The 1,153,433-nt window shown below is 41.8% G+C and overlaps 1 protein-coding gene, 1 long non-coding RNA gene and 1 pseudogene across 2 annotated transcripts; 1 reads left to right on the forward strand and 2 right to left on the reverse strand.

The window, feature by feature from the left end:
- Nucleotides 1-86,602: 86,602 nt before the first annotated feature.
- CITED2 (Cbp/p300 interacting transactivator with Glu/Asp rich carboxy-terminal domain 2) lies at nucleotides 86,603-89,439 on the reverse strand. The gene is made up of 2 exons (XM_075864290.1): nucleotides 89,120-89,439; nucleotides 86,603-88,082 (listed from the first exon to the last, which is right to left on the reverse strand). Exon 2 carries the CDS (start codon nucleotides 88,073-88,075, stop codon nucleotides 87,374-87,376), a length of 702 nt encoding a protein of 233 aa, XP_075720405.1. The 5' UTR covers nucleotides 88,076-88,082; nucleotides 89,120-89,439; the 3' UTR covers nucleotides 86,603-87,373.
- A 275,265-nt stretch (nucleotides 89,440-364,704) lies between these two features.
- LOC142761104 (uncharacterized) lies at nucleotides 364,705-365,631 on the reverse strand. Its single transcript, XR_012883504.1, has 2 exons — nucleotides 365,570-365,631; nucleotides 364,705-364,999 (listed from the first exon to the last, which is right to left on the reverse strand). It is a non-coding gene; the product is annotated as an uncharacterized LOC142761104 (long non-coding RNA).
- A 600,906-nt stretch (nucleotides 365,632-966,537) lies between these two features.
- Nucleotides 966,538-967,674, forward strand: LOC142760522 (uncharacterized; annotated as a pseudogene).
- Nucleotides 967,675-1,153,433: the final 185,759 nt, after the last annotated feature.

Raw genomic sequence — 1,153,433 nt, forward strand, 5'->3', positions numbered from 1 at the left:
CGGGAACAGGAGGTTTCCTCGAGGGAGCCAAGGATGGGGAGCAGCGTTTAAGGAGGGAGGCATGAAACACGTCGTGTATTCGAAAAGATGGGGGCAACTCCAGTCGGAAGGAGACAGGATTGAGGACTTCAATGACCTTATATGGCCCAATAAACCGGGGAGCAAACTTCTTGGACGGGACCTTAAGGCGCAAGTTCCTAGACGATAACCACACCAGATCCCCGACCATAAACAAGGGGTTAGCAGAACGTCTTCTATCAGCCTGAGTATTTTGTACACTCTGGGACGCCTCTAGGTTCTTCTGAACCTGGGCCCAGACTGTGCACAGTTTCCGATGAACGACCTCTACCTCGGGATTGTTGGAACTACCAGGTGAAACGGAGGAGAACCGTGGATTAAACCCAAAATTACAGAAAAAGGGGGAGACCCCTGACGAGTTACTGACCCGGTTATTAAGGGAAAATTCGGCGAGGGGAATGAATGAGACCCAATCATATTGAAAGTCAGAGATAAAACACCTTAAATATTGTTCTAGAGATTGATTAGTCCTCTCAGTTTGGCCATTAGTTTCAGGATGGAAGGCAGAGGAGAAGGACAGATCAATCTCCAACTTTTTACAGAAGGCTCTCCAAAACAATGAAACAAATTGTACCCCTCTGTCCGAAACAATATTGACAGGGACCCCATGGAGACGCAGGATGTGTTTGACAAACAAGGTAGCTAACGTCTTGGCATTGGGTAGTTTCTTGAGGGGCACAAAGTGGCACATCTTACTGAAGCGGTCTACTACAAGCCACACCACCGACTTGCCTTGAGATGGAGGCAAATCGGTGATAAAATCCATGGAGATATGGGTCCAAGGTCTTTGGGGAATGGGCAAAGAACGTAGTAAGCCCACTGGTCGGGACCTGGGAGTCTTGGACCTAGCACAAACCTCACAAGCAGCGACGTAGGCCTTAACGTCTTTAGGCAACCCAGGCCACCAATAGTTTCTGGCAATGAGGTGTTTGGTACCCAGGATTCCTGGATGACCAGATAGTGCGGAGTCATGATTTTCCCTAAGTACCCTTAGCCGGAATTGCAGGGGAACAAACAGCTTGTCCTCAGGAAGGTTCCCGGTAGCTGAACCTTGATCAGCCGCAATTTCAGAGACTAAATCAGAATCAATAGAAGAAATGATTATACCAGAAGGCAAAATACAAGCAGGATCTTCCTCCGAAGGAGGGCTGGCCATGAAGCTACGCGACAGTGCATCGGCCTTAATATTTTTAGACCCAGCCCTATAGGTAACCAAAAAGTTGAATCTGGTAAAAAAAAAGCGCCCATCGAGCTTGTCTCGGGTTTAGCCTCCGGGCAGATTCTAGGAAAACCATATTCTTGTGGTCGGTAAGGACCGTTACCTGGTGCCTAGCCCCCTCCAGGAAGTGGCGCCACTCTTCAAATGCCCATTTAATGGCTAAGAGTTTGCGGTTGCCAATATCATAGTTACTCTCAGTGGGCGAAAACTTCCTGGAGAAGTAGGCACAGGGACGGAGATGGGTGAGGGACCTGGTACCCTGGGACAAGACAGCCCCCACTCCCACCTCGGATGCGTCAACTTCCACGATAAATGGCTCCATTTAGTTGGGCTGAACCAGCCCCGGGGCCGAGATAAAGCACTTCATAAGGACCTTAAAAGCCTGGACAGCCTCAGGAGGCCAGTGGAGGAGATCAGCACCTTTGCGAGTGAGGTCCGTAAGAGGCTTAGCGATGACCGAGAAGTTAGCAATAAATCTCCTGTAATAATTAGTGAACCCCAAGAAACACTGTAACGCCTTCAGGGAGGCAGGTTGGACCCATTCCGCCACAGCCTGGACCTTGGCGGGGTCCATGCGGAATTCATGAGGAGTGAGGATTTGACCCAAAAATGGTATCTCCTGTACCCCAAACACACATTTTTCGGTCTTCGCAAACAGTTTGTTTTCCCGAAGGACCTGGAGCACCTTCCTGACATGCTCAATGTGGGAGGACAAGTCCTTGGAAAACACCAGTATGTCATCAAGGTACACTACAAGAAATACCCCCAGGTAATCTCTTAAAATCTCATTTATGAAATTCTGGAAGACCGCAGGAGCATTACACAACCCAAAGGGCATGACGAGGTATTCGAAATGACCTTCGGGCGTGTTAAACGCAGTGCTCCACTCATCCCCCTCTTTGATGCGGATAAGGTTATACGCCCCCCGTGCATCAAACTTAGAGAACCATTGGGCCCCCTGAACCTGATTAAAGGGATCAGGAATCAAAGGAAGGGGATACTGGTTCCTTACAGTGACCTTATTCAAGTTACGGTAGTCAATGCATGGCCTAAGACCACCATCCTTCTTCCCTAAGAAGAAGAAGCCAGCACCTACCGGAGAAGTAGAGGGGCGAATGTAACCCTTGGCCAGGCATTCCTGGATATACTCTCTCATGGCTTCACGTTCGGGACAAGAAAGATTAAATATCCTACCCTTAGGGAGCTTAGCTCCTGGTACCAATTCGATAGCGCAATCGTATTCTCTATGAGGAGGTAACACTTCGGAGGCCTCCTTAGAGAAAACATCAGCGAAGTCCTGAACAAACTCAGGTAGCGTGTTCACCTCCTCAGGGGGAGAAATAGAATTAACAGAAAAACATGACGTCAAGCATTCATTTCCCCATTTGGTAAGCTCCCCAGTATTCCAGTCAAACGTGGGATTATGCAACTGCAACCAGGGAAGGCCTAAAACCAAATCGGACGATAATCCCTGCATCAACAGTACAGAGCACTGCTCCAAATGCATGGAGCCAACAAGGAGTTCAAAAACAGGGGTATGCTGTGTAAAATAACCATTAGCAAGAGGAGTGGAGTCGATACCCACTACCGGGACAGGTTTAGGCAAATCAATCAAAGGCATAGCTAGAGACATAGCAAATTCCACAGACATGATATTAGCAGAAGACCCTGAATCCACGAAGGCACTGCTGGTAGCAGACCTACCACCAAAAGAGACCTGAAAGGGAAGCAAGATTTTATTACGTTTCATATTTACGGGAAATACCTGTGTGCCCAAGTGACCTCCCCGATGATCACTTAGGCGCGGAAGTTTTCCGGCTGCTTATTCTTACGCCTAGGACAGGTGTTCACTTGATGCTTGTCATCCCCACAATAGAAGCAGAGACCATTCTTCCTGCGGAACTCTCTACGTTGTCGGGGGGACACGGAGGCCCCGAGTTGCATAGGTACCTCTGAGTCTTCCGTGGAAGAGCGAAGCAACGGGACCTCGGGAGGCATCATGGGGGAGTCAGAGGGGAAAACACAAAAACGTTCAAGTTGTCGTTCCCTGAGACGTCGGTCAAGTCGTACCGCTAAAGCCATAACCTGGTCTAGGGAGTCAGAAGAGGGATAGCTAACTAGCAGGTCTTTCAGGGCGTTCGACAGACCCAACCTAAACTGGCAGCTTAAGGCAGGGTCATTCCACCGAGAAGCTACGCACCACTTCCTAAAGTCAGAACAATACTCCTCAACAGGTCTCTTACCCTGACGTAAGGTCACCAGCTGACTCTCGGCAAAGGCAGTCCTGTCAGTCTCGTCATAAATGAGTCCGAGAGCAGAAAAGAAACGATCAACGGAGGAAAGTTCAGGGGCGTCAGGAGCCAAGGAGAAGGCCCACTCTTGGGGCCCTTCCTGGAGCCGGGACATAATTATACCCAAACGCTGGCTCTCAGAACCTGAGGAGTGAGGCTTTAAGCGAAAGTAGAGCCTACAACTCTCCCGAAAGGAGAGAAAAGTCCTCCGGTCCCCTGAGAACCGGTCAGGCAACTTGAGGTGCGGTTCAAGAGGTGAGGTGAGGGGCACTACCATGGTAGCGTCAGGCTGGTTGACCCTCTGAGCCAGGGCCTGGACCTGTAGGGAAAGACCCTGCATTTGCTGGGCCAGGGTCTCAAGGCGGTCCATAGTAGTGTCAGGGACCAGGGTAGACTAGGTATATGGGCTTGTGATTATGTAATGATGGGGGTAGGGAAACGGACAAGTGAGCCCTAATCTACCCGCCACTCTGTCCCTGCCTACTTGCAACGACCCGCCCTAGGCGACGGGGTACAACTGGGCGGCGGTCCCTACGCTCAGTAAGTGCACGAGACAAACAGACAAGGGAACACAAGCTAAGGGAAATGGGGCAGTTGCCCACGGCAACACCGTGAGCAACAAGAGTGGTGAACGAGCCGAGTCAAACCAGGAGTTTACGAGGTACCAAACGCAGAGCAGGAGAGTAGTCAGTAAACCAGGGTCAGTATGGAGCAGGATCAAATAGATAGAAGCTATAGCTGGGCCAGGAAACCACAGGAGAAGAATCACAAGCAAAGGAGGAACAGGAAAGGCAGGTATAAATAGACAGAGGACGGGAGCTAGCTACGTCTGGCCAGGCTGCGATAGGCTCTCCCACTCCTAAGCCTGCCATCCTGAGTGGTGGAAGATGGAGTCAGTCTCAGAGACATAAACTCAGGTGCAGACTGATTACCTATGGGCGTATACACAGAAGTTGTGAGTGGCAGATCCTTTACAATATATATGTATTGAGCTTGGCTCTTGTGCCGTATATATGTTTGAGCTTGGTTCCTCGAGCTGTAATTATATAGGATATATTTAGAATAACAAAATTGCAGGGCAGATGGAATTGTTTTAAATTTAATGTATATTTAAAGGAAACCTGTCTGGTAGTTTTAACCCCTTGAACCGCCACCATGCGGTAATACATGACCTGACAATATTTCCAAATGTGTTTTTTTTCAGATGCAGCAAAATCTATCAAATCAACGGCGCACAATATATGATAATTACTCATTAAAGGGTCATGGGACGGTGCCGCTATCCTGAAGAGTCACATATCCCTGCCTCCAAACCCACCTTTCCATGTTTGATTGACATCCCCCTGGCTAATACAACTTTCTCGGATGTGTTGTTGCCTTGTACTACTTGGGCACACGCCATGTAGCGAGGTGTACACTGCCTGGCTTCATCTCTGCACCATGCATGCCAGGGGAGTACAAGGCAACGGCACATCCGCAAGAGTTTGAGGAGGCTGGTAGTGATTTAGAATAGCCAGGGGGATGTCAATCAAAATCTGGGGGGAGTCATTTAAATGTTTGCCTCAGGCAGCAGAAAAGCTAGAATCGGCCCTGAGGCTGCAGGCCACTTTAGGCCTGCAGCCTATAAGGTGCTGGAAAGACTCCCTGCATAGGCAAGCGTGATGACGTCACTGCATCACGCTGGTCTGCACATGTGTCCTAACCGGAGCCTGTGCAGCGTTCCATCCATCATAAGAACGGGGAAAGGTAAGTACAATATTTTTTTTGAGGGGGCTGTGTGGCACTATATACAACGGGGGGAGAAGGATGGCACTATCTTCAAGGGGGGAGCAGGGTGGCACTATATACAAGGGGGGGGAAAGGTGCCACTATATATAAGGCGGGAGCAGGATGGCACTATATACAAGGGGGTAGCAGGGTGGCACTATATACAAGGGGGGCTGTGTGGCACTATACACAAAGGGGAGCTGTGTGGCAATATATTCAAGGGGCTGTGTGGCACTACTAAGGGGGGGGCTGTGTGGCACTATCGACTAGGGGGGGCTGTATGGCACTATATACAAGGGGAGGGCTGTGGCGCTATTTACAGGGGCTGTGTGTGGCGCAATTTGCAGGGGCCTGTGGTTAGGACTATCGACTAATAGGGGCTGTGTGGCACTATCTACTAAGGGGGGGCTGTGTGGCACTATATACAAGGGAGGGGGGCTGTGTGTCACTATATACAGGGAAAGCTGTATGGCGCTTTATGGCGATATCTACAGGGGGTTGTATGGCACTATCTACAAGGGGAAGGTGTGGGCGCTATCTACAAGTGGGGTGTGACACTGTCTGCAGGGGGGCTGTATAGCACTGTCTACAGGGGGGGCTGTATGGCCCAATCTACAGGGGGCACTATCTATAAGGGGGGCTGCGTGTGGCACATGGGGGGGGGGCACAGTCAAAAGTTTGGTATGGGGCCAAGTCTTTCCTAGTTACGTCCCTGGCCGAATCCAAAACTTTTGGGAAATTCATACTGAATCGGATTTGTGTAGAGTCGGTTTGCTCATCTCTATTGAGGCAATACTAATAACAACAGGTCCTGTCCAACCTGTTGCAATGTTGTAATGGAAAGCTTATGTGGATTTAAATCTCCAAACCCATCTATATCCACAAATATAGACCCAAAATTATATCCAAACTGGCTTAACCCCTTCCCGCCGTGTCAGAAAGGCAAAAACTGGTTGCGGTGGGAAGGGGGTTAAGACAGATTTTTTGGGGGGGTTTTCATGCCCTGCCTACCAAGAGTCATAACTTTTGAATTTTCCATTGGCGTAGTTATATGGGCACTTGATTTTTCGCGGGACGTTTTGTATTTTCTAATGCCACTATTTTAGGGTACATATAATTTAATGATTAACTCTTATTAACTCTATCTGAGGGAATAGAAAAAGACAGAAATGTCAGCATTGTTTTTTAAATTTACACCGTTCACCGTGCAGCATTAATAACACGTTAGCGTTATTCTATGGGTCGGTATGATATATGTTTGTTTTTTATGTTTTACTACTTTTGCACAATAATAGCAGATTTCATAGAAAAAAAATTGTTTTTATGTAGCCACATTCGAAGAGCCATAATTTTTTTGTCAGTGTAGCTGCATGTGGGCTTGTTTTTTGCGGAACAAGTCATTTATTTTATTAGAAACATTTTGGGGTACAAATAAATGATTAACTTTTATTTTATTGGTTGGGGAAAGGAAAAAAAAAACAATTTTGCTTTTTTTTCTTTGCGTTTTTTTACATCGTTTATCGTGCGGTTTAAATAACATGTTAACTATTTTGTAAGGGTTATTACGACTGTGGCGATACCATATATGTGAATTTTTTTAACACTTTAACACAATAAAAAACCTTTTTGTGGATTTTTTGGTGGATTTTTGCATTGCACATTTTTTTTTATAAACTTTTTTCAAATATTTATTTAGTCCCACTAGGCGACTTCATAATGCGATTCTTTGATCGCTTCCATAATGCTTTGGTACACTTTGTAAAAGACTGGCAAGCCATCTATTAGGCCTTGCCATTTATAATAAGCATACAGTCATGGTAGGCCTGGGCAACATTGTTATTCCCTTGGCTGCCATGGCACCCCATCGTTGCACCACGATGCCGATGGGGTGACAGAGTGAGCTCCCTCCCTCTATCTAACCACCTAGATGCTGCAGTCGCTGGTAAATGACCGGGATCGGTCAGTTGGATGTTGGCTGTATATTACAGCTCCTATTCCCACTCCATCTTTTGGATGTAACTGTATGCATATTTGCGGGAATGCACAGCTAAAAGGGATGTACATTTATGTCTAAATGTGGGAAGGAGTTAAGCATTGCAAATACTGCTGTATTTGGTGATTTTGATCTACAAAAGGTCTGGATGATAACACTGCACCTGACAAAAATCAAAACTGGACATGTTGTCATCAAAATCTCTAAGTAGCGCAGCCTCAGGCTTTGAACCTGTAAAATATTAGTCTCCTAAAAAAAATCTGTAGACAGCTGTTTTTTTGTTGTTTTTTGCACCTTTGAAGACATGTAGCTAGTTCTAATAAATCCTACATTTTGTTAAAGGAAAATTCCTAGATTTATTTATTTTTCTATACGTTTTGAGGACCTCATAGCAAACGCTTCTACCGGGCACCATTCGTGTGTGGTCTCATGGCCAGTTGGCCCATGTATCAAAGTGGCCGGCATCTTTCACATGACCCTATGTAATATATACAGTATGTAAAACTTGCATCTTCTCCATCTAGTCCTAAAAGGCAAGTGTGAAAACTTCAACAAATATGGGTTATTATGCATTTTATTTCTTTTGATTTAGGTTTTCCATTTACAAAGCAATTGTCAGCACATACTGAATAAATGGTCAATATAAAGTTAAAGCAAACAGCTTACAACTTTCTTTTATAGTGCAAACATGTTAACCAAATGGTAAATTGTAAAATATTAGGCAATAATAATAATTAAGCTTCCTAATATATGTATTCAACTTGTATAATGTTAATGTGCTGCCCTTGTTACATTTATAACTTAACAATTATTAAGTATTAAATACTTAGCAAATTATAGTTGCTTAACGCCATCTAGTGTTTGACTGCGTTTTTATTGTTGGACAGTTTGGAAATTTATGACAATATACTGACCTGGTCAGTGTTAAATGGTAAATGGTATATGAACATTTCCACATAAATTCTTTAAACAGTCCTTTTCTATTATTTACGTGTTAGTGATATCTAGAATTTGTACAAGATACAACAATACACATGTCAACAAATATACTGTAGGAGTATATGTCTTCTGATTTCTCAGAACTGCTATACAGCTATAGGTCACTAAGTACCATTTATCATAGTAAAAGAAAAGAAAAAAATATGCCAGCATGTGATTTGGATCTTGTTTACTATTTTAGATTAGAATATTATATTCTATTTTTTTTTGTAAGCCAGGAAATTTTTTACGTTCTTCAGTGTCTAGAGTTCAAGCATATTTAATTACTTACAAAATTTACAACGTATGTAAAGAGCAGATTCATTTTTTTTCTCTGCTACAGGAGAGAAAAGTAGAAAGTCGTTTTTACCCATCAGCAGAAATCATTACCTATCATTACCATCAAGAATCATATGAAGCGTTGCAGGCTAATTGACGTTGGTATGATAGGATTTACTGAACCTAAAATGAACAATCGTTAGGCAAGTGTAAGTCACATTTTTAAGATTTTATAGCATTTGATTTTTTTATTTATATAACAATATTTTCAGTTCAACCTTGTGTCAGGTCATAGGACACATACAATGTGTAGTTTAGATAAAATGTCTCTCATATTTAGGGAAGAAAAAAAAAAACGAAAGTATTGAATGTTTAATATTTCGAACATTTTCTTTTATAGTGCAAAGATGTTAACGATATAATAAATTATAAAAAGTTAGGCATCCACAGTTACTGCATAACCACAAGTTCTAAGCATATTTACCAAAGACATGAAATGTTTACAAACAATTTGTGAATAACATTGCGAAATATATATTAATAAATTATTTATAAATAGTAACGATAGTTATTTTGGCACTCAAAGGCCCAAATAAAAGGTAGAAATAAATCCTATCTATCTATCTATCTATCTATCAATCATATATATATATATATATATATATATATATATACTGTATGTATATATATATATATATATATATATACACAGACACACACATATATATATATATTGTGAGGGTTTAGCATCAGGAGAGGTTGGTACAGCGGTTTCTTTGTAGCCAGAGACAGGGACACCGTGCATTAAAAGTCATAACAGGGCTTTGCCTGTGTTTTTATTCTTGTCAAAGAAACAGCCTCTTGTACAACAAGGCAAAATACAAAATAAATCCTGCTCGTCTGAGCACTAACTAAACAAGATATTATCTAACTATACCAAGTGCCTTCCTACCAGGCACTGGACACAAAGTAACACAGGTCTTTACTCACATAGCTTACAGGCTACTCCAGCCTTAGTAGTCTCCAGTCTGAGTCAGGGGTGAGACGCCCACAGACTGTGTCTGCACCTTTTTATACACAGGCTACAGGTGCAGCTAATTGAGCAGCAGCCTTGTCCTACAAACAGAGATGGACTAGGGATTGGGGAACCCGTCCTGCTCTTCTCCAATCCAACTCCAGGCCCTTTTTTCCGGCTTTTCCTTAAACCGAGATTGGAAAACTAGAGCTTTCTATTGCAAGAACTACTCATTCCGTGGAGCCTAGGATACATATGACAAGATTCTAGGGGAAATATACCTTCCCTCAATGACTTTACCTGTCACTGTCTCACAATATATATATATATATATATATATATATATGTATATATATATATATATATATATATATATATATATATATATATGTATATAAATATATATATATAATATATACACACACACAAATCAGAATAACATAAAACACTGTATAATTAAATATGTAAGGACAGTATAGCGTGAGGTCAAGTCCACTCTCCTATTAGCCCAAATGGCGCAAACAAATATTGTGCCTGTTGGCTAATAGCCGAGAATACATCGGATATATACAGTGAAGGAAATAAGTATTTGATCCCTTGCTGATTTTGTAAGTTTGCCCACTGTCAAAGATATGAACAGTCTAGAATTTTTAGGCTAGGTTAATTTTACCAGTGATAGATAGATTATATAAAAAGAAAAAAAGAAAATCACATTGTCAAAATTATATATATTTATTTGCATTCTGCACAGAGAAATAAGTATTTGATCCCTTTGGCAAACAAGACTTAATACTTGGTGGCAAAACCCTTGTTGGCAAGCACAGCAGTGAGACGTTTTTTGTAGTTGATGATGAGGTTTGCACACATGTTAAATGGAATTTTGGCCCACTCTTCTTTGCAGATCATCTGTAAATCATTAAGATTTCGAGGCTGTCGCTTGGCAACTCGGATCTTCAGCTCCCTCCATAAGTTTTCGATGGGATTAAGGTCTGGAGACTGGCTAGGCCACTCCATGACCTTAATGTGCTTCTTTTTGAGCCACTCCTTTGTTGCCTTGGCTGCATGTTTCGGGTCACTGTCGTGCTGGAAGACCCAGCCACGAGCCATTTTTAATGTCCTGGTGGAGGGAAGGAGGTTGTCACCAGGATTTGATGGTACATGGCTCCATCCATTCTCCCATTGATGCGGTGAAGTAGTCCTGTCCCTTAGCAGAGAAACACCCCCAAAACATAACGTTTCCACCTCCATGCTTGACAGTGGGGACGGTGTTCTTTGGGTCATAGGCAGCATTTCTCTTCCTCCAAACACGGCGAGTAGAGTTAATGCCAAAGAGCTCAATTTTAGTCTCATCTGACCACAGCACCTTTTCCCAATCACTCTCAGAATCATCCAGATGTTCAATTGCAAATTTCAGACGGGCCTGTACATGTGCCTTCTTGAGCAGGGGGACCTTACGGGCACTGCAGGATTTTAATCCATTACGGCGTAATGTGTTACCAATGGTTTCTTGGTGACTGTGGTCCCAGCTGCCTTGAGATCATTAACAAGTTCCCCCAGTGTAGTTTTCGGCTGAGCTCTCACCTTCCTCAGGATCAAGGATACCCCACGAGGTGAGATTTTGCATGGAGCCCCAGATCGATGTCGATTGACAGTCATTTTGTATGTCTTCCATTTTCTTACTATTGCACCAACAGTTGTCTCCTTCTCACCCAGCGTCTTACTTATGGTTTTGTAGCCCATTCCAGCCTTGTGCAGGTCTATGATCTTGTCCCTGACATCCTTAGAAAGCTCTTTGGTCTTGCCCATGTTGTAGAGGTTAGAGTCAGACTGATTCATTGAGTCTGTGGACAGGAGTCTTTTATACAGGTGACCATTTAAGACAGCTGTCTTTAATGCAGGCACCAAGTTGATTTGGAGCGTGTAACTGGTCTGGAGGAGGCTGAACTCTTAATGGTTGGTAGGGGATCAAATACTTATTTCTCTGTGCACAATGCAAATAAATATATATAATTTTAACAATGTGATTTTCTTTTTTTTTTTTATATATATATAATCTATCTCTCACTGGTAAAATTAACCTAGCCTAAAAATTCTAGACTGTTCATGTCTTTGACAGTGGGCAAACTTATAAAATCAGCAAGGGATCAAATACTTATTTCCTTCACTGTAGTTAAAGTCTAGTGTATTTATTAGGTGAGTGCTTCCCCCGCCCATTTCAGTAGTGATTAATGGCAGGCTGTTGTGTAAGTACCCATTTGGGCTATAGGAGAGCGGACTTGTCTTCACACTGTGTTGCCCTTAGATACATAGGAGATGAGTGATTTTGTATGTAAATGAGCGCTAATAATGCATAAGTGGTAAATTATTTTATTTCACATTTAGAATTACTAGCTGTGGATGGAACCTTTATAATCTTGTTGGAATTTGATTGACTATGGCTTCTATGTGTTGTCCCTTTTACATAATCTGTTTATATATTACATTGAATAGCAATGTGATATTGAGACTGAAATGTTTATAATTGGGTTTTGGGCCCAATGGACTCTTTTCTAATCAGCATTTAATTTTCTCCAGATATTTTTGGAATAGAAACGGACACAGAAAGTTAAATCCTATCATTTCTTTTAATATGGCTATATAGTAAAGTTAACCATTGGTTTTTGAATATGACAGATATTTTCCAAACCGGGGCCCTAGTTGGTGCCCTGCGCAATAGCTTCTGATGGGCCCCCAATGCTGTGTACTATCATACAGTGTTCAAAAAAAACATACAAATCACTGCCTAATAATAACCACCATACAATATGGTGCCTAAATATCACTTCCTTTAGTTTCCTAAATAACAAAGCTAAATATGCTAAACAATGCTAATTTTACTTTATACTGCAAAAATAGTTGACTGTACAGCACCACACAATGGCTAAATAAATACCACCATACAGTGCTTAAATAATACCAACATACAGTGACCAAATGACAAGTCTATACATAACGTAATCTAATAACAGGGCAATACAATGTCTCAATAACAAATACAATTATTTCTAACATTTGCCAGACCATTGGGGCAATCCCATCAGCAGAATCGGTTGCTGCACCCTCTGCAACTGCATTTGTCGTACCCCCCAAAGGCTGCCCCTGATCCAAACTAAACACCTTAAATACTAGTTATTGATATAGAAGACCGATACAAATTTCTACAATTGGAACTAATGTTTGGTGTGAATTACAGTTCACATTTATTTTGATGTCAAATAAAAGGAAATCAAGTCAATATTGTTTTGTCCCATATATACTATATATAGAGAAATTAATATTGTCTATATATAGTAATATTTTGTTTATCCGCCAACAGCCTGATGGGTGCCAGATTATCAGTGGTCCTATTTTATCTGATGGTCATCTAAAAGTATAGAAAACGTACTACTAAGGGTAGGGAGACTCAGACAATACAGCCCAGAATAAAATATTAAACACAAATTTGCAATTATTATTTTGTTTTTTAATCATTTAAATGAGTTTCATAATTTATTCTCTCTGCTCAATTTTATGTGGAGAGAAGGGCCAGAGTAAGTGGTTGGATAATTGTACCGGAGTCTTAAGGCCTGTCAGCTGCGGGGGCTATGGCAAGAGAGAAGAGGGCAAACTCTTAAATATAATCTGGTCATGAGATCAAAGGTTTGGAAACTGGTCCACAAGATTACAGAGAGGATGGAGATTTTAATTCTTCATCACAGCAATATCTGACCAGAAATAACTCCTCCATCACATGATGAACACTGTCGGTTAATGGGTTGCTTGAGTAAGTCATGTCATGCTCATTGAAGACCATCTACAGTTAAACATGATGCCTCTAAGAAGATCAAGTTTTATTGGCTTGGGTTTACCTACTCATCTGTATACCACAACCATCTCAGCTCTGAAACCCATCCCAATAAAGCTCTGTTCACATATAGTATTTTAGTTATGTGTATAGGCATACAGTAGCATACCTTGGTGATTGACTAGTGTAATAAAAATGTATTCGACATGGTATGCTTTTTTTTTGTCCCTCTGCATGCTATGCTTTCCTATACAGTGAAAAAAGGTGAAAACCAGCCCAAGGTGTGCCAAAAGGACACTCTTTTGGCATACGCTGGGCACATATAAACATGTTTAGGGTGTATGCCAGGAGCTTGAGCGGTACACATGTCAAAGTGTGCAAAAAAATGAGATGTGAATAGAGCCTAAGATGTACAGTATGTTTTGTTTCAATGGTCATTATAGAAACATCGTCAATGCTCTGGCCTCTCTACCATACCTACATTTTTATTCTCCCTACTCTGCTTCTTTTTTTTAATACTGATTATCACACTACCTAGAACAAATTTACCATTATTCTGAACAATCTGGTTCCAATAAACAAAAAATATATAGAGTTTCAATAATTAAGAAACCTGACAGGGCACATAAGTTGTTTTTTTCCTAATTTACATCCCAAAAGCATATAATGCAAAGGCATACCTTATAATAGATTGTTGATGGGTCCACTACACCAAATAAAGATTAGCCATGTCCCAAATGTCCAAAAACAGTAAAAAATCAGTAGAGAACATACAATCATTAAGATTGATGAACACTATAGAGTCGACTGAACAATCAAAAAACAACTAATATGATGCAATTCTTAGAATTTGTTATAAAATTCTTATTTGACCTAATTTTAATTGGTCGTCTGAGATTCTTTTTGAATGGGGATAAACTGAAATACCAAATATAGCCCATAAACAAGAAAAAAAAAGCAGACCTATTTTTTGTAATCTCAGATGGCCAATTAAAATTAAGTAAAAAAAGAATATTTGTTCTTTTTTCTAAACCCGAACAACCTCTTTAAGTTGTTGGCTACAAAGAAAATATTGCAGTCAATCCTTAGGCAGCTATGGATGTATATTAGAGATAGTACGGCAAGAAACCTACATTTTTTGAGTCTCACACATAGGCTGAGGTAGAGAGACAGCATCTTCAAATTCCTTCTCTAACTTTCTACCTGACTAGGATTTACTCTTTTACACTAGTTGGATTTCTTGTTGACTAAGGAGGTTACTGAACATCATGTTCACACATTTAGGTTTTTTCAGTCGAGGAACCGCCAGGACAATGCAGATAAAAACCACATGAAATGAAACACGTTTCTCATGCATTTTTTGGAAACTGCACCAAAATGACATCTGATTTTTATGTGTTACTGTGCATTTTTCTTTCTTTTTTTTCTTCCACACATCACTTCTACTCCCTTAGCTATTTATACAGATGCATAATTATAATTCATTACTTGCAGTTTTAATGAGGTTGTCCTCATAGAAGTCTATAGTAGAAAAACTAATTTAAACTTCATAATCTTGTTCTTACTGCAGCAAATAGAGCATGCTGTAGTTAAAAAAAAGCAATGCAGCTTTAAAACCAAAATCATAATAACCGCAACATACAAACTAAAATTTCCAAAATTTGGTTTGTATGTACTTTTTTTTTGCTGCAGGTTTCCATGCTACAAAATCTGCTGCTACTAGGATTTTATTTTTCTGATGTATTTTGGACAGTTATTTATTAGACCTGCTTTTATTGGTGTTCATAACCAAAAAGTTAAAAAATTGTTAAGAATATACATTTACAGAACAGTACTTGAGTGGACACTCTCTAAGTATAAATCAGTTAGTTTAGTTATATCATCTATCTCAGAATGAATGGAGCATTAGATACATAGAATAAAGGTTAGTGAACACTGCTCTGTGGGCTTGTAAAACAAGTGGTTTGTATATCAAGTGGAGTTACAAAAACCGTAGTTAAAAAGAGAAGTTAACGCCCCAGTAAGTACTCTTCTATTCTTTTTGCATTAACAACTGTTCGCTGTTTTTTTTGTAACTGGGATAATAGCCAGCAAGATTGGAGGTTTTCTTCAGTGCACAGTTTGCCATAAGTATGCACGACTGGAGCCGGAGTTCCAGGGTGAATACCTCTGTGGCAGATGTGAGCATGTTGGTCACCTGGAAGCTCGCATTAGAGATCTGGAGGAGCAAAATACAACACTGAGGGCGATAGACAATCTTGAGCGAAGCATGCAGCTCACGGAGCATGCAGTTAGTGGGTTAGAACTGGAGGGTGAAGACATGGGTGAGCAGGATCAGGCAAGTAGCTGGGTTAATGTAGTTAGGGGCAGTAGAAAGGGGTCAAAGAAAAGGAAGGCCGATCCGGTTTCTGACATTCCAAGCAAAATTGCCAAGTTAGGTGATGATGTGAGGGTGTCAGTCTCAGAAATGGCAGCCCTAGTGGATACTGATCTCCCTAACAGCCGGGAGAACAGCCCAGCTAGTAGTCGGCGGGATGGTAATGCAGGTAAGCCAAGACAATTGATAGTCGTAGGGGATTCTAGAATCAGGAAGACGGATAGAATAATTTGTCGCCAAGACCACCTCAACCGAATGGTTTGCTGTCTCCCTGGTGCCAGGGTTCGGCATGTGGTGGAACGGGTGGACAAATTGCTGGGAGGGGCTGGTGATGATCCAGCTGTCGTGGTCCATGTCGGTACCAACGACAGAATAAATGGTAGGTGGAGGAGCCTTAAGAATAATTTTAAAGAACTAGGCTACAAGCTGAAGGGAAGGACCTCCAAGGTTGTATTCTCAGGAATACTGCCTGTGCCATGCGCATCACAGGAAAGACAACGGGAACTCAGGGAGTTAAATGCATGGCTTAAGTCTTGGTGTAGAGGAGAAGGATTTGGGTTCCTAGAGCACTGGGCTGACTTTTCATTGGGGTACAAACTGTATTCTGCAGATGATTTGCACCTAAATGGAAGGGGGTCCGCTGTGCTGGGGGAGAGAATTCTAGCTGGGGTGGTGGAGTATTTAAACTAGGGCTGAGGAGGGAGGCCAATGTAGAAAAAAAAGGGGTAGCCAGGTTAGAGAGGGGTCAGACTATATTGGTGGGGGGAGAAACAGAATGTGGGGAGAGGACTAGACAACAGGATAAGGAGATCCTTTTGTTACAAAACAGCAGTGTAAATAAAAATGCCCAAATAATGTCAAATCACATTTCTGATAAAAGTGAAAAACTGAAAGGCAAGTTAAAGTGTATGTTCACAAATGCCAGAAGTCTAGCAAGCAAAATGGGGAAGCTGGAGGCCTTGGTACTGGTAGAAAATATAGATATAGTTGGTGTTGCTGAAACATGGCTGGACTCTTCACATGACTGGGCTGTAAATCTACAGGGTTTTACACTTTTTAGGAAAGACAGGACAAATAGGAAAGGTGGTGGTGTATGTCTGTATGTGAGAAATGATATGAAGGCAAGTGTGAAAGAGACAATAGTGGGTGAATACTGTGAGGAGGTTGAAACCTTGTGGGTGGAACTAGAAAGGGAGGTAAACACTGAAAAAAATTACTTTTCGTGTAATCTATAGACCCCCCAATATAACTGAGGAGATGGAAGGTCAGCTATATAAACAGATGGAGCGGGCTGCATAGGCGGGTACTGTAGTGATAATGGGAGATTTAAATTTCCGGGATATTAATTGGTGTCATGGTTTGGCTTCAACTGCAAAGGGGAGACATTTCCTCAACCTGTTGCAGGAAAATGTTATGGGCCAGTTTGTGGAAGACCCAACTAGAGGTGAAGCTCTGTTGGATCTGGTCATTTCTAATAATGCAGAGCTTGTTGGGAACGTCAATGTTCGTGAAAACCTCTGTAACAGTGATCACAGTATAGTTAAATTTTACCTATACTGTAAAAAACGTGGTGCCTATTTTCAAAAAGGGCTCTAGGTCTTCCCCGGGTAATTATAGACCAGTAAGCTTAACATCCATCATGGGGAAAATGTTTGAGGGGCTATTGAGGGACTATATACTGGATTATGTGACAAAAAAATAGTATTACAAGTGACAGCCAGCACGGTTTTACTAAGGACAGAAGTTGTCAAACTAACCTAATCTGTTTTTATGAAGAGGTGAGCAGAAGCCTAGACAGAGGGGCCGCTGTGGATTTAGTGTTTTTGGACTTTGCAAAGGCATTTGACACTGTCCCCCATAGACACCTAATGGGTAAATTAAGGACTACAGGTTTAGAACATATAGTTTGTAGCTGGATTGAGAATTGGCTCAAGGACCGTATCCAGAGAGTTGTGGTCAATGATTCCTACTCTGAATGGTCCCCGGTAATAAGTGGTGTACCCCAGGGTTCAGTGCTGGGACCACTATTATTCAACTTATTTATTAATGATATAGAGGATGGGATTAATAGCACTATTTCTATTTTTGCAGATGACACCAAGCTATGTGATATAGTTCAGTCTATGGAAGATGTTCATGAATTGCAAGCAGATTTAAACAAACTAAGTGTTTGGGCATCCACTTGGGAGATGAAGTTTAATGTAGATAAATGTAAAGTTATGCATCTGGGTACAAACAACCTGCATGCATCATATGTCCTAGGGGGGGGGGGCTACACTGGCGGATTCACTTGTTGAGAAGGATCTGGGTCTACTTGTAAATCATAAACTAAATAACAGCATGCAGTGTCAATCAGCTGCTTCAAAGGCCAGCAGGATATTGTCGTGTATTAAAAGAGGCATGGACTCGCGGGACAGGGACGTAATATTGCCACTTTACAAAGCATTAGTGAGGCCTCATCTAGAATATGCAGTTCAGTTCTGGGCTCCAGTTCATAGAAAGGATGCCCTGGAGTTGGAAAAAATACAAAGGAGAGCAACGAAGCTAATTAAGGGCATGGAGAATTTAAGTTATGAGGAAAGATTAAAAGAATTAAACCTATTTAGCCTTTAAAAAAGACGACTAAGGGGGGACATGATTAATTTATATAAATATATTAATGGCACATACAAAAAATATGGTGCAATCCCGTTCCATGTAAAACCCCCTCAAAAAACAAGGGGGCACTCCCTCCGTCTGGAGAAAAAAAGGTTCAACCTGCAGAGGCGACAAGCCTTCTTTACTGTGAGAACTGTGAATCTATGGAATAGCCTACTGCAGGAGCTGGTCACAGCAGGGACAGTAGATTGCTTTAAAAAAGGGTTAGATAATTTCCTAGAACAAAAAAGTATTAGCTCCTATGTGTAGAATTTTTTTTCCTTCCCTTTTCCCGTCCCTTGGTTGAACTTGATGGACATGTGTCTTTTTTCAGCCGTACTAACTATGTAACTATGTAACTATGTAACTATGTAACATAAATAACTTGGACACTTAAAATCGCTATCAATTATACTGAAACTTTTCCATCTATAAAATCTATAATAATAACCATGCCCCAATTACAATCTAAGACCATGCTTAGTCAGACTCACAAGAGCATCTATTCCCTGCTAACCTATTGGAATAGAGTACACTCTTCTGTTGATCCAGAGAGACAGAGTCCACTCTCTTATATGCTAATTATAAGGCCACCATTTTCTAATGGTCCAGTTAGCAAGATCTAAATCCATGGTGACTTACTTGCACTGTGCCCTGTCTATGGGTTAGCTTTTGGTTCCTGGTGATCCAATGGATAATGTTTGTCCCCTGGTATTTAGTGATAAGTTCGCTCTATGTTAATGGCTCTCACTTTTCTGTAGTACAGCAAGTTTTGTGCGAACAATCTGACCATATTAAGCTTCCAGTCATTTACACTGAGCTGTAAAATTTGACACATCCTTTTCGGAATACTTGGCAACTGTTGCCGGACCATGAGATTGTGTCCTAAAATTACTGTACAATGCTGTGTACAATGCTTGATATAAGGGTCTTGTTTGCCCGCTATGGTTTTTCTTAGTCTTACTATCCAAAATTATAGCTCTTTTAATAGATACTTACCCTCTTGTCTTGTTTTTTTCTCTTTGGTTCCCTCAGCCACTGTACTTCCTCTGTTAACACTTTTCATCTCCATTGATACTATATCACTTACTGCTACTTCTTCTCTTCCAATTCCTACAGCCAGACTCACTTGTATCACTTCTTTTCATTATTTCTTGCCACTCTGGTCATTCTCTTTCTTCATTACTTACCTCTCTTTTACATACTACTTGTATCCAGCTTTGTTACTTGATGCTATTTTTACTTTTGTTTAAATTATGTTCTCCATTTGTATTAACACAACTCACCATTATTTCCAGATTAATATATCATTAGTTTACTAGTCCCAAATTATTCGATTATTGCTTCACTAAGAGTATTGTTTATATTTATTATTTTATATATGATTCGCATGCTTTTCATACTTTTAATACTTGTAATATTATACAAGTTTTTATTTATTACTTTTTATACGCTCTTGTATGTTTAAAAGGGCTTCAACTAGTTTAAGCTAATTACACCGAATAGCTAGTTGCCTCTAGTTCTACTCCTATTTCCTTTTGAATTGTGAACATTTGTACATCCCATTATGGCTGACAAAAGGGCCAGTACTTTGCTGAAATGCATAGTACCTGCCAATAAAGAAATATTTCTTCTTCAATAATTCACCATTATCGGTGTCTCTCTGATAGTAGCGACTGGTTGCTGCATTTCTTCATCCATTCCTCTGCGCTCTGGACCAGCAATTGGCTACTATATCAGTTACATGCTCTTTAAAGTGCTGTGCCTGGAATTAGTTTTATGCCATGCGACGCTGAGTGCATTTTTCTCTATTAGCTGTCTCATGTTGAGTCCTTTCTAGAAAATTTTATAGCCTTCAATAATATGACGTAACTGTATAAACAGGTGAAGTACATAGGAGGAAATGGCTACCTGTACACAATAAAAAAAACAACAACTTGATTTCACTCTGGTGTGATTGTATTCTTTTTCTATATCCTAATGTTATTGATATCAATATATTTTTGTATATTTTAATACTGTTTTAGTATTACAATATACATGTACAAGTTTGTTACAATTTGACAAAAAGTTGGTATACAAAGATAATCATTGAATATTTTTGTATACATATAAAACAGTAAAGCAAATGTTATTGCATATACTTTGTGCTAATGTAATGTATATGTCACTTTCAACCCACTATCCCCCTTTATTTTCTGATGACCTCTAAAAGACCTCTAGGAAAGAGGAACTGCAGCAAAACCTCTCATATATTAGCACTGAATTGTGTGACACTTAAGTCTGGTATTTTCACAAACTAATGGTGATTCCAGACCAACTGATTGGGAATCAATGGCCTAAAACATACAGTGTGTGTAATGAAGATATATGTTTTGTAGCTACTTAACCTACAGTATAATATTAAGTATACTAATGCACAACTAAATGACTCGCCATAATAAAATAACCTTTCTTGCATAACATTTTTTTTATCTTTAGTAAACAGCTAATTTTGCTTTATGCATTTTTAAATTGCATCTAAATCTTCGCATGGGATTTTCCATTATACATGTTGAAGCTCGTGAGCTAATTAACATGTCACTTATACGTTGAAAAGAAAATGAATATGTCTAATTTTGAAAGTTTTCCCAGTAATAATAATACATAGTAATTCAAGGGTGAATGAACTTGATTAACCCAGCAAATGCTTTGTTTTACCACATATAAAAGCATATTATGTGAACATTAGGTACAGTTTAATCCATAAATAGTGTCATCCCAATGCATTTACCTCATGTTAGTATTTAATATACATAATTGCAATAATCAGAGAATCTAAAGATAAAATGGGAAGAAGGAAGCTGTCCCTGATAACCATTTATTTTCCATCTGGCATATTCACTGCCATTTCTAAGGACAGGTTATCATGTGGATAAATCAGTTTACAGGGATTGCTTTTATAACAGTACGTCTTTGATCATCTGCTTATGTAGACAATTACTATAAGTTTTAGAATGCCCAACATCAGTTTGGTTGCTGGTTCCATTCTGATTTGAGCAAAATAGGCTCAATTATTAGATATTTCAGATACAGATATTCTGTGTACAGGCAGAACAGAGTAATCTTGGTAAGAGGAATGTGTTATTTTAACTGTAAGATAAATTCAGGGGCACATGCGAGCTACGCTGTTTCCGGAAATACCATTCAGTTCTTTGGGACTTACAGAAACAGCATAGCTCAGCGAGTGTGCTATGTAACCATGGAGCCGCATAGCACAACTCAGAATAGGGACCCACTCCACCACGGCTACTTTCAGCAGTGAAACACTAATGGTTAATTTGGTCTCTACTCTGTGCCATGTGTCTGTCACGATTCAAACCCGAGCCCTCCAGTGTCCCCGGCTCGAGCTCTTGTGGTTGAGTCACTGAAGATATGGACAGCTCAAGTGCTGGATTTAATGTCTAACTTTTCTTGATTCCTGCCTCTCTGGATTCCTTGCCTTGATTGGCTCCTATAAAAGCTTTAGTTCCCTGTCAGACTATTGAGCTTCTTGCTTGTGGTCTAATCCTCCCTGCCTCATGTTACTACCAATTACTGTTTATTTGTGTACTGAACTTAGACTGTTTCTTGACCACATCTCTGCCTCACGTAACTACCTATTGCCGTTTATTTGTGTACAAAACCTGGACTGTTACTTGATTGATTTTGCTGTTTGCACACTCCTGCCTGATTGTTTCAGTCACTGAACCCCAGTCCTGAAAACTGTGAGGCAAAAAATTGGCAAACTACTACAATTTGGCGATACCTATCAAAAAATAATTCTCAGCTGCAAGATCCAGTGGAAAATCCACAAAGAGAGTTTATTAAATTGCAAAAAAAATAGTGCATGGCTCTGTCACAGATTCAAAGTTCAGTGATGATCGTCACCATTACCGAGGTTTCCTTAACCAATGCGGCATATATTTTCAAATGCGACCTCCTCCATTTACCAGTAAAAAGAAAAAAGTATTGTATATAATCAATCTTCTAACAGATAAAGCCCTAGTGTGGGCCTCTGTAGAAAAAATAATAATCTTCTAAATGATTTGGATGATTTTACTACTGCTATGAATCAAGATAAGTTGGAGGACTTAATTCAATTGTGTATTTGAATTGACCAGAGACTTAAGGCCCTTTTACAATGGCCAATTATCAGGCAAATGAGCATTCACAGAGCGCTCGTTCCCAATAATTGCCCTGTATAAACAGGGCAACAATCAGCCGATAAACGAGCGAACGCTATTATCGTTGTCAGCAGCACATCTCCCTTTGTAAAAAGGGAGCAGGACTGCACCGTCCATGAGGCGAGATGAGCTTCTCGCCTCAGGCGGCAACCTGCTGTGCTGCCTCTCTGGAGGGGGGCAGCGGCGCCCCTGAAACCAGCCACAGCCACCCCCTCTTGTACTAATTATACCTGCGTCTATAGCACACGGATACAATTACATGCATTAACGCTGAATGGCCGGGCACGTACCAACCAGTCAGCGCCTTACAATGATGCTGATTGGCATGGCAAAATGACGCTAGTGGCGCGATGACATCATTGTGCCGCTTCCGTAATTGAAAGGAGCTGATTGACGAAGCAAGTCATACTGCCCTGCCAATCAGCTCCTTTCAACGATGCCTAGCCGTGCGACGACATAATCTCGCCGCTTGCGTCGTTCAGCTCCAGCAGACCAGCTCAGAAGAGAGCAGGTCTGCATTGCCACCGGACGGAGCGGGAACGGGATCATGTGAGTATGTAAATTTGTTTTTTTTCTAATAAAACTGAGAGTGCTTAATCTACAGGGGGGTCTATATGTGGGAATGTGGAGCACTATCTACAGGGAAAGCACTATGTAGGGCACTATCTACACGGGTGGGCTATATGTGCAGCACTATCTATAGCGGGAGCTATTTGTAGGGCGCTATCTACAGGGGAGGGCTATATGTGGGACACTATCTACAGGGGTGGGTTACCTGTGGGGCACAATCTACAGGGGGGCTATATGTAGGGCACTGTCTACAGGGGTGGGCTATATGTGGGACACTATATACAGGGGGAGCTATATGTGAGGCACTATCTACAGAGGTGGGCTATCCTATAGGGGGAGCTAGAGGTACGGCAGCACAGTGGCTTAGTGGTTAGTACTATTGTCTTGCAGCTCTGGAGTCCATATGTGGGCACTATGTACAGGGGGCTGTATGTGGGGCACTATCTACAGGGGCTCCTATATAGGGCCCTATCTACAGAGGCTCTATGGGGGTCACTATCTACAGGGAGCTATGGGGGCACTATCTACAGGGGGCATCTGGGTTCTGGTGTTGTATATATGTAATGAGCTTGGTCCTGGGGCCATATATGTCAGAGCTTGGTTCTCATACTGTAATTATATAGGATATATTTATAACAAAATTGCAGGGCAGATGGAGTTGTTTTCCATTCATTGTATATTTAATGGGAACCTGTCTGGTAATTTTAACCCCTTGAACCGCCACCATGTGGTAATAAATGACATGACAATATTTCCAAATGTATGTTTTTTTAGGATGCAGCAAAATCCATAATATCAACTTTTAAAACGGCACACGCTATATGCTAATTACTCATTAAAGGAGCCGCTATCCTTAAGAGTCACATAGTCCTGCCTCCAAACCCAGCTTTCCATGTTTGATTGACATCCCCCTGGCTGATACAACTTTCTCGGATGTGCCATTGCCTTGTTCTACTTGGGCACGCACTGTGCAGCAAGGTGTACTCTGCCCGGCTTCATCACTGCAACACGCATGCCAGGGGAGTACAAGGCAACGGCGCATCCGAAATAGTTTGAGGAGGCTGGTAGTTATGTAGAAAAGCCAGGGGGATGTCAATCAAAATCTGGGGGCGCCATTTCAATTTTCGCCTCAGGCATCAGAAAAGCTAGAATCGGCCCTGAAAGGGAGATGTGCTGTGGACATGATAAAAATGTAGGAGGACGAGCGATCGGAGAAACGAGCTGTCTTGTTGATCAGTGTTCGTTTAGACGACCCACGTCAGGCCGTGTCATATCACCCTTACTGAAAGAAGAAAGGGAAGACTGTGGGCATTTGTTAATAATCCTGGCTTTTCTTTCGGTCAATCAGCTCCAAAGACCCAGCAAAATACTCCATCAGTACCTGAACCAATGCAAAGTGTTGTCATTTTAAAATCTCTCACTACAGTAGAAAAGGATAGACGACATAAGAAAATCTTTGCCTTTATTGCAGGGGTTCAAGGCTTTATGCTGTTTATTGGCCAAATAAGATCCGTAGGACAATCGCTGTCACTAATTTAAAAGAACAGATGTAACTGGTGACATCTGATCTGTTGGACTAAAAAAAACATTACATTTCTCCTATGTCACAGAATGAAGACAAGTTGTTGGTACCAGATTCTCATTTTATAGTGCCAATACACATCTGCACTAAAACACGAGAGATTTCTTGTTCTGCTATGCTTGACTCCTGGGGCTGGTGGAAATTTCATAGACATCAATTGGGAAACACACTTTGCCTAAACCTACTCATTACTACCTGAAAGCACATAAATCTCTGAACTTTCTGTTAGAGATTTCTTACATCACAATATGAAGAATTTCAGTATGTCTATGATAAAGAGAATGCGGATAAGCTACCACCACATCGCTCATTTCATTGCCCAATAAAATTGTCAGCTGGAACTAAAATACCCTTTGGTCATATCTACTCTATTTCTGAACCAGAACTGAAAGCCTTATGGGTATATTTGGACAATAATTTTAATAAAGGCTTTATTCGGCCATCTACATCTCCTGCTGGAGACCCTTGGTTCTTTGTTGAGAAAAAAGATTCCCGGAGTCTCCTGTGTCTCTGACACTTGAACTTTTCGTTGACCCAATGGTGCTGTGGGCAGCCCCAGTTATGCATTTAACTTCTTTTGATTCCTGCCTCTCTGGATTCCTTGCCTTTGCTGGCCAATCGGCAGCAGAAATCTGAGTGTTAGCTATGGATTACTGACACAGATTTTCTGAAAAAAAAATAAAAAATGTATGCGTGTGTACTGCTGTAATATTAATTCTAGTGTCAAAAATACAGGATAGGTATGAAAATAGGGATTTTTATAGATTGTAGTCTATAATCTAAATGATCCCTTATATTAAACATACTGTGTGACATGGATATTTATCTGTGTTTTTTTCAGTGTTAAACCATGAACCACTATCAGAACTAGAGGCCAGGATATTCATGTGCTAACCACTCTCATGCAAACATTAGCTGCCTACAAGGCATGTAATGTCACTGAGAACATTCTTGTTGCATTGGCTCAGTCAACCTGAAATAGATTTCTCTAGACTGTAATCCTTTATAGGAATAACTCTGGAGTATTATAGTATCTGTGATGCTCTTATAATGTTATAACTGCTGTATTATAATACGTTTTTTTTTGCTCTGCACACTTGGTTGACATTAGATAAGTTACATTTCTATAATTACACATATGTTCTTGTGTGCAATGATGACTCCATTTATTGTATAATCCACTGGGGGGTGCACATGCATCAAACATTTCACGTCCAATATGTTTGTTGCCAAGTCTCATAACCAGAAATAGATTATTGAATAAATATTTTGCTTTATAAGAGCTGGCCTTTACCGTTGACAGCAATTTATATCACTGTATGGCTTTCAGGGCAGTAAAAGTCACTGAGGCTCAATGTGCAGAGCTGTTAAGTGCCAGCATATAGCCCATAAACAGGACTGATCAGGTGGCAGCACATGTAATCTACAGACCTCTATGTATTATCATTCTCAGGGTCTATATCATAGAGTTCATCAGAAACCTGGCAGCGTCGCACAATGATTAATTAATACTATCCTTTTCCCCACACGTGCACTGTGGATTATGCTGACAGGTTTTCATGAATGACTTGCAGCCCTGCAAATAATATATTGGAGCTTTCTATTGACTGAGCTTTAGAAAATCAAACTGTGCCAAGGAAAAAAAGCCGGCTTCAGGATAAATTAAAAGACCTTGAGCATTCAGATAGCCAAAGTTGATTTAATATATCAATTTTAGATATACATTGTGACTTCTGGGATTTATATTGATCTAATATAGCTGAGAGTACTAAGTGTAAATAAAGTCCTGTCTATAATTTCAACCTTCAATAAGCAAAAACAGAATCAATCAATCATTATGGAAAAACTTCCTTTGTCCTTGATAACCCTTTAACAAAGATAAGGCTCTGTTCACATCTGCATAGTCGACTACACTATTGCTTCCGGCAAAACGACGGATCCGGTACACAACTAAGACAAACGGAAATCACGGGTACCGGATCCGTCATTATTGAAATCACTGGTGATGGAAACAGAAACCTCTGGTTTCCGTTCGTGTCAGTTTGTGTCTGTTCAGGGTCCCGTTCTGATGGAACGTGAGAACGGAACCCAAACGCAGATGTGAACAGAGCCTAACATGTTAAAGCTTTTTTAGTATGGTGCTGCCTCTTGTTGGAGGAAGTTCAGATATTAGGGAAATAGTGTCAATCATAAATATAGGAAAACACACAAAACACAGAACCAGTTGATATTCGAAATTATAGTCCTTGGGACTTTCTGCCTTATGTAATGTGTTATTTCTGAACTATCAATGGAATCTCTGGGTAGCATTGGTATCAGTTCTTCAGATCTAGACTTGAGCAACCAGTGCCAGGCAGAGGAATAGATGATCATGACAATAACATAGTTTTGCCACTTTACAAATAACTAGTCAGACCACACATGGAATATTGTGTACAATTTTGGACACCTGTGTATAAGAAGGACATTGCTGAACTGAAGGGGTTGCAGAAGAGGGCGACCAAGTTTATTAAGGGAATGTGTGGATTGCAGTACCAAGAAACATTATGAATATTGGGATTATACAGTTAGGGAAAAATATAGTTTAGATATGATCTAATTACTATGTGCAAATACATAATTGAACAATACAGAGATCTTTCTAATGATCTTTTTACATCTAGGCCTGTAACAAGAACAAGGGGGCATCTTCTACGTCTAGAGAAAAAAAAGGTTTCACCATTATTACAGATGGGGATTCTTTACTCTGACAGCAGTTAGTGTAGCGCCCATGGCCGCGGGCCGTCGGGTTCACTCACCTCCTGACGCCCGCAGCCATGGATCTGTGAGCGCTGGCCTCCGTCTCCCTCCTAGGAGATGCCAGCGCTCACTTCCGCTCCGTCCGGCTGGGTCCCGTAGGGTGCGCGCGCACGCTCGCGCCCGCTCTTAAAGGGCCAGCGCGCGCACATGAAAAAATGTTCATTAACCCACATGATTTCCTGCTCTATAAGAATGCCCCAGCCCTTCTGATCCTTGCCTGAGCATTGTTAGTCTTTCCCAGTCCGTCTCGCAAATGGTCCCTTAGTGTCTCCCGTTCCAGCTGTTACCCATGCCCTGTTACCGTTCCTGTATTCCACATTGTTCCTGTGACTACCCGTGTTCAAGTGCCATCTGCCACGTCAAGTGCCATCTGCCACGTCAAGTGTCTTCTGCCGCGTCAAGTGTCATCTGCCAGGTCAAGTGTCATCTGCCACGTCAAGTGCCATCTGCCACGTCAAGTGTCATCTGCCACGTCAAGTGCCATCTGCCACGTCAAGTGTCATCTGCCACGTCAAGTGCCATCTGCCACGTCAAGTGCCATCTGCCACGTCAAGTGCCATCTGCCACGTCAAGTGTCTTCTGCCACGTCAAGTGCCATCTGCCACGTCAAGTGTCATCTGCCACGTCAAGTGTCATCTGCCACGTCAAGTGCCATCTGCCACGTCAAGTGTCATCTGCCACGTCAAGTGCCATCTGCCACGTCAAGTGTCTTCTGCCGCGTCAAGTGTCATCTGCCACGTCAAGTGTCATCTGCCACGTCAAGTGCCATCTGCCACGTCAAGTGTCATCTGCCACGTCAAGTGTCTTCTGCCGCATCAAGTGTCATCTGCCGCGTCAAGTGTCATCTGCCACGTCAAGTGCCATCTGCCACGTCAAGTGTCATCTGCCACGTCAAGTGTCATCTGCCACGTCAAGTGCCATCTGCCACGTCAAGTGTCATCTGCCACTTGAAGTGCCATCTGCCACGTCAAGTGCCATCTGCCACGTCAAGTGCCATCTGCCACGTCAAGTGCCTTCTGCCACGTCAAGTGCCATCTGCTCATCGGATACTGCCCGCCACGTCTGGCCCCACTTTCCGCACCTGCCTCCATCCGTGCTGAAGCCACAGCCACCGCCCGGACTATTTCAGGTACCTAAGCATTACTGTCTGCCATCTTACTTTCACATAGATTGTGACCTGGTCAGCTGCCTCCCCGCTACGGCGAAGTGGCCTAGTGGGTCCACAAACCCAGTGTCCGTGACAGTACGCTCAGGCCATGGAACCCGCTGGTCAGCCCAAGACCCCAGTACAGAAGATTCAGACAGAGATGCATGACCTACGCACACGTCAGGATCAACTCCTTGAGGCGGTGAATTCTATTCTGGTCCGCCTGGATCTACTCGCTGTTCCACCCCCGGTTCTTCCTCCAGAGGCTGTTGCCGTGCCACTGCCTGTTGCTCCCCCTGTTTGTTCCGGATCCTCAGTTCCTCTGCCTCTTCCTCCTCGCTACGACGGTGACCCCAGAGCATGCAGAGGATTTCTTAATCAATGCACGGTGCATTTTAGGCTATGGCCTCATCTCTTCCCCTCCGAGGAGGCTAAAGTAGCGTTCATTATCTCCCTCCTCGCTGGCAAGGCCCTCGCATGGGCGAACCCAATCTTGGAGCAACAGGGACCTGTATCCTCGGACCTAGCCTTGTTCCTGCAGTCCTTTCGTACCGTGTTCGAGGAGCCGGGTCGAACATCCTCTGCCGCAGCCACTCTGTTGACCCTCAAGCAAGAAGGCTCCACAGTAGGGGAGTATGCGATCTCCTTCCGTACCCTAGCAGCCGAGCTGGCATGGAACAATGAGGCACTGGTGGCGACCTTCTGGCAGGGACTGTCCTCTCACATCAAGGACGAACTGGCAGCCCGCGACCTTCCTTCTACCTTGGATGCCCTCATCCTGTTAGCCACCCGGGTTGATATGAGAATCCGGGAGCACTCTCAAGAGGTTCGTCAGGAGAGCCGGGCCCACAGACCAGCACCCCCTGCCCAGAGACCACTATTGCCCACTCCTAGTGCGCTACCTGAGGAACCCATGCAGGTAGACAGAGTCCGGTTATCTGAACAGGAGAAGCAGCGCAGACGCTCCTCTGGACTTTGCATGTATTGCGGCCTCAAGGGTCATTTTGTGCGTCAATGCCCACAGAAACCGGGAAACTCCAGTACCTAGGGTTGGTTGGAGAGGCAACTCTAGGTGGAAAGTCTCCAAACGTTAAAACCTCTTCCAAATTATCGATACCTGTGGCCATCGTCACCGGACAGACTTCACATCCTTCCTCCGCCTATCTTGACTCTGGAGCGGCTGCTAATTTTATCCACCAAGATCTAGTGGATCGGTTTCAACTACCCACAGTCCGTCTGGAGAGACCCCTGGCAGTTGCCTCTGTGAATGGTCTACCACTGCCTGATCCAATCATGCTCATCACTGAGCCGGTGACATTACGGGTCGGAGATCTTCACTCAGAACAGATCTCCTTCCTGGTACTACCCAAGGCTATCAATCCTATCCTGCTGGGTCTGCCATGGCTCCGTCTACACGCCCCGACACTCGACTGGAGTTCTGGAGAGGTTCTTCAATGGGGCTTCAGATGCCATAGCCATTGCCTGTCACAAGTCCGTCCTGTTGTGCCCCCTCTGCCTCAGTCACTCTCCGATCTACCTTCTCAGTATGCCAGTTTTGCAGATGTCTTCTGCAAACGAGAGGCTGAGACGTTGCCTCCACATCGGAATTATGACTGTCCCATTGAACTGGTTCCCAATGCTTCTCTTCCCCGTGGATGAGTATATCCTCTCTCCTTGCCAGAGACTTTATCGATGTCAGCCTATATCAAGGAGAACTTGGAGAGGGGTTTTATTCGAAAATCTTCCTCCCCGGCCGGGGCAGGATTCTTCTTCGTTAAAAAGAAAGATGGATCTCTCCGACCCTGCATTGACTACCGTGGTCTCAATCAGATCACGGTCAAGAACAAATACCCGTTGCCACTCATTTCCGAGCTGTTTGATCGCATACGAGGAGCCCAAAAATTTTCCAAGCTAGATCTGCGAGGGACCTATAATCTAATCCGGATTCGCCGGGATGACGAATGGAAGACGGCATTTAACACCCGCGATGGGCACTACGAATACCGAGTGATGCCCTTCGGACTGCGTAACGCTCCCGCAGTATTTCAGGAGTTCGTTAATGACATCTTCCGAGATCTCCTCTATACGTGTGTTGTAGTTTATCTCGATGATATTCTAATCTTCTCCCCAGATCTGATGACCCATCGGAGGCACGTTCGTCAAGTTCTTCTGCGACTAAGAGAGAATCGCTTGTATGCCAAGTTAGAGAAATGCACCTTTGAAAAGAGGTCTCTGCCCTTCCTTTGCTATGTCATCTCGGATCAAGGCCTTAAGATGGACCCTGAGAAGTTAAAGTCTGTCCTGGAATGGCCACGTCCTCAAGGCCTAAGGGCCATACAGCGGTTCCTGGGTTTCGCCAATTTCTACCGGCAGTTTATTCCGAACTTTTCTTCTCTGACGGCCCCCATCTCTACCCTTACCAAGAAGGGTGTGAACGCCAAGGTGTGGACTCTGGAGGCAGAGTCCGCATTCATTAGCCTCAAGAAAGCCTTCACTTCAGCTTCGATCCTCCATCACCCTGACATATCTCGGCAGTTCTCACTGGAGGTAGACGCTTCCTCTGTTGGTGCAGGCGCACTCACTTCTGTTCCAGAGGAGCTCCAAAGGAAAGGCAGTAGTGTGTGGCTACTACTCAAGACTGTTTTCCTCTGCTGAGCGCAATTATTCCATTGGAGATCGGGAGCTACTGGCTATCAAACTGGCCCTGGATGAGTGGAGACATCTTCTGGAGGGCGCTGCTCACCCCATCCTGATCTTCACCGACCACAAGAATCTCACTTACCTTCAGTCCGCTCAAAGACTGAATCCTCGTCAAGCCAGGTGGTCACTGTTCTTCACCCGTTTCCAATTTCTGCTCCACTTCCGTCCCGCTGACAAGAACGTGAGGGCCGATGCCCTGTCCAGATCATTCGAAACGGAAGACACGGTGGAGTCCCTTCAGACGATCATAGACCCATCCTGCGTTGTCACCGCCAATCCTCTGCAGCTTAGAAATATCTCTCCAGGGAGAACTTTTGTTCGGTAGGCAGACAGAAAAAGAATTCTCCGCTGGGGACACAGTTCTAAACTAGAAGGGCACGCCGGTGTCCGTAAGACCCAAGACCTGATCGCTCGTCACTTCTGGTGGCCCACGCTACCTAAGGATGTTCTGGACTTTGTCTCTGCTTGCACGGTGTGTGCCTCTAACAAGGTGGCTCACAGCAAGCCTGCCGGCCTGCTTCAACCCCTGCCTGTACCCAGTGCCCCCTGGCAGCACATTGCTATGGACTTCGTCACGGACCTTCCTCTCTCAGCAGGATGCAACACCATCTGGGTGGTGGTGGACCGGTTCTCTAAGATGGCACATTTTATCCCGCTGACCGGCCTACCGTCTGCTCCTCGACTGGCAAGCTTCTTCATTCAGAACATCTTCCGCTTGCATGGCTTGCCTCTTCACATTGTGTCCGACCGGGGGGTTCAGTTTACCTCCAAGTACTGGAGAGCCCTCTGTAAACTCCTGGATGTGAGTTTGGACTTTTCCTCTGCCTATCACCCCCAGTCCAATGGGCAAGTTGAGAGGATCAACCAGATCATGGAAAATTATCTCTGCCACTTCATCTCTTCACAGCACGATAACTGGGTACAGCTTCTACCATGGGCGGAGTTTTCATATAATAACAACACAAGTGAGTCCACCACCTCCACTCCGTTTCACATCGTGTACAGTCAACATCCCAGAGTTCCCCTTCCAGTGTCGACTTCATCTCAGGTACCCGCTGCTGACTCTGCATATGGGGACTTCCTGCAAATCTGGCAACAGACCCGGTCCTCTATTTTGCAGGCGGTAGATCGCATGAAGCGTAAGGCAGATACCAAAAGAAGAGAGCCGCCTCAGTATCTTCCTGGGACTAAAGTCTGGCTGTCCTCTCGAAACATTCGCTTGAGGGTGCCTTCATACAAGTTTGCTCCCAGGTTCTTTGGTCCCTTCGAGATCCTGCAACAAATTAACCCTGTTTCCTATAAGCTGCCGCTGCCCCCTACCCTCAGAATCCCTAACTCCTTCCATGTGTCCCTCCTGAAACCAGTGGTCCTGAACCGCTACAGCAAGACCTCTAGTTCCACAGTTGCTTCCAGCGGTCCTTCTGATGTATTCGAGGTAAAGGAGATCCTGGACCGCAAGAGGGTAGGAGGAAGGACTTTCTATCTGGTGGACTGGAGAGGGTTTGGTCCTGAGGAGAGGTCCTGGGAGCCAGAAGAGAACCTCAGCGCCCCTACTCTTGTTAAAAAGTTCCTCTCTCACTCTGGTCCCAAGAAGAGGGGGCATAAGAGGGGGGATACTGTAGCGCCCATGGCCGCGGGCCGTCGGGTTCACTCACCTCCCGACGCCCGCAGCCATGGATCTGTGAGCGCTGGCCTCCGTCTCCCTCCTAGGAGATGCCAGCGCTCACTTCCGCTCCGTCCGGCTGGGTCCCGTAGGGTGCACGCGCACGCTCGCGCCCGCTCTTAAAGGGCCAGCGCGCGCACATGAAAACAATGTTCATTAACCCACATGATTTCCTGCTCTATAAGAATGCCCCAGCCCTTCTGATCCTTGCCTGAGCGTTGTTAGTCTTTCCCAGTCTGTCTCGCAAATGGTCCCTTAGTGTCTCCCGTTCCAGCTGTTACCCGTGCCCTGTTACCGTTCCTGTATTCCGCATTGTTCCTGTGCCTACCCGTGTTCAAGTGCCATCTGCCACGTCAAGTGCCATCTGCCGCGTCAAGTGTCTTCTGCCGCTTCAAGTGTCATCTGCCACGTCAAGTGTCATCTGCCACGTCAAGTGCCATCTGCCACTTCAAGTGTCATCTGCCACGTCAAGTGCCATCTGCCACGTCAAGTGCCTTCTGCCACGTCAAGTGCCATCTGCTCATCGGATACTGCCCGCCACGTCTGGCGCCACTTTCCGCACCTGCCTCCATCCGTGCTGAAGCCACAGCCACCACCCGGACTATTTCAGGTACCTAAGCATTACTGTCTGCCATCTTACTTTCACATAGACTGTGACCTGGTCAGCTGCCTCCCCGCTACGGCGGAGCGGCCTAGTGGGTCCAAAAACCCAGTGTCCGTGACAGTTAGACTATGTAAGTCTCTGCCACAGGATGTTGTGACGGTGTAAAGGATCTGCCAGACACAGCTTCTGTGTCGAAGCCCGTGGTTAATCAGTCTGCACCTGCTCCTAGGTCTGATAGAGTGACTCAATCTGCTACCACTCAGGCTGGTAGGCTCAGGAGTGGGAGAACCTATCACAGCCTGGCCAGACGGTTCTAGCTCCCGCCCTCGGTCTATTTTTCATTTCCTGCTTGTCTTTGCCTGTGATTCTATCCTGTTTCCTGGCTCTGCTGCTCCTGCTATTATTATTGACCTTGCTTCATTTTGACCCTGGCTTTACTGACTACGCTCCTGCTCTGCGTTTGGTACTTCGTTCACTCCTGGTTTGACTCGGCTCGTTCTCTACGCCTGTTGCTCACGGTGTTGCCGTGGGCAACTGCCCCATTTCCCTTAGCTTCTGTGTACCTTTGTCTGTTTGTCTGTCGTGCACATATTGAGCATAGGGACCATCGCCCAGTTTTACGCCGTCGCGTAGTATGGGCCGTGCAAGTAGGCAGGGACTGAGTGGTGGGTAGATTAGGGCTCACCTGCCTGTCTCCCTACCCCGTCATTACAGATAGTTGGTATATTGAGCAAGTTCAAGAAGGGCATTGATGTCTTTCTTGAAAGATATAATATTACAGGTTATATGTACTAGATTGTTACTGATCCAGGGATTTATTCTGATTATGTTACATACTTCACCATGTTCATGTATCAGGCCCAGTCTCCTATGTACTTTCCATTGCAGCATTGGGTTGCAATTACAGTTTGTGACATTTTATGATCATGGTTTCCAACGGTCTGTAAATTCATGGACAGTCTGTAAAAAAAGGGGGGCTTTTATCCATCATCTGCAGTAAAAAACAAACAAAAAAAAACCAACAGATCAGTCTGAGATTTTTCTTTTAGCTGCTAATGCTAATTCATATTTGGTTTTCTAATGTGTCTCTAAAAATTTTAACTTTATGAGATTTCTGGCTAAGTTGTTTAGAAAACACATAAAAGGAGGTTGGCATCTGCCTATGATGTTAATTGCAAACAAGATTTAAATCCGGCCGATTCCTGTATTCCTCGCTTCCTAGTATTTTTCAGATCTTTATATGGGTTTTCGCTCTTGCCGTTGTTAGAAGAATCCATTGATTGCCAAGTCTGGTGGGGAATTTATTGACAATTTTTTTTTACGGTTGTAAAAAACAAAAGTTCTCACGAAATAAACATAATATCTATGTTTAATAGTTCTACATACGTATGTGGCCTTAAAAAAAAAAGTATATTTTTACTAACATTTGCCACATTTAAAATGGTCAAATTCTTCTTAGCAGCTGAGTTAAACCCCCCCCCTGCTCTCTGCTAACATACTCATATCACATTCACTGTTCTGGAAGGTAACATATGGGTAAATTTGACCATACACATTAGTTCAAAGTTAGACAACCACCAATTCACGCAGGATTTATCATTCTAATGTGCACGGAGGCAGCCCAACTACCCCCGGATGGCAGTAAAGAAAATCATCTAATACTACTTCTGGACGCAAACGCCCTCTAATATGTACCCCCCCCTTTTATGTTTCTGCACTACACACCTGAGTCACTTCCAGATCTTTATTAAATGGGCTCTATATACCTTCACACAACAGACCTTGCTGAAGCTACGTATCGTTTGTTTACCACTGTGATCATGACAACCACTATAGTTTTTTTTGTCACAAACATCTCCATTGTTGCACAAGTGTTGTCGCCCAATACCTTTTAACACCTATCTTGAGATTTGTTAATTGTATATGACACTGTTAATGATGTTCACTGCTCTCTATATCTTCCATTTCTATTCATTTTTTGTATGCTTGGTAAAGGCTTACACAACTCGAAACGTTGCACAGGTTGCACAGGTGATTTATCTCCACCTTCGGAGTGCTGCCTACCTTCTTAATTTTCTTGTGTAACTTTGGGGTTGATTGGGACCATGCCCCCAGTTTGGCGATCACCATAGGAATTATAGGAACTACGAGGAGTGCTGTTCCCATCTCTGTTTCTTTCTGGCAGTAAAGAAGGATCCGGCATGTTGAATTTAATCATGCCCAATCCATTGTTACCGCAGGTGATAAGCTGCTGCCAGAGGGGTTCCAAGTGTCCATGTTTATGGGGACGTTATAGGGGATAGCTGTTGGCCAACCGCACAGATGTTGGCCAGCTTTACTTTTCGGCAGGAAAGGATAAAAAGAAGAAAGAACGGGTATTTTCCAGGCGCTGCCGATCGGAATGTCATCCGTGATGAATACGATCCACTTGTCTCCATCCATGAGACAAATGGATCGTATTCATCACGGATGACATTCCGATCGGCATCGCCTGAAAAATACCCGTTCTTTCTTCTTTTTATCCTTTACATATCAGCATTGAGACTTCTTGTCAAGTTCTCAATCCGGGTCCTGGGCTGCAACCGAACTCCAATACCACTATACCGTCGAGGTATCTCGGATTCTGCTCCACTGGATGTTATGCTCCCAGCATAACCGCACAAGGTTAGCATCAATTGCACTTTGTTCACACCCGTATACACAGTTTCATGCACTATTGTGCGCTTCGTTGTTTTTTCTGTCATTGTCTTACTTTTCTGCAGGGCCCTTAGAGAGCTGCTTTAGCTGTTCCTTTGCCTGAAGAACTTTAATAACAGGAACCAGTAAATGTCTTTCCTTGGCTAATGAAATATGTTTTTGACTTTAGAGCCACTCCATTTTTGGTCAGCTGATGAAACTCATCCGTGACCACCCTGTTCCATCCACGAGATATTTGCTGATATACGAACAACTACATTAGCTTTACAGTGTCTGTACCTTGTGTAAAAGTACCATAAATCTCACAGAACTTCCCAACCACCTGTGAATATGACTTGATGAAAGTTGTTATTTTCAGGTTTTTCTGCAGTAATGCTTTAAAAGAGTTGTCTTTCCTTGACTACATAGTCCATAGGTGATTACAGATTTTCACCTACTGAGAGTCCACCAGGAAAATTGATTTTACATTTTGTGAACGCTCGTTTTCCCGATAATTAGCTGGTGTGAAAGGGCTTTTAGCCACAATGTTTATTCTTGCTTAAACTGCACATGTTTGTGTATCAGTAAGATCGGTGAAAAATCTAATTCCCCTAATCTCAGCTGTTAAAATTGTTTATTTTTTTAAAATGGATTGTACAGGTCGCATTGTCTTTGCCCGACACTATTGTTTCACTAAGAGATATTGTCATGCCCATGGCCGTGGGCCGTCAGGCTCACTCGCCTCCTGATGCCCGCAGCCATGGATCTGCGAGCGCTGTCCCCAGTCTCCTCCTCAGGAGACGCCAGCGCTCACTTCCGCTCACCTCGGCCGGGTCCCATAGGGTGCGCGCGCATGCTCGTGCCTGCTCTTAAAGAGGCAGCGCACACACTGGACTTTCATGGTTAATTAGCCCATAGCACCCTGGACTATAAGAAGTGCTGAGCCCCTTCCTCCCTTGCCTGAGCGTTGTTGTCGTACCCTAAGTTTGTCTATGCAAATGGTCTCCTAGTGTTTCCCAGTTCCCAGTGTTCCCTGCTCCAGTATCCTGTATCCCATGCTATCCTGGTCAAGTGCCGTGCTGAGCTGAAGTCGTGCTGTGCTGTATACCACGCCTGTCCTGCTTCACCACGCCTGATGTCTACCTGCTGCCTAGTCCCAGCCGAGCCTGCCTTCCTACTTTCCGAGCTGCCACAGGTACCCTATACGAACAATAGACTGTAACCTGCACCCTGTTGGTCAGCCGCCATACCGCCAAGGCGGTACCGCCCAGTGGGTCCACGAACCAAACGTGACAGATATACCACGTCAAAGCTGCTAATCTCCACTGATTTGTTGACATATCATGCACATTCATACAGTTTATCAATGTCTTATGGTTTGCAGTGTCATCTGTAAATGTTATATATATATATATATATATATATATATATATATATATACACACACACTACCGTTCAAAATTTTAGGGTCACTTAGAAATTTCCTTATTATTGCAAGAAAAGCACAGTTTTTTTCAATGAAGATAACATTAAATTAATCAGAAATACACTCTATACATTGTTAATGTGCTAAATGACTAGTCTAGCTGCAAACGTCTGGTTTTTAATGCAATATCTACATAGGAGTATAGAGGCCCATTTCCAGCAACCATCACTCCAGTGTTCTAAGGGTACATTGTGTTTGCTAACTGTGTTAGAAGGCTAATGGATGATTAGAAAACACTTGAAAACCCATGTGCAATTATGTTAGCACCGCTGTAAACTGTTTTGCTGTTTAGAGGAGCTATAAAACTGACCTTCCTTTGAGCTAGTTGAGAATCTGGAGCATTACATTTGTGGGTTCGATTAAACTCTCAAAATGGCTAGAAAAAGAGAGCTTTCATGTGAAACTCGACAGTCTATTCTTGTTCTTAGAAATTAAGGCTATTCCATGCGAGTAATTGCAAGAAACTGAAGATTTCCTACAACGGTGTGTACTACTCCCTTCAGAGGACAGTACAAACAGGCTCTAACCAGAGTAGAAAGAGAAGTGGGAGGCCCCGCTGCACAACTGAGCAACAAGACAAGTACATTAGAGTCTCTAGTTTGAGAAACATACGCCTCACAGGTCCTCAACTGGCAGCTTCATTAAATAGTACCCGCAAAACGCCAGTGTCAACGTCTACAGTGAAGAGGCGACACCGGGATGCTAGCCTTCAGGACACAGTGGCAAAGAAAAGGCCATATCTGAGACTGGCTAATAAAAGGAAAAGATTAATATGGGTAAAAGCACACAGACATTGGACAGAGGAAGATTGGAAAAAAGTGTTATGGACAGACGAATCAAAGTTTGAGGTGTTTGGATCACACAGAAGAACATTTGTGAGACGCAGAACAACTGAAAAGATGCTGGAAGAGTGCCTGACGCCATCTGTCAAGCATGGTGGAGGTAATGTGATAGTCTGGGGTTGCTTTGGTGCTGGTAAAGTGGAAGATTTGTACAAGGTAAAAGGAATTTTGAATAAGGAAGGCTATCACTCCATTTTGCAACGCCATGCCATACCCTGTGGACAGCGCTTGATTGGAGCCAATTTCATCCTACAACAGGACAATGACCCAAAGCACACCTCCAAATTATGCAAGAACTATCTAGGGAAGAAGCAGGCAGCTGGTATTCTATCTGTTATGGAGTGGCCAGCGCAGTCACCAGATCTCAACCCCATAGAGCTGTTGTGGGAGCAGCTTGACCGTATGGTACGCAAGAAGTGCCCATCAAGCCAATCCAACTTGTGGGAGGGGCTTCTGAAAGCATGGGGTGAAATTTCTCCCGATTACTTCAGCAAATTAACAGCTAGAATGCCAAAGGTCTGCAATGCTGTAATTGCTGCAAATGGAGCATTCTTTGACGAAAGCAAAGTTTGAAGGAGAAAATCATTATTTCAAATAAAAATCATTTCCAACCTTGTCAATGTCTATATTTTCTAGTCATTTTGCAACTCATTTGATAAATATAAGTGTGAGTTTTCATGGAAAACACAGAATTGTCTGGGTGACCCCAAACTTTTGAACGGTAGTGTATATAATTTTTTTGTATTTTAGATCTACATACATCTAAGCATTGGGCCACTTGTACTGAGCAAGCTGCTTAATGACACAGTTGTTATCTTTGTTGTGAACAAAGGCCGTTATTTGATATATTAGCCAAGTAGCTGGTGGGAATTGTGTGTGGATTCCCATACAATGCACTGGGACTGCAGCAAGCTCAGACATAATTGCAGTTATTATACATGTGCCTGGCACCATATGCCTGTATAAGGAAATGTCGCACTGGTGTAACATTACTAACATCTGGCTACCATGAGAGCCTGTAAATGAGAACATTTACAAGTGGGAGGGAGGATAAGGCTGGAGATTGGCAGCGCCTCATTACTTAACTGTGTTTACCCTGTCACAGACAACTCTCTCACAGGTTAATTGTGTAGCAATACAATGGATGTGTAAGTCAGTGGGAAGACTGATCTGTTCAACATGTTTTCAGATGCAAATCCTATATTTGTGTTCTAAAGAATTTTATAGAAGAAGTTTGAACCTACAAACAAACAAAGACTCAACTGTCGTTTTATGTTGTCTTGATGTGTGCCTGGTCTGGTGGTCACCTGCATGTGCATATACATTCATTCCTGCTGCTAATAGGATTTCTATACAGTATGGTAATATTCTTCCACTCCCTTCCCAAAGATTTACAAATAAAAATGGAAATAACCTAGCCTATCTTTATATGCAATCTTTTCTATTTTTAGTAAACACAGACAAATGTAGACAAAGTCAAATAGATATGCTGAGGTTTGCTTGAATTGCATTCCCTTCCACTGAATAAAGCACAAAGAAATACATTACAAACAGATCTATATATTTATGTATCTATCTAAATATATATATATATATATATATATATATATATATATATATATATATATATATATATATATTTTATATGCCCTTGATTACATTTTAAAATTAATACCATTCATTCTATATTGCTTAGTTAAAAAAAAAATTATGGCTAGAGAGGTTAGGCAAAATTTCAGTGATGGAAAATTATACCCACAAAAAGGTCCTTGTCCAACTATTGTTATACTAAGTAGCAATAATGACTATCCAGTGAGAAAGTATAGTTTGTTACATAATCACAAATACATTTTCCGATATGTTGATGGGAAGTTCAACTCCCCCATGGTGGTTTTCTTTTTTAATTCTTTATTTAAAGGGAATGTGTCGCTACTTATTTCTATTATATTTTTTACGTTTTTTGCTGTATTTTTTTTTTCTTCCATATGGTGGAAAGTATTAAAAATTAAATAATAATTTGACATGTTTTCCTATGTTGGCCACCAGGGGGAGCACTTCCCAGAATTACAGCAAAGCAACGTGACTCACAGCTGCCGTAAATGTGGGAGGGAATCTCACCCCCCCTCCTACAAGCCAGGAAAAGGTGTCTTCAAATTGCTAAGCAGTGTCTGGCAGCCATTTTGGGTGTGATTCTGCAGCTGGCAGAAGTTATAGGACACACCAAAAGGCTAAGGGTATCTTCACACGCTTACTAAACAAAGGGAAAACAGCTAGTGATTTTCAGCCATTTTTTAATCAAACTCGCGTTTTTTACGGCCGTTTTTGGAGCTGTTTTTCTATAAAGTCAATGAGAAACGGCTGCAAAAACGTCCCAAGAAGTGATGTGCACTTCAATTTGGCGGACGTCTTTTTACGTGCCGTTTTTGGAAAACGACCATGTAAAAAAACGCCCTGTCGGAACAGAACGCCGTATTTCCCATTGAAACCAATAGGCAGATGCTTGTAGGCGTTCTGCTTCCGATTTTTCAGCTGAAAACATTGCGTGTGAACATGATGAAAGTGAAGTGAATGACTTTTCAGTTGACAAGTTCACACGGCGTGTATTTGACACATTTTTTTTTGCACATCTTACGTGCCAAAAACCACATAAAAAAATGCTTGATTACACTTGATTTTGCGTGTTAGGGGGGATTTCTGTGTGTGTGTGAGGGGGTGCTCGCTGCTGATTCTTCAAAACAGCTGATAAGCGGCTATGAAGTATCAGCGGCGCCCGTGCACACGCTGCTCTGCTACACACACACACACACACAGACACACACACACAGCAGACACGGGAAAAGTCTTAAAGGGGTCGTCCAGGAAAACATGGCGCCGCACCTGTCCTCAGGTCGTGTGTGGTATTACAGCTCTGTCCTATTCACTTCAATGGAGGTGAACTGCAATACCAGGCACAACCTGAGGACAGGTGCAGCGCTGTGTCTCCAATCCGGACACCCCTTCTGTCCTGAGATGACCCGACGGGGGAGGCGGGTGTCAGAGCCACCCACCGCCATCACTGCAGACAGAACCACACAACTACGGCATGAGGGCAGGGCTTGTCCTGAGTGCACTGTCTCTTGTTATGGACAGATTTATAGTCACATGAACCACGTCTGCATTAGAACCGGTAACCTAGGTCCGATCACATGACAGAGGGGGATCACCAAAAACCCTGTGCACCCTCAGCCCGTCCATCCAGCCCTTTCCTGGTTATATTTAACGTCTTACAGCCCCAAATCCCCCTGTAGATAACGCCATACAGCCCCCTGTAGATAACACCATACAGCCCCCTGTAGATAACGCCATACAGACCCCCCTGTAGATAACGCCATACAGACCCCCCCTGTAGATAACTCCATACAGACCCCCCTGTAGATAACGCCATACAGACCCCCCCTGTAGATAGCGCCATACAGACCCCTCTGTTGACTGTAGATAATGCCATAAAAACCCCCCCTGTTGATAACGCCATACAGACCCCCCCCCCAAAAAAAAACGGCCTATAGTTTGTCCTACAAAAGAGATGTATCCACAGAGATAAGGAGAATGGGGGACTTCCGGCGTCTGCGCAGTTTAATAAAAATGAAAGGAGCGCTGCTCACGCATGCCCACAAGCGCGACAGGTGCGCAAGTAATTTCTATGGTGCTGCAGACAGACCCCGGAAGTCCGAGGTTTGTCATGGAGAACTTCCCACAGAGCCACTTTAAGTAATAAAAGTGTGTATATGAAGACTAACACTATTTCTGACCATTATACTTATATGTGGCATTATTTAGCAGTTTTCCACTCTGCGGGCTCTACCACTAACTTTCAGTTGTCTCAAGGCTAGTGGGCAGAGTCTAACAGCTATCATGTCTTCTATCTGCTGCACACATTAAAGAGAATCTGCTCACCTATTTCTATCTATCACATTTATAGAAGCTGAATCAGCATGAAGGACATTATACAGCAGTACTGAGTAGTGTAGCTGAGAATCCAGCACTGGGGTGAGATTTACATCTTACCAGCAGCCTGCAGAATTGTGTCTGTGTGCTTCTCTCTGCTCCTACTACCTCCCCCTGCTCACCCCTCCCACTCCATAGTCATACATGCAGAGAGTGTTGCCGAGTCACACTCTCTCTGCTTCCTCCTCCTGCTCCCCTCTCCATAGACTTGTATTGGCAGGCAGTGAAGTGACACTCCCCCCCCCCCCATCTTCTGCAGCTGTCAATTCTGCTATATAACCAGGGATGGCCAATGCTTGACAACAGGGGGTGGACAGCAGATTACAGGAAGGGAGAAACCTAGTGGCAGTAACTTCACACAGAATTTGGATAAAACAAATACATTTTAACTGTGAGTAAATTCTAAAGATGTTTTTATCAGGTATTAGATTAGCATAAGTTGTTTGAAAAGTTTCTGTCCATTCAAATCTGTTGGTAATATAAGCAATGTTTTCCTTCTTCATAGTAAAGGGAATAATCTGATAACTGTTGCACAATAGGTGCAGCAGTTTCAAACTTTGGTGCAGAAAATTGTTGGTGAAGCATCTGGCTATTCTTATATGGTTATCCTTATGTAGCTTAAAAGAGCAATTATCACACCTTAAAGGAGTTGTCCAGGAATAATGTTTTACTTTTTTAACTCTTGTCTATTAGCTTTGTCTGGTATTGCAGTTCAGCCCCATGGATGGGGATGAGCTGCAATACCAGACAATGCTGATTCACTAGAATAGTGCTATTTCTAAAAAAAAACAGACAATTTTTTTATTATATTAGAAAACTGCTTTAAGTTAGCAAAATAGAGAATTGCATCCAGGACGCACTTCTGGCTAGGCCTATTTCCAATTTATATTGAATAATACTAAAGTATACTTCTGGATAAACTGGGTCTATGTGTGATGCATATTTTATAACACTATAGTTTACCTCTGGTTAGACTAGGCCTATCTCCAATTTATATTGTATATTAATAATGTATGCCTCTGATTAGACAAGGTCTAGGTGCGTTGGGCCAGATTTACTTAAACTTTCCTAAATTTAGACAGCTTAGAACTAGACTAGATGCGCCAAATTGATCACAGTGGCATCTGTGGCACAGTGGCACCTCTTGGTTTACTTTAGACCAATTTTTCTGCCCCATACTTTTGGTACAATTTGGCACATTTTAAGCCACGCCCTTATGTTGGATGAATTGCAAAAGGTCTCTAAAACACTATAAAAATGTTTTGCCTCAATTTGAGCCAAAATTCTGGCCAATTTTGATTAGTGAATCTGTTTTATGAATATTTTATAAAACTGTAGTTTACTTCTAGTTAGACTAGGCTTATTTTCAATGTATATGCTACTGTTTTGACTTATCTCTGATGTACTGGTGTATTGTATAATACTATAATATTCCTCTGGTTAGACTAGGCCTATCTCTAAATGTATAGATTATAATTCTATAGTGTGCCTCTGGTTAGACAAGGTCTTTTTCTGATGTATATCTTATAAAACTATAATATGCCTCTGGTTAGACTAGGCCTATCTCTAAATGTATAGTTTATAATTCTATAGTGTGCCTCTGGTTAGACAAGGCCTATTTCTGATGTATATCTTATAAAATTATAAAATGCCCCTGGTTAAACTAGGCCTATCTCTGATGTATATTTAAAATTCTATAGTGTGCCTCTGGCTAGACAAGGCCTATTTCTGATGTATATCTTATAAAACTATAATATGCCTCTGGTTAGACTAGGCCTATCTCTGATGTATATTTAAAATTCTATAGTGTGCCTCTGGCTAGACCAGGCCTATTTCTGATGTATATCTGTTAAGGATCTGCCAGGCACAGCTTCTGTATCTACGCCCATAGGTAATCAGTCTGCACCTGCTTCTATGCCTGTGAGACTGACTCCATCTTCCACCACTCAGGATGGCAGGCTTAGGAGTGGGAGAGCCTATCACAGCCTGGCCAGACGGAGCTAGCTCCCGCCCTCTATCTATTTATACCTGCCTTTCCTGTTCCTCCTTGCTTGTGATTCTTCTTGTTTGGTTTCCTGGCCCTGCTGCAGCTTCTTTGACTATTTGACCCTGCTTCATATCGACCCCGGCTTACTGACTACTCTCCTGCTCTGCGTTTGGTACCTCGTACACTCCTGGTTTGACTCGGCTTGTTCACTACTCTCCTGCTCTGCGTTTGGTACTTCGTACACTCCTGCTTTGACTCGGCTCGTTCACCTCTCTTGTTGCTCACGGTGTTGCCGTGGGCAACTGCCCCTTTTCCCTTGCTTCTGTGTACCCTTGTCTGTTTGTCTGTCGTGCACTTATTGAGCGTAGGGACCGTCGCCAAGTTGTAACCCGTCGCCTAGGGCGGGTCGTTGCAAGTAGGCAGGGACTGAGTGGCGGGTAGATTAGGGCTCACTTGTCTGTTTTCTTACCCCCATCATTACAATATCTTATAAAACTATACTATGCCTCTGGTTAGACTAGGCCTATCTCTGATGTATAGTTTAAAATTCTATAGGGTGAATCTGGCTAGACAAGGCCTATTTCTGATGTATATCTTATAAAACTATAATATGCCTCTGGTTAGACTAGGCCTATCTCTGATGTATAGTTTAAAATTCTATAGTGTGCCTCTGGCTAGACAAGGTCTATTTCTGATGTATATCTTATAAATCTATAATATGCCTCTGGTTAGACTAAGCATATCCAGTATAAATTGTATAATACCATAGTATTTTACATGTAAGCTAAAATATATAAATATAAAGCACATACCAATATACAGAATGTAATACAGTTAAAATAGTTTAAAATATCTGTCATGGGAATTATAATAACCATACAAAGTCATATAATCCTCACACACGTGCAAAGCAATAAGATGGAGGTCAGATGCTGAAGCTATTATATTTAAGCTACAAAGCGTTTTCTAGATTTATTACCATCTAATTCCATAATAATATTCTCATTTCTTTTTTGTACATATGTTTATCTAATAATTCTCTCCAATTGGATTGGCTGTTGCTAATTGAATACTCGGAGAATCATTTATAAATTATTGCATTTTCCCTAAAACTATGACGACAAGATAGATCAAAACACATCTTATTCTTCATTGCAATACAATTATTTTTCAATGCACAAAAATCAATAAAAAGAACCTAATTATAGGTTTTTGTTCAAATTAATTTAAAGGAAAGGTGTCGCTATTTTTTTTTATTATAGATATATATATATATATATATATATATATATATATATATATATATATATATATTAGCTTTTAGTATGTTATTAAAATAAATGTTATTTATTTGAGTTTTTATATTGTATTTTTTTTAATTAACGACACATACAGAGATGGAATACGGCACATACATCCCCATAGAGAATGCGAACGGGAGCCGTTCCATTCACTATGGTGTACGCCGTCTGTGTGGGAATGGCGCATGCGCCGCTCCCACACAGTCCAAAAGGAAGGTCTTCGGCCGAGCGACATCCGGCACCATTTTCTTGTGGATCGGAAGCCGCGGCCGGACAGTCAGAGGACTACTTCCGGTCGCGGCTTCCGGACATATGTTCTAGGCAGCGAAGACGCGAGGAATAGGATCGGAGGCAGCAGCGGCGGCAGGAGCAGGTAAGTTATGTTTGTGTATGTGGTGTGTGTATTATGTTCGTGTTATACTGTCTGATTACCACTGTATGTAATCCTCATACACTGTGTGCCGCCATTTTCTGAGCGAATGCACAGTGTAGGAGGATTAGAAGATTCAACCACCTCCTTCTCCTGGCACTAGCCAGGATAAGGGAGGGGGGATTCTGTGAGCTCACTAGAGCGTGTGTGTCTACACCAAATTTGCAGCATAAAGCAATGAGGTTGCTTTACCACATTGCAATGCTGCAATTTTGGGAATTGCTCCCTCTAGTGACCAGCACATGGAAATGTTATAAATTAGAATCTAATTTATAATATTTCCTGACTTGTGAAAAAATGTAAAAAATGAAAACAATGTTTAATCACTTAAATACTAACTGTTTAACTGAAAAAAATATATATTTTTACATTTCTAGCGACACATTCCCTTTAAGAAACTTTTTTTTCTACCCTCTATGGCAAGGACAAAGCCACAGTTACCTTATAATGTTTTCTAATCTTGTTTGAGAACACATGAAGAAATAATCGAAAACTGTTTCTTTTTTCTATATATAAGGAAAGAATTTTTCTTATTTTGCGTATTGGTGTACTGTATTTTTCAGACTATAAGACGCACTTTTTAGCAAGGAAAAATGTTGCTGAAAAGTTCTTGCGTCTTATATTCTGAAGTCAGGGGCTTTCTCTCACATTACCTGGCACGGATCTGGCGATGATGCGATGTTCATCTTTGTCATCGAGCCATAACTTCCAATTGTCTTTGATCCTGCTGGACAGTCCCGGATTCCGGAAGGTGTCCCGATGTGCCAGGCGGCCAGTAGTATGTCCTGGTGTCGTCTTCAGAAAGCAGATACGGTTGAATCCAATGGTGGAGCAGGGAGCCATCAGCTAACAATGCTAGCAATCGGGAAACCCCTTTAATGACTTGAAGTTCTTCTAATATCTATAATGTGTATAATTCTGAGAATAGGTAAGTTGCCGTTAAAAATGACTAAAGCTGTCGCACCTTTTATTAGGAGATGTGGATCAAATCTTTTGTTTTTTTTCCATGGGCTTTGGAGACTGTTGCTCTTATGATTTTCAGGGCAGAATAAAAGATTAAATCAGCCAATAAACAAGTGTATGCTCATTGTATGAACGCTCGACTGCTCGATCATGTCCATAGCTGTCTCTATAAGGGTGGATTCACACGTGGCAGATTTTGTTGCAGACATTTTTGCGATTGAAAATCAGTTCCATTCATCTGAATAGAACTTGCAGAAATCCATGTGCTTGCTGCAAAAACAACCCTATTCAAATGAATAGAACTGATTTTCAGTTGCAGAATTTATGTACCAAAATCTGCCGCATGTGATTTTACTCTAATAATTGGTTACATGCACTCACTACTTTTTTTTTATTTTTATAAATTGTTATAGACTGACTTCTTTAGTACACTATTTCCAGGTAAACCTTGTTTGACATTTACACATGCATAAACTAGAATTTTGTTGTCTAGGAAGATTATTTGCATACTTTTGCTGCCCTTGTAGATACCACCATGCAAATTCAAGACTCGTATTGTTATTTCAACTGCATCTGTACAGCAAACATGAAGTGTCTATAGCACCACAAATAAGCAATCAAACAACAGAAACTCTGAAAACGACATGATGTAATGAGACATTTGAAAATACTTTCCTTTTTAATTCACATTTTTATAAATCCATATTGTGTATAGACATTACAATTGTGATTGGAAGCTTAGATTTCAATCACTGAACTGGATTACCCTAATGGCTTACAGTCTTTCAAATAATTAAGATCACATTTTCTGATTATATACCAAATTTTTCAACCAATTGTTATATATTGAATGAAGGAAAATATGTTCCAGATATTTGTGTATATTGTATCATAGTGATTGTGCTTTAGGTTTGTTTTACACGGGCATATATTCACCCTTGTTTCACCACATTTAACGGGCGCCAATTGACAATTCAAGCGGAGCAATGATCGGGAGTATGGGGACGAACAATCCTTTTATGGCCGCATTAAAAACCAGATCAGCCGATGAACAAGCGTTTGCTTGTTCATCGGCTGATTGCTTCCCTGTTTACATAGGGCAATGATTAGGAACAAGCATTCGCACTAATGCTTGTTCACCTGATCATTGGCCCGTGTAAAAGGCCCGTTTAACTTGGGCAATTACTGTTCATTTCCAAATGATCATTCGGTGTAAAATCACAAATGCACAGATCTTAATCGATTGTGTGCACCTAAAAATTATCGCCAGAGTTATCAGTAAATGTAAATACCAGGTGAGCGGTTGTTAGTCATCAATGATGCTGCTGGTCAGTAAGGAGAAACTTCTCCATGATGTCCTTGAAACGGTCAGAACAATTTTTAAAAAAAAGAACGTTTGTCGGTGGCTAGACAAATTGTTGTGTGTAAATAGGCCTTTAGTCTCCACCTTTAGTAGTGCTATCTAGAAGTCACTTGACCATATTGATTCCGGAAACATAGAATTTGACACTTTCAAGTGGGCCAGGCACTATCGATTTTAGACCATTTTTGCCGACTATCTGCAAATTTTCGTTACACAAACAATAGAGAATGACATGACTGAAGACAGATATCTGTGGAAAAGTTGATCTGCCGTGTTGGATTTTTTTCGTCGTTGTCGGATGCAGCCTTTGGAAAGATCTACATGCAAAAAGACAGATGAACATCCCATCAATAGAAGCTTCGACCATCTGAAATCAGTAAAGTATGGCCAGCTATAGAAAATTCAGTCATAGTTTTCTTGGCTACACATGGGTTCATATTTTAATTGTTGTATGACAATAAAATGGAGTAAACACTTAATAGGGGGGTTACTGAATTTGATGACACAGACATGGGTGGACCCAACAGTTTTAAAACAGAAGACATGCCGAAACAGTTTTTTGTCTGACAAGGTAAGGGTATGTTCACACGCAGTAGCAAAATACGTCTGAAATTACACCTGAAAACAGCTCCTGATTTTCAGACGTTTTTGCAAGTACTCGCGTTTTTCGCGCCGTCCATTACGGACATAATTGGAGCTGTTTTTCAATGGAGTCAATGAAAAACGGCTCCAAAACATGCACTTCTTTGACACAGGCGTCTTTTTACTCGTCGTCTTTTGACAGCGACGCATACAATTACTCCTCGTGGGAACAGAACGTCGTAAAACCCATTGAAACCCATTGAAAGCAATGGGCAGATGTTTGTAGGCGTAATGGAGCCGTTTTTTCGGGCGTAATTCGAGGCGTAAAATGCCCGAATTACGTCTGAAAACAGTGCATGTGAACATACCCTAACTGTGCACATGTTTGACAAGCTAGAGCTGTCGTACAGACTTTCCTTCAGTTGAGGTTGCAACAAATTTATGAAGTGCCGTACGAATTGCTCATAAATAGGCTGCGGATTCAGGGACATCAGTATTAAACCAATGTGTCTAACAGACAACATTACTAATATATTACCCTTACTGTTACATAGTTGTCTGTATTAAAGTGACTAAAATAAAAGTAAAAAGAACATGCGTGTCTGTATATTTGATGGTCGCTTTGTTGGTTATTAAGTCCTGAATTCAAAAACTATAATGTTCATTGGTTGTGTCTGGTATTTCAGCATTCACTTCAAAGGAACTGAGTTGCAATATTGCTCATGGAGAAGAGTGAATGCTGTTTTTAGGAAAAAACAGAGAATATTCTAAACCTGGACAACCCCTTTAACTCTCCCATTCACATTGCACATATGTTACATACTGGATGAAGTAAACTAGTAATATTATTACAGTACATCCTGAATGGATTATATTTTCTTGACACGCAGGAAGTTTTCTACTGATCATGGATAATATAATCAACTCTAAAGTCTAAATGTTTTCTTAGCATTTGTTTAGTGTAATGTACATTTTAATATTGCTTTGATCTCTACTCTACGTCACCAGGATTACTTCCCTTTAGGGATACCTCTCTGAATCATAGTTCATATCTGAAAGCGCCAAGCATTGGTTCTAGTTACATAATCAGGATCCAGTTTTAGGTCATCACATTTATATTCCCAGTGTGTAATTCCTTTGTTGTGCATTGTTATAAATGAATACTCTAATGTCAACTGTGATATCATCAGGGATTATCTTTTCAGGCAGAACACCTGGAAAGCTACACAAAGAAGCTATGTTATATTTTTCTTCAGGATAATACTAATGTACTATGTAAACGTTAGCTAACAATTGCTATGCCAATTTATATAAGGTTTAGACTACACTAAATGTAGAATTTCTAGCACTAGGAATATATATCATAGTCTTTCATGACACCAATAAATACAATTATAAAAGGGCTATAACATTTAAACAGTGTGCCATATAAGCCTGTAATGAGAAAACTCTTTAACTAAATTAACAATGGAAACCATTACAGACTAAAGTCACTACAGTGACAAACTCAGATGCATTTACCTCAGGAATGTAATAACTAACAGTGCAAAGCTCACTATATATATATATATATATATATATATATATATATATATATATATATATAGATATATATATATATATATATATATATAGATATATATATATATATTTATTTTTATAAATTTTTTTATTTATATATTTTTTATATTATATATTTATATGTATATATATATATAGTATAATCTACAGATACATAGAGTATATTTATATATATATATATATGTATGAATGTACGTATGTATGTATGTATGTGTATATATATATATATATATATATATATATACATACACACATATATATATATATATATAGTGAAACAAATATATCCAGCAGCACCAGTATACGGTGGGTGCAACTCCTCAGGAACAGACCACGTTCTAATTCCAATAATATCCAAAAAAGAGGCAGCACTCCGCAGAAAATATAGTAAAGGGTGTATTTATTGCCCCCTGTGCGTGCAACGTTTCAGCTCTATCCTCTAGAGCCTTTCTCAAGCAAATAACATGTGATACATTCCAAGTATATAACATAGTGACAATTAAATCAGTGAATCAATAGTAATCAGAGAAAAAATGTACATCAGCATAATATACATATAATAATAAATATATAGTGGGAAATAACACAATAATATCAAACAAGTAGTGTAAAAATAAGATGAATAATCAACGGTATATATGTCCAAAACCTATAATACAGTTAAAGTATCCAATTAAAGATGGTGTCCGCACCTGTGCGAATCATGTGTGTGTATTAAAAACAAATTAAAACAGGAAATCACCTCTTGGGATATAGCATCACGGCGCCGCCATGGCGATATGTAAGAAAGCGCTATTGCGCATGCGTAGGAGTTTTGCAATGTATTAATTATTACGGATATCCGGTATGTGAATCGCGCATGCGCAGGAGAGCGCAGACGCAACGCAGCCATTTTTAAATAGGGAAAGAATATCTCGTAATAGGGAATATATCTAAAGAGGTATGTACATCCTAATCTGACTACAGAGGAGTCCAAAGCACTAGAGGAACTAGCTGGGGATTCTGATATTACAATAAAACCGGCAGACAAAGGTGGGGCGGTAGTGGTAATGGATACTAGTGGATATCTTAAGGAAATTATGAGACAGCTTAATGACAACACAGTTTATAAACAGATTTCATATGACCCCAAATTTGAAACTAGCAGAAAGATCAAAAAGGTATTGGATGAAGCAGTGTTGGGTGGAATCATAGATGATAAATTGGCAGAGTACCTACACATTATGCAACCTAGAACACCTGTTTTATACATGCTTCCAAAAATACATAAATCTCTGGTTGATCCTCCTGGCAGACCCATTGTGTCAGGGATTGATTCTATTTTTTGCCACATTGCTATCTTTCTTGACAAGATTTTGAGGTTATATGCTATTGGGGCAGCTTCATATATTAGAGATACATCTGACTTTATAAATAAACTTAATGAAGTAATCCTGCCTGTAGATTTAAAAATTACATTAGTATCGTTCGATGTGGTCAATTTATACACTGTTATAGATCACAAAAAGGGTATACAAGCTGTCAGTAATTTTCTTGACACGTCAGATTACACACCTGACTGCCGCACCTTTCTTTTACAACTATTAGAGATCGTTTTAGGTATGAATTATTTTCTATTTGGGGATAATTTTTATCTTCAACTGCAAGGAACGGCGATGGGGTCAAACATTGCCCCCACTTACGCCAATATATTCATGCGCAAATTTGAAGAGGCGTTCGTCTATGGATCAAACCACTTCAAACATGTTATTAAGTGGTGGCGTTACATAGACGATATTTTCATGATATGGTCAGGGGATAATGATATGCTATTGGATTTCTTCTCATGTATTAATGAATATGATGACAAGATTAAATTTACACTGGTACAGTCGGATACTGAAATTCAATTTTTGGATGTTTTGGTTAAGGTCAATAACAACATTTTTAGTACTGAGCTCTATACTAAACCAACAGATTGTAACAATCTCCTTTTATACAGCAGTAATCATCCACGCAGTATGGTAAAAAATTTACCAAGTAGTCAACTGATGAGGGTTAAAAGAATAGTTAGCGACACAGATACTGCCACTGTAACCCTTGAAAAAATGGTAAACCGTTTTCGTACTCGGGGATACCCCATGAAAATCTTGAATGAACATAAGTCTAAGGTGTCACAAACAGATAGGGATATTCTCCTTAGACCTAAAGTAACTAAAATACAAACTGATCGTATCCCATTTATATCTACATATACGGACCAGAGTAAGGCCATTACGGAAATCATCAGACGTCATTGGCCTATGCTAAAAAATTGTTTGACACATATCCCGAAATTTTCGAGATACCCACTGCTATCATATCGCAGATCTCAAAACCTCAGGGACAGATTGGTGAAAACTGATGTTGGGTCCCTTAAACCTATTGGACAAACATATTTGACTAAACCTAAGGTTGGGTGTTTCCCATGTTTGAACTGTATAAATTGTAGTCACATGTTAAAAGGTCCAACTCTTGTACATCCTACTACACAAAGAAATTTTCAGATTAGACACTATCTAACATGTAACACTGATTTTGTCATTTATGTTCTACGATGTCCCTGTCATCTTTTATATGTGGGTGAAACCACACTAGAGTTGAAAATCAGACTAAATCAGCATAGATACACGATTAGGAAAAAACGTTTGGACTTACCTGTTTCGAAACATTTTTCGGAGATGGGCCATACGGAACATCAACTAAAATTTTGGATCTTGGATCATATTCCTCCCCTGAGACGAGGGGGTAATAGGATTACACTATTAAAAACTAGGGAGTTACAATGGATTAAGAGGCTCAATACCCTTAAACCAAATGGACTTAATGTTGATTATGTGTTAAGTGGAGTGGTGTGAGTTCTCCTTCGTTCCATCATACCCCATTGTGGATGCGCTTGATATCTTTATCAATAGATATAAATACTAACATGTTGATTCATAGGGTTATAACCTTTTGAGATACTAATTTTTTTATCTTCTTCTTTTTACTCTAGAGCGTTCTTTTGAACTTGTTGGAAGATCACCTCTACGGACGAAGTACATCACGATTTTTTCTATATATCAACACTATTGAAAAATAACAATAAAATAATAAAAAATTTTTTTTGCATTGTATCCTTTTACGGATATCGAATTATGAAATTATATAAAATATTATGCTATTATATATATTCTGCCACGTTATCTTTAGAGGGTGTAAAAAATATACAGACTTTGAACAATTTTGGTATTGAGAGGTTTTGGACGTATATGAGGTATACGATATTCACTTTGAAGTTCTAAATAACATATATAGGGGTTACGGGGGAACATTATGATATTGAGGCATATGACATGTCCTCATTGTCTATGTTCCTCCCCTATTGGGGTGGAGATGGACATTTATAAAATGGCCATTGACCAACCTATATACTCCAATGTTCATTAAAATATTTTAATTCTGAATGTGAATGGGGTTATACCACTGCGTTCTTACCTCCCTATTAACTTTATTTGAGATATCCTACTTAGATATCCGTTGTGATATATATGCACTCTCTATAGATATAGTTCTATTTTAATTAGATTGGGAGCGATATTGTTCCTATATGGGTATGTTCTGGCATTTTGTACATACCTCTTTAGATATATTCCCTATTACGAGATATTCTTTCCCTATTTAAAAATGGCTGCGTTGCGTCTGCGCTCTCCTGCGCATGCGCGATTCACATACCGGATATCCGTAATAATTAATACATTGCAAAACTCCTACGCATGCGCAATAGCGCTTTCTTACATATCGCCATGGCGGCGCCGTGATGCTATATCCCAAGAGGTGATTTCCTGTTTTAATTTGTTTTTAATACACACACATGATTCGCACAGGTGCGGACACCATCTTTAATTGGATACTTTAACTGTATTATAGGTTTTGGACATATATACCGTTGATTATTCATCTTATTTTTACACTACTTGTTTGATATTATTGTGTTATTTCCCACTATATATTTATTATTATATGTATATTATGCTGATGTACATTTTTTCTCTGATTACTATTGATTCACTGATTTAATTGTCACTATGTTATATACTTGGAATGTATCACATGTTATTTGCTTGAGAAAGGCTCTAGAGGATAGAGCTGAAACGTTGCACGCACAGGGGGCAATAAATACACCCTTTACTATATTTTCTGCGGAGTGCTGCCTCTTTTTTGGATATTATATATATATATATATATATACACATATATATAAAACAAGTTTGTGCTTGTTTATTAGATTGTATGTTTTAGACTTTTTGAAGTAAGGAAACAAGGTCTCTCTTGGATGCATTATGCGCATGTCATGTAAATATCTGTCTCTGCTTTATTTCCACATTTCATATTGCTACTCTCTGACTTTTGATGAGACTATGCTATTTACTTTGGTTTAAGAAGCTGAAAGCAAATAAACACTGAGAACAAAATTCATCAAAAGCTGACCATAGGAGTAACTATTATGAAATGGGGCACTTAAGATAAACTTAACGGCCCTTTTACACCGGCCGATAAGCGAGCAATGAGACATCGCTGATCGGCGCTCATTTGCTCCTGTCACGCGGAGCTATGGATGGGGATGAGCGGTCGTTACTCCGATCGCTTTTCCCCATACATTATCATCATGTCGGCAGCTCGTCTCCCTGTTTACACATAAGGATAATATTTCACTTTTTTAAAACGATACAACCAGCAGATGATCGAGCGTTTGCTCGGTCATCTGCTGATCATTCCCTTGTTTACACAGGGCAATTATCGGCAACGAGCGTTATATGAACGCTCGTCTGCCCGATAATCGTCCCGTGTAAAACCCCCTTAACAGTGTTAAAAAAAAATGTAAAAAATGAACAAAAGTCCCATAAACGAAATTAATATTTCTAACAAGGTATTTTAAAAAGGGTTAATCTTTCACCCAATAACCAGTATGTCCAATGCAGATCACAGGGAAATGTCATTAAAGACTCCTCAAAACACTATAACAATACCTGATCAATCAAAATCTGAAAACAAGTAGTTATAGTGTTATACTAATAAAAATGCATAGTATTTTGATTGATCAATACTGGTTATTTTAGTACCATAGATTTAACAACGATGATTAACAGTTGTCATCAATGGTCAGATTTTTATGAAAAATTATTTGTCGGACAGTTGGATATGATGTCAGGGTGGAATAGCTATATTCAGTCTTGACATCCATTTTCCTATATGATCACACAAGCAGCTAAAAGCCATCATAGTGATGCACGTCTACGTTTCAGCCCACAACTTCTTCACAGTGATGATACGAAAGAAGCAGTAGTCTTAAAAGCCATTATATGCTTCGATAATTATTCGAGTCATTTCACTGCTTACGATCATCTCAATGTGTAACTACTAGTAGGCAATCATTTCAGTTATTTAAATCTACAGATCTTCAGGTATGTTGAAAAGTTTGATCGTAAGATCTGCAAATTGCTATGTGGGAATGCAATCGCTTGATGGTCTGGTAATTAAATAACTCATCTAGACTTTGTTATTCTGCCTCTGTACCATGCGACTGCAATTACAATTTAATTGCAATATCGAATAATAACCAAATGCAAACACATCATTGGATTTGATTTTAACAGCGCCGTTAGACATCAGCACAGTTTAAGTGATAGGAGTAGGCAGGTAACACACACCAATGTTTTGTTATGATATGCGGGCCCCAAAAAGAATGTCTAGTCAGGTGAATTTTTTGACAGGTCTACAGTTGGCCATACACATTAAATTAAAGTTGGTCCAACTCACCAATTTTGGCAGAATCAGCCAGCAATCTGATGTGCATAGAGGTAGCCCGACAGTCCCCCGACATCTGTTGTCGGAGGAGAGAAGGATAAGTTGAGGATAAGGAGAAGCATTCTGTATTAACAGAATTGCTGTTCACTTTTCCATCTGGGCAACCAGATTCATTTAATATATCCAGCCTTAAGAACGTCTAAGATGGCAATATACAGGAATACCATAATATAAGAGGTCATAATAACCTGTAAATCCTTACAGCTACAAATCCATTTGATGACACACGTAACTAGGCAAAAAAATTTATTTGCTTTTAAAGGCAGACATATTGTCCAGAATATATTTTCCATAACAACAATAACCTTTTGGATTTATCCCCTTCTTAAGTCAGTCTAAGAGCGTTTACACAGATGAATCTTTGATATGATTGTCAGTTTACCTGAAGGTTTGTGAAATTTGTTTAAGCAAATTCTCCCAGCAAAAATCAGCACTGTAGGAAAATCTGTTCTGACAGTGTTTAGTTAAAGAATGCCTGTGTAGCGTGTGACTGTTGAAGCAGCCCCAGGGAATTTTGCAAAAAAGGTGTATGCAAATGATTTCCTAAAAAAGCCAACATGTCCAACAATTGGTGACAATGTTTAGTTAGGAAAGCTGAACATAGACGAGGGCAACAACAAGCTACAACAGAGGAAAATTCCAGACGCGACCAGCTCTATCAAGTCAGTGTCAACAAAAGTAAACTGCAATTGTCTTTGCTTCCTCACCTTGGAAAAGGGTTTAAATATACAAAGAAATCCATACAGTCAAAACACAAATGATATTCTCCTAGCGTTTACTTTGGGTGAATGAATTAAATATATTATGACAGACTCTGAAATACAAGTAGGGCAAGATTGGATAATAATAGTTTGAACTGATAAGCAAGAACCAGGGAATAATGCAGGCAAATAGGAAAAAGCTTATGTCCAAGCCGTCTGTAAGTGACACACCATGCAAATGCCATTGCAGTCCCAGGGCCAGAGAACTGGAAAACAGGATTACATTTCATGTGGTTTTATCCAGTCTTAAGGTACTTTTACATTGGCCAAGTTTGGCCGGTGCAACGAGCGCCGATCAACGAGTCAGCTCGTTGATCGGTGCTCAATGCTCCTTTCACAAGGAGCTAGAATGGGGATGAGCAATCGTTAATACGATCGCTAGTCCCCTTACAGTTGTATCATGTCGGCAGCACATCTCCCTGTTCACACAGTGAGATGTCCTGCCGACCACGATAATATTTTACACAAATGATACGATCAGCTGATGAACGAGCGTTTGCTCGTTCATCTGCTGATTGCTGCCCTGTTTACACAGGGCAATTGTCGGGCACGAGCATTCTTTGAACGCTCGTTTGCCCAATAATTGGCCAGTGCAAAAGGGCCTTTAGATAGATATAAGACATGTATGCATTGGAATAGGATTAGTAGTACTTTGAATACGCATGCACTTCTGCAGCCTGTTAAGGAGTGCACATGTTAACACCCCAACCATCCCACAAACAACCACACAACAATACTCTTATGCAAAAAAATTATAGAGTCAGCCACACTTTATTTACATTCAGCAGAAAAATAGTTGGATAACCTTCACACGCTAGGCCGTGGAATGCCTGCCCCTGGCCCTCCCACCAAATAAGAGCCAGCAGTGACTGTGCATCTCCACTAGCTCCACCTGAGCAGTTGTTGGTCATCCCCAACCAGCCTACATGACTGCCTAAATCTGTCAGAACTGGGACCTGCTGCACAGTCTGTGTCCACCCAGTGATGAGAAACCCTGCTGCACAACATGTGGTTTGCTCACCGCGTCCCTGACATTATCCTGGCACATCTTGGCTTTTGCAGGAGACAACAAAAACATTAATGACTATTCTGCAACCCCCGCACATATGACCTAAATGCTCTCAATCTCCACCTACCTACTCATCCTCATTATGTAACGGTCATCTTTTCCCTGTGCTGCCACCTCCGATACTGCCCCAATCCTCATGAGTGAGAGCATATTACCAACCTTTCCAGTCCCACTGCTACCACAGCCTTGTTAAGAACTGCATTAAACTAAAACCTCAACAATGACCTCCAATCCTTGTGCATAAAGAAAGGCCTGTAATGGCTCCCCTTTGTCCCAGGTACCCTCTCACCTTTCTTACTAGGCATAGCCCCACCCTTTCCCCTTAAAGTCACCCATAAGCCTTTGCCCATCTCGTCAGTCTCGAACCTAGCCACAAAACGCCTAACCGCCTCAGCCTATCATGAGACATCCTTCACCCTCAACCTTAAATTTCCATATGTAATGCTACCTCATAATAAATGCTGCAAATATCTCTCAATGCCGTCCCTAACCTAGCTAAGCATGATGACTCAATTGGTTTTCTCTGTCTTTAGTTTTACCTTGGGCTCTTGTTGCTAGCACCGAACATCGGGTGAGCCTGGTGAGCCGCATCTCCAGGCGAGCCGCACATTCAACTGTATCCACGTCCATCACTAAAATGAGGGGGAAGCAGCGATCCACTGAGCGCCACGGCACCTTCAAACTGCTGATCAGTGGGGTTGCCGATAGTCATAAATATTTTTCAATTCATATAATAGCAACACGCAGAATAACTGGTCTGGTTTGAGTCTGGCCTCATATATTTGGAAAAATATGAACAAATATTTTATTTATATATTATTGTGGAAATCTAACAATAAAATATGATTAGATTCCAATGAAATGTGCAGCAAATCTACAACACTAAAACACTGGGTAAAACTGCCACCGAAAAATACTTGGGGATATTGGTGGACAGTAAAATTAATTTTAGCAACCAGTGTCAGGCAGCTGCTGCCAAGGCAAATAAAATCATGGGATACATCAAAAGAGGCATAGATGCTCATGACTAGAAAATAGTTTTGCAGCTATATAAACCGCTAATCAAACCACTCATAAAATATTGTGTACTTTATTTGGGCACTTGTGTATAAGACGGACATAGATGAACTAGAGCCGGTGCATAGGAGGGCAACCAAGGTAATTAAGGGAATGGGTGTATTGTAGTAGGATTCAAGTACCAAGACATGTTATCAAAGTTGGGGTTATTTAGTTTAGGAAAAAGACGGCTTAGAGTAGATTAATTACAATGTATAGATATATAAATGGACAATAAAGAGAGCTGTCTAACGACCTATTTATATGTAGGCCTGTAACCATGACAAGAGGGCATCCACTACATCTAGAGGAAAAAAGTTTATACCATAATCATAGATGAGGATTCTTTACTGTAAGAGCAGTGAGACTATGGTAATTTCTTTCTGGATGTCTTTCTTGAAAAATATAATACTACAGCTTATAAGTACTAGATTTCTGGAGATGGGACATTGATCCAGGGATTTATTCTGATTGCATTTTTTGGAGTCGAGAAGAAATGTCTCCCCTAATATCGCAATAGGGCAATTGGCATCCGCCTCACAGGGGATTTTGCCTTCCTCTGGATAAACACGGCTGGACTTGATGGACCTGTGTCTTATTTTAATCTTATCAACTATGTAACTACGTAGCATGTTGATAAAAGGGGTTATCCGACGGCGGAAAATTGTCTGCCGATCATCTTATTACCTAAAATGAGCTCACTTACTAATATACTAGTTCTACTTTTAGGGTGTCAATTCCCCATTTAACAAGACTGTCACTTGAGGCCGGAAATTCAGTAGGTATTTTCTGTTTAATGACGCTACAACACAGGCCCACGTGACCGTGAGAAGTCTCCCCCTCTCATGTGTTGGAGCGTCATCAAACCACGTGACCGCTAGGGGGCATGGGATTGAGATGTTGCGTAGGAAGTGAGCCAGCCCCTCTTCTTCCACCGTACCGTCTCTGGCATCTCATTTCCTAGCATGCGTGCTGAAACTGCAAGGCCTTCCCAACAGCTGAAAGCTTGTAAGTGGCAATAGCATTACAATGGGTTGAGGCGATAAATGCTAAAATATTTTTTTGCATTGAAGAGTGCATGTGCCAATATATAATGGTGCTTAAACATATTGTGGGTGTTTTTCTTTTATTTCTGGTTCCCATATAACCCCTTTAAATTCTAATTCAGGATTGGGAGCACAAGAGAAATGTAAGCGCTATATGTACCCATAGTCAATGGATGATAGAATCAAAGAAACTGTTTCATGTGAACCAGTGTGAAGGCTGCATTTGTTGTGCTATAGCTTGTGTGGTATGGAAGAGACAATAAAGTCCTTTCACAACCATAACAAAGTCTAATTTGAAGTTTCAGTATATTTCTGGTTTTTACTGCAAAACAAAGTGACTTCTGTTAATTTAGAGGTCTCTTTTGTGTATCAAGTGCAGCTACTATAGAATTCAACCTTACATCTACTTTGTCTGACTTCAGCATTAACGGGCAAAAGCCTTCGTGTCTTTGGGTGTAATCAGACACCACAAACAACTAATGTAAATGAATATAGTGGTCAGCTTTATTTTGGCCAAACACTATGGTCAATTCCGTCAATGATGCTGTTGTACTTCCTCCTCCGACCTACAAACACCGGCAAGATTGGGTGCCTCAGTGAGCATGCTTATGGAAATATCTATTCGATAAAATATATTCTGGTTGTTGGAATGCCATATCAAATAATATTCTTTTTCTCTGCTAACCTCAAGAATTCTCTTTATATTGCATGAAAATGTACTATTCTAGCTGATCTAATGATTTATCTTTATAATGTGTAGTAGTGAGCAGTGATATAGCAACATGGATTTCATATTATTTTTTATTCAGACTAGTCACCACATTTTCAGATTAAATGAGAAGAGAGCAAGTCATATGTCGGTTTTACTCAACCTTTTTTCTATTAAGGCCTCATGCAGACGACCGTAGTGGTGTACACCGCCCTGATTTGCGGCTCGGATACATGCAGAGTGTCACCCGCGGGCCGCCCGCAAACCGCGGACCGTGCACATGGCCGTGTGCATTCATTTCAATGAGCCTGGACCACAAAACACGGCCGTAATAAGACATGTCCGATCTTTTTGCGCTCCAGGCTCCGGGCAATGCACGGACATAGGAAACCACGGTCGTGTGCATAGGCCCATAGAAATGAATGGGACAGCAATTGACCCGCAGATTTGCAGGTGAATTGCGGCCGCAAAAACACGTTCGGGGCCTCATATAAAAGAGGTGGCTTTGTTGGGAACCTAAGATTTAGGGCCTGTTCACATCTGCGACAATGCTTCCATTTCAGATGGTCCATGAAGGATACTTCTAAACAGAATCACAGAAGTAAAATAAAGAAACTGAATGACAATAAAAAAAATAGTGGTTGCTATATAGCAGTAAATTTTTCTGTTAGTGTGTTTCTTTTGAAGATCCAGGTTGGGAACTGATTATTATAATTATTACATATGATTGTATTTTATAACTTCTAATAGGGCACAATCAATTTTGGGAGACTACTCATTTCTACGCACTGGTGCCTGAAAACGGCTTCTATTTTAAAAGGGAGATGAGCACAGTTTGGCTTGTCTGGTGATACAGACTTTTAGCATGTCAGAATATATATATAATTTTTTTTAAAGGGCAGTTATATCATAATTTGCAGTTGATCATTATAGTCATGCAGCAATTCTTGTATGATGCAATTAAAATTACTTGAATTCTACAAAAAATGTGGCTAGTAAACTTATCATTTGGGTGAACCATACTCAAACAATGTAGTAATTGGGGAATGCCATAGTTTGTATAAAGAAATTTAGGGCATTTTGAATTGTCCAAATTTTATTATATGAGTTAAAATTTCTACAAAAAGTTCAGAATTCTTCTTATGTCTAGTCTATCATATGAATGAATGTGTTGTTGTTGTTGTTGATATTATTAGTATTATTGCTATTATTGTTATTATTATTAATAATATTATGAATTTTTAGCACTATCATGTTGCACTATAAATTGTAATAAAACAAAACATGGAATGAAGTACAGAGATTGCAGTATATCAAGAAAAAGACAACCATGTGTGATGAAATCTGAAGAAATTTAAGAAGGAGATAAGTTGTTTTGTAGGTTATGGTTAAGATATTACATTTTCTGTGCAGTCAATGGAGAGTCGAGCTGCAGAGTTCAGGTAGATCGGTACTAGACTGTTTATTGGCAGACCATAGAAGAGTGCTGTAGTAATCGAGGTGAATATTGTAAGCACATAGACTTGAATTGTTGTCTCATGCATGACTATTGGGGGTGTAGAGGTTGCAGCCAACCATGGGCCCTAGGGCACAACTTCCACTCTGTCACATAAGGGTATACCAGTGCTTCACTGTTTATTATCCCTGCACTTTGACATAACTGTATTATTTTTTAGCTTTATCATTGTATTGTGCAGTGCTGTGTGACATGACTTTATTAATTATCCCTGTATTTTCACATGACTATTCATTACCTTTGTACTTTGGGATCGCTGTGTGCATTAGTCTTGTATCATGGTGCGTTATTATCTCTGTGCTGTAACATCACTGTGATCCCTAAAAATTTAGTTGTGACATATCCGTATCTCTGTATTTTTTTATTGTTCATTTTTTTTGCCATACAAAACGTGCAAAACATATTCAAATATTCTGTAACAAAAAAAGAGAAAAAAAAAGAAAAGGGAATGGACATAGACATCTAAACTCCTGCATAAATCCATGATAACATATATATCCCCCCTCCCATCTACCTATGAACACTAGAGCACATTACTGTAAATATTACCTATATCAGAGGTCACAACCCATCAATCGCTATCGATAGGTCGTTCGCCTTCAGGGTGCCGACTAGATTGTGGGATTTCAGTCAGTACTGCAAAATAAAAACAATCTGTAGTACTGACTGAGTCCCAGGCTTACCGGTTGCCATGGAGTGGGAGCAATGCTCTAAATGTAGCGTCAACGTGCTGAAGCTCAAGCAGAGGAGTTTGAGAAGAGGGCAGGCCTCAGTGTTAGTGCGCATCACCCCCAGCTCTATCTATAGAATAGCTGGGTGATGCGCACTGACATCTTTAACCTGGCTAGCTGCATAATAGGAAAGATGTGGGCGACATGAGGAGGCAGCGGCCGCTAATGAGGGTGTTAATATTGCCACTCTGGGAATCATTATTGCAATTAAGGGCACTATGAGGGACATTGTTACTAACGAGGGCACTGTAAAGGGTTTGCCTGACACAGGTTCTGTGTCGACGCCAGGGGTTCATCAGCTCCAAGGTCTGCTAGAGTGACGCGATCTGTTACCACTCAGGCTTGCAGGCTGAGGAGAGGGAGAACCTATCACAGCCTGGCCTGATGGTTCTAGCTCCCCCCTTGGTCTATTTATACCCTCACTTGCAGCATGTTCCTTGCCTGTGATTCTCTTGTTTCCTGGCTCTGCTATTCCTGCTATTTACCTGATTGACCAATGTTACTTTTTGACCCTGGCTTGCCTGACTATTCTCCTGCTGTTTTGCTTCTACGTACTCTCGAGGTTTGATTTGGCTCGTTCACCACTGCCTGTTGCTCACGGTTTTCCATGGGCAACTGCCCTTACTCCCCTTTGCTTCTGTGTGCCCTTGTCTTGTGTTGTCTGTCTTTGCACTTACTGAGCGCAGGGACCGTCGCCCAGTTGTACACCGTCATTTAGGACTGGCCGTGCAAGTAGGCAGGGACTGAGTTGCGGGTAGATTAGGGCTCACCTGTCATCTCCCCACCCCGTACCATTACAGGCACTGTGCGGGAACACTATTACTAATGGATGATTAAAAAAAATAAGAAGCACATGAACAGAATAGCGCACACCCCAAATTGTTGATGAAAAATAATGAAAACTTTATTATATACTAAATACAAAAATTTAAAACCATTTAAAAACCAGGAAAAGATCAGTAAACCTGTAATATAAGATAGGAAGCAGACCACAGGAAAAAAATCTCTAATAAGATATTGTATGGGTCAGTGTCGAAAAAACAAAATGCAATTACAGTATAAATGTGTTAAATGCAAATAGTAAACCTATTCGGTCAACATATAGTGAACCCCACAATTATACAAGGTCCAATCTGGGACTTTTAAAAATCTTTTCTATAGCAGAGAATGGTATAAAATACAATACTATCAGGTACCCACCACCTGAAATGCCCCCCCCCCCACTTCAGTGCAGCGTCGGTCTGAGCAACTCTGGTCTTGGAAGCCCCTGCCATTCATCACTCAATCTCTGGCCTCAGTGATAATGCTGCCATGTACAGCACGTGACTGCTAGGCAGGGCCGATTCTAGGTTTTCTGCTGCCTGTGCCAAAAATTGAAATGGCGCCTCCCAGATCTTGATTAACATCCCCCTGGCTGTTCTACATCACCAGCAGCCCCACACACAAAAAAAAAAAAATCATACCACCCATTACCTCACTGCAGATCATACAGTGACTACAGTATGGATTACAGGCAGAATAAGCATTTACATTAAGTGACGTCTTCTCAGATTCTAGTTGTTGTTTTTCTCTTCTCTTCTCCATCCGGTCCAGACCTCTATGGTGACTTGTCCCGACCATGGCCCATTTCTGCAGTTTTCCGCTCAGATGTCTTCAGCTTCTAGCTTTTCAAACATTTCTGTACCTGTAAACAACGATAACATTCTCATGGTGACTCACACAATGCCCCTAAATTCAATAGCACCATACACTGAACCACTAATTCTAATAGCACCATACACTGTGCCCCTGATTATAATAGCGCCATACACTATGTCCCTGATTATAAGAGCACCATACAGTGTCGTCGTCCCCACACACAGTGCCCCCGGTAGGTAGTGCCCCCTCAGAGCCCCCTGTAGACAGTGCCCCACATAGAACCCCCTGTAAACAGTGCCCCACATACAGCTCCCTGTAGGCAGTGCCCCACATACATAGTGCTCCCTATAGAGCCTCCTCTAGATACTGCCCACCATAGAGCCCCTGTAGATAGTGCCCCCCGTAGATAGTGCCCTACATAGATCGCCCTGTAGATAGTAGCCCCTGTAGATAGTGCCCCAAATACAGCCCCTGTAGATAGTGCCCTACATAGATCCCCTGTAGATAGTGGCCCCATAGATCCCCCTGTAGATAGTGGCCCCATAGATCCCCCTGTAATTAGTAGCCCCTAGGTAGTGCCCCACATATAGCCCCCTGTAGGTAGTGCCCCACATATAGACTCCCTGTAGATCGTGCCCCACTTAAAGCCCCCTGTATATAATGCCCCACATATAACTCCCCCTGTAGATAGTGCTCCACATATAGCCCCCTGTAGATAGTGCCCCACATATAGCCCCCCTGTAGATAGTGCTCCACATAGCCTCCCCTGTAGATAGTGCCCCACATATAGCCCCTCTGTAGATAGTGCTCCACATATAGCCCCCTGTAGATAATGCTCCACATATAGCCCCACCCCCTGTAGATAGTGCTCCACATATAACACCAAAATATTACCCCCTGTAGATAATACTCCACATATACCCCCCCCCCCCGTGTAGATAGTGCTCCACATATAGCCCCTCACACTTTTAACAGAAAAAAAACTTTACATACTCACCTAAACCCGTTCCCGTGCCATTCTCTGGCACTGAAGGCCTGCTCTCTTCTGAGCTGGTCTGTTGGGGCTAAACAACGCAAGCGCTCTTGAAATCTGCTGATTGGCAGGCTGCCTTGCCCTGTCATTGAAAGACGCAAAGCTTACGTCATTGAAAGCCTCTGAATAGCGAGGCACGGAACGTGCCCTGCCATTCAGCACTTATGCATGTAATTGTATTTGCATCCTATAACCACACGTACAATTATAGTGAAGGGCAGGGTGGCGGTGGCTTGTTTCAGTGGTGCCCTCAGAGGGGCAGCAGGCTGTCGCCTGAGGCGAGATGCTCATCGCGCCTCATGGACAATGCGGCCCTGCTGCTAAAGCCAGGGATTGACTGCAGCGGCATGTGACCGATGAACGGTACATAAATGCTGAGGAAGCTTCTGGGGCCGAGGCGGCAGAGACCATGGCCACTGTGCTGGTGCGGAGGGGGGGGGGGGGGAATTTCAGGGTGGTAAGTACCTGGTTATTATTTTATACCATCCCCTCACTTCATAAAGATTTTTAAAAGTCACCCTCTTAATACATATTGAAGGCTTTCAACATTAGTTTCATTTGAATGAAGTTTATGCTAGTACCTTTTATGGAAAGAATCCTACCCTTCACTGAACAAAAAGGGAATTGGGTACATTAGGCAAGTACAAAGCTAGTCTCAGCCAAGGCAAAGGTGCAGCTCGGCAACCCTTCCCCCCAAAGTAATGCATCAAAATCCCTGCATGCCAGTCTACATACAAGCATTTGTAGTTCATCGACCCAATTTTCAGCCCGCCCTTTTCTGGCACTGCCACTGCTGGGTTACAGCCCCGCTCCCCTCCACCAAGTGTGTGCTATGCCAAAATAGTATGTGTGACTGTTAATTTTTAAACTTTATGGTTATTTCGTGCAGCTTGTAACAGTGCCCGCCCTTTCACACATCCAGTTCCCATATCCTGCTAGACCTCCCTAGCTACGACCCAGCAGTAGGTTTTTTTCAACTGCGACTAGCAATACAATTTCCACAAGCAGAATACAGAGATCACAGAAAGGCTTCGTTCACATCTGCACTAGGGTCTCGTTTCGACATTCCGTCGGAGCTTTCCGTCGGAACGGGACCCTGACTGACAAAAACCAAAGGTTTACGTTTCCATCACCATTGATTTCAATGGTGACGGATACGGTGCCAATGGTTTCCGTTTGTCTCTGTTGTGAAAGGGTTCCGTAGTTTCAGGGCCCCGTTCCGATGGAAAGCTTAGATGGAACGTTGGAACGGGACCCTAGCGCAGAAGTGAACTAAGCCTAAGGTACTTGTTTGTTTACATGGGTCTTACCTTTGGATAAGGAACATATAAGGACTTTATGCACAGGAGCGCTTTTAGACGTGGTTCGCAAGATCTTTGACCTATAATTACACATATTACACAATAAAATGTAATCTAAGAAAAACACTTTTAATGCTCCCACCTAAAGAACATCATACATTTTCATCTAGCACATTGAAGTGTTTCCAAATCAGTGCAACGTACAATTCCTACACGTATAAGACCGGATGATAAGGAATATGCCCCTCTGGTAGAAATAAAACTGTGTCATACATGGAAGTAGTGACTCAGTTTATGTTTAACTATTTACTATGATATTATATTCATATATGCTAATGAAACTATAGCTTGATGAGAAAATGTAAATGTTTCCATCTGAGAGCAGCTATACATTATATGAGGAGAAGCAGGTTTTAGTGATGTCCCGGGTTTTAAACCTTAGTGCTTAAGGTCCCAAATAGCTTTGCTACGTTTCGTATTTTCCTTTTTTCGAAAATGTAGAAACATATTTCGATGCTGATATGCAGTATTCAAATGACTAAAATGACATTGATTTGTGAAGTGATGTCAATTGATTTTTTATTACTGCCTTTGTGTTCCTCACTCAGGTCTGATATGTGATTGCCTATAGCTCTTGTGTCATGGGGGAGGGGCGGGGGAGCGTGTGTGGCACATTCTTTCCACTGCCCTTCAGTCATATCATTATGTGCAAACTAACAAGTGAAACACATCTTTGTTAACCTATTTGTAGCCTTTTAAAGAGCTATTTACCAAGACAGAAAAGGGGCATTACTAGCCATCTGCTCGAAGACTTTGCTTGTGTTTGTCACGTGCAAATGTATTATTGTCTTCCTGTGCTTTGTACCAAAAGCCAAACCTTAAACCAGAAATAACTATTGTAATAAACCGCAAGTTTGAATCTTTACCTCCAAACATCTAAATTTCATTCTGTATAAATATTTTTAGAGACCTCTTAACCAAACCATAGGGTTGGGAGTCTGTTCTGTCTCTCTACCTTCACTTTACTTGCTATTTTTTTTTTTTTTTTTTTATAAACTATATTATATTCTTAAGAAATTGTCCCCAAAAAGTTAAGATTTCTTTAAAAAAAAATATAAATAAATAAATAATAGAATCCTAAACTAAACATTGAGAATGTGAAATTTATGAATAAATATTATGGGTTTGAATCCTCTAAAAAACAAGAACAAAAAATAACTGTATATAAAAACACTACACTATATACTTCAGAGTCTTGCAATACATCAGTGTTTTTCATAAGAGTGCTTTTTACCAAGCCTGTCCGACATCCTAATGCTTCTCCTCTTAGAGGGCAATTGTGTGGCCATGTTTGATTTTTACACCCCACCACCAACATTAAAATAAACTTGCACTAGAGATGAATGTGGTAATAAAACGCACATTCACCAAAGTACATGTCATTGGGAAGACTGTGTGTGATAACGGTCGGTTGGATCTTAACTATGTAAAATATTTCACAGAGCATCAAACATTAGATAAAAGTCTTAAATGATATAAGTCATGATCTGTAATTGATTTTTCCTAGTACCTCAAAGTTAATCAGTATAGATGAAATGGAGGAAACAGGCAATTGGTAAGTTACAAAAATAAGATAAAGCTAATGGCAGGCTAGTAGACGAAAACTATTGGTGAAAGAAGCTCGATATAATATTGAGCAGTGAACAGTCAATCAAATGTCAACCAGTCACTTAATGTTTCAGTAAATAATAAAAGACGCGGTAGTAAATAAAAAATAAAATGAAGCGGTAGTAGCCTAAAATGTATGGCCCAATACTGTATCTTCACACAGAGGTTTATTGGTTTTTATTCTCAGATTATTTTCTTACTGATCCCGTAATATGAGAAATTGTGATATGTTCCATTAGATATATTACGAAGGTACCCACTCCGCTCCGATCCGTGCATAGAGCTTTGTCGGGTCATAATTTTCCAATCTGCCGTACTGTGATATGATTGGTCACCATAGACCACTGTTTTCTAAATCTCCCACATTGTCTGGTTTCATAGATCCTGGTTCCTACTGTTTCACACTTGTGGGTGAATTAGGGCGTGGAGAAACAGACACCAGTCTATGCATCCATCACGCAAGGTGTCAAGAATGCGGCATAGTGTTTTTGTGTGAATGTGGGAGGGAGTTTTTATGGTACGTATTGAGCTCCTTGGTAAAAAAAACAAAAAAAAAACCAGTTGCTGAATATCACATAGACATTAAACATAACAGCTTAGAACCTTCATTGCAATATGGCAGAAATATTTGAATAAAATATTTTTTTTTTCAGCATGTCTCATATGACAATGTAAAGACTATATAAGAAATGTTTACGGAGTTGTCTATTTTGATCAGGGACATAACCTAAAGTCCTGGGTATTAATGCATAATCTGTAACAGGACCTCCACCTATCATGTGCCATTTATAATACTGGTGTATAATGCGGCAGAGGTGCCATTGGTTCCCCTTAGGCACCAAGGGCACAGTGTCACTACTACCTCTGCACCCTCTATACCAAAATCCTTTCTTTAGATAACCTTTCAATATGGCCTCAGCATTTTTATGACCACATGCTATACAATATCTTTGTTCCTAATATTATAGCATTTAAAGCAAATTAGAAGTGTAATTAGAGTGACAGTAACAAACTTGTTTGTATGTTTCCTAATCTTAGTTACTATATAAACAATTACTACATACTATTCCATATTTATGGATTCATTCATAGAAGTCAAATAGTCAATTTCTTGATCACATGTATAAACACAAACAAATGGCCATTATATATACACATTTCATGAATAAAACCACCTGCACAATATTGTGTAGACGTCTGTCGTGCTGCCAAAACAGCACTGACCCATCGAGTCATGGCCTTCGCAAGACCTCTGAAGGTGTCCTGTGTTATTTGGCATCAAGAAGCTAGCAGCAGGTCCTTTAACCCCTTCCCGACATTTGACGTATCCATACGCCAAAGTAGGGTAGGGGAAGTATGGAGCGGGCTCACGGAGTGAACCCACTCCATACGATGCAGGTGTTGGCTGTTTGTTACAGCCGACACTTCAGAGTAACAAGCGGCATCGCGCTCGAGCACGATCCCACTAGTTTAACTCGTTAAATGCTGCGGTCAATTGCGACCGCAGCATTTAAATCGTTAGAAAGAGGGGGCGACCCCCTCTAACAGCTCATCGCGCCCTCTGCAACGCAATCGTGGGGGGGTGATGGTTGCTATGGCTACCTGGGGCTTAATAGATGCCTGTCAGAATCACGATATACTGCAATACATTAGTATTGCAGTATATCGTGCAAGCGATCTAACGATCGCTGGTTGAAGTCCCCTAGGGGGACTAATAAAAAAAGTAAAAAGGAGTTAAATAAAGTTTTTTTTTGTGTAAAAAAAAATAAAATAATTAAAAGTTAAAAAAAAGACCCTTTTCCCATTTTCCCCCTAGAGCATAGTAAAAAATAAATAAATAAACATAATTGGTATCGCCGCGTCCATAAAAGTCTGAACTATTAAAATATATAATTATTTAACCTGCACGGTGAACGCCGTAAAAAAAAAAAAAAATATTGTAAACGCCAGAATCTCTATTTTTTGGTCACCTAATATCCCACAAAAAATTTAATAAAAAGTGATCAACCCGTCGCATGTACACCAAAATGATATTATTAAAAACTACAGCTTATCCCGCAAAAAATAAGTCCCATACCACTTAATCGAGGGAAAAATAAAAAAAGTTATGGCTCTCTTAATTTGGCGACACAAAATAAATTTTCTTTTTTACACTTAGGTTTTTACTTGTAAAAGTAGTAAAATATAGAAAAAACTATATATATTTGGTATCGCCGTAATTGTATTTACCCACAGAATAAAGTTAACATGTTGTTTTAATTGCACAGTGAATTTTCGTAAAAACGGCGCGCATAAAACCATGGAGGAATCGCTGCTTTTTTCATTTTCTACCCCACAAATAAATTTTTTCCCTTTTCCTATTACATTAAATGGCAAAATAAATGGTGCTAAGAAAAACTACAACTCGTCCCACAAAAATCAAGCCCTCATAGTACTATATCGACGGAAAAATAAAGACGTTATGGCTTTTGGAAGGTGGGGTGGAAAAAACTAAAACAAAAATCTGAAAAATGGCTGCGGTGGGAAGGAGTTAAAGAGGCTCTGTCACCACATTATAAGTGGCCTATATTGTACACGATGTGATCGGCGCTGTAATGTAGATTACAGCAGTGTTTTTTTTATTTAGAAAAACGATCATTTTTGACAGAGTTATGACCTATTTTAACTTTATGCTAATGAGTTTCTCAATGGACAACTGGGTGTGTTTTACTTTTTGACCAAGTGGGCGTTGTACAGAGGAGTGTATGACGCTGACCTATCAGCGTCATACACTTCTCTCCATTCATTTACACTGCAGATAGCGATATAGCTATATCGCTATGTGCAGCCACATAAGCACACTATAACGTTACTGCAGTGTCCTGACAATGAATATACATTACCTCCAGCCAGGACGTGACGTATATTCATTCTCCTGACCACTTCTGTAGCGTCTCTGTGAGTTACAGCATAGCAGGTGTAGTCTCGCGAGATTACGCTGTAAACTGTCATTTACAGCGAGATCTCGCTGTGCTGTGCTGCAAACCACAGAGAAGTGATCAGGATTCTGAATACACATCCCGTCCTGGCTGGAGGTAATTGTCATGACACTGCAGTAATGTTAGTGTTTGTGTATGTGGCTGCACATAGCGATATAGCTATATCGCTATGTGCAGAGTAAATTAATGGAGAGAAGTGTATGATGCTGATTGATCAGCGTCATACACTCCTCTGTACAACGCCCACTTGGTCAAAAAGTAAAACACACCCAGTTGCCCATTGAGAAACTCATTAGCATAAAGTTAAAATAGGTCATAACTCCGTCAAAAATGATAGTTTTTCTAAATAAAAAACACTGCTGTAATCTACATTACAGCGCCGATCACATCATGTACAATATAGGCCACTTATAATGTGGTGACAGAGCCTCTTTAAGTCCTGTAAGTTGCCATGTGAGGCCTCCGTGGATCGGACATGTTTTTCCAGCATATTCCAAAGATGCTGGATCAGATTGAGCTCTTAGGAATTTAGAGGCCAAGCCAACACTTTGAACTCGTTGTCATGTTCCTCAAACCATTCATGAACAATTTTTGCAGTGTGGCAGAGCACATTATTCTGCTGAAAGAGGCCACTGCCATTAGGGAAAACCGATGCCATAAATGGGTGTACTTGGTCTGCAATAATGTACAGCTAGGTGGTTCATGCAAAAGTAACATCCACATGAACACCTGGACCAAGGTTTTCCAGCAGCCCATTGCTCAAAGCATCAACACGGACTCCTCCAGCTTGCCTTTTTCCCATAGTGCATCCTGGCGCCATCTCTTTCTCAGGTATGCGACCAGTCCGTCCACTGCATACTGGGAACATCAGACCTGCCTTTTTGGAGGTGCTCTGACCCAGTCGTCTAGCCATCATAATTTTGCCCTTGACAAAGTTGCTTGGATCCTTAAAGAGGCTCTGTCACCAGATTTTGCAACCCCTATCTGCTATTGCAGCAGATAGGCGCTGCAATGTAGATTACAGAAACGTTTTTATTTTTAAAAAACGAGCATTTTTGGCCAAGTTATGACCATTTTTGTATTTATGCAAATGAGGCTTGCAAAAGTCCAAGTGGGCGTGTTTAAAGTAAAAGTCCAAGTGGGCGTGTATTATGTGCGTACATCGGGGCGTTTTTACTACTTTTACTAGCTGGGCGTTCTGACGAGAAGTATCATCCACTTCTCTTCAGAACGCCCAGCTTCTGGCAGTGCAGACACAGAGCGTGTTCTCGAGAGATCACGCTGTGACGTCACTCACAGGTCCTGCATCGTGTCGGACGAGCGAGGACACATCGGCACCAGAGGCTACAGTTGATTCTGCAGCAGCATCGGCGTTTGCAGGTAAGTCGATGTAGCTACTTACCTGCAAACGCTGATGCTGCTGCAGAATCAACTGTAGCCTCTGGTGCCGATGTGGCCGACACGATGCAGGACCTGGGGCAGGAAGTGAGTGACGTCACAGCGTGATCTCTCGAGAACACGGCTGTGTCTGCACTGCCAGAAGCTGGGCGTGCTGAAGAGAAGTGGATGATACTTCTCGTCAGAACGCCCAGCTAGTAAAAGTAGTAAAAACGCCCCGATGTACGCACATAATACACGCCCACTTGGACTTTTACTTTAAACACGCCCACTTGGACTTTTGCAAGCCTCATTTGCATAAATACAAAAATGGTCATAACTTGGCCAAAAATGCTCGTTTTTTAAAAATAAAAACGTTACTGTAATCTACATTGCAGCGCCTATCTGCTGCAATAGCAGATAGGGGTTGCAAAATCTGGTGACAGAGCCTCTTTAACCCCTTAAGGGCGCAGCCTAGTTTTGGCCTTAAAGGGAAGGTGTAATGAATTATATTTTTTTATCATATTGCTTTTAATATGATATTAACATAAATTGTATTTATTTGTGTTCTCATGTTCAACTTTATACATTGTTCTTACTTTTACTTCTCTATGGGGGCTGCCTTGTTTTTTTTCATCTCTGTATGTGTCGATTAACGACACATACAGAGATGGAATACAGCACATACAACCCCATAGATAATGCGAACGGGAGCCGTTCCATTCTCAGAAGCGTATGCTGTCTGTGTGGGAACGGCGCATGCGCCGCTCCCACACAGACAAATACGAAGCTCGTTCGCAGAACGAAATCCAGCGCCATTTTCATGTGGACCACAAGCCGCTGCCGGACAGTCAGATGACGACTTCCGGCCGCGGCTTCCGGCCATATGTTCAGGCGCAAGGAATAAGAGCGTAGACCAACGGAGGCGGCGGCAGGTAATTTATGTATGTGATGTGTGTATTATATTCGTGTGATACGGTCTGCTGAGCCCTGTATCTAATCCTCCTACACTGTGCAGTCGCTCAGAAAATGGCGGCACACAGTGTAGGAGGTTTGAATACATTCAAACCCCTCCCTCTCCTGGCACTAGCCAGAAGGGAGGGGGGATTGTGTGAGGACACTAGAGAGAGTGTGTCCATCCCAAATTTGCAGCATAAATCAATGAGGTTGCTTTAAAACATTGACCATGCTGCGATTTTGGGAACTGCTCTCTCTAGTGCCCAGCACATGGAAATGTTATAAATTACAATCTAATTTATATTTCCTGACTTGTGAAAAAATTGAAAAAAATTAAAACAATTTGTAATCACTTAAATAATAATTAACTGAAAAAAAAACCAAAACATTTCTAGCGACACATTCCATTTAAGGCCTGATTTACACGAGCGTGTGCGTTTTGCGCACGCAAAAAATGCGGTATTTTGCTTGCGCAAAAGGCACTTAACAGCTGCGTGTGTCATCAGTGTATGATGCGCGCAGCCGTCATCATTATGACACTCCGTTTGGAGGTTTGTAAACAGAAAAGCACGTGGTGCTTTTCTGTTTACATTCAGAGTTTGACAGCTGTTGCACGATTCACGCAGTTCGCACGGAAGTGCTTTCGTGTGGCATGCGTGGTTTTCACGCACCCATTGACTTCAATGGGTGCGTGATGCGCGAAAAACGGCGAAATATAGAACATGTCGTGAGTTTTACGCAGTGGACTCACGCTGCGCAAAACTCACGGACTGTCTGCACTACCCCATAGACTAATATAGGTGCGTACGACACGCGTGAAAACCACGCGCGTCGCACGCGCGTATATTACGCTCGTGTAAATGATGCCTAAGACTCCGAGCCCATTTTTCAAATCTGACATATTTCACTTTCTGTGGTAATAAATTCGGAATGCTTACACCTATCCAAGTGATTCTGAAAATTGTTTTTTTTTCCATGAGACATTGGTTAGTGGTAAAAATTTGTTCGCTATATTTAGTGTTTATTTGTGAAAAAAAGAAAAGTTTAGAGAAAATTTGGAAAAAATATCATTTTTCAGAATTTAAATGTATCTGCTTGTAAGACTGATGGTTATACCACCCAATATAGTTACTAGTTCACATTTCCCATATGGTTACTATATGTTGGCATAATTTTTTGAACATTCTTTTATTTTTCTAGGATGTTACAAAACTTAGAACATAAGCAGCAATTTCTCATATTTTGAATAAAATTTCAAAAGCCTCTTTTCTTTAGGTACCAGTTCAGTTTTGACGTGGCTTTGAGGGTCCTATATACTAGAAACCCCAATAAACACCCTATTTTAGAAACTAGACTCCTCAAATTATTCAAAACATAATTTAGAAAGTTTATTAACCCTTTAGGTGTTTCACAGGAATTGAAAGCAAAGTAGAGGTGAAATTAACAAAAAAATAATTTTTGGGTCAGAAAATCCTTTTAATTCCATTTTTTTCCCCTGTAGAACAGAAGGTTTTACCAGAGAAACACAACTCAATATTTATTGCCCAGATTGTGCATTTTTTGGAAATATCCCACATGTGGCCCGTGTGCAATAATGGACTGAAGCACCGGCCTCCGAAGCAAAGGAGCACCTAGTGGATTTTTAGGCCTCCTTTTTATTAGGCACCATGCCCGGTTCGAAGAAGTCTTGTGGTGCCAAAACAGTGGAAACCACTCACAAGTGACACTATTTGACAAACTACACCCTCAAGGAACTTATTGAAGGCTATAGTGGGCATTTAGACCCCACAGGTTTTTTGATGCATTTTGTTGAATTAGGCTGTGCAATTGAAAATCTAATTTTTCAGATAAAAGGTACAAATTTTTAATTTTGGCAAGGAATAAAAGGAGAAAAAGCACCCCAACATTTGTAAAGCAATTTCTCTCGATTACGGCAATATCCCATATGTCGTCATAAACTGCTGGTTGGACAAATATCAGGGCTCAGAAAGGCAGGTGTGCTATTTTGGCATGTAGATTTTGCTGGATTGGTTTCTGGGTGCCATGTCGCATTTACAGAGCTTCTGAGGTACCAGTACAGGGGGAAACCCCTTAAAAGTGACCCCATTTTGGAAACTAGACCCCTTGAGGAATTCATTGTAGTTTTCATCGGGTGCATGAGACTTTTTGATGAGCATTTATTCTATTTTTTTTAAGAGGCGTGGTGACTAAAAAACAGCAATTCTACTATTACTTTTGATTCCTTTTTTTTTTTTTTTTTACAGCGTTCACCGTGCGCTAATGACATATTCACTTTATTCTGCGGGGTGATACGATTACGGCGATACCAGATGTTTATAGTTTTTTTTAATGTCTTATGGCGTTTGCACAATAATATACTTTTTATAAAAAATCATTTACTTTTGGAGTTGCCTTATTCTAAGAGCCATATCTTTTGTATTTTTCCATCAAGAAAGCGGTGTGGGGACTTGTGTTTTGCATAACGAACTACGGTTTCGATCAGGACCATTTTTAGGTACATGCGACTTTTTGATCTCTTTTTACTCTATTTTTGGGAGGTGAAGTGACCAAAAAAATTGTAATTTTGATATGGTTTATGATTTTCTTTTATGGCGTTCAATGCACGGGATAAATAACAAAATACTTTTGTAGTTCAAGCCCTTACGGACGCGGCAATACCAATTATATATAGTTTGTTTATTTTTTTAATAATGGACTGATAAGGTAAAAAGGGGGATTTTTACTTTGAAACTTTTCTTTTTACACAACTTTTTTTTAAATTTATTACTTTGTTCCACTGGGGGACTTGAGGGCTGGAGGTCCTGATCGCAATTCTAATTCACTGCACTACATGCGTAGTGCAGTGTATTAGAGCTGTCAGCTACTCACTGACAGCAAGCATAGTGGGTCCTAACTTTTTAGTAAATAGAAAAATGGACACAACTGTTACAAGTTAAAAACACATAAAACCCCGTGACAGAGAAAGAAGGCTGAGGCCTGACCTAAATGGTCAATACAATGCAGTAGCAGCAGACAGATGTAGGCCGGGTTCCGGGTAGCGTAAATGCTGCAGAATTTCCGCAACAGAATTCTGTGCGGAAATTCCACAGCATTTACAGTAGCAGCAAAGAGGGTGAGATTTAATAAATCTCATGCCCACCCTACGGAAAAAAAGCAGCGTAAACATTAATAGATTGACCTGCGGTGCAGAATTTAATTCCGCAGCATATCAATTTATGCTGCATTTTTTCCTTATTGAATTCAATGGCGATACAAAATCCGTAACAGAAAGCCAATTGTTGCAACTTTTGCAGCGCATTCGCAACAATTACGCCCCAAAAAAACCAAACATACTTACCCAGAATGCCCTACTTCTTCGTTCAGTCTGGCATCCTGGGATGACGTATCCCACGTGATCTCCCTCTGCTGACAAGCTTTATGGAGATGCGGATTTAATTTTCCAGCAGGACTTGGCACCTGCCCACATTGAATTACTGAAATAAATTAACTTTTTGATGATATTCTAATTCATTGAGAAGGACTAGTGTGTGTGTGTGTGTGTGTGTGTGTGTGTGTGTGTGTGTGTATATATATATATATATATACACACATACATATACACACACACATACACACATACACACACACACACACACAAGAATAAGGCAAAAGCAGTACTGTGTAGTGGGATGGGACGCACGCTCCTTGAACGCCAATCCAATGTCTAAATAAGTTATAGGACAAGAATGGCAGCACTTCGTTCAAATTTAGCGAAAAAGCAAGTAGACTTTATTCAACTCTGCAACATTCCAGCCCAGCTCAATAGACCCTTCTCAAGTTGGGCTGAAACTGTGGCTAAGGAGATGAAGTCATACTAAACCATACTGGACAATAGAACGCAACCAGGTCCACCTCAGACCATGACGCACGTTTTACCCCTTGGCTTCATTCTGGAATACGGAGGTGGAACAGCAGCACTGGGATTTAAAGGAACAGTGTCACCAAAATTTTTTTTTTTATATCAGTTTTATGTTAGGGTTTTATTAAAAACGTTTATATGTGTTTGTGTGTTACTTTTTACACTTTTTCTTCCCTATGGGGGCTGCCATTTTTTTTTCCATTTCTGTATGTGTCGATTAACGACACATACAGATATGGAATACGGCAGCTCCAGTCCCATAGGGACTGCGAACGGGGCCCGTTCCATCCACTATGGTGTACGCCGTCTGTGTGGGAACGGCGCATGCGCCGCTCCCACACAGTCCAATTTGAAATGCGCGCCGTCCGGCGCTATTTTCCTGTGGACCGGAAGTCGCGGCCGGACAGTAAGATTACTACTTCCGGTCGCGGCTTCCGGACTTGTGCACATGGAGCAGCGGCAGCAGACGGAGCGGACGGACCGGAGGCGACTGGAGCAGGTAAGTGATTTCTATGTATGTTCGTGTTTCAGTGTGTGTTTACTAGTGTATGTAAACCTTCTACACTGTGTTAGCTCAAAAAATGGCGACACACAGTGTAGGCGGTTAGACCGTTCAAACCCCTCGTTTCTCCCGGCACTAGCCACGATAAAGGAGGGGGGGATTCTGAGAGCTCACTAGAGCGAGGGATTTTTTCCCAATTTTGCAGCATAAAGCAATGTGGTTGCTTTACCACATGCAATGCTGCAATTTTGGGAATTGCTCCATCTAGTGACCAGTGCTGGGAAATATTATAAATTGAATCCAATTTATAATATTTCCTCACTCGTGAAAAAAATAAAAAAAATTGGAACAATGTTTAATCACCTACACACTAATTTTTAACTAAAAAAAAAAAAAAAAAAATGTTTTGCTGGCAACACATTCCCTTTAAAGGCCAAGAGATACACAAGAGGAGTCAAATAACTATAATGAAAAAGCAGTGTTGCACGTTACCTGGCGCTAGTAATGCATCCCACCTACCGGGCCAAACCTGGAAATAGACTGGGAAGGTGAAGGTTGTACGCAGGCGCCGTCCACATCATCACTGCTCACGGACAGAACAGTGAAAATGTTTACATTGAGCCCCATGCAAATATAATAATTTCAATATCCCAAATCTTTATCTACTTGCATACCACACTAGACCTCGAGAAGGTATTTCCTTAAAAATGAATAACCACAAATTGTGGCGGACAAGTGTCAAATTGAATCGGTCTGCTACTACTGCATTATCTTGACCATTTATGCCAGACCTCAGCCTTCTTTCCCTGCCACATTGTTTTATGTGCTTTTGAGGTGTATAGGTTGTGTACATTTTTCTATTTAATAAAAATATATTTGTATGATTAACAAGTATTGAGATATTCTTTGCCTCAGGGGCTTTTGTAGGTTTTAGTACTACGATGTAACTAAGGTCTAAGAATTATACAGCGTTCGCTTAGACCAGGCAGTTACAAAATATATCACTGTGGCGCACGTTCTGATACAATTGGTGCATTTTGCTAGACACTTTTCCTTATACCACTTCTTGGTTGGCTTAGCTTAAGTCCGTTTTTTGTGCTCAATTTTGGGAGCACATTTTAAGCCATGCCCTTTCCACACCCCATTATTTTTTTTTTGACACATTTTTAAATGATCTAGTGATTTGCAAACATCTGCTCCTTTCAGCAGCAATGTTCCACATTTGGGCACAAAATACAACAGCTGTGACCACTATAGTAAATCTGCCATGTATCTTTTATGATCTATAAACTTACCATGACTTTCGCCTTCAGTTGGACATATACTTATTAATAAATCGTAAACTAATGAGCAGATAAAAACAATTTCTCTTACTTGGGCCTCATGCACACTTCCATTGGCCGTGGAACGGGCGCTAATAACGGATCCATGAAACACAGATGGCTTCCGTGGGCAGTCCATTGTTTCAACGGACCAAACGAATGAAAAGGCCGAGACTGTTGTGTCAAAAACAGACAGGAGTAGGACCGGTCCTATTTTTGTCAGAACGGCCACACGGTTCCATTAAAACAACGGAAGTGTGCATGGGCCCCATAGAAATGAGTCAGTGTGCTATCCATTAAAAAACCAAAACGGATCGCACACTGAAGAAAATAACTGAAGTGGGCATGAGGCCTTAGTGTCCTTGATTTGCACGGGAATGTTAGTCCAAGCATGAGACTCTTATTTTTAACCTGTTTAGATATATTGAACAGTTTTCAGCCCCCATTCTGCTACATGTAACCATAACCTTATAGTGTGATATGCCCACCCATCCAGCCCCTCCACTGAAAGCGGTCTAATACCTACATATATGACATTAAGGGGGATTATATAAAACACACTGGTCTCAGCCGTTCACCATATAACCAATTTTAATTTACTTACCAAATTTTTTTACATCAATGATTTATCGTTCCCAAGACAGACCTATGTAAAATGCTGTACAATATTAAAGGCAATCATTACCATGAACAGACACCATTAAGAATAGTTCCATATTGATCCTGGAGGCTGAACCTTAAACCTTTTAGCATCTGAACCAGCATATAATGATGCAAAGTTGTACAAAGCATTAAACACATTGACATCAGAACGGCGATTTAACATAACGTTTCATTCTCCGACTCTTCCTTCCCACATCTGCTTAGGAAGCCGTGAACTGCTGATTTTATCTCAAGAAAAAAAAAAAAAAGGAGCTGGCACAAGTAATTTTTCTTCCTTTGTTATAGAATTTGCAGTGTTTGCATTAAGCGTATAAATGTATTTAAAGGTTTTATATCTCGCGTGAACTGGATTAACCCCTGCAGCGCTGTTTGAGTTATTCTCTTCCACGTTTGAAGAGTGTCTGAATGCCTTTGCTAAGCATTCTGGGTATTTCACAGAGAAAGGGGTAATTGTTTTACAATGCACAATGGGATCATACAATGCACTCAAGACGAGCAAACTACTTCCTGTAAACTTATGTGGTTTTGCAAACAGATAGTTTTTTGTTGTTCCTTAGAAGACCTCAGCGTTCCTCAACACTTAGATTAGATTTAAATACCAGCGAGCACTATGGCCTGGCAAACTATGCACCATGGGTTCTAAAGCAACACAGTCTAAAACAAAGTTCATAGTAAAAATCAGATATTCACAGTAGATGCACGGACAGAATTTGGAGCAAGGACTATAATTATGTCAATTTACATCTGCGAGAAGGGGATGTGGCAACATATAAAAGTAGTTCTACAAAAATGTCAGCAAGTAGGGCAGGTATGTGCGAACATCCCCTTAAAAACACTCATCACAGAAAAATACACCTAGTATACTTATTAAAACACAATCAGATCATGGAGCCATAACATTAAACACACACGTGGTGAACATGGATAATCGCAGGCAAGGTTAGCGTCTGGAAAGGCTTCATATCGCATGTGTACAAGAGTGTTTAATTTATGATCACAGAAATCCAATTGAGGAGACGACCAAACATTCATTTCATGTCTAAAACTGTTAAATATAGGACCTTTAACCGCAAAGATTAGGTTTTTCACATGCCTGCCCTCAGGTGTGTGAATGGACAGATGAGCATAAAGAGGGTTACCACATGGGCAAATCCATTGTGTATGTGGTAAAATGTGGCATCCCTATGTAGATTATATAAAAGAAAAAAAAAAGAAAAAACAAAACCTTAGTTTCAGGGGACCATGAACACCCAAAAAAAGAGGAGGGAGCCTACGGAAAGTATGCAAAAAGTAGGATAAGACATTATGAGGATGAAGAACCTAATGTGTATGGCCATGAAGAAAGAAGAAAAGTAAAGATTTCAGTCAACCCTATAGATAGATACGGTACATACATTGAGGTTTCCAACAAAATTCAACAAGAGGGTATATTTAGAGTAAGGCCTCATGGATTGATGCGTCTTACAGCCGTACCAGCACCCTGTTCGGTACGGGTAAAATGGCCACTTACCAGGAAAAACGTGCACCCATCAATACACCCTTTATGACCACACAATTTCACAGGTAAACAGTCTTGTTACCTGTAATAAACATTACCGTGCAGTTTGACTATCAGGGCGCCAGCACTGCTATTGGCCGTGTCAATGCTGCTCTGGGCCTAACCTCTAGAGCCTAGGAGAAAGTCAGGAGTAATGGATACTAAAGACAAAAACTTTCTGCTATGTTTTATCATACTATGAAGATCATGCATGAGGAAGGGGGGGGGGGGTGGTCACATATAGCTAGTGCAAAAACTAAGATTGCTGCAGACCACAACAACGTCAGATGCCTTCACTTTCCATCCATGTCAGTTACAATAGAATTGGCGGCTATAGGCAATGTCCACATTGTGGTGACCGAGCTTTCATGCATTCCCTGAGGACTATTTAAAGACAAACTAAAAGCTCTCCAAACTGAAGAAAAAGGCTCGTTAGATTTACAAGTAACTTTCATATGAGCACTGCGTCAGAAACCTAAAATTGTGAATATCAACATTAAAAAGCAGTGAGAGGTTCTATAAACAAACAAAATCCCAGTCTTCCTGCTAAAGCACTGCTGTACATGGAGGGAACAAAACAGACAGCTAGCCAGCCAGTTGACATAAGGAGTTTTAAGGTTCAATATACATAAAGCCGTATTGTATTAGTGACAATTCATGCACGTTTCTATTGTACTGTGTTCCAATTCCTCAGTTTTAGAATCTGCTTGCTGACAGTGAATGGAAACATTCTGGTTTGCATCCAAAAGGCTGAAGGACTGTGCTGATCATTAACCAGCTAACATAAGTGCAAGGCCCATTGCAAGAACGAGCTCTGATACACAGGAACAAGCTGTGATCCTGCGTCACCAGGATAGATTTTCAGACTATTCACATTGAGTGGTTGTCATTGAATAACATCAAACAGACCGTGCAAATGGTGAGAAACTTAAACCAAGGCTTAATTCACATCTGCGTCAGAGTTCCGTTCGAGAGTTCCGTCAGGGGAACCCACAGCATTCAGTTAGCATTACCATGGAATAAACAGCGTAGTCAACTGCACTATAGATTCCATTAAAAAAAAAAAAACAACTGAAACCCTATGGTGCGGAGACAAACGGAAACCATAAGCAACGGAAGTCTTACCATTGTAATGAGTGGTAACGCTAACAGAAAGATATGGCTTCCGTTTGTGGGATCCCCTGACGGAAAGGACTGACAGAACCACAACGCAGATGTAAACAAAGCCCAAGTGCTCTTGCACATGACCGAAATAAGGCCAAGAAAAACGGTCCGTGTCTGCTGGATTTCCCAGCCGGACCATGGTACAGATGAAAGTGACTCCTGGCATCAGAAGTTTTGTGATGATCGGAGTCGCTGCCATCACGCGGAACTGCTGTTCCATACTGAACAAAAAAGGATACAGTATGGAACAGCAGTTCCACCAGAAGGCAGGGACTCCTAGCATGCCTATGATGCCAGGAGTCCCTTTCACGTGTACCGTCATTGGGCTGGGAAATCAAGTCGAAACTCGGACCATTTTTCACGGCCCGATTGCCGACATGTGCAAGAGCACTTCGTGTATTCGAAAGTTGTAATTTTTAATATACAGGGTTTCATTAAAGCTTTCTTTACATTGAACTGGAAAACTCCTTTAGGCCCCATGCACACGACCGGAGATTTCAGACCCATTCATTTCTCTGGCCGAGGAACACCTTCCCTTATATTTATGGGAAGGTATCCAGGCTGCAGAAATCTTCCGTAGAAAATAGGGCATGTCCTATTTTTTTATGACCGTGCTACCCTACTTTATAATGGGTACGGGCACAGTTGTACGCATGTGGCCTAAAGCTGCAAACGCAAAGCCTAACACATTTGGAGAAGGTCACAAACACAAAAGAAATGAAAATAATGTTCTACATAGCGCCCACTGTAATTTTGCAGCCATAACAAAGTAGTAGAAATTGAGGTTTCTATAGAAATACTGTGCTTCTATCTATTGTACATATGCTTCTATCCAACCCAAAAAGCAATTTACAAGGGAGAAAAATAAACGTATACATCTTAGGCTTCGTTCACATCTGCGTTGACATTCCCTTCTGCTCCGTCAGAGGAGCAGAAGGGAGACAAAAGCTCCGTTACAGAAACCGCCAGCGGCCGACGGAACCCATTTACTTTAAATCGGTTTTGTTGGCTTTCCATCGAATATCTGTGATTCTACCGGACACCAAAGCGCAGCATGCTGGTCTCCGATAATCCCTACTGGATCTGCGATGGAGGACACTAATCTAGCCTCTAACAGAGGTGAACGAAGCCTTATAAACGGTCCAGAGAAACTTTATTGGTATTAATTTCCACTACAATGTCACACTGAGAGGGACAACAAGTTCTCTGGAACCAATATAGTGCATTGATGTAGGTGCACCTCATATAAAAAGGTAAGACTTTAGCCTTCAGCACTGCTTGCTAGTAAATGGTGCAAGCTTTGGACTTTACACTCTTACCATTACAGGTACACAACCATTTGCTTTTCAAGGATCGTAAAAATTCAATATGTAAATGATAAAACTAGAAGTAGGCACCGCACCATATGCAAGACCCTACCGAGTAAAAAACTCAGACCATGGCATAGCTTTTCTAGCCGAATAGATTTTACATTCTTTGCTATAACCATCCACTAATCCAGAATACAAGGAACTAGATTACTACTTTTATAAAATGCTGCATTATTTTCATATTACTGAACATAATAGAATCCCCATAAAGATGGTTACATCCGGATGCGAAGTAGAGGTCAATCTGCAGTTACAACTCCCCTCAAGAATTTACTTTAGCCATTCCTGTGTTACACAATCTAGAATGCATTAAAGTTACTACGCACGAGCCATGACTACTAAATATTTTGACACTAGACAGTTTTATACATAGGCCTAGTCTGCATTCCAAGTCCTAGTCAACCAGGAGCTCTAATCAGCAAAACAAACATATCTATATCCACTTGTACGTGCGGCACATGTTCAGGATTGCCTTCTACATGGCACCTCTGGGATGACGACTACTGTAAGACACTTACTGCACAGGCATTTCCTCTACCATACTGTCCCGTGTGGTACCATTAACCTGCATACTTGGCATTCCTCGATGTGGATATTAAACATGGAATGCCTACATCATCCATAACAAACAACCACCATTATATGTATAACCGCATACCGGTTCAACAAGTTTTGCACACATGTCGTAACATTTAAGTAATCTAAACGGAAGAGTTGCAAAGTGAATCGTTTTATTGCAAAGTAGCAAAACATCAGGTCAAGTCCCAGCATTATCCAACCTGTAATTACAGTATTTTAACTCCTTGTCTGGAGACAGATATAGAATACCCATCATAAAGCTAAATACTCAGTTCAATTCGGGTGCCACCATGCACGTTGTCTCGTCCATTGTATTAACTTAAGCGTACACATTTCAGAGTATTTTTATAGCCGACAAATAGCGGCCTTTATTATAGACTGTACTTATTAGATAGACATGAAAGCAAGGGCCCAAGCACTTCTATAATCTAAGGCTTGGAGTCTACAACACAAGGCGTTCTCAGGGCCTACATATTAGGGGTCAAGCACATCTAGAGCTTGAATTGGATTCCAAATGTTGATCTGGAAAACCAAGGCCGATAAAAGGCATTGCGGATTTAGATTTAGGATCGATTAGCCATGCCTGTTCTGTGCAGACAGGACAATTCTATATAATAAAAGATAGGTGTAAACACTCAGTCTAAACAAAGCAGACAGAACCAATTGATTCTGAGGTAACCTCATGTAAACAATGCCTCCCAGCCCTCAAGGACATGGGGTATATTAGCAAACTGGAGTACAGATTTACCCCATAAATTATATAACAATGCCATCATGGCACACAATTCTACAACCGAGCGTCTAGATTTTACTGAAGCTATATTATGGCAACATTTTCCAAAACTATTTTTGCCAAAGTTCATCAGAAAAAGGAAACCTGAAGTGTTAAAATAAAATGAAAAAAAATTTACACCAAAAGTAGAATAGTGCACATTGCAGCTCTTTATTGACATTGGCAAATTAAAATAGAATAAATTAACAAGTATTTTCTCAAAAAAAAGGTTTTGTACAAAAATACTGTCAAAATTTCCTAAAAAGCTTTCAACACAGTAGTATTTTCCATGAACTAAATTAACTATATTATTAGCACAGTGTCAAACATTTTTTGGGAAAAAAGCATTTGTGAAATGTTTTACACTGATAACATTCCACCCTCATCGTCGTATGTACACGGGTGAAACAAGTAATCACCGGGAAAAAAAAAAAATTAAATTAAACAGTAGGACTTCTCCTGATCCAGCAAGGCATGGCCCATATTTGTTAAAACTTCCAGTTAAAGAAAAAAAAAAAAGGGGTGCACAGCAATGCATAGATTAACTGAAGCAAGATGGCAGCATTAGTGCAGCAATAGACCTGCTGTCAAGGTTCATGCAACCAACAATTCTCATGTTAATGCAGTCCAAAGAAAAACTGAAATGGACTTCTGTCAGAACACCATACACGGACGACTTGAGACAGGAGACAAATAAATCTGCTGAAACACCCCATTTTCAGAAATAGTGGCTCAATTAACAAGGCAGTGGGCGAGGGGATTCAGGAATAAAAATGTGGGGATCAAAGGAAAAATATATATATATATTCTGTACAGATTAATAGTGGACTCTGGAAGCAAGATTCGGTGTCCAGGGAGGAATGTTCAGGTTTGTTTTTTGTTTGTTTTATTATTATTTTTGTATTTTTCATTCCAGGCCTAACAGCTCACTCTGTTCGGCTGCTGTTTGCAAACAAAGTCCGTCATAAAATCAAATTCATTCTGTCCCAGCCATAGCTCTGGTAGTTCTTTTATACGATCCAAACCCATTTCTATGACCAAGGACATTAGCACTTCCTCATCTATGAAGTCCGTGTCTATGACGCTAGGAGGCAGCATTGCTGCAGGGACGTGGCTCACTGAAGGCGGCATGCCAGTGCTGTGCTTTGGATTGCAGTCTCTGAAATGCTGGTTTGTCCCATTTATCTGATGATTTGCAGGATGCAACTCCTGCATATAGTGGTTGTGTTGGTATGGATGATGTGTAAAATATTGGTTGTTTAGCTTCTGGAGCTGCATACTGGCACTAAGCGGAGCTCCTTGATTTGTAACATGCGCTCCCATGAACTGTGAACTGTTAAACCTCACCGCCGGTGCCATACTGCCATTAGGGTGCCCACCATTTACATTCCCGGCCACCATGGCATGCCTGATGCCATTATTAGAGTTCATATTCCCAGTGCTGTAGTGCATGTGCTCTCCCATCATGCTGTTAAAGGCAAGTTGTTGTTGTTGTTGCTGCTGCTGATGGTGAGGATTTGGAAATTGACCCATTCCCATCCGATGAGCAGGGTGGTGGTGGAGACCATTCGTTCCATCTGGAAACCGACCATGATTCATTGCCATTATATGGTCTGCCATCGCACACCTAGGAAGAGAGTAAGTAAATATAAGATGCTGCCTGGCAAATAAAACACTACTGACACACCGAATCTAAGGCATCTCATGGCGCCGCTTATCTAGGCAATGATGAATTAAAACACAGCAGGAGAACTGCTCCGACATCACTCTTTACAGCGTACATTGGGATTTGCCTACAAGCCCCTGCTCATCTGAGCCCCTTTCCTGCACCCGGCTGCTGATAACATGTATACATTACCTTTCAATTTGCTCAATCACTGGAAAATCATTGCCCAACATGACATTAACAGTACGACCGTAAACCCCTTGACACGCCAGTGACAAAGACATTGGCACATAACAAATCTTCAACACTCCCAGCCATACATTAAGCCCCAGCACTTTACTGAAAGCGTTGTACAAAAGGCTCGCGATAATCTCATTTCTGATCATTAAAGGTTACGCACATAAGCAGGCGATCAGTAAAGTATTAGCCATCCGCACAGCGAGATGAGCAGAGATCCCTTGCAGCAACCATGACAGATACATTATATAAATATTGAACTTCCTACAGCAGGGGATGAGGAGGAAACCAGTCAGTCAGGGTCTCACAACAATGCAAACAAAGGTACTGCATCATTAGCAAGTCATGTCCATATGTGAGGGGCTGCAGCCTGATGGGTTCATCTACAGGGGCTAGCTCCCATTACATTACAAGAAGTGGAGCACAACGACTGCCACCATTTAAAGCCATGCAGCCATAGGAGTGGTTGTTGATCCAGACACACCGATCACTTTAATAACTTACTAATATTTACTAGCTCCCATAGAAGAAATCCTCACCAGCTCAACTTTCCTCATCACACACACCATACATCTATATAATAGCAATGCCAGATCAGCCAGTAACAGATCCCTGCAGCTAGAGAATAGGTAACCTGACCATTAAAGCAACTTTTAGCATGCACTGAATTTTTTATCATGGCACTGCCATCTGCCTGCCACCTCCATAGAAGCCAGACAATGAGCCCAGATAGTCGGATCGTGTAAGCAGCGCACACTTACCCCTTGAGAGTGATCCTAAACTGCTGCTTGGAGGGGATCAGGGGTAGATCCCAGCATAGAGGTGGATTCAGCAGCTCTCCCTTTTGTGTGAGCCTGTAATACGATCCTGCTGCAGAGCTGACGCTTCCCTCACTCCTCAGCGAGAGGCATGGGGACTGGCCAACAATGAACTGGGTTTCTGCTTCCCAGCTTGTTAATATAGGATTGCAGAAGGGAGGAGCAATGGGGGTGGGGGGGAGGAAAAAAAAGCCTAGCAGGCAAGCAGCAGAAGTAAAACCTGGATAAACACAGCCGGAGCTGGAGGAGATCCAACCGTCCTGATGCTGCTCTGCTCTCCTGGTGACTCGTGTAATCTGCTCGCCGGCCACTAGGGGTCTTTATTTCCTTCTCTTTCCACAGAGACGACAGACTGTGGTGATAAGGGGCAGACAAAGGTTTACTTCATCCCTGCACAATCCATCTAATATTTATAAACTTTCTATGTCATGATGGATGATCTGATAGAAGGTGTCTTTCATTGGTGTCTCCTGGTATTAAAGAGACAGTGCAGCCAAAGTGAATCCTATGTACAATTCAAATGCTATTGTTGGCATGGTCATGTTCACACATGGTTATGGTGTCATGCGTGTCTTAACATGTGCTGTGACCAGGTCAGTTTTTAAACCGTGAGGCCGATAATAGTAAAATATTTTTACCATCGATACATTGCAAGCATTGTCCACGCAGGAAGAAAATGGCGTGAATCTGCCTGCGGATTGCGCGGCGAATACTCAGGCATGCTGCAGATTTTAAAATCCGCACTGCAGGTCAATTTCCATTTGTAAAAATTCTGCAGCATATGGATGAGATTTGTTGCGGATTTTGTGCTCCGCGTGGACCCAGCTTTAGGGCTTATTCACACGAACGTTGAATATGTCCGTGTCACGTCCGTTAAAACAACGTCCCTTACACGGACGCATGTATTTCATTGGGGTCGTTGTTTTAACGGATTGTGTGAAGGGTTCGTTGAAAAATAGAACACGTCCTATTTTCTTCCATTTTCATGGATCCCTCGATAGACTCAAGTCTATGAGGGATCCGTGAAATTGGATCCCGCACGTTTTTCACGTTTGCACTCGGTCGTGTGAATAAGTCCTTAGGGTATGTTCCTGGATTCTGCAGCGTATTACATTAGAAGCAAAGTGGATGAGATTTAAACATATTAAAAAAAATCTGCAGAAAACGAGTGCGGAAATTGAACTTCGGTGCTGATTGTCATTCTGCAGCATGACGATTACTCTAGCGAAAATGCTGTGAAATTTCCGCACAGAACATTTTGTTGGAAATTCTGCAGTGTTCACACTGTGAACATGGCCGAAGGCTGAATTCCGACGAACTTGGGGAAACTCGGACGTTAAAAAAACGTCCGTTTTTCACATCTGAGTTGCCCCTGTACGGGTCCCGTTTTTACAGATCCCCATAGACTTGTGTCTATGGAGGGATCTATGAAAACGGAAGAAAATAGGACATGTTCTATTTTTCAACAGACCCTTCACACGGTCCTTTGAAATGGCCATGTGAACAGCCCCATTGAAATACATGTGTCCGTTTGACGGCCTTTGTTTTAACAGACATCACACGGACGTATTCTAAAGTCGTCTGAATTCGGCCTAACACTGAGTTATTCTCTGTATGAGGTTCCCAGAACTAAGTGGCAAATCAAACCCATTGTATAGTCACAATCCCAAATCCACACCCACTTTCCAGTCATGTTGGGGTGTATTTTCATGTGCCGATTTTTTTATGTTGCGATTTGTGTAAAATCACTACAAAGACCACCACATGACTGGCATGTCTAAATAAATTATTAGAAAACATTGGCACCACCTCAGTACGGCCTACCCGACCATTCAAGAATTTACGTTGCCCGTTATGATGTGCCTCAAACGCCCACCCAATTTCAGGGATAGATTGTTTAGAGCAGACATTGGCAGCAACACTAAATTGCCTAGACAAACTTTCTTACGACCTAGACACAATGGAACTTTCCCATGCCTCCATTGCTCATGCTGCTCCAACGTAATCAAGGGTGATCGGTTCCAGCATCCCCACACGAACAAATCTTTTCCCATAAAAGGCTTCTATACATGTGATACCAATTTTGTGGTATACCTGGTAAAGTGCCCGTGTGGGCTAATATATGTGGGCGAAACTACACAACACATTAGGGATCGTTCTATCTTTCCACGGATCACGGACGGGACTCCGGCGGCACACACGGTCGTGTGCATTAGCCCTAAGGGTTGGTTTGTTTTTTTTAAAATACTAGACAGAAGCATTCTTTGAGGATAAAATAACAAACTTTTGAATATGCCTATCTATACAAATATCTGTACTGACCCCGCTACTGGTTTCCTCTCTCCCCTGCTGTTCGTTGTTTGGTAGTGTATGTGATGATGTGTCATGCATAGTGAGAACATGTAATGTGTGGTGGTAAATCTATGTCCGCCATGGTGGCAGTTCTGTTGATGCTGTGGTCATGTAACATGTTGTCCCTATAGATAACATGTCATCACACTCACTCCTAAGCAAGAAGCACTGAAGACTGCAGTAGTGGAATAACGGAGAAATGGTAAGGTAAGTATATTGTAATGTTTTATTTTTATGCCCATAAAACCTTTGTATGTTTTCTTTATTTACTTTAAGCAGAGATTTGGTCATCGACAGTACATGGCAAATAAGTAAATAGATCTGCGTTGTACATCCCTGCACAGTGCGGGAATAAGAGTTGTTCTCTGCAATGAAAAACTGTGATAGTATATCCTAGTTGTATGCAATAGGTTACTACTAGAAGGAGACCCCTTTTAATGACTATGTACACCTTTGAAATAGACAATTTTATTAAAAAAATAATAAAAGAAAACCTATCATTGACTAGTTCCACTTTCAAAATGCATTTTATTAAAAATTATTTAAACTTTTTGAGATACAGCTGCTTTGTATCCTGTATGCAGAGCACTGTATCTAGGGCTGAAACCTGTATCCGTCTGGTCAGCGACACCGACGGGTGCAGTGTCAGTGGGTCCTGTTTGTGTCTGACGCGCATGATCAAGCTGCTATCGATCACATCTAAATTCATATCTTAGATGTGATCGATTACAGGTGGATCCTGCATTTAAGAGACACGCAAGACCCACTGTCACTGAACCAGTCAGTGCCGCGGGCCTGACAGATACAGGATTCAGCATTAGATACAGCTGCTCTGTATACAGAACACAAAGCAGCTGTATCTCAAAAAGTAAAAATTATATTTAATAAAATGTATTTTGAAAGTTGCATCAATCACACTGATTGAATTTAAAAAAAAAATAAAAACGTCTAAGCCTTAGGGCGGAATTACATGAACGTGATATACGTCCGTGCAACCCGCGTGGTTTTCACGCGGGTCGCACGGACCTATGCAAGTCTATGGGGCAGTGCAGACGGTCCGTGAGTTTTGCGCAGCGTTAGTCCGCTGCGTAAAACTCACGACGTGTTCTATATTTCTGCGTTTTTCGCGCATCACGCACCCATTGAAGTCAATGGGTGTGCGTGAAAATCACGCGCACCACACGGAAGCACATCCGTGGGACGCGCGTTATTCGCGCAACAGCAGTAAAAAAATTAATGTAAACAGAAAAGCACGTGGTGCTTTTCTGTTTACAAACATCCAAACGGAGTGTCATAATGATGGCAGCTGCGTGAAAAGCACGCAGCCGCACATCCATATGAACATGACACACGGAGCTGTCAAGTGCCTTTTGCGCACACACTCGTGTAAATCCGCCCTTACATAGCCTTTAATTAAATAAGATCACGTTCAGGACTTGAGCTCCCCTTTAAACAATTAAGATGCCCAGTCACATCAGATGACAGTTGCCCAAACCCACCGATTTCGGTAGGATCCGCCGACAATCTGATGTGCATGGAGGGGTCCTGACTTTGGGGGAAAAAGGATCAGGTATATTGGATTTTAACATGCTTGATCCTTTGTTCCCGCAGGAGATAAGCCGCTGCCAGAGGTTATTCCCCTCTCCCCATTAGGGTATGTTCACACGGTATTTAGGTGAGGCGGAATCTGTTTTCCAGGCTGATTTTGGATGCAGATTTTAGGGTCAGTTCACACAGAGTTTTTTGACACGTTTTTTTGACGCGGAAACCGCGTTGGAAAATGTGCCAAAGAGCGGCCGAAAATGCCTCCCATTGATTGAGCGTAAAAACAGTCTCGCGGAAAGAAGAGGCGACATGCCCTATCTTCGGGCGTTTACGTCTCTGACCTTCCATTGACATCAATGGGAGGCAGAGAAAGCGTATTTTACAGTGTTTTTTGCCCGCGGTGCTCAATGGCCGTGGGTGAAAAAGACTGCGAAAATCGGCGTGCAGGCAGAGCAAAATCTGCCTGCAAAAAACTGTGTGTGAACCCAGCCTTAAATTGCAAGATGTTTTGGATGCTGTTTTTGGCGCTTTTCTGCACTCAATGCATTTTGCGCTGTTTTCAGAGCTTCCCATTGTTTCAATGGGACTTTGTGCCGCTGCTTCCAGAAAAACATATGCCAGCTTTTTTTTACTTTCAGCGAGCTGAAAAATCAGTGCCATATGAACTATGCTGATTCCCATTGAAATCAGTGGAAGCCAAAAGAGAGGCGTTTCCATGCGGATTACGACGCTGATTAAGCATCGGAATCAGCGTACAAAAAAAAACGCTGTGTGAACCCGGCCTTAAATACATAACCACACTTGGCCGAGCAAGCATGTGTATGCAGAAGTCTGGAGGAATAGCTGTAGGCAGCCATCTTTAAGGGATTGTACAGGATTAGGCCCCATGCACACGACCATATTTTTTCCTTTGTCACCTGTATTTAAACTGTATTTACGGACCCGTGCCCGTAGTCACCCGTATTCCACTCGTATTTACGGACCCGTTTTCTTCACACGTAGAGAGAGATATTGCACTGCACTAATCGGCAGCCCCTTCTCTCTATCCAGCACTGATCGCCAACCTCTTCTGTCTATACAGCTCTGATCGGCAGCCTCTTCTCTCTATCAGTGCTGGATAGAGAGAAGGGGCAGCCCTTTCGGGCAGAGTTTCCGCAGCGTCTTGGTGACGCGTCCCTCTTTTGACATCCAGTCCGACCTCCCTGGATGATGCGGCAGTCCATGTGACCGCTGCAGCCTGTGATTGGCTGCAACGGTCACATGGGATGAAACGTTATCTCAGGAGGCCGGACTGGAGTAAGAAGGAGTTCTGGGTAAGTATGAACTTTTTTTTGTTGCAGGTTTTTGAAGGAAACATTACAAATCTATATTGTGAGCGCTGCGCATGGTGCTCACTGTCCAGCGGTAGTCACTGTCCAGGGTGCTGAAAGAGTTACTGCTGATCAGTGCAGCCCCTTCTCCCTATCCAGCACTGATCGTTTAATTCTTTCAGCACCCTGGACAGTGACTACCGCTGGACAGTGAGTACCAATGCGTAGCAATGCTCGCGTAATTACGAGTACACACACACGTAGCCACCCGTAATTACGGGAGCCCCACAGACTTCTATGGGTCTGCCCATGCCGTAATTACGGCCTGAAATAGGACACGTTCTATATTTTTCAATGGCCCGGGCACCTTCCCGTAAGCAAACAGGAAGGTACCCGTGTCCAATAGAAGTCTGTGGGCCCGTAATTACGGGCGTTTTTACGTTCGTGTGCGTGGGGCCTTAGAAAAGCATGGGTACTTTCTTCCAAAAACAGCGCCACACCTGTCCACAGATTCTGTGTGGTATTACAGCTTGGCTCTATTATAGTGAATGAGGCTTAGCTGCAATAAAAGACACAACCCATGGACAGGTATGGCCCTGTTTTTGGAAGAAAGTACCCATGTTTTCATAATCGTAGACAACCCCTTTTATGCGTATGGGCAGATTTAAGGGAAAAAAGTGTATTTCTGCAGGATTACCGACAAGAAGAGCAGAAAGATGTCTGCCTCCCTGATCACTACTTTATCTGATAAACATTGACATACATATGTGTAAATCATATTACCATGTTTATTCGCTGCACTTTCGTGTAGGTTTAGTGATCAGACATTAGAGTAAGTTTCCCAATATGTTGACGTGCGGATATCTTAAGGTTTTTTGCTGCCGAGAGCTATGACTTGGGCACACAGCAGTAGTTTAGAGGCCATTTATGTTTGCTCTTGTCGGTAGCTGAGCTTTCAGTCCTGAAAAGGTTATATCAATCCCCAGGTTAACAAAAAAATGTATTCTAAGAATTGTTAATATTTAACCGCTGATGTAAATGTACTGTATACGGCCCATGTCTGTGTCTACAAGAACGTCCCTCAGGCTACATTCACACGAACGTATCAAATTCACACACGTGAAAAACGCGTGTGAACCTGGTCCGTGTGTTGCGTTATGTTTGCGAGTGGCATACGTTATTCACACACATCTTTTTTTTTTTGTTTATTATTTTAATTGAATTGATGCACAAATCACGCACCGCACACGGATGTGCATCACGCACTCATTTACTTCAATGGGCACGTAGGTGCATGATAACGCACCAATATAGGACATGCAGACTCTCGCTGCGTGAAAACTCCTGCATGTTTGAACGGCCCCATTGAAATCAATAAGTCCGTGTGCTGCGCGTGATTTCCATGCGCAGCACACGGATCTTATTCACAGTTGTCTGAATGAGCCCTAAGAAATATAATATTATTGTTACTTAGTTATGTTGTATCAATGCTTCCCGCACTGGAAGGAAAAATGTTTTGCGCAGCAGATTGCAGGCGGTCTGAATTCTACACAGACATCTTTAAACAAACATGATACATATATCCAGCATGTGGCTCTGCAGTGTTTGCTTCTTGCTAAGTTTCAGCTTGGCTTCTCTGCAGTATTTCTGGCATGAGGCATCTGTGCTCTGTAAACAAAATCAGAGTCACAAGTCACCAGGATCCACCTCTTACATACACATTTACTGCCCTTCATCCGGGAGGTGCCCATCCCCCCAGAGTCACAAACGCTGCCTGACATATGGACACTGATTTATGGTTGATGATCAAGTTGGCTAAGTAACAGGGGCATATACTGTCTGCGACATTAACTCTTCACCAGTTATTCTCTGCTGTGTCAGGGATCTTCACTTGTATTCTCTTTTATTGCGCATAGATGATGAAATACATTATCCCAGGAGCTTTAAGAACAGGCCAAGAGAAAACGTATTTTGTAAATATTCAAAGATGTGTCCTTATCCTCCGGAGAAAAAAAAGGAATGCATGTCAACAGTAATACTGATACATCTAATAATAATAGATATAGCGCATACATATACTTACAATCAGTAGCAACGCTACATGGAAAATGATCAATATCTCTATTAACAGAACTTATTCCCCTTATTTCCACATAAATTGTAAGCTCTTGTGAACAGGGTTCTCACTCCTCTTGTATCTCCTCCTTTTCCCTCATAGATTGTAAGCTCTTGTGAACAGGGCCCTCACTCCTCTTGTATCTCTTACTATTTCCTCATAGATTGTAAGCTCTTGCGAGCAGGGTCCTCACTCCTCTTGTATCTCCTCCTTTTCCCTCATAGATTGTAAGCTCTTGTGAACAGGGCCCTCACTCCTCTTCTATCTCTTACTATTTCCTCATAGATTGTAAGCTCTTGCGAGCAGGGTCCTCACTCCTCTTGTATCTCTTACTATTTCCTCATAGATTGTAAGCTCTTGTGGGCAGGGTCCTCACTCCTCTTCTATCTCTTACTATTTCCTCATAGAGTGTAAGCTCTTGCGAGCAGGGCCCTCACTCCTCTTGTATCTCCTCCTTTTCCCTCATAGATTGTAAGCTCTTGCGAGCAGGGCCCTCACTCCTCTTGTATCTCCTCCTTTTCCCTCATAGATTGTAAGCTCTTGCGAGCAGGGTCCTCACTCCTCTTGTTTGAATTGTAAATTAGTTTTGGCACTATGTAATGTCTGATATTGTCTGTACAAAGTACCCCCTGAATTGTAAAGTGCTGCGGAATATATTGGCGCCATATAAATAAAGATTATTATAGAACAAAACGAGGGAGGCTCCTGTCTGGAAGAGCTTGCAACCTACATTAACATGAGTAGTTTTTTAGGTTCTGATTTTCAAAATTCTGGGGCAAAACAGGAGTGTGCACAAATTCTTCCCTATGTATGTAGACTTTTTAACAGGTTCCCGACCGCTGGCCATAAATATATGGCCAGCGGTCAGGGTCTCTAAAGTCCGGCGTATAGTATATATACGGCCGCACTTCAGAGAATGTGCACGCGCGATCGCGTGCACACAGCTCTATGCCCTGGCTGTTGCTAACAGCCATGGGCACTGGGCAGAATGTCAGGGGTCAATCTTTTGGCCCCTGAACATGTGATCGCTGTGACAACCAATCACAGCGATCACATGCATTTCTGCATAGAAAACAGTGTGCACGCGATCGCGTGCACACAGCCCTGTGCCCTCGCTGTTACCAACAGCTCTGGGCACTGGGCAGAGTATCAGGGACCAATCTGATGGTCCCTGAACATGTGGTCGCTGTGACAACCAATCACAGCGATCACATGCATTCCTGCTTATAAAACAGTGTGCACGCGATCGCGTGCACACAGCCCTGTGCCCACGCTGTTACCAACAGCTCTGGGCACTGGGCAGAGTATCAGGGACCAATCTGATGGTCCCTGATCATGTGGTCGCTGTGAAAACCTATCACAGCGACCACATTTGTTTTATTTTGACTTTTCTGGCAGTAAATCTCCTGCCTCTTTTCTTCTCCTCAAACATTGTTTCAGTTTGAGGAGAAGAAGAGACTCGGGAGAATTGCTGCCAGAAGATTACAGTTACAGTTACAAAAAAATACAGTTACACTCTAAAACATTCTCTGTATAGATAGATTTCTATCTATCTATACAATCTATCTATCCATCTATCTTTTTTTCTATCTATCTACCTTTCTTTCTTTTATTCTATTAGAATAGGCAGGTAGGGAGTATATAATTATATATATATCCACATATATATAATATATATAGCAATAGCGGTTTATTTTTTTGTTAGCGGTAGTGTAGATATATATAGCAGTTAGTTTGTGTGTTTTATAAAAAAAATAAACATTTGTTTAGTTAGTGTTAGTGTTAGTTACGTTATGGCGAGGAAGTTGTTTAGCGCCGAGGAGGCATACGCCATGCTGTGGTCTGAGTCGGAGACCGCATCAGAGATGGCGTCCGAGATGGAACCTGTTTTGGGCAGTGACGATGACAGCGTCACTTCAGGTTCATCTTCAGGGGACGTTGTCCCTGATGCAGTCGAAACTGCAGAACATGAAAGCGCAGGGCCAAGTAGCGCTGTAGCACGGGACAGCCTGGTCCCTCCAGTCCAGGCTCTTGTATGGGCACCTGCCCCATCTTTTGGGCCTAGAATCCACGGATTTACGGCCACTCCTGGCATAACCGTGGACAATACAAATTTTGTCCAAATGGATTACTTCCATTTATTTATAACGGACGACATCCTAAATCAGATTGTCCACGAAACAAATTTATATGCCACGCAATATATAAGGCAGAAACCTTCATCCACCCATGCCAGAGATTGGACACCCACCAATTTGCAGGAATTAAAAAAATTTTTGGGGCTCACCCTAAATATGGGTATTGTCAAAAAGCCCTCCATTAGGTCTTACTGGTCAACAAGACCCGCCCAAGCCACCCCAGTATATTCTGCAGTAATGCCCAGGTCTCGTTATGAGACAATAATGAGGTTCCTCCACTTCAATGACAACGCACAGGCCCCCCCAAGTACCGATGCAAACCGGGATCGGTTGTTCAAAATAAGACCGCTAATAAATTCCCTGAATAATTTATTTCTGCAACTCTACACCCCTGAGCAGAATGTAAGTGTGGACGAATCCCTCCTCAACTTTCATGGCAGACTTAGCTTTCGCCAATATCTACCTTCCAAAAGGGCAAGATATGGCGTTAAGCTCTACAAATTGTGTGAAAGCGGGTCAGGATATACCACCGCCTTCAGGATTTATGAAGGGCGGGACCGCACAATAAATGTTCCTGGATGCCCCCCTGATCTTTCCACCAGCAGTAAGATTGTGTGGGAGATAATGCAGCCTCTGCTTCACAAGGGGTACCACCTGTACTGTGATAATTTTTATTCGAGTGTGCCCCTGTTTAGGCATTTGCATGCTGCAAGGACTGGGGCATGTGGTACCATGCGCAAAAACCGAATTGGTTTTCCACAGCAATTAGTGGGGAAGCGCATGGTAAAGGGGGACTCCTGTGCTTATGCATCTGCAGAATTGCTGGCGGTCAAGTTCAGGGATCGCAAAGATGTGTATGTGCTAAGCACGATTCATACCGCAGGAAAAGTGGCAGTGAGGGAAAGAGGGGCAACATCGGACAAGCACAAACCAGTGAGCGTGTCCGAATATAACAAGTACATGGGGGGGGGGTGGATTTAAGCGACCAGGTTTTACAGCCCTATTTAGTAAAACGCAAAACTAAAACCTGGTACAAAAAGGTGGCCATTTATCTGTTACAGGTGGCCATCCACAACTCATTTGTGCTCTATAAAAAAAACAGAGGCAGAGACACATACCTGGATTTCCAGGAAAAAATTATTGAAGGCCTCATTTTTGATGTTCAGGACACCCGAGAATGCCCCCAGTCTGAGGATGTCACGCGACTGACTGAAAGACACTTCATCAGTCGGATTCCCCCAACAGCAACCAGAAGCAACCCCCAGAAAAAGTGCCGCGTCTGCAGAAAAGACGGGCACCGCAAAGATTCCCGATATTTCTGTCCCTCATGTCCCTCACAACCAGGCCTGTGCATTGAGCCATGTTTTAAAAAATACCACACTGTTCTGAATTATTAGATTTTAGTTAATTTGTTGAAAATATATTTGCCCTACATTACGTTTTTATTTTTCCCCTGATTTTACTCCAAGGGTGAGGGAGGGAATGGGTGGGGGGTGGATGTCATGTTTGATGTTTTCTAAAGTTCATCTGCTGGAGAGCTCCATTTGCATTAACCTGCAATTTCTTATTTTAGAAAACCCCAAAAAATAAATTCCCATTATACCCCTAGATGAATATTTTGGGATTTCTGCTTCAAGAGCAGATATTTTGGAAGTGTTATAGAAACTGTTGAGTTTTGTAAAACCAGCTTTGAAAAAAAGCGATTTGTGAAATAATCTTCTTCTATCCTCCGCCCTCCTACATCTCTATGTGATAAATAAGGCCACATATTTGGTATCCCCGTGCACGGGAGAAGTGGCAGAATGTGAACGGAGATTAATTTTGACCGTGGTCTATACCGTGTGTGAAAAATGCTGGTATAAACTGACGCATTTGCTAAAAAATTGCTAATTTTATTTTGATCCATCTTATTCAAGAAACTTTCAGAAGAAAACTGGACTGTCTAAAAATATGATAAACCCCTTGAAGGAAACCTTGTGGGGTCTACTTGTGTGAATGAAGTCATTTATGGGGTGTTTCTAATGTTTCAGCAGCATTAGGCCCCCCAGAAAACAGTATGCTGCTATAAAATCAAATGCAGAATTCCTGGACCAAAAAGACTCCTTTTATGCCAAGCCCTGGCACATGCCCGCACAGTGAATAAGGCACACATATTTGGTATCCCCATGCACGGGAGTAGTGGAAGAATGTGAAAGGAGATGAATTTTGGCCGTGGTCTATACCGTGTGTGAAAAATGCTAGCCTAAACTGACACATTTGCTAAAAAAGTGCTGATTTTATTTTGTTCCATCTTATTCAAGAAACTTTCAGAAGAAAACTGGACTTGCTAAAAATATGATAAACCCCTTGAAGGAAACCTTGTGGGGTCTACTTGTGTGAATGAAGTCATTTATGGGGTGTTTCTAATGTTTCAGCAGCATTAGGCCCCCCAGAAAACAGTATGCGGCTCTAAAATCAAATGCAAAATTCCTGGACCGAAAAGGCCAAAAAGCCTCCTTTTATGCCAAGCCCTGGCACATGCCCGCACAGCGAATAAGGCACACATATTTGGTATCCCCATGCACGGGAGAAGTGGAAGAACGTGAAAGGAGATGAATTTTGGCCGTGGTCTATACCGTGTGTGAAAAATACTAGCCTAAACTGACACATTTGCTAAAAAAGTGCTGATTTTATTTTGTTCCATCTTATTCAAGAAACTTTCAGAAGAAAACTGGACTTGCTAAAAATATGATAAACCCCTTGAAGGAAACCTTGTGGGGTCTACTTGTGTGAATGAAGTCATTTATGGGGTGTTTCTAATGTTTCAGCAGCATTAGGCCCCCCAGAAAACAGTATGCGGCTCTAAAATCAAATGCAAAATTCCTGGACCGAAAAGGCCAAAAAGCCTCCTTTTATGCCAAGCCCTGGCACATGCCCGCACAGCGAATAAGGCACACATATTTGGTATCCCCATGCACGGGAGAAGTGGAAGAACGTGAAAGGAGATGAATTTTGGCCGTGGTCTATACCGTGTGTGAAAAATACTAGCCTAAACTGACACATTTGCTAAAAAAGTGCTGATTTTATTTTGTTCCATCTTATTCAAGAAACTTTCAGAAGAAAACTGGACTTGCTAAAAATATGATAAACCCCTTGAAGGAAACCTTGTGGGGTCTACTTGTGTGAATGAAGTCATTTATGGGGTGTTTCTAATGTTTCAGCAGCATTAGGCCCCCCAGAAAACAGTATGCGGCTCTAAAATCAAATGCAAAATTCCTGGACCGAAAAGGCCAAAAAGCCTCCTTTTATGCCAAGCCCTGGCACATGCCCGCACAGCGAATAAGGCACACATATTTGGTATCCCCATGCACGGGAGAAGTGGAAGAACGTGAAAGGAGATGAATTTTGGCCGTGGTCTATACCGTGTGTGAAAAATACTAGCCTAAACTGACACATTTGCTAAAAAAGTGCTGATTTTATTTTGTTCCATCTTATTCAAGAAACTTTCAGAAGAAAACTGGACTTGCTAAAAATATGATAAACCCCTTGAAGGAAACCTTGTGGGGTCTACTTGTGTGAATGAAGTCATTTATGGGGTGTTTCTAATGTTTCAGCAGCATTAGGCCCCCCAGAAAACAGTATGCGGCTCTAAAATCAAATGCAAAATTCCTGGACCGAAAAGGCCAAAAAGCCTCCTTTTATGCCAAGCCCTGGCACATGCCCGCACAGCGAATAAGGCACACATATTTGGTATCCCCATGCACGGGAGAAGTGGAAGAACGTGAAAGGAGATGAATTTTGGCCGTGGTCTATACCGTGTGTGAAAAATACTAGCCTAAACTGACACATTTGCTAAAAAAGTGCTGATTTTATTTTGTTCCATCTTATTCAAGAAACTTTCAGAAGAAAACTGGACTTGCTAAAAATATGATAAACCCCTTGAAGGAAACCTTGTGGGGTCTACTTGTGTGAATGAAGTCATTTATGGGGTGTTTCTAATGTTTCAGCAGCATTAGGCCCCCCAGAAAACAGTATGCGGCTCTAAAATCAAATGCAAAATTCCTGGACCGAAAAGGCCAAAAAGCCTCCTTTTATGCCAAGCCCTGGCACATGCCCGCACAGCGAATAAGGCACACATATTTGGTATCCCCATGCACGGGAGAAGTGGAAGAACGTGAAAGGAGATGAATTTTGGCCGTGGTCTATACCGTGTGTGAAAAATGCTAGCATAAACCGACGCAATTGTTAAATTCTTGCATTTTTTTCCAATTTTGCCCACTTTAGAGAAAAAAAAAAAATGATATATACTGACAAATGCCATTAAAACAAAGCCCTATCTGTCCTTTAAAAAGAGTGTAAAATTCAAAGATGAACTTTATTCACCTGCTGAGTTATAGTCATCTAAAGAAGCGCATAGCAAAATTGTGAAATTTGCTCTGGTCATTTAGCTGTAAAACAGCCTAGTCCTTAACCGGTTAATATTTCACTATAGACTTTAAAGTATCATCTAGCCTCAGTGTTTTTGACCTAAATTTTTTTTGTAAAAATCCCAACCTGTGTAAGACCGGTCATCTGTATGCAGGGGCGTAACTAGGAAAGACTGGGCCCCATAGCAAACTTTTGACTGGGGCCCCTCCTCCGCTGGGTATCCTCCCTATAGATTCCACCACACAGCGCCCCCTATAGATAGCACCATACACATCCCCCTGTAGATACCGCCATACACAGCCCTCCTGTAGATAACGCCTTACAGGCCCCCTGTAGATAACGCCATACAGCCCCCTGTAGATAACGCCATATAGTCCCCCTGTAGATAACCTCTTACAGTCCCAAATCCCCCTGTAGATAACGCTATACAGCCCACCTGTAGATAACGCCATACAGAGTCCCCTGTAGATAACGCCATACAGACCCCCTGTAGATAACACCATACAGAACCACCCCCTGTAGATAATGCCATACAGACCCCCCTGTAGATAACACCATACAGACCCCCCTGTAGATAACGCCATACAGAGTCCCCCCTGTAGATAACGCCATACAGAGTCCCCCCTGTAGATAACGCCATATAGACCCCCCCCAAAAAAATGGCCTATAGTTTGTCCTACAAATGAGATAAATCCCCTATCCACAGGATAGGGGATACATGTGTGATTGCTGGCAGCGATAAGGAGAACGGGGGACCGAAAGTCCCCCGAAGTTCTACATGACAAGTGCACAATTAATTTCTACGGAGCTGCAGACAGACCCCGGAAGTCCGAGGTTTGTCATAGAGAACTTCAGGGGACTTTCGGTCTCCCGTTCTCCTTATCGCTGAGCGTCCCAGTGATCACACATGTATCCCCTATCCTGTGGATAGGGGATGCATGTGTTTTGTAGGAACAACCCCTCCAGTGGCGTCGCACTGTAGCAGCCATAGCGGCTGCTAGCAGAGCCTCCGGCCATGGGGGGGGCCGTGTCGGCGGGTGGCACAGGCCCCCTCATGCTGCGGGCCCCGTAGCAGCCACTACGGCTGCTATAGCGGTAGTTACGCCACTGTCTGTATGTCATCTATTTTTCCAAGGGGCTGTCTTATGTCAATCAATTATCTCCCTAGAAAACAGCCTATGGCCTCTTTCACACGGCAGTATTTTGTGCAGTATTTTGCATCAGTATTATGCCCTTTCAGAAAAAATCTGCCTCAAAGTTCCTTCAGGAATTTTGAGGCAGATTTTGACCTGCCTGCACTTTCTTGCTACGGTTTTCACAGCGGCCACTGATCGCATTTTTCTGCCTCCCATTGATTTCTATGAGGGGTCAGAGCGGAACTGTGCCAATTAAGGACTTGCCGCTTTTTTTTCCCTCCGCGAGCAACTAGAACCTGCGCGGTCGAATAAAACGCCTCTGCCTTCCTTTGAAATCAATGGGAGGCAGTTTCAGCCTGTCTTGATGCTTATTCCGACGCGGTTTCCGCGTCAAAATCAGCGCCAAAAAACTCAGTATCAACTGGGCCTTAGGAGGCCAGAACTGTGAGTGAAACCTACACAGAGAAAAAGTAGAATGGAAAGATTTGTGCCTCTTTTGTGTTTGCATTTTGTAGAGGTTCAGGTAGCACTAGGTTCTGATGGGTGCATAAGTAGGGGCCCAACCCGATATCTATGTAGAAGAAGTACTATGCACACCACTTGGAGTAAATGCAAATAATTATTTATTTTCATGCTAGTGAGGACGTTTCGGTCTAATCCTAGACCTTCCTCAGGCACTATGGTATGCTGGAACATGCATGATGTTGCTATAGAATCGCAGCTAACCGCTGTAGAGGAGCCTCCACAGCAGTTATAATTCTTTGCATTTACTCCAAGTGGTGTGCATAGTACTTCTCTTTTGTGTTTAAATCCACTCCCGCTGTTGGCTTCAAAATACTGTTGCAAAATACTGATCAAAATATCGCTGTGTGAAAGAGACCTAAGGCCTCTTTCAGACTAGTGTATTTGGAAACGTCCGTAATACGGATCTGTAATACTGACATATTACGGATGATATGGCATCAAAATGTTGTCAGTATTTCATCGGTATTGCATCAGTATTTGTAATACTGGTGGGCTGTCTTCTAGGCAGAAAATGTAATGACATAAGACAGTCCCTTTAATAAACGGATGAAATACGGTTGACATACGGATCATATACGGACCAAATACGGATGCATCCGTATTTTAATTACTCTCTATAGACTTCAATGGGTGTTTTCCATCTGCAATACGGATGAAAGTAGTGCATGCTGCGTTTCTAAAATACGCACATATTTTATACGCCCATGTGAAACGCTCGTCTGAAAGAGGCCTAATACTGATGCAAAATTATCCAGATTAAGTCCGTAATAAGGATCTGTATTAGGCTTCTTTCACACGGCAGTTTTTCGGTCAGTATTTTGCATTAGTATTTTGAAGCCAAAATGTAGGAAAGTATAAGGCCGCATTCCCACTGTTCAGATATCGCAGTGTATCCGACCTAAAACCCGCAGCAACTTCCGTCCGAAAAACCACACCACATTGTTGTGCTGTTTTTCAAACGGAATTACCGCCGCAGAAAGCAGTGTTTGGAATAAAAAAAAGTGTTTATAATTTACCCCCTCCCTCTTCTCTGCTTGTAGTCCGGCCTCCTAAGATGTCGTTGCAGGCCATGTGACGCTGCAGCTTGTGATTGGCTGCAGCGATCACATTGGATGCAATGTCATCCCAGGAGGTCAGACTGCAGGAAAAAGGAGAGAGTTCTGGGTAAATATTTTTTTTTTTTCCTGACCTGCGATTTTTGAGGCGGAACCTGCTACAGAAAAGCAACGAAAACGCAGCATAATTTAACATGCTGCGGATTTTAATTCCGCACCGCAGGTCAATTTATTAACGATTACGCTGCGTACTTTTCCGCAGCGTCGGCATGAGATTTTCTTAATCTCATACACTTTGCTGCTATTGTAAATGCTGCAAAATTTCCGAACAGAATTCCGTTGCGGAAATTCTGCAGCGTTTACGCTACGCGGGAACCCGGCCTAATGGAGAAATGCATACCTCCATGTTTTGGACCCACTCCTGGTTTTGGCTATCAAATACTGACCAAAATACTGGCATGTGCAAGTCACCTAACAGTCATTTACAAATACGTTGTGCAACTTCTATGTGTCAACTTTATAAGTAATTGTTGTGCAACTTTTTCATTCCATGTCTCCATTTGCATGAAAATTGCATGTACATACAAACTCAATGAGAATATATTTCCCTACACACGGAGTTCGACAGAGCCTAAAAGCAGTGAACGGAGGCTGTACAGCTTTGTACTAAAGGAGCCACACAGGCCTCATGCTCCCTTAGGCCTCATTCAGACGGCAATATTTAGGTCAGTCTTTTGCATTAGTATTTGTGAGCCAAAACCAGGAGTGGAACCTACACAGAGAAAAAGTATAATGGAAATATTTTTACCTCGTCTATGTTTTGAACCCACTTCTGGTTTTGGATTACAAATACTGAAGTTAAATTCTGACTGAAATAAGTCAGTGTGAATTACTTTGACACGCAATGACACACCTATATGTTAATGCAACTATAATCAACATAGTGTATCGCCAATAGAAATGAATGGTAAATATTGTGTAACATTTGACTTCTATTGAAGTGTGCCAAGACAGCTAGAGCATGCTTACAATTTATTCATGAGGACGCACTCCCACACCATGCTGGAAGTGAGGACTGAAGCTGGCCATACATCAGTGATCTGTAGACATCTAATCATTCATAGTTTTTCTGGTTAGATTATCATTATAGACTGCAATACTATTAATTACAATGAGAGAAATGCATATAGATCTCTGTATAGGTGTGTGAAAAGGCAGAACGACTCAATATTAATGAGGTAGCAATAGTGGTATATGCGTATTGGCGCCGATCTGTGTTTTGTTCTAACAAATTTCTCAAATATGACATCGACTACAACCCAGCAGTAACTGAAAATATCCAACATGTCAAATCAAGTTTGGGACAGACATCTGCTTTTGGTCAGCATGTAATAGGATCTTTTTATCTTTTGTGCCTACTCATGGCTCCAATATGGTGTAATTTTTTTTTACATGGGACTAAAATCCAAGGTCATCTTAAGGCTCTATTCACATCACGATTTTATATAGTTGCCAGTATATGCCTGGAGCAAACTGAAGTATGGATAAGGGCCTGTTCACATCAGCGTTGCCCTTCTGTTGAGGGGTTCCGTCTGAGGTTTCCGTCAGGTTAACCCCTCAACGGAAAGGCAAACGGAAACCTTAGCTTCCGTTTGCATCACCATTAATCTCTATGGTGACGGGAACATTGCTAAAGGTTTCCGTTTGTCACCGTTGTGACAGGGTTCCGTTGTTTTGATGGAATCAATGGCGCAACGTTTCTGTCATCATTGAGATCAATGGTGATGCAAACGGAAGCTAAGGTTTCCGTTTGCCTTTCCGTTAAGTGGTTAACCCGATGGAACCCCTCAACGGAAGAGTCAGGGTATGTTCACACGCACTATTTACGGACGTAATTCAGGCGTTTTACGCCTGGAATTACGGACGAAAATACTGCTTGAAAGCGTCGGCAAACATCTGCCCATTCATTTGAATGGGTTTTACGATGTACTGTGTAGACGGTCATTTTTTTTGACAAAAGACGGCGCGTTAAAAAGATGCCCGCGTCAAAGAAGTGCATGTCACTTCTTGGGACGTAATTGGAGCCGTTTTCCATGGACTCCATAGAAAAACAGCTCATACGTAGTGGACGCTGGGAAAAACGCCTGCACATGCCATTACGTCTGAAATTCAGGAGCTGTTTTCGCCTGAAAACAGCTCCGTAATTTCAGCTGTAATGGACGTGCCACGTGTGAACATACCCTAACGCTGATGTGAACACAGCCTAAGTCTCTATACTCTTTATTGACTATACAGAAAAATGTGGACTACAACGCTTTAAAAAAAAAAACACCTGAAATATATATAAAAAAAAATTCTGAATGGAAGTCCAATGGCAGCCATATCCAATTGTATGGGCATTGGTTTGTACAGAATATGTTTGGATCCATTTGAAGAAATGATAGAAACCAATCAGATTACACGTCTCACTTTGCAGGTGCAGGTCTGAAAAGATGTGATCTAACTGGTTGCTATGGTAAACGCCTCCACTTTTTGCCTTCTCTAGTTTTAATACATGAGGCCCTCTGTGTGAAATCACATCATCATCGTTGGCAATTGAACAAATGTTAGGGACATATTAACAGTTAACAAAAAGCACGAAAAAAGGTGAAGCTGCCTTCAAGAACCTAATAATTAAAAGCATTATGCAACTTTTGCCAATGTTTGCGTAAAAGTTACTTTACATTAACGTCAGGTATTTGCATTGAACGAACTTGCCAGGTCATCCAGTTAATACCAGGCACACGTTGCATAAGACTAGAGTTAGATGTCATTCTGAATATGCAGTTTACAAATTCACATTGTAGCCATGTATCATGCTTATTTCACAAGAATCAGGCCTGAAATCGCTGACCACCGTCGTAGCACTTACTTATCAGTGGTATTCTTTTTAGTATAGAGATGTTAAGTGCTGGCTTTCAAAGCCTGTGAACATTTTTGTTTCATCTACTAGGGTGATCTATTGAATCTATGGAAAACTTACTGAAAAGAAGAAATGGAGATATGCATAACAAATAAACCTTTAAATCTACCATATACCATACTGATCACAGCAGGATGTGCAGAACAATGTACTTATTAATATATACGTATTAGCATGAAGAATTCATATGTTTGAGGTCCCGTATTGAAAGTCTGCATTTTTTTTTCCCGAGCATGATGTGTATTTTAAATCACAATATGGAATTTGCGTGGCATTGACCACTTAAGCCCCTATTATACCGGCCGATTTAGACCGATCAACAAGACATCGTTGATCGGCGCTCGTTTGCTCCTGTCACAAGGAGCTATGGATGGAGACGAGCGGTCGTTACTCCGATCGTTCCTCCCCATACATTATTATCATGTCGGCAGCGCGTCTCCCTGTTTACACAGGGAGATGGGCTGCCGACAACGATAATATTTAACGTATTTAAAACGATACAATCAGCAAATGAAAGCTTGTCTGCCCGATAAACTGCCAGTGTAAAACCTCCTTAACACCTGGGCCCTAAGATGTGTAAATGAGGCTGCCAGTACATGACATTGGAGCATGTCACCGACTCTTCTTATTATGAACGTTTTCTTCTACAGGCTCCAGCTGTGCTGAAGATTTACTTGTTCTGCCAGAGGGCCGGGAAGTCTTCTCTTATTTCAGGAGTCTCCTGAATACAGTGTGAGAGAGTAGACAGACATGTTTGCTACATGCATCACACTTGCAATTTGTATTGTTGTTTTTTTGTGACCTACACATGTACTTTACTCCATGAACTGTAAAAGGAACCTGGCTAAATCTTTACCACGCATCTAAAAGGCGCTTTTCATAACCTACATTGCCATTTAACAATGCTGCCCTTTAAAGTTTTATTTATGCTTGTGGGAGTATAAGGAGCAACATGTCTTCCAATGCCACATCCTAGATGGCACATACAGATTTGCCCACATCTCAGTCCTGAATCATCTGGAGAGGCATATAGTATTCAAGCGTGAGCAACATAATAATAATTGGAAATAAAAATATAATGTAAGAAGACAATATATAAACTGCAAAATAAATAAACCAACCGTCATCTTACCATTGTAAGGTTGACATATAATTATACTTAAGGTGGCCATCTGCCTTCGATAGCTGTAGACCGAACTCTCGTTCAGCCGATAGCTATTCCTCTTGACCCCCCCCATACATATGCATAACAAGGTTTACTTGTTATGCATATCTCCATTTCTTCTTTTCAGTAAGTTTTCCATAGATTCAATAGATCACCCTAGTTGGCTGAGTTTGCATGCGTACTTAATGGGGAGAGAAAAACAAGGCGCTGCTTGACACCACTGGCAGCGGCTTATCTCCCACGAGAATTAAGGATCCTTCTTTTCCCCTGACATCTGCCATTGGTGGAGAGTCAGGACAACACCATACACATTAGTGTGTTGGCTGGTCCCACTAAAATCGACATTAATCTAATGTGCACGGGGGCATCTTTACTGTTGGGCGAATCATTGCAAATAGTATTCAACCCAGACTCCCCCATTAACATGCATTTTATTACAGAGGGTTATGAGTGGTTGGCAGACCTCAGAGACAATAGGACCTATCTATCTCTCTAAGGGTCCTTTTACACAGCCCGATATGGGCTGTGAAATAGAGGGCCGGTCAACGAGTTCGTTGATCGGCGCTCGTTTGCTCCTTCCACAAGGGGCAATGATTGGTTATGTATGCGATACTTACTACGATCATTTGTCCCCATACATTTCCATCATAATATTTAGTGCTGCATAAACTATACGATCAGCCAATGAATAAGCGTTTGCTCGTTCATCGGCTGATTTTTGTCCTGTTTACACACGGCAATGATCAGGGACAAGTGTTCATATGAATGGTCATTTGCTCGATCATTGGCCCATGTAAAAGGGCCTTGAGTCTCTATGAGTATCTATCTGTCTACCAAATTTCCCCCATTCCATTGGTGGAGACTTATAATTATGTAATCCTGAAAAACAGTGGGGACATAATCGGCCTATTGCTGATGCGCCACAAGCACACTAGACGTTGACCACAAGAATCTCCACACAGAGCTATGGATGGGGACGAGCAGTCGTTACTCCAATCGCTAGTCCCCATACATTATTATCATGTCGGTAGCATGTCTCCCTGTTTACACAAAGAGATGTGCTGCCGACAATGATAATAATTTTACCTTGTTAAAACGATACGACCAGCAGATGATCAAGCATTTGCTCGTTCATCTGCTGATCATTCCCCTGTCCACACAGGGCAATTATTGGCAACGAGTGTTATAGGAACACTCACCTGCGCGATAATCTGCCGGTGTAGAACCCCCTTATATCTGAAGGATTTCCTAATAAATAAATACAATGGAGTGTTCTAGAGTAAAGAGGCTTTTGGTGCATGTATACCTCTGCATCCTTACACTCACTGGTCTTAAATTGCTTAAAAACCCCTTGGAGGACCTTCTTAATAAGAAAATTCCCAATATACCCCATCATTCTAATGTATTTATTTTGTATTTTTGGCTACTAAGGAAACAATTGCAATGTTATGGAAAAAGTTATTTCTTGAGTTTGCTGAAGTTAATAGACGGATGTCTTGGTACATGACTAATGGAAAGCTAACAGCCATACACTTAAGGACCTTTTACACTGGGCAATTATCGGGCAAACGAGCGTTCACAGAATGCTTGTTCCCGATAATTGCCCTATTTACAACTCTCGATCATCGGCTGATTTTAAATGCCAAAATATTATCGTTGTCGGCAGGACATCTTCCTGAGCAAACGGAGACGTGCTGCCGACATGATAGAAATGTATGGGGATGGAAGATTGGTGTAACGAGCGCTCGTCCCTATACTAGCGCCTTGTGAAAGGCGCAAACGATCAACAAGCTGACTCGTTGCTTGGCGCTCGTTTACATGGCCCACATTGGACCATGTAAGACCAACGTCAGGTACAGTGGACAAGTTCCAATCTATTTGGGCCCCTTAGCGCACTATGTTAATAATACTTATTTTGCCTGTCCTGCACTTTCCCCTCGCTCCTGGGTGGAATAATTACTTATGATAATTGACAGTGCGGCTGGGTGCTAGTGGGATTTCGGTTACCACCCACTCTTCTCCTCTCTTCTATTCTTGCCTCTATCTCATGAGCGCCACAGCAATTCTCGGTGGTCTCATCTGTGGCTGCTTGTTTATACGTGTTCAAGCTTTTTGTGGCTTTGCTTTCTAGCTCATCCACCTGCACGCTGTCTAGTGTCTTGATCTTGTGAGCAACCTAAACAGTATCCCTTTCTTTCCCCTTCCTATTTACTTTTAGTGAGCGATGGCTTTGACAGCTTTGCAGTATTGCGTCATGGATATGGTTATGTCCTTGTTACGTGCCACTGTTTCTATATATTAACCCCTTTCAGGCTTATTTTTTGACCTGCTTGCACTTATTTCTGCCTTATGTCTCTTGATATTTCCCTACTTTTATTTGAAAATTCAATAAAATTAAAGATTGAAAGATAAAGAATAATTCCAATGGAAAACTCCAGTTTTCACCTTAGGTTCCATTTTTTTTTTTTTTGCCACGTGTGAACTAGGCCTTAGCTACTAATATGCTGCTTCTAGTAATTATTTCTTATAACTGTAAAATTAACTCAAACGGTTAGAAATCCCATCAAATCGGTTTCCCTCTATACAAATCTGGAAATGCTAACAGCAAATTCCTTTACTTTGTTTGTAAATTAGTCACAAGTTGAAAGGGCATCTGAATTGTAAAGGCTTGACTAGTCAAGTGATCTCTATTACAGTGCCCTTATCCATCCTATTTACATCAAAGAATCAAAGCAGGTTAGCAAACAAATGACTGAACAGCACAGTTTGGGGGGATGAATGTGGTCATTCTATAAAGTGGTAGGACGTATGAACCAAGTATAACATTAATGAAATGTATAATTCCTGGTTCCTTCCCATTGTTTTAACAATTGACTCATTTATTTACCTCCCTCTATTGATATCGCAATATATTCCACAGCGCTGTATACAGATTGTAATCACTCACATCAGTGCCTGATATTCTCATAATCCTATTATCCTATCTCAGACAATAAACCCATATACAAAAACATAGTGTTCAAAAGCTCGCAAACGAAACCGTAGTCATTTGAGGTTAATAAAATGTTTGAAATTATTTTTTTTCACAAACACCTACGCTTATGAAATCGCCATAGTGTGCATAGTTTGGTCCAGGTTGGTCGGAGGAGGGGAGCACAGCCAAAATGCTCCAAGGCTTGCTTATCTTGAGGAAAAGAAAAGTGACCAGCTGGCACCAAACATCCAACAAAGCCAATGAATATGCACCTCTAGATCAGTCAGCTTGTGATGTATGCATTGTACGCATTGCATGGGATCTATGTAATAGTCGTCTACTAATGGCCGTCGGCATTAAAATCATCACCAGATCCTGATCAAATTACTCAGAGTATTAATCTCCACATGTGTAAAGGCTCGTTTACATGATGAGATCCCCAATAAGTACTCTCCCAATAGTGATATTGTTACATTCATTAAAACTTTACATTAAGACCCTATATGAATGCTGTGGGGAATTGTGGTCACTTACATGCAGGGTGGAAGTACTTGTGGTGTGTATATTCAATCAACACTTCCCTAATATCCACACACTAGTCTGGGGATATCCAGTGGTCACCTCTGGTGGTGGGCTCTGTTGCTAGGCAACCACTCAAACTCACATGGAGTGATTATTCATTACCAATGACTCCCATACGAAACCTCTGTATAAGTGGAAGCATCTACAGTAAAGCTCCCATAGAGTCCTATGTGTGCCGTATTACAGTTCCGTACACCTAGGAGGTTTTGTGGAGCCAAAATGCTGCAATATACTATTGGAAAAACACAAAACCATGCAAACATAATATACATATTGTACAGATCAATAAATAAAACCAAATTCTAAAAAAGGAAGAAAAGAAATAATCTCTCCTGTGTGCTTATTTTAGCACAAGCACACCATTCAATGGAACAATTACATAAAAGGGAATATTACCTGTACGACTCAAATCAATAATATGATAACTAGCAAGGCTTTTGTGTGTATTAACCTTTTAATGACCAATGAAGGATATTTCGGAGTCTGGCGGTGGCTTATTCCCATCTCCCCATTGATTACACGTGTAACGCTTGGTTGAGCACCAAATAAGTATTCGTCCGACCGCTATCTAAGGTGTATGCCACCTTTAGTTCAGTAGTTTAAGCAATTGTTCTTTTTTAAAATGTTAAAGGTGTGTAAACATTGGTTAAATATGGCAAAGAATGCCGCATGACAGTGGCAGACATACCATGTGTGGAGCCTATGTTTCCTAAATGTAAATGGTCACTAAATACAGGCATCATATCTCCAAGCCTTACATATGCAATGTCAAAGGGTTTTGCTAGGCCAAAGGGTTCAGATGTCAGGGCTCTAATTTAAAGAAAACAAAAAAAAACTAAACTAAACCTTTAGGTTGGGAAAGATTTAATGTCTCATGGGATTTTCAAATGTAGTTGAACTGAATTTGTAAATGCAGCAGAACTGAGTTTATCATTTTACACAATGGGTCAGGAGGTCACCTGGGCACTGCAGGTAAACATAGTGAGTTATCTTAAAGGGAGCTCTATAGTTTTAAAAAGTTATCGGCAACGAGCGTTCTATCTATCTATCTATCTATCTATCTATCTATCTATCTATCTATCTATCTATCTATCTATCTATCTATCTATCTATCTATCTATCTATCTATCATCTCATATCTATCTATCTATTTCATATCTATATATTATTTCCCTATCTCATATCATCCATCCATCGACAAATGGCATACATTAACAAAAAATTTTTGGGTGTAAAATAATTATCTGTTTCAACTTCAAATCAATTTTTCACGTCTGTAGCTGTGTCAATTGTACTACCTGCTTGTTAAATCAGCTGCAGGGTTACTTAACCGGCTTGACCACTCTAAGTTTCATTATATAGGGTGGGGAGGAAATTGTTACCTCTATTATCACTTAATCCTTCCATGTACATTATCACATGAATTACAGTTTGTTAGTAGCCATTTATACATTGCAGTAGTAAAAGGGCAGTTAATTCTATAGACTTATATATAGCCAGTGCTGCAATACACAACAACAATTTTGTGGATCTGAAAACAAGGGAAGTAGTAGTTGCAGATAATGAGACTAAGGCTGGGTTCACACAGAGTTTTTTGCAGGAGGAAAATTTGCCTCAAAATTCCAAACGGAATTTTGAGGCAGATTTTCCTCTGCCTGCACGCCGATTTTTGCAGCGTTTTTCGCCCGTGGCCATTGAGTGCCGCGGGCATAAAACGCAGCGAAATACACTTTCTCTACCTCCCCTTGATGTCAATGGGAGGTCAGAGGCCTAACCGGCCGAAGATAGGGCATGTCACTTCTTTTTCCCGCGAGCCGGTTTTTCCGTTCGTGGGAAAAAAAACTCCTCCGGGAGGCATTTTCCAACGCGATTTATAATCCAAACCCTGAAAACAAGTTCTTTCTCTGTAAAGTTTATAAATGCTAGACTATCTTACATGTAACAACCTATGTTAAAATGTCAGATTCAAATAATATGTTTCTATAATAATGCAGCCAGGAGATATTTGTGCGTTTACTGTAAGATAAAAATGCTGAGCACGGCTTGTAGAATAATTGAAACACTACAGTGTTGAGAAATTATCGTTTTCAAGACAATTCTGCGGCTAGACTTATCAGAACAATACAATTATGTTAAATACACCACATTATTATGTTGCTGTGAAAAGTAAAAAGCATTTCCACATATTTAGTTAGTTGTCCTCTTCTTTCTATTCAGTTACTTTTTTAGCTCCCAAAGTGTTGGTCAGGTTTTTTAGTGTAATGGCCTAACTAGGAGAAATGCGTTTCAGGAATCAAGGAAAGTTGAGCAACAACATCTTCAAAAAGATAGCAGAAACATCAGAAATACAGGGCATAAACAAGGCCATTTATACCATAGAGTCAGCCCATGTGGATTTTATGGGACCATTGGAGAGAGGGGGCCCAGCCCAGGTTGACTTCATTCCTTATTTTAATGGCTGATGAAAACTGTATTGGAGTCCCCTCTTTACAAGCCCTACAACATTAGCAAACAATAGTGTGAGAAATTAACCCATGGTTACTTGGAAATAAAATGGGGAAAACAAGCATTAATAGGGGCTCTAAAGCATTAGAAAGACATGGCTGCTTTTTTATCCTAAAACAGTGCCACATCTGTCCACAGACAAATAATTGTTCAACTAAAAAAATAATAATTTTCTAGCAACACATTCCCTTTAAGCTTTGCTATAGGGCCCTCTTTGCTCTATATGCGCTCCTGCAGAAATAGATAAATCGGCTGATTTCTAAAATGTGACGGAAGAGGCCAACTTGACAAGGATTTGGGGATTTTAGGGTAAATACACTTTAATATTATATGCTTCAGACTAATATACAGTAATAATGTAACATGTTACACACCACCTTCTCATGAAATTATTAATTAGGTAATGGTCCTTTTACACCGATCAACATTGGCCGTAAAAACGAGTGCCGATCAACGAGGCAGCTCGTTGATCAGCGCTCGTTTGCTCTTTTTACAAGGAGCTTGTATGGGAACGAGCGATCCATACTACGATCGCTCGTCCCCATACATTTCTATCTTGTCGGCAGTACATCGCCCTGTTTACACAGGGAGATGTGCTGCCGACAACGATAGTATTTTGTGCTGCATAAACTATATGATCAGCCATCGGCTATAAAAGTTTGTTTGCCCAATCTTTGACACGTGTAAAAGGGCCTTAAGCATCAGAGATTAGATAACCCTGGAGAATAAATAGAAAGATTTCATCTGTTTTGTTTAACTGAGGGTATTATATCACTAGTATATTCAAATGTGAAAAAATAAAGCTTACAAATGGGAATATTTTGCTAAACTTATAAAAATGCCACAAGGGCGGTCTGATGGAACAAATTGAGTAGATGTTACCAGAACTGCACTATGGAAAACGGCATAAGAGAACCACGTTCAAGACCTGAGATCACCATTTTTACATGCTGGTTTTATGATCTGGGTTTTGCCTATAGAAGTCAATGAGGAAAAAATCTGACCAAACTGCAAATTAAATGTGATCTGACGGCCAAGAACCTGCAACGTGTTTCAACAACACACAATCGATTACTACAGTATAGAAATTGCATTTATTAAAATCGAGTTCACTATAATAGAGGCAACCTGGCTGCACTATGTGAATGCGGCCTAAAAGTGAAGCAGTCATTCACGTCAAAACATTTTTTTCACCTACATCACTTTAACCCAGGTCAGGTTTCAGGCTCAGTTTAGATTCCTGCTCTTCCCCTTTCATTTACCTCTTTCATGTTTGGTATGTCTAAGCCAATCAAATCTGACCTGTTGAAATGGAGAAGAGGTAAAAGAAGGAATGAGATCCCTGGAATAATAGCGATAGGCCCTCAAGAATGTGGAAGACTCACAGAAACAGCAGGAGCCTTTAGCCATCCCTCATTCATCAACTTAATGCTCTTCAAGCCACCGACTTGGAGTTGTATTTTTATTGTAAAAACACAATAACTATTAGTTTTCCCAATTACTATTCTCTCATTTTCCTATAATAAATCATTGTGCTGTTCTTTGAGCTGAATCTCTGGTACAAATTGTTCCTAATTGTTTTATTACAGCGAATCTGGTTCCTTCTGGATGTCATTACTTTACAGACTATTGAATGAAACTGATAAATGCTTTTTGTTTCTTTTCTGAGATGCAGTCTTCTTTTTCAAGAGAGAGAAATGAGAAAATAACCTCATGGTTGCAGTGTTACAATCCACTCGATAGCCGCTCATCTGTTTATTTTTCATGTCAGGGTCGAAGGTTAGCGAGTTGCTAAATTGAAGGTGCAATGCTGGCCAATGACCCATTTCTCTCAAGCAGACACAAGACAATTTGTTGGCGTGTCAGCAGACACTTCACAAGTAGATAAAAGAATGTTTTATGAGATTTGCAATTACTCTGTCCTAATTATAGTGATATTCTCTTTCATAACATCCATTCTTAAAACTGTCGTGGCATCCGAGTGAAAATATCTCTTTGGTTGCAGGAGCCTCTTTAAGATAACAATAATGAAACATGGTTTACTGCCACTTTTTCTTTCTACATTTACGGGGAACACAGTAATTGAGCGAGCTAATGTTACACTTCCTCAACTAGGTAATGATTCCCTAAGAGTGCATCAATTTGACATCTGCAGAAGCTGGAATATTGAGAAACAACTAAATTCACGGTAGCCTTACCCAACAAAGTTGTAGTATTTAGAAAAAGAAATGTAAAAGTTACACATCCCGGTGATGGCCGTGTATTACCCGGCCCCATAGACTTCTATGGGAGCCGGGCGGCCGGGTACCCGGCCGAAGATAGAGCATGTCCTATTTTTTGACGCTCGGTTTTCCCGGCCGACAAAAAATCAGTCGTGTGAATAGCCCCATTAGGGGTCTATTATTCCTCATGCAGCCAGGTGCCGGCCGATTTATGAACGGCCGGCACCCTTTCGGGAAACCCTGTCGTGTGAATGAGGCCTAAGTCAGTTATTATAGGAAAAAAATTAAAATGTTAAAAAAAGTACACATATTTGGTATCACCACGTTCATAATGACCCAAACTATGAAACTATAATGTTATTTTTTCCTCACGGTGAACGCCGCAAACAAAATAAACGGAAAACTATGTCAGCATAGCTATTTTTTGGTCACCCCCCCTCCCAAGATATAGAATAAAAAGTGATCAAGAAGTCGCATTTAGCCCAAAATAGTACCAATAAAAACTACAACCCGTCCCGCAAAAAAATAGACCTTCCACAGCTTTTTTGACTAAAAAATAAAAAAGTTACGGCTCAGAAAATATATTATTTTATAGAAACGTAATTTTATTGTGCAAACGCTGCAAAACTTTAAAAAAAAACTATATACATATGGTATATCACCGTAATCGTACCGACCCACAAATTAAAGTAAAACGTCATTTAAAACGCCAAAATCGCAAGATGTATTTACCATAAAATGGTACCAATAAAAGTTACAGCACGTCCCACCAAAATTAAGCCCCCAGACTGCTCAATCGACCAAAAAATAAAAAAGTTCTGTATGTCAGAATGTGATGATACAAGACAATTAATTTTTTTTAACAAATACCATTCTATAAGACGCACCCAGATTTTAGACAACAGAAAATAGGAAAAAAATTCATATTTTACTTCTTTTACAAAGAAAAAACTATTGGTTAAAAAAAATAATTTGTTCAGTTTCACCACATTCTGAAAGCCATAACTTATATTTTTCCATCATTTGAGCGGTGTGAGGGCTTATTTTTTGCGGGACGAGCTGTAGTTTTCATTAGCACCATTTTTTTAGTACATACGATTTTTTATCACTTTTAAATTCATTCTTTTTTAGCGCTATGGTGACCAAAAGACAACGATTCTGGGGTTATAAATGTATTTTTTTTTTACACCGTTCACTGTGTGAGTCAAATAATGATATATTGTAATAGTTCTGAACTTTTACGGATGCAGCGATAACAATTTTTTAATTATTTTTTTATTTGTAGATTGTGCTTGGGGAAAAATGGGAAAAGGGTTTGTTTTTTTAACTTTTAATTTTGTTTTACACTCCTGAAAATTATTCTGTTTTATTTTTTTACACATTTTATTAGTTCCCCTAGGGGACTTGAACCAGCGATCATTGAATCGCTGGTACAATACATTGAAATACATGGATGAGTTACGGAAACAGCGTAACCCGCTGAGTTACGCGGTGTACGTAACTCCCCTAGTAGTTAATGGCAGTTACAGAAGCAGCGTAGCATGCTACGCTGTTTCCGTAACTACTATTCAGTTCTATGGGAGTTACCGAAACTGCATAGCTCAGCGAGTTACGCTGTTTCCGTAGCTCGAGCATGTAAGCAGGAAGTGACCGGAAGACGGCGGAGCCGGGTAAGATTGAACAGGGCTTAGGGGGCGCCGTTCTAGAGATAGATGCGGGTCTATCTGACATTTATGGGAAAACCACTATAAATGCTGCGGTCGCTATGGACCGCGGCATTTAACTAAACGGCCAGGAACAGCGCCATCACTGTTCCTAGCCGTTAGCTTCTGACACGCTGCACTGACACCTGCAGTGCATGGAGTGGGCTCAGCGCATGAGCCCGCTCCATACATCATCACCTCCCCGTTCCATGATGTGCCAGCACATCACGGGTCGGGAAGGGGTTAAGTAAGGAGCGGTCAGGGGGTCTGGCACTGCCGGGTTCTCTGACTGCCGACTATAAGACGCAGGGACTTTTTAGCAAGATTTATTCTTGCTAAAAACTGCGTCTTATAGTCTGAAAAATACGGTAGTCCTTTCTTTGAAAAAGTAGTAAAATATAAAAAAATATATATAAATTTGGTATCATCATAATCGTATTGAGACACAGAATAAAACGTTGTCGTTTTTACCGCACGGTGAAAGACTTAAAAACAAAACCCCAAAAACAATGGAGGAATCATAGTTTTTTCCAATTTTAGCCCACAAATAATTTTTTTTCAGTTTCCCAGCACATTTTATGGCACTTTAAATGGTGTTAATAGAAACTACAACTCTTCCCGCAAAAATTAAGCCCTCACACCGCTCTATTGATGGAAAAATAAAAAATATGGCTCTTGGAAGGCGGAGAGTGAAAAACGAAAATGAAAAAGCAAAAAATGATCAGTCCTGAAAGGGTTAATTAATTTATAATAAAAAAACATGGTATTGCCGTAATCGGGAGAAATTGCTTTACAAATGTTGGGGTGCTTTTCCTCTTATCCCTTGTGAAAATTAAAAAAATTCAACATTTTAGTGGACAAAAATGTTGATATTCATTTTCACGGCCTAATTCCACTAAATTCTACAAAAAACCTGTGGGGTCAAAATGCTCACTATACCCCTAGAAAAATTCCTTGAGGGGTGTAGTTTCCAAAATAGGGTAACTTTTGGGGGGTTTCCACTGTTTTGGTCCCTCCAGGGCGTTGCAAAGCCGACATGGCACTGAAAACCAATCCAGCAAAATCTGTGCTCCAAAATCAAAAAAGCGCTCCTTCCCTTCTGAGCCCTGCAGTGGGACCAAACAGCAGTTTATTACCACATATGTGGTATTGCCATCGGGAACAATTGCTTTACAAATGTTGGGGTGCTTTTTCTCCTTTATTCCTTGTAAAAATGAAAAAATTCTATGTTTCCACAGAAAAAAAGGTGATTTTCATCTTCACAGACTAATTCCACTAAATTCTGCAAAAAACTGTGGGGTCAAAATGCTAACTATACCCCTTGAAAAATGCCTTGAGGGGTGCAGTTTCCAAAATGGGGTCACTTTGGGAAGTTTCGACTGTTTAGGTAACACAAGACCTCTTCAAACCTGACATGGTGCCTAAAATATATTGCTAAAAAAAGGAGGCCCCAAAATCCACTGTCACGGTGCGGGGTGTGGACCCACTGGGCCGAACCGCGTAGCGGAGTAGCAGCTGGCTAACAAGGTACAAAACAATGTCTATAGTTCAGAACGGGTACTTGAGGCAATGTAGACAGTGGCGGAAGCAGGACTTGACTTTCACAGCAGGTAATGCCGCGGATGCAGCGGGAAGGCACAACTTGACTTTCACAGCAGGTAGCGCTGCGGATGCAACGGGAAGGCACAACTTGACTTTCACTTGTAGATACAATAGCACGGGATACAGAGTACAGACAGCAGGAACGGGTAACACTGGGAACTGGAAAACATTGGGAGACCTTTTGCAAGACAAACTAGGGTATACAACAACGCTCAGGCAAGGAATCAGTGGGCAGAGCCCCTTTTTATAGTCCAGAAGTAATTTGGGCTGATAATTGATATTAGATAGCTGGACGCGTACTGGCCCTTTAAGGCCGTGCACACGCGGGCGCGCACGCCCTGCGGGAAACAGTACAAGGACCCGGAAGAGAGTGCCAGTGTCTCCCTGGAGGGAGCGGACGCCGAGAAGAGAGCTGTCCATGGCCGGGATCGTCAAGGGGTGAGTTTGAACGACGACCCCCGGCCATGGGCGTAACATCCACTAGGTACTCCTTTGATTCTGAGGCCGGTGCACTAGGACACTAGAGCCACATGTTGGATATTTCTAAAAACTGCAGAATCTGGGCAATAAATATTGAGTTGCGTTTGTCTGGTAAAACCTTCTGTGTTACAGATTTTTTTTACATTTCACCTAAAGGGTGAAAATACTTTCTGAATGTGGTTTTGAATACTTTAAGGGGTGCAGTTTTCAAAATTGGGTGATTTATGGGGACTTTCTAATATAGAAGGCCCTCAAAGCGACTTTAGAAGTGAACTGGTCCCTGAAAAAATAGCTGCTAAAGACCTAAGCCTTGTAACGTCCTAGAAAAATAAAAGGACGTGAAAAAAACGATGCAAACATAAAGTAGACATATGGGGGATGTTAACTAGTAACTATTTTGTGTGGTATTACTATCTGTTTTACAAGCAAATACATTTAAATTTAGAAAAATTCTAATTTTTGCAAATTTTCGCTAAAATTTGAAGTTTTTCACAAATAAATATTGAATTTATCGACCAAATTTTTTCCCTAACATAAAGTACAATATGTCACGAGAAAAAAAATCTCAGAATCGCTTGGATAGGTAAAAGCATTCCGGAGTTATTACCACATAAATTGACACGTCAGATTTGAAAAAATCATCTGTGTCCACGAGGCCAAAACAGGCTAAGTCCTGAAGGGGTTAACAGCTCCCTGCTCTATTTATTTATTCCAATGCAGAACACTAAAAAAGCTATTGCATCGGAATAAAGCCCGTTAGTGGCCGCTGTAAAAACACTAATGGGTGGTCGCTAACGGGTTAAAGGAAACATTTAGTTCAAAGTGAAAACTCAGCTATCACATAGTATTTATGTGATAAAAGCTCCCTGCTCACTGTATTTGCTGTTACAATATGGTTTCTACATGGTAAGAACTATTGGCTGTTATTTCCTCAACTCCTATTTTCCTATCAGTTGTTGGTATCACTACCTACAGCATTTACATTTACAGATCCTGCCACCAATAATGATAAATGAAGATCAGCGATTATAATTTATCTTTGCTCTTTGCCTTCATTCACACTGGGTAATTATTGTTACGATCATCTTGAAACTAATGAATCATGACGATAACATTAAATTGTAATATTGCATGCCTTACATTTATGTTGGCTGCCTCAAAACACTATTCTTTATTTCAAATCTAAAAATGTAAATAAAATAAAAGAATTAAATAAAAATCCTCTTTAACGTGAACTCTTTAATTCAGGCCTAATTTATTGGGATTAAAAACAAATGAGAAAATGGGAGGAGCCTACTGACCCAGAATAGAATTAGGAACTGTATTCTTGACATTGTAGTGTTGTTTGGGAAGCGTAAATGATCAGGATCACAATCATAAAGCATGTCTCATTAGTACTATTTGTTTTTCAATGAAAGTAAAAATAATGAAACCAGGGGTGATTGCAGAAATGTGGTCTCCATTTTCCATTTAGGGCCCATTGCCGCCTCGCTTAGAAGTCTCGGAGACTAAAAATAATAACAACACTATAGGGAACTGACTGCAGTGATGGATCTTCCGATACATTCCTCATGGTTCTATTTCCAAAACCCATCTCTTTTCCATTTTCATCATGGGAAACACTGGCTGGAGGTAGCTTGACAAACAGTCAAGTAGAGGATTAAAATCCATATAAAGCTGTATAGTACTCCATTGTGTTAAAAAATAAATAAAAGCTTTGATGAGGTTTTTTTTTTTCTGCCTTCCTTTGATTCAGGGGGAAACAATGTTCTAATATTCGTCCCTACTCCTTACCTTCATTCACATCCTGTCCATTTGATGATGGGTAGTAGGTCCGACTTTTGGGGCTTCAGTGCTGGCTGGAGGGCCACAGCTCCTTCATTGTTTATTCAGGCACGTCGCTGAGCCTGGATAAACACTACAGAGGTAAGCGGAACCTTCGTTCTACTGATTGATGTGGGTCCCGGGATTAAGGCTAGGCCATCAAATGAATATCCTGAACAACTCATTTAAGATCATAGATGTAGAGATTTTTTTTCCTGCAGTAATGACCATGTCGTGAGGTTTCATTGAGAAGATCTGAGTTTCATTGACAGAATGGGGATATTGTGTGCTTTTATGTTATCCAGTCTCCCATTCCTAACATTTCATTTTGGGAAAATATAAAGAATATATTTTGGGCTTTGAGGTTATCTAAGTAAAAATTGAATAGTTTCGATTGGATGGAAAAAGCTTTGCATATTTTTATAGAACATAAATAAAAATATTTTATTATTAATCAGATAATGGCAGGCAAGCAACCATTCAACAATATGGTGACCATTGATATCACATCTAAAGTGCAATTGTGTATGAGCTCTTCAGTGCTGAGTCATGACCTAAATCTAGTTGAATATATTTGGGTTAAAATAGGTTATTGCATTGGACACTACAGTCACAAGGATGATTGCTCATTGATATACAAGTTAAGTGATACATTTTTGGTATAAGTAGACACTTTATCCATGAATTATTATATTTTAAAGGGGTCATCTACTTTAGATAAATTCCTTTTTATATGCCATGTGAAGTGGCACATAGTGACTTGGCCCAATGGTTGCAATGTAATGCTTTATTTCCCCTGCAGCGTCACATCAGAGAAAATATTGCCGAAAATATATAGTGTAGTATAATATATTTCTCTATTAGAGATAAGCAAATTTATAAAAAATTGGTTTCGGTCTGATTCGATTGAACTGGCCGTCAGATTAGATTCGGTCCGAATGAATTAATTGCGGTTAGAAAAGCGCCCCGATTGCCCTGAGAAGTCGGGTATGACACTCAGGTCTTCTAGAACTGTATCCAATCCCCTTCAAGCTCTTTTGCCAAGACAGAATTAGAAATCTCAAATTAAGAGCAACATATATGCCTATGGGTAAACGGATGGTAGCTGATGGTAATAAACATCCTGTTTAAAAACACATTGCACTGTCAGACTTTTTATGCTTTTTAAGATTTAGAAAATTATCCAAAAACTATCCCAGTTGCCTGATGGTGTTTATGCACACACGATGTTCTCGGAAGAAGCAATGGCTTTTTAACAATTGGTCCAAAAATTATCTCCTTTTGGGGGCAGATGCCTGCCGGTGTTTACACACATACCGTGGTATCAGAGGAAGCAAAAAATTATCCCTTTTTAAGGGCAGATGTCTGTCAGTATTTTTACGCATAGGGTGGTATCGGAAGAAGCAATGACTTATGAACAAGCAGTCCAAAAATTATCCCTTTTTGGTGAGTAGCAACAGATTTGGTGTTATTTTAAAGAAACTATATCTATTATCCTCCACTTCCACCGCCATGACTACATGTGCCAGTGACAGTGTGCCCTTATTGTCCTGGAAAGTGAAGAAGCAATGGCTTTTTACTCTAATCATTTGAAAAAAAAATTAGCCCTTGGACACAGGCTGATGTATAACCAGCAGTGTAACTGCTTGACGCAGAATACTACACCAATTTTTGGTTACGCTAGCAATAAAATAAATGCAAAACAATGAGTGATATCACTTTTGTGATGTCTGTATCAGAAGACAGCGGCATGCTATCAGCACCAGAATTTAAATTAAAATCCATTTATTGGAAAACAAAATTGTTACTTGGACAATACGCCAATATTTTGTGGCACTGTAAGATATATGCAAAACAAAGAGTGATGTAATGTCTGTGACATCTATATCAGCAGGTGGCAGCACGCTATCAGCACCAAGATTAATATTGTTTTTAGTAGATTTGTGACTGGTGTGATGAAGATTGGGGATTAACAAATTAATGTAAGAACTGTATAGCTGCAGAAGCACTCACTCACAGCAATGGCTGCCAGTGCCAGCCTAACTAACACACTGACTGACTCCTATCTCTCTCTGTCTATAAAATTATTGTAAGTCTTACTATCGATTCTCTTCTCCTCACTATGAAACACATTCACTGATACTAATCCACTGTCTATCTGTATTCTAAGGAGCAGCATTTCCTGGTTGGGCTGTTTATAGTGGCTATGACTCATTTGACTGTCATCCACTGAGTCATCAGTGACTCACACCTATACCCTGATTGGCTGTGCTATAGGGAGGGCTGCCAGCAAGGCGTTATGGGGAAGCCCGCCGGGCCACCGCCCAAGGTCAAGCGATTTTTCTTTTCTGTCTTCTTGTTTTCTTCTGATCTGTAAAATGATGCCCGCCGCTTTGAGCGCTTTGTGTGGGACGAATCCCATAAGTTTAGAATTCACGAAAACCCAAAACTTTTGGAAATTTATAGTGAATTTTATTTGTGTAGAATTGACAACTCATCTCTTTTCACCATACAAACAGTTTATTGTAAATACATAATCTCTAAAATATCATGTCTGCAATTGTCTGAATATTTATTGTGCTTCATACCGTATTTTTCTTTTTGTCTTTTGTTGTTTTAAGGGCGTGTATACGTTGTTAGTATTAAATAGCAAAAAAAATAGGTCAACATACTGGTTAGTATAAAAACAACCAACAGCTACAAAATGTTTGTGAGCCAATGACTCAGGCAATCCAGGTCACTCTGAAAATAAATATCAAGTTTATTAGTAAAGTTTGGCAATATAATAATATCTTCTCAGCAAAAGCAGAAAACACACCAAGCATGGCATACAATAAACAACTGTATGAGAACGTCACATCTGAGAGTGCTTTGCAGAGTTCATTATGTTCCATTGATATATTCTACACTCCACTAAAGTGTAAAGTGCCATAAAATAACAGTGCAGTAGCTGTGACAGTGCTTGAAACCACTTGGAAAGACTCATATTGGTATATTCCAGATATAATACATAGTAAAGAATTTACTACATGCAATAATGTAAAAAAAAGTAGTACTTTCATTAGGTGACCCATAATGCTTTGTTGTAGGATTAAATCCTGTATTATCTGGTTTTAGGTGGAATGCAAGTCTTGTGCTACTTTGGAGCATGTGAATGCTTGTTTACTGAAAGGTTCTCAGAATTACACCAAAAGGAAGAACCAAGTCCTTTGATATTCTATATAGCATTGCACTGGCACTGAACTTTTACACTTTCTGGGCTGCAGAAAATAACTCAGCACTGCTTTGTTTTGGAGTAGTTCAATACTGATATTTGTTTTGCTAGAAATGCACTAATTCATCCATTAGTTTCAGGCTGATGAGGACCCCCAGCTGTTAAGGGAAGGAACACAAGAAACACGGGTTCAATTACCCACTAATCTTTCCCGATGGATCCTCATCGTCCATTTATATAAGGGTCATTGCTGACACTTAGTTTTTATATGTTCATAAATTGTCATTTTACTTCACTGGCCTTTGGCTTTATTTTCTGCACAGCCTGATGCTTTGTAAATCACTTCTCCTAGGTAGCGCCAGACATTGCTGCCCAAGGCAAGATAGTGGACACATATCTCGAGCAGGAGAGATATGAATTAAATTTAAGTACAACCAGATCTCCTGGCAAAACTGAATTGTGGGTATGCCATTGGTGACATATATAGATAACTATAGTTTCTGCTGCCGATGCATGGTCACTAAATACCCTTGGTATGGTTATGGGAACTACTATTGCTGCTAGTACTTTAAAGTAGTTGTAGTGGACACCCACACATTACTATTATATGTGCAACCACATTTGCTGGAATATGCCAGACTTCTGCTACAGATCGACCAATGTTATCTTATAGCATGACCACTTCTCAATAAATATAAGCTTTGTTGATAAAATCATTTGTTATTATAAGGTAATAGATTATGACCAGCACCAAAATGTCAATAGAAAAAAACAAACCAACACATGGGGTAATATTCTTCTATAAGATCACATTATACTGGTACACTGATAATAAACTGGTAGATGGACAGGTATCAGGACATTGCAAAATGGTGCCAATTGGCAGTTTGTTATGCAATTCTAGAACGCAATGGGAAATTAGTTGCCTATATACTACCGTTCAAAAGTTTAGGGTCACTTAGAAATTTCCTTATTTTTGAAAGAAACGCACAGTTTTTTTCAATGAAGATAACATTAAATTAATCAGAAATACACTCTATACACTATTCTAGCTGCAAACGTCTGGTTTTTAATGCAATATCTACATAGGTGTATAGAGGCCCATTTCCAGCAACCATCACTCCAGTGTTCTAATGGTACATTGTGTTTGCTAACTGTGTTAGAAGGCTAATGGAGATTAGAAAACACTTGAAAACCCTTGTGCAATTATGTTAGCACCACTGTAAACAGTTTTGCTGTTTAGAGGAGCTATAAAACGGACCTTCCTTTGAGCTAGTTGAGAATCTGGAGCATTACATTTGTGGGTTCGATTAAACTCTCAAAATGGCTAGAAAAAGAGAGCTTTCATGTGAAACTCGACAGTCTATTCTTGGTATTAGAAATGAAGGCTATTCCATGCGAGAAATTGCCAAGAAACTGAACATTTCCTACAACGGTGTGTACTACTCCCTTCAGAGGACAGCACAAACAGGCTCTAACCAGAGTAGAAAGAGAAGTGGGAGGCCCCGCTGCACAACTGAGCAACAAGACAAGTACATTAGAGTCTCTAGTTTGAGAAATAGACGCCTCACAGGTCCTCAACTGGCAGCTTCATTAAATAGTACCCGCAAAACGCCAGTGTCAACGTCTACAGTGAAGAGGCGACTCCGGGATGCTGGCCTTCAGGGCAGAGTGGCAAAGAAAAAGCCATATCTGAGACTGGCTAATAAAAGGAAAAGATTAATATGGGCAAAAGCACACAGACATTGGACAGAGGAAGATTGGAAAAAAGTGTTATGGACAGACAAATCGAAGTTTGAGGTGTTTGGATCACACAGAAGAACATTTGTGAGACACAGAACTGAAAAGATTCTGGAAGAGTGCCTGACGCCATCTGTCAAGCATGTTGGAGGTAATGTGATGGTCTGGGGTTGCTTTGGTGCTGGTAAAGTGGGAGATTTGTACAAGGTAAAAGGGATTTTGAATAAGGAAGGCTATCACTCCATTTTGCAATGCCATGCCATACCCTGTGGACAGCGCTTGATTGGAGCCAATTTCATCCTACAACAGGACAATGATCCAAAGCACACCTCCAAATTATGCAAGAACTATTTAGGGAAGAAGCAGGCAGCTGGTATTCTATCTGTAATGGAGTGGCCAGCACAGTCACCAGATCTCAACCCCATAGAGCTGTTGTGGGAGCTGCTTGACCGTATGGTACGCAAGAAGTGCCCATCAAGCCAATCCAACTTGTGGGAGGGGCTTCTGGAATCATGGGGTGAAATTTCTCCCGATTACCTCAGCAAATTAACAGCTAGAATGCCAAAGGTCTGCAATGCTGTAATTGCTGCAAATGGAGCATTCTTTGACGAAAGCAAAGTATGAAGGAGAAAATTATTATTTCAAATAAAAATCATTATTTCTAACCTTGTCAATGTCTTGACTATATTTTCTAGTCATTTTGCAACTCATTTGATAAATATAAGTGTGAGGTTTCATGGAAAACACAAAATTGTCTGGGTGACCCCAAACTTTTGAACGGTAGTGTATATTTGGAAAGTTCTTGAAATAATGGACAGCAAAATTTAGAACTACATATCAATAATGATTGGTGGCATCAATGAGATGGGATCAATGTAATACTGGTTTGAAGTGTGTATAGTATATAGTGAAAAGGGATATAAGTAATTATTTGCTTCCATTTGACGGTTAAGAAAATTATTTACTTCTCATAAAACATTGATTTCTATAGAAACATTACAAAGATAGAATCATTCCCTGACCTAGCAGAGCTCTGTTTATTTTAGACTACACCTATGTGCTGACACTTATTTGTAAAAACAGGAGTGTATGGGACAATTGTCCTCCTGCTTGCCTTGCCAGCCTTCCGCTGCACACTGAATGGAATGTATTAAAACTGGCACCTAGATTTAATTTGGAATACCCAAGCTTTGCATGTTTCTTTTTTCTTGCTAAATGTTGTTACACTGTGCAGTTTTTCATTATTAATGGACGACTCTGCTATTAACTTTGCTTTCAAAATTCTAGTATTAATTGAAAAAGAAAATATTTCACTGTAGTAATTAGGCTTGGGTTAGAGCGGTGCATGCACATGACATTTTACAGCTTGTTAAATAGTCCTGATGGGTTTAGTAAAGGAACAGATGCTAATTCTGTACACAAAGAGGCTACTAAGCATTTTTATGTTGAAAGGGAGAGGTTCTCAACTGCCCCCTCCCCCACACTTCCTGTGTTTCAGTACATATAGTCCGTATCCTTCCAGGAGAGACAAGTTAAGGGCATATCCACACAACAGTTTACACATGGTGGATCCGAAAAAATTTAGCTGTCAATAAACTATTGGTTCTCCTGACATTATCTTCTCTATATAGGGATTGGCTGAACCATGTACAAAACTGAGGTCTATCTGACCGTAATAACGGAATATGACGGAGGGATCCTAAAAATGGTTGCTGGTTTAGAATTTTTTTTTTAAATACTGTATTAGCGAATCTTGAGATAAGGGACCAGGGGGTTCCCAAGCAGAATTCTCAACTATTAACTGGATTAAAGAGCAACTACAAAGAACATCTCTCGCTCTGGAGAACTCCATGCATCCTTGTATTACACATGCAGCTCATTGATTCTAATAGGCAATGTGTAATGCTTAATTTGTCCTGTGGGAGTGTTGCAGGGGAATTTAACACATACCGCCTGGTTGCCCAGCAAATTACAGCTGATAACAGAGCCAGTTTCGGGACATCCTGTGAGCAGCTTAGTAATAGCTAAAGGTTGTTTTACACAGGCAGATATTTGCCCATGTTTACCACCTTAAACGATCGCCGATTGACAATACAGCATGTTGATCGGCGCTCGTTTGCTCCATTCAAACAGAGACATTATTATTAACTATGGGGGTATATGATCGTTACTCTGATCATTCATCCCCATGCATTTGCATCATGTATGCAGCAGATCTCGCTGTTTACACAGGGAGATGTGCTGCCGACTAGCAACCATTTTTAGGCCGCAAAACATATGCAATCAGTTGAGGAACAAGTTCATCGGCTGGTCTTTTCACAAACAGCGTTCGTACAAACGCTCATTCTCTTGATCATTGGCCCGTGTAAAACGGCTTTAACTCTTCTAACAAACTGCGATTGTTCAAAGTGGACAACCACAAAAGTCTATTTTCCTAATGATTCAAAAACTCCAAAGCAGTCTGGTACATGTTAAATATCTATATCTCCATGATGGACCGATAGAGCTGAATGCAGGAATTCTGTCTTGGATATGATATTCCTTAACCAGAACATTTCACTTTGTACTTTGAGCTAGAAAAGTATTCCAATTGATGCTACGAATTTAGTCATTTCAGTTCCATGTGATTTTTTCAGCTTATTCTCAGGTCCTTTTAAAGCAGAGGACTTTATAGTTGCTAGGATTCAGGATTACGTTGGTTTTTGTTGTGCGTTTACTGGTACAAAGAGGAGTTCCCAAATCAGTTAGTTATGGTTAATAAGCCATATAATGAATTACACTGAATGTGTCCCAAAATACCCTGAATATTTAAAAATATACGGCATGACGCTAATGGTGAGCACAGGCATTAGAATTTGTCGTCAAATCCATCCAAAAAACATCTCATGCCTATGGTGCCCGACAAACGATCCCTCAACATTTGACAATGGAAAAAGTAGGGATCAGACAGGTTAGATTTCAAAATAAGGTTCATCGGATGTGTCTGGCCACATCCTATCCCACTTTCAACATAGAAATAACAGGTCTGTTTAGTTTACATAAACAAACATGTTTTTGGTGTAGTCGGGGGCTGATTTTTTGAGCAACACTTACCTCATGTATTATACCAGTTTAATCAATGGTATTTACAGCTATAATCCGCAGACTTCCAGTAAGATATTAACATATAGGAATATATAAAGTATATGTTAACTGATTCAGGCAGTCATTTCTTATTTCAATTGCCTGTAATTAAAGTCATTACAATTGCATAGAGACACAGGCACAAAACATACGTTTTGCAAATAATAATTCACATTAATGCTGTTTAGAATAATTGGACTGCTGCTATCAGATTATATTGAATGCAAGGATAAAAATTCTAGGGGCTTTTCTTGCTTTCGTATCATTTACAAGCTTGTATTCTCACAGTGTAACGGATAATAAATGGATTTTGACAGGTATAATGTAACAATCTAGCAGTACTATCGTTTCTGATCCATAAGTAAAATGATCAGGTCTGTGCAGGGCTCAGAATACGATAAGGGACATTTATCATCAATATACTAATAAGACCGGTATCTCATCATCTCCTGAAAAATAGTGATTAAGAATTTGTAATAAGTGTCACAATATACATTATTAAATGTATATGGAAAATGTTTAAGTATTAGGCAAACATTCAATCTCCTGTATTGTAAAGACCCAATGTCACTGGTCAATAATCGTCACTCATTTCCCAGCATTCATAAAAAGAATTGGCCAGTGCGATCATTGATCTTCATCAATTGGTGACTTATGACGTTTCCAACGCTCAAAAGTCAATATAAGTCCTTGAGTTTTCCCTTCAGTTAAGTTGTATTAAATTCTATTTAGCTGTTTCTTTGGCATATCCATTTCTTCTCTCTCTGGCTAATGGCTGACATTATAGTTATAAAGGGAAATATAATTTTTAACACCTGGTAACAACTTATTGACAAATACATTTTTGTTTTTAAAGCAAATGTATATGTAACATAGGAATAACTGTTGCTTTCTTCCATATGTAAGCTAGTTTGAAGAGGTATACAATAACATTATGTCATATCGGTAGGATATGCCATAATATTAAAATCAGTGGGGTCCAACCTCTGGGTCTCCACCAATCTCGACCAACTTGTCAACATCGCAAACGCTCCTGAGAATGATACTGCCCATTACTAAGGATTGATTGCATATCTATTAAAGTGAATGAGAGTTAGTGATGCCCCCAATGCCAGTAAGAGGATGGACCCCCGTAAAAAGACTTTTATGATGTGTTATCACTAAAAATCAAATTTTGGAAAACCCACTAAAAACATAAATAATGTAACAATTCTTGATCAAGTCACTGCTCAGTGACAAAATCACTTGAATTAATAAAGCCCTTTCCGTAAAACTCAGATATAATTACAATAATGTATTATTGAAGGGGAGGTTGGGGTACTTTGTTTCCACTTTCTGAGTGCATCAGTCATTCTGGGGATATGTTACCCAGTCTGAAAAGTGGCCATTTACCTTGAAATGTGCTTAATGGACAAACACATGCGAGTGTAAATAATGGAGAACACAGCTAACAGCCAATATAGAAGCCAATGTGGAATTGGTTCACGTGATCAGAGCGAGTGCTTGAAAAAAAATGCTTCCTTTGGTGTATTTGTAAATGTATTGTTGCAATAATCGTCTGTTTTTAAATGGTAAACGTTTCGTGATTATATATGGTTATTTATGATAACCTATGAAGGCTCACTGTTCCCTCAGCTGTGTGCACTTGAAAAGCGCAAGAGATAAAAGCTTCCTCTAATGAAGACTATCAAAAGCTGCAATGAATGCATCTCTGCACAATGAGCCTCCCTAGCAAGTTACATGTTGAAATGATCATTCCCAAAGTGCACAGTTTAGAGGAAAACGTAGTAATGAACTACAGGATATTATTCTTCTTTAGCTGCCCTATTTCAGGCTGAATTGATTGGGGCACAGGCTAATAATAACTACAAATCAACAAGGGTTTTCAATGCCAGTTCTGATGCCCTGATTAATGTATAAAACACCCTTTTCAACAAAAAGATTGGACAAAATATAATGTGAAAAAGCTAAAACTTCACCTCCCGACAACTTTTACATAATTTGTGTAAAAATAGGCTGGTTTGTAATATGCAATTACCTACATCTTTATTGTTTTTGCATACTGCCCTCCTTTCAAAGTGGAACCCTATTCAGCTATAGTACAGTCAAATAAAACTTTCTTCTTTCATAGGGAAGATGTCAGCCTATGTTTACATTGACAGAACCGCAGGGCATATTTGTGACTGTCATGGCTCTCAATAACAGTTTCTGATCTATCGAGAATCTGTTAGAACAGAGCCTGTGGTGACACCAACCTCTAAGCTGTATTGTTTCCGGACATTTCCCTATGCAACCATCGGTTTCTTAGTGTACAATAAAAGTGACTGGAATGTAGCTACTGCGAAAAAATAGTGCAAGTAGTAGGTGCATGTTACCTGCCAGCATATATTTACAATTCTCACTCATTAAAAGGAAACTCAACTATAGGCATTGTATTTATTCATTAGGGACTCCCCAGTGAATGTGAATTATGAGTGCAGAGCTTGCCAGGCAGTTCCTAAATAAAATTAGGTTGTTGCCTAGTTACAGGAGAGGGTGATCTGAATATGCTGAATCTGCACAGGATTGTGTACGGATCAGAGTGATCACAGAGCGGATAGATATTTGTTGGGGGAAGAACGGAGCACCACAGTCTCCTCAGTCCTGCAGCTTATGAGGCGCTAAGACAGGAGCCATGCGTAGGCCGGTGCGATCCAGTGATGTCATCACATTAGCATGCACAGGAATGCTGTCCCAGCGTTTTATAGGCTGCAGGCCTAACGTGGCCTGTAGGCTAGTGAACGGCAGAGCAGGGAGCAGGCTCCCTTCTCTGCCATAATATTCAATTGTATCTGCGTCCTGACGATGCAGATACAATTGAATACAGAAGTCGCTAGTTCAAGTTGCCGGGACACTGTCCAGGACAGTAATTTTCTTGGATAGTCTCTGTAAATTCGGGACTGTTTGCAACTATGATTTTGCATCTGGGAGATGTGCAGCCGACTAGCGACCATTTTTCTGGCCACATTAAAGATCGAGCAATCGATGAATGAGCATTTGCTGTTCATCGACTGATTTCTGCCCTGTTTACACAGGGCAGTGATCAGGAATGATCGTTCGTATGGTCCCGTGTTATGACTAAGCTACAGTGACGTCTTGTCCATGGTGATGTAGCAATGTGTGGTCATGTCCTGCATTCATGTGACATAGTCACAGTGGGCACAAGAAATAATAATTCAGATGGAAAGTATATATAAAGTTTTATTTATTATTTTTTAACTCCTTGGTGCCGAGCCATTTTTCAGGTTTTTTTTCCTCCCTGCCTTCCAAAAGCCAAAAAGCCATAACTTTTTTTCCTCAGGCAACATAGCCATATGAGGGCTTGTTTTTTGCGGGACGAGTTGTTTTTTTTAATGACAAGAAAACTGCCAGCCTACTTTATACTCCCCCCTTCACGGACGTGACGTACAGTTTTGTCACATGTCGCCAATGGTTCTAATTTCTTGTAGGTTCCTGATTATGTTCAAAAACACCTAGAAATAGGTCTAAAAAATGCTTTAACCCCTTTAGGACACAGCCTGTTTTGGCCTTCAGGACACAGCCTATTTTTTCAAATCTGACATGTGTCACTTTATGTGGTAATAACTCCGGAATGCTTTTACCTATCCAAGCGATTCTGAGATTGTTTTCTCGTGACATATTGTACTTTATGTTAGTGAAAAAATTTGGTCGATAAATTCAATATTTATTTGTGAAAAACTTCAAATTTTAGCAAAAATTTGCAAAAATTTGCATTTTTCTAAACTTAAATGTATTTGCTTGTGAAACAGATAGTAATACCACACAAAATAGTTACTAGTTACCATTTCCTATATGTCTACTTTATGTTTGCATCATTTTTTTTCACGTACTTTTATTTTTCGAGGACGTTACGAGGCTTAGAACTTTAGCAGCAATTTCTCATATTTTCAATAAAATTTCAAAAGGCTATTTTTTCAGGGACCAGTTCAGTTCTGAAGTTGCTTTGAGGGCCTTATATATTAGAAAGTCCCCATAAATCACCCCATTTTGAAAACTGTACCCCTCAAGGTATTCAAAACCACATTCAGAAAATATTTTAACCCTTTAGGCGTTTCACAGGAATTAAGGCAAAGTAGAGGTGAAATTTACAAATTTCATTTTTTTTGCCGAAATTCATTTGTAATAAAAAAAAATCTGTAACACAGAAGGTTTTACCAGAGAAACGCAACTCAATATTTATTGCCCAGATTCTGCAGATTTTAGAAATATCCAACATGTGGCCCTAGTATGGTAATGGACTGAAACACAGGCCTCAGAAGCAAAGGAGCACCTAGTGGATTTCGGGGCCTCCTTTTTTTAGGAATATATTTTAGGCACCATGTCAGGTTTGAGGAGGTCTTGTGGTACCTAAACAGCCGAAACCCCCCCAAAGTGACCCCATTTTGGAAACTACACCCCTCAAGGCATTTTTCTAGGGGTATAGTTAGCATTTTGACCCCACAGTTTTTTTGCAGACTTTAGTGGAATTAGTCTGTGAAGATGAAAATCACCTATTTTTCTGTGGAAACATAGAATTTTTTCATTTTTACAAGGAATAAAGGAGAAAAAGCCGCCCAACATTTGTAAAGCAATTTCTCCCGATTACGCCAATACCCCATATGTGGTCGTAAACTGATGTTTGGACCCACAGCAGGGCTCAGAAGGGAGGGAGCGCCTTTTGGATTTTTTGAAGCAGATTTTGCTGGATTGGTTTTCAGTGCCATGTCGGGTTTGCAACGCCCCGGAGGGACCAAAACAGTGGAAACCCCCCAAAAGTCACCCTATTTTGGAATCTACACCCCTCAAGGAATTTTTCTAGGGGTATAGTGAGCATTTTGGCCCCTCAGGATCTTTTTTAGAGCTAGGGTGACCAAAAAACAGCGATTTTGGCGCTTTAAATTCTTTATTTATTACAGCGTTCACCGTGCGCAATAAATTACGTTTTAATTTATTCTGCCGGTCGGTACGATTACGCCGATACCATATGTGTATAGTTTTTTTTAAGTTTTGCAGCGTTTGCACAATAAAATGAAGTTTCTATAAAATAATTTATTTTCTGGGACACGCTATTCTGAGCCGTAACTTTTTTATTTTTTCGTCAAAAAAGCTGTGGGAGGTCTTGTTTTTTGCGGGACGGGTTGTAGTTTTCATTGGTACCATTTTGGGGTAAATGCAACTTTTTGATCACTTTTTATTCTATATCTTGGGAGGGGTGGTGACCAAAAAATAGCGATGCTGACCGTTTTCAGTTTATTTTGTTTGCGGCGTTCACCGTGCGGAAAAATTAACATTATAGTTTCATAGATTGGGTCGTTACGAACGCGGCGATACCAAATATGTGTACTTTTTTTTAACGTTTTCATTTTTTCCCTATAATAAATGACTTATTATAGGAAAACAAAACCTTTTATTTTTACACTTTTATAAAACATTTTTCTTAACTTTTTTTTACTTTTTACACTTTATATTTTTGTTTATTAACTTTTTTTTTTACTTTTTACACTTTCTTTTTTTGACCTGCAGCTCTGATCGCTGCTAGAATACATTATACTACCTAGGTAGTGTAATGTATTCCAACTGTCAGTGTGACGTCACAGTCACTCTGACAGTTGGTCTACGAGGATCAGCAGAGGCTGATCCTCATAGGCTGACATACATGGCAGACTTGGGGGCCGTTGTCTGGCCCCCAGGTGCCATCACAAGCATCAGAAGCCCCCACGATTGCATGGGGGCTGCTGATGCGCTACAAACCCGCTACATGCGGAGATCGCAATCGAGCCCCGCATGTAACGGGTTAATTGCCGAAATCAGCGGCGATGAGCCGCTGATCGGCAACACTGGAGAGTGTCAGCTGTCGGGGACAGCTGATCTCCAAGTTCCCGATGCACACTGTCGCCGACAGTGTGCATCGGGAACGGCACAGTGACTTTCTGTCACTCTGACAGGAAGCCTATCAGGACCAGCCGAAGGTTGGTCCTGATGGGCTTCTGTCCATGGCAGACCCGGAAGCCATTGTTTGGCTTCCGTTTGCCATACTAACTATCGGCAGACCCCGCGATTTCGGACGGGGGTCTGCCGATATGTTAGAAACCCCTAAAATTCGGCGATTGCACCCGATCGCCGAATTTAAGGGGTTAATGCGCCGAAATCAGCGGCAAAGGACCGCTGGCCGGCAAGAGGGGAGTGTCAGCTGTCGGCGACAGCTGACCTCCTGGTTCCCGGTGCACACTGTCGCCGACAGTGTGCACCGGGATTAACTCAGTAACTGTACGTCCTCGTGCGGGAAGTAACTTCCTGCAACGACGTACAGTTACGTCCTGGTGCGGATAGGGGTTAAACAAAGGTTTTAAAAGGATACAAATCAGTGGCAATGTAGCTTAAGACATGCTTTTACATTATGAGTAATATGCTATCATTGAAAGAAATATTTGATCTGAATGGGACCTTCATACTCTTTATGGAATGTAGAAGACAATGCTGATATTGATAATGGCATGTAACAGGCAGCTGTTTTTTCCAGAGATCAGACAGAGTATCTGATCTACACATAAAGACTCTAAATGCATTGAATATCTTTCCTTCAGTGTACATATGTTCAACTCATATGTGATTATTGGTCAATACATTGCTATGATAGTGACTTACAAGAAAGACTGCACAGTTCAGAGCAATGCCTCACTGTCACATGTACTCTACAATTTAGAATGGTTCTTTTATGAATCGGCTTGAGATTTGCAAAATTTTCTAAGGCTATGAGTCACTGAAATTCATTTCAAGAATTGCAGAGAGTATTTTATTATGTCAAATATTGACTACTTCTTATAGGAAGCAACACCTGCACACCTATATGGAGGCAAAACACAAAAAAATAAAATTCTCCCCCTTTTTGTTGCATTTTAGGAAAAATGTTCTTATATTATTATAGGGGTTGTCCAAGATTAGAATAAAGGGTTTGCTTTTTTTTGGTCTAGAAACATGCTTGTCAATTGGCTGTGTCCGGCATTGCAGTACAGCCCCATTCACTTAAATAGGACTGAGCTGCAATACCAGACATAGTCCATGGACTAGATTTGTGCTGTTTCTAGAAAAACAGTAGATCCTATTTTCTAATACTTTTTTCTTAAACGAAATCTCTCAGTCATGATGACAGACCCAATTTAATTTAGAGCATCTAAAAAACGTCAGCATTTTTTTTTTTTGTAAATTACATAGAGCACCAACTGGCCTTATGTTCTCCTAACACTGACATGTTTTCTTAGAATTTATCATTATATAATTACAGACTCCTTTTAATAATCATGGAAAAGTAGGAAATCTCTTTTCACCAAGGTTTGAAGAGGTAGCCAGACATGGGTTGACTGGTGACCACACATGGTTGGATTGTTCTTGGAGAATACAAGCAGCTGCGGAAAGGTGATAGATGTGGCACTTAAAGGTCATGAATACACCTTTGAAATCGTTCTGTTTTGTTAAATAAAAATGTGTATAAGGCCTGATTCACACGAACGTATTAAACGTCCGTGGGACGGCCGTTGAAACAGCGGCCGTCCCACGGACCTATGTATTTCAATGTGGCTGTTCACACAGCCGTTGTTTCAATGGACCGTTTGAAGGGTCCGTGGGAAAATAGGACATGTCCTATCTTTTTACGCATCACGCATCCCTCCATAGACTCATCTATGGGGGATGCGTGACATTGTGTCCCGCAGTGCAGAGCACGGATGCACCTCAGACATCAAAAACTGCAGTTTTTCACATCCGAGATGCACAGCGCTCATGAGAATCAGGCCTAAGGGTGATTGGTGCAACTTTAACAATTTTTATTAAATATTTAATTAAATAATTTTTACTTTTTGATATACAGCCGCTTTGTATACTGTATACAGAGCAGCTGTATCTTGCGCTAATACCTAAATCCGTCAGGTCAGCGGCGCTGACGAATTCAGTGTCAGCGGGTCCTGCGTGTCTCTGAATACAGCTGCTCCGTATAAAGGATACAAAGCAGCTGTATCTCAAAAAGTTTAAATAATTTTTAATAAAAAGTAATTACACAGTCGCACAAAACACTCTACTAGACATTTAAAAAAAAACAAAAACAAACCGATTTCAAAGGCGTACATAGCCTTTAAGTATACTGTATAAACTAAAAATGTGTTAACTTATGGTAAGATTATAATGCAAAGAGCAGAGTGCATTTCTGGTGGACTTCTCACTTCAATTGATATCTGTTCAATACTTTTAGTAATAGCTGGTTGCACAAACTCTGGGGGCTCATTCAGACGACCGTGTAACTTGTCCGTGTGACGGCCGTTAAAACAACATGGGCATTTTAGCATTATGACCACGATGGTTGAAATTCATGTTTTTAATAGGGAAGACTATTGCTGGACATGCAAAGATTAAAGAAAAATTGCTGTAAAGTGAACCTTGACAGGAAAGATTAAATAGGTGACATGTTATCATTTACTATTCTGGCTATACACTTAAGGCCTCATTTACACGAGCGTGTGCGTTTTGCGCACGCAAAAAAACGCAGCATTTTGTGTGCGCAAAAGGCACTTGACAGCTCCGTGTGTCATCAGTGTATGATGCGCGGCTGCGTGATTTTCGCGCAGCCGCCATCATAGAGATGAGGCTAATCGACGTCAGTCACTGTCCAGGGTGCTGAAAGAGTTAACTGATCGGCAGTAACTCTTTCAGCACCCTCGACAGTGCATTCCGATCACCATATTGAGTAACCTGTTTAAAAAAAAAGAGGCTCGTACTTACCGAGAACTTCCCGGCCGTTGCCTTGGTGACGCGTCCTTGGTGACGCGTCCTTGGTGACGCGCCTCTCGACATCTGGCCCCACCTCCCTGGATGACGCGGGAAAAACGCACGATTATAGAACATGTCGTGAGTTGTACGCAACGCACTCGCGCTGCGCAAAATTCACGCATCGTCTGCACTGCCCCATAGAGTAATATAGGTGCGTACGACACGCGTGAAAAGCACGCGCATCGCACGCGCGTATATTACGCTCGTGTAAATGAGGCCTTAGACATATTTTGCCAAATCACAATGATTTTAACAGGATCCACTGCCATGGACTAAAATTGATGGGCACAAACAAATCTGCAACTTCTCCTGTGGGGGGGGGGGGGGGGGGGGGGATCTAATTTTGAACAGGTCTGAGCTAACCCTGTTCCACTCTTTGATTGGAAGACTCCCCCTAGTGGTGGATGCAGGCTGCCAGAATTTTAGCATTTAACTATGTCTATGCAGGGTAATTGAGCTCTGTATGAGAAGAATGAAACTTCATCTGATATAGAGCTATACTAAGAAATCAGCACAGTATTTTGGGCATATTTAAATGAAAACAAAAAAAGGCTAGAAGACACGATACCATTAAATCTTCTTATCTCCCAGTTTGTTTTCACAAAGCTTTTCCTTATATTTACAATCTCAGAAGCATCTGCAACAGAGAAACAAGAAAAGCTGTAGGCTATTTTCTAATGTTTTCAAACAAATCCATAAACACAGAATTAGATGCAAATGTTATTTTTGTTGCTACTTGTACAATTTGCTCTAAAGTCATGTATCATAAATGCTCCTTTATGGAAGTTATATATTATTATATCGAGAAATTATAAATTTGTGTTATTAAATTACAGCCAATTGAAATGTATTCAATACACATTGGTTTATGTATTTTGTTAGCATATTGAAAGCATTTATTTACTTTCAAAATGTTTTAGAGTTTGACCTCTATTTTCTCTAGAGTACCTTACAATACAGGTCTTTCTTCTAACATTGGGCCAGGTTCACACAGGGCAGTTTGGTGCAGTTTTTCTATGCCTTTTTATTTATTTATTTTTAATTCAGAAGTGGATCTTAAAGGGAGGAAAAGTATAAAGGAAAAACTTATTATTTTCCACTTTATTGTATCCACTTCATGTTTAGGCTGAAGAAAAAAAAAAGCATAAAAACTGCACTTTGTGACCGTGGCCATGGGGCTCAGGCAAACGGCTTTAATATGTTTCCATGCATGATCTGTATATTTAAAGCCAAAAATGGGATTGGATCCCATCCTGTTGGTTCAGGAAAGCCTTTACCTAATACTCTGAGTTCTCTCAGTCATTGAGTAGAGCCAAGAGGGGTAAAATTATGTCCCTGCAGCAATTACACCTCACAAAGAAGAAGAACCCGGTTTATTAGTTGGGCTGCACTTAAAGAAGTTTTCTGGTTTTAAGTAAATAAAACTTATTTCCTGTATAATGCAAAGCTATTCAACCTTGTTTTCAAAATCTCTGGAAAATTTTATTTCGTGATCATGCCTTAATGATTTAAAGAATAACTGCACTTTCAAAAAAACACAGACATATCAGAAGTTTTGATCGGTAGGGATCTGGGCGCTGAGACCACCAGCATCGCTGAAACGAAGGTGCAGCAGCGCTCAGCTGAGGGTCCTGCACCTTCGGCTGTGATCGGCTCTCCGCTTAAGGCTGAAGATGAGCTCATACAACATCTATGAGCCCATCTTCAGCCTAACAAGAGAGTCGATCACAGTCAAAGGTACAGGGCACCCAACAATCAAAACGTTGGAAATGTCTCTTTATTCAAGATCATTATTATGGGTTTAAAGCCTCTGGCTGTAAACAAGAATGTTTCCATTCATTGACAGCCATTCACTGACAGGAAGTAAAAATGGGGAGGAAATGACACAAAATATATTAGAAAGTTGTATAACTTTTCATCGTACAATGATTAAGCTTTATTTACCCTTAAGTGGCCATTTTGTAGGTGAAGTTATTCCCACATGTTTTTAGGGTATTGTATAGAAATACTAATATAAGAGATTGCTTCTATTGTCAAAAATGTACCAAAAACTAGGAAATTCTATTGTATAGCAGTATGTATAGTAATTGCCCCATTGGGGGTTTCTGTAGACTAATATAATTATTATTAGTTTCGCCCTTTGCCCTTAGATTTCTTTCTCATACAGTACCTCTACTTACAAGGAAAATAGAGACTTATTTATATAAAATAAACAGAAAATGTTAGAATTACTATATTTACATATAATACACAGTATCTCTAAATATAGTCCTTTATGTTATTTTCCTTATGTAAAGGGATTTTCTGTTTTACATTAAGTCATGTACAGAAGTTGTCAGGTATTTTCAGTTGCGCTTCCTCTATTACGTACATTGTGTAGGAATGAAATGGAAAGTAAAGCCAGGAAATGAATGAGGAACTCCGTAATAATTTCCCATGACAACTCTATGCATGAGATCTTTATGAAAATTATGGGGTTTTTCTTAGATGTCAATTTACTGTTGTTTGATGATGCGCTTGACATTACAGCAATGATCAGCATAGCAAGGATTTAGACTGGTTTGATGATCTTCAACCAGTTCTTAGAGGGTTTACATAGTGGGTAATGGATAGTAGAGTTGAAGAAGCCTGTAATATTAGGCTGTGCGCACACCTATCACTGCTGCATGTAAAAAAAAAGATGAATAAAATGTTTCAAATGTTTTTATTTTTCACAACTGTAGACTGATTGTTTGTAAAATGAGAAAATGTAAATTTTTCCAATAAATTTATTTTATTACGCATTTTTCTCCTTCGACGTACCTGGGTAAAATACAACATAGGCATAATTTAAGTGGGGCAGATAGAAAACGCTAAAGCAGTATGACCCCAAAAATTTACATTTCCTGTGTCATGTGATCAGGAATTCCAGAAATATCATTCAATTCAATGCCACGTTTTTTTCACTGACCTTTACAAAAGAGAAAACAGCAGAAAAATACCCCCCAAGGCATACATGTATGATATACCCTAAGTCCATTTTCTAAAAAAAAAAAATGCAATATATGAATAATTAAAGATCTGTATGTAATGTAAAGAAATTATCTTGCTTTAAACAGTGATTCGTATTAACCATGGGTTTCAAATCATGTCCCACAACCAAAAAGACCATAGCACATGTCATGTATTGTTTTCTCATCGCATGTCTATTTTATTCCTGTGGTCTAGGGTAGTAAATGGATTATTACCAGCTTCCCTGGTGATTACAGCGACCCTCCAGTCCCTCAAAAAATAAACTAGCAATAGTAGAATGCTTTTTAGACATGCATACTATGCTTCCTGTGCAAGTCTGAGACAGCGGCGGCCATGTTGGATGGTGGACAACGGGGAACGAGAATGAGACAATGGAGAGAGATGAACCAACCGGATGGACAATAGGTAAGTTAGAAAACATTCTACTATCGCTAGTTAATTTTTATGTGGGGACTGGAGGGTCACTTTATATAGTTTTCCAGGACATTAATATTTTTGACCTATCTTTAAGATAGGCTATCAATATCAGATCGGTGGGAGTCCATGTCTGGGTATCCTGTACGATTAGCTGAGTGAATGGCCTTCGGCGTGTTAACCAGGAAATTTTGTAGCTGCTGTGCCTGGTACTGCCTGTCTCTAAGATAATATAGTGCTCGGCCTGAGTAATAAAGAAGAGGTTTGGGGGATCTGTCACCGAAGTGTACCCTAGACTCCTGGGCCTTCTGATGCAAGTCGGGCATAGGCCCTTTTGTGTAGCCTTTTAGATTATATAGCTGAGTTGAGAAGTTGCAGGATGGTTGCAAATTTTGCCGATTTTACCCTTTGCAATGCATAGACTGAAGACCGTGGCAAAGTTCACGACAAATTTTGCATGCAACACATGTAGATTTTCCAAGTCGTTACGGATTTTCTGAAAAATTTATTCATTTTAAAGTCTGACTCAACATATCACAAAAAAATATGATTGTATATTCATAAAAAAAATTCAAACATGATTTTCTGCTATAGGTTTCTAGCTCTATATGCCATGTGTCTATCTCTGTTGTGACTCATGGAAGAATATTGAATCTTGTCTTGTCAGAATCATTTAAAGAGAATTTGAATAGGTCCCTTATAGGTTATGGCAACTGTAAAGCGACCTATCAAAGTAATTACCCCCTTAAGTAGTCTAGTCTACCACTATGACTTTACAAACAGGAAGACTCTAGGCGGTGGGAACATGAGCCTTCTTTGTTCATCTGAATTACCTAAATGGCTCATGACGGCAAGGGAAATGCTGTGCAAAATACCATGGAGGACAGAAAATTGCACACTGAAAATAGGGCACTTCCCTGGATTGCAAACCAACCCTCATCCACCCCTTCCTCATGTCTTGAGTCAAATGGCTGATGTATTAGTGACCGATTAAGGGACGTACCACTAACTTTTAACTTCTGCAACAATGTGAATAATGACATGGGTATATTTAGAGATGTGTAAACACAGTATAAAATTTATGTATCTTCTGTTACCATCTTCTAGTTAAAGGGGTATACCCATCTTAGAATATTATAGGATATCTCTATGAGATGTCATAATCAGTGACCTTTGGCATGTCTGATGCACAGCGGGTGGCCCGGGAGGTTAACTAGCACTGCTGCTCCTTCATTCTAAGGATCTTAGCAGTAGGACCCCCACCGATGAGGAAGTGATAGTATATCCTTGCAATATGGTATCACTTACTATGGAAGGAAAACAACCCTTTTAAGCGACACAGCACCAAAACAATTAACAGTTTGTTAGCAAATTCTGAATGCAAGATGATAATCTGGTGATAGACACACAAATTATTTAGATGCCAACCATTCTCCGTGAGAATGTTAATGTGTATTTAGTAAGATTAATAAATGAATGAACTAATTAATCATAATTAAGCTTATAACAAAACCACAATATTTGTGGCCGATCAGTGATTGTGTAGACATTGAGAGCATGTGCATGAGTGGTTGCTATAGTCCAAGGCAAATTTGGTATCCAATTCTTTTGTTTGAAAAACAAGAGTCCTATCTTGACAACCACTTTCCATATATCCTATTAGGGTATTTTCACATGGCTTATTTTCGGCCGTTTTTTAGGCCGTAAACAGCCCAAAAAATCGGAAGCAGAAGACCTCCAAACATCTGCCCATTGATTTCAATGGGAAAAACGGCGTTCTGTTCCGACAGGCCATTTTTTACGTGGCTGTTTTTCAAAACGGCCTTGAAAAAGAAGTGCATTTCACTTCTTGAGAAGTTTTTGGAGCGGTTTTTCATTGACTATAGAAAAACAGCTCAAAAACAGCCTTGAAATACGCGAGTTGCTTAAAAAACTTCTGAAAATCAGGAGCGGTTTTCCCTTAAAAACAGCTCCATATTTTCAGACGTTTTTTGTTAAGCGTGTGAACATTGCCTTAGAGCAAATGAGACCCTGCTTGAGACCCCCTCTATAAGTCAAATTAGAGAGCTGTCAACAAGTAGCAGCTATCGCTCTGGCTGACTCAGTCTGTCCAAATATACATATTCATTTGAATAGCTGCATCTAATACTACATTTCCCCAGTAGTGGCCACTGCAGGAGAAATGAGCAGCCGACGGGCATCTTCCCTTAGCAAAACCTTTTGTTTCAGGAGGTCTCAGGAGCTCTTAAAGGGAAGGTGTCATGAATTATTATTTTTTTTTTATCATTTTGCTTTTAATATGATATTAACATAAATTTTATTTATTTGTGTTCTCATGTTCTACTTTTTACATTGTTCTTACATTTACTTCTCTATGGGGGCTGCCATTTTTTTTTCATCTCTGTATGTGTCAATTAACGACACATACAGAGATGGAATATGGCACATACAAACCCATAGTGAATGCGAACGGGAGCCGTTCCATTCTCAGATGCGTACACCGCCTGTGTGAGAACGGCGCATGCGCCACTCCCACACAGATCAAAACGAAGCTCGTTCGCAGAGCGAAATCTGGCGCCATTTTTATGTGGGCCGGAAGCTGCTGCCGGACAGTTAGATGGCGGCTTCCGGCCGCGGCTTCCGGCCATATGTTCAGGCGCAAGGCATAGGAGCGTAGACCAGCGGAGGCGGCAGGTAATTTATGTTCGTGTATGTGATGTGTGTATTATGTTCGTGTGATACTGTCTGCTGAGCCGTGTATCTAATCCTCCTACACTGTGCAGTCGCTCAGAAAATGGCGGCACACAGTGTAGAAGGTTTGAAGATTCAAACCCTTCCTTCTCCTGGCACTAGCCAGAAGAAGTGAGGGGGGATTGTGTGAGGACACTAGAGAGAGTGTGTCCACCCCAAATTTGCTGAATAATTCAATGAGGTTGCTGTACCACATTGACCATGCTGCAATTTTGGGAACTGCTCCCTCTAGTGACCAGCACATGGAAATGTTATAAATTCAAATCTAATTTATAATATTTCCTGACTTGTGAAAAAATTAAAACAATGTGTAATCACTTAAATAATAATCGTTTAACTGAAAAAAAAAAATTCTAGCGACACCTTCCCTTTAAGCTCCCATACCAATGGAGTTGATGAGACTACCCCTTTGATACATAAATCCTAGTATTATCTCAGAATCGTGGTTGCCATTCATCTTCATTGTAGTCAATACTGTGGGGCTCCATTAAATGTGTAATATAATAGTTTAGTATTTTAGAGAAAAAGGAAGAAAGAATAAAAAGCTTGAACTCATTTTATCTACTCCGCAATCCTTCCATTTTATTTGTGCCTAGAAGTAACACAGTGTACATTCTAAAGGTTTCTGAGAACTCCTTGTAATAATAAAAGCATTCTACTAAACATTAAGTTGAAGAAACAGTGTGTCCTTTCTTGGAAGTTATTACATTCATTGGAATAATCTACTTATATGAATATTTAAATCATGTCCCCTATGAATTCCTTCCAAAATAAATCTTTTGAATTATATATTAGAGGCATTCTAAGGTTTTTCTACATTGCTTTTGCAATTCAATTAAGAGCTGACAAAGGCAAGGACAAACAAAAGCAAATGTAAAGGAAGTTTGCTCTCCAGAAACAAATAATCAGCATGGCTGTCCTTATTATGAAAAATGGTTCGCATGAAGAACAGCTGAATAGTCCAAACATGTTTCCGTGGAAACATATCTCTTGTCGTAACTAAATTATGTTTCATGGGAGCATCTACGTACAAAACCCAGAGCTGGGTCTTTAATAAACACCTCAGAACTGTAATTGATATGAGACAAACACTTTCATTTATTAGATAGTGATTTCGGTTGGAAAATAGCAATGTAGCAAGAAATGAAACAAAGAACATGATGTTCTAGTTATTTACGAAGAAGAAAAAAATTGTTCTGTATAGTCAACCTGATAATAAGGCTATGTAATTGTAAGCTAATTGAATAATTGTTTCTTACATGAATTTACCCTTTAGGGTATGTTCACACTACCTATTTTCAACCGTTTTCAGGGCCGTAAATGCCCCGAAAAATGGCTGAAAATAAGGGGGCTGAACGTCTACAAACATCTGCCCATTGATTTCAATGGGAAAAACGACATTCTGTTTCCAAGGGGTGTTTTTTACAAGGCCGTTTTTAAAAAAGGCACGTAAAAAAACGCCCCGTAAAAACGAAGTGTCTGTCACTTCTTGAACCGTTTTTCATTGTCTCAATAGAAATACAGCTCCAAAAACGCCCATAAAAAAGCTTGATGCATAAAAAACGGCTGAAAATCAGAGGCTGTTTTCCCTTGAAAACAGCTCTGTATTTTACAGCCATTTTTAGTCTAGCGTGTGACTATATCCTTATAATGATGAAAACCACCAAATCCGATTAAAGGAAGTTTACAGAAAACATATGGTAACTATTAGAAATATCTTGGCTTCAATGGTAAGGTTAGGGATTTTTTTAGGGTAAATCTATTATGGAGAAAGACCGTGTTGTTTTACAAATATGACAACATATTAAATATAATAACATAACACAATGATTTGTAAAGCAAATTTGTAAGTACGATGACTACTCGAGCATATTCATATCTCTCTTAAAGTAGCCGAATTGTCTTCCGGGGATACCAAATAGAAGGAAAGCTGTTAACAGTGTAATAAGTAATGGAAGCTACCTTTTATATATATATATATATATATATATATATATATATATATATATGTATACACACACACACACACACACACACATACATATATTTTTGCATTTATCTACAAGAGGGACTTTATCTACGGGGGGACTTTATCTACACGCGGGGGCTTTATCTATGGGGGGGGTGTATCTACAGGGGGGGCTATATACTGGGGTGGGCTATCTATGAAGCACCATATACAGGGGTGGGCTATAGCTACAGGGGGGCTATAATTTTTTTATCCATTTTGGGTACAATATGCATAATAATTTAATATAGGTGCAAAATTAAATTCCCAGGGGACCCACTACCTGTCCGGAAACTTCTTAATCTTGACTTTCTTGTATTGGAATATGGAGAGAGTGATGAGAGAATAGCTCCGTAGTTGAGAGGATATTACTTAGACAACCCTTAGGCCACTTTACATGGGGCAGAATTTCTCCGCTGCAAATGTTGGTGCAGATTCGGGGCAATTACGTAACGAATCTGCACCAACATTTGCATATTTGACAGGTAATTCAGACGTTCCAGATATCACAGCGGACTTACCACACATTTCAGTTTTTGCATTGCAAAGGCTGAAATCTGCAGTGAAATTCCGCTTCATCTCAACCAGGGGCGTAGCTAGGGGGGGGCAGGCGGGGCGCAACTTAGAGGGGGGCGCCAGCGCCACCTCCTCCTGCACTATAATTGTACCTGTGTCTATAGGACACAGGTACAATTAGAAGCAATGAATGACCGGGCACGGAACGTGCCCGGCTATTCAGCGTTTTGCATCAGTGAAGCGACTGGTACCTTTTGTACCAGTGAAGCTTCCGTCGATGAAAGGCGCTGACTGACAGGGAAAGTCATCCTGTCCAGCCAATCAGCGCCTTTCATAGACGCTTCGTTCAACCCCCAGGAGACCTGCGCAGAAGAGAGCAGGTCTCCATTGCTGCCGGACGGCGTGGGAGCGGGATTAAGGTGAGTTTGAATAGTTTTTTTTATTTTTAATTGTAATAAAAAAGTGTGTGGCTGTATCTACAGGGGGGACTTTATCTATAGGGGGGCCTTTATCTGCAAAGGGGACTTTATCTACGGGGGGGGACTTTATCTACGGGGGGGGGGGGACTTTATCTACGGGGGGCATTTATCTACAAGGGGGACTTTATCTACGGTGGGACTTTATCTACATGCGGGGGGCTTTATCTATGGGGGGTGTCTCTACAGGGAGGGGCTATATACTGGGGTGGGCTATCTATGAAGCACCATATACAGGGGTGGGCTATAGCTACAGGGGGGCTATATACAGGGGTCGGCGATCTATGGAGCACTATATACAGGGGTGGGCTATATCTACAGGGGGGCTATATAGTATATAGCCCCCCTGTAGATACAGCCCACCCCTGTATATAGTATCCCACAAATAGCTTCCCCTATAGTGCTCCACAGAAAGCCTACCCCTGTATATAGCCCCCCTGTACATATAGTCCACCCCTGTATATAGTGTTCCACAGATAGCCCACCCGTGTATATAGCCCTCCTGTAGATATAGCCCACCCCTGTATATAGTATCCCACAAATAGCTCCCCCTATAGTGCTCCACAGAAAGCCCACCCCTGTATATAGCCCTCCTGTACATATAGTCCACCCCTGTATATAGTGCTCCACAGATAGCCCACCCCTATATATAGTATATACAAGGGTGGGCTATCTGTGGAGCACTATATACAGGGGTGGGCTATCTGTGGAGCACTATATACAGGAGTGGACTATCTAGTGGAGCACTATATACAGGAGTGGACTATATGTACAGGGGGGCTATATACAGGGGTGGGCTATCTGTGAAACACTATATACAGAGGTGGACTATATGTGGAGCACTATATACAGGGGTGGGCTATATCTACATGGGGGCTATATACAGGGGTGGGCTATCTGTGGAGAACTATATACAGGGGTGGGCTATATCTACAGGGGGGCTATAGACAGGGGTGGCCTATCTGTGGAGCACTATATACAGTGGTGGGCTATATCTACAAGGGGGCTATATACAGGGGTGTCCTATCTGTGGAGCACTATATACAGGGGTGGGCTATATCTACATGGGGCTATCTGTAGAGCACTATAGGGGGAGTTATTTTTGGGACACTATATACAGGGGTGGGCTCTATGGGGGCACTATCTACATGGGGCTCTATGGGGGCACTATCTACAGGGGGCTCTGTGGCAGACACTATCTACAGGGGGCACAGTGCGTGTGTGTGTGTGTGTGTGTGTGTGTGTGTGTGTGTATGTGTGTGTGTGTGTGTGGGACACGGTTTATGGTGCTATTATAATTATAGGTGCAGTGTATGGTGCTATTATATCTAGGGGTGTAGTGTGTGGTATAATGAGAACTTTATCTTTATTTATAGGTGTAGAAATGTTGGAAAAGTGAGAAGCTGAAGACATCTGAGCGGCAAACTGCAGAAATGGGCTGTGACCGGGAGAAATCGTCATAGAGGTCTGAACCAAATGGAGAAAAAGAACTAGAATCTGAGACATCACCGGTGAGTCACTTAATGTAAATGTTTATTCTGCCTCTAATCAGTAATGTAGTCACTGTATGATGTGCAACGAGATGATGGGTGGTATGATTATGATAGGATTTATTTTTTGTGAAACAGCATCTCCCAGCATATCCTTACCATTGTTCGAGCCATTCTGGGAGCTGTAGTTTTACGCCGTACACATCTATACAGCAGGAGTTGCACTAAATTGAGCTGTATTTGTGCTGGTGCTGTATATATGTAATGAGCTTGGTTCTGGGGCTGTATTTATGTACTGAGCACTATTCTGGTGCTGTGTATAGAACTATATTGCTTGTAAAATGTACAAATGTTTTTATGCTCGCGTTACATAAAAAGAAATGTGGAAAGGAAATGACACGTCATTGATTGGTAGAGAAAACAAACACGGCGAGGGGGAAGGAGATGTCGGGAAAGAAGTTGGTGGGGGGGGGGGGGCGCCAAACTGAATCTTTGCCCCGGGTGCTGGAGAACCTAGCTACGCCTCTGTCTCCACAACATAATGAACATGCTGCGGAGGGGAAATTCTGCAATGCAGCCTAATTTCCGCACATTTATTTTCCGCAACGTCTGAACTAAGTTTCCTAAAAATGTATAGAAACAAGTGTAAAAAATGGCTGCTGCAGAATTCAACAGCAATTCCACCACATCTGAACGTGGCCTTAAAGGGGTTATTCAGGATTAGGAAAAAGAAAGGTCTACTTTATTTATTTTTTTGCCAGACAAAGAGCCTCTTCTGTCCATGGGTTGTGTCTGGTATTGCAGCTCAGCTCCATTCAAATTAATCAGGTTGAGCTGCAATACCAGTCACAGTCCACGGACAAGAGTGGCGCTGTTTCTGGAGAAAAAAAGTAGACAGTTTTTTCTAATTCCATACAAGCTATTTAATATATAGGTCAAATACCCTAACCCGATAAAGTTGTAAAATGCACAATTCCAACATCAATGTGGTATTAGGAAATATTTTGTGTACCTTGTCTTGACAAATGTACCATCTGGAGATTTCTCTTTTCAGTAAACACCTTAAAATAAAGACTTATATACCAGTAGGAGGATCTTCAGCTGTCACGAGAGGTCTGCCTTGTCTCAGTATTCCACTTCATGATAAATAAGGCACTATAGGTTTTGTTTGCCCCCTCCCACAGCAACCAATATTCCAGGGATACCATTAACACAGGGGGAGTTGGTAGAGCACAAAGCTTCAGAAGGAGAAAGTTGTCTAAACAGATCGCCCTGAAAATGTAGGCAACAATGAAACACTAATGAAATACCAATAGAGACACCACTAGCTATACTAGACAGCTCAGAGAAAGGGCATGTGTATAACAGCTAAGCCTGCAGGATATTGTGGGTAATCATACAAAAAATGAGTTATACCCAGGTCAGGTGCATAAGTGGAATTTCTACATGCACCAATGATCAGAATTCTAGCAAGGAGCATTGTATGCAATATAGAATGAATGGGATATATGACTTTGACCAAAGTACATATATCAGATAAAACTGAGATAATATGGTTTCTAGGTCTGTCAATTGCTTTAAGTTGTGATGATAAAGATCTAATTTATAGATGTGTTGATTGTCTATGTAGCATAAAGAAAAATAAGGCAGGTTCATCGATTGTATTACCCATGATCTTTGCAAACACAGTGCAAATACAATTGGTTAAAAGATGTACAGCACTGTGAGGAGTATGTCCATTTTCCATTCCTTCATTCTCGGCTGAGTCTTTTCCGGTGAAACAGGTAATTTTAAGAATAAAATAGTACTGAGAGAAATGTGCTACTGAAATGGCCAAAATCGTCTGACTATAATTTCATCTGTATGGCCAGTTTAAGAAGTTCTTATGGAAAACAACTGCACTTGGTGAAGTTCTCTTACATGAAGAAATGCAGTCTGATCTTTAATGAGTTTCATGTCATGATAGGGCAAAAATCTTTTTATTCTGCAAATAATAGAATGCTACATTTCACTGGTTAGTTGAAGCCATATATACAGAAAGAACGGAATCATGATTTGATATTTATGGCATGGTCATGTACATGTATATCCGAGGGCCTACTGAGGTGATGGGGCCCAGGGCCGGTCCCCCAGTGGTGACATATCCCGGTTTCAACTTTATCTGCATCCTCAAGACGTACTTACAGTTGAATCCAATGCTGGAGCAGTGAGCGGTCTGCGCCCTGCTCCACCATTCACTGTGTATGCTGGCTGTGAGTGGCTCAGTACAGACCGGTCTAAGCAGAGCCACTCAGAGCACAGACCAGAGAAGCAAAGGGATCTCCTCCACTCGTCGTGGGAACGAGGTTAGGTGAGTATTTTTTTTGTACTAGGCCCTATGGGGCTAGAAGAAGGGGCATTATACTGCCTGTGGGAGCAGCTATGGGGCATTATACTGGCTGTGGGGGCAATATAGTGCTTGTGCCTGTGGGGACATTATACTGGATGTGAGGGGCAGCAATGAGGGCATTATATTGTGTGGGGGGCTGCTATATGGACATTCTACTGTGTGGGGGCATATATGAGGGTATTATATTGTGTGGGGGCAGCTATGAAGGCATTATACAGTGTGTGGGTAGTTATATGGGCATTATACCGTGTAGGGGGCATTATTACACTCTGTAGGGGGCACTACAGATACATACTGTGTGTGGGTCAGCTATGGGGGCATTATTCTGTGTGGGGAGGCACTATACTATGAATTGAAGTTACATAAACAGCGTAGCAGTTAGCGTACCTCGCCATGCTACGCTGATTCCGTAACACCCATTCACTTCTATGGAAGTTTACAGAAACAGAGTAGCACAGCAAACTCAGATGTGTTTTGCCCCCCCCCCCCTGTGCTAAACCCCTAGCCACGTCTCTGTTATAGGTATACTTATTAATAACATCAGTAGTAATGACTTTTACTAATAATATTAAATAATGTCATCAATATTTAAAATATTTAATAACCAGTAGTAGGGATGACCAAGTTTGTCAGAACACAATACTCATGTGGTTGTTAAGTTCAATAATGACACCAATCAAAGTAACATCTCTCCAAGTGTTACTCTGCAGTAATGTCCCATAACATCACCAGTTATTTTCAATATACATTGATGCCATCACCAGACAAAATATCCACTGACCAAATCACCAGCAGTAGGAATTGTTTTTTGTCTTGCATAATCATACATAATCAAGTCATCAGTACTTGTAATTGTACTAGTCTCTAAATTGAAACTCCGGACAAATTTTTATAGTTAGTAAAATGGACCTACTAGGGTCATGTAACATGCCAGGCCCATTAATTCTTTACTTATCTCTCAAATGCTGTTTTCCAGTGCACTCTGAACACTAAAGGGTCTAACACTGCTGCATGTTACTGGGCTGTACAAAAGAAGTTGCCATTACAACATTCCCCTCTCTGATGTCACTTCCTGCTCTGAAGCTATTGGCTGAAGCTGCACCTCACAGACTTCCTGCTTTGCCCACCCCTTCAATTTATTCTGCACATAATAGTAGTAATATTTTATTTTTTTAACTGCCTCCTCCAGCTTTTGGATCAGAAAGCAAGTAGAATTACTTAAAATTCAGCAGAGAGCTCTCAGTATTACCATTATTATGTGCTTAGTGCATGCAGGGTGTGGGAAGAGCAGAAAGTGTGAAATTTACCGTTTTATGCAATAGCTGCAGAGCAAGAAGTTATGTAAGAGAAGAAGGTATCATTTTGGCAACTTCTTTAAAAACCTTGGGAACTTCCATTTGAGGGACCAGAATGAACTATTTAAAAGCCTTAGTACATTATATGAATTTAGTTAATTAATTTGACTAATTATGAGGATTTAATTAGAGTTTAACTTTAAGGTAGACTGTCAGCACATTTTTGCATTACAAACAGTTAATTCTGCTAGACAGTGAAGGCAGAAAGATTTAGAAATGTGTTTTGATGTTGAGTCTTTTGCAAACCGTAAAAAAGTACTTTTAATCCCCCGAGTGCTTTATGCAAATTAGCTGGTTAGGGTCTGTTATACAAGAAAGTGTCCTGCATCCTAGCACGTAAACATTCCCCTCTTCTAGCGATGCCTGGGTTTGGAGAGAAGGTGCAATGACGTTGTGAGGGCATGCCCAGACGTGGCGGAATTCTTCCGCAACTGTCCGCATCAATGCCGCTGTAATGACAGGGATAGGGAAACAGACAAGAGAGCCCTAATCTACCCGCTACTCAGTCCCTGCCTACTTGCAATGACCCGCCGTAGGCGACGGGGTACAACTGGGCGACAGTCCCTACACTCAATAAGTGCACGACAGACAACCAGACAAGGAAACACAGAACAAAGGGAAACGGGGCAGTTGCCCACGGCAACACCGTGAGCAACAAGAGTAGTAAACGAGCCGAGTCAAACCAGGAGTGTACGAGGTGCCAAACGTAGAGCAGGAGAGTAGTGAACAAGCCGAGTCAAACCAGGAGTGTACGAGGTACCAAACGCAGAGCAGAATTGTAGTCAGTAAGCCAGGGTCAATACGAAGCAGGGACAAGTAGTTCAAGAAGCTGCAGCAGGGCCAGGAAACCAACAGAGAAGAATCACAAGCAAGGAGGAACAGGAAAGGCAGGTATAAATAGACAGAGGGCGGGAGCTAGCTCCGTCTGGCCAGGCTGTGATAGGCTCTCCCACTCCTAAGCCTGCCATCCTGAGTGGTGGAAGATGGAGTCAGTCTCACAGACATAGAAGCAGGTGCAGACTGATTACCTATGGGCGTGGATACAGAAGCTGTGCCTGGCAGATCCTTAACAGCCGCACAGAATCTGCGTTGCAGATTCTGTTGCGGATCTGCCCAAAATGGGCAATAAATTAATGCGGACTAGCCGCTGCGTATTGAGGTTAAAGTACTTCCCTTCTCTCTATCAGTGCAGGATAGAGAGAAGGGACAGCACTTTCCCTAGTGAAAGTAAAACATTTTCATACTTACCGGCCGTTGTCTTGGTGACACGTCCCTCTTTTGGCATCCAGCCCAACCTCCCTGGATGACGCGGCAGTCCATGTGACCGCTGCAGCCTGTGATTGGCTGCAGCCGTCACTTAGACTGAAACGTCATCCTGGGAAACCGGACTGGAGGAAGAAGCAGGGAGTTCTCAGTAAGTATGAACTTCTATTTTTTTTACAGGTTGCTGTATATTGTGATCGCTAGTCACTGTCCAGGGTGCAGAAACAGTTACTGCCGATCGCTTAACTCTTTCAGCACCCTGGACAGTGACTATTTACTGACGTCGCCTAGCAACGCTCCCGTAATTACGGGTGCACACATGTAGTCACCCGTAATTATGGGTGCACACACGTAGTCACCCGTAATTATGGGTGCACACACGTAGTCACCCGTAATTATGGGTGCACACATGTAGTCACCCGTAATTATGGGTGCACACACGTAGTCACCCGTAATTATGGGTGCACACACGTAGTCACCCGTAATTATGGGTGCACACACGTAGTCACCCGTAATTACGGGAGCCCCATTGACTTCCTCAGTCTGGCTGTAGACCTAGAAATACATAGGTCCAGCCAGAATGAAGAAATGTTATGTTAAAAAGCCAATACGCTCCGCAGCACACATAACATCTACATTACATCTGCGGACTTCATTGCGGAACTTAGAATCTCCATTGAAGTCAATGGAGAAATTCCGCAATGAGTCCGCAAACAGTCCGCCACACGTCCGCAACAACCATTGTATGCTGCGGACACCAAATTCCGCACCGCAGCCTATAATCCGCAGCGGAATTATCCGCAACGTGCAAACGAACGCAACCACAAAGCTGTGGAAGGCAATGGAGAAACGCGTCCGCTGCGGATTTCCGCTGCGGAGTGTCCGCAGCGGAATTCCAGAGTAATTCCGCTACGTCTGGCCATGCCCTGATGGGGGAAAGACGTTGATCGCTAGAAATGGGTAGTATTTACTTCGAAGGATGCAGGACACTACCTGGTGTAACAAACACTCACTTGCTAATTTGCATACGGCGCCTGGGGGATTAATAGTACATTTTTACGGTTTGCAAAGGGCTCAACATCAAAACAAGTATGTTTCTAATATTACAAATAGCTGTAATGTAAGTCATGTATACAATTGTAACCAGTAAAATACACACCCAATGATATTATCAATGTTTATCAATGTTTAGTGATATACTTGGCTGTTGAAACCTCCCAATTATTTACATTAGAATGAGAGTGGTTGTTAATCTGCAGTAAAATTAATTTTTCTAGAATAAGGCCAGAGGATCTCATAATTTGTAATAAATTAAAACTGATGAACCAATAAACTAAAAATGTCATGAAAGTAATAACTTGAATTTTGTATTTCGGGTAGGCTTACTTTTTAAGCCTAGAAAAAAAACTATTTTTCCAGATATAAAGTGATGACCTTTTATCGGAAATTAGTTGTTTTTTTAAATAATTATGAAATTTAGAAAGTTTAGAAAAGTGACAACAAGGTTATTCTTACCAACATTGCCCCACAGAGCAGTTTTTCTAGACTTGGTGAAAGAACCACACTGTCTAGAAGTTTGAACGATGCAAATTCTGCAATTTTATGATAAAATTTACTTTGAGATCATTTTCTAAGATCCTTGGTGACCTTGTGCAATATTATATTATTTATTCTTGAAGAATTTTTTGTTGGATGGCAACTCTAGGAAAATAACAATGGGATTTAATATTCTGAATTTATATTTTTTCTACCTGAAAATGAATTGGTGAAGTCATGAGTTTTTGCCCATTTACAACAAGAGCCACTCTTTTGAGCCATGGTATTTGTTCACGCACTGGTGAAAATCAACCTTTGGTAGTAAAGACTCCTGACTAATAATCCACTTACCTGAACTGATAATCCTACAGGTTCGCATACTTTTTCCCCAAGACATTTGCTGTTAAAATTTATGATTTTTAATAAGTTTTTCTTATTTAATTGTATGCCTTGATAAAGCTTTAAATATGTTTTCCAAAAAACTAAAAATTTGAAACCGTTCACAATGACAGTCTTTCTACCACTGCTAAAAGAGTTCACAATCTTTTCGAACACCACTAAAGATGATAGGATTAAAATAAATATTTCAAGTCGGTGAATATATCTTACATGGTTAAAGCGACTGTCTAGCGCAAAATTACTTTTCTGCCCTATTGTTGGCTTAGGGGTGGCAATAAATTTAAACAACTGTTATATTGTAAAGACTGTCAAAAGAAGAAAACGACTGCACCAGTACATTTACTATAAGGAACCAATTTTAAAGTAAGTATCGGACAATCATAGCATAAATACTAGATCTGAAGAATAACGCTGCTTGAATAAGTTAGCATGTGTCTGATAAATTCTCAATTTGCTGCTAACTAGTTGATGTATTAAGCTAATGGTCTGTAACAAGTGTCTTATTGAATCTTTGTATATACTTTATACATTAGTCTTGCTGAAGGATAACCTATTATTATTACTGTAAGCTTATTGCGTAAGGTCTTTTCCGGAATCACTTGCTAGCTCTTATCCTGTATATTTGTTATGTTATTATATTTTTCTTGTTCAGTAATCCTGTAAAGCACAGCATACACTGTTGGTGCTGTATAAACACAATTTCATGCAACAGAGCTTAAGTTTAATATCTTTGACCTTTTTCAGAAAACATGTGACCCCCAAGGGAGTCTGTGCATAATCTAAAATATTTTTTGAGAACAAATTCTTTTTGCTGAAGTGTGTTAGAGAAAGTATTGCATTATTGATCATTTTATTACTGTTACCTTTCATGAAAAGATTTGAAGGCCAACACACAACGAATAGGTTCTGTTCTCCTCTATTACCCAATTGCTAATGTTTTCGCAAAAACTCTTTATTAGTATTGCTTTATTTATTGCTAGTAATATATTGTTTTCTCTCTTCATTGTTGTTTTATTAGCGTTTTATATGTGCCTTGTATTCCCATACCTCCAGTTCCATTTTTTACATATTAGTGGGATATACAACTCCTGCTGTGTCCTAGCTTGCACTAACATTTTAATAGGCTCTCAGTGTTACTTGCCGGAGATGATTAAATAATTAAAAACAAACATCTATTCAAATAAAATAAACAACACAATTAGGCAAGAAGTGCAGTAACCTAAAGAACAAGCGCCAGTCTTGGGGCTTTGATCTCATTGGTGCTTTTAAAGAACCTCACACTTGTTACATTCACTGTCATTGTGCTAAAGCTGAAATGCAAACAACAAAGATACCAATTGGTAAGTCCATGTCAGAGCATATTGATATTATTAAAAGGCATGACTTGCATCATTTCTCTATACGAAAGAGCGAAAACAATGCACACGCACACACGGTATGCCAGCCATGCTTGTTAATAAATAATCCTGTCAAAGTCATTCTTTGGTTCAATTCACACTATGCTTGTGGTGCGAAGTTGGTATTTCCACCAGGAAAATCTCCTAACATTTACACCAATTTGCCTATAGACTTTAATGGCCAGACATATTCCAAAAGGTGGTTGTAATAGTTGGGAGCCCGCAATACTATATAAAATTGAACAGTATTCTACATGATGTGCATTTTTATGTAATGACAATCAATAGCAAACGTTTGCCCATAAAGTAGTATATGTCTGGGCATACAATTACCAAACATGGTGGGCAAAAACAGAAAATAATGCTCATGCACATAGATTAGCATTTTGCATCGCATGCCGTACTACACGGGACCCTTGAGACACCATACAGCGATACAAAGTGCCTAAAAGTTCATAATGTAAATAATGGAATGAAAATAACCCTCACGTAATAAATATATTTTGCATATACTGTATATATCATTCCAAATTGATTTACGTGGCATTTTTGTAAGGCTAGATTAAGACTATGTTCAAGATGATGGACAAAACAAGGTGTAAACTTTACCTATATGAAGTTGTGGCTAGTTTCACTCTGCGTTCAGGAGATCTGCTCTCCAGTATTTATTTTTTAAATCAAAATTAAGATTCTTGCACATGGCAGAGGGGAAACAATTTCCCCTTCTCTCCCATGCTGGGATCAATCCAAATTTTAAAAAAATGTGCCGAAAAGTGGAGCTACTGAACGTAGAGTGAAACTAGCCACATGTTAATATAGGTCCAGTTTGTGTTTTCGCAATCCTTTAGAGATGTCCTATGTTTACAATCAGAAAGCAAACGTGGAGTGAATATAGCCTTATTACATAAGTAAAAGATTGTCTTCTGTTTACTTATGTGCAATAGAAATCATATACTAGTGTATTTACAGTTCTTACCGTCCACTTTTAACTGCAAATATATCCCCCTTTCTCATTTAAAAGCAAGGTAAATATAATTTTCTAACTAATTCTTGTGGACCACAATATATAATTAGATCTATTTCCTCGCGACATGATGTGAATCTTATCTTTTTATTAATTCATCATTTATCCAGGATGTAATTGCTAGAGGGGCACACAACAATGAGCTAAATGTCACAAGGAACGGGCAACCAGTCTTCAAATGAAGTATATAGAGCATTAAGATGGAGGTGGTTTTTGATAACAAGATATATTAACATGTAGCATACACCTTAATTTCATTTTTTGCCTCATCTCACAATTTATTTTATAAGTGAAAGTAATCATTAGGCATAAAAGTAGTAAAGAAAACATGATACTTGCATATTCATGAGAAAGCTATCTATTCTTTGGCTGGCGAGCCATCACACTCATTATTGATACAGTACAGATACATTGCTAACCTATCTGGTTCTCTATGTGAATATAGAATGTAAGTATAATTGATGTTTTCATTCTCATCCCATATGAATAGTATAGGAAAAGATAATTGGACATTGACAGCCCCATGAATAATGTTGGAATCTATGCCCGGTTCTTGCTCTTGCCAAATCGTGCCTTGCCAAATCAAATATCACAAGCATGAGTAAGCAGTCTTGACACATGCCCTTAAAAATTTAGAAAATGTAAGAGAAGTGTTTTATCTCAAAATCAATCATCACATTTAGCATAGGTGTTGTCTAAATACATTGGGTGGGATTTATTAAAACGAATGCATAGGAAAAGTAGAGCTGTTGTCCATAACGAATCAGCATCAAGTACTCATGATTTTTTAGTTCCTTTGTTACATGAAAGCTGCAGCCTGATTGGTTGCTATGGGTGATAAATCGAATTTTTCCTATGCCCTAGTTTTGATAGTTCTCCCTCATTGTATTTATTGTAGCATAAAAATGATAATTAAAATCAAATTTTGGCCAGTTATATTGCTAAGGGCTATTTACAACATAGGCTTCTAAGTCACCAAAACAGTAGCGACCTACAAAAACCATTACTGTTCTCTTCAGTAAAGTAAGTGTAAGGCTGGATTCACACGAGCATGTTTGGTCCGTAAAGGACGGAACGTATTTCGGCCGCAAGTCCCGGACCGAACACACTGCAGGGAGCCGGGCTCCTAGCATCATAGTTATGTACGACGCTAGAAGTCCCTGCCTCTCCGTGAAACTACTGTGCCGTACTGAATACATGATTTCAGTACGGGACAGTTGTCCTGCAGCGAGGCAGGGACTCCTAGCGTTATACATAACTATGATGCTAGGAGCCCGGCTCCCTGCAGTGTGTTCGATCCGGGACTTGTGGCCGAAATACGTTCCGTCCTTTACGGACCGAACATGCTCGTGTGAATCCAGCCTAAGAAAGACTGGGCAAATGCAAGCTTTTGTGATAGGGGTCCTAAATCTGTCAATAATTAAATTTGTGTATTTAGAAATATGGTTTACATGCTTTTTCCTGTGCAACAACTGCATAAGTAATTAATAATGATTTCATGTTTAAAGGTGACTATTCCATGCCTCATACATAAAATGAATGTATTTATAATTAAACAAATGTATCTATGGAACAGCTTTTAAAGAATTTTCAGTGGATAACACTGATCACCTATCCACTGTATAGCGGATAAATTATAGATTGGTGGAACATCCGACCAGTGGAAAATAATGAATAGAAATAATGGGAAACTCCACTCCCCTAAACAACAGCTGAGTGCATAGGTGATAAATGTAAAAGTTTTGAATTTACACTCTAAACACAAAATATAACTGTATAATGCAACATGCATAAAATAGTGGATTAAATGTATAGAATAAAAGTTATCACCTACCCACTGATCGCGTATTGTGGTCCCGAACTACAGATCCTCCTCACTTTGCAAGCCTACAGTAAGAAGGAGCTTGAATGGAGCGGCAGTCAAGCATGCGCCCGCCTCTCCATTTAATGTATATGGGACTGACGGAAACAGCCGCTTTCCATTTCCATAGACTTTGAATGGAGCTGCAGAGCTCATACTCGACACTCGCTTCAACCAATTTTCTCCTCACTGCTGTCAGGCAGTGAGAAGGAACAGGGGTTTAGGGATCTTCGTTCATACAAAGTGGGGCCCCTAGCAATAATTTTGTACTCTGGTTCAACCCCTTTAACTATTAGTATAGTAATATATACATACTATACAGTTAGGTCCAGAATTATTTGGACAGTGACACAATCTTCATGATTTGGGCTCTGCATGCCACCACATTGGATTTGAAATGAAACAACTGAGATGCAATTGAAGTGTAGACTTTCAGGTTTAATTCAAGAGGTTGAACAAAAATATCCTTGTGTTTCAGTTTTAATTACCTAATTATTAACATAATAATAAAAACATACCCAAAACTATTTAACTTGATCTTCAAATGTATTATCTTGATGGAATTATCAAAATCACAGCTAGCTAGGAAATGAAGCATTTATTAAACCATTACAAATTATAATGGAAACGTCAGAAAGTACTTGAGAATCTTAAGGAGACATTTACAAATGCCAATTTCTGAACATTCGATGCAGGTTATAGTAATATTATGACCATGAAAGTATTAAAAGGGTACATTAAAAAAAAAAAAAAGTCTGTCATTTTGCCATCAACAAAAGAAAGAAAAATACATTTAGACAAATAGCTAAGAAAATAATACAAGAGAATCACCTCAGAGAACAGAGAATGCGATGAACTGATGACATTTAACACCCCCCAAAAATAAAGAAAAAACTAAATCGGGTTCATATATTAATAGCGTTTCCCCGATTTTTAAACCGGTCAAGACTGTCAGCATCTGAGGAGAAAATGTAGAAGTATATTAGTAAAGTCTGCTATATTTCAGAATATATTTACTACATTTTTGTGCATTATGGCACTATGGTACATAATACTAAATGACTTGTGGATCAATAACTGTATACTGTTATTAAAGGAGTAGTGCACTTTACATTACACAATGTCAAGGTCAATAGTAATTAGAAAGAGTTAGTTTCACGTGCATGTGTCATATATCTACATTTTAAAGAGGATCTGTCACTAGCTCCTATAAAGTGAGTTATTAGACTCTGTATCTGTGACTCCAGCGGTGGTGGTTGCTTACTTCTGTGTCTCCCAATGATGAGATATTGCCCCCTCTTTATTTATATACAATATGTAAATGAACTGCTGGCTAGCCAAGTGGATTTGGCCACCAGCAATTCTCAATGGGCGGAGCTAGTATACAGCCTCTGACGCTGACCTATCAGCGTGTGGCTGTTTCCTCCAGACACTCCCCGGCCAGTGTCATCGTGATGACGCTGGTCTAGGAATGTTTGAAGCAAACATAGTTCAATAGGTACGAAACTTGGCAATTCTTTCCGAAGGCATTTAGTACAACATAAACAGTTTTTTCTATCGTCAACTTTTTTACTGTTCCAATATATCTAAAATACAAAATAAGGCGACTTTAGAAACAGTCTTAAATAAAAATATACTATAATTTATATAACAGCTTCTATTCAGGCCTATTTGTCATCATGGTAACAGACTACAAACAAACTCTGTGTAGTCTGATCCTGCAGTTATAGTCCTTTTCATCTACCCCTTACTTCTTGAACATTTAGTAAGTTAAAAAGAAGTAGTGAACGGATGGAAGAGAATATGACAGGCCCTGGGTATGTTAGGAGTCTGTATCCTTGGAGACACATAGGTCTGTATATGAGCAGTAGACACAAAACTGTAGAATATTTTAATGCAGACAATTTGCATTTTTATTTTTGATGCATTGGAGCAATAATAATAATAATAATAAAAAAAAAAGTTAAGGAAGTGTACATAGCCTGTATTAGTTATTTTGTTATAAATCTACTTAGGTTTTGGGTGATATTGTCAGGTTTGGTACCCATTATACTTTGTAGCACTTATTATCCCTAAGGCTTCATTCATCTGCGTTAGAGTCCCGTTCTGACGTTCCGTCGGAGCTTCCCGTCAGAACGGGGCCCTGACTGAAACAAACAAACCATAGGTTTTCGTTTGCATCACCATTGATTTCAATGGTGACGGATACAGTGTCAATGGTTTCCGTTTGTCTCAGTTGTGCAAGGGTTCTGTCGTTTTGAAGGAATCAATACCGTAGTCGACTAAGCTATTCATTCAGTCAAAACGACAGAACCCTTGCACAACTGAGACAAACGGAAACCATCGGCACCGGATCCATCACCTTTGATATCAATGGTGATGGAACCTACGGTTTCCGTTTATTTCAGTCAGGCCTCCATTCTAACGGAAAGCTCTGATAGATCAGTACAATTGAGCTCTGACGCAGATGTGAATGAAGCCTAAGTAGAGTTTTCTTTATACTTCTTTAATCAGTTCCATCTGTTCGAAGCTTTGGCACAAAAAAAAAACCTTCACCACAATTTTTTTTCACTGATTTACAACAGTTTGTATAATGATCCCATTCACGGACTACATACTATAGTAAACTGCTGAGTGTGCAGTCTGCAGACAAATTATGTTAGGAATTTAAATTTCATGACACGACCTTGCAGCTAATTGGCATAGTTTTGATAATAAGTAACCCACTAATATTTTGTATCTCCGATCCCGGCAGTTTAACCCCTTAAATGGCTATTGACCATGGCATTTAAGTTGTTTGGCAGACCACCGCAACTGGCAACCACCGATGGGTTGTCATGTCCCCCAGGCCTGCCATGTCTATATGCCTATTAGGCCGTGCCAGATGCACAGTCTAACGCCTAGTTCACACTGAGTTTTTTTCAGATTTTGACCTGCCTGCACTTTTTTGGCGCATTTTTTGTGCACTTTTCGCCAGCGGCTATTTAGGACAGCGGGCAAAAAACGCAACGAAAAACGCTCGGAAACAAGAGCTGCAGGTCTTTTTTGCCTCCCATTGATATCAATGGGAGGTTAGAGGCAGAACCACGGCAAGAAAGGAGATACCACTTTTTTTTCCCCACGAGCGGCTAAAAGCCCCCCCCCCCCCGGGAAAATAAATGCCTTTGCTTCCCATTGAAATCAATAGGGAGCGATTTCAGCCATCTTTTGGAGTTGATTCCGACATGGTCACTTTAGGAAGTTACTATAATATAATGAAATACAGTTAAAGAGGCTCTGTCACCAGATTCTCAAATCCCTCTCTCCTATTGCATGTGATCGGCGCTGCAGTGTAGAGAACAGTAACGTTTTTTTTAAAAAAAAACATTCATTTTTGGCCAAGTTATGAGCTATTTTATATATATGCAAATGAGCTTTGAAATGGACAACTGGGCATGTTTTTTTTCCGTATGTCCAACTGGGCGTGTGTTGTGTTTTTAACTGGGCGTGTTTACTTGTTTTACTAACTGGGCGTTGTGAATAGAAGTGTATGATGCTGACGAATCAGTGACCAATCAGCATCATGCACTCCTCTCCATTCATTTACACAGCACATAGTGTTCTTACTAGAACGATGTGCAGCCACATACACAAGTGTCCTGATAATGAATACACATGACCTCCAGACTGGACGTCATGTGTATTCAGAATCCTGACACTTCTGAATCTTTTCTGTGAGATTCCAGCAAGCCACGCGTAATCTCGCGAGATTACGAGGTAAACGAGATTTCGTTTCCCTTGCTGGAAATCTCACAGAAAAGATTCAGAAGTGTCAGGATTCTGAATACACATGACGTCCAGGCTGGAGGTCATGTGTATTCATTATCAGTACACTTGTGTATGTGGCTGCAGGTCATGTTCTAGTAAGAACACTATGTGCTGTGTAAATGAATGGAGAGGAGTGCATGATGCTGATTGGTCACTGATTCGTCAGCATCATACACTTCTATTCACAACGCCCAGTTAGTAAAACAAGTAAATACGCCCAGTTAAAAACACAATACACGCCCAGTTGGACATACGAAAAAAAAACACGCCCAGTTGTCCATTTCAAAGCTCATTTGCATATATATATAAAATAGCTCATAACTTGGCCAAAAATGAACGTTTTTAAAAACAAAACAAAAACGTTACTGTTCTCTACATTGCAGCGCCGATCACATGCAATAGGAGATAGGGATTTGAGAATCTGGTGACAGAGCCTCTTTAACTAAATATTTAATAAAAAGTGGTATTATTTTGTAGAAGTGTGAAAACAAACATATATCGTATCAACCCAAACAATGAAGTTAACGTGTTATTTAAAACATAATGATAAACGTACAAAAAAAACCCAGAAAAAAACAATTTTTTAAAATAAAATACTTCATTAATAAGTTCCATGTATTAATAGAATCTACATCTCGTACTGCAGAAAGCAGGCCAACCTATGACTATATCTATGGAAAAATACAAAATACAAAAGGTTATCGCTTCTGTAATGTGGCAACACAGAAAAAAATATTTTTGTCTAAGTTTTATTTTTGTAAAAATGTAGTAAAACATAAAAAAACCTATACATATTTAGTGTTGCCATATTCATAACTGACCATAAAATAAAGGTAATACTTTATTTATGCCGCGCTGTGAATGGAGCTGCAGAATTTTAAATGCAATAAAACAATGCCAGAATAGCTATTTTTTAATTTCCACCCTAATAAATAAACTGAAAGTTAGGCTACATGCACACAACCACTTGTATTTTGCACCCCATAAACAATAGATCCACAAAACACAGACGGTATAGGAATGGCATCCGTGTGGCATCCATGGTTTTCACGTCGCCAAAGACTTGAATGGGAGAGACCGAGCCGCAAACACAAACAGGAATAAGACCTGGTCTGAGTAATACGGCCCGGTCGGATGTCCCCCACACAGAAAAACACGGTAGGGTGCATCGGGCCATAGAAATGAATGGGCCAGTGTGCTATCCGTTAAAAAAATACTGAATAGCACACTGACGAAGACAACGTTCATGTGCATATAGCCTAAATCAATAAATTATATGTATACAAAAATTGGATTATTAAAAAATACAAAATTGTCCCACAAAAAAAACCTCAGATCCCCACAGGTTTTTTTTTACAGCTTTTGCAAAATAAAATCACTTTAAAAAAATAAAAATTATCGTATTTTTCAGACTATAAGACGCACCTGACTATAAGACACACCCAGGTAATAGACAACAGAAAATAGCAAAAAAATATTTCATAATATTACTACTTTTACAAACAAAAACTATTTGTTAAAAAAAAATAATTGTTCTGTTTCACCACATTCTGAGATGAAGGCTCACAGGTGTATAACCGATGAGCCAGGGTCTGTTGCTGGGAAGGGGTTAATGTTAGGGCGAGTCTCCCGCCCCCTTCTCTTCCCTGGGGGGGGATGAGTCAGTAGGTAGGAGTGTTAGGGCAGGAAAGGGGATGTGGTTAGGGTAATGGGTTAGGGATATAGGCGCTCGTACCTCGTGGTACGGCCTCTTTGCCGGAAATTCCTTCCTGGTCATGGATCGTCGGCAGCTCCTTCAAGCAGTGCGGGCCACAATCGTTGCCGAGGGGAGTGAGTGGGTGCAGGCCCTGCTGCGGGAGACGGCTGCTTCTGCTCCCTCCCAGGTGGACGGTCGGCGACGCTCTGCCATGGCCTCGCGGCCGCCGGTCCGGCTCTCTCCCTCCAATGCTTCTGGGCTGCGGCTGTCGGCGTTGGCTTCCGGTGCTGTGCGAGGTACTGCCCCTCCCCCGTTGTCTCATCTTCCTCCTCCGGCGCCGTTGCTTCCGTCAGTCGGGGTGCCGGGGGCCATTGTGGGGGACGTGGTTCCCCCGACACAGGGGACCAGGGGAACAACGAGTGTGGTGGGTCTTAGACCCCGCCCACTGGATGCGTGGGGCTCCATAGGGCAAACCTTAGCCTCGGCCTCAATTTCGGCAGCGGCGGCTGCATCGCCAGCAGGGAGCGTTCCACTGCTCCTGGCCTCAGGTGGGAGAGGGGGAGGGTTGGGAAGTGAGGAGGGGGGCCTGTTGACGAGTGGCAGGACGACACGGGGAATGAGGGCGAGGGCTCTCAAGATGGCTCAGAGTTGTTTTTCTCTGGCCGGTCGCTTAGGCGGTTGGCCTGTCAGGCGGTGGCCCCTCCTGCTGATGTGGTGCCTGTCCTGCCCGGGCCTTCGGTGGTGGTTCTTTGCGGCCCGGTTCCATTCGCTCACAACGCTCCCATAGCAGACATGTGGCTAGTAGGTCTAGATCGGGTCGGCAACATTGTTCCGCTCGAAGCCGGTCGCGGCGGCATCGCCACTAGCGGAGGTATAGGTGGTCTCCATCCGACTCGTCATCATCAGACGTCTCCCGGGTTAGTTGGCAGGCCGCACGGAGCGGTAGCAGGAGTATCCGTGCGGCGTCCGACCGGGGGACTCGGAGTCGCCGTTCCTCGGTTGGAGCACCAGGGGTCGCCCCCCTATGGCAGAGGTGGTTTCGGTGGTACCAGTTGCCACGCCGGCTGAAGTGGGTCCGTCCGCTCCAGGAGGTGCGTCTGCTACTGGACACGGTGAGTATGCCTGCCTTCGGGTTTGGAATGCTGATAACATGTCTGCCATTGATTTATTGTCTGCTGTACAATCTCTGGTGGCGGGACCGTCGTCGCAGGCCGTGGTTGCGAGGTCCACGTCGGAGGCGTCCACTTCCATGTCCACTCCTTCGGTCCCTGCTTTCAGAGATTCTTATTTTTGTAGCGTGTCTCCCTTGGGTGCTCATGTGTCTGAAGAGATGCGTGAGAAAATCGGTAAAAATGATTATATTGATATTTGGTCTCTGTTGTCGGTCGACTCGTCGACGGTCGATAGGGAGCATCGAATGGAGCGGGGGGTGTTGGGTAAGCCTAGGGTCGTGCGGTCTTTTAATAATTGGGTGCCGGCCTTTGCTATTTTGGGAGGGGTGTTTAGTAAGGTTCGGCCTGAGTGTGCTGGGCAGTTGTTTGTCTATTTGGACACTATTTTTAGCGCGTACACTACCGTTTAAAAGTTTGGGGTCACCCAGACAATTTTGTGTTTTCCATGAAAACTCACACTTATATTTATCAAATGACTTGCAAAATGACTAGAAAATATAGTCAAGACATTGACAAGGTTAGAAATAATGATTTTTATTTGAAATAATAATTTTCTCCTCCAAACTTTGCTTTCGTCAAAGAATGCTCTGTTTGCAGCAATTACAGCATTGCAGACCTTTGGCATTCTAGCTGTTAATTTGCTGAGGTAATCGGGAGAAATGTCACCCCATGCATGCAGAAGCCCCTCCCACAAGTTGGATTGGCTTGATGGGCACTTCTTGCGTACCATACGGTCAAGCTGCTCCCACAACAGCTCTATGGGGTTGAGATCTGGTGACTGCGCTGGCCACTCCATTACAGATAGACTACCAGCTGCCTGCTTCTTCCCTAAATAGTTCTTGCATAATTTGGAGGTGTGCTTTGGGTCATTGTCCTGTTGTAGGATGAAATTGGCTCCAATCAAGCTCTGTCCACAGGGTATGACATGGCGTTGCAAAATGGAGTGATAGCCTTCCTTATTCAAAATCCCTTTTACCTTGTACAAATCTCCCACTTTACCAGCACCAAAGCAACCCCAGACCATCACATTACCTCCACCATGCTTGACAGATGGCGTCAGGCACTCTTCCAGCATCTTTTCAGGTATTCTGCGTCTCACAAATGTTCTTCTGTGTGATCCAAACACCTCAAACTTCGATTCGTCTGTCCATAACACTTTTTTCCAATCTTCCTCTGTCCAATGTCTGTGTGCTTTTGCCCATATTAATCTTTTCCTTTTATTAGCCAGTCTCAGATATGGCTTTTTCTTTGTCACTCTGTCCTGAAGGCCAGCATCCCGGAGTCGCCTCTTCACTGTAGACGTTGACACTGGCGTTTTGCGGGTACTATTTAATGAAGCTGCCAGTTGAGGACCTGTGAGGCGTCTATTTCTCAAACTAGAGACTCTAATGTACTTGTCTTGTTGCTCAGTTGTGCAGGGGGGCCTCCCACTTCTCTTTCTACTCTGGTTAGAGCCTGTGTGTGCTGTCCTCTGAAGGGAGTAGTACACACCGTTGTAGGAAATCTTCAGTTTCTTGGCAATTTCTCGCATGGAATAGCGTTCATTTTTAAGAACAAGAATAGACTGTCGAGTTTCACATGAAAGCTCTCTTTTTCTAGCCATTTTGAGAGTTTAATCGTACCCACAAATGTAATGCTCCAGATTCTCAACTAGCTCAAAGGAAGGTCAGTTTTATAGCTCCTCTAAACAGCAAAACTGTTTACAGCGGTGCTAACATAATTGCACAAGGGTTTTCAAGTGTTTTCTAATCATCCATTAGCCTTCTAACACAGTTAGCAAACACAATGTACCATTAGAACACTGGAGTGATGGTTGCTGGAAATGGGCCTCTATACACCTATGTAGATATTGCATTAAAAACCAGACGTTTGCAGCTAGAATAGTCATTTAGCACTTTAACAATGTATAGAGTGTATTTCTGATTAATTTAATGTTATCTTCATTGAAAAAAACTGTGCTTTTCTTTCAAAAATAAGGACATTTCTAAGTGACCCTAAACTTTTGAACGGTAGTGTATAAGTCGCATGATGGCACGGCCTGGTGGCGGTACGATGAGTTTCGTAGGCGACTGGCTCCGAGGCAGGAAGTCGGTTGGGATACGAAAGCGACTGATGTTTGGTTGCACTTGATGATGGCGCAGCGGCCCTTTTAGCCCGCCGCCCCTGCCTCTTCCCCTTCCAGTGGGGGCGGGGGGGTTGGGGGTGTCCATAGAGCGGGAGCCTGTTGGCTTTTTAACGAAGGAAACTGTACATTTTATGCCTCTTGTAAATTCCGCCACGAGTGCTCCTCATGTGGAGGCACCCACGCAGCGGTTCAGTGTTCCCGTCGAGTTGCGGAGGTCACCCGCTCTGTGGGTGTTGGTCGACGGGTGGACGCCGGTACGCGTGTCTGCGATGCTCCTGTGGCTAGACCAGTATCCCAAGATGGCAGAAGCCGCTTTGCTTAGAGTGGGTTTTTGTTTTGGGTTCTTTATTCCGTTTACTGCGCAGACGGACCCGGTTTTGTCTCGAAATTTGAAGTCGGCTGAGGAGTTTCCAGCTGTCATTAGGGAGAAGGTGACAAAGGAAGTTGAGCTTGGCCGGATGGCCGGCCCATTTTCGTTTTGCCCTTTCCTAATCTTCGGGTGTCACCCCTGGGGGTGGTTCCTAAGAAAGAGCCTGGTAAGTTCCGTCTGATTCACCATCTGTCCCATCCTAAGGGGCGGTCGGTGAATGACGGGATTGACAGTGAATTGTCGACCGTCTCGTAGGTTTCGTTTGATCGTGCAGTCAAATTGGTGTGTCGGGCGGGGGCGGGTGCCCTTATGGCCAAGTTGGATATTGCATCCGATTTTCGTTTGTTGCCTGTTCATACGGATTGTTTTCATCTGTTGGGCTGTGCGTTGGAGGGTTTTTCCTATTATGACGCGTTTGTTGGGCTGTTCGATTTCTTGTTCTTATTTTGAGGAATGGGCGGGGAGGGATCTCACTGGTTCTGGGTCACTGACCCATTACCTATTCGATTTTTTTGTTTGTAGGGCCCGCTTCTACGGGGCAGTGTCTGTTTTTGTTGAGGTCCTTTCAATTTCTTGCTCGGCGTTTTGGGGTTCCCCTTTCTGAGGAAAAGACAGAGGGCCCGGTGACGGTGCTGTGTTTTCTGGGCATTGAAATAGATTCTGTTGCTATGGTCTTTCGCATCCCGGAGGAGAAGGTGGTGAAATTGCTTGCGGCATTAGATATGGCTTTGGCGGCGCGGAAGTTGGAGTTGCGGCAGATTCAATCTTTATTGGGTTTGTTGGTTTTTGCGGGTCGTATTATGCCCATGGGGAGGGTGTTTGCCAGGAGGTTGTCCTTAGCTACAGTGGGTGTTTCGGCGCCTTCTCATCATGTTCGGATTTCTAGTTCTGTCAAGACGGATTTGCGCATCTGGCGCACTTTCTTGGAGGATTATAATGGGCGTAAGTGTTGGAGGGCGCCGCCGATATCCAGCGTGGACTTGGAGTTGTTTATGGATGCGGCGGGGGCGGTGGGTTTTGGGGCATTGCTGGGGGCTCAGTGGTGCGCCAAAGCCTTGCCCGAGTCCTGGCGGGACAAGGGTTGGTGTGGGAATTTGACATTGTTGGAGCTCTTTCCAATAGTTGTCGCCGTTGAATTGTGGGGGGCACGCCTTTCCAACCGGTCTGTGGTGTTTTGGTCAGATAATATGAGTGTTGTTTTTGCTGTTAACCATCTTACTTCTTCCTCAGGTCCAGTTTTGGCTTTACTCCATCATTTGGTGTTGCGTTGCTTGCAGTGTAACATCCGTTTTCGGGCTCGCCATATTCCGGGGGTTCACAATGTCGTTGCTGATGCTTTATCTCGTTTCCATTGGCAGGTTTTTCGCTCTCTTTGCCCGCAGGCGGAGCTGGAGGGGGCCAGCTGCCCGGATTTATTGTGGAGGCTGCTGGATCGGAGCTAGTGCCCATGGTGAGGTCTTCCCTTGTGCCCTCGACCCGGGCTACTTACGGTAATGCGTGAAAGGAATGGTTGAGCGCTGCGGGGGAAAGACTGGTGGGGGAGGATCCGGTGTTGCGTACCACAGTGACGCTCGAATATTTAACAGCTTTGCGCGAGCGGGGTGTTTCGGGGGTGGTGGCGCAACGGCATCTGGCAGGGGTTGTTTCCTTTTCTAAGTGTAGGGGGTGGTCGGATGTCACTAAGTCCTTTTTTATTTTACAAACATTGAAGGGTTGGAAAAAGTTGGGCTCCAGGAGGGAGTCGCGCCGGCCTGTGTCCTTTTCGTTATTGCAGGAGCTTATTGCGGCACTGCCGTCGGTTTATTCTTCTCCTTATGAATCCGTTTTGTTTTCCGTGGCGTTTTCGTTGTGCTTTTTTGGGGCTCTGCGTATTTCGGAGCTAGTTCCGATGGGGGCAGCTCGGCCGGGGGGGGGGGGGGGGTGTCTTCTTTTGGAGGATGTAGTGGTTTCTTCGGTGGGGGTTCGGTTGCGTATATGGCTGTAAAGGATTTGCCAGACACATCTTCTTTGTCGACGCCCGTGGTTAATCAGTCTGCATCTGCTCCCAGGTCTGATACAGTGACTCTATCTGCTACCACTCAGGCTGGTAGGCTCAGGAGTGGGAGAACCTATCACAGCCTGGCCAGACGGAGCTAGCTCCCGCCCTCGGTCTATTTATTCCTTCATTTCCTGCTCCTCCTTTGCCTGTGATTCTCTCTTGTTTCCTGGCTCTGCTGTTCTGCTAGTACTATTGACCTCTGCTTCAAATTGACCCTGGCTTTACTGACTACGCTCCTGCTCTCGTTTGGAACCTCGTACACTCCTGGTTTGACTTGGCTCGTTCACTACTCTTGTTGCTCACGGTGTTGCCGTGGGCAAATGCCCCTTTTCCCTTAGCTTCTGTGTACCCTTGTCTGTCTGTTGTGCACGTATTGAGTGTAGGGACCGTCGCCCAGTTGTACGCTGTCGCCTAGGACGGGTCGTGCAAGTAGGCATGGACTGAGTGGCGGGTAGATTAGGGCTCACCTATCTGTCTCCTTACCCCGTCATTACAACGGCGTTCTAAGACGGATGTGTTTGGGCGGGGTTGTTGGGTGTCGCTTTGGCCTGTCCCTGGCGCGGCTTGTCCAGTTGCAGCGGTGTCGGCTTTCCTGGGGGTGCGTAGATTGGGGGTTCAATTTTTATCACATGTGGATAAGAGGCATCTTACTAGGTTCCAGTTTGCTTCGATTTTCCATAAGGCTCTCGTTCGGGTTGGTAAGCCTCCAGGGGAGCACGGGACTCATTCTTTCCATATTGGGGTGGCCACTATGGCCAGTGAATTGGGGTTGTCTGATGCGGCGGTGAGGCGCATTGGTAGGTGGAAGTCGGATTGTTTTGCTGGATATGTTCGTCCTGACCTTATTTTGCATTAATTCAGTTTTCGTTTTAGGTTCAAGACCATCGGTGTGGATTGTCGGGTACTACTACGTGTTCTGGGCGGAACGTCAGGCGGCTCTGCACCCTGGGGGACGAGCATTGGGATTTGGAAGTGCCGAAGTCTACTGAAGAGGTCTCCGGGGCCTGCACTGGTTGCAGGCACTGCCCGAAGTGGTCAACATCAGCCGGCAACGGCTGGTACCAACTGTTTTGGTGGTGCATTTGGGAGGAAACGATTTGTGTTAGGGTTAGGTTGGGAGAGTTGATCTTGCTGATATAGTCGGACTTGGAAAGGTTTGCTTCTTTTTTCCCCTGGTTGAATTTAGTGTGGTCGGAAATTGTTCATCAGTTGGTGTGGCATGGCGCGAGGGATGTGAATGCCATTGAGCGGGCGAGGCGCTTATTGAATACCAGGGTGTCTCGGTTCGTCCGAGAAAGAGGGGGAGTGGTGGTTCGTTATAGGGAGTTGGAAGGTGACAACAGGGGATTGTTGTTGCCGGATGGAGTTCATCTGACGGACATTGGTCTGGATATTTTCCTTTCGGGTTAGCAAGATGGGGTTGAGCAGGCTCTGTTTTTGTTGGGGGTCGGTGAGCCGTGTAGTTGAAGAATACACGGTCACCTTATGGCGGTATTAGAAGGGGATTAACCTACATGTCCTTGGGATAGGCAGGCATACGGGTTCGTTATTGACCTTTGTTAAGGTCATTTAGAGTTATAATTGTTGAAAAATGTTATTTAATTTTATATTGTATTAATAAAGCTGTGGCCGACCCCCGGGTCAACCCCACTTTCAAAGAAATCTATGTGTCGGTGGTTAATTTATTTCGAGATAATGGGGAGGAGACTAGTAGGGGTACATATGTTTCTATATGCATACAGTCAGGCATAACTGTTATATTTTTTCATCGATGGAGCGGTGTGAGGGCTTATTTTTTGTGGCATGAGCTGTAGTTTTTATTGGCACAATTTTTTGGTGCATATACGATTTTTTTGATCACTTTTTAGTACATTTTTTTGCGCTAAGATGACCAAAAAACAACGATTCTGTTTTAATTAAAAATGTTTTACACCGTTCACCATGCGAGTTAAACAATGGTATATTGTAATAGTTTTGACTTTTACGGATGCAGGGATACCAGTTTTTTAGCGTAACTGCCCGTAACTGCCATTCACTACTATGTAAGTTACGGAAACAGCGTAGCTCAGCATGTTACGCTGTTTCCGTAACTCCCGACCATGTAATCAGTAAGTGGCCAGGAGGCTGCATCAGCACAAATAGCTAGAACGGCGTTTAGGGGGCCCCGTTCTAGAGATAAGTGCGGGTCCCAGAGGTAGGACCCGCATCTGACATTTATGACATAAATGTCCCTCATGGGAAAACCCCTTTAACTAGAAAAATGGCCATTATAGCAGCGTGACCGCGGTAAAACACAGCTGACACCTGCAGTGAAACGAGCGGGCTACATGCGTGAAACATCACCGCCATCCTCTCCTGCTCCATGACGTGCCTGCATGTCATGGGTCGGGAAGGGCTTAAGCAAGCGGTCAGGGGGGTCTGGTGCAGCCGGGCCCCTTGACTGCCGACTACAAGAAGCAGGGACTTTTTAGCATTTATTCTTGCTAAAAAGTGCGTCTTATAGTCCGAAAAATATGGTAGCTTTTTGTGTTGCTATATTAAAGAGCCATAACTCTTTATTTATTTTTTCATCGACAAAGCTGTGTGAAGGCTTAAATTTTGCAGGATAGGCTGTACTTTTTATTGGTACCATTTTGGAGTAGTTATGACTTTGATCACTTTTTATTTTATTTTCAGGGAAGCAGATGACCAAATAACAGCAATTCTGGCATTGCTTTTATATTATTTTTTTTACGGAATAAATACCATGAAAATCTTATAGTGCGGGTGGTTACAAACGCAGCCATACCAAATTGAAAAACAGTTTTTTTTCCAATAATAAAAGGCTAGGTCGCAATTTACTGTGGCATCTAAGGGTTCAACCTATATAAATTTAATACCTATTGACACTCAAATTCAACATGTCATTTATGGCGCTAGGTGAGCATCATAAAAAAAAACAATTCTGAAATTGTAGTTTTTGGTCACCTCATTTTGTGAAAAAATGTAATAAAATTTTATCAAAAGTTGCATGTACCCCAAAATGGTACCAATAAAAACTATATCTTATCCTGCAAAAAACAAGCCCTAATACAGCTCTGTTAACGTAATAAAAAAATTATGTGTAAAGGATCTGCCAGGCACAACTTCTGTGTATACGCCCATAGCTAATCAGTCTGCACCTGAGTCTATGTCTCTGAGACTGACTCCATCTTCCACCACTCAGGATGGCAGGCTTAGGAGTGGGAGAGCCTATCGCAGCCTGGCCAGACGGAGCTAGCTCCCGCCCTCTGTCTATTTATACCTGCCTTTCCTGTTCCTCCTTTGCTTGTGATTCTTCTCGTGTGGTTTCCTGGCCCAGCTACAGCTTCTAACTATTTGATCCTGCTCCATACTGACCCTGGCTTACTGACTACTCTCCTGCTCTGCGTTTGGTACCTCGTACACTCCTGGTTTGACTCGGCTCGTTCACCACTCTTGTTGCTCACAGTGTTGCCGTGGGCAACTGCCCCATTTCCCTTAGCTTTGTGTACCCTTGTCTGTTTGTCTCATGCACTTACTGAGCGTAGGGACCGCCGCCCAGTTGTACCCCGTCGCCTAGGGCGGGTCGTTGCAAGTAGGCAGGGACAGAGTGGTGGGTAGATTAGGGCTCACTTGTCCGTTTCCCTACCCCCACCCTTACATAATCACAAGCCCATATACCTAGTCTATCCTGGTCCCTGACACTACTATGGACCCCCTTGAGACCCTGGCCCAGCAAATGCAGGGTCTCTCCCTACAGGTCCAGGCCCTGGCTCAGAGGGTCAACCAGCCTGACGCTACCATGGTAGTGCCCCTCACCTCACCTCTTGAACCCCACCTCAAGTTGCCTGACCGGTTCTCAGGGGACCGGAGGACTTTCCTCTCCTTTCGGGAGAGTTCTAGGCTCTACTTTCACTTAAAGCCTCACTCCTCAGGTTCTGAGAGCCAGCGGGTGGGTATAATTATGTCCCGGCTCCAGGAAGGGCCCCAAGAGTGGGCCTTCTCCTTGGCTCCTGACGCCCCTGAACTTTCCTCCGTTGATCGTTTCTTTTCTGCTCTCTGACTTATTTATGACGAGACTGACAGGACTGCCTTTGCCGAGAGTCAGCTGGTGACCTTACGTCAGGGTAAGAGACCTGTTGAGAAGTATTGTTCTGACTTTAGGAAGTGGTGCGTAGCTTCTCGGTGGAATGACCCTGCCTTAAGGTGCCAGTTTAGGTTGGGTCTGTCGAACGCCCTGAAAGACCTGCTAGTTAGCTATCCCTCTTCTGACTCCCTAGACCAGGTTATGGCTTTAGCGGTACGACTTGACCGACGTCTCAGGGAACGACAACGTTTTTGTGTTTTCCCCTCTGACTCCCCCATGATGCCTCCCGAGGTCCCGTTGCTTCGCTCTTCCACGGAAGACTCGGAGGTACCTATGCAACTTGGGGCCTCCGTGTCCCCCCGACAACGTAGAGAGTTCCGCAGGAAGAATGGTCTCTGCTTCTATTGTGGGGATGACAAGCATCAAGTGAACACCTGTCCTAGGCGTAAGAATAAGCAGCCGGAAAACTTCCGCGCCTAAGTGATCATCGGGGAGGTCACTTGGGCGCACAGGTATTTCCCGTAAATATGAAACGTAATAAAATCTTGCTTCCCTTTCAGGTCTTTTTTGGTGGTAGGTCTGCTACCGGCAGTGCCTTCGTGGATTCAGGGTCTTTTGCTAATATCATGTCTGTGGAATTTGTTATGTCTCTAGCTATGCCTTTGATTGATTTGCCTAAACCTGTCCCGGTAGTGGGTATCGACTCCACTCCTCTTGCTAATGGTTATTTTACACAGCATACCCCTGTTTTTGAACTCCTTGTTGGCTCCATGCATTTGGAGCAGTGATCTGTACTGTTGATGCAGAGATTATCGTTCGATTTGGTTTTAGGCCTTCCCTGGTTGCAGTTGCATAATCCCACGTTTGACTGGAATACTGGGGAGCTTACCAAATGGGGTAATGAATGCTTGACGTCATGTTTTTCTGTTAATTCTATTTCTCCCCCTGAGGAGGTGAACATGCTACCTGAGTTTGTTCAGGACTTCGCTGATGATTTCTCTAAGGAGGCCTCCGAAGTGTTACCTCCTCATAGAGAATACGATTGTGCTATCGAATTGGTACCAGGAGCTAAGCTCCCTAAGGGTAGGATATTTAATCTTTCTTGTCCCGAACGTGAAGCCATGAGAGAGTATATCCAGGAATGCCTGGCCAAGGGTTACATTCGCCCCTCTACTTCTCCGGTAGGTGCTGGCTTCTTCTTCGTAGGGAAGAAGGATGGTGGTCTTAGGCCATGCATTGACTACAGTAACTTGAATAAGGTCACTGTAAAGGAACCAGTATCCCCTTCCTTTGATTCCTGATCTCTTTAATCAGGTTCAGGGGGCCCAATGGTTCTCTAAGTTTGATTTACGGGGGGGGCGTATAACCTTATCCGCATCAAAGAGGGGGATGAGTGGAAGACTGCGTTTAACACGCCCGAAGGTCATTTCGAATACCTCGTCATGCCCTTTGGGTTGTGTAATGCTCCTGCGGTCTTCCAGAATTTCATAAATGAGATTTTAAGAGATTACCTGGGGGTATTTCTTGTAGTGTACCTTGATGACATATTGGTGTTTTCCAAGGACTTGTCCTCCCACATTGAGCATGTCAGGAAGGTGCACCAGGTCCTTCGGGAAAACAAACTGTTTGCGAAAACCGAAAAATGTGTGTTTGGGGTACAGGAGATACCATTTTTGGGTCAAATCCTCACTCCTCATGAATTCCGCATGGACCCTGCCAAGGTCCAGGCTGTGGCGGAATGGGTCCAACCTGCCTCCCTGAAGGCGTTACAGTGTTTCTTGGGGTTCGCTAATTATTACAGGAGATTTATTGCTAACTTCTCGGTCATCGCTAAGCCTCTTACGGACCTCACTCGCAAAGGTGCTGATCTCCTCCACTGGCCTCCTGAGGCTGTCCAGGCTTTTGAGGTCCTTAAGAAGTGCTTTATCTCGGCCCCGATGCTGGTTCAGCCCAACCAAATGGAGCAATTTATCGTGGAAGTTGACGCATCCGAGGTGGGAGTGGGGGCTGTCTTGTCCCAGGGTACCTGGTCCCTCACCCATCTCCGTCCCTGTGCCTACTTCTCCAGGAAGTTTTCGCCCACTGAGAGTAACTATGATATTGGCAACCGCGAACTCTTAGCCATTAAATGGGCATTTGAAGAGTGGCGTCACTTCCTGGAGGGGCTAGGCACCAGGTAACGGTCCTTACCGACCACAAGAATCTGGTTTTCCTAGAATCTGCCCGGAGGCTAAACCCGAGACAAGCTCGATGGGCGCTATTTTTTTACCAGATTCAACTTTTTGGTTACCTATAGGGCTGGGTCTAAAAATATTAAGGCCGATGCACTGTCGCGTAGCTTCATGGCCAGCCCTCCTTCGGAGGAAGATCCTGCTTGTATTTTGCCTCCTGCTATAATAATTTCTTCTATTGATTCTGATTTAGTCTCTGAAATTGCGGCTGATCAAGGTTCAGCTTCCGGGAACCTTCCTGAGGACAAGCTGTTTGTTCGCCTGCAATTCCGGCTAAGGGTACTTAGGGAAAATCATGACTCCGCACTATCTGGTCATCCAGGCATCCTGGGTACCAAACACCTCATTGCCAGAAACTATTGGTGGCCTGGGTTGCCTAAAGACGTTAAGGCCCGCTTGTGAGGTTTGTGCTAGGTCCAAGACTCCCAGGTCCCGACCAGCGGGCTTACTACGTTCTTTGCCCATTCCCCAGAGACCTTGGACCCATATCTCCATGGATTTTATCACCGATTTTCCTCCATCTCAAGGCAAGTCGGTGGTGTGGGTTGTAGTAGACCCCTTCAGTAAGATGTGCCACTTTGTGCCCATCAAGAAACTACCCAATGCCAAGACGTTAGCTACCTTGTTTCTCAAACACATCCTGCGTCTCCATGGGGTCCCTGTCAATATTGTTTTGGACAGAGGGGTACAATTTGTTTCATTGTTTTGGAAAGCCTTCTGTAAAAAGTTGGAGATTGATCTGTCCTTCTCCTCTGCCTTCCATCCTGAAACTAATGGCCAAACTGAGAGGACTAATCAATCTCTAGAACAATATTTAAGGTGTTTTATCTCTGACTGTCAATATGATTGGGTCTCATTCATTCCCCTCGCCGAATTTTCCCTTAATAACCGGGTCAGTAACTCGTCAGGGGTCTCCCCCTTTTTCTGTAATTTTGGGTTTAATCCACGGTTCTCCTCCGTTTCACCTGGTAGTTCCAACAATCCCGAGGTAGAGGTCGTTCATCGGGAACTGTGCACAGTCTGGGCCCAGGTTCAGAAGAACCTAGAGGCGTCCTAGAGCATACAAAAAACTCAGGCTGATAGAAGACGTTCTGCTAACCCCTTGTTTATGGTTGGGGATCTGGTGTGGTTATCGTCTAGGAACTTGCGCCTTAAGGTCCCGTCCAAGAAGTTTGCTCCCCGTTTTTTTGGGCCGTATAAGGTCATTGAAGTCCTCAATCCTGTCTCCTTCCGACTGGAGTTGCCCCCATCTTTTCGAATACACGACGTGTTTCATGCCTCCCTCCTTAAACGCTGCTCCCCGTCCTTGGCTCCCTCGAGGAAACCTCCTGTTCCCGTTCTCACCCCTGAGGGGGTGGAATTCGAGGTGGCCAAGATTGTGGACAGCAAGATGGTCCAAGGCTTCCTCCAGTACCTGGTCCATTGGAGAGGAAACGGGCCTGAGGAGAGGACTTGGGTACCCGCCCGGGATGTTCACGCTAGGGTATTGGTCAGGAAGTTCCACCTTCGTTTCCCCAATAAACCAGGTCCACTTAGAAAGGGTCCGGTGGCCCCTCATAAAAGGGGGGGTACTGTAAAGGATCTGCCAGGCACAACTTCTGTGTATACGCCCATAGGTAATCAGTCTGCATCTGAGTCTATGTCTCTGAGACGGACTCCATCTTCCACCACTCAGGATGGCAGGCTTAGGAGTGGGAGAGCCTATCGAAGCCTGGCCAGACGGAGCTAGCTCCCACCCTCTGTCTATTTATACCTGCCTTTCCTGTTCCTCCTTTGCTTGTGATTCTTCTCGTGTGGTTTCCTGGCCCAGCTACAGCTTCTAACTATTTGATCCTGCTCCATACTGACCCTGGCTTACTGACTACTCTCCTGCTCTGCGTTTGGTACCTCGTACACTCCTGGTTTGACTCGGCTCGTTCACCACTCTTGTTGCTCACAGTGTTGCCGTGGGCAACTGCCCCATTTCCCTTAGCTTTGTGTACCCTTGTCTGTTTGTCTCGTGCACTTACTGAGCGTAGGGACCGCCACCCAGTTGTACCCCGTCGCCTAGGGCGGGTCGTTGCAAGTAGGCAGGGACAGAGTGGCGGGTAGATTAGGGCTCACTTGTCCGTTTCCCTACCCCCACCCTTACATTATGGCTCTCAAATATTGCGACACAAAAACATAAGTTTGTTAAGTTTTCAGTGTAAAAGTAGTAAAATGATATAATCTACATAAATTTTGTGTAACCGTAATCATACAGACCCACAGAATAAAGTTAACAAGTGATTCATATCGCACAGTGAAAACTGTAAAAAAAATAAATAAATAAAAAATAAGCATGCTAGAATCGCTGATTTTTAGCCACCTTGCCTCCCAAAAAATTAACTACAAAGTGCTCAAAAAGTCACATGTACTTAAAAAGAAAAAAAGTTATGGCTCTAGTAATGCGGGGATGAAAAAAAACATTTGATATGAAGGCCAGATGAGAATATACTCTTAATGTCAAGAAGTGGTTATCAAGGTCCTAATATTTGGGAACCAAGAACGGGAGGGCCCAAGAACATCTGCTCAAAACGAGGGTGCCCGTATTGTACAAGTGCAACACTTTCCCAGTGAAGTTTCCCAACTGCAAAGAAGGAAAGGTCCCAGAAAAGGTGCAAAGTGTGTTCCGAAAGGGAAATAAGAATGGAGACAATTAATCAGTGCAACAATGGCCTGTGCACAATGGATTGCTTTAAAGCGTGAAATGGCCTATTAGTGAAAAACTTGCAATTTTCACTTTTCACCATCCTCTGCACATTAATTTCTGGAAAACACATGTGGGGTCAAAATGCTCACTACAGCCCTTGATAAATAACTTTAGGGGTGTAGTTCCCAAAATGGGCTTACTTCTCAGGGGTTTCTTTTATTATTTTATCTCAGAGCCTCCACAACTGTGAACCAATGCTGTGTAAATCACCAAATTGGGCCTCAAAGGTGCATGGTACTCTTTCACTCCTGAGCCCTGTCGTATGTCCAGGCAAAAGATTAGGGCCACATGTAGGATGTTTCTAAAACCAGGAAACCTCATAATAATTAATATACTCTTTTTACAGTGGCATAAGATGGGCACAACATATTGGACACTTTAATAGCCACCTTCACTCTGCAACATCTACTGCACACTGATTTCTGGAAAACACCTGTGGGGCTAATATGGTCACTACGAGGGGTGTAGCTACCAAAATGGGGTCAGTTCTCGGGGGTTTCAGCTCTAGTGTTACCTCAGGTGCTCTACAAATGCGACATAGTAGTAAAAACCAATACATCTAAATCTGTGCTCCAAAAGCTAAATGGTGCTCCTATTCTGAGCCCTGCTGCGCGCCCATACAGAAGTTTACAATCATATATGGGGTATTTACGTACTTGGGAGAAATTGCATCAAATATTATCGTGTGTTTTTTCTACTATAACACCTTGTAAGAATTTTTAATTTGGAATTACATATTATTAGAGTTAGAATTGAACATTTTTATCCAAATTGTAATAAAACCTGCGAAACACCTGTGGTATTAACATGCTCACTAGATATATGCCCTGAGGGGAGGAGTTTCCAAAAATGGGGTCACTTCTCGGGATTTCTCACTGTACTTGTACCTCAGGGGCTCCGAAAATGTAACATGGCACCCAAAAACCAGTCCAGCAATATCTACAGTTCAAAAACAAAATGGCGCTCCTTCTATTCTGAGCCCTGCTGTGTGTTCAACCAGCAGTTTATGACCACATATTGTGTATTGCTGTACTCTGAAGAAATTGCATAAATTGTAGTGTTTTTCTCCTATATTCCTTGTGGAATTATTTTTTTTTTTTAGCTAAAACTTCATATTAATAGAAATTTATTTTTTTCATTTTCACAGCGCAATACTAATACATTCTATTACACACCCGTGGGGTTCAAACGCTCACTACACCCCTAGATAAATTCCTTGAGGGGTGTAGTTTATAAAATGTTTATTTTATTTTTTTTGGTGGGTGTTTATGTTTTGGCACCTCAAGGCCAGCAAACCTATAATGGTGCCTGAAAAACACCCCAAAATCTACAAGGTCATCCTTTACATGTAAGGCCTGTTTCAGTAAAGTTGCACACTAGGGCCACATATGGGATATTTCTAAAAACTGCAGAATCAGATTTAGGGTATGTGCACACGATAGCTGTCTTTTACGTCTGAAATTACAGACTGTTTTCAGGAGAAAACAGCTCCGCCGTTTCAGACATAATTGCTCGTCCTCGCATTATGCGAGGCGTCTTTGACGGACGTAAATTTGAGCTGTTCTTCATTGAATTCAATGAAAAACGCCTCAAATTACGTCCAATTAAGTGTCCTGCACTTCTTTGACGAGGCAGTAGTTTTACGCGTCGTTGTTTGACAGCAGTCAAACGACGACGCGTAAATTACAGGTCGTCGGCACAGTACGTCGGCAAACCCATTCAAATGAATGGGCAGATGTTTGCCGACGTATTGTAGCCGTATTTTCAGGCGTAAATCGAGGCATAATACGCCTTGTTTACGCCTGAAAATAGGTTGTGTGAACCCAGCCTAATAATGATTGAGTTGCATTCCTTTGTTAACTTGCTTTGTTAGGGTATGTTCACACGTAGTCAACAAAAACGTCTGAAAATCCAGAGCTGTTTTAAAGGGAAAACAGACCCTGCTTTTCAGACGTTTTTTTACCAACTCGCATTTTTCGCGGCGTTTTTCGCGCCGTTTTCGCTGCGTTTTTTACGTCCGTTTTTGGAGCTGTTTTCATTGGAGTTTATGAGAAAACGTCCAAAGAAGTGTCCTGCACTTCTTTTGACGAGGCTGTATTTTTACGCGTCGTCGTTTGACAGCTGTCAAACGACGACGCGTAAATAACAGGTCGTCTGCACAGTACGTCGGCAAACCCATTCAAATGAATGGGCAGATGTTTGCCGACGTATTGGAGCCGTATTTTCAGATGTAAAACGAGGCATAATACGCCTCGTATACGTCTGAAATTTGGCCGTGTGAACATACCCTTACAGAAAAATGGATTAACATTGAATTTCTGCAAAATAATAAAATAATAAATTTGCTTTATTTCCTGTATGCCATGTTAAATACTTTTGTGTCAAAAAAAACAAAAGTATAGTAGGTATGATACCTTTATTGGCTAACCATAAAAATTATAAATGCAAGCTTTCAGAGCACACAGCCCCTTCAGGCAGTTTACAAATGAATGACTTTGAAAAAAGCACAACATTTAAGATGTTACACAAAGACTTTATTTCCAGTGTTACACTTAGGCCTTATTTACACGAGCGTATTTCACGTACGTGATACGCGCGTGAAAATCACTATGTTAGTCAATGGGGCCGTTGAGACATTCCGTGATTTTCACGCAGCGTGTGTCTGCTGCCTAAAACTCACGACATGTCCTATACTTGGGCGTTTTTCACGCATCACGCACTCATTGAAGTCAATGGGTGCGTGAAAATCGAGCACAGCACACGGAAGCACTTTTGTGTGTCGCGCGTGATTCGCGCTACAGTTGTTAAATAAATGAAGGAAAAAAAAAAATCAACACATTCATTGCAGTTTCTAAGCATCAAAACCGCGTGTAATAAGAATGGCATATGCGTGAAAATCACGCAGCCACACACCATTCACTAATGACACACGGAACTGCAACACGCGCAAAATGCTGCGTTTTTTTGCGCCCTCAAAATGCACAAGTTCGTGTGAATTTCGCCTTAAAGGGTTTACGAACTTACCAAAGGCCGTTTTGAATACTTTAAGGGGTGCAACTTTTAAAATGGGGTGGATTTATGTTTTTTAACCCGTTCCCGACATCCGCCGTATATATACGGCGCTGTCGGGAATGTGTTCCCGCAAACCGCAGTGCAGTTACCTCGCAGTGATGGTCGGGCTCAGAAGCAGAGCTGGCACCATCACCGTGGGGTGACAGCTGTATTATACAGCTGGCACCCTCCTGTAACTGCCAGAACTGGAGCTATTCTCCGATCCGGCTGATTAACCCCTCAGATGCTGCGCTCAATAGATCGCAGCATCTGATGGGTTTTAATCCGACTGGCAGCCCAGCGACGCAATCGCTGGGTTGCTATGGCAGTCGGAGGCCAAATAATGGCGTTCGAGTCTGCCTTGTACGGGAGCCGATAAGGACCTGCCTGCGGTGTGTCCTCATAGGCTTGCTCTCAGTGAATAACCGACAGCGCAATACACTGCACTACGTATGTAGTGCAGTGTATTAGAGTAGCGATCGGGGCATCAGACCCTCAAGTGCCCTAGTGGGACAGGTAAAAAAAGTAAAAAAAAGTTAATAAAAATTTCGTAAAACAATAAAAACACAAGTTTCAAGTAAAAAAAAAAGCTAAACTGCCTTTTTTCCCATATTAAGTCTTTTATTATGGGAAAAACCGTAAAAAATTAAAAAAGCTATACATAACGACCCAAACTACAAAACTATTATGTAAATTATCCCGCATGGTGAACGCCGTAAAAAAAAAAACATGAAAAACAACGCCAGAATCTTTGTTTTTAGGTCACATCTCCTTCCAAGAAATGCTATACAAAGTGATCAAAAAGTCACATTAAGGCCGGGTTTACACGAGCGTGTGCGTTTTGCGCACGCAAAAAATGCGGCATTTTTCGTGCGCAAAAGGCACTTAACAGCTCCGTGTCTCAGCCCCGTATGATGCGCGGCTGCGTGATTTTCGCGCAGCCGCCATCATTATGACACTCCGTTTGGATGTTTGTAAACAGAAAAGCACGTGATGCTTTTCTGTTCTCATTCACACTTTTTACTGCTGTTGCGCGAATCACGCTCGTCCCACGGAAGTGCTTCCGTGTGGCATGCGTGATTTTCACGCACCCATTGACCTCAATGGGTGCGTGATGCGCGAACAACGCACAAATATAGGACATGTCGTGAGTTTTACGCAATGGACACACGTTGCGCAAAAATCACGGACTGTCTGCACTGCCCCATAGACTAACATAGGTCCGTACGACACGCGTGAAAATCACGCGCGTTGCATGTACTTATTACACGTTCGTCTAAACAAGCCCTTACTCCAAAATAGTACCAATAAAAATGACAATCCGTCCCGCAATAATCCCTGACACAGCTTTGTGCACGCAAAAATAAAAAAGTTATGGGTCTTAGAATATGGCGACACAGAAAACAAATGATTTTATAAAAAAAGTGATTTTATTGTGCAAAAGCTGCAATACATAAAAAAAACTATATAAATTTGGTATCGCCGTAATCGTATTGACCCGCAGAATAAAGTTATCATGTAATTTATGGCACACTGTGGATGCCGGTAAAAAAAAAACAATTAAAAACTATTCCAGAATTGCTTGTTTTTGGTAATTTCCTTTACCAAAAAAAGAAATAAAAAGTGATCAAAAAGTCGTATGTGTTCCAAAATGGTACCAATAAAATCTACAGCCCGCCTCACAAAAAAACAAGCCCGCACTCCGCTCATTAAACTGAAAAATAAAAAAGTTATGGCACTAGTAATGCGGTGATGAAAAAACATCTCAATGCGCAGGCCGGAGGGGAATATTCCTTCAGTTTCAGGGCCCTAGTATTTAGGAACTAGGAAAGGGAAGGGACATAGCACATCCACTGTAAGCGAGGGTGCCCGTATTATACCAGCGCAAAACTTTCCCAGCAAAATTTCCCAAAATACGAAGGAGAAAAAGTCCCCAAAAGGTGTAGAGTGTTACAAAAGGGGGATAAGAAAGAAAACGGTTTATCAGTGAGACACTGGCCTGTGCATAATGGATCGCTTCACAGCGTAACACATATCTATGGATAATTGTATTAACCCCATTATTATTCCCTCTTATTATGCCCTGATGGACTCCGCACAGATTACATATGCCCTGATGTTCTCCGCCCAGATTACATATGCCCCCACATTATAAACTGAAATACCAGCAAAACTCAAACAAAACTACCAAGCAAAATCCATGCTCAAAATGGCGGTCTTTCCCTTCTTAGCCCTACAGTGTGCCCAAACAGCAATTTATGTCCACAACCACAAGTAAGGCATTACCATACCCGGGAGAACCAGCTTAACAATTTATGGGGTAAGGTTCTCCAGCGGCACAACATAACGTTCGGTGAATAGGCAGATCAGTGGAGAAATTGCAATTTTCACTTTGCACCATCCACTGCGTATTCATTTCTGAAAATCACCTGTGGAGTCTAAACTCTCACTACTCCCCTTGATAAATGCCTTTAGGGGTGTAGTTTCTAAAACGGGGTCACTTTTGTTTGGTACATCAGGGGTTTTGCAAATGCAACATGCTGTCCGCAAACCATTCCAGCAAAATCTACGCTCCAAAAGATAAATACCGCTCCTTTTCTTCTGAATGCTCCCATATATGTAAACAGCCGATTATAACCACATATGGGGTGTTACCGTACTCGGGAGAAATTTCTTTACAAATGTTGGGGTGCTTTTTCTGCTCTATTCCTTGTAAAAATTAAAAATGTTGATCTAAAACTACATCTTATTGGAAAAAATATATATTTTTCATTTTCATGGCTTAATTCTAATTAATTCAGCAAAAAACCTTTGGGATCAAAATTTTCACTATACCCCTAGATGATTCCTCAGGGGGTGCAGTTTCCCAAATGGAGTCACTTTTGGGGTGTTTCCACTGTACTAGTACTACAGAGGCTCAGCAATTGTGACATGGCGCCCAGAAACCATTCCAAAATCCAAATGGTGCTCCTTCCATTCTGAGCCCTATCGTGTGTCCAAACAGACGTTTATGACCACATGTGGGGTATTGGTTTACTCGGGAGAAATTGCTTTACAAATGTTGCTGTGCTTTTTCTTCTTCAGTCCTTGTGGAAATTAAAAAAAATTAGCTAAACCTACATGTTCTTTGAAAAAATTTAGATTTTCATTTTTACGGCCTACTTCCAATAAGTTCTGTAAAACACCTGTGGGGTCAAACTGCTCACTGTACCCCTAGATAATTTCCTCAAGGGGTGTAGTTTCAAAAATGGTGTCACTTGTTGGGGGTTTCCACTGTTTTGTCCCCTCAGGGGCTTTGCAAATGTGACATGACCTCCGCAAACCATTCCTGCTGAATTTGAGTTCCAAAAGCCAAATGGCGCTCTTTCCCTTCTCAGCCTCACCGTGTGTCCAAACAGCCGTTTATTACCACATGTGGGGTACTGTTTTACTCGGGAGAAATTTATTTACAAACTTTATGGTGCTTTTTCTCCTTTAGTCCTTGTGGAAATGAAAAAAAAAATAGGTAAACCTACATTTTATTTGAAAAAATTTAGATTTTCATTTTCATGGCCTAGTTCCAAAAAAACAATATAAAAGGACATTTAAAAAATGATGCCAACACAAAGTAGACATATAGGAAATGTTAATTCTAAACTATTATGTGTGGTGACTATCTGTTTTAACCTGAATTAACACTGCTGTGTTTTGTCCTTGAGATATGGAACATATGTCGGCTGCATTTCCTGGACCAAACACAATTTAGGGAGCTGGAGTTTCTAACAACATAGCTTTGCATGTTGCTAGGAGTTCCCGTGGGAATACTGACCCGTACTGTAATCATGTTTACAGTACGGGATGGTAGTGACGCAGGGAGGCAGTGACTCACAACGTCATGGATGACCATGATGATAGGAGTCCTGCCTTCCTGAACTGTGTTCGGTCTGGGAAATGTGGCCGACATACAGCCTATATCTCGCAGGCCAAACCCGGCCGCGTGAATCCAGCCTTACAAGCAGAGAAATAAAGATTTTGAAAAATGCTAATTTTTCTACATTTTCAATACATTTTGGTGTTTTTCACAAATAAACACAGAAAGTAATGACCACAATGTACCACTAACATAAAGTAGTATGTGTGACAAAAAAAACAATCTCAGATTCTCTTGGATAAGTAAATACATTTCAAAGTTATTACGACATAGAGTGACTCATGTCAGATTTGAATAATAGGGCTGTGTCCACAAGACCAAAACTGTCCTTAAGGGGTTAACTAACAGGAAGAGCAAGCATTGATTGCACTTAAAGGGTTTTTCCCATCTTGGATTTATGGCATACTCACAGGATATGCCATAAATGTCCGATAGATGCGAGTCCCACGCCTATCTCTAGAACGGGGGCACCTTAAGCCCCGTTCTACCTTCTTTACCTACCGCTGCCTCCTGGCCACTTTCTGATTAGGTGATTGGGAGCTACGGAAATGGTGTCGTTCGCCAGGCTACGTTGTTTCCAGAGCTTCCATTCACTTCTATGGGAGTTACGGAAACAGCGTAGCTCAGCACACTCGGCTGTTTCTGTAACTCCCGACCACCTAATCAGGAAGTGGCTGGGAGGAAGCAGGAGCCGAGCAAGGTAGAACAAGGTTTAGGGGGCCCTGTTCTAGAGATATGTTCGGGTCCCAGAGGTGGAATACATATCTATCGAACATTCATGGCATATCTGTGGATATGCCATAAATGTCCACAAACATTTAAGAAAAGAAACAAAAGTAAAGGAGGAATCTTTTGCCATACCATAGAAATGTTCTTCTTGCATCATTATTGTAGTTTTCATCTTCCTAATAAACAGTACATGGGTAATCAGTATTGCTGGCACTTCACTTTGTATGTATTATCAGCTTCTAAATGAAACAAGTATAAATATTTCACGATTAGAACACATATTTTGGTTTAACTGTTTTCTTCTGGGGATAATTTAGTCTGTATAGTCTTCTAAAGTACATTCTATTTGGGACATAAAATGACTCTTAACCTTAATGAAAATATTATGATATGTTATGTAATTATAACCAATGGTTTCCAGAGGCTAACAAGGTTATTGGGCTAGGTATTGTTCCAAGAAACATCCTCCCATTTTTAGTGTTAAGGCAACTCTATAGTATGTATATAGAAGAAAGAGAAAACAGAGTCTTAGAGCCAATATATATCAAAGAGTATCAAAAAAAGGTTTCTTTATTCAATATATATAACAACAAACATTTAAAACTGTATATGACAGGAGAAACTCAATGTAATGTCAACACAACAATATATCAGGGAAACCCAGATTATAGGTAGTAAACCATTAACCAATATAAATCTACAGGCAAGAGTATCATTAGTTAGAAAGTGCAGTGCAAGTATTGTGGCTGCTACAGGGCCAAATGATCCTGACAAGAAGCATGAATGTACTAAGAAGATAAGGGTGAGCCATCCCCTGAAACTCCAGGAGTAGGCATGATACACTTACCCATATAAAGTCTTGATGAGTTCCCTGACGATCGGTGTGTGCGCCCCGACGCGCGTTTCGCGACTATTCGCTTCCTCAAGGGGGAGTGGTATGTATGTCCAATGGCACCCTCTATATACCCCTTCTATAAGTGACCCAGGTGTGTATTATGGACGTTCTGCCTCGCCAAACGGTGTACGGCGCGCATCCGACGCCACAGCCGGAAGTGTGGCAAGCCCCACTTCCGCCCTCCAGTGCTGCGGCGCACATCCGGGCTCCAGACGCGTACTGAGAGACCCGGACATGCGCACCGCACTGAAGGAGGAGCGGGCGTGGCCAGCCCCAGTCCCGGCCGCGTACGTCAGGAGCGCGCACCCCCTTGGACAGCGCAGAACAGATGTGGACAGGTAATTATATAACAGGACCTCTATTTATGTGTTTGTATTGCGATTAGTTATCTCTAACCACATTGAGGTCGATATAGTAATCAGTAATGGTTCAAATACATACATGGACTTGAAAAAAATGTTATGTAGAAGTGTAAACTGTATTGTCTCTCCCTGTCTTCGGTGTTGACAGCTTTATTTAATCTATAAATTAATTAGAAATGTTTAGAATACCTCGTTTATGTAGTTTAGTGCTTACAGTGTTCTCTGGTAAGTCAGACCCAAAGTCACAGTTACTAAATAGCATTCTAAAGGATGAGAAAAAAAAGTCGCTGTGTTCTACCGTGACAAAACAAATACAATAGCCATCGTCATTCCTTATCCCCCCCCCCCTCTTTGTAGACACACATTTACACATAATATCTGGTTGGCAAAGACTTCTGACAGTTCCTAATGGAAGAGTTGTTAAAGCGTACTTAACCTTTCAGGTGACTTTTAAGAATAAGCTTTCATATGTGTGTACATGGTATAACACTATTTATGGCCATTATATCACTTGTATATGGCACTTTCTAGCAGTTTCCCCCTCTGCAAGCTCCCCCTCTCTAATTCTCAGTTCTCTTTAAGCTAGTGGATGGAGCCTAACTGCTATTATGTCTGCCATACATTGCACACATAGAGAAGAGAACATCCTGCTCCATTATCTCTTTGTACCACACCTTTAGAAGCTGCAGTAACATGAAGCAGATTACACAGCAGTACTGAGCAGTGTAGCTGAGAATCCAGCATTGGGGTGAGATATATCAGTTACTAGATTCTGAAGCTGCGTCAGTGTGTCTATTCTGCCTCTTTCCTATTCTGCTACTGCTCCCTCCTGCCCCTCTCCTCTCCACAGACTTGATCCTTCCGTGAGCTAATAGTGTGTCTCATCTTGAGGAGAGGAATTTAGCAGTAAATTCAGAATGAGTGAACAGTTAGGAGGGAGGGGGGAAAGGAGCTTGATAAATGGAGATAGAGCTATTTTTCTCTAACAAGATGTATTACAAAGTTTCTTAAATTCGCTTGTACTATTGATTTATGCAAAGTTTGTTGCAAAGTTAGTGAACATTTAAGCAAATTTAAGTGACTTTAAGGGCACGGCCAGATGTGGCGGAATTGCTGTGGAATTCCGCTGCGGACAGTCCGCAGTGGAATTCTCCAGTGGTCGTTTTTTACAGTTGTTTCAATACATTTTCCGGCAAGTTAGTTCAGACGATGCAGAAAACGCTGCTGTGGACCATAGGCTGCGGTGCGGAATTTTCCCTCTCCAGCATGCACTGACTGTTGCGGAGAAGAAGCGGAATTTCACTGCGGATTTCGGCCTTTGCAATGCAAAAACTTAAATCTGTGGCAAGTTCGCTGTTTTTTCTGCAACGTCTGAATTACCTGTCAAATATGCAAATGCTGGTGCAGATTCGTTGCGTAAATGCCCCAAATCTGCACCAACATTTGCAGCGGAAAACCTCTGCCACGTCTGGCCGGGCCCTTAGTGTTATATATACCAGAGGTGCACAGTGACTTTTTGCTTATCCCTTATTAGCGAATCATAGTGCAGATAGATTAAGTTGGCCATAAATATTTTTAAAACTCACCATTAATATGCAGATTCTACTTGGTAAAATGTCTATATGACATCCAGTAAAGAGGCTGAGGGAGAGAAATAAAAACTTCTATAGGAATAGAAATGCCTAAAGCTGGCCACATACATTAAATAGCAGTTGGTCAAACCATTAAACCCTCCCAACTTGCAGGTAAAATCCAACATGCCCAATTCTTCCTTTCCGTGATGATGGTGTTGTAGTCACCATATGCATTAGATTGTTTGCAGAACCTTCTGAAGTCAAATGGGTCTGAGAACATTTATCAAATTTTTATAGCCAGCTCAAAGGGGTTGTATGAGATTAGAAAAAAAGGGTCTGCTCTCTTTTCAGAAACTGCTTCACTCTTGTCCACAAATGGTGTCTGATATTCCAGGTCAGCTCCATCCCATGCTCCAATAACTGCTGTTTACTAAGATTGCTATCAGCTGAATGTATTTATAAGGTCTTGTGTTAATAAATAAATATATATAAATAAATAAATATATAAGCTGATATTTTTATATTTTTACTCTTTTGTAAGATTTACTCACTCCAAAACTTTAACTTTTAGGACTCACTCCTTAGGGTTCTTTTACACGTAAAGATAAATTGTTAACCAAAGAGTGCCAATCGACAATATAGCGAGTCATTAACATTCGAAAGACATGTTAATGACTTATGTAACTACGTTTTTGTTTTGTTTTTGCATGTTTTTTTTTATTTTTGATCGCTTATAAGAAAAAAGATAAAAATTTCTCTCTGATCGGGCAATCCTCGAACATGATTACACTAGCCAATGATTGCGAACTTGTACCCAATTTTATGATATTTTACATGATATTCGCCCTGTGTAAAAGTCCCTTTATAGGCAATTTGTAAGGGATGTAGACAGATAGAAAACATTTAGTCCACATAGTTCCGGCATAGTTTTTCTTTCTAGCAGAGAAAAAGGAGATTAATTTCCTTTTTATGTAAAAATACCCTTAAGTCTATCCAAAGTAATTAAGATGATTGATACTTGTGCCTTATTCCTTTTGATCAGCAATCAGTACTGTATATATCATGTCTCTCTGTGTGTACCTGTCCTGTAGACTGCAATCAAATATTTAACAATGGAGTACAGTCCTTGCTCAACATCTGTCACTCTATGGGTAAACAATACAATGCACAGTTTATTTGTCTACTCTAACCGGTTTAGTGCACTGCTCAGTGTTGAAACACAATGTTAGTTCTTAATATGCTAACACTTGAGTCAAGATGACCTAGGAAATCTTTCTATGATTAAATAATATATGGTTTATATTGCAGCCAACCACTTTGAACCAGGCAAATATATAAAAGGTAACTAAGAGCTAGTATGGTTGTAATTTCCATATAAAGAATATTACTCTTGCAAGCATCTACTTCTTCGCAGGTACACAGCTGGCAATAGAACCTTAAACGTTTGGAGATCACAAAAATGCAATGTTCATCACAACAGACGCATAAATACACATTAATCCCTTAATGACCGCCCATACGCCTTTTCAAGGTGGTCATTAAGGGTACTTATGCCACAGCGCCACCTTTTCAAGACACTGTCATAAGCACGCCACAGGTGTCACGTGGCAGAAGCATACCTGTGGTCCAACTGCTTGTGGAAAGCTTATAACATAGGATCATCACAGACAAAAGTAGATGTAAAGCTGTGGAGGCAATAAATGTGATTTTGTGATGTTATAGTAATGGTCACGATAGGCAGACAGACTGGATGCTATAGAAATCAATTTAGCTCAATTTGATGTGAATACTTGGGGTTTTTCTCTCAAAGTCACTCAATATTTCTTTCAATACATGCTAGTGTAATAGGTCCACTATAATTAACATTGTCTGCGACCTTTGTTTTATATTAATACATTCCAACATTTTAATCTCAAATCCCAGGAAATCACCCAAAACGCCCAAGAAATAATGCATTTTGAGCTAATTTACATAAACATTCACTTACCATGGTATGTAACAAAGGAAAGTCCTGCAAAGAACAGGACTGTTGGCAAAATGCATTCGATTTTGGCAGGTGCAACGAGCGCTCATTTGCTCCTGTCACAAGGAGCTATGTATGGGGATGAGCGATCGTTACTCGGATCGCTCGACCCCATACTTTATTGTCATGTCGGCAGACCGTCTCCCGGGGGAGGGGGGGTGCCATCTACAAGGGGGCTATTGCACGAGCTACAGCAAAAAAAAATCTCCTCCTCCTCACATGCAATTCTCAGATCACATTCAAGTGATGGCCGTGTTTTACATGACCTCATAGTCTTCTATGGGAGCCGTGCAGACGTGAGAACAGCCCAAAATAGGGCATGTTCTATTTTTTGACGGCCCGGTTTACTGCTGCTAAGGATAAAAAAAAAGACACAGTGGGTAAACAGCATAAAGAATTTGGTAACAAATAATCCTGAGCAACAAAGAAACGAAAATGTCAATAATGCATGGAAGCTCAAAATGTATACAGTGCGAAATTTAATCGCTGAACATCAATAAGTAACTTTACCAGCTGGTGTATATAAAAGATTGGACATAGTCACATAAAAGTTATATATGATATTGATTCATTTTAATTGATATAGTAAATGCATGTTCGGTTGCACCAGGATATTTGATACAAGTCCCAAAGTCAAAGGTGACCAGATGGTATCTTAAGTCAAAACTGTCACTTTGGTCATTTTATAGAATAGACAATTGTTGGCAGAACTAAAATGCGCCATTATTTCCTTTTTTGTATTGAGTATTGAAAGTGTAATTTGACTATTGGTAGAACTAGCCTAATATGCTTCTATTAGCCCTATTTACAATCAGGAGTTATTTGATAATATATTTGCAGTGCTTTGTAAAGGCTAATGCACACTACTGTACTAAAATTACCTATAAGCTCCAAGCTGTACAGATCTGCAAAAGTGGTGCCCATACTCTGCATCCATGTGTCTCCAATTTCATGCGGAAAGTGTGTAAAAAAAATTGTGGCATGTTCTATCACTTCCCGTATTATGGATGCACCATATGGCGGCACACAAAGTGCTTATGACTATGTAATATGTGAATTGGCACCTACAGAATTAATCAGTTGAACAAAGGAATGTTTATATTTTTCATTTCATTGTGCCCCCCCCCCCCCAATGGCACCCTAGGAAGCTCCCTACTTAGCCTATCCCTTGTCCCATTTCTGATAGTTGGCCACTAATTTCCAGAATGGAACTAATTTTCTTGTTGTGTGGATATGTGCTGGAATATAATGTAAGTACCTTCTTATTTAAGAAGGGCTTGTTATGGAAAATCTAATTACAATGCTGGCACATTAAGAAAATCTTAGAACAAGATTTTATACATGTCAATAAGACATCTCACTGTACTTGGCTGACACTTCAAGGAACCACTATGTTCTTGCTGAACTGGAGTGAACAATCTAATTTACCTGTCACAGAATACACATAAAAACACTATAGTCAATTCCTAGACAATTTATCAGAATGAGAATGTGAAAGGTCATATCATGCAAACTATGCATATAATTAAATTGTAGCAATGAGATCTATAAAACTGTTGCTGCCAAGTAATGCGGACCAGCATCACACCATTCATAAGCCAGGCAGGGGCGTATGAAAAGTGTATAAATGACACAATAGTAATAATAAGTCATTATGTAAATATAATAAGATTGTTCTAAAGCATAAATAGAAAACAATCTCTAATGATGGCTTGTCTGTGTTCAGTCCCATGTATGTGTTTATGTGTGTTGCACACTGTTGAGGAGTGAGCCAGTAAATCTAGTGTAAACTTGTAGCTGAGTTGGGGGATGTCTGGTAGACGACAGCTTTTCTTTCTTACAACATTGGTATGTTAGGGGGATGGAAAGAAGAGAACATTCAAAGTATGTCTGAATAGGAGGCAAAGGGGGAAGAGACATTTCATGGGCAGAGCTATACAAGCCTTTGCTCTTAAACAACAGTTTACTTTAGACAGCTTGGATATATTATTTGCCATTTATTATCTTTTTGTAAGCTGTAAATTGTATAATAGAATATACGAGCTGCACTTCACGGTGTTACAAATTGGTGTCTATCTAAGTAATGCAAAGCACTAAATTTATGCTTAAGTTATACTAGTTTGTTACAGGCGTATAATAAATGACTGACTCCCTGCTACAGCAAGCAAGATTTATATCACCTCAGCAAGCAAAGTGTAAATGATTAACACTTACTAAATGTCATTGTGTAATATGAATAGTAATAGTGTTAGTATACAAAAATTATTGTTTACAAAGTCATCAGCTCTTGCTGCACAATAAGGGTGGGTTAACGTTGGCTGTGGTTTTTCTTGCTGTTTACAGTAGCAAGAAGCTACTACACAGGAAACATATTGCTTATCTAGCTACAAGTACTTGATAGTGTCTTAACTAAAGGCCCTTTTACACCGGCCGACACTCAGCCGGTGCAGCGAGCACTGATCAACGAGACATCGTTGATCGGTGCTTGTTTGCTCCTGTCACACGGAGCTATGGATAGGGACGAGTGCTCGTTATTCTGATCGCTCGTCCCCATACATTATTATCTTGTCGGCAGCGCATCTCCCTGTTTACACAGGGCGATGTGCTGCCGACAACAATAATATTTAACTTTTTTTTTAAACTATACGACCAGCAGATGATCGTGCGTTTGCTCGTTCATCTGCTGATCGCTGCATTTTTTACACAGGGCAATTATCGGCAACAAGCGATATATGAACTCTCGTCTGCACAATAATCGCCCTGTGTAAAACCCCCTTTAGTAATGTCAGTGCAATTTAAAGAAATAAAATGTGACAGAAGGTCTATAGGGTCATAGAGGCAAATATATACACACACACAATGCATGAGGGCCTAAATAATACAGACAAAATGTCAGCATCCACAAGATCTGACGTACCAGACTATATAGTCTGGATTATTGAACAAACATAGAGAAATTACACAAGTACAAATAAATTTCCTTCATAGTAAGTAGCCAAAAGTAAAATCATTCTTAAATAATCTTAAAGAGTCTCTGTCACCAGATTATAAGTGCCCTATCTCCTACATAATCTGATAGGCGCTGTAATGTAGAGAAGTGTTTTTTATTTTGAAAAACGATCATTTGTGAGCAATTTTAGATTTATGCTAATTAGTTTCTTAAAGAGGCTCTGTCACCACATTATAAGTGCCCTATCTCCTACATAAGGAGATTGGCGCTATAATGTAGGTGACAGCAGTGCTTTTTATTTAAAAAAACGATCTATTTTCACCACTTTATTAGCGATTTTAGATTTATGCTAATGAGTTGCATAATGACCAAGTTGGCGTGTTTTTACTTTAGACCAAGTGGGCGTTGTACAGAGGAGAGTATGACGCTGACCAATCAGCATCATGCACGCCTCTCCATTCATTTAGGCAGCGCATAGGGATCCTTTTACATCACTATGTGCTGTCTTATACTAACACATTAATGATACTCAAGTGTTTAGACAGTGAATATACATTCCATGGGATGTCTATTCACAATCCCTGCACTTCGTTACTGTTTCTGTGGTAGTTACAGCAGAGCAAGCGTAATCTCGTTGTAACCTGTCATCTACAGCGTAATCTCGCGAGATTACGTTTGCTCTGCTGTAAGTACCACAGAAAGAGTAACGAAGTGCAGGGATTGTGAATAGACATCCCGTGGAATGTCTATTCATTGTCTAAACACTTCAGTATCGTTAATGTGTTAGTATAAGACAGCACATAGTGATCTAAAAGGATCCCTATGCGCTGACTAAATGAATGGAGAGGAGTGCATGACGCTGATTGGTCAGCGTCATACACTCCTCTGTAAAGTGGCGAAAACAGATCGTTTTTTTAAATAAAAAGCACTGCTGTCATCTACATTACAGCGCCCATCTCCTTATGTAGGAGATAGGGCACTTATAATGTGGTGACAGAGCCTCTTTAATGCACAACTGGGCGTTTAACTTTTGACCAACTGGGCGTTGTAAAGAGAAGTGTATGACGCTGACCAATCAGCATCATACACTTCTCTCCATTCATGTCCATTTGTACTCAGCAGAGCGTGATCTAGCGAGATCACGCTGTGCTGTCAGATACACCCACATTAACTTTACTGGAGTGTCTTGAGAGTGAATAGACTCCAGCCTCCAGCCAGGACGCGATGTCTATTCACACTCGACACTTCGGTAAAGTTTTTGTGGGACTTACTCGCGAGATCACATCCTGGCTGGAGGCAATGTCTATTCACTATCAAGACACTTCAGTAAAGTTAATGTGGGTGTATGTGACAGCACAGCGTGATCTCGCGAGATCACGCTGTGCTGAGTACAAATGGACATGAATGGAGAGTGATTGGTCAGCGTCATACACTGCTCTTTACAACGCCCAGTTGGTCAAAAGTTAAACGCCCAGTTGGGAATTAAGAACTAATTAGCATAAATCGAAAATTGCTCATAACGTGCTAAAAAATTATCGCTTTTCAAAATAAAAAAACACTGTTATCTACATTGCAGCGCCAATCACATTATATAGGAGATAGAGCACTTATAATGTGGTGACAAAGCCTCTTTAAATTTCTAAATGTGCGAAAATCTGAATTATTAGGATTGTCTACTGAGCGGCTCTAAAGGAAATGTCAGACTTGCAGGTGATAAAAGGGCCATACACATTGTTTTTCTCAGATGCAGAATCTGTCTAAAATCTACTCTTGTTATGTCTCATTGGGGAAAATAAGTATCAGAAAGGTTGGATTTTAACCTGATTGATGCTTTATTTCCCAGAGGAGTAGTCCGGGAACATTAGTGGATATCTACTGATTGTCTATGGCCAGCTTGAGAAGCAGAAATGTATTCCGTCATATTCTTACACCAGCTGAGGTTTACGTGTATGGAGCACCTTAAAGCATCTATAAACATAGTAGAGAACTGCATTATCAGCCATTCCAGTAATAAATATATATCAGGGAATTGCTGATAACGCAATTCCTTAATGTTTAAAATGTCTTTAGGGTGGATCTTCACTTCACCGCACGGGCTCAAGTTGGACGTGAAAAACATCAGTTTTTCACATCCGAGTTTGCAATCGTTCGTGTGAATCTGGCCTAACCTAGAAGTGGTTTACGGAAGTAAGGCAACTACACTAAGCGGTCAAGAAAGCAGAATAGTATGTTACCTATAGTTACCTGGTTAACATTCAGCCAATGTCACTGGCAGTCATCAGAGAAATGTATTTGTTTCCTTTTTCTTGCCCGGATGTCCCAGTTCACACATAATAGTGATAGCGGTCCTAATTATCTTATTATTGCACTTACTTCCCAGCCATGCCTTCTCCAAACAGGGCTATGTTGCTCCTCTGCTCTGCTCTCTGCTAATGTATAGTAGCTGTCAGGGAGTGTGTGAGACCCATACAAGCTAATAGCACTGGTCAAAACTCATAAGTGCCTATATGATTCCTCAGTGAGCATTTCACTAGAAGATTGAGGCGATAGGCACACTAAAATACAAACCTATGCGCATGCAGTCTGCTGACATCTCGGTGTTGAAGCCAGCAGGAGAACAGTGTGGTGACCTAATACCAAAATGTACTGTTCCCTATGAGGTCTATTTTTGGCCACCACTATGTTAGACTACACCACGGATTAGACAGCAGACATTACCACAACAGTATACTAATAGGGCTGCAGCTTGGCACTAGGCCTAGATGGGTGGTCTAGTTTGGACATCTAAATCTTACACTGTGGGGCCCCCCTCCCTCAGATATTTGACTTGCAGGCCCTGCATATGGAAACATGTTTGAAAAAGCCTGCCGTATATACATAGGGTTGCTGTGGACAATATTGTACTCTGTTTATATAGGTAGCCAGGTAGAAAATAAACCAGACAAGCAGATTAATATATATATATATATATATATATATATATACTGTCCAAGTATATAATATATTAAACTGTCCAAGTTCAATACAACATGAATATTTTAAAATATATTTTATAAAACTTTTTAAAACTTCTAGAGAACTGTCTTTGGTTTTCATGAAGTATTTATTCTAAGGACCTAAGAACACTAGAAAGCTTATGACATGCAATAATGTACTCGCCGCATGTTCATGTGGCTATAGGCTATCTGACTGATCTGTAGTTGCCCCGTGGAACTAAAGCATACCTGTCACCTTCAAAAATGCTCTACAATCTATGGGCAACATGTTCTGGAGCAGGAGAAGCTGAGCAGATTGATATATAGCTTTGTGAAAAAGATTTATTGTAAGGGTATGTTCACATCAGCGTCACCCTTCTGTTCATGGTTTCCGTCAGAGGAACCCATGAATGGAAAGGCAAACGGAAACCATAGCTTCCGTTTGCATTACCATTCATTTCAAGGGTAATGCTTCCGTTACAAATGGTTTCCGTTTGCCTCCGTTCTGTACGGTTTCCGTTTCTTTTTAGCGGAAACAATGGCGCAGTAGACCATGCTATTTCAAACTAAAAAAAGCTTAAACCTTATGGAACAGAGAAAAACTAAAACCATTTGCAACAGAAGCATTACCATTGAAATCAATGGTATTGCAAACAGAAGCTATGGTTTCAGTCTGCCTTTCCGTTCATGGAAAGGTCTGATGGAACCCCTGAACGGAAAGGTGACGCTGATGTGAACAGGCCCTAACTTGTATTTTATTCATTTAAACTTCTGGCTTTAGGAGTCCAGTGGGCGTTCTCATTCACAGCCTTCCCTGTATAAGTGTGCATATAGAAATAGCATGGATTATGATTGCCCACTGAACACCTAAGGCTAGATCGAGCAGGGTTATACGGAATCTCTTCCCACATAACTTTATATTAATCTGCTCAGCTCCTCTTGCTCTATAGCATGCTGCCCATGGATCAGATTGCATTGCTGGATATTCAACATGACAGGATCCCTTTAATATATAACTGTAACGCCGACGGCGGGTCCTGCTCCTACCACCGGGTCTCGTACCTGGTCCAGCAGCCTGTCCCTCCTTCAGGCCGCCTGCATCTGCTTGTGCCCCTTGCCTCGCACCCGCACTGTTCTTAGTGCGTGCTCTGGCTGCCACTTAAAGTGTCAGCGTGTGAGAAATTCAAAACTGTCTCACCAAATCACTGGGGCTCCCCAGGACTATTTAAAGAGGCTCTGTCACCACATTATAAGTGCCCTATCTTGTACATAATGTGATCGGCGCTGTAATGTAGATTACAGCAGTGTTTTTTATTTAGAAAAACGATCATTTTTGACAGAATTATGACCTATTTTAGCTTTATGCTAATTACTTTCTTAATGGACACTTCGGTAACGTTTGTGTGAGATTTACAGCAAGGCAAGCGTAATTTCATTTTAAATGACAGTTTACAGCGTAATCTCGCGAGATTACGCTTTCCTTGCTGTAAATCTCACACAAACGTTACTGAAAAGTCAGGATTCTGAATAGACATCACGTCCTGGCTAGTAGTGACCTCTATTCACTGTCAGGACACTTGAGTAACGTTAATGTGTGTGTATGTGGCTGCACATAGTGATCTAGCTAGATCACTATGTGCTGTGTAAATGAACGGGGAGAAGTGTATGACGCTGATTGGTCAGCGTCATACACTTCTCTCCACAACGCCCACTTGGTCAAAAAGTAAAACACGCCCAGTTATCCATTAAGAAAGTAATTAGCATAAAGCTAATATAGGTCATAACTCATTACAGCGCCGATCACATTATGTAGAAGATAGGGCACTTATAATGTGGTGACAGAGCCTCTAAGGCACCTTCACTATCCACCAGGTGCCTGAGCAATATTGGAACAACCTTGTGTTATCCAGAGAAGGTTCCTGTATGCATCTTATCCTGTCTGCTATTGCCATCAGTTATCAACCTGTATCCAGTCTGCTATTGTCATCAGTTATCTGCCTGTATCCGGTTATTCATTACCAGCGTGTATCCAGTTCGCTACTGCCATCTTTGCTCAGCCTGTATCCGGTCTGCTATTGCTGTGTTCAGTTTGTATCTGGTTATCCATTACCAGTCTGTATATAGTTCGCAATTGCTATCTGTGTTTAGTCTGTATCCGGTTATTCCTTACCAGCCTGTATTGCTATTGCTATCTGCTGTCAGCTGGTATCCTGCTACCCACTACTTGTCTGTGTCCAGCTATATGATACTTGTCCTGTGGTAGCCTCCCCGCAGCGAAGACCAGATCCTTTTATAGGGTTTAAAGGATGAAGTCCGGGTAGGCTACTTAGATAATGCCCTTATAGGTGGCCCTAAGCCAAACTGGTGGAGTAGTCCAGTGTGTCCACAAACTTGCTGGTCGTAACAATAACTTTGTGTGAGTGCAAGTTTGTACGACTTGTAGGCTCCCTTCCTGCAAAACCGAAGCTTGTGACTTATTGCAATATGACTGCACACATACCTATAGTGGTCATTTGAACATATATTTATTAACTTTACCTCAAATGATGATGGTTTAGTAGGAATTATTACAAAACAACACTCTTTGTGTAAAGGATCTGCCAGGCACAGCTTCGGGGTTAACGCCCATAGATAATCAGTCTGCACCTGCTTCTATGTCTGTGAGACTGACTCCATCTTCCACCACTCAGGGTGGGAGAAACTATCACAGCCTGGCCAGACGGAGCTAGCTCCCGCCCTCTGTCTATTTATACCTGCCTTTCCTGTTCCTCCTTGCTTGTGATTCTTCTCGTTTGGTTTCCTGGCCCTGTTGCAGCTTCTTGTACTATTGTCCTTGCTTCATATTGACCCCGGCTTGCTGACTACTCTCCTGCTCTGCGTTTGGCACCTCGTACTCTCCTGGTTTGACTCGGCTTGTTCACTTCTCTTGTTGTTCACGGTGTTGCCATGGACAACTGCCCCTTCTCCCCCTAGCTCTGTGTACCCTTGTCTGTTTGTCTGTCGTGCACTTATTGAGCGTAGGGACCGTCGCCCAGTTGTACCCCGTCGCCTAGGGCGGGTCGTTGCAAGTAGGCAGGGACTGAGTGGCGGGTAGATTAGGGCTCACTTGTCTGTCTCCCCACCCCCGTCACTACATAATCACAAGCCCATACCTAGTCTACCCTGGTCCCTGACACCACTATGGACCCCCTTGAGACCCTGGCTCAGCAAATGCAGGGTCTCTCCCTACAGGTCCAGGCCCTGGCTCAGAGGGTCAACCAGCCTGATGCTACCATGGTAGTCCCCCTCACCTCACCTCTTGAACCCCACCTCAAGTTGCCCGACCGGTTCTCAGGGGACCGGAAGACTTTTCTCTCCTTTCGGGAGAGTTGTAGGCTCTATTTTCGTTTAAAGCCCCACTCCTCAGGTTCTGAGAGCCAGCGGGTGGGTATAATTATGTCCCGGCCCCAGGAAGGGCCCCAAGAATGGGCCTTCTCCTTGGCTCCTGACGCCCCTGAACTTTCCTCCGTTGATCTTTTCTTTTCTGCTCTCGGACTCATCTATGACGAGACTGACAAGACTGCTTTTGCCGAGAGTCTGCTCTGACTTTAGGAAGTGGTGCGTAGCTTCTCGGTGGAATGACCCTGCCTTAAGGTGCCAGTTTAGGTTGGGTCTGTCGAACGCCCTGAAAGATCTGCTAGTTAGTTATCCCTCTTCTGACTCCCTAGACCAGGTTATAGCTTTAGCGGTACGACTTGACCGACGTCTCAGGGAACGACGACTTGAACGTCTTGATGTTTTCTCCTCTGACTCCCCCATGATGCCTCCCGAGGTTCCATTGCTTCGTTCCTCCCCGGAAGACTCGGAGGTACCTATGCAACTCGGGGCCTCCGTGTCCCCCCCAACAACGTAGAGATTTCCGCAGGAAGAATGGTCTCTGCTTCTACTGTGGGGATGACAAGCATCAAGTGAACAACTGTTCTAAGCGTAGACTGCAGCTGGAGAACTTCCGCGCCTAAGTGATCATCGGGGAGATCACTTGGGCGCACAGGTATTTCCCGTAAAGTTGAAACGTAATAAAATCTTGCTTCCCTTTCAGGTCTCTTTTGGTGGTAGGTCTGCTACCGGCAGTGCCTTTGTGGATTCAGGGTCTTCTGCTAATATCATGTCTGTGGAATTTGCTATGCCTCTAGCTATGCCTTTGATTGATTTGCCTAAACCTGTCCCGGTAGTGGGTATCGACTCCACTCCTCTTGCTAATGGTTATTTTACACAGCATACCCCTGTTTTTGAACTCCTTGTTGGCTCCATGCATTTGGAGCAGTGCGCTGTACTGTTAATGCAGGGATTATCGTCCGATTTGGTTTTAGGCCTTCCCTGGTTGCAGTTGCATAATCCCACGTTTGACTGGAATTCTGGGGACCTTACCAAGTTGGGTAATGAATGCTTGACGTCATGTTTTTCTGTTAATTCTATTTCTCCCCCTGAGGAGGTGAACACGCTACCTGAGTTTGTTCAGGACTTCGCCGATGTTTTCTCTAAGGAGGCCTCCGAAGTGTTACCTCTTCATAGAGAATATGATTGCGCAATCAATTTGGTCCCAGGAGCTAAGCTCCCTAAGGGTAGGATATTTAATCTCTCTTGTCCCGAACGTGAAGCCATGAGAGAGTATATCCAGGAATGCCTGGCTAAGGGTTACAATCGCCCCTCTACTTCTCCGGTAGGTGCTGGCTTCTTCTTCGTAGGGAAGAAGGATGGTGGTCTTAGGCCATGCATTGACTACCGAAGCTTGAATAAGGTCACTGTAAGGAACCAGTATCCCCTTCCTCTGATTCCTGATCTCTTTAATCAGGTTCAGGGGGCCCAATGGTTCTCCAAGTTTGATCTACGGGGGGCTTAGATTAGGGCTCACTTGTCTGTCTCCCCACCCCCGTCATTACACTTTGTTTCAATAGGGTGTGGTAGATAAGTGCCTAAAGGCCCTTTTTCACCGGCCGAGCCCCGATTAACGAGGCTCGTTTGCTCCTGTCACAAGGAGCTATGGATGGGGATTAGCGGTCGTTATTCCGATCGCTCGTCCCCATACATTATCATGTCGGCAGCGCGTCTCCCTGTTTACACATGTGCTGCCAACAACGATAATATTTCACTTTTTTCAAACTATACAACCAGCAGATGATCAAGCATTTGCTCATTCATCTGCTGATCATTCCCCTGTTTACACTGGTCAATTATCGGCAACAAGCGTTCTGTGCACGCGCGTCTGCCCGATAATCGTCCAGTGTAAAACCCACTTAACAGACATCTCTGGTCCATCTTATTTCCAGGGAAAACAATATTATCTATATAGGAAAAATCTATCCTGTCCAGCCTTTCCAGCCCGGCAGACATCGTGCAAGAGTAGCCTGTAGACTTTAGATTGTTGGATGATTTGGACATATAGTTTAGTTCAAGTTGGATTTCAAAATGCCCAATCCATTGTTTCCCTGAGAGATTAGCTGCTGCCAGTGGTGACTGACAGCAGCTTATTTCCCCTTGAAGTAAACATGCATGCTCAACTGATCTGAGCATGCATGTTTACGGGGAAGTCGAGGGTGGGGATGTCTTTGGGACAACAGCTATCTCGGGTTTATGGCCAGCTTTATAGCATAATTATTATTTAAATGTAGACATTATTTGGTCAAAAAGTTACCTATAATTGCAAATACAATTTTATTTTTTTAAACAGTGACTGCAAACAAATTATGAACCTGCAGGTTCATAAAAAGCTTGCCCAGCGTGGAGATCAAACTGGAAGCCAAGATGCTATTCCTAGATGGTCAAAATAGGAAGTTAGTTATCAACAGTGTCATCAAGGAACAGGAAGAAGTAAATTTTTTAAAATCTGCTCATAGGAATATTATTTGCGTGTGGTATGAGACTGGATTTTTAGCAATATACACACAATGCTAGTCTAAAGAATGTAATACTCATTATCACATAGATTAAATGGTAAACATGCCAGGGTACTAATTGTGCCATGAAATCTTCATATGTCTGGGTTAGGATTCATTCACATCTGCGTCGGGACTCCGTTCATGGGTTCCGTCTGAGTTTTCCGTCAGTGGAAACCATTAACGGAACCCAGACTAAAACAAACGGAAACCATAGGTTTTCGATTTGCATCACCATTGATTTCAATTGTGACGGATCCAGTCGCAAATGATTTCCATTTGTCCCCGTTGTGTAAGGGTTCTGTCGTTTTGACGGAATGAATAGCGCAGTCGCCTACGGTATTGATTCCGTCAAAACAACGGAACCATTACACAACGTTGAAAAACGCAAATCATTTGCACCGGATCTATCACTATTGACATCAATGGTGATGCAAACGGAAACCTATGATTTCCATTTGTTTCAGTTAGGATTCCATTCATGGGTTCCCCTGGCGGAAAGCTCCTACTGAACCAATGAACGAAGTCCCGACGCAGATGTGAACGAAGCCTAAGGCTACATTCACACGATAGTTAAAAGCGGCCTTGTTATGGCATTGCTTTGAACGGTCGTCACATGGCCGTTTTTAGAACAATGATGTTCTATGGGTGTATAGCCGTTTGTTTTTTTTAACTGCCCGTGAATTTTGGCCGTCAAAAAAATAGGACATGTCCTTTTTTTGGCCGTGTTCATGGCCAGGCGGCCCTGATAGTAGTCAATGGACCCATTTTTAACGGCCATCAATACATATAACAAACGTTAAAAATGGATCTGTGACATGGGGATTCAAGAGGCAAGGGAACTATTGGTTCCCTTGCTGGCTATCAGCAGCGCGATGACAATGAATGCCCTACACACTTGCCGATGCAGCGCTGTCTTCTTCAGGTGTGGACTCTTCGCAGAACCCTTGAAGACTGGAGACCGCACCTGAAGAAGACGGCGCTGCATCGTTGAGAGTGTGTACGCCAGTCAGCCGGAAGTTTATTAATAAATGTTGGGTATTCTTGCGCTGTAACTGTAGCGAATTTTCCGGGACTGTCCAGAATTTACAGAGACAGTCCAGGAAAATTCGCTACAGGGAGGGAGGGGGAGGTGTGGTGCATTCTACAGGGAGGTGTGTGCGGCATCATCTACAGGGAGGCTGTGCGGCATCATCTACAGGGGGGCTGTGCTGTATCATCTACAGGGGGGCTGTGCGGCATCATCTACAGGGGGGCTGTGCGGCATCATATACAGGGAGGCTGTGCGGCATCATATACAGGGAGGCTGTGCGGCATCATCTACAGGGGGCTGTGCGGCATCATCTACAGGGGGCTGTGCGGCATCATCTACAGGGGGGCTGTGTGGCATCATCTACAGGGGGGCTGTAAATTGTGTCTAGGTGAACATGTGACCTTCCTTTGGGTGCTTTCAGGGGGTTGGGACAAAAAAAGCCTGACAAATTAAATTCATCAGTTTTTTAACGGCCATGAAAAACGGGTGCAAAACGGATGTCAAACGGCATTTAAAAACAGACAGACGAACTGGAAATGGGTGAAAATGAAGATACACTGAGGCAAGACGGCCATGAAAAACTGACAGTTGATCAGTTTTTAATGCCCAATTTTTTTCCCACTGTCGTGTGGATATAGCCTTAGGGTATGTGCACACGATGAGATGCATTTACGTGTGAAAAGACAGACTGTTAACAGCTGCCTCTTTTCACACGTAAATGCTCCTTCTCGTAATTTACGATGCGTCTGAGACGCTCGTAAATCTTGAGCTGTGCTTCATTGAGTTCAATGAAGAACAGCTCAAATTACGTGGCAAAGAAGTGCCCTGCACTTCTTTGCCGAGGCAGTCCATTTACGCGTCGTCGTTTGACAGCTGTCAAACGACGACGCGTAAATTACAGGTCGTCTGCACAATACGTCGGCAAACCCATTCAAATGAATGGGCAGATGTTTGCCGACGTATTGCAGCCCTATTCTCAGAAGTAAAACGAGGCATAATACGCCTCGTTTACGTCTGAAAATAGGTCGTGTGAACCCAGCCTTAACTTGATACTCAATACTAAATCAATAAGAAATTTGTTTTCAGGTTTCGGACTGAAAAAGTGTTAGGCCTTATTCACACGACAGTGAAAAAAAATGTCCATTTAAAACTGATCAACTGTCAGTTTTTCATGGCCATTTTGCATCAGTTTGTCTCTAAATTTTCATCCATTTCAAGTCCATCTGTCCGTTTTTAATGGCCGTTTGACATCCATTTTGCATCAGTTTTTCATGGCCGTTAAAAAAACTGATGAATTTCATTGGTCAGGCTTTTTTTGTCCCAACCCCCTGAAAACAACCAAAGGAAGGTCACATGTTCACCTAGACACTATTTACAGCCTCCCTGTAGATGATGCCACACTCCCCCTGTATATGATGCCACACACCTCCCTGTATATGATGCCACACGCCTCCCTGTATATGATACCACACGCCTCCCTGTATATGATGCCACACCAGCCTCCCTGTATATGATGCCACACACCTCCCTGTATATGATGCCACACGCCTCCCTGTATATGATGCCACACCAGCCTCCCTGTATATGATGCCACGCGCCTCCCTGTATATGATGCCACGCGCCTCCCTGTATATGATGCCACGCGCCTCCCTGTATATGATGCCACGCGCCTCCCTGTATATGATGCCACACGCCTCCCTGTATATGATGCCACACGCCTCCCTGTATATGATGCCACACCAGCCTCCCTGTATATGATGCCACACACCTCCCTGTATATGATGCCACACGCCTCCCTGTATATGATGCCACACGCCTCCCTGTATATGATGCCACACGCCTCCCTGTATATGATGCCACACCAGCCTCCCTGTATATGATGCCACACACCTCCCTGTATATGATGCCACACGCCTCCCTGTATATGATGCCACACCAGCCTCCCTGTATATGATGCCAGACGCCTCCCTGTAGATGCCACACGCCCCCTGTAGATGATGCCACACACCTCCCTGTAGATGATGCCACACGCCTCCCTGTAGATGCCACACGCCCCCTGTAGATGATGCCACACGCCTCCCTGTAGATGCCACACGCCCCCTGTAGATGATGCCACACGCCTCCCTGTAGATGATGCCACACGCCTCCCTGTAGATGCCACACCAGCCTCCTTGTAGATGCCACACCAGCCTCCTTGTAGATGCCACACCAGCCTCCTTGTAGATGCCACACCAGCCTCCCTGTAGATGCCACACCAGCCTCCTTGTAGATGCCACACCAGCCTCCTTGTAGATGCCACACCAGCCTCCTTGTAGATGCCACACCAGCCTCCCTGTAGATGCCACACCAGCCTCCCTGTAGATGCCACACCAGCCTCCCTGTAAATGCCACACCAGCCTCCCTGTACATGATGCCACACCAGCCTCCCTGTAGATGCCACACCAGCCTGCCTATAGATCGTGCCACATACTCACGGGTGCAGCGCCGTCTCTCCTCTTCTTCACTTGTGGTCACTCGTCTGCACGGGATCTGGCAAGGCAGTGCGACGGGGCGGTGACATCATCGAGGCGCCTTCAAACCCGAGTGACCACACCTGAAGAAGCGCCGCAAACGTGAGTATGCCAACGATAGCCAGCAAGGGAACTAGTAGTTCCCTTGCCAGTCCCCATGTAACAGATCCGTTTTTAACGGTTGTTACATGTATTGACAGCCGTTAAAAACGGATCCATTGACTTCTATGGGGGCCGTCAGGCCGTTAAAACGGCCAAAAATAGGACATGTCCTATTTTTTGACGGCCATTATTCACGGGCCGTTAAAAAAACGGCCGTGTGAATGCACCCATAGAACATCATTGTTCTGAAAACGGCCATGTGAAAGCCGTTAAAAGGACGGCTATCACATGGCCGTTTTTCACTGTCGTGTGAAAGAGGCCTTAGGCTACATTCACACGACAGTGAAAAAAAATGTCCATTAAAAACTGATCAACTGTCAGTTTTTCATGGCCGTTTTGCATCAGTGGGTCTCTAAATTTTCATCCATTTCCAATCCGTCTGTCCATTTTTAATGGCCGTTTGACATCCATTTGGCATTTTTCATGGCCGTTTAAAAAAACTGATGAATTTCATTGGTCAGGCTTTTTTTGTCCAAGCCCCTTGAAAACCCCCAAAAGCAGGTCACATGTTCACCTAGACACTATTTACAGCCTCCTGAATATGATGCCACACACCTCCTGTATATGATGCCACACAGCCTCCCTGTATATGATGCCACACAGCCTCCCTGTATATGATGCCACACAGCCTCCCTGTATATAATGCCACACAGCCCTCTTGTATATAATACCACACAGCCACAATGTATTAGATGCCACACAGCCCCCCTGTAGATGCCACACAGCCCCCCTGTAGATGCCACACAGCCCCCTGTAGATGCCACACAGCCCCCCTGTAGATGCCACACAGCACCCATGTAGATGCCACACAGCCCCCTGTAGATGCCACACTGCCCCCTGTAGATGCCACACTGCCCCCTTTTAGATGCCACAACCTACCTGTAGATGCCACCCAGCCCTCCTGTATATGATGCCACACAGCCTCCCTGTAGATGCCACACAGCCCCGATGTATATGATGCCACACAGCCGACATGTACGCTCTACATATTCACCGCCTCAGCGCTGTCTTCTTCAGGTAAGGTCATTCGTCTTCACGGGATCTGCGGTGACGTGATGACACATACTCACCGATGCAGAGCGGTCTTCTGGTCTGGACGTCATCGCGTCACCTTCGCAGAACCCGTGAGACTAGCGACCAGACCAGAAGAAGTCGACGCTGCATCGGTGAGTATGTGTCTTCGCGCTGCCGATAGCCAGCAAGGGAAATAGTTCCCTAATAGTTCCCTTGCAAATCCCCATGTCACAGATCAGTTTTTAAACGGTTGTTACATGTATTGACAGCCATTAAAAACGGATCCATTGAGTTCCATGGGGGCCGTCTGGCCGTTAAAACAGCCAAAAATCGGACATGTCCTATTTTTTGACGGCCATTATTCAAGGGCCGTTAAAAAAACAGCCGTGTGAATACACCCATAGAACATCACTGTTCTGAAAATGGCCGTGTGACGGCCGTTAAAAGAACGGCGGTCATTCAGCCGTTTATCACTGTCGTGTGAATAAGGCCTTAGTTAAACACTTCACTAAATATCCACAAGGATTTGATTTGACCACTGCATCCGGATAGTAGGTGGTTAGGATCCAAATTTATTTTTACTGACCACAGTAATTGAATGGGTTGCTACAGTGAAGGAAATAAGTATTTGATCCCTTGCTGATTCCCTTTGCCCACTGTCAAAGACATGAACAGTCTAGAATTTTTAGGCTAGGTTAATTTTACCAGTGAGAGATAGATTATATTTAAAAAAAACCTGAAAATCATATAGTCAAAATTATATATATTTATTTGCATTGTGCACAGAGAAAAAAGTATTTGATCCCCTACCAACCATTAAGAGTTCAGCCTCCTCCAGACCAGTTGCATGCTCCAAATCAACTTGGTGCCTGCATTAAAGACAGCTGTCTTAAATGGTCACCTGTATAAAAGACTCCTGTCCACAGACTCAATTAATCAGTCTGACTCTAACCTCTACAACTTGGGCAAGACCAAAGAGCTTTCTAAGGATGTCAGGGACAAGATCATAGACCTGCACAAGGCTGGAATGGGCTACAAAACCATAAGTAAGACGCTGGGTGAGAAGGAGACAACTGTTGGTGCAATAGTAAGAAAATGGAAGACACAAAATGACTGTCAATCGACATCGATCTGGGGCTCCATGCAAAATCTCACCTCGGTGGGTATCCTTGATCCTGAGGAAGGTGAGAGCTCAGCTGAAAACTACACGGGGGGAACTTGTTAATGATCTCAAGGCAGCTGGGACCACAGTCACCAAGAAAACCATTGGTAACACATTACGCCGTAATGGATTAAAATCCAGCAGTGCCCGCAAGGTTCCCCTGCTCAAGCAGGTACATGTACAGGCCCGTCTGAAGTTTGCAAATGAACATCTGGATGATTCTGAGAGTGATTGGGAGAAGGTGCTGTGGTCAGATGAGACTAAAATTGAGCTCTTTGGCATTAACTCAACTCGCCGTGTTTGGAGGAACAGAAATGCTGCCTATGACCCAAAGAACACCATCCCCACTGTCAAGCTGGAGGTGGAAACATTATGTTTTGGGGGTGTTTCTCTGCTGAGGGCACAGGACTACTTCACCGCATCAATGGGAGAATGGATGGAGCCATGTACCGTCAAATCCTGAGTGACAACCTCCTTCCCTCCACCAGGACATTAAAAATGGTTCGTGGCTGGGTCTTCCAGCACGACAATGACCTGAAACATACAGCCAAGGCAACAAAGAAGTGGCTCAAAAAGAAGCACATTAAGGTCATGGAGTGGCCTAGCCAGTCTCCAGACCTTAATCCCATCGAAAACTTATGGAGGGAGCTGAAGATCCGAGTTGCCAAGCGACAGCCTCGAAATCTTAATGATTTACAGATAATCTGCAAAGAGGAGTGGGCCAAAATTCCATCTAACATGTGTGCAAACCTCATCATCAACTACAAAAAACGTCTGACTGCTGTGCTGGCCAACAATGGTTTTGCCACCAAGTATTAAGTCTTGTTTGCCAAAGGGATCAAATACTTATTTCTCTGTGCACAATGCAAATAAATATATATAATTTTGACTATGTGATTTTCTGTTTGTTTTTTTATATAATCTATCTCTCACTGGTAAAATTAACCTAGCCTAAAAATTCTAGACTGTTCATGTCTTTGACAGTGGGCAAACTTACAAAATCAGCAAGGGATCAAATACTTATTTCCTTCACTGTATCACAGTAAACTGATGTAAAACATATTTAGCTATACCTATGCATTTCTAGCTTGAAACTCAGCTAATATATAACTGCAATGAATGTTCGTCTCTACAAAAAAACACAAACATAATTGCATAGCAGATATTTGGATATAGTTAAAGAGCACCTATAAACAGGAATACCCTATCTGTTTTAATTGAAAAATCCTTAGCCTCTCAAAAATAAACATTTTTCTAAACAAATCGTTAAGCCGGTGCCGGAGGCAGATGACCGTTGTGGGGTCCGTCCGGGTGTCGGTCACCGATCATTTACGGATGATCTATCCTAAGCACATTTTGGTCTTGAGAACAGAACTATTTTTTTTTTATATTTTCCTCTTTGCATCCCGGTACTCACAATTTTTTTATTTTTTGTTTGACATACCTGTATTAGACTGTTTTTTTGCGGGACGAGTTGTACTTTTATGTAGGTACCATCTATTGGTACATTTACATTATCGTTTAACCCCTACCCGACATTTGACGTATCCATACGCCAAAGTCAGGTAGGGGAAGTATGGAACGGGTCCATACGATGCGGGTGTTGGCTGTTTGTTACAGCCGACACTTCAGAGTAACGAGCGGCATGGCTCTCGAACGCGATCCCACTCGTTTAACTCGTTAAAAGCTGCGGTCAATAGCGACCGCCGCATTTAAATTGTTAGAAAGAGGGGGGGCGACCCCCTCTAACAGCTTATCGCGCCCCCCGCAATGCAATCGTGGGGGGGGGGCGATGGTTGCTATGGTTGCCTGGAGGCCTAATGAAGGCCACCAGGTCCGCCCTCTTTGTGCACCTGTCAGAATAGTTGCCTGTCAGAATCACGATATACTGCAATACAATAGTATTGCAGTATATCGTGCAACCGATCTAACGATCGCTGGTTGAAGTCCCCTAGGGGGACTAATAAAAAAAAGTAAAAAGGAGTTAAATAAAGGTTTTTTTGTGTAAAAAAAAATAAATTAAAAATTAAACGTTAAAAAAAGCCCCCTTTTCCCATTTTCCCCCTAGAGCATAGTAAAAAAAATAAAAAAAATAAACATAATTGGTATCGCCGCGTCTATAAAAGTCTGAACTATAACAATATATAAGGATTTAACAGGTGAACGCCGTAAAACAAATAATTTGTAAACGCCAGAATCTCTATTTTTGGTCACCTCATCTCAAACAAAAAGTTAAATAAAAAGTGATCAAACTGTCGCATGTACATCAAAATGGTATTATTAAAACTACAGCTTATCCCGCAAAAAATAAGACCGCATACCATTTAAACAACGGAAAAATAAAAAAGTTATGGCTCTCGGAATTTGGTGACACAAAATAAATTTCTTTTTTTACACTTAGGTATCCAACTTTCAAATCCGATGCAGTACCAATGCAGACGTACCCTAGTGTCTGTCGGTCGTTGTTCACAACACTATAGCGATGATGTGCAGATACGTGACCATACTTTCTTTTGCCCTTACTTACATTAGTGATTGGCTGCCGCAGTCACATGTCAAAGTGACAAGTCATTACTTCACTGTTGTAAACAAAGGTCGTCTTGTTAAAGTCGTGTGGGAGTGAGTATATAATTTTTGGTATTTTAATAGTCACTCTTACAGCTGGAAATTTTTTACAAGCCTGGAAACCCGCTTTAAGTATACAACTTTCGTACGGAACTTCTGGAGATATTATAATTGATCTTTACATAGACCATAAGTTAAATGATTTAAAGTGTTATTACCAGACCTGACATGTTCACATCTACCTCCGCTGCTGTCTTGAGAGGTCTTTAGGTTCTCTCTCCACAGACAGGATATCATTTGTACGGTTTCGTTACTTTACTTACATTTCTGTATAAAATAATGCTCAATTTTATGAATTATGAACAGATTATTTTCTTATCTGCCCCAAAACTTCAATTGCTCATAAAGCATCTTTATTTCAAATATTGAAAAAGATTCTCAATTTATTTAATTTCCAGCAAATTGCTTTTCCCATTAACAGAAATGTTTTTCCAATGCCAGAAATGGTAATTAGGGCCAGGAGTTCTCATCACAGAACAGTGTACATGCCTTGCTTGCTGTGTGTCCTCTACAGATCCTTCTATTATCCACAGTGTACCCAGCAAAGTGCTCCATCATTATTCATTGCTGTGTAAAGAAAATAAAATAATGGTAATTGAGCTGAGATGTTCCTGCCTGAAATGATACGAGCTCCTTTAGCAGCTGAACATCCGAGCTATTCAAAATGTGTTTATGAATAATAAGCAACATGCGATCCAAGCCAAATCTAATTTTATTAGTGAGGCATCTGTGTGTGCGCTGAGCAGAAGATGAAAAAATCTATACTAGGCCATGCTATTTATATACTAAGTTTACCTGGCTCTGCACCCTGTAAACATTTGGTTTTCTCTTCTGGTCCCTACTGTGCGTAGCAATGTGTTGCGGGCTACTCTTGGCTGGTGGTTTTATAAACATTTGCTCTTGTTATTGCATGATTTCAGAGCTCTGCAATGTGTTTCAGATGCCTTCAGCATGAAATAGCAGAATTTTTTTTTTTTGCCTGTTGATCACCCTCCTAAAAAGGGTACCCTACTGTTCAGGAATCTATATTCACTGCCGCAGCACCTCAAGGGCAACACCCTAAAGGCTAAAGATTCAATCTTTACATGTATATGTTTGCTTCAGCAGGATTCTCTCTCCCTAGGCTTCATTTCTTTCCAGCATCAAAGGTTATTTATAGTTACAGTGTGACCAAGCTAGGAGCAAATAGTAGGCAGCGGAGTGAAAGAGGTATGCAAGCAAACCGCAATGTGTCTGATACAAACTAAAACACAGTAGGATGTATTAAGAGCAGGGACATGATGAATGGTATACACAACACGGTTCATTCTGCCTGTGCATCCTTGTCTCAAGCTCTTTATTTGAGATTCATTGCACATCATTGTGGGATGATTAATAACATATTCAGAATTAGGATATATTGATTTATTTTACATCAGATTTCTTGCACTGCTGTGGTTTATCCTGTTGTCAGTAGTAGGGAGAGATACTTGGTTGTATAAATTATCTTTCGGGTTGAGTTTTCAATGTCTATTATATTGCAAAGTCTAAACCTCAACAGGATGAGATTTAGGAAATTCAGCACTGAAATACTGTGCACTGTGCTGGACTTTATATGGATGTTGGAGTGTATTTTTATTTTATTGTTTCCAGGAATACATTTTTTATTATGTTAAACCATTAGGGCTTGACCACACACACCTGAATTTCTGCAGCAATTCTGTAGAAACTAGCAGACATTCCGCTGCGGAAAAACTGCACCATTTCCTGCGTTTTTTTACTGCAGAAAATGGTGCAAATTAGTCCACTTTCCGCAGCAGGAATCGACGTGTTGCGGTACGAAAAATACACACCGCAGGTGGATTTCTGCTCGGAAATTTTATGCAGCGTGTAGATGACATTTGTTACATCTCAGCAAATTTGCTGCTACTGTATTCTGCTGCATATTTTCCGTTTGCAATTCTGGACAGAAAATACGCAGTATTTCATTACGTTGTGGACAAGCCCTAATATTGATATTATGTAAATCAAATCAAGTGAAATGGTACATAGTGGTATAGCTATAGGTAATGTAGATTTAGCTACCACAACCAATGGAGGTTACTATACAAATAAATACATAATGTATTTGGTCTGTATAAACTGTATAGATTAATATGTACACTAGACTGTGAATTCATCTCTAGTAAGGCGGTGGGTCCATGTTAAAGGGGTTTTTCAGTTTTATGTTAATAGAGCTTAATCACTGTATAAATGAAAATGTATACAACTTTCTTATATACTATGGGTGAGATGTACTTAGACTGGCGTTTAATACGAATGAATGGCGATGGAGTAAGATGCGTTAAGTTTATTAAGAGGCGCTTGCCTCCTAATAAATTTGTCGCATCATCAGCTATTTGTGATCTCAGGAGCTTCCACAGGGCCAGAGTCCCTGGGCAGAGCGGCTGTGCAGGAGGATCCAGAGACATAACTGTCCATATATGAACACTTATGTCACTGGAGCTTACAGACAGAGATATATACTTTTAAAGCACATGTCAAGCATAAGGCCCGCGGCCCGAATCTGGCCCGCCACCTCATTTTATGTGGCCCGCGATGTCCGCTGCATGTAAAAACCTGAATCAGGTTTTCACATGCAGCGCCACAACAGCAGGACTTCTAAAAGTTTGACTTCTAAGTCTGAATGAGATCAGAATTTACTCTCAAAAGGGATGAAAAATCCAGAAATCAATGGGAAACTACTATGAGTAATTATAAAGTGGTATTGAATAAAAACAGAACAGGGAAAGAGTTTATTTTTGTATCAAAGGAAATATTTAGAAGGAGGTAGACCGGGAACATTTTTGGCTGAGAGGGTTAAAAAAGATTATATCTATGAGGAACCAAAATGGGAAACTAGTAAATAAACAAAAAGGGAGATTATTGATATATTCTATGGATTTTTCCAGAAGTTATATAAATCAGAAAATACTCTGGCAATGGAAAGTATCCAAAGTTATGCAAGACAATGTTTTTTTCCAAAATTATCAGAGCAATTGAGACAACGTTTAGAAGAAGATATAACCAGAGAGGAAATCTGGAAGGTAATAACAGAGGCCGCGAAATCGAAGGCTCCAGGCCCAGATGGTCTACCTTTTACATGTTTTCAAAAATGTGGTGTAGTTCTGATATGTTGTAGTTCTGATAGTTGAAATTGATGAATGAGGTACAGATAGAGGGTAACCTGCCATGCTGTATGTATGAAGCAACCATAATATTGTTGCTTAAACAGGGGAAACAAGAACATAGTGCAGAGTCGTATCGCCCAATCTCACTATTGACTGTCGATGCAAAAATAGCAGCTAAAAGCATTGGCCAATAATGCATTAAAGACAGTAGTAACAAATTTGATATATGAGGATCAGTGTGGCTTTATTCTGGGCAGATCGACCATGCATAATATAAGAAGATCATTTGAATACATAGAGAAGAGGGATGGGGGGACCGCTCCATCCTGTCACTGGACGCCTTTAAAGCGTTTGACAGAGTGGAGTGGCCCTTCCTATGGTATTTGCTAGAGTATGTAATGGGCACGAAATTCATCAGATGGGTGAAGGCTTTATAAGGGGGCCCTAGAGCAGCTGTATTGGTAAATGAGGAGTTATCAGAAGCATTTCAGCTCTCAAGGGGGACCAGGAAGGGGTGTCCTCTCTCTCCTCTCATTTTCGCCTTGTATATAGAGCCTTTGGCAATTAGGATCAGTGCAGAAGAACAAATACGGGTCTTTGGATGTAGGGAGAGGGAGGACAAAATATTCCTATATGCAGATGATTTACTCATTTATTTGGGGAATACAAGGGAAGCATTAGATAGGGTAATGGAGGAGATAGATGAATTTGGAAGAGAGGAGAGTCTCAAGATAAATTGGGAAAAATGTAGTCTCATCCCCTCAGATAAGGAAATTTACCATGATAAAATAAAAATTTTGGGAAGTGATGAATCTTTTAGATACTTGGGAATAAGGGTAAATAGAGACTTAGGGAAATATTATGAACTGAACATATCTCCCTTATTACAGAAAATAAAAATGAAAGTAAAAATTTGGCTGAGGCTTCCATTGAGCATGGCAGATAGATAAAGTTTGATTAAGATGATAATATTGGCACAATTTATATTCTGATTAATAGTCCTATTAGGCTGGGAGAGAGATTGTTCAAGATTCTGGAAGGCGTCTTGAGGGACCTAGTCTGGATAGGCCACAGGGCAAGGATTAAACTACAGGTGTTGTGCTGGAAAGAGGAGAATGGCGGTCTGGACTTGCCAAATTTCAGGTTATACCTTTTGGCTACACAGTTACAATACCTAATAAATTGGGAGGAATTTTATGGAGAGTTTGGGGTACGGTAAAAAAAAAAGAATTGAAGATCCAAGGGGAATTTATATTTACCCCTTTTTCCTATAAGAAAAAGGTTTGGAAGATCCAAGAGGGATGTTTTTGGCATGAATTTGGATTAAGGATGGTCTGGGATTTCTTTGAGGAGGGTAAATTGAAGAAATTTAAAAAGTTGGAGAAGAATGGGATACCACAATGGGATACCACACACGGCATTGTTTAGATATAACTAATTATTTCATGCAGTGAACAGTACACAAAATTAGGAGGTGTTTTTGGAGACAGAGTCAATGCTGACGAATTTTGTGTAATTGAGAAAAAATAGGAAGAAAGCAATTAAAAAAATATATAGTTTATTGACTCAGCATAGAGGGCAAGGCTTGGCTCAGTCAACAAAGGGTAAATGGGATAGAGATGTGGGTACATTAAGTGACCCCGATTGGAGTAAATTATTAAAAGGGGAAAAAAAAAAAATTGGTAATAAGTATCACAGTGTCACAAACTTTTTCATAATTCACGGATTATATTACATGCCAAAGAGAATAGAAAAATTTAAAAGGGCAGGAGAGACAAAATGTCCTAAATGTCACTGGCCACGAGCAGGATTTATTCACTTGTATCAAATTTGTAAGGGGGTGGATACATTCTAGCAAGAATTATTATAATTAATAAAAGATTGGTTGAAAATTGAAATGGATTTAAAGCGTGCAACATGGTTGTTGGGATATGTCGACGGGGTCCAAATTTCTGACCAGACGAAATTATTACTGAGAAAGCTTTTTTTTTTTTTTTTTTTTTAACGCTAACCTGATAATTGCCAGAAATTGGATGTCCAGGGCTAATCCATCAATTAGGGAATGGAAAAAAAATCTTATTATTAAAACCAACAATGTGGAGTCTGGAATTTATTCACTGCAAGGAGGGGTTAAGAATAAAAATATCTGGTTTCCCTGGATACAAACTACGCCACCCGAGGAACAAGTGGGTTTGATATAGTATACATAATCTAGAAGGCCTGGAGGAGATTAGGTGAAAATGATTGGAAGAGAAGAATATTGAAATAATTTTCTTTCTTTTTTTTAAATGTAATTCATCACTAATAGATGAATGAAATATAGTATATACATTTTTTTTAAGATATGTTTATTATTATGCACTTGTTACTTTAAAATCTAATAGGGGATGTATCAGTAATGTGAGATACTCAAAACAAATGTATATTTATCAGTATTTTTGTATCTAATTAATGTAATTGTTTGATTGCATCTCATATGGTGTTTAAAGTTTGTTCTGCAGATTGCTAAAATTAAAAAAAAATTGGCTTGATTTGAAAAAAGTAAAATAAAAAGTATATAGCGCTACCCCCTTCCCCTGTAGATAGTGCTACACACCCCCCATAGAGAACGTCGCAGTGCCCTCTGTATATAATGCCACAGTACTTCCTGTAGATAGCGCCACAGTGGCCACTGTGGATGTCACCACACAGCGTCCACTGTAGATTGTGCCACGCAGCGACCCCCTGTAGATAGCGCTACCTCCACTGTTTATAGCAACTCCCTTCCCCTGTAGATAGCGCCACTGAAGCTCCCTCTAGCAGAGGAATCCCTGGCCACAGTGTTGCCGATGATGTGGCCGGAGATTCCCTAGAGGAGGAGCCCCTGACTACTGTCCATATATGGACAGTGACATCAGGGCTTACTCCCTGAATGGAATCCCCAGCCACAGCATTGCCGACAAGGTGGCTGGGGATTCCCTCAAGGAGGACTCCCTGATGCCACTGTCCATATATGGACAGTGACGTCAGTGACTACTTGAGTGGAATCCCCATTGCCGACTCCGGCCGGGGATTCCGCTCCAGGAGTCGTCCCTGATGTCAATGTCCATATATGGACAGTAGCCTCAGGGGTCTCCTCTAGGAGCGGAATCCCTGGCCAGTTCATCAACACCGGAGATTCAGTTTAATCCATATATGGACAGAGACGTCAAGGGGTTAAAGTAGAGTTGTGCCTGGGGAGTCCTCGGCGAGCGGAGGAGCCCCCTCTGCTCCTCCACTCTGAACTAATTCTCAAGCAGGGAGCTGATGGTTCCCTGCTTCAGAATTGGGTTCAACTCAGCGGGACATACCCCCGGCTGCCTTCCCACTGGGTGCTACCGGAAGGTGGATGCGCCAGCACCCGGCGTTCATCCGGCCACAGTTAATATAGATAGGATACGGCGCCGGACCTCCCTGGGAGCCGGACCCAAAAACGATGCAGGTAACGTTTGTGGATCCGGCTCTTTCACAGGTCCCGCACCGTATGGGGCCACGACTGATGTCCCCTGTGCCAGGGCAGATCCCATAGAAAGCTATGGGCTCCATTCTAGGATCAGTTTCCCTCCGGTTGTTCTGCAATACGCTGGAGGGAAACCGACAGTGTCCCCGGTTATAAGTGGTGTACCCCAGGGTTCAGTGCTGGGGCCACTATTATTCAACTTATTTATTAATGATATAGAGGATGGGATTAATAGCTCTATTTCTATTTTTGCAGAGGACCCCAAGCTATGTAGTATTGTTCAGTCTATGGAATATGTTCGTAAATTGCAAGCTGATTTGAACACACTAAGTGTTTGGGCATCCACTTGGCAAATTAAGTTTAATGTAGATAAATGTAAAGTTATGCATCTTCGTACCAACAATCTGCATGCATCATATGTCCTAGGGGAGCTATACTGGGGGAGTCACTTGTTGAGAAGGATCTGAGAAGGATCTGGGTGTACTTGTAGATCAGAAACGAAATAACAGCATGCAATGTCAATGAGCTGCTTCAAAGACCAGCAAGATATTGTCGAGTATTAAAAGAGGCATGGACTCATGGGACAGGGATATAATATTACCCCTTTACAAAGCATTAGTGAGGCCTCAAAATACAAAGAACAGCAATATAACTAATACGGGGCATGGAGAATCTAAGTTATAAGAAAAGATTAAAATAATGAAACCTATTTAGCCTTGAAAAGATACAACTAAGGGGGGACATGATTAACTTATATAAATATATGAATGACACATACAAAAATTATGGTGAAATCCTGTTCCATTTATAACCCCCCTCAGAAAAGAAGGGGGCACTCCCTCCGTCTGGAGAAAAAAAAGGTTCAATCTGCAAAGGCGACAAGCGTTCTTTACTGTGAATCTATGGAATAGTCTACCGCGGGAGCTGGTCACAGTAGGTACAGTAGATGGCTTTAATAAGGCTTAGATAATTTCCTAGACCAAAAAAAAATATTAGCTCCTATGTGTAGAAATGTTTCCCTTTCCTTGGTTGAACTTGATGGACATGTGTCTTTTTTCAACCGTACTAACTATGTAATGGATATATGTGAACGGCCCCTAAGTTTCAAGCTGCAATCTTCATTCCTTCATCCATTTACAGACTCCCCTGATATGGCGTTTGCAACCTCTTCCTTGTTTCAGACTTCTCATGTGGGCAATTCTGTGATTCCAGGATACTGCTGCCTTCACTAGCCCTCATTTATCAGAACAGCTACATTCCTGTACTGATTACCCTTCTACAGTCCACGAGGTGTCTCCTCCCCATTTTATTGACAGACACTAATGCTGGGGAGCGTTCCCTCCACCCGCTCCCTGAAGAGTCTCTGTGGGTTCTTTCCTTTCTCTCTATACTGAATGCATATGTGATTCCCCCTCCCTCCCCCTGTGCTTTCCTCCCTATCTAATACTAGCTAGTTGCCGTTAGGCAAGAGAAGCCCTGTTTTCCAACTACCATAAAGATGAATGATAAATAAATAAAGTAAATTCTTTAATGTGCTATATATAGCAAAAATAACAGACCACATAAAAATTAAAATTGTCACTGTTAATGACAGTTAATTTTTATGTGGTCTGTTATTTTTGCTATATATAGCACATTAAAGAATTTACTTTATTTATCTGTCTGTCAATAAACTAGCTAGTATTGTGTATTGCGCCCACCAACTACCCAGGATCTTTTTCATTTTTGTTAGCATTTCCTCCCTATCTACACTCTTGTACAGTTCAGTCTTTGTGATCTGCCCTCCCTAAACACATGGATGAATTCCACTCTCCACAATGTGATCTGAGAGAACAGAAGACCCCAACAGGAGCAGTGTGCTGTCAGATTTACATCAGAATTTGAGGGACAACCAGCTTTGTAAAGAAGCTTCAGCTTCAAAATAGTAGGAATTTTTTAATTAAGGCTATTTAGAAAGTTGCTTAATTTAGCATTTTGGAAGCAAATTAACAATAAAAAAATGTCAGTGCATAAATGTCCATTTGCTCAAAGCTCCTCATTTGATTGTGCTTACTAAATATCTCATACAAATGCCTCTTAGGGTATGTTCACACGCAAACTCAAAAACATCTGAAAATACGGAGCTGTTTTCAAGGGAAAACAGTTCCTGATTTTCAGATGGTTTTTAAGCCACTCACGTTTTTTTTGCAGCGTTTTTCACGGCCGTTTTAGGAAAGTCTATGGAAAAACGGCTCCAAAAACGGCTGAAGTGACATGCACTTCTTTTTCAAAATGACCACGTAAAAAACGGGCCATCGGAACAGAATGCCGTTTTCCCATTGCAATCGATGGGCAGATGTTTGGAGGTGTTCTGCTTCCGATTTTTTTCGCCCGAAAAACAGCAGAAAAGAGCCCGTGTGAACATATCCTTATTATTTACAATGTTGAATCTATGAATAATAATCTCAGGTGCACATACATCTGCGTGTCTATCATGCAAAATATAATGTGACAGTATCACTTCAGAAGCCATTTTTTAACTCCACTGGAATACTCGCTTTAGTAAAGTATTCTGAAAATATTTACCAATAACAAGGAATTAATAGTAGTGGAAAAGTGTGGGTGCAATGTACACCACAGTGAATATTTTTTGGTTTGGCCATGTCTTCTAGAGACATAGAATACACCTTCAATACAGGAACAAAAATTAAGTTGGCAGACTATGGCTGTGTTCACATCTGCGTCACAGCTCCGTTCCGACATACCGTAGTATGGTATGGTTTCCATCAAAACAACGGAACCCTTGCACAACGGAGACAAACGGAAACCATTTGCACCGGCTCTGTCACCATTAAAATCAATGGTGATGGAAACTGTGTCAGTCAGGGCTCCGTTCCGACGCAGATGGGACCGCAGCCTAAGCTCTTCCAATTCACCTGGAAAATTTTATATGGATTTCTGTTTTTACTTTTTAGAATTTTACAGTTTAAATGTGTGTCTACATTATAATGAAGATCCAAGGTCAGGTGTATACTCACTGATATTGAAAGAGTCAGGGACAGTCACACACTCATCACATTCACACAGACAGGGATAGGCATATATTTCTTACTCTTGTACAGTTAAGGACAGGCGTAGGCTTCTTGTTCTCATACAGAGACATACGCGCCTCACACTTGCACAGTCAGGGACAGTTGTAGACGCTTCACTCATGTACAGTCAGGGATATATGCACACTTCTCACAATTTCACAGTCATGGTAAGTCAAACATATCTCATCTCGCACTGTAAGGCTACATTCACAAAAGTGTATCAGATTCACGCACGTAAAAAATGCACGTGAATCTGGTCCGTGTGTGTTGCGTTATGCATCAGTATGCTTTGCGAGTGGCATGCGTTATTCACGCACTCGCAAAGCACATCTTTAATTTTTTTTTCATTTTCAATCGAATTAATGCGCAAATCACGCACCGCACACGGATGTGCATTCATGTGCGGTGCGTGGTTTTTACGCACCCATTGACTTCAATGGGCGCGTAGGTGCGTGAAAATGCAATATAGGACATGCAGTGAGTTTCACGCAGCGGACTCTCTCTGCGTGAAAACACACGCATGTGTGAACGGCCCCATTGAAATTAATGGGTCCATGTTCTGCGCGTGATTTCCATGCGCAGCACACGGACGTTATTCACGTTCGTGTGAATGGGCCCTTATTTGCAAGTTCTATTGACCTGGGAGCCGACGGATAAGGGTGGCTGATAACTCCTCATTTAATGAAGGGGAAGGGGAATGAGGCAGACTTCAATTAAATAAAAAAAACTTCCTGATCAGGGTGGGCGATTGTCCCCTTACCCTCTCCCCTAAATCCACTGCTGCATTTTTATTGGGGGATTTGAATTATATATATTTAATAGATGAAGCACATTAAAATTCTATCAACAACTTTCCGACGCAGCCAATTTTTCCTTTTTGTTTATTTCCCCCTGCTTTCCAAGAATCATAAGCTTTTTATTTTTCAGTCAACATAGCCAATTGAGGGTATATATATATATATATATATATATATATATATATATATATATGTTTTTTTGCTGGACAAGTTGCAGTTTTTAATGGCACCATTTTATGTACCATATAACATACTGTGAAACTTTTAAAAATTATTTTGTGGGGTGGCATGGAAAAAAAATTGCACTTCCTCCAATGTTTTTGGGGTTTCGCTTTTACAGCATTCACCCGGCGGTAAAAATAAAATTTTGCGGGTCAATATAAATACGTAGATCCCAAATATTTATACTTTTTTTATGTTTTACTACTTTTACAAAGTAAAAACTATTTGTTAAAAAAAATTATGTTGTATCGCCATGGTCGGAGACCCAAAACGTATTTATTTTTCTGTCTATAAAGCTGTGTGAGGGCTTGTTTTGTTTTTGTTTTTTTTAGTGCGGGGGGGGGGGGGGGGAAGCTGTACCCTTTATTAATACAATTTTGGGGTATATTCTATTTTTTGGGGAGGCAAGGTGACAAAAAAAAAAGCAATGCTGGCTTTTTTTTACGGCGTTCATTGTGTGGGATAAATAATGTTATGTCACGTTAATTCAAACATTTACACACACAGAAAAGCCAATTATGTTTATTTTTCATTACTTAAGAGGAAAAACGGGGAAAGGTTTTTCTTCTTACTTTTATTTTTTTCTATATACCTAAAAATGTTATTTAATTTTTATTTTTTATTTAGGTTTCACCAGAAGATTTGAACACACAACCATTAGATCGCTTGCACAATACTGGGTAACACATATATATTGCAGTGTATTGTGCTCTTTTTGGTTTCCTATTACTGCCATGACAACCCATTGGTACCATAAGATCGCATTATAGCAAAATGAAGGGGTGTCATAGGGGGCCCTCCACCTAATGGCTTAGATGCCGTGCTCACTGTTTTGTTTGTTCCATTTTCATGTTTTATATATATATATATATATATATATATATATATATATATATATATATATATATACACACACATTACCGTTTAAAAGTTTAGGGTCACTTAGAAATTTCCTTATTTTTGCAAGAAAAGCACAGGTTTTTTTTCAATGAAGATAACATTAAATTAATCAGAAATACACTCTATACATTGTTAATGTGCTAAATGACTATTCTAGCTGCAAACGTCTGGTTTTTAATGCAATATCTACATAGGTGTATAGAGGCCCATTTCCAGCAACCATCACTCCAGTGTTCTAATGGTACATTATGTTTGCTAACTGTGTTAGAAGGCTAATGGATGATTAGAAAACACTTGAAAACCCTTGTGCAATTATGTTAGCACCGCTGTAAACAGTTTTGCTGTTTAGATAAGCTATAAAACTGACCTTCCTTTGAGCTAGTTGAGAATCTGGAGCATTACATTTGTGGGTTCGATTAAACTCTCAAAATGGCTAGAAAAAGAGCTTTCATGTGAAACTTGACAGTCTATTCTTGTTCTTAGAAATGAAGGCTATTCCATGCGAGAAATTGCCACCAAACTGAAGATTTCCTACAACGGTGTGTACTACTCCCTTCAGAGGACAGCACACACAGGCTCTAACCAGAGTAGAAAGAGAAGTGGGAGGCCCCACTGCACAACTGAGCAACAAGACAAGTACATTAGAGTCTCTAGTTTGAGAAATAGACGCCTCACAGGTCCTCAACTGGCAGCTTCATTAAATAGTACCCGCAAAACGCCAGTGTTAACGTCTACAGTGAAGAGGCGACTCCGGGATGCTGGCCTTCAGGGCAGAGTGGCAAAGAAAAAGCCATATCTGAGACTGGCTAATAAAAGGAAAAGATTAATATGGGCAAAAGCACACAGACATTGGACAGAGGAAGATTGGAAAAAAGTGTTATGGACAGACGAATCGAAGTTTGAGGTGTTTGGATCACACAGAAGAATATTTGTGAGACGCAGAACAACTGAAAAGATGCTGGAAGAGTGTCTGACGCCATCTGTCAAGCATGGTGGAGGTAATGTGATGGTTTGGGGTTGCTTTGGTGCTGGTAAAGTGGGAGATTTGTACAAGGTAAAAGGGATTTTGAATAAGGAAGGCTATCACTCCATTTTGCAACGCCATGCCATACCCTGTGGACAGCGCTTGATTGGAACCAATTTCATCCTACAACAGGACAATGACCCAAAGCACACCTCCAAATTATGCAAGAACTATTTAGGGAAGAAGCAGGCAGCTGGTATTCTATCTGTAATGGAGTGGCCAGCGCAGTCACCAGATCTCAACCCCATAGAGCAGTTGTGGGAGCAGCTTGACCGTATGGTACGCAAGTGCCCATCAAGCCAATCCAACTTGTGGTAGGGCCTTCTGGAAGCATGGGGTGAAATTTCTCCTGATTACCTCAGCAAATTAACTGCTACAATGCCAAAGGTCTGCAATGCTGTACTTGCTGCAAATGGAGCATTCTTTGACGAAAGCAAAGTTTGAAGGAGAAAATTATTATTTTAAATAAAAATCATTATTTCTAACCTTGTCAGTGTCTTGACTATATTTTCTAGTCATTTTGCAACTCATTTGATAAATATAAGTGTGAGTTTTCATGGAAAACACACACACACACACACACACATATATATATATATATATATATATATATATATATATATATATATATAACATTTTATAATAATAGGTATATATTTAGATGGCATATTGAAAATAATATTGTTGTATTTACTTTTATTTTGAACTATCCCTTAAGGATTACATTTACACTGTATGAATTACCCCAATTTACGTTATAGGCTAGAAACTAATGAGGACAAGCAAACGGCTAAAATGTTTTTTTTCCACTCTGTCTCTTTCAGAAAAGAAATGACGTTGCCGTGTAGTTGCTGTGTGGTATTTTCCTATTAGTCACTCATCTGTGTAACTTAACAGCTAGGGAGACAAATGAATTACTACCGTATAAAGCACCCTCAAGGCTTAAAGTTTGTTCAGTCAGAGAACATTTTTAATGTACGTCAGTAGACTTTACTCATTGAATTGTAATGATTGATACCTTGGTGGACCATACTCAGAGCTTTAGATTTCTTTTCACTGAATGAATCGGAATGGTGCTGCCTCTACAGCATGTTTATATCTTAATGATTTCAGAGACATTTTCAATATGGAAATACATATTTGTTTAATGTTAAACAGCTTGTTGTATAAATAAGTCAATTTTCTTTCTGTACTCCTTCAGCAAACTGGCTGTGTATGAAATAAAGTGCCTGGGGATACCTGTAGAGCAATGAGATTAAATGGAGACCTAAGTCTCTGGAGTGCCTTGGATATTACAATGCTGATTAATGTCCAGTATAAATAGCCCCAGTAACCGTGTTAGCAGTCACACCTCTGCTCCCGGTGGAAGGTGTTGTCAGACAGTTGTTTATTAGGAGCCTGTTTTTCTCTAGGTACCAGAAAAGATTAGGACTATAATATTTGAGATCCATTTATATTGTTTAGTTATTGCAAATGATAACAAGTGTTTTTAACCATTATCAAGATTGTGTAGAATGAGATGAAGTGAAATTAAAATATTTATGGTTTGGTAAATTGTGTCAACACAAAAAAGTCAAACTGTATACACTGGGACTAGTAGCATCACCAGCTCAATAGTAGCTCAATACTTAGCTCAAAACTTAGGCCTCATGCCCACTTCAGTTTTTTTCGCCAGGGTGCTATCCGTTGTTTTAACAGATAGCACCCTGACACATTCATTTCAATGGGGCCATGCACACCTCTGTTGTTTTAACGGAACGGTGCAGCCGTTCCGTCAAAAATAGGACAGGTCCTAATCCTGTCCGTTTTTGACGGAACAGTCTTGACCTCTTTATTGATTTGGTCCTTGAAACAACGGACTGCACACGGAAGAATCATTAATGGCCGTACAACGGCCAACGGAAGTGTGCATGCAGCCTTAATAGGGCAGTTGAGCTGAGGCTAAAGCTATCAATGGAGAAGGAATTAATTTAAACTATTGACAGCTTTAGGGCAGTGGAATTCTGCAGCAGCTGTTTTTTACATTTGTTTCTATACATTTTTAGGTAACTTAGGTCAGACACTGCAGAATGTAGGTTGCGGTGGTGAAGTTTCACTCCGTAGCATGCACATTATGTTGCAGAGAAGCAGTGGAATTTCACTTCAGTTTTTGCATTGCAAAGGCTGAAATCTGCAATCTGCGGCAAGTCAGCTGTGATATTCGAAACGTCAGAATAACCTGTTAAATATGCACATTTTGCTGTAAATTCGCAATGAATCTGCAGCAACATTTTCTGCGTAAAATTCCGCTACATCTGAATGCACCCTTAAAGGGAACCGGTCACCAGCATTTCACCTATTAACCAGTTCTATTTTGCGCCTTCAGGACCAGACACCGTTTAGCCATTTTTAGCACGTGTTAGTTAAATGGCTATAACTTTTTTATTTGTTGTGCTAACGACGTGATTTTTGCGACGTTTTTTCCGTAGACAATGCAAGTTTCATTTTTTATTGTTTTTATACACACCTTTTTTGCTATTTTAGAATTTTTATTAATAAAGTTTGAAAATAATAGTAAAAAAATAAGCTTTTTTATGTTTCAGCTATTTTTTTTTTGGTAATAACATAGGTTTACTCTAAAATAGACCTTTTATTTGTGATCGTCATTGTCTACCGTAAATTTTAATATATTACATGTCTATATTAGGGTAATTCGGTCAGCTCTAGCGTTTCAACAAAGATTGGCGGGAGGGAACATTTTTTTTTGGGGTGGGTATTTTATGTGTATTTATTATTTAATTTTTTTTTGCACTTTACTTTATTACTATGGTCTGTCCCCCAAAGGTCAAAAAAGACCTTTGGGGAACTTTATATTTTTTTTTTCTTTCTTTTACACCATGTTTTTCCACTGTAACTGGAGCTGCACAGTATCCCCAGTTACAAGGGAAATCAGCCCTCTCATAGTGACTATTGTCACTAATAGGGCTGTGCTGGGTCTAGTAAGACCCAGCAGCAGTCTGTCAGTAACAGCACCCGGCGATCATGTGACCAGTCACATGATCACCGGGAGGAATAGAGACAGCGCCGCTGCTGCTGCCTCTATTCCTATACACAGCGTTCATTGAGCGCTGTGTAAAAAGACATCGGAGAAGACAGAAGCAGCTAAAGCTGCTTCTATCCTCTCCTCAGGGTCCCCGGCAGTCACTGACAGCCGGAGACCCGACAAGTTAAAACCCGAGCCGTAAAAAGTCTATGGCTCGGGTTTTAAGGACCCTGACCGCTGGCCGTAAAAATACAGCCAGCGGTCGGGAACCAGTTAAACCAGCAATACCTGGTGGTAGTGGGTGAAAAATAATTTCTATATAACCTATATTGTCTTCTTAGTCTGCTCTGTAGCTTTAGTATTCAGTTTAGTGTTCCCACACCGTATGCTAATGAGCATAAAAGAGTCAAATCCTCGTTTGAAAAGAGTCAAATCTTCATTCCTCAAGTCTTTCCGAGGGTTCCCTTGCCTCCTTACTTTTGATTGAAAGCTCCTCGGCTTCCCCCAGCACACAAAATCTTGCGCTTCTGCATTGATGTCCTCTTATAGTGTGTGCGCACAATGGGATACCGGATTTTTACGATAAAAGGCGCAAGAATGTTTGCAGACCATTATTTACAGTCAGAGGAGGAGTTTAGGCAAACTTTCTTTTTGAAAAGGTTGAGTTTTATATCAATACATGGTCAGAGTCTTGTGGCCTAAATAAATGTAATCAGCCTGTGGCTTCGTCCTTTTACCAAACTCATTGGTGACTTCTTATAATATACAATAGGGGGTACATTATCCCATATACTCTTAACTTGGCAACTGTTTATTAGCGATCGTTCCATTACCTTTGCTATGTGAAAGAAAAATGGACATAACAGTATAAAAAAAATCTGATAAATAAATGAGCAGGGCAGGACAAACCCCAGGAGACATGTAGCCAATATGCCTAGACATTTGCTATGGGTGTCTAACTTTTTTTTTTTTTTTGCGTTGACATCTGTAGAAGTATGCATTGCTTGCCCAGTAGAAATGTCAAATTGGCTCTTGAACCGGTGTAACTGGCTACTACAGTCTACAGAAGTGTGTCCACCCTTCACAATAAACATGGCAAATCAGGCAACTAAGGAAGGACTCTGTCTGGTCTGCCGAAGAAGGATATCTTTGTTATCTCAAGATCAGCCGTAATGAAAATCAGCATTTTCTGTTGGCAACAGTTTACTTTGACTTCACATAATTACAGATAAATATGGAAAAGAGCTGATAAACCAGCAGCTCTGGCCCTGACAAAGCGCTGTTTAACAAAGACCATTCAAACTGCTCAAGACCATCTGGAGTGGAAATCAAACCCTCTTATGAACCTTTATAATACAACCCAGGGAATACACTTTGTTTATTTAACAAGCAAGCAAGGATACTGCTCGAAAGCCTACTCCCAGAGGCTAAGCAATATAATGTGTATCAAGTTGTGATTCAGATATTGAGGATCTTACTACTAACATAGTCAAACATCCATAACAATACAGTACAGTATGTATGAGGATTGAAATCAGTCACCAACTTGTATGAAAAAGATAGATTCAAAACAATATATTTAATCTATATAAAATGTCATGAGTCATTTAGATTTGTAGTATGCTTTACCAGTACCAATCCCAAGAAGTTCTGTAGAGCTACACAGCACATATATATATATATATATATATATATATATATTTATTTATTTATTTATTTATTTAAATACAATGAATAACCTGTTCTACTATTTCCAGTAAGAATAAATCCACCTCTGCAAGGTCGTACAATATGGAGTTTCCACATTGTCCTTGAACACCATTTTGTTTTTTTTAGTCTAAATAAGGTGCAGACTGATCATATTTAGTGTTTTCACAACATCAGGGTTTTTTTCCAGTGTTTATCGCAAAATTTGGTCAAATAAATGGGATTTTGATAATAATTCTGTGTTTTTGCTGGGATTTGGTGTTAATTGCCAGAAAAAAAAATGCCACAAAACCTGCTTGAGTAAATACACCCATACAATGTGTTATATCTGTATAAGGAGACATGCACCTGTGTGTCCATCACATGACTATGGACAAATTTGTATCCACTGGGAGTAAACACTGAAAGTCCCTATTCAATAACAGCAAAAAGAGATCTTGAGAACCATTAGGCTCTATGAACGCGATCATACCCATAAAAATGACCCGTAATTACAACCCATAATTATGGGCACAGCCAGCCGCGGACGGCCAGGGGCAGCCGGCCGTTTTTATGTGCCGTGCAACCATTGTAAAGTATAGAAGCACGGTCCGTAAACTAAAAAAATAGGACATGTCCTATTTTTTTCGGACGGTTCCTACGGCACGGACACCCTCCCGTAGACATATGGAAAGGTGTCCGTCGGCCATAGAAATGAATGGGCCCAAAATTACAGACCATAGTTACGGTCCGTAATTACGGGCGATTTTACGATCGTGTGCATGGGGCCGAAGGAATTGCTACAGAAAGTATATTGAAATATTTTATAACTTTTCATTATACAAAAAAAATAACACTTATTTTCTAAAATTGGAATACCCATTTAAAAAAGGAATGTATCATCAGAAAGAAGAAAAAAATCCTGAAACGTTACCGTTTTCAAACCAGCATTTAAGAGTAGTCACAAAAAGCGGATATTTCCTGTTCTCTGCAGCTCACTTGTCGGCTTTGCTGCATATACAGGCACAGGATCAAGAGAATCATCTCATTATCATCATCTCTATCACACTGCAGGAAGCCTAGATATGGTAGGATAGCAACACTAAACTCACGGATATGGCTCTGTATGCATCTCCCCAATCTTTGCTGTACTTTACCACTTCCTGGAGATTGTAATAATCTATGAGATTTCTCAGTCAATCGACTTCTATTCATTTCAGCTGCCATAAAGTACACGCCCTGCTTTACAGTTTATACAGGAAGCACAGGAAGGAAGTGTGTGTCTCCAATAAGGCCGTCCCCAGATTTTAGAAATAAAAAATAGAGCTTTAAAATTTAAAGAAAAAACCAAACACATTATTTATCATCTATATGTATAAAATCTACTAAAATACATGATACATATAAACTATTTTAAAACAGTATGCGGTAAGCTCCTAAGCTCCCTCTAGTGGTGACTGCAGGGAGATAATGTTTTATCATTCAACTATGTCTACACAGGGGATTTGGAGCTCTGTTTTTCTAAAAGCTGACTATATATCTACACAGCTTGTCCTTAGAGCTGCTAAATGGATGTGACTATTGTATGGAACATAAAAAATGTAACAGTAAAAGTCAAGATTTGCTCTTATTTTGTAGGGTTGTCCCACCATTAAATATCATACACATTGTATAGATAAAAAAATGAACAATGTTTGCCATTTACATGCTGTTAACCCCTTAATGACTTCTACCAGACAGTGCAGTGGATATGCATTAAAACAATATGGCGCGTGCTCAGGAGCTGAGCTTGTACCATATGAAGTGAGTGCTAACTGTTTTATATAACTGACCTCCAGGCCATTTAACCCATCATAGTAGGTCAATGGCGTCTGTAGCATCTGAGTGGTTGGACAGAATAAGGGTGCAACCTCTGTCTTACGATCACCCCCATGATAAAATCGTGGGGTGCCGAGCAATTGGCAAGGCAACCGGAGGCCTAGTGAAGGCCACTAGCTTTACCTTTATGTCCTAATATAAAGCCCTTCCAAAGGCAGGGCTTATAAGAGAGCACAGAAAAAAATAATATCTAAGTATTGCCATGTATTGCATGAGTTATCGCATGGTAATGTCCAGTAGGGGAACTAAAAAAATCCTGCAGGGGAAACACCATAAGAAAAAAAATATCATAATGTCAAAATTGCTGTTTTTTGGTCACTTCGCTTTCTCACAAAAATGGAATAGAAAGGGATTAAAAAGTCGTATGTACCCCAAAATGTACCAATAAAAACTACAGCTCATTTCGCAAACCCTCACATAGCCCCAACGATGAAAAAATTAAAAAGTTATGGGTGTCAGAAAGTAGTAAGATACAAATATTATACAAATTTGGTATTGCCCTCTGCAGTAACATAGCAGTATAGCGGAGATGACTCCTGCAGGGGGAGTAAGAAGGGACTATATTGTCAGCGTCCAGAGGGGAAGGGAGACTAATTCTACTTAGAACCAAGGAGAAAAAGTGAAGGCATAAAATTATAGAAAAAGGTATTTTTTTACGCCAGAAACGCTGCAAATTACTTTAAAAAAAGCTATTAACAGCATTTTAGGACTTTTGTTATAAAAATGATTCATGGGATTAAGGTTTTCAGTCCATGTAGCTCTATATCACAAATGTGGATTCCTCTTATAAATAGTTAAAACTCATTTATCTTAAACACCATTCCTTTTTAATATATAACACATTTAATTTTCCTGTTTCAGAAAAAAAAAAATCTAACTTGACTCACCACCTATAATGACTTTCACTGTGGGATCAAAGGTTAATAAATGCCATTTTTATGTAACATTGAGCTCATAATATGATATTACAAAGTGTCTTAATAACCAATTACGACTCCTGCACTTCTATATTTTGTGTTTTGAATACATGGCATACATTTGAAAGTTTCCTTAGGTAAATTATTATTATTACTACATCTTTTATTATTAGTTACTACATATTATCTCGATCCCTTATTTTTATATTAATAACTTATTCCAGTGAGTTCTGGGCCCATTACAGCTTACAATCAAATTATCATACCACAGGGCAAAACATACACAGATTAGATCCAATGTCACAGAAAGGCAATTGACCTAACAGAGTGATTTTTGGCTGTGGGAGGAAACCAAAGTCCTGAAGGAAACTCACGTGACACATGGAGAATGTAAAACCTCCATACATATGATTCTCTGTTCAGAATTGAAGCCATGGTCTTGTAATGCAAGACTGATGCTTACTGTTGTACCACAATGACATGATCAGCCAACTGTCTTAGTTCTTAGCCCCTAGTCTGAATTCTTAAATTCCTTAAAAAATCAAAATGATATTTCCTTTACCCCTCGTTCCACACCGAGCCATGCATTTCTGGCACAGGCGGGAAGAACTTCCCGTACTACTGTATGACCATCACCCACAAGATCAGCTGTAACGTTTGGCGGACATCCCACGGTAATGGCTGGGAACAGAGATAATTTCAGTCCTAGCTGCTTAATCGCAGCACCAAACTAAGGACTCCAGGGCCACTATCAGAAAGTCCCCATTGGGGCCCTTTTACATCGGCCGATGCAGAGATCGTTGATCGGCGCTCGTTTGCTTCGGTCACACGGAGCTATGGATGGGGAGGAGCATTCGTTACTCCGATCGCTCGTCCCCATACATTATTATCATGTCGTCAGCGCGTCTCCCTGTTTACACAGGGAGATGTGAAAACTAAATAACACCAAACTTGTTTTTTACATAAATAAAAAAGAATTTACAAATTTCTTTCCCCATAAAGTGCAGTTTTTAATAGATAAAAGTGATTAAACATAAAAAAAGTATACATATACATTATATATACACACTATACATTTGGTGCCGCGCTGCATTGCAAACAACAAATCCTCACACTGCTGAATCGAAAAAGTTATGGGTCTCAGAATGCGGGGACACAATTTTTAACAATTAGTTTTCTTTGCATAAAAGTAGGAAAACTTTAAGAAAAATACATAAATTTGCTATTGCCGACGTTGTTTTTCCCCCATTAGTCGTATGTTCCCACACACAGGATACGCTGCAGATTTTCTGCAACAGAAAATCTGCAGCAGAATCTCTAGAAAAACGCTGGTAAATCTGTGACAGAAATCCGCACAGTGCGTTTTTCCAGCTCATATTGCTGCGGAAATGCTGCGTTTTTTTCCGCAGCAGTTTTACTTGCGGATTTAGTGTTAAACATTGGTTATAGCAAAGTATATGTGCACCTGCGGATTTCCAGTGTTTTTTTACTGAGTTTCTGCTGCGTAAACGCTGTAAAAACCGCAACAAGATCAATGGGGAGCAGAAATTCTGCAACAGATTTAAGACAAAGGGCCAAACACGCAGCATCTCCGCACAGAACACGCAGCATAAATTGACATGCTGCAGAATTGAAAAACGCACCGCAGAACACTTTCCACACTACTTTTGTGCGTTTTTTTTGCGCAGCGTGGGCATGGGATTTTCTACATCTTATTCACTTTACTGCTACGGTTAATGCAGCAAAATTTCCGCACAGAATTCCATTGCGGAAATTCCGCAGCATTTACGCTACGTGGGAACCCGGCCTTACACCGCAAAAATAAATTTTCACAGTCTCCCAGTACATTATATGGTACAGTAAACTATTCTGTGAAAAAACACAACTCGCCCATCCCCCCAAAAAAAGAAAAAAGGTTCTATAGGGTCATATAGACAGAAAAATAATAAAGTTATGGCTTTTGGAAGGTAGGGAGGATAAAGCGAAAATTGGAAAAAATGAAAAATTGCTGTATGGAATATGACACGATTGGATATGACAACTGGAAGCTATCAAAGTATGATTTCGGTTTTCAAGAAGACAAGGGTATTTGTATAATTTAAGAAGCACCTGTGGTTGCTATGAGGCACCTACTCAGATTGGGCCCGTCAGAATTCCTGATGGACCATGCTGAATAACCGGAGCAGCGGTCAAGCATACGCTCTGCCACTCTATTCATTCTCTATGGGACTGCCGGTGATAGCCGAGCGCAGCACCTGGCTATCTTCGGCAGTCCCATAGAATGAATGGAGCGGTAGCGCGTATGTGTGACTGCTGCATCGTTCACTCAGGGGACCGGGACCCCCGTTCTCTTGATCTATGGCAGTCCCAGCAGACTAATATTGTGTATATCCCCCTCAAAACAGCTCTAAACTGTTAGGGCATGGACTATGCAAGACCTCTGAAGGTGTCCTGTGGTAAGTGGCACCAAGATGTTGGCAACAGATCCTTAAATTTCTGTAAGTTGTGAGGTGGGGCCTCCATGGATTGGACTTGTTTCCAGTACATCCCACAGATGCTCAATCGCGTTGACTTGCCTGTTTTTGCTGCTTCAAACACATCCACTTCAAGACTGGGTTCACATATCGCGGTCAAACTAAACCCCCCCCCCCCCCCGATTTTCGTAATATCGCAAAAAAACTGCTCTCAATAGTAGTTCATCAACCAAAACAAAAAAGGCAACAAAAACCACGTAGTGTGAACCCAGCCTAACAGGGGCCAATGTAACCAGATATTCTCTTCACCTGTCAGTGATTTTAATGTTATGGCTGAACAGTTTATATTACAACACAGAAAATCTTTATGTATATGCATCGTTTAAGGTATATTCTACTGAAATATTCTGCATCATTGTTCAGTAGCTACCCTAACCCTATGTAAGGATGGCACTCAACAACATATAAATATAACCTTCCTAGCAGAACTGATTAACTTTTGATTTACATCCAAGGTTGGCAGTCTGTCAAAAGAACATCTACATCTAATACTCTTAGTAAATACTGGTTAACTTTTAATATTCACTGCACAGAATTGTTTGTCTGAAGAGCGTGATTTTCCATTTACTAAACCTTTACATGGAACAGGAAGAAAAAGCAGGACTTTGTTCATCTGGAAAAGTTCTCATTAAAAACTGGTACTGGAAGCATGGCCGTTCCATTCTTTACATTTCGCAGAAACATAACTGGCAAAACCATCTTAATGAATGAATGAAGATGTGAAAAACAGTCTGTCGGCTGATATATCCTCAGGAAATATATATACGGAAGTTGCTGTTATAAGAAGGAATATATATGCTAGAATGCTGTTCATTTCTCAGCCAGAGTTTTTCACTTACTAATGTATATATATTGGGCACATATGTTTAAGCAGAATTGTAAATGAAATGTGTAAAATTAATACCCTATTGAGACATACCTGGATCAGAGCCATCAATTTAACATTGTTTTAAGTCTCACAGCCTATTACTACTATATTTGGCAGTAGGGCCTAGTGTACAGCATCTGGCATCACCTCATACTTTTACCGGATCGTTCATTGATGACAACTTTTTAGAGGTGTTTTTTTCTTCCCCATACCTGGCTTATGACCATAGGAACATTAATCGTCTGTATTAGAAGATCAGGTTTGGAAGATTTTCTTAAGTCTAAGGGTTTGTCCACACGTAACGAAATTGCTGCTTATTTTCCGTCCGGTATTGTAGACGGAAAATACGCAGCAGAATACCGTAGCAGCAAAGTGGAATAAGAAAATGTCATCCACACACTGTGTAAAATTTCAGTCCTGATATTCACCTGTGGTGATATTTTTCGTTCCGCAGCATGAAGGCGAGTGTGAAAGAGACAATAGTGGGTGAAGACTGTGAGGAGGTTGAAACATTGTGGGTGGAACTAGAAGGGGAGGTAAACACTGAAAAAAATTACTTTTGGTGTAATCTATAGACCCCCCAATATAACTGAGGAGATGGAAGTTCAGCTATATAAACAGATGGAGCGGGCTGCACAGGCGGGTACTGTAGTGATAATGTGAGATTTTAATTACCGGTATATTAATTGGTGTCATGCTACGGCTTCAACTGCAAAGGGGAGACATTTCCTCAACCTGTTGCAGGAAAATGTTATGGGCCAGTTTGTGGAAGACCCGACTAGAGGTGAAGCTCGGTTGGATCTAGTCATTTCTAATAATGCAGAGCTTGTTGGGAACGTCAATGTTTGTGAAAACCTCGGTAAAAGCGATCACAATATAGTTATATTTTACCTATACTGTAAAAAAACAAACGCAGTGTTAGGGATCTGCCAGGTACTACGTCTAGGTATACTCCTGGGATTAATCAATCCACACCTGAGGCCAGACCTGTTCGACTGACACCCTCTCCCACCAACCAGGGTGGCAGGCTCAGGAGTGGGAGAGCCTATCGCGGCCTGGTCAGTCGGAGTTAGCTCCGCCCCCTGTCCTTTATTACCTGCTGTGTTCTCCTCCTCAGTGCTTGTAATTCTTTTGGATTCCTGGCCCCACTGCTGCTTGCTCCAGCCTGCTTCTGCCGTGCTTCTGCCTTGCTGCTGTTCTGCTTAACCTGCTTTGCTTTGCCTCCGGCTTGCTTCCTCCTCCGTGCTCACTTGGGTATACTCCACCTTATCCTGGTCCTGACTACTCATTCACCGCTCCGTTTCCTCGCGGTGTCCCGTGGGCTACTGCCCCTTCCCTTGCGTGTTCCCTGTTTGTTTTCCCGTGCACTTAGACAGCGTAGGGACCGCCGCCCAGTTGTACCCCGTCGCCTAGGGCGGGTCGTTGCAAGTAGGCAGGGACAGGGCGGTGGGTAGATTAGGGCTCACTTTCCCTTCACCTCCTTCCTGCCATTACACACAGACTGGGAGGGCAAAAACACTTAATTTTAAGAAGGCCAATTTCCCCAAGATGAGGGCTGCAATTCAGAATATAGACCGGGAAGAACTAATGTCAAATAATGGTACAAATGATAAATGGGAGATTTTAAAATCTACTTTAGGTAATAATAGTGCAAAATTTATTCCTATAGGTAACAAGTATAAACGACTAAAATTAAACCCCACATGGCTTACACCTTCTGTAAAAAGGTCAATACAGGACAAAAAAAGGGCATTTCAAAAAATACAAATCTGAGGGTACATCTGTAGCCTTTGTAAATTATAAAGAGCGTAATAAAATCTGTAAAAATGTAATAAAAATTAGTAAAAATACAAAATGAAAGGCAGGTGGCCAAGGATAGTCAAACAAATCCCAAAAAATTCTTCAAGTATATAAATGCAAAAAAGCCAAGGTCTGAACATGTAGGACCCCTAGATAGTGGCAATGGGGAGTTGGTCACAGGGGATCAAGAGAAGGCAGCATTACTAAATGGGTTCTTCAGCTCTGTATATACAACAGAAGAAAGAGCAGCTGATGTAGCTGGTGCCAGTGCTGTTAATATATCAGTTGATATACTGAATTGGATGAATGTAGATATGGTCCAAGCTAAATTAAATAAAATAAATGTGCAGAAGGCCCCGGGACCAGATGGGTTGCACCATAGAATTCTTAAAGAGCTTAGTTCAGTTATTTCAGTCCCCCTCTTCATAATATTCAGAGATTCTCTAGTGACTGGTATAGCGCCAAGGGACTGGCGCAGTGCAAATGTGGTGCATATTTTCAAAAAGGGCTCTAGGTCTTCCCCGGGAAATTATAGACCACTAAGCTTAACATCCATCGTGGGGAAAATGTTTGAGGGGCTATTGAGGGACTATATACAGGATTATGTGACAAAAAATAGTATTATAAGTGACAGCCAGCACGATTTTACTAAGGACAGAAGTTGTCAAACTAACCTGATTTGTTTTTATGAAGAGGTGAGCAGAAGCGTAGACAGAGGGGCCGCTGTTGATATAGTGTTTTTGGATTTTGCAAAGGCATTTGACACTGTCCCTCACAGACGTCTAATAGGTAAATTAAGGACTATAGGTTTAGATAGTATAGTTTGTAATTGGATTGAGAATTGGCTCAAGGACTGTATCCAGAGAGTTGTGGTCAATGATTCCTACTGAATGGTCCCCAGTTATAAGTGGTGTACCCCAGGGTTCCGTGCTGGGACCACCATTAGGGCATGGCCAGACGTGGCGTATTTCTGCAGACACTGTCCGCATCAATGCCGCACATAATCTGCGTTGCAGATTCTGTTGCGGCTTTGCCTAAAATGTGCAGTAAATTGATGTGGATTAGCCATTGCGTATTCAGGTGAAGAGTACTTCCTGCTGTCTTTTAAAACATTTCATCTCAGTCTGGCTATAGACCTCGAAACACATAGGTCCAGCCAGAATGATGAAATATCCTTTTTGTAAAACTAATACGCAACGCAACACACAACATCTGCGGATTTCATTGCGGAATCTTGAATTTCCATTGAAGTCAATGGAGAAATTCCGCAATAAGTCCGCAACATGTCCGCAACAGCCAGTGTATGCTGCGGACAGCAAATTCCGCACCGCAGCCTATGGTCCGCAGCGGAGTTTTCCGCCACATGTGCACGAACCTAACTAAAATGGTATGGAAAACAATGGAGAAAATGTCCGCTGCGGAATTCCGCAGCGCACTGGCCGCAGCGGAATTCCAGAACAATTCCGCCACGTCTGGCCATGCCCTATTTCAACTTATTTATTGATGATATAGACGATGGGATTAATAGCACTATTTCTATTTTTGCAGATGACACCAAGCTATGCAATATAGTTCAGTCCATGGTAGATGTTCGTGAATTGCAAGCGGATTTAAACAAACTGAGTGTTTAGACGTCCACTTGGCAAATGAAGTTTAATGTAGATAAATGTAAAGTTATGCATCTGAGTACCAACAACCTGCATGCATCATATGTCCTAGGGGGAGCTACACTGGGGGATTCACTTGTTGAGAAGGATCTGGGTGTACTTGTAAATCATAAACTAAATAACAGCATGCAATGTCAATCAGCTGCTTTAACCCCTTCAGGACCAAGCTCATTTTGGCCTTCAGGACCAGACCCATTTTTTCAAATCTGACATATTTCACTTTATGTGGTAATAACTCCGGAATGCTTTTACCTATCAAAGCGATTCTGAGATTGTTTTCTCGTGAGACATTGGACTTTATGATAGTGGAAAAATGTGGTCGATAAATTCAATATTTATCAGTGAAAAACACCAAAATTTTGTGAAAAATTGCAAAAATTAGCATTTTTCTAAATTTAAATGTATCTGCTTGTAAGACAGGCAGTTATACCACACAAAATTGTTGCTAATTAACATCCCCTATATGTCTACTTTATATTTGCATCGTTTTTTGAACGTCCTTTTATTTTTCTATGACATCACAAGGCTTAGAACTTTAGCAGCAATTTCTCACATTTTCAAGAAAATTTCAAAAGGCTATTTTTACAGAGGCCAGTTCAGTTGTGAAGCGGCTTTTAGGGCCTTATATATTAGAAACCGCTAAAAAGTCACCCCATTTTAAAATCTTCATCCCTCAAAGTATTGAAAACAGCATTTAGAAAGTTTCTTAACCCTTTAAATGTGTCACAGAAATTAAATCAATGTGGAGGTGAAATTTTCAAATTTCATTTTTTTTTTGCAGAAATTCATTTTTAATCTATTTTTTTTGTAACACAGAAGTTTTTACCAGAGAAACGCAACTCAATATCTATTGCCCAGATTCTGCAGTTTTTAGAAATACCCCACATGTGGCCCTAGTGTGGTAATGGACTGAAGCACCGGCCTCAGAAGCAAAGGAGCACCCAGTGGATTTTGGGCCTCCTTTTTATTAGAAAATATTTTAGGCACCATGTCAGGTTTGAAGGGCTCTTTCGGTGCTAAACTACACCCCTTGAGGAAATTATCTAGGGGTCTAGTGAGCATTTTGACCCCGCAGGTTTTTTTCAGAAATTATTGGAAGTAGGCCGTGAAAATTAAAATCTACATTCTTTCAAAGAAAATGTAGGTTTAGCTAATTTTTTCTAATTTCCACAAGGACTAAAGGAGAAAAAGCACCGCAAAATTTGTAAAGCAATTTCTCCCGAGTAAAACAATATCCCACATGTGGTAATAAACAGCTGTTTGGACACACGGCAGGGCTTAAAAGGAAAAGAGCGCCATTTGGCTTTTGGAGCTCAAATTTAGCAGGAATGGTTTGTGGAGGCCATGTCGCATTTGCAAAGCCCCTAAGGGACCAAAACAGTGAAAACGCCAAAAAAATTACTCCATTGAGAAAACTACACCCCTTGAGGAATCCATCTAGGGGTGTAGTGAGCATTTTGACCCCACAGGTGTTTCATAGATTTTATTAGAATTGGGCAGTGAAAATAAAAAAAATCCTTTTTCTTCAATAAGACGTAGCTTTAGCTCAAAATTTGTAATTTTCTCAACAAATAAAGGAAAAAAAGAACCCCAACATTTGTAAAGCAACTTCTCTGGAGTACGGCAATACCCCACACGTGGTCATAAACTGCTGTTTAGACACACGGCAGGGCTCAGAAGGGAAGGAGCGCCATTTGCTTTTGGTGTACAGATTTTGCTGCATTTGGTTTCTGGTCGCTATGTTGCATTTGCAAAGTCCCTGTGGAACCAAAACAGTCCCCCCCAGAAGTGACCCCATTTTGGAAACAACACCCTCAAGGTATTCACCTAGGGGTGTAGTGAGCATGTTAACCCCACAGGTGTTTTGCAGAAATTCGTGTGCACACGATGTGGGAGAGTGAAAATGGGAATTTTTCCTTAGATACGCCAATATGTGGTGCCCGGCTTGCGCCACCATAACAAGACAGCTCTCAATTTTTATGCGGTATTTCCCGGTTTTAGAAGCACCCTACGTGTGGCCCTAATCTTTTGCCTGGACATTCGACAGGGCTCAGGAGTGAAAGAGTACCGTGTAAAATTGAGGCCTAATTTGGCGACATATAAAGTATTGGTTCACAATTGCAGAGGCTCAGATGTGAAATAAAAGAAACCCCTGAGAAGTGACCCCATTTTGGAAACTACACCCCTCAAAGCATTTATTAAGGGGTGTAGTGAGCATTTTCACCCCACGTGTCTTTTCCATAAATGATTGCGCTGCCGAAGGTACAAATTAAAATTTTGCCCTAGATATGCCAATTCATTGTCAAATATGTCGTGCCCAGCTTGTGCCACTGGGGACACACACCTCAAAAATTGTATATATGGCGATGCCATATATGTGGACATAAACAGCTGTTTGGGCATGCTGTAGGGCTCAGATCGGTGGGAGCGCCATTTGGCTTTTGGAGCGTGGAATTTGCTTGGTAATAGTTTTGTTTGGAGTATCACTGTTGTTTCCGTTTATAATGTAGGGCATATGTGAGCTGGGCAGAGTACATCGGGGCATAGTCAGGTGGTATAATAATAAGGTAAAAAATAGAATAAAATAATCCATAGATGTGTGTAACGCTGTCATCGATCCTTTCTGCACAGGCCGGTGTCGCACTGATAACTGGCGTCCTTCCTTATCCCCCTTTTGGTCCACACTCTGCACCTTTGCAGTTTGAGGAATTTTTCTGGGAAGTGTTGTTCTGGTATAATACGGGCACCGTCGCTTCCAGCAGATATGTTTGAGCCCTCCCCTTCCTGGTTCCCTAATTTTAGTGCCTTGATACATCGCCTTTTGAAACAGAAGAAACGTTCCCCTCGGGCTGCACAACTGCATATTTTTCTTTCCTGAATTATTGGAGACGTAGTGGTATGAGGGCTCTTTTTTTACGGGACGAGCTGTAGCTTTTATTGGTACCATATTGGGGTACATGCGACCTTTTGATCACTTGACAAAAAAACAGCAATTCTGCCATAGCTTGTTTTTTTTATATACAGCGTTCACCGTACGTTATAAACTACATGTTACCTTTATTCTGCGGGTCAGTACGATTCCGGCGATACCTAATTTATAGAACTTTTTTATAACTTTTTGCACAATAAAATTACTTTTGGAAAGAGAATGTATTTCTTCTGTCGCGATGTTGTGAGAGCCATAACTTTTACATTTTTTCGTCGATGGAGCGGTGTGAGGGTTTGTTTTTTGCGAGACGAAGTATAGATTTTATAGGTACCGTTTTTGGATACATGCGACTTTTTGATCACTTTTTATTTCAATTTTTGGAAGAGGGTGACCAAAAAAACAGTAATTATGGCAGTGTTTTTGAGTTTTTTTTTTTTACGGCGTTCACTGAGCTGGATAAATAACATAATATTTTTATAGTTTAGGTCGTTACGGTCGCAGCGATACCAAATATGTATGGTTTTATCATTTTTTTCAATAATAAATGACTTGATAAGGGAAAAAGGGCGATTGTGTTTTGTGTTATTATTTGAAACTTTTATTGTATGTTTTAGAACTTTTATTTTTACTTTTTTTACACTTTTTTTTTACACTTTTTTTTAGTCCCACTAGGGGACTTGAATGTCCAACTGTTTGTTTGATGTTCTAATACATTGCACTACCTATGTAGTGCAATGTATTGGAACTGTCAGTTGTTCACTGACAGCAAGCCGATCAGGCTCCGCCTCTGGGCGGGGCCTAATCAGCTTACGTAATGGCAGACAGGAGTCCATTGTTAGGGCTCCTGTTGCCATAGTAGCAGTCGCCAGCCTTGCCATCGCGTGGCAAGGCTGCCGATTTGCTACAAACCTCTAGGATGCAGCGATCACAATGGATCGCTGCATCGAAGGGGTTAATGCCAGGAATCGGAGCTAGCTCCGGTTCCTGGCGATAGATCGGGGTGTCCGCTGTAACATACAGCGGACACCCACTGCTGATGACGCCGGCTCAGCTTCTGAGCCGGAAACTGAGCCGGCGCCATCTTGCCGATGGTACCGGAAGCCTCCTGGGCCCCGCCGACGACGGGGCATAGGAGGATTCCGTTACAGGCTGATCGGGAGGTAAGTATTAGCCCTCCGATCGCCTTTGCAGCCACCGGCAACCCAGCGATCACGTTGCTGGGGTGCCGGTGGCTATAAACTCCTCACATGCTGCGATCTCTATTGAACGCAGCATGTGAGGGGTTAATCGGCCGGATCGGATGCTAGTTCCGGTCCTGGCCGATACCTCAGGGTGACAGCTGTAACATACAGCTGTCACCCGGCGGTGATGTCGCTGGCTCAGCTCCTGAGCCAGCTTCAGCTCCATCACGTACAGTTACGTGAAAAGGCGGTAAGCCACCAGCTTTAATCACGTAAATGTACGTGATTGGGCGGGAAGGGGTTAAAGGCCAGCAAGATATTGTTGTGTATTAAAAGAGGCATGGGCTCACGGGACAGGGATGTAATATTACCACTTTACAAAGCATTAGTGAGGCCTCATCTAGAATATGTAGTTCAGTTCTGGGCTCCAGTTCATAGAAAGGATGCCCTGGAGTTGGAAAAAAATACAAAGAAGATCAACGAAGCTAATAAGGGGCATGTAGAATCTAAGTTATGAGGAGAGATTAAAAGAATTAACCCTATTTAGCCTTGAAAAAAGACGACTAAGGGGGGATTAATTTATATAAATATATTAATGGTGTAGTGCCCATGGCCGCGGGCCGTCGGGTTTACTCACCTCCCGACGCCCGCAGCCATGGATCTGTGAGCACTGGCCTCCGTCTCCCTCCTAGGAGATGCCAGCGCTCACTTCCGCTCCGTTCGGCTGGATCCCGTAGGGTGCGCGCGCACGCTCGCGCCCGGCCTTAAAGGGCCAGCGCGCGCAATTAGGAAATCGTCATCACCATCAACTGCCACGATTTCCTGGTCTATAAGAAGGCCCCTGGCCTTCTAATCCTTGCCTGAGCGTTGTTAGTCTTTCCCAGTCTGTCTCGCAAATGGTTCCGTAGTGTCTCCCGTTCCAGCTGTTACCCGTGCCCTGTTACCGTTCCTGTATTCCGTGTTGTTCCTGTGCCATCTGCCACGTCAAGTGCCATATGCCACGTCAAGTGTCTTCTGCCACGTCAAGTGCCATCTGCCACATCAAGTGCCATCTGCCATGTCAAGTGTCTTCTGCCACGTCAAGTGCCATCTGCCACGTTAAGTGTCTTCTGCCACGTCAAGTGCCCTCTGCCACGTCAAGTGCCATTTGCCACGTCAAGTGCCATCTGCCACGTCAAGTGTCTTCTGCCACGTCAAGTGTCTTCTGCCACGTCAAGTGCCATCTGCCACGTCAAGTGCCATCTGCCACGTCAAGTGTCATCGGATACTGCCCGCCACGTCTGGCGCCACTTGCCGCACCTGCCTCCATCCGTGCTGAAGCCACAGCCACCGCCCGGACTATTTCAGGTACCCAAGCCTACTGTCTGCCATTTACTTCTGCTTAGACTGTGACCTGGTCAGCTGCCTGCCCGCTACGGCGGAGCGGCCTAGTGGGTCCACATACCCTGTGCCCGTGACAAATGGCACATACAAAAAATATGGTGAAATCCTGTTCCATGTAAAACCCCCTCAAAAAACAAAGGGGCACTCCCTCCGTCTGGAGAAAAAAAGGTTCAACCTGCAGAGGCGACAAGCCTTCTTTACTATGAGAACTGTGAATCTATGGAATAGTCACCGCAGGAGCTGTCACAGCAGGGACAGTAGATGGATTTATAAAAGGGTTAGATAATTTCCTAGAACAAAAAAATATTAGCTCCTATGTGTAGAAATTTTTACCTTCCCTTTTCCCATTCCTTGGTTGAACTTGATGGACATGTGTCTTTTTTCAGCTGAACTATGTAACTATGTCAATTCCTGCTGCATAAAGTGGAGTGAATTTTTCAGAGCAGATATCACCATCTCACAGACTTGAAAAAAACACAGCAAAATCCGCATTATTTTCTGCAGGTGCTGTTTTTCCGCAGCGGAATGTCTGCTAGTTTTAGCGGAAATGCTGCAGAAATTCCATTATGTGTGGACAAGCCCTAACATGCGTAGCTCACCTTTTACCTTCCATAAAGAAGGATCTGAAATGTTAAATTGGGTTAAAGTATAAGTCCCCACTAAAACTCGCGTTTATGCATTTAACAACTTCTTTAAACTCATAGCTCAATGCAGATTGCCATCTTTTTTCTATTTATTTGCACTTCATCCCCTGGTTTAAAGGGGTTGTCTAGGATCACCAAAAAAATGGGCCTGGGGGGAGGGGGGGGGAGACAAAATAGTTTACATCGCAATCTCGCGAGATTACGTTTGCCTTGCTGGAAATCTCACAGAAAAGATTCAGACGTGTCAGGATTCTGAATACACATCACGTCCTGGCTGGAGGTAATGTATATTCATTATCAGGACACTGCGGTAATGTTATAGTGTGTGTGTGTAGCTGCACATAACGATATAGCTATATCGCTAGTGCAGTGTAAATGAATGGAGAGAAGTGTATGACGCTGATTGGTCAGTGTCATACACTCCCCTGTACAACGCCCATTCGGTCTAAAGTAAAAACACGCCCACTTGGGCATTAAGAAACTAATTAGCATAAAGCTAAAAATCGCTCATAAAGTGGTAAAAATAGATAGTTTCTCTAAATAAAAAGCATTACTGTCACCTACATTACAGCGCCGATCTCCTTATGTAGGAGATAGGGCACCTATAATGTGGTGACAGAGCCTCTTTAACAGGTCAGTAATGTTTCTTTTATTATTTTATGGCACACTGCCCCCCCCCCCCTTCGTCGATTTTTTTGGTAATCCCTGACAACACCTTTAAGCACACATCCTCCCAAAATAGCCAAGGCCAGAGCTATCTTCAATAACTGATTCAGGCCTTTTTTTGTTGTAAACTGATACAAACCTTTTAAGTCTGATCAAAGAGAATAGTGGTCTTAATAAAAACTATCAATATTAGCAAAGGCTGCAGTTTTCACATTTTCAATATCTACTTGTATGATTTATTGCTGACACTCAAGTAATCAGATATTAGAAAATGAGACTTTTTAAGAGTCGAGCAGCCGCTATAACATTTAGCTCATTTCTTGTCTAAAAGAGCTATGAAGTAGGATTGCATATTTTAATTTAAAGTTAAGGATCCATTCTATCACTAAACTGAACGTCTGAAAATATCTGGAAATACAGAAATAATAGTGGAACCTGCAACTCTAGCAGTTGGCGGACTTATTACATTAAAGAAACAAAACAAACTCTTAAAAAGGTTGATACATTAATGGAGGCATTAATAGAACGTGTAAAGAATTAGTATGCACAGAGTACAAATCATGCTGTGGTCAACTTTTCAGTTTCTACTTAAAATTTGAAACTGCGATAAGCTTGGCTGTATTTTCAGCCAAAATAATCCCACATTGCCGATTCTCTTTTGTCCCAACAATTAAAGGCCTGCAATGTTTGACGGTACACAAACACTTGCTGTGGATTATCTAATGTGTATGGCAGTTTTCTAGAAACATTATAGGTTACTAGAGATGAAAGAAAAGTTTTGCTTGGTTTGAGAATTGCACACAGAATCTATATTCTAAACAATTAGGAGTGTTGGGTCACAAATATAGCATAACACAATTTTCCTATTTATTGTAGTGCAGAGCCATTTTTGGTGCGGATTGGGACGTAAAGAAGGTCAGATGATCCAGTTAGCTCCAACAGAAATACTCTAGTTTCTTTACTAGTCGATGGATTTTCAACCCCGCCCCCCAATCATTACATAGTTACATAGTTGATAAAGTTGAAAAAGACACAGGTCCATCAAGTCCAACCTATAGTCCTTAAGTGTTGATCCATAGGAAGGCTGAAACCCCACTGAGGTGGATGGAAATTTCACCATAAGGGTATGTTCACACAGCCTTTTTTTGGAAGTTTTTCAATCCGGAAACGGTCGAAAAATCGGAAACATGCCTCCAAACATCTGTCCATTGATTGCAATGGGAAAAACTGCGTTTTGTTCCGACGCGCCGTTTTTTTACACGGCGGTTTTGAAGAATGGCTGCGTAAAAAACGGCCGCGAAAAAGAAGTGCAGGTCACTTCTTGGGACGTTTTTGGAGCCGTTTTTCATAGACTATTGACTAAAAAAACAGCTAAAAAAACGGACGTAAAAAACTCAGCGAAAATCGCGAGTGGCTTAAAAAAATGTCTGAAAATCAGGAGCTGTTTTCCCTTGAAAACAGCTTCGTATTTTCAGACGTTTGAGTTTGCGTGTGAACATACCCTTAGGTGAAAAATTCCTCCGACTCCAAGTATGGCAATGGGAATAAATCCCTGGATAAATATCCCATCTCTAGAATCTAGTACTCATAACCTGTAATATTATATTTTTCAACAAAGGTATCAAGTCCCTTCTTGAACTTGTTTAAAGAATCAACTATCACAACATCCTGTGCCAGAGTTCCATAGTCTCACTGCTCTTACAGTAAAGAATCCCCGTCTGACAATGGTGAGACATTTTTTTTCTCTAGATGTAGAGGATGCCCCCCTTGTCCTTGTTACAGGCCTAGGTGTAAAAAGATTAGAAAGATCTCTGTACTGTCCAAATATATATTTGTACATTCTAATTAGATCGCCCCTAAGCCGTCTTTTTTCTAAACTGAATAGCCCCAGGTTTGATAACCTTTCTTGGTACTGCAATCCCCCCCATTCACTTAATTACCTTGGTCACCCTTCTTTGCACCCGTTCTAGTTCAGTCATGTACTTCTTATACACAGGTACCCAAAATTGTACACAATATTCCATGTGTGGTCTGACTAGTGATTTGTATAGAGACAAAATTATGTTCTTGTCATGAGCATCTATGTCTCTTTTGATGCATCCCATGATTTTATTTGCCTTTGCAGAAGCTGCCTGGCACTGGTAAATGTACTGTCCACCCATTTCCCCAAATAATTTTTAGTAGTAGTTTTACCATTTACTGCATAATTCACAATTGTAAAATCAGTTTCCTCAGCCCAAGTGCATAAGCTTACAATTATCCGCTTAAACTTAATTTGCCATTTCTCCGCCCAAACCTCCATCTTCCCCGAATCCCTCTGTAGCATTACATTATGCTCCTCTGTGTTGATTACTTTACAGAGCTTATCTGCAAATACTGAAATTAAACTCTGTAAGGCTTCATTCACATCTGCGCCAGGGTCTCGTTCCGTCAGAGATTTCCATCGGAATGGGACCCTGAAACCAAAAGGTTTCCATTTCCATCACCATTGATTTCAACACAAAACCTTGCACAATGGAGACAAACACAAACCATTGGCACCGGATCCGTTACCATTGAAATCAATGGTGATGGAAACGGAAACCTTTGGTTTTAGGTGGTGTCAGTAATGGTCCCGTTCCGACGGAAAGTTCCGTTGGAACGGGACCCTGGTGCAGATGTGAATGAAGCCTTAAACCTCTATGAGGTTATTTATAAACAAATTAAAAAGAAGAGGGGTTTTACCAGAATCAACAAGTAACAGATCGTGTGACTGATTGCTGGGGACCAAACCATTGGGACCCTCACTGATTGTGAGAATGTGGGTCCTGAACTCAGTCAAGTAGTGAGGAGGACATTGAGTTGAGCAGAGTTTGAGCATGCACGCTGCCGCTTTATTCAAAGTCTATGGGAATAATGGATACAGCTGAGTACAGTGCTTAACTGTTTGTCCATGCCATAGACATTGAATGTGCCCGCAGGTGCATTCTCGACAGCCGCTCCTTTCAAGCTGCACCTTGTCAATTCTGGTATAACCCCTTTAATGTAGGTGCACTATGTTGGCAGAATTTCATACATTCTTTTCCATCTGTCACATAGGCATAGCACACTGCCAGATAAATAATTGTATTTCTATAATTCTGATATACTGATACATTGTTTATTTTATCCTTGACATGGGTAAAGAGCAATACACCACTAAATAAAAATATATGTAAGTTTGTTTAGGTGTGTTTGCAGCATTGTAGTGTATTTCTATCTATATGATGGCAAAGAGCATGGCTATATATATTTTTACTGTATTATTAATGCACTTTGTATTCAGCCTTTAATGATTTTTTTTTTACATTTGTGACATGAGCACAGTACATTGCCCTGTCAAATAAAACTTATATTAGCAGAATATGTCCAACTGCCTTCTATTGCTTTCCCCACTACCTTATCAAATGTGTACTGTCAAGTGCTGCTATGTGAATTATCTAGTGCTTCCATGCCATGCTCTTGAGCCTGGCACTATTTATCGTCCTTATCGTTTTAAATGAAGATCCTTTTAGGCCAGGGGTGGGGAACCTTTTTTCTGCCATGGGCCATTTGGATATTTATAACATCATTCGCAGGCTGTAAAAAATTATCAACTTAATAATGCGCCCCCATAGCTGCCCCACACAGTATAATGCCCCCATAACTGCCCCCACCGTATATTGCCACCCATAGCTGCCACATACAGTATAATGCCCCAATACAGTATAATGCCCCCAATAGCTGCCCTGTAGACTATAATGCCCCATACAGTATAATGCCTCCCATAGCTGTCCCATACAGTATAATGCCCCCTATAGCTGTCCCATACAGTATAATGCCCACATAGCGGTCCCATGCAGTATAATGCCCCCATAGCTGTCCCATACAGTATAATGCCCCCATAGCTGTCCCATAAAGTCTAATGCCCCCCTTAGCTGTCCCATACCCAGTATAATGCCCCCTCAGCAGCTACCATATGAGCCCCCTCCCAAACCCAGTATAATGCCCCCATATGCATGTACCTAAACAATAACATAATTATTTACCTATCCCCATCACCACGACGAGTGGAGGATTCTTCTCCTCCTCTGCACTGTGCTGTGAGTGACTCGGCGAGGCTCCAGCATTGAACCCAACTGAATGTGCGTCCTGCAGACGCAGATTCAGCTGGAAGCGAGACCAGCGCGGACAGCGCTGTGAGTCAACGGGGGCCCTCCGGACCCCCCAGGCTTAGGGGCCTGGTCGCAATTGCGACTGTTAAGACCCCTATAGCTATGCCACTGCCGGCCCGGGAGTGGACCAGTCCGGTCATCTGTCCTCAACTCTCTGACTCAGGTCAGGTGACCAGACTGATCCACTCTTGGGTTGGCACGCACCGACCTCACTCAAGACAGTCGCTGCCGCCATGCTTGGCTCCTAAATGTGAGTGAGCAGGGTGGAATCATGGCGGCAGCGGTGGTCAGAGTGAGGTAGGGCTGGATCAACTGATCCCGCGGGCCGGACGTTTCCCACCCCTGTTTTAGGCAATTAAATGTCCAAAAACATTATCCATTTGTAATAGCAACGCGTTTTGAAGACGGACCGGCTTCTTCATCAGGCATAACACATGCATGAAGGATGGAGAAGCAAAAAGGATGGAGAATTGAAGTCATGCATCCACTAGCAAGTCACTAGCTGACTCTTATGCAATGTCCTTTAACTGTGCAGCATGGTCATGTTCTTGTGTAGTGGTTATGGAAGTCCTGTAAATTTTTAGCACAGTATACCTCCCAACTTTTGAATTCGGAAAAGAGGGACATTTTAAGCCACGACCCCTAACCACGCACAATATCCCGTATAAACGCATCAAATCACGGCCAGATCCTTCTTCTAATAACAAGCGCACATTCTCACTGCAGACCTCTAGACTGTCTGGATATCACAGATATTATATTTCAGGTTATATCGTCTTTATGTTACTTTTCCTATCTTGTGTATAACATTTGCTCATCACGGCAGCAGCACCTGAAGGACAAACCAAAAGGCTGAGAACAATGAAAGTCAAGAGGGAGACCCTGTGGTGGATGACTTTTCAATTAACAGGTAGCAGAGTTACATGATGGGAATTTTTTTTTTCCAGTTGTGTAACTCTGCTACCGGTCAATGGAAAAATCATCCATGTGAGCTCCCTTGTAGATCACTCCACGCACAGGCCCCCTGTAGATAGTGCCACACACAGCCCCCCTGTAGATAGCTCCACACATAGCCCTCTATAGATAGCGCCACATACAGTCCCCCTTGTAGATAGCGCCCTTGTAGATAGCGCCCCCTTGTAGATCGCTCCATCCACAGCCCCCCTGTAGATAGCACCACACACAGTCCCCCTGTAGATAGCTCCACACACAGCCCCCCTTGTAGATAGCGACACACACAGCCCCCTTGTAGATAGCGCCACACACAGTCCCCCTTGTAGATCGCTCCACACACAGTCCCCCTTGTAGATCGCTCCACACACAGCCCCCCTTGTAGATCGCTCCACACACAGCCCCCCTTGTAGATAGCTATACACACAGCCCTCCTGTAGATAGCTCCACACACAGCCCCCCCTGTAGATAGCGCCACACACAGCCCCCCTTTTGTACACAGCGCCACACAACCCCCTCCCCCTTGTACATAGTGCCACACAACCCCCCTCCCCCTTGTACATAGTGCCACACAACCCCCTCCCCCTTGGACATAGTGCCACATAACCCCCCTCTCCCCTTGTACATAGTGCCACACAACCCCCCTCCCCCTTGTATATAGTGCCACACAACCCCCCTCCCCCTTGTACATAGTGATACACAACCCCCCTCCCCCTTGTACATAGTGCCACACAACCCCCTCCCCCTTATACATAGTGCCACACAACCCCCTTTTACTTTGTGCCACAATGCCGCCAGAGCGGAGAGTGGTAGAGGTAGCCTACTGCTGCCACTCTCTGCTCTGCTTTGATGTCACTCACCGTCAGAAGAAGGCAGGAGTATTGCAGCGGCGTTCTCACTGGTGTCGATACCGGCCCGGGAGTGGACCAGTCCAGTCACCTGACCTGTCACCTGCCCGGTGAGGTCAGATGATAGGTCAGGTGACTGGACTGGTCCACTCCAGGGCAGGCATCGATCCCAGTCAGAACACCGCCGCAAGACTCCTGTCTTCTTCTGATCGCTGCTGCAGACGTCTGCCATGCAGGGCGTCTGTCAGCAGCGATCAGCTGTTTTGATACAGTGGCAGCGCCCAGCGGGACAGCGGTGGGAAACCGGCACTGTCTCGCCGGATCCGGTGCGGTTGGGAGGTATGCAGTATGCTATCATTTTACGAGCAGTACAGAGCTATTAATGATTACATTATGCAGCACAGCAACAAAAGTGCCTGCAGCTCATCATGGAGGCCTGTCACTTCAGTCCTTTTGAGGCCACCCGGATTGTGAGCAGGCCCAACATCTCCATAAACAATGTCACCTTGTTCATATTTATTTTGAAGCAGACACTTCATTTCATGTAGCAAAATGGAGAAGGCAATTTTCTTATACTGACCCCTCTCCGTGTTGCTATTTAGACACCCGAAACCCATTAGAAACGTACGTTTCTTCCCCTCACAAATATAGGCATGAGGCACAGGAGACAATATACATATGATCAACATGTCACATAAATCATAAATAAAGAAAAATATAAAATACATATGATACCATAACCCATAAAAATAGAGTAGTGGGTGATTACCAAGATTAAAAATTGCATACTAAAGTCTCCAGTACAAATAATATGTGCTCGCCAATTTACATGATATGTGATGGTAGATACAAAATGTGTTTAGCAAGCTCCCATCTTTATAAAAATGTGTAAACAATTACTTGTATAATGTATTTACTGATGTGCATCCTATATGGCGCACGTCTATATCTTAGAACCAAAACTTTAGGGTAATGTTGCAATAAGGAAAGTAAAATGCTCTGCAAAGGGGTTATGAAAATTTGATTTGTGCATTGCGCATGGCCTAATCTAAAGGTACAACCCAGCCACCATCTGCACATGAATGACTTTGAAAGACTATGAATGACCAAGTGGTAATAGTGATGGTTATTGATACAATAGAATTAAATAAGAAATATGGGATTTGAATAATATAACAGTACAAAGAAGGGTTGTGAACTTAAAGGTGCAGATGTACTAATACCGTCTAACAGTTAGACAGCGTAAATTTAGACTAGACAGTGAGAAGATGTGCCAAATTTATCTCAGTGGTGACTGTTGTATGCTAAATTTGCTGCATCTTGTTTGACCTGTTAGACACTTTTCTCTTGCTTATACCACCTTTGATATGGAATATTTTGTCAACAGAATTTCGTGCCAGATTTATGGCACATTTTGTCGCACGTTGGTGCATTTTAGGCCACTTCTTTTCTGGAGACAGTGGGTTTTTCTTCAATTCTCTGAAAAGGTGGGTCAAACACAGTAATCTAGTGTGTAACGTCCGTGGTCGCTGACCACGAACTCCTTCCATCCAGTTGACTCCCTTCTCTCCAGAGATGTCTGCACATACGGCCGTCCTGTTCCAGAGTGCCCACCAGGGTGCGCACGCGAGCTCAGTCCAGACTTAAGCCAAAGCGCACACAGGTGTGAGATTGAGCTGATTGCTCCCAGAGCACTCATGGCTATTAGAAGGTCCCCTCCCTGCAATGCCTGAGTGTTGTTTGTCCTATCCAAAGTTTGTCTATGCAAATGGTCTCCTAGTGTTTTCCAGTTCCCAGCGCTCCCCGTACCTGTATCCTGTGCTATCCTGGTCAAGTGCCGTGCTGAGCTGTATTCCACACTAGTCCTGCTACTCCACGCCTTACGTCTACCTGCTGCCTAGTCCCAGCCGAGCCTGCCTTGTTACTGTCCGAGCTGCCACAGGTAATCTATACGAACTATAGACTGTGACCTGCGCCCTGTTGGCCAACTGCCATACCGTCAAGGCGGTACAGGCCAGTAGGTCCACGAACCCAACGTGACATAGTGGAATAAATTGTGGAATAAATTACTCTGATCAACAAAATTGAGTCTTGGGTATGTGGTGAATTTCAGTAACCTCTGCTAGATTATACCATGTGAGACTATTTGGTGAACTCGAAGAGGCAAGGGAAATGGCGAGGTCGGGGACATACAGTCATAAGCTCCCAGACTGGTTAAGGTCAATGCTTCAGAGAGGTCTGTTTCAGATGTTGTACTTTATCACAGGTCACCAATGGTTTGAGTGTACCAGCTGCTTGTGTACTTAGACTCTCATGGCTGTATCTTCGAGGCAAATATAACTTAATGGGTTCTCAAGAATCAGGAGGATCTCGTTTTTTTTCTCTGATAGAGTCTCTCTTAAAGCACACGTTTTTTGTGTCAGGTTTTCATTGCGTTTTTATTGTCAATTTTTCAGACATGTTTTTGAAAGAACGGCCCCCGTGGCGTTCTTTCAAAAACACAGCATGCTCCAAATGTACAGTTTTCAAGGCAGTTTGAAAGGGGGTGCTACAGCATTTACCAGCAGCACTTACACAATAGTGCTAACTGGATGTTTATGTTGTGTTTAGGTGTTGTGCCAAGGTATTAATTATATGCTTTTATTTGCAGGTACTGTGCCTTTAAATGTTGTTATGTATGTGCTATTAGCAGGGGGACACAGTGGGCTGGTAAGGTCACTGGTCAAGTGTGCAGATGCAGTAGATTAGTGCGTCCGCACTAATAACTAATACATTTAAATATCTTATTTCAGACATTTTGTCGCCAAGTGTAGTAATATGTCAGAAAACACTGTATGCTGCTGAGCAAATGTAGCGTTATAGCTTGGATTTCATTAATACTGTAACAATATACCAGTATGGCTGAGTCACGAGAGGGATCTCCATATCAGAGTTTTAGAAGGATGTGTAGAGCTGGCAGGCAGAGAGACCATCTCTCCCTCTCTGCAATAACTTTTCTCTGGTAGTGGCTTATACGGTTTGGGATATGATCCTGATCTTCCTTCTCATCTGGGGCACAGTTGTGTCAGGTTGTGTCCGCGGTTATTACCGCCAGATGTCGCGTACCTATGCCTCAGCAAGATCACTTTGAGATAGCTGTATCACAGCCTTCCTGTGTAAGTGCAATTCAGCGTAACTTCCCGCCGCTTTCTCAAAACGGTCCCAAGGAAGTAGTAGTGTAAGAGCCACTGATCTGATTCTCCCTACCATTGTGTTGTACTAGGTGAGCAATGACATTGCTAATATTGGGATTGGAAAATATGATATAATTAACTCGGGCAGTGGGATTGTCTTTTGACTCAGGATGGGCTCAGCACAGAAAGAGACATGCTGATGCACGTTTCACCAGTTACATGGCCTCTTCCTCCTCTTCCTGTGGCCAGAATTACTTGTGCCTGCCTGAGGAGAGTGCTCCATTACCGGAGAAGGCCCTGTGTATCCCGCAAGTAGTTTTGGATGACTTTCAGCATGTTCCTGTACCAAGGGCGGGTAAAGCCTTGTGAACTCTGCAACTGTGACCAAAGAACAGAGATGGAGACAGTGCTAAGCCCACAGTGATCCCACGTCCACTAAGTATTGTGAGTTGCTCTGTGAACTCAACAGAGAATGTAACCTCCAAGCTATTTGCCAACACTTGTTACCTCCAATCTGTGCACCAATTTGAGACTAACCACCAAGCTAAGTACCACTGTTTGCAACCATTACGCATTGTGCCCCAGCCAGGGTATGGGGTTTCTTGTGGGTTTAAAAAAAAAAGAAAAAATGTGTGAAGGGAGGCTTAAAAATACCTCTTATTTAGGCCCAATGCACACGGTTATATTACAGCTATTACGTAATACTGGCCCATACAAGCGTACATGCCCTTTATGTACCTCCTTATGCCTTTGCTTTCATACAGAGACATTTGGAGGTTTTTTCAATTGTATTCTGGAAGTAGCCAACAGAAAACGAGACGTATGCTCCATGTGATGCCGATACAGCTCTACTTCCAGGGGAGAATAGCGTCATACATATGGGACCCAATTGTACCGTGCCACATGCTTTCCAGGAGAGAACAGCTCAGTATATACAGGATCTGACAGACAATAATACCACAGTACAGGCTTTCTGCCATGTGCATACGCCATTCACATGTTTTGTGTGCGTAAAAAACGCAGCATTTTTCTTGCATTGCATTTCTGTGTGGCATCCGTGTACGGTGTGCGTCTGCGTTTTTTATGTGCGTATGTCACCTGTATGTCCTGTGTTTTTTACATTAGCAAAAATAACTGTTTTGTTTTTTTCCCCCTCATCATTTCTTTAGTAACTAGTGCGTGAAGTCCGTGTGATGTCTGTTGTTTTCACGTACCCTTTGACTTCAATGGGCTGTGTGGTTTCCGCAAAAACGCACAAAAATATTACTTGCGGTAAATTTCACGCAACGGACAAACGCTGAGTGAAAAACAACGCATGTCTGAATAGCCCTATTTAATTACATAGGTCCCTGTGACAGCCGTTGTTTTAACGTCTGTTACACGGACGTAAAATACCCCTGTGTGAATCAGGCCTTAGTTGCACAGGGTAGGTATAAAAATCATGTTAGGGCATGCCCACACGTGGCGGATTTCCTCCGCAACTGTCCGCATCAATGCCGCACAGAATCTGCGTTGCAGATTCTGCAGCGGATCTGCCCAAAATGTGCAGTAAATTGATGCGGGCTAGCTGCTGCGGACTGCGGTACAAGTGCTTCCCTTCTCTCTATCAGTGCAGGATAGAGAGAAGGGACAGCACTTTCCCTAGTGAAAGTAAAATAATTTCATACTTAGCGGCCGTTGTCTTGGTGACGCGTCCCTCTTTCGGCATCCAGCCCGACCTCCCTGGATGACGCGGCAGTCCATGTGACCGCTGCAGCCTGTGATTGGCTGCAGCCGTCACTTAGACTGAAACGTCATCCTGGGAAGCCGGACTGGAGACAGAAGCAGGGAGTTCTCGGTAAGTATGAACTTCTTTTTTTTTTACAGGTTGCTGTATATTGGGATCGGTAGTCACTGTCCAGGGTGCAGAAACAGTTACTGCCGATCGCTTAACTCTTTCAGCACCCTGGACAGTGACTATTTACTGACGTATCTTAGCAACGCTCCCGTAATTACGGGAGCCCCATTGACTTCCTCAGTCTGGCTGTAGACCTAGAAATACATAGGTCCAGCCAGAATGAAGAAATGTCATGTCAAAAAAGCAAGACGCATCCGCAGCACACATAACATGTGCATGACAGCTGCGGACTTCATTGCGGAAATTAGAATCTCCATTGAAGTCAATGGAGAAATTCCGCCATGAGTCCGCAACCAGTCCGCCACAACTCCGCAACATCCAGTGCATGCTGCGGACACCAAATTCCGCACCGCAGCCTATGCTCCGCAGCGGAATTTTCCGCTTCGTCTAAATGAACCCTACTAAATAGAAGTGGAAGTCAATGGAGAAACGGCTCCGCTGCGGATTAACGCTGCGGAGTGTCCTCAGCGGAATTCAAGAGCAATTCCGCCACGTGTTGCTTTGCCCTTAAAGTGGAAAAGCCTGTTTTAAATTATCCCCTTTTTAATGAAAGTGATATCTAGGCTCAATGAACTATCCTAATAATCACGTATGTCTATATTAATATAAGAATATATTATCTCTTTCATCTGCTTTTCCTGCAGAGATATTTGACTTTAATACTATCATTTTTAATGTTTTGTAAACCCTCTGCTTTGTGTATACTGTCAGCGCTGTTTACACTGAACATCTTCTTTGAAGTTACATATCCCTTGTGAAAAGCAAGCAGTGATTGGTATACATGCTGGTGTATTCACATGCAATTTTATTCGATGAAAACTGTTTGTTTAGTCCTTTTCTTAGAGAACATCAAGATACAAAAGAAGGTAGGCGTGTAATTAAGGTGGAATCAAGATGTCTCTTCCCCTTGACTAATTTACAATAGCGAAGGCTCCCAAAGAGTTTCGGTAGAAATCTTGTTTTTAAAGTGAGTGCTAAAGGCATTTCCATTATGCACTGCCTTTCCTCTGTCATCTTTGTAAGAAGGTTGTGTGAAAATTGGCAGCTGTTAAGTAGTAACCCAGATTGTAACATTATAGTTACATATTCTTCACTATTGCATAGCAATCAGATTGATCTTGATGGATAGGGCTTATGTATTGTGACATTACTTTAGATATTCTGAAGTGAATGGTATTGCATTATTTGTTATGCTGTATGTGTGACAATTTTAACATAAGTCTATGGAAAATGTTTTGGGATAATGAGGTTTCATGTGGATAACTGTAAAATTATGCATCTGGGTACTAATAATCTGCATGCATCATATGTCCTAGGAGGAGTTAAAGGTTACAGTCACACGTGGCAGAAAATTTCTGCAACAAAATCTGCCGTATGTGAATCTACCCTAAGGCCCTGTTCACACAGTGTAGATTAACTGCTGATTTTGCATGCATAGTTGTAAGCCAAAACCAGAATTGGATCCAGGAGAGTAGACACTTTAAGACCTTCCTTTATATATTTCTGCTGTTTAGGTTCCGGTCCTGGTTTTGGCTTAAAAAATTAAGGCTGGGTTCACACGACCATGTTACGTCCGTAATGGACGAAACGTATTTTGGCCGGAAGCCCCGGACCGAACACAGTGCAGAGAGCCGGGCTCCTAGCATCATAGTTATGTACGATGCTAGGAGTCCCTGCCTCGCTGCAGGACAACTGTCCCGTACTGTAATCATGTTTTCAGTACGGGACAGTAGTTCCACGGAGGCAGGGACTCCTAGCATCGTACATAACTATGATGCTAAGAGCCCGGCTCCCTGCAGTGTGTTCGGTCCGGGACCATTACGGTCCATTACGGACGTAACATGGTCGTGTGAACCCAGCCAAAAGCTAAATCTGCAGCACATCTCCACTGTGTAAAAAGGGCCTTATGGTTTTAATTTTTTAACTTCCTTTGGATTAATAGGGGTAAAACAAGGTTCTAAAGTTTACCCATATCCCTTTCCTTTTTCCCATATGTCGTTTTTCAACTGATAATTGCATTTGTTGAATGTCTTTATTACTTGTATTCCAACATTATCTCATGGGATTTGTTGCGGAAATATTCTGCAGCAAATTTGCAGAAAACCACAAAATATTTAGCAAATTTAGGCTTCGTTCACATCTGCGCTAGGGTCCCATTCCGAAGTTCCGTCTGAGCTTTTCGTCGGAACGGGACCCTGACTGACACAAACTGAAACCAAAAGGTCGACTATGCTATTGATTCCATCAAAACGACGTAACCCTTGCACAACGGAGACAAACGGAAACCACTGGCATCGGATGCGTCACCATTGAAATCAATTTGTGTCGGTCAGGGCTCCGTTCGGACGGAAAGCTCAGATGGAACGTTGGAAAGGAGCGCTAGCGCAGATGTGAACGAAGCCTTAGCTGCATATTTCAAAGCTGAATTTCACCACATACATTATATTTCAATAAGGAAATTCCACAATAATTATGAAAACATTCCGCAGCAGAAATTGACATGCTGCGGATGAAAAAAAAAAAAACCTGCAGGCCAATTTTCAGACTCCAAATTTCCACTGCATGTGGATAAGATTTGTATAAATCTCATCCACTTTGTTGGTACTGTAAAATTCCGGACAGTTAGGGCTTGTCTACACGTAACGGAATTGCTGCAATCACGTTTACAGTACAAAACAGTTTTCCCGCAGCGAGGCAGGGACTCCTAGCGTCATAGATAACTATGACGCTAGGAGCCCGGCTCCCTACAGTGTGTTCGGTCCGGGAAATAATGCCGACATACGGACCGTATATCACGGACCGAACATGCTCGTGGGAATCTGGCCTGACAGTCCCTAATGCCACTATAGCTTTCCTACATAATAATCTTTATTTATATAGCGCCAACATATTACGCAGCTCTTTACAATTTAGAGGGAACATGAAACAAACAATATCAGACATTACATAGTGACAAAGTTCATTTACAATTCAAACCTGGGGAGTGAGGACCCTGCTCGCAAGAGCTTACAATCTATGAGGACATAAGGGAGACACAAAGTGTAATAGTGTTTGTTCTGTACAATGGTCCGGCCATTTTTATACACATGCGGTGGTAACATAAAGCTGCATGAGCCGGTCACGAGCCAGTATCCGTGTATGACGGACATGAAGAGAAGGAGTGTGAGGGAATCTTATTCTGATGACTAATCTAAAAGGAGGGCCATGGGAAGGAGTCAGATCAGGGAATGTTATAGGCCTGTCTAAATAGATGTGTTTTCAGGGCACGTTTAAAACTGTGGATATTGGGAATTAATCTGATTGTCAGGGGTAGCACATTCCAGAGGACGGGTGCAGCACGAGAGAAATCCTGGAGACGGTAGTGGGAGGTTCGGATTATGGAGGATTTTAATCTAAGGTTGTTGGCAGAACGTAGAGCCCGAGTAGGGTGGTAGACAGAGATGAGGGAGGAGATGTAAGGAGGTGCAGCACTGTGGAGAGCTTTGTGGGTGAGAGTAATAAGTTTGAATTTTATTCGGAAGGGGATGGGCAACCAGTGCAGTGACTGGCACAGATTAGAGGCGTTGGTGTAGCGGTTGGTCATAAAGATGAGCCTGGCTGCTGCATTGAGGATAGATTGGAGAGGGGAGAGTTTGGTGAGGGGAAGACCGACTAGTAATGAGTTACAGTAGTCAAGACGAGAGTGAATCAGAGCAACAATGAGAGTTTTGGCAGTTTCCTCCGTAAGAAAAGAGCGGATTCTGGAGATGTTTTTGAGGTGAAAATGACAGGAGCGTGAAAGTGATTGTATGTGAGGAGTAAAGGAAAGATCTGAGTCAAAAATAACCCCGAGGCAGCGGGCGTGCTGCTTAGGAGTTATGATAGTGCCACACACAGAGATGGAGACATCAGGTTTAGGGAGGTTAGTAGATGGTGGGAACACAAGGAGCTCAGTTTTAGAAAGATTCAGTTTCAGATAGAGAGAGGACATGATGTTAGAGACAGCGGACAGACAATCACTGGTGTTCTGTATTAGAGCAGGGGTGATGTCACGGGAAGAGGTATATAATTGGGTGTCATCAGCGTAGAGATGGTACTGAAAGCCAAATCTGCTGATGGTTTGTCCAATAGGAGCTGTGTAGAGAGAAAAGAGGAGTGGACCTAGGACTGATCCCTGAGGAACCCCGATATCAAGGGGAAGAGGAGAAGAAGTGGAACCAGCAAATGACACACTGAATGAGCGGTCAGAGAGATAGGAGGAAAACCAAGAGAGAGTCGCGTCCTTGAGGCCAATAGAGTGGAGCATGTTAAGTAGGAATTTGTGGTCTACAGTGTCAAAGGCTGCAGAGAGATCCAAAAGAATCAGGAGAGAGGATTTACCGTCCGATTTAGCCGCCAAGAGATCATTTGAGACTTTAGTAAGGGCAGTTTCTGTGGAGTGTAGAGTGCGGAAACCAGATTGTAAGGGGTCAAGAATGGAGTTAGCAGAGAGATAGCGGATAAGGCGAGAGTAGACCAAGCGTTCCAGGAGTTTGGAGATGAAGGGCAGATTAGAGACTGGTCGGTAGTTGGCAGCGCTGGATGGGTCAAGTGTTGGTGTAATGGCAGGGGATAGGGAGACGGACAAGTGAGCCCTAATCTACCCGCCACCCTGTCCCTGCCTACTTGCAACGACCCGCACTAGGCGACGGGGTACAACTGGGCGGCGGTCCCTGCGCTCAGTAAGTGCACGACAAACACGACACACATACAAAGGAACACAAGCAAGGAAAAGGGGCCGTTGCCCACGGCAACACCGTGAGCAACCAGAGTGGTGAACGAGCCGAGTCAAGCCAGGAGTGTGCGAGGTACAAAACGAAAAGCAGAAAAGTAGTCGGTAAGCCAGGGTCTGTATGGAGCAGGATCAAAAATAGCAGGAGCTGTAGCTGGGCCAGGAAACCACAAGGAAAGAATCACAAGCACCGAGGGACAGGAAGTGCAGGCTTAAATAGACTGAGGGCGGGAGCTAGCTGAGTCTGGCCAGGTTACGATAGGCTCTCCCACTCCTAAGCCTGCCAGCCTGAATGGTGGAAGCAGGAGTCAGTCTCAGGGATGTATTCTCAGGTGCTGACTGATTAGTTCTGGGAGTTAACCCCGAAGCTGAGCCTGGCAGATCCTTTACAGTACCCCCCCTTTTATGAGGGGCCACCGGACCCTTTCTAAGTGGACCTGGCTTACTGGGGAAACGCAGGTGGAACCTCCTGACCAGTACCCCAGCATGAACATCCCGGGCGGGTACCCAAGTCCTCTCTTCGGGCCCGTATCCTCTCCAATGGACCAGGTACTGGAGGCAGCCTTGGACCATCTTGATGTCCACAATCCTGGCCACCTCGAATTCCACCCCCTCAGGGGTGAGGATGGGAACAGGAGGTCTCCTCGAGGGAGCCAAGGACGGGGAGCAGCGTTTGAGGAGGGAGGCATGAAACACGTCGTGTATCCGAAAAGACGGGGGTAACTCCAGCCGGAAGGAGACAGGATTGAGGACCTCAATGACCTTATACGGCCCAATAAACCGGGGAGCAAACTTCTTGGACGGAACCTTGAGACGCAAGTTCCTAGACGACAACCACACCAGATCCCCAACCATAAACAGGGGGTTATCAGAACGTTTTTTATCAGCCTGAGTTTTTTGTACGCTCTGGGACACCTCTAGGTTTTTCTGAACCTGGGCCCAGACTGTGCACAGTTCCCGGTGAACAACCTCTACCTCGGGATTGTTGGAACTACCAGGTGAAACGGAGGAGAACCGTGGATTAAACCCAAAATTACAAAAAAAAGGAGAGACCCCTGACGAGTTACTGACCCGGTTATTAAGGGAAAATTCGGCGAGGGGAATGAAAGAGACCCAATCAAATTGACAGTCAGAGACAAAACACCTTAAGTATTGTTCTAGAGATTGATTAGTCCTCTCCGTTTGGCCATTGGTTTCAGGATGGAAGGCAGAGGAGAAGGACAGATCAATCCCCAACTTCATACAGAAGGCTCTCCAAAACAATGAAACAAATTGTACCCCTCTGTCCGAAACAATATTGACAGGGACCCCATGGAGACGCAGGATGTGTTTGACAAACAAGGTAGCCAACGTTTTGGCGTTGGGTAGTTTCTTGAGGGGCACAAAGTGGCACATCTTACTGAAGCGGTCTACTACCACCCACACCACCGACTTGCCTTGGGATGGAGGCAAATCGGTGATAAAATCCATGGAGATATGTGTCCAAGGTCTCTGGGGAATGGGCAACGAACGCAGTAAGCCCGCTGGTCTGGACCTGGGAGTCTTGGACCTAGCACAAACCTCACAAGCGGCGACGTAGGCCTTAACATCTTTAGGCAACCCAGGCCACCAATAATTTCTGGAAATGAGGTGTTTGTTACCCAGGATGCCTGGATGGCCAGATAGTGCGGAGTCATGATTTTCCCTAAGTACCCTTAGCCGGAATTGCAGGGGAACAAACAGCTTGTTCTCAGGAAGGTTCCCGGGAGCTGCACCTTGATCAGCAGCAATATCAGAGACTAAATCAGAATCGATCGAGGAAATGATTATACCTGGAGGCAAAATACAAGCAGGATCTTCCTCCGAAGGAGGGCTGGCCATGAAGCTACGCGACAGTGCATCAGCCTTAATATTTTTAGACCCAGCCCTATAGGTAAACAAAAAATTGAAACTGGTAAAAAATAACGCCCATCGAGCTTGTCTCGGGTTTAGCCTCCGGGCAGATTCTAGGAAAACCAGATTCTTGTGGTCGGTAAGGACCGTTACCTGGTGCCTAGCCCCTCCAGGAAGTGGCGCCACTCTTCAAATGCCCATTTAATGGCTAAGAGTTCGCGGTTGCCAATATCATAGTTACTTTCAGTTGGCGAAAACTTCCTGGAGAAGTAGGCACAGGGGCGGAGATGGGTGAGGGACCTGGTACCCTGGGACAAGACAGCCCCCACTCCCACCTCAGATGCGTCAACTTCCACGATAAATGGCTCCATTTGGTTGGGCTGAACCAGCACCGGGGCCGAGACAAAGCACTTCTTAAGGACCTCAAAAGCCTGGACAGCCTCAGGAGGCCAGTGGAGGAGATCAGCACCTTTGCGAGTGAGGTCCGTAAGGGGCTTAGCGATGACCGAGAAGTTAGCAATAAATCTCCTGTAATAATTAGCGAACCCCAAAAAACACTGTAACGCCTTCAGGGAGGCAGGTTGGACCCATTCCGCCACAGCCTGAACCTTGGCGGGGTCCATGCGGAATTCATGAGGAGTGAGGATTTGACCCAAAAATGGAATCTCCTGTACCCCAAACACACATTTTTCGGTTTTGGCAAACAGTTTGTTTTCCCGAAGGACCTGGAGCACCTTCCTGACATGCTCAATGTGGGAGGACCAGTCCTTGGAAAACACCAGTATGTCATCAAGGTACACTACCAGAAAAATCCCCAGGTAATTTCTCAAAATCTCATTTATGAAATTCTGGAAGACCGCAGGGGCATTACACAACCCAAAGGGCATGACGAGGTATTCGAAATGGCCTTCGGGCGTGTTAAACGCAGTCTTCCACTCATCCCCCTCTTTGATGCGAATAAGGTGATACGCCCCCCGTAGATCCAATTTAGAAAACCATTGGGCCCCCTGAACCTGATTAAAGAGATCAGGAATCAAAGGAAGGGGATACTGGTTCCTTACCGTGACCTTATTCAGGCTACGGTAGTCAATGCATGGCCTAAGACCACCATCCTTCTTCCCCACGAAGAAGCCAGCACCTACCGGAGAAGAAGAGGGACGAATGTAACCCTTGGCCAGGGATTCCTGGATATACACTCTCATAGCTTCACGTTCGGGACAAGAAAGATGAAATATCCTACCCTTAGGAAGCTTAGCTCCTGGTACCAATTCGATAGCGCAATCGTATTCTCTATGAGGAGGTAACACTTCGGAGGCCTCCCTAGAGAAAACATCAGCGAAGTCCTGAACAAACTCGGGTAGCGTATTCGCCTCCTTAGGGGGAGAAATAGAATTAACAGAAAAACATGACGTACAACATTCATTACCCCATTTGGTTAGCTCCCCAGTATTCCAGTCAAACGTGGGATTATGCAACTGCAACCAGGGAAGACCTAGAACCAAATCGTACGATAATCCCTGCATCAACAGTACAGAGCATTGCTCCAAATGCATGGAGCCAACAAGGAGTTCAAAAACAGGGGTATGCTGTGTAAAATAACCATTAGCAAGAGGAGTGGAGTCGATACCCACTACCGGGACAGGTTTAGGCAAATCAATCAGAGGCATAGCAAGGGACATAGCAAATTCCACAGACATGATATTAGTAGAGGACCCTGAATCCACGAAGGCACTGCCGGTAGCAGACCTACCACCAAAAGAGACCTGAAAGGGAAGCAAGATCTTAGTACGTTTCACATTTACGGGAAATACCTGTGCGCCCAAGTGACCTCCCCGATGATCACTTAGACGCGGAAGTTCTCTGGCTGCAATCTTACGCTTAGGACAGTTGTTCACTTGATGCTTGTCGTCCCCACAGTAGAAGCAGAGACCATTCTTCCTGCGGAATTCTCTACGTTGTTGGGGCGACACGGAGGCCCCGAGTTGCATAGGTATCTCTGAATCTTTCGGGGAGGAACGAAGCAACGGAGCTTCGGGAGGCATCATGGGGGAGTCGGAGGAGAAAACACATAAACGCTCACGTTGTCGTTCCCTGAGACGTCGGTCAAGTCGTACCGATAAAGCCATAACCTGGTCTAGGGAGTCAGAAGAGGGATAGCTAACTAGCAGGTCTTTCAGGGCATTCGACAGACCCAACCTAAACTGGCACCTTAAGGCAGGGTCATTCCACCGAGAAGCTACGCACCACTTCCGAAAGTCAGAGCAATACTCCTCAACAGGTCTCTTACCCTGACTTAAGGTCACCAGCTGACTCTCGGCAAAGGCAGTCCTGTCAGTCTCGTCATAAATAAGTCCGAGAGCAGAAAAGAAACAATCAACGGAGGAAAGTTCAGGGGCGTCAGGAGCCAAGGAGAAGGCCCACTCTTGGGGCCCTTCCTGGAGCCGGGACATAATTATACCCACCCGCTGGCTCTCAGAACCTGAGGAATGAGGCTTTAAACGAAAGTAAAGCCTACAACTCTCCCGAAAGGAGAAAAAAGCCCTCCGGTCCCCTGAGAACCGGTCGGGCAACTTGAGGTGGGGTTCAAGAGGTGCGGTGAGGGGAACTACCAGGGTAGCATCAGGCTGGTTGACCCTCTGAGCCAGGGCCTGGACCTGTAGAGAGAGACCCTGCATTTGCTGAGCCAGGGTCTCACGGGGGTCCATAGTGGTGTCAGGGACCAGGGGTAAACTAGGTATGGGCTTGTGATTATGTAATGGCAGGGGGTAGGGAGACGGACAAGTGAGCCCTAATCTACCCGCCACTCTGTCCCTGCCTACTTGCAACGACCCGCCCTAGGCGACGGGGTACAACTGGGCGGCGGTCCCTGCGCTCAGTAAGTGCACGACAAACACGACAAACATACAAAGGAACACAAGCAAGGAAAAGGGGCCGTTACCCACGGCAACACCGTGAGCAACCAGAGTGGTGAACGAGCCGAGTCAAGCCAGGAGTGTGCGAGGTACAAAACGAAAAGCAGAAGAGTAGTCGGTAAGCCAGGGTCTGTATGGAGCAGGATCAAAAATAGCAGGAGCTGTAGCTGGGCCAGGAAACCACAAGGAAAGAATCACAAGCACCGAGGGACAGGAAGTGCAGGCTTAAATAGACCGAGGGCGGGAGCTAGCGGAGTCTGGCCAGGTTACGATAGGCTCTCCCACTCCTAAGCCTGCCAGCCTGAATGGTGGAAGCAGGAGTCAGTCTCAGGGATGTATTCTCAGGTGCTGACTGATTAGTTCTGGGAGTTAACGCCAAAGCTGTGCCTGGCAGATCCTTTACAGTTGGTTTTTTCAATAATGGGTTTATAATGGCATGTTTAAAAGCGGAGGGAAAGATACCAGAGGAAAGAGAGAGGTTAAATATTTTAGTGAGGTGACTAGTAACAGCTGGGGAGAGGGACTGGAGGAGGTGTGAGGGGACAGAGAAGAAGAGAGGAGACTTCTTCTTCAGTTATTGGGTCAAATGCTGAGAGTGAAGAAGAGGGAGTGCGGGGGGGAAGGGGATCGATGTTACTAGGGGACTGGGAGATAATATCATGCCGGATGTTGTCAATTTTAACTTTAAAATAATTGGCCAGGTCTTCAGCACTGAGATCTGTGATTGGCGTCTGCACTTTAGGACTAAGGAGGGAGTGAAAAGTATCAAAGAGGCGTTTTGGATTATTAGATAGTGTGGAGATGAGAGAAGTGAAGTAGACTTGTTTGGCGCGGTGAAGGGCAGAGTTGTAAGTTTTGAGCATAAATTTGTAATGGAGGAAATCTGCATCCAAATGCGATTTTCTCCACAGTCGTTCGGCACATCTCAAGCCCCGCAGAAGAAAGCGGGATTGAGGCGTGTGCCAGGGTTGTCGTCGTCTTTGTCGGGTGGTTCGGAGTGTAGTGGGGGCTGCTTCATCCAATGCATTTTTGAGAGTGTTATTATAAAGTTTGGCAGCCAGATTGGGACAGGAGAGGGAAGAGATAGGGGACAATGAGGACTGTAGACTGTCTATGAGTTTCAAAGTGTTAATGTCATGTAGATTTCTGTATGTCTGATACGTAGGGATGACCTGAGGAGGCAGAGAATATTTGATAGTAAAGCAGAGAAGATTGTGGTCAGAAAGCGGGAGAGGAGAGTTAATAAAGTCAGAAACTGAGCAGAGCCGGAAGAAGACCAGGTCAAGTGAATGCCCGTATTCATGTGTAGGAGAGTTAGTAAGTTGTGACAGACCGAGGGACGAGGTTAAAGATAGAAACTGGGAGGCAGATGAGGAGATTGGGTTATCAATGGGGATGTTGAAGTCACCCATGATGAGAGTGGGTGTTTCAGAGGATAGAAATTGTGGAAGCCAGGCAGCAAAATGATCCAGGAATTGGCGGGGTGAGCCCGGTGAGCCCGGTACATAATGACAGCGGGAAATAGTGTTGTTGGAATTCTTTCTTGCTGGAGTGTGCTATCAGGAACTTTATTTTATTCACCACATTTCAAAACATACACCAGAATCTGTAATAGTTGTACATGGTATTGATGGGACTTGTCGTACTGTGATAGATGTTCTGCAAATGTGTCCGTGCCCTACACTTGTCTATACATTCATTTAAAAATCCTTTTTAAAGAGAATAGTAGAAATTTCCATACTCTAAATGAAGGATGTTTAGCTTGGAGGCGTTGAGTAAAACAATTCTCACACAGACAAAAGCTCTGTAGGGAAACTTCAATTACAATACTAAAGGAAAAAAGGAAGCTGTGTACTGATACTTAATAAAACAAATCATATCCTTGTGTAAGTAACATTTCTATCTAGAAAGCTATTTCTGACTGCCTGAGGTTCCTATTCACATCGCATGATGTGTATCAACTTTATGTGGGAAAACCACTATTCTGTTTAAATGAATTGAAAAGAATGTCACATAATGAATATATGATGTCATCAACGAATAAAGAAGCCACTGAATTATTTGAAATATTCTATGATCAAGGATTTTCATTGCCAATGAGTCTCCACATTTTTATACTGTTCATACTTTATCATGTTTTTTAAAAAAAACTGGAAATATTTACAGTTCTATTGCAGTTATGAAATAATAATTTTACATTGATGCCCCCATGAAGGCTACCAGTAGACTATCATAAGTGCTAGTTATTTTTTTTACATTTAGTATCATAGCACCTTGATTCCAACTGCTAAGGCTTCGTTCACATCTGTGTCGGGACTCTGTTCATGGGTTCTGTCGGACCTTAGGTTTCCGTTTGCATCACCATTGATTTCAATGGTGATGGATCCGGTGCAAATGGTTTCCGTTTGTCACTGCTGCGTAAGGGTTCCGTTGTTTTGACAGAATGAGTAGCGCAGTCAACTACGGTATGGATTCCGTCAAAAAAACTTCAGGGTCCCACGGAACTAATGAACAGAGTGAACGCAGATGTGAACGAAGCCCAATTTAATTGTTTTTCCTACATTGGGAAGGGATAAGGTGTGTGCACCGGTTGGGTGGATTCAGAAGCGGCAGCTTTTGTTGTAGAAAATTCTGGGACTGTCCCATTCATCTAAATGGAATTTGCAGAAATCCATGTGCTTGATGCAGAAACAGCTCCATTTAGAGAAATGAAACAGATTTTCGGTTTTTGAAAAAAAAAATTGCAGCTAAATCTGCAATGTGTGAATCTGCTCTTATTTAACACCTATAGTATATAAGGAAGGTAATTAGGATATGCCTGACACAGTTCCACACCTGGAAAAATATGTCATGGAAATAACTACAACGTGGTGCTACAATATAAATAACTGCATTAATAGGAAATAACAAAAAGCCTTTATAAAGTAAAGAACACATATTATATTTGCCATTTTCTGACTCAAATTTTCCTTTAATAAAAGATAATTAAAAGAAATGCCTAGCATATCAAATAAATATGTTTCGCAGGAGAGGAGATGAAAAGTAAGTGAACAAAGAGAGTGTGTGTGCGTTTATGGGGGGAGGGGGCTATGGATTTTGCAGGATCATAGCGATGGGCAGGGTTGAGAGAATTGAAAGTGAGCACAAACCCAAGAGCAATTTTTTTTTATAGCGATTTGTGAGGGTTTTGTTATATCTCACTAATTTAGTCGATTAGGTTTTGGAAATTAGGTATCTGCTAGTAAATGTTGTAGAAACCAGGGAGCAGGGTTTAAACAAGTCATTACATCTGACTGTATTTGGTTACAAGTCAGGGTAATGAGGTCACACCTAGTAATTGTTACAGAAAATAAGTACAGCTCAAGAAAGTCAGTCATTTTCCTCTAAGAAGCCAGAAAAAAACGATGATATTGGAGAGTCCAGAGTGGTGAGACCTCACTTCAGTAAGATAATATTTATCTTATTTATGGTGTATTAAATTGCCCAAATTCCCTAATTCCCCAATGACTGGTATTTTAAGTTACCTTGTGTTTATTTGGATGCCTTGGAAAGATTTCATATTTTAAACTATAAAACTTAAATATAGGGCATATTGAGAGCAGTAATGTTTCAAGGAAAGACCATACTAATGTGTGAAAACCATTAACAGAGTTTATTTTGAAATATCATACAACTTGTATTATTAATTAAGCTGGTTATACATATTAGATTAAAGTTGGCCGAACGTGGCCATTTTACTAGGATCAGCCGATGAACTAATGTATATAGAGGTAGCCCGACAGTCTCCTGACCTCTTTTGTTGGGGGAGAACGGTATAGAGAAACTAAAAGCCACTGCCAGAAATCTCTAGAGGTGGCATATTCTCTGGGGGAACAATGAATTGGGCACCTTTAAATACAACATGATTTATCCTTCTTGTTTGGCTGCCACGATACATATTAGATCGTTGGTTAATCCTGCCAAAATTGGTGGGTTTGGCTGTTTCTCTTCTTATTTATATAGTCATCTAAATGTGAATCGTCACCTTTTATGATGAAGTGGCTTTTAGTTACAAAATGATGTGCTGATTTATTAACCCCTTCAGGACTGAGCCACTTTTGGACCAAATGACAGAGCCTCATTTTTTAAATCTGACGTGTGTTACTTTATGTGGTAATAACTCGGGAATGCTTTTACCTATCCAAGCGATTCTGAGATTGTTTTCTCGTGACATATTGTACTTTAAGTTAGTGAAAAAATTTGGTCGATATTTTCAATATTTTTGTGTGAAAAACACCAAAATTTAGAGAAAATTTGCAAAAAATTTGCATTTTCTAAATTCAAATGTATCTGCTTGTAAGACAGATAGTAATACCACACAAAATAGTTACTAGCTAACTTTTCCCATATGTCTGATTTATGTTGGCATCATTTTTTGAACATCCTTTTATTTTTCTAGGACATTACAAGGCTTATAAGTTTAGCAGCAATTTCTCACATTTTCAAGAAAATTTCAAAAGCCCATTTTTTTTAGGGAACAGTTCAGTTGTTAAGTGGCTTTGAGGGCCTTATATATTAGAAACCCCCACAAATCACCCCACGTTAAAAACTTCACCCCTCAAAGTATTCAAAACAGCATTCAGAATTTTTTTTTTAACCCTCTAGGCGTTTCACAGGAATTAAAGCAATGTAGCGGGGAAATCTACAAATTTCATTTTTTGGGCAGAAATTCCATTTTAATCAATTTTTCCTGTAATACTGAAGGTTTTTACCGGAGAAGCACAACTGAATATTTATTGCCCTGATTCTGCAGTTTTTAGAAATATCCCACATGTGGCCCTAGTGCGCTACTGGACTGAAATACCGGCCTCAGAAGCAAAGTAGCATCAAGAGCCTTTTAGGGCCTTCCTTTTCTTAGATTATATTTCAGGCACCATGTCAGGTTAGAAGAGGTCTTGTGGTGCCGAAACAAAGGAAACACCCCAAAAAATACCCCATTTTGGAAACTAAACTCCTTGAGGAATTCATCTAGGGGTGTAGTGAGCATTTTGACCTCACAGGTGTTTCATAGATTTCATTAGAATTGGGCAGTGAAAATGAAAAATGACATTATTTTCCAATACCATGTAGCTTTACCTCAAAATTTTTAATTTTTTCAACAAATAAATGAGGAAAAGCACCCCAACATTTGTAAAGCAACTTCTCCAGAGTACGGAAATACCCAACATGTGGTCATAAACGGCTGTTTGGGGAAGTGGCAGGACTCAGAAGGGAAGGCATGCCATTTAGCTTTTGGAGCGCTGATTTTGCTGGATTGGTTTTTCTGCGCCATGTCGCTTTTGCAAAGCCCCTTAGGTACCAGTACAGTGGAAACTCCCCAAAAGTGACTCCATTTGGCAAACTACACCCATTGAGGAATTCATCTAGGGGTGTAGTGAGCATTTTGACCCCACAGGTGTGTCATATATTTTATTAGAAATGGGCAGTGAAAATGAAAAATTACATTATTTTCCAATAAGACGCAGCATTAGTTAAAAAAATGTCATTTTCTCAACAAATAAAGGAGAAAAAGCACCATAACATTTGTAAAGCAACATCTTCAGAGTAGGGAAATACCCCACACGTGGTCATAAACTGCTATTTGGACACACAGCAAGGCTCTAAAGGGAAGGAGCGCCATATAGTATTTGGAGTGGAGATTTTATAAGATTCGTTTTTTTACACCATGTTGCATTGAGCTATAGTACCAGTACAGTGGTACCCCCCAAAAAATTACCCCATTTTGGAAACTAGATCCCTCAAAGAATTGATCTAGGGGTGTAGTGAGCATTTTGACCGCACAAGTGTTTTGCAAAAATGAGTAAACTATAGATGTTGCAGATTGAAAATTTCTGTTTTCCACAAATATGCCATTTCAGTGCCCAATGTGTTGTGCCCAGCTTGTACCACCGTAGACACACATCCCATAAATTGTTAAGCGGGTTCTCCAGAATACAGTAATACCCCATATGTAGTCATAAATTGCCGTTTGGGTACACTGCCAGGCTCAGTTGGACCACCATTTGGCTTTTGAAGCGCAGATTTTGCTTGGTGTATTAGTGGTATTTCAGCTTTTATAATGTGGGGGCATATGTCAGCTGGGCGGAGTACATCAGGGTATATGTAAGCTGGGCGGAGTACATCAGGGTATATATAAGCTGTGTGGAGTACATCAGGGTATATGTAATATGCGCGGTGTACATCAGGATATATTTAAGCTGTGCGTAGTACATCAGGATATATGTAATCTGTGGAGTACATCAGGGTATATGTAATATGTGCGGGTACATCAGGCTATTTGTACGCTGTGCGGAGTACATCAGGGTATATGTAAGCTGTGCGGAGTACATCAGGGTATATGTAAGGTGGGCGGACACACAGCAAGGCTCTAAAGGGAAGGAGCGCCATTTAGTATTTGGAGTGGAGATTTTATAAGATTCGTTTTTTGACACCATGTTGCATTGAGCTATAGTACCAGTACAGTGGTACCCCCCAAAAAATTACCCCATTTTGGAAACTAGATCCCTCAAAGAATTGATCTAGGGGTGTAGTGAGCATTTTGACCGCACAAGTGTTTTGCAAAAATGAGTAAACAATAGATGTTGCAGATTGAAAATGGCTGTTTTCCACAAATATGCCATTTCAGTGCCCAATGTGTTGTACCCAGCTTGTACCACCGTAGACACACATCCCATAAATTGTTAAGCGAGTTCTCCAGAATACCCCATATGTGGTCATAAATTGCCGTTTGGGCACACTGCCAGGCTCAGTTGGACCACCATTTGGCTTTTGAAGCGCAGATTTTGCTTGGTGTATTAGTGGTATTTCAGTTTATAATGTGGGGGCATATGTAATCTGTGCGGAGTACATCAGGGTATATGTAAACTGGGCGGAGTACATCAGGGTATATGTAAACTGGGCGGAGTACATCAGGGCTTATGTAAGCTGGGCGGAGTGCATCAGGGCATAATAGGATGATGTAATAATGGGGAGAATGAATAATCCATGGATTGGTGTGGTCGCTTTGAACCAATCCTTTATGCACAGGCCGAGTTTATTGGGTATTATACAAAATATCTGCGCTCCAGCGTTGCCTTATATTTGACTTCTTCACTAGCCCTATAAGCCGCACAAGGCCCTAACGTTTCCTCATCTCTGCTGCGTCTACGGGGTCCACCTGTGGGTTCCAGCAAATGACGATGTGGGGTATTTAGTGAAATTCTACTGGACCTAAAAATTAGTCTGGGCCGTCATTTAGAATCATTTTGCACCATTGCGTTTTGAGAGTCATAACGTGTTATTTTTCCGTTAGGGCGTGTGTGAGGGCGCCTTTTTTGTGGAACGAGCTGTAATTTTTATTGGTTCCATTTTGGGGTACATGCGATTTTTTTTTTTATCACTATTTATTGCATTTTTTGGGAGACGAGGAAACCAAAAAACAGCCATTCCAGCACGTTTCTTTTTTTTTTTTTTTTTACAGAGTTCACCGTGCAGTATAAACAACATGTTAACTTCATTCTGCGGGGCGAGACGATTACAGCGACACCAAATTTATATCGTTTTTTTACGTTTCACTACGTTCCCACAATAAAAATACTCTTTTCTAAAAAAATCATGTTTTAGTGTCGCCATTTTCTGAGAGCCGTAACTTTTTTATTTTTTTGTTGATATCGCTGCGGGACGGCTTGTTTTATGCGTGGCGAACTGCAGTTTCTATTGGTACCATTTTGCGTTGCTTGCAACTTTTTGATCACTTTTTATTAAAAAAAATTTGAGACAAGATGACCAAAAAATAAAATGCGGTCATTGTTTTTTATTAATTTTTTTTACGGTGTTCACCGTGCGGTAAAAATAATGTGATATTTTTATAGATCAGGCCGTTCCGAACGTGGCGATACCTATTATGTATAGGTTTTTTTTCATATTTTCATGTTTTTTTTAATAATAAAGGAGTTGATCAGGGAAACAGGGCAAGTGTTCTTTTTATTATTTATTTATTATTTATTAACTTTTATTTATTTATTTTTCTTTCACTTTTTTTTTTACATTGTTTACTTTTTCTTTTACACTGACCTGGGGACTTGAAGATCTGGTCTTCTGATCCCCGCTACGATGCACTGCACTGCTTATGTAGTGCAGTGCATCGTAACTGTCATTTTTCATTTGACAGTTAGCGTATTAGGTCCTGCCTCGGGCAGGACCTAATAGGCTACCGTCCCTGTGCAACCAGGAAGCCTAGTAACGGCTTCCTGGTTGCCATAGCAACAATCGCCACCCACGATCCACCGCGAGGGGGCCCGGGGGTTACAGAGGGAGCTCCCTCCCTCTGTAAACCACTTCAATGCGGCGGACGTAATTGACAGCCGCATTGAAGGGGTTAAATGGCTGCGATCGGCGGTAACAGCCATCGCAGCCATTGCAGCGGCATGTCAGCTGTGTATAACAGCTGACAGCCGCTGAAGATAAAGCGCGCACAGCTCCTGTGCTCGCTTTATCTGCAGGGCGTAACTGTACGCCCGTCTGCGGGAAATCACTTTGATTTCGGACGTACAGTTACGCCCAATCGCGGGAAAGGGTTAATACATATTTATTACGGTTGGAGCTCTGTTTATTTTTTTTTTAAAGAGAGTTCCAGTTCTCCTTAATTGTCATAGATTTTAAAAATAAAACATGACTATATCCAGTCACCACTGGAGGGAGCATGGGAGCTTACTGCATACTGTCTTATTATATTAATTTTATATTATATATAGTTAGATATGTCTATTCAGGAGAATGAGAAAAGCAGAGCTCAGACAGCTATAATGTATGTATTAAGAAATTATTCAGCACATTATTTTGAACCAATTTAGATTAAAAAAAGCAAAATGGTTCCATGGCAGGCATTTACTTTAACCTCCTAATGACCGCCTATACGTGTTTTCACTGCGGCCATTAAGGGTACTTATGCCAGAACGCCGCCTTTTCACGGCGGCGCTTTGGCATAAGAAAGCGCCCCCCGGGAGGCGCTTTAACTCAGTATACTCAGCTACAGAGGTATCTTAGGCCTTGGAGCACAGACCGAGGACAGTTTTTTCTGGTCCCCAGTCACGTGATCGCCGTTATTCAACGACGAATAACGGCGATCGCTGTAAAAACAGCGGTGGCTAGTTCTCTCTCTTCTCTCACAGAACATATTCTGTGAGAGAAGACAGAAATGGTCAAAATAAGGGCCAGCACCCCCTATTAGACCCCAGATCACCCCCCCGTACCTGATCATGAAGATGGCGTCACTGACTGTCACGTCACAATGACAGAACACATTACACTACGTAGGTAGTGTAATGTGTTCTAGCAGCGATCAGAGCTGCAAGTCTAAACGTACCCTAGTGGGACAAGTAAAAAAATAAATCAAGAAAATCAAAAAATGAACATGTTAAAAAAGTACACATATTTGGTATCACCGCGTTCGTAACGACCCCAACTATAAAACTATAATATTATTTTTCATGCACGATGAACATCACAAAAAAAATAAGTAAAAAAACAATGCTAGAATAACTATTTTTTGGTCACCACCCCTCCCAAAATATACAATATAAAGTGATTAAAAAGTCGCATGTACGCCAAAGTAGTACCAATAAAAACTACAACCCGTCCCACAAAAAACAAGCTCTTTTTTGACTGAAAAATAGAGGAGGAGAAGGTTCCTCCACCCAGCAGGGGAACGGGCATAGGTAAGTATGTATGTTATTTTTCTATTAGGTCCTTACATATGGGGGCATTATACTGTGTATGGGAGGGGGCATTATAGCTACGTCGCTAATCACTCACATCTCCTTCGTCAGTCTCTGGCTGTGGGCGGAGCTAACTGTCGGGTGGGCTGTGGGCGGAGCTCTATGTGAGCTTCGGACCCCACGTCCTTCTCGGTTATATAATAGATATTTATACTTGTATATGGTCTCTTTAAGATGACATCATGTGCCCTACACTATTGTTTTGATCACTCTACTCATTACCTCAACCTACTTAGAAATCCACTGTGGTGTATGTATAGGGTACAGGGGAAGCCTTCGCATCTGACCCTGCTGCCATTTATTATTTTAGCAACCACTGAGCAATACATAAAAATGCTTCCCTAATTCCACCTTTCCAATATAAAGAAAAGTAATTCAAAATTTGTTTTGCAAACAAGACAATAGGGCTAAATGTCCCAAAATAAAGATCTTCTGGTTCCTCTTCTTAAGGCCCTTTTAAACTGGGCGATTATCGGGCAGACAAGCGTTCACAGAATGCTCGTTGCCGATAATTGCCCTGTATAAACAGGGCAGCGATCAGCAGATGAACGAGCAAACCCTCAATCATCTGCTGATCGTATCGTTTTAAAAAAGTTAAATATTATCGTTGTCGGCAGCACATCTCCCTGTGTAAACAGGGAGATGCGCTACCGACGTGATAATGTATAGGGATGAGTGATCGGAGTAATGACCGCTCGTCCCCATACATAGCTCCGTGCGACAGGAGCAAACGAACGCCGATCAACGATGCCTCGTTGATCAGCGCTCGCTGTGCGGCCACTAATTAGAGATTTGTGAAACACGGACAGCGCACGGATGGCTTCCATGTGCAGTCTGTTTCAACTGACTAAATAAATGAAATGGCAGAGACTATTCCATCACAAAACAGACAGCAGTAGGACCTGTCCTATTTTTGTCGGAACGGCCAAACGGTTCCGCTAAAACAACGGAAGTGTGCTTGGCACCATGGAAATGAATGTCAGTGTGCGATCCGTTCAAAAAAACGGATAGCAGACTGAAGAAAATAACTGAAGTGGGCATGAGGCCTTATACAACAGAATAAACTGACTGGCTTTTGTCATACCACATTTGTATCATATTTTCCATTAACAACTTCAGCTATCAGCTTTATGGAAAAAGAAAACCATAGCATGGCTCTTCCAAAATCATGTACTTTTATTCTGAGTTTCAGATTAAATATTTATTTTTTTATTTTTTGCATAATCTGCAATATTCAATTTGTAACTGGGTATTGCCCTAAGAAGGCAAGGGGATTAGAAGTAAAATCATATTTCTGAGTAATATACCTGACTGGAACAGCCAGCAATTCATGTATTATGTCCAGGTTGGGAGTGTTCCATAAAACAACAATACTTTTTCCAGTTTGCTCGCCAAACGTGTCGCTGCCAAAACTATGTCCTAGTCCTTTCATATTAGTTTTTTTTTTTTCATAAGAGCGGAGTGACTGGATGGCTTTGTTAAACACAAGAGGAAACAGAATGGAAATAGCAGTCTAATCTGGTAAAAATTGTTTGACTTTCATCAAAGGTCACAATGCACGTGAATGTACAAACTTTGTGTAAGCATCTAATATGAATATGTGTTTAGGTACAATGCGCCAATTTTACCAATTTAGTTACATCAAATATAATGATCAGTTTCTTGCAGGAGAACTAGGTTTCTATTGCAATCCACAAGATGTGAAGGCGCACAGAATTATTCAACTCATTACAACTTGAACTTAATGTAATTTGACTCCATGGTTAAAACGTAATCGCTTTAGATCATAATATGATCTGATCTTTGAAAGCTAGTTACTCAGAGTAACCTCAGGTTATTTGGCCATTTTATTGTTATGCTTCTTTTCATTTACTTTGAGATCATCTCTGGGTGGGGTCACATATTTTATATTATGTTCAATGAAAACAACATTAGGAAGCTAATCACATTGTTATTAAACCAATCTGTAGTAAAGACTGCTCTTTTATGAAGATGCAATCTAGGAATTAGGGCTTACAAAACCTGTTTATTTCAGGCATATATACTGTGGGACTGCTTAGGTAAGGAGAAGAAAATGTGGGTTATTGTGGTCAATTAGCCTGGGTTCCCACGGGTCGGATGCGCTGCACAAAAATCCCACAGCATGTCCAACCTGGAACCCCCCAGTACATTCTGGCGAAAAAAAAATCGCACCGCATTGTGGTGTGGTTTTTCGAATGGAATTTCTGCTGCGGAAGAAAGCCGTTCATACTTACCCCCTTGGTCTTTTCTGCGTGTAGTCCGGCCTACGATGACGTTGCAGGCCATGTGACGCTGCAGCCTGTGATTGGCTGCAGCGGTCACATGGGATGAAACGTCATCCCAGGAGGTCGGACTGCAGGAAGAAGGAGAGCATTCTGGGTAAGTATGTTCTTTTGTTCTTTCCAGAGTTGCGAAAAGTCACAACACTTGACTTTGTTTCGGGTTTTGCATCGCCATTGAATTCAATGGGGAAAACCCGCAACAGAAAATCAACAAAAACGGAGCATAAATTTACATGCTGCGGAATTAAATTATGCATCGCAAGTCAATTTATTAACGTTTACGCTGCATTTTTTTTTCGCAGCGTGGGCATGAGATTTCCACAATTTCATCCACTTTGCTGCTATTGTAAATGCTGCGGAATTTTCGCACAGAATACTGCAGCGTTTACGCTACGTGGGAACCCAGCCTTAGTGTCCTCAAGAGAATGCTAAAGGGGAACTTAACATTAAAGAATATAAGCTGAATTGATAATGCACAAAAATACTTTGCAACCCAGCAAAGGCCTAATCGAATTTTGAGGCACATTTTTGACTTGCCATAGTTGTTTGACGCCTTTTTTCCAGTGTTTTTTTGCGGTGTTTTTTGCTCGCAGGCGTTGAATCTAATGCAAAAACCGTGGCCAAACAAGCGCTACAGGACTTTTCTACCTCCCATTGATTTCAAAGGGAGGTTAGAAGCAGAGACCTCTCGAAAAAAGAGAAGGCCGCTTTATCTTTCTGCGATCGGAAAGTCGCCCTTTGAAGAGAACTGTTCTGCCTCCCATTGTAATGAATCGGAAGTGATTTGGTCAGGTTTTGGCTCGCTTTTCGCATTAAGATCAGCGCCAAAAAACTCAGACCCCAAAACAATGCTCTATTAGGCACGGTAAATTGTGCACAGTATTTGTATATGTTTATATCTTTCTAATAATTAACAATTTTAGATCTTCAATGCAAGTAAATGAGCTCTCTCAAATGGGATCCAATAGTATCCCCCAGCTACGAAATGCATAATGAAAATGACTCATTTGGCCTCATTTTTCAAAAGTAACAGAAAAACTGGCCTCGTTGCACATACTAACCAATCACTGTTCAATTTCTCTCTTTAGGAAACAAGTCCATTTTTTTTGTTGTTAGACACTTGATAAATGGGACCCAAGTCTTCTTAGGCTACATTCACACGAGCGCATCTGATTTAGCATATTTCGTGCATTTTCCGTGGCATGCGTTTTTCACGTCCGTGCAAGCACTTTTTTTTTTTTTTAAAGCTCTGCATGTCCTTGCCAACTGATGCATGAATTATGGACAGCACATGGATGTCGTCCGTGTGCTGTCCGTGGTTTTCACGCACACATAGACTTCAATAGGCAACAAGGTCCGCAAAAACGCACCAATATAGGACATGCAGTGAGCTTCACACAACGGACACTCGCTGCATGAAAACTCACGCATGTCTGAATAGCCCCATTATAATTAGGGTATGTTCACACGGCAGCCTCCGTTACGGCTGAAATTACGGAGCTGTTTTCAGGAGAAAACAGCTCCGGAATTTCAGACGTAATGACATGTGCAGGCGCTTTTCGCTGCGTCCATTACGGACGTAATTGGAGCTGTTTATCCATGGAGTCAATGGAAAACGGCTCCAATTACGTCTCAAGAAGTGACAGGCACTTCTTTGACGCGGGCAAAAAAATGAGCCGTATTTTCAGACGTAATTCAAGGCTAAAACGCCCAAATTACGTCCGTAAATAGGGTGTAGTGCGGTTAGGTAGAGAAAAACGGGACCAACGGCGCTGCTTGGTTAGAGATAATCCACAAACATTCCAGTGGGTAAAGTATTAAAAGGATTTAATGTTGACAGGCTATGGGTTTCGACGCCGTACCGGCGTCTTCCTTGGCCTGAGGAAGACGCCGGTACGGCGTCGAAACGCGTAGCCTGTCAACATTAAATCCTTTTAATACTTTACCCACTGGAATGTTTGTGGATTATCTCTAACCAAGCAGCGCCGTTGGTCCCGTTTTTCTCTGCCTAACCGCACTATAACACTGACAGCAAACATGTTTTGACTGTGATGTGGACCTGGCTGCAGCTTTCCAAGCCGTATTGACACCTTAAGGTGTCCACCACCCAAGGTAAGCGGAATCACCGCACTCACCATTTTTCTGATAATTATCAGATTCTCAATTGCGGCGCCGTGTCTCTTTTCTAATTTACCTAGTAAATAGGGTGTGTGAACCTAGCCTTAGTGGGTCCGTGGGCTGTCTGTTATTTCAACAGGCAGCACACAGACAAGTATTACACTTGTCTGAATGAGTCCTTAATCATAAAATTCTTAAGATAAGTATTTCATAGGTTCCTTATTTAATAAACTCGGAAAATCAAGGCAGCAAGAGCAATCAGATATAGGATAAACAACAATGCACATTACATTACAGCTCAAGGTTAAGCATATCTAGTTTCAGAAATAAAGATTATACTTTCTAAAAGATTGTCAGATTTGATGGAAAAAAACACGCTGCATGCTGCATCTGCGACAGAGGCGCTAAACATTGTTCATTAGGTTTTTGTTTTACACTTCCACTTTAACAGTTAGGCTGGGCTCAGTGGCGGATCCTTATATGGGCGGTTTGGGCGGCAGCCCAGGGCCCAAAGCTCCCATGGCCGTACGGAAGTTAAAAAAAGGACTATCCAGCCACAACTCTCCCTGACAGTCTGCTCGTCTGTGCTGCTGTGCACTGTCCCATCTGTCTAAGCCTCCAGCCGCTGCTTTATAACAGCAAGACTACAACTAGGAGGTGAAGGACCTAGAGTGAAATCACAGTCACGATTAAGGTCCTGTAGGCTGTACCCAGGCACCGCAGAGGAAGAGGCTCTGGTAAGTGTGGTGTGTATAATGTAAGTATATATAGTGTGTGTTATGAGTCGGCGTCCCACTTGGGCTGCTGTATTGGGCAGTGACGAACACGGAAACAGGGTAAACTTAAGCAGCAGGTACTTTTTATTTGCACCAAATTAACAGATCCAGATCCTTCTGCACAGGGCTTGGCTCCACCGGGTAAAGCAACAAACGAAACAATATAACTTAAAGAAAAAAAATATGTAAAGTCCTCACCCTGTAGCAACCACTGCGCAAGTGTCCTTTGTTAGGTGTTTGTTGGTAGCAGGGTCTCCCTGGAGGAAAACCACACTTCACACCCATCACACTGTCAGCTTCCCTTTTAATCAGGGCCAGCTGAGACTCAGAACCTCTAGAACCAAAACCTGGAGTGGAGGTATGGGAATGGCCATCCCATCCAGAATCTCTACAGCAATTCCTAAATCCCGGACCCCGAAATCCAGCTTAAAAACTCCTGCACACCAACTAACTTTGCTACAAACTTCTCTGAGATTTACACCACTGAGATAAGAAATCTCAGTGGCACATACCTACCCTCTACCAGTCTTCCTACTGACTGTTTACAGTGTACATAGTCAACATAGTGTAGGTCAATATAGTGTGTGGTGTGTGTATAGTGTAAGTCTATATAGTGTGTGCTGTGTATATAGTGTAAGTCTATATAGTGTGTGGTGTGTGTATAATGTAAGTTTATATAGTGTGTTCTGTGTGTATAGAGTTTATAGTGTGTATAATGTAAGTCTATATAGTGAGTGCCGTGTGTATAGAGTTTATAGTGTGTTAAATGTAAGTCTATATAGAGTATACAGTGTAAGTGTGTATGTATATTGCATATGTGTGTATAGTGTATGTAAATCTGTGCTGTGTGTATAATGTAAGTCTATATAGTGTGTGTATAGTGTATATAGTGTAAGTCTATATAGTGTTTGTGGATAGTGTATAATGTAAGTCTATATGGTGTGTGCTGTATGTATAGTTTATAGTGTGTATAATGTAAGTCTATATAGTGTCTGTGCATATAGTGTATATAGTGTAAGTCTATATAGTGTGTGCTGTGTGTATAGAGTTTATAGTGTGTATAATGTAAGTGTGTATAGTGTATATAATGTAAGTCTATATAGTGTGCATATTGTCTATATAGTGTGTGTATAGTGTATATAGTGTAAGTCTATATAGTGTGTGCTGTGTGTATAGAGTTTATAGGGTGTATAATGTAAGTCTATATAGTGTAAGTGTGTGCATGTAGTGTGTGTATATAGTGTGTGTGTGGTTTGAATATATAGTGTCTGGTGTTAGTGTGAATTGTATATTGGGTGTTTAGTTATTAAATTTTTGTGTGTGCAATTATTTCCCAACTATAGAGCCCTCTGCAGTCAGTCAGATGTTCAGAGCCCCCTTGCAGTATAATCTCCCCATAGAGCCCTCAGTAGTTATTATACTGCAAGGGGGGGGGGGGGGGTCAGAGCATCTGAATGGCTGCAGAGGTCTCAATGGAGAGATAACTCCTTCCCACCCAGAGCCATAAAAGTCAGACGCTCAGACCCTTCCATAGAGCACTCAGATGCACTAACCCTCCCCTTGCAGTGTAATCCCCTCATATAGCCCTCAGGAGTTATTTTACTGCAAGAGGACGGGTGTCTGACTGCTTAAAGAGGAGGTGTCGCTAGAATTTTTTTTTCTCAGTTAAACAGTTAGTATATAAATGATTACACATTGTTTTAATTTTTTCACAAGTCAGGAAATATTATAAATTAGATTCTAATTTATAACATTTCCATGTGCTGGTCACTAGAGGGAGCAATACCCAAAATTGCAGCATTGGCAATGTGGTAAAGCAACCTCATTGCTTTATGCTGCAAATTTGGAGTAGACACACTCGCTCGAGTGTCCTCACACAATCCCCCCTCCTTTATCCTGGCTAGTGCCAGGAGAAAGGAGGGGGTTAAATGTTCAAACCTCCTACACTGTGTGCCGCCATTTTCTGAGCGAATGCACAGTGTAGGAGGTTTAAATACAGTGGTAATCAGACAGTATAACACTAACATACATACACAAACATAACTTACCTGCTCCTGCCGCCACTGCTGCCTCCGCTCCTAGTCCTTGCGTCTGCACTGACTTGAACATATGGCCGGATGCCGCGACCGGAAGTCGGATGTCGCTCTACCAAAGACCTTCCCCGTTCCCACACAGACGGCGTACGCTATAGTGAATGGAACGGCTCCTATTTGCATCCTCTATGGGGATGTATGTTCCGTATTCCATCTCTGTATGTGTCGTTAATCGACACATACAGAGATGAAAAAGAAAAATGGCAGCCCCATAGAGAAGTAAAAGAAAGAAAAAAGTAAAAAGTACAACACAAAAACACAAATAAATAAAATGTATTTTAATGACATACTAAAAGCAATATTATATTAAAAAAAAAAATTTTCGTGACACCATCCCTTTAAAGGGTAACTAAACTTTTTTTTAAAAATAAAATAAAAATTATGTCATAGTGACACGTCAAAATTTCTGATCGGAGTGGGTCCGAGCACTGAGAACAAAACAAAGTAGCAGAAGAACTCAGGTGAGTGATGTGCCACTTTGTTTCTGACTATCTTTCCTCTGATAGCCGAGCAAGCGGTGTACAGGCTCAATAAAAAGTCTGAGTCCATACACCGCTCCGAAGAAAGACCATCAGAAATAAAGTGTAACAATGCTCACCCGAGCACTTCTGCCACTTGTTTTAGTGATCAGTGAACCCGTTTAACATTTTATGAGGTATTTATCTTAGGGTATGTTCACACGAGGGCGTCCGTTACGGCTGAAATTACGGGGATGTTTCAGCCTGAAAACATCCCCGTAATTTCAGCCGTACCGGCATGTGCAGGCGCTAGAACGCCGCGTCAATTACGGCCGTAATTAGCGCTGCTATTCATTGGAGTCAATGAATAACGGCTCCAATTACGGCCAAAGAAGTGACAGGTCACTTCTTTGACGCGGGCGTCTATTTACGCGCCGTCATTTGACAGCGGCGCGTAAATATACGCCTCGTGTGAACAGACAAACGTCTGCCCATTGCTTTCAATGGGCAGATGTTTGTCAGCGCTATTGAGGCGCTATTTTCAGACGTAATTCGGGGCAAAAACGCCCGAATTACGTCCGTAAATAGGCCGTGTGAACATACCCTTAGATGGCACAAACTGGGCACACCATATTCTGCACTAAAATGGCATATCAGTGGAAAATTTCAATTTTACTTTGCACCATCCGCTGCGTATTAATTTCTAATGAAAAAACACCTGTGGGGTCAAAATGCTCACTAAACCCCTTAATATGCCCTACAGGGTGTAGTTTCCAAAATAGGGGTCACTACTTGGGGGTTTGTTTTTCTATTTGACCTCAGAGCTCTGCAATTGTGCTGTGAAAATCACCAAAATAGACCTCAAATGTGCACAGTGTCCTTCATTTCTGAGCCCTGTCATATGTCGCGGCAAATGAAAAATGCCTTGAGGGGTGTAGTTTCCAAAATGGGGTCACTTCTTGGGGGCTTCCACTATACTCTGGTACCTCAGGGTTTTGCAAATTCAACATGGCGCCCAAAAACCAAGCCAGCAAAATCTGCATGCCAAATTGCGCTCCTGCCTTACTGAGCCCTGCTGTGTGTTCAAACAGCAGTTTATAACCACATATGGGGTATTGTAGTTCTCGGGAGAAATTGCTATTCAAATGTTGGGTGGCTTTTTCTCCTTTATTCCTTGTAAAAATTGAAAATGTCCACGTTTTGTGTGAAAAAATGTAATTTTCAATTTCACAGAATATTTCCACTAAATTCCTTCAGGGGTGTAGTTTCCCAAATGAGGTCACTTTTGGGGGGGGGGGGGCAAATGCAACATGGCACCCAAAAACCATTCCATCAAAATCTGCATGCCAAATAGCGCTCCTGCCTTTCTGAGCCCTGCCATGTATCCAAACAGCAGTTTACAACCACATATTGGATAATGCTGTACTCGGGAGAGATTGGCTTACAAATGTTGGGGTGCTTTTTCTCCTTTACCCTTGTAGAAATGATAAATTCCTTGAGTGCTTTAGTTTCCCAAATTAGGTCACTTTTGGGGGGTTTCAGTTGTTTTGGTCCCTCATGGGCTTTGCAAATGCAACATGGCACCCAAAAACTATTCCAGTAAAAATTGGATTTTGAAAGCCAATAGGTGCTTCTTCCCTTCTGAGCCTTGTCGTGTGTCCACACAACAGTTTATTACCACATGTGGGTTATTTCTGTAATCGGGAGAAATTGCTTTTCAAATGTTGGGGTGTTTTTTCTCCTTTTTTACTTATAAAAATTAAAAATTTCCATGTTTTATCAGAAAAAAATAAATTTTCATTTTCACAGCATAATTCCACTAAATTCTGGAGCTCCAACAGCCAAATGAAGCTCCTTCCCTTCTGAGCCCTGCCGTGGGTCCAAACAGCGGTTTCTTACCACATATGGTGTATTGCCCTAATCGGGAGAAATTGCTTTTCAAATGTTGGGGTGCTTTTTCTCCTTTATGCCTTGTAAATATTGAAGATTTCTACATTTTATTGGAAAAAATTAAGATTTTCATTTTTACATCCTAATTCCATTAAATACAGCAAAAAAACCTGTGGGGTTCAAATGCTCACTATACCCCTTATAAATTCCATTAGGGTGTAGTTTGCCAAATGGTGTCTTTTTGGGGGGTTTCCACTGTTTTGGCACCACAATACCTCTTCAAATCTAACATGGTGCCTAAAATATATTCTAATAAAATGGAGGCCCCAAAATCCACAGGGTGCTCCTTTGCTTCTGAGGCCTGTGTTTCAGTCCAGCAAGCACACTAGGGCCACATGTGGGATATTTCTAAAAACTGCACAATCTGGGCAATAAATATTGAGTTGTGTTTCTCTGGTAAAACCTTCTGTGTTACAGAAAAAAATGAATTAAAACAGATTTTCTGCAAAAAAAATTATATTTGTAAATCTCACCTCCACTTTGCTTTAATTCCTGTTAAACACCAAAAGGGTTAAGAAACTTTCTAAATGGTGTTTTTAATTCTTTGAGGTGTGTAGTTTTTAAATTGGGGAGATTTATAGGGGGTTTCTAATATATAAGGCCCTCAAAGCCACTTCAGAACTGAACTGGTCCCTGAAAAAAATAGCCTTTTGAAATTTTCCTGAAAATGTGAGAAATTGCTGCTTAAGTTCTAAGTCTTATAACATCCTGGAAAAATAAAAGTTCAAAAAACAATGCAAACTTAAAGGAGATATATGGGTTATGTGAACTAGTAACTATTTTGTGTGGTATAACTATCTGTTTTACAAGTAAAGATCAAACCACAATCCAAAAAAAGAGGCAGCACTCCAGTAGTATAGAAAAAATCCAAAATTTATTCACCCAACATGCAGGCAACGTTTCACCTTCCCATTGGAGGCATTTTCAAGATTGAAAATGCCTTCAATGGGAAAGTGAAACGTTGGGTGAATACATTTTGGATTTTTCTATACTACTAGAGTGCTGCCTCTTTTTTTGGATTGTGGCTTGATCTTTGCTTGAGGTCTTTTGTCAAGATTCCTCTGAGGATAGCACCCACAACTTTAAGCTACAGTCCAGCTCCTTTATCTCGTTTGTTCCTGTTTTACAAGTAGATACATTTAAAGAGGCTCTGTCACCAGATTTTGCAACCCCTATCTGCTATTGCAGCAGATCGGCGCTGCAATGTAGATTACAGTAACGTTTTTATTTTTAAAAAACGAGCATTTTTGGCCAAGTTATGACCATTTTTGTATTTATGCAAATGAGGCTTGCAAAAGTACAACTGGGCGTGTTTACAGTAAAAGTACAACTGGGCGTGTATAATGTGTGTACATCGGGGCGTTTTTACTTCTTTTACTAGCTGGGCGTTAGGAATGGGAGTGTATGATGCAGACGAATCAGCATCATCCACTTCTGTTCGTTAACACCCAGCTTCTGGCAGTGCAGACACACAGCGTGTTCTCGAGAGATCACGCTGTGACGTCACTCACTTCCTGCCCCAGGTCCTGCATCGTATCGGCCACATCGGCACCAGAGGCTACAGTTGATTCTGCAGCAGCATCAGCGTTTGCAGGTAAGTAGCTACATCGACTTACCTGCAAACGCCGATGCTGCTGCAGAATCAACTGTAGCCTCTGGTGCCGATATGTCCTCGCTGGTCCGACACGATGCAGGACCTGGGGCAGGACGTGAGTGACGTCACAGCGTGATCTCTCGAGAACACGCTGTGTCTGTGCACTGCCAGAAGCTGGGCGTTCTGAAGAGAAGTGCATGATACTTCTTGTCAGAACGCCCAGCTAGTAAAAGAAGTAAACACGCCCCGATGTAACACACATAATACACGCCCAGTTGGACTTTTACTTTAAACACGCCCAGTTGGACTTTAGCAAGCCTCATTTGCATAAATACAAAAATGGTCATAACTTGGCCAAAAATGCTCGTTTTTTAAAAATAAAAACGTTACTCTTATCTACATTGCAGCGCCGATCTGCTGCACTAGCAGATAGGGGTTGCAAAATCTGGTGACAGAGCCTCTTTAAATTTAGAAAAATGATAATTAAATAAATACTGAATGTATCAACCAAAGTTTACCACTAACTTAAAGTACAATGTGTCATGAGAAAACAATCTCAGAATCGCTAGAAAAAATAAAAGTGTTTCAAAGTTATTATCACATAAAGTGATACATGTCAAATTTGAAAAAAATGGCCTGGTCTATTAGGCGAAAACAGGCGGTGTCCTTAAGGGGTTAATGAATATCTAATATCCTGCAGAGAAAGTTTAGCTCCATATCTGCTAAGGGTATTTAATTGTGCTTGTAAAGATGAACCATATCCACAGGAACTATGTAACTTGTAACAATCCCAGAAGCGCATAAGGCGCAGACTTCTCCAAAACGTATTAGGCATATATCACTTTTAAACAGTAACATAAGGTCTTATCTTGTATTTTAGTATCACACATGATGGTCATTGGCTGTAGGGTCTCATCAGACCAAATAGGTTTTATGCCTTTAATGCCTGGAAGACAGGCTAGAGATGATACCAGGCGTGTGATAGACTTTTTCAGATCACAAGAAGTGTGGGACATCCTAGTGTATTTCTGATGCGGAAAAGGCTTTTGACAGTACACTAGAATTTCATACATATAACTTTGAAGAAACATGGCTTCAGAGGATTGATGCTTAATGCAATCTTGGCCTTCTATGCTACACCTAGTGCTAAAGTTTATTATAATAGATTTGAGTCTGAACGGTTTAACATTACAAACCACACTAGACAAGGATGTCTAGCTTCCCCTTTGATTTGTAAATTACTGAAAGAGCCTTTGGCATTAGCATTGAGGGCAAATAAGAATATTTTGGGTATACAAATAAGTCCTACTTAAAGAGGCTCTGTCACCAGATTTTGCAACCCCTATCTCCTATCGCAGCAGATCGGCGCTGCAATGGAGATAAGAGTAACGTTTTTTTTAAAAAAAACGAGCATTTTTGGCCAAGTTATGACCATTTTTATATTTATGTAAATGAGGCTTTCTAAAGTACAACTGGGCGTGTTTAAAGTAAAAGTACAACTGGGCGTGTATTATGTGCGTACATCTGGGCGTTTTTACTTCTTTTACTAGCTGGGCGTTGTGTATAGAAGTATCATCCACTTGTCTTCACAACGCCCAGCTTCTGGCAGTGCAAAGACACAGCGTGTTCTCGAGAGATCATGCTGTGACGTCACTCACTTCCTGCCCCAGGTCCTGCATCGTGTCGGACGAGCGAGGACACATCGGCACCAGAGGCTACATTTGATTCTGCAGCAGCATCGGCGTTTGCAGGTAAGTAGCTACATCGACTTACCTGCACGCTGCTGAAGAATCAACTGTAGCCTCTGGTGCCGATGTGTCCTCGCTCGTCACACGATGCAGGACCTGGGGCAGGAAGTGAGTGACGTCACAGCGTGATCTCTCGAGAACACGCTGTGTCTTTGCACTGCCAGAAGCTGGGCGTTGTGAAGAGAAGTGGATGATACTTCTATACACAACGCCCAGCTAGTAAAAGAAGTAAAAACGCTCAGATGTAACGAACACAATACACGCCCAGTTGTACTTTAGAAAGCCTCATTTACATAAATATAAAAATGGTCATAACTTGGCCAAAAATGCTCGTTTTTAAATAAAACAAAACGTTACTCTTATCTCCATTGCAGCGCCGATCTGCTGCAATAGGAGATAGGGGTTGCAAAATCTAGTGACAGAGCCTCTTTAACGACTTTATATGTGGTCGACATAATCCTCTATAGACCCGGTCAACTCCCTTTGTCATATTAAGCAAATTATGGATGGATATTCTAAAATCTCTCTAGTTAAATAGGAACTACACATCATCAAACTTTTAATATGTCAGAGACATATCTGACACTAATGCTTGTTTAAGGAGTAACTACACTTAGAGACATATCATGTCATTGACACATATCAAAAGTTTGGATAAGTAGGGGCCTGGGTGCTAAGACTCCTACCGTTGCTGAAAAAAAGGTGTAGAACCGCTCAGCTGAGAACTTTGTTCCTTCGGCTGTTATCAGCGCTCGTAGTCAGACTGAAGACGGCTTACATAGAACGTCTATGAGAGCAGTCTTCAGCTTGACGAGGAGCGTCAATCACAGCAGAAGGTGCAGGGTGCTCAGCTGAGAGGTTCTGCACCTTCGTTTCAGCAACAGTGGGGGTCTCCGCACCTAGACCTCCACCGATCCAAACTTTTGATATGTCTCTATGGCATGATATGTCTCTAAGTGTAGTTACTCTTTAAACGAGCATTAGTGTCAGATACTTCTAATTAAAAAGCAACAGGAAAAAATTTATTAAGAATATGAATTTCAAAGGGCAGGGGCTGGCTTAACCTTTTCGGGTATTCATATTGCTTTTTATGTTGAACAAATGATAAACTTCAACTGTGCAACTATTTTGAGAGTAGTAACGAAGATCTGCATAACTCCAGTGAAGGTAAACTATGTTGGATGGCTAAAATCAACGTGATTAAGATATTAAAACGTTCAAAAAAATGATATACATTTTGTTGTCTTACCTCCTATATCCCAGGAAAACTTTCTAAGCTTCTTCAGTCTTTGATGCTCAGATTTATTTGGAATAGTGATAGATCTAGAATCGACATTAAAATTTTAAACTCACCACTCACCAGTGAGGGTGTAGGATTTAACCGATCTGCTTGCATTTTACCAAGCATTGTCACTAGACGTAACTGCTGTATGGTGGATGAAGGACGACAGCGTACCCTTGGTTCAATTAGAGCAAGGGATGTTGGGAGATGTGTGATTTCTGAAATGTTGCTCATACAATCTAGACCTGCCCACATCCCCACATCGTTTTCAAACTATTACTGACACAATGTGGGTATGGAATTTATTGTCCACTGAGAAACATTGGGCAAAGGTGGAGTTATCCGATGTAAAATTATGTTATTTTTATCACATAAGCTCTTACTTCTAATATAAGAAATGGCTCGTAAAAGGTATTCACTTGCAAATGTATCTATTAGCTCACGGTTATGCTCCTTTGAGGAGGCTAGAACTAAGTATGCTCTAAATGTCTCAGTTTTTTTCAATTATTTGTACAGATTATGAATGGTATTCTAAAGTACAATGGCCAAAAGATAAAGAATTAATAATTGATATCCTAAATATTATTTTCTCCTGAGAAGTATTTTCAAAGTTAAAGGGGATCTCTCTATTATCTATAAAGAAATAATCTCTAAGATATTTAATGCAAAACTCATATATATGAGGAAGTGGCAACAAGATATAAAAGCAGGAATACTCATTGATGGACTGGCAGATGCCAGTCGACTACGCTAATGATTCTGTCAAAACGATGGAACCCTTGCACAATGGAGACAAACGGAAACCATTGGCATCGGATCCGTCACCATTGAAATCAAGGTTTCAGTTTGTGTCAGTTAGGGTCCCGTTCCGACGGAAAGCTCAGATGGACCAACGGAACGGGACCCTGGTGCAGTTGTAAACGAAGCCTTAGTTCGACATCCCAACAACGAGACCTTGGGTTAGAGATTATTCCTGGAAAAGCTAGATGGATTGTAAATAGAATATTATGTGCTGCATGGTAAGAAACCCTTTGTGTTTGAAAATCTGATTAGTTCTTATTGAAAAGAGAAGTGTATGAATATTGGTTGGGACGAGAAATCGATGATAAAGGAGTAAATAACTATAGCAGATGGAATCTATGGATGAATGACGATTTATTGTTTAGGGGATAGTCTCTACTACTCATAAATATGTTATATCAATACCCACCCATGTATAAGTATTAGTGTTTTATTCTTCCTCTATATTGTTTGATATGGTTATTTGTACGCTATATGACAAAACACTATAAAAGGAAGGAGGGCGCCAACAGAAGGTATCGCACAGGGCAACATACGACCTTAGGCCAGCTCTGCTAATAAGGCAAATAGACTGGGAATTTTTTTTGAGACAACCCCTGTAACTGAAGACAAGGGATAAAAGTCAAACTATAGTGTATGAATAAGTCATATACAATGATTATTGAAATAATGGAATAGGGGTGAGAATGATGCTTGCACTTTATTCTTAATGAACATGAATCACTTTTGCCAAATCTTGAAAATGTTGTCAGGGCATTATAACCAATCATGTTCTGTCATTTAAGTGAAGTATTGTGATTAATAATGCTGGTATTTCTTTGGTTTCTAAGGATAATCATATCCTAATTATCTATAATAACTTCTACTACAGTAATTACTTTAATGAAAAATAATTCTAAGACAAACAATTTTAGTTCACAATTAGCATAATTTTAAAATCTAAAAGAACAGCAAATGATGTATCTGAATGAAAAGATTTCGTGGCAAATGTTTTTCTGGTTTGTGCAACTCCTTTTCATGTTGTAAGTCACATGGAGTACTGCTTCACAGGAAGTACAATCTGCTTTAATCCTTAAGGGACAGCAGCATTTTTTCCCCCAAATGTTTATACAGCACCCATTGAAATCAATGGGCATCTAATTAAGATGCCTGCTCAACATATTGTATGTGACTCTTGGCTTAACAGAGAGGTCCTGTTTCAGGGAACTACTCTGTATTAGCTTAACGTGCCCCAATAGTGAATATAGATAAGGCTTGTCTAGCATTGTATAAATATAAACCTGGCCAGTCCACCTTCGCAACCAATATTTTTTATTGCTCAAAAGCATCTTAATTAAGTAAGTTTTAGTTTTTCATGGTACCATTTATTGTGCCGCATTATGTACTGAGAATCTGAATAAAAAAATTATTTGTGGGGTGAAATGGGCAAAAAACAGCGATTACAATTTTTTTGGGGGGTTTGTTTTTACGGCATCCATTAGGCGGTAAAAACGACATATTCACCTTATTCTACAGGTTAATACGATCACGGCAATACCAAATTTCTATGTTTTATTTTATGTTTCACCACTTTTAAACTATTTGCTAAAAAAAATAAATGTTTAGTGTCGCCATATTCAGAGAGCCATAACTTTTTTATTTTTTCATTAATTTAGAGGTGTGAGGGCGTAAATTTTCCGTTGCGAGCTGTAGTTTTCACCCACACCATTTTGGGGAACATTTTTGATCACTTTTTATTCCCTATTTTTAGAGAGATTAGGTGACCAAAAAGCAGCAATTTGCATGTTTTATATATATTTTTTTTACTTCGTCCACCAAGCAGGCTAAATAACGCTATATTGAGATAGTTCAGACTTTTACGGACGCGGCGATAACAGTTATGTTAACTTTTATTTTTTTTAACATTGCTTTAGGGAAAAAATGTGAAAAGGGGTGTTTTTTGAACTTTTAATTTTTTTGGGGGATTATAAAAATCTCTATTTAACTGTTTATTACTTTTTTAATTAGTTCCCCTAGGGGACTTGAAGCAGCAATCGTTGGATCGCTTGCATGATATACTGCAATACTAATGTATTGAAGTACATCGTTTTTCTGACAGTCTCCTTTAAAGCCCTGCATGTAAAGGATCTGCCAGACACAGCTTCTGTGTCGACGCCCGTGGTTAATCAGTCTGCACCTGCTCCTAGGTCTGATAGAGTGACTTGATCTGCTACCACTCAGGCTGGTAGGCGGAGTGGGAGAACCTATCCCAGCCTGGCCAGACTGTTCTAGCTCCCGCCCTCGGTCTATTTATACCTTCATTTGCTGCTTGTCCTCTGCCTGTGATTTGCTCTTGTTTCCTGGCTCTGCTGTTCCTGCTATTACTATTGACGTCTGCTTCATTTTGACCCTGGCTTTACTGACTACGCTCCTGCTCTGCGTTTGGTACCTCGTACACTCCTGGTTTGACTCGGCTCGTTCACTACACTTGTTGCTCACGGTGTTGCCGTGGGCAACTGCCCCATTTCCCTTAGCTTCTGTGTACCCTTCTCTGTTTGTCTGTCGTGCACATATTGAGCGTAGGGACCGTTGCCCAGTTGTACGTCATCGCCTAGGACGGGCCATGCAAGTAGGCAGGGACTGAGTGGCGGGTAGATTAGGGCTTACCTGTCTGTCTCCCTACCCCGACATTACATAATCACAGGCCCATATACCTTTTCTACCCTGGTTCCTACACAACTATGGACGCCCTTGAGACCCTGGCTCAGTAAATGCAGGGTTTTTCCCTACAGGTCCAAGCCCTGGCTCAGAGGTGCGACCAGCGTGATGCTAACCAGGTAGTGCCCTCCACCTCATCTCTTGAACCCCACCTCAAGTTGCCTGACCGGTTCTCAGGGGACCGGAAGACTTTTTTCTCCTTTCGGGAGAGTTGTAGGCTTTATTTCCGTCTAAGGCCCCACTCCTCAGGTTCTGAGAGCCAGCGGGTGGGTATAATTATGTCCCAGCTCCAGGACGGCCCCCAAGAATGGGCCTTCTCCTTGGCTCCTGACACCCCTGAACTTTCCTCTGTTGATCTTTTTTTTTTCTGCTCTCTGGCTCATCTATGATGAGACTGACAAGACTGCCTTTGCCGAGAGTCAGCTGGTGACCTTACGTCAGGGTTAGAGACCCGTTGAGGAGTACTGTTCTGACTTTATGAAATGGTGTGTAGCTTCTCGGTGGAATGACCCTGCCTTGAGGTGCCAGTTTAGATTGGGTCTGTCGAACGCCCTGAAAGACCTATTAGTTAGCTATCCCTCTTCTGACTCTCTAGATCAGGTTATGGCTTTAGCGGTACGTCTTGACCGACATCTCAGGAAACGACGACTTGAACGTTTTTGTGCCTTCTCCTCTGGCTCCCCCATGATGGCTCCCGAGGTTACGTTGCTTCGTTCTTCCACGGAAAACTCGGATGAACCAATGCAACTCGGGGCCTCCGTGTCTCCCCAACAATGTAGAGAGCTCCGCAGGAAAAATGGTCTCTGCTTCTACTGTGGGGATGACAAGCATCAAGTGAACAACTGTCCTAGGCATAAGAATAAGCAGCCAGAAAACTTCTGCGCCTAAGTGGCCATCGGGGAGGTCGCTTGGGCGCACAGGTATTTCCCGTAATTATGAAGCCTAATAAGATCTTGCTTCCCTTTCAGGTCTCTTTTGAGGGTAGGTCTGCCACCGGCAGTGCCTTTGTGGATTCAGGGTCTTCTGCTAATATTATGTCTGTGGAATTTGCTATGTCTCTAGCTATGCCATTGATTTATTTGAATGCATGACGTCATGTTTTTCTGTTAATTTTATTTCTCTCCCTGAGGAGGTGAACACTCTACCTGAGTTTATTCAGGACTTCGCTGATGTTTTTTCTAAAAAGGCCTCCGAAGTGTTACCTCCTCATAGAGAATACGATTACGCAATCGATTTGGTACCAGGAGCTAAGCTCCCTAAGGGTAGGATATTTAATCTCTCTTGTCCCGAACGTGAGGCCATGAGAGAATATATCCAGGAAACCCTGGCCAAGGGTTACATTCGCCCCTCTACTTCTCCGGTAGGTGCTGGCTTCTTCTTCGTAGGGAAGAAGGATGGTGGTCTTAGGCCGTGCATCGATTACCGAAACTTGAATAAGGTCACTATAAGGAACCAGTATCCCATTCCTTTGATTCCTGATCTCTTCAATCAGGTTCAGGGGGCCCAATGGTTCTCTAAGTTTGATCTTCGGGGGGCTTATAACCTTATCCGAGTGGATGAGTGGAAGACTGCGTTTAACACGCCCGAAGGTCATTTCGAATACCTCGTCATGCCCTTTTGGTTGTGTAATGCTCCCGCGGTCTACCAGAATTTCATAAATGAGATTTTAAGAGACTACCTGGGGGTATTTCTTGTAGTGTACCTTGATGACATACTTGTGTTTTCCAAGGAATGGTCCTCCCACATTGAGAATGTCAGGAAGGTGCTCCTGGCCCTTCGGGAAAACAAACTCTTTGCTAAATCCGAAAAATGTGTGTTTGGGGTGCAGGAGATACCATTTTTGGGTCAAATCCTCACTCCTAATGAATTCCGCATGGACCCTACTTCTCCAGGAAGTTCTCGCCCACTGAGAGTAACTATGATGTGGGCAACCGCGAACTCTTAGCCATTAAATGGGCATTTGAAGAGTGTCGCCACTTCTTGGAGGGGGCTAGGCACCAGGTAACGGTCCTTACCGACCACAAGAATCTGGGTTTCCTAGAATCTGCCCGGAGGCTAAACCCGAGACAAGCTCGATGGGCGTTGTTTTTTTACTAGATTCAACTTTGTGGTCACCTATAGGGCTGGGTCTAAAAATATTAAAGCTGATGCACTGTCGCGTAGCTTCATGGCCAGCCCTCCTTCGGAGGAAGATCCTGCTTGTGTTTTGCCCCCAGGTATAATAATATCCTCTGTTGATTCTGACTTAGTCTCCAAAATTGCGGCTGATCAAGGTTCAGCTCCCGGGAACCTTCCTGAGAACAAGCTGTTTGTTCCCCTGCACTTGCCATGAATGCTTCGGGCCTACTGAAGTCTCAGAGGTCTACCATCATTGCTTTATTATTAAGCCTTGCCAGTGGCTAGGCTTGATAGTAGAGCACAGATAAAGGCAATACACTGCAATACATAATTATTGCAGTGTATTGCATGAGCGATCTAATGATTACATGGTAAAGTCCTCTAGCCGGACTAAAGAAAAAAGTAAAAGAATGTTTAAGAAAATTGTTACAAACATAAAAAAAATACCTAAGATAATGTAAGTTATAAAAAAGGAAACTTCATTTGTATCGCTGCATCCGTAAAAGTTTAAACATGAAAACATCCGGTTTAAGCCATAGGGAAAAATTCACAATGACACAATTGCTGTTTTTTGGTCACCTCGCTTTCCCAAAAATATTTAATAAGAAGTAATCAAAAAGTCATATGTACCCCAAAATGGTACCAATGAAATGTACAGTTCGCTGCCCTCAAACTGCTTCATCGATGGAAAAATAAAAAAGTTATGGGTTTTAGAATATGGCGGCACAAAACTATTTTATTAACAGTGCTTTTACTTTGAAAAAGTAGTAAAAGATTTTAAAAAAACATATAAATTTGGTATCACCGTAATCATATTGACCCGAAGAATAAAGTTAACATGTCATTTTTAACACATAGAGAACCTTGTAAAAATGAAAGCCCAAAAACTATAGCTGAAAAGTGTTGTTTTTTTTTCAATTACATCCCACAAAAATGTTTTTAAAAGTTTCTCAGTACATTATATGGTACCAGTAAAAAAAAAAACCTCATCTCGCAAAGAAAACAAGCCTATGTCGATTGCAAAAAAATAAGTTATGAATTGAAATGCGATGATTGGCTGTCTCCGAAGGGTTAAATAAATTTTATTGTGAAGGTGTACATAGCCTTTAACTATTATGGTATGTGCACACGATAACTGGCTTTTACGCCTGAAATTACAGACTGTTTTCAGGAGAAAACAGCTCCGTCGTTTCAGACGTAAATGCTCCTCCTCGCATACGGGCGTCATTGACGCCCGTAATCTTGAGCTGTTCTTCATTGAATTCAATGAAAAACGGCTCAAATTATGTTTCAAAGAAATGTCCTGCACTTCTTTGACGAGGCAGTCATTTTACGCGTCGTCGTTTGACAGCTGTAAATTACAGGTCGTCGGCACAGTACGTCGGCAAACCCATTCAAATGAATGGGCAGATCTTTGCCGACGTATTGGAGCCGTATTTTCAGACGTAAAACGAGGCATAATACGCCTCATTTACGTCTGAAAATAGGTCGTGTGAACTCAGCCTTATCTTTAACATTCTGAACAATTTTACAATTGCTTATAATAACTGTTACATGTATAGTAATTTTGAACTTTTTACGAAACTTTTTACGAAACCCCTTTCACATACTGTGGGGAAAATCTGCCAGGATTTAAGGGCATCCTGAAAAAGTTCACAACAGCGTGGCCCAAACCTTGAACGCATAGATATACCTTGGAAATAAACTGAAAATGGGTGAAATGGATCAGAAAACACTTTGTTTTTCAGTTCATGCAAGTCTTTTGAATATAGCAATGAAGGAACATTGAACAGTTGTACAGATTTACAGAAATATGTCTGTTTTCCAAAAACAACACCACACCTTTTCACAGGTTGTGTGTAGTATTGCAACTCAGCCCATTCACTTCAATGGTGCTGAGCTGCAATATCAGATACAACCCATAGACAGGTGTGGCACTGTTTTTTGGTAGAAAGCAGCCATTTTTTTCTAATCCTGTACAACCCCTTTTAAAGCTTGTAGTACTTAATTGAAAGCCAGGTAAACGTAATATAATACAGGCCAATAGCCATGAATAGTGTGTTAGTAAGGATTTGAGAAAAAAATGTGCCGAGGCACAGAGGTCCCAATTTCCCAGCCACGACCACGACTACAAATATTCCATTGACCCCAAATATTATGGGGACAATTTCGAGTGTAGACGTCCTAGGGAGAAACCCTATATCTACATCTGCCACCAGTTCCCTGATGAGTGGTCCCCCGAATGCCTTCCCTTTTTTAGGGACACATCATACTCCATGGAATCAACCAAAATAACTCCAGCTAATGACACCTCAGACGATTTACAGATCTGTAATCTTTCCTCTATACAGTTAAGTCCCCACCAAGAGACACTCTTACGGAGGGGTCTTTCCTATACTCCCACCTTTGCCTTTGATGAGTTCTCCTGGGTTAAGGATGTTCATCTTTTTGCCAGAAAATTGGCATTGCATAAATATTTTAAGACCAAGACCAGTGAGGAACATCCCATGGACCTTGATGAACGCAGGACATTACAGGCCCTTGAGGACCTGTCTGATGAAAACGAACATCGCATCAGTTCAGCCACCGGCCCTTTTTCTTCGTTAAAACCTCGATCAAGGATGACTCCTCCTTTTGCACAATATGCACATATCGACGTTTTTGTCAAACTAGTGAGCTCTGAATTGGGGAAACTGAAAGCCAACAAACATGGCACCAATAATTTGAATAAAATGGAACAAGATGCTTTAGATACTTTGTGTAATAACAATGAAATTATTATAAAATCCTCAGATAAGGGTGGTAATATTGTTATCATGGATCGCAATCTTTATACATCCATGGTACACAGATTACTTGATGACAGATCTACATATGTCATCTTGGAAAGGAACCCTACTAATCTTTTTACATCTGAGTTACGCTCCTTATTGGACGATGCTAAATCTAGGCAACTTATCACTCCGGACGAATTCAAATTCTTGTACAATTCCACTCCGACTATTTCAACTTTCTATGCACTCCCAAAGATTCATAAGGAGACTAGACCAGTCCCTGGGAGACCTATTGTCTCTGGAAATGACAACCTGACACAGGGCATTAGCACATATGTTGATGAAATGTTGGCACCTTTTGTTAAAGCTTTACCCTCTTTTTTGAGGGATACTAAGGACACCCTCACCAGAATCCAGGGGATCAATGTCACTGACACCACTTTTATTGCCACTGTGGACGTAGAATCACTCTACACTAATATTAAGCATGATTTGGGTTTACAGGCGGTACAGTATTTTTTGAACACCAAGGGTATACAATTTCAGGCACACAACACTTTGATACTTTCTCTTCTCAAATTCTTACTCACCCACAATTATTTTTTATTTGATGGCAAATTCTACCATCAGGTAAAAGGCACAGCTATGGGCACAGTTTGCGCACCCACATACGCAAATTTATTTCTAGGGTGGTGGGAAGACACTTTAATTTTTAACGAAGATTTACTTTTTTTCACATGTCACATACTATTCTGGGGGAGGTATATTGATGATATACTGATCTTCTGGGATGGTGACACTACACTTTTTCTTGATTTTATGGACATACTTAATCACAATGACATTGGCATGAAATTCACTCACCACATAAATAAAAACACTATTGATTTCCTTGATCTTCAGATCTCTCTGGATTCTGGTGGCGGTGTCCACACCAATGTCTTTAGAAAAAAGACCGCTACCAATAGCTTTTTACAATATGGCAGCTTTCATCCACCAGCACTTAAGAGGGGAATACCCATTGGTCAGTACCTCAGGGCCAGAAGGAACTGTTCCGAGGAACACACTTTTAAATTAGAATGTGACACCCTCTTCCATAAATTTTTGGCAAGAGGTTACCCCAAAAAAACTCTACATCGAGCTTATGCGAGAGCTATGGCCACCCCTAGAGAGGAACTGCTTTATGGCAGAACTAAAACAGAGGAAAGATCTGAAACCTCCAACATCAGGTGTATTGGTAATTTTGACACCTGTTCAACTCAGGTTTCTGAGATTTTGAAGAAGCATTGGGCCATTTTACGGTCTGATCCGGATTTAGCGGATGCTATTTCCGACATTCCGAATGTGACCTTCAGACGTGGAAGAAATCTTCGAGAATTCTTAACGCGGAGCCATTACTCCAGACCACTCATCCCTCGTGATACATGGCTTTCATCTCCCGCAGTGGGATCCTTCCCCTGTGGCAGATGTTCCTTCTGCATATACATGCCCAAAACCAAGTGTTTTACTAACCATCTAAACGGTTGTCAATTTACCATCAGACACTTTATTAATTGCCAAACCACCGATGTTGTATATGTTGCCAGATGCCCGTGCCCCAAATTGTATGTTGGCAAAACCACTCAGCAACTCAGGAGAAGGATCTCCAGACATGTCAGCAGTGTTAATATGAAAGAGGATACCTCTATTTCGAGACATGTGAGATCTGTTCATGGGGGCGACTCTAAGATCCTTCAATTCTGGGGCATTACGCAATTAAAACTTGGCCCTAGGGCTGGTAACCTAGACAAGAGACTATTACAGGAGGAGGCTCGATGGATACATAGGCTCGGTTCTCTGAGCCCCAATGGCCTTAATGAGGGTTTTACCTTTATGGCCTTCCTGTAGAGAATATTAAAATATCTTCTTCCCTCGTAGTAAACCCTTTTTTTGCTATATATACCACTCTTGCTGAATATCACTTTTTCTTTTGTGTGATACCTCTGTCGATCTGACAGTTTATGAGACACACTGATTACTACTCATACAGTCCTGATGCATATCTAGTTTCACTACATTAATGTTCGGTAGATATTACTATTGATTGTTGTCATTGTCATAACAGACAACTCCATTTTGCTCCTTGCTCTTCCCTACTATTTGGTTATATCTATTGGACCCTTTTGGGAATATTTCTTATTATGTACCTTTGTACATTTATTCTATGTGTGACACTCGCGATTGTATCTGAGCTCTCTATTCGGATATTGTGACATTTGTATTGTAATTGATGCGTAATTTATACGCTAATTTTTGTGTGACATTTATTGCCACCACTTATTGGGTATCCCGGCGTTATCTACTCGTTTGATTCGTCTGCCTCATTTGAGTGCCGTTCTGAACTCTTTATTGGCTGCCCGTTCTGTCACTCTTCCTGCATACAGAGACTCTCGGATAACAGTTACCCATTTCGGCTGCTGTGCGCACGCGCGCAGCTCCCGTTATGATTTGACACATTGCCACGGTGCTCTATTGGCTCCCAGCCGTGTCACTCTCCTCGGCATGGGGGCTCGTCATTTATGACTGCCTGATTGGCAGAGAGTAGAGCCGTTGCCACACACGTCACACATATGTTAGGCATACGAGCTTATATAAGGAGCAGGATTCTACACGCGCGCTCATTAGCCCCGTGTTATCCCCTGAGGACGTTACTTCTGTAACGAAACATGTCGGGGGGGCTATCGCCATCTTAATAATCACTGACGGCTCAGTTACTTGCTCTAACTGTGTGGGACTGATCCCACGAACGGCAGTCTGCAGCTGCCTAATCAGTCTATCTCATTGCATCCAGCGATGTGCTGGGTGCGTGCACATTGATCTTTACGATACACATGAGCCGTCTTTTGATACAATTTTAACTTTGTGTTGCTGTCTGTCTGTTTGATTCACTAATAAAATTTATATTTTAACTGCTACCATTGACACCATTCTATGGTGGCTGGGAAATTGGGACCTCTGTGCCTCGGCACATTTTTTTCTCATTGTTTATTCATCCCTGCCAGCCACTAGGGGTCTTTCCTTTTGCTTTTCTTAGTAAGGATTTGGTATCATCAAAAATTGAATCCTCTTCACTCTTGATGAATTAAATCCAATTGTATGTCAAATTCCTCTTGCAGCTAACACCATTTGTTTACAAAGTACTGGTTGCCTGAGGCACTAACACATTTAAATAATTCTGCGCTGTAGAGTTAACTAACCAATCTCATTTCAAATCAGTTCAATAGAAATGTTGTCTACATCTAACACCTTCACACTTACAGCATTAGTTTCAACAGTGGCAATTTGTATTTGTTGCTATTTGTTTAGATCTGTAAAACAGAGCTATCAGTGCACAATAAAAATACTCGACACAAAGTAAAATTCTAGACAAGGATAAGGCAGATAAAATAAGGATGAAGGATAACATTAAATGTCATCTCCATCAGTAGCTCTCAAATACAGATATAACTGTGAGATCACAGAACGCCCGTTCCCGATAATTGCTCTGTGTAAAACGCTCATTCATCTGCTGATCGTATAATTTTAAATGCATAAACTTTTATAGTTGTCGGCAGCACATCTCCCTGTGTAAACAGGGAGACGTGCTGCCGACATGATAGAAATGTATAAGCACGAGCGATCGGAGTAACAAGTGCTCCTCCTCATACATAGCTCCGTGTGACAGGAGGAAACGAGCACCGATCAACGAGCTGTCTTGTTGATTGGCGCTCGTTTACACAGCCCATGTCGGGCCGTTTAATATTACCTTAACTCCTTAAGGCCGAAGGACGGATATATCCGTCCTCAGCAGCTGCTAGTTCGCGCAGGAGGACGGATATATCCATCCTGTGATCGCGCGGGTACTGTCACTGTACCCACGCGATTAGCGGCAAGAGCACGGCTGTTATACACAGCCTGGCTCCTGCTGCAACTGCCGGAATCGAAGCGCGCTCCGATTCCGGCAGTTTAACCCATTAAATGCCGCTGTCAATAGTGACAGCGGCATTTAATGTGTTTGACAAATCGCGGGTCGCCGTCGGGTTTCCATGACAGCCGGGGGTCTAACAAAGACCCCCAGGTCTGTCTTCAGCATCTGCCTGTTAGGCGATGCCAGAGGCATGACCTAACAGATTGCCTGTCAGTTTTACACTGACAGGCAATAATGCTTCGGTATACTAAGCATACCAAAGCATTATATATGCGATCAACAGATCGCATAGTGAAGTGTCCTGATGGGACTTTAAAAAAAAATGACAATCAGTTAAATAAAGTTTGTGGAAAAAAATAATAATAATTACAGTCAAAGTCAAATAAAACTACTTTTTTGGCCCAAAAAGTGGTTTTATTTAGTAAAACTGTCAAAACAAAATCACACATACACATATATGGTATCCCCGCGATTGTAACAACTTGACCAATAAAATGAACACATTAATTAAACTGCCGGATGAACGGCGTTCAAAGAAAACGCAAAAAACTATGGCAAAATTCTCTTTTCTCCCATTCCCCCCATAAAAAATAAAATAAAAGTTAATCTATAAGTCCTATGTACCCCAAAATAGTACTAATGAAAACGACACATTGTCCCGCAAAAATCAAGCCCACATACGACCACATCGACGGAAAAATAAAAACGTTACGGCTCTTGGAATGCGGCGATGCAAAAACAAGTAATTTTTTTCTAAAAGGCTTTTTATTGTGCAAACGTAGGAAAACATATAAAACCCTTACATATTTGGTATCCCCGTAATCGTCCCGACCCATAGAATAAAGTTAACATGTTATTTACGCTGCATAGTAAACGGCGTAAATTTATAACGTGAAAATCAATGTTGGAATAGCTGCTTATTTTCAATTCTCTCCTAAAATAAAGCTAATAAAATTTAATCAATATGTTATAAGCATCTAAAAATGGTACAATTACAAAATACAACTCGTCCCGCAAAAAACAAGCCGTTATACGGCTATGTCGACGGAATAAAAAATAAGTTACGACTCTTGGAATGCGACCGTGAAAAAACAAAAAATAATCCTTGGTCATTAACGTGCAAAATGGCCCGGTCATTAAGGGGTTGATATACTAAATACAATCAAGCAACGAACTAAATGTAAATCACCTTCTTCATTTTCGTCATTCTGATCTTGCCTTGCCTACCCTTACTGACCTAGCTTACAAAATACAACTCGTCCCGCAAAAAACAAGCCGTTATACGGCTATGTCGACGGAATAAAAAATAAGTTACGACTCTTGGAATGCGACCGTGAAAAAACAAAAAATAATCCTTGGTCATTAACGTGCAAAATGGCCCGGTCATTAAGGGGTTGATATACTAAATACAATCAAGCAACGAACTAAATGTAAATCACCTTCTTCATTTTCGTCATTCTGATCTTGCCTTGCCTACCCTTACTGACCTAGCTTGTTCCTGACAATTATTCTATCTTCAGATAAGGTACTGTCATTGTCCGACACACACAACATTTCCTAAATTTACCATGGGTGACCACTTGCTCCTGTAAATGTTCTCTTGTTTGGTCTACTAAACATTATTCATATAAATAATCTCAAAAACCATGTTGCAGGAGATCGTGGGGGTACGATGCGTTTTTTATGTCAGCCGGGGGCCTATTCATAGCCCCCTGGTCTGCTATATTAGCACTCCTATTAATCCCTGCCAGCGGCAGGAGACCGTTAAAAGTGCAATTCACTGCAATACAAAAGTATTGCATTGTATTGTGCCTGCATTCAAATGATTGCTTGTACAAGTCCTCTAGGTAGACTAATAAAAATGTCAAAATATGTTTAATGGGGGGGGGGGGGGCATGACCATTATGCAACCAATCTAGACATCTTTGTCTGAGCTCTATACTGCAACTGTGTCATCCAGGGGTACATCAAGCATTAACTACAGCATTTACCTCTCCAGTGCCTTCACTATGTTCCTGGGACCCTCTTGCTCCTGATTAGTGGCTTGCAGACCCAGGGAGACCGCAGGAGCAGGGATTATCCAGCCACGCCACATTACCATGTGGCAGACACGACCTACTCTCTTCGCTGTCCGCTGTCCTCGCTATGCTTCTGGCAGACCTGGAAAGACCACAAGCGTGTTAATTGTCTAGCCGCATCCCAACACCGCACGGCGAACACAGTTTACTCTTCCTCACTGCCGGGTAGCCTCACTTTGCTCCTGGAGCCCTGTTCCAGTGTTCAACAGCGCTTCTCACTGCTCATCTCTACCGGAGCCAGCCACAGGTGGGTAGCGCTTCAAATATCACTAGAATTGTCCTCCACCCGGGCCTCCTAAAACCTGATATTCAATTCATGTAATGTGGAGTACTACGCCCTCCAAAGAGGTGGTAAGATTGCGGTCCATCTGACATTTTGACTTATAGCACCAAATGGTGCGCAGATTGGACCCACCCACTACTCAGAGCCCTGTAATGCAGCTTGAAACTTTCTTTACCGGTATATTTAAATTTTTCCTGTTACTTGTCTGGACTGAAACTTAGTTGTTTGGTCTCAGCTCCTGTAATATTTTTGAATTTTCCTCTTAAAGATGCAAGGCACTATAATAGCACCTGTGGATCTCAGTGAAGTGGATCTCGATATCCTATATCTTTAACAACCCTCTCCTGAACTGTGATATTTTACATTGCCTATTTCTGTTACATAGACTTTAAAATCTCCTTTTAAAGATACAGGGCAATATAATAGTTCCTTCAAATCTCGCTTTGGAACTCCTCCTAAACAGTGATATTCTGTGTTCGCCTTCTGAAAAACACTTTTACTAAACAGTGAGGATCACTGTTGAGCGGTGTTAAGGAACAATTGGCTTTGCACTGCGGCCATAGGCAAGTAGCATGAGGGTCCCAGGAACACAGTGACGATACCCAGCAGCGAGGAAGAGAAGCCTGCGTTCGTCGTGTAGTGTTGGGACGCGGCTACACAATTACTGTGATTCAACACAACTGAATACCTATACTTACTACAACTGGCTCCTAACGTATCATTCTACCCTATGTTGTATACAGTACATCAGAGTCTGTCATGAATCATCAAAAGCCACGAAACGTCTGAGTGAATTTGCCTGGACAGGATGGGGTGAACCTAGTCCCACCCCACAGCCACAGCACACCATTCAAACTAGAGCGACATCGTACAGTGAGTCCCCTCAAAGGGATGTTTGACAGCGGCAATGCGGGTGAGCTTACGCTTGAATGATCAAGCTCTAGTGGCCATAGTCTCTTGTAAGACCTAACCCACTGGAAAAATCAAGGCTGTAAAAATTGATGTAGGCCTGCTTGGACAGGACCTCCAGAGAGAGAGAGAGAGAGAGAGAAGTTGATGACCTGGAGAACCGTTTGTGTCGCAACAACAACAGAATCAACGCCCTGTCTGAAAATTTGTAAAACGTTGGATGTAGCAATTATTTCCGGAGGCCTCCCTTTCTTATATATTTGCTGTGGGACGGGCACATAGGGTGCCATCTCACCTTTCTCATCAGGGAGCAACCCCTTTCCCTTTTCTTGCTCTGTTCCTCAACTGTAAGAACCGGGAAAATATGCTTTAACTGGCTACATGCAAACAAGACATCCAATATGACAAGACAGCTGTTTTCATCTTTCTGGATTTCTCTGTTGAACTACAAAAAAAACAGAAAAAATGGAAGTATTACAAAAAGTTCGCTCACCACATTTCCACTGCGTTTCCAATGCGTTAAATGGTGCAAGTTGATGTAAATATATCCAATTGCTGCAGGTGCTTGTAGATATTCCCAATAAAGTCCTGTGTCGACAGAAGGTAAACAAGGTAATAGAGGTGTATAATGAAGGTATATCCAGCACTCTGTATAAAAGTTATAGGGTTTATTAGGTCATGTTAAAACAAAGAGATTAAAACAACAAATCCCGGGACCACGCTTACGCGTTTCAAACCAATGAGGTCCTTAATCATAGCTTGTAATATATAAGCAGCAGCATGGGGGACATTATACAGCAGTAATGAGCAGTGTAGCTGAGAATCCAGCACTGGGGTGACATATAAGTAATACCAGCAGCCTGTGTCTCCACTCTGCTACTGTTCCCCCTCCCCTCTCCATAGACTTGTATGGACAGTGTGTCTATGTCTCCAATCTCCCTCATACTAGTCTCCCTCCTACTGTTCCACCTCCACTCTCCATATACTTTTATGGGCAGTGTGTCTGTCTCTCACTCCTTATGGGTATTAGGTTCATGTCTCTTACTCCCCTGTCTCCTTCTGCTTCCCCCTCCATAGACTTCTATGGGCAGTGTATCTGTGTCTTTCTGTCCCTGCTCCCTCCTACTGCCCCCTTCCCCCTCCCCTCCAGAGATTTTATGGGCAGCATGTCTGCGTAAATCAGATGATTGGCGGGGATCCCAGGAGTCAGACCCCCACTAATCTGATACTGAAGACCTATCCGAAGGATAGTCCATCAATATAAAATGCCCAAAGAACCACTTTAATGATGTGGTGCCTGATATGACTTTATGGCATAACCTTAGATTTACACAAGCTTAAACCTTTTTCGTGGCTTCATTATGGACTGCATTGGGAGTTCCAACTTTAGGAGATATATGTGGAAATAACGTGTTACTTTTTTTATACAGACCTACAAACTAAGTTTAATCCAATTAGATACTTCTGTTACCCACAACTTTGCCATGCTTTGAAATCCCAGTTTCCTAGGTGGTATGGCTTAGGGCTGGCGTGGTAGGGCAGCAGCTTGATGCTGCTCTCTTCTGGATTCTGACATTACACGCTGCAGGAAGAAAGCCTCAGCCCAGCAATGGTGACAATTCTCCAATCCTTGTTCACCAATGCCCCATGTGGGTGACACCGTGGGGGATAGAGCAGTGGCTGCAGCAGACCTTTTCCCCATTTTTTTTTCTAAATATAATGTAAACAATAAAAAAATAAACATAATTGTTATTGCCGCATCCATAAAAGTCCAAACTATTACAAAAAACTTTATTTATCCCTATTGGTAAAAACAGTAAAAAAAATGTAAATAAAAAACGCCAGAATTGTCTCACCTGCCCAAAAAATGAAACAAAAAGTGATTAAAAAGTCACACGTGCCCCAAAATGAAACCAATTAAAACTACAGCTTGCCTCACAAAAACAAGCCCTCACACCGCTCCATAAGTGGAAAAAAAAATTAATTATGGCTTTAAACAATATGATGATACAAAACAATTTTTAATAAACGTAGTAATACGTAAAAAAAACTATATACATTTGGTATGGCCGTAATCATATTGACCCGCAGAATAAAGTTAACATGTAATTTTTACCACAAGATAAACACTGTAAGATCAAAAACTGAAAAACAATGGAGGAAGAGCTATTTTTTCCCCTAAATTATTTTTTACGTTTTTAAGTACATTATATGGTACATTAAATTGTGCCCTTTTTGTCCCACAAAAAACAAGCCCTCATCTGGCTATTTCGATGAAAACATAAAAATGTTATGGCTCTTGGAAGGCAGGCAGGATAAAACAAAAATTTAACTAAACAAATATTGTCTGGTCCTTATAGAGTTAATCATATGTACATGTTAGCACATATAGGCAAGAAATATTTATTTTGGCAATAGAACACAGCAAATAGCTCAAACGAAACTGGAACTAAATTATTTAAAGTGTAACTGTCGTTTTATAAACTAAGTTTTGATTGGTGCCTTTCCGGGTGCTGAGACCCCCACCAATCGCTGAAAGAAAGGGTCTCGTTGATCGGCGCTCACTGCACCGGACAAAATCGGCCGCTGTAATAGGGGCTTAACCCTTCAGCTGTAATGGTATAACTGTGTCTCTCCTTATCCGTCTTCAACTAACTCCGTGATTCCGAGAAGACCCAAAAAGAGCAGAAGTTATAACATTATAGTTGAAGGGGCACTGCGCTGAGCGATTTTGCCCCTTTGTTCAAAGCGACCAGTGGGGATCTCAGCACTCTGCCCCTCACCGATCAAAACTTCTAACATGTTACTATGACATGTCAAAAGTTTTATGAAACGACAGTTACCCTTTAAATAGAAAGGACATAACTTGGTTCTAGGTTGAAAATGAAAACACTGGGGGAGCGTACAGTTCACTTTTAGCACAAGACTAAAATAACTATGAAAGAAAAGTCTGAAAACACCAGTCTTGCGTAACATTTGCTAAATTTCTCCACCTACACAGTCATTGCGAGATGACAGTGACACTGCTAACTGCCTATTTGTTGCTCAATGCAAAGACTGGAAATATATCAGTAAGAAAATAAAAAACAAGAAATATATAAAACAAATCACAAAACAGTACTATATTTGGTTACATGAGAAATCAATCTTTGTTAAAAGCCTTAGAAGAAATCTATTATCTACACTAATACTGTCATTTACAAAGAGAGATTTGTGATGGGTTTCTGACAGGAAAATCTGACACCAGGGCATCTTCTATATGTTATAAATGGCTTCATGTGGTTTAGAGACAACTCAGAAATGTCACTGTTCACTAGTTTCAGTCACATCATACTCTTTGATCTCATCGATTGCTCTGTTCCTGGCCATTTAACCCCTTAGATGCTGCAATCAATCATGATCGTAGCATCTAAGATGTTAAAAAGAATGGGGATGCCCCCCTCTGCTCTATGCCCCCGCAATGCAATCGGAGGAGAGGTCTGCCGATGGTTGTCATGGCAGCCCAGGGGTCTTTCTTCATCTCCTTTTAAGCCTTATCTGGCAGGGCTTAACAGGAGCCTGTAAAAATGACAATATACTTCAATACACTAGTATTGCACGGTATTGTACCAGCGATCCAACAATCGCTGGTTCAAGTCCCCTAGAGGGACTAATAAAGAGTGAAAAAAAAAGTTTAATACATTTTTTGTACTGTGAAAAAGTAAAAAAAATTACATTTAAAAAAAAAACATTTTTCCTCTAAAGTAATGCAAAAAATAAAAACATAATAACAAAATTGGTATTGCCGCATCCGTGAAAGTCCGAAATTTTACAATATACCATTGTATAACCCGCACTGCGGACGCCGTAAGGAGAAAAAAAAGTTTTCTGGTCACTTCATATCCCACAAGAAATGAAATAAAAAGTGATCATAAAGTCTCATGTAGCCCAAAATGGTACCAATAGAAACTACATCCCCACAAAAAATAAACCATGTACTGCTCAATCGCCGGAAAAATAAAAAAGTTATGGCTCTCAGAATGTGGCGACTAAACACAAATTTTATTTTTAACACTTAGTTTCTTTCTTGTAAAAGTAGTAAAACAAAAAAAACTATATAAATTTGTTATCGCTGTAATCATATTGACTGGTGGAATAAACTTAAAATACTATTTTTACTGTATGTTTAAGGACTCATGCACACGAACGTAGAAACGCCCGTAATCACGGGCCGTAATTACGGCCCGTAATTACAGGCCCATAGACTTCTATTGGCCACGGGTACCCTCCCGTTTGCTTACGGAAAGGTGCCCTTGCCTTTGAAAAATATGGAACATGTCCTATTTCAGGCCGTAATTACAGCACGGGCAGGTCCATAGAAGTCTATGGGGCTCCCGTAATTACGGGTGGCTACGTGTGTGTGTGTACCCGTAATTACGGGAGCGTTGTTAGGCGATGTCAGGCGATAGTCACTGTCCAAGGTGCTGAGAGAGTTAACTGATCGGCAGTAACTCTCAGTAACTACCGCTGGAGTTAATAGTATTAAAAGTTAACTTACCTGCTTCTTCCTCCAGTCCGGCATCCCGGGATGACGTTTCATCCCATGTGACCGCTGCAGCCAATCACAGGCCAATCACAGGCTGCAGCGGTCACTTGGACTGCAGCGTCATCCAGGGAAGTCGGACTGGATGTCAAAAGAGGGACGCGTCACCAAGACAACGGCCGGGGTACGTATGAGCTTCTTTTTACTTTACTTCTTTTACTTTCAATCACTGTGGAAACACTGCCCAAAAGGGCTGCCCCTTCTCTCTATTCAGAACTGATAGAGAGAATGGGCTGCCGATTAGTGCAGAGAAAACTAGTCCGTAAATATGGGTGAAATACTGGTGACACCGGACCCGTATTTACGGGCACGGGTCCATAAATACTGGAGAAATTACAGGTCGAATACGTGTGACCAAGGACTCGTATTTACGCTAGTATTTACGGGAGGAAAAAATACGTTCGTGTGCATGAGGCCTAAGGCTGTAAAAACGAAACCCCTCAAAATATTGAGGATTTTTTTTCCTATTACACGCCACAAATAATTTTTTTCCAGGTTCCCAATACATTATATGGTACACTAAATGGTGCCGTGAAAAACTACAACTCGTCCCGCAAAAAGCAAGCCCTCATACGGCTTCATCGACTGAAAAATAAATAAGTTACAGCTTTTGGAAGGTGGGGAGGAAAAAATGAAAATCCAGAAAATGACTGTGACGGGAAGGGGTTAAGGTACCCTCCACCGTCACACTTTGCCATAGCAATTTGGTTCATTTGGTTACTGGATTGTGCACTGCAGTACTTCTGTTTGGCTTTCCTGATATTTATCCTGCTTTTTTCTTTACTACGTCTATAGTCTGTTGCCTGCCCTGACCTTCTGCCCGTCTCTCCGTATTGACTGAACTCCGCCTGCCCTGATCTGCTGCCAGTCTAACCATGCTGATCGAACTCCGTCCGGACTAACTTCTGCCAGTCTAAGGGCCTGTTCACATCACCGTTCGCTTTCCGTTCCGGAGTTCCGTCGGAGGTTTCCGTTGTGGTACCCCGCAACGGAAAGTCAAACTCAAATCACAGCTTCCGTTTCCGTCACCATTGATATCAATGGTGACGGAAACATTGCTAATGGTTTCCCGTTTGTCACCATTCCGGCAGGTTTCCGTTTTTCCGACGGAATCAATAGCTCAGTCGACTGCGCTATTGATTCCGTCATTAAAACGGAAACCTACCGGAATGGAAACCTCTGACGTAGCCACGGAACGGAAAGCCAAGGCTGATGTGAACAGGCCCTAACCATGCTGATTGATCTCTGCCTGCCCTGACTTCTGCCTGCCTGACCTTGTACTTCACTTGCTGCCAAGGTACTTTATACAGGATTATTCTTTTCTTCAAACATAAGCAAAATCCAGATTACGCTGTAGGGGTTAAAGGGTGAAAACCTGTGAATCCCTTAGACTCCACTACCTGGATTAGCCCCAAGACAAATCCATTAGCAACACAGAGTGGTCATACCTTCCTCCTTTGGCTTCCGTGACACTTCTGAGGAAAAGTTTTAAGAATGTCTATTAATTTTATTGACCGTTGGAATAGATTTTTATCCGTCAGATAAGATCATTATTTTAAAACAAATATACAGATTATCCAAACAAGTAATAATTTTCAGCTTTCTGTTATACAGATGCACTGAAGTCACTTTGTCATGTCAATTTTATATGATGGAAAGCCATTGAAAAAACTAAATTTCTTCAGTTTGTGTTTAAGGTGCTTATTTTTCTAAACATATTTGACACAAACTGTGCATTTTCCACCTGGCCTCATAATACATTGAAGATGTATTGCCATCTTAGATATTTATGGTATTTTCACTGAATATGCCATAAATGTCTGATAGATGCCAGACTCACCTCTGGGGCCAAACACATATCTCTGGAACGGGGATCCCCTGACCTCAATGTACTTGGCTGTTTCCATACCTCCCATAGAAGTGACTGGAAGTTACAAAAACCGTCTACCACGCTGCGCTTCCCTGTTTCAATAACTCCCAATAACTTATACGGAAGAAACAACGTAGCACAGCAAGCTTGGCTGTTTCCATAATTCCCTGCCACCTCCCCACTGCTTCTCTGCCTGGATGCAGCAGCCAGCAGCTGCCTCACTAGGGTTTGGTTGTGGACCCCTTTTCGAGAAATAGGTGCGGGGATCGACTAAGATGGCATATCCTGTGGATATGCCATAAATGTCTATGATTGGAATACCCTTTAATTTTAAGCGTGAATAGAAAGTAATGGATCTAATTTGTGAGATCATTCCTGATGTCAGTGGATTCCGCTCCAGGAGGAGTATTTAATGTATCTGTGCCCCGCCTGCCCCCCCCCCCTAGTTATGCCCCTGGCTTTCGTTATATTAAAATATGGCATATATTGTCATGTACTTAAACAACCACATGCTCCTCTTTCTTGCTACCAGAGCAACCCTTAGATATCATGCCATGAATTCAAAAAGGCGTCTAGAAGTGTTTAGCAGGAAAGATTGGCTCAACCATTTGCAAACTGATTTTTCCAACTTGTCTAAAAAAGACACTTTACAAGAACTTGGATCTGGAGACTATTACGGTAACTGAAACAAACTACAGTAAACACACCTGGATAGTGTTGTCCATAATGCTCTATTATTTTAAAAAATGATATGGGAAGAAGAAGGGTGAAATCTATTTGGCTGCCGTGGGTAACACTGACACAGTTTCATACATGAGGCCTATTGTAAGTTAAAACCTTCTTTTCATTATTAAACAGAAAATACAACCTGTCGCTGTAGCATGCTCCATGTTTGAGAATGCGCTGCACATTACATTAGTATCTCATAGTACGGTAACTATTCACATTATACTAGTACTTAAATGGACACTAGCTTTTCAACAATTTATGCTGATCTATTAGTATACCTGATATATGTCAAATTTGCAATTTACTTACTGTTAAAATTTAGTCGTTTTATTCATGCAAATTCTGTGTGAAGTTACTGCCACTAGGTGTCTCACTTCCTGAAAGCTGCCATTCACCCCCTGTTGTCAAGCAAAATCTCTCTCAAGTTACAGAGCAGAGGAGACAGACTGCAGGAAGTGGGGAAGTGTACATACCTCCCAACCGTCCCGGATTCAGCGGGACAGTCCCGGATTCCAGGCAGTGTCCGATGTCCCTTGCGGCCGGTTATATGTCCCGGCTTCAACAGGAAAACTCCCTGCTTCATCATTTACTGTGTAACGCCGGCCGTGACAGGCGTGATGGAGTGACGTCACCACAGCTGTCTGCACCGAGCATTATAGGGGGCAGCTAAGGGGGCATTATACTGTATGGGGCAGTTGTGGGATCAGTATATAGTATGGGGGCAGCTATGGGGCATTATACTGTATGAGGCAGCTATGGGGGCATTATACTGGATAAGGGCATCTGTGGGGGCATTATAATGGATGTGGGCTTCTGTGGGGTATTGTACTGTATGGGAGCATCTGTGGGGGCATCATACTGCATGTGACAGCTATTTGGCATTATACTGTGTTGGAGGCACTATGGGACATTATACTGTATGTGTGGCACTATGGAGCTATATACTGTATGGAGGCAGCTATAGGCGTTATACTGTGTGGGAGCAGCTATGGGGGCATTATACTGTATGGTGGCAGTTATCGGGGCATTATATTCTATGTCGGCTTCTGTGTGGGCATTATACTGTATGGGGGCATCTATGGGGACATTATACTATATAGGGGCATCTATAGGGGCATTATACTGCATGTGGGCAGCTATGGGCACATTATACTCTATGGGGGCAGCCATGGGGACAATATACTGTGTGGAAGCAACTATTTGGCATTATACTGTGTGGGGCACACTATGGGGGCATTATACTCTGTGTAGGCCACGATGGGGAATTATACTATGTGGGGCATCTGTGTGGGCATTATACTGTGTGGGGTCAGCTATTTGGCATTATAAAGTTGGAAGGCAATATGGGGCATTATACTGTATGTGGGGCACTATGGGGCTATATACTGCATGGAGGCAGCTAAGGGGGCATTATACTGTGTGGGGGTAGCTATGGGGTCATTATACTGTGTGGGGTTCTATGGGGGCATTTTACTGTGCGGATGAATAATGGAAGCATAATACGATGTGGGCTAAACTGGGTGTGCATGACCAGGGATTGGGCAGGGTCAGAGGCATGTCTTAATAGGGGAAAAATTTGCAGTGGCATGCATACTGTTGCCCCTCTTTACAATTATTGAAAGTTGGGAGGTACAGGGGTGTGTCTGTACAGCCTACCCATAGAGGTCTATGGAGAGGGGGGAAGGAGCAGGAGGAGGGAGCAGGAGCAGAGAGACACAGACGCTGCTGCCCATAGAAGTCTATGGAAAGGGAAGGGGAACAGGTGGAGGAAGCAGAGAGAAAATAAAGACACAGACACGATTCTTATAGAAGTCAATGGAGAGGGGAGACCAGGAGCAGAGAGGAGACACTGGTAGGAGTAATATATCACCCCAGTGCTGGATTGTCAGCTACACTGCTTTGTATGATGCCTTCCATGCTGTTCTGCTTTTATATATGTGATATATAGAGATAGGAGAGCAGGATTCTCCTCTACTATGTGTGGTGTGTATAGAAAACATAATAGCAGTTAGATGCTGACCACTAGTTCAAAGAAAACTGAGAATTAGAGATAGTGCCTCTACAGGGGAAAACTGCTAAAATAAATCATATAAAAGTCCTGTAATACTCACAAATAGTGTTATTCCTCATGTACAAACATATGACAGCTTATTATGAAAAGTCAACTGAAAAATTAGGTACACTTTAAATATGCCCGAATAGTCATATGCATGCCAAATGTTGCAAGGAAAATTCGTTACGTTGAATGGAAGAGTTTATGCTGAAAGGATGAGTTTAGTGAATGTTAGAATTGTACTTTCTGTATTCTGCATTCTGTAACTTCACCTCCCTGTACATTAGTAATATAGCTGTGACCCATATTCTACATACATTTTTGATAGTCTTTACTTAAAGCATTTTATCCACAAAAACTAAAAGACTATATTAATAGTTCAATAAAAATGCAGAGTTTTAATGATATCATAATTTTCATGCTCCTATCATAAAAAATTCACAGCAATTTACAGTCTTAATCACCAGGGAACCATCTAATTATGCTTTGCAATTCAGTATCTAATTTTATCAAACTGAGCCATAAGCTGCTGTACACATCACACTCTTCTACTTGTGCATATTATCTTTAAGCCACAATGCAAAAACATGACATTTGTGCATTTACTATTATAGACTTCATAGTATACTAACTGACCTGTCAGGAAATTGTTTTTAACTTCAGTTTTAAAAAATATACATATTTTTTTTTGTTGTTGAACAGGAGCATTGCATAGAAAATTAAATAGAGACAGAACAACTCAATCACTTACACAACATAAAGTGTAATGGCATCCTAGAAGCGCCATCACAGGAAGTGAAGCTCCTCACAGTTAGACAAGGGAAGGGGAAGGAAAAAGCAGAAGTTTGACAAACAAGGGCGGAAGAGGGATATGGTAGGGCACAGGTCATGGTGAGCCTGGACTCCAGTTCCGGATTATTATGAGTAGAAAGAAGTGAGAGCAGCTATGCGCATGGCAAGGACATGGTTGAAGCGGGCAAAACCACACAAAGCAGCAAGTAATGACTCCTCAGTCTAAAATATATAGGAAGAGGGAATTGGGTCTCAAGTCACTATATTTAAATATGTGGGAGAAGAGAGGAACATAGTCCAATGGGACCATGTAGATGTGTATCGCTGGAAGGCAGCTGGGGAATGTGACAACAGGTGTTCCATTCTCTGTATCCAGGCCACCTCTTGGAACCACTCGCCCAATGTGGGAGGGTCCACCGTTTTCCACTTACGTGGGATGACTGACTTTGCATAGGGAACATAAATAGAAGAGCTGCCTCAGGGGAATTGGAGACCGAGACCCCAGTGACTTCAGATATGAAAAAATAAAAAATATATTTTTAATGAAACACACTGCTTATTTCCTTGTTGGCATCAATACAAATATCTTTGTTTTCATATCTTTAATCAGTTTATTTTCATTTTGTCCAAGATAATCATACGTTTGGCATAATTCTTATATTTTCCCAATCAAAAATTTAGCAAAGGGAATTGCACGATTTTAATTTCATGATGTCCTCAATCAAAAACAAATCCCAAAGCGATCCCCAAACATGCACTGATTCTTCACTACTGCTTAACTGATGGTTGTAGACCACCGTTGCTAGACTGATGGATGTAGACCACCATTGCTTGACTGATGGTTGTAGACCACCATTGCTGGATTGATGGTTTTAGACCACTATTGCTTGACTGATGGTTGTAGACCACCATTGCTTGACTGATGGTTGTAGACCACCATTGCTTGACTGATGGTTGTAGACCACCATTACTTGACTGATGGTTGAATATCACCATTTCTGGACTGATGGTTTTAGACCACTATTGCTTGACTGATGGTTGTATACCACCATCGCTTGTTTGATGGTTGTAGACCACCATTGCTTGTTTTATGGTTGTAGACCACCATTTCTTGACTGATGGTTATAGACCACCATTGCTTGACGGATGGTTGTCGGCCACTATTGCTTGACTGATGTTGTAGACCACCATTGCTTAACTGATGGTTATAGACCATCATTGCTTGACAGATGGTTGTAGACCACCATTGCTTGACTGATCGTTGTAGACCACCATTGCTTGACTGATCGTTGTAGACCATCATTGCTTGACTGATGGTGGTAGACCACCATTGCTTAGATCTATCTAAACATTAGACTCTTCAGTCTATAAAACTTTACTCTACATCAGAGATGTCCAGTTTCAGTGATCTAGAGAAAATATTCTTCTGTTTAGCCTATTTCCTTTTCTCAATAATGACGTCTTGACAGCATCACATCTTTTCAGACCCCAGAGCATTAACTTGTCTACTCACAGTAGAAGGATGGACAGAAACTAGAACTAAAGTGAAAGTGGAGCTTGATTTTCTGGTGACAATTGGTGACAGTTTTGATTGACTTACACAGTTGTTACACAGTTGTTAAGAGTCCATTTTTTTCTATATTTTTTAAAGTCCAGTTTTGGGAAAGCCTATTTTTTAACTTACATTTTTGAAAACTTTTAATAAGAAACATAGTCATTTTGACTCAAGATCTGCTACTCTAATTAGGTTAGTTTTATTTCTATAGGGACGAATGTGATTTTCGCTTTATATTGCTTATTTACTGTATTTTTTTTATAATATCAAAAAAACTATTATTTTCCTCTAAAATTAAAAAGGTTTTGGTTAAGTCTATAAAAGCTTTCATAGATGGCATCCAGTCTCCATAGATCAGCCAAAAATCAGATTTTTAAATCTCCCGCTTCTCACATCATGTAAATAACTCAAACGATATATATTTTAAATGCAAATGTCCCCTTTGGACTGGGCACATATGATGCTAATAAATATTCCAGATTAATCTTCACACAAGCTTTTCTAGAAGATAAAAATGCTGATGCCATGATCCTTCTTAGAAAACCCAACTCAGTAATAAGTTTCCTTGAGTGAGATACCAGGCATTCATTCAAAGAGCAGTTTCCAATGTTTACTCATAATCTGCTCCTTCTCAGGGAATTACAAGCATTAGAAACCAGTTTGTGATAGGTTAACATAAGACTTCGTTCACATCTGCGACAGAACCCGATGGAACCCCTGCACAACTGAGACAAACGGAAACCATTGGCACCAGATTCGTCACCATTGAAATCAATGGTGATGGAAACGTGTCAGTCAGGGCTCCGTTCCGACGGAAAGCTCAGATGGAACATCGGAACGGAGCCCTGACGCAGATGTGAATGAAGCCTTACTCAGAAGGGATTTCTTCATATGGTGCTGAGGAGAATGCAGCTAAATACACAGTAAATTGCTTACTGTATTAGTCCAGGTGATCATGTGACAAATCTTGTGATCACTTGATGCACTGTATGGGTTAATACTGCTGCATTTCAGCAGACTTATGGTATCACAGAATAGGAACTCTTCATAAAACATAACCCTTATTAATTATAGGACTAAAATACACAAGGTAATTAAATTTATATACAAATTCAGTAAACAGTCCACAATTATTACCTGGTGTATCCAGAACAAATGTGTCTCTAGGTGGCATGGTACCATACGCCACCTATGGATACATTCGAGGGATACAAAAACATTTTTTCCCCACACTTAGTGTAGCCAATAAACACCAAAATAAACATTTCTTGCATACACCAATAACAATACTGATACTTTTCATCCCAATGAATTTCCCCAACTTAGTTGGTTGATCAGGGACAATACGGGGCAATATGTGTTTATTTGAAAACCTGTGAAGGCACACATACATAAACAATAAATTTGCTTATGTTGGCACATTTGTGCCAGATTACAACTCACGACTCCTGAGAGTAAAGATGATAATTGGCTGAGGGAGAAACAGACAGATGGAGATAGTCCATTTTACAAAACATGTTGGTTTGAAGCAGCTGAAGATGGAGGCTTAGCATTCCACATGGTCTGTGATAACTTCCTAGGGAGGGGTGGTGCCAGCAGACCTAGCAGAAACTCTCTAATATAAGAACCAAGATAAGCAGTCTCAGTTAAAAGGAAAAACATTAATGCAAAAAATAGATAAGTTACCATGTCCCACGAAGGTCTCTTATGACCTGTGCTTAAAAAACAAAACCATAGTACTAGCTAAGCCCAAAATATACTTGTAATATACCAAAATGACCAAGACAGAAAGTAAAGGGACTTTATTTTAATATTACTATACAAAATAGAAAAAATACCATTTACAATAACAAAGATGCACACATTATTTAAATAATCCACGAAAAATAAAATATAAATAAAAAAAGTAAAAGCCATTTAATCCACAGGTACCAATCTTTATCCTCACCTGTGTCTGGTCATTATCAGGGAAATATAACCCAGTGCTGAAGTGACTTAAGATTTTTTTCTTCCATGGACTAAAGCAGGGGTGGGGAACGTCTGGCCCGCGAGATCATTTGGTCTGGCCCGACCTCACTTAGACCGCGCTGCCGCCGCTTCATTCGCTGCTTGGCTCTGTCCGCCCAACTCACTCACATTTAGAAGCAGGAAAAGTGACGGACGGAGCCAAGTATGGTGGCGGCGGCGGTCTCAGGTATGTTGGTGCGTGCCGGCCCAAAAGTGGACCAGTTCGGTCACCTGACCTGAGTCAGTGATGTGAGGTCAGGTGACCGGACTGGTCCACTCCTGGGCAGGCACAGTCCAGTCACCTGACCTCACTTCTGTGACGTGTGGTCAGGTGACTGGACTCGTCCAATCCCGTCACAGCACGCCCCGACCTCACTCTGACTGCGGCTGCCGCCATGTCATTCCCTCCTTGGCTCCGTCCTCCCTACTTACTCACATTTAGGAGCAGGGCGGCGGTCTGAGCCAAGTATGGTGACGGTCTGAGTTAAGCCGGTGCGTGTCGGCCCAGGAGTGGATCAGTCCTGTCACCTGACCTGAGTCACCTGACGTGAGGTCAGGTGACTCAGGTCATGTGACTGGACTGGTCCACTCCAGAGCTGGCATGCACACTGACCTCCTCACTAAGACTAGTAGTGAATGACAATACTTGGCTCCATCTGCCCTTCTCCTGCTCCTAACCTAAAATGTAGAAACTTAGCTGAGGCCTAAATGTAGAAATTTAGCTGTAGTATAGACATAGGATAGGACCTGTCCTAAAAGCATTAAGTGAGGTCAGGTGACTTGCAGGGTTTTTTTTTCATCAAGGACACTTATGATATATCCACAGGATATGTCATAAATGTCAGATAGATGCGGGTTCCACCTCTGGGACCAACACCTATCTCTAGTACGGGGCCCCCTATACCCCATTCTACCTCTTTGTGTTGTGGCTGACTCGTGTGATTTCCGACCATGAAGAAGAAAACAGCGTAGCTTGCTGAGCTACGCTGTTTCCGTAAGTTCTATAGAACTGAATAGTTGCGGAAGCAGCATAGATCACATGCTATGCTACTTCTGTAACTGCCATTCGCTACTATGGGAGTTACGGAAACTGCATAGCTCAGCGAGCTACACTGTTTTCTTCTTCGTGGTGGGAAATCAGCTGGAACACAGAGAGGTAGAACGGAGTTTAGGGGGGCCCCGTTCTAGAGATAGGTGCGGGTCCCAGAGGTGGGACCCGCATCTATCTGACATTTATGACATATACTGGGGATATGTCATAAATGTCCCATGTCGGAAAACCCCTTAAATAAGTCGGGACAACTTACTGCTGCGAGCAGTTCTTTTCAAAACTTACCATTGCAAAGAGACGACTGCGCTCCAGAATGACCAACGTAGTAGCAAATGATGTTAGAAATATCCAAATGGCCCTTGGCAGAAAAAAGGTTCCCCACCCCTGGACTAACGTTATGCTTGCAGTGTGAAAGTGTGCCAAGGTGAATTATTCCTTCTTTAACCCCACAAAAATTAAAATGCTCTAAAAATATTAATGGGGACCCCAAATAAGTATATGTTGTACATAATGGGCAATATCCTAATAAACTTTGCTTCTTCTGTTGCTTCTTAGCAACACTCCTCAAACTATAGGCCACATCTCTTTAACTACATCCATATTTATAAAGTATTGTCATAGTGCTCAAATAAAAGAGAACTGTACTCTGCACAAACGAAGGGTGGCTCACAGTGCCCATAAGAAAAGTATACCAAAATGCCCATAGGGATAGTGCCATACAGTGTCCACCGAAAGAATACCACACACTGTTGCCAGAATTAGTGCCAACAGGAATAATGCCATAAAATGTTCCTAGGAATATTGCCATACAGTGACCCCAGGAATGAGGCCACACAGTATCTACAGGAACAGTGTCATTCATTGACCCCAGCAATAGTGCCATAGAGTGTCTCCAGGAATTGTGCCATGCAGTGCCAAATTAATAGTGCCACACAGTGCCGCCAGCAATAGAGCTTTCCAGTTCCTTCAGGAATAGTGCCATACAGAGCTTTCAGTAATAGTGCCATTCAGTGGCCTAAATACAGTAATAGGGCCTTCCACATAGGGGTTGAAGTGCTTCCAAAGGGTTGAAGGTTACAGGCCTTTTCCGACCTGCGGCCTGACGCAGGCAGGTGCGTTGCCAAATCCACTCTGGTATTTGATATAAAATAACACATTCAAGGCCACTCAAATACTATTTAGATATGTTTATGTTTTATATATATTATATATATATTTATTTTTTTATTTTTTTATTACAGAACAGAAAAAAGTTTCTCTGATCACAGGTTCTTATTGCATCTCTTTAAACAGAGATGTTTATTTCCCTAAATGTCAAGATTATCCTTGAAATTTCCTAATGGTTACAATAAATGCCTAATACTCTTTTCTAAATTTGTATCTGCCAGCATAAAAGCAATACTTACTAAAAGCACTTCTCTAGTGCAATGCTTTTAAGGACACTTTCACATTACAGTGCTTAGGTCAGTATTTTGCATCAGTATTTAGAAGCCAAAACCAGGAGTGGGTCCAATACACTGGAGAGGATTTTTTTTTCCATTATACTTTTTTTCTGTGTATGTTCCACTCCTGGTTTTGGCTCCCAAATACTGATGTAGAATACTCACCAAAATACTACCGTGTGAAGAAGGCCTCGCCAGTGAGACACCCCCCAGTTGTTGGTGAAGCGCAGGTGGAGAGGCAGTTTTCATAAGCTGCACAGTTCTTACTTTGGCTGCAGCAAACTCTGGTTTAGCAACATTACCGACCTGGGAAACCAAAGCAAAGTGAGAATTGTGCTAAGATTATTTTATTCTTTTGACCTTCTGACTTCAAATATTATCCTTTAAGGAGTTATTATATTGCATGTGTTGCATGCTTCTTTTTTAGAGACACTGATGATAGTAAGGGTATGTTCACATGGCCTATTTTTGGCCGTTTTTCGGGCCGTAAATGGCCAAAAATGGCCGAAAAATTGGAAGCAGAATGCCTCCAAACATCTACCCATTGATTTCAATGGGAAAAACGGCGTTCTGTTCCGATGGGCCATTTTTTTACGCGGCCGCTTTGAAAAACGCCTGCGTAAAAAAAAATGGCCACAAAAACGAAGTGCAGGTCACTTTTTGGAAAGTTTTTGGAGCCGTTTTTCATAGACTCTATTAAAAACAGCTCCAAAAACGGACGTAAAAAACGCTGCGAAAATTGCGAGTTGCTTAAAAAACTTCTGAAAATCAGGAGCTGTTTTCCCTTGAAAACAGCTCCGTATTTTCAGACGTTTTTAGTCTAGTGTGTGAACATACCCTTAGAGTTCAATACTGAGGAAACCAAGTGTTTGCTGATCTGTCTGAAAGGTAGGAGGATCCCTTGTGGCACTTAGGGCTTGTTCACACGAACGTTGTATACGTCCATGTGAGGGCCATTAAAACAACGGCCGCCACACGGACACGTTTTTTTCAATGGGGCTGTTCACATGGCCATTGTTTTAACGAACCAGGTGAAGGGTCCTTTGAGAAATAGGACATGTCCTATTTTCTTTCGTTTTCACGGATTCCTCGATAGACAAGTCTAAGAGGGATCCATGAAAACGGCCATTTTTCACGTCCGAGTTTGCACTCGGTCGTGTAAATCTAGTCTTGTACTGTATATACTTATTTTTTCCTTCAGATTGTTAGTGGAGAGTTCAAGAAGAGATCACCAGACTGTAACTTGTTGATACCGGATATTTTGCCTATTCATGTTGGAAAAGTCTGCTGTTTGTTACTACAAGGGGGTATATTTGCCCTAAACAGAAATACAAACAAATTGGCCCGCTGGTGGAGGCAATAAGCAGCAAGGATTTTTACAAGTTAGTATATGTATGGATTTACAGAAACTAAGCACTGTAGTCTCTTCAAATATATTAGAAAATAACTCCAAATCTTTATACTGGTAGGCCGAATGAAAGGTTATTATTATACCACTAGTGCTACTAGACGGTTCATTAAGGTCTTGTTCACAGAGTGCCATTTTGATGTAGTTTTTTTATTATAATTTTCATCTTTTAAAAGGATCCACTCTTAGTTTTGGCTAAAACAATGCAGGCATGAAAGGCAGACTCAAATGTGAACTGAAGGCCTAATAGCTAAGTTATTCATAAAACAGAAAACAAACACAACTGAGTAGTGAGTTACAAAGTACACATGAAATGCTGCGGAGGAACAAAGTCATTATTAATCACACGTAAGCAAACGAGCATGTTGTATTTAAATACCACTTAGTATTATTACACATTAATTCTGTAAGTCCATAATACAGTGCTTCTGCTAACACTATGCCATATGGTTCACAGATCCTCATACAATTAATATCAGTGAATTTAAGTGTTTCTTTTGCTGACTAAGATGTGTTGCCAGCAATCCAAGATCAACAATACATTCTTTAATAATAAATCTTAGGGTATGTTCACACGTAGTCAACCAAAACGTCTGAAAATCCAGAGCTGTTTTCAGGGGAAAACAGACCCTGCTTTTCAGACGTTTTTTACCAACTCGCATTTTTACCAACTCATTTTTTTACCAACTCGTTTTTGGAGCTGTTTTCATTGGAGTCTATGAGAAAACAGCTCCAAAAACGTCTGAAAGAAGTGCCCTGCACTTCTTTGCCGAGGCAGTGAATTTACGGGTCGTCGTTTGACAGCTGTCAAACGACGACTCGTAAATAACAGGTCGTCTGCACAGTACGTCGGCAAACCCATTCAAATGAATGGGCAGATGTTTGCCGACGTATTGCAGCCCTATTTTCAGACGTAAAACGAGGCATAATACGCCTCGTATACGTCTGAAATTTGGCCGTGTGAACATACCCTTAAACTTGTATACCTCCACTACAAAGGTCCTAAGAACATTTACTGCTGTGATAGATTAAAGGAATTACGTTACGGCCTGAACACATTTGATGCTATCTAAATAAATATTCTGTATGGAATAATAATTGACATTATATCAGAAAATCTTTTCTTAAAAAAATGTTGTGCCTTCTTTTATAAAGACTTCAGAGATTGAGGCTGAAAATGTTATTATGTCAGCTGAACAAAGGATAAGTGTTAAGGGCTGATTATTTAACAGTTGGATTATTTCATTTTGTAAGCCCTTCGGGGCATTGCTATCATAAAGCCAATTTTATGTCCACAATCCCATAAACATCTGTACTTATTAAAGTAAATCTTCCATTTGGTTTGTTTGAGAGATGTATTGAGCCTATGATGACATCACTTTTTCAATAAAAAGATACAAATGGTCTAACACTGACATTACAGCTTTACTAGAATATTAATCATGTGATTTTATTGAAAACATCAGATCTAACGCTGAAATGGGAAAATGTATTAAGACTATATTAAAGACAAAAATTCAAACAGTGGAATAAATAACTTTCTTATGCCTCAAATGTTTTTCTTTTTATAAATTGCTGCACCTTTTATCACAATACCACAATAAATAATAAAATAGGCAATTCATTAGTATTCCTTTTTATACTGCCGTTTGTATGTTGTTTTAAAAGATATAAAGGTACTTAGTATCTCAATATAAATACATTAGATAAAAAATAATAATTAATCAACGATGTCCAAAGCTTTTAAATATATCTGCATATATAAGCAGTAGCTTCACTAGGTACGGGCAGAAGGGGCACTGGCCCGAGTATTTTCTCTATTGCTCCAGGTACTCCTAGGACGTAGATACAATTCAATCATTTGGTTTTGGCTACGTCAATTACTGCATTTGACATGAAAGCTACGAGAGAGAAAGCCTCACATAGTAGCAATGCATGGGCAGGACTTATGCAAGAGAGGGGGCCCTGTAGATAGCAAGGGGCATTATACTCATATGGAGGGTCTAGTGGCTGATATGTAGGCATATAAACTGTTATGAAGACATAGTGCCTGTCATGGGGGACATTGTGGCTGTCATGGTGCATTGCAATGGGCATAAGGGACATTATGGATGACAAAGGACATTTTGCCTTTCATAAGCGACAAGGGTGGTCTCATGGGTGGTATGTAAAATCGAGGAGCAAGAAGCTGCTGATCTGGGCCAGTTGTAAAAGAAAAGGAAAGTAAACAACTACAATCAGAGAAGACATTACCTGTGAGACATTCAATTTAGTTGCTGTTTACTCTCTGCCCCTGATCACTACTATATTTACCTGTGCAGCAAACACTGAATGGTCACTTTATTAGAGACGCCTGCCCTGTCACGATTGGTGCCTACCTGTATGGAAATTAGACACGTGATCCTGGAGTGCAACATAAAATCAAGTGAGCAAGTTCTCTGTGGATCAGTTTCAGTGTGAATACACATTAGAATGAGAAATTGAGCGATTGGAGCAACTTTGAACGAGGTGTGGTCATCGGTGCTAGACTAGCCGGGGCAGTATTTAAAAAACTGTTAGAGCGGATTTACACGAACGTGTAATGCGTCCGTGCAACGCGCGTGTTTTTCACGCGCGTCGCACGGACCTATGCTAGTCTATGGGGCAGTGCAGACTGTCAGTGATTTTTGCGCAGCATGAGTCCGCTGCGTAAAACTCACGACAGGTCCTATAGTTCTGCGTTTTTCGCGCATCATGCACCCATTGACTTCAAAATCACGCGCAGCACACGGAAGCACTTCCGTGGGACGCTCGTGATTCGCGCAACAGCAGTCAAAAGTAAGTTTGGAAACAGAAAAGCACCACATGCTTTTCTGTTTACAAACATCCAAACAGAGTGTCATAATGATGGCGGCTGCGTGAAAATCACGCAGCCGCGCATCCTATGTAATGACTCACGGTGCTGTTAAGTGACTTTTGCGGACACAAAACTCCGCGTTTTTTGCATGCACAAAAACGCACACGCTCGTGTAAATCCGCCCTTAACCTTGTGGGGTTTTCTAGTGCAACAGTGTCGATAGTATACTTTGGTGGGATCAAAGAAAAACATCCAGCAAAAGGGAATCCTATGGATGTGAACAACTCGTCAAAGAAAGTGATCAGAAGAGGACGTCCAGGATCATTCTGACAAATAGGCGGAGCATAGTCAAGAAAACTGAACCAAATGAAACACTGGTGCTGTACGAGTGCACAATTCATCGTTCCTTGGTATGCAGACAGCAGCAGACGACCAGTTTGGGTGCCCTTGCTGTCTAACGGAAACAGAAAGACAGACTCCAATGGGCAAAATAGCGCAAAACTTGGATCACTGAGTAAAATGAATGCAGATTTCTGTTGCGCCATGCTGATGGGAGGGTCAGAATTTGGACAAAGCAGCATAATTTGATAAACCCTTCCTGTCATGTGTCAACAGTTAAGACTGGTAGAGGAAGAATAATGGTGTGGGTAATGTTTTCTTGGCACAGCCTGGGTCTAGTAATGCCAACAGAAGTATTGTAATAATGTGTGAAAAAGCTGCCTATTACTATACAACCATCAGTTTTAGAACAAAGGTGCTCCCAAGAAAGACTAAATTACACAAGTGTTTTTCTGGTCTGTATTCCATTGCATATTTTTCCCAATGACAGATCCCATCAGAGAAGTACATTTAGGCTGGGTTCAGATTTCTTTTTTTTTTTTTTATAAACTCCCATGTCTCTTAATGGGAATTCATACAACCAAAACCAAAAAATACATGCTAAAAACGAAACAATATACAGTGTGAACCCAGCCTATAACTAAGGCCCAATTCACATCGCGTTTGTACTATCCACCGGGCATATACTTTTTTTTAAATAAAAACATGGACTATTGAAAACGTATACAAACGTGTAATATTTTCTCTTTACGTCTGTTTTTTTACGTCTCTTTACGTTTAGCATACACTCATACATCAGTATACGCTTCTATCCATTTTTTACCCAAAAAAAGTATACTTTTTTTTTTAAAGTGACCACTGATAGGAAAAACAACGAAAAAAAACCGGATAGATTTACTGTATGTAAATGGATACAAACAAATACCATTACGTTTGCATACGTCGTCCATTTGGGATCAATGCTAAAAAAAAATGCATATGAGTTTTTTTGAAGTACAGAATAGCGTAGAAGACTACGCTTTTTAGTACTTTCAAAAAACAGTATCCAAACATAAACCATGACAAACAGAGCAAACGGATGGTCTATGTTTGACCCATTATAGTCTATGTATACGCTGAGCTATACGTTTCAATACTTTTTTAGTGTTTAAAAACGTATACGCTCGGCGGATAGCACAAACGCGATGTGAATGGGGCCTAACATGGAAATAACTAAGGAATAAAGGCATTCCTTAGCATTGTGCATTATAGAACAAGGTATGTGAATCTTCTTGCTGTGTTCTTTATATTGTCCTCGGTTAGTGGTGAAATGAAGCTGTCTTAAAATAACTTACTGGCATAGCAGTGAGCAATACCACGAGTATAGTTACGTGTCATATTTGTAGGTTTGCAGCACTGAAAAACAAGTTCAACATTTCAAAATCAGGAAACTGCAATAATCATGAAACTTCTGACCAAAAAACACTAAACCTTTATCATTACCTCAAAATCCCTCCCAGTCACAGCCTAGTCTGCTAAATATTTACTCATTCTCAAAACTATGGGTCAATTATTTCTGGCTACCCTTCCCCCAAGCCCAACCTTTTACCAAACCTTGTCTGGATACATCACTACAAGCATAGAAACAGGAGAATACGCAGACAAATGTATACGTATTACATACACACTTGAATTATTTTATGGCATATTTTTCAGCACATTAGTTACAAAAACATATATACACTGGCCGTGTTTGTAATTACATTGTGCATCCTCTTAACCCTTTAGTGGCCGGTCAGCACATTTCAAAAGCCATAACTTTTTTATTCTGTTGATATATCCTTGTGAGTGCTTGTTTTTTGTGGAATAAGTGGAATGTGGAATTTTTAATGGCACCATTTTGGGGTACATTTAATTTATTAACTTTGAATAACTTTTTTGGGGGGTAATGGAAATAAACTTAAATTTACGCTGTTTACTGTGTTGTATAAATAACACAATAACTTTATTCTGGGGGGCATTACAATTAAGGCCATACAGAATTTGTATAGTATTTTTATGTTTTATAACTTTTGCCCTATAAAAATATTTTTTTATTTTTTTAAAGTATCTGTTTTGTGTTACCATATTCTAGGAGTCATAACTTTTTTTATTTTTCTACCAACGTAACAGTTTGAGCTTATTTTTTGCGAGACGACTTGTAGTTTTTATTTTTATTTGTTAATACCACTTTGGATTGTGGAATTTTTTTAAGGCAGGATGAACAGAAAACAGTTTTTTATTTTATTTTTAACGGCATTCACGGCGCGTGTTGAATAACGTAATCATTTTATAATTTTATAGTTCGTGGTGATACCAAATATGTGTAGCTTTATTTAAAAAAAATTCATAATAAAGCCTTTTATAAATGGAAAAAGGTGGGTTTTTATTTATTTTTCACTTGGACAATGTTTATTTATACTTTATTAAACTATTTTTAACTCTTTTATTTTAGCCCCACTCTAAAGGGAGTTTTACACTGGCCGATTATCATGCAGTCGAGCGTTCATAGAACGCTCGTTGCAGAAAATTGCCCTGTGTAAACAGGGGAACAATCAGCAGATGAACGAACAAACGTTCGATCATCTGCTGGTCGTATCATTTCAAAAACGATTTGATAATCACAGGGAGGGTCACGTGAGCAGCGCTGGACCCGAAATAGACAAGATGCCGGGATCGGTAAGTATTTTTGCACACAGCACCCCACTGCAACACCAATTTACAAATGGAGGCTGCAATAAAAAAATAAAGTGGAGTGCTCCTTTAACTATATGTTCTGCTGCTTTCATCATCTCTATCTGTGGCCTGCCTCTTGCCTCCATTCACTATCTCTCATTTCATGAATAATATTACCTACAGCTCTGATGTCAAGGTTACAGTAACATATATGGACAAGTCACTGCCACACACAAAGTAAAACCGCGTATGTCCTGTTGATGCAAACATTCCAATTAAGATTGCCTACATGTTGCTCAATGATGATGAATCAGCGGACTCCTGCAATGCTATTTGGAGAAATGACATAAGAATATCTCAAGAATATAAATCTCCAGAATATGTTTATAATGTCTAAATATAGATATTTGAGAACTTCCAAATAGAATTAAATGTTTAAAGGGTTTGTGTTTGTTACTAAGCTGTGTGACCAATTTGTTATGGAAATCTGTGGGGGTTTGGATCTGAAAATGAATACAGATAACAGTTAGGGCAGATACAGATGAACGTTGCGTTTTTGCGCGCGCAAACAACGCTGCGTTTTGCGCGCGCAAAAACCATTTGACAGCTGCGTGTGTCATCCGTGTATGATGCGCGGCTGCGTGATTTTCGCGCAGCCGCCATCATAGAGATGAGGCTAGTCGATGCCCGTCACTGTCCAAGGTGCTGAAAGAGCTAACTCTTTCAGCACCCTCGACAGTGAATGCCGAACACAATATCGAAAAACCTGTTGAAAAAAAAGAAAAAGTTCGTACTTACAGAGAACTTCCCGGCCGTTGCCTTGGTGACGCGTCCTTGGTGACGCGCCTCTCGACATCGGGCCCCACCTCCCTGGATGACGCGCCAGTCCATGTGACCGCTGCAGCCTGTGCTTGGCCTGTGATTGGCTGGAGCTGTCACTTGGACTGAATTGTCATCCCGGGAGGTCAGACTGGAGGAAGACGCCGGGAGTTATCGGTAAGTCAGAACTTCGTTTTTTTTTCTACAGGTTCATGTATATTGGGATCGGAAGTCACTGTCCATGGCGCTGAAACAGTTTAACTCTTTCAGCACCATGGACAGTGACTATCTCCTGACGTCGCGTACCGATAATTTTTTTGCCGGGTTCGGCCAAAACGAGTTCGGCCGAACCCGGTGAAGTTCGGTTCGCTTGTCCGGCTTCGCTCATCGCAAAGACACTCCGTTTGGATGTTCGGAAACAGAAAAGCACGTGGTGCTTTTCTGTTTACATTCATCCTTTTGACAGCTGGTGCGATGTTTCAGTCGGTTCGCGCGGAAGTGCTTCCGTGCAACCTGCGTGGTTTTCACGCACCCATTGACTTCAATGGGTGCGTGATGCGCGAAATACGCAGAGTTATTGAACCTGTCGCGCTTTTTGCGCAGCAGACAAACGCTGCGCAAAAAGCACAGACTGTCTGTACTGCCCCATAGACTTGTATTGGTACATGCGTGCCGCGTGAAAACCACGCGGCCCGCACGGACCGAATACACGCTCGTGTGAATCCCCCCTTAGGCTACATTCACATGACAGTGAGAAAAAAATGGCCATTAAAAACTGATCAACTTTCATCCATTTCCAGTCTGTCCATTTTTAATGGCTGTTTGTCATCCGTTTTTCATGGGCGTTAAAAAAAAAACGGATGGATTTCATTTGTCAGGGTTTTTTTGTCCCAAACCCCTGAAATAACCACAGTGCCCATGTAGATAGTGCTGCAATGTCCCTGGAGATAGTGCCACATTGCCCACTGTAGCTAATGCCCACACAGGGTGAGTGCCCACATAGTGCCAGATTGCCCACTGTAGATAGTGCCACAGTGCCCACATATAAAGTGCCAGTGTCCACATAATATCACAGTGCCCACTATATTGTCACAGTGCCCACATATAAAGTGCCAGTGCCCACATAGTGCCACAGTGCCCATTGCAGATAGTGCCACAGAGCCCACATAGTGCCAAAGTGCCCATGTAGATAGCACCATAGTGCCACACCCCATATAGCGCCCCCTGCAGATATCACCCCCCTGTAAACAGCACACCCCCTGTAGATAACATCTCCCCTTGTAGATACCACCCCTTCCTCTGTAGATAGCGCCACTGTAGCTCACTGTAGGAGCGTAATCCCTCTGGCCGGGGTTTCCTCATAGACGGAGCCACCGACGTCTCTGTCCATAAACGGACAGTGACGTCAGAAAAGCGGAATCCCCTGCCAGAGCGGACCGGGAATTCTGCTCCATAAGTAACACCTTGACATCACTGTCCATATATGGATAGTGACACCAAGCGCTTCTCCCGGAGCGGAATCCCCTGCCAGAGCGGGGTCTGGCCACCGTGGATTCCGCTCCTATGGTGGCACGCTATTTACGGGGGATGGGCAGTGGGCTTGCTACCTTCAGGCAGGGGGGGTGCTAGCTACAAGACTGAAGTCCCCGGCCAGAGATCTTGCGATGCTCTGGCCGAGGATTCAATTGTTGAAAGCCTGACATCACTATCCTCCTATGGACAGTAATGTCAAGGACTTCCCCGGGCTCAGCGCTCAAAGTAGCGCTGTGTGCAGCGAGTCCTCAGCCAGGATCAGTTTTTAACGGACGTTACAAGGATTGTTTACTAAAAAACGGCCGATAAAAACTGATCCATTGACTTCTATGGGAGCCGTCTGGCCATGAAAACGGGCAAAAATAGGACATGTCCTATTTTTTGACGGCCAATATTGACTGGCCTGTTAAAAAAACGGCGATGTGAATACACCCATAGAAGTTTATTGTTCTGAAAATGGCCGTGTGGCGGCCGTTACAAAAACGGCCATCCCACGGCCATTTTTCACTGTCTTGTGAATGTAGCCTAAGCCCTTATTCACACGACAGTGAAAAACGGCAGTGTGATGGCCGTCCTTTTAACGGCCTTCACATGGCCGTTTTCAGAGCAATGATATTCTATGGGTGCATTCACACGGCCGTTTTTTTAACGGCTCGTGAATAATGGGCGTCAAAAAATAGGACATGTCCTATTTTAGGTCCGTTTTAACGGCCTGACGACCCCCATAGAAGTCAATGGATCCGTTTTTAACGGCTGTCAATACATGTAACAACCGTTAGAAACGGATCTGTTACATGGGGATTGGCAAGGGAACTACAGGGTGGGCCATTTATATGGATACACCTAAATAAAATGGGAATGCTTGGTGATATTAACTTCCTGTTTGTGGCACATTAGTATATGGGAGGGGGGAAACTTTTCAAGCTGGGTGTTGACCATGGCGGCCATTTTGAAGTCGGCCATTTTGTATCCAACTTTAGTTTTTTCAATGGGAAGAGGGTCATATGACACATCAAACTTATCGAGAATTTCACAAGAAAAACAATGGTGTGCTTGGTTTTAACGTTACTTTATTCTTTCATGAGTTATTTACAAGCTTCTCTTTGTTTACAGCTATTGACATGTAGCAGAGGTTAACACGTGAGGAGCGGATATAAATTGTGTTGATGTCTGGTGAACGCAGTACCCGGGTGTCTTGCAGCAAATTTCAATGCAAGACACCCTACGAGACCACCCATCTCCCATGCTACAGTTTTCAAACTGCTTGCCAAGTTTCGTGAACCTGGTTCAGTGTTGGATTTGCCCAAATGTGGACGCATGAAAACTGTCACTAATGAAGAAACATCAGTGGCTGTCCTAGCTTCATTCAGCAAGAGCCCACAGCGTAGCACTCGCTGCATGTCACTGGAGAGTGGTACAGTCGAACATCCCTTCGGCGAATATTAGATACTCACAAATGGCACCCTTACAAACTCCAGCTGCTGCAGCATCTCAACGAGGATGACCCAGATCGGCGCACTGAATTTGCAGAATGGGCAAAACAAAAATTGGAACAGGACCCTCAGTTTACACAGAACATTTTGTTCAGTGATGAGGCAAACTTTTATGTGAAAGGTGAAGTTAACAAACAAAACCACCGCTATTGGTCTGACACTAACCCACATTGGATAGATCCCTCCAAGAGTGTTGGAACACAAAAATTGATGGTATGGTGTGGTATATGGGGTACAAAGATAGTAGGGCCATTCTTCATCAATGGAAACCTCAAGGCCACGGGATATCTGAAATTGCTACATGATGATGTGTTTCCCTCTTTATGCACTGAAGCTGGCACGTTCCCTGAGTTTTTACAGCAAGATGGTGCACCGCCACATTATGGGTGTCAGGTCCGAGCATTCCTAGATGAACAGTTTCCTGGAAAATGGATTGGTCATCGTGGGCCAGTTGAATGGCCCCCTAGGTCTCCCGATCTGACCCCCTTAGACTTTTATCTTTGGGGTCATCTGCAGGCAATTGTCTATGCTGTGAAGATACGAGATGTGCAGCAACTTAAACTACGGATACTGGAAGCCTGTGATAGAATTTCTTCTGCGGTGTTGCTATCAGTGTGTGAAGAGTGGGAGAAAAGGGTTGCATTGACAATCCAACACAATGGGCAGCACTTTGAACACATTTTATAAGTGGTCAGAAACTTGTAAATAACTCATGAAAGAATAAAGTAATGTTAAAACCAAGCACACCATTGTTTTTCTTGTGAAATTCTCGATAAGTTTGATGTGTCACATGACCCTCTTCCCATTGAAAAAACTAAAATTGGATACAAAATGGCCGACTTCAAAATGGCCGCCATGGTCAACACCAAGCTTGAAAAGTTTCCCCCCTCCCATATACTAATGTGCCACAAACAGGAAGTTAATATCACCAACCATTCCCATTTTATTTAGGTGTATCCATATAAATGGCCCACCCTGTACTAGTTCCCTTGCTGGCTATCGTTGGCATACTCACTGTTGCAGCGCTTTTTCAGGTGTGGTCACTCGTCTTCACGGGTTTGAAGGCGCCTCGATGACATCATCACCCCGTTGCGCTGCCTTGCCAGATCCCGTGCAGACGAGTGACCACACCTGAAGAAGACAAGAGACGGCGCTGCACCCGTGAGTATGTAGGCAATGATCTACAGGGAGGCTGGTGTGGCACGATCTACAGGGAGGCTGGTGTGGCAGGATCTACAGGGAGGCTGGTGTGGCATCATCTACAGGGAGGCTGGTGTGGCACGATCTACAGGGAGGCTGGTGTGGCACGATCTACAGGGAGGCTGGTGTGGCACCATCTACAGGGAGGCTGGTGTGGCATCATCTACAGGGAGGCTGGTGTGGCATCATCTACAGGGAGGCTGGTGTGGCATCATCTACAGGGAGGCTGGTGTGACATGATCTACAAGGAGGCTGGTGTGGCATGATCTACAGGGAGGCTGGTGTGGCATGATCTACAGGGAGGGTTGTGTGGCATGATCTACAGGGAGGCTGGTGTGGCATGATCTACAGGGAGGCTGGTGTGGCATGATTTACAGGGAGGCTGGTGTGGCATGATCTATAGGGAGGATGGTGTGGCATGATCTACAGGGAGGCTGGTGTGGCATGATCTACAGGGAGGCTGGTGTGGCATGATCTACAGGGCGGCTGTGTGGCATGATCTACAGGGCGGCTGTGTGGCATGATCTACAGGGCGGCTGTGTGGCATCATATACAGGGAGGTGTGTGGCATGATCTACAAGGAGGCTGTGTGGCATCATATACAGGGAGGTGTGTGGCATCATATACAGGGAGGTGTGTGGCATCATATACAGGGAGGTATGTGACATCATATACAGGGGCGCTGTAAATAGTGTCTAGGTGAACATGTGACCTTCCTTTGGGTGTTTTCAGGGTGCTGGGACAAAAAAAACCTGACCAATGCAATTCATCAGTTTTTTTAACGTCCATGAAAAACTGATGTAAAATGTATGTCAAACGGCCATTAAAAACGGACAGACGGACTGGAAATGGATGAAAATTTGGAGACAAACTGATGCAAAATGGCCATGAAAAACTGACAGTTGATCAGTTTTTAATGGACATTTTTTTTCACTGTCGTGTGAATGAGCCCTTAGGATACAAATGTGTAACAGGTACCTCACTTGGCTTAGAAAGGTATGCAGAATGATTCCTACTCCAATGCACGAAATCAAACAAAATACTCCAAATATATCATAAATAAATCAAGAATGCAAATAAATAATGTTTGCAACAGTTAACATCATTTAACATTTTCAGACTTGCCTCTGGAATAGTAATGCCCCTGAAAATTACAGCTCAGTGTTACTCAATGTTTCTGTTAGGGATCTGCCAGGTACTATGTCTAGGTATACTCCTGGGATTAATCAATCCACACCTGAGGCCAGACCTGTTAGACTGACACCGTCTCCCACCAACCAGGGTGGCAGGCTCAGGAGTGGGAGAGCCTATCGCGGCCTGGTCAGTCGGAGTTAGCTCCGCCCCCTGTCCTTTATTACCTGCCGTGTTCTCTTCCTCAGTGCTTGTAATTCTTCTGGATTCCTGGCCCCACTGCTGCTTGCTCCAGCCTGCTTCTGCCGTGCTTCTGCCTTGCTGCAGTTCCGCTTAACCTGCTTCGCTTTGCCCCTGGCTTGCTTCCTTCTCCGTGCTCACGTTGGTATACTCCACTTCTTCCTGGTCCTGACTACACATTCACCGCTCCGTTTCCTCGCGGCGTTCCGTGGGCCACTGCCCCTTCCCTTGCGTGTTCCCTGTTTGTTCTCCCGTGCACTTAGACAGCGTAGGGACCGCCGCCCAGTTGTACCCCGTCGCCTAGGGCGGGTCGTTGCAAGTAGGCAGGGACAGGGCGGTGGGTAGATTTAGGGCTCACTTTCCCTTCACCTCCTTCCTGCCATTACATAATTACAAGCCCATACCTAGTCTACCATTTCTCCTACGCTGACGCTATCATGGACCCCCTTGAGACCCTGACCCAGCAGATGCAGGGCCTCTCCCTACAGGTCCAGACCCTGGCCCAGAGGGTCAACCAGGGTGACGCTGCCTTAGTAGTACCCCTCACCTCACCTCTAGAACCCGACCTCAAGTTACCTGACCGGTTCTCAGGGGACCGTAAGACGTTTCTCTCCTTCCGGGAGAGTTGCAGACTGTATTTCTGCCTAAAACCCCACTCCTCAGGTTCCGAGAACCAGCGGGTGGGTATCATCATATCCGGACTCCAGGAAGGGCCCCAAGAGTGGGCCTTCTCCTTGGCTCCTGACGCCCCTGAACTTTCCTCTGTTGATCATTTTTTCTCTGCCCTCGGACTCATTTACGACGAGACTGACAGGACTGCTTTAGCCGAGAGTCAGCTGGTGACCTTACGTCAGGGTAGGAGACCGGTTGAGGAATACTGTTCTGATTTTAGAAAGTGGTGCGTAGCTTCTCGGTGGAACGATCCGGCCCTAAGGTGCCAGTTTAGGTTAGGATTATCTGACGCCCTGAAGGATCTGCTGGTTAGCTACCCCTCTTCTGACTCCCTAGACCAGGTTATGGCCCTAGCAGTACGACTTGACCGACGTCTCAGGAACGTCAGCTTGAATGTTTCAATGTGCTCCCCTCTGACTTTTCTGCGATCCCCCCCGAGGTCCCGTCTCCTCGCCCCTCCACGGAGGACTCGGAGGTACCTATGCAACTCGGGGCCTCCATGTCCCCTCGACAACGTAGGGAGTTTCGCAGAATGAATGGTCTCTGCTTCTACTGTGGGGACGACAAGCATCTACTGAACACCTGTCCCAGGCGCAAGAATAAAAAGCCGGAAAACTTCCGCGCCTAAGTGATCATCGGGGAGGTCACTTGGGCGCACAGGTATTTCCCGTTAATGTGAAACGCAATAAAATTTTGCTTCCCTTTCAGGTCTCGTTTGCTGGCCGGTCTGCCACGGGCTGTGCTTTCGTGGATTCTGGCTCATCTGCTAATATCATGTCTGTGGAATTTGCTATGTCTCTAAAGATGCCTTTTATTGATTTACCTTATCCTATCCCTGTAGTAGGTATCGACTCAACTCCCCTTGCTAATGGTTATTTTACTCAGCATACTCCTGTTTTTGAACTCCTGGTTGGCTCCATGCATTTGGAGCAGTGCTCTGTACTGGTGATGCAGGGATTATCGTCTGATCTGGTATTAGGTCTTCCCTGGTTGCAGTTGCATAATCCCACGTTTGATTGGAATACTGGGGATCTCACCAAATGGGGTAGTGAATGTCTTATGTCATGTCTTTCTGTTAACTCTATTTCTCCCCGGGAGGAGGTAAACACGCTTCCTGAGTTTGTTCAGGACTTCGCCGATGTGTTTTCTAAGGAGGCCTCCGAGGTGTTGCCCCCCCATAGAGATTACGATTTCGCCATCGATTTGGTGCCTGGTGCCAAGCTTCCTAAGGGTAGGATATTTAATCTTTCATGTCCTGAACGTGAAGCTATGAGGGTGTATATCCAAGAATGCCTGGCCAAGGGTTTCATTCGCCCCTCGACTTCTCCTGTAGGTGCTGGCTTCTTCTTCGTGGGGAAGAAGGATGGTGGTCTTAGGCCGTGCATTGATTATCGTAACCTGAATAAGGTCACCGTAAGGAACCAGTACCCACTTCCTTTGATTCCGGATCTTTTTAATCAGGTTCAGGGAGCCCAATGGTTTTCTAAGTTCGATCTACGGGGGGCATATAACCTTATCTGCATCAAAGAGGGGGATGAGTGGAAAACTGCGTTCAACACACCCGAGGGTCATTTCGAATACCTGGTCATGCCCTTTGGGTTGTGTAATGCTCCTGCTGTCTTCCAGAATTTTATTAATGAAATCCTGAGAGATTACCTGGGTAATTTTCTTGTTTTGTACCTTGATGACATACTGGTGTTTTCCAAGGACTGGTCCTCCCACGTGGAGCATGTCAGGAAGGTGCTCCAGGTCCTTCGGGAGAATAATCTGTTTGCTAAGACTGAAAAATGTGTCTTTGGGGTACAGGAGATACCATTTTTAGGGCAAATCCTCACTCCTCATGAATTCCGCATGGACCCTGCCAAGGTTCAGGCTGTGGCGGAATGGGTCCAACCTGCCTCCCTTAAGGCGTTACAGTGTTTTTTAGGGTTCGCCAACTATTACAGGAGATTTATTGCCAACTTCTCGGTCGTCGCTAAGCCTCTTACGGACCTTACTCGCAATGGTGCTGATATCCTCCATTGGCCCCCTGAGGACATCCAGGCCTTTGAGACCCTCAAGAAGTGCTTTATCTCGGCCCCCGTGCTGATTCAGCCCAACCAAGAGGAGCCATTTATTGTGGAGGTTGACGCATCCGAGGTGAGAGTGGGGGCCGTCTTGTCCCAGGGTACCAGCTCCCTCACCCATCTCCGCCCCTGTGCTTACTTCTCTAGGAAGTTTTCGCCCACGGAGAGTAACTATGATATTGGCAACCGCGAACTTCTAGCCATTAAATGGGCTTTTGAAGAGTGGCGGCACTTCCTGGAGGGGGCCAGACACCAGGTAACGTTTCTCTCCTTCCGGGAGAGTTGCAGACTGTATTTCTGCCTAAAACCCCACTCCTCAGGTTCCGAGAACCAGCGGGTGGGTATCATCATATCCGGACTCCAGGAAGGGCCCCAAGAGTGGGCCTTCTCCTTGGCTCCTGACGCCCCTGAACTTTCCTCTGTTGATCATTTTTTCTCTGCCCTCGGACTCATTTACGACGAGACTGACAGGACTGCTTTAGCCGAGAGTCAGCTGGTGACCTTACGTCAGGGTAGGAGACCGGTTGAGGAATACTGTTCTGATTTTAGAAAGTGGTGCGTAGCTTCTCGGTGGAACGATCCGGCCCTAAGGTGCCAGTTTAGGTTAGGATTATCTGACGCCCTGAAGGATCTGCTGGTTAGCTACCCCTCTTCTGACTCCCTAGACCAGGTTATGGCCCTAGCAGTACGACTTGACCGACGTCTCAGGAACGTCAGCTTGAATGTTTCAATGTGCTCCCCTCTGACTTTTCTGCGATCCCCCCCGAGGTCCCGTCTCCTCGCCCCTCCACGGAGGACTCGGAGGTACCTATGCAACTCGGGGCCTCCATGTCCCCTCGACAACGTAGGGAGTTTCGCAGAATGAATGGTCTCTGCTTCTACTGTGGGGACGACAAGCATCTACTGAACACCTGTCCCAGGCGCAAGAATAAAAAGCCGGAAAACTTCCGCGCCTAAGTGATCATCGGGGAGGTCACTTGGGCGCACAGGTATTTCCCGTTAATGTGAAACGCAATAAAATTTTGCTTCCCTTTCAGGTCTCGTTTGCTGGCCGGTCTGCCACGGGCTGTGCTTTCGTGGATTCTGGCTCATCTGCTAATATCATGTCTGTGGAATTTGCTATGTCTCTAAAGATGCCTTTTATTGATTTACCTTATCCTATCCCTGTAGTAGGTATCGACTCAACTCCCCTTGCTAATGGTTATTTTACTCAGCATACTCCTGTTTTTGAACTCCTGGTTGGCTCCATGCATTTGGAGCAGTGCTCTGTACTGGTGATGCAGGGATTATCGTCTGATCTGGTATTAGGTCTTCCCTGGTTGCAGTTGCATAATCCCACGTTTGATTGGAATACTGGGGATCTCACCAAATGGGGTAGTGAATGTCTTATGTCATGTCTTTCTGTTAACTCTATTTCTCCCCGGGAGGAGGTAAACACGCTTCCTGAGTTTGTTCAGGACTTCGCCGATGTGTTTTCTAAGGAGGCCTCCGAGGTGTTGCCCCCCCATAGAGATTACGATTTCGCCATCGATTTGGTGCCTGGTGCCAAGCTTCCTAAGGGTAGGATATTTAATCTTTCATGTCCTGAACGTGAAGCTATGAGGGTGTATATCCAAGAATGCCTGGCCAAGGGTTTCATTCGCCCCTCGACTTCTCCTGTAGGTGCTGGCTTCTTCTTCGTGGGGAAGAAGGATGGTGGTCTTAGGCCGTGCATTGATTATCGTAACCTGAATAAGGTCACCGTAAGGAACCAGTACCCACTTCCTTTGATTCCGGATCTTTTTAATCAGGTTCAGGGAGCCCAATGGTTTTCTAAGTTCGATCTACGGGGGGCATATAACCTTATCTGCATCAAAGAGGGGGATGAGTGGAAAACTGCGTTCAACACACCCGAGGGTCATTTCGAATACCTGGTCATGCCCTTTGGGTTGTGTAATGCTCCTGCTGTCTTCCAGAATTTTATTAATGAAATCCTGAGAGATTACCTGGGTAATTTTCTTGTTTTGTACCTTGATGACATACTGGTGTTTTCCAAGGACTGGTCCTCCCACGTGGAGCATGTCAGGAAGGTGCTCCAGGTCCTTCGGGAGAATAATCTGTTTGCTAAGACTGAAAAATGTGTCTTTGGGGTACAGGAGATACCATTTTTAGGGCAAATCCTCACTCCTCATGAATTCCGCATGGACCCTGCCAAGGTTCAGGCTGTGGCGGAATGGGTCCAACCTGCCTCCCTTAAGGCGTTACAGTGTTTTTTAGGGTTCGCCAACTATTACAGGAGATTTATTGCCAACTTCTCGGTCGTCGCTAAGCCTCTTACGGACCTTACTCGCAATGGTGCTGATATCCTCCATTGGCCCCCTGAGGACATCCAGGCCTTTGAGACCCTCAAGAAGTGCTTTATCTCGGCCCCCGTGCTGATTCAGCCCAACCAAGAGGAGCCATTTATTGTGGAGGTTGACGCATCCGAGGTGAGAGTGGGGGCCGTCTTGTCCCAGGGTACCAGCTCCCTCACCCATCTCCGCCCCTGTGCTTACTTCTCTAGGAAGTTTTCGCCCACGGAGAGTAACTATGATATTGGCAACCGCGAACTTCTAGCCATTAAATGGGCTTTTGAAGAGTGGCGGCACTTCCTGGAGGGGGCCAGACACCAGGTAACGTTTCTCTCCTTCCGGGAGAGTTGCAGACTGTATTTCTGCCTAAAACCCCACTCCTCAGGTTCCGAGAACCAGCGGGTGGGTATCATCATATCCGGACTCCAGGAAGGGCCCCAAGAGTGGGCCTTCTCCTTGGCTCCTGACGCCCCTGAACTTTCCTCTGTTGATCATTTTTTCTCTGCCCTCGGACTCATTTACGACGAGACTGACAGGACTGCTTTAGCCGAGAGTCAGCTGGTGACCTTACGTCAGGGTAGGAGACCGGTTGAGGAATACTGTTCTGATTTTAGAAAGTGGTGCGTAGCTTCTCGGTGGAACGATCCGGCCCTAAGGTGCCAGTTTAGGTTAGGATTATCTGACGCCCTGAAGGATCTGCTGGTTAGCTACCCCTCTTCTGACTCCCTAGACCAGGTTATGGCCCTAGCAGTACGACTTGACCGACGTCTCAGGAACGTCAGCTTGAATGTTTCAATGTGCTCCCCTCTGACTTTTCTGCGATCCCCCCCGAGGTCCCGTCTCCTCGCCCCTCCACGGAGGACTCGGAGGTACCTATGCAACTCGGGGCCTCCATGTCCCCTCGACAACGTAGGGAGTTTCGCAGAATGAATGGTCTCTGCTTCTACTGTGGGGACGACAAGCATCTACTGAACACCTGTCCCAGGCGCAAGAATAAAAAGCCGGAAAACTTCCGCGCCTAAGTGATCATCGGGGAGGTCACTTGGGCGCACAGGTATTTCCCGTTAATGTGAAACGCAATAAAATTTTGCTTCCCTTTCAGGTCTCGTTTGCTGGCCGGTCTGCCACGGGCTGTGCTTTCGTGGATTCTGGCTCATCTGCTAATATCATGTCTGTGGAATTTGCTATGTCTCTAAAGATGCCTTTTATTGATTTACCTTATCCTATCCCTGTAGTAGGTATCGACTCAACTCCCCTTGCTAATGGTTATTTTACTCAGCATACTCCTGTTTTTGAACTCCTGGTTGGCTCCATGCATTTGGAGCAGTGCTCTGTACTGGTGATGCAGGGATTATCGTCTGATCTGGTATTAGGTCTTCCCTGGTTGCAGTTGCATAATCCCACGTTTGATTGGAATACTGGGGATCTCACCAAATGGGGTAGTGAATGTCTTATGTCATGTCTTTCTGTTAACTCTATTTCTCCCCGGGAGGAGGTAAACACGCTTCCTGAGTTTGTTCAGGACTTCGCCGATGTGTTTTCTAAGGAGGCCTCCGAGGTGTTGCCCCCCCATAGAGATTACGATTTCGCCATCGATTTGGTGCCTGGTGCCAAGCTTCCTAAGGGTAGGATATTTAATCTTTCATGTCCTGAACGTGAAGCTATGAGGGTGTATATCCAAGAATGCCTGGCCAAGGGTTTCATTCGCCCCTCGACTTCTCCTGTAGGTGCTGGCTTCTTCTTCGTGGGGAAGAAGGATGGTGGTCTTAGGCCGTGCATTGATTATCGTAACCTGAATAAGGTCACCGTAAGGAACCAGTACCCACTTCCTTTGATTCCGGATCTTTTTAATCAGGTTCAGGGAGCCCAATGGTTTTCTAAGTTCGATCTACGGGGGGCATATAACCTTATCTGCATCAAAGAGGGGGATGAGTGGAAAACTGCGTTCAACACACCCGAGGGTCATTTCGAATACCTGGTCATGCCCTTTGGGTTGTGTAATGCTCCTGCTGTCTTCCAGAATTTTATTAATGAAATCCTGAGAGATTACCTGGGTAATTTTCTTGTTTTGTACCTTGATGACATACTGGTGTTTTCCAAGGACTGGTCCTCCCACGTGGAGCATGTCAGGAAGGTGCTCCAGGTCCTTCGGGAGAATAATCTGTTTGCTAAGACTGAAAAATGTGTCTTTGGGGTACAGGAGATACCATTTTTAGGGCAAATCCTCACTCCTCATGAATTCCGCATGGACCCTGCCAAGGTTCAGGCTGTGGCGGAATGGGTCCAACCTGCCTCCCTTAAGGCGTTACAGTGTTTTTTAGGGTTCGCCAACTATTACAGGAGATTTATTGCCAACTTCTCGGTCGTCGCTAAGCCTCTTACGGACCTTACTCGCAATGGTGCTGATATCCTCCATTGGCCCCCTGAGGACATCCAGGCCTTTGAGACCCTCAAGAAGTGCTTTATCTCGGCCCCCGTGCTGATTCAGCCCAACCAAGAGGAGCCATTTATTGTGGAGGTTGACGCATCCGAGGTGAGAGTGGGGGCCGTCTTGTCCCAGGGTACCAGCTCCCTCACCCATCTCCGCCCCTGTGCTTACTTCTCTAGGAAGTTTTCGCCCACGGAGAGTAACTATGATATTGGCAACCGCGAACTTCTAGCCATTAAATGGGCTTTTGAAGAGTGGCGGCACTTCCTGGAGGGGGCCAGACACCAGGTAACGTTTCTCTCCTTCCGGGAGAGTTGCAGACTGTATTTCTGCCTAAAACCCCACTCCTCAGGTTCCGAGAACCAGCGGGTGGGTATCATCATATCCGGACTCCAGGAAGGGCCCCAAGAGTGGGCCTTCTCCTTGGCTCCTGACGCCCCTGAACTTTCCTCTGTTGATCATTTTTTCTCTGCCCTCGGACTCATTTACGACGAGACTGACAGGACTGCTTTAGCCGAGAGTCAGCTGGTGACCTTACGTCAGGGTAGGAGACCGGTTGAGGAATACTGTTCTGATTTTAGAAAGTGGTGCGTAGCTTCTCGGTGGAACGATCCGGCCCTAAGGTGCCAGTTTAGGTTAGGATTATCTGACGCCCTGAAGGATCTGCTGGTTAGCTACCCCTCTTCTGACTCCCTAGACCAGGTTATGGCCCTAGCAGTACGACTTGACCGACGTCTCAGGAACGTCAGCTTGAATGTTTCAATGTGCTCCCCTCTGACTTTTCTGCGATCCCCCCCGAGGTCCCGTCTCCTCGCCCCTCCACGGAGGACTCGGAGGTACCTATGCAACTCGGGGCCTCCATGTCCCCTCGACAACGTAGGGAGTTTCGCAGAATGAATGGTCTCTGCTTCTACTGTGGGGACGACAAGCATCTACTGAACACCTGTCCCAGGCGCAAGAATAAAAAGCCGGAAAACTTCCGCGCCTAAGTGATCATCGGGGAGGTCACTTGGGCGCACAGGTATTTCCCGTTAATGTGAAACGCAATAAAATTTTGCTTCCCTTTCAGGTCTCGTTTGCTGGCCGGTCTGCCACGGGCTGTGCTTTCGTGGATTCTGGCTCATCTGCTAATATCATGTCTGTGGAATTTGCTATGTCTCTAAAGATGCCTTTTATTGATTTACCTTATCCTATCCCTGTAGTAGGTATCGACTCAACTCCCCTTGCTAATGGTTATTTTACTCAGCATACTCCTGTTTTTGAACTCCTGGTTGGCTCCATGCATTTGGAGCAGTGCTCTGTACTGGTGATGCAGGGATTATCGTCTGATCTGGTATTAGGTCTTCCCTGGTTGCAGTTGCATAATCCCACGTTTGATTGGAATACTGGGGATCTCACCAAATGGGGTAGTGAATGTCTTATGTCATGTCTTTCTGTTAACTCTATTTCTCCCCGGGAGGAGGTAAACACGCTTCCTGAGTTTGTTCAGGACTTCGCCGATGTGTTTTCTAAGGAGGCCTCCGAGGTGTTGCCCCCCCATAGAGATTACGATTTCGCCATCGATTTGGTGCCTGGTGCCAAGCTTCCTAAGGGTAGGATATTTAATCTTTCATGTCCTGAACGTGAAGCTATGAGGGTGTATATCCAAGAATGCCTGGCCAAGGGTTTCATTCGCCCCTCGACTTCTCCTGTAGGTGCTGGCTTCTTCTTCGTGGGGAAGAAGGATGGTGGTCTTAGGCCGTGCATTGATTATCGTAACCTGAATAAGGTCACCGTAAGGAACCAGTACCCACTTCCTTTGATTCCGGATCTTTTTAATCAGGTTCAGGGAGCCCAATGGTTTTCTAAGTTCGATCTACGGGGGGCATATAACCTTATCTGCATCAAAGAGGGGGATGAGTGGAAAACTGCGTTCAACACACCCGAGGGTCATTTCGAATACCTGGTCATGCCCTTTGGGTTGTGTAATGCTCCTGCTGTCTTCCAGAATTTTATTAATGAAATCCTGAGAGATTACCTGGGTAATTTTCTTGTTTTGTACCTTGATGACATACTGGTGTTTTCCAAGGACTGGTCCTCCCACGTGGAGCATGTCAGGAAGGTGCTCCAGGTCCTTCGGGAGAATAATCTGTTTGCTAAGACTGAAAAATGTGTCTTTGGGGTACAGGAGATACCATTTTTAGGGCAAATCCTCACTCCTCATGAATTCCGCATGGACCCTGCCAAGGTTCAGGCTGTGGCGGAATGGGTCCAACCTGCCTCCCTTAAGGCGTTACAGTGTTTTTTAGGGTTCGCCAACTATTACAGGAGATTTATTGCCAACTTCTCGGTCGTCGCTAAGCCTCTTACGGACCTTACTCGCAATGGTGCTGATATCCTCCATTGGCCCCCTGAGGACATCCAGGCCTTTGAGACCCTCAAGAAGTGCTTTATCTCGGCCCCCGTGCTGATTCAGCCCAACCAAGAGGAGCCATTTATTGTGGAGGTTGACGCATCCGAGGTGAGAGTGGGGGCCGTCTTGTCCCAGGGTACCAGCTCCCTCACCCATCTCCGCCCCTGTGCTTACTTCTCTAGGAAGTTTTCGCCCACGGAGAGTAACTATGATATTGGCAACCGCGAACTTCTAGCCATTAAATGGGCTTTTGAAGAGTGGCGGCACTTCCTGGAGGGGGCCAGACACCAGGTAACGGTCCTTACGGATCACAAGAATCTGGTTTAACTAGAATCGGCCCGGAGGCTTAATCCTAGACAAGCTCGGTGGGCACTATTCTTTACCAGATTTAATTTCTTGGTTACCTATAGGGCTGGGTCCAAGAATATTAAGGCTGATGCTCTGTCACGTAGTTTCATGGCCAATCCTCCTTCCGAGAAGGATCCTGCTTGTATTTTACCCCCTGGTATAATCGTTTCTGCCACGGATTCTGATTTAGCTTCTGATATCGCGGCTGATCAGGGTTCAGCTCCCGGGAACGTCCCTGGGGACAAACTGTTTGTTCCCCTGCAATACCGGCTAAGGGTACTCAGGGAAAACCATGACTCCGCTCTATCTGGTCATCCTGGCATCTTGGGCACCAAACACCTCATTACCAGAAACTATTGGTGGCCTGGGTTGCCTAAAGACGTTAGGGCTTACGTCGCCGCTTGTGAGGTTTGCGCTAGGTCCAAAACCCCTAGGTCCCGACCTGCGGTTCTACTACGTTCCTTGCCCATTCCCCAGAGACCTTGGACCCATATCTCCATGGATTTTATCACCGATTTGCCCCCATCTCAGGGCAAGTCGGTGGTGTGGGTGGTAGTAGACCGCTTCAGCAAGATGTGCCACTTTGTGCCCCTTAAGAAGCAACCTAACGCCAAGACGTTAGCTTCTTTGTTTGTGAAACACATCCTGCGTCTCCATGGGGCCCCAGTCAATATCGTTTCTGACAGAGGGGTACAATTTGTTTCCTTATTTTGGAGAGCTTTTTGTAAAAAGTTGGAGATTGATCTATCCTTCTCCTCCGCCTTCCATCCCGAAACTAATGGCCAAACGGAAAGGACTAACCAATCCCTGGAACAATATTTAAGGTGTTTCATCTCTGACTGTCAATTCGATTGGGTCTCATTCCTTCCCCTTGCTGAATTTTCCCTGAATAACCGGGTCAGTAACTCGTCAGGGGTCTCCCCGTTTTTCTGTAATTTCGGGTTTAACCCAAGGTTCTCCTCCGTTTCCCCTGGTTGTTCCAATAATCCTGAGGTAGAGGATGTTCATCGGGAACTGTGCACAGTCTGGGCCCAGGTTCAGAAGAACCTAGAGGCGTCCCAGAGCGCACAAAAGATTCAGGCTGATAGTAGACGTTCTGCTAACCCCCGGTTTGTCGTCGGGGATTTGGTCTGGTTGTCGTCCAGGAACTTGCGCCTTAAGGTCCCGTCCAGGAAGTTTGCTCCCCGTTTTATTGGACCTTATAAGATCATTGAAGTCCTCAACCCTGTATCCTTCCATCTGGAGCTGCCCCCATCCTTTCGCATACATGACGTCTTCCATGCCTCCCTCCTTAAACGCTGCCCCCCGTCCTGGTCCCCCTCGAGGAAACCTCCTGTTCCCGTTCTCACCCCTGAGGGGGTGGAATTCGAGGTGGCCAAGATTATGGACAGTAGGATGGTCCAGGGCTCCCTCCAGTACCTGGTACATTGGAGAGGATACGGGCCAGAGGAGAGGACTTGGGTACCTGCCCGTGATGTTCACGCTGGGGTATTGATCAGGAGGTTCCACCTTCTCTTCCCTACTAAACCGGGTCCTCTTAGTAAGGGTCCGGTGGCCCCTCATAAAAGGGTTAGTACTGTTAGGGATCTGCCAGGTACTACGTCTAGGTATACTCCTGGGATTAATAAATCCACACCTGAGGCCAGACCTGTTAGACTGACACCGTCTCCCACCAACCAGGGTGGCAGGCTCAGGAGTGGGAGAGCCTATTGCGGCCTGGTCAGTCGGAGTTAGCTTCGCCCCCTGTCCTTTATTACCTGCCGTGTTCTCTTCCTCAGTGCTTGTAATTCTTCTGGATTCCTGGCCCCACTGCTGCTTGCTCCAGCCTGCTTCTGCCGTGCTTCTGCCTTGCTGCAGTTCCGCTTAACCTGCTTCGCTTTGCCCCTGGCTTGCTTCCTTCTCCGTGCTCACGTTGGTATACTCCACTTCTTCCTGGTCCTGACTACTCATTCACCGCTCCGTTTCCTCGGGGCGTTCCGTGGGCCACTGCCCCTTCCCTTGCGTGTTCCCTGTTTGTTCTCCCGTGCACTTAGACAGCGTAGGGACCGCCGCCCAGTTGTACCGCGTCGCCTAGGGCGGGTCGTTGCATGTAGGCAGGGACAGGGCGGTGGGTAGATTAGGGCTCACTTTCCCTTCACCTCCTTCCTGCCATTACAGTTTCTATGCAAAGTGCCTCCTAGTCAAAGCAATGTGACCCAAGTAGATAGCTAGCTGTAACGTCTGTGGTCGCTAACCACGAACTCCTTCCATCCGGTCGACGCCCTTCTCTCCAGAGATGTCTGCACATGCGGCCATCCTGTTCCATAGTAACCACCAGCGTGCGCTCGCGAGCTCAGTCAGACTTGGAGCGCACACTGGTGTGAGATTGAGCTGATTGCTTCCAGAGCACCCTGGATTATAATAAGGGCTCTGCCCCTTCCTATCTTGCCTGAGCCTTGTTGTCGTTATCCTAGTATGCCTATGCAAATGGTCTCCTAGTGTTTTCCAGTTCCCAGTGTTCCCCGTTCCTGCTACTTGTAACCTGTATCCGGTGCTATCCTGGTCAAGTGACGTGTTGAGCTGAAGTAATGCTCTGCTGTGTTCCATGCCTGTCCTGCTATACCACACCTGGCACCTGCCTGCTGCCTAGTCCCAGCCGAGCTTGTCTTGCTACTGTATGAGCTACCACAGGTACACTATACAAACTATTGACTGTGACCTGTTTCCTGTTGGCCAGCTGCCATACCATCAAGGCGGTACGGCCCAGTGGGTCCACGTACCCCTCGTGACACTAGCTATGGCACCATTTAGAAGCGAAGCACCATTTTATGGATTTTAAAAAACAAAAACTATGAACTGTCTTTTCATTTCTTGGTACAACCAATTGGATGAAGTGCCCAAACTACTAATAATGGTGCTCACTGAAACCAATTAGCACAGAGGGCAAGCGGAAATGGAGCTGTGGGACTGGATACATGTTTGGCGTTTACAGAATTCCTATATAAACCCCTGGTGTTTTAATATAGTTATCCTCCTGACTAAGCCAGTCTTAGGCGAAACGTGCGTCAAGGTGGTCTTTTTGCTACATCTCGCATGGCCATTGCCTCCTCTCCCCACCGTGACTTCAGGTACAATATCTCTCTGGTTGTCTGCCTAGCCATTAGTTGGGTTTCTGATTCCACTCTATCTAGTATTTGTCATGATGCGTATATATTACTAGTTGGTATTCTATTATACCTATATTTATGCATTAATATTATCTAGTAACTGTGCACTTTATATTGTAGCATATTTGCTCTTTTGATGCATTAGTGGTGGGGTCGTGCATGGGGTGTTTACACTATTTTTGAGATGGGTTGTTCTGTTAACCCTTAGGTATATTAACATCTTACCTAACTGATATTGTTCTCCGTATATGAACTTTTTTTTTTTATCAGTCTTTGCTATATATTCATCTTTTGGTATCATGTGTTGTTGATATTTATCATGTAATAAAATGTTCTATTTTTTTACAATAATTGGGAGTTATGTACATTTCTTTGGGTGCTATGCTCCCTGTGCTTTTTGCTTATAGGTTGTCTATTTGTATTGTGGGGAACCTTTTTTTTCTTTGGTTTGTTGAGGTTTTATGTAGGTTTATATACCATTTAGAAGCGAAGCACCATTTATGGATTTTAAAAACCAAAAACTCTGAACTGCCCTTCCATTTCTTGGTACAACCAATTGGAAGCAGTGTCCTAACTACTGACGATGGTGTAGGTGCAAGGATAGGATGAGCAATTCTCTTTAGTGCAGTAAGGGAAAAGCACCTGTCACACAGGTATTTTATTTTCATTGTCTCTCAGGTGCCCACTGAAACCAATCAGCACAGAGGGCGAGCGGAAAAGGAGCTGCCGGGCTGGATACATGGTAGGATGACCAGGCAGCCCTGTATTGAGTACTGCACATGTGTGGAGAATGTGTGGGTGGAGGAAAATAGGGATTATGCATTATAAATAAGAACGCTACTGATGGTCACATGAAGAAACTGTACTTCTATAGCTATAGGGGGAACAGTATGGCTGCAGTCACGCCATGAGCTACAGGTGGCAATTAAATGAATGACTGTCTATACCACAGCTATTATGCTGAACATCAGGGACCAAGGGTGGTGGAAAGCATGTCCCTGTGCAGATGTCCATCTATCTATCTATCTATCATCTATCTATCTATCTATCTATCTATCTATCTATCTATCTATCTATCTATCTATCTATCTATCTATCTATCTATCTATCTATCTATCTATCTATCTATCTATCTATCTATCATCTATCTATCTATCTATCAATGGCTTAAAGCATCCTCTCTAAAAAGTACAAAGATTTTAGGTTGCTTGCAGCGATCTCTGTCTATGCTTAAAATATTAATTAATTAAAATTGTTGCGGCATTAAAATGTATCAGTATTTATTTTTTTTTGCTTCCATTATGCAAAAAGTCAAAACAAAGCATTAATACACAATATAACAACAACCTCCTTGAGATGATTTAGCTACATTGAAAATGAACATGTCATTTTGCCTATTAGAATAGATCTATCTGCTTATCAAAAGAATAGCTGAAATCCGCTAGCCTATCAATCATTTGTTGACCTACACACTTTGCTGTTTAGCTAACCATGCCACATAATTTGTTCTTTAGTAGAAGGTCACATGCTGCCACTAGCTCCACAAACAATTAACCAATTTAAAAGAAACCTGATACAATTCACAAAGGGAAATCATTTTTCATTATATAAAATATTTTACTCTTATAAGAAAGGTAAAGACATTAGACTGTCAATACAATGACATGCAGGGAAATATTAACACAAATCCCAATTATATGACATGAATTTTACTACTCAATATAGCAGGAGAAGGAAACTAAATTAAAGTAACTATGTATAGACAGAGGTGTGTTATTGTAGTTCATTTGAGAATGTACAGTGGTGATTAAAAGTTTGTGAATTCTTCAGAATTTTCTATATTTCTGCATAAATTTGACCTAAAACGACATCAGATTTTCACGTACGTCCAAAAACTAGATGGAGAGAACCATATTAAACAAATGAGTCAAAAATATTACACTTGGTCATTTTATTTATTGAGGAAAATTATCCCATATAATATATCTGTGAGTGGCAAAAGTATGTGAAAGTATCTGGTGAGACCCGTTGTGCAGCAATAACTGCATCTAAACATTTCCGGTAATTGTCTATTAGTTCTGCACATCGGCTTGGAGGAATTTCAGCCCATTCCTCTGTACAAGGCAGCTTCAACTCTGTTATTTGGTGGGTTTCCTCCGATGAACTTTTGGATTAAGGTCAGGACTTTGACTTGGCATTCCAAAAACTTTATCTTTATTCTTCTTTAACCATTCTTTGGTAGAACGACTTGTGTGCCTAGAGTCGTTGTCTTGCTGCATAACCCACGTTCTCTTGAGATTCAGCTCACAGATAGATGTCCTGACATTTTCCTTTAGAATTTGCTGGTATAATTCAGAATTCATTGTTCTATCAATGATGGTGAGCAGTCCTGGCCCAGATGCAGCAATACAGGCCCAAACCATGATACTACCACCACCACCACCACCGTGTTTTACAGATGGTATGAGGTTTTTATGCTGGAATGCAGTGTTTTCTTTTCTCCATGCATAACGCTTCTCATTTAAACCAAACAGCCCTATTTTGGTCTCTTCCATCCAGAAACCATTTTTCCAACAGCCTTCTCGCTTGTCCAGGGGATCTTTAGCAACCCGCAGATGGGCAGCAAAGTTCCTTTTTAAGAGCAGCGGCTTTCTCCTTGCAATCCAACCGTGCACACCATTGTTGTTCAGTATCCTCCTGATGGTGAACTCAATGAACATTAATTAATGTGAGAAAGGCTTTAAGTTGCTTGTGTCACAACTGTGGGGTATGTGGACCCACTGGGCTGCTCTGCCGTAGCGGAGTAGCAGCTGGTCAAACAGAAAGTCTATGACAAACACTAGGATGAGAGTACCTGGGTAGCTAGCTTGAACCGGACTATCGGAAGGAGTTTGTGCTGGAGTGTCGGAAGCTGGCTTGTACCAGACTATCGGAAGCTAACTTGTGCAGGATAACCAGAATTAAATAACTCGGACACTTGAAACGGACACTGGACTTGATCACTGAAGTCGTCTCGGACAGTTTGCTTATCACGGACATCGATAGTACAGTTGTCTCCGACACTTGAAACGGATAATGCAGTCATCTTGGACACTTGACTTGGCTTGGACACAGGACACAGATACTGGATACAGGAACACAGTATACGGGAATACAGGATACAGCTAGGGAACCTTTGCAGACAAACACTGGGTAAGACACAACATTGCTCAGGCAAAAAGGTAGAGGGCAGGGCTCCTTTTAAAGTCCAAGGTGTGCTGGGATAGGTTGGCATCAATATTCCTGGTGCACGCTTGCCCTTTAAGAACGGGGATGAGCGCGCACACACCCTGCGGGCACAGAGCAGTGGTGAAAGCAGAGTGCACCTGCTTCACAGAGCAGGGAGACACCAACGCAGAGGACAAAGTGGCTGGCGGCTGCCAGGGTGAGTAAGACCAGCGGCGCTATACCTTGGGTACCTTTGTGACCTTGTGGACTATTATAAGCCTTGCTCTTGGCGTGATCTTTGTTGGCCGACCACTCCTGGGGAGATTAATAATGGTCTTAAATTTCCTCCATTTGTACACAATCTGTCTGACTGTGGATTGGTGGAGTCCAAAATTTTTAGAGATGGTTTTGTAACCTTTTCCAGTCTGATAAACATTAACAACTCTTCTTTTGAGGTCCTCAGAAATCTCCTTTATTTGTGCCATGTATTGTGAAGATCAGACTTTTATAGAGCAGTTTGCCCATTCACACCTGATTATTATCCCATTGATTCTAATTAATCCTAAAGGTTCACATACTTTTGACACTCACAGATATGTGATATTGGATCTTTTTCCTCAATAAATAAATGACCAAGTCTAATATTTTCTGATTCATTTGTTTGACTTGGTTGTCTTTATCTACTTTTAGGACTTGTGTCAATATGTGAAGTAGTTTCAGGTCAAATTTATGCAAAAATCTAGACAATTCCGTAGGGTTCACACACTTTCAAGCACTACTCTATATATTGTTAAAATGTGATAGTCTGTAAATAAACTAGGGCCCGCCACCACAATATTATTTCCTTTAACATTTGTGAATCCACTATACATTTGCAGCACTTAGCTGGTAAATTGGATCCTCCTTTTGACCCTTAAACCAGCAGCAGACAGGTCAAGCATCCTCATGTTCCTAGGTATCACCTATGCTTTAGGCTACAGGCGTTACAGACATTTTGCACCACCAATCCACAGCAAATAATGTGTTACATGTAAACTCTATAGGGCATATTGCGGATTTAAAATCTTAAAATCTAAATTAATTAAACGTATAGACATAGTACAAAGACTTAAACACTACTGCTAGAAAAATACCACAATGATATTCCTGTATATCAAAAACAAAGCATGCACAAACTTTTTATATATAGGTCTTGGAGCTTCTTAGACGTGAATGGTTCAATATAATGTAAGCTGTATCACCACATGCAACAATACCGTACGTGTCAACTACTGTACAAAATCAGCAACAGTACTGCATGCCGTCTAGAGTAGTGAGATTATCCATTGACTGTACCTATACTTACCTAAAGGCACAGAGGCAAACCGACTGTTTCTTTGTTTTGTACCATAGTTGACAACTGCGGTATTGTTGTGTGTGATAATACAGCTTATGATAATATACGCCATTCAGGTGCTAGAAGCCATAAAATCTGATTTTCTTTCTTTCCACCACGTAAAAATTGCATTTTATAAAACTTTGGTGCAAATTTTCAGAACGGAATATGCACCAAAAATTAACACAGAATCTGCCAAATCTGAATGGCTCGTAGCCAAGGCCATCCAAGGGCACGGGCATCATGAGCCCTTGGTTGTTTAAAATGTATATTCACCATTAATTTAATTATATTTAAGTATATATTTTTATGTTAAAGGATGTTCAAAGTATATAACAGTTGCTCAGCTTGCAAATAGATTGCATTACTCATGTTATACTGATCCTGAATTGAATTATATATTATAGTCTAAAGCTGCATTCACACTTCTCGAGAGATCACGCTGTGTCGTCACTCACAGGTCCTGCATCGTGTCGGACGAGCGAGGACACATCGGCACCAGAGGCTACAGTTGATTCTGCAGCAGCATCGGCGTTTGCAGGTAAGTCGATGTAGCTACTTACCTGCAAACGCTGATACTGCTGCAGAATCAACTGTAGCCTCTGGTGCCGATGTGGCCGACAGGATGCAGGGCCTGTGGCAGGAAGTGAGTGACGTCACAGCGTGATCTCTCGAGAACACAGCTGTGTCTGCACTGCCAGAAGCTGGGCGTTCTGAAGAGAAGTGGATGATACTTCTCGTCAGAACGCCCAGCTAGTAAAAGTAGTAAAAACGCCCCGATGTACGCACATAATACACGCCCACTTGGACTTTTACTTTAAACACGCCCACTTGGACTTTTGCAAGCCTCATTTGCATAAATACAAAAATGGTCATAACTTGGCCAAAAATGCTCGTTTTTTAAAAATAAAAACGTTACTGTAATCTACATTGCAGCGCCTATCTGCTGCAATAGCAGATAGGGGTTGCAAAATCTGGTGACAGAGCCTCTTTAAACACAATCTAGCAATTCAGAAATAATTTATCTAACGAGACCATAGAATGTGATAATCTGCAGCCTGTATAGTAACACAATTATTATTATAATAACAATAATAATTATTAAATAATGGTGTGCTGGAAACACACTATATAGTAAAAATAAATATTCTTTAAAGGGGTTTTCCGGAAGTAAAAAATTACATTTAGTTAAACTAAACAATGGAAAATATATAACTTTACAATGTACTTACGTTTGATCAGATGACTGTAGCGTCGTATCCCCTCTTCCGTAACCAACCGCTTGGTAATGCAAAATGAGCACTTCCTGTGCAGACCCGTCCATTTGCTCTGCTACCTAACTTCCAGTTTCCGGCTTTCACAATGTACGGTTACGTCACAAATAAAACTGTACCACGTGCTTCCCCATCTGCTTAGAGCATGCGTGGTTGACACACACTCCACCACGCATGCTCTGTGAAATGATGTGGCTGCGTCTTAAGCAGCCGTGTATATTACATTGCGCATGCACAAATTTTAACTGCTGATTAACCCCTTAAAAGCCACGTTCAATAGAGATCGTGGCTTTTTAGGGGTTAAGGTACCATCGCCGGCCTGCTACACGATAGCGGCCGGCGATGGTGACTATGGCAACCGGACGCCTAACAATGGCGTCCGGCTATGCCATCGACGGAAGCCTAGTGGGTCCAAGTCAGGATCCACTATGCTTGCTGTCAGTGAGTAGCTGACCGCTCTAATACACTGCATTACGCATGTAGTGCAGTGTATTAGAAGTGCGATCAGGGCCTCCTGCCCTCAAGTCCCCTAGTGGGACAAAGTAATAAAGTAAAAAAAGAAGGTAAAAAAAGATGTGTAAAAATAAGACAATAAAAGTTTTAAAAGTGAAAAAACGAAAAATCTCCCTTTTTCCCTTATCAGTCCTTTATTATTAATAAAAATATATAAATAAATAAACAAATAAACAATACATAATTGGTATCGCCGCGTCCGTAACGGCCTGAACTACAAATTTATTTCATTATTTATCCCGCGTGGTGAACACCCAAAAAGAAAATAATAATAAACCATACCAGAGTCACAATTGTTTGGTCACTTCACCTCACAAAAAATGTATTAAAAAGAGATCAAAAAGTCGCATGTACCTAAAAATGGTAATGATTGAAACTACAGTTCGTTACGCAAAAAAATAAGTCTTCCGATGGAAAAATAATAAAGTTCTCACTTCTAGAATAAGGTAACACAAAAAGTTAACTATTTTTTACAAAACATGTCTTATTGTGCAAACGCCATAAGACATAAAAAAACTATAAACATCTGGTATCGCCGTAATCGTATCGCCACGCAGAATAAAGTAAATACTTAATTTATAGTGAACTATGTAAAAAAAAATAGAATAAAAAACAATAGTAGAATTTCTGTTTATTAGTCACAACTCCACAAAAAAATAGAATAAAAACTCATCAAAAAGCTGCATGCACCCCATGAAAACTACAATGAATTCCTCAAGGGGTCTATTTTCCAAAATGGGGTAATTTTTTTGTGGTTTCCACTGTTTTGGCACCACAAGACCTCTTCAAACCGGACATGGTGCCTAATAAAAAGGCGGCCTCAAAATCCACTAGGTGCTCCTTTGCTTCTGAGGCTGATGCTTCAGTCCATTACCGCACTAGGGCCATATGTGGGATATTTATTAAAACTGCAGAATCTGGGCAATAAGTATTGAGTTGCATTTCTCTGGTAAAACCTTTTGTTCATAAACTTTCTAAATGCTGTTGTGAATACTTTGAGGGGTCTAGTTTCTAAAATGGGGTGTTTCATAGGGGTGTCTAATATATATAGGCCCCTCAAAGCAACTTCGGAACTGAACTGGAAACTAAAAAAAAATAATTAGACAATACTTCTCTTCTACACCAACATGTCAGCGATTCACAGTGTGATGAAGTAAGGGAAATGAAGGAGAAGCAGCGATTGTACCAGCGATGCACCCCCTTCAAAACAGCTGATTGCGGGAGTCCCGGGAGTCGGACCCCCACCTATCAGCTATTGATGGGCTATCCTGTGGATAGCCCATCATTATTTAGGGAATGGACAACAACTTTTACACCTACCTTGTGGTAGGCTTAGATACAGGACCCCACAGACAGTAATCCTATACTGTATCAGATTACTGTCTGAGGGACCCTCTATTTAAGCCTACATTACGCTTAGATACAGGGTCCAATAAACAGTATCACACATGCACTTGGGCCCTGTATCTAAGCCGACCATATGTGTTATAGTGTGTTCACATCACCGCTGCCCTTCTGTTGAGGGGTTCCGTAGGAGGTTTCCGTTGGGTAACCCCTCAACGGAGTGGCAAACTGAAACCTCAGCTTACGTTTCCCTCACCATTGATGTCCATGGTGAAAGAAACGTTGATAAAGGTTTCCGCTTGTCACCGCTGTGAGAGGGTTCCGTTGTTCTTGACGCTGCCTAGACGTGATTTGTGGGTGGCACTATCTACAGTGGGGGTTGTATTCCGTGTCTCTCAAAGCCTCGGCCCACATGAGAGTTCAGTGCTGCTCACACTGAAGCATTACTGCACTCCTTAAACCCGTTCCGGGCTGACGACGTCTATACACGTGCTAACTGCACGGTGCATCGGCAGTTAGAACGTATATAGACCTATGGCAGTCGTGAAGGGGTTAAACAGATAAAACAACATAAATAACAGTGTCTCAATCAGCTTCCTATTTTTTATTAATTCAATAGAAACAACAGTAGTGTAGATCAATCTATTTATACACAGGTTTATAATTAAACTAGAGATAAATTATATATTAATCTCTTGCTAAATAATATAAGTTAATTATATAACGTTTAAATTAGTTATATTTTCTACTGCACCAAAACAAAACGTTCCCATTTAAATATTTTTCAGAATGCCTTCGTGTGTGATCAAGGGATGCACATCTAGTTGGAAACAAAGGGATCCTTCGATAGTCCTTCATGTTTTTCCAAAAGATGGAAATAGAATCCGTCATTGGCTCATCCAAACTGGACAATATAGCGATAATCTTGACCAGATGTGTAAAAAGGTTATGGATGGAAAGGACGTAGATTCTTATCGTATGTGCTCTCTTCATTTTGAAAATGATGCCTACTCATACAATGAGGATAGACGTTTGTTGAGAAGAGATGCCTTGCCAACTATTTTTCCACAGAAATTGGAGAAGAAAACAGTTTCATCTAAAAAAAAGAAAGCACCAACTGCAACGGCTCAGACATCAGCTGGGACGATTTCAAACATTGAAGTTATTCTACCATAACTATCCACTACCGCTTGCACAACTTCAACGGTATCGTATACCATGTCGTCACAACTTTCCACCACTACATCTTCATCAACGTATTTAAATTTTGTATCCAGCTTTATGTCTTCTTATCCTTCTACCTCATTTTCTTCTGGAAATCAAAGTCAATCTCTCATGAAGAAAAAAAAAGAAGAAAATGTGTAACTGGAACAATTTTTTACTCTACCGAGCGAAAATGTTGGTGACAAAGAAATTAGTAACCAGAAATCCAACTTAATCACACAAGGGCTTGAAAGTGCATGAACAACTCCTGTGTATCCTGATCATTATAAAGAAGCAATAGAAAATAAAAGGTAATTTGCAGTCAACAGAGTACATAGACGTTTCCAAGCAAAAAAAACGGAAAAACCTTTTTTAAAAAAGACCAAAATGGCGTATTATGTGCAATTTATTACCCAAAACAGATCTTACAACAGAGTTTGAATCTACTGTTTCTATTTTGTCCCCAGAAGAATGTATATGTGAGTCCAGTTCAAATTCTGATGTTGATGACAATCATTCACCAAAAATAGTTTTTTTTCAAAAAAGCAAAAAAAAATATCCTCAACCAGATTTCACAAAAACTTCGGACCGTAGACACTCTCCCAAAGAAATGAGTCTAAACCTTGACCAACAATTTGCTGCCATTACAAATGAATCAGATAGTTACATTCAGAGCACACATTTTCGAACAACGTCCACTCCATTAAAAACTATGTGCCACATGATTATACAACGCAACAATCGGAGTTCATTGAGCCATTACAGCATGATAAATCAAAATCAAAAGATTTATCAATAGAAAAAGGTGTATTCCCTTTTTCTCCAATTCAACACAATTTAGAGCTTGATGAAAGTTTTCCTTCAGAATCGTTTGAAGAAAATTTATTGACAACACGTACAACAGACGTAGACCCATCGGACCACACTTTCCATATTTCTGACTGTGAGGATGAAAATTAAAGTTTTTATGTTCACACTGATGAAGAGTTTGAAACTGAAGATCGTTTTCAAAGTTTGATAAGTCCATGCAAAAACCATGTGACTGAGGAGAAATTTCTTGTATTTGATTGTTTGTTATGGTTATTGTTGTCACTAGTACCATGTCAATCCCAAAAAAAATGCAGTGATAGATTGATCAGTTTTAAAATAAAGTATTGCGGTAGCATGATTAGCATAGAAGTTCAATGTGAGAATGGACATACTAGAAATATATGGAATAGTCAGCCCAAAGAAGGCCTTAGACCAATTGGCAATATTTTGATTTCATCTGCAGTGTTGTTGAGTGGTTCTAGTTTTTTTTAAATTAAAAAGTTTTTTGATATCCTAAAAAAGCGCTCAATTGCAAAAAGTACACACTACAGTACACAAAAGGAACTTAGTTTTCCAGCAATAGATTTTGAGTAGAAAAAAGAACAAACCAAAGTTATTAGTGAACTGAAACAAACAGCTGTCTGCTTAACAGGGGACGGTCAGTCAGACAGTCCTGGTTTTTCAGCGAAGTACTGTGTGTATTCACTAATGGATGTTTCCTCTAAGAAAATCTGCTCTTTTTCTGTAGAGCAAGTCATTCCTCCTATTACATCAGTTGGTCTAGAAAAAATATTGTTTGAAAGAAATATTGACTTCCTAATAGAACAGGGTGTGGATATTCAAATCATCGCCACAGACAGGCATGTATCCATTCGAAAACTGCTATGTGAAAAATATCCATTTATAAATCACCAATTTGCTGTTTGGCATTTGGCAAAGTCTATTGGTAAAAAAATACTTAGTGCTTCAAAAACAAAGGATGGTGACATTATTTCGAATTGGGTTCAGCCATTTGTGGTGGTCATCACGTAACTGTGGTGAGGATGGAGAAGAACTGGTACAACGTTGGAAATCATTAATTCATCATGTAACCAATGTTCATGAATGGCCCGACCCTCCTGAATACAATAAATGTCTACACCCACCACTCAGTGAAGATAGTTTGGACACAACTAAATGGCTAATAAAAGATTCTCCTGCTTTTGAAAAATTAGTCCGAATAGTTGATAACAAGAACTTGATAAAGGACATTAGACAAATTACATATTTTTGTCATACAGGTGAATTAGAAATTTACCATAGTGTTAGTCTGAAGTATCGCCCCAAGAGAATACATTACTTCATGGATGCTATGGTTGCCTGTAGCCAACTTGCTGCTCTAGACCACAACAAAAATGTAGATCGTGTCAAGGCTGTGGTGAAACGTGCAACTGTTTCGGGGGATCCTATTGGAACACTTCGTCATCGAGTCGAATACTCCAAAGGTTGAAAAGCTTGGGTTGTGAAAGCACTGTATGAACCCACTTCACAAGAATTTACTGACGACATTCTGGAAACTATTATGAGACTATTGCGGAAGGAAATTGAATATTCTTGGCAATCAAAACTTGAGCAATTGCCCACCAACATAGCGAACGTTCCGAAACCAAACAAAGAGGAAATCATCAGCCAGCATCAAACCAGATTTTACATTTGCAATCTAATTTACAGTCTGTAAGTTTTATCTAAGTTTTCTATTGAATGTACTCAATATATTTGTGAAAGAAAAAAATAAATAAAATAGTTCTGTTACTCACTTGTGTGTTTATATTATTATTATCTTTAATTTGGTTTATGGGTAATGTATACTACGTTTTAATTATTTGATTACATTTTAATAGAATATTTCATAATAGAAAATAAAACATGTGATTATTAGAATGAAGTACAAACTGAAAAATAACGTCTAAAAAAACAAGAGTATTTTGTATAAAATGTATTTATTATTTGAAATAACATAAAACAATAATAACATAACTGTAAATAATTAGAAATTAGATAATTTAACAGTATTTTAGGTAATTAGACATTAGAAATTCAAACTTGTGGCCAGCATGACCAGCAAACCACCTGAAGCCTGTATATCTTCCACTTGGATCCGGGTATATTTCACGTATTTTTTTTAACTACACAGGAAGGTATTGGAATATGGTGTCCGGGACCAAGAAATCCAAACACCATACTTATACATTTTCGATAAGCAGCATGTCGAAGATGTCTGTGAAAGATACCATAAAAAAAGTTAAATTAAACGCAGTCTATTCAATATTTGTAAAGAATTACAAATCTAAAAACATACACAATTGACATACATCAATACCAATATTTTAATTTTAAAAAAAATGTAGAATAACCGATTTTCATTCCTTTCAAATTCCCCAACAAATTGAATTAATTCTATGAGATAGTCTCTTGACAATATTGAGCGCTGAAATGCTTCATTTTCCGTTATACAGTTGGTACTTTCTAACATACTCTCTATGGCGCAAAATTCTTTACAGCATAGACTTTCCTCCACACGTGGCATAATCTAACAACAACCACAATTACACCAATTGGTGTTCAGCAGCCTTCCCTCTGTATCCTCTGTTGTACTTGGACGGACCTCATTTGGCCCCTCATTTTGAAAGCACCAAGGGTTTAGTCTATTTTCAGAATCGATACGTCCCCTTAGTCTTTCTAAAAGTGCTTGTAATCCCTATTGAAAATAATAAAAATATATATATATTTATAATACATTTTGTGTTATGTTTGGAGTTTTATTCTAAAAAAATGTAAATGATCTTACCGGATTCAAGCTGTTAGTCGGTACAATAGCAATGACTGATGTATCATCTTCAGATGTTTCCTAAAAGAAGGATTAGAAATGTTTTTTTTGTAGAAATTATAACTACAATAAATAAAAAATAAAATATTACTCTTATATCAAGGGAAGGTTGAACATCAGAATCAGAATCTAAGTATATATAAATTAATAATAATAATCTTTATTTATATAGCGCCAACATGTTACGCAGCACTTTACAATTTAGAGGGAACATGAAACAAACAATATCAGACATTGCATAGTGACAAAGTTAATTTACAATTCAAACCTGAGGAGTGAGGACCCTGCTCGCAAGAGTTTACAATCTATGAGGAAATAAAGGAGACACAAAGTGTAACAGTGTTTGTTCTGTACAATAGTCCGGCCATTTTTATACACATGGGGCGGTACACATAAAGCTGCATGAGCCGGTCACCAGCCAGTCTCCGTGTATGACTGACATGAAGAGAAGGAGTGTGAGGGAATATTATTCTGATGACTAATCTAAAAAGGAGGGCCATGGAAAGGAGTCAGATTAGGGAATGATATAGGCCTGTCTAAATAGATGTGTTTTCAGGGCACGTTTAAAACTGTGGATATTGGGAATTAATCTGATTGTCTGGGGTAGCGCATTCCAGATACGGGTGCAGCACAACAAAAATCTTGGAGACGGGAGTGGGAGGTTCGGATTATGGAGGATTTTAATGTAAGGTTGTTTGTAGAACGGAGAGCCCGAGTAGGGTGGTAGACAGAGATGAGGGAGGAGATGTAAGGAGGTGCAGCATTGTGGAGAGCTTTGTGGGTGAGAGTAATAAATTTTAATTTTATTCTGAAGGGGATGGGCAACCAGTGCAGTGACTGGCACAGGGTAGAGGCGTTGGTGTAGCGGTTGGTCATAAATATGAGCCTGGCTGCTGCATTGAGGATAGATTGGAGAGGGGAGAGTTTGGTGAGGGGAGATTAAAATAAAAAAAACATAAATAACAAAGAGATCATCCTTAGGCACGATGCACATGAACGTGAAAACGCGTACTTACGGCATGGGCAGGCCCATAAAAGTTTTTGGGGCTCCCGTAATTACGTGTGGCTATGTTTGTACACCCGTAATTACGGGAGCGTTGCTAGGCGACGTCAGGGGATAGTCACTGTCCAGGGTGCTGAAAGCGTTAAACGATCAGTGCGGGATAGAGAGAAGTGGCTGCACTGATAGCCAGTAACTCTTTCAGCACCCTGGACAGTGAGTACCATGCGTGGCGCTCACAAAAACAAAACAAAAAAGTTAATACTTAACCAGAACTAATATAATGGTGGTTTCTCTTGGCTCAAATACCCACAAAATCTCTCTCAGACCGGAGCAGGCAAAACTAAATTGGGTATGATCCAACAAATACCCTAAATGACATATATAAAGTACAGTGAAGTTTACCGCTCAGACGGCACTGGTAACAGTCCAATATCATTCAGTATGGACTCTCTCCCAGAAAAATGCAGTGGACAGTCCACAATCCAATGTGGGTGTGGATGGTAATTCTTATCCTTGTAGTTCCACCAAGCTCCTTATCGTCTCTCTCCACATTCAAAGAACTCCTGGTAGGAAAAGGATCTTATGTCTCTAATAGATGGAAAAAGGAAGACACATAGTGCAACACCCTCTGAAAAAAGATTGCTCCACTCCAAGTTTAATCCATACTCACAGAAGTAACCAGAACTACTAGCTTCTTCCTCCTGTCCGGCCTCCTGGGATGACGTTTCAGTCCATGTGACCACTGCAGCGGTCACATGGACTGCCGCCTTATCCAGGGAGGTCGGACTGGATGTCAAAAGAGGGAAGCGTCACCAAGAAAACAGCCGGGTTACGTATGAACTACTTTTACTTACAATCGCTGCGTTCCGCTGCATAAAATCTGGCCAAAATGGCTGCCCCTTCTCTCCATACAGCACTGATAGAGAGAAGGGGCTGCCGATTAGTGCAGTGCAATTTTGCAGAGAAAACGTGTCCGTAAATACGGGTGGAATAGTGGTGACAACGGGCCCGTATTTACGGGCACGGGTCCATATATACTGGTGTAATACTGGTCGAGTACCCGTATTTACGCCAGTATTTACGGGAAGAAAAAAACGTCCGTTCGTGTACATGGGGCCTTAGTTAGCAAACTTAGAATTCCATGAATCGTATTCAAAATAACTGTAATTTGGTTCTCAAGGAGATTGTTTGGTTGTCATGCCACGTATGTCAGACTGAATAACTCAGACATCATAATGTGAGAGTTGGTCAGGTTGTGATGGCATGCCATACAGCATGCCTCCCAACTTTTGAATTTGGTAAAGAGTGACATTTTAAGCCACGCCACATAACCACACCCAATATCCCGCATAAGCACATCAAATCATGTCCAGATCCTTCTTCAAATAACAAGGGTCCATTCTCACTGCAGATCTCTAGACTATCTGTATATCACAGATATTATGGATCCGGTTATATCGTATTTATGTTACTTTTCCTAACTTGGGTATAACATTTACTCATCACGGCAGCAGCTGCAGGACAAACCAAAAGGCTGAGAACCATGAAAGTCAAGAGGGGGACCCTGTGGAGCATGACTTTTCAGTTCACAGGTAGCAGAGTTACATGATGGGGAATTTGTTTTTCTGTTGTGTAACTCTGCTATCTGTCAATGGAAAAATCAGCTGCCAGAGTGAAAAATGTTTCCCCACAGAGGAGTACCACAAAGAAACACCTGGGAATCAGACATGATGGACTAACATTTTTCCCTGTCGTGGATGACTTTTCAGTTGACAGGTAGCAGAGTTACATGAAGGGGAATTATTTTTCATTGATGGCTAGTTTATATCTTGTAGGAGCGCTGCTTCCCTTTAGTTTTTTCTTGCTCACTGTGAGGATGCAGCGGCGATTCACAGGTATTGCTCCTTTTCTCCCAATTCACTTCAATGTTAGAATTCTATTTTTTTTATTATATACACTACCGTTCAAAAGTTTAGGGTCACCCAAACAATTTTGTGTTTTCCATGAAAACGCGCACTTATATTTATCAAATGAGTTGCAAAATGACTAGAAAATATAGTCAAGACATTGACAAGGTTAGAAATAATGATTTTTATTTCAAATAATAATTTTCTCCTTCAAACTTTGCTTTCGGCAAATAATGCTCCATTTGCAGCAATTACAGCATTGCAGATCTTTGGCATTCTAGCTGTTAATTTGCTGAGGTAATCGGGAGAAATTTCACCCCATGCTTCCAGAAGCCCCTCCCACAAGTTGGATTGGCTCGATGGGCACTTCTTGCGTACCATACGGTCAAGCTGCTCCCACAACAGCTCTATGGGGTTGAGATCTGGTGACTGCGCTGGCCACTCCATTACAGATAGAATACCAGCTGCCTGCTTCTTCCCTAAATAGTTCTTGCATAATTTGGAGGTGTGCTTTGGGTCATTGTCCTGTTGTAGGATGAAATTGGCTCCAATCAAGCGCTGTCCACAGGGTATGGCATGGCGTTGCAAAATGGAGTGATAGCCTTCCTTATTCAAAATCCCTTTTACCTTGTACAAATCTCCCACTTTACCAGCACCAAAGCAACCCCAGACCATCACATTACCTCCACCATGCTTGACAGCTGGCGTCAGGCACTCTTCCAGCATCTTTTCAGTTCTGCGTTTCACAAATGTTCTTCTGTGTGATCCAAACACCTCAAACTTCGATTTGTCTGTCCATAACACTTTTTTTCCAATCTTCCTCTGTCCAATGTCTGTGTGCTTTTGACCATATTAATCTTTTCCTTTTATTAGCCAGTCTCAGATATGGCTTTTTCTTTGCCACTCTGCCCTGAAGGCCAGCATCCCGGAGTTGCATCTTCACTGTAGACGTTGACACTGGCGTTTTGCGGGTACTATTTAATGAAGCTGCCAGTTGAGGACCTGTGAGGCGTCTATTTCTCAAACTAGAGACTCTAATGTACTTGTCTTGTTTCTCAGTTGTGGAGCGGGGCCTCCCACTTCTCTTTCTACTCAGGTTAGAGCCTGTTTGTGCTGTCCTCTGAAGGGAGTAGTACACACCGTTGTAGGAAATCTTCCGTTTCTTGGCAATTTCTCGCATGGAATAGCCTTAATTTCTAAGAACAAGAATAGACTGTCGAGTTTCACATGAAAGCTCTCTTTTTCTAGCCATTTTGAGAGTTTAATCGAACCCACAAATGTAATGCTCCAGATTCTCAACTAGCTCAAAGGAAGGTCAGTTTTATAGCTTCTCTAAACAGCAAAACTGTTTACAGCGGTGCTAACATAGTTGCACAAGGGTTTTCAAGTGTTTTCTAATCATCCATTAGCCTTCTAACACAGTTAGCAAACACAATGTACGATTAGAACACTGGAGTGATGGTTGCTGGAAGTGGGCCGCTATACACCTATGTAGATATTGCATTAAAAACCAGACATTTGCAGCTAGAATAGTCATTTAGCACATTAACAATGTATAGAGTGTATTTCTGATTAATTTAATGTTATCTTCATTGAAAAAAACTGTGCTTTTCTTTCAAAAATAAGGAAATTTCTAAGTGACCCTAAACCTTTGAACGGTAGTGTGTATATATATATATATATATATATATATATATATATGAATATATATATATTATATTACAGTATTTAAAACTAAGACTGTATAAACAGTTAATATATATTTAGAAAACTTATAATTATAGAAACCCAACTTTACTTACCATCATATAGGGTGAGTGTTGTTTAAAAACGTAGATATCCAGTGATTTCAGCTTGTGCTATCAGTAATAGAATGAGAGCACCAAAATGAAGACTGAGATTGCAGAAGTTAGTAGAGCTGGGTGTAGTAGGCGGAGCAAGTTCACTGCTACATGCACATTGCATGCTGGGACAAAAGCAGTGCATGCAGGGAGGAGAAACACAGGAAGAGAAGAGGAATGAACTTACTGAGCAAAAAACCTCTCAAGGTAAACAATAGGGAGTAGTGTTACTAAAAACATTTATTATCAAGAAAAAGATAGCCAGAGTGCACTAATATATTAATAGAGGAACGTTGAATTGATTTTTAAAAAAAAAAGGATTGGAAAACCCCTTTAATATGCTGAAAGGTTCTCTTTAACATCATGACACCTGATGTACACTTATATCATGGCCGGGAAGGGTGTATGGAGCAGGCTCAACCAGTCCATGCTTAGAGGTTGTCGGCCATATGTTACAGCTGACATTTCACTGTAACGGCCTGGATCGGAGATAACTCTGAACCAAGCCATTTAATCAATTACGACCATGTTAGAAAGAGGGGGCTGCCAAATCTGCCAAGTCAGCCTATGCCCCCGGTGTCCTGTTACTGTAGCTCCAATTTAAGTGACTGTGATTACAGAAACAGCGGAGCACAGAACTATGCTGTTTCTGTAGGTCTCAAGTTCCAGAAACAAAATAGCTCACCGTGCTAATCTGTTTCGGTAACTCCCTTTTACTTCTGAAGAAGTTACAGAAACAGCGTAGCTGAGTGAGTTTGGCTGTTTCTGTAAATCACAACCACCTTGTCAGTCAGGGGCCAGAGAACAGCAAGATAAAGAGAAAGTAGGACGGAGGGTCAGCAGGCCCCATTTTAGTGATAGGTGCGTGTCCCAGAGGTACAGAAGTGTTTAAAGAGACTCTGTCACCACATTATAAGTGCCGTATCTCCTACATAAGGAGATTGGCGCTATAATGTAGGTGACAGCAGTGCTTTTTATTTAAAAAAATTATCTATTTTCACCACTGCTAATGAGTTTCTCAATGGACAACTGGGCGTTTTTTTACTATTAACCAAGTGGGCGTTATACAGAGGAGTGTATGACGCTGACCAATCAGTGTCATACACTTCTCTCCATTCATTTAGTCAGCGCATAGGGATCCTTTTAGATCACTATGTGCTGTCTTATACTAACACATTAACGATACTGAAGTGTTTCGACAGTGAATAGACATTCCACGGGATGCTTATTCACAATCTCTGCACTTCGTTACTCTTTCTGTGGTAGTTACAGCAGAGCAAGCGTAATCTCGATGTAACCTGTCATTTACAGCGTAATCTCGCGGGATTACGCTTGCTCTGCTGTAACTACCACAGAAACAGTAACGAAGAGCAGGGATTGTGAATAGACATCCCGTGGAATGTCTATTCACTGTCTAAACACTTCAGTATCGTTAATGTGTTAGTATAAGACAGCACATACTGATCTAAAAGGATCCCTACGCGCTGCCTAAATGAATGGAGAGAAGTGTATGACGCTGATTGCTCAGCATCATACACTCCTCTATACATCGCCCACTTGGTCAATAGTAAAACACGCCCAGTTGTCCATTGAGAAACTCATTAGCATAAATCTAAAATCGCTAATAAAGTGGTGAAAATAGATTGTTTTTTTAAATAAAAAGCACTGCTGTCACCTACATTATAGCGCCAATCTCCTTATGTAGGAGATAGGGCACTTATAATGTGGTGACAGAGCCTCTTTAAGTATTGCAGTTTATTGTATCAGCGATCAAATGATCACATGTACAAGTCCCCTAGTAGGACTAAAAATAAAATGAAAAAAAAAGTATAATAAAGTTTGGAAAAATTTACAAAAACTTTAAAGTTCCAAAACATAAACTTTTACCTTTTGTTTGTAAAACAACATAAGCAATAAAAACCATAAACATAGTTGGTATTGCCGAACGAAGTCTGAACCATTTCAATATAATGTTATTTATTCAATACGATGAACACTGTAAAGAAAACTCTTCAAAAAACAGTTTTTTGGTTGCCTTGCCTCCCCCCTATGTGAGCAGATAGTCATATGTAACCTAAAATGGTACCAATAAAAACCACAACTAGCCCCGCAAAATAATTCTTTTTAACAAATTGTTGTTTTTTTTTTAAAAGTAGTAAAACATAAAAAAAGTGTATATAAATTTGCTATCGCCGTAATTGCAATGATCCGCATAATCAAGTTAACATGTAATTTTTACCACATGCTAAACGCTGTAAAATCAAAACCTCAAAAACTATGAAAGAATTTGTTTTTTTCCCCATACCACCCAACAAAACTATTTTTAAACGTTTTTCAGTACATTATATGGTACATTTGATGGTGCCATTTAAAAATGCAACACGTCTTGCAAGAAACAAGCTTTTCTAAGGCTATGTCGACAGAAAAATAAAAAAGTTATTCCTTTTGGAAAGCGGTAGGAAAAAAAACTAAAATAGAAAACTAAAAATGGCCTGGTACTTAAATGGGTCCAGTTTTTGCAAATTAATGTTATTTTTTGTGTAATCATATGATATGCAATTCTTCAATATACTTTGTTCATTAATTCTTCACAGTTTTCTAGAACTCTGCTTGTTGTTAATCAGCAGGAACATTCATTGTTTACGTCCTGTTGATAAAATTATGCCCATGGTCATGTAATGGACACACAGGTGCTGGGATCATTAGAAGACATACTGTATTGAGCCGTGCACCTGTGTGTCGATGACATGACCATGAAGGGCCCTGTTATTCAGTTCAACAGTGCTGCAGGTCATACATTAGCTTCTATTTACCAATTAACCCCTTCCTGACATTTGCCGTATGGATACGCCATGGAAAGGTAGTGCTTCCCGCATTTTGACGTATCCATACGACAAATGCATGGCAACGGCTCAGAAGCTGAGCCGGTGCCATCATCGCCGGATGTCAGCGGTATCTTACAGCTGACATCCGGCTGTAATGGTAGGGACCGAAATTAGCTTAGATCCCCGCCATTAACCTGTTAAATGCAACGCTCAAACGCGATCGCTGCATTTAAGATGTTTGCAGCTCATTGGAATTTCATTGCTGGGGATCCGGTGGCTGCAATGGCAACAGGAGCTGAGCCGGCGTCATCAGCGGTGGATGTCAGCTGTATGTTACAGCTGACATCCACCTGTAACGGCAGGAACCAGAGCTAGCTCCGATCCCTGCCATTAACCCCTTAGATGCAGCGATCAAAAGCGATCGCTGCATCTTAGCGGTTGCTAGCAGATCGCCAGCCCTGACATGCAATCAGGGCTGCCAACTGCTGCTATGGCAACAGGAGACCCAATGGCCTCCTGCTCTGCCATTACGGAAGCCGACTAAGCCCCGCCGGGAGGAGAAGCCTAATTGGCTTGCTGTCAGTGAATAACTGACAGATCTAATACATTGCACTACGAACGTAGTGCAATGTATTAGAAAACAAAATCAGACAGTTGGACCTTCAAGTCCCCTAGTGGGACTTGAAAAGAAGTGTAAAAAAAGTATAAAAAAAAGTGAAAAAATAAAAGGGAAAAAAATAAAAGTTTGAAAACATAATAAAAGTTTCAAGTAATAAAATAAAACGCAATCACCCTGTTCCCTTATTAAGTCCTTTATTATTGAAAAATAATAATAATAAACCACACGTATTTAGTATCGCCGCGACCGTAATGGACTGAGCTATAAAAATATTATATTATTTATTGCACGCGGTGAACAGCGTAAAAAAAACAACGTAAAAAGCTATAACAGAATTTCTGTTTTTTGGTCACTTTGCCCTACAAATATTAGAAGTGATCAAAAAGTCGCACGTATCCAAAGATGATACCTATAAAAACTATAGCTCGTCTCGCAAAAAACAAGCCCTCATACAGCTCCATCGACGAAAAAGTTAAAAAGTTATGGTTCTCACAACTTGGCGACAGAAAAAATACACTCTTTTTACAAAAGTAATTTTATTGTGTAAAACGTTGTAAAACATAAAAAAGTGCTATAAATTAGGTATCGCCGGAACCGTACTGACCCGCAGAATAAAGTTAACATATAGTTTAGAACGCATGGTGAATGCTGTATAAAAAAAAACTAAAAAAAAACTATGCCAGAATTGCGGTTGTTTTGGTTACCTGGCCTCCTAAAAAATAGGATAAAAAGTGATCAAAAAGTCGCATGTACCCCAAAATGGTACCATTAATAACTATTATTCATTTTGCTCATCCCGCAAAAAAACAGCCCCCATACCACTACGTCTATGAAAAAATAAAATTAGTTAAGGCTCCAATAAGTCAGGAAATAAAAAATATGCGGTTGTGCCGGCCCGAGGGGAACATTTCTTCTGTTTCAAGATGTGATTTATCAAGGCCCTAAAATTAGGGAACCAGGAAGGGTAGGGCCCAAACATATCCGCTGGAAGCGACGGTGCGGAGTGTGGACCAAAAAGGGGGATAAGAAAGGACACCATTTAGCAGTGCGACCTGTGCAGAAAGGATTGTTCCACAGCATAACACACAACTATGGATTATTTTATTGTTTTTTTACCCCATTATTATACCACCTGACTATGCCCCTGATATACTCTGCCCAGCTTACATATGCCACCACATTATAAACGGAAACACCAGCAATACTCAAACAAAACTACTACCAAACAAAATCCGCCCTCCAAATGCCAAATGGTGCTCCCTCCCCTCTGAACCCTACAGCGTGCCCAAACAGCAGTTTTCTTCCACATATATGGCATCACCAAACCCGGGAGAACCCTTTTAACAATTTTTGGGGTGTGTGTCTCCAGTGGCACAAGCTGGGCACGACATATTTGCCACTGAAATGGCATATCTAGGGAAAAATATAAATTTTTACTTTGCATAATCCGCAGCGCATTCATTTATGGAAAAGACCTGTGGGGTGAAAATGCTCACGACACCCCTTAATAAATGCCTTAAGGGGTGTAGTTTCCAAAATGGGTTCACTTTCTTTTTATTACTTCACATCTGAGCCCTGCATTTGTGAACCAATACTTTATAAATCAGCCAAATTAGGCTTCAATTTTACATGGTACTCTCTCACTCCTGAGCCCTGTCAAATGTCCAAGCAAAAGATTAGGGTCACGTGTAGGGTGTTTCTAAAACCGGGAAACACAGCATAATAATTAGAGAGCTGTCTTGTCATGGTGGCACAAGCTGGGCGCTACATATTGGCATATCTCTGGAAAAAATCCCATTTTCATTCTGCAACATCGAGTGCACACTAATTTCTACAAAACACCTGTGGGGTTAACATGCTCACTACACCCCTAGGTGGATGCATTGAGGGGTGTAGTTTCCAAAATATGGTCACTTCTGGGGGGTTTCCACTGTTTTGGTTCCACACGTGCCCAGAAACCAATCCAGCAAAATCTGCCCTCCAAAAGCCAAATGCCGCTCCTTCCCTTCTAAGCACTGCCGTGTGCCCAATCAGCAGTTTATGATCACATATGGGGTATTGCGGTACTCTGGAGAAATTGCTTTACAACTGTTTGGTTCTTTTTTTCTTTTATGTGTTAAGAAAATGAAAAATGTACATCTTATTGAAGGAAAAGGATTGTTTTTATTTTCACTGCCCAATTCTAATAAATTCTATGAAACACATATGGGTTCAAAATGCTCACTACACCCCTAGATGAATTCCTCAAGGGGTGTAGTTTCCTAAATGGAGTCACTTTTTGGGCGTTTTCATTGTTTTGTCCCCTCAGATGATTTGCAAATGTGACATGGCCTCCACAAACCATTCCTGCTAAATGTGATCTCCAAAAGCCAAATTGCACACTTTCTCTTCTAAGCCCTGCCGTGTTTCCAAACAGACGTTTTTGACCACATGTGGGGTATTGTTTTGCTTTTTCTCCTTCAGTCCTTGTGGATATAAGAAAAAATTTGCTAAACCTACATTTTCTTTGAAAAAATGTAGATTTTCATTTTCACGGCCTACTTCAATAATTTATGCAAAAAACCTGTGGGGTCAAAACGCTCACTATACCCCTAGATAATTTCCTCAATAGGTGTAGTTTCCAAAATGGGGTCATTTGTGGGATGTTTCCACTGTTTTTTACCCTCAAGGGCTCTGTAAATGTGACATGGCCTCCACAAACCATTCCTGCTAAATTTGAACTCCAAAAGCCAAATGGCGCTCTATCCCTTCTAAACCCTGCCGTGTGTCCATACAGCAATTTATGACCACATATGGGATATTGTTTTACTTGGGAAAAATTGCTTTACAAATTTTGTAGTGCTTTTTCTCTTGTAGTCTTGGTGGAATTGAGAAAAAATTAGCTGAACCTACATTTTCTTAGAAAGAATTTTGATTTTCACGGCCTAATTCCAAGATTTTCTGCAAAAAATCTATGGCATCAAATTGCACACTATACCACTAGATAATTTCCTCAATGGGTGTAGTTTCCAAAATGGGGTCACTTGTGGGGGGTTTCCACTGTTTTGTCCCCTCAGTGGCTTTGGAAATGTAACATGGCCTCAGCAAACCATTCCTGCTAAATTTGAGCTCCAAATGCAAAATGGCGCTCTTTCTCTTCTAAGTCTTGCCATGTGTCCTAACAGCCGTTTATGAACACATGTGGGGTATTATTTTACTCGGAAGAAAGTGCTTTACCAATTCTGTGGTGCTTTTTATTCTTTAGTCCTTGTATAAATGAGAAAAAAAAATCGCTAAACCTACATTTGCTTTGAAAAAATGTAGATTTTAATTTTCACGGCCTAATTCCAATAATTTCTGTCAAAAACCTGTGCGGTCAAAATGCTCACTATACCTCTAGATAATTTTCTTGAGGTCTGTAGTTTCCCAAATGGGGTCACTTTTGGGGGATTTCCACTGTTTTGGCACCGCAGCAGCCCTTCAAACCTGACATGGTGCCTAAAATATATTCTAATAAAAATAAGGCCCCAAAATCCACTAGGTGCTCCTTTGGTTCTGAGGCCGGTGCTTCAGTCCAGTAGCACGCTAGGGCCACATGTGGGATATTGCCTAAAACTGCAGAACCTGGGCAATACATATTGAGTTGCATTTCTCTGGTAAAACTTTCTGTGTTACAAAAAAAATTTATTAAAATTTATTTCTGCAAAAAAATATGAAATTTGTACATTTCACCTCTACTTTCCTTTAATTCCTGTGAAACGTCTAAAGGGTTAAGTAATGTTCTAAATTCTGTTTTGAATACTTTGAGGGGTGAAGTTTTTAAAATGGGGTGACTTTTTGCGGGTTTCTAATATTTAAGGCCCTCAAAGCCACTTCACAACTGAACTGGTCCCTGTAAAAATAGCCTTTTGAAATTTTCTTGAAAATGTGAGAAATTGCTGCTAAAGTTCAAAGCCTTGTAACATCCTAGAAATCTATAGTAGACATATGGGGGATGTTAATGATCAACAATTGTGTGTGGTATAACTGCCTGTCTTACAAGCAGATACATTTAAATTGAGAAAAATGCTAATTTTTGCAATTTTTTACTACATTTTGGTGTTTTTCACAATTAAATACTGAACGTATCGAGCAAATTTTGCCAGTAACATAAAGTCCAATGTGTTACGAGAAAACATTCTCAGAATCGCTTGGATAGGTAAAAGCATTCCGAAGTTATTACCACATAAATTGAAACATGTCAGATTTGAAAAATGAGGATCTGTCAGGAAGGTCAAAAGTGGCCAAAGCGGGAAGGTGTTAATACACATATCTGAAATCTAATCTATAGACATTCAAACTTTTCTGGTGGAGCCCTGCTGATTTTGGCTTGATCTGTTGACAATCTAAGGTCTCTGAGGCTAGGCAGCTTGGCAGATAGTCCCCTGACGACTGACATTGGAGACATTTCCATCGAGTTAGATTTTAACCGCTCTGATCATTTGTTTCTTGTGGCGTTAACCTTACTAGCAGACCGGTATTAAGGCTGTGTTAGGTGGTATCAGAGCGTTTTAGATTATCAGAAATGTTAAGTCAGAGACCAATTAACTGATGCTTCCCTTTCTCATAGAAGGGAGGCCAGATCCCTACTGTGGACTCCCCCTCCGTTCTATATAAATATAGTGAATTATTAATGAAAGCTGATCAATAGGTCAAACTAGACCCTAAAAATGTTTCATTTATCAGTTTAATGGCATACTGTTCTATAATTCCAAGTTCCAAGGTTAAGTTTATATGTATATAATAATATACATTATAAAATATGAATAAAAACATGTTTTAGTCTAACGGAAAATAAATAAAGAACAGTAAGGATCCCGATCTGATAAAGCTTTCATATTTGATATATTGTTTCTGAGATTAACACTTTGTGACGAGATACCATGTGCTGTGGTGTCCCTATTTTACAAGTGCAGATGTCTTCTGTCTGTGTTCTATGTAAATAATTGTCACATACTCTTCCCTACAGCCTTTTACTTCCCCAAGACAGATACCTTGTATGCAATTTAATATAGATGAAAAACTGTCCCATGAATCACAGTTCAATAAATATTTGAATTCCGTTCACTACCCATCAAGCCTTGTTATATTCTACATGTGCTTCTAATGCCTCACTATTCCTCTAGGTGCTTACTTTTCTTACCTTAATTCAAATCCTAAAACAGTGCAGCGTTTATTTGTTTCTTCTGTACCTGATAAGCAAGATTGTATACGGCAAACAGAAAATGTAAAATATAAATGGAGTTATACATAATTCAGCAAGCACATATTTAATGCATGAGGTGTATATTTAATGAGTTTAAAATTATTTATATAATTGCTTTTTTTGATGGCATGTATTTCATATCCTGTCTTCTAGGTAAATCATTCTGTAATACCCTTTAACAGTTTCATCTAGGAAGGCGTATATCAAAAGGCTACATAGTTGAAAAGAATAGACCGGCTTTGATTGAAAAAAATATTTTAGTTGCAATCTAATTTCCAGATGAATGAAGAATCTCTTCTAAGTAGCTCCCATCTCAGCGCATACTCATCCTCCTGGCAAATGGAAAAATAGAGGAGCCCTCTGCACTCTAGAAACAATAGGCTAAAATTCAATTTCCACTACTGATTAATGCTATATTTGCACTAATATTAGGTTTGCTCCGTCCAGTGTTTTATAGCTAGTCATTCTTGGCTTTTTTATTTATTTATTTTCTTTACTGCAGCTCTCAAAGATTCGATTTCAAGAACAAACCAGCCAGCGAGGAATAATAACAGCAATAATAACAGTATAGAGAAACAGAGGTGAACTTTGGAAGTGAGCAAACAGATGTCTCTGAATGTTTGCAGTCACCGAGAAAAATAAACATGGACAAATGTGACAGTTGAAATTTGCAGCTTTATTTTTAATATTGTGATTACATAGTTTATCACCCAAAACGGTGTTTAGATTTAACCATTTTGCCAAGCTTACAAACTATGCAATTGCTGAAATATATAGCCATCTGCATTAAAAAATGTTGTGATGCTTTTTGTTATAAATAGTAGCTGTTTTTGTGTGAAGGACTCTATTTATCTCACAAGATACATTAACCTATATAGTGCCACTGTGAAGTACACTAAAGATTTATCAGCAAAGCCCTAAAGCAACATATTGCAATTACAGCAGAAAGCGTTTCAGTATAGCCACATCTGTTTTCCCCCGTTCTTTCTGCTCACTAGCATTGACAAACAAAACCTTTTGTAGCCAAGAACACTTGAAGCTGTAAAAAAAGTTGGCACCAAAGTAGAAAAACGACACATATTTGCATAGACATTAGATGATTTTTAAACTTGTAGACTACCTCATTTTGCCTGGACCTTACACTAGATCCCCTTATAAATCGAGAGGGCACACCGGCTTCGTCCTCCACCTGAATCCAGAGAACACATGAAGGAAACAGACCACATCCAGTTATTGCGAAGTATCTTCACTGGGCAGCTAAGGAAACAGCCTTTAAGGCGTACCGAAAATAAGGAGACCTGATTATTGGTGATAACACGATTATAATATTTAAATATTTTTCAGCCTCTGTTTCCCTGAAAAGAAAGGCTTTCACACCCATTTGCCGTGCTCTATATGATTGGGATACTAGATTCCAACTGTTCTACCTGGCTAAATTAAGAATTCACGATGGAAATCCCATGTTCATCATTGAATACCCAGCAGAAGCTATACATGATCTACAGATGGAAAAAGAAGAAGACTGATTTTAATATCATTCTCTGGGGAGAAAGTTCCTGATATCTAATGCAATGTTTATTTGTTTCTCTGTTAATTTTGTTGATAGGTTGGGTACCAATGAGGACTCTGTTTATGTCCTTAAAACTTGGAAATGTTGTGTTCATGCTATGTTTACTGTGAACGACCAATACCAATATTTTCTATCTTTCAGGCACTTGTTGCACGGTTGGGTAGATCCAACATCTAGTGTTCCAATGCTATTCCTCCGTTTCGCCGGGATTGTAGGTAGTGGCACCACACATCCACAATATTGTTTTACCATTTATCTGTCACCGGAGGGATGAGTGCCACAACCTTTGATAGTTTAGACACCAAACACCAACATAATTACAATTCCTATCATGGAATGTACATCTTAATATTCCAATTAAGTGAAAGAAGGTGCTGATACTTAGAATGGTTAAAACTCAATGTGTTATTTTTACAGGAGACCGATTAGCAAACTACAGCTGCTATTACACTTAAAGTACCCTGGCTGGGGCTTGTACACCTCATTATCGCGAGGGGTGGCACTTTTATTAAAAAAGGAATTGCCATTTGCTATTGAGGAAACTATTAGTGTTCCCAAGGGATGATGTTTGATCCTAAAAGTCCGCATTCACAACACACTTTATCTACTAGTCAACATCTATGCTCCCAACAAAGAACATATATTTTATACAGATATATTACAAACTCTTATAGTATTGTGCCCCGAGTTGGATAGTAATGTTTCATCAACCTTCAGCAATCACTAATTCATTGCACTATTTAGTGACATAACTAGATCTCCGTGACCCTTGGCAGCTAGTTAACTTTAACTCAAAATAATATACTTGTCATTCAGATACACAGCATTTCTTTTCTCAGATAGATTTAATATCAGCCTCACTATTTAGCCCCCATCACAACTCTCAGATCTATTCTGTAGAATTTTCTGATCATGCCCGCATATTAAAAGGATTTTCCAGTCCCTAAAAATGTATGTCCTATCCTCAGGAAATGCGATCATTATGCGATCGGTTAGGGTTCGACTCCCAGCACTAAGGCCATCATCAGGGCAGTACTGGTGGTACTGCCGTCAGAGGGTGGGACCAAGTTTACAAAAAAAAGAAAGGGCCCGCCGCCGCTAACTGCTGTCACGCCCAGTACTCGGTACTAACGACAGCCGCATTCAATTCTATCTGCGTCCTCAGGACGCAGATATGGTTGAATGCTATAGGCTGCAGGCCAAGTTAGGCCTGCAGTCTAAAAGGCACTGGGAAGAATCCCTGCGCAGGCTTGAGTGATGATGTCACTGCATCACCCTGGCCTGTGCAAGGGTCCCGCCCCGAGGCTGCGAAGCGTCATTCGTCATGGGAACGGGGCAAGGTAAGTACAATTTTTCTTACATTTTTTTGGGGGGGCTGTGTGGCACTATATACAAGGGGGGCTGTGTGGCACTATATATAAGGTGTGGAGCTGTGTGGCACTATATACAAGGAGGGGGGCTGTGCGGCACTATATACAAGGGGGAGAACAGTGTGGCACTATATAAATGGGGGGCTGTGTGCCACTATATACAGGGGGGAGCTGTGTGGCACTATATAAAAAGGAAGGAGAACTTTATGGCACTATATACAAGGGGGGACCTGTGTGACACTATATATAAGGGGAAGCTGTGTGGCACTATATACAAGGGTGGAACTGTGTGGCACTATATACAAGAGAGGAGCTGTATGGCACTATATATTAGGGAGATGGGTTGTGTGGCACCATATACAAGGGAGGGAGCTGTGTGGCACTATATAAAAGGGGGAGAACTGTGTGGCACTATATACAAGGGGGAAGCTGTGTGGCACTATATACAAGGGGAGGGGGGAAGCTGTGTGGCACTATATACAAGGGAGGGGGGCTGTGTTGCACTATATACAAGGGAGGGCTGTGTGGCACTATATACAAGGGGAGGGCTGTGTGGCACTATATACAAGGCTAGGACTGTGTGGCACTATATACAAGGGGGGGCTGTGTGGCACTATATACAAAGAGGAGACTGTGTGGAGCGATCTACTAAGGGGAGGAGGCTGTGTGGCGCTATCTACAGGGGGCTGTGTGTGGCAGTATCTACAGGGGGCTGTTTGGGACTATATATGAGGGGGAGGGCTGCGTGGCATTATATACAAGGGAGAAGGTGTGGGGCACTATATACAAGGAGGGGGCTGTGTGGCGCTATCTACTGAGGGGAGGGCTGTGTGGCGCTATCTACAGGGGGGCTGTATGTGGTGCTATCTACAAAGCGCTCTGTAGCACTATATACAAGGGGGAGGGCTGTGTGGCACTATATACACGGGAAGAGGGCTGTGTGGCACTACATACAAGGGGGGAAGCTGTGTGGCACTATATACAAGTGGGCTGTGTGGCACTGTATACAAGGAGGGGGCTGTGTGGCGCTAGCTACTAAGGCAAGGTGCTGTATGTAGCGCTATCTACAGGGGGCTGTGTGGTGCTATCTACAGGGGTTGTGTGTGTGACACTAACTACAGGGGGGCCACGTGGCATTATCTACAGGAGGCACTGTGGCATTATCTACAGGAAGCAGTGCATGGCAATATCTACAGGGAACAGTGTGTGGTAATATATACTGGGGGCAGTGTGGACCACCATCTGCAAGGGGCACTGAGTGTGGCACTGTCTATGCTGGTTTTTATGCTGCCAGTAGTGGTCGCCACATATTGCCTAGCCCTAGTGATGAAGTAAGATATCACTTGGGTGTATACAACCAGATAACCAGAGAGATACTGGCCACCATAGTAGTTGTCAGCCAAACTAGTGCAGACATTTTTGTATCTTTATTTTATGCGGAAATTCTAGAAAGAAAGCCAAGCCCTATTAGCCACTCCCACCCGATAAGCCACGAACCCATAAAATACAACCACCAAAGACGCCACACCCTAAGTGTCCCTGGATAAAAAAAAAAAATTGTTGGCAATTATGCTAGCATATATATGAAATTGCAAAATGTTTTGTACCTTTGTATAAAAACTGAAAATTATTGAAAGCTGTACAAGGGAAAATGCTGGTATTTCAGAATATCTATAAGAAAAGAAAATGTATATTGGCGGTTGGATACTGAGGGGACTAAATTGGGTGCATTAGTTAGTCAGATATGGTCCATTCATGCCTGTATGCTCCATATATCATATATGGAGCCACCAACATGGGGGCCTATTCATTAGATCAGGTTTGTTGCTGTGCCAATCCTGGCTCTCCATTTTAGATGGCGGGTATGTAGATACGAGCACCACCTTTATGTGCGTTGAGTGGGACACTTGGAAGGGGTTGTGGTTACTGATATAGAAATTCATGCATGATGTGCCCTGTCTCCGCAAGCTATGTATTATTGCAATATGTATTATTTGCAACCTGACCCACCTATATGAACGTATTGCGTACCCAGGTTTTATCCAACACAAAATCCTTACTATGGTAATAGATACTAACCTATCAATAGTTAATACCGCTACTCAGGAAGTAGCCACGTGACAAAGGGCCGGATCCTAAGAGACGGACAATGCCAGTTCCATTGTTTACAGCTTTGCGCTTGCGCCATGGTGGAACAGGTCAATGGGAAGTGTTGAGAGAATCTATAGACATCATTGATTGGCCACGAAATGCTATGGCAGTAAACGCATGCGCACTTCCAGCTGCCAGATGCCATTTGTAATTTATAATTGATAGAATGCAATCATTGATAGTATTGGCTCCCATTTTCTCCTCCTATTTTTAAAGGTGCACTGTTGATATTAATGCTGATGGTATTCACTCTGTATTATCCATGTAATTACATTGAATATGCATCTTATATAATAAATTTAACTGATCACTGATTAGCATATGTAACACTATAAATTTCTGACGCTTGCATGATGGAATAGCTTGAAAAAACCTCGTGGAGGTTGAAACAGTGGACAACATCACATTTAATAGGTAAAGTGCACTATTATACTTGCATAGTATTTACACTGTTACGGAGGGCCCCAAACACAATATAGAATGTAAAGCAACATTTTCCTATAATTTGGGGACTTACCCCTTACATTTGTAAACTCACCTTAAGCTCCTGTGCAAATATATAAGATCAACCGGGCTGACTTTTTGCCTAATTACTTCGGAGGAACGTTGAGCAAATAGTGGAGGGGATCCAGTGGGATATAAAATTTGAAAGAATCCTCAACTACACTTCTCACTTCTTTCCAATAGAAAACTATTAGGTGGCAGTCCCAGAAGACATGAGCAAGGGTACCAACAACTTGAGATGACCAATAGATAGATTGAATGGAAAGATTTAAGGAGTAAAGGAGAGCTGGTGTATGGTACCAATGAATCAAAAGTTTAAATTGTGTTTCTTTGTAGGTGGTGGAGATGGAAGATTTAGCAGCTTGGTTCCAAATAATTTGTCATAATGTGAAAGGGTTAGTTTTACCTAGAGCGGTTTCCCATTTAGTCATATATCTGTGATGAATAGGTGTGTCACCCACTCAGGAGGAAAGAATTTGATACATCATGGAGATGAGGCCCTTAGTAGAAGTTCCAGTACGGCACAGCCCTGGTGATAATGACAATTTTCATTTTCTGGGAGATGGGGAGATCAGTTTAGAAACGTAAAAGATTGAAGTTCCAATTTGGAAGCATCGACCATGATATCTTTTTTTTTTAATCAAATAGTTTTTATTGACACATTTTTCCCAATATACAAACAATCAATACATAAGACAGTAACAATTCCCCCTTCCCCCTCCCCCCAACATATCCCACCCACTTGCAAAGAGCACTATGCACAAAAATATTCCACCTGAGCACAAGTCTCCCAGCCCTATTCCAACTGCGCACAATCCCCCCTCTAAATCTGTAACAAATTATAATGAAATTATTGCATAAGTCCAAGAGGTACAGTGTTTATAAGAGAGGTAGACTGCAACCCGGCAACCTCAACCAATTTGTCCATTGACCTGCAAACTGTTTGGGAGCACCACGTTTGAGATATATCACCTTCTCCATCAGAATAATACTATTCATACGATTAATCAATTCCCTGTGTGCCTGCGCAAATTAAGCCAACCAACCCATAGCTATCAGCTTACGAGCCTGAAACAATATCTTTTTAATCGCCAGTTTTTGTAAAACAGTAACCTCAAGATCTTCTACATACCCAAAAACACCTACCAGTGGAACACGCGGCACCTGGATATCAAACACCCTATCAACCAACGCAGATACCTCTTCCCAATACCTCTGCAGAATAGAACACCCCCACAACATATGGATAAGATCTGCCTGCTCCTCCGAACACCTTGGGCATCACGCATCAGGCCGAAGACTCATTTTCTTTAACAACACCGTAGTACGATAAACTCTATGAAGCAAGAATAATTGAGATCTCCGGTGTGCTACATTAAGTGAGATCAACCGGACATCCGCCAATATGGTTTTCCAAACATCTACAGAAATATTTCCCACATCGCGTGACGATTTTTCTCTCACCTGATCCAGAGGGGATTCCAGCACAAAACCCAACAATTGCCCGTATAAGAACGAAATAACACCCTTCACATTGCCGCCAGTTTCAAGCACATTCAAAACTACAGAAGCCTGTATTTCCGTTGGGGACTCTCCGTATTGCATAGTCAAAGCATGCCGCAACTGCAAATACTGATAGAAGAAAGTATTCGGTAGAGTAAACTCATCCTTTATTTGTTGAAATTATTTAAGTACACCATCCGTATATACATGCGAAATTAAAATAACTCTGGCAGACTACTGTTGCTCAAACCCCTGCAATTGATATAACTCCCATATCTTGATATTTCGCCATAAAGGAGTGAGCCGAGTAATCCTCGTGATGTCCTGGATATCCCTGGTCTTCCACCAGACTTTATGCATTAACCCCTTCCCGCAACTTCACGTACAGTTACGTCATGGGAGATGGCCTTTTCCCGCATCTCCACGTAACTACGTCATGGAGATGAAGCTGGCTCAGGAGCTGAGCCAGCGACATCACCGCCGGGTGACAGCTGTATGTTACAGCTGGCACCCTGAGGTATCAGCCAGGACCGGAGCTAGCCTCCGATCCGACCGATCAAACCCCTCACATGCTGTGTTCAATAGAGATCGCAGCATGTGAGGAGTTTATAGCCATCGGCACCCCAGCAGCGTGATCGCTGGGTTGCCGATGGCTGCAAAGGCGATCGGAGGGCTAATACTTACCTCCCGATCAGCCTGTAACGGAATCCTCCTATGTCCCGTCGTCGGCGGGGCCCAGGAGGCTTCCGGTACCATCGGCAAGATGGCGCCGGCTCAGCTTCCGGTTCAGAAGCTGAGCCGGCGTCATCAGCTGTGGGTGATTTATCGGCAGGAACCGGAGCTAGCTCCGATTCCTGCCATTAACCCCTTCAATGCAGCGATTCAATGCAATCGCTGCATCAAAGTGGTTTGTATGCAATCGGCAGCCTTGCCATGCGATGGCAAGGCTGGCGACTGCTACTATGGCAACAGGTTGCCTAACAATGGCTTCCTATCTGCCATTACGTTAGCCGATTAGGCCCCGCCCGGAGGCGGAGCCTGATCGGCTTGCTGTCAGTGAACAACTGACAATTCTAATACATTGCACTACATAGGTAGTGCAATGTATTAGAACATCAAAAAAAACTGTTGGACCTTCAAGTCCCCTAGTGGGACTAAAGAAAAGTGTTAAAAAAAGTGTAAAAAAATGTAAAAATAAAAGTTGTAAAAAATACAATAAAAGTTTCAAATAATAACACAAAACACAATCGCCCTTTTTCCCTTATCAAGTCATTTATTAATGAAAAAAATGATAAAGCCATACATATTTGGTATCGCTGCGACCGTAACGACCTGAGTTATAAAAATATGATGTTATTTATTCCGCACAGTGAACGCCGTAAAAAAAATAACTAAAAAATACTGACATAATTGCTATTTTTTGGTCACTTTATCTTCCAAAAATTGAAATAAAAAGTGATCAAAAATTCGCATGTACCCAAAAATGGTGTCTATAAAAACTATAACTCATCTCGCTAAAAACAAGCCCTCATACAGCTCCGTCAACGAAAAATGTAAAACCGTTATGGCTCTCACAACTTGGCGACAGTAAAAATCCATTCTCTTTACAAAAGTTATTTTATTGTGCAAAAAGTTGTAAAACATAAAAAGTGCTATAAATTAAGTATCACCGGAATCGGACTGACCCGCAGAATAAAGCTAACATGTAATTTATAATGCGTGGCGAACGCTGTATAAAAAAAAATAAAAAAATATGGCAGAATTGCTGTGTTTTGGTCACCTTGCCTCCCAAAAAAAAAGGATAACAAGTGATCAAAAAGTCGCATGCACCCCAAAATGGTACCAATAAAAACGACAGCTCGTCACACAAAAAAAAACAGCCGTCATACCACTACATCTATGAAAAAATAAAATTAGTCAAGGCACCAATAAGTTAGGAAATAAAAAATATGCAGTTGTGCCGGCCTGAGGGGAACATTTCTTCTGTTTCAAGTAGCGAATTATCAAGGCCCCTAAAATTAGGGAACCAGGAAGGGGAGGGCCCAAACATATCTGTTGGAAGTGAGGGCGCTCGTATTATACCAGGACAACACTACCCAGCAAGATTCCCCAAACTTCAAAGGTGCGGAGTGCGGACCAAAAGGGGAATAAGTAAGGACCATTTATTAGTCCAACACCGGCCTGTGCAGAAAGGATTGTGTCACAGCGTAACACACATCTATGGATTATTTTATTGTTTTTTTTTACCCCACTATACCACCTGACTATGCCCCTTATATACTCCAGCCCGCCTTACATGTACCCCCCCCATTATAAACGGAAACAGCAGTAAGACTCCAAACAAAACTACTACAAGCAAAATCCACGCTCCAAAAGCCAAATGGCGCTACCTCCCTTCTGAACCCTACAGTGTGCCCAAACAGCAGTTTCCTTCCACATATATGGCATCGCCATACCCGGGATAACCCTTTTAACAATTTTTGGGGTGTGTGTCTCCAGTGGCACAAGCTGGGCGCCACTTATTGGCATATCTATTGAAAAAACATTTTCACTCTGCAACATTGCGTGCACACCAATTTCTGCCAATCACCTGTGGGGTTAATATGCTCACTACACCCCTAGGTGAATACCTTGAGGGGTGTAGTTTCCAAAATGGGGTCACTTCTGGGGGGGGATCCACTGTTTTGGTCCCACAGGGACTTTGCAAATGCGACATAGCGACCAGAAACCAATCCAGCAAAATCTGTACTCCAAAAGCCAAATGGCGCTCCTTCCCTTCTGAGCCCTACTCTGTGCCTAAACATCAGTTTATGACCACATATGTGGTATTGCCGTACACAGGAGAAGTTGCTTTACAAGTGTTGGGGTGCTTTTTTTCATTTATTTGTTGAGAATGTGAAACATTTTCAGCTAAAACTACGTCTTATTGAAGAAAAAGGATTTTTTTTATTTTCACTGCCCAATTCTAATAAAATCTATGAAACACCTGTGGGGTCAAAATGCTCACTACACCCCTAGATGAATTCCTCAAGGGGTGTAGTTTCGTGAATTGATTCACTTTTGGGGAGCTTCCACTGTACTGACACCTTAGGAGCTTTGCAAAAGTGACATGGTGTCAAGAAACCAATCCAGCAAAATCTGTGCTCCAAAAGCCAAATGGCACTCCTTCTCTTCTGATACTTGCCGTGTGCCCAAACAGCAGTTTATGACCACAAATGGGGTATTGCCGTACTCCAGAGAAGTTGCTTTACAAATGTTGGGGTTCTTTTATTCCTTTCTTTGTTGAGAAAATGAAAAATGTTGAGCTAAAGCTACGTCTTATTGGAAAAAAATGATTTTTTTTTATCTTCACTGCCCAATTCTAATAAAATCTATGAAACCACTGTGGTTTCAAAACACTCACTATACCCCTAGATGTATTCTTCAAGGGGTGTAGTTTCCTAAATGGAGTCACTTTTTTGGTGTTTTCACTGTTTTGGTCCCTTAGGGGCTTTGCAAATGCGACGTGGTCTCCGCAAACCATTCCTGCTAAATTTGAGCTCCAAAAGCCAAATGGCGCTCTTTCCCTTCTAAGCTCCGTCGTGTGTCCAAACAGCCGTTTATGACCACATGCGGGGTATTGTTTTACTCGGGAGAAATTGCTTTACAAAAGTCGTGGTTCATTTTCTCCTTTTAGTCCTTGTGGAAATTAGAAAAAAATTAGCTAAACTTACATTTTCTTTGAAAGAATGTAGATTTTCATTTTCACAGCCTACTTCCAATAATTTCTGCAAAAAACCTGCGGGGTCAAAAAGCTCACTATACCCCTAGATAATTTCCTCAAAGGGTATAGTTTCCAAAATGGGGTCACTTTTGGGGGATTTCCACTGTTTTGGTGCCGCAAGAGCCTTTCAAACCCGACATGGAGCCTAAAATATTTTCTAATAAAAAGGAGGCCCCAAAATCCCCTAGGTGTTCCTTTGTTTCTGAGGCCTGTACTTCAGTCAATAAGTGCACTAGGGCCACATGTGGGGTATTTCTAAAAACTGCAGAATCTGGGCAATAGATATTGAGTTGCGTTCTTGGGTAAAACTTTCTGTGTTACAAAAAAAATAGTTGAAAAATGAATTTCTGCAAAAAAAAAAAAGAAATTTGAACATTTCACATCTACTTTGCCTTAATTCCTGTGAAACATCTAAAGGGTTAAGAAACGTTCTAAATGCTGTTTTGAGTACTTTGAGGGGTGAAGTTTTTAAAATGGGGTGACTTATCGAGGGTTTCTAATATATAAGGCCCTAAAATCCACTTCACAACTGAACTGGCCCCTGTAAAAATAGCCTTTTGAAATTTTCTTGAAAATGTGAGAAATCGCTGCTAAAGTTCTAAGCCTTGTGATGTCATAGAAAAATAAAAGGATGTTCAAAAAACGATGCCAATCTAAAGTAGACATATGGGTGATGTTAATTAACAACAATTTTGTGGGGTATAACTATCTGTCTTACAAGCAGATACATAAAAATTTAGAAAAATTATATTTTTTGCAATTTTTCGCAAAATTTAGGTGTTTTTCACAATTAAATACTTAATGTATCGAGCAAATTTTGCCAGTAACATAAAGTCCAATGTGTCACGAGAAAACATTCTCAGAATCGCTTGGATAGGTAAAAGCATTCCGACGTTATTACCACATAAAGTGAAACATGTCAGATTTGAAAAAATTGTCTGTGTCCTGAAGGCCAAAACAGGCTGTGTCTTGAAGGGGTTAAAGAAAGAGTGGCATAGGAATGGGTGGAAGTTTAAAGCGCTGCGCTTCCAGCAGGGAAAACAAGGAACCATGCCCGAACAAATTTGTTAATATTGCACCACTTGAGCCTCCACAATCTGAGTTCCCCCAACCTTTAAAACATTGCAATTATTGTTTATCATGAGCTGAAAGTGCCTCCTGTGCTTCTTTCCAATGTTTCAAGTTTTCCTGTGTAGGATCTACTACATAACTCCCCTCCGTGTCCTGCAGTCTAGATTGTTTCAGGTCTCCTAACTCCCTATTCTTCCGTTTGACTCTAGATATCTCCTGTATAAATACAATGCGTTCCAAATTATTATGCAAATGTTATTTTTCGCTGATTTTCCTAAAAAGTCGATGCAAATGACAGTCAGTATAATCTTCAAGCCATCAACCATTGGAGTGTAAGGCAAATTTTATTGAACAAATCTCCTAATGATAACAGTTTGTTTTTTTAGAAGTAAAAAAACTCAAAATGCACTGTTTCAAATTATTATGCACAACAAAGATCAAAACATTTTAAAGGTTGTAAAGAGAACTAAAATGGTAATTTGTTGAATTTGCAGCATCAGGAGGTCATATTTACAGAAATCAAAAGTTCTTTCAATAAAAAAAAAACTTAACAGGCCAAGTTACATGTTAACATAGGACCCCTTCTTTGATATCAACTTCACAATTCTTGCATCCATTGAATTTATGAGTTTTTGGACAGTTTCTGCTTGAATATCTTTGCAGGATGTCAGAATAGCCTCCCAGAGCTTCTGTTTTGATGTGAACTGCCTCCCGCCCTCAGATATTTTGCTTGAGGATGCTCCAAAGGTTCTCAATAGGGTTGAGGTCAGGGGAACATGGGGGCCACACCATGAGTTTCTCTCCTTTTATGCCCATAGCAGCCAATGACACAGAGGTATTCTTTGCAGCATGAGATGGTGCATTGTCATGCATGAAGATAATTTTGCTACGGAAGACACGGTTCTTCTTTTTGTACCACGGAAGAAAGTGGTCAGTCATAAACTCTACGTACTTTGCAGAGGTCATTTTCATACCGTCAGGGACCCTAAAGGGGCCTACCAGGTCTCTCCCCATGATTCCAGCCGAAAACATGACAGCCACCTCCTTGCTGATGTCGCAGCCTTGTTAGGACATGGTGGCCATTCACCAACCATCCACTACTCCATCCATCTGGACCATCCAGGGTTGCACGGCACTCATCAGTAAACAACACAGTTTTAAAATTAGTCTTCATGTATTTTTGAGCCCACTGCAACCGTTTCTGCTTGTGAGCATTGTTTAGGGGTGGTCGAATAATAGTTTTATGCACACTTGCAAACCTCTGGAGGATCCTACACCTTGAGGTTCGCGGGACTCCAGAGGCACCAGCGGCTTCAAACACCTGTTTGCTGCTTTGCAATGGCATTTTAGCAGCTGCTCTCCTAATCCTATTAATTTGTCTGGCAGAAACCTTCCTCATTATGCCTTTATCTGAACTAACCCGTTTGTGCTCTGAATCAGCCACAAATTTTTTCACAGTACGATGATCACGCCTAAGTTTTCTTGAAATATCCAATGTTTTCATAGCTTGTCCAAGGTATTGCACTATTTCACGCTTTTCGGCAGCAGAGAGATCCTTTTTCTTTCCCATATTGCTTGAAACCTGTGGCCTGCTTAATAATGTGGAGCGTCGTTCTTAAGTAGTTTTCCTTTGATTGGGCACACCTGGCAAACTAATTATCACAGGTGTCTGAGATTGATTACAATGATCCAAAGAGCCCTAAGGGTATGTGCACACGAGAAGTGGCTTTTACGTCTGAAAAGACAGACTGTTTTCAGGAGAAAACAGCTGCCTCGTTTCAGACCTAAAAGCTCCTCCTCGCATTATGCGAGGCGTCTTTGACGCCCGTAAATCTTGAGCTGCTCTTCATTGACTTCAATGAAGAACGGCTCAAATTACATTGCAAAGAAGTGTCCTGCACTTCTTTGCCGAGGCAGTCATTTTACGCGTCGTCGTTTGACAGCTGTGGGCAGAATGGGCAGATGTTTGCCGACGTATTGTAGCCCTATTTTCAGAAGTAAAACGAGGCATAATACGCCTCGTTTACGTCTGAAAATAGGTTGTGTGAGCCCAGACACAATACCATCCATGAGTTTAATTGAAAAACTAATAATTAAATGTTTATGACACTTAAATCCAATGTGCATAATAATTTGGAACACGGTGTATACCTCTAAGAAAGGCCTGCATAGCATCTCAAACTATAAGCAAAGAGGTGGATCCCGCATTTTGTTGAAAATATTCCTCCAATCTAACCAATACACCCCCACCCACCAATTTTTAACCAAAATGGATTAAGTTTCCAACCCAGACCTCTATTTAAGGCCACCCTCTGCAAACCCAGCTTTACCAATACAGGATTGTGATGTGATAAAGAACGAGGTAGGTAACGTACACCTTGTAGCGTCCATGGCCACGGGCTGTCGGGTTTATTCACCTCCCGACGCCCGCAGCCATGGATCCGTGAGCTCTGGTCCCTATCTCCTTACTAGGAGACGCCAGCGCTCACTTACGCTCTGGTCTGCTGTGTCCCGTAGGGGGCGCGCGCACGCTCGTGCCCGCTATTAAAGGGCCAGCGCGCGCGCACACCTGTAAAACAATCATCATCATCAACCACATGATTTCCTGGTCTATAAGAAGGCCCCAGTCCTTCTGATCCTTGCCTGAGCATTGTTAGTTATCCCAAGTCTGTCTTGCAAATGGTTCCTTAGTGTTTCCCATTCCAGTTGTTACCCGTGCTCTGTTACCTGTTCCTGTATCCCATGCTGTTCTTGTTCCTGTGCCTACTAGTGTCGGAGTCATGTCTACTGCACCTGCTTTTGTTTGCCACATCCTGTGTCTTCTGCCACGTCCAGTGTTTTCTGCCACTTCCAGTGTTTTCTGCCACGTCCAGTGTCTTCTGCCACATCGGATACCGCCCGCCACGTCTGGTGCTACCTGCTGAACCGACCTCCATCTGTGCTGAAGCCACAGCCACTGTCTGGACTAGTTCAGGTACCCAAGTGTTACTAACTACTATAGACTTTCGTATAGACTGTGACCTGGTCAGCTGCCTCTTCGCTACGGCGGAGCGGCCTAGTGGGTCCACATACCCTGTGACCGTGACACACCTTCAACACATGACAACATTCGAGTATTTCCCAAACACAAGTCAATATGAGACAAGGAATTATGAGAGAAAGAGTAACATGAATATTGTCTCAGGTTTGGTTCTCGCAGCCTCCAAAGGTCTTGCAGGTCCAACTCCCTCAGAAAATGATCAAATCTGGTAAAACCTGGGGAAACAGTCATAGCAGCCACTGGAAATTTATCTAATATCGGGTCAATAAAATCACCCATTACGACCAATGGAGCCTCCGGATCATGAACCAAAAACCCCAGAGCCGACTTAAGCACTGTACTAGAGAATGAGGGCGGGACATAAATTGCAATGACAATACATACAATACCATAGAGTTTACAATGTAAGCATAAATAAAGTCCCTCTGCGTCTACGGCCGACTTAATACGTTCAAACGGCAGATTTCTATGAACTAAAATACTAACACCCCTTGAATAAGAGGAGAACATGGAATGGAACGCATGTGCAATCCATGCCCTTTTAAATAAGTGCACAGAATCGGGTAATAAATGTGTTTCCTGCAGGCACACCAGAGCAGGGAGATGATCCTGTAGGGCATTAAAGATTGCATAACGTTTGGGAGCATCATTCAAACCTCGAACATTCCACGTCAGAAGATTAACTGTCCCCGCCATAATGACATATATAGAATAGCCAACATAATACCTTGTTACCACTAAATGAAATAGGTAAAAGCTCTCTTACCTGTGCATAGTACTCTTTAACAAACCTGTCATCCCATCCCCACCCCTGAACATACCCAACAAAACAAAAAAATACATAAGACAGCAATTTCAGCCTCCCATATGAGAAGGCGAGGGGGGGGGGGGTATTGAAATAAAGCCCCAGCCACAAAACATGCAGTGTAAACCGTACAAATTTCGAAATGAACCAGAATCTAGAAATAGGAAACACCAAGATAGCAAGAAGCTACCTCGTAATAGGACTGCATTGCTGTTAGTTATAGCCACCTGTAACATATAACAAGGCAATATTCCAAAAACATTTCTCCCAGCATCTGTAGGAGATTAACTACCATAATCACATTACTCAGGTATGCAATAGACAGAAGTAAAAATTTCAAAAACATAAGTAAGCGGGTATAACAAATTTGTCCAGCAACCGGCACAAAATCTTGAAGCAGTATTTAGGTCAGAACCAACTTGCTGCAACTCCAAATGAAAAGGCACATTTCGAAGCAGAGCGAAAGTATAAGATCTCAAGTAACTTCTCTATTATCTTGTCACAGACATGGCGTTCTATCCAAGACATGGCTTTCATCAGCGTAGCAAAAAAGTGAGTCTCACCCAACGCCGGAACACGAAGCCTCGCCGGATATATCATACCGTATGCGACTTTCAAGTTGCATAGTTTATGCTTAACTTTCAGAAACTTAGCTCTCTTCCGTTGCACTTCTGCTGAGTAATCAGGATAGATAAACACGTCAGAACCGTGAATAGTAAGATCTGTATGATCCCTAGCTTTACGAAGCACCATGTCTCTGTCCTTGAAATGCAGCAATTTAATCAAGATTGGACGTGGTGGAGCCCCAGGTGGTAAAGGCCTGGTGGGGACCCGATAAGCCCTTTCAATAGCAAATAATGGTGTCAAATTAGGTGGCCAATTTTTTCCTGAAATCATTTAAAAAAAAAATCATCAGGATTATTTCCTTCAGCCCTTTCAGGGACACCCACCAATCTGATATTATTGCGGCGTGATCTATTCTCCAGATCATCCGTTTTCGCCCGCAGAGCCACAATCTCTTGGGCTTGTTGTCTAGTGTCTCTAACCATTGGTGTCACAGTGTCCTCTAACTCTGAGACCCGACCTTCCATCGCGGTCGTGCGTTCCGGTACTTTCTGTATGTCATGCTTGCTTATAGCCAAAGATTCCATAATGCCCCCCACTTGCATCTGAAGGGCACACAGGGTAGAATTACATTGTTTGACAACCATAAACACATCCTTAAGCGTGTGTTCAGAGTTAGCGTCGGACTGTGTAAAAGTCTCCGAAAAAGGAATAACAATCCCCAGATAACAATCCCCATCCAGCATCAGTTACATCAGAAGTATTCCCCTCCGGCTCCATATTAACAAACGAATTGACAGGTATAGGATCAGTAAAAGACCAACTTTGGGAAGGCGAAAGTCAAGATTGAGCATATTGCTCGAGGCGTGCAGCTATCTCCTTCTGCGTATCAGGTCTTTTGGGCAGTCTAACCGAAACAGCAGTGCCATCTTGAATGCCTTTCTCTTTCGCCCCCTGACCACCTTTACTTTTTTTTTAGACATAATGTCGTTCCTTAGGGTAGTCTGTAGGAAGCTAGGACCACACTGCAGACTTAATTTAGGTCCGATATACTGCGTCTTGTTCACGGCCCCAATGATAATCGGGATATCATGTAGTCATGAGACCCAGGTGTACAAGCTCCAGTAAGTGCTGCAAAGCACAACACGATCCAACAGTCCTGTGCTAACTCTGAGTCCTCCGTGACAGAGAGCAGAATAGCTACCAAGCGGCTGCAACTTGGTGTCCGATAGCTCCTCTGGTCTAAGGCAGATGAAGCAAACAATGTGTCAGGCCAAGAAGAAAAGTTGGAATCACCGCACTCCACAATCCCAGAAAGAGTCCAATGTCTGACCAACATCAAAAGGACCTCTTAAATGAAAGTACTGGTAAGTTTAAGCAGGATTATCCAGGATGGCTGGTAGGAGCTCCTGCAATACACGTCCGGCTCCATGCTAGGCTAGGCCACGCCCCCATCGACCATGGTATCTAAGTGAAAGAGACCCACCGAGGACGAATCTCATACCATGGGAGAAAATAAGCTTTCAATTATGGAAGGATTGTATAAAATAGAAATCATAGGAGAATTTGTTTACGCCAAAGAAGAGCGTCATTGAGAGAAGATCCAAACATTACTGGTAATTTTCATGGGGCCTTGTAAGTTGGCAGGAGCAGGGGGGATCTTAAGGCCACCACAAGGAGTTAGGATGCACGAGGCAAGTTACAGCTTCTCGATTTGTTCCATATAGTAAAAGGAAGTTTGGAAGCCCAAGAAAAAATATGCCTAAGATGAACCGCCCAATAATATCTAATGATATCAGGATCCGAGAGGAACCATGTGAATATATCAATGATTTCGGTATTTTATGTTGCTTAGTGTGCCATATAGAATGAAAAATAGCGCTTGTAGGGACTTGAGCTCCGGCAATGGAATTCTAACTAGAAGCGTTTCAAAGTAACTTGGGCAAGAGGGTCAAATTAACTGCAGAAATATGCCACAGTAAAGAGATGTGTTGAGATTTTGATTCATGGAGGAGGAATCTCGTTTTCTGGAAAAAGTGGGGTTACAGGAGTAAAGTGTGAAAAATGTAGCAGAGTGATGCACCCCTAGATATTTACTGTATTTTTCGGACTGTAAGACGCACCTGATTATAAGACGCACACAAGTTTTAGACAACAGAAAATAGGAAAAAATTTCGTATTTTACTTCTTTTACAAAGAAAAAACTATTGGTTAAAAAACATAATTTGTTCAGTTTCACCACATTCTGAGAGCCATAACTTATATTTTTTCATTGTTTGAGCGGTGTGAGGGCTTATTTTTTTGCGGGATGAGCTTTAGTTTTTATTAGCACCATTTTTATGGTACATACAATTTTTTTGTCATTTATTTCATTCTTTTTAGTGCTATGGTGACCAAAAGACAACGATTCTGGGGTTTTAATTATTACTTTTTTTTTACGCTGTTCACTGTGTGAGTGAAATAATGCTACAGCGATACCAATTTTTTTTATAAGTGCTTGGGGAAAAATGGTAAAATATTTTTTTTTTTAAATTTGAAAAAAATTTTATGCTCCTGAAAACTTATCTAACTTTTTTTTTTACACATTTTATTCGTTCCCCTAGGGTACTTGAACCAGCGATCATTAAATAGATCGCTGGTACAATACACTGCAATACATGGATGAGTTACGGAAATAGCTCAACTCGCTGAGCTACGGTATTTCCATAACTCCCATAGTAGTGAATGGCCGTTACAGAAGCAGTGTAGCATGCTACGCTGTTTCTATAACTAATATTCAGTTCTAAGGGAGTTACAGAAACTGCGTAGATCAGCGAGTTACGTTGTTTCCGTAACTCGACCATGTAATCAGGAAGTGGCCGAAAGACAGCGGGTAAGATAAAACGGGGTTTAGGGGGCCCCGTTCTAGGGATAGATGCAGACCCGCATCTATCTGACATTTATGACATATCCTGTGGATATGTCATAAATGTCCTTCATGGGAAAACCAATATATAAATGCCGCGGTCGCTATTGACTGCTGCATTTAACTAGTTAAATGGCCAGGAACAGCGCCATCGCTGTTCCTGGCCGTTATAGCAGCGTGTCAGATGTAAAACACAGCTGAAATCTAAAGTGTATAGAGCGGGCTCAGCGTGTGAGCCCGCACCATACATCATCCCCGCTCCATGATGTGTCGTGAAGCGGTTAAGTAAGGAGCAGCCAGGGGGCTGCCGGGTCCCTTGACTGACAACTATAAGACGCAGGGACTTTTTAGCAAGATTTATTCTTGCTAAAATCTGCGTCTTATAGTCCGAAAAATACGGTAATCAAAGTGTCTTTGCACTGGTAATTAAAGTTCTGCCAAATTAAATTCAGTATATCAGGGGAAGATTAAGAGGGAGAGTCTGTTTTTAAGGTATTCATTTTCTGTCCCGAAAGGTGACTATGCTCCTGTGGTGTGGCATACAGGATAATGAGAGTAGGCTGGGGATTCGGAAGGGTAAGCAGCACATCATCTGCAAAAACAGAAATCTTAAATTCCTTTTCCCTCACCATAATGCCCTTTATGTATGGGAATTGTCAGATCCTGGCAGCTAGAGGTTCTATACATAAGGAAAACAGGAGGGCGACAATGGAGAGCCCTGCCTGGTGCCATTAGAAATGCCGTCCGGCGCCATTTTCCTGTGGACCGGAAGTCGCGGCCGGACAGTAATATTACTACTTCCGGTCGCGACTTCCGGATTTGTGCACTTGGACCAGCGGCAGCAAACGGAGCGGACGGGCCGGAGGGAGCCGCGGCGGCAGGGGCAGGTAAGAGATTTCAATGTATGTCGTGTTTGTGTGTGTTTACTACTGTATGTAAACCTACTACACTGTGTGTTAGCTCAAAAAATGGCGACACACAGTGTAGGAGGTTACACCGTTCAAACCCCTTGTTTATCCCGGCACTAGCCAGGATAAAGGAGGGGGGGATGCTGAGAGCTCACTAGAGCGAGGGCTTTTTACCCAATTTTGCAATGCTGCAATTTTGGGAATAGCTCCATCTAGTGACCAAAAATGGGTAGTATTATAAATTAGAATTAATTTATAATATTTCCTGACTCGTGAAAAAATCAAAAAAATTTGAACAATGTTTAATCATCCACACACTAAATGTTTAATTAAAAAAAAAAACAACATGTTTTTCTGGCAACACATTCCCTTTAAGTCAGAGACCAAGAGGGCTATGAGCCTGTAACTTGCACAGTCTTGTGGATCTTTGCCTGACTTGGGTATAAGAGTATATTGGGAAAGTAGAATAGTGGGGGGGGGGGGGAGTAAGAGCCCTCCAAGAAGGAGTTTAACAGAGGAAGGAGTTCGGGAAGAATCTTTGCTTGATATGTTTTGTAATAGAGGTAGGTAAACCTGTCAGGTCTAGGAGTATCGCCGATAGGCAACTCTTTAACATCTTAACGACCGCCCATACGTCTTTTCACGGTGGCTGTTAAGGGTACTTATGCCCCAGCGCTGTGACATAAGCCTTGCAGATGTCCCGTGCCGGCTAGAGCGGGTATTGAGCTGGCTAAAGACAGCCGTATATAAGGGGTTAAACGGGCGGGATCAATGCTGATTTCGATCCCGCCCATTTAACCCCCTTAGATGAAGCTCTCAACAGTGACAGCCGCATCTAAGTGGTTTGAGAGGGAGGGGGATCCCTCTCTCACCCCATTGGCACTCATGCAATGCAATCTTTGGTGTGCTGTTGGCTTTTATGGCAGCTGGGGGTCTAACAAAGGCCCCCAGGTCTGCCTTTAGTGAATGCCTGCTAGGCCATGCCAGAGGTAAGGCCTAACAGGTGCCTGTCAGTTTTACACTGACAGGCAATAATACACACCCGCAATGCGATCTTTGGTGTGCCGTTGGTTTTTATGGCAGCCGGGGGTCTAATAAAGGCCCAAGGTCTGCCTTAATGAATGCCTGCTAGGCCATGCCAGAGGCATGGCCTAACATGTGCCTGTCAGTTTTACACTGACAGCAATAATACCCTGCAATACAGAATTATTGGAGTAAATTATAAAAGCAATCAAATGATCGCATAGTAAAGTCCCCTAGTGGGACTAAAATGAAAAGTTAAAAAAAGTTTAATAAAGTTTATAATAAATAAATAAAACTCGCAAGTAAAAAACAAAAATGAAAAACCCACTTTTTCCCTTTACAAAATGCTTTATTATGAAAAGATAAAAAATAAATAAAAAAGTTACACATATTTGGTATTGTCGCGTCCGTAACGACCCCAACTATAAAAAATATTTTATTATTAAACCAGCATGGTGAACGCCATAGAAAATAAAATAAAAAACAATGCCAGAATTAATGTTTTCTGTTCATCCTGCCTTCAAACGTTTTTGATAAAAACGATCAAAAAGTCGTATGTAGTCCAAAGTCATATGTACTAATAAAAACTACAAGTTGTCCCGAAAAAAATAAGCCTTTATATAGGTATTTCAAAAATAAAAAAATAAATAAATATTTTCCAAAACATACCAGGCACTCTTTGGGATAAGAATAATTTTGTATACATTTTTATTAAATTCCATATAAAAATATATTTTTAAGATTTTTCATATATATATATATATATATATATATATATATATATATATATCTTTCCTCTTTTCTCCATAATGCAAAACATTTTTGGGGGGAAAAGGAAAGGGTGTAAGAAAACACATTTGTATCAAACTAGATGTACATAATTTAAAAAAATGTCTCCTGGCCAGGATACCAACACAGACTTTTGTAACCTTACTTCCATCAATTTATCTCCCTCTAAACATAATGACATGTCATGATAAGGAATCTAAGAATTATAAATTCTATACACAAGCCTTTAAACAGATCCCTATAAGTAGTTAGCTGCAAGAACCGGTTCTTGAGATATTTATTCAGACACCGTTGGTCTCAGTTCACACTTGCGTTTTTTTCTTTTTTTGGAAATTTCATCCGAAACTGGCAAGAACAGTTCCTCTTATATGATAGCAATAAAAGTTTAGGTAAAGAAACAGATACTCATCTTCATGTTGATCCCGCAACACCGAACGGACTGGAGATTCCCTCCTTACCACTATGTTCCTCCTCCTGGAACAATTGTAGGGTTTAAGGCAGATTTTGGAAATATACCAATCAGGTTTTTCACCCCTTCGATCTCATCAATGGCAGGTCACCGTTCTCACATGAGAGATTCTCCTTATATCCACTCCATCAACGCTCAATGCTTATGTTGAGTAGCTTAGATTTTCATACTCGGGGGCAGCCGAGATTTCACACAAAGGTGAACAGATTTTTTGGCGGTGAAGCACACTCCTACGTTGAAGAGTCGGTATCGTGCTATGCTGGTATCCACGTTGATTTTTTGAGCAACGCTGGAGACTGCAGGACGAGGCAAGGTTGACGTCACTACCTGCCAGGTGTAGACTAATTAATCAGCTGACGCGTTTCATCCCGGACCGGGATTTCCTCAGAGCTATTTCGTAAGTTCAGTAAAGTCTGGCATCTTTATAGTGCCGAATTTAAAGGGAACTAGACTCATATGTAAGGATATCTCATTAAGTACTCATTCTAATCCACGAAATTCAAATCCAAAACATCCTATTATACATATCTTTCTTATATTTATAAATTCCTCTCAGTATTATATCAAACATTTCTATCGGGAGATATGTACATATATATATATATATATATATATATATATATATATATATATATATATGAGTACTAAAATACATACCCATAGTACATTACATATAAAGTCTTATTTTTTGAAAAGAAAAAATCATTTATCTCTAACAAACCAATTAGTGATCAGCAGTGTCTATAAAGAAGAGGAAAGAAAAATATATAAGATCAAATAATAAAAATAAAATGAAATAAATAAAATAAAATTAAATAAATAAATCAAAAATCCAAAATTTTAAATAAATTAATTTTAATTATAAAGAGGTCCATGATGGATTTTCAGATGATATGACACTAGTCTCAGACTAATTCCATCCAGGGACTATTCATAAGTCCTGATGAAATGATGCACCTGTTCATTATAGGAGTGTGACAGTGTCACACAGATCTTTATCTACCGAGAGGCTAAGCAATATATCCTCCGTCCCTGGGCAACAGGGAGTAGGTCCAACCCGGAAAATATTTCCGGAGGGACCGAGTCCCCATCGCCCAGAGACAGAGAACATCCATCGGGCCTATCAATTTATCCCGAGGAAAGACGTATAAAGGGAGATTCTTTATATAGGTATGTCAGCAGAAAAATAAAAAAGTTATGACTCTTAAAACATGGTGACACAAAAACAAATAATTTTGAAAAAAAAGTGTTTTTATTGTGTAAAATGTAGTAAAACAAAAAAATATATATAAATTTGGTATTGCTGCAATTCTAACAATGCGCTGAAAAGAATGGTGACATTTCAGTTCTCCCTTACCCCCCTAAAATGTTAAAACTATATGTACCCCAAAATGGTGCTATTAAAAAATACAATTTCTCCCACAAAAAACAATTCCTTATATAGTTATAGCTCTTTGAATGAGGCGATGGAAAAACGTAAAAACTTTCTTCGTCTAAAGCCTAAAATAGGCTGGTCACTAAAGGATTAATGGTATAAAAAAGGTCACTATCATTTAAACTTTTTTTTTTTGTAAAATAGAACTCTTTACCTATAGAATTATCACTTCATAACATAGATTAATTAAAAATTCTGACTTTGTACCTACTTTATGTCACATAGAATACCCCGTTGCTAAGTGCCATTCACCTGGTAAACAAATCCTCTGTTGACTATCGCCATGAGAAAGCCGTATACCATACCAGCTATCTGTGTATACAGATGTCTTCCTTTTTTCCCCAGCATGCACACTCCAGATGTCTTCACGAAGCAGTCACTGTTCGTTGTTCGGCAATCTCTGCCACCACTCGGCTCCCTGCTGACATCATAACTAAAGGCAAGCGGTTCAGCAGCTCAGTCTTGCTAGCAGTACAGTGTGTGTTCTCAATCTGGCAACATTGAATGCTGGGTGGGCACCAGCTTCAGTACACAAGGTACTGGCTGATGATGTGGACAGTTACCGCCCATCAGTCATCCAAGTGAAATAATTTTTCAAGCGGCAATAAGCGAGTGGATATAGCTAAAAAAGCTAAAAACGTCAAAATAAAGTAAAGCAATCAACTACTATGTATTGCGCCAGTATTATAACACCAATGGAGTCGATTTTATTTTGGGTGAGGGAAATAATAGGTACACTTTAAGCATCTCCTCATTAGAGATTGGTGAATTAAGGGAGGCAGCAGCCTCTTAAGAAAAGGATGGGAGATTACGGGAGAAGAGATATTCTGTTCGTGCAATGGGATCTAAGGGTAGCATATTAGGGAGGTTATACAAGGTAGAAATATCTTTAGGGTGATATTTGAGGCAGCCTGATCTATCCTTGATTTCCTGTGGAGACTAAGCAAGAGTGCATTCCCGTAGGAGTCTAGCCAAAAGAGTATGAGCTTTATTGGTATTTTCACAATAGCACTTTGTAAAATAAAGGAGAACAAAGGAGTAGGTGCTCAACGAATAGATAAATCTTTCACTTGCGCTCCAGCCTCAATGAGTCTGCACCCAAGGAAGTCGTGAGTTTAGTAACCAATTTAGATTCAAGGTAGCGAATGAGTTTTTTAAGTTCTTGTGCCTTAATTATATTATCTTTCTTTAGAGAGGATGTGATGCCATTACATTGTCCTCTCAGCACTGCCCTGTGGGTCTCCCATAAAGTGGACAATGAGGAAACTATGTGATCATTCTCATGCAAAAATGTCTGAGTGGTTTCGTATAGAGTCCCTGTTTGGGGTTTTTAGGGAGACGTTCGTTTTGGCGACAATAGCACACTCTGGACGGAGACAGAATAGGAGAAAGAGGAATACAGAAGCATGGTTAGACCAGGAAATGGGTTTGATGTGAGTGTTGCAAAGCAAGCGGAGGACAACAGTATTACCAAAGAAATAGTCTATTCTGGTGTGGGTATTATGCGTGTGGGAGAAAAAGGCAAATATCATATAACGCGTGAGCGTGTCTCAATCAACGGAAACCTGATGAACGTCGAGACTGGGCCTAAGAGGGTGGTTTATCCAACAGAGACAGTCTATCCGTTATTTCTGACAATGGAATGTTAAAATCACCTCCAACTACCTGTACGATGCATCGAAACTTCGATACCGTGCACCCTCAAACGGTTTGATACCGTTATTTCATGTATTTCGATACTAAGCTGTATGAGGCCTCATTTACACGAGCGTAATATACGCGCGTGCGGCGCGCGTGCTTTTCACGTGTGTCGTACGCACCTATATTACTCTATGGGGCAGTGCAGACGATGCGTGAATTTTGCGCAGCGCGAGTGCGTTGCGTAAAACTCACGACATGTTCTATAATCGTGCGTTTTTCGCGCATCACGCACCCATTGAAGTCAATGGGTGCGTGAAAACCACGCATGCCGCACGGAAGCACTTCCGTGCGAACTGCGTGATTCGCGCAAGAGCTGTCAAAAGGATGAATGTAAACAGAAAAGCACCACGTGCTTTTCTGTTTACAAACATCCAAACGGAGTGTCAAATTAGAGATGAGCGCACCGAACTTCACCGGGTTCGGCCGAACTCGTTTTGACCGAACCCGGCAAAAAATGTTCGGGTACGCGACGTCAGGAGACAGTCACTGCCCACGGTGCTGAAAGAGTTAAACTGATTCAGCACCCTGGACAGTGACTTCCGATCACAATATACATGTACGTGTAAAAAAAACAGAAGTTCGGACTTACCGATAACTCCCGGCTCCTTCCTCCAGTCCGACCTCCCGGGATGACAATACAGTCCAAGTGACAGCTGCAGCCAATCACAGGCTGCAGCGGTCTCATGGACTGCTGCGTCATCCTGGGAGGTGGGGCCGGATGACAAGAGAGGGACGCGTCACCAAGGCAACGGCCGGGAGACCGGACTGGATGAAGCAGGCAGTTCATGGTAAGTATGAACGTCTTGTTTTTTATTCACAGGTTGGTGTATATTGTGTTCGGAACTCACTGTCGAGGGTGCTGAAAGAGTTACTGCCGATCAGTTAGCTCTTTCAGCACCTTGGACAGTGACGGGCGTCGACTAGCCTCATCTCTGTGATGGCGGCTGCGCGAAAATCACGCAGCCGCGCATCATACACGGATGACACACGGAGCTGTCAAGTGCCTTTTGCGCGCGCACAATGCAGCGTTTTTTGCGCGCGCAAAACGCACACGCTCGTGTAAATCAGGCCTGAGAGCGGGGCTGCGGCTGTGTGATACAGTCATTGCCCCGTTCCTGAGTCCTGACAACAGGTGCGCACGTGGTCAGCATGATGTGATGCGGCCGGCGCTGCACTTATGAGCGGCGGCACTGAAGACAGAACATGGCGGGCGCACTGAAAAACCCCCCCATGTTCTGTCTTCAGTACCTGCACCGCCGCTCGTTAGTGCAACGCCGGCCGCATCAACTCATGCTGATCGCGTGCGCACTTGTTGTCAGAAGCTGAGCAATGACTATATTACACCGCCACAGCTCAGCTCTAAAGGCGGAGATGAGAGAAACCTCTGATCTCCGCCACTATTCCCCTGAATGCTGTGATCAAAGCTGACCGCAGGATTCAAGGGGAAAATGAGAAGTGGGGATGCCCCTTGGATCGCGTCACAGGGAATACCTGTGACACTTCCCTGTGACGCGATTGAGGGACATACCATATATAGGCAGACAACCCGGGGTCCATTGAAGGACCCCAGGGCTGTCTTACCATATTTCCTGTTGTTAGGTTATACTTAGGTATGTCCTAACAACTTCCTGTGTACTATCTGTACACAAGCTAATGTACTGGCATATAGATATATGCCAGTACATTAAAGTTTAAAAATAAAAAAGTAAAAACATAAAGTAATGTTAAATAAAAAAAATACACATATACATTTTCTACAATAAACATTAAAATAAGTCTCAATACATAAAATATACACATATTCAGTATTGGCGTGGCCGTAATAACCTGCACATCATCAGAAAATGGAAGAACTTATTTTTTTTTTCATTACTGTTGGCAAAGTATGCTTTTGGTATCGAAAATCGCAATACTACACAAAGTATCGATATAGAAGTCCAAATTCTGGTATCGTGACAAACCTAATACCTCCTCTTTCTTGAGTTATATAAGAACTTACTAGCACATCCAGTAATGGTATACTTTTGGTGTAGAGACGCACAGGCAAGTCGCACCAAAACATCTCACTCCATCCCTATTGAAGTGTACAAATACTCCCCCCTCCTCCTCCATACTACCTTCCCCACCTTTCCATCACTTCACTAGAGATTACCTAACCCACCAATTTCAACCTAGAAACTCGGCATCATAAAGTTTTTAAGATAGATATTGCTATTTTTAATATTTAAATACTTTGAGATATAATAATGGTTAAAACGACCATCGTGACCTTTAATGTCAAAAGCTGGAACTCGCCTGAGACACGTCATAATACTATTTCACTACTTTGTAAGGCTCAAGTTGGTATATCCTTTTTGCAAGAAACACATTTCAAAAATCACAAAATTCCAAAATACTATTTTTCTCAATGACACCACAGCTGCCACCCTACCTCCGCATCTAAATGGTTAACCATAGCCATACACAAATCCATCCCATTTATATCCCAACAACAATGTACGGATGCCGAAGGGAGAGTACTTTTTTTTTAAAAGGTTCCATTAACAATATCACTTACACCCTGCTAAACATTCATGCTCCAAATACCAACCAGATCTCATGGATCATTAAAGTTCTGGAGCAGAAGGTCCAGTCCTCCTGGGATGTGACCTCAATGTTGTACTAAACCATTTATAGACTCCTCATCAGGCAAATCGCACATCTCCCAAACTTAAGTCCCTGCATTAGGAACTCCAACTGTGTGATATATGGAGGTTACATAATCCTATATCTAAGGCTTTGTTCACATTTGCGCTAGAGCTCCGTTCCGACGGAAAGCTCAGACAGAACGTCAGAACGGATCCCTAGCGCAGATGTGAACGAAGTCTAAGTATTACTCATTTTACTCCAATACCCACTCTTCTTATCAAAGTTTGGATTACATCCTAGTCTTGTCTAGTCTTGTTCCTTCTACCACATCAGTCAAATTAGGTAACATCACAATATCAGACCACGCCCCAGTGACAGTCGATCTCAGTTTGTCCCAACTACCTAAAAAAGAGTGGAGATAGAGACTAAATGAGTCTTTATTAGACGATCCCACAACACAATCAGATGTCTTCTTTAACCCTCTCCCGTCACAGCCATTTTCTGGATTTTCATTTTCATTTTTTCCTCCCCACTTCTCAAAAGCCATAACTTTTTTATTTTTCCGTCGATAAAGCCATATGAGGGCTTATTTTTTGCAGGACGCGTTGTAGTTTTTCACAGCACTTTTAAATTTTACCATATAATATTTTGGGAACCTGGGAAAAATTATTCGTGGGATAGAAGAAAAACTGTTATTCCTCAATGTTTTGAGGGGTTTCGTTTTTTACAGCTTTCACCGTACAGTAAAAATGGTATGTTAGCTTTATTCTACTGGTCAATACAATTACGGCAATACCAAATTTATATATTTTTTTTAGGTTTTACTACTTTTACAAGGAAGAAACTAATTGTTAAAAATAAAATTTGTGTTTTGTCGCCACATTCTGAGAGCCATAACTTTTTTATTTTACTGGCGATTAAATGGTATGAGGGCTTATTTTTTGCAGGGCGAGCTGTAGTTTCTATTGGTAACATTTTGGGCTAAATTAGACTTTTTGATCACTTTTCATTTCAATTTTTTGGTGGGATATGAAGTGACCAAAAAACAGTGATTCTGGCATTTTAATTTTTTACCTTTTATGGCAGTTACCAAGCAGGTTAAATACTAGTATATTGTAAAGGTTCAGACATTTACGGACGCGTTGATACCAATTTTGTTTATTGCTTTTATTTTTTACATTAATTTAGAGGAAAAATGGGAAAAGTTTTTTTTTTTAACCTTTAATTTTTTTTCACACTACAAAAAACTTTATCAACCTTTTTTTTTTTTACACATTTCATTAGTCCCCCTAGGGGACTTGAACTAGCGATCGTTGGTACAATTCACTGCAGTACTAATGTATTGCAGTATATTGTCATTTTTACAGACTCTTGTTAAGCCCTGCCAGAGGCAGGGCTTAATAGGAGATAAAGAGAGGCAGCCCTGGTGGCCCTTATTAGGCCCCTGGGCTGCCATAACAACCATCGGCACTCCCCAAATGTGTTGCGGGGGGGGGGGTGATGAGATGTCAAAGGTGGGCGCCCTCTCTTTTTAATGTCTTAGATGCTGCGATCGTGATTGATCACAGCATCTAAGGGGTTAAATGGCCAGGAACAACGCAATCGCTGTTCCTGGCCGTTAGTCCCAGGTGTCTTACAGCTGACATCGGACTGTAACGGCGCGGACCGAAATTAGCTTCGATCCCCGCCATTAACCCCTTAAGTGCAGCGCTCAAACGCGATCGCTGCACTTAAGGTTCCGGTGGCTGCAATGGCAACCGGAGGCCTAATACTGGCCTCCCGGTCTGCCTAGCACGGAAACCGGTCAAGATCCGCCCGGCGGCGGAGCCTGATCGGCTTCTATAGCCGCCGGCAAGATGGCGCCGGCTCAGGAGCTGATCCGGCGTCATCAGCGGTGGAAGTCAGCTGTATGTTACAGCTGACATCCACCTGTAATGGCAGGAACCGGTGCTAGCTCTGATCCCTGCCGTTAACCCCTTCGATGCAGCAATCGAAAGCGATTGCTGCATCGTAGCGGTTACTAGCAGATCGCCAGCCCTGACAGGCAATCAAGACAGGCGTCTGCTGCTATGGCAACAGGAGACACAATGGCCTCCTGCTCTGCCATTACGGAAGCCGATCAGGCCCCGCCGGGAGGCGAAGCCTAATCGGCTTGCGATCAGTGAATAACTGACAGATCTAATACATTGCACTACGTAGGTAGTGCAATGTATTAGAAAAAAATAAATCTGACAGTTGGACAGTCAAGTCCCCTAGCGGGACTTGAGAAAAAGTGTAAAAAAAAGTATAAAAAAGTGTAAAAAAAAAGTGAAAAAAATAAACGTTTGAAAACAATAAAAGTTTCAAGTAATAAAATAAAATACAATCCCCCTTTTACTCTTATCAAGTCCTTTATTATTGAAAAAAATAAATAAACCATACGTATTTGGTATCGCCGCGACCCTAACGACCTGAGGTATCAAAATATTATATTATTTATTGCACGCGGTGAACAACATAAAAAAAAAAAAACGTAAAAAAACAATACCAGAGTTTCTGTTTTTTGATCACTTTGCCCTATAAATATAGGAATAAAAAGTGATCAAAAAGTCGCATGTATTCCAAAAATGGTACCTATAAAAACTATAGCTTGTCTCGCAAAAAACAAACCCTCATACAGCTCTGTCGACAAAAAAATTAAAAAGTTATGGTTCTCACAACTTGGCGACAGAAAAAATACATTGTTTTTATAAAAGTAATTTTATTGTGCAAAAAGTTGTAAAACATAAAAAAGTGCTAGAAATTAGGTATCGCCGGAATCGTACTGACCCGCAGAATAACGTGAACATGTAGTTTATAACGCATGGTGAACGCTGTATAAAAAAAACTAAATAAAACTATGCCAGACTTGCGTTTTTTTGTTTACCTGGCCTCCCAAAAAATAGGATAAAAGGTGATCAAAAAGTCGCATGTACCCCAAAATGGTACCAATAATAACTACAGCTCATCCCGCAAAAAAAACAGCCCTCATACCACTACGTCTATGAAAAAATAAAATTAGTTATGGCTCCAATAAGTCAGGAAATAAAAAATATACCGTTGTGCCCGAGGGGAACATTTCTTCTGTTTGAAGAGGCGATTTATCAAGGATCTAAAATTAGGGAACCAGGAAAGTGAGGGCCCAAACATATCCGCTGGAAGCGACGGTGGCCGTATTATACCAGGACAACACTTTCCTAGCAAAATTCCCCAAACTGCAAAGGTGCGGAGTGTGGATCAAAAGGGGCATAAGAAAGGACGCCATATATCAGTGCGACATCGGCCTGTGCAGAAAGGATTACTTCACAGCGTAACACACATGTATGGATCATTTTATAGTTTTTTTCTACCCCATTATTATACCACCTGACTATGCCCCTGATGTACTCTGCCCAGCTTACATGTACCCCCACATTATAAACGGAAACACCAGCAATACTCAAACAAATCTACTACCAAGCAAAATCCGCTCTCCAAAAGCCAAATGGCGTTCCCTCCCATCTGAACCCTACAGCGGCCCAAACAGCAGTTTACTTCCACATATATGGCACCGCCATACCCGGGAGAACCCTTTTACCAATTTTTGGGGTGTGTGTCTCCAGCGTCATAAGCTGGGCATGACATATTTGCCACTGAAATGGCATATCTAGGGAAAAATATAAATTTTTAATTGGCACCATCCGCAGCGCATTCATTTATGGAAAAGACCTGTGGGGTGAAATGCTCACTACACCCCTTAACAAATGCCTTGAGGGGTGTAGTTTCCAAATGGGTCACTTCTCAGGGGTTTCTTTTTATTTATTTCACATCAGAGCCTCTGCAATTGTGAAACAATACTTTGTAAATCGCCAAATTAGGCCTCAATTTCGCATGGTAGTCTTTCACTCCTGAGTCGTGTCGAATGTCCAGGCAAAAGGTTAGGGTCACATGTAGGGTGTTTCTAAAACCGGGAAACACCGCATAATAATTAGAGGGCTGTCTTGTTATGGTGGCACAAGCTGGGCACCACATATTGGCATATCTATGGAAAAAATCCCATTTTCACTCTGCAACATCGAGTGCACACTAATTTCTACAAAACACCTGGGGGGTTAACATGCTCACTACACCACTAGGTAAATGCATTGAGGGGTGTAGTTTCCAAAATGGGGTCACTTCTGGGGGGTTGCCACTGTGTTGGTCCCACAGGCGCCCATAAACCAATCCAGCAAAATCTGCACTCCAAATGGCGCTCCTTCCCTTCTGAGCCCTGCCGTGTGCCCAAACAGCAGTTTATGACCACATATGGGGTATTGCCGTACTCGGGAGAAATTGCTTTACAAATGTTGGGTTCTTTTTTTACTTTATTTGTTGAGAAAATGAAACATTTTTGCACTAAAGCTACGTCTTATTGAAGAAAAAGGATTGTTTTTATTTTCACTGCCCAATTCTAATAAATTCTATGAAACATCTATGGGGTATAAATGCTTACAAAACCCCTAGATGAATTCCACAAGGGGTGTAGTTTCCTAAATGGGGTCACTTGTTGGGCATTTTCATTGTTTTATCCCCTCAGGGGCTTTGCAAATGTGACATGGCCTCCGCAAACCATTCCTGCTAAATGTGATCTCCAAAAGCCAAATAGCGCTCTTTCCCTTCTGAGCCCTGCTGTGTGTCCAAACAGCCATTTATGACCATATGTGGGGTATTGTTTTACTCAGCAGAAATTGCTTTACAAATTTTGCAGTGCTTTTTCTCCTTCAGTATTTGTGGAAATGAGAAAAAATTATCTAAACCTACATTTTCTTTGAAAAAAATGTGGATTTTTATTTTCAGGGCCTACTTCCAATAATTTCTGCAAAAAACCTGTGGGGTCAAAATGCTCACTATACCCCTAGATAATTTCCTCAATGGGTGTAGTTTCCAAAATGCAGTCAATTGTGGGGGGTTTCCACTGTTTTGTCCCCTCAGGGGCTTTGTAAATGTGACATGGCTCCGCAAACCATTCCTGCTAAATTTGAGCTCCAAAAGCCAAATAGCGCTCTTTCCCTTCTAAGCCCTGCCGTGTGTCCAAATAGCCGTTTATTACCACATGTGGGGTATTGTTTTACTCGGGAGAAATTGCTTTACAAATTTTATGGTGCTTTTTCTCCTTCAGTCCCTGTGAAAATGAGAAAAAATTAGCTAAACCTACATTTTCTTTGAAAAAATTTAGATTGTCATTTTCAGGGCCTACTTCGAATAATTTCTGCAAAAAACATGTGCATTCAAAATGCTCACTATACCCCTAGATAATTTCCTCAATGGGTGTAGTTTCCAAAATGGGGTCACTTGTGGGGGGTTTTCACTGTTTTGTCCCCTCAGGGGCTTTGTAAATGTGACATGGCCTCCGCAAACCATTCCTGCCAAATGTGAACTCCAAAAGCCAAATGACGCTCCATCCCTTCTAAGGCTGGGTTCACACAACCTATTTTCAGACGTAAACGAGGCGTATTATGCCTCGTTTTATGTCTGAAAATAAGGCTACAATACGTCGGCAAACATCTGCCCATTCATTTGAATGGGTTTGCCGACGTACTGTGCCGACGACCTGTCATTTACGCGTCGTCGTTTGACAGCTGTCAAACGACGACGCGTAAAATGACTGCCTCGTCAAAGAAGTGCAGGACACTTCTTTGGACGTTTTTGGAGTCGTTTTCTGATAGACTACAATGAAAACAGCTCCAAAAACGGACGTAAAAAACGCCGCGAAAAACGCAGTGAAAAACACGAGTTGCTCAAAAAACGTCTGAAAATCAGGGGCTGTTTTCCCTTGAAAACAGCTCCGTATTTTCAGACGTTTTTGGTCACTACGTGTGCACATACCCTAAGCCTCGCCGTGTGTCCAAACAGCCGTCTATGACCACATATTGTTTTACTCGGGAGAAATTGCTTTACAAATTTGGTGCTGCTTTTTCTCCTTTAGTCCTTGTGGAAATGAGAAAAAAAATAATAAACCTACATTTTCTTTGAAAAAATGTAGATATTAATTTTCACGGCCTACTTCCAATAATTTCTGTAAAAAACCTGTGCGGTCAAAATGCTCACTATACCCCTAGATAATTTCCTTGAGGTGTGTAGTTTCCCAAATGGGGTCCCTTTTGGGGGATTTCCACTGTTTTGGCACCGCAAGAGCCCTTCAAACCTGACATGGTGACTAAAATATATTGTAATAAAAATAAGGCCCCAAAATCCACTAGGTGATCCTTTGCTTCTGAGGCCGGTGCTTCAGTCCAGTAGCATGCTATGGCCACATGTGGGATATTTCCTAAAACTGCAGAACCTGGGCAATAAATATTGAGTTTTATTTCTCTGGTAAAACTTTCTGTGTTATAAAAAAAATTGGATTAAAAATAAATTTGTGCAAAAAAATATGAAATTTGTAAATTTCACCTCTACTTTGCTTTAATTCCTGTGAAAAGACTAAAGGGTTAAGACATTTTCTAAATGCTGTTTTGAATAATTTGAGGGGTGAAGTTTTTAAAATGGGGTGACTTTTTGGGGGTCTCTAATATATAAGGCCCTCAAAGCCACTTCGCAACTGTACTGACGCCTGTAAAAATAGCCTTTTGAAATTTTCTTGAAAATGTGAGAAATTGCTGCTAAAGTTCTAAGCCTTGTAACATCCTAGAAAAATAAAAGGATGTTCAAAAAACTATGCAAATCTAATGTAGACATATGGGGGATGTTAATTAGCAACAATTTTGTGTGTTATATCTGTCTGTCTTACAAGCAGATACATTTAAGTTGAGAAAAATGCAAATTTTTGCAATTTTTCGCTAAATTTTGGTGTTTTTCACAATTAAATACTGAACATATCGAGCAAATTTTGCCAGTAACATAAAGTCCAATGTGTCACGAGAAAACAATCTCAGAATCGCTTGGATAGGTAAAAGTATTCCGACGTTATTACCACATAAAGTGAAACATGTCAGATTTGAAAAATGAGGCTCTGTCAGGAAGGTCAAAAGTGGTTAAAGAGGGAAGGGGTTAAGAGAAAAACTTAAGCAAATTCTGAATGCTAAAGCTGCAAAACACCATCTATACTTTCAACACAAGGTTTACACACACGGCAACAAGGATGGGAATTTGATGTCAGCCCTCATAAAAAAGGCTAGAGAAAAAAAACACCGGCCTTCAATGTGAGGATACACCTAAAATAGCACAATCTTTTCAGGGGTATTTCACAAGCTTATATAACTTAAATACAACTCACCAGAGACTAGCAAAAAACTAAATATTTCTAACTTCCTGGACACCCATCAATTAACCCAGAGAATGCTCTTTCACTCCTAGCTCTAATATCTCATGAAGAACTTAAGTCTATTATTCTATTAGTCTATTATTCAAAACTTTCCTCCTGGAAAAAGCCCTGGCCCAGATTGTTTATTATTAATTTATTACAAAAAAAATTCAGGACACCTTATTTCCCTATTTAACTCTCACAAGTAATGCACTTCTGCAGGGCCAATCCTTACCAAAACAAACACAAGAGGTGCATGTGGTGTTGATATTGAAGGGAAAGATCCACAGCTATGCAGTAGCTACAGACCCATATCTCTATTAAATTTAGATTTAAAAATATGGGCCAAGTTAAAGGGTTATTCCCAAATGAAGTCATATTTTTTTTATAATATATCCTAATCCAAAATGAATCATAAATATTGTTGTTACATTTTTTAAAAAATTCCTTCCCTAACTACCTATTTTTCAAACTTGATAACTCAGCTAGTGCTGGTTATCTTTTTTAAAAGGGGGTGTGAGCGGCTCGATGTCACTCAAGCCGCTCTGCACTGTGCGCACTCCCGATGTTGCTAGATAATCTATTTCTAGCAACATCGGGAGAACGATCGTCTCAACCAGGCATGGTAAGCAGGGGCGTAACTAGGAAAGACTGGGCCCCATAGCAAACTTTTGACTGGGGCCCCCCCCTCCCCTGGGTGTCACACAACCCCCCCTTGTAGATAGTGCCTTTTTTACAAACCCCCCCTTTTGATAACGCCATACAGCCCCCCTGTAGATAACGCCATACAGCCCCCTTTGTAGATATCTACAGAGGGGGCTGTATGGCGCTATCTACAGAGGGGGCTGTATGGCGTTATCTACGGGGGGGCTGTATGGCGTTCCCTACAGGGGGGGTGTATGGCGTTCCCTACAGGGGGGACTGTATGGCACTATCTACAGGGGCGGGCTGTATGGCGCTATCTACAGGGGCGGGCTGTATGGCGCTATCTACAGGGGGCTGTATGGCGTTATCAACAGGGGGACTGTATGGCGCTATCTACATGGGGGACTGTATGGCGTTATCTAGAGGGGGGACTGTATGGCGTTATCTACGGAGGGGCTGTATGGCGTTCCCTACAGGGGGGGGCTGTATGGCACTATCTACAGGGGCGGGCTGTATGGCGCTATCTACAGAGGGGGCTGTATGGCGTTATCTACGGGGGGGCTGTATGGCGTTCCCTACAGGGGGGGTGTATGGCGTTCCCTACAGGGGGGACTGTATGGCACTATCTACAGGGGCGGGCTGTATGGCGCTATCTACAGGGGCGGGCTGTATGGCGCTATCTACAGGGGGCTGTATGGCGTTATCAACAGGGGGACTGTATGGCGCTATCTACATGGGGGACTGTATGGCGTTATCTAGAGGGGGGACTGTATGGCGTTATCTACGGAGGGGCTGTATGGCGTTCCCTACAGGGGGGGGCTGTATGGCACTATCTACAGGGGCGGGCTGTATGGCGCTATCTACAGGGGCGGGCTGTATGGCGCTATCTACAGGGGGGCTGTATGGCGTTATCTACAGGGGGACTGTATGGCGCTATCTACATGGGGGACTGTATGGCGCTATCTACAGAGGGGGCTGTATGGCGTTATCTAGAGGGGGGACTGTATGGCGTTATCTAGAGGGGGGACTGTATGGCGTTATCTACGGGGGGCTGTATGGCGTTCCCTACAGAGGGGGCTGTCTGGCGACATACAGCGTCCCCCCTCCCAAAAAAATGCGAACTACAGTGTGTCCTAATAAAAGACATGTATCGCTAGCAGCGATAAGGAGAACAGGGGACTGAAAGTCCCCTGAAGTTCTCCATGACTAACCTCTGACTTCCGGCGTCTGCGCAGCTCACTCAAAATGAAAGGAGCGCTGGTCACGCATGCGCACAAGCGGGACCGGCGCTCCATTCATTTCTCCGGAGCTGCCGACACAGACCCCGGAAGTCCGAGGTTTGTGATGGAGAACGTCAGGGGACTTTCAGTCCCCTGTTCTCCTTATCGCTGCCAGCGATTACACATGTATCCCCTATCCTGTGGATAGGGGATACATGTCTTTTGTTTAATGGCAGAGCGGGGAGATACCTCCCTCCTCTGCCGTACTGTTCAGTGGCGTCCCGCTGTAGCAGCCATAGCGGCTGCTAGCGGAGCCTTCGGCCATGGTTGGGGCCCGTGCCGGCGGGCGACATGGGCCCCCTCATGCCGCGGGCCCCGTAGCAGCCGCTACTGCTGCTACGGCGGTAGTTACGCCACTGATGGTAAGCGTAGTTGAGACGAACCCCCCAATTCCCTAGATAGTTTTATACTAACACCTTGAATTTCAAGGCACCCACGCCACTCCTTACTGCAACCCCCTGCCACCATTCTATGTAACTCACTTCCCCCCCTCGTGGAAAGTCACTCCCCCCCCCTCGCGATAAGCTGCATAACCCCCCTCGCGGCAACACTAGCCCCATGCAGTATCTTGAGCCGACCACTGATGTATCCACACGAGAGTTGGCCGGGCCGGCATCTAATGTGCCTGCGCTGATATGTGCATTCAAGATAATAATGGCATTCCCTCCTAAGAATGGAGAGAATATCATTGCGCAAGCGCTGCCACCGCTATTGGAAAAAAGTAGTGGCCGGATCCCTAGACAACGAGCCATAAACAAAGAGCGACATGGAGCACGGATATCAGGAAAACGACATCATTTGGATAAAGAAAGGTATTTACAAAAAGTAATAACTTTATGGCCCTGTTCAGAGGGGCTTGCCGGGGCTGGGTTCTTCTTTGTTAAAAAGAGAGACGGATCCCTTCGACCCTGCGTTGACTACCGTGGACTCAACCAGATCACGGTCAAAAACAAATACCCGTTGCCACTTATATCTGAACTGTTTGACCATATACAAGGAGCTAGAATTTTTTTTAAACTAGACTTGCGTGGGGCTTATAATTTGATCCGAATCCGTCAAGGGGACGAGTGGAAGACGGTCGTTCAACACTCGAGACGGGCACTATGAATACCTGGTGATGCCATTTGGATTGTGTAACGCTCTCTCCGTCTTCCAGGAATTCGTTAATGATATCTCCTGAGATCTCCTCTATATCTGTGTTGTAGTTTTTCTCGATGATATCTTGATTTTCTCCCCAGATCCGACGACTCATCGGAGGCATGTCCGTCAAGTTCTACTACGATTAAGGGAGAATCGTTTATACACCAAGCTGGAGAAGTGCGTCTTTGAGAAGAGTTCTCTGCCCTTCCTGGGCTACATCATCTCGGATCAAGGTCTCAAGATGGATCCTGAGAAAGTGAGAGCTGTCGTGGAGTGGCCAAGTCCTCAAGGCCTGAGGTCCATACAGCGTTTCCTGGGCTTCGCCAATTTCTACCCGCAGTTTTTCCCAAACTTCTCATCACTGACATCTCCCATTTGCACCCTTACCTAGAAGGGTGTGAACGCCAAGGTGTGGACCCCAGAGGCAGAGTCCGCAATTATTAGTCTCAAAAAGGCCTTCACTTCAACTACAATCCTCCACCATCCTGACATATCTCGGCAGTTTTCTTTGGAGGTGGACGCCTCTTCTGTTGGTGCAGGTGCACTTCTGTTCCAGAGGAGCTCCAAAGGAAAGTCAGTAGTATGTGGCTACTACTCAAGACTTTTTTCTTCTGCAGAGCGCAATTACTCGATTGGGGATTGGGAGTTGATGGCCATCAAATTGGCTCTGGAGGAGTGGAGACATCTGCTAGAGGGCGCAGCTCACCCCATCCTGATCTACACCAACCACAAGAACCTCACCTACCTTCAGTCCGCTCAACGTCTAAATCCCCGTCATGCCAGGTGGTCGCTGTTCTTCACCCGTTTCCAATTTGTGCTCCACTACTGTCCCCGTTGACAAAAATGTGAGGGCTGATGTCCTGTCCAGGTCATTTGAGACGGATGACACAGTGGAGTCCCTTCAAATTATCATAGACCCGTCCTGCATTGTCACAATTGTTCGGTAGGCAGACAGAAGAAGAATTCTCAGATGGGGACACAGTTCTAAACTGGCTGGGTACCCTGGTGTTTGTAAAACCCGAGACCTGATTGCTCGTCACTTCTGGTGGCCCATGCTACCCAAGGATGTTGTGGACTTTGTCTCTTCTTGCACGGTGTGTGCTTCTAACAAGGTTACTCACTCCAAGTCTACCGGCCTGCTTCAACCTCTGCCTGTACCCAATGCCCCCTGGCAGCACATTGCCATGGACTTTGTCACCGACCTTCCTCCCTCAGAAGGATGCAACACTGTCTGGGTGGTGGTGGACCGGTTCTCGAAGATGGCACATTTTATCCCGCTGACCGGCCTACCTTCTGCTCCCCGACTGGTGAGTCTCTTCACTCGGTACATCTTCCGCTTGCATGGCTTGTTCCTTCACATTGTGTCCGATCGGGGGGTTCAGTTTACCTCGAAATTCTGGAGAGCCCTCTGTAAACTCCTGGATGTGAGATTGGACTTTTCCTCAGCCTATCACCCCCAGTCTAATGGGCAAGTCGAGAGGATCAACAAGATCATGGAGAATTATCTCTATCACTTCATCTCCTTACAGTATGATATCTGGGTACAGCTTCTTCCATGGGCCGAGTTCTCATACAACAACCACACAAGGGAGTCCACCACTTCCACTCCGTTTTACATTGTGTACAGTCAACATCCTAGAGTCCCTCTTCCAGTGACTACTACTTCTCAGGTACCCACTGCTGACTCTGCATTTGGGGACTTTCTGCAAATCTGGCAACAGACACGGTCCTCTATTTTGCTGGCACTCGATCGCATGAAGCGAAAAGCGGATACAAAGGGAAGAGAGCCGCCTCAGTATCTTCCAGGTACCAAAGTCTGTCTGTCCTCACGGAACATTCGTTTGAAGGTACCTTCATACAAGTTTTCTCCCAGGTTCCTCGGTCCTTTTTAGATTCTGCAACAGATTAACCCTGTCTCCTATAAACTGTGGATGCCTCCTACCCTCAGAATCCCCAACTCCTTTCATGTGTCCCTCCTGAAACCAGTGGTCCTGAACCTCTACAGCAAGACATCCAGTTCCACAATTGCTCCCAGCGATTCTTCTGATGTGTTCGAGGTGAGGGAGATCCTGGACTGCAAAAGGGTAGGAGGAAGGACTTTCTATTTGGTGGACTGGAGAGGGTTTGGTCCTGAAGAGAGGTCTTGGGAACCGGAGAAGAACATCGATGCCCCTGCTCTCGTTAAGAAGTTCTTCTCTCGCTATGGTCCCAAGAAGCGGGGGCATAAAAGGGGGGATACTGTAGCGTCCATGGACGTGGGCCGTAGGGTCTACTCACCTCCTGACGCCCGCAGCCATGGATTTGTGAGCACTGGTGCCCATCTCCTTCCTAGGAGACGCCAGTGCTCCCTTCTGCTCTGGCCAGATGTGTCCCGTAGGGTGTGTGTGCACGCTCGTGCCCGCTCTTAAAGGGCCAGCGCGCGCACATAAAGACAATCATCATCATCAACTCACATGATTTCCTGGACTATAAGAAGGCCCCAGCCCTTTTGATCCTTGCCTGAGCGTTGTTAGTATATCCCAAGTCTGTCTTGCAAATGGTCCCTTAGTGTTTCCCGTTCCAGTTGTTACTCGTGCCGTTACCTGTTTCTGTATCCCGTGCTGTGTTCTTGTTCCTGTGCCTACTAGCTGGGGTCGTGTCTACTGCACCTGCTGTTGTTTGCCATGTCCTGTGTCATCTGCCACGTCCAGTGTGAATTGCCATGTCTGGCGCAACCTGCGGCACCTGCTGTCATCCGCCACGTCTGGCGTTACCTGCTGCTCCCACCTCCATCTGTGACAGAGCTTCGGCCACTGTCTGAACTATCCAGGTACCCTTGTGCGGGACTTTGTATTGTTGGGGTTCCCTGTTGTTTGGCCAGCTGCCTCCCCGGTACGGCAATGCAGCCTAGAGGGTCCACATACCCACAAACCGTGACACACATTCCAGGCTGAAGGTCAATGACACTCTGTTCCGGTTGCCCCGTCTCCCACTCTATTTTTCTGGTTCTAGAATCCCTGCTACGAACTGTGGCAAAAGACAGCGATATTAGAGGACTTAAAGTTGGCCGGAAGTAATTACATGCTATTGCCTTCGCAGATGACATCTTGTTTGTTCTCACCAACCAAGGATTAGGTCTTCCAAAGCTGACATCCATACTAGAACAATATGGCAAACTCTAAAATGTTAAAGTGAATACTTCAAAATCTGAAGTGCTGAATATAACTCTCCCTCCAAGGGTAGTACGAACTCTAAAGGCATCCTCCCCATACAAATGGACTGAAGGTTCTATTACTTATCTAGGCATCCAGTTACATGGTAAGTTATCTGATTTATTTAAGCTAAACTACACCCCTCTACTAACTGAAATTAGTAATCTATTGAAAACATATGACATTAAGCTGATATCTTGGATGGGAAGAAAAAAATCTTCTGAAAACGTACATAATACCAAAGAACCTATATAGATTACAAAAGATCCCCATCGTCCTACCCCTCTATTTTTTAAATCCATAAGGTCTCTTTTTTCCAAGTTCCTGTGGAACCACAAAAGACCTAGATTAGCCCATTCACTCCTCATACAGAAAAAGATTTATGGTGGAATTGGTTTACCTCATAAACAAGTTTATTATAAAGCAGTCCAGCTTACTGTTATGAAACGTCCGTCACTTTAAGGTTGTCATGACTACTAGCCAAGCTTCTGGGTGGCGCTGGTTTGAGATGCAGAGCCAATCTCATTTCTCTGTCTGCAACCTATCAGGGCCAAGAGTGGAGAATTTGAATATGTTCAGTTTTCTCATTTTTGCTTGTGATTTTCTTGTTTATGCACATGTCTGATCAAGCTTCTGGTTACACCCTGAATCACCTTGACTATTTGGACTCTTTGAATTGGACCTCGGCTTTGTCTTTGGATTTACCCCTTGCTTACTGATTTGGACATTCTGCTCGCGGCTGGTTTTGACCTCTGCAACCCCTGGTATTCTTCTGTTTTGCGATTTGGACCTTTAGTATCTTTTGGTTTTGAACTCTGCTTGTTGATTACCCCTCTGGCATGTCTGGTTATCCGTTCTGGTATTGCCTGCATGTGCACCTCCTGTCCAACACATTATTCTGTAATAGCAACCTGGGTTCTATGCAGCCAAATCCAACTGTAAAGGATCTGCCAGACACAGCTTCTGTGTCGACGCCCGTGGTTAATCAGTATGCATCTGCTCCTAGGTCTGATAGAGTGACTCGATCTGCTACCACTCAGGCTGGTAGGCTGAGGAGTGGGAGAACCTATCACAGCCTGGCCAGACGGTTCTAGCTCCCGCCCTTGGTCTATGTATACCTTCATTTGCTTCTCGTCTTTGCCTGTGATTCTCTCTTGTTTCCTGGCTCTGCTGTTCCAGCTATTACTATTGATCTCTGCTTCATATTGAACCTGGCTTTACTGACTATGCTCCTGCTCTGCGTTTGGTACCTCGTACACTCCTAATTTCACTCGGCTCGTTTATTACTCTTGTTGCTCACTGAGTTGCCGTGGGCAACTGCCCCATTTCCCTTAGCTTCTGTGTACCCTTGTCTGTTTGTATGTCGTGCACCTACTGAGCGTAGGGACCTTCGCCCAGTTGTACGCCGGTCGCCTAAGACGGGTCGTGCAAGTAGGCAGGGACTGAGTGGCGGGTAGATTAGGGCTCACCTGTCTGTCTCCCTACCCCGTCATTACACCAACCTGCCTTGCGGCGGGCTCTGGTGAACACCATAGAGTAGCCTTAGACTCTGCTGAACAGAGTGGTGATGGACTTGAGGTAGCTGAGTTACCTGGATGCCTCATCCAGACACTCTCCAGCTGTCTTTGGGGAATTGCTTGTATAGCAATACCATAAACTTGCACTCTGGGGAATTACTCAAGTAGTAATTCCTTGATACTTACTAAGTGGCTTGATTTGACCCATCCTATTAAAAACCCAACTATGAACGAATTGGTACGGAAAGCATACAATGTATAACTAGACAGTCTTCTCTGGCTTCCAGACTCTAAACAAGGTAAACAAATTCAGAAAACACAACTAGACCCATTATTGAAAGGAACATGGGAAGTTTGGAAAAAAACGTAACCAAATCTAGCACCATTCCCTTCCCCATGCTTACGAGCAAGCCTTATACCTGTACTTTTGCCAGGATGCAATGACACTGTTGCCTACCAGGCCATGTGGAATATTCTCCGATCTAAAACTTTATCCGAATTAAACAAACTCGACCTGTCTCCCACAGCAGATCATCTGAGCTTCTTACTGGAGTCATATCATCCAACTTTCCTACATCATCAACATTCGGAAAACTCTTTAAAACCCATTAGGGTATTGTATAAGGTTGACAGACCTCTAACTTAATTTGAAAATATGATGCTTCTGAAGCAACCTGAACACAGAAAAATTTCAAGAATGTATAATGCTATTGTTGTAACACCTGTATCCTCCAAGCCAGCTTTCCTTCTAGCGTGGGAGAGGGAATTGGGGATGACACTCTCAGAAGAGGAAACCAAATTCATTCTTGCACATTCACATAGTTTTTCCACTTGTGTTAGACTTCAAGAAAACCATTATCAGTTACTGACTAGATGGTATAAGACTCCCGAATGGTTGTATGCTTATAAAAAAGCACCTTCTAATGTTTGTTGGAGATGCAACTCCCAAGTAGGTTCCTATACTCATATATGGTGGCAGTGTCTTATTATCAGACCATTTTGGGAGCTTATTGAACACGCTATCAATAAGGTCACCTCTTTAACTTTAAATCTGACAATAGACATGGTGGTTCTTGCCAAACCGAGTAAGCATTACTCTCCTTCTAAGGCTGGATTCACACAAGCACATTACGTCCGTAATGGACGGACGTATTTCGGCCGGAAGTCCCGGACCAAACACACTGCAGGGAGCCTGGCTCCTAGCATCATAGTTATGTACGATGCTAGGAGTCCCTGCCTCACTGCCGGACAACTGTCCCGTACTGTAATCATGGTTTCAGTACGGGACAGTAGTTCCACGGAGAGGCAGGGACTCCTAGCATCGTACATAAGTATGATGCTAGGAGCCCGGCTCTCTGCAGTGTGTTCGGTCCGGGACTTGCAGCGGAAATACGTCCGTCCATTACGGACGTAATGTGCTCGTGTGAATCCAGCCTAAATTAAACTTAGTAACTCATCTACTCTCAGCTGCAAATTCCCTCATACCACTTCATTGGCTATAGTCAACCCCTCCATCACATGATCAATAGAAATCTAAAGTTAACCAGATTTGTCGGTTTGAGGAGTTACTGAGTTGGAACAACAGAAATCACTCCACATTCCTAAAAATATGGTCTCCCTAGTTGTCTGCTCTAAACGATAATTGATATCACTTGGAAAAACTCTGTGATCTCACTATATGTCACAGCAGAGTTGACTGTTACCACAAGTGCATCTAACTGGCTTGGAGAATGGGTGAAATTGACATCTTATTGTATATGCTCTGTTCTCACTTTATACGCCTTTTACCTTTCTCTCTCACTCCTCTACCCCTCCCCCTGCCTAAAATACCCTATTGTGGACGAGCTCCGCAGCTCCTATTTAGACTTTTAGTTGTTCACTTTGTCTATTAGATGATATATTTTTTTCTGTACATCAGTATTCCCTTCACTGATGCTCTAAATACTTCTTTGTTCTGAATTGTTCATGTTATTCATTGCCTCTGTATGCACAAATCTTTATTGGCACAGATGTTTTTGCTCTGTTCACCTGTAATTTAAAAAAACAATATAAGAGAATTTACAGGAAAAAAAAGTAAAAATCAGTTAAAGTTTTTTTATGTAAGAAAATAAAAAATATTAAAAGTTCAAAAAAACCTTTTCGCAATTTTCTCCTAAAGCATTGTCAAAAATAAATAAACATAATTGTCAAGCTATTACAATATATCATTATTTAACCCGCACGGTCTACGCCGTAAAAAAATCTGTAACCGCCAGAATGGCTGTTTTTTGGTCACCTCATCTCCCACAAAAAATTTAATAAAAAGTGATCAAAACATTGCATGTACCCCAAAATGGTACCATTAAACACTACAGCTTATCCTGCAAAAAATATGCTCATGCCGCTTAATCGACAGAAAAATAAAAGTAATGGCTCTCAGAATTTGACGACGCAAAATAAATTTTATTTTTCAGTTTGTTTTTTCCCTGTAAAAGTAGTAAAATATAGAAAAAAAACTATAAAAATGTAGTATTGCCGTAATCATATTGAACCGCAGAATAAAGTTAACATGTTGTTTTAATTTCACTGTAAATTCCGTAAAAACAAACTGCAAAAAACAATGTAGGAATTGCTATTTATTTCATTATCTACCCCACAAATAATTTTTTCCAGTTTCGTAGTAGACTATATGGTACAATAGATGGTGCCATTAAAAACGACAGCTTGCTTCAAAAAAAATCAAGCCCTTATAGGACTAGATTGACAGAAAAATAAAAAAGTAATGGCTTTTGGAATGAGGAAAGTAAAACATGAAATCGAAAATCTGAAAAATGCCTGTGGCAGGAAGGGGTTAAAAATGTAGCCGTCTTACACCATAAGGCCACTTTCAAATGGCAGTATATTGGTCAGTAGTTTGCATCAGTATTTGGAAGCCGAAACCAGGAATGGAAAATAAACAGAAAAAGTTTAGCCCCTTCCCGATACGCGCCGTATATATATATATGGCGAAGTCGGGAAGTGGTTCCCACAAACTGCAGTATAGTTACGTCGTGGTGAGGGTGCAAGCTAAGAAGCTATAAAATCTATGAAACATCTGTGGGGTCAAAATTCTCACTGCACCCCTATATGAATTCCTTGGTGGGTGTAGTTTCCAAAATGGTGTATTTTTGGGGGGTTTTCCTATGTTTCGGCACCACAAGACCTCTTCAAACCTGACATTTACCTGACCTGGTAAATAAAGAGAAATATCAGCAAGAATACACAGTCAAAGATTTAACAAGTACTGTTTATCCAGTCGCCAAATCATACAATGAAGTACAGGAATATTCCAAAACATTTCACAAATGTTGAAAATAAACAAGTAAACAAAACAAGTCACCTATGTCGCATTTCAAAGCCATGAATGATGTTACATCATACCTTATCAAGAGAACAAAGAATCGGAATGGAATCACAGGGGGGGGGGGGTCACCATCAGGAACATCCATGGCAGCCAACCACTAACCCCACACCTTTTGAAATTTATCAGGGCATCCTCTGTGATAATATACCAGCTGTTCAGAAGTGATAACCATATTAATCAGCGATTTCCATGATGCTATCGTTGAAGCTGTATCTGCCATCCAGTGCATGGCTATAGTTTTTCTAGCCAGAGATAAAGATTCTTTTAAAAAAAATACCAGTGTGGTGTGTCCATTGCTCCTCATCTATAAGTCCCAATAAGGCTATTTTCGGGAAAATAACAAAGTACTCAGCAACAATGGAGTAATGACATCATATACCTTTTTCCAAAATATCGATATAAACGAACATTCCCAAATGAGATGCCAAAAGTCTGTCGCTGCTTGATAATATCTATGTCAGGCTGATGTGGGCAATCTGCCCATACGATGCAGCTGCACAGGGGTGAGATAAGTTTGGTGTATAATATATAATTGAATAAGCTTATTATTTATAGCTGGGGATACTGCCAAGTGCGAGCAGAAAATGTCAACCAGATCTTCAGGAGAAAGGTCTGGTATATGCGACTTCCACTTAGTCAAGAACGGAAGCGGAGCAGAATTGATTTTGGCTAAAATCAAATGGGTATATAGAGCTGAAATAAGACCCTTAGGGCCTTGAGACTTTAGTATGCCAATAAGAGGGTATGCAGATATGAGTGAGGAGTGAGGTGGGAATTTCGTCTCTAGGGCATGGCGTAATTGTTAGTATTTAAACCACTGTAATCCCGGAACTTGATGTGTCTCCTTAATCTGTAAGAAAGTAAGAATCAAGTCATTGTCATACATATCTCCTAGTCGGGTGATACCTAGATCCTGCCACATCTGTGTATCCGTCAATGATTGAATGTATGGTAATGTAGGGTTGTGCCATAAAGGAAGCTCTGGAACCGTATCTGTATATGAATGTAATTTTTTGGATGTGCGCCAAACCGCCAGTGCTAGGACATGCATAGGAAGTAAATCAGTACGGGTAGTGAATCTGGGGTATTCTAGGAAACTAAGCAAACTACGTCCTGCAACCAGTGAAGCCATATAATAGTCTGTATCAGAGAGAGGAGCATCCCGTATCCAGTCCCGGATATTACGGAGCTGACCCGCTAGGTAATACAAATGAAAATCTGATAAAGCCATCCCCCCATCAAGTTTAGGGCGTTGTAAAGTAGCTAATTTGAGTTTAGACCTAGAAGAGCCCCATATAAATCGTATTATTAAGGAATTAAGGGATCTAAAGAACGACATGGGAACCGTAACAGGCATATGTTGTAAAATACATGTACACTGAGGCTGAATCACCATTTTGACCAAATTAATACGACCCGCCACAGATAATGGTAGTTTGTACCATGATCTAAATTTTTCCCCAATCTGTGTTAATAACAGAACTATAGAAGTTGCACGAGTCTGTTCATGATCTAGAACAATATTAATGCCAAGATATTTAAAACTGGAGACGGTTTCAAGACCATATTACAACATTAACGGATCAGGAGTTGGACGCCTGGCTGTATATAAAATGTCTGACTTCTGCCAGTTAACTTTCAATCCGGAATATTGCGAGAAAGTATCAAGCAACCCTGCAGCAACATGAAACGAGGAAGATGGGTTGTCTAAAAAAAGGACCATATGATCTGCGTATAGGCCTACTACAGATGTTTTACCCCTGTATCGTATGCCAGTAAGTTCCGGGGAGGCTCGAAGTCTGATCGCCAGTGCTTCTATGGCAATGGCAAATAGAGTGGGTGATAAGGGACAGCCCTGTCGACTACCTCTAAAAAGAGAAAAAGGTAGAGAAGGAACATTGTTAACCACTACATTGGCCTTAGGGGATTCATATATCAATCTGATCCATTGGCGAAACTGAGGACCAAAGCCAAAGTGTTCCAAACAGGCCCATAAAAACAGCCACTCCAGAGTCAAAAGCCTTCATGGTGTCTAAAGAAGCAATCACCCACTGCATATCATGCGCCCTGCCTAATTGTGTAATGGCCTGAACCTTTCTAATATTGATAGTAGTAGATTTTCCTGGCATAAAACCAGTTTGATCTGAATAAATTATTGAGAGGATAACCCCATTCAATCGCTTGGCTAAAATTTTTGTCAATATTTTATAATCTACATTGACCATCGATATAGGTCTATATGATCCACAATCAAGGGGGCCTTTGGCAGGTTTTAACAGTACTATAATGGTAGCATCATAAAATGTGGAGGGAAGAGAGTGTAATTGGGAAGCCTGGCCAAGGGTATCTAGAAAAAATGGGGCTATGTTAGCCATATATCTGTTATAAATTTCTATCGGAAGGCCATCTGGGCCAGGGGATTTATTTAAAGCCAGATCTCGGATGACGTCTTGTACTTCTTCAAGTGTAAATGGGGCATCTAACATGGATATTTGTTCAGGTGAAAGAGTCAGAAATGTGAGATCCCGTAAATAAGCTAAAGCATCAGCCACAGAGTAAGAGTTAGAGGAACTACCCAGTATAATAATCTTTAAATCGAGATGTAATATCTCAGCCTCTGTAATAACGGACCCATCAGAATATCGAATTCACAACACCGAGTTGCTACCATTTGCTTGTTTAATGAGGTGGGCCAGCAACTGACTAGATTGATTCCCCATTTCAAAATAATATTGACGTGTGAAAAAAAAAATTGCGTTTAGATTTAACATGAAGCTGTCTCTTATATAATTAAGTTAGGTTTAACCAGGCAGTTTTATGAACATCTGTGGGATCAGTAACATATTGTGTCTCTGCAGCCAATACCTGCTCTTCCAACTCCCTCTCTAGTCGAGCAGAGGTTCTCTTAATATAAGATATGGTTGACCTCAAACAACCTCGGAGATACGCCTTGATCGAGTCCCAGCGCAAAGTATGCGACAGTGACGAGTCATTTATCTGTAGAAATTGATGAATCTGATCCGGTATGCGATCAGACGGACCGATTAACATCATTTGACTCGATTTGTCTGTCCATAACTTTTTTTTCACTTCCTCTGTCCAATGTCTGTGTGCTTTTGCCCATATTAATCTTTTCCTTTTATTAGCCAGTCTCAGATATGGCTTTTTCTTTGCCACTCTGCCCTGAAGGCCAGCATCCCGGAGTCGCATCTTCACTGTAGACGTTGACACTGGCGTTTTGCGGGTACTATTTAATGAAGCTGCCAGTTGAGGACCTGTGAGGCGTCTATTTCTCAAACTAGAGACTCTAATGTACTTGTCTTGTTTCTCAGTTGTGGAGCGGGGCCTCCCACTTCTCTTTCTACTCAGGTTAGAGCCTGTTTGTGCTGTCCTCTGAAGGGAGTAGTACACACCGTTGTAGGAAATCTTCAGTTTCTTGGCAATTTCTCGCATGGAATAGCCTTCATTTCTAAGAACAAGAATAGACTGTCGAGTTTCACATGAAAGCTCTCTTTTTCCAGCCATTTTGAGAGTTTAATCAAACCCACAAATGTAATGCTCCAGATTCTCAACTAGCTCAAAGGAAGGTCAGTTTCATAGCTCCTCTAAACAGCAAAACCGTTTACAGCGGTGCTAACATAATTGCACAAGGTTTTTCAAGTGTTTTCTAATCATCCATTAGCCTTCTAACACAGTTAGCAAACACAATGTACAATTAGAACACTGGAGTGATGGTTGCTGGAAATGGGCCTCTATACACCTATGTAGATATTGCATTAAAAACCAGACGTTTGCAGCTAGAATAGTCATTTAGCACATTAACCATGTATAGTGTATTTCTGATTAATTTAATGTTATCTTCATTGAAAAAAACTGTGCTTTTCTTTCAAAAATAAGGAAATTTCAAAGTGACCCGAAACTTTTGAACGGTAGTGCATGTATAAGCATAGACACCCCCCTGGAGTAAGAGGTATGGTAGGAATGGCAGCACCATTGAATCCAAGGTTTCCGTAAATAATCTGACTTGTCAGAAGTGAGGTGGGTCTCTTGTAAACCAATGATATGGGGACTGGATCGCCTCAAGTGAGAGAACACCGATGCCCGTTTATGGGGGGTACCCAAACCACGTACGTTCTACGATACACATTTTAAGGTCAGAGCCATAAGGAGACACACATACGGTAAGTGCATATATAGAAGGCATGAGAAGGACTACAATAGGTAGTAAGAAGATTTGCGACATAGGCTGAGAACATAGGAACAATATACCATATCATGGCAATACTTAAAGGGAATGTGTCGCGAATTAAACCTTTTTTTTTCAGTGTCGTTAGTTATTTCTATTCTAGTTTTTTAAGTTTATTGCAGTATTTTTTTTTTTCTTCCATATGGTGGAAAGTATTAAAAATCAAATAAGAATTTGACGTTTTCCCAGAATTACAGCAAGGTGAATAAGGCAAAGCAACCTGACTCACAGCTGCTGTAACTGTGGGAGGGAATCTCACCCCCCCTCCCACAAGCCAGGAAAAGGTGTCTTCAAATTGCTAAGCAATGTCCGGCAGCCATTTTGGGTGTGATTCTGCAGCTGGCAGAAGTTATAGGACACACCAAAAGGCTAAGGGTATATTCACACGCTTACTAAACAAAGGGAAAACAGCTCATGATTTTCAGCCATTTTTTAATCAAACTCGCATTTTTTAACGGCCGTTTTTGGAGCTGTTTTTCTAGAAAGTCAATGAAAAACGGCTCCAAAAACATCCCAAGAAGTGATGTGCACTTCATTTTGGTGGGCGTCTTTTTACGTGCCGGTTTTGGAAAACGACCACGTAAAAAACGCCCTGTCGAAACAGAACGCCGTATTTCCCATTGAAACCAATGGGCAGATGCTTGTAGGCGTTCTGCTTCCGATTTTTCAGCTGTAAACATTGTGTGTGGCCTTACCCTTAGGGCTTATTCAGATGAACGCGCGATGCACGGATTTTCACGCGCGTTGCACAGACCTATATTAGTCTATTGGGCTGTGCAGACAGTTGCGTGATTTTTACGCAGCATTAGTCCGCTGCGTAAAAGTCACGACATGTCCGTTCTTTGAGCGTTTTTCACACATCATGCACCCATTGAAGTCAATGGGTACGTGAAAACCACGCATGTCGCACGGAAGCACTTCCGTGGGACGCGCGTGATTCGCGCAACAGCAGTGAAAAGGATGAATGAAAACAGAAAAGCACCACGTGCTTTTCTGTTTACAAACATCCAAACGGGGTGTCATAATGATGGTGGCTGCGCGAAAATCACGCAGCCGCGCATCATATGCTGCTGACACACGGAGCTGTTGCACTGCATAAAACTTTTGGTTTGTGGCATTTTTCAGACATTTTGTATGGTCAGTGGCATTTATTTCTAAACACAGCATGCTCTTGGTATGTTTTTATGCGTTTTTCCCATAGGCTTTTCTACAGGTCTTCAAAAACGCCAAAAATAACACATGTACAAAATGACTTCAAATGAAAAAAGCCACCAAAAACACCTTAAAAAATGCATGTTAGATTTTAATAACGCTTGCGTTTTTAAAAGCTTTTTTTTGATGCAGTTTAAATTGCCCAAAAAATTCTGTGTGTGACAGAGGCTTAGAGAACTAGGTGTCTCACCTCCTCGTAACTTGATGACAATAATGAGGTTCCTCCACTTCACTGACAACGCACAGGCCCCGCCAAGTACCGATACAAACCGTGATCGGTTGTTCAAAATAAGACCACTGATAAATTCCCTCAATAATTTATTTCTGCAACTCTACAGCCCTGAGCAGAATGTAAGTGTGGACAAATCCCTCCTCAACTTCCATGGAAGACTTAGCTTTTGCCAATATCTACCTTCCGATAGGGCAAGATATGGCGTTAAGCTTTATAAATTGTGTGCAAGCGGGTCAGGATATACCACCGCCTCCAGAATTTATGAAGGACGGGACCGCTCAATAAATGTTCATGGATGTCCCCCTGATCTTTCCACCAGCAGCAAAATTGTGTGGGAGATAATGCAGCCTCTGCTTCACCAGGGGTGCCACCTGTACTGCGACAATTTTTATTCGAGTGTGCCCCTGTTTAGGCATTTGCATGCTGCAAGGACTGGGGCATGTGGTACCATGCGCAAAAACCATATTGGTTTTCCGCAGCAATTAGTGGGGAAGCGCATGGTAAAGGGGGACTCCTGTGCTTATGCATCTGAATTGCTCGCGGTCAGGTACAGGGATCGCAAAGATGTGTATGTGCTAAGCACAATACATACCGCAGGAACAGTGGCAGTGAGGGAAAGAGGGGCAACATCGGACAAGCACAAATCAGTGAGCGTCTCCGAATATAACAAGTACATGGGGGGGGGGGGTTGATTTAAGCAACCAGGTTTTTCAGCCCTCTTTAGTAAAACGCAAAACAAAAACCTGGTACAAAAAAGTGACATTTATCTTTTACAGGCGGCAATCCACAATTCATTTGTGCTCTATAAAAAAAACAGAGGCAGAGACACATACCTGGATATCCAGGAGAAAATTATTAAAGGCCTCATATTTGACGTTCAGGACACCAGAGAATGCCCCCAGTCTGAGGATGTCAAGCGACTGACTGAAAGACATTTCATCACTCGCATTCCCCCTACACCAACTAGAAGCAACCCCCAGAAAAAGTGCTGCGTCTGCAGAAAAGACGGGCATCGCAAAGATTCCTGATATTTCTGTCCCTCATAATCAGGCCTGTGCATTCACCCATGTTTTAAAAAAATACCACACTGTTCTGAATTATTAGATTTTAGTTAATTAGTTGAAAAGTTAATTTAATTTGCCCTACATTACATTTTTATTTTTCCAATTATATTTACTCCAAGGGTGAGGGAGTGAATGGGTGGGTGGGGGGTGGATGTCATGTTTGCATATTTTCTAAAGTTCATCAGCTGGATAGCTCCATTTGCATAAACCTGCAATTTCTTATTTTAGGAAACCCAAAAAAATAAATTCCCATTATACCCCTAGATGAATATTTTGGGATCTCTGCTTCAAGAGCAGATATTTTGGAAGTGTTATAGAAACTCTGTTGAGTTTTGTGAAACTAGCATTGAAAAAAGGTGATTTGTGAAATAGGCTTCTTCTATCGTAGGCCCTCCTACATCTCTATGTGATAAATAAGGCACACATATTTGGTATCCCCATGCACAGGAGAAGTGGCAGAATGTGAAAGGAGATGAACTTTGTCCATGGTCTATACGGTGTGTGAAAAATGCGAGCATAAACTGACGCATTTGCCAAAAAATTTACATTTTATTTTGTTCCATTTTATTCAAGAAACTGTCAGAAGAAAAGTAGACTTTCTAAAAATATGATGAACCCCTTGAAAAAAACCTTGTGGGGTCTACTTTTGTGAATGAAGTAATTTATGGGGTGTTTCTTATGTTTCAGCAGCATTAGGCCCCCAGAAAACCGTATGCTGCTATAAAATCATGCAGAATTCCTGGACCGAAAAGGCCAAAAAGCCTCCTTTTATGCCAAGCCCTGGCACATGCCCGCACAGTGAATAAAGCACACATATTTGGTATCCCCGTGCATGGGAGAAGTGGAAGAATGTGAAAGGAGATTAATTTTGTCCGTGGTCTATACTGTGTGTGAAAAATGCTAGCATAAACTGACACAATTGCTAAATTCTTGCATTTTTTTCCAATTTTGCCCACTTTAGAGAAAAAAACAAAAATGATGTATACTTACAAATGCCATTAAAACAAAGCCCTATCTGTCCTTAAAAAAGAGTGTAAAATTCAAAGATGAACTTTATTCACCTGCAGAGTTATAATCATCGAAGCGCATAGCAAAATTGTGACATTTTCTCTGGTCATTTAGCTGTAAAACAGCCTAGTCTTTAAGCGGTTAAACCCTCCATAACAGCACATAGAAGGAGGATTCTCCACCCCTAAAAGGGACAGGAACACACAAAAGGTTAAATAGACCCTCCCCACCTCAGTGTATTTCAAATAACCGAATGGCATAGTATCCAACATACCTATTACTCCATAAACCTATTGGTGAAGTACATATACATATTGGGAGGGTAATAACGGTGCTGTCATGGACCGCTAAGTACTAATTCTATTTTCTCAAATACACCCTCCGTGACAGCACATAGGAGTACCAAATAAATATTACTAGGGAGAGATTACAGTTCTCAGGACTTTCCCACCGAAGGAAAGATCACTGCTTTGAGAAAGATCTAGTCTATAATGTCTCACAAAAGTATGGATAGAGGACCAAGTGGCCGCATTGTAAATCTGTTCTTTTGAGGCGTTCAATTTTTCAGCCCAAGATGATGACATAGCTCTAGTTGAATGAGCTTTTTAAGTTATCTGGAGGGGATAAATTTTGATTTAGGTAAGCCTCACAGATGGCTTTTTTATCCAATTGGAAAGAGTCCTTTTTGAGGCCTTCTTCCCTTTATTTGCTCCAAAAGGCTGGATAAATAAGTTGTGATCTATCCTCCAGTCTTTTGTAGCTGCCAAGTAGGTAAGTATGGTTCTCCTAACATCTAGTGTATGGAAACTCTATTCCTCTTTGTTCCTGGGCTTTTGGTAAAAAGAGGGGAGTATAATATCTTGTGACATATGAAAATGGGAAACTACCTTAGTTAAAAAGGTAGGATCAGGACGTAGGATGATTCTATATTCTAAGATCTGAAGATATGGTTGACGTGTTGAGATAGCCTGAATTTCCCCTACCCTTTTAGCCGTGGTAATAGCTACCAGAAAGTCCGCTTTCCAAGAAAGATTTTTTAATTCCGATATTTGCTATGAGTTCAAAGGGAGAGGATGTTAGACCTTTTAGGATAATATTTACATCCCAAGGGGGAAGGTAAGACTGTTTATTAAGGGATAATCTATTAGCCCCAGAAAATAATCTTTTGATCCAAGATGATTTTCTAAATCTTGGTCAAAATATGAACTAAGTGCAGAAATCTGGACTTTTAACCCCTTAACGCATTATCGCGTAACTGTACGTGATAAGGGTTAAGAGGAAGTATGGAGCGCGCTCACAAGCTGAGCGCGCTCCATACATAGCGGGTGATGGCTGTACAATACAGCCAACACCTCACTGCAACGGGCGGAATCAAAGATCACTTTGATTCCGTCCGTTTAACCTGAAACAAGCCATTGCGCCACCCCATGGCACGATCAGCCGGTTACAATGATTGTTATGGCAACCTGGGGGCATAAATTAGTATTGCAGTATATCATGCAAGCAATCCAACGATCGCTGCTTCAACTCCCCTAGGGGGACTAATAAAAAAATCAAAAACCAGTTAATGTTTTCTTTTACGTTTCAAAAAAAAAAAAAAGTATTAAAAGTTCAAAGAACTCTCCTTTTCACATTTTTTCCCTATATCAATGTTAAAAAAAATAAAAGTTAATATAACTGGTATTGCCGCGTCCGTAAACTTCCAAACTATCACAATATAGCATTGTTTAACCCGCTCGGTGAATGGCGTTAAAAAAATATATAAGACACGCAAATTGCTGTTTTTTTGGTCACCTTAGCGCTCCAAAAAAACAAAATAAAAAGTGATAAAAAGTCATATATACCCCAAAATGGGATCAGTGAAAACTACGTCTCGACCTGCAGAATTTAGGGCCTCATATCGCTAAATTCATGGAAAAATTAAAAAGTTATGGCTCTCAAAATATGGCGACACAAAACATTATTTTAATTTAGCAAATAGTTTTATTTTTTTAAAGTGGTAAAACATAAAACAAAACATATAAATTTGGTATCGCTGTAATCGTATCAACATGTAGAGTAAGGTGAATATGTAGTTTTTACTGCATGATGGACGCCATAAATATAAAACCACCCAAAAAATTGCGTAATCACTGTTTTTTGCCCATTTCACCCCACAAATAATTTTTTGCAGCTTCCCAGTACATTATGCAGTACAATAAATGGCACCATTAAAAACTCCAACTTGTCCCACAAAAAACAAGTTCTCATATGGCTTTATAGACTGAAAAATAAAAAATGATAGCTTTTGGCAGGTGGGGAGGGAAAAAAAAAAGTGAAAATCCAAAAACTTGAGGAGGGAAGGGGTTAATGTAGCAGGTCTTAGCCCTTTTTCTAGACTTGTCTGTAATCTAAGATCTGAGCTATATCTGGATGGCATAAATCAGGGATTTCATCCTTGCACTAGGACAGGAATTTTTTTCATACCTTACTATATATAGCATTGGTCACATCCTTCCTGCCTGTCAGAAGAGTTTTAACCACTGCTTCGGATAGACCTCTAGCTCTTAAGACTGCGTTCTCAGAAGCCAGGCTGCTAGCTAGAATTTTTGAGTGTTCTCGTGATAGATAGGCCCTTGGTACAGAAGGCCCCGAGAATGATGGCAGGATCAATGGTTCTGCCATCTTTAGGCTGTGGAGCAGACCATACCAAGCCCTCTTGGGCCACAGAGGAGCTACTAGGATTACTGTGAGTTTTTCTTTCTGGATCTTCTGAAGGACTCTTGGAAGAAGAGCTAAGTGGGAAAGGCATAGGGTATGGAGAAATGCCTGTTGTGAGCTAGGGCGTCTACTCCTAAACTGAAATCTCTTGGATTTAGTGAAACATTTTTTTTACCGCTTTGGAGTTTTGCTGATCCGCAAAGATATCTACTTCTGGTCTGCCCCACAACTGTGTGATCTGATAGAATATTTCTATGCTTAGGCACCATTCTTGTGGGCTGAGATCCTTCCGACTGAGAAAGTCTGCCTGTATGTTTAGAGACCCTTTTAGATGGAGGGCAGAGATGGATCTGACATGTTGTTCTGCCCAGTTGAAGATTTGGGTTGGCAGCAGCTGGAGGTTTTTCCTCCTTGTTCCTCCTTGGTGATTCAAGTAGGCAACTGTAGTTATGTTGTCAGAATAATTTTTTATATTTGAGCCACTTGTAAGATGTTCTAATACCCTCAATACTTCCAGGACTGCGCGGAGTTCCAGAAAGTTGGATGAATTATGTCTCAAGTTGAGGCCAGACTCCCTGAAATGATGAGTGGGAGACCACTGCTCCCCAGCCTCTGTGCTGGCGTCTGTGGTGATGGCACTCACAGGAAAAGGATGCCAGGCTACCCCTGATTTAAATGTTTTCGGAGTCTCCACAAATTTAGCGAATGTTTCACTCTGATGGGCAATTAGATCTTTTTGTCTAAAGATAAGGGGGTTTTGTCCCATTCTGAAAGGACTAATGCTTGCAAAGAGAGCTTGCGGACATGGGATTGCCTGAATGCATGAAGTCATGGACCCCAGTGCTTGTCTTATAGATATCCTTGATTTTTCTGAAATAATGATGTCTTTGTGATCAGCATAGATTTCTTCTCTGGAAGGAGAAATTACATCTGCTAATGTGAATCCAGGAGAAAACCTAGAAATATTCTTCAGTGAGAAGGAGACAGGATTTCTTGAGGTTTATAATCCATCCTAAATTCAAGAGGGTCAGAGAAATCTGATGAACTTGTATGGAAAGTAGTAATGGTGTTGAAGCAATTACTAACAGCTCGTCTAGATAAGGTATTACATTCATACCCTGTTTCCTGAGGAATGCTATTACCTCCACAATTATCTTCATGAATATACGGGGCGCAGAAGATATTCCAAATGGAAGGGCCCTGAACTGAAAATGTAGTATCTTTGATTTTGTAGAATTGCAAATCTGAGGAATTTTTGATATTGTGGATGTACTGGGATATGGTAATAGGCGTTCTGTAGATCAATGGTTGCCATGGAGTTGTTGTGACCTATTAGTGGGATGGATGATCTGATTGATTCCATCTTGAAATTATGATATACTACAATGCGATTTAGTGGCTTTAAATTATAATTTGATAATCCCCCACTGTTTTTTTTTTTTTTACAAGAAATAGTCGGGAAAAGTAACCTTCCCCAATTTCCTTTATTGGAACTGGAGAAACTACTTCCATCTCTTGTAACTTCTGAATTCCCTTTATCAGGGCTTGTTGCAAAGTGCTGGAGGGGAGAGAAGTGATCAACACATTTTTGGGGGGATAGGCAGAAGACTCGATCCTGTAACCTTCTGAAATAGTGTTCAGGACCCATTGGCTTATGGTGATCTGTTTCCACTGGGGAAGGAATCCTGACCGCCTGCCACCCATTCTTTTGACGTCATTGCCAATCCTGCTGTCTATTTTGATTGAAGAAAATATTTCTTCCTCTACCCCCTTTTGCATAACTCCAGCGTCCTGTCTTTCCCTTCCCTCTATAGTCCTGACTGTAGCTACGAAAGGGACAAATATTTGTTTTTTTCTTTGCTATTTTTGGCTCTGGCAAGGTCTTTTTCTTGTCGGCAGCCTTCTCTAATATAGTGTCCAGGACAGGACCAAAGACATATTCTCCCTGGAAGGGTACAGCACATAACTTTTGCTTTGAGAGTGGATCCCCGGTCCACATCTTAAATACAGGGAGCGTCTAGTGGTATTTGATAGAATGCCAGTTCTGGCTGCCACTTTGACTGATTCTGCTGATGCGTCTGCTAAGAATCCGGTAGCTTTCTGTAGGAGTGGTAGTGAGGCTATGATATCCTCTCTGGGGGTAACTTCTTTTAAATTGGCGTCTAATTGGTTGAGCCATTTATACATTGCTCTTGCCACACACGTGGCGCCAATATTAATTTGTTGAAGGGCTGCTGAGGCTTCCCAGGTATTTTTAAACAAAGTGTCAGCTTTCCTATCTAAGGGATCTTTGAGCTGAGAAGAGTCTTCAAAGGGTAAAGTAGTATTTTTACCCACTTTAGCCACCTGTATATCTATTTTGGGCACCTATGGCCAACATTTAATATCCTCTTCATCAAGAGGGAATCAGTCTTTTATATCTTGATGATGGGATAGCCTTTTCTCAGGGTGTGTCCATTCCTCCTCTATAACAGGTTTTAGGTTTTCATGAATAGGAAAAACTAGTCTTCTTCTAGGCCTAAGCCCTGCAAACATTTCATCATGTATAGAACGAGATTCCTGAATCTCTTCCATGTTCATCGTGGCTCTAACAGCAGATATTAATTTGTCAGTAAATTCAGACAAGAAGTAATATTTTTTAACCTCCTCATTTCGTGGGGTTGACAATTCTCCTTCTTCTAAGTAATCTTCTGATATAGAAGGAATACATCACGGTTTGTGTGTATGTGGACCCACTAGGCCGCACTGCAGAATCAGGGAGGCAACTGGCCAAACAACAGGGAACCCTAGCAATACAAAGTCCCGCACAAGGGTACCTGGATAGTCCAGACAGTGGCCGCAGCTCTGGCAGGGATGGAGGTGGGTGCAGCAGGAAACACCAGACGTGGCGGATGACAACAGGTGCCGCAGGTTGCGCCAGGCGTGGCGAATCCCTCTGGACGTGGCAGATGACACAGGACATGGCGGATGACACAGGACGTGGCAAACAACAGCAGGTGCAGTACACACGACTCCAACTAGTAGGGACAGGAACAAGAACACAGCACGGGGTACAGGAACAGGTAACAGGGCACGGGTAACAACTGGAACGGGAAACACTAAGGGACCATTTGCAAGACAGACTAGGGATAAACTAATAATGCTCAGACAAGGATCAGATGGGCTGGGGCCTTCTTATAGTCCAGGAAATCATGTGTGTTGATGACGATGATTTCTTTCATGTGCGAGCGCTAGCCCTTTAAGAGCGGGTACAGCGTGCGCGCGCACCCTATGGGACACAGCGGACCGGAGCGGAAGTGAGCGCTGGCGTCTCCTAGGAAGGAGATGGGGACCAGCGCTCACAGATCCATGGCTGCGGGCGTCAGGAGGTGAGTAGACCCGACGGCCCGCGGCCATGGACACTGCAGAATATATGAGTTGCTCTCATCTGACCCAATTTCCTCAGCAAGTTTCCTCTTTTTGGGTGTGGGTGATGGTACAGAGGGTACAAAAGTTTTGGAAAAGGAAGCCAAAGAGGTTTGAACTTCCTGCTTTACAATACCTCTAATTCCATCAATTAAAGAGGGCTGTTTGTCCCTAATCATTTTTTTCTGTGCAATGTAGGCAGAGAGGTTTTTTGTTAGTAGACGACAACTTTTTCCCACACATCGCACATTTCTGATATGGACTCTCCATTTTAGATTTAGAGGATAGCTCTCTGGGAGTGCCCTATAAAACATATAAAAAAAGTAAGGGAAAATTAGACCCACAATGTGTTTAGGAGAGATAACCCATAGCCAGATTACTTACAGGAGCTGGGAGCATGCAGGGTTCAGAACCTAGCTTAGAGGTTAAAGCCTCATCTCCTGTCATCATGGTAATAGTTACAACGTCTTACCTGACGGAGATCTTTCTGTAGTCTGGCGGAGTTTAAATCTACTGGGAAGACTCCGTGCCAAACGACTCCTCCTCCGCTCCCTGGAGTTCCTTCCCGGAGGAAGGCCGCAAAATTTTCCATTCTGCGCATGCGCGCAATCCAGATGGAATAATGCGTGCGTCTCAAGGTAGAACGCACGCGAGGATCGAGCGGAGTCCGCAAAGAAGCAAGGCTGGGGAGCTACAGAAGGATCAGATGCTGCTTGTTTAGCCACCTCAGCATTACCCAGAGGCGCAGGAGAGGCGGCCCAAGACCCAGAGGTCTTACGTGGAGCTAGGGAGCAGGTAACTGAACCGAAGACCAGGCTGTAAAGAAAGACATTTTTGAGTTAAGTCTTCGCTGCTACAAAAGCAGTAACCTCTTGTATGCCCCTAGCAGGGATAGGAAAAACACTGAGGTGGGGAGGGGCTATTTAACCTTTCGTGTGTTCCTGTCCTTGTTATAATTTGATAATCCCCCACTGTTTTTTTTTTTTACAAGAAATAGTCGGGAAAAGTAACCTTCCCCAATCTCCTTTATTGGAACTGGAGAAACTACTTCCATCTCTTGTAACTTCTGAATTCCCTTTATCAGGGCTTGTTGCAAAGTGCTGGAGGGGAGAGAAGTGATCAACACATTTTTGGGGGGATAGGCAGAAGACTCGATCCTGTAACCTTCTGAAATAGTGTTCAGGACCCATTGGTTTATGGTGATCTGTTTCCAATGGGGAAGGAATCCTGACCGCCTGCCACCCATTCTTTTGGCGTCATTGCCAATCCTGCTGTCTATTTTGATTGAAGAAAATATTTCTTCCTCTACCCCCTTTTGCATAACTCCAGCGTCCTGTCTTTCCCTTTCCTCTATAGTCCTGACTGTAGCTACGAAAGGGACAAATATTTGTTTTTTTCTTTGTTATTTTTGGCTTTGGCAAGGTCTTTTTCTTGCCGGCAGCCTTCTCTAATATAGTGTCCAGGACAGTACCAAAGACATATTCTCCCTGGAAGGGTACAGCACATAACTTTTGCTTTGAGAGTGGATCCCCGGTCCACATCTTAAATACAGGGAGCGTCTAGTGGTATTTGATAGAATGCCAGTTCTGGCTGCCACTTTGACTGATTCTGCTGATGCGTCTGCTAAGAATCCGGTAGCTTTCTGTAGGAGTGGTAGTGAGGCTATGATATCCTCTCTGGGGGTACCTTCTTTTAAGTTGGCGTCTAATTGGTTGAGCCATCTATACATTGCTCTTGCCACACATGTGGCGCCAATATTAATTTGTTGAAGGGCTGCTGAGGCTTCCCAGGTATTTTTAAACAAAGTGCCAGCTTTCCTATCTAAGGGATCTTTGAGCTGAGAAGAGTCTTCAAAGGGTAAAGTAGTATTTTTACCCACTTTAGCCACCTGTATATCTATTTTGGGCACCTATGGCCAACCTTTAATATCCTCTTCATCAAGAGGGAATCAGTCTTTTATATCTTGATGATGGGATAGCCTTTTCTCAGGGTGTGTCCATTCCTCCTCTATAACAGGTTTTAGGTTTTCATGAATAGGAAAAACTAGTCTTCTTCTAGGCCTAAGCCCTGCAAACATTTCATCATGTATAGAACGAGATTCCTGAATCTCTTCCATGTTCATCGTGGCTCTAACAGCAGATATTAATTTGTCAGTAAATTCAGACAAGAAGTAATATTTTTTAACCTCCTCATTTCGTGGGGTTGACAATTCTCCTTCTTCTAAGTAATCTTCTGATATAGAAGGAATAAATCACGGTTTGTGTGTATGTGGACCCACTAGGCCGCACTGCAGAATCAGGGAGGCAACTGGCCAAACAACAGGGAACCCCAGCAATACAAAGTCCCGCACAAGGGTACCTGGATAGTCCAGACAGTGGCCACAGCTCTGGCACGGATGGAGGTGGGTGCAGGAGGAAACACCAGACGTGGCGGATGACAACAGGTGCCGCAGGTTTCGCCAGGCGTGGCGAATCACTCTGGACGTGGCAGATGACACAGGACGTGGCAAACAACAGCAGGTGCAGTACACACGACTACAACTAGTAGGGACAGGAACAAGAACACAGCACGGGGTACAGGAACAGGTAACAGGGCACGGGAAACAACTGGAACGGGAAACACTAAGGGTATGTTCACACGGCGGGGGTCCGTAACGGCTGAAATTACGGGGATGTTTCAGCCTGAAAACATCCCCGTAATTTCAGCCGTACCGGCATGTGCAGGCGCTTGAACGCCGCGTCAATTACGGCCGTAATTAGCGCTGCTATTCATTGGAGTCAATGAATAGCGGCTCCAAATACGGCCAAAGAAGTGACAGGTCACTTCTTTGACGCGGGCGTCTATTTACGCGCCGTCATTTGACAGCGGCGCGTAAATATACGCCTCGTGTGAACAGACAAACGTCTGCCCATTGCTTTCAATGGGCAGATGTTTGTCAGCGCTATTGAGGCGCTATTTTCGGCCGTAATTCGGGGCAAAAACGCCCGAATTACGTCCGTAAATAGGCCGTGTGAACATACCCTAAGGGACCATTTGCAAGACAGACTAGGGATAAACTAATAATGCTCAGGCAAGGATCAGATGGGCTGGGGCCTTCTTATAGTCCAGGAAATCATGTGTGTTGATGACGATGATTTCTTTCATGTGCGAGCGCTGGCCCTTCAAGAGCGGGCACAAGCGTGCGCGCGCACCCTATGGGACACAGCGGACCGGAGCGGAAGTGAGCGCTGGCGTCTCCTAGGAAGGAGATGGGGACCAGCGCTCACAGATCCATGGCTGCGGGCGTCAGGAGGTGAGTAGACCCGATGGCCCGCGGCCATGGACACTGCAGAATATATGAGTTGCTCTCATCTGACCCAATTTCCACAGCAAGTTTCCTCTTTTTGGGTGTGGGTGATGGTACAGAGGGTACAAAAGTTTTGGAAAAGGAAGCCAAAGAGGTTTGAACTTCCTGCTTTACAATACCTCTAATTCCATCAATTAAAGAGGGCTGCTTGTCCCTAATCATTTTTTTCTGTGCAATGTAGGCAGAGAGGTTTTTTGTTAGTAGACGACAACTTTTTCCCACACATCGCACATTTCTGATACGGACTCTCCCTTTTAGATTTAGAGGATAGCTCTCTGGGAGTGCCCTATAAAACATATAAAAAAAGTAAGGGAAAATTAGACCCACAATGTGTTTAGGAGAGATAACCCATAGCCAGATTACTTACAGGAGCTGGGAGCATGCAGGGTTCAGAACCTAGCTTAGAGGTTGAAGCCTCATCTCCTGTCATCATGGTAATAGTTACAACGTCTTACCTGACGGAGATCTTTCTGTAGTCTGGCGGAGTTTGAATCTACTGGGAAGACTACGTGCCAAACGACTCCTCCTCCGCTCCCTGGAGTTCCTTCCCGGAGGAAGGCCGCAAAATTTTCCATTCTGTGCATGCGCGCAATCCAGATGGAATAATGCGTGCGTCTCAAGGTAGAACGCACGCGAGGATCGAGCGGAGTCCGCAAAGAAGCAAGGCTGGGGAGCTACAGAAGGATCAGATGCTGCTTGTTTAGCCACCTCAGCATTACCCAGAGGCGCAGGAGAAGCGGCCCAAGACCCAGAAGTCTTACGTGGAGCTAGGGAGCAGGTAACTGAACCGAAGACCAGGCTGTAAAGAAAGACATTTTTGAGTTAAGTCTTCGCTGCTACAAAAGCGGTAACCTCTTGTATGCCCCTAGCAGGGACAGGAAAAACACTGAGGTGGGGAGGGGCTATTTAACCTTTCGTGTGTTCCTGTCCTTGTTAGGGGTGGAGATTCATCTTCCTATGTGCTTTCATGGAGGGTGTATTTGAGTAAAGTTTATACTTAGCACCAGGGCGTTGTAATAGTGACACTTTCTTCTGTTCCCCATCCAGGCTGACCTTCTGGGATGACATTTCATCCCATGTGACTGGTAAAGCCAATCCCAGGCTGCAGTGGTCAAATGGGCTGCAGCATCATCTCAGGAGGCTGGACTGTACGGACTACAGAGGGCCGCGTCGCCATGACAACAGAGACCAGGGTAAGTATAAACGTTTTTGGTTTTTTTTCAGCCACTGTTTTTCGCAGTAGAGATTCCGCCCGGATTGGACCCCTGAGGTTTCGTTTTTTGCAATCTGTGTATTTTTATGTGGATTGTGAGTGTTGGTAGTCAGCCTGGGGAGTGGTCTTAGGCAGATAATGGGGGGGGGGGGTCTGAACGCATGCTCTACTCAGTTGTAAAACTCGGTGGGACATGATGACGACCCCTTTACAGTTAGTCACTTGTCACTTTTACTTTTTAATTAATGATAAATGCTATATGTTGATGCGGCTGGCTGATGTTGTTTGTACTCAACTACATTGGTTTACAGTATGTTAATAAATTGGCCATTTAATGCTATCAAACGTGTCTCTTGGTTTTATTTGGAGAAGGGGTTGGAGGGTTATTAGAATTGGGATGAGCAATTTATCCCATACATCGGTCATTTATTAAGACTGCCATTTCATACGCAGTCTTAAACAGAAGGACGCTGGAGTAAGATGCATTCAATTTATTATGAGGTTTGTGCTTCTTTATAAATTTGCCGCATCTCTGGCTGTCTGCGCGCACAAACGGAATTCTATGTCTGTTGCCCACTAAGACCCAACCCCTTTTTAGAAAATTGGCGAGAGCAGCGAAAACTCTAAACTCAGCCCTTCTGTTTCTAAAACAGGTAGGCAATAAAATTTGCCAATTTTTTCCCTGACGTAAAACTGTCATAAATCGCATAATAAGTTTCCCCCATTGTGATTACATTTAATACACAAACCTGAATATACGTAAGGTAAATTGAAATAGTAAAAAAAAACTATTGTAGAAGAAGCAACTTGAAAAAAAGTGCATGCGGTGCAAATACTTTGATTTCCATTCACATATTGTCCGCAATATGGTATATAAAAAATGTTTTTGAACCCCCCCAACCAACGCCTTTTCCATCATTTTTATTTCTGTCGTAAAAAGGGTCCGTGGCCATCCAGTGACTCCATGCAACGAATTTGTCCAATTTGCACGCCATATTCCCCAACAGGTACGATCCATGTTAAGAATTATGTCTCGCACACTATTCTCCCACATGGAGCCAGTAACGGTAAATGTTTTCCAGAGTATTTACGTGACTTCAAAAGTAGAAAGTCAGACATATCCAGTAGACATACTGGAATATATGAATGAAAGAAGCAGCAGGTTATTAGAATTTCTCGACAACAAGCTAGTATAATAGGGATGTCTAGTCAGAGACCTCGGACAGGACGAGAAATGGCATGACAGGAATCTGAAAATGTCGACACTCACTTACAAAAACACTTGTTAATGATAAAAAAAAGCAAGAGTTCCTAAAAAAATTATTGGCCTAAGCTTCTTAATAATTTACTATAAAACACAGTTATGAGGTAAAGAAGGCGACCATCCTGTCATCAATATATTAGCACAAAGTGATAGATCTCTGAGCAGTCACCGTCCTTGTAATTGCCCTACAAGCACTGCTACTCATTTACAGCTTTAATACGAAGCCAATAGGTAAAGGGAGAGGGGGGGGGCGACGACAATTTTTCCATTCTGCAGTCCCTTCCCCCTTCCATGTGCACACAGTTTACGTGCAGCTCAAAGAGCATTATTGACCTACCACTTCCTCCCCCTCATCCCACATCTGCCTGACTGCTCAGAGCGCGGGCTGGGGGCGTGACGTCACCGTCAGCACACATGGCAGAGCATGAGCTCAGGCAGAGCTGTGGACGTGCAGTCCAGTAGGACGACTTCCCCTCCTCCCTCTCCTATTTAAATAGATGTTGACAACACGTGGGATACGTCAGGCCTGGATCGTCCTCCTCACCAGCCTCTGCTATCTCCAGAGAGGGAAGTGTGCAAAAACCGGTTTGTGCAAATGAACTGAGTGACTTGCACAACACCGATACAGCTCGTCTGCAGCGCTGAAGCCTTCTAGCTGTTGTATTGTCATTATTATGCTGACTGAAAGTAAACACTTATGTGCTCGATATGTTTAGGGTGATTTATGTTCTTCCTGCTTTCACATTACACTGTTGTGCACATCCATAGAGAATGAGGAGCATGCAGCCTGTCATTGGCACCGCTCATTGTACCCTACGCTACATGCCATGCACTTTGGAATGGCACACGGAGCAGTCACAATAACAGTCACGGAGTTGTCACGTGCTCTCGGAGCCTTTCCTCTAGTTACCCATGTGTGCGTATTTAACCGCTTAGACACCAGGCCGAATTTGCATCTTGAGGACAAGCACAAATTAGTTTTTTAACCCTCATCATTCGAGCTAGGCATGACGCCTTGTTTTTTTAGTTATTTTTTTTCACTGAACACCCTAAATGATTAATACATTTACTGTAGAGATTGTTGTGTTTAACCCCTTAATGAGCGGGCCTGAAAAGGTCTTAATGACCAGCGACATTTTACAGTTTTTACCTCTGCATTTCAGCAGCCATAACTTTTTTTTATTTTTTCATTGACATAGCCGTATGAGACCTTGTTTTATGCGGGATAAATTGTATTATTTTTTTTTCACAGTTTGGAGGTAGAAAAATAAATATTTTTACGATGTGAATATAAGGCCTCATTTACACGAGCGTATTATACGCGCGTGCGACGCGCGTGCTTTTCACGCGTGTCGTACGCACCTATAATAGTCTATGGGGCTGTTTAGACGATGCGTGAATTTTGCGCAGCGTGAGTGCGTTGCGTAAAACTCACGACATGTTCTATATTCTTGCGTTTTTCACGCAACACGCACCCATTGACTTCAATGGGTGCGTGAAAACAACGCATGCCACACTGACGGTCCTGCGTTGCATGCGCGAAAATCACGCAAGAGCTGTCAAAAGGATGAATGTAAACAGAAAAGCACCACGTGCTTTTCTGGTTACAAACATCCAAACGGAGTGTCAAATTAGAGATGAGCGCACCGAACTTCACCGGGTTCGGCCGAACTCGTTTTAACCGAACCCGGCAAAAAATGTTCGGGTACGCGACGTCAGGAGACAGTCACTGCCCACGGTGCTGAAAGACTTAAACTGTTTCAGCACCATGGACAGTGACTTTCGGTCACAATATACATATACGTGTAAAAAAAAAAAGAAGTTCTGACTTACCGATAACTCCCGGCTTCTTCCTCCAGTCCGACCTCCCGGGATGACAATTCAGGCCAAGTGACAGCTGCAGCCAATCACAGGCCAAGCACAGGCTGCAGCCAATCACAGGCTGCAGCGGTCTCATGGCCTGCCGCGTCATCCTGGGAGGTGGGGCCGGATGACAAGAGAGGGACGCGTCACCAAGGCAACGGCCGGGAGACCGGACTGGAGGAAGCAGGCAGTTCATGGTAAGTGTGAACGTCTTTTTTTATTCACAGGTTGGTGTAGATTGTGATCGGCATTCACTGTCGAGGGTGCTGAAAGAGTTACTGCCGATCAGTTAGCTCTTTCAGCACCTTGGACAGTGACGGGCGTCGACTACCTCATCTCTATGATGGCGGCTGCGCGAAAATCACGCAGCCGCGCATCATACACGGATGACACACGGAGCTGTCAATTGCCTTTTGCGCACGCAAAACGCAGCGTTTTTTTGCGTGCGCAAAACGCACACGCTCGTGTAAATGAGGCCTAAGAAAAAGCGATTCTCGGCATCATTTTTCTTGTTTATTTTTTATCCCATTCACGTTTCACACTAAATAACCCATTAGATTAATTCTTCAGGTTATTACGGTTGTTTAGATACCTAATTTGTCTGGGTTTTTTGTTTTTATTTAGTGTAAGGGCAATAAAGTATATTTTATGCAAAATAATGACCTTTTTCTTTGGACTTTATTTTTTTATTTTTTGTTACTTTTTTTTAATCTCATTTAAGGGATAACTTTATTTATAACTTTATTTTTTACTTGTAATGTATTAGCATACTCCTGTATGTAATACATTACACTGTGTCACTATGAGGCCGGAATTACACGAGCAGGTGCGTTTTGCGCGCGCAAAAGGTACTTAACAGCTCCGTGTGTCAGCTGCGTATGATGCGCGGCTGCGTGATTTTCGCGCAGCCGCCATCATTATGACACTATGTTTGTAAACAGAAAAGCACGTGGTGCTTTTCTGTTTTCATTCATACTTTTTACTGCTGTTGCGCGAATCACGCGCGTCCCACGGAAGTGCTTCCGTGTGGTGTGCGTGATTTTCACGCACCCATTGACTTCAATGGGTGCGTGATGCGCGAAAAACGCACAAATATCGGACATGCCGTGAGTTTTACGCTGTGTGAAACTCACGGACAGTCTGCACGGCCCCATAGACTAACATAGGTCCGTTCGAGGTGCGTGAAAATCATGCGCGTTGCACGTTCGTATATCACGTTTGTCTAAATAAGCCCTAACACAGACTGCTGTTAGGGCAGCACCTAGTGTGCCCTAACAGCAGGTAAACGGAACAGTCAGTCCTGGGGTCCTTTGTAGGTCCCCTGACTGCAGAGGGATTGCACGGTGTTTGATCACGAGATCAAATCGGGGAGTTCCCCTTGATCTTGCTGCGGTCACGGACCGCGGCGATCAAAGGGTTAAACAGCTGGGGTCCGAATGTTTTCCGACCCCAGCTGTATTCAGCAGGCTTTGCTAAGATCAGGAGCTGTTAGTTACAGCTCCTGCTTAGAGGATGAGCGCTCACAGGTGGGCGGTCGTTAAGGAGTTAATATATCAAATATGTCTTATTGTCATGGTGATATTTGCCAGTGATTTACTTTAACCCCTTAATACCGAAGGTATTTTAAACCTCAATGACCGAGCAATTTTTTCGAAGAGCTATAACTTTTTTATTTTTTTTGCCGACATAGCTGTATAAGGAAATTTTTTGCAGGACAAGTTGTATTTTTTTAGCACCATTTTGGTGTACTTATTATATATTGATTAATTTTTTTTTGTGTGGTACTGGAAAAAAAACAGAAATTTTGCAATTCTTTTTTCCGTCCTAATTTTAAAGTCTATTGTGTGGTATAAATAACATAATAACTTTATTCAGCGGGTCGTTATGATTGTGGCGATACTAAATTTTTATAGTTTTTTTATGTTTTACTACTTTTACAAAATTATTTGTTTTTGTGTCCCCATATTTTAACTCCTTAACGCCGAAGGATGGATATATCCGTCCTCAGCAGCTGCTAGTTCGCGAAGGAGGACGGATATATCCGTCCTGTGATGGCGCGGGTACTGCCAGTGTACCCACGCGATCAGCGGCAGGAGCATGGCTGTTATACACAGCCTGGCTCCTGCTGCAACTGCCGGAATCGAAGCGTGCTCCGATTCCGGCAGTTTAACCCATTAAATACCACTGTCAATAGTGACAGCGGCATCTAATGTGTTTGACAGAGGGAGGGAGCTCCCTCTGTCACCCGATCGGCGCTCCCGCAAACAAATCGCGGGTCGCCGTCGGGTTTCCATGACAGCCGGGGGCCTAACAAAGACCCCCAGGTCTGTCTTCAGCAAATGCCTGTTAGACGATGCCGGAGGCATGACCTAACAGATTGCCTGTCAGATTTACACTGACAGGCAATAATGCTTTGGTATACTAAGTATCAACAGATCCCATAGTGAAGTCCCCTGGTGGGACTTAAAAAAAAAGTTAAATCAGTTAAATAAAGTTTGTGAAAAAAAAAAAAGACAGTCAAAATCAAATAAAACTACTTTTTTTGCCCAAAAAGTGGTTTTATTTAGTAAAAGTGTCAAAAAAAATAACACATACACGGTATCCCTGCGATCGTAACAACTTGACCAATAAAATGAACACATTAATTAAACTGCCGGATGAACGGCGTCCAAAAAAAACGCAAAAAAACACTGCAAAATGTTCTGTTTTCTCCCATTCCCCCCATAAAAAATAAAATAAAAGTTAATCCATAAGTCCTATGTACCCCAAAATAGTACTAATGAAAACTACACATTGGCCCGCAAAAATCAAGCCCACATACGGCTACATCGACGGAAAAATAGAAAAATTGCGGCTTTTGGAATGCGGCGATGGAAAAACAAGTAATTTTTTTCTAAAAGGGTTTTTATTGTGCAAACGTAGGTAAACATATAAAACCCTTACATATTTGGTATCCCCGTAATCGTGCCGACCCATAGAATAAAGTTAACATGTTATATACGCTGCATAGTAAACGGCGTAAATTTATAACGTGAAAATTAATGCTGGAATAGCTGCTTATTTTCAATTCTCTCCTAAAATAAAGTAATATATTATAAGCATCTAAAAATTGTACAATTACCACAAAATACAACTCGCCCGCAAAAAACAAGCCCTTATACGGTTATGTCGATGGAATACAAAAAAAAGTTCCGACACTTGGAATGCGACCGTGAAAAAACCAAAAATAATCCTTGGTCATTAACGTGCAAAATAGCCTGGTCATTAAGGGGTTAACTTTTTTATTTTTCCCCAGATGCAGCTATATGAGGGCTTTTTGTTTTTGCGGGACGACTTGTAGGTTTTTTTTTGTATCATTTTGGAGTACATGCGACTTTTTGATCACTTTTTATCAAATTTTCTTGAAGGTTGGATGAACAGAAAACCGCAATTCTGGCGTTGGTTTTTTATTTTATTTTTTACGGTGTTCACTGTGCGAGTTAAATGGTATAACCATTTTATAATTTGGGTCGTTACGAATGCGGCAATACCAAATATGAGTAACTTTTGACTTTTTTTCATAATAAATTGTTTTATAAGGGGAAAAATTGTTTGTTTGTTTTTTAAAAAAAAATTATTTGGGACTTTTATTTATTTATTTCAAACTTTATTTAACTTTTATTTAATTAAATTTTAGTCCCACTAGAGGAATTTACTTGGCGATCTTTTGATCGCTTTTATAATACACTGCAATACTTCTGTACTGCAGTGTATTATTGCCTGTCAAGTGTAAGGTCCCATGCACACGACCGCGAAAACGCCCGTAATTACGGACCCATAGACTTCTATTGGCCACAGGTACCTTCCCGTTTGCGTACGGGAAGGTGCCCGGGCCGTTGAAAAATATTGAACATGTCCTATTTCAGGCCGTAATTACGGCACGGGCAGGCCCATTGAAGTCTATGGGGCTCCCGTAAGTATGGGTGGCTTTGTGTGTGCACCCGTAATTACAAGAGTGTTGCTAGGCGACGTCAGGGCATTTACATTTTTGAATAAAGAGACACAGAGAAAATGGCGTCTGAGCGATCATGTGACGTATTTAAGGGGTTTGGACATGATTGTGACATCATTTCCAGCCCCCTTTTTTTTTACGGATCCGTAAATACGGGTTAAATACGGGTTAAAAACGTGTGACAAAGGACCCGTATTTAACGGCCAGTATTTACGGGAGGGAAAAAATAAGATTTTGTGCATGGGGCCTAAATGTCATTGCCTATCGCTATTGAGTGCCACCTCTGAGGGGTTAAATGTGATCGGAGACCACTGCTAGTAGTCTCCGATCGTTGCACTGAAGTTTGAGAATGTTAGCAACAGCCTGGGCTTCAGGAGCACCCTGCCCGATGCGGGAAAACTTCTGAAGTGCTGACGTGAAAAGGCGGCACTTCAGAAGAACTACCCTGAAAGGCCGCCGTAAAAAACACTATACAGTGGTCGTTAAGGGGTTAAGAATGTGTTGTTTTGTTTTTAACAATGTTTTTATTTGCTTTTTTTGTTCTTACACCTTGCTCCATAAAGCCAATTTTAGGTTGAGGCTCAACGGCAATTATACACATACACATGCGCATGAATGCATAACGCACGAAGTGTTAGGCCTCATTTACACGAACGTGATATACGTCTGTGCGACTCGCGGGTCGCACGGACCTATACAAGTCTATGGGGGCATGCAGACAGTCCGTGAGTTTTGCTCAGCGTGAGTGCGCTGAAAAAAACTCACGACATGTTCTAAAATTCTGCGTTTTTTGCGCATCACGCACCCATTGAAGTCAATGGGTGCGTGAAAACCACGAAGGTCACACGGAAGCATTTCCGTGCGAACTGCGTGATTCGCGCAAGAGCTGTCAAACTCTGAATGTAAACAGAAAAGCACCACGTGCTTTTCTGTTTACAAACATCCAAACGGAGTGTCTTAGAGATGAGCGAACCGAACTTCACCGGTTTCGGCCGAACTAGTTTTGACCGAACCCGGCAGGAGACAGTCACTGTCCAAGGTGCTGAAAGAGTTAAACTGGTTCAGCACCCTGGACAGTGACTTCCGATCACAATATACATGAACGTGTAAAAAGTTCTGACTTACCGATAACTCCCGGCTTCTTCCTCCAGTCTGACCTCCCGGGATGACGATTCAGTCCAAGTGACAGCTGCAGCCAATCACAGGCCAAGCACAGGCTGCAGCCAATCACAGGCTGCAGCGGTCACATGGACTGCCGCGTCATCCAGGGAGGTGGGGCCGGATGTCAAGAGAGGGACGCGTCACCAAGGCAACGGCCGGGAGACCGGACTGGAGGAAGCAGGAAGTTCTTGGTAAGTATGAACGTCTTTTTTTTATTCAGAGGTTGCTGAATATTGTGATCGGAATTCACTGTCGAGGGTGCTGAAAGAGTTACTGCCGATCAGTTAACTCTTTCAGCACCCTGGATAGTGACTGACGTCGACTAGCCTCATCTCTATGATGCCGGCTGCGCGAAAATCACGCAGCCGCACATCATACACCGATGACACACGGAGCTGTCAAGTGCCTTTTGCCCACGCAAAGCGCTGCGTTTTTTTGCGTGCGCAAAACACACACGCTCGTGTAAATGAGGCCTTAGGATGAGTTTACATCTGCGTTGGATTTTCCGTTCATTGGTTCCGTCAGACCTTTCCGTCAGGGGAACTCATAGCTTCCGTTTGCATTACCATTGATTTCATTCACTGTATGCGCTGAATTGCGAACGCAAAAACACGTTCGTGTGCATGAGGCCTTACACCTTCAGCTAAACCCCACGACTTTTCCCACCACTTTCAAAATGTAGCGAAGTACATTTAACCCCTTAGTGACCACCAATACGCCTTTTAACATTCGTCACTAAGGGGCCTTAGGCTGGGCTGACGCCTTTTCACGTTCGCCTAGTCTAAGTCCTGCACGGGTCTCCCGTGCAGGCTGGAGCCGGGGCTCGGCTGTCTGATGACAGCTGAGCTCCTGCTCCAACGCACGCGATCAAAGTTTACTTAGATCGCAGCCGTTTAACCCGTTAAATGCCGCCGTCTGTGAGCTCCCTCTGTCACCCATCGGCGGGTGTCGCGGCAATCGCGGGTCTCCGATGGGGTGTCATGGCAGCCGGGGGCTTGATGAAAGCCCCCAGGTCTGCCCTGGACATATGCCTGTTAGGACGCGCCGGAGGCACGTCCTAACAGATTGCCTGTCAGATTTACACTGACAGGCAATAATGCTCTGGTATACGAAGTATACCAAAGCATTATAGCAGCGATCGGAAGATCGCACAGTAAAGTACCCTAGTGGGACTAATAAAATAAGTCACCAATGTGAAATAAAGATTATTAATAAAAAGTACAGTAAAAAAATAAATCCATTTTTTTCCATAAAAAGTGGTTTTATTTAGTAAAAGTGTAAAAAAGAAATAAAAGTACACATATATGGTATTGCCGCGACCGTAATGACTCCATTAATAAAGTTAATATGTAATTTAAACCGCAAGGTGAACACCGTAAAAAAAAAACGCAAAAAACAATGGCGAAATTGCAATTTTTTTCCATTGCCCCCCAAAAAGTCATAATAAAAATGAATCAATAAGTCCCACGCACCCCAAAACAGTACCAATCAAAACTAAGTTTCATCCCGCAAAAAACAAGTCGAAAAAATCACTACATTGATGGAAAAATAAAAAAGTTACAGCTCTTGGAAAGCAACGATGCAAAAACAAATAATTTTAGTTCAAAAGTGTTTTTATTGTGCAAAAGTCGTAAAACATAAAAAACCTCTACATATGTGGTATCGTCGTAATCGTACCGACCCATAGAATAAAGGTAACATGTTATTTACGCCGCACAGTGAACGGCGACAATTTAAAAACGCATAGAACAATGGTGGAATTTCAGTTTTTTTTTATAATACCCCCCAAAAAAAGTTAATAAAAGTTAATAAAAAAATTATATGTTCCCTAAAATGGTGCTATTAAAAAGTACAACTAATCCCGCAAAAAACAAGTCCGCATACAGCTATGTAGACGAAAAAATAAAAAAGTTATAGCTCTTTGAATGCGACTATAGAAAAACGAATAAAATAGCTTGGTCATTAGGGCCTAAAATGGGCTGGTCACTAAGGGGTTAAGGGCAACTACGATGCGTGCCAAAATGAGAAGCTTTCTTATGCCAGAAAACTGTCAAAAACCCAGTGATCCTTGTGCTCTTGAGCTGTAATTTCTTCTTGCGGAATATATGGTATATAACTTGTGATATATTGAATATAAATTCTACGAAACCAGATACATTTATTTCCTCAATCAAAACCGTTTTTGATCCAGAAGAGGAACAGAAAGAGCTTTATACCGCTTTTTAGGACCCACTGATGGTTTTACGACGATACTGCACTTTGTAAACAAAGCCTTATGTTTCGGTCCTACTCATAATTATGCTGTTTCCAGTAATAGAAGTATATTATGGAATTGCTGTTTATGCAATTCCCTAATGTACAACCATACATTCAACTTCGATAAGCAGCTCAAAAATTGCAACCTTTGGTCCGTTTCCGCCGCTCTTGGTACGTTAAATTGGGTGAGACTTTCACAAGAAAGCGTGCGTTTTGCGCGCGCAAAAAATGCAGCATTTTGCGCGCGTGGCATTTCCGCGTAGCATCAATGTTTGTTGTGTGGCTGCCTGTTTTTTGCGCGTATGGCTTCGTTATGACACGTGGTTTTAATGTTTAGAAACATAAATGAAGGAGGTAGTTTTATTATTTCCTTCATTTTGCCAACAACTGTAGCGCTAATCACGCGCGGCACACGGAAGTACGTCCGTGTGCCGTGCACGATTTTCACGCACCCATTAACTTCAATGGGAGCGTGATGCGCGAAAAACGCTTAAGTATAGGACATGTCGTGAGTTTTATTCAGCGAACACACTGCGTGAAAAACACGGAATGTCTGAACGGCCCCATTGACTTACTTAGGTCCGTGCGATGCTTGTGATTTTCACGCGCGTATCACGGACTTAAAATACGCTCGTGTAAATAAGGCCTTAGTGGAAGGGGTGTGACGACTCATGGCTCGCCACATTTACTATAATTTGCACAAAAAAACCCACACAAATTATAGCAGAAATCTATGCCAGCTCTCGGCTGATGTAGGTTTCATGCAGTGGTGCACGAACAGCCAAAGATGTGACAACGTTTTTAAGAGGCTTGCACCTCTTAATAGCTTTGTTTCATCTTACTCCAATTTGTTTCTTGTTAAGACTGGCATATAAAACAACACTCTTAGGGCTTATTGTAGTCCGTGTGACGGACATTTTTTTTAACGGCCGTCACTCGGCTGCATGTATCTCAATGGTGCTGTTGAAAACGGCCCGTGAAAATATAGGACGTTTTATGTTTGTCTGTTTTCATGGATCCCTCAATAGATCCAAGTGTATGAGGGATCTGTGAAAACGTGTCCTGCACGGGTGCGGCTCGGACGTAAAAAAACGCTGTTTACACTCGTTCGTATGAACAAGCCCTTACGGTATGTTTCCACTGGTCTGTTAAGCTGCGTAAAAGTACACAGCTTATCCAACTTAGAGCCCTCAGGGAATTGGGCCCAAAAAACTGCAACAAATTGTGGTGCAGTTTTTCGGCCAGAATCTCTACTGCGCAAACCAGTGCTTTAAAAAATAAACACTATTCTTACCCCTGGCCATTGTCATGGCGACGTGTCCCTCTGTTCTCTCTACAGTCCGACCTTCTTGGATGAAACTGCAGTCCATGTGACCGTTGCAGCCTGTGATTGGCTGCAGCAGTCACATGGGATGAAATGTCATCCTAGGTGGCCAGCCTGGACAGGGAATGGGAGAAATTGTCGTTATGACAATGGCCGACCTGTAAGTATTTGCGACTTTGACATCCCCATTGAAATCAATAGAGGAAACCCGCAACAGAAGAGAAACAAATCTGTAGCATAAAATTTTAATGCAGCAGATTTAAAATCTGCAACGCAGTTCAATTTATGAATGCTTTCGCTGCAGATTTGTTCAAATCTCATCCACTTTGCAGCTACTGTACATGCTGCAGAAATTTCCGAGCGGAATTCTGTTGTAGAAGTTACGCAGCATTTACGCTACGTGGGAATCCGCAGCAGAATTTTTTTCCTTTGATTTCCATAGCTTTTAACCCCTTCCCGCTCCTTGACGTACTATTACGTCATGGCAGCTCTATCGTTCGCGCTCCATGCCGTAATAGTACGTCTTGCAGTTAGAACAGCGGTGCGCGCGCCCGGCGCGTTCATGCGCTGTGATAGCTGCTGTTTCTGACAGCAGGCTATCACGGCATAATGGGACGGGACCATTTACTATGGTCCCGCCTCGCCGATCGCCGCTATTGGCTAGTCAGTGAGTAACTAGCCAATAGCAGCGATCGGTCTCATTCAGCACAGCAGTGCTCGAGCCCGGCGTTCCTGAGCTGTGAAAGCTGCTGTTTCTGACAGCATGCTATCACAGCATAATGTGCCGGGACCATTTACTATGGTCCCGCCTCGCCGATCGCCGCTATTGGCTAGTCAGTGAGTAACTAGCCAATATCAGCGATCGGTCTCATTGAGCACAGCGGTGCGCGCGCTCGGCGCGTTCATGAGCTGTGATAGCTGCTGTTTCTGACAGCAGGCTATCACAGCATAATGGGCCGGGACCATTTACTATGGTCCCGCCTCGCCGATCGCCGCTATTGGCTAGTCAGTGAGTAACTAGCCAATAGCAGCGATCATTCTCGTCACTTCCTCTCTCTGACCTCACATCCTGCTGCAACCGCCCTGAACGCCCTGTTGGAGTTAGCGAGGCGTTGAGATCGGTTGTGAGCAGAGAGTCAGAGAGAAAAGAAGTGAAAAAAAGTGAAAAAAAGTTTCTAAAACAACGTTTTTTTTGCTTCCCACCACCCCATCCACTACCCACTCCTGTTCCCTTCCTCTTTGAGTTCTACCCACGTTTTTTGGTCAGTGATCTCCTATCACTGACCACTTTTCAGTCTTCAGGACCACATTTCTTGGTCCCTGGGGATTTTTTTTTCATTTTTTTCTATATAAAACATAAAACAAAAAAAAAAATATAAAAAGAAAAAAAAGAAACAAAAAAAAATAGTTAGTTTAGCCAATTTTGAAAATTTAACTGGTTAGTTTAGTATTAGGGTTAGTTAGTGTCAGGGAACCGTCAAAAAGCGTAGTTAGGTATAGTGTCAGGGAATTTAGCGTCAGGAATCGGTCACCGTAGATAGGCTTAGCGTTAGGGATCCATCACCGTAGTTAGGTTTAGCGTCAGGGAAGCTCAGAATAATTAGATAGGTTTAGTGTCAGGCACCCGTCACCGTAGTTAGGTTTAGTGTCAGGGAAGCTTGAAGTAATCTAGATAGGTTTAGTGTCAGGGAATCGTCGCCGTAGTTAGGTTTAGCGTTAGGGAAGTCCACATAAAATTTAGTTAGGTTTAGTGTTAGGAACCCTCGCCCTAGTTAGCTTTAGTGTCAGGGAAGTCCACTTGCTCTCTAAAAACAAAACACATTTGTGCTATCCTATTGCTCCCAGTTAGGGATTTATTTTTTTGCTGTATAGAAATTTTGTCTTAGCACAACAAGCATGTCCCAACGGACATTTACTGCTGAAGAGGCGTATGCATTTCTGGCCTCCGACACAGACTCGTCGGATGGCGATACACTATTTTATTTGTCTACCTCCTCATCCAGCGATGAAGAGGAGGGACCCCCTAGGAGACGCCCCAGGACCACCACCATAGTAGAAATCCCTGAGAGAAGTGACCCCACAACAAGTGATACCCCTGAGCGAAGTGACCCCATTTGGACGCCCACACCAGACCATTATGAACCCCAAATCCCTGAGTACACGGGCAGCCCAGGGATCAAATTTTAACACGGCAGGGTTCAGTGAGATGGACTTTTTCAAGTTCTTCTTCACTGATAACTTTATAGAGCTAATGGTCACCCAGACTAATTTATATGCCCAACAGTATATCACCAAGAACCCCAACTCATTTTATGCCCAATCCCAGAGGTGGACTCCTGTAGACGCAGCAGAGTTGGGCAAGTTCTGGGGACTGCTCTTGAACATGGGGCTTCTAAAAAAGCCATCCATTAGGACCTACTGGAGCACGGACATCCTATACCACACCCCGATGTACCGTATGGCCATGTCCAGGATGCGTTATGAGGCAATACTTCGCTTCCTACATTATGCCGATAATGAGCAGTGCCCACCCCGAGATGACCCCAGTTTTGACCGTTTATATAAACTGAGACCCTTATTAGACCATATCAGTGCCCGGTTTGCCCAAGCATACACCCCCGAGAAGTGTATTTCCATTGATGAGTCCCTGGTACATTTTAAAGGGAGGCTTCAATTCCGCCAGTACCTGCCAAGTAAGAGGGCAAGGTATGGCGTGAAGTTGTATAAGCTGTGCGAGAGTGCATCAGGGTATACATATAAATTCAGGATATATGAAGGGAAGGACAGCAGTATTCAGCCCCCAGAATGCCCCCCCTTACTGGGAATTAACGCAAAAATTGTGTGGGATTTGGTGCACCCACTGCTGGACCAGGGTTACCACCTCTACCTGGATAATTTTTATACCAGCGTCCCGCTCTTCAAGTGCCTCGCTTCCAGAAGGACTGCGGCATGCGGCACTGCTAGAAAAAATCTTAGAGGCCTCCCTAAAACACTGCTTGGGCAAACACTCAGAAGGGGTGAGAGCAGGGCACATTCTAGTAGCAACATATTGTGTGTCAAGTACAAGGACAAGAGAGATGTCCTTGTATTGACAACAATACACGGCCACACCAGTACCCATGTACCTGTACGAGGTACCAGTACAGAGACCCCCAAACCAGATTGCATCCTGGACTACAATAGGTACATGGGAGGGGTGGACTTGTCAGATCAAGTCCTGAAGCCCTACAGCGCTACGCGGAAATCGAGGGTGTGGTATAAGAAGCTGGCCGTGCACATCATACAGATGGCATTGTACAATGCGTACGTGCTACGTCGATGTGCAGGCCAGAGGGGAACTTTCCTGGAATTTCAAGAGGTGGTTATAAAGAACCTAATTTTTGGCGACCAGGAAGGAGGGGCACCCAGTACTTCTGGAAGCGGGGCCACACGCATCGTACCAGGGCAACACTTTCCAGGAGAAGTTCCCCAAACTGGCAAGAAGGGAAAAAGTCAAAAGAGGTGCAAAGTGTGCTATAAGAGGGGGATAAGGAAGGACACAACATACCAATGCGACACGTGTCCCGAAAAACCAGGGCTCTGTATGAAAGATTGTTTTAAAATTTACCATACATCCCTTGATTTTTAATTTACCCTGATGCACTCCGCACAGCTTATCCCCCTCATCTTTCCCTTTTGAGCCCTGCCATGTGCCCAAGCAGCAAATAACAGCCACATGTAGGGTATTGCCGTACCCGGGAGAACCCACATTACAATTTATGGGGTGTATGTCTCCAGTGGCACATGCTGGGCACAATATATCAGACACTGAAATGGCATATATGCATAGGAAATTGCAAATCTCACTTTGCACCATCTGCTGCGCATTACCTTTTACACAATAACTGTGGGGTCAAAATGCTCACTACACCACTAGATGAATGTCTTAAGGGGTGTAGTTTTTAAAATGGGGTCACTTCTCGGGGGTTTCAACTGTACTGGTACCTCAGGGGTTCTGCCTACATGACTTAGCACCAGAAAAGCTCCAGTAGGCTAAATGGTGGTCCTTCCCTTCTGAGCCCTGTCGTGTGCCCAGGCAGCTAATAACAGCCACATGTAGGGTATTGCCGTACCCGGGAGAACCCACATTACAATTTATGGGGTGTATGTCTCCAGTGGCACATGCTGGGCACAATATATCAGACACTGAAATGGCATATATGCATAGGAAATTGCAAATCTCACTTTGCACCATCTGCTGCGCATTACCTTTTACACAATAACTGTGGGGTCAAAATGCTCACTACACCACTAGATGAATGTCTTAAGGGGTGTAGTTTTTAAAATGGGGTCACTTCTCGGGGGTTTCAACTGTACTGGTACCTCAGGGGTTCTGCCTACATGACTTAGCACCAGAAAAGCTCCAGTAGGCTAAATGGTGGTCCTTCCCTTCTGAGCCCTGTCGTGTGCCCAGGCAGCTAATAACAGCCACATGTAGGGTATTGCCGTACCCGGGAGAACCCACATTACAATTTATGGGGTGTATGTCTCCAGTGGCACATGCTGGGCACAATATATCAGACACTGAAATGGCATATATGCATAGGAAATTGCAAATCTCACTTTGCACCATCTGCTGCGCATTACCTTTTACACAATAACTGTGGGGTCAAAATGCTCACTACACCACTAGATGAATGTCTTAAGGGGTGTAGTTTTTAAAATGGGGTCACTTCTCGGGGGTTTCAACTGTACTGGTACCTCAGGGGTTCTGCCTACATGACTTAGCACCAGAAAAGCTCCAGTAGGCTAAATGGTGGTCCTTCCCTTCTGAGCCCTGTCGTGTGCCCAGGCAGCTAATAACAGCCACATGTAGGGTATTGCCGTACCCGGGAGAACCCACATTACAATTTATGGGGTGTATGTCTCCAGTGGCACATGCTGGGCACAATATATCAGACACTGAAATGGCATATATGTATAGGAAATTGCAAATCTCACTTTGCACCATCTGCTGCGCATTACCTTTTACACAATAACTGTGGGGTCAAAATGCTCACTATACCACTAGATGAATGTCTTAAGGGGTGTAGTTTTTAAAATGGGGTCACTTCTCGGGGGTTTCAACTGTACTGGTACCTCAGGGGCTTCTGCATACATGACTTAGCACAAGAAAAGCTCCAGTAGGCCAAATGGTGGTCCTTTCCTTCTGAGTCCTGCCATGGGCCCAAACATCAGTTTATCACCACAAATGGGGTATTGCCGCACTCAGGACAAATTGGGCAACAAAATGGGGTGTTTTATTCCTTGTGAAAATAAGAAATTTTGAACAAAAATTACATCTTAATGGAAAAAATATCATTTTTTTAATTCACAGCCCAATTCAAATAGGTGCTGTGAAAAAACGGTGTGGTCAAAATGATAACAACAACCATAAATGAATTCCTTGAGGGGTCTAGTTTCCAAAATGGGGTCACTTTTGGTGGGTTTCCATTGCTTTCATACCTCTGGGGCTCTGCAAATGCGACATGGAACCCGAAAACCAATCCAGCAAAATCTGGACTCCAACAAACACATAGCGCTCCTTTCCTTCTGAGTCCTCCCATGGGCCCAAACGGCAGTTTATCACCACAAATGGGGTATTGCCGCACTAAGGACAAATTGGGCAACAAAATGGGGTGTTTTATTCCTTGTGAAAATAAGAAATTTTGAACAAAAATTACATCTTAATGGAAAAAATATCATTTTTTTAATTTCACAGCCCAATTCAAATAGGTGCTGTGAAAAAACGGTGTGGTCAAAATGATAACAACAACCATAAATGAATTCCTTGAGGGGTCTAGTTTCCAAAATGGGGTCACTTTTGGTGGGTTTCCATTGCTTTCATACCTCTGGGGCTCTGCAAATGCGACATGGAACCCGAAAACCAATCCAGCAAAATCTGGACTCCAACAAACACATAGCGCTCCTTTCCTTCTGAGTCCTCCCATGGGCCCAAACGGCAGTTTATCACCACAAATGGGGTATTGCCGCACTAAGGACAAATTGGGCAACAAAATGGGGTGTTTTATTCCTTGTGAAAATAAGAAATTTTGAACAAAAATTACATCTTAATAGAAAAAATATCATTTTTTTAATTTCACAGCCCAATTCAAATAGGTGCTGTGAAAAAACGGTGTGGTCAAAATGATAACAACAACCATAAATGAATTCCTTGAGGGGTCTAGTTTCCAAAATGGGGTCACTTTTGGTGGGTTTCCATTGCTTTCATACCTCTGGGGCTCTGCAAATGCGACATGGAACCCGAAAACCAATCCAGCAAAATTTGGACTCCAACAAACACATAGCGCTCCTTTCCTTCTGAGTCCTCCCATGGGCCCAAACGACAGTTTATCACCACAAATGGGGTATTGCCGCACTAAGGACAAATTGGGCAACAAAATGGGGTGTTTTATTCCTTGTGAAAATAAGAAATTTTGAACAAAAATTACATCTTAATGGAAAAAATATCATTTTTTTAATTTCACAGCCCAATTCAAATAGGTGCTGTGAAAAAACGGTGTGGTCAAAATGATAACAACAACCATAAATGAATTCCTTGAGGGGTCTAGTTTCCAAAATGGGGTCACTTTTGGTGTGTTTCCATTGCTTTCATACCTCTGGGGCTCTGCAAATGCGACATGGAACCCGAAAACCAATCCAGCAAAATCTGGACTCCAACAAACACATAGCGCTCCTTTCCTTCTGAGTCCTCCCATGGGCCCAAACGGCAGTTTATCACCACAAATGGGGTATTGCCGCACTAAGGACAAATTGGGCAACAAAATGGGGTGTTTTATTCCTTGTGAAAATAAGAAATTTTGAACAAAAATTACATCTTAATGGAAAAAATATCATTTTTTTAATTTCACAGCCCAATTCAAATAGGTGCTGTGAAAAAACGGTGTGGTCAAAATGATAACAACAACCATAAATGAATTCCTTGAGGGGTCTAGTTTCCAAAATGGGGTCACTTTTGGTGTGTTTCCATTGCTTTCATACCTCTGGGGCTCTGCAAATGCGACATGGAACCCGAAAACCAATCCAGCAAAATCTGGACTCCAACAAACACATAGCGCTCCTTTCCTTCTGAGTCCTCCCATGGGCCCAAACGGCAGTTTATCACCACAAATGGGGTATTGCCGCACTAAGGACAAATTGGGCAACAAAATGGGGTGTTTTATTCCTTGTGAAAATAAGAAATTTTGAACAAAAATTACATCTTAATGGAAAAAATATCATTTTTTTAATTTCACAGCCCAATTCAAATAGGTGCTGTGAAAAAACGGTGTGGTCAAAATGATAACAACAACCATAAATGAATTCCTTGAGGGGTCTAGTTTCCAAAATGGGGTCACTTTTGGTGGGTTTCCATTGCTTTCATACCTCTGGGGCTCTGCAAATGCGACATGGAACCCGAAAACCAATCCAGCAAAATCTGGACTCCAACAAACACATAGCGCTCCTTTCCTTCTGAGTCCTCCCATGGGCCCAAACGGCAGTTTATCACCACAAATGGGGTATTGCCGCACTAAGGACAAATTGGGCAACAAAATGGGGTGTTTTATTCCTTGTGAAAATAAGAAATTTTGAACAAAAATTACATCTTAATGGAAAAAATATCATTTTTTTAATTTCACAGCCCAATTCAAATAGGTGCGGTGAAAAAACGGTGTGGTCAAAATGATAACAACAACCATAAATGAATTCCTTGAGGGGTCTAGTTTCCAAAATGGGGTCACTTCTGGTGGGTTTCCATTGCTTTCATACCTCAACACCTCTTCAAACCTGGCATGCTGCCTAAAATATATTCTAATAAAAAAGAGGCCTCAAAATGCACTAGGTGCTTCTTTGCTTCTGGGGCTTGTGTTTTATTCCACGAGCGCACTAGAGCCACATGTGGGACATTTCTAAAAACTGCAGAATCTGGACAATACATATTTAGTAGTATTTCTCTGGTAAAACCTTCTGTGTTACAGAAAAAAATGGAATAATATTGAAATTCAGCAAGAAAAATGAAATTTGCAAATTTCACCTCCACTTTGCTTTAATTCCTGTGAAATGCCTGAAGGGTTAAAAAACTTTCTAAATGCTGTTTTGAATACTTTGAGGGGTCTAGTTTTTAAAATGGGGTGTTTTATGGGGGTTTCTCATACATAGGCCCCTCAAAGCCACTTCAGAACTCAAGAGGTACCTTAAAAAAAAGGCTTTTGAAATTTTCTTAAAAATATGAGAAATTGCTGTTTATGTTCTAAGCCTTGCAACGTCCAAGAAAAATAAAAGAATGTTCAAAAAACGATGCCAATCTAAAGTAGACATATGGGAAATGTGAACTAGTAACTATTTTGGGTGGTATAACCGTCTGTTTTACAAGCAGATGCATTTAAATTCTGAAAAATGCAATTTTTTCTAAATTTTCTCTAAATTTTGCAATTTTTCACCAATAAACACTGAATATATCGACCAAATTTTACCACGAACATGAAGCCCAAAGTGTCACGAGAAAACAATCTCAGAATCGCTTGGATAGGTTTAAGCATTCCGACGTTATTACCACATAAAGTGAAATATGTCAGATTTGAAAAATGGGCTCTGAGCCTTAAGGCCAAAACTAGGCTGCGTCCTTAAGGGGTTAAGGTAACTTAGTGTAGATGTTGTGCAAAAACTAATTTGCGGTGCGGAATTTACATTCTGCAGCATGCACAGTCTGTTGCGGAGAAGCAGCGGATTTCCACGTCGGAATTCAGTCTTTGCAATGCAAAGGCTGAAATCTGCGGCACGTGAGCTGCAATATCCGCCACGTCTGGACGAACTGTCAACTATGCAAATTTTGCTACAGGTTTGTTACATGGTTGCTGTGAATTTGCGGCAAAATCCGCAGCGGAAATTTACTGCCACGTCTGAATGTGCCATAAGGCTATGTTTACACTGCGGATTTTGCTTGGCCATCAGCAGAAAGATTCCTACTCCCATTTACCTCAATGGGATGTTTGGGTGGAATCCACCCGAAGATTGGGCAGGACGCTTCTTTTGGCTGCTAGCTGAAAAAATCAGCTAGCGGGAAAAAGGAGCGTCCGCATCCCATTGAATGAATGAGAGGCAGAATTTTGCGGCGGGTGACGTCACAAAAATTCTGCCATGTGAAGGGTGCAATCACACATGGCAGATTTTATTGCAGAAATTTCTGCGACTGAAAATCAATTCATCAGGATGGAACTAGCAGAAAATCATTCCCTAGCTGCATAAGCAACCCAATTAAGATAAAAGTAACTGATTACAGTGGCAGAAATTATTGCAACGAAATCTGCCTTGCGTGACTGCACCCTTCACACGGCGGAATTTTTGAACCTGTACGTCCCGGCGAAGGGTTACTTCCCGCACCAGGATGTGCAGTTATTAAGACGTTCCCAGTGGGCACTGTCCTAACGGACAATGTCAGGGAACTGGGAGATCAGCTGTCCCCGACAGCTGACACTCCCCTATTGCCGGCCAACGGTGAAATGCCGGCGATTTCTGCAGTTAACCCCTTAACTGGGGCCATCGATAGCGATCGCCGCATTTAACGGGTTTGTAGCAGATCGGCACCCCCACGATGCAATTGTGGAGGGTGCCGATGGTTGGCATGGCAACCGCCGGCCTGACAATGGCCTCCGGGTCTACCATGTACGGAGGCCTATGAGGACCCGCCTCCGGCAGGTCCTGAGACGCCTCTTGTCAATGTTACATTTACAGCTCTAATACATTACACTACGTAGGTAGTGTAATGTATTATAGCTGAAATCAGTGTTGCAGGTCTTCAAGTCCCCTAGTGCGAAAAAAAAAAAGTTAATAAAAATGTTGTACAAAACTGTAAAAATAAAAGTTATAAGTTTAGGAAACCGCATTTTTTCCTATAATAGTCTTTTATTATTGGAAAAAAATGAAAATTTTAAAAAGTGTACATATATCTGGTATCATCACTTTTGTAACTACCCAAGCTATAATGTTATTTTTCCCGCAGGGTGAACACCGCAAAAAAATAAAAATAAAAAACTGTCAGAATCGCTATATTTTTGGTCACCACCCCTCCCAAAATATAGAATAAAAAGTGATCAAACAGTCAGATGTACCCCAAAATAGTACTAATAAAAACTACAACCTGTCCCGCAAAAAACAAGCCCTTACACAGCTTTTATGATTGAAAAACAAAAAAAGTTGTGGCTCTCAGAATATGGTGAAATAAATTTATTTTTTTTTTTTTTAAATAAAGTGATTTTATATACATATAGTATTGCTGTAATCCTATTGACCTGCAGAATAAAGTAAAATTGTCATTTCAAGCCCACGGTGAACACTGTAAAAAAAATAAATATAAAAAAATGGCATAATTGCTGGTTCTTGGCCACCTTGCTTGCCAAAAAATTGAATAAAAAGTGATTAAAAAAATCGCATGAACCCCAAAATGGAAACCAATGAAAACTACAGTTCGCCCATTATAAAATGAAATACCAGTAAAACTCCAAACAGAACAACTACCGAGCTAAATCTGCACTCCAAAAGCCAAATGGCGCTCCCTCCCTACTGAACCCTACAGAGCGTCCATGCAGCAGTTTACGTCCACATATAAGTCCCATTGAAGTGAATGGGAGAAAAGGCTGCAATACCTATGAATCACCACTAAATGTGCGTCCAACATTCACAGTGAGCAAGAAGAAATTAAGGGGAAACAGTGCTCGTACGAGCGCTGCGGCCCCTTCAAAACAGCTGACCAACGTGGGTCCCGGGAGTCAGACCCCGACCCCGACCCATCAGCTGTTGATGGCCTATCCTGAGGATAGGCCATCAATTTTTAATCGACTGTAAAACCCCTTTGCACACCATGACGTAAGCATAGCATGTCGTGGTGCGGGGGGAGTGATGTATGGAGCAGGCTCATGCACTGAGCCTATTCCGTACGGGTGTCAACTGTGTATTACAGCTGACACCCGGGACTAACAAACAGGAACAGCGATCGCGCTGCTACAGAAGCCTGTAAGTATGCCAATATACTGCAATACATTAGTATTGCATTGTAATTAACCAGTGATCGTTAGATCGCTTGTTCAAGTCCCTAGGGGGACTAATAAAATGTGTTAAATAAAGTTATTTGAAAAAAATGTTTTCCAATTTTTCCTTTAAAGTAATGTAAATTTTTTTACAAATAAACTAAATCGGTATCGCTGCGTTTTTGGTCACCTTAGTTCTAAAAGAAAATAAAAAAGGGATCAAAAAGTTGTATGTACCAATAAAAACTACAGCTCGTCCAGCAAAAATTAAGCCCTCACACCTCTCAATCGACCATAAAAGAAAAAAGTTATGGCTCTCGAAATGTGAAACAAAATAATTTTTTTTAACAAATAGTTTTTTCTTTGTAAATGTAGTAAAATATAAAAAAAACCTATATAGATTTGATATCACCCTTATCGTATTGAGCCGCAGAATAAAGTTCAGTTGTCAATGTCATCCCTCAAATTACTAGTTTTCAGTTTCCCAGTACATGATATGGTACTTTAAGGGATGCCAATAGAAACTACAACTCCTCCCGCAAAAAATAAGCCCTCACACCACTCTATTGATGGAAAAATAAAAAAGTTATGGCTCTTTGAAGTCGGGTAGTCAAAAACGAAAATAAAAAAGCAAAAAATGGTTCAGTCTTGAAAGGGTTAATTAATTTCTAATGAAAATCACCAAAATAGGCCTCAAATGTGCATGTTGCTCTTCACTATGGGGTCACTTCTTTGGGGCTTCCACTGTACTCTGGTACCTCAGGGGTTTTGCATATGCGACATGGTGCCCAAAAACCAATTCGTCAAAATCTGCATGTCAAATAGCACTCCTGCCTGTCTGAGCCCTGCTGTGGGTCCAAACAGCAGTTTATGACCACATATTGGGTATTTCCGTAATCGCGAAAATTGAGTTACAAATGTTGGGGTGCTTTTTCTCCTTTAGCCCTTTGAAAAAATGACCTGTGGAGTCTAAATGCTCACTATACTCCTAGATAGATTCCTTAAGGGGAGTCGTTTCCCAAATGGGGTCACTTTTGCGGGGGGGGGGGGTTTCCACTGTCCCTCAGGGGCTTTGCAAATGCGACATGGCACCCGAAAACCATACCAGCAAAACTTGAGCTCCAAAAGCCAAATGGCGCTCCTTCCCTTCTGAGCCCTGCCATGTGTCCAAACAGCAGTTTATGATTACATATGGCGTAATCGGGAGAAATTTCTTGACAAATTTTGGAGTGCTTTTTATCCTTGTTAAAATTAAACATTTCTAAGCTTTTTCAGAAAAAAAGTCGATTTTCATTTTCACAGACTAATTCCAATATATTTAGCAAAAAACCTGTGGGATCAAAATGATAACTATAACCCTGGATTAATTCCTTGAGGGGTGTAGTTTCCCAAAATTTTTGGGGGTTTCCACTGTTTTGGCACCACAAGACTCTTCAAACCTGACATGGTGCCTAAAATATACTCTAATAAAAAGGAGGCCCCAAAATCCCCTAGGTGTCCCTTTGCTACTGAGGCCTGTGTTTCAGTCCATTAGCACACTAGGGCCACATGTGGGATATTTCTAAAAACTGCAGAATCTGAGCAATAAATATTAAATTGCATTTCTAGGGTAAAACCTCATGTGGTACAAATTTTTTTATTACAAATTAATTTCAGCATAAAAAATGAAATTTTTACATTTCACCTGTACTTTTCTTTAATTCCCGTGAAACGCCTAAAGGGTTAAGAAACTCTCCAAATGCTGTTTTGAGTACTTTGAGGGGTGCAGTTTTTAAAATGGGGTGATGTATGGGGAGTTTCTCATATATAAGGCCCTCAAAGCCACTTCAGAACTAAACTGGTCCCTAAAAAAATAGATTTTGTAAATTTTCTTGAAAATGTGAGAAATTGCTGCTAAACTTATCAGCCTTGTAACGTTTTAGAAAGATAAAAGAACGTTCAAAAAACGATGCAAAGATAAAGTAGACATGGTAAATGCTAACTGATAACTATTTAGCATGCTATTTACTATCTGTCTTACAAGCAGATACATTTAAATTTAGAAATATGCTAATTTCTGCCAGTTTTCTCTAAATTTTAGTGTTTTTCACTAATAAATACTGAATTTATCGACCACATTTTTCCACTAACATAAAGTGCAATATGTCACAAGAAAACAGAATCGCTTGGATAGGTAAAAGCATTCCAAAGTTATTACCACATAAAGTAAAACATGTCAGATTTGAAAAAATCGGTTGTGTGCACAAGGCCACAGCAGGCTGTGTCCTGAAGTGTTTAATGATTCTCGGACGTTTTATTTTTATGTTCTTTTTTGGCTTTATACTTAGGTTGCTACTTGTTACATCATATGGCGCCACAAACCACTGTTCAGTCTGGGGATCTATAGGACATCTGCCTGTTCATCTGCCTTTCCAGATTCAATGCAGACACGTCTTCTGTGTGAATCATGCTTTTTATGATCTATCCACTCATACAATACTTTACAGCATTATCATCAGGTTTAATCAGAGGTTATCCAGTTTTGCAATGGGCAAGTCTGACTTCATTGATCCTTGGATCCGTTAGGGTCTATTCAGACGTTGCAGTTGAGGTGTGGTTAGAACTGCATTAAAAAAAAACATTGGTTTTTACCACGATTTGGTGCATCTGTTACCACAACAGCATCAAAAAATGCACCAAATTGCGGTAAAAACTCATTCTTTATTGTTTTTTTTTTTATGTGGTTACAAGCTGAAAAAAGCAGCAGCTGTCACTTTCACAGTAGAGATGGAGGAGATGTGGGGTTTCTCAGCAGAAAATAAATATTTCAGGATTAGGGTATGTTCACATGCTTAACAAAATACGGCTGAAAATACAGAGCTGTTTTCAAGCAAAAACAGCCCGGGATTTTCAGCCGTTTTTTTAAGAAACCAGCCTTTTCTGCGACATATTTTACAGCCGTTTTTTGAGCCGTTTCTATTGAGTCAATGAAAAACTGCTCCAAAAACAGCTCAAGAAGTGACATGCACTGCTTTTTACGGGGCGCCTTTTTATTTGAAAGTGAGGCGTAAAATAAGGCCCCGTTGGAAAAGAATACAGTTTTTCCCATTGAAATCAATGGGCAGATGTTTGTGGGCGTTCTGCTTCTGACTTTTCATCCGTTTTTTGGGACGTTTACGGCCTGAAAAATGGCGGAAAATAGCTTGTGTGAACATACCCTTACCATTATTCGTTTAGTATATGACCATAAGTTTCAGGGGTAATTCTAATGTTCTCACAGTTTACATACTTAAGGGAGAATTTATCAATCATTCTACATCAGTTTTCTGAAAACTGTGCTGAAAAATTATATTTTATTTTTAGGCTCTTCACCCCAATCTTGCCACTTTTTGAAAAAGTCACAGTAGCTAGAAAAATGTATTCAAATATATGCCAGAAAATTTTGTGGGGCATAGCAAGGTACAGGCCCATACCGGGGCCTATACCTTGCCCCCACCCTCGATAAGACCCCCATCGGACAATAAATACAATTTAAAAAACATGTATACTCACCTCACTGCTTCTCTTCTGAGCTCCAGTCTCTCAGGCTCTCACTACCGGCTCATACAATGTACTGACGCCGGGCAGCATCAGGACGTTGTATGTGGCGCAGCACTCAGGACGTTGAGTGCTGTGTTGCATTTAAGGCCCTAACCGAGGACCTTATATGAGCTGCGGCCGGTAGTGAGAGCCTGAGTGGATCTGGAGGGTAAAAGCAACGAGGAACAGTGTTTGTATACATGTTTTTTATTTTATGTTCAACGGGTGGGAATGGATGGTGTACAGTTGAGGTTGTTTCACCACAATTGTGGTGCACAGCCAGCATAAAGTTGCAACAGATTTATTAACAGGCGTGCGCATCTTAATAGAGGAGATCTTATTTCTTAAGGTGCTCTTGACAAATTAATTTATGATTGGTTGAAATGGACAAGAAGGACATTGTTTTCTGACAGGGTCCCTACGTTTTAAGAAAAATTTGTAAAAATGAGTGCCGATCTACTTCTATCGGTATAACGAGTCGTTAAGACATGCATTTATATGTAACAGTAATCATACGTTTTTTCGTTAATTCGATCTCTTTTGAGGTCACTTGTCTTTCTGCCCAACAATTGCATATCTCCCGTCTTGTTTTTAAAGAATAAGTGTCTTGCCCAGAGTTTCAAATTTCTTTGGTTTTAATGAAATATTCTTTAACCCCTTAACGCACCATGACGTAACTGTACGTCATGGTGAGCAGTAAGTTCGCGCACCTTGACGTACAGTTACGGCAGTGCTTTGACAGTTAACCGCCGCGCGGCGCTACACCGCAGCGGCGGTTAACTGTGCAGGGTGTCAGCCCTGCTCTCCCCGTTGCCGATCAGCGGCCTGTCGCCGCTGATATCGGCAGTTAACCCCTTAATTGCGGCGCTCGATTTTGAACGCCACAATTAAGGTCTTTAGCGCCGATCGGCAGCCCCCATGTGAAATCACGGGGGCTGGCGATGGTACCCATGGCAACCGGACGCCAGACAATGGCTTCCGGGTTGCCATGTACAGAAGCCTATGAGGACCACCCCGAGGGTGGTCGTCGTAGGCTTCCTGTCAGTGTGACTGTCACGTCACACTGACAGTTGGAATGCATTACACTACGTGTGTAGTGTAATGTATTCCAGCAGCGATCAGAGCTGCAAGTCTAAGTGTCCCCTAGTGGGACAAGTGAAAAAAGTAAAAAAAAGAATAAAAATGTTTTAAAAAAAGTGTAAAAATAAAAGTTATAAGTGACATAAACAAGAACTGCTTTTTTTCCTATAATAAGTCTTTCATTATAGGAAAAAAAATGAACACGTAAAAAAAAAGTGCACATATTTGGTATCACCGCGTTCGTAACGACCCCAACTATAAAACTATAATATTATTTTTCCCGCACAGTGAACCACGCAAAAAAAAAAAAACGAAAAACAATGCCAGAATCACTATTTTTTGGTCACCACCCCTCACAAAATATGTAATAAAAAGTGATCAAAAAGTCGCATGTACGCCAAAATAGTACCGATACAAACTACAACCCGTCCCGCAAAAAACAAGCCATTACACAGCTTTTTTGACTGAAAAATAAAAAAGTTACGGCTCTCAGAATATGGTGACACAGAAAATACATTTATTTTCTAAATAAGTTATTTTATTGCTCAAACGCTGCAAAACATAAAAAACCCTATATACATATGGTATCGCCGTAATCGTACCGACCCGCAGAATAAAGTATAATAGTCATTTATAGCCCAGGGTAAACGCCGTCAAAAATAAATAAAAATCATTGTCAGAATTGATGGTTTTTGGTCACCTGGCTTGCCGAAAAATTGAATAAAAAGTGATCAACAAAATCGCATGTACCCCAAAATGGTACCAATGAAAATTACAGATTGTCCCGCAACAAATAAGCCCTCACACGGCTCCGGTGGTGAAAAAATAAAAAAAGTTCCGGCTCCCAGATTATGGCGATGCAAAATGTACAGAGTGTTCGAAAAGTGGATAAGATCGGGCACCATTTATCAGTGCGACATTGGCTACATATCTGCGGATTATTATTTATTTACCCCATTATTATACCCTCTTATTATGCCCCTGATGTACTCTGCCCAGCCTACATGTGCCCCCACATTATAAACTGAAATACCAGCAAAACGCCAGAGCTACTACCAAGCAAAATATGCGCTCCAAAAGCCAAATGGCGTCCCTCCCTTCTGAGCCCTACAGCGTGCCCAAACAGCCGTTTATGTCCACCGATATGGCATCGTACCAAAAAATGGTACCAATAAAAACGACAGCTCGTCCCGCAAAAAATAAGCCCCCACACCGCTCTATTGACAGAAAAATAAAAAAGTAGTGGCTCTTGGAAAGCGGGGAGGAAAAACGAAAAAGCAAAACATGAATCAGTTCGTAAAGGGTTAATTACTTTCTAATGAAAAAACATTTATGACCACATGTGGGGTATTGCCGTACTCGGGAGAAATTGCTTTACAAACGTTGGGGTGCATTTTCTCGTTTATCCTTTGTGAAATTGAAAAAATGCAACATTTTAGTGGAAAAATGTTGATATAAATTTTCACGGCCTAATTCTAATAAATTCTGCAAAAGACGTGTGGGGCCTAAATGCTCACTATACCCCTAGACAGATTCCTTAAGTGGTGTAGTTTCCCAAATGGGGTTACTTTTGGGGGGCTTCCACTGTTTCGGTCTCTCAGGGGCTTTGCAAATTCGACATGACACCCAAAAACATTCCAGCTAAATTTGAGCTACAAAAGCCAAATAGCGCTCCTTCCCTTCTAAGCCCCGGTGTGGGTCCAAACAGTAGTTTATTACCACATATGGGGTATTTACGTAATCAGGAGAAATTGTTTTACAAATGTTGGGGCGCTTTTTCTCCTTTTATTCCTTGTAAAAATTAAAAATGGCTACCTTTTTTCAGAAAAAAAGTAGATTTTCATCTTCACATACTAATTCAAATAAATTTAGCAAAAAAACTGTGGCTTCAAAATGCTAACTATACCCATAGATAAATTCCTTGAGGGGTATAGTTTCCAAAATGGGGTCACTATTGGGGGGTTTCCATGGTTTTCTTCCCTCCAGTGCATTGCAAACGCGACACGGCACTGAAAACTATTCCAGCAAAATCAGAAATCCAAAATCCAAATGGTGCTCCTTCTCTTCTGAGGCCTGCTGTGGGTCCAAACAGCAATTTATTACCACATATGGGGTATTGCTATAATCGGAAGACATTGCTTTACATATGTTGGGGTGTTTTTTCTACTTTATTCCTTGTAAAAATTTAAAATTTCCTAATTTTTTTCACAAAAAAAGTAGATTTTCACCTTCACATACTAATTCAAATAAATTTAGCAAAAAAACTGTGGGTTCAAAATGCTAACTATACCCATAGATAAATTCCTTGAGGGGTATAGTTTCCAAAATAGGGTCACTTTTGGGGTGTTTCCACTGTTTTGGCAGCACAAGGCCTCCTCACACCGGACATGGTATCTAAAATATATTCTAATAAAATAGAGGCCCAAAATCCACTAGGTGCTCCTTTGCTTCTGAGGCCTGTGTTTCAGTCCATGACCGCGCTAGGGCCACATGTGGGGTATTTCTAAAAACTGCAGAATCTGGGCAATAAATATTGAGTTGCATTTCTTGGGTAAAACCTTCTGTGGTACAGAAAAAATTTATTACAAATGAATTTTTGAAGAAAAAAAATGAAATTTGTAAATTTCACCTCTACTTTGCTTTAATTCCTGTGAAACGCCTAAAGGGCTAAAATACTTTGTGAATGCTGTTTTGAATACTTTGATGGGTGCAGTTTTCAAAATGGGGTGATTTATGGTGACTTTCTAATATATAAGGCCCTCAAAGCCATTTCAGAACTGAACTGGTCCCTGAAAAAATAGCCTTTTGAAATTTTCTTGAAAATATGAGAAATTGCTGCTAAAGTTCTGAGCCTAGTAACGTCCTAGAAAAATAAAAGAATGTTCAAAAAATGACGCAAACATAAAGTAGACATATGGGAAATATAAACTAGTATGTATTTTGTGTGGTATTACTATCTGTTTTACAAGTAAATACATTAAAATTTAGAAAAATGCTAATTTTTGCTAATTTTCTCTAAATCTTGGCGTTTCTTACAAATAAATATTGAATTTAATGACAAAATTTTTTCAGTATCATAAAGTACAACATGTCACGAGAAAACAATCCCAGAATCGCTTGGATAGGTAAAAGCATTCTGGAGTTATTACCACATAAAGTGACACATGTCAGATTTGCAAAAATGGGGCTGGTCCTGAAGGCCAAAACAGGCTTAGACACTAAGGGGTTAAGGGTATGAATAATTAAAATAATGCACTATACTTAAAATAACATGATGTAAGAATGATGTCTGTTATATCAGTTTTAATTTCTCCTAAGATTTTTGAGAAACATTTGAATCATTTTATGTCGAACTTAATTTATGTTGTTTATATATTATGTTTATGTTATGTTTTTGTCCATTTCTTGAGGGGTGCCAAAAACTGACTAGTACCTGTGGCAGATACACACCATTCATTCATAATATTAGCCCCTTCCCGTATTTAGATGTACTGCTACGTCCTAATTGTGGAGTACTTACCGCAAAAGGATGCCATAGTATGGAAGGCATGAGCACAGGAATTGCACACTTAGATCTCTTCATTTTTCGCTTTGATGCGGTGGCCTCCTAACAGGGAGAAAGGGGGTTGGATGACCCCCAATTTGGAGATAGATGTAAATTCACATGGGTTGGATTTGCTCCCAAAAACTCTGCAGCAGATCCAGACGAGATTGTGCAGGGAATTCTGGCAGAAAGTCTTTACCGAATTATGATTGATTTGGTGCATACTTTCATTCAGATTTGACAGTGCAGAGAAAAGAAGTGGATAAAAACAAGACCATGCTCGCCTCCCCTTTTGCTTCCATAGTGACTTGTCCCTGCTCCCATTGCCTTATCTCTGATGAGCCGGCCTCCTCGGATGATGTCTCAATATTGATACATCCTATTGTTTTGGTTTTGTAGTTATGCTATAGCAAGGAGAATAAATACAGTAACATACAAATGCCTATTTGATCTGTGAAGTATATTTAAAGTGAATGTATCATCAGAAAATGACATTAATTAAATTAGGCTAAATCTTGAAATATTATCAAAGAAAGGGGGGGGGGGGAGAAAATAATCCTGGTACTCGGCTCAAGTTAACTATAAAAATAACAAAGTTTATTCAATATAATTAAAAGGGCAGCATATATAATCCTGCATTTACAGACAAACAAACATAAACATCACAAGCCCGGCCGGGTAATAAATAAATAATAAATAAATAACGTGATTCACAGTGTTGAAGAGCAATATTGCTCATAGAAACCATTTGCTGAACAGTAATTGCATAATACATATACATAATCACATTAATGAAATGTAGTGAAATTCAGTATATGTGAGAACCATATAAAGTTAGGACCATATAGGTTCATTAGAGCCACTAGACAAGGGCTGAATGCCTGACAAAGTAATACCATAAATTGGTTAGTAAAGTAGCGGCCGTAGACCATGGATTAGCGGCCGTAGACAAAAGGATAATCTGTAATGATGGGGGTAAGGAAAAGACAAGAGAGCCCTAATCTACCCGCCACTCAGTCCCTGCCTACTTGCAACGACCCGCCCTAGGCGACGGGGTACAACTGGGCGACGGTCCCTACGCTCAATAAGTGCACGACAGACAAGGGTACACAGAAGCAAGGGAAAGGGGCAGTTGCCCACGGCAACACCGTGAGCAACAAGAGTGGTGAACGAGCCGAGTCAAACCAGGAGTGTACGAGGTACCAAACGCAGAGCAGGAGAGTAGTCAGTAAGCCAGGGTCAATAAGAAGCAGGGTCAAATGGTACAAGAAGCTGCAGCAGGGCCAGGAAACAACACGAGAAGAATCACAAGCAAGGAGGAACAGGAAAGGCAGGTATAAATAGACAGAGGGCTGGAGCTAGCTCCATCTGGCCAGGCTGTGATAGGCTCTCCCACTCCTAAGCCTGCCATCCTGAGTGGTGGAAGATGGAGTCAGTCTCACAGACATAGAAGCAGGCACAGACTGATTACCTATGGGCGTGGATACAGAAGCTGTGCCTGGCAGATCCTTAACAGTACCGCCCCCTTTTATGAGGGGCCACCGGACCCTTTCTAGATGGACCTGGTTTATTGGGGAAACGAAGGTGGAACCTCCTGACCAATACCCCAGCGTGAACATCCCGGGCGGGTACCTAAGTCCTCTCCTCAGGCCCGTATCCTCTCCAATGGACCAGGTACTGGAGGGAGCCTTGGACCATCTTGCTGTCCACAATCTTGGCCACCTCGAATTCTACCCCCTCAGGGGTGAGAACGGGAACAGGAGGTTTCCTCCAGGGAGCCAAGGACGGGGAGCAGCGTTTAAGGAGGGAGGCATGAAACACGTTGTGTACTCGAAAAGATGGGGGCAACTCCAGTCGGAAGGAGACAGGATTGAGGACTTCAATGACCTTGTACGGCCCTATAAACCGGGGAGCAAACTTCTTGGACAGGACTTTAAGGCGCAAGTTCTTTCACGATAGCCACACCAGATCCCCGACCATAAACAAGGGGTTAGCAGAACGTCTTCTATCTGCCTGAGTTTTTTGTATGCTCTGGGACGCCTCTAGGTTCTTCTGAACCTGGGCCCAGACTGTGCACAGTTCCCGATGAACGACCTCTACCTCGGGATTGTTGGAACTACCAGGTGAAACGGAGGAGAACCGTGGATTAAACCCAAAATTACAGAAAAAGGGGGAGACCCCTGACGAGTTACTGACCCGGTTATTAAGGGAAAATTCGGCGAGGGGAATGAATGAGACCTAATCATATTGACAGTCAGAGATAAAACACCTTAAATATTGTTCTAGAGACTAATTAGTCCTCTCGGTTTGGCCATTAGTTTCAGGATGGAAGGCAGAGGAGAAGGACAGATCAATCTCCAACTTTTTACAGAAGGCTCTCCAAAACAAAGAAACAAATTGTACCCCTCTGTCAGAAACAATATTGACAGGGACCCCATGGAGACGCAGGATGTGTTTGACAAACAAGGTAGCTAACGTCTTAGCATCGGGTAGTTTTTTCAGGGGCACAAAGTGGCACATCTTACTGAAGCGGTCTACTACAACCCACACCACCAACTTGCCTTGAGATGGAGGCAAATCAGTGATAAAATCCATGGAGATATGGGTCCAAGGTCTCTGGGGAATGGGCAAAGAATGTAGTAAGACCGCTGGTCGGGACCTGGGAGTCTTGGACCTAGCACAAACCTCACAAGCGGCGACGTAGGCCTTAACGTCTTTAGGCAACCCAGGCCACCAATAGTTTCTGGCAATGAGGTTGTAAAGGATCTGCCAGGCACTACGTCTGGGTATACTCCCAGGATTAATCAGTCGACACCTGAGGCCAGACCTCTGAGACTGACACCTGCTCCCACCAATCAGGGTGGCAGGCTCAGGAGTGGGAGAGCCTATCGCGGCCTGGTCAGTCAGAGTTAGCTCCGCCCCCTGTCCATTTATACCTGCCGTTTTCTCTTCCTCCTTGCTTGTCATTCTTCTTGGATTCCTGGCCCCACTGCTGCCTTGCTCCAGCCTGCTTCTGCCGTGCTTCTGCCTTGCTTCAGTTCCGTTTATCCTGCGTTGCTCTGCCCCTGGCTTGCTTCTGCTCCGTGCTCCCGTTTGTATACTCCGCTACTTCCTGATCCTGACTGGCTCATTCACCGCTCCGTTTCCTCGTGGCGTTCCGTGGGCTACTGTATTCCCTTGCGTGTTCCCTGTTTGTACTCCCTTGCACTTAGACAGCGTAGGGACCGCCGCCAAGTTGTACCCCGACGCCTAGGGCGGGTCGTTGCAAGTAGGCAGGGACAGGGCGGTGGGTAGATTAGGGCTCACTTGTTCCCTTCACCTCCTTCCTGCCATTACAGAGGTGCTTGGTACCCAGGATGCCTGGATGACCAGATAGTGCGGAGTCATGATTTTCCCTAAGTACCCTTAGCCGGAATTGCAGGGAAACAAACAGCTTGTTCTCAGGAAGGTTCCCGGGACCTGAACCTTGATCAGCAGCAATTTCAGAGACTAAATCAGAATCAATAGAGGAAATGATTATAAGAAAAAAGGAAAGGATGATCCAGCGCTGATAGTAGTCTAAAAGGGAAAGACGATTCCCATGTTTATTGGAGAAATCATTAAAATTGGAAAGGAGACGCAGTCTCAAGGCAGGAGTAATCAGGGTATGTACCCAAGCCTTGGTAAGTGTGAGGGACCAGGGTAGAGTAGGTATATGGGCTTGTGATTATGTAATGATGGGGGTAAGGAAAAGACAAGAGAGCCCTAATCTACCCGCCACTCAGTCCCTGCCTACTTGCAACGACCCGCCCTAGGCGACGCGGTACAACTGGGTGATGGTCCCTACGCTCAATAAGTGCACGACAGACAAACAGACAAGGGTACACAGAAGCAAGGGAAAAGGGGCAGTTGCCCACGGCAACACCATGAGCAACAAGAGTGGTGAACGAGCCGAGTCAAACCAGGAGTGTACGAGGTACCAAACGCAGAGCAGGAGAGTAGTGAACAAGCCGAGTCAAACCAGGAGTGTACGAGGTACCAAACGCAGAGCAGGAGAGTAGTCAGTAAGCCAGGGTCAATAAGAAGCAGGGTCAAATGGTACAAGAAGCTGCAGCAGGGCCAGGAAACAACACGAGAAGAATCACAAGCAAGGAGGAACAGGAAAGGCAGGTATAAATAGACAGAGGGCTGGAGCTAGCTCCGTCTGGCCAGGCTGTGATAGGCTCTCCCACTCCTAAGCCTGCCATCCTGAGTGGAGGAAGATGGAGTCAGTCTCACAGACATAGAAGCAGGTGCAGACTGATTACCTATGGGCGTGGATACAGAAGCTGTGCCTGGCAGATCCTTAACATAATCACAGGGTAATTGCTACAAATAAGCATAAGTATAAATCTGAAAAGCCTGGCTTTGCATAAATATGGACTGCATTGCATAAATATCAGACAGTCAATGCAACCATATGGTCAGTGCAAGAATATACTTATCGTATGGCGTTGCATAATGGCCAACAAGAGATTCCTTTGGTGGAAAGTTCAGCCACTGGTTTCAAATGTTTCTTTCCTCCTCCAGTAGAAACGGCAGCTTACAGGAATTTTTCAATTTCGGGAGTTGAGTGTAGCAAGATAGTCACACTTCCGCTATGAGTGTTGAATTCTCCCAGTCGATTATACAGCCAGACCATGGTGCAATAGGTACCAGTCAGACACTCAAGTCAGGTGCAATATACGCCATTATTCGTGCAACTGCGATATTAGATAATGCCTCAACCATGAATATGGCATTATTCGCACTCCGACATCGGACTCGAACAGAGTGGCATCGATTGATTGATTATAGTTGGTTTTGAGCCTCTGAATAATGGCTATAACAGTTACCCAGTGAGAGAGCCGATATTCCGGCTGCATCCAAATTGCATGCAGAGCATGTATATCAAATGTCTCCGAACCAGACAATGGACTTCCGGCGTGTGACATCACACTTAATGCTGATGCATTTCGTCACTCACATGACTTCCTTAGAGCGTATGTAGCGGCATCAACATAGGTCGTCCATATCAAGAAACCGCCAGCCAATAATATGGATCAGTCCTACAAAGCCGCTTTTAACCTTAGCCATCTCAAGTCAGTCTAAGGTAAGTAATTACAATAATACACAGTTCAAATAATTTAACTTGTATCCAGATGGCTATCCCCCAAGGACAGAAAAAAAAGAAAAGAAAAAAAGGGGGAAATAGAGAAAAGGGAAGAGAAGAAGTACATGTGAACCGGGTCCCAAAGGCTTGATACAGTCGCGCGGATCGGGTCTCGGGACCCGGGTCCCACCAAAATAACTAAAGGATTTAAGATTATAAATCCACATGCTGTCTTCTCGGAGTAGCAACCGATCATGATTATCTCCCCTGTTTTTTGGTAGCTGGTATATGGCCATAAAACTGAGGCCATCGGGGATTGTTTATGATGTTCTTTAAAGTGCATTGCCAAGGGACTCTTTTCATCCCCATTTTATAGAGTATATAGGGGCAGCAGGGTATATAGGGGCAGCATATTATATAAGGGGCAGCAGGGTATATAGTGGGCAGCACAGATATCTTTGTTTTATCTGTTCTTGTAAAGGATCTGCCAGGCACAGCTTCTGTGTCAACGCCCATAGGTAATCAGTCTGCACCTGCTTCTATGTCTGTGAGACTGACTCCATCTTCCACCACTCAGGATGGCAGGCTTAGGAGTGGGAGAGCCTATCACAGCCTGGCCAGACAGAGCTAGCTCCCGCCCTCTGTCTATTTATACCTGCCTTTCCTGTTCCTCCTTGCTTGTGATTCTTCTCGTTTGGTTTCCTGGCCCTGCTGCAGCGTCTGAACTATTTGACCCTGCTTCATATTGACCCTGGCTTACTGACTACTCTCCTGCTCTGCGTTTGGTACCTCGTACACTCCTGGTTTGACTCGGCTTGTTCACTACTCTCCTTCTCTGCATTTGGTACCTCGTACACTCCTGGTTTGACTCGGCTCGTTCACCACTCTTGTTGCTCACGGTGTTGCCATGGGCAACTGCCCCATTTCCCTTAGCTTCTGTGTACCCTTGTCTGTTTGTCTGTCGTGCACTTATTGAGCGTAGGGACCGTCGCCCAGTTGTACCGCGTCGCCTAGGGCGGGTTGTTGCAAGTAGGCAGGGACTGAGTGGCGGGTAGATTAGGGCTCACTTGTCTGTTTCCCTACCCCATCATTACAGTTCTACTTTAATATTGAACATACACTTGTACAAATTTTCATAAACACATGCAGACACTTATACACACAGGTTATATAAGGCAGCAGGGTATATAAGGGGCAGAAGAGTATATAAGGAGCAACAGGTTACATAAGGGGCAGCAGGGTATACAAGGGGCAGCAGGGTATACAAGGGGCAGCAGGGTATATAAGGGGCAGCAGGGTACATAAGAGGCAGCATGGTATATAAGGGGCAGCAGGATATATAGGCAGCAGCAGGGTATATAGGGGCAGCAGGGTATAAAGGTGGCAGCACAGATATCTTCGTTTTATCTGTTCTACTTTAATATTGAACATACACTTATACAAAGAGACAAACACATGCAGGCACATATATATATATATATATATATATATACACACACACACACACACACACACACACACACACACACACACACTGTAACATATACACATATAAACACAGAGACACTGTATGCACACAGACACATACTGTATACACACACATATCCACACAGAGACACATACTGTATGCACATGCATATAGACACAGAGACACACAGACACACATAGAAGCTCACTATCTCTCCTTGCTGACAGGATCACAGGTTTCTTGCAGGACGGGCTGTAGATGAAGCTTTTCTCTTGCTAAGAGAGGAGCACAGAGTAGAGGCAGAAACCCAGTGGTGCCCCCTACATGCAGGTCGCACACCCTAAGGCCGGCCCTGAGCAGGACTATAATACAGTAGCCTTGTATAGGCACCACTGTTGCATAATATTCAGCCAATGAGCATAGCTATAGCAGATCCCAGATGTAAGTGCTGGTTGGCTGTTATCTTTCATCCAATCGCGTGTGTGCTGCCCATGAAAGGCTGGGGTCGTAGTAACTTAAGGCTGCATTCAACTTAGGATGGCCCATGCAAGGCCATTAAAAGTTGAATTTATCGCTTGTTGAGGCCATCGTATGTCGGGGGATCACTGTATAGGGTATTATATAGATTAAAATTATATAGAGTATACAGTTCAGAAATGGTTGACATAAAATATCTCAGCACATTTATCTTTTACATGTAATTTAGATGTGTTATTTAGGCATTATGATCAGACAGGAGGTACAGCCAAATAATTACACAAACAGAATAAAGGTTTGTTCTGATGGATGGATCTTATTCAGTGAATGATGAAATCCATCAAACTGGCTAAAACGTTTCTATCTGAAAACAGAGAGAACCCTGTTGAAATTTGTTTAGCTGAGTTCACATACACCACTGTTAAACTCTGCTTGAATGATAACAATTGAAGATAAGAGATGTAATATTACATTTCATGACCGTATTAATGAACAGTTCTTTTAATGGGTTTGGGTCGATAACAATAGCTCAAGCTTACTATTCCCAATAGGGCAGCTGTTTGTAAAAATATCAGATGATCAGTGAAAAGAAAGGCACCAGATACTGTTGTTTGAGGGTTGCCGTGTAGAGTGTATTCAAAAGAATTTTTTTAATAGGACTGCCTTATCAGAGCCATATACCTTTAAATACATATGCCAACTACAGCATAAATTGTGCTGGCTATATATAGCCATGATATCTTAAATGTGGCTCGAAAGTGAAAGAAGATTGAACACACTGAGATGTCAAATGGCCCATTTACACATTACTACACATATACATATTTGGCCAGTGTGAATAAAGGAAACCATCTACGATAAATAATAAATCCATTTATTGTTGTTTTTTTATCAATTCTGCAGCTTATCGGCGATACGATACATAAATATAATGCCACTCGTAGTTACTAGGAAAAAATTATGCTCTTTATTCCTTGATATACTCAGCTAGGTATGTAGAAATCTATAATGTATAAATGACTGCATTTATTTCCCTTTTAGAACTTTTCTGCAGTGTTCATACTGAAAGCTGATGCTACTTTTCTCAGCTGTCGTGAGGGTCAGCTTTCTTGTCTGCCTGTTTCTCACCTTAAGATGTAATGTAAACATTAGCAAGATCATTCCTCAGTCACTGTTCTCCCTCTAAGGGCTAGTTCACAAAGCGGATTTTGCGTGGCAGGTCCTGGAGCAAAATCCACCGTGGAACTATTTCTACTGACGGCAGGAAGATTCCTCCCTCCTATTGACATCAATAGTAGGTTCGGGCGGAATCCATCCGAAGATCGAGCAAGACACTTCTTTTTCTCGCTTGCTGAAATAATCAGTTAGCGGGAAAAAGAAGCGTCCGACTCCCATTGAAATGAATGGGAGGTGGAATTTTGTGGCGGAATCCAACCTGCAAAATTCCTCCCTGGGAACATACCCTTAGACTACAAGCTTTGAGGAGTAAGAAGATTTATTATCTCTCTAATGGGTAAACGAAGAACTGCTGGGGGAATTCAGGATACAGGATCTGAGGGTCCTATAAAACAGACACTTTAGTCATGCTATATTACAATCATAACACCTACTAAGATAGATGGGCTAATACCTGCATATAGCAACTCAAATGAACCGTGTGATATACGAATATATAAACCTATATAAGAAATCACACATAAACCATTATTAGCGAAAAATAGACAATTTTTTATTGAAAGACAAAATCATTAAAAATAAGTACATTGGCAGTAGCATTACCGAGAGAAAAAGGATCCCCACATAGGTCGGGCCCCACAGCCTCTATAGTAAAGTGCAAATAGCGCATGTAAAGACTGGTACATAAGTAATACGATGAATATGGATAGGAACCATCCAAAGCAAAGTAATATAAAAAAACAGACAGCAGAAAGGTACAATTAAGGAGGCATACAGACCAGAACTATGGGGGGATCAACACTAACACGTGTTTCGTACGAAACTTTTTCCGGGGGCTAAAAACGGGGGCTGAAAACGTGTAGTAAAATGAAAGAAAAGCTACATTACAGTCAGTTAAAGGGATTATAAGAGACTTTAATATTGAGGATAGTCCATCAATATTTGATTGGTAGTTCATTTCCCAGCACCCTTGCCGATCAGCTAAATGAAGGGGCTGCGTCGATCCAGCGAGCACCACATACCCTTCATTGTTTAGCCAGTCATATCGCCGTATGTAATTGTGTAAGGGAGATGACACACAGAGCTACATTATAGTGACCACTATTACAAGCATGGCCTTCCCCTAAAAAGTGAAAATGGCACAACTAGCACTAGAAAAGACATGTTGGCATTGTTTTATTGAGCTTTGCTCAAAATCAAAATTAAAATTTATTTTTTTTTTTGCTAGATACTGTAACTAAAGCTGACTTTCAACTTTTCATACTGGGAATTCTTTGTTGCCATCTTGTGACCAAGCAAACAGTTTTCTGCAAAGCCTAAATCTGTCTGAGGAGGGAGGGAAGGGGAATTAGCTCAAACTCATGTGAAGCCAACTTTACTGCAGCTCTGGAATTTAATGGAGCCAAATTAATTAGTTAATAAATGCATTAATAAATACAAAGCATTCAGGTTTTTGTTTAAATGAGACAAAATTCAACATCTAACTGCTCCTTTGTGGATATATGTAACGGCAGGGGGTAGGGAGACGGACAAGTGAGCCCTAATCTACCCGCCACTCTGTCCCTGCCTACTTGCAACGACCCGCCCTAGGCGACGGGGTACAACTGGGCGGCGGTCCCTGCGCTCAGTAAGTGCACGACAAACACGACAAACATACAAGGAACACAAGCAAGGAAAAGGGGCCGTTGCCCACGGCAACACCGTGAGCAACCAGAGTGGTGAACGAGCCGAGTCAAGCCAGGAGTGTGCGAGGTACAAAACGAAAAGCAGAAGAGTAGTCGGTAAGCCAGGGTCGGTATGGAGCAGGATCAAAAATAGCAGGAGCTGTTGCTGGGCCAGGAACCACAAGGAAGGAAACAAAAGCAATAACAAGCACCGAGGGACAGGAAGTGCAGGCTTAAATAGACCGAGGGCGGGAGCTAGCTGAGTCTGGCCAGGTTACGATAGGCTCTCCCACTCCTAAGCCTGCCAGCCTGAATGGTGGAAGCAGGAGTCAGTCTCAGGGATGTATTCTCAGGTGCTGATTGATTAGTTCTGGGAGTTAACCCCGCAGTGCCTGGCAGATCCTTTACAGTACCCCCCCTTTTATGAGGGGCCACCGGACCCTTTCTAAGTGGACCTGGCTTACTGGGGAAACGCAGGTGGAACCTCCTGACCAATACCCCAGCGTGAACATCCCGGGCGGGTACCCAAGTCCTCTCCTCGGGCCCGTATCCTCTCCAATGGACCAGGTACTGGAGGGAGCCTTGGACCATCTTGCTGTCCACAATCCTACCCACCTCGAATTCCACCCCCTCCGGGGTGAGGATGGGAACAGGAGGTCTCCTCGAGGGAGCCAAGGACGGGGAGCAGCGTTTGAGGAGGGAGGCATGAAACACGTCGTGTATCCGAAAAGACGGGGGTAACTCCAGCCGGAAGGAGACAGGATTGAGGACCTCAATGACCTTATACGGCCCAATAAACCGGGGAGCAAACTTCTTGGACGGAACCTTGAGACGCAAGTTCCTAGACGACAACCACACCAGATCCCCGACCATAAACAGGGGGTTAGCAGAAAGTTTTTTATCAGCCTGAGTTTTTTGTACGCTCTGGGACACCTCTAGGTTTTTCTGAACCTGGGCCCAGACAGTGCACAGTTCCCGATGAACGACCTCTACCTCAGGATTGTTGGAACTACCAGGTGAAACGGAGGAGAACCGTGGATTAAACCCAAAATTACAAAAAAAAGGAGAGACCCCAGACGAGTTACTGACCCGGTTATTAAGGGAAAATTCGGCGAGGGGAATGAAAGAGACCCAATCAAATTGACAGTCAGAGACAAAACACCTTAAGTATTGTTCTAGAGACTGATTAGTCCTCTCCGTTTGGCCATTGGATTCAGGATGGAAGGCAGAGGAGAAGGACAGATCAATCCCCAACTTCATACAGAAGGCTCTCCAAAACAATGAAACAAATTGTACCCCTCTGTCCGAAACAATATTGACAGGGACCCCATGGAGACGCAGGATGTGTTTGACAAACAAGGTAGCCAACGTTTTGGCGTTGGGTAGTTTCTTGAGGGGCACAAAGTGGCACATCTTACTGAAGCGGTCCACCACCACCCACACCACCGACTTGCCTTGGGATGGAGGCAAATCGGTGATAAAATCCATGGAGATATGTGTCCAAGGTCTCTGGGGAATGGGCAACGAACGCAGTAAGCCCGCTGGTCGGGACCTGGGAGTCTTGGACCTAGCACAAACCTCACAAGCGGCGACGTAGGCCTTAACGTCTTTAGGCAACCCAGGCCACCAATAATTTCTGGCAATGAGGTGTTTGGTACCCAGGATGCCTGGATGGCCAGATAGTGCGGAGTCATGATTTTCCCTAAGTACCCTTAGCCGGAATTGCAGGGGAACAAACAGCTTGTTCTCAGGAAGGTTCCCGGGAGCTGCACCTTGATCAGCAGCAATTTCAGAGACTAAATCAGAATCGATCGAGGAAATGATTATACCTGGAGGCAAAATACAAGCAGGATCTTCCTCCGAAGGAGGGCTGGCCATGAAGCTACGCGACAGTGCATCAGCCTTAATATTTTTAGACCCAGCCCTATAGGTAACCAAAAAATTGAATCTGGTAAAAAAAACGCCCATCGAGCTTGTCTCGGGTTTAGCCTCCGGGCAGATTCTAGGAACACCAGATTCTTGTGGTCGGTAAGGACCGTTACCTGGTGCCTAGCCCCCTCCAGGAAGTGGCGCCACTCTTCAAATGCCCATTTAATGGCTAAGAGTTCGCGGTTGCCAATATCATAGTTACTTTCAGTTGGCGAAAACTTCCTGGAGAAGTAGGCACAGGGGCGGAGATGGGTGAGGGACCTGGTACCCTGGGACAAGACAGCCCCCACTCCCACCTCAGATGCGTCAACTTCCACGATAAATGGCTCCATTTGGTTGGGCTGAACCAGCACCGGGGCCGAGACAAAGCACTTCTTAAGGACCTCAAAAGCCTGGACAGCCTCAGGAGGCCAGTGGAGGAGATCAGCACCTTTGCGAGTGAGGTCCGTAAGGGGCTTAGCGATGACCGAGAAGTTAGCAATAAATCTCCTGTAATAATTAGCAAACCCCAAAAAACACTGTAACGCCTTCAGGGAGGCAGGTTGGACCCATTCCGCCACAGCCTGAACCTTGGCGGGGTCCATGCGGAATTCATGAGGAGTGAGGATTTGACCCAAAAATGGAATCTCCTGTACCCCAAACACACATTTTTCGGTTTTGGCAAACAGTTTATTTTCCCGAAGGACCTGGAGCACCTTCCTGACATGCTCCACGTGGGAGGACCAGTCCTTGGAAAACACCAGTATGTCATCAAGGTACACTACCAGAAAAATCCCCAGGTAATTTCTCAAAATCTCATTTATGAAATTCTGGAAGACCGCAGGGGCATTACACAACCCAAAGGGCATGACGAGGTATTCGAAATGGCCTTCGGGCGTGTTAAACGCAGTCTTCCACTCATCCCCCTCTTTGATGCGAATAAGGTTATACGCCCCCCGTAGATCCAATTTAGAAAACCATTGGGCCCCCTGAACCTGATTAAAGAGATCAGGAATCAAAGGAAGGGGATACTGGTTCCTTACCGTGACCTTATTCAGGCTACGGTAGTCAATGCATGGCCTAAGACCACCATCCTTCTTCCCCACGAAGAAGAAGCCAGCACCTACCGGAGAAGAAGAGGGACGAATGTAACCCTTGGCCAGGGATTCCTGGATATACACTCTCATAGCTTCACGTTCGGGACAAGAAAGATTAAATATCCTACCCTTAGGAAGCTTAGCTCCTGGTACCAATTCGATAGCGCAATCGTATTCTCTATGAGGAGGTAACACTTCGGAGGCCTCCCTAGAGAAAACATCAGCGAAGTCCTGAACAAACTCGGGTAGCGTATTCGCCTCCTTAGGGTGAGAAATAGAATTAACAGAAAAACATGACGTACAACATTCATTACCCCATTTGGTTAGCTCCCTAGTATTCCAGTCAAACGTAGGATTATGCAACTGCAACCAGGGAAGACCTAGCACCAAATCGTACGATAATCCCTGCATCAACAGTACAGAGCATTGCTCCAAATGCATGGAGCCAACAAGGAGTTCAAAAACAGGGGTATGCTGTGTAAAATAACCATTAGCAAGAGGAGTGGCGTCGATACCCACTACCGGGACAGGTTTAGGCAAATCAATAAGAGGCATAGCAAGGGACATAGCAAATTCCACAGACATGATATTAGTAGAGGACCCTGAATCCACGAAAGCACTGCCGGTAGCAGACCTACCACCAAAAGAGACCTGAAAGGGAAGCAAGATCTTAGTACGTTTCATATTTACGGGAAATACCTGTGCGCCCAAGTGACCTCCCCGATGATCACTTAGACGCGGAAGTTCTCTGGCTGCAACCTTACGCTTAGGACAGTTGTTCACTTGATGCTTGTCGTCCCCACAGTAGAAGCAGAGACCATTCTTCCTGCGGAATTCTCTACGTTGTTGGGGGGACACGGAGGCCCCGAGTTGCATAGGTATCTCTGAATCTTTCGGGGAGGAACGAAGCAACGGAGCTTCGGGAGGCATCATGGGGGAGTCGGAGGAGAAAACACATAAACGTTCACGTTGTCGTTCCCTGAGACGTCGGTCAAGTCGTATCGCTAAAGCCATAACCTGGTCTAGGGAGTCAGAAGAGGGATAGCTAACTAGCAGGTCTTTCAGGGCATTCGACAGACCCAACCTAAACTGGCACCTTAAGGCAGGGTCATTCCACCGAGAAGCTACGCACCACTTCCGAAAGTCAGAGCAATACTCCTCAACAGGTCTCTTACCCTGACTTAAGGTCACCAGCTGACTCTCGGCAAAGGCAGTCCTGTCAGTCTCGTCATAAATAAGTCCGAGAGCAGAAAAGAAACAATCAACGGAGGAAAGTTCAGGGGCGTCAGGAGCCAAGGAGAAGGCCCACTCTTGGGGCCCTTCCTGGAGCCGGGACATAATTATACCCACCCGCTGGCTCTCAGAACCTGAGGAATGAGGCTTTAAACGAAAGTAAAGCCTACAACTCTCCCGAAAGGAGAGAAAAGTCCTCCGGTCCCCTGAGAACCGGTCGGGCAACTTGAGGTGGGGTTCAAGAGGTGCGGTGCGGGGAACTACCAGGGTAGCATCAGGCTGGTTGACCCTCTGAGCCAGGGCCTGGACCTGTAGGGAGAGACCCTGCATTTGCTGAGCCAGGGTCTCACGGGGATCCATAGTGGTGTCAGGGACCAGGGGTAGACTAGGTATGGGCTTGTTATTATGTAACGGCAGGGGGTAGGGAGACGGACAAGTGAGCCCTAATCTACCCGCCACTCTGTCCCTGCCTACTTGCAACGACCCGCCCTAGGCGACGGGGTACAACTGGGCGGCGGTCCCTGCGCTCAGTAAGTGCACGACAAACACGACAAACATACAAGGAACACAAGCAAGGAAAAGGGGCCGTTGCCCACGGCAACACCGTGAGCAACCAGAGTGGTGAACGAGCCGAGTCAAGCCAGGAGTGTGCGAGGTACAAAACGAAAAGCAGAAGAGTAGTCGGTAAGCCAGGGTCGGTATGGAGCAGGATCAAAAATAGCAGGAGCTGTTGCTGGGCCAGGAACCACAAGGAAGGAAACAAAAGCAATAACAAGCACCGAGGGGCAGGAAGTGCAGGCTTAAATAGACCGAGGGCGGGAGCTAGCTGAGTCTGGCCAGGTTACGATAGGCTCTCCCACTCCTAAGCCTGCCAGCCTGAATGGTGGAAGCAGGAGTCAGTCTCAGGGATGTATTCTCAGGTGCTGATTGATTAGTTCTGGGAGTTAACCCCGCAGTGCCTGGCAGATCCTTTACATATACCATACTCTACATCATACTGCATGTATAGGTAGAACTATCAATAGTTTAGAACTAGCAGTACAAATTGCCAAAGATCATAGATTTACACACACACACACACACACACACACACACACACACACACACACACACACACGCACACACGCACACACGCACACACGCTCTCTCACACACACACACACACACACACATATATATATATATATATATATATATATATATACAGGGTGGGCCATTTATATGGATACACCTAAATAAAATGGGAATGGTTGGTGATATTAACTTCCTGTTTGTGGCACATTAGTATATGGGAGGGGGAAACTTTTCAAGCTGGGTGTTGACCATGGCGGCCATTTTGAAGTCGGCCATTTTGTATCCAACTTTAGTTTTTTCAATGGGAAGAGGGTCATGTGACACATCAAACTTATCGAGAATTTCACAAGAAAAACAATGGTGTGCTTGGTTTTAACGTTACTTTATTCTTTCATGAGTTATTTACTAGTTTCTGACCACTTATAAAATGTGTTCAAAGTGCTGCCCATTGTGTTGGATTGTCAATGCAACCCTTTTCTCCCACTCTTCACACACTGATAGCAACACCGCAGAAGAAATGCCTCCCGATCTGACCCCCTTAGACTTTTATCTTTGGGGTCATCTGAAGGCAATTGTCTATGCTGTGAAGATATGAGATGTGCAGCAACTGAAACTACGGATACTGGATGCCTGTGCTAGCATTTCTTCTGCACGTGGCCTGATGTTCAGTCTGCATTGAGTGCTGTGTTTTCCTCTACTCTATTGAATTGTTTGAATCTTCACGTGCACCTTTGCCTCAAATATGCTGGGAGAAGGAGATATCGACATGGTTGGTAACCCACCACAGGTGTTTACATATACTCAGGAGGATGCAGATCGCATTATCCAAGGACTCACTGGAAATGTTTCTTTTTTGAGTTTGCCTACAATTGAAAGCGTGAGAAAAAAATGGGAAGCTGACTCCAAGAGGCTGATTGCCTTGGAGCTACATCTCTCTACATTGGGGGAATATTTTAAATGTCAACGGATACCACGTGGGATGCGATCTCATTTGAGACCTAATCTGTTTCCATCTAACTCAAGTTTCAAAGAAAGATTTGAAGGTATTTCTAACAAATATTCCCAAGATCTATTACTCTTGAATATTGAATACCTGCAAAAAGAAATTGAGTTCATTAAGGTACGACTCAGTGAAAGGTGTGACCAACTTAAAGAGATGATGGTGATATCTGAGTATGAAACATATCAGAATAAAATGTCTGATTTTCTGAGAAAATGTCGAAATGAGATTGAGAGAACAAAACGCCAAAAATGGCAACGTGATCTGGACGATTATACGTCAGGAAAAATCTATTGTTGGCAAGGAGAAGACTCAGAATATAGAGGTCCCGTGAAGAAGGATAGAAATATATGGAGACGTCAAAAGATGACAGACACCTTCATCACGGACTCTGAATTATCGGATGATCCATACAGTGTTCCTCCTTTTTTAGGGGACAGTATTGAAGCCCCAGGAGAAGGCAGTCTCGCAGGGGCGGTAGGAGGCATAAGAGAGTCGGCAATCAACATCAAATCGAGGGGGAGACCAGCCCAGAGTCGAGGGAATCGCCATTATCAGACGAGGAAAAAGAATCCGTAAATCTTGTGGTTAATATTTCATCTATGTCTCTCTTAATAAGTTGCAATTTAATATTCTTAATCGTGGGCTATCTTTTTGCCCTACCAATAATGTTAACTGGTTTGAATTGGATCTTGATCTTAAACGTTTTTTTAGAGTATTGAGATTAAAAGCACATTTTTCAGGGCAACCAATTTCATGTTCCTCTGATATTAATGTGCCTCTGTCTACTGATATTAATGTGCCTCTGTCTACTGATGTTGGTTTTGACTTGAAAAGTTTAGACCTTCCTTTAAAAAGCAGATTTCAGCCTCCCCAGAATTCACATGAGGTTGAGGCATATATTTAATTGGTTGAGAAAAACATTCAAATGTTTAGAACTAAGCAAAACAAAAGGGATAATCATTACATGAATATGACACGTTTAGAAGAAACAGCTCTGAATGAATTGGTTGACAATGCTTCTATCACTGTTAAACCTGCAGATAAGGGGGGTGCCATTGTCATAATGGACACGTCCTCTTATCTGCAGGAAATGAATACACAACTAAATGATCATGATGTGTATACTGAGTTATCTGGTGATCCAAAATTCTCATTCATGAATGAATTGAAATCCTTTGTTGATGAGGCTTTTTTATTAAAGATCATTGACAAAGACCTCTGTGAATTTTTGAAGGTATTGCATCCGGTCACTCCGGTGCTTTACCTTCTCCCAAAAATTCATAAGGATCCATTAAAACCCCCAGGTCACCCTATTGTTTCGGGGAGTGATTCATTATTTGTTCCAGCAGCGATTTTTATAGACAAAATTTTGAGGCAATTTGCTATGGGGGCTGACTCCTACATCAAGGATACCACTGATTTTCTGGTTCGGATTGGCTCTCTCAGGGTCCCCGATCGGTCTATCCTTGCTACCCTTGATGTGGGAAGTCTTTATAGCTCCATAGATCATGCTCTAGGTATTAAAGCTGCTCTTTATTATCTGACACGTCTGAAATTTTCAGATAAAAAAATTGAATTTGTTATCAAATTACTTGAATTCATACTCACTAAAAATTATTTTATGGTTGGTGATAAATTTTACCTTCAGAAAAGGGGCACGGCCATGGGGTAAAATATGGCCCCAACTTATGCGAATATTTTTATGTGGCGGATTGAGGAGGACCTCGTCTATGTGTCCCACCAATTTGGACATGCGTTACGGTGGTGGAGATACATAGACGATGTCTTCCTCATCTGGACCGGCTCAGAGGAGGAATTACATCTTTTTCATGTCTTTTTGAATGATATATGCCAGGGGATTAAATTTACCATGATCTACTCTGACTCTTCGGTGGAATTTTTGGACACCAAAATCCATCTACATGTTGGGATTTTATCTACAGATATATTTTCTAAAAAAACAGATAGAAATAGTCTGTTGCACTATAACAGTGGACACCCTAGGGCTATGGTGAGGTCATTGCCATTTAGTCAACTTCTCAGGGTTAGAAGAATTGTGAGTAATGAGGATCAGCTATCCAATAGAGTTGACGAAATGTGCAATAAATTTATTAGCAGGGGATATCTGGTGGACATGCTCAATATCCACAAAGAGCAAGTATTTTCAATGGATAGACAACAACTACTACATAGACAGTCAGCGAGACATAAAAATAATGTTCGCATACCATTTGTCTCTACTTTTTCGACTTCCAGTTCTGAAATTGGTAATATTTTGAAAAGAGAATGGCGTTTATTGACCAGGGCCTTTCCCTTTATTAAAGAGTTTCAAGAACCACCCTTGTTAGCATATCGTAAAGGTAAAACTATTAGACATAGGTTGGTAAAGGCAGATATTGGACCAAAAATCAAAATGACACAAAGCACTTTAGCCCCTTCAAAACGTGGATGCTTTCCTTGTTTGGGATGTAACATGTGTAATCATATGATTAAAGGAGATAGTTTTTGTCATCCACAAACTGGAAAAACTTTTAAAATTCAGGGTTTCTATACTTGTAAAACTACTTTTGCAATCTATTTACTTAGTTGCCCTTGCGGTTTATATTATGTGGGTGAGACCACAACTGAAGTAACTCTCAGAATGAGGAATCATAAATCTAATATTAAGACCAAGAGAAGAGATCTACCAATATCTAGACACTTTATAGATTGTAAACATAATGTATCCCAAATGCGTTTTAAAATTATTGATTCTGTTCCCCAACATAGACGAGGAGGTGATAGAGAATTGGCACTCAAAAGAAAAGAATTCGGGTGGATATTCACTCTTGAAACTATGGCCCCAAAGGGGCTCAATGTGGATTATACATATTTCCCACATATTTGATAGTCCATGAGTCTGCTGCATTTTTCTGAGTATGGGGAGATTGTTTTTTAGTATACTAAAGAGAATTTTTATCCAGTATTCTATTTTTTTTTTTAAATTCACGTAACCTTAGATTTGAATCGTAATTTCATTTTCTTCTTATACATATTCATTTTTTCACTGAGAGTTTTCTTCTTTTCTATTACAGATACTGATCCATATGAAGGGATGTACAACATGGGAGCAGAGGCTATGTTTTTTCAGCTAGTTATGTTTTATTGATTACTTATTATTTACATTTTTGTATAATCTATGCTCTCTGTGAAAGTTTTGGAATAAAGTTTATATGGCATTCTGAACTTACATATGACTCTCCCACCTTTATACATGTCTTGTTCTACAATTTATATCGATAAGGTCCTATGCAAATACATAGACGGGTGGGATACACCACTTTTGCTTTAGGATATATGGCTGTTCGTCCTATTGGGACACAGCCAGTTCTCCTACTTATGTTATAGTCCGTGGCCCCCTTCTTCTCTAGACTCCATATTGAGTCTTAGAATTATATATAGACATAAAATTATACAGACACATTGGTGGCAGGGTATCTACATTAAAATACTCATTGCCGGATAATTCCTGCATTTGATTACTATTCTGTCCTGCTATAATATGCGCTGTGACGGAATGAGCCATCTGCGCATGCGCGGCTGTACTGCGTTCCGGGGATGCGTTCCATGTGACGCACTTCCGGCAGTCCGCCATCTTGCGCATGCGCACTATTGATCGTGGGATGCCATTGCTTGTTCCATGCTTCACCGAGAGCCGACAATGTAAGTTTCATAATACAAGTCCAAAATCTTCCTGTATTTTAACTAGTTTTTGATATGATTCCTCTGCTCCGCCCCTTCATTAGGATATGATATCATTAAATAGGGTAATTATAGTATTACCTGTGTTATATACATATCTGTATCCTATACTGAGAGATGTTGCACTGAAATTAATGCACTGGTCACTTTAATATATGTCTTCACTAATTATATGAATATATTTTATACATGGATTCACTTTTTTATACATATTATGTAATTGCACTGTGTACTGTATACTTTGTGTATCCTCTTATATATATGTGGTATCACACACTGTTTGAATTAGCTTGAGAAAGGTTCAGGTGTGAACCGAAACATTGCTCATTCTTCCACCTGGTGGTGAATAAACCAACATCTCCCTAACGCTGAAGTCCTGGTGCTGTTACTTGTTCTTTTGTCTTTGGTATATATATATGATTATTTTTAAACAAAGAGCCGACAGGCGACAATGATATCACAACGGAAGTGGTAAGTACAGTATAAGGCGCAATCATACCGTGTAAATATAAAATGGAACCAAATGGTAAAATTACATCTAGAAAAACCCAGGACACCTCACCGGGAATGTTCGCCAATCCACTACAGCCCTTAGATTTTTTTTAAGATGAGAGGAAGAAAAAAGAAAAAGGGGAGAGAAAGGGGAGGAGAGAGGGATGGGGAGGAGAGAACAAAGGAATGCTTATTACATAGGAGCACCTATATATTAAAAGGGGGGCATGCAAGCAGACTCCCATATTCATATAGTATATATTTTATAACCCCTTATTGATACGGCCAATTTTCTTTTTTTATTTGCCTCATCCAAAAGCCATACGTTCATTTTTTTAGTCGTATGAGGGCTTGTTTTTTGCGAGACAAGTTGTAGTTTTTCATGGCACCATTTAAATTACCACATAATGTATTGGGAAACGAAAAATAATATTTGTGGATGAAATTAGCAAAAAACAGCGATTGCACCATTTTTTTGGAGGGTTTCAGTTTTACGGCATCCATCAGGTGGTAAAAACTACATGTTCACTTTATTCTGCGGGTTGATACGATTACGGTAATACCAAATTTATATGTTTTTTTTATGTTTTACCACATTTATAAAAACTAAATGTTTGTTAAAAAATAAAATGTTTTGTGTCTCCACATTCTGAGAGCCAAAACGTATTTATTTTTCTGTAGTTTGCGCGATGTCAAGGCTTATTTTTTGCAGGACGAGCTGTAGTTTTTATTGGTTTTATTTTGGTGTACATGCAAATTTTTGATAACTTTTTATTTCATTTTTTGGGGGCGCTAGGGTGCTTTAATTTGTTTCTTTTTGCACCGTTCACCGAGCAGGTTAAATAATGTTATAGTTCGGAGACACGGACACGGGGGATACCAGTTATGTTACCCTTTTATTTTTTTTTAACACTACTTTAGAGAAATGTTAACTATTTATTTTACAAGTCTCCCTAGGGGACTTGAACCAACTATAAAGTTGGGTCGCTTATATGATATGTATGTGGCATGTCATTAAATGATTAATATTATATTGAAACATATCTTCTTAATACTGTACATCTTTAAGCATTTTATTAACGCCCTCCTTGCTCACACATCTTGAAAATGCATATAAATAGGGGCACAACTATAGGGTGCAGAGGTAGAAGTTGCACCCAGACTCTGGTACCTAAGGCGGCCCAGTAGCCTCTTTGCCTCATAAAAAGGCACTAATATTATAAATGAGTCATGACACATGTATGTGGGGGGGGGGGGAACAGTTGCAGATTTTGCCTTGTGGCCCTAACTGTTTCAAGTAACGACTGTGCAAACGTAGGAGCGTTCTTTATGCTTGATATTACAAGATATTTTGCATGTCATGTTATTCATTTTCTTTATAAGGAAAAGTGCAAAGTTTTACCAAATATAAATGTGTCTAGATTTCTCTTAGAAATGACATGTAACGTGACATGAACTATTATGATAAAAATGAGTTTTGCCAAATTATTAAAACATCTTGAAATCCTGTAGATCTATTTCAGGAACAAAACTTACGGATATACAAGGTCAGAATAATACATTATGTTTTTGATTGCCTGAAAATCTGCTAATCATGATTCAATGAAATGAAAACAGAAGTAAATACATTTAGATTACATTACAGTAAACATTAGCATTTTTATTTTAACCTTTGCATTATTTGTTAGTTTGGAAGTAATGACCTATTACCTAGCAGTCAAATGTGTTTTTGTCATCTCTTCCTTTATAAATAATTAACCTGCTTACATTCCAGTCTTGCTCTAAAACAGGTTTCCCGATTCAGTTCAAAATGTCCTACATATAACCTTTAAATGTTGGCAGCTACAGACTGTTGTCAAGAATTCCTGTTTCTCTCATTCTAATCTCACTGCCTTCAGAGTACTCAAAGACCGTTTTGTTTTTTTTATAAAAGTCAAGACACCAAGGATATATAGATATGAATGGGAGTTGAGACTGTAAGTTAACTATAAACAAAGGTTTACGTTGTTGTTGTTTTTTTATCAGAAAAATGTTCTAGCAATATCAGTATTCTCTCAAAATTTATGACAGCTGAAGAGATGAGCCATTATAGTGGTTACCACAAGAAAACATTACCTTATTTAAATATCTGCAGTTCAGGGCTGTTCTTTTGGCCTATGGAGGAATTTAGACATCTGCCCATAGGTGTTTTTACAGCGGCCACTAATGGGCTTTATTCTGATGCAGTAGCCTTTGTTCGGCGCGGCATCAGAATAAATAAACAGCACCGGGAGCAGTTAAATCTCCCTGCTCTCAGCATCCAGATGTAGCTGAGGGCTGGGAGCAGACTGGAACTGGTGAGATCGATATCAAGATCGATCTCACCCATTTAACCCCTCAGATGCATGGCCTACCAGATGCCTGTCCATTTCACAGAAGTAATACACTGCAATACAGAAGTATTGCAGTGTAATAAACGCATAGTGAAGTCCCCTAGTGGGACTAGTAAAAAAGTTTTAAAAAGTTTAATACAGTTATTATTAAATACATAAGTAAAAAAAACATGAAAAACCCACTTTTTACCCTTACAAAATGCTTTATTATTATTATTATTATTATTATTACTATTATTATTATTATTAATAATAAAAAAAGTTACACATATTTGGTATCGCCGCGTTCATAACGACCCCAACTATAAAGTTATTACATTATTTAACCTGCTCAGCGAATGCTGTAAAAAAATAAAATAAAAAGAATTGTGATTTTCTGTGAATCCTGCCTTAAAAAAAATGTGATAAAAAGTGATCAAAAAGTCGCTTGTACTCCAAAATGGTACCAATAAAAACTACAAGTAGTCCCACAAAAAAAAATTCCTCCTACAACTGCATCGGCGGAAAAATAAAAAAGTTATGGCTCTTCAAATATGGAGATACAAAAACAAATAATTTTGAAAAAAGTGTTTTTACTGTGTAAAAGTAGTGGAACACACAAAATCTATATAAATTTGGTATCGTTATATATTAAAGTTATTTTGTTATTTATACCACACGGTAAACGGCGTAAATTTAGGACGCAAAAAAGAATGGCAAAATTACTCTGTTTTTTTCCATTCCCCCCCCCCCAAATTTTTTTTTATAAAAGTTAATCAATAAATTATATGTACCCCAAAATGGTGCTAATAAAAAATACAACTTGTCCCGCAAAAAAACAAGACCTTATACAGCTACGTCGACGCAAATATAAAAAAATTATAGCTCTTTGAATGCGACAATGGAAAAACTTAAAAAATAGCTTGGTCATTTAGGACTAAAATAGGCTGGACACTAAAGGGTTAAAGGTAATACATACTCTGGGGGTATGTTGACGCTGCCATCATGGATATTTCAGGAGTGGAATCCCCGGCCAGAGTGTTGCCGACAGGATTCTGCTTCTAGAGGGAACCCCTGTCTAGGAGGCGGCTTAACTACTGTAACTACCATTCTATTGAACGCTGTGGCAGAGCAGGGAGGTAGCTCTCTACATTTAATAGGCTACAGACTCACAGGCAGAGAACTAGTAACGCTCTGCCTGGAACTTTGGCTCTGGTGTTGCCCCTGACATCACTGTCCATATGTGGACAGTGATGCCATGTGGAGAGGAGTACCGGGCAGAGAGCTAGCAGCGGCTCTGCTCCAGGACTCCGTCTCTGGGGAAGCGCTGGCCCTTTAAGATGTCACTAGGGAGCGCACATACCCTACGGGTGCAAGGCACAGACAGGAGCAGTACATGCCGCCGTCCATGGGGAGGAGGAGCAGGATGCCGGCAAGAAGGTAATAGATGCTGGCGGCTGCAAGGAGAAAGGAGCAAGCAGCAGACTGTTGCTGGAGCAAGGAGGAATTAGTTTGCTTAGAAATCTGGCATTGCTGGAGGCAGAAGAGCCATGGCCACCAACAGGGACAAAGTACTGGAACAGGGATAGGTAAGTAGCATATATGCATTTCCCCTGACCCTCCTTGTCTCTAGTGAGAATGCTTTATACCATCACTTCCTGATTCACAGATACACTTTCTGATACACAGACCTGGGGACCTACTTTAGGCCCCCAGCTGCAATGAAAACTTATTGGCACTTTATGTCGATCGGGTGAAAGTGGAAGCTTTCTATTTCTAACCGTTTAGCTGCCACAGGTAATATTGACCACAGCATCTGAGGGGTAAACGGTCAGGATCTGAGTTATCTATGATCCCCGCCTTGCAGCAGAGTGTCAGCTGTAATATACAGCTGCTGTCACAGCTCCTGGCATGCACTGTCCCCACACTGTACATTTATGGTGCTTAGTATTAACTACATAGCGTCAGTGGTGTAAATGCATGGTGCATGTCGCCAAGTTTAAACTAAACTTAAATCATGCTTATTGGAGATTCTATCAATCAGCTGATCGCCGTGTGTCCATCTACCAGAACTCAGATACATCTATGATGTTCATATTCCCCTACAGGGCAAGTAGCAAAGAGTTGTCCTTGGCTATGTTCACATTTGCCTGGAAGGCACCGTTAATGCTTCTGTCACAAGTTCAGTCAGTTCTGATGGGAAGAATAGCGTTGCATGCGTTTTTGCCGTCAAAACAGCAGGAACTTCATACATCGGATTCAGTACTGTGTTGTTACAAGCCTTAGTGAGTCTTCCTCACATTTGGAGATAGTACTCAGGTTGAGGACTGCAGCAGTGGCAGATCAAAAAAAGCAGATACATTTTTGTTTGTTTTTTCATGAGATAATTGTAGGAAATGTCTCTACTCCCAAGTAGCGTTTCCCAATGAAAAAATTATACATTGCGCAAAAGGTAAAACATTTGTTTTTCTTGTCATGTGTGTACTACTCCCTGTTGAAATGAATAGGATAAGCAGAAAGGATAGAAAATGCTGTGGTTAAAAACCGCAAGGGTCAACATTGTTATCTGTTACTGAGATGAGGATTAATAAATTGTCATTCATACTCCTTATGAACATGTGACATGTGAGCTTTAGGCCTGATTCAGACGAACGTGATGTTTTAGCGCGCAAAAAAAACGTGTTTTGCGCGCGTGTCAGCAGCGTGTGGCATGCGTATTTGGGCCGTGTGTGCGTGTATTACGCTCGTACAACATGCGTTTTTCTTGCGCAAGCAGGTGTTCTGTTTTTGCCAGCCTACAAAAAGGCCAAGAGTGCAACACCCCTGCTTGATGTGCGCACCTGTGCTGCAGAATTTGTGAGCTTTTGGTGCAACAGAGTGTTCGAACCAGTATTTGCGGTTACTTTGCATGCCCCACTGCATTGATGCCACCTAGCTCTCTGGCCCGTGTCCTCTTAGCATGGATGGTTTCCCGGAGGTTTGGCCAACGCCATAGCATGCTACTGCCACACCGGCGGAGATCAGGTAGGATGTGGGTTTACCCAATAGTGGCCCAACGCACCTCAAAAGGGCATTTTCATACCCTGTATGCATACCTCCGTCGTCACCCAGATAAATTTCTCTCCTTTTGTCGCCTGTCTGTGCCTGCCTTTGATATGCTGCTGGAGCTGGTTCGCCCAGGAATAACCTATCAGGACACCAACATGCGGCTCTGTATTTCTCCAGAGGAGCGTCTCCTTGTCACCTTACAGTATGTGCTGTTTCTTAATCCAGGTTACACATTGTTTTATGTGTTTCATGTCCTACCTAACATGTTGGCTTTGTGGTTTGTGTTCCTGATTTCCTGTAGATTTTTGGCGACAGGCAATAGCTACCATACCCTTCGAATTCCTTCTTGGAGTGTCCACTATTTCCGGCATTGTCCCAGCAACCTGTGGGGTCCTGTGGCTGAGATTGAAGAGCAGCGTGATGCCTCAGCCAACGGCCCAACACTGGCTTCGAATAGCCCAGCAGTTTGAAACCGACACCCAATTTCCCCACTGTATTGGTGCACTCGATGGGAAGCACATCCGTGTCCAGAACCCCCCTCCCCCCCACTCTGTGTCTAGATACTTCAACTTCAAGCAGTTTTTTTCCATAGTCTTGCTGGCCTTGTTGGACTGTAATTTCTGCTTTACCATCGTCGACATCGGGTCCTATGGAAGCTCTGCGGATGCCCGCATATTTCGCTCGTCCAGAATGGGCCAGCGTCTAATGTTTAACCAACTTGATGTTCCCGAGCCTAACATCCTCCCTGGCACCAGCGGTCCACCCGTTCCTTATGTTATGGTTGCAGATGAGGGTTTTGTCCTCATCAGACAAGTCATGCGTCCATATGCGCGGAGGGGCTTGGATAACCGTAGGCGCATTTTCAATAACCGGCTAGGCAGAGCACGGAAAGTTGTGGAATGCGCCTTTGGCATCATGTGCAGCAAGGTGAGGGTCCTGATGACAGCAATGCAAATGTTGCCGGCCAATGTGACATCTGTGATCAAAGCCTGTGTTGTGCTGCACAACTTTACCCGCATCCATGATGCCGCTCATGATGGGGAATATATGTTAACAACTGCACCCACCACCAGCATCGCCCAGCCTGGTCGGCCAGGGCGGCCACAGACATCTGGCCTGCGAGTGTGGCAGCAATTTGCGGAGTATTTTGACAGCCAGCCTGGAGATGTACCCTGGCAGAACGTAGCCATTTGAGGTGTGGTGAAGTTAGAATTCTTTCGTAGAACGTCTGTTTATCCCTCTAGTCCTTTTTTGTTTGGGGGGGGGTGGTAGGGTTAGGGACTCGCAAAACTTGAGGCCCCTTGACCTGGGTTGGGAGCTTAAACCTCGGGAGGGGTTTGGAATTCCCTTTTTTTAAGCCACCAATTCCTTGACATAACATCCTCTTGTATAGACAAAGGATTTCCTGCCCTATGTCAGCGCCCTTTTCTGCGTGAGTGAAGCTAGGTATGGGCAACCAATAACTATAATAATACCTCAGTTCCTGGTATTCCAAACCCCTTCCGATCAACGAAGACCTCAACGATGTGGTGGAGAAATGTCATACCATCCAAACCTCTTACGCCATGGCACCTCATAGCGGTAGAGGCTATAGAAATCGGTGAGATATGTAACAGAAGGATTGTCCACATGGGAGTGAAATATATAACTTGGGCGTTTATGTTATTTTCACATAAACTACATAACACAAAAAAACATAGTGGGATTACATACCTCAACAAAATTTGGCACCAACATGATGCATTTCACATAGTAACCAGGAATGATTACAAGGCTGTCATGGCTTTTGGACATTTGGCCTTAGTATACATGGGCTTGCTCACGCGCCCCTACAGATTATGATATGCATGGGGCGGCGATGTGTATGCGGACATATCAGCAGCACTATGCTGTCCCCGGACCTGATGAGGATGTTCCTGAGCAGCATAGTGGTGCTGATACTGTGGTTGGTAGCCGTGATGCTGGATGGGAGCCTGAAAGCTTGGGGCAGGTAGGGTGTAGGGAGGGAAGTGATGGACAGGGCCAGCCATCGGCTCAGGGGAGAGGTGTCTTGGCACTGGAGCATATTGCGGCATCTGCGATATGGGAGGGGCAGGTTGTGAGGGCCCTGGCAAATGGACCCCCGCGGAGGGCATAACGACACTACGCCACTGCTCTATAGCAGTGAAGCGCCTCCCTGGACTAAGCGGGGGTGTAGCACTGTCGAGGAGTGGCAGCATGTTCGACTGTAGCCGCGCCAGCCTTTGCTCTGGTACCCGGCGCATTCTAGGTGCCATGCTGCGACAAAAGAAATCACAGTTGTCCTCATCAGCTGCACGCCGCAGGTACTCCAGAACACGCGCGTCCACCTGTGCACCTGTGGATGGGTTCACAGGGTGTCTGCGGCGGGGTGCTGCATGCATAGGTGGCACTTGGTCCGGTGGGCCCGCTTCTGGCGCTGAGGCGACTGGGACAGGCTCCTCTCTGGTGGGGTCCGGGGTTAGGGTGACCAGGGAAGCGGCGGCTTCGGACGCCTGGGACGACTCGGCCCGTGCCTCCTCTTCCGACTCGTCCAGATTGTCACTAGTTCTAGAATATAGGGGAGACGTCAGTTGAGGAACACATTTTACTGTTCAAAAACAAAGCATCTTTGCCGTATATGACATTTTTGCTAGGTCACGTTTGCTAATAGGGCCAACCATGAGTACTTACGGTCGCATGTCCATTATTTCCCGCAAGAACAGCAGCTGGTCATAATAGATATAACGGCGCTTCCTGGTGCCACCTTCTCCGCTGCAGCCGCTGGAACCATATTCTCGCCGGAACTTACATAGTTACATATAGTTACATAGTTAGTACGGCTGAAAAAAGACACATGTCCATCAAGTTCAACCAAGGGAAGGGAAAAGGGAAGGAAAAATTTATACACATAGGAGCTAATATTTTTTTGTTCTAGGAAATTATCTAACCCTTTTTTAAAGCCATCTACTGTCCCTGCTGTGACCAGCTCCTGCGGTAGACTATTCCATAGATTCACAGTTCTCACTGTAAAGAAGCCTTGTCGCCTCTGCAGCTTGAACCTTTTTTTCTCCAGACGGAGGGAGTGCCCCCTTGTTTTTTGAGGGGGTTTTACAAGGAACAGGATTTCACCATATTTTTTGTATGTGCCATTAATATATTTATATAAGTTAATCATGTCCCCCCTTAGTCGTCTTTTTTCAAGGCTAAATAGGTTTAATTCTTTCAATCTTTCCTCATAACTTAAATTCTCCATGCCCCTAATTAGCTTCGTTGCTCTTCTTTGTATTTTTTCCAACTCCAGGGCATCCTTTCTATGAACTGGAGCCCAGAACTGGACTGCATATTCTAGATGAGGCCTCACTAATGCTTTGTAAAGTGGCAATATTACATCCCTGTCCCGCGAGTCCATGCCTCTTTTAATACACGACAATATCCTGCTGGCCTTTGAAGCAGCTGATTGACACTGCATGCTGTTATTGAGTTTATGATTTACAAGTACACCCAGATCCTTCTCAACAAGTGAATCCGCCAGTGTAGCTCCCCCTAGGACATATGATGCATGCAGGTTGCATAACTTTACATTTATCTACATTAACCCCTTAACGCTCCATGACCTACTATTAGGTCATGCTAACTGTAGCGTTCGCGCTCAGTGACCTAATAGTAGGTCATGGAGTAAACACGGCGCCGTTCGCGCGGGGCGCGTTCATGAGCTGTGATAGCTGCTGTTTCCGACAGCAGACTATCACTGCTCAATGTGCCGGGACCGATCGCGGAGCTCCCCCGCCGATTAACCCCTCAGAAGCCGCGTTCAATAGCGATCGCGGCTTCTTAGGGGTTAATCCGCCATCGCCGGCCTGCTACACGATAGCGGCCGGCGATGGTGACTATGGCAACCGGACACCAAACAATGGCGTCCGGCTATGCCATAGACGGAAGCCTAGTGGGTCCTGACAACGTCAGGACCCACTATGCTTGCTGTCAGTGAGTAGCTGACAGCTCTAATACACTGCACTACGCATGTAGTGCAGTGTATTAGAATAGCGATCAGGGCCTCCTGCCCTCATGTCCCCTAGTGGGACAAAGTAAAAAAGTAAAAAAAAAGTTCAAAAAAGATGTGTAAAAATAAGAAAATAAAAGTTTTAAAAGTAATAAAAGTAAAAGTCCCACTTTTTCCCTTATCAGTCATTTATTATTAATAAAAATATATAAACAAACAAATAAACTATACATAATTGGTATCGCTGCATCCGTAACGGCCTGAACTACAAAATTATTTTGTTATTTATCCCGCGCGGTGAACGGCGTAAAAAAAAATATTAATAAACCGTACCACAATCACAATTGTTTGGTCACTTCACCTCCCAAAAAATGGAATAAAAAGAGATCAAAAAGTCGCATGTACCGAAAAATGGTAATGATTGAAACTACAGTTCGTTACGCAAAAAATAAGTCCTCGCACGGCTTTATTGATTGAAAAATAAAAACGTTCTGGCTCTAAGAATAAGGTAACACCAAAAGTGAATGATTGTTTACAAAACGTATTTTATTGTGCAAACGCCATAAGACATAAAAAAACCTATAAACATCTGGTATCGCCGTAATCGTATCGCCACGCAGAATAAAGTGAATATATCATTTATAGCGCACGGTGAACGCTGTAAAAAAAAAAGTATACAAAAACAATAGTAGAATTGCTGTTTATTAGTCACCACGCCACCTAAAAATGGAATAAAAACTGATCAAAAAGCCGCATGCACCCCAAGAAAACTACAATGGATTCCTCAAGGGGTCTAGTTTCCAAATTGGGGTCACTTTCGGGGGTTTCCAATGTTTTGGCACCACAAGACCTCTTCAAACCAGACATGGTGCCTAATAAAAAAGAGGGCTCAAAATCCGCTAGGTGCACCTTTGCTTCGGAGGCCGGTGCTTCAGTCCATTACCGGCCGAGGGCCACATGTGGGATATTTCTCAAAACTGCAGAATCTGGGCAATACGTATTAAGTTGCGTTTCTCTGATAAATCCTTTTGTGTTATAAAAAAAATGGTATAAAAAGAGTAAATTTCACCTCTACTTTGCTCTAAATTTCTGTGAAACACCTAAAGGGTTCATAAACTTCTAAATGCTGTTGTGAATACTTTGAGGGGTCTAGTTTCTAAAATGGGGTGTTTGATGGGGGTTTCTAATATATGGGCCCCTCAAAGCAACTTCAGAACTGAACTGGAACCTAAAAAAATAAATAAATGAGGCAATACTTCGCTTCTTACATTATACTGATAATGAGCCGTGCCCACCCCAAGATTACCCCAGTTTTGACCGTTTGTATAAATGGAGACCCCTATTAGACCGTTCCAGTGCCCGGTTTTGCCAAGCATACACCCCCGAGAAGTGTTTTTCTATTGATGAGTCCCTGGTACATTTTAAAGGGAGGGTTCAATTCCGCCAGTACCTGCCAGGTAAGAGGGCAAGGTATGGCGTGAAGATGTATAAGCTGTGCGAGAGTGCATCAGGGTATACCTACAGATTTAGGATATATGAAGGAAAGGCCACCCCAAAACCAGACTTCATCCTGGACTACAATAGGTACATGGGAGGGGTGGACTTGTCAAATCAAGTCCTGAAGCCCTACAGCGCCATGCGGTGTGGTAGAAGAAGCTGGCCGGGCACATCATACAGATGGCTTTGTACAATGTGTACGTGCTACGTCGATGTGCAGGCCAGAGGGGAACTTTCCTGGAATTTCAAGATCTAATCTTTAGGGACCAGGAAGGGGGGGCACCCAGTACTTCTGGAAGCGGGGCCACACGCATCGTACCAGGGCAACACTTTCCAGGAGAAGTTCCCCAAACCGGGGGAAAGGGAAAGAGTCAAAAGAGGTGCAGAGTCTGCTATAAGAGGGGGATAAGGTAGAACACAATATACCAATGTGACACGTGTCCCGAAAAACCAGGGCTCTGTATAAAAGATTGTTTTAAAATGTATCATACATCCCTTGATTTTTAATTTACCCTGATGCACTCCGCACAGCTTACCCCCTCATCTTTCCCTTCTGAGCCCTGCCGTATGCCCAGGCAGCTGATAACAGCCACATGTAGGGTATTGCCGTACCCAGGAGAACCCACATTACAATTTAAGGGGTGTATATCTCCGGTGGCGCATGCTGGGCACAATATATTGGACACTGAAATGGCATATATATATATAAAATTGCAAATCTCACACTGCACCATCTGCTGCGCATTATCTTTTACACAGTACCTGTGGGGTCAAAATGCTTACTACACCTCTAGATGAATGTCTTAAGGGGTGTAGTTTTTAAAATGGGGTCACTTCTCGGGGGTTTCAACTCTACTGGTACCTCAGGGGCTTCTGCATACATGACTTAGCACCAGAAAAGCTCCAGTAGGCCAAATGGTGGTCCTTTTCTTCTGAGCCCTCCCATGGGCCCAAACGGCAGTTTATCACCACAAATGGGGTATTGCTACACTAAGGACAAATTGGGCAACAAAATGGGGTATGTTGTTCCTTGTGAAAATAAGACATTTTGATCAAAAATGACATCTTATTGGAAAAAATATATTTTTTTTCATTTCACAGCCCAATTCAAATAGGTGCTGTGAAAAAACCGTGCGGTCAAAATAATAACAAAAACCATAAATGAATTCCTTGAGGGGTGTAGTTTCCAAAATGGGGTCACTTCTGGTGGGTTTCCATTGCTTTGATACCTCTGGGGCTCTGCAAATGCGACATGGCACCCGAAAACCAATCCAGCAAAATCTGGACTCCAACAAACACATAGCGCTCCTTTCCGTCTGAGCCCTCCCATGGGCCCAAACGGCAGTTTATCACCACAAATGGGGTATTGCCGCACTAAGGACAAATTGGGCAACAAAATGGGGTATGTTGTTCCCTGTGAAAATAAGAAATTTTGATCAAAAATGACATCTTATTGGAAAAAATATCATTTTTTTCATTTCACAGCCCAATTCAAATAGGTGCTGTGAAAAAACTGTGCGGTCAAAATGATAACAAAAACCATAAATGAATTCCTTGAGGGGTGTAATTTCCAAAATGGGGTCACTTCTGGTGGGTTTCCATTGTTTTGATACCTCAACACCTCTTCAAACCTGGCATGCTGCCTAAAATATATTCTAATAAAAAAGAGGCCTCAAAATGCACTAGGTGCTTCTTTGCTTCTAGGGCTTGTGTTTTAGTCCACGAGCGCACTAGAGGCACATGTGGGACATTTCTAAAAACTGCAGAATCTGGACAATACATATTTAGTAGTGTTTCTCTGGTAAAACCTTCTCTGTTACTAAAAAAAAATTGAAAAAAATGGAAATTCAGCAGAAAAAATGAAATTTGCAAATTTCATTTCCACTTTGCTTTAATTCCTGTGAAATGCCTGAAGGGTTAAAAAACTTTCTAACTGCTGTTTTGAATACTTTGAGGGGTCTAGTTTTCAAAATGGGGTGTTTTATGGGGGTTTATTATACATAGGCCCCTCAAATCCACTTCAGAACTGAACTGGCACCTTCAAAAAAAGGCTTTTGAAATTTTCTTAAGAATATGAGAAATTGCTGTTTATGTTCTAAGCCTTGTAACGTCCAAGAAAAATAAAATAATGTTCAAAAAACGATGCCAATCTAAAGTAGACATATGGGAAATGTGAACTAGTGACTATTTTGGGTGGTATAACCGTCTGTTTTTCAAGCAGATGCATTTAAATTCTGAAAAATGCTATTTTTTGTAAATTTTCTCTACATTTTGCAATTTTTCACAAATAAAGACTGAATATATCGACCAAATTTTACCACGAACATGAAGCCCAAAGTGTCACGAGAAAACAATCTCAGAATCGCTTGGATAGGTTTAAGCATTCTGACGTTATTACCACATAAAGTGAAATATGTCAGATTTGAAAAATGGGCTCTGAGCCTTAAGGCCCAAACTAGGCTGCGTCCTTAAGGGGTTAAACTTCATCTGCCAAGTGGACGCCCAAACACTTAGTTTGTTTAAATCCGCTTGCAATTCATGAACATCTTCCATAGACTGAACTATATTACATAGCTTGGTGTCATCTGCAAAAATAGAAATAGTGCTATTAATCCCATCCTCTATATCATTAATAAATAAGTTGAATAATAGTGGTCCCAGCACTGAACCCTGGGGTACACCACTTATTACCGGGGACCATTCAGAGTAGGAATCATTGACCACAACTCTCTGGATACGGTCCTTGAGCCAATTCTCAATCCAATTACAAACTATATTTTCTAAACCTATAGTCCTTAATTTACCCATTAGGCGTCTATGGGGGACAGTGTCAAATGCCTTTGCAAAGTCCAAAAACACTAAATCCACAGCGGCCCCTCTGTCTAGACTTCTGCTCACCTCTTCATAAAAACAGATTAGGTTAGTTTGACAACTTCTGTCCTTAGTAAAACCGTGCTGGCTGTCACTTATAATGCTATTTATTGTCACATAATCCTGTATATAGTCCCTCAATAGCCCCTCAAACATTTTCCCCACAATGGATGTTAAGCTTACTGGTCTATAATTACCCGGGGAAGACATAGAGCCCTTTTTGAAAATAGGCACCACATTTGCCCTGCGCCAGTCCCTTGGCACTATACCAGTCACTAGAGATTCTCTGAATATTATGAAAAGGGGGACAGAAATAACTGAACTAAGCTCTTTAAGAACTCTAGGGTGTAACCCATCTGGTCCCGGGGCCTTGTGCACATTTATTTTATTTAATTTAGCTTGGACCATCTCTACATTCATCCAATTCAGTATATCAACTGATATATTAACAGCACTGGCACCGGCTACATCAGCTGCTCCTTCTTCAGTTGTATATACAGAGCTAAAGAACCCATTTAGTAACTCTGCCTTCTCTTGATCCCCTGTGATCAACTCCCCATTACCATTATCTAGGGGTCCTACATGTTCAGACCTGGGCTTTTTTGCATTTATATGCTTGAAGAATTTTTTGGGATTTGTTTTACTATCCTTGGCCACCTGCCTTTCATTTTGTATTTTTGCTAATTTTATTACATTTTTACAGATTTTATTAAGCTCCTTATATTTTACAAAGGCTACAGCTGTACCCTCAGATTTGTATTTTTTAAATGCCCTTTTTTTGTCATGTATTGCCCCTTTCACAGAATGTGTAAGCCATGTGGGGTTTAATTTGAGTCGTTTATACTTGTTACCTGTAGGAATAAATTTTGCACTATAATAACTCAAAGTAGATTTGAAAATCTCCCATTTATCATTTGTTCCATTATTTGACATTAGTTCTTCCCAGTCTATATCCTGAATTGCAGCCCTCATCCTGGGGAAATTGGCTTTCTTAAAATTAAATGTTTTTGCCCTCCCAGCCTGCGTTTGTTTTTTACAGTATAGGTAAAATGTAACTATATTATGATCACTGTTACCGAGGTTTTCACGAACATTGACATTCCCAACAAGATCTGCATTATTAGAAATTACCAGATCCAACAGAGCTTCACCTCTAGTCGGGTCTTCCACAAACTGGCCCATAAAATTTTTCTGCAACAGGTTGAGGAAATGTCTCCCCTTTGCAGTTGAAGCCGAACCATGACACCAATTAATATCCCGGAAATTAAAATCTCCCATTATCACTACAGTACCCGCCTGTGCAGCCCGCTCCATCTGTTTATATAGCTGAACTTCCATCTCCTCAGTTATATTGGGGGGTCTATAGATTACACCAAAAGTAATTTTTTCAGTGTTTACCTCCCTTTCTAGTTCCACCCACAAGGTTTCAACCTCCTCACAGTATTCACCCACTATTGTCTCTTTCACACTCGCCTTCATATCATTTCTCACATACAGACATACACCACCACCTTTCCTATTTGTCCTGTCTTTCCGAAAAAGTGTAAAACCCTGTAGATTTACAGCCCAGTCATGTGAAGAGTCCAGCCATGTTTCAGCAACACCAACTATATCTATATTTTCTTCCAGTATCAAGGCCTCCAGCTCCCCCATTTTGCTTGCTAGACTTCTGGCATTTGTGAACATACACTTTAACTTGCCTGTCAGTTTTTCACTTTTATTATCAGAAATGTGATTTGACATTAATCGGGCCTTTTTATTTACACTGATGTTTTGTAACGAAAGGATCTCCTTATCTTGTTGTCTAGTCCTCTCCCCACATTCTGTTTCTCCCCCCACCAATATAGTCTGACCCCTCTCTAACCTGGCTACCCCTTTTTTTTCTACATTGACCTCCCTCCTCAGCCCTAGTTTAAATACTCCGCCACCCCAGCTAGAATTCTCTCCCCCAGCACAGCGGACCCCCTTCCATTTAGGTGCAAATCATCTGCAGAATACAGTTTGTACCCCAATGAAAAGTCAGCCCAGTGCTCTAGGAACCCAAATCCTTCTCCTCTACACCAAGACTTTAGCCATGCATTTAACTCCCTGAGCTCCCGCTGTCTTTCCTGTGATGCGCATGGCACAGGCAGTATTCCTGAGAATACAACCTTGGAGGTCCTTCCCTTCAGTTTGTAGCCTAGTTCTTTAAAATTATTCTTAAGGCTCCTCCACCTACCATTTATTCTGTCGTTGGTACCGACATGGACCACGACAGCTGGATCATCACCAGCCCCTCCCAGCAATTTGTCCACCCGTTCCACCACATGCCGAACCCTGGCACCAGGGAGACAGCAAACCATTCGGTTGAGGTGGTCTTGGCGACAAATTATTCTATCCGTCTTCCTGAAAATTGTCTATCCTCCTCAGTGTTGCATTCTGCTCCTCCAGATCTCTAATACGAGATTCCAGGTGAACAACATGCTCACATCTGCCACAGAGATATTCACCCTGGAACTCTGGCTCCAGTCGTGCATACATATGGCAAACTGTGCACTGAAGAAAACCTCCAATCTTGCTATCCATTATCCAAGTTACAAAAAAACAGCAAACAGGTGTTAATCAAAAAGAAAAAGAAGTAGAAGAGCACTTACTGGGGCTTTAACTCCTCTTTTCAACTCCGGTTTTTGGAACTCCACTTGATATACAAACCACTTGTTTTTTCAAGCCACAGAGCAGGCTCTACAGAGTAGTGAGGCCTGATTTATAGCACCTGGTAGCAGCTAACCCCTCCCCCTTACTCAGCTACTCAGGAAGGAAACTGCAAGGGAAAAAATGGTTTTAAATAATGTCACTTTTGCAAACTTTGTAGCAAGCAAGCAATCAATACATATTTCACATACAATGGCCCCCCACTTTGTCACACACAACACAGTAAATCAATCCGGTTTTTGGAACTCCACTTGATATACAAACCACTTGTTTTTTCAAGCCACAGAGCACACAGAGTACTGGTTCCTGGTACTTCGCCACCGTCTCTTTACATCCTCCACTGTATAAATAATAAAGAACACATCATTCAAGCAACACACAAGATGTTACTGCGCACACAGGCACTGCATAGAAACGACAGTACGACACCTACACACAAGAACAGACATTACTTTCAGCTACTAAAGATGCCACTGAACCGAAACGTTGCCCATGAGAGGCATTTTTTCCACAGGGACACAATAGTCAATATGGATGGCATTATACACGTATATCTAGACACACATATATACACTCACCAATGCGTTGGCGGTCGCGGGTGCGGCTGTCGGCCCAATACTGCTCGAACAGCGCCTCGGCAATATGCTCCCATGCAACCTCCTTGAGTGTGCGGTCATGGTATGACTCCGCACGGGTGTTCCATACCTCCGGGCGCTCCTGAACTAAAGCGATCAGCTTAGCCACATCCATGTGGCGTGGCATGGCTGCAAGCTGATTGTGGGGCAGGAGTATACGGTGTGGCCTCTTTTTTAAAACCTGGTCTCTAAGCTACTTCCCTCTTTTCTGCTGGTTTGGACTAGTTAGGTCAAACTCATTAGCATAGAGACAACGTGTCCTGTATGAAAAACGCGCGTTCCACGCGGGTGCCTCCGTATGACATGCGTGATTTTCACGCACCCATTGACTTCAATGGGTGCGTGATGCGCGAAATTTGCAGATATTGAACTTGTCGCGCTTTTTACGCAGCGAACAAACGCTGCGCAAAAACCACGGACTGTCTGTACTGCCCCATTGACTTCTATTGGGCTCTGCGTGGTGCGCGAAAACAACGAGCCCTGCACGGACGCAAATCACGCTCGTGTGAATCCGCCCTTAGTGGGGAAAAAAAGGCTTGCACTAAAAAGAATAAGTGCAGTTAGAGTGCACCAAGTGTGCATTTGTCTGTAAAAACACCATTTTACTCTGACATGAAACTTTGGTTTGACAGGATAAACTCCCACTTTGGCCTTCGTATCATGGCTAAATTGAATGACTAACCAATTAATGCTTTTTGGACTGTGAATGCATATCCAGCATGTGTAATGTATTTCCGGTAACCAATTTTAAGAGAATTACAGGAATTATAAAAAAAAGCATCAACTTCAAAAGCAAAAAGTGATTTATTCACTTACTTCACGGGAAAGGAACGTTTTGGCCTAAGGATTTGTTTATTATATTCCACCTTTTATGTGAAGGCTTTTATTACAGCACCTAAAATCATTCAGGTGTACCACTGAAAAGGGCATCACAAGGCCTTGTTTCCAGTCTATTCTTTTAGACCTACAGTACTTAAAGACATATAACACATATTTCTCTTAAAAGCACCAGATTCTTAACCCTTTCAGGACCGAGCTCATTTTGGCTTTCAGGACCAGCCCCATTTTTTAAAATCTGACGTGTCAATTTATGTGGTAATAACTCTGGAATGCTTTTACCTATCCAAGCGATTCTGAGTTTGTTTTCTCGTGACATATTGTACTTTATGTTAGTGGAAAAATTTAGTCAATAAATTCATTGCTTATTTGTGAAATACACCAAAATTTAGAGAAAAATTGCAAAAATTATGATTTTTCTCATTTTAAATGTATCTGCTTGTAAAACAGATAGTAATACCACACAATATAGTTACTATTTCACATATTCCATATGTCTAGTTTATATTTGCATAGTTTTTTGAACATTATTTTAATTTTCTAGGACGTTACAAGGCTTAGAACTTTAGCAGCAATTTCTCACATTTTCAAGAAAATTTCAAAAGGCTATTTTTACAGGGACCAGTTCAGTTCTGAAGCGGCTTTGAGGGGCCCATACAATGTAAACCCCCATAAATAACCCCATATTAAAATTTGCACCCCTTAAAGTATTCAAAAGAGCATTCAGAAAGTTTCTTAACCCTTTAGGCGCTTCACAGGAATTAAAGCAAAGCAGAGTGGAAATTGACAAATTTTATTTTTTTTGCTGAAATTCATTTGTAATACATTTTCTGTAACACAGAAGGTTTTACCAGAGAAATGCAACTCAATATTTATTGCCCAATTTCTGCAGTTTTTAGAAATATCCCACATGTGGCTCTAGTGTGATAATGGACTGAAACACAGGCCTCAGAAGCATAAAAGCACCTAGTGGATTTTGGGGCCTCCTTTTTTAAGAATATATTTTAGGCACCATGTCAGGTTTGAAGAGGTCTTGTAGTGCCAAAACAGTGGAAATCCCCCAAAAGTGACACGGTTTTGGAAACTACACACCTCAAGGAATTTATCTAGGGGCACAGTTAGCATCTTGACCCCACAGGTCTTTTGCTATATTTATTGGAGTTAGTCTGTGAAAGTGAAAATCTACTTTTTTTTCTGAAAAAATATTTAATAAAATAATATTTGCAATGAATAAAGAATAAAAAGCACCCCAAAACATGTAAAGCTACTTCTCCCGATTACGGCAATACCCCATATGTGGTACTAAACTGCTGTTTGGACCCACGGCAGAGCTCAGAAAGGAAGGAGCGCCATTTGGATTTTGAAGCGCAGATTTTGCTGGATTGGTTTTCAGTGCCATGTCGCGTTTGCAACGCCCTGGAGGGAGCAAAACAGTGCAAAACCCACAAAAGTGACCCCATTTTGAAGACTACACCCCTCAATTAATTTTTCTAGGGGTATAGTTAGCATTTTGACCTCACAGTTTTTTTGCTGAATTTAGTGGAATTAGGCAGTGAAAATGAAAATCTACTTTTTTCTGAAAAAACATAGAAATGTTTAATTTTTGCAATGAATAAAGGAGAAAAATCACCCCAAAATTTGTAAAGCAATTTGTCCTGATTACAGCAATATGCCATATGTGGTAATAAACTGCTGTTTGGACCCACGGCAGGACTCAGAAGGGAAGGAACAATATTTGGCTTTTGGAGCTCAAATTTAGCTGGAATGGTTTTCGGGTGTCATGTCGCATTTGCAAGGCCTCTGAGGTACCAAAACAGTGGAAACCTCCCAAATGCCCACTGAAGACAAATACCACATACAATGTTGAGCGGGTTCTCCCGGATATAAAATATCATATATGTGGACGTAAGCTGGTGTTTGGGTACGCTGTGGGGCTCAGAATGGAGGGAGCGCCATTTGGCTTTTGGAGCACAGATTTTGCTTGGTAACTGTTCTGTTTGGGGTTTTGCTGGTATTTCAGTTTATAATGTGGGGGTATATGTAATCTGTGCGGAGTACATCAGGACATAATAAGAGGTTATAGTAATGGGGTAAATAAATAATAATCCGCAGATATGTGGCCGATGTCGCACTGATAAATGGCACCCAATCTTATCCGCTTTTGGACACTGCACAATTTCTGTCGCTATATTCTGAGAGCCAGAACTTTTTTCTTTTTTCTTCACCGGAGCTGTTTTAGGGCTTATTTGTTGCGGAACAATCTGTAGTTTTTATTGGTACCATTTTAGGGTACATGTGATTTTTTTTTTATCACTTTTTATTAGATTTTTTTGGGCAAGCAAAGTGACAAAAAACAAATTTTGTCAATGTTTTTTGTCTTTTTTTTTAAACAGTTTTCACCGTGCGCTATAAATGACATTTTACTTTATTCTGCGGGTCGATACGATTACGGCGATACCATATGTATATAGTTTTTTTTATGTTTTGTGGCGTTTGCGCAATAAAATCACTTTTCAATAAAATTATTTTTTTTTTGTGTCACCGTATTCTGAGAGCCATAACTTTTCTATTTTTCAGTCAAAAAAGCTGTGTAAAGGCTTGTTTTTTCGGGAAGGGTTGTAGTTTTTATTGGTACTATTTTGAGGTACATGCGACTTTTTGATCACTTTTTATTCTATATTTTGGGATCGGTGATGACAAAAAAAATAGTGATTCTAGTTTTTTCATTTTTTGCGGTGTTCACCGTGCAGGAAAAATAATATTAACGTTTTATTATACAGGGTGGGCCATTTATATGGATACACCTAAATAAAATGGGAATGGTTTGTGATATTAACTTCCTGTTTATGGCACATTAGTATATGGGAGGGGGGAAACTTTTCAAGCTGGGTGTTGACCATGGCGGCCATTTTGAAGTTGGCCATTTTGTATCCAACTTTAGTTTTTTCAATGGGAAGAGGGTCATGTGACACATCACACTTATCGAGAATTTCACAAGAAAAACAATGGTGTGCTTGGTTTTAACGTTACTTTATTCTTTCATGAGTTATTTATGTCATTATGGGTGTCAGGTCCGAGCATTCCTAGATGAACAGTTTCCTGGAAAGTGGATTGGTCGTCGTGGGCCAGTTGAATGGCCCCCAAGGTCTCCCGATCTGACCCCCTTAGACTTTTATCTTTGGTGTCATCTGAAGGCAATTGTCTATGCTGTGAAGATACGAGATGTGCAGCAACTGAAACTACGGATACTGGAAGCCTGTGCTAGCATTTCTTCTGCGGTGTTGCTATCAGTTTGTGAAGAGTGGGAGAAGAGGGTTGCATTGACAATCCAACACAATGGGCAGCACTTTGAACACATTTTATAAGTGGTCCGAAACTTGTAAATAACTCATGAAAGAATAAAGTAACGTTAAAACCAAGCACACCATTGTTTTTCTTGTGAAATTCTCGATGAGTTTGATGTGTCACATGACCCTCTTCCCATTGAAAAAACTAAAGTTGGATACAAAATAGCTGACTTCAAAATGGCCGCCATGGTCAACACCCAGCATGAAAAGTTTCCCCCCTCCCATATACTAATGTGCCACAAACAGGAAGTTAATATCACCAACCATTCCCATTTTATTTAGGTGTATCCATATAAATGGCCCACCCTGTAGTTTGGGTCGTTATAAACGCGGTGATACCAAATATGTGTACTTTTTTTTAATATTTTCCTATAATAAAAGACTTATTATAGGAAAAAAAGCATTTTTTTTTTTTTGTAACTTCTAACTTGTTTTTATAAAACATTTTTAGTACTTTTTTTTTTAATTTGTTTTACTTGAAGACCTGCAGCACTGAAAGCTGCTGTAAAACATTACACTACCTAGGTAGTGTAACATATTATAAGCTGTCAGTGTGACGCTGAGAGTCACACTGACAGGAAGCCTATGAGGACTGGCCTCCGGCTGGTACTCATAGGCTGCCGTGCATGGCAGACCCGGGGGCTGTTGTATGGCCTCCGGTTTTGCCTTATAGCTGACTGCAGCACCCACAATCGGTCCCCGGAAAAGTTTGTTGTAGCAACAAACCTTCCAGTTTGTTATAGTAACAAACTTTCCAGTTCATTGCCGCAACAAACTTTCCCTGCGATCACATGACCGGTACCTGAACTAATTAGGTCCCGATCATGTCTCCGGGACCAGAGGCAGAGGACAACAGCGCGATCCGGGTGTCAGCCCTACTCTGAGACACCCGGATCGCGCTTTTAACACCCACCGTGAATTCATGTTGGCGCTGCACAGAGCCCAGCAAGCGCCAACGTGAATTTACTGTGGACGGTCGGGAAGCGGTTAAAATGGCTAAATACATGCCATAACTGTTGGCCAAATAATCCTCTGGGTGACAGCTGTCCATGCCTATTGTTCTACTAATATGCACTTTTGGCTAAACTAAGTGTGCATATTATTTTTCATTATTAAGTAGGCAATAAGCAGCTGTCAGATGTCAGACTTCTTTGGCACCACTTAAAGGGTTTGTCCAGTCCCTTAAAACTGATGGCCTATCCTCAGGCAGAAATAGCATTAGCGGCAGTTCATAGTATTACAACATTGAAGTCAATGGGAGAAGGTTGTAATACTGTGAACTGCCGTTACTGCTGTTTCGGCGATTTACAGTCTGAGCAGTGAACGGAATGAAGGGGAAGCAGCACTCGTACGAGCACTGTGGCCACTTCAAAACATCTGATCGGTGGGGGTCCCAGCAGTCGGACCGTGACCGATTAAATATTAATCAGTCGGAATAGAGACTGGGCAACCGCTTTAAATCTGGGGGAACAAATTATTTTGGCCAGGAAAAAATACAACCTGACTGCTGCATTGAGCAGACCCCACAGACGTTATCAGCACATCCCACAAAACTCTTCAGGTTTCTCTGAGTAAAAGCTAATGTCTCTAGCCATGTTTACTAATATGTGATCAGTATATAGGAGGAAGAAATGTAATAAAATGATAACTGTGATCTGAAAAAGCTTTAGTAGGATTTGACCTAAGACAAAATGCTAACTTTTTTATGCTAATACTGGAGATACACTGGAGAGACACTGACTTATGTATTATGTATCAGTCCCATAACCTTTCACAGTTATCAGTTTAAGACTCAAAACCGGAAAACAGACATTTTTTGTTGCATTAAAGCTTCAGTCCGTAGAAATGCATTGGGCGCAGGACAGTTGTGTGTACATGTGACTTGCATGTGACTATTATGTGTTTAATAATAAGAATGATTTGAAGTTAAAGGGGTGGTTTTCCACTTAAAAAAAAGTTTCAGTGACACATAATAAATAGCTATTAAACAAATTTTCTAATATACTTACAGTAGTGTTAAACAATAAATAAAAAAATAGCAGTCCAACATCATTAATCTGACGAATCAATGTTTTTGGTAGAAGTGATATTTCTACATAGCAAAATAATTTACTTGTAAGTGTAGTAGAGTATTATTAGACTTTGAAAAGAAGCCTTAAAGAATGTGGTGATGTTGCTTTGGTGTTTGTTTGTTGTTTTTTTTTCGTTCCAATGCATCTAAAAAAACAACAACAAATTACTATCTATATATCTAAATCCTGAAAAATTCTAGTTTTTACACTGGCCACTGGAGCACACGCAATACCTGGACATTTCCTGTTTTCTGCAGCTCACTTGTCAGATTTGCTGTATAGACTAGGACAAGATGAGTCATTATCATTAGAGGAGATTTAATGACAGCTCTATTGTACTGCTGGAGGTGTAGATAATGCAGGAAAGCAACAGTATACAATATACACACAGATAAGGCTGTGCATATATGTTCCCTGTCATTCACGGTCACTGGGGGGGAAGGGGCTGTACTCCAACCACACACTCTGTGTAGACTGATCCTGCAGTTATACTCCCTTACATCTGTCTCCTACTTCTCAGTAAACTACCAAATGAACAATAGTAAAATATAGGGGACAAATGGAAGGAAGTATGATTGCAGGATCAGACTACAGAGAGTACTGTAGGTCTGTATAGGATCTGTAGATCCAGAATGATAATAGGGTTTCAATCAAGATTATTTGCAAAATTGTTTTAATTTTATTGACTGATATTAATTTGATTTTTTTGACTATATATTACATTTTGAATTGTTAAAGTGAAGCGCACAGGAGAGGATGACTGGATGGTGCATCTCTAGTGATCAAAGGAGCTGCCAGTTATTGCAATATTCTGATGACAGGTCTTAATTTCCAAACCTCAACTTTCAGGCTTTCAAGGCATACTAAAGATATCATTCTGTAATTCCCCTTGAGATAGGTCATCTTCTCTTATTATCTACCCCATCTGGATTCAGTGGCTTAGAGTTTCATGACTTGACATCTGTAGTTATGGAAGTTTCACCATTTGAAAAAGGACTACGGCATTAAATTACAATGTAAAATTGGAAGCGGCTCTGAGTTATTGTTTTCTCTTTTTTTTTTTTTTAAATTAATATGAACTGTTAGTTCGAAAGAGATTCTGCACATTTACAGAGAACCTGTACACTTTCTCCTAATTAAATGTATGACAAAGTTTCATTTATTCATATGTATTACTGGTTTATTTTTTATTTTTTTAAAAATCACATATATAACGTTTAATGTTATTTTTTGTATATATTATGGCACTATTGCATTATCATAGATAACATTTTACATTCTAAAACCTTAAAGGGAACCAAGAATGTTGAACATGTAGTCCCATCTGCAGGCAGCATGTTATAGAGCAGGAGGTGCTAAGCAGAATAATATAAAGATTTCTAGGAAAGATTCAGTATAACTTTTAATTTATTGATCTAAACCTCTATTTATTCTGGGCTTAGGAGTCCAGTGCGTGGTCCTACTTATTGACTGACAGCTATTTCTGTATGCACACTCATACTGTGATGACTGTCAATAAGTTAGTAGGACCACCGACTGGACTTATAAGTCCAGAATGAGCAAAGGTTTAGATCAATAATTTATATTACTTAATATTTTCCCACAAAACTATATATCAATCTCCTAAGCTTCTAATGCATTATAACATGCTGCTCGCAAATTGACTGTTTTTTTTAATGTGACAGGTTCCCTTTAAAAAAACAAACACTGTCATTTTGATGTTTTTAGCATTCATTTGTAGAATTTTTTTGCATCTATTTATTACTTAGAAATTAACTATTTCATGGTATAACTACGCTTGAATCTATGTGATTAAGTCCTTGCTGTACACATATCATAGGTTCATAAGCTATGTCCTAAAACCTCCTAGATCCCATTAATCAAAAAATTTTGGTATACTTTCCGCCATTATGATTTATTGCGTTAAACACATCAGGCTTTCTTAATATTGTATTAATATATTTAAACGTTAACTATTTTGAATGTCTTGCCCTTTCATATGCATTAACTGAAAACATTAGCATTCATGAAATAGAATAAATCTCCAGTGTAACATTTCACATAGCCATTAGTTAGTATTGTTGATGCTTAAAATATTAAACATAATAAATGTATCATAAAAATGCACATAACAAATATGTGTATTAATATTAATGCTGGAAACATCGTACACCATTTTGAATGGTCATACATCAAACAGTAGATGTGGTAACAACATAATTTCAGTATAGAAAGCTGGCCAAAAAAAAAAACAATTGCACAAAATAAATGAGCAATCGCTCCAGTTCTTTACACTTAATGCCAGCTCCAATTAAGAGCCATAATATAAATGTATTATTTACCAGTCTGTACTGTTTGTACACAGCTCGACATCAATTCGTTGTCACGTGATCTTGTTTGTTTTTTTCTTCATTGTTCTGCAGCGATAACTAAATTACTGCCATTATTTAAGCTATATGATTCTATGCTGCTTACAAAAAAAAATAATCTAATTTATGATAACTGTTGGAAATAATTGTCTTGTCTATTTTGAGAAAGCTGTATGTTAAATAATCATAATTAGATTGTATTGATTATTTGATTCAGTTACCTATATGTACATACTTTTGTCTTCTCATCTGACTGAGGCTCCATGCACACGACCGTATAAAATCTCCATAATTGCGGAACGCAATACGGTCCGCAATTACAGACCCGCCCGGTTCTATTGGCCATGGGCACAATTTCATATCACTACGGAAAGATGTCCGTGCTGTAGAACTGTGCCGTGAATTATGGAGCATGTTCTACTTATCGTTTTTACGGCGTGCTCCCATAATTTGCTCCTCATACGTGCTCCTCATATAGCCCACACATACAGACCTAAACCCCTGTAGATAGTGCTTCACATATAGCCCCCCACAAACAGTCCTACCCCCTGTAGATATTGCTGCATATATAGCCCCTCACGCTTTTAGCAAAAAAACTTTACATACTCGCCTTCTTGCAATGCAGGTCTGCTGGGGCTGAACAACGCGGCGCTGAGTGGCAGGGCACGTCATTCTACTTGGAAGGCTGCCTTGCCCGTTGATTCAACAAAGCAAGTGCCGCGATGACGTCATTGCGGCGCTTGCGTCAAAAGGTGCTGCGTGGCAGGGCAAGTCTTTCTGCTGGCCAATCAGTGCCTTTCAACATTGCGTCATTGAAATGCGCTGATTGGCAGGCTGCCTCGCCCTGTCATTCAACGATGCAAGTGGCACGATGACAACATCGCGCCGCTTACATCAGTGAAAGACGCTGATAGCGGGGCACGGAACGTGTCCCGCCATTCAGCTCTTATACATGTAATTGTATCTGAGTCCTTCAGAGGCAGGTACAATTATAGGGCAGGGGGGCAGCAGCTAGTTTTCGTGGCGCCACCACCCCCTCAGAGAGGCAGCAGGGCGCCGCCTGAATCGAGATGCTCATCTCGCCTCATTGACGGTGTGGCCCTGATTTCAACCATTCCATTGCAAAGGAAGAAATCTTTGCCAAGAAAGTGTAAGGAGGTAAGCCCTGCCACCCCTTACTAATGTGACTTTTAATAATGAGACCGTTAACACTGTTTGCCCCATGTTACTGTCAGGGCCGCATTAGGGGGGGGGGAACAGGGAAATTACCTAGGGCTCCCATCCTCTTAGGACCGCTTGCTGCTACAGAGCCCGAGGCATGAAGGGTGGCTGACCGTTTATGGGCCAGGCTGCACGTGCTCCATCATGCCCGGTGGCGTCGCTACCACCAGAGGGTGCCCCGGTGCTAGTGACAGCCACATTTACTTGCATCTGATTACTCAGGACGCAGATGCAAATTAATATTATAGGCTGCAGGCCATGTTAGGCCGGCAGCCTATAAGGCTCTGGGAAGACTCCATGTGCAGACCTGCACATGGGCCCCGCCCGGAGGCTGTGCATCGCTCCGTCCATTGTGACCATTTATTTGGGGCTGTGTGCAACTATATACAACAGGAGGGGGAGCTGTGTGCCACTATATACAATGGGAGGGGGGAGCTGTGTGCCACTATATACAACGGGAGGGGGAGCTGTGAGCCACTATATACAAGAGGAGGGGGAACTGTGTGCCACTTTATATAATGGGAGGGAGGAGCTGTGTGCCACTATATACAAGGGGGAGGGAGCTGTGTGCCACTATATACAGGGGGAGGGGGATCCGTGTGCCACTTTATAAAAGGGGAGGGGGGAGCTGTGTGCCACTATATACAAGGGGAGGGGGAGCTGTGTGCCACTATATACAACGGGATGGGGAGCTGTGTGCCACTATATACAACGGTAGGGGGGAGCTGTGTGCCACTATATACAAGGGGAGGGGGAGCTGTGTGGCACTATATACAAGGGGAGGGGCGCTGTGTGGCACTATATAAGGGAGGGGGGGGACTATGTGGCACTATATACAAGGGGCTGCATGGCACTATATACAAGTGGGGGAGGCCTGTGTGGCGCCATCTATAGGGGGCCATGTGGCACTACCTACAAGGGAGGGGGGCCGTGTGGCATCATATACAAGGGAGGGGGCCATGTGGCACCATATACTAGGGAGGAGGGCTGTGTTGCATTATCTACTAAGGGTGGCTGTGTGGCACTATCTACTAAGGGGGGCTTTGGGGCACTATCTCCTAAGTGGGGCTGTGTGTCACTATATACAAAGGGGGACTGTGGCACTATCTATAGGGGGCAGTGTGTGGCGCTATCTACAGGGGGCACAAAGGGGGCATTACTGCTGTAGGGGTACGGTTACTGAGCGGGCACTTTTATTGTGTCGAGCACTGAGGGATTATTATTACTGTCTGGGGGCATTGTGGATTATGAGTTTGTTTAGAGGATGGGGTATTGGTGTGGAGGATGCTGGAAAATCTAGAAACTAACATGTCTGTGTGTAAAATTCTGCAGAGACGAGTTGTGGCTGGAATAAGTCGTCGCAGTGGTCTGGAGTATAAAATGGAATGTGAACGAGAAGCCATTACCTGTGAGTCACTAGATATAAATGTGCTGTAATCGCTTATATTGTCTGCAGAGCTCCTGTGTATATTCTATCACTATATGGTTACTACATGGTGGTAATATCGGTCTTTGTATAGTAGTTTTTATTCAGTAACAGTATGGGGGTATTATTCAGTCACTATGTGGTTATGGTGTGGGGGTATTTTTCAGTAACAGTGTGGGGGTATTATTCAGTCACTATGTAGTTATGGTGTGGTGGTATTATTCAGTAACCTTATGGGGGTATTATTCAGTCACTATGTGGTTATTGTGTGGTGGTATTATTCAATAACAGTATGGGGGTATTATTCAGTCACTATATGGTTATGGTGTGGCGGTATTATTCAGTAACAGTATGGGGGTATTATTCAGTCACTGTGTGGTTATCGTGTGGCGGTTTTATTCAGTAACAGTATGGGGGTATTATTCAGTCACTATGTGGTTATGTTGTGGTGGTTTATTCAGTCACTATGTGGTGGTATTTTTTTGGCCTTATTATTATTGGTAATATTGGTCTTATAACAGTGAGTTGTGTTCAGTAACAGTATGCAGGTAATATTTCATCTGTTATAGTTGGATGATATAATAAGTGTATATGTATATAGATCATTTTTATGTGTTAGGGGGGACATATGCTTTGGGGCTTGTAAGACTCCTGGATGTGCTAAAAAACATCGATGCATTTCTCTGCACACAGCCTTCTGAATTGACTGCATTATTTATACGGTAAAGGTGTGTTCACATCAGCGTTTGGTTTCAATTAATGGGTTCCGTCAGACCTCTCCATTGGAGGAACCCATCAATGGAAAGGCAAACGGAAATAATAGCTTCCGTTTACATTACCATTGATTTAAATGGTAATGCTTCCGTTGCAAATGGTTTCCGTTTGTCTCCGTTCTGTAAGGTTTCTGCTTTTTTAACGGAATCAATAGCCCATGGTTTGCTTTCATGGGTTCCCCTGACGGAATTGTCTGACGGAAGTATCAATGAAACCCTGATGCAGATGTGAACAGGCCCTAATTCAGCATTTGGGGCCCCACTTTTAACTTTGCCCAGGGCCACACTTTGTCTAAAAACGGCCCTGGTTACTGTTTGTATGTAGTCTAATGATGATTATAACTAGATGGTGCTGCGATACTGAAAGTAGCCAGGAGGAATTGAGGTAAGAGAGCTATAGAGGAAGTAAAGCATTGCTCCCCTCTCATTGCTAATCCCCAGCATGGCACCTCCGCTCATTCCTAGTCCTCAGCAGGGTTCCGCTCTCATTCCTAGTCCCCAACAAGGCTCCCTTATTCCTAGTCCCCAGCATGGCTCCCCTCTCATTCCTGGTCCCCAGTATGGCTCCCCTCTCATTCCTAGTCCCTAGCATGGCTCCCCTCTCATTCCTAGTCCCCAGCATGGCTCCCCTCTTATTTATTGTCCCCAGCATGGCTCCCCTCTTATTCCTAGTTCCTAGCATGACCGCCCTCTCATTCCTGGTTCCCAGAATGTTTCCCTCTTGGTCTCCAACATGGTTCCCCTCTAATTCTTGGTCCCCAACATGGTTCCCCTCTTAGTCTCCAGCATGGCTCCCCTTCTCATTCCTGATCCTCATTAAGGACACCCATTCCTTGTCCCCAGCATGGCTCCCCCTCTCATGCTTATACAGTACAGTATACCAGCATGGCTCCACTCATTCTTAGGGCCTATTCATATGACAGGGTTTCCCGGCCTTATGACGGCCGTTCAAACAACGTCTATCGCACGGCTGCAGTAGGAACAATAGCCCCCAAATGGGGCTATTCATACGACCGATTTTTTGACAGCCTGGGAATCCCGGCCATCAAAAAATGGGACATGCCCTATTTCCTGCCGTTCTCCCAGCTGCCCGGCTCCCATAGAAGTCTATGGTGCCGGGTAATACACGACCATCACTGGAATGTGTTCCGAGAGACGGCTGTGTCTTCCGTCGCTCGCTCTCTCCGCCTCCGCCTCCGCCTCACAGTGCAAAGTGCATGGGAGGAGGAGGGTATTTTTTTGCTCACTGTAGTAGTGGAATCCCCAGCCACAGCTTCGGCAATGCTATTGCCGGGGATTGGGGATTCTGCTCCAGGAGAAGTCACTGTCCATATATGGACACAGTGACATCAGGGACTTCTGAAGCGGAATCCCCGATGCTGTGGCCGGTGTTTCCGCTCCAGGAGAAGTCCCTGACTTCACTGTCCATATATTGACACAGTGACGTCAGAGACTTCTGAAGCGGAATCCCCATCGCTGTGGCTGGTGTTTCCGCTCCAGTAGAAGTCCCTGACTTCACTGTCCATATATGCAGGGGGTGCTGTGTAGAACTACCTACACGGGGCTGTGTGGCATTACCTAGAGGGGGCTGTGTGGCATTACCTAGAGGGGGCTGTGTGGCATCGCCTACGGGGGGCTGTGTGACATTACCTACAGGGGTCTGTGTGGCTTTACCTACAGGGGTCTGTGTGGCATTACCTACAGGGGGCTGTGTGACTCTACCTAGAGGGGGCTGTGTGGCATTACCTACAGAGGGGCTGTGTGGCACTACCTACAGGGGGCTGTGTGGCATTACCTACAAGAGGCTGTGTGGCATTACCTACAGGGGGCTGTTTGGCATTACCTACAGGGGGCTTTGTGGCATTAACTACAGGGTGCTGTGTGTCACTACTTACAGGGGGGCTGTGTGGCACTACCTACAAGGGGGGCTGTGTGGGACTACCTACAGGGGGGCAGTGGCAGTATCTATAGCGGGCAGTGTGTGGCATTATCTACAGAGGGAAGTGTGTGGCAAAAAATTGTGAAATGAAGTTCATCCATTTTTAAAACGGACAGGAAAAAAAACGGATGCAAAACGGGTCAAAATTGGCCGTTAAAAATGGAGAAACGGCCCGGAACGGAAAAGGAACGGATGCAAAGCGGCTGAGAAAAACGGACGTTTTTATAGGCCGACACTCGGACCCTGTCATGTGAATAGAGCCTTAGACCCCAGTCAGTGTCCCCTCTCCAGATCCACCCTAACTGCTAACCTTGACACCCCAGTGGCAGTCTGCAGGCTTCCTTGCTTAGCAATCCCGTCTGTTTAGTGCAGCATGACACTGCACCCTCCCCTTCTTTGACAGCCTCCCTCTTCCCTCTTTTCCTATGACACTCCATGGTGCTCAAAATGCTCCTTCTCCTGCTCTGTCTGCCCCAATGATGTGGCACAATGTTCGCAACTTTTCTCACCTGATGTGCCAAGCAAGCCTCCTCCTCCTTCTGTCTTTGGTGTGGTGATGCAGCATGGCACCCACGCTTCCAAATTATTTACAGCACATGTAAGTCCAATTTTGGTCTCTTTAAAAGGGTTTCCACTGAAAAATTTTCTAGGAAAAATTGTTCTTTGGATGGATCAGGCGGTGGTCTGCTTATAGAGGGGCAGCTGGGAAAATCAACACAGAAAAATTAGGTCGGGATGGGGGGGTTTTCTGAAATGGGTGGTCTTCTGGTGAGGTTTTACTGTACTTGGAAACAGGTAATTGCAGCCGTAGCTAGTAATTTTGGAACCTTTAGGCCCTATTCACACTGAGTATTCTGCCTCAAACTTCCGCGGTTTCCGCGTCAAGCACAGCGCCAAAATACTCCGTGTGAACTAGCCCTTACTCTTTTGTTTTTTTAATATGCAAGCAAATTCACAAATAAATTAAAGAAATACTTCCGCCTCCTTCTTCCTCTTCTCCCCTCTGTTCCCCAAATATTTCTACGTTACTCCCATAAGCACACCGTTATGTCTTCTACCATTAGGAAACAAATGAAAGGCACTTTTACAGTTAGGAAGAATACCAGTATTACTTGTTATATTTAGCATTGGAGCTAGCAATGCAAACTCCTCTTCTTATGGTTTTATTTTCAGTAGAGGCAAAAAACAGTCATTGCAATACAGTACATCCCCTCAAGAAATATAGAATAAAAGCCTGAAAAAAAATGCTAAATGGAGTCTTCTGAGGATAGTTCTGTTTTAGTATATACATTAATGAGCTTCTTTATTGAAAGGAGTTTTCTCATATACTGTATATACTGATATACAATCCCATGCTTTCCATTATAGGTAAAACCAACCTTATGGCCACATGTAAATAATGTGGCCATGGGTAGTATTGTTATCACGTATCGTAGTACCTGACAAGAGTAGTGAAAACAAGTGACCCGCAACCAACATTTTATATATGGCCTCTTACTATATCACTATAGGACAGCTGGGAGCCCTTAATTTCAATGTTAATTAACATATACAGTATGACAGGAAGATCAGCTCTGGAGCAAGTGAATTATTGTGCAGACTAAGCAAGCATTTATGAACACATGCTCTTATTTAGTAAAGTTTTTTCATTTCCATTCTTTAATAATGCTTTTTTTTTTTTTTTCATTTTAATTAAAAATCTATTTCCCCTTTTTTGTGACAAATTAAAAATATCCGGTACAAAATAATTTCTCAGTCTGTATTGACTTCTATTGGGAAAATATGGACTCAATAAGGACAAATATAGAACATTCAGTGTGTTTTAAAAACAGATGTTAAAAAAACAGCTGTGTCAATAACTGCATTGTCTACAATTGGACTACACTGGGTCTACATTAGCTCTATATTCAGGAGGACCTTGCAAATTTGGAAAAAAATATTCGAACAAATACAATCGTATAAACTTGGTCTTATATTGTGGTTCTATGCTTTCAAGTAGCATATTATATTTTTTGCTTTCTATGTCATTCGTCTGGGGCAGCACATTCTTTCACAGCTCATTCATCTCTACATTCCCTTGTGCCACTGACAGAATCTACAAGCTAACCAAAGATTTTAAACAGAGATCAAACACATTTTATACCTCACCTTTCATAGTTTAGCACAAAAGGTTTCACAGATCATTGCAGTCTCCTCCAGTATGTTGGACGTTTATACTGAAGTCAACAATGGTACTACGTTTTTGTTAATTAAATAGCAAATACTCTAAATGATAAATAGACTGCTGTAAAAGTCTTAACGTGATAATATAACAAGTATACTATATATTTTCAGAGAGGTCATAACGGTAGATTTGATTATAGAGTCATATTTCCAAATATGTATGAAATTATTAGTTTGCAAGGAAATTAAATAGGCTGTTGTACAGAATGAAGGTTGGAGTGAGAGTAAAGGACCTATTACACGGGCCAATGATCGGGCAAATGAGCGTTCATATGATTGCCCTGATCAGCCGATAAACGAGCAAACGCTCGTGCATCCGTTGATCTGCTCTTTTATGCAGAATTAAAAATCATCATTGTCGGCAGACATGATGAAAATGTAGAGGGATGAGCGATCGTAGTAATGAGCACTGCATATCCAATAATTGCTCCATGTGAAAGGAGCAAACTAGCGCCGATCAATGAACTGTCTCGTTGTTCGGCGCTCGTTTACATGGCTCATGTTGGGCTGTGTAATAGTACCCTAAGCATATGCATATGTAAGTTGACACCACATTTGGGATATACAGTTGACATACTGTATGCTTAAAAAAATGCATACTGTCAAACTGCATGTCTATATATATATATATATATATATATATATATATATATATATATATATATATATAAAACATATGCAACCATATCTGACATTGATTTGTTTGTTAAAAAAAAGTATACAAGGGTTTGTGTTCTTTGTACAATTCTTTTTTGTTATAAGGTTCCCCAGATGATACACTGATCACAAGGTGCCCTGCTGGGATCCTCAGCAATGAGCTGTAATCTGTGGGTAAACCTAACAGCAAGTGTTCAATTTCCATGCAGGGCCACCACAGGAAAGACTAAGCATTACACAATTCCTTTTAAAATCAGTAAGCATGGACATGCCAAGTACTCCGAAGAGAGAGAGAGACTTTCTTTGTAGACCCTTCCACGCTGGCTAATAAATGAGGGTCCTAAATTGTGAACCTCAGAATTCCCTAATAGGCTATTTGAAAATTTGTTTTCTAAACCAGACATAACCTTTAATGTGTATTTTTGCTGTTCTGAAAAACCTGTTTTTCAGTACTGTCAAAAAAAGGGGTCCAGATCTAAACTTTCTTAATATATGCAAAAAATATACATTGATAGCATATGTCTGCCCCATAGAAGCCTATGGAAACTGTACAGTATTTGTCTGAATATGTATACACCTTCCAAAGGCGGCAAAAATGTAGTGTGAACCAGCCTAAGATAGATGGATCGATGGATACCTTTGTAAGAGGTGGACATTTTTTTATATAAGGTTTATATAGATGTGTGACATACGGTCCGAAGGCGTGGCGCAGCGTTGGACTGGGCAGAGCAGATACCGAGGACGGGTAAGTATGTAGGTAAAGAGGAAGGGTCCACCCGACGGGCAACGGGTATTATAGTACCCCCCTTCTTATGCCCTCTCTTTATAGGCTTGTAAGAAAATTGCTGGTAGAATTTCTTAATGAGAGAGGTAGCGTGACTGTTCTCAGATTCCCAGGACCACTCCTCACAACCAAATTTCTTCTAATCGATAAGAAAAAGGAGTTTGCCTCTGGACCTTTTAAAATTTAGAATTTTATTTACCTTGAGTTCTGCATCTGGACTAGAAGGCGAGATTGATGGACAAGGAGTTTTCTTGGAGAAATGATTCAGAACCAGTAGTTTGAGGAGCGGTATATGAAGGTAATTGGAAATCCGCAACGACTGAGGAAGTTGAAGCTTGTTAGAAATAGGATTAATCTGTTTAAGTAAAATATAGGCACCCAAAAATCAAGGAGCCAACTTGAAACAGTGGTTCTTCGGATGATAGGAAAACTTTGTTTCCAGGAAAAAGATTAGGAAAAAGTGAAAAAGGCGAGTATAGTTTGTAATGTTTTGGGACAATGAAGGCCACTCTTTGGAGAACCGAAGCAAAGGAGATGCCTTTAAATTAAGGAACACAGAGTCTGCCCCAGGAGTCAATTTTAAAGATTATTATTTTTTTTTTGCATTATCACCTTTTTTGGTAAGATGAGCACCACCAAAAAACGAAAAATGGGGAATGAATTGCCTATAATAATTGGCAGATCCTAAAAATCACTGTATAGCTTTGAAACCTTGGGGCCGAGGCCACTTAAGTACTCCCAATAATTTGACTGGATCCATTTGAAGGCCTTGATCAAAAATTATATAGCTTTGGAAAGGTAGACTGAAACTTCCAAAAAGATACTTCTCCAACTTCTCATAGAGATGATTCTCTCTACGTGAGAGACATGTTCAGAGATCTTGGGGAAATATGAGAATATCATCCAAATACACCACCACACAGCTGTAAAGGAGGTCTCGGAAAATGTAATGGACAATCTCTTGGAAGACAGCAGGAGCCTTACTGAGACCAAAAGGCATATGACCAGGTACTCAAATTGTCCAGCTCTAGTATGAAATGCCATTTTCTATCCATTTTCTACTCGAATACAAATTAAATTGCATGCACCACGTGAATCAAGTTTAGCAAAAATCTTAGTTCCTTGTAGTCGATCAAAATGCTTAGAAATTAATGGCTGAGGATTTGTTTTTTTATTGTAATCTCATTAAGACCCTAACAGTCATTGCACAGCGGGAGTGTGCCATCTTTTTTCTCAACCAAAAAAAAAAGTCTCTTACAGGAGATAAGGATTTGCGCATAAAAAAACCCACCATGATAAATTTTCTTTAATATAGTGTGACATAGCGTCAATCTTCGGGAGAGATAAAGAATATACACTACCCCGGGGAGGGGGTGTGGAGCTCTGTAAAAACTTTGGCACATTCATGTGGTCTGTGAGGGGGTAGAGTTTAGCTTGTCTATTACAGCTGACACCAGAGAAACTGGCATATGGTTACGGTAATCTGTCCAAAATTTAATTCTCAAGCCGAGAATTGGGGCGGGGGTGTTGGAAGTCCAATCAGTAATTGGAGAGTGTTTTTGTAACCAAGGAAGACCCAGTGCAAGGAAAAATAAATTCTTCAATAAAAAGATTAGTTCAAGATGGAGTGCTCCTACTTGCATTAGATGGGTTCAGTAATATGACGGATGACTTCAGGTAGTAATTTGCCATCAACAGAAGCAATACTAAGAGGCTTGTATAGCTGGATCACAAGGCTCTGATATCAAGCGACTAGGGATTGAAGAAATTTCCAGCAGAATCCGAATCGAGAAATGCTTGGATGGGAAAGCGGGCTCCAGGAGTAGACAAGAAAACTGGTTCAGTGATTTTTTTTTGAAAGGAGCATTTTTGGCCTGGGGTAGCCTCTTCTACCTACCCTGAGCAGTGGAGTGTCCCGGCTTTACCGGACAATCACTGAAATAATAGTTCTTGCCTCCACAGTACAAAACACAGATTATTAGTATGCAAGAATGTGAACCCAACATTAGATATTTATGATTACTATAATAAGAAATCATACAGCTTTAAAATTGAAACTTTGGTTTAAGGAGACCTAACAAGATTTGGAGGTACACTGACCTAGTGGTGATTATGAATGAAGATATAAGAATAGAAAGTGGAATGTGTTGAGTAGAACTGTTGATGATATTACAGGAAACGTTTTTGTTTTTTTTTACAATTTAGATTTTTTTCACGCTTTTTTGTTTACGTTCATGCATACGCCAGGAGAATCTCTCAATATGTTGGCCAAAAGTAAACCCTTGACCATACCAGACATTTGCATACATCGCCGAAAGGCTCTTAACCCCTTGCGTACCTTCGACGTAATAGTACGTCGCTGGCCGCTTATTCCAGCGTACCTTCGACGTACTATTACGGCGCAGGAATAAACTGTCACTATGTGAAATCACATAGTGACAGAACAGCGGCGGCAGCTGTCATTGACAGCTAACCGTCTCTGCTACCGTCCTGGGGACCAATTAGCAGTCCCCAATGCCGGCGATTGCTGTGATTGGTCAGTCTCTGAAGACTGACCAATCACAGCCGTCTGTGACGTCGTCTGCAGGAGAAAGCTCCTGTCACTTTCTCTGATCTCCTCACTTCTGTGAGATACGTGAGGAAATCAGAGAAAGCGGTGTAAAAAAACAAAACACTATTTTTATTAACCCCTTCCCGAAAATGAGCGTATAGTAACGCCCTGAGGATGAAGCGGGCACAGGAGCTGTGCTCGCTCCATCTTCATCGGATGTCGGCTGTAATATACAGCCGACATCCCACTGCAACTACAGCGATCACTGTCCTCTCCGATCGCTGTAGTTTAACCCCTTAAATGCCGCTGTCAATAGCGACAGCGGCATTTAAGTGAGTGATACAGAGGGAGGGGGCTCCCTCTGCACCCCATTGCCCCCCCCCGCGAAAAATCGCGGGGTTCTGATGGTTGCAATGGCAACCAGGAAGCCTAGCAACGGCTTCCTGGTTGCCAGGTACGGGAGCCTATTAGGTCCTGCCCAAGGCAGGACGTAATAGGCTCAACTGTCAGTTGTAAAGTGACAGTTACAATACACTGCACTACATCAGTACATACAGAAGTAGTGCAGTGTATTGTGCAGGGGATCAGAAGATCAGATCTTCCAGTCCCCTAGTATGTGTAAAATAAAAAGTGAAAAAAAAGTTACAAAAAAAAGTTTTAGATAAATAAATAAATACAAGTTTTACATAATAAAAACAATAATCGCCTTGTTTCCCTGATCAAGCCCTTTATAATTAGAAAAAAAATGAAAAAAAAGACAAAAACTAGAAATAATAGGTATCGCCGCGTTCGTATCGGCCTGACCTAAAAAAATATCATATTATTTATCCCGCACGGTGAACACCGTAAAAAAAAAACCATAAAAAACAATGGCAGAATTTCCTTTTTTGGTCACGTTGTTTCAAAAAAATGGAATAAAAAGTGATCAAAAAGTCGCGCGTAGCCAAACATGGTACCAATAAAAACGACAGTGTGTCACGCAAAAAATGTATATACTCCGCACAGATTACATATGCCCCCACATTATAAACTGAAACACCAGTAAAACACTAAACAAAACTACTACCAAGCAAAATCTGCGCTCCAAAAGCCAAATGGCGCTCCTTCTGGGCCTGGCAGTGTGCCCAAACAGCGGTTTAGGACCACATATGGGGTATTACCGTACTCTGGAGAACCGCTTAACAATTTATGGGGCGTATGTCTCCAGTGGTACAAGCTGGGCCCAACGCATTGGGCACTGAAATAGCATATATGTGGAAAATGTCAATTTTCAATCTGCAACATCCACTGTGCACTCATTTCTGCAAAACCTTTGGGGGTCAAAATGCTCACTACACTTCTAGATGAATTCCTTGAGGGGTGTAGTTTCCTAAATGGGGTCACTTCTCGGGAGTTTTCACTGTACTGGTACCTCAGCGCAATGCAACATTGCGTCAAAAAAAAATTTTGTAAAATCTCCACTCAAAAAACGAAATTGCACTTTTTCCGTTTAGACCCTTGCCGTATGTCCAAATAGCCGTTTACAACCACATATGGGGTATTTCCGTTATCAGGAGAAATTGTGTAACACATTTTGGGGTGTCTTTTCTCCTGTATTCCTTGTGGAAATGAAAAATTCTGAGCTAAAGCTACAGGTTATTGGAAAAAAAAATGTTTTCATTTTCACGGACCAATTCTAATAAAATCTATAAAACACCTGAGGGCTCAAAATGCTCACTACACCTCTAATTTAATTCATTCAGGGGTATAGTCTCCAAATTGGGATCACACCTGGGGAATTTCTACTGTACTGGTACTTCAGGGACTCTGCAAATGTGACATGCCCCCCAGAAACCAATTCAGCAAAATCTGAGCTGCAAAATCCAAATGGTGCTCCGTCCCTTCTGAGCCCTGCCATTGGTCCAAACAGCAGTTTATTACCACATAATGGGGTATTTCCGTAATAAAGAGAAATTGCTTTACAAATGTTGAGGTGCTTTTTCTCCTTTATTCCTTATAAAAATTAGAAAATTCTGTGTTTTTTCAAAAAAAAAGTCTCTTTTCATCTTCACAGACTAATTCCAATAAATTCAGCAAAAAACCTGTGGGGTCAAAATGATAACTATACCACTAGAAAAATTCCTTGAGGGGTATAGTTTCCAAAATGGGGTCACTTTTGGGGGGATTCCACTGTTTAGGTCCCTCCAGGGCGTTGCAAACGTGACACGGCACTGAAAACCATTCCAGTAAAATCAGAGCTCCAAAATCCAAATGGGGGTCCTTCCCTTCTGAGCCCTGCTGTGGGTCCAAACAGCAGTTTATTACCACATATGGGGTATTTCCGTAATCGCGAGAAATTGCTTTACAAATGTTGGGGGCTTTCTCTCCTTTATTTCTTGCAAAAATTAGAAATTTTTACGTTTTTCCAGAAAAAAAGTAGATTTTCATTTTCACAGACTAACTCCAGAAAATATAGCAAAATACCTGTGGGGTCAAAATGCTTACTATACCCCTAGATAAATTCCCTGAGGGGTGTAGTTTAAAAAATGGGTGTCACTTTTGGGGGTTTCCACTGTTTTGGCACCACAAGACCTCTTCAAACCTGACATGGTGCCTAAAATATATTCTGAAAAAAGGAGGCCCCAAAATCCAAGAGGTGCTCCTTTGCTTCTGAGGCCTGTGTTTCAGTCCATTAGCGCACTAGGGCCACATGTGGGATATTTCTAAAAACTGCAGAATCTGGGCAATAAATATTGAGTTGCGTTTCTCAGGTAAAACCTTCTGTGGTACAGAAAAAAATGTATTACATATGAATTTTGTAAAAAAAAATGAAATTTGAAAATTTCAGCTCTACTTTCCTTCAATTCCTGTAAAACGCCTAAAGGGTTGAAACACTTTCTGAATGCTGTTTTGGATACTTTGAGGGGTGCAGTTTTCAAAATGGGGTGTTTTATGGGGGTTTCTAATATATAGGGCACTCAAAACCACTTCAGAACTGAACTGGTCCCTGAAAAAATCGCTTTTTGAAATTTTCTTAAAAATATGAGAAATTGCTGCTAAAGTTCTAAGCCTTGTGAGGTCATAGAAAAATAAAAGGGCGTTCAAAAAACGATGCAAACATAAAGTAGACATATGGGAGATGTTAATTGGTAACTATTTTGTGTGGTATTACCATCTGTTTTACAAGCAGATGCATTTAAAATTGGAAAAATCATAATTTCTTCATATTTTTGCTAAATGTTGGTGTTTTTAACAAATAAGCAATGAATTTATCTACCAAATTTTTGCACTAAACTAAAGTACAATATGTCACGAGAAAACAATCTCAGAATCAATTGGATAGGTAAAAGCATTCCGGAGTTATTACCACATAAAGTGATACATGTCAGATTTGAAAAAATGGGTCTGGTCCTCAAGGCCAAAATGAGCTGGGTACTCAAGGGGTTAAAGAAATGTATACTGCATGGTATACGTTTTGTTGTAAGATGACCCTTTATTAAAAAGTGTTGACAACTATGCTTTGACAATACAGCTGAAAAAAAGGTATGACGGCACCTACCACCCAAATGGATGCCAAGAGAACATTAATTTGCCATATATTGGGTCAACGGAAGCCTATGGTTACAAACATAAATGAAAAATGCTAAATGAACAAAGCCGATTTATTAAGAATGAATAACATTTAAATGTTTTTATGAAATAACCTGTAAAATAAATGGAAAAATGTATTAAATTTAGATAATTCTGACTGGAGAACCTTTTTGACTGTCAGATAATTAAAGTCATTTACTAGATACTTGCAGTTTATAGTGGGGTTCTGCATAACTAAATCCACAGAATGCAACATCGGATTTCATCCTACAGCTGTAATCTCCCAAGAGAAGTCAATATAGCCTGAAAAAAGGAGATCTATAATACAAACACATATTTTACATTCATATGACATCTGTTTGTCATTATTTGTATCTGCAATATAAGAGACAATATGGATGAAAGCGCACATGCAAATACTGCTAAAAGAACTGAAACAACATGAAGCTTTAAAAAAAAGAAAAAGAAACAATGCTTACTCAATACAGACATACAGTGCTGAGTGCAGGCGTAGCTTGCTCAATATTTTTGTATCTTGTGTGAATGATGCCATATACAGTTTAACACTATGATTCCAAGTTAAATAAATATTAATGCACCTCAACATGACTTTAATCTTAAATACAACTGAACAGTATTATGGTTTAGTGACCGATTTCCATAGTCAAGTTTTAATGATGAATCTATGTTTTTGCTTCCTGGTGGAATCTGGAATTTCTATGTTTTCTCAATGCTTGTATGAATCTCCTGAAATTACTTTAGATGCTTTCCTGGACTCGAAAAATAATGGTGGTGTATATGGTTAAATAATACTAGTTATATTACTATATTCAGATAGCAAATTCCCGAAAATTAATAAAAATGCATCTTATTACATGCAACTGTTTGTGCCCCTTGACAAAATATGCTGCATCATGACGTGCATACTAGTCATGCGGGCACTTTTACTGTACCCATGTGATCAGGAGAAGCGCAACGGTTGAAAGACGCAGACGCATTCCTGCTCTGAAGGCAGAGATCAGAGAAGTCTTTATTGTCGGTCATTTTACCTTTTTATACTGCTATCAATACTGATCATGGCATATAAAGTGAAAGACTGAGGGAAAACCTCTATTTGATCATGTCACAGGGAATTTTTGTGCCGTGATCTGGGCCCATATCTTGTTTTGGCAGACAGCCCAGGGTCCATTGATGTAGCATATTTCCTGTGGTAAGGGCATTCATACAGATATATCCTCCTTTAACCCTTTCCTGCCGCAGTCATTTTTGTGATTTTTACTTTTGTTTTTTTTCCCCCACTTTCCAAAAGCCATAACATTTTTCTTTTCCATCAATATGGCCATATGAAGGCTTTTTTTTTTTTTTTTTTTGCGGGACGAGTTGTAAAATTTTACTGCACCATTTATTGTACCATGTAATGTAGTAGGAAACCTGGAAAAAATATTTGTGTGGTAGAATAGTAAAAAAAAAAAGCAATTCCTCAATCTTTTGGGGGGTTTAGTTTTTACGGCGTTCACCGTGCGGAAAAAACAGCATGTTAACTTTATTCTGCGGGTCAATATGACTACGGCGATACCAAATTTATATAGTTTTTTTTAATGCTTTAATACTTTTACAAGGAAAAACTGACTGTTAAAAAAATGTTTTCGTTTTGTCGCCATATTCTGAGAGCCATAACTTTTTTCTTCTGTCAATTGAGTGGTATGAGGGCTTATGTTTTGCGGGGCAAGCCGTAGTTTCTATTGGTACAGTTTTGGGGTACATGAGACTTTTTATCACTTTTTATAAAAAAAAATTGTGGGAGATGAAGTAATTAAAAAACAGTTCTTCTGGCTTTTAATTATTTCTTTTTTTTATACGGCGTTCACTGTGCGGACTAAGGTACAGCCGACACGCTCATGCTATGGAGTGGGCCGTATATATTCGGCGGATGTCGGAAAGGGTTAACTTATCTCTAAAGCTGAAATATCACAAGATGTGTGGTGCAAGATAAATAAACATGTAAAAAAAACATACCTCTGGCATATGCCTCTGACGGATACCATCCGCCAGCCATCCATTGCCCATAGACACCCATGTTAAAACAAAACCTTATACGTTAACGTATATGTTTTTTTACTGGATGGCACAAGATTGGGTTGAATTGGTATCATGACAAATTATATAACAACAAAAATCAAGAAAACTTAAGGATGGACACATATGTAGGAATACTTAGGTATGCCTTAACACCTGCCTGTATAATATCAGTACTCAGGCTAATGTAATGGCATATAAATATGTGAAAATGCATTACAGTTAAAAAAAGAAAAATCTAAATTAAAAATCCTGTTATATATATATCAATGTGTCAGACTACTAGACTATATGTAGACTCCTAAAACAAACAGATCTATCAGAAAAAGAAAAAGGGTTTGTGTCCTACTCCCTTTCAAAATGGATGTCTCCTGGGTACATACAGACTTTCCATATGGGGCAGGACAAGATCTTTTTTTATTATTTAAATGTTATTTTTCTATTATGTTTTAATTGTTTAATTTAAATCTTTTACTACTACATCTTACATTGTCAGAATTTAGTTGTTTTTTTTGTTCCAGGTACTGGAAAATATCTTTGAATGTGTTACTTATTGTCTTCATTTAATACTTAAAGAAATACCATCTGTAAGCAGACCATTCTTTACATTCTCTTTTATACTGTGTTAGATGATCTCACCAAAAGCCGAAGTGAGATAATGTCTGACATCTTAGGAACTTTCATTTAGGTGATCACTTTACTTATACAAATCTGACACACCACAGTTTAAAGAAGTTTGGCCTGTGGCAGATTCTTCTATCTTTCTTTTATCTGATGTCATCTCCTATCTAATAACGGTTGAGTCATGCATGTAACATGAAGTTATGTCCACGTGTAAGAGTGAACAAAGACTTCCTTTGATTTTGGAGGTGTGATGGAAAATTGATGGAAAAAAATAAAGTGTTTTTTGTTTTATGATGGAGGAAATACAAATTGTGAGATCCACATTAACATCTAAAAACAAATAAATAAACTCTGGTGACAACAAAAAAATATAACAAATTTTAATATAAAGTCATTTTTACAAAAAGTATACAAACACTCAGAAATCAGGTGCGAAAAATACATACTGCCTAGAATTAAATAATATAAAGAACCGCCTTTTGCAACAATACCTTGAATTACATTTCTTTTTTTGCGTTGCCTGTGTGCTAGGGATCATTATCCTGTTGCATGACTACATTTTGGCCCAGCCTAAACTGCTGGAGAGAAGGCTTCACATTTGTCTCTAGAATATTCTGGTATTAAGTGGAGTTAACTGTTTTCTCAATGACTGCAAGTTTCCCAGGACCCGTGAATTTTGCAAACCTAACTTGTGCTGCCGTTTTCTTTTTGGAAGGGGCTTTTTCCTAACCACACATGGGAGACAGTCTTTTTCTAATGTGCTGTTGCTAACATAAATATTTAATGCACCTAAAGAGGCCTGTAGGTCACATGATGTAACTCTTGTTTTTTTTTTATATACATCTGAGCATTAAAGGGTCTAACCTTGGAATTTCAAATTGTTTGGAGATGGCCTTATAACCCTTCTTAGATTGATGGCCAGCAAAAAATTGCTTCTCTAAGGTCATAACCTATGTCCTTTCTTTTAGGCATGATGTAAATACACACCAAAGTTCTCCTGAACACCAAGCTGCCAAAAGTTCTCATTTTAGAATTAGGCTGGGTTCACATTGTGAGTTTTTTTTGCGTTTTGAAATTGCTTGAAAGAAAAACGCATCTGAAAAATGCATGCGCTTTTTAATTACCAATACATTTTACAAACTGTTTCAACTGTAAGTCTATGACTAGTAAATTAAAAATGTATATTACAGCTGAAATGCTTTGTAAAAATTAATGAGTAAAAACGCATGCATTTTTCAGAATGCGTTTTGCTTTCCAGCATTTCAAAAACGCTGCAAAAACGCATAATGTGACACCAGCCATAGCCATACTTCTTGATGCATTAAATTAGGAACATCTGGCTTCTAAACTAACATTCTTTATATACTTACCTCTTGAAAGATCTTGATTTCTTCTAATTGCAAGTAGTGTAACATGATGCCGCACCCATCGGAATTCAGGACATCCGATGACGTCCCGACCATTCTTCTTTACTTCTGGACGAATTCCTCATGCTGTCTGTTGCCTGAATGGAGCGTAAGTAAGAAGTTCCTTTCAAGGAGGCACCAAACTCGCGCATGCGTGGTACAAATAATCTGTCTTTGAGCCACTCATGCGTTGTCCAATGATACTACATTGCGCCTGCGCAGCTCTTACCTGACAGTCCCTGCACCGGAAAAGCGAAGAAACAAACAGAGGAAAGTAAATAAACTCATACCGTCAACAAAGAAGCTTTCTCACTAGGGGAAAAAAAATAAAAAAATGGTATTCAGGGGGTTTATTTATGACAAGGAAAACTGTCAGAGGGAAAAATAATTAAGATATCGGAAAACCCTTTTAATGATTGTGAAACAAGGAAGGGTGTACTTATTTTCACAACTGCTTTCTGATTGATGGTTTTCTTTTTGGAAAAAATGACTATATATTGAAATCTGTTGTGTTTTTTGTTGTCACCAAAGGTTGTTTATAAAAGTTGTTGAGAACCACACAATTGATATTTAGGCACTGATAAATAAAAACATTAATAATAAAATAATAGATTATAATAGAACTATAATTAACTTTTTACAATATACTGTAGATTCATTGGGAAAAGGTAATAAATCATGTAAGTAACAGTTAAAAAAAAAAAGCAGAACACGGAAGAAACATATTGAGAAACCTTGAAACAAAAGAGATTTGGATGTACAAATCAGTAATAAGACATTGTCCATAGATCAATAGAAAACTCTGCTGCTAATGGGTAACACAAAAGTCAGAAATCAATGAACAGTATAATTCCTATTTCATATCTATTATTAGACTGATTTTGCTGTGGATAAGTAAAATATTGGGTAAAATAATAAAATCCCTCTCTCTAATAATATTTCGGCACACATGATGAAAATGCTGTGGATTTTCCATGCGGTTACAGTCCCGGCCATGTGGATATTTGAACAAATCTCATCCACATGCTGCGGAACATTTTCCACATGAATATCAGAGCATGCTGCAAATTTTCATATCTGCAGCATGTTCATTCTGTTGTGGATGTTCACAGTGGATTTTTAATGTTGGAGGTGGGTTCCGCTGTCAATCTCCATAAAATCTGCAGTTAAATATTCATGTAACACGCAATGATATTTCTGTGGAACAATCTGCATCAAATCCACCACATGTGTGGATACCCTTTGAAATATATGTCAACAGAATTAATCTTACAGGTCATTAACCCCTTCCCGCTGCAGCCATTTTTTGTTTCTTTATTTTTGTTTTTTCCTCCCCACCTTCCAAAAGCCATAACTTTTTTATTTTTCTGTCGATTGAGCGTTGTGAGGACTTATTTATTGCTGCGTGAGTTGTAGTTTTTACGGGTAGAAAATACTTTGTGATCACTTTTTATTCCATTTTTTATTCCACTGTGTATTCAATTTTTTTGTAAGATTTTGGGGGTAACCAAAAAACAATGATTCTGGTGTCTGAAATTATTTTTTACTGTGTTCATCATGTGGGATAAATAATGTTATATTGTAATAGTTCAGACTTTTATGTATGCGGCGATAGCAGATATGTTATTTCATTTGTTTATAATGCTTTGGGGGAAATGGGAAAAAAAAAAATCTGAACTTTTAATATCTTTTTTGTGTATATATATATGTATATATATATATATATATATATATATATATATATATATATATAAAACACTTTATTTAACTGCCTTCTACTTTTTTTTACTAGTACCCCTAGGGGACTTGAATCACTGATTGTTGGATCGCTTGCACAATGTACCGCAATTCTAATGTACTGCAGTATATAGTGATTTCTACAGGCTCCTCTTAAGCCCTGCCTCTGGTGGCAGCCCTGGCGGCCTTTATTAGGCGCCCGGGATGCTATGACAACCATTGGCACCCCGCATGGGCTATTGGAGGGGGCCGCCACCACTTTCTAACGGCACAGATACCGCGGTCACTATTGACCACGTCATCTAGTGGGTTAAATGAGCGGGATTGTAGTAATCTATGACACTGCTCATTGCAGTGAAATGTCAGCTGTAGCATACAAGTGATACACGCAACTTATGGAGGCAGCCATGAACCTGCTCCATCCCTTCCCACCCGACTTCCGCTGTATATAAACGGCGTGTTAATTTGCTGTAAAATAAAACACATATTTGCCCAGATACTATATTTAAAGGCCATTTACATGGGCCAATTATCCTAGATAAAAAGACAAAAAAAGAGAGAGACGGGGCTCCAATAAGGTGATAAAGTATAGTTATGGTGGAAGAATCAATCGTGGACTGATTTAGTAGGACTCACCTGATTGAGTTGTGCAGGGTCGTCAGCACAACTTAAAGGGAAGGTGTCACCAAAATTATTTTTTTTATATGTTATTGCTTTTAGTATGTCATTAAACAAAATTTTATTTATTTGTGTTTTTGTGTTGTACTTTTTTCATTTTTCTTTCTTTTACTTCTCTATGGGGGCTGTCATTTTTTTTTCAACTCTGTATGTGTCGATTAACGACACATACAGAAATGGAATACGGCACATACATCCCCATAGAGAATGCGAACGGGAGCCGTTCCATTCACTATAGCGTACGCCGTCTGTGTGGGAACGATGCACGCACCACTCCCACACAGACCAAAAGGAAGGTCTTCGGCAAAGCGACATTCAGCGCCATTTTCATGTGCACCGGAAGCCGCGGCCGGACAGTAAGACGACTACGTCCGGTCGCGGCTTCCGGCCATATGTTCAGACGTAAGGACTAGGAGCGGAGGCAGCGGCGGCGGCGGCAGGAGCAGGTAAGTTATGTTTGTGTATGTGATGTGTGTGTATGTTCGTGTTATTCTGTGTGATTACCACTGTATCTAATCCTCTTACACTGTGCATTCGCACAGAAAATGGCGGCACACAGTGTAGGAGGTTTGAGTATTCAACCCCCTCCTTTCTCCTGGCACTAAGCAGGAGAAAGGAGGGGGGATTGTTTGAGGACACTAGAGCGAGTGTGTCTTCTCCAATTTTGCAGCATAAAGCAATGAGGTTGCTTTACCACATGCCAATGCTGCAATTTTGGGAATTGCTCCCTCTAGTGACCAGGACATGGAAATGTTATAAATTAGAATCTAATTTATAATATTTTCAGACTTGTGAAAAAAATTAAAAAAATTAGAACAATGTGTAATCATTTATATACTAACTGTTTAACTAAAAAAAATAAAAAAAATTCTAGCGACACATTCATTCCCTTTAACTTTTTTGCTTGTCAGGTGCTTGTCCACCTTTGGTCTTGTTCACACTGTGCTTGCCTTTGGAGCTAAACCACGGCGAGTGGATCCAATTCAGGAGCCTCTTTCTCGTGGTCTTTTTGAAGAGCGCCCGTCTCAAGGAGCATTTTTCATCCAAATTTCTTCATTCATGGGCCAATTATCGTATTGGCACGGGTAAACAGGGCAGCAAACACTCGTTTGTCGACTAATCACCTAGTTTATGCAGGCTATAAAATCATTGCCAATTAAATAGAAAGTCACTGACAATGATACAAACTGATGGGGACCAAAGTTTCATATTAACAATCGTTTGTCCCCATACAATATAGCATCGGCCCGTATAAAAGGACATGTTAATGAGCGCCGACCCACTTGTTATATTGTCGTTCGCCGCTCATTATGGGCATGTAAACCCACCCATGTAAACCCACCTTTATAGCATAGATTTTTTTTTTTAATAAGAATACTAAATATGCATTTGTTTACAGGTTTTTAACCATGTTCATTGTATTTAAAAAACCAACAGAAGACTGTACACTTAATCCAATTAAGCCTAAACTATTATGTGATTCATTGGTACTTTGACTTCTAGAAACCTGAACCTTTAAGTGTCCGGTCTTGAATGGAAAGAACTGTTTACCATTCTTAGAACTGGAAAGAACATGTGTGAAAGGAAAAAAAAAGGCTGAAAAAAAAATCTTGGTTGTCTTTTGAAGCTCACTCTTTAGTAAGTTTAACATTCCTGAAATATTCAACATTATTTGTAGACCATTATAACATATCAAAGATGGTTGGGAATTGCTTCTTTTATTTTTATATATCATTTTTAAGACGTTTCTGAAGAGTGTGCGAGGGAGGGAGATGTTAATCAGTAACTGTTTTTCTCATCACTAATCCCCACTCATTTCCTGTAAACTGAGGACACAAATAATGAGACAATAATTGTAGAAAAGGAAAAAAAAACAGCATAATTCATAGCTGCAACATTAAAGCAAACTTATACAAGAACACTGCAAAAATATCTCTAATTCTAAGTGTTAAGATCTATATGGAAAAACGTTCATTATTTTTTTACTGCTGTTCTGTCATGTAATTTCTTGTATAGTTGATGTATCATCTTATTGATTAATGACATATGTTGGTTGCTTTGCTCATATTATATATCCAGTAATTGCTGAATATCACACCATGCAGTGACTATAAAATTATTCCTATTTAAGGCCTGTTTCACATGAGCGTATTGGTAGACGTCCGGAATACGGATCAACAATACAGACGTATTAGAGATTACATTTTTTTCAGTAATCATCAGTATTCCATTAGTATTAGGTATTAGGCCTCATTGAGATGAGCGTGTTTCACATCAATGTGCTATCTGTTGAAATAACAAATACCACACTGACCAAAGCAATTCAATGGGGCTATTCACACATGTTTGTTTTTTTATACAGAGTGTGTGTTCGTTGTGTGAAACTCACTGCATGTCCTATTTTGGTTCATATTTGCGGACCTCGTCACCGCCGTTTAACCCCTTTAATGTGGCGGTCAATGGTGTCCGCCGCATTGAAGGGGTTGACAGAAGGATGGGATTCCCTCTGAACCCCACCCCCCCGGGAGAGATCACGGGTGCCAATGGTTGCTAAGTAGTGCAGTGTATTGTACTGGGGATTAGAAGATCGGATTTTCAAGTCCCCTAGTCAGTGTAAAAAAAATGATTAAGAAATATAAATAAATAAAAGTTTTAAGTAATAAAAACAATAATCACCCTGTTTCCCTGATCAAATCCTTTATAATTATAAAAGAATAAAAAATACTATTCAATATGTTCGGAACGACCTGAACTATAAAAATATCACGTTATTTATTACCGCACGGTGAAAACCGTTAAAAAATTATATAGAAAACAATGACAGAATTTCTTTTTTTGGTCACCTTGTCAAAAGAAGTGATCAAAATGTCGCAAGTCCCCAAAAATGGTACCCACAAAAACTAAAGTTTGTCACACAAAAAACAAACCCTCCCACAGTGATATCAACTGAAAAATAAAAAAGTTATGGCTGACAGAAAATGGCGACACTAAAACATGATTTTTTTTTAGAAAAGAGTATTTTTATTGTGGGAAAGTAGCAAAACGTAAAAAAACTATATAAATTTGGTATCGCTGTAATCGTATTGACCCACAGAATGAAGTTAACATGTTGTTTATACTGCACGGTAAAAAAGAAGAAACAAAACCATGCTAGAATTGCTTTTTTTTGGTTTGCATGTCTCCCAAAAAATGTAACACATAGTGATAAAAAAATTGAATGTACGTCAAAATGGAACCAATAAAAATTACAGCTCGTTCCACAAAAAACAAGCCTTCACACAGCTCCCTCAACAGAAGAATACGTTTATTACTCTCAGAATGATATGAAGCAAAATGATGCAAAATGACGACCCAGACAAATTTTTTAGCCTTAGTAGTTTTCCACTAAAAAACCCACATCGTCATTGCTAAACCCCACAGGTGGACCCCGTAGATGAAGCGGAGATTAGGAAACTTTAGGGCCTTATATGGCTAGTGAAGAAGTCAAAGATTAGGCAATACTGGAGCGCAGATATTTTGCACAATACCCAAAAAACCTGGCCTGTGCATAAAGGATTTGTTCAAAGCGTACCACACCAATCCATGGATTATTCATTTTATTATTCACCTCACTATTACATCATCCTATTATGCCATGATGCACTCCGCTCAGCTTACATACAGTGAAGGAAATAAGTATTTGATCCCTTGCTGATTTTGTAAGTTTGCCCACTGTCAAAGACATGAGCAGTCTAGAATTTTTAGGCTAGGTTAATTTTACCAGTGAGAGATAGATTATATAAAAAAAACCAGAAAATCAGATTGTCAAAATTATATATATTTATTTGCATTGTGCACAGAGAAATAAGTATTTGATCCCTTTGGCAAACAAGACTTAATACTTGGTGGCAAAACCCTTGTTGGCAAGCACAGCAGTCAGACGTTTTTTGTAGTTGATGATGAGGATTGCACACATGTAGGATGGAATTTTGGCCCACTCCTCTTTGCAGATATCTGTAAATCATTAAGATTTCGAGGCTGTCGCTTGGCAACTCGGATCTTCAGCTCCCTCCATAAGTTTTTGATGGGATTAAGGTCTGGACACTGGCTAGGCCACTCCATGACCTTAATAAGCTTATTTTTAAGCCACTCCTTTGTTGCCTTGGCTGTATGTTTCGGGTCATTGTCGTGCTGGATGACCCAGCCACGAGCCATTTTTAATGTCCTGGTGGAGGGAAGGAGGTTGTCACTCAGGATTTGACGGTACATGGCTCCATCCATTCTCCCATTGATGCGGTGAAGTAGTCCTGTGCCCTTAGCAGAGAAACCCCCCCAAAACATAATGTTTCCACCTCCATGCTTAACAGTGGGGACGGTGTTCTTTGGGTCATAGGCAGCATTTCTCTTCCTCCAAACACGGCGAGTTGAGTTAATGCCAAAGAGCTCAATTTTAGTCTCATCTGACCACAGCACCTTCTCCCAATCACTCTCAGAATAATCCAGATGTTCATTTGCAAACTTCAGACAGGCCTGTACATGTGCCGTCTTGAGCAGGGGGACCTTGCGGGCACTGCAGGATTTTAATCCATTACGGCGTAATGTGTAACTAATGGTTTTCTTGGTGACTGTGGTCGCAGCTGCCTTGAGATCATTAACAAGTTCCCCCCGTGTAGTTTTCGGCTGAGCTCTCACCTTCCTCAGGATCAAGGATACCCCACGAGGTGAGATTTTTCATGGAGCCCCAGATCGATGTCGATTGACATTCATTTTGTATGTCTTCCATTTTCTTACTATTGCACCAACAGTTGTCTCCTTCTCACCCAGCATCTTACTTATGGTTTTGTAGCCCATTCCAGCCTTGTGCAGGTCTATGATCTTGTCCCTGACATCCTTAGAAAGCTCTTTGGTCTTGCCCATGTTGTAGAGGTTAGAGTCAGACTGATTAATTGAGTCTGTGGACAGGAGTCTTTTATATAGGTGACCATTTAAGACAGCTGTCTTTAAAGAGGCTCTGTCACCAGATTTTGCAACCCCTATCTCCTATTGCAGCAGATCGGCGCGGCAATGGAGATAAGAGTAACGTTTTTTTTTTTTTAAAAACGAGCATTTTTGGCCAAGTTATGGCCATTTTTATATTTATGTAAATGAGGCTTTCTAAAGTACAACTGGGCATGTTTACAGTTAAAGTACAACTGGGCGTGTATTGTGTGTGTTACATCTGGGCGTGTTTACTTCTTTTACTAGCTGGGCGTTGTGACGAGAAGTATCATCCACTTGTCTTCACAACGCCCAGCTTCTGGCAGTGCAGACACACAGCGTGTTCTCGAGAGATCACGCTGTGACGTCACTCACTTCCTACCCCAGTTCCTGCATCGTGTCGGACGAGCGAGGACACATCGGCACCAGAGGCTACAGTTGATTCTGCAGCAGCATCGGCGTTTGCAGGTAAGTCGATGTAGCTACTTACCTGCAAACGCTGATGCTGCTGCAGAATCAACTGTAGCCTCTGGTGCCGATGTGGCCGACACGATGCAGGACCTGGGGCAGGAAGTGAGTGACGTCACAGCGTGATCTCTCGAGAACACGCTGTGTGTCTGCACTGCCAGAAGCTGGGCGTTGTGAAGACAAGTGGATGACACTTCTCTTCTCAACGCCCAGCTAGTAAAAGAAGTAAACACGCCCAGATGTAACACACATAATACACGCCCAGTTGTACTTTGACTGTAAACACGCCCAGTTGTACTTTAGAAAGCCTCATTTACATAAATATAAAAATGGTCATAACTTGGCCAAAAATGCTTGTTTAAAAAAAAAAAAAAAACGTTACTCTTATCTCCATTGCAACGCCGATCTGCTGCAATCGGAGATAGGGGTTGCAAAATCTGGTGACAGAGCCTCTTTAATGCAGGCACCAAGTTGATTTGGAGCGTGTAACTGGTCTGGAGGAGGCTGAACTCTTAATGGTTGGTAGGGGATCAAATACTTATTTCTCTGTGCACAATGCAAATAAATATATATAATTTTGACTATGTGATTTTCTTTTTTTTTTTTTTTATATAATCTATCTCTCACTGGTAAAATTAACCTAGCCTAAAAATTCTAGACTGTTCATGTCTTTGACAGTGGTCAAACTTACAAAATCAGCAAGGAATCAAATACTTATTTCCTTCACTGTATATCCTGATGCACTCTGCCCAGTTTACATATACCCTGATGTACACTGCACAGTTTACATATACCCCGACATTATGAGCTGGAATACCAGTAAAACCCGATACAAAACTACTACCAAGGAAAATCTACGCTCCACAGCCCAAATGGCACTTATTCTGAGCTTGACAGTGTGCCCAAACAGGAGTTTATGACTACATATGGGGTATTACTGTATTCTGGAGAACCCGCTTAACAATTTATGAGGTGTTTGTCTCCAATGGCACAAGCTTGGCACAAAATATTGGTCACAGAAATGGCTTACCAGTGGAAAAATAGCAATTTTCAATCTGCAACATTCACCGTGCACTAATATCTGCAAAACACTTGTGGAGTCAAAATGCTCACAATACCTCTAGCTGAATTTCTTTAGGGATGTATTTTCCAAAATGGGGTAATCTTTCAGGGTTTCCACTTTACTAGTAACTTAGCTCAATGCAACATGGTATCCAAAAACTAATTTAGTAAAATCTCCACTCCAAAAACCAAATTGCGCGCCTTCCCTTTAGAGCCTTGCTGTGTGTCCAAATAGCAGTTTATGACCACATGTGGGGTATTGCCAAACTCGAGAGAAATTGCTTTACAAATGTTTTCTCCTTTATCTCTTGTGAAAATGAAAAAATTCAACTTTTTAGTGGATTACATGTTGATATTAATTTTTAAAGCCTAGTTCCAATAGTTCCAATAGTTCTGCAAATGACCTGTGGGGTTTAAATGCTCACTATACCTCTAGATAGATTCCTCATGGTGTGTAGTTTCCCAAATGGGGTCATTTTTGTAGTGCTGTAGGGGCTTTTGAATTTCGACATGGTACCTCTGGTGCTCCTTCCCTTTTGAGCCCTGCAGTGTATCCAAACAGCAGTTAATGACCACTGATGGGGTATTTCCATAATAGGGAGAAATTGCTTTTCAAATGTTGGGGTGCTTTTTTGCCTTTATTCATTGTAAAAATTTAAGACATACACGTTTTATCTGAAAAAACGTAGCTTTTCAATTTCATGGCCTTATTCCACTAAATTCAGCAAAAAAACTGTTAGGTCAAAATGCTCACTATACCCCTCTATAAATTCCTTCAGGGTTGTAGTTTCCAAAATGGGGTCACTTTTGGGGGTTTTCCACTGATTTGGTCCCGCAGGGGCTTTGCAGATGTGACAGCGCGCCGCAAACCATTCCAGCAAAATGTAATCTCCAAAAGCCAAATGGTGCTCCTTCCCTTCTAAGCCCTGCCGTTGGTCCAAACAGCAGTTTGTTTTTTTTGCCACATATGGGGTATTCCTGTGCTCAAAAGAGGTTGCTTTATAAATTTTGGGGTGCTTTTTCTCCTTTATTGTGAAAATTGAAAAATCTGAGCTAAAACTACATTTTATTAGAAAAAACTTAGATTTTCACTGCCTAATTCCACTAAAGTCAGCAAAAAACCTGTGGGGTCAAAATGCTTACTATACCCCTAAAATATATTGTAATAAAAAGAAGGCCCCAAAATCCACTAGGTGCTACTTTGCTTCTGAGACCTGTGCTTCAGTCCATTTTCACACTAGTACCACATGTGGATTATTTCTAAAAACTGCAGATTCTGGGCAATAAATATTGAGTTGTGTTTTTCTGGTAAAACCCTCTGTGTTACAGAAAAAATGGATTAAGTACGAATTTCTGTAAAAAAAATAAATATGAAATTTGTACATTTCACCCCTACTTTGCTTTAATTCTTGGGAAACACCTAAAGAGTTAAGAAACTTTCTTAATGCTGTTTGGAATACTTTGAGGGGTGCAGTTTTTAAAATGGTGTGATTAACGGGGGTTTGTAGTGTATGGGCCCCTCAAAGGCAATTCACAACTGAACTGGTCCCTGAAAAAATACCCTTTTGAAATTTTTTGGAATATGTAAGAAATTGCTACTAAAGTTCTAAGCCTTGTAACGTGCTAGAACAAGAAAAGAACGTAAAAAAAAAAAACGATGCTAGCTGGCAGCATCTACAGGACACACCAGAAAGTTAAGAATGATGAAAGTCAAGATGGAGGACCCTGTGGTAAATGACCTTTCAGTTGACAGGCTCACACGGCATGTATTTGCTGCATTTTTTGACGCGGAAAAGCGCGGCAAATAACCCTTGATTAAACTTCCCGTTTAGATCAATGGGAAAGTGCACCGTTAGCACATACAATGCGCTTTTTTTACGCAATCGTTTTTAAAATACCCGTTGCGTAATTAAAGAGTTCATTCTTTGGCACGTAAAACGTGCCAAATCTTTCCGGAGTCCTAATTATGCTCCAAAAGACGCGCAAAAACATGTACACAATTTGTAAAAAAAACAGGTGAAAAAAGCATAATAAAACGCTTGATTAAGCTTCCCATTTACATCAATGGAAAAACAAGCTGTTTGTACATACAACACGCTTTTTTACGCAAGCGTTTTAAAAACCGCATTGCATAAAGAAGAAGCGTCGTGTCCATTCTTTGGTGCGTAAAATGTGCCAAATGTTTCCGTAGTCAATGGGAGTCCTAATAATGCGCCAAAAAACTTGCAATAAAGTGTGCACAAAATGCATCAGAAACAAGAAACGCTAGTGTATTTAACACGTTTACACATAGGTTTTTTTTTTGCGCCGTGTAAAAATTCACTACGGGTATTATTTTTCATTGATGTCTAGTTTCTATTGCAATGCACGGGAGAAGACAGAAGTCTGCTGTAGGTGAGTATAACATTTTTTATTTTTCAAACTGCTAACATAATTTTTTTTTGTTTTGCAGTTTGCGCTGGACCTATTAGACTACGTCGTAGATTTGATGGACTACTGTGATGATCTACGTTTTGTTTTTAAATAAAATGGTTAATGAGGGTCTTGTGGGGAATTCTTATTTCAATTAAAAAATGTTATCTTATGCATGTGTGTTTTTGTAATACTTTATTAGCGCCTTAGTAATGGCAGTTGTGTGTTTGACAATATGTCAACCATGTGACATATTTTATAAAATATCTCACTACATGTTTGAAAATGTCTCAAAATAGTTTATGGAAATGTTACGCTTTGACTGACTTTTATTAAAAAGAGTACAACATAAAACAAGAGTTTAAAGTATTTTTTTTTAAATTAAAGTGTAACTAAACTTCTAAGAAACTTTTGACATGTCATAGAGTGGTGTACGGACATATAGCCTTTCTATTTAGTCCACACACAGCTCACTGGGCTTTCTGAGGAAAGCCAACCAGAAACGAAGCAGCACAGAGCTCATCCGTTTCATTTTAGCAATCGGTTGGGGTCTCAGTGCTCGAACCCTCATCGATCAAAACTTCTGACATCATCATGACATGTCAAAAGTTTTTTGACAGTTTAATTACCCTTTAAAGAGACTCTGTCACCACATTATAAGTGCCCTATCTCCTACATAAGGAGATCGGCGCTATAATGTAGGTGACAGCAGTGCTTTTTATTTTAAAAAAACAATCTATTTTCACCACTTTATTAGCGATTTTAGAGTTATGCTAATTAGTTGCTCAATGGACAACTGGGCGTGTTTTACTATTGACCAAGTGGGCGTTGTACAGAGGAGTGTATGACGCTGACCAATCAGTGACCAATCAGCGTCATACACTTCTCTCCATTAATTTAATCAGCACTTAGGGATCCTTTTAGATCGCTATGCGCTGTCTTATACTAACACATTAACTATACTGAAGTCCACGGGATGTCTATTCACAATCTCTGCACTTCGTTACTGTTTCTGTGGTAGATACAGCAGAGCAGTAGGATCTTATATGTTTACAGACCATTTATTTAAAATAAAACAAAAAAAAACCATCCTGTTTCTTTGACATTAAATCTAGACTTCAAGAAAGTATGAAACCTGTCAAAGTTTTTCCACTAACTGGTTTCTTCTATGGTGAAATCCTTCTTGTTTTTGTGTCTCTCACATTTTGGAATACTGTTATTGTTTTCTATTCATAGACTGGAATGAACACTTCACACTGTGTTACAAAACAATGGCTATCTTTATTATTGCTAATTTGCTAAAAGTGTTTAGAATGCTTTTGCTAAGGGCTCTTTGACTGTTAAACAGATCTTTTCAGAGAAGACGCCTCTTACCTTATGTTTTTTTATAAGGCTACATTCACGTGAGCGTATCAGATTCATGCGCGTGAAAATAGCGAGTACATCTGGTCCGTGTGTGTTGCGTTATGCATCAGTGTGCTTTGCGAGTGGCTCTGAAGTCAATGGGTTAATGCCCCACATAAACCCATTGAAAACGCACAATATAGGACATGCAGTGAGTTTCACGCAGTGGTCTCTCGCTGCGTGAAAACGTACGCATGTGTGAACGGCCCCATTAAAATCAATGGGTCCGTGTGCTGCGCGTGATTTTCATGCGCAGCACACGGACGTTATTCACGCTTGTGTGAATGGGCCCTAAGGCAATGGATTTCCGCATAGCATAAATATGCCAAAAGTCCATATCAGGCGATAATATGTACAACATCTTTGTTGATCAAATGTATATATAAAAAAGGTGCAGGGAAAAACACACTTTAGTTAGACAAGGTTTTTTTCTTTTTTAAGTATATAGCCAAAGGGCGAACGGATAAGAAATATTTGGGCTAGAGACATGAAAGCAAACATGCAAAGCAATTCACTTGAAGTTTTAGACAGAAGAAGCGAGTACAATTACGCTATATAGGTGAATGAAAAGTCAGGAATTTTGAGTCATTTTACAGATGGTGTCATGTTATGATAGCAATTCTGTTCTTGGTGTTTTTTCTTCTAGGAATGCAGACAAACACACACTTGACTAAAGTTGCTCAGACACATTTGATTTTTTTTTTTGTTGAGGAACCAGACAACTTCATCAAGATCTACTAACAATGTAATGTCTATGGAGCAAAGCAAATCTTATACCAAGGACTATCTTCAATGGAATCATAGGTTGAACAGGATGGATTTTATTTGTTTGATCCTATGTGGCTTTCATTGAAATAACATACATGAGATGATTTCTATCTAATGTCTATGGATATTTCATGAATATTATTATTTTTTGGGTGTCATAATTTTGTCATTTAAGTTTTTCTTCTTGTCTGAACTATCTGCTATATGCAGTACACTTACACCAATAAATTGGTACATGTGATCCATTACATCATTATATCGACCATCTGTATTTATAGCATGCAATGTAAATTCTCTTCAATAAAAGCCCCAATCATTTTCATATGTACAGTACAGTGAGGCAAAGAAGCAAAATAGGCTGTGGATAATTGATATCCATAAGGGGGACATTCAACCACCATGTCCCTAGATGTATACAATTAAATATCCACCTACTGTAAGGAAATTTTAGTTTTGATCTTCAGTTTTTATTAGAAATATATAAACTATGTGACATACTGTCATGTTGGGTTCGTGGACCCACTGGACCGTAGCCTTGGCGCTATGGCAGCTGGCCAACAGGGTGCAGGTAACAGTCTATACTTCGTATAGGGTACCTGTGGCAGCTCGGACAGTAGCAAGACAGGCTCGGCTGGGACTAGGCAGCAGGCAGTCGTCAGACGTAGTGTAGCAGGACAGGCGTGGTATGCAGCTGGGCATGACTACAGATCAGCACGGCACTTGACCAGGATAGCATGGGATACAGGATACAGGTACAGGAAACACTGGGAACTGGAAGACACTAGGAGTCCATTTGCATAGACAAACTTTGTGTATGACAACAACGCTCAGGCATGGGAGGAAGGGGCTGGGCCCTTCTTATAGCCCAGGGTGCTCTGGGAACAATCAGCTCAATCTCCCACCTGCGTGCGCTTTGGCTTCTTAAGTCTGGACTGAGCTCGTGACCGCACTCTGGTGGTCACTGTAGGATCTATTTCCAGCATTTTTTTTTTGAATGTTGACGATTATGGCTAACAGTTAATGAAAACTGAAAATTTTGCGTCTCAGAAAATTAGAATATTGGGTAAACGTTGAAGATTGTAGACTCATGGTGTCACAATCTAATCAGCTAATCAACACAAAATACCTGCAAAGGTTTCCTAAGCCTTTAAATGGTTCAACAGTCTGGTTCAGTAGGCTACACAATCATTGGGAAGACTGCTGACTTGACAGTTGTCCAGAAGACAGTCATTGACACCCTCCACAAGGAGGGTAAGCCACAAAAGGACATTACTAAAGAAGCTGGCTGTTCACAGAGTGCTGTATCCAATCATATTAATGAAAAGTTGAGAGGAAGGAAAACATGCGGTAGAAAAAGGTGCACAAGCAACAGGGATAACCGCAGCCTTTAAAGGATTGTCAAGAAAAGGCCATTCAAGTATCTGGGGGAAGCAAGGAGTGGACTGCGGCTGGAGTCAGTGCTTCAAGAGCCACCACACACAGACTTATCCAGTACATGAGCTACAACTGTCACATTTCTTGAGACTACGTCAGAAGCGTCTTACCTGGGCTAAGGAGAAGAAGAAGGACTGGTCTGTTGCGCAGTGGTCCAAAGAAAGTATGTTTTGCATTTCATTTGGAAATCAAGGTCCCGGAGTCTGGAGAAAGAGTGGAGAGGCACTCAATCCAAGTTGCTTTCAGTCCAGTGTGAAATTTCCACAGTCAGTGATGGTTTGGGGAGACATGTCATCTGCTGGTATTGGTCCACTGTGTTATATTAAGTCGAGAGTCAACGCAGCCATCTACCAGAAAATTTCAGAGCACTTCATGCTTCCCTCTGCGGACAAGCTTTATGGAGATGCTGATTTAATTTTCCAGCAAGACTTGACACCTGCCCACACTGCCAAAAGTACCAATACCTGGTTTAATAACCACAGTATCACTGTGCTTGATTGGCCAGCAAAGTCGCCTGAACTAAACTCCATAGAGAATCTATAGTGTATTATCAAGAGGAAGATGAGAGACACCAGACTCAACACCTGGGCTTCCATAACACTTCAGCAGTGCCACATAGATGCAGTAATTCATGCAAAAGGAGCCCAGGGTTGCCAACCTCCACTTCAGAAATTTCTGGACAACTGAGCTAAAAATCACTGACAGACCCAAATTTTTACAGACAAATTACAAAATCATTTCCTGTGCACTGTTCCGTGTGCTAGGAGTGACTCACCAATTACAGCTCCGCTTGTAGCTTTCCCCCGCTAACTCAGGTGATGTTTTCTCTGATTAGAGATGTTCACTTTCCCTTCTTTTCTCCATCCGGCCCAGACGACTGTGCTGATTTATTATAGCCACGACTCGTATCTGCAGAATTTGACACAAACATGTTGGTTTCTCACTTTTTCAGCACCCTCCACACCTATATCCCATCCCAGTCTAAACAAACTCGTAACCCACAGTGCCCCAGACAGTAATAATGATCCCTCAGTGCTCGAGAAAATAAAAGTGCCCCCTCAGTAACCGTGCCCCCTGCAGATAGCACCACACACAGCCTGCCTTGTAAATAGCGCCACACAGCCTGCCTTGTAAATAGTGCCACACAGCCACCATTGTAGATAGCGCTACACAGCCCTCCTTGTAAAGAGCGCCACACAACCCCCCTTTGTAAAGAGCACCATACAGCCCCATTTCTAAATTGCGCCACACAGCCCCCCTTGTAAAGAGCGCCACACACAGCCCCCCGTCTAAAGAGTGCCACACAGCTCCCCCTTGAAAATAGCGCCACATTGCCCCTCTTGAAAATAGCACCACACAGCCCCCCCTTGAAAATTGCACCACAGCCCCCCTTGAACAAAGCACCACTGACCCCCTTGTAAATAGCACCACTGCCCCCCCTTGAAAATAGCACCACACAGCCACCCACCTTGAAAATAGCACCACACAGCTCCCCACCTTGAAAAAAAACCACACTGCAAACTGAGTGGAGAGCGTTAGTGGTAGCCTAACGCTCTCCGCTCTGCCTGACATAATTTACCGTTAGGAGGAGCCTAGGAGGTCAGGTCATGCAGCGGAGGCGTTCCACTTCTCAGTTACCTGACCTCATGTCGCTGACGTGCGGTCAGGTGACAGGTCAGATGACTGGCTTGGTCCACTCCCGGCACCGACCTCACTTGCCTGCGGCCGGCCTGCATAATTTCAGATTCTGCAGAAGTCAAGCGGAATCTGATTATATGCCCGGCTGCGGCCACTCCTCCTTTGCACTGTACATGTACATTTTGGCGCATGCACAGTGCAAAGTTCCGGGAAAATAAGGAAAAATCCTGGACGGTGCTTTTTTCTGCCGGACGCTACGCAAGACAGAAAAAAACACCTGTTTTTGTGGACTGTCCGTAAATTTACGGACGGTTGCCAACACTGAAGGAACCCCAACCAAGTATTGAGTGCATATACTGGGGGCCTGTATTTTATAAAAAATATCTCACTACATGTTTGAAAATGTCTCAAAATGGTTTATGTAAATGTTACGCAATGACTGACTTTGCATTAAAAAGAGTACAACATAACACAAGAGTATAAAGGATATGTACATATTTGTAAGCATTGTAAGCATTTTTTTTTTTATTAAAATGTAACTAAACCTTTAAAAAACTTTTGACATGTCATAGTAACATCATTTGGTGGACTACTGCGAGGATCTACGCTTTGTTTTTTTATTTTTTAAATAAAATGGTTAATGAGGGTCTTGTGGGGAATTCTTATTTCAATAAAAATTGTTTATCTTATGCCTATGTTTTTTTAATACTTTAATACTTTATTAAATACTTTATTTATTTAATACTGTGCCACTTTATTTATTTAATACTTTATTTAATACTGTGCCACTTTGTCTGATCGGCTTTTCTAAGAAAGCCTTGCGAGTGGTGTACAAGCTCATAGATTTTCTATTGAGTCCGCATACAGCTCACCCGGCTTTCTGAGGAAAGCCGACCAGAAAAGAAGCAGCACAGAGCTCACCCTTTTTAGCGATCGGTAGGGGGTCTCAGTGCTTGAACCTTCATGCATCAAAACGTGTGACATGTCATCATGACATGTCAAATGTTTTTTGACAGTTTATGTACCCTTCAAATGAATGTATTTTAAAATCACTTTCGTTAAATTTTTCTACTTTTTAAGATATAATGTCTGTATTCGGCACACATGGAGGCTGTATCGTTCTGCCAAAGCCGATTCCGTCAGTTCAGCTGAACTGACGGCTCAGCTGAAAGCTGGTCCTGTGTGTCTCTGACACACAGGATTCAGTTAACTACAATCACATCTAAGTTATGAAGAAAATTAAAACTGTTACAACATTATTTAGAAGAAGGGCTTATTGATACAAAAGTATTTACCTATTCACAACAGAAATCTCTAATGAATCACGTATTTTACGTGTTGCCCATAATTCACAAAAGATTAATGAAACCACCAGGGAGGCCCATAGTGTCCTGGACAATTTTCATTGTGTTCCCCCTTTCGAAATTGATGCAAAAAGTGCTGACACTAATGGTAAAAAACACCTGTTCTTTTCTTTTGGACACTTCCTTGTCCATGTCACTAATCCATGACCTGTAAGGGGTAGACTCTTTACACATTAATAGCCTTTACACTTCTATAGACCATATTTAATGCCTATCTGCTGTTCAAAATATGTTAGTAGTCACCATAAGGGACCAGAAAGAAAATGGTACTGACCAGGAATTACTTACTATTCCATGACACAAACTACGTTCAAAAAAGGGGTTCAGCGATAAACACCAATGTGCCCCCCCCATGTGAACTGCTATATGGCACACTTTGAGGATCGATATGTTTACTCCCATAATCTGTTTATTACGCGTCTGGAAGTGATATATAAAAAACATTTTCTGCATATGCAGAGCCCATTTGAGACATTGTTGCATTTTTTTACCTTCTTGAACTCAGTGTGGTCAGAATTACAGTTACAGAATCACGAGGTGGGGTGTGGACGCACTGGGCTGTACCGCGTAGTGGGATAGCAGCTGGCCAAACAAGTATGGTATAGAGTCTATAGTCCAGAAAAGGGTACCTAAGGCAATGTAGACAGTAGTAAGGCAGGCTCGGCTGGGACCAGGAACAGGTAGACGTCGGGCGTGGAGTAGTAAAACAGGCGTGGAGTTGCAGCACAACATGACAACAGCTCAGCACGGCAGTAGACCAGGATGGTATAGATCGGGCAACAGGATACAGGTACGGGAAACACCGGGAAGCTGGAAGACACTTAGGAGACCATTTGCAGGACAGACTAAGGGAAACAACATCAACAACGCTCAGGATAAGAAGGGCGGTGGCCGAGGATCAGAAGGGCAGTGACCCTCTTATAGTCCAGGAGTTCATGAGTTGACGATGGTGATTATCAGGTGCACGCGCTGGCCCTTTAAGAGCGTGCTCGATACCCGCAAGTGAGTGATGACGCCTCACAGGAGGACAATGCAGCACAGCAGCAGGACGTCAATCGCTGCGGTCATCAAGGGGTAAGTTAGAACGACAGACCGCGGCGATAGACGTTACATACAGTACACGGTGGATTATAATCTAAATCAGATTACTACTACAGCCAAGTTTAAGGACGCGGCAGTCGTCCGAAACGCGTAGGCCCCGAGGACACGCACCTCCACTTCTCACTTACCCAGGACTACATGCAACTGGACTTCCTTTTAATCCATTTCCATTAAACTTGGAACAGAAATTCCGTTTTAATTGCACCCAGCGCTGGATCCTACCTTCTTCCTTCCTCTCTTGCTAAATCAGATTACTTTTCTAGATACATGGGTCAGAAAAGACAAACAAGGCATCCTAACCCCCGATTTATTAACCAAAGAAACCGATTGAAATAATTTACTCTTATATTTTAGTAAACACCCGTGGAAAACAAAACTTTCTTTACCCAAGTCTCAATTGCATCAAGTAGCAAGGATACTAAGCACCCCGGACCAATAGGGGCTATCCGTCAAATATATTGACCAAACCAAAGGAAGTGGTAGTATCCAATCAAAGCAGATCCTCTTGCAATAAGATGCATAATCAAATTCCTTTTGTACATATCTACTGTATCTTTGTTTATAAACTTCACCACATCATCAGAAGTCACTAGCCTATTCTCCCTAAATGTCCCCCTGAGATTCTCGAGCTTTCAAACCCTCATTACAATTCTTTAAGAGAGTGAAAATCCCTAAGGATAAACTTGTCCGAGCAGATGAAGGCCCCATGGTTAAGTTTCCACAACAAACTTTCCTTAAAGCAAGAAGAAATCGGACATTTCAGAGAAAAATCAGAGAAACGTATTGGATTCATACTTTTCAATCACAAAACACCAAAGGCCTCAACAGAAATGAGGACTTAGCCTCTTTTTTGTAATAAATATATATGAATGTTATGAGGTATTTTACCTCTATTATTTTTATAACTATTATGTAATTTTTCAATTACAGGTGCGGTAGTTTGACCCAATCGCATTGGTCAACAGAGACAGCTAGTTCCTTCACGTCTAACACGTTTTGTGTACATGTATTCTATATTCTATATATATGTAGTGTATGCATATAATTGATGCATAGTTACTTTCCCCACTTTAATTATCTGTCACGGAGGGTCTGTGGACCCACTGGGCCGTACCGCCTTGGCGGTAAGGCAGCTGGCCAACAGGGCGCAAGTCTGAGTCTATAGGATATAGGGTACCTGTGGCAGCATGGACACTAGCTTGGCAGGAACTAGGCAGCAGGTAGACGTCAGGCGTGGGGAGGCAGACAAGCATGGTATCCAGCACAGCACGACAATAGCAAGCACGGCACTAGATCGGAATACAGGTACAGGATGTCATGTCTGTGGCTGCGGGCTGTCAGCTCCGTTCCTCCTCAGGAGAAGCCAGCGCTCGTGTCTACTCAGCAATGCCGGACCTCGTTCCTGACCACTGACCTGTGAGTACTCTGGACTATAAGAGGGGTCCAGCCCCCTAGTTCTATGCCTGAGCTTTGTTGTTGTATCCCTAGTCTGTCTTGCAAATGGCCCCCTAGTGTTTCCTGCTCCCAGTGTTTTCCTGTTTCCTGTTCCTGTATCCAGAATCTAGTGTTGTGCTTGCTGTAGCCGTGCTGTATTCTACGCCTGACCTGCCTCTCCACACCTGTCGTCCACCTGCTGCCAAGTTCCTGCCTAGCCTGCCTCGCTACTGTCTGAGCTGCCACAGGTACCCTATATGAACTATAGACTTTGACCTGCGTCCTGTTGGCCAGCTGCCTTACCGCCAAGACGGTACGGCACAGTGGGTCCACGAACCCCCCGTGACACAGGAACAAGAAAACACTAGGAGAAGGAAACACTAGGGGACCATTTGCATAGACAGACTAAGGGAAACACATCAACGCTCAGGCATAGAACTAGGGGGCTGGACCCCTCTTATAGTCCAGGGTACTCACTGGTCAAAGTTCGTCCATGAGGTCCGGTGCGCACGCTGCCCCTTTAAGAGTGGGCACGAGCGTGCGCGCGCACCCTACGGGATCCGGCAGAGGTGAGTGGATGCGAGCGCTGGCATCTCCTGAGGAGGAGGCTGGGGCCAGCGCTTGCCGACTCGTGGCTGCGGCTGTCAGGGGGAGGTTGTAGTTTCCAGGATATTCCCCGGTGATTTTGTAGCATTACTCTTGTAATATGTAATATGTAATATGTAATATGTAATATGTCAACTTTGACGTCTTATCTTTATCATAGACCAATGTATTTAGAAAAGGAAATCCTGCATAGATGCTATATAAATTACAGTATATTGTTTAATACAACATTAATAATTAGTCACAAGATGAATTGCAGCATTTGTGATCCATTTTCCTGACTATGTTAATATAATGTAATGGTACCCCTTGAAAAAGCTAACGGCGAAACACGCGTTGGGGCTCTGTGGTGGTGGTCTTGTTTCATTAGGGGCACATTATGCAGCACAGTGGTTGGTATTGATTCCTAGTATAACTTATGATGCATTTTCTTTGGGATGGCACTGATATGCAGTTTTTTACTGAGTGTATATTTCATGTCCTTGATGTAATATTTATAGTTATTGCAAGAATCATTCTGTGTTTGTGATATATGTAGATTATGATATGCTGTTCTGTGTACTGTGGTCCCCTCACCACCACCATGTTGGTTTAACCTGTTTGTAATTTTAGGTCTTGATGGCCATTGTGTTTTTTACTCTGGAGAATAAAAATAAAAATCTTTTGTATTAGGTTATTTTAGTATTTACATGGTAGTGTCTACATATATGTTTATAGGTATTGTATTTATGTATTGATATACGTAGATCATTATATAGGTTTTTGGCCTGTATTGATATAGGTATTGATATTGAAATACTGTTTTAACATTGAACTAGATGGCTTGATGAAGGTCAGTTTGACCGAAAACATTGCCAATGCTCTGATCTGCTAAGAAAAGTTGCGTGATCAAACTACTAATAAAACAATTAATTTTGCATTCAATGAGTGTGCAGACTTTCTAAATTCTATCAGACCAGATCATGGCTGTCTATTAGATAAACTCAAGTTTTGTTCTGTTTTACTTAGGGCATTTTCAGACAGATTTGCTGCAGATTTGTAATGTGGATTGTGCATGGCAAATCCGCAGCGATTATAAAGTGTAATACAAGTGGATGGGGTTTTCAAAACCCCATCCACATGTTGCGGAAAAATTGTGACGTGAAAGTAGAGCATACTACGGATTTTGCAATCTGAAGCATGCTCAGTTTGTTACATAGGCTGAAACCTGTGGGAAACCTGTTGCTAAATCCACAACAAAATTGATGCAGTTCAGTTTCTTGATTTAGGCCTCATTCACACGACAGGGTCCGAGTGTCGGCCGGGAAAATCGGCCGTTTTTGGCCGATTTTCCTGGCCGGTTTGCATCTGGTTTGCATCCGTTCCGATTCCGTTCCGGGCCGAGTTGCCGTTTTTACCGGCCGATTTGGACCCGATTTGCATCCGTTTTTTTCCCTGGCCGTTTTAAAATCGGATGAATTTCATTTAAATTTGTTGCCACACACAGCCCTTTGTAGATAATGCCACAGCCCCCCTGGTAGGTAATGCCACCCAGCCCCCTGTAGGTGATGCCACCCAGCCCCCTGTAGGTGATGCCACCCAGCCCCCTGTAGGTGATGCCACACAGCCCCCTGTAGGTGATGCCACACAGCCCCCTGCAGGCGATGCCACACAGCCCCCTGCAGGCGATGCCACCCACCCTGCCCCCTGTAGGTGATGCCACCCACCCTGCCCCCTGTAGGCGATGCCACCCTGCCCCCTGTAGGCGATGCCACCCTGCCCCCTGTAGCTGATGCCACCCACCCTGCCCCCTGTAGGTGATGCCACCCACCCTGCCCCCTGTAGCTGATGCCACCCACCCTGCCCCCTGTAGGTGATGCCACCCACCCTGCCCCCTGTAGGTGATGCCACCCACCCTGCCCCCTGTAGGTGATGCCACCCTGCCCCCTGTAGGTGATGCCACCCTGCCCCCTGTAGGCGATGCCACACAGCCCCCTGTAGGCGATGCCACACAGCCCCCTGTAGGCGATGCCACACAGCCCCCTCTAGGCGATGCCACACAGCCCCCTGTAGGCGATGCCACACAGCCCCCTGTAGGCGATGCCACCCTGACCCCTGTAGACGATGCCACCATGCCCCCTGTAGGTGATGCCACCCAGCCCCCTGTAGGTGATGCCACCCACCCTGCCCCCTGTAGGTGATGCCACCCACCCTGCCCCCTGTAGGTGATCCCACCAAGTCCCCTGTAGGTGATGCCACACAGCCCCCTGTAGGTTGCACCCATCCCCCCCCTTCCAGGAGAAGTCACTGATTTCAATGTCCATATATGGACAGTGTAGTCACTGACTTCTCCTGAAGAGGAATTCCCTGCCACAAGTCGGGAATTCCGCTTCAGAAGTGAGTGACGTCACTGTGTCCATATATGGACAGTGTAGTCACTCACTTCTCCTGTAGCGGAATCCCCGGCCATAGAGTCGGGGATTTCGCTGCAGAAGTGAGTCACTTCGCTGTGTCCATATATGGACAGTGTAGTCACTCACTTCTCCTGTAGCGGCATCCCCGGCCATAGAGTCGGGGATTCCGCTGCAGAAGTGCGTGACTTCGCTGTGTCCATATATGGACAGTGTAGTCACTCACTTCTCCTGTAGCGGCATCCCCGGCCATAGAGTCGGGGATTCCGCTGCAGAAGTGCGTGACTTCGCTGTGTCCATATATGGACAGTGTAGTCACTCACTTCTCCTGTAGCGGCATCCCCGGCCATAGAGTTGGGGATTCCGCTGCAGAATTGCGTGACTTCGCTGTGTCCATATATGGACAGTGTGGTCACTCACTTCTCCTGTAGCGGCATCCCCGGCCATAGAGTCGGTGATTCCGCTGCAGAAGTGCGTGACTTCGCTGTGTCCATATATGGACAGTGTAGTCACGCACCTCTCCTGTAGCGGAATCCCCAATCCCCGGCCGGGGATTGGGGATTCCGACTCCTACAGTGAGCAATAAAAGACCCTCCTCCTCCTCCTCACATGCACTCTGCACTGTGAGGAGGAGGAGAGAGAGTGTTTGAGCGACGGTAGACCCGGCCATCACTCGGGACACATTCCGGTGATGGGCGTGTATTACCCGGCCCCATAGACTTCTATGGGAGCCGGGCGGCCGGGCACCCGGCCGAAAATAGAGCATGTCCTATTTTTTGATGGCCGGTTTTCCCAGCCGTCAGAAAATCGGTCGTGTGAATAGCCCCATTAGGGGTCTATTATTCCTAATGCAGCCGGGTGCCGGCCGATTTATGAACGGCCGGCACCCGGCCGGGAAACCCTGTCGTGTGAATCCCGCCTAACTGTGATATTTGTGGCAAAATCCACATTGAAAATTGTTTGCCACGTCTGCACATACCTTTAAAGAGAATGACCTATTGCTCAAACCAAGTTTTATGTTAATTGTGATTTTTATGTTTGTGATTTTTTTTTTACATTTTCCATATCACTATTTAAAAAATATTGCAATTTTCACACTGTATTTCACATATTATTAACAATATTAATCATAATCTTTATATAGAAGAAAAACAAGTACAATTACAATTACTAAAAACAAATGAGATGAATGGACAAAGGTGCATGCTGATAAATACTTATAGTGGAGGCTGAAAATAGTGCCCCACATATAGCCCCCTGTAGATAGTGCCCCACATGTAGCCCCCCTGTACACAGTGCCCCACATATTGCCCACCCCTGTAGATAGTGCCCCACATATAGCCCCCTGTATATAGTGCCCCACATATAGCTTCCCCTGTATATGGTGTACCGCATATAGCTCCCCCTGTAGATAGTGCTCCACATATAGCCCACCCCTGTAGATCGTTCTCCACATATAGCCCACCCCTGTAGATAGTGTCCAACATATAGCCCACCCCTGTATATATTGCCTCGCAGATAGCTCCCCCTATAGTGCTCCACATATAGCCCACCCCTGTAGATAGTGCCTCGCAGATAGCTCCCCCTATAGTGCTCCACATATAGCTCACCCCTGTATATAGCCCCCTGTAGATATAGCCCACCCCTGTATATAGTGTCCAACATATAGCCCACTGCTGTAAATAGTGCCTCACATATAGCTCCCCTATAGATAGTGGTCCACATATAGTCCACCCCTGTATATGGTGCCTCACATATAGCTCCCCCTATTATGCTCCACATATAGCCTACCCCTGTATATAGCTTCCCCTGTAGAAATAGCCCACCACTGTATATAGTGTCCAACATATAGCCCACCCCTGTAGACAAAAGGACAAAGGTCCTTGCTGGTAAATGCTTAAAATCTAAATAAATAAATGTTTTGTACAGATCACATCTCAGCAGTCATCTCATTATCATCACAAGGCAGGATAACAATGAAAGGTTCCACCTCTATTATAAAAATGGAGGCACATAACACAATATCACACCACTGGCAATAGGCATTAGAAAAAGCTCTCTCTCTCACCCTCTGCACAGTGAACGCTGCACTTGTCACAGAGCATGTCCACTACACTTTCCCATAGAAGTCAATCATTTTTTAAGTTAGGGCCTGTTCACATCAGCGCTGTCTTCTGTTTAGGATTTCCGTTCATCTGCTCCATCAGAGGAGCAGATGAATGGAAAGCATTGCTTTGGTTTGCATCCCCATTGATTTCAATAGTATTTTTTTTTTGTTTCAATTTGCCTCCATTCTGCCAGGATTCCATTTTTTTTACACAAAAACAATAGTGCAATATTGCTTCAGTGAAAAAAAAGGAAACCTAGTGGAACGGAGGCCAATGGAAACCAACTGAAACAAAAACATACCATTTAAATCAATGGTGATGCAAACAGAAGCGATTCTTTCTGTTTGGCTTTCCATTCATCTGTTTCTCTGAAGGAACAGATGAATGGAAATCCTAAATGGAAGCCAGCTCTGATGTGAACAGGCCCTTACTCTTGGTATATGTGCGACATAGCATACTTCCATCCGTCACACAATTTTATGTTGCTTGTTGTGTAGCTAGGGTTCATGTGGACACATGTGGCTATGCCACGGGGCGTAGCCGGGGGGCAGGTGGGGCATGTGTAGCGGGCGCAACTAAGGGGGAAGGTGGGGGGCACCAGGGTCGCACCGTCCATGATGGCGACCTGATGCCTCTCTGAGGGGGCGGCGGCGCCACTGAAACCAGCTGCCGCCACCCCCTCTTGCACTATAATTGTACCTGTGTCTATAGGACGTAGATACAATTATAATTACATCACCGCGCCGCTTGCGTCTATGAAAGGCTCTGATTGGCAGGGCAGAATGACTTGCCCTGTCAATCAGGTCCTTTCAACGACGCAATCGGCGCGACTTGCGCCGCATGCATTGTTTGACCCCAGGAGACCTGCTCAGAAGGGGGCAGGTCTGCATTGTCACCGGACGGCGAGGGAACAGGATTAAGATGAGTGTGTCTTTTTTTTTTTTATCCTAATAAAAATGTGAGTGGCATTATCTACAGGGAGTGGGCTCTATTTACAGGGGTTGGCTTCATCTACAGGTGGTTGATATATACAGGGGTGGGCTATACAGTGGAGGAAATAAGTATTTGATCCCTTGCTGATTTTGTAAGTTTGCCCACTGTCAAAGTCATGAACAGTTTAGAATTTTTAGGCTAGGTTAATTTTACCAGTGAGAGATAGATTATATTTAAAAAAAAAAAGAAAATCACATTGTCAAAATTATATATATTTATTTGCATTGTGCACAGAGAAATAAGTATTTGATCCCCTAACAACCATTAAGAGTTCAGCCTCCTCCAGACCAGTTACACGCTCCAAATCAACTTGGTGCCTGCATTAAAGACAGCTGTCTTACATGGTCACCTGTAAAAAAGACTCCTGTCCACAGACTCAATTAATCAGTCTGACTCTAACCTCTACAACATGGGCAAGACCAAAGAGCTTTCTAAGGATGTCAGGGACAAGATCATAGACCTGCACAAGGCTGGAATGGGCTACAAAACCATAAGTAAGATGCTGGGTGAGAAGGAGACAACTGTTGGTGCAATAGTAAGAAAATGGAAGACATACAAAATGACTGTCAATCGACATCGATCTGGGGCTCCATGCAAAATCTCACCTCGTGGGGTATCCTTGATCCTGAGGAAGGTGAGAGCTCAGCCGAAAACTACACGGGGGGAACTTGTTAATGATCTCAAGGCAGCTGGGACCACAGTCACCAAAAAAACCATTGGTAACACGATACGCCGTAATGGATTAAAATCCTGCATTGCCCGCAAGGTCCCCCTGCTCAAGAAGGCACATGTACAGGCCTATCTGAAGTTTGCAAATGAACATCTGAATGATTCTGAGAGTGATTGGGAGAAGGTGCTGTGGTCAGATGAGACTAAAATTGAGCTCTTTGGCATTAACTCAACTCGCCGTGTTTGGAGGAAGAGAAATGCTGCCTATGACCCAAAGAACACCGTCCCCACTGTCAAGCATGGAGGTGGAAACATTATGTTTTGGGGGTGTTTCTCTGCTAAGGGCACAGGACTACTTCACCGCATCAATGGGAGAATGGATGGAGCCATGTACCGTCAAATACTGAGTGACAACCTCCTTCCCTCCACCAGGACATTAAAAATGGCTTGTGGCTGGGTCTTCCAGCACGACAATTACCCGAAACATACAGCCAAGGCAACAAAGGAGTGGCTCAAAAAGAAGCACATTAAGGTCATGGAGTGGCCTAGCCAGTCTTCAGACCTTAATCCCATCGAAAACTTATGGAGGGAGCTGAAGATCCGAGTTGCCAAGCGACAGCCTCGAAATCTTAATGATTTACAGATGATCTGCAAAGAGGAGTGGGCCAAAATTCCATCTAACATGTGTGCAAACCTCATCATCAACTACTAAAAATGTCTGACTGCTGTGCTTGCCAGCAAGGGTTTTGCCACCAAGTATTAAGTCTTGTTTGCCAAAGGGATCAAATACTTATTTCTCTGTGCACAATGCAAATAAATATATATAATTTTGACAATGTGATTTTTTTTTATTTTTTTTTATATAATCTATCTCTCACTGGTAAAATTAACCTAGCCTAAAAATTCTAGACTGTTCATGACTTTGACAGTGGGCAAACTTACAAAATCAGCAAGGGATCAAATACTTATTTCCTCCACTGTATGTGGAGAACTATAGGGGGAGCTATATGTGAGGCACTATATACAGGGTTGGGCTATATGTGGATCACTATAGGGCGAGATATTTGTAGGGCACTATCTACAGGGGTGGTGTAATGACGGGGTAGGGAAACAGGCAGGTGAGCCCTAATCTACCTGCCACTCAGTCCCTGCCTACTTGCATGGCCCGTCCAAGGTGACGGCGTACAACTGGGCGACGGTCCCTACGCTCAATATGTGTACGACAGACAAACAGACAAGGGTACACAGAAGCTAAAGGAAATGGGGCAGTTGTCCACGGCAACACTGTGAGCAACAGAGTAGTGAATGAGCCGAGTCAAACCAGGAGTGTACGAGGTACCAAACGCAGAGCAGGAACTTAGTCAGTAAAGCCAGGGTCAAAATGAAGCAAGGTCAATAATAATAGCAGGAGCAGCAGAGCCAGGAAACAGGAAAGAATCACAGGCAAAGACAAGCAGGAAATGAAGGTATAAATAGGCTGAGGGCGGGAGCTAGAACCGTCTGGCCAGGCTGTGATAGGTTCTCCTACTCCTGAGCCTACCAGCCTGAGTGGTAGCAGATCGAGTCACTCTATCAGACCTAGGAGCAGGTGCAGACTGATTAACCACGGGCGTCAACACCGAAGCTGTGTCTGGCAGATCCTTTACAGGTGGGCTATATGTTGGACACTATATACAGGGCTGAGCAATATCCACAGGGGGCTATATACAGGGGTGCGCTATATGTGGAGCACTATAGAGGGAGCTATATGTGAGGCACTATATACAGTGGTGGGCTATATGTGGACTACTATCTATAGAGGGAGCTCTATGTGAGGCACTATCTACAAGGGTGGGCTTTATGTTGGACACTATATACAGGGGTGGGCTATATATGAAGCACTATCTACAGGGGAGCTATATGTGGGGCACTATATACAGGGGAAGTTATATGTGGGGCACTATATACAGGGGGCTATGTGTGTGCCACTATCTACAGGTCTGGGCTATATGTGGGGCACTATGTACAGGGGGGCTACATGTGGGGCATGATCTACAGGGGGCTATATGTGGGGCACTATTTTCAGAGGGAGCTATATGTGGGGCACTATATACAGGGGGGGCTAAAGGTAGGGCACTATCTACAGAGGGGCTATATGTTGGCACAATCTACAGGGATAGCTATATGTGGGGAACTATCTACAGGGGGACTGTATGTGGGGCACTATCTACAGGGGCTCTACGGGGGTCACTATCTACAGGGGGATCTATGTCGGGCACTATCTACTGTGTGCTCTATGGAGTGCACAATCTACAGGGGGCACGGTGTGTGTGTCGGACACAGGGTATGGTGCTATTATAATTAGAGGTGCAGTGTATGGTGCTATTATATTTAGGGGCACAGTGTCTGGCACCATGAGAACTTTATCATCATTTATAGGTTCAGAAATGTTTGAAAAGTGAGAAGCTGAAGACATCTGAGCGGCAAACAGCAGAAATGGGCTGTGGCCGGGTGAAGTCGTCATAGTGGTCTGGACCGGATTGATAAAAAAAGAGAAAAAGAACTACTAGAATCTGACGTCACCTGTGAGTCACTTAATGTAAATGTTTATTCTGCCTCTAATCTGTACTGTAGTCACTCTTTGATCTGCAGCGAGATGATGGGTGGTATGATTTTTTTTGTGAAGCAGCATCTCCCAGCATATCCTTACCATTGTTTGGGCCATCTGTATTTGTGCTGGTGTTGTATTTATGCACTGAGCTTGGTTCTGGTATTGTATATATTTACTGAGCTTGCTTCTGGTACTGTGTGTGTGTATATATATATATATGTATATATATATATATATATATATATATATTGTGCTTGGTTCTTGTGCTGTATTTTTGTACTGAGCTTAGTTCTGGTGCCGTATATATGTATTGAGCTTGGTCCTGTTGCTGCATATATGTAATCAGCTTCGTTCTGGTGCTGTATATATGTATTGAGCTTGGTCCTGGTGCTGTATATTTGTAATGAGCTTGGTTCTGGTGTTGTATACAGAACTATATAGCTTGTAAAATGACAAATGGCTTTATGCTCGAATTACACCAAAAAAAAAATGTGGAAAAAAAATTACTCCTCATTGATTGGTGGAGAAAAAAACCTGGCGTAGGGGACGGAGATATCGGGAAAGAGGTTCAGGGGGGGGGGAGGCGCCAAACTGAATCTTTGCCCCGGGTGCTGGAGAACCTAGCTATGCCTCTGGGGTACGCTATGTTGCACAGATACCTGTGCGACATAGCATACTTCCATCTATCACACAATTTTATGTTGCTCGTTGTATAGCTAGAACTCATGTGGAGACATGGGCCTATGCTATATCTCACAGATACCTGTGCAACATAGCATACTTCCATCCATCACACAATTCTATCTTGCTCGTTGTATAGCTTGGGCTGATGTGGACACATGGGGCTCTGCTATGTCCCACAGATACCTGTATGTAGCTAGGTGTGTACGTAGCTAGGGCTAGACACCTTTCTTGTGAGTAGGTAGGGCATCATTTACGGAGCTAACATATTTTCTCTGTTTTCAGTCATAGAACTAGAGATAGTCATCAGGATGAGGGGGACTCCGATGAGACCCAGAGTCTCCAGTTGCCGGACCCTCCCAGCCTGCGCAACAGCCTCATGTACGGGACCTAGAAGTTACACCGGACCCAACAACTCACCCTACTCCACCTATACCAGGAGGCCGCAAGCGTGGTCATGCACAGCAGGAGACGAGGGACTTAATAGATGCCCAGGTACTGGCCCACGTGTCCTAAAGATCAGAGGAGATGGTGGAGGACAACTTTGGACACTTGGCCATGCATTTGAAGCAGGTACCCTGTGACCGGCTTCTGAATTGCGAGTCGGCCATACTTGGGGTCCTGCAGGTGTTCACCTCCAGTCCTGCACCGATGAAACTATAATGTCATAGAGATCCATCTGAACTCACACCTGCAAACTCCACAACCACCACCACCACCGAAGCGACCGCAGTACAGGGTTACAACCATGCTCCTCAGGTCCTGTGCTCCCAGGATAGGCCTATGTTCCAGACCTCCAGCCCCTCTTATTCATATGGGCAATTTTCTAATTACCCACACTCCACAGAAGGGCAGGGTGGTGACCAGCATGGAGCTAGTGAACCTGGTGCTGCATTCCAGTTTGAACTATAATTTCATTTTTGGTTATTTATTTTTGTAAATTGTTTTTCTTTTGTTATAATTTTTTTTTTGTTAATTTTCAATTTTTTTTTGTTCTGTTATGTGTACGTCTACTGTAAATAGAATATTTGTTTATATGTGAGTTGTATGTATGTATAGTTATGTGTTCTGTACATGGAATGTATGGATACACATTCTGTGTGTTTAATGTAGGGGTATGTGTGCTGTATGTAGAATGTATACAGGCTTTAACCCCTTCCCGACATTTGCCGTACATGTACGTCATGGAAAGCATTGACTTCCCGCAAAATGCCGTACATGTACGTCAAATATTTGGCACCGACTCAGAAGCTGAGTCGGTGCCATCATCGTCGGATCTCAGCTGTATCTTACAGCTGACATCCGACTGTAACGGCGGGGACCGAAATTAGCTTCGATCCCCGCCATTAACCCCTTAAGTGCAGCGCTCAAACGCGATCGCTGCACTTAAGGTGTTTGCAGCTCATCGGAACCCCAGTAATGAAATTGCTGGGGTTCCGGTGGCTGCAATGGCAACCGGAGGCCTAATACTGGCCTCCCGGTCTGCCTAGCACCGAAGCCGGTCAAGATCCGCCCGGCGGCGGAGCCTGATCGGCTTCCGTAGCTGCCGGCAAGATGGCGCCGGGTCAGGAGCTGATCCGGCGTCATCAGCGGTGGAAGTCAGCTGTACTGTACAGCTGACATCCACCTGTAACGGCAGGTGGAAAGCGATTGCTGCATCGTAGCGGTTACTAGCAGATCGCCAGCCCTGACAGGCAATCGGGACTGGCGACTGCTGTTATGGCAACAGGAGACACAATGGTCTCCTGCTCTGCCATTACGGAAGCCGATTTAGGCCCCACCGGGAGGCGAAGCCTAATCGGCTTGCTGTCATTGAATGACTGACAGATCTAATACATTGCACTACATAGGTAGTGCAATGTATTAGAAAAAAAAAAATCTGACCGTTGCACCTTCAAGTCCCCTAGTGGAACTTGAAGAAAAGTGTAAAAAAAGTGTAAAAAAAAGTGCAAAAAATAAAAGTTTGAAAACAATAAAAGTTTCAAGTAATCAGATAAAACACAATCCCCCTTTTACTCTTATCAAGTCCTTTATTATTGAAAAATAATAATAAACCATATGTATTTGGTATCGCCACGACCGTAACGACCTGAGGTATCAAAATATTGTATTATTTATTGCACGCGGTGAACAGCGTAAAGAAAAACGTAAAAAACGTTACCAGAGTTTCTGTTTTTTAGTCACTTTGCCCTACAAATATTAGAATAAAAAGTGATCAAAAAGTCGCACGTATCCAAAAATTGTACCTATAAAAACTATAGCTCGTCCCGCAAAAAACAAGCCCTCATACACCTCCGTCGACAAAAAAATTAAAAAGTTATGGTTCTCACAACTTGGCGACAGAAAAAAAATACATTCTTTTTACAAAAGTAATTTTATTGTGAAAAAAGTTGTAAAACATAAAAAAATTCTATAAATTAGGTATCGCCGGAATCGTACTGACCCGCAGAATAAAGTTAACATGTAATTTATAACGCATGGTGAACGCTGTATAAAAAAAGCGAAAAAAGCTGTGCCAGAATTGCATTTTTTTGTTTACCTGGCATCCCAAAAAATAGGATAAAAGGTGATCAAAAAGTCACATGTACCCCAAAATGGTACCAATAATAACTACAGCTCATCCCGCAAAAAAACAGCCCTCATACCGCTACGTCTATGAAAAATAAAATTAGTTATGGCTCCAATAAGTCAGGAAATAAAAAAATATGCAGTTGTGCCCGAGGGGAACATTTCTTCAGTTTGAAGAGGCGATTTATCAAGGACCTAAAATTAGGGAACCAGGAAAGGGAGGGCCCAAACATATCCGCTGGAAGCGACGGTGCCCGTATTATACCAGGACAACACTTCACAGCAAAATTCCCCAAACTGCAAAGGTGCAGAGTGTGGATCAAAAGGGGGATAAGAAATTACACCATTTATCAGTGCGACACTGGCCTGTGCGGAAAGGATTGCTTCACAGCGTAACACACATCTATGGATTATTTTATTTTTTTCATACCACCTGACTATGCCCCTTATATACTCCGCCCCGCTTACATGTACCCCCACATTATAAAACACCAGCAATACTCAAACAAATTTAGTACCAAGCAAAATCCGCTCTCCAAAAGCCAAATGGTGCTCCCTCGGCTCTGAACCCTACAGCGTGCCCAAACAGCAGTTTCCTTCCACATATATGGCACCGTCATACCCGGGAGAACCCTTTTAGCAATTTTTGGGGTGTGTGTCTCCAGCGTCATAAGCTTGGCATGACATATTTGCCACTGAATGGCATATCTAGGGAAAAATATACATTTTTAATTTGCACCATCCGCAGTGCATTCATTTATGCAGTGGCGTAACTACCGCGGTAGCAGCAGTGGCGGCTGCTACGGGGCCCGGGGCTTGAGGGGGCCCGGTGGCGCCGCTAGCAGCCGTTATGGCTACTACAGCGGTAGCGCCGCTACTGTGGGGCCCGCGACGCCGAGCCTTACACAGGCCCTCTCATGCCTGTAGGTGTCGCTAGCACCGGAGGGGGCCCCAGTGCTAGCGGCAGCCAAATACATGTATTAGCACTGAATGGCCGGGCATGTTCCGTGCCTGACCATCCAGTGCCTTACAATGACACTGATTGGCTAGCGGCGCGATGACATCATCGCGCCGCTTCCATGCTTGGAAGGTGCTGATTGGCGGGGCAAGTCATTCTGCCCCGCCATTCGGCGTCATTGGAGGACGCTCGTTCAGCTCCTGCAGACATGCTCAGAAGAGAGCATGTCTGCATCGCCAGTGAACAGCGTGGGAACCGGCGAATGTGAGTATGTCAAGTTTTTTTTTTTCCCCTCATAAAAATGTGAATGGCATTATCTATAGTGGGGGGGGGGGTCATCTTTATGTGGGCTATTATATATAGGGGGTCTATATGTGGGGCAGTAGCTACAGGGGGGTCTATATGTGGGGCAGTAGCTACAGGGGGGTCTATATGTGGGGCAGTAGCTACAGGGGGGTCTATATGTGGGGTAGTAGCTACAGGGGGGTCTATATGTGGTTGTGTGGGCCATTATATACAGGGGGCTCTATATGTGGGCCATTATATACAGGGGGGTCTATATGTGGGGGTGGGGGCCACTATATACAGGGGGCTCTATATGTGGGCCATTATATACAGGGGGCTCTATATGTGGGCCACTATATACAGGTGGGGGTCTATATGTGGGCCACTATATACAGGGGGGTCTATATGTGGGCCACTATATACAGGGGGGTCTATATGTGGGACACTATATACAGGGGTGGGTTACCTGTGGGGCACTATATACAGGGGGGTCTATATGTGGAACACTATATACAGGGGTGGGTTACCTGTGGGGCACTAGCAACAGGGTGGCTATATGTAGTGCACAGTCTACAGGGGTGGGCTATATGTGGGACACTATATACAGGGGGAGCTATATGTGAGACACTATATACAGAGGTGGGCTATACGTGGAGCACTAACTATAGGGGAAGCTATATGTAGGGCAGCACGGTGGCTCAGTGGTTAGCACTATTGCCTTGCAGCTCTGGAGTCCATATGTGGGCACTATCTATAGGGGCTTCTATGTAGGTCACTATCTACAGGGGGCATGTTGTGTGTTTGTGACAGTTATATTTAGATGTGTTGAGAATTTTAACTTTGTTTATAGGAGCAGAAATGTTTTAAAAGTGAGAAGCTGAAGACATCTGAACGGAAAACTGCAGAAATGGGTCATGGCCGGGAGAAATCCATCATAGATGTCTGAACCGGAGGGAGAAGAAAAGAACTACAATCTGAGACGTCACCGGTGAGTCACTTAATGTAAATGTTTATTCTGCCTCTAATCAGTATTGTAGTCACTGTATGATCTGCAGCGAGATGATGGTGATAGGATTTTTTTTGTGAAACCGCATCTCCCAGCATATCCTTACCATTGTTCAGGCCATGCTGGGAGCTGTAGTTTTCCGCCGTACAAACCTATACGCAGTGGCGTAACTACCGCTATAGCAGCCGTAGCGACTTCTACAGAGCCTGCAGCATGAGGGGGCCCGTGCCACCCGCCGGCACGGCCCCCTCCCATGGCCGCAGGCTCCGCTAGCAGCCGCTATAGCTGCTACAGCGCGACGCCACTGAAGGGGTTGTTCCTACATAAGACATGTATCCCCTATCCACAGGATAGGGGATACATGTGTGATCGCTGGCAGGGATGAGGAGAACAGGGGACCAAAAGTCCCCCCTAAGTTCTCCATGACAAACCTCAGACTTCCGGGGTCTGTGTCGGCAGCTCCGTAGAAATGAATGGAGCGCCGGTCGCGCTTGTGCGCATGCGTGACTAGCGCTCCTTTCATTTTTATTGAACTGCGCAGACGCCGGAAGTCCGAGGTTAGTCATGGAGAACTTCGGGGGACTTTCGGTCCCCCGTTCTCCTTATCGCTGCCAGCGATCACACATGTATCCCCTATCCTGTGGATAGGGGATGCATGTCTTTTGTAGGACAAACTATAGGCCGTTTTTTTTTGGGGGGGGGGGGGCTATATGGCGTTATCTACAGAGGGGTTCTGTATGGCGTTATCTACAGGGGGGGCTGTATGGCGTTATCTACAGGGGGGCTGTATGGCGTTATCTACAGAGGGGGTCTGTATGGCGTTATCTACAGGGGGGCTGTATGGCGTTATCTGCAGGGGGCTGTGTATGGTGCTATCTATAGGGGGGCGCTGTGTGGTGGAATCTATAGGGAGGCACTATCTACAAGGGGGGGGGGGTTGTGTGATTCCCAGCAGAGGGGGGGCCCCAGTCAAAAGTTTGCTATGGGGCCCAGTCTTTCCTAGTTACGCCCCTGCATTTATGGAAAAGACCTGTGGGGTGAAAATGCTCACTACACCTCTTAATAAATGCCTTGAGGGGTGCAGTTTCCATAATGGGGTCACTTCTCAGGGGTTTATTTTTATTATTTCACATCTGAGCCTCTGCAGTTGTGAACCAATACTTTGTAAATCGCCAAATTAGGCCTCCACTCCGCATGGTACTCTTCACTCCTGAGCCCTGTCATATGTCCAGGCAAAAGATTAGGGCCACATGTAGGGTGTTTCTAAAACCGGGAAAAACCCCATAATAATTAGAGGGCTGTGTTGTTATGGTGGCACAAGCCGGGCACCACATATTGGCATATCTATGGAAGAAAATCCCATTTTCACTCTGCAACATCGAGTGCACACTAATTTCTACAAAACACCTGCAGGGTTAAAATGCTTACTACACCCCTTGGTAAATGCATTGAGGGGTGTCGTTTCCAAAATGGGGTCACTTCTGGGGGGTTTCCACTGTTTTGGGCCCACAGGCGCCCAGAAACCAATCCAGCAACATCTGCACTCCAAATGGCGGTCCTTTCCTTCTGAGCCCTGCCGTTTGCCCAAACAGCAGTTTATGACCACATATGGGGTATTGCCGTACTCGGGAGAAATTGCTTTACAAATTTTGGGTTCTTTTTTTCCTTTATTTGTTGAGAAAATGAAAAAATTTGCGCGAAAGCTACGTCTTATTGAAGAAAAAGGACTGTTTTTATTTTCACTGCCTAATTCTAATAAATTCTATGAAACATCTGTGGGGTCAAAATGCTTACTACACCCCTAGATGAATTCCTCAAGAGGTGTAGTTTCCTAAATGGAGTCCCTTTTTGGGCGTTTTCATTGTTTTGTCCCCTCAGGGGCTTTGCAAATGTGACATGGCCTCCGCAAACCATTCCTGCTAAATGTGATCTGAAAAAGCCAAATAGTGCTCTTTCCCTTCTAAGCCCTGCCGCGTGTCCAAACAGCCATTTATTACCACATGTGGGGTATTGTTTTACTCGGGAGAAATTGCTTTACAAATTTTGTGGTGCTTTTTCTCCTTCAGTCCTTCTGGAAATGAGAAAAAATTAGCTAAACCTAGATATTTTTTGAAAAAATGTTGATTATTATTTTCAGGGCCTACTTCCAATATTTTCTGCAAAAAAACTGTGGGGTCAAATCGCTCACTATACCCCTAGATAATTTCCTCAATGGGTGTAGTCTCCAAAATGGGGTCACTTGTGGGGGGTTTCCACTGTTTTGTCCCCTCAGGGGCTTCGTAAATGTGACATGGCCTCCGCAAACCATTCCTGCTAAATGTGGACTCCAAAAGCCAAATGGCGCTCTTTCCCTTCTAAGCCCTGCCGTGTGTCCAAACAGCCGTTTATTACCACATGCGGGGTATTGTTTTACTCGGGAGAAATTGCTTTACAAATTTTACAGTGCTTTTTCTCCTTCAGTCCTTGTGGAAATGAGAATAAATTAGCTAAACCTAAATTTTCTTTGAAAAAATTTAGATTATCATTTTCACAGCCTACTTCCAATAATTTATGCAAAAAACCTGTGGGGTCAAAACGCTCACTATACCCCTAGATAATTTCCTCAATGGGTGTAGTTTCCGAAATGGGGTCACTTGTGGGGGGTTTCCACTGTTTAGTCCCCTCAGGGGCTTTGTAAATGTGACATGGCCTCCGCAAACCATTCCTGCTAAATTTGAGCTCCAAAAGCCAAACGGCGCTCTTTCCCTTCTAAGCCCTGCCGTGTGTCCAAATATCCATTTATTACCACATGTGGGGTAGTGTTTTACTCGGGAGAAATTGCTTTACAAATTTTGCGATGCTTTTTCTCCTTTAGTCCTTGTGGAAATGAGAAAAAAAATCGCTAAACCTACATTTTCTTTGAAGAAATGTTGATTTTAATTTTCACGGCCTACTTCCAATAATTTCTGTAAAAAACCTGTGCGGTCAAAATGCTCACTACACCCCTAGATAATTTCCTTGAGGTGTCTAGTTTCCCAGATGGGGTCACTTTTGGGGGATTTTCACTGTTTTGGCACCGCAAGAGCCCTTCAAACCTGACATGGTGCCTAAAATATATTCTAACAAAAATAAGGCCCCAAAATCCACTAGGTGTTCCTTTACTTCTGAGGCCGGTGCTTCATTCCAGTAGCACGCTACGGCCACATGTGGGATATTTCCTAAAACGGCAGAAACTGGGCAACAAATATTGAGTTGCATTTCTCTGGTAAAACCTTCTGTGTTATAAAAAAAATTGTATTAAAAATTTATTTCTGCAAAAAAATATGAAATTTGTAAATTTCACCTCTACTTTGCTTTAATTCCTGTGAAATGTGTAAAGGGTTAAGACATTTTCTAAATGCTGTTTTGAATACTTTGAGGGGTGAAGTTTTTAAAATGGGGTGACTTTTTGGGGGTTTCTAATATATAAGGCCCTCAAAACCACTTCACAACTGAACTGGCCTCTGTAAAAATAGCCTTTTGAAATTTTCTTGAAAATGTGAGAAATTGCTGCTAAAGTTCTAAGCCTTGTGATGTCATAGAAAAATAAAAGGATGTTCAAAAAACGATGCCAATATAAAGTAGACATATGGGGGATGTTAATTAGCAACAATTTTGTGTGGTATAACTGCCTGTCTTACAAGCAGATACATTTAAATTGAGAAAAATGCTAATTTTTGCAATTTTTCACTATATTTTCGTGTTTTTCACAATTAAATACTGATTGTATCGACCAAATTTTACCACTATCTTAAAGTCCAATGTGTCATGAGAAAACAATCTCAGAATCGCCCGGATAGGTGAAAGCATTTCAACGTTATTACCACATGAAGTGAAACATGTCAGATTTGAAAAATGAGGCTCTGTCAGGAAGGTCAAAAGTGGCTAAAGAGGGAAGGGGTTAAAGGTGTTATCAGACATTCATGGCATTTGTGGATATGCCATAAATGTCCAAGATGGACAAACCCAATACCACACCACACTGACCACAGATTATTTTTTTCATTTTTGTTCTCACATATTTTAGTGTTTAGCATTGTTTTTTTACTCTTGTCTTCTTTTAAACTTTTTTCTTTTCTGCTCGTTTTTTTTGTTTACAACAAATTTTTTTATTTTTCCCCACATCACTAAACTTTAGATATAATCAACATACATGAGCTATTGGTTTATATTTCTAGACACAATACCTTTTCCCCTTAAAAAGTTTTTATTTTAATTATGTGTGGGAAATGGAAAAAAATAATAATTTTAAAAAATATATAAAAGGAAAAATTAACAAATTTGATTTAAAAAAAATGTAAAAAGGAAAAAAAAAAGAAAACATGTTTTTTTTAAAAAAATTATGAAAAAAATTATAAAAAAAGGGAGAAATAAAGGTATTTTTGCAGAAATACTTAAGCTCGCCACCCATGCCATATCCTCATTCTGTTGCGAGACCCTAACTAATAACTAAAACCAGGAACAACATAGGAATGACAACTGTCCATATCCAATTATCTACCGCCGTGGATTGCATCCATCTGCCAAGGAACCGCCCCAGCAGAGGATGCAAAGTAGTCCGCATAGAATTCCCAGGTCCAGTAGATCTAGGCAGTTGTCTCGGTTCTGGAAGGGTGAGCACGTTGGACTGAAGCCGTTCACCCATTCTGGAAGCCCTGAAGATGACAGTATCCGAAGAGCTCCCATAGGCCCCTATATCTACAATTACAAACCGGTAGTTGCTGTCAGCCAAGGCCAACAGCACTACCAAGAAATACTGCTTGTAATTGAAATATAGGGACTCTGAGTGAGACAGCTTCTTCACACGGATGTGTTTCACAACCAGCACACCAACACAGTTGGGAAACTGTGCATGTTGGTAGAAGCCTTTGGCAACTTGAAGCCAGTCTTGTGCCTTGGGCTGTGGCATCGCCGCTGCTCTCAGTCGTTCCAGATGACTTCGCAGATCGGACGGATGAGCTGCAAAATAGTGGAGGACCGCAGTAGAAACTCCAAATGTAGTGCTAGCAGTACCAGGGTGACATGGCGGCAATGGGCACAGGGGACAACTACAGTTATATACTACATGTAGCAGGGTGAGATGGCGGCAATGGACAAAGGGGACAATGGGAGTTCTTACCTGAGGATGACGATGAGCCGTTCCTCCGGAGAAATGCACTGTCGCATGTTGGCATCCTGGAAGGTAATTCTAGGATGTAGGTCCGACAGCAGACGGTCAAAGCTGGAAATTGACATGTGGTAGTAGTTGTGAAACTTGTCCGGGTGCTGCCGCAGAAAATGCCCTTTCCTGGGCCGTTTGGAGACAATGGGGTGAACCCAGTACCTCTTCCTCCTCTTCAGTTCTTCTTCCAGCATAGCTTGCTGTCCGAATTGCCGAGCTCGTCTAGCCAGTCCAAAAGAGCATGATCCACAGGTGTGTAGGGTATCCTTACAATGAAAGAAACGCCAGAAGCCAAAGCTACATCAGCTGAGGAATCCAACAGTGCTCTCACAAAGTACAAATGGCAGAGAAAATGGCGCCATGTGACCTTTTCAAGGGGTTTGGACATGTTGGTGACAAAATTTGTAGACTCCTGTTTTTTTTTTGCGCATCCGTAAATGCGGATGAACTACGGATGCACTACGAAGCGTATTGCAGACAGCGTGCCGAACATGCGAATGAGTTGCGGATAACTATGGATGATTACGGATCCGTATTTGCGGACAGTAAAAAACTTTACGGTCATGTGCATGAAGCCTAAGGCCCCATGCACACAAACGTGTTTTTGCGGCTGCAATTCAATTATATGGGTCCATGCACAGGGCCGTGGTTTCCACGGTCCGTGCATTGCCCAGGAGCCCGGACCGCAAAAAAAAGGACATGTCTTATTACGGCCGCGTTTTGCGTTCCAGGCTCATAGAAATGAATGCATGGCCCACGATTTGCGGGCGGCCCGTGGGTGACACTCCACGGCCCTCCAAGCCCAAAATCACGTGATTTTTTGGCGGTCTTTTTAAGCTGTTTAAACCCTGCTGGGTCCTCCAGCATCATATATGTTTCTTTGCCTGATGAATAGATCGGTCCGATCTCGTAATGCGTAGCATTCTTATCCATTAAACATATATCTTATTTAAACTTCTTGCATTGGATTGAATCCTTCAATTCCACAACAATTGTACAGCGCTGGAGAATTTTATCCACTTTTTTCTCCATTTATCTCGATCTACTGAGGGAGCCCTGACAGCCCATGCACGGATTTACCAGCTGCAGTCCTTTGAGACCATACAAGCTCTTCTGGGTGTTGTGCTCCTAGCACAACACCACAAGGTAAGCACAACCGCTTACCCCCGACCCTTTGTCACTTTAAACAAGAGATGATGCACGATGTGCGCCGGGTGTTTGTTTTTTTCTCTTCTTGTCTATAGATAATTTGTAAAGCATCCCTGTAAGGAACAACGCTTGTAAGGATCGCAAGATCCCACCCTTGGCCGCCTACTTGGATCTCTCATTTCTGTATACTGACTTCAGTTTCCTTCGAATTTTCAATCCCAGAGATCGATATCTTAACTCTGTCATAAAGACCAAAAAGAGCATGGAACATTTTAAACGCCGGAAGGAATCCAGAGACCGTTTAGTGATGCAGTACACATCAAGTACTATCTTTACCAATACTGCCACTTGTCTTTCCGATTTTACAGAGGAAGACTCTAAAGGCATGGCTAATAATTTCAATGACCTCGAGAACCATTTAAAAACGGAATTGCATCATCACATTGATGTTCTTTTCCTCAACATCTATCTAAATTAGAAAATTTCTCCTAGAAGTCTCAGAATGCCTTTTGAATCCTCCTTTAAAGATGACTCTTTTTTCACAGATGATTGGGAAAATTATATGGAGGAATGCTGCCGGGGCATGCTTGTAAAACTTCTGCACAAAAGAGAACGTTTGTGTGCAGACCTCACCATTGAAATAGAAACTTTGATATCTAGTTTACAGATTTACAACCATCAATCTGATTTTCACAACATCAACCTTAACATCACTAATAGAATATATAAACTAGAACAAGACATCATAGCAAAAAAAGCCATTAAACTTGCTAGAGATCGCTTAGATTATTTACAGCACCAAATTAGATCATGGCCAAAACCAGAAACAGTCCCGGCCAACACCAGCAATGAATCTAAGTCTGCCATTTCACCTCATCCCTCTCACCATATCCATTCAAAATCTCCCCATACCAATAAACCTTCTAGACCTAGAGCAAAAAATGGGCGTCCCTTTCTCAATAGTAAATACTATAAACAAAATATCTCCGTAGATAGAGGCTCCACCCCTACCCCGAGACGCCCCCATCAATCACACATCACTGCTGGATCCAATACATACCTCCAGGCCCACCATACCAATGACACCACAGTGAGTAGGCCACAATTTATCCCTAACAAAGAACCTCCATCTATACAAGGAAACTACAGTGAAAATCCCATCACTGGAATAGAAGATTCCTCTATCAATAACTCTATCAATAACTCTCTCTTTACGGTTCACAAAGTATCTCACACCAGTCCAGAATCTCCCTTACTATCCATGGAACCACCTCCCATCAATTTGGCCCTCAGCCCCTCCCCAACCATACCGATCCTCTTTGACAACACCATTGGCGATCAACCACATATAGTTCCATTTCTTACCCCTCTACTCCCTATTCCCACAAGTCAGTGTCTAGTCTCAGACATCCCCCCACCTCATAGCCCCAGTTTTTTAGGATTGGTTCATCCGGCCATATTAGGAACCACTCCCCACCCCAAACATCTTCCACCACCTTTGAACCACATTCCGCAGGGACCGCGTACAAAGACTTTTTTCTACCACAAAACAGAAAAAGAAAAAACAATATAGAGGAAGTAGAGGAGGCAAAAAGAAAAAAAGAATAATATCAGACATCCCTGAAATACAGATCCCCATTTTTAATCTTTCTCAATATCCATTAAAACCAGAAGAATCATCACTATTATAAAAAGGCCTCTCTTTTTGCCCAAATACATCTGCCAGAGGTTTTGATCTCTTCCTTGACCTACATCGATACACAAGAAAACTCACATTAAAAAGACATTTCCAAATATCAGCATCCAAACCTTCTACCTCCACTACCATGGATCCCATTCCCACGGATCCATTCACTCATACCAATTTAAAACCTCCTTCAAAATTTTATCCCACAGAAAACCAAGGTACTTTTATCACTACATTTCACCATTTAGTAGCCAAAGATCTCAGTGAACTGGAAACAGCGCTCATGTCCTCCAAAGATAATTTAACCAGACAAGAACGTAAAGCCATCCACAGTTTAAAAAATAATGACCAAATTGTGATACGGTCGGCCGACAAAGGGGGCGGCACCGTCATTCAGGACATAACTGATTACGAAAAAGAGGCTCTCCGCATTCTATCGGATGCCACCTATTATACCCCACTTAGCAATAATCCTAGTTCAACAATAATTGAGGAACTTAAGACCCTTATAAATACAGCCTATACTCAGTCTATTTTAAACAAACAGGAGAGAAATTACCTCCTTCCACGTAATACTCAAACCTCTTTTTTCTACCATCTTCCAAAAATCCATAAAGCCCTCATCGACCCGCCTGGCAGACCAATTATCTCAGGTATCCACTCACCAACTTGTCATCTGTCGCACTATTTGGATCTTCTTTTTCAGAAATATGTCATCAACCTCCCCAGTTACCTTAAAGGAACAGTGTCACCCAAATTTTTTTTTTTATATCAGTTTTATGTTAGGGTTTTATTAAAAACTTTTATATTTATTTGTGTGTTTGTGTGTTACTTTTTTCTATTTTTACACTTTTTCTTCCCTATGGGGGCTGCCATTTTTTTTTCCATTTCTGTATGTGTCGATTAACGATTAACGACACATACAGACATGGAATACGGCAGCTCCAGTCCCATAGGGACTGCGAACGGGGCCCGTTCCATCCACTTTGGTGTATGCCGTGTGTGTGGGAATGGCGCATGCGCCGCTCCCACACAGTCCGATTTGAAATGCGCGCCGTCCGGCGCCATTTTCCTGTGCACCGGAAGTCGCGGCCGGGCAGTAAGATTACTACTTCCGGTCGCGGCTTCCGGACTTGTACACATGGAGCAGCGGCAGCAGACGGAGCGGACGGACCGGAGGGAGCGGCGGCGACTGGAGCAGGTAAGTGATTTCTATGTATGTTCGTGTTTCAGTGTGTTTTACTAGTGTATGTAAACCTTCTACACTGTGTGTTAGCTCAAAAAATGGCGACACACAGTGTAGGAGGTTAGACCGTTCAAACCCCTCGTTTCTCCCGGCACTAGCCAGGATAAAGGAGGGGGGGATTCTGAGAGCTCACTAGAGCGAGGGATTTTGTCCCAATTTTGCAGCATAAAGCAATGTGGTTGCTTTACCACATGCATTGTTGCAATTTTGGGAAGTGCTCCATCTAGTGACCAGTGCTGGGAAATATTATAAATTTAATCCAATTTATAATATTTCCTGACTCGTGAAAAAAATAAAAAAAATTAGAACAATGTTTAATCACCTACACACTAATTGTTTAACTAAAAAAAAACAAACATGTTTTGCTGGCAACACATTCCCTTTAAAGACTCCACACAGCTCATCAGTGAACTTAAAATGATTAAACACACAACTGATATTATTTTTATTACTTTAGACGTTAGTGCCCTGTACAGTAACATTGACCATCATTTAGGCCTAACCAGTCTAAGAAAATTTCTAACAAAAGATCCATACATGAACCCCCTACAAACCAATTTCCTTTTAAAAAGTTTATTCTCAAGAATAACATATTCACTTTCAAACAATTACTATTTCACCAGGTAAAAGGTACAGCTATGGGGACCTGAGTGGCCCCCAGCTATGCCAATCTTTTCATGGGGGATTTAGAAGATTCATACATCTTGAACCACCCCTGGGCTAAACCAAATATACTGATGTACAAGAGGTACATTGATGATCTCTTCTTTCTATGGAAAGGAGATAAGGAGAAAGCTATACTCTTTTGTGAATCCCTAAACAATAACTCGTGGGGCCTCACTTTCACCAGCAATTGGAGTGATACGGCCATAGAATATCTGGTCTTGTTATTTCATTCACTAATCACCAATTTACAACAAAAACCTTCTTCAAAAAAGTAGATAAGAATAGCTATTTGGATTATAAAAGTGGAAATTTTTCAAAATGGATAAAGAACATACCATTTAGCCAATAAAAAAGAATCCGAAAAAATTGCACACTAGACAAAGATTTTGTCACTCAGTCAAGAATTCTAAAATCCCGATTCTGTGAAAAAGGCTACCCCAAGCAACTACTAGTAGAAGCTTTAAAAAAAACTTCCCAACTATCCCAAGAAGCTTGTTTAGCTCCTAAAAAATCCCCTTTCCTGACTCAGACCGCAACGCCAACTGCCAATAATCTAAATTTTATTACCACCTACAACAAAGCACATAAAAAAATCTGTGAAATTTTGAAGGGACACTGGCATGTTCTTGAATTGGATCCATATCTTAAATCAATTATACCTCACAAACCCACAATAACCTTCAAACGTGCCCCCACACTAAAAAGCATACTGGCACCCAGTAGAGTACGTCACTGGAATGAACATAAACCCTCTGAGAATAAAATTGGAGCATTGGGGAGCTACAAGTGTGGGGTAACAAAATGCCTTTGTTGCAACACCATTACCCACCAACTTACCAGTTTCAAATCAAATTCCACAGGAACTTCTTTCCCCATCAAAAATCGCCTCAACTGTAAATCATCTAATGTTATTTACCTAATCACTTGCACCTGTAAAAAACAGTATGTAGTTAGAACAATAGAACCCCTACACTGTCGCCTCAACAAACATAGGTCAAACTGTATGAAACAATTTATGCAGCACAGCATATCACGTCATTGCACTACCGAACATAAGGGAGATTTTAATTGTTTTTTGATTACTCCAATTGAACAAATAGACCCCTCCCTCAGTAACAGTTTTGAGAATTTATGTAAAAGGAAGATCTTCTGGATCTACAAACTAGACACCCTCAAACCTATGGGCCTCAATGAGGTCACTGAAACCATCATTTGACACCTGAAATTGTGTTAGAGGCAGTAACCCGTCTCCTTAGCAACCAGAGACGCCAACCCGTCTCCTGGCTTCCGAGCGTTAGCGCTCGATCTCCATAGCGACTTGAGACGCACATCCTGCGATCCCCGCTGTAAACAGCAGACACATATTCTGGAACATTCCTTAACTGTTAGTATGATATACAGTATCCCAAGCCTTTGAAATTGTAATCTTTGATCATACAGTTAGAAATGTCAATGACAGTAATACTGGCGGAATTTTTTAATAAATTTTTTAATTTTCAATTTTAACAATTTTTTAGTTCCACAAGCACAACGGCAAAAGCCCTCTCATGTTTCTCCTGCACTGAGCCACATACACTGTAGAACAGTAATAAAGTTCATGTGTACAGTCTATGTTTAGCACAAATTTTGGGTATTTGTTCAATTGCATTTGTTCTTAAAGTTTTTTTTTCTTTGACCTTTGACCCCAGAAACGTTCTTTTTTGGCGGTCTTTTTAAGCTATATAAACCCTGCTTGGTCCTCCAGCATCATGTATGTTTCTTTGCCTGATGAAGAGATCGGTCCGATCTCGTAACGCGTAGCATTCTTATCCATTAAACATATATCTTATTTAAACTCCTTGCCTTGGATTGAATCCTTCAATTCCACAACAATTGGACAGCGCTGGAGAATTTTATCCACTTTTTTCTCCATTTATCTCAATCTAATGAGGGAGCCCTGACTGCCCCTGCACGGATTTACCAGCTGCAGTTCTTTGAGACCATACAGGCACTTCTGGGTGTTGTGCTCCTAGCACAACACCACAAGGTAAGCACAACCGCTTACCCCCGACCCTTTGTCACTTTAAACAAGAGATGATGCACGATGTGCGCCGGGTGTTTGTTTTTTTCTCTTCTTGTCTATAGATAACGGGCACTGACGGTCACGGCCATGCTCCCATATAAAGTATGGGAACACAGTCCATAAAAATAACAAAATAGTACGTAACCTATCTTTTGCGGAGCTTTTCTACGGCACGGACACCTTCCCCTAAAAATACGGGAAGGTGTCCGTGGGCAATAGAAATGAATGGGTCTGTAATTATGGTCCGTAATAACGAACCGTAATTACGGATGAATTCTATAGTCATGTGCATGAATATTTATTTACTGGTAAAAATCTGGCATTCTCAGGTTACGTTATTGCTCCCATGCTGTTAAATTGCGGTGCAAAACTTTTTGACCTTCAGATTCAATTTTGTCCCAGCTATGTACTTTTATCTAATCTGCAATGCAAGGCTGTGCTGCTTGCTTTTAATATACAGTGCTCCACAATAATGATAGTTGTACAAAGACCTTTCCTGCTATGGTGTAGATGGTGGTGTAGATGCTGCTGACTTAATCATTCCATTACATTTTATGCCAAGGATTTATAAATACATGATACTATTCAAAGTGATAGTCATAAACCTAAAAGTATTATAGACATAGCATATTGCCTATATCTGCTTCATCAACAAGTTGATGAAGAACTGACATCAAAGTAATTCTGTCTCAACTATTGATGACTGCCGTTGTGCCTTTTTATGAGGTCATTAAGTGGCATTATTCTACAATACCGCCTTTGTATTGCCCTGCATATGTAGTAATGGTTTGTAATAACAGCTAGGGGAGAATACCTCCATAATTCAGCATGTAATAGAATTGTAGACCTCTGACCTTTCTTTTACAAATTTCATATGAATCAGTGTAATATAGAAGTGCGCATGAGCCCTTTTGTTATTCTCTCTTGTCACCGTTTCCACCTTCCTAACAATTATTATCTGGTCATCATGTCATTCATAAAAACCTGATATGTTTTGCTGAGTGGAATTAATGCATCAGCCATGGTATTGTATTTGCCCCTGCTATACCTCCATGGTGCTCAGAATTTCTCATGAAAAAAATTGGCTTCCGCCAACGTATGCTATGTTACGTAAAGTAATCTCCTCTGGAAGTATTTTTTTCCCACGGGGGGGGGGGGGGGGGGATACTGTGGCACAGGGATGTATGCAATGTCACCATAAGGAGCCAAATAGATATTGATACAGGCTTGTGCAGTGGACTATTATTGCAGACTGTGTGTCCCCTTATACTTTGTGCCAGAGGCCTTATTTGGCAACCACTATCACTTCTGCTGCATCGGAGACTCACAGAGTGACAATGGCCAGACCACAGAGGTATTACCTGAAGCATCAAGATATCACACCACAAAACATAATAGGACTCACCCTCTTGATATACAGCACACGTGCATGCATACTTTTAATTGCATACTATACACACATAGATCATATCAACAACAAGGGTTAACTGCTAATTGGTGAAATATAAAAAAAAAGTGATCAATTCCAACAGGTAGGCCAGTTGTGTTGTCAGAATGTGGCTTCACCAGAGGATCTCCCTGTTCACACAATAAAGAAGGCTTTTAATGTATGGTTGCATGAAATAAATCAGCAGTCGCTCAATAGCATTGGTTCTCAATCCATGCTACATGTACACTAAAAGGGTATGCTCTATGGGTTCAGAGGGTATGCGGCAAGCATCCACACGATGGTACTCTCTCAGGTTTTCAACGATTTTCCTATAACCGTTGGTTAGGCTTCGTTCACATCTGCATCAGGGCTGCATTCCAACGTTCCGTCTCAGCTTTCCATCGGAACGGAGCCCTGGCTGACACAAACTGAAACCAAAGGTTTCTGTTTTCATCACCATTGATTTCAATGGTGACGGATCCGGTGCCAATGGTTTCAGTTTGTGTCCGTTGTGCAAGGGTACCGTCATTTTGACGGTATGAATGCCATAGTTGAATATGGTATTCATCCCATCAAAACGACAGAACCCTTGCACAACGGAGACAAACTGAAACCATTGGCACCGGATCCATCACCATTGAAATCAATGGTGATAGTAACGGAAACCTTTAGTTTCAGTTTGTGTCAGTCAGGGATCCGTTATGATGGAAAGCTCTGACAAAATGTCGGAACGGAGCCCTGACGCAGATGTGAATATAACCTAATACCATCAAATCTTCTATAGCCCAGACACTTTTGAAAATATTTGCTTGGTTAATTACACCATAACGTCTCTTCCTCAGGACAATACAACATGATAATCAACATACACAGGCTAGTACAATATAAATTCTCTTAACCCCTTCCCGCTCCTTGACGTACTATTACGTCATGGCAGCTGTATCGTTCGCGCTCCATGCCGTAATAGTACGTCTCGGGAGTAACGGCCGTTTCGGCCGTCCTCCCGACACATACAGGAGCTGTGACGCTGCTGTCTTGTTCAGCAGCTGTCACAGCTCCTACAGCGGGGACCGATCGCTGTGTCCCCGCTGATCAACCCCTTAAAAGCCGCGTTCTATAGAGATCGCGGCTTTTTAGGGGTTAAGCTGCCATCGCCGGCCTGCTACACGATAGCGGCCGGTGATGGTGACTATGGCAACCGGACACCAAACAATGGCGTCCGGCTATGCCATAGACGGAAGCCTAGTGGGTCCTGACCGTCAGGACTCACTATGCTTGCTGTCAGTGAGTAGCTGACAGTTCTAATACACTGCACTACGCATGTAGTGCAGTGTATTAGAATAGCGATCAGGGCCTCCTGCTCTCATGTCCCCTAATGGGACAAAGTAATAAAGTTAAAAAAAAGTTAAAAAAAGATGTGTAAAAATAAGAAAATAAAATATTTAAAAGTAATAAAAGTAAAAATCCCCCTTTTTCCCTTATCAGTCCTTTATTATTAATAAAAATATATAAACAAACAAATAAACTATACATAATTGGTATTGCCGCGTCCGTAACGGCCTGAACTACAAAATTATTTGATTATTTATCCCGCACGGTGAACGCCGTAAAATAAAATAATAATAAACCGAACCACAATCACAATTCTTTGGTCACTTCACCTCCCAAAAAATGGAACAAAAAGAGATCAAAAAGTCGCATGTACCGAAAAATGGTACTGATCGAAACTACAGTTCGTTACGCAAAAAATAAGTCCTCGCATGGCTTTATTGATTGAAAAATAAAACAGTTATGGCTCTTAGAATAAGGTAACACAAAAAGTAAATGATTGTTTACAAAACGTATTTTATTGTGCAAACGCCATAAGACATTTAAAAAAACTATAAACATCTGGTATCGCCGTAAATGTATCGCCCCGCAGATTAAAGTGAATATGTCATTTATAGCGCACGGTGAACGCTGTAAAAAAAAACGAAAAAAAAACCAATAGTACAATTGCTGTTTTTTAGTCACCACGCCACCTAAAAATAGAATAAAAACTGATCAAAAAGCCGCATGCACCCCAAGAAAACTACAATGGATTCCTCAAGGGGTCTAGTTTCCAAATTGGGGTCACTTTTGGGGGGTTCCCAATGTTTTGGCACCACAAGACCTCTTCAAACCGGACATGGTGCCTAATAAAAAAGAGGCTTCAAAATCCACTACGTGCTCCTTTGCTTCGGAGGCCGGCGCTTCAGTCCATTACCGCCCGAGGGCCACATGTGGGATATTTCTCAAAACTGCAGAATCTGGGCAATACGTATTAAGTTGCGTTTCACTGATAAATCCTTTTGTGTTATAAAAAAAAATGGTATAAAGAGGATTTTCTGACAAAAAAAAAATTTACATTTCACCTCTACTTTGCTCTAAATTTTTGTGAAACACCTAAAGGGTTCATAAACTTTCTACATGCTGTTGTGAATACTTTGAGGGGTCTAGTTTCTAAAATGGGGTATTTGATAGGGGTTTCTAATATATGGGCCCCTCAAAGCAACTTCAGAACTGAACTGGAACCTAAAAAAATAAATAAATGAAGCAATACTTCGCTTCTTACATTATACTGATAATGAGCCGTGCCCACCCCGAGATGACCCCAGTTTTGACCGTTTGTATAAACGGAGACCCCTATTAGACCGTTCCAGTGCCCGGTTTTCCTAAGCATACACTCCCGAGAAGTGTATTTCTATTGATGAGTCCCTGGTACATTTTAAAGGGAGGGTTCAATTCCGCGAGTACCTGCCGGGTAAGAGGGCAAGGTATGGCGTGAAGATGTATAAGCTGTGAGAGTGCATAAGGGTATACCTACAGGTTTAGGATATATGAAGGAAAGGCCACCCCCAAACCAGACTGCATCCTGGACTGCAATAGGTACATGGGAGGGATGGACTTGTAAGATCAAGCCCTGAAGCCCTACAGCGCCATGCGGTGTGGTATAAGAAGCTGGCCGGGCACATCATACCGATGGCTTTGTACAATGCGTACATGCTACGTCGATGTGCAGGCCAGACGGGAACTTTCCTGGAATTTCAAGAGGTGATTATCAAGAACCTAATCTTTAGGGGCCAAGAAGGGGGGCACCCAGTACTTCTGGAAGCGGGGCCACACGCATCGTACCAGGGCAACACTTTCCAGGAGAAGTTCCCCAAACTGGCAAGAAGGGAAAAAGTCAAAAGAGGTGCAAAGTCTGCTATAAGAGGGCGATAATGGATGACACAATATATCAATGTGACACGTGTCCCGAATAACCAGAGCTCTGTATGAAAGTGTTTTAAAATTTATCATACATCCCTTGGTTTATAATTTACCCCAGTTTTACTTACCCTGATGCACTCCGCACAGCTTATCCCCCCTCGCCTTTCCCCTCTGAGCCCTTCTGTGTGTCCAGGCAGCTGATAACAGCCACATGTAGGGTATTGCCGGGAGAACCCACATTACAGTTTATGGGGTGTAGGTCTCCGGTCAAAATGCTCACTACACCTCTAAATGAATGCCTTAAGGGTGTAGTTTTTAAAACGGGGTCACTTCTTGCGGGTTTCAACTGTACTGGTACCTCAGGGGCTTCTGCATACATGACTGCGCACTAGAAAATCCCCAGTAGGCCAAATGGTGGTCCTTTCCTTCTGAGCCCTCCCATGGGCCCAAACGGCAGTTTATCACAACAAATGGGGTATTGCGGCACTCAGAACAAATTGCGCAACAGAATGGGGTATTTTGTTTCTTGTGAAAATAAGAAATTTTCAGCCAAAACTACATATTATTTGAAAAAAATAATTTTGTTTTCATTCCCAGCCCAATTCAAATAAGTTCTGTGAAAAAACTATGGGGTAAAAATGGTCACAACACCCAGAAATGAATTCCTTGAGGGGTGTAGTTTCCAAAATGGGGTCATTTGTGGTTGGTTTCTATTGCTTTGCAACCTCTGGGGCTCTGCAAATGTGACATGGCACCCGAAAACCAATCCAGCAAAATCTGTACTCCAAAGAACACACAGCGCTCCTTACATTCTGAGCCCTCCCATGGGCCCAAACGGCAGTTTATCACCACAAATGGGGTATTGCCGCACTCAGGACAAATTGGGCAACAAAATGGAGTATTTTATTTCTTGTGAAAATAAGAATTTTTGAGGTAAAATGACATATTATTGGAAAAAATATATTTTTTTTAAATTCCCAGCCCAATTCAAATAAGTTCTGTGAAGAAACTATGGAGTCTAAATGGTCACATTACCCATAAATGAATTCCTTGAGGGGTGTAGTTTCCAAAATGGGGTGACTTCTGGTGGGTTTCCATTGCTTTGATACCTCTGGGGCTCTGCAAATGTGACATGGCACCCGAAAACCAATCCAGCAAAATCTGTACTCCAAAGAACACACAGCGCTCCTTTCCTTCTGAGCCCTCCCATGGGCCCAAACGGCAGTTTATCACCACAAATGGGGTATTGCCGCACTCAGGACAAATTGGGCAACAAAATGGAGTATTTTATTTCTTGTGAAAATAAGAATTTTTGAGCTAAAATGACATATTATTGGAAAAAATATATATTTTTTTAATTCCCAGCCCAATTCAAATAAGTTCTGTGAAGAAACTATGGAGTCTAAATGGTCACATTACCCATAAATGAATTCATTGAGGGGTGTAGTTTCCAAAATGGGGTCACTTCTGGTGGGTTTCCATTGCTTTGATACCTCTGGGGCTCTGCAAATGTGACATGGCACCCGAAAACCAAACCAGCAAAATCTGTACTCCAAAGAACACACAGCGCTCCTTCCCTTCTGAGGCCTCCCATGGGCCCAAACGGCAGTTTATTGCCACAAATGGGGTATTGATGCACTCAGGAGAAATTGGGCAACAAAATTGAGTATTTTGTTCCCTGTGAAAATAAGAAATTTTGGTAAAAAATTACATCTTATTGGAAAAAATGTCATTTTTTTAATGTCACAGCCCAATTGAAATAGGTGCTGTGAAAAAACTGTGTGGTCAAAATGCTAACAACAACCATAAATGAAATCCTTGAGGGGTGTAGTTTCCAAAATGGGGTCACTTTTGTTAAGTTTCCATTGCTTTGATACCTCTGAGGCTCTGCAAATGCGACATGGCACCCGAAAACCAATCCAACAAAATCTTGACTCCAACAAACATATAGCGCTCCTTTCCTTCTGAGCCCTCCCATGGGCCCAAACGGCAGTTTATTCCCACAAATGGGGTATTGCCACACTAAGGACAAATTGGGCAACAAAATGGGGTATTTTGTTCCCTGTGAAAATAATAAATTTTGATCACAAATGACATTTTATTTGAAAAAATGACATTTTTTTCATTTCAGAGCCCAATTCAAATACGTGCTGTGAAAAAACTGTGCTGTCAAAATGGTAACAACAACCCTAAATGAATTCCTTGAGGGGTGTAGTTTCCAAAATGGGGTCACTATTGGGGGATTCCTACTGTTTTGACACCTCAACACCTCTTCAAACCTGGCATGCTGCCTAAAATATATTCTAATAAAAAAGAGGACTCAAAATGCACTAGGTGCTTCTTTGCTTCTAGGGCTTGTGTTTTAGTCCACGAGCGCAGTAGGGCCACATGTGGGACATTTCTAAAAACTGCAGAATCTGGACAATACATATTTAGTAGTGTTTCTCTGGTAAAACCTTCTGTGTTTCAGAAAAAAAAATGAATAAAATTGAAATTCAGCAAGAAAAATGAAATTTGCAAATTTCACCTCCACTTTGCTTTAATTCCTGTGAAATGCCTGAAGGGTTAAAAAACGTTCTAACTGCTGTTTTGAATACTTTGAGGGGTCTAGTTTTTAAAATGGGGTGTTTTATCAGGGTTTCTAATACATAGGCCCCACAAAGCCACTTCAGAACTCAAGAGGTACCTTAAAAAAAAGGCTTTTGAAATTTTATTAAAAATATGAGAAATTGCTGTTTATGTTCTAAGCCTTGTAACGTCCAAGAAAAATAAAAGAATGTTCAAAAAACGATGCCAATCTAAAGTAGACATATGGGAAATGTGAACTAGTAACTATTTTGGGTGGTATAACCGTCTGTTTTACAAGCAGATGCATTTAAATTCTGAAAAATGCAATTTTTTCAAAATTTTTTCAAAATTTTGCAATTTTTCACAAATAAAGACTGAATATATCGACCAAATTTTACCACGAACATGAAGCCCAAAGTGTCACGAGAAAACAATCTCAGAATCGCTTGGATAGGTTTAAGCATTCCGACGTTATTACCACATAAAGTGAAATATGTCAGATTTGAAAAATGGGCTCTGAGCCTTAAGGCCAAAACTAGGCTGCGTCCTTAAGGGGTTAAAGGAGCCAAAATCGAGTGGGTAAAGAAAGTGGAGCAGCTGAGTAAAAGACACCAATTATTTTGTTTTGCATAAACAAATGAATAAATAAATGATACATGTTTTGTACGTATTCTGCTGAAAATATAATAATCCTAATTTATAAAATGTTTTTCACAAGTGGAGGGTCAGTAGAAATCTTTTAGGGAAAGAGATTTTGCTCTCCTAAATGCGGGATAGTGATGGCTAAATATAAGAGATCAGATTTCCTTTCCCAAAAGATTGCTTCACCACCTCCAGAAACAAAGGAAACAAACAGCCACAAAAATGACTACATAAAATATCTCTCATTCAACTATATGCAAAGTTCTACATGAAAACTGGTCATTCTCACCATTGTGCACAGTGAAAAGTCTCCAAAAGACCACCTCTATAAGAAGATCACCACCTTATCCTGACCGAATTTACTGTGACAGATTTTCAGTTCCACCACACAGTATACATTGCTTACTTCCCATCAACTTTTCAGTGCAATTTTGGGTTGTCATCTCAAAGTGGTTTCACTGTATATCAATTCACAAAGAAAACTTTGATACCCTTTCAATAATGCCAATTGACTGTATTGCGTCTACAGTATCCACTCACTTTGAAACTTCTAAAAAGTGTATATTTGTAAATTAATTACGCATGTTCTAGGTGACGTTTATGAGGTCTCAAAAATTATGCAACTGGGTCCTAGAGCCTAAGGGGGCCCAATAGGTCTCTTGTCCTCTTATGAGGAGACCAGTACAATAAATTATGTCTATTAGTCATGAGGTTTTACATCATATTTTTTTTTATTGCGGCCCAATAGCCTAAAGTGATGTGATGTGATGTGTCTGGGACCACATAAACACCTTCACAATATACCAGTCCTTCTCAATGAATTAGAATATAATCAAAAAGTTAATTTATTTCAGTAATTCAATTCAAAAAGTGAAACTCATATATTACATAGATTTATTACACACAGAGTGAGGTTCCGTTGCTTCGTTCTTCCACGGAAAACTCGGACGAACCAATGCAACTCGGGGCCTCCGTGTCTCCCCAACAATGTAGAGAGCTCCGCAGGAAGAATGGTCTCTGCTTCTACTGTGGGGATGACAAGCATCAAGTGAACAACTGTCCTAGGTCTAAGAATAAGCAGCCAGAAAACTTCCGCGCCTAAATGACCACCGGGGAAGTCGCTTGGGCGCACAGGTATTTCCCTTAAATATGAAACCTAATAAGATCTTGCTTCCCTTTCAGGTCTCTTTTGAGGGTAGGTGCCTTCGTGGATTCAGGGTCTTCTGCTAATATTATGTCTGTGGAATTTGCTATGTCTCTAGCTATGCATTAATTGATTTGCCTAAACCTGTCCCGGTAGTGGGTATCGACTCCACTCCACTTGCTAATGGTTATTTTACGCAACATACCCCTGTTTTTGAACTCATTATTGGCTCCATTCATTTGGAGCAGTGCTCTGTACTGGTGATGCAGGGATTATCGTCCGATTTGGTTTTAGGCCTTCCCTGGTTGCAGATGCATAATCCCACGTTTAACTGGAATACTGGGGATCTACTAAATGGGGTAATGAATGCATGACGTCCTGTTTTTCTGTTAATTTTATTTCTCTCCCTGAGGAGGTGAACACTCTACCTGAGTTTATTCAGGACTTCGCTGATGTTTTTTCTAAAAAGGCCTCCGAAGTGTTACCTCCTCATAGAGAATACGATTGCGCAATCGATTTGGTACCAGGAGCTAAACTCCCTAAGGGTAGGATATTTAATCTCTCTTGTCCCGAACGTGAGGCCATGAGAGAATATATCCAGGAATGCCTGGCCAAGGGTTACATTCGCCCCTCTACTTCTCCGGTAGGTGCTGGCTTCTTCTTCGTAGGGAAGAAGGATGGTGGTCTTAGGCCGTGCATCGATTACCAAAACTTGAATAAGGTCAATGTAAGGAACCAGTATCCCCTTCCTTTGATTCCTGATCTCTTCAATCAGGTTCAGGGTGCCCAATGGTTCTCTAAGTTTGATCTTCAGGGGGCTTATAACCTTATCCGAATCAGAGAAGGGGAAGAGTGGAAGACTGAGTTTAACACACCCGAAGGTCATTTCGATTACCTCGTCATGCCCTTTGGGTTGTGTAATGTTCCTGGGGTCTTCCAGAATTTCATAAATGAGATTTTAAGAGACTACCTGGGGCTATTTCTTGTAGCGTACTTGTGTTTTCCAAGGACTGGTCCTCCCACATTGAGCATGTCAGGAAGGTGCTCCAAACCCTTCGGGAAAACAAACTCTTTGCTAAATCCGAAAAATGTGTGTTTGGGGTGCAGGAGATACCATTTTTGGAACAAATCATCACTCCTAATGAATTCCGCATGGACCCTGCCAAGGTTCAGGCTGTGGCTGAATGGGTCCAACCTGCCTCCCTGAAGGCGTTACAGTGCTTCCTGGGGTTTGCTAATTATTACAGGAGAATTATTGCTAACTTCTCGGTCATCGCTAAGCCTCTTACGGATCTTACTCGCAAAGGTGCTGATCTCCTCCACTGGCCTCCGGAGGCGGTCCAGGCTTTTGAGATCCTTAAGAAGTGATTTATCTCTGACCCAGTGCTGATTCAGCCTAACCAAATGGAGCCATTCATCGTGGAGGTTGACGCCTCTGAGGTGGGAGTGGGTGCTGTCTTGTCCCAGGGTACCAGGTCCCTCACCCATCTCCGTCCCTGTGCCTACTTCTCCAGGAAGTTCTCGCCCACTGAGAGTAACTATGACGTGGGCAACCGCAAACTCTTAGATATTAAATGGGCATTTGAAGAGTGGCGCCACTTCTTGGAGGGGGCTAGGCACCAGGTAACGGTCCTCACCAACCACAAGAATCTGGTTTTCCTAGAATCTGCCCGGAGGCTAAATCCGAGACAAGCTCAATGGGTGTTGTTTTTTACTAGATTCAACTTTGTGGTCACCTATAAGGCTGGGTCTAAAAATATTAAATCTGATTCACTGTCGCGTAGCTTCATGGCCAGCCCTCCTTCGGAGGAAGATCCTGCTTGTGTTTTGCCCCCAGGTATAATCATTTCCTCTGTTGATTCTGACTTAGTCTCCGAAATTGCGGCTGATCAAGGTTCAGCTCCCGGGAACCTTCCTGAGAACAAACTGTTTGTTCCCCTGCAATTCCGGCTAAGGGTACTCAGGGAAAATCATGACTCTGCACTATCCTGCCATCCAGGCATTCTGGGTACCAAGCACCTCATTGCTAGAAACTATTGGAGGCCTGGGTTGCCTAAAGACGTTAAGGCCTACGTCGCCGCTTGTGAAATTTGTGCTAGGTCCAAGACTCCCAGGTCCCGACCAGCGGGCTTACTATGTTCTTTGCCCATTCCCCAGAGACCTTGGACCCATATCTCCATGGATTTTATCACCGATCTGCCTCCATCTCAAGGCAAGTCGGGGGTGCGGGTTGTAGTAGACCACTTCAGTAAGATGTGCCACTTTGTGCCCCTCAAGAAACTACCCAATGCCAAGACGTTAGCTACCTTGTTTGTCAAACACATCCTGCGTCTCCATGGGGTTCCTGTCAATATTGTTTCTGACAGAGGGGTACAATTTGTTTCATTGTTTTGGAGAGCTTTCTGTAAAAAGTTGGAGATTGATCTGTCCTTCTCCTTGGCCTTCCATCCTGAAACTAATGGCCAAACTGAGAGGACTAATCAGTCTCTAGAACAATATTTAAGGGGTTTTATCTCTGACTGTCAATATGATTGGGTCTCCTTCATTCCCCTCGCCTAATTTTCCCTTAATAACCGGGTCAGTATCTCGTCAGGGGTCTCCCCCTTTTTCTGTAATTTTGGGTTTAATCCACGGTTCTCCTCCGTTTCACCTGGTGGTTCCAACAATCCCGAGGTAGATATCATTCATCGGGAACTGTGCACAGTCTGGGCCCAGGTTCAGAAGAACCTAGAGGCGTCCCAGAGCATACAAAAGACTCAGACTCAGGCGCCGCAATGCATTGTTATTGTGGATGCGAGCGGCGCCAAATACCAGTAAGAAGGCAGTGACGGGACCGTTCAGCTCGTTGTGGGAACGTGTTAGATGAGTTTTTGAAAATAATTTTTATCTGCTCATCTCTGCAATCTGCCGCCACGCACCATGGACGGCTATAGTTAATTTAAGCAGGTGGGCGGCGTAAAGCAACCGGCGGCCGAGTGGGCCCCTACAAGAGCAGTGGGACCCGGCACTTGCCCGGGTTCGCCTGGTGCTGACGCCGGCCCTGTCCCTATCTTACATAAAACAAAAAAAAACACACATATTAGGTATCTACATGACCATAATAACCAGAAGAATTAATTTAACAGGTTATTTAGTGTGAAATGTGAACGGGATAAAAAATAAATAAGAAAAACATTGCCTAGAATTACTTTTTTCTATATTCAAATTAAATAAAAATTTTCTACCCCCAAACTGTGAAAAAAAATACTATTTCTCCCACATAAAACGAGGCCTCAAACAGCCACGTAAAGAAAAAAAATAAAAAAAAATTATGGCTCCTGAAATGCAGAGGGAAAAACAGAAAAATGTATCTGGTCATTAAGGCCTTTTCAGGACCAGTCATTAAGGGGTTAATGATTTTTTTAAAAGAAGAAACCCTTTCATTAAAGTCTCTAATCATTCCGTCCAATGCACTCCCCAGCCTTTTATCATTATCCACAATACATCTTGCGTGCAGCATCTGGCTATACGGTAATGATTTAACCATCTTTCAAGACTGACAACTACTGAACCTCAGTAAGTTGTTCCTGTCAGTACTTTTAGTCAATTACTCTGTCTTTTTATTACCCTTAATACTGGATACTCTTGTATCTAGAAATTGTATGCTATTTGTTGAATGCACCAAGTAAATAATATGTCTGGGTCTACAGATTTAAAAAAAACATGAATATCAACTCAGATCTTGACCAAATTAAGAAGACTTTATTGATGTATCACCACCACCTTAATACTTTGTTGACGTCATGGGACACATAGATAGACGCCTCCTCCTTATGTGCAACAAAGATCTTTACATAATGAGGTGAGACATTTGAGCCCATTGCAGTCACTTTAACTTGGGCATATAAATCGTAGACAAATAAAAATTGATTACATGTTAACACCAGATCTAGTTACACAATAAGGAAATGCTGACATTCATTTGAATAATCAGATTGGTCAGTTCTCTTTTGGCCACAGCTATGCCTCTGGAGTGACTGATAGGTGTATATAGGCTACAATATCAAAATTCGTCAAAATAGCCTAATTCAGTAAGTTCATGAATCTGTGGTGTCTTGTATAATAGAGGAAATATATTTTCTCAAAACTATGTCCAAAAACATGGAAATGTTGCTGAAAATCGACTTGTGGCTTGAAAGAATTGGGTGACCGGGTGGACAGTCTATCTTTTTATGAATTTTATATACTTGTACAGCATTACTGTAATAGGACTTACTTTGATTATTGGTCAAAGCAAATCTTTAACCCTTTGACGCACCACGGTGACACTGTACGTCCAGAAGTGGGGGTTGAAGTACGGAGTGGGATCACGGACTGAGCCTGCTCCGTATGCTTTGGGAGTCATCTATGTGTTACCGATGATACCTCGCATTAGCGGCCAGAAACAGAGAGAACTCTGATCCTTGCTGTTTAACCACTTAGGTGCCTTGGTCAATGGCGACCGCAGCATCTTTGATGTTAGAAAGAGGGGGTGTCGATGGTTGTCATGGCAGCCCGGGGGCCTGATAAGGGCCCCCATGTGTGCCTTCTTTCTATCCCTGTTAAGCCCTGCCTCTGACAGCTCCCAGAGGTGGGGCAAACATTTATTGGTAAAAATGACAATACACCGCGATACAGTGGTTCAAATCCCCTAGGAGGACTAATAAAATTTTAAAGTTAAAAAAAATTTAAAGTTAAAAAAAACCTTTTGCCCATTTTTCTTCTAAAGTAATGTAAGAAAAAAAATGAATAAACAAAATTGGTATCACCGCGTCCGTAAAATTCAGAATTATTACAATATAACATTATTTAACCCGCAGAGTGAGCACCGTAAAAAACAAAATTTAAAACATAAATATGTCATAAAAAGTTATAAAAAAGTTGTATGTTCCAAAAATGTTATAAAAAGTTGTATGTTCCAAAAAAATAAGCCCTCACACAGCTCAGTTGTTAAAAAAAAGTTATGGCTTTCAGAATATGGTGACACAAATTTTTTTAACAAATAGTTTTTTATTTGTAAAAGTAGTAAAACATAACAAAAAAACTGTATAAATTTGGTACAGCCGTAAACATATTGACCAGCAGAATAAAGTTAAGTTGTCTTTTTTACTGCACGGTGAAAGATGTAATGTTTTACTACTTTTACAAAGAAAAAACTATTTGTTAGAAGAATAAAAATATTTTTGTGTCACCACATTCTGAAACTCATAACTTCTTTTATTTTTTAGTTGCTTGAGCAGTGTGAGGGCTTATTTTTTGCAGGATGAGCTGTAGTTTTTATTGGTAAAATAAATTTTATTGGTAAAATTTGGGACATATAACTTTTTGATCACTTTTTATTATAAATGTTTGCGCCTAAGGTAAACAATAAACAGCGATTCTGGTGTTTTATTTATTTATTTTTTCACGGTGCTCACCAATTTTGTTTATTTTTTAATTTTTACATTACTTAAAGGGGTTTTCCCATAAAGGACATTTATGACATATCCACAGTATATGTCATAAATGTCAGATAGATGCGGGTCCCACCTCTGGGACCAGCACCTATCCCTAGAACGGGACCCCCTAAACCCTTTTCTAGCTTTTTGTGCTCACTCTGCCTACTGGACACTTACTGATTACATGGTCGGGAGTTGTGAAAACAGCGCAACTCGCTGAGCTACGCTGTTTCCGTAACCCCCATAGAACTGAATAGTAGTTAAGGAAACAGCGTAGCTCGCATGCTGCGCTGCTTCCATAACTGCCATTCGCTACTATCAGAGTTACAGAAACAGCGTAGCTCAGCAAGTTACGCTGTTTCCGTAACTCTCAAATATGTCCCGACCATGTAATCAGGAAGTTGCCGGGAGTCAGCGTGAGCACAAAATGCTAGAACGGGGTTTAGGGGGCCCCGTTCTAAAGATAGGTGTGAGTCCCAGAGGTGGGGGCAGAGGCAGGGCTTAACAGGAGCAGAAAGAAGGTAGACCTGGGGGCATTCATTATGCCTTCGGGCTGCCATGAAAACCACCGGCACCCACCATGGGCTGTCGGAGTGGGCCGTCCCCTCTTTCTAATGGCTTAGATGCTTTGGTCGCAATTGAGCGTGGCATCTAAGTGGTGAAATGGCCAGGATCAGAGTTCTCTCTGTGCCTGGCCATCAGTGCGAGGTGTCAGCTGTAATACACAGCTGAAACCCACAGCATATGGCATGGGCTCAGCGCGTGGGCCCACTCCATACTTCCATCCCCGCACCAGGACGTAGAGGCAAGTCCTGGTGCCTCAAGGGGTTAAAGAAGTCCTCCCATCTTTGAAATTTTTGACATATGCACAGGATGTGCCATAATTTTTTCGATAGATGCGGTTCCCACCTCTGGGGCACACACCTATTTCTAGAACGGGGCCCCCTGACCCCTGTCCTAACTTGTCTCTTGCTGTTCTCCAGTCACTGCCTGATGAGGTGGTCGACAGTATGGAAACAGCCGAGTTTGCTGAGATACGCTGTTACCAAATCTCCCATGGAAGTGAATGGGAGTTCTGGATACAGTGTCGCTCACTGTACACCCGACCACCTCGCTAGATGACCTTGCTAGACAGTGGCCCTAGAGTAACTGGAGCTGGACAAGGTAGAGTGGGTGTCAGGGGGCCCCATTTTAGAAATAGGTGCAGGTCCCAGAGGTGGGGCACATCTATCAAATATTTATGGCATATCCTGTGGATATGCCATAAATATCCAAGATGGAAAATTCCCCTTAACTTTTCATTCTTCCTAATTCCTAAAGTAATCTGTCCTACTGAGCAGATTTCCAGTGGGTTACTCGTGTCAATGGGCCCACCCAGTTAACTACCTGGGGTCTGAATAAATTTCAGGGGCTGTTCTGGGGTTTGAAAATACATTGTGTTCCAAATTATTATGCACATTGGATTTAAGTGTTATAAACATTTAATTATTCGTTTTTCAATTAAACTCATGGATGGTATTGTGTCTTAGGGCTCTTTGGATCATTGTAATCAATCTCCGACACCTGTGATATTTAGCTTGCCAGGTGTGCCCAATCAAAGGAAAACTACTTAAGAAGGACGTTCCACATTATTAAGCAGGCCACAGGTTTCAAGCAATATGAGAAAGAAAAAGGATCTCTCTGCTGCTGAAAAGCGTACAATAGTGCAATACCTTGGACAAGGTATGAAAACATTGGATATCTCAAGAAAACTTAAGCGTGATCATCGTACTGTGAAAAGATTTGTGGCTGATTCAGAGCACAAATGGGTTCGTTCAGATAAAGGCATAATGAGGAAGGTTTCTGCCAGACAAATTAATAGGATTAGGAGAGCAGCTGCTAAAATGCCATTGCAAGGCAGCAAACAGATATTTGAAGCCGCTGGTGCCTCTGGAGTCCCGCGAACCTCAAGGTGTAGGATCCTCCAGAGGTTTGAAAGTGTGCATGAAGCTATTATTTGGCCACCCCTAAACAATGCTCACATCAGAAACGGTTGCAGTGGGCTCAGAAATAAATGAAGACTAATTTTCAAACTGTATTGTTTACTGATGAGTGCCGTGCAACCCTGGATGGTCCAGATGGATGGAGTAGTGGATGGTTGGTGAATGGCCACCATGTCCCAACAAGGCTGCGATGTCAGCAAGGTGGTGGCGGAGTCATGTTTTAGGCTGGAATCATGGGGAGAGAGCTGGTAGGCCCCTTTAGGGCCCCTGACGGTGTGAAAATGACCTCTGCAAAGTACGTAGAGTTTATGACTGACCACTTTCTTCCGTGGCACAAAAAGAAGAACCGTGCCTTCCGTAGCAAAATTATCTTCATGCATGACAATGCACCATCTCATGCTGCAAAGAATACCTCTGTGTCATTGGCTGCTATGGGCATAAAAGGAGAGAAACTCATGGTGTGGTCCCCATGTTCCCCTGACCTCAACCCTATTGAGAACCTTTGGAGCATCCTCAAGCAAAATATCTATGAGGGTGGGAGGCAGTTCACATCAAAACAGAAGCTCTGGGAGGCTATTCTGACATCGTGCAAAGATATTCAAGCAGAAACTGTCCAAATACTCACAAATTCAATGGATGCAAGAATTGTGAAGGTGATATCAAAGAAGGGGTCCTATGTTAACATGTAACTTGGCCTATTAAGTTTTTTTTGATTGAAAGAGCTTTTGATTTCTGTAAGTATGACCTCCTGATGCTGCAAATTCAACTAATTACCATTTTAGTTCTTTTTACAACCTTTAAAATGTTTTGATCTCTGTTGTGCATAATAATTTGTAACAGTGCATTTTGAGTTTTTTACTTCTAAAAAAAAATCTGTTATCATTAGGAGATTTGTTCAATACAATTTGCATTATACTCCAACGGTTCATGGCTTGAAGATTATACTGACTGTCATTTGCATCGACTATTTAGGAAAATCAGCGAAAAATAACATTTGCCTAATAATTTGGAATGCAGTGTATACTGAGTCTGGGGTCAGAATTAATTTTGGGGCCTGGTCTGAGACCTGTATTTATATAAGGAGTCTGGTCTGAGGTATGAATTCATTATATATTTTTTTTATTATGAAATTTACTACTCCCCATTCTTTGCGAGCTATCTTCCCTACAGATGCTTTAAAAAGATCCTTAATGTAAGGGGTTAATAATTGAATTCCAATTTAGTGAAAAGCTCATTTAAATGTGACAATCAATATAGCTGCGCTTACTGATGTCACTTTTGCAAAAACTTCCTCACCAAAACAGAAAAAAGACAATTTCTTTGAATGATCCTCTTTGAATTCGTTAATTCGTTTGGGATTTCGATGGCTGTACTGATTGTTTGTCTGTGATATTTTATGCACTTACACAGAGAGATAAATGATATTAAAGTGTAGGTGTAAACGGTGTGAGAAAGGTGTGTAGAAACTCCATGTGCTCTATAGTAGAGAGCACACGTTCACAAGATAAGCACCAGGGCAAAATATCTCCTTGCCATCTAAATATTGGAGCACATTGTTCAAAGAGAGGATAGTCAGCCTGAGAAATGCAGGAGGAGATATTGGTGCAAGCAGTGGCTCCAGAGACGAGAGAGCTGATGGATTTTGTAATTATTTTCTAATGTCTCAGAATTCGTTTTTTTAAATGTATTGATCACATTCAAGCCTTTGATACAAAAAAGTACACAGTTATGCTCCCATCAATTCCTGTGGAATAACGCTTGGCTGCCACTCTCCATTTTCTAACTACTGGAAGGTCTTTGCAGGATCTTAAAGAGGCTCTGTCACCACATTATAAGTGGCCTATCTTCTACATAATGTGATCGGCGCTGTAATGTACAGTAGATTACAGCAGTGTTTATTATTTAGAAAAATTATCAATTTTGCCGGTGTTATGACCTATTTTAGATTTATTTTAATGACTTTCTTAATATGTAAATATGTAAATGACAGTTTACAGCGTGATCTCGCGACATTACGCTTGCTGTGCTGTAAGTCCCACACAAACGTTAGCGAAGTGTCGGGATTGTGAATAGACATCGCGTCCTGGCTTTAGGCGATGTCTATTAACTCTCAAGACACTACAGTAACGTTAGTGTGTGCGTATGTGGCTGCACATAGTGATCTAGTAAGAACATTATGTGCTGTGTAAATGAATGGGGAGAAGTGTATGACGCTGATTGATCAGCGTCATACACTTCTCTCCACAACGCCCACTTGGTCAAAAAGTAAAACACGCCCAGTTGTCTATTAAGAAAGACATTAGCATAAATCCAAAATAGGTCATAACTCCGTCAAAATTTATAGTTTTTCTAAATAAGAAACACTGCTGTAATCTATATTACAGCGCCGATCACATTATGTAGGAGATAGAGCACTTATAATCTGGCGACAGAGCCTTTTTAAGGTTACTCCTGTCATTTCAGTAAGCGGAATTAAGTACAATAATTCCAGAGATGTGTGATGCCATAGTCAGAGTTTTTGAAGCTGAGTATTTTAGTAATTGTTATTGGTATTGTCATAAAGTGCAATGGAAATATTTTAAAACATACATTGCTACACATTGTACTGTATTGCAATGTGCAACATATGTTTTTTTTTTAAACTATGTGTACATTGGGGAAAAATTTAAATTGTTATTGTTGTTGGTCCACTAACAGCATTTAAGGATAGGTGTTAAATGTATGGGCGTTTGAAGAGTTGTAAGTGCTTAGCTCTTTCTGATTTTTCTCCTTTCTATTTTGTAACAGTTTTGCTTGTTTTTGTGTCATCTTATTTTGTCTCTATTTGTATTTATGCAAGAACAGTAATTTTTATATCCACCATACGTTTACAGTGCTAGATAGTTCACGCTGCCCCAACACTATCTGCAGGTAGTATTAGCTGTATGTTTCACTTGAAGAGCCCCCCTACAAATTATGAGAACAGGGGTTCCAAGTCAGCTATGTGAAAGGAATGTTTATTGTCTCACTGAGTGAGATAGCTGAGCACTATACTCCTGTGGATAGCTTAGCATTTTTGTTTATGGGAAAAGTCCTTTATCTTAATGGTACATGTATATTGGCTGGCATTTTTCTTTTTTATTAGTTTCTAAAAATGCACAAGAGTGGAACTGTTGCCGAAGATTTTGAGAAGCAGTGGCATTTTCCAAATAGTGAAGGTGACCTTGAAGGTTAACGTTTCTCAACCACCTAACTCAGGTTCCTATTACTACAATTACAAGGGATACTTCAGTATCATTCTCATTGCTCTGGCCAATGAAACCTATGAATTTCTAATCGTGGACGATGGAAAAAATAGATATAGCTGGAGTTTAAGAACTAACTAAATTTTTTATTTATTACAAAATAATTCTTTGTTTCCATCCAGTAATGAAGACAAAGCAGAAAATTAGTTTTGGATTTATTAGAGATGAAGCTTTTCCCTGGCACTAACATCTCATCAAGCCTTTCCTCAAAGACTGAGCAAGGAACGAAAAATGTTTAATTATGGTCTGTCGACGGCTGGGCGTGTGGTGGAGTATGCTTTTGGCATTATGGCAAATACAATTGGGGCAGATTCACTAATGTGTCTGCCCTTAGAATATGTCCAAAAATGCGCCACAATTTGTCACATTGTGGTGCACTTTGGCGCATTTAATTTTAGATTAAATGTTTGTACCTCCGTAGGTATGTTCACACGGGCTAATTTCATCCATTATTTGGGCCATAAACGTCTGGAAAAATGCCTGAAAAATCGGAAGCAGAATGCCTCCAAACATCTGCCCATGGATTTCAAAGTGAAATATGGCATTCTGTTCTGACGGGGCATTATTTTACGCCTCAGTTTTTAAATAACGGCGCATAAAAGATGCCCCATAAAAAGAAGTGCATGTCACTTCTTGAGCCGTTTTTGGAGCTGTTTTTCATTGACTCAATAGAAAAACAGCTCCAAAAACGGGGGTAGAAAACGCTAGTTTCATTAAAAAACAGCTGAAAATCAGGAGCTGTTTTCCCTTGAAAACAGCTCCGTATTTTCAGCCATATTTTGTTAAGCGTATGAACAGAGCCTTGAAAACAAACTTCTGAACAATGAGCAGGGCTTTACTTGGCTTAAATGCACCAAATAGTGCCAAAATGCGCCAAAGATCTGGCTTAAAATTCGGTCGCACATTATACAAAATCAAAGGTACTATAAGGAGAAGAAAAGTTTCTAGTATGTCAGTCTAGATGCGCCACATTTATCATACAGCATGCACTGTGATAAATTTGGTGCATATTCTGACTAATCTAGTCTAATTTTATTGTCTAAAACTTTATATCTTTCACATGGCAATCTCCTTCCTGAAAAGATTGACAATGTTGTGCAGACCTGCTGTGTTCTGCATATTTACCTACGACGCCATAATACACAGTTCTACTCTGCTTCAAGTATGGTGGAAGTGGAAAATTTAACCAGCCATGAAATTACCAATGCAGAATGGCGTTCTGAAACAGAAGGAATAGTGCCTCTACAACCAGTTTACTGTATGTGTGTTGTGTCTTTTGCAGGTTTTTTTTTTTTAATAACAACAGTGCGGTGTTCTGGCAAGATACTACTATTTAAAAATGGTGCCAAAATATCTGCTATATATCCCAAAGTTTTACATTCATTTTGTCACATTTAATACAGTCAATAATGAAAAGAATACACCCTAAGCCCTTACGCACATGACAGGGTTTCCCGGCCGTGTGACGGCCGTTCAAAAAACGGCCGTCACACGGCTGCAGTAGGAACAATAGACCCCTAATGGGGCTACTTACACGACCGATTTTTTTGACGGCTTGGGAAACCCGCCGTCAAAATATGGGACATGCCCTATTTTCGGCCGTTCTCCCAGCCGCCCGGCTCCCATAGAAGTCTATGGGGCCGGGTAATACACGGCCATCACTTGAATGTGCTCCAAGTGACGGCCGTGTCTTCCGTCACTCGCTCTCTCTCCTTCTCCTCCTCACAGTGCAAAGTGCATGTGAGGAGGAGGAGGAGGCTATTTTTTTGCTCCCTGTAGGAACCGGAATCCCCAATCCCCAGCCACAGCTTCGGCAACGCTGTGGCCGGGGATTGCTGATTCCGCTCCAGCAGAAATCCCTGACTTCACTGTGTCCATATATGGACACAGGGACGACAGGGACTTCTAAAGGGGAATCCCCGGTGATGTGGCCGTGGATTTCGCTCCAGGAGAAGTCCCTGCCTTCACTGTCCATATATGTCAGGGACTTCTGAAGCAGAATCCCCACCGCTGTGGCTGGGGATTCCAATCCAGGAGAAGTCCCTCACTTCACTGTCCATATATGGACAGTGAAGTGAGGGACTTCCCCTTGAGCCGTCCACTACAGGAAAGTAGGGGGGGTGCCGTCTATGGGGGGTGACTATGTACAAGGGGTCTGTGTAGCACTACCTACAGGAGGTTATGTGGCATTACCTACAGGGGGGCTGTGTGGCATTACCTACAGTGGGCTGTGTGGCATTGCTTACAGGCAGGCTGTGTGGCATTACCTACAGGGGGGATGTGTGGCATTACCTACAGGGGGCTGTGTCGCAGTATCTACAGAGGGTAGTGTGTGGCATTATCTACAGAGGGAAGTGTGTGGCAAAAAATTTACAAATGAAATTCATCCGATTTTAAAACGGTCAGGGGAAAAAATGGATGCAAAACGGGACAAAATCGGCCATTAAAAATGGCAACACGGCCCGGAACGGGATCGGAACGGATGCAAAATGGATGCTAACGGCCAACACTCGGACCCTGTCGTGTGAATAAGGCCTAAGGCTCTATTCACACAACAGCGTCAGAGTGTCGGCCGTTTTGGACCGTTTTTCCCAGCCATTTTGCATCCATTTTGCATCCGTTCCGATTCCGTTCCGGGCCATATTGCCGTTTTTAACGGCCGATTTTGACCCGTTTTGCATCCTTTTTTGTTCCCTGTCCGTTTTGAATTCGGATGAATTTCATTTGTCAATTTTCTGCCACACACTGCCCTCTGTAGATAATGCCATACACTACCCACTATAGATAATGCCACACACTAACCTCTATAGATAATGCCACACACTGCCCTGTGTAGATACTGCCACAGCCCCCTGTAGGTAATGCCACACAGCCCCCCTTGTAGGTAGGGCCACACAGCCCCCCCTTATAGGTAGTGCCACACAGCCCCCCTGTAAGTAGTACCACACAGCCCCCTGTAGGTAGTGCCACACAGCCGTCTGTAGGTTATGCCACACAGCCCCCTATAGGTAATGCCACACAGCCCCCTGTAGGTTATGCCACACAGCCCCCTGTAGGTAGTTCTACACAGGAACCTTTTACATAGCACCCCTGCCCCCCCCTTCCAGGAGAAGTCACTGACTTCAATGTCCCTATATGGACAGTGAAGTCAGGGACTTCTCCTGGAGCAGAAACACCGGCCACAGGGACAGGGATTCTATTTCAGAAGTGCCTGACATCACTGTGTCCATATATGGACAGTGTAGTCAGTGACTTCTCCTGAAGCAGAATCCCCAATCCCCGGCCACAGCGTTTGCTCCTACAGGGAGCAAAAAAATACCCTCCTCCTTCTCCTCACATGCACTTCGCACTGGGAGGAGGAGGAGAAAAGAGCCAGCGACGGAAGACACGGCCGTCACTCAGGACACATTCCAGTGATGGCCGTGTATTACCCGGCCCCACAGACTATGGGAGCCGGGAGAACGGCCGAAAATAGGGCATGTCCCATTTTTTGATGGCCGGGTTTCCAGGGCCGTCAAAAATCGGTTGTGTGAATAGCTCCATTTGGGGACTTCGGCAGACAGCGGCCTGTTGTGTGAATAGGGCCTAATACTGTTTTGTACATTGTATGAATAAAAAAATCAGATTCACAGCTTTACTTTCCTCTGTAGGTCTGGATAATAGAAAAATGTGATTGTTTGGTATGGTCAACTACATTACTACTTTCCTTGTAGTTATACAATTTCATGTCAGGTTCATACATAAAAAATTTGAAGCAATGTGTTTGTGAAACAGATGTTTTTATTATAAAATAGTCATAGCAAATCTGCAACTTTGACATAGTTTTTCTGCCAGATGTTCACTCTACAAAAAAATGTAAACATAAAAATAACACAAAGCATACTTTGTATGTTTCGAGTCACATACAAAATGGGAAGAAAATAACATTACTGCCAAAGTATAGTATTATGTCATTCCTTTGGCAATGCGATAAGTTATTATGACCGTTTTTCACAAGGATACATTTTACCAAACGTGCAACAATAGCATACTTTTTTAAATTTACTGATACTCCCCTCAAGGCGTTACGACATCCCCTTAATAATTTTGATTGGAACTACAAAATTGTTCACGAAAGCACTGCAAACTAGTTATGTAACCATACAATTATAATTGGTTTTTACATCTATCAATAGTGTACCAAATCAGTACTACAATAAAGGTTTATAATAAGATCGACAGAAAATTTTGTTTCTTCTCAAAAATAAAAACACCCCTACTTTAAATAGTTAGAGCATTAATATGAAAAACTATGTGACAAATTGTTGCTGCAAGATAATGTAGACTACAATTGTGTACAATATCAACCAAGGATCGATGGTTGTCCAATATTTTAGAGCTATATCAGAACAATTTATTATTACAATTTTCAATAAGAAAGAATTGTGTATTCATCAATGTACCAACATAACAAAATTGAAAATACGTAGTAATTTAAAAAATTTTAGGATGATTTTTGTTCTCCCTAGTTACATTTATATTCTACATGTACAGGGAATATGTCACTTGATTTTCGTCCCCTGTATCATAGCATTATACACCAGTGGAATATGTTTATCAACATGCAGCTGTATAAACTGACCGTTTCAGCATTATGTAGAAAACTAACTTATAGTACTTTGTGTGTTATATACAGGGTGATTCAAAAAGGATGGTGCAAAAGTAAAGGCTTGACTTGCAGGGCTGATTGGAAGAGGATGAATTCGCTGACAGGCTGGTGTTCAGCGATGAGGCGACCTTTCACCTCAGTGGGAAGGTCAATCACCACAATGTTAGAATTTGGGACTCAGAAAAAACATGTGCCCTTATCGAGCACATGTGGGACTCACCCAAAGTAAACTTGTTCTGTGCAATGAGCAGGCGCAAAGTCTGAGGACAGAGGATACTGTCACTGGCCACTTCTACCTGTTAAAGGAATGGCTTATGCCACATATAGAGGAAGATCTTCCAAACGTAGTCTAGCAGCAGGATCGTGCCCCTCCACATTTCCATTTGGATGTTCGCCAATATCTGAAGGAAACTCCACCGGAATGTGGGCTCGGCCACGCCGGAAACAACGATTCAGCAATGTTGTGCTGGCCTCCACAATTGCCAGATCGAACACCCTGCGACTTCTTTCTGTGGGGCTACATCTAGGATTAAGTGTATCCGCACCCCCAGACACAGGATCTGAACGACGTGAGACAACGCATCACTGAAATAGTGGAGTCCATATACAAGGATATGCTGGTAGGCTTCTGGACAGAACTGGACTACCGCCTAGACATCTGCTGTGACACTGATGGAAATAACTGAACATTTGTAGTGTATAGATAAAACTTGGATAGATAGTGCGTCTTTTCCTGTTAATAAATTTGTGTTATGTTCTTTCGGTTATGAATACCGAGGCTATAATTTTGCACCATCCTGCACCATGCTCCATAGAGCGGGCACACTCTTATAACTTCATATTGCACTAAGGCGTTTTAACTTCAAGGCCTGTTTTAATTAATTCTTTAATTGCGCAAATATATTCTGTAAGGTGTACAAGGAGTGAACATATTTCTAGAGAGGACTTTTGTAGAATTTTTTGGTGGTTAAGTCATGACTCTTTGGCTGTTTGCCTGGACCCAGTTCTTGTTTAATACCTTGTTTAAAAATTAAAGAAAATGCGTTATTTGATATGCCATACTATGACATACCCATAAAGAATTTTGATATTTTACAGCCATGGCACTTGAAGTTGCCTCAATTGTTACATCATCTTCTCCATTGTCATCAATTTCTATAACTGCATAAAAATCAGGAAAAAAAATAATAAAACAAGACCAGTCACTTGCAATCGTTTCCAATGCCAACTGCTCAATAGAGAACATTTTGTCATAACTTCTGCCCGCTCTACGTTCTCTTGATGCAGTTAGTTGATGGGAACATGTTATAATATTTTGTTAATTAACTTTTATAAATCTGCAGTAGAGCAGGGGATGTTATAAAATAATAAACTACCAGGTACTCACTACGTACCTGAAATGCCCCCTCCCTGCTCTCCTTCAGTGGTCACATGCTGCAGTCAATCACTGGCTTCTGCATTTACAGCAAGTTCATGGCAGCATCACTACCGAGGCCAGTGAATACGGCAGAAGACTCCAGTACCTGACCAGCGGTGTACGAGGCCCCACCGCTGGAGCATCGAGCATTATTGCACCTGATCTCTTTTTATTTTTATATGATTGCTTGCCCCACTGCATATTTTTAAAAGTACCGGGTAACCCCTTTAACAAAAGTCAAATAATATAGTAAAAAAAAATCACATTTACCTAATTAACTTTCTTGATCCAGCATGTTTGTTTCATTGACCTTGAAAGCTGACACTGTATCTGCCAGTGCTGTTAGGGTATGTTCACACGGCCTATTTACGGACGTAATTTGGGCGTTTTTGCCCCGAATTACGTCCGAAAATAGTGCCTCAATAGCGCTGACAAACATCTGCCCATTGAAAGCAATGGGCAGACGTTTGTCTGTTCACACGAGGCGTAATTTACGCGCCGCTGTCAAATGACGGCGCGTAAATAGACGCCCGCGTCAAAGAAGTGACCTGTCACTTCTTTGCCCGTAATTGGAGCCGTTATTCATTGACTCCAATGAATAGCAGCGCTAATTACGCCCGTAATGGACGCGGCGTTCAAGCGCCTGCACATGCCGTTACGGCTGAAATTACGGGGATGTTTTCAGGCTGAAACATCCCCGTAATTTCAGCCGTTACGGACGCCCTCGTGTGAACATACCCTAACTGTAAAGCAAAGCAAAGAAAACATTAAAAATTAACAAGAGGGGACCAAAAAATTATATTAATATTTTTCAAATGAAGACTATTGGTTGTCTATGAGCTACATCCCATCTCCAGCAGGTGCATGTTTTTGATAGCTCCTGGACTCCCCTTCACAACAGTTTTAAATGTTTACTACATTTTTCTTGGAAAACAATCAGAAAATTAGAAAAATAAAGGACTCACATTTAATAGAATTTTTAGGTACCAGAATCACTGTGTTGGCATCTGATTCTGCATCACAATTGCGAAGATAAGGAAACAAGGATAGAAAAATTACAAAACACATGACAATGTTTTAAAAGTAGTCCATGTTATCAGATTTTTACTTTAAGGCCTCCTGATTGACATTGAATGGGTATGTCAAGACTAAGTCACGACAGTCTCTGCACTCATAGAATAGAAGATACATGATTTAACAACGTAATAGCATTCTCATTTTTCCATTTGTATACCTTATGATCTGGCGTTGCGTATGGTCATATACTGCTCAGTGCCTGAGCAGAAGTGGAGGCTACATGCTAAAGCCAAGTAGAAGCAGGCCCCTGTCGCCTTGTATGATTCAATTGTTGTGGAGATTGCTGGTGTCCACTCTTTACAGGGCATCAGAGGACCTTCCATAGAGGAACTGGGGAAATTTGGCCATAAAAAATGTTACTGTGACACAGCGAGAATCCAGAATCAGGTAAAATTATTTTTTGTTTCCTAAATATTTTTACAAGGGACCGTTCAAATAAAGGTAATTTATTTCTCCCAACCTCTACCATCATGTTAAAAACATTTAAAGTTCCCAGTTAACACTCACCATTTTCAACAACTTTTTTGTCAACTGCTGCCTTGGATGCATTCAGTGCAACTCTGTCGTGTGTCCAATTGTGCCCAAAATGAAACAAAATTATCAGTTTAACAAGAGAACAGTCCATAGTAAAGACTTTAACATGTAATCATTAAAGCCGCATATCATAGTCATTGCCATCCATTATTTCCACAAATTTTATGGTTTCGTGTCTGCCCAGTAGCGATGCTCTGCGCTTATTTTCCGACATAATTAGACAGAAAGCGCCAACTCAAAGCCTGCAAATTTATAATGTACACAACGTCATAATATTTGACCCGGATGCCGGTCCCTCCTACTTTCCTGCGTCCATAGACTTTCATTGCGTATGTAGTTTTGAATGACGTCAGACGCATGGCACTCGCTTGTTCCGGGTTGGAAAGGAAACATAGACGCGTGATGCAGCTTTAAATCAATGAATGAATACTCTATACAGTGGAGGAAATAAGTATTTGATCCCTTGCTGATTTTGTAAGTTTGCCCACTGTCAAAGTCATGAACAGTCTAGAATTTTTAGGCTAGGTTAATTTTACCAGTGAGAGATAGATTATATATAAAAAAAAAAAAAGAAAATCACATAGTCAAAATTATATATATTTATTTGCATTGTGCACAGAGAAATAAGTATTTGATCCCCTACCAACCATTAAGAGTTCAGCCTCCTCCAGACCAGTTACACGCTCAGCTGTCTTACATGGTCACCTGTATAAAAGACTCCTGTCCACAGACTCAATTAATCAGTCTGACTCTAACCTCTACAACATGGGCAAGACCAAAGAGCTTTCTAAGGATGTCAGGGACAAGATCATAGACCTGCACAAGGCTGGAATGGGCTACAAAACCATAAGTAAGACACTGGGTGAGAAGGAGACAACTGTTGGTGCAATAGTAAGAAAATGGAAGACATACAAAATGACTGTCAATCGACATCGATCTGGGGCTCCATGCAAAATCTCACCTCGTGGGGTATCCTTGATCCTGAGGAAGGTGAGAGCTCAGCCGAAAACTACACGGGGGAACTTGTTAATGATCTCAAGGCAGCTGGGACCACAGTCACCAAGAAAACCATTGGTAACACATTATGCCGTAATGGATTAAAATCCTGCAGTGCCAGAAAGTTCCCCCTGCTCAAGAAAGCACATGTACAGGCCCGTCTGAAGTTTGCAAATGAACATCTGGATGATTCTGAGAGTGATTGGGAGAAGGTGCTGTGGTCAGATGAGACTAAAATTGAGCTCTTTGGCATTAACTCTACTCGCCGTGTTTGGAGGAAGAGAAATGCTGCCTATGACCCAAAGAACACCGTCCCCACTGTCAAGCATGGAGGTGGAAACATTATGTTTTGGGGGTGTTTCTCTGCTAAGGGCACAGGACTACTTCACCGCATCAATGGGAGAATGGATGGAGCCATGTACCGTCAAATCCTGAGTGACAACCACCTTCCCTCCACCAGGACATTAAAAATGGCTCGTGGCTGGGTCTTCCAGCACGACAATTACCCGAAACATACAGCCAAGGCAACAAAGGAGTGGGTCAAAAAGAAGCACATTAAGGTCATGGAGTGGCCTAGCCAGTCTCCAGACCTTAATCCCATCGAAAACTTATGGAGCAAGCTGAAGATCCGAGTTGCCAAGCGACAGCCCCTATTCTTAATGATTTACAGATGATCTGCAAAGAGGAGTGGGCCAAAATTCCATCTAACATGTGTGCAAACCTCATCATCAACTACTAAAAATGTCTGACTGCTGTGCGTGCCAACAAGGGTTTTGCCACCAAGTATTAAGTCTTGTTTGCCAAAGGGATCAAATACTTAATATATATAATTTTGACAATATGATTTTTTTTTTTTTTTATATAATCTATCTCTCACTGGTAATATTAACCTAGCCTAAAAATTCTAGACTGTTCATGTCTTTGACAGTGGGCAAACTTACAAAATCAGCAAGGGATCAAATACTTATTTCCTTCACTGTATAGCGAAGGAAATTGATAAATTACATAAATGCTAGATTAAGTATTCATTCGATTAATTAAAACTGCGTCACACTTCTATGTTTCCTTTTCAACCCAGAAAAGGCGAGTGCGTCTGACGTAATTTAAAACTACGTATGCTATAAAAATCTATGAACGTAGGGAAGTAAGAGGGACCTGCATCCTTGTGTAGTCACTTGACATTGCGTACGTTATAAAGTAGCGGGCATCGAGCGTGCGCTTTCCTTGTACTCATATCTGCATATAGAAAAATCTCATCACCGCTTGGCAGGTGAGAATGTATTAGGTTAATTGACAACCATAATTGTTATATGAGGTCCGGATTATTTACTCGACTGAACTTTAAAATGATGAGTTTTATTGTACAATTTGTTATTCTTTCTAATGAGTGCTATTGTTGTGCAAAAGTCAAGTGCACTGTATGGACCTCAGGTAATTAACAAAAAAAAGATGGCTGCTATTGAATATTTTAAAACATTGTTGTATGTTGATGAACGTTTCCTTTCTTCTTTTCTTGGCAGCACAATCACCTACAGATACAGATTTTGAAGAAAATGTCACAGGCATTCTGGAACTTGAAACAATTGGTAAAAGTCAATACTGTGTTGTTAAAAGTTTTATTGCAATTCCTATATTATATACACATTAGTAAATGCTGCACAGTCGAGTCAAACCAGTCCAAAAAATGAATAGAAACATGTAAACACTTTTTTTTTTAACATCAATGTTTTTGCAGGGTGCAACATTGGTCAAAAGAGAAAGGCGTGGCAAAACCATTTTAATGTACCAGACCGAATGCGCCGAAATTGAATCAAGAAAAACTCATAAAGTGTCTTGACAAAAAGCTGGCTAGTGTAACGGTTCCAAAAGTTGCTGCTTGTCTGTATGTTTTTTTGGGTACAAATAGAAAATACTTTAAACAAGAAAGCTGTCAGCATCGCTGCAATTTTAAATCTACGTTTGGGGGTGGGGACAGTCCCAATATAGCGTACTTGCAAAGTCCGCCTTTGTATGATATTATAAGGCTACAAAAAGCTAGACAGAAGTTCTTCCGAGAATGTGTGTACTTAAATGGAAATGTCACTACTTGCAGAAGATTTATGCACAATTAGCCAAAGTACTGGAAAGCGGCCTTAAATTTTAAAAATCAAAAACTGAAAAAAAACTTTTTTGATATGCCCTAGTTAAATAAATATAATGTTTTATTTTGAGTTACATGTGCAGTATGTGGAGTTGCTCTAACAGCATTTGAAGTGTGATGCACAATGAAAACTATGTTGTTTGTGTATCATTAGAATATGTTTTGTAAAAAAAAAATTACTAGATGTTATAGCATTGCAATTGCCATGCCATTAAACCTTTAAAGAGGTTGTTTAATCTCCGACACGTATGGCATATCCACAGGATATGCCATAAATGTCCGATAGATGCATTTCACACCTCTGGCAACTGCACCTATCTCTAGAGTGAGACCCCTGACCCTGGTCCTGCCTTTTGCCACTAGGCTCAGGCCACTGAGTTAGGGCCTGTTCACATCACCGTTGGCTTTCCGTTGAGGGGTTTCATCGGAGGTTTCTGTCGTGGAACCCCGCAACTGAAAGTCAAACGGAAACCTTAGCTTCTGTTTGCATCACCATTGATATCAATGGTGATGGAAATATTGCTAATGGTTTCCGTTTGTCACCGTTCCGGCAGGTTTCCATTTTTTCGACGGAATCAATAGCGTGGTCGACGGAATCCGTTCACAGTGGTGACAAACGGAAACCATTAGCAAAGTTTCCATCGCCATTGAGATCAATGGTGATGCAAACGGTTGCTATGTTTTCCGTTTGCCTTTCCGTTGAGGGGTTAACCCGACGGAAACCTTAGCCGGAACCCCTCAATGGAAGGGCAACACTGACGTAAACAGGGCCTTAGTGAGACTGATGGAGATAGGTACAGCGTCCCAAAGATTTGAATGGAGTGGTAGAATGCATGCCCAACCATTTAAGCGGGGGGGACTAGGGACCGTTGGGATTGGTAGAGGTACCAGTAGTGGGACCCGCAGCAATCTGACACTTATCATCTATTGTGTGGATCGCTGATATGTGTTGTTTATAGAAAAAACACTTTAATTTTTTTTTTTTTACGGAGTTTGTGGTTAACACCCAAAGCCTTAACACACGAGTATGGTATGAGATGCATAATATGCAAATATTTTTGGAAAATAGATGTTATATATTTACAGAGTGGATAATTGATCTCCCATACTGCCTTTGCAAAGATGTTTTATATATATATATATATATATATATATATATATATATATAAAAAATGGCAATAACACGTGTCTTGTGAGTTTATATGAAACACTATAGAGATAAATGTACACATTTCATTTATTTAAAATCAGGAATATTTGCAAACAACATACCAACTATAAATTAAGGTTGGGTTAAATAAAAAAAATTAAACACTTTTTAAGGTGCAAACAAAAACAGGTACAATGTAAACATACAACTATAAGTTAGTATAACTATATACATATTCCTTTCAGAGGTATAGGGAGGTGGTGAGGATGGTGGGAAATGATGGTTAACACAATGGGCTGTTGGTGTACTATGATTGCAATCATAGCGATACATTTACTTCTGGCTGGAAATTGATGCCTGCGTAGGAGGTGGTTTTCCTACCAATGATGCTTTCATCCTCCAGCTCTCTCAGTAAAGCTTTCTATTGTTCAGTCTTGCAACGAAGTTTCCCCGCTTGATTTAAGGGTATGTTCACACGCAGAATTAAAAAATTACTGAGCTGTTTTTCCGCTGTTTTTGGAGCAAAACATTTTTTTTGAGGCGTTTTTTTGAGACGCTTTTGGAGCTGTTTTTCAATTGACACTATGAAAAATAGCTCCAGAAACAATGAAGAAGAAAGAAGGGACACAACCCGATACAATGCTAAAAATATAAATATAAAGAGGTCATCCAGAATTAGAAAAAACATGTCTGCTTTCTTCCAGAAACAGCGCCACATCTGTCCATTGGTTGTGTCTGGTAATACAGCTCAACTATATTCAACTGAATGGAGCTGAGCTGCAATACCAGACACAACCCATGGACAGGTATGGCGCTATTTCTGGAAGAACGAAGACATGTTTTCCAATCCTGGGCAACACCTTTATAGTGGTTGTTCCAAAATAACACCTGCAGACCTAGTTCAGTTTTGTTCATAGACCTGCTGTGAGGCGGGGGCAATGACCTTCAGTTCGGCCACTGAAATGAAACCATATTACTGTAAAGTGGCTAAACATGAAAATATAATGAGCTATTCTTTGAAATGATGTAATAATCATAATAATATTATGTAATAGTATATTCATTCATTTACACATACATACCACATAGAGCTCACTGGCATAGTAATTCCCACATGAGGCTGTTGATCCACCTTTGCTTCTTCATTGGAGAGAATGGGATGACCTTAACACTTCCTTGTCCTTAGTGAAGTGATCATTTTAAACATCCTGCACCAAAGCTTTTGGATGATGCCACATTATTTAAGTTCTATTTATACACAGTATGCAGATTCAGAATTTTATGCTTCACGTATTTTATGTCAGCAGCAGGATAATATTTTTTGCTGACTTCTTTCAACTTTTCATAGGTCTCTGCTTTCTTATTGTGGTTGCTATTATCAGGGCTCTTGGTTTTTTACAAACGGGTGAATGACCGGTATACTTCTTTATAATCTTCAATAAATTCAGCGCCGTGCCTCTCCATATTGAGTGTCTACAAAAGAGTAGAAAAAAATTATTTTAGTCTCACTGTGCTTCAAGAACTTAGTAAACATTTGGAGTTGCGAAAATTATATACAGTCAAGCAAAATAAACACGTACTTACCTACGATGTGGCGGGTCTTCAGCGGAGCGAGCGAAAATGTGAGTGTTTGTTCGATGTTCGTGCGTAGCGACTTTTTTTCAAACCAGCCTAGGTTCCGATTTTTCAATCACCAACAGGAAAACATCTTATGAGCCTTACATTTATTATTAATAAAGCCTAAATTATCAACTTCACACCATCTGTCTCATCGGCTAATTTGTAGACAATGCCTTAAAAGACAACATCACGACTATGCCATTTCAAAACAACGTCTTAAAATGACGACCGGCGATAATTTTTAGTTTACCATAAAAGATCAGACAAACCACAAACGAGCAAATTATCATTCATTGTTCATTCGCTACACATGTTTACATTATGAAATTTGTCTTGATAATTGCAATGTGTAAAGAGCCCTTTAGCAAAAGCAACATCATTTTTTAAACTTGACTATCTCTCTAACTTCTGATTTATTAATTGGAAATCCTTTTTAACTAGTCTCAGATCAGGCTATTTTCCCTTTTTAATGACCAGGCACAGATTCACTTTTTTTTTAGTTTATGCGGTTTGAAAGCTTCAAAAGTTTTTCTCCTTCATGCCGGTCTTTGCAGTCTATGCATGGGGCAGGACGCAAAATTCTTTAGTGCTATCATCAGTGTAGAGAGGTTGCATACAGTGGTGACAGAGAAGGAGGGAGGGACTGTCAAGCCCTGAAAGAGCCTAGTACTGGCAAGTAAGAGAGCATGGTAGGAGGAAGTGCCCAAGAGGAGAACCAGTGATCACTGCCTTTTGCAGGAGATGTAACGATGGGGTAAGGAGACAGACAGGTGAGCCCTAATCTACCCGCCACTCAGTCCCTGCTTACTTGCACGACCCGTCCTAGGCGACGGCGTACAACTGGGCGACGGTCCCTACGCTTAATACGTGCACGAGAGACAAACAGACAAGGGTACACAGAAGCTACGGGAAATGGGGCAGTTGCCCACGGCAACATCGTGAGCAACAAGAATAGTGAATGAGCCGAGTCAAACCAGGACTGTACGAGGTACCAAACGCAGAGCAGGAGAGTAGTCAGTAAAGCCAGGGTCAATTTGAAGCAGAGGTCAATAGTACTAGCAGGAACAGCAGAGCCAGGAAACCAGACAGAATCACAGACAAGGAAGAGCAGGAAATGAAGGTATAAATAGACAGAGGGCGGGAGCTAGCTCCGTCTGGCCAGGCTGTGATTGGTTCTCCCACTCCTCAGCCTACCAGCCTGAGTGGTAGCAGATGGAGTCACTCTATCAGACCTAGGAGCAGATGCAGACTGATTAATCACGGGCGTCTACGCAGAAGCTGTGTCTGGCAGATCCTTTACAGGAGAGCTGTGGAAGGCTCGATGCTGGAGCTTGTCAGGGTGGATGCCAGAGGTGACACAAACCTGTGCAAAACTGATGCAGAGACTACTGTAAAGTGGAGTGTAGTAGGAGGCCGGAGTCACAAAGCAGGGGGTGAGCTATCAGACTACACATATACTATATAGTCTAGTATGGAGAGAGGCAGGCTGTGGAGGAATGTGGCCTGGCAAGTACAAGTGGCCCATCGCTGAAGCGGTGCCATGCCAGAGTATTTTGCTTTGCTGGAATGGTAGCTTTGGGGGAGTCTGTTGGGGGGCCGTGGACATAGCCAGCTCTGGAGTGGGGACAGAAGGAAATTAGTGGTACTGTTCCTAATACATGGGGGAAGTCTGTAGTGGGCCTACTAAGAGAGTATATAGTGTTCCCTGAAAAGTTGGGCCTGGAACGAAGAAACAGTGGGTCTGGTTGCCCTAGAGGTTTGACATGTGGCCTGGTAATTGTAGTGCTGGGAAAGGATGGACTACTAAATAGTTATTGGAGTACGTATCGGTAAGTGACCCTTGAGAGCAGGATAGGCTACTTGGATCCTGAATGACTGGATGTGTGAGAGAGAAGACCTGAGTATGGTCTCGAGATTTCCTAGTTGGAGTCCCTGTAGGACATGGTCAGTGTGATAAACCAGTCTTTGGGGGGATGTAATATTCTTTATTTTCAGGTTGTGAATAAATCTCCCATGACATCTATAAAAGGGAGAGGTGTCATGAGTTATGTTTTTATGCCCATGCATCAGGTAAATGTCCCTGACTGTGGGGGATAATCAGGATGTCCTTTTCCAGAGACATAATCAAATTAGTTTGCATGACAACACAAGGACCAACTTTGTCTCTGTGGGGCTCCCATCACACCTGGGTGCTAATATAATCAATACTTTGGAAGCCAGACAGTGAGACTCCAGTACCCACATGTCTACAGAAATGGCTGTATGGGACAAAAGAAATATAATCCTTCAAAGCCCCCCCTGTCATAATTCATATTGTATATAACCCAGCTAGGTGTATATGATCCAGGAACTCAGACGCTCCTTGGGTCTCAAGCGCAGGGATTCTCGGCCATGAGAAACCCCAGAACTGAAGGTTGGTTACAATCATTAATATTTTATAGTCATGTTTGGTATGCCAGGGTTGGTTAATATATGCCCGGGAACTTGTCGGACATAGTATCTCGCTACGAGATTCATATAAAGAGTTATGACCGATTAGAATTGTGTCCGACAACTTTCCCTGTTTTGCATGTAATTAGCCATCCTCCTTCCACCTGACCAGGAGGAGGGGTGAGGTGTCTTGTTTGGACCCTTTATAGTGGCATACCAAGAAATACACAGTGTCAGACCACAGGAGATGCGACCACATTGCAGTTCTGTCCACCTTCAAGCTGTTCTCCTCAGCGGGATCTCTAACCTATCAAATACGTAAGAGGTCTGTTATTCTTTGCTTTATTCCCTTTTATTTTGTAACTGTTTTGCTTATATGTATGTCATTTTATTTACATAATTTTTGTAACCTTTTTTGTAAGCACTGTACTTTCGTATATTAAACCTTAAAATTAATAAGTTTGTTCCTTGCTGCTCTAAACCTACCCACAACCTCGAAGAGGAAAAGCATAACCTGTTGAATGCTATTTAGATTCAGTGTGTGCCTGTGTGAAAGTGTGCGTTACCAGGAGGAGGCTCTTGTCGGCCTAATACGGCAAGTGGTGGCAGCGTTTTGTGTGGATGTGTGAACTGGTTTTGGGGTGCGCTTTAACTCATTGTTAGCCTGTTGCGATAGGTGTGTGTAATAGTGAGAGTGGACAAGCGGAGTTCCCCTTTACAGTAGCATCCAATTCACGTGTGCCAGGAGTGGTGTTCGTGACAGTCAGCAAAGCAATAGACAAAGGTGTCCTGTAGTAAATTTGCCCTAGAAGAATGGGATTGGGCTACTGAGTGGCAAGAGTCTGTAAGAATAGTGTTGGAAGTTAAATAGAGGGGCGTCTAAAGAGCTTGAATAAAAGAAGAGTGACATTTGAGGAACTGGCAGAAATTTGAGAAAAAGGCAGAGGGCTGTGTGAATTAACACGGCCTGGGACTGGTTTTAGGAAGATAGACAAAGACCTGTTGAAGTGGAAGTGAAAAAGTATACATTATGTATTCACTGTGTTTGATTTGAAAGTAGTTTCGTTCATGTAATTAGAAGTTTGTTACAGCCTGAAAAAATTATTAAAATATTGATATTTTATTAATAGTTAAATTCTAAAAACTGGCTCTAAGGCCCAATGTATCTTAAGTACAGGCAAAGGCAAGTGGTCAGAGGTAAGAGAGGTATCAGTAAGTGCAAGGACATATGTCCACTCACTGATAATATCCTTCCCTTATAGTATAAGCTTACTCTGAAACCCTAGCCACAAAGAGTCTCCCAGCGTGTACACGGCACTAATACACTGGCCGTACATGCGCCGGGGAAACTCTGGATGTTTAAAGGCTACTGCCCCACCCACCGAATGCGGTGGGTGGAACCACCAGCCAATCCGCATCAGGCACGTCACATACTGACGGGTGGTGGCACGCCTCCAGAGTCTAAGCCAGTCAGCGCGCCCGGACTATGAAGCGTTCGTGGTAACCATGGGGAGCTCCAGGCAGTTTTGATTTTGTGTCGTGTTCAAAACAGAGAGAAAGGTAAATAAAGCAGGGAATTAAAAGTAGATTCTCAGGTTACTGAAAGGGCCCCTTGTTATTGATGTAACAATAGAGTGTTAGCGCTGTGGTCAATTAATGTGAAAATACGTACCCACTAAGGATAACATAGCAGTTGTGTGCAGTAACATTCAATCCTGGAGTATAACAAGGATTAGATTGACTGCCTGATTAGAACGATTAAAATTGAATTTTATTAATATATTATAAAATATGGCTCATATAGCCCATAGTGACATATATTCAGGCTCAGACAAGGTAGTCAGGGATAGGAGGTGGTGAGACTCTCCTCTTATAGTATACAGCCCTGACAGCAACTTGCTGAGAGAAAATAATTCCAGCCCACCGGGCTCACAACAAGTGGTCAGAGAGAAGAGTTAGTCCTGTTGACGGACTAATCTTGGACAATTCTCCGAACCACCGCTGCATTAATTAGGACAACCCTACGCGTTTCAATGTCACTGGTAGGTGTGACACATCATCAGGGATTGTTAAAGTTGATGCCGGTTAAGCACAATTTCGTGCTAACATTTATTTCTCCCGGCTCGTGCACGACTCTAATACAAATGGCCGCACACGAGCCGGCGAGACTGGGAGCATATGAAGGGCTAGAGCCCTCCCCCTGCACTGACGAGGCTGTCAGCCCACCACCAATCAGACAAAGACACGTCCCAGCAGTGACGTATCCGGACTGTGGCGAGCCCCCAAACAGCCCAGCCAATCAGGCTGAAGTGTGACGATAAAGCGTCCTTCGTAACCCTGGAGACCTGAAGCGGATAAACACAGATTACGGGACAGACATGTAATAGGCAGAGATGCCGAAGATTTGTAGTATCATGATGATCCACAGACCATCCTCAAAACTCTTATCGGAAAAACCTCATAATGATACACACTCCGATCAAGGATGGAATTCTTGCCCTTATTTGATCATCATAACTAACACAGAGTGTAATACTGTCGGAACGTAGTAGGTACAGTTTAGGGTCGTTCATTAAACTAGACACAGTTTAGGCTGTACACAGACGCCCCAAATTTAGTTAAACGTAATATCACATATTCAATGAATCAGTTAGAGAGAAAACCGCATATGGGTCCTCTAACAGTGTGAACAGGGGTCAACAGTAGTTTAATGTGAAAACACACAGATGATATTGTTAGGGGAGGTCAGGTACATAGTTGTGCCACATATACCACCACCCACATGGGGGGAAAAAGTAAACAAAAGAAATAGATTTCTTTGATGTTATGCTCACAGAAAGCATGCATATGAGATCTTTTCATTTAAACCGGCGGGACTCATAGTTTGCATACGAAAGATCCACTGCGCTTCTTTTTGTAAGATCTTCTTATCATGATCACCACCTCTCGCCAAAGGTTTAACGTGTTCAATCCCTTGAAATTTCAATGTCAAGGAGTCACCATTATGGCATTCCCATACATGCCGCGACACCGGAGTATCATCCTTTCTCCTTATATCCCCAATGTGGTCCCTAATCCTCCTTCTAAATTCGCTCTTCGTTTTGCCTATATACTGTAATTGGCAGCCACATGTGATCAGATAAACTACACCTTTGGTCTTACAGTTAATATAGGACCTATTGTCAAACACCCTGCCAGTCTTGGTGCTTTTGAAATTTTTACTGCACAAAATCGAGTCGCATGCCTTACATGAGCCACATCTGTAACTCCCATTGAACCCCCTGTCCAACCAGGTGTTTGGTTTGTTTTGTGTGCTCATGTGGCTATGCACAAGATGATCTTTTATATTGCGCCCTCTTTTGTATGTTATAAAGGGAGAGTCCCCTACCAGATTACCAACGTCAGGGTCAGCTTGCAAAATTCCCCAATATCTCTGCAGGATTTCTCTAACCTCCTTACTAGCAGAGTCGTAAGTACCAATGATCCGTATAGTGTCATCATCCTTCAAACGTGATTTGGGGTTAAGAAGATCATTTCGGTTGCATCCAAGTGCATTTTGATAGGCCTGTTTGAGAACATGTTTCGGATATCCTCTCCGTCTAAACCTGTCCTCCAGTTCCCTCGCTGACATTTTATAGTCTGATATAGTGGAACAGTTGCGTCTCGCCCTCAGGAACTGGCCCTTGGGTATTCCACGTTTAAGGTTAGCTGGATGGCAGCTTTCCCATCTGAGGAGACTATTAGTGGCAGTCTTTTTACGGAACATGTTGGTTTGGATGTTCCCAGATGGTGTTTTCGAGATCAAAATATCAAGAAACGTGATCTTGTTGTCATTGATCTCACAAGTAAAAAACAAGCCCAGATTGTTTACATTAAGAGTCGCCACAAATTCCTCAAATTGTGCCTTGGTACCTTTCCAGAGGATCAGGATATCGTCTATAAATCTCAGCCATAGCACGATGCACGATGTCCATTTTTCCATTCCATCATTAAAGACAGTTTCATGCTCCCACCAGCCCAAGTACAAATTGGCATATGTGGGAGCACAGGGGCTTCCCATAGCCACACCCCTGAGTTGATGGTACGTTTTCTGGTCAAAGATAAAAGAATTATGCTCTAGAATAAACCTAAGCAATATTACAACAAACTCGTTGTGAGTCTGAAACTGTGTGCCCTTACCCTTCAGAAAGTATTCGACAGCTACACACCCCTGATCATGAGGAATGGAGCTATATAAGGCTTCCACATCAAGTGATGCCAATAGGACATCCTGATCGCAGCGTATGCCTTCAAGCTTACGCAAGACATCCATAGTGTCCCTTACATATGAAGGAAGGGACACCACAAAAGGTCTAAGAATCTGGTCGATGTAGATGCTTGCATTTTGAGACAGGCTGTCGATTCCTGACACAATTGGCCTACCCTTCAGTGGCTTAGTCCCTTTGTGTATTTTTGGGAGACAATAGAAGGTGGCCGTCTGTGGAAAATCGGGCAGCATAAACGCCATTTCCTTCTCACTAATTAAGCTGAGGCATTTGGCTGAGCTCAGGATACATTTCAATTGATTTCTGAAACTCATGGAGGGATCGGATTCCAACACTTTATAACATTGATGGTCATTTAATATCTGGTAGCACATCATGCTATATCTCGTGCGGTCCATTACCACAACATTACCACCCTTATCAGAGGGCTTTATTATGATAGTGTCATCACCCTCAAGTGATCGTAAAGCGACCATTTCATCTTGTGTTGTATTGAAACCAGAAGGCCTGGAATGATCGAGTAATCTGAGTTGGTCCTCCACTACTTTAACGAAAACATCGATCGGGGTGTTGTCATTCAGGGGAGCAAATTTCGTCGAGGGTACCCTAAGTGTGGTAAAGGGACCCTTACCCTCTTCCCTGTGACTTTCTTCCCATAGACCCTCCAACAGCCTGAGGTTTGGTAAATCCTCTTCCATAATCCCCAATTCAGTACATTGACGTTGGTCATGTGTCTTGAAGAACTTCTTCCATTTGAGTTTACGTGCAAACAGGTTAAGATCCTTAACCCATTGAAACAAATCAAACCTATTGGTAGGGACGAATGATAGTCCCTTACTAAGGATGCCCAGTTCCTCCGCAGATAACGTTCGGGAGGACAAATTAATCACCTGGGATTCATCCCTAGATACTGGAGGTCCTGATCTTAAACCTCCCTTCTGTCCCTCAAGAGGTACTCTGAGATAGGGTGGCTCTTGGATAAAAAACCACCCCGATTAGCTGCTTTTCCTCTGCCCCTACCTCTTTGGTTACCGCGGTTAACATATCTGCCTGACTCCATCCCTCCCCGTTGTCGTCTGGGGTGGTTTTTGAAATGCTCTGAGTCAGAAAATTCTTGCTCGGAGGAGGACACATCTGTGTCCACTTCATGGGACGCACCCGTTCTTATACTATAGTCAAATATTCTACCCTCTTTGAAATCGAGAGTATCGCGCACGAACTGAAAATGTTTTCTTTCCTTAATGTTACTGATAAACTTTTCCACTGTCTGTTGTAAAACAGTCTCTTTCCTCTCATACTCTTGATTACTCGCAAATTTGTGTACCAGATTAATACCATCTTTCAATTCCTGTGTGCTCCTGACTAAGCAGTTTTTTTCCTCCTCCAGCAATATTCCCATGAATCTCAACGAAGATTCAATTGACTCCTTTTCCCATTTTTTGAGAAAATCTGGTGATCTAATTCTCGCTGCAGGAGTCAATGAGATCCTCAAACCTCTTGGGACAATCTGATTTTTAATATATGTTTCCAACGTTTGAACCTCCCACCATGATCTAAGATGATCTTTATAGGCTTTTGTGAGTTGGCGAAAGGAAGCCGTAATACTAAAGCTCTGGGTGGACGACACAATTTCATTCTCCGAAAATACCTCTTTAGCATCATGCACCCATTTATCCATGTCAATGTCCCCTGTCAAAAATCCTGCCATCTCCACTAGAATGGAGTGTATTAGTATAATGAATCCACTTAATGGTAATGTAAATGTCGTTCACTGAATAGATAGATTGACTGCCTGATTAGAACGATTAAAATTGAATTTTATTAATATATTATAAAATATGGCTCATATAGCCCATAGTGACATATATTCAGGCTCAGACAAGGTAGTCAGGGATAGGAGGTGGTGAGACTCTCCTCTTATAGTATACAGCCCTGACAGCAACTTGCTGAGAGAAAATAATTCCAGCCCACCGGGCTCACAACAAGTGGTCAGAGAGAAGAGTTAGTCCTGTTGACGGACTAATCTTGGACAATTCTCCGAACCACCGCTGCATTAATTAGGACAACCCTACGCGTTTCAATGTCACTGGTAGGTGTGACACATCATCAGGGATTGTTAAAGTTGATGCCGGTTAAGCACAATTTCGTGCTAACATTTATTTCTCCCGGCTCGTGCACGACTCTAATACAAATGGCCGCACACGAGCCGGCGAGACTGGGAGCATATGAAGGGCTAGAGCCCTCCCCCTGCACTGACGAGGCTGTCAGCCCACCACCAATCAGACAAAGACACGTCCCAGCAGTGACGTATCCGGACTGTGGCGAGCCCCCAAACAGCCCAGCCAATCAGGCTGAAGTGTGACGATAAAGCGTCCTTCGTAACCCTGGAGACCTGAAGCGGATAAACACAGATTACGGGACAGACATGTAATAGGCAGAGATGCCGAAGATTTGTAGTATCATGATGATCCACAGACCATCCTCAAAACTCTTATCGGAAAAACCTCATAATGATACACACTCCGATCAAGGATGGAATTCTTGCCCTTATTTGATCATCATAACTAACACAGAGTGTAATACTGTCGGAACGTAGTAGGTACAGTTTAGGGTCGTTCATTAAACTAGACACAGTTTAGGCTGTACACAGACGCCCCAAATTTAGTTAAACGTAATATCACATATTCAATGAATCAGTTAGAGAGAAAACCGCATATGGGTCCTCTAACAGTGTGAACAGGGGTCAACAGTAGTTTAATGTGAAAACACACAGATGATATTGTTAGGGGAGGTCAGGTACATAGTTGTGCCACATATACCACCACCCACATGGGGGGAAAAAGTAAACAAAAGAAATAGATTTCTTTGATGTTATGCTCACAGAAAGCATGCATATGAGATCTTTTCATTTAAACCGGCGGGACTCATAGTTTGCATACGAAAGATCCACTGCGCTTCTTTTTGTAAGATCTTCTTATCATGATCACCACCTCTCGCCAAAGGTTTAACGTGTTCAATCCCTTGAAATTTCAATGTCAAGGAGTCACCATTATGGCATTCCCATACATGCCGCGACACCGGAGTATCATCCTTTCTCCTTATATCCCCAATGTGGTCCCTAATCCTCCTTCTAAATTCTCTCTTCGTTTTGCCTATATACTGTAATTGGCAGCCACATGTGATCAGATAAACTACACCTTTGGTCTTACAGTTAATATAGGACCTATTGTCAAACACCCTGCCAGTCTTGGTGCTTTTGAAATTTTTACTGCACAAAATCGAGTCGCATGCCTTACATGAGCCACATCTGTAACTCCCATTGAACCCCCTGTCCAACCAGGTGTTTGGTTTGTTTTGTGTGCTCATGTGGCTATGCACAAGATGATCTTTTATATTGCGCCCTCTTTTGTATGTTATAAAGGGAGAGTCCCCTACCAGATTACCAACGTCAGGGTCAGCTTGCAAAATTCCCCAATATCTCTGCAGGATTTCTCTAACCTCCTTACTAGCAGAGTCGTAAGTACCAATGATCCGTATAGTGTCATCATCCTTCAAACGTGATTTGGGGTTAAGAAGATCATTTCGGTTGCATCCAAGTGCATTTTGATAGGCCTGTTTGAGAACATGTTTCGGATATCCTCTCCGTCTAAACCTGTCCTCCAGTTCCCTCGCTGACATTTTATAGTCTGATATAGTGGAACAGTTGCGTCTCGCCCTCAGGAACTGGCCCTTGGGTATTCCACGTTTAAGGTTAGCTGGATGGCAGCTTTCCCATCTGAGGAGACTATTAGTGGCAGTCTTTTTACGGAACATGTTGGTTTGGATGTTCCCAGATGGTGTTTTCGAGATCAAAATATCAAGAAACGTGATCTTGTTGTCATTGATCTCACAAGTAAAAAACAAGCCCAGATTGTTTACATTAAGAGTCGCCACAAATTCCTCAAATTGTGCCTTGGTACCTTTCCAGAGGATCAGGATATCGTCTATAAATCTCAGCCATAGCACGATGCACGATGTCCATTTTTCCATTCCATCATTAAAGACAGTTTCATGCTCCCACCAGCCCAAGTACAAATTGGCATATGTGGGAGCACAGGGGCTTCCCATAGCCACACCCCTGAGTTGATGGTACGTTTTCTGGTCAAAGATAAAAGAATTATGCTCTAGAATAAACCTAAGCAATATTACAACAAACTCGTTGTGAGTCTGAAACTGTGTGCCCTTACCCTTCAGAAAGTATTCGACAGCTACACACCCCTGATCATGAGGAATGGAGCTATATAAGGCTTCCACATCAAGTGATGCCAATAGGACATCCTGATCGCAGCGTATGCCTTCAAGCTTACGCAAGACATCCATAGTGTCCCTTACATATGAAGGAAGGGACACCACAAAAGGTCTAAGAATCTGGTCGATGTAGATGCTTGCATTTTGAGACAGGCTGTCGATTCCTGACACAATTGGCCTACCCTTCAGTGGCTTAGTCCCTTTGTGTATTTTTGGGAGACAATAGAAGGTGGCCGTCTGTGGAAAATCGGGCAGCATAAACGCCATTTCCTTCTCACTAATTAAGCTGAGGCATTTGGCTGAGCTCAGGATACATTTCAATTGATTTCTGAAACTCATGGAGGGATCGGATTCCAACACTTTATAACATTGATGGTCATTTAATATCTGGTAGCACATCATGCTATATCTCGTGCGGTCCATTACCACAACATTACCACCCTTATCAGAGGGCTTTATTATGATAGTGTCATCACCCTCAAGTGATCGTAAAGCGACCATTTCATCTTGTGTTGTATTGAAACCAGAAGGCCTGGAATGATCGAGTAATCTGAGTTGGTCCTCCACTACTTTAACGAAAACATCGATCGGGGTGTTGTCATTCAGGGGAGCAAATTTCGTCGAGGGTACCCTAAGTGTGGTAAAGGGACCCTTACCCTCTTCCCTGTGACTTTCTTCCCATAGACCCTCCAACAGCCTGAGGTTTGGTAAATCCTCTTCCATAATCCCCAATTCAGTACATTGACGTTGGTCATGTGTCTTGAAGAACTTCTTCCATTTGAGTTTACGTGCAAACAGGTTAAGATCCTTAACCCATTGAAACAAATCAAACCTATTGGTAGGGACAGTGGAATGAATCCCAGGTGATTAATTTGTCCTCCCGAACGTTATCTGCGGAGGAACTGGGCATCCTTAGTAAGGGACTATCATTCGTCCCTACCAATAGGTTTGATTTGTTTCAATGGGTTAAGGATCTTAACCTGTTTGCACGTAAACTCAAATGGAAGAAGTTCTTCAAGACACATGACCAACGTCAATGTACTGAATTGGGGATTATGGAAGAGGATTTACCAAACCTCAGGCTGTTGGAGGGTCTATGGGAAGAAAGTCACAGGGAAGAGGGTAAGGGTCCCTTTACCACACTTAGGGTACCCTCGACGAAATTTGCTCCCCTGAATGACAACACCCCGATCGATGTTTTCGTTAAAGTAGTGGAGGACCAACTCAGATTACTCGATCATTCCAGGCCTTCTGGTTTCAATACAACACAAGATGAAATGGTCGCTTTACGATCACTTGAGGGTGATGACACTATCATAATAAAGCCCTCTGATAAGGGTGGTAATGTTGTGGTAATGGACCGCACGAGATATAGCATGATGTGCTACCAGATATTAAATGACCATCAATGTTATAAAGTGTTGGAATCCGATCCCTCCATGAGTTTCAGAAATCAATTGAAATGTATCCTGAGCTCAGCCAAATGCCTCAGCTTAATTAGTGAGAAGGAAATGGCGTTTATGCTGCCCGATTTTCCACAGACGGCCACCTTCTATTGTCTCCCAAAAATACACAAAGGGACTAAGCCACTGAAGGGTAGGCCAATTGTGTCAGGAATCGACAGCCTGTCTCAAAATGCAAGCATCTACATCGACCAGATTCTTAGACCTTTTGTGGTGTCCCTTCCTTCATATGTAAGGGACACTATGGATGTCTTGCGTAAGCTTGAAGGCATACGCTGCGATCAGGATGTCCTATTGGCATCACTTGATGTGGAAGCCTTATATAGCTCCATTCCTCATGATCAGGGGTGTGTAGCTGTCGAATACTTTCTGAAGGGTAAGGGCACACAGTTTCAGACTCACAACGAGTTTGTTGTAATATTGCTTAGGTTTATTCTAGAGCATAATTCTTTTATCTTTGACCAGAAAACGTACCATCAACTCAGGGGTGTGGCTATGGGAAGCCCCTGTGCTCCCACATATGCCAATTTGTACTTGGGCTGGTGGGAGCATGAAACTGTCTTTAATGATGGAATGGAAAAATGGACATCGTGCATCGTGCTATGGCTGAGATTTATAGACGATATCCTGATCCTCTGGAAAGGTACCAAGGCACAATTTGAGGAATTTGTGGCGACTCTTAATGTAAACAATCTGGGCTTGTTTTTTACTTGTGAGATCAATGACAACAAGATCACGTTTCTTGATATTTTGATCTCGAAAACACCATCTGGGAACATCCAAACCAACATGTTCCGTAAAAAGACTGCCACTAATAGTCTCCTCAGATGGGAAAGCTGCCATCCAGCTAACCTTAAACGTGGAATACCCAAGGGCCAGTTCCTGAGGGCGAGACGCAACTGTTCCACTATATCAGACTATAAAATGTCAGCGAGGGAACTGGAGGACAGGTTTAGACGGAGAGGATATCCGAAACATGTTCTCAAACAGGCCTATCAAAATGCACTTGGATGCAACCGAAATGATCTTCTTAACCCCAAATCACGTTTGAAGGATGATGACACTATACGGATCATTGGTACTTACGACTCTGCTAGTAAGGAGGTTAGAGAAATCCTGCAGAGATATTGGGGAATTTTGCAAGCTGACCCTGACGTTGGTAATCTGGTAGGGGACTCTCCCTTTATAACATACAAAAGAGGGCGCAATATAAAAGATCATCTTGTGCATAGCCACATGAGCACACAAAACAAACCAAACACCTGGTTGGACAGGGGGTTCAATGGGAGTTACAGATGTGGCTCATGTAAGGCATGCGACTCGATTTTGTGCAGTAAAAATTTCAAAAGCACCAAGACTGGCAGGGTGTTTGACAATAGGTCCTATATTAACTGTAAGACCAAAGGTGTAGTTTATCTGATCACATGTGGCTGCCAATTACAGTATATAGGCAAAACGAAGAGAGAATTTAGAAGGAGGATTAGGGACCACATTGGGGATATAAGGAGAAAGGATGATACTCCGGTGTCGCGGCATGTATGGGAATGCCATAATGGTGACTCCTTGACATTGAAATTTCAAGGGATTGAACACGTTAAACCTTTGGCGAGAGGTGGTGATCATGATAAGAAGATCTTACAAAAAGAAGCGCAGTGGATCTTTCGTATGCAAACTATGAGTCCCGCCGGTTTAAATGAAAAGATCTCATATGCATGCTTTCTGTGAGCATAACATCAAAGAAATCTATTTCTTTTGTTTACTTTTTCCCCCCATGTGGGTGGTGGTATATGTGGCACAACTATGTACCTGACCTCCCCTAACAATATCATCTGTGTGTTTTCACATTAAACTACTGTTGACCCCTGTTCACACTGTTAGAGGACCCATATGCGGTTTTCTCTCTAACTGATTCATTGAATATGTGATATTACGTTTAACTAAATTTGGGGCGTCTGTGTACAGCCTAAACTGTGTCTAGTTTAATGAACGACCCTAAACTGTACCTACTACGTTCCGACAGTATTACACTCTGTGTTAGTTATGATGATCAAATAAGGGCAAGAATTCCATCCTTGATCGGAGTGTGTATCATTATGAGGTTTTTCCGATAAGAGTTTTGAGGATGGTCTGTGGATCATCATGATACTACAAATCTTCGGCATCTCTGCCTATTACATGTCTGTCCCGTAATCTGTGTTTATCCGCTTCAGGTCTCCAGGGTTACGAAGGACGCTTTATCGTCACACTTCAGCCTGATTGGCTGGGCTGTTTGGGGGCTCGCCACAGTCCGGATACGTCACTGCTGGGACGTGTCTTTGTCTGATTGGTGGTGGGCTGACAGCCTCGTCAGTGCAGGGGGAGGGCTCTAGCCCTTCATATGCTCCCAGTCTCGCCGGCTCGTGTGCGGCCATTTGTATTAGAGTCGTGCACGAGCCGGGAGAAATAAATGTTAGCACGAAATTGTGCTTAACCGGCATCAACTTTAACAATCCCTGATGATGTGTCACACCTACCAGTGACATTGAAACGCGTAGGGTTGTCCTAATTAATGCAGCGGTGGTTCGGAGAATTGTCCAAGATTAGTCCGTCAACAGGACTAACTCTTCTCTCTGACCACTTGTTGTGAGCCCGGTGGGCTGGAATTATTTTCTCTCAGCAAGTTGCTGTCAGGGCTGTATACTATAAGAGGAGAGTCTCACCACCTCCTATCCCTGACTACCTTGTCTGAGCCTGAATATATGTCACTATGGGCTATATGAGCCATATTTTATAATATATTAATAAAATTCAATTTTAATCGTTCTAATCAGGCAGTCAATCTATCTATTCAGTGAACGACATTTACATTACCATTAAGTGGATTCATTATACTAATACACTCCATTCTAGTGGAGATGGCAGGATTTTTGACAGGGGACATTGACATGGATAAATGGGTGCATGATGCTAAAGAGGTATTTTCGGAGAATGAAATTGTGTCGTCCACCCAGAGCTTTAGTATTACGGCTTCCTTTCGCCAACTCACAAAAGCCTATAAAGATCATCTTAGATCATGGTGGGAGGTTCAAACGTTGGAAACATATATTAAAAATCAGATTGTCCCAAGAGGTTTGAGGATCTCATTGACTCCTGCAGCGAGAATTAGATCACCAGATTTTCTCAAAAAATGGGAAAAGGAGTCAATTGAATCTTCGTTGAGATTCATGGGAATATTGCTGGAGGAGGAAAAAAACTGCTTAGTCAGGAGCACACAGGAATTGAAAGATGGTATTAATCTGGTACACAAATTTGCGAGTAATCAAGAGTATGAGAGGAAAGAGACTGTTTTACAACAGACAGTGGAAAAGTTTATCAGTAACATTAAGGAAAGAAAACATTTTCAGTTCGTGCGCGATACTCTCGATTTCAAAGAGGGTAGAATATTTGACTATAGTATAAGAACGGGTGCGTCCCATGAAGTGGACACAGATGTGTCCTCCTCCGAGCAAGAATTTTCTGACTCAGAGCATTTCAAAAACCACCCCAGACGACAACGGGGAGGGATGGAGTCAGGCAGATATGTTAACCGCGGTAACCAAAGAGGTAGGGGCAGAGGAAAAGCAGCTAATCGGGGTGGTTTTTTATCCAAGAGCCACCCTATCTCAGAGTACCTCTTGAGGGACAGAAGGGAGGTTTAAGATCAGGACCTCCAGTATCTAGGGATGAATCCCAGGTGATTAATTTGTCCTCCCGAACGTTATCTGCGGAGGAACTGGGCATCCTTAGTAAGGGACTATCATTCGTCCCTACCAATAGGTTTGATTTGTTTCAATGGGTTAAGGATCTTAACCTGTTTGCACGTAAACTCAAATGGAAGAAGTTCTTCAAGACACATGACCAACGTCAATGTACTGAATTGGGGATTATGGAAGAGGATTTACCAAACCTCAGGCTGTTGGAGGGTCTATGGGAAGAAAGTCACAGGGAAGAGGGTAAGGGTCCCTTTACCACACTTAGGGTACCCTCGACGAAATTTGCTCCCCTGAATGACAACACCCCGATCGATGTTTTCGTTAAAGTAGTGGAGGACCAACTCAGATTACTCGATCATTCCAGGCCTTCTGGTTTCAATACAACACAAGATGAAATGGTCGCTTTACGATCACTTGAGGGTGATGACACTATCATAATAAAGCCCTCTGATAAGGGTGGTAATGTTGTGGTAATGGACCGCACGAGATATAGCATGATGTGCTACCAGATACTAAATGACCATCAATGTTATAAAGTGTTGGAATCCGATCCCTCCATGAGTTTCAGAAATCAATTGAAATGTATCCTGAGCTCAGCCAAATGCCTCAGCTTAATTAGTGAGAAGGAAATGGCGTTTATGCTGCCCGATTTTCCACAGACGGCCACCTTCTATTGTCTCCCAAAAATACACAAAGGGACTAAGCCACTGAAGGGTAGGCCAATTGTGTCAGGAATCGACAGCCTGTCTCAAAATGCAAGCATCTACATCGACCAGATTCTTAGACCTTTTGTGGTGTCCCTTCCTTCATATGTAAGGGACACTATGGATGTCTTGCGTAAGCTTGAAGGCATACGCTGCGATCAGGATGTCCTATTGGCATCACTTGATGTGGAAGCCTTATATAGCTCCATTCCTCATGATCAGGGGTGTGTAGCTGTCGAATACTTTCTGAAGGGTAAGGGCACACAGTTTCAGACTCACAACGAGTTTGTTGTAATATTGCTTAGGTTTATTCTAGAGCATAATTCTTTTATCTTTGACCAGAAAACGTACCATCAACTCAGGGGTGTGGCTATGGGAAGCCCCTGTGCTCCCACATATGCCAATTTGTACTTGGGCTGGTGGGAGCATGAAACTGTCTTTAATGATGGAATGGAAAAATGGACATCGTGCATCGTGCTATGGCTGAGATTTATAGACGATATCCTGATCCTCTGGAAAGGTACCAAGGCACAATTTGAGGAATTTGTGGCGACTCTTAATGTAAACAATCTGGGCTTGTTTTTTACTTGTGAGATCAATGACAACAAGATCACGTTTCTTGATATTTTGATCTCGAAAACACCATCTGGGAACATCCAAACCAACATGTTCCGTAAAAAGACTGCCACTAATAGTCTCCTCAGATGGGAAAGCTGCCATCCAGCTAACCTTAAACGTGGAATACCCAAGGGCCAGTTCCTGAGGGCGAGACGCAACTGTTCCACTATATCAGACTATAAAATGTCAGCGAGGGAACTGGAGGACAGGTTTAGACGGAGAGGATATCCGAAACATGTTCTCAAACAGGCCTATCAAAATGCACTTGGATGCAACCGAAATGATCTTCTTAACCCCAAATCACGTTTGAAGGATGATGACACTATACGGATCATTGGTACTTACGACTCTGCTAGTAAGGAGGTTAGAGAAATCCTGCAGAGATATTGGGGAATTTTGCAAGCTGACCCTGACGTTGGTAATCTGGTAGGGGACTCTCCCTTTATAACATACAAAAGAGGGCGCAATATAAAAGATCATCTTGTGCATAGCCACATGAGCACACAAAACAAACCAAACACCTGGTTGGACAGGGGGTTCAATGGGAGTTACAGATGTGGCTCATGTAAGGCATGCGACTCGATTTTGTGCAGTAAAAATTTCAAAAGCACCAAGACTGGCAGGGTGTTTGACAATAGGTCCTATATTAACTGTAAGACCAAAGGTGTAGTTTATCTGATCACATGTGGCTGCCAATTACAGTATATAGGCAAAACGAAGAGAGAATTTAGAAGGAGGATTAGGGACCACATTGGGGATATAAGGAGAAAGGATGATACTCCGGTGTCGCGGCATGTATGGGAATGCCATAATGGTGACTCCTTGACATTGAAATTTCAAGGGATTGAACACGTTAAACCTTTGGCGAGAGGTGGTGATCATGATAAGAAGATCTTACAAAAAGAAGCGCAGTGGATCTTTCGTATGCAAACTATGAGTCCCGCCGGTTTAAATGAAAAGATCTCATATGCATGCTTTCTGTGAGCATAACATCAAAGAAATCTATTTCTTTTGTTTACTTTTTCCCCCCATGTGGGTGGTGGTATATGTGGCACAACTATGTACCTGACCTCCCCTAACAATATCATCTGTGTGTTTTCACATTAAACTACTGTTGACCCCTGTTCACACTGTTAGAGGACCCATATGCGGTTTTCTCTCTAACTGATTCATTGAATATGTGATATTACGTTTAACTAAATTTGGGGCGTCTGTGTACAGCCTAAACTGTGTCTAGTTTAATGAACGACCCTAAACTGTACCTACTACGTTCCGACAGTATTACACTCTGTGTTAGTTATGATGATCAAATAAGGGCAAGAATTCCATCCTTGATCGGAGTGTGTATCATTATGAGGTTTTTCCGATAAGAGTTTTGAGGATGGTCTGTGGATCATCATGATACTACAAATCTTCGGCATCTCTGCCTATTACATGTCTGTCCCGTAATCTGTGTTTATCCGCTTCAGGTCTCCAGGGTTACGAAGGACGCTTTATCGTCACACTTCAGCCTGATTGGCTGGGCTGTTTGGGGGCTCGCCACAGTCCGGATACGTCACTGCTGGGACGTGTCTTTGTCTGATTGGTGGTGGGCTGACAGCCTCGTCAGTGCAGGGGGAGGGCTCTAGCCCTTCATATGCTCCCAGTCTCGCCGGCTCGTGTGCGGCCATTTGTATTAGAGTCGTGCACGAGCCGGGAGAAATAAATGTTAGCACGAAATTGTGCTTAACCGGCATCAACTTTAACAATCCCTGATGATGTGTCACACCTACCAGTGACATTGAAACGCGTAGGGTTGTCCTAATTAATGCAGCGGTGGTTCGGAGAATTGTCCAAGATTAGTCCGTCAACAGGACTAACTCTTCTCTCTGACCACTTGTTGTGAGCCCGGTGGGCTGGAATTATTTTCTCTCAGCAAGTTGCTGTCAGGGCTGTATACTATAAGAGGAGAGTCTCACCACCTCCTATCCCTGACTACCTTGTCTGAGCCTGAATATATGTCACTATGGGCTATATGAGCCATATTTTATAATATATTAATAAAATTCAATTTTAATCGTTCTAATCAGGCAGTCAATCTATCTATTCAGTGAACGACATTTACATTACCATTAAGTGGATTCATTATACTAATACACTCCATTCTAGTGGAGATGGCAGGATTTTTGACAGGGGACATTGACATGGATAAATGGGTGCATGATGCTAAAGAGGTATTTTCGGAGAATGAAATTGTGTCGTCCACCCAGAGCTTTAGTATTACGGCTTCCTTTCGCCAACTCACAAAAGCCTATAAAGATCATCTTAGATCATGGTGGGAGGTTCAAACGTTGGAAACATATATTAAAAATCAGATTGTCCCAAGAGGTTTGAGGATCTCATTGACTCCTGCAGCGAGAATTAGATCACCAGATTTTCTCAAAAAATGGGAAAAGGAGTCAATTGAATCTTCGTTGAGATTCATGGGAATATTGCTGGAGGAGGAAAAAAACTGCTTAGTCAGGAGCACACAGGAATTGAAAGATGGTATTAATCTGGTACACAAATTTGCGAGTAATCAAGAGTATGAGAGGAAAGAGACTGTTTTACAACAGACAGTGGAAAAGTTTATCAGTAACATTAAGGAAAGAAAACATTTTCAGTTCGTGCGCGATACTCTCGATTTCAAAGAGGGTAGAATATTTGACTATAGTATAAGAACGGGTGCGTCCCATGAAGTGGACACAGATGTGTCCTCCTCCGAGCAAGAATTTTCTGACTCAGAGCATTTCAAAAACCACCCCAGACGACAACGGGGAGGGATGGAGTCAGGCAGATATGTTAACCGCGGTAACCAAAGAGGTAGGGGCAGAGGAAAAGCAGCTAATCGGGGTGGTTTTTTATCCAAGAGCCACCCTATCTCAGAGTACCTCTTGAGGGACAGAAGGGAGGTTTAAGATCAGGACCTCCAGTATCTAGGGATGAATCCCAGGTGATTAATTTGTCCTCCCGAACGTTATCTGCGGAGGAACTGGGCATCCTTAGTAAGGGACTATCATTCGTCCCTACCAATAGGTTTGATTTGTTTCAATGGGTTAAGGATCTTAACCTGTTTGCACGTAAACTCAAATGGAAGAAGTTCTTCAAGACACATGACCAACGTCAATGTACTGAATTGGGGATTATGGAAGAGGATTTACCAAACCTCAGGCTGTTGGAGGGTCTATGGGAAGAAAGTCACAGGGAAGAGGGTAAGGGTCCCTTTACCACACTTAGGGTACCCTCGACGAAATTTGCTCCCCTGAATGACAACACCCCGATCGATGTTTTCGTTAAAGTAGTGGAGGACCAACTCAGATTACTCGATCATTCCAGGCCTTCTGGTTTCAATACAACACAAGATGAAATGGTCGCTTTACGATCACTTGAGGGTGATGACACTATCATAATAAAGCCCTCTGATAAGGGTGGTAATGTTGTGGTAATGGACCGCACGAGATATAGCATGATGTGCTACCAGATACTAAATGACCATCAATGTTATAAAGTGTTGGAATCCGATCCCTCCATGAGTTTCAGAAATCAATTGAAATGTATCCTGAGCTCAGCCAAATGCCTCAGCTTAATTAGTGAGAAGGAAATGGCGTTTATGCTGCCCGATTTTCCACAGACGGCCACCTTCTATTGTCTCCCAAAAATACACAAAGGGACTAAGCCACTGAAGGGTAGGCCAATTGTGTCAGGAATCGACAGCCTGTCTCAAAATGCAAGCATCTACATCGACCAGATTCTTAGACCTTTTGTGGTGTCCCTTCCTTCATATGTAAGGGACACTATGGATGTCTTGCGTAAGCTTGAAGGCATACGCTGCGATCAGGATGTCCTATTGGCATCACTTGATGTGGAAGCCTTATATAGCTCCATTCCTCATGATCAGGGGTGTGTAGCTGTCGAATACTTTCTGAAGGGTAAGGGCACACAGTTTCAGACTCACAACGAGTTTGTTGTAATATTGCTTAGGTTTATTCTAGAGCATAATTCTTTTATCTTTGACCAGAAAACGTACCATCAACTCAGGGGTGTGGCTATGGGAAGCCCCTGTGCTCCCACATATGCCAATTTGTACTTGGGCTGGTGGGAGCATGAAACTGTCTTTAATGATGGAATGGAAAAATGGACATCGTGCATCGTGCTATGGCTGAGATTTATAGACGATATCCTGATCCTCTGGAAAGGTACCAAGGCACAATTTGAGGAATTTGTGGCGACTCTTAATGTAAACAATCTGGGCTTGTTTTTTACTTGTGAGATCAATGACAACAAGATCACGTTTCTTGATATTTTGATCTCGAAAACACCATCTGGGAACATCCAAACCAACATGTTCCGTAAAAAGACTGCCACTAATAGTCTCCTCAGATGGGAAAGCTGCCATCCAGCTAACCTTAAACGTGGAATACCCAAGGGCCAGTTCCTGAGGGCGAGACGCAACTGTTCCACTATATCAGACTATAAAATGTCAGCGAGGGAACTGGAGGACAGGTTTAGACGGAGAGGATATCCGAAACATGTTCTCAAACAGGCCTATCAAAATGCACTTGGATGCAACCGAAATGATCTTCTTAACCCCAAATCACGTTTGAAGGATGATGACACTATACGGATCATTGGTACTTACGACTCTGCTAGTAAGGAGGTTAGAGAAATCCTGCAGAGATATTGGGGAATTTTGCAAGCTGACCCTGACGTTGGTAATCTGGTAGGGGACTCTCCCTTTATAACATACAAAAGAGGGCGCAATATAAAAGATCATCTTGTGCATAGCCACATGAGCACACAAAACAAACCAAACACCTGGTTGGACAGGGGGTTCAATGGGAGTTACAGATGTGGCTCATGTAAGGCATGCGACTCGATTTTGTGCAGTAAAAATTTCAAAAGCACCAAGACTGGCAGGGTGTTTGACAATAGGTCCTATATTAACTGTAAGACCAAAGGTGTAGTTTATCTGATCACATGTGGCTGCCAATTACAGTATATAGGCAAAACGAAGAGAGAATTTAGAAGGGGGATTAGGGACCACATTGGGGATATAAGGAGAAAGGATGATACTCCGGTGTCGCGGCATGTATGGGAATGCCATAATGGTGACTCCTTGACATTGAAATTTCAAGGGATTGAACACGTTAAACCTTTGGCGAGAGGTGGTGATCATGATAAGAAGATCTTACAAAAAGAAGCGCAGTGGATCTTTCGTATGCAAACTATGAGTCCCGCCGGTTTAAATGAAAAGATCTCATATGCATGCTTTCTGTGAGCATAACATCAAAGAAATCTATTTCTTTTGTTTACTTTTTCCCCCCATGTGGGTGGTGGTATATGTGGCACAACTATGTACCTGACCTCCCCTAACAATATCATCTGTGTGTTTTCACATTAAACTACTGTTGACCCCTGTTCACACTGTTAGAGGACCCATATGCGGTTTTCTCTCTAACTGATTCATTGAATATGTGATATTACGTTTAACTAAATTTGGGGCGTCTGTGTACAGCCTAAACTGTGTCTAGTTTAATGAACGACCCTAAACTGTACCTACTACGTTCCGACAGTATTACACTCTGTGTTAGTTATGATGATCAAATAAGGGCAAGAATTCCATCCTTGATCGGAGTGTGTATCATTATGAGGTTTTTCCGATAAGAGTTTTGAGGATGGTCTGTGGATCATCATGATACTACAAATCTTCGGCATCTCTGCCTATTACATGTCTGTCCCGTAATCTGTGTTTATCCGCTTCAGGTCTCCAGGGTTACGAAGGACGCTTTATCGTCACACTTCAGCCTGATTGGCTGGGCTGTTTGGGGGCTCGCCACAGTCCGGATACGTCACTGCTGGGACGTGTCTTTGTCTGATTGGTGGTGGGCTGACAGCCTCGTCAGTGCAGGGGGAGGGCTCTAGCCCTTCATATGCTCCCAGTCTCGCCGGCTCGTGTGCGGCCATTTGTATTAGAGTCGTGCACGAGCCGGGAGAAATAAATGTTAGCACGAAATTGTGCTTAACCGGCATCAACTTTAACAATCCCTGATGATGTGTCACACCTACCAGTGACATTGAAACGCGTAGGGTTGTCCTAATTAATGCAGCGGTGGTTCGGAGAATTGTCCAAGATTAGTCCGTCAACAGGACTAACTCTTCTCTCTGACCACTTGTTGTGAGCCCGGTGGGCTGGAATTATTTTCTCTCAGCAAGTTGCTGTCAGGGCTGTATACTATAAGAGGAGAGTCTCACCACCTCCTATCCCTGACTACCTTGTCTGAGCCTGAATATATGTCACTATGGGCTATATGAGCCATATTTTATAATATATTAATAAAATTCAATTTTAATCGTTCTAATCAGGCAGTCAATCTATCTATTCAGTGAACGACATTTACATTACCATTAAGTGGATTCATTATAACAAGGATTACTGGTTAGATACCATATGTTGCTTGTATAAATATCCCAGGATATTATAGATGGGGTAAGAGAAACATCACGCAACTGGGATGTATATACGATCGGGAGTATATATGGATATTGGTGATATAGGTGATATAATGGGTGAGGAATGCATAAGGTCAGATCATAAAGGATGCCTGCCTACTAATGTATGTATATATACAAATGACCATAGGCAGGATTAATAATCATGATATTGGGATATACATCGATCTAGAAGGGGGCAATATTGAATAATGTATGCGGAAGGTTATGTCCGCATATATAAATTGTATAGATGTGTCAAAGTGGAGGATTGAGACCTGATGATAAAAGGGGTCCCTAAATCCTAGTACTGAGGTGAGTGAAATTGAGACCAAAATAGATTATATGAAGCATGTATATGAGATCTGTTCATTCAGACCAGACGGATTAATCGTCTGTAATCGAAAAATCAGTTTCGATATTTTCACCTCTCGCTGATGGTCTTATGTGTTCAATTCCTTGGAATACATCCCCCTTATGACATTCCCACACATGGCGAGATACCAATGTGTCCTCTTTTCTTCTCACATCGCCTATGTGTTCCTGAATCCTCTTCCTAAACTCCCTGTTTATCTTGCCAACATATTGTAGCTGACAACCACATGTGATGAGGTACACAATGTCTGTGGTTTTACAATTAATATATGACTTATTGTCAAAGGTCTCACCAGTCCTAGAGCTGCTGAAGCTTTTACTGCACAAAATAGACTCACATGCTCTGCAGGAGCCACATTTATAGGTACCCAACAAGCCCCTATTTAGCCAAGTGGTCGATCTGGCCTGTGGATTAAGGTAACTATGTATTAGACGATCGCTCAGATTTCGTCCCCTCCTGTACGTGACCAAAGGATATTCCCCCACCATGTCCCCAATGTCAGGGTCAGCCCTCAGAATCCCCTAATACCGTTGTAGAATTTCCCTAACCTCATAGTTGGCCGAGTCATAGGTCCCAATGACCCTAATATGATCATCCCGAGGTTCTTTTGGTTTTGGGTTCAACAACTCATTTCTGTTGCATCCGAGGGCATTCTTATATGCTTGTTTTAAAATCCCCTGGGGATATCCCCTACGCTTAAATCTGTCTCTCAATTCTTGTGCAGAGTTTTTAAAATCAGAGATGGTGGAGCAATTGCGGCGTGCTCTTAGATATTGACCCTTAGGGATACCTCGCCTAAAAGTATACATTATACCTCTTCAAGTGTTGTCACCATTACACTTGTTGTTCCTCATAAAGCGAAAGTAACCATAACAGCTTAAACTCTGTGGACAAAAGTAACAGAATACCTACACATTATACCTATAGGAGCCTTTTTGACCTCCCATTCTAAATATATAGGTATAAATATGGAGTCGGTCCCCCATTTGCAGCTGGAACAGCTTTCACTCTCCTGGGAAGGCTTTTTGCAAGATTTTTGAGTGTGTCTGTGGGAATTTTTGGCCATTCATCCAGAAGAGCATTTGTGAGGTCAGACACTGATGTGGGACAAGAGGGCCTGGCTCGCAATTTCCGTTCTAGTTCATGCCAAAGGTGTACGATGGGGTTGAGGTCAGGGCTCTGTGCGGGCCAGTCAAGTTCTTCCACACCAAACTCACCCAACCATGACTTTATAGACCATGCCTTGTGCACTGGGGCACAGTCATGCGGGAACAGAAAAGGGCCTTCCTTAAACTGTTCCCACAAATTTGGAAGCATACAATTGTCCAAAATGTCTTGGAATACTGAAGCATTAAGATTGCCCTTCACTGGAACTAAGGGGCCTTGGCCAACCCCTAAAAAACAACCCCATAGCATTATCCCTCCTCCACAAAACGTTACAGTTGGCACAATGCAGTCAAGCAGGTAACATTTTTCTTTCATTTATATATTTTGATCCATCTAACTAATCAGGTATGATGTTTGGTCATACAATTTTTATGGTGATATTTCACCCTAAATATCTTTGACTGGTGTGCACAGTGGGCTCCTAGGCATGCATTGGGTCCCCCTCTGTACACTTTGTTCATCTATATTATTGCACGATATGCTGTTGCCTGTATTCGATCTATCGGAACCAATGTTTGATTTATGATATATTCATACATTTTAAGATGTCTAAATATGCTCTCATCTACGATGTTTTTTCTATTCTGTAATGTAGTAAACATGTATATATATTTTCTAACTGTTAATAGCGCTCCTGTATACATACCGCTTTCTATTCTTGGATATGGGCAATTGTGGCTGCCTTGCTCTATCGCAAGATGGATGCGGTGGTCTGTGGTTGTTGGACTTGGGCTCTGTGCAGTTGCGCACTGCCCACTTCCGGACGCCGTGCACTGCGTGATTGAGGTGCCGCCTCTCCTCGTGTAGGCGCCAGCTGAACATCCTATGGACAAGTAAGTGAGGTACACCGTTCAGCTGTGTACCCCTTATTTAAACCCTCTGATCACACTCTTTCAGCACCCCCTGACGAAGCCAGGTGCGAAACGCGCATTGGGGTGTTCTGACAGTGTTGTGGCAGTGGAATGGCGCATGGTGGGTCTTTTGGTATGCATATCTTGAGGTCTCAATGAGTTTCTTCTCTATGACTGTGACTTTACAATTTTTGTGGCCATTCTATAGGCCCTTGTTATGGTGATCATCATCAGTCTACATACTCTATAGTCGTTGATATTGTTATACTACCATTGTTTGCCCTGCCTCATATTCAACACTGTCTATCTTCTGTGTACTGTTGTACATTGTTTTTATGGGTGGTCATTTTTAAAGTGTCTTGATCAACTGTGCTGTCTGTCTTTAACAGGTTCCCGACCGCTGGCCGTATTTATACGGCCAGCGGTCAGGGTCTCTAAAGTCCGGCGTATAGTATATATACGGCCGCACTTCAGAGACTGTGCACGCGGGATCGCGTGCACACAGCTCTATGCCCTGGCTGTTGCTAACAGCCATGGGCACTGGGCAGAATGTCAGGGGTCAATCTTTTGGCCCCTGAACATGTGATCGCTGTGACAACCAATCACAGCGATCACATGCATTTCTGCATAGAAAACAGTGTGCACGCGATCGCGTGCACACAGCCCTGTGCCCTCGCTGTTACCAACAGCTCTGGGCACTGGGCAGAGTATCAGGGACCAATCTGATGGTCCCTGAACATGTGGTCGCTGTGAAAACCTATCACAGCGACCACATTTGTTTTATTTTGACTTTTCTGGCAGTAAATCTCCTGCCTCTTTTCTTCTCCTCAAACATTGTTTCAGTTTGAGGAGAAGAAGAGACTCGGGAGAATTGCTGCCAGAAGATTACAGTTACACAAAAAATACAGTTACACTCTAAAACATTCTCTGTATAGATAGATTTCTATCTATCTATACAATCTATCTATCCATCTATCTTTTTTTCTATCTATCTACCTTTCTTTCTTTTATTCTATTAGAATAGGCAGGTAGGGAGTATATAATTATATATATATCCACATATATATAATATATATAGCAATAGCGGTTTATTTTTTTGTTAGCGGTAGTGTAGATATATATAGCAGTTAGTTTGTGTGCTTTATAAAAAAAAAAAAAAATTTGTTTAGTTAGTGTTAGTGTTAGTTACGTTATGGCGAGGAAGTTGTTTAGCGCCGAGGAGGCATACGCCATGCTGTGGTCTGAGTCGGAGACCGCATCAGAGATGGCGTCCGAGATGGAACCTGTTTTAGGTAGTGACGATGACAGCGTCACTTCAGGTTCATCTTCAGGGGACGTTGTCCCTGATGCAGTCGAAACTGCAGAACATGAAAGCGCAGGGCCAAGTAGCGCTGTAGCATGGGACAGCCTGGTCCCTCCAGTCCAGGCTCTTGTATGGGCACCTGCCCCATCTTTTGGGCCTAGAATCCACGGATTTACGGCCACTCCTGGCATAACCGTGGACAATACAAATTTTGTCCAAATGGATTACTTCCATTTATTTATAACGGACGACATCCTAAATCAGATTGTCCACGAAACAAACTTATATGCCACGCAATATATAAGGCAGAAACCTTCATCCACCCATGCCAGAGATTGGACGCCCACCAATTTGCAGGAATTAAAAAAATTTTTGGGGCTCACCCTAAATATGGGTATTGTCAAAAAGCCCTCCATTAGGTCTTACTGGTCAACAAGACCCGCCCAAGCCACCCCAGTATATTCTGCAGTAATGCCCAGGTCTCGTTATTAGACAATAATGAGGTTCCTCCACTTCAATGACAACGCACAGGCCCCCCCAAGTACCGATGCAAACCGGGATCGGTTGTTCAAAATAAGACCGCTAATAAATTCCCTGAATAATTTATTTCTGCAACTCTACACCCCTGAGCAGAATGTAAGTGTGGACGAATCCCTCCTCAACTTTCATGGCAGACTTAGCTTTCGCCAATATCTACCTTCCAAAAGGGCAAGATATGGCGTTAAGCTCTACAAATTGTATGAAAGCGGGTCAGGATATACCACCGCCTTCAGAATTTATGAAGGGCGGGACCGCACAATAAATGTTCCTGGATGCCCCCCTGATCTTTCCACCAGCAGTAAGATCGTGTGGGAGATAATGCAGCCTCTGCTTCACAAGGGGTACCACCTGTACTGTGATAATTTTTATTCGAGTGTGCCCCTGTTTAGGCATTTGCATGCTGCAAGGACTGGGGCATGTGGTACCATGCGCAAAAACAGAATTGGTTTTCCACAGCAATTAGTGGGGAAGCGCATGGTAAAGGGGGACTCCTGTGCTTATGCATCTGAAGAATTGCTGGCGGTCAAGTTCAGGGATCGCAAAGACGTGTATGTGCTAAGCACGATTCATACCGCAGGAACAGTGGCAGTAAGGGAAAGAGGGGCAACATCGGACAAGCACAAACCAGTGAGCGTGTCCGAATATAACAAGTACATGGGGGGGGTGGATTTAAGCGACCAGGTTTTACAGCCCTATTTAGTAAAACGCAAAACTAAAACCTGGTACAAAAAGGTGGCCATTTATTTGTTACAGGTGGCCATCCACAACTCATTTGTGCTCTACAAAAAAAACAGAGGCAGAGACACATACCTGGATTTCCAGGAAAAAATTATTGAAGGCCTCATTTTTTATGTTCAGGACACCCGAGAATGCCCCCAGTCTGAGGATGTCACGCGACTGACTGAAAGACACTTCATCAGTCGGATTCCCCCAACAGCAACCAGAAGCAACCCCCAGAAAAAGTGCTGCATCTGCAGAAAAGACGGGCACCGCAAAGATTCCCGATATTTCTGTCCCTCATGTCCCTCGCAACCAGGCCTGTGCATTGAGCCATGTTTTAAAAAATACCACACTGTTCTGAATTATTAGATTTTAGTTAATTTGTTGAAAATATATTTGCCCTACATTACGTTTTTATTTTTCCCATGATTTTACTCCAAGGGTGAGGGAGGGAATGGGTGGGGGGTGGATGTCATGTTTGATGTTTTCTAAAGTTCATCTGCTGGAGAGCTCCATTTGCATTAACCTGCAATTTCTTATTTTAGAAAACCCCCAAAAAAAAATTCCCATTATACCCCTAGATGAATATTTTGGGATTTCTGCTTCAAGAGCAGATATTTTGGAAGTGTTATAGCAACTCTGTTGAGTTTTGTAAAACCAGCTTTGAAAAAAAGCGATATGTGAAATAATCTTCTTCTATCCTCCGCCCTCCTACATCTCTATGTGATAAATAAGGCCACATATTTGGTATCCCCGTGCACGGGAGAAGTGGCAGAATGTGAACGGAGATTAATTTTGACCGTGGTCTATACCGTGTGTGAAAAATGCTGGTATAAACTGACGCATTTGCTAAAAAATTGCTAATTTTATTTTGATCCATCTTATTCAAGAAACTTTCAGAAGAAAACTGGACTGTCTAAAAATATGATAAACCCCTTGAAGGAAACCTTGTGGGGTCTACTTGTGTGAATGAAGTCATTTATGGGGTGTTTCTAATGTTTCAGCAGCATTAGGCCCCCCAGAAAACAGTATGCGGCTATAAAATCAAATGCAAAATTCCTGGACCGAAAAGGCCAAAAAGCCTCCTTTTATGCCAAGCCCTGGCACATGCCCGCACAGTGAATAAGGCACACATATTTGGTATCCCCATGCACGGGAGAAGTGGAAGAACGTGAAAGGAGATGAATTTTGGCCGTGGTCTATACCGTGTGTGAAAAATACTAGCCTAAACTGACGCATTTGCTAAAAAAGTGCTGATTTTATTTTGTTCCATCTTATTCAAGAAACTTTCAGAAGAAAACTGGACTGTCTAAAAATATGATAAACCCCTTGAAGAAAACCTTGTGGGGTCTACTTGTGTGAATGAAGTCATTTATGGGGTGTTTCTAATGTTTCAGCAGCATTAGGCCCCCCAGAAAACAGTATGCGGCTATAAAATCAAATGCAAAATTCCTGGACCGAAAAGGCCAAAAAGCCTCCTTTTATGCCAAGCCCTGGCACATGCCCGCACAGTGAATAAGGCACACATATTTGGTATCCCCATGCACGGGAGAAGTAGAAGAACGTGAAAGGAGATGAATTTTGGCCGTGGTCTATACCGTGTGTGAAAAATACTAGCCTAAACTGACGCATTTGCTAAAAAAGTGCTAATTTTATTTTGTTCCATCTTATTCAAGAAACTTTCAGAAGAAAACTGGACTGTCTAAAAATATGATAAACCCCTTGAAGAAAACCTTGTGGGGTCTACTTGTGTGAATGAAGTCATTTATGGGGTGTTTCTAATGTTTCAGCAGCATTAGGCCCCCCAGAAAACAGTATGCGGCTCTAAAATCAAATGCAAAATTCCTGGACCGAAAAGGCCAAAAAGCCTCCTTTTATGCCAAGCCCTGGCACATGCCCGCACAGCGAATAAGGCACACATATTTGGTATCCCCATGCACGGGAGAAGTGGAAGAATGTGAAAGGAGATGAATTTTGTCCGTGGACTATACCGTGTGTGAAAAATACTAGCCTAAACTGACGCATTTGCTAAATTCTTGCATTTTTTTCCAATTTTGCCCACTTTAGAGAAAAAAATAAAAATGATATATACTGACAAATGCCACTAAAACAAAGCCCCATCTGTCCTTTAAAAAGAGTGTAAAATTCAAAGATGAACTTTATTCACCTACAGAGTTATAGTCATCTAAAGAAGCGCATAGCAAAATTGTGAAATTTGCTCTGGTCATTTAGCTGTAAAACAGCCTAGTCCTTAACCGGTTAATAAAGTCATTTTGTATTTTTTCTAAGATACGTTTGATCTGGTCTTATTATAGCATATGGGGATAACTTTTTGGTGTTTCTATGCATGGGGTCCCATTAATGCAACTTTACTCATTGATATATGACCTTGAATCTATAGGTATTCTTTTTTGGCTTAATTATTGTCTTCTTGGTGAATACAGGTCCTGGTATGGATTATCGTGGTCGTGACCAAAATTGGGTCACTCAGTTGTCAGATGTTTTTAAAAGTGATATACATTCAGAGGTTGGCACCTATGTACCTTTGAATAGAGATATTCAGTTACGTATAAAATTCTTATTGGAAAAGCGGACCAGAACATGGTGGAACAAGCCTTCTCTGGAGCATTACCTCAGTAAGGATATCATCCCTAGGGGATTGAGAGTTAAAATTACACCTTCATTTCCAGTTGATGACGACCTATTCAGACAGAGGTGGGAAGATGCATGTAAAGTCTGCTCCAGAACGATGTTAGAGTTACTGATAGGATGTGATAAACAGACCCTTGAAGTACTTGAGAGTGAAATTGAACCACTACAGCAAGATCTGAAGGCGAAGATGACGGCAGATGAGATGTTCACCTTTGAAAAGGAATTAGATAGTGAATTTCTTAAATGGGAAAAAGAGATCCAACAATTTAAAATGAAGACATTTCAGCGTTATCTCTCCGATTACCAAAATGATCGTGTCTTTAGGTGGAACTGGCAACAATCTATGAGGTCAAGATCAAGATCTAGATCACGATCAGGCTATACATCGTCATGAAGGACCATCAACTGGTCGTTTTTTTAGGCAAACGCCCAAGATGGGAGCAAGATACAGGACATCTAATGGGCAAAAGCAAAAGAAACAAGCCTTTAGATGGAGGGATGAACCTCAGGAACAAACAGGCAAAGATCAACTAAAGGTAATTAATTTGTCCAATGAGATATTAACGCAGGCACAGTTGGAAGTGTTGGGAATCGGTTTGACCTTCTCTCCAGTATCTAACTTTGATTTCTTTGAGGCTGTCAAGGATGTACACCTTTTTGCTAGGAAACTGCTTTTTAAAAAGCACTTTTCTAGATATGATGTGCAACTTTTCACAGGAAAGGATGAACAACAGACCCTCAGGGCTCTTGATGAGCTTTTAAAAGAACAAGAACTAATTGTTGAACCAAAATTCCCGGTGGGAGTTAGGGGGCGCTCTACCAAATTTCCTCCTTTATCCATGTGTCCTGCAGTCGACACCTTTGTGAGACTGGTTACCAATGAATTGAGTAAATTATCTTCACATCGTACACATGATAATTTGAATAGGGCACAACGGTAGGCCCTGGAACAACTGAAAAGAATGAAATCAGTGGTTATTAAGCCAGCTGACAAAGGTGGAAATGTGGTATTGTGGCCTGTTGAAAAATACGAGAGAGAAGCCTTTAGACAGTTCAATGATGTGTCATGTTATCAAAAATTGGATGGATGCCCTCTAGGTAGTTTTAAAACCCAATTAGATCAAATTCTATTGAAGGCTTTTGAATCCAATACTATACCTAAAACCACACTTGATGGTCTCATTGTTGATAAACCCATTTTAGTAACCCTGTATCTGCTCCCCAAGGTCCACAAAAATCTAGTGGACCCTGCGGGAAGACCGATAGTTTCGGGCAATGGAAGTCTATGTGAAACTGTTTGTCGCTTCATTGACCATTATCTTAAACCTCTTGTTTGTGAATTACCATCGTACATTCGTGATTCCACGGATGTCTTGAATAGGTTAGAGGGGATTTACATGGGTCATGATGACTTCTTTGTGACATGTAACGTGGAGTCACTTTATACCTCAATTGAACATAAACATGGTATTGAAGCTGCTAGGTTTTATTTAAATGGGACCAACTTGGAATCCGATCTTATCGATCTGTTGATTGTACTATTGGATTTTGTTTTACATCACAATCAGTTCCTTTTCAAGGATCGATATTTTCTGCAAAAGAGGGGGGTGGCAATGGGGGCCACTTGTGCGCCCTCATATGCCAACCTCTTTATTGGCCGGTGGGAGCAGAATCTTCAGTTGCCTGATGCTGATGATGGAGGCGTCCTGATATGGATGCGCTTCATCGATGACATACTATTTCTCTGGCATGGTGAAAAAGAGAAACTTGACAAGTTTCTTGTGTATCTGAATGTCAACCAGCTCAACATCCGTTTGACTTCCAAAATGAGTCGCACTGATGTTGAGTTTCTTGACATCAGACTCACTAGTGACATAGATGGATCAATTGTCACTGACATTTTCAGGAAAAGTACATCAGTCAATTCTTTCCTTTATGCCAAATCATCTCATCCCCCACAGACACTGAGAGCAGTTCCAACGGGACAATTTTTAAGAGCACGCCGGATATGTTCCACAGAATCAGCCTTTGAGAATCAGGCCGTTGACCTCTCAAACAGGTTTCGTGCTAGAGGTTACAAATCTATGGATATTGAGCAAGGATACATGAGAGCTAAAAATACGCAACGAAGTGACCTACTTATACCTAAATTCAAGAAAAAGAACAGTAATGAAGAGGTAAGGTTCATCACAGGATATCATGCCCAATGGAGAGAAATGAAATCGATCTTTGAGAGGTTCTGGCCAATTCTCCATACTGATATGGATTTGAGTGTAGTGCTATCAGATTATCCCCTTATGACTTCACGTAGATCACGTAATCTAAGGGATATATTAGTCAAGAGTCATTATGTAGCTCCTACCTCAGGATTTATATTCAATTCTAAAGGACCAAAGTGGGGTTCATACCCCTGTGGTGACTGTGGGGCATGTTCCCTTATGACTAGATCTCTAGATTTTAGTGATTCTTCTGGGTCAAGACAATATAAGATCTGTCATAACATCACTTGTCGTTCAACTGCTGTGGTTTATTATGCCATTTGTCCATGTCGACTGATATATGTGGGTCTCACTTCTAGAGAATTCGTGTGAGGATCCTTGAACATGTAAGGGACATAAAGGGTGCTATGAAAACTGATGATCCTGAAAAGTTAAGCAAACTTAAACCGATACCTCGTCATTTTCGTGACCATCACCAAGGTAATTGGAGACTTCTCACCTTCAGGGGAATTGATAAGATCTCCCTAGGAAATAGAGGGGGTAATATTCAGAGAATCCTTGCCCAACGTGAATGCAAATGGATAGTGAAACTACAAACCGTTTTTCCTAAGGGGCTTAATGAAATGATTAGTTTCGCTCCATTTTTATAAATCTCTAGTAGGTGTCAACCTCTGTTATGTTTTATCTTTTTGTGTGTAGGGAGGATTTATTATTTAACTTCTGCTTGCTTGTCTTTTCAGAGTGGACTGTATCGGTTATATTGGAGGCGCATGAGGTGCATGGCTATATTGAGGTGTATGGCTGCATCGAAGGCACATTACCGAAGTCATCTTGTATGCTTTGATACAAATGTGGTTTCGTTGTTTACATAATTAGGTTACATCTGCAATATAATGTTTGGTTCTTTAACCCCTTCCCTCTTTAGCCACTTTTGACCTTCCTGACCGAGCCTCATTTTTCAAATCTGACATGTGTCACTTTATGTGGTAATAACTCCGGAATGCTTTCACCTATCCAAGCGATTCTGAGATTGTTTTCTCGTGACACATTGGAATTTATGTTACTGGCAAAATTTGCTCGATATGTTCAGTATTTAATTGTGAAAAACACCAAAATTTAGCGAAAAATTGCAAAAATTAGCATTTTTCTCAATTTAAATGTATCTGCTTGTAAGACAGGCAGTTATACCACCCAAAATTGTTGCTAATTAACATCACCCATATGTCTACTTTAGATTGGCATCGTTTTTTGAACATCGTTTTATTTTTCTATGACCTCACAAGGCTTAGAACTTTAGCAGCAATTTCTCACATTTTCAAGAAAATTTCAAAAGGCCATTTTTACAGGGGCCAGTTCAGTTGTGAAGTGGCTTTGAGGGCCTTATATATTAGAAACCCCCAAAAAGTCACCCCATTTTAAAAACTTCACCCCTCAAAGTATTCAAAACAGCATTTAGAAAATGTCTTAACCCTTTACACATGTCACAGGAATTAAAGCAATGTAGAGGTGAATTTTACAAATTTCATATTTTTTTGCAGAAATAAATTTTTAGTACAATTTTTTTTATAACACAGAAGGTTTTACCAGAGAAATGCAACTCAATATTTGTTGCCCAGTTTCTGCAGTTTTAGGAAATATCCCACATGTAGCCGTAGCGTGCTACTGGACTGAAGCACCGGCCTCAGAAGCAAAGGAACACCTGGTGGATTTTGGGGCCTTATTTTTGTTAGAATAAATTTTAGGCACCATGTCAGGTTTGAAGGGCTCTTGCGGTGCCAAAACAGTCAAAATCCCCCAAAAGTGACCCCATCTGGGAAACTACACACCTCAAGGAAATTATCTAGGGGTACAGTGAGCATTTTGACCGCACAGCTTTTTTACAGAAATTATTAGAAGTAGGCCGTGAAAATTAAAATCAACATTTCTTCAAAGAAAATGTAGGTTTAGCGATTTTTTTTCTCATTTTCACAAAGACTAAAGGAGAAAAAGCACCGTAAAATTTGTAAAGCAATTTCTCCCGAGTAAAACAATACCCCACACGTGGTAATAACTGGTTGTTTGGAGACACGGCGAGGCTGAGAAGGGAAAGAGCGCTATTTGGCTTTTGGAGCTCAAGTTTAGCAGGAATGGTTTGTGGAGGCCATGTCACATTTACAAAGCCCCTGAGGGGACAAAACAGTGGAAACCCCCCACAGGTGACCCCATTTTGGAAACTACGCCCATTGAAGAAATTATCTAGGGGTATAGTGAGCGTTTTGACCCAACAGGTTTTTTGCATAAATTATTGGAAATAGGCCCTGAAAATGACAATCTAAATTTTTTCAAAGAAAATGTAGGTTTAGCTAATTTTTTCTCATTTCCACAAGGACTGAAGGAGAAAAAGCACCACAAAATTTGTAAAGCAATTTCTCCCGAGTAAAACAATGCCCCACATGTGGTAATAAACGGCTGTTTGGAGACACGGCTTGGCTTAGAAGGGAAAGAGCGCTATTTGGCTTTTGGAGATCACATTGAGCAGGAATGGTTTGCGGCGGCCATGTCACATTTGCAAAGCCCCTGAGGGGAAAAAACAATGAAAACGCCCAAAAAGTGACACCATTTAGGAAACTACACCTCTTGAGGAATTCATCTAGGGGCGTAGTGAGCATTTTGACCCCACAGATGTTTCATAGAATTTATTAGAATTGGGCAGTGAAAATAAAAACAATCCTTTTTCTTCAATAAGACGTAGCTTTAGCGCAAATTTTTTCATTTTCGTAACAAATAAAGGAAAAAAAGAACCCAACATTTGTAAAGCAATTTCTACCGAGTACGGCAATACCCCATATGTGGTCATAAACTGCTGTTTGGGCACACGGCAGGGCTCAGAAGGGAAGGACCGCCATTTGGAGTGCAGATGTTTCTGGATTGGTTTCAGGGCGCCTGTGGGCCCAAAACAGTGGAAACCCACCAGAAGTGACCCCATTTTGGAAACTACACCCCTCAATGCATTTACCTACGGGTGTAGTGAGCATGTTAACCCTGCAGGTGTTTTGTAGAAATTAGTGTGAACTCGATGTTGCAGAGTGAAAATGGGATTTTTTCCACAGATATGTGGACAATATGTGGTGCCCGGCTTGTGCCACCATAACGAGACAGCTCTCTAATTATTATGCTGGGTTTCCTAGTTTTAGAAACACCCTACATGTGGCCCTAATCTCTTGCCTGGACAGTCGACCAGGCTCAGGAGTGAAAGGGTACCATGTAAAATTGAGGCCTAATTTGGCGATTTACAAAGTATTGGTTCACAACTGCAGAGGCTCAGATGTGAAATAATAAAAATAAACCCCTGGGAAGTGACCCCACTATGGAAACTGCACCCCTCAAGGCATTTATTAAGGGGTGTAGTGAGCATTTTCACCCCACAGATCTTTTCCATAAATGAATGCGCTGTGGATGGTGCAAATTAAAAATTTATATTTTTCCCTAGATATGCCATTCAGTGGCAAATATGTCGTGCCCAGCTTATGCCACTGGAGACACACACCCCAAAAATTGCTAAAAGGGTTCTCCCGGGTATGACGATTTGGAAGGAAATTGCTGTTTGGGCACGCTGTAGGGTTCAGATGGGAGGAAATGCCATTTGGCTTTTGGAGCGTGGATTTTGCTTGGTAGTAGTTTTGTTTGGAGTCTTACTGGTGTTTCCGTTTATAATGTAGGGCATATGTAAGCCGGGCGGAGTGTATATAAGGGGCATAGTCAGGTGGTATAATAATGGGGTAAAAAAAAAACAATAAAATAATCCATAGATGTGTGTTATGCTGTGAAGCAATCCTTTCTGCACAGGCCGGTGTCGCACTGATATATGGTGTCATTTCTTATCCCCCTTTTGATCCACACTCCGCGCCTTTGTAGTTTGGGGAATTTTGCTGGGAAAGTGTTGTCCTGGTATAATACGGGCACCGTCGCTGCCAGCGGATATGTTTGGGCCCTCCCTTTCCTGGTTCCCTAATTTTAGGTCCTTGAAAAATCGCCTCTTCAAACAGAAGAAATGTTCCCCTCGGGCACAACTGCATATTTTTTTATTTCCTGACTTATTGGAGCCATAACTAATTTTATTTTTGTAGCAAAAAGAAGGAATGATCCAGCGATGTGTGATAAAGGTGGGGGAAACTCTGTTCCCACTTTATTGGAAAAATCAAACCACGAATGATACAACGAAATGACGAACAACACCAGGAGGATGACAAGGTGGTGGAATTGGCACGATATGAAGCCTACGCGTTTCAAGCACTTGAAGTGCTCTTACTCATGGCTCGGACAAATGAGCTACTGCAAGGCATGGGGGTAAATGTATCCTGGAGAAGTGGGAGGATGTACTTGGAACGTAACAACGCCCAATGGTATGTTAATTTCAACTCTAGTAACGTAACAACGCCCAATAGAATGTTAATTTCAACTCGAGGAAGCAAGTTCCGTGGGAAGGTATGTATCCTATACGATATAGACATAATACTAAATAGGTTGGAAAGTGACTGAAATAAAACCCCCCAGGAAAATATTCAAACTATTAGTGAAAATATATAAAGATGTACATATATTTAGCACTTGCAGAGCGTCATGAGTCGTAGACAGATGTGTCAGAACAAGGGAAAGGGAAAAACATATGGGAAACATTTGCAATAAAAGTGACATAAAACAATGACTATGCAAAATACATAAATCGATACAGAAAATATTAAACAAGAATATGTAAACATATAATAATATAATTCTTCAGCCGAAATAATAATAAAGTCGGCAAATGAGAATCACAATAAACTTTCTAGTTGTACATTCTTGTTACAATTTGGGTAACGAGTTGTTAAAAATTGTTTTGCATATAAATGTTATGGATACTGATGAATGAAAGGGAAATAATTCCCATACGAGTAATATTTACACTGATAAAATATGAAATATGAAAGATAAAAACGGAATATCTAGATTACAAACCATATATATACACTAGACTGATACATGCATAATAGTATGAATGAATGTAATGCGGCACTACGAATTTGAAAAATGATGAATACAAAAATGTAAGTGCATTAGGTCCCATAATTGGCCTAAATGATATATTGTTGGTTCGATATACAGAAAGAAGCTAGTATGAGACACAAGACATGAAAAACAATAACACCAGAATTCCCAAGTATATAGGGGGCTAGAAGATATATAAATTTCAATAATGAAACATTAATTCCTTTCGGAGATTGAGACCTTGTGGAAATCTGGTGTTTAGATGGTAGATCCAGAATGCCTCCCGTGTTTGTAACCTATGTTTGAAATCTCCTCCTCTATTCATTTTAGTCATTTTTTCTATGGCATAAATCTGAAAGGAGTCGATGTTCCTGTTGTGACAGGTGATAAAATGCCTACTAACATTTGAAATGTTGACAATGGCCGGGTTCCTGATGTAACTAAGATGTTCTAATATCCTGACCTTCAGTTTCCTTGTAGTGCAACCCACATATTTTAGATTGCAGTGTGAACATTCAACTATGTAGACAACATGGTCACTATTACAATTAATATAGGTTTTGATGGGGAAACTAGTTGTTTCGTTGGAGTCTGAAAAAGTTTTAGTGATTTTACTGAAAGTGCAGTAGTAGGCATTTTATCACCTGTCACAACAGGAACATCGACTCCTTTCAGATTTATGCCATAGAAAAAATGAAAGGAATTAATGTTTCATTATTGAAATTTATATATCTTCTAGCCCCCTATATATTTGGGAATTCTGGTGTTATTGTTTTTCATGTCTTGTGTCTCATACTAGCTTCTTTCTGTATATCGAACCAACAATATATCATTTAGGCCAATTATGGGACCTAATGCACTTACATTTTTGTATTCATAATTTTTCAAATTCGTAGTGTCGCATTACATTCATTCATACTATTATGCATGTATCAGTCTAGTGTATATATATGGTTTGTAATCTAGATATTCCGTTTTTATCTTTCATATTTCATATTTTATCAGTGTAAATATTACTCGTATGGGAATTATTTCCCTTTCATTCATCAGTATCCATAACATTTATATGCAAAACAATTTTTAACAACTCGTTACCCAAATTGTAACAAGAATGTACAACTAGAAAGTTTATTGTGATTCTCATTTGCCGACTTTATTATTATTTCGGCTGAAGAATTATATTATTATATGTTTACATATTCTTGTTTAATATTTTCTGTATCGATTTATGTATTTTGCATAGTCATTGTTTTATGTCACTTTTATTGCAAATGTTTCCCATATGTTTTTCCCTTTCCCTTGTTCTGACACATCTGTCTACGACTCATGACGCTCTGCAAGTGCTAAATATATGTACATCTTTATATATTTTCACTAATAGTTCGAATATTTTCCTGGGGGTTTTAATTTCAGTCACTTTCCAACCTATTTAGTATTATGTCTATATCGTATAGGATACATACCTTCCCACGGAACTTGCTTCCTCGAGTTGAAATTAACATTCTATTGGGCGTTGTTACGTTACTAGAGTTGAAATTAACATACCATTGGGCGTTGTTACGTTCCAAGTACATCCTCCCACTTCTCCAGGATACATTTACCCCCATGCCTTGCAGTAGCTCATTTGTCCGAGCCATGAGTAAGAGCACTTCAAGTGCTTGAAACGCGTAGGCTTCATATCGTGCCAATTCCACCACCTTGTCATCCTCCTGGTGTTGTTCGTCATTTCGTTGTATCATTCGTGGTTTGATTTTTCCAATAAAGTGGGAACAGAGTTTCCCCCACCTTTATCACACATCGCTGGATCATTCCTTCTTTTTGCTACAGTTTCCTGCCGTGGGCCGTCGCGGCTGATCCGGGCGATATCAGACACAGGAGTGTGAAGCTGGTGAGCTGGAGGTTTCCTCCCATTCCCCTTTTTCCTTGCTATTATCACTCCTAATTTTATTTTTCATAGACGTAGTGGTATGAGGGCTGGTTTGTTGCGGGACGAGCTGTAGTTATTATTGGTACCATTTTGGGGTACATGCGACTTTTTGATCACCTTTTATCCTATTTTTTGGGATGCCAGGTAAACAAAAAAACGCAATTCTGGCACAGCTTTTTTCGTTTTTTTTTTTTTATACAGCGTTCACCATGCGTTATAAACTACATGTTACCTTTATTCTGCGGGTCAGTACGATTCCGGTGATACCTAATTTATAGAACTTTTTCATGTTTTACAACTTTTTGCACAATAAAATTACTTTTGTAAAAAGAATGTATTTTTTCTGTCGCCAAGTTGTGAGAACCATAACTTTTTAATTTTTTTGTCGACGGAGGTGTATGAGGGCTTGTTTTTTGCGAGACGAGCTATAGTTTTTATAGGTACCATTTTTGGATACGTGCGACTTTTTGATCACTTTTTATTCTAATATTTGTAGGGCAAAGTGACCAAAAAACAGAAACTCTGGTAACGTTTTTTACGGTTTTTTTTACGCTGTTCACCGCGTGCAATAAATAATATAATATTTTGATACCTCCGGTCGTTACGGTCATGGCGATACCAAATACATATGGTTTATTATTATTTTTCAATAATAAAGGACTTGATAAGAGTAAAAGGGGGATTGTGTTTTATTTGATTACTTGAAACTTTTACTGTTTTCAAACTTTTATTTTGTGCACTTTTTTTTACACTTTTTTATACTATTTTACACTTTTTCTCAAGTCCCACTAGGGGACTTGAAGTTCCAACGGTCAGATTATTTTTTTTCTAATACATTGCACTACCTATGTAGTGCAATGTATTAGATCTGTCAGTCATTCACTGACAGCAAGCCGATTAGGCTTCGCCTCCCGGCGGGGCCTAAATCGGCTTCCGTAATGGCAGAGCAGGAGACCATTGTGTCTCCTGTTGCCATAACAGCAGTCGCCAGTCCCGATTGCCTGTCAGGGCTGGCGATCTCCTAGTAACCGCTACGATGCAGCAATCGCTTTCGATTGCTGCATCGAAGGGGTTAATGGCAGGGATCGGAGCTAGCTCCGGTTCCTGCCGTTACAGGTGGATGTCAGCTGTACAGTACAGCTGACTTCCACCGCTGATGACGCCGGATCAGCTCCTGACCCGGCGCCATCTTGCCGGCAGCTACGGAAGCCGATCAGGCTCCGCCGCCGGGCGGATCTTGACCGGCTTCGGTGCTAGGCAGACCGGGAGGCCAGTATTAGGCCTCCGGTTGCCATTGCAGCCACCGGAACCCCGGCAATTTCATTACTGGGGTTCCGATGAGCTGCAAACACCTTAAGTGCAACGATCGCGTTTGAGCGCTGCACTTAAGGGGTTAATGGCAGGGATCGAAGCTAATTTCGGTCCCCGCCGTTACAGCCGGATGTCAGCTGTAAGATACAGCTGAGATCCGGTGATGATGGGACCGGCTCAGCTTCTGAGCCGGTCCCAAAGATTTGGCGTACATGTACGGCAAGATGCGGGAAGTCAGTACTTTCCATGACGTACATGTACGGCAAATGTCGGGAAGGGGTTAACCTTTCTTTTTTTGATTCTGTGGCTATGCGATGATCGCATTAGGTAATAATAGCGATATTTTTGTTCATGGTCTGGTATAGTTATCCTTGGAGTGGATTGTTTTTATATCCTGGAATTTCATGGATGCATTACAACATTGATGGATGTTTTGTTCTAACACGCTTTTGATCATCATATGCTTTTTTCTATTCATATGTCTTTTTCACTTTTTCTTTATTATTTTTATTATTTTTGTTGCTTTTAAGCTACATTATTGTGCTTTAATTGCACTCTTATTATCATATATTATATATTTCTTTCACACTTACACTTTTTTTGTGACCTTTCTGGTCCGTTTATACATATGCATTTATTATTATTTTATTTTTGGCTATGTGTGCATACATATGGCCATACACACACATTAGTATTTATGCATGTTTATAATTTGTAATATATAGGATCATTTTGTCCTTATATACATTTACTTTAAATGTGCATTTTTTCATACATCTACTTGTTTTTCATGGATGTATTTAAACCACTTATGTCACATTATAATTCACATATATTTGTACACATTTTTCTTTCATTTATATATTTTGATCCATCTAACTAATCAGGTATGATGTTTGGTCATACAATTTTTATGGTGATATTTCACCCTAAATATCTTTGACTGGTGTGCACAGTGGGCTCCTAGGCATGCATTGGGTCCCCCTCTGTACACTTTGTTCATCTATATTATTGCACGATATGCTGTTGCCTGTATTCGATCTATCGGAACCAATGTTTGATTTATGATATATCCATACATTTTAAGATGTCTAAATATGCTCTCATCTACAATGTTTTTTCTATTCTGTAAAATAGATAGTTGTAGAAAAAGGGATCTATAACGGCGCTGCTGCGTGGTCCAAGTCAATGGAGAAACAGTAGTCTCTGGAGAAACGAGTAGTCTCTTCTAATATTGAATGAGTATTTTATTGCAACGCGTTTCGACGCCGAACTGGCATCTTCATCAGGGATGCCTGATGCGTCAAAACGCGTTGCAATAAAATACTCATTCAATATTAGAAGAGACTACTTGTTTCTCCAGAGACTACTGTTTCTCCATTGACTTGGACTACGCAGCAGCGCCGTTATAGATCCCTTTTTCTACAACTATCTATTATACACCAGCGGTTACCTTTGGAAACCGGTCCGGATCTGGCAGCAGCACCCGTGGACTTATTTTGCGCATTACCTATGGATTTCTGGTGAGCATGGTATCTTCATTCTTCCATTAAGCTTACCCTACTGAACTGCACTATGTGGCGCCGTGGTCTTTTCTCTCCTTTTCTATTCTGTAATGTAGTAAACATGTATATATATTTTCTAACTGTTAATAGCGCTCCTGTATACATACCGCTTTCTATTCTTGGATATGGGCAATTGCGGCTGCCTTGCCCTATTCCAAGATGGATGCGGTGGTCTGTGGTTGTTGTGCGCATGCGCGGGGTGGGGGGCCGTTCATCACGTAGTTCATGGCGCAACATGGACTTGGGTTCTGGGCAGTTGCGCACTGCCCACTTCCGGACGGCGTGCACTGCGTGATTGTGGTGCCGCCTCTCCTCGTGTAGGCGCCAGCTGAACATCCTATGGACAAGTAAGTGAGGTACACCGTTCAGCTGTGTACCCCTTATTTAAACCCTCTGATCACACTCTTTCAGCACCCCCTGACAAAGCCAGGTGCGAAACGCGCATTGGGGTGTTCTGACAGTGTTGTGGCAGTGGAATGGCGCATGGTGGGTCTTTTGGTATGCGTATCTTGAGGTCTCAATGAGTTTCTTCTCTATGACTGTGACTTTACAATTTTTGTGGCGATTCTATAGGCCCTTGTTATGGTGATCATCATCAGTCTACATACTCTATAGTCGTTGATATTGTTATACTACCATTGTTTGCCCTGCCTCATATTCAACACTGTCTATCTTCTGTGTACTGTTGTACATTGTTTTTATGGGTGGTAATTTTTAAAGTGTCTTGATCAACTGTGCGGTCTGTCTTTAATAAAGTCATTTTGTATTTTTTCTAAGATACGTTTGATCTGGTCTTATTATAGCATATGGGGATAACTTTTTGGTGTTTCTATGCATGGGGTCCCATATATGCAACTTTACTCATTGATATATGACCTTGAATCTATAGGTATTCTTTTTTGGCTTAAACATTCTCCTGGCATTCGCCAAACCTAGACTCGTCTATCAGACTGCCAGATAGAGAAGCGTGATTCGTCACTGCAGAGCACAAGTTTCCACTGCTCCAGAATACAGTGGCGGCGTGCTTTACACCACTCCACCTGATGATAAGCATTGTGCTTGGGGATGTAAGGCTTGCATGGAGCTCGGCCATGGAAACCCATGTCATGAAGGTCCCAGGCAGGGGCGTAACTAGGAAAGACTGGGCCCCATAGCAAACTTTTGACTGTGGCCCCCCCTCCCCTGGGTGTCACACAACCCCTCCCTTGTAGATAGTGCCTTTTTTACAGCCCCCCTGTAGATAATGCCATACAACCCCCTGTAGATAACGCCATTAAGCCCCCTCTGTAGATAACGCCATACAGCCCCCACTGTAGATAACGCCATTCAGCCTCCTCTGTAGATAACGCCATACAGCCCCCACTGTAGATAACGCTATTCAGCCTCCTCTGTAGATAACGCCATACAGCCCCCACTGTAGATAACGCCATACAGCCCCCTCTGTAGATAGCTCCATACATCCCCCTGTAGATAACGCCATACAGCCCCCCTGTAGATAACGCCATACAACCCCCCTGTAGATAACGCCATACAGCCCCCTCTGTAGATAACGCCATACAGCCCCCTCTGTAGATAGCACCATACAGCCCCCTGTAGATAACTTCATACAGCCCCCTGTAGATAACGCCATACAGCCCCCTCTGTAGAGAACGCCATACAGCCCCCACTGTAGAGAACGCCATACAGCCCCCACTGTAGAGAATGCCATACAGCCCCCCCTGTAGGGAACGCCATACAGCTCCCCTGTAGATAACGCCATACAGCCCCCCTTGTAGATAACGCCATACAGCCCCCTTGGTAGAGAACGCCATACATCCCCCTGTAGATAACGCCATACAGCCCCCTTTGTAGATGATGCCATACAGCCCCCTGTAGATAATGCTATACATCCCCCTCTGTAGATAACGCCATACATCTCCCTGTAGATAACGCCACACAGCCCCCTTTGTAGATATCTACAGAGGGGGCTGTATGGCGTTATCTACAGGGGGGGTCTGTATTGCGTTATCTACAAAGGGGGCTGTATGGCGTTATCTACAGGGGATGTATGGCGTTATCTACAAAGGGGGCTGTATGGCATTATCTACAGGGGCATGTATGGTGTTCTCTACAGGGGGGTCTGTATGGCGTTATCTACAAAGGGGGATGTATGGCGTTATCTACAGGGGGCTGTATGGCGTTATCTACAGAGGGGGATGTATGCCGTTATCTACAGGGGGATGTATGGCGCTATCTACAAAGGGGGCTGTATTGCGTTATCTACAGAGGGGGCTGTATGGCGTTATCTACAAAGGGGGCTGTATGGCATTATCTACAGGGGGGGCTGTATGGCGTTATCTACAGGGGGCTGTATGGCATTCCCTACAGGGGGGGCTGTATGGCGTTCCCTACAGGGGGGGCTGTATGGCATTCTCTACAGTGGGGGCTGTATGGCATTCTCTACAGTGGGGGCTGTATGGCGTTATCTGCAGAGGGGGCTGTATGGCATTCTCTATAGTGGGGGCTGTATGGCATTCTCTACAGTGGGGGCTGTATGGCATTCTCTACAGTGGGGGCTGTATGGCATTCTCTACAGGGGGGCTGTATGGCGTTCTCTACAGAGGGGGCTGTATGGCGTTATCTACAAAGGGGGCTGTATGGCATTATCTACAGGGGGGGCTGTATGGCGTTATCTACAGGGGGCTGTATGGCATTCCCTACAGGGGGGGCTGTATGGCGTTCCCTACAGGGGGGGCTGTATGGCATTCTCTACAGTGGGGGCTGTATGGCATTCTCTACAGTGGGGGCTGTATGGCGTTATCTGCAGAGGGGGCTGTATGGCATTCTCTATAGTGGGGGCTGTATGGCATTCTCTACAGTGGGGGCTGTATGCCATTCTCTACAGTGGGGGCTGTATGGCATTCTCTACAGGGGGGCTGTATGGCGTTCTCTACAGAGGGGGCTGTATGGCGTTCTCTACAGGGGGAGCTGTATGGCGTTCTCTACAGGGGGGCTGTATGGCGTTATCTACAGGGGGGCTGTATGGCGTACCCTACAGGGGTGGGGCTGTATGGCATTCTCTGCAGTGGGGGCTGTAAGGTGTTCCCTACAGGGGGGGCTGTATGGCGTTATCTACAGAGGGGGCTGTATAGCGTTCTCTACAGGGGGGCTGTATGGCGTTATCTACAGGGGGCTGTAAGGCGTTCTCTACAGAGGGGGCTGTATGGCACTAACGCCATACAGCCCCCCTGTAGAGAACGCCATACAGCCCCCCCTGTAGGGAACGCCATACAGCACCCCCCGTAGGCAACGCCATGCAGCCCCCCCATAGGGAACGCCATACAGCCCCCCTGTAGGGAACGCCATACAGCCCCACCCCTGTAGGGAACGCCGTACAGCCCCCCCCTGTAGGGAACGCCATATACAGCGTCCCCCCTCCAAAAAAAATGCAACCTACAGCATGTCCTACAAAAGACATGTATTAGGGGATACATGTGTGATCGCTGGCAGCGATAGGGAGAACGGGGGACTGAAAGTCCCCTGAAGTTTTCCATGACTAACCTGTGACTTCCGGCGTCTGCGCAGCTCACTACAGTGGGGGCTGTATGGCATTCTCTACAGTGGGGGCTGTATGGCATTCTCTACAGGGGGGGCTGTATGGCGTTCTCTACAGAGGGGGCTGTATGGCGTTCTCTACAGGGGGAGCTGTATGGCGTTCTCTACAGGGGGGCTGTATGGCGTTATCTACAGGGGGGCTGTATGGCCTACCCTACAGGGGTGGGGCTGTATGGCATTCTCTGCAGTGGGGGCTGTAAGGTGTTCCCTACAGGGGGGCTGTAAGGTGTTCCCTACAGGGGGGCTGTATGGCGTTATCTACAGAGGGGGCTGTATAGCGTTATCTACAGGGGGGCTGTATGGCGTTATCTACAGGGGGGCTGTATGGCGTTCTCTAAAGAGGGGGCTGTATGGCGCTAACGCCATACAGCCCCCCTGTAGAGAACGCCATACAGCCCCCCCTGTAGGGAACGCCATACAGCACCCCCCCTGTAGGGAACGCCATGCAGCCCCCCCCTGTAGGGAACGCCATACAGCCCCCCCTGTAGGGAACGCCATACAGCCCCACCCCTGTAGGGAACGCCGTACAGCCCCCCCTGTAGGGAACGCCATATACAGCGTCCCCCCTCCAAAAAAAATGCGACCTACAGCATGTCCTACAAAAGACATGTATTAGGGGATACATGTGTGATCGCTGGCAGCGATAGTGAGAACGGGGGACTGAAAGTCCCCTGAAGTTTTCCATGACTAACCTGTGACTTCCGGCGTCTGCGCAGCTCACTACAGTGGGGGCTGTATGGCATTCTCTACAGTGGGGGCTGTATGGCATTCTCTACAGGGGGGGCTGTATGGCGTTCTCTACAGAGGGGGCTGTATGGCGTTCTCTACAGGGGGAGCTGTATGGCGTTCTCTACAGGGGGGCTGTATGGCGTTATCTACAGGGGGGCTGTATGGCCTACCCTACAGGGGTGGGGCTGTATGGCATTCTCTGCAGTGGGGGCTGTAAGGTGTTCCCTACAGGGGGGCTGTAAGGTGTTCCCTACAGGGGGGCTGTATGGCGTTATCTACAGAGGGGGCTGTATAGCGTTATCTACAGGGGGGCTGTATGGCGTTATCTACAGGGGGGCTGTATGGCGTTCTCTAAAGAGGGGGCTGTATGGCGCTAACGCCATACAGCCCCCCTGTAGAGAACGCCATACAGCCCCCCCTGTAGGGAACGCCATACAGCACCCCCCCTGTAGGGAACGCCATGCAGCCCCCCCCTGTAGGGAACGCCATACAGCCCCCCCTGTAGGGAACGCCATACAGCCCCACCCCTGTAGGGAACGCCGTACAGCCCCCCCTGTAGGGAACGCCATATACAGCGTCCCCCCTCCAAAAAAAATGCGACCTACAGCATGTCCTACAAAAGACATGTATTAGGGGATACATGTGTGATCGCTGGCAGCGATAGTGAGAACGGGGGACTGAAAGTCCCCTGAAGTTCTCCATGACTAACCTGTGACTTCCGGCGTCTGCGCAGCTCACTACAGTGGGGGCTGTATGGAATTCTCTACAGTGGGGGCTCTATGGCATTCTCTACAGGGGGGGCTGTATGGCGTTCTCTACAGAGGGGGCTGTATGGCGTTCTCTACAGGGGGAGCTGTATGGCGTTCTCTACAGGGGGGCTGTATGGCGTTATCTACAGGGGGGCTGTATGGCGTACCCTACAGGGGTGGGGCTGTATGGCATTCTCTGCAGTGGGGGCTGTATAGCGTTCTCTACAGGGGGGCTGTATGGCGTTATCTACAGGGGGCTGTAAGGCGTTCTCTACAGAGGGGGCTGTATGGCACTAACGCCATACAGCCCCCCTGTAGAGAACGCCATACAGCCCCCCCTGTAGGGAACGCCATACAGCACCCCCCGTAGACAACGCCATGCAGCCCCCCATAGGGAACGCCATACAGCCCCCCTGTAGGGAACGCCATACAGCCCCACCCCTGTAGGGAACGCCGTACAGCCCCCCCCTGTAGGGAACGCCATATACAGCGTCCCCCCTCCAAAAAAAATGCAACCTATAGCATGTCCTACAAAAGACATGTATTAGGGGATACATGTGTGATCGCTGGCAGCGATAGGGAGAACGGGGGACTGAAAGTCCCCTGAAGTTTTCCATGACTAACCTGTGACTTCCGGCGTCTGCGCAGCTCACTACAGTGGGGGCTGTATGGCATTCTCTACAGTGGGGGCTGTATGGCATTCTCTACAGGGGGGGCTGTATGGCGTTCTCTACAGAGGGGGCTGTATGGCGTTCTCTACAGGGGGAGCTGTATGGCGTTCTCTACAGGGGGGCTGTATGGCGTTATCTACAGGGGGGCTGTATGGCCTACCCTACAGGGGTGGGGCTGTATGGCATTCTCTGCAGTGGGGGCTGTAAGGTGTTCCCTACAGGGGGGGCTGTATGGCGTTATCTACAGAGGGGGCTGTATAGCGTTATCTACAGGGGGGCTGTATGGCGTTATCTACAGGGGGGCTGTATGGCGTTCTCTACAGAGGGGGCTGTATGGCGCTAACGCCATACAGCCCCCCTGTAGAGAACGCCATACAGCCCCCCCTGTAGGGAACGCCATACAGCACCCCCCCTGTAGGGAACGCCATGCAGCCCCCCCTGTAGGGAACGCCATACAGCCCCCCCCTGTAGGGAACGCCATACAGCCCCACCCCTGTAGGGAACGCCGTACAGCCCCCCTGTAGGGAACGCCATATACAGCGTCCCCCCTCCAAAAAAAATGCGACCTACAGCATGTCCTACAAAAGACATGTATTAGGGGATACATGTGTGATCGCTGGCAGCGATAGGGAGAACGGGGGACTGAAAGTCCCCTGAAGTTCTCCATGACTAACCTGTGACTTCCGGCGTCTGCGCAGCTCACTACAGTGGGGGCTGTATGGAATTCTCTACAGTGGGGGCTCTATGGCATTCTCTACAGGGGGGGCTGTATGGCGTTCTCTACAGAGGGGGCTGTATGGCGTTCTCTACAGGGGGAGCTGTATGGCGTTCTCTACAGGGGGGGCTGTATGGCGTTATCTACAGGGGGGCTGTATGGCGTACCCTACAGGGGTGGGGCTGTATGGCATTCTCTGCAGTGGGGGCTGTAAGGTGTTCCCTACAGGGGGGGCTGTATGGCGTTATCTACAGAGGGGGCTGTATAGCGTTCTCTACAGGGGGGCTGTATGGCGTTATCTACAGGGGGGCTGTATGGCGTTCTCTACAGAGGGGGCTGTATGGCGCTAACGCCATACAGACCCCTGTAGAGAATGCCATACAGCCCCCCCTGTAGGGAACGCCATACAGCACCCCCCCTGTAGGGAAAGCCATGCAGCTCCCCCCTGTAGGGAACGCCATACAGCCCCCCCTGTAGGGAACGCCATACAGCCCCACCCCTGTAGGGAACGCCGTACAGCCCCCCCTGTAGGGAACGCCATATACAGCGTCCCCCCTCCAAAAAAAATCCGACCTACAGCATGTCCTACAAAAGACATGTATTAGGGGATACATGTGTGATCGCTGGCAGCGATAGGGAGAACGGGGGACTGAAAGTCCCCTGAAGTTCTCCATGACTAACCTGTGACTTCCGGCGTCTGCGCAGCTCACTACAGTGGGGGCTGTATGGAATTCTCTACAGTGGGGGCTCTATGGCATTCTCTACAGGGGGGGCTGTATGGCGTTCTCTACAGAGGGGGCTGTATGGCGTTCTCTACAGGGGGAGCTGTATGGCGTTCTCTACAGGGGGGGCTGTATGGCGTTATCTACAGGGGGGCTGTATGGCGTACCCTACAGGGGTGGGGCTGTATGGCATTCTCTGCAGTGGGGGCTGTAAGGTGTTCCCTACAGGGGGGGCTGTATGGCGTTATCTACAGAGGGGGCTGTATAGCGTTCTCTACAGGGGGGCTGTATGGCGTTATCTACAGGGGGGCTGTATGGCGTTCTCTACAGAGGGGGCTGTATGGCGCTAACGCCATACAGCCCCCCTGTAGAGAACGCCATACAGCCCCCCCTGTAGGGAACGCCATACAGCACCCCCCCTGTAGGGAACGCCATGCAGCCCCCCCTGTAGGGAACGCCATACAGCCCCCCCTGTAGGGAACGCCATACAGCCCCACCCCTGTAGGGAACGCCGTACAGCCCCCCCTGTAGGGAACGCCATATACAGCGTCCCCCCTCCAAAAAAAATGCGACCTACAGCATGTCCTACAAAAGACATGTATTAGGGGATACATGTGTGATCGCTGGCAGCGATAGGGAGAACGGGGGACTGAAAGTCCCCTGAAGTTCTCCATGACTAACCTGTGACTTCCGGCGTCTGCGCAGCTCACTAAAAATGAAAGGAGCGCTGGTCACGCATGCGCACAAGCGCGACCGGCGCTCCATTCATTTCTACGGAGCTGCCGACACAGACCCCGGAAGTCCGAGGTTTGTGATGGAGAACTTCAGGGGACTTTCAGTCCCCCGTTCTCCCTATCAATGCCAGCGATCACACATGTATCCCCTATCCTGTGGATAGGGGATACATGTCTTTTGTTTAATGGCAGAGCGGGGAGATACCTCCCTGCTCTGCCATAGTGTTCAGTGGCGTCGCGCTGCAGCAGCCATAGCGGCTGCTAGCGGAGCCTCCGGCCATGGTGTGGGCCCGTGCCGGCGGGCGACACGGGCCCCCTCATGCTGCGGGCCCCGTAGCAGCCGCTACGGCTGCTATAGCAGTAGTGTAATGACAGGGATAGGGAAACAGACAAGTGAGCCCTAATCTACCCGCCACTCAGTCCCTGCCTACTTGCAACGACCAGCCATAGGCGACGGGGTACAACTGGGCGACGGTCCCTACACTCAGTAAGTGCACGACAGACAACCAGACAAGGAAACACAGAACAAAGGGAAACGGGGCAGTTGCCCACGGCAACACAGTGAGCAACCCGAGTAGTAAACGAGCCGAGTCATACCAGGAGAGTACGAGGTGCCAAACGCAGAGCAGGAGAGTAGTGAACAAGCCGAGTCAAACCAGGAGTGTACGAGGTACCAAACGCAGAGCAGAAGAGTAGTCAGTAAGCCAGGGTCAATACGAAGCAGGGACAAGTTGTTCAAGAAGCTGCAGCAGGGCCAGGAAACCAACAGAGAAGAGTCACAAGCAAGGAGGAACAGGTAAGGCAGGTATAAATAGACAGAGGGCGGGAGCTAGCTCCGTCTGGCCAGGCTGTGATAGGCTCTCCCACTCCTAAGCCTGCCATCCTGAGTGGTGGAAGATGGAGTCAGTCTCACAGACATAGAAGCAGGTGCAGACTGATTACCTATGGGCGTGGATACAGAAGCTGTGCCTGGCAGATCCTTAACAGGTAGTTACGCCACTGGTCCCAGGGCACAGTTTTTGTGCGGATGTTAATACCAGAGGAAATTTGGAACTCTGCAGTTATTAAGTCAACAGTACGTTGGCGACTTTTATACTCTACAGATGTAACACAGTTTATCTTGATTCTGGTAACTTGCTGCAGTGTGATATCACAAAACAAAAGTAATTGAAAAGCCATTGAAAAAGTAAAGTTAAAGTTTCTTGGGGAAAAAACCCTTAAAATGATTCTTAATTGATATTGAAGGTTTTAATATATTGTCTGATGATCCATTTTGTCCTAAGCCAAGGTTATTTTGTATGTGTGGATTTTTATGTGTTAAGAGTCAAGATAGAGAGTACTACTCTACATCTGTATGTGCCTCAGCACTCAGCGACCCCGCTCTGTGAACTTACGTGGTCTGCCACTTCGTGGCTGAGTTGCTGTGGTTCGTAAACACTTCCACTTTGCAATAATAATACTCACAATTGATCACGGAATATCTGGGAGGGAAGAAATTTCACAAACTGAATTGCTGCAACTGTGGTATCCTATTACAGTACCATGCTTGAATTCAGTGAGGTCTTTAGAACAACCTATTTTTTTAAAAATGTTTGTAAAGGCAGACTGCATGGCCTGGTGCTGGATTTTATACACTTGTGGCAACGGGACTGACTTAAACACACAAATTCAATAATTAAGAGGTGTGTCCCAATACTTTTGTTCATATAGTGTATGTGCCACGGTATGATAACCGTTATGTCCAGTAAAAATAAATTGTTCATTTAGTCTGCGATAGTGTCTCTTTTAAAGGGGAACCACTTGAAAAAACCCACGTTACAGCCTCATGCAGTATAGTTATGGCAGCATAAACTTAAAGGCGTTTTCCCATCTTAGACAATTAAACTCAGACAGATGGAGGTCCCACCTCTGGGACCCGCACCTATCTAGAACAGGGCCCCCTAAACCCCGTTCTAGCTTACTTAGCTCTCACTGCCTCCCGGCCACTTCCTGGTTAGGAGGTTGGGAGCTACAGAAACATCCCAGCTCACTGAGCTACACTGTTTCCGTAACTCCCATAGAAATTAATAGCTATGCTGTTTCCGTAGCTACCGAGTTCCAGTCGCGAGCACTGGGCAGTTTTCGTAACTCCCGCCCACCTAACCAGGAAGTGGTCAGGAGTAAGCTAGAACAGGGTTTAGGGGGCCCCATTCTAGAGATAGGTGCGGGTCCCAGAATAGGACCTGCATCTAGCAGACTTTTATGGCATATCCTGTGAATTTGCCATAAATGTCCAAGATGGGAAAACCCCTTTAAAGAGAATCAGTCACAAGATTTCACAATACAAGCTGCATACATTATTGAATAGATCTCTTAGATGTACTTACTTTTTAAATCCATGCCACAGTGGCTGTATAATTTTTTCTCAGTTTCCCTGCCTGATATTAAAATGAGCAATTTATGAGACCAAGTATATTTTTGAGAGCAAGTATATATGTGTAATGCCTCCCTCGAACCATGCTGAAATTCTGCACATGCTCAGTACATGCTGCAGTTTCCCTGGCTTTGCAGTGAGAGAGCCTGTCTTACAGCAGCAGTTTAAGTGTGGAATTACAGCATCTAACTCCAGCTGCTGCTTTCTTTTACTGCAGAGCCAGGGAGACTGCATCTTGAACTGCGTACTCTGTCAGCACTGATTGGACATTGTCCGTCTATGTATGGACACCCCTCCCAACTTGTAATACCCATTTATCAATTTAGTAATACATTTCTAGGAAGAATAACAGAGGAATGGCATAATGTAGAGTTCTAAGAATAGATGCTCCAGAATTGTTATTTCATGGGGGATACAATTTTTACTAAAATAGACATGTCAGGTGATGTGATGGGTCCTCTTTAAACTGTAATGCTTTAATTTCTGGATATTATATTCATGTCTGGAGTATATTTGGCAAATCATGATGGAAAATCAACTCTTCTATCAGTTTTCTTCACATATAAGCTATATTTTCTTTGAACAATTATTTTCTCAAACGAAAAATATAATTATTATTTATTTTTTTGACAGCCATATTTCATTTTTCTCCGTTTTTACCATGCTGCAAACTTTTATAAAATAGAAATACTATGACAAGAAAATAATTTACTATTGCACATAATTTATTTTCTAAATTAACATCCAGATGACAATTATGGTTTCACAGTGTGCTAAACGAATGAAAAATGCAACTTGCTAAGCTGCTTGGGGGTTCGGTTGGCGATAGCTACATTTGTTTGGCTCATGAATACAGTGATAATATAGCCATGTGCATGAGTCGTAAGGGTTTTTAGAATTCCTTTTCATCCACTGTAAGTACATATAATATACTATTGGATATAAGTAAGCCCTCCTGGTGCATTGAATTTTATGTAATAATTAAACTTTATCATTGGGAACAATATATAATTTTTTTTTCTAGAAGTATGGAAGGACCAGTGGACCACTCTTCAGATGAAGGTTTAGTGCAAACTGGATATTCTAGTAGCAGATTATTATATCCAGTTTGTATTTATCTGAGGTGCAATGTATGCTTAAATCAGATTCTAATTACACTAGGCACAGATACACTTCAGATGTCAGTTAAACTGTCCTTAGGGCGACAGCTTTTTCTAATGACCAAACCATAAACGTTTGCTCAGCATGACCGAGCGTGCATGTTTCTATGATGAGTACTCGTCTTATGGAGCCAGAACAAAAGATTCTTCTTCCCTCTGAAATCGGCTGATTTGACCTTCCTTTATCTGATGTGTATGGCCAGTTATGTACATTGTAACCAATGGTAATGGTACTATATAAATAATACAAAAACAAATATATAAATAAATACATACATTTTTATAGTCTCATATGGTTTAAAAAAATTGACAATTTTGAAATTCTATTTAGCTAGCAAATGTGTAGTCTATCCTCCTGGAAATATAAAATCTAACTTGTGTGACAGAAAAATGATACCAGTAATGAAAAATAAATTATAATAAAGAATAAATGAAAAAGATTATTCGATTAGACAAATCACTGAATTCAGAAAAGTGTTCTTTTTCTTTTTAAACAAAACCATATTTGTCTTTATAGAGCAGAATTCACCTTTTGCAATCACACAAATGTATTATTTTCAAATTATTTGTGAACTGTAGAGTAAATGTAAAATGATACTAGCAACATTATCACCAGGAGAGTTTTACCTTGGGCTCTTGCGTGACCTAGAAATGTCTCTAATGAGGCGTTAGGTTAATGTAGTCTACTAATGAATGACAAACAAAATTGCCTTTCAATGATTCCTTGAAATATATTGAATGTTCTTTAGAGGGATACAATTAATTGTCCTAATTTCAGATAAATATTAACTTTTGGCTGTAATATTGTGAATTAAATGCTGTCGTTTCATTGATTACAGCATTCTGTTTGAAAGACTATTGTGCCAGGTGCTCAGTTAATTCACAGACTTAACTATTCTGGCATTTAAAGGCTCTAAAGCTTAGGCTTTATTGAAGCCATATTTTATTGTCTAATTTGAAACATTATTTTTTTCAACTAAACCTTATTTAAATTCTTTAGTGCAAGCAAATAATTTCTGGTACCTAAAAATACAAAGCGCAAATAAAATGTTATGGTCCTTGGAATAGCATACAGAAGGGTTTTGCTGCATACTAAATGCCAAACTCACCACCATCCTGTAATTCCTCTTAATGAAAAAAGCATAATTATATTATAATTGTATTATAAAAAGAACAAGGCAGTCTGGTTCTGTAAATAAAAATCGTCTATTTTTCTAATACTGCAGATCCACTTTTTTCCTCTCAGATTTAAAGATTATGGGTAAGAATCTTCCATTTTTATAGCAATTTTTATAGCCTTTAGGTTAGTTCTAAGACTGGTTCCTGTTTGATCACATGAATTCCATGCATTAAAAAACAACACCAAAGGATGCACTGTAGATTATACACAATTGGGGTCATTTATCTACATTTTTATGTAGAAAAGTCGCAAAAGAGACAAAAAATATATTCTCAGTCAATAGAGCTTCATCGTGGCTTTTAACATTTTGGGGTACATTGAACTTATTGATTAACTTTCATTCCATTTTTTGGGAGGGGGGATGATCAAGAAATCCTGCCATTGTTTTATTGTTTTTTCTTTATAGCGTTCACCATGTAGGATAAATAACACGTTAATTTTATACAGGTCCTTATTATTTCAGTGATACCAATTATTTTAACTTTTTTAATATTTTTATTTTTGTCCATAATAAAGAATTTTTAAAGAAAAACGTGTTTTTGTATTTTTGTATTTTTTTTTTTGTCCCACTAGGGGATATGACAATGTGATGGTTTGATTGCTTTAATAATATACTGCAATAATACACAAAATGTATTGCAGTGTGTAACGCCTGTCAGTGTTAGGCTGGGTTCACACGTGGCGGAATTTCACTTAAATTCCGCTGCGGACACTCCGCAGCGTTAATCCGCAGTGGAGCCGTTTCTCCATTGACTTCCACTTTAATTTAGCAGTGTTCGTTTAGACGATGCGTAAAATTCCGCTGCGGAGCATAGGCTGCGGAGCGGAATTTGGTGTCCGCAGCATGCTCTGTCTGTTGCGGAGCAGTGGCGGACTGGTTGCGGACTCATGGCGGAATTTCTCCATTGACTTCAATGGAGATTCTAATTTCCGCAATGAAGTCCGCAGCTGTCAAGCACATGTTATGAGTGCTGCGGATGCGTTTTGCTTTTTTAACTTGACATTTCTTCATTCTGGCTGGACCTATGTATTTCTAGGTCTACAGCCAGACTGAGGAAGTCAATGGGGCTCCCGTAATGACGGGAGCGTTGCTAGGAGACGTCAGTAAATAGTCACTGTCCAGGGTGCTGAAAGAGTTAAGCGATTGGCAGTAACTGTTTCTGCACCCGGGACAGTGACTACCGATCCCAATATACAGCAACCTGTCAAAAAAAATAGAAGTTCATACTTACCGAGAACTCCCTGCTTCTGTCTCCAGTCCGGCCTCCCAGGATGACGTTTCAGTCTAAGTGACGGCTGCAGCCAATCACAGGCCAATAACAGGCTGCAGCGGTCACATGGACTGCCACGTCATCCAGGGAGGTCGGGCTGGATGCCGAAGGAGGGACGCGTCACCAAGACAACGGCCGGTAAGTATGAATTTCTTTGACTTTCACAAGAGAAAGTGCTGTCCCTTCTCTCTATCCTGCACTGATAGGGAGAAGGGAAGTACTTTTACCGCAGTCCGCAGCAGCTAGTCCGCATCAATTTACTGCACATTTTGTGCAGATCCGCAGCAGAATCTGCAACGCAGATTCTGTGCGGCATTGATGCGGACAGTTGCGGAGGAAATCCGCCACGTGGGGGCATGCCCTAAGGGTATGTTCACATGTACAAAAGGAAGTGGCTGATAATTACGGAGCTGTTTTCAAGGGAAAACAGCCTCTGATTTCAATGGAAGTTCTGCTCCAAAAACCCCTTAAGGTCTCGTTCACACAGAGTTTTTTGTAGGAGGAAAATTCTGCCTCAAAATTCAGTTTGGGATTTTGAGGCAGATTTTGTCCTTCCTGCACGTCGCTGCGTTTTTTGCAGCGTTTTTCACTCGTGCCCATTGAGTGCTATGGGCAAAAAACTCTGCGAAATACGCTTTCTCTGCCTCCCATTTATGTCAATGGGAGGTCAGATGCGTAAACGCGCGAAGATAGGACATGAAATCAATGGGAGTCCTTTTCGGCCAGTTTTTGACGAGTTTTGCGGAGCGGTTTCAGCTTCAAAAAGCTCGTCAAAATACTCTGTGTGAACAGGGCCTTAGAGGTGACATGCTAATTCTTTTTACGAGGCTTCTTTTTCTGGGGCTTTTTTTAAATTCAGCAGCGTAAAAATGCAACTCATGTGAACAGCACAGTGTATTTCCTATTGAATTCAATGGGAAGCTGTTTGTAGGCATTTTGCTAGTGTTTTTCCTAGCGTATTTCAAGTCGTTTACTCTCAGAAATACTCCTGAAAAAACTACATGTGAACATACTCTAAAACTAACAGGCATCTTGTTAGATCCTGCCTCTGGCAGGGCCTAAGTGACATACACAGATGGTATTACCTATCACTATATACCATAAAAAGCAATAAAGAATGCATAATAATAATAATAATAATAATAATAATAATATTAATCTTTATTTATATAGCGCCAACATATTACGCAGCACTTTACAATATAGAGGGAACATTAACAGACAATATCAGACATTACATAGTGACAAAACTAATTTACAATTCAGACAGGAGGATTGAGGACCCTGCTCGCAAGAGCTTACAATCCATGAGGAAATAAGGGAGACACAAAGTGTAAAAGTGTTTGTTCAGTACAATGGTCTTTTATATACATGGGTGGTACACATAAAGCTGCATGAGCCGGTAACCAGCCAGTATCCGTGTATGATGGACATGAAGCGCATTAGGATGCAAGGAGTGTGAGGGAATCTTATTCTGATAACTAATGGTTCCAAGGAAAGTTTAGTCAGATTAGAAAATGTTATAGGCCTGTCTAAAAAGATTTGTTTTCAGGGCACATTTTAAACTGTGGATATTGGGAATTAATCTGATTGTCTGGGGTAGCGCATTCCAGAGGACTGGTGCAGCACGAGAAAAATCTTGGAGACGGGAGTGGGAGGTTCGGATTATGGAGGATTTTAATCTAAGGTCGTTAGCAGAACTTAGAGCCCGAGTAGGGTGGTAGACAGAGATGAGGGAGGAGATGTAAGGAGGTGCAGTGCTGTGGAGAGCTTTGTGGGTGAGAATAATAAATTTGAATTTAATTCTGAAGTGGATGGGCAACCAGAGTAGTGATTGGCACAGGGTAGAGGCATTGATGTAGCGGTTGGTCAGAAAGATGAGCTTCGCTGCTGCATTGAGGATAGATTGGAGAGGGGAGAGTTTAGTGAGGGTAAGACTGACTAATAATGAATCACAATAGTCAAGACGAGAGTAAATCAGAGCAACAATGAGAGTTTTGGCTGTTTCCTCAGTTAGAAAAGGGCAGATTCTGGAGATGTTTTTGAGGTGAAAATTACAGGAGCGTGTAAGTGATTGAATGTGAGGAGTAAAGGTAAGATCTGAGTCAAAAATAACCCAGAGACAGCGGGCGTGCTGCCTAGGAGTTATGGTAGTGCACACACTGAGATGGAGACATCTGATTTAGGTAGGTTAGTAGATGGTGGGAACACAAGGAGCTCAGTTTTAGAAAGATTCAGTTACAGATAGGGAGAGGACATGATGTTAGAGACAGCGGACAGACAATCACTAGTGTTTTGTATTAGAGCAGGGGTGATGTCATGGGAGAGGCATATAATTGGGTGTCATCAGCGTAGAGATGGTACTGGAAGCCAAATCTGCTGATAGTTTGTCCAATGGGGGCTGTGTAGAGAGAAAAGAGGAGCGGACCTAGGACTGATCCCTGAGGAACTGCGATAGCAATTGGAAGAGGAGAAGTAGAACCAGCAAATGACACACTGAACAAGCAGTTAAAGAGATAGGAGGAAAACCAAGAGAGAGCAGTGTCTTTAAGGCCAATAGAGTGGAGCATGTCAAGTAGGAGTTTGGGGTCTACAGTGTCAAAGGCTGCAGAGAGATCCAGAAGAATCAGGAGAGAGTATTTACCGTCCGATTTAGCCGCCAAGAGATCATTTGAGACTTTAGTAAGGGCAGTCTCTGTGGAGTGTAGAATGTGGAAACCAGATTGTAAGGGGTCTAGAATGGAGTTAGCAGAGAGATAGCGGATAAGGCGAGTGTAGACCAAGCATTCCAGGAGTTTGGAGATGAAGGGCAGATTAGAGACTGTTCAGTAGTTAGCACCGCTGGATGGGTCAAGAGTTGTTTTTTTCAGTAATGGGAAACCAGAAGAAAGAGGTTAAATATTTTAGTCAGGTGACTAGTGACAGCTGGGGAGAGGGTCTGGAGGAGGTGTGAGGGGATAGGATCACTAGGACAGGTAGTGGGACGAGAAGAAGAGAGGAGCTTAGTGACTTCTTCTTCTTCAGTTAGTGTGTCAAATGCTAAAAGCGAAGAAGAGGGAGTGCGGGAGGGAAGGTGATCGCTGATTCTAGGGGACTGCGAGATAATATCATCCCGGATGTTGGCAATTTTAACTTTAGGGTATGTTCACACGCAGTGACCAAAAACTTCTGAAAATAAGGAGCTGATTTTCAGAAGATTTTGTAGCAACTCGCCTTTTTCGCTGCGTATTTTACGGACGTTATTGGAGCTATTTTTCAATGTAGTCAATGAAAAACGACTCCAAAAATGTCCAAAGACGTGACTTGCACTTTGTCGGGTGATTCGGAGTGTAGGGGGGGGGGCTGCTTAATCCAATGCAATTTTTGAGAGTGTTATTGTAATGTTTGGCGGCCAGATTGGGATATGAAAGGGAAGAGATAGGGGACAATGTGGACTGTAGACCGTCTATGAGTTGCTGAGTGTTAATCAAATGTAGATTTCTGCATGTCTGATATGTAGGCATGACCTGAGGAGGCAGAGAATATTTGATTAGGTTATGGTCAGAGAGGGGGAGAGGAGAGTTAAAATAGTCAGAAACTGAGCAGAGCCGTAAGAAGACCAGGTCAAGCAAATGCCCGCCTTTATGTGTAGGAAAGTTAGGAAGTTGTGACAGACCTAGGGAGGACGTTAAAGATAGAAACTTGGAGGCAGATGGGGAGATTGGGTTATCATTGGAGATGTTGAAGTCACCCATGATGAGAGTGGGTGTTTCAGAGGATAGAAATTGTGGAAGCCAGGCAGCAAAATGATCCAGGAATTGGCGGGATGAGCCCGGGGGGGGGGGGGTCGGTAGACAACTGCCACTCTAGGGAAAAGGATGAAAGAGTCTGAGGGTGTTGACTTCAAAGGAGGGGAATGTGAGTGAGGGTACGGGGGAATGACCTGGAAAGTGCAGTGTGGTGAAAGAAGTATACCTACTCCTCCACCCTGCCTGTTCTCAGGTCTGGGGGCATGAGAGAAGTGGAGACCACTATAGGACAGAGCAGGTGTAGCCATTTTTCTGTAAGAGCCAGAAGGTTGAGATAGTTAGATAGGAATAAGCCATGAATAAGGGTGAGATTGTTGCACACGGACCGAGATGTCCAGAGCCCACAGTTAAAAGAGACAGTAGAATACATACAAGAAATGTTAAGGAGATTGGCAGGGTTTCTGTGTGTGGCAGGTAAGTGGTTGAGCTACGCAGAAGAAAAGGGAGGACCAGGGTTGGGAGAGATGTCCCCTGCAGCTTTTAGCAGGTGAATGGAAAGAGACAGCAGATCGTTCAGTGATTTATGAGAGCGACTTTTGTGTTGAGCAGTGGGATGAGATGGGTTAAGGTAATTAAGCAAAGTGAATAGTGCATGGGAGCTGTACATGGGTGAGGGAAGGAGAGAGGGACTCATGTGGACTGAATTTTCTAAAGGGCTAAATGGGCAGTAGGATTGTAAACCAACATCAGCTACAATCATGAGTGAGGCAGTAAACATGTTGTGATGGTTTGGTAGAAGGAAATAGATAAAAATTCTAAAGTAATAATTATAATGTATGCAAGCTTGTTTGTTTAGTCCATACAGCTTACCTGTCACTTACCCTATCTATCTGCCATGTATAACTGCCAGGACACTTTGCCAATATGACACTTAGACAGAGATGACTTCTGCAGTTGTGCCACCCCTGCACGAGTGCCTTCCCCTTATGCTACATCTAAATTTATAGGGGACTAGATGCTCAGATCTAGGCCTAATTAAACTCGTTCAGATATCAATCAAATAAACTAGACACATGAGGTGAAAAAGCTGTGCAGAGATAAACAAACAAACTATCTGGAGGGATCATAAAACTTAATGACGATCAAATAGTTTGTTAAAGTTTCAGAGATAACATTAGACTATGTAGGAAGACAGTAAATTTGAGTTATATACCATAAAATAAATCTTTCAGCGTTTGAAATGAAGTTTCAGCACAGTGATAGGTTAAGACAGGATTGAAATGGATTATATACCTGGATGAACAGAAGAGAGATGGATGTTAAATCTGTGCCATGTATAACTGCCAGGACCCTTTGCCAATATAACACTTAGACAGAGATGACTTCTGCAGTCGTGCCACCCCTCATAATTATATCAATAAATCTTTATTTAGAATTAAAAAAATCAGACAGAAACTGTCCCAGGATAAAAACATTAAAAAGTCAAATAAAAGAAGACTGAGGTGGTGGTCAACTCTCCAGCAAAAGTACATAATATGTATTAAGCACACATATGGCAAAAAATTGTAAGGTAAAAACCAGTACAGACAATATACCATACTGATAAGAGCCAAGAACATGGAAAATGATGAGATATGAACACAGAGTAACCATACAAAATACTAACCTATCAAAAGGACAAATGTCCAAAAGATACAACACTGGAAGGGCACAACCACTTCAGGACCCAGACGCGCATTTCGTGACAGAAGTGTGCAAGCTCTCTCCTAGGCGTGTATATAATAATCTGTCTGGTGACCTATAACTGGCACTAAGACAACTCAAAACCATGAAGGATGTGGTGTTTAAACCAACGGACAAGGGCAGCAATGTGGTGGTGTGGTCTGTTAAGTCCTATGAGACAGAGGCCAACAGACAGTTGACGTATCCAAAACGTTACGAGAAACTTCAACAGAACCCCACGGAAAAATATAAACTTGAATTATACTATTTTCTGGATGAGGCCTTTGATCAGGGCATCACCAATAAGACAATTTTGGAGAGTCTTAAAGCACAATTCCCCATTACACTAACCATATACTTGCTACCTAAAGTTCACAAAGATCTAGTGAAACCACCAGGACGCCCCATAGTCTCTGGCTGTGCCAATCTCTGTGAACCTGTTTGTCGCTTTCTGAATCACTATCTACGTCCAAGTGTAGAGAGCTTACCTTCATATGTTAGGGATTCCACTGATGTTCTCAGACGTCTTGATGATATTGTGATCGAACATGACATGTATTTGGTTTCCTGCGATGTGGAATCCTTTTACACGTGCATTGATCACAGTGATGGTTTACGGGCCGTGAAGTTTTTTCTTGAAATTCGAAATTTAGATCTTGTTGTCCAATTGGAATTATTGATGGAGTTTTTTCTGTTTCACAATTATTTATTTTTTTAAGGACAAATTCTAACTGCAAAAGCGAGGTACTGCAATGGGGGCCACTTGTGCCCCCTCATATCCGAATCTCTTTTTGGAATTGTGGGAACGTGAGGCAGTACAAAATATTATGGACACCTTGGAGTGTCGTGGATGAGGTTCATCAACGACATTTTGTTCATTTGGCAGGGATCACATGAAGAACTCGATAAATGTATTCTTCTATTGAACCAAAATAAGGAGAACATCAGACTTACCCACATCATTAGCAAAAACTCCATGAACTTTCTCAATATTTATTTGGAAGTCAAGGATAATGGAAGATTGGGGACATCAATATTCACATGAAAACAGATATAAACTCATTATTATATGCTTTCTTACTTCATCCCCCTCATGTTATACATTCTATCCCAATAAGCCAATTTCTGAGGGTGAGGAGATTGAGCGATTCACAGGCCAAATTTGAAGACCAGGCATCAAAACTTAAAAAGAGAGATTCAACAACGGGATATGGAAAGTTTGACATTGAAAAAGGTTAGCAGAGAGCAAAAACTACAACAAGGGATGCTCTATTAACCCAAAAGGTAAGGAGAACTAAGGATAGTAAAGTTAGATTTATCACAGACTATAATATACGGTGGGGGAATCTAAATTACATCTTGTCCCGATTTTACAATTAGATCCGGGTCCGAAGGGAAAACTTCCCCACGGACCCTTGATGTTGGCTAAAAGAAGACGTTAAACGATTTGATTGTTAGAAGCCATTATATCCCTCCTTGACCTCGACCTTTTGGAACAGTTGCACCTAAGACCTGGGGGTCCTTTTCATCTGTGCATTGCTCCATTTGTAATCTGATGGTGCGTACAAATACCTTTTTCGACTCATCTGGTGATAATGAATTATAAAATTGTTCATTTCATCAATTGCCGTACAACTGGGTTATTTATCATACTATTTGGCCCTGTGGGCTTATTTACGTGGGTATGACAATGCGTGATCTAAAAGACCGGATTCAGGAACACGTAAAGGATATTAATGCAATTAATGTCAGCAATGAGACTTGACACCTGTGGTAGGGAAATAATTACTAAATTGAAATCAATACCACAACATTTTCGTGAGAAGCATAATGGGAGATGTCAGGACCTCTAAATTTGTGGAATCGACAAACTTTCTTTGGTTTCTTGAGGTGGCAATCTATTTAAGCGGCTTGAACAAATTGAATGTAGGATCATTAAATTGCGGACCCAGTCTCCCTCAGGTCTAAATGAAATGGTGTCGTTTGCTCCTTTTCTTTAATTCGAGCTATTCATATCTCATAACCTCATCATTCCCTGTGGTGTTTTTCCCTGTTAGACATGTTTTTTAATTTTGGTTTGTAAATGGGGTTTGTTATGGGAACTCTAACTTTGTATGATTGTTTATGCAGGACTCTATTGGTCTGTGCTTTTTGCTGGATTTTGTATGTGTAATTTTATTTCACTCATCAGATTTATCTTGGTGGTGTAGGCCCTATGAATTTGGCCTTTTTTTTCCAACATGGCTCTACATGGATGGGATTTATTCATGCATGTTATGTACTGCATTATGCATTTGTTGGTTTATTTATTTATTTTGTGTGTTCATTTCACTTTCCTCACCTCTTTTTTTCTTTTTGGGTGAGCCTAATCAGTTTTTTCACATTAACTCTCCTTTTTTTTCACTTTTATGAACTTATGAAGGGGAGAAGAGGGAAGGAAGAAGATGGATTTTTTTTATATAACATCATATATTTATCTTTTCACTAATAGCTTTTTACATTCCACAGTATTATCACTTTTTATTTATAATTATATTTTTTATGTATATAACATTAATTTATTTCAACTTAACATAAAATCTTTATCCTCTTATGTATTCACAGGTGTTAGGTTATTCACTTTATTATTATTTTCAGAAACAAATGTATTTATATGTGTTTTTTGCATAGCTATGTAATTGGTCTTCTGTTATTTATATTTGTATTAACATTCATGAAATTGGTTCTGTACACATATATGTATATATACAGTGCCCGCCAAAAGTTCTGGAACACACTCATAACTTTTGAACGGCTCGAGGTAGAGGGTTGAAATTTGGTGGGATTTAATGGGGTCATAAAATCTACTAGTTAGCGCAAAAAAACAACAAAAAACTACCCCATTTGAAAGCTCTTTTCAATAAGAAAACAAGGCCGCCATCGATTTTGAGATAGGATTTTTTATTTTTTTGCTGAGATATTTAACTTTAAGGTTATCATCTTCATTATCGGCTACCGCCGGTGTTATCATTACCCAAAATGTACCACTAGGGTAAAAATCTAAATGTGTGTGGGGCGTGTGCGTGTGTGTGAGCTTGGGAATGTCACATCAAGGTGACTTTAAATTACGTATTATTACTACTGGCCTCGGCGATGCAAAATGAACCTTGTCTACGACTGTAACATAATTTCATGTGTACACATTTTGGTAGTCGCTTGTGAATATAAAAGAGCGCTAATTCGGAGAGTAATTTTATTTTTTGTACATTTCTATTGTCATGTCACAAAATGCATTTGACCGAAACGGAAAGGATCACTTTATTGATGATGAGAGGGTATGGCGAAGAAAAAATAAGATCCTATCGAGAAGTAGCAGCTTTATTCAATGCCACTTATTCTATCTGTGATTCAATTTCATTGTCATCTGTTAAAAGAACTGTTCATTGTTTTAAAATAACCGGTTTGATTAAAGACACACCAAGATCCGGAAGACCCAAACATGCTAGTAATGCTGAAAAAGCTTTAGATGTTCTGCTCACTGTACATGATAATCCTCATACATCTGTCTTGAGTGGAACACAACAAAATTATATCAGCGCCACATCAGTCCGTCGAATTTTGAAGAGGCATCATTATCATCCTTATAAAATACGTCTAGTTCAGGAGCTATCTGAAGAGGATTATGACAGAAGATTGGAATTTTGCGATACAATGATGACACGATTTGATGATCATCAGATTTTCAAGTAGACCTGTTTCTCGGATGAAGCTACGTTTGAACTAAATGGTTCTGTAAATCGACAGAACATGAGGTATTGGACAGATGAAAATCCACATCGGATGAGAGACAGTCATATCCAGTATTCTCAGAAGGTTAACATTTTGACCGGAATATTGCTCAATCATATTGTAGGACCGTTTTTCATTGAAGGAAACATAAATGCAGAAAATTACTGCAATTTGCTAAGAAAACAAGTGATACCGGCTATTCAAAATCTTGCTGGAGAAGCTTTCCGCAATGTTTGGTATCAGCAGGATGGAGCTCCGGCTCATTTTTCTCTGCGAGCTCGAAATCTTCTGAACGATAATTTTCCTGATCAATCGATTGGTAGAAGAGGTCGGATAGAATGGCCACCGAGATCACCAGATCTGATCCCATTAGACGTTTTTTACTGGGGGTATTTAAAAAGTAAAGTCTATGAGACTAGGATCGCAAACAGACGAGCTGCGGGAAAGAATAGTAAACATTTCTAATTCAATCGCACCAGATGTTATAAATAACGTTATCGACACGTTTTACATTTGCTTAGGACACTGTTGAAGGACATCAGTCGAGCATTTGATTTAACTTTGTACTAATACACATAAAACATCGGTCTTGATTTAGTTGGCCGGACAACACACACACACACACACACACACACACACACACACACACACACACACACACACACAGTGCAGAGAGGGTTTGCAGTCATTAAATACTGGGGGAATAACGAACCCCGGGGTCCTTATCTCAGGCTGTGTACACACACACACACACACAAGCGCACGCACGCGCGCGCACGCACAAGCACACACGCAAAAGTGAGAGGCAAGGGAACGCACATTAATCTAGCACCCCGATGATGTAAATCTGACCGTGCGACCTCCGCGCGGTACATTTTGGGTAATGCTAACACCGGCGGTAGTCGATAATGAAGATGATAACTTTAACGTCAAATATCTCAGCGAAAAAAAATCCTAGCTCAAAATCGTTTGCAGCATCATTTTTGTATTGAAAAGAGCTTTTAAATTAGCCTCCACTCGACCCCCCGTGCCCTTCAAGATTTTGCTGCCCCCGCCCACCCCACAGCCCCCAAGGGGGTGGGGGTGTTTTTTTTGGCGTTGACTGGTAGATTTTATGACCCCATTAAATCCCACCAAATTTCAACCCTCTACCTCGAGCCGTTCAAAAGTTATGAGGGTGTTCTGTAACTTTTGGTGGGTACTGTATATTTTACATTTGTGTATTCATATTCTTTTTATTATCACTATTTTTCAAGTTTGCTTTCCTGGTGCATTAATACTCTGCTACATTCATTGACCATTACTTCACCTATCCAATATGACCACCAGTCTATGGCCGCCAGCCACTACTTCGTTTACTAAACACGGCCGCCAGCCTATCGGCACATACACATCGATGGTGCGCATGAGCTCCCTGGCGCCCTGCACCGCATCGGGTTGAACGTGATGTCGCGGACTGCAAATAACATGCGCATGATATGCGCACTCTGTGTCTTACAAACTCTGGATGCAGCGCATGACGTTGCTGTGCCACAGATGTCGTCTGCGCCATGTAAGTAACATGTTTTTTTCTATATATACCTTGCTGATCATATCTAGCCAATAATACTTTGACAGTTCTCCATTAGGGTTTAATTTCTTACCCTCCTCTTGGCTGTTTTTGTTGGGTCTGATTATTGACCCTTCCCCTGTTTTTGACTCTGTGTCTTACGAACGCCGGATGCGGCGCATGATGTTGCTGTGCCACAGATGTCGTCTGCGCCATGTAAGTAACATGTTTTTTTCTATACATACCTTGCTGATCATATGGAGCCAATAATACTTTGACAGTTCTCCATTAGGGTTTAATTTCTTACCCTCCTCTTGGCTGTTTTTGTTGGGTCTGTTCATTGACCCTTCCCATATTTTTGACTATAACAGAACTCCTTTATTTACCCACCTCAGTACCCCTTGAGAAAGTTGATGGCGAAACGTGCGTCGGGGTCCTAAAGTGGTTGTGTCCTTCCAGTGTTGGATCTTTTGGACATTTGTCCTTTTAATGGGTTAGTATTTGGTGCCATCTATTAGATACCTACTTGGCACTTGGATAACATACCTGTTTGTATTATTTTGTATGGTTACTGTGTCCATATCACATCATTTTTCATGTTCTTGGCTCTTATCAGTATGGTATATTGTCTATACTGGTTTTGACCTTACAATTTTTTTCCATATGTGTGCTTTTTACATATTATGTACTTTTGCTGGAAAGTTGACCACAACCTCAGTCTGGTTTTATTTGACATTTTAGCATTTTTATCCTGAGAGAGTTTCTGTCTGATTTTTTGGTAATTCTAAATCAATATTTATTGATAGAATTATGATGCATTGTTTATTGCTTTTTGTGTTATATAGTGAAAGGTATTATTATTAGTGTTGGTATACCATGAGATATATTTTCATTAACCCCTTAAGGACACGGCCAATTTTTATTAATGTACTGGCATATATCTATATGCCAGAACATGAGCCTGTGTACTGATTGTACACAGGCAGTTGTTAGGGCATACCTCAGTATGCCCTAACAACAGGAACAGCTTGTTCAATGGACCCTGGGCTTTCTGGCCATACAAGTTATGGGCTTTGATCGTGTCACAGGGATTTTCTGTGACGCGATCAAAGGGCAGTACCCTCTCCTCTTATTTACTTTGAATGCCGCGATCAGCTTTAAACGCGAGAGGTTTCTCTTCTCTCCACCGTTAGAGCAGTGCTGCGGCTGTGTATTACAGCCATTGCCCCGCTCCTGATCACGCGCGGACACTAGCTGTCACACAAGACGAGAATGCTCGTCCTAATGCGCTAAGTACCCGCCGCTCAGGATGAGCAATCTCGTCCTGTGTCGGCAAGTAGTTAAGGGACTTTCTCTGGTTCTTTTTTGGTTACATACAGAGCTGGCAGACATAGGTGCTTTCTATAGGCTCCTAGCTGTAATGAAAACCCATCATCAACACGCAGTTGTGTCAGGGGGTTTGCCGATGAGGTGACAGAGGGAGCCTCCCCCTTCTGTCTAACAACTTATTTGCCACGGTTACAATTAACCGCAGCATCTGAGGAGTTAATCTTTGATCTCGGATGCTGCAGCAGTGTCAGCTAGAATATACAGCTGACACCCGCTGCGGTTGGTGAGGGTACAGTTCCTATCCCTGCACCATCTCTGTGTGATGCATTTATGGCGCTTGGTGCTAACTGGCATTGTCACGTCACCAATCTGTTAAAGATGCAGATCTAACAATCTCTAAGACTCCACACTCCGATTAAGCCTTAAAGAGAACCTGTCACCAGCATTTCACCTTTTAAACCAGCAATACCTGGTGGTAGTGGGTGAAAAATCATTTCTATATAACCTATAATTGTCTTCTTAGTCGGCTCTGTAGCTTTCGTATTCCGTTTTTTTAGTGTTCCCACACTGTATGCTAATGAACATAAAAGAGTCATATCTTCATGTGAAAAGAGTCAAATCCTCGTTTGAAAAGAGTCATCCCTTCATTCCTCAAGTCTTTCCGAGTTTACCCCGCCTCCTTACTTTTGATTGACAGATCCTCGCCTTCCCCCAGCTCACAAAATCCCGCGCTTGTGCATTGATGTCCTCTTCTGGTGTGTGCGTACAACAGGACACTGGATTATTACGATAAAAGGCGCAAAATGTTTGTAGACCGTTATTTACAGTTGGAGGAGGAGTTTAGGAGAGCAGATAAAGGCAAATAACTTTTGATGGCAGCGGCCAGTAAGTGATAAGTAGAGTTCGATAGGTGAAATGCTGGTGACAGGTTCCCTTTAAGACGAATTTATTAGTGTTGCAGTGAGTCCACTCTCTGTCGAGTGGCCTGTCCGTGACTACTACTAGCAAACATCTGGCCACTGAGTTTTTAGCAACCAAGAAACAGCTGAAAATACATAGGTAATAATTCATGAAAACTATACCTAATCCTACTAATTTGTATTTATTTTTTCTATTTGCAATAGCTGTATTATGAGCTAATAAACACTTATACAATTGGTTGTTATTATATTTTTTTGCTCAGTACAGCTTCTGCAGCCTGCATGTATGTATTCTGGTACATAGCAAGCTGCAGAATGCTGTTCAGTTTCAGATACGCCATATTGGTTTTCTGACGGGTTGTTCTCAAGCCCTTTTCTTTCCTCTCCTGAACAATCTTCTTAGCTGATTTATAAACAAATCAAACTCAGCATTTAAGATTTTAGAAAGTCTGTTAAAAAAAAAACAACATATATTCCTTTAGTCCATCCAGGGTTCCATTCACACTGAGTCTGTGGTACATTGTCAGCAGATACTCTTGAAAATATTTCGATGTATACTCAAATGTACCCATAGTCTTTATGGCCAAACGTATGCTAAATGATGTATTTGACTTATGTCTGGCCAGTATATTTTGGGATCCTACAGCACCAACTGTATTAAAAACTACTACGCTTTTCAATGCAACTGTATAAAAAAAAGTATACGTCGCGGTATATGGTTGACCTTGCATACAGTTTCATAGGTCTGGTAAAATGTTCGGCGTAATTGTTTTAAATAATCCCACCAAGCGTAAATACAAAATGTGGTATCAGTTTAGCCATTTGCTGATTCTATGACTATACTAATATAGCAGCAGACATTGATTTCAGCACAGTATGGTATAATATATCTCCAATTGCATATTAACTTGGAAGAATAAAAAAATATAAAGATTTACATCTGTGCTTATTAACTTGAATATATTTTGTCACGCCAATCAAAATAAAAAACAAATCTATATGGAATATATTTAAGACATACATCTGTGAGTGTGTTCAGTTTTTTAATAATTTTATTTTTGCCTCAGCAAAATGTATTATATGTGGTTATGTCCCTTGTTGTCAGTCAGATACTTACAGTTGCAAACATGCCATGGAGACTGCATTCATTACAGAGCCCTGATGAACGTATGTTAGTGAGGACATCGCAGAGGCAACACCTGTTGTTCCCGGGTGACAAAGCACATGCATTGCCGTGTGCATGAGCCCTGCAGAGCCAATATTTTGTAAGTCAAGTAAATAAATTTACTGGTATCTACTTGTCTTTCTCCAGATCAATTGCCTGGTGTAAATGCAATAATAAAAGTGGCAACCAACACAAAAGACTTAGGAATCACCCCGACATGTTTTTTCCAATGCAAACAACAAGTTTAATTTCTGTTGGAAAAAAGGGTTGTTGCCTTCCAGTCACCAGAAGCGCAATTGATTTACTATGCATTATACTTGTCTTTAGAAAAGTGGCAGTAATTAAATGCCAGGAACAGCCTAAGTGCTATGCCAATACTGTGCCCATATCATGAAGACTAATGAGTTAGGGCCCTTTTACACGGGGAAATTCATGGTCAAATGAGCATTCACAGAATGGCTGATTGTATAATTTCGGCAGTTCTAAGTATTATTGTTGTCGGCAGCACATCTCCTTGTGTAAACAGGGAGATTTGCTGCTCCGCATTCTGTAAGCAAATGCATGAGTAAGCAATTTTTTGTTTATTATGGTATAACATGGATTAGATAATAAATGCACCAGAATTAAAAAATATAATAAATAGATCTTATCATTTATTGAGCATATTAAAAAATTCTGTTTCCTTGTTGTTCCATTTTCCTACTCTCTGAAAATCTTTCATAGTCAAGACATTAGTGTCTGTTTTTTGTACAACCTAACTTTTTAGTGTTGTTAAATGTGTTGATCATTTATAAATAATTGATACTCGTAAGAACAATAATCGTGTCATGTTGAATCAATTATGTATGCCCAACGTGCCTGGAATAGTATAGTTTGGAGTTGTTTTTTCCCTGGAGTTCGAGTGTACAAAGCATGTGTGCGAGGAAACAATGCAAGCTTGTTTAGGAAAATAAATATAAAAAAAAATGCTGTCTGGTTTGCTTGTGACTTTACTTTTCTAAGAGTAAATACAGCTCGATCATATTATTTTAACAAAGAATATCAACCATGTAGTTGCAGCACCATGAACTAAGCATTTGACTTTTATTTACACTTGCATCACCTAGATAATAATTTTTGGAAGCTAATTTTCCTGTGCTATGAGTCTAGCTGAGGCATTAGGATGCTCTGGGAAATGTTCTGCTCGGAAACCTTGAGTCCTGGCATTCATATAGACGTTACTTTGACACATACCTTCTACCTAAACATTGTTGCAGACCACGTATACCCCTTTCATGGCAACAGTATCCCTAATGGCAGTGGCCTCTTTCAGCAGAATGACGCACCTTGCCACACTGCAAAAATTGTTCAGTAATGGTTTGAGAAGTATGACAAAGAGTTCAAGGTGTTGACTTGACCTTCAAATTCCAAGATCTCAATTTAATCGGCCTGTGCTGGAAAAACAAGTTAGATCCATGAAGGCCCTACCTCATACCTTACAGCACCTGTTGCCAATATCTTTGTGCTAGATACCAGAGGGCATCATCAGAGCATGCATCAACGGGTCGGAGCTGTTTTGGCGGCATGGAGAGGACCTACACAATATCAGGCAGGTGGTTTTAAATATATAGTTAGGTGTATCTACAGATATATTCATATATATATATATATATATATATATATAAACATTAATTTTAATATATACATCTATATATATGTATATATACACACACACATATACACACTGTATGTATATATATATATATATATATATATATATATATAACACGGTAATGTGTGCAGGCAGGTAATCCAGATCTGTGGATTGTGGCATAAATGAAAGAAATCCCACAGCACTCCGACAGTTCCAAAAAGTATGTGATTTATTCAGTCAGCAGCTGCAACGTTTCTGTCTTGCTATGGGACACACATATATACACTGTGTATATATATATATATGTATATATATATATATATACTGTATATATATATATATATATATATATATATGTATATATATATGTGTGTATATATATATATATATATATACATATATATATATCTATATATGTATATATACATATGTATACATGTCTCTCTTATATGAAAAAAATAATTTTGACCTTTGTGGAGGAAAACTGATTGTATCTTCCTCTTCCTATTGATGTTTCATGAAAATAATATGAATAATGAAACACGAGTGTTAAATATAGCTTAAAAGGGTTGTAGATTTTAGAACAAATAGAAACAGTGCCACTCTTTGCCGTGCCTGATATTTTAGCTCGGCCCCATTCAAGTAAATGCTATAATACCAGACACAGCCCATGGACAAGAGTGGGGCTGCTTCTGGAAAATAGCAGACCTTTTTTTTAATTTTTTATCTCAGACAACCTCTTCAGTCTAGAAATGATTTAAGATTTCCCTCTCTTTTCTCTCAATATGATGATCATTCCACGCTTTTGCTCTCAGTAAGCAGCAAGAGTGTTGATGTTGGGTCAAGCAGTTTTACATTAAAGAAAATGTCAAGGATGTATGTTTAAATTTGTTTTTCCATACCAAATGGGAAACAGCAGCTTCGCCTAACAAAAAAACTACACGGCACATTGATGTTGCACTTCAAGGGGCCTTTCCTTACTTTTACCAGGTACCAGACACAAGTACTTCCTCTAGTGCCCTGATGGAAGTTATTTTGCATGTAAAATTATAATCAGATATGATAGATCTGGTAATCATTACAATTAAACATTTTTACATAAATGTTTCTATTATCGGACATTTGATCAGATCATACCACTATTAACATAGTATGTAAAGCTAAAGACATAAGTCCATCTAGTTTAGCCTATTCTTCTGCAATGTTGAGCCACAGGAAGGCACAACCAACCCCCGCGAGGCAGATGCCAAATGTTCTCATCTTTGGGAAAGAATTCCTTCCTGACTTCAAAAATGGCAACCAAAATAAATCCCTGGATCAACGGACCATCTCTAGTAATCCAATGATCATATCTTGTAATATTATTACTTTGAGGAAGGTCATTAAGTCCCATTTTAAATTCTGTCACTGCATTAACTATGTCAACCTCCTCTACAGAGAAATCCTTATTCTCACTGCTCTTACAGTGAAAAATCCCCTTCTTTGTTGGTGTGGAAATGTTATTTCCTCTAGAGGTAGAGGATGCCCCCTTGTTATAGTTACAGTCCTGGGTATAAATAGATCATGAAAGAGATCTCTGTACTGAGCTTTGATATATTTATACATTGTTATTAGGTCACCTCTGAGACATATTTTATCTAAACTAAATAACCTACAATTTTCAGTCTTTCTGAATACAGAAATTCACCCATTCCTCTTATTACTTTGGTTGCCCGCCTTTAAACCCACTCAAGCTCAACTATGTATTTCTTATATACTGGTGCTCCTCAAAGTTGCACACAATATTCTATATGCGGTCTAAATAGTGGCAGAACTATGTTCTAGTGATGTGCATCTATGACCTTTTTGATGCATTCCAAAATTTTATTTGCCTTGGCCACAGCTTCCTGACACCGGTTGCTACAGTTCGTTTTACTGTCAACTAATATTTTGAAATCCTTTTTCATGTAAACCCAATGTTCAGAGCAGTTTTAGGATTTTGCATGTGTGTTTTTACATCATGAATAATTCTCATATTGCCTTGTGTTCTTAAAGCATACCGATCATTTAAACAATCTGTCCTATTTGCTAGGTGCATATTATAAAGCAGGAAAAGCTGAAAAGATGAATATAGAGTTTTGTATGGGAAGATTTAGCATAATTTGTGATTTATTAATATAAGTTCATGCTTATCCTAGTCTTATCAGTCCAGTGGGTGGTCCTATTTAGTAACCGAGAGGCTTCCATATCTGAGTTTATATAGATAGCTGTCAATCACTGAGAAGGGCCACCCACTATAAAATCAATTCATTACAATTTGTTCTGAATTTATATTATATATTAATCTGCTCAGCTCAACCTGCTCTATAACATCCAACAGATTGGAAACATTTTCAATTTGACAGGTTCTCTTGAATAGCTGAATATCAAGACAATTATGAATAGCTTTAACCCCTTAATGGAGCCTGTTTGGGCCTTAAAGGGTTATTTCCAAGATAAAGTTCCATGTTCCAAGCCCTGTTAATGTAAAAAAAAAACATTTTTCTAAATACCTTCTGTTTTCTGTAGTGCAGCGTTTAGACGTTATTCCCTCCTCAGAAGTGCATCTTATTTTTTAGTTGTGCTGGTCATTTCTATTGAAACGACCACCACCACCGTTTCCTTCTTCTTGCACAGTTCTCCCTTTTCTCCCCTATCTCCTCAAGCGTGAGCTTGCATAACTTACACCTGCGCGGACAGTAGCATAGTAAATGGCAGAGCAGGGAGATGGCTCCCTGCTCTGCCATAGTGTTCAATAGTATCCGCATCCTTATGACGCAGATACTGTTGAATGTTGCTGTGCTACCACTGTACCAGCCATAGTGGCTAATAGCAGGGCCACTGTGAATCGGGGCTCCAGTGGACGGAGCTGAAACGTTGAGCGGGCAATAAAGTACCCATTTTTTTCACCTGAATCTTTGGAGTTGCTGCTCATTTTTTCGATTTCTATATACCTGGAACTTTGGTCTGTTTCTTAGAGCTTGCACCCACACGCTGCCAGTGCTGCCTGATTTTGCATATATCTATATGCAGGTGTTCTTGCACCTGCATACATTTTGTATCATTTAGTTGGATTGTGCTGTTCAATTTTTGTTGTGTTTATGGGATCCATATATGTGGGGTTAGTGACTGCCTCCACTTGTTGTTCTTGCACTCCTCCCATTCTGCCCTGGGTGATTTTAATCAGTTCAATGCTGGATCCTACCATCCCCAGGTATATATGTAGGCTTAGTCCCAGTTCTGGGTGGATGTGCAGCGTAGGTTCCCACCTTACAGAGGTCGCCTTGTCGTGGCAGGTGGGCTAACACTTTTGGATAATTATGTGCACTAAGAACCTCCCTATTTGTAAGTAGATTTAGCTTTAGTGCATATTTATTTATATTTAGTGGTTTAGGTGGCATTAGTGTCGCAGGGTGCTGTCACCATTTTTTGTCTGCTATATATATATATATATATATATATATATATATATAGGTATACATATCCCTATATATACATATATATATATATATATATATATATATATATATATGTAAATACAGTCCAATTGTAGATGAACACAGCACTCCATACAGCTATACATTAGGCCATGTGCACGTTACCAGAGGATGAATCAGTTCCCCAACCACAAACGTATAAGTTAACCCAGTATAACCCAGTATACCAAAGCACTATTGCCTGTCAGTGCTAAACTGACAGGCAGTCTATTAGGTCATACCTAATAGGCACACAAAACATGGCAGTGTCGCTCTGATAAATGGTGCCTGATCTTATCCCACTTTTGGAACACACTCTGCACATTTTGTCTCGTCATATTCTGAGAGCCATAACTTTTTTACTTTTTCGCCAACTTATTTTTTGCAGGACAATCTCTAGTTTTGGGGTACATGTGACTTTTTTTTATCACTTTTTATTCCTTTTTTGGCAAGCAAAAGGATGAAAAAACAGCAATCCTGACATTGTTTTTTATTCTTTTTTTTCAGTGTTCACCTGTTCACCGTGGGCTATAAATGCCAATTTTACTTTTTTCTGCAGGTTGATACGATTATGGCGATACCATATGTATATAGTTTTTTTCATGTTTTACAGCATTTGCACAATAAAATCACCTTTTTTTTAAAAAATCATTTCTTTTTTGTGTCACCATATTCTGAGAGCCATAACCTTTTTATTTTTCCATCAAAAAAGCTGTGAGGGCTCGTTTTCTGCGGGACAGCTGTAGTTTTTATTGGTCCCATTTTGTGGTACATGCGACTTTTTGATCACTTTTATTCTATGTTTTGGTAAGGGGGGATTCACACGAGCGTGATTTGGCAGCGTGTAGGCCGCGTGGTTTTCGCGCGGCACGCAATGCCCTATAGAAGTCTATGGGGCAGTACACACAGTCCGTGTATTTTGCGCAGCGTTTGTTCGCTGCGCAAAATACGCGACAGGTTCAATAACTCTGCGTATTTCACGCATCACGCACCCATTGAAGTCAATGGGTGCGTGAAAACCAGGCAGGTCGCACGGAAGCACTTCCGTGCGAACAGACTGAAACAGCGCACGAGCTGTCAAAAGGATGAATGGAAACAGAAAAGCACCACGTGCTTTTCTGTTTCCAAGCATCCAAACGGAGTGTCTTTGCGAGGAGCGAACCCCGACAACCGAAGCTAACTTCACCGGGTTCGGCCAAACTCGGCAAAAAAATTTCCGGTCCGCGACGTCGGAAGACATTCACTGTGCATGGTGCTGAAAGAGTTAAACTGTTTCAGCACCATGGACAGTGACTTGCGATCCCAAAATACATGAACCTGTAAAAAAACCCGAAGTTCTAACTTACCGATTACTCCTGTCTCCTTCCTGCAGTCCGACCTCCCGGGGTGACAGCTCCAGCCAATCACAGGCCAAGCACAGGCTGCAGCCAATCACAGGCTGCAGCGGTCACTTGGACTGCCGCGTCATCCAGGGAGGTGGGGCCCGATGTCAAGAGAGGCGCGTCACCAAGGACGCGTCACCAAGGACGCGTCACCAAGGCAACGGCCGGGAAGTTCTCAGTAAGTAGGAACTTTATCTTTTTTTTTTACAGGTTTTTCGCTGTTGTGTTCGGCATTCACTGTCGAGGGTGCTGAAAGATTTAGCTCTTTCAGCACCTTGGACAGTGACGGGCGTCGACAAGCCTCATCTCTATGATGCCGGCTGCGCGAAAATCACGCAGCCGCGCATCAGACACGCATGACACACGCAGCTGTCAAATGGTTTTTGCGCTCTCAAAACGCCGCGTTGTTTGCGCGCGCAAAAACGCAACGCTCGTGTGAATCTGCCCTAAGGGTGGTGACCAAAAAACAACGATTCTGGCATTGTTTTTGATTTTATATGTTTACAGTGTTCACTTTGCGGGAAAAATTATATGATGATTTTATAATTTGGGTCGTTACAAATGCGGCGATACCAAATATGTGTACTTTTTTTTTAATGTTTTCATTTTTTTCCTTATAATGAAAGGCTTATTATGGGAAAAAAGGCAGTTATTGTTTTTTTAACTTGAGACTTCTATTTTTATACTTTTGTACAACATTTTTATTAACTTGTTTTCTTGTCCCACTAGGGAACTTGAAGGTCCAACTCTCTGATGTCTGTTCTAATACATTGCACTACCTATGTAGTGCAATGCATTAGAACTGTTAGTCGTTCACTGACAGAAAGCCTATTAAGCTCCACCTCTGGGTGGGGCCTAAATGGCTTCCATACTTGGCAGACCAGGAGGCCATTGTTAGGCCTCTGGTTGCAATAGCATTCAATGGCATTTTCGCGGGGATGTCGATCAGCTAAAAACCACCTAGATGCAGTGATCGCTTTTGATTGCTGCATCTAAGGGGTTAATCGTCCGAATCGGCGCTAGCTCTGGTCCTGCTCATTACAGTAGGGTGCCAGATGTAACATACAGCTGACACCTGTGGCTGATGGTGCAGTCCCAGCTTCTGAGCCTGCGCCATCTTTTTGGCGCTGACATCAAGTCTTTGGGCATGGCCAGACGTGGCGGAATTGCTCTGGAATTCCGCTGCGGATAGTTCGCTGCGGAAATCCGCAGTGGACATTTTCTCCATTGGTTTACACACCTTTTTTGTTAGGTTCATGCTGACGTGGCGGAAAACCCCGCTGCGGACAATAGGCTGCGGTGCGGAATTTGGTGTCCGCAGCATACTCTGGCTGTTGCGGACTTGTTTCGGACTTGTTGCGGAATTTCTCCATTGACTTCAATGGAGTTTCAAAATTCCGCAATGATATCCGCAGATGTTATGTGTGTTGCGTTGCGTATTGGTTTTACAAACAGGAAATTTCTTCATTCTGGCTGGACCTATGTGTTTCGAGGTCTATAGCCAGACTGAGATGAAATGTTTTAAAAGACAGCAGAATGTACTCTTCACCTAAATACGCAACGGCTAATCCACAGCAAATTACTGCACATTTTAGGCAAAGTCGCAACAGAATCTGCAACGCAGATTATGTGCGGCATTGATGCGGACAGTGTCTACAGAAATACGCCAAGTTTGGCCATGCCCTTTTAGGTACCGCCTCCGAGTGTGGCCTAAAAGGCTTCCGCCCTTGGCAGACCAGGATGCCATTGTTAGGCCTCCAATTGCTATAGTAATCATCCTCACCCCGTTATCGCGTTGCGAGGGTACCGATGGGCTAGAAACCACCTGGATGCAGCGATCGCTTTTGATCGCTGCATCTAAGGGGTTAATCAGCCAGATCGGAGGCTAGCTGCGGTCCTGGCCGTACAGCAGGGCGTGAGCTGAAATATACAGCTAACACGTGATGGTGCTGATTCAGCTACTGAGCCCACTTCATCACTGCCACGTACAGTTACGTACTGTTGCATTAAGTGCCTAACTGTAATTACATAACTGTACGTGGCCTGATTTTGAGGGGTTAAATATTTTTTTTATATACAAAAAAAATATCAAAAGTTTAAAAAATCCACCTTTTTACATTTCCCCCCAAAAACAATGACCAAAAATAAAACATAACTGGTATCGTCGCATCTGCAAAATTCTAAACGATTACAGCTCATCATTATTTAATCCACACGGTGAACGCCATAAAAAAATAAAATACCAGAATTGCTGTTTTTTGGTCACCTCGTCTCCCACAAAAAATTAAATAAAAGGTAATAAAAAATTGTACCAATAACAACTACAGCTCACTCCGCAAAAAATACAAGCCCTCACACCTTTCAAATCGACAGAAAAATAAAAACGTTATGGCTCTCAGAGCATCTTAAAATAAAACACATTTTTATTTTATCAATTCGTTTTTGCTTTGTAAACTTGGTAAAACATAAAAAAAAACCATAGAAATTTGGTATCGCCGTAATCTTATTGACCGGCACATTAAGTTAACAAGTCGTTTTTACCGCACGGTGAATGCTATAAATAAAAAATGTATGGCTCCTGGATGGTGGTTTTGGGACGAAAAAAATGGAGAAATGGCTGCAGCGGCAAAGGGTTTATTGCTTCGTTGACTGCTCCCTGCTTTTAACAATTTATTTTACCCCAAGTATAATTTCAGCAAACTTATTGTTTAAAATCTGTGCAAACAGTTCCATTTTTTCCCCTCAAATATATTCACCAGGGAAAATCATTTCTACCAGATAAAAGCACATTCTTTAGATAGACTAAATTATCCTGCAGCTCAAAAGATGGGAATGGAAAGGCATGCTTGACCTCTGGCTTCTTCCCAACAGCCACTGTGAAACAAAACATATCCAAGACCATTATTTTTATCACAAGTTACATATATATATATATATATACCAAGAAAAATACAAACTAAAAACACCTTAATACATCCTGCAGCTTAGCTGATATTTGAATTCATCTTTATAAACTGCTTGTACATATCTGTCAGCATAAGAAAAACGGTAAAATGTCATAATTGGTTTTGCACTAGAATTCTGCACCTTCTTTTTGGTACAAATAATTTATAGACAAATTTAGCAATGAAATGCGGCAAAAAGTATTTACGACTTGTCCAACAGGTGGCATGACTTAATAGAATGGGGTGTGGCTTGAAATGCTACAAATTGCGCCAAAAAAGTGGACTAAAATACTAAAAGAGGTGGTATAAAGTTAGACAGAAGTGTCTGAAGGTGCGCCAAGTTTATTCATCCAGCATGAGCCATAGTGATAAATTTGGCGCATGTAATTTAATTCTAAACTGTCTGAAGTTAAGTCCTTTAGGCGCGCGATATGGTAATTCACTGTAAATAGCCAACGGGACATGAAGTACAGTGTTTCTCCCTGGGTGGAGCCACCTTTACTGCCTCTGACGCTGTCAATCACTTGCAATCAATGTCAGAGGCAGCTTATGACAGCCTTGACCAACAAGAAGACTTCTAATCAAACATATTTGTCATAAGAATCAGAGGCAGTGAGAACAGCTCCACCCAGGGGGATTCACTGTAGTCCATGCCCCGTTGGCTAACTATAGTGAATTGAATTACAATATAGGGTGCCTAAATTAAAAATAAATTACTTACGTTCAGGAATGGGGGGGGGGGCAGATCAAGAAAAGAAAAAAACAGCACTGGAAACAGGGAGGGGTAAAGGTAATACATAGGCAGCATATCATCAAGCCAGGTCAGACTAGCGCCTGGCTCATTAACAGTAGACTCATGAGTCCATATGTATTTTTTCTTCTGTTATACAAATATTTAATTATGCCTGTAAGGTTAATGCCCCGTATAGTGTAGGGCCTGGTGCTGGTTGTGTCACAAAATTTATAGTACGAACACGAGTAAGGGCAAAACATGTCTTTACTTTCAGACCCATGGTAAATGTCACACACGGCCATAGCAAAAAATTCCAACTATTTTCAGTAGCCACTTAAAGGAACAGTCTTACATACAACTGATCAGGCAGGCAGATGATGAGACTGGCTTGCTGTGTGTATGTTACAGATCGTGCCAAGGACACCACTCTCTGATACAGGGGTTGGTAAAGCCATAAATTGGCTGCTGCTTGCCTTCTCTATTCAGGCCTCGTAGGCCGCAAAATGATTGCTCTTGCCACTAGCTTTTGAAATTGGAAGGCCTCTGCCTCTCCCCATCGCGCGCTCTTCAGGACCTCTGCCACACAGTCCCACCGATCATCACAGTCGTTGTCTTACAATACCTGTAGAGCTTCCTCATAGCAGCAATCTTCTCAGAAGCTTTTCTCCTACTCACTCTCCTCCTGCACAGCATACACTTCTCAGCAGCTTGTCACTTCTTTTATCTCCACCAGCACTGCAGCTTTCTAGTCTCTCCTGAACAGACTTGTTTTTTCATGGGCATTAGCCCGCAATCTGAACACTGTTTAGTTGGATCATCGCTGTTACATACACTAAGCTTCATCTTTGAAAAAACAATGTCCAGTTAAATAATGAAGAGTAATATTTATATATAAAATATCATAACAGTAGGAAAGCAGACTGTCTCAAATAAGACAAATGCTCTGAAAAATGATAAAAGCCTTCTTTAAGAATTGGTTATATAATATAGTTCTTTAATGTTTCACAAATTGATTTTTCAATTTATGCTTGAATTTGAAAAATGTGTAAAAATGTTGCCACCAAGTCCAATACTTTCATACGTACCTTGGTATTCTAAGATTTCAGATATAAATCCACCATTTACTGTATATGTGACTTTTATCCTGCTCTCTTTGCAAATGTGCCACCTTATTTTGTCAAGTATAATACTAATATATGCCTCATATGACCCCTAATGTCTCAGTGACATTCTGTAGAATAAGTTATACTTTAGAAGTTTGCAATGCAGTGAATGTATTACTGTTAGCATACTTGAATTCTTTATTGTGTTGTAGACAATGTAAAATGACAATTATAATTTATCGTTTTAAAGAACAAAATACATTTCTTCTAAACATCCTTTGTAGTTCCATGGTCTTCTGATTAATCGTCTGCTTAACATTTATATCTTTAACAAGAGGAATGACATTTCTGATTTTTTTATCTGAATATATATTGTCAAATTATTCCAATGTGACTAACCAACTTCAAGGCATCAAATACATTTTTTCCGTTTTTTAAATTTTATTCTACTTTCAAAGTGGAGTGTGGTTTTTTTAAACTCTCGGTTGAAAAAAAGAAAAGATATTTTTTTCCCCATAAGTAAAATTACTAACCATGTAAGTCCATATATTTCACTGGTTGGATACCAATGGGAATTTATTAGTTACAGTGTAACCTTCAATATAAGATCACTCTTTAGCAATTTGTAATAATGATACAATTGTATCTATACAGATAATTCACTAGTGCTTGTGCACTTTACATTGACACATGTAAAAGGTTCGTATAGGGCAAGGATGCGTTATAAAGTTTTAATGGTTAATACCATCACACTCTAATATTTGTATTTTTATTTTGAGTTTTATGTATTTTTTCTCTCGTATTTTAATTATTTTGATATTTTTTATTATATTTTAGTTTTGTTATATCCAAGTTGGGACCGGAAACTAAAATATAATAAAAATATCGAAATAATTAAAATACGAGAGAAAAAATACATAAAACTCAAAATAAAAATAAAAAAGTTTTTCATCTAAAGTCCTAACTTGCTTAAATATATATTTAAGGGAAACCCCATACTTGAAAGCAAGCATGCAAGATCTTTGCTGCATTTACTGTCTAGTTGCCTACAATGTAGGATCCAATGTTCTTCATTTATCCTTGATATCAATAGGAGACATTTAGTTTAAACCTAACCTAATCATACAATATAGTAATACAGGCTACCTCATTTCCAGCACCAGGGAGAAATTGGACCATGTGCTTAACTAAATACTGATGACTTTTTGGAATCATACATTAGAATTCTCTAAAAGCACTTTGATCTGGATTATTAAAATTGGTACAATGCCATATATATATATACATATATATATATATATATATATATATATATATATATATATATATATATATATATATATATATATATAGGGAGAATTATTCCTGAACTCTAAAATATCTTTACTTAGGCTTTAAAATACGTTAGGATTCAAAACGTGTTAAATCTTGTTTGTATTATATTTTTATCGATATAGATATTGTTAATTGATATTTCAACTATTTTATAGCATAAAGGCATAACTCATTTGCTACATCCACAAAATAATAACAAGAATTGTTGAATAATAAAAATAACAGCAAATTATTTTGTTGCCAAATATGAATTGAGTTTAGTACTGTATGCCTACAATGTTTTAGCCCATTCATGTCTATGCCTTCAATTTTAGAAGCTAAAATTACCAAATTTCAGTTCAGTACACAAAGCTTGAATAACATATTATTGGAAAACTTTAATATTTTTGTATTTTGTGTAAACATACAATATTGCATTGCAATGTGAAACTAACAATAAACTCAACACGGCAATAATACTGTAGAGATGTAGATAAAATAAAACTAGTTTAGTGTTTCTGAGTCATGAAACACATTTATTTTACAGATAGCTGATAATTCACAGCGGAATATAGTAAGAAGAAGCTGAGCGGAGGTCAATTTAACAACAAAAACAAAAGCACAGTTAAAAATAGATAATGGATAATGCTCAGAAGAATTGTATTGGTATGTACTAGCACACAAAAAATGTTTTTGCTATTGCAGAATTGAATAAAAGGCATGTAGAAATGGTACGATAGTTTATTAAATATAAAATTTAACCAACTATTAAGTGTTACAATAAATTCTGAGGTTTATATGTAATAACCCAATACAAATATCAAAACATATTCACTTACTTTGATTTTTATTGTTTTATTTGATACAAGTAGAACAGAAAAGTAACAAGAAAAGTTGTATATGTTCATCTATCATATACACCAAGGGCCCCTGTGCTCTTGCAAATCTTTATTTTGAATTTAGTAGTTCTCTATCTGTTAGGGTACATGCACTGATTTTATAGAAATTTGCAAATCACCTTCTTAATATGTTGCTGTACAATAGTAACAAATTAGCTAGTTTTACAATGACACACCAACAAGGTTGATGAGTGATTGGGACCTCTTAAATGATAGCAAAGGTGATAGAAACACTAGCAATTTGCACTAAAAATGTTAAAGCAGCATTTAGATTGCATGTCATTTTCTCTTGTTATGAGACAAAATACATATAACAGAAAGACAAAAGAAATTAGCGAAGATAAATAAGAGACAGAAGGGAGGAGATTGGCAGGGGATTGCAAGGGCTAAAGGGGGTTTTACACTGGGCGATTATCGGGCAGATGTAAAAAGGGCAGCGATCAGCAGATGAACGAGCAAACACTCGTTCATTTACTGGTCGTATCGTTTAAAAAAAGTAAAAGATTATCGTTGTCGGCAGCACATCTCGGTGTGTAAACAGGGAGACGCGCCGACATGATAATAATGGATGGAGACTAGCGATCGGAGTAATGACCGCTCGTCCCCATCCATAGCTCCGTGAGACAGGAGCAAACGTGAGCCGATCAATGATGATTCAACATGCCTGATTCTTTTATTTGTTAGTATATAAGCCGCTGGCAGCGGATTTCTTCCTATTAAAATCATATGCACGCTCGGCCAAGCATGCATGTGTATGAAGGAGTGATTAGGAAAAGTGGTCAGCTGAAGGATAGCACGATCGACAGCTATCTAAAGTGTATGGCCAGCTTTAGTCTCACATCACCTGAAACAGGCCAATAGACAGATTGGACAGATGCCCAATAAAGGTCCTTATTCTTGTAAGACTTCTCTGGGTACACAAAAAAATCCCCAAACAAGATAACAGGTTTAAGGCCATCCTTTAGAGGGATAGGAGAAACTGTTTTTTTAGGGGTGGTATAAGCTCTTATTCGTCAATTAACCAGGCCCTGCAAGGTTATCAGATATGAGAGCATTGTAAACAAACTTGTAGAGGGGCAGGACCTCGGGTTGGATGGCTGCGCTTCCATCCAATGGGGTTTGTGTGACCTTAAAAAAGATGATGGTTAGTTGGGATAATTGAACAGCATTATAATAGTATAACACCTGAGGAATTTAAAAATATTATTTTGGATGTAATTTAGGGCATTTTTGGGTATTTGCATGGGAAGAGTCCTAAAGTAATAGAGGACTTTTAGCATCAAGGTCATTTTGAGAGTTATGCCCAGCCATGAGAGAGTAAGATGACCATGTCCTTATATCCGATTACTCAGATTACTAAAATGGGATGTTTTTAGCTTTACAGAGAGTTTGAATGTGTACATGGTCAGTCTCACCCCTTTTATTTCATATATATTTATTAATAAGCTATTTCAGCAATATTTACTATTATGTGTATAAACAAATTACTTAATTTTAATGGCCATTGATCAGAACCATAATGAATGAAAAATTTAGTAGGCCAGACATAGTAATATCAACTTGAATCTAAGCTTCTAGTTGTAGTCTAAAAATACTAGCAGATTGCGCAGAAACTATTAGGTGGTAAATTTTGTCAAAAAAATCTGAATTAATGATTTCTAAATATACTGTATATACTCTAGGTTAGTGTCAATAATATATAATCTTTCTAATGTTATGTACAGATGGTAGTTAAAATGGTTGAATAAGGAAAAGTTTGTGTTTCAATTTCTCACCATTCTCTTTGCTCTCTCTTTGCTTTTAGTGAATGGAAAAATTTTACAAAACTTGGAAGTGGTGAAGAATTGAAACATAGAATATAATAGAAAGTTGTATAATTATTTGTAATGCAGTGTTTGAGCTTTTTGATTGTCACAAGTGTGGACATTCTTTCCTTTAAGAAATGTATTTATCTAAATGCACTGACTCTCCAACATACTGTTTATATCATCTGTAAGTACTGATATTACACTTTATTAGAGAAATACAATTACAATTATTTGCTAAAGTAAACAACATACAACTCACTGTAAATTAAACTCGCAATCCATTCACATAATAGATTTATATGGGGTTTTATTATATTTAGACAGCTGGAACAACCGATTAATATACAACAGTAATAAGAAGTATAAAATATAACAAACTATAAATCTTTCTCTCATGAACACATACAAGCCTAATAACAAATCTATACATGCGAGTCCTATGAAAAGTATTTATGATCTATCTTTATTAGGGTTGAAGCTCAGATTTTTCTGTTACAGAGCTCCATTGCTTCACACAGCTATTAAATGAAATGATAATCTGATATCCCGTAGCTATTATAACTGAGAAAATTCGCCTCTGTATGGGGTTTATTATTTTTACCTTTCTGTAATGTTGTTAAGACAACAAAAGCCAAGCCTCTCAGCTCTCCTGACATGTATGTTTTAGTAAATACCCCATGAAATAGCAATGCTGGGACCTCTTTACTTAGGACTCTGCATTGTGCCATTCCTCTGTTATTTCTCCTGCAAATGAATAAAAAAAAAAATGTACAGTACTATTACCATTCCTCTTGTCAACCGGTTGTGGTCCTTCACAGTCGGACACTGCCAGCACTAATTGGATAGCGCCAGGCTGTGTAAGGACACACCCCATTGACAAGGGGAATGATAACACCAAGTTGTCAATTTATTCACATATTTCCAGGAGGAATAACAGAATAATCGTGCAATGCACATTTCTTAGAAAAGATGCTCCAAAATGTTGATTTTTTTAGAGAATGAAAGTATTTACAAAAACATACATGTCAGGAGAGCTGTGATGTCCTCTTTCAATCTCCTTTCATCCTCAAATAAATTTGTCCCATTATAGAATGTAATATCCTTGGTTGTCTAGGGGCTGCTATGCAATCCATAATTGAGGCTGAAATCCCTGGTGGTACAGTAATAATTTAAACTGATGTTGGCAACAGGAGAGTTAAATTAATTAAATGCGATGGACACCTTTGACATGTTAATGGTTACCTTGAGTTAATAAAAAAAAGTTGAACTAAGTTTAAGGCTGCAATCTTCATTCCTTCATTCACTTCCAGACCCCCTGATATGTAGTTTTAAAACCTTTTTCCTGTGGGCAGGTCCCTTTTAGTAATACTAGTAATGCTGGATGTGAGTTCTATGGAACCCGGATGTTGCTGCCTTCACTGTATTAGTTCAATTTCTTTACTGATTCCCCCTTCTAATACAGCCATTGTGTGGTCTTCTCCTTACTGTGCATATATTGACGCAGCCTGTGCGTGTGATCTCTATACCTGTTACCTGCAGATTTTGTCCTGGGCTCTCTACACTGATTCTGCCTGTGTGATCTCTCCCCCCTACCCTGCAGACTTTGCGTGCACTCAATCCTCTCTTAGGCCTCATGCACACTTCCTTCACCGTTTTATTGGCCATTTTTGCCGGATCCGTGTGCCCGTTTTGTTATCTGTGTGGTTTCCGTGTGCACTCCGTGTTTCCATTTTCGAGCGCCGAGTATGGTACTGTCCAGGGTGTTGAAAGAGCATGGTTGTTCAACGCTAGTCACTGTACAGGCTGTTGAAAGAGTTAATGGGCTGCACTGATTGGTGGTAACTCTTTCAGCACCCTGGACAGTGACTAGCGCTGAAGAATGACCATGCTCGGTGCTCGCAAAATACAATTCTAATGAAATAAAAAATTAAAAAAATAAGTTCATACTTAACCAGAACTCCCAGCTTTTTCCTCCTGTCTGGCCTCCTGGGATGACGTTTCATCCCATGTCACCGCTGCAGCCAATCACAGGCTGTAGTGGCGGTCACATAGGATAAAAGTCATAACAGAAGGCCGGACTGGATGCCGTCAGAAGGCCGGCCTCCTGGGATTACGCTTGATCCCATGTGACCGCCTCTGCAGCCAATCACAGGCTGCAGCAGCCACATGGACTGCCGCGTCATACAGGAAGGTTGGACTGGAGGAAGAAGTGGGTCTCATCACCAAGACAACGACTGGGGTACGTATGAACTGCTTTTTATTTTATTTTTATTAGCAGCCTCTTCTCTCTTTCAGTGCTGGATAGAGAGAAGTGGCTGCCGTTTAGTGTAATATCTCTAATGTACTTCTGCCCACCCAGCCGTTGCTAGGCAATGGCTCCGTCACACACGGATGGCACACGGATGCGTGTGCCTACAGTTTTTTGGGCGGCCCCATTGAATTGCATGGACCTCACGGTCATGGAATCTTGGACCAAAGTAGGACATGCTCTACTTTTGTCAGAACGGAGCAACGGGACCGTCAAAAAAACTGAAGTGTGCATGGCCCCATTGAAATGAATGGGTCAGGGTGCTAGCCGTCAGAAAAATGGCTAGCCCCCTGAAGGAAAAGACTGAAGTGGGCATGAAGCCTTATACACTTTACTCTTCTCAGTATAACCTCAGTGCATTACTGATTGTTACCATTGTAACATTGTATACCCTTGGAGACAATGGCCTTCACTTATCATAGTTACATAGTTACAAAATTGATAAGGTTGAAAAGACACAGGTCCATCAAGTCCAACCTATAATCCTACTGTGTTAATCCAAAGGAAGGCAAAACCCCCATGAGATGGATGCCAAATGCCTCATTAGGCGAAAAATTCCTCACTGGTTCTAAATATGGCAATCAGAATAAATCCCTGGATCAACGTCCCATCTCCAGAATCTAGTACTCATAACTTGTAATATTATAGTTTTCAAGAAAGACATCAAGGCCCTTCTTGAACTTGTTCAAAGAATCAACCATCACAACATCGTGTGGCAGAGAGTTCCATAGACTTACTGCTCTTACAGTAATGAATCCCTGTCTGTGACGGTGGTGAAACCTTTTTTTCTAAAAGGTTTTTTTCATAGAGGATGCCCCCTTGTCCTTGTTACATGCCTAGGTGTAATAAGATCATTAGAAAGATCTCTCTACTGTCCAATTATATATTTATACATTGTAATTAGATCGCCCCTAAGCCGTCTTTTTTCTAAACTGATTAGCCCCAAGTTTGATAACCTTTCTTGGTATTGCAATCCCCCCCATTCACTTAATTACATTGGTCGCCCTTCTTTGCACTCGTTCAAGTCCAGCCATGTCCTTCTTATACACAGGTACACAAAATGCACAAAATATTTAATATGTGGTCTGACTAGTGATTTGTATAGGGGCAAAACTTTGTTCTTGTTATGAGCATCTATGTCTCTTTTGATGCATCCCATGATTTTATTTTCCTTGGCAGCAGCTGCCTGTTACTAGTTGCTAATAGTAAATGTACTGTTCACCAATATCCCCGAATCTTTTTCAGTAGCTGTTTTACCCAGTGTTTTACCATGTAATGCATAATTGTAGAATTTGTTTCCTCTGCCCAAGTGCATAACCTTACATTTAGGCCTGATTTACACGAGCGTGTGCGTTTTGCGCGCGTAAAAAACGCAGCGTTTTGCGTGCGCAAAAGGCACTTGACAGCTCCGTGTGTCATCCGTGTATGATGCGCGGCTGCGTGATTTTCGCGCAGCCGCCATCATAGAGATGAGGCTAGCCGACGTCAGTCACTGTCCATGGTGCTGAAAGAGTTAACTGATCGGCAGTAGCTCTTTCAGCACCCTCGACAGTGCATTCCGATCACCATATCGAGTAACCTGTTTAAAAAAAAAGAGGTTCGTACTTACCGAGAACTTCCCGGCCGTTGCCTTGGTGACGCGTCCTTGGTGACGCGTCCTTGGTGACGCGCCTCTCTTGACATCTGGCCCCACCTCCCCTGATGACGCGGCAGTCCATGTGACCGCTGCAGCCTGTGCTTGGCTTGTGATTGGCTGCAGCTGTCACTTGGACAGAATTGTCATCCCGGGAGGTCAGACTGGAGGAAGAAGCCGGGAGTTATCGGTAAGTCAGAACTTTGTTTTTTTTTAAACGTTCACGTATATTGGAATCGGAAGTCACTGTCCAGGGTGCTGAACCAGTTTAACTCTTTCAGCACCCTGCACAGTGACTGTCTCCTGCCGGGTTCGGTGAAAAACAAGTTCGGCCGAACCCGGTAAACTTCGGTTCGGTCATCTGTAAGACACTCCGTTCGGATGTTTGTAAACAGAAAAGCACGTGGTGCTTTTCTGTTTACATTCAGTTTGACAGCTCTTGCGCGAATCACGCAGTTCGCACGGAAGTGCTTCCGTGCGACCTTCGTGGTTTTCACGCACCCATTGACTTCAATGGGTGCGTGATGCGCGAAAAACGCAGATTTATAGAACATGTCGTGAGTTTTTTTCAGCGCACTCACGCTGAGCAAAACTCACGGACTGTCTGCATGCCCCCATAGAGTAATATAGGTGCGTACGACACGCGTGAAAAGCACGCGCGTCGCACGCGCGTATATTACGCTCGTGTAAATGAGGCCTTATCCACATTAAACTTCATTTGCCATTGCTCTGCCCAAACCTCCAGCTAACCCAAATCCCAGAAATTATACACTGTAAACCCTCTACAAGGTCATTAATAAACATATCAAACAGAAGGGGGCCCAATACTGACCCCTGTGGAACCCCACTGGTAACTGTGACCCACTCTGAGGATGTACCATTAACCCCTTCCCGCCGCAGCCATTTTTCAGATTTTCATTTTCGTTTTTTCCTCCCCACATTTCGAAAGCCATCTTTTTTGTTTTTCCGTCGATATAGTCCTATGAGAGTTTTATTTTTGCTGGACGAGTTGTAGGTTTTCGTAGCCATTTATTGTGCCATATAATGTACTAGGAAACTGAAAAAAATATATTTGTGGGGTAGATTTTTTTTTTTACGGAATTCACTGTGCAATTAAAACAACATGTTAACTTTATTCTGTGGGTCAATATGATTACGGCGTACCAAATATATATAGTTTTTTTTCTATATTTTACTACTTTTACAAGTAAATACCTAAGTATAAAAAATAAAATGTATTTAGTGTCGCCAAATTCTGAGAGTCATAACTATTTTATTTTTCTGTCGATTAAGTGGTATGAGGGCTTATTTTTCGCGGGACAAGCTGTAGTTTTTAATGATACCATTTTGGTGTACATGCGACGGTTTGATCACTTTTTAAAAGAGCGATTCTGGCGTTTAAATTTTTTTTTTTGACGGCGTTCACCGTGCGGGTTAAATAATGATATATTGTAATAGTTCAGACTTTTACGGATGCGGCGATACCAATTATGTTTATTTATTATTTTACTATGCTCTAGGGGGGAAATGGGAAAAGGTTTTTTTTTTTTTACTTTTTATTTATATTTTTTTACATAAAAAAACATCTTTATTTTACTAATTTTTTCTTTTTTTATTAGTCCCCCTAAGGGACTTCAACCAGCGATCGTTAGATCGCTTGCACTATATGCTGCAATGCTAATGTATTGCAGTATATTGTGATTCTGACAGGTTTCTATTAAGCCCTGCCGGAGGCAGCGCTTAAAAGAGCACAAAGATGGTGGACCTGGGGCATTTATAAGGCCCCCAGGCAGTCATAGCAACCATCGACACCCCGTGATTGCATTGCAGGTGGCGCGATGAGCTGTTAGAGGGGTCGCCCCCTCTTTCTAACAATTTAAACGCAGGGGTTGCAGTATATTTGGATTCTGACAGGTTTCTATCAAGCCCTGCCGGAGGCAGCGTTTAATAGGAGCACAAAGATGGTGGACCTGGGGGCATTTACAAGGCCCCCAGGCAGTTATAGCAACCATCGACACCCCGTGATTGCATTGCGGGTGGCGCGATGAGCTGTTAGAGGGGTTTAAACGCAGGGGTACTATTGACCACTGCATTTACAGCCGACATACAGCCGACACCCGCATCGTATGGAGGAAAGGGTTTAATAACCAACTAGCAACAAGAATGCCTACAGGCAAACAAACCCTATTTCCCAACTACCCTAAAAGATAAAATAAATTCTTTATTGTGCTACGTATAGCAAGAAGACAGACCACACATGAATATATTAAAATTGTCACTGCTAGACACCGGACATAAGAGTAGGAGACTAATGCAATTGCAACGGTGTGATAACACCCGGCGTAAGGACCGTTATTTCTAGCAATTAATTGGTTAGATTGTCTAAGTTGTCTAATAGTAGGTCCGGCATAGCGCAGGAATTAAAATAAAAGAAGCCCCCTCCGACATGTTTTGCTACCAAGTAGCGTCCTCAGGGGTACCCGGGGCTAATGGTGGCGCGGCAAAAAAGCTCTTCCTATTATGAAGACTTCCGATGTCGTACATAGGGGGTGTGTCAGAACAGGCGGCCAGTCAGAGTAGGCGAGAGCCGGCTGGCCACCAGAAGAAACAGATTGGCAAATCACAAGACAAATAAGGTAAGCCTATGAGGGATGGAGGAGAACGCATGCGCACATATGATAAATGAAGACATAGTGTAAATGGTCCGTAAGAGGTCAGCGCATACTCGCTGGATATATGGAAGTCAGCGAGAAATGATGACGCATGCGCAGATACGTTATGAAAGGACTTATACTAATTATAATGGGTAGCAAGAAACCAGAGATCAGTGCAAGCGTATGTGTGAATTAGGACTTGTTGCAGAAACAGTCAGGTCCTGCAGAATGCCAAGAGTAAGTATGGAGAATATTAGTACAGTTTACACAGGACATGTAACAAAAGTCCATAGGGGAAGAGCACATCTCCTATATATTGGCATGTAAACAAGGTACTCAACCAAGGGGCATGCATATATACATCCTACAGAAAGGCACCGATGATAATGGAGGTACTATATGGAAATGATTAGATACAAAGTATGGAAATGATTAAATGCGAGACTGTCAATTGTTTGACTTAAATGAGAACCAAAATATATAGAAGAGACAGGGAGCCGCAATACCAGTGTGGTCAAAAGTCTTGAGATTAATTTATATGGTGTAGAAGAGAACTACCACACCATTAGAGGTGTATATATTACATTTTTGAATTTTAAATAGATATTTTAAATGGTATATAGGGCAGGTTCAGGGTTGATCCACAGAATAGCCTGTGTACCCCAACGTAAAAGTGGACAAAAAGTACACAGCAATACTGAAATACAACATGGGATCAAAGAAAGGTGGCAAAGGTAAACCCCTCATTAAGACCCAAAGGGGTCATGGTGTTCAAGCAGTGGATTCACCATGCCTCCTCTTGCAGGAGTCTACGATCTGGATTACAAGCCCTAGGGCCCAGCTTAATTTGGGTGAAACCCCAGAATTTAAGCAATCAAGGGTTGCCCCCATGAAAATTGTGAGTGTGTCTTGATAAAGTGGTATCTTCATTATGGTTGATGGTACTAAGGTGTTTGGAAACTCTTCTCCTCAGTTCCTGAAGAGTCTTACCAACATATAGCTTGGGACATGGGCATCTAACAATATCAACGACCCCACTGCTTTGGCAGTTCATAAACTGTTTTATCTCGTATGATTTGCCTTCAATTGGATTGGTGAACTTCTTGACTGTTGGCATACAGGGGCAAAAGGAACATCTGCCACAAGGGTGAAATCCCTTTACAGGTGATTTAAGCCAAGTAGATGGAGTATTAGATCGTGTGGAATAATGGATATGTACCAAGAACTCCCGTAGATTTTTTTCCCCCTACGATAAGGGGTTAATAACCACTCTCTGGTTTCTCTTGTTAACCCAATTACACATATTTTCCCCCAGTCCCAGTATTTTCATTTTATATACAAACCTTTTATGCAGGCACAGTATCAAATGCCTTTGAAAAGTCTAGATACACCACATCCACAGCAGTACTCAGGTCCAGTCTAGAACTTACCTCCTCATAAAAGCTAATCAGATTGATTTGACAGGACCGATCCCACATAAACCCATGCTGATGCTGCGTTAACAGTTTATTTGCATTGAGATGCTCGAGTATAGTGTCTCTTAGAAAACCCTCAAATATTTTACCCGCAATGGAGGTTAAACTTACAGGCGTGTAGTTTCCGGGCTCACTTGTTGACCCCTTTTTAAATATTTCTAATACAATAAACAAAAAAAAGAAAACCAAAAATAATTGCCCTAGTAGGTGGCAGGTAAATTATAGGACAAACACAATTTGCCTATAAGGTAACTAAGCCTATTTTCCACTCTACTAACAGAAGGTATTAAATTGTTCAATTCACATAATTTCTAATAATGAAAATAGCCTTTATTCAAGGCACTTAGCCTATATTATAATAACAACCCATGAGCCCAGAAATGTTATCACTCATATAGATGTAATTGTTAGTCTCTGTTAACAGCAGTAGAATTAATATACTGTCTATACTAGAGGGAAGCGTCTGCAGGCTCAGAGCCCATTTTTCAAATCTGACATATTTCACTTTATGTGGTAATAACGTTGGAATGCTTAAACCTATCCATGCGATTCTGAGATTGTTTTCTCGTGACACATTGGGCTTCATGTTCGTGGTAAAATTTGGTCGATATATTCAGTGTTTATTGGTGAAAAATTGCAAAAGTAGAGAAAATTTTGAAAAAATAGCATTTTTCAGAATTTAAATGCATCTGCTTGTAAAACAGACAGTTATACCACCTAAAATAGTTACTAGTTCACATTTCCCATATGTCTACTTTAGATTGGCATCGTTTTTTGAACATTCTTTTATTTTTCTTGGACGTTACAAGGCTTAGAACATAAACAGCAATTTCTCATATTTTTAATAAAATTTCAAAAGCCTTTTTTTTAAGGTACCTCTTCAGTTCTGAAGTGGCTTTGAGGGGCTTATGTATTAGAAACCCTGATAAAACACCCCATTTTAAAAACTAGACCCCTCAAAGTATTCAAAACAGCATTTAGAAAGGTTTTTTTAACCCTTCAGGCATTTCACAAGAATTAAAGCAAAGTGGAGGTGAAATTTTCAAATTTCATTTTTCTTGCTGAAGTTCAATTTTATTCAATTTTTTTCTGTAACACAGAAGGTTTTACCAGAGAAACACTACTAAATATGTATTGTCCAGATTCTGCAGTTTTTAGAAATGTCCCACATGTGGCTCTACTGCACTCGTTGAATAAAACACAAGCCCTAGAAGCAAGGAAGCACCTAGTGCATTTTGAGGCCTCTTTTTTTATTAGAATATATTTTAGGCAGCATGCCAGGTTTGAAAAGGTGTTGAGGTGCCAAAACAGTGGGAATCCCCCAATAGTGACCCCATTTTGGAAACTAAACCCCTCAAGGAATTTATTTATGGTTGTTGTTACAATTTTGACCGCACAGTTTTTTCACAGCACCTATTTGAATTGGGCTGTGAAATTAAAAAATGAAATTTTTTCCAATAAGATGTCATTTGTGATCAAAATTTCTTATTTTCACAGGGTACAAAATACCCCATTTTGTTGCCCAATTTGTCCTTAGTGCGGCAATACCCCATTTGTGGTGATAAACTGCCGTTTGGGCCCATGGGAGGGCACAGAAGGAAAGGAGCGCTATGTGTTTGTTGGAGTCCAGATTAGCTAGATTGGTTTTCGGGTGCCATGTCGCATTTGCAGAGCCCCAGAGGTATCAAAGCAATGGAAACCCACCAGAAGTGACCCCATTTTGGAAACTACACCCCTCAAGGAATTCAAATATGGTTGTTGTTACAATTTTGACCACACAGTTTTTTCACAGCGCCTATTTGAATTGGGCTGTGAAATTAAAAAATGGCATTTTTTCCAATAAGATGTCATTTTTTATCAAAATTTCTTATTTTCACAGGGAACAAAATACTCAATTTTGTTGCCCAATTTCTCCTGAGTGCAGCAATACCCCATTTGTGGCGATAAACGGCCGTTTGGGCCCATGGGAGGCCTCAGAAGGGAAGGAGCGCTGTGTGTTCTTTGGAGTGCAGATTTTGCTGGATTGGTTTTCGGGTGCCATGTTGCATTTGCAGAGCCCCAGAGGTATCAAAGCAATGGAAACCCACCAGAAGTGACCCCATTTTGGAAACTACACCCCTCAAGGAATTCATTTATGGGTGTTGTGACCATTTTGACCCCATCGTTTTTTCACTGAACTTATTTGAATTGGGCTGGGAATTAAAACAAAATTAATTTTTTCCAATAATATGTAGTTTTGGCTGAAAATTTATTATTTTCACAAGAAACAAAATACCCCATTCTGTTGCGCAATTTGTTCTGAGTGCCCCATTGTGGTGATAATCTGAGGTTTGGGCCCATGGGAGGGCTCAGAAGGAAAGGACCACCATTTGGCCTACTGGGGATTTTCTGGTGTGAAGTCATGTATGCAGAAGCCCCTGAGGTACCAGTACAGTTGAAACCCGAAAAAAGTGACCACGTTTTAAAAACTACACCCTTAAGGCATTCATCTAGAGGTGTAGTGAGCATTTTGACCGGAGACATACACCCCATAAACTGTAATGTGGGTTCTCCTGGGTACGGCAATACCCTACATGTGGCTGTTATCAGCTGCCTGGGCACACAGCAGGGCCCAGAGGGGAAAGACGAAGGGGGATAAGCTGTGCGGAGTACATCAGGGTAAGTAAAACTGGGGTAAATTATAAACCAAGGGATGTATAATAATTTTTAAAACACTCTTTCATACAGAGCTCTGTTTTTTTGGGACACGTGTCACATTGATATATTGTGTCCTCCCTTATTCCCCTCTTATAGCAGACTTTGCACCTCTTTTGACTTTTTCCTTTCTTGCCAGTTTGGGGAACTTCTCCTGGAAAGTGTTGCCCTGGTACGATGCGTGTGGCCTCGCTTCCAGAAGTACTGGTTGCCCCCCCCCTTCTTGGTCCCTAAAGATTAGGTTCTTGATAATCACCTATTCAAATTCCAGGAAAGTTCCCGTCTGGCCTGCACATCGACGTAGCACGTACACATTGTACAAAGCCATCGGTATGATGTGCACGGCCAGCTTCTTATACCACACCGCATGGCGCTGTAGGGCTTCAGGACTTGATCTGACAAGTCCACCCCTCCCATGTACCTATTGTAGTCCAGGATGCAGTTTGGTTTGGGGGTCTCTGTACTGGTACCTCATACAGGTACATGAGTACTGGTGTGGCATCTCTCTTGTCCTTGTACTTGACATACAATATGTTGCTGCTAGATTGTGCCCTGCTCTCACCCCTTCTGAGTGTTTGCCCAAGCAGAGTCTTAGCGAGGCCTCTCAGATTTCTTCTAGCAGTGCCGCATGCCGCAGGACTTCTGGAAGCGAGGCACTTGAAGAGTGGGACGCTGGTATAAAAATTATCCAGGTAGAGGCAGTTGAAGAGTGGGACGCTGGTATAAAAATTATCCAGGTAGAGGTGGTGACCCTGGTCTAGCGGTGGGTGCACCAAATCCCACACAATTTTTGCATTAACTCCCAGTAAAGGGGGGGGGGGCATTCTGGGGGCTGAATACTGGTGTCCTTCCCTTCATATATCCTAAATCTGTAGATATACCCTGATGCACTCTCGCACAGCTTATACATCTTCACGCCATACCTTGCCCTCTTACCCGGCAGGTACTCGCGGAATTGAACCCTGCCTTTAACCCCTTAACGCACCATGACGTAACTGTACGTCAAGGTGAGCAGTAAGTTCGCGCACCTTGACGTGCAGTTACGTCTGTGCTTTGACAGTTAACCGCCACGCGGCGCTACACCGCAGCGGCGGTTAACTGTGCAGGGTGTCTGCCCTGCATTCCCTGTTGCCGATCAGCGGCCCATCGCCGCTGATATCGGCAGTTAACCCCTTAATTGCGGCGCTCAATTTTCAATGCCACGATTAAGGTGTTTAGCGCCGATCGGCAGCCCCCACGTGAAATCACGGGGGCTGGCGATGGTACCCATGGCAACCGGACGCCAGACAATGGCTTCCGGGTTGCCATGTACAGAAGCCTTTGTTAAGTCACAATGACAGTTGGAGTACATTACACTACGTGTCCCCTACGTGCAAGTCTAAGCGTCCCCTAGTGGGACAAGTGAAAAAAGTAAAAAAAAGAATAAAAATGTTTTAAAAAAAGTGTAAAAATAAAAGTTAGAAGTGATATAAACAAGAACTGCTTTTTTTCCTATTATAAGTCTTTTATTATAGGAAAAAAAATGAATACTTAAAAAAAAGTACACATATTTGGTATCACCGCGTTCGTAACGACCCCAACTATAAAACTATAATATTATTTTTCCCGCACGGTGAACACCGCAAAAAAAAATAAAAGAAAAACAATGCCAGAATCACTATTTTTTGGTCACCACCCCTCTCAAAATATGTAATAAAAAGTGATCAAAAAGTCGCATGTACGCCAAAATAGTACCTATACAAACTACAACCCGTCCCGCAAAAAACAAGCCCTTACACAGCTTTTTTGACTGAAAAATAAAAAAGTTATGGCTCTCAGAATATGGTGACACAGAAAATTATTTATTTTCGAAATAAGTTATTTTATTGCGCAAACGCTGCAAAACATAAAAAAACGTATATACATATGGTATCGCCATAATCGTACCGACCCGCAGAATAAAGTATAATAGTCATTTATAGCCCAGGGTAAACGCCGTCAAAAATAAATAAAAATCTTTGTCAGAATTGATGGTTTTTGGTCACCTGGCTTGCCGAAAAATGGAATAAAAATGGAATAAAAAGTGATCAACAAAATCGCATGTACCCCACAGATTGTCCCGCAACAAATAATAATTATCCAACAATCCCCCCATTTCCCGCTACATGCTGAGGGGGCAAAAGGATTTATAAAGGGAAGAGGAACAGATAAGTTACAAATTATTAATTTATCTGAATACAATCTTAGTCCATCTGAGATCATGCTTTTGGAGAAGGGGCTTTCATTTGTCCCCACAGTGAAATTTGATTCATTTACCTGGGTGAAGGATTTGAATTTGTTTGCTCGTAAATTGAAATGGATAAAGTTTTTTAAGCATCACAATAGAAAGAAATGTCTGGAAATGGGTTTAGAAGAATCTGATTTGGAAGGCCTAGAAGCCTTGGAAGGGTTGCTTGAGGAATCAAGTAGAGCTCCAGGACTAGGTCCATTTACCAATTTAAAAACTAATAGTAGGAAACTACCGCCACTGGGAGATTTTACAAATGTAGATCTGTTTGTTGAATTGGTGGGAGATGAGATTAAGGCTCTGGCTCAGGATGTGAGTGGAATAGATAACAATCTGTCTTGGTCTGAACGTGTAGCTCTTACCACTTTGGAAAAAAGACAAAACATCATTCTGAAAGCATCCGATAAGGGTGGGAACATTGTGGTTATGAGTAGAGGAGACTACAAGAAGATGTGTGAGGACATCTTGCTCAATCCTGACTGTTACACCATTTTAAAAGAGAACCCCACAGCACTGTTCAAAAAGGAGCTTTTAGGCATCCTACGTGATGCAAAGAGTAGTTCCCTGATTAGTGCTAGTGAATTTAACTTTCTGTTTCCACAATTTCCCATCATGGCATGCTTTTATAGCCTGCCCAAAATTCACAAAGGGTATCCTCCCTTACGTGGCAGACCTATTGTATCAGGTATCAATAATCTAACCCAGAATGTGAGTTCATATATAGATGAGGTGTTGCGTCCGTTTGTGCTAGGTCTTACATCATATGTACGTGACACTATGGATGTTTTAAAACAAATTGATGGCATCACGCTGGAACAAAATACATTTTTGGCTAGCCTGGACGTGGAGGCATTGTACTCCTCTATTCCACATGGACTTGGCTGTGAGGCAGTGGAATATTTTTTAAAATCTCGAGGCACTCAATATGTGGCTCACAACCAGCTTGTGTTGCAATTGTTACATTTTGTGTTAGAAAGGAATGTATTCATCTTTGAGGACCGCATCTTCCACCAGCAACGTGGCACAGCAATGGGGAGTCCTACTGCTCCCACCTATGCAAATTTATATCTTGGCTGGTGGGAAGAGACAGTAGTGTTTGGGGACAAATTTGCTAAGTGGACTTCATCAATAGGTATCTGGATTAGATACATTGATGACGTGTTGTTGCTTTGGAATTCCACAGTGGAGGAATTCCATGCCTTTGTGGCAGCCCTTAATGAAAACAATCTAGGGCTGAGATTTACATGTGAAATCAGTGATCAGGAATTATCTTTTCTAGATCTAAAGATTATGAAAACTAAGGAAGGCACAATACGTACTAAAGTACACCGAAAGGAGACAGCAACTAACAGCTTTTTACAATGGAATAGTTGTCACCCTTATCCCCTCAAACGAGGTATCCCCAGAGGCCAATTCATGAGAGTACGCCGGAACTGTAGCTCGATGGACGATTTTGAGATACAGGCACAAGATCTCACAAATAGATTGAAGGAGAGAGGCTTCCCGAAGGGGGTAATTAGAAAGGCCTATGAGGGAGCGAGGAATGCAGAGAGGCAGAGTCTTTTAGTCCCTAGACAACGTAAAGAGGAAAGGGTTACGAGACTTATAGGTACCTATGACTCCAAACAATCTGAGATCATGCAAATATTAAAAAGATACTGGCATATCCTAGGTGCAGATGTGGACTTGGTGGATCAGATTACACAATGGCCTTCAGTCACGTTCCGTAGAGGCAAAAACATCAGGGATAGGGTGATGCACAGTTGCTTTGACCCTATAGCACCAAAAGGAACCTGGCTGGATAGGCAGATACCAGGCACACATAGATGTGGCAGTTGTAAAGCTTGTGACTTTATTCAGAATGGGAGAAAATTCAAAAGTGTTACCACCAAGGTCGAGTATGATATTCGAGACTTTGTCAATTGCAAAACGGCAGGGGTGGTTTATTTGATAACATGTCCATGCCCACTTAATTATGTGGGCAAAACGGTGCGGCAGTTTCGGCGCCGGATTAGAGAACATGTTGGAGATGTTACAAATGAAAGAGATACTCCCATATCCAAACATGTACATGCAAAACATCAAGGCAGAGCAGAATGCTTAAAATTTCAGGCGATTGAACTGGTACGTCCTCCAAAACGGGGAGGGGACTGGGACAATCTTATTCTACGTAAAGAGGCCCAGTGGATTTATAGACTGGCTTGTGTACAGCCTGAGGGTCTAAATGAGCAAACAAACTATACCTGTTTCATTTAAATACACATTTCAATGTTACTATTTATGGTTGATAAAGTATATGTGTGGCTGTCAATCCTGGTTACAATACAACTACTTGCAGTACACCATTCATTGTTAACAGGTATAGCCGTTCCTTTCAAGAGAAGTGCTTCAAAATTCTAAAGTGTGGCAAATATAAATATCGCTTATTTATCCATACCAAGTGTATTTACAGAGAAGGTGCTTTATCTATGGCAGCCGAGTTGCAGTTTTGAGCTGATCCGCAATATCTACCCTATTTGCTATTATCATACTCCATCCTCGATGAGAATGGGCTTATGTGCAGTAAGGAGATGCGCCTACAGCCTCCCACTGCGCCTGCACGTTCGTCTGATGTGGTCGATGTTACTTCCGGGTACGTCAGCTGACGGCCGGGAGTCACATGGTCAGGCGTTACGAATGAGGTGGGCTAGTGTGTTTGGCTGTTTCGAAGTGCCCTGCCGATGCCAGGGGAAGGAGTATTAGTTATATCAACTCTGAGTCCCGAAGTGAAGCGTGCCGCTGACATCTATGCGTGCACGCTTCCGTGTTGTACAGCAGAATATCTGCTAATGAATTAATATCGCTGGCATCCTAGCCAGAATGACCAAGTTGGGGGCGGAGCTTGACCGCGAGCGAGAACGGCAGCTTAGTTCGGAGCTCCTCGCACAACCCGACCGAACCTAACAGATACAGCAGGAACTTTTGGCACTACGATGGGGAAATCGACTAGGGAGAAGAGCAGGGAACCTTCTGCCACCCCAAAAGTGGGGAAAACTCAGGTGGACCTAGACAAATTCCTCCGCAAACGGCTGGACAAAACTCCGGCGGGAACTTCTAAGATGGCGCCGGACCATGCGGCTGAAGCTGACTCAGATGAGGAGAGCATGGGAGACCGCTCCGATGCTGGGGGTGAGTCGGATATTGCCCCTGTATCTAGGGATTTTATAAGGAGCATTCTACATAAAGCCCTGAGCCCCCTTGCTAAGGACCTTGCTGATATTAAAGCAGATTTACGTCATATGGGGGATAGAGTGGAGACACTTGAAACTGCACATAATGCTGTGCTTACATTTGGTTCTGCAGTATATGAGTCCCTCCAAATGCAACAAGACCACATTAACATGGCGCTATTACAATCGGAGGATCAAGAGAATAGAAGTCGTCGTAAAAACTTCCGAATACGGGGTTTGCCTGAAAATATAGCATACGAAGCTCTGCCTAAGGTGGCCCTCGAGATCTTTGGCTCCCTGGTGGGGGCGGAAGCGGCAGCGGCTATTAAAATTGAACGGATTCACAGGGCACTACGTGCAAAACCGCGCCTAAATGATCCACCAAGGGACGTTATCTGTGGTATGCTAAGCTACACTGACACAGCAGCTATCTTGAAGGCGGCCAGAGCATCCCCTGATTTCAAATATGAAGGATCATCCATTATCTTCTTCCAAGATTTGGCAGCATCTACATTGGCTAAGCGACGTACCCTAAGGCCTTTATTGGAGGTACTGAGAATCAACAACATGCCGTTCCGGTGGTTATTTCCGTTTGGCCTGTCTATCATGAAAAATGAGAAGAATATTGTGATCCGGAGACCAGAGGACTTGGAAACGGCTTGGGAACTGCTAGGTATAAACCCAATCGCCATACCCTCATGGCTTTCTTTATCTCAACTTTCTGGATTTCCTACTTTACCTGCACCGGACACGTGGTCGGAAGTTCCTCATCGTAGCTCCCTAGGGGGGAAGAGAACCTCGCACAAGAGTAGAGTCGCTTATCCTGTGCGCTGAGGTGCTGTTACATCTATGCATATTATGGTTCAAATGTATTTTGCATAGATGATTGAGCTCTTTGAAAGATCTTCTCTTTGAAATGTTAAGCACTCCTGCTGTATATATTATTACGGGCTGTAAGTGTTTAGATTTATAGGTCTGGTCGGGTTGTCACTATGTGGGTCAACCTCATTTTCTATAACAGATCCCCACTCCTTCACAATGAAGGAGATAAGTTTCTTCAGAATAAGATGGTTAATATTGTTTTGGGTTGTGTACTGGGTCTCCATGGTTGAGAGACGACAGATGGCAACTCAGCATTTATATGGTTTCCTCCCGTACTCTGTCTTTCGGTCCCTCAAAGTATCTTTACCTGCATTACTGATGGCTGTATCTTTAATGATAGATCTAAAGGATGATTATATAACATGATGACACTTAAGGTAGTTTCGCATAATGTGCGAGGTTTGAATGTACCGCAGAAGCGGAGCCAAGTGCTTCGTTTATTGAAGAAAGAGGCAGCGTGTATAGCCCTTTTTCAGGAGACACATTTTAAGCATGATAAAATTCCCTCACTTCCAAAAGGGGAACTTGCCCTATGGTACCACAGCACATTTCATACGGCAGCTAGAGGGGTGAGCATTGCTTTTAACAAAAGAGTTCCTTTCACATTTATGGCAGAACAGAAGGATATGGAGGGCAGGTACATATTTGTAAAGGGGAAAATTGGGGGAACTGTTTATACTGTGGCTAACTTATATGTGCCAAATGCAAATCAAATTGATTGGATAGCCCAGACTTTGAAGTTACTGAGGGATTTTGCTGAAGGGGTATTATTAGTAGGTGGAGACTTTAACCTCCCTCTGAACCCTATGCTGGATACAACGGGCTCTCAGCACGTGTCTTTTCGAAAACTATCTAGGCTAAATAAGATATTACAATCTTTACATCTGGTTGATGTGTGGAGATTATATCATCCCACGAAAAGAGATTACACATACTTCTCTCCCACACATGACACATACCACAGACTTGACTATATTTTCCTTTCAAAAAAGTGTATTGCCTGGGTGCAGGCTGTAGACATTGGTAATATTATACTTTCAGATCATGCCCCGGTCTCGTTAGTCTTAAGAATGGCGGACACCCCAAAGGGAGAGTGGAACTGGAGGCTTAACAACACCCTGATTGCTGAGGCTTCTAATGCGCATCTTGTTGAGAGCCACTTGTCTCAGTATTTTATTCAGAATGTATCTGAATCAATAACGGCGCCTATTTTGTGGGAGGCACACAAGTCTGTCATTAGGGGTGAGCTAATTTCTTTGGGCTCCCATGTGAAAAAACAACGGAACAAAATCCTTGATTCTCTATTTGTTCAGATCTCGCGCCTCGAGGGGACACATAAAAAGACCAAGGCTGCTACCTCCTTGAAGGAGCTGTCAGCTCTCAGAGATAGAGTTAAAGATGTTCTCAATGTTCAATCGGCCAAAATGCTTCAGATCCTGAAGTTTAAACAGTATGCACATGGGGATAGAGGTAATAAAATGATGTCAGCTCTGATACGCAAACACCAAGGACATACTTTTATTACGGAGATTAAGACAGATGGCGGGAAGTTGGTAACAGATACTAAGCTTATAGCAGATGCCTTCCAGTCATTTTATCAGGGTCTTTATACCTTAAACAAGAAAAATGGGACAGGTCTAGAGGACACTACAGATACTGAACTTGTGAACTCATTTCTAAGTTCAGTTGATCTACCAACACTAGAGGGTGAGGCCATAGATTTGCTTGTGCGCCCTTTCACAGAGGCTGAATTGGAGAAAGTGCTTTCTACTATCCCTTCGGGGAAAAGCCCTGGTCCTGATGGCTTCCCGATCGGATACTATAAATCTTTTAAAACTATCCTGCTCCCACACTTTACGGCTATGTGTAACTCCTTATTTAACGGCTGCCCCCTACCTAGACAGGCCCTTGAAGCCCATATCACTATCCTCCCTAAGGATGGGAAAGACCCGACTCTTTGCGGGAGTTATAGGCCGATATCTCTACTTAATACAGATGCAAAATGGTGGGGCAAAGCGCTTGCGTCCAGGCTCAGTCAGATACTGCCCGGGTTGATTGGAGGTGATCAAACAGGTTTCGTGAGGAACAGACAAGGGAAAGACAATACATGTCGGGTCATCAGATTAATTGAACTAGCCAAAGCTAAGGGGGTACCTTTGGTCCTCTTAGGGACAGACGCTGAGAAGGCCTTGGATAGGGTTAGTTGGCCGTTTCTTGCAGCTACACTACGGAAGTTTGGGTTCCCTCAAATGTTTATAGAGGCCATTTTTACTCTCTACAAGTCCCCCAGTGCTAAAATTAGGGTGAATGGAACACTTTCAAACCCCTTCAATATTTGTAATGGTACAAGACAAGGCTGCCCCCTTTTGCCTTCATTGTTTGTACTGGTAATGGAACCCCTTTTGCAGAAGATTAGACAGGATCCTAAAATAGAGGGATTGAAGGTGGGAACCTACACCCATAAAATAGCCGCATTTGCGGATGACCTCCTGGTCTTGACTACTAACCCAGCTGTCTCTATCCCACATATTACACAGTTATTTGAAAAGTTTGGTAAAATATCAAATTTTAAGGTAAATTTTGGAAAATCGGAAGCCCTAAATATCTCTACACCTACCACACTTATTGATCGTATTAAGGCTAGCTTTCCCTATAGGTGGCCAACTACATCTATAAAATATCTGGGCATACATCTCACCAAAGACCCCTCTAAATTATACCAATGTAATTACCTCCCGTTATTAACATCTGTACAAAAACTTCTACAGAGTTATAAGGTCCCTTTTCTTTCATGGATGGGTCGTAAGAACCTACTCAAGACCTTCATAGTGCCTAAATTTCTGTATCTACTACAGACATTACCCATCTGGTTACCGAGATCCTTTTTTGATAAAACAAGAAAGCTGTTATCCAGATTCTTATGGAATAATAGTAGGCCTAGACTCCAATATAAATCTCTCATTCAAAAAACAAAACTGGGAGGTACACGTATTATAAAGCTAACCAGTTAAATAGGTGGATGGAGCTTGCTAAAGGATCCTCGCATACTTTATATTCGGATTTGGAAAAAGAACTAATCCCTCTGTCTGATAAATTATTCTTATGGAATTTAAGGGACTTCTCACCAATGACGCCCTGTTCTAGTGTACTTTTGAAAGGGGCCTTTAGAATTGGGCAAGAGATTCATCACTCTCACTCACTTTTATCCAAGAACGCGCCGTTAATGCCCCTAGGGCTTTTGCCTTATCTAGTTCACCCTAAACGCCCCCCACAAGCCAGTTTTTGGGATAATATAGGGGGGATCACCCTTACATCATTTTTTGATACGGAGGACCAAGGTTTCACGAATCTATTGCTTAGAAAGACGGGTCTCATGCTGAAAGGTTTTATTCACATTAATGACTTCCAAAATGTTTGCACTAAATATGTTGATATTTATACCTTGTCATATTCTCCTACTCAATTTGAAATCCGCTTGCAGAGTGGGGCCTTACAGAAAAAAACGTTAGCTGTTATATTCTACAGTTGGATAGTGGAAAGCAAATCAAATCTATGAAAGATTGGGGGTGGAGTTTGCAGGCAACCTTTAGTGAACAAGATTTTAAGATTATGCTGAAACACTCGCATGGGTTTTCCCAATGCATTAAAATTAGAGAGAACTCATATAAACTATTCTCTCGGTGGTACAGAACTCCTGAATGGTTACACATGATTAATCCAAATATTCCTGCAACATGTTGGAGATGCCAAAGAGACACAGGATCTTTATTACATATATGGTGGGACTGTCCCTTGATTTACACATTTTGGGTGGACGTGATAGACAAGATTAACACAATCTGTTCCTCTTCTGTCCCAGATTCGCCGGCTTTGGTTCTTTTGTGGTTGCCTGCGGACTCTTTCACACCAAAACGCAATGATCTCCCCACATTTCTGATTGCAGCAGCAAAGCTTCTCATTCCCTTGAGGTGGAAAAGTATTTCTCCTCCTACAATGGAACAATGGGAGCTTAAGGTCCAAGAAATCTGCAGAATGGAAGAACTGGTTCATTGGGAGCGGGGAACCAGGGCTAAGTTTTTACGAATATGGTCTCCTTGGAAGGTTTATTTAGATAATATTCGGTTGACTCATGGATAATGTAGGATGAGGTGTTCTCCAGTCACCGAATGTTCGTCCAGAAGGGATGAGAATACACATTGCCTTTAGTGAATATTGTTTAGTGAATATTACATGCTAAATTCTATCTTAATATGTACAAGATGCGACACAGGATACATATGTTTAGTTAAACATCAGCTTTTTTGCAGCATACCGTAATGAGGACCTTAGACAGAGTTCACCTTTCCCATTCCCACTCCCGTCCGTTCAATTCCCTTCCTTTCCTTGTTCGTTATGGACGGTTCTGTTTCTTTTCCGTTTGTCAAATTGGCAGAACATTAATATTAAAATTGTATGACCTTGATAATGCAATGTTCTATTTTCGCTTGTATACAAAAATCAGTTGTGTGGGTATGATGTAATACTCTTGTTATTTTGCAAAGTTTATACTTTTATTGTCTGCCTCATGACTAATAAAAACAGTTTGAAAACAAAACAGAATGACCAAGTTACAGACCCCTGATGATATGTATAGAAACGCGTAGGGTCAGGTTAGTGAGGGATCATAGCGTAGGGAACAGTGGCACTGTTGTGTACCTTAGCACCAGCAGATTTAGGAGCGGTAACTGCAGGCTCCGGTGTGTTTTAGGGTCTAATCCACTGTTACACCAATGTTGAAACGTTGATCCCACATTTGCAGCTTTCAAGTATACCCAGTCAGAGAGGGTTCACAAACGAACCAGGACTTGGAGTATGTGTTTAATACGTTTTTAATGCACACGGTGGGGCTTTTCACAGTGGTGAATATACCCCTGTTTTTAGAGAGTTATGAAATAAAATGTATACGTTTTACTCATATATCACTTCAGTGACCCGCAACAAATAAGCCCTCACACGGCTCCGGTGGTGAAAAAATAAAAAAAGTTCCAGCTCCCAGAATATGGCGATGCAAAACGTACAGAGCGTTCTAAAAGCGGATAGGATCGGGTGCCATTTATAAGTGCGACACTGGCCACATATCTGTGGATTATTATTTATTTACCCCATTATTATACCCTCTTATCATGCCCCTGATGTACTCTGCCCAGCCTACATGTGCCCCATATTATAAACTGAAATACCAGCAAAACGCCAGAGCTACTACCAAGCAAAATATGCGCTCCAAAAGCCAAATGGCGACCCTCCCTTCTGAGCCCTACAGCGTGCCCAAACAGTCGTTTACGTCCACCGATATGGCATTGCCATACCCGGGAGAACCCTGTTAATATTTTATGTGGTATTTGTGGCACAAACTAGGCACAACATATAGTGCACTAAAATGGCACATCAGTGGAAAATTGTCATTTTCACTCTGCACCATCCGCTGCGCATTAAACCCTTCGCGCACCATGACTTAATAGCATGTCGTGGTGTGGGGGGTGATATATGGAGCGTCTCACGCGCTGAGCCCGCGCCATACGCTGCGGGTGTCAGCTGTGTATTACAGCTGATACCCGGGACTAACGGACAGAAACAGCGATCACGCTGTTACAGGAGCCTGTAAAAATCACAATATACTGCAATACATTAGTATTGCAGTATATTCTACCAGTGATCTAACGATCGCTGGTTCAAGTCTCCCAGGGGGACTAATAAAATATGTAAAAACAAAAGTAAATAGTTATTATCAGTGGAAAAAATTAAATAAATATTTAAAATCCAAAAAGAAACCCTTTTCACATTTTTTCTCTAAAGTAATGTAAAAAAATACACAAAATTGGTATTTCTGCATCCGTAAAAGTCCAAGCTATTTAATATATACCATTATTTAACTCACACGGCGAACGCCGTGAAAAATAAAGAATTTTAAACGGCAAAATCACAGTTTTTTGATCACCCTGGCTCTACCAAAAAATTTAATAAAAAGTGCTCAAAAGTCTTATGTACCAAAAAATGGTACCAATAAAAACTACAGCTCGTCCCGCAAAAAATATGCCCTCACACTACTCTATTGACGGAAAAATAAAAAAGTTGTGGCTCTCGGAAAGCGGGGAGGAAAAACGAAAAAGCAAAAAGCAAAACATGAATCAGTTCGTAAAGGGTTAATTACTTTCTAATGAAAAATAATTTATGACCACATGTGGGGGTATTGCCGTACTCGGGAGAAATTGCTTTACAAATATTGGGGTGCATTTTCTCCTTTATCCTTTGTGAAATTGAAAAATTCAACATTTTAGTGGAAATAATGTTGATATTAATTTTCACGCCCTAATTCTAATAAATTCTGCAAAAGACGTGTGGGGCCTAAATGCTCACTATACCCCTAGATAGATTCCTTAAGTGGTGTAGTTTCCCAAATGGGGTTACTTTTGAGAGGCTTACACTGTTTCGGTCTCTTTGCAAATTCGACATGACACCCAAAAACTATTCCAGCTAAATTTGAGCTCCAAAAGCCAAATAGCGCTCCTTCCCTTCTAAGCCCCGGTGTGGGTCCAAACAGCAGTTTATTACCACATATGGGGTATTTACGTAATCAGGAGAAATTGTTTTACAAATGTTGGGGTGCTTTTTCTCCTTTATTCCTTGTAAAAATTAAAAATGGCTACCTTTTTTCAGAAAAAAAGTAGATTTTTACCTTTACAGACTAATTCCAATGAATTCAGCAAAACAACTGTGGGGTCAAAATGCTAACTTTACCCCTAGAAAAATTCCTTGAGGGGTGTAGCTTCCAAATTGGGGTCACTATTGGGGGGTTTCCACGGTTTTCATCCCTCCAGTGCATTGCAAACGCGACACGGCACTGAAAACTATTCCAGCAAAATCAGAAATCCAAAATCCAAATGGTGCTCCTTCTCTTCTGAGGCCTGCTGTGGGTCCAAACAGCAGTTTATTACCACATATGGGGTATTGCTATAATCTGAAGAAATTGCTTTACATATGTTGGGGTGTTTTTTCTACTTTATTCCTTGTAAAAATTTAATATTTCTACGTTTTTTCACAAAAAAAGTAGATTTTCATCTTCACATACTAATTCAAATAAATTTAGCAAAAAAACTGTGGGTTCAAAATGCTAACTATACCCATAGATACATTCCTTGAGGGGTATAGTTTCAAAAATGGGGTCACTTTTTGGGGGTCTTTACTGTTTTGGTACCACAAGACCTATTCAAACCTGACATGGTGCCTAAAATATATTCTAAAAAAAGGAGGCCCCAAAATCCTCTAGGTGCTCCGTTGCTTCTGATGCCTGTGTTTCAGTCCATTATCACACTAGGGCCACATGTGGGATATTTCTAAAAACTGCAGAATCTGGGAAATACTTATTAAGTTGCGTTAAATATTGAGTTGCATTTCTCTGGTAAAACCTTCTGTGGTACAGAAAAAATTTATTACAAATGAATTTTCGAAGAAAAAAAATTAAATTTGTAAATTTCACCTCTACTTTGCTTTAATTCCTGTGAAACGCCTAAAGGGTTAAAACACTTTCTGAATGCTGTTTTGGATACTTTGATGGGTGCAGTTTTCAAAATGGGGTGACTTCTGGGGACTTTCTAATATATAAGGCCCTCAAAGCCACTTCAGAACTGAACTGGTCCCTGAAAAAATAGCCTTTTGAAATTTTCTTGAAAATATGAGAAATTGCTTCTAAAGTTCTAAGCCTTGTAACGTCCTAGAAAAATAAAAGAATGTTCAAAAAATTACGGAAACATAAAGTAGACATATGGGAAATATAAACTAGTAAGTATTTTGTGTGGTATTACTATCTGTTTTACAAGTAAATACATTTAAATTTAGAAAAATGCTAATTTTTGCTAATTTTCTCTAAATCTTGGCGTTTCTTACAAATAAATATTGAATTTAACGATGAAATTTTTTCAGTATCATAAAGTACAACATGTCACGAGAAAACAGTCTCAGAATCGCTTGGATAGGCAAAAGCATTCTGGAGTTATTACCACATAAAGTGACACATGTCAGATTTGCAAAAATGGGGCTGGTCCTGAAGGCCAAAACAGGCTTAGACACTAAGGGGTTAAAATGTACCAAGGACTCATCAATAGAAATACACTTCTCGGGGGTGTATGCTTGGGAAAACCGGGCACTGAAACGGTCTAATAGGGGTCTTCGTTTATACAAACGGTCAAAACTGGGGTCATCTCGGGGTGGGCACGGCTCATTATCAATATAATGTAAGAAGCGAAGTATTGCCTAATTTATTTATTTTTTTAGGTTACAGTTCAGTTCTGAAGTTGCTTTGAGGGGCCCATATATTAGAAACCCCTATGAAACACCCCATTTTAGAAACTAGACCCCTCAAAGTATTCACAACAGCATTTAGAAAGTTTATGAACCCTTTAGGTGTTTCACAGAAATTTAGAGCAAAGTAGAGGTGAAATTGACTTTTTTTTTTTTGTCAGAAAATCCTCTTTATACCATTTTTTTTTATAACACAAAAAGTTTTATCAGAGAAACGCAACGTAATACGTATTGCCCAGATTCTGCAGTTTTGAGAAATAACAGCAATTCTACTATTGTTTTTTTATTCGATTTTTTTTTACAGCGTTCACCGTGCGCTATAAATGACATATTCACTATTCTGCGGGGCGATACGATTATGGTGATACCAGATGTTTATAGTTTTTTTTTATGTCTTATGGCGTTTGCACAATAAAATACGTTTTGTAAAAAATCATTCACTTTTTGTGTTACCTTATTCTAAGCTCCAGAACTTTTGTATTTTTCAATCAATAAAGCCGTGCGAGGACTTATTTTTTGCGTAACGAACTGTAGTTTCGATCAGTACCATTTTTAGGTAGATGCGACTTTTTGATCTCTTTTTATTCCATTTTTTTGGGAGGTTAAGTGACCAAACAATTGTGATTCTGGTACTGTTTATTATTATTTTCTTTTACGGCGTTCACCGCGCGGGATAAATAACTAAATAATTTTGTAGATCAGGCCGTTACGGATGCGGCGATACCAATTATGTATAGTTTATTTGTTTGTTTATATGTTTTTATTAACCCCTTCCCGACATCCGCCGTATATATACGGCGCACGCCGGGTGGGGGAATATGGAGCGGGCTCACGGGCTGAGTCCGCTCCATAGAGCGAATCTGTCGGCTGTGTGTTACAGCCGACACTTCCGGGTTACGATCGGGATCGCGCTTTAGCGCGATCCCGCTTGTTTAACCCGTTAAATGCCGCGTTCAATAGAGATCGCGGCATTTAAATTACTAAAAACAGGGGGGCGACCCCCTGTAACGTCTCAACGGCCCCCCTGCGGTGAGATCGGGGGGAGCCGTTGGTTTACACGGCTGCCTGGGGGTCTAACGAAGTCCCCCAGGTCCGCCATCTTGGTGCTCCTAAGAAGCTCTGCCTCCGGCAGGGCTTCATAGGAGACTGTCAGAATCACAATATACTGCATTACATTAGTATTGCAGTATATCGTGCAAGCGATCTAATGATCGCTGGTTGAAGTCCCCTAGGGGGACTAATAAAAAATGTAAAAATTAGTTAAATAAAGTTGTTTTTTTTGTGTAAAAAAAAAATAAAATATTAAAAGTTCAAAAAAAACCCCTTTTCCCATTTTCCCCCTAGAGCATAGTAAAAAATTAAATAAATAAACATAATTGGTATCGCCGCGTCCGTAAAAGTCTGAACTATCACAATATATCATTATTTAACCCGCACGGTGAACGCCGTAAAAAAAAACAAAATTGTAAACGCCAGAATCTCTATTTTTTGTTCACCTAATCTCCCACAAAAAATGAAATAAAAAGTGATCAAACCGTCACATTTACACCAAAATGGTATTATTAAAAACTACAGCTTATCCCGCAAAAAATAAGCCCTCATACCACTTAATCGACGGAAAAATAAAGACGTTACGGCTCTCGGAATTTGGCGAGACAAAATAAATTTTCTTTTATACACTTAGGTTTTTACTTGTAAAAGTAGTAAAATATAGAAAAACCTACACATATTTGGTATCGGCGTAATCGTATTGACCCATAGAATAAAATGAATATGTTGTTTTAATTGTACAGTGAATTCCGTAAAAATGGCGCGCAAAAAACCATGGCGTAATCACTGTTTTTTTTCATTTTCTACCCCACAAATAATTTTTTTCCCGTTTCCTAGTACATTATACTGCAAAATAAATGGTGCTACGAAAAACTACAACTCGTCCCGCAAAAATCAAGCCCTCATAGGACTATATAGACGGAAAAATAAAGGCGTTATGGCCTTTGGAAGGTGGGGAGGGAAAAACGAAAATGAAAATCTGAAAAAGGGCTGCGGCGTGAAAGGGTTAATAATAAAGGACTGATAAGGGAAAAGGGGGGATTTTTAATTTTATTACTTTTAAATCTTTTATTTTCTTATTTTTACACATTTTTTTAACTTTTTTTTTACTTTATTACTTTGTCCCACTAGGGGACTTGAGGGCAGGAGGCCCTGATCGCTATTCTAATACACTGCACTACTTGCGTAGTGCAGTGTATTAGAACTGTCAGCTACTCACTGACAGCAAGCATAGTGGGCACACTAGGCTTCCGTCGATGGCAGAGCCGGACGCCATTTTTTGGTGTCCGGTTGCCATAGTCACCATCGCCGGCCGCTATCGTGCAGCAGGCCGGCGATGGCAGCTTAACCCCTAAAAAGCCGTGATCGCTATTGAACACAGCTTTTATGGGGTTAATCAGCGGGGACACAGCGATCGGTCCCCGCTGTAGGAGCTGTGACAGCACCATTTACTAATGACACACGGAACTGCAACGCACGCAAAACGCTGCATTTTTTTGCGTGCGCAAAATGCACACGTTCGTGTAAATAAGGCCTTACGGTATGTTCACACTAAGTTTTTTTGCAGGCAGAAAACTCTGCCTGGAAAAATCAGCTCCGGTTTTTTTTAAGTGGTTTTGCACAACATGCGTTTTTACCGTTTATTTGGCCGCGATTTTGCCACATTTTTTGCAGCGTTTTTTTAAGGCGGTTTTCTTTACCTATTTCTTCAACAGACAAAGGGAAAAATCGCATGCGTTTTTTCCCGAAAGACCCATAAAAAAAACTTAAAAAATTGCGGCAAATAAACGTGTCAAAAAACGCATCAAGATAGGGCATGACGCGTCTTTTTCCAGCTTTTTAAAAAAAAAACGCTGCAAAAAAACTCCATGTAAACAGGGCATTGTAGAATTTACTTTATCCCTAATCATGTCATCTGACATTGGATTTTAATGTGTAAATACAGTAGAGAAAAAGACGTTTAGTAGAATGGACTTTCCCGCATCCTCCTCCACCATTATACCCAGATTATTTTTGAGGGAGCTGACACTTTCAGTTTTCAGTTTCTTATTATATATGCGTTTGAAAAATATTTTTGGGTTATTTCTACTTTCTTTGGCAACAAGTCTCTCTGTTTTATCTTAGCTGCCTTTGTTTGTCTTTCACACAACTTATTTTTTTCTTTATAATTATTTAATGCCTTGTCACTACCGTCCTGCTTTATTAGTTTTATCGCTTTCTTTTTATCATTTGTTGCCCCCATTACTGTTTTATTTAACCACATCGGTTTCATCCTGTTTATAGCTTGTTTATTCCCATAAGGTATTTATTTTTCACAGGACCTATTTAGGGTATGTTCACACTGAGTTTTATTACATGTTTTTTGACGCGGAAACCGCGTCGGAAAACGTGCCAAAAAACGGATGAAAATGCCTCCCATTGATTTCAATGGGAGGCGGAGGCGTTTTTTTCCCGTCTCGCGGGAAAAAGAAGCTACATACCCTATCTTCGAGGCATTCACATCTCTGACCTCCCATTGACATAAATGGGAGGCAGAGAAAGTGTATTTCATTGCGTTTTTGCCAATCGGCGCTCAATGGCCGAGGAAGCAAGAAGCCACAAAAAACGCCACGAGAAACGGTGTGCAGGCAGAGCAAAATCTGCCTCAAAATTACAAATGGAATTTTAAGGCAGATTTTTGTGTGAACCTACCCTTAAGAGGCTTTTAAAAATGTCCCATTTAGTTTGTGAATTGTTTTGAGGACATCCCAGTTTATACCCTTAAGGTCATCCCTTAGCCCATGAAAATTGGCCTTTCTGAAGCTTAGTGTTTTTGTCAGTAGTCTATGAAAGATCTAATCAAAGGAGACATGAAAACTTATTATGTTGTGGTCACTATTACCTAGGTAACCCCCAATTTTTTATATCCTGTCCGGCCTATTGGTTAAAATTAGGTCTAGAAGTGCCCCCCATCTTGTTAGGCCCTGCACCAGTTGTGTAATTGTCCTTAGTTATTGTCAAAAACCTGTTTCCTTTCTCCCATCAATCTGTTTATGGCAGTTTTTTTTACATAAATTGTCACCATTGTGAACAATTGCGCTATATTTTGCAACTTTTCTCATCAATAGCCAAATTTGAATGTGAAAAGTGGACGTGGTCTCTCAGGAGACATAGTTTATTCTAAATTTAGTAAGAGAAAAGTAGTACGGAGAAAAGGCGCAAAATGTTGCAAATTAAAATCTCACCAACTACGCTCTCCTATTTTCTTGGCGGAAAATGAAAAGGGTTATCCAGAGAGATAAAATTGATGGCCTATTCTCAGGATAGACCATAAATATCTGATCTGTGGGGATCATACAATCAGTACCCTGTCGATCAGCTGTTTTGAAGGGGCCATGGCGCTTATGTAAGTTCTGCTCCATACTGTCAAATGCCGAGGATAGACTATTAATTTTTCTCTAACCCCTTTAAAAATATGTTTTTCTAGAATTAGATGGCTTTTGCTCCCATACTACATGCTTTATTTCTGTATATTATCATCAACATATAAAACAACACATCTGATATTGTTACATTGTTTGGGAGCGAGCACATTTCTTATTTATATTTAATCTATTTTTCCACTGAAATTCATGTTTATTTGAGAGATTTCTGTACTGTCAATGACACTTCATCCTCTTATTATTCGACTTGCAACTTATGTGAATACTTATGTTTACATGCTATTGTAGTTATGAGTCTCCAGTGAGTGTTTATAGAGTTCATCATTAGTAAAGACTGCAAAACAGAATTTCACAAAGCTAATGACCCTTGACACAAAAGCTGGGGTAGACTCCACATACTGCATAAAATTTGCGAACTTCTAAAGAAATTAAAAATCAGTGCACAAATTTGGTTTGCCTCAGAGGTCTTTTCCATTCACTGATTTAATTACTCTTGACATCTCACTACTTTCTTTTGCTTAACGCTATTCTATATTAATCTAAGTTACTCATAGTTTATTCTGAATATTTTTTATTTCATATTTTGCCACCAATGTCAAATTGATTTTTAATCATGTATAGTACATCTTCATTTTTAGGAGACTGATGCTGCTTAATGCTAAATTTCTTGCAAAATCTCACCATGTTTTAAGGTAGTATTAAAAGTCACCTTCTCATTTTTTTTTATATAAAATTATTTTAAATGTAATAAATTCAAGTGCTTTTACTTGTATATTACCACAGAGATTTCTTTATTTTTATTTTTGCAAACTCTACCCTGATTACAAAATTATTAAATTAAGAATTTAATAATAGTTATCATTTATTAAGATATTTAGTTAATATGCACAGAAAATTGATAACATTTATTTAAATATTTTTCACCTTCTGTTTATATTTAACACATCCAAAGTAGAAAAATTGTGCTGGATCAATAAGTTAAAAATATATCAATATTAAAAGTTTAATGTCAATGCAAAAGTGAAACAGTCGGTTAGTAAAATTACATTGCTGATATTACATACATGGAATAGCAATCACCTCCACCAATTGTTTCCTGCAGCGGCACAATGTTGAGGAGAAATCTTGAACTATTTGTCCCAGCAAACGGGTTTAGTCAGAGGCGTAGCTAGGTTCTCCAGCACCCGGGGCAAAGATTCAGTTTGGCGCCCCCCCCCAACATCTCCTTCCCCCTCGCCGTGTTTGTTTTCTCTACCAATCAATGACGTGTCATTTCTTTTCCACAATTTTTTATGTAACTCGAGCATAAAAACATTTGTACATTTTACAAGCAATATAGTTCTATACACAACACCAGAACCAAGCTCAGTACATATATACAGCACCAGAACAAAGCTCAGTACATATATACAGCACCAGCACAAATACAGCTCAGTTTGGTGCAACCCCTGCCGTATAGGTTTGCACTAAATTGTTTCCAGCTCCCAGCATGGCCCGAACAATGGTAAGGATATACTGGGAGATGCTGTTTAAAAAAAAAAAAATCATATCATAATCATACCACCATCATCTCGCTGCAGATCATACAGTGACTGCATTACTGATTAGAGGCAGAATGAACATTTACGTTAAGTGACTCACCGGTGACGTCTCAGATTCTAGTTCTTTTTCTTCATCCGGTCCAGACCTCAAATGATGACTTCTCCCGGTCACAGCCCATTTCTGCAGTTTGCCACTCAGATGTCTTCAGCTTCTCACTTTTCAAACATTTCTGCACCTATAAACAAATATAAAGTTCTCATTATACCACACACTATGCCCCTAAATATAATAGCGCCATACATTGCACCTCTAATTATAATAGCACCATACACAGGATATACACTGCAAACACTACACCAATCACACTACAAAAATCAATCAAACACACCACTTCACTCACATTCCTGTATTTACATACTTTCTGCTTGCCGATGCAGACCATTACCAGTGTGCACCACCCATGACACATATACTGTTTGATCCCCAATCACTATATGACACACACCACTCACACACTGAACACAATCAGTACAGCACACTAAATACACACCACTCTCACACTAGATGCATACCTCACACGCAGCCACCATAATACATTAGACACACATATAGCTCACACAAAGTGCATATATCACTCATACACTGGATATACTATGTAAACACTACACTAATCACACTACAAATATCAATCAAACACACCACTTCACTCACATTCCTGTATTTACTTACTTTCTGATTGCAGGTGCAGAGCATTACCAGTGTGCACCACCCATCCCCCTATACTGTTTGATCCCCCATCACTTTAGCAGGCTGGTTGCAGCTTTGCTGAAGAGATAAACCTGCTGGTGCTGTGCAGTACTTGTGAGTCACATACCTGGCAGGGGTTCGAGTCTTCTTCTTCTCGGCAGCAAAACTGAAGCTGTTCTCTGTAGGCAGAGCAAAAAGCAAGCCTAGCGCTGATTGGCTAAAGCTCAGCCAATCAATGTTAGGCTTGATTTCTACATGTAGTCAGGCAGGATTATCTGGGAACCTGTGCAGAAAACAAGACTAGTATTGATTAGCCGAGGCACGGGCAATAATCTAATCACTAGACTCCTTTACTGCACCCGCCCATCATTGCAGAGGAGCATCTCTAAGCAAAGTGTAGTTGTGAACACCAGGGGGCAGCAGTGCCCGAGCCCAACACTATCCGACACTGATTGTGTGATAACCCGGCCCTCTGTTCACCGGCCAGTCCGGTCCTGCTGGCGCCCCCCTCTAAGTTGCGCCCGGGGCACATGCCCCGTCTGCCCCCCCCCCCTAGCTATTTTTTTAATGCTTTCAGTAAGAGAAACAAAATGTTAGTCTTGCAGATATGATACCTTTTAATGACTTAAAAAAAAATAGAAAATAAATACAAAAATAAATTATGATAAATTGCAAGCTTTCGAGACTACTTAGGTGTATGTACACACATGCTGGTAGTGTAAGAAGCAATTTTAACAAGCTGTCCATGAATTATCCCTTTTTCGGGAGTAGGTTTGATGTTAATTCAAAGAATATATATATACATATATACATATAGATATGTATATATATAAATGTGTATATATATATATATATATATATAGATAGATATATATCTATATATATATATCTATATATATATCTGTATATATATATATATATATACAAATATATCTATATAGATATATATATATATATAGATATATATAGATATATCTATATATATCTATATATACATATATATATATATACATATCTATATTTATATATATATATATATATATATATATATATATATATATATATATATATATATATATATATATATATAAAATGTACCACTTCCACTGCCACAATTACATGTGCCAGTTACACTGTGCCTGATTGTTCTGAAATGTGAAGAAGCAATGGATTTTTACAACAGCCGTCAAAAAATGATTACTTTTTTAGGAGCAGTTTCAGGCTTGTTATATTTACTCAAGATAGGGTACCCAGCAGCAGCAGTACAGCAACATCAGTACAATATGGAATATGGCGGACAAGCAGGCAGCAGCAGTGGTATCATTGAGCCAGGGATAAATAGCCAGACCCCACTGTCAGCAATAGTAGATCTATTTGATGGCAACAGGCAGAGGTGTGTGAAAATCCTCACGGATTTATGCCTGATTTATTTTTAGACATATCATGTTTTCCACACTTGTGACGATGCCACCTTCTGCACTAAATACCCTCTCTGACAGTACACTGGAAGGTGGACAAGACAATACACAGATGGCAAACTGGGTGTAATGGCAGGAATGAGGTGAAGGGAAAGTGAGCCCTAATCTACCCACCGCCCTGTCCCTGCCTACTTGCAACGACCCGCCCTAGGCGACGAGGTACAACTGGGCGGCGGTCCCTACGCTGGCTAAGTGCACAGGAAGACAAACAGGGAACACGCAAGGGAAGGGGCAGTAGCCACGGAACGCCACGAGGAAACGGGGCGGCGAACGAACAGTCAGGACCAGGACGAAGTGAGTACACCCGAGCGGGCACGGAGAAGAAGCAAGCCAGGGGCAAAGCAAGCAGGTCAAGCAGAACTGCAGCAAGGCAGAAGCACGGCAGAAGCAGGCTGGAGCAAGCAGCAGTGGGGCCAGGAATCCAAAAGAATTACAAGCACTGAGGGAGAGCACAGGGAAGGTAATAAAGGGCAGGGGGCGGAGCTAACTCCGACAGACCAGGCCGCGATAGGCTCTTCCACTCCTGAGCCTGCCACCCTGGTTGGTGGGAGATGGTGTCAGTCGAACAGGTCTGGCCTCAGGTGTGGATTGATTAATCCCAGGAGTATAGCTAGATGAAGTACCTGGCAGATCCCTAACACTGGGCCAATTCCTGCCACCGGTCCAATCTGCTGACCCAGAATTCCATGGGGTCAGGGCTCAGGATTTCTGCCAGAGAATAGCCACAGTCCAGATATGAATAAACCTGGTTGTTCAGGCAGTATCTGTTTTCTGATTTGTGTCAGGTTGGTGCAGCATCATGTTTATCAATCTGTATCGGCTGCTGCTGGTTCTGGTGCTTCTGTTACTTGTACTGGTTTTACTGGCAAAAGCAGTGGAGCAGCGGATCAGTGTAAAATGGTGAGGTTAGATATGCGTCCGGCAGGCGTCTGCTCGGCGAAAGCTACAGCAAGCTGGGTACAGAGCGTATCCTCGTAATATGCCAATTTTGCCTCCCTTTCAGAATCAGGATAAAATGCCTATATAAAATTTTTCTTTTAGGGCAAGGGTCTATAAGCATAGCTTTCCAATAGTCATCCCTTTGCTTTATGCTAAGAATAGACTTTTCAGCATGTAAGCAACCAAGCAAACAGCTTGCAATGCACGCTAGCATGCCCAAGGACCCTGTTGCTTTGCCCTCCACCCGCACTGATATGGTTGGTCATCATCTTCGCCATCATCATCTCTGCCACAATGATTGTCAGCTTCAATCCCTAGCTGTGAAAATTGTATGTCCCCCTTCACTATCATCTCCTCCTCATCCTCCTCAAGTTCTAGCTCCTCATCTACCGCCACTCACTCCTGCATGTGACATCATCTCTGTGGGTCCCCAACAGCTGAAGGGTGGAGAGCAAGATGTGAAAGCTGTGCCTCCATCCCTTGTTACATCCGTATGAGCATTTGCTTCAATATAAATATCATGGGGATGATATCGTTGATGCCGCTGGTGTCCCTACTCATAAATCTGTTGTCCTCTTCTAAGTGCCTGAGTAGGCGACACATGTCCCTAATGAGCTGCCACTGCCTGATCTCAAAATAACACATGCTCCCTGCTTTAGTGGTCTGGTGCACGATGTAATCATTAAACGCTGTACGCTGCTCGTACAGATGGTCCAGCCTATGCAAGTTGAATTTCCAGCAAGTTGGAACGTCGCATATGGAGCCATTCAAAGGCAGACCATTCTGTGGCTGCATATACTGGAGAACGTTCTTAGCCACATAAGAATGGCTAAAATTCACAGACACTATCCTGGACATGGTAAGCACCATCAGCAAGCCACAATAAGATTTAAAAAAACATTGCGCCACCAATTTTATGACTTGCGCCATGCAAGGAGCATGTGTTATATTGCCTAAATGTAGTCCATGAAGCTCTGAGCACGTCATGTTACTTTGCTGAAGGGATCAAATTCCTGATGCTTGAAAGAGTTCTTACAAAGAACTATTTTCTGTTTCGTGATTTATTCTATGTCCAAAAAAGAGGGACCGCCATGGGCTCAAATTTGGCCCCAACATATGCTAATTTGTTTATGGTGGCCCTCGATGAACAACAAATCTATATATCTCACCACTTCAGCCATGTGCTGAGGTGGCAGAGATACATAAAATACATTTCTGTTATTTGGACCGGGACGACATTAAACATTAAATTCACAATTAATTCATCCGATGTCACTTTGCAGTTTCTTGACACTCTAGTGTACAGGTTGGAGGACAGGTTGGTTACGGACCTTCTCAGTAAGGCTACGGATCGCAACAATCTATTGCGATTCGATAGTGAACACCCTCGACAGATTATGGAATCCTCCCCTTTATCCAGATGATGAGGGTAAAACGGGTTGTGTTTGAACCCCAGCATCTTATTAAGCCACTGGGCAAAATGAGAAATACGTTTGGCCAATGCCGTTATCCTCAATCTCTCCTGCAGAAACAGAGATTCAAAGTCGATACTATGGCTCAAGACAGTTTAATGACCCCTTCTAGGAGCCATCAAATAGGTTGTGATTTGTGTCCACTTATTCTAACATCAGTGGAAAAAGTCTAATATTATTGATAGAGAATAGCACATTCTCAGTCGCTTATCTTGCACTGTCCCTGAGTTTGGTTGTCCCCCAAGGGTGGCCTATAGACATCAGAGAAATCTGAGGGATCATCTTGTACATGCAGACGTGGTGGCTATGCATATGTCACGGCAGAGGACATTATCTCATGATACTTTTGGATGCTTCCCGTGTTTAAATTGTGGGAATCGTGGAAACCTAACTAAAGGTAACTCCTTTGCGCACCGTGTTGATGCAAGGTATTCCACATAAGAGATTTCCTTATGTGCTCCTCGTCCCATGTAATTTACATGTTACAGTGCCCATGCAGATTAATTTATGTGGGAGAAACCACTCAGAAGTGCCGTGTTAGAATAAACAAATACATTTCGAACCAAAAGAATCGATCTTCCAGTCTTAGCCGATTTTACTACCGCTGGACATTCAGTCAGTGACCTACAATTTTGACCATATACAGTAACATAGAAGGGGTGGCGATCAGATAGTCAAGCTCAAACGCAAAGAATTATAGTGGATTTTTAGGTTGAATTCATTATATCCTCATGGTTTGAATATTGACTTTAAAGTTGGTCCTGTCGTTGGCTGATGGTTTACACATGGATAGGTTTTGAGCCTCATTGTTGGTCATGCTTCTTTCGTGTCATTGTTTTTCTTGGTTTTATGTGAATCTGAGTAAACATTCTAATGACTATTCATTTTTGTTTTATTTATATATCGCTATGTTGTTTATCAAAATTTATTTCATCTTCTTTTCTTTCGTTTGCAGATGCAACTTTGTGTGTGGAGTACTTCTGTACTCATGGGTCTCATTCTCTCCATTTCGTGGTCGCAATGTCTAACGGTATATATTTTCGATATAAATTTGTTGTAATGTACACATTTGTTTTGATGTGTGTCAGGAATTATTTATATAAGGATAAGCTTTAATCAAACCCTGGTTTGTGGCTGATATTTTAGGTGAAAAGTTTTGAATATGTATTTTTCCGCTTCATTTGGACTTTCCCATTTTTAGGATCCTGCGAACGTCCTAAAATGGCGACCCATATTCTTACTGCCAGATGACGTAGCACCGTTGTTTCCTTTTACATTACGCCGTTCATTGTCACTCTTTTACTAGACTTTATAATTTTTAATGAGAGGCACCACTGAGCCTACACTGGGCCTATGTAGAATATTCAGAAGTTACACAGTCTATCTACTAAAAGTGCACTGTATTGTTACTTGTTGCTGCTGTTATTGTTGTCTAAGTTTAATGCAGAATAATATGTAAAATTTGGGTGGTACGATTATTAGCAATTAGATATATGCAAAACAATGAGTGACATGATGTCCGTGACGTCATTTCTGTGCATTTGTATCAGCAGACAGCGACACTCTATCAGCACCATGATTTAAATTAAAATCGATTTATGTCAGAACATTTTTACTGCTGTATAAATGATTGGCGCAGAACAATAGCACTATTTTTGGTGCCACTATTAGATATATAAAAAACAATCAGTGACGTAACATCCGTGACCTTTGTACCAGCAGGCAGTGGCCCGATATTAGCACCAGGATTTAAATTAAAATCTATTTAATGAAGAAAAAAAATTCCCTTGGACACACTCCACACTCCAAAAATATACAGATTGGGAATTTCGATTATGTGTATCCGGAGGAAACCCACGCAAACACAGAGAGAACATACAAACTCCAATGGTTTCTTTTCCACTTTTCATTATATTAAAACAATAGTTTCAAATCTTGAAAACACTGTTCCCTCTAAACTGTTCACTCTGGAAATTATAGAGTTAAAAATTCCTTTCCAGAGTGTACAGCTTAGAGGGAACACATCTCAGAAGACCCCTTTAAATTATTAAACTGCTGTTGTTTAATACATGGGTTCTAGAAGTCTTTTATGGATTGTATTTCACACAATAAATTAATGAACATGGCATTGTGGTGACATAGTGACAAACACCTGGCTACCAATGGAAATATATTTTTTGTTTGAAAGTTTCCATATGTAATTTCAACACAAAATCTATTGCCTCTGTTTTTCCGTTGAAGTGAAGCACCTTCTGACAGGATAGTTTGAAGTGAGGATATCATTTAGATTACTGAGAAGTTCCATAATGCAACTGTATAGGTACAGCAATTTACCATACATGTGACTACAGCCCAGGACACCACATATGTTAAGGAGCATATAAAGGCTTAGCTAAAACCTCATTCCAAGATCCATTCCTCTCATCTCAAAGAATATATAGTGCAAGGAAAGCTGATATTTTAAGATATAAATTGGTGCATAGTCTCACTGCATGTAAATATAAAAAACATGCTAGAAATAAAAAAAAATAATAGTCAGTATATGCCTATCATTCAATCACAATAGCAGATTGCAATGAAATTTGTTTGATATACTGTATATTGATAGGTATTGAAGAAAAAGAACTCCTTCATGGGTCGCTCGTGCTGGTGTTAATTCTCCATGATACTTCCAAGAATATCTTCAAACGGTTCAAGTAAAATGATAGGATTTATTACAAAATAAAAAACATGCAACGCTTTTCAATCTTGCACCGAGGTCTTCGTCAGGCTACTAAAAAATTCAAACAAGAACTATACATAAATACCCTGGCATTGTTAATGACGCCCGGGTTAGATGGTAAGGGTAAGAGTTCAAACAGTGTTTAAAACATGTATATTCTCTTTTCTACACATTTATATTAAAATAGTACATATATTCAATGGTATTTTATAATAACATGCTTGCAAAAATGGAATTTGTATAGGTGGTGGAATCTGTTCCATGCTGGATTTTACATTGTATCGCTGTTTGTTACATATAACTTTCTTTTGTTTACTACAGTGAAGTGTTGATTGCTTGGCAACGCATAGCCAGCCGCTGATTGGCTAAACTCTCCCTGGCCCCATCTGTTGCCTGGATGCTAAATGATTTCTTTCACTACGATGGCTGGGAAGGCTCAGAACCTGCTTCCCATTCCCGTTCGAGTACTGCCGGCCTCGGAATGAAATATTTATTTTATTTTACGGTTGTATGATGTGATGTGTTTGGATTTATTTGTTCTATTGGAGAAATCTTTATGTTGGAAAAATTTGATTTGTGGTATTGCAATAAATGTCTAGATAGGCTATGTATTTTACAAAAAAATTGTGTTAAAACTATGGCTATTCAGCCTACAGCATAATGGCTGAGTTGTTCTTACTATATATTGAATACCGCATTCACATTCTATCATATACACCACATAGTTTGAACTGCAATTCATAATGGATTTTATCGTGAAGCTTTCCTTTTTCACATTGGATGTTACTTATTTTTTACCTGCATCTATATTCATGAAGTATAGGCAGTTCCTTTCACCACATTTGTACATGCCTACTAATGTAGGAAAAAAAATAGGGATTGTGGTAGGTGGTTTTTCATTCAATCTACTGGGTGCAATCATATTTTATTTTCCTTGTCTAAATGTTATACTAGGTTTTTTTTAGATCATTTTATTTAGGATAGGATCATTTAGAAGTATTCCACAATGTTTGTTCAATGAATTTCTAACCACATTGTTTCCAATGTTATATGATGTGATAAAATTACTTGAGAACAGTTTTCCTTTTTCTGATACAGAGTCTGGTTTCTCTTTTGCTTTCTCCCTCAGGTATTCTTCCTGTGTTGTGATTACATTTCCTTTATATGCATTCTTTATTAGATCATTGTGATCATTTATTTTTTTTAAATCTTTCATTCAGAATTTTTGATTGGTTGATCTATGATATAGTAGATGAGTAGTTCTTTCTTATTAGTCTGTATTCACTGTGTGGGTTATTTGCAGTCCACTTCTAATAATGTGCGCTTCTAATATCTAGGAAGCTGTTTGTGTCTACCTCCTTGAAGTGAGTTTGGTTGGTTAATTTGTGGTTTTTATGACTTATTTCTAGCTCAGAAAGAATATACTTGATTTGGATAGGGTGGGTGTAAACCTGCAACCCCAATTGTTGTTGTTGAGGGTAGCTACAAACGTTGCCACCCTCTCTATAGGTCCAGACCACACCAGGAACAAGTTGTCGATGTATCGACGGTAGTAGACAAAGTTTTCTCTGTAGGGGTTATCATATTCTATATGTAGGGACTCAAAGTGCCCCATAAATAGATTGGCACAGCTGGGTGTTACTCGAGTCCCCATAGCTTTGCCCTTCATTATTGGAAGAAGTATTCGGCACACAGACGTCAAAATCAAGTTTCTTGAAATTTTTATTACGATAGATGCCAAGGGTTTGGTGCGTGCAACGTAACGTTTCGGTCGAAAGACCTTCGTCGGGCACTGATTACCCTGGTTGCTGGAGTTTCCAGAAGGATGGCGCTGCTTGTAATGGCGGATTTCCGCAGATCCGCCATTACAAGCAGCGCCATCCTTCTGGAAACTCCAGCAACCAGGGTAATCAGTGCCCGACGAAGGTCTTTCGACCGAAACGTTACGTTGCACGCACCAAACCCTTGGCATCTATCGTAATAAAAATTTCAAGAAACTTGATTTTGACGTCTGTGTGCCGAATACTTCTTCCAATATACGATTGGGTTGGGACCCTATTCGAGCACCTACCGTGATCTTGTGCATTCCGAACCTACCTCTACCATTTGCCCTTCATTAGTTCGTATATTTGTTTCTCAAATTTAGAAACGTTACGTGTCAGGATAAAATTCAGACCTTCTAATAGTAAGTTACTTTGGTCTCTGTGAAAAGCTCTATCTCACTCCAGAAAGTATGTGGCTTTAAGTCCCAGTCTATGTTCTATATTCAAATATAGGGAGGTGACATCTAGGGACACTAAAATGTAGTTTTCCTTTCAGCTCTGTTTCTTTAGGTCTCTAATGAGACTTGTTGAATCCTTTAAATATGTGGTGAGTTGGGTAACTAGATTCTGCAAGTCTCGATCTATATGTCTCTGGATTGGACACTATTAGAAAGTTTTTCTCTTTTTTGTTGACAACACCTTTCTCACAGGCTTTTTTTATGTGCGGTAAACTCACTCTCATACAGAGTGGTTGGGTCTATTGCCAGAATTTTATAGTAATGTGGATCGGATAAAATTCTGTGTATTTCATTATTGTAAGTGTCCTGATCCTGGACTATTATTCCCCTCCTTTGTCCGCTGCCCTGATGACTATGTTTGTATTTTTTTGTAATTCCATCAGAGCTTTTTTCTCTTGTTTATCTAGGTTGCCAAGTGATGATACCTCTTTATTGACGGTTTTAAAGTCGTTTGAAAATAACGTGTAAAAAGTTTCTAAATCGTTGCCACGGTGATGTCAAGGGTAGAATTTAGATTTACCTTAACCCGTTAGTGACCGGACCATAGTGTTTTTACGTCGGTCACTAACGGGCCTTATTCCGATGCCATATAATTTTTACGTCGCGGCATCGGAATAAGTAAACAGAGCAGGGAGCTGTCAAATCTCCCTGCTCTCAGCTGCCAGAGGTAGCTGAGGGCTGGGGGCGTCCCTGCTATGCCGGGTGAGATCGATATTAGTATCGATCTCACCCGTTTAACCCCTCAGATGCGGTGCTCAATAGCAAGCACCGCATCGGAGCGGTTTTGGAGAGAGGGAGGGAGCTACCTCTCATCCCACCGACACCCGGCGATAAGATCGCCGAGTGTCAGTGTCTCCAATGGCAGCCGGGGGCCTAATAAAGGCCCCCAGGTCTGCCTGGAGCGAATGCCTGCTAGGTCATGCCTCTGGCATGACCTAGCAGATGCCTGTCCGTTTTAAACGGACAGGCAGTAATTCACTGCAATACAGAAGTATTGCAGTGTATTATAATAGCGATCGCAGAATCGCATATTAAAGTCCCCTAGTGGGACTAGTAAAAAAGTAAAAAAAAAAGTTTAATAAAGTTAATTAAAAAGAAATGTGAAAAAAAAAATGAAAAACCCACTTTTTCCCATTACAAACTGCTTTACTATTAAAAAACCAAGATAAAGTAAAAAAGTTACACATATTTGGTATCGCCACATCCGTAACGACCACGACTATAAAGCGATTACATTACTTAACCCGCACGGTGAACGCCGTAAAAAATTTAAGAAAAAACTACGGAAAAATTGCTGTTTTCTGTGAATCCCGACTTTAAAAAAATGTGATTAAAAAGTGATCAAAAAGTCGCATCTACTCCAAAATGGTACCAATAAAAACTACAAGTCTTCCCGCAAAAAAAAAGCCCTCATACAACTGCATCGGTGAAAAAATACAAACGTTACGGCTCTTCAAATATGGAGACACAAAAACAAATAATTTTGAAAAAAAAGCGTTTTTACTGTGTAAAAGTAGTAAAACATACAAAAACTATACAAATTTGGTATCGTTGCAATCGTAACAACCCGCTGAATAAAGTTATTGTGTTATTTATACCACAGGGTAAACAGCGTAGATTTGGGACTCAAAAAAGAGTGGCGAAATTTCAGATTTTTTTCTATTCCCTCCCCAAAAAAAGTTAATAAAAGTTAATCAATAAATAATATGTACCTCAAAATGGTGCTATTAAAAAATACAACTGGTCCCGCAAAAAAACAAGACCTTATACAGCTATGTCGACGCAAAAATAAAAAAGTTATAGCTCTTGGAATGCGACGATTGAAAAACGTAAAAAATTGCTTGGCCATTAAGGTCTAAAATAGGCTGGTGATTAAGGGGTTAAGGCTGGGTTCACACAACCTATTTTCAGGCGTAAACGAAGCGTATTATGCCTCGATTTACGGCTGAAAATATGGCTCCAATACGTCGGCAAACATCTGCCCATTCATTTGAATGGGTTTGCCGACGTACTCTGCCGACGACCTGTAATTTACGCGTCGTCGTTTGACAGCTGTCAAACGACGACGCGTAAAACGCGTAAAATGACTGCCTCGTCAAAGAAGTGCAGGACACTTCTTTGGACGTTTTTGGAGCCGTTTTCTCATAGACTCCAATGAAAACGGACGTAAAAAACGCAGCGAAAACGCCGCGAATAACGCCCGTGAAAAACGCGATTTGCTCAAAAAACGTCTGAAAATCAGGGGCTGTTTTGCCTTGAAAACAGCTCCGTATTTTCAGACGTTTTTGGTCACTACATGTGCACATATCCTTACTGTTAAATGTGTGTCTGTTGTTCCATCTTTTTTCTCTATTTTGGGTCTGTTTTTTTCAATCGAAAAATTACATTAAAGTGTCATCTTTCTAATAAAGTTGTTTAGATCTAGAAAAAGCTGAAATTCATCAGCTTTTTATGTTGGGCAGAATGATAAGCCCTTTGGGAGGAGTTTTATTTCTGCTTCTTTTAGGGTATAGGAGGATAGAAGGAAGAGGTGTATATCTTTGTTCTCCTGCTTTTCTGTCATTAGTTGTTTGCTTGTGTCCCCTCTTAGTCTTCCCTGTTTTCTTTTTGTATGTTCTGTATTTACCTCCTCTACATCCACAGGTCTTTCTTTTCTTTTTAAAGATGTGGGTCGATCCTTCCTGTTAAGTAGTAATTGGAAGTATTTGGTGATCATATGATATTGATTCACAGATGTTTTGCGGGGTTTGTTGTGTTGTTGACTGATGTTAGGTAGAGGGAGATTCTAAAAAAGAGATGTTAGATAGAGTGCTATGGGGCGATGGATCTGGGGACTCTATTGTAGGGGTGGAAGCGGCCTGGTGATCTAATGCATTCAAGTAAAGAACTAGAGTTGAGATCGGCATGGATTCTTTAGCAAATGTTTGTAGAGTGTTCCAACCCAGCCGATTGTAGTGTTTATTCCTTCTGTCGAGTCGTGAGTGGTGAAGAAGGTGTTGTCAAAGGAGCTGTAGGTGTTCAGGGCCTCTGTGTATGATATATTGAATTCCCCCTGAGGGAGGAGAGCTGGTAGATTGGGGTTGAGTGGGATCCATATATCCCCCGTCTGTTTGATAGTGTTTATTTGTCCTTGTGTGACTGTATTGGCTAGTTCCTTTGTTTGGGTTTTTATTTTAATCAAGATTTTACCTTTCTCACGATCTTTATTAGGATCTTGATGTTGTATGTTGTCATCCCTATATTGCTTAGTCAAATTCTTCCTATATATATATTCCTACTGTATTTTTTAATTTGTGGTTGTCTTTCTGTATAGTGTGATGGGTCTCAATATGTTTTGTTATGGTTTGGGTTGTTTTTGTCTTTATGTTCTTTATATTTTTCAAGCCGTATCCATGAGTCCTTAATCTATTGTATATATTCTTCTGCTAGTTGGGATCTTTTCTTAATTAACAGTTCTATCATCCCTGTTGAGCTATATTATTGTAACTCGACAATAAACCTGAGACTGTGAATGGCCAGATTTGATCATATACAGTAAAGTATACGAAAAAGGATATATGTACTCTACAACCATTTTTCATTGTGTCAATGCACCTAAATAAAAAAGGAAGCAACTTTTTAATTGTCTTGATTAAAAATCTAGCGTTTTGTGTCTACAGCTCCTATGCAGATCTATGTGTCTCCATGGTTACGGACTACAAACAAAATCAGCCCCTTGTCTGCTGATCCTGCAGTAATACTGACTTCCATCTGACTCCTACTTCTGGCTAATCTACCAAATGAAAGTAAGCAAACATAGGGGGCGGATGGATGGAAGTATGACTGCTGGATCCGACTAACACAGGATTTGTTTGTAGACTGTCACCATGGAGACACAGGTCTCCAATCAAGACAATTAGCAACATTGCTTCAGAATATTTTTTTTTCATAAAATTGGTTACAAAGGAAATAGCATTTAGAGAATAATTCCTAATTTAAACATTTATGGAATATCATGTTGACATGCCATATATTTTTAAGTTGGAAATATCCAATATAAGATGAAATTTGTAGAAAGATAAGGCAATGCTTTGTTAGTAGGGTAAACTAATGTTAGTAGGGTAAACTAAATTAGTAAATATCTCCAGGTAAAATGGTTTAGTGAAATATTAGTCTATGTGGATGGCAGGTGTCCATTGCGGAGATGTCTTTTGAGATTAGTCTTCATTGTATGTATGTAGCCCTTGTATGTATTCATTGGGATTATATATATATATATATATATATATATATATATATATAAATATGTGTGTTGTTTTTCTTGACATCTAATTGTACGTAATGTACTCTGTTGAAGCAATCTCTTAACCTGGCCAAGTAGTGTTTTAATTGTCTTTGTATTTCTTGTTCTAGGTATTAGCCTATGGGAAATGGTTTGTCATTTCTTTTCATATAAATAAATTTTCTACATACATATTTCCTATACCCTTACGAGTGCTTGATATGTCTTGGATAGTTTTTTGTTTTTGCATAGTTTTTTCAGCTAGGATGGCACCATGTGGCATTCCTTGGCTACATTAGGTTTGGGTTTATTGGATATAAATTAACTCTTTTTTCTTTACTATGTGGATAAGCCCTAGATTTATTTGAATGTTGTAATATTGACTTTTTAATTTATTTTTGTGATCTGTATGCTGATTGTAAATCCTTGGTATTCATTGATATTGAATCTTTCCACTTTATTCTACTCAACTTTAGACACTAATTTGCTTTCTGATGCTCGGGTGGAATACAAATAGGAGAGTTTAGCCTTACAAAAAATGGAATGAAGAAAAATACTACACATCAGCATTTTACTTAGATGTTTTATCAAATTGTCAGTAGCAAGAAGACTGTGACAAACAGTAATTCATCTTCCTAGAGAATTTATCCTGATTTTGTCTTGTTTTGTATAAGAAAATAATTCTACAGTATAGAAAATAATAAAGATTTACAGAATCAAGACAGATATTGAGTTATTTCTGCCATTTACACTTATATACTGCAGCTTTAAACTAACCTATTCATTTTCATTTATTCTTGTATGCCTTTTTCATTCTGACCAAGTTACTGCAGGATGAAGTAATTCTCCCAAGAGTCTCACATTTAATAACATGTGGTAAGACTGATAGCTATAAATATACACTAATTGTTACAGTCACAGACAAAAAGCTAACTCACTTGTTAAAATAATACAATTATAAAGGCATATATTAGTATTAAAAGGAAAATATCCAATTTTTTTTAAACTAATTAAAAATAAATTTTGCAGCATACCATTATTTTACTAATCTGTTGCCTGAGATGTGAACAGCAGTTGCAGGAATTTGCTTTATAGATCTATGATAAGACAGAACCAGATTCAGGATTTGATACCAGGAGTAGTACCACAGGAATCAAGTACAAAATTCAAGAGTCAAATATTCCTTAATCTGCAGGTGTGGAGTGAACGGTGGAGAACCCTTCAAATAGGCTGCCAGGACTGACACTCAGGAGCCCCTGCTGTCCCAAAGTTGCTGGATGTGCAGAGGAATAGGGCTGTGCCCCGATACAGCAGGCCTGCAACTGAAGATAGGAACAAAAGAGTATTTGTTAGTTTGCCTAGAAACCATATGTGGCCATCAACTAGGCCGTCAACAGGACACCCGCTACTAGAACCAGGCCAGGTAATATCAGCTCTTATCAATGGTGTGTTCCTGTCCTATCTGTCTTTCATTGTAATTCTGCATTCTTCTCGTAATGAATAGTTTATTTCACTCAGTGGCGCATGGATAGCTGAAGATGCGACGCTACCACTGTAGCAGCCATAATGGCTGCAAGCGGCGCCACCGACCATATGGGCCCCGTAGCAGCCACTTGGGAGAAATTGGTTTACAAATGTTGGGGTGCGTTTTCTCTTTTATCCCTTGTTTCTAATATATAGGCTTCTCAAAGCCACTTCAGTACTGAACTTGTCCCTAAAAAAAATAGGTTTTGGAAATATTCTTGAAAATGTGAGCAATTGCTGTCACACTTGTAAGCCTTGTAACGTCCTAGAAAAATAAATGGATGTTCACAAAATTATGCCAACATAAAGTAGACATATTGGAAATGTGAATTAATAACTATTCTGTATGGTATAACTATCTGTCTTACAAGCAGATGCATTTACAGTTTAAAAAAATGACAATTTTTAAAATTTTGTCTAATTGTTGGTTTTTTCACAAACACTGAATGTATAGACCATATTTTAGCACTGACATAAAGTATAATGTGTCACAAGACAACAGTCTCAGAATCGCTTGGAAAAATAAAATTATTCCAAAGTTATTAACAAATAAAGTGACACGTCAGATTTAAAAAATGGAGTCTAAACCTTTAGGCCCAAATTAGGCTGCATCATTAAGGGGTTAAGGTTAATACCAGTGGCAGGAAAAGAGAGTTGGAACCAGCGCTGAAGTGGTAAGTCTGCTAAAAACGGGAAACTTCTTCCAAGTTTTAATGTTAGCTTTGGTAAAAACAAATGGACAAAGAAATGATGGTGACGGGTGGGTAATGTCCAAAGTACAGAGGGTGATGAGAAAATAGGCGTTGGCCTACCCGTTTCAGACCCCTGCTGGGTCTTTAGTCATGGCTTGCTACAAGCCATGACTAAGGACCCAGCAGGGGTCTTAAACGCGTAGGCCAACGCCTATTTTCTCATCACCCTCTGTACTTTGGACATTACCCACCCATCACCATCATTTCTTTGTCCATTTGTTTTTACCAAAGCTAACATTAAAACTTGGAAGAAGTTTCCCGTTTTTAGCAGACTTACCACTTCAGCGCTGGTTCCAACTCTCTTTTCCTGCCATTCCCGTTGCGTGTGCCGACACGAGGATCCGTGCGCTGACTACCATACCTGTGACAAGGTGAGCTGGAGGAAAGTTCCCCCCCTGTTTTTTCCGTTAATACCAGTGACTGATACAAAGAGGTGTTAAATACGAATCCAAAACCTGCGGATGTTAGGGCATTCCCACCAATAATGATACATTGAACCCCTGTCTCTACATTTTCTAAAGCACATTTGAGAGACTGAGGCCAGTCTAGTGGGGGACCAGATGCCATCTTAGCAAGACCTTCCAGCCAGCCTTCACTAAAGACATTAAAAAAAAAAGCTAAAAAACAAACTTTTGAAGAATTTGTCTTACTAAGGAAACCCCTGTCCATATGATCTCTGGTGGACCTGGCTGGTCCTAGTAATACATGCTCATTGATTCATCTGAATGGCTGACTCTTAATACTACATTTTCTCAGAAGCAGCTCTCTGTAGGGTAATGTATGGCCCACTAATGACCTGCTTGCACAGCTGAAGTCGGCTCAATGATCAGCCTATCGCTGTGGCTCCAGCTTCAGAAACCCACCCGGGCTTAGCTGTTTTATTGCCATTGGTTTCTGAAGCTGGACACACAGCAATTAGCTAATTGGCTGGCCTTTGTTGTTAAAAGGGTTGTCTCCATGAGACAACCTCCTTAAAGAAATTCATCTTTATACACATCCTGTGAGACATTTTTGCTTGTACTTATGTAATGACGGGGGTGGGGAGACAGACAAGTGAGCCCTAATCTACCCGCCACTCAGTCCCTGCCTACTTGCAATGACCCGCCCTAGGCGACGGGGTACAACTGGGCGACGGTCCCTACGCTCAATAAGTGCACGACAGACAAACAGACAAGGGTACACAGAGCTAGGGGGAGAAAGGGGCAGTTGCCCACGGCAACACCGTGAGCAACAAGAGAAGTGAGCAAGCCGAGTTAAACCAGGAGAGTACGAGGTGCCAAACGCAGAGCAGAAGAGTAGTAAACAAGCCGAGTCAAACCAGGAGTGTACGAGGTACCAAACGCAGAGCAGGAGAGTAGTCAGCAAGCCGGGGTCAATATGAAGCAAGGACAATAGTACAAGAAGCTGCAGCAGGGCCAGGAAACCAAACGAGAAGAATCACAAGCAAAGGAGGAACAGGAAAGGCAGGTATAAATAGACAGAGGGCGGGAGCTAGCTCTGTCTGGCCAGGCTGTGATAGGTTCTCCCACTCCTAAGCCTGCCTCCCTGAGTGGTGGAAGATGGAGTCAGTCTCACAGACATAGAAGCAGGTGCAGACTGATTATCTATGGGCGTTAACCCCGAAGCTGTGCCTGGCAGATCCTTTACCACTTCTTATAGAATCCAGCCAACTCTGTGAAATTATTGTGGCAGATTTACTAATACTGTTTTGAATTCAGACAGCTAAGAACTATACTAGATGTGACAAATTATTTATAGTGGCTTATGCTGGATGATAAATTTGGTGCACCTTTAGACACATCTGTCTAACTTTATACCACCTCTTTGTTGGCTTATTTTAGTCCAATTGATTAGTCCAACTCATTTTGACGCAATTTGGCTCATCTTAAGCCATGCCCCCTTTTAGACTAGGTCACACCCTTTTGTCAGACGAGTCGCAAACATGTTTTTTTTTGGGCGAATTTCATTCTTAAAATTGTCTAAAATGATTTGTGCCCAAAAGAAGGTGCAACCTAGGCAAGAATTCTGGCGCAACCCAAATAATAAATTTGCCCCATTATTTAAACTAAGATAGATACAGAACTGTAAAGCTAAAAAAAAATATTTAAATAAAACATTCAAACGCAAGACATATAAAACTGCTTATTAATAAGATCCGTGTATCTGTCTCCATTCGTCTATTTATACCTTTTTATGAAAACAAATTCTGCTGCTCGGTCATAGTCACAATGTTTTCTAAATTATATCTCTTTGTAGAAAATCTGGAAACAAAATAAGCTAATTAAAAAGTGGTGAAAATATTATCGAAATTGAATAAAAGAGAATCTGGATGGATGAGTGCTGTCACTTTTCATGGTCTCACAAATGTCTTGTATGATGCAGATAATACCAAGATATTCACATTTGCTGATAACAAGCTTGAAAGCATGGCAAACATTAAAGAACAATGTAGGCAGCTCAAGCAGGTCACAGATCATATGAGCACACCGCAAACAGATTACTCTCTCGGGTCACCGCACATAAAAGTAGCATAAATAAGTATCATAGTATAGAATAAAAACAAATGATATCTGGTAAATAGACATATGCTTCGGACAGGCATGGCTTGCCTTTGAAAAGCACGGTAACAAGCCAGGAAAAAGATCTGTTAAAACCTCTAAAGTTTTTGTTCCCTCGCAAACATCTGACAATGTCTGCTTTTGATAGATATTATAGCTAAAAGGCAGAGATTAAACAAAACAGGGACTAAAACTGAACGTTTACATAATTGCACAATTCACATGTCTTACTCAGTTGCCTGTCAGCTTATTTCATGTTATGTAAAATAAGACACTTGCTGAACATTTCTTAGAACTGTAAGTACAATACAGACAGTACTTGTCTGGTTTATAAAAACGGTGTAAAATTAAGCTGTCACCCATTAAATTAGATGCATGGCATTAACACCCATCTGACTTATGTGGCACAAAAAATATTTGCTTCAATTTCAAAAAAATATTTTCCTTTTGTTTAATCATTTTTATTCATTTTTTAACATATATAAATACATATAAAAATCGATTATACAAATATGTCACAAAATAGGAGATGATAGCATTTACATGACATCAACTTCTCTATCCTCCCTCCTTTCTATATGTAATTAATTATTAATACCCCATCCCTTGCCCTCCCTCTGGGTCTCCTTCAAAATGACATAAATACTGTTACTTATGGTCTAAAAATTTTATTAATTTCTACTATAGAGAACATCTCCTTTAGGAATTCTTTCCATCTCCTAAAAAATCTCTATACATTTTTTTTTATCGGAAATAAATTCAACCAACATAAGTTTTCTAAGAGTGTTTCTTAGATTGGAGCATGTTGGGGGGAGGGGGGGATTTAATATCCATTAATTCATGATTGCTTTTTATGCAGCCAATAAAATGAAATGTAGATTCACGTTGTTAAAATATAGAGTTTCTATATTACCATTTTGTGTACGATCAGTGTGAAGAATACATAACCATGGATTCCCGATTGGATTTAACCCTACTGTCTTATCGACCAATTTACATGTATCTTGCCCAAAAAATCTTATAACTGGACATTCCCATATACAGTGATAGTAATCAACTTTATATAAATCACATTTGGACAATGTAATAAGAAATCCTTTGCAAATTTCTGCAGAGGTATATTAACCCCTTCCTGCTTCAGCCATTTTTTGGATTTTCACTTTAGTTTTTTCCTCCCCACCTTCCAAAAGCCGTAACTTCTTTATTTTTCCATCAATATTGCCATATGAGAGCTTGTTTTTTGCGGGACGAGTTGTAGATATTCACACCACCATTTATTGTAGCAGGAAACTGGGAAAAAAATATATGTGGGGTGAAATAGGAAAAAAACAGTGAACCCTCAATGTTTGGGTGGTTTTGTTTTTACGGCGTTCACTGTGCGGTAAAAATGGCATGTTAACTTTATTCTGTGGGTCAATACGATTACAGCAACACCAAATTTATATAGTTTTTTTATGTTTTACTACTTTAGCAAGGGAAAAACTGATTGTTAAAAATAAAATTTGTGTTTTGTCGCTATGTTCTGAGAGCCATAACTCTTTTATTTTTTCGTTGATTTAGCGGTATGAAGGCTTATTTTTGTGAGGCGAGCTGTAGTTTATATTGTTACGATTTTGGGGTACATGAGACTTTTTGATCACTAATTATTTAATTTTAGTGGGAGATGAAATGACCACAAAACAGCAGTTCGGACATTTTTAATTTTAAATTTTTTTACGGCGTTCACCGTGCGGACTAAATAATGATATATTGTAATAGTTCAGACTTTCACGGATGTGTTGATACCAGTTATGTAAGTTTTTTATTTTTTTATATTGTGCTTGAGGGAAAATGGTAAAAGGGGGAGTTCTTCAACTTTACATTTATTTTTTTATTTATTAAAAAAAAACTTTATTTTACTATTTTTTACTTGTCCCCCTAGGGGACTTGAACCAGCAATCGTTGCACAATATACTGCAATACTAATGTATTGCAGTATATCGTGATTCTGACAGTTGCCTATGAATCCCTTCATAGGAGTACAAGGATTGCGAAGCAGCGAGCTTTCATCATCCCCCAGGCTGCCATACCAACCAACGGCACCCCCAAATCTCGCAGCGGGGGGCCGTTGGAATGTTACAGGGGGTTGCATTTAAATGGTAGCCATTTAAATGCCGTGGTCGCTATTGACCGCGGCATTTAACGGGTTAAACAAGCGGGATCCCGCTCGTTTGACGGGAGTGTCGGCTGTAACACACAGCTGACACGCTCGTCCTATGGAGCGGGCTCAGCCATACTCTACCACCTGACGTGCGCCGTATATATACGGCAAATGTCGGGAAGGGGTTAAAGGCATATGGAATCTGATTCTCTCCAATTTTCAGATACAATTACTGTCCTAATTTTTTTTAGATCCTTTGATTATACTTCCAGAATATCATCCGGAGGCATTACTCCCATACTCCTGGTCCAGTTTCTTGAAATTGAGTCTTCTATGTTAGAATTGGACATTACTTCATTCAATTTTGCATAAATATTAAAGATTTTATTTCTGTTCCCCCCTGTTGTCATCATATCTTTAAATTCCGTCCCTCTCTTTATTCTATCTTATGATTGTGCTAGTTCAATTAAAGTGTTGCAGACCCTTATATATTGAAAAGAATGAGATTTAGTTCATTTAAATTTAGTCTGCATCTCTTCAAAAGACAAGAATTTACCTGCGTTATTCATGATATCTTTTGGGAACTTTATGTCTCTATTTGACCACATAGTTTGCATGGATTTGTCCATAATAAAATTGACATCTGGATGGGGTCCTATGTTAGTTTCTAGATAAAAAATATAGGCAAGTCATGCATCTTTTTAATAATTTCCAAGTTGCAATTGTGTCCCTGAAAAGTACGATATTCTCCGAACTGTTTGAATCCTTACATTTCCCCCCCCCCCTTTTTAATACTATCCCATCTAAAGGTGTTGGGTAAGTCATGGTTCGTTCAATATTTAAATGGGCGAAATATGGTTTTCTGTATTCTCCACTCCCTGATGTATCTGCCAGGTTATAACATCTTATTTTATATATATATGTATATATATATATATATATATATATATATATATATATAAATATATATATATATATATATATATACATATACATGTATATATATATATATATATATATATATATCTTGTAAAAATTTTAATCTGATTCTGGGTTTTCTATTCCTCCATATTAATCTCCATGTCAAGCGCTTGAGTGTGTTTATGTCTCGATGCTTAATTAAGGCTAAATTCACATCTCGTTTGCACGTTTTGACATGAGAAAACAGTGTCAAAACATGTACCACAGTGTGCACATTGATTTCTATGGTTAGGACGGATGCCGTAATGGTGTAGTTTGTGCTTATGTTTTGTGTGCTTACGTTGTATCCTTTTTTTCCCATGTCCTGAAAATCGTAGTCTACTATGCTTTTCAATACTTTTCAAAAATATACACTACCGTTAAAAAGTTTAGGGTCACTTAGAAATGTCCTTATTTTTGCAAGAAAAGCACAGTTTTTTTCAATGAAGATAATATTAAATTAATCAGAAATACACTCTATACACTGTTAATGTGCTAAATGACTATTCTAGCTGCAAACGTCTGGTTTTTAATGCAATATCTACATAGGTGTATAGAGGCCCATTTCCAGCAACCATCACACCAGTGTTCTAATGGTACATTGTGTTTGCTAACTGTGTTAGTAGGCTAATGGATGAGTAGAAAACACTTGAAAACCCTTGTGCAATTATGTTAGCACCACTGTAAACAGTTTTGCTGTTTAGAGGAGCTATAAAACTGACCTTCCTTTGAGCTAGTTGAGAATCTGGAGCATTACATTTGTGGGTTCGATTAAACTCTCAATTTGGCTAGAAAAAGAGAGCTTTCATGTGAAACTCGACAGTCTATTCTTGTTCTTAGAAATGAAGGCTATTCCATGCGAGAAATTGCCAAGAAACTGAAGATTTCCTACAACGGTGTGTACTACTCCCTTCAGAGGACAGCACAAACAGGCTCTAACCATTCTTTGACGAAAGCAAAGTTTGAAGGAGAAAATTATTATTTGAAATAAAAATCATTATTTCTAACCTTGTCAGTGTCTTGACTATATTTTCTAGTCATTTTGCAACTCATTTGATAAATATAAGTTTGAGTTTTCATGGAAAACACAAAATTGTCTGGGTGACCCCAAACTTTTCAACGGTAGTGTACGTTTTTATTTGTATTGAAGTCAATGGCGACGTATGGACGACATATGCAATATTATACCCTACGTTTGCATATGTAAAACATATAAGTTTTTGTAACTTTATATGGGAAATCTTGACTTTACAAAGTTTGATTTAGCACAAAGGTATAAAATGTATACTACATAAAAACGTAAGCATATGTTACAAATGCATACATTTTGGTAACGTTTTCTTAATTTTACGTGGATCTCTATTGATCTTTAGCCCTAAATATTGTATTTCATTTGAGCTATTTGCATATTTAAATCTTTATTCCAGTCTAGATTAGCATTTTTATTAAGCATCAATACCTCTATTTTAGTTTTATTTATCTTATACCCTGAGATTTTACTAAATAGATGCAGTGTTCTTATAATTTCCTCGATATTCTCGTCTATATCTTGTATATACATCAAGAGGTCATCAGCAAATAATGACAATTTAACTTCCTGGGAGCCTATTTTGATCCCCTTGATGTTTTCATAACTTTTGAGGTTAAATACTAATGGTTCTATGGCCAGATCAAATGGGAGGGGGGACAGAGGACATCCCTTGTTTAGTGCCTCTGCTCAATTTGAAAAATTTTAGATTACTGCTTATACCCAGACCTGCCATTGAGTCCCAGTACATCCCCTGTAGAAAATGTGAGAAATTTCCAGATAATCCCACTCTTTACAGTACAAGGAATAGCAAGGCCTAGGACACATGATCAAAAGCCTTTTCTGCATCAAAAGATATTATTGCTGCTTTCTTATACTCCTGGGACTGGTCCAGTCCAAGACTGCCAAGGCTTTACGTATATTTCTCACACCTGATCTGCCCCTGGCAAAGCCCGCCTGATCTTCCCATACCAGGCCCGGCAAAAATTGTGACAATCTATTGGCCAAGATTTTTGAAAGAATCTTGATATCGTGATTAATAAGGGAGATAGGGTGATATGAATCTACTTTGGTTGAGTCTTTATCCTTTTTTGGAAATATTACCAAATTTGCCATCTTAGCTGTTGGAAAGAAATCTCCTTTTATATAGATATTATTAAAAGACTTTCCAGATCATCAACCACAAAATGTTTGGGAATTTTGACAAATTCAGCAGTATAGCCATCTGGTTCTGGGGCTTTACCAGAGGCCAGTTTATTAACAACATCAATAATTTCGCTTTTAGAGATCGGGGCCTGGATGACCTCCATTTGCGCCGTTTGTAGCGTAAGGAATCCACAGACTATCAAAGAATCTGTCAGCCATGTTCAGATTTATTTTTCCTCCCTTGTATATATTTGCACAGTGTTCTGCGAAGGCCTTGGAGATGTCATCAGGGTCCCGCATCTCCCAATTCTGATGTTATTAAAGAGATGTGTTTATTTTAAAGTTTAATTTTCACCAGATTACCCAGCAATTTACCGGATTTATTTCCCAGTCTAGAGAGTTTATTTTCCCATATAGATCTATATGATTGTTCTATCTTCTCTAGTGTATTTTCATAGATTTCCTTTGATTCCTGCCAGGCGACTTTATTAACTGAGGGGATTATTCTTATATTTAATATATTTTTTCTTATAGTCTTTACTTGCCTTTATCAGTTGTGAGCTAATAAGTTTTTTATAATTTGATGTGTATGATATTATATGGCCCCGGATGACCACTTTTGCTGTTTCCCGAAATAGCACTGGCCTGTCCCTTGCACTCACATTATTCCCTCTAAACCTTACATATTCCCGCTCTATATATTTGCAAAAATGTGTATCATTTATGAGATACAGGGGAATTCTCCAGCTAAAATATCTATTTTTTGTTGGATTTTTAATATCAATACTGATAAGAACATGTTCCGAGATTATGATATAATGAATAGTAGTTTACTTTACCTTAGAAATATCTGATCTAGAGATTAATATATAATCTTTTCGGGAAAAACTCCGATGTCTACTCGATATATGTGTGTATTCCCGTTTCTCGGGGTTATATGTTCGCCATGCATCAAGCATAACTATGCCTTGTAGGACATTTTTAAAATCCATATTTGTGTTTTTTGTTTTTGTTCCTAGTCAAGATATAATGGTTTCTTGTTTTTACCCCATTCTAAATCCATTAATATAGAGTTGCTCCCCCTTTGACCGGAAGTCAACAGTATCTTTAACAATGATTCTTTAAGGAATGAATTAGATAATAGGCAAATTTAATTACTGGTATCTCAGTATAAAATGACCATAATGGAAAGGACATGATTTGTAGAATATTCTCTGCAATTAACCTGCAGGAGAAACCAGAATTTTGATATATTACAGTCATTCAGTTTTTTTTTCTATTGTCTAGTTATTTAGCAAAGCATTTTAATTGTTAAGAAGAGATAATAATATCCATTAAATGATGTCTATTTGATCTCAGGCAAAATCCTAAAGCTAAAAAAAAACTAAATAATAATAATATTAATAATAATAATAATAATAATATTCCCATTTTGTGATAAGATATGAAAATAATAAGGAAAACTTTAAAAACGTAAAGGCTATATCCACATTGCAAACGTATGATTGTTCAATTGAACCTAAAATTAAAAATGAAGACATTTTGCAAATATTTTTTTTTCCATGGGATATGCCATAAATGTCCGATAGATGCGGGTCCCGTCTATATCAATGGGGACCCCTTTCCTATCTTTTCCCGCTGTCGCGCGGCTCCGGCCACTGAGTTATGAGGAAACAGCCTTGCTTGCTGAGCTATGCTGTTTACGTAACTCCCAAAGAAGTAAATGAGAGTTCTGAAAACAGCATAGCACAGGGAGCTACCATAGCTCCAGAGTTCCAGAAACAGCGTATCTTACTGTAGACCCAAAATTGTCATTTGTTAATTATGACTACTTGCAAAAATTGCTTTATGTTTCATTTAAGATGCATTGAAACAATACAAAAAAATGGATGCAAGGTGTACATAACCTTTAAAGAATGAAAGGTTGTATGACTGTTCTACTGTGAAAGGAAAAAATATACCCTTTCAGAGATGCTAGCAAATTTTTTATATATATATATATATATATATATATATATATATATATGTGTGTGTGTATACACATTTCAGTATGATAGTTTTTTCCAAAAGTGAATGTATGATCCATTGTAACAAGATATAGGGAAATAAATACGAGTAACCATTATATCTTGAAGAAAGATCTTTCTTCCTGATGCATCCCTTGTCAAGGGACCTGGAAACTAGATGAACAGTAAGATAAATTGTTTAGGTGGAATTATCTTTTTAATAAATGATCAGGCTGTAAAAAATAAATCAGTTAAGAAACAATGATAACAGAAAATGGGAATTATGCAATTTAGGTGGGGATGAAATAAAAAGTTCAGAATAAAGTCATCCTTAGACCAAAGGGTCCTTGTGATACCATTGAAATCATGAAAGCAGTCTTTATTCTGATGGTTTAAACCTATAGTGTAATGCATTTTTATAGCGTATTACACCTCAGGATAGGTGATATATATCTGATTGGTGGGAGTCTGACCGCTGGGATGCCCACTAATCCTGAGAGTGGGCATACTTGGCCATCCCTGTGTGCTCCATAAGAATGGAGCGGTACTGCGCATGCTCGGCCATTGACTCATTCACTTTCTATGGGGCTGCCGGAGATAGCTATCTCTGGCTGCCCCAATAGAAAATTAATGCAGAGGTGGCTAAGCATGTGCAGTACCGCTCTATTCATATGGGGCACACAGGGATGCCCAGGTATGGCCGTTCTCAGGATCAATGGGGATCCCAGTGGTCAGACCCCCACTGATCAGATACACTATATGGACAAAAGTATTGGGATACCTACACATTAAACCTACAGGAGCTTTTAAGATACCACATTCTAAATCCATTAATATAGAGTTGCTCACCCTTTGCAGCTAAACCAGCTTCCACTCATCTTGGATGTCTTTCTACAATATTTTGAAGTGCCTCTGTAGGACTTTTTGCCCATTCATCGAGAAGAGCATTTGTGAGGTCAGATACTGATGTTGGACGAGAGGGCCCGGCTCGCAATCTCCATTCTAGTTCATTCCAAAGGTGTTCAATGGGGTTGAGGTCAGGGCTCTATGCGAGACAGTCAAGTTCTTCACTGTTCCATGTTTTACTCAAGCTCAATAAAAGCTACGTTTTATAAATAATCCTTCCTCTATACTATAATTGAAATTGGAAGTAACTAATGGGATCCAGCCCATCAGTCGATATCTGGGAACGTTATAGAGTAAAGTTCTTCCACACCAAACTCACCCAACCATGTCTATATGGACTTTGCTTTGTGTGCTGGGGCACAGTCATGCTGGAACAGAAAAGGGCCTTCCCCAAACTGTTCTCAAAAACGCCGCAAAAAAAGCGAGTTGCTAAGAAACATCTGGAAATCAGGAGCTGTTTTCCCTTGAAAACAGCTCTGTATTTTCAGACGTTTTTTGTTAAGCGTGTGAACATACCCTTAAGGTTTCCCCTACATTGGAAATAAGAGGCTTAGGCCAACTGCTGAAAAACTATCCCATAGCATTATCACTCCTTCACCAAACTTTACAGTTGGTAGAATGCAGCCAGGCAGGTATTGTTCTCCAAACATTCGCCAAACCCAGACTTGTCCATCAGACTGCTGGATAAGGAAGCAGAATTCATTACGTCACAGAACACATTTCCACTGCTCCAGAGTCCATTGGCGGTGAGCTTTACCCCACTCCATCAGATGATAAGCATTGTGCTTGATGGTGTGAGGCTTGCATGCACCATGCTCGGCAATGGAAACCCATTGTCACGAAGGGTCTGTGGACCCACAGGGCCATACCGCCTTGGCGGTAAGGCAGCTGGCCAACAGGGAGCAGGTGAATGTCTATAGTTCTATAGGTACCTGTGGCAGCTCAGACAGCAGCAGGGCAAACTCGGCTGGGACTAGGTAGCAGGCAGACGTCAGGCAAGGTGAAGCAGGTCAGACGTGGTTGCAGCACGGACAGCTCAGTGCTAGACAAGGAATGTATGGATTGCTAGGAACAGGAACTGGGAACAGGTATAGGTCCTGGGACAGGGACTGGAACTGGGACTGTAACAGGAAACACACTAGGAGGCCATCACATAGACAAACTAGGGAACACAACAACGCTCAGGCATAGAACTAGGGGGCTGGACCCCTCTTATAGTGCAGGGTACTCAGGTGTCAAAGTTCATCCACGAGGTCCGGTGCACGCGCTGCCCCTTTAAGAGCGGGCACGAGCGTGCCCGTGCACCCTATGGGATCCGGCTGAGGTGAGTGGACGCGAGCGCTGGCGTATCCTGAGGAGGAGGCTGGGGAGAGGTTGGAGCTGACAGCCCGCAGCCACGGACATTTCTCCCATTCAATGAAGTTCCCAGCGCACGGTTTTTGTGTGGATGTTTATGCCAAAGGAAGTTTGGAACTCTGCAGTTATTAAATCAGCAGAACGTTGGCGATATTTAAATACTATGCGCCTGAGCACTCAACGCCTCTGTAACTTTGCACGATCTGCCACTTCGTGACTGACTTGCTGTGGTTCATAAATGCTTCCACTTTGCAATAATTCCACTCCCAGTTGATCGTGGAAAATCTAGGAGGCAGGAAATTTCATGAACTGACTTTTTGAAATAACAGTACAATGCTGGAATTCAGTGAACTCTTTAGAACGATTCATTCTTTCAAAAAAGTTTGTAAAGGCAGAATGCATGGCTAGGTGCTTTATTTTATACAACTGTGGCAATGGGACTGAATGAATTGATTAAGAGATTTGTTCGAATACTTTTGTCCATATAGTGTTTTCGACCGTATGGTGTATCGAAAATAAACGTTTATTATTTCTAAATAAAAATCTATTCCATCTCCTCAGCCTAATAGACTTCTTAAGCTTAATTTACTGGGGCCCCACCAGTCAGAACATGGTGACACCTGGGCCTCACCAGTGGTTCAAAATTTAAGATATGAATAAAATAAGAATAGAGAGGGTCAATTATGTTCCTTAACCAGACATTGATGCAGGCATATAAAGGCCTGTGAAACATGGTGTGATCAGCATATAATCATTCCTATCAAAACAGTTTTTCCTGCCGCGGCTCATCAACAACTGGTGGACGCTTCGCCAGTGAGGCCCACCTCAAACTCTGTGGACTTTGTGTTTGGTGTAATACATAAAGGCTGTATTTTCTGTGTCAGTACATCAAACGTATATCAAAGCAATGTAAAAATGCACAAATAGTAAAAGATAGCATTACTTGAAATAAAACCTCCAAAAATGTAAGGTCTCTAATCTCTATTTAGAAAGGACAGAAACAGGAGATGGTGAAATTTTAGTTCATTTATATATCTGCACTGCTCAACTTATAATTAACAAAAGAGGAAATGTCTAGATGAACCAGCGCTAGTCTCCATTGTGTTGTGGTCTGTTGCCTGTTTACCCATAATTTTGCCACTTCTACAATTTCAATTGAATATTGGCAGTTAAAATCTTTTTTTTTTGCTGCAAAATGTCATGTTTAAACAGTGACAATTAAATATTCTAAGCTGACAAACCGACAAGATGCACATCAGAGAGTCTGTTCTGGTTATATGATGAATCTAAAATGCATTCTTTAACATTCTCCTGGAAATGATAGAGAAATTTTGGGACAATGTTTCATTAAGGTCAAATATTTGCATTCATGTGTGGATTCACTTACTACATAATTTCAGCAGCACAATAATGAGGCTCCTGGCTTAGCATAATAATTTACACATCCATTTTAACTTTTGCATATATGAGAAACAGCTTTCTGCTCATTGGTGGTGTATTCAAATAGTGTCAAAGAATTACAATGCATACTGAAAGGCAATTGAAATTATAATGTGCCTTTTATATAACACCAGCTCTTGCATTTTAGAAACTATGAAGATCTGGTGTGAATGCCAGATAACATAGACTTAGAAAAAATGTCGCATGAGACAGAAAAAGGAATTCTAAGACAGTGAAGCTAAAAGATTCTAATAGTGATGAAAATGAGCCAAATCAAGTCGTTTTAGGAAGACATGACTACCCGCTTTAGGATTGTGAGGTGCCTGCTTATTGAAAAGGTGGACTTCATATAGTTAGGCTTGAGTCCAGGGCTGGTTTTAGGGGGTGCCAAACAAGGCAATTGCCCCTATGGACTGAAACCCCAGGCTCAAACAAAAAACACCCAGTATAATTTAGCAGTTTATGGTGGTATTATTTAGAAATTTCATTTCAGTATTAGGCTAGTATTAGTATTAGGCATTTTGCAACATTTACAGGGACAGTTTCCGCACATTTTTTTTTTGATGGTAAACTACTGCAACCAGGTGTTAGTTAAAAGTCTGCAGTGAAATATAAAAAATGTGTACATATACAGTGTTTAAGTTTGTGACATTTTTGTTCTGTTTTTAGGGTCAGAGGAGTTTTGATCAAAAAGTAGCATGCTCTATGTATGGCATTTTTTCTGCCGTTTTTCTTAATAAGCTTCTCAGTGCAACTTTAAAAATGCATGTACAAAAAGATACAAAATATAAAACACATATAAAAAACGCTGTATAAAGAAACATTAAAAATAAAATCACTTCAAATTGCTGGTGCTTTTTACATGCGTTTTAAAACAGAATAAAAAGCCTGGGTGAAAAAGTCCTAATGGGGAAACCTTTATGGCAATATCATGTGGGCTCTATAGAGGAGTATTATTTCCATACTGCATATTATTTGGGACTTATATGTTGGAATTATGTGGGCTGGTTTTGTATTGTCCTGGCACTAGATGTTGGTAAATTGATATTATGTGGACTAAAATTGTATAAAAATAGCAAACGTGTGGTACTACTTTTCTTGTTGCCCCATTTTCTATAAAACTGGCCCTGAAAGAGTCAGCTATGTAGTCATGTGTTTCAATGGCTAAAACTGCTAACTCCATAAATTGACAAATTGTTTATTGTTCTCAATTAATTTAAAACAAAAAAAAATCTACCCATTTTAGGAACTTCATTAACCCTTTCATGCCGACAATCTGTAGATTCACGTCCTATTCGAATATACCCTGTGCAGCCAGGGCGTGAATCTACAGATCTCTGCTCCAGCCGGCATAGCGCTGTGAAAAGCGCTCGGACGCCGGCTTTGTCAGTGTCCCCGGCTCCCCAGCAACCTGCTCACTGACAGCCAAACCGATTAACCAATCATGGTGATCTCTGAAAAGTTTGTTTACAAGCAAAGTTTTCCAGCTTGTCATCTCCTGTCAGCCTCCTTCACTCTGACACAGCGTTTTGGAGAGAAGGAGACTGATCGGGAGAAGACAGAAGAAAAGGGAAAAAGACATACATACATACATACATACATATGTACATACAATTGTATATTTATATATATATATATATATATATATATATATATATGTATATATATATAAAGTATATATATATATATATACATTTACAAAGTATATAGAAACTATAAACTTTGTATTCCCTGTGCCCCTTAGTTTTAGAATAGGCAGGCAGGAATAGTAGGTTAGTTAGCGTGATAACAAATTGTTAGTTAGTTAATTAGTTCGTTATTTAATTAATTCATACATACATTAACTATTTAGTGTCATTTAATAATTTTTTTCACAATTAATTTATTCTAATTTGTTCTGAGGAGTGATCTGTAGTGCGGTTAGGCAAGTAAATCGCAATTCATTATATGTGAAGAGTTAAAAAAAAAGAGGTGTTTTTATCAATTATTAGCGTGAACTTAAAAAGCAAAAAAATATAGCCAAAATAAAAAAAAAGATTTTTTTTCCCACTTTTTTGATCAATTGTTTGTTTGTAATATAAAATATGTGTTGCATATGTAGTAAAACTGTATATTTTTTGAAAGTGTGATTTGTTCTAAAAAAAAACAAAAAACAATTGTTAAGTTATCCAAAGTAACATGACAGTTTAAAAGAATGTATGGCAAAACTTTACATTTAGGCCTGGTCATTGAGGCATTGATGACCCTTGGTCCTGAAAGGGTTAATAGTGGTGCACTGTCTGAGTCGTGCGGCCCCTTCTCTCCCCCAATGCAGTGTACAACATATTTTCAATGTATTTACAGCAAAAAACAACTGAATAGATTGATCAAACTGCCACATTGTATAAAACTTACATTTTCCAAAAATGGAGCCAATCAATAGATTTCAATAGATTTCAGAGTCTCTTGAAGAATGTTTCCTAATGTATGTGATACTATGTTAAAGAATCAAACATTTTGGACCTGTATTACGAAACTATTATGCTTAAAAGGGGTTGTAAACCATTTGATAAATAAAGCCCCATAATTAAATGCACAAGAGGCCCCAACTTAGTAATCTACCATATGTCCTGCCCCAGGGGCTACAGTTGAGGACAAATTACAGTACTTCTGATGTGTCCATGCATGTGCTCAAGAATACATGCATTATCTTCTATTTATAGATCATTATTCCAATAATGATCCAAAACAAAAAATATTGTGGCCCAAACTCCAACACAATATCAAACTAATCTAAAGCTCCTTAAGAGCATAAAGGGCACTAAAAAAAGTTACTTGTACACTTAAAATATAGATTTTATTAACCCCTTAACGACTACACTTAAAATATATATTTTATTAACCCCTTAACGACCGGCGTATAGTGTTTTTATGTCGGTCGTTTAGGGTAGTTCTTCTGAAGTGTCGGCTTTTCACGTCGGCACTTCAGAAGAACTTTTCTGCCATTGTGCTGGGATCTCTTGAAGACCGGGCTGTTAGTAACAGCCTTGGGCTTCAGGGCAACGATCGGAGACCACTAGCAGTGGTCTCCGATCATTTTTAACCCCTCAGATGCGGTGCTGAATAGCAAGTGACGCATCTGAGTGGTTTGGGAGGGAAGGGGCCGCATCGGAGCGGTTTCAGGGGGACCTCCTGAAGTCCGGGCTGCTGGTAACAGCCTTGGGCTTCAGGGCAATGATCGGAGACCACTAGCAGTGGTCTCCGATCGTATTTAACCCCTCAGATGTGGCACTCAATAGCAAGTGCCGGCCGCATCTGAGTGGTTTGCGAGGGAGGGGGCCGCATCGGAGCGGTTTTCTCTGGGATCTCCTGAAGACCGGGCTGTTAGTAACAGCCTCGGGCTTCAGGGCAATGATTGGAGACCACTAGCAGTGGTCTCCGATCAGTTTTAACTCCTCAGATGCGGCACTCAATAGCAAGTGGCGCATCTGACTGGTTTGGGAGGGAGCCGCATCGGAGCGGTTTTCTCTGTCATCGAGTAATCTGCAGAGCTTTTCCGCTGCAAATGTTGGTGCAGATTTGGGGCAATTATGCAACGAATCTGCACCAACATTTGCATATTTGACAGGTAATTCAGACGTTGCAGAAAACACAGCGGACTTGCCACAGATTTCAGTTTTTGCATTGCAAAGGCTGATATCCGCAGTGAAATTCCGCTTCTTCTCCGCCACAGACAGTGCATGCTGCGGAGGGAAAATTCCGCACTGCAGCCTATGGTCCGCAGCGGAGTTTTCCGCAATGTCTGAACTAACTTGCCTAAAAATTTATTGAAAAAAATGTAAAAAACGTCCGCTGGAGAATTCCATTGCGGACTGTCCACAGCGGAATTCCACAGCAGTTCCGCCATGTGTGAACGTGCCCTTAGGGTTAGTCTAGGGTTATTCTAGGTTCTATTCTAGAGTTAGTCTAGGGTTAGCCTAGGTTTAGTCTAGGGTTAGCCTAGGTTTAGTCTAGGTTTAGCCTAGGGTTTTTGTGTAGCGTACGTGTGTGACGTCTGTGTATTTTATTTGTGCAAAAAAAAAAGTAAAAAAAAAATATATGTAAAAAAAAAAAGTTTTATAGTCTACGTGTCTGTTCGACATCTGTTTTTTGTGGAGCGTGCTTTTGTGACGTCCGTGTATTAGAAGGTTCATGGTGGAAGAGGCATACGCCATGTTAATTTCTGACTCTGATGAAAGCGATACAGAAATTGCGTCCGAGGTAGAAATGTATTTTACCAGTGATAGCGACGACAGTGATACGCTTTCTGCAATTCAAGTGTCGCTGCACAGTCCACAATCACAGGGCATGTCGCAGAAGTACCACAAAACACGGCCCACTCTATTCCCCCAGAATATATTGAGTGGGTACCCACAGAGTCATTTTCCCCTAATATCCCAGAATTTATTGCCACACCAGGCATAAATATTAATGTGGAAAATTTTACAGCCCTCGATTTTTAAAAAATATTCATTACAGATGAACTATTGGAGTTGGTTGTCAACCAAACCAAAACCAAACCAATCTGTATGCTCGCCAATTCTTTGCTGAAAAGCCAATGTCCTCCTATGCAAAGCAGTGGCACCCCACAAATACTGGCAAACATTTTTGGGGTTCATCCTCAACATGGGGTTAGTGAAAAAGCCCTCAATCCGGTCATATTGGGTAACAAACCCTACGCATGCCACACCTGTTTTTCCAGCCGTTAAGACCAGAAGCAGATATGAGGTGATAATGCGCTTCCTTCATTCTAACGACAATCACCAGCCCCCCTCCCCCATAGTGATCCAGGCCGTGACCGCCTGTATTAAATAAGGCCCCAGACAAAAATTTGGGAGGAGTTATTTATGCCGATGTACAACCGCAAAAAAAACCTAGCGGTGGATGAATCGCTGATGAGTTACAAAGGCAGGCTCTCAATCCACCAGTACATCCCCTCAAATAGAACAAAATATGGGGTTAAAATCTACAAGCTCTGTGAGAGCGGTACAGGCTACACATCTGCCTTTAGAATTTACGAAGGCAAAGACCGTGATATTACCCACATTATTAACTCATTTACTTTCACACTGTTTTTGTAGGGAGAACCAAAAGGGAGGGTTGCTTATTGGATAATGTTTCACTGTAAAAATGCAGCAATACCGGGAGTGCTACATCGGGGGTTATTTCACATATTTATCAGTTGTTGATCAGTAAATTTTTTGATAAATACCCCCTGATGGCTTCTAAAAAATGGGAAAGAGATATGGGTCCCATCTCTGAAGAACAATGGATAGATATTATGAAAGCAGTTCCGAATATTTCTCTTAGTGAGGCTGGGCGCCTTTCTCAATTATATATTATCCATAGAGTATACAGGACTCCTAAATTTATTTTTCATATTGGGGTAAGGAGTGACTCGAAATGCCCCAGATACGCGGAAGAGGAGGCTGACCATATGCATATGTTGTGGTCCTGCCCACAGTTAACCACGTACTGGATGGATGTACTGAAGGTGATTCAGGAGGCCTATGGACCTGTGTTGCAAGGGACTCCTAGGGAATGTGTTTTGGGATGTATTATGGATACCCCACCCTCTACTTTGGAGCGGTTGGCTATTGTAAGGTTGCTATATATAGCTAGAAAACGAATTGCACTACATTGGATACAAGGCGCCCCGCCGACTAGGAGCGAATTCATTGCAAAAGTGAATAAAATGATTGTATTGGAAAAGGTTGTCTATGTAAAGCGCAAAACGCTTAAAATTTTTTAATCCATATGGGGACCATGGGTAGGGGTAATGGAATCTGTATTATAAAATTTATTCAGGGACTCTGTATGACCGCCAGCCTTTACACGGTATTGGGGTTATGTATATAGATGTGGGATAAGGAGAAGGGGGGGAAATAGAGAGGATTAAATATCTGCCATATATTATATCTGTTTTGTATTATACATGCTTGTAGATGATTAAGCTACTTGACATTTGGAAAATGATCTGTCCCATGTACCTTGTATTTTGTGAATAATGTATTCGATATTTGGTACAATTTCTATTTCATATACTATCTCATTTGGAATTTTGTGACGGTGCCTGGGGGGAGGGTTTGGGATAGGGTTTGTTTAATATGTTTTGTACTATATAATTTTGAAACTTCAATAAAAAAATTATCTGATTTAAAAAAAAATTAAAAATGCAGCAATACTGTATTTTCTGGAATAACTTATTTTGTATTTCTTTCCACCTATTAAAAATACTCACTATACCCCTAGTGAATATTAGCAGGACATTTATACTTGTCAAAATGACCTGCAATACCACGCCAAATATAGCGTGGTTCCCTAAAATCAGCTCTGGCGTAAAAAGGCCTCCAAAAGCCAAAATGGACTCCTATTATATGCCATATAACGGGTCCATATAACAGATTAGACACACATATTTGGTAACGCCGTACACGGGAGAAATAGCAGAATGTGGAAAGGTGTCACTTTTACCAGTATGTCATATGGTGTTTCGAAATGGCTTAAGAAAAGTGCCACTTTTGTTAAAAAAAAATGCAATTTAAATTTTTTTGGCCCAAGTTTGGACAAATTCTGTAAAAAGTGTGAAGGGTTAAAACAGAAATGTAACCGCTAGAAATAGAATTTGGGGTGTGTATTTCTTGTATTATGGTCATTTTTGGTAAATTCTGAGAGTCTGCCACTCCAGTACTATGGCAAATGCAGCATGGTGCACTAAAATAAATTCTGGTGTGACAGGCCTCCAAAAGCCAAAATGGACTCCATCTATGATATGCCCTATAACGGGTCCATATAATAGATTAGATACACATATTTGGTATCGCCGTACACGGGAGAAATATCAGAATGTGGAAAGGTGTCACTTTTACCAGTATGTCATATGGTGTTTCGAAATGGCTTAAGAAAAGTGACACTTTTGTAAAAAAAAAAAGCAATTTACATTTTTTTGGACCAAGTTTGGACAAATTCTGTAAAAAGTGTGAAGGGTTAAAACGGAAATTGAACCGCTAGAAATAGACTTTAGAGTGTCTAGTTTGTAGAACATAATGTTTTTTTTACCATTATTTATTGGACTTCAAGTCCATTACCCATACATTAATACCATGGTATAAAAAACAAAATTAAGGCATTTTAGTGTGCAATTGAAAAAAGGGGCACTTTTGTTTTATACTATATTTCTGGTCCAAAAAAATAAACTACACCTCCAAGTCAGGTGTCCTTATGATCAGTATAAATGAAAAAATATATTTCAATACATTTGTATGATACAATTACTTTTATTTTCAAACTGTTACATTTTAAATGATGAAAAATCTAAATTTTTCTTTTTTTCTGTCTTTCCACGGCTATACAAAAAGTAACAAAATGTTACCTGTACATATATACCACAAAAAGGATGCACTACATGTCCCAGGAAAACAGTGCAAAATTCACTTAGATACATAAAACACATACAGAGTTATACTGCGTTACATCTGTGAATAGCAAAACTGCGAAAATTGCTCTGGTCACTAAGGTTTAAAACACCTTCGGTATTAAAGGGTTAAATTCATTAAAAGTACACAATTAAGAAAACAGATGGATACAAACAAAAAGCCAAGTGTCACTAGAAAGACTCTAAAAACTATACAAATTCATATGGATGTAAATACACACAAATCATGAGCACTGTCATTAGCATAAGTAACACCATTGACTCTCAGTAATATAAGAAAAACACGTCATGTATAACCACAGGAGAGCGAGAAAAATGGAAGCTAAGTGAAAGCAAATAAAAACATGTGGATCAGAAAGACACACGGTCAGTGCGTAATCGTCCATAGAAAGACCGGTAAGTCAAAGTTGAAAATGCATGTTCGTCTACGGACGGAGTTACAAGAAAAAGACTAAGACAGGGAAGACCAGTGCACACCCGATACGTCTCCTGAGAAAGAATTTTTTCAAAATGTGCGTCGAGGCGGCTGGGTGTACACTGGTTTTGCCTGTCTTGGTCTTTTTCTGGTCTCGTCCGTCCGTAGATGAACATGCTAGTTCAACTTTGACTTACCGGTCTTTCTATGGACGATTACGCACTGACCGTGTGTCTTTCAGATCCACTGTTTTTCTGCTTTCACTTAGCTTCCATGTTTCTCGCTCTCCTGGTGTTATACAGGACATGTTTTTCTTGTATTACTGAGAGTCAGTGGTGTTACTTATGCTAATGACAGTGCTCATGATTTGTGTGTATTCACATCCATATGAATTTGTATAGTTTTTAGAGTCTTTCTAGTAACACTCAGCTTTTTTTTGTATCCATCTGTGTTCTTAATTGTGTACTTTTAATAAATGTAATAAAATATATCTTTTAGGTGTACAAGTAACTCTTTTTTTAGTGGCCATTATGCTCTTTAGGAGCTTTAGATTGGTTTAATATTTATGGATGATGTCAGTGAAGTGCCTGCATGGACACGATGCGATAATTAAAAATGATGTATCCACGGCTATTCTCAGACATTCACTTAATCTGAATAGAAGATGTTATGCAAATTCAGTTTGTTACATATGCTCATTTATTTGACTCATATTAAAAACACGTTTTCAGCTTCATTAACACTCTTACTACAACTGCTTTTATCATTTAAACCCTCGAGGACACAGCCTGTTTTGGCCTTATGGACTAGACCATTTTTTTCAATTCTGACGTGTCACTTTATGTGGTAATAACTTTGGAATTATTTTACCTATCCAAGTGATTCTGAAATTGTTGTACACATTATACTTTATGTTAGTGGTAAAATTTGGTCGCTACATTCAGTGTTGATTTGTAAAAAACACCAAAATTGAGAAAAAATGTGCAAATATTAAAATTTTTCGAAATTTGAATGTATCTGCTTGTAAGACAGATGGTAATACCACACAAAATAGTTACTAGTTACATTTCCTATATGTCTACTTTATGTTGACATAGTTTTTCAACGTCCTTTTATTTTTCTAGGTTTTTAGGTAGACAGCAGGATGGTCCAAGGGGCCTGAGGAGAGAACTTGGGTACCCGCCCGGGATGTTCACGCCGGTATATTGCTCAGGAAGTTCCATCTTCGGTTGCCCAACAAGCCAGGCCCACCTAGGAAGGGTCCAGTGGCCCCTCATAAAAGGGGGGTACTGTAAAGGGTTTGCCTGACACAGGTTCTGTGTCGACACCCGGGGTTAATCAGCCTTCATCAGCTCCAAGGTCTGCTAGAGTGACGCGATCTCTTACCACTCAGGCTTGCAGGCTGAGGAGAGGGACCTATCACAGCCTGGCCTGACGGTTCTAGCTCCCGCCCTTGGTCTATTTATACCCTCACTTGCAGCATGTTCCTTGCCTGTGATTCTCTTGTTTTCCTAGCTCTGCTATTCCTGCTATTTACCTGATTGACCGCTGTACCTTTTTGACCCTGGCTTGCCTGACTATTCTCCTGCTCTGTTTTGCTACTACGTACTCTCCTGGTTTGATTTTGCTCATTCACCACTGCCTGTTGCTCACAGTTTTCCGTGTGCAACTGCCCTTACTCCCCTTGCTTCTGTGTGCCCTTGTCTTGTGTTTTCTGTCTTTGCACTTACTGAGCATAGGGACCGTCACCCAGTTGTACGCCGTCATTTAGGACGGGCCATGCAAGTAGGCAGGGACTGAGTTGCGGGTAGATTAGGGCTCACCTGTCGTCTCCCCATCCCGTACCATTACACAAGGATTTGCAAAGGGACCAAAACAGTGGAAACTGTAAAGGATCTGCCAGGCACTACGTCTGGGTATACTCCCAGGATTAATCAGTCGACACCTGAGGCCAGACCTCTGAGACTGACACCTGCTCCCACCAATCAGGGTGGCAGGCTCAGGAGTGGGAGAGCCTATCGCGGCCTGGTCAGTCAGAGTTAGCTCCGCCCCCTGTCCATTTATACCTGCCGTTTTCTCTTCCTCCTTGCTTGTTATTCTTCTTGGATTCCTGGCCCCACTGCTGCCTTGCTCCAGCCTGCTTCTGCCGTGCTTCTGCCTTGCTTCAGTTCCGTTTATCCTGCGTTGCTCTACCCCTGGCTTGCTTCTGCTCCGTGCTCCCGTTTGTATACTCCACTACTTCCTGATCCTGACTGGCTCATTCCCGCTCCGTTTCCTCGCGGCGTTCCGTGGGCTACTGTATTCCCTTGCGTGTTCCCTGTTTGTCTCCCTTGCACTTAGACAGCGTAGGGACCGCCGCCATGTTGTACCCCGTCGCCTAGGGCGGGTCGTTGCAAGTAGGCAGGGACAGGGCGGTGGGTAGATTAGGGCTCACTTGTTCCCTTCACCTCCTTCCTGCCATTACATAATAACAAGCCCTTACCTAGTCTACCATTTCTTCTACGCTGACGCTATCATGGACCCCCTTGAGACCCTGACCCAGCAGATGCAGGGCCTCTCCCTACAGGTCCAGGCCCTGGCTCAGAGGGTCAATCAGTCTGACGCTGCCTTTGTAGTACCCCTCACCTCACCTTTAGAACCCAACCTCAAGTTACCTGACCGGTTCTCAGGGGACCGTAAGACTTTTCTCTCCTTCCGGGAGAGTTGCAGACTTTATTTCCGCCTAAGACCTCACTCCTCAGGTTCCGAGAACCAGCGGGTGGGTATCATTATATCCCGACTCCAGGAAGGGCCCCAAGAGTGGGCCTTCTCCTTGGCTCCTGACGCCCCTGAACTTTCCTCCGTTGATCGGTTTTTCTCTGCCCTCGGTCTCATTTACGACGAGACTGACAGGACTGCCTTAGCCGAGAGTCAGCTGGTGACCTTACGTCAGGGTGGGAGACCTGTTGAGGAATACTGTTCTGATTTTAGAAAGTGGTGCGTAGCTTCTCGGTGGAACCACCCGGCCCTAAAGTGCCAGTTTAGGTTAGGATTATCTGACGCCCTGAAGGATCTGCTGGTTAGCTACCCCTCTTCTGACTCCCTAGACCAGGTTATGGCCCTAGCAGTACAACTTGACCGACGTCTCAGGGAACGTCAGCTTGAACGTTTCAATGTTTTCCCCTCTGACTGCCCTGCGATTCCCCCCGAGGTCCCGTCTCCTCGCTCTTCCACGGAGGACTCGGAGGTACCTATGCAACTCGGGGCCTCCATGTCCCCTCGACAACGTAGAGAGTTTCGCAGGAAGAATGGTCTCAGCTTCTATTGTGGGGACGACAAGCATCTACTGATCACCTGTCCCAGGCGCAAAAATAAGCAGCCGGAAAACTTCTGCGCCTAAGTGATCATCGGGGAGGTCACTTGGGCGCACAGGTATTTCCCGTTAATACTAAACGCAATAAGATTTTGCTTCCCTTTCAGGTCTCGTTTGCTGGCCGGTCTGCCACTGGCAGTGCCTTCGTGGATTCGGGCTCATCTGCTAATATCATGTCTGTGGAATTTGCTATGTCTCTAAAAATGCCTTTTATTGATTTACCTTATCCTATCCCGGTAGTGGGTATCGACTCCACTCCTCTTGCTAATGGTTATTTTACTCAGCATACTCCTGTTTTTGAACTCCGTGTTGGCTCCATGCATTTGGAGCAGTGCTCTGTACTGGTGATGCAGGGATTATCGTCCGATCTGGTATTAGGTCTTCCCTGGTTGCAGCTGCATAATCCCACGTTTGATTGGAATACTGGGGATCTCACCAAATGGGGTAGTGATTGCCTGATGTCATGTCTTTCGGTTAACTCTATTTCTCCCCGGGAGGAGGTAAACTCGCTTCCTGAGTTTGTTCAGGACTTCGCTGATGTGTTTTCTAAGGAGGCCTCCGAGGTGTTGCCCCCTCATAGAGATTACGATTGCGCCATCGATTTGGTGCCTGGTGCCAAGCTTCCTAAGGGGAGGATATTTAATCTTTCATGTCCTGAACGTAAAGCTATGAGGGAGTATATCCAAGAATGCCTGGCCAAGGGTTTCATTCGCCCCTCGACTTCTCCTGTAGGTGCTGGCTTCTTTTTCGTGGGGAAGAAGGATGGTGGTCTTCGGCCGTGCATTGATTATCGGAACTTGAATAAGGTCACAGTAAGGAACCAGTATCTCCTTCCTTTGATTCCGGATCTTTTTAATCAGGTTCAGGGGGCCCAATGGTTCTCTAAGTTCGATCTACGGGGGGCATATAACCTTATCCGCATCAAAGAGGGGGATGAGTGGAAAACTGCGTTCAACACGCCCGAAGGTCATTTCGAATACCTAGTCATGCCCTTTGGGTTGTGTAATGCCCCTGCCGTCTTCCAGAATTTTATTAATGAAATTCTGAGAGATTACCTGGGTAATTGTCTTGTAGTGTACCTTGATGACATACTGGTGTTTTCCAAGGACTGGTCCTCGCACGTGGAGCATGTCAGGAAGGTCCTCCAGGTCCTTCGGGAAAATAATCTGTTTGCGAAGACCGAAAAATGTGTGTTTGGGGTACAGGAGATACCATTTTTAGGGCAAATCCTCACTCCTCATGAATTCCGCATGGACCCTGCCAAGGTTCAGGCTGTGGCGGAATGGGTCCAACCTGCCTCCCTGAAGGCGCTACAGTGTTTTTTGGGATTCGCTAACTATTACAGGAGATTTATTGCCAACTTCTCGGTCGTCGCTAAGACTCTTACGGACCTCACTCGCAAGGGTGCTGATGTCCTCCATTGGCCCCCTGAGGCCGTCCAGGCTTTTGAGACCCTCAAGAAGTGCTTTATCTCGGCCCCCGTGCTGGTTCAGCCCAACCAAAGGGAGCCATTTATTGTGGAGGTTGACGCGTCCGAGGTGGGAGTGGGGGCCGTCTTGTCCCAGGGTACCAGCTCCCTCACCCATCTCCGCCCCTGTGCTTACTTCTCTAGGAAGTTTTCGCCCACGGAGTGTAACTATGATATTGGCAACCGCGAACTTTTAGCCATTAAATGGGCTTTTGAAGAGTGCGTCACTTCTTGGAGGGGGCCAGACACCAGGTAACGGTCCTTACTGACCACAAGAATCTGGTTTTCCTAGAATCTGCCCGGAGGCTTAATCCTAGACAAGCTAGTTGGGCACTGTTCTTTACCAGATTTAATTTTTTGGTTACCTATAGGGCTGGGTCCAAAAATATTAAGGCTGATGCACTGTCACGTAGTTTCATGGCTAATCCTCCTTCTGAGAAGGATCCTGCTTGTATTTTACCCCCTGGTATAATTGTTTCTGCCACTGATTCTGACTTAGCCTCTGACATCGCGGCTGATCAAGGTTCAGCTCCCGGGAACCTCCCTGGGGACAAACTGTTTGTCCCCCTGCAATACCGGCTAAGGGTACTCAGGGAAAACCATGACTCCGCTCTATCTGGTCATCCTGGCATCTTGGGTACCAAACTTCTCATTACCAGAAACTATTGGTGGCCTGGGTTGCCTAAAGATGTTAGGGCTTACGTCGCCGCTTGTGAGGTCTGTGCTAGGTCCAAGACCCCTAGGTCCCGACTTGCGGGCTTACTACGTTCCTTGCCCATTTCCCAGAGACCTTGGACCCATATCTCCATGGATTTTATCACCGATTTGCCTCCATCTCAGGGCAAGTCGGTGGTGTGGGTGGTAGTAGACCGCTTCAGCAAGATGTGCCACTTTGTGCCCCTTAAGAAACTACCTAACGCCAAGACGTTAGCTTCTTTGTTTGTGAAACACATTCTGCGTCTCCACGGGGCCCCGGTCAATATAGTTTCGGACAGAGGGGTACAATTTGTTTCCTTATTTTGGAGAGCTTTTTGTAAAAAGTTGGAGATTGATCTATCCTTCTCCTCCGCCTTCCATCCCGAAACTAATGGCCAAATGGAAAGGACTAACCAATCCCTGGAACAATATTTAAGGTGTTTCATTTCTGACTGTCAATTTGATTGGGTCTCATTCCTTCCCCTCGCCGAATTTTCCCTGAATAACCGGGTCAGTAACTCGTCAGGGGTCTCCCCGTTTTTCTGTAATTTCGGGTTTAATCCTAGGTTCTCCTCTGTTTCCCCTGGTTGTTCCAATAATCCCGAGGTAGAGGACGTTCATCGGGAACTGTGCACAGTCTGGGCCCAGGTTCAGAAGAACCTAGAGGCGTCCAAGAGCGGACAAAAGATTCAGGCTGATTGTAGACGTTCTGCTAACCCCCGGTTTGTCGTCGGGGATCTGGTGTGGTTGTCGTCGAGGAACTTGCGCCTTAAGGTCCCGTCCAGGAAGTTTGCTCCCCGATTTATTGGACCTTATAAGGTCATTGAAGTCCTCAACCCTGTATCCTTCCGTCTGGAGCTGCCCCCATCCTTTCGCATACACGACGTCTTCCATGCCTCCCTCCTGAAACGCTGCTCCCCGTCCTGGTCCCCCTCGAGGAAACCTCCTGTTCCCGTTCTCACCCCTGAGGGGGTGGAATTCGAGGTGGCCAAGATTGTGGACAGTAGGATGATCCAAGGCTCCCTCCAGTACCTGGTCCATTGGAGAGGATACGGGCCGGAGGAGAGGACTTGGGTACCTGCTCGAGATGTTCACGCTGGGGTATTGATAAGGAGGTTCCACCTTCTCTTCCCCACTAAACCGGGTCCTCTTAGTAAGGGTCCGGTGGCCCCTCATAAAAGGGGGAGTACTGTAAAGGATCTGCCAGGCACTACGTCTGGGTATACTCCCAGGATTAATCAGTCGACACCTGAGGCCAGATCTCTGAGACTGACACCTGCTCCCACCAATCAGGGTGGCAGGCTCAGGAGTGGGAGAGCCTATCGCGGCATGGTCAGTCAGAGTTAGCTCTGCCCCCTGTCCATTTATACCTGCCGTTTTCTCTTCCTCCTTGCTTGTTATTCTTCTTGGATTCCTGGCCCCACTGCTGCCTTGCTCCAGCCTGCTTCTGCCGTGCTTCTGCCTTGCTTCAGTTCCGTTTATCCTGCGTTGCTCTACCCCTGGCTTGCTTCTGCTCCGTGCTCCCGTTTGTATACTCCACTACTTCCTGATCCTGACTGGCTCATTCCCCGCTCCATTTCCTCGCGGCGTTCCGTGGGCTACTGTATTCCCTTGCGTGTTCCCTGTTTGTCTCCCTTGCACTTAGACTGCGTAGGGAGCGCCGCCAAGTTGTACCCCGTCGCCTAGGGCGGGTCGTTGCAAGTAGGCAGGGACAGGGCGGTGGGTAGATTAGGGCTCACTTGTTCCCTTCACCTCCTTCCTGCCATTACAGGAAACCCTTCAAAAGTTACCCCATTTGGGAAACTACACCCCTCAAGGAATTTATTGAGGGGTATATTGAGCATTTTGGTGGATTTATTGGATTTAGACCATGAAAATGAACATCAATATTTTTTTTCACTAAACCATAGAGTTTTTTAATTTTCACAAGAAATAAAAGAGATAATGCACACCAACATTTGTTTGTTGGTAATTTCTACTGAGTATGGCAATACTCCATATATAGACATAAAATGCTTTTTGGACACACGGCAGGGCTCAAAAATGCAGGAGCGCTATTTGGCATGCAGATATTGCTTATTGCTAGATTGTTTTTTTGACGCCATGTCGTATTTGCAGAGCTCCTGAGGTAGCAGTGCGGGGGAAACCCCTAAAAATAGACTTCATTTTGGATTCTACACCCCTCGAGGCATTCATCTAGGGGTGTAGTGAGCATTTTAACCCTACAGGTGGTTCCTAGATTTTATTAGTATTAGGCAGTGAAAATTAAAAACAAATAATTTTCAAAGATATGTCGTTTTAGCTCTAAATGTTTGCAAGGGGTAATAGAAGTAAAGAGACCACACAGTTTCTTACTCAATTTCTTCAGAGTATGGCAATAATGTGACCCTAAACTGCTGTTTGGGCACATGGCAGGGCTCAAATTGGATGGCGCACCATTTGGCTTTTGGAGCGCAAATGTTGTTTGATTGGTCTTTGCATTTGCAGACCTCTTGTAGGTACCAGATTACAGTGGAAACACAGAAAAGTGACCAAATTTTGAAAACTACACCTTCAATGCATTTATCATTTTCCTGGACATATGACAGGGCTTAGGAGTGAAAGAGCACCAAGCGCAGTTGAGGCCTATTTTGGTGATTTTTGCAGCATTGGCTCACAATTGCAGGGCTCTGAGGTCAAATAATAAAATAAACCCCCCAAGTAGTGACCCCCCCATTTTCGAAACAACACCCCTTAAGGCATTTTAAGTGGTGTAGTGAGCATTTTGACCCCACAGGTGTGTTTTCATTAGAAATTAATGCGAAAGGATGGTGCAAAGTGAAAATTGCAATTTTCAACTAATATGCCATTTTAGTGCACAATATGTTGTGCCCAGTTTGTGTCACTGAAGACCAATACCTCATAAACTGTTAAGCGGGTTCTCCCGGGTATGGTAATGCCATATATTTTACAGTAAACCGATGTTTGGGCACATTGTAGGATTCAGAAGAGAGGGGGCGCGATTTGGCTTTTGGAGCGCAGATTTTGCTTGGTAGTAGTTCTGTTTGGGGTTTTACTGGTATTTTAGTTTATAATGTGGGGGCATATGTAATCTGTGCAGAATACATCAGGGCATAATAAGAGGGTATAATAATGGGGTAAATAAATAATAATCCACAGATATGTGGCCAGTGTGGCACTGATAAATGCTGCCTGATCTTATCCCCCCTTTGGAACACACTCTGCACATTTTGTGTCGCCATATTCTTAGAGTCAGAACTTTTTTTCTTTTTTTTCTTCACCGGAGCTGTGTGGAACTTAGTTGTTGTGTGACAATCTGTAGTTGTCATTGGTACCATTATGGGGTACATGTGACTTTTTATCACTTCTTATTCCTTTTTTTGAAAAGGAAGGTGACCAAAAACCAGCAATCCTGACATTATTTTTTATTCTTTATTTTTACAGAGTAGACCATGTGCTATAAATTACATATTTACCTTATTCTGTGTGTCGACATGATTACAGTGATGCCAAATGTATATACCGTATTTTTCTGACCATCAGGCCTACACGAGCGTGTGCGTTTTTCGCACGCAAAAAACGCTGCGTTTTGCATGCGCAAAAGGCACTTAACAGCTGCGTGTGTCATCAGTGTATGATGCGCGTCTGCGTGATTTTCGCGCAGCCGCCATCATTATGACACTCCGTTTGGATGTTTGTAAACAGAAAGGCATGTGGTGCTTTTCTGTTTACATTCAGAGTTTGACAGCTGTTGCGCGAATCACGCAGTTCGCACGGAAGTGCTTCCGTGCGACCTGCGTGGTTTTCACGCACCCATTGACTTCAAAGGGTGCGTGATGCGCGAACAGCGCACAAAGAAAGGTCATGTTGTGAGTTTTACGCAACGCACTCGCGCTGCGCAAAATTCACGCACTGTCTGCACTGCCCCATAGCCTAATATAGGTGCGTACGACACGCGTGAAAAGCACGCGCGTCGCACGCGCGTATATTACGCTCGTGTAAATGATGCCTCAGATGCAGGTTTTAGCCCTATAAAATGCCCCTCCCCAATTTTTTTTCCCATTTTCTTTCAACTAAAATTAGGGTGCCTCTTATGGTCCAGTGCGTCTTAAAGTAAAAAAAAAATACGGTAGTTTTTTTCCTATGTTTTACAGGGTTTGCACAAAAAAATGTTTTGTTTTTAAAATCATCTATTTTTTGTGTCACCGTATTCTGAGAGCCATAACTTTTTTATATTTCCATAAAAAAAGCTGTGTCAGGCTGAGTTCACACGGGGCGTATACACTGCATAAAGCCATGCAGCATATGTGCCCCCTGCGATGCAGGGAATTCCAGGCGAAAAACCTCACCAAACTGTGGTACAGTTTTTTGGCCGAAATGTTTCATCCCATGTGACTGCCGCTACAGACTGTGATTGGCTGCAGCGGTCATATGGGATGAAGCGTCATCCTAGCAGCCTAGCCTGAAGAAAGAAACACAGAGATCTGGGTAAGTATAAGATTTTTTTTTTACTGAGTTGCGTTTTTTGCAGCGGAATCGCTGCGAACTTGCCGCAAAAAAATGCAACAACTGCTATTTCTTGCTTGTTTTACCTCCCCATTTAATTCAATGGGGGAAAACCCGCAATTATTAAGCAGCATTTACGCAGACACAATTGACATGCTGCGGAATAAAATTCTGCACCGCAGGTCAATTTCTAAAAGTTTTTCCGCCCAGTATTTACGCAGCATCCCCCATCCACTTTGCTGCTACTGTATTTGCTGCAGATTTTCCGCCACTAATTCCGTTGCGGAAAATCCACAGTATTTTACGCACTGTGTGAACCGACCCTCAAGCTTGGCTTTTTTGCGGGACAGGTTGTGGCTCTATTGGTTGGTACTATTTTGGGGTACATGCGACTTTTTAATCAGTTTTTATTTTATGTTTTTAGAGGGGTGGTGACCAAAAAATATTGTCTCTTGAATTATATTGTATTTGTTAATTTTTTTTTTACAGCGTTCACCGGCCTGAAAAATAACATGATACTTTTATCGTTTGGGTCATTATGGACGCAGCGATACCAAATATGTGTACTTTTTTTTTTAATGCTTTCAGTTTTAAAGGACTTATGGGAAAAATTTGCGTTTTTTATTTTTTATTTTAACTTGAAGCGTAATTTTTTTTTATTTTTTACAACATTTTTATTATCTTTTTGTAACTTTTTTTTTCATCCCACCAGGGGACTTGAAGGCATGAAGCCCTGATCACTATTCTAATACACTGCATCTACAAAATTCAGTGTATTAGAGCTGTCAGTTATACACTGACAGCAAGCCTTCTGAGCGGAGCCTAAAAGGCTTTTGTACTTGGCAGACCAGGAGGCCATTGTTTGTAACATACAGCTGACACCCGCAGGCTCAGTTTCTTAGCCCACTCCATCTTCTTGTCACGACAGGAAGCCTAACCGGCTGCTTGTTAAGCCTTGTTAAGCCATCGGCACACCAGCGAATGTGCGGCGGGCGTGCCGATCAGCTACAAACGACCAAGATGCAGCGGTCTCTTTTGACCGCGGCATTTAGGGGATTAATGGCTTGGATAATTCGTTTTCTCAGGTCCCCGACATTACAGCGGGCTGTCACTTGTCATGTACAGCTGACACCTGTTGGTAATGGCGCAGGCTCGGCTTCTGGGCCCTCTCCATCACTGCAACGTACAGTCATTGACTGCAGTAGCGTAACTGTATGTCGCCTGTCATTAAAGGGTCAATTATCTAAACGGGCATCTGTCGTCCAACAGAATCTTATATTTTGGGGCATTTAAAACATGCCCTAATGAAGCGACGATAGTTAGTGCATCTGTAACCACTAAATTGCCCACTAATTCGCTATTTCGGGACTTATTCCTCTGATATGTCTTATTTTGGCATATAGATATCAAAGAGTGGGGAACGCTTGATATTGTCTCCACTCTTTGAGCCAGAGCTGAGAGCCACTGCAAAAAGCAGTACTGATTATGGTGGTTTCTATGCAACCATGTATTATGGTGACTCACTAATTTAAAATGGTGGCATGTAATATTACCGCTACAGGAGAATAAATGACCCCACAAAGCTTCCACTGGTGACAACAGGTGATTGCTGTGGCTTAGAGAATCTAAACTTGTGGCAAACAGTTGATCACCAGAGGGGGTTTATTGAAAGAAGGGGTGGTCCAGATGTATATTTATTGGTAAACCTTTAAGTTCTTGGTCAGTCAGAAGTGCTGTGAAGGGTCTCTTGTTGGCTCCAAACAAATTCACAGATTCAATCAAAAGTGAATGAATATGAGCAGTTAGAAGAAGCCTTTGTTTGAGCACCCTTGGCACTTGTGATTTGCCAAAAGCACTAAGGGAAAGTCATTTATATACAGTGTGCACAACCTCTCGGCTACCAGATAGAAGGATTGGGTTTGGTTTAGGGGGTGCAAGCACTATATTTTCTTTACTATGGCTTCTTATAAATCTGCCACAATTAAAGATTTTTTTTTTGGTGACAGATACTACTCCCGCAGCCTTCTTTTGGTTTTTCACTTTTGTTTTTTCCTACATAACTTCCACAACTTTTCTTCATTTTTCCATTCATATTGCCGTTTGAGGGCTTGTTTTTTACGGGACGGGTTGTAGATTTTCATGACACCATTTATTTTACCATATAATGTAGTGGTGTAAAATAGTGTAAAAAATATTTGTGGGGTGGAATAAGAAAAAACTGATTCCTCAATCTTTTGAGTTTTTGTTTTTTTACAGTATTTACTGTGCGGTAAAAACGGCATGTTAACGAGTACGGTGATATCAAATTTATATCGTTTTTTATGTTTTACTACTTTTACATGGGTAAAACTGATTGTTAAAAATAAAATTTGAGTTCTGTCGCCACATTCTGAGAGCTATAACTTTTTTATTTTTCTGTCGATTGAGCGGTATGAGGGCTTATTTTTTGCGGGGCTAGCTGTTCTATTTCTTACCATTTTGGGCTGCATGAGACTTTTTGATCACTTTTTGTTACATTTTTATGAGAGATGAAGTGACCAAAAAACAGCGATTCTGGAGTTTTCTATTTTTATTTTTTACAGCGTTGACCGCACGGACTACAAAATTATATATTGTAACAGTTCAGACTTTTACGGATGCAATGATACCAGTTATGTTACTTATAATTTTTGATCTAACACATTGACTTTAATAGGTTTGACAGGTTTCTATTGTGGTGTCCGTGGTTTTACCGGAAACAAAAGCACAAGGTGCCAGCTGTATATTACAGCTGACACCCTCCTGTAACGGCCAGGACCGGAGCTATGAAATGAATAAATGAAAAACAAGTCCAGAATCTTTGTTTTTAGGTCACATCTCCCAAAAAATTGTATAAAAAGTGATTAAAAAAGTCACATTTACTCTAAAATAGTACTAATAAAAATGACAACCCGTCCTGCAAAAAAAAATAAAAAATCCTTGACACAGCTTTGTCCACGAAAAAATAAAAAAGTTATGGGTCTTAGAATATGGCGACACAAAAAACAAATGATTTAAAAAAAAAATGTGATTTTATTGTGCAAAAGCTGCAATACATGAAAAAAACAACAAATATCCGTAATCGTATCGACCCGCAGAATAAAGTTAACATGTAATTTATTGTGCACGGTGAATTCCGAAAAAAAAACTATTCCAGAATTGCTTGTTTTTGGTAATTTCCTCTTCCAAAAAATTAAATAAAATATGATCAAAGAGTCATATGTATCCCAAAATGATACCAATAAAATCTACAGCTTGTCTCGCAAAAAAACAAGCCCGTACACAGCTCCATCAATCTAAAAATAAAAAAGTTATAGCAAATAATGTGGTGATGAAAAAACATCCCCATGTGCAGGCCGGAGGGGAACATTCATTCAGTTTAGGGCCCTACTATTTAGGTACAAGATAAACCTACAGAGTATGGGGTGCAATTAACACACAGTAATCATGAATAGAGAAACAAATAATCTTTATTAAGCAAGGTACAGACAATAAAAAGCATAAAAGCGAGTCATGCTGAGCATGAGCAGGACGTCCCTCTGTGCTAAGAGCAAGGTGAAAACACTAAATAGCAACCATGGGTGAAGCCATACAATCCAAACCACAATGTCTGGATAGTAAATGTACATATCAACTTACTATCAATTAATAAGCAAGTAGCTGGCAATGCAGCAATGGTGTGAACATTCCTCAAATATATATATAGTAATGATGTAACATAGATATGGACAAAGAACAAAGTCAAAGAGGAAATGAACAGATTACCTACCCATGGAATTCACTCAGCACACTGAGAGACGTCACACCCGACGCGCGTTTCGGCGAAATGCTTTCGTCCAAGATTTACTTGGTTTATACATGTTTTTGTCCCTTTCTGGGTTACAATTTTCTAAACCATACTTTAAGGTCGACATTAACTTTCCTGAATGTACCAATAGGTGTTTGTTATTTAGGTACAAGGAAGGGAATGGACATAGAACATCTGTTGGAAGCGAGAGCAACCGTGTTACACCAGCACAACACTTTCCTAGCAAAATTTCCCAAACTACAAAGGAAGAAAAGTCCCCAAAAGGTTCAGTATTACAAAAGGGGGATAAGAAAGGAAACAGTTAATCAGTGTGACACTGGCCTGTGCATAACAGATTCCTTACAGCACACCACACATCTATGGATAATTGTATTATTTATCCCATTAGTATAGCCTCTTATTATGCCCAGATGTACTCCGCACAGCTTACATATGCCCCCACATTATAAACTGAAATACCAGTGATACTCAAACAAAACTACTACCAAGCAAAATCCATGCTCCAAGTGGATGTCCTTCCCTCCTTAGCCCTACAGTGTGCCCAAACAGCAGCTTACGTCCACAAGTAAGGCATTACCATACCCGGGAGAACCTGCTTAACAATTTATGGGGTAAGATTCTCCAGTGGCACAAGCTGGGCATAACATATTGTACGGTGAATTGGCATATCAGTTGAGAAATTGCAATAGTCACTTTGCATCATCCACAGTGTAATAATTTCTGAAAAACACCTGTGGGGTCTAAATGCTCACTACACCTGTAAAGGATCTGCCAGGCACAACTTCTGTGTATACGCCCATAGGTAATCAGTCTGCACCTGAGTCTATGTCTCTGAGACTGACTCCATCTTCCACCACTCAGGAAGGCAGGCTTAGGAGTGGGAGAGCCTATCGCAGCCTGGCCTGGCCTGTCTATTTATACCTGCCTTTCCTGTTCCTCCTTTGCTTGTGATTCTTCTCGTGTGGTTTCCTGGCCCAGCTACAACTTCTAACTATTTGATCCTGCTCCATACTGACCCTGGCTTACTGACTACTCTCCTGCTCTGCGTTTGGTGCCTCGTGCACTCTTGGTTTGACTCGGCTCGTTCACCACTCTTGTTGCTCACGGTGTTGCCGTGGGCAACTGCCCCATTTCCTTGCTTTGTGTACCCTTGTCTGTTTGTCTCGTGCACTTACTGAGCGTAGGGACCGCCACCCAGTTGTACCCCGTCGCCTAGGGCGGGTCGTTGCAAGTAGGCAGGGACAGAGTGGCGGGTAGATTAGGGCGCACTTGTCCGTTTCCCTACCCCCTTCATTACAACACCCCTTGATAAATGCCTTTAGGGGTGTCGTTTCTAAAATGGGGTCACTCTTTTTTGGTACATCAGGGGTTTTGTGATTGCGACATGGCGTCCACAAACCATTCCAGCAAAATCTACACTCCAAAAGTAAAATACCACTCTTTTTCTACTGAACCCTCCCATATGTGTAAAGAGCCATTTATAACCACATATGGGGTGTTACCATACTCGGGAGAAATTGCTTTACAAATGTTGGAGTGCTTTTTCTTCTTTATTTCTTGTGAACATGAAAAATGTTGATCTAAAACGACATCTTATTGGGAAAAAAATTAACATTTTTCATTTTCACTGCTCTAATTAATTCAGCAAAAAACCTTTGTGGTCAAAATTCTCACTATACCCCTATATGATTCTTCAAGGGGTGTAGTTTCCCAAATGGAGTCACTTTCGGGGAGTTTCCACTGTACTATTACTACAGGGGCTCAGCAAATGTGACATGGTGCCCAGAAACCTTTGCAAAATCCAAATGGCACTCCTTCCCTTCTGAGCCCTACCGTGTGTTCAAACAGCAGTTTATGACAACATATGGGGTATTGTTTTACTCAGGAGAAATTGCTTTACAAACCTTGCAGTGCTTTTTCTCCTTTAGTCCTTGTGGAAATAAAAAAAAAAATTGTTAAACCTATATTTTCTTTAAAAAAAATTATTTTCACGTCATATTTCCAATAATTTCCGCAAAAAAACCTGTGGGGTCAAAATGCTCACAATCCCCTTAGATAATTTCTTCAAGGGGTGTAGTTTCCCAAATGGGTTCACTTTTGTGGAATTTCCACTGTTTTGGCACCACAAGACCTCTTCAGACCTGACATGGTGTCTAAAATATATTCTATTAAAAAGGAGGCCCCAAAATTCCCCAGGTGCTCCTTCGCTTCTGAGGCCGGTGCTTCTGTCCATTGGCACACTAGGGCCACATGTGGGATATTTCCTAAAACTGCAGAATCTGGGCAATAAATATTGAGTTGAATTTCTATGGTAAAACCTTCTGTGTTACAGAAGAAAATGGATTAAAAATTAATTTCTGCAAAAAAAAATGAAATTTCTAAATTTCACCTCCATTTTGCTTTAATTCCTTGAAACTTCTAAAGGGTTAAGTAACTTTCTAAATGCTGTTTTGAATACTTTGAGGGGTGCAGTTTTTTTTAAAATGGGGTGACTTATTGGGGGTTTCCAATATATAAGACCCTCAAAGCCACTTCACATCTGAATTGGCCCCTGTAAAAATAGCCTTTTGAAATTTTCTTGAAAAGGTGAGAAATTGTTGCTAAAGTTCTAAGCCTTGTAACGTCCTAGAAAAATAAGAGGATGCTCAAAAACTGATGGCAATTTAAAGTAGACATTTGGGGGTGTTAATTAGCAACTATTGTTTGTGGTATAACTGCCTGTCTTACAAATAGATGCATTTAAATTTAGAAAAATGCTAATATTTGCAATTTTTTTGCTAAATTTTGGTGTTTTTTACAATAAAGTAATATAAAGTCCAATGTGCCACGAGAGAATAGGTAAAAGCATTCCGAAGTTCTTACCACATAAATTGAAACATGTCAGATTTGAAAAATGAGGCTCTGTCAGGAAGGTCAAAAGTGGCCACAGCGGGAAGGGGTTAAAATGTATGGGTTCCTCTTAGTTCTTATAACCAAAACAACTAAACTATTTATTATAAGATCATAACAACTATTGTTATTTCAATTGAATAAATGAAAACAGATAATTAGGATTTGACATCAATATATTTTGTGTTTGACTAGTTAGAAAGGAAATAAAATGATTCAGGGCTTGCTACAGATTGTTTCTGTGAAAGAAAATGTACAGTTTATTTTGTACCTCCATTAAAAGCCTTTTTTTTTCTAAACGTGTTGGCACTCAGCTCTTTGCTTTCAAAAACAGCAGCAATGATTGCCTGGCTATTTCAGTCATTGCCTTTCATTTATTTAGTTTGACCTGAAAAAACACATTTCAATAAATAAAAATGGACACGATTTTTCTTGTATGGCTCTTGTTAATGTATATATATGAAAATATTACTGCTCACTTTCTGACCTTAGTGGTAATTGTGGCATCTTATGGTTTATGTTATACTGAGGTGAGTATGGTTGTGTAGCTATAGAGGTTACAGAGGTTGAACAGTTGCGCTCCTGTAGGTGCCTGTAGGTCCCATAGAACATTTGATGCTTTATAATATATACTGGTGGCATGCAATGTCAGACTGGAGTACCTTGGGCCCACCAGAAGAAATAATTCTTGGGCCCCACACTTCAGCTATATTGAAATAATGTGACCACTCTTAATTATGTAGTAAAACAAAGACCAATATTACCATTACACAGTGACCATATAGTGGTAGATACCAGTTCTACACATGCGCTCTGTAGGCCATTTAAATGAATACAGAACAGTGAAATTCAGTGACTCACAGGTGAGGTCTGCTTAGATTGGAGTCGTTCACTTTCTCTTTTCTTCTTCATCCGGCCCAGAACACAATGATGACTTCTTTTAGACACTACTCGTCTCTGCAGAATTTGCAACTTAAGCATCTTTGGCTCCTTGCTTTTCCAGCACCCTCCCCACCTATTCCCCACCCTCTACAAAAACTCGCAATTTATAGTGCCCCAAATAGATATATTGACCCTCTTGGTGCCCCACACTGTTATAGTACCCCCTTTCGTGCCCCAGACAGTATTAGTGCCCCCGCACAGTAAGAGTGCCCCCTTTAGGCCCAACACAGTAATTAGAGCCCTCCCTACACAGAAATGCGTCCCTTGTAGTTGGGTCCTCTTTGTGCCCCCTATAGTAGTTAGACCCTTCTTTGTGTCCCCATTTAGTAGTTAGGTCCCGTTTGTGTCCCCATATAGTAGTTAGGGCACCTTTGTGTCCCCGTATAGTAGTCAGGCCCCCTTTGTGCCCCATATAGTAGTTATGTCCCCTTTCTGTCTCCTATAGTAGTTAGGTCTGCTTTTTGCCCCTATATAGTAATTAGGTCCCCTTTTTGCTACCATATAGTAGTTAGGTCCCCTTTGTGTCCTCATATAGTAGTTAGGGCCCCCTTTGTGTCCATATATAGTAGTTATTTCCCCTTTTGTGCCCCTATGTGGTAGTTAGCCCCCCTTCATACCCCTATTTAGTAGTTAGGCTCGCTTTATACCCTATATTGTAGCTGGCCCCCTTTGTGCCCTATATAGTATCTAGGTCCCCTTTGTGCCGCCATATAGTAGTTGGTTCCCTTTGTACCACTATTTAGTAAATAGGACCCCTTTGGCCCCTATGCAATATTTAGGTCCACCTCTGTACGCCTTTAAAGCAGTTAGGCCCCCCTTGTGCCTCTATATAGTAGTTACATTTCGTTTGTGCCCATATATAGTAGTTAGAACTCCCTTGTGCCCTTCATATAGCAGTTAGGCCCACTTGTGCCCTCCATATAATTTTGTGGGTGCCCCATTTCTGACAATGGAAGAAATAAGAAAAACTCATCTTACCCTGCTCACACAAAGAGCAGATGGGTCCTCTGCCTGCTTTTGATGTCCGTGTCCTGGCGCAGTGACTTCATCACGTCATCTGTGCCGGGATGCAAACTTCCTCCTGACCTCTAGTAGGCCACAGGACTTAACCCCTAGGCACACCAGTCAGTAACTGTATGTCCTGGCGGAAGGTTACTTTGCGCACAAGGACGGACAGTTACTGAGACAGTGTGCACCGGGATCTGGGAGAGCAGCTGTCCCCGACATCTAACATTCCCCAGTTGCCAGCAATGGACCCGTAATAGCGGTCCAATGCCGGCGATAAATGTGATCGATGGATCTGTGCAGATCGACTCATCACATTGTGTCTAAGTATAATGTGTTTTAAAAACCATTCCCCGGACTTGTGTTAAGTCTGGGAATGATAACTATGGCCCCCCCCCAAGCCCAAATGTCCCATGTGACCGGCAATGGACCAATAGCAGTGGTCCATTGCCGGCAATTGCTATGATTTGTGGGTCTGTTCAGACTCACCAATCACAGTGCGTTTTTACCCAGGGCTGGTGAAAAATAACGGACACAGGCTCTGATCTCTTAGTATGTGAAGAGAAGTTGGATAGATCAGAGCCTGTGCCGTTTTGTGTGCCCCACACAAACTGAAAATTAGAATTAACCCCTCATTTCCAGCTCTTCTGTTCCCAGTGTGTGACCCCACCACCTCCCAGTGTATATAGATTTTTTTTTCATTTTTCTATTTTCATCATAATTCACAAAAAATTGTAATTAGATTTAGTTAGGTAGTCGACTAGCTCGTTTACGTCAATTCATCGCATCAGTTGTCATTTCGTCAGCGTCAATCCATCACATCAGTTTGTCAGCGTCAATCCGTTATATCAGTTATCAGTGTCAATTTGTAGAGTTCGTGTCAGTTCGTCACTGTCAGTCGCGTCACTTGTCAGTTATCAGCATCAATCCGTCACTGTCAGTCTCGGCACTTGTCAGTTAGTCAGCATCAATCCATCACTGTCAGTCGCGTCACTTGTCAGTTAGTCAACATCAATCCGTCACTGTCATTTGCGTCACTTGTCAGCTAGTCCGCATCAATCCGTTGCTGTCAGTCGCGTCACTTGTCAGTTAGTCAGCAAAAAATCCGTTACTGTCAGTCACGTCAGTTGTCGGTTAGTCAGTGTCAATCCATGAAGGAAAAAATAAAAGCACTTCCTTAATTTATTTTTCTAAACATCAAAACCGTGTGTCATAAGGATGACATATGCGTGAAAATCACGCAGCCACGCAGCAAACACTGATGACACACGGAACTGCAACATGCACACGTTCATGTGAATAAGGCCTAAGGGTATGTGCACACGATAGCAGGCATTTACGGCTGAACTGACAGACAGTTTTCAGAAGAAAACAACTGCGTCGTTTCAGCCGTAAATGCTCCTCCTCGTAATATACGAGGCGTCTGTGACGCTCGTATATCTTGAGCTGCTCTTCATTGAGTTCAATGAAGAACGGCTCAAATTACGTTGCAAAGAAGTGCCCTGCACTTCTTTACCGAGGCAGTCAATTTACGCGTCGTCGTTTGACAGCTGTCAAACGACGACGCGTAAATTACAGGTCGTCTGCACAATACGTCGGCAAACCCATTCAAATGAATGGGCAGATGTTTGCCGACGTATTGTAGCCCTACTTTCAGGCGTAAAACGAGGCATAATACGCCTCGTTTACGCCTGAAGATAGGTCGTGTGAACCCAGCCTAAGTGTTATAAAAAAGATAATAATAATTTGTGTTTGTCAGTGTTAGGCTTCGTTCACATCTGCATTGGGGTCCTGTTCTAATGTTCCGTCTGAGGTTTCCGTCAGAATGGGACCCTGAACAGACACGAACTGACAGGAACGGAAACCAGAGGTTTCCATTTCCATCACCATTGGTTTCAATGGAGACGGCTCCTGTGCCCGTGGTTTCCGTTTGTCTTTTATGTGCACCGGACTCATCGTTTTGCCGGAAAATAGGGTAGTCGACTGCGCTATTGCTTCCGGCAAAACGATGGGTCCGGTGCACAACAGAGACAAACGGAAACCATGGACACTGGATCCGTCACCATTGAAATCAATGTTGTCAATTGTGTCAGTTTGTGTCTGTTCAGCAGATGTGAACGAAGCCTTAGTTAGTTTTTTTAGTGTTTTTTACGTAGAAAAACAAAAATAACTAAAAAATGTGATATACAACTGTTTGTTACAGTTTACTGAACTACGTTTGTATATACAGTACATATATATATATATATATACACAAATTTATAAAATGGCCACGAAACGTTACACCACAGAAGAGGCGTATGCCATGATCACGTCTGCTACAGACACAGCTAGCGGTGAGAAACCAGAGTTCATTCTCTCGTCCTCCTCCAGTGATAGTGAGGAACCTCTTCGTAGTCGCAGGAGAGTTCATGCCGAGGTTCTATGTGATCCTGGTACTGCCTTTCTGCCTGACACTGGTACTGCCAGCATTGATTGGTCACCCCCAACCAATTACATCCCCCAAACCCCAGAATTGACTGCTGCAGCAGGAACTCATGTGCAGACGGAAGGGCTGCCTGTAATGGGCTTTTTCAAATTGTTCTACAGAGACCATTCGAACCAGCTTATGGTGGACCAAACTTACCTTTATGCCCACCAATTTATTTCTGAACACCCCAACTCCTTTTTTGCCCAGCTCAATAGGTGACCACCGACCAATTTTGCAGAAATGATGAAATATTGGGGTTAGTCCTCAACATGGGTCTCAATAAAAAGCCCAAAGTGAGATCCTTCTGGTCCACGGATATTTTATATCATTGTCCGTTGTACCGCAATACTATGACCAGACCCCTTTTTGAGGCCCTTCATACATTTCTGCGCTTTACTGACTCCCAATGCCCCCCTCAGAATGAGCCCAATTCCGACAGACTGTTCAAATGTCTTCTAGACAAAAAGTAAACCTGAAATTCTACACTTCAATTGCATCTCAGTTGTTTCATTTCAAATCCAATGTGGTGGCATGAACAGCCCAAATCAAGAAGACTGTGTCACTGTCCAAATAATTCGGGACCTAACTGTAAATAGAATAATAATAAATACAGTAAATACAACTCAATAATACACGTCACAGTGTATACATATAGTAAAAGTACCAGCAGTATTGTATAAATACAGTAAAATCACCAGCCACAGTGCATAAATTCAAAAATAGAACAAAGCAAAGTGAATAACTACAGTTTTAGCACCAACTACAGCAGTAGCAACCGCATAATGCATAAATTCCCTATCATTTCATTCTCGCTCCTGATCTGAGATCGGGCATGGACAGATGCAGAGAGCACATTGGGCAGTACAGTTGCTGAGGCAACCATACAACACTTTAAGGGTATGTGCACACGATAACGTCAATTACGGCTGAAATTACGGAGCTGTTTTCAGGAGAAAACAGCTCCTAAATTTCAGACGTAATTGCTCGTACTCGCGTTTTGCGAGGCGTCAATTACGGCCATAATTTGGAGCTGTTCTTCATTGGATTCAATGAAAAATGGCTCCAATTATGTCCCAAGAAGTGTCCTGCACTTCTTTGACAAGGCTGTTATTGTACGCGCCATCTTTTGACAGCGACGCGTAAAATTACAGGTCATCGGCACAGTACATCGGCAAACCCATTGAAATGATTGAGCAGATGTTTGCCGACGTATTGGAGCCGTGTTTTCAGGTGTAATTCGAGGCGTAAAACGCCTCCATTACGCCTGAAAATAGGTCGTGTGAACCCAGCCTCAGGATCTCATGCACTTCTTTTATAACTTGTTGCTGCCGCTCGTCATGAGCGGCAGGACGTTTCTGCATCAGGACGAGCATAATACAGACCTGCAACCTCTGATTTCTGCCATTAACCCTTTGAGTGGTTAAATCAATACTGATCTCGGCTTTCAAAGGGAAAAAGTGAGGGGAGCTCCCCTTTGATTGGGTCACAGGGAATCCCTGTGATGCGAACGAAACCCATACCTTGTAAAAATTGATATAAATTTAACACTAACAGTACGATACGTTGGCCACTGAAAAAATTCCATACTGCATGGTGCCAAAGTAGCAACGTCACACAATGCCTAAGTAAATACTACCTTACAGTGCTCCAGTAATAGAAAAATACAGGGTCCAAATAACAGCTTCATACATAACTAATATCAATGCTATACAGTGCCTAAATAATAATGCTATCATTAATAAATTAATATTTGTAGTGGTTACAAGCCTCAGAAGGGTGTGACTGCAGAGGTCGCACACCCATAAGTTCAGCCCTGTCTACTTTATAAACACAGTAACTGTTCCAGCCCTAGATTTTAGATGCAATAATATCATGAGACACTGTGCATGAATTACCCAATAGCACCAGCCATAGTTAGTAAAGACAGTAATACTACCTGCCACAGTGCACCAAACATACTGTTTAGAGATAGTAATATTACCAGCTATAGTGCATACATTCAGTAATGCTATTCATGGCCGCCATCAGGGCAGTACTAGTAATACTCCCGTCAGGGGCCCGGCCACATGGCTGAAGAAAAGGCGCCCACCGGGCTGTCATTGCCCCCCCAGAATGTCAGCCCCCATTGCAATGCTTTCCGCCCCCCCTGCATACCTGTTGCTTCACGAACTGGACGGGGAAGATGCAGCATGAGAAGCAGAAGCTCCGTGTGTAGATCCCGCCCCCCAGCCAGCTCCTCTACACAGTCGACCGGACCTTCTGGCTGGTGAGTTTTTCTCCCCTCTCCATCCTGCTTCCCATTCCTCCTGACCCCACTTGTAGAATATATAAAGTATGTTAAAATATTTGTTTTGTTTTTTTTTCCGTTTTCCTAGCGTTTTTGTTGCTGCAATTGTCATAATCGCGGCAAAAATTATGCAGTTTTTCCACGATTATATAAAAATCTATGAAAATTGCATTAAAAAAAAGGATAAAAAACATGAAAAATTAGTGCTGTTAGGCTATATTCGCACAGTGCGGTCAAATCACGTTTTTGCAGCGATTTTGCAAAAATTGTGGCAAAACAAATGGGATTTGACCGTACTGAGTAACTAGACTAAGGCCCTATTCAGACATTCAGTTTGGTTCGTAATATACGGAGAGTGTATAGGCCGTATTTCCCAGGCCGACCACAATTCATGGAGCCGGACTCCTAGCATCATAGTTATCAATGCTGCTAGGAGTCCTTGCCTCTCCGCGGGAATAATGCCCCATACTGTAATGATGCTTTCAGTAAGGGACCAGGGACAGTATTCTCACTGGAAGGGAGGGGCTCCTATGATTATAAATAACTGTGATGCTAGAATCCCGGCTCCCTGAACTGTGGTCAGTCTGGGAAATATGGCCGATACACGGTCCGTATATCACAGACCGAACATGGACGTCTGAATAAGGCCACTTACTTGTCTCCAATTTTTGGTGTGGATTGCGCACTGAAAATTCACTACAAATTACAATATAAGGCTATATTCAGACGAAAATGTGATTTGTGAAAATGTGATTTGCACCCGTGCGGGACCAATTTTCACAGATCCCTCATAGACTTGAGTCTATTGAGGGATCCGTGAAAATGCACAAAAACATGTCCTATTTTTTTACAGGCCCTTCACACGGTCCGTTAAAGCAACGACCATGTGAATAACCCCATAGAAATACATGCAGCCGTGTGACAGCCATTAAAAAAAACGTCCTTTACACGAACGATTAACGCGTTAGTCTGAACAAGCCCTAACTCATGTGAATGGGGTTTGTCAAATCTCCATGCACGTGCAGCAGAAAAAAAATCTGCACGGAATTTAGGACGTGCTGCTGATTTATAACCCCTTAACACAATATCACGTAACTGTACGTGATAAGGGTTAGGTATGTATGGGAAGTATGGAACGGGCTCACAGGCTGAGCAAACTCCATACACAGCGGGTAACTACTGTGTTACGCAGCCGACACCTCACTGCAATGGGCGGAATCAAAGATCACTTCCGCCTGTTTAACACCTTAAATGCCGTGGTCAATAGCGACCTCGGCATTTAAAACGTTAGAATCAGGTCGGCGCCCCCTGAAACAAGCCATCGCGCCCTACCCCCCCGCATCGGCTGTTAACAACGGTTGTTATAGCAGCCTGGGGGCCTAATGAAAGACCCCAGGTCTGCCATCTTTGTACTCCTTTGAAACTTTGCCTCCGGCAGACTGTCAGAATCACGATGAATGATCATTGCAGTGAATCGCTGCTTCAAGTCCCCTAGCGGGACTAATAAACAAAGTAAAAAAAGGTTAAATAAAGTTTTTTTTTTTTTTCCTAAAAAAAATAATTAATAAAGTAATAAAATAAAGTATTAAAAGTTCAAAAAACTCCCCTTTTCCCCAATGTTATAAAAAATAAAAGTTAACATATCTAGTATCACTGCGTCCTTAAAAGTCTGAACTATCACAATATAGTGTTGTTTAACCCGCTGAGTGAATTCCGTAAAAAAAATATATAAAACACGCAAAATTATGTTTTTTGGTCACCTTAGTGCTGCAAAAAAGTGATCAAAAAGTCGCATATAACCCAAAATGGTATCGGTGAAAACTACAGCTCGCCCTGCAAAACGTAATCACATCGAACATCTTTTTAAATTAGCAAATAGTTTTATTTTTTTAAAAGTGGTAAAACAAAACAAAACATATAAATATGGTATCGCCGTAATCGTATCAACCTGTAGAATAAGGTGAATATGTAGTTTTTACCGCCTGATGGATGCCGTAAAAACAAAACTACCCAAAAAATGGCATAATCGCTGTTTTTTGCCCATTTCACCCCACAAATATTTTTTTTTCAGCTTCCCAGTACATTATGCAGTACAATAAATGGTGTCATGAAAAACTACAACTTGTCTCGCAGAAAACAAGCCCTCATATGGCTATATAGATGGAAAAATAAAAAAATGATAGCTTTTGGAAGGTGGGGAGGAAAAAACAAAAGTGAAAATCCGAAAAATGGCTGAGGAGGGAAACGGTTAAATCCACTGCATGACTATTATGTTGCAGAATTGTAACGTATTTCATCCTTTAGGCCTTATTCACAGGACCGATGGCTGTGTCCCCGCTGATTAACCCCTTAAAAGCCGAGTTCTATAGAGATCGCGGCTTTTTAGGTGTTAAGCTGCCATCGCCGGCCTGCTACACGATAGCAGCCGGCGATGGTGACTATGGCAACCGGACACCAAACAATGGCGTCCGGCTATGCCATAGACGGAAGCCTAGTGGGTCCTGACAACGTCAGGACCCACTATGCTTGCTGTCAGTGAGTAGCTGACAGTTCTAATACACTGCACTACGCATGTAGTGCAGTGTATTAGAATTGTGATCAGGGCCTCTTGCCCTCAAGTCCCCTAGTGGGACAAAGTAATAAAGTAAAAAAAAAGTAAAAAAAATATGTGTAAAAATAAGAAAATAAAAGTTTTAAAAATATTGGTATCGCCGCGTCCGTAACGGCCTAAACTACAAAATTATTTTGTTATTTATCCCGCACGGTGAACGCCGTAAAAGAAAATAATAATAAACCGTACCACAATCACAATTGTTTGGTCACTTCACCTCCCAAAAAATGGAACCTAAAAATGGTACTGAACGAAACTAAAGTTTGTTACGCAAAAAATAAGTCCTCGCACGGCTTTATTGATTGAAAAATAAAAAAGTTATGGCGTTTAGAATAAGGTAACACAAAAAGTGAATGATTTTTTACAAAACGTATTTTATTGTGCAAACGCCATAAGACATAAAAAAAAAAGATTTACATATGGTATCGCCGTAATCGTATCGCCCCGCAGAATAAGGTGAATATGTCATTTATAGCGCACGGTGAACGCTGTAAAAAAAATAGAATAAAAAAACAATAGTAGAATTGCTGTTTTTTAGTCACCGCGCCATCTAAAAATAGAATAAAAACTGATCAAAAAGCCGCATGCACCCCAAGAAAACTACAATGGATTCCTCAAGGGGTGTAGTTTCCAAATTGGGGTCACTTTTGGGGGGTTTCCAATGTTTTGGCACCACAAGACCTCTTCAAACCGGACATGGTGCCTAATAAAAAAGAGGCCTCAAAATCCACTAGGTGCTCCTTTGCTTCGGAGGCCGGTGCTTCAGTCCATTACCGCACTAGGGCCACATGTGGGATATTTCTCAAAACTGCAGAATCTGGGCAATACGTATTAAGTTGCGCTTCTCTGATAAATCCTTTTGTGTTTTAAAAAAAATGGTATAAAGAGGATTTTCTGACAAAAAAAAATGTAAATTTCACCTCTACTTTGCTCTAAATTTCTGTGAAACACCTAAAGGGTTCATAAACTTTCTAAATGCTGTTGTGAATACTTTGAGGGGTCTAGTTTCTTAAATGGGGTGTTTGATAGGGGTTTCTAATATATGGGCCCCTCAAAGCAACTTCAGAACTGAACTGAAACCTAAAAAATAAATAAATTAGGCAATACTTTGCTTCTTACATTATACTGATAATGAGCCGTGCCCACCCCGAGATGACCCTAGTTTTGACCGTTTGTATAAACGGAGACCCCTATTAGACAGTTTCAGTGTCCGGTTTTCCCAAGCATACACCCCCGAGAAGTGTATTTCTATTGATGAGTCCTTGGTACATTTTAAAGGGAGGGTTCAATTCCGCGAGTACCTGCCGGGTAAGAGGGCAAGGTATGGCGTGAAGATGTATAAGCTGTGCGACAGTGCATCAGGGTATGCCTACAGATTTAGGATATATGAAGGAAAGGCCACCCCCAAACCAGACTGCATCCTGGACTACAATAGGTACATGGGAGGGATGGACTTGTCAGATCAAGTCCTGAAGCCCTACAGCGCCATGCGGTGTGGTATAAGAAGCTGGCCGTGCACATCATACAGATGGCATTGTACAACGCGTACGTGCTACATCGATGTGCAGGCCTGAGGGGAACTTTCCTGGAATTTCAAGAGGTGATTATCAAGAACCTAATCTTTAGGGACCAAGAAGGGGGGGCACCCAGTACTTCTGGAAGCGGGGCCACACGCATCGTACCAGGGCGGCAACACTTTCCAGGAGAAGTTCCCCAAACTGGCAAGAAGGGAAAAAGTCAAAAGAGCTGCAAAGTCTGCTATAAGAGGGCGTTAAGGGATGACACAGTATATCAATGTGACACGTGTCCCAAATAACCAGAGCTCTGTATGAAAGAGTGTTTTAAAATTTATCATACATCCCTTGGTTTATAATTTACCCCAATTTTACTTACCCTGATGTACTCCGCACAGCTTATCCCCCCTCGTCTTTCCCCTCTGGGCCCTGCTGTGTGCCCAGACAGCTGATAACAGCCACATGTAGGGCATTGCCATACCCGGGAGAACCCACATTACAGTATATGGGGTGTATGTCTCCGGTCAAAATGCTCACTACACCTCTAGATGAATGCCTTAAGGTTGTAGTTTTTAAAACGGGGTCACTTTTTGCGGGTTTCAACTGTACTGGTACCTCAGGGGCTTCTGCATACATGACTTCGCACCAGAGAATCCTCAGTAGGCCAAATGGTGGTCCTTTCCTTCTGAGTCCTCCCATGGGCCCAAATGGCAGTTTATCACCACAAATGGGGTATTGCGGCACTCAGAACAAATTGCGCAACAGATTGGGGTATTTTGTTTCTTGTGAAAATAAGAAATTTTCAGCCAAAACTACATATTATTTGAAAAAAATAATTTTGTTTTAATTCCCAGCCCAATTCAAATAAGTTCTATGAAAAAACTATTGGGTCAAAATGGTCACAACACCCATAAATGAATTCCTTGAGGGGGTGTAGTTTCCAAAATGGGGGTCATTTGTGGTTGGTTTTCATTGCTTTGATACCTCTGGGGCTCTGCAAATGCGACATGGCACCCGAAAACCAATCCAGCAAAATCTGGACTCCAAAGAACAAATAGCGCTCCTTTCCTTCTGAGACCTGCCATGGGCCCAAACGGCAGTTTATCACCACAAATGGGGTATTGCCGCACTCAGGACAAATTGGGCAACAAAATTGAGTATTTTATTTCTTGTGAAAATAAGACTTTTTGAGCTAAAACGACATATTATTGGAAAAAAAAATGTTTTTAAATTCCCAGCCCAATTCAAATAAGTTCTGTGAAGAAACTATGGGGTCTAAATGGTCACATTACCCATAAATGAATTCCTTGAGGGGTGTAGTTTACAAAATGGGGTCACTTCTGGTGGGTTTCCATTGCTTTGATACCTCTGGGGCTCTGCAAATGTGACACGGCACCCGAAAACCAAACCAGCAAAATCTGCACTCCAAAGAACACACAGCGCTCCTTCCATTCTGAGGCCTCCCATGGGCCCAAACGGCAGTTTATCGTATCGCCACAATGGGGTATTGCTGCACTCAGGAGAAATTGGGCAACAAAATGGGGTATTTTGTTCCCTGTGAAAATAAGAAATTTTGATAAAAAATGACATCTTATTGGAAAAAATGTCATTTTTTTCATTTCACAGCCCAATTCAAATAGGTGCTGTGAAAAAACCGTGTGGTCAAAATTGTAACAACAACCATATTTGAATTCCTTGAGGGGTGTAGTTTCCAAAATGGGGTAACTTCTGGTGGGTTTCCATTGCTTTGATACATCTGAGGCTCTGCAAATGCGACATGGCACCCGAAAACCAATCCAGCAAAATCTGGACTCCAACAAACACATAGCGCTCCTTTCCTTCTGAGCCCTCCCATGGGCCCAAACGGCAGTTTATCACCACAAATGGGGTATTGCCGCACTAAGGACAAATTGGGCAACAAAATGGGGTATTTTGTTCCCTGTGAAAATAAGAAATTTTGATCACAAATTACATTTTATTGGAAAAAATGACATTTTTTTTCATTTCACAGGCCAATTCAAATACGTGCTGTGAAAAAACTGTGCGGTAAAAATGGTAACAACAACCATAAATGAATTCCTTGAAGGGTGTAGTTTCCAAAATGGGGTCACTATTGGGGGATTCCTACTGTTTTGGCACCTCAACACCTTTTCAAACCTGGCATGCTGCCTAAAATATATTCTAATAAAAAAAGAGGCCTCAAAATGCACTAGGTGCTTCTTTGATTCTAGGGCTTGTGTTTTATTCCACTAGCGCAGTAGAGCCACATGTAGGACATTTCTAAAAACTGCAGAATCTGGACAATACATATTTAGTAGTGTTTCTCTGGTAAAACCTTCTGTTATAGAAAAAAAATTGAATAAAATTGAAATTCAGCAAGAAAAATTAAATTTGCAAATTTCACCTCCATTTTGCTTTAATTCCTGTGAAATGCCTGAAGGGTTAAAAAACTTTCTAAATGCTGTTTTGAATACTTTGAGGGGTCTAGTTTTTAAAATGGGGTGTTTTATCAGGGTTTCTAATACATAGGCCCCCTCAAAGCCACTTCAGAACTCAAGAGGTACCTTAAAATAAAGGCTTTTGAAATTTTCTTCAAAATATGAGAAATTGCTGTTTATGTTCTAAGCCTTGTAACGTCCAAGAAAAATAAAAGAATGCTCAAAAAACAATGCCAATCTAAAGTAGACATATGGGAAATGTGAACTGGTAACTATTTTGGGTGGTATAACTGTCTGTTTTACAAGCAGATGCATTTAAATTCTGAAGAATTCTATTTTTTCTAAATTTTCTCTAAATTTTGCAATTTTTCACCAATAAACACTGAATATATTGACCAAGTTTTACCACGAACATGAAGCCCAATGTGTCACGAGAAAACAATCTCAGAATCGCTTGGATAGGTTTAAGTATTCCGACGTTATTACCACATAAAGTGAAATATGTCAGATTTGAAAAATGGGCTCTGAGCCTTAAGGCCAAAACTAGGCTGCGTCCTTAAGGGGTTTAACTTTAATGGCAACGTAAAAACGGAGCATTAGTGCTGCTTACATCCTCACAAGCGCTTCCCCCTCCCTTAAGGCCCCTTCACATCATGTTGTTGCCCTTAGTTTATCGTGTACGTCAGGAAATCTTCTAACGTACACTATAAACAATGTCGACGATAATTCATAGGGCTCCATTATGTCCTTTTAGCCTATATTGGGCTGGTAGACGTCGATATACCTTATTTTTGAAGGATGGAATAGCATAGTAGACTTTGCTATTCCGGAGTCCCCAGGCAGCATCACAAGTGCTCTACCCATGGACTTTGTCCCTGGGAAAGCTCCTGACGTTACTGTCCATATATGTAAAGTGACGTCAGGGGATTCTCCAGGGCCGGAATCCCTAGACATCAGGAATAGCGCCATAGTCCCTGGGCAGAGCACTAGTAGAAGGCTCCAGCCCTGTTCATGGACAGTGACTTCAGTAGTTTCCCCAGGGCCATTCCCCGGGCGACGTATCCCACTATATGCCATACAGTGGGATATGTTTTGGCTAAATAGATCAAAATCCAGAGCATTAACCGGTCACTGCCTGCTCCATGGTTTCCATCACTGTAATTGACATCAGCACCAAAATCAGTTAATGCATATAACTTACAAACGTGACTGCCACACTTTCCGTTAACCACCCTCGGTAATGGAGGAATGGGGGGCAGACATCTTGGCTGTATGGGGCCCAGAAATTCTTGATGGTGGCCCTGATGTTATTGACCTGTGATGCATAAATTCAGGAATAGCAGTGTATAAATACATTTATAGTATCAACTGCACTTCAAACATACGGTAATAGTACCAGCAATAAGGCAGTTTTAGCATCAATCATAGTGCATAAATTCAGTAATACTTTTAGCTGTCAGGGGCGTAGCTAAAGGCTTATGGGCCCCAATGCAAAAGTGCTTCTTGGGCCCCGCCCAAACTTCTCATGGCTGATGGCCCGCAGTTTTCAGCTGCATCACTGGGTGTCCTAAGTGACTCAACTATGCAGCACTAACAGCCAGGGGCATTACTAAGGTCTTAAAACGTCAGGGGCAATAGCCCCAATACATATACCCCCCAAAAAACGTGTGTGCGTATATGTATATGTGTGTCTATCTATCTATCTATCTATCTATCTATCTATCTATCTATCTATCTATCTATCTATCTATCTATCTATCTATCTATCTATCTATCTATCTATCTATCTATCTATCTATATATGGGACATCATATCTATAGCACTACAAGCCTATAGTTATGGATAGGACTAGATACAGTGGCTCAGCAGATAGTATCACAAATGATAGGATTAGATACAGTTGCTGAGCAGACTGTATCACCTTTTATAGGCTTATATACAGCAGTTTAGCAGACAGTATCACACATGATAGGATTAGATATAGCGACTCAGTAGACAGTATCACACATGATAGGATTAGATACAGTGGCTCAGCAGACAGTATCACACATGATAGTATTACATACAGTATTTTAGCAAACTCTATCACATACGATAGGCTTAGATACAGCAGCTCAGCAGACAGTATCACATATAATAGGTTTAGATAAAGTGGCTAAGCAGACTTTATCACACATGGTAGGCTTAGAGATAGGGCCCAGATCGCTGATATTGCGGCTCAAGCGCTGGACCCAGGAAAGGTAAGTATAATAATCGCTTTGCTTTTTTATGTGTTACAATAATTTTTATTGTGTTGTTGTGTTTTTTTACAGGTTTGGTTGTTGGACTACGTCGGATTCGAGGACTACTTCGATGACGGCATTTTTTTTAATTCTCAATCATATGGTTAATGAGGGTTGTGTGTGGGTTTTTTATTTCCATAAAATATATTTTCTATATGGTTGTATTTTTTTTAACTTTATTACTAGCGCCTTAGTAATGGCCGATGGCTGATTGACAGCGTCCATTACTAAGGCGAGGATTAATGGAAGCCAGTGAAAAGGATAACACTAACCCCTTATTAATACTCCGGTACCCACCGGCAGCAGGGGTTCGGGAAGAGCCGGGTGTGATCTAGTACCCTACCATCTGTAGTGATTGGCAGTCTCGGGGGCGGCCGCAGGCTGGTATTATTATGCTGGGAAAGTCCAAAAACAGTGGCCCTTCCCACCCTGGTAATGTTAGCCTTCTGTTGCTATATTGTATCTGGCTGGTTATGAAAAATGGGGGAACCCCACATCGTTTTTTGTTTTTTTTACAAAATGACGTGGTGTACCCCCATTTTTCATAACCAACCAGCCACTGCTCGTTCCTACAGGAATATCTCCCCAAAACAATCCCAGCACACCCGGAACTTTAAAAGGAACTCTGCCACGTCCTCATTGCCTGAGCAATGATGTGTCTAACTTGTTTTAGTCTGCAAAGGTTCCCAAGCGTTATCCTGCATCCTATATCCTGTATCCTATATTCAGCATCCGTGTCCGGATAAATACAGCACCAGAACAAAGCTCAGTACATATATACAGCACCAGAACAAAGCTCTGTATATAAATATAGCACCAGAACAAAGCTCAGTATAGAAAAACAGCACCAGAACCAAGCTCAGTACATAAATGCAGCACCAGAACCAAGCTCAGTACAAATATACAGCACCGGAACTAAGCTCAGTACATAAATACAGCACCAGAACCGAGCTCAGTACATAAATACAGCACCAGAATTAAGCTCAGTACATAAATACAGCAACAGAACAAAGTTCAGTACATATATACAGCACCAGAATCAACCTCAGTGCATGTATACAGCACAAGCACATATACAGCTCAGTACAGAGATCATATGCAAATTCAGTTTAACCCCTGCCATATAAGTTTGTACAACATAAAACTACGGCTCCCAGTATGACCTGAACAATGGTAAGGATATGCTGGTGAATTGCTGTTTCCCTTGGTTGAACTTGATGGACATATATATCTTTTTTCAACTGTACTAACTATGTAACTATATATAACGATACACTCATCATCTTGCTACAGATCATACAGTATTACAGTACTGATCAGTCACAGGGAGAATAAACATTTACATTTAGTGACTCACAAGGGACGTCTTCTCAGATTGGAGTTGTTCTTTTTCTCTTTTCTTTTCCATCCGATCCATACCTCCACTGACGAGTTTGCCGCTCAGATGTCTTCGGCTCCTCACTTTTCAAACATTTCCACACCTATAAATGAAGATACAATTCTCATGGTGCAACACACTGAATATAATAGCACCATACACTGTGCTGCTGTATAAAATTGTGTCAATCACTGTAAAGTAAAGCACCATACACTGTGTCCCCTGTAGACTGTGCCACTCAAAATGCCCCCTGTAGATTGTGCCCCCCATAGAGTCCCCTGTTGATGGTGCCCTCATAGAGCCCCCTGTAGATAGTGCCCCTCATAGAGCCCTCTATAGATAGTACACCCCATGGAGCCTCCTGTATAAAGTGCCCCCCATAGAGTCCCCTGTAGATAGTCCCCCATGTAGTCTACAGGCTGTAGATAGTGCCTCGTAGATAGGGCCCGCTGTAGATAGTGAACCCATTGAGTCCTTTGTAGATAGGGTCCCCATATAATCCCCTGTACATAGTGCCCCTCATAGTGTCCCCCAGAGATTCTCCTGTAGATAGTGCCCCCTGTAGATAGTGTGCCAACACTGCCCAATGAAAAACAATAAAAACCAACATGCTTATCTTAGCCGTCCTAGAAACATTGCTTAAGAACTGAATGGCGTGGCATCCTGTGCCTCGCAAGGCAGCGCTAGACTATTCAATTATATCCGTGTCCTAAAATGCAGATATAATTGAGTGTATGGGTCCGGTTCCAATTCCGGGTTTCTGCGTTATCCTGGTTCTCCAAACCGGCTGTAATTTTAACAACCAGTACGTGAGAACTGGGGAGGACCGACTGGATCCCACCCCTGAGTGTGGGGGATACTGCTGAATGAGGGGGTCAGATTCTGATAACTTTTGTAAAAGGGGGGCCAAAGAAAGAAGTCAGATTAGGGAATGTTATTGGCCTGTCTAAAAAGATATGTTTTCAGGGCACGCTTAACCCCTTCCCGACATGCGCCATATATATACGGCACACATCAGGAGGGGGAGTATGGAGCAGGCTCATGGGCTGTGTCGGCTGTGCATTACAGCCAACACTTCCGGGTAACGAGCGGGATCCCGCTCGAGTGCGATCCCACTCATTTAACCCGTTAAATGCTGCGGTCAATAACGACCGTGACATTTAAATTACTGAAAACTGGGGTGCGACCCACTGTAACATTCCAATGGCCCCCCGTGGTGAGATCGGGGGGTGCCGCTGGTTGGCATGGCAGCCTGGGGGCCATCTTTGTACTCCAGCAGGGCTTCATAGGAGACTCTAAGAATCACGATATACTGCAATACATTAGTATTGTAGTATATCGTGCAAGCGATCTAACGAATGCTGGTTCAAGTCCCCTAGGGGGACAAGTAAAAAAAAAACAGTAAAAAACAGTAAAATAATGTTTTTCTAATAAATATATATTTTTTTTAAATGTAAAGTTCAAAAAAACCCCTTTTTCCCATTTTCCCTCAAGCACAATGTAAAAAAAGAAAAAATTAACATAACTAGTATTGACGCGTCCATAAAAAGTCTAACTATTACATTATATCATTATTTAGTCCACTCGGTGAACGCCGTAAATAATAAAAATTAAATGGTCACTTCATCTCCCACAAATTTTTTTTATAGAAAGTGATAAAAAGTACCCCAAAATGATACCAATATAAATTACAGCTCGCCCCACAAAAAAATAAGCCCTCATACCGCTAAATCGACTGAAAAATAAAGAAGTTATGGCTCTCAGAATATGACAACAAAACTCAAATTTTATTTTTAACAATCAGTTTTTTCCTTGTAAGAGTAGTAAAACATAAAAAAAAACGATATAATTTTGGTATCGCTGTAATCGTATGGACCCACAGAATGAAGTTAACATGCCGTTTTTACTGCACGGTGAATGCCGCAAAAGCAAAAACACCTAAAATATTGAGGAATCACAGTTTTTTTCCTATTCTACCTCACAAATATTTTTTTCCCAGTTTTTCACTACGTTATATGGTACAATAAATGGTGCCATAAAAATCGACAACTTGTCCCACAAAAAACAAGCCCTCATACAGCAATATTGATAGAAAAATAAAAATGCTACGGCTTTTGGAAAGTGAGGAAGAAATAAAGAAGGTGAAAATCCGAAAAATGGGTGCGGCAGGAAGGGGTTAAAACTGTGGATGTTGGGAATTAATCTGATTGTTTGGGGTAGCACGAGAAAAAGTGCAGAGAACTAGTGCAGCACGAGAAAAATATTGGTGTGGGAGGTTCGGATTATGAAAGATGTTAGTCTAAGGTCGTTGGCAGAATGTGGAGCATGGGTTGGATAGTAGAAGGAGATGAGGGAGGAGATGTAAGAAGGTGCAGCACCGTGTAGAGCTTTGTGGGTGAGAGTAATACGTTTGAACAAAATTCTGAAGGGAATGGAAAACCAGCGCAATGACTGGTGCACGATAGAGGCATTGGTGTAGCAGTTGGTCGGAAAGATGAGCCTGGCTGCTCCATTTAGGATAAATTGGAGAGGGGAGAGTTTAGTGTGGGGAAGACCAATTAGTAATGAGTCACAACCAGTGGCGGATTAAGTAGACCATAGGCCCTGGGCTGTTACCCAAACTTGGGCCCCCTTCCGCACCGCCTCCCTGCCGCGCCGTAATTATTTTTAACACTATCTTTTTGGGCAAGCATTAACAAATGTGTGTTACGATTCCCCTTGTCACAGGGCTGTGTCCCTACATACTGACAGTATCACACTATGCAGGGACACATCCTCCTGACAAGGGGAATTGTCTATCAGTCCTGGACCGCAGAAACACTTTTTGTGAAATACAAGGATTTCCTATAATAAACATGTCAGGAAGAGTTGACAGATTCTCTATATATCTAGTGACTCACAGGTGACGACGTCTAATATTCTAGTAGGTTTTTTTCCTCTTTCCTTATCCATCTGGTCCAGAGCTCATGACGACTTCTCCCGGCCATGACCCATTTTCTGCAGAATTTGCCACTCAGATGTCTGCGGCTCCTCACTTTTTCAACATTTCCACACCTATAAACAAAAATAAAATTATCATGGTGCCACATACTGTGCCCCTAAATATAATAGCACCAAAGACTGCGCGCCTGAATATAATAATACCAAACACTGTAAAACACCACATATACACAGCCCCCTTTACATAGTGCCACACACAGCCCCCTGTACATAGTGCCACACACAGCCCATGTAGATATTACACACCCCCATAGATAGCGCCACACACAGCCCCTGTACATATTACACACCTCCCTATAGCTAGCACCACACACATCCCCCCCATAGAGAGCGTTACACACAGCCCCCTATAGATAGCGCCCTACAATCCTCCCCCTCTTCTAAATAGCACCACAGAGCCCTCCCTGTAAAGAGCGCCACAAACATACGGCTGTGGATAGCGCCACACAGCCCCTCCCCTTGTATAGTGTCACACAGCGCTCCCCCTTTTGTATATAGGGCCACACAGCGCTCCCCCTTGCATATAGGGCCACTTAGCGCCCCCTTGTATATAGGGCCACATAGCGCTCCCCATTGTATATAGGGCCACTTAGCTCTCCCCCCTTGTATATAGGGCCACATAGCGCTCCACCTCTTGTATATAGTGCACACAGCGCTCCCCCCTTTATATATAGTGCCACACAGTGCTCCCGTCCCCCTTGTATATAGTGTCACACAGCGCTTTCCTCCCCCTTGTATATAGGCCCACACAGTGCTACCCTCCCCCTTGTATATAGGGCCACCCAGCACTCCCCACTTGTATATAGTGTAACAGAGAAACCCCCCCTTGTATATAGTGTCATGGAGCACTCCCCCCTCCTTGAATATATGCACAGCGCTACCCCCACCTAAAAAAAGAAATATATATTTTACTTACCTTGCTGCATTCTCGTGGCGGCCGTTCAAGCTGGACGCATGTGAAGCCTCCGGACTAGACGCATACGCAGACTGGCGTGATGCAGTACCTCATCACGTCGGCCTGCGCAGGGAGTTTTCCCAGCACCAGATAGGCTGCAAGCCTAAGATGGCCTGCAGCCTATAATATTCGTTTGTATCTGAGGACTTAGATACAAATGAATGTGGCTACCTGGGCCCCCTCCAGTGCTAGCGACGCCACCGGGCATGATTGGGCCCATGCGGTCTTGTGCGGTTCGAGTGGCCATCGGCCCCCTGGGAGCCTTGGGCCCCAGGTGGCCGCCCGAACCGCCCTAATGATAATCTGCCACTGGTCACAGCAGTCAAGATGAGAGTGAATAAGAGCGACAATGAGTTTTGGCTGTTTCCACAGTAAGAAAAGAGTGGATTCTGGAGATGTTTTTGAGGTGAAAGTGACAGGAGCGTAAAAGTGATTGAATGTGTGAAGTAAAGGAAAGATCAGAGTCAAAAATAACCCCAAGGAATTATGCCTAGGAGTTATGGTAGTGCCACATACTGAGATGGAGACATCAGGTTTAGGTAGGTTAGTAGATGGTGGGAACACAAGGAGCTCATTTTAAGGGCTTGTCCACACATAAATGGAACTGATGCAGAAAATTTCTGCAGCAATTCCACAGAAACTAGCAGAAATTCCGCTGTGAAAAAAACTGACGTTTTTACTGCAGAAAATGGTGCGAAATTTTCAGTGTTTTTCTGAATGCTCTGAGATGGTGACATCTCTTCTGAAAAACGCAGCAATTCAGTCCACTTTCCACAGCAGGAATTGCCATGCTGAGGTATAAAAAATATGCACCGCAGGTGAATTTCTGCAAGGAAATTTTACGCAGCGTGTGGATGAGATTTGTTAAATCTCACCCACTATGCGGCTACTGTACACTGCTGCATATTTTCCATCTGCAATTCAGGATGGAAAATAAGCAGCAATTCCACTACGTGTGGACAAGCCCTTAGAAAGATTCAGATTCAGATAGACAGAGGACATGATGGGCGAAAGAGTCTGATGTGGAGGGAAATGTGAATGAGAGTATCGGGGGGAATGACTTGTAAAGTGCAGTGTGAGGAAAGAAGTATGCCTACTCCTCCACCTTACCTGTTCTCAGGTCGTAGGGCATGGAAAAAGTGGAGACCACCATAAGATAGAGCAGCAGGGGAAGTAGTGTCAGACAGGTGTAGCCATGTTTCTGTAAGAGCCAGGAGGTTGTGAGAGTTAGAAAGGAATAAGTCATGAATAAAAGTGAGCTTGTTGCATACACACCAAGAATTCTAGAGCGCACAGTTAAAAGAGACAGGAGAAGACATACAAGCAATGTTTAAAAGATTAGCAGGATTTAGATGTGTGTCAGATAAGTTGTTGAAATTAGCAGTAGAAAAGAAAAGACCAGAATAAGGCTACATTCGCACAAGCGTAGCTAACCTCTGGCTAACCTCAGACGTGAAAAATTGCAGGTTTTCATGTCCGATGTGCCCCCGTGCGAAGCGCGTTGTCACGGATCCCCCATAGACTGAAGTCTTTGGAGGAATGCGTGACACGCAGATAAATAGGACCTGTCCTATTTTTACACGGACCCTTCACACTGTCCGTTGAAACAACTGTCGTGGGAACGACCCCATTGAAGTACATGACTCCGTGTGACGGCCGTTGTTTTATGGCCGTCAAACGACAACATATGCACTCGTCTGAGTGAGCCTTAGGAGCGATGTCCTCTGCATCTAATAGCAGAAGAATGGAGAGAGTCAGCAGATGGTTCAGTGATTTATCAGAGGGACTTTTGTGTTGAACAGTAGGATGAGAGATTTTAATCCCTTCCCCCTGCTTGCATTCTGGGCCCTAATGACCAAGCCATTTTTTAAGTCACATTCGAAGAGCTATAACTATTTTATTATTCCGCCGATGCAGTTGTATGAGGGCTTGTTTTTTGCGGGACGACTTGTAGTTTTTATTGGTACCATTTGAGAGTAGATGTGACTTTTTGATCACCTTTTATCACTTTTTTTTAAGTCAGGATTAACAGAAAACACCAATTTTTCCATTGTTTTTTATTTTATTTTTACAGAGTTCACCGTGCGGGTTAAATAATGTAACTGCTTTGATACCAAATATTTGTAACTTTTTTGCTTTATTGTGTTTTTTTTAATAGTAAGGGGAAAAAGTGGGTTTTTAATTTTTTTTTTTACCTTTTTTTTAATTAACTTTATTAAACTTTTTTTTTTACTTGTCCTACTAGGGGACTTCACTATGCGATCCTCCGATACACTGCAATACTTTTGTATTGCAGTGTATTACTGCCTGTCCGTTTAAAATGGACAGGCATCTGCTAGGTCATGCCTCTGGCATAGCCTAGCAGGCATTCATTACAGGCAGAACTGGGGGCCTTTATTAGGCCCCCGGCTGCCATTGGAGACACTGACACTCGGCGATCTTATCGCCGGGTGTCAGTGGGATGAGAGGGAGCTCCCTCCCTCTCTCTAAAACCACTCAGATGCGGTGCACGCTATTGTGCACCGCATCTGAGGGGTTAAATGGGTGAGATCGATACTCATATCGATCTCACCCGGCAGAGCAGGGACGCCCCCAGCCCTCAGCTGCCTTTGGCAGCTGAGAGCAGGGAGATTTGACAGCTCCCTGCTCTGTTTACTTTATTCTAACGCAGCACCATGCCACGGCGCTGTAGAATAAAGCCCATTAATGACCGCCGTTAAAAAGGCTAATCGGCGGTCATAAAGGGGTTAAGTTGATTAAGGAAAGTGAATAGTATATGGGAGCTGTACATGGGCGAGAAAAGGGTCAAAGGGACTGATGTGGATACAATTTAGCAAAGGCATGAATGGGCGGTAGGATTGTAAGCAAACAACAGCTATAATGATGAGTGAGGCAGTAAACATGGTATAGTGTTTTTTTGTTGTTGAGGAAAACAGATAAAATGTGAAATATAATAATTATAATATGTGCAAATTTGTTTGTTTAGTCCACATAGCCTACTTGTCTCATGCTTTTTTTTGTAAAATCTTTTTATTAAGTTTTCAACCGTACATACAACAAATAAACACATGTCATATGGATATGTCCATAAAAAAAAAGTTATTACAGTATCTATTTTAACCTGCCCCCCCCCCCCCTCCCATCCATACAAACGGACACCAGGTAAGTACCAAGATAGTGAGTAATAATAAGCAGGACCAAGACAAGTGAAGATGGAACGATACCTTAGATTGTTCTATTGTTTCAGACGGCCTATAAATATCTCTTGTCAAGTACCAGGTGGTGTATTGAAAGGGTGTTATTAGTTCCTTAATTTCCTGGGGCTAAAAATGTTTTCAAATGAATGTCTTCCATTTTTGGAAAAATTTAGAGGACTGTGCCACTGCCATCCTCTTGATCTCCAGCCTATCCTTATGAATAAATGTTTTCATCTGTATTATAACTTCAGTTAATGTTGTTATCTGCTGAAGCCAGTGTGCTAGTATACATCTTTTGGCTACCAACAATAAAGCTTGTAAGGCTTTCGACGAGCGGGAAATGTTTTTGCATTGCATGAAACAACAGGGGTAAAGGATTATTTTCTAAAGCTATCCCCATGTATTTGCTATCAGTGCCAAGATTTCAACCCAGTATTGTTTTATATTAGGGCAGCAAATGAGTTATATGATATTTGGCGCATTCATCATGATGTAGAATGAGATTATACCTTCTTTTCGCCTGTGCACGCTACTTACTCACGGATAGACATGTTTCTGGTAAATAGATCACTGCTGCAGAACATCAAACACACCTCCATTGATATCATAAAGTGGTCGGACCACGCCGCCATCTCATTGCACCTAGAGGAGTCTTATGTGGCGCCCAATGTGTTTCTCTGGCGATGTAATCCGTATTTGTTAGCCCACACCTCCTATAAAGAGGAATTGGAATCAGCTTTGAAGGAGTATTTTCAATTGAATGTGGGTTCTGTCACTAGCCCTTTTACACTGTGGAATGCTCACAAAGCCTTCATTAGGGGGGTTTTTATTAAACTAGGGCATAGGGCTAAAGTTGAAAGGGAGAAAAAAGTGTGAGATCTCCTACAGAGAATAAGATCTCTGGAAACGTTAAACAAAGCTTCTGTCTTACCTGCTCAATCGTCACAGCTTAGAGACCTTCGTATTTAGTTGAAAGATTGCTTGTTATATGCTTATGAAAAATCCTTGACCAAGGTTAAGGCCCAATACTATTCGCAAAATAATAAAGCAGGCAAGTTGTTGGCTAGACGTTTAAAAAAGGAGTGCAAAACTAGGATTGCGTATCTTTTTCGTAAATTTTCCCAGTCAAAAATATATGACCCCCAGGACATAGCTAAGGAATTTATGGAATTCTATTCCGACCTATATAATTTAGATGATCAGAATGGTTCTCTAAGAGACCCTGCACCTTCTAGTGCACACTTTCTGAGTAACCTAAGCCTCCCTACTCTCTCCCAACAACAACGGGAAACCCTGAGTTCTCCCATTACAAAGCTAGAAATAGAGGATGTAATTAAGGCCCTACCTATGCAGAAAGCTCCTGGTCCAGACGGACTAACAAATCTCTACTACAGAACCTTCCTGGATGTTTTGCTCCCACACTTGCATTCTACTCTAGTACATGCTTTTAATGAAGGATCATTTTCAAGGGAAATGCTTTCAGCAATGATTGTTACGCTTCAGAAACCTGGGAAATCTACTGATGCCCCGCAAAATTTTAGACCGATCTCGCTGTTAAATACGGATGTAAAAATATATGCGACAATTTTAGCTAATCGTATGGCACCTTTATTACCTTCATTGATAGGGGGAGATCAGGTGGGCTTTGTGAAGGGCTGACAAATCACGGAAAACACCAGGAGGGTTCTTAACATTATGGACTTTGTACAAAGTTCAGGTAGGGCGTCGGTAATGGTGACTCTTGACGCGGAGAAGGCATTCGACCGGGTGCGATGGTCATTTGTCTTCTCGGTGTTGGGAAAAATGGGAATACAGGATGGAATATTAAGAGCTATCAGGGCACTATACTCTACACCCTCTGCGTAGGTTTTTGTGAATGGAGCATTATCTGAGAGTTTTGATATAACGAATGGAACCAGACAGGGGTGTCCCTTGTCCCCTTTGATATTTGTATTGTCTATAGAACCATTGGCCCAAGCGCTTAGATCACACTCAGAAATTAGAGGGGTCCGGATAGGTGATAGACAGCATTGTATTTCGTTATTTGCTGATGACATTTTTTTGACACTGAAGCAGCCGGAGACATCCTTGGAGGTAGCAATGGCGGTAATTAAGGAATTTGGATCTCTCTCCCTATACAAAATTAATGAGCATAAATCCCAAATCTTGCCTTTTAATATCCAGACGGAAGCACTGGCTTAGCTAAAATGTAAATTCCCGATGGATTGGCAGTTACAACATGTGAGGTATCTTGGGATAGAGGTCACTACCTCGGTACAGGATTTATATAAATATAATTACATCCCTTTGTTGAAAACTATAGAACAAGATATGCAATTGTATAATAAATCTGAAATCTCATGGGTGGGTCGTATAGCAGCCTTCAAAATGTTAATTCTGCCCAAAATTTTGTATATCTTCAGAACCGTCCCTATTCGTCTACCAGCCTCCTTCTTTAATAAAATACAGAAACTGTTAAACAACTTCATTTGGAAACCGGGCAAACCTAGAATTGCCTCTTCAATCCTTAACAGAGATAAAAAGTTTGGCGGTTTAAGTTTGCCTAACATTTTAGACTATTATTACGCAACTCAAGTATCGTTATTAAGGAATTGGTGGATTGGGGATGTGTCTCAACATTGGATACACATAGAAACCTTTTTAGCTCCGGGTCAAAATTTGAGGGCTTTACTGATAGCGGCTCTGACTACAATAGCTTTACCAGCCCGTCTTCCCTATTTTTTGTCTACTTCTTTGTTTTACTGGAAAAAATTTCACTCTGGTAGCGAATCTTCCCAAATTTCCTTACCGCATGTAACGCCTATTGAGATATTTCACATTGCTCTTCTAGACATGAAACTGGACTCTTGGAAAGAGAGAGGCATAGTATACTTAACAGGTCTACTGGATGGCGGGAAGTTAGTCCCGTATTCGGAACTGACCCATAAATATGGTATTGCACATAGAGATTTTTATAAATACTTACGAATTAGACATTTCTTACCCACTATGGATTTGAGCGTACTTTCAGCCAATGCGGACGTATTCCAATTATGGTCAGCCCCATCAGATACCCCAGTCCGCCTTAAACCCCATTATTCTGTAATTGGCTCTAAATCCTCGTTTATTAAAACCTCCCCCCTCCTTGCTTGGGAGAGGGACCTAGGCCAGACATTCGCTGTATCCCAATGGACATACTCCTTGAAATTCCTTGTTTCTACTTTTAAATGTGTATCTCATTATGAAGCCGCTATCAAAACAGCCCTCAGATGGTATTATACACCCTGCAAATTGAGCCGTATGTACCCGGGTTCTTCTGATCTTTTCTGGAGGGGTTGTGGGCACAGAGGTACTCTCATACATATAATATGGTCTTGCCCTTGTCTTGCTCCTCTATGGTCATCGATCTTTCAACTGCTTTCCGGGTTGTGCAATAGGGTCATTCCGCTATCACCATCTTTAGCACTTCTTTTTCTCGGAATAAATGAGATACCTATAGAAAATAGGGTACTTGTGGCACATATCCTTTTGGCTACTACATTAGGGATAACTAGGTATTGGAAGAGTGTGAACCTTCCCTCTGTTGGGGAAATATATGACATGCTAAATACTACATGTGCTTACGAAAAAATGATGGCCTATAAAGATCACAAATACCCGCAGTATGTAGAGATCTGGAAGAATTGGCATCTTTTTTCTCAAAATTGTATATCCCCGTAATACATGTTCGAAACCGATATATTTAAACCTGAAACTCTCCATTTTTGTTTTTTTGTACATATGTTTTTGCCCTATTTTCAGGGCCTTTTTGTGTGTGTTGACCACAAGCAACATGTTTTAATGTATTTTCTTTCTCCGCATGGTTAGTACTTTGTATAAATGTGGGGGTGCTTAGAATGACTCTGAGTTGCCAATTTACGACACTATGCTAGTTCTATGTACTATGTATATTATGTGCTATACTGCGTTTTTGTACAACCATGTGTTTGTGGTTATTGTGTATTATATTTGTCATTTTGAAAAATTTTCAATAAAAATAATGATGGTATATTAGGGCAGCTCCACATTCCATGAAATAAATCAGTTTTGGAAGTATTGCATCTCAGGCATGCCAACAGCCTAGCCGTCGGGTTGGAATGCGGAGGAATATTAAACCCATATATTACTTTATAACGCAATTTGAAATGGTATTCCCTCCATTGCCCACATATGACAGCTTTGCTTACTCTTGCACATCCCTCTAGATAAGCGACAATGAGGATTTAGTGGACGGGCTAGTAATTAGCAGGTCTAAAGTATTTCCCACACATTCTGGTGATACATCTCGGAGCTTCATAGTTACATAGTTCCATAGTTAGTACGGTTGAAAAAAAGAAGGAAGGATATCAGCTGGTAATATACCAGATGATGGTGTGGTGGGATTTTCATAGTGGATGTGAGTTTATCAAAGGTCACATACCGTCTATTGGAAGGATGCAAAAAATGGCTCAGTTTGGTAATGTATATATAAAAGTTTAAATCTTTATTACACAAACACTGTACATAGTTAAAATAACATAAAGAGACAACTCTAGTATAACGAGCGGAGACCGCACCAAGTATTGTTACTACTTATAATCCAAGGGTAGCTACATGACTATTTAAATAGGCATCTGATTCAAAGTCAACATAACAGTAATACACCATTACTCAGAAGTAAGAAAGAGAGAACAATGTCTCCATAGGTAAACGGTTGTGAGTAGGGAAAGGTGCAGTACATATCATGGTAGATAGTGGTTAAGTCAAGACAAAACTGCTAAGACACAGGCTTACCCATAGGTAGTATCAAAAGGATATAGACAGGTGGTGTCCGCTCCGCTGCATAGACCCCGACGCGCGTTTCGCCACGTAGTGCTTCCTCAGGGGGATGTAGACTAGTGTGTGCTCTATCTTTGCCCCTATATATACTGCCCAGGCCCTGAGATTGTGATGCCGTTCAGCGGCGCATCCTCGCTGGGACCGCCGGAAGCGAGGCAGTCCCCACATCCGGCTCTCGGCACGGTAGCACGTGTCCGGATTCCCGACGCGTAACGGGAGTTCCGGACATGCGCAGTGCGCCAAAGGAGGCGGAGGGGGACCCCTTTGTTTACATAGTGAGCTGGTTTGTGGTATAACTACACATTGAGAATATTATGTATTCGAACTAGGTGGGAATGTATTGATGTACTTAAGTAATAATTTCATTATTTGATATATGGGGTATTTTTATTTTATATATTGGGTAATTATTTATTTATTTTTCGCCATCGATTGATTTAAGCACTGAATGTGTTAACTTTATGTACTGTGTTTGTCATTTTAACCCCATATTCAATCAATTTTTGTTATATAGTATCTAATGTTTCTTTACTGTATGGCATATGCCTCCTTTGTTTGTGAATTGCACTTGGGTCAGTCATGTACCCCCTAATACTTTCATTCTTTATTCACCTTCTTTTCGTGACACGATTCTGTATTATACACTGTTTCTTTTCTTTTCTTTTATTCTTATTTTTATTTTCACTTACACTCATAAAAGACGGCATCTACCCGCCTCCATATACACAAATGGGAGTAGCCGTAATTTTAGATCACCCCGTTTCTTTACACTAATATACACATACACTGGTTAATATATATCAAGTGATCTCTTTTATTGTAAATATATTCATAGCCCTCTATATAACAGACATACATAGATAAATGAAGAGGCAGCCTCGGACCATCCCTATGGTTATGACGAAAATATTGGGTTCACTTACAAGTACACTGTCAAGATATTTTATGGCGTGAGGATAAGGGGATCGACTGGCGTAATGCATTAGGGTTAGGCTCTATACCTGGATTCTGGTGCCGTCGTGCGCATGCCCGCTGTGGCGGCTGTCAGCGATGCTCTCCCCCTCCGCCTCCTTTGGCGCACTGCGCATGTCTGGAATTCCCGTTACGCCTTGGGAATCCGGACACGTGCTACCGTGCCGAGAGCCGGATGTGGGGACTGCCTCACTCCCGGCGGTCCCAGCGAGGATGCGCCGCTGAACGGCATCACAATCTCAGGGCCTGGGCAGTATATATAGGGGCAAAGATAGAGCACACACTAGTCTACATCCCCCTGAGGAAGCACTACGTGGCGAAACGCGCGTCGGGGTCTATGCAGCGGAGCGGACACCACCTGTCTATATCCTTTTGATTCTACCTATGGGTAAGCCTGTGTCTTAGCAGTTTTGTCTTGACTTAACCACTATCTACCATGATATGTACTGCACCTTTCCCTGCTCACAACCATTTACCTATGGAGACATTGTTCTCTCTTTCTTACTTCTAAGTAATGGTGTATTACTGTTATGTTGACTTTGAATCAGATGCTTATTTAAATAGTCATGTAGCTACCCTTGGATTATAAGTAGTAACAATACTTGGTGCGGTCTCCGTTCGTTATACTAGAGTTGTCTCTTTATGTTATTTTAACTATGTACAGTGTTTGTGTAATAAAGATTTAAACTTTTATATATACATTGGCGATAAAGGCTCTTATTTGTCTCTTTGTGGTATATGGATTATCATGGAGCTGCCTAGATGATATGGGGGGACAGTTGTGGTGTAAACAGTTCCCAGCCCTTGTTACAAATCCATTTGGAGTCTATATATTGACTCAGTTTGGTAATACCCAAAAGAACGCCATTTATGAAATTGGATGTTATCTTTCCCTTGAGGAAACTACGGATGTCCCCAAAGGTACATATGTTTGGATATATGTTGTGGTAGTTTTAAAGAGGTCCTAACGATTTTTCCAGGTCATGATCGTGTCTCTAAATAAGATAGTTGTTTAATATTCTTAGGGAGTACTCCCAAAGCAGTGTGTAGCAGAGATGATAAATGCCAGAGTCCCACTAACCGTGCTTCCAGTGAATAATTGGAGTAGAAACTAGATTGTTGTAACCAATCGATACACTGACGAAAGAGACTCGCTAAGTTATAGCTGTGGAGGTCGGGAAAGTTAGATCTCTCATGGCCTATGGTACCATTACATTTTTAAGTGCTATTCTCTGGTGTTTTAGGGACCAAATATAAGTAGTAAATGTTGAATTTAATTTAATGATGTCTTTATGTTTCAAGAGTAGGGGAATAGTTTGTATTGGGTACAATAGATTGGGGAAGCTGATCACCATAAGTAAATAGCACTTGCCCATATAATATAAGGGAAGATGCCGCCATCGCTTTAGTTAATTTATAATCTTAACCCGTTAGTGACCGCCAATACGCCTTTTCACGGCACTAACAGGCTCTTCACGGAGCTGCATCAATGTGATTCAATTGCGGTGTGCCGGTGACTTCTATAGCAGCCGGGCGCCTAACAAAGGCCCCCAGGTCTGCCTCTAGTTAATGCCAGTTAGGCCGTGCCAGAGGCATTGCCTAATAGATGCCTGTCAGTTTTACAGAAGTATTGCAGTTTATTATAAAAGCAATCAAAAAATCGCATAGTGAAGTCCCCTAGTGGGACTAAATTTTTTTTTAAAAAGAAGTTTACTAGTTGCTGACACAGCACGGTGGGTACTTCGTGCATTAGGATGAGGATTCTGATCCTGTGTGACAGTCGTAACCGTGCGCGATCAGGGTAACGGCTGTAATACACAGCCGCAGCCCCGCTCTAACGGCAGAGAGAAGAGAAACCTCTTCCCACTACCATTAACCCCTTGAATGCCACGATCAAAGCTGATCGCGGCATTAAAAGTAAATAAGGAGAGGGGGAACTGCCGTTTGATCGCGCCACAGAAAATCCCTGTGACACGATCAAAGCCCATAACTTGTATGACCAGACAGCCTAGGGACCAGTGAAAGACCCCAGGGCTGTCTGACCATATTTTCTGTTGTTGGGGCATACTGAGGTATGCCCTAACAACTGCCTGTGTACATTCAGTACACAGGCTAATGTACTGGCATATAGATATATGCCAGTACATTACAGTTAAAAAATCTAAATCAAAATAGAAAATCCCTTATGGGATTAAAAAAAAAAAGTTTAATTAAATATAAAAAAAAAATTATGTTAAATTAAAAAAAAGTTAAAAAAATACACTGAAATACAATTTTTTTTACAATAAATAAACTTTTTTAAATATAAGTCTCAAAACATGAAATAATATAGACATATTTGGTATCGCCACGACCGTAACAACCTGAACAACAAATGTATAACATTATTTCTGATGAACAATATATGGCGTAAAAAAATTAAAATAAATTAAAACTGCTGCGCAACTGCTTTTTTTATGCATTTTCGCCAAAATAAGAATTTATAGAAATTAAACGATAATGTATTTGTACAAAAAAAAAGGTACCTACATAAAGTACAACTTGTTCTGCAAAAAACAAAGTCTCATACAACTATGTCATACAAAAAATAAAAAAATTATGAGCGTCGGGATGCAAAGAGGGAAATATAAAAAAATTGTTCTGTCCTCAAGGCCAAAATTGGTCGTGTCCTTAAGAGGTTAATAAAGTTTATAATAAATATATACAAATCCCTAGTAGATAAAACCCACTTTTTTCCCTTACAAATTGCTTTATTATGCAAAAAAAAAGTAAAAAAGTTACACATACTTGGTATCGCTGCGTCCATAACAACACTAACTATAAAGCTTAGAGCTGTCACTGCTTAGTTACTTAGCCTTATAAGTGGTACAGGATCACCCGAGATGAGCCAGAATTTTGGCGCATCTCGGGCGTGTGTGCACCTATAAACCTAGTGCGGGGACTCCTTCAGATACAAAGGAGTCTCCGTGCTAGTAGTTACTAGCATTGGCGGGGCTCAGCAATAAAGTTTCCGTTAATGCAGGCCTGGTCTTTTCTGATTAGGCCTGCTCTGGCGGAACGACGGCAGGCGGCGAATTGATGTCATCGCGCCACCTGCGTAACAAGAAAGTGCCGAATGATGAGGAAGGGAACTAATAGTTCCCTTGCTTCACCGGCGCTTTCAATTGCATCCGCTTCCTAAGGATGGGGATACAATTGAAGATGTGCCTCAGATTAATAGTCATTTAACCCCATAGTGTTTCTCACAGTCATAATGGACAACGTTAGGTTAATGTGTGAGGTACATGATGGGGTTAATTACTATTAATGTGTGGCATATGGAGGTTCAAAATTCATAACATCTCGTGCCTCACATTAAGTGAAAGAAAGCAGTTTTCGTGTTCACATTATAAATGATGCTATAAATTTGTTGTGCATGTTATTACGGTCACGACGATACCGAATGTGTGTATATTTTATGTATTGAGACTTATTTGAATGTTTATTGTAAAAAAAATTTGTTTTTTTTACATTTTTCTTATTTAACAATACTTTATTTTTACTTTTGTTTATTTTTAAACTTTAATGTACTGGCATGTATCTATTTGCCAGTACATTAGCCTGTGTACTGATCGTACACAGGCAGTTGTTAGGACATACCTCAGTATGCCCTAACAACAGGAAATATGGTCAGACAGCCCTGGGGTCCTTCAATGGACCCTGGATTGTCTGCCCATATATGGTATGTCCGACAAATCTCTGTGACGCGATCCATGGGGCATCTCCCTTTGCATTTTCCTCTTGAATGCTGCTGTCAGCATTAATCACAGCATTCAGCGGAATAACCACAGAGATCAGAGGTTTTTCTGATCTCCGCCGTTAGAGTGGGGCTGCGGCTTTGTAATACAGCCATTGCCCAGCTCCTGACTAACAAGTGTGTTTATGAGTGTGTGCACGGTCAGCATAAGGTGATGCGGCTGGTGCTGCACTAATAAGTGGTGGCGCCGGCACTGTAGACAGAACATTGGGGGGACGCCGGCACTGAAGACAGAACATTGGGGTGTTTTGCAGTGCGCCCGACATGTTCTCTGTCTTCAGTGCCGCTGCTCATTAGTGCAGCGCTGGTCGCATCACTTCATGCTGACCACACGCGCACACTTGTCAGGACTCAGGAGCGGAGCAATGGCTGTATTCACGGCCGCCATCAGGAATTTCAGGGTCCCATGCAGCTAAATTGTCTGGCCCCCCTACCGTGGCACCGCCTGTTAACGGCACTAGATCATGCTACCCCTTCATTTCTACTTGCTCTCTGTGAATCGTCGACACAGATGTAGCGCAATTCAGAGTATTGCAGCCTTCTCACATTCACTTCATTGTGAGAAGGCTGCAATACTGTGAATCGCCGCTACATTCGTACCGACGATTCATAGTGAGCAAGTAGAAATGAAGAGGAAGCAGCGCTCGGACCGACCCATAAACTATTGATGGCCTATCCTGATTCTGCAGCATAAATTGACATGCTGCGGCTTAAAAAACCAAACCGCAGGTAAATTTTTTTTGCAGCGTGTGGATGAGATTTGTTCAAATCTCATCCACTCTGCTGCGACTGTAATACGCTGCGGATTTTCCGCAATAAAATGTGTTGCATAAAATCTGCAGCATTCATGCCTAGCGTGTTTCTACCCTAACAATAAGGCCCAGTTCACAGAGTTTTTGGGCCTTGATATTGACTCGGAGACTGCGTCAGAATCAGCACCCAAAAACTTCCAAAACCGCCTCCCATTGATTTAATCTGAAATCAATGGGAGCCAGTCGCGGAAAAAATTAAAAGCAGCATGTCCTTTCTTGCCGCGGTTCCGCCTCTGACCTCCCATCAAAATCAATGGGAGGCAGAAAATGCATTTTTCGCTGCGTTTTTTGTCTGCTGTCCTCAATCGCCGCGGGCAAAAAACACGGCAAGATAGTGTGGGCAGGTCAAAATCTGCCTCAAAACTCTTTAAGGATCGTGCCGGCGCGCCTGGGCGCTCGCTCAAGCGGGCGGTGTTTGATGGCCCCCATGACGAGAGGGGGGGCCCGCAGCTCACGACATTCTTGGGGTCTGTTTTATTCGTCGTGGCAGTTGCCGGGCCCCCCTTTCAATTAGGTTTGGCCGGGCCCCTTACAGAAGTACCCCTAATACCCCCCTGATGGCGGCCCTGGCTGAATTACACAGCCGCAGCCCTGCTCACTACATTCATGTATTTAGATACTATGCTGTGCGACTGCACAGCTTATTATTGAAATACATGAAGTAACGGTATTCAACCCTACATTCTTAAACGTTTACTTACCTGACATGCAGCGGTGCCATTCTGTCCTGCTCTGCCGTCCGAGTCTAGGACACGCCCTCTATTCGCGGATTGGTCACAGCTGCTCACAGCTCACAGCTGCTCACGCCAGCAGTTCTAGCCAATCCATTAACAGAGGGCGTGTCTTAAGCCTAAGAAGTGCTCGCACCCACCTGTCCTGTGAGTGACCGGACCACTGGACGGTCAGGTCACAATGTAAGTTTTTAATACAAAAAGAGGATCCTGCAGCCGCCCCCCATTGCTGGACGCCCCAGGCACTACACCCCCAGTGCCTAATGGCAAATACGGCTCTGGTCCCACCTTTATGCCATTGCTTTGGTCAAGGCTCCAGTGCTATATAAATAGTAGAGGCGAGAGTGGGCACCCCTCACGCGTCCCTTCGAACAAGGTAAAAGGAGGGTGAAAGAAGATCTGGGGTGTACACACTAGCCTTAGGGGTGGTATACAGGTATTGTATTCATGTACAGAAGGGTCCCCTCATCATCATATAATCCAATTCTGCAGAACCATCCCCGATCCACCATATAAAATGCTTTTTCTGCATCAACGGGCAGGAGTGCTGGGGATGAATGGGCAGAAGGGTGAAGTTTAATTCCATCCAAGACAGTAAGGATCTTGTGGATGTTGGAAACCACAGAGCGATCTTTAACAAAGCCAACATGACTGGGTGAGATAAATCTGGAAAGTATATTAGCCAATCTATCAGCCATAATCTTAAATATTAGCTTTAAATCTGAGTTTATCAGTATGATAGGACGGTAAGAGGATGCCAATTCCGGATCCTTGCCTTGTTTGGGCAAAACTTTTCATACAGCTATGTCAATGTAAAAATAAAAAAGTTATGGGTTTTGGAAGGTGGGGAGGTAAAACAGAAAATTAAAAAAACTCAAATTGGCCTGGTCTTTAAGGGGTTAAAGTGAATGTCTAGTCATTTTTGTCTTTTTGGTCCCCAACTGTTTTTGAGAGATGAGTTGTAGTTTTTAATGTACCATATAATGTACTCGGAAAAAATGTATTTGTGAGTATTAATTGGAAAAATAGTGATTCTTCAGTTTTTTGTGTTTTGTTTATGCAGCGTACAGCATTCGTGGGGTTAAACTACATGGTTACTTTATTCTGTGGGTCAATACGATTACGACAATGGCACATTTTTCAGCCATGACGTACAGTTAAGTCAAAGGTCGAAAAGTGGTCAAATATAATTTTAAGTTATTTTTTAGTCTAAATAAGGTAGGTTCAAAATTGTGTGATGAAAAATTTCTTGATATATCTTTTTACAGGGGTCAGAGCTCCATTTTTCTGATTTAGTGCTCAAAATCCCCTAGACAAAGAGTTAAATTATACAATTCTGTCTGTCTGTGGCCACCGCTACGGAGAGCTTAGGAACTTACTGCATACTGTTTATACATTGAACTCAATAGTAAAACAGTATGCAGTAAGCTGCTAAACTCCCCCTAGCGGTGGTTGCTGGTAGCCAAAATTTCAATATAAAAATTAAGGTCTATTTAGGCAGAATGGAGCTCTGTATCATAAAAAAAGAAACTCCTATATATTAAGTAATTATATTATATGATAAGAAATTAATCAGAACAGAATGTGTTATAAGGTGAAAAATTACTTTAAGTGTAATATTAGACTAGTAGTAGTCCTGTCTGCTTACTATTATTTTCATTTTATTTTCCCTGTACATTTTTAACAAAAGACTTTAATAATTGTCAGGAAACTTGAATTAAAAAATATGTCAGGTCTATCATGCAACACTTTAGATTTAAGATTACCAATATGTGGCTGTGTATGATAGGGAACTCTGTGGAAAAATGTGTTGAGACAGTCACATGTTTTCAGCACTGCTTAAAGATGCATTATTCCCTTATTCAATTGAAATTAGTAAAGTCCTTAATATTTCCTTTTAAAATACATGACTGATATGGCACACTTTTTGGAAAATTGGAAAACCTCAGCTGTCCAAAAACTGTGTGGATCTTTTTTTATGCAGCATATGAGTAAAAAAATACCATTCACATCGCATATTTTTTGGGCACCAAGGGTATTACAAAACGTAATAAGAAATTTTGAGAACCTGAATGTGATTATGTAAAACAATGAGTGCCTGACCAAAAATAGCACCTGTAAATCCTTTACCATGGTACTAAATGCATTTTTGAGAAGCACACAAAAAAACACACTTTCAGTTGCCATTGAAATATTGCTTAAAGCTCCATTCTGCGTATGCCACACCAAAATGCATGGCACCCCAATAAACCACATAGGCAGTAAACATCTGAGTCATATCAAGTGGTGGGTCAACATCTGTGGACTTTAGTCATCAACTTTCTTTTGCTTGATTCTCCCTGTTTTCTAAAATTTCTTCAGGTTTTATTACTGCCGTCTTGGTAATAGAAACATGTTCAGCGAGGTCATAGTTAAAATCTGCATCAATTTCCCTGTGTACACCTTTGAAATAGTTTTTTTTAATTTATATTTTTATTAAAAATGTCTAGCAGTGTGATTGGTGCAACTTTCTAATTACTTTTTATTAAAAATGATTTTTACTTTTTGAGATACAGCTGCTTTGTATTCTGTATACAGAGCAGCTGTATCGTGCGCTGAGACCTGAATCAGTCAGGACCGCGGGTCTGACGGATTCAGTGAAAACGGTTCCTGCGTGTCTTAGCGCACGATACATCTACTCTGTATACAGAAAACAAAGCACCTTTCAGCACCTATCACTTTTTAGGTTGCAATGCCAAAATGATTTCAGTGTGCCATTGTTAAAGCAGCCAACAATTCTCAGCCTGAATATAGCGCTGGGCAATAATTATAGAATGCTTTACCTCTCCCTACACCAGTGGTCTGAAACACGCGGGCCGTATGAGGCCACTGAAGCTTTCATCTGCAGCCCGCAGCCAGCAGGAGAGCAGAGAGCAAGCTGAAGGAGGAGCGCCGCACCCACCTGTAGATAGTGCCTCACCACACACCCCACCCTGTGGACAGCGCTACACCCCCCTCTCTATAGATAGCTTTCCTTTTCCCATCCCTTGGTTGAACTTGACGAACATGTGTCTTTTTTTTCAACCGTACTAATTATGTAACTATGTAGCTTCATTGGGGCTCCCTCTAGGAGTGGAATTCCCAGCCAGAACGCTCTGGTCGAGGATTCCGCTGATAGACAAGTGCTCTGATGTAGTTGTCCATATATGGATAGTGACGTCAGTGTCTCCTGCTGGACCAGCAGTTGCCGACGCACTGGTCGGGGATTTCGGCTGATGGACGAGGCCTCTAATGTAACCGTCCATATATGGATAGTCAGGGCCGGCCTTAGGATAGATGGCGCCCTGTGAGAAATTATCGTTCGGCGCCCCACACCATCATAAAAATATTCCCCATAAAAAAGTATAATGCCCCCCACAGTATAATGGCCTATATAGTGCCCCCACACAGTATAATGCCCATTTAGTGCCCCCCATACAGTATAATAATAATATTTAATAATCTAATATATTATAACCCCTTCAAGGACAGTATTTTGTCCTCTAATTGTGCCTACACAGTATTATGCCCCCTAAGTGACGCACACAGTATATTGCCCCGCTTAGTGGCCTCCACACAGTATAATGCCCCCTCCCCTGGCTGTCACACACAGCCCCCCTTAAATGAACAGAGACATCAGGGGCTTCTCAAGGAGTGGAATCCCCAATGCTGTGACCGGGGATTCCACTCCAGCAGAAGCCCCTGAGTCCAAAAATGGATAGAGACATCAGTGGCTTCTCCTGGAGTGGAATCCACGGTCACAGCGTCGGCAATGCTGTGGACGGGGATTCCCCGCTTCAGGAGTTGCCCCTGTTGTCACTGTCCATATATGGACAGAGACATTAAGCGCTCTGTCCAGGAGCGGAATCCCAGCCACAAGTGGATTCCGCTCCTTCAGGGAGCTACAGTGGTGCTACCTACAGGAAGGGGCTGTGTGGCACTAACTACAGGGGGTATCTGTGAGTGGGGGCTGATGGTCATTTTACTGTGAGTGGCGGGCTGATGGTCATTTTACTGTGAGTGGTGGGCTGATGGTCATTTTACTGTGAGTGGGGCTGATTTTTTTTCCAGGGGTGCCTGTAGTACGTAAAGGAAACTGTGTACTAGGCTACAGGATCACACTGGCCTATGCAAGGATCCTGTCATCGGTGTTGTGGAGCAGTTCAGTTTGTCTTGGGAATGGCACCTAGGTGAGTACAATTTTTTTTTTGTTTGGGCGGGTATTCCGCTACAACAGTTGTCCCTGATGTCACTGACCATATATGGACAGAGGCATCAAGTGCTCCATCCAGGAGCGGGGTTTCCGCTCTTGCAGAGAGCTACAGTGGCGCTAGTAGTAATCTTGAATGTACCAATAGGTTGTAGTGGTGCTAGTAGATAGCAGAGCAGGAAGATACCTCCCTGCTCTGCTATAGTGTTCAATAGTATCTGCGTCCTAAGGAGTACTGTGTACTTTGTAACATACCATTTACAGTAATTTTGATATGAATAAAACATTTTTTTGGACTGTTCACTTCTTTTTTAATTAAAAGGCTATAAATATCTTTCATTACATAGTGTATGAATAGTAATCTTTATCACTGAAAATCATTGAATTAGTCAGTACATATATATAACACATCTACAAATTACTACTTACATCATGTTCTCCAAAGCTTAGTTAAAATCTGTAGTAATTATTCACAACATACTTCCAGAATCACTTGGCTCTAAATCCAAACTGAGAACATTTCACATTATGTTTTGACAGGGGAATTTTTTTAACAGCGCAGTGACCCTTAAGAGCTGGATTTCTATTTCTTTTTCAAGCGAAGGAACAGATCTTTTTGTAGATGATAACCAGGGGTCTTTTCACTATGTTTTGTTAATAATGTGGTTTTTTTTTTAAACTTCCGTTCTATATTTCTTTCCATGTTATGTTCACCTAATGCAACTTCTGCTTGCAATATTGAATTATTGGGGTCAGTTTACACAGAGATTTTGGCACTGATATTGATGCGGAAACTGCGCCAAATCGCTCCCCAGTGATTTCAATGGGAGACAGAGACTTTTTTTTTTTCGGGTGACTTTTGGCCACTCGCGGGGAAAAATAACGGCATGTCCTTTTTTGACCAGTTTCTGAAACTGACCTCACATTGAAATAAATGGGAGGCAGCAGAAAACTGCGGCACTCGTTTCTGAGCATTTTTTCACAGCATTTTTTGCCTGCGGTCCTTGCATTAGCTTTAGTGTTTTTCCCGCTGCGTGGGAATGAGATTTTCTGAATCTCATCCACTTTGCTGCTACAGTAAATGCTGCAGGAATTTCCACACACAATTCCATTGCGGAAATTCCTGCAGCATTTACGCCACGTGGGAACCCGGCCTTACAATTGTCTTGACATGCTGTTGGAAGTCATGTCTACCTTAATGTTTCTTTGGGACAAACAAAAATGTATTTAAAAAAAAATGCATTGTAACATACATTTGTGACTACAACTTACATACAAGCATAACACAAAATAATAGACAAATGTGTACAAAGATCAGATTAACCTAATACGTCTACATCAACAAGAGCTTGATCTCTCAGAAACGCTGATGTGATATTTGGCCATAAGCCACAAATGTGTTAAAAATATATACAGCACATGGCAAACAGCTACTTTACTACCAAATTGAATTTTTTTGAGAGTGCACAGTATGCCTTGTCAAAAAATACAACTCAATAATTTATACACACAACCATCTATACGCAACTTTGCATCAAACAGTGATTCTAAGTAAAATTTGCATGAAAATTTAACTTGCGACTAAAATGTGTACTTAAGCAGATGCCTTATGCAAATAAAATGTACTCTGCAAAAAACTGTAAGACATTGATACATACCGCACATGTCTACGTTCACAGGTGTGTTAAAGGAATGCCAAAACCGGAGGAATGCACCAACCAATTTTTGCATGAAATTAATATCTGGGATTATATAGGTATATAATTTCCCCCTATCAAATTTTAATGCTTTGTTCACACTTTGCAGTCAAAGAGCGAAAAATCGCTACGAAACCACACCATTTTGCGGGCCAAAAAATTGCAAATTGACTGCAACATGTGAACACAGCCTTAACCTAATCAATATATGCACATTTCTAAACCTAAGCTAATCTGTTAATTAATACTGATTTACTAGTGGAACTAGTTAGAAAAGATTGTTTATGGCAACCGTAAGTGGGTATAAATGTTTTTTTCTGACTGGCGGAATTCTATTTCATCCATCAGAAATATAACAGATATTTTTATCTAGTGATAATCATTATCACTATGATAGTAGTGTGTATCGCTAGAGAAGTGGTCAATGGATTTTACACTAAAGATCGAGGTACAGATAGGATAGGGACTGTGTCAAATGTACACTTAACCCCTTACCGAACCATGACGTGCTCGCACATCATGGAGCGGGTGGGCAGGGGGGGGGGGTGATGTATGGAGCGAGCCCGCTCCATACATTGCAGGCGTCAGCTGTGTTTTGCAGCGGACACGCTGCTCTAACAGCCAGGAACAGCAATTTCGCTGTTCCTGGCCATTTAAAGGGGTTGTGCCATAAAACACATGTATACACAGGATGGGGGATACATGTGTGATCGATAAGGAGAACGGGGACCGAAAGTCGCTGCATTAGAAGATTTGACTTCCGTGTTCTGTGTCCAGCAGCTTCATAGAGATCAATGGGATTCTTCTGCGCATGCGCGAGCATCTCTCCATTGATTTCTATGGAACTGCGGAAGAGGTAAGCTGGACACAGAACCCGGAACTCCAGGCTTCTCATGTAGCGCTCTGGGTGACTTTCGGTCCCCTGTTCTCCTTATCGCTGTGGGTCCCAACGGTCGAACCCCCAGCGATCTCACATGTAGCCCCTATCCTGTGGATATGGGCTACATGTGTTTTATGGCAAACCCCTTTAACTAGTTAAATGCTGAGGTCAATAGCGACATTTATAGGGGTTTTTCTATGAAGAACATTTATGACATATCCACAGGTTATGTCATAAATGTCAGATAGATGCAGGTCCCAACTCTGGGACCCACACCTATCTCTAGAACGGGGCCCCCTAAACCTTGTTCCAGCTTTCTGTGCCCTCCCGGCCTCTTGATTACATGTGGAGTTACTGAAACAGCGTAACTCGCTGAGCTACGCTGATTCCGTAACTCCCATAGAACTGAACAGTAGTTGCAGAAACAGCATAGCTCGCTTCCGTAACTGCCATTCACTACTATGGAAGTTAGGGAAACAGCGTAGCTTCAGCAATTCCACATGCAACCAAGTGGCCGCTAGTTCAAGTCCCCTAGGGGAACTAATAACATGTGTAAAAAAAAAAAATTAGATACATTTTCAGAAGTCAGATATATACCATTATTTAACTCGCACAGTGAGTTTAAAAATTGAAAACATCAAAATAGTTTTTTGGTCACCTTAGCGCTTAAAAAACTGAAATAAAAAACAAAAGTGATCAAAAAAATCGTATGTACCAAAAAATGGTGCCAATAAAACGACAGCTCGTCCAACAAAAAATAAGCCCTCACACCGCTCAATCGATGAAAAAAATATAAAAAAATGTATGGCTCTCAGAATGTGGTGAAATAGAATAAATGATTTTTTAACAAATAATTTTTTGCCTATTTTCTGTTGTTTAAAACCTGGGTGCGTCTTATGGTCAGGTGCGTATTATAGTCCGAAAAATACAGTATTCATAAAAAAGATTTATTTTTAAAAATAAATTCTACTTTGTGTTGTTAAAAAGATTTAGAAGAATTTCCAATACACAATTGATCTAATAATATGACGCCTATAGACAGCCATTCATCAAAACCAGTGAGGTTTTTTTTACAATTTGGGATTTGATTATTACACCATATTTGTGATTAAATACTTTAGAAAATAATTGTTATGCTTTTTTTATATGGACAGCGATGTCAGGAGCTTCCCCAGAGCCGGAGTCCTGGGCAGAGCGCTAGTAAAGGCTCTGCTCCGGGACTCTGGAATCCCCTGACATCACTGTCCATATATGGACAGTGATCTCTAAGGCTTACCCAGAGCCAGAGTCCCGGGCAGAGCACTGGTATAGGCTCTGCTCCGGGAATCTGGGGAAGCCTCTGACATCACTGTCCATACATGGACAGTGATGTCAGGGGCTTCCCCAGAGCTGGAGTCCCACAGCAGAGCACTAGCGCTCTGCCTGGGATTCAGGCTGTGGGGTTGCCCCTGACATCACTGTGCATATGTGGACCGTGATGTCAGGAGCAGAGCTGGAGTATTTTTGTTCACTGTATTTCCTTAGCATCTGATGCATGAAAAACAAACAGTACACAGATGTGCTGTTCGTGTTTTTTACGCACCTATAGATGTCAATGTGCGAGTCTTAACCAGAAAAGAATGTGGTGAGTTTTATACAATGGACACACTCCATGAAAAAACACGGATGTGTGAATAGCCTCATTGAATTGCATTGGTAAGTGTGTTCTCAGTTTTTTAAACGGACAGCACACGGACATTAAATATTTTTGTGTGAATAAGGCCTAATTCACACCAGCGTGTTCAGTCCGTCATATACGGTCCGTATGTCGGCCGCATTTCCCGGACCGAGCACACTGCAGGGAGCCGGGCTCCTAGCATCATAGTTATCTATGATGCTAGGTGTCCCTGCCTCTCCGCGGAACTACTGTCCCGTACTGAAAACATGATTACAGTTCGAGATAGTTTTCCCGCAGCGAGGCAGTGACACCTAGCGTCATAGATAACACTCCCTGCAGTGTGTTCGGTCCGGGAAATGCGACAGACATACGGACCGTATATCACAGACCGAACACGCTTGTGTGAATTAAGCTTAAGGCCCTAGAATTAGAATAGATTCAGACTCTGTGCTAGATAACTCCTGGAAAATCAAATGCAGAATTAAACACCTGAGAACCCAAAAACACCTAACAACTGAGGCTAGAGTGTACCTCTATATTTATCATAAATTTCAAGGAATCCCATCAGGTCCTGTTGCTTTATTCTTAAAAAAATGATGATATAGCTGTCTCAATTTTCATAGTTATGGGGAGGTCCAAACAGACTTTACTATGCCCAGATAATTTGTTTAACCCTAGTCCTTTTCATAATCCTTTGATCTATAAGGAGTTTTATAATAGGATCAAAGACTGAAATAATTGTAGTATTATTAGAGACTACCTGTCCATATTGATCATAGACACAAAAAACATGCAATGGACACTTTTTGCCCCAAATTCATTACAGTGTCTTTAAATAATTTAGCAGATTCCAGAAATAAATTCAAGCTAGTTTTAGAGGATTTTTTTTTTATTATCCAATTTCTCGAAAGCATTAATATTTAGTCTCCTTGCTTCAATTTTTCTTTATCAATTTTTCTAAGTTTTATCTTCTTCTGAAGTCCTCTGAGATATGCCTTCCCACAGTCCCAGACAATTAATGATGATGAACTAGTATTTACTTGAAAAAATTATTTTAAATCATCTAAAAAAAATGTATGGTCAGAGATATGGAACAGCCAACATGGTTTAAATTTCCATAATATATTATTGACCCTATATAATAGGTCCAAATCCAAGGTCAATATGGCAAGATCTAAGGGTATTCTAGTGCCAAATGTAATGTTTCGAACTAAACCTGTCAGGGATCATTACTATGTATATTGTTTGAAAAATATTATCCTCACACATATGTATATACATTTCAGTTCTTTGTGTAATATACTGATATATAATAAGTTCTTTGTTCATGTCGGACACACCTATGGAAGACACCGCCCCCTGGAATGCAAGAAGAGTGAGTCTGAGAACTTACAACTGAGAAACCGGTGGGGGCTTGGGCACTCCCACATCTCTGGGGAGGAGGCATGTGTCTTTTTCTGTGTTTCTTTGTTCTGAATAAAAAGTTTCAGTTCTTCTCTTTTCTGATGAAGGGAAAGTTGTGTACCGAACATCTCTGACTGGTTTACTTCTTTCCAGGCATGCCTTCAGCTTTCAATTTACAGAGCTGGTTTTTCGGTGTGAAATGACAGGGAGAAAGGAGCTTCCCTGATATACGGACCTGACATTTGGCACCCCAGATGGGACCTTACTCGAGGAAATATCGAAATCTGGATAACCGACAATCACAGGGTGAAACAGAGGACCCGAGATTTCCCACTGATAAGGAATTTGATCACCTCCGCAATAACACGGTAAGCAAATTGATTTTATAAATCTTCGACTTATCTGTGTTAGTGGACGGTCTTGTGGCGATCTGTAGAACCCTTTTGTTGATTTCCTGGATTATCTCAGGCGACAGAGGTGATATATTCCACTGTGAGGTCGAAAACCTGTAAAACCTTAGTCGCGCCCGACTAACCATCCTCTGGGTAATTAGGGACTAGACAAAGATTATATAACAGACCGGAGAGCTGTAGACTGCAAATTTTAATATTTCCAGCGACGCCAGAGTGTCTAAATAAAGATTATTATATCCTAGCGAGATGTAATAAATACATTGCAGACTAGAGATTATACTATTTCGGCGAGACTTAGCGTTGCAGACTGTGGAATTGTAATATTTCCGGCCAGACCAAGAGTTGCAGATCGAAAATTGTTATATAAATTACGTGTATAATACGTGTATAATATAGACTGTTAGAATGGATAGTTTGCGGTCCATATTCAAATCTCCAGGATCGTCCGTTTCCGGACAGTCCTATTCATATGATTTAGTGAAGCGAAGAGAAGGGAAGCAGTATGTGAGTAAAATGAAGAAATTGATGGAAGTGTGTGGAATCCATAGAGGAGGGCGGCTGCAAGCCGGAGATTGGGCAAAAGGTATTCTGGAGAACAAAGGGAAGTTGGAAGGTAGTAAGTTTATGGAAAGTGCTTTAGAGGGATTTGCAGAAAAAGGAAGTTAGGAATAAGAAAGGTATTGTATGTATTAGAAAACACAGGACCAGCCGACGCCCGGTAATGGCGTCCGTACCTCATGTTGAGTGTGTCCTCATTGTGGGTGGGAAAACCCCCTCACAGCTGCGCACTGTGTTTCCAATGGGAGAGGCTGCCCCCCCTGCCCCTGATGTGGCCACGCCGGCCCAACCAAATCAGTATGAAATAATCGCCTTGTTAATTTTGTCATTTGTAGTGTCTTTTCTATTTTTAGATTCAATTCTAGTGTGCAGTACGCTGTTCACTGATGAAGCAACACGTCATCATAATATAGAGCTGGTGGCCGACAGATTGGACTGTTACAGATTATGCGTTTGATGTTTTGAACATAGATAATTCCTATACAATGGTGTGATGAATGATTGCAGATACGTATGTTGTTTTGCCGGCATTGAAAGTGTTAAGATTGTGAGACTAGATGCTGTGAGAAGTGAGTGTGTGACCCCCCCTCCCCCCTGTAGTATGCTGTGTTTGGGAGGAGGAGGGGGGGCTGACTGGGTGCAGTCTGCAGGGCTGATGAGACAAAGGATTTCAATATGCACTGCTTTTTGAGATATATATACAGTGAAGGAAATAAGTATTTGATCCCTTGCTGATTTTGTAAGTTTGCCCACTGTCAAAGACATGAACAGTCTAGAATTTTTAGGCTAGGTTAATTTTACCAGTGAGAGATAGATTATATAAAAAAAAAGAAAATCACATTGTCAAAATTATATATATTTATTTGCATTGTGCACAGAGAAATAAGTATTTGATCCCTTTGGCAAACAAGACTTAATACTTGGTGGCAAAACCCTTGTTGGCAAGCACAGCAGTCAGACGTTTTTTGTAGTAGTTGATGAGGTTTGCACACATGTTAGATGGAATTTTGGCCCACTCTTTGCAGATCACCTGTAAATCATTAAGATTTCAAGGCTGTCGCTTGGCAACTCGGATCTTCAGCTCCTTCCATAAATTTTCGATGGGATTAAGGTCTGGAGACTGGCTAGGCCACTCCATGACCTTAATGTGCTTCTTTTTGAGCCACTCCTTTGTTGCCTTGGCTGTATGTTTCGGGTCATTGTCGTGCTGGAAGACCCAGCCACAAGCCATTTTTAATGTCCTGGTGGAGGGAAGGAGGTTGTCACTCAGGATTTGATGGTACATGGCTCCATCCATTCTCCCATTGATGCGGTGAAGTAGTCCTGTGCCCTTAGCAGAGAAACACCCCTAAAACATAATGTTTCCACCTCCATGCTTGACAGTGGGGACGGTGTTATTTGGATCATAGGCAGCATTTCTCTTCCTCCAAACACGGTGAGTAGAGTTAATGCCAAAGAGCTCAGTTTTCGTCTCATCTGACCACAGCACCTTCTCCCAATCACTCTCAGATTCATCCAGATGTTCATTTGCAAACTTCAGACGGGCCTGTACATGTGCCTTCTTGAGCAGGGGGACCTTGCGGGCACTGCAGGATTTTAATCCATTATGGCGTTACCAATGGTTTTCTTGGTGACTGTGGTCCCAGCTGCCTTGAGATCATTAACAAGTTCCCCCCGTGTAGTTTTCGGCTGAGCTCTCACCTTCCTCAGGATCAAGGATACCCCACGAGGTGAGATTTTGCATGGAGCCCCAGATTGATGTCGATTGACAGTCATTTTGTATGTCTTCCATTTTCTTACTATTGCACCAACAGTTGCCTCCTTCTCACCCAGCGTCTTACTTATGGTTTTGTAGCCCATTCCAGCCTTGTGCAGGTCTATGATCTTGTCCCTGACATCCTTAGAAAGCTCTTTGGTCTTGCCCATGTTGTAGAGGTTAGAGTCAGACTGATTAATTGAGTCTGTGGACAGGAGTCTTTTATACAGGTGACCATTTAAGACAGCTGTCTTTAATGCAGGCACCAAGTTGATTTGGAGCGTGTAACTGGTCTGGAGGAGGCTGAACTCTTAATGGCTGGTAGGGGATCAAATACTTATTTCTCTGTGCACAAAGCTATAAATGTGTTTATGAGTTTAGATTGACTATGTTAACATCAGAGGGCAATAAACAAATTGTCTGAGAGGGGTGGGCACACATGAAACCTTTGCACGTTGGGCTACTAATTGTTGCCCTGGGACCGCCAATACACTATTTGAGAAATGTTACCAAGCTCCTTCATTAACAAGTACGTTTGATTTAGCTGCACGTGTATGTAATTTAAATTGGGCTCTTAGATAAATTGACACCTCTGAAAAAACTTTTCCCTGCTAAGAGAGATATTGTGTAATGGTTGAGCAGTCCCAATATAACTTAGATTGTCATTGAAATATGTAGAAATTGGCAGGATCCATTTCAGTAAAAATTACAACCACTTTAAATTTTAGTCATTATATGGAAACTTGTATATAAAAAGATAACCAAAAATATTTCTACTAGACTCAGGTATCTTTAGATGTTTCATTAATTTTTAATTAATGTCTGAGTCAAGTTTTCCTTTAGCCCCTTTCCGCACCATGAGGTAACTGTACGTCATGGAGCAGGGAAAGAATTATGGAGCTGAGTCTGCTCCGTATGCTGTAAGGGTCAGCTGTGTATTGTAGCGGACACCTCGCACAAACGGCTGGGATTATAGATAACTCCAATCCTGACTGTTTAACTTAGATGTCACAGTCAATAACAACCACCACCACAGCTAAACTGTGAGAAAGAGATGGGGAGCCTCCTCTGTCAATCGATCGCCCCACACAATAACACGATCGTGGGGTGCCAATGGTTGTTATGGTAGCCTGGGGAGTTAATAATCAGAAATAGTGTTATTTCTCAAATACACATATCAGTTTATTCTGAAAAGTCACCTAAAAAGTTAGGTAGGCTTTAACAGAAGAAATCATGTTTGGTTTCTGTTTTATCTGTAATAGTAAAGATTTATCAGAACAATTTCTACTATTTGAATTTGTAAAACTGAGTGCATGATAAACATACAGTAATAGACATTAAAATACTTTAGGTCCTATGCTTTGTATTTTACTATTCTATTTAATATACCAATAAAAGTGTAAAATAAAATTAAAAAGGAGCGATTTTTAAATAAACTGTGATACAATTAAATAAATACTAGAAGACTTACTTAACCCCTTAATTACCAGGCCTGTTTGGGCCTTAATGACCAAACCATTTTTATTCAGCCCTGCATTCCAAGAGCCTTTTTTTATTTTTTTTCCATCAATGTAGCAGCATGACGACTTTTTTTTTGCGTAATCAATTGTAGTTTTAATTGGTATAATTTTGAAGTATATAGAATTTATTGACTAATTTTTATTTTAAAAAAATTGTCCCATAAAAATTGTTACATAACAGGCAACCGATTAGGCCATACCTCTGGGATGGCCTAATAGGCAAATAATGATAGAGAGACCTGCGGGCCTATATTAGGCCCCATCTGCTATGGTAACCCTTTGGAGCCCCGCAATTGTGTAGTGGGGCGCCAATTTGCTGATAAACAGTGCCCCCCTTCTGTTAAACACCTTAGATCCTGCGGTCGCTATTGACCACGACATCTATGAAGTTAAACTGCCGAGATCAGAGTTATTTCCGATTGCGGCAGGAGCCTCTTTCACTTTTTTCACATTTTGTTATGTTGAGGCCTTGTTGCCAAAATAAAAACAATCTAGTTTTTTTCCCATCATTCTGCACTCAATACACCTCAATGACAAAGTGAAAACTGAATTTTTGCACATTTATTAAAAATGAAAAACTCAAACTTCGTATTGACATAAGTATTCAGACCCTTTGCTATGACACTTAAAATGTATCTCTTGGGGCCTCCCATTTTTCTAGATGATCTTAGAAATGTTTCTACACCTTGATTGGAGTACATTTGTGGTAAATTAAGTTGATTGGACATGATTTGGAAAGACACACCTCTGTCTATATAAGGTCTCACAGCTTATAATGCATATCAGAGCAAAAACCAAGCCATGAGGAGGAAATAACTGCCTGTAGAGATCAGAGACAGGATTGTGTGGAGACACAGATCTGGGGAAGGGTACAACAAAAATTTCTGCTGCACTGAAAGTTCCCAAGAGCACAGTGGCTCTCTTAAATGGAAGAAGTTTGGAACAACAAGGAGTCTCCCTACAGCTGGCCACCCCACCAAACAACGTAATTGGGGGAGAAGGGCCTTGGTAGAAGAGGTGACCAAGAACCCAATGGTCACCCTGGCTGAGCTCCAAAGATCCTGTGTGCAGATGGGAGAAACTTCCAGAAAGTTCAACCAGCACTCCACCAATCTGGGCTTTATTGCAGAGTGGCCAGAAAGCAGCCTCTCCTCAGTAAAAGACACATGAAAGCCCCCCTGGAGTTTGCAAAAAAACACTTAAAGGACTCTCAGACTGTAAGAAACAAGATTCTGTGGTCTGATGAACCCAATATTGAACTTTTTGCCCTCAACTCTAAGCATCATGTCTGGAGGAAACCTGCCCAACACCATCCTTACAGTGAAGCATGGTGGTGGCAGCATCATGCTGTTAGGTGTTTTTCAGCCGCTGGGACAGGGAGACTGGTCAGGGTTGAGGGAAAGATGAATGAAGCAAAGTAGAGAGATATTTTTAATGAAAACCTGATCCAGAGTGCTCTGGACCTCAGACTAGGTTGAAGGTTCATCTTCCAAAAAGAGAATGACCCTAAGCACACAGCCAAGACAACACAGGAGTGGCTTATTGACAACTCTGTGAATGCCCTTGAGTGGCCCAGCCAGAGCCCCGACTTGTACCCAATCGAACATCTCTGGAGAGACCACTGACCGTCCCCATCCAACCTGACAGAGCTTGAGTGGATCTGCAGAGAAAAATGGCAGAAAATCCCCAAATCCAGGTGTGGAAACCTTGTGGCATCATACCCATAAAGACTGGAGGCTGTTATCGCTGCCAATGGTGCTTCAACTAAGTAGTGAGTAAAGGGTTGGAATACTTATGTCAATGCAATATTTTAGTTGGTTTTTTTTTTCAATAAATTTGAAAAGATTACTAACATTCTGTTTTCACTTTGTCATTGTGGGGTATTGAGTGCATAATGATGGGGAAAAAACAATTTTTTTTTTAAATTTAGCACATGGCCTCAATATAACAAAATGTGAAAAAATTGGAAGGGTTTGACTTTCCGAACGCATTGTATAACAGCCGAGCTCCTGCCACTTTTTCGGTACAGTGGCAGTACACATAAGATACTAATAACATATATATACGTCACAATAAAGGAACTAGCATCTGCTAATAACAATATATCTGGCATTAATCGTTAAGGGGTTAAAGAAGCACTCCAGCAAAAAAAATAAAAATTATTTTGCCTGTACAGTTCAACATAGGCTATAATTAATTAATAATGTACAGGCTCTTGTGTATGCCTTGTGTATAGCTGTTTTAATTGATGTGCCATTTATGTGTTGTTTGTCATCTTGATTTCTTCTTGTACTGGCTGTGCAGAGTAGGCACTAAGGTCAGCAAGTGATAAATCAGTGACATAGAACTTCTGTCCCCTAAATCACACTGCAAAGTCTCAGTGTTTCCTGTGTAATGCAGCTTCAGCCTATCTCCTCTGTCTCATGCTTGTGATAGGTTTCTCCCTATCAGGTGTTATAAGCAGGAGGCAGGGCAAATCAGTGTAAAGCTGCATCTCATAGAAATACACTAGGGATTCTGCACATAGCACTCACAAATACTATAGACATTAAATAGGGCAGAAATTATTTCTTAAGCAGCACTCTATGCATTGAGGGACATACAGATGAAGAAAGAGATCATAACTTGGTGGGTAGAGGTCTGAGAGCTGCCAGGAGTGTTTTGAAAGATGCTGATCTAGTTCACAGTAAGTCAGCCACAAGGGAGACTGACTGCCTGTTTACACAGGAGAGCAATCTCTGGACAGACTGGCATTTACAATACACAGCTGCCCATAATAAAAGGGTTCAAAATGTATGGATGCAACTGGGATGAAATTAAATATACTGCTAGAAATAATGCTGGTGAGTTAGCATTACATGTAAAAAAAATACATTCCTGAAGTGCTTCTTAAACTAAATTCAATATATCAAAAATATGGCATGCAGTAAGTAATTTATAGATTATGTTATTCTATGAAGTCAATTTATCAAGCAGTGAGATATTTAAATACTCAGGGATTAGAAAGATTTTCTCACAGGAAATATTTTGTTAACATTTGGCAAATCTAGTATATAATTTCCAAAACAAATGGAACAAGAAAATATGACTGAAATTCCATTATGATTGATTCAGGCACTGACAGTTTATTTTCAGTACGGATGTTCAGATTTCTAGAGCTTAACAAAATCATTACAAGGTTTATCAAATTTAATAGGGAATACCAAATGAACTGAACTATATTATCCCTTCCATTTAATTACATGTGTTGTAAAGCAATATGTGTCTTTTCTGAACTCTCTCAACTTGTATTGAAGAGTGCTGACAATTCTCTCCTTCATGATCATATTAATTTAGTTTCACACGTGCAAACAAAAAGAATTTCCACTGTGAGTTATAACAACTTATGTGGAAAATCCCTTGAGGGTGGGGGAAGCTGTGCACGTATGTTTATGAAATTGTAACTGAATTATGCTATCATATTTTTATGTGAGATGGATTCTTGAAATTCAGAAAAAAATGAAAAATGCCACATTACCTAGAGAAAAATGTTTTAATGATGTTTCTCACTCCTTTGCGATGCAAAATTAGTAAAATAGTAAATATTAAATGCTGTATCTTTCTAGCACACATATATATATATACACAGTGGAGGAAATAAGTATTTGATCCCTTGCTGATTTTGTAAGTTTGCCCACTGTCAAATTCATGAACAGTCTAGAATTTTTAGGCTAGGTTAATTTTACCAGTGAGAGATAGATTATATATAAAAAAAAAAAAGAAAATCACATTGTCAAAATTATATATATTTATTTGCATTGTGCACAGAGAAATAAGTATTTGATCCCCTACCAACCATTAAGAGTTCAGCCTCCTCCAGACCAGTTACACGAACCAATACAACTTGGTGCCTGCATTAAAGACAGCTGTCTTACATGGTCACCTGTATAAAAGACTCCTGTCCACAGACTCAATTAATCAGTCTGACTCTAACCTCTACAACATGGGCAAGACCAAATAGCTTTCTAAGGATGTCAGGGACAAGATCATAGACCTGCACAAGGCTGGAATGGGCTACAAAACCATAAGTAAGACGCTGGGTGAGAAGGAGACAACTGTTGGTGCAATAGTAAGAAAATTGAAGACATACAAAATGACTGTCAATCGACATCGATCTGGGGCTCCATGCAAAATCTCACCTCGTGGGGTATCCTTGATCCTGAGGAAGGTGAGAGCTCAGCCGAAAACTACACGGGGGGAACTTGTTAATGATCTCAAGGCAGCTGGGACCACAGTCACCAAGAAAACCATTGGTAACACATTACGCCGTAATGGATTAAAATCCTGCAGTGCCCGCAAGGTCCCCCTGCTTAAGAAGGCACATGAACAGGCCCGTCTGAAGTTTGCAAATGAACATCTGGATGATTCTGAGAGTGATTGGGAGAAGGTGCTGTGGTCAGATGAGACTAAAATTGAGTTCTTTGGCATTAACTCAACTCGCCGTGTTTGGAGGAAGAGAAATGCTGCCTATGACCCAAAGAACACCGTACCCACTGTCAAGCATGGAGGTGGAAACATTATGTTTTGGGGGTGTTTCTCTGCTAAGGGCACAGGACTACTTCACCGCATCAATGGGAGAATGGATGGAGCCATGTACTGTCAAATCCTGAGTGACAACCTCCTTCCCTCCACCAGGACATTAAAAATGGCTCGTGGCTGGGTCTTCCAGCACGACAATTACCCGAAACATACAGCCAAGGCAACAAAGGAGTGGCTCAAAAAGAAGCACATTAAGGTCATGGAGTGGCCTAGCCAGTCTCCAGACCTTAACCCCATCGAAAACTTATGGAGGGAGCTGAAGATCCGAGTTGCCAAGCGACAGCCTCGAAATCTTAATGATTTACAGATGATCTGCAAAGAGGAGTGGGCCAAAATTCCATCTAACATGTGTGCAAACCTCATCATCAACTACTAAAAATGTCTGACTGCTGTGCACTCCAACAAGGGTTTTGCCCCCAAGTATTAAGTCTTGTTTGCCAAAGGGATCAAATACTTATTTATCTGTGCACAATGCATATATATATATATATATATTTATTGAAATTTTTTTACAGGAAATTACTACACTGCTTTATAGTTTTAGGTTACCTTTTCTGATCTACTAAGTCATCTAACCATTCAATTTAAATATATAGGCTTGATATAGTGTCAGTTATAATGACAAAAACATGTGAAAAAATTCTGTGTATAATAGAGTTTGACATCTACACTATATAGCTAAAAATATGTGGACACCCCTTTTAATTATTGAGTTCAGATTTTTAAGCTTTTATATTTACAAATTGCCTGTAGGCTACAGATGATTTATTGTAGGGGAGTGTGGCGGGACCTCACCGATAATACTGCTTGCTAGCTGAGATCTGCTCAGTGTGATCCACTTTCAGCGATCCAAACTGACTACAGGCATGACTACAGGCACCTGGTTTACTGCCAAACCCTTACCTCTGTCTCCAGAGATGCTCCTGATGTCCATCATGACCAAAAGGAAGGCGCAGTTAATATGCCTCACAGACTTCTTCTCAGCATGAGACTGCATGGAGGATAATAGCACCAAATCCCATTTAACCGCTGGCTTCCCGTGCAGAGACTCTCCTCTGGGATCCCTCTCTGGTATCCATGGCAGTGATCCAGAGGCTACTGCCACAGCTCACTAATCTCCTGCACACTCTGCTGATGACTCTCATCCCGGCAGACCGCAGAACAGCAGGGAGTCACATTATAGCAATAGGTCGTGGTGCATCAGGAGTTTGGGCTCAGGCTAAAAAAACAATATGGAGCCTCTTCATCTGTGTTGTCCAAAAGCCCAGTGAAGCAAAAACCTTGTTTGGATAAGGAGGTAAGCCACTTGGACACCCTGCAATTATCTGCACCTGCAGAGTTAACTTGTATAAATATATGAATGGCCCCTACAAGAAATAGAGTGAATACCTGTTCCATGTAAAATCCCCTCAAAAGACAAGGGGGCACTTTCCCTCTCCATAGACTTGTATTTACAGGCAGTGAAGAGACACCCCCCCCCCCACTTACTGCAGTCCATCTGTAATTTGGGATGGATTTTGCTTGTCAACAGGGGGTGGACATTAGATTACAGGAAGGGAGACACCTAGTGGCAGTAACTTGACATACAATTTGAATGGACAAAACAACAAACTTTTAAAGTAAGTAAATTACAAATTTGATCTATATCAGGTATACTATTAGATTAGCATAGTTGTTTGAAAAGTTTTTGGCCATACTATTGCCCCTTAGCTTTGCAATGTTTTTAATCACGCCATGCAGTTTCCAAGAAAAATCTTCAGTCCACCATCGTGACGATACTGAAACCTGGCAAAGACCCTCTCTTAACTACAAGGTACAGAGCGATATCGCTTCCCAGCATGGATGCTAAACTTTACGCTAAGATTATTGCATCCCACTTGGTACAGCTTCTTCCACAATTGAGAGCAGGAGATTAAGTGAGCTCTTTTAAATCACGCCAGACCTCTGATGATACTTGTAGATTTATACATCTAGTTGGATGGTCGGAGTCCAGTCGAACACTTTCTCTACTCTTCTACTTGGATGCAGAGAAGGCGTTCAACAGGGTCCACTGGGGGTATACATTCTCAGTTTTTAACAAAATGGGTTTTCATGGTCCCATTCTCCAGGCCATCAAGGCACTCTACACCCCTCCCCATCTGCAAGAGTACTCAATTCATGGTTTACTATCTAAACCATTCAGAATTTCCAATGGTACTAGACACGGTACCCTCTTTCATCTTCAATTTTTGTTTTAATTCCCAAACTCTTAACAGATGCCATTAAAACTGACAAAAATATTACAGGCACCCTGTAATGGTACTGGCAAAAGGTAGCCAGTCCAGCAAAAGCGCACCCATTACCAAACTAGGCTAGTTGCCTGATTTATCAAAAGGTGGCAAACTAGCCCTGTGAGGCCCCTGACAGAACTAGGGCCCTGCCTAAAGCAGATAAACCGCCCTGATAAGGGCAAACCCACTATCAGGAACCTAGCTAGCAGAACCTGAGTAAACTCTGTTGGTGGAAAAGATGTCTTGCTTTTGCCACGCAGCTGCAGGGAGGTGGAGCGGATGGGTAGCTCTTACTCCAGACCTTCGTCTACTTTGCGCAGGAATAGAGTCTTATTCCGTTCACCATAGATCCATCATATGCCATATTTTAACGGCAACTACTACCTCATTTACGAAACTATGGAAAACCCCAGATGTTCCCACTTTGCTTGAAATAATCCAAAAAGTCAACACTAGCTATAAATGTAAATATATGATGCCTCGTAAAAACCAAACTGTGAGTAGACTCATGGATTCCTAGTTCTATTGATAGTCTTCAAAGTTTGCTGATCTCCTCCCATGATTTTCTTAGTTTATCTATTCCTATACAAAGTGGTATTATCCAAGTGACGTAGGCAGGCAACCTGTTACTTTTTATGTTATTGCAAATTTTCTTCTGTTCTTTCTGTTCATTTAATGCTCATTTTAGCTCACTCTGACAATGTACATAAAGGGATAGTCTTCAGTTTTGACGTTCTAGCTTTTACTACTAAACTACTGAAATTCCTGATATATGCCATTTCTGTTTTTTTTTAAATTCTGTCTTGCCAGACTTAATATTGACCTGTATGTCTTACCGATCATCAAATTTCTCTCTGGCTATGTTTTAGCTACATGGAATATCTGAAAACCAATTGCTATATCAATGTCATTTCATGTTTACATGTTGTTTTATGTTTTTGTCTTTCTTCCACAACTTTAATAAAGAAATATTGATTTAAAAAAGATTACTTTTTGTCCACCTCACTGAACATGTCATAATACATCTCTGATATTTAGACCAAAATAAAACTCAAAATACCCTTCACCACAAATACTATTAAAAAAAAATATTGTCCCTTCCTTTCTTGTATGACATTGTAGAAGTATAATTGTAGTTTTGAATAGAAAACTTCACTCAATTCACAACAATATAATGTATATTTGTATTATGTCAGTGATACACTGGCATCTCTGCAGTACACACAATAACAAGAATACTCAGTGTACAATGGAAGAAGATGAAGGAATTTAATTAAAATATTAGCAACAAAGCCCATGTTGATATATTTTGCTGCATCACAGTGTCCTCTGTCGGTTAGGATATTAAAAGCTTAACATTTTTAGCCATCTGCCAGTTAACATTAGGACCCAGAAGTGAAAATTTGGATAAAAAAAACTGCTACAAGGAGAAGCACGATACAGCTATAAACAAAAAGAGAGCTTTATTAAGACCAGCGTTTCAATAAGATGCTACACATTTAATAAATGTCACATCTTTGGCTGGACATGTTCCATAATTGCGGCTTAAAAACCGTGGCCGTGAACCAACCATATCCTCCAACCGGAAATAAAATCCCAAAAATGTATGCTCACCTCACCGCTCCTCTTTGCTTCTCCCCTTCGGGTCCTCTCAGTCTCCTTCAGCAAGCCGCCGCTCATACAAGTTCCTGACACCTTATATGCAACACAGCACTCAACTTTGAAACTGCCCGGTGTCAGTACCTTGCATATGGAAAGGCCTGGTGAGTGAGCCTGAGAGAAAAAGCGGTAAGGTGAGTAATGTATGCATATATTTATATAATTATTTTATTTTCAATGGGAAAGAGGGAATAGTCTGATTGGGTGATGCAAGGTATGGGGCCCAAAACGGGCCTCTGCTAACTTGATAAATTCCACTTAAATGCCCTGTGTGCCCATGGCATAAATTAAAGGCTATGATCTCCTTTACGGTCATTTTTTTTGTTTTTTGCAAATGTCTAGTGGTCCTTAGGCTAAGCCGTTGCCTTTTCATGGTTTAAGTCCTGTACGGGTGTCCCATATGGTCTGGAGCTTCTGCTCAGCTGTTTAATAGCAGCAGGGCTATTGCTTCAATGGCTGGGATAGAAGTTACCTTTGACTCTGGCCATTTAACCCCTTAGATGCCTTGATCAATAGCGACTGTGGCATCTAAGTGGTTTAGAGGGAGGGGGCTACATCTGTCACCCATCACCGCCTCCAAAACCGGCCACAGGCCGCTGATGCGTTGCTATGGCAGCCGGGGGCCTAACAAAGGCCCCCAGGCCTGTCACAGGTGTATGCCTATTAGATTGCATGTCAGTTTTATGTCACTTTCACACTGCCTTATTTTGGTCAATATTTTGCATCAGTACTTGTAAACCAAAATCAGAAATGGGTCCAAAATACGTAAAGAGGTACAATTGTTTCCATTATGCTTTTGTCTGTGTAGGTTCCACATATATATGGTTTCACCTTGATCGTAATTATCAAAACAATAAAGTTAACGTGTTATTTAACCCCTTCCCGCTGTTGCCAGTTTTGACCTTTCTGACTGCCTCATTTTTCAAATCTGACATGTTTAGATTTGTGGTAATAACTTCAGAATGCTTTTATCTATTCAAGCGATTCTGAGATTGTTTTCTCGTGACACATTGGACTTTATGTTACTGGCAAAATTTGCTCGATACATTCAGTATTTTATTGTGAAAAACACCAAAATTTTGCGAAAAATGGCAAAAATTAGCTTTTTTCTAAATGTAAATGTATTTGCTTGTAAGACAGGCAGTTATACCACACAAAATAGTTGCTAATTAACATCCCCCATATGTCTACTTTGGATTGGAATAATCTTTGAAAATCTTTTTATTTTTCTAGGATGTTACAAGGCTTAGAACTTTAGCAGGAATTTCTCATATTTTCAAGAAAATTTCGAAAAGGCTATTTTTTTCAACATTTACAAATTAAATTTTTTTTTTGCAGAAATTCATTTTTAATCAATTTTTTTTTGTAATACAGAAGGTTTCCCCAGAGAAACGCAACTCAATATTTATTGCCCAGATTCTGCAGTTTTTGGAAATATCCCACATGTGGCCCTAGCATGCTAATGGACTGAAGCACCGGCCTCAGATGCAAAGGAGTTTTGAATTTTGGGGCCTCCTTTTTATTAGAATATATTTTAGGCACCATGTCAGGTTTGAAGAGCTCTTGCAGTGCCAAAACAGTGGAAATTCCCAAAAAGTTACCCCATTTGGAAAACTACACCCCTCAAGGAATTTTCTAGGGGTATAGTTAGCATTTTGACCCCACAGTTTTTTTGCAGAAATTATTGGAATTAGGCTGTGAAAATGAAAATCTACATTTCTTCAAAGAAAGTGTAGGTTTAGCTAATTTTTTTTTTACATTTCCACAAGGACTAAAGGAGAAAAAGCATTACAACATTTGTAAAGCAATTTCTCCCGAATAAAACAGTACCCTATATGTGGTCATAAACAGTTGTTTGGATACACAGTAGGGCTCTGAAGGGAAGGAGTGCCGTTTGGCTTTTGGAATGGGCACCATGTCACATTTGTTGAGCCCCTGTAGTACTAGTTTACGGGAAACACCTCAAAAGTGACTCCATTTTGGAAATACACCCCTTGAGGAATCATCTAGGGGTATAGGGAAAATTATGACCACAAAGTTTTTTTGCTGAATTAATTAATATTTTTCCAATAAGACGTAGAGTTAGATCAACATTTTTAATTTTCACAAGAAATAAAGAAGAATAAGCGCCTTAACATTTGTAAAGTAATTTCTCCCAAGCATGGTAACACCCCATATGTGGTTATAAACTGCTGTTTACATATATGGGAGGGTTCAGAAGAGAAGGAGTGGTATTTGACTTTTGGAGAGTAGATTTTGCTGGAATGGTTTGTGGACGCCATGTTGCATTCGCAAAATTCCTGATGTACCAAAAAAAGTGACCCCCATTTTAGAAACTACACCCTAAAGTTATTTATCAAGTGGTGTAATGAGAAATTTTGTTTAAAAGTGTTTTTATTGTTAAAAAGTAGTAAATCATAAAAAAAACTATACATATTTGGTATCCCCGTAATCGTACCAACCCATAGAAAAAAAGGTAACATGTTATTTACACTTATATATATATGGCTCCTGCCAACATGTAATGTCATAAAGTAACTATCATGCATCGAGCAGGCCATTTGGGCCAATATGCAAAATTTTATTTTAATAGTCATTGATATAAAATAATAAAATATTTAATAGGGAAATGAGAACTAAATATCTATGGTATAAAGTACAGTAAATCAGATTATGAATATGTAGCGAATTATAGACTGTAGTGCCACTGTGGAGTTATTATCAAGGCTGTCATTATTTACTATTATTATTATTTAATATCTGACTATCTTTGTAAACTTACTAGAGCCTAAAATTAAAGTGCTCACACATGAGTCTAGAGCCTAAAATTAAAGTGCTCACACATGAGTCCGGACGTTATATTCTAAGTGGCTGAGCATGCGAAATGGATGGTCTATTACATTTTATACCAAAAGGGGTGTCTCCTTCACTAATAGTGCAAGCCCACTGGCTATTGTCCAATAAGAATGAGAATCATTGTTTAGAGACCCAATCATCAAATCGGAAAGAGGGGCCGGCACCATATGCAAGATTGGTACTGACCTTGAGAAGTATTATAGGTCCCAACGAATGGTATGCGTTCACCATAGCCCTAATACTTATGAGGAACGCCGTCACACAGCAAAAAATGTGGGGCTGCTTTGTTGCTAATATTTTGATTCAATTGATTCTCCCCTTTCAATATACCTTGAGAAACCGTGTGGTGGTAAGTATTATAGTGCTGATATAAGACATAATAAATGCTGTATATCCTTTAAATTTCTGCAGCATTTCCACTTAAACTAGCAGACAATCTGCTGCGGAAAAATCGCACCATTTCCTGCTTTTGTACTGCAGATAACAGTGCGGATTTTACTGCATTTTTTGGCGAAAAACGCTGTAATTCAGTTCACTTTCCACAGCAGGAATTGACATGTTGCGTAAAGAAAAATACGCACCGCAGGTGAATTTCTGTTCTGAGTTTTTCCGCAGTGGATAACAAATTTTCATTTACACCCACTTTGCTGCCACTGTGTTTCGCTGCAATTCCGGATGGAAAATATGCAGCAATTCCGTTATGTGTGGACAAACCCTTTGCTCTACAAAATGAGAATTATACTTCTACAAGTCATACATTAAAGGAATTTTAAAGTTCTAGAGAGGACAAATAATAGTCTAAAACATAGCTTTTAATTTAGTATTAAAATATGGGTATTATAGTAATTGTACTAATTATACGATAAACATACTGATATACAAAACACAAACACTAAAGACAGCCGGGCACCTGTTCTAACAGGTGGGGTCGATTTCAACATCGATCTCACCCGTTTAACCCCTTAGATGTGGCGCTCAATAGTGATTGGTTTTGGAAGGAGGGTGCTCACTCTCTCACCCCATCGACACCCTGCAATTGCAATCGCAGGGTGCCGATGGCTTCTATGGCAGCTTGGGGCCTAACAAAGGTCTGCCTGTAGTGGATGACTGCGTGGCCATGCCTGAGGCATGTCCTAGCAGGTGCCTGTCAGTTTTACACTGACAGGCAATAATATGCTGCAATACCAAAGTATTGCAGTGTGTTATAAAAGCGATCAGAAGATCGCGTAGTGAAGTCCCCTTGTGGGACTAAAAAATAAAGTTATCAAAAAGTTTAATAAAGTAAATAATAAACAAATAAAAAAAATAAAAAACCCACTTTTTCCCTTATAGTTACATAGTACGGTAGAAAAAAGACACATGTCCATCAAGTTCAACCAAGGGATGGGAAAGGGAAGGAAAAAATTTCTACACACAGGGGCCAATATTTTTTTGTTCTAGGAAATTATCTAAGCCTTTTTTTAAAGCCATCTACTGTCCCTGCTGTGAACAGCTCCTGCGGTGGACTATTTCAGAGATTCACAGTTCTCACAGTAAAGAAGGCTTGACGCGTCTGCAGGTTGAATATTTTTTTCTCCAGACGGAGAGAGAGCCCCCTTTTTTAGGGGGTTTTACATGGAACAGGATTTCAACATATTTTTTGTATTTGTGCAACTTATATTTATATACAGTGAAGGAAATAAGTATTTGATCCCTTGCTGATTTTGTAAGTTTGCCCACTGTCAAAGTCATGAACAGTCTAGAATTTTTAGGCTAGGTTAATTGTACCAGTGAGAGATAGATTATATAAAAAAAAAAAAAAATCACATAGTCAAAATTATATATATTTATTTGCATTGTGCACAGAGAAATAAGTATTTGATCCCTTTGGCAAACAAGACTTAATACTTGGTGGCAAAACCCTTGTTGGCAAGCACAACAGTCAGACGTTTTTTGTAGTTGATGATGAGGTTTGCACACATGTTAGATGGAATTTTGGCCCACTCCTCTTTGCAGATCATCTGTAAATCATTACGATTTCGAGGCTGTCGCTTGGCAACTCGGATCTTCAGCTTCCTCCATAATTTTTAGATGGGATTAAGGTCTGGAGACTGGCTAGGCCACTCCATGACCTTAATGTGCTTCTTTTTGAGCCACTCCTTTGTTGCCTTGGCTGTATGTTTCGGGTCATTGTCGTGCTGGAAGACCCAGCCACGAGCCATTTTTAATGTCCTGGTGGAGGGAAGGAGGTTGTCACTCAGGATTTGACGGTACATGGCTCCATCCATTCTCCCATTGATGCGGTGAAGTAGTCCTGTGCCGTTAGCAGAGAAACACCCCCAAAACATAATGTTTCCACCTCCATGCTTGACAGTGGGGACGGTGTTCTTTAGGTCATAGGCAGCATTTCTCTTCCTCCAAACACGGCGAGTTGAGTTAATGCCAAAGAGCTCAATTTTAGTCTCATCTGACCACAGCACCTTCTGCCAATTACTCTCAGAATCATCCAGATGTTAATTTGCAAACTTCAGATGGGCCTGTACATGTGCCTTCTTGAGCAGGGGGACCTTGCGGGCACTGCAGGATTTTAATCCATTACGGCGTAATGTGTTACCAATGGTTTTCTTGGTGACTGTGGTCCCAGCTGCCTTGAGATCATTAACAAGTTCCCCCCGTGTAGTTTTCAGCTGAACTCTCACCTTCCTCAGGATCAAGGATACCCCACGAGGTGAGATTTTGCATGGAGCCCCAGATCGATGTCGATTGACAGTCATTTTGTATGTCTTCCATTTTCTTACTATTGCACCAACAGTTGTCTCCTTCTCACCCAGCGTCTTACTTATGGTTTTGTAGCCCATTCCAGCCTTTTGCAGGTCTATGATCTTGTCCCTGACATCCTTAGAAAGATCTTTGGTCTTGCCCATGTTGTAGAGGTTAGAGTCAGACTGATTAATTGAGTCTGTGGACAGGAGTCTTTTATACAGGTGACCATTTAAGACAGCTGTCTTTAATGCAGGCACCAAGTTGATTTGGAGCATGTAACTGGTCTGGAGGAGGCTGAACTCTTAAAGGTTGGTGGGGGATCAAATACTTATTTCTCTGTGCACAATGCAAATAAATATATATAATTTTGACAATGTGATTTTCTTTTCTTTTTTTTATATAATCTATCTCTCACTGGTAAAATTAACCTAGCCTAAAAATTCTAGACTGTTCATGACTTTGACAGTGGGCAAACTTACAAAATCAGCAAGGGATCAAATACTTATTTCCTTCACTGTAAGTTAATCATGTCTCCCCTTAGTCGTCACTTTTTAAGGCTAAATAGGTTTAATTATTTTAAACTTTCCTCATAACTTAGATTCTCCATGCCCCTTATTAGCTTTGTTGCTCTTTTTTGTATTTTTTCCAACTCCAGGGCATCCTTTCTATGAACTGGAGCCCAGAACTGAAGTGCATATTCTAGATGAGGTCTCACTAATGCTTTGTAAAGTGGTAATATTATATCCCTGTCCCGCGAGCCCATGCCTCTTTTAATACACGACAATATCTTGCTGGCCTTTGAAGCAGCTGATTGACACTGCATGCTGTTATTTCGTTTATGATCTACAAGTACACCCAGATCCTTCTCAACAAGTGACTCCCCCAGTATAGCTCCCCCCAGGACATATGATGCATGCAGATTGTTGGTACCCATCCTCTATATAATAAATAAGTTGAATAATAGTGGTCCCAGCACGGAACCCTGGGGTACACCACTTATAACCGCGGACCATTCAGAGTAGGAATCATTGACCACAACTCTCTGGATACGGTCCTTGAGCCAATTCTCAATACAATTACAAACGATGCAACCTATAGTCCTTAATTTACTCATTAGAGTCTATGAGGGACAGTGTCAAATGCCTTTGCAAAGTCCAAAAACACTATATCCACAGAGGCCCCTGTGTCTAGGCTTCTGCTCACCTCTTAATAAAAACAAATCAGGTTGGTTTGACAACTTCTGTCCTTAGTAAAACCGTGCTGGCTGTCACTTATAATACTATTTTTTTCACATAATCCTGTATGTGGTCCCGCAATAGCTTCTCAAACATTTTCCCCACAATGAATGTTAAGCTTACTGGTCTATAATTACCCGGGAAAGACATAGAGCCCTTTTTGAAAATAGGCACCACATTTGCCCTGCGCCAGTCCTTTGGCACTATACCAGTCACTAGAGAATCTCTAAATATTATGAAGAGGGGCACAGAAATAACTGAACTAAGCTCTTTAAGAACTCTTGGGTGCAACCCATCTGGTCCCGGGGCCTTGTGCACATTTAGTTTATTTAACTTAGCTTGGACCATATCTACCTTCAGCCAATTCAGTATATTAACTGATATATTAACACCACTTGCACCGGCTACATCAGCTGTTCTTTCTTCTGTTGTATGTAAAGAGCTAAATAACCCATTTAGGAACTCTGCCTTCTCTTGATCCCCCGTGACCAACTCACCATTACCACTATTTAGGGGTCCTACATGTTCAGACCTTGGCTTTTTTGCATTTACATAGTTGAATAATTTTTGGGGATTTGTTTTACTATCATTGGCCACCTGCCTTTCATTTTGTATTTTTGCTGATTTTATTCCCTTTTTACAGATTTTATTAAGCTCTTTTTAATTTACAAATGCTACAGCTGTACCCTCAGATTTGTACTTTTCAAATGCCCTTTTCTTGTCATATATTGCCCTTCTTACAGAAGGTGTAAGCCATGTGGGGTTTAATTTTAGTCGTTTATACTTGTTACCTATAGGAATAAATTTTGCACTATAATTACCCAAAGTAGATTTTAAAATCTCGAAATTTATAATTCGTACCATTATTTGACATTAGTTCTTCCCAGTTTATATCCTGAATTGCAGCCCTCATCCTGAGGATATTGGCCTTAATTAAGTGTTTTTGCCCTCCCAGCCTGAGTTTGTTTTTTACAGTATAGGTAAAATGTAACTATATTGTGATCAATGTTACCGAGGTTTTCATGAACATTGACATTCCCAACAAGCTCTGCATTATTATAAATGACCATATCCAACAGAGCTTCACCTCTAGTCGGGTCTTCCACAAAATGGCCCCTAAAAAATTTTTGCAACAGGTTGAGGAAATTTCTCCCCTTTGCAGTTGACGCTTAACCATGACCCCAATAAATATCCCAGTAATTAAAATCTCCCATTATCACTACAGTACCAGCCTGTGCAGCGCGCTCCATCTGATTATATAGCTGAAATTTCATCTGATCAGTTATATTGGGGGATCTATAAACTAAACCCAAAAGTAATTTTTTTCAGTGTTTACCTCCCTTTGTAATTCCACCCACAAGGTTTCAACCTCCTCACAATCTTCACCCACTATTGTCTCTTTCACACTCGCCTTCATATCACTTCTCCCATACACACATGGTCCTGTCTTTCCGAAACAATGTAAAACCCTGTGGATTTACAGCCCAGTCAGTGGCGGATTAAGTAGACCATGGGCCCTGGGCTGTTACCCAAACTTGGGCCCCCCTTCCTCACCGCCGCCCTGCCGTAACTATTTTTGACACTACTTTTTTGGGCAAGCATTAACAGTGTTACGATTTCCCTTGTCACAGGGCTGTGTCCCTACATACTGACAGGATCACACTGTGCAGGGACACAACCTCCTGACAAGGGGAATTGTCTATCAGTCCTGGACTGCAGAAATACTTTTTGTGAAATACAAGGATTTCCTATAATAAACATGTCAGGAGAGGTGACAGATTCTCTATAAATCTAGTGACTCACAGGTGACGACGTCTCAGATTCTAGTAGTTTTTTTCCTCTTTTCTTCTCCATCCGGTCCAGCGCTCATGACGACTTCTCCCGGCCATGACTCATTTCTGCAGAATTTGCCACTCAGACGTCTCCTCACTTTTCCAACATTTCCACACCTATAAACGAAAATAAAGTTATCATGGTGCCACATACTGTGCCCCTAAATATAATAGCACCAAACACTGCGTGCCTGAATATAATAATACCACACACTGTAAAACACCACATACACACAGCCCCCTGTACATAGTGCCACACACAGCCCTGTAGATATTACACACCCCCATAGATATCGTCATACACAGCCCCCTCTATATATCACACATCCTCCCCGTAGAGAGCGTTACACACAGCCCCATATAGATAGTGCCATACAGCCCCCTGTAGAGAGCGCCACACAACCCTCCCCCTCTTGTAAATAGCACCAAAAAGCCCCCCCTATAAAGAGCGCCACACACATACCACTGTGGATAGCACTACACAGCCCCCCCTTGTATATATTGCCACACAGCGCTCCCCTTGTATATAGTGCCACACAGCGCTCCCCCTTGTATATAGTGGCACACAGCGCTCCCCCTTGTATATAGTGGCACACAGCGCTCCCCCTTGTATATAGTGGCACACAGCGCTCCCCCTTGTATATAGTGCCACACAGCGCTCCCCCTTGTATATAGTGGCACACAGCGCTCCCCCTTGTATATAGTGCCACACAGCGCTCCCCCTTGTATATAGTGCCTCACAGCGCTCCCCCTTGTATATAGTGCCACACAGCGCTCCCCCTTGTATATAGTCAAAACCACAAAAAAGGCCATACTCACTAGGTAGGTGGGTGGGTGAAAACCCGTTCCCATCAGGACGCAGACGGGTCAAAGAATGCTGCAGAAGGAGTGTGCATTAAGTAGTGATAGCCACTCCCACTAGTCTTGAGGGGAGTGGCGGACTAAGTGCTCAAAGGTGTGCGATAAATGAGTGTCAGTGTAGTGCTAGGGTGTGAATGGATGGTAAAAAATAAATATGTATGTATGAAAGTGTGTAATAATGTAATAAAAATAAATAAATAAATAAATGTGATGAATAGGGGTCAGTGCTGTGAATAGTACATGGGGTGTCAGTACTATGTGTAATACGTGGAGGGATAATGTGCTGGTCGTCAGGCATGGCGTATCTTGCCGAATAACAGCCTATTTGTAACGCCGCTAGTGTTAGCTAAAGCGGGCTGCTCTGCATTCCAAACCAAACGCCAGCACATCATGCCCTCCCAGCATATAAGACCCGGCTGCGTCCTGAAAAAAAGTGTAGTATACGTAGTAAGAAATATCCATGAAACATGGGGTATTAGTTGTTATTTTGGCCAAATTTTGCAGCATTCTTTGACCCGTCTGCGTCCTGATGGGAACGGGTTTTCACCCACCCACCTACCTAGTGAGTATGGCCTTTTTTGTGGTTTTGATGATCTTTATGTCCCATTTTTTCTGTTTGTGCCCTTGTATATAGTGGCACACAGCGCTCCCCCTTGTATATAGTGCCACACAGCGCTCCCCCTTGTATATAGTGCCTCACAGCGCTCCCCCTTGTATATAGTGCCACAAGGTTATGTACACATTTAAAAACTTAATATCATAATTTTATATATATATATATATATATATATATATATATATATATATATATATATATTACCCAATTACCCTAATATAGACATGTAATATATAACAATTTACGGTAAACAATGACGATTACAAATAAAAGGTCTATTTTAGGGTAAAACTATGTTATTACCAAAAAAAATAGCTGAAACGTAAAAAAGCTTTTTTGTTTACTATTATTTTCAAACTTTATGAATAAAAATTTTAAAATAGCAAAAAAGGTGTGTATAAAAACGATAAAAAACGAAACCTGCATTGTCTACGGAAAAAACGTCGCAAAAATCACGTCGTTTTTATTTCTTTTTTATAAAAATGTGTGTTTGGTGCAACTTTGTAATTACGTTTTATTAAAAAATATTTTCACTTTTTGAGATACAGCTGCTTTGTATCCTGTATCCTGACAGGATCAGTGACACGCAGGATCCACCTCAAATCTATCACATCTAAGATTATAATTTAGCGCAGGGCCCGTTTCACTGATCCCGTCAGTCCTGCTGACCTGACGGATACAGGATACAAAGTAGCTGTTTCTCAAAAAGTGAAAATATTTTTTAATAAAACGTAATTACAAAGTTGCAGCAAACACACATTTTTATAAAAAATAAATAAAAACGACGTGATTTTTGCGACGTTTTTTCCGTAGATAATGCAGGTTTCTTTTTTTTTATCGTTTTTATACGCACCTTTTTGCTATTTTAGAATTTTTATTCATAAAGTTTGAAAATAATAATAAAAAAATAAGCTTTTTTACGTTTCAGCTATTTTTTTTGGTAATAACATAGTTTTACCCTAAAATAGACCTTTTATTTGTAATCGTCATTGTTTTCCGTAAATCTTTTATATATCACATGTCTATATTAGGGTAATTGGGTCAGCGCTAGCGTTACAACAATGATTGGCGGGGGGGGACGACGGTTTTTATTGGGGTGGGTATTTTATGTGTATTTATTATTTCATTTTTTTTTGCACTTTACTTTCCTATTTTTTATTACTATGTTCTGTTCCTCAAAGGTCAAAAAAGACCTTTGGGGAACTTTATATATTTTTTTTCTTTCTTTTACACCATGTTTTTCCCCTGTAACTGGAGCTGCACAGCAGCCCCAGTTACAGGGGAAATCAGCCCTCTCATAGTGACGATTGTCACTAATAGGGCTGTGCTGGGTCTTGTTAGACCCAGCAGCAGTCTGCCACTAACGGCACCCGGCGATCATGTGACCAGTCACATGATCACCGGGAGGAATAGAGACAGCGCCGCTGCTGCTGCTGTCTCTATTCCTATACACAGCGTTCATTGAACGCTGTGTAAGAAGACATCGGAGAAGACAGAAGCAGCGAAAGCTGCTTCTGTCTTCTCCTCAGGGTCCCCGGCAGTCACTGACAGCCGGAGACCCGACATTAAGCTGCCCGATCGCGCGGGCAGCAAGTTAAAACCCGAGCCGTAGAAAGTCTATGGCTCGGGTTTTAAGGACCCGTCCCTGACCGCTGGCCGTAAAAATACAGCCAGCGGTCGGGAACCAGTTGGGCAGGAGGATAAGCCTGCTGTACTGACCTGAGCGCCGGTGACCGACCGCCCGGCTCTTGTCTTGCAGATTCGGAGTAACAGAACAGCCGTCCGTCGCTGTTCTGTTACTCAATGGCGGCGGCCCGCACTTGTCAGGGAGGCGTGTCCTACCCCTTTCCCGGCCAATTCCCTGCTCCTCCCCTCCTCATCTTCGTTAGTTAGCAGCGCTAGCGCGCTGAATAGGTGCCTTTGCAAGATGATGTGCGGTTCGGGCTGCCATGGGCCCCCTGGGAGCCTCGGGCCCCGGGCGGCCGCCCGAATCGCCCATATGATAATCCGCCACTGAGCCCAGTCATGTGAAGAGTGTAGCCATGTTTCAGCAACACCAATTATATCAATATGTTCCTCCAGTACCAAGGCCTCCAGCTCCCCTATTTTGCTTGCTAGACTTCTGGCATTTGTGAACATACACTTTAACTTGCCTTTCAATTTTTCACTTTCAGTATCAGAAATATGATTATTTTACATTATTTCAGAATTTTTTGTTTTCATTTCTGTTTTGTAACAAAAGCATCTCCTTATCCTGTTGTCTAGTCCTCTCCCCACAGTCTATTTCTCCCCCATCAATTTAGTCTGACCATTCTCTAACCTGACTATCCCTTTATTTTCTACCTCTACCTTGACCTCCCTCCTCAGCCCTAGTTTAAATACTCCGCCACCTCAGCTAGAATTCTCTCCCCCAGCGGACCCCCTTCCATTTAGGTGCAAATCATCTGCAGAATACAGTGTGTACCCCAATGAAAAGTAAGCCCAGTGCTCTAGGGACCCAAAGCCATCTCCTCTACACCATGACTTAAGCCATGCATTTAACTCCCTGAGCTCCCATTGTCTTTCCTGTGATGCGCATGGCACAGGCAATATTGCTGAGAATACTACCTTGGAGGTCCTTCCCTTCAGCTTGTAGCCTAGTTCTTTAAAATTATTCTTAAGGCTCCTCCACCTACCATTTATTCTGTCGTTGGTTCCCACATGGAGCACGACAGCTGGATCATCACCAGCCCCTCCCAGTAATTTATCCACCCGTTCCACCCCATGCCGAATCTTGTCACAGGGATACAGCAAACCATTCGGTAGAGGCGGTCTTGGCGACAAATTATTCTATCCGCCTTCCTTATTGTAGAATCCCCTACAACTACTAATTGTCTAGCCTTACCTGCATTACCATCCCGCCGACTACTAGCTGGGCTGTTCTCCCGGCTGTTAGGGAGATCAGTATCCACTAGGTCTGCCATTTTTGAGACCAACACCTTCGCATCATCACCCAACTTGATAATTTTGCTTGGAATATCAGAAACAGCATTGGCCTTCCTTTTCTTGGACCCCTTTCTACTGCCCCTAACTACATTAACCCAGCTACTTGTCTGATCCTGCTGACCCATGTCTTCACCCTCCAGGTCTACCCCACTAACGGCATGCTACGTGAGCAGCATGCTCCGCTCAAGATTGTCTATCGCCCGCAGTGTCACATTTTGCTCCTCCAGATCTCTAATGTGAACTTCCAGGTGAACAACATGCTCACATCTGCCACAGAGGTATTCACCCTGGAACTCCGGCTCCAGTCGTGCATACATATGGCAACCTGTGCACTGAAGAAAACCTCCAATCTTGCTGTCCATTATCCCAGTTACAAAAAAACAGTGAACAATTGTTAAAGTAAAAGAAAAGAAGAGCACTTACAGGTTTAACTCCTCTTTTCAACTCCGGTTTAGTAACTCCACTTGATCGACAAGCCACTTAATTTAGCAAAGCCAAAACAGAGCAAGCTCAACTGAAGCCTGCAGGCTAATTTATATCACCTGAGAGCAGTTAACCCATCCCCTTTAGTCAGTTGCTCAGCAGGATAGAAGCTAAGAAGGAAAAAAGGGTTTTAAATTGTGTCAGTTTTGCTAACTTCTATTAGCAAGCACTCAATTCATATATCACACACAGTATCCCACACAGTATCACACACAAGAACGCAGCAAGCCAATCCGGTTTAGTAACTACACCTGATCCACAAGCCACTTAATTTAGCAACGCCAAAACAGTGCAGTTTTGTTTAATATAAATATTACAAATATTTGGTATCGCCACATCTGTAAGAACGCCACCTATAAAGCTATTATGTTATTTAACCCGCACGGTCAATGCCGTAAAAAAATAAAATAAAAAACAATGCCAGAATTGCTGTTTTCTGTTTATCCTGCCTTCAAAAAAATTTGATAAGAAGTGATCAAGAAGTCGCATGTACTCCAAAATATTACCAATAAAACCTAGAAAAACAAGTCCTCATACAGCTGCATCCGCGTAAAAATAAAACAAGTATGGCTCTTATCACTGTGTAAAAGTAGTTAAACATCCAAAATCGATATAAATTTGGTATTGCCACAATCATAATGACCCACTGAATAAAGTTATTATGTTTTTATACCACAGTAAATAGCATAAATCTAAAACGCAAAAAAGTGTCAAAATTTATGTTTTTTTTTCATTACCCTCCAAAAAAGTTAATAAAAGTTAATCAATAAATTATATGTACCCCAAAAGGGTGCTATTAAAAAGTACATCTTGTCCCACAAAAAAACAAGACCTTGTACAGCTTTGTCGGCGCAAAAATAAAAAAGTTATAGTTCTTGGAAAAATATAAAAAATAGCTTGTTATTAAAGTCTAAAATAGGCTGGCCATTAAGGGGTTAAGAATATTTGTGTTGAAAGGGATTTTGAGTTGTTTTTTGTGTATAAATAAAAGGGATGTCTTATGACTAGAGATGAGCGAACCGGGACAACCGAACCCGGTTTCGGTCCGAACTTCCTGAAAAGTTTGTTTCGCAGAGAATCCGAACTTCACCGGGTTCGGCCGAACCCGTTTTGACCGAACCCGGCTAAATTTTGGCGCCTGCCACATGTTACATCTAAAATGGAGGATTTCACAAGATCACCTGACATCAGGCTACCCCATAATGCCTTGCAAACGGCTCTCCCAGCCAATCGGGAGGCAGCATAGGGGCGGGCTCAAGCCTGCAATAAAAGTCTATGCACGGAGCTCAGCGGCCATTTTACAGACAGGAGCTGTAGGGATAGCATCTCTGTGCAGTAAGAGAAAACTTTAGGAATCTAAAAGGCAGGAATCCAGCAATCGAAGGGGCTCATCCACTACTCACTACTCAGCCAGTGTGTGAATACGCTTTTATAAGGGGCTCATCCCCGTTGCATCCAACTTGCAAGCCAGGCAGGATTTGTAGTACTACAACACCCAGCATTCCCTGAGTCAGTGCACAGTGGCTGATAGAAATTCTCATTCATTGCCATTTGCCAAGCCAGTGTCAGTGTGAATATGCTTTTAGAAGGGGCTCATCCCCGGCCGTTAACATAACAAACAAATAACAATCCAACTTGCAATACAGGCAGCCTTTGTAGTAGTAGTAGTAGTAGTAGTACTACAAGGCCCAGCATTCCCTGAGTGCACTGCAGCGTGGCTGATAGAAATTCTCATTCATTGCCATTTGCCAAGCCAGTGTCAGTGTGTGAATACGCTTTTAGAAGGGGCTCATCCCCGGCCGTTAACATAACAAACAAATAACAATCCAACTTGCAATACAGACAGCCTTTGTAGTAGTAGTAGTACTACAACGCCCAGCATTCCCTGAGTGCACTGCAGCATGGCTGATAGAAATTCTCATTCATTGCTATTTGGCAAGCCAGTGTCAGTGTGAATACGCTTTTAGAAGGGGCTCATCCCCGGCCGTTAACATAACAAACAAATAACAATCCAACTTGCAATACAGGCAGCCTTTGTAGTAGACGTAGTACTACAACGCCCAGCATTTCCTGAGTGCACTGCAGCGTGGCTGATAGAAATTCTCATTCATTGCCATTTGCCAAGCCAGTGTCAGTGTGAATACGCTTTTAGAAGGGGCTCATCCCCCAGGTTTTGATTCAACTTGCTGCACTCCAGCAGTGAAATGTCTGGTAAAAAAAAGGTTGTGAAAGGACGGGGTAGAGGAAAAAACACCCATGCCGTCTCCTCTTCCAGTCCAAATGTTGGATCTGTTGGTGCCAGACCCAGTACCAGCATTTGTGGCACAAGACATGTGCCCAGTTCCACTAGTAGCAGCAGCCATGTGCCTGCTGGTAGTAGTAGCAGTATCAGCAAGCCAGACTTGTCCATCTCCTCCGGTGGGCGGGTTACTTTAGACAATACGGCCATTGTGGACTGGTTGGCTGGCTCTAGGTCATCTCAGCAGGAAGACTCTGACGATCTGGCTTCAAGCCAGGTTTCGTTGGATTCCAGATCCTCTACAGTTCCTTGGCACAGTGACAGTAGTAATATAGGTATTTCTAGTGTTTCCATTACATCATCTATGTCTTCGCTCCCCCTTCCTAGCGGGAAGCCATCTTTCCTGAGAGTCCTAAGAGACATCTCCTCGGGTTCGAAGGAAGATACTGAACAACATAGTGATGATGATGATTTGTTTTCCGCGAGTCAGCCAACGGAGTGTGTTGCGACGGTGGAGGTGGAAGCGGTGTCCGAGACGCATAGCTGCGGTATTGGGGGTGTTGGTGGTGGTAGCCGTGGTGGCAGACGCAGTAATGAGGGGGGGCATGGAGCCCGCCATGATGTCACATCACATTCACAACAGAGTGACAGAAGTGGCGGGGGTGATGAGGAAGGCTATGATGATGATGTTGTTTTAGACAGGACGTGGGAACCAGGTGACGAGGTGATGACGGCGTCAGAGGAGGAGGGTAGTAGTGGCGGCACTGGCCGTGATAAACAGCCAAGCCGAGGTAGGGGCAGAAGTCAATCTGCAAAACGTTGCAGCGGTAGGGTCAGCTCAGTTTCCGGTGACGGCGACACTGATGCTGGTGTAGGCTCCCGAAAAAAGCATGCCAGACAAGGGGCAAGCTCGGGTGGTGGTGGTGGTGGTGGTGGACGTGGTACTACCTCTTTACGGTACTCTGCCGTGTGGCAATTTTTCTGTACCTTCCCGGAGGACGAAAACATGGCACAGTGCCGTATCTGCAAGCAGAAAGTAAGACGTGGGCAGGGCAGCAATGTAGGATCTACCGCTCTACGTAAACACATGGAGCGGCATCACAAGGCCATGTGGGACAATCGACAATCTAATGAAGACCCCTCTGCCGCTGCTGCTGCTGCTCCGAGTCCCTGTCATCTAAGTAGTAGCCAGGCCTTATCCACCATGTCGTTGTCATCATCACTGTCATCTAGTGCTCCTCCTACGTCCCATCAGTTATCCATTACGGAATCGTTGTCCAATAAGCAACAATATATACCCAGTCATCCACTTGTCGTGCGGCTTAATTCACACCTGGCTAAGTTGTTGGTGGTGCAGTCGCTGCCGTACCACCTGGTCGACTCCGCCGGCTTCAAGCAATTGATGGCGTGCGCTCAGCCTAGGTGGTGAATACCTAGCCGACATTACTTCTCCAAAACAGCTGTCCCTGCCTTGCACAAGCATGTGGAGGAAAAAGTGTGCCAGTCCTTGCAATTATCCGTGTGCAGCAGGGTACATGCCACCGTCGACACGTGGAGCAGCAACTATGGGCAGGGACAGTACATGTCTTTCACGGCCCACTGGGTCAATATTTTGCAGTCCGATGCACCACCGCAGCAATACCAGGCATTACCACCTCCACGCTTGTATCTTTCTGGTTCAACTCCGGACACCAGGCGCCTACCATCCTCCTCCTCCTACTCCTCCTCCTCCTCCTTGCCTTCCTCCTTGGAGGTCTTCCCGTCCCCGACAGGACACAGCGTATCTTCCACTCCTCCTCCCTTTTCTTATCATAGGTGCAAGGTGAAGCGCCACAACGCTGTCTTACACCTGCTGAGCCTGGGCGAGAAAAGCCACACAGGGCAGGAGCTGCTGCTGTGCATCAAGGAGGAAATCGCACGCTGGCTGTCTCCTCTGAAACTCACAGTGGGCAATGTTGTCTCTGATAACGGCAAGAACGTTGTGGCTGCACTGCGTCTAGGTCACCTGACACACGCTCCTTCCATGGCACATGTGATCAATCTGGTCATAACACGCTTCTTAAAGTCATATGTTGGTTTGAAGGGTGTGCTGGCCATGTCCAGGAGGGTTTGCGTTCGCTTTAGACGTTCGTATGCATTTAAGCACGCCCTCCTGGACTTGCAGCGTCAAAACAATCTCCCAGAACACAGCCTGATTTGTGACGTTCCAAAACGCTGGAATTCCACCCTGCACATGTTGGACCGTCTGTACGAACAGCGGAAAGCCGTGAATGTTTTCCTGATGCAGCAGACGGGCAGCGTTTGGAGCCAGTGTACTTTCGAGCTCAGGCACTGGCAGCTAGTTAGAGACGCATGTCGCGTTTTGAGGCCCTTTGAAGAGGCCACACGATTTGTGAGCCCAGACGCTAGCGGAATGCACGATGTTATGCCGCTGATATTCATTATGGAGCAAATGCTCACAGCGATGATTCAGCAAAGGATGGAGGAAGGATCACATCTGGCTATGGATGTTGAGGAGGAGGATGAGGATGAGGAAACAAGACCTGAAGAGGAGCTGGATTTGGAGATGGAATCACAGGAAGGGATAGGGGACGAGGCAGCCGCACAACATGACAGTGATGGTGGTGATGACAAGTCCGACGACGACCTTGATGATGGACAACCATGGCAGTATGGGGCGGAGATGGAACCAACCGGGCCCCCTGAAACGCTGGCCAGGATGGCGAGCTGTATGCTTCGTTACTTGCGCGCTGACTGTTGTATTGTTAGCATGAAGCAAAGAGATGAGTACTGGATAGCCACACTTTTAGACCCTCGGTATAAAGCCAGAATGGGGGAGTTTTTTGCACCTTCCGAGAGGGAGGCAAAATTGGCTTATTATCGAGAGAAGCTATGCAGCCAGCTTGTCACGGCTTTCAAACGGCAAATACCTGCTGCAAGCATGTCTGACCGGGGGGGCCACTCTCTGCTCCCCACTGTCTCATCGTTCCACCGCCTCTGGCAGAGCTTCCTCTGCAATAGGCGGCGGCAGCGGCAGCAGCAGCAGCAGCCAATTCAGTTTGGAAAATATGATGACAACATTTTTACATCCAATACCCCGACCTGACACACATCGTAGTCACCAAAGGGATGTTCACCATCACCAGGTGCAGCACCTAAACAACCAGGTTCACTCGTACCTGGACTGTGCCCTTTCTCCGTCAGAAATGCTGATCCCAGACCCCATGGACTTCTGGGTCAGCAGATTGGATCATTGGCAAGAACTGGCCCAGTTTGCCATGGGTGTACTGTCTTGTCCACCCTCCAGTGTAGCGTCAGAGAGGGTATTCAGCGCGGCAGGGGGATTCGTCACCCCTAAGCGAACAAGATTGTCCGCCAACAGTTTGGAAAATCTCACGTTTCTGAAAATGAATCAAGCGTGGATCGGTGAGGATTTTAAAACCCTTGTGCCTGATTCCACTGATTAGATCTGACATTGCTGCTGCTGCTGCCGCTGCTGTCTGCTACTGCCGCCTGCTACTGCCGCCTGCTACTACGGGATTCTGTCCTTTCCACTCTTTTTTTAATGTGCCGCTGTTGGTGCTGCTACTACTTCTACCACCAATCCACCCCCAGTGCCGTCTGCTACAAGCAGGCCTGCCCCACCACAGGGCTTTGTCCTGTGACTGTCGTCCAGTCTCTTTTTTCAATGTGCTGCTACTACTACTACCACCCTTGCTGTCTGTGTTGGCTACCTCTACTACCACCAATACACCTCCACTGCCGCCCGTCTGCTATAAGCAGGCCTGAGGCCTGCCCCACCACAGGGCTTTGTCCTGTGACTGTCCAGTCTCTTTTAATGTGCTGCTACTACTACTACCACCCTTGCTGTCTGTGTTGGCTACCTCTACTACCACAATACACCTCCACTGCCGTCCGTCTGCTACAAGGAGGCCTGAGGCCTGCCCCACCACAAGGCTTTATCCTGTGACTGTCGTCCAGTCTCTTTTTTTAATGTGCTGCTACTAGTACTACCACCCTTGCTGTCTGTGTTGGCTACCTCTACTACCACCAATACACCTCCACTGCCGTCCGTCTGCTACAAGCAGGCCTGAGGCCTGCCCCACCACAGGGCTTTGTCCTATGACTGTCGTCCAGTCTCTTTTTTTAATGTGCTGCTACTACTACTACCACCCTTGCTGTCTGTGTTGGCTACCTCTACTACCAACAATACACCTCCACTGCTGCCCGTCTGCTACGAGCAGGCCTGAGGCCTGCCCCACCACAGGGCTTTGTCCTGTGACTGTCGTCCAGTCTCTTTTTTTAATGTGCTGCTACTACTACTACCACACTTGCTGTCTGTGTTGGCTACCTCTACTACCACCAATACACCTCCACTGCCGCCCGTCTGCTACAAGCAGGCCTGAGGCCTGCCCCACCACAGGGCTTTGTCCTGTAACTGTCATCCAGTCTCTGTTTTTAATGTGCTGCTACTACTACTACCACCCTTGCTGTCTGTGTTGGCTACCTCTACTACCACCAATACACCTCCACTGCCACCCATCTGCTACAAGCAGGCCTGAGGCCTGCCCCACCACAGGGCTTTGTCCTGTGACTGTCGTCCAGTCTCTTTTTTTAATGTGCTGCTACTACTACTACCACCCTTGCTGTCTGTGTTGGCTACCTCTACTACCACCAATACACCTCCACTGCCGCCCGTCTGCTACAAGCAGGCCTGAGGCCTGCCCCACCACAGGGCTTTGTCCTGTGACTGTCCAGTCTCTTTTAATGTGGTGCTGCTACTACTACTACCACCCTTGCTGTCTGTGTTGGCTACCTCTACTACCACCAATACACCTCCACTGCCGTCCGTCTGCTACAAGCAGGCCTGAGGCCTGCCCCACCACAGGGCTTTGTCCTGTGACTGTCGTTCAGTCTCTTTTTTTTAATGTGCTGCTACTACTACTACCACCCTTGCTGTCTGTGTTGGCTACCTCTACTACCACCAATACACCTCCACTGCCGCCCGTCTGCTACAAGCAGGCCTGAGGCCTGCCCCACCACAGGGCTTTGTCCTGTAACTGTCGTCCAGTCTCTGTTTTTAATGTGCTGCTACTACTACTACCACCCTTGCTGTCTGTGTTGGCTACCTCTACTACCACCAATACACCTCCACTGCCACCCATCTGCTACAAGCAGGCCTGAGGCCTGCCCCACCACAGGGCTTTGTCCTGTGACTGTCGTCCAGTCTCTTTTTTTAATGTGCTGCTACTACTACTACCACCCTTGCTGTCTGTGTTGGCTACCTCTACTACCACCAATACACCTCCACTGCCGCCCGTCTGCTACAAGCAGGCCTGAGGCCTGCCCCACCACAGGGCTTTGTCCTGTGACTGTCCAGTCTCTTTTAATGTGGTGCTGCTACTACTACTACCACCCTTGCTGTCTGTGTTGGCTACCTCTACTACCACCAATACACCTCCACTGCCGTCCGTCTGCTACAAGCAGGCCTGAGGCCTGCCCCACCACAGGGCTTTGTCCTGTGACTGTCGTTCAGTCTCTTTTTTTTAATGTGCTGCTACTACTACTACCACCCTTGCTGTCTGTGTTGGCTACCTCTACTACCACCAATACACCTCCACTGCCGCCCGTCTGCTACAAGCAGGCCTGAGGCCTGCCCCACCACAGGGCTTTGTCCTGTGACTGTCGTCCAGTCTCTTTTTTTAATGTGCTGCTACTACTACTACCACACTAGCTGTCTGTGTTGGCTACCTCTACTACCACCAATACACCTCCACTGCCGTCCGTCTGCTACAAGCAGGCCTGAGGCCTGCCCCACCACAGGGCTTTGTCCTGTGACTGTCCAGTCTCTTTTAATGTGGTGCTGCTATTACTACTACCACCCTTGCTGTCTGAGGGCTTTGTCCTGTAACTGTCGTTCAGTCTCTTTTTTTAATGAGGAGGACAATTTTCAGTGAGGAGGACAATATGTAATCTTTTTCCTACAGGCACTTTGTAAATATAAAAGTTATGTAACTTACCAACCATTTAGGCTCCAGTTTTGTGCTTTGCACATATTTAAGCCACGCCCATTGCAACTAGTAGCATACAAATCAAGCACAGAGACATGCAATCTTCCATAGACAAGCATTGCTAATAGTATGGGTTGTACTGAAGAGCTCAGTGACTGTAAATGAGACACTATAGTAGGATGCCACCTTTTCCACAAGTCAGTTTATGATCTGTCCTGGTGAACAGTAGGTGCTATTAAGGGCTTATTTAGACGAACGAGATATACGTCCGTGCAACGCGCGTGATTTTCACGTACGTCGCACGGACCTATATTAGTCTATGGGGCCGTGCAGAGAGGTGCGTGATTTTTACGCAGCATTGGCCCGTTGTGAAAAAGTCACGACATGTCCGTTCTTTGGCCGTTTTTCACGCATCACGCACCCATTGAAGTTAATGGGTGCGTGAAAACCACGCATGCCACACGGAAGCACTTCCGTACGCACAGCGTTTTTCACGCAAGACTTGTTAAGTCTATGCAAATGAGTTGAGAAAACTTGTCCAAACAAGCACAAACCAGGAAGTGGGTTTTCACTTGTTGACCACATGCGCATAGTGAAACCGACAACTGCTGCAATGCCTCGTGCGTGCGATGTGGAAAAGCTGATCTGCCTGGTCCAGGAGAGGCCACAGTTGTGGGACATGCGGGCAGAGGCCTACCACGACCGCACAGGCAAGGAGGTTGCCTGGGATGAGGTCTTGCAGAACCTATTCGGCCAGGATTGGGCTAATGGCAGCACAAGAGACCGAAAGAGCATTGGTAAATACACTTTATATATGCCATGTCAAACACACATGCTGTAGTGTATCCTTGTGTTAACATGTTCCAACTGGGCAAGGTAGCGGCTGTGTCATAGCATCATTGAGCTAGTGTATAATGTATCGTGGTGTGTAAGGAATGGCAACGTTTCGGACAAGTGCCGTTTTCAGTGATGTCACCTAGTGACATGGGCTTTTTTTTGTTGTTGTTCCTATGTACAGTTGATGATGTCAAAACCCGCTGGAGGAGCTGTCGGGATCAATTCCGGCGGGAATTTGGTGCCAGAGGGCGAAGTGGGGACGGCACCCCAAAGAAGCGCAAATACATCTACACACAGCAGCTGATGTTCCTCAAGGACATTATGGAGATGCGCCCGTAAGTACTGCCTGTACCTTGAAGAAATGTGTGTGTTCACATGTAATTCAACCAAAACAGGTTGTTTGTCCCTTGGGGCAATGCAAGGAATAACGGAAAATGTTTCTGCCAGATGCAGTGACAATCTCCTCGACACTGAAGAGGAAGCTGGGTATGAAGAGTCGCAGCTGGCCCAAGAACATCATCCCGTGCTGCCCTTAACCCCAGAGGCGACTGCACCACAACCAGCCACACAGGTGAGCAGCCAACCCCAGCTGCCACAGGACGGAGCAAATCCACGGACGCCACCAGCCAGGCGCAGGCGCAGCCACGTTGCTTCGGCAGGTGCCCACGTGGACTCCAGGGTACTGGAGTACCTGCGCCGCTGCTCCGAGGAGGACGCCTGTGACGACTTTTGCCGCAGCCTTTTGCCGCTACTCAGGTGAGTACCCAAGCACCGGATGGCGCGCGTCCAAGGCTCGGCCACACCTCCTAACAATCCACGCCAGTGCTTCCAGGCAATTGAGCATTGGCGTGGATTGCCTGAGGCATCCGTGCCCTACACTGCACCTGTCCCTTCCCAGCCTGGCACCCCCTTGCCACGGCAACAGTACCAGCGCTCAATGGCGACCAGAATGTCACCAGGTCATGTGCCGGTGCGGGACCGGCCTTTACCACCATACTGCAGACCCCTGGAACCCTTTGCCCACGGCCCACCTGCAGGGTACCACACTCTGCATCAGCACCACTATGCTGTTTAGGAACATCCTCAGCAGGCCCATGGACAGCATAGTGGTGCTGAAATGGGCAGCTATCCCTCCCCATCTCGCCGATATCAGGACTTGTAGTGCTGTGTCGGCAGAAAAGGTTGGGGTTGGTTTTTTAAGCAAAGCTTGAAAATAAATGTGTATTGTGCATCATGTTGGTGCGTTTATGTGTTAATTATTAATATTTTGAGCTCCGTTAAATATAATGTTTATTTCGCACATTACACAATAAAGTGTGGTTTTGTTTAGCAAGAAAAGTGTGTGTGTTTGCCGACATCTATGTGGTGTAACAAACTTTCCAAAACAGGTCCTTTAGGTATCGTTGGAACATTCAGGCCAGGGCCCAAGATAGTTGCATGCCATAATTGAGGTATTAGTGTATTAATGGTTTTGCTCAACTCCAAAAAGTATTCTCTGCCGCCTTGCAGTGCTATGATAAAGGCCGGGCGAAGGAGATTTGTGTTTGCATTTGGTAACATTGGATATGTCAATGTGCTTCACATACAATTACTTTTTGGGCAGCAAAACAATAGGGCGAAACCACAAAAGATATAAGCTCACAACCCACGTCAAGGGTCCTCATGTCTTGTGAGTCCCTAATACTAAACTCCCCACCTTAAATTTCTACATTTTCCCAGACAAATGATACATTGTGGCACTAATCTCCACGAAGCCACCCTTCACAGAGAATCGTCCTGCCATGGCAGTGCTCCATCGGGGCTGTCAAAATATTCAGCAAATATGTCGCGCACTCGGATACCAGATGTTTGTGCCCTTCCTAGTGGAATTTGGGCCGGAAAGGTTGATGTGGTAGCATTACTTTTAATATATTCAGCATCAAAACCTGCGTCATGGATGCAGCAAAAATTATGAAGAACGACAGACGCTTGTATGACACGGGTCACATTTTGCAGCGTCAGTTGCATTGTTGTGAGAAACACCCGCCATTTGGTTGTCATAATGCCAAATGCACATTCCACACATCTACAAGCTCGGCTTAGCCGGTAATTGAAGATGCGCCGACGGTCATCCAAGCCCCTTCTTGCAAATGGACGCATTACTTGGCTTGTGAGGCCAAAACCCTCATCTGCAATGATGACATATGGGACTGGTGGTCCTCGCGAGCCAGGCAGGATGCTCGGTACCGGCACAGAAAGTTGATTGGCCATAAGACGATGGCCCATTTGGGATGAGCGAAATATGCGGGCATCAGCAGAGCTTCCATAGGACCCAATGTGTACAATGGTAAAACAATAATTACTGTCGGCCAAGGCCAACAAGACTATGGAAAAATACTGTTTGTAATTATAGTATCTTGAGCCAGAGTGGGGGGGGCTTCTTCACACGAATGTGCTTCCCGTCTAGGGCACCAATACAATTAGGAAATTGGGTGGTGGCCAGAAAATCTTCAGAAATAGTAAGCCAGTGCTCTGTCGTGGGCTGAGGCATCACTGTGGGCTTTCATTTCTGCCACAGCACAACACAGGTGCCTGTCACAATACCAAAAATTGTGCTCACTCCCAGAAGGAATTCGAAATGTAAGGAATGGTAGCTATTTCCTGTAGCAAGAAATCTACATGGGCGAGAAAAAAACACACAAACAAAAAGACACTTTATGTAGGACATGACACCCACACACCATCCTGTAAGCTGGAATTGTATAAAACACACATACCTCAACGTCACAAGGAGTCGCTCCTCGGGGGAAATGCAGCGCCGCATGTTTGTGTCCTGGTAGGTGATTCCTGGACGAATCAGCTCCAGCAGAATATCAAACGTCGCCATAGACATGCGGCAAAACGACCTAAATTTATCTGGGTGACGGCGGAGGTCATCATAGAGAGTATGAAAGTGCCCTTTGGAGGTACGCTGGGCCACAAGAGGATGAATCCAAATCCTCCCTCTTCTCCGGGTTCCCTCCTGAAGCATGGGTCGGCGCTCGCCAAATCTCCTTGAAACCATCCACGATACCAGCACACGGCTCAGTGGAGTCAACGGCATAATTTCGCTTTTAAGACGCAAACGAGCCAAGAAACACCCTAAACGACCAAAAGTAGTTTGCAAGGTGCAAAAAGGATTAGAACATGTGCTCACATCAAGCAGGTGTTTGGGAAGAGTGCCTTTCTGTAGGCTGCCCTCTCCATTACTGCACCCTCCGTTTTTTTAACGCGCGTAAAAAACGCATGCCATACGCGCGTAAAAAATGCAGAAACGCAGCCATAATGCATGCCACACGCAACTACAACGCACACAAAATGCCGTGTTTTTTACGCGCGCAAAAACGCCACGCTCGTGTGAATCCGGCCTAATGAGAAGTGGAAGTGTCCAGGAGTCACAACAGCTAAGCCATAATGTGCTGAAACGCATAGCACATAGAAAACCCCTATCTTCTATTGTATCACTCCCTACAGAAAGTGACCTCCGCCTCTGAAAGTTACGTTAGAATAAGAAGTGGGTTTCCATGGTAGTTCAACTGCACACAAACCAAAGATCACCATGCATAATGCTAAGCGTCAGTTGGCGTGGTGTAAAGCACGCTGGCAATGGTCTCTGGAGCAGTAGAAACTTGTTCTTTGGAGAGATCACATTTCACTATCTGGTTGTCCGATGGAGAAATCTGGGTTTGGTGAATGCCAGGAGAATGTTACCTGCTGGAATGCATAGTGCCTACTGTATAATTTGGTTTAGTAGGGATAATGGTGTGCGACTGTTGTTTAGGGTTTTTATGTTGCGTTTTTAAACTGCAACAAGTCATTTTTCAATAGAAGTCAATGGTGAAATTTGTGTTAGGGTATGTTCACACGGCCAAATTTCAGACGTATACGAGGCGTATTATGCCTCGTTTTTCGTCTGAAAATACGGCTCCAATACGTCGGCAAACATCTGCCCATTCATTTGAATGGGTTTGCCGACGTACTGTGCAGACGACCTGTTATTTACGCATCGTCGTTTGACAGCTGTCAAACGACGATGCGTAAAAATACAGCCTCGTCAAAAGAAGTGCAGCTCCAAAAACGGACGTAAAAAACGCCGCGAAAACGGCGTGAAAACGCCGCAAAAAATGCGAGTTGGTAAAAAAACGTCTGAAAAGCAGGGTCTGTTTTCCCTTGAAAACAGCTCTGGATTTTCAGACGTTTTTGTTGACTACGTGTGAACATACCCTTATGGACAGACTGCTGCTATTATATTACAATGTGTTTTTTGTGCAGTTAACTGCATCTTCATAATGTCCGACTGCATGCAGTTAATGACCGCGCTGCCAAAGTTGTTGCTGAACTGCTTGCGTTTTTTGCTAACAGTTCTGTAATACATAGTAATGAACTATATACAGGAAGCACCTAACAAACTTCAACACGGTTGAAAACTATGTCCATCAATTATTTCCTTTAAAAATGCAACTGAACTGCTGCATTACAGAGACAAAAAACCTGTGCAGTTGACCGCATGCGGTTTTCAAACTGAACAAAACTGCAACAAAACCGCGTCAACGACACACCGTTTGGCCTTACCCTCACTCTACTTACTCCATAGAGGAGACTGTGCTGATATCTAATATTAGGTATTAGGTATTTTGGAGCTATGGTCTTATGTGTAATATATTTGAGTAATGGGTCCACAGTGCTTTTCTGTTAATTTTCTAGATTCTGGACCCTACCCATTTTATCCTTTGACATACAGTATTCCTGTGACATGTCAGAAGATAGAAAAATGCGTACAAAAATTAAGCCGCTTACTTAACATAAACGGACTAATGCCTCGTAGAAAGCTTTGGCTGAGATAAAAGTACATCGGTATGTTGTATATTGAATATTTTTTCCACATATATAACCGAAGTACATGAATAGCCAAGTAAAAAAACATTAAATAACCATTTTCCAAGTACAGAATTGCTAGGAGCTTCACTGCTAATTAATGAATACAATTAAAGATCAATACAAATTAGTAAGACAAATGTGAGCAGAACATTGTACTACTAGTGAATTAGGTCACGTTAAAAGTTATACTAAAATATATGATAACACTGTGTATCTTGCATTGGCTGTGCTAGAAGGCAATGCCATTGTTATATGTTAACAACAGCTGAGTTGCTTGCTTCATTGACTTAGCCCTACAGCTGTTTTATTGCATATGGCTGAATATAGAGTTTTATAATTAAATGAGTACTAATGTTAAAGTGTCCTCTAAGGGTGTTTTTACATCTGCCGAATGGCACCTTAATTTTTCCGTGCTGACAATTACCCCTTGGCAAAACCTTGCATGCTTTATAGCTAATTGCCCCATTTTTGCGGTTTTTGGCTGCACAGTTTCTACATGTCAAACCATTTAATCTCCAAAACGGCATGTCTTGTGGGGTTTTTCTGGTATGTAGTGGCTGGTACCTGCCAATAGTGGTCCATAAAGCAGAAGAACTGAACAGGTGATAGGGTTATGGGCACCCAAGGTACATTGATGCATTTGGGGAGCAAAGGCTAGCCAGTCTGGTCCGATCCCACAGAAGAAATACTGTAGCACAAATTGCTAAAAAAGTTTAGGCTGGCCAAAAAGATGTGAGAACACACAGTGCATCACAGCTTTCTGCGTTTGGAGCTGTATAGTTGCAGACTAATCAGAGTCATGTCCGGCCTTAGCTTTGTTCGACCAGTGCGGTTCCACAGGGTGCCAGCCGCCACACTGCATGAGGGGCACCAGCGGATGTGTGTATCCCCGCGCCATTGCACCTACCAGCGGGGATACACACACTAACTGCAGTCGCCTTTCCACCCGGGCGCTTCCTCACTTAGTGGCCGTCGCTACCGTAGCGGCTGCTAGCGGTGACACCGGGCATGAGGGCGGTTGCGCCGCTAGCAGCTGCTGTGGCTGCTATAGCGGTAGCGATGACACTATAGCAGAGCAGGGATGTATCTCCCTGCTCTGCTGTCCACTAGCGCCACTGCAGCTCCCTGAAAGAGCGGAATCCCCATGTGGCCGGGTATTCCGCTCCTGGAGCGCTGCTTGATGTCTCTGTCCATATATGGACAGTGACATCAGGGGAAACTCCTGAAGCGGAATCCCCGGTCCCTTGCAGACTCTATGACCGGGGATTCCACTCCAGGAGAAGCCAATGACGTCATGGACACAGACGACAGGAGCTTCTCCAGGAGTGGAATCGACGGTCATAGCATCTGCAACGCTGTGACCGGGGATTCCGCTTCAGGAGTTTTGCCTGATGTCACTGTCCATATATGGACAGAGGCATCAAGCAGCGCTCCAGGAGCGGAATCCCCGGCCACATGGGGATTCTGCTCCTTCAGAGAGCTACAGTGGCGCTATCTATACTGGAAGGGGGGGTTGCTATCTACAGGGAGGCACTATAGAAGAGCAGGGAGGTATCTCCCTGCTCTGCTGTCTACTAGCACCACTGTAGCTCCCTGAAGGAGCGGAATCCTCGTGTGGCCGGGTATTCGGCTCCTGGAGCGCTGCTTGAGGTTTCTGTCCATATATGGATAGTGACATCAGGGGAAACTCCTGAAGCTGAATCCCCGGTCACAACCTTGCAGACTCTATGACCGGGGATTCCACTCCAGGAGAAGCCAATGACGTCATGGACACAGACGACAGGAGCTTCTCCTGGAGTGGAATAGACGGTCATAGCGTCTGCAACGCTGTGGACGGGGATTCCGCCTCAGGAGGTTTCCCTGATATCACTGTCCATATATGGACAGAGCCATCAAGCAGCGCTCCAGGAGCGGAATCCCCGGCCACACGGGGATTCCGCTCCTAAAAGGAGCTACAGTGGCGCTATCTTTACTGGAGGGGGGGGGGTTGCTATCTACAGGGGGCTGTGGGCTGTGTGGCACTACCTACAAAGGACAACTGTGCAGGAGCACACAAAATACCCAGCTTTCCCGTGTATCAAAAAAAAGTGTGGAAATAAACTAAAATATAACTTTTATTTCATTTTGCTAAAAGGATTAATCCTTTACTCAGACTAAATAAAAGTTATATCTTAGTTTATTTCCACACATTTATTTGATAGCTGGGAAAGCTGGATATTTTGTGTGCTCCTGCACAGTTGTCCATTTTTGAATGTCTAATGACGTCATGGACACAGACAACAGGAGTGGAATCAACGGTCATAGCGTCTGCAACGCTGTGGACGGGGATTCCGCCTCAGGAGGTTTCCCTGATGTCACTGTCCATATATATACAGAGCCATCAAGCAGCGCTCCAGGAGCGGAATCCCCGGCCACATGGGGATTCCGCGCCTAAAGGGAGCTACAGTGGCGCTATCTTTACTGGAAGGGGGGGTTGCTATCTACAAGGTGGCTGTGGGCAGTTTGGCACTACCTACCAGGGGGTTGTGTGCTGTGTGGCACTACAAACCAGGGGGCTGTGGGCTGTGTGGCACTACCAACCAGGGGGCTTTGGGGCACTACCAACCAGGGGGCTGTGGGGCACTACCAACCAGTGGGCTGTGTGGCACTACCAACCAGGGGGCTGTGGGGCACTACCAACCAGGGGGCTGTGTGGCACTACCTACCAGGAAGCTGTGGGCTGTGTGACTCTACCAACCAGGGGGCTGTGGGCTGTGTGGCACTACCAACCACGGGGAAGTGGGCTGTGTGGCACTACCAACCAGGGGGCTGTGGGCTGTGTGGCACTACCTACCAGGGGGCTTTGGGGCACTACCAACCAGGGCACTGTGGGGCACTACCAACCAGTGGGCTGTGTGGCACTACCAACCAGGGGGCTGTGGGGCACTACCAACCAGGGGGCTGTGTGGCACTACCTACCAGGAAGCTGTGGGCTGTGTGACTCTACCAACCAGGGGGCTGTGGGCTGTGTGGCACTACCAACCACGGGGAAGTGGACTGTGTGGCACTACCAACCAGGGGGCTGTGGGCTGTGTGGCACTACCTACCAGGGGGCTTTGGGGCACTACCAACCAGGGGGCTGTGGGGCACTACCAACCAGTGGGCTGTGTGGCACTACCAACCAGGGGGCTGTGGGGCACTACCAACCATGGGGCTGTGGGGCACTACCAACCAGGGGGCTGTGTGGCACTCCCTACCAGGGGGCTGTGGGCTGTGTGGCACTCCCTACAGGGGACTGTGTGGCACTCCCTACAGGGGGCTGTGTGGCACTCCCTACAGGGGGCTGTGTGGCACTACCTACCATGGGGCTGTGGGCTGTGTGGCTCTACCAACCAGGGGCTGTGGGCTGCGTGGCACTACCAACCATGGGGAAGTGGGCTGTGTGGCACTACCAACCAGGGGGCTGTGGGCTGTGTGGCACTACCAACCAGGGGGCTTTTGGGCACTACCAACCAGGGGGCTGTGGGGCACTACCAACCAGTGGGCTGTGTGGCACTACCAACCAGGGGGCTGTGGGGCACTACCAACCAGGGGGCTGTGTGGCACTCCCTACCAGGGGGCTGTGGGCTGTGTGGCACTCCCTACCAGGTGTCTTTGCGACACTCCCTACAGGGGGCTGTGCGGCACTCCCTAGAGGGGACTGTGTGACACTCCCTACAGGGGGCTGTGTGGCACTCCCTACAGGGGGCTGTGTGGCACACTCTACAGGGGGCTGTGTGGCGCTATCTACAAGGGGGCTGTGTGGCGCTATCTACAAGTGGGCTGTGTGGCGCTATCTACAAGGGGCTGTGTAGCGCTACCTACAAGGGGGCTGTCTGGCGCTACGTACAAGGGGGCTGTCTGGAGCTACCCACAAGGGGGTTGTGTGGTTCTACCTGCAAGGGGCTATGTCGTGCTACCCACAAGGGGGCTGTGTGGCCCTACCCACAAGAGGCTGTGTGGCGCTACCCACAAGGGGGCTGTCTGGCGCTACCTACAAGGGGCTGTGTGGTGCTACCCACAAGGGGCTGTGTGGTGCTACCTACAAGGGGCTGTGTGGCGCTGCCTACAAGGGGCTGTGTTGCGCTACCTACAGGGGGAATCTGTGAGTGGTGGGCTGATGGTCATTTTACTGTGAGTGGTGGGCTGATGGTCATTTTACTGTGAGTGGGGGGTTGATGGTCATTTTACTGTGAGTGGGGGGCTGATGGTCTTCAAGTGGTTTCCACCTCTGACCTCCAATTGAAATTAATAGGAGGCAGAAAATACCTGTGCCGCTCGTTTGGAGCTTTTTTTTTCCTGCGTCTTCTGCATTTGCTTCAACAGCTTAAGAAAAAACACAAAAAAAGGTCACACAACGCTGTCAGTTGCTGAAGGAATTTTGAGACAGATTTTTTTTTGCCTTACAAAAAACGTGTGTGAACGTACCCTACGAGTGTAGTGCTTGTTCTTAGCCATTTTCTGTCTTTCTCAAATCAATTTTTGGTAGGGGGGCCCTGAGGAAATTTTGTTTTTCCAGTGCTGCCTCGAGTCCGAAAAGGTTGGGAAACTCTGTACTAGGCTACAGGGTCCCATCATGGAGCAGCTCAGTTCGTCGTGGGAACGGGGCCTAGGTGAGTACAATTTTTGTTTGTGTTTAGGGGCACTGTAGGACTGTGCGGGGACTGTATGGCACTATCTACAAGGGGGTGGTGGGGGACTGTATGGCACTGTCTACAAGGGGGAGGTGGGGGACTGTATGGCATGATCTACAAAAAGGAGGTGCGGAATTATGGCACTATCTACAGGAAGACTGTATGGCAAAATCTACAGGGGGACACTATACTGTGTGGGGGCCACTAAGCGGACATTATACTGTGTAGGGGTACTACAGATGGCATAATACTGTGGGCACAATTAGAGGACAAAATACTGTGCCCTTGAAGGGGTTGTAATATATTATATTATAAAATATTATTATTATACTGTATGGGGGCACTAAAGGGGCATTATAATTTTTTTATGGCCAATTTTTTTTAATGATGGGGTGGGGCGCCGAAAGATCATTTCGCACAGGGCACCATCTATCCTAGGGCCGGCCCTGATCAGAGTGCCCATGTTGACTCCTGTCCACTGCTCAAAGGACCTACAATGGGCTTGTCAGCATCACATCTGAACCATGGAGTAATGGAAGAAGGTGACCTTGTCTGATGAATCATGTTTTCTTTACATAAGTACTAGGTAAAAAACTCTAAGGAGGTGCATAATAGTCATAATCAAGCCACCAGTTACTAATAAATAAAAATTATGTGACAAATGTGATAGACCGGAAGAGTTTCATTAAAAACAAGCGTTATAAATATAAACCTTTCAAAAGATTTAAAAATTAAGTTTTACTTACGCTTTATACAAATTTATTTTATGCATTATAAGAATACACCGTTCATCATTGGGAACCTCCCAATTTTAGTTAGTAATGGCCCTATTACACCTGCTGATTCTTGCCAGTGCAGCGAGCGCCGATCAACAAAACAGCTCGTTGATCGGCACTCGTTTGCTCCTGTCACCAGGAGATATGCATCGGGATGGGCGGTCGTTACTCCGATTGCTCGTCCCCATACGTTATTAACATGTCGGCAGCGTGTCTCTCTGTTTACACAGGGAGATGTGCAGCCAACAACGATAATATTTTACTTTTTTAGAACAATACGATCAGCAGATGATTGCTTGACCAATTGTGCCTGACACATCCTGACACAGCTAATTATCAATGCGTTTTAGGACCACACAATTTAATTCCTACTTAAGGCCCATTTAAACGGTCCAGTACTCGACTGAACAGGTGTTCTTGCGAATGCTCGTTCCCGATTATTGGCTGTTTGTCAGCAGGAATCAAATGATTGCTCGTCAGCTGTTAACAACGTTCATGCAGGCTATAAAGTCATCGTTGTCGCCAATAATATGGGATGTACTGCTGACAATGATGAAAACTATCATTCATCCCCATACAATAAAGCATAAGCCTGTGTAAAAGGGCCTGTTAACGAGCGCCGATCGACTTGTTATATCGTCAATCTTTGCTCGATATGGTCAGAACTTTGCCTGTGTAAATCAGCCTTAAAGGGCTTTTCCAGGTTCTGACAACTGATGACCTATACACCAGATAGGTCATCAGTACATGATCTGTGGGGGTCAGACACCCGGGCCCCGCACAGATCAGCTGCTACAGTGCCTTCGTGCACAGGACATACATGCCGGATGCAGTTAGCTCCGGTGACGGAATAGCGGCCGAGCTGCAGTACTGCAGCTCTGCTCCTATTCAAGTGAATAGCAGCGGAACTGCAGTTCTGCAGCACGGCTGCTATGCAATGGACAGAGTCAACTGCTTCCGGGCTCCATCCATAGCATTATGCACCACAACATCCGGTGCCCGTAGGCCACTGGAGCGGCTCATCGGTGCGAGGTCCGGGTATCGGACCCGCACTAATGACATACTGATGACCTATCCGGTGGATAGGTCATCAGTTGTCAGAAGCTGGACAACCTCTTCAACACAGCCAAGTCTCTGTTTGTATATAGTCCACATTATATGTAAAAAATGTGTGTAGTGGGACATAAAGTCCATATGTCTAAAACAATTGTGATAACCACATCAGTGTGTTACATGGTAACCAAGTAGATGCCCGTCAAAGACCTATATAGTGAAACATCTCTATATTAAGGTCATAACAGGCAAGTATAGTAAGTGACATCTTGCATGAAATAGCAATGAATGTACTATAAACTAATTTATATTTTGAGCTTCAGCATAGGTATAGAATGGAAAATAAATAGTATGGCCAATGTGCATAAATGCAGGGTAAATATCTCTATTGAATCATCAGGTAAGATAATGGTATATTATAGCAGTATAATGAAAGCAGTCAAAAGTCCAGCAGGCATCAAATTGGGCTCTGCACTCTGGAGGCATAAGACTATATCAATGATGATATGTTAAATTGCATAATATGTAGTCCAAATAGTACCTAAGTAGTGTTAATAAATAATCGCTTTAAAAATCACCTATACTGTGTCAGGTTGGGTACGTGGACCCACTGGACCATATCACCTTAACGGTATGGCAGCTGGCCAACAGGACACAGGTCAAGGTCTATAGTTCGTATAGGTTTACCTGAAGTAGCTTCGGAAAGTAGCAAGGCAGGCTCGGAAGGGACTTTGGCAGCAGGTGGACACCATTTGTGGTGTAACAGGACAGGCATGGTATACGGCACAGCACAACTCCAACTCGATATGGCACTTGACCAATATAGCACGAGATACAGGATACAGGTAGCAGGAACAGGAAATACTGGGAACTGGAAGACACTAGGAGACCATTTGCAGAGACAAACTAGGGTAACGACAACAAAGCTCAGGGTGCTCATGGGCTAATTTGGCACTTAACTCAGGTGCACGTGCTGGCCCTTTAAGAGCAGGCACGAGTGTGCGCGCGCACCCTACAGGACACGGCCGGAAGAAGCGGAAGTGAGTGCTGACGTCTCCTGAGGAGGAGATGGGTGCCAGCGCTCACAGATCCATGGCTGCGGTCGTCAGGAGGTGAGTGAGCCTGACGGCCCGCGGCCATGGGCATGACATACTGGAGTGCTGTCCCATTTCTCTTGAACATTATAATCTTGCACCTGGTGACAACTAATTGTGAATTTCTATCTCTTGGTGAGAAGTTAACTGTCTATTTATCTGCAAAAATGTGCGGATAATAATAGTCACCATGGCCACCTATATTAGAGGTGTATTTAGTTGTACGCAGCTCACAAAATAATGACCTGATTGTTTTTAATTGATATTATATATGATACACAACCACCCAGCAATTACTATGTCTAAGTTAGAAACAATTAATAAAAAATAAAATAGAAAAACTTTCTCTATAACTGATACAGAAAATTAAAGGGGAATTCCCAAAATAGATATTTATCATCTATCCACGGGATAGGTGACAAGTGTCTGATCGCTGGGGACCTCACAGTTAGAACCCACACGATCACTATAATGGGGGTTCAAGCCTCCCGGTACCCCACACGCCAACCCCAGCAGCGAGTAGGAGCTTGAATGGGTCACAGGACTAGCATGCGCAGTGCCACTACATTCTGCAGAAAAACATCAGTTTATGTTTCAACAAAGTAAAATGACATATCTCTAAAAGTGTGTTTGGAAATACAGTCTTATAATAAAAAAATCCAAGTATTATATATAGACTAGTTTCATTTCATCTGAGAGTTTCCACATGCCATTTAACATTCTGTTAGTTGCTCCTTAACAATAACATAAAAACTACAACTTTTGAAGTATAAGCATCTTTAAGCCAGGAGATATAAATATCTCATTTTGAACTTTAACAAATAGTAGATGTTGCGTTTTCTGCAGCAAAAAAACAGCGAATCCGCTGCAAAATCGCAAGTCAGAAAAAAAATAAATCTCATACTTACCTCGCTCTCTATACTTTTACGTCCAGGCCGGCCTCCTGGAATGACATTTCATCCCATGTGACTGTTGTAGCCAATCACAGGCTGCAGTGGTCATTGCCTTCTCGGACAACGGAGGGACGCATCGTCATGACTATGGCCTGGGATAATTATAAAAGTTTTTTTAGCGCTGCTCTAAGCAGCGGAAATTCCGTCTGAAGAGTTGCACCACTGCAGGATCCAAGGCGGATACGCAGCATATCCGCCCTGTGTGAACATAACCCTTAGGGTGTATTCACACGGTGCCGTTTTACTGCTGTTTTTGCCATGCGGTCAAAAGATGCACAGAAAAAACGTATGCATTTTTAGCGTGATTTGCCGCAGTTTTGAAAATCGCGGGAAGAACACATGCGTTGCTTCAGCGCGGTTTTCAGCCGTGTGGCTAATATTAATACTGGGAAGCTGGTGCATGTTAAATTTCTACAAACTATAGCAAGTGTTCGTAATTGTGCATAATAAGACATGCGCAGTCAGGTTATTTCCTATTTGGATTGGATACTCCTCCTTTGCCAGGTCCATCCAGCCCTAGGAATGTTTGCAACATCACGAAATTAGTAATTGGTGTTGGTGGAAAATTGCGGTAGGCAAGGCAGCAGAGAGCCAAAAACACTCACATTTAGCAGTGCACACTGGGTAGATTTAATACTGTAACTGTTTTTAGAATAAGTAAAAAAATGCACCAAATTTTGGCACAATATGGCGCATATTGTTGCTATTTTGATGTTTTCATCTCACTAGACACTTTTTAAAAGTGTATCGGAAAGAGGGCGGTCCTTAGCAGGAAAGGGGCGTGGCTTATAATGTGATAAATTTGGCAAATTTTTTGACTATCTAGTCTAAGTGTACACGTTCTAGCTATCAGAAAACATTAATAATTTAACATTAGTGGGCCACTGTCTGTATGTTCAGCCCTGAGAGTCAAGAGTGAATGATGGAGGAGAAGCACACTGAATGAATTTCAGTCCTAAGTGGCAAATCACACTCGTGCTCTCAAAATTGCAGCAAAAAAAAACAAAAAACACATAAAACCAGCATATGTAAATACACTCTAAACCTTGCCAGTATTTAATAGAATGTGTTGGCCTAGTGAACTATCTTCTTCCTACAGGTGTAAATTGCAAATCTTGAGTTGACATATATATAACTTATGAGAATTTCTAGTCTCAAGGGGTTGTCCCCATACATCTTCTTGGTAATCCCCAAATCTTCCCCAATAACATTTACCCATCACAACCCACACATCATATATTTGCTGAAGACTAGCACCTCTTACTATTAGAAAAAATATTCAAAGTAATGTTTTAGTTTCGGGAATACTAGTCCTTCTCAATGATTTAGAATATCATGTAAAATTTAATTTATTTAACTAATTCAATTCAAAAAGTGAAACTCCTATATTATATAGATTATATAGATTTATTACACACAGAGTGATCTATTTCCAGCATTTTTTTTTTTTAAGTTTGATGATTATGGCTAACAGTTAATGAAAACCGAATATTTAGTGTCTCAGAAAATTTGAATATTATATAAGCCCAATTTCAAAAATGATTTTTAATACCGAAATGTTGGCCTACTGAAAAACATATACAGTATATACACTCAATACTTGGTCGGGCTCCTTTTGCATGAACTACTACATAAATGTGGTGTGGCATGGAAGCGATCAGCCTGTGGCACTGCTGAGGTGTTATGGAAGCACAGGTTGCTTTGGTAGCAGCCTTCAGCTCGTCTGCATTGTTGGGTCTGGTGTCTCATCTTCCTCTTGACAATACCCTATAGATTCTCTGTGGGGTTTAGAGAATCCAGCACTAATCAGACTCAGTGACAAGCAAAAAACACAACAATGACACCCAGTGATTCACAGGTGACATCTTCTATGAATGGAGGCCTTTTCTCTTTCCTCTTCATCTCCAACCGGCCCAGACTGCCATGACGCTTCTCTTTTCTGCCACGACTCATATCGGGAGAGTTTGTTGCCCGGACATTTAGATCTTTCACTGTTCCAATGTCTTACCCACCTTCTAAACACAAAGTCCATATCTTGTTGCCCTAAGGCTGGGTTCACACACCCTATTTACAGACGTAATTCGGGCGTTTTAACCTCGCATTATGTCCGAAAATACGGCACCAAAGCATCGGCAAACACCTGCCCATTCATTTGAATGGGCATTACGATGTTCTGTGCCGACGGTCATTTTTTTTATGCGCCGCTGTCAAAAGACGGCGCGTAAAAAGACACCCACGTCAAAGAAGTGCCTGTCACTTCTTGAGACGTAAATGTAGCCGTTTTCCATTGACACCATGGAAAAACAGCTCCAATTACGTCCGTAATGGACGCAGCGAAAGCGCCTGCACTTGCCATTACGTCTGAAATGCCGGAGCTGTTTTCTCCTGAAAACAGCTCCGTAATTTAAGCCGTAACGGAGGCTGCCGTGTGAACATACCATAACAGTGTCACCCTGCTGCTACCCCCTAATAATATGCCTTCTGTGTTTCCCAATGCCCCCAAATACTATAATGCAGAGATAATAGTGTCATGCAAATAGTCCCCCTGAAAATACTACTACCCCACAGATAATGTGCCTACAGCAATTAGTGCCACACATTGTGCCTCAAAAAATAATTGTGCCAAGCAAAAAGGGCCCCTGACAGCAATAATGCTCATGAACTGTGACAAAAAAATAATTTGGGCAAGTAGTTAGTGCTTCTGACAGTAATAGTGCTCAAGAAGTGCTTTTAAAACTAATTGTGGGAAGCAGAGTACCCCCATTAGTAATAGTGCGCCACCATAGAGTCACCAATATTAATAGTTCTCCCTCACACTGCACCTATTAGTAATAGTGCTTTCCAACAGTGCCCCATTAGTAAGTTCTCACGACAGTACCTTACCTTAGTAATAGTGCTTCCCCACAGTGCCCTCACAGTGCCTCCATTAATAATTGTGTTTTCCAACAGTGCCCCATTAGTAAGTTCTCCCCACAGTACCTTACTTCATACGTAATAGTGCTTCCACACAGTGCCTCTATTAGTGACCGCGCCCCCATTGTGCCCCATTAGTAAAAGTGCTCTTTCACAGTGTCCCCATTAGTAATAGTGCTTCCCCACAGTGCTTCTATTAGTAACAGCACACCCATATTGTCCACAGAAACAGTGCTCCCCCACAGTGCACACATTAGTAATAATGCCCCCAGTGCCCAATTAGTAATAGTGCTCCAACAACAGTGCCCATATTTGTAAAAGTACTCCCCCACAGTGCCTCTATTGGTAATAGTACTCCCCCCACAGTGCCCCTATTATTAACAGCTCCTTCACAGTGTTCCATTAGTAATAGTGTCCCTCATAGTGCCCTTAAATAAAATAATACTTGCCTAGAGTGCTAATATTAGTGTCCTTCATTATCCGCTTCCGCCAATTCCTCATCTTGCTGACTTTTTTACCATTGGCATGGGGCGGGCTCCAGCGTCAGTGCACATCATCCCCGGCTCTATTAGTTAAATAGTCGGGTGATGTGCACTGACGCTGGAGCACGCCACATCCCAAGGTACTTTGATTGAGCGTCAGTATGTCGACTAATGGGAGAGCAAGCTCCATGGCAATGGTAACCACTGGATTCGGTCAGTACTACGGATTGATTTTTAATCTGCAGTACTGCTTAAAGTCAACAATCTATTCGGCATCCAATCAACGTGTTGTCGACCCCCGGTCTAGAGGTCCAGCTTGTGACTGAAATAGTCTAAATAAGCATTGATGGGGTCTTAAAAGATCAGGGGCACAAGCTTCAAGACATACTGTAAAGGATCTGCCAGGCACAACTTCTGTGTATACGCCCATAGTTAATCAGTCTGCACCTGAGTCTATGTCTCTGAGACTGACTCCATCTTCCACCACTCAGGGTGGCAGGCTTAGGAGTGGGAGAGCCTATCGCAGCCTGGCCAGACGGACCTGCCTTTCCTGTTCCTCCTTTGCTTGTGATTCTTCTCGTGTGGTTTCCTGGCCCAGCTACAGCTACTAACTATTTGATCCTGCTCCATACTGACCCTGGCTTACTGACTACTCTCCTGCTCTGCGTTTCGTACCTCGTGCACTCCTGGTTTAACTCGGCTCGTTCACCACTCTTGTTGCTCACGGTGTTGCCGTGGGCAACTGCCCCATTTCCCTTAGCTTTGTGTACCCTTGTCTGTTTGTCTCGTGTACTTACTGAGCGTAGGGACCGCCGCCTAGTTGTACCCCGTCGCCTAGGGCGGGTCGTTGCAAGTAGGCAGGGACAGAGTGGCGGGTAGATTAGGGCTCACTTGTCCGTTTCCCTACCCCCATCATTACACATACAGTATGTTTACCCCCGGTAAAAATACATTCTATAAATCTCGGAGACAGCATATTTATAAGACTATAGCCCCATAGCTACCCCACGCCGTAGATAGTGCTACACACACATACACACACACACACACACACACACACACCCATCCTTCATATAGTGCTACACCCCCCCTATAGATAGAACCACACACACACACGCTCCCTTTGTAAATAGTGCCACATACGCCCCCTTGGTTGATAGTGCCACACACTCCCCCCTTTGTAGATAATGCCACACTCCCCACTTTGTATATAGTGCCACCACACAGCCCCTTTAGATAGTGCCACACACTACCCCCTTTAAAGATAGTGCCACACACACACACACACACACACACACACACACACACACGCACACACAGACACACACCCTTGTAGATAGTGCCACACACTCCTCCCTTTGTATATAGTGCCACACTCCCCCCTTTGTAGATAGTGCCCCACTCCCCCCCTTTGTAGATAGTGCCACACATACCATATATATTAAAGGATGGAGCCCCTAATGTATATTCAGCAGCAGCCATTTTGGTAAGATACTGTACATATATAAAATTCTGGACAGCTGCAGTGTAAGTTACTGTAACAAAATCATTTTCACATTGTGCAGAATATATTTCTGACAGTATTCTCTAATTGTTGCTTCAAAGGCATAAATCAGCATTTTGGTGACAGACGCTCTTAACTTACATCTTACATATGGACACACCTAAAGAAAAAACACACTTAAAATAACCGTGTAAATATTGTTTAAAACACATATTTTTCTATGATCATAATGTCCCTTTCCTCAATTGTGCCACACGTACCTTATGTGAACTTAATACTGACTGAAAGAAATTACAAAATCTTAAAAGACAACAAAAGCTTTGTCAAATGGTAAGTCCCTCAGGCTATAATGTGAGGTGACCGCAGCATAGAAACAACATGATCATGACCTAACTTCTGAGCAACTGTAAACGTGGGAGCTGAATAATGAAGTAGTGCGAAAAACACTATATAGAGTATAACCTTAGTAATACACCCACACATAGCGTGACATGACATTCTCATCCACACATTAACTGTAAGTTTTCGAAGCAGTTAAAACTAATTAAAACTGTAAGAGGAACTGTTTCTTTGCATACCAAACAAAAAAATGTGCTTGGATTGCGGCATTCTGGCTTGCTGAGTAAAAGCAAATGCTTGACACATGTTCTAAGTCAAATTCCAAAATGTAGCAAAAACAGAGTCTGCATATTTGGCAAGAATTACCACAAGTTCAGGTCAGTATTTGCTTCAGTGATATAGGCAGAGGGTGAGTTGGATAAGAGGATAAAAAACAAACAGGAGGAACGTGTGATGACAATGGCATTTAGAAGTCACAAACAACAGATTATTTTATCCAGGTTTGCCTCCTCCTTTTTGAAAGGAAACAGCAATCTAAATAGTCTCAAATTACCGTATTTTTCGGACTATAATACGCACCTGACTAAAAGAGGCACCCAGGTTTTAGACAACAGAAAAAAGGGAAAAAAATATTTCATATTTTACTACTTTTGAAAAAAAAAAAACTATTTGTTAAAAAATTAATTTGTTCTGTTTCACCATATTCTGAGAGCCATTGCTTTTATATTTTTTTCATCGATTGAGCAATGTGTGAGGGCTAATTTTTTTTTTCGGGACAAGCTGTAGTATTTATTGGCACCATTTTTTGGTGCATACGATTTTTATTTACACTTTATATTTATTTTTTTTTTAGCTCTAAGGTCACCAAAAAAACGACGATTCTGATGTTTTCATCTTTTCCTTTTTTTACGCCGTTCACTGTGCGAGTTAAATAATTGTATATTGTAATAGTTAGGACTTTTATGTACACAGAGATACCAATTTATTAATCTTTATTTTTTTTTTACATTGTGCTTGGGGAAAATGGAAAAATGTGTGTTTTTTTAACTTCTAATATTTGAAAAAATTTTTACACTCCTGAAAATGTATTTAACTTTTTTTTTACACATTTTATTAGGTCCCCAAAGGGTCTTGAACCAGCGATCATTAGATTGCTGGTACAATATACTGCAATACAAATGTATTGCAGTATATTGTAATTTTTACATGCTTCAGCTAAGCCCTGCCGGAGGCATGGCTTAGCAGAGGCAGACAGAAGGCAGAGCTGGGGGCCTTCATTAGGCCCCCAGGCTGCCATGACAACCATCGGTTGCCACCCGTTCGCGCTGCGGGCGGGTATTGGGCTATCAGAGGGGGCCATCCCCCTCTTAATGGTTTAAATGCTGCGGAGCATGGGAATTGACCGCAGCATGGGGTTTTCCAATGAGGGACATTTATAACATATCTACAGGACATGAAGAAGAATAGAAGGTTTTGAAGCAGCACAGGTCCCGAGTCTGGTGCGGTGCACGCTGTCAATCCCGGCAAACCCACTCCGGCATAATGCAAATTCCAAGACAAATAGTAGGACAACAGCACACGTTTCCAAATCTTCAAAGTAGTTTTATTGTCAAAATATCCACAACAAACAGGCAACGTTTCGACCCATAGTGAGTGTAGGGTCTTTGTCAAGCCTAACATTATGTCTAAAAATATCATCTTTAAATAGGTGAATACAAAAAGTCACATGGTACATTTCAGCCAATGAAAATCGTGATCAGTGTCTCCCAGGTGAATTATACATTAGCGTTAATGACATCCGTCAATTTGTAACATAATAGTAAAAATGTGTATAAAAACGACATACAATACATCCTCAATCGACAGTTGATATATATGCATCAATCATGGTTCTGGCAATGAAAAACGAAAGTTCACCAAACTCCAGCTCCCAGCTCCGATCCTAGGGCGCTACTGCACATGCTCTGCAATCAATAAATCGCCGAGGCACAATAGAAATTGTGAATTGACTCTCAACTAAACAAATCGGCCAGGAATGCTAATAAGGTACATGTAGAAGCCATAATATCCTCGATCCCACATCTTTTGGCTCAAATATGTTGCCCACCACATAAGTGTAATTTATAAAAGACGCTGTAAGTATGCAGACAAAATCTGCTATGTTGTTAGGGACGCCATCACTGGGTAACAATAAGTCACATGTTTCCAAATATCCAATGAGTAAATGGGAAAAAGGGAGGGGGGGTTTGTTGGCCGACCCCTAACTATATGTATGGATCAATAAGTAGTTTAATCTTTACTCATCTAATAAGTCATCTACTATGTTAATCGGCCTATATAAACTAGATCACAAAAGTGATCAAAGATAGTTGCAGGGAACGCTCGTGACATGTGCCCGAAGAATATCATCCGACAGATGTACAGCACAATAAACACAAGACTTTTGAATGGGCATAGTCGTTTCTCCTATGTAGATTAATGAACAAGGACATGTTATTATATGTATAACGAAATCCGAGTTACATGTAAACCTGTGTCTAATTTTGAAAACCTTGCAAGTGTAGGGGTGCTGGAATTTATTACCCTTCAAGATATTATTGCAATTACAGCAATTCAAACACGGAAAATTTCCATTTTTAGGGGGGCAAATCAACATTTGTGTATTTTTCTTTTTACTACCCGCATCCGATTTAACCAATGCCTCTCTGATATTCCTGGTCCTGCGATAGGACATAATAGGTGGTGTACTCAATGTGTCAATCTCATTGTGTCCCTTCGACACTATCGACCAATTCTTTCGTATAATTTTACCTATGCGACCACTCACTTTGCCAAAGGTTGAAATAAAGGGTATGAGTTCAACCTGTTTGTTCTTAGTTTTTGATTCCAATGGATTAATGTCTAATCTATCCCTGTGTTTCTGCACAAGATTCCTAGGGTATCCCCTCTTCTTAAATTTATTACACATCTGTGTCAACGTAACCGGTTTCTTTATTGTATCTGACACAATTCTATCAACTTGTAATAGTTGACTCTATGGTAGAGATTCTATCATGTGTCTGGGATGATTACTGCTATATAAAAGGAGATTATTTCTGTCTGTGCATTTCACGAATAAATCCGTAGAGAACAATCCATCTTTCAATTGTACCAATGTATCCAGGAACTGCAGCTCATGGTCAGAACAAACCATCGTGAACTGTAGGGCCAGGATATGGCTATTTAACTCCAAAAGGAACTGATCTAAACACAATCTGTCTCCCTCCCAGATTACAAATATCTCATCAATAAATCTCCACCAGCAGCGGATGTGACCCATATCTGTAGAGGTGTAGACGTGCTCCTCCTCAAAGGTGGACATGAAGATGTTAGCATATGTCGGGGCCACATTGGACCCCATCGCTGTCCCTCTAAGCTGTAAATAGAACTGGTCACCAAAGAGGAAATAATTACTCCCTAGTACCAATTCCAACAGCTGGAAGATGAAGCGTCTACACCCTGGGTCACACCCGGCATTGGCGAGTCAATTCTCTACTGCCCTTAAACCTCTATCATGTTCAATGCTAGTATATAAAGACACAATATCAAATGATACAAGCAATAATGAACCTCTAGCTTAGATGTTCTGATATATGATGCCTTAATGGCAAAATCTCTCAGAACTTTATCCCAAAAAATTGCGATATTGTTAAAAATTGAGCCTCTCCCCAATACAAATTGGTCTGCCTGGGGGGGGGGGAGATGTAAATTTTTGTGAATCTTGGGAAGTGTATATAGTACTGGAGTGATAGGCTCCTCTACCCTCAAAAAACTACCCAATTGTTGGTCAATAATGTCTCGTTCCACTGCAACATCAATAATCACTTTAATATCTCTGAGTAAATCAGATTTGGGGTCCCTGGGTAGCAGTTGGTATATATCAGTATCTGCCAATTGTCTATATATCTCAGATTCATATTTATCACTATCCATAATGACTGTGGCCCCACCCTTATCGGCCTGTTTTATAGTAATCTCCTTATTGCTCATAAGTTCCTTTAAAGCCTTCCTTTCCTTTTTAGACAGATTCAAATTAATCCTTGTATCATAAATTGTACTCCCTCTCAGTGTCCTGATCTCATCTAGCACAATCTTATAAAATGGCTCAATCACTGGGCTAGAGGGAGGTATATATGTACTGATTGGTCTAAGACCTAATTTGTTAGACTGGAAAATACAATTTGAATCAATCTTATCACATACAGTATCAATCTCTTTAGAAAACAGTACTTTAAGGTTCAGACGTCTAAAAAAAACTTTTAAGGTCTAAATCGAATTGAAACCAATCGACATTAGTATCAAGGCAAAACGAACGTCCCTTCTGTAATATTCGTAATTGGTCATTCAAGAGTTCTATGGAAGAAATATTTACCACTATATTTTCGTCCTTGGAGGATTCCTCCTCATCGGGGGTCTCGATCTCGAGCGGAACTGACCTCTTACTTTGCCGTTGGTGCTTGCGTCCCCCTCTCCCAGACCGTCCATATTTCCGTGTGGACCTTTGTCTAAAAAAGGCACATGATTAGCTTAATCTGTTGAATCAGAATCACTTGTGGTGTACAGAAAATTGCCACTCCCCAGTTTCCTTGGTTTTCTACGTCTCTGTGAAAGACCATGTGCATTGATGTTTTGCCAGTTATAAATTTTGCCATTCCGATAGTCCTCCAGGTCACGAGAGGACAAAAAGAGACAAGTGGCACCGTGACCTGGAGGACTATCGGAATGGCAAAATTTATAACCTCTGGGACCCGCACCTATATCTAGGTGAATTATGGTGAATGGCAGTTACGGAAGCAGGGTAGCGTGCAAGCTATGCTGTTTCCGTAACTACTATTCAGTTCTATGGGAGTGACGGAAACAGAGTAGCTCAGCGAGTTATGCTGTTTCCGTAACTCCCGACCATGTAATCAGTAAGTGTCCGGGAGGCAGTGTGAGCACAAAAAGCCAGTACAGGGTTTAGGGGGCCCCGTTCTAGAGATAGGTGTGAATCGCAGAGGTGGGACGCGCATCTATCTCACATTTATGACCTATCCTGTGGATAGGTCATAAATATCCCTCATGGGAAAACCCCTTTAACTAGTTAAATGGCCACGAACAGCGCGATGGCTGTTACTGGCCATTATTGCAGCGTGCCGACTGTAAAACACAGCTGGCTCCTGCAGTGTATCGAGCGGGCCTTTGCTACAAACATTACCCCCCACGCTCTGTGTCCTGCCGGCACGTCATGGGTTGGGAAAGGGTTATGGAAGCGGTCAGGGTGGCCTGGTGCAGCTGGCCCCTTAACTGGCGAATATAAGATGCAGGGACTTTTTAGCAAGATTTATTCTTGCTAAAAAGTGCGTCTTATAGTCTGAACAATATGGTACTCCTGTGCAAACCATGTTATACAATAAAATTATATTTAGTACATTGTGTACTTTTTAGCTTTTGAATATGTAAAACGTCTTTTAGATCTGAAATTCATATTATTATTTGCAGGATAAAATTAGAAGGCATGTGTGTAGGAAATTAGTGTTTTGTAATTAAAATAAAATTCTCAATCAAAAGCATATTCCACATTTATAATTCATTGACCTTTATTGTACCTGATAATAAGTATAAGGCTGCATTTTGGTTTGTGACATTATTAAGCCAATTTTGTGCTAAGTGGCGTTTTTTTCCAAACACAGCACACTCTGAGTATGGTGTTTTTCAGGCGTTTTTCCCATAGGCTTCTCTATAGGACTTCAAAAGTCATGAAAAAGCATGTTCAAAATGACACCAAATGAAAAGCGGCACCAAAAATGCCATTAAAAACTCCATAAAAAACACATGTTACATTTTAATATTGCCAGCATTTTTATAAGCAGGTCTTAAGCAGTTTCAATGACCATAAAAAATTCTGTGCTTGAAGGAAGCCTTAGGGCTTGTCCACACGCAACGGAATTGCTGTGTATTTTCCATCGGGAATTGCAGACGGAAAACACACAGCAGAATACAGTAGCAGCAAAGTGGCTGAGATTTAACAAATCTCATCCACACGCAGCGTAAAATTTCCGACCACAAATTCTCCTACGGTGCATATTTTTCGAAAGTGGACTGAATTGCATTGAAAAAAGTGCAGCAAAATCTGCACCATTTTCTGCAGTAAAAAACAAATGAAATGGTGCGTTTTTTCCGCATCGGAATGTCTGCTAGTTTTAGCGGAAATGCTGCATAAATTTTCTGCAGCAATTCCGTTAGGTGTGGACAAGCCCTATAAATAAAGCAGAGCTCACCACTATATTTTCTTCAATATAGTTGTTCAATGAAATCTTTAGTATTTTAGTATGTTGCTGCAGGGACTTCCTGTGTTCCGTGCTGCATGTTGTGCTTAGAACAGTATCACACACACAATTTTGATGCAGTTTTTGGTGCGGTTTTTGGCTCAGTTTTTTTGACCAAACACAGAAGTGGACACATAAGAAATGAGATGCATCAGTCTTTTTTTTTATACCTTATCTTCCTTTTGGATGCACTTCTGGCTTTAGCTAAAAATAAACAGAGCCAAAATCCGCACCAAAAACGGCATCAAAACTGTGTGTATGATCCTAGCCTTAGGGTGCAGTCACACACGGCAAATTGTAAAAATTGCACTCTTTTACGTATTCAAAACAGTATTTAGGAAGTTTGTCGAACCTTTATGTGTTTCGCAGGAAGTAAAGCAAAGTTGAGGTTAAATTTACTTTTTCCAGTTTTTATTGATATTTACATAGTTTAATGTCTCAAACGTACTTTGAAATTCAGGCATTAAATAAACATGTTAAAATGAATAAAAATGATCTACTATCTTTGTTTCAACAAGTTAAATCTAGATTTTTGATTCTTCAAATATTTCTTCCCAACATTGTTTCAGAAGATCCCACAAATGTTCTGCACTTGTAGGTTGCTTTCCCTTAACCCTTCTGTTCAGTTCATCCCAAACAAGCTCAATGGGGTTTAAGTCTGTAGACTGTGCAGGCCATTCCATTCTTTGAAGTCTACCGGCTTCTTCTAAGGGGGGATTCACACGAGCGTGTATTGGGTCCGTGCAAGTCTATGGGGCAGTACAGACAGTCCGTGCTTTTTACGCAGCGTTTGTCAGCTGCGCAAAAAGCGTGACATGCTCAATATCTCCGCGTATTTCGCGCATCACGCACCCATTGAAGTCAATGGGTGCGTGAAATCCACGCAGGTCGCACGGAAGCACTCCCGTGCGAACCGACTGAAACAGCGCACCAGCTGTCAAAAGGATGAATGTAAACAGAAAAGCACCACGTGCTTTTCTGTTTCCAAACATCCAAACGGAGTGTCTTTGAGATAAGCGAACCCGGACAACAGAACCGAACTTCACCGGATTCGGCCAAACTCGTTTTGGCCGAACCCGGCAAAAAAAATTCCGCTACGCGACATCCAGGAGATAGTCACTGTCCACGGTGCTGAAAGAGTTAAACTGTTTCAGCACCATGGACAGTGACTTCCGATCCCAATATACATGAACCTGTAAAAAAAAAACGAAGTTCTGACTTACCGATAACTCCCGGCTTCTTCCTCCAGTCTGACCTCCCGGGATGACAATTCAGTCCAAGTGACAGCTCCAGCCAATCACAGGCCAAGCACAGGCTGCAGCGGTCACATGGACTGCCGCGTCATCCAGGGAGGTGGGGCCCGATGTCAAGAGAGGCGCGTCACCAAGGACGCGTCACCAAGGCAACGGCCGGGAGGGAAGTTCTCGCTATTGTGTTCGGCATTCACTGTCGAGGGTGCTGAAAGAGTTACTGCCGATCAGTTAGCTCTTTCAGCACCTTGGACAGTGACGGGCGTCGACTAGCCTCATCTCTATGATGGCGGCTGCGCGAAAATCACGCAGCCGCGCATCATACACGGATGACACACGCAGCTGTTAAGTGGTTTTTGCGCGCGCAAAACGCTGCATTTTTTGCGCGCGCAAAAACGCAACGTTCGTCTGAATCTGCCCTAACCTAGAAGTATGTTTCGGACATTGTCTTGCTATAATATGAACCCGTGACTAAGTAGGCGTACACCAGAAAGTATTGCATGGTGCATCATAATGCTGTGGTAGCCCTTTTTGTCCATTGTGTAAGTAACCCTGTGCAAGCTGCCAACTCTGGATCCAGTAATTCCTCCCCCATGTTTGAAAGTTGGTGTCACATACTGAGGAAGCCTCCTTTCATATACTCGAAAACGTACAAAAACCCTGCGGGATATACCAAAGATGTCAAATTTGTATTCATTAGTCCATAATACTTTCTTCCACTCTTCAGTAGACCACTGGAGGTGCTGCTTGGCGCAGTCATGCCTTTTTTTTAAATTTTGCAATCTTTGCCGTGGCTTTCATACTGATACTCGACCTGTCACCTGCAGATATAAGTCTTCTCTTCACAGTTGAAATGGAAACATTATTTCTTTTTTGTGCTGCATCACGCAAACTGTTGACTTTTAAAAACTTGTCATCTGATTTTGTAGTGTCCTTTGGTCTGCCAGCCGCGCATCATACGAGGGTGACACACGGAGCTGTTAAGTACCTTTTGCGCGCGCAAAATGCTGCGTTTTTTGCATGTGCAAAACGCACATGCTTGTTTAAATCCTCCCTTTGTTTAAGGCAGGATTCACAGAAAACGGCAATTCTTGCATTGCTTTTTATTTTATTTTTTACGGCGTTTGCCGAGTGGTTTAAATAATATAATAACTTTATAGTTGGGATCATTATAGACACGGCAATACCAAATGTGTGTAACTTTTTTTTACTTATTTTTTGTTTTTTAATAATAAAGCATTTTGTAAGGGGAAAAAGTGGGTTTTTTCCATTTTTCTTCACTTTGGATTTTTATTTATTTATTCTTAACTTTATTAAACTTTTTTGTACTTTTTTACTAGTCCCACTAGGGGACTTCACTATGCGACCATCCAATCGTTTTTATAATACACTGCAATATTTCTGTATGCAGTGTATTATTGCCTGTCCGTGTAAAACAGACAGGCATCTACTAGGCATGGCATGGCTTAGCAGGCGTTAACTAGAGGAAGACCTGGGGCCTTTATTAGTCCCCTGGCAGCCATAGAAGATACCGGCACCCTGCGATCTTAGCGCAGGGTGCCAGTGGGGTGAGAGAGGGAGCTCTCCTTCTCCAAAAACACTCACATGCGGCGCTCGCTATTGAGCACTGCATCTGAGATGTTAAACAGATGAGATCGATACTTATTTAGATCTCTCCTGTTCGAGCAGGTCTGCTCCCAGCCCTCAGCTACTGGAAGTAGCTGAGAGCAAGGTGATTTAACTGCTAGTGTTGGCGTTTATTTATTCCGATGCAGCGCTATAAAAAGGCAATTGCATTGGAATAAAGCCCGTTAGTGGCCACCGTAAAAACACTAATGGGCAGTTACTAATGGGTTAATGAGGCCTGGAGGAGCCAAAACATAAGAAACACACCAAAATAGAGTCCATTTTGGAAACTAGATTTTATTAGAATCAGATTTATTTCACAATAATATGTTTTTATACTTTAACATTTTTCATTTCCACACGGAATTCAAGAAAAAAAGCACCTTTAAAATTGTTAGGCGTTTTCTTTTGAGAATGACAATACCCTATTTGTGGTCATAAACTGCTATTTGGGCACAAAGAAGGGCTCATAAGGGAAGGAGCTCCATTTGACTTATTGAGCGCAGATTTTACTGGAATGTTTTTTTGACACCATGTTGCATTTGCAAAGCCCCTAAGGTACCAGCACAATGGAAAACCCCAAAAGTCACCCCAGTTAGGAAACTACACCCCTCATGGAATTAATCTAGGGGTGTAGTGAGCATTTATATCCCAATGATGTTTCAGCAAATGTATTACTATTGGGCCATAAAAATTTAATTTTTTTAATTTTTTTTTAAAAATATGTAGTTTTCGCTAAAAAAATTACATTTTCACACAAACAATTCGAGAGAAAGCACCTAACATTTGTTAGGAAATTTGTCTCGAGTACAGCAATACCACATATGTGAATGTAAACTACTGTTTGGGCACACGGCAGGGTACAGAAGAAAAGGAGCGCCATTTGGTTTCTTGAGTGCAGATTTTGCTGAAATGGTGTTCTGGCACAAAATCGCATTTGCAAAGCCCCTGAGGTACCAGTACAAGACTATTGGAGGAAAAGCACTGAAAAATTTGAAGAACATTTTCTGTGGAGTACAGCAATACTCGATATGTGGTTGTAAACTGCTGTTTGGGTACAAAAAAAACAATCAATTCTACCATTGCTTTTTTTAATTATTTTTACGGCCTTTATAGTGTGGGACAAAATAATGGGATATTTTTATAGTTTAGGTCATTACGAAAGCGGCAATACCTATTATGCATATATTTTTTAGATTTTTTTCCTATTATAAAGTACAATTTCTCTGATTGGTGTAACTGTATGTGTGGGAAGGTACCACTAAAATGTACAGTTACGCCCAACATCCAGTTTTAAATTTATTTGTACATTTCAGAATTGCACATTGCAGAGTTTTACAAAAAGGCTTTCCAGTATTGTTTTTTGTTTTAGGGGGGGGGGCATACAAGTGTTTCTAAAACAGTGGTAAGGGGCACAATTTAATAGAACTATTAAGGCTTGAGAAACAAAAGGCAATGCATACATGTCATTATAGAAATCAGTAGCAAAACATGACACTCTGTAAACTTTTGGTATAAGTACATTAACTTCGATATACAGAATGCAGGAATTTTCTATTAAAATTATTTAATACTTTAAGGTAAGTTCAGGCTTTAAATATTTGTGAGACAAAATGTGCTATGTCTGTGAATGAAAAGAAAGATATAAAATATTGATCTCTTTCATATTCCTCTCTGAAGCCAAACGCAGGATGTTCACTTAGCCATAGTCATAATATTGTTACTACAATATCATCTTTATATGGACAACAGTTCTTTTACACAGAATGCACTTTAAGGCTATGTTCACACTGCGTTTTTTGCAGGCATAATTTCTGCCTCAAAATTCCGTTTGGAAGCTTGAGGCAGATTTTCCTCTCCCTGCACGCCGATTTTCTCAGCATTTTTCGTTTCGCCATTGAGCACCGCGGGCATAAAACGCCGCAAGATACGCTTTCTCTGCCTCTCATTGAAGTCAATGGGAGGTCAGAGGCGTAAACGCCCGAAGATAGGGCATGTCCCTTCTTTCTCCCGCGAGGCGGTTTTACCGCTGGCGGGAAAAAGACGCCTCCACCCCCCATTGAAATCAATGGGAGGCATTTTCGGGCCGTTTTTGACGAGTTCTGCGGCGCGGTTTCCGCATCAAAAAAATTCCTTTTGAGAGTTTGAGGAAGATTTTCCTCTGCCTGCACGCCGATTTTCGCTGCATTTTTCGCCCGCGGCCATTGAGCGCCCCGGGCATAAAACTCAGCGAAATACCCTTTCTTTGCGTCCCATTGATGTCTCTACTTTCGTCCGCCTCCAATTGAAATCAATGGGAGGGAATTTTCGGGCCGTTTTTGACAAGTTTTGTGGCGCGGTTTCTGCGTCAAAATACTCAGTGTGATCCCAGCCTCCCTAAATCACCTAAATCAAGTCTGTTTTTCTTCAGATTATTTTATCTAAACCCGAAATTGTATTTCTATGTAAATTTAGTCATAGTAGATAGATTTCACATAGATTCAGTTCATATATATTTTTCATTACTCTGAGGCCTGATTCAGAGGAACGTGTTCGTTTTGCGTCCGCAAAAAAATGGACTGTATTTCATGCATTTCAGTTCTGTATGGTATTAGTGTGCTTTCCATGTGGCATCAGTGTTCCTGTTTTTTTTCTCTCATCATTTCTTTAGCAACGGGTGCGTGAAAAACACGGACAGCACACAGATGTCGTCCGTGTGCTGTCCGTGTTTTTCACACACCCATTGACTTCAATGGGCGACATGGTCTGCAAAATAGGACATGCAGTTAGTATCACGCAATGGACACACCCTGCGTGGAAAACCTTGGACGTGTGACTTATAGGTGACGTTTTCTCTAATCGTAGACATTCTCTTTTTTTCTACACCATCTGGCCCAGAACTCCATGACAGTGTCTCCCGATGACTGCAGAGTTTGCAGCCCAGACATTTGTGGTCCCTCACTTCTGCAGCCATCCGCAGCCTCTATATCAACACAAAGAAGTTCAGACACCAGACCCCTAAATTAATTAAATCCCCAGACCAGACCACAAAATTAATTTAGACTCCTATATAAATTCAGACCCCCCAGACCACAGCCCTAAATTAATTCAGGCCCCATATGACTGGATACACACACTTTTTTTTTACAGGCAATTATTTTTTATCTTTAGAGCAGAGTACAATACCGAAACTGAAATTGATGGAAGCTGATGTCAGACAAGGTTCGGGGAGAGGAAGTGTAGTGATCAGAGAACCCCTAGGCTTCTATAGGAATTTCACTGACTAGACAAAATACGTGGAGTCTATATTAGGGTATGTTCAGACGCTTAACAAAAAACTTCTGAAAATACGGAACTGTTTGCAAGGGAAAACAGCTCCTGATTTTCAGCCGTTTTTTAATCAAACTAGCGTTCTTTGCACCGTTTTTTATGGCCTCTATAGAGTCAATGAAAAATGGCTGCAAAAATGGCTCAAGTGACATGCACTCCTTTTTACGGGGCTTCTTTTTAGAAAAATGCCCTGTCGGAACAGAACGCCGTATTTCCCATTGAAATCAATGGGCAGATGTTTGTAGGCGTTCTGCTTCAGAGTTTTCAGCCCGGCCTGAGAAACGGCTGAAAATAGCCCATGTGAACATACCCTCGTTCTCAAAGACTGACTTCTACTGAGGAATCCTCCTTCAATCAGCTGTGGATATGTGAATAACGCTCCGTAAAAAGAAGTGCATGTCACTTCTTGAGCCGTTTTAGGATGCGCTTTTCATTGTCTCAATAGAAAAACAGCTCGGAAAACGTCCGTAAAAAACGCCTCAAAAAACGCTTGATGCTTTAAAAACGGCTGAAAATCCGGGGCTGTTTTTCCTTGAAAACAGCTCCGTATTTTACAGCCGTTTCTAGTTTAGCGTGTGAACATACCCTTATGAAGAATTTAAAACGCCAAAATCACAGATTTTTGGTCACCAAAGCTCTAAATAAAATGTAATAAAAAGTAATCAAAAAGTTGTATGTACCAAAAAATTGTACCAATAAAAACGACAGCTAGTCCTGCCAAAAATAAGCCCTCATACTGCTCAATTCATGGAAAAATAAAAAAGTTATGGCGTTTGGAAGGCGTGGAGTGAAAAGCTAAAATGGAAAAGCAAAAAAGGAGTAGTCCTGCAAAGGTTAATTAATTTCTATTAAAAAAATAAATTATTACCACATGTGGGGTATTGTCATACTCGGGAGAGATTGCGTTTCAAATTTAGGGCGACTTTTTCTCCTTTATCCCTTGTGAAAATCAAAAAATTCAACATTTTAGTGGACAAAAATGTTTATATTCATTTTCACGGCCTAATTCTACTAAATTCTGCAAAAAACCTGTGTGGTATAAATGCTTACTATACCCCATGAAAAATTGCTTGAGGGGTGTAGTTTCCCAAATGGGGGCCACTTTTGGGGTCTTTCCACTGTTTTGTTCCCTCCAGGGCGTTGCAATCGCGACATGGCACTAAAATCCAATCCAGCAAAATCTGCGCTCCAAAATCCAAATGGCGCTCCCTCCCTTCTGAGCCCTGCTGTGTGTCCAAACATCAGTTTATCACCACTTATTGGGTATTTCCGTAATCGGGAGAAATTGCTTTACAAATGTTGGGGTGCATTTTCTTCTTTATTCCTTGTAAATATTACAAATTTCTATGTTTTTTTTTAGAAAAAAAGTAGATTTTCAATTTCGCAGACTAACTCCAATAAATATAGCAAAATACCTGTGGGGTCAAAATGCTAACTATACCCCTAGATAAATTCCTTGAGGGGTCTAGTTTCCAATATGGGGTCACTTTTGGGGGGTTTCCACTGTTTTGGCACCACAAGACCTCTTCAAACCCGACATGGTGCCTAAAATATAATCTAAAAATAAGCAGGCCCCAAAATCCTGTAGGTGCTCTTTTGCTTCTGAGGCCGGTGTTTCGGTCCATTAGGGCACTAGGGCCAAATGTGGGATATTCCTAAAAACTGCAGGACCTGGGCAATAAATATTAAGTTGCGTTTCTCTGGTAAAACCTTCTGTGTTACATATTTTTTTTTATTACAAATGAATTTCGGCAAAAAAAATTAAATTTGTCAATTTCCCCTCTACTTTGCTTTATTTCCTGTGAAACGCCTAAAGGGTTAAGAAACTTTCTGAATGCTGTTTTGAATACTTTGAGGGGTGCAGTTCTTAAAATGGGGTGATTTATTGGGGGATTCTAATATATATGACCCTCAAAACCACTTCACAACTAAACTGGTACCTGTAAAAATAGCGTTTTGACATTTTCTTGAAAAAGTCAGAAATTGCTGCTAAAGTTCTAAGCCTTGTAACGTCCTAGAAAAATAAAGGACGTTCAAAAAAACGATGCAAACATAAAGTAGACATATGGGAAATGTTAACTAGTGACTATTTTGTGTGGTGTGTTTTACAAGCAGATACATTTAAATTTAGAAAAATGCAAATTTTTGCACATTTTCTCCAAATTTTGGCGTTTTCACGAATAAATATTGAATTTATCGACCAAATTTGTCCACTATCATAAAGTACAATATGTCACGAGAAAACAATCTCAGAATCGCTTTGATAGGTAAAAGCATTCCCAAGTTATTACCACATAAAGTGACACGTCAGATTTGAAAAAATCGGCTGTGCCACAAGGCCAAAACAGACTGCGTCCTAAAGGGGTTAAGTGAGTTTAGCCTTGAAGGTGAGAAGCTCCTCTTTGTATGTTGTGAAGTCTTCCTTGGAGTGGGTTTTCTTCCAGCAGAAGAAACCAGATGAGTGGGTAAAAGGGAGGGGGAGATAAATAGTTATTTGCTTGGTTTAGGGTTTTTGGGGAGTTCTAAGGGTAGGAAACACACTAGGCGGATGCGCTTCATAAAACTACGCAGGGAATTCCGCCTAAAAAAACGCACCAAATTGTGGTGCAGTTTTTCGGGCTGGATGTCCGCTGCAAAAATCCTGCAGGAAAAAAAAAAGAGTTTATACTTACCCCTGTGGTAGTTAGGCTTTATTCAGACAAACGGGAAAAACGTCCGTGCAACGCCAGGACAGGCAGGAGGCTAGGTGCCGGCACGGAAAGTAGATTGCACATCAGACGATGGCCCATACTAGATGTGCGAAAGATGCGGACATCAGCTGAGCTTCCATAGGACCCTATATGTACAATGGTAAAACAATAATTGCTGTCGGACAAGGCCAACAAGACGATGGAAAAAAACTGTTTGTAGTTATAGAATCGGGATCCTGAGTGGGGGGGCTTCTTGACCCGAATATGCTTGCCGTCCAGGGCCCCAATACAATTTGGAAATTGGGTGGTGGTGAGAAAATCCTCAGAAATCGAAAGCCAGTGCTCTGTCGTGGACTGAGGCATCACTGTGGCCTTCAATCGCTGCCACATCACAACACAGGTGCCAGTCACAATGCCCGAAATTGTGCTCACTCCAAGAAGGAATTCGAAATGTAACGAATGATAGCTGTTTCCGGTAGCAAGAAATCTACATGGGCGAGATGCAAAAACACCACACACAAATAAACGTGATGTAGGACATGACAACCACACACCATCCTGTAAGCTGCAAATGTTTAAAACACACTACCTCAACGTCACAAGGAGTCGCTCCTCGGGGGAAATGCAGCGCCGCATATTTGTGTCCTGGTAGATTATTCCTGTGCGAATCAGGTCCAGCAGAATATCAAAAGTTGACACAGACATGCGGCAAAACGACCGAAATTTCTCGGGGTGGCTGCGAAGGTCAACATATAGAGTATGAAAATGGCCTTTGGAGGTGCGCTGGGCCACAAGTGGATGAACCCAAATCCTCCCTCTTCTCCGGGTTCCCTCCTGAAGCATGGGTCGGCGCTCACCAAATCTCCGAGAAACCATACAGGATATCAGCACACGGCCCAGCGGAGTCAAGGGCATAGTGTTGATTTTATACCTGCAAAAATCCCAAAAAACAGCCTACACGACCAAAAGTAGTTTGCAAGGTGCTGGAGAAGGTGTCTTTTTGTAGGCTGCCCTCTCCATTACTCCACCCTCCGTTGTTTTGACGCGCGTAAAAAACGCATGCCATACGCGAGTTAAAAACGCAATAACGCAGCTCTAACGCAGCCCTAACGGATGCCACACGCAACTACAACGCAACCAAAACGCCGCGTTTTTCACGCGCGCAAAAACGCAGCGCTCGTGTGAATCCAGACTTATGGCGACGTGTGCCTCTCTTCTGAGCATAGCCTGGCCTCCTGGGATGATGCTATAGTCCATGTGATAGCTGCAGCCTTTGGTTGTCAGCAGCAGTCACATTAAATAAAACAATAAACGGGATAAAACGTCACCCCAGGAGGCCGAGCCGTGCTCAAAAGAGAGACATGTTGCTAGGACTACGACTGGGTGGTAAGTATAAACTTTTTTATTAATTTCAAATAAAAAATACCTTTTTTTTATTTGCGATTTTTGTGGCTGAATGGCATTGTTTCCACTGCAAAAGTCGCAACACATAGCTCTTTGTTGACGTTTTTACATCCCCATTGAATTCAATGGGGAAAACCCACAACAGAGGAGCAGTGGAGCAGTGGTTCCGCAGCAAATTGTCATGCTGCAGCTTAAACGACCACACCGCAATTTATGAACGTCTTTTTGGCAGATTTTTTTCCACTGTGTGGATGAGATTTGTTCAAATTCACCCTCACAACTGCTACTGTATTATGCTGCAGATTTTCCACAATTAAATCCGTTGCAGAAAATCCAGTGTTTATGTCTAGTGTGTTCCTACCCTCAGGATATGTTCACACGCACTATTTACGGACGTAATTCAGGCGTTTTACGCCTGGAATTACAGCCGAAAATACTGCTTGAAAGCGTCGGCAAACATCTGCCCGTTCATTTGAATGGGTTTTACGATGTACTGTGCAGACGGTCATTTTTTTTACGCGCCGCTGTCATTCTGGTCTAATTCTGAAAAGTGCACTTATAGGGTAAGTTCACACAGGGCGGATAAGCTGCGTAAAGGTACACAGAGTATCCGCCCTGTTGCCCACAGGGAATTCCAAACGAAAAAACGTACCAAATTGAAGTGTTTTTGGCAGGAATGTCCGATGTGGAAATCATGCAATTAAAACCAAAAACGGCTATGCATACCATGACGACGCGTCCCTCTGACATCCTGACTGCTCTGCAGCCCTGGGATGACGTTTCTTCCTATGTGACTGCTGCAGCTTGTGAAACGTCATCCTAGGAGGCCGGACTGGACGAAAAAGCACAGAACAGAAGTTTTTTTCCGCTTGTCATTTACGCAGCATGTGGATGAGATTTGTTCAAATCTCATCCACTCTGCTGCTACTGTATTATGCTGTGGATTTTCTGCAGCGGAATAAGGCTATGTTCACACGGGGTATTTTGCAGGAGGAATATCTGCCTCAAAATTCCATTTGGAATTTTGAGGCAGATATTCCTCTGCCTACATGCCGATTATCGCGGCGATTTTCGCGCCGTTTTTCGCCCGCGGCCATTGAGCGCTACGGGCATAAAACAGCGCGAAATACGCTTTCTCTGCCTCCCATTGAAGTCAATGGGAGGTCAGAGGCGGAAGCGCCCGAAGATAGGGCATGTCGCTTCTTTTTCCCGCGAGGCAGTTTTACTGCTTGCGGGAAAAAGACGCCGACGCCTCCCATTGAAATCAATGGGAGGCGTTCTCGGGCCGTTTTTGCAGAGTTTTGCGACGCGGTTTCCGCGTCAAAAAACTCGGCAAAATACCCCGTGTGATCGGAAAACCACAGTATTTTTGCAATGTGTGAACTTGGCCATAACGTAGTACTTAAAGATATTGCACAGAATTTTCCAGGGTCGAAAATCACTTTTTGCCTATTTTTACTATTTGGTAGATTGCAAAGAGTATGTTCACACGGGCTATTTTCAGCTGTTTTTCGGGCCGTAATCGTCCCAAAAAACGGCTGAGAAATCGGAAGCAGGATGCCTACAAACATCTGCCCATTGATTTCAATGGGAAATACGGCGTTCTGTTCCGACGTGGTGTTATTTTACGCCTCATTTTCAAATAATGGCGCGTAAAAGGTCGCCCTGTAAAAAGAAGTTCATGTGACTCCAAAAACGGGCGTAAAAAATGCTGCGAAAAACGTGAGTTAATTAAAAAACGTCTGAAAATCAGGAGCTGTTTTCGCTTGAAAACAGCTCCATATTTTCAGCCGTTTTTTGTTAAACGTGTGAACATAGCCTTAGACTACTTAATGAATTGTACTAAGGCCTTATTCACATGAACGTGTTACAAGTCCATGCAACGCGCGTGATTTTCACGCGCGTCACATGGACCTATGTTAGTGAATGCGGCTGTTCAGACCGTCAGTGAATTTCACGCAGCGTACGTGCGCTGCGTAAAACTCACGACGTGTCCTATATTTGGCCGTGTTTTGCGCAGCACGCAACCATTGAAGTCAATGGTTGCGTGCAAATCGCGCACGGCAAACGGAAGCACTTCCAGGTGCCGCGCGTGATGCGCGCTACAGTAGTAAAATAAATTAATGAAAACAGAAAAGCACCACGTGCTTTTCTGTTTGTAAACATAAAACCAGAGTGTCATAATGATGCCGGCTGCGCGAAAATCACGCAGCCACGCACCATATGCTGATGCCACAAGGACCTTTTGCGCGTGCAAAACGCAGTGTTTTTTGCGTGCGCAAAACGGACACGTCCGTGTGAATAAGGCCTAAGGCTGGGTTCACACACCCTATTTACGGACGTAATTCGGGCATTTTAACCTCGAATTACGTACGAAAATATGGCTCCAATGCGCCGGCAAACATCTGCCCATTCATTTGAATGGGCTTTATGATGTTCTGTGCCGACGGTCATTTTTTTTACGCGCCGCTGTCAAAAGACGGCGCGCAAAAAAGACGCCCGCGTCAAAGAAGTGCCTGTCACTTCTTGGGACGTAATTGGAGCAGTTTTCCATTGACTCTATAGAAAAACAGTTCCAATTACGTCCGTAATGGACGCAGCGAAAAACGCCGGCAACATGCCATTACGTCTGAAATTCAGGAGCTGTTTTCTCCTGAAAACAGCTCCGTGATTTCAGCCGTAATGGACGCTGCCGTGTGAACACACCCTTAGTGTGAGAATGGGGCGGAGGTACATGCTGCGGATAAAGGGCTTGTTCACATGTAGCGGAATTGTTGCGTATTTTCCGTCCGGAATTGCGGATGATAAATACGCAGAATACAGTAGCAGCAAAGTGGGTGAGATTTGACAAATCTCACCCACACGCTGAGTAAATGTTCCAAGCAGCAATTGACCAACGGTGCGTATTTTTCGGACCACGGCATCTCAATTCCTGCTGTGGAAAGTGGACTGAATTGTTGTGTTTTTCAGAGGAGATGTCACCATCTCCTAACATTGTGAAAAGCGCCGCAAAATACGCACCATTTTCTGTAGTTAAAAACGCAAAATTTTCTGCAACAATTCCGTTACGTGTGGACAAGCCCTTAAAATCCGCACCGCAGGTTAATTTCTAAATGTTTTCTTCAAACCTTATCCACTTTGCTGATACTGTAATACGCTACAGATTTTCAGTCCGCAAATCCAGACGTAAAATCTGCAGTATATCCGCTACGTCTGAGCAGATGTCTGCAGACGTAATGGAGCCGTCTTTTCAGGCGTAATTCGAGGCGTAAAACGTCTGAACTACGTCTGAAAATAGGCCGTGTGCACATACCCTTACTTATATTTATCTATGGACAACAAGGCCAGTTTTTCTGTCAGACAGATTTGATAAATGAGGTCCACTGTGAGAATACATGATCATATACGTGAACACAGGCTAAATATAATACGTAGCCCTTCATTAATCTTGGAATACATTATTAAAAGAAAGCTTCATAATTGATCTCTAGAAACGTAATGTACTGAAAAAAAACTATTTGTTTAAATTAGTAACCGAGTCGTTATCCGAACTGCTTATCAGCATCTATTCTACTCGGCCTCACGCAGGGTAATGCTCACTGTTGTATTTCCATCTACAGTATGTTTTGTAAATGATTTAGATGTGTGTCAAAAAACAAAAAGCCTCTTCACAGGAAACAAAAAAACCACAAGCTTCTGAAGCTTTGCATTTCCTCCAGCCTCTGAAAAGACTTTTCTATTTTCTGTTATCTACACATATTTACTAGAATGATTGAGATTTCTTTCGAGATCCTGTCATATTAGTCGTTATTGTAACACTTATCGGTGATAAAGTTCAGTCAGAAATTAAGCAGCTGCAATGTTGCAGCACAAATTAGTTTAATGTTAGCAGTCAGGAGCAGCTGTTTGGCTGAGGATTCAAATTTAGCAGTGGGGGAAGGGCCGGTGACGCTGACAATGTTATTTTCTCTACATAAACATTTTTTTGGGCCGCTGCAGCTTTGTGCTGGTCACGTGACCGTGTCCCTAGGCAGATCATTTATTTCTGTAGCTTTCATGAGCAATCATTAACCTTCAGACACTCCATTTGCTTCCTGCTTTGTGCCATTTGTTATTCTTCTTTTTCTTATGCAGTAACTAGTTTAATTCAGAGAACATCAGGGAAAAAAATTACAAGATATTTCTATTAAAATATAATGCGACCCTCTAATAAACCGAGCATGCTACAATTTACTGGACTATGTATTGTCTACATATTGCGGTGCATGTTACTGTCACGACTTGTTACACAGTAATATATAAAACATTTTATTTATCATCGTCATATGTTCAGAGTCATTCTCGAGTGGTGATTCAGTACATCCAGTGACTTGTGTTTATATTTAGTCACTGGATGTGTCAAAGCTGCAAAAATCCCTTATCGAGTGCAGGTTTTTATGGGTTTTTATTCCAGGCTATGTTGAAATATTAAGTTATATTATACAGTAAGGAAAAGTGAAACAATATCATACACTCATTAAGAGAATATTAGCAAAAAAAAAAGGCAGTTTTACATAAGCAAAAATGAGTGCGTTTTTGCACCCGTATTACGGTAACAAATCCCGGCCTGAGCACGAGTCTGATGACCTGAACTAACAACATTATAGGCTCCTATGATGCTGTTAGTTTGACTCCTCAGAGGGCAGGATTTGCAGCCATAATACGGGCGCAGAAATATGCCTTATTACACATGTGTAAAACTGGCCGAAATGTAAAAAATAATAATCCTTATTTGCTGAAAAGTACACTTAGAAAAGAGGGTCACTTTACAGGACCAAAATGCCTCTTACCACTCATCCTTAGGCCTGATTCCCACGAACGCTGCGCATCTCGGACGTGAAAAACTGCAGTTTTCCATGTCCGAGGGGCATCCGTGTTCAGCGCTGTCACGCATCTCCCATAGTTGAGAGTCTATGGAGGGATGCGTGATGCGCGAAAAGAACAGACATGTCCTATGTTCGCAGGGACCCTTCACAGGGTCCATTGAAACAACGGCTGTGTGAACGGCCACATTGAATTACATAGGTCCGTGGGACGGCCACTGTTTCAACTGCCATCCCACGGACGTTTAACATGCTCGTATAAATGAGCACTTATTCCATAGCACCTGCTACCCAAAGAGCCTCCTTCAGCCCACCTTTAGGCCAAGGTCACACGCAAAGTTTTGATTCAGTTTTTGTGGCAGTTTTTGGCTCCATTTTTTTAGTCAAACACAGAAATGGTGCTTCTCTCTGCAAAACCTCATACAACAGGACTTTAGTTTACAGGCGCATTAAACAGCAGTGGCAGAACCGCACTTGAGTGTGTAGGAATGATCGTGTAGCATGCAGTGTGGAAACAGTGAGTATATTGAAAAATATTATTTGACTTTGTTTAACGCATTTATTTCTTCAAGGAAGACCCCCTCTTAAAAAGGTTTTCCCACTAAGAAGACTTATCACCTAGCCAAATTAAGAATTTTTAATCTACAGCAGGGATAAAGGTGCGCTGTCGCTCCATTCAATGTCCATTGGACTGATGGAGACAGACGAGAGAAGCGCCCCTTTTATATCATATTTGGAAGATTTGTTCTATCGTACGTCTTCTTAAATCAAAATAAGGATGAGATCACTGCTGAAGGGGAAACATTCCTTATGGAAAAAATATTTGACATTGTTTTTAGTTTTTAAATAAAATTATGCATCAGTGTGATTGGTGCAACTTCCTAAATACATTTTATTAAAAATAATTGTACAATTTTTGAGATACAGCTGCATTGTATTCTGTATACAGAGCAGCTCTATCGTTTGCTAAGACCCAAATTCGTCAGGCCGCAGGACTGACGGGTTCAGTGACAGTGAACTTAGATGTGAGTCTAAGGGTATGTTCACACGAGGGCGTCCGTAACGGCTGAAATTACGGGGATGTTTCAGCCTGAAAACATCCCCGTAATTTCAGCCGTACCGGCATGTGCAGGCGCTTGAACGCCGCGTCAATTACGGCCGTAATTAGCGCTGCTATTCATTGGAGTCAATGAATAACGGCTCCAATTACGGCCAAAGAAGTGACAGGTCACTTCTTTGATGCGGGCGTCTATTTACGCGCCGTCATTTGACAGCGGCGCGTAAATATACGCCTCGTGTGAACAGACAAACGTCTGCCCATTGCTTTCAATGGGCAGATGTTTGTCAGCGCTATTGAGGCGCTATTTTCAGACGTAATTCGGGGCAAAAACGCCCGAATTACGTCCGTAAATAGGCCGTGTGAACATACCCTAAGTCCTGCGGACCTGACAGATACAGGATTCAGAAAACTATTCAGCTGCTCTGTATACAGAATACAAAGCAGCTGTATCAGTTTTTAATGGCGTTTTTCAGGAATCAATCCTTATGATGGCTGTTAAAAACTGATCCTGGCCAAGATGACTCCCAGAGCACAGCTCTATTTTAAGCGCTGAGCCCCGGCAAGCCCTTGACATCACTGTCCATATATGGAGTCCCCAGCCTGAGCATCGCAAGCTCTCTGGCCGGGGACTCCTGTCTTGGGAAAGTCTGTGACGTCACTGTCCATATATGGACAATGACATTAGGGGTTTTGATATGCCAGAATCCCAGGCCAGAACGTCGGCAACCATATAGCCAGGGATTCTGCTCCTAGAGGAAGCTCCTCGCGTCACTGTCCATATATGGATAGTGACGTCAGGGAATCCTCCTGAAATGGAATCCCTGGCCAGAGCATGACCGACGCTCTGGCATCGAATTCTGCTCCTGGAGAAGTCTCTGGCGTCACTATCCATATATGGACAGTGACGTAACGGGATTTTCTTGGATTGGAGTCCCCTGGCCAGAGTGTTGCCGATACTCTGGCCGGTGATTCCGCTCTTGAAAGAGCCCCTGGTGTCGCTATCCATATATGGACAGTAATGTCAGTTGATCCTCCTGGAGTGGAAACCCCGGCCAGAACGTTGCCGACACCCATGTGGGGCCCTATCTACATGGACACTGTGGCAGTATGTAGGCACTGGCACTTTATATGTGGGCACTATAGCACTATTTACAGTGCCCACAGAGAAACAGATAAACGGAAAGACGAACAGAAACTATAGCTTCCATTTGCATTACCATTGTTTCCATGAAAAAAAATAAAACTTTTCAAAACGGAAACAAACGGAAACCAACTACAACGGAAGCATTACCATTGAAATCAATGGTAATGCAAACGGAAGCTATAGTTTCTATTCGGCTTTCCGTTCATCTGTTCCTCTGACGGAATGGATGAACAGAAAGCCCAATCGGAACCTGACTCTGATGTGAACAGGCCCTAGGGCTGAAGAAACTCCTCAGTAAAACTGTAGGAGCCTGGACTAGGAATGTCTCAAATGTGTATTTGAGTTTTTTGATAGAATTAAGGTCTTAAATCTTGTTTCGCATGACATACGTATACAGCATGGGAATTCATAGTAAAGATTGCTATCTAAGGTTGAATATGACATTAGGTAGGCCTAGACCATGATGTTTTTCATATGGAAGGCTTGAAATGTACATTTATATGAAGTGAGTTCATCAATATCTGGATTTTATATAAACTCTAACCAATTATGACACATTTTTTCACAAGCGCTACATGTGTAAGTGTAACACCCTTGCTAAATATTCAATAGCATTTTAGACTTGGTACTTTCCATTTATTCACTGCATTGCAGGACCACCCATTTATTTTTGGGAGGATATTTTGTGCTATGAGTTGATGACTGAACTATTTAGTTTTATCCTCTGTTAGTTCAACCCCAATCATATTAGCCTGCTGGTAGAAATTGGCTCATTGCCGTTAGCAGATGGAGGGCGTCTCACAAAAGTAATAGTTAATTAATTACTTGCAGACTTAAAGGGACTGTATCATCAGAAAATGACATTATTTAACCCCTTAAGGACACGGCTAATTTTGGCCTTGAGGACAGAAGTTTTTTATTTTTTTTATTTTTGCTTCCCGACTCTCATAACTTTTTTATTTTTTGTTCGATGCAGCTGTATGAGAACTTGTTTTTTGCAGGACAAGTTGTACTTTATAGAGGTACCATTTTTTTTTTTATACATTTACATTATAGTTTAATTTATATTAATTTCTATTTTGGCAAAAATGCTGGAAAAAAAAGCAGTTCCGCTGCAGTTTTCATTTTTTTTTTTTTTTTACAGCATACATCGAGCATCATAAATGATGCTATAAATTTGTTGTTCAGGTTGTTAAGGTTGCGAGGATACCATATATGTGTATATTATTTTATGTTTTGAGACTTATATTTAATAAAGTTTATTTATTGTAAAAAATGTGCATTTGTGTGTATTTTTTTACCGATTTTTTTTATTTAACAATACTTTTTTTTTTAAACTTAATTTATTTTGAATCCAAAAGGGGATTTTTAATTTAGATTTTATTTTTAAATTTTAATGTACTGGCATATATCTATATGCCAGTACATTAGCCTGTGTATTGATAGTATACAGGCAGTTGTTAGGGCATACCTAAGTATGCCCTAACAACCGGAAATATGGTCAGATAACCCTGGGGTCCTTTCATGGCCCTGGGCTATCTGCCCATATAAGGTATGTCCCTAAATCGTGTCACTGGGATTCCCTGGGACACGATCAAAGAGGGCACCTCCTTCTCATTTTCTCTTTAAGTGCTGTGATCAGCATTGATCGCGACAATCAAAGGTTTAACAGTAAGATCAGAGTTTTCTCTTATCTTGCTGTTAGAGTGAGGCTGTGGCTGTGTATTACAGCCATTGCTCCGCTCCTTATCACGCGGGCACACTTGCTGTGCCTGAGCGAATAGCATGACGTCTAAGCTCGTCATGATGTCCAGCTGCTCATGACGAGCATAGACGTCAAGCATCTTCAACCAGTTAAATCCTGCTTTTACTATAAATATATAAATTTTTTAAAAATGCTGGTGCTCTTTTTATTTTTTTATGAGACAATCTACATGAAAACAAATCTTTAAATATATCACTTTCACACTGGCCACCTGCGCAATCACAATATGCGGATATTTCCTGTTCTTTGTAGCTTACTTGTTAGCCTTGCTGTATATACCTGCACACAATGAAAAGAATCATCTCATTATTATTGGGTGAGTTAGAGTAGGGGTTGGCAAGTTAATGACAGCTCAATTGTATTTCTAGAATCCTAGATATGGTAGGATAGTAATACTATACCACTATACATACAGATAAGGCTTTATGCATCTTCCCTAACATTCCCTCGTCTTTGGGGGAGGGAGTGTATTCCACTTCCTGGAGAATGCAATATTCTATGAGATTTCTCTGACAATTGACTCCCATTCATTTCAGCTGCTATAAAGCACACACTCTGCTGTACTGCCCATAAAGGAAATACAGGTAGGAAGTGTCTGTCTACAATATAGCTGCCCTCAGAGAAGGTTTTATAAATTAAAAAAAATAGCTACAAAATGTAAAGAAAGACCAAACACATTATTTAATGTCTATATACGTAAACCTTCTTAATAATAGTAAAATTAAAAACATGACAAATACCCTTTAACTACGTCTCGTCCCAGACATTTTTCTTTTTTTACAATCTTGTTTTTTCCTCACCGTCTTCCAAAAGCAATAATATTTTTATTTTTCCATCGACACAGCTGTATAATGGATATTTTTTTGCAGAAGAAGTTGTAGTTGTTAATAGCAGTATTTAAAATATCAAATAATGTACTGGGAAACTATGAGATGGAATGGAAAGAAAAATGCAATTCCTCTATTATTTTGGGGTTTAGTTTTTATGGTGTTCACCGTGCAGTAAAATTACATGTTAACTTTAATCTGAGGGTTAATACGATTACGTCAATACCAAATTTATATAGTTATTTTATTTTTTTACTACTTTTCCAAAATAAAAACTATTTGTTAAAATAATAAATAACTTAAACTTTTCTGTCGATGGAGCTGTGTGACGGCTTGATTTTTGTGGAGCAAGCTGCAGCCAACATTTTGAACATTGTTTAATCCATTTGTTTGTGAGGTAAAGTTTAGACTTTAACCCCTTAGTGTCTAAGCCTGTTTTGGCCTTCAGGACCAGCCCCATTTTTGCAAATCTGACATGTGTCACTTTATGTGGGAATAACTCCAGAATGCTTTTGCCTATCCAAGCGATTCTGAGATTGTTTTCTCGTGACATGTTGTACTTTATGATACTGAAAAAATTTCGTCGTTAAATTCAATATTTATTTGTAAGAAACGCCAAGATTTAGAGAAAATTAACAAAAATTAGCATTTTTCAAAATTTAAATGTATTTACTTGTAAAGCAGATAGTAATAACACACAAAATACTTACTAGTTTAAATTTCCCATATGTCTACTTTATGTTTGCGTCGTTTTTTGAACATTCTTTTGTTTTTTTAGGACGTTACAAGGCTTAGAACTTTAGAAGCAATTGCTCATATTTTCAAGAAAATTTCAAAAGCCTATTTTTTCAGGGACCAGTTCAGATCTGAAGTGGCTTTGAGGGCCCTATATATTAGAAAGTCCCCATAAATCATCCCATTTTGAAAACTGCACCCATCAAAGTATTGAAAACCGCATTCAGAAAGTGTTTTAACCCTTTAGGCGTTTCACAGGAATTAAAGCAAAGTAGAGGTGAAATGTACAAATTTCATTTTTTTTCTTAGAAAATTCATTTGTAATACATTTTTTCTGTACCACAGAATGTTTTACCCAAGAAATGCAACTCAATATTTATTGCCCAGATTATGCAGTTTTTAGAAATATCCCACATGTGGCCCTAGTGGATTTTGGGGCCTCCTTTTTTTAGAATATATTTTAGGCACCATGTCAGGTTTGAATAGGTCTTGTGGTACCAAAACAGTAAAGACCCCCAAAAAGTGACCCCATTTTGGAAACTATACCCCTCAAGGAATTTATCTATGGGTATAGTTAGCATTTTGAAACCCACAGTTTTTTTGCTACATTTATTTGAATTAGTATGTGAAGATGAAAATCTACTTTTTTTGTGAAAAAACTTAGAAATGTAAAATTTTTACAAGGAATAAAGTAGAAAAAACACCCCAACATATGTAAAGCAATTTCTTCCGATTATAGCAATAGCCCATATGCGGGAATAAACTGCTTTTTGGACCCACAGCAGGCCTCAGAAGAGAAGGAGCACCATTTGGATTTTGGATTTCTGATTTTGCTGGAATAGTTTTCAGTGCCGTGTCGCGTATGCAATGCACTGGAGGGATGAAAACCGTGGAAACCCCCCAATAGTGACCCCATTTTGGAAGCTACACCCCTCAAGGAATTTTTCTAGGGGTAAAGTTAGCATTTTGACCCCACAGTTGTTTTGCTGAATTCATTGGAATTAGTCTGTAAAGGTAAAAATCTACTTTTTTTCCTGAAAAAAGGTAGCCATTTTTAATTTTTACAAGGAATAAAGGATAAAAAGCACCCCAACATTTGTAAAACAATTTCTCCTGATTACGTAAATACCCCATATGTGGTAATAAACTGCTGTTTGGACCCACACCGGGGCTTAGAAGGGAAGGAGCGCTATATGGCTTTTGGAGCTCAAATTTAGCTGGAATAGTTTTTGGGTGTCATGTCGAATTTGCAAAGCCCCTGAGAGACCGAAACAGTGGAAGCCCCCCAAAAGTAACCCCATTTGGGAAACTACACCACTTAAGGAATCCATCTAGGGGTATAGTGAGCATTTATGCCCCACACGTCTTTTGCAGAATTTATTAGAATTAGGGCGTGAAAATTAATATCAACATTATTTCCACTAAAATGTTGAATTTTTTCAATTTCACAAAGGATAAAGGAGAAAATGCAACCCAACATTTGTAAAGCAATTTCTCCCGAGTACGGCTATACCCCACATGTGGTCATAAATGCTTTTTCATTAGAAAGTCATTAACCCTTTACGAACTGATTCATGTTTTGCTTTTTCCTTTTTCATTTTTCCTCCCCGCTTTCCGAGAGCCACAACTTTTTTATTTTTCCGTCAATAGAGTGGTGTGAGGGCATATTTTTTGCGGGGCGAGCTGTAGTTTTTATTGGTACCATTTTTTGGTACATAAGACTTTTTGAGCACTTTTTATTACATTTTTTGGTAGAGTCAGGGTAACCAAAAAACTGCAATTTTGGCGTTTAAAATTCTTTATTTTTCATGGCGTTCACCGTGTGACTTAAATAATGGTATATTGTAATAGCTTGGACTTTTACGGACGCAGCGATACCAATTTTGTGTATTTTTTTTAATTTTTTTACATTACTTTAGAGAAAAAATGTGAAAAGAGTTTCTTTTTGGACTTTAAATATTTATTTAATTTTCTCCACTGATAATAACTATTTACTTTTGTTTTTACATATTTTATTAGTCCCCCTGGGAGACTTGAACCAGCGATCGTTAGATCACTGGTAGAATACACTGCAATACTAATGTATTGCAGTATATTGTGATTTTTACAGGCTCCTGTAACAGCGTGATCGCTGTTTCTGTCCGTTAGTCCCAGGTATCAGCTGTAATACACAGCTGACACCCGCAGCGTATGGCGCGGGCTCAGCACGTGAGATGCTCCATATATCACCCCCCACACCACGACATGCTATTAAGTCATGGTGCGTGAAGGGTTTAATGCGCAGCGGATAGTGCAGAGTGAAAATTAAAATTTTCCACTGATGTGTCATTTTAGTGCACTATATGTTGTGCCCAGTTTGTGCCACAAATACCACATAAAATATTAACAGGGTTCTCCCGGGTATGGCGATGCCATATCGGTGGACGTAAACGGCTGTTTGGGCACGCTGTAGGGCTCAGAAGGGAAGGACGCCATTTGGCTTTTGGAGCGCATATTTTGCTTGGTAGTAGCTCTGGCGTTTTGCTGGTATTTCAGTTTATAATGTGGGGGCACATGTAGGCTGGGCAGAGTACATCAGGGGCATAATAAGAGGGTATAATAATGGGGTAAATTAATAATAATCCACAGATATGTGGCCAGTGTCGCACTTATAAATGGCACCCGATCCTATCCGCTTTTGGAACGCTCTGTACATTTTGCATCACCATAATCTGGGAGCCAGAACTTTTTTTATTTTTTCACCACCGGAGCCGTGTGAGGGCTTATTTGTTGCGGGACAATCTGTAATTTTCATTGATACCATTTTGGGGTACATGCGATTTTGTTGATCACTTTTTATTCAATTTTTCGGCAAGCCAGGTGACCAAAAACCATCAATTCTGACAATGATTTTTAATTATTTTTGACGGCGTTTACCCTGGGCTATAAATGACTATTATACTTTATTCTGCGGGTCGGTATGATTATGGCGATATCATATGTATATACGTTTTTTTATGTTTTGCAGCGTTTGCGCAATAAAATAACTTATTTAGAAAATAAATTATTTTTTGTGTCACCATATTCTGAGAGCCATAACTTTTTTATTTTTCAGTCAAAAAAGCTGTGTAAGGGCTTATTTTTTGCGGGACGGGTTGTAGTTTGTATCGGTACTATTTTGGCATACATGCGACTTTTTGATCACTTTTTATTACATATTTTGCGAGGGGTGGTGACCAAAAAATAGTGATTCTGGCATTGTTTTTCGTTTATTTTTTTTGCGGTGTTCACCGTGCGGGAAAAATAATATTATAGTCTTATAGTTGGCGTCGTTACGAACGCGGTGATACCAAATATGTGTAATTTTTTTTTACGTATTCATTTTTTTTCCTATAATAAATGACTTATTATAGGAAAAAAAGCAGTTCTTGTTTATATCACTTCTAACTTTTATTTTTACACTTTTTTTAAAACATTTTTATTCTTTTTTTTACTTTTTTCACTTGTCCCACTAGGGGACACTTAGACTTGCAGCTCTGATCGCTGCTGGAATACATTACACTACACACGTAGTGTAATGCATTCCAATTGTCATTGTGACGTCACAGTCACACTGACAGGAAGCCTAGGAGGACCAGCAGAGGCTGGTCCTCATAGGCTTCTGTACATGGCAACCCGGAAGCCATTGTCTGGCGTCCGGTTGCCATGGGTACGATCGCCAGCCCCCGTGATTTCACGTGGGGGCTGCCGATCGGCGCTAAACATCTTAATTGTGGCGTTCAAATTCGAGCGCCGCAATTAAAGGGTTAACTGCCGATATCAGCGGCGATGGGCCGCTGATCGGCAACGGGGAATGCAGGGCATACACCCTGCACAGTTAACCGCCGCTGCGGTGTAGCGCCGCGTGGCGGTTAACTGTCAAAGCACAGACGTAACTGCACGTCAAGGTGCGCAAACTTACTGCTCACCTCGACGTACAGTTACGTCATGGTGCGTTAAGGGGTTAATAGACGTGGCAATACCAATTATGTTTATTTTTTTATTGTTTACATTACTTTAAAGAAAAATTGTGAAAAAGTGTTTATTTAACTTTAATGTCAAATATCAGGAAGGGTTAAACTTAAAAACATAGGGACTCTTCCTAGTTACAGTGGCATTATTGTATGCTGTCCTATCTGTGCTTGCTTGGGTTTCCTAGCAGTAATCTGGTTTTCTCCCACACTGGGAAAAGCATACTGATTGATTGCTTGGCTTCATATGAAATTGGTCCTAATGTATGTAGGATATGGAATTTTGATTGGGAGCCTCACTGGGGTTATTGGCTGATGTGAGAGAAAACAATCTGTTTAACCCCTTCAGGACTGAGCCTGTTTTGGCCTTGAGGACGAAGCCGATTTTCTCAAATCTGACATGTGTTACCTTATGTAGTAATAACTTGGGAATGCTTTTACCTATCCAAGTGATTCTGAGATTGTTTTCTCGTGAATAATTGTACTTTATGTTAGTAAAAAAATTTGGTCGATAAATGTAATATTTATGTGTTGAAAACACCAAAACTTTGAGAAAATGTGCAAAAATTTGCATTTTTCTAAAATTAAATGTATCTGCTTGTAAGACAGACAGTAATACCACACAAAATAGTAACTATTTCATATATTCCATCTACTTTATAGTTGCATCATTTTTTGAACATTCTTTTATTTTTCTAGGACGTTACAAGGCTTAGAACTTTAATAGCAATTTCTCATATTTTCAAGAAAATTTCAAAAGCCCATTTTTTCAGGGACCAGTTCAGTTCTGAAGCGGCTTTGCGGGCCTTATATATTAGAAAGACCCCATAACTCACCCCATATTGAAAACTGCACCCCTTAAAGTATCCAAAACAGCATTCAGAAAGTGTTTTTTTGCCAATATAGTTGTTTCTGTAACACAGAAGGTTTTACATGAGAAATGCAACTCAATATATATTGCCCAGATTGTGTAGTTTTAATAAATATCCCACATGTGGCCCTAGTGTGCTTATGGACTGAAGCACCGGACTCAGAAGCAAAGGAGCACCTAGAGGGTTTTGGGGCCTCCTTTTTTCAAAATATATTTTAGACACCATGTCAGGTTTGTAGAGGTCTTATGGTGCCAAAACAGTAGAAAAAATAAAAGTGACCCCATTTTGGAAACTACACCCCTCAATGAATTTATCTAGGGGTATAGTTAGCATTTTGACCCCACAGTTTTTATGCTAAATGTATTTGAATTAGTCTGTGAAAATGAAAATCAACTTTTTTTCTGAAAAAATATAGAAATTTTTAATTTTCACAAGGCATAAAGGAGAAATAACACCCCAGCATTTGTAAAGCAATTTCTCCCGATTACGGCAATACCCCAAATTTGGTAATAAACTGCTGTTTGGACCCACAGCAGGGCTCAGAAGAGAAGGAGCGTCATTTGGATTATGGAGTGCTGATTTTGCTGGATTCGTTTTCAGTGTCGTGTCACGTTTGCAATGAACTGGAGGGACCAAAACCGTGGAAACCACCCAAAAGTGACCCCATTTTGAAAACTATCATAGGCTTCTGTACATGGCAGCCCGGAAGCCATTGTCTGGCATCCGGTTGCCATGGGTACCATCGCCAGCCCCTGTGATTTCACATGGGGGCTGCTGATCTCCTCTAAACTCCTTAAATGCGGCGATCGCAATCGACTGCCGCACCGAAGGGGTTAATTACCGAAATCAGCTGCGATGGGCCGCTAATCGGCAACAGGGAATGCAAGGCAGACACCCTGCACAGTTAACCGCCGCTGCGGTGTAGCGCCACGTGGCAGTTAACTGTCAAAGTACAGAGGTTCTCTTACTTTTTCTTCCTGCACTGTGCATATTTAGTCAAATTGCTCAATAAAAGGCATTTACAGTACAACCATTTGTGTGTTATTAGATTAGTTATATTGTGTTTGTCTATAATTAGATAATAATTAGATGATTAGATAACAATCAGACCACATTTTATAAGTAATGAATGCAGAAATCCAGGTAATTCCACTTACATTTTGTTGCAACTGTGACAGGACATCATTGCTAATTTGCATATGGATGGGCCACTCTAACTAAAGGCATGGCACGTGGTCGACTACACTATTGATTCTGTCAAAACGACACCCTTGCACAACTGAGACAAACGGAAACCATTGGCAATGGATTCGTCACCATTGAAATCAATGGTGATGTAAACGAAAACCTTTGGTTTCCGTTTGTGTCAGTCAGGGTCCCGTTCCGACGGAAAGCTCAGACGGAACGTCGGAATGGGACCCTAGCGCAGATGTGAACGAAGCCTAAGCTGCATCTGCAATGGTCTAATATTTTGTGATATTAATATTTTTTAACATGCTAGAGCCCATTTACCCAACAGTAGCATTTCAATTTCAATATTCCTCACCAGCACTTTAATTTTATTCTGTATGTTTCATTAACCCCTTAACGCACCTTGACGTAAGTGCACGTCAAGGTGCAGGGGTAGAAGTATGGAGCGCGCTGTGTTAAATGGCCAGGAACAGCGCGGTTAAATGTACAGTTAAATGCACGGTTAAACGGCCAGGAACAGCACGATCGCTGTTCTTGGCCATTAGTGCCGGGTGTCAGCTGTGCATTACAGCTGACAACTGGCACTAATGGCCAAGAACAGCGATCGTGCTGTTCCTGGCCGTTTAACCCCGCAAATGCTGCTCTCAATCATGACCGTAGTGTCTAAGGCATTATAGAGAGAGGGCGGCCCCCTCTGACAGCTCATTGGCGCCCCCACAATGCCATTGTGGGGTGACGATGGTTGTCAGGGCCCCAGGACTGCCTTCACTCTGCCTCAGTTAGGCTGGGTTCACACGTGGCGGAATTTCACTTAAATTCCGCTGCGGACACTCCGCAGCGTTAATCCGCAGCGGAGCCGTTTCTGCATTGACTTCCACTTCTATTTAGAAGTGTTCGTTTAGACGATGCATAACATTCCGCTGCGGAGCATAGGCTGCGGAGCGGAATTTGGTGTCCGCAGCATGCTCTGTCTGTTGCGGAGCAGTGGCGGACTCATGGCGGAATTTCTCCATTGACTTCAATGGAGATTCTAAGTTCCGCAATGAGGTCCGCAGCTGTCATGCACATGTTATGTGTGCTGCGGATGCGTCTTGCTTTTGAGCCATGACATTTCCTCATTCTGGCTGGACCTATGTATTTCTAGGTCTCCAGCCAGACTGAGGAAGTCAATGGGGCTCCCGTAATGACGGGAGCGTTGCTAGGAGACGTCTGTAAATAGTCACTGTCCAGGGTGCTGAAAGAGTTAAGCGATCGGCAGTAACTGTTTCTGCACCCGGGACAGTGACTACCGATCCCAATATACAGCAACCTGTAAAAAAATATAAGTTCATACTTACCGAGAACTCCCTGCTTCTGTCTCCAGTCTGGCCTCCAGGGATAACGTTTCATCCCATGTGACCGCTGCAGCCAATCACAGGCCAAGCACAGGCTGCAGCGGTCACATGGACTGGCGCGTCATCCAGGGAGGTCGGGCTGGATGCCGAAAGAGGGACGCGTCACCAAGACAACGGCCGGTAAGTATGAAAGTCGTTTACTTTCACTAGGGAAAGTGCTGTCCCTTCTCTCTATCCTGCACTGATAATAGAGAGAAGGGAAGCACTTTTCCCGCAGTCCGCAGCAGCTAGTCCGCATCAATTTTCTGCACATTTTGTGCAGATCCGCAGCCGTAATCCGCAACCCGGATTAGGTGCGGCATTAATGCGGACAGTTGCGGAGGAAATCCGCCACGTGTGGTCATGCCCTTAAGGCCTGCCTGCAAAAATGACTATACACTGCAATACATTAGTTTTGCAGCATATTGTACAAGTGATCCAACGATCGCTGGTTCAAGTCCCCTAGGGGGACTAATAGATTGTGTAAAAAAAAGTTAAATAAAGTTTTTAGTAGTAAAAAAAATGTTAAAAAAGTTAAAAGTTAAAAACAAACCTTTGACCATTTTTCCTCTGAAGTAACGTAAAAAATAAACAAAATTGGTATCGATGCATCCGTAAAAGTCAGAACTATTACAATATAGCATATTTAATGCGCAAGGTGAACGCAGTAAAAAGAAAAAATACTAAATGCCAGAATCAATGTTTTTTGGTCAAATTAGTGGTGAAAAAAAATGTCATACAAAGTTTTTAAAAAGTTGTATGTACTAAAAAATGGTAAAAACCACAGTACGTGACGCAAAAAATAAGCATTCACACCGCTCAATCGATGAAAAAATAAAAAAGTTATGACTTTCAGTATATGGAAAAAAAATTTTTTTTATTTCTAACAAATTATTTTTTTCTTTGTGAAAGGAGTAAAACATTAAAAAACCTATATAAATCTGGTATCACCATCATCTTATTGACCAGCAGAATAAAGTAAATTTGTTGTTTTTACCGCACGGTGAAAGACGTAAAGACGAAACCCAAAAGAAAATGGAGGAATCACAGTTTTTTACAATTCCACCCCACATAGAATTTTTTTTCAGCTTCCCAGTAAAATGTATGGTACTTTAAGGCCGGATTCCCATGGGATGGATATGCTGCATAAAAACCATGCAGCGTATCTGACCTGGAAGCCGCAGTACAATCTGTCTGAAAACCGCACCACATTGTAGCGGAAAGCAGCCATAAAAAACGCTCATACTTACGTAGGTCATTGTTATGGCGACGCTTCCCTCCATCGCAGTCCAGCCTCCCTGGATGACACTGCAACCCATGTGGCCAATTACAGTCTGCAGCGGCAGTCACATGGGATGTAACGTCATCCCAGGAGGCCGACCTCTGACGTCATCCAGGGCAGCCTCCTGGGATGACGTTACATCCGATGTGACCACGGCTGCAGCCTGTGATTGGATGCGGTGGTCACATAGGATGCAACGTCATCCCAGGAGGCCGGTCTGCGGGACGGAGGAGGGCGTTCTGGGTAAGTATGATTTTTTGGATTTTCCGTAGTTGCGATTTTTGTGGCGTAATTGCTGCGAACACGCTGCAAAAGTCGCAACACTGGGCTTTCTGTTGTGGGTTTTACATCCCCATTGAATTCAATGGGGAAAACCCGCAATGAAAAATCAACAAATACACAGCATAAATTGACATGCCGCGGAGTTAAATTGCGCACCACATGTCAATTTATTAATTATTATGCTGCGGTTTTTATTCTGCAGCGTGGGCATGAGATTTTCTGAATCTGATCCACTTTGCTGCTACTGTAAATGCTGCAGAATTTCTGCACACAATTCTGTTGCGGAAATTCCGCAGCATTTATGCTAAGTGGGAATCTGGCCTAAATAGTGCCAATAGCAACTACAACTCCTCCCGCAAAAAACAAGCCTTCACACCCCTCCATTGACGGAAAAATAAAAAAGTTATGGTTCATAGAAGGTGGGGAATTGCTTGGACTGTAAGGGGTTAAGGGTCTTGCTGGTTTCTTTGTTTCCTATTCTTAAATTGCGACCTCTACTCCTTGCTCTTGTTTAGCACTCCTGGTATTAACTTCATCTGATCCACCTCCTTGTTCCAAAATTGGTCTTGTCTCATCTGTGATGTAGACTATGAGTAGTTTAATTTTGTCAAAGACTTCAACCTGTGAACCCCATAGCAGACAAAGCTAAACCACCTTGCGGGGTTCAAGGGTTAAAACTAGCGGTTTGTTAGACTACGATATATGACAATTGTCTTTTTTCTCATTGGTAGTTTAGCTGCTTGGAATTCATCATAACTACTTTATTTGAAAACAGCACTTCACATAATGACTTATCACAACTTTGGGGTGATAGAGCATGAACCCAAACAGTCTGGGGGTCATCCAAGTGCTTTTTGCACAGTATCTCTCTTGCTGTTACAACAAAAGTAGATTCTCTGAGCTGCAATCGGTTTGGCATTGGCTAGACTAGAGCTCCTGTGTTTTCTACTCTTAAAACAAGATCTCTGCTCCTTGCTCCGATTTAGCACTTCTGGTTTTAACTTCATCTGATCCATCTCCTGGTACTAGAAATGGTCTTGTCTCATTAAAAATATATTGACAGAGAGTAGCAAGGCAGAAACAACTGCTATCCAAACATGTCATCAAAGGTCGTCTTATGTTAAAAAAAACCCGCTTGGATGATTCCTAGGATGTTTTGGTACGGAGTCTAAGGCTAGGTTCACACGTGTTTTTACATCCTGTGGAAGCTATTTTTTTTTGTTCATAAAATTTATTAAATCTGGTTGCAATAGGACACAACAATTATGTGTGCATCTGACTTCTTGGACCATTTGTAGTTATACTGTATTCACCAATGTTCCAAATCTTCTCTATTTGAAAATATTGATACTAAATATTAAAGGGGTTGTCCAGTCCTAAGAAACTGATGATAGGCCCTCAAAATCGGTGATCAGCTGTTTTGAAAAAGCCACAGCACGCGTACAAGCGCTACTTCCCCTTCTTTTCCTTTATTGCTCACACTGTGAATCGCGGACACACTTGTAGTGGCGGTTCACAGTATTACAGCCTTCTCCCATTCACTTAATTGAAAATGAGGGGGAAGCAACGCTCCTACAAGTGCTTCAGCCCCTTCAAAACAGATGCCGGGAGTCAGACCCAGGCTATTGATGGCATTGTGTGAGGTTCGGCCATCAATTCCTTAGGACTGGACCACACCTTTAACCCCTTCCCAACATTTGATGTAACTGTAGGTCATGGGTGGGCAGGAGTATGGATTAGGCTCTACTGCTGGGAGGGACTTGATCACAGTTTGAATAGCTGATGTTAAGAAAACACCTGCTCCCTTAACGTTGCTATGACGACTTCTCTAGCTTCTGCTTGGTTCTCCCTTTGCCTCGAGCCTATCTCTTTTCCCTGTCCTTTTGCTAATGAGCTGTGGGGTTGTATTTACTGATTCTGGACCTCGTGTACACTGACCTCGGCTTATCTCTCGTTTACTCTCTGCTTACTGATTTTGATTATCCTCTCCCGGCCGGTTTTGACCTTTTGCTACACCTCATATCCCAGGCTGCACTCTGCTAAGACAACCTGGGTTCTGAACAGCAAAGTCCATCCCACCTTGCGGTCGGCTTTGGCGAACGCTTCAGAGTAGCCTTAGACGCTGTCGATCAGAGTGGTTATGGATTTGGGGTTGCGGTTTATGTGCCTGCTCTCTCCCGAAATACTCCAGCAGCCTTGAGGTAATCACTAACATTACAGCTAACATAGGCTCTTACTATTATCCTCAGATAAAGTTGTCAAGTTTATGAAGTTTAGATTTCTAAGTCTAGAATACATCAGCTATCTCATTGGAGAAGTGTTCTGTTGTACCTTGTCCTCAACATAAAATATGAGGCTTTCTGGCATTGTTGAAGAGTGTAAGCTAAAAGGCAGTTTTCCATAAAATATTAATGTGGTCTTTTGTTTATTCATAACTGATTTTTATATAAATGGAAAATTACAGCGCAGAATATTGTTGTTAAAAAGCTTATATGTCCGATGAGAAACACCATAGTCAAACTTTAAAACTGTGGACACAGCTCCAGGGGTCAGTGAAGGATAATAAATTAGATCACTGGACTTAGGGTAGAGAAGAAATGAAAGGTGCTGTGCAGATAGGCAGAAATAAGTTACAAGGTTTTATAAAGTTCAAAGACAGAACAAGATTTATAGGTGATAAAATTAAAATCAATATCAAGAATGATAGATTGTGTGTGGATGCTGTGAAAAAAGGTTGATAAAACATTGGCTGCAGGTCAAAGAATGTAATACTTCACTTGTACAATGCCTCGGTGTTGCTGCTGATAAAAGAAAAATGTGCCCAGTTATGGGTGTAATGGACTGTTTCTTTGTTATATAATCTAAAATGTCCTGTTTCTAGCCAATGTCTGCCCTTGTACTAATCCTGGAAAACATAGACTCCAAGCATAATAATATTTTTATTATTGTTAAATAAAGCAATAAAAACTTCGACATATTCCGTATAACGTCATTGGACTAGGACAGTGGAAACGATATGCATATGTGTTGTACTAAAGCATTCCAGTCACGCCTAATGTTTAAGGGCAAAAGTTTAATCATTAATGCATCCAGCACTGTAAAAATGCACTTGCACACTCTCTGTTGCCTGATGCGAAAAACATGTTCTGACTTATTCATTGAGTCACGCATTAAATCCATAGTTTCATTTAAATCAATACAAAAAGTGTTAGATTATGCCAGGAGACATGAGGAAGAGCAACATGACTTTTTTTTTTTACTCTTATGCTTCAAATTTCTTGATGTTGAATCAAAACACACTGTGAAAGTGTGGGAACGGACTGTGTTACTTTAATCACAGGAATTGTTATCTTGGTTTGTTAACTGCGGAGCTCTGTGAAAACGAGGGAGAATTGCTTCCATTAACTAGATGACAGGACATAACCTGTTTGGAGTTGGGAAAAAAGACACTTCATCAAATGTCAATTTTGTTCTATAGTCTGTGTTATGATAATTGTGGAATTCAAAGAAGAACATGACACTTATTAAAGAAAGGAAAGTGTGGACAGAAAAGTTTACAGTCTAGTAGAATGTACCTGCTTGTGAAACACATGAATACAATACATGATAAAAATGAAATTAACCATTTATTTTAAAGGGGTTGTCTGCAGTTTATTTTCAAGGGGTTGTCTGAGGTCTGTAAAATGAGTATCTTCTTTTCAGAATCAGTGCCAGACTTGTCCCTGCATGTAATTTTGCAGCTCAGCTTTATTCACTTGGATAAGTTGCAATACCAGACATAACCCATGAACAGAGTGGTGCTGTTTCTGGATTTTAAAAAAAACAGGCTCTTTTTTTAATCTCATATAACCCCTTTAATTATGTTCTTAAAAACTGGAAAGAGGTAACTTTTTAAAAACAATTAGCTGTTTTATTTTATTAAGAAAAATTTCTGAAGTCAAAGGGGTTCATGCATCAATATTGGGACATTTTGGTACAGTTTGTAGTCCAATTTGTGTGACTTCCAATTAAAATGACATGTGGAAATTAAAATCATAATAAGCCACAGTAAGTTTAGAGGAACTTTTTTGGAACTTTTATGTCATCATCCATTGGGATGATTTATGTTTTTTGAGATATAGAAGAAAGCAGTATGCAATGTTTTCCCAATATTATATTTTTATCAGATTTTTTTTTACATTAATGTCAAGCCTATGACAGATAGGAAACAACTAATGTCATTCATAGCATCTGTTTTTTCATCCATTGTCTCATTGACTTCACTTTAATTCTATGCATTTAAAGAAGTTTGATTTAAAAAAAACAGCAAAAAAAAGGAAACAAATCATTAACCTTTCTACGTCAGATTTCTGGTGTAAAAAAGTTGCAAAAGACTCAATAGTCGCAATTTGCAGGGGACAAATGCGACTTTTGGGCAGTTTACGTGACTCACTGTACTTTAAAAAAAAGTGGATGGGGGTTAGAGGAAATAGGTAAGGCAACCCACGGCCTGACAAATTTTTCTATAATTTATGCCAGAAACAGGCTTATAGCGGAATTCTACTAGTTGGCATAGATTTCACTCTGTGGGGCATGACAAGGTAGAGGCCCAAGCCGGATGCTGTACCCCTAGTTTAGACTAAACGCCCCCCGACCGGACAATAACATTTTTATAAAAAATGTACTGTAATTGGATCCACAGCGGCCTACTGGGAGAGCCTGAGTGGCTCCGGCAAGGAGACCTGGAACAATGAAGTGAGTAAATTTTTTTATTTTATGTCTGACTGGGGGGCATAGTGGGATAGGATGCGGCCTTTGTCGTACTCCCTGCAACTGCGATTATTATGCCGCAAATTGTGGTGTATGGCCAGCCAAAATATGCAACACATTTATTAAAAGGCGTTTGTCTCTTATTAAATGTGTTGCATTTTGCTCCAATGAATTATTTTATTAAAATTGGCATATGAAACACCAGTCTTAGTAAATCTTCCCCACATTCTTTAGTATAAATTCAGCTTTAAACTATGATGAATTTGAGTGATGTCCGGAACATATTCTTTAATATGTCTAACAACTCGTGATAAAAGTTAACAATACTATAGATTGTTCTAAAACAAGCTTTTCCAGGTCTAACCTGACGTACTTGTGTTCTGCTGTCATGTCTGTGGTCATTGACTCTTAATGGAAGTTATCCACTGTTATTTTAGGCTAGGGCTACACAGCGATTTTGGCCACGACACAGATTGAAAGAATTTTTCCGCTGCAAATGTTGGTGCAGATTTGGGGCAATTATGCAACGAAGCTGCACCAACATTTACATACACTACCGTTCAAAAGTTTGGGGTCACCCAGGCAATTTTGTGTTTTCCATGAAAACTCACACTAATATTTATCAAATGAGTTTCAAAATGAGTAGAAAATATAGTCAAGACATTGACAAGGTTAGAAATAATGATTTTTATTTGAAATAATAATTTTCTCCTTCAAACTTTGCTTTCGTCAAAGAATGCTCCATTTGCAGCAATTACAGAATTGCAGACCTTTGGCATTCTAGCTGTTAATTTGCTGAGGTAATCGGGAGAAATTTCACCCCATGCTTCCAGAAGCCCCTCCCACAAGTTGGATTGGCTTGATGAGCACGTCTTGCGTACCATACGGTCAAGCTGCTCCCACAACAGCTCTATGGGGTTGAGATCTGGTGACTGCGCTGGCCACTCCATTACAGATAGAATACCAGCTGCCTGCTTCTTCCCTAAATAGTTCTTGCATAATTTGGAGGTGTGCTTTGGGTCATTGTCCTGTTGTAGGATGAAATTGGCTCCAATCAAGCGCTGTCCACAGGGTATGGCATGGCGTTGCAAAATGGAGTGATGGCCTTCCTTATTCAAAATCCCTTTTACCTTGTACAAATCTCCCACTTTACCAGCACCAAAGCAACCCCAGACCATCACATTACCTCCACCATGCTTGACAGATGGCGTCAGGCACTCTTCCAGCATCTTTTCAGTTGTTGTGTGTCTTACAAATGTTCTTCTGTGTGATCCAAACACCTCAAACTTCGATTCGTCTGTCCATAACACTTTTTTCCAATCTTCCTCTGTCCAATGTCTGTGTGTTTTTGCCCATATTAATGTTTTCCTTTTATTAGCCAGTCTCAGATATGGCTTTTTCTTTGCCACTCTGCCCTGAAGGCCAGCATCCCGGAGTCGCCTCTTCACTGTAGACGTTGACACTGGCGTTTTGCGGGTACTATTTAATGAAGCTGCCAGTTGAGGACCTGTGAGGCGTCTATTTCTCAAACTAGAGACTCTAATGTACATGTCTTGTTGCTCAGTTGTGCAGCGGGGCCTCCCACTTCTCTTTCTACTCTGGTTAGAGCCTGTGTGTGCTGTCCTCTGAAGGGAGTAGTACACACCGTTGTAGGAAATCTTCAGTTTCTTGGCAATTTCTCACATAGAATAGCCTTCATTTCTAAGAACAAGAATAGACTGTCGAGTTTCACATGAAAGCTCTCTTTTTCTAGCCATTTTGAGAGTTTAATCGAACCCATAAATGTACTGCTCCAGATTCTCAACTAGCTCAAAGGAAGGTCAGTTTTATAGCTCCTCTTAACAGCAAAACTGTTTACAGCGGTGCTAACATAATTGCACAAGGGTTTTCAAGTGTTTTCTAATCATCCATTAGTCTTCTAACACAGTTAGCAAACACAATGTACCATTAGAACACTGGAGTGATGGTTGCTGGAAATGGGCCTCTATACACCTATGTAGATATTGCATTAAAAACCAAACATTTGCAGCTAGAATAGTCATTTAGTACATTAACAATGTATAGAGTGTATTTCTGATTAATTTAATGTTATCTTCATTGAAAAAAACTGTGCTTTTCTTGCAAAAATAAGGAAATTTCTAAGTGACCCTAAACTTTTTAACGGTAGTGTATTTGATAGGTAATTCAGACGTTGCAGATATCACAGCGGACTTGCCGCAGATTTAAGTTTTTTACATTGCAAAGGCTGAAATCCGCAGTGAAATTCCGCTACTTCTCCACAACATAATGTGCATGTTGTGGAGGGAAAATTCTGCACCACAGCCTAATTCCCGCAGTTATTTTCCGCAACATCTGAACTAAGTTTCCTAAAGATGTATGGAAACAAATTTAAAAAACGGCTGCTGCAGAATTCCACTGAGGACTGTCCACAGCGGAATTCAACAGCAATTCCGCCACGTCTGAACGTGGTCTAAGCCCTCATGGACAGGGTCCCCTCTCCTTCTGTAAAGTCTGTCATTCATTAACTACTTCCTGACCAGAAGCTTCACCCCCTTTTCCTAACCAGCCACATTTTAAAGTTTTAGCCATGTGCCAATTCAAAAGCAAATTGTTGTTCTATTACTCCTCCAACCTACATGTATTTGGTCTTGTATTTTTCAGAACATATTGGGCTTCCATAGTGTGTAAAAAAAATTAATTTGTAATATATTTTAGTTTTCTTTTAAATACGGAAGGAAAAATGGAAATAAAGATGCATGCCACTGGGTAAACACAACTAAACACATATTTTGCAACCACATTGACCTTTATTACTTGTAATCTAGGCTACGGGACAAACAAACTCTTTGGGCGTGTAACCCAGTGTAAAACTGTACAATACATTATTATATGTGATAGATAGACAGATAGATAGATAGATAGATAGATAGATAGATAGATAGATAGATAGATAGATAGATAGATAGATAGATAGATAGATAGATAGATAGATAGATAGATAGATAGATAGATAATCTTTATTTGTATGAAAAAATCTTCATTTAGAAATGCATTTATAATTATCATATCTATCTAAACGTTGATTTTTTGTGTCATACAAATAAATATTATTGTCTCTATCTCTCTCATATACAGTAGATTGATATATAGTGTAGTTTTAGGCTGGGGCTATACGGCGACTTTGGCCACAACACAGGTCACATGGCCAAAAATTGTTTTGTCCCATAGCCTACAAGTAAAATTACTGAGACGCAACCACATTGACAGTCATTACTTGCAATGTAGGCTACGGGACGTAGCGATCTTTGGCTGGGCAAAATGTGTCACGGCCAAAGTCGCTGTGTAGGCCCAGCCTAAAACTATACTATATATCAATATAGTCTATGGGTTTTTACAATACAATAAATATGAGCTTAGCCAATTGCGGACCGCTTATAGACTATATTGATATATAGTATCATTTTAGACTTTGGCCACGACACAGTTTTATACTTTGTGATCAGTTTAATGTCAAGAGCCCCTTCTATAGTACTAGCTTTATGGTGTAATACTGTATAACTTTAACTGTTTTCTTATGTAGGGTAGCCCCTGCTATCTGTTTTCAAAAAGTTGATGCTTTGAACATTTGTTAAGATTCTATACTGAATTTTATACATTTGTTTATAAATAACTTTTGTAAAAATCTCAACACTCAAATAAAAATATAATAAAATATAATATAAGGCAGGTCAACTATGTAGTACATGGCTACTGAGCCAAAATAATACCGTAAACATGCAACAAAAATGGCCGATGGGGTTAGATTAAGTTGTTGGTTGTCACATTCTGTGTCACAGGTCCATGCATTTTATAGGTTTTCTCAAACTGCAACATATCCTTTCACTGGCATGAGTGTAGTGTTTTTCTTCATTGGGGAGAAAAATGTGGTGGGAAATGCCACGTAAAACCCACAATTGCAGCAGCAGTTCTTTAACAAAGATAAAAACTTTGCTATATATTAATATGTTTTTTTTGTCAACAATGCTTTAGATGCATACAAAAAACATTAGAAACAACTAAAAACCACATAAAATAAATAAAATTAACAGTATTTCGGGGAAACCACTCCAGATATTAATAGAAGTATGCAAAATGCAGAAACATTACAAAATACCCTCTTCTAGAACATCTCTTTAGGCAGGAAATATGAGTTATAAATAGTTTTACTCATTAAGAAATGAAAGACATGCTCTATAGTTATATAGCTTGTCAGTTTAGCAAATGCTTACAGTAATGTTTTCTTAGTTTTAGAATGCACCTTTACGAGAAGATAGTGAATATGCTAAGAAAAAATAAATGTTGACAGTTAAAAACAATTTTAACAATTTTAAATGTCAAGAGGATAAAATGAAATCCGATAGCCTAATTAGTTGATAATCAAGATTACTAATGATGTGTGACGAGATGAGTGTAAAGAAAAATTATGGATAAACACACATAAGGCTTCATGTACCCACCTATAATATGGCACCCATGAGGCTTTCACTGTATACCCTCGAATCCGACAGAAAAAAAGGATGTTGCATGTGTGGAGCTTTTATATACGCCATTCTTTTTATGAAGCCGTATTGAACTATGTGTGCCGCTGTACAGCCTTTATCCATTTTGTATAAAGTCATAATAGGGTGGCTATTAAGGTCCCATGCACCAAATCGATGTAAAAAAGCATTGCAGTTTTTGAATGTGGTTCTTGGAATCGGTTTTAACCACACCGCAACCACAACGTCTACTTACACCCTTAGGACACTTTCACACGGTAGTATTTGTGGCAGTATTTTGCATTCATATTTGTAAGCCAAAACCAGGAGTGGGTACTCCTGGTTTTGGCTGTCGTATATTGAAGCAAAATTCAGATCAAAACACTGCCATATAAAAATGGCCTTAGACCTCTTCAACACCAATATTTTGATCAGTATTTCGCATCAGTACTTGTGAACCAAAACCGGGAGTGGATCCATAACATGGAAGAGCTGCAAATCTTTCCATTATATTTTTCTCTGAGCAGGATCCACTCCTGATTTTGACTTACAAATACTGATGCAAAATAGTGTCCTTTAGGCTTCGTTCACATCTGCGCCAGGGTCCCGTTCCGACGTTCAGTCAGAGCTTTCTGTTGAAACGGGACCCTAACTTACACCAAAGGAAACCAAAGGTTTCCGTTTCCATCACCATTGATTTCAATGTCGCCTATCAATATCATCATTAGCAATAAAGGACTTTTTAGCTTGAATCACTCAGTGTCAATTTTGACCATGCAACAATAGAAACAAGCTAAATACCACGTTCAAGGGCTGTTTTTTTTCAGAAATACTCACCCGACAAGAGTGAGAATATCGCAATACCACTATCAATTGGAACCAGACAATCGTTGTATCCGGAAAAACACGTGGCTTGCAGTTCGCTGGACCTTCAGTTTTGAAAGACCATATCTACAGGGGTGCCATGTGTCTAGCACAACATCACCAGGTGAGCACACCTTGACAGAATCACTAATTCTACATTTAAACGTAGGATAATGTTTATGCTATGTATCTTTTTTTCCTTCTAGTGACTTTCTTATAGAGGGGCTCCCGAACAAGCTCTATTGGTGCTCAGGGCAGGTATTTCAAAATGTTCTTGCTGTCTTCCATGAGCTAATTTTCTCTACAGGAAAATACTAATTTCTGTCAGTGGGCACTTGTCACACAGCAAAAATAAATCCCTGTATGGCAGCCATTGTTTCCTCACTAATAAGTCCTTCCCTTACCTACAGCATTATCATCCACTTAGAGACGCTGTCCAATTGGCTGTGCAACGAACTTTAAAGGCTGAGCACTATTTTTTTCTCAAACCAATAAATCTCGCCCTCCATGGCACCCTATGCTCCTACTCAGTAGCTTTTAATGGGCATATTCAGATGATAGATTTAACCCCTTTAGGACCAAGCCTAGTTTGACCTTCAGGACCGCAGGATTTGTTTTTTCTGTGTCGCTGAGGTCCGAGAGCCATAACTTTTTTTTTCCGTTGATGTATTGGGGCTTGTTTTTTGTCTGTGATAATTTCTTTTGTTAGGTTGTCCGCTAAAAAACAACAAAGGTGGCTGAAACTCTGATTACAGGCTATAAATATACAAAAATACATATCAGGATAAATATGTAAGATAAAGCTGATGGAACTGAACAAAAACACAAAAAAAATTACTTGCAATGACTAATTAAACAAATAATTCCCTGATATGCAATTTCATTCTGTAAAAAGTGGCACTATTACCAGCTATTGCCCCCTTTAGCAGAAACAACATCCAGCAGGCCTTCCTCATAACTGTCTACCAGTCTTTGACATTGACAGGGAAACTTTTTTCCAATTCCACCGTGCGGAATTTTTTCAGTTGCAAGATGCTTGAGGGCAGGGGCGTAACTAGGAAAGACTGGGCCCCATAGCAAACTCTTGACCGGGGCCCCCAACCCCGGGTGCCACATGCAGCCCCCCTTATAAATAGTGGCCCCTGTAGAATGTGCCATACAGCCCCCTGTAGACAGTGCTATATAGCCCCGCCTATAGACAGTGTCACACCCCATTTGTAGATAGCGCCCCCACCTCGCCCTTGTAGATAGTGGCATACAGCCCCCTGTAGATATTGCCACAAAGCCCCCACTGTATATAGCACTATACAGCTCCCACTGTATATAGTGCCACACAGCCCCCCTCCCTTGTATATAGTGCCACACAGCCCCACCTTAGTAGAAAGTGCAGCACAGCCCCCCCTTAGTAGAAAGTGCCACATACAGACCCCTGTAGATTGCGCCACATTCAGCCCCCTGTAGATAGAGCCACCGCCCTCCCCCTTGTAAATAGTGCCATACAGTTCCCCCTTATGTATAGTGCCACACAGCTCCCCCTTGTGTATAGTACTACACACCTCCCCCTTGTGTATAGTGCCACACAGCTCCCCCTTGTGTATAGTGCCACACAGCCCCCCTTTGTGTATAGTGCCACACAGCCCCCCCTTGTGTATAGTGCCACAAGGCAATGGCGCATCCGAGAAAGCTGTATCAGCCAGGGAGATGTCACTCAAACATGGAAAGGTGGGTTTGGAGGCAGAACTATGTGACTCTTCAGGATAGCGGCACCTCCCCATGACCCTCTAATGAGTAATTAGCATATAGTGTGCGTCATTTTAAAAGTGGATTTTAAGAATTTTGCTGCATCTGAAAAAAACATACAAGGGAATGTTTGGAAATATTGTCAGGTCATGTATTACCACATGGTGGCGGTTCAAGGGGTTAAAACTACTTGACAGATTCCCATTAAATATACAATGTATTGAGAACAATTCCATCTGCCCTGCAATTTTGTTATTATAAATATATCCTATATAGCTACAGATCCAGAACCAAGCTCTGACATGTATACAGTACCACAACCAAGCAAAGTACATAAATAGAGTACCACAACAAAGATCAGTACATAAATACAGCACTAGAACCAAGCTAAGTACATATAGACAGCACCAGAACCAAGCTCAGTACATAAATACAGCACTAGAAGCAAGCTCTGACATATATACAGCACCAGAACAAAGCTCAGTACATATATACAGCACTAGAACCAAGCTCAGTACATAAATACAGCACTAGAACAAATCCTATACATATATACAGCACCAGAACCAACCTCAGTACATAAATACAGCACCAGAACCAACCTCAGTACATAAATACAGCCCTAGAACCAAGCTCTGTACATATAGACAGCACCAGAACCAACCTCAGTACATAAATACAGCACCAGAACAAACCTCAGTACATATATACATCCCCAGAACCAAGCTCAGCATCTATATAGAGCACCAGAACCAATCTCATACATATATACAGCACCAGAACCAAGCTCAGTACTTACATACAGCATCAGAACCAAGATCAGTACATATATACAACACCAGAACAAATACAGCTCAATTTAGTGCAACCCCTACCGTATAGGTTTGTACGGCGTAAAACTACAGCTCCCAGCATGGCCCGAACAATGGTGAGGATATTCTGGGAGATGCTGTTTCACAAAAAAATCATATCATAATCATCTCGCTGCAGATCATACAGTGACTTCAGTGCTGATTAGAGGCAGAATAAACATTTACATAAAGTGACTCACTGGTGGCGTCTCAGATTCTAGTTCTTTTCTTCTCCCTCCGTTCCAGACATCTATGATGGATTTCTACCGGCCATGACCCATTTCTGCAGTTTCCCGCTCAGAAGCCTTCAGTTTCTCACTTTTAAAACATTTCTGCACCTATAAACAAAGTTAAAATTCTCAACACCCCTTGCACCTCTAACTATAATAGCGCCATACACTGTGTCCCTGATTATAATAGTACCATACACTGTCACACACACACACACACACACATACACACACACACACACACACACACACACACACACACACCGTGTCCCCTGTAGATAGTGCCCCCATAGCTTCCTACATATAGCTTCCCCTATAGTTAGTGCTCCACATATAGCCCACCTCTGTAGACAGTGCCCAACATATAGCCACCCTGTTGCTAGTGCCCCACAGGTAACCCACCCCTGTATATAGTGCCCCACATATAGCCCACCCCTATGGAAAGTGTCCTAAAAAAATAGCTCCCCTATAGATAGTGCTCTACATATAGCCCACCCCTGTATAGTGTCTCACATATAGCTCCCCCTGTACATAGTGCCCCACATATAGACCACCTTGTAGATTGTGCCCCACATATAGACCCCCCTGTAGATAGTGGCCCACATATAGACCCCCCTGTATATAGTGGCCCACATCCCCACATATAGAACCCCCCTGTAGATTGTGCCCAACATCCCCACATACAGACCACCCGTGTAGCTAGTGCCCCACATCCCCACATATAGACCCCCTCTGTATATAGTGGCCCACATATAGACGACCCCCCTATAGATAGAGCCCCCACTATAGATAATGCCATTAACAGTTTTATGAGAAAAAAAAACAAAAACTTTACATATTCACATGATCCGGTTCCTGTTCGCTGGCGATGCAGATCTGCTCTCTTCTGAGCGGGTCTGCTGGAGCTGAACGAGTGTCATGCAATGACACTGATTGTCGGGGCAGGATGCCCCGTCAATTAGCACCTTTCAAGCATGGAAGTGGCGCGATGACATCATCGCGCCGCTAGCCAATCAGCGTCATTATAAGGTGCTGAATGGTCGGGCATATGACAGAGCCTATTACATTAGCTAGGATATTGGCCATTACTAAACTAGTGACAGATCTTAAGTAACATAATGATAACACATATTGCACATGACTTGTGTAATAAACGTCAGATAACACAACTTGGAATGTAGGCCATGACCCAACATGTAGGCAATTCAAATTGTAAACAGTTTAAATACATTATGATCAATATGGGAACGGAATGGGCTAGATGCAATTTTTAAAGGGTGAAATTCATCCTTTTATCATTAATTTAAGGGGAAGTGTGGCTGTTACTTACAGAGGTCGGTGGTTGTTACTTATGTGTGCCAGTGGCTGTCATTTATTGGCATCTGTAGCTTTTATTTATGTGGCTGTTTGTTATGGGGGCCTTTGTTTGTATCTTATTGGGATCTGTGATTGTTAGTTATATAGCACTATGACTGATACTACATTATAGGCTAAGATTATTATGGTCTGTGACTGTCAATGCTATTGCGGCCTATGGCTGTTATTAATAGTTATATCTGGAGCTGTCATTTATATTAGGCTGTGACTGTTGTTATTGTCCCTGTTACTAGAGAAGAGCAATCTCATAAACAGAAAGCATTTATGAACTGATAATTCATCTGCTTTTCAACAGAAACTTTAGATGGTGGACTGAGTGTTGTGATGGCCATAATTTCATTATTTTCTAGTAGAAGACATATCTAGGAATAGAAAGGCAATCATATATAGAGGCACAATATTCTGACTCCTGTATTACTCATTGATCCATCCCCATGCAAATTAAAGGCGTTGTCTGGAGAGATAAATTTGATGACCTATCCTCAGGATACGCCATCAATATTTGATTGGTGGAGGTCCAACTCCTGGCACCCCCGCCGATCAGCTGTTTGAACCGGCCGCGCCACTCTGGCAAGCGCTGCTTCCCCTTAACCGCTCACGCTGCTCCATACTGTCAAAGGAAGTCACACTGATAGCGGCGGTTCACAGTAGTACAGACTTCTCTCAATCGTGAAGCAGTGAATAGAAACATCCCTGATGAAGACCTCGGTGCGCGCTCAAAACGTGTTGCACATTCCCTGCTCTTTTTTTAAAAACGTAACAAAATTTAATCTGAAGTTTTTATTAAAAATAGAACTTTGGCCTATTGTCTCCAGTATTTTTTGGCTGAACATAGCTGCACTTACAAAAGAAATATTTTTGCCCTCAAAAAAGTTTCACAAGCAGATATAACAGGATCTGAGTGACTTGGAATCAACTTCACCAAGCCTGCAGCCATAGGACCTACATGCATGGTATTGTGTTGTGCTGATTGGTACGCACAACCAAACAAGGTGAGCACACTCTAATCATCTTAGTGTGACCATAAAAAAACTCTATTACCTTAGAGAAGCGCCTCTTTCCGTTCTTTCCCTCTCTGTCAAGGAAAGAAAGGGAAGCAGCACTCGAACGAGCTCTGCGGTCCCTTCCAAATTGCCGAGATTCGGGTACCCACTGTTCCAATATTAGTAGCCTATCCTGACGATAGGCCATAAATTTTATCTGTCCGAATAACCCCTTTAAGAACTGAATAAGGACCTGGTAGTGGTGCAGTCTAAAACTTCATAAAGTAAATATATAAATGAATAAATACTGAATAGGAAAAAGAAAATGATAGGACTAGATAATTGCATCATTGTAAGGCTCTTGGATCCACAGCAAACATGAGATGGATAAATAGTTTCCTACATCTGAATGGGAGGCATTTCTTGCCTATTGCCAAGCAACGTGTAATGCATTTATTCTGCAAGAAAAAGAAATATGTCAGAGATAAAAAGCATTAGTGTGATTACAATAAGCAACCGCATGTCATTGGTAATAAATAAACTTCCTCCTATAGAAAAGAAAATTATGCACACACTCTAGAATAAGAATAACGTATAAGAGTAAATATATAAATTACAAGCATCTGACTAATTTGACAATTTGAAACTATTGCAGATTTCCCCTACAATATACTTTGACCATTGATTTTTTACAATGCTGATATGAAAAAAACTGACTTCTCTACAGAAGATCAAACTAAATACAAATTTGCCATTAAAACTTTGATTTATTTTTTTCCATATTTAATCAACTGCTTTTTACTTTAGCGGTAAATTTCTTATATATTTTTTATGAAATGGTTACTGTACACATTACTACTGTGTTTTGAAAATGTTGTTATCTCGACATATATATATATATATATATATATATATATATATATATGCTGTTTTCATGATGAATAATATTGCAAATTATTTCATTTTCGAATTAAATATAATTTTTAATAGTTTTCCTACCTAGGATTAAAGGGGTTAACTGAAAGTTGAAAAGTGCCTGCTTCCAAAAATAGTGCCTCTCTCAGGTACCAATGCAGGATCAACTAATTTTGGAAAATACCCTCATCTCCAGCTACAGGAAGAAAAATCCCTTCACCTGCAGCCACCACTAGGGAGAGCTCAATGAATAAGGATTTATATCAAAGTCAGCCAAATGCACTGATTGGCTAACAATTCAATATGTATGAGGACCTTCCATTTGTCTCCGAAAAGGAGATGTCTGAGGAAAGAAGAATCAGGCATTTGGAATTTCAACATGCCCAATTCTTTGCTGAGGGACAGAAGCCAGTGATTCATTTCCCTCCCCTGTTGAAATAATAGCTGAGCGTGCATGTTTATAAGGGCGTTTGGAGAGACAGCTGTTGACTGAACAAACGTTGGCTGACACCTATCTACACAGCATTATTTATTATATGTATTTCTGTTTATATTTTATATGATGAATTTACTCATTCAATATTTATAATACTAGAAAATCTAAGTCATCATATGAAAGCCCCCTACCACCAATATTTTTATCAGCTATTGGTTACAATATACAATATTTTGTTTTACGATTACTCATATTTTAAAGGAACACTAGATGTAGAAAATACAGTAAAGATCCCAAAAATTCCTCACTTAATATGCTTTACTTGTTCGATTCTACTCTGTCTCATATGGCAAATAAAACTGTAAGAAATATTTAAATAATTCTATGTGTCCCAGGATATTTGCCATCCCGTTGCTTTTCTTTCTCACGAATTGTGTATAGCTGTAAGACAGCTGGCTGCAGTAGGAGCCTTCTCTCAGTGCTCCATCTGTAATAGAAGACCAGGAACTTTAAGGTTCATCCCTTGTCTAAGCCCACCTTTTAAATGTCTGTCAGACAAAAATGGGAAATAACAGAAGGAATTCAACACCTGTGTCTCTGCTAGACTGTTTGTTTTAGAAACATGCAAAAAAATCTGGGTAAGTTTTTCTCCTCTTTACTTGTATCATTGATTTCTAGGTTTAGTAACTGAGAAATTAAAGGGATAATGATCAGTCAGTAGGATTGCAAATCTTAAATTGGGGGCTTTTTCAGCAGGAATAATACGTTAGGAAAAAAAGCAAAAATGAGAGACATTTTGTCTTTCCATTTCTTTTATCCATTCTGTTTATTTATATTAATTTGGTATTTATGTGATATATGTGTATTATTTTACTTTCTATTTCCTCTTCTTTAATCTTGTTCCTCATTTGTTCTATAGTTTTGGTGCTGGAATTTTTAAACAGTAGTCATACTCTTCATTACTTATTTTTCTGTGTTTTCCCTCATTAGCCCCATATTGTCATTTTTCTTAAATAAATAAAGGTCATGTTGTAAGAAAATTATGGAGTTAGCCTGAATAACATTCTCTCCAATTATAACTTGTCACCTTTTACGCAGTTTCAGAGTACGTGCCTTTCATTCTTCGAAAAGGAAAATAGTTTATGAAGGTGAACTGACAGCAGTAAAAATATTGAATGTAACATTTATTTGTAAAAATGTTAACACTATGGACAAATTGACTTTAAACTGAGAATCTGGGGTCCATCTTCATAATGTCATTGTAGTTTGTTCCGTTTAATCTGAATATGAAAGATCTGTAGACCTGGAAAAGACTTTTCACTATACACTGACACCTGCTGGCAACAGTTTAACAAACATTTAGCTGTGATAACTTATTTACCTTGTGTTTAGATGGCTTAAAAAAAATTCCACCTGGAATTGCTGTCTAGTGCTGCATAATCTACACAACGCACATGTCCCATTCAATGTCTATTGGACTGACGGAGACAGCCGAGTATAGCACTCGTCTATTTTCATGAGTCCCATAGACATCAAATGGAGTGGCAGGCTGCATGCTCGTCCTCCGCTCCTTTCAAGCTCCCCCTCACTGCAATCGTGCAGTGAGTAGTAATGGGGGTTTGGGAACCATATTCTAGTAAATGTTGGGGGTCCTGTAAAGCCCCCAGCGATCAGACATTTATCACATATGCTTTGGACAGGTGATGAATGTTAAACTTGGGACAAACGCTTTAGGATGCTGTTATAGTCGAAATATCAAAATGTCGAAATGTTTGATTTCTTCAATAAAGTCCTTCAGAAGAATGCTCATAATTTTTTTATAAATTATTTAATCATTATGAAAAAAGTTTAAACATATAAAACATAACACACATTTTAAATTTTTTCCACTAACTCTTCCCACCCCCCTCCCTTCCACTCCTGGCCAAGAGGAGAGAAAAAAAGAAGAAGAAATAACTCTATCCATACCACAATATCTAGTATCTAAACAGTTTCTTGATATCTAGGGATACATGGTCACCCCAAAAACCCCATCTTTGAGTGAATTTAATATGTGAATGGCTATCTTTACATGAAATATCTTCATGATGGATATATTTAGGGACCACAGCCTTCCAATCTGCACATTTAGAAGCCAGCTCAGAGATCCAGTTTTAAAGTCGTTTTTCCAGCTATGTATAGGCTAAGCCCAATTGTAATCTTATAGGGGTTTGAAAGTGTTAAACCAAGGTTACAGGTCCAACTGGAGGTGAATGTACATCCTTAAGCCTTTCATATCAATACCTGTATCCAGTGCTCACAAATATAGTAGCAAGTGACATCATTACTTTGAGGCCTACCTCAAGGGGTACTGGATTTGCAATCTTAAGACATCGATCATTTATGTTTGTTATTTGAACATTGCATGTTGGATTAAAATAAACAATTTTCTTTACATTTTATTACGACTGTGGGCGTGGACCGCTCCCCATCAGCGAACGGCCGTGACCGCAGCCTCCTGGCATTCTGCCAGCGCCTCCCTCCCTGGAGACGCCAGCTTTTGCGGCCTTCCCATCCGGGACTGTGCAATAGGGTGTGCGCAATCACTAAAGTTTCCCTAACCTATCCCCAGATCACCCTGGACTATAAAAAAGGGCTCCGCCCTTCCACTCTCTGCCTAAGGATTGTTGTTGTCTACCCTGGGCTACATCGTATCTGATCGTGGACTCAAGATGGATCCTAAGAAGGTGAAATCCGTCTTAGAATGGCCATGTCCACAGGGCCTGCGGCCCATACAGCATTTTCTGTGATTCGCTAACTTCTACCGGCAATTTATCCCGAACTTCTCGTCTCTGACTGCTCCAATCTCGACCCTCACCAAGAAGGGGGTGAACGCCAAGGTTTGGCCTTCAGAGGCAGTATCGGCGTTTATTAACCTCAAGAGCGCTCTCACCTCAGCCTCCGTTCTCCATCACCCTAATGCTTCTCTGCATTTCTTTCTGGAGGTGGGGGTGCACTACTATGCCAAATTAACTCTAAAGGCAATATGGTGGCTTGTGGCTTCTCCTCAAAATTATTCTCTCCAGCAGAACGCAACTATTCCATTGGGGATCGGGAATTACTGCCCATCAAGTGGGCCTTAGAGGAGTGGAGACACTGCTGGAGGGTGCTATCCATCCTATTATCATCTATACTGACCACAAGAACCTGACGTGCCTAAAGTCGGCTCAACGATTAAATCCACAGCAAGCCAGATGGTGGTTGTTCTTCGCCCTATTTCAGATTTTGCTTCACTTCCATCCTGCAGACAAGAATGTGAAGGTTTACGCCCTGTCTCGCTCCTTTGAAACCAATGACTCTGACAAAACTCCTCAATACATCATAGATCCTTCTAGGATTATTGCAACTAACCCAATGCAAATTAGAAACATTCCTCCTGGAAAAACTTTTGTCCGTCTTGCTGACAGGAAGAGAATTCTCCGCTGAGGACACAACTCTAAACTAGCTGGGAAGTCTGGTGTCCGTAAGATACTGGACTTGATAGCTCCTCACTATTTGTAGCCCACTCTGCCTGGAGATGTTGCGGACTATGTCTCTTCATGTATGAACTGCGCCAGTGGCATAGCTATAGGGGTCGCAGCGGTCGCAGTTGCGACCGGGCCCCTAAGCCTGAGGGGCCCACGGGCCCCCATTGCCATACAGCATGTTTTCTAACTAAATCTTCTGTGCCGTGAAGCCGGCACTTACGGGTTACGGTCACATGGTACACTTAGTGTACCATGTGACCGTGTTGTCACGTGACACGACTTCCAGACAGAGCAGAAGAGTCGGTGCGGAGGACTCCAGGTAAGCTGCAGTGTAATGTATTGTGTTGTAAAGTTATGTATTGTAATGTAATGTATGTGATGCCTTGTAATGTATTATGTTGTATGCGGTGGAGAGGGGGGGAGCGTTAAATCACAGCCCCCCCCCTCCTCCTCCACCGCAAACTGCACAATACAGTATAGTACACATGAGTGTATGAGAGCGGGGCTGCGGCTGTGTAATACAGTCACTGCCCCGCTCCTGAGTCCTGACATGTGCGCGCCGTCAGGATGATGTGATGCGGCCGGCGCTGCACTACTGAGCGTCGGCACTGAAGACAGAACATGGTGGGCGCGCTACAAAACACCCATATGTTCTGTCCTCAGTGCCTGAACCGCCGCTCATTAGTGCAGCGCCGGACGCATCTCCTCATGCTGACCGCGCGCGCACTTATATCAGGAGCGGGGCAATGGCTGTATTACACAGCTGCAGCCCCGCTCTATAGCAGCGGAGATCAGAGAAACCGCTCATCTCCGCCGCTATTCTCCTGAATGCTGTGATCAAAGCTGACTGCAGCATTCAGGGGAAAATGAGAAGGGGGGATGCCCCTGGATCGCGTCACAGGGAATTCCTGTGACGCGATTAAGGGACATACCATATATGGGCAGACAGCCCAGGGTCTGTTGAAGGACCCCAGGGCTGTCCTACCATATTTCCTGTTGTTAGGGCATACTGAGGTATGTCCTAACAACTGCCTGTGTACTATCCGTACACAGGCTAATGTACTGGCATATAGCTATAGGCCAGTACATTGAAGTTTAAAAATAAAATAAAAACAAAGTAATGTTAAATAAAAAAAATACACATATACCTTTTTTATAATAAACATTAAAATAAGTCTCAATACATAAAACATACACATAATCGGTATTGGCGCGCCCGTAATAACCTGCACAACAATTTTTTTGCATCATTTATGATGTGTACTCTGTAATAAAATAAAATAAAAATTGCTTTCTATCACTTAGGCCCCATTCACACGACCGTGCCCGCAATCAGGGCCGCCGACTGCCACCCGCATTTTCGGGCCGTGCTCCCATACAAAGTATGGGAGAACGGCCCGCAAAATGCAAAAGGACGGACATGTTCCATAATTTTCGGAACATTTCTACGGCACGGACACCCATCCGTAGCGCTACGGAAATGTGTCCGCGCTCAATGAAAGTGAATGGAGGTTATTTACGGTCTTGTGCATGGGGCCTAATTGTGAGGCACAAGGTGCGATGATGAATTTAACCTCCATGTGCCTCACATTAATAGTAATTAACCCCATCATGTACCTTACACATTAACCCATTATGACTGAGAAACATGATGGGGTTAATTACTATTAATGTGAGACATTCAAAATTCATCATCACACCTCGTTCCTCACATCATAAAATGGAAGAACTTTTTTATTTTATTTATTACTGTTGGCAAAGTAAACTAAGTATCGGTATCGAAGTCCAAATTTTGGTATCGTGACATCCCTACACTGTGGGTCGCGTCCCCCTTGGGGTTCGTGAGTCACTCACCGAGGTCCCGGTTCCAATCAATGCTGGAGCAAGGAGCTGACATCTCCTTGATCCAGCATTCCCTGTGCCATGAGCGGCTCGACGCAGGCAGGTGGGATGTAGCGACATCATCGCGCCTTCTTGCGCTGAGTCACTCATAGTACACACTGGAGGAGGCGAAGGATCCTCCACTCGACGTGGGAACGGGGATAGGTAAGTAATTATGCACATATGGGGGCATTATACTGTATGGGGGGGCTGATATTGCGGGGGGGGGGGGGCATTATACTGTATGGGGGGCTGATATGGGGAGCATTATACGGTATGGTGCTATTATGGGGGGGCAGTATACGTTATGGGGCTATTATGGGGGGGCAGTATACGTTATGGGGCATTATACTGTGTGGGGGCAGCTATGGGAGCATTAACTGTGTGGGGGCAGCTATGGGAGCATTAACTGTGGGGGGGCATTATACTATGTGGGCTGTTGGGCAAGGCGTCTGGGCATAGGAGCGCGCAGGGGTCTGATGATGATGGTGGTGCTGGGGAGGGGTAGGGGGGGCCCAAGCTGAATTCTTGCACCCGGGCCCATGAGCCTTTAGCTACGCCCCTGAACTGCGCCTCAAACAAGTCTACCTGCTCCAAACCTGCTGGTCTGCTATTATCCCTGCCAGTTCCTGATGCCCGTTGGCAGCATATCGTTATGGACTTTATTACTGACCTTCCTCCCTCTGCTGGATGTACTACGATCTGGGTAGTAGTGGATTGTTTCTCTAAAATGGCATATTTTATTCCATTGACTGGTCTCCCATCTGCTCCTCGCCTGGCAAATCTATTTATTCTGCACATCTTCCGGCTACACGGACTTCCTCTGCACATTGTCTCGGACTGCGGTGTACAGTTTACATCCAATTCTGGAGAGCCCTGTGCAACCTGCTAGATATAAAACTGGACTTATCTTCTATCACCCACAGTGCAATGGTCAAGTGGAGAGGACCAATCAAATTTGAGAGAATTATCTTCGTAATTTCGTTTCCGCCCAACACGACAATTGGGTACTGTCTTGGGCGGAATTCTCGTACAACAATCACCCAAGTGAGTCTACTGCCTCATTTCCCTTCTACATTGTTTATAGCCAGCATACTCGAGTTCCTCTTCCTGTGCCAGTCATGACTCAAGTACCGGCAGCTAACTCTTCTTTTGGGTCTTTCATTCACATCTGGCAGCAAACTAAAGCTGTGATTCTCCAAGCAGTGGACTGCATGAAAAAGCATATATAACCTAAAAAAAGAGATGCCAATAGACTAGAATTATGCGAAAATAGAAAAATACTTTATTAAAGATAACACATAAGTATACAATGATTTAAAAAGAATCCACAAACCAACAGGTTAAAAATGAGATACAAGCCATGCAACTCACAAAATGAATATGCCATGTAAACAAAGAGTATGTGTAAATAAACAATGTCCAGTGGCATAACCTAACACTGTATGCGTCTGCAAGCTGTATACTACCCACAAGGGTTACACAAAGTTAAATGTATGGCTACCATATAAAATGGTGTACAGGTAAATAACAGAATACATATAGAGGTAACAGCAGGAAATAGACAGTGCTGACAAAATAGAACGATATTTAACCCCTTCAGGACTGAGCCACTTTTGGACCAAATGACAGAGCCTCATTTTTTAAATCTGACATGTGTTACTTTATGTGGTAATAACTCGGGAATGCTTTTACCTATCCAAGCGATTCTGAGACTGTTTTCTCGTGACATATTTTACTTTATGTTAGTGAAAAAATTTGGTCGATATATTGAAATATTTTTGTGTGAAAAACACCAAAATTTAGAGAAAATTTGCAAAAAATTTGTATTTTCTAAATTCAAATGTATCTGCTTGTAAGACAGATAGTTATACCACACAAAATAGTTACTAGCTAACTTTTCCAATATGTTTACTTTAGATTGGCATCATTTTTTGAACATGCTTTTATTTTTCTAGGACGTTACAAGGCTTATAAGTTTAGCAGCAATTTCTCACATTTTCAAGAAAATGTCAAAAAAACATTTTTTTAGGGAACAGTTCAGTTGTGAAGTGGCTTTGAGGGCCTTATATATTAGAAACCCCCACAAATTCAGAAAGTTTTTTATAACCCTTTAGGCGTTTCACAGGAATTAAAGCAAAGTAGCGGGGAAATTTACAAATTTCATTTTTTTTTGCAGAAATTCCATTTTAATCCATTTTTTCTGTAATACTGAAGGTTTTTACCGGAGAAGCACAACTGAATATTTATTTCCCTGATTCTGAAGTTTTTAGAAATATTCCACATGTGGCCCTAGTGCGCTACTGGACTGAAATACCGGCCTCAGAAGCAAAGGAGCACATAGAGGATTTTAGGGCCTTCCTTTTCTTAGATTATATTTCAGGCACCATGTCAGGTTACAAGAGGTCTTGTGGTGCCGAAACAAAGGAAACACCCAAAAAATACCCCATTTTGGAATCTAGACGCCTTCATGGATTCATCTAGGGGTGTAGTGAGCATTTTGACCCCACAGGTGTTTCATAGATTTCATTAGAATTGGGCAGTGAAAATGACAAATTACATTATTTTCCAATAAGATGTAGCTTTACCTCAAAATTTTTACTTTTTCAACAATTAAATGATGAAAAGCACCCCAACATTTGTAAAGCAACTTCTCCAAAGTACGGAAATACCCAACATGTGGTCATAAACGGCTGTTTGGGGAAGCGGCAGGACTCAGAAGGGAAGGCACGCCATTTAGCTTTTGAAGTACAGATTTTGCTGGTTTGATTTCTCGGCACCATGTCGCATTTGTAAAGCTCCTAAGGTACTAGTACAGTGGAAACCCCCCAAAAGTGACCCCATTTAGGAAACTACACCCCTTGAGGAATTCAACTAGGGGTGTAGTGAGCATTTTGACCCCCTAGGTGTTTCATAGTTTTCATTAGAATTGGGCAGTAAACATGAAAAATTTCATTTTTTTCCACTAAGACGTAGCTGTAGGTAAAAATGTTTCATTTTCTCATCAAATAAAGGAGAAAAATCACCATAACATTTGTAAAGCAACTTCTCCAGAGTATGGAAATACCCAATATGTGGTAATAAAGTACTGTATGAATACACATCAGGGCTCAGAAGGGAAGGAGCACCATTTGGCTTTTGGAGAGTAGATTTTGCTGGATTGGTTTTTCTGCGCCATGTCGCTTTTGCAAAGCCCCTTAGGTAGCAGTACAGTGGAAACTACCCAAAAGTGACTCCATTTGGCAAACTACACCCATTGAGGAATTCATCTAGGGGTGTAGTGAGCATTTTGACCCCACAGGTGTCTCATAGATTTTATTAGAAATGGACAGTGAAAATGAAAAATTAGATTATTTTCCAATAAGACGTAGCATTAGTTAAAAAATTTTCATTTTCTCATCAAATAAAGGAGAAAAAGCACCATAACATTTGTAAAGCAACACCTTCAGAGTACGGAAATAAACCACATGTGGTCATAAACTGCTATTTGGACACACAGCAAGGCTCTAAAGGGAAGGAGCGCCATTTATTATTTGGAGTGGAGATTTTATAAGATTTGTTTTTTGACACCATGTTGCATTGAGCTATAGTATCAGTACGGTGGTACCCCCGAAAAATTACCCCATTTTGGAAACTAGATCCCTCAAAGAATTGATCTAGGGGTGTAGTGAGCATTTTGACCGCACAAGTGTTTTGCAAAAATGAGTACACTATAGATGTTGCAGATTGAAAATGGCTGTTTTCAACAAATATGCCATTTCAGTGCCCAATGTGTTGTGCCCAGGTTGTACCACCATAGACACACATCCCATAAATTGTTAAGCGGGTTCTCGAGAATACTCCATATGTGGTCATAAATTGCCGTTTGGGTACACTGCCAGGCTCAGTTGGACCACCATTTGGCTTTTGAAGCGCAGATTTTGCTTGGTGTATTAGTGGTATTTCAGCTTATAATGTGGGGGCATATGTGAGCTGGGCGGAGTACCTCAAGGGTATATGTAAGCTGGGCGGAGTACATCAGGGCATATGTAAGCTGGGCGGAGTACATCAGGGTATATGTAAGCTGGGCGGAGTACATCAGGGTATATGTAACCTGGGCGGAGTACATCAGGCTATATGTAAGCTGGGCAGAGTACATCAGGGTATATGTAAGCTGGGCGGAGTACATCAGGGTATATGTAATCTGTGCGTTTACATCAGGGTATATGTAATATGTGCGTGTACATCAGGCTATATGTAAGCTGTGCGGAGTACATCAGGGTATATGTAATCTGTGCGTTTACATCAGGGTATATGTAAGCTGGGCGGAGTGCAACAGGGTATATGTAATCTGTGCGGAGTACATCACGGGAATATGTATGCTGGGCGGAGTACATCAGGTCATAATAGGATGATGTAATAATGGGGAGAATGAATAATCCATGGATTGGTGTGGTCGCTTTGAACCAATCCTTTATACACAGGCCGGGTTTATTGGGTATTATACAGAATATCTGCGCTCCAGTGTTGCCTTATATTTGACTTCTTCACTAGCCCTATAAGCCGCACAAGGCTCTAAAGTTTCCTCATCTCCGCTGCGTCTACGGGGTCTACCTGTGGGGTCCAGCAGATGACGATGTGGGGTATTTAGTGAAATTCTACTGGACCTAAAAATGAGTCTGGGCCGTCATTTAGAATCATTTTGCATCATTGCGTTTTGAGAGTCATAACGTGTTATTTTTCCGTTGACGGAGCTGTGTGAGGGCGCGCTTTTTGTGGAACGAGCTGTTATTTTTATTTGTTCCATTTTGGGGTACATGCGATTTTTTTAATCACTATTTATTCCATTTTTTGGGAGATGAGGAAACCAAAAAACAGCCATTCCAGCACGTTTCTTTTTTGTTTTTTTTTACAGTGTTCACCGTGCAGTATAAAAAACATGTTAACTTTATTCTGCGGGGCGATACGATTACAGCAACACCAAATTTATATCGTTTTTTTACGTTTCACTACGTTCCTGCAATAAAAATACTCTTTTCTAAAAAAATCATGTTTTAGTGTCGCCATTTTCTGACAGCCATAACTTTTTTTTTTTTTTCGTTGATATCGCTGCGGGACGGCTTGTTTTATGCGTGACGAACCGTAGTTTCTATTGGTACCATTTTGCGTTACTTGCAACTTTTTGATCACTTTTTATTAAAAAATTTTTGAGACAAGATGACCAAAAAATAAAATGCTGTCATTGTTTTTTATTAAAAAATGTTACGGTGTTCACCGTGCGGTAAAAATAATGTGATATTTTTATAGAATGCGGCGATACCTATTATGTATAGTTTTTTTTTCATATTTTCATTTTTTTTCTAATAATAAAGGAGTTAATCAGGGAAACAGGGCAAGTGTTGTTTTTATTATTTATTTATTATTTATTAACTTTTATTTATTTATTTTTCTTTCACATTTTTTTTTCATTTTTTCACTTTTTCTTTTACACTGACCTGGGGACTTGAAGATCTGGTCTTCTGATCCCCGCTACGATGCACTGCACTACTTATGTAGTGCAGTGGATCGTAACTGTCATTCTTCATTTGACAGTTAGCGTATTAGGTCCTGCCTCGGGCAGGACCTAATAGGCTACCGTACCTTGGCAACCAGGAAGCCTAGTAACGGCTTCCTGGTTGCCATAGCAACAATCGCCACCCGCGATCCATCGCGGGGGGGCCCGGGGGTTACAGAGGGAGCTCCCTCCCTCTGTCAACCACTTCAATGCGGCGGACGTCATTGACAGCCGCATTGAAGGGGTTAAATGGCTGCGATCGGCGGTAACAGCCATCGCAGCCATTGCAGCGGCATGTCAGATCCTGTGCTTGCTTTATCTGCCGGGCGTAACTGTACGCCCGTCTGCGGCAAGTCACTTGGTTTTCGGACGTACAGTTACGCCCAATAGCAGGAAGGGGTTAAAGTAAATTACAATGATTAAGCATACCCATGATAGGTGCCAGAGCTGAGTGCACAGCAAGAAGTCCGCCCCAACGCGCGTTTCGGCGCAAATGCCTTCGTCTGGGGGTGCCTTATTGCATGAAAAAGCATGCCGATAAAAGAAGACAAGTTCCTCCTCAATTCTCTCCTGGAGTCAAAGTCCAGCTATCCTTGAGAAACATTTGGCTCAAGATGCCTTTTCACAAATTCGCTCCCAGGTTTCTCGGTCCTTTCAAAGTTCTGCAATGGATAAACCCTGTATCCTATAATCTTCGGTTGCCTCCTACTCTCAAGATTCCCAACTCATTCCATGTATCCCTCCTTAAACCTGTGGTCCTGAACTGCTACAGTAAAGCTCTTAGTTCTGCAGTTGCTCCCAGCGGGTCTTCTGAGGTGTTCGAGGTGAAGGAGATTCTTTACTACAAGAGATTAGGAGGAAGGACTTTCTATCTGCTGGACTGGAAAGGGTTTGGTCCTTAAGGTTCTCTTCTGGCTCCCAGGACCTCTCTTAATGCACCTACCCTCATTAACTTACGCTCCGGAACCAGGAAGAGGAGCCGTAAGGTGGGGTACTGTAATGACTGCGCCGCGGACCGTTGCCGCTCACGATCGGCAAACGGCCATGACTGCAGCTTCCTATCCATCTGTCAATTCTTCTTCCCCGGAGATGCCAGCTTGTGCGGCCTTCCCGTGTGGGACTGGGTGCGTGTGCTCATCCCCGATCTTAACGGGTCAGCGCGCGCACTCACTAAACTTTCCCTAACTTATCCCCAGATCACCCTGGACTATAAAAAGGGCTCCGCCCTTCCACTCCATGCCAGAGCATTGTTGTTGTCTACCCATGTTCGTATTGCAAATGGTCCCTTAGTTGTATCCTGCTCCTAGTGTCCCCGTGCCCTGCTACCTGTATCCTGTATCCTGTGCTGTGTCTGTTCCTGAGCCTTTCTAGTGTTGGAGTCGCATTGTGTCATCTGCTACACCTGCTGCTATACATCACGTCTGGAGTCATCCACTATGCCTGCTTTTATACACCACGTCTGGCGTCACCTGCCACTCTTGGTATTAACCGCCACGTCTGGCGCTACCTGCCACGTCAAGCCCACTGGCGTAGCTATAGGGGTCGCAGCGGTCGCAATTGCGACCGGGCCCCGAAGCCAGGGGGGCCCACGGCCCCCCGCACCACATCAATAAAAAGTTACTATAGTAACTCGGGCTGCGGGCCCCTGTTACTATAGTAACATACTTTACTTACCTTCCTGGTTCCGGATGGCAGCGGAGGTCCTGACGTCAGGCGCTGTGCGCAGCGCATGACGTCACAGCGCTATGCGCCGCGCACAGCATCGAGACGACAGAACTCCCGCCGCGGCCGAAGAGGAAGGTAAGGTTAGCCCTGACAGGCGGGGTCCGACTCCCGGGACCCGCCAATCAGCTGTTTTGAAGGGGCCGCAGCACTCGTACGAGAGCTGCTCCCCTTCATTCCTGTCACTTCATTCTGGTCACACTGTGAATCCGTGTCGGCGATTCACAGTGTGAGCAAGTAGTGAAATGAAGGGGAAGCAGCTCTCGTACGAGTACTGCGGCCCCTTCAAAACAGCTGATTTGCGGGTACCGGGCGACACATCAGCTATTGATGGCCTATCCTGTGGATAGGCCATCAATGTTTAGGGACTGCACAACCCCTAAGCCTACAATGTATCAGGCTTAGGGGGCCCATGAGACAGGATCACAGATTGTGTGATCCTGTCTGCTGGGCCCTGTATCTAAGCCAATCACATGGTAGGCTTAGATACATGGCCCATGTGTGATCCTGTCTGGTGGGCCCTGTATATAAGCCTACCACACTGTAGGCTTAGATACATGGCCCATGCGTGATCCTGTCTGCTGGGCCCTGTATCTAAGCCTACCACACTGTAGGTTTAGATACAGGGCCCCAGCACACAGTAATCTTATACTGTATAAGATTACTGTTTGCTGGACCCTGTATCTAAGCCTACGTTGTGGTAGGCTTAGATACAGGGTCCCACAGACAGTATCACACATGGGCCCTGTGTCTAAGCCTAACACATGTGTTACTAATCATTTTTTGTGTGTTTTCTTACAGGTTCGGTCGATGGACTACGGCGGATTCCAGGACTACTTCGATGACAGCTTTTTTTTAATTATCAATAAAATGGTTAATGAGGGCTGTGTGTTTTTTTTTTTATTTCAATCAAATATTTTTTCTATGTCTTTGTGTTTTTTTTTAAACTATATTACTACCGCCTTAGTAATGGCCGCCTGCTGATTGACGACGTCCATTGCTAAGGCGGGGCTTAGAGTTAGCCGGTGCAGAGGCTAACACTAACCCCCTTTATTACCCCGGTACCCACCGCCACCAGGGGTGCTGGGAAGAGCCGGGTACGATCCAGTACCTGACCATCTGTAGTGATGGTCGGCCACTGGGGTGGCCGCAGGCTGGTATTATCAGGAGGGGAAAGGCCAAAACAGCGGCCCTTCGTACCCTGGTGATGCTAGGCTGCTGCTGCTTTATTGTATCTGGCTGGTTATGAAAAATGGGGGGGACCCCACGTCATTTAAAAAAAAAAAAACAATAATAATTTGAAAGAACGATGTGGGGTCTCCCCCAATTTTCATAACCAGCCAGATGCAACACAGCAGCAGCAGGCAGCATTACAAGGGTGGGAAGGGCCACTGTTTTTGGCCTTCCCCAGCCTAATACTACCAGCCTGCGGCCACCCCGGTGCCTGCCCGTCACTACAGATGGTCGGGTACTGGTTCGTACCCGGCTCTTCCCAGTACCCCTGGTGGCGGTGGGTACCGGGGTAATAATGGGGGTTAGTGTTAGCCTTTGCACCGGCTAATATTAAGCCTCGCCTTAGTAATGGAGGTTGTCAATCAGCCAGCGGCCATTACTAAGGCGGTGATAATAAAGTTTAAAAAGATACAAGCACATAGAAAAAATATTTTATTGAAATAAAAAAACACAACCCTCATTAACCATTTCATTGAGAATAAAAAAAACGCCATCATAGAAGTCCTCGTATCCGAAGTCCAACAACCGAACCTGTAAAAAAACACAAACACAAAAATAATCAGTAACACATAAAGAAGCAAAATTATTATTCTTACCTGTCCTGGGTCCAGCGCTGGAGCCGCAATGTCAGCGAGCTGGGCCCTGTATCTAATCCAATCATGTGTGATACTGTCTGCTGAGCTGTGTAGCTAATCCAATAATGTGTGATACTGTCTGCTGAGCTGTGTATCTAATCCAATCATGTGTGATACTGTCTGCTGGGCCCTGTATCTAATCGTATCTTGTGTGATACTGTATGCTGAGCTGTGTATCTAATCCTATCATGTGTGATACTGTCTGCTGAGCCACTGTATCTAATCATATCATGTGTGATACTGCCTTCTGAGCCACTGTATCTAATCCTATCATGTGTGGTACTGTCTGCTGAGCCACTGTATCTAATCCTATCATGTGTGATACTGTCTGCTGAGCTGTGTATCTAATTCTATCATGTGTGATACTGTCTGCTCAGCCACTGTATCTAATCCTGTCATGTGTGATACTGTCTGCTGGGCCACTGTATCTAATTCTATCATGTGTGATACTGCCTTCTGAGCCACTGTATCTAATCCTATCATGTGTGATACTGTCTGCTGAGCCACTGTATCTAATCCTATCCATAGTTTATAGGGTTGTAGTTCTATAGATATGCTATGCTGTCTCATATACACACATTTTTTTGGGCGGACACATATGTATTGGGGCTATTTCCCTGACATTTTAAGCCCTGAGGGTATGTTCACACGGCAGCGTCTGTTACGGCTGAAATTACGGTGCTGTTTTCAGGAGAAAACAGCACCGTAATTTCAGCCGTAATGGCATGTGCAGGCGTCTTTCGCTGCGTCCATTACGGACGTAATTGGAGCTGTTTTTCTATGGAGTCCATGGAAAACGGCTCAATTTACGTCTGAAGAAGTGACAGGCACTTCTTTGACGCGGGCGTCTTTTTTACGCGTCGCCTTTTGACAGCGGCGCGTAAAAAAAAATGACCGTCGGCACAGAACATCGTAAGACCCATTCAAATGAATGGGCAGATGTTTGCCAACGCTTTTGAGCCGCATTTTCGGACGTAATTCAATGTTAAAACGCCCGAATTACGTCCGTAAATAGAGTGTGTGAACCCAGCCTTAGTGACGCCCTGGCTGCTTGTGCTGCATTGTTGGGTCACTTAGGAGACCCAGCGATGCAGCTGAAAGCTGCGGACCGTCGGCCATGAGAAGTTTGCGGGGGGGGGGCCCAGTAAGAATTCTTGCATAGGGGCCCATGAGCCTTTAGCTACGCCCCTGGTCAAGCCCCATCTGTGCCAAAGCCTCTATGACTGTCTGGACTATCTCAGGTACCCTTGTGCTACAAACTTTGCATAGACTGTGACTTGGCTATGGCGGAGTGGCCTAGTGGGTCCACATACCCCTAGATCGTGACACATTTGATCATGATGCTGAGTGCTGCCGCCCAACAATTTTTTTAAGACTCTGTATGTTGTCACTCTGTGATTCCTCGTTTGTGGGAGTGGACTGTATTCTATAATTTCCTTGAGACTGTAATAATGTAGCAATCTTTTCTACACATGTTAATCTAATTAACCCGATAGTGACCACCCGTAAGTGTTTTTACGGCGACCACTAACGGGCTTTATTCTGATGAAAATGCCTTTTTACGGCATTTCTTCTGAATAAATTAGCGGCGCCGTGAGGAGGGATAGGTCCCTGCTCTCAGCTACCTGAGGTAGCTGAGGGCTTGGAGCAGTGACTGGGTACCGCTGTTTGCGGTCCCCATATTGGCGATCGCCGGTATACAACAAATACCGGTGATCGCCGTTACAATGCATGCTGCAGTGTATATGAGTTTTTTATCTCCTCTCACCATGTATGTTTGGTGAGAGGAGATAAAAAAACTAATTGTTAGGCCCCCGCTGCCATTAATCGTGCCCCCCCTTCTTCCCTACCCCAACCGCCAGAAAAAAAAAATGGTGCACGCATGCACTGTCAGCGAAAGGCAGATATTCTGCCTGGTAATAGAAACTGATCAGGGACCATTATAATTGATCCCTGATCATATGGTCACTGTGATATACCAATCGCAGTGACAATAGTCCTATATTTACAAAATACAGCACGGGACTTGTGCTGTTTCCCTCCCTCCTCTCACTGTAGTTGATTTGTGAGAGGAGAGAGAGATACTACACTTAAATCTTGTGCTGTTATACTGTGAAATACACCACATATTCACCAGTGTCCCTATATTAGCCGTAATCACCGCCCAGATTACCCATAATTATCCCAGTTTACCCGTAATCACCCCAGATTACACGTAATCACCCCAGATTACCGCTAATTACCCGTGATCTCCGTAATATTTTTTTTTTCTGTTTCTGCTGTTTTAATAGCTGTTATTAGCTGCGGTTTACCGTAAAGTTTTTTGCTTGTTTTTTTGTTTTCGTTATATATATAAAATATATAAAATATTAAAATACAAAAAATGTTTATTTGCTGATTTAGTGTAGCGAGAAAATTAATTGCAGAAAATGCAAGATTGTTCACTGCGGAGTAGGCGTACACCTTGCTGTGCTCCAGCAGTTCAGGCAGCGATACGGACACTGCGTCAGAGGCAGAACTTAGCTCAGAAAGTGACACAAGTTCTGCTTCTGCCACTGGATCCCCCAGCCCTATAGTGGTGGACGCAGCTGTCACTATTGAAGCATCAGGACCAGGGCCTACTGCAGTACCTCCCGCAATGTGGGATCCTGCAGTTTCTTTCTCCCCCAAAATTTTGCCATTTAAAGTGAATTCAAGCATCAACACGGATGTCGCAAATTTTACCCCCTATAATTTTGTTAATTTGTTCATGGGCGATCAGGTCCTGGAACTAATTGTCCAGCAGACAAATATATATGTCAATTTGTGGCCCAAAATCTAAGGTCTTACTATGTCAGAGGATGGATCCGTCTCTGCGATTATTATTTTTTTGGGTAATTACCTTAAATATCTGGCTAGTAAAAAAGCCTTTCATTTGTTCCTACTGGGCTACCATCACTAACCACAGCACCTCTGTTTTTGCTGCCGTCAAGTCCCGAACGTGCTATGAAACTATAATGCATTTCATACACTTCTCTCACAATTCCCAAATGCCCCCAAGAAGTGACCCAGGCTATGATCGCCTCAACAAATTGAGACCCCTTATCTCCCTCCTATATGAGTAATTTTCTAATTTATACACCCTAGGCCAAAAATTGTCGGTAGACGAGTTTCTTATGCGCTTCAAGGGCTGTCTATCCTTTTGCCAATACATCCCCTCCAAAAGAGCCCGATACGGTGTAAAACTGTATAAAGTGTGCGAGAGCACAACGGGCTACACCTGTGGATTTTTTATTTATGGGGCAGGGACCACCACCTTAATCCCCCTGGGATGCCCAGAGGATATTGGCATTAGTGGGAAAATGGTCTGGGAACTCATGCTGCCAATCCTACATAAAGGGTACCATGTGTACACTGACAAATATTATACCAGTGTCCCCCTGTATAAGTCCCTCCATGCTGCTAATACAGGGGCCTGTGGGACGGTATGTAAAAATAGAGCCATCTTCTCTCAACAACTGGTTTCCAGGCGATTAGAAAGGGGTGTGTCACTCTCATTTGCAAGTGACCAGTTGCTTGCTGTCAAGTGGAGCGACAAAAAGGAGGTGTACATGCTCACCACCGTGCATGAGGACACCACAGTGGCAGTGAGAGAGACGGTAGCTACCGCTGATAAAAGGAAACCGGTTTCTGTAGTGGACTGCAATAAGTTCATGGGGGTAGTCGATCTATCTGCCCAGGTCCTGCAATCTTACCTGGTGAAATGAACAACTAGGGCCTGGTATAAAAAGGTAGCGATCATCCTCATCCACATGGCTACTTATAACAGCTATGTGCTCTACAAACCCCAGGGAACGCTCAGTTTCCTACTATATCAGGAGAAAATTATAGAGCACCTCCTGTTTGACACCTGGAGAATCCTTCGAGGATGTCAAAAGGCTCACTGAGCGCCACTTCCTTCACCCCGTCCCTGCCTCTGAGAACCAAAGATACCCCCAAAAGAGATGCGGGTGTGCAGTAAACATGGAAGGAGGAGGGATACCCAGTTTTACTGCCCCATGTGCCCTTCAAATCCAGGCAACTGCAACTTTCCCTGTTTTGAGACATATCACACGGTTTCTAATTATTAATTTTATATATAATTTAGGGAACACCAAAAAGGGTGGGGTGGGGTATTCATTTTATGGAGTCAATTTCATTTATTCATATTTTTTGTTTAGTTACTGGGTTTTCCGAGGGAGGGAGGGATTCTCATGGGGAGGTAGTAAAGTGTATTTGTTTCAGACTGTAAAAGTAATTTTACCCCTTATGATTTTTTTTAAATGTTTCTTAGACAATTGAATCCTGGACTTGATCACTAACAATTTTTTTTTGCACAATTTTTTTTGCACAATTAACACAGTTTATTGTGCAGGAGCCCACATCTGTCTATTCAGAACATGGACCCCCACAAGTGATCTTGAAATAAAAAAAGTGGACATTGCATTTATTAGTAGATAAATCCAACACGTGTGGCCTGTGCCACCCCCGAATTAGTGGAAGTCATGCATTTTAGTAATGATTACAAGAATAAATTGAGGATGTATTTCCTTTTTCTTATGACTATGTGTTGCCACATACAGCTGTTACATTCCTATTTCTGTACCGTTACATGGGCATGATATTTTTTTTTGGAGGATCTCTAATAGTCGAGCTGTTCCTTATCGCTTTGTTACAGTTTTGTTTTTACTGGACGTAGTACACCCGACAGTTCTTGAAATACTGTCATCATTTTAGGGATTAGTGATCCTTTACTATCCCTATAGATGGTTTTGGACACTGCTCCTTTATATATACTTTAACCGATTGGTTGTTTTATGTACGAAGCGGTTACTACTTTGCCAGGCAGGGGCCTGAAATGGTGTACCGCGTCACTTGGCATGTTTGTCCCTCATATAGGGATCGATGGAGCTAAAGAGACGTTGTACAACCAGTCAATGAAAAAAAAAAAAAAAGCTTGTCATGATAGCCTTCCAGGTGTTCTTCTATCTAGTGAACAGACTCAAGTTTGCCACATAGTTGGATACATTTTCCTCCATTTATTTGAAGATATTGCCCGTCACTCCAGTACAGTTTATTTTTTCCTCTCTGAGTGATTTTATATTCGGATAGAATGCTGTCCACAAGGACATCATAATGGCACAGATGCGGGAAAACTGCTTCTTTAGCAAGACATAGTCATAAGTGTAGGCAAATATGATTATAGCGAGATGCATTTGTTATGGATACACGGCTTCACTTCTCTGTTGTATGCAACACAAATTTATTAATGTGGCATATTTCTAATAAAGTAACCTTTTAACCCTTTCAAGACCGAGCTCATTTTGGCCTTCAGGACCAGCCCCATTTTTTTCAAATCTGACATGTGTTACTTTATGTGGTAATAACTCTGGAATGCTTTTGCCTATCCAAGCGATTCCGAGAATGTTTTCTCGTGACATATTGTACTTTATATTAGTGGAAAAATGTGGTCAATAAACCAAATTTTTGTTGAACCACCAATCTTTCTGCAGATTTATTACATGGGCGATGAAAAGCTTTAAGTTCAGCAACGACAGAGAAACGTCCCTGGAACTCGGGCCGACATTTTTCTGGAACTGCAGCAGATGCTTCATGAACATCACTGTTATGTCGAGATATTCAAGAGCTCTTTGGAAATGATGACTTTGGATAACTACAAAGTGGCCATCAAGGCTGACCAAAGGCCAACAGGAGAGCATGAGCGGCGATACAACGCACCAACTGTCAATGAATTTGCTGTCGTCATCGTTGGGGAATTCGAAAATCGGGATATTGTGCTGCAGAGGCGTGATAATCAACTGCAGAGAGTTTCTGAAACCCATCGATCATATGACGCACTTCAGTACCCACTGATCTTTTGGCAAGGCTATAACGGATACGATATTCAAATCTTCCAAACAAATCCAAGTTCCGGAAATGTTACCGCCGGGAAAAAAGTTTCGTGCATGGCCTTCTACGCCTATCGAATTATGATGCGGGCGAGCCATTCAAATCACCTGTTGATGTGCTGAAATTTTTTCAATCAGTTTTTGGTTGATATGTATGCCAAAATTGAAACGGAGCGACTTCGCTTCATCCGTTTCAATCAGAAGGCACTTCGCACTGAAAGCTATATCCACCTTCGAGATGCTGTCATCAACTATGGAAACATGAGCAATGTTGGTCAGATGGTTATCTTGCCTTCCAGCTTCACAGGGAGCCCTCGACATATGCACAAATACACTCAAGACTCCATGACATATGTGCGAAAATACAGAAGGCCTGACCTGTTTATTACTTTTACGTGCAACCCAACATGGAAAGAAATTCGCCAAGAGCTCTTGCCAGAACAATCGGCGACTGATAGACACGATCTGGTAGCCCGAGTCTTTCGACAAAAGGTTATCAAGTTCATGAATATCCTCACGAAGGGCAAGGTATTTGGAGAAACTCAATGCTTCATGTGTCCGAAGTTTGCCTCATGTACATATACTGATCTGGCTGAAGGAGAAGATCCGACCAAATCAGATCGACTCTGTAATTAGTGCAGAGATCCCAAATGCACAAGAAGATCAAAAGCTATTCGACATGATCATGAAGAACATGGTCCATAGACCATGTGGAAGACTGAATCTAAGCTCCCATGCATGAAAGATGGCTTCTGTACAAAGAGATTCCCAAGACAGCTGATCCATGAAACTCAGTCTGGAGATGATGGTTATCCACTTTTTCGCAGAAAAAAAGTGGGAGAAGGCGGGTTCACTGCATTGATGAAGATGAATATTGGCAATAGTTATCAGGACATCGAGGTCGACAACAGATGGATTGTACCCTACTCACCATTTCTTTCCAAGACCTTTCAATCTCACGTCAATGTTGAATATTTAAACTCAGTTAAGGCGATCAAGTACATCTGCAAATATGTCAACAAAGGATTGGATCAAGCAGCATTTGGCTTGGAAAGACAAGGAAGAACAAGTGATGAAATCAATCGCCAAGAAAGACAAGAAAGAACAATTGATGAAATCGATCGCTTCCAAACTGGACATTACATCAGTAGCAACGAGGCTGTATGGCGAATTTTGGACTTTCCAATTCACGACCGCTATCCGACGGTAGTTCATCTCAACGTCCACTTGGAAAATGAACAGAGAATCTACTTCACCGAGGAAACTGCTGCACAACAAGTTTTGTAGCCCAAAGACACCACGCTGACAGCATTATTCAAGCTTTGCCAACAAGATGACTTTGCAACGACACTCCTATACTGCGATGTACCAAAGTATTATACGTGGAATAAATCTACAAGAGTTTTCAAGCGAAGAGTCCAAGGAACACCAGTTGAAGGTCATGTTGGAATCAAATCAAGTGATGCTCTTGGCAGAGTCCACACAGTGCACCCAAACAACCACGAGTGCTTCTTCCTCCGGTTGCTTCTCCACACAGTAGCAGGCCCGACATCGTTTGTTAGCCTCAAGACTGTTGGCGACCATGTTTGTACAACCTATCAGCAAGCATGTCAAGAAAGGGGACTACTTGAGAGTGATTCTCATTGGGACAAGACTTTAGAGGAAGCAGCAACCTGCCAATTACCAGCAAGCTTACGAAACCTATTTGAGGTCATACTCACAACGTGTGGACTATCCAAGCCACTTGAACTGTGGGAAAAGTACAAAGAGCACCTCTCGGAGGATGTTTTTCTGCAAGCACGACAGCAAAACCCGGGACTCCAATTGGACAGCTGTACTCCGCAAATGTTCAACATGTCATTGATCCTACTTGAAGAAAAGACCCTCATGATGGTTGGAAAAAGACTTGAGCAACTGGGACTTCCCGCGACAGTAAGGAGCAACGACGGGAAGTCCCAGTTGCTCAAGTGGATGGGAATTGCGCTCTGGAGACTTATCTTGCAATGAATGAACCTCTTTTGGTTGCTGACCAAACGATGGCGTACAATCAGATCTTGGACATGGTTGTGAAAAACACCGGTGGTATTGTCTTCTTGGAAGCTCCTGGCGGAACAGGAAATACGTTTGTCATAAACCTGTTGTTGGCAAAGATCCGACAACAATGAAGGATTGCTCTGGCTATTGCTTCCTCAGGCATTGCGGCAACATTGCTTGATGGTGGCAGAATTGCCCATTCAGCGTTCAAATTACCGCTCAACTTGACTCAAGATGCGTCTCCTGTTTGTAAAGTCAGCAAAGGTACTGGTGTAGCAAATGTCCTGCGAGAATGTTTGACGATTGTCTGGGATGAATGCATGATGGCACACAAGTTGTAAACAATACAGTCATGGGAGGTGTCGTCTTGGTGTTGGCCGTTGATTTCCGTCAGACGTTGCCTATTGTTCCAAAGGGAACACTGAATTGAAAGCTTGCTTGAAGCATTCAGTGTTGTGGAGGCATGTGAAGAAGATGAGTCTGACTACCAATATGCGAGTTCATCTGCATGGAGATGTCACAGCTGGTGTGTTTGCCAGCAGATTACTCAATCTGGGGAATGGAGATGTTCAAGTTGACAATGGAACGGATCTGATCAGCTTCCATGATGATTTTGCAAATTTTCCCAAGTCGGTGGAAGAGCTTACAAACAGTGTCTTTCCCAACATCGCCTTCAACTACAGAGATCATGAATGGTTATGTCAACACGCAATACTGGCTCCAAAGAATGATTCTGTCAACGCCATCAATCAGCAAATTGAAATGACTCTGCCAGGTCAAGAAAAGCTGTCCACCGACACAGTTATTGACCCGGATCAGGCGGTGTACTATCCAACAGAATTTGTCAACTCTCTCAAGCTGCCTGGCTTACCTGCCCATCGATTGATGTTGAAGGTTGGCTCACCTATCATGCTGTTGAGAAACAGTGACGCTCCGAAACTTTGCAACGGGACGAGGCTTTGTGTCAAGAAGTTGATGGATCACGTCATCGAGGCCACCATACTAACAAGCTTCAACAGTTCCCAGTACGCCTAGCCTTCACAATGGCAATTAACAAGGCTCAAGGTCAATCCCTAAAAGTGGCAGGAATACACCTTCATAGTCCCTGTTTTTCCCATGGGCAACTATATGTTGCTTGCTCCAGAGTCGGCACTAGAAAGAATCTCTACATCTTGGCACCAGATCAAAAGACAAAAAACATTGTTTACAAGAAAGCATTGGAATAGAAACATGCAGTCCTAAATCAACACTATATAAATCTGTAATGAATATATTGCTTCATTTCATTTCTTTTATGCTTCCAATAACATTATTTACACTCTCTAGCAATTAAATTCATATCAAGAGATAGCAATTCAATTCATACTGAGAGGTATTTAAATAGTGAGCTTTTACTCTATCTATACCGTAAGTCAACCTCCCGAGCAACGCCGGGTATAAAAGCTAGTAATTTGTATTTTATGCATTTTTATGCATTCCCTGCTCATAGAAGTCCAGTGGATGGTCACAACAATGATTGACAGCCTTCTATGGGTGAGTGTACATACAGGGAAGACTGTCAATACTGTCAATAACTGATTAGGCTTCTTTCACATTACAGTAAGTATACGTTTACCTCTCTTCCATCAGAGGAAGAGAGGATGGAAAGATTAAAGGGAAAGCAATGGTTCCATTATAATTACCATTGATTTGAATGGTAATTCTTTTGTTTTAGTTGCTTTCTGTTTGTCTCCGTTCGCGAGGTTTCCATTTTTTTGAACGGAAACAAAAGTTCTGCAGACTGCACTTATGTTTCCGTTCAAAAAAACGGAAACCTAGCGAACAGAGACAAACGGAAAGAAACTGAAACAAAAGAATTTCCATTTAAATCAATGGTAATTCTAATGGAACCGTTGCTTTCCGTTTCATTTTTTGATCTTACGGTAGTGTGAACTTAGGTATACTAAAATGTGGTCCGCTCACCATGCACATGTATATGGACACCACGCTTTAATCCTGTTAGTGCATGAATACTCTGTGTTGCCGACAGGTGAGGCAGTGAAAAAATGGAAAGATGATATCCGGCACTCGATCTGATCTGATTTCATCCGATTAAAAAAATAAGTAAAACTTTCCTAGGAAGGAAAGTTTTTCTTGTCTTTTATCGGATGAATTAAAAGAAATTGGTTTTATTTTGGATCAAATGCCGAACATCATCTTTCCATTTTTTTCTATAACTGATTACGACCACCAACTGGACTCCTAAGTCCAGAATGAACATGGATATAAATTCATAAATTACAATTTATACTGAATCTTTTCCGATAAATGACAGTATACTCCCTGAGTATCAAAATTTGCTGCTGCAGTATCAAAATGCACTATAATTCATAAATGAATGCCCTTAGTTGCACTACTTAGATACAAAAAGGGAATTTTAATAAGGCTTTCTAATAATAAAAATAATAATAATCACAATAATCTTTATTTATATAAAGCACACATATTCCACAGCCCTTTATAATTCAGATGGTACATTTACAGAGAAAATCAGACATTATGAAACTGGCAAAACTATATAACAATTCGAACAAAAAGGGTAAGGGTCCTGCTTGCAAAGCTTAAAATCCATGAGGAAATAGGTGTGACACAACTGTAAAAAGTGCTTGTTTTTCACAATGGTCCAGCCATCTTTTATAAAATAGGGTAGTACACATAAATCTGCATGAGCCAATCACCAGCCAGTATCTGTATATGCACAGATATGAAGTGCATTAGGGTGCAAGGAGTGTGGGGATACTGTTGCATGAAGAGATCCGTTTCTGGGAACTAAAGTAAGGGAGGGGGTAAAGGAAATAGTTAGACCAGGGAATGCTATAGGTCTACCTAAACAGATGAGTTTTAAAGGCGCGCTTGAATCTGTGGGTGTTGGGAATTAATCTGATTGTCCGTGGTAGTGCAGTCCAGAGAACTGGTGCAGCACCAGAGAAATCTTGAAGATGGTAGTGGGAGGTTCGATTTATGGAAGATATTAGTCTTAGATCATTGGCAGAACGCAAAGAACAGGTAGGGTGATAAACAGAGATAAGAGAGTAAATGTAAGGAGGTGCAGAACAGTGGAGAGCTTTGTGGGTGAGAGTATTACATTTAAATTGTACTCGAATGACCAGTGCAGTGACTGGCACAAGGTAGCGGCATTGGTCTAGTGGTTGGTCAGAAAGATGATACTGGTTGCTGCATTCAAGATAGATTGGAGAGGGGAGAATTTAGTGAGGGGAAGACCAATTAGTAATGAGTTACAGTGGTCAAGAGAATGAATGAGAGAAACAATAATAGTTTTGAGAGAGGCAATAAGAGTTTTGGCTGTTTCCCCAGTAAGAATAGGGCAGATTCTGGAGATGTTTGGAGGTGCAGGTGACATGAGCATACAAGTGATTGAATATAAGGCGTAAAATAAAGATCTGAGTCAAACATAACCACAAGAGAGAGGGTATGCTTATGGTAGTACCACACACTGAAATGGAAACATCAGGTTTAGGCAGGTTAATAGATAGTGGAAACATAAGGAGTTCAGTTTTGGAAAGACTTAGTTTCACAAAGAGAGAGGACATGATGTTACAGACAGCTAACAAATAATAACCAGGGTTTTGTATTTGAGTTTTGTGATGTCACGGGAAGAAATATATAATTGAATATCATCAGCGTACAGATGGTACTGGAAGTCAAATCTGGTAAAAATTTATCCAATATGCTGTGTATATGGAGAAAAGAGGAGTGGACCTAGGACTAATCCCTGAAAAACCTTGACAGCAAGGGGAAGAGGAGAAATAAAGACTGCAAATGATACACTGAATGAGCAGTCAGATAGGTGGGAAGAAAACCAAGTGAGAGCTGTGTCCTTAAGGCCAATAGAGTGGAGCATACTTAGTAGGATTTGGTGGTCTACAATGTTAAATGCTATAGAGTTCCAGTAGAATGAAAAGAGAATAGTTGCCATTCGATTTAGCTGTCAGTAGATCACTTGATACTTTTGTAAGCGCAGTTCATTTACAGAGTGCGAAAACCAGAAATTATAAGGGGTCGAGTAGAGAGTTAGTAGAGAGATTGCGGATTAGGCGAGAGTAGACTGGAGTTTAGCCATAAAGGGGAGATTAGAGACCGGTCGGTAGTTAGCAGCCCAGGATGTGTCAAGAGATGTTTTTTTTCAATAATGGGGACAAAGAGAAGAAAGAGAGAGGTAAAAGTATTTTAGTTAGGTGACTAGTGAAAGCCAGAAAGTGAGACTGAATAAGGTGCGAGGGAAATTTATCACTAATGCAGTTAGTAAGGCGAGAAGAAGAGAGGAGCCTAGACAGTTCTTCTTCTGTGATTGGGTCAAATGAGGGAGTGTGGAATGGAAGGGATTGATGCTGCTTGGGAACTGGGAGATAACTTCATGCAATATGTTATCAATTTTAACTAAGTGGCCAGGTCTTCAGCACTGAGACCTGTAAGAGGTGCCTGTACTTAATTGAGAAAATGAGAGAGGTGAAGAAGGCTTTTTTTTTAGCAAGGCGAAAGACAGAGATGTACGTTTAGAGAATGAATTTAAAATGCAGGAAATCTGCTGACATTCACAAACATTCGGCACACCTCGGGCACCGCTGAAGAAAACAAATTTGAGTCATGTGCTAAGGTTGCTGCCGTCTGTGCCAGAATGTTTGGGGTATAGGGGGAACTGCTTAACCCTAGGCACTTTTCAGAGTTTCATTCTAATGTTTTGAAGCCAGATTAAGACAGGATAGGGAAGAGATAAGGGACAATGAGGATTGTAGACTGCCTATAAATTGCTGAATTCACTGGCATTTAGATTTCTGTATGCGTGATGTATGTGTGATGGTTCAGTCTATCCTGAAGAGGCAGAGAATTTTTGATAGTAATGGAGAAAAAGTTGTCAGAGAACGGGATAGGAGAGTTAACAAAGTAAAAAATTGGGCAGAGCCAGAAGCTTCATGCATGGGAGAATTAGTAAGTTGTGAAAGGCCTAGCAAGGAGGTTAAAGTAAGAAACTAAAAGGCAAATGAGGAGATTGGGTTATTAATGGGGATGACACCCTTGATGAGAGTGGGTATTTCAGAGGATAGGAAATGAGGAAGCCTTGTAGAAAAGTGATCCAGGAACTGGCGGGGTGAACCAATCAAGTGGTATACAACCACCACTCAGAGGGAGAATAGGGAGAATAGTACACATGATCGTTATTTCCTTGTCAGGACATAGTCACTCATAAAGATTTTCCAGATTAATTTAATTTGATTTAGCCCTACTATTCATTAAGAAAAAAGAGCCTTTAAATTACATATATTAATGTAAAAAAACAAAAAAACTAAAACTTCTAGCATCCACAGAACTGAGCCCTGCTTCATGTAAAGGTTTTGGTGCTCCATTCTGTAAATGTCAGAGAGAGGATTTTTATTTTTAATACATGTTATGCATAAGCCTCCTTTTTCATAATGAATAAAAGGGCTAAATAACATAAATTAGCACAGAAAGTTTAACCCTTTCCTGACATTTGTACCTGTATACTATAGTTGGGAGGGGGAAATATGAAACGAGTTCAACTCTAATTGCAGCCGTTTAACCATTTACATGCCACTGGCGATAGCAACTGCGGCATCTACGCCATTAAAACGGTGACCCTTCTGTCACTCCCATTTCCGCAACGCGATTACGGGGTGCCAATGTGTTGTCATGGCAGCTGGGTGCCTAATAAACACTGGGTCTGCCATGTTAGTCCTCCTATTAAACTCGGCCAGAGCAAGAGCTTAGTAGGAGGATGCAAAATGCACAATACAATGCAATGCCATTAGAGACTACGGTTCACAGCTCTCCCAAGATAGCAGCGTCGCACAACTGTCTCTCCCCCACTGCCAGCCAGGAAAAACAACGCCTAAACTTGGTGACTGGGGACCATTACACCAAGATGCCAATTGGGTTTATTCATCTGAGGCAGGGAACCCTATCTCCGTAATCTCCACAACAAATTAGGCTGTTTTAGAAGCATTCATTGATCATGGTGCTTAGGGGCTCCCTTTGATATGCTAATTAATGCTCACTATTCCCAGAAGGAAAAAGTAGAGGGAAATAAAGTCTAAAATGGCTGACAAAGGGTAGAAATAGGAGGAGTAATGTAAAATTAAAGGGGGTGTGCAAATCTTTTTCGCCACCTGACCTTCAACAGTATTTGCACTAATTGACCAAGGCTCTTCTGCCTGGGACTAAGTCACAAGAATTGATAAAAGACAGCTAATAGGCTTACAAAACCTAAATTGCTATCCGACAACATTCCTAGTGATGTAATTGCTTGCATACATACACATTTTTTACATGTAAGGAGGCTTTGATGTTCACGGCCATAAAATTACAGAAACTGACAGAACCTTTTCACAACATTCCCCTGTACACAGATTTATCACAAACGACGATTCAGACAAAGAGAAAATTTGCTCCAATCACTATGGTTCTCTAAACGATCAAGATTACCTACAAATGGAGTTTACCTACAAAATCCTAAATCCCTAAAATCCCTCACGGACTTTAGATGTCATCATCTCGTTAAGGTACTGTGAGTTTACATGAGTCCTTGTGGTCAGAGTTTATACCTCACTTATAGCAGGTGTTGCTATGCCTGCTACGTCCATTTTACCTGGATCCAGTTATCCGTGTAATATCAGTTTGGACTATTATGTTTTCTTCAACTAAATTCCCTGCTATTCTTGCTTGCTCAAAGATAATGGATGTAATATTGATCGTATTAACACTACATTTCTATGTACTGTATGGTACTATTTAGAGGTTTGGCAACATCAGCACACTCTTTCGTATCGCTATTTCGATTAATTCTAGCTCTTTGAATGTTAAAGGGCTATACTCCCATTTTAAGCGGTCTTTGGTTTGAAAAGAAGCTTTGTCGAGTAAAACGGAAACATCAACAGTTCTATGCCAGTTTTTCTGACAGAAAACTTGTAAAAAGTCTCACGGGACTTTTTAACACAGCGCTGGGGTTGGATAAGCTTCCGTCTGAATTGCTTCAAGCAACCATAGTTATGATCACTAAACCATGTAAATTGCCTACGTCCCCTCTTAATTTCTAGCCCATTTCCACTTCTCAATTGTGACACTAAACTTTATGCAAAACTGTTGGCATAATGACTCCTAAGAGGACTTCATACAATTATCCATAATAAGAAAGTGGGGTTCATCTCCATGCGCTACAAACGCTTTTTACTTGTCCTTGAGCAAGTTTCCAAGCTGATGGTCTCTTGTCTCAGCTCTTCCAAATTACTAACGGTACTCGACAGGTCTGTCCCCTATCTCCCCCTTTGTTTACCTTGGCCATGGAATCATTAGCGGACTGATATCAATGTGAGGGGTATCCCAATAGGATTTTTTACAACGTAAATTTTTGTGGATGAAGTTATCTTAACCATGACAGACCCTTTAACGTAGTTGAGAGTAGTGTCTAACATTTCTTAATTTGGTTAGGTCTCTTAATACAAAATCAACGCTAGTGCATCTCAAATCCTTGGTATTCATATTTTGTCCCAGGTGAAAGAGCATATTCAAACAGTTTCCCTTTCAGTGTGAATTGGATTCCATCCTTTACTTAGGAGTTAAACTCTGCTCACCTTTATTTAAAATCATACACCTACATGTCTTGCCCCTTCTCTTTTCCCTTCAGGGGGAACTTAATAGTATTTCTAAACTGGAGCCATTATGGTTGGGGAGAATTGTTATTCATAAAATCATGATTTTCCAAAAGATTTAATGATTCTGTACTTTCTCCGAACCTTAGAGGTACCTGTCGATCAGTCCCTAATATCAAAATTTCAGAAACAATTATCCAACATTTGGGGCGGGAAAAAAAACGAATGTTGCAGCATATATTTTGTTTGGCCATAGATTAAGATTAGGAATGGGGTTGCCAAATTGATCTTGCAACCTACAGGCTATAAACCTCAAAAGGCTATGTATGTATACCTTTCACATTTTTTATAAATAAAAATGTCTATCAGTGTGTTTGATGCAACTTTCTAAATACTTTTTGAGATACAGCTGCTTTGTATCCAGTATACAGGGCAGCTGTATCTAGCGCTGAAACCTGTATCCGTCAGTTCATCAGCACTGCCTGGTTCATTGACAGTGGGTCTTGCGTGTCTCTGACACACAGGATCGAGATGTTACCGATCACATCTAAGTTCGTAACTTAGATGTGATCGATAATAAACATTACTTGTTGATGTGGATACATTTTTGCGTTGACAGCATAGCAATCCCAACACAAATTGTCCCCTCTATAAAAACAGGAGACAGCTCACAAAAGACATGCATCCATATAGGGATACACTAAAGTATTTAAAATATATGAACTTGATGTATTATAATAGATATAGTCCTAATTTATTATTAAAAAATACTTGCTAAATTAAAAATCAAGTGAAGAAAAAAGGTAGTGCTCAAATCCATCAATCAATAATTCATATTACTACACAATTATTAATAAAGAGCTAAAGTGCTAAATTCACACTATAAGCAGAATACATAACAATTAAAAGGACCAGTCAGCCCTCCTTTCTTTTAGTGAATATTTGTATTCCCCATGAAATAACAATTCTGGAGCATCTTTTTTTAGAACTTTGCATTGTGACATTGCTGTGTTATGCCTCGTGGAAATGTATTATTTAATTGACAACTAGGGGGTTACCATTCCTCTTGTCAATAGAGCGTGTGTGTAAATACTGTGGACAGTACCATGTATGTATAGACACTTCCCATTGACAAGCGGAATGGTAACAACCAGTTCTCAATTTCTCAATGCATTTTTAAGAGGAATAACTGAGGAACGGCACAACACAGAGTTCTAAGAAAAGGTACTCCGGCATTGTTATTTCATAAGGAATACAAGTTTTTGCTAAGCCAGATATGTCAAGAAAGCTGACAGGTGCTTTTAGTGGTAACAATTTCATTACTGAATATAGATTTACTATAGTAACATTTTATACCCCTTTCCTAGTATTATTTGCTTGATAAATAAAATAGGCCCCACAATTGAAACAAAACCCTTTTTTACTCAGTAGCACCAGGTAGCATACTCCCCAATAACTTCATCCCTCCATGGTAATTTCTACATTTTTAACACAAACCTTACAAAATCTTATCAAGGTACACAATAATCCCTGGCAGATGAGATTTGTGCTAAAACAGATTTTCATCTGTTTTTATTTTATAAATTTATTTTACACTTGTTCTAGAAGATTTCTGCTTTTTGCAGAGTTTGGCAGTTTGATTTTGCCTGCTGATGTATGTTATGCCTTGCATTTTTCCTTTTGATGAGCTTAGCATGTTCTGTTTTCTTCTAATTTACTAGTGATTGCATTTCCTTTGTTTATGTTACCAACATTGATAACTATGGTTACCCTTCCTACCAAGTGTTTATTTGCCCAGTCTGTTTTGTTTATTGAATATAATTTTATTTGATTGTTGTTGAATTGGTCGACCAAACAGTGTAGCTAAACTTTCAACAAACTTCTGACATGTCATAGTGATATGTCAGAAGTTTTGATCGGTGGTGGTCCGAGCACTCACACTCGGGTGATCGCTGGGCCATTTGGTTTCTGATCGGCTTTTCTCGGAAAACCTCTATGGTCCCGTACACCGCTACATCGGCTTTCCGAAAAAAACCAGATCAGAAACTAAGCGGCTCAGAGCTCACACAAGCACTTCTGCCGCTTCGCTCTAGTGATCGGTAGGGGTCTCAGTGCTTGGACACCCACCGATTAAAACTTCTGATATGTCACTATGACATGTCAGAAGTTTGTTAAAGGTTTAGTTACACTTTAAAGGATATCTAAGCTTTCAGAAAACTTCTGACATGTCGAAGCTCCTGCCGTTTCATTTTAGCGATCGGTGGGGGTCTCAGTGCTCGGACCCCCACCGATCAAAACTTCTGACATGTCACTATGACATGTCAGAAGTTTTCTGAAAGTTTAATTACCCTTTAACCCCTTAACTGTACGTCATGGTTTGCCCTGCATTAACGCACCATGAAGTACAGCTACGTCATGGTGCTTTTCCGTCACCATGTCAAAACACATGGTGACAGAACAGTGACATCGGCTGTCATAGACAGCCAACAGTCACTGAGACTCGTCGGGCGAACAATCGCGACGCGGCGCCGCCAGCGATCGCTGTGATTGGTCAGTCAGGGTAGCCACGCTAGCCAATCAGCTGTTGGCAAAAGGAGGCCTAACAATGGCGCCCCTGTCTGGAGGCGGGGCTTAAAAGGTTTCCGGCCGCAGATGAAAGATGGCGGCGGGCTCAGAAGCTGAGCCTGCGGCATCAGCCGATGGATGACAGCTGTTTGTTACAGCTGACATCCTGCTGTAACGGCAGGGAACGGAGCTAGCTCCGGTCCCTGCCATTAACACCTTAGATGCCGCGATCGCGGCATCTTTGGTGTTTCCAGGTGACCGGCATCGCTGCGATGTAGTCGCACGGATGACGATCGTTACTATGGGAACCGGAGGCCAACAATTGCTTCCTGGTCTCCCACGTACAGAAGCCTATTAGGCCCCGCCCGGAGGCGGCGCATAATAGGCTTGCTGTCAGTGAATAGCTGACAGCTCTGATGCATTGCACTACGTGGGTAGTGCAATGTATTAGAATAAAGATGACAGGTGCAGGTCTTCAAGTCCACTAGTGGGACAAAAAAAAGTTATAAAAAACTTCAAAGTTAAAAAATTTAAAACTTTTAAAACCTTTTTTCCTATAATTAGTCTTTTATTATAGGAAAAAAATGAAACCGTTAAAAAAGTATACATATTTGGTATCACCGCGTCTGTAACGACCCAAACTATAAAACTATAATGTTATTTTTCCCACACGGTGAACATTGCCATACCCGGGAGAACCTGCTTAACGTTTTATGAGGTATTTGTCTTCAGTGCCACAAACTAAAATGGCATATCAGTGGAAAATTGCAATTTTCACTTTGCATCATCCACTGGGCACTAATTAATAATGTAAAATCACCCGTGGGGTCAAAATTCTCACTACACCCCTTAAAATGCCCTAAGGAGTTGTAGTTCCCAATATGGGGGTCACTACTTGGGGTGTTTGTTTTACTATTTGACTTCCGAGCCCTTCAATTGTGGGCCGATGCTGTGAAAATCACCAAAATAGACCTTAAATGCGCATGGTGCTCTTCACTTCTGAGCCCTGTCTTGTGCAGGCAAATGATAAATGCCTTGAGGGGTGCAGTTTCCAAAATGGGGTCACTTCTTGGTGCTTCCACTGTACTCTGGTACCTCAGGGGTTTTGCATATGCGACATGGCGCCCAAAAACCAATACAGCAAAATCTGCATGACAAATCGTGCTCCTGCCTTTCTGAGCCCTGCCGTGTGTCCAAACAGCAGTTTACGATCACATGTGGGGTATTGCCGTAATCGGGAGAAATTGTTTTTCAAATATTGGGGTTCTTTTTCTAGTTGTGAAAATGAAGACATTCTTCAATTTACTGGAACAAAATGTAGATTTTCATTTTCACAGCCTAATATCAATAAATTCTGCAAAAGACCTGTGGGGTCTAAATGCTCACTATACCCATAGATAGATTCCTTGAGGGGTGTAGTTTCCCAAATGTGGTCACTTTTGTGGGGTTTCCACTCAAGGTCTTTGCAAATGAAACATGGCACCTGAAAAACAATCAAGCTAAATTTGAGCTCAAAAAGCCAAATGGTGCTCCCTCCCTTCTGAGCCCTGCTGTGGGTCCAAACTGCAGTTTATTACCACATATGGGGTATTGCCGTACTCAGAAGAGTTTGCTCTACAAATGTTGGGGTTCTTTTTTTCCTTTATCTTTTGTGAAAATTGAAAAATCTGAGCTAAAATGACATTTTATTAGAAAAAATTTAGATTTTCAATTTCACTGCATAATTCCCATAAATTCAGCAAAAACCGTGTAGGGTCAAAATGCTAACTATACCCCTAGAAAAACTCCTTGAGGGGTGTAGTTTCCAAAATGGGGTCACTTTTGGGGAGTTTCCACTGTTATGGTCCCTCCAGGGCTTTGCAAACACGACATGGCACCGAAAACCATTCCAGCAAAATCTGCGCTCCAAAATCCAAATGGCCCTTGTTCCCTTCTAAGCCCTGCCGTGTGTCCATACAGCAGTTTATTACCACATATGTGGTATTGCTGTAATCAGGAGACATTGCCTTACAAATGTCGGGGTGCTTTATCTCCTTTATTCCTTGTAAAAACTAAAAAATCTTATGTTTTTTCAGAAAAAAAGTAGATTTTCATTTTCACAGACCAGTTCCAATAAATTTAGCAAAAAACCTGTGGGCTAAAAATGCTAACTATAACTCTTGAAAAATTCCTTAAGGGGTGTAGTTTCCAAAATGGGGTCACTTTTGGGGTGTTTCTACTGTTTTGGCACCACAAGACCTCTTCAAACCTGACATGGTGCCTAAAATATATTCTAATAAAATAAGGCCCCAAAATCCACTAGGTGCTCCTTTGCTTCTGAGGCCGGTGTTTCAGTCCATTACCACACTAGGGCCATATGTGGGATATTTATAAAAACTGCAGAATCTGGGCAATAAGTATTGAGTTGCGTTTCTTGGGTAAAACCATCTGTGGTACAGAAAAAACTGTATTACAAATTAATTTCTAAAAAAAAAATTGAAATGTTAAATACTTTTGTGCCAAAAAAGACAAAAGTATAATTGGTATGATACCTTTATTGGCTAACCATAAAAGTTCTATATGCAAGCTTTCAGAGCACAGAGGCTCCTTCTTCAGGCAGTTTACAAATGAATGACTTAGAAAAAATCTTGGAATCTTTATATTCTAACATCCCCCATGAGGATGGCATAGCTGCATGCCAACACTTTCTTCAAAAGAACAATCTAGCGACAGAGCCAGCCCTACAACTCATCAGGTACGTACTCCATCTCAATTATTTTTTATTTGACAAAGACATATATCTGCAATGTATGGGAAGCGCTATGGGTAGCAAAATGTCACCACAATATGCTAACCTGTTCATGGCCAAACTAGAGGAAGAGTTTTTATCAACCTGCGCAACTAAACCTCTAGCATATTTCCGGTACATTGATGACCTGCTGATAATCTGGACAGGCTCTGAACATGAACTGCATTCTTTTCATAAAAACTTCAACAAGTTCCATCCTACCATCAAACTCACTCAACTACTCTACATCTCAAATACATTTTCTGGACATGACCATATACATGAGAGACAATACCATACAAACAACAATCTACCATAAACCTACAGGCCGTCCAGCATATCTGAGATGGAACAGCTTCCATCCGAGACACATAAAGAAATCCATCATCTACAGCCAGGCTCTGCGATACATACGGATCAGTTCAGACTGTGAAGACACAAAACAACACCTGCTATCACTGAGGAATACATTCCTACAACAGGGATACCATCCAAGGATTATAGATGATCAGATATACAGAGCAACAAGAATTCCAAGGAGCAAACTTCTGGAGTACAAAAAGAAGGAAGACAACAGCAGGGTGCCCCTAGTGGTCATATACAACCCCCAAATGAACATCTTGAAGAAAATTGCTGCTGATCTCCAACCTATATTTAACAAAGACAATAAACTGAAGGAAATACTCCCAGATTTACCACTCCTTGCCTACAAACAGCCACCAAACCTAAGGAATCTCCTGGTCAGAAGTGCCCTCTCACCACCATCAGAGAGCACTTTTCCTTGCAACAGTAGAAAATGCAAGACCTGTACCAACATCTTATCATCAAACACCATCCACATTCTAAACGCAGGACTATAAAATCACTGGCACGTTCTCCTGTACATCCTCCAATGTAGTGTACATGATCCTGTGTACCAGGTGCATCAATAAAGGAATCTACATTGGAGAAACCAAACAAAAACTACAAACCGGGATGATTCTTCACAGACATACAATAAAACAGGAGGTGGATACACCCGTGGGAAAACACTTCTCTGGACCTGATCACAGTTTGGCAGATTTAAAAACAACAGAGAAAGAAAAATTTGGGAATTCAAGATGATGATAAAATTCCAGTCATTGACACAAGGCCTCAATCTAACACCAGGATTTATGAGCCACTACATGGACACACGTCACGTCCCCCATCAGACTGACTCCAGATGCCTTAACTCCTAAATCATCACCCCTATAACCTCAGTTTTATTGCCCCGACTTATCTAAATGATATATCACTTCATGTACTAATTGTCTTTGTGTAACATCTAAATGTTGTGCTTTTTTCTAAGTCATTCATTTGTGAAGAAGGAGCCTCTGTGCTCTGAAAGCTTGCATATAGAACTTTTATGGTTAGCCAATAAAGGTATCATACCTATTATACTTTTGTCTTTTTTGACACAAAAGTATTTAACATTTCATATTGTCTCTGGCTAACACGGTATTACACTATTTTTTACTGTACTTCGTAAAAAAAAAAAAACAATTTGTAAATTTCACCTCTACTTTGCTTTATTTCCTGTGAAATGCCTAAAGGGTTAAAATAATTTCGGAATGCTGTTTTGAATACTTTGAGGTGTGTAGTTTTTAAAATGGGGTGATTTATGGGGACTTTCTAATATATAAGGCCCTCAAAGCCACTTCAGAACTGAACTGGTCCCTGAAAAAATAGCCTTTTGAAATTTTCTTTAAAATGCGAGAAATTGCAGCTAAAGTTCTTGTAACGTCCTAGAAAAATAAAATAATGTTCAAAAAATGATGCAAACATAAAGTAGACATAAAGGAAATGTTAACTAGTAAATATTTTGTGTGGTATTACGATCTGTTTTACAAGCAGATCCATTACAATTTAGAAAAATGCAGATTTTTGCACATTTTCTCTACATTTTGCTGTTTTTTACAAATAAATATTGAATTTAACGACCAATTTTTTTCAGTATCATAAAGTACAACATGTCACGAGAACACAATCTCAGAATCGCTTGGATATGCAAAAGCATTCTGGAGTTATTACCACATAAAGTAACACATGTCAGATTTGCAAAAATCGGCTTTGTCCTGAAGGCCAAAACAGGCTTAGACACTAAGGGGTTAAAGTTCTTGTTGCTCATACATTATAAGGATTCTGGTTGGAATTAATAAATAATGAGTTGCAGCAGGAAAACAAAATCCACGCCTCGAAATATTCATTTTTATATTATTATAGAATATTGTACAGTGTAGTACAAAATATTTCACTCTCATCAGGGACACTGGAAGCAGGTTCTTTAGCTATATTTTAACCGGTTAAGGACTAGGCTGTTTTACAGCTAAATGACCAGAGCAAATTTCACAATTTTGCTATGCGCTTCTTTAGATGACTATAACTCAGCAGGTGAATAAAGTTCATCTTTGAATTTTACACTCTTTTTAAAGGACAGATAGGGCTTTGTTTTAGTGGCATTTTTCAGTATATATAATTATTTTTTTTTTCTCTAAAGTGGGCAAAATTGGAAAAAAATTCAAGAATTTAGCAATTGCGTCAGTTTATGCTAGCATTTTTCACACACAGTATGGACCACGGGCAAAATTATTCTCCTTTCACATTCTTCCACTTCTCCCGTGCATGGGGATACCAAATATGCGTGCCTTATTCACTGTGCGGGCATGTGCCAGGGCTTGGCATAAAAGGAGGCTTTTTGGCCTTTTCGGTCCAGGAATTTTGCATTTGATTTTATAGCCGCATACTGTTTTCTGTGGGGCCTAATACTGCTGAAACATAAGAAACACCCCATAAATGACTTCATTCACACAAGTAGACCCCACAAGGTTTCCTTCAAGGGGTCTATCATATTTTTAGACAGTCCAGTTTTCTTCTGAAAGTTTCTTGAATAAGATGGAACAAAATAAAATCAGCGCTTTTTTAGCAAATGCGTCAGTTTATGCTAGCTTTTTTCACACATAGAATGGACCACGGACAAAATTCATCCCATTTCACATTCTTCCACTTCTCCCGTGCATGGGGATACCAAATATGTGTGCCTTATTCACTGTTCGGGCATGTGCCAGGGCTTGGCATAAAAGGAGGCTTTTTGGTCCAGGAATTTTGCATTTGATTTTATAGCAGCATACTGTTTTCTGGGGGGCGTAATGCTGCTGAAAGATTAGAAACACCACATAAATTATTTCATTCACACAAGTAGACCCCACAAGGTTTCCTTCAAGGGGTTTATCATATTTTTAGACAGTCCAGTTTTCTTCTGAAAGTTTCTTGAATAAGATGGAACAAAATAAAATCAGCGCTTTTTTAGCAAATGCGTCAGTTTATGCTAGCATTTTTCACACATAGAATGGACCACGGACAAAAATCATCCCATTTCACATTCTTCTACTTCTCCCGTGCATGGGGATACCAAATTTGTGTGCCTTATTCACTGTGCGGGCATGTGCCAGGGCTTGGCATAAAAGGAGGCTTTTTGGCCTTTTTGGTCCAGGAATTCTGCATTTGATTTTATAACCGCATACTGTTTTCTTGGGGGCGTAATGCTGCTGAAACATTAGAAACACCCCATAAATGACTTCATTCACACAAGTAGACCCCACAAGGTTTCCTTCAAGGGGTTTATCATATTTTTAGACAGTCCAGTTTTCTTCTGAAAGTTTCTTGAATAAGATGGAACAAAATAAAATTAGCTTTTTTTTTAGCAAATGCGTCAGTTTATGCTAGCTTTTTCACACACAGAATGTACCACGTACAAAATTCATCCCATTTCACATTCTTCCACTTCTCCCGTGCATGGGGATACCAAATTTGTGTGCCTTATTCACTGTGCGGGCATGTGCCAGGGCTTGGCATAAAAGGAGGCTTTTTGGCCTTTTCAGTCCAGGAATTCTGCACTTGATTTTATAACCGCATACTGTTTTCTTGGGGGCGTAATGCTGCTGAAACATTAGAATCACCCCATAAATGACTTCATTCACACAAGTAGACCCCACAAGGTTTTCTTCAAGGGGTTTATAATATTTTTAGACAGTCCAGTTTTCTTCTGAAAGTTTTTTGAATAAGATGGATCAAAATAAAATTAGCAATTTTTTAGCAAATGCGTCAGTTTATACCAGCATTTTTCACACACAGTATAGACCACGGACAAAATTAACCTCCTTTCACATTCTTCCACTTCTCCTGAGCATGGGGATACCAAATATGTGGACCTTATTATCACATAGAGATGTAGGAGGGCGGACGATAGAAGAAGCTTATTTCACAAATCGCTTTTTTTCAAAGCTGGTTTTACAAAACTCAACAGAGTTTCAATAACACTTCCAAAATATCTGCTCTTGAAGCAGAAATCCCAAAATATTCATCTAGGGGTATAATGGGAATTTATTTTTTGGGGTTTTCTAAAATAAGAAATTGCAGGTTTATGCAAATGGAGCTCTCCAGCAGATGATCTTTAGAAAATATGCAAACATGACATCCACCCCCCACCCATTCCCTCCCTCACCCTTGAAGTAAAATCAGGGGAAAAATAAAAAAGTAATGTAGGGCAAATATATTTTCAACGAATTAACTAAAATCTAATAATGCAGAACAGTGTGGTATTTTTTAAAACATGGCTTAATGCACAGGCCTGGTTATGAGGGACAGAAATATCGGGAATCTTTGCGGTGCCCGTCTTTTCTGCAGATGCGGCACTTTTTCTGGGGGTTGCTTCTGGTTGCTGTTGGGGGAATCCGACTGATGAAGTGTCTTTCAGTCAGTCGCGTGACATCCTCAGACTGGGGGCATTCTCGGGTGTCCTGAACATCAAATATGAGGCCTTCAATAATTTTCTCTTGGAAATCCAGGTATGTGTCTCTGCCTCTGTTTTTTTTGTAGAGCACAAATGAGTTGTGGATGGCCACCTGTAACAGATAAATGGCCACTTTTTTGTACCAGGTTTTTTTTTTTCGCTTTACTAAATAGGGCTGTAAAACCTGGTCGCTTAAATCCACCCCCCCCATGTACTTGTTATATTCGGACACGCTCACTGGTTTGTGCTTGTCTGATGTTGCCCCTCTTTCCCTCACTGCCACTGTTCCTGCGGTATGAATCGTGCTTAGCACATACACATCTTTGCGATCCCTGAACTTGACCGCCAGCAATTCTTCAGATGCATAAGCACAGGAGTCCCCCTTTACCATGCGCTTCCCCACTAATTGCTGTGGAAAACCAATTCGGTTTTTGCGCATGGTACCACATGCCCCAGTCCTTGCAGCATGCAAATGCCTAAACAGGGGCACACTGGAATAAAAATTGTCGCAGTACAGGTGGTACCCCTTGTGAAGCAGAGGCTGCATTATCTCCCACACGATCTTACTGCTGGTGGAAAGATCAGGGTGGCATCCAGGAACATTTATTGAGCGGTCCCGCCCTTCATAAATCCTGAAGGCGGTGGTATATCCTGACCCGCTTTCACACAATTTGTAAAGCTTAACGCCATATCTTGCCCTTTTGGAAGGTAGATATTGGCGAAAGCTAAGTCTGCCATGAAAGTTGAGGAGGGATTCGTCCACACTTACATTCTGCTCAGGGGTGTAGAGTTGCAGAAATAAATTATTCAGGGAATTTATTAGCGGTCTAATATTGAACAACCGATCCCGGTTTGCATCGGTACTTGGGGGGGCCTGTGCGTTGTCGTTGAAGTGGAGGAACCTCATTATTGTCTCATAACGAGACCTGGGCATTACTGCAGAATATACTGGGGTGGCTTGTGCGGGTCTTGTTGGCCAGTAAGACCTAATGGAGGGCTTATTGACAATACCCATATTTAGGGTGAGCCCCAAAAAAATGTTTAATTCCTGCAAATTGGTGGGCGTCCAATCTCTGGCATGGGTGGATGAGGGTTTCTGCCTTATATATTGAGTGGCATATAAATTTGTTTCGTGGACAATCTGATTTAGGATGTTGTCCGCTATAAATAAATGTAAGTAATCCATTTGGACAAAATTTGTATTGTCCACGGTTATGCCAGGAGTGGCAGTAAATCCGTGGATTCTAGGCCCAAAAGATGGGCCAGGTGCCCATACAAGAGCCTGGACTGGAGGGACCAGGCTGTCCCGTGCTACAGCGCTACTTGGCCCTGCGCTTTCATGTTCTGCAGTTTCAACTGCATCAGGGACAACGTCCCCTGAAGATGAACCTGAAGTGACGCTATCATCGTCACTGCCCAAAACAGGTTCCATCTCTGACGCCATCTCAGATGCGGACTCCGACTCAGACCACAGCATGGCGTATGCCTCCTCGTCGCTAAACAACTTCCTCGCCATAACGTCACTAACACTAACACTAACTAAACAAATTTTTTTTATTTTATTTATTTTTTATAAAACACACAAACTAACTGGTATATATATCTACACTACCGCTAACAAAAAAATAAACCGCTATTGCTATATATATTATATATATGTGGATATATATATATATATAATTATATACTCCCTACCTGCCTATTCTAATAGAATAAAAGGAAGAAAGGTAGATAGATAGAAAAAAAGATAGATGGATAGATTGTATAGATAGATAGAAATCTATCTATACAGAGAATGTTTTATAGTGTAACTGTATTTTTTTCCACTGTATTCTTCTCGCAGCAATTCTCTCGAGTCTCTTCTCCTCACACTGAAACAATGTTTGAGGAGAAGAAAAGAGGCAGGAGATTTACTGCCAGAAAAGTCAAAATAAAACAAATGTGGTCGCTGTGATAGGTTTTCACAGCGACCACATGTTCAGGGACCATCAGATTGGTCCCTGATACTCTGCCCAGTGCCCAGAGCTGTTGGTAACAGCGTGGGCACAGGGCTGTGTGCACGCGATCGCGTGCACACTGTTTTCTATACAGAAATGCATGTGATCGCTGTGATTGGTTGTCACAGTGATCACATGTTCAGGGGCCAAAAGATTGGCCCCTGACATTCTGCCCAGTGCCCATGGCTGTTAGCAACAGCCAGGGCATAGAGCTGTGTGCACGCGATCGCGCGTGCACAGTCTCTGAAGTGCCGCCGTAATTAGTCTATACGGCGGACTTCAGAGACCCTGACCGCTGGCCGTATATATACAGCCAGCGGTCGGGAACCTGTTCAGGGTGCAGTCACACGTGGTGTACTTGCTTTGTATTTCCACAGCGTAAATAAACGCTGCCTATGAGAAAAATATACTGCAACGTAAGAACTAGAGAAATTTGAGTTTCAGAATGTTTTTCCCATAGGCAAGCATTGTAGTTTTCTGCATTGTATGTTTACGCTGCGGAAATGCAAAGCAAGCACACCACGTGTGACTGCACCCTTAAAACATAGTTTTTTGGGTTTAGTTTTGAAAACGTTCACCGTATGGTAAAAGCAACATGTTAACTTTATTTTGTGGGTCAGTACAATTACAGCGATACCAATTTAATATATATTTTTTTATGTCTTACTACTTTTGCAAGGAAAAAAAGAAATGCGTTTTTATGCTGCGGATTTTGTTGCGTTTTTTTTTTTTAAATAGTCAGATACAATTCGCAAGCGGAAACACTGGATGAATTGACATGCTGCAGATTTTAAAACACGCACTGCAGGTTAATTTATGTGCAGAAAATATCTGCAATGTGTAGATATTTCTTGAAATACTACTATAATACGGTATGTATTACGATGCAGATTTGTCGTACGAAAATACGGGCAGCAAATCAGTAAGTAATATGCATCATATGCATTTGGCTAGTTGTTAAGTTCACAAGTAGCGTAAACACAACAGAATTTCCATCATGATTTTCCTTGTGGAATTTCTGCAGTGTTTTCGCCACAAAAAAATTAAATGCTACGGATTGAAAATCCATAGAGCAAGTCAAGTTCCACATGTCTTTTGTGCTGTTTTTTTTCTGCAGCATGTGGATGTGATTTGTTGAAATCTCATTCATTTTGTTGCTACTGTAATACACTGATGGGAATTCCGCAATGTTTATGCTATGTGTGAACTAACTTACCCTAATAGGGAAAGAGGAGTGTTTGAGATATCTAGCTATTTTCTTTTTTTTACTTAGGATTTTTTTTTCTAAACCCTATTTGAAATGTTTTACATTTTTTTTTTATATTGCAGTGTATTATGCCTGTCAGTGTTAGGCCTCTTTTACACGTCAGTAATTTGCTTCAATATTTGGAAGCTAAAATCGGTTGTTACAGCAGTGTGTCAGCCAGTGGCGTAACTACCGCCCTAGCATCCATAGCGGCTGTTAAGGTGCCTGCAGCACGAGGGGGCCCGTGCCGCCTGCCGGCACAGGCCCCCCATGCCCGGGGACTCCGCTAGCAGCCGCTATGCTGCTACAGCCATAGAGACGCTACATTCAATAGTATTCAATAGTAGGACGCAGTTACTATTGAACACTATGACAGAGCAGGGAGGCCACATTTGGTCTGCACCCTGTCAAGTGCAGGGTCAGGTTCCGGCGTGATTACGTCACTGGATCACACCGACCCACACAAGGATCCTGACTGCGTTGTGGAGCTTCTCCGTTTGTCGGGGGGAATGGTGCCCAGATGAGTATAATTTAGTTTTGTTTGGCGGGGGGGGGGGGGGGCGATATATTGCGCCATATACAAGGGAGGTATTGGTGCTATCTACAAGGGGGGTTGTATAGTGCTGTACATGGGTTGCTGTATAGCACTGTCTACAAGGGGGCTGTATAGCACGGTCTATAGTTGGGGCTGTATGGTACTGTCTGCAGGGGAGCTGTATAGCACTGTCTACAGGGGAGCTGTATAGCACTGTCCACAGGGGGGCTGTATAGTACTGTCTACAGGGGAATGTACAGCACTGTCTAGAGGGGGGCTGTATAGCACTTTACTGGGGGAGCTGTATAGCATTGTCTAGAGGGGGGCTGTATAGCACTGTACTAAGGTAGCTGTATAGCATTGTCTACAAGGGGGGCTGTATTGTAGAATCTACAGGGGGAGGGCTGTATAGCACTGTCTACGGGGGGCTTTATAGCACTATCTATAGGGGAGCTGTAAAGCACTGTCCATAGGGAGGGCTGTATAGAACTGTCTACAGGGTGGCTGTATAGCACTATCAACATAGGCTAAATAGTAGAGGAGAAAAAAACAACACAAAGCGCACATAGTGCATCAAATGATATAGTAAAAAGACCACAGATAGGTGATCAGTTCTGCTGACCTGGTTGGTTGTGCTAGGAGCACAACATCCTTGAAAGCGTGTTTTAAAATATTGCTGCGGCTTGGGTTCTGATCCGGATCCAAAGGGTCCAGTGTTAAATGGTAATTTGAGAAGTTTGAGGAAAAATCTATATCTATCTATAGCATTTGTATTTTACCTGATGAAGAGGCCGGTTCGACCTAGAAACGCGTAGTAATTAAAACAATATCTGATATTACATTTGCTTGTTTCAAATCCTCATTACTCAAGAAGGGTTTTACCAGATAGCAGCGCCAGGGAAAATCAGTTTTTCCCTCAAACTTCTCAAATTACCACTATCTACAGGGGGGGGCACTATATACAAGGACAGGCTGCGTGTGGCACCGAAGGAAGAGGGGCGCAGTAAAAACCCTCACTGCAGATGACATGAGCACAGCAACTGAGCCTGCACCATTTTCGCACTTGTTTTTGCAACCGCAATTCACCTGCAAATCTGCGGGTGAATTGCGGTCCCATTCATTCTATGGGCCCATGCACACGACCATGGTTTCCATGGTCCGTGCATTGCACGGGAGGCTGGACCGCAAAAAGATAGGACATGGTCTATATGGGCCGCATTTGGCAGTCTGGGCTTATTGAAATTAATGGACGGACTGCAGATGACACTACACGGATGTCCAAGCCGCAAATCACAGGCCGTGCACACTACTACGGCTGTGGTCATGAGGCCTAATAGTATGCGGTGCTTCGCCAAAATAGTGATTTCCTTTCCCTGTTGTCCATGCATAATTTAGGGGAATTAGTAGGGGACTTGAGATTCAGGAGCTATATATATAAAATTCCCTATATAGCCAGGCTGATAATAACAAAAAGGTGGATGGCTACACCTCCTCTAGTAAAAAGGGAATAGAGAAAACCTGTGAATAGAATTGTCAACTTTAAATATACAATATATGCAAATAGAAGCAAATAAAATTATTTTGGAAAACCTAGGAAACAGCGTATGGATGTTTTTTTTTTACTATTATCCCTTCAATGAGGAAGAGGTATAATTAGTTATAATTAAAATAAATATATATGGAATGGCATAATTGTAATATTAAAGGAACAGTGTCATCACAAATTTTTTTTTCATATGTTAAAGATGTTAGTGCTTTATTAAAAACGTTTATATTTATTTGTGTGTTTGTGTTTTACTTTTTCTTATTTTTACACTTTTTCTTCCCTATGGGGGCTGCCATTTTTTGTTCCATTTCTGTATGTGTCGATTAACGACACATACAGACATGGAATACGGCAGCCACAGTCCCATAGGGACTGCGAACGGCTCCCGTCCCATCCACTTCTGTGTATGCCGTCTGTGTGGGAACTGCGCATGCGCCGCTCCCACACAGTCCAATTTGAAATTGGCGCCGTCCGGCGCCATTTTCCTGTGGACCGGAAGTCGCGGCCGGACAGTAAGATTACTACTTCCGGTCGCGGCTTCCGGACTTGTGCACTTGGACCAGCGGCAGCAGACGGAGCGGACGGGCCGGAGGGAGCCGCGGCGGCAGGAGCAGGTAAGAGATTTCAATGTATGTTCGTGTTTGTGTACGTTTACTACTGTATGTAAACCTACTACACTGTGTGTTAGCTCAAAAAATGGCGACACACAGTGTAGGAGGATAGACCGTTCAAACCCCTCGTTTATCCCGGCACTAGCCAGGATAAAGGAGGGGGGATGCTGAGAGCTCACTAGAGCGAGGGCTTTTTACCCAATTTTGCAATGCTGCAATTTTGGGAATAGCTCCATCTAGTGACCAGCAATGGGAAATATTATAAATTAGAATCTAATTTATAATATTTCCTGACTCGTGAAAAAAATAAAAAAAATTTGAACAATGTTTAATCACCTACACACTAAATGTTTAATTAAAAAAAAAAAAACATGTTTTTATGGCAACACATTCCCTTTAAGTGTAAAAAATGAATAAAGAAAAAAAATATCTTGAAAAGGTGCTTAAATCTCTAAAACTCTTGACAACTAATATCGACTTTTTTTGTTGTTGAGTTCCAAACCACCATTGACATCCAACAATGAACTCATGGTAAAATTTCCCATTACTCCCACATTGTATCTTTTGCCCAAAGTACATAAGGATCGTAAAAGACCACCTGGAAGGCCAGGTCAGGATGTGGCAGCTTATGCGAATCCACCTGTCGCTTTCTGGATCATTATCTCCGCCCCTGTGTTGAGTGTCTTCAATCCTATGTCAAGGACTCTACTGATGTACTGGACGAGGTGACTATTGAGCAGGATATGTATTTGGTATCCTGCGATGTGGAATCCCTTTACACTTGTATCGATCATGAATTGGGACTGACTACCATTCAACACTTTTTGCGCTTATGCAATCATGATCATGAACTGGTTGAATTCCTGATCTCTCCCATGCGTTTTGTCCTTGAGCACAACTATTTTGTATTCCGGGACAAACACTATTTACAACTCCGTGGGACAGCAATGGGTGCGACTTGCGCACCCTCATATGCAAATTTATTTCTAGGCTTCTGGGAACAGGAAACTGTACTGGAGGCTATGGACATGGTGTCTGGATATGTTGTGGGTTGGATGTGTTTCATAGATGACATCCTTTTTATCTGGCAGGGTACTCGGAAAGAACTGGATCGGTTCTTATCCATTTTGAATACCAACACACAAAATATCAAGCTAACAAGTGTGATTAGCCAAACAACCATGGAATTTTTGGATATCAAAATGTCAGTACATGATACAGGTAAGCTCAGCACTACTATTTTTCGCAAGCTGACAGCAGTAAATTCTCTCCTACATGCGTCGTCTTTTCATCCCACTCACGTAATTCGTGCAATTCCAACGGGGCAGTTCTTAAGGTCAAGACGTGTATGTGACTCTGATTCGAATTTTGAAATGGAGTCTCAATGCCTGAGGACTCGTTTTTTACAACGTAGATATCCCAATCATGACATTGAGAAGGGATACCAGAGGGCATGTCATACTAACCGGAATAGCCTACTTACCCAACATAAACGCAAAAGTAAAGATGATACGGTCAGACTCATCACTCCCTATAACACACAATGGGGGGAGATGAGGAAAATCGTGACTCGTTTTTGGCCTATACTCCTCTCTGACTCTGATCTAAAGAAATATTTACCCTCCAAACCGCAACTTACAGCCAAAAAAAGTAAAACCTTGGATGACCATTTGGTCCGAAGTCACTACAGCATTCCCAATCCAAAGACATATCTCTTTGGGTCTAGGGGTCCGACATGGGGGTCGTTCTCCTGTGGCCATTGCTCCATTTGTCAGTTAATTGTGAGGACGGATACTTTCTCTGACTTTGAAAATAAAAAATGTTTTAAAATCGTACATTTTATTAATTGCAGTACAACTGGGGTGGTTTACATGGCGACCTGTCCATGTGGCCTCTCCTATGTGGGTATGACTACAAGAGAATTGAAAATAAGAATCCAGGAACATGTCAGGGAGGTTAAAAAATGCTGGGCTCATTGTGAGCAATAATTTGGACGAAATTGACAAACTTAAGTCCATCCCCAGGCATTTTCGAGATTTTCATAATAATAGATGGCAAGATCTGAAGGTTCATGGTATTGACAAAATTATTATCGGATCGCGTGGAGGAGATACTTTTCGCAAATTAGAGCGTATCGAATGTAAATTGATTACAAAATTGAAGACCAGTTCACCTCTGGGGCTAAATGAAAAGATGTCCTTTGCTTCCTTCTTGTTGTTGTTCCTATGGTCCTACAGCATCATTAGTTTTTAATTTTCACATTCGTACAAATATTGCATTTTGAGTTATGATTGGTTTGGTTGACTTGTAGCAATATTTTTTAGATCATGGGGCTTGATGTACTGGCTGCTATATGGATATTTTGAGTTGGCTTTTGACATTTGTTTTTTGTATCTCCATAGGAGCTATTGATATACTAAGTATTCTCATATCAGAACACCAGGATTTAGAATAATATATAATATGTAGATATATTTTGTGTTCGAAGTCTTTTATTGGCATGTGTAGTGTTTTATAGTATAATATTATCTACAGTTTTTTCAAGGGGTACTCATCATCTTTTTCTATACGTCTGTTTTCACGCACGTTTATTATACACTAGGTCGTTATGGCTTTATAGTATATATTATTATCTTTGTATATACATGTATTTTTTCATAAATTATTTTTATATACATGTACTTTTTCATATATATATTTTCTACATATTCTGTTATTTGTACATATATTTATATATTTTAATGTCATCACTATACATTCATGTAATATTATTATATATTTTCTATTTATTGTGTAGCTTTTGCATTGACATCTAGCATACATCTATATATATATAACAGGATGTGATTGTTATAAGTGCATAATTTATACTATTTATATATTTTTCACATATATTTTTGTATATATACACATGTATATATTTATTTAAATTTTTTCTCTTCACGCATTAATATTGTACACTTTTGTGTAAACCACTCTATACAGAATATTCAATTTTTGGTTTAACACTACTCTCTACACTTTATATGTAATATGATGTGATTAATAATAAAATATATATTTTTTTTCAGCTGTGTCTAATTCACGTGTGTTTCACTTTATTTTTCTTGTATTGTTTTTTAATAAAAATTATTTATTTCATCACCCTCACTTGGCACGTGTGTTCACTCACCTTATTTCACCATTTATTATTTTGATATATTTATATATATATTATTTATGTTTATATATCTCTTTATTTATATATATATATATATATATATTATTTTTTTTTTTTCATATTTTATGGCTTCATATTCCTTGTATTTGTATATCCTGTCTATTCTCAATATTTTTTGTATATATATTTGAATGCATTTATGTATGTTTATGTAATTATATAAGTATATTTGAGCATTATATAAAATGTACCACTGTCTGTATCACTTTACATGATTTTTCGTATATATTTATGCTGTATATCTTATTGTATTATTGATGACGCCTATTGGCACAATACTATATTTTGATTCTCCTTTTTGTTTGGCCGGCTTTCAAACGGACTATTGCATTATGCATTATGAAACTGGTCTATGCTATGTAGACACTTTTTAGTGTCTATTCCAGCTTCTAAAATGGCCAACGCGGTTTGACATGTCATATGTACGTGACTACACTGCCCTCTCACTGCGCCTTGTAGTTACGTGCACGCGCATGCGCACTCGCGTCTCGGGTGCGCAACTGTTAAGACATATATCGGCGGCGTCTGCCGTCCTTTTCGTGCTACTCAGGTAATTATGAACAGTCTTTTTAGGTGATGCATAGACCTGATGCACCACTTAAACCTCATTAGTATTCACTTGCAGCAGTATGCCTTCATTGGCCTTCCTTAATCTAACCCCTCCTACCATTGCAGTACAAATAGAGCGTCAGTCACCTCTCCTGTCAGTACCCCTTGATAAAGCTACCGCGAAACGTGCGTCGGGGCTCGCAGTGTGGTGTTCATTTCTAGGCTCAACATGACATATACTGGTTGGTATAGCTTTTTGGGATTAGGCTTTATTATGGCTACTCTTTGTTGATATCTTTACACTTACACTTACACTTGCTGAGTTACCCTCTATATATTTCGATTTTGTTATCTACTGAGTATATTCCATTTGTAATAGCCTGTATGTGCTCCACATCTATGCATTTTTAAATTGTGTGTCTTATTTTAGGTCTTGATGGCCAATATGTTTATATGTGCAATTGAATAAAGTATTGTTATTATTACAAGGTACAAATTTGTACTTGTTGTCGTATTTATTCCGGTTTGGATGTGTAATAGGTCCACACGTACAGTTATGGGTATTCATTCTTCATTTCGTTTTTGATATGTGTGGACGTTTATTGTAAACGTTATCGTTTGGTCTGTATCTTTATAGGAATTCATCAATTTTAGGGAAAGCCCAACTTAATACATTCCAGTCCTTCCTCAAAATCACACTAATTTGTGGACTGATCATGGAGAAGGTTGAAATGAAGGGTAAACAAACCTTCTTTTTCTTAGTTGCATTCCCATTTAAAAGGACATGTCTATCCAGCATCAGTACCTTTCATTTATTTGTCTCTAGAGTATTTTTGGGATATCCCCTATCAGCAAATTGTAGGCACATTTGATTAAGTCGTGAGGATAGCTTGTCCTTTTGACTCACTACACTCTTGACTCTGGTCAACTGGCTAAAAGGAAATTATTTAAACATTGGATGACCTAGGATGACCACTAGTAAGATTGTTTCTATCTGTTTTTTTTTTTTTTTTTTTAAGTTCAGAGATTAAGCTGTTACCAGATATTGAAATTTGTGTGTATAGAAAATTCAATGGATGAAGTGGAGTAAGACATAGTGAACTTAATTGTGGGGTTCATACCATTCAAAAATATGAGAAATTCTTGTAATTGGCATATTGAACTGGTCCAGATGAGGAAGACATCGTCTATGTACCACCACCACCGCAGCACATGACTGAAGTGGTGGGATACATAGGCGAGGTCCTCCTCAATCTGCTGCGTATGTGGAGGCCATATTGGACCCTATTGCCATCCCCCTCTTCTGTAAAAGTGAATCTATCTACTACCAGAAAATAATTTTTTATAAGGATAAACTCAAGAAGCAATCTTGCAAATTCAATTTTTTCATCAGAAAACCCTGACTTTTCTCAATAGAAAAGTGAGGCATCAATGCCCTGTCGGTGATCAATTGAGGTGTAAAGACTCCCCACATCAAGGGTAACCAGAACCGACCGGCTAGGAACCACAAGATCATGGATCCTGACCAGGAAGTCTGAGGTGTCCTTGATGGGAGAGTCCGCACCAATGGCAAATTGCCTTAAGATTTTGTCTATAAATATCGCTGCAGGAAAAAACATAGAATCACTCCCTGACACAATGGGGCACCCTGGATGTCTAACAGGATCCTTATGAATCTTCGGCAGAAGATATAATACAGGGGTAACTGGAAACTTCATCTGTAAAAATGCACACTAACTTTTATCAATAATTTTGTTAATAAATGCATTGGTAACCAAGGTATCTAGTTCACAAAGATATGTGAACTTAGGGTCCCCTGATAACAATGCGTAAACATTGGTATCACTAAGCAGACTTTCCATTTTCTGCAGATAAAGGGAGGTATCATAACAACTATGGCACCCTTCTTATCCGCAGGTTTAATCGTCATGTCATTGTTATCTGCCATCTCTTTGAGTGCCAGATGTTCAGCTTGTGTTCAATTTCTATGAATATATTGCATCCTCTGCATTCAAGGAATCAACTTGATTTCTAACAAATGAAATATATTATGCCTTTAATTTTAATGACCGGAAAAAAACATTCCAGATCAAGATCCAAGGTAAACCAATCAACAGGATTAATAGGACAATACGACAGGCCACGATTAAGCACTTTGATCTGCGGGTCAGTTAACACATTTGATGAAATATTCACCACTAGATCTGAATATTTCTCTTCAGGGTCTGATATTGTCAAGCTCCACGTGCTGGAATCATCCTGCTTCTGGTTTTGTTGTGGTTCATCCTTCCTCCTATGTTTCCTACCGCCCCTGCGGGATCGCTTTCTCCTAAAGTTGTAGCTTCCATGGTACCTCCTAAAAAAGTTGTAGCGTTCTGATCATCAGAGAGTTATGAGTCTGTGACGTAGGGCTCAACTCCCTTATGACGTCTCCTGGGCTCTCTTTCATTTCTTCTAGGAGCCCTAGGGTCAGAATCCTCTCCCTGCCAACAGTAGATTTTCCCTGTGGCATAGTCATCCAGGTCTCGCTGCCATTTTTGGCATTTTGTTTTCTCAATATACGGTCATCTTATCTTTCAGGATTTGTAACTCTTGTGTAGACACCATCTCTGTCAACTGAACATCTCTTTCACTGAGCCGTATTTTAACGAGATCAATTTCCTTCTGTAGGAATTCAATATTCAGTAGCAGAAGATCTTGAGAATATTTGTTAGATATGGCTTCAAATATTTCCTTAAATATGGTCTAATATACAGGTATGTTGGAGTGCTATGTTCCATATGCATGTTAAATGTAAATTTAGCTCCTCCCTATCAAATTAATTGTTTATATTGGCAGTTTTTTGTGTACGTTTATCCCTTGAGGTCATGTGTGTGGGTTTATTAGAAGTGGTGATGATATTATTCCCAGTAATTTTGAAAGTCCAATAAAAGTGGATGGTGAGTGTAGCTGTAGTTTGATAATATATATGAGGCTATTTAGTCTACATATGGGTTATTTATGGTTGGGGTCATATAACTGTCAGCTCTCTGCCTTTTGAATCCATGCTATTTGCAGCATCTATTAGATGCAGCACTGCTCATGGATTCATTTTTTGCAGCTTTTTCTTTATCTCTATTTTTTTCCAATTCAAATATTACATTTATATTAGCGCCATAGTTCGCACATGCGCAGAACGGCTGGAATACAAGTGCTGTGTGTGCGCATGCGCAATAGTGATCCTTTTGCCATGTGCGTTCCATTTGACCGAACTTCCGGTTTGGACGCCATCTTTGGGCATGCGCAGTGGATGCGCGCGGACGCTGTACTTCTGATGCGTTTGGTACTGGTACTGTATAATTTTCTGTAAAATCTATACTTATATATATATATCAATTTAGATTGGCCTCTGCCCTTTTCAGAATCAGCCTTATTGCCAATTAAGCCACTGTTCACCACTTCTATGTAGTATGTATTTATATATTGTGAATTTGGTATATTTATCTATTATGAGAATTGTGCACTTTAAATAATTGTCTTTTGACATGGGATAGAATTCATATTTATATACCTGTTTTTGGCAAATTGTACATTAACTGGATTTTTGTTAATTGGTCTATGTACTTCCTATTTATACTTGACCCTGTGTTTAGTACATAGTAGCTTGAGAAAGGTTCTGTGACAAACCGAAATGTCACTCATTTGAAGTGAATAAATCCACCCTGTTTCATCTACTCTGAAGTCCTGGTGCCGTTAGTTAATCTGTCCTATGATCGTCTTATGTATATATATATATATATATATATATATATACACACATATATATACATATATATATACATATATATACACATATATATACATATATATACATATATATATACATATATCTATATATATATATATATATATATATACTGTATATATATATATATATATATATATATATATATATATATATATATATATATATATTGGAGTTCTGTGTTTACTTTGGTTACCAGGTTACCAGTTAGGGTATGATCACACGGCCTATTTTTGGGCCGTAAACGCTTGAAAAACAGCCGAAAAATCGGAAGCTGAATGCCTCCAAATATCTGCCCATTGATTGTTCCGATGGCCCGCTTTTTTTACGCGGCTGTTTTGAAAAACGGCCGCGTAAAAAAACAGCTGCGAAAAAGAAGTGCAGGTCACTTCTTGTACCGTTTTGTAGTCGTTTTTCATATACTCTATTGAAAAAAGCTCCAAAAACGGACGTAAAAAAATACCATGAAAAACGCCATGAAAATCGCGAGTGGCTTAAAAAATGTCTGAAAATCAGGAGCTGTTTCCGTATTTTCAGATGTTTTTAACTCAGCGTGTGAACATACCCTCATTGTCAAGGTTTTGGTTATGCTTCTTTAGTTAATTCATAGTTGGCAGTGGAGGGATAGTAGTTAATAGAATGGCATCAGTATAAATAACAAATAAGGGGTATGCAATGCTGGTGGTAAGTTACTGAGTTAAACATTAATTTAAAAAAATCTGTGGCTGTCCCCCCACACAACAAAGTATATAATGGTTGTGCTTGTGTTTATTTATGAGAATTTAGAATTAAATGCGTATATACAGTTGGTGGTTCTGGACTCCCCGCAGTCTATTGACCTTCACTGTACCTATTTGTATCAGGTACACTGTTGTCATGAAGAACCTGTGTGGATTCAGGTTACCAAGTACATAGTTTGGTATCCACACAAAGACAAATAACTGACACAATTCAAGCTAGGTAAGATTCCTTTGTTTGATATTTTGGATACACAGAAGGTCTTTCAGTCAACACTGAAGCTGAAATCAGAAGGTGCAGGCTGTCATCAGAGTCTCCCATGGACACACCATTAGGCTTTGGGCCTGTAATGTAAAGCAATCATATCTCAGTATAGAAATCAGTTAATGTGAACTAAAGGGCCTTCAACCCCTTCCCGCAAATGAACATAACTGTATGTACATTTTAGACTTCGTTCACATCTGCGCTACGGCTCCATTCCGACGTGCCATCTGAGCTTTCCGTCAGAACAGAGCCCTGACACAGAAATGGAAACCATAGGTTTCCGTTTCCATCACCATTGATTTCAATGGGGACGGATCCGGTGCCAATGGTTTCCTTTTGTCTCCGTTTTGCAAGGGTTCCGTCATTTTGACGGAATCAATACCATAGTCAATTGCGCTATTGATTCCGTCAAAACGATGGAACCCTTACACAACAGAGACAAACGGAAACCATTGGCATCAGATCCATCACCATTGAAATCAATGGTGATGGAAACGGAAACCTATGGTTTCCGTTTGTGTCTGCCAGGGCTCCGTTCCAACGGAAAACTCATTCGGAACAGAGCCCTAGCACAGATGTGAACGAAGCCTTAGCCGTACATTCCTGAAAATGGGCATACAGTTATGTCCATGGGAAGGCCATGGACACAACTGTGTGCTAACGCCATTCACAACAGGTGCGGGCTGTAATATAGGCTGTGACGGCCGAGAACGGTTACCACTGTTAATAGGGACCACGCCATCTATGTGGTTAGACAGAGGGATGGAGCGCTCTCTGTCACTCTATGAGCCCCCCTAGATAAGATCACGGGGTGCTGATGGATTGCCAAGGCAGCCGGGGACCTTTAATAGGCTTGCAATTTCTGTTAGCCTATTAGGCCGTGCCAAAGTCACAGCCTATTAGATCGATAATGCTTTGGTATACTAATTATACCAAAGCCTTATATCATCAATCAAACGATTGCTTTGTCAAGTACCCCTTTTAAAAAAAAAAAATTGTACACAGTAACAAAATAAAACCATTAAACCATTTTTTTCCCCAAAAACTTGTTTTATTTTGTAAAAGTGTTGGAAAAAAAAAGCCCAAAACTTATGTGGTATCGCCGCAATTGTAACGACTCGTACAATAAAGTTAACATGTTATTAAAAAATATAACTCGTCCCAGGAAAACAAGCCCACATTACGGCTACATCACTGGAACTATAAAAAAGTTATGGCTTTTGGATTGCAGCAACATACAAATGATTATTTTTCCATGAAATGTGCTATTATTGTGAAAAAGTAGTAAAACATAAAAACAAACTATAGATATTTTGTTTTTTCCATTTCCTCTGCAGAAAGACTTAATAAAAGTTAAGCATTAATTTATATGTATAGATTTGTCCACCCTTACACTTGCTTAATTTTGGTCGAGTACTCTAATTTCTTATGAAACCATTTCAATACAATATTGCGACATGCTAGCAAAACGCTTGAAACTGCCATTCACATTACAAGCACTGGGTGGCCAGACATAGACACATATAGCATAGACACCACGTGACAGAGAATTGCAAAATCAGGTTTTGTTTTTTTTAGCTGGTCAACTCACGCCACACATCTTAGGATATCTTGAGATAAGAGGAAAGGTAAGAGAGGACACATCTATACCCATTACAAACTACAACTCATTCTGCAAAAAAAAACAAGCCCTCATATGCCTACGTAAAATGGAAAAATGAAAAAGTTATAACTCTTTGAATCTGGGGATGGAAAAACTATACAAATCGCTGTGTCACAGTGGCCAAATCTGGCTGCGATGGGAAGGGTTACGTTTATAAAGAATATTCAGTAATTTTTCATTGGGAAGTGTTCAATTCCAACTTAGGAATATACATTTGTAGAGTTTACTTAAGCATGCCTCCCAACCATCCTGAATCCTGTGGGATGGTCTCAGATTTTGGGCATTATACTGTGTCTGTGTGGCACTAAGGGGGGCGTTATAACATGTGAGGAGAGACTATTGGCGCATTATACAGTGTGTGGGAGGCACTATACCGTGACTAAGCACTATGGTGGCATGATAATGTATCGGGGGCAATATGGGTGCATTGTACTGTGTGGGGCACTATGGGGGCATCATACTGAATAGGGATACTATGGGGCTTCATATTGTGGGGGACACTAAGGGGGCAGGATACTGTGTGCGGGCACTATGGGGACATGATACTGTGTGGGGGCACTATGAAGGCAGGATACTGTGCTGTGGGCACTATGGGGCATACTGTGTGCAGGTACTATGGGAGAATGATATTGTATGGTGGCACTATGAAGGCAGGATTTTGTGTAGGGGGCACTACAAAGGCATGACACTGTGTGGGGGAGCTGGGTGTGTATGGACAGGAATTGGGCAGAGTTAGAGGCGTGGCTGAACTTACAAAAAAATTAGCTGCAGCTGGGCAATCTGCATTAGAGTTGTCCTCTTTAAGTTTTTTAAAACTTGGTAGGTGTCCTTTAGAGCAAAACTCAAAAACCCTTTGTAGAGATATATCCTATTCATCTTGTGATGTGTCCTACCTTTTTATCATGGAATTTGGGGCCGTCTTGTGTTATAATACAAAGTGAGAGGGGGTGAATAAAGAGGAAGACATCTACTTATTTTCACAAGGGGCAACCATGGCCATTAAGGAAAGTCGAGTTGAGGAAAGCACCACTACCCTAGGCAAAATTAAAAAAACTTTCTTTACAATTTGTCCGTTTTTAATGCTTTGTTTTTTTAAAAGCATCATTGTCAGGTTAATTTCATGAAGAAATTAAATTTTATTATTGCCTGGTTTCCTTGAGAAAATATATATGTACAAATCAGGCACAGAACGGTTACAGCCAGGGTGGACTTATTTAAGGACTATAGTATATGGCTTAAATGCAAAATTAATGTCTGAATTGTAATGACATATATAATTATGGGAAACAATGAATCACTTTTAATGTTACAATGTGTCAAAATGTTAATGATTGGTGGCCAGTGAACAAGAACTGATCAATAATTTCCATGAATGCCATAATTAACTAACAGCTTATGTTGTAGAATAAACAGCTCATATTCAGAATCTGTCATAATTAGTGAACAATGAATTAATATCTCACATTGGCAATTTTATCCTCAAGTAGATATCAATTTCACAACATCACTAATGCATTATGTTCTAGAAAGTGCAAAGCAATTGCAAATAAAAGATCTGGATAAAATGAATGAGCAATTTCTCTGGCTTATTAAAACTAAATTTCCATGTTAAAGTGCTAATGGACAACAGTCATTACAAATACAAAACAGAAGTAATGTGAATTTAGAACTGTCCATTATACAAGTATTTTCTATTGAAAATACGCAATATGTTTGCTAATAAAAAATGACAAAAGGAGTCATATTGCATATTCATGATAGAACTGGTGGTTATACATATGTGGGAACTAGGTAAAAGCATAAAAAATCTCAAATTGTAATAGCTTGAAACTGGATCATAAAAAGCTATTGGACAATATAAAGTAAATGGGGCATTGTTAAATATGTTAACATAGTCTAAAATGTTGTGGTCATTTTCTTATCAATATTATAGAGTTTTATGGGTGAGTTTATGATTAATATTTTTAAAACCCCATGCCATACTCAGCACCATAATAGTTTGTCAGAAGTGGGAGTGTATTCCTGCTCTGGGATGTACTTTTACACATCAGTTTTGACACGGCCTGCTGCAGGTTTATGTGTCCCTTGGGAGACAGAGCCTTAGTGGACCCCTTTGTAAACGTCAGGCCCCTAGTTTGTGCCCTCATATAGAAACTATGCCCCCAGTTTGTGCCCCATATAAAAGTTAGGTCTCCAGTTTGTACCCACATATAAAACTTATGCCCCCAGTTTGTGCCCCCATATAAAAATTAGGTGCCCAGCTTGTGTCCCCATATAGAATTTAGGCCCCCAGTTTGTGTCCCCATATAAAAGCTAAGGCCTCCAGTTTGTGCCCCCATATAGAAGCTAGGCCCCCAGTTTGTGCCCCCATATAAAAGTTAGGTCCCCAATTTGTGCCCCTATATAAAAGTTAGGACCCAAGTTTGTGCCCCCATATAAAATTTAGGACCCCTTTGCGCCAATAAAAAAAATAAAACACACCTTACACATTCACACGATGAGCTGATGTGTCCTGTTACTGTCTTCTGGTAACCTGGGCAGTGAGGTAATCACGCCACGCTGACGTGATTACGTCACCTGCGTTGGCACGCTAACATTGCGTATGTGAGCAGCAGAGCAGAGAGTCTGCTCTGCATTAGTAAGCTATGCCTAGTGATGCAGTTTGGCGGCTTGGCCTTGAGTTTTGACCACTAAATTCTCAGATGAAGTATGTCCAAGGTAGGGCATTATTTTATGCCACTTTTCAAAATTACACAATAAAAAAATGGCACAAATAACGCATGTAGAAAGCACTGTAAAAATGCTTTGAATGAAGTGTACAGGTGTTGAAAGAATAATGATGTGAAAATGGAGTGTGGTAGGCTTGCCTAAAAAACTGTGTTTTTAGGGCACGCTTAATTGTCTATTTTGGCAATTAATCTGATTGTCCTGAGTATCGCATTCCACGGGACTGGTCCAGTGTCAGAAAGGTCTTGGAGACAGGAGTGGGAGGTTCGGATTAAGGAGGAAGTTAATCTTAGATCGTTGGTGTTACGGTCTGTGGGTATGTGGACCTACTAGGCTGCACCGCCGTAGTGGGGAGGCAGCTGGCCAAACTACAGAGCACCCAATCAATACAAAGTCCAGCACAAGGGTACCTGAATAGTCCAGACAGTGGCAGAGGCTTTAGCACGGATGGCGCTGGATGTGGCAGGTTGCGCCAGACATGGCGGACGACAGTAGGTACAGCAGAACACGACTCCAACACTAGACAGGCTCAGGAACAATGCACGGCATGGGATACAGGACAAAGGTAGCAGGGCACAGGAGCACAGGGAACCGGATAACACTGAGGGACCCTTTGCAAAGACTAACATGGGAATTACTAAAAATGGTTAGGCAGGGAGTGAAGGGACAGGTCCCCTTAAATAGCCCATAGTGATTGGGGCTAATTTAAAATATAATTCATGTGTGCGCACTAGCCCATTAAGGATGGGCACGGGCGCGCGTGTGCATCCTTTGGGACAGTGCCGAGGGACAGTGCCGAGCGGAGTGGAAGTGAGTGCTGACATCTAGAAAGGAGATCAGGGCCAGCACTCACAGCTCAATGGCCATGGACGCCAAGGGGTGAGTAGGAACGACGGTCCGCGGCCATGAACACTACAGTTGGCAGAACATCGAGCACGAATAGGGTGGTAGACAGAGATTAGGGAGGTGATGTTAGGAGGTGCAGTACAGTGGAGAGCTATGTGGGTAAGTTTAATTTGAATTTGAAAGTGAACGGGCAACTAGTGCAGTGACTGGCACAGGGAAGAGGCATTGGTCTAGTGGTTAGACAGAAAGATGAGCCTGGCTGCTGTTTTCAGGATAGTTTTTCCTTAGGAAAAGTGGACGAATTTCCATCCAAGTTTAATCAGTATTATGTCAGAGTGTTCTGTTTGTCTGTTCTTTAAGTCTACGTGGCATCAGTTTTCATCCGCTTTTCACGTTAGTAAAAAAAAAAAACCGAAGAAGGCCCACTTTTGTCACAAATTGTCCCAACCCACTGAAAACACCCCTAGGAAGTTTGCATGACCGCACAATCACCATTTTCTATTGCTTTTGGCATAGAGAGTATTTTATTTTTTCTGGCAGATCTCTATGAGATTTGGACGTAAGATGCTGGAGGAAGGACCGAGGAGGAAGAGGAGGCTAACACTAACAAGGGGAGGTGGGGGTGGCATGTTAACTGGGCTGGAATGTTGATATGTTACATTTCTAGGGTCTCTACATTTCGAAAATCTCACTCGGGACGTCGATTATTGCAGGGATTGTCAGGGAAACATGTTTTGAAATTTGGGCCTACTAAAGAACTCTAGTGCCACAGCCATCTACACAACATTTGCTTTACAACACCAAAAGATTTAATGAAAAAGCGCAGTTTCCCAACTGCATCGAGGCACTGGTTGGCAAGAACATCCGTATCAAGAATCCGCCGCACTTAGGGTACCGATAATTAAATTATAAACAGTATTTCTCTCTAGTGCTGTTGGCCTTGGCTGACAGTAACTACTGTTTTATGTTTGTTGATATCGGGTCCTATGATAGCACTACATATTTAATTACCAGCTGACCAGAGCAAGAAGGTTTGCTGTTTGTGCCTTTAGAATACTCTCCAAAAAATTTAGAGTCTAACAGTACAATACAGAAAAATCCACACACTGTCAACTGCTGCATAACTATACCAGGATTTATTTATGTCAGAACTATTTATTGAAAGAGAAACAACTTCACAAATTTGCAAAACATTTTTTAGAAATACACACATTTGGCATGTAAAAACATTAGACAATCCAATGATACAAGCATAGTACAGAATCCTCAGGATCTCAGGTATTGTGGTGAGAATAACTCAAGGGGGTGGGGAATTAGGAATAAACAGTTGACGGTATTTGGATGCAAATATGCAATTTTTAGATATGTAAATAAATGGCATTAAATCTTCTGAAGTGGTACTCCCAGCTGAGCAATAGAAGTTATTGAGAAGTTTTCAATCATAAATAGTGATATAAAATTACATAATTATGCTAGATTATACAAAAATGAACAAAAGGGGATTCACATAACTACAGTAAATCCTTGTCATGTTGTGTCAAGTTATAACGAATTCATGCATTCCACATTTTAACTAATTTGTCATGAGATTTTGTTTACCAGCTAGCCAGTCTCTCCAATCTGAACAGTTATTCAACTTTATTGTGCCACATATCTAAAGATGGAGTATAAGATTGAAAGTATGTCAGAGGGATCAGCAACTTGGCAGCTTGAATGAGGTATGTAGCTAAATTGTGTTTGGATGGAAACCATGGGGGACATGGCATTCAGAGCAGCACCATTTCCCGAGTGAGGAAACATGAAGAGCCACAAATAGTTTTTTAAATCAATAAATTTTTATTGAATTTTGTGAAAATTTAGTAGTCATGTAACATACAGACAAGGTAACAGTATGATGATCTCTAAACATTTCGAGATCACCAAAAACAAGGAAGATACAAACAAACACACTGTGCCAAATGCAAAGAAAACAAAAATAATCCCAAATCATCAAGGTAATATTAAAACAAAGCATGACGAATAGTACTGAGAGTTCATCCAGGGCTGACAAGCCCTTAATACACAAAGGTATGTCGCAATATTCTGCAAAAGGATAGTCTCATGATGACAGTTACTGTTTACTCTTCTGATAACTTCTGATAGGGGAGGAGACATGGAAGACTTCCAAGAGTTAGCAATTTACAATCTTGCTGATATAAGAATATGATGTACTACTATTCTGAAGACTGAGGGAATGTCCTCTAGACCTATGTCAAGGACAGCCAATGCTGGAGTAGCATAAATAGGTATACCAGATAATCTGGAAATTAAATAGAACACTTCTTTCCAAAAAAGTGTTACAGTGGGGCAAGACCACCACATGTGAAAAGCAGAGCCAATCTACCCACAACCCCTCCATTGCACATTTGAATTCCTCTCAAAGTAGTGAGAGAGTCTCGACGGAGTTAGATACAATCGGAAATGAATATTACGCATAAGCTCTAAGTGATTAATACATTTAGTATGTCTAAATATCCAGGTAGACGCTTTTGACCATTAGTGTAAAGAGATCGAATCTCCCAGCTCTCGCTCCCATCTCAACATATAAGAAGACTTACCAGACAAGTCTCTGTTTAACAAGAGAGCATAAACACAAGAAAGTCCCTTAGAAAAACCTTACCATTTAAATAGGAACTTATGAAAAGAAGACAGAGAATTTGGTTTCAATGGGAAGGACAGAGAGTGCAATATGTGCCTCATTTGAAGATACTGAAAATATAGAATAGGGAAATAGTAGTTAGAGTGTCAAAGGACTGTATCACCCCATTGTTATAAAAATCAGAAAGGACCTTTATACCCGCAGCATGCCAAAGAACATTGGAAATATCAGAGGAAAAAGGAGAAACAGCTGATAACAGGATATGCCCAAGGGGAATATGAACCCATTTAAATTTACAGGCGTACATCTTCCAAGATTTTAAGGAATCAGACATAAATTGTAAAGACAAATGTGGCGTTTGAGCTCCCAAATGGGAGGCAGACAATAGGGACTTCATAGAAAGGTTAGGAATAATTTCATTCTCCAATTGAGACCACAGATTAGGAGATGGAGAATTCCATAGAGAATACAATTGATCCATAATAGTCGCTATATTGTATGCTACTACATCTGGGACCCCCAATCCCCCGTCTTTAATTTGACGTAAGAGTAATGATTGTACCGCAATAGAACTTCTTTTATTCCAAATGAAACACAGAAACCCTTGCCTGAATTTGTGAGGTAATGGAGGTATGAATAAGATAATGAATTATTCTACATAAGTATAAATATCTAGGAAGTAAAAGCATTTTAACTAAGTTAACTCTGGCAATCTAAGACAGCTGATATTTGTCTAATCTTTCACATTCAGATTTCAGAGAGGATAAAAGTTCTGAATAATTTTCAGATATAACTTGGGAAGTAGTCGAGAAAAGTTATATACCTAAATAGGGAAGGCCAGAGGTAGCCCATGCCAAGCGGGATACAGATAAATTAGTTTTAAGTGGGGGGCGTGGCTTGGCTGCCGGACTGAATGGCCGCTTGAAATCTCAGCTCCGTACTGCCTTACCGACATTCAGCGACTACTCAACGCATAATACCTCCTTTACACCCTGAACTTAGCGTACCGGAGGATAACACCGCCAGGCATGCCCAGAAGAGGGAAAGCGGTGTCCAGACCGGCGAAACTGCTGGATTTTTACTTTCCACATGACAACCAGACGGCCCAAAATGGCGCCGATGCCTGTTCACAAACAGGCTCACTTACCTCAGCTCCGAGATCCCCGCACTCCACGTCTCCACCTCGCAGAAGCAGCTCTGTTCCGGCTCTGTCGCCCCACACGCTGACAGCCTCTCCTCAAGCACGAGCGTTACATCCAACTGTGATGCTGCAGGAACTCAGAGGCCACCATCTTAGGGAGCAGACACGTGAAACCTCGTCCTCCTCAACTCTATCTCATATATCCAGGAGCCCTGCGAAACAACAGAAGAAGGGCCCTCATTTCTCTCGGACCTCAGTAGGACCGACAAAGACGGACATGAAGATGAAGGTATGTTCTCAGGATCCCCAGATGTTTTAACTGATATGCCATCTTCAAATAACCCTGTCACAGAATTAACCCTCAAGACTATGCTGCAAGCTCTGCAGCAGTCTCTTTACTCTGGTTTTGCTCATTTACTTAAAGGCATGGTGTCGCCCCAAAAACATGTTTTTTTTTAAAAATTTAAACATTTAGTGTGTGGGTGATTAAACATTGTTCAAATTTTTTTTATTTTTTTCGCGAGTCAGGAAATATTATAAATTTTTTCAAATTTATAATACTACCCATTTTTGGTCACTAGATGGAGCTGTTTGGAGCTAGTTCCCAAAATTGCAGCATTGCAACATTGGGTTAAAAGCTATCGCTCTAGTGAGCTCTCAGCATCCCCCCCTCCTTTATCCTGGCTAGTGCCGGGATAAACGAGGGGTTTGAAAGGTTTAACCTCCTACACTGTGTGTCGCCATTTTTTGAGGTAACCCACAGTGTAGTAGGTTTACATGCAGTAGTAAACACACACAAACACTAACATACATTGAAATCGCTTACCTGCTCCTGCCGCCGCGGCCCGTCCGCTCCCTTTGCTGCCGCTGTTCCATGTGCACTTGTCCGGAAGCCGCGACCGGAAGTAGTAATATTACTGTCCAGCCGCGACTTCCGGTCCACAGGAAAATGGCGCCGGACGGCGCCAATTTCGAATAGGACTGTGTGGGAGCGGCGCATGCGCAGTTCCCACACAGACGCCGTACACGGCAGTCAATGGGACGGGAGCCGTTCGCAGTCCCTATGGGACTGTGGCTGCCGTATTCCATGTCTGTGTGTGTCGTTAATCGACACACACAGAAATGGAACAAAAAATGGCAGCCCCCATAGGGAAGAAAAAGTGTGAAAATAAGAAACAGTAAAACACAAACACACAAATGTAAATAAACGTTTATATTAAGGCACTAACATCTTTAACATATAAAAAAATTATTTGTGATGACACTGTTCCTTTAAACCTATGTCAGAAGCGTTAAACGCAGTGGAGGATAGGGTTCAGCATATCGAATCAAAAATGAGTGTCTTTGCAGCTTCTCATAATGAGCTTATAGATGCCCATTACGACTTGGAAGCAAAAGTGTCACAAATGAAAGCTAAAATGGCCGACATAGAAGACCGTTCCCGACGTAATAACGTCAAATTTAGAGGGATCCCTGAAGACATAGCACCTAAGGATCTGACCCTTTATATTCAAGAGTTTGTCAAGTCTGCACTACCTACATGCACAACTAGAGATCTGATTATCGACAGAGCCCATAGGGTTCCTAGACCTAAGCATCTCGCTGACGATGTTGCAAGGGACGTCCTGGCCCGCTTCCACTTTTTCCACGTGAAAGATAATTTTATGAATGCCGTCAGAAAAAAGGAGACTCTTCCTGCGCAATATAACCAGATAGCCGTTTATGCAGACCTATCTGATGTCACTCTACAACTTAGGAGAGAACTCTCCCCCATCACTTCTGCGCTGAGAAACCACAAGATCCTATACAAGTGGGGATTTCCAGTGCGTTTAGTGATCAACAGGAATGGATCCATGCACACAATCAGAAACGTTGGAGACGGAGCGCTACTCCTTCAACAGTGGGGTATTTCCGTTGCGGAGGTCCTCCCAGAATCTACGAAGAGAGCTTCCCCACAGCCTGTGCAGGACGACTGGCGAGTGGTCAACCTCCGGAACCGTCCGCGACGTTGAGGTACACCCTATGGCAGGATTGCTGCTGGGCTTCTTGAGGCCTGGAAAAGCCGGTTTGCAAGCGGACTGTTCCCCCCGCACATGTCTGAACCTTCAAGCTGTTCAGACCTTCCTTTGAGAAAGTATTTACATGCTTTTGTTTTGTTAAATGTTGTCTGTTTTTTGCAGCTATTTTTATTTCATGTATACATATATGGCCACCAAAATGCATACTTATCATTAATTACTAGAACATACCATTTCTGTAATGAAAAATGTATGAGTCTTATACCTGAGGAAGCTTATAGTCAGCAGATCGTGCTCTTTTATAATGGCTCTTAAAATTGGTTCTCTAAACGTGAATGGCCTTAATAGTCCGCATAAGAGGGCGTATATGTGGAAGGAGGCGCAACAATTAGCATGTGAAGTTCTTTGTATACAAGAAACTCACCTTTTGAAACAAGATGCTTATCGCATCAAACACCCTCAATTTCCTTATATCTTCCAATCACACCACTCTACCAAGACCAGAGGAGTGCTGATGGCTATAAGAAACTCAGTTGCTTTTCAAGAAATTTAATTGTTTGTCGATCCTAACGGTAGATATATCTTCCTGATTTGTCTGATTAATAATGTAAAATATTCCCTGTTAACGCTGTATGCACCTAACACTCATCAGATGAGATTCCTACACAAAATCCACAGATTAATTTCCAAACATAAACAGGGACATTTAATTATATGTGGGGACTTTAACGCCGTTACGGAAGTTGATATAGACACCTCTTCACACTCCCGTTTCTCAAGAGTTGCCCTGGGTGATTGGTTCTGGGGGGAGGAGCTGTACGATATCTGGCGTATGCAACATGGCTCAGAACGAGATTACTCGTTTCATTCCCAAGTACATAATAGCTACTCCAGAATTGACATGTTCATAATAGATAAAACTACACTTCTTCTATCTCAAGACATGACTATTGGAAGTATTCAGTGGTCGGACCACGCTCCAATTACTCTGACGATTGCTGAATCGTATAGTACTCCTCCAGATTTCCTTTGGAGATGCAACTCTTTTCTCTTATCACATCCTACTTATAAAAAAGACATAGAAAGAGACCTTCACGAGTACTTTCAACAAAACGATACGCCAGATGTCGGGATCTCCTCCCTTTGGAACGCGCATAAAGCATACATCAGGGGTACTTTCATCCGATTAGGCCACACTCTCCGGAAAGCACGGGTAGCAGAGATATCTTCAATATCAACTGAGATTCGCATTTTAGATACAAAAAACAAAATATCACCTTCGACCGAAGGGGCCTCTCAATTATTCCTCCTACGCCAACGCCTTCGTCTCTGCTTACTATCTGACTATGAGAAAAACTTAAGGAAAACCAAAGCTCGATATTACTCTCAAAACAATAAGGCAGGGAAGCTATTAGCCGCTCGTCTCAAAACGCAACATCAAAAAACTAGAATCCCTTACTTGATAGATCATCATAATCACAAAAAAATTCTTGATCCCAGAGACATTGTGGATCAATTCCGCAAATATTACTCATCCCTCTACAACCTAAAAGATGACCCTTTCATTGCTTGCCCCAATCCCCCGGAGATACTCGACTTTCTCAGGAAGGCATCTTTGCCTAAACTGTCAGTAGAACAGTTGGACTCCCTAAATGCCCCAGTCACAACGCAAGAAATTATGCAAATTATTAGTTCCCTTCCACAAGGCAAATCCCCAGGCCCAGATGGCCTTTCAAACTCCTATTATAAAACCGTATCCAACATATTAGTTCCTTATTTGACAAAAAATTTTCAACATGCCATGGATATTGGTTCCTTTCCGAAAGAAAACCAGTCGGCCATTATTGTCACTCTCCCTAAACCAGGTAAAGATCCAGATGTGCCCCAAAATTTTAGAACAATTTTGCTTCTGAATTCAGACTTAAAAATATATGCCAAATTAATTGTAACGCGGCTTTCCCCCCTCTTGACCACTTTGGTGAGTGCAGATCAGGTGGGCTTTGTTAAAGGAAGGCAAGTGTCAGACAACACAAGAAAGATTTTAAACCTAATTCACCTTATTGAAACGCGAGCTACACCAGCTTTGATGCTGGCCTTAGACGCCGAAAAGGCGTTCGACCGTATTAACTGGTCATACGCCTTAGCGACCCTTCAAGAGATGGGATTCAAAGACACAATATTGAGGGCCATTGGAGCTCTGTACTCGGCGCCTACAGCGAAAGTATACACTAATGGAATCTTATCCACGGAATTTAGTATATCTAATGGTACCCGACAAGGGTGTCCATTATCTCCAATAATTTTTATATTATCAATGGAACCGTTAGCTCAACACATTAAACTCTGCACGGAAATTCAGGGAATACAGTGTCGAGACAAATCACATACTATTTCGTTATATGCAGACGACATTATCCTATCCTTAACTGAGCCAGAATCTTCATTGGCTTCATCTATGGACATTATTAATGCGTTCGGAAAAATCTCTTACTATAAATTAAATGCGAAAAAGTCACAAATACTTCCTTTCCACATAGACTCCTCTACATTACATTTCCTTAAAACTAAATACCCTTTTGACTGGCAACCGAAGGGCATTCGGTATTTGGGTATAACTTTAACTTCCTCCTTTAGGGACCTTTATGAGGCTAATTACGAACCACTTTTAAAGACTATTCAAAATGACACGGAACGGCTTCTGAAATTTTAAACATCATGGCTTGGCAGGATTGCAGCATACAAAATGCTTTTACTACCCAAACTTTTATACCTATTTAGAACCTTACCTATAGCCCTTCCTAAGAGATTCTTTCAGATGGCGCAAAAAACCCTCTCCCAATTTGTTTGGTCAAGACACCAACCAAGAATTTCCATGCACTTGCTTACTAAAGATAGAAAGATAGGCGGTCTGGGCATACCAGACATTCACAGTTACTATATTGCTACTCAAGTAGCACAAATATCTAGCTGGTGGGACATGGAAGAAGTTAAACAATGGGTACAAATAGAAGCCTCCTACACCTCGCCCCTGCCACTAAAATCAACTTTATTCTTGCAATTCTGGGAACTACCATATCCCTGCCCAATATCCCCATTGACAAAAGCTACTTTGTAATGTTGGACTTACATTCAACGTAATACACCCCACCGTGTTCCTTTACTTAAAAGCTATATTCCCTTAGAATTCTTTATGCTGATAATTCCTAACCTATCTTTATTATCATGGATTGTAAAGGGTATCAAAAATGTTTCCTCATTGTTTGAGAACAATCAATTGGTGAGCTTTGAACATCTCAAGTCTGAATTTTCTCTATCCAAGTCAGATTTTTTCAAGTATTTACAAATAAAACACTGCATTATGAGTAACAACAATCTGGATGCTTTATGTAACTTTAAACTATTTGGCCACTTCTCCAGACGAGTTAAGGGTATAAAGCCCATATACAATACGATTAACTCTCATTATTCATTCACTAAATTCCATCTGCTGAAGTCGTGGGAAAGAGATTTAGAGATGACATTTGATGATACAGACTGGTTGGCCTCCTTTAAACTCATACATGTAGCCCTCCCATGTATTCAACATGTAGAAACAGCAATTAAAACCTCTTTGAGATGGTACTTCACTCCTGACCGATTGCATCAGATGTACCCTGAATCAACGTCTGCATATTGGAGGGGTTGTGGCAACAAAGGCACCCTTTTTCACATTCTGTGGCAATGTCCCAAAATAACAGGATTTTGGACACAGGTATTTGAGCTTTTGGTTCAAATATTTCAATGCCCAATCCCATGTGCTCCTCAATTAGCATTGTTATCTCTTGATCTAGATTCTTTCCCCTTTATCGTGAGATGCTTGATCTGTAAAATTCTGGTACTGGCTAAGCTAGTGATTACACGACATTGGAAGAAGACAGATGCTCCTTCAATAGATGAACTCATACTCTTACTCAACACGACATATGCATATGAGAGAATAATAGCCTTGGGTAATTCTTCATTCTCCAAATTTAGCCTATTGTGGAACCACTGGTATAACAGTATATTCCATAAATAATAGTGAATGATACTCTGTATAGAAAATAAGCAAAGATACGCTGTTCTCGGACTGTGCCTGTGGTAAGATCTCAAATGCATATCTAGTCAATGGTATACAGATATTGTCTACAATATCAAGTATTGCTGCAATGTTTTTGTGTGTTCCCTGTTTTTCCTTGTTTACTTATTTTTTATGCTGATATTTTCACTAAGTTCGCACTGATATTGAGATCATATGCTTCAATGAGAAATATGTGAAGGAACTTTATATACCAATGCATAATATGTTTATGTTTCATGACTTATGTAAAAACTCTAATAAAAACTATTGAAACAAAATTAGTTTTAAGTGTTGGATCGATGTTAATAGGGAACATCAGCGATTTGGAAACGTTTAGTTTATAATATGAAACATTAGAAAACGGTGAAATTATATATAGTACTTCATTTAGAGAAGGTAATGGAGCGGTGCAAGATAAAATAACATAATCTGCATAAAGGCCGATTTTATGTTCTGTCTTACCTACTATAATACCTGACACTTTCTCCATGCATAAGGCAACGATTAAAGGGGACAATGGACAACCTTGACGCGTGCCGTTACAGATAGAGATGGGTTTAGATGTGAATCCGGAAGAAAGGACGACTGCTGATGGTGAAGAATATAGGGAAAGAATGGCAGATTTTATAAGAGTTAAATACAAATTTGTCCAATATACCTTCCAAGTACTGCCAGTTAACCCTATCGAATGCTTTTTCAGCATTGAGGGAAATAAAAATGGTTGGGTTTGTAGATTTTTGGCTATTTTGATAAGATCCAAAAGTCTGCAAGTACCATCGCTAGCCTGATGACCCGTAACAAAGCCTACTTGATCTAATTAAAGATGACAGGCAGACATTTAATCTAGAAGCTAATAATTTTGCATAAAACTTTATGTCACAATTTTGCAGGGATATTGGGCGAAAATTGCTGGGGTGTCTGGAGAGTTTAGGAAGGGTAACAATGGTAGCTTGTAGCATTTCTGCAGGAGGTTTTTTATTAAATGCTATCCCGGAGAAGGTATTTTGTAAATAGGGTATTAAACTGTCTGAGAAGGTTCTGTAATATTCATTCAGCAAGCCGTCAGGGCCAGGAGATTTATTTTGTTTGGATTGAAGAATTATTTTACGTATTTCATCAGGAGTAAAAGGGGCATTCAAAAGAGTTAACTGCGAATCAGAAAGAGTCGGGAGATTTATGTGAGTTAAAAAGGCAGCAACTTTGTCCTTGGTTATAACAGGCAGAGAGGGATCATCTCTAAGGTTATATAATGAACTGTAATATGTAGCAAAGGCCTCCGTGGGTCATACATTTTGGAATCATTTGGGGATTTCAATAATTAAATTTTAGATTTCACTACATGTTGTTTAACTCCTCTAGCTAGGATTTTACTAGGTCTGTCCCCTTGGACATAAAAAGTCCAATTGAAATCCTTAAGGATTTTTCATATGAGAAGAGGTAATATGAGCATAATGAGTCCCTCAATTCTTGTGTACAGGGATCAGAAGGGTGGATTTTTAGTTGCATTTCCAAGGTTCGAATCCTAGCAATTAGGGATTCAAGAGTTTTATTTCTTTCCCTTTTAGCTCTTGTGGCTTCTTGAATAAATAAAACTCTAACATAGGCCTTATGGGCACACCAAAGGATCTCTGGAGAAGATACTGTGTCAAAATGAATGTGAAAAAAATTATTTAAAGGCAACATCTACAGAAGATTGAAGTGAGGTAGATTTTAAAAGATACATATTCAATCTCCAAGGGGATCCATAAGAATTATTACATTTATGAGGAAGTAAAAGTTCAATTGGGGCATAGTCTGACCAGGTTATAAGTCCTATATTAGAAGATTTCTATTCAACAAAATTGTTCTATCTACCAGGAAAAAAAATCAATCCGAGAATACACTTTATGAGGGCCAGAGTAAATGTGTAATCTTTATCGGAAGCATGCTGGTACCTCCAAATGTTGTGCAATCCTTCCTCTAAAACTTAAGAGTGCAAATAAAGAGACAATCTATTACCTCCCTTAGTACGATCTATATCGGAATTAATCACTACATTAAAGAAACCACAGTCTATCAGACCACCTTGCTGAAGCGATTTAGCTTTAGTTATTACTTTTTTAATAAATGGAATTTGTCTCATATTTGGGGCATATAAAGTAACCAGTGTGTACATTTTATTGTCTATCTCACAGACTAAAATTATATATCTACCTTGCGGATCAGAGAAAGAGACCACTGATTTGAATGCGACAGACTCTTTTACCGCTATAATGACACCAGCCTTTTTAACTTCCTTAGATGCAAGAATAATGTGTGGAAATGTCTTATTTTTGAATAGGGGAGAATCTCGAGAAGATAGGTGTGATTCCTGTACACAAAGAACATCACAATTAGAGTTAATAGCTTCTTTCCAAAGAAGGGATCTTTTATATGGGGAGTTCAGGCCATGAGCATTAATAGACAGGATTTTAGCTCTGATTTATATATCGAAAGCATTATTAGAAGTAATCCCCCCTACAAGGGAACCAATGAGATAAGATTTATGGATACAATAAAGAAAAAATGGCACAGTAAATGAAAACCAATACAACATACAAAACATCAGAAACAATGCAGCGGTTGACGTAATATCTTAGCAAAAAACTAAAATTTCCCTCTTGAAGGGAAAAGGAATGAGAGACAAAAGTTCATCTGATCACTTATCCCCAGGGAACAAGTGCGACAAGGAGAAGGACCTTCACTCAGATGGATAATAGGAAGCCTGGAAGTAGAACTTGCTAGTCCAAAAGATGCAGTCAATCATTAGGTCTTCTTCTACTAGATCTGCTAACTTTCTCTGACCACAGAGAAGTTATGAATTCCGGGCGTGCCTCAGAGTTGTGAGAGGGACTTTGTGGAGGTGAAGGAAGTAAATCCCCAAGAGTGCATAAGATCTTTTACCGCATCTGGAGACATGCAGACATGTTGATTTCCAGTTTTTGAAATAATGAGTTTCACCGGGAACCCCCATTTATAAAGTATTCCTTTATCTCTCAAAATTCTTGTCAGGGGACCGTATTCTTTTCATCGTAACATGGTTGCTGCCGATAAGTCAGGATATAATACTATATCTTAGAAGTGTTTCCCGGTAGATCAGGAGAGGATTCAGTGCCCTAAGAATCTCGTCTTTCACATTGAAGAAGTGAATGCGGGCAATCGTGTCTCTGGGAAGTTGGGCCACAATATGTTGGGGTTTAGAAATTTGGTGAATCCTATCAATCAGAAGATCCATAGTGGATTTTTTTTGGGTAAGACTAATGCCATCAGATCCGTGAGAAATTGAGGAACAAGATCAGGTGTAACAGTCTCAGGGATTACTCTTATGCGGACATTGTTCCTTCGGGAACGGTCTTCCAAATCCAAACCATTATTAGATAGCCTTGACACTTCTTCCTCCAAAGTAGCATTCGCATCAATAAGTAAATTGTAAGATTTTGCAAAATCTTCCATTTTATGTTCTACATGGTCAGATGCAATAGACTCTATGTCGGTTCTCAACTCCCCTATTACTTGTCTCAGATCAGATTGAAGAGTCACTCAGAGAGTTTAGAATTTTCTGTATCGTAGCCTCTGAAGTGGGTTGAGATTCAATCTCATCAGGAATGTCACTGTCAACTGAATCAGCTCTGGAAGAGGGGGAAGGAGATGAAAGGGGGGGGGGAGAAATACGCCTGTTCACTTCTGAAAGTTGAGAAGAAAGGTTATTAAAAAAACTCTGCAAGTTTAGTCGGTTTTGCCTTAGTATTTCTCTTGGATGTGCCTCCCATTATTTATAATGTACAGGCTCAGTATGCTGCAACAGACCAGGAAGATTCCACTCCAATCAGGGTAATGTGATCGGCACAAGATAGCACAGACTTGTTTACTTGAGATGGGTAGAATAAGGAACTATGTATGGTCTAGGCAAAGTACAGGGTGGGCCATTTATATGGATACACCTAAATAAAATGGGAATGGTTGGTGATATTAACTTCCTGTTTGTGGCACATTAGTATATGGGAGGGGGGAAACTTTTCAAGCTGGGTGTTGACCATGGCGGCCATTTTGAAGTCGGCCATTTTGTATCCAACTTTAGTTTTTTCAATGGGAAGAGGGTCATGTGACACATCAAACTTATCGAGAATTTCACAAGAAAAACAATGGTGTGCTTGGTTTTAACGTTACTTTATTCTTTCATGAGTTATTTACAAGTTTCTGACCACTTATAAAATGTGTTCAAAGTGCTGCCCATTGTGTTGGATTGTCAATGCAACCCTCTTCTCCCACTCTTCACACACTGATAGCAACACCGCAGAAGAAATGCTAGCACAGGCTTCCAGTATCCGTAGTTTCAGTTGCTGCACATCTCGTATCTTCACAGCATAGACAATTGCCTTCAGATGACCCCAAAGATAAAAGTCTAAGGGGGTCAGATCGGGAGACCTAAGGGGCCATTCAACTGGCCCACGACGACCAATCCACTTTCCAGGAAACTGTTCGTCTAGGAATGCTCGGACCTGACACCCATAATGTGGTGGTGCACCATCTTGCTGGAAAAACTCAGGGAACGTGCCAGCTTCAGTGCATAAAGAGGGAAACACATCATCATGTAGCAATTTCAGATATCCCGTGGCCTTGAGGTTTCCATTGATGAAGAATGGCCCCAGTATCTTTATCAGAAACTTGTAAATAACTCATGAAAGAATAAAGTAACGTTAAAACCAAGCACACCATTGTTTTTCTTGTGAAATTCTCGATAAGTTTGATGTGTCACATGACCCTCTTCCCATTGAAAAAACTAAAGTTGGATACAAAATGGCCAACTTCAAAATGGCCGCCATGGTCAACACCCAGCTTGAAAGGTTTCCCCCCTCCCATATACTAATGTGCCACAAACAGGAAGTTAATATCACCAACCATTCCCATTTTATTTAGGTGTATCCATATAAATGGCCCACTCTGTAGTATAGTTCAATCACACAGCTATGCGACCCCCGGGAATTCTCAATGCAAAGTCACTTTAGAGTAGGGGGGTGTAGCAAGAAAACGTCTAGTATCAGAAAATGTGCTGCAGAGCGAGAGCAAATCCTGACTGATTTATCCTTCAAGATGGCTGACAAAGGAGGAGAAGGACACGTTCTGAGGTAGCCATCTACACTAATAGGTTATTTAATACACAAGAAACAAAGGAGTCATACACTATTACCAACATTTCAAAAAGTGTAGAGAAATTCAAATTTTATTAAATAACAACACATATAAAATAGAGAGTTCGAATTGGATAACTGTATATGAGCTATATACAGAACAGTGAGGTACATAAGTAGCAACAGAAAACTCTTGTACAGAGGGCTAGCAAACCATATTCGAATTTGCTAAAATAGTGGAATATTGCATAAACAATAGGGCATACAAAAGCAATAGATATAGCAGTGTGATTTCCAAGACAATATGCAATGCAAAAATGAGTCTATGGAGGTGAAAGCAGTTGTGTAAATGCTATATATAGCTCAGAGAGTCATATCCTCTGGCAATAGTAAACATGAAAAATTTAAAAAGGAGAACCTCCTATTTTATTATTTCTTTATTTTAAACTTTTTTTTAAAAATGACAGTTTTTGCACCACCCATTTAAGTTATAGAAATTGTGGGTATAGGAATAGAAGGAAAATGGAGCAAGAAAAATCAATGTGGTGTCTGCGATGTACGTTTCGCTGATCAGAGTCAGCTTCTTCCGGGGGCGGGAGCATTTTGTTTATGGCGTTTTTTATAGGACAAAAGTTGAATGGCAGTGAATTTAGCCAATCAACATAAGGAGGGTAACTTGTTATTAAGTATGTCTTGTTAAAGACACAACAGTGTCAGTATTAGTTACAATTGTAACAGGACATTTACAGATAGGTAATATCCCATATTTAGACATATCGGCAAAAACAAACAGTAGATTGTTAGTTATATCTTATCATCCCTTATAGTAAGTAATTTCGGTATTACATATATTTGATTTGCTTATTTTTAAATATTTTTGAATAATGTCTTGGTTCAAAGAGTGTCATATCAACATGACCTGTGGTTTTTGACTTCCTCTTTTTATAGAGCATACAGAAATTGTATCAATCGATATAGTTATGTCAATAGCATAAGTGACATAATTTATTGTATACTGGGGAAATAGTTGTTGTTAATTATATCTTTCTTGGGTTGACCCATAAAATCTCCCATTGTAACAGAAAGTATATCTGTTCTAACGGGTATCTCACATGTTTAAAGAAAACAACCAAAATTAAATTACTTATTGAGTCCACTGGGACTCACTGAATTCATTTTATAGATCCACTTACTTTTCCCTTTTAGCAAAAGGGAATCTATATCACCACCTCTTTTTCCCGTGGTAAGGTGACATATGGCCCAGCCCCATAATTCTTGTATATTGACATTATGATAATATTTAAAATGTCTAGCAACCGGAGGCGGTTGAAATGGTTTATTCTGTCTTTTGCTCTCTGCTTCCAGTTTATCATAATTTTTAATGCTGCAAATATGTTCCCTTATTCTGGCTTTGAGTTCCCTTTTGGCCTTTCCCACATAGTGTAGATTGCATGTACATCTAAGTGTATATATTACCCCTTTTGTGGCACAAGTAATATGTTCCTGGATCTTATGGTATCCTCCAGTTCCATTTTTTAAACCCTTTTTCTCGTCAAGAATTTTGCAGGCTGTACACAAGCCACAGGGATAGAAACCTGGATATTTACCGTATGTGATTTCTTTTTTATACAGTCCCTAGAGAAGTGACTTTTAACAATGTGTTGTTCTATGGCATTAATTTTTCTGTATCCTGAGGAGACTGTTGTGCCTAGGTGTTTTTCAGGTCCTCATCCAGTAATAATACTTGCCAATGCCGTTTCATGGTGTCATTCATTTCTTGCCACTTATCGTGCAATGTGGTGATAAACCTCACCATATCCTCACTCTCCACTTTCTCTTTCACTACCAACAATGTATCTCTGTCCGTCCGAAGGGCTATATTGTATGCTTGTTTAATTTGATGCCCTGAATAGTGTCTTTCCTTAAGTAGTTTTTTAAGATTTTTGGCTCCTTCCTTAAAATTTTCAAAGGTGGAGCAATTCGTCCTTAGTCTCAGGAATTCTCCTTTAGGGATTCCTCTGATGGTTCTGTTTAGATGAGCACTTTTCGCGTCTAAGAGACTGTTGGTAGCCGTCTCCTTTCTATATAAATTGGTGACAATTTCGCAATTCCAATCAATTCCAATTTTGACATCCAGGAACGTTACTTCCTTTCTGCTATAGTTCAGGATCAGTTTTAAATTCAATTAATTTATATTGAGTTTATCAATAAAATTCAGTAGTTCGCTTTTAGAACCTCTCCATATAAATATGATGTCATCAATATATCTACGCCATATCAAAATTTTGCCAAAAACATGTTCTTCCTCCCACCACCCAAGGAACAGGTTGGAAAAAGTTGGTGCGCATGCCGTTCCCATTGCCGTTCCTTGGGTTAGGTAGAAGCGTGAATCAAATAAAAAATAATTCCTAGTTAGACTGAACTTCAGCACTCTATTGGCAAAAATCCTCCTTTTTGGACTATAATTGTGCTCACGACCCAATAGAGTGCTGAAGTTCATTCTAACTAGGAATTATTTTTTATTTGATTCCCGCTTCTACCTATAAAATGAATTCAGTGAGTCCCAGCGGACTCAATGAGTCATTTAATTTTGGTTGTTTTCTTTAAACATGTGAGATACCCGTTAGAACAGATATACTTTCTGTTACAATGGGAGATTTTATGGGTCAACCCAAGAAAGATATAATTAACAACAACTATTTCCCCAGTATACAATAAATTATGTCACTTATGCTATTGACATAACTATATCGATTGATACAATTTCTGTATGCTCTATAAAAAGAGGAAGTCAAAAACCACAGGTCATGTTGATATGACACTCTTTGAACGAAGACATTATTCAAAAATATTTTAAAAATAAGCAAATCAAATATATGTAATACCGAAATTACTTACAATAAGGGATGATAAGATATAACTAACAATCTACTGTTTGTTTTTGCCGATATGTCTAAATATGGGATATTACCTATCTGTAAATGTCCTGTTACAATTGTAACTAATACTGACACTGTTGTGTCTTTAACAAGACATACTTAATAACAAGTTACCCTCTTTATGTTGATTGGCTAAATTCACTGCCATTCAACATTTGGCCTATAAAAAACGCCATAAACAAAATGCTCCCGCCCCCGGAAGAAGCTGACTCTGATCAGCGAAACGTACGTCGGCGACATCACATTGATCATTCTTGCTCCATTTTCCTTCTATTCCTATACCCACAATTTCAATAGTAAACATGCTAACGCTTCAACAGAGAAAAAGTGATTTCCCCAGAAGACAACAGTGGTATAGATAAAAGGAAATGGCATGACTAACCCATATTGTTCAGATGTCCTGTAAGCCCAAAAGACAAAGAAAATCTGTAGCACGTAAAGTATATAGGGTAGTATTAAAATTTTCAATAGGTATTCTCCCCATCCTGGAAACATATGGAAGTAAAAATCCTGACAAATCCCATTGTATAAAAGATTGAGTCCCATTAATCCTTATCTTTGTACTGAAATTGATATAAAGGTAGAAAATAGAAGCACTGTACTCCATTGGAAAGCCAAACTTATGTAGCACCCTCTCCATCCAAAGCCATTAAATTTTTTCAAAAAGCTTCTCGGCATTTGTGCCGATAAGAACTAATGGAACATTATTAGAAGTTGCAAAATGTATATCATAGTTCAATTTTGTAGACTTATTATGCTTACCCTCCCTAACCAGTACACATACAGTTTGCTCTGGGTTAATCTGTTGAGGAAGAAATTGGTTATGCGTTTGTCCAGTAATATCACCCAAATCTTTACATCCACATTTAGTAGAAAGATGGGACGATAACTTCCTCAATTCTTTAAGTCTTTCCCCTCTCTAGTAATAGTGGGTTCTAACTCTTGGTTAGAATGAGGGGACTTAATGGCTAAGGCAGAGCACCATTGTACTAGATAAGGTAAGAGAGTTGGCAGAAACTTCCTATAGTATCACGCAAGTAAGCCAGAGCATCGTAGTGACAAAATCAATTATCACTTGTGAGGAGATGGGGCTTTTAGTTTATCAATGTTGGATTGGAGAAGATGAGGAAGGTAGATAGAGTGTAGAAAATCCTCTATTCTTTGCGTTTGTGAGACAGAAGGGGTACACAGGTCTTACTAAGGTTGTTTATGGAGAGAATGATAGAACGTTTTAAAGAATTTTGCCTTATTGGCTGTATTTAGGTATTTCCTTCCAGTGCAGGATGTGATGGATTTTATGAATGAGGAGTCCCAGGGAAGCCATTCATTTATTACCTTTATCCCCATGTGCATAATTTTTAAGTTTTGCATACACAAAAATCTTTGCTGATTTGACATTGCGGTGGTCTTTAAGACGTTGCCGCAAATGTTCTAGATCGTTCTGGTTTTGTAACTATTTTGACTTTTTATGAACAGCCTCCCATGAAGATATTTGAGGAAGGAGGGAATTTAGAACCTTGGTTCTTTCTTTCTTTTTCTTAGCACCCAAAGCAATGAGTTTCCCTCTTATATGCGCCTTATGTGCTTCCCATATTATTGTGGGATAGATAGTTCCTTGTGAGTTAGTGCTAAAGTAAAGGTCCAGTTTGTCCTGTAAATCTTTATGGATAACTTCATCCCCAATTTAAGTTTCATTTAATTTTCACATCCAGTCTCTAGTCGGTAGATTGGTAAAGAGTAAATGTAGTGATAGGGGTGAGTGGTCAGAAAGAGTTATGGGACCAATATCTAAATTTTGTACCATAGTTATATGATTAGAGGATATGAACAATTAATCCAACCTCTGAAAGGAATTATGAGCCTTCAAGAAATACGTATAGTCTAAAGAGGAAGAGTTTAGTAGGCACCATGTTTCTGCCAAATGTGCTGACTATAAAACCTTGTACGTTCTACTTAAAGCTTTTTGTGAATGGACAGAGGAGCCAGTGGATGAGTCTAGCAGGTCATTGAGGGCAATGTTTAGGTCTTCATCCACTATTCTGATACCTTCTGCAAAATCTTCTAATTGTATCAATTTTTCGTGCAACCTGGATGTTTGGTAACAGCTGGGAGCATAAAAATTGCCAAGCGTTACTAAGACTGTACATATTTTCCTCTTAACAAATATGAATCGGCCATAAGGGTTGAGTGTGTCACTAAATATTCAAAGGGTGTGTATTTTTCAATAGAAATGCTGAGTCTTTTAGAAGATTAGGTAGGATGACAGCCATAGAATTAATGTGTAAAATAAGTGTGCTTTAGGTAGGGGACATGTGCATTTCTTAAAAGAAGCAAATATTAGTCTTGGATTTCCTCCAAAAAAACAAAACAGTGACCTTTTCTGTAGTATGTTAAGACCTTTTACATTGAAAGATGTGATGATGAACAAATTTTGTATAATACTATCAGCAAGTAAATTAGATATACAGTTGCAAATATACATTCCAAGTACAGTCATAAATACATAGTATTTACAGAATAAAATTTAATTGTTATAAACAGAAATAATGATAGACAATGTGTATGGAAATGTGAATGACATTATAAAGTAAAAGCAAATTGCCTATCTGCCGGGGGTATGGGTAGGATAGTATAGTCCTATTTAGAAATGGACAAGCACCGTTCCAAGGGATGAGAAGTGGTAAAGGGGACTCAAAACACAATAAAAGCAGGCCCAAAATATAACAGCCATGACTATGGATAACATAGCATCTTGTATATTGCATATGGACAAGGCTGTAGTAATGTGTTAGAAGCCTTGCGCATGTAGGAGTGCAGTTATTTCACGGAGACAGAATGTTAATTAATGTATCTGTTGAGGGTGATACTCACCAACCATCTGAGACAGGAGGAATATGCCTCACTACAACATGCAAGACATGCAACATGTCCAGGTAGGGGCTGAGGGTGGAATGTTTTTTCCTGACTTAGTATTCCCGGCCATCATCAAGGAGTACAATTGTGGTAGGATTGGAAAGAAGTCTTTTGGAGATGGCAGTGGCATCCCAGATGGCACTTCGATCGGATTTGTCTTCAGCACACTCCAAACGAGGTCCAGGTCCGATGATGATGATGATGATGATGATGACTCTTTTCCCGTGTTTAATAAAGGATAGTCCAAAGGGAAAGAGTCATCTGAAGGGTATTTTCTTGGTTTTTAGGAGATCTGGGAAGGGCTTCATTAATCACCTTTATTTAGTGTAATCATTGCAATACACTACAATTCTTTAGTATTTAGTGACATCTTCCTATTAGCTTCACAAGGTGCCTGGCTGCCATGACAACCCATTGGCACAACGCAATCTCGTCATTCGGGGCTAAACGGGGGTCAGAGGAAACACCGCAGTAGCTATTGATTGGAGTTCTCTGTTTACGGACACTGCCGACAGGTGTTAGCGGTAACACAGATGGCACACGCCATGTATGACGCTCCTAATCCCACAACATATTTCCACTCCACCGTCCATGTACGTCGGATGTCGGGAAGGTGTTAAAAATAAAGGAAAGTAAATAAAAAATACTTATGAGCGCAGATCTAAGATATCCTTTAGGATCATCATCTGCTGTACATATCTTGGTGGATTCAGACCCACTCATCCAATTTTGGCTCGGATCTTTGCGGAACTAATGCTTGCAGCTCCACCATCGGGTCTGGACTTCATCCACTGCAAGAAACTACATGGAAAAAATGACAAGGAAAAGTGGCTTTTTACATTGTGAACATAACTTTTTGAGCCACATGGCGGCATTTTTATAAAAGGGCCATTTAAGGCAGTGCCAGCTCTCATCTCTATCAAGGCCACATGACGCAATGGGTGATAAAGGGGCCAGTTAATGCCATCTCTATCAGGGCAATGGGGGCAATTACTTTTGCAGTTGGGAAACATAGGGCTATAATTGCACTTACCGAGTTTCACTCACTCCCTTGGACTGCTTTTCTTCCACAAAGAAGGTGACATCACTTGGGCAATTTACTACCCTGCCATGTCCTTCTTGGCATGGTCATAGTAGCTATTGGAAGGGTTGTCCCACAGTTTTTCCTGGACCAGACAGATACTTTTTTCAGCATCCATCGCGCAGAGCATGGCTGGGTGGCGCTGTAGAGAGCAGGTGCTTGCTCTAGGTGTAATGTAAAGCTGTTCCATGCTGCTCTGTCAGTACTTTATTTTCAGCGTCTCCTAGCAGCCAATTCATGAAAAACGGACCATACTCATATTGTGTCTGTGCGCTGTCCAATTTTTTTCACTGACCCATTGACTTAAATGAGCAAATCAAGTGCAAACATTACACCAAAGTTTCTCTGCAGGTTCTACATTTGGACAGCACACAGATGTAAACAATTCTGTCTAAATAGGGGCTTACAGTTTTAGAAGTGTCCAAAATAAGAATATGGCGGATTTGGGAGATGCCTTTCAAGGGTACAGGTGACTTGAGCGCGCAAGTGATTAAATATGTAAGGAAAAAAGGAAAGATCTGGTCGATTATAACCCCAAGACAGGGAGGGTGCTGTCTAGAAGTTATGGCAGTACCACTGATTGAAATGTATACATCAGGTTTAGGTAGGTTTGTAGATGATGGAAACACAAGGAGCTCAGTTTTTAAAAGATTTTGTTTCAGTTAGAGACAGCTGAGGGAAACACCCACTGGTGTTTGTATTAGAGTAGGGGTTATGTCACGGTAAGAGGTTTATAACTGGGTGTCATCAAGCGTACAGATGGTACTGAAAGACAAATATGGTAATAGTTTGTCAGATAGGGGCTATGTAGAGAGATATGATTAGAGGAATGCTAAGGAACCCCAAGTAAAGCCACAAAATAATACATGGATCGAGCGGTCGGAGAGGTAGGAAGAAAACCAAGTGGGAACAGTATCTTTTAGGCCTGCGTTTCCCAAACTGTGGGTCACTCCTCCCTGGGAGGTTGTGTGAAGACCCTGGGAGGTTGTGGACTGATGTCCCGGTTTCAACTGTATCTCCTAAACAATAAACTGATGGATTGAACTCCTTGCCAAAATGTATAGGTGCTGTGAGGGTTCGGGTCGGATTAACACACCATATAAGCAAAAGGAAATAACCCAAGCACTCAAATATGTAAATATATTTTAAAAAATCTCTCATCGATAGAAGGTTTCCAAAGATTTAAATTTTTTCTTTTTTCAAAATAACTATATGTATTTGTTAAGATATGTGTAATCTTGATACAAACAAAATTGGCTTGCGAAGTATTAAGGACGTTTCGGCCTATCCCAGGCCTTTGTCATAATCGCACTAATGTACAAATGAGAAAAAAGGGGGTATAAACATATAGTATACATAATATATATGCAAAGTACAAACATGATCAGTAGTACTAAATGGACCTTACATATAGTGTAAAGGCTAATATAGATAAAGAGAAAATATGTCCATATTATAGAACATAGGCTATAAAGAAAGAAGACATATCTATCTCTATTAATACATGTAATGTAACAGAGAACATGAGAAAAAATCAATATAAACTACGGACAGGCCTAATCATAATAGACAGACATATAAAGCATGAAGAGCAATACAGATCATGGAACATAGTCAACAATACATGGTAACCATACATAAATAAACAATACAGAGTTAGGATGATGGAGGGGTATTGAAAAAATACCCCTCAGGACCATACCATAAGGTACCGATAGTGGATGATGATAGAGAAGTGGACAAGTAGTAGATGGAAGTACAATACCTGTAAATGTTGAAATCGGCGTCTCCCAGACGTAGGGGCATTACACTGTGTGGGGAGTCAACTAGGTTTGGGCCCACTCAAATGTGTTTCACCCCCTGTGCTAAACCTAGGCTATAGGGGCATTATACTATGTGGGGGCATCCATAGGGGCATTATACTGTGTGGTTACATATGTGTATTATCCTGTGTGGGGCAGCTATTGGGCAATGTAGTGTATGGAGGCAGCTATAGGGGCATTATACTGTGTGGAGGCACATATAGTGGCATTATTTTGTGTGGGACATCTATGGGGCATTATACTGTGTGGGGGCAGCTATGGGGGCATTTTTCTGTTTGGAGGCAGCTTTAGGGGCATTATACTGTGTGGAGAGGCACTATAGAGGCATTATCCTGTGTGGGGGCAGCTATAGCGGCATTATACTGGTGGGGACAGCTATAAGATAATTATACTGTGTGGGAGTAGCCATAGAGGCATTATACTGTGCGGAGGCAGCTATAGGGGCATTATACTGTGTGGGGCAGCTATAGAGGTTATTATACTGTGTGGGGTCAGCTATGGCGGCATTATACTGTGTAGAGGCAGCTGCAGGGTATTATACTGTGTCAGGGCAGCTATGGGTGTATTATACTGTGTTGGGGCAGCAATGAGGGCATTACACTGTGTGGGGGCAGCTATATGTGTATTATAGTGTATGGGGCAGTGATGGGGAATTATACTGTGTGGGGGCAGCTATAGGGGTTATTATACTGTGTGGGGTCAGCTATGGGGGCATTATACTGTGTAGAGGCAGCTGCAGGGTATTATACTGTGTCAGGGCAGCTTTGGGTGTATTATACTGTGTTGGGGCAGCAATGAGGGCATTATACTGTGTGGGGGCAGCTATATGTGTATTATACTGTATGGGGCAGTGATGGGGAATTATACTGTGTGGGGGCTCTAAGGGGTCATTACACTGTGTGGGGGCAGCCATGCGGGCATTATACTGTGTGGGGGAAACTTTAGGAGCATTATATGTATAGGAAGGCACTATATATAGGGGCATTATAATGTGTGTGGGGGCAGCTATAGGGGCATTATACTATGTAGGGGCATCCATAGGGGCATTATACTGTGTGGGGGGCCAACTGGGTTTGGGCCCACTCAAATGTGTTTCACCCCCCCTGTGCTAAACCCCTAGCTATGCCTTTGATGACCATTAATGACCTGTCCATCATGACCCACCATCAGCGGCCATAGTCGGGCCTCAGCGTCACACAGCAGCAGTTTACCTTGAGTCCGCCCCATCCCCCACCCACACAATTATCTTTTTTTTTATGTTGCAGGGACTTATTTTTTGATTTGAGCTAAGTACGGGCATCTGACTACGAAATATGTTTACATACGCCAGTCAAAATGGGGCTAAGTACGGTAGTGGGGGGGTCCTAAACAAAAGTCTCGGACAAAAGTGGGTCCAGGCCTCAGAAAGTTTGGTAACCCCTGTTTTAGGCCAATAGAGTGAAGCATACTGAGTAGGAGTTGGTGGCCTACAGTGACAAGTGTCAGGAGATCATATGAGACTTTAATAAGGGCACTTTCTGAGCATGGATACCAAATTTTAAGGGGTCAAAAAGAGAGTTAGCAGAGAGATAGCGGATTAGGCAGGAGTAGACAAAGTGTTCCAGAAGTTTACAGTTTAAAGGGAGATTAAAGTCAGGTCGGTAGTTAGCAGAGCAGGACGGCTCAAGAGATATTTTTTATCAGTAATAGGGTATAACAACATGTTTAAAACACAAGGGAAAGATCCTAGGAGAAAGAGTGGGGTTAAATATTTCGGTAAGGTAAGTAGTGACAGCTGGTGAGAGAGACAGGATGAGTTAGAGAGAATAGGACCAATGATGCAAATTGTAGGACGAGAAGAAGAAGAGAGGAGCCCAGAGATCTTCTATTATTGAGTCAAATGCTGAAAGTGACGTGTGGGAGGGAAGGGGACTAAGAGATAATTATATCCTGACATATGTTATTTTCTTCATAGCTGTTTGGCACACCTAGAGCACCGCTAAAGAAACTGGGCTGTGACAGATGTCAAGTTTGTCGCCGTATGTGTCGGGAGGTTCGGAGTGTAGGAGGCATTGCTTCATCTAATGCACTTTGAATTGTTTTATTGCAATATTTGGCAGCCAGATTGGGACAAAAGAGGGAAGCGATAGGGGAGAATGAAAACTCTAGACTATCTGTACGATGCTGAGGGTTAATGGCATGTAGATTTCTGTATGTGTGATTGGTAGAAGTGTCTTGAAAAGGCAAAGAGTTTTTGATATTAAAGGAGACAAATTTATGGTCAGAGAGTGGTACAGGAGAGTTAATGAGGTCATGAATGAAGTGCCGGAAAAATACCAGATCAAGTGAATTCCCATCTTTATGAGCAATAGAATTAGTAAATTGTGAAAGAAATAGGGAGGAGGTTAAAGATAGAAACTGAGAGGCAAATGAGCAAGTTGAGTTCTTAATAGAGATGTAAAAGTCACCGATAATGAGAATAGGTACTTCACAGTAAAAAAAATGAGGAAACTAGGCAGCACAGTGATATAGTAACTCGCGATATGTGCTAGGGGGACAGTAAACAATCTCCGCACACGGTCTGAGAGTTTCAGAGTGCACAGTTGAAAGAGACATACTACAAATGTTAATCCGATTTGCATGGTTTCTTTGTATGGCAGGTAAGAAGTTGAAGTTAACAGTAAAAGAAGGTTAAGAGAGATGAACCCTACAGTTAATACAGGAGAATAAAGAGAGACAGAAAAAGGTTCAACAATTTATGAGAACGACTTTTGTGTTGCACAGTGGGACAAGATGGTTTAGGGTGATTCAAAAAAGGTAATAGTGCATGTGAGTTGTACATCGGTGAGGGACAGAGAGAGAAACTGATATGGATAAAATCCACCGATGGCATGAATGTGTGGTAGGTTTAAAAGGAAACAACAGCTAACATGAAGTCAGAAGCAGTGAACTTGGTAACTATTCTTGGGTGAAGGCAGATATGGAAACATTAAAACTATAGTACTGTAGTTGATCTGCAGACAAGTTTGTTTGTATAGCTACCACAATCATACCTATCTATAGCTATGTTTAACTGCAGAAAATTTTTGACCATGTGACACTTAGACAGGAAAACATCCTAGCATGAGTGACTCCCATCGCTAGTTCTTAATTAATAGGGGAGTAGATGCTTAGATCTAGGCATAATTCAGCTTGTCAAGCTATTGATAAGTTTAATTTAATGTGGTCGAAACTAGGAAGAGATAGACAAACAAACTTGCTGGCCAGGATGCATAAAGGATCAAACAATTTGACAAAAGTTAGAGATAACATCATTTGGGAAGACATAAAGACAATTACATATACCATAGATTAAAAGGTAACTAAACTCTCAAAAGTTTTGAACTGGGAGTTCAAGTACCAGAGACCCCCACTGATCACTAAAACGCAGCAGCAGAAACACTCGGTTGAGCATTCTGCTGCTTCGTTTCCGCTCGGCTTTTCTTGGAAAGCCCAGCAAGTGGTGTATGGGCTAAATAGAAAGTCTACAAGTCCGTAAACCGCTCACTCGGCTTTGCGAGGAATGCTGAGCATGAACGAAGTGGCACAGCGCTCACCCGAGTACTCCTGCTGCTTCGTTTTAGTGATCGGTGTCTCAGTGCTCAGACCTTCACCGATCTAAACTTTTGACATGTCCGTATCACATGTCAAAAGATTTTGGAAGTTAAGTTACCCTTTAAAACTGGGTGAAAGTGAAAATCCAGCAAAGAGATAGTTAAAGAGGCTCTGTCACCAGATTTTGCAACCCCTATCTCCTATTGCAGCAGATCGGCGCTGCAATGTAGATAAGAGTAACGTTTTTTTTTTTTTTTTAAACTAGCATTTTTGGCCAAGTTATGGCCATTTTTATATTTATGTAAATGAGGCTTTCTAAAGTACAACTGGGCGTGTTTAAAGTAAAAGTATAACTGGGCGTGTCTTGTGTATGTATATCTGGGCGTTTTTACTACTTTTACTAGCTGGGCGTTGTGTATAGAAGTATCATCCACTTCTCTTCACAACGCCCAGCTTCTGGCAGTGCAGACACAGCGTGTTCTCGAGAGATCACGCTGTGACGTCACTCCCAGGTCCTGCATCGTGTCGGACGAGCGAGGACACCGTCACCAGAGGCTAGAGTTGATTCTGCAGCAGCAGAAATATAAAAATGGTCATAACTTGGCCAAAAATGCTCGTTTTAAAAAAAACAAAACGTTACTCTTATCTACATTGCAGCGCCGATCTGCTGCAATAGGAGATAGGGGTTGCAAAATCTGGTGACAGAGCCTCTTTAAACAGCAGGATTTGAATAGATAGGTCCATGCAACGGGTGAAATCTGCAGAAATTCTGTGGTTAATCCGCATCCAAATCTGCAACAAAATCCACATGTAAAACATGCGGTTTTTGCATTGGATTTGCTGTGGACAAAATATGTGTATCCATCTTTAGGATCTAAAACCCCTTTAATTTTAATTACAATAATATACTGTACCCAGATTTACCATCTTTTATTCATTTTAAACTGTTTAATATATGAAGTTATTTAGATTTCTGGGCAGGAAGTCTGCAAAGACATTGCAGCTGTAACCTGTGAAACTATGCTTATATCATCTTAAATTCTATTTGGTTACTTCTGTAAATATTTTAGCTGTTATAGAAATCACTTCAATGATTGTGTGTGGCTGTGACTTACACAGTGATAGCTGTGTTCTGTAGGACATGTGATGCTTCTGGCTTTGCTTATTTGAGTTTAGCATGACCTACTGCTCAGCTGATTCCTGTGAAGCCTCCATAGCCAACGCATCCGATTAGCCTGGATTGGGAACACAAAAAAATAACTGTTACACTTTACATAACATCAATAAATACACAGCTTGCTAAACAATGACTATATTTGTTTTTTTTATGTCTTATGATTGAGGAAGTCTTGTGTAATGTAAGATCAGTGGTGTTCTCAGTTAAAAAGCCACCAGTATCAGTGAGAAGTAATGTACTTCCAAGCATTATCACCAACAAAAAAAAGAATTAAGTAATTTCCCATGAAGTCTTTGAGTTGAATGTCTCTTAGGATTGTCTTTTCTTTCCTTTTGGTGGATGCAAAAACCCACATGACAAATAACTAAAACAAATCTGGAACATTTTCTTGCTTTTTTTTACTTGTTTTTTCAACTCTCTCATTCATTGTTTACCTGTGAATACCAAATTACATTTACGTTATTAATTCAATTTAAAATGCAACATAGGCTTTTTTCTTTTATTGTGACCTATAATTGGTGTGTTTTTTATGCTAAACTCTAAAAATATTGAAACATAAAATGCAACATAAGCAGGCACCTTCCCACTATGAACATCATATACTATATATATATATATATATATATATATATATATATATATATATATATATATATATAGGATCAGTGGAGGTCCGAAGGCTCGGGACCCTGACTAATCCTTAGAATGATGCCAGTGCCCCTCATTTGCAGAGGAGAGGTGACTGGAATTGGTCTACATGGGGACATTTTTAACCATAGTTGGAATTACATCTCCTTGTTCTTTGTACATTGAAAGGTGAAGTCACACACGACAGATTTGTTTCAGAAATGTCTGCAACTGAAAATCAATTTCATACATCTGAATGGGGTTATTTCTTATTTATGCACTCGGACTTCTGTAAATTCCATTCAGATTAACTAAACAGTAGAAGCTTTTCAGGAGTACCCTTTAGGGTATGTTCACACAGCTTATTTTCAGCCGTGTTTTGAGCCTAAACTCAAATAAGCAAAGCCAGAAGCATCACATGTCCTACAGAACACAGCTATCACTGTGTAAGTCACAGCCACACACAATCATTGAAGTGATTTCTATAACAGCTAAAATATTTACAGAAGTAACCAAATAGAATTTAAGATGATATAAGCATAGTCGCACAGCTTATTCTGCAGCGTTTCCGCTATGTGGGAACTCGGCGTTAATGCTGCAGAAACAACCCCATTCACATGAACGAAATTTCTGATGCAAATCTGCTGAATTTGAATATACCCTGGGAGGATTTTGGAGGCGGTTTTAAGGCTGGGTTCCAACGTATCGTAAACGCTGCAGAATTTCTGCAGCGGAATTCTGTGCGGAAATTTCGCAGCATTTACAATAGCAGCAAAGTGAATGACATTTAGATAATCTCATACCCACGCTGCGGAAAAAAATGTAAAAAAGAGGTGCAGAAAGTATTCTGCGGTTCGTTTTTCCATTCCACAGCATGTCAATTTATGCTGCGTGTTCTGTGCGGAGATGCTGCATGTTTAGCCCATAGTCTTCAATGGGGAGCAGAAATTCCGCAACAGATTTATGTTGTTGCAGTTTTCACAGCATTTACGCAGCGGAAACGTAGTAAAAACTGCTGGTAATCTGTAGGTGCACATATACTTTGTTATAACCAATGTTTAACACTAAATCTGCAGGTAAAACTGTGGCGGAAAATATACAGCAATATGAGCAGAAAAAACGCAGCAAAAAAATTGGTCCTGAAAAAAACGCCTCTGATTCCCTTTGAAATCACTGGGTAAAAAGATTCGGGTTGTTTTTTAGATGTCGATTCCGACGCTGCAAACGTGTCAAAAACAGAGTAAAAAAACTCAGTGTGAACATACCCTCAGAGGTAATTACCTGAAGATCCATTGCTGGTTTGTGCATTATGGAACAGGAATCTATGGAATTTATATAAAGTCATGAACAAAATCTAGAGTTAAAGATTTAGACTGACATATGGAACATGTCATCAGGCAAATAGTTTACTTAAATGTTGTTATAAGGGGAATTCTCCAGGGATCTATACAGGGTCTATTACTGTTTAAACTCTTTAGAAATTAGTCACACATTTTACTTCACAGTACTTTTTCTGAGTTTGTAGATGACTCCAAACTCCGTAGTGTCTGGATGCAAGAGAAAACTGTACTATTTCATTATTTATTTTTAAATTCATGAACAATGTTCATTTAATCAATTTTTGGAACTAGCAGCGCCTTTTTGGTCCTTGTCCTTTTTCTTCCTACTTCCATATTTATAATATACAGCTGACACTTTGCTGCAATGAAAATAACTGGAAAATATCTGGAAATTGCTGGAAATAACTCTGATCTTTACCCCTCAGATTCCATAGTCAACAGTGACCACTGCATCTAAGTTGTTTTACAGAGAGACATACTCCTGCAACTGCAATGCAATCGCATTGTGCTGATGAGTTGCCATGGCAGCTAGGGCCTAACAAAAGCCATATATGTGGGCCTATTGGGATTGCACGCTCAAGTCACATAGTGGGACTAAAATAAAAAAAACGAAAAAAGTTCAATAAAGTTCACAGAAAAATTAAACAAAACAAAGTAAAGCAAATTTCCGTAAGCAATACATCATTATGTAAATAAATAAATAAAATAAAAATATAATTTATCCTGCATGGTTAATGCTATAAAAAAAAACCTGCATTTTCAAAACAATGGAAGAAATTCCTGTTTTTTATGCATCGCTCTCTCAAGAAAAAGAATAAAAGTTCATCAATAAGTTCTATGTACCCCAAATGGTTTTAAAAAAAATTAAAACAATTTTTACAATTAAAAAAAACGGCTCATGAAGCTACATCGATGCAAAAAGAAAAATGGTATGGCACTTGGAATGCAGTGACAGTAAGGAAAATGCTGAAAAAAGTAAATGTTTTTGATATGCAAAAGTTGTACAATATAAAAAAAAACTATATAAATTTGGAGTAAAAGAACTCTGGCAATTTTTTTTCTGCACACATCATGCTGACTCACCAGCAATATTCTTGCAGTGTCATTTGTTTCTTCCCAGCTCAGTTACATCCCTGTATATTGAACCATTTCATTATGGGCAGCTGTGTCATGTGATCTCAGTCTGAACACCAAAATAGACCATGCCCTGGTGTGTAGATAGGAGGTCATTCTCCCCTGTGTGTTTGACTTCCTGTAAACTACATGGTTACATCGTTACATATCAAGTCACTCCTAGAAGTTCTCACACACCACCCCACCCAGCTCCACACCCTTTTTTCCTCTTTATGCCCGCCTATACATATAGTGCTTCTGAAGAGATTGTTTCCTCCCTATCTAAGGGAGCAGGACTTCAGTGACATAATAGGTGAGTTCATACAATGATTAGCTGCAGAGTTATAAAACTCCCCTAACTCACATTAACTGTCTATACTATCTGTGAGTGCTGTGTGCAGGATCTCCAGTGTATTTCTATGAGATGCTGCTTCACACCACTCTCCCCTGCCTCCAGCTTGTAAGAGCTGACATGGAGAAACCTATCACAAGCATGGGGCAGAGTAGACAGGCTGAAGATGCATAACATAGGAATACACTCAGACTGCAGTGTGAGTGCAGAAGTTCTGTCACTGATCTATCACTAGCAGAAGGTAGAGAAGAAAGACTGAAGCTGCATCACAGAGGATACACTGAGACTGCACTTTTAGGGGACAGCAGTTCTACAGTATGCCACTGAGCTATCACTAGCAGAAGGCAGGGAGAGCTGTGTGAAGCTGCATCACATAAGATACACTGAGACTCTGCAGTATGAGTACAGAAGTTCTATGTCACTGATCTATCACTTGCAGCACTTAGAAAGGACTCACAGCAGAGCAAGTGCAATGTGATGAAAATCTGCCCCCTCTGCCTCTGCAAAGCCAGAAGAATCATGGGAAATGTAGGCTGAATTAGGGGAACCACATCAGAGGCGAAGAAGGAACCAAGATTTCAGAAAACTTATAAATGGCACATTAACTAAAACCGCTATACACAAGGCATACACAAGGGCCTCTACATCATTCTTTAATAACAGCCTATGCTACACTATATAAGCAAAAAATTAAATTTATGCCGCAAGGTATAATGCTGTAGGAACAAAACCCAAAATAAAAATGCGAAATTGCTGTTTTTTCACATTACCCAAAAAAATGAATAAACATTATTAAAAACATTACTTGAGCCCAAAAATGGTGCCATTAAAAACTAGTCCCACAAAAAAAAGAAGCCCTCATAGCTGTCAAACAAAAAAAAAATGAATTGCTGTGAGAAAAAAACTGAAAAAATTACTGTTTCCTTAAGGCCTAAACTAGGTCAAGTCTTTAAAGAGTTAACTCCTCATTAATTACTGCTCAAACACTTATGAAGAATCATATGTAAGGTCCAGAAATAACATACTGTAGAAGAACGAGGAGAAAAGTGGTACACAGGGTCTCAGCTAATGATCAACAGACCTCAAGGAAAATTAATAAAAGAAAAAAAGAGAAAAACAAGACAACTAAGAAATAAAACGATCAGATGGTTGACCTATCATCATGCAATTATCAAATATGGGCAGTCCTCTTTTAAACAGGGACAAGGTCTAGTAGCAACATAAAATTTATTATTTTACTTGACAAAAGCAATCTGCTTTACTTAAAAATTAAGTAATTATATTTTAAAATTAGATTAGCTTTTTAATATGACCAGTTAAAAACTTTACAATCATTAGTCAATGATTTCTCAATAATTATTCGCCATGAATTAAAAACAATAAATACAAGCAACACATTATCAATTGAACCGCAATCTGAAATGCCGAAAATTATTTAGTGAGTCTACTTATGTTTTAAAAAAGATACTGGATCAGATTTACTAAGGCAGTTTTTAGTCAGGCACAAAAAATATATCTGAAAACTCCTTCAGGATTTTTGAGGCAGATTTTGACATGTTTTTTAAGGAGTTCTTTGCCCCGTTTTCTCTTTAGGAGGTTTTTTCAATGAATCAAATAAAAAAATGTGGGCGATGTTTGGTTAAAAAAAAGCACCAAAAAATGCTTTATATGAGCAGCACGTTTTTTATTCTTGGCGTAACAATTGTGGTTGTGCTGGCAGGCTCTATCCCTCTTTCCCCTTTCCAATCTCACATATTAAAAATGACTGCCCTCACCGCTCTGCTTTTTCTCCCCACCGGATCTTCTCAGGCTCCCTTATCAGGACGTGGTGCATACAAGGTCCTGATGCGAAGACCTAAGGCACTCAGCACAAAACATTCAGGGTGTTGTGTGTTGCTTTACATATAAGACCTTTTATGCGGTGGGGCCCTATAGATCAGAGGGGGAGAAGCGGATCGATGAGGTGTGCAGATATTGTTTTTTAAATACATTTTTATTTATTTTATATTTCAATTTTATCATGGGTGAGGGGCGAAATGGCCACAAAGTCAAATTTAGGCCAGCTAGGAGCTGCCGTACATTTCCGCTATAAATTATGCCAGGTTATGGCGTAAAATAGAATAAATTTGACAGACAACACATGACCCCACTCCTTTTACTAAGCTCTGCTCACTTCTTCCAAAAGTAAAAAAAAAAATCCTGCATTTTGCGACTTTTGAGAAGACTGGCGTAGAAAAGTTGATAAATTCCCCCCACTCAGTATATTAATGAGTTCTTTACTATAGGAATCACAAATTGGTATCCTGATTAATGTTGCAGTCCAGGTATCTATCCTGTATTTCTTACCTAAAATTCACAAAAAAATCCCCCAGGCTTCTCCATAGTGTTGAATTCCACCCTTCAAATATTGACTGTGCACTTGCATTCTTACATATAGAGGATTGTTAAGAAACTTAATAAAGAAGTTTAAAAAAACTGGGGATTTTCTTTAAATCAGGCAGATTACTGTGAAAGATGTGAAATTTGTATACAAGCTTAATGTCAAACATTTGAACAATAATATCCTAAATGATAAAAATATTAATTGTACACGGAATAGTTATGATATATTTGCCCTATATTTTAGTTTTTTCTATTTCAAACAGTTTTTATTTAAAAAAATGCACATATAAATACAAAAGATAAAAGCATCACATAGGAAACTTTCCAATATATTGAAAACACCAAAAAGAGGTATACAACCTATTTAACAATGCTGTAACAAGTCAGTATGACATATCTTTGCTTGTCAAGCAAATAAAAACGGAAATACATTGCAATGTACATCTATTTTAAAATATAATAAAACAAATAAAACAATTAGTAGAAATACAGTTATTGGGGGGGGGGGGGGTATAACAGAAAATGAGAAGGGGTGGGGAAAAGGGAGGAGACGGGTACACCAGGATTATACCAAAAGTAATTTTCAGATGTTATATTGTAGTAAGTCAGCTAAATGTGGTTAATATTAGGATTGTAGACACATGTCTAGAGAAGCCAGAAAGAGACCTAGATATATTGGCATTTGGCTACCCATTGTGGGATGTACTGCAATCCAACAGTTCCATCTCCTCAAGAATGTAGTGAGATTACCTGAGTGGATGGAAAGCATTTCACACACAGTTCGTGGAAACAATGGTTATTAGTTCACTTATGGAAGGAATAGATGTGGATTTCCAATATCTTGCTAGAAAAAGACGTGCTGCATGTAAAATATGGCAAATAACTATTCAAAAGCGATGAGGAACAGATTCAATCTTAAGGGGGAGTAAGGTCATTGTAGGTTGTAAGGAGCTAAACTGAGCAAAGACTTTTCTGATTAATGAGGAGATGGAATGCCAATATTGAGAGATGTTCAGTCAACTCCAGAAAATGTGATACAATGATCCCACATTATCGCATCCTCTCCAGCAAGCTGGCGGAGAATTGGCATAGATTCGGGACAATATTGAGGGAGTATATTACCATCTTAGTAGTAGTTTATGGTATTGTTCCCAGTGAGACGCACATTTGGTCGATTTATGTGCCCATGCTAGGGCAGTTTCCCATACTTTAGATTTGTTGAGATCGGATTCCCAATTGAGAAAGTGAGATAGTTTTGTGAAGATCATATTACCAGATATTAAATTATAAATAGATTTAATTACAGTAGAGTGTTGCAATATAATGCCTAGAAGGAATGGATACCTGAGTTTGAGGGTGAGTACCTAAAAATTACGTATTTGTATATATTTCAAATGTTCAGAGTCTGGTAAGTAAAATTTTTCTTGGATGAAGGAAAAGGGTTGGAGGGAAGAAACAGCGAAAAGGTCTGATAACTTGTGAATGCAGTGGCGTAATAACCGCTGTAGCAGCCATAGTGGCTGCTACAGGGCCCGCGGCATGAGGGGGCCTGTGCTGCCCGCCAGCACGGCCACCCCATGCCCGTTGGCACCGCTAGCAGCCGCTATGGCTGCTACATCAGTAGCGACGCCACATTTAATAGTATCTGCGTTCTTAGGTTGCAGATACTATTGAACTCTCTGGCAGAGCAGGAAGGTATCTCCCTGCTCTGCCATATACTAGGCTACAGGCCACATTCGGCCTGCAGCCCATCAGGCACAGGGACAGGATCCCTGCATAGGCAGACGTGATGATGTCACTGAGTCATGCTGGCTTGCACTAGGATCCCGTCGGCGTTGATGCTTTGGAACAACTGTGTTCGTTGCGGGAACGGAGCCTAGGTGAGTATAAAGTTTTTTTTGTTTTATTTGTTTGGGGTGCTATCTACAGGGGGAGGGGCTGTATGGTGCGATCTACAGGGGGGCTGTATGGTGCTATATATATAGGCGGGCTGTATGGTGCTATCTGCAGGGGGCTGTATGGCACTATCTAAAAGGGGGAGGTAGGGGGCGCTACCTAGCAGGGGGGCTGTATGGCAATATCTACGGGCAGACTGCATGGTGCTATCTACAGGGGTGCTGTATGGTGCTATCTACAGGGGGGCTGTATGGCACTATCAACAGGAGGGGCTATATGGCACTATCTACAAGGGGGAGGTGGGGGCACTATCTGCAGAAGGGGCTATATGGCACTATCTACAATGGGGAGGTGGTGACACTATTTACAGGAGTGGCTATATGGCACGATCTACAAGGGGGAGGTGGGGGCACTATCTACAGGGGTGACTGTATGGCACTATCTATAAGGGGGAGGTGGGAGCACTATCTACAAGGCGGCTGGATGGCACTATCTACAAAGTGGAGGTGGGGCCACTATCTGCAAGGGGGAGGTGGGGACACTATCTACAGGGGGCTGTATGGCATTATCTACAAGGGGGCGGTGGGGGCACTATCTACAGGGAGGCAATATCTAGAGGTGGCTGTATGGCACTATCTACAAGGGGGAGTGGGGGGTACTATCTGCAAGGGTTAGGTGGGGACACAATTTACAGGGGGCTGTATGGCACTATTTACAAGTGGGAGGTGGGATCACTATCTACAAAGGGGGCTGTATGGCACTGTCTACTAGGGGACGCAGTATCTACAGGGGAGTAAGGGTGGCACTATCTACAAGGGGGTGTGACACTGTCTACAGGAGGGGCTGTTTAGCACTGTCTACAGGGGGTCTGTAAAGCATAATCTACAAGGTGGAGCTGTGTGATAAAATCTACAGGGGGGCCCTATCTACAGGGGGCACTATCTACAAGGTAGGACTGTGTGGCACCCAGTGGAGGGGGCAGTCAAAAGTTTGCTAGGGGCCCCAGTCTTTCCTAGTTATGCCCCTGTGTGAATGCCTTGGGTTACGCAAGAGCTGATGGAGAGAATTGGAATATGGAAGGCAAGGGCTAATAGTGGAATATTAAGTTTTATCTTTGAGAATGATGAGTCACTTATTTCACAACATTTTATCCAGGTAGTTAAGGATATATTTTCTGCCAGAGGGGCAGAGATAGGGAGACAGTGGGGAGATGGAGGGTATAGAAGTAGAGGGCTCCAATCTTTTATTTGTGACATTTGTGCTTTAAGAGATAGCTATGTTTTAACAGAAGCAGATGAACACCAATGCTTAATTTGATCAATTATGAAAGCCATATGATAATGTTGGAGATTTGGTACGTATGCTCATTCCTCCATATCTCATTTGCTTAGTCATTAAGGAAAAAGAGACTCTTGGACTGGCTTTCTGCCAAATAAAGGAATTCATCTGCTTGTGAAATTAAGCGAATGTAGAGAGAGGGATTGGGATACTCAGTGTTCTTAGGTAGTATAATATGCAAGGAAGAATAAGTATTTTGTATAGTACAATTCTACCTATCCAACTCGACTCGAAGGTAGCTAACCTATCTAGTTCTTTTTGTAGAGTTAGAAGCAGAGATGGGAAATTTGACTCGACTAGTTTGGTGGTATTTTTAGTAAGGTAGATTCCTAAGTAAGGAATTGACTTAGAATTCCATTGGAAGGGAAAGCATGTATTTAAAGTCTTTTCAAGGGGAAGAGATATATTAATACCCAAAATCTGTGATTTAGTTGCATTTACTTTATAATAGGATACTTGACTGAAGCAGTCCAACACATTCATAACTGCTGGTAAGGAATTCTGGTGATCGGTGAGTGTTTGAATAACATCATCTGCGAATAAGTTTATTCTGTGGGAGGAGGAGCCAATTGGCACACCTGTAATAATTGGGTTTGTCCTAATATTTTCTGCTAGGGGTTCCATTATTAGAGAGAATATGCGGGGGGATAATGTGCATCCCTGGCGGTTGCCGTTTGGAATTAGAAATGTTTTGTAAAGAATGCTATTAACTAGTACATTAGCTGAAGGGTGAGTATGGAGGGCCATAATAGCATAAAGAGAGGTTCCAGTAAAGCCAAACCTTTGTAAAGTCTCCACAATGTATATCCAGTGAACCCTATCAAATGCATTTACTGCATCCAAGGAAAGGAGCAGAGGAGGCATTCAACATGAGTTGGCCCAAGCTATAAGGCTTATCAGTTGACGGGTCTCATCTTGTGCCTGTCTGCCCTTTGTGAAACCCACTTGATCGGAATTGATGATGGAAGGTAGAATAGGCAAGAGTCTTGTGGCTTGTATTTTTGCGTAAAGCTAGATGTCAGAATTTAGGAGGGATATTGGTCGGAAATTAACTGTGGTAGAGGGATCTTTACCAGGCTTTGCGAGGGTTCTTATGATAGCTGTTAGCATTTATTTTGGAAATGAGCCTGTATGCAATGTTAAATATTTTTGTGTCAAAAAAGACAAAAAATACTAGGTATGATTCCTTTATTGCCTAACCATAAAAATTAAACATCAAATATGCAAGCTTTCAGAGCACACAGGCTCCTTCTTCAGGCAAGTTTACAATTCGTAAACCTGCCTGAAGAAGGAGTCTGTGTGCTCTGAAAGCTTGCATATATAATTTTTATGGTTAGCCAATAAAGGTATCATACCTACTATACTTTTGTATTTTTTGACACAAAAGTATTTAACATAGCATATTGTTTCTGGCTAACACACTATTTTTTACTGCACTTTGTGGAAATGAGCCTGAAACCCTAGCTAACTTAAATAAGGAGCATAGGTGGGGGGCTAGGGTAGGGGCAAACAACTTATAATATTCATTAGAAAATCCGTCTGAGCGTATAGCGCTGATTATCTTGGGATCAGTAAAAGGAGCATTGAGGGTTTCCAAATGGTTGGAGGTAAGGCCAGGAAGGTTGATTGAGTTTAGAAAGTGTTTGATTTGTGCCGATGTGCGTTGAGGAGTGATAGGGTCTGTATTTTAGTTTTTTTTATAAGTGCCCCTAGGGCACTTGAACCAGCAATCATTGGATCGCTTGCTCTATATAGTGCAATACTAATTTATTGCAGAATATTGTGATTCTGACATGCTCCTACTAAGCCATGCCTCTGGCAGGGCTTAATAGGAGCACAAAGACGGCAGACCTAGGGGCCTTCATTAGGCCACCAGGTTGCCATGAAAACCATCAGCACCCAACAATCGCGTCGCAGGGGAGGTGATGCGCTATCCGAGGTGGCGGCTTCCCTCTTTCTAATAGCTAAGATGCCGTAGTCGCTATTGACTGCGGCTTCTAAGTGGTTTAACGGGCAAAATCAAAGTGATCTTTGATCCACCCTTTGCAGTGAGGTGTTGTCTGTAAAATACTGCTTAAAACCACAGAAAAGGCCATACTCACAGATTAGGTGGTGGGTAAAATACCCGTTCCAAACAGGACGCAACCAGGTCTGTGAAATACTGCACACACGCACTCAGTATGGAATGCGCTCAGCCAGTTAGTCTGCTCCATACTTCCCTTAGCCAGCTGTCTTGTACCTGTACGTGACATGTCGTCAAGGGGTTTATTACTAATGTAGGTTATGTAAGAGGGTCCGTGGGATAACTTATGCCAGTGTGCATTCTTTCTATCTCTCTTTCAATATCAGAATACTTATTTTGTCAAACAAACAGGTTCACATGCATACAAAGACCTAACTCAGTTTTATTTTTAATGTTCTTTGTCCAGTCAGCTTGTAAGCTTACTGGGAATAATTACTGTGATTTGTTTCCTCTGAGAAATTTTAATTCAACAGCTAAACAAGTATGGATATGCAGAGTAAGGCATGTGTTAGAACATTGACGTGCCAAAAATACATGCTGTTTGGCTATCTTCCCTGATATTCAGCATAATATGCTTGCTTAAAGAGGACCTATCGATTATGAGATAAACACATAAAGTGGCAATAGATGAAACTATAAGACTTTTCTCAAATACACATCATTAGCAGAGCAGCGGGTTGACAGAACACAGATTTTACTTTCATTTTTGAAGAGTGAGGTCCAAATCTCATGAGATTCTCTTTTTCTTTGGGCGGTACAAACTGTGCGGGGAAGGAGCTGATTCTATACAGTATATGTGTGGCAAAGCAGAGCCTTGTGCTCAGCACTGGCTAGGTTTTGTGGTGAGCAAATACATTTGCCTGACTCATCGTTTTGCTGATTTGTTGCTCCATAGAAAACAATGGGGGAATCGATTCACCTACTCTTCTCATAAAGTCACCAAAACCAAATATTAAACCTGGTGAATTAATTCCACAATGCATCCTAATAGACAGCAAATTTTCCTCACCTCCAGGCAGGAGCCTGAACTTTCCTTCATATAGAAAATTGTTCTTTTATCAGCCATAAGATTTCGCTTTCTATCATACAGCCAAGCTGGGAGAGGAGAATACAGCAGCTTGTAAAGGGCTAATCTGCTAGAGGAGGATACAGATGCTTGTAAAGGGTTAATCTGAGTCCCTTACTACATATACACAGAGCAAGCAACAGTCACACACTGAGGAGAAGGCTGTGACAGGATTTACCTCTGCTGCTGCTTCTTATAGCCTCCTTCTCCTGCTGCTACATAAAACACAGGAATCTATTTTACATTGCCACTAATATACAGATGTGTCCACCCTAACCTTTTCTTGAATTTGGTTAAGTACTCCAAATTCTCATTAAAAAAAATGTCATTAAACTATTGCAATGTTCTAGCAAAATCTTTGACAGGCTTCAATTCACATCAGAATAACTGGGTAGCCGCATATAGACACAGAGTATCACAAAATTATAGATTTTTTTCAAAACTAAACATCTCGCACCACACACATCAGTATTTGTTGAGATAAGAGGAATGGTAAAAGAGATACTACATCCAGCGTTAAGTATAATAGCAGCAGACATCTGTAAGATTTGTGGGGTCCCAGATGGTATAGGGCCCGGTGCTTGGTGTGTCGCAGAATAGATGGTATGAAGACAGGAGTGATGGCAAAACATGTCTTTACTTTCTCACCGGTGATAAACGTCACACACAGCCACAGTCTTATATGCAACGGTTTAGGCAGCACATGATGGCTGGCTAGCTTTATACTTGTGACAGACAGGGCCATGGGTGCCCCTCCCTGGAGGCAAGAGGTTGGTCTGGCAAATCAGGCCTAGTAGGCTACAAAATGGCAGGTACTGTTTCACTTTGGGCCAAGTTCCCATTGAGATGATGGTTGCTGGTTGCTGATTCATAGTCTGCTATAGGCCTTATTTTGGACCATCTCTTCCCTTAGATACACCTCTTTCTAAATGGCTTTAATGTTTCCTTACTCTCCCTTTCTAAGCACCTAGCTAGTTCTACATACAGTCTGGTTACCAGCCCACTCACTGCTCGCTCTTCAGGACCTGCTGCCACTACAGGCCAAATTATGGATGTAATCTAGTCCGGTTCTCACCAGTCTCTTCTAGGTTCCTCAGTTCCAGTCTCTATCCTGCTGGTCCTCTGGCTTCTCTCTCTGTACTGTCGTAACTGCCTAACTTGCAGTCTCAGACCCTCAGTCAGGCTCTCTGCCATCGAAAACACGAAGAACCCTTTTTGCAGTCGTGGCCAGACCAGAGTCCCAACCAGTATAACTGACGTGACTACCTCTGACAGTAACCTCTTCAATCAGAGCTCTCTCTGTCTTTATCTCTGCTTCTCACGCATTCACAGCTTTACCTCCCCTAGCAACTTGTAGCACTCCCAGCTGCCTTGAAATTTCTGGCCTTCTCTTTTCTGAGCAGGCCTGCTGGGGCTGAAAAACGCAAGCAGTGCAATGACGTCATCACGCAGCTTGCATCATTAAAAGGCGCTGAATGGCAGGGCAAGACATTATGCCCTGCCATTCAGTACCTTTCGATGACGCAGGCGGCACTATGACGTCATCGAACCACTTGCATTGTTGAAAGGAGCTGATTGGCAGGGTGCCTTGCCGTGCTATTCAACAATGCAAGCGGAGCAATGACATCGTCATGATGATGGATTGTTCACTGCCAGCACTTATTCATGTAATTGTATCTACGTCCTGTAGACGCAGGCACAATTGTAGTGCAGGAAGGTGTGGCAGCGGCTGGTTTCAGTGGCACCACCGCCGCCTCAAAGAGGCAGCAGGCCGCCAACTGAGGTGAGAAGCTCATCTCATCTCATGGACGGTGCGGCCATGCCTACTTCAGAAACATGTTTGTGTATAGGTTCAGACAGCACCAGATATGTGGAAGGATGCGGTTTTGCACGGATAGGGGACCAACCGGAAGATGAGTATAAAAGAGTATCCGGCACACCAATTTTGAAACAAAAGGTATTTTTTATTTTGTTTTTAATGGCATCAGCACCACAAGCCCTTGTCTATGCAGTTTTCCAGCACGGCTCAGTGATTGATGAAGGTCGCTTAGACCGAAACGTCATAATCTACCACTGGCATTAAAAACAAAATAAAAAATACCTTTTGTTTCAAAATTGGTGTCCAGGATACTCTTTTATACCTATACTTCACAAAAATTTTACTTCTTGTGCCTTAGCCCGCACTCTGAACACCGTTTGAGGGCTCCCTGTTGTTTTATACAGTCCTGCCCCCGCTGCTGAGCTCCACACCCAGCCCTAAGCTCCACCCCCAAAAGGCACCTTGCCTTTGCCAGCGCTTACAACTCAGATAGAGCCAGCAAGCCAACCATCACTTGCCAGACCTTCAAGGGAACAGAGTTAAATCAATATAACATCAGCACAACACTATACACAGGACAATAAACACAGTGGCCGGACTGACCACTGACTGGATGCCATCATGTGGAAAAAAGACACAAAACCAACAGCTAACAGTGGACAACAGCACATCTTAAAAGGACAGTGCAATATTATACTTGCATACTATTTACAATGCCACAGAGAGTGTAGAGAACAATAAAACAAAAATGGTCTCCCTTTGTTAAAGGCTATGTACACCTTTGAAATAGTTTATATATATATATATATATATATATTGTCACGAAGCGGGTTAGTGGGCCCACTAGGCCGTACCGCCGTAGCGGGGAGGCAGCTGGCCAAACAACAGGAAACCCCAGCAATACAATGTCCTGCAAAAGGGTACCTGGATAGCCCAGACAGTGGCCGCAGCTCTGGCACTGATGGAGATGGGTGCAGCAGATAACGCCAAACAAGGCGGATGACACAGGTGCCACAGGTTGCGACAGAAGTGGCGGATTTCTCCGGACATGGCAGATGACACAGGACATGGCAGATTCCTCCGGACGTGGCAGATGACACAGGACGTGGCACGACTCGACACAATAGGCACAGCACGGGATACAGGAACAGGTAACAAGGCACGGGTAACAACTGGAACGGGAAAAACGAAGGGACCATTTGCAAGACAGACTGGGAAAACTAACAACGCTCAGGCAAGGATCAGAAGGACTGGGGCCTTCTTATAGACCAGGAAATCATGGCAGTTGATGATGATGATTTCCTTTGTGTGCGCGCTGGCCCTTTAAGTCCGGGCACGAGCATGCGCGCGCACCCTACGGGACACAGCAGACCAGAGCGGAAGTGAGTGCTGGCGTCTCCTAGGAAAGAGATGGGGACCAGCGCTCACGGATCCATGGCTGTGGGCATCGGGAGGTGAGTAAACCCGACAACCCGCGGCGATGGGCGCTACAGTATCCCCCCTCTTACACCCCCTCTTCTTGGGGCCAGAGCGAGAGAGGAATTTCTTAATAAGCGCAGGGGCACTGAGGTTCTCTTCTGGCTCCCAGGACCTCTCCTCAGGACCAAACCCTCTCCAGTCCACCAAATAGAAAGTCCTTCCTCCTATCCTCTTGCAGTCCAGGATCTCCCTCACCTCGAATATATCAGAAGAACCGCTAGGAGCAACTGTGTAACTAGAAGACTTGCTGTAGCGGTTCAGGACCACTGGCTTCAGGAGGGACACATGAAAGGACTTGGGGATTCTGAGGGTAGGAGGCAGCCGCAGCTTATAGGAGACAGGGTTTATCTTTGCAGAATCTCAAAAGGACCAAGGGTACCTTCAAGCGAATGGTCCGGGAGGACAGCCAGACTTTAATCCCCGGAAGATACTGAGGCGGCTCTCTTCTCCTAGTATCTGATTTTCGCTTCATGCGATCGACTGCCAGTAAAATAGAGGACCGGGTCTGTTGCCAGATTGACAAAAAGTCCCATAAGCTAAGTCAGCATCAGGTACTTGAGATGTGGTCGACAGTGGAAGAGGGACTCTAGGATGTTGACTGTACACAATGTGAAATAGGGTGGAAGTAATGGACTCACTTGTGTGGTTGTTGTATGAGAACTCGGTCCATGGAAGAAGCTGTGCCCAGTTATCATTCTGTGAAGAGATGAAGTGGCGAAGATAATTCTCCAAGATCTGGTTGATCCTCTCAACTTGCCCATTGGACTGGGGGTGATAAGCTGAGGAAAAGTCCAATCTCACATCCAGGAGTTTACAGAGGGCTCTCCAGAACTTAGAAGTAAACTGAACCCCTGGTCAGACACAATGTGTAGAGGCAAACCATGCAAGCGAAAAATGTTCTGAATAAAGAGACTCGCCAGTCGAGGAGCAGAAGGTAGGCCGGTCAGCGGGATAAAATGTGCCATCTTTGAGAACTGGTCCACCACCACTCAGATGGTGTTGCATCTTGCTGAGGGGGGAAGGTCTGTGACAAAGTCCATGGCAATGTGCTGCCAGGGTGCATTGGGTACAGGCAGAGGTTGAAGCAGGCCGGCAGACTTGGAGTGAGTAACTTTGTTAGAGGCAGACACCATGCAAGAATAGACAAAGTCCAGAACATCTTTAGGTAGCGTGGGCCACTAGAAGTGACGAGCAATCAGGTCTCGGGTTTTACGGACACTGGCGTGCCCAGCCAGTTTAGAACTGTGTCCCAAGCAAAGAATTCTTCTCCTGTCTGCCAACCGAAAAAAAGTCCTCCCTGGAGGGATGTCTCTAACCTGCAGAGGATTAGCAGGGACAATGCAGGACGGGTCTATGATAGTCTGAAGGGACTCCACCGTGTCTTCTCCGCCTCAAACGATCTGGAGAGGGCATCAGCCCTCACATTCTTGTCCGTGGGACGGTAGTGGAGCACAAACTGGAAACGGGTGAAGAAAAGCGACCACCTGGCTTGATGGGGATTCAGTCGTTGTGCAGACTGAAGGTAGGTAAGGTTTTTGTGGTCGGTGAAGATCAGGATGGGGTGAGCAGCACCCTATAGAAGATGTCTCCACTCCTCCAGAGACAATTTGATGGCCAGCAGCTCCTGATCTCCAATAGAGTAATTGCGCTCAGCAGAAGAAAAAAGTCTAGAGTAGTACCCACATACTACTGCCTTTCCTTTAGAGCTTCTCTGGAACAGAAGTGCACCTGCACCAACAGAGGAAGCGTCCACTTCCAGTGAGAACTGCCGAGATACGTCTGGATGATGGAGGATCGAGGCTGAAGTGAAGGCTTTCTTGAGGCTAATAAATGCGGACTCTGCCTCTGGAGTCCACACCTTGGCGTTCACACCCTTCTTGGTAAGGGTAGAGATGGGAGTCGTCAGAGATGAGAAGTTAGGAATAAACTGCAGGTAGAAATTGGCGAATCCCAGGAACTGCTGTATGGCCCTTAAGCCTTGAGGACGTGGCCACTCCAGGACAGCTTTCACTTTCTCAGGATCCATCTTGAGACCTTGATCCGAGATGATGTAGCCCAGGAAGGGCAGAGAACTCTTCTCAAAGACACACTTCTCTAGCTTGGCATATAAATGATTCTCCCTCAATCGTAGTAGAACCTGACGGACATGCCTCCGATGAGTCGTCGGATCTGGGGAGAAAATCAAAATATAATCGAAATAAACAACAACACTGACATAGAGGAGATCTCGGAAGATATCATTAACAAACTCCTGAAACTCTGCGGGAGCGTTACACAGTCCGCATCTGGACTAGATTATAAGCACCCCGTAGGTCCAGCTTAGAAAACATTTTGGCTCCTCGTATGCGATCAAACAGCTCAGATATAAGTGGCAACGGGTATTCGTTCTTGACCATGATCTGGTTGAGACCATGGTAGTCAACTCAGGGTCGAAGGGATCCGTCCTTCTTTTTAATGAAGAAGAATCCAGCCCCGGCCGGGGAGGAAAACTTTCGTATGAAACCCCTCTCCAGATTCTCCTTGATATAGGCTGACATGGATAGAGACTCTGGCAAGGAGAGAGGATATACCCGACTACGGGGTTGAGAGGCATTAGGAACCAGTTCACTGGGGCAGTCATAAGTCCGATGTGGAGGCAGCGTCTCAGCCTCCCTTTTGCTGAAAACATCTGCATACTGAGCAAACTAGGGAGGCAGTCCCACCAATGACTGAGGCAGAGGAGGCTTGACAGGATGGATCTGCAACAGACAACGACCATGGCACTTGGAGCCCCATTGGAGAACCTCTCCAGAATTCCAGTCCAGGACTGGGGCATGTAGACGAAGCCAAGGCAGGCCCAGCAGAACAGGATTGATGGCCTTGGGCAAAACAAGGAAAGAAATCAGTTCAGAATGAAGGACTCCAACCTGGAGCTTCAACGGCTTGGTTTTAGAAACGATGGGATCAGGCAGAGGCAGTCGATTAACTGAGGTAACAGCCAAAGACGTCTCTAGGGGAACTGTGGGAAACTGAAGATGATCCACTGGCTCCTTTTGAATGAAGTTTTCGGCAGAACCAGAGTCAAGATAGGCAGAAACTTGATGCGTCCTCTCGCCGGATACTAGGGTCACAGGAATAGTCAGCTTGGACCAGAATGCTTTATTAGGTACCGTTCCATCTAGGGTTGTCTCTCCAATAAATCCTAGGCAATGGGGTCTCTCTCGCCTTTGGGGGGCACAGACAAATATGGCCTATAAGGCCGCAATACAGACAAAGTCCAGAAGTGCGTCTGCGTTGTTTCTCCTGGGTAGACAATTTGACATAGTTACTCTGCATAGGATCCTCTGGTAGGACGACTGAGGAGGATTGCTGGAAAGTAGAATCCAGCCTAGGAAGTTCTCTCTCCCAGAGAACCTCTTGGGAACGCTCCCTGATCCTCATGTCAACCCGGGAGGCGAGTAGGATAAGATCGTCCAGGGTAGATGGCAGATCGCGAGCAGCCAGCTCGTCCTTAATTCCTGAATACAGTCCCTGCCAGAATGTGGCCACCAAAACCTCGTTGTTCCAGGTCAATGCAGCAGCCAGGATACGGAACTAAATGGCATACTCACCCACGGAGAGGTCTCCCTGGTGTAGGGTCAGCAAGGATGCAGCAGCCGAAGAAACTCTCCCAGGTTCCTCAAAGATCGAGCGGAAGGTCTGCAAGAAGCACTGCAAGTCACGGGTCTCTGGTCCCTGATGTTCCCACAGAGGATTGGCCCATGCCAGGGCTTTGCCAGTAAGGAGAGAGATGATGAAGGCGATCCTGACGTCATCCGAAGAGAAGAACCTGGCATGTAATCTGAAGTGAATCAGGCACTGATTCAAAAATCCCCTGCAGGTCCTCGGGTCTCCGTCATAACGTGGAGATAGCGGCAAGAAGCACAGGGGATTGGTACCAGTACAGACAGGAAGTGTAGCAGGAGGAACAGCAAGAATGGGTGCGGTGACGACTGTGGTAGGAACAAGCAGCCGATGGGCTATAACATTCACCGACAGGAGGAGTTTGTCTTTTCGTGACAGGAGATCCTCCATCTCGGCCAGCATGGCTTGTGTCGTCAAGGTCTCAGGTTGACCAGCGGGGTCCATGGCCTGAGCGTACTGTCACGAAGCATGTTAGTGGACCCACTAGGCCGTACTGATGTAGCGGGGAGGCAGCTGGCCAAACAACAGGAGACCCCAGCAATACAATTTCCCACACATGGGTACATGGATAGTCCAGACAGTGGCCGCAGCTCTGGCACTGATGAAGATGGGTGCAACAGATAACGCCAAACGTGGCGGATGACACAGGTGCCGCAGGTTGCGCCAGACGTGGCGGATTCCTCCGGACGTGGGAGATGACACAGGACGTGGCGGATTCCTTCGGACTTGGCTGATGACACAGGACATGGCGGATTCCTCCAGACGTGGCAGATGACACATGACGTGGCAGATTCCTCCGGACGTGGCAGATGACTCAGGACGTGGCACGACTCGACACTATAGGCACTTGAACAAAAGATGCCAGAGGCAGACTAGCCCTATTTCCCAACTACCATTAGAATTATTTAATTTTTTATATATATAATCTTTATTATGCTAATTCAGCAAACAGACAAACAGACAAAACCAACATAAATGGTTAAAATTCTCAGTGCATGGATCGGGTCGGCAACCATTGACGGTTGTTTCAATATGCACGTGTATTTGCCGTCTATGCTTGCGGACCGGCAGAGTCTAGAGACCGTTGGTAGCAACAGCGGGCTCCTAAACAGTTAAATTGTTAAATTGTAAAACCCTAAATTCCAGCATGTATTAAAATTGAAAAGAGAGCCCCCCCCCGACATGTTTCGCTACATATGTAGCGTCCTCAGGGGTTCATGGGGCTACTGACGGCGCGCCGAGAAGTTCTCTCTGTTATAGGAATCCACCATGACGTATCAAGGGGTGTACGGCATGGAGGATTCCCATAACAGAGAGAACTTCTCGGTGCACCGTCAGTAGCCCCATGAGCCCCTGAGGACGCTACATACAGTGAAGGAAATAAGTATTTGATCCCTTGCTGATTTTGTACGTTTGCCCACTGTCAAAGACATGAACAGTCTAGAATTTTTAGGCTAGGTTAATTTTACCAGTGAGAGATAGATTATATAAAAAAAAAAAAAGACAATCACATTGTCAAAATTATATATATTTATTTGCATTGTGCACAGAGAAATAAGTATTTGATCCCTTTGGCAAACAAGACTTAATACTTGGTGGTAAAACCCTTGTTGGCAAGCACAGCAGTCAGACGTTTTTTGTAGTTGATGATGAGGTTTGCACACATGTTAGATGGAATTTTGGTCCACTCCTCTTTGCAGATCATCTGTAAATCATTAAGATTTCGAGGCTGTCGCTTGGCAACTCGGATATTCAGCTCCCTCCATAAGTTTTCGATGGGATTAAGGTCTGGTGACTGGCTAGGCCACTCCATGACCTTAATGTGCTTCTTTTTGAGCTACTCCTTTGTTGCCTTGGCAGTATGTTTCAGGTCATTGTCGTGCTGGAAGACCCAGCCACGAGCCATTTTTAATGTCCTGATGGAGGGAAGGAGGTTGTCACTCAGGATTTGACGGTACATGGCTCCATCCATTCTCCCATTGATGCAGTGAAGTAGTCCTGTGCCCTTAGAAGAGAAACACCCCCAAAACATAATGTTTCCACCTCCATGCTTGACAGTGGGGACGGTGTTCTTTGGGTCATAGGCAGCATTTCTTTTCCTCCAAACATGGCGAGTTGAGTTAATGCCAAAGAGCTCAATTTTAGTCTCTTCTGACCACAGCACCTTCTCCCAATCACTCTCAGAATCACCCAGATGTTCATTTGCAAACTTCAGATGGGCCTGTACATGTGCCTTATTGAGCAGGGGGACCTTGCGGGCACTGCAGGATTTTAATCCATTACGGCGTAATGTGTTACCAATGGTTTTCTTGGTGACTGTGGTCCCAGCTGCCTTGAGATCATTAACAAGTTCCCCCCGTGTAGTTTTCGGCTGAGCTCTCACCTTCCTCAGGATCAAGGATACCCCACGAGGTGAGATTTTGCATGGAGCCCCACATCGATGTCGATTGACAGTCCTTTTGTATGTCTTCCATTTTCTTACTATTGCACCAACAGTTGTCTCCTTCTCACCCAGCGTCTTACTTATGGTTTTGTAGCCCATTCCAGCCTTGTGCAGGTCTATGATCTTGTCCCTGACATCCTTAGAAAGCTCTTTGGTCTTGCCCATGTTGTAGAGGTTAGAGTCAGACTGATTAATTGAGTCTGTGGACAGGAGTGTTTTATACAGGTGACCATTTAAGACAGCTGTCTTTAATGCAGGCACCAAGTTGATTTGGAGCGTGTAACTGGTCTGGAGGAGGCTGAACTCTTAATGGTTGGTAGGGGATCAAATACTTATTTCTCTGTGCACAATGCAAATAAATATATATAATTATGACTATGTAATTTTCTTTTTTTTTTATATATATAATCTATCTCACACTGGTAAAATTAACCTAGCCTAGCCTAAAAATTCTAGACTGTTCATGACTTTGACAGTGGGCAAACTTACAAAATCAGCAAGGGATCAAATACTTATTTCCTTCACTGTATGTAGCGAAACATGTCGGGGGGGGGGGGGCTCTCTTTTAAATTTTAATACATGCTGGAATTTAGGGTTTTTACAATTTAACAATTTAACTGTTTAGGAGCCCGCTGTTGCTACCAACGGTCTCTAGACTCTGCCGGTCTGCAAGCATAGACTGCAAATACACGTGCATATTGAAACAACCGTCAATGGTTTTGTCTGTTTGTCTGTTTGCTGAATTAGCATAATAAAGATTATATATATAAAAAATGAAATAATTCTAATGGCAGTTGGGAAATAGGGCTAGTCTGCCTCTGGCATCTGTTTTTCAATTGTTGTATTTGGCCTGCCAGTTACCAAGGGTCCAATCCATATTTGTTTGACAATATAGGCACAGCACGGGATACAGGAACAGATAACAAGGCACTGGTAACAACTGGAACGGGAAACACTAAGGGACCATTTGCAAGACAGAGTGGGAAAACTAACAACGCTCAGGTAAGGATCAGAAGGCCTGGGGCCTTCTTATAGACCAGGAAATCATGGCAGTTGATGATGATGATTTCCTTTGTGCGCGCGCTGGCCCTACCGGACACAGCAGACTGGAGCGGAAGTGAGCGCTGGCGTCTCCTAGGAAGGAGATGGGGACCAGCGCTCACGGATCCATGGCTACGGGCGTCGGGAGGTGAGTATATATATAATTATAAATATGTATCAGTGTGATTGGTGCAACTTTCGAAATAAATTTTATTAAGAATTATTATTGCTTTTTGAGATACAGCTGCTTTGTATCTCAAGAGCAGCTGTATCTAGTGCTGCAGCCTGTATCCATCAGGTCAGCGGGACTGATGGGTTCAGTGACAGCAGGTCCTGTGCAGGATCGAGCTATTAACGATCACATCATTGTGTGGGACTTAGGGTATGTTCACACGGCCTATTTTTGGAAGTTTTTCGGGCCTGAAAAACGGCTGAAAGATTGGAAGCAGATTATTCTGACAGGCCGTTTTTTTATGCGGCTGTCATGAAAAATGGCCGCGTAAAGAAACGGCCGCGAAAAAGAAGTGCATGTCACTTCTTGGGACGTTTTTGGAGTTTTTTTTCATAGACTCTATTGAAAACAGCTCCAAAAACGGCTGTAAGAAACGCAGCGAAAATTGCGAGTGCCTTAAAAAGCGTCTGAAAATCAGGAGCGAATTTCCCTTGAAAACAGCTCCGTATTTTAAGATGTTTTTGAGCTTGTGTGTGAACATACCCTTAATCGCTGCACAGCCTGATCTCGCGAGATCACGCTATGAATGACAGCACATCGTGATCTCGCAAGATCACGCTGTGCTGTGTGAGTAAGTCCCACACAAACTTTACCGAAGTGTCGGGAGTGTGAATAGACATCGCCTCCTGGTGTGAGGCAATGTCTATTCACTCTCAAGACACTTTAGTAACGTTAATGTGGGAGTATGTGACAGCACAACATGATCTCGCAAGATCACACTGTGCTGGGTACAAATGTACATGAATGGAGAGAAGTGTATGATGCTGATTGGTCTGCGTCATACACTCTTCTTTACAACAACCACTTGGTCAAAAGTTAAAAATGTCCAGTTGAGCATTAAGAAAGTAATTAGCATAAATCTAAATTTGCTCATAACTTGGTCAAAAATCATCGTTTTTCAAAATAAAAACACTGTTGTTATCTACATTACAGCGCCGCTCAGATTATGTAGGAGATAGGGCACTTATAATGTGGCGACATAGCCTCTTTAATATATATATATATATATATATATATATATATAAATATATGTACTGTATATATATATATATATATATATATATATATATATATATACAGTACCTGAACCAAGCTCGGTACATATATACAACACCAGAACCAAGCTCATGCATAAATACAACACCAGCAAAAATACATTTTAATTTAGTGCAACCCCTGCCGTGTAGGTTTTCTCTAAACTGTATACAGTTCCCAGCATGGCCCAAACAATGGTAAGGATAGGCTGGGAGATGCTGTTTCACAAAAAAAAAAATCAAACCACCCATCATCTCGCTTCAGATCATACAGTGACTACAGTACTGATTAGAGGCAGAATAAACATTTACTTTAAGTGACTCACAGGTGACGTCAGATTCTAGTTGTTCTAGTTGTTCTTTTTCTCTTTTCTCCTTCATCCGGTCCAGACCTCTATGATGACTTCACCCAGCCACAGCCTATTTCTGCAGTTTGCTGCTCAGATTTATTCACTTTTCAAACATTTCTACACCTATAAACAAAGATAATGTTCTCATTGTGCCAGACACTGTGCCCCTGAATATAATGGATAATTTTGAAAAACAGGCTGAGGATCTAAAAATAAGGTTCCAGGAGAGAGGTTTTTTAAATAGGACCATAAAAAGAGGATACCGCAGAGCTAGAGGGAAACGTAGGAAAGATCTATTGTGTCCCAATAAAATTTATGAAAAGGAAAAAGAAAAATCTCAAACACGTATGATAACTTATCATACACAATGGCCTGCTATGGTTGAAATATTTAAACGACATTGGCCAGTGCCTCTGTCTGATTCAGTACTTAAAACGAATCTACCGAAAACTCTTCAGCTGACAGCAAGGAGAGCAAAGAATCTCAAGGATCAGTTGGTACACAGTCATTATATTCCTCAGATGACTAATTATTTTGGTACCAAAGGCCCAAAATTGTGCTGCTTCACTTGCGGTTCATGTAAGGCCTGTGCAAATATAAAGAGAGCCTTCGATTTCGAAGACTCATCTCAACAACATACTTTCAAAATCACACAGTATATCACTTGTAGTTCGACCTCGGTGATATATTATGCAACTTGCCCTTGTAAAAAAAATGTACATTGTACTTACCACAAGGGAATTCAGGATAAGAGTGCGGGAACATATAAGAGACATAGAAAATGCCAAAGAAGAAACTGATCTTCTTAAATTAAAAACGTTGCCAAGACACTTCAAGTAATTCAAAATTATTAAAATTCAGAGGAATAGATAAATTACATCTAGGATCCAGAGGGGGAAATGGAGGTAAGATATTGGCCCAAATGGAAAGCAGATGGATCCACAAATTAGGGACTCTGACTCCATGTGGACTCAATGAAAGCTTTGGCTTTAATGCCTTTCTTTAACCCCTTACCAACACCAGGACGCACCGGTACGTCCTGCATTGAAGTGCTTTAAGGCACCAGGGCGTACTGGTGCGTCCTGGCTAAAAACTGTCACCCTGTCAAAGGACAATGTGACAAAACTGTGCCGTAAACTGTTTATGACAGTTCACCGGCACAGTAAGACGGCAGGGGACCAATCACAGCGGTCTCCTGCTGGCGATCGCTGTGATTGGTCAGTCAAACTTGACTAACCAATCACAGCTCCATGACGTGGTGTATGTGATGGCGCTGGCTCAGCTTGAGCCAGCGCTATCACCGCCGGTAATCAGCTGTCCGGCACCCCTCTGCAACGGCCAGGACCGGAGCTAGGCTCCGATCCGGCCGATTAACTCCTTCGATGCATCGATCAACACGATCGATGCATCGAAGTGTCTTATAGCCTGTCGGCAACCACGATGGTTGCCACGGGCGCGGGTGTCAGCTGTTTGTCACAGCTGACATCGTGCTTTAACGGACAGGACCGGAGCTAGGCTCCGATTCGACCGATTAACCCCTTAGATGCATCTAAGTGATTAGATCGCACGCTATGGTTGCTAATGACAACCATCAGCACCCGCGGGTGTTCCGATGGTTGCTATGGCAACCGCAGCCTAACAATCGCTTCCTAGTATGGAAGCCTATTAGGCCCCGCCGGGAGGCGAAGCCTACTAGGCTTGCTGTCAGTGAATAGTACACTGCACTATGTAGGTAGTGCAGTGTATTAGAATAGCGATCAGGGCTTCATGCCTTCAAGTTCCCTAGTAGGACACAAGAAAAGTTAAAACAAGCTAATAAAAATGTTGTAAAAAAGTTAAAAAAAAAATAATAAGTTTCATGAAAAAAATACGTTTCAAAAAACACTATAACAGCCTTTTTTCATATAAGTCTTTTATTATAGGAAAAACAAAAAAAACATAAAAAAAAGTACACATATGTGGTATCCCCGCGTCCGTAACGACCCAAACTATAAAAATATCAATGTTTTACCCGTACGGTGAACACCGTAAAAAAAATTTATAAAAAACTATACCAGAATCGCTGTTTGTTAGTCACTACCCCTCGCAAAACAGAATAAAAAAATGGATCTAAAAGTTGCATGTACCCCAAAATTATACCATTAAAAACTGCAGCCCGTCCCACAAAAAACAAGCCCTCCCGCAGCTTTTTTAACAGAAAAATAAAAAAGTTATGGCTCTCTGAATACGGTGACACAAAAAATTACTTATTTGAAACAAAAGTGATTTTATTGTGCAGACGCTGCACTATATACATTTCGTATCGCCGTAATCTTACCGACCCGCAAAATAAAGTAAAATTGTCATTCATAGCGCATGGCGAATGCCGTAAAAAAATAAATTATAAAAAACATCAGAATTGCAGGTTTTTGGTCACCTTGCTTGCCAAAAAAAATGAAATACAAAGTGATCAAAAAAATCGCATGTACCCCAAAATGGTACCAATGAAAACTACAGATTGTCCCGCAACATATAAGCCCTCACCCAGGTCCGGTGGAGAAAAAAAAAAAGTTCTGGCTCTCAGAATATGGCGATGCAAAATGTGCAGAGTGTTCTAAAAGCGGAAAAGATCTGGCACCTTTTATCAGTGCGACACCGGCCACATATCTATGAATTATTATTTATTTACCCCATTATTATACCCTCTTATTATGCCCCTGATGTACTCCGCACAGCTTACATATGCCCCCACATCATAAACTGAAATACCAGCAAAACCCCAAACAAAACTACCACTAAGCAAAATCTGCGCTCCAAAAGCCAAATGGCGCTCCCTACCTTCTGAGCCCTGCAACGTGCCCAACGGGCAGTTTATGTCCACATATATGGCATCGCCATACCCGGGAGAACCTGCTTAACAGTTTGTGGTATTTGTCTTCAGTGGCATGAACTGGGCACAAAATATTGTGCACTAAAATGGCATATACCTGTGAAAATTTGCAATTTTCACTTTGCACCATCCACTGAGCATTCATTTATTATAGAAAAAAAAAACCTGTGTGATCAAAATGCTCACTACACCCATTAATAAAATGCCTTCAGGGGTTCAGTTTCCAAAATGGGGGTCACTACTTGGGGGTTTGCTTTACTATTTGACCCCAGAGCCCTGCCATTGTGGGCTAATGCTGCGAAAATCACCAATATAGGTCTCACATGCGCCTTTCACTCCTAAGCCCTGTCATATGTCCAGGCAAATGATAAATGCCTTGAGGGGTGTAGTTTACAAAATGGGGTCACTTCTCAGGGTTTTACATTGTACTCTGGTACCTAAGGGAGCTCTGCAAATGCGACATGGCGCCCATACACCAGTCCAGCAAAATCTGTGCTCTAAAAGCCACATGGCACTCCTTCCATTTGCCCAAACAGCAGTTTAGGGCCACACATGGGGTATTGCCGTACTCGAGAGAAATTGGGTAACAAATTATGTGTTGTTTTTTCTCCTATTACTCCTTGTGGAAAAAAAAATTGGGTGCAAAACTACATATTTTCGGGGAAAAAAAATTATTTTTCATTTTCACTGCCTCATTCTAAGGGCATGACCACACGTGGCGGATTTCCTCCGCAACTGTCCGCATCAATGCCGCACCTAATCCGGGTTGCGGATTACGGCTGCGGATCTGCACAAAATGTGCAGAAAATTGATGCGGACTAGCTGCTGCGGACTGCGGGAAAAGTGCTTCCCTTCTCCCTATCAGTGCAGGATAGAGAGAAGGGACAGCACTTTCCCTAGTGAAAGTAAACGACTTTCATACTTACCGGCCGTTGTCTTGGTGACGCGTCCCTCTTTCGGCATCCAGCCCGACCTCCCTGGCTGACGCGCCAGTCCATGTGACCGCTGCAGCCTATGCTTGGCCTGTGATTGGCTGCAGCCGTCACTTAGACTCAAACGTCATCCTGGGAGGCCGGACTGGAGACAGAAGCAGGGAGTTCTCGGTAAGTACGAACTTCATTTTTTTTAACAGATACTTGTATATTGTGATCGGTAGTCACTGTCCCGGGTGCAGAAACAGTTACTGCCGATCGCTTAACTCTTTCAGCACCCTGGACAGTGACTATTTACTGACGTCTCCTAGCAACGCTCCCGTCATTACGGGAGCCCCATTGACTTCCTCAGTCTGGCTGTAGACCTAGAAATACATAGGTCCAGCCAGAATGAAGAAATGTCAAGTTAAAAAAGCAAGACGTATCCGCAGCACACATGACATGTGCATGACAGCTGCGGACTTCATTGCGGAACTTTGAATCTCCATTGAAGTCAATGGAGAAATTCCGCCATGAGTCCGCCACTGCTCCGCAACAGACAGAGCATGCTGCGGACACCAAATTCCGCTCCGCAGCCTATGCTCCGCAGCGGAATTTTACGCCTCGTCTAAACGAACACTGCTAAATTAAAGTGTAAGTCAATGGACAAACGGCTCCGCTGCGGATTAACGCTGCGGAGTGTCCGCAGCGGAATTTAAGTGAAATTCCGCCACGTGTGGTCATGCCCTAATACAATCTATGAAACACCTGTGGGATCAAAATGCTCAGTACACCGCTAGATGATTACCCTGAGGGGTATAGTTTCCAAAATGGAGTCACTTCTCAGGGGTTTCTACTGTACGGGTACCTCAGGGGCTCTGCAAATGCGACATGGCGCCCAAAAAACAATCAACCAAAATCTACATGTCAAGTAGCACTCCTGCCATTCTGAGCCCTGTGGTGTATCCAAACAGCAGTTTATGACCACATGTGGCATATTACTGTACTCGGGAGAAATTGGTTTACAATTGTTGGGGCACTTTTTCTCCTTTATTCCTTGTGAAAATGAAAAAAATTCAACATTTTAGTGGAAAGAATGTAGATTTTCATTTTCACTGCATAATTCCAATAATTCAGCAAAAAAACTGTGGGGTCAAAATGCTCACTGTACCGCTAGATAAATTCCACGAGGGATATAGTTTCCCAAATGGGGTCACTTTTGCCGGGTTTGTACTATTTTGGCCCCTCAGTGGCTTTGAAAATGTGACATGGGGCCGCAAACCATTCCAGCAAAACTTGAGCTCCAAAAGTCAAATGGCGCTCCGTCCGTTCTAACTTCCGCCATGTGTCCAAACAGAAGTTTATTACCACATATGGGGTATTGCTGTGCTCAGAAGAGTTTGCTTTACAAATATTGGGGTGTTTTTTCTCCTTTATCTATTGTAAAAATGAAAAAATCTGAGCTAAAACTACATTTTATTAGAAAAAATTTAGATTTTCAATTTCACTGCATAATTCGCATAAATTCAGCAAAAACCGTGTAGGGTAAAAATGCTAATTATACCCCTAGACAAATTCCTTGAGGGGTGTAGTTTTCAAAATGGGGTCACTTTTGGGGAGTTTCCACTGTTATGGTCCCTCCAGGGCTTTGCAAACACGACATGGCACCGAAAACCATTCCAGCAAAATCTGCGCTCCAAAATCCAAACAGCCCTCGTTCCCTTCTGAGCGCTGCCGTGGGTCCAAACAGTAGTTTATTACCACATATGGGGTATTGCCGTAATCGGGAAAAATTGCTTTACAAATGTTGGGGTGCTTTTTTCTCCTTTATTCCTTGTAAAAACTAAAACATCATATGTTTTTTCAGAAAAAAAGTAGATTTTCATTTTCACAGACCAGTTCCAATAAATTTAGCAAAAAACATGTGGGCTAAAAATGCTCACTATACCTCTTGAAAAATTCCTTGAGGGGTGTAGTTTCCAAAATGGGGTCACTTTTGGGGGGTTTTCACGGTTTTGGCACCACAAGACCTTTTGAAACCTGACATGGTGCCTAAAATATATTCTAATAAAATAGAGGCCCCAAAATCCACCAGGTGCTCCTTTGCTTCGGAGGCCTGTGTTTCAGTCCATTACCGCACTTGAGCCACGTGTGGGCTATTTCTAAAAACTGCAGAATCTGGGCAATAAGTATTGAGTTGCGTTTCTCTCGTAAAACCTTCTGTGTTACAGAAAAAATTTATTACAAATGAATTTCATTAAAAAAAAATTTAATTTGTAAATTTCACCTCTACTTTGCTTTATTTCCTGTGAAATGCCTAAAGGGTTAAAATACTTTCTGAATGCTATTTTGAATATTTTGAAGTGTGCAGTTTTTATGGGGACTTTCTAATATATAAGGCCCTCAAAGTCACTTCAGAACTGAACTGGTCCCTGAAAAAAATTGCCTTTTGAAATTTTCTTGAAAATGCGAGAAATTCTAGCTAAAGTTCTAAGCCTTGTAACGTCCTAGAAAAATAAAAGGACGTTCAAAAAACGATGCAAACATAAAGTAGACATATAGGAAATGTTAACTAGTAAATATTTTGTGTGGTATTACAATCTGTTTTACAAGCAGATACATTACAATTTAGAACAATGCAGATTTTTGCAAATTTTCTCTAAATTTTGGTGTTTTTTTTATAAATAAATATTGAATTTAACAACAAAATTTTTTCAGTATCATAAAATACAATATGTCATGAGAAAATAATCTCAGACTCGCTTGGATAGGCAAAAGCATTCTGGAGTTATTACGACATAAAGTAACACATGTCAGATTTGCAAAAATCGGCTGTGTCCACAAGGCCAAAACAGGCTTAGACACTAAGGGGTTAATAAACTTTCTTCTTTCATTATTGTTTTTAAGATTGAAGGTTTTCTATATATTTTGCTTTTTTATTATATCTCTTTTTTAGTTATAGTTTCTATATATATCATTTTCCTATGGTGGATACGGATGTTCGATATGACCAATAGCCAACAATGAAAAATCTGGAGATGATAACGAGTTCTGTTTAAATCTATGAATCTGTTTTAATAAATCTACTAATTCAGTTTTTCTCTTCATATAATGAGATCTGATAGATATGAACAAAGTGAAATAGCATACTTTTAATTATGGGTAATCAATTTTAATAGACATATTGCACTAATTCTTTGTAATAATTTGGCACTGTTGCACTTTCTTTAGAAGGGTTTCAAAGTAACTTATGACTCCTGATATAATTCATATTTTAATCTTCTGTAACTTAACTGAAAATATATTTTATATCATTAATTTCATGTACTCACCTTTAATCTTGGTCCCCTCGCCCCTTTCTTGTATTTTATATTTTTATATTTATTTATTTTTTGTTGTTATTTATATAATTTTTCCTAACCTGATGCGTATATATATTTTTCTATTTTTGTTTAGCATCAGCCTAAAAATATGTTATTTTGTTTAAAAATTAATGTCACTATATGGGTTTTTACATTGATGCATTTTTTAGATATAATAGATGTATTTCACTAATATTGATACAAATGGGAAATTTACTCAATGTTGAATAAATCCTAATCTATAGTCTGTTCACTTATTACCTACCCTATCTCGATGCACTCATCTCTTTAGTCTGATTACGGATCCCTGAGTGCTGCCGCAACTGTGTGGATGTGTTGGTAGATCGCTCTCCGATACAGACCTGTCCGGACGGGTCTGTGGATGGGTTCTGCCGGAGCATGCGCCCTGCGGCGGTGTTTGGTGGTTTCCATAGGAACCGGACCATCGAGGAGAGCGCTGAACTGTAGTGTGGGTCACTAATAAGGAGAGAAAGAGAAAATAAAAGAAAGGTTTATATGATGGACACTTGTTTATTATTTTATATTTTTTATATACATATGGTTCATTGGCATTAGTCTTGGGATTGCTGTATAATTTTCTAAACAGAATTTTAGATCCAGAGGGATGAGACATGCGGCTTAGTTAGAAATGCTAATGTTCAGGATGGTGGGTGTGCCATCAATGCATGCTATTAGTATAATTAGCTTTGCAGCTAAGATCTCCTAGGCTTTTTCTTATTGGCTATTCGATACTATATCCTTCTCCTCCTATGTTCTTTCAATCACGCCTCCTGAGGATTACTAAGGGAAACGCGCGTCAAGGCGCAGCACACGCTTAAAACTAATATTATCTAAGGATAAGTAAGTTATTTCATATGGATACTGTTATACTTATATAAAAAACATTTAATCAGCAGACTATGTACAATGTATGAGGACATACCATTGTAATAGTGATATATTCATCTCTGAGTATTCCTTTCTTTATATATGCTTTTTCATAAGTAAAACACATGGTTCAGCGTTGAGTAACTCCTTAGGCCTCATGCACACTTCAGTTTTTTCCTTCAGGGTGCTATCCGTTTTTGTCACTGATAGCACCCTGAACCCATTAATTTCAATGGGGCCATGCACACTTCAGTTTTTTTGACGGTCCGTTGCTCCGTTCCGTTCCAAAGTAGAGCATCTCCTACTTTGGTCCGAGAATCCGTGACCGTGAGGCCCATTCAAGTCAATGGGGCCGTCAAAAAAACTGAAGGCACACGGAAGGCATCCGTGTGCCGTCCGTGTGTGACGGAGCCATTGCCTAGCAACCGCCGTGCAGGCAGAAAAACATTAGAAAAATATTACACTAATCGGCAGCCACTTGTCTCTATCAATAACTGATAGAGAAAAGAGGCTGCTGATTAAAAATAAAATAAAAAGCATTTCATACATACCCGGTCGTTGTCTTGGTGACGAGTCCCTCTTCTTCCTCCAGTCCGACCTTCTTTTGTGACGCGGCAGCCTGTGATTGGCTGCAGAGGCCGCGGCAGCCTGTGATTGGCTGCAGCGGCGACATGGATTGAACGTCATCGCTGGAGGCCGGACAGGAGGAATGTAAGTATGAACTTTTTTTTTTTTTATTACATTAAAATTGTATTTTCCGCGCGCCGAGCATGGTACTGTCTCCCTGGACAGTACCATGCTCGGCGCACGGAAACGGAAACACGGAGTGCACACGGGAGTGCACACGGACAACACACGGCCGCTAAAACGGGTTCACGGACCCGTCAAAAGCGGCCGTGAAAACGGTGACGTAAGTGTGCACGAGGCCTTAAACTTGCTAGCATTCTGACATAGACTTATAATATCACTATAAAGCTTGTCACATGTTATATAGACATTACCATACATGATTTTCTTAGTCCAGTACAATATAATAAGCGTTGCCAATTGTTGATATCATTGTTCTTTGATATTCTGTAGTAAATGTTTATTTTCATGATATGTAAACATTACATTTTTAACATGAGAATTTAATAAAGTATTTATACAATTTTAAATTATATGGTCATCATTTCTGGTTTCAAGCTCCTAATGTGTTTGGTTTTTGGTTTACTATATCTGAGGAGTAGAAACCACCGTAAAAAGTGGTCTGCACTTTAAATGAGTACAGCCTATTTCTGCAGTTTGCTGCTCAGATGTCTTCACTTTTCTACACCTAAAAACAAAGATAATGTTCTCATGGTGCCAGACACTATGCCCCTAAATATAATAGTGACATACACTGTGTCCCACACACACACATCGTGCCCACTGTAGATAGTGCCCTACATAGATCCCCCTGTAGATAGTGACCCTCATATTGCCCCTGTAGATAGTGCCCCACATACAGCCCCCTGTAGATAGTGCCCCACATATAGCCACCCATGTAGATTGTGCCCCACATAAATCCACCCTTGTAGATATTGCCCACATATAGCCGGCCCTGTAGATAGTGCCCTACATATAGCACCCACTGTATATAGTGCCCCACATATAGCCCCCTCTGAAAATAGAGCCCCACATATAGCCCTTCTGAAGATAGTGCCCCAAATGTAGCCCCCTGTAGGTAGTGCCCCACATACAGCTCACCCCTGCAGATAGTGCCCCACATATAGCCCCCTGTACATAGTGCCCCACATATAGCTCCCATTGTATATAGTGTCCCACATATAGCTCCCCTTGTAGGTAGTGCTCCACATATAGCCCACCCCTGTAGATAATGCTCCACATATAGCCCACCCCTATATATAGTGTCCAACATAAAGCCCACCCCTGTAGATAATGCCTCACATATAGCTCCCCTATAAATAGTGCTCCACATATAGCCCACCCCTGTATATAGTGTCCAACATATAGCCCACCCCTGTAGATAGTGCCCTACATGTATCTCCCCCTATAAATAGTGCTACACATAGAGCCCACCGCTGTATATAGTGCCTCACATATAGTTCCCCCTATAGTGCTCCACATATAGCCCACCCCTGTATATAGCCCCCCTGAAGATATAGCCCACCTCTGTATATAGTTTTCAACATATAGCCCACCCCTGTATATAGTGCCCTCCATATATCTCCCCCTATAAATAGTGTTCCACATATAGCCCACCCCTGTATAAAATGCCCCACATATAGCCCACCCCTGTATAAAATGCCCCACATATAGCCCACCCCTGTATATAGCCCCCTGTAGATAATGGTACTCACATTTTTATTAGGATAAAACATTTTTTTTAACATACTTACCTTAAGCCCGTTTCCGCGCCGTCCGGTGGCAATGCAGATCTGCTCTATTCTGAGCAGGTCTGCTGGGGTTGAACGACGCAAGCAGCTCGATGACATCATCGCACCGCTTGCATCGTTAAAAGGCACTGATTGACAGGGCAGAATGACTTGCCCTGTCAATCAGCAGCTTTTAACGACGCAAGTGGCGCAAGGAAGTAATCACGCTGCTTGCGTAATTAAAAGGTAAAATTCAAGTGCAGGAGAGAGCGGCGCTGCCGCCCCCTCAGAGAGGCAGCAGGCTACCTTCATGGACGGTGCGGCCCTGGTGCCCCCTACCTTCTCTCTTAGTTGCGCTCGGGGCCCATGCCCCGCTTCCCCCCCCCCCCAGCTAAGCCCCTGGCGACGTTTCACCTTCTCATTGAAGGCATTCTACACACTGGGTGAATAAACACAGTTTTCTTGAATTACATACTAGTGTCTTGCCTTTTTTCCTTTGGATGACTCCTGGGGACTCTGTATGGTACGGAAGTTGAGGTATACTTTAAAAAAAGCAGCAGATAAAGCGGTGGAATCATATGCATTTTTAAGCATTTTGGTATAAATTGTTATACATTTTAATCCATTTAGTAAATGCAGTTTTTCATTATATATTATTATTACTACATATATTATTTTTTATTTTTCAATCATACGAATTCAGAACTAGAGTGGGTAAATAAATACAAACAAATCCATCTGTCCATTGATTTCTATTGCTAACAAAAGGAAAATTACATATGTGTTTTGCTGTGCTAAATAGTGTGGCAAGCCAATTTTATCCTCACTTTCACAAAACAGTATCTAGACATGCTTCTTAAACAAGTGTGTGCCAAAAGAACACAACAAATCAGAATCCATGTGTTTACACAAGTAAATATTTTTAAGAAAGGTCTAGAAAATGTTCTAGGATTGTTTCTGATGAAACATTAAAACTTTTTTAATCATAGAAATGTTTTTTTTTCCAATTGGGGTCAATGGGTGAAAATTCTACAAAGGCTAGTCAATTGGAGCTAGCTGTATGTTAAAAAATTTTAAGCGACCAAAAAAATGCCCCAAAACTGCAACAGAGGAGAATTTAAATTCTTAAATTTTATTTACTAGTATTGGCCACTGCGGTAAAACACTGCACCTGTGTCAATACAGTCTTTTGGCCGGATTCACACACAGTGATTTGCTGCATTTTTCACAGCTTTTTTGTTTGCACAGCTTTTTTCAGTTCAAAAATGCTGTGGCCAAATGTTATAGTCTATGATGCAGTTTAGTTTATAGTAAATTATAGAAAAGTCTACATACAAAGGGAAATAATTACTTAGACTTGCTTTCATACCCCAGTCTAAAAGCAAAATAAACTGGTGTACGATGCACCTACTTTATTTAAGAGGTTATTACTCATTACTAATCGGTCTTCCGCCCACTAAACTCTCCCCTCTCCAAACTATCCTGAATGCAGCAGCCAGGTTCTTTTTGACCAACCGCTACACCCAGGGCCAGCGTTAGCACCCGGCAAGCCCGGCACCCACTACACTTAGGGCGGCCCACTCGGCAGCCAGGTGATTTACGCTGCCGCCTAGGAGCGGAATCCCTCCGAGCGTTGCCGACGCTCTGACCGTAGATTCCGCTCCTAGACTCTGGCCGGAGATTCCACTCCTAGATGGAGCCCCTAACGTATCTGTCCATATATGGACAGGGACGTCAGGGGCTCCTCCGGGACCCGAATCCCCAGCCAGAGCGTTGCCGATGCTCTGGCCGGTATTCCGCTCCTGCAGAAGCCCCTGACATCAGGGGCTCCTCTTGAATTGAAGTCCCCAGCCAGAGTGTTGCCGACTCCACATATAGAGGGAGCCCCTGACTTCACTGTCCATATATGGGAGTCTTGCCTTGCCATTCAGCGCCTTTCAACGACTCAAGCGGCGCGAGGAAGTCATAACGCCGCTTGCGTCATTGAAAGGCGCTGAATGGCAGGGCAGCATGCCTTGCCCTGCAATTCAGCGCCTTTTTGATGTTGGAAACCGGCGAGATGATGTCATTGCCCGCTTGCATCATTCAGCCTCAGCAGATCTGTTTAGAAGAGAGCAGGCCTGCATTGCATGTGGATGGCGCGGGAACAGGATCAAGGCTAGGGTAAGTTTTTTCTGTTAAAAGTGTGAGTGACTCTTTCTACAGGGGGGCTATATGTGGGGCTCCATCTATGGGGAGGCTATATGTGGGCACTATTTACAGGGGGCTATATATGGTGCACTATCTACAAGAGGGCTATATGTGGGTCACAATCTACAGGGGGCTATATGTGGGGCTCTATTTACAGGGGTGGGCTATATGTGGGGCACTATTTACAGGAGTGGCTATATGCATCATTCAGCCCAGCAGACCTGTTTAGAAGAGACCAGGCCTGCATCGCATGAGGACGGCGTGGGAACGGGATCAGGGCTAGCATGAAAGGTTATTTTTTCTGTTAAAAGTGTGTGACTATATCTACAGGGAGCTATATGTGGGGCTTTATCTACGGGGAGGCTATATGTGGGCACTATCTACAGGGGGGCTGTATGTGGGGCACTATCTACAGGTGGGGCTATATGTGGGGCACTGTCTACAGGGAGGCCTATATGTGGGGCACTATCTACAGGGGGGGGCTATATGTGGGGCACTTACTACAGGGGGCTCTATGGGGACCACTATCTACATGGGGATCTATGTAGGGCAGAAGCTAACGCGAAACGTGTATCGGAGGGTGAGGTCGTTTTGACACCACACACACATACTTATGGGTCAGTAACCTGTTTTTTTGGTATTTCCTTTACGCCTCCTTTTTCATTTGTGGCTAGCTCATGATATATATACGTAGGTCCTATGTAGATTGTGCAGGATATTTTCTATATCTCCACATTTGACATATACGTTTCCCCTTATTTGTGCCAGGTACTTTACATTGTATTTACCTCCATGTGGGTGTTTTTCCAGCCTGACTTTTGTAATAAAGCATTTTTGCATTTTTTAAGTATTCATGCCTCATGGCTTTTTTATTGATACCTTCCCATTAGTCTCATAGAAATAGCGCGTGGCCAGGAGAAGTTGCCATGAGGTTTGGACCGGATGAAGAAGAAAAGAGAAAAAGAACAACTAGAATCTGAGAAGACATCACCTATGACTCACTCAATGTAAATGCTTATTCTGCCTCTAATTTGTACTGTAGTTACTGTATAATCTGCAGCGAGATGATGAGTGTTATGATTTTTTTTTGTGAAACAGCAACTCCCAGCATCTCCTTACCATTGTTCGGGCCATGCTAGGAGCTGTAGTTTTATGCTGTACAAACCTATACGGCAAGGGTTGCAGTAAATTTGCGAATGATCTCTGTACTGAGCTGTATTTGTGCTGGTTTTGTATTTATTTACTGATCTTTGTTCTGGTGATGTATTTATGTACTGAGCTTGGTTCTGGTGTTGTACTTATGTATTGAGCTTGGTTCTGGTTCTGTATTTATGTACTGATCTTGGTTCTGGTGTTCTATTTATTTACAGAGCTTGGTTCTATTTCTGACTTTAAGTACTGAGCTTGGTTCTTGTGCTGTATTTATGTAATGAGCTTTGTTCTAGTTCTGTGTATAAGTACTGAGCTTGGTTCTGGTGTTGTATTTATGTACTGAGCTTGGTTCTGGTGTTGTGTTTATGTATTGAGCTTTGTTCTGGTGCTGTATATATGTATTGAGTTTTTTTCTGGTGCTGTATTTATGTACTGAGCTTGTTTCTGGTGTTGTGTATATGTACTGATCTTGGTTCTGGTGTTGTATTTATGTACTGAGCTTGGTTCTGTTTCCGGCTTTATGTACTGAGCTTGGTTATTGTGCTGTATTTATTTAATGAGCTTGGTTCTAGTTCTGTGTATAAGTACTGAGCTGGTTCTGGTGTTGTATTTATGTACTTAGTGTTATGGAATTGCTAGGAGAGTGATTCCCCAAAGGCTGCTGGAGACTGCTTGGAGAGAGCGTGCATATAAATCCGCAAACTCAAATCCGCCACAACTTTTATCAACAGAGTCTATGGGCCAGTTCACACTGAGTTTTTTTACACAGTTTGTTGACGCGGAAACCGCACCAAAAAACGGCCGAAAATGCCTGCCATTGATTTCAATGGGAGGCGGAGGCGTTTTTTTCCAGCGAGCAGAAAAACTGTCTCGCGGGAAAAAGAAGGGACATGCCCTATCTTCGGGCGTTTACGCCTCTAACCTCCCATTGACATCAATGGGAGGCAGAAAAAGCGTATTTCATGGCGTTTTATGCCCGTGGCGCTCAAAAATCCGTGGGTGAAAAACGCAGCGAAATACGCAGCAAAAATCGTCGAGCGGGCAGAGGAAAATCTGCCTCAAAATTCCAAACGGAATTTTGAGGCCGATTTTCCTCCTGCAAAAAACTCAGTGTGAACCCAGCCTAAGGCTACTCTATGGTAGTCGCCAGAGCCCACTGCAAGGCAGGAGGGTTTTTGCTGCATAGAACCCAGGTAGTTTTAGCAGAGTTCAATGTTGGATAAGAGGTGCAATGCAGGCAATACCTAAACAGGAAACGTGACAGCTAGAGGTTAAACAGAAAGTCTAAATCAATAAGCAAGATAATCCAAATCAGAAAACAAGGAGTTAACGAGAGACTAGCCGAGGTCAGTCTTCCAAGAAGTCCAAAAGACAGAGGTATGGGGTTTAGTCAGAATCTTTATCAAGACACCAGAAGGTAAGCAAAATCATAAGCAAAGACTGAGTGAGAAGGACAGGTATAAATACTAAACCAAATCTGATAGGCAGAAAGAAAGAGAAAAGAGATAGGCTCAAGGAAAAAACAGAACCGCCCAGAAGCCGGAACAGTAGTCATGGAGATCATTAAAGGAATAGGTACACAACTTGAAGAAAAAGAGACTGCACGGCACTCACCGCTTTCCAAAAGTGTTTTAATTCAACAGATAGAGGCAGGCATAACACGGGAGACACGTACAAGACAGCTGGCCTACAGCCGTTTCACATCCTCCAGACGCTTTCTCAAGGCCTCCTGGGATTGAGTGATTTTTAAAAAAATATATAATATTGCTTTTAGTATGTTATTAAAATAAATTTTACTTATTTGTGTTGTTGTTTTGTACTTTTTACTTTTTTCTTACCTTTACTTCTCCATGGGGGCTGCCATTTTTTTTTTCATCTCAGTATCTGTCCATTAACGACACATACAGAGATGGAATACGGCACATACATCCCCATAGAGAATGCGAACGGGAGCAGTTCCATTCACTATAGCGTACGCCTTCTGTGTGGGAACGGCGCATGCGCCGCTCCCACACAGACCAAAAGGAAGGTCTTCGGCAGAGCGAAATCCGGCGCCATTTTCATGTGGACTGGAAGCCGCGGCCGGACAGTAAGATGACGACTTCCGGTCGCGGCTTCTGGCCATTTGCGAAGGCGCAAGGAATAGGAGCTGAGGCAGTGGCAGGAGCAGTTAAGTTATGTTTGTGTATGTGATGTGTGTATTATGTTCGTGTATGTTCGTGTTATACTGTCTGATTACCACTGTATCTAATCCTCCTACACTGTGCATTCGCCAAGAAAATGGCGGCACACAGTGTAGGAGGTTTGAAGATTCAACCCCCTCCTTCTCCTGGCACTAGCCAGGATAAGGGAGGGGGGATTGTGTGAGGACACTAGAGCGAGTGTGTCTACCCCAAATTTGCAGCATAAAGCAATGAGGTTGCTTTACCACATTGCCAATGCTGCAATTTTGGGAATTGCTCCCCCTAGTGACCAGCACATGGAAATGTTATAAATTAGAATCTAATTTATAATATTTCCTGACTGGTTAAAAAATTAAAAAAATTATAACAGTGTGCAATCACTTACATACTAACTGTTTAACTGGAAAAAAAAAATAATAATTATAGCGACACATTCCCTTTAACCCTTTCATGCCGACAATCTGTACATAAACGTCCTTTTCGCACATACCCCGTGCTGCCAGGACGTGTATGTACAGATGTCTGTTCTAGCCGGCATAGCGCTGTGAAAAGCGCTCGGACGCCGGCTGGGTCAGTGTCTGCGGCTCCCCAGCAACCTGTTCTCTGACAGCCGAACCGATTGGTTCGGCTGTCAGAGAATATGATAACCGGTATTAATCGCTTCCTGACCGCCCACAGTAAATTCGCGTCGGCGCTTGCTGGGCTCTGCAGCGCCGACGTGAATTCACAGTGGGTGTTAAAAGCGCGATCCGGGTGTCTCAGAGTAGTGCTGACACCCGGATCGCGCTGTTAACCCCTGCCTCAGGTCGGAGAGACATGACCGGGACCTGATTGGTTCAGGTCCCGATCATGTGATCGCAGGCAAAGTTTGTTGTAGCAACAAACTGGAAATTTTGTTGCTACAACAAACTTTTCCGAGGACCGATTGCGGGTGCTGCCGTCGGTTGCATGGCAAAACCGGAGGCCATACAACAGCCTCCGGTCTGCCATTCACGGAAGACTATGAGGACCAGCTGGTCCTCATAGGCTTCCTGTCAGTGTGACTGTCAACTTCACACTAACAGTTTAAAACACGTTACACTACCTAGGTAGTGTAATGTATTATAGCAGCCATCAGTGCTGCAGGTCTTCAAGTAAAAAAAAAAAAAGCAATAAAAATGTTTTATAACAGTGTAAAAACAAGTTATAAGTTACAAAAACATTAAAATGCTTTTTTTCCTATAATAAGTCTTTTATTATAGGAAAAAAATTAAAACGTTAAAAAACTACACATATTTGGTATCACCGCGTTCGTAACGACTCCAATTATAAAACTATAATATTATTTTTCCCGCACGGTGAACACCGCAAAAAATTATTTAAAAACAATACTAGCATCACTATTTTTTGGGGTCATCACCCCTCACAAAATATAGAATAAAAAGTAATCAAAAATTTGCATGTACCCTAACATAATACCAGTAAAAACTACAACCCGTCTCGCAAAAAACAAGCCCTTACACAGCTTTTTTGACTGAAAAATAAAAAAATTATGGCTCTCAGAATATGGTGACACAGAAAATAAATAATTTTATAGAAAAGTGATTTTATTGCGCAAACGCCACAAAACATAAAAAAACCTATATACATATGGTAACACTGTAATCGTACCGACCTGCAGAATAAAGTAAAATGTCATTTATAGCGCACAGTGATTACTGTAAAAAAAAAGGACAAAAAAGATTGTCAAAATGTATGGTTTTTTTTTGTCACTTTGCTTGCCAAAAAGTCGAACAAAAAGTGATCAAAAAATCACATGTACCCTAAAATGGTACAATGAAAACTACAGATTGTAACGTAACAAATAAGCTCTCGCACGGCTCCGGTGGAGAAAAAAATAAAAAAAAGTTCTGAAGCTCAGAATATAGCGACAGAAATTGTGCAGTGTCCAAAAGCAGATAAGATCGGGCACCATTTATCAGTGCGACACCGGCCACATATCTATGAATTATTATTTATTTACCCCATTATTATACCCTCTTATTATGCCCTGATGTACTCCGAACAGATTACATATGCCCCCACATTATAAACTGAAATACCAGCAAAACCCCAAACAGAACTATTACCAAGCAAAATTTGCGCTCCAAAAGCCAAATGGCGCTCCTTCCCTTCTGAGCCCTGCCGTGGGTCCAAACAGCAGTTTATTACCACATATGGGGTATTTCCGTAATCATGAGAAATAGCTTTACAAGATTTGGGGTGCTTTTTATTATTTATTCCTTGTAAAAATGACATTTTTAAATATTTTTTCAGAAAAAAAGTAGATTTTAATTTTCACAGATATATTCCAATAAATAAAGCAAAAGACCTGTCGGGTCAAGATGCTGACTATACCCCTAGATAAATTCCTTGAGGTGTGTAGTTACCAAAACTACTTTTGGGGAGATTCCACTGTTTTGGCACCACAAGACCTCTTCAAACCTGACATGGTGCCTAAAATATATTCTAAAAAAAAAAGGAGACCCCAAAATCCTCTAGGTGCTCCTTTGCTTGTGAGGCCTGCGTTTCAGTCCATTAGTACACTAGAGCCACATGTGGTATATTTCTAAAAACTGCAGAATCTGGGCAATAAATATTGCGTCATACACTTCTCTCCATTCATTTATACAGCACATAGTAATCTTACTAGATCACTATGTGCAGCCACATACACACACATTAACGTTACTCAAGTGTCCTGACAGTGAATATACATTAGCTCCAGCCAGGATGTGATGTCTATTCAGAATCCTGACACTTCGCTAACGTGGATTCCGCAAACCCCTCTAACACCTCCCCTAAAGGGTTCAGATTCTGAACCCTCACAGTCATGGTCTGCAGAGCCCTCATTGACATGCTCATAAATATCTGATACTTCTATGTTTTCTCCAAGTAGGAAGATATGCCACTTATATTATCCATGAATTACTTATTCATCTCTATGTTGGTAAATGTTTAGTTCATAAAAATCATGTGACAGATGCATTTCCGGTCATTGTTTCTCTAGTTGATACATTATGTTACTTAGTAACCAAAAGAGGAAGTTCTCACGGAAACTACGTACTTCAGTCAGCTGCTGATCATGTGATCAGCCTAGAGTTTAAAAACCTTGCGGGATACGAGTGATTAGCGCTCATTCCTTCATTAGCGGCGGATGTCGCAGTATAGTGCAGCTCCTGATATTTCTACTAATGCAATCCGGTAAGGTTAAGAAATTGGATTTGTTTTCCTCATGCTGCAATATATTTTCTGTAATAATGTATATATAGCCCATTCTAATGAATGGTGCTCATATTTGTCCTTTTTTCTTTCAATAATATGATATAATCTGTATTATTTACAATTTATGAGATGTTATTTTGCCTAAATTATGTTCATATATAATGAATTATGCAGAGAACCTGCTGATTTTGATATTATCATTATGCTATTTTCTATATTCTGTTTTTTTGACCAGTATGACATAAATTAATGTTGATATTAGTTATTTATATATACTTTTTTCTAATTAATTTTACAGACAGTTTGAGAAAGGTCTTATGGTTTTTACCAAAACGTCACTATTTAAGTCTGTGAATTGTAAATAAAATAGTTTTGCTTCAAAGAATTTTAATTTTTTTACATGTAACGGAAGTTTTTGCTCATGCACAGCTAGGGGATTTAGGGCCCATTCACACGAACGTGAATCTCGTCCGTGTGACAGCCATTAAAACAACGGCCATCACACGGACCCATGTATTTCAATGGGGCCGTTCACATGACCGTTGTTTCAACGGAGCGTGTGAACGGTCCATTGAAAAATAGTTGAACATGTCCTATTTTTTCCTATGTGTCACGCATCCCTCCATAGACTGTAGTCTGTGGGGGATCCGTGTTAATGCGTCCTGCATGGGTTCACCCCGGACGTGGAAAACAGCAGTATTTCACGGCCGACGTGGGCTACATTCATGTAAATGTAGCCTTATTAAGTGTGAGTGCACTCAATCACAGCAGGCCTTTAGAAAGTGTCTGGAGGATGTGAAACGGCCATAGGCCAGCTTTCTTGTACGTGTCTCCCGTGTTATGCCTGCCTCTGTCTGTTGAATGAAAGCACCTTTGGAAAACGGTGAGTGTCGTGCACTCTCTTTTTCTTCAAGTTGTGTATCTGCTTATACTTTTCTACTACGAGCACCATCGATTAAAGGTGATCGTACCACAAGTCTGAGCAAACACGCAATCCTATGATGCCACAAGGGAAGTTAGTGCCAACCATTTACTCGCTTATTTTTTTAATTAAAGGAATAGGCATTTCCTAACAGTACCCCCCTTTCTAGGTGGGGCCACCAGACCCTTAAACCTAGGTTTTAAAAGAAACTTTAAATGAAAGATCTTAACCAACCGACTAGCATGCACTGAATGGGCAGGAACCCAAGTTCGTTCTTTTGGCCCATACCCCTTCCAGTGCACCAAGTACTGGAGAGTACCCCTGACCCTTCTAGAATCCACAATCCTCTGAACCTCAAGCTCAATATCTCCTTCTACCTGAACTGGAGGAGGAGGTTTCTTGAGTGGATTAGATGGCAGAATTTTTTTTTTAAGGAGAGATTTGTGAAAAACATCATGAATTTTAAAAGACGGAGGAAGAGCCAGACAAAAAGATACAGGGTTAATGACATCAACAATTTCATATGGACCAATAAATCTAGGGGCAAACTTATAGAACGGCACTTTTAGTCACAGATTTTTAGTAGAAAGCCAAACCTTTTAAATATCTTGGGAGTTCTTCAGGTTCAATTGAACCTGAGCCCAAACTGTGCACAGTTTATTTGATTCAACTCGTACCTCAGGGTTATCACTAGAAGAGGTGGAAAATGAACCAAAACGCGGATGGAAACCATAATGACAGAAAAACGGCGAGGTATCAAGAGAAAAATGGTGGCAAATTATTTATTGCAAATTCCGAAGGATGATATGAGACCCATTCGACCTGGATATCAGCAATAAAAAAACCTAAGATACTGTTCTAAGGTTTGATTAAAGCGCACAGTTTGACCATTAGTCTCAATGTGAAATGCAGTAGAGAACGATAACTGTACACCAAGTTTTTTGCAGAAAGCTCTTCAGAAATTAGCCACAAATTGTACACCTCTATCATAGACAATATTTTCCGGAATACCATGCAGACGAACCACTTGAAACTAAAAATTATTTAGACAAAGTTTTGGGGCAAAATCACACATTTTACTGAAACGGTCCACCACAACCGTAATGACAGTTTTCCCTCCAGAGGGAGGCAAATCGGTGATAATATCTATAAACAGATGAGACCAAGGTTTCTGTGGAACAGACAGTGGCAGTGTAACGTCTATGGCCACGGCTCGTCGTTCTGACTTACACCTTGACGGCCGTGGTCATGGACATCCGAGTTCCTTGTAGCGTCATTCTCAAGTGAGGCGCCGGCACTCACTTACGGTTATTGAGACTGTCTCCAGAGGGTGCGCGCGCCCGCGCGTGCACGGTCTTAAAGGGCCAGTGCGCGCATAATTGCAGGAAGTCTGCAATCTAGCCCAGAATGCTCTGGGCTATAAAAGGGGCTCTGCCCTCTTATTCTTTGCCGGAGCATTGTTTGTTACCCAAAGATTGTCTTGCTAATGGTCCCCTAGTATCTTCCAGTTTCCTAGTGTTCCCTATTCCTGTATCCTGTTTCCTGTTCCCGTGCTATCCTGATGTAGTGCCTTGCTGAGCTGTTGCCATGTTGTGCTGCATTCCACGCCTGTTCTGCTATGCCACACCTGACGTCTACCTGTCATCTGGTCCCAGTCGTGCCTGCCTTGCCTCTGTCTACATTGCCTCAGGTATCCTCTCTGAACTATAGATTCTGTACTTGTTTGGCCAGCTGCCATCCCGCTACGCGGCACGGCCAAGTGGGTCCACATCCTGCATCGTGACAGTACGCTCTGGCCATGGACTCCGCTGGTCAATTCAAGGGCATGTCACCCTCCCAAGCCATGCAGGCGGACCTGCAGGATCTCCGAGCTAGACAGGATCAACTTCTTGTGGCAGTACACTCCATGGCACAGCAGCTAGGGACGCTAGCTGCTTCTCTTCCTGCCTCTATGCAAGCTCCTCAGATCGACCCTCCTGCTACACCTCCTGGCAGTTCCGGCTCGGATCCTCGGTTCTCGCTGCCATTACCTTCTTAGTTCTATGGAGACGCCAGTACGTGTCGGGGGTTTCTGAACCAATGCTATATCCATTTTAACCTGCATGCCCGAGCATTTCCGCTGGACGTAACCAAGATCGCCTTCATTGTGTCTCTACTTGCCGGCAAGGCCCTGGCATGGGCAAACCCTATCTGGGAACGTCAGGGACCCGAGACCCAAGACTTCCAGGTGTTTGTGTGGTTATTCCGGACTGTTTTCGAGGAGCCAGGATGAGTATCTTCGGCAGCTACTGCTATCTTTAACCTTCGCCAAGAGGACACCTCTGTGGGCGAATACACCATTCAGTTCCGGAACCTGGCAGGAGAACTGTCCAGGAACAATGAGGCCTTGGTGGCATCCTTTTGGCATGGTCTATCATCCGAGATCAAGGACGAACTGGCCGCTCGAGAACTGCCACCTGCCTTGGACGACTTGATTCTGCTTGCCACTCGAGTGGACATAAGGCTGAGGGAGAGATCTCATGAAGTTCGTCAGGAGAGATGGCTTCCTAGACTGGCATCCAACTTCCAGCAACCCCTCTTGCCTCCTTATACTGCTTTGCCCGAGGTTCCAATGCAAGTGGATCGACTAAAATTGTCCGTCCAGGAGAAACAGTGCAGGCGCACCTCTGGACTCTGTTTATATTGCGGCCTCGCTGGCCATGTGATGCGTCTGTGTCCTCAGAAGCCAAAAAACCCCAGCGCCTAGGTTTGGTTGGAGAGACAACCCTGGGCGCCACTGCATTTAATCGAGAACTCTCTTCCAAACTGTTCATTCCCGTAACCATCATTGCTGGCGAGAGGTCCCATCCGGTCTCTGCCTACCTGGACTCTGGCTCTGCAGCCAACTTCATCTGACAAGACGTTGTGGACCTTCTTCAGTTGCCCACTATCCTGCTGGAAAGGCCGTTGATGGTTGCCTTGGTAGATGGACTGCCATTGCCTGACCCAGTTGTGTCTGTGACCAAGCCATTAAGACTTCAAGTGGGAGCTCTTCATGCTGAGCTCATCTCCCTGTTTATTCTGTCCAAGGCCATCAACCCCGTGCTGCTGGGATTGCCTTGGCTCCATTTGCACGCCCCAGTCCTGGATTGGAACTCTGGAGAGGTTCTCCAGTGGGCCCCGAAGTGTCTTGACCGCTGTCTAGGTCATATCCAGCCACTGCAGCCTTCTCCGCTTTAGTCATTGGCAGGGTTGCCTTCTTGTTTCTCTATGTTCTCCGATGTCTTCGATAAGAAGGAGGCTGAGACCTTGCCGCCACACCGAGCATATGATTCTCCGATCGACTTGGTTCCTTAGTCGTCTCCTCCTTGAGGTAGAGTGTACCCTCTCTCCTTGCCAGAGACCCAGTCTATGTCATCCTACATTAAAAAGAATCTGGAGAGGGGCTTCATTTGTAAATCCTCATCCCCGACCAGAGCTGGGTTCTTCTTTGTCAAGAAGAAAGATGGATCGCTACATCCTTGCACTGACTACCGAGGCCTCAACCAGATTACGGTTGTCACGATGCGGGGTGTGGACCCACTAGGCCGTAAGGCAAAGCGGGCCGGCAGCTGGCCAAACAGGTAAGGTACAGAGTCAAATAGTTCAGAGAGGATACCTGAGGCAACGTAGACAGTAGAAGGCAGGCACAATTGGGGCCAGGCTGCGGGTAGACGTCAGCTGTGGTGTAGCAAAACAGGCATGGAATGTAGTCCAATCTGGCAACAACTCAGCACGGCACTTAGAACAGGGTAGCACGGTAACAGGATACAGGAACAGGGTACACTGGGAAACTGGAAAACACTAGGAGACCATTAGCACGACAAACTTCGGGTAACAAACAACGCTCTGGCAAAGAGCAAGAGGGCAGAGCCCTTTTTATAGCCCAGAGCATCCTGGGCTAGATTGCAGACTTCCTGCAATATGTGCGCACCGGCCCTTTAAGAGCGTGCACGTGCGGGCGCGCGCGCCCTCTGGAGACGCCTCACGGTAGGACGACGCTGCACACAAGTCAGGAGTCCATGGCCACGGCCGTCGATTGGTAAGTCGGAACGACGGGCCGTGGCCATTTGACGTTACAACGGTGAAGAACAGATACCCATTGCCTTTGATTTCAGAACTGTTTGATCGCATACGGGGGGAATTTTTTTTTTCTAAACTGGACCTGCAGGGGGTCTACAATCTGATCCGGATTCGTCGAGGTGACGAGTGGAAAACTGCTTTTAATACTCGTTATGGGCACTACAGATACCTAGTTATGCCCTTCGACATGTGTAACGCCCCCGCGGTGTTTCAAGAATTTGTCAATTACATTTTTCGTGATCTCCTTTATGTTTGTGTTGTGGTGTATCTCGATGACATTTAGATTTTTTCCCCAGATCCAGTATCTCATCAGAGTCATGTCCGCTGGGTTTTGCTTCGTCTAAGGGAGAATCATCTTTATGCCAAGCTGGAGAAGTGTGTGTTTGAGACAAAAGTCTCTATCCTTCCTGGGCTACATCATCTCTGATCAGGGCCTCAAGATGGACCCTGAGAAGGTAAAGGCTGTCCTGGAATGGCCTCGCCCCCAAGGCTTAAGGACCATACAACGCTTCCTGGGATTCACCAACTTCTACCGGCTGTTCATTCTTCTCATCTTTGACTGCTCCCATTTCTACCCTCACTAAAAAGGGCATGAATGCCAAAGTGTGGACTCCAGAGGCAGAAGCCGCATTTGAATCCTTAAAAAAAGCCTTCACGTCAGCCTCTATTCTTCACCACCCTGATGTATCCCTACAGTTTTTGTTAGAGGTAGACGCTTCCTCTGTTTGTGCTGGTGCACTATTGTTCCAGAGAGGTTCAAAAGGCAAGACTGTGGTATGCGGCTACTATTCCAAGCTGTTTTCTTCTGCAGAGCGCAACTACTCGGTTGGGGGCCGGGAGCTACTGGCAGTCAAGCTGGCTCTGCAGGAGTGGAGACATCTACTGGAGGGTGCAGTCCATCCTATCCTAGTCTTCACGGATCACAAGAACTTGACCTACCTACAGACGGCCCAGCGGTTGAATCCTCGTCAAGCCAGGTGGTTGTTGTTCTTTGCTCGATTCCAGTTCGAACTCCACTACCGACCAGCCGACAAGAATGTGAGGACCGATGCCGTGTCTAGGTTATTTGAAACTAAGGACACTGTGGAGTCCCCACAGAATATTAATGACCCTTCCTGCATCTTCTCTATGAACCCCCTGCAAGTTAGAGACATTCCTCGGGGATGGACATTTGTGCATCTGGCAGACAGTTCTGGTGGCCCACGCTGCCCAAAGACGTTATGGACTTTGTCTCCTCATGCACGGTATGCGCAGCAAATAGTTAATAGTTTCTCACTCCAGACCTGCTGGCCTGTTCCAACCACTGCCTGTGCCCATCGCTCCCTGGCAGCATGTCACAATGGAGTTTTTCACGTTACAGTGTAATCTGGGTGGTGGTGGATCGATTTTCTAAGATGGCTCATTTAGTTCCCTTGACTGGTCTGCCTTCTGCTACACGATTGGCTGACCTCTTCATTCAACACATCTTCCGTCTGCACGGCTTGCCCCTGCATACTGTCTCGGACCGAGGGGTCCAGTTCACCTCGAAGTTTTGGAGAGCACTCTGCGGTTTTATCGGTGTAAAGTTGGACTTCTCTTCGGCCTATCATCCCCAGTCCAATGGCCAAGTCGAGAGGGTTAACCAGATTATGGAGAACTATCTGCGTCACTTTGTTTCCAGGCGGCATGATGACTGAGTGCAGCTGCTCCCGTGGGCAGAGTTATCCCATAAAAACCACACTAGTGGGTCCACCACTTCCAGTCTGTTCTTCATCGTTTACGGCCAACATCCTCATATACCTCTTCCTGTCTCTACTATGTCCCAGGTGCCTGCAGCTGACGCTGCCTTCAGGGACTTTCTGCAAATATGGCAACAGACCCGATCTTCTATCCTGCTGGCGGTGGACCGCATGAAGAGAAAGGCAGATACAAGAAGATGGGCTCCTCCTCAGTTTCTTCCAGATACAAAGGTCTGGTTGCCTTCAAGGAATATCCGGTTAGGGGTGCCGTCCTGCAAATTTGCCCCTAGGTTCCTCAGACACTTCGAAATCCTGCTACAGATCAAACCGTTGTCTTACAAACTGCGGCTGTCTCCTACCCTCAAGATCCCTAGCTACTTCCATGTCTCCTTGCTGAAACCCGTGGTCCTGAACCGCTACTCCAGGACTCCTAGTTCCGCAGTGGTCCCTGGCGGCTCATCTGGGACTTTTGAAGTAAGGGAGATTCTGGCCACCGAGAAGGTGGGAGGAAGGACGTTTTATTTAGTGGATTGGAGGGGGTTCGGTCCAGAGGAGAGGTCTTGGTAGCCAGAGGAGAACATCGATGCCCCTGTCCTCATGAGGAAGTTTCTCTCCTGCTTTGGTCCAAAGAAGAGGGGGCGTAAGAGGGGGATACTGTACAGTCTATGGCCACGGCCCGTTGTTCTGACTTACCCCTCGACGGCCGTGGCCATGGACATCCGAGTTACTTGCAGCATAGTCCTCCTGTGAGGCGCCGGCACTCACTTTCGGGTATCGAGACTGTCTCCAGAGAGTGCGCGCACCCGAGCGTGCACGGTCTTAAAGGGCTAGTGCGCACATAATTACAGGAAGTCTGCAATCTAGCCCAGAATGCCCTGGGCTATAAAAGGGGCTTTGCCCTCTTGTTCTTTGCCAGAGCATTGTTCGTTACACAAAGTTTGTCTTGCTAATGGTCCCCTAGTGTCTTCCGGTTTCCTAGTGTTCCCTGTTCCTGTATCCTGTTTCCTGTTCCCGTGCTATCCTGATCTAGTGCCATGCTGAGCTGTTACCGTGTTGTGCTGTATTCCAAGCCTGTCCTGCTATGCCACGCCTGACGTCTACCTCCTGCCTGGTCCCAGCCGTGACCTGCCTTGCCACTGTCTACATTGCCTCAGGTATCCTCTCTCAACTATACAGTAGACTCTGTACTTACCTGTTTGGCCAGCTGCCATCCCACTACGTGGTACGGCCCAGTGGGTCCACACCCCGCATCGTGACAGGCAGCAGTTCACTCATAGGATGAATCAGAGGAGTCTTAGCGCGACATCACAAGCAGACATATAACTCACAACACGAGACAAAAGACGGCCACCAATAGAGCCGCAAGACTAATTTTTTAGTACCCGTTATCCCTGGATGGCCAAACAAAACAGAATCTTAACTCATTGAGCAAACGAAATCTGAACTGAGGAGGTACAAACAACTTCCCAGCAGAAATGGTTTGCAGAGCGAGTTGCTGACATTCTTTAATCTCAGTTGTAAGATCAGGTGATATTGCAGAAACCACTATCCTTAGATAACCAGGATGAACGTCGGAGACCTGCGAGAAACAGAAACTTTGAGATAATGCGTCGGCCCTGACATTTTAGACCCGGGTCTGTAGGTTACAATAAAGTCAAATCTGGTAAAAAAACAAAACAAGGCGCACCTAGCCTGTCTGGGATTGAGTCTTTTAAGTGATTCTAAAAACGTCAGGTTTTTATGGTTAACCCCTTCCCGCTATTGGGCGTGACTGTACGTCCAGTTTCAGAGTGAGTTCCCGCACAAGGATGTACAGTCACGCCCTGTAGATAAAGCCGGCACAGGAGCTGAGCGCGCTTCATCTTCAGCGGCTGTCAGCTGTCATACGCAGCTGACATCCCGCTACAATGGAGGTGATGGCACTTACCGCCGATCGCCGCCGTTTAACCCTTTCAATGCGGCTGTCAATGGCGTCTGCCACATTGAAGTGTTTGACAGAGGGAGGGGGCTCCCTCTGTCCCCCCGGCCCCCCCTGCGATGGATCGCGGGTGGCGATGGTTGCTATGGCAACCAGGAAGCCGTTGCTAGTCTTTCTGGTTGCCCAGGTACGGAAGCCCGAGGCAGGACCTAATACGCTAACTGTCAGATGAAGAATGACAGTTATAATACACTGCACTACATAAGTAGTGCAGTGTATTGTACCAGGGGTCAGAAGACCAGATCTTCAAGTTCCCAGGTCAGTGTAAAAAAAAAAGTGAAATAGGTAAAAAAAAATGTTAAAGAAAAATAAATTAATACAAGTTTTAACTAATAAAAACAACAATCGCCCTGTTTCCCTGATCAACTCCTTTATAATTAGAAAAAAAATTAAAACATGAAAAAAAACTATACATAATAGGTATCGCCGCATTTGGAACAGCCTGATCTATAAAAATATTACTTTTACCGCACGGTGAAAAAAATGTAATAAAAAACAATGACATTTTTTAATAAAAAGTGATTAAAAAGTTGCAAGTAATGCAAAATGGTACCAATGAAAACTAAAGTTTGTCACGCATAAAACAAGCCCTCCCGCAGCGATATCAACTAAAAAATATAAAAGTTATGTCTGTCAGAAAATGGCGACACTAAAACATGATTTTTTTAGGAAAGAGTACTTTTATTGTGGGAACGTAGTGAAACGTAAAAAAACAATATAAATTTGGTGTCACTGTAATCGTATCGACCCGCAGAATAAAGTTAACATGTTGTTTATACTGCACGGTGAACACTGAAAAAAATAAAAAAACAAAACTGTGCTAGAATTGCTGTTTTTTGGTTTCCTCATCTCCCAAAAATGGAATAAGTAGTGATAAAAAAAAATCGCATGTACCCCAGAATGGAACCAATAAAAATTGCAGCTCATTCCACAAAAAACAAGCCCTCACACAGCTCCGTCAACGGAAAAATAACACGTTATGACTCTCAAAACGCAATGATGCAAAATTATGCTAAATGACGGCCCAAACTAATTTTTTAGGTCCAGTAGAATTTCACTAAATACCCCACATCATCATTTGCTGGACTCCATAAGTGGACACTGTAGATGCAGCGGGGATGAGGAAACTTTAGGGGCTTGTGCTGCTTATAGGGCTAGTGAAGAAGTCAAAGATTAGGCAATACTGGATCGCAGATATTTTGTATAATACCCAATAAACCCGGCCTGTGCATAAAGGATTGGTTCAAAGCGTACCACACCAATCCGTGGATTATTCATTCACCCCATTATTACATCATCCTATTATGCCTTGATGTACTCCGCCCAGCTTACATATACCCTGATGCACTCCGTCCATTTTACATAAACCCTGATGTACTCCGCCCAGCTTACATATATTCCCCCAGATTATAAACTGAAATACCAGTAAAACACCAAGCAAAATATGTGCTTCAAAAGCCAAATGGTGGTCCAACTGAGCCTGGCAGTGTGCCCAAACGGCAATTTATGACCACATATGGGGTATTACTGTATTCTGGAGAACCTGCTTAACAATTTATGGGATGTGTGTCTACGGTGGTACAAGCTGGGCACAACACATTGGGCACTGAAATGGCATATCTGTGGAAAACTGCAATTTTCAATCCGCAACATTTATTGTTTACTCATTTTTGCAAAACACTTGTGCGGTAAAAATGTTCACTACACCCCTAGATAAATTCTTTGAGGGATCTGGTTTCCAAAATGGGGTAATTTTTCAGGGGTACCACTGTACTGGTACTATAGCTCAATGCAACATGGTGTCAAAAAACGAATCTTGTAAAATCTCCACTCCAAATACTAAATGGCGCTCCTTCCCTTTAGAACCTTGCTGTGTGTCCAAATAGCACTTTATGACCACGTGTGGGGTATTTCCCTACTCTGGAGAAGTTGCTTTACAAATGTTGCAGTGCTTTTTCTCCTTTATTTGTTGAGAAAATGAAAAATTTTGAACTAATGCTACGTCTTACTGGAAAATAATGTCATTTTTCATTTTCACTGCCCATTTCTAATAAAATCTATAAGACACCTGTGGGGTCAAAATGCTCATTACCCCCTAGATTAATTCATCAATGGGTGTAGTTTGCCAAATGGAGTCACTTTTGTGGAGTTTCCACTGTACTAGTACTTAAGGGGCTTTGCAAAAGTGACATGGTGCAGAAAAACCAATCCAGCAAAATCTGCTCTCCAAAAGCCAAATGGCGCGTGGATTTGCATGCCCAAGTGAATTCAGAGTGGCATAACATTCCTCAGACAACCATTAATGACCTCATTGATTGCATGCCAAGGTGTGTGTGTGTGTGTGTGTGTGTGTGTGTGTGTGTGTGTGTGTGTGTGTGTGCGTGTCTTTTTGCACGTGGTGCTCATACTCGATACTGAATAAATCAAGACATTTGAAATATTTATGACTCTCAAAACGCAATGATGCAAAATTATGCTAAATGACGGCCCAAACTAATTTTTTAGGTCCAGTAGAATTTCACTAAATACCCCACATCATCATTTGCTGGACTCCATAAGTGGACACTGTAGATGCAGCGGGGATGAGGAAACTTTAGGGGCTTGTGCTGCTTATAGGGCTAGTGAAGAAGTCAAAGATTAGGCAATACTGGATCGCAGATATTTTGTATAATACCCAATAAACCCGGCCTGTGCATAAAGGATTGGTTCAAAGCGTACCACACCAATCCGTGGATTATTCATTCACCCCATTATTACATCATCCTATTATGCCTTGATGTACTCCGCCCAGCTTACATATACCCTGATGCACTCCGTCCATTTTACATAAACCCTGATGTACTCCGCCCAGCTTACATATATTCCCCCAGATTATAAACTGAAATACCAGTAAAACACCAAGCAAAATATGTGCTTCAAAAGCCAAATGGTGGTCCAACTGAGCCTGGCAGTGTGCCCAAACGGCAATTTATGACCACATATGGGGTATTACTGTATTCTGGAGAACCCGCTTAACAATTTATGGGATGTGTGTCTACGGTGGTACAAGCTGGGCACAACACATTGGGCACTGAAATGGCATATCTGTGGAAAACTGCAATTTTCAATCTGCAACATTTATTGTTTACTCATTTTTGCAAAACACTTGTGCGGTAAAAATGTTCACTACACCCCTAGATAAATTCTTTGAGGGATCTGGTTTCCAAAATGGGGTAATTTTTCAGGGGTACCACTGTACTGGTACTATAGCTCAATGCAACATGGTGTCAAAAAACGAATCTTGTAAAATCTCCACTCCAAATACTAAATGGCGCTCCTTCCCTTTAGAACCTTGCTGTGTGTCCAAATAGCACTTTATGACCACGTGTGGGGTATTTCCCTACTCTGAAGAAGTTGCTTTACAAATGTTGCAGTGCTTTTTCTCCTTTATTTGTTGAGAAAATGAAAAATTTTGAACTAATGCTACGTCTTACTGGAAAATAATGTCATTTTTCATTTTCACTGCCCATTTCTAATAAAATCTATAAGACACCTGTGGGGTCAAAATGCTCATTACCCCCTAGATGAATTCATCAATGGGTGTAGTTTGCCAAATGGAGTCACTTTTGTGGAGTTTCCACTGTACTAGTACTTAAGGGGCTTTGCAAAAGTGACATGGTGCAGAAAAACCAATCCAGCAAAATCTGCTCTCCAAAAGCCAAATGGCGCGTGGATTTGCATGCCCAAGTGAATTCAGAGTGGCATAACATTCCTCAGACAACCATTAATGACCTCATTGATTGCATGCCAAGGTGTGTGTGTGTGTGTGTGTGTGTGTGTGTGTGTGTGTGTGTGTGTGTGCGTGTCTTTTTGCACGTGGTGCTCATACTCGATACTGAATAAATCAAGACATTTGAAATATTTTTTTGCATGTAAAAAGGCCATTTTTGATGCTGTTGCCTTTTTGATAAAAACACCACTAGCTCCAAAAATGCTGCAAAAACACTACAAACCAAAATGCTGTGTATAAAGGCCCTTTCATATTCCACTACAAATTTTAAATTAATATCTGGCCACAGCGTTTCAGCAAAAAGAAAGAAAAATGCAAATAAAGTTCCTTGACGAACGTCACTGAAAACACTGCATAAGGCCGGATTTACATGAACGTGCAAAAGGTACTTAACAGCTCCGTGTGTCAGACGCGTATGATGCGTGGCTGCGTGATTTTCGCGCAGCCACCATCATTATGGCACTTTGTTTGTATGTTTGTAAACAGAAAAGCACGTGGTGCTTTTCTGTTTTCATTCATACTTTTTACTGCTGTTGTGCGAATCATGCGCGTCACACGGAAGTGCTTCCGTGTGCTGTGCATGATTTTCACGCACCCATTGACTTCAATGGGTGCATGATGCGCGAACAACGCACAAATATTGGATATATCGTGAGTTTTAAGCCACGGACACACGCTGCCTGAAACTCACGGACAGTGTGCACGGCCCCATAGACTAACATAGGTCCGTGCGAGGCGCATGAAAATCACGCTCGTTGCACGGACGTATTACACGTTCGTCTGAATAAGCCCTAACACAGTGAAACTGGCCTAAACTATAACAGACCCATATATTGAGATATAAAACATCATCTTTGTTAAGTATATAAATAATTTACTAGATTAAAAAGTGAGCCAATACAGTAAATGGGTGGGGGACCCAAAAGTATAATAGTGGATATAGAGATGTGTTTACATATAGTATTTATTTAAAACACAAAATATATTCAAGTAGATAAATAGATGTGGACAATCAATAGAAGAAAAACTATTACTTAGTAAATGAAGGCAATATTCACATTATAAACAGTAGTTAAATTCTAGAGCACAACCAGTAATAATACATAATCTAACAAGAGAAACAGGGTCACCCACTGCTCCAACGTGCGTAGAGGAAGTACTTTGTCTGGGGGTTGAAACTCGTACGAGCACCTTCGGGTGTCATATGGTTGTCTCATCATCTGGATTGTCCAGTCTAATACATTTTGGTGGGAGATGTAGCTCCAGGTGACACACAATGGTCCTATTAATCTTTGGGTGAAAACCCCATATGTGCTTACCTTTTCTACAAATATGTAGTTTAAAGGGGTAATCCCAGCTCAGACGTGGTTATGCCATAAATATCTGAGAGATGTGGGTCCGAGCAAGGGCCGGCGTTAGCGACTGCCACATTCAATTCAACCCTCAGGACGCAGATACAATTGAATACTATAGGCTACAGGCCACGTTAGGCCTGCAGCCTATAAGACGCTGGGACAGAATCCCTGCACAGGCCTGCATGATAACGTCACTGGATAATGCCGGCCTACGCAAGGGTCCCTTCTCAGCATCTCGAGGCTGTCGAGCAGCTTCATCTGTCATGGGAATTAGGCTTTGTGAGTACAATTGTTTGTTTGCGGGGCTGTATGGCAACATCTACAAGGCAGGCTGTGTGGCACTATCTACAAGAGGGGGTGTGTGGCAGTATCTACAAGGGGGGCTTTGTGGCACTATCTATAGTGGGGGCTGTGCGGCACTACCTACAAGAGGGTGTGTGTGGTAGTATTTACAGGGGGTGCTGTGAGGCACTATTTACAAGGGGGGCTGTGTGGCGTTATCCACAAAGGGAGCTGTGCGGCACTATCTACAAGGGGGGCTGTGTGGCACTATCTACAAGAGGGGGGGGGGTGTGGCAGTATCTACAGGGGTGGCTGTGTGACACTATCAACAAGGGGAGCTGTGTGACACTATCTACAAGGGGTGGTGTTTGGCACTATCTACAAGAGGGGGAATTTGTGGCCCTATCTACAAGTGGGTGTGTGTGCCACAATCTACAAGCGCCATGACACAGCGGTCAGCCGCTATCAGCACCACTAGAGCTCATCTATGCAGTTTTCCAGCACGGCTAAGTGCCTGATGAAGGTCGCTTAGACCAAAACGTCGCACTCTGCCACTGGCATTAAAAACAAAAACAAAATAAAAGTACCTTTGTTTCAAAATTGGTGTGCCGGATACTCTTTTATACTATCTACAAGGGGGGCTGCGTGGCACTTTCTACAAGGGGGCTATGTGGCATAATCTACAAGGGTGGCTTTGTGGCACTATCTATAGTGGGGGCTGTGCGGCACTACCTACAAGAGGGTGTGTGTGGTAGTATTTACGGTAAGTGCTGTGAGGCACTATCTACAACAGGGACTGTGTGGCATTATCCACAAAGGGAGCTGTGTGGCACTATCTACAAGGGGGGCTGTGTGCCACTATCTACAAGAGGATGTGTGTGGCAGTATCTACAGGGGTGGCTGTGTGACACTATCAACAAGGGGAGCTGTGTGACACTATCTACAAGGGGTGTTGTTTGGCACTATCTACAAGAGGGGGACTTTGTGGCCCTATCTACAAGTGGGTGTGTGTGGCACTATCTACAAGCGCCATGACACAGCGGCCAGCCGCTATCACCACCACTAGTGCTCGTCTATGCAGTTTTCCAGCACGGCTAAGTGCCTGATGAAGGTCGCTTAGATCGAAACGTCGCACTCTACTACTGGCATTAAAAAGCCTATAAGGTGTGGGGTACAATTAACACAACAATGTAGCAGAAAAGAGAATAACAATCTTTATTGAAAAAATCACAGGATTAAAAAGATGAGTCATGCACAGCATGAAAATAAAACGTTCATCTGATGCCAGATGATGCCGGACGAAGGCATCCCGCCGAAACGCGCGTCGGGTCTCACGATCTCTCCTGCCTGAGACAACACCATGGGTATGTGACCAGCTACATTCATTTTTCTTTGCTGTTTTATTCATAGACCTGATTATCTATTTTTTCACTTGAGTTTTACAATCTCTGCTCCGTCTAAGTAACTTCTAATCAACTTGTATGGTCTATCTATTCAACATAGCTGTTACCACCATATATATGTATCTATGGTGTACTTGTATCTCTGGCATCAGATGAACGTTTTATTTTCATGCTGTGCATGACTCATCTTTTTAATCCTGTGATTTTTTCAATAAAGATTGTTATTCTCTTTTCTGCTACATTGTTGTGTTAATTGTACCCCACACCTTATAGGCTTTATATCAGATGTTGAGGGTCAGTGCACCAAGATATACTTGGTTTTACAGAGGATCTCGTTTTTCACTCAATTCATGCATTTACATTTAAATTGACGAGATTGCTTCCTGTTTGTACCAATAGGTTTTCACTGGCATTAAAAACAAAAACAAATTAAAAATACCTTTGTTTCAAAATTGGTGTGCTGGATACTCTTTTATACTATCTACAAGGGGGGCTGTGTGGCACTTTCTACAAGGGGGCTATGTGGCATAATCTACAAGGGGGGCTGTGTGGCACTATCTACAAGGTGGGCTGTATGGCAATATCTACAAGGCCGCTGTGTGGCATTATCTACAATGGGGGGCTGTGTGGCATAATCTACAAGGGGGGCTGTGTGGCACTATCTACAAGGGAGGATGTGTGGCACTATTTACAAGGGGGGCTGTGTGGCAATATCTACAAGAGGGGGGGTGTGACACTATCTATAAGGAGGGCTGTGTGGCACTATCTACAACAGGGAGTGTGTGGCACTATCTACAAGGTGGCTGTGTTGCACTATCTACAGGGGGCCATGTGTGTGGCACTATCTACAACAGGGAGTGTGTGGCACTATACAAGGGGGGCTGTGTGGCATTATCTGCAGCATGCTGTGTGTGGCACTATCTACAGGGGACTGTGTGTGGCACTATCTACAGGGGGCCATTTGTGTGGCACTATCTACAACAGGGATTGTGTGGCACTATCTACAAGGGGGGCTGTGTGGCACTATTGGCAGCGGGCTGTGTGGGGTGCTATGTACAAGGGATGCTGTGGTAGTATCTACATTGTCAATGGGGCACTATCTACAGGGGGCACAAAGTGGGCATTATTACTGTGTGGGGGCCCAAAGAGGGCACAGTTACTGATGGGGCACTGTTATTGTGTCGAGCACTTAGGGATCATTATCTCCATCTAGGGCACTGTGGATTATAGATGGGGAGGGTGCTGGAAAAGCGAGAAACCAACATGATTGTGTGTCAAATTCTGCAGAAACGAGTCGTGGCTGTAATAAGTAATCACAGTGGTGTGGGCCGAATGGAGGAAAAAAGGGAAAGTAAACGACTCAAATCAGAGGATACATCACCTGTGAGTCACTGGATATAAATGTGCTGTGATCACTTATATTATCTGCAGAGATCCTGTGTAGAACTGGACTCAACTACTATATGATGGTAAAGTTGTTCTATGTATAGGGGTTTTTATTCAGTAACAGTATGGGGGTATTATTCAGTCACTATGTGGTTATGGTGTGACGGTATTATTTGGACCTTATATTGTGTTATTATTGGTAATATTAATCTTATAATAGTGAGTTGTGTTCAGTAACACTATGCAGGTAATATTTAAGCTGGTATAGTGGTGTGATTTAATAACTGTATATGTATATAGATATTTTTTGTGTAAGCAGGGGGGACATATGCTTTTGGGCTTGCAACACTTCGCTTCGCTAGAAGTCAGCGATACAGTTTGCTGCACACCGCTTTCTGAATTGACTTCATTATTGATACAATAATTTAGCATTTGGGGCCACACTTTGTCTAAAACCACCCTCGTCCCAGCTCTGGGACCCGCAATTATATAGAAAATGGGGCTCACCTAAGTGGAAACTAGTAAAGAGGGGGCTGCGCATTCTCTATCTATCTATCTATCTATCTATCTATCTATCTATCTATCTATCTATCTATCTATCTATCTATCTATCTATCTATCTATCTATCTGTCTGTCTATCTGTCTGTCTGTCTGTCTGTCTGTCTGTCTGTCTGTCTGTCTGTCTGTCTAATCCATCCATCCATCCATCTATCCATCTATCTATCTATCTATCTATCTATCTATCTTTCTATCTATCTATCATCTATCTATCTATCTATCTATCTATCTATCTATCTATCTATCTATCTATCTATCTATCTATCTATCTATCTATCTATCTATCTATCTATCTATCTTGTATTATGTAATTAGCAATCATTTTTATTTAATCTCAACAAATGTTGACTCAAGTTGACCCTAATGTTTTGTAAGAAAAATGTCTAATTCATAGTTAACATACCAAGTTATTTAGGCTTGAATAATTTCCTTTCAACAAGATGAATATTTATCGTCAACATAATATTCAAGTGACACTGTACACTGTTCTTGAATTTATTCAGCTAGCCCTCCCTACCTGTGTTATTGCTATTTTGCTAGTGTTTCTCTGTTATGGATTTCCAACTGTGCAGCATTAATTGACCTTCTTAATCCTTGTTTACCTACTGGTATGTACAGTACGCTGCAGATCTGGTAATGAGTAGCCCCATTCAGTGCCTTTATAGAATAATTACTTCATGTGCTCATCATTTGTTAATCCCATTAACTTGTTATCTCAGAAATGTTAAACGAGAATGTTCTGCACATTTAAAACACATAGATTTGAAAAATAAAAACATTAACAATTATTTATTAGCAAATAAAACGGTTTTAAAATACATTTACTATAGACACATTGGAAATGATTGCACATCTTTTTTTTATTTTACATTAAATATTTTTCTTTTATTTTCCATGCAGTACCAAATATATAGAAATATAGGGAACAAAACAAGAAAACATAACCCACCCACCTCCCTGCATTTTGTCTGAGCTGTAAAAATTATAAAAAAATAAATGGGAAAAAGTTGAAAATTCTTGCCCCTAAACATTTCTCTTTTAAAACAAAAGTGCCTCCCACCAGGATTTTTAAAGAGCATAGAAATGTTTTAGGGTGTTAATAGTAACACTTTCATATATTAAGTTAGTATCATTCACTCCTATTCCATAAATGAATGTGTTGTTTCTGTTATCCAGTTGGCCAGAATTGTTGTTGTGTTTTTGCGGCATATAACGCTCTCAGAATAGCTATCCTATATTGTTTTCTCCTTGCGGGTTTGAGCTATCTCCAAGAACATAAATAACTGGATCATATTTCTATGCTTACAGACAGCTAATCACATCTGAACAATATATTTAGAATTTCGGATACTTCCAAAAAAATGTATAAGTTCACCATCATTTGTGAGGCACTTTGGACATAACAAATGTTGGTTTCCATTTTATCCTAAATAGCATCAGGAGTGTATAGTTGGGTCCATGACATGAACAAATATATTACCTGTTGGAATGGATTTATTAATATTTCCGAGATATTCCTATAAATTTTATTTAATTGTTGTGTAGTAATATTTCCAATATCTTGAAAGTATTTCATTTTACTCTTAAAGAAGAACTGTGGCAAAATCCCCTCACATCACCACCACCACCATTTGAAAATGTGATTAGGTCAAAGGCAATTTATTTTACTGTTAGCCGCTCCATTCCAGGCCACCGTTCGGTCATGTAATGCTGTTGGATTCAGGGAGACAGAGTAGGGATCAAATGACCCAACGGTGGCCCGAAACAGATTGGCTAACAGGAATATAAAGTGCCGATGAGACAGTACACCCCACTACATTTCATTTAAGGGAAATTCACCAGAGTGCTTCCTTGATTTCTAACTTTCTAACACAATCATGCAGTAGTATAAAATACAAACTTGAAATTACACCTTTACTTTCTTTTTGTGTATATAAAATATTAAAACATTTATCTGTCCTCCAAATAATTATTTTTTTGTATCCTTAAGCTGTTTATTTAAAGATACCATATCATTTGCATAATTTTTTGAAGCTTTGGCCTCCATTTCCATTACAGCAATTTTGCTTTCAGCCTCTCCTCAACCTCTCTCTGATCTTCACTTATAAAAGACAGCTCCATTTTTACAACTCCCATCTGCAGTGACCAGTCTGATAACCTAAAGTTGCACTTATTCAAGGTATCTTTTAAGGTCAGGGAGTAACCATTTCTCTATGTTTATTCTGGCTGCATTGGCCCTTCGTTATCCTGCTTGATAGTGATTTCACATTTGTTTTGTTGATCTCTTCATTTTAGAATTTTTTTGACTCGTTATAATGTTATAGCACATACAACTCATTGCGGGAGAAATCTTTCAAGTAATTTATTGAAGGAAACAAGGGGATCCTCACAGAGACCAGCCTTCATCCACACAGCATTCTCCTCACACAATTTGCTGTGGAGAATTTCATGTTCCAAAGATGCTTCTCCTGGAAGGGAACCGGAAAGTGCAGGAATGTCCGATACAGAATTCAAAGTCACTTCAAGGCAGCAGCATTATTGTGGAGGAACCCGGTTACATGTCAGAATTGCCAAAGGTCTGCAATGGAGGAGCCTCTGGGAGATACTGGACTGCGGAGCACAGGGAACAAGTACGTCAGGATATGGGGTACCTTAGATGCTAACAGTCTATTAAGCCGCATTGCTGAGGTTATATATCTCCTTCGTCTGGGGAAAGACTCTTACCCCCGAAATCATAGAACCTTCACTTGTCATATTTTAACAGCCATTGTTTCCTCCATAGTGCAAAATTGGAAATCAATGGATATTCCTTCTATTATAAATATTATTCAAAAAGTTAATACCAATTATAAGTACGAGTACATGATTTCTCATAATACCTTTTTGGAAATATGGAAGGCTTGGTCTTCCTCAGGTTTGGCCAACCCCCTCCCATGATTCTCTATTTCCCTATGATGAATCTCCCCAATCACGACTTGTTTTGATCTTTTTGGTTTTATGTTTGTATAATTGATTTAACTGTATTATATACGTTTTTCCATTCTGTCCCTAAACAACGAGATAATTGACTTCTATTTTTGTAAAAGCCTTAATGAAATTTGTTCTCAAATGTGTTTGTGTGAGTCACAATATTTGTGTGTTTTACTTTGTTAAAAATTAATAAAGGGATATTGAATAAAAAAAAAGAAAATGACTATGGTAGTCCAATGGCATTTTGCACCCAGCTTCTCATTATAATGAGCAGATCATTACTTAAAAACAGAAGAGTTAGTTTATATTGGTAATGGAGTTTCAGCTTTCCAGCAAATGCACAAGGCAAAGCTGCATGCACGGACCCTGCACAGAGGCAAACACCGTCCCTACTGGTCTCTATTAAGGAACCATAGACACTACACGTGCCACAGTATTTTGCCGCTGTGAGTCGCCGTATTCTCCCCTAGATGCTTTTAGTAAAGAATACAACCATAATATGGCATGTAATGTGGCATGTCACCTTTTTTTGCTCACTTATTCCTTATAAAATGGCTATGTGGTTCCCTATTCAACTGAAAGCACATGATTAAACATCAAGGTTTTAGAATTTATTTCAGGTTATATTTGTCGCTAAGGGTCTTTGTTCTGATGAAGTAGCCTTTTTACATCGCTGCATTAGAATAAAGCAGCGTCGCCTGGAGCAGTAAAAGTTCCCTGATCTCAGATAGCTCTGCCTCTAGTGAATGCATGTTAGACCATGAAGAAGCATTGCAGTGTATTATAAAAGCAATCAAATGATCGCATAGTAAAGTCCCCTAGTGGGACTAAAAAAAAGGTAAAAAAAAGGGTAATAAAGTTTATAATAAATAAATAAATAGAAATCCCAAGTAAAAAAAAATTTAAAAAGACACTTTTCCCCTTACAAAATGCTTTATTATGAAAAAAAAGAGTAAAAAAGTTAAACATATTTGGCATCGCCGCATCCGTAGCAACCCCAATGATAAAACTATTACATTATTTAACCCACACCGTAAATGCTGAAAAAAGCTTCTACATTACCGTGACAGATATGCCATTTTGAGAGCGGCCATAGATATGAAAGATATCTCTGTTGATTGCAATCGTATAGCATTTTTTCCGGATTTGTCAGCGGATGTCCAAAAGAAGCGTATGTTATTTCAAGAGGTGAAGAGGAGATTGCGTACTCTCCAAATCCCGTATGCAATGCTGTATCCGGCGAAACTCCGTGTGATCGCCATTGGGGAAACGCACTTTTTTGAAAACTCTAAAGATGCCGTGGGATGGTTGTATCACAGTGAGCGCTGTATTAGAGATGCTGATGGATAGATGGCGGAATGGGCTCTACTATCTTTGTAAACTGTTCTCTCCAGGGAGCCAGTTGCTCCGAAACACACATGCTTCTTACACGTTGATTTGACGGACTTTCCTTTGAATCCAGGACTAGTTACAGGACGCTGACGGTTGATTTGTCCGACTCATGTTGTCCAGGTTCAAGGAGGACTGGTGCCCTAACTTGCTTTGGCTAAAGCAAGTCTTTTGGCATGTGTGGGTTGTTTTGGTATGGGGGGATTGGGAGCGGGGTATTTTTTTTTGGGGGTTCTTCCAGAGTATGCATCTTTGTTCTGATGTTATTATGGGTATATATCATATCTGTGTGAAAATACTATCGTACTCCTGTTTTATTAATCTATGTACGCATTATGGCACTTAATATCAAGATTATATCCTGGAATGTGCGGGGCCTTGGGGACCCTATTAAGCATACAGCTATCTTTGAATATATTAAGTCAAATTTTCCTGTTATATTGTGTCTGCAAGAAACTCACCTCTCCAGGGAAAAACTTTCCACTATACACCGTGCATGGATGGGCCATGAATATCACTCTGTTCACACCAGTTATTCAAGGGGTGACAGCCTGATGATACATAGTCTGATACCTTTCCAGTGTCTTCAGGCGGATATTGATGCTGAGGGGAGATTTGTCTGTCTTCATTGCACTATATATTCTATACAATATATATTTGTTGGAGTTTATATTCCGCCTCCCTTTAATTACGATGTGCTTAGACAGGTTTTAAATTTCACTGGTGCTAGGCCAGGTATACCCTTTGTCTTGCTGGGAGATTTTAATAATTATGTACATCCTTATTGGGACAAATTTAATAATGCTGGAGTAGGTGTGGATGGCCCTGTAACTGCTTTCGGATCTTTCCTTCAGGAGGTACAGTTGTTAGATCTGTGGCGACTGAAGCATACACACGATAGGCATTATTCATGTTTTTCAAGCTCACATAACAGCCTGTCCCGTATAAATCTTGGTCTGGGCCCTGAAACTGTAGCCAGAGCAGGTTAAGACTATTGAATTCTTACCTAGGGCACTTTCTGATCATTCTCCCCTCTTGTTGGCTATATCACACGGTTCTACTACTCATAGACCACTATGGTAGTTGAATGCCTTTTGATTAACTATTATTGATGTTTCTGTTATTTCTAAGGTGTTGGGAGAGTATTTCTTGGAAAATGTGGGGACGGCGGACATAGGTATGGTCTGGAACGCTATGAAAGCTACGCTACAAAGATGTTTGATTCCGACATGGTGAACAGGAGGATAAACTGGCGTTGTACGCTGATGACATGCTACTGTTTTTGGAGGATGATGCTTCCTCCTTGGATGCAGCTTTGACAGCTATTAGGGAGTTTGGTCGATTCTCAGGATTGACCATTAACTGGTGCAAGTCTGTCCTGATGAAGGTAGATGATACACACTCACAGGCGCCATATGACGATCTCCCTATGAAATGTGTCACCTCCTTTAAATATCTAGGAGTTGAAATATCCATGAAACTGGAGGAATTTGAACGATTGAATTTGACCCCCTTACTGGCCGGATTTAAACTCAAGTTGGATGTATGGCACAAATTGTATCTTTCAGTTATTGGAAGATGTAATTTAATTAAAATGATCTGGATGCCCCAACTGCTATATCTCTTACACAATGCACCAATATGGTTACCTCAGCTGTTCTTTTACAAGGTTAACAGGCAGCTATTTAGGTCTCTTATATGGAGCACGGGACATGCACGTATTAAATTGGAGACTTTGCAGAGAGATAAGACAGACGGAGGTCTGGTGGTTCCTAACCCCCGCTTTTATTATCTAGCCTCTCAGTTGCAACATCTCAGAGGGTGGGATATTAATGACTCATAATGGTGCTATTAAAAATACAACTTGTCCTGCAAAAAACAAGTCCTTATATAGGTATGTTGACGAAAAAATAAAATAAATATAGCTCTTTAAATGCGACAATAGAAAAACGTTGAGTCATTAAGGTTTAAAATACCTTCAGTATTAAGGGGTTTATACATTTTCTGTGTCTTGTGGCAGCGCAATGTGTTATTATTAGTAGATCACTCCTACTTGTAAATAGTAGGATATCATAGTCCAATTAGGCAAGGTGGAAAGTCAAGCATTTGTAAAACAACCTGACTAAATTAAACGATAAAAGTCTATTTTATTTATTTTTGTTACATGTACATGTTACATTTTGTATATTTCACACTTTGGTAACTTATGTGCTTATTTTATAGTCTTACATTCGCATCATTAACTAGATGCAAAAACATGTTCATTTAAATGTTAAATAATCCCCATTTCTCTATATCTACATCACCGAATAATCAATGTTTTCTAAATAATTTATATCTAAATAGGCACTGTACTTTTAACAAGCTTTCCTTAAATTAATAGTACACATGAATATAAGAAGCTTTGTAATATGCCCCCCCCCCCAACACTAAATGTTTACTCACTGTGAATTTACTGAGGGATCAGGTTACATAGAAGTCTATGGAGAGGGGAGGGGGAAGTGGGAGGAGGGAGCAGGAGCAGAGTGAAACAGGGGAAGAGAGACACAAAGATGGTGCAGCAGCTTCCTAGTGAGGGTTATATCTCACTCCAGTGCTGAATTAACAGCTGCATTGCTCAATATTGCTGAATAATGTTCTCCATATTGCTGCTTCTGAGGGTGTTAATATAAAGAGATTGGGGAGCAGGATGTTCTCTTCTCTATGTGTGCAATATATGACAGACATGATAACAGTTAGGCTAAACTGGGAAATAAAACCTGCAGGGGGGACAACTGCTGAAAAATGCAGGATACAAGTCATATAATGGTGATAAATAGAGTTATTCCTCATATACACACACATATGCTAGCTTATTCTGAAAAGTCACCTGAAACAAAATAAATAATTTATTTTCTCACTGCAAGTCATTTAACTGTAATTAATATATTACAGTAATATCTTATTGGAAGATATATCTATTTAATATTGTATTTTACTTCAGTATGAATAGTTAAATATGTTTTATGTATTGAAAGAAACACTATACTATTTTCCATCTCACTGACCACTACAGAAAATGCAATAACCCTTTAAATTGCATCCATTTCATCCATCCAACCTTTACTAATGTGTAATATGTCATACAAGCTCTGTATTCTTATTTTATCTTTTAGATTGAAAGCAAGAAAAACAAATAGACTATTAGATGAAGGCAGAAACAATCTCAGTGCTCCTAGAAAAAGTAAATAAAATGAAAAGTAATTTTAAAATAGATAAAAAACAAACCCTTGTTCTTCAGTTCTTGAAGAAATTTTAACTGCGCAAATCTAAATCTGATTTTATCTCAGTAAAAATATTTAAATAATTTCGTTATTGTCAGTTTAACTAAATGGATTATACATTAAATCTCAAATATTTCCATTTCATTGATTATTTTTCTTTTTACTTCTATCTAACGAAACAACCAAATAGTTTTATATATATATATATATATATATATATATATATATACACGCATATATATATATACACATATATTTATATATATATATATATATATATATATGTATATACATATATATGTATATATATATATATATATATATATATATATATATATATATATATATATATATATATATATACTGTATATATTAATAAGACAATTATGTTCCGGGTGTGAAGTACGGGTCCAATTTTGCAGCAATTTCCTATAGTGAATTTAAATTGTCCTATTTCTTCTCAGTAACAAGCAACAAATGACCTATTGCTCCTTAAAACAGACCACAAACTGCCACTTGCAACATTCATTGTTACAAACAAAGATGAAGTAAGAAATCTGTATGGAAGTGAATCATGCTTTGTGTCGTGACAAGCCTTACAACTAAATTTTTTTTTTTGCATCAACTTTACTACTTTTTTTTTGTATGTTCAAATGTATAATTATGACAATAGAACAATTCTCAATTTGTTTTTAAATTGCGTGTTTTTATTGAAATATTCAAGTTAAACAGACATATCCAAATATTGCCATGTCCCAACCTCGCCAACCAATACAAACATAAACTTTCTGCACTACTCCTGTAAATGTCTATAGACAAAAATAAGTCCATAAGTTTGTCCCTTCCTGCTGATAAAAGAAGATGAAGGGTAATGGTACTAAGGAATAATTTTGGTACCATCTAAAGAATTTCCTGTCAATGGACCATTTTAATAGACCCCGATATCACCTTTCCACCTTTCTTTATTTCTTACCAGGTATTTAGTTAGTATGACATGTATTAGAGATTTGTAAAACATGGATATAACCTTTGCGGAATTGTCTAAAGTCGGTATCAAATTACGGTAAATATTTTATTTGACATTACTAGCTAACGTATATCTTTAATGTTATTGGACCACATACACTATCTGGCCAAAACTATGTGGACACCTGACCATCACACCTATATGAGGTTGTTGCACATCTCATTCCAAAACCATGGTAATGAATGTGTAGTTGGACTCCCTTTTGAGGCTATAACAGACTCCAATCATCTGGGAAGACTTTCCACAAGAATTCTTAGTGTGTCTGGGGTAAATTGTTCCCCTTCAGCCAATAGAGCATTTGTAAGGTCAGGCACAGATGTTGGATGAGAAGGTCGAGTGCGCAATTGGCTCTCCATTTTATCCCAAAGCTGTTCGATGGGGTTGAGATCAGAGCTCTGGACAGGCCACTAGATTTCCTCTACAACAAACTTATCAAACTATGCCTTTATGGACCCCAATTTGTGCACAGGGGAACAGTCGTGCTGGAACAGGAAAGGGTCTTCTCCAAACTGTTGTCACAAAGTTGAAAGCATACATGTTATGGCAGGAAGGAGGGGATAAGTGAGCCCTAATCTACGCACCGCCCTGTCCCTGCCTACTTGCAACGACCCGCCCTAGGCGACGGGGTAAAACTGGGCGGCGGTCCCTACGCTGACTAAGTGCAAGGGAATACAACCAGGGAACAAGCAAGGGAAGGGGCAGTAGCCCACGGAACACCGTGAGGACACCAGAGTGGTCAACGAGTCAGTCAGAATCAGGATGTCACCAAGTATACGAACGCAGACCAAGGAGCAGGAAGCAAGCCGGGGTCAGAGCGAAGCAGGATAAGCGGAAGCTGTAGCAAGGCTGAAGCAAGGCAGAAGCAGGCTGGAGCAAGGCTGTAGCAGGGCCAGGAAACCAGGAAGAATCACAAGCAATGAGGAAGAGAAAACGGCAGGTATAAATGGACAGGGGGCGGAGCTAACTCCGACTGACCAGGCCGCGATAGGCTCTCCCACTCCTGAGCCTGCCACCCTGATTGGTGGGAGCCGGAGTCAGTCTAAGAGGTCCGGCCTCAGGTGTCATTTGATTAATCCTTGGAGTATCCACAGACGTAGTGCCTGGCAGATCCTTTACAGTACCCCCCCTTTTATGAGGGGCCACCGGACCCTTACTATGAGGACCTGGTTTAGTGGGGAAGAGAAGGTGGAACCTCCTGACCAATACCCCAGCGTGAACATCTCGAGCAGGTACCCAAGTCCTCTCCTCCGGCCCGTATCCTCTCCAATGGACCAGGTACTGGAGGGAGCCCTGGATCATCCTACTGTCCACAATCTTGGTCACCTCGAATTCCACCCCCTCAGGGGTGAGAATGGGAACAGGAGGTTTCCTCGAGGGGGACCAGGACGGGGAGCAGCGTCTAAGGAGGGAGGCATGAAAGACGTCGTGTATGCGAAAGGATGGGGGCAGCTCCAGACGGAAGGATACAGGGTTGAGGACTTCAATGACCCTATAAGGCCCAATAAATCGGGGAGCAAACTTCCTGGACGGGACCTTAAGGCGCAAGTTCCTAGACGACAACCACACCAGATCCCCGACGACAAACCGGGGGTTAGCAGAACGTCTTCTATCAGCCTGAATTTTTTGTACACTCTGGGACCCCTCTACTTCTCCTGTAGGTGCTGGCTTCTTCTTCGTGGGGAAGAAGGATGGTGGTCTTAGGCCGTGCATTGACTGTCGTAACTTGAATAAGGTCACTGTAAGGAACCAGTATCCCCTTCCTTTGATTCCGGATCTTTTTAATCAGGTTCAGGGGGCCCAATGGTTCTCTAAGTTTGATCTACGGGGGGCGTATAACCTTATCCGCATCAAAGAGGGGGATGAGTGGAAGACTGCGTTCAACACGCCCGAAGGTCATTTCGAATACCTGGTCATGCCCTTTGGGTTGTGTAATGCCCCTGCTGTCTTCCAGAATTTTATTAATGAAATTCTGAGAGATTATCTGGAAAATTTTCTTGTAGTGTACCTTGATGACATACTGGTGTTTTCCAAGGACTGGTCCTCCCACGTGGAGCATGTCAGGAAGGTGCTCCAGGTCCTCCGGGAAAATAATCTGTTTGCGAAAACCGAAAAATGTGTGTTTGGGGTACAGGAGATATCATTTTTGGGTCAAATCCTCACTCCTCATGAATTCCGCATGGACCCTGCCAAGGTTCAGGGGCTTGTGATTATGTTATGGCAGGAAGGAGGGGATAAGTGAGCCCTAATCTACCCACCGCCCTGTCCCTGCCTACTTGCAACGACCCGCCCTAGGCGACGAGGTACAACTGGGCGGCGGTCCCTACGCTGACTAAGTGCAAGGGAATACAACCAGGGAACAAGCAAGGGAAGGGGCAGTAGCCCACGGAACACCGTGAGGACACCAGAGTGGTCAACGAGCCAGTCAGAATCAGGATGTCACCAAGTATACGAACGCAGAGCAAGGAGCAGGAAGCAAGCCAGGGTCAGAGCGAAGCAGGATAAGCGGAAGCTGTAGCAAGGCTGAAGCAAGGCAGAAGCAGGCTGGAGCAAGGCTGTAGCAGGGCCAGGAAACCAGGAAGAATCACAAGCAATGAGGAAGAGAAAACGGCAGGTATAAATGGACAGGGGGGCGGAGCTAACTCCGACTGACCAGGCCGCGATAGGCTCTCCCACTCCTGAGCCTGCCACCCTGATTGGTGGGAGCCGGAGTCAGTCTAAGAGGTCCGGCCTCAGGTGTCATTTGATTAATCCTGGGAGTATCCACAGACGTAGTGCCTGGCAGATCCTTTACAATACAATTGTCCAAAAATGTCTTTGCATGCTGTGGTATTAACAATACCTTCCACTGGAAAAAGGGGCTCCAGCCCAAAACCTGAAAAAAAAACGGTCCTAGACCATGATTCTTCCTCCCACAAATTATGCAGCAGGCAATAGGCATTCTGAAATATGGCATTCTCCTGATATATGCCAAATGCAGATTCATCCATTAGATTACCAGAGAGTAAAACATGATTAATCACTGTAGAGAACACGTTTGTACTGCTCCGGAGTCCAGTGGTGGTGTGCTTTGCAACAGAGTATAGGTGATTTTACCCTGCACCTCAGGATTCAGCGGCCCCACTTTGTGAGTTTGCGCTGTGTGAGTTTACTGCTACATGGCTTAAGGGATGAGTTGGGAAATTTGTCAATTATCTTATTTACATAATCCCTATAAATTTTCTTCCCCTTAAACAAAACTTTTAATATTCATCAATATAAATATTAGATATTGTGAGCCCTATCAACAGTCAGTTAAAATTTACAATCCTTAAATAGATCTACACCATTAGTGTACCATCGGTGTCTATCAGTATAGTTAAAACCCACTTCTGTAGATAGTGGATCAAATTCTCAGAAATTCAGGGGTATGGGGCTCCATTCAGCATTTACAATGAAATTCTCCTACTCTAAGGCTTCTGTATGTGAGGTCACAGCCTGAATATCCAACGTCAGCTGCGGTCCGTCACGAGCAAACACAGCATTTTCCCCGCAAGTGGCATGATGGCCCCTCCGGAGCCGTGGCGTCACCATGGCTGACAACACGTAGTCAAAAGAAAGGTCAAAGATTTTTGGGTTTTGCTAACATCTATAGGAATTTTATTTGCAAATTCTCAGCTATTCTTCAGCCACTGACCGCTTTGACCAGCTTCGAAGTCTCCTTTTTTTTATCCCAACCTGCTCAAGGAACTTTGATGAACTCAAATACAGATTTACTTCTATTCCATTTCTCATCCAATTAAATCCTTCTCTGCATTTTATTGTCAAGGTTGATGTCTCCGAAGTAGCTGTGGGAGCAACCCTTTTCCTGAGAGTGGAACGAGAAGGCCTTAACCATTCCTCATTGTCCATCTATCCAGTTTTTCACATGTGACTGTTAAAACGATTTATCCTAAGTCCTGATTCTTCCGAGGAGTCTTCCGATCTCAGTTCTGTTATCCTTGATAACTCAAAAAAATATATAAGGCAGAGAAAATTCTGAACTGTAGAAGGTACCGTGGAGCTTGTAATATCTGAGGAAAATTTGTGGGAGCCTCTTCTCAATATCCACCAAGATTAATCTGGGAATTTCATGCTTCTCATGGTGGTCTCAAGACTGGACTGGATGAAGGGGTAATGTCTGCCACGTGCTGACAGGAGCTGCCACTGTGTTCTCTTTCCTTAGCAGATGGCATGTCCATAATTCCTTGCCAGGGTTAAGGGTGAAGAACAGGGGATTCCTTAGACGCCAACTCGTTATTTATTCTTCCTGCTTGCTGCCAAACTTCTTCTGCTTTAGAGCGCAACTTTTTCTCAGACAAGTCTGCCTGGTGTTACTGAAGTCTGTCCCCGATATCCTGTGCTAAGCTGCGGCACCACCCCTGAGACGTCACGCAAGTTTCAACTATTCTAGCTGGGGATTGACACCCAGGTAGGCTCTAGTCTTAAGCATATAGTCTAATACAGAGTATTACATCCAATCAGCTCCTATCTAAGATGGAGATTTATGGTGATCCTAATGTGCAATGAGAACTCCGCAGGAAAATAGAGTCCTCATCACTGTCACTTTTCCTGCAATGGAAAATAGGAAATCAAAGTCATGGGTGTGCCCACAGTTAACCCCTTTGCCTCGCTTATGTCACATGCGCTCTAGGGGACCCCACACTGTTTAAAACAAAGTATATGTGTATATCATTTAGCTTCTTCCTGCATATGTTTTTTAATCTGGTTACCCTTCCTCAGGCCAGGTTAACTTTCTTTAGGCTCAAAATTGCAAGCATTTCACATCACCACCATATAGATATCTGACATGGCAAGATATAGTATCTTCGCTAGTTGTTTTAGAACTTATATGTTGCAAAAGCCTTTGTTTAATTAATTTTGAATTCTTACTAACATAGGGCTTTTTACATCTACATTTGATAATATATATGAAAACAGTACTTTGGCAATTAACAAATTATCTTACTGTGTACTTTTTGCTGTCTACAGAGTTTGTAAATTCTTTATTGTTGTCACAGAGATGAGAGCCAACCATATTTGATGTTAGCCAGTTTGAACTCTTCCTCTGGCTAAGGTAGTTCTTGAGTTTTGCCCCTTCTATAACTATTGATGGAATAAACACCAAAACAAAAACTTTATCTGCCCTGAGGATTGACCAATGTTTTTCAAGTATATTTGCTATCTTTTGTGTCTCTGCATCATAGGTCTGTCAGCAGGCCTTCTCTTGTATCTTGTTCCATCAGAAGGTCTGATCTTTTTATTCCCTTTTATAGGCATTCTTCAGGTATGTTTTTTTTATAGCCTTGCGTCTGAATCTAAAAAGTAAATTTTACACATTTAAATGGTTCATCGGTGGAACAAAAATTTTAATGATGATGGAAGCCAACTTTTCCAGTGCAATAGATTATTGGTAGATGTATACTTTCAAAAGACATCTGTTTGTATTTTTCGATTCTTATCAATTATAATTTTAAAATCCAGAAAGGTAATTTCTTTATTATGTTTTTCAGAGTTAAATTGAATGCTTATTAAAATTCATATTCAATAGGTCTATAAACTTATAATTGGTTTATGCGTCACCATCCCCCAAAAAAATAAATGTCACCACAGAATAAAAATTGACAAGTGAAAAATAACAAATCCTCATTAAAGACATGATAGTGCTCCCACAACCCCAAAAATGAATTAACATACCTAGAGGCACATGCTGTCCCCATAGCAGTACCATGGGTTTAATAGAAACAAATAAAAACATAAAGACAAAAAAAATGTGTGAAGACAAAATGCAATAATCACAAAACAAAATCATTATATGCTGTATATTGAGTACCCTTTGTGCTCAAATATGTCCTAGCTGTCTCAATTCCATGCTGTATAATATAGAGTAATTGTATATCTAAACTTGCCAGTTTGATAGTCTTTGTGACTGTAACTGATTGGTTTCATGGGTGAAAGATGTAGACTTTCAACTGAAAACTGGCCCTACATAAAGGTCATAAAAATTAAAGGGAAAGATTACTATAGAAAAATATCCAAAGATCTGTTAAGTTGCTAGATTACTGTAGGCTCAAGTCACCCCATCTTTCGCTCAGTTTTCTAATATATATACTGTACATTTGTTTTTCTATTTAGCAGAAAAATATGTTCCATGCAGATTCTAAGAAACAATAATTTCTCCAATTGAACTCGGGATGTGGAAAGAGCCCTAGAAGAATTGAAATAACAATAACAAATGATAATCAAACTTTCGGACAAGGGTGGTAAGATAGTGCTGATGGATTGTTGGGACTATGTGGCTTTGTCGATGTGGATCCATACTGACAAAAATACTTATCTAAGGGTTTTACATTTTTTCACCTTTTTATGGGATGTAACGAGAGAGCGATCACCAAAAAATAGAAACACTTGGTACATTAACCGCCTTACTGATTATCCTTGGCTGTGCTCATTCAATTGGAAAGGGACAAAACAGTTTTAAATGAGCATGGGTTGGCCCTCAGTTTAAGTGCGGGGAGAGCTGTTAATAAGTAGCAGCTGTGTCTCCCTGCAACTCCACCATAAGCTCAGGCAGACAGAAGATAAGATAAAGTAAAATACAGCTTGGGCAAAGTATTCTTCAGGAATACTTTGCCCAAGTAGTGAAGGCTCTCCCCCGTTTTCTATAAAGGCTATCCAAGGCTCCATGCAAATGACCCCACCCTCTCTCTTCATCTTCCCCATGCTGCCTTCTCAGTGTTGCCCTCTGTGCATGTCTGTGCGGTTGTGTCTCCTGGTTCAGAGCCGCCCCTTCACCGGGCACTGGCAACAGCCCTTGTTTGTGCTGCCTGGGCTGGTCACATGTGCTGTAGCCAATGACGAAGCAGCTCTGAAACAGGAGACACTAGCTACTCTCATCCATGCCCTGTCCTCTTCCATCTCCTGCCCTCCTTGTCCTCCTTGCCCCGCCCCTTGTCCTCCTGTGAGGGAGATGCTAATCTTTTCCCTTCTAAAACATAATAAAGTTAGTTCTTCCCCTGTCCTATTTCCCTGCATCAGTCAGTTCAAGGGTTCGATCCCCTGCTCCCCCATTTTCTCTGATTTTTTTAAAAAAAATTCTCACCTCTGAAGTGAGGATATTTCAAAGTCATAATTTTAAAGTGCTTTTTCAAAAAATGTGTGACACTAAAAAAGTAAAAAAAATTATGTAAAAAAATGTTAAATCTTTTTTTCACTTAAACATTGAAAAACAAAAATAATGAAACTACACACAATTCACATCGCCATATCTGTAACAACCCATACTATAAAATTAGCATGTTATATGTGGCACATGGTAAATACTGTAAAAAAAAACCTCAAGTAATCAATGTCGTATGCACTTCAAAATGGTATTAATAAAAACTACAAGTCCTCTTGCAAAAAACAAGCCCTCACACAGCTCAGACGACAAAAAAATAAAAATACTATGAGTCTTGGAATGTGTTTAAGTTGTAAAAGAAAAAGGGTTTTTATTGTGCAAGAATAGTATAAAATAACAAAAACGATATAAATTTGGTAATCGAAGCAACCCGTAGAATAGAGGGAACATATTATTTATATAACACAATGAATTCCATAAAAAAAAAGCCCCAAAAACTATTGTGAAATTGCAGTTTTCTTTCCTTCCTCCAAAATGTTATTTTTAAAAAAAAATAAAATGATATGTACTCTAAAAGAGTTCTGATAAAAACTATATACAAGCTCTCATATGGATACATTGAAGAAAAAATAGAAAAAAGTTATACAGTAAATGCTGTAATACAGAGAGCACATTTTTTTTACTGGTCGTTAAAGGGGTTTTCCCATCTTGGACATTTATAGCATGTCCACAATATCTCCTAGATATGTCTGATAGGTGCGGGGCCCACCCTTTAGAGCCCGCACCTCACTCTAGAACGGGGCCCTTGACCCCCATCCTACCTTGTCTGTCTCCTGCTGCTCCCCGGTCACTGTTTGACTCAGTGATCTAGAGTTCTAGAGTACGGAGACAGCTGAGCTATGCTGCTTCCGTAACTACCATAAAAGTTTGAGTTACAGAAACAGCTGTTTCTGTAGCTCCCGAGCTCCAGTAACAGCGTAGCTCCTGGTGATATTCTATTTCTGTAACTCCTATTCAATTATATGGGAGTTACGGATACAGTGTAGCTTAGCAAGCTCGGCTGTTTCCGTACTCCTGACCAGCTCACCATACTGTGGCTAGGGAGCAGTGGGAGCCGGACAAGTTTGATGGGGGCCAGGGAGCTCCATGCTAGGGATAGGTGCGGGTCACAGTGATGGAACCCATATCTATTGGACATTTATGGTGTATCATTTGGATTTGCCATAAATATCTATGATGGAAAAACTCCTCTAAAGCTAAAATTTGTTACATTTCTAAGGAGTAAAAATGCACTGAATGAACCTGAGTTATACAAGAACTATATTTACTTGAGACATAAATTCAATATCTACAATGAAAAAAAAACTTACATTTTCAGGAGAGTTTTTACAATATAAAGTGACTGTTAGGGGGTAAAACTAAAATTGACTTAATCTCTTAGATGCCATTGTTAATAGTGACTGCAGCCCCTAAGTGGGTCTACAGGGTGAGGGGACTCCCTATGTATGCCCATCGGTGCCCATCAGGGCCTAATAGGCTGCCTGTCAGTATAAAACTGACAGGCATAATACACTGCAATACAGAAAATTGCATATTCAAGTCTTTAGTGGGACTAAAAATAATAATAAAAAAGATCAACAAAGCTTATATAAAATAAAAACAAAGAAAAAATAACAAAACTCTTTACCCCACAAAACAGATTAATGAACTTAACTGAAATTTGTTTTCCCTTGAGTCAGCACCCATGGGTTTTTGGTCCAACCCAATCTAGGACAGAATATGCTAAATAGCAGAAAGTAAACAAAGGGTTAAATGTACAAGGTACACCCCTCTGCCTTAAAACCACATCCAACCACTATACAAATGTGAAATAAAAAAAAAAAAGCTAATTACTACATGGAAATTTTTATTGGGTGGGTGTTTGCAGCATCATCCATAGTACTTAGATAGCTCAGACAATTGAGGAATATGTTGCAAAATCTTACCTTACCAAGCTCCGGTCAGGAATCCGCAGTGTATTTCATGATGTAAGCATGGATCCCTTCTGGCACTGGATTGCTCTCTCAGGAGTAATCCAAGGAAACTGTAGATTTTAACCATCTCGCAAGAGAAGTCTTACTAGTCGTTTCGCCTCTCCTGGACCCCAAAAACTGTAAAAATAATGTCTCAAACAGTGTAAAGTTTTCAGTTCTCTGAAGGTACACTGTGCTCTTAACATTCAGGAGGTGTACAGACTGTGTATTCTCATCAGACTAAACAACTGAAATTAAGGTAAGTATACAGTGAAGGAAATAAGTATTTGATCCCTTGCTGATTTTGTACGTTTGCCCACTGTCAAAGACATGAACAGTCTAGAATTTTTAGGCTAGGTTAATTTTACCAGTGAGAGATAGATTATATAAAAAAAAAAAAAAGAAAATCACATTGTCAAAATTATATATATTTATTTGCATTGTGCACAGAGAAATAAGTATTTGATCCCCTACCAACCATTAAGAGTTCAGCCTCCTCCAGACCAGTTACACGCTCCAAATCAACTTGGTGCCTGCATTAAAGACAGCTGTCTTAAATGGTCACCTGTATAACAGACTCAATTAATCAGTCTGACTCTAACCTCTACAACATGGGCAAGACCAAAGAGCTTTCTCAGGATGTCAGGGACAAGATCATAGACCTGCACAAGGCTGGAATGGGCTACAAAACCATAAGTAAGACGCTGGGTGAGATGGAGACAACTGTTGGTGCAATAGTAAGAAAATGGAAGACATACAAAATGACTGTCAATCGACATCGATCTGGGGCTCCATGCAAAATCTCACCTCGTGGGGTATCCTTGATCCTGAGGAAGGTGAGAGCTCAGCCGAAAACGACACGGGGGGAACTTGTTAATTATCTCAAGGCAGCTGGGACCACAGTCACCAAGAAAACCATTGGTAACACATTACGGCGTAATGGATTAAAATTGCAGTGCCCGCAAGGTCCCCCTGCTCAAGAAGGCACATGTACAGGCCCGTCTGAAGTTTGCAAATGAACATCTGGATGATTCTGAGAGTGATTGGGAGAAGGTGCTGTGGTCAGATGAGACTAAAATTGAGCTCTTTGGCATTAACTCAACTCGCCGTTTTTGGAGGAAGAGAAATGCTGCCTATGACCCAAAGAACATCGTCCCCACTGTCAAGCATGGAGGTGGAAACATTATGTTTTGGGGGTGTTTCTCTGCTAAGGGCACAGGACTACTTCACCGCATCAATGGAAGAATGGATGGAGCCATGTACCGTCAAATCCTGAGTGACACCAGGACATTAAAAATGGCTCGTGGCTGGGTCTTCCAGCACGACAATGACCCGAAACATACAGCCAAGGCAACAAAGGAGTGGCTCAAAAAGAAGCACATTAAGGTCATGGAGTGGCCTAGCCAGTCTCCAGACCTTAAACCCATTGAAAACTTATGGAGGGAGCTGAAGATCCGAGTTGCCAAGCGACAGCCTCGAAATCTTAATGATTTACAGAGGATCTGCAAAGAGGAGTGGGCCAAAATTCCATCTAACATGTGTGCAAACCTCATCATCAACTACAAAAAACGTCTGACTGCTGTGCTTGCCAACAAGGGTTTTGCCACCAAGTATTAAGTCTTGTTTGCCAAAGGGATCAAATACTTATTTCTCTGTGCACAATGCAAATAAATATATATAATTTTGACAATGTGATTTTCTGTTTTTTTTTAAATATAATCTATCTCTCACTGGTAAAATTAACCTATCCTAAAAATTCTAGACTGTTCATGTCTTTGACAGTGGGCAAAGTTACAAAATCAGCAAGGGATCAAATACTTATTTCCTTCACTGTATCTCTTGGTTCAGATTTGCCTCTGAAAGGACCTTTGGCAGAAAAGATGGATTAGTGCTCAAATGCATGCATTCAGGGAGAATCTTTATATAGAGCTCACGAACAGAGAGCACTTTTAACTTGCCTTACCCATTGGTAGAAGCTATGCACATTAACAAGAGCACCTTACAGGAAAGATACTTAAAGTTTGCCTCTTCCAGAAGTTCAAATAGGTCAGAGGATAAATGTTTCAGTACAATACCCAGATCCCAGATGAGAGAGCGAGATCTAATATTAGACTTGAGAATTGTAATGCCCCTGAAAAAATGTCTCACCAGCTGATTATTCAAAAATTTAAACTCAAAGCAGGAATGCAAACTGTACTCTCAGAGTCCAACATTTCAATCTTGCTCGGAATTAGTCTTGAATAAAGTCTAAGGATTCAGAAGTATTAATCTCTCCCGTAGCTAGATAGCATAGAACACACCATTTGGAAAATGTATGGCAATTTCTCTTATAGACCCTATAGATTAAGTCTTTACGGGAGGATAATAAAGTGCTGATTTCACCCTATGACAGGCCCTGATCAGATTGATATAGCCTCTCAACATCCATGCAGTTAGATACAGTCTCTCCAGAATGGAATGCAGAAAACCTCCCTGAAGAAGCAGATCTTTCCTGAGGGGTAGCTGCCAATAGGTCAAAAACCATGTTCTCCTAGGCCAAAACTGGATTATTGCCATAACTCTGGCCTTGTCTCTCTTGACCTTCTCCAGACACTTATGGTTCAAAGGAAGGGGCAAAGAGGTAGAGAATGGTCCTTCTCGATGACCGGTCATGATATGAAAGGCAACGAGGTTTCCTTTTTTGCTTAAGCAAAGAATCTTTAGAGTTTCCTATTGGATGCAGTCGCTATTAAATCTAGCCCCAGCTCGCCCCATCGCTCCATCAACAATTGAAACATTGACCGGATCAGTTTCACCTCGCTGGCCTTGAGGCCCTTCTGCTGAAGAGATGACATTCTGTGCAGGACACAATCTTCAAACATTTGACTTACAAAAGTTGGCAGCTGGTACCATCCTGCATTTTGAGGTAGAAAACCGTCACCAGGTTGTCCTACTGGATCTTGACGTGAGCAACCTTTATTCTACTCTGAAACTGTAGCAAAACCAGTCTCACTGTCTTGATCTCTCTGACATTTGATGATCTCTTCCTGTCTTGCAAAGAAGATAAGCCCTGGGCACAACACTCCTACAGGTGAACAATAAAATCACAGCTGAAGGCATCTATGATTAACACAATAGATTCCAGTGGTGTAAATTATCTTCCTCTCTGAAGATTCTCCTTTTTCACCACCTCAGGGTAATCTTCCTCTTCGGTTAGACCACTTTTATCTTTGTTACAGATTACTTAGAATTACCACCTGAAGTGGTCTGAGCTGGGCTTTTACCCAGGGCACTGCCCTTATAGAGGTGATAATGGGCCTAGTACTTTCATAGCCTTCTTGATGAAAATTACCCAACTGTGTAAAAGTGACAGGATCCCTTGTCTGATGACCAGGATATTTTCTGGGGGAAGAAATGTTTTCATAGCTGCTACATCTAACTGCATGCCTAGGAACCTGAGAGATGTACTCAGAGAGAACAGGGACTTCTCCCGGCTTACAACAGAGCCATGATATTTGAGTTACTTAATGGTCACTTTGATGTGATTCAGACAAGATGCAACCTTCAGAAATCAATCATCTAGGTAAAACACTATAAACATCCCCTGAAGATATAGAGTCACTACCAACAACACCAAGGTCTTGGTGAACACCCTCAGGGCAAAAGAGAGCACAAAATGAAGAACCACAAACTGTAGGTGTTCTACTTTGCCTCAAAGGCAAACTTTTAGGAATTCCTATGCTCTGGGTGGATCGAAATATTCAGGGAGGCATCTTTGAGATCCCCTCCTGAAATGTCTCTTTGTGGAGACATGTATTAAGCCCTATTAAATCTATTGTCAGTCTTCACTTACTTTCAGTTTTGCTCATAGAAAACACTAGAGAGTAATAGCCTCTTGTGTGCTCTGTGTGTGGATTAGTCTCAAATGCTTGCTTTGTTACAAATACCTGTAGAGCGACCTGGGGCCCATTTGCCAAGTTAATAATAAAGCTCTCTTTAGGGGGGCAGGCAAACGACAGCAAATATCCAGAATGGATGATGTTTAGCACCCAATTGCCTGAAGTGGAATTTTCCGAGATGTGAAAAAAATGGCTCACCTTGCGCCAACCAGAAGGGGCCGAGCCCTGGCATCAGAATTCAAACTTATATTTCAACATAGCTGGCTTCTTGCAGCCTTTCTCCCCATCAGGCTTGCTTCTTCCTGCTGTTTCTTGTCTGCCAAAAGGAAGAAGAGGTCTCCTTTTCCTAGGAGCTGAAGATCTGGAGGAGTGATAAAAAAATAAAGGAATTTCTACATATTTGGGCCCTATGGCCTTTCTCTTCATTGAAATGTATTTGTCACTAGTTTATTAATGCCCTATCTCCTAACTAATCTAATAGGTTCTATGATGCTGATAACTACAGTGTAAATTGTATTTCATAATGTTTATTATTTGCAAAGTTATGTGCTTTTTTATAAATATGCTAATTTGGCTATACAAATGGAAGGTTTTCTATCTGGGCAGTGTAATATTTTCTGTATGACGCTGTCCAGTCAGCGTCATACAGTTCCCGTCTCCCCAGCCCAGAAACACAGCGTGATCTTGCGATTGAAGCTGAGATCAAGCTGGGCTGGGAACATGAGAACTGTATGACGCTGATTGGACAGCGTCATACAGAAAACATTACACTGCCCAGAGAGAAAAGAAAGAGTAACCTCCCATTTGGCAAGTATAGCCAAATTAGCATATTTAGAAAAATGCACATAACTTTGAAAAAAATAAATGTTTTGAAAAACAATTTACACTGTAATTATGAGCATCATGGTGCCTATTAGATTAGTTAGGAGATAGGGTATTAATAAACTGGTGACAGATCCTCTTTATGTGACTTTAATATTTTAGTGAGCTGGAAGGGGAAGAGAACAAAAGTGATTTTTAGAGGCTATGTCAGCGTTCCAGGGATTGATCCAGATAGCATGTCTGGCTGAAATGGAGATGGTAATCTCTTTAGAAGAGAGCACATCTAGAAGTAAATCATAAAAGAAACCAGCAGAAGACTTCATGATAAGAATCATCTCCAAAATCTGATCTCTAGGTATCTCAGCTTACAATTCATTTTCATCTGCCAAATTTTGAGGGCCCTAGCAACTGGAATGGGGGCTAGAGAAGCCATACACAAGTGAAGAGTAGTAGTTTTTTTTTTTAAGGATAAATCAGCCCTTCTGTCCACGGGATTTTTAAGAAGCGAAGAATCCTTAGAAGGAAAAACAGATCTCCTAGAAAGCTTAGCTATGTCTAAATCAATTTAAGCAGGGGTCCACCATAACTTAGAGTCCTTCTAGCTTAGAAATCCTCTTAAAATTGGCTGCTAGTTCAGGTTTTTGGTCAGGCACCACCCATTCTTACTGCAAAATAATCTCCAAGATAGGATGAGAGCGCAAAACATTTCCTCCCTTCCATAGGCAGCTCATCATTCTCTACCTCCACAGACAACATGACTGCACTCTTCAGCTTACACATACACTACTTTCTAAATATTAAATTGTCCTAATCTGAGTCTGAATCACTAAGTGAGGTGTCAGAAGAAGAGTCCACAAAAGCAGGATAGCTAGACTTATCCTCCTTAGATACAGATGGTTCTCTACCCTTAGCAGGAGATCTAGATTAATGTCCAATAGAGGCATACATCTCTATAAAGGTGTCAATCAACTGGCCCTTGAACCAAAAGAAAAATCTCTGAGTTTATGATCCACTGCCTACAGTAGTGGTTTAACTATATTATTAGATAGACACTGGTGGTACAATAATGGTGAAGCTATGTTTAAGGATGGTTAGTTTAACTCACAGTTCATAGGGTCCACATTATCTAATTGTTATATTGTTGGATATTAAAAGTTATGTTTTAGGGGTAGGAGAATTTCTTGGGATCAATGATCCTATGGGATGAACTTTAAATACTGTTACACCTAGACGCTTCCACTTTCCGATTATAGCACGTACATTCTTGAATATAAGAGATTTCATGAACTAACTTGTGGAAAAGGTGGCATCCTATGACAGTGCCACGTTTAAAGTCACTGAGCTCTTCAGTATGACCCATACTGCTACCACCAATGTTTGTCTATGAAGATTGCATTACTGTGTGCTTGATTTTATGCACCTGTTTGCAATAGGTGTGGCTGAGAGACCTGAATTCAAAAATTAGACGGGGTGAACACATACTTTTGGTCATATATTTTATCGCTTGTACACACTTATGAACAAGACAAAATTGGAAAGTTGAACCTCAGTGTATATTTTTCCTTGCTCACAGACTCCAGATTTTGAAAGGTGAATTCAAGTCAAATCAAGTTCTTATTCTTTGCATATTTAAAATTTTGTGTTCTATCCTTTATTTTTTTCCTAAACCCGTTCACTAGAAAATAGGCTGAATTATTTTGTTTGATGAAAATGAGAGCTTTTACCTTTCAACTAGGGAATGAAACAATCTAAACTTTTAGAAAAGAAAATTAAAATCAAAGCATTTCAGGCATACAGATTACAACAGATTCAAATTACAACATATTATTCTGATATACAAACATACAATATTTCAGGCAGTAGGGGTATAAACTTTAAGCAGTGGCCTGATCAATCAAAATTTACATGAATTTAAAGCCGTGTAGACATAACACCTACACCACAAGTACTTTAGAAAAGTGTTTTTATTTTAAATTCTAAAAATAATAAACCATTATATTTGCCTTGTTATTAAACAAAAACAGACTTAATGCTGACTGCCACTCAGGGGCGGGCTGGGCCAGGGGGCAGAGGGGCATGAACTCCAGGGTCAGTAGATGTTTGGGGCTTGGCACATCTGCTTGAAAATCCACCTCTCCCTTTAGTTATCATCTCTTTTTCCCAGTTTTGATCCCTCTAGTATAATGCCTCCTCCAGTGTGATCCACCCTCCATTATTATCTCCTTCCCACTACGCCATCATTTCCCTCCCCACCCATTAACATCTCCCTGCCCTCACTCTTATCTAAGTCACATCTCCCCACATAGAAAGCAAGTGTCTTTACCCATGTCTGTATGATATACTCTTAACACTAAAGCACTGCATTGTATTACTAGCAGCAGGTCTTACCTATGGCCCTTATTTCCTGTGCTGTGTAACACGTGACAATAAATATGTCTTCTCCCTCTAGTCACACAGCACAGGATATAAGATCCGACATAAGAACTGCTGCTAGTGATACAGTACTATGAAGCAGTGCTGAGAGACTATAGTACAGATATGGGTAAGACATTGCTTTTTGTTGGGGGTGGGGATATGATGTGAGGAGGTTCCGGGCAGCAGTAGCCTGACACAGACATTACTTACTCGTTGTGTCAGAAGACTGCTGTTGCTAATTGACGCTTCCAATAGACTCAAAACTCCCGCTCTATTCATGAAGTATTCATGAAGTCCTACCTTGTCTTATGGTTTTACTTTGGTGTAAAGAACGGGCCCCAGCTCCTTCATAGGACCTGTTCCTTTCACAAAAGTAAAATCCTAAGAATAAATTCCAGCAGTGGAGAGTGGGCCCCTTTTTTTCAAATGTATGGCCGGGCCACTGTCTGCAGCACTGCCAGCACTTCTCTGATGGCTGTCCTGGCCCCGCACATGTAAGTGGCATCTCGTTAAGGGGTTGGTGGGCTGCTAATAAGGGGCCAGTGCTGTGTGCTTGCCCCAGGCTAAAATTTAACAGCCAGTCCATGCTGTCCTTGTTTGAAATCCAGCTTATTGATCCGTTCTAGCTGTATGGATGTAAGCAGTGTTCCCTATACACCTTCCACAGTACGCCTGCTCAGTAAAGTTTAATGCCCGCGCACTGTCTCAGGCGGTGGGCGGATGCAGTGGTATCGCTAGCACCGGAGGGGGCTCCGGTGCTAGCGACAGCCACATTCACTTATATGTGCGTCCTCAGGATGCACATACAAATGAATACTATCAGTGGCGTAACCATAGGGGTCGCAGCGGTCGCAACTGCAACCGGGCCCGTGTAATAAACTACATGGGCCACTGTTACTATAGTAACTGACATCACTTACCCTCCCTCTTTCCGGAGCGCAGCGGAGGTTCTGACATCACAGCGCTGTGCGCAGCGCATGACGTCACGGCACTATGCGCTGCGCACAACATCCCAACATTTGATGTAGTGAGGACCTCCGCTGCAGCCGAAGAGGAGGGTAAGTTTAATACCACTGTCTTGCTGAAGCTGATGGGTCGGGGTCTGACACCCTGGACCCCACCAATCAGCTGTTTTGAATGGTGTGCAGAGCTCATATGAGCGCTACTTCCCCTTCATTCCGGTCACTTTCTCACACTGAATCGCCGACACAAAGTGTCAGCGATTCACAGTGTGAGCAAGTGAGGGAAATGAAGGGGAAGCAGCGCTCGTACGAGCACTGCACCCCCTTCAATACAGCTGATAGGCGGGGGTCCCGGGAGTCGGACCCCGACCCATCAGCTATTGATGGCCTATCCTGAGGATAGGCCATCAATGTTTAGGGACTGGACAACCCCTTTAACGTGTGTTAGGCTTAGATACAGGGGCCAAAAAAACAGTATCGCACATGCACATGGGCCCTGTATCTAAGGCCCTGTTCACATCACTGCTGCTCTTCCGTTGATGTGTCCTGTCGGGTTAACCCCTCAACGGAAAGGCAAACGGAAACCTTAACTTCAGTTTTCATCACCATTGATCTCAATGGTGAAGGAAACTTTGCTAATGGTTTCCGTTTGTCACCGTTGTGAACGGGTTCCGTTGTTTTGGCAGAATTAATAGCGCAGTTGACAATGCAAAACAATGTAACTCTGCCACAGCGGTGACCAACGGAAACCTTTAGAAACGCTTCCATCACCATTGAGATCAATGGTGAGGGAAACGGAAGCGGAGGTTTCAGTTTGCCTTTCTGTTGAGGGGTTAACCCGACGGAACCCCTCAACAGAAGGGCAGCGGTGATGTGAACTGGCCCTTAGTAATGTTTTTTTTGTGTTTTTTTACAGGTTCGGTCATTGGACTACGTCGGATTCAAGGACTACTTTGATGACGGCTTTTTTATTCTCAATAAAATGGTTAATGAGGGTTGTGTGTTTTTTTTTAATTTCAATAAATCAATTTTTTCTATGTCTTTTTATTTTTAAACTTTATGGCTGCCAACTTACTAATGGCCACTGACTGATTGACAGCATCCATTACTAAGTAGGGGCTCAGTGTTAGCCGGTGAAAAGGCTAACACTAACCCCCATTATTACCCCGGTACTCACCGCCACCAGGGGTGCCAGGAAGAGCCGGGTACGATCCAGAATCTGTATTGATGGCTAGGCATTGGCACGGCCGCAGGCTGGTATTATTAGGCCGGGAAAGGCCAAAAACAGTGGCCCTTCCCACCCTGGTAATGCTAAGCTGCTGCGTTGTATCTGGCTGGTTATCAAAAATGGGGGGACCCCACATAATTTTTTGTATAAATCATTCGACAGCACGATGTGGGGTTCCCCCGTTTTCATAACCAGCCAGATACAACACAGCAGCAGCAGGCTAGTATTACCAGGGTGGGAAGGGCCACTGATTTTTGGCCTTCCCAGCCTAATAATACTAGCCTGCAGCCGCCCCAGTTCCCATCCGTCCCCACAGATGGTCGGTTACTGGATCGAACCCGGCTTTTCCCGGTACCACTTGTGGTGGTGGGTACCAGGGTAATAATGGGGGTTAGTGTTAGCCTCTTCATGTCTAACATTAAGACCAGCCTTAGTAATGGGCGTCGTCAATCAGCCAGCAGCTATTAATAAGGTGGTAGTAATAACGTTTAAAAAAATACAAACACATAGATAAAATATTTTATTGAAAGAAAAATCCCACACACAATCCTCGTTATCCATTTTATTGAGAATAAAAAAAACGCAGTTATCGAAGTCCTCGAATCCGAAGTAGTCCAACAACCGAACCTGTAAACAAACACAAACACACATAAATAATTAGTAACACATGGAAAATAATTCTTATACTTCACTTTCCTAGGTCCAGCGCTGGAGCTGCAATGTCAGCGAGCTGGGCCCTATATCTAATCCTATCATGTGTGAAACTGTCTGCTGAGCCATTGTATCTAATCCTATAATGTTTGATATTGTCTGTTGGGCCCTATATTTAATCCTATCATGTGTGATACTATCTGCTGATCGACTGTATCCAATCCTATCATGCGAGCTACAGTCTGCTGGGTCCTATATCTAATCCTATCATGTGTGATGCAGTCTGCTGGGCCCCATACCTAATCCTATCATGTGTCATACAGTCTGCTGGGCCACTGTATCTAATCCTATAATGTGTGATACTGTCTGCTCCGCCGCTGTATCTAATCCTATCCATAGCTATAGGGTCGTATTGCTATAGATATGCAGTCTCATACATATATATATATATATATATATACACACACACACACACACATTTTGTTGGGGGGGGCACATATATATTGGGGCTATTCCCCCTGATGTTTTAAGTTCTTAGTGACACCCCTGGCTGCTAGTGCTGCATTGTTGGATCACTTAGGTGAGAAGAACCTTTGCATAGGGGCCCATGAGCCTTTGGCTATGCCCCTGTATAGCTTGCAGGCCACATTAAGCCTGCAGTCTATAAGGCGCTGGAAGTCACGCAGGCCGGCGTGATGATGACATGCGTCCCGCCGGAGAGGCAGTGTAGTGCTCTGTCTGTCGCGGGAACGGGGCAAGGTAAGTACAATCTTTTTTTTTAAGGAGCTGTGGGGAGGGGGGCTGTGTAGCGCTATATACAGGGGGGGGAATTGCTGTGTAGCACTATATACAGGGGCGATTGCTGTGTCGCACTATATACAAGGGGACTGTGTGGCACTAAATATACAAGGGGGCTGTGTGGCACTACATATATATACAAGGAGGCTGTGTGTGGCACTATCTACAGGGGGTCTGTGTGGCACTATCTACAGGGGGGACTATGTGGCAGTATCTACAGGGGGTCTCTGTGGCAGTATCTACAGGGGGGTCTGTGTTGCACTATCTACAGGGCGGTCTGTGTGGAACTATCTACAGGGAGGTCTGTGTGGCACTATCTACAGGTGGGTCTGTCTGGCGCTATCTACAGGGGGGTCTGTGTGGCACTATATACAGTGGGTCTGTGTGGCACGATCTACAGGGGGGTCTGTGTGGTGCTATCTACAGGGGGATGTGTGTGGCACTATCTAAAGGGGGTATGCGTGGCACTATCTACAGGGGGCCTGTGTGGCGCTATCTACAGGGGGGATGTGTGTGATGCTATCTACAGGGGGGCTGTGTGGCACTATCTACAGGGGTCTGTGTGTGACGCTATATATAGGTAGGGCTGTGTGTGGCGCTATCTACAGGGGGTCTGTGTGGTGCTATCTACAGGGGGTCTGTGTGGCACTATCTACAAGGGGTGTTTGGCGCTATCTACAGGTACAGTGGTGTAATAAGGGATTCTTTCATTGATGCCTATAATTGGTGTTTATAACTGTCTATTTTTCTGGTGGACTTGTAATATTATAGTATTTAAAAAAGTAATTTAAACTAATTTAAAATAAGTTTTCTTATTCTCTTATTTAGCCTCTATATTAGCGTTTACTGGGGGTATTACTATTGGTCATCAGATCGCTCACCATTGCCCTGCTCCCTAACTGCCCCGCTCAGGAGCTGCTGATAATAGCTGATAACTGATAATAGCTGCCAAAATAGCTAAACCTACATTTTCTTTGAAAGAATGTAGATTTCCATTTTCACGGCCTACTTCCAATAATTTCTGAAATAAACCTGTAGGGTCAAAATGCTCCCTATACCTCTAGATAATTTCCTTAAGGGGTGTAGTTTCCCAAATGGGGTCACTTTTGGGGGGATTTCTGTTTTGGCACCGCAAGGGCCCTTCAAACCCGACATGGTGCCTAAAATATATTCTAATAAAAAGGAGGCCCAAAATCCTCTAGGTACTCCTTTGCTTCTGAGGACGGTGCTTCAGTCCATTAGCACACAAGGGTTACATGTGGGATATTTCCTAAAACTGCAGAACCTGGGCAATAAATATTGAGTTGCGTTTCTCTGGTAAAACTTTGTGTTACAAAAAAATGGATTAAAAATGAATTTCTGCAACAACAAAAAATTTAATTTGTAAATTTCACCTCTACTTTGGCTTAATTCCTGTGAAACGTCTAAAGGGTTAAGAAACTTTCTAAATGCTGTTTTGAATACTTTGAGGGGTGACGTTTTTAAAATGCGATGACTTTTTGTAGGTTTCTAACATATAAGGCCCTAAAAGCCACTTCACAATTGAACTGGCCCCTGCAAAAATAGCCTAATTTTCTTAAAAATGTGAGAAATTACTGCTAATGTTCTAAGCCTTGTAACTTCCTAGAAAAATAAAAGGACGTTCAAAAAACAGTCAATCTAATGTAGACATATGGATGCAAATCAGCAGCACAGGATAATTTTTCTAAAGCGGGTGCACACCTTCTAGGTCACAGTCCAAGAGTGACCCCTCAATCAGGATAAAAAGGAAGATGAGGCAGCACAACCAAATATTTGGATAGAGATCCTTTTATTCCACGTGTGTGCTTTTTTTTTTTTTTTGATAGAGATCCTTTTATTCCACGTGTGTGCAACGTTTCAGCTTAGTGTGAGCCTTTCTCAAGCATAACAGTGTGACACTCAAAGCACATATATATGCAGTAAAAAAATTACAAAACCAATTACATACATATAATAAAATCGTGAAGAGATGATACAGCAAGTATACATAATATTGTGTCAATAGAATCCCTAATGGATATAGTAATACATACATAGGGAAATATATATATATAAAACATTACATGTGCTTAATGTAAATAGCATATTTACCATAATAAGGCCAATCAATCAGTTGCACACACGTGGAATAAAAGGATCTCTATCCAAATATTTGGTTGTGCTGCCTCATCTTCTTTTTGTCCTAATGTAGACATATGGGGGATGTTAGTTAGCAACTATTTTGTGTGGTATAACTTCCTGTCTTATAAGCAGATACATTTAAATGTAGAAAAATTCAAATTTTTGAAATTTTTTGCTAAATTTTGGTGTTTTTCACATTTAAAGGGAATGTGTTGCCAGAAAAACATGTTTTTTTTTTAAAAATTAAACATTTAGTGTGTGGGTGATTAAACACTGTTCAAATTTTTTTTATTTTTTTGCACGAGTCCAGGTAATATTATAAATTATTTCTAATTTATAATACTACCCATTTTTGGTCACTAGATGGAGCTGTTCCCAAAATTGCAGCATTGCAACATTTTGTTAAAAGCCCTCGCTCTAGTGAGCTCCCAGCATCCCCCCCTCCTTTATCCTGGCTAGTGCCGGGATAAACGAGGGGTTTGAACGATGTAACCTCCTACACTGTGTGTCGCCATTTTTTGAGCTAACCCACAGTGTAGTAGGTTTACATACAGTAGTAAACACACACAAACACGAACATACATTGAAATCTCTTACCTGCTCCTGCCGCCGCGGCTCCCTCCGGCCCGTCCGCTCCGTTTGCTGCCGCTGGTGCAAGTGCACAAATCCGGAAGCCGCGACCGGAAGTAGTAATATTACTGTCCGGCCGCGACTTCCGGTCCACAGGAAAATGGCGCCGGACGGCGCCAATTTCGAATAGGACTGTGTGGGAGCGGCGCATGCGCAGTTCCCACACAGACGCCGTACACTGCAGTCAATGGGACGGGAGCCGTTCGCAGTCCCTATGGGACTGTGGCTGCCGTATTCCATGTCTGTATGTGTCGTTAATCGACACACACAGAAATGGAACAAAAAATGGCAGCCCCCATAGGGAAGAAAAAGTGTAAAAATAAGAAAAAGTAAAACACAAACACACAAATGAATATAAACGTTTTTAATAAAGCACTAACATCTTTAACATATAAAAAAATAATTTGTGATGACACTGTTCCTTTAAATACTGAATGTATCGAGCAAATTTTGCCAGTAACATAAAGTCCAATGTGTCACTAGAAAACAAATCTCAGAATCGCTTGGATAGGTTAAAGCATTCCGAAGTTATTACCACATAAAGTGAAACATGTCAGATTTCAAAAATGAGGCTCTGTCAGGAAGGTCAGGAAGGTCAAAAGTGGCTAAAGGGGGAAGGGGTTAATAGGATCCATCAAGTAATATTCCATGTTTTTCTAACACAAAACACAGCCTAAAGCGCTACTCTGGGTGTTTTGCAACAGCTGGAGGGCCACAGTTTGAAGACTACTGATGTTGAATAAACCAAAGGTCACATTATAAAAATGAATGGAGTAGACAATGAGTGTTTGAGTGATACGAATAATGAATAATAATAACAATAATTCTAATAATAATAAAGAAATCATATCATCAGAAAGTTGTTTTTTTAATATAAATTGAAAACCTTATACAAATAAGATTTACTTTCAAGATCCAAAACCTTAAACAGTAAAAAATGCTTGTGATAAAACATAATGCTACTATAATATATTTTCTCATAAGAAAGATTATTCCTAGGGCACTAATTGTGTAATTTAATTCACCCCCCCCCCCCCCATATTTCTTAGCAGTACAACAGCATAATACTAGAAGTTTGAAAAATACACTGGAATATGTACTTTTTCCATTAACAGACGTTACTATGCTAATTTCCATTTGTGTGTAGTGAAGATCTTTTCCTGGCACTGAAAAACATATTCTGTAATTCAGCAGAATACATTTTTCCTTTCTACTTGTCCACTAAATTAATCTCCAATGCAATTGTAAACAACCAAATAAAGCTATTTCCACATTGGCAGGACAACTCCTGTCATTCTTACTTAGAAAACAAAACTTCAATAACAAGCTATTTTTCCTTCTTAATTTTTGGCCTTTTTGGAGCATCAATTTTCTAAACACTTTGCTATGAATTTTATCTTTTGTTTGAGTGGCTAATTTAACCGTTTATTTGACAATCAATGACTGTAGAAAATAATAAAGTGTAAATGATGAATCTTATTGTAAAAATATGAGATATTGCTTCTTAAGTTTAAGCCTCTAAAAAAACAGCCATTTTTGGCCTTTGGAACTGGGGGGGGGGGGGTATCTTTGTTTTTGCCTCCCCACATGTCATTAGGTATACAGCTATAACTTTATAGAATGTTTTTCTGCACAAGCATTTTTTTTTTAATTTTTTTTATGCCGATCACCATATAATTCAGTCTTTATGATGATTTTTTTCATATGGGTTGTTAGGAGCATGGGAATTCTTCTTACAGTATGTGTAAATATTTTATAAAAATTATTTAGTTAAAAAAAAATGCTTTTCATTTGTGTCTTTACTTATTTATTTTTGTATTTTTAGTCCCATTAGGGAACCTTTTATTTTAAACTTTTTTTTTTAATTATAATGTACTGTCATATTATATACACAATCATCTGTCATGGCATACCTAAATTATTCCCTAACTGTTACCAATACTAGACAGCCCTTGGGGCCTTTATTAGATCAGTGTTCAACCATTCGGTGATGGTGATATTACCAAAAAAGCCCCCTTCATTTGTCAGTATTGTGATCCTCATTAATCGCAGTGCTTTGGGGGTTCAACAGCTGGGATCCGAGAAAACTCAGGTCTCAGACATTAATGTACAGGAGAGTGGCTGTCAAATACAGTTTTTGTGCCCACATGATTACATTGATGTACATGTTTCATAAAATATGTTGCGTATGTACTTCAAAATGCGGGCAAGGGTTAAATATTCAGTAAAAGTAATACATATATGTTGGCAAATCAAAAGTTTGGGCAACAGTTAAAATGTGGTATTTATGTTTGTTTTAGTTAATAACAGGTAGTGCAGCCATATTGGTGTTCACTTTTTGAATTGTTATTTATAGGACATCCTGACAGAATGGCAGTTTACCATCAGTATCTGAGAAGGTAATTTAAAGGTAACAATCAAAATGGCTGCCCTGTCGGTTGTCATCTTTGGAAAATTGCCGCTGCAACAAAAGAGGACAAAAGAGTAAAATTAATTTTTTTTATCAAACTGTGGCCATTATTATATGACCAATTATGTGATTAGGTTGAAAATCCCCTTTTAAGTGAAATAAAGTAAATTATATAAATTTGTATTCTATTGACGTTCCTTCAATGGTCTTGCAATAGTGTTTCATTATAAAAAAAAAAAAGCTGTTGGTTCTATATGTGGTTTGTCTTTTCTCTTACCAGTACAAGTACTTATAGAAGATTGAACATTGTAATGAGAGCATGCACAAGGCATAGATATGTATAGCATTAAGGCCTTTTTCACACGAGCGTGTCTGTGTTTCATGCATATAAATGTCTAAGTTGGGTCAGTGTAGTTTTTGTGGGGAATCCATTTTTCTGGTCCATGTTTCTCCTCTACAAGAACTTCCTGGTTTGACTTTTCTTTTTTTTCTGCATTTCTTTAGCAACTAATCTGTGAAAAACAGGCTGCACACGGATGTCGTCCGTGTGCTGTTTGTTTCTTTTCACACACCCATAGGCTTGTGGGTGAGTCTGTGAGTTTTTCTCAATGATCAAATGCTCCATGAAAAAAAAACAGATGTGGGAAAAGCTACATTGAATTGCATGGGACTATATACAGGATTATGTGACAAAAAATAGTATTATAAGTGACAGCCAGCACGGTTTTACTAAGGACAGAAGTTGTCAAACTAACCTAATCTGTTTTTATGAAGAGGTAAGCAGAAGCCTAGACAGAGGGGCCGCTGTGGATTTAGTGTTTTTGGACTTTGCAAAGGCATTTGACACTGTCCCCCATAGACGCCTAATGGGTAAATTAAGGACTATAGGTTTAGAAAATATAGTTTGTAATTGGATTGAGAATTGGCTCAAGGACCGTATCCAGAGAGTTGTGGTCAATGATTCCTACTCTGAATGGTCCCCGGTAATAAGTGGTGTACCCCAGGGTTCAGTGCTGGGACCACTATTATTCAACTTATTTATTAATGATATAGAGGATGGGATTAATAGTACTGTTTCTATTTTGTCTAAGTTGGGTCAGTGTAGTTTTTGTGGGGAATCCATTTTTCTGGTCCATGTTTCTCCTCTACAAGAACTTCCTGGTTTGACTTTTCTTTTTTTTCTGCATTTCTTTAGCAACTAATCTGTGAAAAACAGGCTGCACACGGATGTCGTCCGTGTGCTGTTTGTTTCTTTTCACACACCCATAGGCTTGTGGGTGAGTCTGTGAGTTTTTCTCAATGATCAAATGCTCCATGAAAAAAAAACAGATGTGGGAAAAGCTACATTGAATTGCATGGGACTATATACAGGATTATGTGACAAAAAATAGTATTATAAGTGACAGCCAGCACGGTTTTACTAAGGACAGAAGTTGTCAAACTAACCTAATCTGTTTTTATGAAGAGGTAAGCAGAAGCCTAGACAGAGGGGCCGCTGTGGATTTAGTGTTTTTGGACTTTGCAAAGGCATTTGACACTGTCCCCCATAGACGCCTAATGGGTAAATTAAGGACTATAGGTTTAGAAAATATAGTTTGTAATTGGATTGAGAATTGGCTCAAGGACCGTATCCAGAGAGTTGTGGTCAATGATTCCTACTCTGAATGGTCCCCGGTAATAAGTGGTGTACCCCAGGGTTCAGTGCTGGGACCACTATTATTCAACTTATTTATTAATGATATAGAGGATGGGATTAATAGTACTGTTTCTATTTTTGCAGACGACACCAAGCTATGTAATATAGTTTAGTCTATGGAAAATGTTCATGAATTGCAAGCGGATTTAAACAAACTAAGTGTTTGGGAGTCCACTTGGCGGATGAAGTTTAATGTAGATAAATGTAAAGTTATGCATCTGGGTACCAACAACCTGCATGCATCATATGTCCTAGGGGGAGCTACACTGGCGGATTCACTTGTTGAGAAGGATCTGGGTGTACTTGTAAATAATAAACTAAATAACAGCATGCAGTGTCAATCAGCTGCTTCAAAGGCCAGCAGGATATTGTCGTGTATTAAAAGAGGCATGGACTCACGGGACAGGGATGTAATATTGCCACTTTACAAAGCATTAGTGAGGCCTCATCTAGAATATGCAGTTCAGTTCTGGGCTCCAGTTCATAGAAAGGATGCCCTGGAGTTGGAAAAAATACAAAGAAGAGCAACGAAGCTAATTAGGGGCATGGAGAATTTAAGATATGAGGAAAGATTAAAAGAATTAAACCTATTTAGTCTTGAAAAAAGACGACTAAGGGGGGACATGATTAACTTATATAAATATATTAATGGCACATACAAAAAATATGGTGAAATCCTGTTCCATGTAAAACCACCTCAAAAAACAACGGGGCACTCCCTCCGTCTGGAGAAAAAAAGGTTCAACCTGCAGAGGCGACAAGCCTTCTTTACTGTGAGAACTGTGAATCTATGGAATAGCCTACCGCAGGAGCTGGTCACAGCAGGGACAGTAGATGGCTTTAAAAAAGGGTTAGATAATTTCCTAGAACAAAAAAGTATTAGCTCCTATGTATAGAAATTTTTCCTTCCCTTTTCCCGTCCCTTGGTTGAACTTGATGGACATGTGTCTTTTTTCAGCCGTACTAACTATGTAACTATGTAACTATGGATCAGTGTGTTGTCGGTTGTTAAAATGGACAGCACACTAACGAGAAATACATTTGTGTGAATAAGGCCTAAAGGAAACCCAATTAAATGTTTTAAGCTTACATTTATTAGTATACATTTTTTACTATACATTTACATTTTTTTTTTTAAAAAGACAGAACATCAGACTGTTTATTTAACATCAATTATAGTCAGATAAATCACTTAAAAATTACGAACTAATGAAACGATTTTGAAACTTATTGGAAAGTTTATACATTTGGCATTCAATTCTAAAATCGTAAATTGTGAAAATATATTTGTTTTATTATTCTATGTTTTTTTTAGCTCCTGCTAAGATATGATTGTTTCAAGTTAGATGCCCCAAGCTTGAGGCTGCACTACTGATGGATTATGATAATAGTATGCCTCCCTTCTGATCTTTCAGGTGCAGTGTTCTCATGCAGACCTTGTACAGATCTAAATATCCAAATAAACTCACGTATAAAGGATTTGTCGATAACATCTAGAAAACATATAGTATTGAAGTAAAATGTGAAAAGTGATTTTCACATTCATGTACACTAAATAAACTTGTATGCATGTTTTCTGATAGGTTTCTTAATTTAATAATAATAATAATCTTTATTTATATAGCGCCAACATATTACGCAGCACTTTACAATTTAGAGGGAACATGAAACAAACAATATAAGACATTACATAGTGACAAAGTTAATTTACAATTCAAACCAGAGGAGTGAGGACCCTGCTCGCAAGAGCTTACAATCTATGAGGAAATAAAGGAGACACAAAATGTAACAGTGTTTGTTCTGTACAATAGTCCAGCCATTTTTATACACATGGGGTGGTAACATAAAGCTGCATGAGCCGGTCACCAGCCAGTATCCGTGTATGACGGACATGAAGAGAAGGAGTGTTACGGAATCTTATTCTGATGACTAATGGGGCCAAGGAAAGGAGTCAGATTAGGGAATGTTATAGGCCTGTCTAAATAGATGTGTTTTCAGGGCATCTTTATAACTGTGGATATTGGGAATTAATCTGATTGTCTGGGTTAGAACATTCCAGAGGACTGGTGCAGCACGAGAAAAATCTTGGAGACGGGAGTGGGAGGTTCGGATTATGGAGGATTTTAATCTAAGGTCGTCGGCAGAACATAGAGCCCGAGTAGGGTGGTAGACAGATATGAGGGAGGAGATATAAGGAGGTGCAGCGCTGTGGAGAGCTGTGTGGGTGAGAGTAATACATTTGAATTTAATTCTGAAGGGGATGGGCAACCAGTGCAGTGACTGGCACAGATTAGAGGCGTTGGTGTAGCGGTTGGTCATAAATATGAGCCTGGCTGCTGCATTGAGGATTGGAGAGGGGAGAGTTTGGTGAGGGGAAGACCGATTAGTAATGAATTACAGTAGTTAAAATGAGAGTGAATCAGAGCAACAATGAGAGTTTTGGCAGTTTCCTCTGTAAGAAAAGAGCGGATTCTGGAGATATTTTTGAGGTGAAAAAGACAGGAGCGTGAAAGTGATTGAATGTGAGGAGTAAAGGATAGATCTGAGTCAAAAATAACCCCGAGACAGCGAGCGTGCTGCTTAGGAGTTATGATAGTGCCACACACAGAGATGGAGACATCAGGTTTAGGGAGTTTAGTAGATGGTGGGAACACAAGGAGCTCAGTTTTAGCAAGATTCGGTTTTAGATAGAGAGAGGACATGATGTTAGAGACGGCGGACAGACAATCACTGCTGTTTTGTATTAGAGCAGGGGTGATGTCACGGGAAGAGGCATATAATTGGGTGTCATCAGCGTAGAGATGGTACTGGAAGAGGAGAAGAAGTGGAACCAGCAAATGACACACTGAACGAGCGGTCAGAGAGAATCATTGCTTATGAGAATCATTTTACAATTTTCAAGATATGCAATTTACAAATCATGATTTTTGGGGGGATGTGACTAGACTGGAGTGAGGTGGACGCTTTTCCTGTGAGCTGCTAAGGTGGCCGTGTCATCCACAAACAGCCAGGTCAGAAACGCTGATGAAGGAGTGAGAGCAGGTGCTTTAAATAATAATAGCCACTCCCACTAGTGTTGAGGGGAGTGGTGTGTGTGGTGCATGGGATGTGTAGTAAGAAATAATAAATGAATAGTGTGTGTGCAAGTGTAATACTATAAGTGAAATATAGGGGGCAGTAATGAGTAAAGTGCCTCAATAGAAATAAATGGATAATGGGTTGCAAGTGTGTGAAACATGGAGGGATAGTGTGTACGTCATGAGGCACAACGTGTATAGCCAGGTAGAAGCCTATTTGTGACGCCTTGATAGTTCATAGAGCGGGCTACCCTGCTTGCTATGCCAAACAACAACACACCATGCTCTCCCAGCATCAAAGACCCGGCTGTGTCCAAGAGAAGCGAATATACGTAATAATGAAAAATACCTGGGGTATTAGTGATCATTTTGGCCAAAAGGACGCAAGCTCGCAATCCACGACAAGGATCCCCAGACTTGCGAGTCCCTAACTCCTTAACTGGAACAGAATGTTCCTGATGTACAGATAAAACCGATAACAACAAGGGGACATATACAAAAACACTGAAAAAGGCCATACATGCAAATGGACACAGCCAGGTCAGAAACGCTGATGAAGGAGTGAGAGCAGGTGCTTTAAATAATAATAGCCACTCCCACTAGTCTTGAGGGGAGTGGTGTGTGTGGTGCATGGGATGTGTAGTAAGAAATAATAAATGAATAGTGTGTGTGCAAGTGTAATACTATAAGTGAAATATAGGGGGCAGTAATGAGTGAAGTGGCTCAATAGAAATAAATGGATAATGGGGTGCAAGTGTGTGAAACATGGAGGGATAGTGTGTACGTCATGAGGCACAACGTGTATAGCCGGGTAGAAGCCTATTTGTGACGCCTTGATAGTTCATAGAGCGGGCTACCCTGCTTGCTATGCCAAACAACAACACACCATGCTCTCCCAGCATCAAAGACCCGGCTGTGTCCAAGAGAAGCGAATATACGTAATAATGAAAAATACCTGGGGTATTAGTGATCATTTTGGCCAAAAGGACGCAAGCTCGCAATCCACGACAAGGATCCCCAGACTTGCGAGTCCCTAACTCCTTAACTGGAACAGAATGTTCCTGATGTACAGACAAAACCGATAAAAACAAGGGGACATATACAAAAACACCGAAAAAGGCCATACTTGCAAATGGACACAGCCAGGTCAGAAACGCTGATGAAGGAGTGAGAGCAGGTGCTTTAAATAATAATAGCCACTCCCACTAGTCTTGAGGGGAGTGGTGTGTGTGATGCATGGCATGTGTAGTAAGAAATAATACATGAATAGTGTGTGTGCAAGTGTAATACTATAAGTGAAATATAGGGGGCAGTAATGAGTGAAGTGGCTCAATAGAAATAAATGGATAATGGGGTGCAAGTGTGTGAAACATGGAGGGATAGTGTGTACGTGATGAGGCACAACGTGTATAGCCAGGTAGAAGCCTATTTGTGACGCCTTGATAGTTCATAGAGCGGGCTACCCTGCTTGCTATGCCAAACAACAACACACCATGCTCTCCCAGCATCAAAGACCCGGCTGTGTCCAAGAGAAGCGAATATACGTAATAATGAAAAATACCTAGGGTATTAGTGATCATTTTGGCCAAAAGGACGCAAGCTCGCAATCCACGACAAGGATCCCCAGACTTGCGAGTCCCTAACTCCTTAACTGGAACAGAATGTTCCTGATGTACAGACAAAACCGATAAAAACAAGGGGACATATACAAAAACACCGAAAAAGGCCATACTTGCAAATGGACACAGCCAGGTCAGAAACGCTGATGAAGGAGTGAGAGCAGGTGCTTTAAATAATAATAGCCACTCCCACTAGTGTTGAGGGGAGTGGTGTGTGTGGTGCATGGGATGTGTAGTAAGAAATAATAAATGAATAGTGTGTGTGCAAGTGTAATACTATAAGTGAAATATAGGGGGCAGTAATGAGTGAAGTGCCTCAATAGAAATAAATGGATAATGGGGTGCAAGTGTGTGAAACATGGAGGGATAGTGTGTACGTCATGAGGCACAACGTGTATAGCCAGGTAGAAGCCTATTTGTGACGCCTTGATAGTTCATAGAGCGGGCTACCCTTCTTGCTATGCCAAACAACAACACACCATGCTCTCCCAGCATCAAAGACCCGGCTGTGTCCAAGAGAAGCGAATATACGTAATAATGAAAAATACCTGGGGTATTAGTGATCATTTTGGCCAAAAGGACGCAAGCTCGCAATCCACGACAAGGATCCCCAGACTTGCGAGTCCCTAACTCCTTAACTGGAACAGAATGTTCCTGATGTACAGACAAAACCGATAAAAACAAGGGGACATATACAAAAACACCGAAAAAGGCCAACTCTGGCTCGACGTAAAGAATTCTCAACTGTTAACAAGCTTCTGAATGACTATGCCATCATCTTCAAATGGGGTTTCCCTATTAAACTTCTGGTTCATAAAGGCAGACACGTATTTGTCTTAACCAGTCCAGCAGCTGCTTTAAAAGCTGTTCCAGATTGGCTACCGCCTCAAGACCAAAGGTAAAGATCGGCATCACCTCCAATTGCTAAGCATCCACCAGATCGTGTGAATCCTGAGTCGGACACCGTGAACACTTGAGTATACTCTAATCCTACACTATTTTGCCTTTACTGTCCTTTATCTATTGTGAGGGTTTAGCATCAGGAGAGGTTGGTACAGCGGTTTCTTTGTAGCCAGAGACAGGGACACCGTGCATTAAAAGTCATAACAGGGCTTTGCCTGTGTTTTTATTCTTGTCAAAGAAACAGCCTCTTGTACAACAAGGCAAAATACAAAATAAATCCTGCTCGTCTGAGCACTAACTAAACAAGATATTATCTAACTATACCAAGTGCCTTCCTACCAGGCACTGGACACAAAGTAACACAGGTCTTTACTCACATAGAATACAGGCTACTCCAGCCTTAGTAGTCTCCAGTCTGAGTCAGGGTTGAGACTCCCACACACTGTGTCTGCACCTTTTTATACACAGGCTACAGGTGCAGCTAATTGAGCAGCAGCCCTGTCTTACAAACAGAGATGGACTAGGGATTGGGGAACCCGCCCTGCTCTTATCCAATCCAACTCCAGGCCCTTTTTCCGGCTTTTCCTTAAGCCGAGATTGGAAAGCTAGAGCTTTCTATTGCAAGAACTACTCATTCCCTGGAGCCTAGGATACATATGACAGGATTCTAGGGGAAATGTACCTTCCCTCAATGACTTTACCTGTCACTGTCTCACACTATATATTTACGTGATTAAAATTACAAATTGTCACATACAATTTTATCATGTCACTTGATTTTACCAGGCTACACCCCCCCCGTTACTTGCCATGATATTTGGGTTGGCGACCCCACTATTGGGCCCAACTTCATTGTGCTGCTTTCATGGTGGAACACTGTTTTTTATCTCTTATGTTGGTATTTATTGTTTGTACTGTTAGTGATGCCTGCTCCATCCTAGTTAAAATAATTCTCACTGTCTTGCTTCCATAGCAACTGATTTACTTTGCATTCTGTAAAGGGATCGTATCTTTGTCTGTCAATGGTGATTACATTTATGTCCCATAATGTGAATGGTTTAAATAGCCCATACAAAAGGTCTAAATTATTGTGCGAAGACACACAATCTCATAACAATGACTTATTTATACAAGAGACACATTTTGCATCTAGCTAGCAACTTATCTGTTCCCACAAAAAATTCCCTAAATTTTTTTTAATCCCTGCATATTTCAAAATTTAGAGGTGCGCTATTGGCTATTGGTGATTAAAGATACAGTCGCTTTCTCTTGTACGAAAACGTGGGTGAATCCTCAGGGGTCTTACTTGACTATAGTTTGGACTATTTCTGTGTTTATATACTCCCAATACGCTTTAACTACGTTTTCTTAGACCCACTTTTATGGTGCTCTCCAAAATTATATAGGTTAAAGTTATAATTGGAGGGGATTTTAATTTAACTATACACCCTTAGGGAGCTTGTTCACCCTCGTCCAAGTGTAATAAGTTCTCTATGTCGACATTAATGAAAGAGGAATCTTTTCATTAAGTCTGGATATATTTTAATCCTACTGAAAAAGACTTTACTTTTTATTTAGCAGGACATGGAGGTTTAAAGAGGCTCTGTCACCAGTTTATAAGTGCCCTATCTCCTACATAGTCTGATCGGCGCTGGAATGTAGATAACAGCAGTGGTTTTTATTTTGAAAAACTATCATTGTTGAGCAAGTTATGAGCAATTTTAGATTTCGTTTCTTAATGCCCAACTGGGCGTGTTTTTACTTTTGACCAAGTGGGTGTTGTAAAGGAGTGTATGACACTGACCAATCATTGACCAATCAGCATCATACACTTCTCATTGTTCCAGCCCAGCATGATCCACAGCACAGTGAGATTGTGCAGTGAAAGAAGCTGGGCTGGAACAATGAGAAGTGTATGTCACTGATTGGTCAGCCTCATACACTCCTTTACAACACCCACTTGGTCAAAAGTAAAAACACGCCCAGTTGGGCATTAAGAAACGAAATCTAAAATTGCTCATAACTTGCTCAAAAATGATCGTTTTTCAAAATAAAAACCACTGCTGTTATCTACATTACAGCGCCGATCACATTATGTAGGAGATAGGGCACTTATAATCTGGTGACAGAGCCTCTTTAACTGCAATACTGTAACCAATTGAATTCAGAGTTAGAACTTTTCTTCCAAATAAATGACACCCCAGATGTCTCCTCGGCTAGCATTTGGTGTGCTCATAAGGCGTATATAGGGAGGATCACTATTAAATTGGCCTCTCAAGAAAAAAACTAAAAGGGACTTACACTACCGTTCAAAAGTTTAGGGTCACTTAGAAATTTCCTTATTTTTGAAAGAAAAGCACAGTTTTTTCAATGAAGATAACATTAAATTAATCAGAAATACACTCTATACATTGTTAATGTGCTAAATGACTATTCTAGCTGCAAACGTCTGGTTTTTAATGCAATATCTACAGAGGTGTATAGAGGCCCATTTCCAGCAACCATCACTCCAGTGTTCTAATGGTACATTGTGTTTGCTAACTGTGTTAGAAGGCTAATGGATGATTAGAAAACACTTGAAAACCCTTGTGCAATTATGCTAGCACCGCTGTAAACAGTTTTGCTGTTTAGAGGATCTATAAAACTGACCTTCCTTTGAGCTAGTTGAGAATCTGGAGCATTACATTTGTGGGTTCGATTAAACTCTCAAAATGGCTAGAAAAAGAGAGCTTTCATGTGAAACTCGACAGTCTATTCTTGTTCTTAGAAATGAAGGCTATTCCATGCGAGAAATTGCCAAGAAACTGAAGATTTCCTATAACGGTGTGTACTACTCCCTTCAGATGAAAGCACACACAGGCTCTAACCAGAGTAGAAAGAGAAGTGGGAGGCCCCGCTGCACAACTGAGCAACAAGACAAGTACATTGGAGTCTCTAGTTTGAGAAATAGACGCCTCACAGGTCCTCAAATGGCAGCTTCCTTAAATAGTACCCGCAAAACGCCAGTGTCAACGTCTACAGTGAAGAGGCGACTCCGGGATGATGGCCTTCAGGGCAAAGTGGCAAAGAAAAAGCCATATCTGAGACTGACTAATAAAAGGAAAAGATTAATATGGTCAAAAGCACACAGACATTGGACAGAGGAAGATTGGAAAAAAGTGTTATGGACAGACAAATCGACGTTTGAGGTGTTTGGATCACACAGAAGAACATTTGTGAGACGCAGAACAACTGAAAAGATGCTGGAAGAGTGCCTGACGCCATCTGTCAAGCATGGTGGAGGTAATGTGATGGTCTGGGGTTGCTTTGGTGCTGGTAAAGTGGGAGATTTGTACAAGGTAAAAGGGATTTTGAATAAGGAAGGCTATCACTCCATTTTGCAACGCCATGCCATACCCTGTGGACAGCGCTTGATTGGAGCCAATTTCATCCTACAACAGGACAATGACCCAAAGCACACCTCCAAATGATGCAAGAATTATTTAGGGAAGAAGCAGGCAGCTGGTATTCTATCTGTAATGGAGTGGCCAGCGCAGTCATCAGATCCCAACCCCATAGAGCTGTTGTGGGAGCAGCTTGACCGTATGGTACGCAAGAAGTGTCCATCAAGCCAATCCAACTTGTGGGAGGGCCTTCTGGAAGCATGGGGTGAAATTTCTCCTGATTACCTCAGCAAATTAACAGCTAGAATGCCATAGGTCTGCAATGCTGTAATTGCTGCAAATGGAGCATTCTTTGATGAAAGCAAAGTTTGAAGGAGAAAATTATTATTTCAAATAAAAATCATTATTTCTAACCTTGTCAATGTCTTGACTATATTTTGTAGTCATTTTGCAACTCATTTGATAAATATAAGTGTGAGTTTTCATGGAAAACACAAAATTGTCTGGGTGACCCCAAACTTTTGAACGGTAGTGTATATAAGATGGAACATTTAAAACAATTGCATGAGCTTAAAACCCAAAATAAAGCTAAGTGGACTCAACCTGTAGCGTCTAACATGTTGGCTACTCATGATCAACTACATAAGCTTTAATTTTATAAATATGAACTGGTACTTAAAAAATTAAAAGCTACCTTCGACGCCACTGTTGATAAAACCATTGCTGTCTTAGCTCGCAGTTAAAAAGCAGCAAGCTAGATCCAAACTCTTCTACATTTACCACCCATCTAAAGGTAAAGTTATCCAAATTACATTGTAAAGTTTTATTCCATTCTATATAATTTGGCAGCAGATACAGGCACGCCTCAACCCACTAATAATGATATTTGAAAGCTTTTAGAATCCCTATCCATCCCTTATTTACCCATGTCCCAGCTATGATCTTTGAATGCTCCCATTACTACAGGAGAGATAGCTAAAGCGATTAAATCTGCCAAGCGTAACAAATCCCCTTCCCCTGATGGCCTTCAAAATAAGTATATGAAAAAGTTCCATCCTCTTCTGCTACCTTGGTTGTGTAAAATCTTTTACTTGGCAGCTTCGAATCATGGATTCCCTAAAGAAATGTTGGAAGCCTAAATGGTGGCATAAGTCATTCAAAACTCCTGACCAACCTGAAGATTTTCAACCAATTTAACAGCTGAACAGTGATCTTAAACTGTATGCTAAAATCCTTGCCACTAGGACCAGTGAAATACTGCCCTTTATTACTCACAAAGATCAGGTGGGGTTTGTCAAAGAGAAGCAATCTTCCGATGGCACAAGACGATTGATGAACATCCTGGATACAGTGAACCAAATGAGTGAACCAGTTGTATTCCTGTCATTAGATGCCGAAAAGACATTCCACAGGGCACACTGGCACTTTTTGCACTTCATATTGCTTAAATTTTGATTACTGGATATACAGTGCTCACTAAAAGTTCTGGAACACCCTTATAACTTTTGAACGGCTTGAGGTAGAGGGTTAAAATTTGGTGGGATTTAATGGGGTCATAATATCTACCAGTTAACGCAAAAAAAAAAGCTCTTTTCAATACAAAAAGGATGCTGCAAACAATTTTGAGAAAGGATTTTTTTTTCGCTGACATATTTAACGTTAAAGTTATCATCTTCTTTATCGGCTACCACCGGTATTAGCATTACCCAAAATGTACAGCGCGAAGGTGTCACAGTCGGATTGACATCTCATCGGGGTGCTAGATTAATGTGAGTCCCCTTGCCTCTCACTTTTGTGTGTGTGTGCGCGCGCACACGCGCACCTGCGTGCATGTGTGTACACAGCCCGAGATAAGGATCCCGGGGTTCGGCATTCCCCCGGTATTTAACAGCTCCAAACCCTCTTTGCGCTGTGTGTGTGTGTGTGTGTGTGTGTGTGTTGTCCGGCCAACCAAAGCAAGACCAAGGACATGTATTATGTGTATTAGTACAAACATAACATTTACTGTATTAAATCAAATGTTCAAACTGATGACCTTCAACAACTTGACAGGGTCCTAAGCGAACGTAAAACGTGTCGATAACGTCATTAATAACATCTGGTGTGATTGAATTCGAAATGTTCACTATTCCCGCAACTCGTTTAAGTTTGCGATCCTAGTCTCATAGACTTTACTTTTTAAATACCCCCAGCAAAGAAAGTCTAATGGGGTAAGATCTGGTGATCTCGGTGGCCATTCTATCGGGCCTCTTCTATCAATCCATTGATCAGGAAAATTATCGTTCAGAAGATTTCGAGCTCGCAGAGAAAAATCAGCTGGAGCTCCATCCTGCTGATACCAAACATTGCGGAAAGCCTCTCCAGCTGTATTTTGAATAGCCGGTATCACTTGGTTTCTTAGCAAATTGCAGTAATTTTCTGCATTTATGTTTCCTTCAATGAAAAACGGTCCTACAATATGATTGAGCAATATTCCAACCCAAATGTTCACCTTCTGAAGTTACTGGGTATGACTGTCTCTCATCCAATATGGATTTTTGTCTGCCCAATACCTCATGTTCTGTCGATTTACAGAACCGTTTAGTTCAAACATATCTTCATCCGAAAAACAGGTCCAGTTGAAAATCTGATGATTATCATCAAATCGTGTCATCATTGTATCGCAAAAATTCCACTCTTCTGTCATAATCCCCTTCAGATAGCTCCTGAACTAGACATATTTTATAAGGATGATAATGATGCCTCTTCAAAATTCGACAGACTAATGTGGCGCTGATATCATTTTGTTGTGCTCCTCTCAAGACAGATGTATGAGGATTATCATGTACAGTGAGCAGAACATCTAAAGCTTTTTCATCATTACTAGCATGTTTGGGTCTTACGGATCTTGGTGCGTCTTTAATTGAACCGGTTATTTCAAAACAATGAACAGTTCTTTTAATAGTTGACAATGAAATTGGATCACGGATAGGATAAGTGTCAATGAATAAAGCTGATACTTCTTATTTTTTTTTCGCCATACCCTCTCATCATCAATAAAGTGATCCTTTCCGTTTCGGTCAAATGCATTTTGTGATATGACAATAGAAATGTACAAAAATTAAAATGACTCTCCGAATTAGCGCTCTCTGAAATTCACAATTGACTACCGAAATGTGTACACATGAAATCATGTTACAATCGTAGACAAGGTCCATTTTGTATCAACGAGGCCGATTGTAATAATACGTAATTTAAAGTCACTTGATGTCACCTTCCCAAGCTCACACACACACACACACACACACACACGCGCCCACACACATTTAGGATTTTACCCGCGCGGTACATTTTGAGTAATTCTAACACCGGCTGCAGCCGATAATGAAGATGATAACTTTAAAGTTAAATATCTCAGCGGAAAAAAAATCCTATCTCAAAATCGACACTGTTTTCATATTAAAAAGAGCTTTCAAATGAGCCCCCACTCAACCCCCCCAGTGCCATTTAAGATTTTACAACCCCGCCCACCCCACCGCCCCCAAGGGGGTGGGGGTGTTTTTTTTTTTTGTGTTAACTGGTAAATTTTATGACCCCATTAAATCCCACCAGATTTCAAACCTCTACTGCAAGCCGTTCAAAAGTTATGAGGGTGTTCCGGAACTTTTGGTGGGCACTGTATACATTGTGCCATTATAGTTTTCACAGTTGCTCTTCAGCAAAGGTTATAGTCTCAGCGGTTTTGTCTGGCTCTTTTTCTATCACAATCGGCAAACAGCAGAGTTGCCCATTGTCGCCCTTAATTTTCATAATAGTGATGGAAGCCTTAGCCTCCTTGATTAGATCGTCTCATGCACTGTATTTTTGTAAGATCTTATAACCACATATTTGGCCTTTATGCTGATGAATATATATTGACTTTGTCTCAACCAGTTATCTCCTTGCCTTAGGTGACCCTATTGTTAAATAGATTTTCTGCCATTTCCTATTACAAAATAAATGCAACCAAATCATATATGTTGCCTTTTCATGTTTCACGGTTAAGGTTAAAACTTATTGAGCTTCAACAACAATTTCAATGGACTGAAAATGATGTTTCCTACTTGGGACTCAAAGTCTCATCCACAATAAGAGGCTTGCTTGACCTAAATATGATATTCCTTCTCCATTATCTCCAAACCGCAACCAAAGACATTCAACCTGTGAAAATCTCAAGGGTAGGCCGTATCAACTTGCTGTGTTTACCCAAGATATTATGTATCTTTCGCACTCTGATCCTCTATAAACCATCGCATAACATCTTTGAAAAAGGTTATATTTCAATTAGTCTGAGCTGGTAAACATTCTAGAGTGAACAAGCCTTATCTGTTTTGACCATTCCCTTAGGTGGTGTAGAGTCCACAGCCGCAGACTGTCGGTATTACTCACGCCCCGACGGCCTCAGCCATGGATCTGTGAGCGCTGACCCGAATATTCTCCCCAGGAGATGCCAGTGCTCACTTCCGCTCTGTTCTGCTGTGTCCTGTGGGGTCCGGTCTTAAAGGGCCAGCACGCACATGAAAATAATCATCAATTAACCCATGATCACCCTGTGCTTGGACTACACTACCATTCAAAAGTTTAGGGTCACTTAGAAATTTACTTATTTTTTAAAGAAAAGCACAGTTTTTTTCAATGAAGATAACATTAAATTAATCAGAAATACACTATATACATTGTTAATGTGCTAAATGAGTATTCTAGCTGCAAACGTCTGGTTTTTAATGCAATATCTACTTAGGTGTATAGAGGCCCATTTCCAGCAACCATCACTCCAGTGTTCTAATGGTACATTGTGTTTGCTAACTGTGTTAGAAGGCTAATAGATGATTAGAAAACACTTGAAAACCCTTGTGCAATTATGTTACCACCGCTGTAAACAGTTTTGCTGTTTAGAGGAGCTATAAAACTGACCTTCCTTTGAGCTAGTTGAGAATCTGGAGCATTACATTTATGGGTTCGATTAAACTCTCAAAATGGCTAGAAAAAAAGAGCTTTCATGTGAAACTCGACAGTCTATTCTTGTTCTTAGAAATGAAGGCTATTCCATGTGAGAAATTGCAAAGAAACTGAAGATTTCCTACAACAGTGTGTACTACTCCCTTCAGAGGACAACACAAACAGGCTCTAACCAGAGTAGAAAGAGAAGTGAGAGGCCCCGCTGCAGAACTGAGCAACAAGACAAGTACATTAGAGTCTCTAGTTTGATAAATAGACGCCTCACAGGTCCTCAACTGGCAGCTTCATTAAATAGTACCCGCAAAACGCCAGTGTCAACGTCTACAGTGAAGAGGCGACTCCGGGATGCTGGTCTTCAGGGCAGAGTGGCAAAGAAAAAGCCATATCTGAGACTAGCTAATAAAAGGAAAAGATTCATATGGGCAAAAGCACACAGACATTGGACAGAGGAAGATTGGAAAAAAGTGTTATGGACAGACGAATCGAAGTTTGAGGTGTTTGGATCACACAGTAAAATATTTGTGAGACGCAGAACAACTGAAAAGATGCTGGAAGAGTGCCTGACGCCATCTGTCAAGCATGGTGGAGGTAATGTGATGGTCTGGGGTTGCTTTGGTGCTGGTAAAGTGGGAGATTTGTATAAGGTAAAAGGGATTTTGAATTAGGAAGGCTGTCACTCAATTTTGCAACGCCATGCCATACCCTGTGGTCAGCGCTTGATTGGAGCCAATTTCATCCTACAACAGGACAATGACCCAAAGCACACCTCCAAATGATGCTAGAATTATTTAGGGAAGAAGCAGGCAGCTGGTATTCTATCTGTAATGGAGTGGCCAGCGCAGTCATCAGATCCCAACCCCATAGAGCTGTTGTGGGAGCAGCTTGACCGTATGGTACGCAAGAAGTGCCCATCAAGCCAATCCAACTGGTGGGCGGGGCTTCTGGAAGCAAGGGGTAAAATTTCTCCCGATTACCTCAGCAAATGAATAGCTAGAATGTCAAAGGTCTGCAATGCTGTAATTGCTGCAAATGGAGCATTCTTTGATGAAAGCAAAGTTTGAAGGAGAAAATTATTATTTGAAATAAAAATCATTATTTATAACCTTGTCAATGTCTTGACTATATTTTCTAGTCATTTTGCAACTCATTTGAAAAATATAAGTGTGAGTTTTCATGGAAAACACAAAATTGTCGGGGTGACCCCAAACTCTTGAACGGTAGTGTATATAGACATTGACTTGGTACACTGTTTGGCCAACTGCTATCCCGCTAGAGCGGTACGGTTCAGTGGATCCACATGCACACAGATCGCGACAGTACGCTCAGGCCATGTTCTCCGCTGGTCAAACCAAGACCATGACGAAGTCATGCGGGCGGATATGCTAGACCTCCGGTCACGACAGGACCAACTCCTCCAGGCAGTGAACATAATTGCACATCGGCTGGATACGCAAGCTGCAGCCTTCACGGCACCTGCTCCTATTTCTCCTGCTGTTCCTCCTATTACACCTCCTGGCAGCACGATTCCCGATTCTCTCTGCCACTACCTCCTCGCTACGACGGAGACATGAGGACCTGCAGGGGATTTCTGAACCAATGTAAGATCCACTTCATTCTACATGCCGGAGCATTTCCTACCGATGGCACAAGGATCGCATTCATAGTCTCTCTTCTTACCAGCAGGGCCCTGGCATGGGTAAACCCCATCTGGGTACGTCAGGGACCATAGATCCGTGACTTACAGTTTTTTCTACAGACTTTCCACAGGAACCTGGACGAGTCTCCTCAGCAGATGCATCCCTGCTGACCCTTCGCCAAGGAGACAACACTGTGGGCAAGTACGTCATTCAATTCTGTATCCTGGCGGCAGAGCTGACCTTGGACAGCAAAGCCTTGGTGGCTACCTTCTGGCAGGGTTTATCCTCCGATATCAATGACGAGCTTGCCGCTCGAGATCTGCCTTCTACCCTAGATTACCTAATTTTTCTAGCCATGCGGATTGACATGAGGCTCAAGGAACGGTCTCAAGAGCTTTGTTGGGCCAGAAGACTTCCTAGGCTGACTTCTACATTCCAGCAACCCATGCTGCCCTCATCAGCGCTTTCACCTGAGGAGCCTATACAAGTACACAGTCTCAAGCTGTGTCCAAGAGAAACAACGCAGATGCACTTCAGGAGTCTGTCTGTAGTGCGGCCTCGGAGGCCATTGTGTTCGTCTGTTTCTCCAAAAGCCAAAAAGACTCCAACGCCTAGGATTGATTGGAGAGGCAACTCTAGGTGGAAAAGGACTAAATAATAAATTGTCCATTGCCGTGACCATAGTTCCGGTGAGAAGACGCACCAGGTCTCTGCCTACCTGGACTCCAGTTCCGCGGCAAACTTCATCCAACAGTACCTAGCGGATTAGCTTGAGTTGCTGACTGTTCCCTTGGAGACACCACTGGCTGTTGCCTCGGTGAATGAACTTCCTCTGCCCGACCCATCGTATCTGAGACCAAGCCACTGAAGCTCTAAGTGGAAGCTCTTCATACTGAGCAGATTACTTTCCTCATCTTGCCCAAAGCCGTCAATCCGGTGTTGCTGGGTCTGCCTTGGCTCTGGCTTCATGCCCCGGTTCTGGACTGGAATTCCGGAGAAGTTCTTCAATGTGGCTCCAAATGTCTCCACCGCTGCCTGTCACAGATTCAGCCTGTCCTTCCTCCTATGTCTCAGTTGTTGACAGGATTACCCACTCATTTTGCACAGTTTGCGGATGTCTTTTGCAAGGAGGAGGCTGAGATGCTTTCCCCACACCGGGCGTACGATTGCCCGATTGCACTGATTCCACAAGCTTTACCGCCCCGTGGATGGGTATACCCGCTCTCCTTGCCAGAGACTCAGTCCATGTTGGCCTATATCAAGGAGAATTTGGTGATGGGTTTTATACGAAAATCCTCCTCCCCGATCAGTGCCGGGTTCTTCTTTGTAAAGAAGAAAGACGGATCTCTTCAACCCTGCATTGACTACTGCGGTCTCAACAAGATCACGGTCAAAAACAAATACACTTTGCCACTGATCTCAGAACTATTTGAGGAGCCAAGATCTTCTTTAAACTAGACTTGCGTGGGGACTACAACTTAATCCGAATCCGTAAAGGTGATGAGTGGAAGACAGCATTTAACACCTGGGACGGGCACTACGAATACCTGGTGATGCCCTTCGGCCTGTGTAATACTCCCGCAGTCTTCCAAGAATTTGTCAATGATATCTTCCAAGATCTCCTCTATGTCTGTGTTGTGGTCTATCTCGATGACATTTTGATTTTCTCCCCTGATCCGATGAAACATTGGAGGCATGTCAATCAAGTCCTGCTGCGATTAATGGAGAATCGTCTGTATGCCAAGCTGGAGAAATGCACTTTTGAAAATAATTCACTGCCCTTCCTGGGTTACATCATCTCGGATCAGGCCCTGTCCAGGTCATTTGAAACAGAGGACACCATGGAGCCTCTGCAAAGTATCATTGACTCATCCTGTATTATGTCTGCTAATTCTCTGCAAGAGAGAGCCTCCCTCCGGGTAAGACTTTTATGCGGTTGGTAGATAGGAGGAGAATCCTTCGCTGGAGGCATAGCTCCAAGCTGACTAGGCACGCAGGTGCTCAGAAGAACAGAGATCTGATTACCCGTCATTTCGGGTGGCCCACACTGCCCAAAGATATTGTGGACTTTGTCTCGTCCTTCACTGTGGGTGCTTCCAACAATGTTGCTCACTCCAAGCCTGCCAGTCTGCTCCAACCTCTTCCTGTGCTCAACGCTCCTTGACAGCATATAGCAATGGACTTTATCACTGACCTTTATTCCTTTGCAGAATGCTATACGGTCTGGGTGGTGGTGGACTGATTCTCGAAGATGGCTCATTTTATCCCGCTGATCGGCCTACCTGCTGTTTTTCGGCTGGCGAATCTCTTCATCCAGCACATCTTCCGTTTGCATTGTTTGCCTCTTCATATCGTGTCTGACCGGGGGGGTTCAGTTCACCTCGAAATTCTGGAGAGCCCTCTGTAAACTCCTAGACGTGAATTTGGACTTTTCTTCAGCCTATCATCCCAGTCTAATGGCCAAGTCGAGAGGATTAACCAAATCATGGAGAATTATCTTCGCCACTTCATCTCCATGCAGCATGATGTTTGGGTACAGCTTCTTCCATGGGCCAAGTTCTCATACAACAACCAGACAAGTGAGTCCACCACCTCCACACCATCTACATTGTCTACGGCCAACATCCACAAATTCCTTTTCCTGTTCCGGATACATCCCTGGTACCCGCAGCTCTTACAAGCTTCAGCTGCCTCCTACCCTCAGGATCCCCAATTCCTTTCATGTGTCCCTCCTGAAACCAGTAGTCCTGAACCGATACACAAAAACGCCTAGCCCTGCAGTTGCTCCCAGCAGTTATTCAGATGTATTCGAGGGTAAGGAGATCCTGAACTTCCAAAAAGTAGGAGGAAGAAAGTTTTATTTGGAGGATTGGAAGGGGTTTGGTCCAGAGGAGAGGTCCTGGGGGCCAGAAGAGAACCTTAATGCTCCTGCCCTCATTAAAAAGTTCCTCTCTCGCTCTGTTCCCAAGAAGAGGGGGCATAAGATAGGGTATACTGTAGCGTCCACGGCTGGGGACCGTCGGGATTACTCACCCCCCCGATGGCCGCAGCCATGGATCGTTTCCGCTCCGTTCTGCTGTGTCCCATAGAGGACACATGAAAATAATCCTAAATTAACCCATGATCACCCGGGACGATAAAAAGGGCTTTGCCTGAGCGTTGCTGTGTGTACCCGTGTTAGTCTTGCAAATGATCCCTTAGTGTTATCCTGTTTTCAGTGTTCCCGTACCTGCTACCTGTATCCTGTATCCCGTTCTACCGTTGTTCCCGTGCCTTAGAAAGTTAGAATCGTGTTGTGCCATCGGTCACACCTGCTGTGTTACAGCATGCCTGGTGTCTGCTGCCAATGTCCCATCTGAGCCTAGCCGTTACTACTGTCTGAACTGCTACAGGTACCCTTGTGCTTGGACTATATAGATATTGACTTGATACACTGTTTGGCCAGCTGCTATCCCACTACGGGGGTACTGCCCAGTGGGTCAACATAGCCACAGATCGTGACTGGTGGTTTTGGTATGCTTAATTTAAGTTATTAGTATACGGCCTCGGCCCTAGCATGAACTTGATGGTTGGGTGTGGATCCTCCACTGTGGAGAGACATTGAGTGTCTTAGACACTTTCCTGCTGCACACCTACACAAAGTATCTCATGCTCTTAATATGTGGTACAAGGCCGTATGATAAAATCCAACTTTAGTCTCTTTTATGTCTGAGCAAATTACCTTGACTTTGCTGTCCTTATGGATTCCCAATATTGACCTCTCACATTAGTTTACAGCTGGTATCCAACAGTAAACTTTTTGGAAATAAAGATTTTGTCTCATTTCAATATCTCAAAGATCATTATTCTTTGGATACTATGGATTTTCTCCAATATATGAAAGTTAGACAATGTGTCTCCTCATCATATTTACCCACGACCCTACTTGCACATTTACCCTCTTCCCCTCTAGACATTACCCCATAACAATTACACTTTTGACATTACATGGAGATGACTGTGAGAGCTATTATAGATCTTCCTTTAGCAGGCATCATAGATGTTTTGTTTTGTTCAGATGTTTCACTTCATTTTTGTTTGTCTTAATTCTTACACATGCACATTTATATTTTCCCTCTAAATGCGCTAATGTGAAAAAACATTTTTTGGGAAATGAGTTACAACTATAGTAGTATGTGTAACAGCATTTCTTATGTTTATGCCCTCTTATGTACATTTGGCTTCTAGTTCGGTGTACATCTGTAATGAACCGCATGTAATGCCATATATTTTAAAAACTAATGGTTTGAAAAGAAAACCAAATAATGATTATTAGCGGTAGATATTGGTGGCTTACCTATAACTCAATAGAATGTGAGAGGCTAAGCGCACTGGTTCTATTTAATACCTAATAGATCCTAGTTTATCCTCAATCAAATTACCTGTGCATTGTTACAAATTGCAAATAGTCAAGCCTATGTTCAAAGCATATCTAATGAAAAAACTAGTGGTAAAATTATAATAACTTTCAATATCCTTTGGACAAATTCTACTGTAGATGAAGAATGAAAATACTTTTAAAATAATACATGCAAAAAATTCATCTTTGTTTAATAGTTTCCTCCAGAAAGTATATTTAAAAATTCATTCAGTGAGATAAAAATGACGAAGACGTACCATGCTGTACATTCTAGCAAAAACCGCTGAGGACAGTGATTGGCTGCAGCGGTCACGTGGATGTACATCACATCATCACTGCAAGGAAATAAGCAAAGACCAGTGGGGTCCACCAAAGGATCAGAGCTGGAGTGACAGGGGTATTAACAATTGACTTTAGTTTGTTTTCTTTATTTTATAACATATTCTGCAACCAGATTAATTTCTTAATGTCTCGGACAATTCCTTTAAAGATGAGGCCTATATAAAAGGTATTGTTCCTTTTAACAATAATTTAAGAAGATAAGATTTGTGCTGCTCTTCTATGGGCATTGCGCTATCAACATATTTTTTTGACAGAAAAGAAATACATAAATTACTTTTGTAACATTTTTAAAACATATCATGAAAATTATACTCAATCTATAAAAAAAATATGTTCAATTTTCCACTTAAAATTCATACGATTTATATACACAACCCAAAAGTCTTCAGACAAATTTGTTCTCACTTACATACTTCACTAAAATACTATCACTACATTCATATAGTGATTTCAATTAATTTGTCATGTAGCTCCTTCAATATTTAGCTTCATGTGACATTGGGTAAAGACATTTTCTACCCTCATGCACAAATTAGTCAATTTTTATGTGATTCCTAATTGTTACAGATCAAAAACTCAACCTAACCAAAATAATGAGAGGATTTGAGCTTGAAAGTAACATCACGCTCATTTGAGCTCGTTCATGTGTAATGGAAGTGTATGAGCCTCAGCAAACAGATGTACTTTTTTGCATGAACCAAGATTTTCTATTTTATTATAGATACCAGATCACAACAGAAGCTGTCAATTTAAATAAACAAGTATTTGTTTGTGTAGTCCATTATGATTAGATAATACAAAAATTAAATGGACACTAACTTTTTAAACAACTTATGATAATCAAAAAGTATACCTGATATAGATCAACTTTGCAATTTACTTGCTTTTAAAATTCTGTTGTTTTATCCATACAAAGTCTGTGTAAAGTTACTGTCACTAGGTGTCTCACTTCCTGTAATCTGCTGTCCACCCATTGTTGTCAAGCAGAGTCTATCCCTGGTTACAGAAGGGTGGCAGAAGGTGGGGTTGTGTCTCTTCACTGCCTGCTTATACAAGTCTATGCAGAGTGGAGCAGAATAAGGGAACAGTGAGAGAGTGAGTCAGCAACAGACACGCTGCATACAAGTCAATGGATAAGGGAGGGGTAAGCAGGAGAAGGAAGCAGGAACAGAGTGAGAAACACACAAACGTGCTGGTAAGATTTCTATGTCACAAAAGTGCTGGATTCTTAGCTACTTTTCCTTCTCTTTATGTGATAACTAAGAATTAGAGATAGAGCCTGCAGGGGGGTAAATTGCTAAAAATTGCTGAATACAATTTATATAGTGGCCAGAAATAGTGTTAAACCTTATTTACACACCTATGACAGATTATTCTATAAAGTCATCTGAACAGTTAGGTACGCTTTAAATAAAGCAAAAAAAATAATGACGTGCAATACACATTAAAACACACATTTTTCTTTTTTTTTTATGTAAACATATTTTTTTATGTGTTTTGGACTTGTTTTTGGATGTGCTTTTTTCATGTGTTTTAAGCCTTCCATATTTTTTACATGACACATCATTTAATTATACAGGGGGTAAAAAAACAACAAAAAACACGCTGTATGCACTAATGGTGAGTTTTCTTGTTGGAGTGAATAGGAAGCTTTAGGGCTCATTCAGACAAGAGTAAAACTCGTCCATGTGCTGTGCATGGAAATCACTCACAGCACACGACCCCATTGATTTCAATGGGGCTGTTCACATATGCTTGAGTTTTCACTCAGCGAGAGTCTGTTGCATGAAACTTACTGCATGTCCTATATTGGTGCATTTTCACGCACCTACACACTCATTGAAGTCAATGGGTGCATCAAAACTATGCATAGCACACGGATGCACATCCGTGTGCTGTGAGTGATTTGTTCATCAATTCCATTGAAAAAAATAAAAATAAAAAGAAGTGCTTTGCGAGTGCGTGAAAAACACATGCCACTCGCAAAGCACACTGATGCAATGACGCAATGCACATGGACAGATTAACGCACATTTTTATGTGCATAAATCTGTCACGCTCATGCGAATGCCTTAGACATAAAAAATGGCATATGAACAGAGTCATGCTTAACCCCCTAATGCATTAGGACACACCAGTATGTCCTGTATTGCGGTGCTTTAATGCACCGAGACGTACTGGTGCGTCCTGACTAACAACTGTCATCCTGTCAAAGGACAAGGTGGCAGAACTGTGCCATCAACTGTTTATGACGTTTGATCGGCACAGTAAGACAGCAGGGGACCAATCACAGCGGTCCCCTGCTGACGATCTCAGTGATTGGTCAGCTCCCTGACAACAAAA

The sequence above is a fragment of the Rhinoderma darwinii genome, chromosome 4 (genome assembly GCF_050947455.1).
Source record: "Rhinoderma darwinii isolate aRhiDar2 chromosome 4, aRhiDar2.hap1, whole genome shotgun sequence".
Lineage (NCBI taxonomy): Eukaryota > Metazoa > Chordata > Amphibia > Anura > Rhinodermatidae > Rhinoderma > Rhinoderma darwinii.

What these genes read in the sequence shown, in the direction of transcription:
- CITED2 (XM_075864290.1), bottom strand. Translation starts at nt 88,075, where the DNA reads ATGGCAGACCATATAATGGCAATGAATCATGGTCGGTTTCCAGATGGA.